This window comes from Podarcis filfolensis (genome assembly GCF_964270895.1).
Source record: "Podarcis filfolensis genome assembly, chromosome: 14".
NCBI classification, from domain to species: Eukaryota; Metazoa; Chordata; class Lepidosauria; order Squamata; family Lacertidae; genus Podarcis; species Podarcis filfolensis.
In genome coordinates, this window is record NC_139616.1 from 49549971 (window position 1) to 50587832 (window position 1037862).

Sequence of the window (1037862 nt, forward strand, 5' to 3'; positions counted from 1 at the left end):
TTCTGGTGCAACGGGACACCATGATGGAAACCAGAGCGCACGGAAATGCTGTTTACCTTCCCGCCAGAGCCGTACCTATTTATCTACTTGCACTGAGCTGCGACAGAGCAACAGGAGCTCACCCTGTTGTTCACATTCGAACTGACGACCTTGTGACCATATCTATCTATCTATCTATCTATCTATCTATCTATCTATCATCTATCTATCACACACCCACACCTTTGAATTGTAGAATTGGAAGGGACTCTGAGGATCATCTAGTCCAACCCCTGCAATGCAGGAATATGCAGCTGTCCCACACAGGGATCGAACCTGCAACCTTGGCGTTATCAGCACCACGCTCTTACCAGCACTACGCTCTAACCGGTTATACATTTAGAAATAACCTTCGAGGTTTCCTTCCTCTTCGGTGCAGGTACCAACTTTACCAAAACCACATTTGAGTTATTTTGGAGTTCCTTGCATCTTTCCCTCTCAGCTCACAGCCTGTTGCAATCAGCGAAAGGACTAAAAGCCGCAGCATTTCCAATGGTGCAATTTATTAAAAGAGAGAGAGAGAGACAGAAAGAACGAAAGAGCCTGTTATTTTTATGTGCTCATAAATGTTTATATAGAAGAAAATATGTCAAGTGACAAGGCAGCTTGCTATGGGCATGTGGAAAAACTCACTGCTTAATTTAAGATTTTTTAAAGTGGGGGAATTGTTCTAGCTGCCAGCTCCAAAGCCCGTGGCAATCTGTATTCTTCAAAGGACTGGACGGGGAGAGTGCACGGTGACTGAACGCGGAGGGCACAATCTGCCAGGCGCAGCTGTGCAACCTTAATTTATTTTAGCCCATTGAGGTGCACAGGCACATAGAAGCACATGGCTGGAGGGCCTGGCGGACCGTTCTGTTTACACTACAGACAGCCAAGGTTTCTAAGGCCAAAGCACTGTGATATCACTTTAAACATTCATGGCTCCCACCAAAGAATCCTGGGAGCTGTCATTTCCTACGGGTGCTGAGAGTGAATAGGAGACCCCTCTTCTCCTCCCGGAACCACAATTCCCAGACTTTCCTGTTACACTGCTCTGAGAAATGTAGTTCTTTTAGGGGAATAGGCGATCTCCCATCAACTCTCAGCATCCTTCACGAATTACAGCTCCCAGAATTCCTTGGGGCACGCCATGACCGTTTAAAGCGGAATCATAGCACTTGCTATGTCAGGTGTGAATGTGACCTAAGGCAAAAGGCATATCTCAGGCATAGACAAACTCGGCCCGGCAGATGTTTTGGGACTACAACTCCCATCATCCCTAGCTAACAGGACCAGTGGTCAGGGATGATGGGAGTTGTAGTCCCAAAACACCTGGAGGGCTGAGTCTGCCTGTGCCTGGCATATCTGCACTATGGACTTCAGCTGGTTTAAACAGGAGAGCTCCAGCTAAACCACTCGCCGTTTCTCGTCAACGTTTTTGGCAGTGCTGAGAAAGGCCTTCCCCTTTGCAGCAAGCTTGCGACGCTCCTTGGGGATACACCCATCTATTCATTTGCGTTGCCCTGCTCTCTGTGGACCTTGGCGATGTCATCACACAGTGGCAGCTGATTGGCTATGCCGAGATGTAGCCATCTTGCACTTCGTGATCCCTCACTGGGTGGGACCACGGGGGTGGAATGCTCACTGGGTGGCATCACACATATTAATCTATAGAGGAGGCGGCAGTCATCGTCGGAGCTGGGGGTGGGCGGGAGAACTCTGCCAAAGCTGCAACAGCCCCTGCTGTGGAAAGCCATGATGCAGAACAGGGTTGGGGGAAAAATGTGAATGTTTGCAGAGATGAAGTATGTGAAATATTTCTGCTTTTCCAAGATTGATGACTCTTCTATCTGAAAACTGAAAAATGCAGAGTACGGTGGTACCTCGGGTTAAGAACTTAATTCGTTCCGGAGGTCCATTCTTAACCTGAAACTGTTTTTAACCTGAGGTACCACTTTAGCTAAGGGGGCCTCCCGCTGCCGCCACGCGATTTCTGTTCTCATCCTGAAGCAAAGTTCTTAACCAGAGGTACTATTTCTGGGTTAGCGGAGTCTGTAACCTGAAGCATCTGTAACCTGAGGTACCACTGTATTCCATGCAGTAGCACAAAACAGCCTTTCCCAAACCTGGGCAAACTCTGGTTGTGATGTTGTGATGCCATGGGGGGCAGGAGGGAAGGAGTAGGACGTTAGGGATCTAAGAATTTTAAGTTCTTTGGTGGAAGTTGTGGCAACCTGGCATGAAACTGGTTATGTATTTTGTAGTGAAATAGAAGCGCTGAGCAGCCTGAAACCTCTTCTGTGGAATACATTCATTCGTGGTCGGCATGTGGGGTCTCTCCAAAGAGACTATGTCAGTGCAGGGAGGTGGCGCAGGGTGCGGCCAGTTCTTCCCAGCAACTGCAGAAGCCCTCTTAGTGTGTCTCCCATGTTGAGAACTGCAGCAAGAAGCTTTGAACTTCTCTTTGAGATCTCCATCCTTCACTCACGGCTGTTCTGGAAGAGGCAAGTGTCAACTCCTCTGAGTGACACAATCCTGGTCGAAATCCTAAAGAGGCATCTGGGATGCCCGTTGCTGTGCGCTCAGAGCCTTTGATTCCTCTCTCATGCTCCACCTTCTGCCAGTTGTCGAGAGTCCCTGCCACTGCTATGGATGGAACCAGGGCTCTACATCAGAGGTATCTCAGAGCCTCCAGCGCAGCTCTTTGAAACGACCAGCTAGTTCCTCATTGTCCGCACCCCCTGTTGGGCTTCACAACTGATCCTCGTCGATCCAGATGGTCTTCTGCTGTTCTTCCCAAACCTTCTCCTTGATGATCCGCAGGAGGTCCTCAATGCTGCTCCAGGCATCGGCCTCCAAAGAGGAGTAAAGGCACGGCAAACCCTCCAGCTCTTTTTCATTCTGGCGGCATGTCCGTAATAATTCGTCCTCAACCAATGGGTTTGGGAGCAGCTTCCTGTTTCATGCAAGGAAACCAAAGGAGATATGCATTTAATACGTATGTAGGTGCACCCAGCCTCTTTTCCCTTCCATTCGAACAAATCCCCCAACTTCTTTTCGCACTCCTGAGCCAACCCCCTCCCCCACAAAAAAGCAAAATACTAGGAAGCGTTTAGGCCTGATTCTTTCATGAATGCACCTGTATGACACTTAAGGGTGGGAAAATATGTCAGTTTTGGTTCCTTTTAGCTTCTCATTTTTCCAAGTTTAAGTTCCGTTCCCCACAGCTTCAATTAAAAAAAGAAATCCTCATGAAAATTCGCCAGTACTTTCATGTGAATTTTGCACGACACAATTTTGCAGTCCAACTTCCCCGAATGCAATGCGGTTTGTATCATGCATTTTTTTTTACACTCAGTTTTGGGCACACTTCCCAGAGTTCTCTGTGAAGAAGGATTAACTGTTAAACCACTCTGAGACTTGTAGCTCTGGGAGGGAACTTGTGGGTTATCCAAACATCTCTCGGCACCTTTCTCAAAGTGCTCCCAGAAGCCTCTGGGGGAACCCACGACAGTTTCAAGTGGTAGGATATTGCTTTAAACAGGTGGCGTGAAAGTGGAGCCATGTGCGTTGTGAATGTGGTATTGAATTGCACCATACCTGAACTTCTTGATATTTTTTTCTGAGACTTTAATAAAGAGAACAATAGGATATATCCTGGCTTTGATTAAATCCTTTGTGCAGCCGATCCCAGCTTCAAGCAGGCAATGTTTGTTCTGTAAACAGGAAGTCAGGAAAAGGACTTTGGTATGCACATCTTGGGGCTTGTAAGCACACAATCTCAAACAGATCAGGCCAATTGTCCTTCTGATCAAATGGCTTTGTGTGTCAACCTTCCCTTTGAAGTTGGCCAAGAACTTGCCCCTCTTGTCCTTTAGCCCGGCTATTTCTACCTACAACATTCGCTCTTCCAGCTCTGCTCTCTTAAATGACTCTGCCTATCTTCCTTTGCGTCTACTAAGCCTGGTGCCCCCACCACCCTCACGCAGCCACATCTTGCCAAACTCATCTTTATCACAAGGCCATTGTGGGGACCCAGGAGTGGGGAACCCCCCAAAGCACAGCTGCTGGAAACCACAGGAGGGGAGAGTTGCTCTTGTGCTCAGATCCTGTGTGCTGGTTTCCCACAATAGCCGACTGTTCAGCTACTCCGAGAATGAGATGGACCACTGGACTGATCTGGCAGGCTCTTCTAAAGTTCTCAGTCTATGGCTGGTGCCAGTTCTGTGGCTCACCCCAACCCCTGGCCCCAACCCTCCATAAAGCACCGTGTTACTTGGATGATGCTGCATCACTAAAGATTTTGGCAGTCCATCGACAAAACCCATCCTTTCTCTCACCACAGGATAACTTGCTGCAAAGGCCCCCTTTCCAAAAGAGAATTAACTGATCTGAAGGCGGGGATTATGTCAAAATGAAGGTAGCATGTACCAAACGTACCGACATAATTGAACTTTGTTTGCTCAGTTGCAACATGTTCTGTAATTACTTCTCAAAAGAAAGAGAAAAACCCTCCACCACTCTCGTCTGGCTGTTTGTTCCCTGCTGCGTAACAAGCATCCGGCATTTCATGCCATCTGTTTGGGTTTGACATTATAATCTTTGTTCTACACATCATTGTCTCTTTCCGCAGCTCAGACCCTCCTTGTGTGTGTGTGTGTGTGTGTGTGTGTGTGTGTGTGTAGCTCTCTCTCTCTTTAACAGGTTCCCATCCTTTCCATATCGGTGCATGAAAACCCAGCGAATGAAACCTAAAAGTGAATTTGAGAACTGAAGGGTGCTTGGCTGTGTCAAGGTGGATCACACAACAAAGGACTGGAAAAAAAGTGGAGGGAGAGTGAAAGAGAGAAGGGAGAGCTGATAATGGAAAAAAGACGAAGAATGGAAAGAGAAAAAATTAATTGTGAAGAAAAGTACATTTCATTATCAAACTAGGAAGAGAGTGACAGAAAGGAGAATAAGAGAAGGATCCCACACCATTCTATGTATCTTCCTATATACATAAAAACGTAATGCTGTCATCACACAGCCTCCATTGAAGGATTTGTATTGCTGCATCACAGTCCTAGATGTGCAAGAAGTCAGTAATCAGTGGAGATTAGAAATTGTTTCCAGAGGTATTTTAAACAACTATATACACAAGGGTCACAGAAAGAAATTGATATAGATCGATTCTTGAAAATAAACGGACTACAAAAAATCTCTCAAGAAAACAAGCTAATGCTGAATTATAAAATAACTGAACAGGAGGTAGAAGGTGCCATCCAGAATATGCAACTGGGTAAATCTCCAGGGCCGGACGGCTTAACTTCAAGATACTATAGATCCTTGAAAAATTGGATAATACAACCACTAAAGGAAGTTTGTAATGAAATTTTGGAAGGGAAAAAAGCACCAGAGTCGTGGAAGGAAGCTTATATTACACTTATACCGAAAACTGAGTCTGAGAAGACACAGCTTAAGAATTACCGCCCCATATCTCTGCTTAATGTGGATTATAAAATTTTTGCAGATATTTTGGCTAAAAGATTAAAAAAAGTATTAGTGGAAGAGATACATAAAGATCAAGCAGGCTTTCTCCCGGGCAGACACTTGTCTGATAACACGAGAAATATAATTAACATTTTAGAAAAATTACAAGTGAATATTAATACCAAGGCAGTTTTGATATTTGTGGACGCGGAGAAAGCTTTTGACAATATTTCCTGGAGTTTTATGAAGAAGAACCTACAGGGGATGGGGGTTGGTCAAGGTTTTGGAAATGGTATAGGTGCAATATATTCTGAACAAAAGGCCAAACTAATTGTTAATAATGTGGTGACGGAGGAATTTAAGATAGAGAAAGGGACACGACAAGGTTGCCCAATTTCCCCATTGCTTTTTATATCGGTCCTGGAGGTCCTCTTAAATATGATTAGAAGGGACCAATTGGTTAAGGGTATACAAGTTGGAGCCAAACAGTACAAATTGAAAGCATTTGCAAATGACTTAGTATTGACATTACAGGAGCCAGAATCTAGTACTAAAAGAGTATTGGAACTGATTCAAGAATTTGGTCAGGTTGCAGGATTTAAGTTGAATAAGTTAAAAACTAAGGTTTTAGAGAAAAATCTAACAGTGATTGAGAGAGAGAGGTTTCAGAAGGAGACAGGTTTAACATTGGTTAAGAAAGTGAAATACCTGGGGGTTAATATGACAGCTAAGAATGTGAATTTATTCAAAGATAACTATGAAAAATGCTGGACGGAAGTGAAAAATGATTTAGAAATATGGTCAAATTTGAAGCTTTCATTGCTAGGCCGTATTGCTGCGATAAAAATGAATGTATTGCCAAGAATGTTGTTTTTGTTTCAAACACTGCAAATTTTGGATAAAATGGACTGTTTCAAGAAGTGGCAGAGAGATATTTCTAGATTCGTCTGGAAGGGCAAGAAGCCCAGAATAAAATTTAAAATACTAACGGATGCAAAAGAAAGAGGTGGATTTGCCCTGCCAGACCTTAAACTTTAGTATGAATCAGCCGCATTTTGCTGGCTGAGAGAATGGCTGCTTCTTGAAAACACAGACATTTTGGACTTAGAAGGTTTCAACAATGTATTTGGGTGGCATGCATATCTGTGGTATGGCAAGGTCAAAGCACATAAAGCATTTAAAAACCATATTGTCAGGAAAGCATTGTTTAATGTCTGGACAAGATATAAAGACCTACTTGAAAATAAAACCCCAAGGTGGCTGTCACCGATGGAAGCGAAGGCTCAGAAAAAGCTCAGTATGGAGGCTAAATGGCCGAAATATTGGGAAATTTTGGAGCAAGAGGGAGATAAATTGAAATTGCAGAGCTTTGAAAAACTAAAAGACGAAGTGTGAGATTGGCTTCATTATTATCAAATAATGGAGGCATACAATTTGGACAAGAAAATTGGCTTCCAGGTGGAAAAATCAAAATTGGAAACAGAACTGTTAGATCCCAAAACTAAGATTCTGTCAAGAATGTATAACTTGCTGTTGAAATGGAACACTCAGGATGAAATGGTGAAATCTGCTATGATTAAATGGGCACAAGATGTGGGACACAACATTATGCTGGCTGACTGGGAACAGTTATGGACCACAGGTATGAAGTTCACGGCATGTAATGCCTTAAGAGAGAATATTATGAAAATGATATACAGGTGGTACATGACACCAGTCAAGCTCGCAAAAATATATCATTTGCCTGATAATAAATGCTGGAAATGTAAAGAGACTGAAGGTACATTCTTTCACCTTTGGTGGACATGCCCAAGGATTAAGACTTTCTGGGAGATGATCTATAATGAAATGAAAAAGGTATTTAAATATACCTTTCTGAAGAAACCAGAGGCCTTTCTCCTGGGCATGGTCGGCCAATTGGTGCCAAAGAAGGATAGAACTTTTTTTATGTATGCCACAACAGCAGCAAGAATACTCATCGCAAAGTATTGGAAGACACAAGATCTACCCACCCGGGAAGAATGGCAGATGAAGGTGATGGAGTACATGGAACTGGCGGAAATGACTGGCAGAATCCGAGACCTGGGAGAAGAGTCGGTAGAAGAAGATTGGAAGAAATTTAAAGACTATCTACAGAAACATTGTAAAATTAAGGAATGTTAGAAGGATGCTGGAATGAAGTTATGTGCTTTTAGCAGTAATGTTACAAAGGAGTATGTAAAAATGGATTGTTAACAGGTGAGAATGTAAAGTTATAATATATTAAGATAAATTATTAAGATAAAAGCAAAAATGGAAAGGATTTGCTGAAATAACTAATTGAACTGGAATACAAAAAAGGGAGGTGTGAGGAGGTCAGGGAAACAAGTAAATGAAAGACAAGACATGGAAAGATTGATTTGTTTTTAATTGTTTTTATTTTTCTGTATTTTGTATTTTTGCTTCTTTTTTTCTTTCTTATTTTTGTAACTTTTTTGAAACTTTAATAAATATTATTTTTTAAAAAAAGAAAAAAGTCAGAGCACAAACCCCACTGGAAGATTTCTAGAGCAACATCAGGGTGAGGCAGAAGAGCAAAAGAGAAGGCAGGTTGTACAACACCAGTGGGGATGGCATGGGGTGGGAGGGGAGGGAGACCGACTGGCGGAAAGTGGTGGTTTAAAACAGCTGCAGAAGTTTGGGTAAAGCAGGGACGGAGGGAACTGACAGGGAACAATGGCAGAGTTTTGTGTCAAGTACCTTCATACAATGGAATATTTGAGAAGGAGAAGCACTAGGAGGTTAATGCGGTGGGGTGAAGCTTCTAGTCTAGTATATGTATCTGCAAATAGTGAACTATGAGCATGTATTTATGTGGACAAAAGGGCACCACCAAGGCAAAAGAAGAGAGTAGCAGCAGGTTTGGAGGAAACTCAAGATTGGCAGAACTACAACAACATTCTTCCCCCAAGGGGGAGGATCCAACAGGAACTGGGCATGCTTAGTGAGCATGCTCCCCAACTGGGGTGGGAGTGGAATGGAGTATTATGGAAGGTGGTGTGGCTAAATGGCTGGAACATTGCACAGGAGTGCTATGCTGCAACATTCTGTTGCAGTCCCCAATTATTATTATTATTATTATTATTATTATTATTATTATTATTATTATTATTTCTTACCTGCCCTTCACTTTAAGGTGGGTTACGGCAATTAAAAAATAAAATATGAAAAACAGTTTTAAACAAGAATAGGGTTATCTAGTCTGTGAGATTCTGAAAAGAGACAGTGCCCAAAATTCTGCGGGAGTTTGAGGTGGTTGGGAAGGGAGCGAGAGACCACAGGGCCTGATAAATTGTTTCATGGTCTAATAGTTTATCCTGATTTGTGATTAGCACTGCATGTGGTTTATTTAGTCATATGGCAATGTTTGCTGTCATGCATATTTTCAGTAATTATTCCTCTTTTATGTTTTCTTTTGTGGTTTTTTTTTAAACCTGATGCTCTTCTTTGTCTCTGGAGAATAGTTACAACCTGTTCAGCAGCTGAAACTGAGGGAGGAAACGATGACAGCTGACTTTTATAGGAAAGGGACAGCTGGTAAGCCTTCTTCCACTCTCACCCCAGTTGGGGAGCAATCCCACCAAGAATGCCCAGTGTTGCCCTGGAAAAATATATGCCTTAAATTCTCAGTAGCCATTCCACCCGGCTTCCTCAGAGGGAGGATGGAGTAAGGCTTGGAGGAAACATGACCCCCTAACTGGGCTTCTCCCCTTGCTTGTGACTCTCTCCCAGTCAGCCATGGTTGCCTCCTGGGGCAGAGGTGTTGGGGTGTCCAAATGAAAACTCAGAGTAGGCAGGTACAAAATGTTCCTCCGGCAGCATGAGGACAAGTCTCCAGAGACCTACACACAAGGGAGATGCCTGATTCCTCAAGTTCTCTGGATCATGGCCAGGAAGGGGTGAGACAGCATTCCCAACTATTATAAGCGGCTCCCTTGAAGTCTAAGCAGTGCTGAAGCAACACCTCTACTCTCTGTTGGACAGCTCCTCTGTTATCTCTCCCTCTCCCTCTCCCGGGACACCTATTACAGTGGGGGCTCGCCAATGTGGTGCCCGTGGGCACCATGGTGCCCTTGAGGTCTTTCGCTGGTGCCCCTGAAGTCTCTGAGCCCCCCTCCTTGGTTATGATGTGGTTACTCTCTCCCCTCCTTGAAAAGCATAAGGCAGGGGTCAGCAACCTTTTCCTGCCGTGGGCTGGTCCCTTGTCCCTGAGACCATGTGGTGGGCCGGATTATATTTTGGGGGGGAAATGAACCAATTCCTATGTCCTACAAATAACCTAGAGAATAAGACGAGCAATGATGTCAACAACGGAGTTCAAATTGTAAACATCGAAGGAACGATAATAAACAGTAGCGACACCTGAATTGAATTTTTAAAATTTTAAAAGTTGAAACCTGGTCATAAATATAAGCACCAATTCTGTGAATTGGCCATATTTCTACTGTTATTTGTAGCACAATACTACTTTTAATGTCATATTTTTATAAATTGCTTCCTGGTCACTGACCGTATTAAAGATATTTGATTTGATACAAATAACCCAGAGATGCATTTTAAATAAAAGGACACATTCTACTCATGTAAAAACACGCTGATTCCCAGACCGTCTGCAGGCCGGATTGAGAAGGCGATTGGGCCAGATCCGGCCCGCGGGCCTTCGGTTGCCTACCCCTGGCGTACAATGTAAAGGAGGGAGTTGTGACTCTCTTTCCCACTTCCTCTTTCAGCTCTGTATTCTTTCCAGTGCTCAGATGAATTCTATTGGACCTGACTTATGCACAGATCCCTTGGAAAAATGAACTATGAGTGTGCGCACGCACTTTTTCTTCTTGGGCAGGGGTGATCTGGGGGAGTGAGACGGGATCAGAGTGGTTAGCGCCCATGCCATGCCCCATGTGCTCACAGGCCTAAACAGGTTGGTGACCCTTCTATTAGAGTGTTTGGGAAAGATGAAAACCTCTAGTTGGTGGGAGGGTGGAAAATTGTGTGTGTGTGTGTGTGTGTGTGTGTGCAAAAGGCAGTTGGCAGATTCAGAAAACACAGAGAGAACTGGGGCACCTGCACATGTCTTTTTCTTTTTCTAATGTATTTTTATTAAAGATTTTCTTGATTTACAAAGGCATGTGCAATGTCTCTCTCTTGTATTTTTTTCCATGTAACACATTTTTTTTAAAAAAACAAATCGGTTTCATTTGTTGAGACATTAGGAAGAATAGGGGGAAAGAGGTGAAGCGGGGGGAAAGATGAGTGGGGGTGGGGTCGGGTGGTGATGTTTCTATTTTACTTACTATATGTGGGGTTTGGTGTCAGCGTTGCTTGTGTGGGTTCTCTGTTGTTCACTTGTGTTCCTTTGGTGGTGAGAGAGGTTGGGGTTGGCCTAGGGTGTGGCTGTTCATTTGTGGTTGGCTGTGGTGGTCTTTGTTTTCATGTGTGAGTGGGGTGGGTGTTTTGGATTAGGTCAGCCATATTGATTTGCATGCTGTTGGTGGATTTTTGTCATTGTCTTGTTGGGCTATGTATGTGATAAAGACCTGCACATTTGTAACCAGAGACGGGTGAAATTGGGGAGGAGGGTGAGGTTGCTTGGAGAGAGAAGCTACTCAACTTTCTCCTGCTTTGCAGGATTGCTTGTATCCCACCCTTAATGCTACACACACACACACACACACACACACACACACACACCTTACAAAGATACCTTAAGTGCTCCTGTCCTTCCTTTCCCAAAAGAAACAGAACCCAATAGCACTGCGCTGGGAATGGCTCACGGTTTGGGAGAGCCCACCACAAGACCTTCAGCATTACAGAAAAGGCATATGCTCTGCATTGCCCAACAACGTAGGCCTGCCTTCTCCGGTGTAGGGTCCCTCCAGCTGTTTTGGATGGTAACTCCTATGCTGATGCTAATGGGAGTTGTAGTTAAAAAACAGCTGGGGAGAACAAAAGAAGAGCCTGCTGGATCAGCCCAGCATCTTGTTCTCACAGTGGCCAACCAGACGCCCATTTGCCCATTATGGGAAACACACAAGCAGGACTCGAACACAAGAGCAACACTCTCCCATCCCATGGTTTCCAGCAACTGGTATTCAGAAACATCACTGCCTCTGACTATGGAAGCAGAGCAGAGCCAACAGGGTTAGTAGCCACTGACAGCCCTTTCCTCCATGAATTTGTACTGTGGAGTACAGGATCAGGTTCAAGGTGCTGGTTTTAACCTTTAAAGCCCTATACGGTCTAGGACCTTCGTACCTATGGGACCGCCTCTCCTGGTCCCACAGAGGACCTTATGGTCTTCAAACAAAAACATCTTGGATATCCTGGGCCACAGGGAGGTTAGGCTGGCCTCAACCAGAGCCAGGGCTTTTTCGGCTGTGGCCCCGATCTGGTGGAACGCTCTGTCACAAGAGACTAGGGCCCTGCGGGACTTGACATCTTTCTGCAGGGCCTGCAAGACAGAGCTGTTCCACCAGGCCTTTGGCCAAGGCACAGTCTGACCCCCTCCTTCGGTAATCCTCACAGAATGCTAGCCCAATGGTTGCCATTAATTTGATTTTGAATTGATTTTAGAATGAGTTGATTTTAGAATGCATTTCAATTAATTGATTGCGATTTTATGTAAATTGTGTTACTTTTATTGTTGTTAGCCGCTCTGAGCTCAGCTGGGGAGGGTGGGATATAAATAAAAATTATTATTATTATTATTATTATTATTATTATTATTATTATTATTAATGCCACCCTAGTTGGTGGCCATCACTGCCTCCTGTGGAAGGGAGTTCCAAAGTTTAACTCTGTGCTGCATGGAAAAATACTTTTTTAAATCTCAGTTGAATCTTGCAACATTCAATTTCATAGGATGCCCTCCCCCCCCCCCAGGGACGTGGACCTTGGCATTAAAAAAAAGGGTTCCTCGCTCCAGGGTCAGGCCAAAGTACATTGGGGAAGGGTGACCCAGGACTACCCCAGTTACCTTGGCAGCGACCGCTTCAATATTTGCAGTAAAAATGCATTCATGGGTGTGAGGATTCTTCTCGCGGGAATAGATGATTGTTTCTGTCTTTTGCCTCCTACAGAATTCTTCTTTTGTTATGATATCTGGAAAAGAAGGCAGACGAAGACAAACTTTGTAGTAAGCATGGAAGATCTCCAATCATGGTTTGGAGGATCCTCGCCATCATCAAACAACGGCGGCTAACGGACAGACATCACCAAAACCAGGTCACTTTCAGATGCCACCTTGGCAAATAAAGAGCGTTTTGCTTTTATAAGACCTCGAAACACTTCCCCTACTCCTTGATAAACTGGAAGGAACACTCAGAAGGGGCAGACCCTTGCCACACTTTTTCAGAACTTGTTTTAGTAGGAAAGAAAAGAGAATGATAACAAAGAGAGGAATTGTGGTTTGTTTCCCCTGTGCGATAGTCAAGAGGAGGCCATTCATAGTCAATCCAGCTTCTTAACAACCCTTTCAGGTAGGTTAGGTTGAGTGGCTTTTAAAAGTCATCCAGTTGACTTCACAGCTGAGTCGGGGGGATGTAGATCAAAGATCCCCACATCTAAGACCACCATTTCATCTGGTGCACCACACAAGCCCTTATGATGAGATGGAGGCTTTGGACATCCAACTTGCCTCCTTCCTACGTCTGAAACTTGACTTTAATCCAAACTGAGCCACAGTTGATGCTTCAGAAACCCTAAAGTACTGAGATGAATAGGACACAGCATATAAAAGGTGCAGGATAATGATTTGCTCTTGTTATTATCCTCAGATTTACAACTCCAGGGCTTTAGCTGGCAGAGGACATAGCTGGCTGTGTGTTTATCCACAAGCTAGTTAAATCTGCTGAACCTGAGCATGATCTGTTTCAAGAAAATGCACAGGGACTGCCAGGACAGGAGAATAGCTGGGGCTTGTGTGATTGCCAGCCCACCTTGCAGTGTCAGACACCTTTGAAAGGCCGTATTTTGACAATGTGCGCAATATCTGCAACAGATATAACAAATGGATATGCATGAAAAGGGTCTAACAACCCAAGGATTGCGTTGCTTGTTGGAGCAGACCAAGGAGGTGAATCTAATCCAGAACTCAGCAGCAGCCAAATAAATTCTTCTGGGAATTATACAAAGACTGCTTTCAGACAATGGCTGACTTCTACTATTTGTTCCCAGCTTCTGTGTGACATCTATGTATCGGACTACAACTCCCATCAGCCCCAGGCAGCACAGCCATGGAGCTGATGGGAGTTGAGGTCCAAAACTCTGGAGGGCACCAGTTGGGTGAAAACAGATCCAGAGGTGTCTTGCTTCTCAATGTGGGGCACCCTCTTTAGCTATAATGGCCGCCCGCCATGAATTTGTCCAATCTTTATTCAAGGCCACTGGTGCCAGTGTGCGTCCCTTAATCATGACTAGGGCATGATCCTATGCACATTTACTTGGAAAGAAATCCCTACTCTGTTCAGTATGGCCTAAAGAATATGTTGTATTTGTTTGGTTTGAAGCAAGGAAGTTGTGGATCTGTATTGACAGGTTAGGTCAGGCATAGGGAAACTTGGCCCTCCAGATGTTTTGGAACTACAGCTCCCATCATCCCTAGCTAACAGGACCAGTGATCAGGGATGATGGGAGTTGTAGTTCCAAAACATCTGGAGGGCAGAGTTTGCCTATTCTTGGGTTAGGTAGTGCAAGGAACTGGGCAGAGGAGGAATGGTGGAGACCACTTCCCCAGTCTGACCCTTCCAGAGAAGAAGACGGTTCAGAATTACAACAGGGGTTTGAGGGAGGTCACAGCTCAGAGGCAGATGAGGGGGAAAGCTGGGAAATAATGGGAGAAGAGGAGGAGGAAGAGGAACCACCAGGAGGGCAACAGCTGATGGACACGGTGTCTTTAGAAAGCCTTCCAGACCTCCCCTCTCCCAAAATCTGGAGAGCCTTGAAAGTAGTAGAGCAGAAGGCTCAGAAGCAAAGGGCCATCCATAGAAGAGATGACGAATGAGGAAGTGGGAGAAAAAGGGAGTGGAGAGTCGCTCGGGTCAAGGTCATTATTCCAAGAGTCTGCATTCCAAGCCCCTCTCTGTAAATATTGAATAAAAAGCAGATGTAAGGACTTTCCTTGTCTTATCCATTCCTGGCAACCTGCTGTGAGGGTTGTTTCCTCTGTCACCTGACAGGTAGGCATTTAACACACCCAGCAGATGCTCTCCCTGGTGAGATTACCTGGCTTGCATAGATTGAACTCCAGGGCCCCTCCTGAGTTGAGAAGCTTCTGGATGAAGGTCTTGGAGAGCATTGTGGGTGTGAAGAGGACAGGGCGCCGACGGTCACAATGGATGGGTCTCACCGAGCTGTACGGGATCAGGCTGAAGCTCTTGTTGATCTCGCTCACCGAGTCAAACTCTGGGGAGAGAGGGGAGCATTTAAACTCCAGAAATGCACTCAGGGGGCCACTATGAAAAGTCCTAGAGTGGGAAGGGTGGTGACAGAACACAGAGAAATGCATCCATCAGACAAAAGGCTTGGTGGTGACGGGTGCAACAGAACCTACCAGTCTGGCTAGAAAACAAGTGTGTAATGTGCAGGATGTGCAACAGGGTGTCAGAAGAGGTCAAATAATGGATTTGCACAGACCCTGCTTGTTAAATATGGTGCAAAAATTAAAATCTTGCTCAAATTACAGTTTGTTACATTAAAGTGTGTTGGTTATTACCTATATTCTGCACAGTTTCTAAGCATTTAATGAAACCAAAGCCAGACCCCTAAGTTTCAACACCACAGATAAAGTGCACCACAGAGCACTTATCACCTTGCTACTGAAAATCTTTAATGTGGGTTCAATAATAAAACTTCTCCAATGCCCCTGTAGTTTTCTGTGCTTTTAGATTTCACTGCCTTCATATGCTGGAAACTGGAGAGAAAGAGACATGTCTGCTCTGTGCTGGACCCAAAGTTTGGGCTTTGCTGGAATCCTAATAGGGAAGCAGGATTTGCTGGAGAGTTGATGCTGTGAGCCCCTCTATCCCAGGATTTCCCAAACTTGGGTGTCCAGCAGTTTTAGGATTACAGTTCCCAGCATCCCTGACCGCTGGTCCTACTCAGTGGCGTAGCGTGGGGGTGCAGGGGGGGCCGGCCGCACCGGGCGCAACATCTGGGGGTTAGGGTTGGGGCGCAAATCCACGGGTTAGGGGGCGCAAATCCACGGGTTAGGGGGCGCAAATTACTTGCCTTGCCCCGGGTGCTGACAACCCACGCTATGCCACTGGTCCTACTAGCTAGGGATGATGGGAGTTGTACTCCAAAAACAGCTGGAGACCCAAGTTTAGGAAACCCTGCTCTATCCTATATTCAGGTTGTAAAAGGTAAAGGTAAAGGGACCCCTGACCATTAGGTCCAGTCGTGGCCGACTCTGGGGTTGCGGCGCTCATCTCGCTTTATTGGCCGAGGGAGGCAGCGTACAGCTTCCGGGTCATGTGGCCAGCATGACTAAGCCGCTTCTGGCGAACCAGAGCAACACACCTTTTACCTTCCCGCTGGAGCGGTACCTATTTATCTACTTGCACTTTGACATGCTTCCAAACTGCTAGGTTGGCAGGAGCAGGGACCGAGCAGCGGGAGCTCACCCCGTCACGGGGATTTGAACCGCCGACCTTCTGATCGGCAAGTCCTAGGCTCTGTGGTTTAACCCACAGTGCCACCTGCTTCCCTCTTATTCATGTGCAAATAAAACCAAATATTCTAAAGGCTCCACAGTCTCCACTACCCATCATTCCAAGGAAACCAAACCCTGGGTAAGCACAGGATCCCCTGGAAACTGGGGCGGGTGCAACACTGTGTTCACTAGCCAGCAGGGGCACAATAAGGATTTCCTGGTTGCCATTGTCCTGACCACCCCAAACCAACTTTGCTCTCCTTAAGAATTCTCTTCCTGCCAAGTTCCCAGGTGCATCATTGAATGCCAGCCCCTCTGCTGCATAACTTGGTACCTTCAAATCTGTCCAGCAGGGCCTTTGTCACCGGGTGCCCCTCTGTCCTGACCCGCGTGTCTTTCGAAGTGACGATGCGGACTCGCTCGTTGCTGTTCATGCGCTTGTATTTGTTCTCGGACCTGCTGACAAACTGAGAGCAGCGGAGAGACCCTTGTCAAGCCAAGCTTTGTTGGCATTTCTGTTCCTGACACCAAGGCAGGCCACTTGTTGCTTGTCGAACAACCAGGATGGAAGCACAGAGTGGAAGCACTTGCATCCCCATGACAGAGTCATTGGTTTGGGAGCGCAGTACCCTCTGTTCCCATTTAAAAAGAGGCACTTCCTACCCATAACTTGGCCTCATGTGTTTCTCTGGTAGGCAACAATGGGGAAACGGGACTTGCAGAAAATGAGCCATAAGCCAAGGGAACTGCGGTGAAAAAGGCAGGCTTTGGTCCTGAATGCGGTAACTGTGCCCCCAAAGGACCAGGTGCACAGCCTGGGAGTCATTTTGGACTCACAGCTGTCCATGGAGGTGCAGATCAATTCTGTGTCCAGGGCAGCTGTCTACAAGCTCCATCTGGCACACAGGATGAGACCCTATCTGCCCGCGGACCGTCTCGCCAGAGTGGTGCATGCTCTGGTTATCTCCCACATGGACTACTGCAATGCGCTCTACGTGGGGCTACCTTAGAAGGTGACCCGGAAACTGCAATTAATCCAGAATGCGGCAGCTAGACTGGTGACTGGGAGTGGCCTCTGGGACAATATAACACCGGTCCTGAGAGATCTGCATCGGCTCCCAGTATGTTTCTGAGCACAATTCAGAGTGTTGGTGCTGACCTTTAAAGCCCTAAACGGCCTTGGTCCTGTATACCTCAAGGAGCGTCTCCACCCCCATCGTTCTGCCTGGACACTGAGGTCCAGTGCCGAGGGCCTTCTGGCAGTTCCCTCCCTGTGAGAAGCGAGGTTACAGGGAACCAGGCACAGGGCCTTTTCGGTAGTGGTGCCCGCCCTGTGGAATACCCTCCCACCAGATGTCAAGGAAATAAGCAATTATCCTACTTTAAAAAGACATCTGAAGGCAGCCCTGTTTAGGGAAGTTTTAAATGTTTTATGCTGTATCGTGTTTTCAATATTTGATTGGGAGCAGCCTGAGTGGCTGGGGAAACCCAGCCACATGGGCGGGATATAAATAATAAATTATTATTATTATTATTTCATTTGCCAGCTAAAAACATATTTGGCACAAAAGGGATTTTTGGAGAGTTACTTTTCTACCTGTAAGATCTGACCCAAAAGGAAACTGGCCCGAGAGAGGCGAGGGCTGGCTTTGGGGTCACTTGGTGGCATAACCTCTTCCGGCTGCAGTGTATTCTGGTAGAAAAGAAAAACATTGGAGAAAGAATCATCAAGCCTGTTCAATGCACCTTTGTTGGCAGTTCTAGGTCCTAGAATCGTAGAATTGTAGCGTTGGAAGGGACCCTGAGGCTCACCTAGGCCAATCCTCCGCAGTGCAGGTCAAGTGTGGGGAACTTGTGGCCGTCAAGGTATTGCTGGACCCCAAACCCCATCAGTCCAAGCCAGCATAGCTAAGGACCAGGAAGTGTGAGAGGTGCAGTCCAGCAACACATCTCTACTCAGTTTTTGATACCATTGACCGTAGTACCCAGTGCTTTTTTATGGGGGGACACGGGGGTACGCATACCCCTAAACATTTTGTGAATCTAAGTTTGGCCTCATTGAGGGGCAGTATTTCAATATGAGTAGGAAAATGAGAGTAGACCTAAACATTTTTTGGGGGGGGGGGGAAAGCACTGATAGTACCGTTCTGAATCGAACGCTGCAGATTAGAGGCCCCGTTCTAGAGCGGTCTTCTCCTCTCTCCCTCCCAGGGTTCAAAACTTCTGTCAACATGATGAGATCCCCTTGATCTGAAGAATTTCCAGGATGGCAACTGCTGATGGGCTGGATGCGGAGGAGTGGCGGGAGGCACCGGCCAGAGAACCCCCCCAGGGAACCCCCAGAGGAAGAAAACTCTGAGCCAGGGGACTGGTGGTTGGGTGACGATGAGTGGTCAGAGGGAGAAGGAGTAGATTGTGATGAGGACGTGTCAGCAGCAGGAGAGGGAACAGGGTTTAGTGAACCGGAAGATGCTGTGGCAGAGAGCAGCTCAGACTCTAAGGATGAAGCAGACGTGGAATTGGCTACTCACCCGAGGGGTTCGGAGTGTACCGTACGAACTGTCCACCTCATCCTTGTTACCTCTATTCATCAGGCGCTGAAGTTTCACTAGGAGGAGCTGCTGTGCTCTGCAAACCATTGAGATCATTGTCACTAACATATAGGGATTGAGGAGGGATTCGGCCGGTCTGCTTTTTGCAGTGGGCTTACCCAAATTGACAGTCTGGAGCTCGTTGGCAGGTTGGAAAGCAACTCCTGATGGAATTACGTGCTTTCCCAGATTTCACAATGCCGTTTTGCTGAGCAAAAAGTGTGTGTGAAAACACGTTCTTTTACTGTTAAAATGTGTACAGAATGCGAATTTTGCGAATGCGAAAAGGTGCATTGAAAATTATGCATGCATAAAATAATGCATGCAAGTTAAATGCAAACTTTTCATGCGTTATTTCAAAAAATCCATGAAAAGGAGGAAGGAATGGACAAAACAGGGCAAAAAATGAAACAGGATGGACTATCCTTACTAATAGATATATTTTTGTGTTCACTTTCATGTAACATACAGACTGTACTCATTAATTGGCAGGATAACCCCAGTGTAAAATTTAGAGAAGTGCATAAATTTTAAAGGGTAACTAAGTATCTGTTTGTGTATTGCTTTGGGAAGCATGAATTAGGTAGGTTTTGCATTAAAATGCGAACCAAGCCAAATGTTTATCCCATCCCTAGCTCCTTGTTTAAGGCATTTTCAAATGCAAACACACAGAGTTGTCTCATTCCAAGTCCCATTCCATTGGCCACTCTGACTGGCAGCAGAGACTTGAGCGATCACGGGTTGCACAATGGACCTTGTGCAAGAAAACAATGCGCTCTACGACTCCAGTCTCTCAGAAGATTTTTATTGCTCGCAGCCAAAGGCTTTTGCAAAACTCAAACGAGCTCGAAGATATATTAAGCAAACCGCAATTGCAAATACAAATACTGAAAACACCATGTCTATAAAACACAGTAAATAAAAGCCAGAATCGAGGATAAAAAGCAGGCAATGAAAGCAGAGGTGTTTTTTTTAAATGCGTGCACGCACAGAGGCAAAGGAATCAATAATAAAAATCACCCTTAAATCAGGGCATCACCATGACAATGCATAGCTGTCTCTGGAAGCAATTTTGCAAGAATCTTCGAAGCAGCTACTGCAAAGAACAGCTCCCTTAACCCACTGCACCATCGGGGCAGCCAAGCCATTTTCACTGTGTTGCTTCCACTTGCTCTAGTGCGGACAGCCCTCTTATCAGCACCTGGCTTCCTATGACCCACCATATTTGGAACCTGCCCCAAGCCCTTGACTTCAGTTCCCCCAGTGCCTCAGAGTGACACCATGCTGGGTGCCCCAGAGCAATGTGGGAAATCAAAATGGCAGCCCCATTCCCAGCCCCCTTTGGCATGCAGTGAGCACCAACAGGTAAGACAGGGTGGGGCCATCAACATCAGATGGGGGCTGTCCCAGCAACCACTCAATGCAGAACTCGAAGTTGTAGCTTCTGTGGAAATGCTTGTTGAGAAAGAAGAAGAAGAAGAGGAGGAGGAGGAGGAGTTTGGATTTGATATCCTGCTTTATCCCTACCCTAAGGAGTCTCAAGGGACGTGGGTGGAGCTGTGGGTTAAACCACAGAGCCTAGGGCTTGCCGATCAGAAGGTCGGCGGTTCGAATCCCCGCGACGGGGTGAGCTCCCGTTGCTCGGTCCCAGCTCCTGCCAACCTAGCAGTTCAAAAGCACGTCAAAGTGCAAGTAGATGAATAGGTACTGCTCTGGCGGGAAGGTAAACGGCGTTTCTGTGCTCTGCTCTGGTTTGCCAGAAGCGGCTTAGTCATGCTGGCCACATGACCCGGAAGCTGTACGCCGGCTCCCTCGGCCAATAAAGCGAGATGAGCACCGCAACCCCAGAGTCGGCCACGACTGGACCTAATGGTCAGGGGTCCCTTTACCTTTACTAAGGAGTCTCAAAGTGGCTAACAATCTCCTTTCTCTTCCTCCCTCACAACAAACCCTCTGTGAGGTGAGTGAGGCTGAGAGACTTCAGAGAAGTGTGACTACCCCAAGGTCAGCCAGCAGCTGCATGTGGAGGAGCTGAGACGCGAACCCGGTTCACCAGATTACGAGTCTACTGCTCCTAACCACTACACCACACTGGCTCACACAGCCAGAATGCAGTTAAAAGGCCCAGCAGATGCTGCACAAGCAAATATATTGATCCAGCAACGACACGCCCCTTGCAACCCTTCCAACGAATGGGGTTGGCACAACTTGGCATGGCAAGCAGTTCTGGTCCTTAGACTGGCAAAGCCACCTGAGAGTTGTCCAGGAAGGCAGGATCTGCTCCGTCTGTGTTGGCATCTCTGCAAGCCAGGTGATGGAGGGGTTGTCACCGTGGACAGACAAAGCAGGGCAACAACATCCCCTGGATAGGTGGGACTGGATGTGGCTTTTGAAAACTCAAGGCGGAGTTGGTGGGGCAATGGACAAAGTGATTGAGCAGGAACTGGGCCCCTAGAGCTCCAGGAATGGGAGGGGAGCCCATGGCTTGTGCAGCAGGGAGGGATGAAACAGGGGTGGAGGGAAGAGAACACACAGTGCATAGCTGAACTATGGAACTCACTTCCACAGGAGGCAGCGATGGTCACCAGCCTGGATGGCTTTCAAAGAGGACTGGGCAGATTAATGGAGGAGAGAGCAATTGATGGCTGCTGGGAATGACAGCTCTGCTCTGCCTTCACGGCCAGTTACTGGAAGCCACAGGAAGGGGGAATGTTATTGTGCTTAAATCCTGCTTGTGTCAGGGACCGTGCTGAGGAGGGTTGCACTGAGGAGGAATGGTGGGAGCCTCCCCCTCCCCCTCCCCCTGAATCTTCCCAGGAGCAGGACAGTATAGATTTGGAACAGTGGTTTGCAGAAGGACATAGTTCAGAAGGCAGAAGCTGGGAAATACTGGATGGTGAACAGCTAGGAGAAGAGACACTGGAAGGGAGAGGGTTAACAGATTCACAGTCTCTAGACAGCCTTCCTCCACTGCCCTCCCCAAAGTCAAGAAGGGCTCAGAAAGTGGTACAACAGAAAGCACAGAGAGTACAAACTCAGATTACGAGACGCAGAAGTGACATAGATTGATAGGGACCAAAGGGGGTGGCATCCTTAATTGGGAGCACCGCCATTACTATGAGATGTGTTCTTTGTTCTCTTGCCATGATTATTAAAGTTTCTAACTGGTAAGATGACTCCTTTTCCTTTGTTCTGCTTATCTACTGCCAAGGGGGAGGAAGCCAATTCCCCGAAGCCTGACACTTATGGGTTTCCCACAGGCATCTATCTAGTTGGCTACTGTGAGAAGAGGATGCTGGATGAGCCATTGGCCTGATCCAGCAGCCTATTCTTATGTTCTTATGAGAGGGAACCCTCTCCAGCATCCATTGCCTCAGGCTCTCCCAGCCCAGGCAGACGCCTTTCCAGCCCACAAGATCCTGGGGTCATCTATCTGCCCCCCTCTTCTCTGCCCCAGACCAAACAGCCCCCCACCAGAGGACACTTTGCCCACATCCCTATCTCAAACCCAGAGCTGGCCCCGAATGTGAAAATCGGGATTTGTGCTCACCTGCTGTAATTGGGGATGGTCCCTGATTCTAAATCCTTGTCCGTGAAGGGGTCAACTCTGGCACAAAGCCACTCGCACTTGCCATAATACATGGTGTCCAGGACGTGCAGGATCTCGTCACATTTCACAGACAGGGAGCAGCAGTCCAGCTGGCTGGTGATGCTCAGGTTGAGGCGGATGTAGAAGGAGTCTCCGGACGTGACCAGGCCTTCCTCGATTTCGGACACCAGCTTCCGGTAACCTGCAGCAGGAAGGATCTGGGCTCAGCTGACCATGCGGACCCAGCGGGGAGTTGCCAGTTGGGTTCAGCCTAGTCAAATGGCTTGACTACACCTGATGCTGACTGTCTCGCTTGCAAGCAAGGCTGGCCCAAGACATTTTGCCGCCTGAAGCGAATCAGAAAATGGAGCAGTAAAGGCTATTTATGTTTGTGACCAAGGCTGCTGGGATTTTATTGGCCCAGAGATGGAAAGATGATAAAGTCCCGACCAGAGAAGATTGGCAGATTAAGTTGATGGATTATGCCGAAACAGCAAAAATGACCGGAAGAATAACACTTGTAGTTTAACGGTGAATTTTGGATTTAATGGAGATGTAAAAGATTTGGATTATTAAAAAAGATGCAGGAGGAAATGACTGACAATAGGACCCACAAAGGGGAGGAGGGAAGTCCAGGAGATTCCTTGGAATCTTGTTTTTATGTTGTATGTTGGATATGTGATTGTAAAACTGTAATTTGAAAAACTATATATATATATATATATATATATATATATATATATATATATGTGTGCAAATTAGAAAATGGCTCCCCCGAGAATCTCAGCCAGCAGCACATGGGCTCATTCCCATATGGGATGAACTCAAACTCTGTCCTGTAACTCCAAGCTTAAGCCTGCCTTCAGGGAACCAACTGTGAACTGAATGTGAGTAAACTTCTTATTATTTTTAAAGAAGGGGAAATTACCAGGAATAACCCAATCTGGACAAAGCCAGATTGGATTGCTTAAGTAAAGAGATTCAAACAAACCTACCAACTAGCTTCCTGCTATATACTGGGGAATGTACTCTGCTACTGACTCACAAGCGTGCGTGAGGAAGGGTAATATTTAATCAATATATCCTCTCGTAGTATCCACAACATTCCCATAGAGAGTAAACCTGCAACCTTGGCGTTATCAGTGCCATGTTCTAAGCAACTGAGCTACTCTGGTTGAGAGGTTGGGGAAGCCCCTGGCCCTTCACTTGCCTGCCCTGCCTCTTCCTCCTCTTCTTTTTTGACCCCTCCTGTGCCCTCCCTCCAGCTCTGAAGCTTCCTCTGCTTGTCTCCTGGCTGGCACAGTTCCTGACCACTCCCTGGCCCCTTCTTCCCAGTCAGACTCCAGCCCCGCTTCCCCCGGCGCACACTCACAAGCATCTTGCTCGTCCCTGACAGTGGAGCAGCTCTCTAGTGTCTCAGGCAAACAAATATCTTAACCCCCTGCCACCTGACGCCCGGAGATGAGGTAATTGAACCCTGCATGCAAAACAATCACTCCACAAATGAGCTCCAGGCTCGTTCATTAGGCAGCCCACTTTGAACCTAGCAGCTAGAAGGCACGGAGAAATCTTTCCAGCTGGCATACAGCATTTATATAAAGAGAACCTCTCATAAAGAACAGGTACCCTGACCCCGTTTTCTGGCAGCTATTCATGTGAGTGCTGTCAGTGGAAGTAAAAAATAAAACAAAGCGGAAGGTTTACATCTTTGAAAGTGCGCTGTGATTTCTTCTTTGTGCGCACGTGCATGGTGTAAAGTGCAGCTCAATCATTTCATAATTAACTCTAATTGGCACCTCGCACAATCTGATTCTTGCTTTTTGCTCCTGCCAAGTCTAACATTCATTTTTATGTTTGAAAACATGAAAGGAGAGGAGTGGGAGAGTTTGGGAGGGGAGGGGAGAGAAAGAGGGAGGATACTTTCCCGGGGAGAAATTCCACTTTCTGAATTCCCCTGACCCCCTGCACTGGCAGAGGCCAAGTACATCTTCCGCAGAGTTTAAAAAATTGATTTTCGAGCTATTTTAAAGCGTTTTCTGCAATATGCCCACTGCTGTGATGTTCCGATTCTTTGGGTGACAGCTGTGTGGTATTTCTGTAACTCTTCAAAATATCTTGTTTAAATGGCAGTGGGTCAAAAGGAGAAAGGAAGAAAAGAGGATGGTTGTGATCACACAAATTGTGGTGTCTGTGCGTATAAGCCACCCATTGAAGTCCCAGCCCAAATGATTGTTGACTCAGTGGGGTCACAGCCCAGAATCCAGACTCAGGTGCTTTTGAATATGAACATCAAGGAGCTCAAGACCCATGGATGTGGGATGTAATCCATTGGAGCAGCCAAATACAACATTCCTTGTTTTCCTAGAGTGGACACAGGCAGGGGGATGTTACTCCAGCCAGTATAACTTCCTGTTCCTGGTCTGGAGCCCCCCCATGTGACCAGAGAGATGGGCGTGGCCCTGGCTGACTCCATAAAAGAGCCAAGTCACGCAGCCATCTTTCTCTTGATGCCATTTTCTTCTCTTGATGCTGTTCTCTTAATGTATTTTGCTGTCTGCTGGCTCTCAGCCAGCAGCACACGGGCTCAAACCCCATAAGGGATGAACTCACACTATGTTCTGTAACTACAGTGGTACCTCTACTTATGGACGCGATCCGTTCCGGGGTGCCGTTCGCACCCTGAAAAGTCCATAAGTAGAGTGCCGCTTCTGCGCATGTGTGTGACGCAATAGAGTGCTCCTGCACATGCGCGAAGCGCGCAGAACGCATCTGCGCGTGCGTTATCTGCACCACGCTCTAACCAATGAGTCTACCGTGTGATGCAGCAGCAAAAACAGCTCATGCTATTCTAGGCTGCATCAACAGAAGTATAATGCCCAGATCGAGGGAAGTCATAGCACCGCTCTATTCTATGTATTTATATCTCAAACAAAATGAAAAACAAAGCTCGACTCAATTGGGAGCAAAGCGAAGGAAGGATTGAGGGGGGTGAAATGAGCCCCGGAACAGCTGGAGAGGACGCCAGCCTCGCAAAGCCTGGTCTGTCGCCCTGTCTGTTGTTTTAGCGATCACCAGCTTGGCCAAAGGCAAAGCAAACCCTTCAAAAACCTTGAGCTCTACAAAAACCAAATTTAGATTTTCACTGCCACCGTGGGAACAAAGAGATTCCTAATTTGGTTTCTCAAAACCCTCAGCCACAAATCCTTGCTCTCAGGGCAAAGACATAAAATATATTTGTCTCCATTAACACACCCGCTTTGCCAGCATTTACTGTCAATTGAGGGAACTGGCAGGGGTGGATGAAAGAACTGTAGACCATCCCAGTTGCTGGGGATTTTTCCTTGACTGCCTATTGTACTGGCTCTGTATGCTGTCTATAAATATACTCACTTGTCTGAAAGTTTGCATTGAGCAACATGACATCTCTTACCTTCGTGGTTTGATTTGCAGTGCAGCACAACTGGCCCACTACATCTCTGAATCGTCCAATGAACTTCTTCCTTTGTGCAGGTATCTAAGGGAGCGCTTGTGTTTTCCCCTTTGATGCACCCTTCCACCTGGAAAAACGCGAACAGCATTATTCGCTCCTCGGAGGCAATTATTTCACCTATTAAATTATGTAGCCAACATCAATTTGGAACACGCAGCCTGTCTTATTCAGCAGTTGCCATGATAATCATTTCTCTCTCTCTCCCTCCTCTGCTGCCTGCAACCCCATGATTATAAAATAGCAGCAATTGCTAGATGGATGGATATCTCCGTTTGGACATGCGTGACTGTTCTATAAATGCAGCTGGAGGGCTGTGAGGGACGCCTACCTTCAAGGAAATGAGACAAGTCCTATGCTCCCATTTTTGCTCCTGGCAAGGCTTCCGGAGAGTTAAAATAAAGTACAGCACATAGTTAAACTATGGAACTCCTTCCCACCGGATACAGTGCTGGCAACCAACTTGGATGGCTTTAAAAGATTGGACAAATTAATGGAGAAGACGGCTATTGATGGCTATCCTTTGCTTCTTCTTCCAAGCGTGGATTGAATATTATGTAGCACCCATAACAATGCGAGTTCTAGAACGGGTAAGTGATGGACTATGCGGAATCAGCAAAGCTAACAGCTAAAATAAGAGAACCTAATGATGATTGATTTGTGGGAAAATTGAAGCTCTTTTTGGACTATCTAAAGAAATATTACAGTATGCTGAATTTGCAAGCAGGATTTGAACGATGAGCAACAGAAGGAAATAGAGATTATTGTACTATTGTCATGGTACAAGAGAGAGAAGATAGGATGCAGCAAGAGGAAAAAATAAAAAAGCACCGTGGAAAATGAGATGGGAAGATGACAAAACAAAAGAAAAATCTACGTACAGTGGTACCTCAGTTTACGAACTTAATCCGTTCCTGAAGTCCGTTCTTAAACCAAATCTGTTCTTAAACCGAGGCTCGTTTTCCCTAATGAGGCCTCCGCCACTAGTGCCCTTCCACAGTTCGGATTCCATTTGTAGACCGAGGTAAAGTTCGCAAACCGGAATACTACTTCCGGTTTTGCGGAGTTCGTAAACCGAATAGCTCGTAAACAGGACTGTTCTTAAACCGAGGTACCACTGCGTTGGAATGTGTACGTGAAATTTTTGAAAATTTAATAAAATATAACTTTTTTTAACAACCACAATGCCAGTTCTGCAGATCAAAATGGTTGAGTGGGCATATATGGGGGGAAAGCCAAACTTGCGGGTATACTGGCCCCAAGTTGTTAGGGGCTTTGGCAAGTCGACAACCTGTGCAGGTGTTTAAGGACAGGTGTGATGTGCTGATGGGGTCTCAGTCCTGTTCAGCAATTCACGCTGCAGGAATCTGCACTCTCAGAGGGTAAAAGCCCACAGAGAGCGCACAGAGCACATTGCAGTAACCCAGTGCGCTATGGACATCTAATGATTTCAAGCAATTAGTACAGCATAATTAGTAATTAGGGATGCGGGTGGAGTTGCTGGTCTAAACCACAGAGCCTAGGGCTTGCTGATCAGAAGGTTGTGGTTCGAATCCCCGCAATGGGGTGAGCTCCCATTGTTCGGTCCCTGCTCCTGCCCCCCTAGCAGTTTGAAAGCACGTCAAAGTGCAAGTAGATAAATAGGTACCACTCTGGCGGGAAGGTAAACGGTGTTTCCGTGCACTGCTCTGGTTCGCCAGAAGTGGCTTAGTCATGCTGTACGCCGGCTCCCTTGGCCAATAAAGTGAAATGAGCACCGCAACCCCAGAGTCGTCCGCGACCGGACCTAATGGTCAGGGGTCCCTTTACCTTCCCCTAATTAGTAATTAGTACTAGCATAACCAAGTCCAGTTAAAAGAAAGGGTCCAGAAAGACCCTTCTCTGCTCAACACCCTGGAGCGTTAGGAGGAAAGAACGCTGGACTAGACGGACAAACAAGGAAGTTTTCTGATGTCAGTCAGGAAGAAAATAGACAGGAGGCAAAGGTCAGATGCTCAAGCCTGTTCCCTGATGCCAAACCCTCACCAGAAGCAGCTGCAGCCCCTCGCGAAGGCCGGCTTTCTCCGCCGGGGAATCCAGCTTGACAGAGTTGACGAAGTTTCCTTTGACGTTGCCCCCCAGCAGAGTAATCTCCGAGCTCAGGCTGTCTCCGTTCAACATGAATTGCTGGACGGCATGGTAGGTGGTGTGCAGGCGTCCGACAGATGTCACCGAGGGGCGGAAGGGCCTAAGGAAGGAATGGCGACACAGGCAACACTCTCCTCGACTTCTCCCTAGTCACCTGGGATTTCAAAGTGGGGACATGGCACCCGTGACAGAGGGGCAAGGGGCAAGGAGGCAATGGCTGATTTCGTTTGCAGTGAAATCCGGTTAAAGCCAGGCGTGGGGGTCCAAAATGTAAGCATCACCAGGCCCTGAGCTAGTAGGGGGCAGGCTCCCCCCCATACATACATGCAAACACAAGCTCACACATGCAACTGCAGTCAGACGGTCCCCAAAAGAAATGTCACATAAGAAAAAAGGGATGGGGAAGGAGAAGGAAAAATGCAAGCTTAGGAACCAGTTCTTAAAAGTTGCAGTTCTTATTAGAACCAGCTGGAATTGAAATAGTTCACAGAACCTAATACATTTTAACCGTTTTTAATTCTGAAATTTAAATTGTTGCAACCCACCCTGGGAACTGCTGGTGAAAGGCAGGTGCTATATATATATTTTAACTTTTCAACACAAGAACGCGGAAAGTCATCAGAGAGATGCTTATACAACAGTGGTACGTACAATTCTGCTTAGGTATATTAAATAGAATAATATAATTATTATAAAAAGACCATATGTCTTTTTCTGGTGCAGGTCTTGTAGGAGTCATGTAGGTCATCATTTGAAACGTAAGACAAATTCCCACAAAATTACATAAAATTGTTCTACTGCTCTTTGCCTTTCATCGCACAAATCTTGTGGGTTATCTTTTCAGCAATTGCGAGGTTCCATAATTCTTATGCCACAATTCAAGAAACAGACCATTTAAGTTCTTCCATTTCTGTGCAATAGGAAGTCTGGCAGCCACTAGAAACCAAATTAACATTTTCTTCAAGGAGAATCGTTTTAGAGTAGCGTCCCATATATTTAATAGTGCAAGTTGTGGCAACGCCTGAATTTCAGGATTAAACATTTGTGATATTTCTACAAATGTTTCTGTCCATAAATGCTCATTCATACTCCCTCTTCAGTGCACACTGAGCGGGATCAGCAGAGCCATCCAGAAATGCAGATCCTGGGTGGTATTACGAAGGATCAGGAAGGTATTGCATATCTGAATGCTTCCTTGCAGAACAAAAATGCAACACCCTCCCTGCATAAAAGAATTCTCCCTGCATTGAGAGATCTAGCATGGCAGGGAGAAGGCGAGGCTGAACCCTGCAAGTTAGGCTGCACAGCTGGCTTTATCCATGGAGGAGGTTTCGTCACTCAGGGCTCATCCACACTCCTACTCATCCTGTGCAAGCACAGGTCTGATTGGTTTTCCTCTTGTTTATAGTTTGTGTTATCTATTTATCTATCAATCAATCAGCTAATCTACCTATCTACCTATCTACCTATCATCTATATCTATCTATCTATATCTATATCTATCTATCTATCTATCTATCTATCTATCTATCTATCTATATCTATCTATCTATCTATCTATCTATCTATCTATCTATCTATCTATATCTATCATCTATCTATCTATCATCTATCTATCTATCATCTATCTATCTATCTATCTATCTATCTATCTATCTATCATCTATCTATCTATCATCTATCTATCTATCATCTATCATCTATCTATCATCTATCTATCTATCTATCTATCTATCTATCTATCTATCTATATCTATCTATCATCTATATCTATCTATCATCTATAATCATCTCTTTATTTGACAAAGTAATAATAATAAATAAATAGGAATAAAAATGTGCACCCCACCACCGAGACCATTCCATCCTCCCAAAATTTCAACACCTCTTGCGATGGTTTCACCCCCTTTCCGTTTTTAACAGCACAAATTCTACAAACACCCTCCATATCTCCTCAAAATCATTTCTCCTCCATACTCCCCATCTTACCTTAATGACGCATGTTAATTTATCATTAATAGCTATATCCCATACCTCTTTATACCATTCTTCCATTTTGTAGTCTGCTTGCCCCTTCTACTTCCTATCTAACTCGTGCAGCTGTCAATAAATGTGTGAGCAAGTCCCTCCTAGCCCACGAACATTCCACCCCATCATAAATTGATAATAATGCTACCTCTGGACTTTTGGTCAGCTTTAACCCAGTGTAGTTTTCCTCTTGACCCACACTTGCTAGATACGGGACTGAGCAGATCCCCCCTTTCCTCACTTTCCCAGGGAAAACCCACTCTTAAGCTCTAAATCAGAGCAAACATCAATCTGGAACCCCCCCCCAAATTGCTACCTGCTTCAATTGAGCACTAAAGAGCAGTTTCCCCCCAGGGGAAAGAAGTGAGACAAGAAGAAATGTGGATAAGCCTTTCGTATTACTGATTGCATGAACTGGTGCAGAAATCCCACATTCTCCCAAGTACCTCTCCAGAGAGAATTTCCTGAAGATGGAGTTGACTTGCTCAAGATCCAGCCCCTCAGAATGGGAAGACGAAGAGGAAGGCAGCGAGGAAGGTCCATGAGAATGCCTGTCCTGGAAGTCGTCTGGAAAAGGAGGTGCAGGAAAAAGAAAAGGAAGGGGGGGAAATCATGTCCCAGTAGCAAGCACCAAAGCAAAATAAAACCATGGATGCCAACACAAGGATCTTTCCAAGCTCCTCTTGCCCTTGCCCTGCCCTGCCATTTTGCCCTCATGTATGTATAGGAGAGAGCCTGTCACTTCCTGGCAGAGCTACTTTGGGGGCAGAACGTCCCACTTTCAGTCCCCAGCTGAAGGCTTAAAATGGGTCTCAGCTCTAGGTGGACCTGGTTGGCCACTGTAGGAGCAGAAAGCTCTATGCCTGTGCGTGAATTGGTTTTATGTGTGTAGATCAGTGCACACTGACCAACGCACAGTCTTTGCAGTAAGGCTCTGTTCCGATGGCATGAGTAGTCATGATGACTGGTAGATCCTTATCTGCTTCAGCCTTCATCTGCCTTCACACCCGTTGTAATATACTGCTTGTTATCTTCTGCCTGTTCTGCTGTTGAGTCATTCTTTGTCTAGCTCCTTCCTTTTGACCTTACTGCCTTGGGTGACCCCGCTGGGAGTACAAGACTCCCGACAGCTTCACTCACAAGGGTCATAGGGACATGCAAGCCCACTCATCATGAAGAGGTGATGATCCAGCGAGTGAGAACCGACAACTGGGAAACACTGGTCTGTGAGCACTCCAATTGGAGAACAGCCTTTACCAAAAGTGTCGTGGGCTTTGAAGATGCTCAAACTCAGGATGAAAGGGAGAAACATGCTAAGAGGAAGGCACACTTGGCAAACCCTCACCGTGATCAACTCCCACCCAGAAAACTTATGTCCCCACTGTGGAAGGACATGTGGATCCAGAATTGGCCTCCACAGTCACTTACGGACTCACTGTTAAGTGATCGCCAAAGAAGAAGAGGAGGAAGAAGAAGAGTTTGGATTTGATATCCCGCTTTATCACAACCTGAAGGAGTCTCAAAGCGGCTAACATTCTCCTTTCCCTTCCTCCCCCACAACGAACACTCAGTGAGGTGAGTGGGGCTGAGAGACTTCAGAGAAGTGTGACTGGCCCAAGGTCACCCAGCAGCTGCATGTGGAGGAGTGGGGAACCGAACCCAGTTCACCAGATTATGAGTCCACTGTTCTTAACCACTACACCACACTGGTAGAAGAAGAAGAAGAAGATGAAGATGAAGATGAAGAAGAAGAAGAAGAAGAAGAAGAAGAAGAAGAAGAAGAGAAGAAAGCTCTACTAGGCAGGTCTTTTGGTAAGAAGGGAAAGCTCTCGTTATACTCTTAGTTTGTAGAGATGGAAGAAAAAGCTGTGTTGGGAGCCAACTTGGAATGCCTTGGAAGCCATTGCAGCTCCCACCACTCCTGTGACCACTTGGTCACAAACTGCCCCCCACCAGCTGCTATAACTGGGGGCTCTGATTTTTGAGGCAAGAGCCTTCTGCAAGTCCTTACCTTCCAACTCCAAAGCGTCGCAGCCAAAACTGTCATTGTCATCTTCAGTCAGGCTGGAAGTGAGGAAGAAAGATTATTCCGCTCTCCCTTTGCTGACTTTCTACACATTTCAGGACTCAGCTAGCAGAAGGAAGTGTGCAGTGGAGAGGAGTCTAGCTTTGCTAACTGCTGGAAGCGGCCGATGAAAGGGCAGGAAGATGCCAAGGTCTAAGAAGTTGTTGTAATCATCAGTATTATTATTATTATGAATGTATTTGTATCCTGCCCTTCTCCCAAGCTTGGATTCATTGCAGCTTCCAACATTTAAAAACATCATTAGACAATATAAAGTCATAAAAATAAACAAGTTAAAAGCAGTAATTGAAATACATCTGGACACATTTAAAACTGGCAATTAAAGTATTGTTTGCCCTGACAGAGGGAAGCCAACAATATGGGCACAGCCCCCACCCCAATCTCTGTCTGTCTGTCTGTCATGTCACCACCAGCCATGCCTTTGATGATGCTGGAACTGAGAGGTGGGATCTTAGCACCCAGGCAGATCTGCATAGGGAGATGTGATCTTTCAGCTAGCCCAGGTTAACATCTGGAGGAGCAGGAGGACATCTGCGGGGTGTTTTCAAGGAAGGAATCACTGGCACGGGGTGGGGGAAAGTCAGGTGATTTCCTATGGGAGGAGGACCCTGGTTTCCTCCAGAAACCTTGAACTAGTTTGGCTGGCTCTTGTAGATTCAGTTCTTCCCTTTGAAACATTGTGGGAGACTGCTGCACACACAGAGAAGGTCTACTCTCATATCCAGGCGCTCTCTGCTTGTCTGTGGTTTCCTTTATTCCACGACGCAGGCAAAATGTCACCGGTTCACCGGTGGCAACGCTCCCATCTCAGGGAAGAATTTTCAGGGACCTCAGAAGCAGAGCCAAAACAGAGTTGCCCATTTCACCTTGTCAGATGCAATCTAAAGAGTTCTGACAATTTCATGCAAGCTTCCTCCCACCCCCGGGTGTGTATGTGTGCGTCTTTCACTAACTCAGCACCTAGAAGCAGTATAAAAAGACAGCCGTGGTCTCAGAGAGGTAGGAGAAGGATGTCCTCCGCTGACCGGCACCTGCTCCCAGCTCACTGAGGACCACGCTGGACATGATGCGCAGTTATGCGTATCATTCCCCCAACGATTTAAAAGAAAAGGATGCCTCTGGGGGCTGGAACTGAAAGTGGAAGAGCAGCCAGCAGGGATAGCGAACGCTTTCCACAGGGGCTGCTTTTCCTCTTAAAATTTCACCCCAAGCGGGTGTTTTCCTCCCCAGGGAAACAAAAATGCTAACTTGTCTGCTGTGAGAGGAAAAGCAACCGGGTGCGTGAAGAGTTGAGTGCTTGTGGCCACAAACTAGCAACCGCTATTCCCCTCCCTCTGATAACCAACATGATCAAGGGGATGGAGCAAAAAGGTTTTGGTGTTCTGGACTTTTGAGTTCGGACAAAAGGTGAGCGAGGGGTGACGTGATAGAAGCTTATAAAACGATGAAGCGGAAAGAGGAAAGTTTTTAACCCCTTTCCCTCATAATGCTGGAACTACTGGACGTCCGAAGAAGCTTAAATCTCAGGAGGTTCAGGACAGATAAAAGGAATCGCTCCTTCATGAAGCACACCGTTAATCTATGGAACTCACTTCCACAGGAGGCCATGACGGACACCAAACTTTAAAAGAGGATTGGGCAAATTAACCCTCAGTTGCAAAGCGAAAGATTGAGAGGGGCTTGGGAGCACCTTGGCAGGCATGTCAGATGGTGCCCCTGGGCACTGCGTTGGAAAGCCCAGCCTAACAGGCACGGCAGCCCTTACCTGTGTGGGGTGTCTTCTTTGCAACGCCGGAGGATGGAGTCGTTTCCTGGGGGCTCTGGGGTTGTGGACATGACACTGGGGTTGCGGTTCCGTAGCGTTTGCTGCATCCCAAAAGGCAAAAGCAAAACATCAACAGGGCAAGCCTATGAACACCTGCTCAGAGACAAGCCTCAGTGAGTTTGAGGGTATTTACTGGCAGGCAAAGGTGATTGCAGCCTAGCTGTAAGCAGGCTCAGTTCAGTTCTGAGGTGTTAAGTTGTATATATACATACATACATACATATACATATACATATATATATATATATATATATATATATATATATATATATATATAATGTACTGAATATTCTCAAACCGCCAAAGCATAGAGATCAACATTGTGCAATTTCCCATTGACCGCTCATGGATTTTCATTACTAGCATCATCATTCAGAACAGATTCTGTAGAATAATAATAATAATAATAATAATAATAATAATAATAATTACTTATACCCTGCCCACCTGGCCGGGCCTCCCCAGCCACTCTGGGTGGCTTCGATATTAAAAATACAATAAATGATCAGACATTAAAAACTTCCCTAAACAGGGCTGCCGTCAGATGTCTTCTAAAAGTCAGATAGTTGTTCCTTGACATCTGATGGGAGGGCGTTCCACAGGGCAGGCGCCACCACCGAGAAGGCCCTCTGCCTGGTTCCCTGTAATCTCACTTCTCACAGTGAGGAAACTGCCACAAGGCCCTCAGAGCTGGACCTCAGTGTCTGAGCTGAACGATGGAGTAGAGACGTTCCTTCAGGTATATTATTATTATTATTATTATTAATTATTATTTGGTTTTGCCATGGCAACTCAAACTGACTTGCAATATTTTAAGCACACAACAAATGTGTACCTCCATTAAAACCCACCCCGCTCCAGATTAAAACATACCAACCAAGCAAGAAGGCCGGCCAACCAGCCTGGTTAAAAATGAATGTTTTTGCTAGGCACCTAATGGTATATAATGATGGCACCAGGAGAGCTTCCTGGTGAGAGCATTCCACAAGCAGGGAGCTACCACAAAAAAGGCCTGCCACACTTCCAGATCTCTCGTGGAGGAAGCACATGAAAAAGGGCCTCTGATGACTGTCACAGGATCTGGGTTGGTTCATAGGAGAAGAAGTGGTCCTTAAAGAATTGGAGTCTTGAGCCACAGAAGACTCAAAACCAGCTCTTGAACCCAGTACAGTGGTACCTCGGGTTACAGACGCTTCAAGTTACAGACACTTCAGGTTACAGACTCTGCTAACCCAGAAATAGTACCTTGGGTTAAGAACTTTGCTTCAGGATGAGAACAGAACTCGTGCTCTGGCGGCGCGGCGGCAGCAGGCGCCGCATTAGCTAAAGTGGTGCTTCAGGCTAAGAACAGTTTCAGGTTAAGAACGGACCTCCGGAACGAATTAAGTACTTAACCTGAGGTACCACTGTACAGTGGTACCTTGGTTTACGAACTTAATCCATTCCGGAAGTCCGTTCTTAAACCAAAGCGTTCTTAAACCAAGGCATGCTTTCCCATAGCAGCGGGGGACTCAATTTACAAATGGAACACACCCAACAGGAAGTGGAACATGTTCTGCTTCCAAGGCAAAGTTCACAAACCAAAGCACCTACTTCTGGGTTTGCAGCGTTCTTAATCCAAGTTCTTCATAAACTGAGCTGTTCTTAAACCAAGGTACCACTGTACTATCCTTCACCAGATGTACTCCAGCACAGCCAGTGGTTGGAGATGGCAGGAGCTGAAGCTGGGCATCTGAACCCAGGCAGTATAATTCATGTTTTGCTACTCCAACTATAGAGGAAAGGCATCCTTTTCATTTACTGGGGCAGCATTTCCTACAAACCACCAGCAAGACACCTTTGTTCTCTGACCAGTTCCCTCTGCCACTAACTGCCAACCTGCTGTGCTGCTGATCGCATTGTGCCTAATGGGATGTCTGCCTTAAGAGACAATGGGAAGACATCCGCACACATTCCTGACCCAGCTTTGACTTACAAACATGATGGGCGTTAGGAACTGCAAGGAAACTGAAATGTTTCGCTAAGAATAAAGCATAAAAAGCAATTGCAATGCAGCGAGGTAAGGATCACCGCTTCTCTCCCCCCGCTGCTAAGTTTTAAAACTGAGCGACGAGACAGCGAGAGCCCAGTGAAATAGCTTTAAATAAACATAACCCAGCGGCAGGATGCATTTTAAGAGGAAAGGTTAATAACGTTCTAATATAGAGAATATGTTAAAAGGATTAAGGTTGCTGGCTGGCGAGGCCTCCCTGTTTAGTGGGGGCTGGAATAGTCACCGGCTCAGAAAGGCACATTATAGGGGGAAGGTCACGGAAGCGAGGCCCCCGCAAGCTCCTTACGATTTTGCCAACTTCGCAGCTGCCCACCGAGTTGCTGATGGAAATGGGATTAGAGGAATTGGTGTCCGCGTGGCTGCTGATGCTGGCCTCACCCTTCTCTTCGTCGTGTCCCCGAACTGCTGGGCTCACAAATGACAAAAGCGGAGGAAGTCAGGGAGGATGAGAGAGACGCGAGATATTGGCATTAAGGCCCGCTTCGGTGGAAATAATTCTGTGCAAACAAGATTTCTATCACATGCGATTATTGCTCTCGTTTGGTTCACGGCGGCAGCCCCTACCCCTCGCGGTGCTGCCATTATTATTTTTCTCTGTTCCGTGGTGCAAAAAATCTCTCTCACTTCCTGAACTTTTCCCACCACTTTCCTCTCTGTTCCAAAACTTCAGGGCTGGAGGGATGAGTCAAAGCCAGTCTTCTGCAGCCTGGTGTTCACCAGTGGTCACTGGACTCCAACTCCCATCAGCCCCGGCAAGCGTGGCCCATGGCCAGGGAAGATGGAGAATGTAGGACAGCAACATTTGGAGGGTCCCAGGTTGGAAAGGCTGCCCTAAGCAGAAGCATATGCACCTCTTTGGGCGCAGATGTTTCACTTGTGCAGATCCATTTCTTAAAGTGCTCCTTCTCCCACCCCCAAGCAATCAACATGAATTCAAAAACTCCCCCCCCCCCAGGACAAATGTTCACTTAAAAGTAAAGGTAAAGGACCCCTGACAGTTAAGCCCAGTCACAAACAACTCTGGGGTTGCGGCACTCATCTTGCCTTACTGGCCAAGAGAGCCGATGTTTGTCTGCAGACAATTTTTTGGGTCATGTGGCCAGCAGGACTAAGCCACTTCTGGCGAAACCAGAGCAGCGCACAGAAATGCCGTTTACCTTCCCGCCGGAGCAGTACCTATTTATCTACTTGCACTTTGATGTGCTTTCGAACTGCTAGGTTGGCAGGAGCTGGGACAGAGCAACGGGAGCTCACCCTGTCACAGGGATTCGAACTGCCGACCTTCTGATCAGCAAGTCCTAGGCTCTGTGGTTTAGACCACAGCGCCACCCGTGTCCCGCTAATGTTTGCTTCATTACACCCTAATACTGGATATACAGGTGGACAGCCATCGGTCTAAAAAGCTACACTAATTCGTCTTATCCAAGTGTTTGTTTAACGGTGGGGGTCTCATTGGGGTTCTCCTCTGGGGAAATCTCCTCTGCTTCTGGGTCTCTGCACTGTGGGCTGGGCTCAATACCTGCCTTGCTTCTGTGTAGGAACGTTTCAGCTCCAGAGTGACAGAAAGCAGACCTGAGTCAATTGCCGGTCTGTTTTAAATGATTCTCAAAAAGTGTTTGCTATCAGGGAGGGATATATATATACACACACACATATATATACACATTGCAGCTCTTATCTTTTGGGAGAGAGTTTCGTGCTTGCCTGGCTGGAAACGTTAGTTAGAACAAGGGAAACAGCTTGAGCATTAACAGGGAAGACGGACGAGGCAGGGAAGTTCTTTCTCTGACCTTGATAATCCGATGCTCGGCTCAAACCGACGGGGGATTTCGTTCTTGGCAGCTGGAAAAGGACAGAAATGAAACTGAACTCAGGACACAAGCTAGGATTCCTCATAAAAAGAAACACCTTTCAGGCTTTCCCAATGCCAAAGGGCAATTCTATGATTTGGGGAGAAACAGAAACGGGCAGAGAAGCATAAGCGTAGCTCCTGTGCTTTGTGAAACTAACTAAGATTGCGTTCACGTGAATGTAAGAGAACAATATTACATCAGTTCCACAAATGGAGGGTTTATAAAAATTATGAGCATGGTGGGAAAGGGGAGAGAGAATGGCTGTCAGAAGGAAACTCACACACAGCTATCTCATGGGGAACATGACCACGGGTGGAGGTCGTTGGCTTGCAAATGGATATAACAAATTCATGAAGGACTGACCCGTGGGCTGTGGGCAGCAGTCAGAGATGAGTCAGACTCTGGGAGCCATGAGATGGGTCAGTGGTCAGAAGCAATGATCAAGGCAGAGCCAAAGAACAACCAATAATGGATGTCTTCAAAAGAGGATTGGACAAATTCATGGAGAGGAAGCCTATTGATGACTTCTAGCCATGATGGCTACGATCTGCCTCCACGGCCAGAGGCAGTGATGCATCCGAATGCTAGTTGCTGGAAACTTCAGGAGGGGAGAGTGCTCATGTGCTCATGTTCTGCTCCCTGGTTTCCCACAGACACCTGGTTGGCCACTGTGAGAACAGGATCCTGGACTAGATGGACCATTGGCCTGAGTCACTAGGGCTCTCCTTAGGTTCTTAATTTCAGGAACATGCAACGCTCAGGATGATCTCTTTGCTCATGCAAGGCTCAACTGGAACAGGACTCCCTCTTTTATACCTTCCTGCCCAGAAGGATCCAATGGCAAGCCTGCATCGTCAGGATCAGTCCAGAAGAAGGAGAAGGCTCCTGCCTGCTGTTTTGTGGTTCACCGCTTGGGGCAGCCACATGCAGACCCACCAGTTCCTAACAGCCTATGAATGGATTTAAGCCACAACAAGTAAACAGGACCGCCAAAGTTCAAAGGCATTAAACCTGTGATTACTGTTGCCAAGAAACAATGGACAATGGTCTGGAGATGGACTTTACATTTTCATGTTAAGTGGTTTGGAACAAGTGTTTGGAAAGGCAATGCACAAATCTATTAATACTACTGCAATGTGCTCTACGTGGGGTTGCCTTTGAAGGTGACCTGGAAACTACAACTAATCCAGAATGTGGCAGCTAGACTGGTGACTGGGAGCGGCTGCCGAGACCACATAACACCGGTCCTGAAAGACCTACATTGGCTCCCAGTATGTTTCCAAGCACAATTCAAAGTGTTGGTGATGACCTTAAAAGCCCTAAATGGCCACAGTCCAGGATACATGACCCCCAGGATACACCCCCATTGTTCTGCTTCGAGCGCCTTCTGGCGGTTCCCTCACTGCAAGAAGTAAGGTTACAGGGAACCAGGCAGAGGGCCTTCTCAGTGGTGGCACCTGCTCTGTGGAATGCCCTCCCATCAGATGTCAAGGAAATAAACAACTATCTGACTTTTAGAAGACATCTGAAGGCAGCCCTGTTTAGGGAAGTTTTTAATGTTTGATGTTTTATCTTGTTTTAATATTCTGTTGGGAGCTGCCTAGAGTGGCTGGGGAAACCCAGCCGGATGGGCTGGGTATAAATAATAAATTATTATTATAAATTATTATTAATACAGTTGTTGTTGGCATCCGTTTGTCTCGAGAGAAAATGGAGTGCAAACTAACAAAGTAAATGAATGCCTTAAACCATGACATTCAAGCCACAGCCCTAAATGAAAACCTCTTGGGTAGGATGTGTGCTAATGAGATCATCAAGGCATGAGGTGTGTGGGTAAAGATCTCCAAACTGGACTAAGCAAGCAGATTATGGTAAATCAGGGAGTCAGCAAACTTTTTCAGCAGGGGGCCGGTCCACTGTCCCTCAGACCTTGTGGGGGGCCAGACTATATTTTGAAGAAGAAAAAATGAACAAATTCCTATGCCCCACAATTAACCCAGAGATGCATTTTAAATAAAAGCACACATTCTACTCATGTAAAAACACGCTGATTCCCAGACTGTCCGCAGGCCGGACTGAGAAGGTGATTGGGCCAGATCCAGCCCCCGGGTCTTAGTTTGCCTACCCATGTGGTAAATCCTGGCAATGTTTTAAATGGAACCCTAAATCTAAAAAAAGCCCAATTTCCCCCCCATTGTGGCTAAATTTGTCTTAGTAAAACTTTTTGCAGTTTCCTACAGTGGCAGAAGATTCAGTCAATCAAGCAGAATCAAGGACTTCAAGCACGTTTCCCTGTACACTTGAATGAGTAAAAAAGACAAGGTTTAATTTAACTCTGAATTAGGTAGCTAATTTTCCTCTGGATCTTGGCTGTCTTCTCCCTATTATTCTTCCCACCCAATGGGAACTTTTCCATCAGCCTTCTGCTGTCTATCAGCTTTTCCATTTGCGCTGGAGCTTAAAGGATCACTCCAATTTTCCAGCTTTTCTTTCTTCTTCTTTTTTTGCTCTTGCAACTATCAAGAAGCCAGAGAAACACTGTATTCCACAGAATGCAACAGAGGTACGGATTGCATACTCCCAAAATATGGTTCTCCACAGAGTTGGCCAAACTGCACCATACTGACAGCTGTTTGTAGGTTTGATCTTGTTGTCTTATAATGGCAATGGCGCCCACCTAAGAAGTGCTGGAAGTGAGTTCTGGTGAGTTCCAGCTGAAAAAGCCCTGGGTCCTCTATCTGCACTTCCTGTATTCTCCATCCAAAAGGCAGGATATTATCAATACCATGGCATCCATGCTTGCCTACCCAATGTTAGAATTCCTGCTCCATGATTTCAGTCATGGGATTGTTGTCTATCACATGATGTTGTATGTTTTGACTCCACAGAGTGGGAAGTGACGGAAACAGGATGTTTGTGTTACTGTGTTCCGTGAAGTGGCACTATTGTCCTTTGTCCTTTTTCTCTTTGCTGTCTGATGCTAGAGAGAGAGGGAGCCATGTTGCAGTGCTCTGTGTGTGTTTATATGTAAATAAAGTAGATTAGCCAAAATGCTGAGTTGCTGAGGTCTGTTATGCATGATGCGCAAACTCTGCGGATCCCTAAGTGTGCCGGTGTCGGTTGGCATCAGTCGCTGTGATGTTCGGGCTGAAGAAAGCTTATGAAGCTCCCAAATGATTGACCAGGAGGGAGAGAACATGCCAGTCGGGCATGTGTCTCTACCAGGGTCCTACTCGAGGGTAGGCTGAGCTCCTGACACCCTCAAGATGATTCCCTGCAGAACATGCCCCAGTATCACCTTCCCCAAGCTGGCGCTCTCCAGATGTTTTGAAGTACCACCAGTTTCAACCAGCCAGCTGGGGCTGTTGGGAATTGTTGTTTGAAACCTTTGCAGAGTACTAAGTTGACCAAGGGCATCTTAGAGGTCTTAAATCATGACCTTGGCCTCTGAGAATTTTGCCTTGTGTTGGAACATACCTGGATTCCTTTCAGGTTCATCCTTCGGATTCGAGGCTGATTGGGCAGGAAGAACTTGCTGTCGTCTGGAGACTCCTCAGAGGTCGAGGAATCATCTGCCTCCTGGCCGTTGATCCTGGGGCTGGGAGCTCTAGAAATCACAGTGAGGGGCAGATTCCTTGGTAAGCTCTGGAAGCAAATGGAAGGAAGACTTTAGTGACCAGTGAGCTCAATGTGGCTCCCTAATTAGAGCTGCATTCCTAACCTCACATACCTGGGAGGAAGCTTCTTTGAATTCAATAGGACTCAATTCTGTGTAGACATGGTTAGAGTTGCCACCAAGAGACCATTAGGAGAAGCTTCCTAATGGTAACAGCTGTGGAAGTGGTTGTCCCAGAAGGTAATTGGATTTAGGCAGAGGCTAGCCACCATCTGGGATGTGGTGGTTGCATCCTGCATCTGCAGCATCTTGTACTGATCAGGGAGTTGGAATAATCAACCTCCAAGGTTCCTTCGGGCTCTAGGATTCCAGCATTCTAATACTGCACTTCAAAATAATTCATCCAGTGCAGCAGTGGGGAGCCTGTGGCCCTCCAGATGTTATTCTACTCTAGCTCCCACCAGCCCCAGATAGTAGAGTCAATTGTCATGGATCATAGAATCATAGAATTGCAGAGTCAAAAGGGACCCTGAGTGTCATCTATTCCAACCTCCTGCAATGAAGGAATCTCATCTAAATCAACCCTGGCCACCCAACCTCTGCCATTCAAAACCTTCAGGGAAGGAGAGTTCCAAATATATGGACCATGGGCTAATGTCCCAGAGCTGACAAGAAGTTCTAGGATTGCTTCAAGATGTTCCCAGAGCCCTCTCCTAGTCCTGCCCATTTTTGGCCAGTGCCACCCTGCTTGGAGGACATTCTGGACCTGGGACCCAGGGAAGGATTCCTGATGGTTGCAGGTGCATGGATGCTGCATTCGCACGTTAGGATTCTCATTGCACACTTAAACAAATATTGGCTGTAAACATACCCCCCCCCCAAAAAAAATTCAGTGTGTGATGTGACACAGAGCAAGAACCTCCGCTGGCTCTACCTGATCAAAGAAGTTGTCCTTAGAGAGACGCCTAAGTTTGCACTCCATGTTAAAGATGCAGGCTTCCTTCCGGACCACCTCGATTCGGAGCTCATCGTTCTTTTCCTCAAGCTCCCGGATCTGCTTCCGGTACTTATCCTTCTCAATCAGGCACTGGGAATACTGGGCTTGCGCCTCATCCCGCGAATGGAATGCCTTTGAAAGCAAAGAGAGTCGGATGAATTTGTTCTTGCACAGACCCCTTCACATGACACGAAATTTATTACAGCCAGAGACCAGCTTGAGAAACACAAATGGAACTACAATCCCAATAGCAAAACATTTAAAACAATATACAATAATGGATTTTAAGTTTAAAAGTGCGAAAGGCATATAAATGCATAAAAACTTTAAGATAGACAACCTTAGAGAAATAACCCAGAGTCACCCATGGATCAGAATTTGGGAATTTTCTTAACAAACTAGATTGAATCGGGGGGTGGTCTGTGCCTACAGATCTGTGCACAGAATCTGGCGACAATCCGGGTCGTCTTGTGGTCTTTGAGAATTCGAGAAGATCGGATTTTTGTTTTACTGGGAGGTTAGCAAGCCTCACCAGCAGGGGGTCAATGGTTTCTCTACGTGCCTCAACGTAAAAGGGACATCTAAAAAATATGTGTTCAGGGCTTCCTATATCCCCCAATGGGCAGGTCATATGGGACTTTTTTAAAGGATCCTTCCAAGACCGGCAAGGGCAGAGCTGAGCTTCTGGCAAGTGTAAAAGCCCTTCTTGCATTTTTGGATACAAGAAAAGAGAGATATGCTGCTAGTGCAGCTATATCTCTCTCGATTTCTACAATTTTGTAGTCGCGGCACCTTAAGCAGTCCTGCTGTCTCTCGGTGCACAGACCCCTTTGTGCAAGAATGCCAACTTCTAGACACACAAAAGCCCAATATTTTTACTCACCTACGTCTCTCCAACAGGTTAAGTGAGAAGCATTGTCACAATTTAAGGGCACATCCCAGCCAGGAAAAACCACTCCAGGGCCAATGGGAGGGGGTGTGGCTTGGGGGGAGAGGGTGTGGCCTGGGCAGAGTCCCAAGGGCCAGACAAATTAGCTGCTTTTGGTCCCCAGGCCTGAGATTCCCCACCCCATGGTACACAGGATATTTATTTTTTATTTTAATGTTTTCCTATCCTGCCTTTCTCCCAAACTGGGATTCAAGGCAGCTTACAAGATTCTGAGACATCGTTATCAAAGACAAAGCAATAGTTCGTATTAAATTAAAAAACCAAAGTTAAAATGCATCAAAACACATTTTAAGCCAGTGTTAACATGCAGTTTGCCCTGACAGCAGCCCAGTAGGTCAGAATCATCCACACCTTAAGTTTCCAAAGGCCTGAGCAGGAAGGTCTTAGTCTGCCAGCAGAAGGATGACAGGGAAGGAGCCAGGCTGGCCTCTCTTGGGAGGGAATCCCACAAGCTGGGAGCAACTACAGAAAAGGCTCCTCTTGGGTCTTGCACCTCAGATGTTGAAGGGACTGAGAGAAGGTGCTTGCCGGAGGATCTTAGCACCCAAAACGTTCGCATAAAGAGATACAATCTTTCAGGTGGCTCAAGACAGATGGGGCTTTATAGGCCAGAACCAAGCACTTTGAATTGAGCCCAGAAGCAGAGGAGGAGCTGGTGAAGTTGCTTTAACAGGTGAATAACATGCTCCCTCTGACCAGCCTCAGTCAGCAGTCTGGCTGCAACACTTTGGACCAGCTGAAAAATCTGAACGCTTTTCAAAGGCAGCCCCACAGAGAGCACATTACAGTAGTCCAACCGGGATGTAACTAAGGCACACGTCACAGTGGGATGCGGCACAGAGCAGTAGTGGGGAGAGCCACTGACTGAACTGACAGTGTCAACAAGGAAAGATAATAATAATAATAATAATAATAATAATAATAATAATTTATTTATACCCCATCCATCTGGCTGAGTTTCCCCAGCCACTCTGAGTGGCTCCCAATTGAATGTTAAAAACAATACAGCATTAAATATTAAAAACTTCCCTAAACAGGGCTGCCTTCAGATGTCTTTTAAAGATAAGATAGCTGCTTATTTCCTTGACATCTGCTGGGAGGGCGTTCCACAGGGCGGGTGCCACTACTGAGAAGGCCTTCTGCCTGGTTCCCTGTAACTTCACTTCTTGCAGGGAGGCAACCACCAGAAGGCCCTCAGAGCTGGACCTCAGTGTCCGGGCAGAACGATGGGGGTGGAGATGCTCCTTCAGGTATACTGGACTGAGGCCTTTTAGGGCTTTCAAGGTCAGCACCAACACTTTGAATTGTGCTTGGAAACGTACTGGGAGCCAAAGCAGAGGGGGGATGTCAGGGACTGGACTGAACAAGAGGAATGGGAAATGAGCCCTCAGTCTGGATTGGCTCCTCTCAGAAGAGGAGGAGTGGGAAGTTTTGCCCTCTCAGTCTCCAGTAGTTTCAGGAGGAGAGGGAGACAGGGATGATGTACAGCTGAATGAGGAAATGCCTAGTTACGGGATAGTGGAGCAGGAGGAGGGGGAAGTTAGAGAGCAGACAGCAGAGACCTGCCTGGAGAGTGTGGGAGACCCTCCTAGTCCAAAGGCTCACAGGTCCCTCCACATTCAAGAACAGAGAAAGCGGAGGGATGTGACTCTTGTAGGTTCCCAGGATGTTGTGGGAGATGGAAGAGGAGGGACTCAGAGGAGCCAATGTCTCCTATGCGTGGAGACATGGATCTTTTGGCTTGCAACCAGATGGCGGAATAAAAAGCCATAAAATATGAACTGTTTGTTCCTCTTGACCCTGAGGCCACCGTGGGAGGAGAGGATACTTCCATGCCTGACAGGGAGGCATCGTTCCATAAAATGTTTTGCCTTCTTCTTCCCTGAAACAGGAGCTGCAAAAGTTCCTGTAAGAACTCTCTGCTCGACTCTCACTCTGATTCCTTCCCTGACTTCTCTCCCTCCCTCCCCAGCTCTTGTGGTTCCAAGTACCTGGTCTCTCTCCTTCTCCACTTCTTCCAGCTGAATCATCACCGTGTTCATCCGATGCTTGTACATTTCGCAGTCCTTCCCCAGAGTGGAGCATTTCAACTCCAGTTCTTGTTTCTCCTCGAGGTACTACAAAGGAATCAATCAATAAGCACAGGGCACCAAGGCGATCGATGAAGGGCTAGCCTGCTCCAAAGCGGGGAACCCCTGATCTATCTCCGCATGTCAGGGCACCAGATGGCAGTGAGGCATGAGGGTTTGGGGGGTACTGAGTCCCATGGCCTTGGTATTTGTCTGAAATCTGTTTGCAAGGCCTTGTTGCAGCAGTGCCTCCATTAGAAGAGTTGGTCAAGCAGTACCATAACAATGTTGTTGTTGTTGTTGGGGCAGGCTGCATAACTGGGGCATCCTCTGCACAGTGTGTAAAATGAGTATCATATTGCTGGATAACCAACAAGATAAAATGTTATATGCTGCTCGTGGAATAATTAAGCATCTTTTAAAGATGGGACACGGATGGCACTGTGGGTTAAACCACAGAGCTTAGGACTTGCTGATCAGAAGGTCAGCGGTTCGAATCCCCGCGACGGGGTGAGCTCCCGTTGTTCAGTCCCAGCTCCTGCCAACCTAGCAGTTGAAAAGCACATCAAAGTGCAAGTAGATAAATGCCCAGCGGGAAGGTAAACGGCATTTCTGTGCTCTGCTCTGGTTCTCCAGAAGTGGCTTAGTCATGCTGGCCACATGACCCGGAAGCTGTACGCCGGCTCCCTCGTTCAATAAAGCGAGATGAGCGTCGCAACCCCAGAGTCAGGCACAACTGGACCTAATGGTCAGGGGTCCCTTTACCTTTACTAAAGATGGCAGGCAAATAGCCCGATGGTGTTATGCTCAGGGGCTTAGTGAGGACAGAAAGCCAGGCTGTCAATCCTTTGCCTGCAGCCTAACACAGCACACAGCAGCTGGCTTTGTGCAAAAGAGTTGCCAAGTGAGGGCAATGATAATTCTTTTCAGCTCACCCACAGTTCTGGTTTTGATGTGAAGGAGGTGCACAGGAATCTTGCCCTGGCCCTAAAAATTGCCATTGGGCACTTTGCTGGATGCGCCACACCTCCTACCCCAAACTGCTAGATCTAGATTAAGCTTCCTGCTTCTGTTCTTAGTGCCTCTTGCCCCCCCCTCACCTTATCTCGGAGGTCCTCCGCATGGCGGATCTCTTCCTGAAGGTTAAAGATCTTGTTGACCAACTCCTGGCGATCCTCCAGGGCCTCTTTGCGGTCGTGTTCTAGAATATCCAAAATGGCTTTGTCTGAATCCGGCAAGCTGGGTTTCCCAGCCTGAAAGATATTTGTGCAAAAGGCGTAGACAGAGGCCAGTGGTGGGTGGAAGGAACAGGGAAAGGGAAAGAAGAGACACGGATCACAGGGAGAAAATGAAAGGTGGATCTTTCCATAGATTGTAGGCATCTTCAGGAAAACAAACAAAGAAACCCCGTGCCAATCTCACAGGGCAAAGTAAATATTGCTTTTCCGTGCTATATTTTATAACATAGCCTTTGATACATTTTAGCCTGCATCCTATCTGGAGGGCACCAGAAACACACACTGCCATGATCACAGTCCTTTTAGCACGGATCCCAGTGGCTTCTGCCAAAGCTCTCCCAGCCCCCTTTAATGGATGTGCATGACACAAGTGGCGCACATGCGCCATCCTAAGCATTCCTGCATTCTCCAACCCTCCACCCCCTTTCCCAGGGGGTCTCTGTGCACATGCAATCCCAGCGAGAGATACACATCATGCTCTATGTTCAGAAAGCATAAGCTCCACTCAGCCCAGGTACCTGTCCCTGCCAGCTAAAGCCACTGTCACATCTTTGCCTTTGGGAGGAATGGGTTTTTAAAAAGCTTGCTGGGAGCATGCACCCATGCGCTCCTTTTCTTCAGATTTCAACACGCTCTTCAGGCTAGAAGTAAAATCTCAGCGTGGCAGGCAGAGGAGCAGCTGCTGCTGCTGCGAGATTAAACCTGCTATTAAGCATTATGAGATTTTTGCTTTCTTAAGAAGAAAATTTTACAGGCTGTTTACCAACACATCCATCTTCAGACGCCAGGACAGGTGATTGCAGGGTACATATAATCACAGAGGAGGTGGAGAAAAGCCTGCAGGAGTCTATAATTGAAGAGACACAGGCAGGTGCATTCTCCGAGTTCAGATCCTTGCTCCATCTAGCTCAGTATGGTCAGCACTGACTGGCAGAAACTCTCCAGGGTTTCAGGCAGCAGGTCACTCCCAGCTCTACCTGGGGGGTTGCAGCTGGGACCTCTTGGGGTCACAGCAGATGCTCTCCCACTGGACTATGGCTCTAAAGCGTTAGGCTACATCCGGTGGTCACCCTTAGTGTGATAAACAGAGACGGGCAGAAAGCTTCGACTTTTCTTTCTTTCTTTCTCCCTTCCCCATCTTTATTAATAATCTTGCAATACATTACATATATATAGAACATCTCATAAAATAAATTAAAATTTCAATCATATACATAAAAAAGAGAAAAACAAAAACATATACTTATCTTTTCTTACATATTTATAAACCTTAAGCTTCGGCTGTATTCAGCTGCATTTATGCTGCTTTTTATGCGATTATTAACAAAGAGTATTAACCAAAATTATTAACAAAAAGTATCATAAAAGCTTTGGGCTTCCTGTCAATTCCCGTTGTATGATTTTATTCTGATAGTGAATGTACCTACCACCATTTCTCTGTTCTTTATATATTCTCCAATAGATTCTTACAGCAATTTGTACCATCAGTCTTATTTGTCATATATTTCTTTATCCAAGGTCAATCAATAAACAGAGATGGGCAGAAAGCTCTGACTTTTCCAAAACAGGGTTTTTGGAGGGGGCAAAAGATGGGTTCAGTTACTTGCTGCTTCACCTTTCTGGGTTGCCGCCACCCATGTTTTGCAGTGACAGCAGCTCCCCTCTGTGTGGCCTTTCCAAAAGAAGGCTAGCATCATCCATAAGGGGCTTCTGTAGGACAAACTGTGTCCACCCCACAGAAGGAAATGTGCCATTTCCCCCCCCCCCCCAAGAATGCTCCTCGGATCAATGACACGGTACGATGATGCGTCATCGCTCACACGGTCAAATTTGGTTAGCTACTCTAAGGGTATTTATGCAGAAGGTTGCGGGATGTGCATTCATTTATTAGATTGATTTAAAATGGCCACCGGGAGTGAGGGCTACATTATTTCTATCCTGGAGGCAGCATGCGGATAAGCCCTCAAATGTGTCCTTTGTCCCTTAGGTTTTAAAACTGGATTGTTAAAAATACAGTGGATGCTCGGGTTGCGAACGTGAACCGTGTAGGATGCACGTTCACAACCTGCAGCGTTCGCAATCCACATCTGTGCGTCTGCTCACTCGTGGGTTGTGATTCAGTGCTTCTGCGCATGCGCAAAGCGCAATTTAGAGCTCCTGTGCATGGATGACTGCTGAAACCTGGAAATAACCCGTTCCGGTACTTCCGGGTTTCGGCGGGTGCGTAACATGAAAAACCGCAACCTGAAGCGGCTGTAACCCGAGGTATGACTGTATAAGTTTTTATGGACGTGCATGAATAAGTTCAATATAATGGAACCAAGAGGGGGAGGGAAGTCAACCAAAAAAACCATGGTTTTTGATTTTGTATTGTTCTTGCTTTTATTTTTGTTATTTTTGGAAAATTAATAAAATGTCAACAAACAAAAAAGGTATCTTTTGTCCCACAGAGCGGGGTTTGAAAGCACAAGCAGAGAGGTTCTTAAATTGTGCAGAGCCATTTGAGAAGAGGTTGCTGGATCAGGCCAGTGACCCATCTAGTCCAGCATCCTGCTCTCACCGTGGCCCAACCAGATGCCCATTAAGGGAAACCTGCAAGAAGGATTCGAGGACAAGAGCAACTCTCCACCCCTTCAGTTTCCAGCAACTGGGATTCATAAGCATCGCTGCCTCTGACTGGGGGCAGAGCATAGAAATCATGGCTAGTAGCCATCAATAGCCCTCTCCTCCACATTTCTGGAAAATTACACTGTGAACAGTCCCTGAAGTCATCCTCCCTGCTGCCGACTAGAACAAATGTTCACTTCGCGACTCTTCCCCCCTCTCCCTTCAGGTGTCCAAAAATAATCTCATAAACTAGGAGTTGAAAGGTACAGATACGTGACAAGCAAAGAATAAAAAGCGTTCGCTTTTTTAAAGTCCCTGACACAGCCGTACACTGCTCTGCTATGAGATCTCAGATCCAAACCCCACAGAACTCTTCATCCTACGCACTTCTTTTTCCCCAAAATTAAGTCCCGCTGAGTTCAAGGGGGACATGCATATCTCTGTGTAGTTGTTTCTCTACTGCACTCCTGGGTGAGCCAATCTGTCTGGCTCCAATTAATTACAACTTTATTTCTTCACTGCTTTGTTTCCAGCTTGTGATTAAGCTCAAGTTAGTCATGCTGATTAACTGATTAACGCTCTCACTCTTCCAAATTATTAGTTGCAAGGCATCTCCCGGGAAGATGGTAGAAGGGAATATGGGGAGGGTCGTCTCAGATGGAAGGTGGAATGCGCTGAAAATGAATGAGCCAGAGGGTTGCTGGGTTACCCGAGAGGCAGGCTATGCACATGCTTAGGGCACGACCAAAGCAGCTACACCGAAGATGAACATTTAAAAAGAAAAAAAAGAATCTGACATTTAATATTTCAAAAAAAAAAAAAAGCATTGATGTCATCACGGGAAAAATCAGAACCTTGTTAAAGAGTTTCTTACACTCCAACAAAAATTCTTTCCCCATTTTGCTCTTCTCTGCTTATTACTCGCTTATCCCCACCCAAAGCCAGGGGAATCATACTAATGTAGATTGAAATAATGTGAACAAATTGAATCCGGCAATGTGTTGCAGTAAATCTATGTTTTGCTTAATTTTTTATTTTTTAAATTTTATTTTACGGTTTAATAAATAATAATGAGAACAATTTTATTCTTTGTACCCCGCCCATCTGGCTGGGTTGTCCCACCCACTTTGGGTGGCTTCCAACACCTATAAAAACACAAGAAAAGGTCAACCAACTTCCCAGTACAGGGCTGCCTTCAGGTGTCTTCTAAAAGTTGTGTAGTTCTTTACCCCCTTGGCATCTGACAGGGGTGGAGGGGTGTTCCACAGGATGGGTGCCACTGCCAAGAAGGCCCTCGGCCTGGTTCCCTGTGGCTTCACTTTTCACAGTGAGGGAACCACCAGCAGACCCTCAGAGGTGGAGCTCAGTGTCTGGGCTGAACCACGCCTTGGGCTGGTTAAACAATCTATTGCTTTTTAAATGTGTTTGTGGAAGGGGGCTGTTGGCTGTTGCTGTTGTTATGATAGGTCTTTTGTGTTTTCATTATGTATTTTTATTATGTAAACCACCCTGTGATCGTCAGATGAAGGGCGTTATATAAATTTAATAAAAATAACCAGCCATGAGCCAGAAATTAATCCTTGCTCACCTGAATTATGGACTGTAACTCCTGGATCTTGGTCTTCAACATCTCATTTTCTCGCTCCAGTTCCAGGACTTGTTCCCTCTTTGGCCGGTTTTCAATGTCATTCTTGAGCTTCAGGGACTGGTTTCTCTCGAGCTTACATTCCTCTTCCACTTTGTTCAGCCAGTGCTTCAGCTGGTCAATCTACCAGTGTAGAGCGAATGTGTGTGTGAGAGAGGGAAATAAGCAAAGAAACATCAAATAAATGCTTGTCCCCTAAAACTAGACTCTGTCCTGGTGAATGGTGTGCACAGCCTATGTTTCAAAAGGCGGGACATTGTGAGTGATGGCAAGCCCTGCCTAAAGACATCAGATTCATTCAGCTTTTGGACTTCGGGTTTATTAAAACCCTGAATGTGTCTTCGTTTTATACCATTTTAACTGTTGTCGTTTCCCCCAAAAGAATCCTGGGAACTATAGTTTTGTGAGAGTGCTGGTACTTCTCAGTTGGAGATCACCATGTTTTCTAACAGAACTAGCGTTCCTGTGGGTCCTTTGGGAGAGAATGTGTCAGGGCCGGACTGAGGAGGAACTTCTCCTGAACTTTCCTGAGAACAGGAAGACTGTATAGATTTAGAACAGTGGTTTGCAGAAGGACATAGTTCAGAGAATGTAGAGGGGGAAAGCTGGGAAATATTGGAAGAGGAAGCAGACACTGGGGGAAAGACAGCTGAGAGACCCAGCGTCTTTGGAGAGCATTTTGGGGGGGGGGCTCCCCCAGGACTAGATGTGCAGTGAGAGTAGCCAAACAGAAATCTCAGAGACAGAAAGCCCAGGGATGATGTAGGATAAGAGAGACGGGGGGAGGGACTTTACTTGGAGCAACGTCATTATTAGGGAAGCCTGCATTCCTTCGTCATTCTCTGTGAATTATTGAATATATTGCTTGGTAAGAACATTTATAATTTCTCTGATTCTGGGCTGCCACCATGGGAGGGATCTGGTTCCCCGAAGCCTGACGGAATGATTCATAAACCAGTATAAGGGCAGATTTGGTTGGACCCCAGTTCCCATCATCGCTGGCTATGCTGGATGGGGCTGATGGGAGTTGGAGTCCAACGACATCTGGAGGGCTGTAGGTTCTCCATTTCTGTCTGACAACTGGGCAAAGAAGATATTTGCAGTCAGATGTGGAGTCAAAACAGCCCCTCTTCTCTTCCCGAAATGCCTCTCTCACCTCGAGCTGGAGATCCCGGCTTCTCATCACCGCCATGTTCTTCTCTTCGCTCAGCTGGGCATACCTCATTGCCAGGTTGTAGTTTTCGTCCTTCACCTTGACGAGCTCGTCGTTGTAGTTGTTCCTTTCCTCTTTCATCTTGTTGTACCTCTCCTGGAAGGTCAGCAGCTCCTTTAGGTTGAGCTTCAGCTGCTTCCGCTCATCCTCCAGCTGGCGGGATTTGGCCAGGAGCTCGCAGCGCTGAGCATCCTTGGTCTTGACCTGCTGCTGCAGCTTAATGATCTCGTTCATCAGGAAATGGGTGAGGCCTTCATGACCCTCTTCTACTGAAATGGAAAGGAGACGGACACAGGGTACCAGGGCTACGTGGCTTGACAGGGTTACATTTCTGCAAGTGAGTAGCAGAGCATGGATCGAGGTGACGAAGAGAGAACCAGGGTCCCCTGGTCCAAGCAAAACACAAGAATCTAAGAGGAGCCTGCTGGATCAGGCCAGTGGCCCATCTAGTCTAGCATACTGTACTCACAGTGGCCATCCAGATGCCTATGGGAAACCCACAAACAGGATCCGAGCACAAGAGGTTTCCAGCAACTGGTATTCAGAAGCATTACTGCCTGCGACCATGGAGGCAGAACATGCCCTCTCCTGCATGAATTTGTCTTGTCCTCTTCTAAAGCCATCCAAGTTGGTGGCTATCACCTTAATCTCCCAACACTCAGATAACCTTGGGTTCATTTGGAGAATCAAAGCCCAATGACCCCAGCCTGGGGGGTGCAGGATGCTTGGTGAGAGAAGGACCCTTGGATTGATTCAGAAAGGCAGGCATAGATGTCACTGGACTCCAACTCCTATCAGCCCCAGCCAGCCTGGCCAATGGTCAAGGATGATGGGAGTTGTAGTTGAGAAACATCTGGAGGGACCACCAACCACACAGCTTTCCCACCTGATTGTCCTGCTGCTCTGATCCTTCTCCCCACTTTGCCAGCCTTGGCCCCATTGGTGCTCTGCGTAAGAACCGGGAAAGCTCATGCAGACCCTTTTATTCATGATTTCCCTTGCAATGATTCTGCTTCCCCCACTGAGACCTGGTAAGGCTGGATCTAACTTACCAACAATGGTGGAAAATCGCCGTGTCGGCTCCTTCCCCGTCACCAGTTTGTACAGTTCTGGGTAGTAAAATTCTAGGCTTTCTAGGAAAACCACATAGCCCCTCTCTCCTTTCGTGTGGAGGATGTCCAGCAGCCGACCTAGAGGGAGACCAAGACAGGACATCTGGATGAGACGAGGGAGGAGAACTCTCGTTTCATTAACTTTCCAATATAATTTGAAGAGGGTGTACAAAAAGGGCACAGAAAGTTTGAAATGGCTATCTGCATCTCCTTCTATATCTAAAGCACCTCTCCTAGGTCTCTTAGAGGTCTCCTAGGTCTCCCTGTATCTCCTTCTATAGCTAAAGCACCTCTCCTAGGGCTGCTATACATGTGGATTTCAAAGAAGAAATTGGTGTTCGAAAGGCAGTGCTTGTCCTGGATCTTAGGCAAGTCAATTGAAAAATTGTGGGTTTTTTGGTGTCTTTGTAAAAAATAGCTCAACAGCTCTGGGATTTGTCTAAAAAAAGCTCAACAATATGGCAAACCAACCTTTCCCCAACATATGAAATATGGCAAACCTACCTTTCCCCAACTTGCAATTTACAGCTCCCAAAACACTAAATGTCTCTCCCAATGTACCCAGGGACAGCTTTTCACTTGCTGTAACCCTACCAGGAACCCTGAATTTGGTACAAATGTTCTGACAGAAGACTGGTGCCATTGTAACATCCGAATCAGCGTAGCTGTGGGCACCTGGCTGTACCTGCTCGGTTGATTTTGGAGAGCAGCATTGGCGAGTTGAGCACTTCGTCCTCATCTTGTTCATCAATGACTTTACACTGGCGCAAGTAAGGGGTCAGCTTGGCTGGGTTGATGTAGCGAGTCAACATGTGGCGATTGCACTCGACGTTCTCCCAGAGGGCATCCACTTCGTCCTTCAGGGTCTCCATACTGAGATCATCCATTTCTGATTCTATTCCCAAGAAAACGATGGTGAGAGGAAGAGGGTGGACAGGTCAATGAACAGAATAATTAGGGAAGTTCTGTACCCTGTTGGTAAAAATGCATCAACAGAAGGTGCACATGAATTTTATCAGGAAAGGTTACTCTGAATTAGGGCCGGTGATTTATCTCAGCCTCACCAGCAAGCACGAGGGTGCATCTTGGCAGGTGTTGCCACATTTTCATCCCAAAAGCCCTCCAAAAATATCCACCATTGCTAGGGTTGCCAGGTCAGGAGCATCCCAGGACCTGAGATTTCAGGGACCAAACCTGACAGGGGAAGCCCCTGGTGATTTCTCCTCTGCACTCCCTCCCATCACTTAGCCTTGGAGATGGAGGTTAATTGGGAGAGAGGAGGCTGGAGTAGGATTTTAATACTGTTGATGATTCTAGAAAGCTTCTGACAAGCCTGGAAATTTTGATGGATTATGATATTTTAAAATTGTTTTTAATATTTTTTTCTACTGTACCAGGAGTAAGGGTCTATATTTCAGGGGGCAGGTGGGCTGGGGGGGTTTTTTTTAGATAGATGTTCTGTCTGTTGGATGTTTTGTATAAAAACACACTTGTCATTTGTCAAACAATAATGACCAATAACAACCCCCCCAAGGCATAGATAACTGATAGCCTTGCCTGAATATCTTACACAACACAGACAAGTGGTGAGAGGTGAAGCGAAGAAAGATTGGTTTGAGGAAACATGTTTTTAATTTTAATTTTCCTTTATTGATAAGGATCCAGATTTGTTGGGCCCTCTGCTGCTGTAACATTTCTGGTGTTACATTCACGTGACTAAACTGATTGTTATTATTTCTACAGCTATTCTTAATCCAGTTGGATCCCTTGTAGTGCAAGTTTCCTTCCTTCCTTCCTTCCTTCCTTCCTTCCTTGGGTGAAAGGAAGCTGTCTTCACTTCAAGCAAGGCTGCAAGAAGATATTCAAAAGGCTCCTAACACATTTCAATTTCAGCACATTTGCTCTCTGACAATATTCTATATTCTATAGCCTCTGATTTGAGTGCCACTTAAGGTACACGCGACACCTTGCGAAAACTACTCGAGTGTCATGGAAACGTCTCAGCGTCGGTCGCAAACCGCAGGTGTGAAGTCATCAACGTGGCCTGACTCAAAATGAGGGGGGGGGGTATGTCATATGCATGTCTTAAAAGAAGATAACCAGAACAGCAAAGGGTTTGCTTGCTTAAGGGCATTTCACACACACACACCATGCTTAGCATATAACAGGAGCCTTTATTTGTGGAGCAGCCTTGTCTAATTCAGCTACTGCAGGCATGTCCAACAGGTAGATCGTGATCTACTGGCAGATCACTGGACATCTGTGGTAGATCACTGGTAGATCACTGGCTCCCCCCAAAGAAGCTTGACATCCAAGGCTCCCCTAAAAAAAGCTCAACAACTATGACCTGAACCCCCCAAAAAGGGGGTAGATCACAGCCAGTTTTTAACTCTCTTCCGCCCCCCATTTTTTATTCATTTTATAACACAAATAAACAACATAAACAGAAAAACAAACAATACAAACAAATTCTTGTCTTACCCTTAATTTTTCTAAACATTGTTAGGTGAGCTTCCCCAAATCCCCCCTATCTGATTTTCATTTTACCTCATCTTTAGCAGTTTACATATATCGTAATTTTAAACCATTTTTTTAATCACACTTACTTTTACCATAAAAATCTTCACATTTTATCCCTTACAAGTAATACTATTTTAAAATACACTATCTTCTACTTCTAACCCTATAGCCTACATCCACTTCCAAAGCTATTCTAAGATTTAAATATTAAAATATTTTTTCAAATATTCCTTAAACTTCTTCCAGTCTTCTTCCTCTGTCTCTTCTCTCTGATCTCAGAGTCTCCCAGTCAGTTCGGCAAGTTCCATATAGTCCATCATCTTCATCTGCCATTCTTTGATAGTCAGTTTTTAACTCTCTGAGTAAATTGCAGTCTCTTGGGAGTTGGCCACGCCTGAGCAATTGCATGCCTATGATTTCAAAGTTCTCCACTGCAGGGATGAGACAGAGCAGAGCAACTTTGCCACCACTACATCTCTCATAGGGACTAACCTCCTTGCACATTACGCCAAATGCACATGGGCTTCTGCTTGAACAAATCGGCTTGCAGCTAGAACTCTGGTTTCTTTTTTTCAGGAGCAAAGAGCAACTGCGCTCCATGGAGTGTGTGTCTGTGTGTTGAAGGAGAGGGAGAGCACTCTACACTCCAGGCAGCCATATAGTCCAGGTCAGACCTAATACTTCACTTCGAGAAATATGAAGATGCCCTCCCATCAGATGTCAAAGAAATAAACAACTATCTGACGTTTAGAAGACATCTGAAGGCAGCCCTGTTTAGGGAAGTTTTCAATGACTAATGTTTTAATTACAGATAGGTAGCCGTGTTGGTCTGCCATAGTCAAAACAAAATTTTTTTTCCTTCCAGTAGCACCTTAAAGACCAACTAAGTTAGTTCTTGGTATGAGCTTTCGTGTGCATGCACACTTCTTCAGATACACTGAAACAGAAGTTGCCAGATCCTTCTATATAGTGAGAAGGTGGGGAGGGGTATTACTCAGAAGGGTGGTGGGAATGGGTGATTGGCAGATAGCTGTGATGAGCCTGTTGACAACTCTTAACGACTGCAATAGGTCTTACAGGAAGACCTTTTTCCTGTAAGACCTATTGCAGTCGTTAAGAGTCGTCAACAGGCTCATCACAGCTATCTGCCAATCACCCATTCTCACCACCCTTCTGAGTAATACCCCTCCCCACCTTCTCACTATATAGAAGGATCTGGCAACTTCTGTTTCAGTGTATCTGAAGAAGTGTGCATGCACACGAAAGCTCACACCAAGAACTAACTTAGTTGGTCTTTAAGGTGCTACTGGAAGGAAAAATTTTTTTTGTAATGTTTTAATGTATTTTTAATCTTTTGTTGGAAGCAGCCCAGAGCGGCTGGGGAAACCCAGCCAGATGGCTGGGGTAATAATAATAATAATAATAATAATAATAATAATAATAATAATAATGCATCAAGAGACCCAAAGAATAGTTGTTGTTTTAAAACTTGAGGTCTCCCAGTTTAAAGGCAGAGGAGAACCACAGCTTCTAAGGGCAGTCATTGTGAGTGAAGGAATCTGTGGAAGGGCTGCAGTCCAGCTGTTTCACTGCTTAAAAATGAAGGGTTCCTTGTTGGAAGTTGCACATAGTGGGGTAGGAGAGGTCAAAATAATGCCAATATGTTTCACCTCTGGCAACCAATGTGCCCCTTTGGATTTGTATAGCAGATGAGTCTGGAAAGCTGGGGACACAAATTTTCACGGGCCTCTCGCAGCTATGGTGGCTCATTTGCCAGAAGCGATGTTATTTTGCGTTAACTCTAGAAGGGTATACTTGATTCCAATCAAACGAAGCCTCCTAGAGCACAATATACATCAATGAACAATATACGTCGGGATGCCGCATCATACCAGGGTGGAGAACAATAGGCCAAGCAGGGCTGTGCGTGAGAGAAAAGTGTGTCTGAGTTTTGGACGGCACTGGAAGATGGAGACACAGAGGTGTGTCTTGCTCTGTGCTGGACCCAAGTCTGTGAATTGGGGGCTTCCCTGGAAACCAAATGAAGAAGTAAGATCTCTCTTTAAAAAAAAAAAAACCTTTTCAGATATATACATTTCACTGATTTTACAGTCATTTTGACATTTTAAAACTTGACTTCCTTCCCCCTCTTTCTGTGGTTCCTTAAATTTATTTTTAATATCTTCTGCAAATCCAAGGTAACTTAATTTGCTCAAAACAAAAAAAAATTTTTTTCTTCCAGTAGCACCTTAAAGACCAACTAAGTTAGTTCTTGGTATGAGCTTTCGTGTGCATGCACACTTCTTCAGAAATTTTCTTCAGAAATTTTTTTTTTGTTTTGACTATGGCAGACCAACACGGCTACCTATCTGTAACTTAATTTGCTCATTTATTCATCTACTTTAAATATATACTCTTTTAAACTGCAGGTTATTATAACAATCCTGCCAATGTTCTTATCTGCTTACAGTTTGTTTGTAAATATTCCGTAAACCCTTTCCATTCTTTTATAAAAAGTTTGTTATCTTGATTTCTTATTCTTCCGGTAAGTTTCACAATTTCTGCATATTCCATAGGTTTTTGTATGCATTCCTCCTTTGCTGGGACTTCTTCTTCTTTCCATTTTTGGGCAAGTAACATTCTTGTCGCTGTAGTCGTGTACATGAATAAATTTATATACAATTTAGGTAGTTCTATCCCTATAATTCCCAAGAGAAAGGCTTCTGGGTTTGTTTGTTTTTACAAATGCTATTTTAAACATCCTTTTGATTTCATTGTATATCATTTCCTAATAAGCTTTAACCTTACTACAAGACCACCAGAAATGATAAAAAGAACCTTCTTTCTCTTGGGCTGTGAATGCTTTGGGCACCTCCATCCTAAGCTGAGGTTGTGTAGGTGTGTATGAAACCATGTATCCAAACGAAACCATTGTCTCTGCTGACTTTCATTCCAAGGAAGCTGAGCGCGGGAAAGCACAGCAACCCCTGGAATCTCTTGGTGCTCGGAGATTGGGGTGTGGGCTGTGGGAATGTTCAGGGATGCAGGAGAGGATATATTGCTTGATTACAGCCTTTCCAACTTGTGTTAACAAGTTCACAATTTAGCAGAGTAACATTCCCCTTTTTAAACTCACAGCGGATGCGTTTGCTCAGGCTCACTAAAGCCTCTATAATAACTGTTCTGGTATTTCCCCCTTATTCCCTCATAAAAGATAAGACACGACACAGCCTTCTATAAAAGTACAGTGGTACCTCGCGTCAAGAACTTAATTCATTCTGGAGGTCTGTTCTTAACCTGAAACTGTTCTTAACCTGAAGCACCACTTTAGCTAATGGGGCCTCCTGCTGCTGCTGCACCACCACTGCATGATTTCTGTTCTCATCCTGAAGCAAAGTTCTTAACCCGAGGTACTATTTCTGGGTTAGTGGAGTCTGTAACCTGAGGTATATGTAACCCAAAGCGTATGTAACCCAAGGAACCACTGTATAAAAAGAGTTTACTCACATTCTGTTCACAATTGGATCCCAGAAGGCAGACTTAGCTTAGAAAAGTAACATACACCTGGAAACTACCTCATAAGGAGACAGTCCCTCTGTCCAGCATCTGTGGCTAAGCAGATGTTGCTTCTCTGATGCATGTAGTAAAAAAGAGAGAGATGGCTGCCCTGCCCTGTGCTTTTGTCGGTACCTGCACAAGTGAGGCCACACCCACCTCCAGTCACATGCAGAGGAAATCTGTCCCAGCCTAGAAGGAAATAGGAAGTTTACCTGCTGGCTGGATAAACATTCCTCCCCATGTGTAAACATGTTCACTCTAGGAATGTGGTACTTGACTGCTCTTGTGTTTCACATGCCACATGGGCAACGATACAATAGGTAAAGGTAAAGGAAGGACCCTTGGATGGTTAAGTCCAGTCAAAGGCAGCTATGGGGTTGCGGCGCTCATCTCGCTTTCAGGCCAAGGGAGCCGGTGTTTGTCCACAGACAGCTTTCTGGGTCACGTGGCCAGCAGGACTAAACCACTTCTGGCGCAACGGAACACCGTGATGGAAACCAGAGCTCACAAAAACACTATTTACCTTCCTGCCACAGCGCTACCTATTTATCTACTTGCACTGGTGTGCTTTTGAACTGCTAGGTTGGCAGGAGCTGGAGCAGAGCAACGGGAGCTCACTCTGTTGCAGGGATTCGAATCGCCGACCTTCTGATCGGCAAGCCCAAGAGGCTCAGTGGTTTAGACCACATTTACTTATGCAACTGAAGCTTTGCGTGGGTGGTGGAAATAAATAAATGGAGAATTGGGGAGTGGGAATGACGGTTGGAAGGTGTCATCCAAGATCTCGCGAGATCTCATGAAGGCCGCATGAGATCTCATACAACCTTTAAAGAGCCCAGTAGGCAAAGCAGAGGGCTTAAAACTCTTTCTGTGGCAGCAAAACCTAGCAAGGTAAGAGTTTTTGAGCCCCCCACCTTGCTTCTTGTGGGAGCCACCCACAACTTTCCACAGACCTTCCACGACCTGTCCAGTAAGGCAGAGATGGTCAAACGCATGTGAGCAGGGCGGTTGCAGAGGTCTTCCTGGCTTTGCACAAGTGCAGAGCCAGTGCCAGATTTACATATAAGCTAAACAAGCTATAGCTTAGGGCCCCACTCTCTTGGGGCCCCCCAAAAAATTAAAGGAAAAAAACCATAGTTCCAAAATATAAGATAAAAAAACAAATAAAATAAAACCTACATACAGCAGCAGTGTTTTGTGTTGTGCAGGCTCCTCTGATGTAAGTCATGGGCCCCGCCTGCTAGCCTGCTCCCTAAAATATCACTGGTTTGCTCCTGTCTATATATAGGGTGCCTACATTCTGCATGGACTTGTTGCATGGCAAGATGTGCAAATGGCTTGAGATACCTATAGGTCCATAAATTACCATATAGCATATAGTCAACACAAAAAAAACAGTGGCAATTTGTTGTTGACAAAGGACAGCTGGACATAGAAAGGGCCCCATTACCTTCAATAGCTTAAAGGGTAAAGGGACCCCTGACCATTAGGTCTAGTCGCGGACGACTCTGGGGTTGCGACGCTCATCTCGCTTTATTGGCCGAGGGAGCCGGCGTACAGCTTCCAGGTCATGTGGCCAGCATGACTAAGCCGCTTCTGGCAAACCAGAGCAGCGCACAGAAATGCCGTTTACCTTCCCGCCGAAGCGGTACCTATTTATCGACTTGCACTTTGATGTGCTTTCGAACTGCTAGGTTGGCAGGAGCAGGGACCGAGCAACGGGATCTCACCCCGTCGCGGGGATTCGAACCGCTGACCTTCTGATCGGCAAGCCCTAGGTTCTGTGGGTTTAACCCACAGCACCACCTGCGTCCCTTCAATAGCTTAGGGCCCCATCAAACCTAAATCCGGCCCTGTGCAGACCCTTGGAGCGTAACCCCCGCGTCACTTTGGGGCCTGCTGTATTTAAAAAACAGAAAATGGGGTGGAAAAGCTCCAGTGCAATTGCACCATCGCCTCTCCCACAGGCAGCTCAAGGGCAGCAAAATTAAAAAGGAGAGGGCTGTGGGTCACAGTGAAAACACAACATAAAGGCACGTATGTGGCCACACAGAGTACTACATGGCGGGTTCACGGCCGTGATTTAACAACCAGAAAGCTAAATTGGAGATGTTCCTGTATAGATCTTGGCATGGAATTTAATTCTATTGACTCCACACCTAATAAATATGAATGCTTTATATCATTAACTGGGAGAATTGCCCAAACACATATACCTAAGAGATGCCGGTGAGAATTTGCTCTCGGCCTTATTAAAGAGAACAGCAAAAGTATTTCATATTTCTCTGTAAATTATTTGGAGTTATAGAGCGAAGTTCCGCCTCCACAGGAAACCACCCCAATGTGGCAAAATGCTAATGAAGCAGACTGATGAAGACAGGAAAAGGGCAGGAAATGATACCACAAGCTAATGTAATACTTTTTTAGTTGTTGTTTTGTGTTTGTTTGTTTTTTATAAAAAAAGAGGGTTTGGGCAGTGATCCGAAACCTTCAATTCTATGCAATGCCACCAGCGAACAGTTTTGCTGCAGCACCCGTCAACTTAATCAACCCACTAAGAGCTTGCTTGCACCCACCCTGGAATATTTATCCACGTCTCACAACTGCTTAGCTTTCCTCAGTTTTGAACTTTGTTAAACAAAGCAGGGAGTAGCTCTGCAGCTGCAGTAGGAGCAGCCCTGGCAGATCAGTTCAAAACTCCATCTAATCCAACATCTTGTTTCACAGGAGAGGTATGAAGGCAATGGTCTTAACTTGCTCGCTCCCAGTGCCAGGTATTTACAGATAGGCTGCCTCTGCCTCTGGAGGTTCCACTTAGGGCTTGTCTTGTGCCTAGAAAGCAGGGGTCCAAACGGCTTTCTGTTTGTGCCGTTCATGGGTCTGAACAGTTTTGCCTTTGCCCTTCCGCTTTCTCTGGAAAACCTGATCTTTAGTGCTGAATCGGAACAAACAGAGATCCACAGAAAACCCAATTGCCGTTTGTTCCAATTTGGTGCTAAACCGTGTGTTTGGTAAATCAACACAGCTACCAAACTTATCCTGGCTCCTGCTGTTTCCTAGTCTTAGGGCAGACCTCTTGCAAGGTTTCCCTCATGCAGGAGCCTTTCCAAACCCAGAGGATACGGCACAGTGCAGAGCATGCGCTCTGTCAAGCAGATATGGCTCCTTCTATGAGCCTTCCTTGTGCTTAAGAATGTTTTGCATTGCTGCAGCTGCAGGGCAGAAATCCCCCAGGGAAGAACTCCTGTGCAAAACACATGGAATTGTACCAGAGCTGCACATGAGCAGTGCCGTATTTACATATAAGCTAAGCAAGCTCTAGCTCAGGGCCCCACTCTCTTGGGGGCCCCAAAAAATTTTAAAGGAAAAAACCTGGATGTACATTTCCAAAATGTAAGATAAAAAACAAATAAAATAAAACCTACATACAGCAACAGTGTTTTGTGTTGTGTAGGCTCCTGTGATGTAATAATGGGCCCGGCCTGCTAGCCTGCTCCCTGAAATATCACTGGTTTGCTCCTTTCTATATATAGGGTGCCTACATTCTGCAGGGACTGGTTGTATTTCAGTTCAACAATTACTTTGATAAAATACATATTTTGTTATGTGCAAATGGCTTTAGATACCTATTAGGTCCATAAATTACCATATAGCATATATTCCACACACAAAAACAGCGATAATTTGTTGACGGCAAAGGACAGATGGACATATCAAGGGCCCCATTACCTTCAGTAGCTTAGGGCTGCATCAAACCTAAATCCGGCCCTGCACATGAGTTCCTGTAACATGAGTTCCACAACTTCTGAGTATTTCCATCAGGTGTGCCCAGAAACAACTGGTAACGCATGTCCCCCGTCTCTCCAAAATCAATGATTCATGTTTTTTAAAAAAATAAGAAAGACGTGTACATCACCTTTTAAAAAGGAAAGGAAAGAATAAGAATGTTGTCTTATATTCCTGGTTCACCCACTCATGTCCCTAATGAGACTAGATAGATTTGTAGCCTCTGGATTTAGCAAAGATTGACTTACTTCAAAGTAAATGCATTTTCGATCAGGATGTTAGTTACGCTTTTCGAGCTAAACAATAATGTAAGTACACTTTCAGTTTCTAATCTATTTTTAAACAGCGTCAGGCTTTGATTGGAGTTTGGGTGTAGCTTCTTCCGTGCTCTGGCGCTACTACATCAAACACAGTTCCTTCTGCACTCCAGTGCTGCTGCACTGAATGGCAAGGGAGAAGGGGAAATGTTGCTAAATAGCAGACTACAGTTGTCCCTTGGTTTTGGAACAGCTTAGGTCCTGAACATTTTGGCTCCCGAACGCCGTAAACCCAGAAATGACTGTTCCAGTTTGCGAAATATTTTTGGAAGCCGAACATGCGATGGGGCTTCTGCGGCTTCCAGTTGGCTGCAGGAGCTTGCTGCAGCCAATCAGAAGCTGCGCTTTGGTTTTCAAACAATTTGTAAGTCGAATGGACTTCCGGAACGGATTCCGTTCAACTTCCAAGGTACAACTGTACTAGGTCTGAGCTTGCTCTATGTCTCCAGAACTGCCTCACCAGATGTGTGGCATGGCACAAACTCTCCAGCTAGCTATCTTGGCAGCCAAGTTGTACCTTCAGTACAGCTGCACTGGAGTGCAGAAGGAGCCACATTTAAAATTCAGAAGAAAAACGGAAGGCTCCTGAATACTGGTGAATCAGAATAGTGATGAAAACATAATAAAGTTTAGGAATTGGTGCATTAGTTGAGTTTGCAGATAGCTCCGGCAGCATATGGAACAGTGGCAGCACTGACCCTCGCTGACAACTTGATAAATATCTGAAAAATGGAGGTGGTGGCAAACACGGCCTTTGCCAATGTGGACATCTGCTTCCACATTTAACATGTGACACAAGCGTGAACGCACCTAGCAAAATTTGCCAGCCTTGCATCGCTTGTGGTTTTTGCAGAGAGACGTTTTTTAAAAACAAAACATTCAAAAATGGTAGCACTTTTAACAGCAATGGAACAAGAGGAGAAAAGCAGAGGGGGATGATTGACGGTGCAACAGAAAGAGACAAAGGACCAGTTCCCGTATGCACCGATTCCATAGTGTAGCTATGTGCAGCATGAAGAAGTCCTTCTTTTTATCTATCCTGACTCTTCCGACATTCACCTTCATTGTCTGCAAGTTCTAGCGTTATGAGCAAGGGAGAAACTTTTCCCTATCTGATTTCCACATGCTTTGCATACTTTTGCAAACTTCTATCATGTTGCCTCTGAGTTCCCTTTTCTCTAAACTATAAAGTCCCAAATGCTTCAGCCTTTCCTCCATCCCCTTGATCTGAATCTTTGCCGACTCTGCAATATCCATTTCGAGGCGAGGCAACTGGAAATGCACCCAGTATTCCAAATGTGGTCACACCGTCACTTGCTTTAGAATAAAATCTCCCTATCTTCATGTGGAACATTGGAAGGTATGGACTAGGCCCCAGCTTTATTGCTAGAAATCTTACCACTCCCAAATGGAAGTCATCCTCATCATTTATTTGCATGATGCCGTCCCACAACAAACTGTGCTCTAGGAAGTAGCGGCACCCAGCGGCACCTGTACGGACTGCACATGCACGGCATCCCATACGGGATGCTGCTTGCGCATGGCGGCCGTACGAGATACCGCTCATGGACGGCGCACGAGAGCAGCAGCCCGTACGGACGCTGCGCAAGCGGCGCCCATACAGACTGCGGGCACCCTCGGCCGCTCTACAGCTGGGGGGAGGCAGGGGCCATCTTGTCACCCCTCCCAGAGTGGCACCTGGGGCGGCCCGCCCCCTCTGACCCCCTCCCTACGCCACTGGCTCTAGGCGGCTCACAAAATGGGGGAAGAACATTACATAATTCACAAGTTACAAAATATAACAAAATCTAAATAATCAACAAGGAAAGCATCTCATTAAGAAATACAGTCGTAGGATACCTTGGTTCTTCAACGGCTTAGTTGCTGAACAAATCGGCTCCCAAATGCCATAAGTGTTCCAGTTTGCGAACGCTTTTGGGAAGCCAAACGTCCGACGCGGCTTCCGATTGAGTGCAGGAAGCTCCTGCAGCCAATCGGAAGCCACGCCTTGGTTTTTGAACAGTTTCAGGAGTTGAACTGACGCCCAGAACGGAGTAAGTTTGAGTACCAAGGTACCACTGTAGTCCACAAAACTATATAATTCCCTCCTAATTCATAATAAGAACCATAGCTGTCAACTTCCCCCTTTTCTTGCGAGGAATCCTATTCAAAATAAGGGAATTTCCCTTTAAAAAAAGGGAAACGTTGACAGCTATTATAAGAACATTAGAAGATCCTGCAGGATCAGGCCCATCTTGTCCAGCATCCTGTTCTCACAACAGCCAAGCAGCCCCAGGGCTAAACCAGCAAGGAGGATCTGAACACAAGAGCAATTCTCCCTCCTGTGGCTTCCAGCCGTTTCAGAAACATACTGCAGCAAACACATGATATGTGGAGTGGCCTTGGCTTTAGGGGTGAACCTGAGTTCAACAGAGTAATATCTAGTAATTTGCACTGTATGGTCAATGCAGGTGGGTGCGCATGGGCTCTATACCAGTTCACACATGCGCAATCTTGAGAGCATCAGCAAGCAGTGTCTGCTCACATGCACACAGGGTTCTTCAAGGGAGGATCTGGACCCGGAGGTGTCTGCAATTGGTCTGTGGGCAACGTTCCCCCCAACTGCTGCTGGCTGGACAGCTGTGGCCCCTTTTTGCGCACCGATGACCTGGCCACTGTCCTCCACGCTCTGGTGACCTCCAGCCTGGATTATGGCAATGCGCGAGGCTGTCCTGGAAGATGACACGGAAAGTTCCACTGCTTAGATCTGTTTAAGATTTAATAGGACTCCTGCTTTAAAACAGCTGTGTTGGTTGCCAGTTCAAGCTGTTGGTTTCTAAAGCCCTAAATGTCTGTTCACTGCTCTCTGAACCTTGGATGGGGCTGGGATGCAGCCCCTAAGCCAGGGGTCAGAAAACCTTTTCAGAAGGGGGCCGGTCCACTGTCCCTCAGACCTTGTGGGGGGCCGGACATTTGAAAAAAATGTTTAAAATAACTTTTATTTTAAAAAATCAGAGGCTTTTTTATTAGGAATTGTAGGTACCAATATCCTGAAGGACCAGAAAAGACTTTTTATGTACGCAGCAACAGCTGCACAGATCTTACTCGCCTAGAGATGGAAAGAAGACAAAGTCCAGAACAGAGAGGAATGGCAAACCAAGCTGATGGACTATGCCGAAATGGCAAAACTGCCCGGAAAGCTCAGGAACCAAGAGGACAAAAGCTTTAAGAAAGAATGGGGGGAAATATAACTTATTTAGGAGACCACTGTGAGCAGATGGAAACATTAGCAGGATTTCAATAACACTTGTAATGTAACAGTTATTATGGACAATATGAACAGATACAAAATATGGAATATGAAATAATGTGCAGTTGAAAACATTGACAATAAGACCCATGAAGGGGATAGGAGGAAGTCTAGAGATTCAGAGATTTCTAAATGTGGATATCTATTTGGTGTTGTTCTAACTTTACGCTTGTAAAACCAAATAAAAATTATTTTAAAAAGAAAAAGAAAGAAAGAGTGCTGTGAAACAGGGCTGTATTCCAGCCCCAACTCTGGCATCTTTGTCTCCCTGGTGGTCTCATATGCCTTCAGCTTGACTGAAGGCAGCGCATGCTTTGATTTGAGGATTGACAGGGGTCCATTCAACCTGGCACGCCTTCACGCCAAGACAAAAGTGTGGCAGATCCTTATCCGAGAGATGTTGCTTGCAGATGAGGTAGCCTTGAAAGCGCACTCCAAGGAAGATCTACAGAGGCTCATCCTGGGTCAGGAAGCTGCTCAGACTCCTCAAGTCATCACTGGCAATGCTTGAGGTGGTAGACAATTTTGTCCACCTGGGTTCCACCATAACCGGCAACCTCTCCATCGATGCTGAGTTGGACAAGCGGATTTGCAAGGCACCTACGGCAATGGCTCGCCTCTCCAAAAAGGTCTGGGAGGATGTGACGCTAATGACCCAAACCATGATGAAGGTCTACCAGGCTTGTGTACTGAGTGCACTGCTTTAAGGTAGGGAGTCATGGGCAACTCAATGACTTCCGCATGCGCTGCGTCAGGAAGATTTTGGGCATCACATGGAAGGAGAGAGCCTCAAACAAAGATGTGCTCTCCCAAGTCCACATTCCCAGCATGTTCGCACTCCTGTCTCAGCGACGTCTACACTGGCTTGGTCATGTCTGCAGAATGGAGGATGGCAGCATCCCCAAGAATGTGCTCTATGGGGAGCTGGCTTCTGGCACCACGCCAGCTGGCAGACAACTCTGTGTTACAAAGATGTCTGCAGACATGATGTGAATGAAGGCTGGGAGCACCAGCCCTGCCATGCAGGAATTTCTTGCAGACGACTACATGCCTGGAGATAGACAATCAGGCTGTGCATCCGTAGCAGTGACCAAAGGAATATTATTATTATTATTATTATTATTATTATTATTATTATTATTAGCCCACCCATCTGGCTGGGTTTCCCTAGCCCAGGCATAGGCAAACTCGGCCCTCCAGCTGTTTTGGGACTACAGCTCCCACCATCCCTAGCTAACAGGACCAATGGTCAGGGATGATGGGAATTGTAGTCTCAAAACATCTGGAGGGCCGAGTTTGCCTATGCCTGCCCTAGCCACTCTGGATGGCTCCCAACAGAATTAAAAGCAGAATAAAATATCAAACATTAAAAACTTCCCTAAACAGGGCTGCCTTCAGATGTCTTCTAAAAGTCATATAGTTGTTTGTTTCCTTGACATTGGATGGGAGGGCGTTCCACAGAGTGAGTGCCACTACCAAGAAGACCCTCTGCCTGGTTCCCTGTAACCTCCAGGGAACCGCCAGAAGGCCCTCGGAGCTGGACCTCAGTGTCCAGGCTGAACGATGGAGGTGGAGACGCTCCTTCAGGTACACAGGGCCGAGGGTGTTTAGGGCTTTCTAGGTCAGCACCAACACTATGAATTGTGCTCGGAAATGTACTGAGAGGAATGATTGCTGGGAGGAGCACGGAGAGAAGAAACACTGTGGTGCATCTGCCCCAGCTGCAACTAAACATGTCTCTCCCATGTCGGTCTCTACAGCCACAGCAGGTGCTGCAACCTTCCAGTGGTTTGACTTCACCCGCAAAGATGCACAATTCCCAATGGATGCCAACCTTGAGCAAAAGTAGGCAGAGTCTTGGATGTGATGCTCACCTGTGCACAGTTTCCTCTGTGCAGTGAGCTGCATTCCAGCCACATAGAAGCCAGAGGTTTTTGCACATGCATCTCTCCATCCTCCATCTGTTCAAGGAAGATGTGCTAACAAAGTCCAAGGGCAAAGTGTCGTATGGAGAGATGGGGTCAGGGGGAGATTCCCAAGGGATGGATATATGTGCACAGGTCAGGGAGGGTAGACTTTGATGCCGCTTTGAGGCACATCCCTGCCTCCCTGAGATTCATCCTGCTTGAAGCAAGGAGCTTTGAGCATCCAAATGTAAAAGGATGGGGGAAACAGAAATAATCGGGAACCAGACTCTGTGGGTGGGGTGGGCCAAGGGAGGAGGAATCAAGAGAAAACACAAACACAAAAAAATGAGGGTGGAAATAAAAAGAGAACGAGGGTCCTGAGATGGATCTTGGCGTCCTCAGAATTAGTGTTAGCTCAGAGCATGCAAATCAAAGTAATGGCACAATAATTTTAATAATTTACCACAGGAATTTAGTGCATCTATTTAAAGGGATTTCAGAAGTCGCGAGAAAGGAGATGAAAGCTTGGCATTTAATAAAGGCTTTAATCTACACACCCTCCGTGTTGTTACGCATAATGATGAAGGGGGGGGGGGAGGACAATGGTTATGGAGGCAACAGAAGGCAAACGCTTGCAAGGAGCTGGACTTTTTTTGCTGTTTTGAACACTGCATTGGCCTCCAGGACATCCTCCGTTGCCATTTTCCCAGCCCTCTTGCTGAAAAGATGGTCAAACAAAAGCAAGCAGCTGCAGCGCTTGGTTTCTTTCCCTGTCCTGACTTTGGGCCAAATGTCGGGATGGTCAGGTTCATTTTTGGGGCTGATTAGCGCCTCACCTTGGTTTTGTGGGAGTGCAACACAGAAAGCGGGATGGATCTATCTGGGGTCTGTGTAATTTTCAAGAGTTTCTTCCTAAGTCCACCCCATCCCCATTTCTGGATCAGAGAATTTCAATTAAAAAAAATAAATCACACAGAATTTTACATTTTTGGCACACAATTGCATCCTGAAATTTGCAAAAAACGATTGCAACTTTTGAGCTGAGGATTCTTCTTCAAAATTAAGAGGTGTGTAAACTGAAGGGTGACTGTGGCACCATACATTTAAAATGTGTTGCTCCCCACCCAAAGAATCCCGAGAACTGTAGTTTGTTGTGTTGGGAATTGTAGTTCTGTGGGAGTAAACTACAGTTCCCACGATTCTTTGGAGGAGAGCCCTCTGCTTTAAATGTACTCTAAATGCATGTTGCATACACAGCCTGCGTGTGTGTTCTAATCCACCTGTTAGTCCAGGAAGTGCAAATCGGGGGGGGGGGGTCACTTTGCAGACCAAATTAAATCCTTAAGTGACACTATAATGTGCAGGTACAGTGGCACCTCTGGTTACGAACTTAATTCATTCTAGAGGTCCGTTCTTAACCTGAAATTGTTCTTAATCTGAGGTGCCACTTTAGCTAATGGGGCCTCCTGCTGCTGCCACCGCGCGATTTCTGTTCTCATCCTGGGGCAAAGTTCTTAAGCGAGGTACTACTTCCGGGTTAGCGGAGTCTGTAACCTGAAGTGTTTGTAACCCAAGGTACAACAGTTCTATATTGGGTTGGACTGAATGTGTGTGTGTATGCATGGATTTTTCTTGGAGGGGCGCGGTTAGAGAGCAGGATAATGCCCGCTGGTTCTATGTCCTATGTACATTCAACAGCATTGTGGAAAGAACCTTAAAAAAGCACAATTGTGCATACAGAGTATAAACTTCATACACCCAGAGGGTCCTTTTTTGGGGTTATTTATTCCCAACCTCCCCAAGTGGTTTACTTAAAAAAAAGGGGGGGGAATTATGAAAATTCATCAGCATTTTAGTGCAAATTTCTCCAAATACACACTTTTTTGGGATCACTAGTCCACACATTTTTAAAAGCAATTTCTCCTGATATAATGCATTCTTGCTGAAGTATTCATATATATATATATATATATATATATATATATATATATATATATATATGCACAACTCCTCCTAATATATGCATTTTTGTAAACATCCTTGGGTTGGAGAACTGCACAGCAAATTTCGCATGAGTGCGAATTTTCAGGGACAGTCGTGCTTCCATTCCCATATTGCTTTGAGAAGCGAATTGGCTAAATTCGGCTTGAACTGAGAACTGGCTCAAATTTCCTTCCACATCCCTCCTCCTCTGTGGAGGACATTGCATGGATGGGGCACCGTCAGGGAAGAGGTTCTCCCTTCATGTTCACCACCCACCTAACTTCAGAGAACAGAGGAGGGTCCTCAAAGGGTGCCCATCGATTTTGGGCAGTGTCACAAAATAAGTCAGCAAGTGCACCGCGAGACATTCCTGTAGATGCTGGACACCTGCAGGTCCTGCAGAGACCAGGATGGGAGGCTGGGTGTTCTCTCATCACCCTTGACCATTGGCCATGCTGGGGTGCTGAGGCTGCTGGGAATTGGAGTCCGACAGCGTCTGGAAGGGCAGCGAGAAGAGACAGCCAGACTCCTTCTCTAAAGTTTCAGAGATTCTGCAGAAACCCACATAGGAGCTGAGTAAATTTAAGGGCCTACCTTAGAACCTTGCAGGAAGACACTTCTTGTTGCCGGAGAGCAGTCCAAGAGAAAGGCTTCGCTTTTGGAGCTTTTCAAACCAGCACCTTGTTCCGCCGCTCAGCGGCAGAACCGCTCTTGTTTTGTCCTACCATCTTGGCCTCCTTCTTCTTGCTCTGCTTGCACCCCTGAAAGCGTCGCTGCTGTGGAACAGTGCAACGTGCTTCCGGAACCAGCCACCCACCCATTGCTGGCCTTTGCAAACCTGGTGCCTATATTTAGCATGGGGTGTGTGTGGGGGGGGGGCAGGGGCCAGCCTTGCTTCCCCCTTCTTCTCTGTTCAGAGGCAGAGAGAAGCTTGCAGCAATGCAGCGTGGTTCCTCTTACAAGGGGAAAACCAGAAAGGAAGTTTTATCTGGGAGCCAGAAAGCGTCCTCGCCACCTAGAGAGGGGGTTTTAATGGGGGGGAGCAGCACCTGGAAAATTGACCCCCAGACCATCAACTGCACACCCCCTCCCCCGATATTTGTCTGAGGGGTGCGATGGGGGAGGAATTTAATTCAGTTTGAATTAAAGGCAAAACTATCTGTTTCAAAACTGCTAAAGCAACACACAAACTGAAGCACAGTCATCATTTGAAATCCACATTTCTCTGAATGCTGCAATGCAGTTTTCTAGGAGCTGTCTACAAAAATACAGAGATTAGGGGAAATTGTACACACCTTAATGAAAGTAGCATAAAAAATTGCATTAGCTTAGGGAAAGCTGAATTGCAAAAATGTGTATCTTAGTCAAACAGCACACAAAACTGTGTTTATTAGGAGAAAGTTACACAAAAACACTTGTGAATGTTTGCAAGGATTTTTTTTCATGGCAAATTGCTGCAGAAATGTGGATAATTTTAGGTTTGGAAAAAATGAGAATCTGAGAGAATGGAAACTGACAAATTCATCCATCCCCACTGAGACAGCAAGAAAGCAAAGCACCGCTGTCTAAATGTTCAGGAATTGGTGCTTGATCATTTGGAGTGCCCTTCATGAAACTCATAAGCTTTGCCTCCATTTTAGCCATATTCACAGAATCATAGAATCGTAGAATTGTAGTTAGGAACAAAGAAGAACCATCCTATCCTCCATAATGAGAAATTGCAAGCATGGATTCGGTGTGATAATGAAACAAACTACCCCCGAAACTGTGCAAAAATAATCCAAATTCTGTGCTAAGCAGAGGTGTTGTAGTTCAGGATTGTGGGGGGTGGGGTGGAGGGATTGAAGACCCAATTCTATTTCTGCAGCAGGGTCTCTGTCTCCAGGATCCCTGAACTGGCCAATCAGACTGTAAGGAGAGCCTTTTAGCCACTGAGAAGGTGTGACTGGAGCCAGACACTGAGGATGGGCTCCTAGGATCACTCTGGAGAAGTCACATGGGAAGAACATCAAGGATTTGTACTATATAGAATCATAGAATTGTGAAGTTCAACCCCTTGCAATGCAGGAATCTCAGCTGAAGCATTCCATGACTGATGTCCATCCAACCTCCGTTTAAAAACCTCCAAGCAAGGAGAGTCCACAGTATGTTCCGAAGCTAAGCATTTATGAACAACAAAGTGCTTCAGTTTCAAGAGAACGGTGTGCAGGTTTTCCTACATGCAATGGAACTTCAAGGAAAAGACAACCTAAGTCACTCTGAGATAAGATAGTGGAGCACACCAAAATCATTTGCCCATGGAAATGCATAGAAAACAGTAGAAAGGGAACACAAAGAGATCTGCACCGATCACTGCAATGCACCCCTTATTATGATTATTGTATAATCTTAGGGGGATGTGTGGCTTCACAGTGGCTGTGAAGGGACTCTGTGCTTCTGAAGTTACCACTATGCTACTGGTGCTATGGAAAGCTCAGTTCCTACAAATTAAGCCGACGTCCACATTTCCCTCTTATTTTGCATAATTGATTCTGCCTTTGTATACGGCTGCCATGGACTGGCTGGATGCAGAGAGTGGAGGGGGGAACCATCTGGGGAACCCCCAAAGGAACCCCCAGGGGAAGAAGGCTCCAAGTCAGGGGATTGGTGGTGGGATGACGATGAGTGATCAGAGAGAGAAGGCTGGGAGGAGGAGGTGTCAGAAGCTGTGTCCAGGGCAGCTGTCTAGCAGCTCCATTTGGTATGCAGGCTGAGACCCTACCTGCCCATGGACTGTCTCACCAGAGTGGTGCATGCTCTAGTTATCTCCCGCTTGGACTACTGCAATGCGCTCAACGTGGGGCTACCTTTGAAGGTGACCTGGAAACTGCAACTAATCCAAAATGTGGCAGCTAGACTGGTGACTGGGAGTGACTGCTGAGACCATATAACACCGGTCCTGAAAGACCTACAGTGGCTCCCAGTACATTTCCGAGCACAATTCAAAGTGTTGGTGCTGACCTTCAAAGCCCTAAACGGCCTCAACCCAGTATACCTGAAGGAGCATCTCCACCTCCATCATTCAGCCCAGACACTGAGGTCCGAGGGCCTTCTGGCGGTTCCCTCACTGTGAGAAGTGAGGTTACAGATTACCAGGCAGAGGGTCTTCTCAGTAGTGGCGCCTGCCCTGTGCAACACCCTCCCGTCATGTCATGGAAATAAACAACTCTATGACTTTCAGAAGACATCCGAAGGCAGCCCTGTTTAGGGAAGTTTTTAATGTCTGATGTTTTATCGTGTTTTTAATATTCTGTTGGGAGCCGCCCAGAGTGGCTGGGAAGACCGGGACAGATGGGCGGGGTATAAGTAATTTATTATTATTATTATTATTATTATTATTATTATTATTATTATTATTATTATTTATTATTATTATTATTTATTATTATTATTATTATTATTATTATTATTATCATCATCATCATTATCATCATCATCATCATCTGAAGAGGCAACAGGGTTGAGTGAGCTGGAAGAGGCTGGGGCAGACAGCAGTCCAGATTCAGAGGCAGAAGCGAAGAAGCAGAATGGAGACAGACTGCTGCAGAAGCCGGGGAATCTTCCCTTCCTGCTGTGACCAGCTCTCCTCCCCTGATCTCCCAGAACCAACAGACACATGAAAAGAGCAGAAGAGAGATTGGCTGCGCACAGACAAAGTCTCAGATTGCTTGGAAAGAAACCCTGGAGAGGAGGGGACTGTGGGAAGACCTTCAGTCCTCGCAGCTGCCTCCTTGGGGCAAGAGCTACTGAGAGGAGTTCGTAGGATTACTAGGCCTGCACTATTTTGGTTTCTTTGAATGAAGAAGTAACTTCACTGACACCAGTGGGTTTTTTAATTGCTGACTCCAGATATTGACAATGGTTTTGCATAATTATTTTGGCTTTGCTAATCAGGAGGAAGAGTACACAATGAAGGAGATACCAAGGCGCTGCTTACAACCTCCAGAAATCTTATCCATCTTCTGAGATTACAGCAGATATCACCCACACACTTGTTTGCATATTGTTGCAATCATGAGGTCTAGAAACCTGCCCTTTCCCTGCAAACAGTGCAAGATTCTCAACAGGCTGAATGTCCTGTCCAGTATCAAGTTCTGTAGGGGGGTTTTTTTGGTGCTGTCTTAGAACAGCAATATACTGCTACCCCTAAAAGCCCTCCATAGAAGCGGCTGATATTGATCTCTTGAGCCACACAGGGTGTTGAGGAAAGCTTGCACGCAACACGACGCTTTTGTGTTTTTGTTTTTGGCTGAAAAATTAACACAGCCCAGAAATGAGGTGGGATTTCCGACAAGCCTTTCCGTCTGTCATTTCTCATTCTGTTTATCTTCCTCATGGAAGCCTTTAAGTTTCCAGCTTTGCACACCCTTAATTGCTGAGTCAGCTGCCACAGCTCAGAGTCGTAAAAATCTATTTTCAAAGGGTCCAATGGTTTTATTTTCCAATCATAAATATGGAATTTAATTAGCAGCTTGCTGCTAATGAAGTCATTGTGGAAGAGAAGATGGGCAGAGGCAGTGAAACTTCAAGCATAAAACACAAACAAGAAGTGTCATGTGGACACACTTCTGCAGTAACTGGGTTAACACTTTGGGGTCCTTCTACTTTTCAGTAAAGGCTTCTTTCACTACCATCTTTCATCACATGCACTCCAATTCCTCTGCCTGTGACCAGGACCAGATATAGGTTTGATGAGGCCCTCAGCTCCTGAAGGTAATGAGGCCCTTTATATGTCCAGCTGTCCTTTGTCAACAACAAATTGTCACTTTTTTGTGTTGAATATATGCTATATGGTAATTTATGGACCTAATAGGTATCTAAAGCCATTTGCACATAACAAAATATGTATTTTATCAAAGTAATTGTTGAACTGAAATATAATTGAGAAGAAGTATTTGTCGTTTAGTCGTTTAGTCGTGTCCGACTCTTCGTGACCCCATGGACCAGAGCACGCCAGGCACTCCTGTCTTCCACAAGAAGTAGTATATTAATAGTGAAATACACACTGCAGGTTCTTGTATTTTATTTTATTTTAATCTTATATTTTGTACATCTAGGGTTTTTTTCCCTTTAATTTTTTGGGGGCCCCCAAGCGAGTGGGGCCCTAAGCTCTAGCTTGTTTGGCTTATACTTAAATCCGGCACTGCCTGTGATCAGTAACAAGGTGAGAATTGTCAGTAAGAGACATGCCAGTGTGGGACAGCGTGGTACAGTGGTTAGGGTATCCGAGGGCAATCTGGGAGATGTGGGTGAGGGGAGCAAGACTTTATGCTGGCCATCAGGCAATGGCTTTCCCCACCTGCCTTGGCTGACCCTCCAGTCCTAGGAGCCTGCATAAGGCAACTGTTTCCAGAGGAAGAACTGTGAGGGGAGAGAGACTCTGTTTGCCACTTTGTGTGTGGGCGGGGGGGGGGGGTTTGCTTTCACCTGCACTGCCCCACCTCCAGCCCCACCTTCAGAAGAGAGCTGCTGCCACGGACATCATGTGCATGTGCATTGTAATGAGCTGAACAGAGTGAAAGATTATGAGTCATGGGAATGTGGGGAGTGTGCATGAATTCAACAGTGCTTAGTTTATTTTTTGGCTGCTGTTTTGTTGATGTTGTTAATATTGTTTTATAGATTATGAATGCCGTAGTGCTTTGTTAATGCGATAATGTGGCTTTTGTTGTAATTCTGCTGTTTGGCTTTCTTTCTTTCTTTTAGTTGTTTTGTTAATGGCGTTTTTAGATTGTAATTGTTTTACTGACAATTTGTTAATTAGTCCATATGTTTTATGCCATATTTGTGAATTACTAGGGGCATGATGCTGATAACGCCAAGGTTGCAGGTTCGATCTCTGCCTGGGACAGCTGCATATTCCTGCATTGCAGGGGGTTGGACTAGATGACCCTTGGGGCCGCTTCCAATTCTACAATTCTATGATGTTATTGTTATTTATTTTTGTAAGCCGCCGTGCAATTCATTTGAATGCAAAGCAATAGAAATGTGCTGGTTTTAACCTTTAAAGCCCTATGCAGCCTAGGACCCACGTACCTACGGGACCGCCTCTCCTGGTATGTCCCACAGAGGAACTTACGGTCTTCAAACAAAAACATTTTGGAGGTCCCGGGCCACAGGGAGGTTAGGCCGGCCTCAACCAGACCCAGGGCTTTTTTGGCCGTGGCCCTGATCTGGTGGAACCGTCTGTCACAAGAGACTAGGGCCCTGTGGGACTTGACATCTTTCTGCAGGGCCTGCAAGACAGAGCTGTTCCACCAGGCCTTTGGCCAAGGCACAGTCTGACCCCCTCTCTCCTTCGGTAATCCTCATAGAACTCTAGCCCAATGGTTGCCATTAATTTGATTTTGAATTGATTATAGAATGAATTGATTTTAGAATGCTGTGTTACTTTTATTGTTGTTAGCCGCTCTGAGCCCGGCTTCGGCTGGGGAGGGTAGGATATAAATAATAATAATTATTATTATTAAATATAATAAATCAAGTCCGCACTCAACCATGAAGCATTTCTATCCCATCTTTTTATTCAAGGAGTGCAACGTGGCATACACGGTTCTCCTCCTCCTCCTCACTGAATACACACAACAACCCTGTGAGGTAGGTTAGGCTGAAAGGCAGTGACTGAACCCCAAGCTCACACAGTGAGAGCTTCGTGGCCAAGCGGGGGATTCGAACCCTGGTCTGACACTCTAACAACTACACCACGCTGGCCAACCCAAGCCTATCTGTGGTGTCGCAGTGCCAGTTCGATACCAGGGATATCTGGGTTCAAATTCCCACTCGGCTGTGAAGCTCACTAGGTGAACTTGGAGCAGGGTTCTTGTGAAGATGAAATCGGAGGTGGACCTTGTAAGGCATTATGGACTCTTTGGAGGAAAGGTACGATAAAAATGGCAAGCATAAAGAAATGGATCTGCTTTCAGGAAACACAGAAGTCTTCGTCCCAGATAAAAAGGCAGCCTTGTTAAAGCAGCCAAAATGGAAAAAGCCATGAAAAGTGAAGATGACCAGTATTTTAGATGGATTTTAAAGGGCCCAAATTATCTGAGTGACCTCGCCGGGGCGCAGTCCTGAGCAGTGTGTATTGAGGACCTGGGGTGGCTGAACAGCAGTTCTGGTGAATTTCTTTTTCTTTTCTTTTCTTTCTTTCTTTCTTTCTTTCTTTCTTTCTTTCTTTCTTTCTTTCTTTTACCAGCCAATTGATTTATTGTTTTATTGACGGTCTTTATATACTGAACTGTGAGCTTTTTTAAAATGAGGGTGCATAAAATTTGAAGCAAAAAATAAAAGCATGCAAAGATATGAACAATGAAAATTCCTCATAAAATGCCTGCGGAAACATGCAAGTCTTTGTGCCTGAAGCTGACAGAGGGCTCCTCCTTAGCCTGGGGAAACTCTTCAGAAATGGCATCCTTTTTACGCCGTGTGAAATGGTCCAGTCCACTCTGCGGCCGCCTCTTTCTGCAGGCCCCAGAGGAGGCGGAAGGGAAGCAAAGAGCCACAACCCCACTGCCTTCACCTGTTGGATGGCATAGCAGCAATTCCAGCTGCCACCCCTTCCACATCTGGGCCCAGATGTGTCTCCATTGCAGAGCATGCCTCTAAGGCAGTGGTGGCCAAACTTGGCCCCCAGCTGCCTTCGGACCACAACTCCCATCATCCCTAGCCAACAAGACCAGTGGTCAGGGATGATGGGAATTGTAGTCCCAAAACAGCCGGAAGGACAAGTCTGGCCACCACTGCTCTAAGGGGACGCCTAGTTCTGGCGAATTTCTGTTGCAATGGTCCCAGCTGCTCTCCTGGGGCTCTGAGGAAGTACGAGCAGTCCCCACCCGTCACTCAACAGGAAACTGGAGGAAGCACAGTGAATGTGGCGAGGTGCTCCTCCATATCTTATCACGTGTGCTTCAAGCTTTGCAGCTGCACCAGGGCTCCTCTGTCCAATCCCACTGCTGGGATCCGGTTGGCTGTGTGTCAGCCATAATGGGACTGGATGAAGTTATCAGCAGGACTGGGGTTAATAACAATAACAATGCAAAAATCAGGGAGTAAAGGAGCTGATCACATTGGATTTTATTGCATATGACTCAATGAAGTGTCTCTGGCCAGCTGCTCATACTAAACCTCTGCACAGGCTGATATCTGGATTTTAATTTTCTAATGGGGGGGGGACCCTGCTTTTCTAGCTGCGGGGATGGAATCTGTTAACCCTTAAAGGTAAAGGCACCCCTGACCATTAGGTCCAATCACGGACGACTTGGGGGTTGCGCGCTCATCTCGCTCTATAAGCCGAGGGAGCCGGCGTTTGTCCGCAGACAGCTTCCGGGTCATGTGGCCAGCATGACTAAGCCGCTTCTGGCAAACCAGATCAGTGCACGGAAACGCCGTTTACCTTCCCACCAGAGCGGTACCTATTTATCTACTTGCACTTTGACATGCTTTTGAACTGCTAGGTGGGCAGGAGCAGGGACCGAAAAACGGGAGCTCAACCCGTCACGGGGATTCAAACTGCCGACCTTCTGATCGGCAAGCCCTAGACTCTGTGGTTTAGACCACAGCGCCACCCACGCCCCTTCTGTTAGCCCTTACTACAAAGGAATTATTGCATAATTTCAGGTTGTTTTAAAAACCCTGATGTATTCCCTACTGTTTATTTTGTATCCCTGCTCAGGCTGAGTTGCACCCCAACCTCTGTGGCCTCTGCCCACCCACCTGGGTGACTGGGCAAGAGGCAGAAGGGTCCCTCTCAGCCGCCCTGGCATTCTTTAGCATGCAGCTCTATCCCTGCCAATATTTCCCCGCTGTTTGCCCGCAGCGAATAGCCTAGTTGCTTTAATACCTAGTTATTTTGCTTTCTTCCGGACATTTGGATTTTGATTCCCTTGTTTTATGCAACCGCCACTGGGTTTCTCTAACTGAGATGGCTTAATTCAGATTCCTCTCCTACCGCAGCAAGGCTGGCAGAAATAATGGATAACTCAGTACAGTATGTGGACGGAAAGATAGAACAGATGACTGCCTGATATGGGCCAATGATGGCTGAAAACTCACAGGAAAGTGATACTTGAAGTCTATGGGAGGAGGGCTAGGCCAGAAAACCATTAAAACAACTACTACTATTGCTACTACTACTGTTACTATTATTATTACCCACTCGGTAAAAAAGGTAAAGGTAAAGGACCCCTGGATGGTTAAGTCCAGTCAAAGGCGACTATGGGATTGGGATGCTCATCTTGCTTTCAGGCCAAGGGAACTGGCATTTATCCACAGACAGCTTTCCAGGTCATGTGGCCAGCAGGACTAAACCACTTCTGGTGCAACAGAATACCGTGACGGAAACCAGAGCGCACAGAAATGCTGTTTACCTTCCCGCTGCAGTGGTACCTATTTATCTACTTGCACTGGTGTGCTTTTGAACTGCTAGGTTGGCAGGAGCTGGGACAGAGCAACAGGAGCTCACTCTGTTGCAGGGATTCGAACCGCCGACCTTCTGATCCCAAGAGGTTTAGACCACAGTGCCACCTGCACCCCTCACCCCCTCTATAGAGGGGATTAGCAACTGCTGTATTGCCCACTGCTGAAGTAAGGGGCAGGTGTTCTCGTCCACCTGGGAAGGGAGCCCATCTAGGAGAAGGGAAACTCTGATCCTAAACCTCCGCTGCCTCATGGAACATCTTTGGGAGAAGAAAAGGCTCAGGAGTAATTCTGGCCAATCCTGCAGCCCAGCTGGTGCCAAACATCATGCTCTGCTTTCCTTTGGACCCCACCAGTGAGGCCAAGAGGAGCATCTAGTCATCTGGGCAGCCCAGGACCTCCATCCACACTGTCCAGGCTTCCGCCCGAGGGAGATCACTTTGGCACGGCAGATGGGTCTGACACAGAGCAAGGCATGTCTCTGTCTCTGCAGCTGCCAGCATCATCCAAACCCACAGATACAACTCTTTCATACACAGCTCTCATTTGGCCCATGCTCTCCATCCTCAGATGATGTGGTGTCCTGTAAGAGTGGTGGGAAAAGGCCCCGTGCATTTGTCTCCATGGCAACAGAGCAGCCTCTTTGGATATGGTAACTAGCAGAACCCAACTGGCCAGCCAAAGCCATGCATAGAATCATAGAATCGTTGTCATCTAGTGCAACCCCATTCCCTTAACAAAAGAACTGGTTTGGCTGGCTCAGCAGCCTCTTCTACTAGATTCTAAGCAGGCCTGGAAGGGACCCTCAGGGATCATCCAAACTGACCCCTCCAAAACACGTAACAGTATTTTGTGACTGAACCATTGTTTCCCCAACCTTCAGTTTAATCTGAGATTAAGATGATCACGGGAGCCTAGGGGTTCATTCTGCCTTACGAACAAATATTTAACCATCTTTTTTCATATGTTAATGCCTCACGGAGAAAAGGTTACGAGATATGAAGCAGAAGGAAACAAAACCCGCTCATTTACAGCACAAGAACCAGAGGATGCTTCAAAGTTTCCACGTAAGCTCTTCACACTTCCCCTATTTGGGAAGTGGCAAGCCTCGAGTCGGAGAAACACTTTGTAAACCGACACATTCACATCGGCGTCCGAAAATGAGATTGGGTGACAGGCAGGCCATTGACGTGAACACTTGTTTTTTAGAGAGAGAGCGAGAGAGCGAGAGAGCAGGGGAGATATCCAGGCTGCAAAATGGGGCAGATTAAGATCATCATCTGTAAAGGCAAAGGGAAAAGACCTCTGCAGTCTTCTGCATTTCTCCTCTAAGTGAGCCTCAGCAAATTCAGTGGGGCTTCACCTGAGAAAGGGCCTCTCCAGATGTCCTTTTCATTGTTCATCTGTTAATTTTTTATTTTTTTGCTCAGGGCAGTGATAAACGAACCCCCTTTCAATATTATTTGCACCTGCAAAAGCTTTGGGGTGGCCCTATTTCTTTGTTCCCAATCAGTAAATGTCCTGTTGTTGTTGTTGTTGTTGTTGTTGTTGTTGTTGTTGTTGTGCTATAGAGCAAGCACTCCCCTCCAGGTGACAATGACATGGGAGCAGAAAGATGTGAGGATGGTCCAGTATGAATCAGCCATGAATGCACTCTTATTGTGTCAATGGAGCGTTGCAAAAGGCACCCACCCCCTCCTGCTTTCCATAGAATCATAGGATTGTAGATTCGGAAGGGAACCCCAAAGGATTTCTAGTCCAACTAAAGAAATCCCAGCAGATGGCCACACAACCTCTAACCAGCTCCCTAAATGCCAACCAATCCAGCGGCAACAGCAAGGAAGCCAGCTCTCCTAGCGCCAGAGTCCCACGGGGCCCCAGGCGACCTTCTGCCCCGTCACCTGTTGTTGTTTTTAAAGCATAAAAGATGTAATCTCCGTGCTAAACCTTCACTCGTTTCCACCGAAACAGCACTAACAGGAAGTACGTGGGAGTGGCTGCACCAGCAAGAAGCGAGCTGAAGTCGCCACAAGATCAGGCTGCCCTAGTACGGAATCATCTATCAATTTATTAAATTTGCCAGTTGCTTTACCTTGCCCAAGGCAACCCAAAGCAACTTGCAAACTGTTACGGAAATTACGGGGGGGGGGGGCACATCTTTACAGTTGTTAAATGTCACAAATATTATGCATAAAGGTATCCTTTCAACTTGACAGCTCAGGGAAGTTACCTAGCTTTAAAAATCATATAAAATCAACTCCTTTGCTAGTTTCCTTCATTCCACCGCCAATTTGCTTCCTTGGCCAAGGACTTGGAAACCACTTGGTCCCCGCCATAGTCCCTCAAACGGGAGGTCACGTACTCACAAGAAGGTACTCATAGGTGTCCATCACTGGGCAAAGGCGCTCCTCCGGACTTGCCCAGGTGGCAGACTATGCAAACCAAAGTTCTATTGTCCCTTTGTAGTTGATGCTTAGAATGTACTTCCCAATACATATCCTGTATCCACCTGTTGCCCCAACACATTTCTCCTATGTTAATCATGTATAACCCTCCCCTTTTCTGATGTAGCAATGATGCTTAATGAGCTGTATGCTGGGATAAGATAGAAACTTTTAAAAGTCCTTGTCACCCCATCCTCAGGGTTCAAAATTCCTCTTTGAACCTGTTGCACAATAAACTTTGGTCTACAGCTATTTGCTCCGGTTGGTGGCTGGACTCCTTCCTTTATTCCGCAGGGACCCGTGGGCTCTGCCCGACGAGCTGGGTGACTGAGCAGCCTCACACCTAGATTTTTCCGTAAAACAACCAAACTGCAACGCCACAAAAAGGCCTATTGATATCAAATGGGTGCCTTCACTTTGCTTTTCCCGGCACCTGCTAAAAACATTTTTTTGTTTAGACAAGCCTACCCAAGTGTCTGGAATGCTGGTGTGTTTACACTTTGTTGCGTATTTTGATATTTTTGACTGTCTAAATTGCTTGATTTTATTGTTTTATTCCTTTTGCAAACCACATTGAGGTTTTTCCCTTTTTTTACAATCAAGCGGAATACAGTGGTACCTCTGGTTACGAACGCTTCAGGTTACGAGCTCCGCTAACCCAGAGGTAGCTGCTCCTGGTTGCGAACTTTTCCCCAGGATGCGAATGGAAATTGCGCGTCAGAGGCACGCGAGCAGCGGGAAACCCCATTAGTGAAAGCGCACCTCAGGATAAGAACAGTTTCAGCTTAAGAACGGACCTTCGGAATGAATTAAGTTCATAACCAGAGGTACCACTGTATAAATTTTATGAACTAAGTAAATAAAAAATTGAAACCTATGCGTTCTGAATATTTGCATTTGCGGGGAAGGGAAGCTGCGAAGCAGACATGGATTGCAAGAGATGCTGCGTGCGCAACCTTAAAGTTTTGAGGGTGCACATCCCCCAGAAAACACTCCAATGGTCCCAACAGACCTGGCTGGATGGCCCCTTAACCATCTTCACCTGTTTGCTTTGAAATGCAACATCTTTTCCTTGCCAAACTACAGAGGCTGCTTTGTGTAGCTGGAGAGTATCCTTGAAAGGGCTTCAGGGACGAGGAGGCAAAGCCTCTGCCGGCACAATGGCTGCGTCTGCTTCCCGAGGCCAGCCCTTTGTGAGAACAACAGTTTACAAAAGCCGCTTCTTCCTAATCTTTAGACAATGCTGTGTGTATATTTAACCTTTGCAACAAAAGCATGTCAAACATTTAGGGCCGGGGCGGGTGTGTGTCTCCAGACGCTTTACTCTGGAGTAGTTCCAGCGAAGTCGGCAGGCTGCTTTCAGAGGAATTGGCTGGAGGATTATAGCCTTGGACTGACATTTTCCATAATCTTCTGGTGATAGTTGATACGCTGCTCTTCCGCTGCGCGGCAGGCAGCAAAGGGACCTGATTAGAATGGGTTGTGCATCTTTTCTTCCTGCTGAGTCTATTGCACCTCGCCTGCAACCTTTTACATCAGCATGAAACTTGAATGTAAGGTTGCCAACTGTCCTACCTTGAGCCATCAGTGCTGGGGTGCAGGAAACTTCCAGGGGCCACCTATAGATTTCTGCAATGCGTTATACACAGGGCTGCCTCTGAGCACGGTTTGGAAACTTCAGCTGGTGCAGAATTCAGCAGCCTGGTTGCTCACCGGGGCAAGGTGTTTTGAGCATATAACGCCAATTCTGGCCCGACTGCATTGGTTGCCGATTAGTTCCTGAGCCCAATTCAAAGTGCTGGTTTTGACCTAGTAAAGGTAAAAGGACCCCTGACTATTAGGTCCAGTCTTGACCGACTCTGGGGTTGCGGCGCTCATCTCCCTTTATTGGCCGAGGGAGCCGGCGTACAGCTTCTGGGTCATGTGGCCAGCATGACTAAGCCGCTTCTGGCAAACCAGAGCAGCGCACGGAAACGCCGTTTACCTTCCCGCCAGAGCGATACCTATTTATCTACTTGCACTTCATGTTTTCGAACTGCTGGGTTGGCAGGAGCAGGGACTGAGCAACGGGAGCTCACCCTGTTGTGGGGATTCGAACCGCCGACCTTCTGATCGGCAAATCCTAGGCTCTGTGGTTTAACCCACAGCACCACCCGCGTCCCTTTTGTAGGTTTTGACCTACAAAGCCTTAAACAGCTCAGGAGAGCATTACCTCAAGGACCACCTCTCCCTATAGGAACCGACCCAGACCCTGCAATCATCACCTGCAGCCCTTCTTTGAGCGCCTCCCTCATGAGCGGTCTGAAGAGTGGCAACCTAGGAAGCGGCCTTTTCTGTGGTGGCTCCCCATTTGTGGAATGCTCTCCCAGGAATGCTCGCTTGGTGCCTTCATTACATATCTTTAGGCGCCAGGTGAAAAAGTTTCTCTTCAACCAGGTGTCCAGCTGATTAGCATTCTATGGCCTTTTAAATGTGTCTGTGGGAAGGGGGTTATTATTGGTTTGTTATTGTTCTGATTTTTACCACGTATTTTGTGCTTTTCATGAGCCTAGGACTTGCCGATCAGAAGGTTGGCGGTTCGAATCCCTGCGATGGGGTGAGCTCCCGTTGCTCAATCCCTGCTCCTGGCAACCTAGCAGTTCGAAAGCACATCAAAGTGAAAGTAGATAAATAGGTACCGCTCTGGCGGGAAGGTAAATGGTGTTTCCATGCGCTGCTCTGGTTCGCCAGAAGTGGTTTAGTCATGCTCGCCACATGACCCGGAAGCTGTACGCCAGCTCCCTCGGCCAATAAAACAAGATGAGGGCTGCAACCCCAGAGTCGGCCACGACTGGACCTAATGGTCAGAAGTCCCTTTACCTTTTTATATTGTAACTTTATGTTGTGAACCACCCTGACAGCCGAAGAAGAAGAAGAAGAAGGGCTAGAGGCAACAGTTGGTTGAGCAATGAAGGTGACTCTTGTCTTTGTACCAGATGTTGCTGGACATCTGTCAGGAGCTGCATGCTAACTGTGGGCGGGGCCAAAGCCAGACGTGGGCGGGGCCAGAGTCCCCGAGTGTGTGGAGCTACTCCCATTCCCTCTCTGTTTCCTCCCTCTTCCTCTGCTGCAGAGATGCAGTGCTCCTTCCAGTGCTTTGTATGGATTACCGTATTTTTTGCTCTATAAGACTCACCTTTTCCCTCCTAAAAAGTAAGGGGAAATGTGTGTGCGTCTTATGGAGCGAATGCAGGCTGCGCAGCTATCCCAGAAGCCAGAACAGCAAGAGGGATCACTGCTTTCGCTGCGCAGCGACCCCTCTTGCTGTTCTGGCTTCTGAGATTCAGAATATTTTTTTTCTTGTTTTCCTCCTCCAAAAACTAGGTGCGTCTTGTGGTCTGGTGCATCTTATAGAGTGAAAAATACGGTATTTTATGAGGGCGGTTGAAATTTCTCCACAGGGCTGTCTGTAGCCCTAGGGCCACAGGTTGCTGACCCTGCTCTAGTGAAAAGGGGCAAAACCCCGACCAACTTTTGCAGGGAATCAAAGAGGAGTGAAAGAAGTGGAGAGACATGCTTCCCCCTTTTTTTACAACTCAGTGGCTTCGTGCTACAGGTTCCAATTATGCACCTCTGAGAGCAACCTATTGTAACTCTGAAAGCCCGTGAAGATATTGGAAAACAGAAAGGCTAGTCTCAAAAAAAATGTTCACCTCCATTAAAACTATTGACCCGAGCTGGAGGGGGTGGGGAGCAGCCTCTAAGCAGTGGGAACGTTTGCACAGGCAAGTAACTCTTAGGCGTTTCCACACACAAACATGTATCTATGCCTGTGAGCATTCCATCAGCAGAACTGAAAATAAACTACCGAGCTTAAAAAATAATAATGAAAGGAGCAGTGGAGAGAAGGCAGTTTAATAAACCCAAGTCTTCGCAACAGAGGTCAATGCCAAAGTTCCCCACGACTAATAAAACAGCAAAAGGCTGGGAGCTATACAACTTGTTTACATGGTCTGGGGACGCAGAGTTGTTGTCCATCTGTTATCCCGATGGAACGTCCTGTTATGGGCTTTGAGGCAGCAGAAAGCGAAGCGAAGGGGAGGCTTTGTGAAGGAGCCTGACCATCAAAACCAGCGAGATTCATTATTCTGGTCTCAAGGATATCAAGAAATGTCTAAACTAAGTCAATCACCTGTTGAGGCTTTCCCACAGCTGAAGACACGGACGCAACATGGGAGCTCTCCACTCTAAAGAGCTTTTGACGTGGATATTAGCTGCAGCCTGGATTTTGGTAGCCTAACAATGGGAAACCATGAAAAATTCAACACCTAAGAATTTGCTTTTGACATGGGTGTTGGCTGCAGCTAGGATTTCAATAGCCCAGAATGGGAAAACGGTGAAATATTGGCATTTCTCTGTGTGGTATAAGAACTTACGGACTTTGGCTATTGTGTGTGGGGGGAATCACACATAAACTGTGTGTCTCCAGAGGGGAGGAGGGTCCAGAATGCATTTATGTCATCTGGTGGGACATTATTATGCTTCGGACTTAGATGCTCAACATTCACCATCCACACCAGCTCGGGAAATATGGGTGTCATGATTTACAATGGTGTGTCCCCATTTATTCACTCCTGTCTCAGCGACATCTATGCAGAATGACCACTGGGAGGAGCACAGAGAGAAGAAATGCCATGATGCATCTGCAGCAGCACAACTGGACGCCTTCATCTGCCCCAGCTGCAACAAAACATGTCTCTCCCATACCTGCTTCTACAGCCACAGCAGGCTCTGCAACCTTCCTCTGTGAAGGCGCATGCCTTCATTGTCTCCCGAGACAGACAAATGCTGATCAGTTTCTTTCTCTTACTATTTATTGTTCGCTTGCTTTGTATATAATCATACTAATAATAATACTAATATTAATAATTATTTTTTATTTATATCCCGCCCTCCCCAGCTGAAGCCGGACTCAGAGCAGCTAACAACAGTAAAAATAACACAGTTTACATAAAATCATAATCATTTAATTGAAATACAGTGGTCCTCAGGTTAAGTACTTAATTTGTTCTGGAGGTCCGTTCTGAACCTGAAACTGTTCTTAACCTGAAGCACCACTTTAGCTAATGGGGCCTCCCGCTGCCGCCACGCCGCTGCCGCACGATTTCTGTTCTCATCCTGAAGCAAAGTTCTTAACCCAAGGTACTATTTCTGGGTTAGCAGGGTCTGTAACCTGAAGCATCTGTAACCTGAAGCGTCTGTAACCTGAAGTGTATGTAACCTGAGGTACCACTGTACATTCTAAAATCAATTCATTCTAAAATCAATTCAGAGTCAAATTAATGGCAACCATTGGGCAAGAGTTGTATGAGGATTACAAAAGGAGGGGGTAATGTGATGTAACACCCTGCTACTGCACTATTGGGTTGTTAAAACATCATAATAATCCAGCAGGATTCAAGCATGGCATGCTGAGGAATTTGGTAACACAGACTGGAACTGCCCCAGGGAGGCTGCCCAGCAGGCAAAAGCAGCCTTCCCCAACCTGGTGCCCTGCAGATATTTCGGGAGCGCAGCTCCCATTAGCCCCAGTCGGCACCATCACCCCTGCTATACACTCACATGGTTCCCCTTGGCTGCAGGTAAGAATGGGGCAGAAATCCCATTCAGATCTACCGAATCGCACAACAAGTGAATCTCCATCAGAATTTCCACTTCTCCATTTTTATTTTTTGCAATGTGCTTCTCCATCCAGGGCTGTCTTTACCCGGGGGTGCAAGAGGTGCGGGGCACCTGGGCGCCAAATTCTGGGGGGCACTAAGTTCTTAACTATCTACCTGTTATGAAATAATAAATAATTTTGATCAAGCTAGAAAAACAAAATAGTGCTCATTTACCAAAGATGCGCCACGCCAGTGGCAGCACTCGTCATTCACAATGGCACACGAAATTAACTCTTACATCAAAATATTATGTTACACATTGTATTGAGCTGCTATGCGGCAGAGGGGTCAGCGGCACCTTTGACACCTTTGGGGGTGGCTAAAGTAAAATTGGGGGCACTGGGGGGATCTTTGCACCCCAGCGGCGTATATGCTAAAGACGTCACTGTCTCCAGCCAATCAATGTGTGCAAAAATCTGCATGTTTGGGTGAGGCATGCATAAAAATGTAAAAAATACCATACAAAAATGCATTCTATTTGGGGGGATTCTTTGCAAAAATGCACATATTGAGAGAAATTTGCACTAAAACGCTGATGAATTTTCACGAGGACTTAAAAAAAAAAAGTAAGAAAGGAAATCACAAACTGATGCTGAAATGTGGAGAACGGGAAAATGTGAAACTGAGAGAAGCCAAAATCAACAGATTCCCCAAACTGACAGATTTGGTGGGTGGTTTTAGAGACTTATTTATAGTGACTTATTTATTTAATTCCATTTATTGCCCCCCCTTTTCTCCGAGGAGCCCAAGTTGGTGTACATGGTTATTCCACCTCCTAATTTAATCCCCACAGCAGCCCTGCAATGTACCGTAGGTTAGCAGTAAGATCAGCAGTAACATCTAGACCATGGGAGCGTTTCAGCCCTGTTCTTGAGTTTGTTTAAAATCTAAAACAGTTGATCTTGTATTAATTTCTTTGAATTTCTACCATTTAGGTTTTTTAAACCTTTTTGTAAAGGCAATAGTAGAATTTTCACAGCTGAGTTCTCAACTCTTTATTACTGTGCTTGGCTTTCTTTAAGTTGGGCTTCGTCTAAAACTTGCCATTGATGTTTTCAAACCTTTTTTTTGTAAAGTCAGTATTAGAAACTTTACCTTTGAGTCCTCAATCCTTTATTACTGCGCTTTGCTTCACCTAGGTCGAGTTAGGATTATAATACTTCAGAATTTTTGAGAGTTTTACCCCATTTTTTTGAATTTTGGTCATTTAAGGTTTATGATTCCTCTATTTCCTTCTGAGGAAACTGAATAGTTCAGTGAAACGAGGTTTGTAGCCAGCATCCCGTTAAGGCTTCGTTCAATTTTAGGTTTCTCTAATTTTTCCCTTAAACTTTTTGATTTTTATTATTTAGTTTAATTCCATAAGACAAAATTTCTAGTTGATTACTTCTTGTTTCAGGGATTTTCACGATATTTCATTTGTTTTCTGCAATGTAGGTTAGGCTGAGAGAGAGGAAGTTGACTGACTTCCCAACCACCCAGTGAGCTTCAGGCCCAAGTGTGGGATTCGAACTCTGGACTCTCCCAGGTCCAAGCCCGGCACTCTAACCGTTAAGTGCAAACTCTGTCTTACTAACTGTCTTGCCTGTGAGGGCTCAGCCCCAGAACCTGTTTCCAAGCCCAGGGTGCAGCCTCGAAACGCATGAAGCAACTGCAGAGAGGAGAGTGCCTCTGAGCATGTGCAGGGACTCTCTGTACACAAATGCATCCCGAGGCTTCACAGACTAACTAGCAAGGCTATGTCTTCCCCACAGGCCAGCCAGCATCGTCCTTTTCCTCTTTTGCCTGCGATCAAGGGAAGCGAAAGGGAGAGGAAACACGTGGGCGAAACATCGTCGCTGGGGAGGAAGCAGCAGTGAGAGTTCTGCTAGCAAAATAATCACGGCGGGGCCTGCAGTTAAGAGTGCGGCAAACTGTGGGAAGGAGAGAAGAGTGTGTGGGAGGCCAGAAGAAAGAAACAGAGAAGAGGAAGAAGACGAGATTGTGAATGAGTAACATGCAAAGGGTCTATTTATAGGGCAAAGTCTGTGTCACACATCCTTTCCCGAAAGGGAAGCACAGCGAGGGAGGGAAAATGTCCCCCCCCCAGCTGTGTGTCTGAGGATCAAAACATCCTTTCCCCAGTTCACCTTGCCCCAGCCGTGATCTCATTTATTTCTATTAATTTAATAAAAGTGTATGCAGCTTTTCAAGAAAACCTCTTCCCAAGCCACATGCAAGGGAAAGTGCGTAGCTCAGGGGGTTAGAGCATATTCTGGATGGCGGCTAATGGATGGAGGTTGAATCCTGACAAGACAGAAGTACTGTTTTTGGGGGACAGGGGGCGGGCTGGTGTGGAGGACTCCCTGGTCCTGAATGGGGTAACTGTGCCCCCTGAAGGACCAGGTGCGCAGCCTGGGAGTCATTTTGGACTCACAGCTGTCCATGGAGGCGCAGGTCAATTCTGTGTCCAGGGCAGCTGTCTACCAGCTCCATCTGGTACGCAGGATGAGACCCTCCTTGCCCGTGGACTGTCTTGCCAGAGTGGTGAATGCTCTAGTTATCTCCCGCTTGGACTACTGCAATGCACTCTACGTGGGGCTACCTTTGAAGGTGACTCGGAAACTACAACTAATCCAGAATGCGGCAGCTAGACTGGTGACTGGGAGCGGCCACCGAGACCACATAACACCGGTCTTGAAAGACCTACACTGGCTCCCAGTACGTTTCCGAGCACAATTCAAAGTGCTGGTGTTGACCTTTAAAGCCCTAAATGGCCTTGGTCCAGTATACCTGAAGGCGTGTCTCCACCCCCATCTTTCTGCCTGAACACTGAGGTCCAGTGCCGAGGGCCTTCTGGCAGTTCTCTCCCTGTGAGAAGCGAGGTTACAGGGAACCAGGCAGAGGGCCTTCTTGGTAGTGGCACCCGCCCTGTGAAACGCCCTCCCATCAGATGTCAAAGAGATAAACAACTACCTGACATTTAAAAGACATCTGAAGGCAGCCCTGTTTAGGGAAGTTTTTAATGTATGACGTTTTAATGTATTTTTTTATCTTTGTTGGAAGCTGCCCAGAGCCCAGCCAGATGGGTGGGGTACAAATAAATTATTATTATTATTATTATTATTATTAGGAACAAAGTACCAGTTCCCCAGCTTACAGCATGGGGATGATCCTACATAGCTCAGTTGGTTAGAGTGTGGTGCTCATAGTGCCAAGGTTGCAGGTCCAATTCCCGCATGGGACAGCTGCATATTCCTGCATTTCTGGGGGATGGGCTAGATGATCCTTAAGGTCCAACTCTACTTGCAGGATGCTGGAAGGCAGAGTCAGCCAGAAGGTAGATCTACAATAGTACAGTGGTACCTCGGGTTACAGACGCTTCAGATTACATACACTTCAGGTTACATATGCTTCAGGTAACAGACTCTGCTAACCCAGAAATAGTACCTCAGGTTAAGAACTTTGCTTCAGGATGAGAACAAAAATTGTGCAGCAGTGGCACGGTGGCAGCAGGAGGCCCCATTAGCTAAAGTGATACCTCAGGTTAAGAACAGTTTCAGGTTAAGAACAGACCTCCGGAACGAATTAAGTTCTTAACCCGAGGCACCACTGTATATGACTCATAAGTGTTTGCCAATGGCAAGAGTGGCAACAAAACTCTTTCCTCCCCAAGTCCCAAATAAGGCTCCTGAAACAAAGGGTTTTCCCAGACTGATGTTGCTTTCGGAGTGGGAGTCCTACACACACAGACAAAGTCAGGTTGCACAATTATAATTGATTGGGAGGTCTTGCGAAACAAACCCGCTTCCCTAAAAGATCAGACTTTTTTTTGGAGTAAGGAAATTGACAGGGAGATGCACTGGTAAGTGCGAGATAACTGTGCTCATTAGATAGCTGGAGCTGCCTATTCATCCTGAAGACAGAACGGTACATATACAGGCTATGTGGAAGTGCCCTAAGAATGCTTGGGGGGGGAGTGGATCTCAGTTCTGTAATCTCAGTCCTGATTCTGAAATCGGTGCTAGGAACTCAGATAGGGATATGTTGGGAATTACCTCCTTCACTTGAGCCGCCGTATCTGCCATCACCAACTGCCCTGCACCCACCCAGCCCTGGTGATGGTTGATGGACTTTAGGATTCTAGCAAAATATAGGTCCCGCAAGCCTGAAGTCTGTGCACCCCATTCTGATCACAACCATTTAGGCCCAGTCTGCATGCACAGGTGCGAAAGCAGAGACGGTGAAATGAATTGCATTGCTGCAGACTGTGGGTGGGGAATGTCATTTCTGAACGCTACATAAAACTAAAACAAAAAACTGACCATAGAGAGAAAACATCAGCTTCTACTTCTGCCTTTTCCTGCTGCTAATTTTCTACTTGCAGGCTCCCTGCTGTTTTTGTACTATATCAAATAACTTTCAACAGCCTGATTTCCCACTTGCAGTCTGAGGTGGTACAGTCCATGCTGCCACCTCCATTAATTCTAACCTTGGGCTCTCTGTTGCCCATGTAGACCAGACCCAGGGCGCTGCATGCCGAAGGTGTCATGGGCTTTGAAGACACTCGAACTCAGGACACAAGGGAGAAACATGCTAAGAGGAAGGCACGCTTGGCAAATCCACACCGCAATCAACTCCTGCCCGGAAACCTATGTCCCCACTGTGGAAGGACGTGTGGATCCAGAATTGGCCTCCACAGTCACTTGCGGACTCACTGTTAAGACCATGTTTATGGAAGACAATCTTACTCGGCTGCTAGGGATAACCAAAGTGTTATGTACTGAGTTGAATAGGATCCAAACTGCAGCAGTCTGATTGGTCCTAGAACAATAGGATCCAAAAGGCAGCAGTCTGATTGGTCCTAGAACAATGCAGCAGTATGATTGGTTGGCAGGAACCACCCAATCATGCTTCAGATAGAAGTGAATCCACAACCTGATTGGCTTACAGTAGAATTCTGGAATTAGCCAATCATGTGCAGCCCATTGTGTAAATAATGTATATAAAGCAGATACTTTGAGGGGACTTTCATTCATTCCTCCTCACCACTATGAGCTGAATAAAGAGCATGAAATCACTTTGCGACTCTGAGTATATTTCACAAAGAAAGGTTTTCAAAGAGTGCACCAGGGAACAGGATCAGTGAGAAACTCAGGAATGGTGGCAGAGCTTCCCTGAAAGGAAACTTGCCCACCACTCCTGATTTTCTCTGTGCAACATGAAGCAATGGCTGCGTTGTAGGAAGTGTGCTGCTTTTGTGGTGGGGATGGTGAGGACCAAGAGGCACCCTGCAGCTGTGGTGGACAGACCTCAAGTTTGCGGTGGGATCGTCTTCCTTCCTTTTTACAAGAACTCTCATGGTCTACCAGACAAGAGTCAGATACAAAATGCTGGCTCAGTGTCAGGTACTAGAATGAGCCACGCAATGGGCTAGTCTCAGGGCCGGATTGAGGTTTGATGAGGCCCTAAGCTACTGAAGGTAATGGGGCCCTTTATATGTCCAGCTGTCCTTTGTCAACAACAAATTGTCGCTGGTTTTGTGTGTTGAATATGGTATTTTATGGACCTAATAGGTATCCAAAGCCATTTGCACATAACAAAATATGTATTTTATCTTATATTTTGGAAATGCACGTCCAGTTGTTTTTTTCCTTTACATTTCTGGGGTGCCCCCCCAAAAGAGTGGGGCCCTAAGCTATTGCTTGTTTAACTTATATGTAAATCCGGCACTGGCTGGTCTGCATCTACCAGAACAGATCAACATCTGAATTCTTAAATTATCAGGGTTACTAACCTCAAAGCAGTCTGCGGAGTTGAACAAAGATCTTGCCAAAGACAACCAGGTAATGCTCCTATTTTACAGGGGGCTGAAAAACAGACAATTCTTTGTCTTTGTGCAATATTATTCAATTTTGTTAACATGTTTAGAATCAGAAAGGCTTGCCGATCTACTGCCGATCGCCCAGTGATCTACCCGCTAGACGCCAAATCTGCTTTCTGCCAGCTTCTGCCTTGGAACATGCTCAAGAATGAACCGCAACATTCAGGAATCTCTTGAAAGAGAAAGGTGTCTGGCCCAGAAAGCCTGAAAAGGACAGCCATATGATAGGAAGCAATTCAAACTCTCCAGGCTCGTATGCATACAATCTACAAAAGCCACTTGTCAAATCTGCCTCTTTCCCACCTCCTTTTGCTCCTCCTCTTCCTCTTCCTTGCAGTTGCTGTTCCTTTGGAAGCATCTGGAGTGGCAAGATAGCCTTGCTTGTTTTCCGCCAGGTTGCCGGAGTGCCAAAGGAAGAGGTTAATTTGTGCCATGTCTCAGGTCCCCCGTGCCTGTGCTCAGTGCCAACACTCAACTCCAGAATGCACAAAGTGCCCCTGAGCAGACACAGAGGGAATTTCCCCTTGCAAAGGAACAAATGCAGAGTCATAGATTGTCAGAGTTGGAAGGGACCCTGGCAGCCCAGCCCTTTTGCTCAATGCAGGATCTTGCAGTAACAGCAACCCTGGCAGATGACCCGGTCTAGCCTGTGCTGAAATGCCTCCAGCCAAGGATGCCTATGGAGGCTGGCAGGATCTCTTAGCAGCAAGAAGCCTCTCCTAACCTTTAGCCAAAATCTTCAATTTCCATTCTTTGGCCCTCTGAAGCAACAGATAACACGCTTGGCCTGTCCTGCGTGACAAGCCTATCACCCAGATATTTAAAGATCACTGTCGTGATAGACACACCACACATTTGAAGCACATGGCTTTCCACAAATAATCCTGAGAACGGCTCTTTGTGAGGGTGCTGTGAGTGGTAAACTACAGTTCCCGTGGTCTTTGGGGACGAAATCATGCCTCACCTGATTCTTCTCTTCTCTGGGCTTGAACACAGTCAGCTCTTTCAACCGCTCCTTATAGGACTGGTGCACATCAAAAATTAGGGTTCCAAATGATGCTCTGGTATTTCCACACTAGCCCACTTAACACATTAATTTTTAAGATTGTTAATATTTTTATTTGTGTTGCAATTTTAAATTGTTGTAAGCCACTCCATGTGGTGCAGGGGCACAAGAAGAGTGGAACAGAAATGTTATGTATAAATGAATGAATGAATGAATGAATTTTAAAAAACCTCTTACAGATGAATTGAGTCATGCATGTACAAGTCCCGTTGAGTCTGACTCATGAAGACTATTTCAGTTTAGGAGAGACTTGCTGTCGCACCGATGATGGTGATGGTAGACAGATGAATTGTCATCGATCTGCCTCTTTTATGAAGGATAACAGGGCAGATCCCTGCCCCAAAGACCTTACAATCAGGGGAGACAAGCAGTGGCGTAGCGTGGGGGTGCAGGGGGGGCCGGCCGCACCGGGCGCAACATCTGGGGGGGGCGCTCACACTGGCAGCTCTCTGCCCCTACTAAAATCCATGGGTTAGGGGGCGCAAATTACTTGCCTTGCCCCGGGTGCTGACAACCCACGCTACGCCACTGGAGACAAGGGAGGAAAGGAAGGAAAATGGGAGGAGGATGTAAACCATCCAGAGATTTTGTTACACTAAGTGATCATTTTGAAAAATAGATAAACAATAAGCTCTTGCGCCAGCTTTCATAATGGAGGGAACCCTACTTTCAGTTAGATATAGATATGCTTAGTTACATCAGAGAATGGGGACTTGCGGTGCAAGGCTAATCATGCCTATTCAGAGGGAAATCCTATTCAATTCAGTGGGGCTTATTCCCAGGAAAATGGAGTTAGGATTCCTGCCTAAAGCCAGGGGAAACTCTGGGATACCAGCACCTCCTCTTCTGTAGTAAGTGAGAAGATCTTCCCCACTGTGCCCACTTGAAATGTGAAGGCCAAGTTCTCCAGCTGATGGAGGCAATTTTAGTGACTTCCAGGTGATTTCTGGGTTTGAGGAGAGGAAGAGGAAATCTGCTATTGGTTGTAGCCAAAGTTCAAATTGGGAGTAATAACTAGGGCGTTTCTCCACCGCTTTGATCTGCAGAACCGGCCCTCTTACTGGCGCCACATAATAGTCCTTCCACGTTGGTAATAAATCAGTCTTTAATGTGGCAAGGGCCCTTTGGAACTCCCTGCCTATTGACTGTATCATTTCTGGCACCTGCTAAAAACACCTGCTTTTTGTTTAGACGGGCATACTGACATGTGCTTTTTATCACTGACTTAGAATTTTTAATAGTTGTTTTTAACTGCTTTTGCACATAATTTTATTGCTTTCTTCTTTTTGTAAACCACTTTGAGGTTTTTTTCTTTTTAAATAATCAAGTGATGTATAAATTTTATGAGATAAATGAAATAGACCAATAACTCTCCGCCACTGCCTCCTTCCTGAACGGCACTGCTGGGCTTACTCCGGAGTAGGCAAGCCACGGTGCCCAGGACTGAGCAAGCGAGAGTGGCCAAAGATTATTTTGCCAATCCTTAACCACGTGCGCCAGGAAGAGAGTCCATGATCGGTCCCATAAAGATCGCGTTGGAACCGCGTTTCCCAGCCAGTTTTTACTTCGGTACTGAAAGAGAAACAAAACCTTGAAGCAGAATCCGAAGCGAAGCGGATCTTACCGGCTCTGGTGTCTTTTGTCAATTTTCTTCGCGAGCCGGGCTGCCTGCCCAGAGGGCGATCCCGGAGCGCATCCTTGGCGCTTGTTGCTGCTCGGATCCGACGCGAGGCTGTTGCTGGCAGAGGAGCGGAGTCAGCCGCGCTGGGGACGCCCGGCGGAGGGGCGCGGATGAGGCATCGCGGAGTGAGGCCGAGAGGCGGGGTAAGAGGGAAGAAGGGTGGGGGGGGGGGAAGAGGCAGGAAGCCGAGTTGCAGAAAAACTTTAAAAGAGAAGTGCGCGCACAGGCGCGCGCAATCACTTTGACACATTGAGAAGAGCGCTAGAGTCCGCGACAGCGCGCTTGGTACGCGGGAAGCGTTGCAACCAGGGCGCGCAAAGCAGGAGCGAAAGCGCCTAGGGGTGGGGGAGGGTCGGATTTTGCAAGGGGCCACCCTGGGGTACCGCCCCCCAATCTTTCTAAGCCTCCTCTATAGTTGACAGGGAGAGGCTGGTTGCTTCTGTGAACCTCATTTATTTTATAAAATTTATACACCGCTTGGCTGCAAAAAAGAGAAAACCTAAAAGCGGTTTACAAAAGATAAAAAGGTGAAATCAATTTTTTTAAAAATCAACTCTACTTTAAAACATAGGGAAGTTAAAATACTAAAACAGATTAAAATCACCTAGACTTTCTCAGCATCTTGTCTGGATAGGAATGTGTTTCGAAGGAACCGAAATAGTACAGTACAGGGAAAAAGGTGCCTTCTTCTCAAAAGGCTCCGAGGGTCATTTTGCTGCTCTCTAAAACATTTGCTAGGGATGCGTGTGGTGCTGTGGGTTAAACCACAGAGCCCAGGACTTGCCGATCAGAAGGTTGGCGGTTCGGATCCCTTCGACATGGTGAGCAGTTCGGAAGCACGTCAAAGTGCAAGTGGATAAATAGGTACCGCTCCGGCGGGAAGGTAACCAGCATTTCTGTGTGCTGCTCTGGTTCGCCAGAAGCGGCTTAGTCATGCTGGCCACATGACCCGGAAGCTGTACGCCGGCTCCCTTGGCCAATAAAGTGAGATGAGCACCGCAACCCCAGAGTCGTTCACGACTGGACCTAATGGTCAGGGGTCCCTTTACCTTTACCTAAAACATTTGCTAACTCCAGTGCTTTTCTTAGTGCTTGTACTCACCATGAAATGGTTTACAGTAAGTGCCATATTTTTAACCACTGCTTTTCTTCTAGAAAAAAAGGGTGCAGGTTCTACGTACCTGTGAGTACCTCCCCCCCAAAAGCACCAGCTAACCCTCTTAGTTTTGTGTCATTCCTTCACTTACATTGCCAATGATCACATCTATTCTTGAATGGCAGTTCCAATCTAGTCTGTATTTGTCATGCTCACCTTTCCAGCTGCTGGAGGATAATTTTGCTGTCCTCTGAAACAGGCACCCCCAAACTCGGCCCTCCAGATGTTTTGGGACTACAATTCCCATCATCCCTGACCACTGGTCCTGTTAGCTAGGGATGATGGGAGTTGTAGTTCCAAAACATCTGGAGGGCCGAGTTTGGGGATGTCTGCTCTGAAACATCCACAAGTTCTTGTGGTTTTATGGCACTCCTTCTGTTACATAGCCAACTGCCTCTGTTTTTATGGCAGTTCCAATCTCGCCTGCCGTGTTTCCTTGCAAGAATGCCATGTGGCCTAAGACTGGGTGTGAGTACTACATTTCCCACCTGCCAAGGCCAAGACAGGCCCCTCTCTGCCGGCACAGCGACAGGGGAGAAGTGGTTTCAGGAGCCAGATTGGCTGTGGGTCCTGTGCCCTTTGAGGCAACCTTTCACAGGGGGCTATGAGGGATAGCTGTCTACCTTCCCTTTTTTTGTGGGAAATTCCCTTATTTCAGCGCCATTTCCCACTGCAAGTGTATTTAAAATCCTGCTGCTGTTTTAACCTCTTTACAGTGATTTTGTATGTACATTATAAACATTTTCCTTTTTTTAAAAAAATATTCTTGTCTTCTTGATTCTTTAGCTTCCCTGTTAATTTTTCCATTTCAGCATAGTCCATTACAGTGGTACCTCGGGTTACAGACGCTTCAGGTTACAGACTCCACTAACCCATAAATAGTACCTCAGGTTAAGAACTTTGCTTCAGGATGAGAACAGAAATCGCACGGCGGCAGCGGGAGGCCCCATTAGCTAAAGTGGTACCTCAGGTTAAGGACAGACTTCCCTCCAGAACGAATTAAGTTCTTAACCCGAGGTACCATTGTAATTTGCTTTGCCATTCTTCTCTGGTCCTTCCATCTCTGGGCTAGTAACATCCGGGCGGCCGTTGTAGCATACATAAACAATTTCCTCTGATCTTTTGGAATTTTGGTACCTATAATTCCTCATAGAAAAGCTTCTGGTTTTTTAAAATAAAGGTTATTTTAAACTTTTTTTTCCATTTCATTATATATCATTTCCCAGATTTTTTTAGTTACATTACAGTTCCACCACATATGATAAAGGGTACCACTGCCCCCAACAGTTGAGGCAGAGTTGAGCCATCGGTACCCCTCTCCTCCATGAATTTGTCTAATCTTTTAAAGCTATTTAAGTGGGTTCTTGCCTCCTGTGGGAGCAAGTTGCATTGTTTAACCATGTGCTTCATGAAGAAGCCCTTTCTTTGATCTGCCATGAACCTTCTACTCTCCCCATGCCGTGCACAATCTTATAAACCTCTAGCATGTCTCCTTTAACCCATCTTTCCTCTAAACCAAGAAGTCCCAAACGTGGCAACCTTTCCTCATAAGTGAGTCGCTCCTTTCCCTTGATCAGTTGGGTTGCCCTTGGCTGAACTCTTTCCAACTCCACAATACCCTTTTTCAAGTTTGCACGTTGGAGAGGGGCCCTCAAGGCAGTCCAATAATCAGTCCAAAAGGGATTCCAACTGTACTGAAAAGACATTGTTGAATATTTATAGGATAGTAGAAAAAAGAAAGAAAGGAGATAATCAGGAAGAACTTTCTGACAGTTCAGCAGTGGAACAGTCTCCCATGAGAGGTGGTGGGTTCTCCTCCCTTGGTGGGTTTTAAGTAGAGCTTGGATGTCATGGACTTGAGATTCCTGTGTTGCAGGGGGTTGTTTGTTTTGTTTATTACATGTATATACCATCTTTCTCTTCCAAGGATCTCAAGGTGGTGTACATGGTTTGCCACATTTCATTCCATCCTCACGAAAACCCTGTGAGGTAGGTTAGGCTAAGAGACGATGACTGGCCCAAGGTCACCCAGTGAGCTTCATGGCTGAGTGGAGATTCAGACCCTGCTCTCCCAGGTCCCAGTCTAACACTCTGACCATTATGCCACACTGGCTGTGGGCCCGAGATACCTTGCTTCAAATCTCCTGGCTGCAAGCCCATGGGCAAGTCACAATCTCTCAGCCTATTCTACTTTCGAAGTAGGCCGAGGCACCAGCTGTTGAAATAGACTTAGTCATGGTTGAGAAGATGTCCCCACAGATGTGTTCTAGAGCCATAAGAAAGCTTTGCAATAGCCATTTCAAAAAAACTAGAACTGTATAATACAATGTGAACCAGCCATCAAACACAGGAGCTTAAAAGAGCCTTGATGTTAGCACTCACTCGGGTCTGGTGACTTCTGTTTCAGTGTATCTGAAGAAGTGTGCATGCACACGAAAGCTCATACCAATAACAAACTTAGTTGGTCTCTAAAATGCTACTGGAAGGAATTTTTTTTATTTTGTTTCAAGCCCTCAGGTTACCTTCCGACTCTGCAGTTCTATGATTGCATGATTCACTCTGAACCTCAACCTTCTCCCCCTCTCAGCCAGCAGGAATAGTTTCCTGCTGACAGACATTACCTTAATTTAAATAAGAAATGCAATATATCCCATCCTAGTGGGAAAGACAGTGACCAGGTGAGCTGCGTGTTTGCTCAGTCTTTGTGACTGTTGATGGGCAACTTCAAGAACCCTGCAGGTTTCCCTCCTCCTCCTCCTCCATCTTTAAACTGGACTGAGGCCAGCCAACATTTCATAGAGAGGCTCACCCTCTGTAAAAGCAGGACACCCAGGGCTGCTCCACATGGCAGTTTATCTTGTACTCCGTGCTACTCATCAAAACAGTGTCTCATATTCCCATTTAACCCAGATTTATTGTTTCCCTGGAAAATTTGATAGGTAACAAAATCCCTGCAGAAATGGTAAGATATAGGAGATACAAGATGGTGTTTTGATGAGGATTGCGGCGCTCATCTCGCTTTATTGGCTGAGGGAGCCAGCATACAGCTTCTGGGTCATGTGGCCAGCATGACTAAGCCGCTTCTGGCGAACCAGAGCAGCGCACGGAAACGCCGTTTACCTTCCCGCCGGAGCGGTACCTATTTATCTACTTGCACTTCATGCTTTCGAACAGCTGGGTTGGCAGGAGCAGGGACTGAGCAACAGGAGCTCACCCTGTTGCGGAGATTCGAACTGCCGACCTTCTGATCGGCAAGCCCTAGGCTCAGTGGTTTAACCCACAGTGCCACCCGCGTCTAACCTTTGCCCAAATATTGGAAAATGTTGAATACAGAGATGTTTGGAAACTGGCTACCACAACTTTAATGTTGATGGATAAACTAACAACTCATGTTTATGAAAAATGGACAGACATTTTTTATTCAGATTGGTACAAATTTATTTCCTACGTGGCAACAAAGGAACATGCATATAGGCTACCAATATGGGGATTGATGGTATGACACTTGGGTTTGACAAAGTGATTTGATTTATTAACCCAATTACTTTAAGTTTTTCTATATGTGTGTTTCGAGGCGGGGAGCAGATTTATTACTGTTCATAGAATTGTAGAGAGGGAAGGGACACCAGGTTCACCTAGTCCACCCGCTGCAAAACAGGAATCTCTGACAGATGACTCTCCAGTCTCTGTTTGGAAACCTCCTGTAATGGTTATATGGGGTTGCTCGTGCGTAAGTTGCCGCCACTCCTGGCGAGGTTGCCTGGTTAAACCTTTTCCTGGCTGGACAGCCCTTCACTTTGTGGCTGTTTCAGTCGCTAGCAGAATCCGTCAGTGGGCGTTTCTTGAACTTCTTCCAGCAAAGAAGTTCTTTGACGCCAAGTCTACGCCTGCTTTCCCTGCGCGGAAGTCTTCTGCGCAGGGTGGGTGTGGGTAGCGGAGGACCTGTGCTCTCCCCGCTGGTCTCCGGCGAAGAGTCCTGGAGCCCCCTCTCCGATTCCCCCATCCGCCCCCCTTTATCCCTGGTGTTACGCTGATTTCCTTCCCCAGCCGATGAGTCCCCTCTCTCCCTGCTGGGCCCTTCTCCGGCATCGCTTGGGAGCCTTGCCTCCACTTCTGGCTCCGATGTCAGTTCCCTGACACCTCCAATGAAGGAAAGTCTGCCATCTTCCAAAGAAGTCCATTCCTCTGTCAAACAGCTCTTACCACCAGAAAGTTCTTCCTGATGTTTAGTTGGAATCGCCTTTCCTGTCATTTGAATCCATTGGTTCAGGTCTTGTCCTCCAGAGCAGGAGAAAGCAAGCTTGCTCCATCTTCCATGTAGCAGCCCTTCAGATATTTAAAGATGGCTATTCTATAACAGCAGTCACGAAATTAAAAGACGCCTGCTTCTTGGGAGAAAAGTGATGACAAAGCTAGACAGCATCTTAAAAAGCAGAGACATCATCTTGCCAACAAAGGTCCATATAGTTCAAGCTATGGTTTCCCCAGTAGCGATGTATGGAAGTGAGAGCTGGACCATAAAGAAGGCTGATCGCCGAAGAATGGATGCTTTTGAATTCTGGTGCTGGAGGAGACTCTTGAGAGTCCCATGGACTGCAAGAAGATCCAACCTCTCCATTCTGAAGGAAATCAGCCCCGAGTGCTCACTGGAAGGACAGATCCTGAAGCTGAGGCTCCAGTACTTTGGCCACCTCATGAGAAGAGAAGACTCCCTGGAAAAGACCCTGATGTTGGGAAAGATTGAGGGCACAAGGAGAAGGGGACGACAGAGGATGAGATGGCTGGACAGTGTTCTCGAAGCTACCAGCATGAGTTTGACCAAACTGCGGGAGGCAGTGGAAGACAGAAGTGCCTGGTGTGCTCTGGTCCATGGGGCACGAAGAGTCGGACATGACTAAACGACTAAACAACAACATTCTATTGCCTCTCAGTCTTCTCTTCTCCAGGATAAACATACCCAGCTCCTTCAAGCTTGGTTTCCAGATGTGGTTTCTTGTTGTATTTGTTAATTCTTACCTTCCTTTGCTGTGCCAACACTGGAAAAGAGGCGGGGGGGGGGGCCCACCAAGCTGTGAGCAGCATAAGGTCTGCAGTGAAATGCCAGGGCTGCCCTAAATCAATGTGGAAGGAGGCTGGGTCGCAGCAGACTCCCTCACAGTCATCCCATTTTGGAGAGCCTGATAGCTCTGGGAGGTGCATTCATTTCAGCTCCCAATCTGTTGACTTTTAGACTTCTCTCTCTCCTCCCCAGAGAGCAATTCCACAGCAACCCATGCAAGGAGTGCCCCCCTCCCCTCAAAACTATGGCTGTTTATCAGCATAACAGCCCAGGAAGTCCCTCCAGAGGAGGAATGCATTTCGCAACCTATTGATCTGAGAATAGATCGCTTGCATCCCTCCTGAATGCTGCAGCGCTGAACTCTCCTCTGCAGGCCCAACATCTCCACTGCTCGGAGTGTTTTAGAGCTCAGGAACGCCATCCGTAAATGGTGTCCTCATGTTTTATATATGCAGTGACTCCTCAGAGATCATTAGCGTTAATTATGATAGTAGTCCACGCTCCATTATTTCTCCCCTCTGAGGACTGATTTCCCTATCCAGGGCTGTTATTCTGTTCAGCTGCCCACCTGTGGATTAGTGGCTTCCAGAACAGCTGCCATCCCCAAGCTCCCTCATCAGAGAAGTCCCTCTTCTGTCAAACAGGGAGACACAAGGGGGGGGGGGAGGTTTGTGAGAGAGATTCAAACAGCATTTCCAGGAGCCCAAAGCACAGCGCATTTCAGAGACCTTTGCACAGATTTCTATACTGGGAAGGCTGTCAGCACAAAATCTTCTTTTCCGTCTCTTGTGACATCATTCTGTCTGAGTCACTGGAACCCAAGTGCAAAATAAGCCAAACCATTAGGCACTCAATGGGCCGGTTGTAATATTTGATCCATCCTCTGCAACAAACTAGGTTTAAACACCTCTTTGACAGCTCCTTCAAAACATTACTGCCTTTTTGTTTTTGTTTAGTTGTGCAGAGATTTTTGGATGCAACAAATTATCTACATCTAGGGTGCTCAACCCTCAAGATAGCCCCCTTGGCACCTGCCAAGAGGTCTGCTCCTCCCAATGTATATTTCTTAATTGAGGTGCTTTTTATTGTTTGGTTGTGGGAGTGTTGCCTGTTTTGGGTGGATGTTCCCTGCTCTTTCTTTAATGTGTTTTATTTAATAATAATAATGATAATGATAATACAGTCATACCTTGGATCTCAAATGCCTTGGCTCCCAAACAAATCAGCTCCCGAACAATCGAAACCCAGAAGCGAGTGTTCTGGTTTTCGAACGACTTTTGGAAGCCGAACGTCCGATGGGGCTTCCGCGGCTTCCGATTGGCTGCAGGAGCTTCCTGCAGCCAATCCAAAGCAGCGCTTTGGTTTTCGAACGTTTTGGAAGTCGAAATGACTTCCAGAACGGATTCTGTTCGACTTCCAGGGTACAACTGTAATACCCTACCCTTCTGACTGGGTTGCCACAGGCACTCTGGGTGGCTTCTGAGCAATAGTGGGTCCAGCGGTCAAGGAGGCAGTTTCTGTACTTGGTGAAGAGGGAAGTGAGGGGCAGACGGGGCTAGTCCACCTGGGAAGGGAGCCCATCGAGGAGAAGGAAAACTCTGATCCTAAACCTCCACTTCCTTGCAGGACAAATTTGGGAGAAGAAAAGACTCAGGAGTAAACCCTACACAAATCTGGAGTGGATTCCCTAAGACGGTTGGATGGCGCCTTGTAGGCCTCCTTCTGGCAACTCCTGCAGCCCAGCTCTACCTTCCTTTGGACCCCATCAGCGAGGCCGAGAGAGGGGTCTTGTATGTCTGGGCAGCCCAGGACCTCCAGGCTTGCACCCTGGGGTAGTCACTTTGGTGCTGCTAATGCAGCGGTTTAACTGTTGAGAGAGTCAGAACTTACAGGGTTAAGAAGTTCTGAGTGACGCCTTACATTCTTCAGAGGCGTGTTTAGAACACTGGGAGTGGTCAGTATCTCTGAGAGAGAGAGAGAGAGACACACGCAGTGTGAGTCTAGCCGCACACAAGATGAGTGCACTGTCACCGGGAGAGTAACGATTTGTTGTTTTGTACGAGATTAAAGCTACTTGTAAGATAAGGAAGACACCGAGCGTCTGCCTGAGTTATTGCTGCACACAAGGCTGCTTGCTTCTGACGCTGTGTTAATCTCTGCTAACTGGAGCTGGAAGCCCGGAGGCCTGGAGCAGAGACGCGCCACGGAAACGTGTGGGCTCCATGGGGCAAGCGAAGCTGCCAGCAAAGGTCCCCAGATTAACTTCACCCCAGAGGCACAAGACAGATGGATGCCCACAGCCTCATATTGCCCCTCAGTCCAGGCAGCTTATCAGGAGTGGTTGCAATTATGTGTGAAGCTCACCCATGTAGTGAACCAAACATTAAGTTGGCAGCTAAATTTTTGGCCTCACACCATCCACCCAAACTGACTATTGGACCCTCCTGGACAAGAAGACTATAAGAGGACTTCCTATTCTCTTCCCAAAGCTATGATTCAGAGTTCCTTGAGAAGAGTGATTGATGGGAGTTTTTAAAATGTGAAACATTAAAGGCAGAAATTCAGACAATTCCAACTAGAAAGAAAAGTGGGAGCGTGGCCCCAAAAGATGTGCATCCCAATTTTCCTCTGCCTCATGTTGGAAGGTAAATAAATGCATGGTGTCAATGTGGCCTGAGTTACTTCCCTGTAACTTTTCATTGTGGCATTTTAAAATCCATTCTTCCCCAGAACTTTTACAAGAAATGCATTCCGACTTGGCAACCTCTTTCGCAAAGACCCCATTTTACAGCGGGTGAAAACGATGCCTGCGTAGAGCCAAGCAACTTCTGTCTCCGGGGTCTCCCAAGACATCTGTTGCACAGAAGGAAAGAGAAATCCTGGTTCCCAGGTTTGGACCAAGGCACTTCCCACCTGCTCCCCCAACTCTACTCGCCGCCCTGAGAGCGTCTGAGTGAAGCTGCAAAGTGCTCCAGCATCCATCAAGCGCCACGGCTATTCTGTCAAAGAAACCCACAAGTACCAAGAGCAAGGCAGGGAACCGTTCTTTTCTTTTCCCATCTCTATCCTCCCATGCCAAAGTTAACATTATAAGCCAATACCTCGGCACTATCTTTTTAAAGGTCAACGATTCTTCTTCTTCTTTTATTAGCAATTAGCTAATTTTTAAATGGAAACAAATTGAGAGGTGGAAAAAAAAAATACCTGCACAGATATATCTTTGGAACGGATATATCACCTCATTGAAGTTGAGCAAGAAAGGTCAGGAGGAAGGGATTCTTTTTTAAAAAAGAGCTGTACACAGTGGGATAGGCAATGGCGCAGCAAGAATAATCATAATCACCACTGTCATGATTAACATATGGCAATGTATTTATAGTGAGATCTAAACAATAATTTAAGAGTCGTCAACAGGCTCATCACAGCTATCTGCCAATCACCCATTCCCACCACCCTTCTGAGTAATACCCCTCCCCACCTTCTCACTATATAGAAGGATCTGGCAACTTCTGTTTCGGTGTATCTGAAGAAGTGTGCATGCACACGAAAGCTCATACCAAGAACTAACTTAGTTGGTCTTTAAGGTGCTACTGGAAAGAAAAATTTTTTTTTGTTAAGAGAGAGAGAGAGAGAGAGAGAGAGAGAGAGAGAGAGAGAGAGAAGTGCAGTGCAGGCAGCAGCAGCGATGTGTAGAAAGGGGCAAGCTCCAAGAATGCGGTACTATCTCTGCTTAAGGCACTGGGTGCTTCTGTCAGGAGTGCTTGGTGCCTCTTGGAACTGGTAGGGTGGACGGCAAGGAGCCGAACACTAGGGGGTGCTAGAGCCAAGGAGACACACACAAGGCCTTTGTGCACCTTGGCTTAACATGAATATGTACCCCTTGTGTTTCCTTAAATTCCTCCTCATCCATACAAAGTTTGTTGGGATGTGAATAGATGCTTGGAGAGGATATATTTATTGGCTATTATCCCTCCTTCCTAATGTTTGTGAGGTCAGCAGAGTGCCATACCTTTGCAGGAGGGATGCGGGTGGCGCTGTGGTCTAAACCACAGAGCCTAGGGCTTGCTGATCAGAAGGTTGGTGGTTCGAATCCACACAACGGGGTGAGCTCCCGTTGCTCTGTCCCAGCTCCTGCCAACCTAGCAGTTCGAAAGCACGTCAAAGTGCAAGTCGATAAACAGGTACCGCTGTGGCTGGAAGGTAAATGGCGTTTCCATGCACTCTGGCCTCCATCATGGTGTTCCGTTGCGCCAGAAGCGGTTTAGTCATGCTGGCTGCATGACCCAGAAAGCTGTCTGTGGACCAACGCCGACTCCCTCAGTCTGAAAGTGAGATGAGGGCCGCAACTCCATAGTCACCTTTGACTGGACTTAACCGTCCAGGGGTCCTTTACCTTTTTACCTTTACCTTTATGCCTTTGCAGATTCAAAGATGTTTGATAAGCTAGTTTTTTTCCATTTTTATTTATTTATTTATTTATTTATTTACTTGATGGCTACAGCCAGGTATACCACCCTTCATCCGTAGATCTCAGGGCAGTTCACAACATAAAATCACAACATGAAAAATGCAAGATACATAATAAAAATAAGAACAAAAACCAACCAATAACAGCCCTCCCATAACACACTTAAAAGGGCATTGGATGTCTATCAGCCAAAGGTCTGGTTAAAAGAGGAACATTCTTGCCTGATGCCTAAAGGTGCACAAGGAAGGTGCCCGGCGAACCTCCCTGGGGAGAACATTCTACAAACGGGGAGCCACTGCAGAAAAGGCCCGGTTACATGTTGCCACCCTCTATATATCTTGTGAGGGAGGCACATGAAGAAGGGTCTCGGAGGATGATCTCAGGTCTGGGTAGGTTCATATGGAGAGAGGAGGTCCCTGACAAGACAGAAGTACTGTTTCGGGGCGACAGGGGGCGGGCGGGTGTGGAGGAATCCCTGGTCCTGAACGGGGTAACTGTGCCCTGAAGGACCAGGTGCGCAGCCTGGGAGTCATTTTGGACTCACAGCTGTCCATGGAGGCGCAGGTCAATTCTGTATCCAGGGCAGCTGTCTACCAGCTCCATCTGGTACGTAGGCTGAGACCCTATCTGCCTGTGGACTGTCTCACCAGAGTGGTGCATGCTCTAGCTATCTCCTGCTTGGACTACTGCCATGCACTCTATGTGGGGCTACCTTTGAAGGTGACCCGGAAACTACAACTAATCCAGAATGGGGCAGCTAGACTGGTGACTGGGAGCAGCCGCTGAGACCACATAACATCGGTCTTGGAAGATCTACATTGGCTCCCAGTACGTTTCCGAGCACAATTCAAAGTGTTGGTGCTGACCTTGAAAGCCCTAAACGGCCTTGGTCCTGTATACCTGAAGGAGCGTCTCCACCCTCATTGTCCAGCCCAGACACTGAGGTCCAGCTCCGAGGGACTTCTGGCAGTTCCCTCACTGCGAAAAGCCAAGTTACAGGGAATCAGGCAGAGGGCCTTCTCGGTAGTGGCACCCGCCCTGTGGAACATCCTCCCACCAGATGTCAAAGAGAAGAACAACTACCAGACTTTTAGAAGACATCTGAGGGCAGCCCTGTTTAGGGAAGCTTTTAATGTTTAACAGACCACTGTGTTTTAATACTTTGTTGGAAACTGCCCAGAGTGGCTGGGGAAACCCAGTCAGATGGGCGGGGTATAAAAAATAAATTATTATTATTATTATTGCAGTCCTGAGGCATTTAAGGCTTTATAGGTCAAAACCAGCATTTTCAATTGGGCCTGTAAACTAACCAGCTCTGTCTCTACTGGGGCACCTAGTTGGCCACTGTTGTTTATTGCATGATATTCCGACTTGTGCTGGCTGGGGATGATGGGAGTTGTAGTGCAAAACATCTGGAACACGCCTGGTTGGCCAAGGCAGACTACCTGTTCATTTCTGCGCAGTGCTGCCCTCTGCTGTTAGGTAGGACGGAGGGTGCCCAGATTCCTGGGTTTGGACTTGGAGAACCAGCTCTATTTCTCTTCACCACAAATTTCTTAAAGCTCCAGGAACCATCGCTGGACATAATTCACCTGGAGGTGAATTTGATTTGGAGCCAGCTTTCCAGTTCAGAAAAGGTGTGAATTTTATTTTTCTATAGACACTGTCACTAGCAACAAGCAGTCACAAAAACGAAACTGTGAAAGCAAAAATATGCTGAGCTTTGAAGCAGCTGTTGCAGAATGGATGGGCTTCATCCAATGCCTAATAAAAGGAAAGTTGATCGAGAGGTTGATGGGAACTTTGAAATGCCACTTCCGACATGTGTGGTCGGCCAGGAGCATCACAGACCCTGAGATTTCTGGGCCCAAACCTGAGATCTAGGAGTGTCCCCTGGTGATGCAATGGAAGTGGTCTTTGGAGAAGGAGGTTAATTGGGAGGGGGGGCAGAGGAGAGCAGATCCACCAGGGTCTCCATGTTATAATTTGCAACCAGCTGCTGCTGGGCTGTAGCTTGCAAGCTGCATGCACAGCCTCCTTCTCCTTCTCCTCCACTCTCACCCACCTGGAGATTCAAATCATTGGAATGGGTCAAACCTGGAAACTTCATGTCAGTCCTAGAAATCTGGCAACCCTGTTTCTGTCCTTCCCTCTGTTATTGAATCATGGTTTATTTAGAAGAGTGGTTCCCAAAGTGGGAGTTACTGCCCCCTGGGAGATGGTGGGATTACGCAGGGGTACACTAAGAGGCAAGGGGGTGGCAGGGGGCACTAGCGGTGTAAATGACTATGTGAAAAGCTGGTATCGCTGGATCCAGTTCATCAGTTTTGTTGGATTAATTAAACAGAACAGTTTTAATTGGATTTTGAATAAATGTGCAATTAATCGTTACTGTTTTGAATTTCATTGCGCTGTTCTCTTCCTTCGTGGGTTGTGCAAACTTCTATTCTGAATAATGCTTTTAGGGGTATAGGGCACTGGGGATGAATTTATGAGGGGGCTGATATCTCCCCTTCAAGGCTGGTTTATGGGAATGGGTTTCAACCTCAGAAACAATGAGCTTACAGACAGTTGTCTCCCGTTAAGGCTTCAAGGCCAGCGTCACAAGGTAATTGGGTGGAAGAGGTGTTCGGACGCCCATGGTCTAAGTTCCCATAAAAGCTGGATTGGTAGAAGGTCAGCATCTCTTTGGGCTTTTGACAGCTTCTTGTTCCTTTGCACAGCCTGCTGAGATTTAAGTGTAAGCGTTCATGTGAACTAGCTGGATAAATTAGTGTTTGTTGTTGTCTTACCTTCTGAGCTATAGTAATCTCTGTACAGTGGTACTTCGGGTTAAGAACTTAATTCATTCTGGAGGTCCGTTCTTAACCTGAAACTGTTCTTAACCTGAAGCACCACTTTAGCTAATGGGGCCTCCTGCTGCCACTGTGCCACAGGAGCATGATTTCTGTTCTCATCCTGAAGCAAAGTTCTTAACCCGAGGTATTATTTCTGGGTTAGCAGAGTCTGTAACCTGTAGCGTCTGTAACTTGAAACATCTGTAACCTGAGGTACCACTGTAATTATTTGGAGTTTTTCCTCTCTTGTAGAGTTTTGTTTTAGTAAACGTTACAGGTAGGTAGCCATGTTGGTCTGCTGTAGTCGAAACAAAATGAAAAATTCCTTCCAGTAGCACCTTAGAGACCAACTACCGGTAAGTTTGTTATTGGTATGAGCTGAAGAAGTGTGCATACACACGAAAGCTCATACCAATAACAAACTTAGTTGGTCTCTAAGGTGCTACTGGAAGGAATTTTTAAAATTTTGTTTTAGTAAAGACTGTGTATGATTTCATGAAATTTGGTCTGGTCTGAGTTCCTGAACCCTTTAATTTTAACCACACTTTTTGGAACAAAGGTCATCCATCACAGGGGCACTTGAAAAAGTCCAGGAGTCACTGATATAGAACATTGTGCCTGGAGGCAAGTTGCTGTCTTCCAGCCTTAGCTTGCCATCTGTAAAATGGGAGTAACAGGACAAGGGTAGCCAGGTGTAGCTCCTCTGCCTTTAATGGCTGGGTAGGAAAATGGATTTTATTTGGTGTGACTCATCAGGGAAGGAACAAGTAAACATGCAAGAGCGCTGTCCTTTCTGTATGTAGCTGCCCTCAATAGGACACACTGATATTCTGGACCTGCAGCAATTCAATGTCCATTTAGTCCCCCCACCCCCACCCCCCAATTTTTTTTTAAAAAAATTGTGCATTTTAGTTTTGGCTGAAAAAACTTTGCTGGAGATTTCCTAGCTCTGGGAGAAAGTGAATGGCTCTTAATCCATCGTGCAGATGTGACCACCCTCTCAATGATTCGTGAAGTTAAATGCAGTAAAGGTCATAGAACATATTCCTGAAAGTTAACTTGCTATATAAACTGAAGGGCTCTGGAAGGACACTAGAAGCTGCAGGCCAGGCTCTCACCCATCAACTTCTAAAGCTTCTTCAAATAAAGTCCTAGAATTTAAGTGAGCTAGGAGGAAAGTGATGTTGGGAGATCACCGTCATAATGTTAGTATATTTGATTGCTTGACGATTTTCTGATGATAAATTATTTGACTTTCATTGGCACTATTTGCTCTCTCTACATTCTGGCGTTCCCATTCTTTTTCAGGAACAAAAGTAAACATCATTTTGGAGAGAGTCTCAGGTTGCTTATAAATAGTGCTCATATTTCACTGATAATTACAGTTATGTGGGATTCAACCTGGATGCAGAATTATACGGCTGCTATTTATTAACCCATAAATGTCAAACCTAGTGTTGAATTTTTTCAAATGGCCCTCTTTGGAACAAAAGCAAAGAGGGTGAGAAATCTACGCATGCCAGTCTGGTGCCATGAAATTAAATGATGCTTTATATGAATAGCACCATTATCCCGCCAGATTCCATTAATCTTTAGCTACTTTGCAAAATTGCAGGCCGATTCTTATAGATCTCAGCTCCAAATGCCTTCGGAAATCCTTAAGGTGGGAGTGGGAAGCGATAGCTAACAGGCACTAGGACCTTGTGGGAACTCGGATTCCTTGTCGGAACCAGGACCTACATGTGGAGGGCAAAAGGTAAAGATTAAGGCAGCAGATAGTCAGGACCTGGGACCTCTCATTGTGGGGATGGGTTCAATCTGTAGCAAGTGGCCTCCGCATCTTGGTATGTTTCATTCAGAGTATACCACCTGAACCAGGGCTTCTGTGTGAATGGGGCTTCTCAGGTCACCTGTGCAACTTATCCGTGGTGCCTGGACAGTTCTCAAGAAACAGCCATGCAAAAAGCTAGTGGACCAATAAGTTACAAACCCAAGAGACCCTCTTTCTGCCCTGGGCTACTGAGCCAAGCAGGGCTGGATTGCCCAATAGGTAGGCTAAGCATGTACAGAGGGCACCAGAAAAGCAGGGGCATAAAAAAGAGAGAGGTTTTTTTTTAAAAAATTGACTTTTGATTATTATTTTTTAAGCATTTAAATAGCCACCATGGGAAAAATCATAACTTTTTAAGGCTTCCTTACCTATCCTAGCCGAACATACTCTACCCAATCTCCCCCCATTATTCTGCTGTCTTTATTATCTATCCCCCTCCAAACCAGGGGTTGTCCTACTGCTGCAGATCAAAACAATGCAAGGAAATCGGATCCTGTCATGTATTGCAACAAATCTGAGGTTTTAAATTTTTATTTCACAGTTTAGTATTGTTTTGATTTTGAATTGCATATGGAAGGAGACGCCGTGGCGTTTTTCGTGCTCAGGGCCTCCCAAGGTCTTGATTCAGCCCTGGATCCAAACACTGGGCTTACATTCAGAACACAGAGGTATTGAACCTCACTAACCCAACATCCTGAAAAGAGATGAGGCCACAGCTGCCATTCCCTGCTGCTTCTGAGAAAAACAAGATGTGTGGGGTATTTAAAGTGCGGTCAAGCCAACAATTCATGTTTTGCTAGAGAGGCGCATGATAGGAGGTGAAGCTCACAGAGTTTCCCTGTAAGTTTGCTAGAGAGAACTCTGAAAGAGACACTCCCATTGTGCCCTGATCAGGAGAGGGAGTAGCTGTATATTCTCTTACCTGTGAAATAAAAAATTTAAGGTCTTATATATATATAATAAATGTTCATTAATGTACCAAGCAAACACGTACATAAATATATTAACCACAAATCTGAAGCGGCACAGGAAAACAGCCATGAAGCCATTTTGACTCCCACACTGACCAAATGATTTCTCTGCAAGGTCAAGGAAAATGGAAAAGCCTCCCCATTGTCTTTTCATTCACAAATCCTGTCTTAAGGGTATCTCTGTGTATGAATGGGGTGCGCCTGTGACCTGGCTCAGGAACTAAGTATTTATCATTACAAAAGACTGGCCAGGCTCCCTGGGGTATCCAATCAAGTAAGCATTAACAGGTAACCTGCCAGACAGGAGGTAAACAACACACTCAGATTTCTGTTGTAGACCGCCCTGTCTGTGATGTAGGTATGATGTGTCTGGGGGGTGGTCTTGAGCTACACCCCTTCTGGCAGGTATGTATGATGTTTCGGGGGGTGGGCTTGGACTCCAGGGCGGGCAATTTAAAATGTCTATATAAGGGCAGGCCCACCTGGGTTCTGGGTCCTCCTCCTTTCCTGCGTGTGAAGGGGGCACCCTGTTGCAACAGTTCAATAAAGATCAGGCTTACTAGCTGCTTTGCTTCTCAATATTCTCTGGTTGGCCTCTGTTATTTTCTCCGACCGATGGAGAACCTACAAAGGACTCTATAAGGGCTCTTGTGTCCCCCATAAGGGAAGAAGGGCAGGTTTTCTTTTATTACACCTGCAAGGGCACAACCTCTTCATTTTTCCACCTCTTCTGCTTTGCCAGCAATGTGAGAGCATCTGCTAAGTCTGAGCTCCGTGTTACATTTTAGCTAGACTTAAGATTGTCTTTGTAACTGAATTACCATTTTAAGCCTGCCTGAAAAAAGCTGCTGTATCTGTTCCTCTTCTACAAGTATTCTAAGTAAATGTTAATTTTACCTTTTACAAGACTCTTTGTGTGGTTATTATTTAAAGGGACAGAAACAGGGGAAATAGCAGGAAAAGCCAGTCTGCCTTAAAGCATCCTAGATTACTTAGGCTAAAACTGGCCTATCTAAGCTTCCATTTAAGCTGCAAAGGGATCGCACTCTGCTGAATTTACAAACGTGAGAAAAAAAGGATAAATATGTCATCTCCTTGCATGTATTCACATCCCAACTGTGATAGGAATTTTGAGGTCTTAGATATATGTTGTTGTTGTTTAGTTGTTTAGTCGTGTCCGACTCTTCGTGACCCCATGGACCAGAGCACGCCAGGCACTCCTGTCTTCCACTGCCTCCCGCAGTTTGGTCAGGCTCATGTTTATAGCTTCGAGAACACTGTCCAATCATCTCGTCCTCTGTCGTCCGCTTCTCCTTGTGCCCTCCATCTTTCCGAACATCAGGGTCTTTTCCAGGGAGTCTTCTCTTCTCATGAGGTGGCCAAAGTATTGGCGCCTCAACTTCACGATCTGTCCTTCCAGTAAGCACTCAGGGCTGATTTCCTTAAGAATGGATCGGTTTGATCTTCTTGCAGTCCATGGGACTCTCAAGAGTCTCCTCCAGCACCATAATTCAAAAGCATCAATTCTTCGGCGATCAGGCTTCTTTATGGTCCAGCTCTCATTTCCATACATCACTACTGGGAAAACCATGGCTTTAACTATATGGACCTTTGTTGGCAAGGTGATGTCTCTGCTTTTTAAGATGCTGTCTAGGTTTGCCATCGCCTTTCTCCCAAGGAGCAGGCATCTTTTAATTTCGTGATTGCTGTCACCATCTGCAGTGATCATGGAGCCCAAGAAAGTAAAATCTCTCACTGCCTCCATTTCTTTCCCTTCTATTTGCCAGGAGGTGATGGGACCAGTGACCATGATCTTCGTTTTTTTGATGTTGAGCTTCAGACCATATTTTGTGCTCTCCTCTTTCACCCTCATTAAAAGCTTCTTTAATTCCTCCTCACTTTCTGCCATCAAGGTTGTGTCATCTGCATATCTGAGGTTGTTGATATTTCTTCTGGCGATCTTAATTCCGGCTAGGGATTCATCCAGCCCAGCCTTTTGCATGATGAATTCTGCATATAAGTTAAATAACCAGGGAGACAATATACAGCCTTGCCGTACTCCTTTCCCAATTTTGAACCAATCAGTTGTTCCATATCCAGTTCTAACTGTAGCTTCTTGTCCCACATAGAGATTTCTCAGGAGACAGATGAGGTGATCAGGCACTCCCATTTCTTTAAGAACTTGCCATAGTTTGCTGTGGTTGACATATATATGTGGTATGTCAAATGTTCATAAGTGTACCAACCAAGCCCGTACATAGATCAGCACAGGAAGACTGACCTGAAACCATTTTGATTCCCAAACTGAGCAAATGTTTTCTCTGCAAGGTCAAAGGAAAATGGAAAAGCCTCCCCATTGTCTTTTCCTTCACAAATCCTGTCTGATGATATGAATAGGGTGTGAGGCTGTGACCTGGCTCAGGAACTAAGTATTTATCATTACAAAAGACTGGCCAGGCTCCCCAGGCAATCCAATCAAGTGACCATTAAACAGGTAACCTGCCAGACAGGAGGTAAACCACTCATATTTCTGCTGTAAACACCCCGTTCTGTGATGTAGGTATGATGTGTCTGGAGGGGTGGTCTTGAGCTCCAGGGCAGGGAATTTTAAATGTCTATATAAGGCCTTGCGCTCCATTGTTCTGGGTACCTCCTCCCTCCTGCGTGTGGTGAGTGAGCACCCTGTTGCAACAGTTCAGTAAAGATCAGGCTTACTAGCTGCTTTGCTTCTCAATATTCTCTGGTTGGCCTCTGTTATTTTCTCCTACCAATAGGGAACCCAGGTAAGGACTCTATATGGGCTCTTGGATACCCCATAAGGAAATAAGGGCAGAACACAACGCAAGCCACCCTGGCTTGACCCAGAAAGATGCCAGCCTGCCACCATTTGCGGAGTTGCCAGGAGGAAGAGCTCTGGGCCCACAAAGAGCAGCTGCTGCAACATAAGAGGCTGCATTCCTGCTATCGTTGTGTGATATGTATTTTTTATTGCAGGGCCGGTGCCTTCGCTTGCTTTCCACAGGAGGCCACGTTACAACAGCCCGAGATCAGAGGAGGACAGTTGCGCAGAAGTGCAAGAAGGGGAAAGGCAAGTTTGTGAGAGCAACTGTGTTAGCAAGGGAGAGTGAGAAGGAAGAAGGGGAGCTGGGAGCCTCTGAGGCTTCCCAAACCTAGTCTGAAGTGACAGCTGTGCCCGGTGGCAAAGGGGGCAAGTGCTTGTAGGGGCGGCAACCTGGGATCCCACTCCCCTCCATGTTTCCCCCCCCCCTTTCAGTTCTTTTCTCTCCCCTCTTTTTGTGCTGAGTTGAAAAGTGTCATTTCTCATTTTGCTTTTACCGTTGCCAGAGCTGATTACAGCTTGCCCTATATAGTGGCATGTTGATGCCCTGCAGAAAGCAGTTGGCATCTGAAAAGACAATAACTGTGTGGTTTATCGGCCCATTACATAGCGCTGTACTGGGAAACAAAAGGAAGGCTGCAGGCTCTGCTGTTTAATGCTTTGCTCGGTGAAAGCCGAATGAATCAGTGCCTACCCTGGGCATCTCCTTTTTGGTTTGGATAAATGATATTTGGGGTTTTTTTCTTCTACGGAAGCAAAAATGCCAATAGGAAGGCAGGTGTCCGGGTACCTTAAGAGCCAGGGAGCATGAATAGGCAAACTAAGGCCCGGGGGCTGGATGCGGCCCAATCACCTTCTCAATCCGGCCCACGGATGGTCCGGGAATCAGCCTGTTTTTACATGAGTAGAATGTGTGCTTTTATTTAAAATGCATCTCTGGGTTATTTGTGGGGCATAGGAATTCGTTCTTTTTTTTCTTCAAAATATAGTCCGCCCCCCCTCCAAGGTCTGAGGGACAGTGGACCGGCCCCCTGCTGAAAAAGTTTGCTGAGCCCTGGGTTAGAGGGCTGAAATGTGACCTGGGAGGCCTGGGTGTGAATCCCCACTCAGCCATGAAGCTCAGGTGCCAATCACTTCCTCTCACCCTCACATGACTATTGTGGGGATTAAAGGAGGACACGGACTCTGGTTAGCCATGATGACCCCCCTTGCACACAGTGGAGCTTACTTCCGAGTGAATAGGAAAGCTCTAAAGCATCCTTTTTGGGGAGGTCTGGGGACCAGAACTGTACGCAGTACCAGCCGCATATATTAGCCCTGCCTGTTGCAGGCACAGTCGCCTGAAAGCCACCTGCATGGTCAAAACAGAGCCTTTTCTGTGGTGGCCCCACAATTTAGAGAATGCCCTTCTATGGACGCTTGTGCCTGGGCTTATGTGTTAATTGTTAATAGGTGCTTTTAGTATGCGCTGTGGTTATTTGCTCCAAAGCCTGAGGCACAATGTCAGATAGCAAATAGGCACAATTATTGCCATATTCCTGGGGTGATGTAAATTTAATGCAAATGTCTCCCCCTCTGCCGAAATAAATGGACTCAGCTGGCAATTTTACGTTTGGGAGCTTTGCTTCCGGAGAGGTGTGCCTGGTGGTGAGTTCCCCCGCTCTGGCTTCCTGCCCCCGACCTCCTTCTCTTCCCCCGTTGCAAAGCCTTGACAGCGGATGGCCAAACTTCTCCTGTCTGCCTTCAACGGCTGGAAAGCCTGAGGCGGGATGGCTGGATGCTGTGAATTAGCAAGTGCTCTAAGTGAACGCGATGAAAAATAAATCAAGGAAGCCGCATTACCAAAATGGGCTTTGTTCATTTGTTTCTGACAAGTGCGGGCTGGGCGTTAATTATTCATCAGGCTTCGCAGTGTACTAGCAAAATGTGCCACAGCGCACTTTGTAAAAGTGATGAAGTCCGGGTAGAAGGACGCTGCGAGAGGATGCTTCTTGCGTGTGGCATCTTTGCAGAGGAAAACAACCACCACCTGGGGAATATTCCCCACCTGGGCCCAGGAAGCTGCCTCACACCAGCAAAGACCACTGGCCTTCTGGTCCATTGACTCCGATGGGCTGTGACTCTGGCTGAGGTCCTTCCCTCGCCATTTATTTGGAAATTCCACAAACTGAATTTGGGAGCTTCTATGTGGGTGGCGCTGTGGTCTAAACCACTGAGTCTCTTGGGCTTGCCAATTGGAAGGTCGGCAGTTCAAATCCCTGCGATGGGGTGAGCTCCCGTTGCTCAGTCCCTGCTCCTGCCCACCTAGCAGTTCAAAAGCAGGTCAAAATGCAAATAGAAAAAGTAGGTACCGCTCCAGCGGGAAGGTAAATGGCGTTTCCGTGCACTGCTCTGGTTTTGCCAGAAGCGGCTTAGACCCAGAAAAACTGTCTGCGGACTAATGTCAGCTCCCTCGGCCAGTAAAGCGAGATGAGCGCCTCAACCCCAGAGTCATTTGCAACTGGACTTAACTGTCAGGGGTCCTTTACCTTTACCTTTATGTGCAAAGCACCACTCAGTTTTGGACCTTTCCCAAACTGTTAGTGTGTTTGTGTGCACGCGCAAAATTTCTTGAGTGTTTAGTGAAGGAAAGTGTGAAACTTTGCAGTTCCCCTGAACACATAATGAAATCTAGACCATGGGTAGGCAATCTAAGGCCCGGGGGCCGGATGCGGCCCAATCGCCTTCTAAATCCAGCCTGTGGAGGGTCCCGGAATCAGCGTGTTTTTACATGAGTAGAATGTGTGCTTTTATTTGAAATGCATCTCTGGGTTGTTTGTGGGGCCTGCCTGGTGTTTTTACATGAGTAGAATGTGTGCTTTTATTTAAAATGCATCTCTGGGATATTTCTGGGGCTTAGGAATTTGTTCATCCCCCCCCCAAAAAAATATAGTCCGGCCCACTACATGGTCTGATGGACCATGGCTGAAAAAGGTTGCTGAGCCCTGATCTAGAGGCATGCTTTATTCAAAAACTTTCCAAAACAAGGAGAGTAATGTTGCCCAGCTCAGTTATGGCCAGGAATGCTCTCTTGCAAAAAAAGGAGCAGGCAGGAGTGATGCATCCCGCTTCGCCGTTTGAGACAAACAGAGAATATGGCACCTGCTTTCTACTGCCCGGCCCCCTGTTGCCACCCCACCGCCAAGCCCCACTTACCTGCAAGCACTGGCAGCGGCACCTTCCAGGGAAATCTCGCCAAACGCTTGCAAGATCTCATGTGCACTGTGAGATCTCATGAGATTTGGGTGAGATATCCCCAGAAACTGGTGGCACTGCCAATGCCACTTCTCCGCTGGCAGTGGAGGAGGCGAGGTGGGTGGCAGAGATGAAGTGGGCACCGCTGCTTGGGCTTCTGCCACTCGAGGTGGGCACGTCACCCTGCCTCATCAGTGGACTGGGCCTGGCAGCTGGTGAAGCTGGTGAGGGTGACTGCATAAACTCAACTGCAGTGGGTCACATGGAAAGCATCCTAGGCCCTCATACTGACAGCTGGTTTCTCTCAGTGTTTGTGTTGTGGTTCCTTGGAGTCAGAAAAGAGCTGCTCAGGGAGAAAAGGAGCACGTACAAGAAAATCCAGTGGCCAGCCGTGTGCTTCTTGGAAGCCCACAAGCAAAGCTTGGAAGCAATAGCTTTTTTATGTGTCCCTGATGTTCCCCAGCAACTCAGAGGTGTCCTGTCTCTGAAGAAGACATTCCATATCATTGTTTACCAAGTCCTGCTGGCCTTGATGTGTCCTCCATGTAGCTTTGATGGCCACCAACTTGGACAGCCTTAAAAGAGGATCAAATAGATTCATAGAGAAGACTATCAATGGCTACTTGTCATGAAGTCTGTTCTTTGCGTCTGGAGTCAGAAGTGGCAACGCATTCTAAATACTACTTGGTGGAAACTGCAAGAGGGGAGAGTCCTCTTCTGCTCACGTCCTGCATGAAGGTTTTCCATAATGAGCGTCTGGTTGGCCACTGTGAGCATAGGGTGCTTGGTGTGCTGGGCCCAGGGGTAACCCAAGTAATGCGGTCCAGGTCCGGTCCCAAATCCAAGGGTTCTGAGAGGAGTCAGTCTGACAGGGTGAAGGCAGGACACCAGGCAGGAAACCAGGCAAGGACAAGCAGAGAATCACAGGCAGGTTCTGGCAAACAGCAACGTTGCTCCCGCAACCTGGGGGGGGGGTCCGACCGCCTTTTATCTCTGTTGGGGTAACGGCCAGTCCTGATCCCCCGGTGACTCACCTCCCTGTCTTGCCCGAAGGCGAGCACTCCTCCTGTGAGTACTCAGGTCTCTCCTTCTCTCAGACCTCAGTCTCTGCAGCTCGGGAGACGTTGGTGGGTGACTAGACCCAGGGGCCGCCTCAGCCTCCCCTGACCCAACCGGTAGTGGAGCAGCTGTAAGTGATGGCCCAGCTGAAGGCAACGAGGTCATCCCCGCATCTGGAGCCAGGGCAGGCTCAGGCCCCTGACTCGGCCCAGCTGGTGCTTGTTGCAGGGAAACCTGTGCAGACTGGGTCTCTTCAGAATCAGGCCCCAGACTAGGTTCAGATGCCGCCTGAGGCAAAGGATCCGGTGCGGACTGAGTCTCCTCTGGCTCCGAGTCCAAGCTCCAGTCCCAGGCCATCACACTCGGTTAGATGGTCCATTGGCCTGATCCAGCAGGCTCTTCTTAAGTTCTTCAACAAACATAAGCTCCTGTTGGCGCCGAATGCAACCACCCAGATACTTGTGGGGGCTTCGTTTTCAGAGCCAAGGCCAGTCCTAGACATTCTGCTGTTTGAGGCTAAGGACACCATTCCTCCCCATGTCCTCCCCATTCTGTGTGCAGAGGCTGACTGAATTGCCCGTTGAATTTCATTTCTGACTGGTGGTGATGGGGCAGGGCAGCAGGCTAACTTAGGGAGCATGCGCAGCTCTGTCTAAGTAGCACACATAGCTCTGTCCCCAAGCCGAAATTCGGTCTTGCTCAGATGTGGGGAACCTGTGGTCCTGCAGATCTTGTTGGACTCCAACTCCCACCATTCCTTGCTTTGCGGGTTGGTGTTGGGGGCTGGAGTCAAACAACCTCTGGAGCACCCCGTTTTCACTACCCCATTTGCTCCAGAAACAGATGTTCTAGTCCTCCACACTTGCCTGTTCATTGCAGTGCCAGGGAGATGCTGTGGGGACCCGGGAGAAAGGAATCCTTTTGCTGCAATGGAAACATTTGTTATAGCTGGGTGGAACTGCGTGAGTTCATGTACACATTTGCAAAATGAATTATTGTGCATTTAAATGGATATTGCTCTGTCTCTTTCGACTGGAAGCCCTCCTTACAGTCTTGGCGCCTTTAGTTTTTACGACGGGTTTAAATCAACATTTTTTATAACTCTTTTCTAATTCAGAGGTGTGGTTTTTTTTCCGTGGCGGTGCATTTTTAATGTTTTTGAAATGGTTAATGGGTGGAATAAAAAGACAGCCGACATGTCGTTGCATTATCCCCTGCAGATGTAGAGGACGAATTTTTTAGTCAGCATCCTTCCTTTACACCCCCTCCAGCAATTCCAGATGAATATGAGGACTCTGAACACCTTGGAGCAGATGAAGGGACACAACCTGAGCCTTGCGCCATCTCAGTTTGCTGGAAATGTTTCTCTGCTTGTTGAACACTGTGGACAGTGAGTCAGGAATCAGAAGTTGGAAGACTGGAACATTCAGGGCAGGTACCTCAGGTTAAGTACTTAATTCGTTCTGGAGGTTCGTACTTAACCTGAAATTGTTCTTAACCTGAAGCACCACTTTAGCTAATGGGGCCTCCTGCTGCTGCCGCACCGCCAGAGCCCGATTTCTATTCTCATCCTGAAGCAAAGTTCTTAACCTGAAGCACTATTTCTGGGTTAGCGGAGTCTGTAACCTGAAGCGTATGTAACCTGAAGCGTATGTAACCTGAGGTACCACTGTAAAAGAAAGTACTTCTTCACACAGCACTGAGTTAAACTATGGAACTTCCTCCCTCAGGAAGCTAATTTCAATGTCTTCAGAAGATGATTAGACAAATTCATGGAGGAAAGGGCTGTTGATGTCTGCTAGCCAGAAAGGCTCTCTCAAGGCAAATCTAAAAAAATGTAATATAAACACCGACAATGGGGAAACACTGGCCTGAGCACGCTCCAATTGGATAACAGCCTTTACCACAGGTGTCATGGACTTTGAAGACGCTAGAACTCAGGACGCAAGGGAGAAACGTGCTAAGAGGAAGGCACACTTGGCAAACCGTCACCGTGATAAACTCCTGTCTGGAAACCTATGTCCCCACTGTGGAAGGACCTGTGGATCCAGAATTGGCCTCCACAGTCACTTACGGATTCACTGTTAAGACCGTGTTCATGGGAGACAATCTTCCTTGACTATGAGGGATCGCCAGAGACTGGCTCCACCTCCACAGCCAGAGGAAGCAATGCTTCTGAACGCCAGCTGCTGAAAACTGCTCTTGCACATGGATTCTGCTCCCTGGTTTCCTCCAGGCATCTGGTTGGCCACTGTGAGAACAGGATGCTGGACTAGATGGGCCAGTGGCCTGATCCAGGAGGCACTTCTTATGTTCTCAAGTCCCTGGTTCAACTCTAGAGCTGCCAGGGCAGGAGCATCCCAGACCCTGAAAGACTGTTGTGAACATGCACATCCGCATCCCTCCAATTCTCACCAGCATCTCCAGGAAGGTTTGGGAAAGGCTCCCTGTCTGAAATTCTGAAGAGCTTTTGCCAGTCACCTGAGCTCAACGGGGGCAATGGTCTCGCTCCATGTAAGGCCTTCTTCCTTACGTAAGCTTTGGAGAATATATGATGGACTTCCTCTCTTTTAAAACTTTTGTTTTGCAAGTTTTATTTGCATGTGTTTGCGCTTTGCGGCCACAATTGTCATGTGTTTCACAGTTACATTTTTCAAGGCAGCTGTGCCAAGCCCTGTGAGAGTATAAATATGCATATTCCTCTAGTGATAGTGCCAGAGACATTAAAACATGTTGTCAGAGAAGAGAAAAATGCTGTTTCTCTTTGATTTTATTTTTGCATGAGGCAGACTCTGCACTTGGAGACCATTAAAAAAATCCCAAAGCCGAACTCCCCTGTTCATTGTACTCTGGTTGTTGTGTCTTTGGAAGAGGAGTTGACGCCAACCGTGCTGGGCAATATGATCATTTAAAAAAGCTAAAGCATGTTGCTAGATCTCATGGTGTGAGACCTGCAACTGTCCTAACATTGCTGAACACTAAGTTCCCACCATCCCTGAGTCATTGGCCTCTGCTGAGGCTGATGGGAGTTGTAGTCCAATAACATACTGAGGGCCATGTGTTCTCCATCCGTGATCTAGATCAGCTTTTCTCAGCTTTGGATCCCCAGATGTTGTTGGACTACAACTCCCATCATCCCTGACCACTGGCCCTGCTACCTAGGCATGGGGGGAGTTGAAGTTGCACATCAGCTGTGATCACCTGGGCAGCAGACTGACCGGGCACATGGTTCACCTGGTTGGTCAAAATTCTATTTAAATTATAGTAATTATAAGTTTTCATCTGTACATATAAACAGGGATATGCAAAATTCATGCAAAACAGCACACCCTCCAACATTTCTCTGAGGAAAATAGGGACGTACGGTTCCATAATGATAATTTTACTATTTATACCCCACACATTTCACTGGGTTGCCCCAGCCACTCTGGGCAGCTTCCAACATGTATAAATGCAGCTCAAAGGTCAGATAATGCCATACCCCCCAACATTTCTCCAATGAAAATCAGGACATCCTAAGGAAAAGTGGGACATTCTGGGATCAAATCAGAATCCAAGATGGCTTCTCTAAATCAGGGACGTCCCTGGAAAATAGGGACACTTCGAGGGTCTATAACTACATTCTCATTTTTCCTCTTTTTTGGTGATGCCACCCACTCAGATGAGCCTTGCTCAGCTTGAAGAGTCACAAGCTACCTGTCTCTTCAGGTAAATCACAGCCCAGTCTACGTGGAAGTAAAATCCACTGGGGTCAAGGTGGCCACTCCTAGAAAAGTCCTTTCGACATCAGGGACACTTCCATACCATGCATTTGAAACTCTGTGACGCCATTTTAAACACTCATGGCCTCTCCAAAGAATCCTGGGAGCTGTAGGTTTTTTTAGAGGGGCTGAGAGTTGTCCTATTCCCCCCTGGAGCTACAATTCCCCGAGTAGTTTTAGAATAAAATCTCTCCTCCCAGGAACTCTGGGAATTGCAGTTCTGTGGGGGTAACAGGAGCCTCTTAACAAGGCTCAGCACCTTCAACAAACTACAGCTCCCATAATTCTTTGGGGGGAGCCATAACTGTTTAAGGCGGTATCACCCCTCTTGAAATGTACATTTGTGAACATAGCATAAAGCCCACTGAGAGGTGAAGAGCTTCTGTAGCCATGCTGCCTGCTGCCTGCTCTTTCAGCTCCAAATATGGCTGGTGTCCTCGTAAATTTATGCAATATCAGGTTATGAGAATTTACTTGCTGGGTAGCTGGGCCTATTTAGTATGCAACCGAGCACTGAAGCTGTTATATTATTTTTTCTGAAAACATATATTTTCTAAGTCCCTGGTTTCATCACTCTGTGGCTTGTTTTTCCCCTCCAAAATTTGCCTTATTGAGTTTTAAGCCTCTATAAATAATGCAAGCCAAACATTTAACTAAGACGCAGCTGTAAACACAGATGCACAATGGTTTTAAATTCAGCGAGCTCATTAAGACACAGAGCTTTAATACAACCTCCAGCAAATCGAAGCCTTTTCTCATCTGCACAACTCAGATGTATTTTTCAAAATGACATGCCCAGCGACTCCAGCGCTGACAATCGTGTCACTTTGTTTCTGGGAGGAATCATCTCTTGGTAATAAATTTCCTCATAATACACTTTTTAAAAAGAAAAAGCCTGCAATATTTAGCTGATTAATTGGCTATATTAATTAATTAAAAACCTTCTGATTGACTAAAAACGTGCCCTTAATTAACCAGGCAACACACAGAGATACACACACACATTTATTTATGCCAAGATAAAGGGCATGAGAAGTCTAAGGCTAATAAGAAGCGGCTGGGTTGGGTCAAATATTCATCTAGTCTGGCATTCTGGCTTCACTGTGGTCAACCAGACGCCTCTGGGATGCCTGCAAGCAGGTAAGGTGGTGCCTAACCATCACAAAAGAGGCGCAGGCTCAAATTTAGAAACACTTGCAATTATTTAAATGGAAATACAGTAATCCTCCATCTTATGTGCTTTTGATTTGTGCAATTTGGGCAGGTTGAAATTGAACAAGGCAAGTCCCAAGCAGGGTGGAGAGCTTAAAAGTTCTTTTTGTGCTGGGTCAGACTGGGCTTACCTGGCACAAAAAAGAGCTACTAAGCTTTCCGCCTTGACTGGGCAGCAAGACCCACTCATTGTACCACCTGTGGAAAGCTCTGGGATGCGCTCTGAGATCTCACAGAGTCCACCCAAGTTTCAGTGGACCTGAAGGAGCGTTTCCACCCCCATCGTTTAGCCCGGACACTGAGGTCCAGCTCTGAGGGCCTTCTGGCGGTTCCCTCACTCTGAGATGTAAAGTTACAGGGAACCAGGCAGAGGGCCTTCTTGGTGGTGGCACTCGCCCTGTGGAACTCCCTCCCGTCAGATGTCAAGGAAATAAACAGCTATCCCCTAAAAGGGGAGCAGGTTGTTGTGTCACAGCCTGCGTATTTCCTGTTCACAGGATGTTTCTCTTTTGTTATATAGCTGTTGTTCTCTCTCTCTGTGTCTGGAAATCGAAGCAGGCAGTCATGTTTTCTTTGTTCTGACCAACGCTGAATAATGTTGTAAATAATGCTCTCCTGGGTGCATCTTTCGCTGTGCGAACTCTGCTGAAAGAGCGTGCACCAGCCTTGGAATGTGGCATGTTATTTCTGAGGCTCGTGTCGCTAATTGATTGATACTGTATCTACGGGAGATCGATGGATCGTCCGGAGGCGACATGGAGTCATGATGGTCTTTGCCTCCCTGGCAGTATCCCAACAATCTGAAGGCAACCCTGTTTAAGGGACTTTTTAAATGTTTGATGTTTTATCGTGTTTTTAATATTCTGTTGGGAGCCGCCCAGAGTGGCTGGGGAAACCCACCACCCCCACCCCCACGACTTCCCTCAAAGTCCTCTTCTGGTTCTTTAAATATTTGCTTCTCCTGCTTATTTTGTTCTACCTTAATACTGTAATCTTTAAATTAAATATAGTATATACCCTTGTCATTTTTGTTCCATAATTCTTTTCACATTGTATCTTACACTTTGTTCTTTTCCAGTTATCTTAATTTCTGTGTTTGTTCTGTTAGTTGTAAGTGTTTACTCAAACCCTGCTAGTGAGTCCACTTCTTTACAATATTTCTGTAAATACAACATTAACGGTTCCCATTTTTTTTTGAAAATCTCTATTGTCCTTGTCTCTAAGTTTTCCGATTAGCTTCGCCATTTCAGCATATTCCACCAGTTTTTCTTGTCATACTTCTTTCTTTGTCATCTTGTCATCTTTCCATTTGGGGGCTAGTAGTATCCGAGCCGCTGTTGTAGCATACATAAATAATTTCTTCTGCTCTTTTGGCCAGTCTTGACCTGTAATGCCTAGCTAGAAAGCTTCTGTCTTTTAACAAAAGTATAAGTCCTGATTAATTCAATGGGACTTACTCCCAGGTAAGTGCAGCCTCAGGCACCTATGGTTCACTGACTTTGATTTGTTCAGTCAGGTGACAGCCCTGGGGTGGTTTTCCCCCCAGAAATTCTCTTTCCGGCCACTCTCTTCCATAAGCTATTTCTTCTTCTTTTTTTGGCCTTGCTTCTAAAGTGCTGCGGTTAGTGCTTCCATGGTCAATATTTCACAAGGAGAAAAAAGATGGTGCCCACAGCTGTTCAGCTGTTCTCCACTTTCCCATTCCAATGAATAAGTCACAGCTCTGATCCAGAACAATTGGTTGTTTTACACAAACCTTTGCAGCGGTGCCAAAAGAAGTTCCTTTTCCCAATGATTTTTTCAGCAGAAACTGTTCGTTCCTTCATTCCTTGTACTTTCTCTGCCTTTCTCAGTTGTCCTCATCTTGGGTCATCAGTGCTGGGTTAAAGACTAAGCAGGGGCACCAAAAAATGAGATTTTTTTTAAAAAAATTTGTCATTTGTCATTTCATAAAAGAAGCATTTAAGCAGTGATCGTGGAAGAAATGGGGGAAGATTGTAGAGCGGCATTTAAGTCTAGCAATCTCTCGCTATTTCCTGTTCTCTTTTTATTACTCATCACTACCTAAACGGGGGGGGGGGGGACCAACTATCAGAGATCAAAATCATATGTGACATAAAATCATATGTGACCATACCCTCTAACACGTTGAGGTGAAAAACCAGGACGTTGTACATGACCTGCATGAGATTGTGGCCCTGAAAAAGTGCTTTCAAACAAGAGCATGGCGCCAAAAAATGAACGTTTGGGGGCACTGCATGAGATTATGGCCCCAGAAAAGCACTTTTTCGGGGTGAGATTGTGGCGCCCAAAATGGCCGCCGTGCTCTTGCGTGGGGAAAAGGGATGTCTCAGTTTTACAGAGACAGCTGAGTGATATATGACATACATGCATGTCCATTTTTTTTATATAAAAAAATCATGGTTTAGTATTGTTTTTATTTTGAATTACCCTTGGAGGGGGCATTAAAATCTCATCAGTGCTTAGTGTGAGTGTCTGGAGGCGGTTGGAGGATGGATGGCGGCTAACAGATTGAGGTTGAATCCTGACAAGACAGAAGTACTGTTTTTGGGGGACAGGAGGCGGGCAGGTGTGGAGGATTCCCTGGTCCTGAATGGGGTAACTGTGCCCCTGAAGGACCAGGTGCGCAGCCTGGGAGTCATTTTGGACTCACAGCTGTCCATGGAGGCACAGGTCAAATCTGTATCCAGGGCAGCTGTTTACCAGCTCCATCTGGTACGTAGGCTGAGACCCTATCTGCCTGCGGACTGTCTCGCCAGAGTGGTGCATGCTCTGGTTATCTCCCGCTTGGACTACTGCAATGCGCTCTACGTGGGGCTACCTTTGAAGGTGACCCGGAAACTACAACTAATCCAGAATGCAGCAGCCAGACTGGTGACTGGGAGTGGCCGCCGAGACCATATAACACCGGTCTTGAAAGACCTACATTGGCTCCCAGTACGTTTCCGAGCACAATTCAAAGTGTTGGTGCTGACCTTGAAAGCCCTAAACAGCCTCGGTCCAGTATATCTGAAGGAGCATCTCCTCCCCCATCGTTCTGCCCGGACACTGAGGTCCAGCTCCGAGGGCCTTCTGGCGGTTCCCTCACTGCAAGAGGCCAAGTTACAGGGAACCAGGCAGAGGGCCTTCTCGGTAGTGGCGCCCGCCCTGTGGAATGCACTCCCATCAGATGTCAAGGAAATAAACAACTACCTGACATTCAGAAGACATCTGAAGGCAGCCCTGTTCAGGGAAGTTTTTAATATGTGACATTTTAGTGTATTTTTCATCTTTGTTGGAAGCCGCCCAGAGTGGCTGGGGAAACCCAGCCAGATGGGCGGGGTACAAATAATAAATTATTATTATTATTATTATTATTAGTAGTAGTAGTAGTATGTCATCATGACACAACTGTGTCCTACTGGCTATACAGAATTGTGAAGACATACGGTGCAGTATCTGAGACCTGATTGGATGAGATTGTCCCAGCTGGAAAGGTGGAAACAGAGCAGTAACCAGAAGAAATACACAATGCCAAGCAGGCAACTTAATGGCCCCGTAAGGAGAGGGGAGAAGATATTAGCGAGGGGTGAGGGAGAGAATAAATTTGCTCAGTTAATATTTTTGCAGAAGCAAACTACATTTTGCTGAAGTCATTTGTTCATACGAAAAAAGAGAGAGAAACCAAGACAGCTTTATTTAACTATTTATTAAATTTATATCGCACCTTTACGTTGCAGTATCACCATCAAATTGATCCACGCTCCACGTAAAAATGCCATCACAATAAAATATCAGGAAAGAAAGAATAAAGGCGTTTAAAAGCAGCTATTCAAACTGCTGATCACATGAACTTTTTAAATTATTGTTATTATTTATTTGAAATTTATTTATTTTTATTAAATAGTCAAAGAGTGACTTGATTTTAATACAGGACCTTTCCAACCCTGCCCCCCCCCCGCGAGTCAGCATTCCATGCTCACTGAGCATGCTCAGTCCTCGTCGAGCTGTTCAATCCTCTGCCCCAACTTTTTCATGTACATTTGCAACCCCCTCCCTGAGCCTCTTCACAGCTTCCTCTTGCGCATGAATCGTGCCATTTCACCTACATGCCTGGAGGAACAGTTTACTATTAATATACGGGATGGTCCTCAGGGTGAGAGTTAACAGCAGGGCAAAGGCCACCTGATGATCTCATGGCAGAATCAGCATTTGAACCCAGGGCTGACACAGCTTTCCTTCTTCTTTTCCTCCCCTGGAGTCATAAGGCCTTTTGAATCAAGGCATGTAGCCTTTGGAAGGTCAAGAGCAGGGCCTAGGAGCAACTTAAATCGAGTCCTCCCTTAAAGAGGGCACGTGTTGCGATGAGACCTGGAAAACCAACACCCTGTGTTGTGGGTGGGTACAATTGGTCAGCCACAACACCCAGTTGGTAGGTCCCTCAAAGCTGGGTGCAATCTGGCCAATGGGACGCAGTCCAAATGGTTCGAGGGACCTATTTATGCACGTGACCCAGAGCTTCCTCTTTCGGCGCGTGCATTCGGAACACCAGCCCACCTCTCCCTATATTTAGGGCTTTGCGCTTGACCTTGCTATGCCATTGTGTGTCGTCTGTCGTTGGGACAGGGGCACGGCAGGAATTTTCCCCACTTGGCTGATGGGCTGGTGCCATTTGGGTTTCACCTGCCGCGTAGCAAATCGTCACAACTTGTAAGGTTGTGGATAGGCTCTGGTTCAGGTGATAGGGATGGGAGAACGCTCTCGCCATCCCTATGTGAAGGGTATTCCGTTAAAGGAATCCAGGGACTCGATGGTTTGGTCAACCCCTGAGAGGGGGTTGTGTCTGTGCCTGAGTCCAGGGGGGCATTTGGGTGATGGAGATAGCCTGTTCCTGGCTTTCTGCTTATCCAGGTGTTCACCCTAGGCTGACCTATGCTGGTGCCCTGGGCCAGCGCTACCTGCAACGGCGCAGGGAGCTAGTCAAACCAGAGCCTATGCAACCAGTCACTTGCTGTAATCAAGAAAGTTGTGGCCTAAATTCTGCCAAAAACCAAACCAAAATTTGAGTCTTGTCTGAATTTATTTAAGGGGGAGGTTTAAAGGTCTGAACGCGCAAAAAGGATTGCTTCTCACATGTCAAAGGCACCCAGTTCACTTCAAAAGGAGAAACAGAACAATTAAATAAATCAGGTAAGAAGAGAGCCAGACCCGTCGGCTACACAATCTGAGTTGTAAGAAATGCCAATTAATCAACATGTTTGTGCATCTACAGGCACCCTTCCTCTGCGGTGGTTCTGCTTCTGCAGATATAAAACATTTCATAACTGGCAATGCTCAACAACCTGTTGGGTATAATTGATCTTCTTTTAATTTATTACAATGTTCCTCTGCATCTTCATCCCCCGTTGAACAGAGGGAACAAAGATTTTTCAAACAAATAAAACTAAAACGTAGATTCAATTTATTTTGCCCAGTTGAAGAATCCTTGGGGAGAAGAAGGGAAAGGGGTGGGAATGGGTGGCGGAAATCAATTCTCATCTAGCGAGGGCATCCTGGCAGGCTTGAGAACCACATTACTGCATTACGGTACCTTTTAACATCTCGTTTTATGTGACATACGGCATCATTCCTCCTGCATGATTCTATTACTTTCAGAAATCTGTGTTTAAAGAGCATTAAAGGTCTCACTTAAACTGACGGAAGTCGGGAGGCTTGAAGCTCAGAGTGACAGGCTGTTTAGCGGGGGCCCCTTGCAGATGGGGTGGGGGGGGAGAGAGGGACGCCCTCCCCCAGGGGGAAAGAAAACTGGCAAAGTAAAGAGCAATGTGTCAGCAATAAAACAGCTTCGCCTGCCTTTTTGTCAAGCGGTGGCGAACATTAGCAGTTGTGGAAATAAAGAGCAGCTTCTTGCGCACTGAATGGGACTTCCACGCCTGGAAGAACCAGCGGCAACAGCTATCATTGCAAGACTCAATTTTCAAGCTCTCGTGGGGGCGCAAAGCCCCCAGCAAAACGAACAACAGTTTTGACTCTCCTCTGTGTCTCTCCTGTATCAGGGGGCCGCCTTAGATGGGATTCAGGAACAGAATTTCCAACATTTCAAAATGATTAACTAGCTATGCTTTACCCAAGGATCCTCTGATATTTGGATACCTCAGAGAAGCTGTACTAATAGACAACAGGGAATTAATGTATCATCTATTAACTGCTGCCAGAATTTTTTTTACTGCTGACTAGGGCCTGGCAGACCAGGGCTCAACTCTCTGCTCAGCCATGGAGCTCACTGGATGACCTCAGGGGCCAGTTACTGCATCTCACAGAATCACAGAACTGTAGAGTTGGGAGGGGCCCAGGGGTCATCTAGTCCAACCCCCTGCAATGCAGGAATCTCAACTAAAGCATCCATGATAGACAGCCATCCAACCTCTGTTTAAAACCTCCAAGGAGGGAGAGTCCACAACCTCCTGAGGGACTCCATTCCACTGTTGAACATCTCAGCCTAACCTACCTCAAAGGGTTGTTGTGAGGATTAAATGAGGGGTGGAGAAAACCATATATATCACGTTGAGTTCCTTGGAGAAACAGGTGGGGTGTGAATACAACACATAAGTCAGGACTAGCCCTACTGTGAGGGGTGTTGTTGGATCACAAGCTTAACACGAGTCAACAGTGTGATGCAGCAGCAAAGAGAGAGAGAGAGAGAATGCTATTCTAGGCTGCATCCATAGAAGAATAGTGTCCAGCTCAAGGGATGTAATGTTAGAATTCCTGCTCCATGATTGCAGTCATGTGATTGTTGTCTATCACATGCCGGTGTATGTTTTGACTCCACAGAGTGGGAAGTGACGGAGACAGGATGTTTGTGTTCCTGTGTTCCGTGAAGTGGGACTGTTGTCCTTTGTTCTGTTTCTCTTTGCTGTCTGATGCTAGAGAGAGAGGGAGCCATGTTGCAGTGCTCTGTGTGTGTTTATATGTAAATAAAGTAGATTAGCCAAAATGCTGACTTGCTGAGGTCTGTCATGCAAGCTGTGAAGACTCTGCAGATCCCTAAGTGTGCCGGTGTTGGTTGGCATCGGTCGCTGTGATGTTCGGGCTGAAGAAAGTTTATGAAGCTCCCAAATGATAGACCAGGAGGGAGGGAACATGCCAGTTGGGCATGTGTCTCTGCCAGAGTCCTACTCGAGTGTAGGCTGAACTCCTGACAAGTAATAGTACCACTATTCTGCCTTGGTCAGATGACACCTGGAATACTGTATCCAATTCTGGGTACCACAATTTAAGATGGATGTTGACAAGCTGGGAAGTGTGCAGAGGAGGGCAACCAGGATGATCAAGGGTCTGGAAACCAAGCCTGATGAGGAATGGTTGAAGGAGCTGGGTATGTTTAGCCTGGGGGAAAAGGAGACCGAGAGGAGATATGATAGCCATCTTCAAATATCTCCAGGGCTGTCACATGGAAGATGGAGCAAGCTTGTTTTCTCCTGCTCTGGAGGGTAGGACTTGAACCAATGGATTCAAGTTACAAGAAAGAAGATTCCACCTAAACACCAGGAAGAACTTTCTGGTGGTAAGAGCTGTTTGGCAGTGGGACAGACTGTCTCTAGAGGGAGGGGACTCTCCTTTCTTGGAGGTTTTTAAGCAGGGCTTGGGTGGCCCTCTGCCATGGATGCTTTAGTCTCCTCCCCCATCGTTCTGCCTGGACACTGAGGTCCAGCTCCGAGGGCCTTCTGGCGGTTCCCTCACTGCGAGAGGCCAAGTTACAGGGAACCAGGCGGAGGGCCTTCTCGGTAGTGGCACCCGCCCTGTGGAACACCCTCCCATCAGATGTCAAAGCGATAAACAACTACCTGGCATTCAGAAGACATCTGAAGGCAGCCCTGTTCAGGGAAGTTTTTAACATGTGACATTTTAGTGTATTTTTCATCTTTGTTGGAAGCCGCCCAGAGTGGCTGGGGAAACCCAGCCAGATGGGCGGGGTACAAATAATAAATTATTATTATTATTATTATTATTATTATTATTATTATTATTATTATTAAGCTGAGATTCCTGCATTGCAGGGGGTTGGACTAGATTGACTCTTGGGGTCCCTTCCCGCTCTACGGTTCTGTGATTCTATGATTCTATTTTGAAAGAGCGAGAGGGGGTGGGGATAAGGCATGTTTGACAGTGTAGCTCAAGGCGTATGTTTAGCTTAAAGATTATGCCAGAATGAAGGCAAATATGACAGACCTAAACGCTTTGACGCTTGACTTTCAGCAGACTGTTCATTACGAAAGGCCAAGAGCTTCTCCATCTCGCAGTGGCACGGAATATTTCCTTTTGTTTTTAAATTGTGGGCTTGCTCGATTTGTTCTCGCCGGCTTTTTAATCCATTTCAAATCATTATTAGCTCTGCGGCCTTGAATTGCTTTTCATTTGGCAATGTTTTTGTAAATCACATGCCTCAGCAGGCTAAACCGGGGCAAAAAAAGCACTTTACGTCGCGTTTGTAACAATATGCAGCTGATTGAAGAATAAATTCCAAGCACGGCAGGATATTATCTCACTCTTGTGCTTTCTAAAATGCTCTTTTGAGAGAGAGCCTTGGAAGAAAAAAAATCTTCAGCCAGACCAGGCTCAAGGCACTTGTATCGATATTGTTCTGGGTTTGTGGCGGGGGTGTTTGTGTAAGGCTGGATGATGTCCTTGAATCCCTTCCAGGTCTGCTATCCTGTATCCAGTGAGGGCTTTAATCCAGCAGAAGAGGCTGAGGAGAATGCCAAACCAGTTCTTTTGCTATGGCAATGGCTTTGGCTGGTCAGTTGAGTTCCCTCAAAAGCACCCCCAAAAATGAGCCAGGGTGTAAGAGCTATGACTAAGTGATGGTGCTGTACAGGAATGATGGGAGTGTTGGGAATTTCCCCCCCCCCCCTCACCTGCCTAGAATAAAAAAAGCCAGAGTTGTTTGAGAGAGCTGGAAGCTGCAAGACGGAGAGATGCTTTGCTCTGTGTTGAACCTAAGCTGGCCTCAGGGACTTCTCTGGAAGCCTTAAAAAGAGAAGCAAGATCTATGGGGGTGTTGATGCTGTGAGCTCCTCCATCCTCTGCTCAGGTTGCATATATCTGTCTAAATAAACCCATATATCTCAAAGACAACACAGTCTCCGTCGCCCTTCATTTCTAGGAAAATGAACCTTGGCTAAGTGATGGAATTCACGGAGTGTAAAGGTAAAGGGACCCCTGACAATTAAGTCCTGTCACAACGACTCTGGGGTTGCAGCACTCATCTCGCTTTACAGGCCAAGGGAGCCAGTGTTTGTCCACAGACAGCTTTCTGGGTCATGTGGCCAGCATGACTAAACCACTTCTGGCACAATAGGACACTGTGACGGAAACCAGAGTGCACGGAAACACCATTTACCTTCCCACCGCAGCAGTACCTATTTATCTACTTGCGCTTGTGTGCTTTTAAACTGCTAGGTTGGCAGGAGCTGGGACAGAGCAACGGGAGCTCACTCTGTCGTGTGGATTTGAACGGCCAACCTTCTGACTGGCAAGCCCAAGAGGCTCAGTGGTTTAGACCAAAGCGCCACCAGCGACCCTACTGAAAAGAGTACACTGAAGGCGCCTGATTGGTGACAATAGGCAGGGAGTTCCAGAGTGGAGGTGCTGCCACACTAAAAGACTGAGTTCTTAGAAATAGGAGGTGGGAATTATGCAGCGCCTGCTTCTTGGGGAAAAAGCAATGACAAACCTAGACAGCATCTTAAAAAGCAAAGACATCACCTTGCCGGCAAAGGTCTGTATAGTTAAAGCTATGGTTTTCCCAGTAGTGATGTATGGAAGTGAGAGCTGGACCATAAAGAAGGCTGATTGCCGAAGAATTGATGCTTTTGAATTATGGTGCTGGAGGAGACTCTTGAGAGTCCCATGGACTGCAAGAAGATCAAATGTATCCATTCTTAAGGAAATCAGCCCTGAGTGCTCACTGGAAGGACAGATCCTGAAGCTGAGACTCCAATCCTTTGGCCACCTCATGAGAAGAGAAGACTCCCTGGAAAAGACCCTGATGTTGGGAAAGATGGAGGGCACAAGGAGAAGGGGACGGCAGAGGACGAGATGGTTGGACAGTGTTCTCGAAGCTACCAACATGAGTTTGACTAAACTGCGGGAGGCAGTGGAAGACAGGAGTGCCTGGCGTGCTCTGGTCCATGGGGTCACGAAGAGGCGGGCACGACTAAACAACTAAACAACAACAGTGACTGTGGCAGTTCTCTCAATTGAAGTGGTCCCAGATCAATCACTGGGTTCATCTAGAACAGAGCTGTTAGCTGTCCCTCGTGTTTCAGAAGCCTGAACACTTTCAACTGGAAGCCACACATATCATGTCACCAATCCCATGCTGCGTGGCAGTCTTTCTGCAGTCTCAGATGGCGTCCTCACTTTTGCCTTTTCTGGTGTCTCTTGAAGGCTCCCCCCCTCCTGCCGATGAACCTATGAAATTGTTAAAAATGTCCCTTGGTTGTAATGAATACTTGGCATTGGTTTTAAAGCTTTTTTGTCGTTTCACATACACCCCCTAATGTGTTGTTGGGAGGGGGGGCTGAGAGGGCAGCATATAAATACTTTGATAAATAAACTTCCACCCAGGTGAGGCATATTATATAAAAAAGGAAAGGGGGAGGTGTTAAGTGTGATCAGCTGCGTCAATTACAGGGCTGTGATTTCAGCCACAGTGGAGGAGTTTTGACGACATCATAAAACACAGAAATTACAGCCCAATAACTTGAAATTGCTCTTTGCTTTTGTGTGTGTGTGTGTGTGTGTGTGTGTGTGTGTGTGTGTGTGTGTGTGCATGTAAAAATAATACACAGGGCAGGACCCAGTAAAGTATTGTTCCCTCTGGAGCACACAGCATCCATTTCGGAACGTGCAATTTTGAAAGTGAGTGAAGGAACTGGAGGATAATGCACAGTTCACATCAGTTTAAAATTGTCCTTGCATCTCGTCAGCCACTGTGAGAACAGGATGCTGGACTAGCAGATGGGCCAACTGGCCTGATCCTTTTCTGAAGGCCTCGCAATTTACCCCTGAAATTGTGATTAGCCTGTTTTGTTTTGTGCAGCACTGGCTTCCTAAGGGGGTGGAGGGGGGTAGCAAATGGTGCTCCCTTCTCCCCCAAAAAGTCAAGGCCTCCCAACCAAGGCAGGAAATCCCACAATCACATCTCTCCTTCTCTACAAATAAAAATGCAAGAATAGTCAATTCAATACCTAAGAATTTGCTTTTGACATGGGTGCTAGCTGCAGCTAGGATTTCAACAGCCCAGGAATGGAAAACCTTGAACAATCTGCATTTCTCTGTTTGGTGTAAGAACTTAAGGACTTTGGGCTATTGAGGGGGAATAATACAACTGAACTGTGCGTTTCCATGGGGATGTGGGATCCAGAACAGTTTTATGTCAAAGGTAGGAGTATATGTCCTAAGTTTTGGACTTAGATGCTCAAAATTCACCAGCTCGGGAAATCTGGATGTCTTATTTTTGTGCCCCGCACTTTCTTTCTCTTATTATTTACCGCTTGTTTGCTTTGTGTATGGTACAATGTAGCACCCTGCTACTGCAGTTTTGGGTTGTTAATCATGTTAATGAATGTACAGGGGGGGAAACCATCAGAATTTGCTGCCTTTTCGTGACACCAAAGACTTGCCACTCAGGTGGCTGCCTTACTCTGCCCAATGATAGAGCTGGCCCTGAGCTGGGTGCTATTTAGGGACCTTGGTTCTTTCTATTGTGGGCTGCTGCACTACCCACTCATGAAAGGAAGCTTTCCTGTTCCTTCTCGGTGGCCTGTCCCTCACCACTTTCTGCCACCAGTGACACATGATAGCTAAGGAACAGCCAGAATGCAATAGCCTCTCTGTTTCAATATTGAAAACAATGTGACATTTCGAGCCTCCAGTGTAATATCTCCTGCCCAATGACGTGTACTTATTCTCCCTAACTACTAGTTTTGGAGAATGAGATCCACAGACTCCTGACACTTTGGTGTTGCATAGACGATGAGACTGCTGTAATTTTCATGCTGCAATGCATATTTAAGTCCCCCTGGTGGCTAAGGCCAGAAATCTATCTATGTTCGCTGAGGGAAGTGCTTCAAAAGGAAGGGAGAGAAGAAGCCCCAGGCAGAATGAGGCCGTCTTGCAGGTTGGCAGGGACGTTTGGCATCAGAGATGGCACTAGAGGGAGTCTATGCCAGGAGCAAATGGCAGGGCAGAGGTAACAGAACATAGTTCACCTGTGGAACTCACTTCCACAGGAAATAAGAAAGGAGATTCCAACTAAACATCAGGAAGAACTTTCTGACAGTAAGAGCAGTTTGACAGTGGAACGGACTCCCTTGGGAAGTTGTGGACTCTCCTTCACTGCAGGTTTTTAAGCAGAGCTTGGATTGCCACCTGTCATGGATGGTTTAGTTGAGATTCCTGCATTGCAGGGGGTTGGACTAAATGACCTTTGGGTACCTTCCAACTCTACAGTTCTATGATTCTATGGAGGAGAAGGCTATCAGTGCCCATTTGTCACACTGGCTTTGCTCTGCCTCTACAGTCAGAGGCAGTAATTGCTTCTTAATATCACTTGCTAGCAGTTCGCAAGCACTTCCAAGTGCAAGTAGATAAATAGGTACCACTCCGGCAGGAAGGTGTTTCCGTGCGCTGCTCTGGTTTGCCAGAAGCAGCTGAGTCATGCCGGCCACGTGACCCGGAAGCTGTACGCCGGCTCCCTCGGCCTGTAAAGCGAGATGAGCGCCACAACCCCAGAGTCGTCCGCAACTGGACCTAATGGTCAGGGGTCCCTTTACCTTTACCTATCACTTGCTGGAAGCCACAGGAGGGGGGAGTGTTTGTGCACTTGAATCTTGCTTGCAAGCTCCCCATTGGGTCATCTGGTGGGCCACTGTAGGAAAAGGAAGCTGGAGTAGAAGGGCCATTGGCCTGATCCAGCAGGATCATCTTATGCCCCCCCGCCGATGTTGCTGCACTACCATTGGTCCCAGCAAGCACAGGGAATTATCAAGAACAGTCACAGCCAATATGGAGGGTTGCTGGCCCACCCCTGATCTCCCGGCACCTGAATCACCTCTGCTTATTGGCAGGGAGGAGGAGAGAGAGGAGGGAGGCTAGAACTGTGCTGGTGGGCCAGTGGGAGGGCCAGGGTGACTCCATTGCACCCACACAGCACCCGTGTTCCTGTCACCTCACCCAGGAAGTGGCAGTGACTCCACTGCTGGGAGGTCAGGTGAAAGCTGTTTGCCTCTCCCTGCTGGCCACTGTGGGTCAGGGATGATGGGAGGTGAAGTCCAACAATGTAAAAAAAAAAAAAGTGAACAAAATGTATGTGTAAGGGGACAGTGTGAATTAAGAAAAACATATGTATTAGCATATAAATTAAGAAAAACATATGTATTAGCATATAAAAAGCGATTGTATTAAGAAACACAAAGTGCAAAAAATGTGAATATTGGGGAGATTTGCAGTCCGAAATACGTATATTGGAAGAAATGCACCCTAAAATGCTGACAAATTTCTTCTTCTTCTTCTTCTTCTTCTTCTTCTTCTTCTTCTTCTTCTTCTTCTTCTTCTTCTTCCTCCTCCTCCTCCTCTTCCTCTTCCTCTTCCTCTTCCTCTTCTTCTTGGAAAGAGATGTGGAAATGCACCAAAGGTTCAAAGAGCAGAGAAACTGACAGGTTTGCCCATTCCTGGACTCTGTGGAAACCTATGCCTCAATAATTTTGTTTGTTTTTAATACTGTGCAAAACCCTTTGCTGCTTTGTTCCTTGAGAGTGCTGGGCTCAGATGGGATGCACTGAAGTTTAAATGAAGAAAGGTTGCCAAAGTGGTTAGAGAATGTGATGCCCTTTCGGGGGGAGGGGAATATATGAATCCCTGTGGACCCATGTGTGTATGTGAATAGCAAAATAAGTTGGCTGGGTGCCTGGATTCAAAACAAAGGACTTGCAAAGAAGAGAGCCCCACTAACAGAGTATTAAACTTACAAAAGTTAGCAGTACAGTGAAGCGTTAGCAGTATAGGTAGTTAGTCCTTTTCTATCCTGTTTACAACACTCCCCTCTTTCTGCCCCTTTTGGAGGGAACAGACCACACAACGCTAAGTAAGTTTAAAATGTTTTACTTACAGATTCATAGGTCTGATACATGTGTTGCTCCATACAGCTGCAAGGAGAAATATTCTTGGGAAGAAAATACAGAATATAATTTCAAACGCATGCTGTAAGCTTGGAAACAAGATCACACATATCCTTCTTCGCTGGCCACATGATGCAGAGAGAGAGGAGAGGAGCTTCACTTCCTCTCTTTGAAAGCCACCCAACTTGGTGGCCATCACTACATCTTGCAGGAGCAAAGTACTTTCTTTGGTTTGCCCTAAATCTTTCGACACGCAGCATGATTGGATATATTTCAGCCTAGCTTGGGCTGGAGAAGCCTCCAGGTTTTGCTGGCTACCTGAGATATATACCGTATATAAAAAGTAGTTTTCCACGCCCCTGACAGACCACCATGCACAACAATTATGCTATATCAGTCTTACCTGAGCAGACTGGTTCTCAGAAAAGCTGGTCCCATCTCAGAAATCCAGCTGAAGCTTTGTGTTCCTCATCTAAGATGTCCTGCTGTTTTATAGTCCCCAGATAGAAATATGACTTAGAGGGATTTTTGTCAAAATCTTAAAAACTCTGGCTGGTAAATGCAAACATTAAGCCCTTAATTGCCAGTCTGTTCAACTCAATATTTCTACTTATCCTCCCCCCACTCCCCAAATTCCCTGGCTACAGCAAATTAACACACTGTTAAGCAAATTGATTTCAGGGGCCCCTAAATACACTTAATTCTATCGATTATTGTCCTCAAGTCTAGCAGTATCTCCAACAGACAGTGATGGAAGCGTCAAAATTGGTGGAAACATAGTGTTATGAGTCTCTCTCTTTTTTGGCAAGGAATTAGGCTGAATGTCTGGGTTCCCTTCTAATTCTTGGAATAGCCAAGCTAGCTTCCTGGTGAGGTGATAGCCTAGGTAAGGGGCCATTAAGGGAACAAAGGAAGGGGCTTTGTGTGAGATGGAAGCTGGTGAGGACAGAGATTTGAGTGATGTGGGTTAAGAAGCTAGAAGCAAAGTTGCAGGCTGGGAAGCTGGAGAGCGCTAGAATGATGCTTGATTTCTGTTTAAATCCAAGGCTGGGGAAATCCAACCAGATGGGCAGAGTAATAATAATAATAATAATAATAATAATAATAATAATAATAGGGAAGTAAAGCCCTCTTGGGGTGTTTATGTTGTGAACAACCCCCAAGTGTCAGGATTAGAGTCAGGCGTAGGTCAGCAGCTAAAACAATGAATCTCCTGAGGCCAGCGCAGTTAAATCTTTATTTGAGGAAACAAACCAGAGACCGGGGGTCTCAGCAACACTTTCTAGGAGGTCTTGCCTTGATGAAGCAGTTGTGAGGACTGAAGGTCCCCACTTTCCCAGGGTCCACTAGGATGCCTCCTCTATAGGGTCTTTCCCACACCGTCTCAGGCTGCGTCTGTGCACAACTTGCCTCTGCTCTGCCCATTTCATTTCTCTGCAAGATCTAGGAGACCAGGGGGGAGAGGAGCTGGTCACAGCAGGAGGGGGAGGGATTATTCAGCAGCCTCTCCCCACTATGCCCCTTGGGGCCCTATGGTTACCAATTTTTTTTCAATGAATCTGGGGACTTTTTTTTGAGCTGAGTAGCAACAGGGAGTCAGTAGTGGGGATGGTGAGCCAAAAGACCCTGGGCCCAAGCACACATGCATATTGTGTAAAGGTGCAAAGCCCTTCTTTCACACCCTGTGAAATATAAATGCACAGAGTTTTTAAAAAACTGGGCAACGGCTGGCCGCCCCGACTCCTGAGCCTCCCCGATCAGCCAAAACAAAGGGGGAAGGAGATCTGTACCACCAGTTGTCCCCGGTTCCCCTTCGGCAGTGGCAGTGGCAGCGGCAGTTAGCAGCCCAGAGCCAGCCTGGTAGCGTAGTTGGCTCTAGCTGGCTTCAGGAGCTGCTCGCTGCTGTGGTGCCCGCCATTTTTCCTCGCCGGAAGTCTGTGTTGCACACAAGACATATCATATGGGGACTTCCGGCGAGGAAAAATGCCTGGTGCCACAGCAGCGAGCAGCTCCTGAAGCCAGCCAGAGCCAACTGTGCTAACAGGCTGGCTCTGGGCTGCTGAGGCTGCCGCTGCCGTGTATCCCGGGGACAGATTTGCAAATCTGGGGACATTCCAGGGACAGAATTTGTCCAGGGACAGATTTGCAAATCCGGGGACCCTGCCCTCCAGCCTCCATTTCAGCCTTAGAGTCTGAGCTGCTCTCTGCCACAGCCTCTCCCTGCTCATTAAACCTTGTCAACTCTTCTGCTTCCGACCTCCTCCTCCCAGTCTGGTCCTTCTCCACCACCAATCCCCTGGCTCAGAGCCTTCTTCCCCTGGGGGTTCCCGAGGGAGTTCGTCCGGCTGGTGCCTCCCACCAGTCCTTTGCATCCAGCCACGACACATAGAATATATGTAAATAAACCATATAGACACCACCACCTCCTTTTTAAAAAAATAAATAAAAATTATTTTACATTTTTATTGATTTTTTAACATATCAGTTCCAACAGTCATACAACATAACTTCTCATCTTATACAATATTTTTAGACTTCCATCAACACCTCTGATGATTTTCCATTCTTTATCACTTATTATACATTTCTTAATTTCTATATTACATTTAATTGTCCTTAACTAATAATTCTCTTCATGGTCTTTCTTGCAATATTTCAAATAATCCACCTTACAAAACTTCTTGCAGTCCTACTAGCGTAATCTGTTCATCACAATTAATTTAGACACCACCATCTCCATGGTACCTCATTCCAAAGGAAACATGAATCTTGGGTAATCGCCTGGAACCCCTGGAATCTCGCATCGCTCAGAGACTGGCTTGGCGTGCGACAATATACATACTTGAGACTTGAAATGGATTTGTTTGAGCATTTTCTCCCCTCCTCCCTGCCCAAATTCATTTCAGCTCTGGTTAGAGGCTGGCTTTCTCAAGTTCTTCCATCATGTTTCAGATTCCACTTTCTCAATGCACCCCCCCGCCACTGGTTTCTTTGGTCCCCCTCTAAAACAGCACTGTCCGGGTGCTGAAATACGAGATTGAAGGCTCCCTGCCGTTTCAGCCTAAGGTCCTTACAAGACCCCCGTTGCCTCTCGACTAAGACCCATGTGGGGCCGCTTTGTTACATGCCTGGGTGATCCTGATCATTTCCTGCCAGAGTTTCTAAGTGTTTTTTCATTTCACTGACACGGTCTCCTCTTTCAGCCGCGGAGGCTCTCAGCAGTAAAGAAAGCAGAGAGGGAAGTGAGGAGATGGAAAACTTCTGACGCCCTGTGACAGCTCCTTGGTGCTTATTGATCTCATGGCTACCCTGCCTTGCTGGGGTTCAGCTGGCAGTCCTTTTTCCATCTTTGCACAACAGGCTGATAAATGGGGAGAAGGGCAGCCGTGGCGGCAGGAGGGGGCAGCGGCGGGGGATGCTCAGATGTCATATGGGTCCTCTGAGAGGAGGATAATCACAGAAGCGACACACAGGGCATTGGAACCCAACGCCTTCCTAAATTGATTTTGGTAAAAAGCATTTTAATATTTCAAAGGGTCCCTCCTAAATGTTTCAAGAGCTTTAAATTAGAAGCGGTAACCAGATGATAAATAAAAGCCATCTGCCTCCAATGAGGAGCCCGGCAGAGTTATTTGTATGTTTATAATTCATTTCCATTTCTCCACCGAGATATTCTCCGGGGGCCGTGATACCCATCTCCAAACGAATCTGAAATACGGAAAGTGGCATTCTTGCTAAATAATCTTCTGATATACCTGCAGGATGCAGGTTATTTTGTTCCCCCGCACAAGCATCCAGACAGAGAAGATGAAACGTTAAACATCAATAAATATGCCAGTGTCCAAACAAGTGGAGCATCTAATTCCCATGCCAGCGTACAGGTACTGTATGTACAACAAAAAATGGATTTCCGTGGCGGGGGGCATTTCAGACAAAGAACCCAAGGAGAGCATGGGAACAGGGTCGGCCTACATTTTTGTTTTGCTCTGCTCTGCTAAAGAGATGGCTCAGATGTGTAGTTATGGAGTTCAAAACAAGTTCATGTTCTGTGCTTTTCAGGGCCACCTCCTTGCCAAGCCTGCCATTGAGTGCTCACTTCACTTTCTAAGCAGCCTTGCCTGCCTTGCCAAGGATCAAACGCAAAACTCAGGATCTCTTCTAAAGAAACATTTGGCACCTGCAAAACGGCACTCAGAACTTGATGGCCTCCAGTAAGCACACAATGTTGACAGATTGTGTTGGGATCGGTTACAGTGGGGCCATATTGCATCAAATAGGGGATTCCTTCCCTTGATGTCTGGCTGCGATGCTGCACTCCACTGATTTCATTACTCTTTAGGGGCAGAGTGGGGCTGCAGCCGGAGAGATTTTGGGGGGGGCTGATGGGCAGCTAGCTCTCCAAGAGACAGGACTCCACTGTTGTTGTTTAGTCGTTTAGTCGTGTCCGACTCTTCGTGACCCCATGGACCAGAGCACGCCAGGCACCTCTGTCCTCCACTACCTCCCGCAGTTTAGTCAAACTCATGCTGGTAACCTCGAAAACACTATCCAACCATCTCATCCTCTGTCGCCCCCTTCTCCTTGTGCCCTCCATCTTTCCCAGCATCAGTGTCTTCTCCAGGGAGTCTTCTCTTCTCATGAGGTGGCCAAAGTACTGGAGCCTCAGCTTCACGATCTGTCCTTCCAGTGAGCACTCAGGGCTGATTTCATTAAGAATGGATGCATTTGATCTTCTTGCAGTCCATGGGACTCTCAAGAGTCTTCTCCAGCACCATAATTCAAAAGCATCAATTCTTCGGCGATCAGCCTTCTTTATGGTCCAGCTCTCACTTCCATACATCACTACTGGGAAAACCATGGCTTTAACTATACGGACCTTTGTCAGCAAGGTGACGTCTCTACTTCTCAAGATGCTGTCTAGGCCTGTCATTGCCCTTCTCCCAAGAAGCAGGCGTCTTTTAATTTCGTGGCTGCTGTCACCATCTGCAGTGATCATGGAGCCCAAGAAAGTAAAATCTCTCACTGCCTCCATTTCTTCCCCTTCTATTTGCCAGGAGGTGATGGGACCAGTGGCCATGATCTTCGTTTTTTTGATGTTGAGCTTCAGACCATATTTTGCACTCTCCTCTTTCACCCTCATTAAAAGGTTCTTTAATTCCTCCTCACTTTCTGCCATCAAGGTTGTGTCATCTGCATATCTGAGGTTGTTGATATTTCTTCCGGCAATCTTAATTCCAGCTTGGGATTCATCCAGCCCAGCCTTTCGCATGATGTATTCTGCGTATAAATTAAATAAGCAGGGAGACAAAATACAGCCTTGTCGTACGCCTTTCCCAATTTTGAACCAATCAGTTGTTCCATATCCAGTTCTAACTGTAGCTTCTTGTCCCACATAGAGATTTCTCAGGAGACAGATGAGGTGATCAGGCACTCCCATTTCTTTAAGAACTTGCCATAGTTTGCTGTGGTCGACACAGTCAAAGGCTTTTGCATAGTCAATGAAGCAGAAGTAGATGTCTTTCTGGAACTCTCTAGCTTTCTCCATAATCCAGCGCATGTTTGCAATTTGGTCTCTGGTTCCTCTGCCTCTTCTAAATCCAGCTTGCACTTCTGGGAGTTCTCGATCCACATACTGTTTGAGCCTTCCTTGTAGAATTTTAAGCATAACCTTGCTAGCGTGTGAAATGAGTGCAATTGTGCGGTAGTTGGAGCATTCTTTGGCACTGCCCTTCTTTGGGATTGGGATGTAGACTGATCTTCTCCAATCTTCTGGCCATTGCTGAGTTTTCCAAATTTGCTGGCATATTGAGTGTAGCACCTTAACAGCATCATCTTTTAAAATTTTAAATAGTTCAGCTGGAATACCATCACTTCCACTGGCCTTGTTATTTGCAGTGCTTTCTAAGGCCCATTTGACTTCACTTTCCAGGATGTCTGGCTCAAGGTCAGCAACCACACTACCTGGGGTGTACGAGACATCCATATCTTTCTGGTATAATTCCTCTGTGTATTCTTGCCACCTCTTCTTGATGTCTTCTGCTTCTGTTAGGTCCTTACCACTTTTGTCCTTTATTATGGTAATCTTTGTACGAAATGTTCCTTTCATATCTCCAATTTTCTTGAACAGATCTCTGGTTCTTCCCATTCTGTTGTTTTCCTCTATTTGTTTGCACTGCTCGTTTAAGAAGGCCTTCTTGTCTCTCCTTGCTATTCTTTGGAAATCTGCATTCAATTTCCTGTATCTTTCACTATCTCCCTCGCATTTTGCTTGCCTTCTCTCCTCCGCTATTTGTAAGGCCTCGTTGGACAGCCACTTTGCTTTCTTGCATTTCCTTTTCATTGGGATGGTTTTCGTTGCTGCCTCCTGTACAATGTTACGAGCCTCCATCCATAGTTCTTCAGGCACTCTGTCCAACAAATCTAAATCCTTAAACCTGTTCCTCACTTCCACTGTGTATTCATAAGGGATTTGACTTAGATTGTATCTTACCGGCCCAGTGGTTTTTCCTACTTTCTTCAGTTTAAGCTTGAATTTTGCTATAAGAAGCTGATGATCTGAGCCACAGTCAGCTCCAGGTCTTGTTTTTGCTGACTGTATAGAACTTCTCCATCTTTGGCTGCAGAGAATATAATCAATCTGATTTCGATACTGCCCATCTGGTGATGTCCATGTGTAGAGACGTCTCTTGTGTTGTTGGAAAAGCGTGTTTGTGATGACCAGCTTGTTCTCTTGACAGAACTCTATTAGCCTTTGCCCTGCTTCGTTTTGATCTCCAAGGCCAAACTTGCCAGTTGTTCCTTTTATCTCTTGATTCCCTACTTTAGCATTCCAATCCCCTATAATGAGAAGAACATCCTTCTTTGGTGTCACTTCTATAAGGTCTTGTAAGTCTTCATAAAATTGGTCTATTTCAGTTTCTTCAGCACCAGTGGTTGGTGCATAAACTTGGATTACTGTGATGTTAAAAGGTCTGCCTTGGATTCGTATCGAGATCATTCTATCATTTTTGAGATTGCATCCCAGTACAGCTTTCGCCACTCTTTTGTTGACTATGAGGGCCACTCCATTTCTTTTACGGGTTTCTTGCCCACAGTAGTAGATGTGATGGTCATCCGAACTGAATTCGCCCATTCCCGTCCATTTTAGTTCACTGATGCCCAGGATGTCAATATTTATTCTTGCCATCTCATTTTTGACCACCTCCAACTTACCTAGGTTCATGGTTCTTACATTCCAGGTTCCTATGCAATATTTTTCTTTACAGCATTGGACTTTCCTTTCGCTTCCAGGCATATCCGCAACTGAGCGTCCTTTCGGCTTTGGCCCAGCCGCTTCATCAGCTCTGGATCTACTTGTACTTGCCCTCCGCTCTTCCCCAGTAGCATGTTGGACGCCTTCCGACCTGAGGGGCTCATCTTCCAGCGTCATAACTTTTATATGCCTGTTGTCTTTGTCCATGGAGTTTTCTTGGCAAGGATACTGGAGTGGCTTGCCGGTTCCTCCTCCAGGTGGATCACGTTTGGTCAAAACTCTCCACTATGACCTGTTCATCTTGTGTGCCCTGCTCGGCGTAGTTCATAGCTTCTCTGAGTTCTTCAAGCCCCTTCGCCACGGCAAGGCAGTGATCCATGAAGGGCAGGACTCCACTAGCTTTCTGTAAACCACTATGAGCTTTTGTGCAATAAAATAATAAAAAAATAAAATGCATAAACTGTGCTAATGACTGCATGCACTCTAGTTAAACAAGAAGCATCACCTGTACACTCCACAACTATATAAAAGCAGGGAAGTGAAGACTTGGTGTGAGTCTGCTACTGCAATTTAAAGTGTGATTTGTAATATATACTTACCCTTCATAGGCAACTGCACTGCAGTCTTTAAGAGGCTGTGCTTCGTTTTTGCTTCTGCATCGTTTTTGACAGAGTAGCTTCACGCATCTAGCTACCTGTCACTATACATTTGAAGCACGTGGCTTCCGCCAAAGGGTCCCAGAAACTGTAGTTCACCACTTACAGAGCTACACTTCCCAGGATCCCTTGGGGGAAGCCATGTGCTTTTAATGTGCAGTGTGGAAATGCTCACACAGCCAAGGCAAACCGAGTGGGGAATCGAGACTCTGACATGGGTTTGATTGCATGTAAACAGAAACCTGGAGTGCCACTGGAGCACCATTGTGGAGGAGTCCATTATCCGGGAAGAATGCTCTTGCTCTTAGAATTACTGTAGGCATATAACTGCGAATGGTTCCACAAGGGCTGTTAGGAAACTGCAGTTGCTGGTTTGCATGCTCCAAAATATTCCCAGAGATGATGTACCAACATCTTTGCTGTCATTGTTTATTTAACAGTCGCACGGCTTTGCTCCCTATGGCCGGGAAGCTCTGCAATCCGCCCTTTGTTTCGGAAATTGCTTCGTTGGCATACCCTCAAACCCAGCCAGGTGCCCAGGTGTGCCACCTAACGGGCAGTAGGTCAGCTCAGGAGAGGCACACCTCACTAGGCACTAGGGCTATGTGGGTGAGCGACTTTGCAGGGCTGCTCTGTTTCTGCAGAAAACTCCTCCAAGTGGCTGGCATTTCATTACTCATTCCAGGGGTCTGAGGTGGAACAATTCCTCTGCGACTCCTTAAAGTGATCCATAAACAAGTATTGTTGAAAGCGACAATGAGATAAGAGCAATAAAGATTTACATTATAATTAGAGATGTTAACAAGCCACTCAAAAACTCCAGTGGTCAAGTTGTGTTGGTTTTGGGTGGTGACAACATGCCCTCTTCCAATCTCCTTCCTCCCAATTATTCCTCCCATATTTATTAAGCTGCATTTTGTGTTGTGGGGCAACTCAACTTAGCCGATATTATCCGCTTGGCAATGCAGCCCCATCCTCAAGAGGTGTTTGTGGCCCTAAAAGGCATAATGAAAATATATACATGCTAGAAGTATGGAATAATATTAGCAACCGTGATATAATTCACAGGAAGCACAAGAGAAAAATAATAATTACTTTCAAAAGGGGAAAAAATATCACAGTCCTCATAAAAACGTACACTAATGCACCTAGCTGTCAAACAAAGGGGTTCTTTAAAATGATGGAAGATTCCAAACCACTACGAAGACCTACGTATAAAAATACAGATAGCCATTTATATTGGGCAACATATTTTATGCCGGCGGCTATAGATGGCTTTATAATAATTTTCGGAAGCAGGACTTATATATGCACTTGGAAAGGTTGTGCCCGGATACAAAACAAATCAAAATAAGTTGCCAGCTGGGCGCTGGTGGAGAGGACTGCAGTTTGGTGGAGGATGAGAAGAGGGCAGGAACACTGGAAGCTGCCTTCTACTGAGTCAGACCATTGGTCCATCTCACTCAATATTACGCACACTGCCTGGCAGCAGCTCCTCAGGGTTTTAGGCTTGGGACATTCCCAGTCCTATTCGGAGATATTGGGGGGGGGGGTTGAACTTGGGACCTTTGCAAGGCAGATGCTCTATGTCCGAGTTAAGCTGCCAGTCAGCGAAGACAACACTGAGCAAAATACACCACTGGATTTGGTAGAAAGCAGCTTCCTATGTTCCATTTCATAGATTGCTAAAGGCTTCTTGAACAGCTGGACCTGCAGTTTGGATTGATTGTTGGACCCCTGAATGATAGCTTGTGTTTGGCTGCCGGGAAAGTCTGCCTTGCAAGCAGAAGGTCCCAGGTTCAATCAGTGGTGTAACGTGGGTTGCCAGTGCCCCGGGGCTGTGCAGGAAACGGACAGAATACACATGCGCATTCAACTGTCCAACAGCATCCACATCACCCAGGAGATCACAGTCATAGAGATAAGAAAAGAAGCGTCGTTCCGTTGCCTGCTGAAGTCACTTCCTGGTTCGCATGGGGAAGCCGTTTTCAACAGAGCCCAGTGACGGAAGTGCAGAGCTATACGGAGGCAGCACCGAGTGCTGAAATTTTCCACCCCTTACGAATTTGCACCCAAAGCAACCGCCCCTGTGTCTGCCCTGTCACTACCCCACTGGGTCCAATCACCACTGGCATCTCCAGATAGGGGGTGGGAGATATTCCTGGTCAGTGTAGAGACGATACTGAGCTAGATGGACCGATGGTCTGAGTCTGCATCAGGCAGTAACTGTGTTCCTATGAATGGGGGTTGTAACAGGGGAAGGGTGTGCGTTGTGTGTGCTCTGCTACCTACATTGATGACATTGCCTGGATTGTTTTGGTACAACCACTGCACAACACCACGTTGGCCTTCAGTGGAAAGGCAGCAGGCAAAATAGACCCGTCCAAAAATATCAGCTGCAGGGGGGAAATGAGGGGAGGGGGCTGGTGGGCTTCCTAGGGGCGTCTGGCTGGCCATTGTAGGAAGCAAGAAGCAAGGCAAGAGGGACCTTTGATCTGTGCAAAGGGCCTAGGGTTGCCAGGTCAGGAGCATCCCAGACCCTGAGATTTTCGGGCCCAAACCTGAGACTACGGCTGGATCTAGACACATCAAAGTGAAACGTGTTGCAAACTGTGTATGAGAAATTGGGTTAGCAAAAATGGAACTCCACAGTGCCATCTGGTGTCACAGTGTTAGAATGCATAAACAACACATATAAAGCGTTTTTTCTTTGCCAATGTAGCTGAGTCCCTAGACTCTAGAGCAGCCTTTCTCAACCTGTGGGTCCCCAAATGTTGTCGAACTACAACTCTCATCACCCTTAGCTAGCAAGGCCAGAGCTCAGGGATGATGGGAGTTGTAGTCCAACATCTGGGGACCCACAGGTTGAGAACCGCTGCTCTAGAGGCATCCCCCTGGTGATGTCCTGGAGATGGAGGTTAATTGGGAGAGGAGAGCAGAGCAGAAGAGAGTCGGACCCCCCCCCCCAAAAAACATCTAGGCTATCATTTGCAGCCCACTTCTTCTGGGTTGAAGTTTGTAAACTGCATGAACAATAATACACACACACACACACAGACATATATTTAATTAAAGGCATTCCTGCCTACTTAGAGAATCAAGTTCATCCACCTGCCTCTGAAGGGGGCCAGGCAAATCTGGAGACTTCAGATCAGGCCTGGATGTCTGCCAGTCTTAAATGGGTCTCTTCCCATGTGCCTTGACTCTATGGCACACTTTTCTCCTTTTCCTTTTGATCTGGCAGTTGGAGCTGGAGAGATCAGGCTCCCTAGATCTCTCCCGCTGCCGCTAGGTGCCACTAAGGCTGTTTGTAGCCTCTGAATGAACACCCCCAGCCCGTTATTATATAAATCACATGAAAGTGGCAAGCAAATCCCCAGCAGGGGCTGAAATATGCCGGCCGCAGCCAGGAAGGAGAGGTGCAGAGCCTTGCAAACGGTGGTTTGTGTGTTTTCGACATTGCTGCCTCATTAACAGAGCCAGAGTCATTGTCCTGTAGACTCAGAAAGCTGAAGCAACAACTTGCAGTTTGGGAAGTTATCCCAACCTTTCTTGCAGTATAAATTGAAAAGCAAACACCATTTCCCTGCGCTGCCGCCGCCACCTCCTCTTCTGCCGTGCGAAAAATATGTTGCTTCCTTGACAGTTGGGAAATGCATGTCTTACATCTCTTAACTACAGCAGCGGCTGGAGGGGGGGTTGTGGAGAAACCCGCTCCAAAATGCTTCATTTTAGCAAAAAGTGATTTCCACTGCAGGTGCCGGTAATTAACAGGGAATGAGTCAGTTTGATGTCTGCAGATGTAACCTTTCCAACTTCTTATTTAGGCATAAACGTGGATATGAATATGCACAAACTGCCCGCTTTTGCTGATATGGATCTCAGCAGCACCATCTTCTCACATAAATATTTGAAGGAAAATGTTAAAAAAGATTTCCTTTGGGGACAGAACAACATTACCAAAAATTCAGGGGGGGGGGAATGTGCACGCACAACTTTTATAAGTGAAAGCTGTTGAAAATCAGATGAGAGAGAGACTTTCTTTTGCCTGTCTCCTCCCAAAACACTCCCATTTCCTATCACTGGATAAATAATTAACCAGCAGCATCCTCTTCCTGAACAGAAGCTAAATACAGAGGGGGAAAGGCAAAGAGAGTTTGGCGATATCTCTTCTGGGCTGTGCAAATGACATTTTTTAAATTTAAAAAACCCACTTTGAATAAGTGTTGGCTAGCTCCGTGTGCTACGGAGGGGGAAAGGGAGACTTGTGAGTTGCACAAAGATAGCACAGTGCTCAGAAGTCAGAGATTCTATTTCCTTATCGTTTTCAGCAAGTTTGCTAATGCAGAGCAGAATATCATAGCGACGGAGTTGTCGTATTTTAAAGATAGGTTGGAAGCGCCAAGATCCGCTGTGATATCTCTGTGGGTTGGCACCCATCTTCCTTAGGAGACAAAGGAGGAGTGAAGTCAAACTGTAGGAGAGTTACAGCGCCTGCTGTGGCTGTAGAGACCGATACGGGAGAGCAGGGCCAGATTTAGGTTTGATGAGGCCCTCAGCTACTGAAGATAATGGGACCCTTTATATGTCCAGCTGTTCTTTGTCAACAACAAATTGTCTCTCTTTTTGTGTTGAATATATGCTATATGGTAATTTATGGACCTAATAGGTATCTAAAGCCATTTGCACATAACAAAATATGTGATATTTTAGAGAGCAGGCTAGCAGGCGGGGCCCATGACTTACATCATAGGAGCCAACACAACACAAAACACTGTTGCTGTATGTAGGTTTTATTTTATTTGTTTTTAATCTTATATTTTGGAAATGTACATTCAGTTTTTTCCTTTAATTTTTTTTTGGGCCCCCAAGGGAGTGGGGCCCTGAGCTATAGCTTGCCTAACTTATACATAAATACGGCACTGCAGGAGAGACATGTTATCTGGAACAGATGGGGCAGAGGAAGGCGTACGGTTGTGCTCCTGCAAATGCACCATGGTGTTCCTTCTCTCTGCGCTCCTCCCAGCGGTCATTCCTCCTCTGGTCACTGGTGTGCATGTGCAATCTGACTGCCTGTCTCCCGGCATTGTGGTCATCTGCAAGGGGTTCCCATATGGTGGGGTTGACTCTCAGTAACGTGGCAAAAAGAAGGTGCTGGTGTGGGTGGGCGAACAAAGGATGGAGGGGTTTGGTGGGGGGTGGAGAGTGTCAGGAAATGGCCTTTGCTTTATGCATAAGCCAGGAAACTCAGGGGCTCTCTAGATGCTGTTGGACGCTAGCTCCAATCATCCCCAATCACTGACCATGCCACGTGGGGCTGATGCACTTTCCCTTCTTCTTGGAGGCATATATGCTTCTGAATGCCAGTCACTGAGAACTCCAGGAAAGTGGTCTTGTGTTCGAACCCTGCTTGCTGGTTTCCCACAGGCATTTGGTCGGCCCCTGCGAGTGTCAGGCTGCGACTCCCAGCCGGTTGCCCAGGAATGAACAAAGACAAGGAAATGTTTCTTACTGTCCAATTTTTATTCAGTATTTACAGAGAGGCTGTAGAACCCAGCCTCTTGGATAATGACGTTGTCCCAAGTGAATCTCCACCCCACCCCGTCTCTCCTACTTCCTCACTCGTCAATCTCTCCTACGGGTGCTGAGAAGTGCCCTTGCCCTCTGTCTTTGAGCTCTTTGCTCTCCTACTTTCAAGGCTCACCTGGTTCTGGGAGATGGAGGGGAGGGTCTAGGATGCTTTCTAAAGACACTGTGTCCATCAGCTGTTGCCTCCCTGGTACTTCCTCTTCCTCCTCTCCCGTTATTTCCTCACTTCCCCCCTCATCTGCCTCTGAGCTGTGACCTCCCTCAAACCCCTGTTGTAAATCTAAACTGTCTTCTTCCTCCTCCTCCCTGGAAGGGTCAGGATGGGGAGAAGGTTTCCACCATTCCTCCTCCTGACAGCGAGAGAAGGATGCTGGGCTAGAGGGACCACAGGCCTGATCCAACAGGCTCTCCTCCTGTTCTTGTGGATTTGTTCTTGAGTTGTTTTCCTGATCCTGTGACTGCTTGAAGGGTCATCCAACAAATCTCATTATCAACTGTATTGCAGGCAGATGTGTCTGCTTTGTTGCATTTGATATCCAAGGACAGTCTGTTTTGCCAGTCCTCTTCTGCATATAGCAGAGCATATGCACAATCCAATCTGCAGTTGTCACACCGATACTCTAGACTTGGAGGGCGCCATGAGGCCCCAAGAGGTTCTCCATCCCTGACATATGTTTTGCCTCACAGTCGGAGGCAGCAATGCTCTCCTGTGCTCATGTTCTGCTCCCTGGTTTCCCACAAGCACCTCCTTGGCCCCTGTGAGAACAGGATGCCGGACTAGATGGGCCACAGACACTCTTATATTCTTATATTCTTATCTGTGTCACAGTCTGGTTCACGGGCAATTGAAGTCCCAGGCAGGGGACATCAGGACCGGGGGCAAGATGGTGGGGTGGGAGCAGGAACGGGGGTCCAGAAGCCAGGAGTCAGGAAGCCAAGGGTCTGAGGGCCAGGAAGCAAGGAGTCACGAAGTCAGGGGTCCGAGGATCAAGAAGCAAGGAGTCAAGAAGTCAGGGGTCCGAGGATCAAGAAGCAAGGAGTCACGAAGTCAGGGGTCCAAGGATCAAGAAGCAAGGAGTCACGAAGTCAGGGGTCCGAGGATCAAGAAGCAAGGAGTCACGAAGTCAGGGGTCCGAGGATCAAGAAGAAAGGAGTCACGAAGTCAGGGGTCCGAGGATCAAGAAGCAAGGAGTCACGAAGTCAGGGGTCCGAGGATCAAGAAGCAAGGAGTCAAGAAGTCAGGGGTCCGAGGATCAAGAAGCAAGGAGTCATGAAGTCAGGAGTCTGAGGATCAAGAAGCAAGGAGTCAAGAAGTCAGGGGTCCGAGGATCAAGAAGCAAGGAGTCATGAAGTCAGGGGTCCGAGGATCAAGAAGCCAAGGTTCAAGGATCAGGAAGCAAGAAGCCAAATGCAGTAAGGCAGGAAGTGTGTTGCTGTGGCAAAGAGCCGAAGGAAAATGCTGACCTTATATCCCTTCCCGGCTCTTGCCACCAGGTGCTGTGAGTTACCAAATGGGCCTCACCTGTGCGGCCGCGCCTTGCCTCTTCAGAGCAAACTTAGGAAGGCCCCAGTCCTGCAAAGTCCTATTGGTCACAGGGCCTGGCTCCTGCAGGCACTCCTGACAATCTGGCCCTATGGAGCAATGTGAAGGAGGCTGCTTCATGAGAATTTGGAACATAAGCAATGTCTGAGCGGCTGGTTAGTCTCCTCCTTTTTCTCACTGGTTCCATACACCAAAGACCCCCAAAGCCGCCATACCTGGTGGTGGCTTGCTTGATCGTTTTGTTCCAGTTCAGCTTTTTTCCTGGAGCAAAGTTCTTTTCTAAACTACTCATGCTGCTGGAGTTAGCGTCGCTCACTGCCCACCCAATGCCTGAGCTCAGAAATTGTTTCCAATGAGAAGAAATCCAACGGCCTAGACAAAGCGATGTTTCAGCACACCGACCCACTGAAGCAGCAGTTCCTGGAGCAATTACATACGTCCCTGGGATTTAACCTGAATATTGCAGCTCAATGGTAGAAAAGCTTCTTTTGAGAAGGGGGGAGAAAACACACAGGCTGCTTCCAAAACTCTTGTCAGCTCAGATTGAGAGGAAGGCAAAAGCAACCCCAAACGGCTGGTGAAAACTCATGGTTGTTGGCTGTAGCACGTTTACATTGCCGTGTTTAAAAAGGGCCTTCCTGGACTTAAACAGTGGAACTCTCTGCCACAGGAGGAAGGGATGGCCTCCAACTTGGATGGCTTTAAAAGAGGATTAGGCAAATGCATGGAGGAGGGGAAGGCTATCAATGGCTACACTCGCTCTGCTCTGCCTCCACAGCTGGAAGGTCCCAGGTTCAGGTAAGGTTGGGTAACACCCCTACACAAAACCCTGGAGAACCCTTGCCCCTGCCAGTCAGTGTAGGCAATATTGAGCTTGATGGATCAATGGTATGACTCAATGTAAGGTAGCTTCCTATTTTCTTTTGTTAAAAATATTTTTTTCAATAATAATAATAATTCTATAACAAGTTCAAATTCAAACAGTAAACATCTGCACCATCATTTAGGATTTCCTGAATCCTTCGACTCCCCTCCGCCCTTCCATGGTTACAATTATCAATCTTTTTTTCAACTGCTTCCCCTATTTTTCTCCATTTTTATAATAATAATAATAATAATAATAATAATAATCCATTTCTACCATAGTTTTCTGTACACTACAAGCATGACTCAAGTCCTGCCAAAGTTTTTAGCTGTTTACAATGTTCTCTTAAATACATTATCATTTCCCCCCATTCCTTCTTGAAATTCTTCTCTTCCTGGTTTCTGATTTTACCGGTCAATTTCGCCATTTTGGCGTAGTCCATCATCTTCATCAGAGCTTCCTATTTTCAAATGAACCACACTGACTGTAAAAAAAAACAATAAAGGTCACCTACACCACCTACAAAATTCTGCCCCTTGCTTCAGAGATGGTTTCAAGTTGCCCACATTGCCTGGGCAATCATTTAGAGCTCTCTCCAGTTTCAAGGCAGGGGGAACTTTCCCAGAAAGACAAGCTGCAGCAAGTGTTGCCTACATAATAAGTAAAGCTCTCAGCTCTCCTCAAGGTGTGTGCCAGGTGTGCAGCTGACTCACACCATCTGCTCAGCGCTGGGTCCTGTTCCATGACATTGTGCAACTGCTGCCACCTGATGACTGGCTCTGCGGGCAGGGCTCCCATCTCTGGTTTCCAGTGCACTCTGGTTTCAAACATCCCCGGCAAAAGTCTAATCCTGCTCAAATGCTCTTGGTGGTTGCAGCTTTGTATTAAACCTCTTGAAACAGTTGGTGCTTCAGCTGAAAACTGGTCTTTTTTGGGTGGGGGATGGTGGCCAATGGCCCATCTTGTCTAGTGTCCTGTTTTCACAGTGGCCCACCAGATGCCTGTGGGAAACTCACAAGGAGAATTCGAGCACAAGAGCATTCTCCCCTCTTGTGGTTTCCAGCAACCGTGTTCAGAATGTCAGGAGCTTGTCCTACACTCAAATAGGACCCTGGCAGAGACACATGCCCGACTGGCATGTTCTCTCCCTCCTGGTCGATCGGGAGCTTCAAAAGCTTTCTTCTGCCCAAACATCACAGCGACTGATGCCAACAGACATTGGCACACTTAGGGATCCGCAGAGTTTGCGCAGCATGTGCGTGACAGACCTCAGCAACTCAGCATTTTGGCTAATCTACTTTATTTAGATATAAACACACACGGAGCACTGCAACATGGCTCCCTCTCTCTCTAGCATCAGACAGCAAAGAGAAAGAACAAAGGACAATAGTCCCACTTCATGGAACACTGTAACACAAACATCCTGTCTCTGTCACTTCCCACTCTGTAGAGTCAAAACATACACTGTCATGTGATAGACAACACTCCCCTGACTCCAATCACGGAGCAGGAATTCTAACACAGAAGATGGTACCAAAAAAGAGTGACCTCTTAACTATTTCAAGAGGGGCGATATTCTGTTGTCTGTACAATTAAGCAACATTTTGCTGGCATGTATATGAACTTGCATCTCAGCAAAGGGCTGTAGCTGAGCAGCAGAACACATACTTTGCCTGCAGAAGATCTTCAAAGGAGGGCTTGATAGTATCTCCAGGCAAGGCTGTGGGAAACCTTCTGAAACTCCATGCAGACAGTACTTAGCCAAATGGATCAATATCCTGACTCACTACAAAGCAGGTTCCTGTGGTCCTAATTCAAGGAAGAATTAGACCAGCAAATCCTTTTTTTCTCTCCCCTTTTTAAGAATGTTTTCTTAAATATCTGTGTCCTCTGGTGGTAAGGCTGCCATACATCTGGGACTTCAAATGCAGAATTGATGTCCGGGGTGAATTTCTGAAAGGCACGTATTGTCTTGGATCTAAGGGTTTAAAAAAGAAGAGGAAGAGGAAGAGGAAGAGGAAAGGGAAGGGGAAGGGGAAGGGGAAGGGGAAGGGGAAGGAGAAGGAGAAGGAGAAGGAGAAGGAGAAGGAGAAGGAGAAGGAGAAGGAGAAGGAGAAGGAGAAGGAGAAGGAGAAGGAGAAGGAGAAGGAGAAGGAGAAGGAGAAGGAGAAGGAGAAGGAGAAACAACTCAATAATTTTGGGGGTTTCCTTAAAAAAGCTCAACAATTTTGGTAGTTTCCTATGGCAACCCTATGTGGTGGTGATGGCAGGCTTGTGCTTCCTAAGGACTCCTATTTCCTCCAGATGGGACTGCAACTCCCACAACCCTTGGCAATTTCTCCAAACTGGCAGGAGTTGATGGGAGTTAGAGCCCAATGACACCTGGAGGGCCACAAAACTCAAATGTAAAGGGATGGAAGCATTAGCTGCTGGAAGGGGCCTCAAAGAAAACCCTCTGTAGATGCAGGAAGCCCATGACTGTAGCATCCCTGATCCAGGCTCTGTGTAAATCAAAAGACAGTTCAGGCAGGGTGGCTGGCAGGTGGCCACAGGCCCAGGTATGCACAGGTGGCCAAAATACATCATGTGAAAGTGACAGGCAGAGATTGCAACATCTGGGAATCAACGGAGGCAGAAAAAGTGAAGCATTCTTGGCTTCCTTGGGCGGTAAAGCAGGGATAGGTAACTGGCAGCTTCAGTTGTTGGGTACAACCTCTCATGAGCTTCAGCCCACACAGACAGTGGGTGGGGATGGAGGGCGTTCTAGACAACCTTTTCCAGCTGTGGGACGGTCTACCGTCCCTCAGACCATGTGGTGGGCCGACTATATTTTGAAGAGGGGGAAATGAATGAATTCCTATGCCCCACAAATAACCCAGAGATGCATTTTAAATAAAAGGACACATTCTACTCATGTAAAAACACCAGGCAGGCCCCACAAATAACCCAGAGATAAAAGGACACATTCTACTCATGTAAAAACATGCTGATTCCTGGACCATCCGTGGGCCGGATTGAGAAGGTGATTGGGCTGCATCCAGCCTCCGGGGCCTTAGGTTGCCTACCCCTGTTCTAGACCATGTGCTGGGCCACAGACTCCCCATCCTTGGATTAAGTGGACCTTAGAGTGATCCACCATAGCACCTCTTATGTTCTGAAGGTTTACCTTGCCCCACTGAATGTCTGAAGGTGGAAAAACCTCCTTTATGTCCTATGAGAATGTAAGAAGAGCCTGCCCATCTAGTCCACCAACACTTTGAATTGTGCTCGGAAGTGTACTGGGAGCCAACGTAGATCCTCTAGAATTGGTATTATATGGTCCTGGCAGCTGCTCCCAGTCACTAGTCTAGCTGCTGCGTTCTGGATCAGTTGTAGTTTCTGAGTCACCTTCAAATGTAGCCCCACGTAGAGGGCATTGCAGTAGTCCAAGCAGGAGATAACCAGGGCATGTACCACTCTGGCGAGACAGTGCACAGGCAGGTAGGGTCTCGGTCGGCATACCAGATCCTTAATGGGGATGAGCTTCTTGTTGGGGGGGGCTCAGTGGACACCAGTGCACCACCTGCACTGCAGAAGCTTCTCCTTGACTTTCCTCCCCCTTGCTAGCCAAGCTTTAAGGCCAAGCAAGCAGTGCACTCAGGAAACAGAAAGGCGCCGCATTCCGAGAGATGCACAATTAGCCTTCTCTGGCACTGCCTTCTTGAGGCGGCCCTTAAACTCTCAGAATATTTCAACCAAATCGAGGGATTTGCCCTCCGTCATTATCCCATTACAAAACGTATCAGGTTAATAGCTGCTGCTGCCATTTTTCGAAACAGCACTCTGTCATTATGCGTTGTTAGCCATGACAAGCTCAGACCCCCAGCCACGGGCTATCTCTTGACAAAACAACAGCTGCTTCGTTCTGAGCGATGCTTTGATTTGGGCGGAGGTTCCTTCCTTCTCTCGACTGTCACCCCCTCCATCCACATTTTCTTTGCAAAATTTCAGAGTAATCATGACATTGAAGGTTTGGGTGGGATGAGGAGGAGGAAGGGACTGGAAAGGGTTTTTGTAACTGTGTGAGAATCCCTGTTCTTCACGTTGTCTTTCTTCCTTGCAGCTTTTTCCAACAGATGATGAAATGCCCGGGGGAAGCCAAGCAGCCAATAAGCAATTTATTTATGGCAGGAGCAGAAGTGTGGAGCAACCAAATAGAACAAGAAAAGACACACCCTCAATACGAGACGGAGGGGAGATCAGCTGCCCCCCCTTTCCCCCAAAGGGCCGTCAGTCCCTTTCCTGCCTTAATAAGTAATGGTGTTTTGCTGTTGCAGAATTCTCTTGCTTGCGTTTTTTAATGTATGTACTTTATTTCTTTTTCTTTGTTCACTAGTTCGGCCTTTTCCGAAAGGCAGAATTTAAACATTTTACATGAGGGTGGCCAATGCCCAGAGGTTGCTGGGCTACACCTCCTTTCTCCTTCTTTTGGGTAAAGTTAACTCCCTGGTTCTTGACTGTTCGCCATGGTTGCTGCGCCTTCACAAAGATTGCAGGGTCAAACGATGGAAATCACTCCCCCAGGAGGAAGTCATGGCCAGCGACTGGGGTGACATCAAAATAGAATTAGACAAATTCATGGAGAAGGCTGTCCATGCCTGTGCCCTGACTTCACACAGTAATGCTACTGAATGCCAGCTCTGGAAACTACAGCTGCAAATAAAACATTTTAAGTGTGCTGTAAAGTGCATTATACAAATGGGACACTAGATGGTGATGGTGAGCTATTGCAAATTCAATATATTTTTTCAAACCTTTTTAACAAAGCATTTTCACAACTTTTTTTATATGTGTCTAGATTCCACCTGTATTTTGATTTGTTTATTATGTCTACTGTTTCCAGTGTCCTTTAGCACTATTTTCAATTGATTTTTTTATTGCTTTATGTAAAGCATGTTAATTTTTTATATATAGAAAAAAGAGCTATATACCTCTTGCCAAAAAAGAATTGCCATTTCATCAGCCTGTCTCAAATTCCTACCTGTGTTAGACAGAATGCCTTTCTCGGGGGGAGAAGAAGCGGCAAGGGCATTAATTAGCTACAGAGAACATTCACCTGAGCGGATCAGGTGGAGCAGTCAGAGATGCTAAATGAGGCCTGAGATCCTACAAGGAGGTGGTTTTCAGCAGAGATGGTCTCCAGCTCAGGGAGGAGGGGGCCCAGCCAAGCCTTGGGAGACCTCAGTCTGAGTCTCCAAGCAGCTGATGATCCCAGGGAGACCAATTACACACCACCAAAAAATAAAAAGGAAACATATCACAAAAAAAGAGGATGCTAATTTGCATGTGCTAATTCATGTAATAATTATAATAATTATTACCATCTACACAAACTTCATCCTAAGGTCCCAGGGCAGGTTACAACAATTGAAACACAATATTTAAAACAGTTCAAAACAACTTACAATTATAGAAATAAGGCGGGCTCTAAAAATATACATCTCAAGCGTCAAAAGCCAGGGTGTGTCTTCCTCATTTGCCAAAAGCTGTACAATGAAAGTGACAGGTGCATCTCTGTGGGGAGGGAGCTGCACAACTTAGGGGCTGCCACAGAAAAGGCCCTGTCCCCCTGGCCACCCCACAAGCCTCTGGGGGCAGAGGAGCTGCAGAAAGGGTCCCCTCCAACAATCTCAGCACCTGAGAGGGTCTGCAGGGATGGGGGTGCTCTTTCAGGTATTTGGGGACCCAATCGTTTTTTAGGGCTTTGATGTGAGCATCTTCAGTTGGGCTCAGAAACAAATGGGTGACCTGCGCAGCAATCTGATTTAAAATAGGTTATAGGATATCTAAATAGAACCCCGGCCAGCAATCTGGCTGCTCTTTTTAATTGCTTTAGGAATTGGTTTTAAAGTGTAAATGATTTTATATGCTTTCAACTGTAATTGTTTTGAAATGTTTTAATCTGCTTTACAGTGTTTTCGTTTTCAAATAGCGCATCTGTTTGCTGCTCCGGGCTCCTTGGGGAGGAAAGGCGGGATATAAATTCGGTGAATGAATGAATGAATGAAACAGGGATGAGGAACCCACAATTCTCCACACGTTGCTGGACTCGCTGCTGGCATTGCTGGCTGCAGAATCCTGCTGGATCAGGCCAATGGGCCATCTAGTCCAGCATTCTGTTCTCACAGTGGCCAACCAGGTATCCCAAAGGGAAAACTGCAAGGCACATGAGCTCTCTGCCCTCCTATTGTTTACAGCAACTGGTATTCAGAAGCACTGTTGCCTCCGACAGTGGGGAGAGAGTATAATAATCATAGCCATCACTGGACAGTGTTCTCAAAGCTTCTAACAAGAGTTTGACCAAACTGCGGGAGGCAGTGGAGGACAGGAGTGCCTGGTGTGCTCTGGTCCAGGGGGTCACGAAGAGTCGGACACCACTAAATGACTAAACAACAACTACACCACAGTGATTGAAGCTGAGAAGGTGGCCAGAAGACTCTTTGTTGGGCAGGAGATGCTCTCCAACCTCCTCTGAATGGCCACAAAGCCATTGAAAAAATGCCCTGCCCCCTATCCAGGGGATGCTCAAGTTCAGGGGTTTTTTGCTTGTAACAATGCATTTCTGAGATGCTTAGTGTATGTATGTATGTATGTATGTATGTATGTATGTATGGAAGTGAGAGCTGGACCATAAAGAAGGCTGATCGCCGAAGAATTGATGCTTTTGAATTATGGTGCTGGAGGAGACTCTTGAGAGTCCCATGGACAGCAAGAAGACCAAACCTCTCCATTCTGAAGGAATTCAGCCCTGAGTGCTCACTGGAAGGACAGATCCTGAAGCTGAGGCTCCAGTACTTTGGCCACCTCATGAGAAGAGAAGACTCCCTGGAAAAGACCCTGATGTTGGGAAAGATGGAGGGCACAAGGAGAAGGAGACAACAGAGGCCGAGATGGTTGGACAGTGTTCTCGAAGCTACCAGCATGAGTTTGACCAAACTGCGGGAGGCAGTGGAAGACAGGAGTGCCTGGCGTGCTCTGGTCCAGGGGGTTGTGAAGAGTCGGACACGACTAAAGGACTAGACAACAACAACAAGAAGGCATCACTAACTTTCTCCTCCTTGAGTTGGTCCAACCCTGTTTAAAAGCCACCCAAGTTGATGGCCATTACTGCCTCCTGGGAGAGCCAGTGCCATATTTTAACTATGAATTGCATAAAGAAGCTTTTTTTCTTTTATTCATCCTGTATTTGCTAATAAGTGGGGTCCAGTGACATCTGGAGGGGAGCAGAATCCCCTAATCTTGCTCCAGAGGGACTGAGAATAACCACCCCTGCCAGAAAGAGGCAGGAGAGTCCTATTTCACTCTGGTTCCTGCTGTTTCCAGGAAGGGCAGCCATGCAAGAAAATGGCTCATGTTCCATGCATATTCCTCTCTTGCCAAAACAGCCTGGTCAGATTACTTCTTGGAGGAAGAAGGACGACGGGGCTGTTTTCTCCTCTCAGTTCCTGTTTTCCTGCTCAAACTTGCCCTCTCTCCGGAGCTGCCTTTCCAGGCACAGGAGAAAAAGAGAGAAGGGGAAGGGAAATAAAGTGGAAGACCCGTTTTCTCATAGACCTGTATCTCATAGAATCGTGGCATTGGAAGGGAACCTGAGGATCATCTAGTCCAACCCCCTGCAGTGCAGGAATATGCAGCTGTTACAAGGATCGAACCTGCAACCTTGGCATTGTCAGCACTACGCTCTAACCAGCTGAGCCGTTAGCATGAATATGAAATAGCAGTTTGGGGAGGGTGGATCTGAACAGGACAACAACAAGGGCAAAAGATTACACAACCTCTCTCTGCTTGGCTGACCTCCACTTGGACTAGCAGCTTGCACAGGATGGCTCAGGTTTAAGCAACAAAAAAATTGCAGAACTCTGCACAGAGGCCTCCCTCCCTCCCTCCCTCCCTCCCTCTCTCTCACCATCCCATTTTCACCTCCCTTCTCCCCCTCCTCCCCCTCCAAGAGCTTTGGGCTTCTCACTCTCTCTGGCAGCGCATATTAATGAAACGCTTTTTATCCACAGTTAAATGGAGATTTTAAAAAATGTTAATGATTTAATTAGCAAGCTTTGGGGGAAAAATAATACTTGTGAAGGGAAAGTGGGTTTCACTGGGCTTTCAGTGTTGTCTACGTGTCTCTCTCTGGTGTTGCTTTGAAATTGTGTGGAGGGGCGCGACAAAGATTGATCCAAACCATACATTGAATCTAGGGAGTTGTACTTCTGCAAAGGGGACACACACACACAAAACTCTGGCCCCTTTGAACTTTTCTTTCTTTCTTTCTTCCATCTTTCCCAGCTCCCCGGTATCTCTTTGGTGTGCCAGGAACTGGAAGCAGTATCCCAAATGTGACTAGGTTTTTGTTTGCACCCACAAAATAAATGTTGCTGTCCTTTTGAAATGGAGGCGGGGGCAGGGACCCTCATTGCTACAGTTGACATGAGGCAGCTGTAGGAGTTCCAGACTCGCAACAGCTAACTATTTCATTACGCAGACATTCTTCACTGTTGGAAAATGTCACTGAGCAAGGATAAAACACCACACCCACCTGAAATATTATCTGAATCAAAACCTTGTCAGCTTGTCCCAGTAATTCTGCAGTACGAAAAACACAATCAGCATTTCCATTATAAACTCTGCTTAATGCAACTGTAAACATACACTCAGGGTGGAGATTTGCAATATAAATCCAAAGCTTGGAAGCAAATTCTCTCTTTAAAAAAAACAAAAACTTTTTGCATATTTTGAGAATAAATCTGGCAGTGTTTGAGGTAACCAAGACCAGCGTCAGCCTCCCAGAAGTATCTTTATGAGAATTATTGGGAGGGAGGCATGTTTTCATGCCCTTAAAATATAATAATCCCACCTAGCAACGTGTTCTGGACATACTGCAAAGTTTTGTACGTTTCCCCTTATTAGAAAACACGTCTCATTTCTTTGAAATGGTGTGACTCGCCGGTCAGGAAATGCATCCTGCTGTACAAATATGTGAGTATACATTCAGCTGTCAGTTTCAAAAATCCTATTATCACCAAGCCAGATTGAAGTGCTCCGGTAGACAGAAGATCTAATGCCATACACAAAGAATACTGTGGGCACAAGGTGTTCTTTAGCCACTTCAGGAAATATGTACAGAGTACATATTGCTATGAGTTTGTGGGTGCCACAAACTCATAGCATACATTACTTGATCCAGTACAGTGTTAGAATTTTATCCAGGATTGGAGTGTTAAACAGGGTGCCAGACCTTGCTAAAGTGTTATAATATAAGGCAGGCTACCTTCCTCATGAGATAATTGCCTGAGAAGTGAGTCATTAAGAAAACAAAGGAAAAGTGATGGCCCGTTAAGAAAGCTAAGGACTCATGTGGAAAGCTAAAGGCAGCATGTGGGTGGGGACCCTCCCCAACTCAGAGTCAGTTAGAAGAAAAAGCCAGAGTTTGAAGTAGAGTTGAAAGTGTGTGTGATGTGAACTAGAGGGTTTTTTTAAAAAAGGCTGCAGGCTAGAAAAAGTAGAGAGAACCATGGCTGATTTCTGCTTGAATTCAGGGCTGTGGCTATGCGAGAAACAAGACCGTTCTGGGGTGTTAATGCTGTGAACTGCTCCATCGTAGGCTCAGATTGCATATATGTGTAAATAAACCATATATCCTAAAGATAATGCAATTTCTGCTGTGCCTTGTTTCCAAAAGGAAGCATAGATATTGGGTAAGTGCCTGGAACTCCTGGAATTTTGCACAGTTTGGAGACTGGGGGTGGCATGCAACACCGGTGTCAGAAGTTGAGATTTTGTTTCCTGCAGGAGGGCCTGTGAGCGAAATGTGCCTGAGCCAAAATGGAGGGAGAAAGAGAAGAAGAAGAAGAGGAGGAGGAGGAGTTTCGACTTGATATCCCGCTTTATCACTACCCAAAGGAGTCTCAAAGCAGCTAACAATCTCCTTTCCCTTCCTCCCCCAAAACAAACACTCTGTGAGGTGAGTGAGGCTGAGAGACTTCAGAGAAGTGTGATGAGCCCAAGGTTACCCAGCAGCTGCATGTGGAGGAGCAGGGAAGCAAACCCGGTTCACCAGATTACAAGTCCACCACTCTTAACCACTACACATTCCTGGAGCAGTTCAGATTGATACTCCAGCAACAGATGGAGTGACAAAGCCAGCTGTTTGACAAAATAAGCCAGCAGTGGATGGAGCAGCAGAATCAATGGTTTAGTGAAATAAAACAGCTGCAAGCAGAGGGAACAAGAAACCTCCGTGGAGAGGAAAGTGTGACTCTGTGCAAGGGGAGGGCCCTGCTACAGGCAGGTAAAAGTGATGCAAGAGCCCAGCTGCATGGCTCCCAGATGGAAGGGGTGGCCAGAGAGATCCAGAATGTGGATGGGCAGCTGAGGAACTTGGATTGCAAGGAGATGTAGTTAGTAGCTGAAGCTAGGGAGGAAGACCATGCATAGGGAGAACGGCTGGAGCTGAGGATCTGCTGCTGATCGATTCTCTACTTCTTGGGAGCCTGCTGTAGAAATGTGGGCACAGGAGGAAGGTGCCTCAGTGGAGGACAAAGTGCTGGATGGTGGAGAAGAAGAAGAAGAAGAAGAAGAAGAAGAAGAAGAAGAAGAAGAAGAAGAGGAGGAGGAGGAGGAAGAGGAGGAGGAGGAGGAAGAAGAGGAGGAGTTTGGATTTGATATCCCGCTTTATCACTACCCAAAGGAATCTCAAAGCAGCTAACAATCTCCTTTCCCTTCCTCCCCCACAACAAACACTCTGTCAGGGGAGTGAGGCTGAGAGACTTCAGAGAAGTGTGACTCGCCCAAGGTCACCCAGCAGCTGCATGTGGAGGAGCGGGGAATCGAACCCGGTTCACCAGATTACGAGTCCACCACTCTTAACCACTACACCACACTGGCTCTCCTGCTTTGTGCCAGCGGTTTCAGGGGGAGATGCGCAAGGGGTGTGTGCATGAGGAGGTGCACGTGAGGGGTTTTCCTGGGGGGGGGGGGAGTACTCGTACACAGACCTGTGCCTGGAAAGCATGGGGCAAAAGGTAAATATGGATAAGTCCTACATGTGGGTGAGCCCTAAGAGAGGACATAAGCATCCCAAGATGAAGGCTGCACTCAGCAAGTCCTGTTCCCAAGCCACATCAGCATGGTCTCAATTGCAAAGTTGAACTAATCCTTCATTGGTCCATGTTGTTGTTTGAGTGACTTCCCTGTAGGGATCCTGGGTCAGGAGCATCCCAGACCCTAAACTAGAGGCAGCCCCTGGTGATGTCACTGGGGCTCCCAGTGAAGTCACAGGGGGCAGGGGCTGTGTCCTTAAGCAGGACCCATTAAGCATTAACATCAGTTGCCGAGAGCAGAGCAGTCAAATAAAAAATGACACATGAGCAAATATGTCACTGGTCAGAAATTAAGACAGAAATCTTAGTTAAAGAGGGTGTTCTGGAGGAAGTAAGAGGATTGCTCTCATCTGCTCAGGGACCCTAGGTAAGGAAGATGCTCTCACCCCCCTGGAGATTAAAGCCCTCCCCCTGCCACCAGGAAAGAGGGCAGGGAAAACTGGAGACTTTGTCAGCCCTGGGGACTTGGCAACCCGACTCCCCTTCAAAGAAGAACTTGCTGGGGGAGACGCCTTTGTCTAGGTGACTGGTTCTGTGATATGCAGTCCCACAGTGCAGCTTCACACGGTGAAGATTAAGGACAGGGAAGGAATTCACTCAGTTCACATTTTTGAAATTCACACTTCTCTGGTTTTGTGACACAATTCTCCAGGCCCTAAGTGTGCACAGAAATGCGTATCTCCATGGAAGTGTGCTATATTAGGGGGAAATTGTATGCAAAAGCCCACAATAAATAGTACACCAATTTTCATGCAGATTTTTAGGGGGTGAAATGCAAATAGATGTGGAAATGGGGTATGGTTGGAAAATGAGGATCTGTGAGAAACTAAAAACTGCATATTCACCCATCCTTAATAAAGACAAAGTGTAGTATGTCCTTGGGAAGGTCTCTTGATTCCTGCCAGAATATCTCTGGCAAAGACATTAGGGCGGCGGCAGCAGGCGGCCGGCCGGAGTAATAAGGAAATCATCTCTCAAGGGTTTGGAGTGGCTACAAAACAATGTATTTAGGCAATACGGACATGTACAAACTGACTTATTATTGTGTATATAATTAAGAGAAGGGAGGAGGCATCAAAAATCACTTCCCCACTAATGGTAAACCAGTTTCTTTTCTTTCTTCAAGGATGCTGATTACTGTTTGTGTTGCTGATTTTGTCTGCTAATATTTTTTTTATGATTTGTTGCTGAGATTTGTGGCTTTCCTATTTAACAGGATGGGGTAATCCTATTGTATTTGTGATGGTGCCTCAGGCCTAGCTGGCTCCCATGCCCACAAGCAAGGTGTGCGGATGCAGGAATGGGAGTGGCCCATCTCCTCGCTGCTGCAGAAAGCCTCCAGGGAGGAGTCTGGTGCTGAGAAGGGCTCCTGACCTCCAGGAACAAGGGTCCCACCAGGTTTACTCTGAAGTAAGAGTCCTCCTGGGGCTCTGGCGCTCCTCTGGAAATGCAAAATATCAGGGTATAAAACCTAACACAGGGCATGAAGGCTGAAATATACTCAGAGGGCAATAGCTCTCTTCCAGTGTGAAGAGCCAGTGTGGTGTAGTGGTTAAGAGCGGTGGACTCGTAATCTGGGGAACCGGGTTCGCTCTGAAGTAAGAGTCCTCCTAGGGCTCTGGCGCTCCTCTGGAAATGCAAAATATCAGGGTATAAAACCTAACACAGGGCATGAAGGCTGAAATATACTCAGAGGGCAATAGCTCTCTTCCAGTGTGAAGAGCCAGTGTGGTGTAGTGGTTAAGAGTGGTGGACTCGTAATCTGGGGAACCGGGTTCGCGTCTCCGCTCCTCCACATGCAGCTGCTGGGTGACCTTGGGCTAGTCACACTTCTCTCTGAAGTCTCTCAGCCCCACTCACCTCACAGAGTGTTTGTTGTGGGGGAGGAAGGAAAAGGAGATTGTTGGCCGCTTTGAGACTCCTTCGGGTAGTGATAAAGCGTGATATCAAATCCAAACTCTTCTTCTTCCACTGTTGTTCCTGTAAAGATCAGTATTGAGTGTCACATTGCCATGGCGGCTGCACAGAGCTATCTTGGCTAATGAGCCATTGCTGGACCTGAACTCTCCTCTACGAATTAGCCTTATCCTTTTTGAAGGACATCTGAGCACAGGGGTGTAGCCAAGGACTTTTGTTAGGGGAGGCAAGCCTTTTGTTGGGAGGGGCAGGCCTTTTGTTAGGGGGTGGGGCAGAGCCTCAGTTTGCCATGTCTTTTAAAAATATATATTTAGTAGTTTAGGGAGGGCAGTTACCTCTCCCTGCCCTCCCCCCCCCCCCGGCTACACCATGTCTGAGCAGCAAATCCCACAAATTAAGGATGCACTGCATGAAATAGACCTTTCTTTTGTCTCCCCTGAATCCACGGCCAGACAGTTTTCAGGGACTGACATTTGCCGCAACCGACACTCCTGGAGCAGCAGGCAGAGGTCAAGCACCTGGGACTTAGAGTATATCGGCCCACGTCTTCCTGGGGTGGCAGCTCCCCGTGATATGAGGAGCTGGAGACGCTACAGCGCTGAGCACAGAGCCCAGGCCTGCAATTCCACACCTGCCCGTATTCACATCCCCGCAAGGGAGAAATGTGTGGCCATAAATCCTGCAAACCTATTCTAACTACTAGCTAGATGTAAAGCACATTAGTGTGTTTGACATTCTCCAAGAGTTTCATCCTTGCTAGTGTTCTAAATGCGAAGCACACACAGGAGAGAACAGGTGACACAAATGTTGTTACAAAATGGGGACGGGGGGAAAGCGACTCACCCTACTTTCCCCCAAGCAGCAGGGAGTTCCTGAGGTCATTAAAAGCTAGCAGTGAGATAGCACTGGGCATTTGCAGTCTCCTGAGTATCTGTTTGTTTTCAAATGTACAAGCAGAGCATAGTGCAAGGCAGACTCCATCTAGGCTGGTTATTCTGTATGATATCTCTCAGTGAACTCTTGCAGCCCTTTCCCAGCACTGCATAGCTCAGTTGGCTAGAGTGTGGTGCTGATAACACTAAGGTTGCAGGTTCGATCCCTGTACGGAACACTTACATCATAATAATAATAATAATATTTTTTTTTATTTATTTATACCCCGCCCTTCCCGGTTCAGAAACCCAGGCTCAGGGTGGCTAACAACAAATTTAAAACACTTAATTGTAATACAGTGGTACCTCGGGTTAAGTACTTAATTTGTTCTGGAGGTCCGTTCTTAACCTGAAACTGTTCTTAACCTGAAGCACCACTTTAGTTAATGAGGCTTCCTGCTGCCGCCGCGCCGCCAGAGCACGATTTCTGTTCTCATCCTGAAGCAAAGTTCTTAACCTGAAGCACTATTTCTGGATTAGCAGAGTCTGTAACCTGAAGTGTATGTAACCTGAAGCGTATGTAACCCGAGGTACCACTGCACAACATAAAAGCAGCATAAAATACAGTATAAAAGCATGAATAACAATAAAATTCAAAGTTCAAAAATCAATTTGAGGGAAATCAATCCAATAGACATTAGATAATCCCCAGGGCAGTCTGGACAAAATATAAAGACTTACTGGAGAATAAAACTCCGAGGTGGCTGTCACCCCTGGAGGCTAAGGCTCGGAAAAGAGCCAATATGGAGGCCAACTGGCCAAAATATTGGGAGATAATAGAAAAGGATGGTGACAACTGGAAATTGCAGAGTTTAGAAAAGATGAGAGACAAAGTGCGAGACTGGTTACACTATGCTCAGATTAAAGAAGTGTTTAAAAATGACAAAAAGCTAGGATTCCAAGTGGAAAAGTCAAAGTTAGAAACTGAACTGTTAGAACCTAAGACTAAGGTACTTTCAAGAATGTATAACTTGCTGCTGAAATGGAACACACATGACGAAATGGTAAAATCAACAATGATAAAATGGGCGCAGGATATTGGGTATAATATTATGTTTGAAGATTGGGAAAGGTTGTGGACCTCTGGGCTGAACTTCACTGCATGTAATGCGTTGAAGGAAAATGTGATGAAAATGATGTATAGATGGTACATGACCCCTGTTAAACTGGCTAAAATATACCATTCGTCTGATAGCAAATGTTGGAAATGTAAGGAAAATGAAGGAACATTTTTTCACCTCTGGTGGACCTGCCCTAGAGTGAAGGCCTTTTGGGAGAAGATATATAATGAATTAAAAAAGGTGTTTAAATACACCTTTACTAAGAAATCAGAGGCCTTTCTCCTGGGTATTGTCGGCCAGAGTGTGTTAAAAGAGGACAGAACATTCTTTTTGTACGCAACAACAGCAGCAAGAATATTAATTGCCAAGAATTGGAAAACTCAGGAGCTACCCACTGTGGAAGAATGGCAGATGCAACTGATGGACTATATGCAATTAGCCGAGATGACCGGCAGAATTCGAGACCAGGGAGAAGAAAGGATGGAAGAAGACTGGAGGAAATTTAAGATTTATTTACAAAAATATTGTAACTTGGCTGAGTGCTGAATCGGATGCCAGTGCAGACAATTGTCTACCATTAAATTAGATTTAAGGCTGAATTATATGTCAAACCAAATTAAGATTATTAATTAAGATGAGTTAAATGATAATTTGTTTGAAATTAATTTAATAATGATGTAAGTGTATGCGGGAGGTGTGGGGGAGTCCCATGTAACAATTGAGAGATGTTAAATGGACAATGATAAGTGCTTATCTAATATATGCTTTATTTGAAAACTTTAATAAATATATTATAAAAAAAAAAAATAGATAATCCCCAGGGCTAGCTGGCTGAATTAGTCCTACTTGGGCCAGCGAGGAGGCCAGAGGAGAATTAGCTGTGGGGTCCCAGAGCGGGTGATCTTCATAAAAAGCAGGGAGGAGGGAAGAGAAGGGAAATAAAAGATCAGGCTGAGTTCAGATTGAAAGCCAGGCGGAATAGTTCTGTCTTACAGGCCTGCGGAAGGAAGTTAAATCCTGCAGGGCCCTGGTCTCATGGGACAGAGCATTCCACCAGGTCGGAGCCATCACTGAGAAGGCCCTGGCCCTGGTGAAGGATAGCCTGACTTCCTTAGGGCCCGGGACTTCTAAACTATGGTTATTCATGGACCTCAAGGTCCTCTGCGGGGCAGACCAGGAGAGGCGGTCCCATAGATATGGGTGCCCTAAGCCACATACAGTATTCCTGCATTGCAGAGGGTTGGGCTAGATGATTCTCAGGGCCTGTTCCAACTCTACAGTTCTGTTATACTATTATTCTCTCTCATCCCTCGCCCATTCTCTCCCCGCCCCTCTCTCTCATGTGCCTTTCGCTCTGAAGTTCCAACAGAAACTGGCAGTGGGAACATCCTGTACCTTCTGGCAGGAAGGTGGGGAGCAAGCTCCTTGCAGGTGCTCCATCTCTGCCTCCTGGATGAGGCCTCCCTGCCCCATGTTCCTCCTGAGGAGGCAAAGGGGGGCATTCTCTCTGTGACCCTCACAGCCCTGGCCCATGGCAGGAAGCATCCTCTCTGCATCCTTTCAGCTTTGTAGCCCCAGAGACTAATGCTGAGATCACAGAGGCAAAAAATGTATCTTTCAGTTGCAGCAGCATAATAATAACAATTAACAGTAATTTATTGTTTGTACCCCACCCATCTGACTGGGCTGCCCCAGCCACTCTGGGTGGCATCCAGAAAAGGGTGCATTGAATTATGGAGCCCTCGGATAATCCAAGTGAAGTCTGGGTGTGGCCGTGCAGCAGCCTTATCCAAATTGCTTAACGACAACACCATCAGCGCTGAATCTATTGCACTGAGGACAACCCTCATTAACAGCGGATTAAAAATCCATTTTCAATCTGTGATGGATGAAACCTTTAATTGATCAAATCAGTGCAATTGCTTTTTGCAGCCCTAAAAATTAAGGCAGCGGGGTTAGATGCCTGAATCTGAAACTGCAATATTTTACCTTGCCTCTGTCATTAAGCGAGGATCGTTATGGCCGCCCAACACCAGGCATTTTATCCGATACCTGTGATATAACTCATCCTTGGGAATCTTCCGTGGAAAAAACTAATTTTGCCGCCACCATTCCTAGATTTATTTGGATATTTTGTAAGCTAGGAGTTGAAAAGACCTTTAAAAGGTCACTTTGTCCTTTAGATGACCTACAGGATGTGCTCTTTCAAAGGAGCGATATGCCATTGGCTTTTATGTTGTGGTAATCAGAATGTCAGCTGGAGTTCCCTCCCTCCTCCCTGCCTCTCCTGACTTTGCTCTGTCAGATTCCTTTCATCTGAAGGCTAAGCAAGTCAGACTGGGATAGGCACTGCCTCCAGCTCCTCAGGTGCTCATTTCCAAGAACAGAAGAAAAGCCCCTCTGGATCAGGACAATGGCCCCTCTAGTCCAGCATCCTGTTCTCACAGTGGCTGAACAAATGCCCCAAAGGATGAGTTGAGCACAAGATCAGGACTCTCCCCTCCTGCGGTTCCCTGCCCAACACCACCAAAGCAAAATGAAATTGAAAGAAGCCATGATTATGGCGGAAAAAATCGGAAAGGCAGGTGCCAGCTTCCTGTTACAGTTTTGATCTTCTAGTGCAAGCGCTTTTTCAATCGGCTCATGCAATGCCTCGCTGGACAATGACTCAAAGGCCACCATAGGCTCTGTTAACAAGACAAACTCCCTGGTTTTCGCAACTGGAAAGTGCAGAGAACTGTTTTGCATGTCTAGACCTAGATCTACATTGGCTCCCAGTACGTTTCCGAGCACAATTCAAAGTGTTGGTGCTGACCTCGAAAGCCCTAAACGGCCTCAGTCCAGTATACCTGAAGGAGTGTCTCCACCCCCATCGTTCTGCCCGGACACTGAGATCCAGAGCCGAGGGCCTTCTGGCGGTTCCCTCACTGCGAGAAGCCAAGTTACAGGGAACCAGGCAGAGGGCCTTCTTGGTGGTGGTGCCCTCCCTGTGGAATGCCCTCCCACCAGATGTCAAAGAGAAGAACTACCAGACTTTTAGAAGACATCTGAAGGCAGCCCTGTTTAGGGAAGCTTTTAATGTTTAACAGACCACTGTATTTTAATACTTTGTTGGAAGCTGCCCAGGGTGGCTGGGGAGACCCAGCCACATGGACAGGGTATAAATAATATATTATTATTATTATTATTGACCCCGCAACTACCCCTCATTGATGAATAAAACACACCATGACACAGATATTAGGTTAATGTTATTGGGCACATTTTGGCCACAACTTTATTGATTACAGAATGTGAGCGGTAATTGGCTTAGGCATTGAATGGACCCGACTATATCTGACTCCTGCCCACTATGCAGGGAGTCCGGCAAGGGTAAACCACCTGAAGGGGAAGCCCCATCAATGCAAACCAACTCGAGCTCCCCAAGATGTTCCCAATGGGGCCGTGTCATGGCCCTAGCCCCGCCCTGGACTTCGACACCCATGGATTCCTTTAACGGAATACCCTTAAGCTTGGACGGGCAGGTGATGGCCACACCTCTCCTCCCCCATCAAATGGTCAAACGATGCCTAAAAGGCTCGCCGCCAAATACCCTCACAGCTGTATCCAGTGCCTCACGCCCTCTGCAATACCGGCCAACCAGATATCATTCCCCCAATCGGAAAGGTGTACCCCATCCTCATGAAATAGGGCCATCTTGCTGAAAACTAAGGCTGTATATTGTCTCCCTGCTTATTTAACTTATATGCAGAATTCATCATGTGAAAGGCTGGGCTGGATGAATTCCAAGCCAGAATTAAGATTGCCGGAAGAAATATCAACAACCTCAGATATGCAGATGACACAACCTTGATGGCAGAAAGTGAGGAGGAAATAAAGAACCTTTTAATGAGGGTGAAAGAGGAGAGCGCAAAATATGGTCTGAAGTTCAACATCAAAAAAACAAAGATCATGGCCACTGGTCCCATCACCTCCTGGCAGATAGAAGGGGAAGAAATGGAGGCAGTGAGAGATTTTACTTTTTGGGGCTCCATGATCACTGCAGATGGTGACAGCAATCATGAAATTAAAAGACACGAAATAGGGCCATCTTGCTGAAAACTATGAAAACCACCCATCCTGAGCACCTTCTGTGACATGGAATGATTCAAGTGTTTTCAGGCATGATCTGTTGCGGCTGGGCAATTGCTGCCATGCCACAGACGTCTTTCCAAGAGCAGTCAAGAGGAAGCCCTCGGGCTCACGCCCCCATTTAAATGGTCCCGGCCACGCCCCCACCAGCCAGCGGATTGGCTGGCTGAGTGATGACACGGCCAGGATCCCCAGGGCAACGCGGGACTTCGTCCCCCACCCCTGGGGAGAGTGGGTGGCCATGTGGTCCACCACAAATCCTCCCCACAAGGAAGTGGAACGGACTTGTGTAATCAGACAGGAAAAGGCAGCAAAATCCTCATATCACAGCAAAAGCAAAAAGCTGGGGCGGTGTGTGTATGTGTGTGGGTGAAGCAGGTCTATCTTGCACCCAGGTTCAGTGCCAAGCGAAACTGGAACTGAACTTGAGAAGAAACAAAGCTCTGGTGTCATGTTACTTTCCCTTTAGCCAGCTGGAAAAAAACTTCTCAGTGAAAAATGCAGGAAGTAAAAAATAAAAATAAAATGGAGAATAATCAACCTCTTTCTCTTGTATAGGTTGGTGCTAGAATCTTTTGTGTTAGACCTTGTTTACTTCTCAGAAAATGTAGGGCTGGGAATATCTCTCTGAAGCACCATCTTTATTGCCTGCAATCATGCTGCTAATTCCAGCGTGTGTCTTCTGGAGAAAGTGTTGTGTATACCTTTAGTTTAACTCCGTTTTTCAAAAAGTGATAATATTTAATTTCAGTTCAGGGAGACCTAATGGAACATGCAGGATTCAAGCCAGCGCCTGTGCTATAGGTGTTATTTGCTAAAGAATAGCAGAAGGGGGAAAATATACATCTGGTGCGACATTGTTGGAACAGTGGGCCCAATTTAGAAGTATTCTTAGTGGTGCCGTTTCAAAATTACTTTTCTTTTCCAGAGGTAAGCGCTGGAGAAAATTGTTCTGCAAGTTTGCAGCAGAAAACCCACCCCCCACCCCCAGAGCAGTTTTGCATGGTACCATTTTCCAACTATTTTAACTGTTTTGTTGTAAATCGACTTCAGACACATGTAGAAGGCTGTGCATGAATACAGCATTATAGTAGTACCTCGGGCTACGGACGCTTCAGGTTACAGACTCTTCAGGTTACAGACTCTGCTAACCCAGAAATAGTACCTCGGGTTAAGAACTTTGCTTCAGGATGAGAACAGAAATTGTGCTCCGGAGGCGCAGCGTCAGCGGGAAGCCCCATTAGCTAAAGTGGTGCTTCAGGTTAAGAACAGTTTCAGGTTAAGAATGGACCTCTGGAACAAATTAAGTACTTAACCCGAGGTACCACTGTATGTTCCATGATGAAAGAAAGGTGGACTATAATTGCAAGGAAAATAAAAATATAAATGTTGCTCTTTATTAAAGGTAACGGACCCCTGACAGTTAAGTCCAGTCGTGAACGACTCTGGGGTTGTGGCGCTCATCTTGCTTTACTGGCCAAGGGAGCTGACGTTTGTCTGCAGACAGATTTCCGGGTCATGTGGCCAGCATGACTAAGCTGCTTCTGGCGAAACCAGAGCAGTGCACGGAAACGCCGTTTACCTTCCCGCCAGAGCAGTACCTATTTATCTACTTGCACTTTGATGTGCTTTTGAACTGCTAGCTTGGCAGGAGCAGGGACTGAGCAACGGGAGCTCACCCCGTCGCAGGGATTCGAACCGCCGACTTTCCGATCAGCAAGCCCTAGGCACAGTGGTTTATATTAAAAAGGCAGGTGTGCCCACTTGATGCTTGCAGGTGAGGAGGGCAAGAATGGAAGTCTTGAGAGCTCTGGCAGGAGAAAGGCAATATTGAAATGCAATTAATATTAATAGAGTTTGCAGTTTGCAAACATGACGGGAAGGCTGGCGACTTTAACCCCACCATGTAGAAATCCCTTGCAGATGACCGCAGTGCCTGGAGACAATCAGCCGGGTCATGTTTCCACAGCAGTGACCAGAGGACGAATGACAACTGGGATGAAATTGAACCCTGCGTAAGCACAGTCTCTTGGAGATCGGAGTCTCACATTACAGTATTTTATATCTATATTTGGAAGCTAACAAAGGCATTCATATTAACATTCGCCTAAACATCTGGAAAACATGCTAGGCTCCTGGAGCAGCCTCTGCTCCCCTCCCAGGTCAGGTGGAAACGGGGGACAAGTCTTGCAGGAGGAGCAAGGTGGGGACCTAATGCTGGACCTTCTGTTGAATGATGAGCCTCAGCTCCTGGTTTCTACAGTAGCTCCAGGCTCACCTCAAATTGCGGCCCATGGCCCAGGTCCGACAACTGTAAATCTAATAATTGTATTTTCTTTTATTGCTATGGCTAGCGGCTAATGCAAATAAAGTTTCAGTGTATGTGTGTAATTAAATGAGGGTTGCAGCTGTGTGCTGATAGATTGAGAATATTTGTGTTGCTTTCCTCTCCATTTATCTAAAGTGATGCGCAGTCATAAAAAAGCCAGATGCTGATAAAATTAAGCGATCAAAATGTTCAAAACACCAATTACTAAATACAAGCAGTGCAACAGTCAATAAGCAGCAATGAAATCAAACAATAAAACAGCAGAGGGATCCATTAAAAGCCTTGTTAAATAGGAAGGCTTCAACACGGCGCTTATATGTTGTCAGTAAAGGTGCCTCCCATTTGGGGTGGAGTTTAGAGATGTGGTGCCACAAATGAAAAGGCCCTGCTCCTGTTATTATTACTACCTTATTATTTCTGTTTATTTGTATTGTGCATCTTTCCCAAACTGGAACCTGCGGACAAGTGTATAGGACTATAGTGTTATAGGTTACCCATGTGTATATCAAACTTCTTATTGGCATCCATCTGTTTCTAGAGACAATGGAGTGCACCTCCAGGGGTGAAGTCAAACTACTGTGTTAGCAGCACTGAAGGGATCTCCCCAGGGTGAAAGCCTGGACAGTGTGTATGAAGGTAAGCACAACCACCCCAGACTCATTCCAGCTTGGAGGCTGAAGTGTGTGCAACACTTGTTTTATTTTGTATTAAAGTGCTGCCAATGTTGTTATCAAGGGACGCAGGTGGAGCTGTGGATTAAACCACAGAGCCTAGGACTTGCCGATCAGAAGGTTGGTGGTTCGAATCCCTGCGACGGGGTGAGCTCCCATTGCTCGGTCCCTGCTCCTGCCAACCTAGCAGTTCGAAAGCATGTCAAAGTGCAAGTAGATAAATAGGTACCGCTCCGGCGGGAAGGTAAATGGCGTTTCCGTGCGCTGCTCTGGTTCGCCAGAAGTGGCTTAGTCATGCTGGCCATATGACCCAGAAGCTGTACGCCGGCTTCCTCGGCCAATAAAGCGAGATGAGCGCCACAACCCCAGAGTTGGCCACGACTGGACCTAATGGTCAGGGGTACCTTTACCATTACCTTTGATGTTGTTATCACTGTTATGGGCAGGATGTTAATGTTTATATTATTCCCTACCACTGCCATCTCCTCAGTTTTATGGTGAGTATGTATGTGATTTTCAATGTACAGTGGTACCTCGGGTTACATACACTTCAGGTTACAGACGCTTCAGGTTACAGACTCCACTAACCCAGAAATAGTACCTCAGGTTAAGAACTCTGGTTCAGGATCAGAACAGAAATCGTGCAGTGGCAGAGCAGCAGCAGCAGGAGGCCCCATTAGCTAAAGTGGTGCTTCAGGTTAAGAACAGTTTCAGGTTAAGAACGGACCTCCAGAATGAACTAAGTACTTAACCCGAGGTACCACTGTACGTCACTTGGAGATCTGTTGTGATGACAAGCGACTAATAAGTTTGATTAATAAATAAAACAGAATGAATAATAATGTAGGTGGATATAACCACAGAACTCAACAATCCACCAACTGGAGCAAGAGGACACATGCTTAGAATTAAGGAACCTCTAGAAGGAGTATAATATTCTGTTGGAATGGGAAACTAAAGATGAGGAAGTTAAAGCAGTAATGATCAAGTGGGCACAGGACATAGATCATAATATACAATTTGAGGGTTGGATAAGGCTTTGGAAAGTGAACTTGAAATTTATGGACTGCATACTGTTGAAAGAGAATTATATGAAAATGATGTGTAGGTGGTACATTACACCATTAAAATTGCCCAAAATGTAAAAAACAGAACAAAAGAAATGTTGTAAATGTAAAGAAGGGGAAAGTACATTTTATCGTATGTGGTGGGATTGTAAGATTACTTAAAAATTTGGGAAATGATATATAATGAATTGAAAAAAATGTTCAAAATAACCTTTGTGGAAAAACCAGAAGCCTTTTGTTAGGTATTCTAGGACAAGAAATGCTGAAGAAAAATTGGACATTATTTATGTATGCTACTACAGCAGCAAGAACTAACACCATCTAATGAACAATGGCAAGAAAAAATGATGAACTATGCAGAACTGGCAAAGTTAATGGACAAATTGTGTGAAAAAGACAATAATGACTTTGGAAAAGAATGGGAACCTTTTACAACATACTCGCAGAAACAAAACAAAAAATAGACTCGGCAGAATTTAAATAAACATTTACAACTTTATTTACAGAGAACAAGATATATAATTAGTGATAACAGAACATTATGTATAAACAGCAGAATATAACATTCAATGTAAAGGTAAAGGTAAAGGTACCCTTGCCCGTACAGGCCAGTCGTGTCCGACTCTGGGGTTGCGTGCTCATCTCGCTTAAGAGGCCGGGAGCCAGCGCTGTCCGAAGACACTTCCGGGTCACGTGGCCAGCGTGACGAAGCTGCTCTGGCGAGCCGGCATCAGCGCAGCGCACGGAAACGCCGTTACCTTCCCGCTTTTAAAGCTGTACCTATTTATCTACTTGCACTTGGGGGTGCTTTCGAACTGCTAGGTGGGCAGGAGCTGGGACCGAACGACGGGAGCTCACCCCGCCGCGGGGATTCGAACCGCCGACCATGCGATCGGCAAGTCCTAGGCACTGAGGTTTTACCCACAGTGCCACCCGCGTCCATTCGATGTACTAAACCAGAAATAGAAACTGGGGGAAGTCAACAGGAAGGGGGAAAACTAGAAAATGGATGTTAAATGGTGATATTGATTATTTGTTATGAGAAAACAAAATCAATAAAAAATATTTTAAAAAAGAAAAGAATTGAGGCACCTCTGATCCCCTGTTCAATCCAGAAATGTTTTTGGTATCAGGATTGAGCTCATGTAACCCCAATTTCATGGCAAATCCCAGCAGCCTAATTTAAAGGGGTGGGGTGGAGGGGATGAGATATTCTTTCTGTTCTTATTGCCAGACAGTTGGGGCTCAGGAAACCCAATCCGTTGCAAACCCCAAGCCAGCCTACTGCAGATTGCCCAGGGAGACCTACCCGCAGAACCCACGGGGTCTCTAGCAGAGAGACCGCAGCACCCTCATCACCGAATCACATCACACCAGGGTTTTCTAGGGGAATCCACAATGCCTAAACTGCTGTTCTACAGAAAATGCATTTGCTGCACAGCGTGGCCCCTTCAGGTGACTGTCCCTGTGCAGAAAGGTTCCTGAGAGAGTGCTTTCTCCTGCCAGTGATGAGACTGTACAGAAGCAGGTGAGCAAGTTCAAATGACTGCAGTGGCACTTCCCCCGTGAGCTGTGCTGTGTGGGCGAGGGGGGGGGCATGAATTGATCAGGACTCTAATTGCATCCCGACTTGCCTGCTGCTGTGACCTCTCAATGGGTTATTTGGGTTAATTGCTGGTGTTTTTCTAGCTGTAAAGCTCTGAGTGGTGTGGTTTCTTCAGCTCTGCTCTCTGAAAGGCCTTTGCACCCCAGTCAGCTTCATTTGAGAACCCTGAGCTTGTCCCAACGAGAGCTGCAACAGGCCTCCATTTTGCTCACATACGTCCAGGTGGCCATGAATTCCAGATGCTGCCAGACCCAAAATTTACTTTCTGATTCTGCTTGTTTTTTTTAAGTATATCATTGCTTTTAAAATACAGTGGTACCTTGGGTTACAGACGCTTCAGGTTACAGAGGCTTCAGGTTACAGACTCTGCTAACCCAGAAATAGTACCTCGGGTTAAGAACTTTGCTTCAGGATGAGAACAGAAATTGTGCAGCAGCAGCGGGAGGCTCCATTAGCTAAAGTGGTACCTCAGGTTAAGAACAGTTTCAGGTTAAGAACAGAACTCCAGAACGAATTAAGTTCTTAACCCGAGGTACCACTGAATGACAAATGTAATTTAAAACACAACGAACCATAACAATAACAGCTTATAAGTCACATCTTGCGGAGGCGGGGGAGTGTAACAGAGGCTTTAAGTTGAAAGTGGTACTTGTTCTAAGTTTTTAGTGCATCTTAAAGTAAGGTTACCAGATTTTTTTCAATGAATTCGGGGACACTTTTCAACTTCAACAGATTTTGTATGAGGACTGATTTGTAAATCCGGGGACTGTCCCCAGGAAACAGGGACGTCTGGTAACCTTATATTAAAGTCTCTAGTTCAATCCGTCTCTTCCGATGTTTCCATGGGAAGCTGGGCTTGGTTGAGGAATGGATGCCAGGTGTTGTAAAAGGGTAAAGGACTCGTTTTACCTCTGGCTGCCCTGACCTGGCAGGTCAATTTCTCAGCCGGAGCAACAGACTACAACTGAGAACCCCACGGGTCTGTTGACAGGCCTGTTGCAGAATGGCAGCGTTCAGCACTTTCTAAATGAGCAGCTACCAGCAAAAATGTCAACGTCTCCTGGTGAGATAAATGTTGACTTGATTCATCTATTATTCTTTGAAAGGTTAAGAAAGGAGTTGGATTTATCTTAGTATTACAAACAGATCTCATTTCTGTTAGGGCCGCTAACGAAATCAGGACACTTTATCTCACAGCGCCACCAAAGATGGATGAAAGTTCCCATGGCATTACATTCCCTCCAGCTCAATATATGGGGCACTCTCATGGAGGTGAGATACCATTGGTGTAGATTTTTTTTACTGAATACTCACATATATGGGAGGAAGTAGAGCATGCAAGTTCCCTAGGCCATACTGCCTCCCATTGAACATTTGTTATTTCCCCTCCCAGATCTGGTTCTGATCAGTGCCGAATTTAGGTATAAGCTAAACAAGCTATAGCTTAGGGCCCCACTCTCTTGCCCCCCAATATACTTCTTCTTAATTGTATTTCACTATTAATATTGTTGTTGTTGTTTAGTCGTTTAGTTGTGTCTGACTCTTCGTGACCCCATGGACCAGAGCACGCCAGGCACTCCTGTCTTCCACTGCCTCCCGCAGTTTGGTCAAACTCATGCTGGTATCTTCGAGAACACTGTCCCACCATCTCGTCCTCTGTCGTCCCCTTCTCCTTGCGCCCTCCATCTTTCCCAACATCAGGGTCTTTTCCAGGGAGTCTTCTCTTCTCATGAGGTGGCCAAAGTATTGGAGCCTCAGCTTCAGGATCTGTCCTTCCAGTGAGCACTCAGGGCTGATTTCCTTCAGAATGGAGAGGTTTGATCTTCTTGCAGTCCATGGGACTCTCAAGAGTCTCCTCCAGCACCATAATTCAAAAGCATCAATTCTTCGGCGATCAGCCTTCTTTATGGTCCAGCTCTCACTTCCATACATCACTACTGGGAAAATCATAGCTTTAACTATACGGACTTTTGTTGGCAAGGTGATGTCTCTGCTTTTTAAGATGCTGTCTAGGTTTGTCATTGCTTTTCTCCCAAGAAGCAGGTGTCTTTTAATTTCGTGACTGCTGTCACCATCTGCAGTGATCATGGAGCCCCAAAAAGTAAAATCTCTCACTGCCTCCATTTCTTCCCCTTCTATCTGCCAGGAGGTGATGGGACCAGTGGCCATGATCTTTGTTTTTTTTGATGTTGAGCTTCAGACCATATTTTGCGCTCTCCTCTTTCACCCTCATTAAAAGGTTCTTTATTTCCTCCTCACTTTCTGCCATCAAGGTTGTGTCATCTGCATATCTGAGGTTGTTGATATTTCTTCCGGCAATCTTAATTCTGGCTTGGAATTCATCCAGCCCAGCCTTTCACATGATGAATTCTGCATATAAGTTAAATAAGCAGGGAGACAATATACAGCCTTGTCATACTCCTTTCCCAATTTTGAACCAATCAGTTGTTCCATATCCAGTTCTAACTGTAGCTTCTTGTCCTACATAGAGATTTCTCTGGAGACAGATGAGGTGATCAGGCACTATTAATATACTTCTTCTTAATTGTACAGTGGTACCTTGAGGTACAAATACCTCGGGTTACAAACACTTCGGGTTACAGACTCTGCTAACCTGGAAGTTGGAGCAGGAACCGACAAGTCACTCCAGTATCCCTGCCAAGAAAACTCCATGGACAAAAACAACGTGTGCTCTGGTCCATGTGGTCACAAAGAGTCAGACACGACTAAACGACTAAACAACAACAACAACCCGGAAGTAGTACCTTGGGTTAAGAACTTTACTTCAGGATGAGAACAGAAATCGTGCAGCGGCAGCGACACGGCGGCAGTGGGAGGCCCCATTAGCTAAAGTGGTGCTTCAGGTTAAGAGCAGTTTCAGGTTAAGAACGGACTTCCGGAATGAATTAAGTTCGTAACCAGAGGTACCACTGTATTTCAGTTCAACAATTGCTTTGATAAAATACATATTTTGTTATGTGCAAATAGCTTTAGATACCTATGAGGTCCACAAATTACCATATAGCATATATTCACCACAAAAAAGCAACAATTTGTTGTTGACAAAGGACAGCTGGACATATAAAGGGCTCCATTACCTTCAGTAGCTTAGGGCCTCATCAAACCTAAATCCAGCCCTGCTTCTGATTGGTAAAGATGCCTGGTTCCTGGGTTCTGACTTGCTCCAGGGTTTTGCCCATGGCCCACTCCTGACACAGGGCCAGTCACACACTCACGGAGTTGCCAATCCTGCTCTCAGCTGTCCCCGCTCAATGAAATTGTCCATTGGCAGACATCAGTGTTGGTGCAATGTGAGCAATGGGCAAAACTACCACACCTGGTAGCTGTTCTGCTGGGAGCAGGAAATCTCTGGAGCCTCTGCTGGGGCTCCTCATCCTCTGTTGACACATCACACGAGTTGAAGTGCAGTGAACTACCAACCAACTTGCACAAGTCACCAACAATCAAGAGTTTGTGAGAATGTTGTGGGTAACAGGAGAGGATATATTGATTAATATTATCCTTCCTAACTCACACAAGCAAGTTTCATCACTTAGCAGAGTGCATTCCCCTATTACACTGCAGAAAGCTGGTTGCAGTCTCTTGTGTTTGAGGACCAGGACATTCGCAGGAAAAACCAAAATGCTTGTTTACAAAGCTATTGTACTACCAACCTTACTGTATGCTTGTGAAACATGGAGCACTTATAAACACCATCTCCAACTCCTTGAAAGATTCCATCAACGGTGTCTCCAAAAATTTTTACACATCACTTGGGAAGACAGGCGAACTAATACCAGTGTACTGGCAGAAGCAAAGATCATCAGTGTTGAAGCAATGATTCTTCAACATCAACTTCATTGGACTGGTCATGTTGTGTGGATGCCTGATGATCATCTTCCAAAGCAACTACTCTATTCTGAACTTAAAAATGGAAAGCGTAATGCTGGTAGTCAACAAAAGAGGTTTAAAGACTGTCTCAAGGCAAATCTTAAAAAATGTAGTATAAACACTGACAACTGGGAAATACTCGCCTGTGAGCGCTCCAGTTGGAGAACAGCCTTTACCAAAGGTGTCATGGGCTTTGAAGACACTCAAACTCAGGACACAAGGGAGAAACATGCTAAGAGGAAGGCACGCTTGGCAAATCCACACCATGATCAACTCCCTCCCGGAAACCAATGTCCCCACTGTGGAAGGACATGTGGATCCAGAATTGGCCTCCACAGTCATTTATGGACTCATGGTTAAAACCGTGTTTATGGAAGACAATCTTACTCGGCTACGAGTGATCGCTAAAGAAGAAGAAGAAGAAGCAGACTCGTGTGATAATAAACAATTCAATCTGGCTTGCCCAGATTGAGATGTTCCTGGTAAGACCCCTTGAATCCCTCCTAAAAGAATAAAGACACCACAGTCTTATTCATAACTAACAAAAAGAAGTTTTACTCATGATCAGGCAGAGTACAGTGTGTTCCCTGAAGGTGGGCTTTAGGCTTAAAATTACAAATATGGACAAACAGGTTTACCCCATATAGGAGATAACTTAGGGACTGCTGGCAGTCCAGGTGAAGCAGGAAGTAGGCAGTAAGAAAAAGATGGGAGGTGGCTACCTGACTTGGCCTACCAGGTCTGGAAAGGTCACGTCCACCTACTAGTCACATGCAAAGGAAGGATGCTCCAACCAGGTGCAACAAGAGGTTCGACTGGCTGGACCAACATTCCCCCACATGTCCACTCTAGGCAAACAGGAAATATTGAACTTGACTGCTCCAGAGGATTACATCCCACAGAATTGTAGAAGTTCTTTTGAGGTGAATAACCTGTGGTAGCTCATCCAAGGCGTCCTCTGGAAGCTACCATGGCTGAGGAGCTGACACAGGTCCATGTATACTGGCCGTATTCTGCTTGCTTTTAAGGCCTATCCTTTTCCCTGTTTGCCGGTTACACTTCTGCTGGTGGGTGCCGTGCACTTCATTATGTGTTAATTACTAGCGGGATAAAGTTATCACCTTGTTAGGTTGTCAGACAGCATGTTAATTTAATTTAGATGTTTTTTAATTTCACTCCAGATAATTTCGCATTATAACCACCTCTTGTTCTTGACAAATTGTCAGCTCAGCTTTTCTTTTGAAAGAGGAAGCAAAAGACAGCCTGCAGACTCCGTGAGTTAGAGGTGGACCACAGAGCGCTTGCTCTTCTCTATTCATTTGCCGAGGGGACCACTGAGCCAGGGATGCTGTCCTGGTGCATCATGTGCTGTGGCCCTTCTAGGCCAGGTGGGAAAAGGCTAGCAAGGTCTTCAATGACACACAGCTAAGATGGCCTCTGCAGTGGACTCAGCCTTTGTCGCTGGAGTCAGCCAGCTGTTGTACTGGCTGCAGCTCTGGGATTGCACATGTTTGAGAATCCAAAATAAAAAAATAAAAATGGAGGGGCGATGCCATCTCAGAGTCTGATGTAGAAATTGGAGAAAAGTCCCAGGAAACAGTCATCAGGTCAGTTAAGAATACAGGAAGCAGCCTTATACAGAGTCAGACCACTGATCCATCTAGCTGAGTGCAGTGTCTACATTGGTTGACAGCAGCTCTGCAGGATTTAAAGGAGGGGCCTCTCTCAGCCCAACCTGAAGATGCTGGGGATTGAACTCAAGACTTGTTGCACACAAAGTGAGCGCTCTACACCTCAGCCACACACATTTATGCCGTTGTTGCTGCTGCTGCATCAAAGGAGGCTTACATTTCCAAAAAGGCAAAAGCACACCTTTCCCCATCTAGTGTCTCCATTCATAATGTTATGTACAAAGCTTGGATCCTAGAATAATAGGCAGGTAGGATCCTAGAATGCAACAACTGATTGGCCTGCAGGAAAAGACCGATCAGGCTCCAGGAGGGAAGCAGAATCAGCCAATCAGACAGGACTCATTGTGTAAATAATGTATATAAAAGACTGAGGTTTGGGGGGCAATTAAATCACTGTTTTACAAGCTGCAATAAACAGCATGAAATCACTACAGGACTCTGAGTATATTTCACATAAATATCAACTACTATACTGCCATAACAAAGAAGACATAGCAAGCCAGCCCTGATGCTATTTTGGCCATGGACCAGGGAACTCTGGGTTCAGATCCACACTTGATTGAATTTACTGAAATTGAGAATGCTTAAATGCATTGCTGCGTGTTTAATTCTGGAATATTCCCCAACAACTCTCATGTGATTGGTTAACTCTGGTTACATGGGAGGCATCTTATTACATTCGCCATTTTGTGTGTGACTTGACCTTAATGGCTGCATCTCAATGAACACTGAAGAAGAGACCGTGTTGGATAACTCTCTCTTTAAATGCAGGAGAGGAGTGGTAATGTTTCTGTGTGAATGTACATGGCAGAAAGAAGTGCAAAAGTTGATGTTCTCCAAAGAAGCAGTAAGGAGAAGTCTGCTGGAAGGAGAAAGTAGAGACCTCTGAGGAGCAGCTGTATGGCCAAGCTGGGTCATGCGCAGAAGGCTGAGTTCAAGGACTGGAAAGAGAGAAAGACACAGTTAGCTTGAATGTTTAAGGCACTTTCACCTTCAACAAAGTAAAACTAAGCCCGTGCTTGGATAAGCATGTGACTGTAAATACTTTGAATATATGTTCTGCAAGTTAAAGCTTTTGAATATTTTTTCAAGTGTTTGGACATGGTTTTCATTTCAAGAAAAGAGTCAGCACGTGATTTGGCTTCCTAGCTGCAATTTGGCTACTCTGCCAACAGACAGGGGACCTTGTATGAACCATACTCCACCTAAGCTGCTTCACTGGGTCATCCTCTTGACGGGAAAGAATAGCCCCATAGTCTCTGTCAGTCTGAGCTGATGGTGGGGGAAACAGCAGGATGCAATCATCAGAAGGGATGCGGGTGGGGCTGTGGTCTAAACCACAGAGCCTAGGACTTGCCGATCAGAAGGTCGGCGGTTCAAATCCCCGCGACGGGGTGAGCTCCCATTGCTTGGTCCCAGTTCCTGCCCACCTAGCAGTTCGAAAGCACGTCAAAGTGCAAGTAGATAAACAGGTACAGCTCCGGCGGGAAGGTAAACGGCGTTTCCGTGCGCTGCTCTGGTTCACCAGAAGCGGCTTAGTCATGCTGGCCACATGACCCGGAAGCTCTACGCCGGCTCCCTCGGCCAATAAAGCGAGATGAGCGCCGCAACCCCAGAGTCGGTCACAACTGGACCTAATGGTCAGGGGTCCCTTTACCTTTAATCATCAGAAACGAATGGGAGCAGCTTATGCAGGTGCTTTGGGTTTCCTTCCACTTACCTGGCCACCTGGAGAGAGGGGATTGCTCTGTTTGGTATCTGGAAGAGAGAGCAGATTACCAGCTTCCTTTCCTGGCAGGGCTTCTGTTAGCACCTCTGGACCAAGTGGAAACTCAGCAGGTGAAACTTGCCCCAGCTTGCTGCTAGAGTGAAAGCCTTTTCCATAATAAATTCCACTTGGTCACATGGCTGACATAACTAGGCATCCCTGCCCAGGGTTAGGGATAGGCATAACCCAGGGTTTTGCTGGGGGAGGAGGAGGGAGTCTCACTAAGGGAGTCTTGCTCAATGCCCCTCCAAAACGTGGAGGCTGCACTGCACTATGCAGACAGAGACAGTGGCGATATGGGTTATTTTGCTTTCTTCAAAGTGTAAGAAGCCAGCCTTGCTGTGTGTGGACACTCCTGCTCTTTCTGGGCCCTGGGCATCTGTCCCAATGTCCTCTCATAACAGCACCAGGGCAGCCTTCACCAAAGCATGTTCCAGGGCAGTATTGTTAGCAGTTACAGCACTGATTCATTTTTCAGGGTTGCTAGAACTGAAGAACGTAAGAACATAAGAAAGAGCCAATAGCCCATCTAGCATCCTGTTCTCACAGTGGCCAACCAAAAGTCTTTGGTAAACCCTCAAGCAGGATTTGAACACAAGACGCCACGCCCCCCACTGCAGTTTCCAGCAACTGGTATTCAGAAGCATTGCTGCTGTGCTGAGCCTGGGGGTAACCCGAGCAACGCAGTCCAGGTCCAGTCCTGAATCCAAGGGTTCTGTGAGGAGTCAATCCGACAGAGCCAAGGGAGGACACGAGGCAGGAAACCAGGCAGGGTCAGGCAAACAGCAATGTTGCTCCCGCTACCTGGGGCAGAGTCCAGCAGCCTTTTATCTCTGTTGGGGTAACGGCTGGTCCTGATCCCCTGGTGACTCACCTCCCTGTCTCGCCTGAAGGTGAGCACTCCTCCTGCGAGTACTCAGGTCTCTCCTTCTCTCAGACCTCAGTCTCTGCAGCTCGGGAGATGTCGGTGGGTTACTAGACCCAGGGGCCACCTCCGTCTCTCCTGACCCAACCGGTAGTGGAGCTGCTGTAAGTGATGGCCCAGCTGAAGGCAACGAGGTCATCCCCGCATCTGGAGCCAGGGCAGGTTCAGGCTCCTGACCTGGCCCAGCTGGTGCTTGTTGCAGGGGAACCTGTGCAGACTGGGACTCTTCAGGATCAGGCCCCAGACTTGGTTCTGATGCCACCTGAGGCAAAGGATCCGGTGTGGACTGAGACTCCTCTGGTTCGGAGTCCGAGCCCCAGTCCCAGGCCATCACAGCTGCCTCTGACTGTGGAAGCAGGGCATAGCTATGATAGCCTGTAGCCATTGATAATCCTCTCCTCTATGAATTTGTCTAAGCCTCTATTGAAGCATTAACCCACCCCAAAGGGAATCAGTGGTGCTGTGCTCTGACGTTTACCCCTCACGGAGCTACAGCTCCCAGCAACCCTTAATCAACCGCAGTGCCTGGAATTGAGAGAGGAAATGTGTTCCAGCAATTGTGTTTCAAAGCTGTAAATGACGCAAGAAGGAAAGAGGGAAGCACTTGCCTAGTTAGGTGTTTCCCAGATAAAATTGTCACCCCATCGAAATTGCTAGTCTCAACAAGAAAAATTAAAGGCAGAGAACATTGGGCATAGTGCTTTGTCACTTCCTCACAAGTGAGTTCTCATTGGTGCCCACACCGATGGGTCTTCCTTAATAAGGCATGTTTCCCTTTGGATCCGTGAGCTTCAAAGCTAAGCTTCCGAGGTCCTGGCTGCGTTAAAATGCAATGCCTTTTAAACTGTTGCTTTTGTTTGCTACTATGGTTTTGTTACATGCCATCCCAATCTCTGCTGAGTGGTAGCAAGATCCCAGGGGTTCCAGGCACTCACCCAGTGTCTTGTTTCCATTGTGAATTCAAGGCATGGCAAGGGCTGTGGCTGTTTTAAGATATATGGTTTATTTGACACTTGTATAGGTGTATGGAGGTCACATACGTGGGTGGCACTGTGGTCTAAATCACTGAGCCTCTTGGGCTTGCTGATCAGAAGGTCATGGTTTGAATCCCTGCGATGGGGTGAGCTCCCGTTGCTCAGTCCCAGCTCCTGCCAACCTAGCAGTCTGAAAGCACACCAGTACCAGTAGATAAATAGGTACCACTGTGGTGGGAAGGTAAACGGCGTTTCCATGTGCTCTGGTTTCTGTCACAGTGTCCCGTTGTGCCAGAAGCAGTTTAGTCATGCTGGCCACATGACCTGGAAAGCTGTCTGTGGACAAACGCCAGCTCCCTCAGCCTGAAAGCAAGATGAGCTCCGCACCCCATAGTCACCTTTGACTGGACTTAACCATCCAGGGGTCCTTTACCTTTACCTTACTATGTCTGTACCAGCTAATTGTGCAGAGTAGAAAAACATATAAACTAGGACAACTTCTGATCTTATCCAGCAAAGCATTTCTTCTGTTCGGGCTGGAGAGAGAGGCCAGTAACTCCCATAGCTCTCAGCTTCCCTCTCCAGAGAGTTGCTGCCCTGAGAAAAATCTCACCTTTCAAATTGCCTTGCATTTGCTCCAGGAACATCAAGTACCAATACAGACCATGGCAAAAGCCATTGCATTAGGTCACAGTCCCCACAACAAATGTGAATGTGGATGGAGAATTGGCTGTGAAGTCCAACGTGTGAGAGCAGATCCTGAGACTGTTTGAGCGATGCAAGGTCTGAGCGCCACAACACACAGAAAGCAAATGGCGACTTCGTTCTCTCCCTCTTATTACAGCTAGGATATTCTTCTGTGTTAGTAGTGGAGGCAGATCCACGGAAAAAAAGAAGAAAAAGAAAAAAGAGCCCACCATAAACCTGGCTTGATTTATCCTTGTAAGTAATCCAAACACGGTTTGTATAATATATCAGAAATGCACTGTATTATGAGAGAGAGGGGGGGGGGGCAAGACAGACATTGATCTACAAATCTCAGAAGGCTGAATCACACTATTTAATATTGTGAGCGTTTATCGCTCATAGAAAAGCTGCCTTCCTCAAGAGCTGTACAAACATTAACTAATTAATCCTCATGAATTATGTATTGCCGGGGAGGGGAGGGCTAGTTGCAAAAATAGTAACTCTTGACATCTCATGACATATCAGTGATTTGGATCTCGTTATTCAGCTCCAGATGCCAAGCTGTGGGCAGTCATTAACCTCAGGAAAGTGCATTTATGTAATAGGTTGGTAAGTGAAGACCAGGATCCAGGGACACCATTTCAGTTTTCGGTGGGGAGGGGGTGGGGAGCGGCAATTGCCAACAAGGTTTAAGGGTCCACTCTTGGAAAAACACATCAGATAAATTTGCAAAACAGCAGCGTATCATTGTGTGCCTTTGCAGGCTGTTCCACCAGCACAGGTAGACAGGTTATTCCTCCAAGACGACAGCAGTCCAGGAGTCTGGGAACTGCAGAAGTTTCATTTTTCAGCTCTAGGGTGACAAGAGTGCTGGCAGAGTGTGGCAGCTGCCTCAAGTGATGGATGCTAGAGGGTGGGACGAGTGGGTAGGGATGGATGGATAGATCTGTCAATTTCACTTTCTCTCCATTTCTCATTCCTTCCCCCAGTCTTAAAGTTCACTTTGCCACATTTGCCATTAAAAAAAAAGTCCTCATGGAAATAAATCAGCATCTTAGCACTTCTCCTCTGCACATTTTGTCATGCACTTTTGTCTAACATACACAATTTTCCGCAATACAATCCATTTTCATACCTTCACTAAAATATGCATTTTTAGGCTTGCTTTCTCCCTAAAACATGCATTTTTGCACACATGTTCTGGCTGGAGAAATGCATTGCAAGATTTAAACAAGCACACCTTTTAAAGGACAGGTGTTTTGGTTCAGGTATGGTTTTGGTGCCAGGGCTTGAGTCAGGCATAGCTCAGCAACAAAAACAACAAATCAATGAAGTTAAATCTTTACTCAAGGAAACAAACCACAGAGCTCAGGCCTAGTGGTCTCAGCAGCTCTTATTAGGAGGTCTTGCCCCAGTGAAGCAGTTGCAAGGACGGAAGGCCCCCACCTTCCTATTCTTCTCTTAGGCTCCCATGGAGTCTCAAACTGTGTCTGTGCACAACTGTGCACACTCTGTTCTGCTCTTTTCATTTCTCTGCGATTCTTGGAGGCCAGGGTTGGTGGGGCAGGAGGGGAGCTGGTTGAAGCAGGAAAGAGAGATTCCCTGGATTCATCAGAAGCCTCTGTCTTGACCCGCTTCCTCTCCAGCCTCTGCTTCAGCCTCAGAGTCTGAGCTGCCCTCTGCCACAGACTCTTCCTGCTCACTAAACCCTGTCACCTCTCCTGCCACTGACACCTCTATCACTGGGTGTATGGGGTGTTAGGGGAGGTAATACACCTCTGGTGGGGGACACGTCATGCTCCTTCTGGGGTAATTAATCCACATTGGTTTCCACCGTGCACTCAGCTCTCACCTGTGGTTTATAGAAGTTGTCAGCATGTGACAGTGGTCACATTTCAGGAACGGCTTCAACTGGCCAGCTAAACCAAGTGAGGGTAGCCAGTGGGTCTCAAACCCTCAGTGAGTTATGGACTTCCCCTTTCATGCAAAGACAGGCTCTGGCAGATGGAGTGGACAAAACCAATAGTGGGTCCGATGGGTCAAGAAGGTGGTTTCTGGACATGCTGTCGAGGGAAGTGATGAGCAGGTGAGGCTCGTCCCATCTGAGAGAAAGAAAACTCTGATCCTAAACCTTTCTGCCTTAATTACTCATCTTCACTGCCCTTTCCGTCAAACCACTTACCCTTCCTTCATTTCCCTCCCTTTTCCATAGCCCATTTTCTACTCTTCACTCTCCTTTCACTTCTTTGTCTCTGGGCAAACTTCCCCTTAACTTCTCTATGCCCTAAAACCTCTTCTCAGTCCATCCCTGCCCCTGTGGGAGATTACAATTCCAGCCAAACTGACAATTTCTCATTCCCCTGCAGGAGCTGAACCTCCTTAGTTCACTGAGCGACTGAACTCTCCATGTCGCTGCACCAGGTCAGTCAATTAAGTGTCAAGAGGCTTCGCTTGCCACAAGCACAAGGCAACAGAGATTACTTTGCTCTCTTGTACAGACATGTGTAAATATGCGCAGAGCACACAGACATTGAATCCTTGTAAATTTATCTACATGCTTTCCCACCTGCAACGTCAATGGTATGTGATCGCCACTGGAGACTGGATGCAGCCTGCCATTGTATATTTGTTGCAAATTAAGCAGAGCAGTTGACATTGTGCTCAGATCCACCCGAATGCAACTTAATCACGGGGATCTGCAGCCATTGATAAAGTGCCCGAGCTCTGATGACATCAGTACAGCACCTTCCTTTCAAAGGCAGGCTGCTATTCAGCCGTATAAACCTTGTATTATTTTGACTGTACAAAAGGGTGGCAGGCTGTATCTAAACACATATTAACCCACAAGTGGATATTTGAGAATTACCGGTGCTGTTTGTTGAGATAGAGACATATATGATTTCAGGGAGTGAAATAGAAGGTAGTGCTGTGTCTTACTTATGGCAAACCCATAATAGAAGCTAGACAAAGCCCATCATAGATCAAAGGGCACTTTTCCCTCAGCGCTTTTGAAAGCCCTGGTGTTTCCTTGCAGGGTGTTTGGTTACTGCTGGGTCTTGCTGGTAACATGAGCAAGCCCTTCCCAGAGGGAAGAGTTTGGGTGTGTTTGCATGTGTGCATTTTATGGGATATGTTTTCATTTCCCTAAGCAGCACAAAATCACAGCTGGCAAAGAAAAAAACCCCAGAGAGAGAGAGAAGAGAGCTTGCAAGCTTAGCAAAAGCTTAAAGGGAGCCAATGAGAAAGAATTAGGTCAACAAGGGTTAAAAGAGAGAGAGAGAGAGAAACACAGACAATGAAAATTAGAGGAGATAAATGACAATAAGACTGGATTGCATGCTCTGGATTGTGAAACTCTAATCATTTTCAGCTCAGCAAAATCCATACAGTAACTTGCTACTCATATGGACAGAGAGCCTTCCTGAGACACTGCAATTTTCAGCATTTGTGGGGAATTTGCCAATCAACACCCCGTTTTGCAATGGGAAAAGGCCAGGGAGAAATAATTTGCAGCATAGCTGTCAAGCGTCCCTTATTTGGCGGGACAGTCCCTTATCCCAGCGCCATGTCCCGCTGCTGTTCCTTATTGATGATGTCCCTTAAATAAGCTACTGAAGGTAATGGGGCCCTTTCTATGTCCAGCTGTCCTTTGTCAACAACAAATTGTTGCTGTTTTTTGTGCTGAATATATGCTATATGGTAATTTATGGACCTAATAGGTATCTAAAGCCATTTGCACGCAACCAAATATGTATTTTATCAAAGTAGTTGTTGATACCTTATTTTGGCTGCTGATCCCTTATTTTCGAGGCTGCTGGTCCCTTATTTTCAAATCTGTAAGTTGACAGCTATGATTTGCAGACCCCACCGAAAGTGACCAATCAGCCTGCATGCGGCTAATTTTAATTCAGGGCCCAGAGCCACCACCATGGACACTCCCACTCTTTATTACTGATATTAGTAGTATTTTCTATTTGCAAGATACAAACAGCATCCTTGACACAGACAGCTGGGATGAAGAGAGCCCTTGTGGAAAAGCTGCTGTGTGTACGCGCGTGTTTTAAAGTGGAACTTGAGAACGAGAGTGCAGGATCTTGATTCATTTTTTGTCACACATGGCTAGGAAGCTTTTCGCAGTCATTAGATTGACTTAGCTCTTCAGAAACAATATGATCTTCTAATGGCTCGAGAGGATAGCTCTTGATACATTTCAATAGCTTTCCCCATTTCCCACATCTTAGAGTCAAGACCTGAATCCTATTGGCCTTGGAAAGGAGTTGTGTTTATTTATCTAATGGGCATAACAGCAGGGCGAGAGTTTTGTTATAATCTTTCCAATCTAAGGACAGATATATTTCAGCACAGCAAGAAACAGCCCCTCTTCGGCACCCATGAGAAGCAGGTGTGTGTGTGTATAACACATTGTGCTTGTCAGCTAAGTGGAGTCTTGCCATTTATACCAGTCTCAAAGTCTCGCAAGAAGGTGATAGCATAAACAGTGATGCAAGGCGGATTGAGTCACAACACACATTTAGGATTCCAGCTCCGAGGGCCTTCTGGCGGTTCCCTCCCTGAGAGAAGTGAAGCTACAGGAAACCAGGCAGAGGGCCTTCTCAGTAGTGGCGCCCACCCTGTGGAATGCCCTCCCATCAGATGTTAAGGAAATAAACAACTATCTGACGTTTAGAAGACATCTGAAGGCAGCCCTGTTTAGGGAAGCTTTTAATGGTTGTTGTTGTTATTCATACTTTGTTGGGAGCTGCCCAGAGTAGCTGGGGAAAGCCAGCCAGATGGGTTGTGTATAAATAAATAAATAAATAAATAAATAAATAAATAAATAAAGTGCACCTTGAGCTAGACAGTCCACTTTCAGAACAATGTTATCAAATGTAGCTGTGAAATAAACATGCAGCTTAGCACCACTGCATTAGGCCAGAAGAAATGGACACCTTCTTAAATTCCTTTGTTTTGAGGCCATTGCATGAAATCCAAAATGGCTGTAGCTATGTGGTGCCTGGCCTCTGTAGCCTCCTAGAGCAGACCCTCTCTCTCCTGTGCCACCATCAGCTCAAGTGAGCAAGCTGCAGTCTTGCCTCTCTCTCTTGTAAAGCCTCAAGGACCTTTCTTGAAACAGTTACAGGAACATACTGTTAGGCACAGCCCAAGCGCTGAGTGGTGTGTGGCTTCAGTGGCTCCGACAGGTACCCTCAGTTGTCTTCTTTTGAACACGGTCACTGTAGGCTTGTGATGTACGGTGTCATTTACACTTCCACTGAGTGCTGGATCTGCCTCTACAGCAAAAACTCCCAACAGATTTCTAGGGGGATCCCCATCTCTGTGGCTTAGCATAATGTTGTTCTCACGGGGTGCAAGACAGGCCTCTTGGGACTCAAGCAATCAAGAAATAAGTTGGGGGGGGCACAGAAAAAGTTAAAGACACAACGGCAGGGAAAGCATAGCAAAGCTCAAGAACATAAGAAGAGCCTGGTGGATCAAGCCGATGGCTTTTCCAACTCTATAATTTTGAGCTGAGGCAACCAGAACTATGAACAATTATGGTTTTAAAAGAGGATTGGACAATTTAATGGGGGAAGAGGGCTATTGATGGTTGCAAATTGTTGGGATACCAGTTACGTCATGCTCAATACTGCTGGGATCGGATAAGTAGGGCAGGTTAGACATGTGGTTGCATTTTTTGCACCTACGAAGGGATGTCTAGTTCCAGGCTTGTACACAGCGCAAATTCATAGAAGAGAAGGTTATCGATATCTACAGCCACAATGGCCATGCTCTGCCTCTACGGTTGCAGGCGGCAATGCTTCTTAGAACTGTAGAGTTAGAAGGGACCACGAGGGTCATCTAGTCCAACCTCCTGCAATGCAAGAATCTTCTGCCCAATTTGGGATTCGAACCCATGTCCCTGAGATCAAGAGTTTCAGGCTCTAAAACTGAGCTATCCCTTGAATAGCTGGAGACCAGTTGCTGGAAACCACAGATGGGGAGAAAGCTCTCGCTTGCAGGTTTCCTATAGGCAACTCTTCAGCCACTGGGAGAACAGGATGCTGGAGAAGACGGACAACTGGCCTGATCCAGTAGGATCTGCTTATGTTCTTATGATCAATACTCTGAAGGCATAATAAAAGCATTAGGAAAAGGCTGTACCCCTACTTGATGCCCATTTGTACAGTGGTACAAACGCCTTGGTTCCTAAATGCCGAAAACTCGGAAGTATGTGTTCCGGTTTTCAAATGTTTTTCAGAAGCTGAACATCCGATGCGGCTGTCAGCTATTGCTTCCGGGGCACCTGCACCAATCAGAAGCTGCACTTTGGTTTTCGAACATTTCGGAAGTCAACCGACTTCCGGAACAGATTAAGTTTGGCGCTTTTGCTTTTGGTATTTATTTTGTGTTTTTGTTGCTTTTTCGGTTAATTTGTTTTTGTGACTGTGTGGAACCCAGCTCAGCTACTGATTGATTGATTGATTGTGTGATGGCAGAAAATGGTTAAAAGCCCCCCCCCATCCGAACAATGACTATCATCAGTGCAGGTATGAAAACAATTAATTATGTTTATTACCTACAATAATACTGTCTTATTTATTTTATATTACAGTACATTGATTACTGCCTTCATTTTATAAATCAATGGTCTTGTTAGATAGTAAAATTCATGTTAAATTGCTGTTTTAGGGTTTGTTTTAAAAAGTCTGGAACAGATTAATCCATTTTGCATTATGTTCTATGGGGAAGCACGCCTCGGTTTTGGAACGCTTTGGTTTTGGAACGGACTTCCGGAACGGATTAAGTTTGAGAACCAATGTACCATTGTATAGCGACACTTTGACATGCAAATCTATTACAGTCATACCTTGGGTTACAGCCGTTTCTGGTTGCATTTTTTTATGTTACGCACCCACCGAAACCTGGAAGTAGCGGAATGGGTTACAGTGGTACCTCTGGTTGCGAACGGGATCCGTTCTGGAGGCCCATTCGCAACATGAAAAGAGCGCAACCCGCAGCGGCGCATCTGCACATGTGCGGGTTGCGATTCGCCACTTCTCCGCATGCGTGTGACGTCATTTTGCACTTCTGCGCATGTGCGAGCGGTGAAACCCGGAAGTAACCCTTTCTGGTACTTCCGGGTCGCCACGGGACGTAACCTGAAAGAACGTAACATGAAGCTGATGTAACATGAGGTATGACTGTACTTCTGGGTTTCGGTGGTTGTGCATGCACAGAAGTGCCGAATCGCAAGCTGCGCGTGCGCAGACACGCCGCTGCGGGTTGCGAACGTGCATCCTGCATGGATCACGTTCGCAACCCGAGCATCCACTGTACAAAGGGTTCTGCTCTATCATCCCCAAAGGAATGTAGCTATTTGCCTGCACCAAGTTATCGAAACTCTTCAAAGGATGGAGCATGCTGCTACTGGTGCGCGAAGCTGATGTGGAGGTTTGTCCTCGGGTTGTTTGGCAGAAGGTAGAAAAATGGACAGCGACTTTGTAGCCACTCTGAGCTGGAAGTCCGGGCAGTTTATTCAAGCCTCTGTGTTTGCTGACACACCAGGCATCAGAGGAATGCAGACGGCCAGGGTGTGGGGGGTTTGTTGATGCTGCAGGTAATGAATATCACCTTCCAAATGTCTTAAAGCGAGTTGCAATGGCTATATATATATATAGCTGTGGAAAAAACAGGGCAGCCTCTTTTTCAACTTGCCATAATCCTTCATTTATTTATTACAGGGTGTGTGTGTATTTTTAACTCCCCCCCCCCCCAGTAGCATATATGTGTGAAACTTGGCAGTTTGATTGCAATAGGGTCGTGCCCCTGGGCTGCTGTTTAGATGCTTCGTATGAGACAGAATGCGCGCAAACGCACACGCACACCCAAAACAAATGTAGTTGCTGGAATAAAAACAGGCTGTTTATCATGCTGTCTGTGTTTATCACCTCCAGTGCACAGCGCAACAGTTTTGCAAAATTGAATAGTATATGCTCCAATTCTCTTTTGGAATGCTGTGATTGGAATGGGTCTGGGGGAGGCATCACAGCCCTGAACGGAAGCGAATGGAGCTTTGTTCAGCAGGAGAGAGAGGGAGGGGGGAAATCTCGCCTCGAGCATTATGATCTCTCTACGTACTCATATGTTTAAATGCAAGGGCCCATTTATAACCCACTCTGTGAGCAAACTTTCCAAAGGGAACGGCGAAGGTCTCGCCTCCAGGTCTACCTTTCCATTACTATAGGCAGACCTCTATTATTAGCGCCATTTAGCATGGCATGTGAAACTTTTATTATAAAAAACAACCACGGCGACAACTTGTTGCTCCCCTTGGAGAATGGATAGCTTTAAGGGAGTGAAAAGACAAGATATGGAATGAAATATTCTGGACAGAGACGATTGCAAGATAAATCCTGGATAGCAAAGAGAGAGAAATTGCTGGCAAGGTAAAGGGGAGGTTTGGAATGGATTTGAGAACTAAAGCGTCTGATCTATGGGTGTTGTTTTTCAACCTGCAGTCGCCTCTCTGCCCTAAAGTTGGCGCTGGGAAGAAATTATAATAAGTGAAATATATTGGGGGGGGGGAGAGAAAGAAGTTATATCTGCAGCAAAATGTTGCAGTGTAGGATGTTCCCTATTCAGGATTCCAGCCACCCTTTTCCATTCCCTCCTTTAGTATCCCAGGCCCACTGATCTGGGAGGTGTTCCCCAGAGGATTCGCTCCCCCCAATTTTCTGCTATTCTTCTGCAAACTTTGAGGTCTCCCGCTGAGCCTCCTGATACATATGGATTGTGCCTTATGGCCACATATGGACCAGCACTCAGAGAACTGAGGATGTTATTTGTATATGGCCCCATTTGCACTCTACATTAAGCATCGTCATGCCTCTTTAAACAGTCATGGCTTCCCCCAAAGGATCCTGGGAACTGTAGTTTGTTCAAGAGACTGAGAGTTGTTAGAAGGTCCCTATTCCTCCCCCTGAGGTAGCTCAGATGTAGAGCATCTGATCTTCAAGCAGAAGGTCCCAGGTTCAAAGCATCTCCAAGTAGGGCTGGGAGAAAACCCTGTCTGGAACCTTGGAGAGCAGCTGTCAGTCTGTGTTGGCAATACTGAGCTAGATAGACCACTGGTCTGACTTGGTATGAGGTGGCTTTCTAGGTTCCTCTATATTGGTGGCTTCAATTTTCAGAAGCTCTGAGAAGTCCTGCAAGGGAAGGGTCTCCTAACAACTCACTTTTTCTTGCTTTGGTTTTGTTTGACTGTAGTGGTGTGTGTGTTTCTGATCTCTATCAAATGCTACCTTATTAATTTCCCGAAGGGAAAGGTGGTATACAAATCTCTAAAGAAAAGAAAGCAACAATGTGGTGATGAATCTTGAATACCTCATTCGCACATGCAAATTGTCACTTGATGCTACCGCAAATGGGTCATGTCTATGGCTGTTAGGAAACAAGACCTCAGAAGCTTCAGGATCCAATGCCAGGGTGGAGATATGTTTGCCAAGAATGTCAACCCCTGAGCCTAATTCTGTTTTCTGTTCTTCTGATCCATCCGTTTATGTCTAAAGTCGAGAGTGAAACGATGCCATGTTGCATGGTAGTCTTTGAGAAAACGTACCAATAAAGGAAATCAAAACGACAGTTTCATCGATGACCTAAAAGTCTACGGAAGTGAAAGGAGAGGGTAACTTTTCGTTCCCCTTGTGAATCCCAGGCAAAACCTCAGATTTTTCTTTTATTTGTGTGTGTTAATAATGACGACATCTGCTTGAAATGCTTCATTCTCAGCATCAGGTGGCCTGACTTCATTAAGAAGCCAATGATGTCATCATAACCAAGAGGGTGGGAGGCTGGGAGGGTGGGTGTGTAGGCAGGGGGAGCAATGCCAGGCAGTAAGTAACTCTGGGATGGATGGAAAAGAGTTCATCAAAGCGTCCAAGTGAGGCAACAGTGACAGTGCACCTGGAATAATTAATTTCTCGAAAATGACTTTGATCACAGGTTAATTTATTTTGGCTGGCATTCACATACATTAGCAGCCATGCTAATGCTGCAGTCAAGCTGAGATTTATTGGGATGAGTTTATTTATATCTTTGGGTGATTTCATTGCAAAGGGATGTGGGTGGGCTTCAGAGGTGAATGTCTGCACCCACTGCTCACTTATTTATTCTAGTGTTTCTTTCCCATCACACTTCTCTCACGGAAACGTAAGTGTCTTACAATAAATAACGCACATCGCTGGGTGAGATCCAGAGATGTCCTCCTTCTGCTCATGGAAAAATCCTTCCAGTCACAGACTCATTCTGCTAATGGAAGGGCAGATTTGGATCCAAGCCAAGGTCGTTTGAAGCTGTCTTCCAGGAAATTCCCTCTGTTCCTTGGAAGCTCTTCTAGGGTTCCTCAATCAGAAGGTCTCAGGGCTGGGCTGCGGGCAACTGTCTGAGGAGAGAAGGAGCCAAGATCCAAGAATCATGGGGATAACCAGGAGGATGACTGATGAATAAGTCAGAGCCAGAGGGTAAGCCTGAATGACAAAGCCAGCTAGAAGCCAAAAGGCAGGACCATAAAGTAATCAAGAGCTCAAGCAAGGCTCAGCTGAAACAAGAAGGGTCCCATGCCTTGCCTGGGTGGGTTGAGTTATCCCAGGCCCTGAAGGTCCTGCACTGGGAAGCTGCCACCTGCAATTCTGTGATTCACCACATGGATCACACAGATTCAGAAGCTCCTATGGTGGATACTTTCTGGTTGGTTGGTATCCGTCTCTCTCAGGAGACAATGGAGGAGTACACTTTTGCAGGTGAAGTCAAACCATTGGAAGTTTGCAGTGCCTGCTGTGGCTGTAGAGACCAGTACAGGAGAGACATGTTTTGCTGCAGCCAGGGCAGATGAAGGCGTCCAGTTGTGCTGATGCAGATGCACCACGGCGTTTCTTCTCTCTGCGCTCCTCCCAGCAATCATTCCTCCTCTGGTCACCGCTATGGATGTGTGATCTGACTGTCTATCTCCAGGCACTGCAGTTGTCTGCAAGGGATTCCCACATGGTGGGGTTGGATGTTGCCACCTCCCCTTCTACATACATACAATTCTGTGTCCAGGGCAGCTGTTTATCAGCTCCATCTGGTACACAGGCTGAGACCCTGCCTGTCCACAGACTGTCCCGCCAGAGAGGTGCATGCTCTGGTTATCTCTCGCTTGGACTACTGCAATGCGCTCTATGTGGGGCTACCTTTGAAGGTGACCTGGAAACTACAACTAATCCAGAATGCAGCAGCCAGACTGGTGACTGGGAGCAGCCCCTGAGACCACATAACATCGGTCTTGAAAGACCTACACTGGCTCCCAGTACGTTTCCAAGCACAATTTAAAGTGTTGGTGCTGACTTTGAAAGCCCTATACGGCCTTGGTTCAGTATATCTGAAGGAGCATCTCCACCCCCATCGTTCTGCCTGGACACTGAGGTCCAGTGCCGAGGGCCTTCTGGCGGTTCCCTTGCTGTGAGAAGCCAAGTTACAGGGAACCAGTCAGAGGGCCTTCTCGGTAGTGGCACCCGCCCTGTGGAACGCCCTCCCACCAGGTGTCAAGGAGAAAAACAGCTACCAGACTTTTAGAAGACATCTGAAGGCAGTCCTGTTTAGGGAAGCTTTTAATGTTTAATAGGTTATTGTATTTTAATATTCTGTTGGGAGCCACCCATAGTGGCTGGGGAAACCCAGCCAGACGGGCGGGTATAAATAATATATAGATATATATGCTGAAGTTGAGGCGCCAATACCTTGGCCACCTCATGAGAAGAGAAGACTCCCTGGAAAAGACCCTGATGTTGGGAAAGATGGAGGGCACAAAGAGAAGGGGACGACAGAGGACGAGATGGTTGGATAGTGTTCTCGAAGCTACCAGCATGAGTTTGACCAAACTGCAGGAGGCAGTGGAAGACAGGAGTGCCTGGTGTGGTCTGGTCCATGGGGTCACAAAGAATCGGACACGACTAAACAACAAATATATATATATATATTGCCACCCTACCTTCCAGGACCTTACGATGACAGAGCCAGTCCTCCCTCCAATTTGTCTTTGCTGCAAACCCTTGAGGTTGCTTAGTGAACTTCATGATTAAGTGAACTGTGGTCTCCTTGATTCTGGTCCTAGTCAGACACTCAGTCCTTTTCTACGCCACACAGACTTCCCAATACTGGCTTTCCCCAACCAGGGAAGATGTCCATCTAGCTCAATATTGTCTGTCTGGCTCAATATTGTCTAAACAGAATGGCAGCAGCTCTCCTGGACTTCATACAGGAATCCATCCTACTTGGAGATGTCAAGGATTGACCTTGGGACCTTCTCTGAGCAAAGCATGTGCTGAGCTACAGGCCTCCCCAGTGGCGTAGCGTGGGTTGTCAGCACCCGGGGCCAGGCAAGTAATTTGCGCCCCCTAACCCAGTAGGGGCAGAGAGCTGCGAGTGCGAGCGCGCCCCCCCTAGATGTTGCGCCCGGTGCGGCCGGCCCTCCCTGCACCCCCCCACGCTACGCCACTGGGCCTCCCTATCAAGTTTGTCTTCAAGGGTCAAAGCCGCCCTGCTCATGAGGAGGGTAGAGGAAGCCGCCTCAGGTGGCAAAATACCAAGGGGTGGTGCCCCCAAGGACCCCCCCAACCCCTGCTGCTAACACTAGAGAAGCAAGGATAAGTGACTGCAGCTTCCAGGTTCTTGAGATATCTTGTGGACCAGAATCTGGAAGCCGCAGCCACAGTTGTGCAATCCCAGTAAGTGAGGCTGTGTTGGCTGTGTTTGTGCAAACCCTCCAAGTGTCCCTATTTTCCAAGGACATCCCTGATTTAGAGAAGCCACCTCTGATTTGATCCTGGAATGTCTCGCTTTTCTTTAGGTCACCCCTATTTTCATTGGAGAAATGTTGGAGGGTATGGAGTTATCCGACCCCCCAAACCATCTGAAGGCAATCCTATATAGGGGAGTCTTTTTAATGTTGAATCTTTTTATATATGTTGGAACCTGCCCAGAGTGGCTGGGGCAACCCAGTAAGACGTGTGGGATATAAATAGTAAAATTATCATTATGGAATGGGACGTCCCTCTTTTCATCCGAGAAATGTTGGAGGGTATGTGTGTGTTACCATCCCATTTCACCTCTGGCAGCAAAACAAGATGGGATGCTCCTGTGAAGGGTATATGACTTCCTGCAATCCAATTCTTGACTGAACTTCACATTGGTGGAGAGGGTACCCCAGAGCACATCCCGGGTCCTTTGCAATGTCCAAGGCTTTCTCAGCGGTCAAGTTGCTCAGGAAAGGAATCCCTGCAGATGAAAGACCATGCTGTGCCTTGAGGTTCAACAGAACCTATTTTTTTCTATGTGCAAATTGTTTCCATTTGAAGGCCTTTGCGCTCTTCGGCCGATGCCTTTCCTAGCCCCACCAAGCATTTCTTTCCCTTTCTTGTGTCTTCTACAGTCAGCTTTGTTTGCAATCATTTGTGCGCCTCCAGAGATTTGGATTCCGCATAAGTGAATCAGGAAGCTGACAAAAACAAACAAAATAAGAGAGAGAGAGAGGGAAGGAGGCATTGGCCAGAGAGAGGGATGCCAGGAGCCCCTTTCAGATGTAAAAAGTGTGGCCATGAAGTGGGTGTGGTTGTGGAATTGCAGTGGCAAACACTCCCCTCCCTGCTTCCCTCCCCATTTCTGCAGAGTCCTGCACATACGTACAGTTACCTTAGTAGAGTTCCTAGTGGCCTGCAGACCGGACGTTCTCAAACTTTTTCAGGTAACTGCTCGCTTGGTTCCATAAACTTGTCCCCAGTATCCCTACCCTATAAAGAGCATTATTCAGAATGCCATGATTTGCGAAGATAAGATAAGATGATAAGATAAGATAAGAGTCAAAACAGTATCAGCTAACTATTTGTTTAATAATAAATATTAATAACAATAATAACAAGGGACGCGGGTGGCGGAAGGGACGCGGGTAGCGCTGTGGGTAAAACCTCAGCGCCTAGGACTTGCCGATCGTTTGGTCGGCGGTTCGAATCCCCGCAGCGGAGTGCGCTCCCATTGTTCGGTCCCAGTGCCTGCCAACCTAGCAGTTCAAAAGCACCCCCGGGTGCAAGTAGATAAATAGGGACCGCTTACCAGCGGGAAGGTAAACGGCGTTCCGTGTGCTGCGCTGGCTCGCCAGATGCAGCTTTGTCACGCTGGCCTCGTGACCCGGAAGTGTCTGCGGACAGTGCTGGCTCCCGGCCTATAGAGTGAGATGAGCGCACAACCCTAGAGTCTGGCAAGACTGGCCCGTACGGGCAGGGGTACCTTTACCTTTACTATTAATAACAATTAATAATAATAAAGCAGGGATGTGGGTGGCACTGTGGTCTAAACAACTGAGCCTCTTGGGCTTGCTGATCGGAAGGTTGGCAGTTTGAATCCGCACAATGGGGTGAGCTACCGTTACTCTGTCTCAGCTTCTGCCAACCTAGCAGTTCAAAAGCACACCAGTGCAAGTAGATAAATAGGTACCACTGCAGCAGGAAAGTAAACGGCGTTTCCATGTGCTCTGCTTTCCGTCACGGTGTTCCATTGTGCCAGAAACAGTTTAGTCCTGCTGGCCATATGACCCGGAAAGCTCTATGCAGGAATATGCAGCTGTCTCATATAGGAATTGAACCTGCAACCTTGGCATTACAGGACCATGCTATAAGCAACTGAGCCATCCAGGCTGGCTTGATCCAGCAATCCCAGTTTTCCAAAGTCAGAAAGGCATTTACACCTCCAACCCCCCCCCCCACTGCCACCCCCTGCCTCTTAGCGCTCCCCAGGTAATCCAATGGACCCCCAGCAGGTGCCACCACCCACTTTGGAAACCAGTGTCATAGAGAGTTCTCTGTTTGTATACCTCCAAGCTTGGAGCTTGCTGCGTACATTGCTGGGGGCGAGGGAGGGGAGAGGTGTTGGCTGTTCAAAGAAAACAAATGTTTTTAAAACCCCTACTAGGCATATCCACCTAGGATCTTTTTCAGCCCAGGTCTAGGAGAAAAGCTCACCCTGCTTGGAGACAGGCACAACTTGATGCCTTTTCCATCTAGCATAGAAGAAGCTCTCACTGTCTGGCATCCTTCCCAGAGTCTGAACTTGGAAGCCTCAGGATATCTAATTATGCGTGGATATGTCACAGAAAGGGGAAACAATGACTCCTCTTTCCCTGGCATGTAAGTGATCTCATATGGCATGTTGTCCCTCGCTGTACTCTCAGTTGGATCCACCTGTGACCTGAAAGTGGGGGAAGGGAGCGGGTTCTTGAAGCTGCCTTTCCAGAGTTATCACCTGGGCAGCAGGAGCGCAGCAGGTCACAGCGACACAGCCTTTCCCAATATGGTGAGGTGCATTGCATCCCTCCCTCCAGGGCTGTCTTAAGCATATCTGACACTGTGGTGCAAAGCTCCCTCTGTCGCCCGTTTCCCAGAGTTTTTTTAGGGAGGACAGTGGCCAGCGGGGCTAGAGGGCGGCTCCTCTGGCAGTGAAGAGGTAGAAGCTGGACACGGCAGCTCCCGGCTCAGCTGGTCGCTTCGTGCCACGGTGGCCACAGCAGATGGAGGCTCCGGGCGCAGCACTGCTTCGGAGTGGCATGGCGGAGGCGGGCGAGGGTGGCGAGGAGAGAGGAGGCGCTGAGTCCAGCCTCTACCTCTTCCCTGTCACCCTTCAGAACTTGGCACCCCGCGCCACTAGACTCTGTGGGTGGGACACCCCTGCCTCCTTCTTTCATAACACTAGAACTCATAGATGTCCAACAAAGCAGAATGTCAGAAGATTTGGGACAGGGAAAAGAAAGTACTTTTTCATGCAACACATAGGTAAAGTGTGGGACTCTCTCTTGCAGGAGGCAATGGTGGGTGGCTTTAAAAGAGGATTAGACAAATTCATGGAGAGGACTATCGATGGCTTCTAGCCATGGTTGTAGAAATACTTCAGCACACCAGTTGCTGAAAAGAGCAGGATATAGAGCTTGCTCTTGGGTTTGGGTCCTGTTTGTGCACACACAATGAATGTCCTGCCTAGGGCTTGACTTGGCCAGATTGTGCCCAATCCATACTGTAACCAAGATGATCAAGGATGTGGAAACCAAGCCTTATGAGGAACGTTTGAAGGAGCTGGGTATGTTTAGTGTGGAGAAGAGGAGAGTGAGAGGAGATACGATAGTCATCTTCAAATATCTCAAGGGTTGTCATATGACAGTTACAAGAAGGAAGATTCTGACTAAACAACAGGAAAAACTTTCTGGCAGTAAGAGCTGTTTGACAGTGGAAGAGACTACCTCAGGAGGTGGTGGACTCTCCTTCCTTGGTGATTTTAAAATAGAGTTTGGATGTTATGATTCCGCATTGCAGGGGATTGGACTAGATCAGTGGTGTCCAAACTTTTTTCAAAGAGGGCCAGATCTGATGAAGTGAAGGGCCGTGAGGGCTGGCCAAAGGGCCAACCAAAGTTGTTGACCTTTTTTTTGGATTGAAGTTGTTGAAGGTTTTTTTACGAAATAAACTGCCACAGGGGCTGGATTAAACTGACTGATGGACCGGATTACGTCCCTGAAACAGACTTTGGACATGCCTGGACTAGATGATCCTTGGAATCTCTTCCAACTATAATTCTATGACTCTCTGAAGGATGATGCATTCCAAAAAGCACACCCCCCCGATTGGTGCCCTCCAGAGGTTTTAGACAACAATGGCCCCCACTCTTACTGGCTGGGGCTGATCATATATTTTCGTGAGAAACTGAACAACCCCCTCCTGCTTCCTTTTACCCAACCTGAGGGCAGATTTCAGCTCTAAACAATAATAGCAAAATGTCACACAAGCACTGAAATAGAGTTAGTCCTAAAGTCAATATAAAGGAAAATGTTAACACAACCATATATTACTAGTTGCTGCAGGTACAGCTTGTCCAGCAGAGTCTTTGTTCATGTGCTGGATAAACGGCCATCAGTCCACCATAAAAGTTTTTCGGGGGTTTTTGCATTCTAGTCACACAAAGTGTTTGCATCAGTTTTTCATAAAGTGCTGTCTCCCAAATTACTTGATATCATTTTGGTGCATTTGAACTTTTTGCTTCTTTCCAATATCTGGCTTGCAATATTTTTTGCTGCCATTAATAAGTACAGTGGTACCTCAGGTTAAGTACTTAATTTGTTCCAGAGGTTCATTCTTAACCTGAAACTGTTCTTAACCTGAAGCACCACTTTAGCTAATGGGGCCTCTTGCTGCCGTCGCGCCGCTGGAGCCCAATTTCTGTTCTTAACCTGAAGCACTATTTCTGGGTTAGCAGAGTGTGTAACCTGAAGCGCATGTAACCCGAGGTACCACTATAACCGATTTAAAGCTTCTATAATAACCCTTGGCTGTCTTCACTGAATATAACTAACAATGCTATTGCATGAGATTCCTCTCCTTCCCAGGTTTTCCCAGTACTTTTGTTACTTCTAAAAGTACCTTACCCCAGAACTGATAAAATCTGTAGTTCCAAAGAGGCAGTATTGCGTATTTTGGATCTAAGCAATTTTAGAAAAACATTGCAATTTTCTCATTCAGCCCTGTTTGGATGTTCCACTGCATCTTCTTTAAAAAAATATAATTTACTTCCACTCATTAATCAGCTCATGTAGCCTATGCCCAAATGGTATAATTTGCTGGTTTAGGGGTGAAGGAGGAAGGCTAGAATCTCAATTCAAGTGTGGCATTTTTATGCTCGGAATATTTCCAGTTGTTCTCAGTGGAGCTGTGGTCACTACTTAGCATTAACACGGTGCTAGTCATTGTGATGGACAGGATGAGCACAGAGCACAGCATGTTGCAGGGATTTTGGGATATGGGAATGCAATATGTTTAAAAGCAACAGCAACAACAAGCCACCCCAAGGAGAACCTGCTGGAGGAGTCCAGGTGACAGGATTCAGCCCTAGCCAGGCTCTGACCCCTGGGGTTTCCTCAGAGAAGTAACAGGACCTCCTGGCAGAATTTCACATAGTCAGTGAAGAGCCTTACTTGCCCTAGGAATGAGCTTCATTAAACACGAACCCTGAAATTTGGAATCCCCTCCAAACTAATGCCAAAGTTTTGTACTCATTTTGCACTGGTTTGTACTGTGAGCCCAGAAGGAGAAGGAGAAGAAGAAGAAGAAGAAGAAGAGGAGGAGGAGGAGGAGGAGGAGGAGTTTGGATTTGATATCCCGCCTTTCACTCCCTAACATTCTCCTTTCCCTTCCTCCCCCACAACAAACACTCTGTGAGGTGAGTGGGGCTGAGAGACTTCAAATAAGTGTGACTAGCCCAAGGTCACCCAGCAGCTGCATGTAAAGGAGCGGAGGCGCGTAATCCCCAGATTACGAGACTACTGCTTTTAACCACTACACCACACTGGCTCTCAGCGTTTTGTGCCACACACCCCCCCCCCGAGCAATTGCTACATTAAACTGGGGGTCACAGTTAACACCCCAAAATCCAACATTGCCTGATTCACTCCAAACTAGTGCCAAATTACTCAACATTTTTTTTGTAGTTCTTTATTCCTCCTTCCCCACTGGAATGAAGGCAGGAGTTCTGGTTGGGGACTGTAAGGGGGCTGTTACAAAAGATGGGTGCCACCCTTCAGTATATGCCAAGTGGTAGCAAAATTCCAGGGGGTTTCGGGTGCTCACCCAGGGTCTGTGTTTCTTTGGAGAACTGAGACACGACAGAGAAGAGATGAAGATTTGATATCCCGCTTTATCACTACCCAAAGGAGTCTCAAAGCGGCCAACATTCTCCTTTTCCTTCCTCCCCCAGAACAAACACTCTGTGAGGTGAGTGGGGCTGAGAGACTTTAGAGAAGTATGACTGGCCCAAGGTCACCCAGCAGCTGCATGTGGAGGAGCGGAGACGCGAACCTGGTTCACCAGATTACGAGTCTACCGCTCTTAACCACTACACCACAATGACTTTCTCAGCCACCCTACAGCTGAGGGGAAGGTGGTGGGCGGACCGTTTGGGGCAGCGTGGGGCTTGTGGGCACCCAAGCCACCACGTCACTCCCAGGAGAGACGCATGGCTCGGGCGCACTGCAGGGCCCATGGTGAGTGCCGCCTGACATTTTGTCACCCCCCTCAGTGGTGACACCCGGGGCAGCCTGCACCCACAGCACCCCCCTTCCTCCACCCCTGGTTGGAGGAGGCTGAAGCTGACCAAAGTGGTGCAAATGTCTGAGTTGGTGCAAAGCTGTTGCGTGCCTTCTGTGGCTACCTATGGATGGTACATTTGGAGATGAAATCTGGGCACACTGCTGTGCGGTGTGCGAACTGCTCTTTCATGCTATGCTGCTTTTACAAAAAATGCTTGGGAGTCATCCTTTAGAGGAGACCTGCTCCACACCAGCATTGTCTAGACATTTTGCAAATGAGCATCCTGCAAAAGATAAAGAACAGCTCATTTTTACGGAAAAACAATTTACTAACAAATGAGATCCACAGATCGTGGTTCACACCTTGTACATAACAATTGCTCCAGAACGGGATGCTTATTTGTCTAATGTATTCACCCACCCCGTCAGCATAAAGCTTCTCACCCTTTTCTCCCTGAAGTCCTGCATTATAGATGCTCATGATTTTAAATGGCTTGAACATAATGGGGTTAACATAGCTGAGTGCCAATACATAATAACCTTTTAACTGAGACATGCATAATGAAAGGGGGAGAAAAATGCAATTGAATAATAAAAATAACCCTCCAATTTCAGCAGCAGTTAAGAAACTCTTGTGGACCGGAAATTCTGATCCAAATTACACCCAGGAAACAAGCTAATAAAAAATTAAAAAAATTGCAGGGGAGAGGAACAAATATGGAAAGCAATGAATGGAAAGGCAGAGATCCTCATCCAGCTCTCTTAAGGTTGCCTGTATACGCCTGTTGCTGCATTGTTTTGACAAATGTAAATGCAGCGAGAATATTTTCACAGTGTTATTGGTCTGGTTCACTACACAGAGATTCAGTGCTGTATTTTGGATACATTTAACAGCGGTAAAAAGTAGCAACTTATCGTTATCGTACAGAGCCTCATGTAGCATCAGGCATCATCAATAGCAGACCTACAGTTTGGGGGCCCTGAAGTTTGAACAACCATGGGGGACCATTTGCAACCAGTAATGAGGTCTGGGTAACCCCTGTTACCTTCTTCAATGGGGTAGTTCAATGACAGATTGTTGTTGTCGTTTAGTCATGTCTGACTCTTCGTGCCCCCTGGACCAGAGCACGCCAGGCACTCCTGTCTCCCACTGCCTCCCAGTTTGGTCAAACTCATGCTGGTAGCTTCCAGAACACTGTCCCACCATCTCGTCCTCTGTTGTCCCCTTCTCCTTGTGCCCTCCATCTTTCCCAACATCAGGGTCTTTCCCAAGGAGTCTTCTCTTCTCATGGCCAAAGTATTGGAGCCTCAGCTTCAGGATCTGTCCTTCCAGTGAGCACTCAGGGCTGATTTCCTTCAGAATGGATAGGTTAAAACACTGGTGCTGCTGACTCTCATATTTTGGGATCATTGAAACAGATACAGAAAAAAAATTAATCAATTTGAGCTGTGCAACTCAAATTGGGTCAACTAGACCCATTTTTTTTTAAAGCATTGTGGACTAAAGATGTTTCTGGGGCCCCTTCAGGATTAGGGGTCCAGAAGCTTAAGCTTCATCAATTTCATAGTAGATCCGCCCCTGGACTTCACAATGGCCGGCTTCACATGATCATATCAAGGCTTAATAAGACTCTTTCTTTGACGCTTTCCACATCACAGCAGACATGATGTACTTCTGCCAGACGCTGGCCTTCATCGAGATTGTGGACATGCTGGTCGTTCTGGTCCAGACTCTTCTCATGCCTGTTTTCCTCCAGGTAATCGCACTTAGAGAGCCAACAGCCCCTCTCTGGGGACTTCAGGGGCCATATTCCAAACGTGGCAAGGGCAGAAGAAGCAGTGACTTTGTGTCCTGGCTCCCACCCAGACCAGATGCGGCTCAAATGCCCTTTAGCCCTCTCTCTGCTGGAGCAGAAAGAGGAGGCTTTGGCAGACCCTTCCCCAATTGTGCATCTTAGCTGCTGTTGGTTAGAGAGTGGTGCTATTAAGGCCAAGGCTGCAGCCCTGTAGGTTTGATCCCTTCTAACTCTACAATTCTATGATTCTATGAGTTCCATTGGTTAAGTATGCTCTGTGTGAAGAAGGACTTTTTAAAATCTGTCCTGAATCTTCCAACATTCATTGTCACCAATGGAAGCGAAGGCTCAGAAAAAGCTCAATATGGAGGCCAAATGGCCGAAATATTGGGAAATACTAGAACAAGAAGGAGATAAATTGAAATTGCAGAGTTTTGAGAAATTAAAAGATAAAGTGCGAGACTGGCTTCATTATTATCAAATAAGAGAGGCCTATAACTTGGATAAAAAAATTGGCTTCCAGGTGGAAAAATCAAAATTGGAAACAGAATTGTTAGATTCCAAAACTAAGATACTTTCAAGAATGTATAATTTGCTGCTAAAATGGAATACACAGGATGAAACGGTTAAATCTGCTATGATTAAATGGGCACAAGATATTGGTCACAACATTATGTTTGCTGACTGGGAACAGTTGTGGACCACCGGTATGAAATTTACGGCATGTAATGCCTTAAGAGAGAATATTATGAAAAGGATATATAGGTGGTACATGACACCAGTCAAGCTTGCAAAAATATACCATTTGCCCGATAATAAATGTTGGAAATGTAAAGAGAATGAAGGTACATTCTTTCACCTTTGGTGGACATGCCCAAAGATTAAGGCTTTCTGGGAGATGATCTATAATGAAATGAAAAAGGTATTTAAATATACCTTCCTGAAGAAACCAGAGGCCTTTCTCCTGGGCATAGTTGGCCAATTGGTGTCAAAGAAGGACAGAACTTTTTTTATGTACGCAACAACAGCAGCAAGAATACTGATTGCAAAGTATTGGAAGACACAAGATTTACCCACCCTGGAAGAGTGGCAGATGAAGGTGATGGACTATATGGAATTGGCGGAAATGACTGGCAGAATCCGAGACCTGGGAGAAGAGTTGGTGGAAGAAGACTGGAAGAAATTTAAAGACTATCTGCAGAAACACTGTAAAATTAATGAATGTTAAAATGATGTTGGATTGAAAATAAGTGGCATTAGCAACAAAGTTAACAAGAGTATGCAAAATTGAATTGATAATGGATGAAAATATAGAATTATAATATGTTAAGATACAGAGTTAAGATAAACGAAAGAGGGTAAGGATTTGCTGATTTGATTACTTAAATGGGAATACAAAAAGGGGAGGTGTGAGGAGGCCAAGGAAATAAGATAATGAGTTAGGGTTACAAAAAACGGATTTGTTTTTATTCTTCTTTTTTCTTTTTCATGTATTTTTCTATTTTTTTGTATTTCTTTCTTTTTATATGACCTTTTTAAATTTATGTTTTTGTAAAACTTCAATAAATATCTTTTTAAAAAAAATGAATCTTCCAACATTCAGCTCCACTGGACATCCATGGTTCTTTATCTTGTATCACACAGGCAGCATTTATTCACTTAATAACTGCTCTCATTATCAGCTGTTCCATTTACTCACTCTTACCAGGCCTGGAAGCAGCAGAAATGGGATTCGAATAGGGAATTTTGTGGGTCATATCTTCATCTCCAAGCCAGCCCACTATATTAGCTGAATTGCATTAAGGGTATAAGGGATGATTCTGAATTCTAAAATTCAGTTATTCTAAATATTGTCCCACAGTTGGTATCTCTATGGATTAAAAAACACACACAACTGGCATATGTTTTAGAGGCCTCCAAACATTTGAGCATCCTTTTCACTTTGCTGGAGTTGTTTGATTAATGCAAACCTCCCATAAACATGTTTTATAATTAAAGTTGTTTTGTCATTAGAGGCAAGCGCCTCTGAGACTTTGCAGATATGACCAATTTCATCTCTAAAGAATGACAGAGGATAAACAGCATATTAAGTAATTTGAAAATCATTTGGCAAAAATACTCCCCAGAACATAATTACAGCATTTGAAATTACATGGCTTGCCCATGCTACTGTTTAGGGGGAGGCAGGGAGCCCAACCCCGTCAAAAGCGCGACACGCTATCCAATATAAATTATTGACCTGCTCTTGCAAAGTTAATCTAAGGCATGCAATTTGTCTCCGGGCTTTTGATAAGAGAGCAATCATTTAAAACCATGCTGGTCCCCAATAAGTAATACTCAGTGAGCAATTTGATCCATTGATGGCTTCTTTCTAATATGTCCCCTGAGGTACAGTTTCCCTAAATCTATTAGACGTTTACAGTCTTTCTGGATGTGCTGCCTGAGAAAGTCTATCACACTGTATTAACTTGACAAGGTAATGTGCTCCTCACTTCTATTATCATAGCAGGAACTGTGGTTTGACCTTGGAACTACTAACAACACTTTATTATCCCCGATCTTAATGAGGGGTAGTTGCAGAGTCTTTCAATGACATGGGCTTCAAAGGGTCCATTCTTCAAAGGGTTTTTTCTTCTTCTGAGGGAACAAAAGGAGATGTTGCTAGGATGCCATCTTGCATTGTCCCAATTCTGCCCACCCTCCCCTCTCCCAAACAGTGAACATTTCTCCCCACTTCACCAAGAAAATACAGGGAGGGGTCATTTCAGCTTGGGTGAAGCTCTGACACATAGGATCATAGAACTGTAGAGTTGGAAGGGATCCTGAGAGTCCTCTAGCCAAATGTAATGCAGGAATCTCAACTAAACCATACACGGCAGGGGCATATCCATTCTACTGTTGAACAACTCTTACCATCAGAAAGTTTTTCTGATGTTTAGTCAGAACCTCCTTTTTTTTAACTTGATGCCATTGGTCCTCTCTTGTAGAGAAGAAGAAAACAAGCTTGCTCCATCTTCCATGAGACAGCCCTTGAAATTATTATTATTATTATTATTATTATTATTATTATTATTATTTATACCCTGCCCATCTGGCTGGGTTTTCCCAGCCACTCTGGGCGGCATTCCAACCGAATATTAAAAACAATACAGCGCCAGACATTAAAAAATTCCCTAAACAGGGCTGCCTTCAATTGTCTTTTAAAAGTAAAATAGTTGTTTATGGCCTTGACATCAGGTGGGAGGGCGTTCCACAGGGCAGGCGCCACCACCGAGAAGGCCCTCTGCCTGTAACCTCACTTCTCGCAGCGAGGGAACTGCCAGCAGGCCCTCGGAGCTGGAACTCAGTGTCCGGGCTGGACACTGATATGTCCTCTTCTCCAGGCTAAACATACCCAGCTCCCTCACCCGTTCCTCCTCTTTTTCCAGGACTCTTCCTAGGAACTGTGCCCCATGTTAATTAGTGAGAAGGGGGCCCAGTTTTGGATTTTATGCCACAGGTCCCAAAATATCTTGGGCTCAGCCTGTATCCGTTAGTCAGTGGGTGTGTAGCTCACCTGGGAAAGGGTTTTGGTTTGGAAATTGTTCTTGGATCGAAGTACCAGCAAGCCCACACAATTCCACCCCCACCCCAGACCTCCAAATTAATTTTGCTTTGCAACACAGGGCAAGATCATTTTTACAAGTTCAATATCTGTCTTACCGCACCTAAAACTGATGTTTCGAGAGAGAGGTCAGATAAACCAATAAACAAAACATTCCGGATTCTCATCCATCAGTTATACTGTGGTGTTATGCAGAGGGGGAATTTCTGCCTTTTGTCTCTTGATGTATGATGTTTTATACCACAGTAATATTGCAGTAGAATCTTTGCCCTTACTCCTGCGGTGATCAGTTACTACGTTGAATCATAAGTGCTCTAATATTTCCGCTGGCAGTCATAATGGCAAATGTTAGTGGCCATAAAACTCTCCTTCAAGAATCCACTCTTGTTTCTTTTGAGGTATGTATCTCCTGAACACGTAGCTGCACATCATTCCTCTGGTGTGTGTAAAGATCTCAAAAGTGTCAGGAAGAGCAGTAAACTCACCTCTGCATCACCTTATGAGTGCACGTATCACAGCAATTTCCCAGTGTTATAAGAATTTAAGGTCTCAAATATATAAATTAAATGTTCATAAATTTACAAGGCAAACACATACGTAAATATATAAACCACATGTCTGAAAGAGTACAGCAAAATAGTCCTGAAACCATTTTGACTCTCCCAAATTGACTTCAAATATTCCTCTGCAGTTTGGATGGAAATGGGAAAAGCCTCCCCATTGTCTCTGTGCTCACAAATCCTGCCTTAAGGGCACATTTGGGTATGACTAGGGTGAGCCTGTGACCTGGATGCAGGAACTAAAGTATTAACCATCACAAAAGAATGGCCAGGCTGCCCAGGTAACCCAATCAGTGACCATTAATAGGATTCTGCTGTAGACCACCCCTTCTGTGATGTATGTATGATGTGTTGGGGGGGTGGTCTTGAGCTACAGGGTGGCAATTTCAAAAGTCTATATAAGGGCTTGCACACCATTGTTCTGGGTTCCTCCTCCCTCCTGCATGTGGTGAGTGAGGACCCTGTTGCAGCAGTTTAATAAAGATCAGGCTTACTAGCTGCTTTGCTTCTCAATACAGTGGTACCTCGGGTTACAGTCGCTTCAGGTTACAGTCGCTTCAGGTTACAGACTCCGCTAACCTAGAAATATTACTTTGGGTTAAGAACTTTGCTTCAGGATGAGAACAGAAATCGTGCAGTAGCAGCGCAGAGGCAGCAGCAGGCGGTCCCATTAGCTAAAGTGGTGCTTCAGGTTAAGAACAGTTTCAGGTTAAGAACAGACCTCCAGAACGAATTAAGTTCTTAACCCGAGGTACCACTGTATTCTCTGGTTGACCTCTGTTATTTTCTTCTACCAATAGGGAACCCACTATACGGGCTCTTGGATACCCCATAAGGGATAAAGGGCAGATTTTATTTACAACATCAGGAATAAAAGTTATTTGTATATTACTCAGTGCAAATACATTAAGCATACTTAATAATGCAGAAAGGCAGTATGTTTGTACGCATGTAAACTTTAAAAAGAGAGGAAGGTTTACAGGGATTCAGTTGCTGGGGATTGCAGTTGGGTAGAGTGCTTGCTTCAGAGTTCAGGTCTTGCTTGCAGCCTTCCTATTGGGGCATCTGATTGGCCACTGTGAGACCAGGGTGCTGGAAGAGATGGGCTACTGGCTTAATCTCTTTCAGTCATAAAGGGTTTTCCTCCATGCAAGTGCTTGCTGCCAAACCCAAATGACCTCTGGTCATCCAAAAATGACCCATCCTCTCTTCAATTCTTACTTCTGCCACTTTCAAGGATACATCTTGAAGTGTAGATGGGTTCCCACGAGGCAAGACACAGTCATAACAGCAAGAACCTTTATTGAACAAACAGAACTGGACAACAGGGGCAAAGCAACTGCTTATATACATTTCTGAAGGCCTGGGCCACTCCCACTCCCAACATGATTGGCTCTCTAAACTTCCAAGCTGCGAATCATAAGTCAGAGTTTAAGAGCCAATGGCAGAGGCCCAAATCCTGAAATGTTCTGTGATTGGATATCATGTATCGAATCAGAACACAGGAGCTCAGAATTCTTAGTCCAGACTCAAGCTCAGGCAAACACAGACCACTGAATACATAATACATCTATTAACACCTATAAGGTGTTGAATTACATTGAACATCATGATGGTGAACAAACTTTTTTGATGAAGAGCCTATGGGTTGGCATGTACACTAGGTCTGTGCTGAATGTTCTCCATTTTTAATGCCCAGGTTGGAAGCAGTTGTTTGGTGGCATGGATATATTTCCCCACAAATTGCTTTGTGTGGAGATTCAGCTCCCTCCTTCACATGCAATGCCAAGCAGAGATCATAGAGTGAATGAGCCTATGTCAATCAGACTTGAGTGTGCGATAATGTCACTGAGGGGAAATAAGGACAATGGCGTGTAAAGGCCACGTTCCTTCAGTTAGTCCCACAGCTGATCTCACACAACCAGGGATCACACAGTGAAGTGGGTGACATCACAACATTGCATTGTCAATCACGTTTGGTTCCATGATGTCATTGTGACAAATTTAAGTCAGTTGAGAAAGCAACAGACGAATGTAAGCAAGCAGGTGGATGTTTTGTTCGAAATCAGAAAAGGGGGTGTTTTTCAACACTGCCAACAACTTTCTTGAAAAGAAATGTCTTGCTCAGTCCTGGTTTATACATCAGTATATATCTTTGTATGCATCCTCACACCCAGACACTGGTGCTCAAATGGGCCGATTCAGGATTGAGTTTGTGATATATAAAAACATCCCCCATCATGCCCTAAAATGAATCAAACACCATCAACATGCTAAGGTTCTCGAAGCTATTTACTTGGGTTAAAGAAGTCTCAAAAGTACAGAAGAATAAAAAAGGCACTTTGTAAAAATTTAATTACAAGTGAATAGACTGCATCCCTGAGCATATGGTTTTGGATTTTGCCATCATTCAGGTGCAATTTATTCTTTATTGATATATGCTTGTAAGATGTCCAAGGCATTTTGCGGATCTCTTTCCTTTTGAGAAATGAAATAAAGAGAGCCTTTGAAATTAAAAAACATATATATATATGCAGGTTTGTGCTATTGATCTTAAAAGACAGCAAGGAAGAAATTATGCAGCTCAGCTGCGTTTGTCAATTGCCTGAGCTGAAGAGAAGACTGGACAATGCCTTTTTAAGTTTTGCAATATCTGGTTTTACAGAGCACATTTCACCTAGAGATTTTCTCATAAAGTTTAAATTTCAATTTCTCCTTTCACAGACTTTCTTTAACAAATATATATATGTATGCACATGCTCAATTGTGTGTGTGTGTGTGTGTGTGTGTGTGTGTCTATATACAGTATAATAAAAGGATACATAAATATTTATGGCTTCCATCTCCGCTTTGCTATAGGCACTTGGAATTGATATGTCTTCCTTTGTTTACTTTAAAATCCCTCAGTTTTTTTTTTTAAAAGGCTGCTCTGTGCCAGGAACCTTCTCAGCTGGGCAACTCCAAGGACAAATTGTGGATTATATATATGGCATGTTAGAAAATCACAGCAATCAATAATTATTCCCATGGGAGCCGCAGAGAAAACATAAAACTCTAATTTTCATCTGGAGAATCTGAGGAGAAAATAACCCACTCTCATAAATGGATGCATTTTGTTTCTGAACCTTCTGCCTATGGATTTTTCTGTTACGATAAAGGAGATAACATGATGTTCTGTTGCTTCCCAGTAATGCGCCCACTGAATGGTATTGCAATGCAAACATGTTGAGAGCAGAGATACAGAACAAGTCCTGAAAATACTTTTTTGCTTCTGACTTTCCAAAGCAGCATAAATCACAAAGGGCAGCCTTTTACACAGTCAGTTTGGTTTTTGTTTTAGTGAGGGCAGAGTACAGGCACTTCAACCCTGCCCTGTAGAAATTCAGTAAAATGGGCCTCCCCCAATGTCTTCACCCACAAATACGGTGGAGGCTTTCAAGATCTCCTTGCTCAGTTTCCCAATACAGTAAAGGTAAAAAAGGTAAAGGACCGCTGGACAGGTAAGTCCAATCAAAGGCAACTATGGGGTTGTGGCGCTCATCTCACTTTCAAACTCTGCTGAGTGATAGCAAGATCCCAGGGGTTCCAATCACTCACCCAGGGTTTTGTTTCCATTGTGAATTCAAGACATGGCAGGGGCTGTAGCTTTTCAAAGATATATGGTTTATTTTACACTTGTATAGGTAAAAGGTAAAGGACCCCTGGACAGTTAAGTCCAGTCAAAGGTGACTATGGGGTTGCAGCACTCATCTCACTGTCAGGCCGAGGGAGCTGGCATTTGTCCGCAGACAGCTTTCCAGGTCATGGGGCCAGCATGACTAAACCACTTCAGGCGCAACGGAACACCATGATGGAAGCCAGAGTGCATGGAAACGCCATTTACCTTCCAGCCACAGCGGTACCTGTTTATCTACTTGCACTTTGACGTGCTTTCAAACTGCTAGGTTGGCAGGAGCAGGGACAGAGCAACGGGAACTCGCCCCATCACAGGGATTTGAACCACCGACCTTCTGATCGGCAAGCCCAAGAGGCTCAATGGTTTAGACCACAGCGCCACTCACATCCCATCCCAATACAATAGGGTGTTTGTGTGTGTGTGTGTGTGTGCACGCCACTTAGTTTAATGGGATTTTTATGGGCTGCAAACTGGATAAGAAATCCTGAACTATGGGCATTATATACATGCCTTAGATATTGTGTCACTTTCAGGACCCCGTCGACTGCGAACACAGAAAGGAGTTGTGGTGAGGTAGCTGTTTTTATTACAGGGAAGGGAAATGGATATATAGCTGCATTTCCAAGTACTTACATATTAACTACAGAAACAGGAATGAAGCTATTAAGGGATCTGACCTTGAATTCCAGCTCCACACCCCCTTTTGTCATGAGTGCAGCGCTCACTGGACCTTCGCTAATGGTGCAATAGTACAGAGGTGCTATTACAGGGCTTTCAAAATGTGGAATGTTTTTAATGGTGTCACTCTTTGCTTTCGAGGATGGATAGAATGCAAAGGACACTGCCCCCCCCTTCTCCCCACGTACCTTTAATAGCTGTGTAGAAGAAGGAACCAGCAGCTGCACGTGCCAAAAGTCCTTGTTCTGTGCCTTTGTATGATAAAAGGAGCACAAGGCAGCCTGTCATTTTACGAGCTGTTTACAGAGGGCAAAAATGTAAGCAGTAACACCGACCTGGTGTGTTCCAGGTGTTCTGGACCACAACTCCCATCATTCCTGGGACTGGCAGCCAGAAACATCTGGAGGGCACTATAAAACAAGATCGTTCACCCATTCATAATTTTATTTGTATGCTGCCTTTCCATAAAAAGAAACATGATCAAAGGAGGTTGCCACAAAGAAAACAGGAATGCATCTCAAAAACCGAAGAGTTTTGTAATAACTTAGTAAAACCACAATGCAACAGCAAACATAACAACATACAAAAAACAAGATTTTAGCACTATAAATCAACAGCACTACAATGAGAACATTACACACCCTGGCAATAGTGAAAATAACAAGTGAGCTTGACAGTTTCACCCTGGTACTGAATACATTCCTCCTCCTAGAGGCTCTCAGTTAAATACTGTGTGCTCGTGGTGGGCAGTGGAAAGAGACTGGATCACACCATTAGGAACAGACCCTTTCGCTGGCATGCTTTTGCCTCTCTGGCCTTCCCACATTTTAAACTGACTCCTAGAGAATCTGACCGATTCCTAAATGTCGTAGTCATTTGCAGAGTCCTGAACAGCCCAGGTCCAGAGTCCTTTCTGGACTGCCTGTACCCTCCCATCCCAGCTCGATCTGTGTGATCACCTGCAGGAGCATCATTAGCCGTTTCCCATATTAGCGAGACTCCCTTGACAACAGCAAGAAACCCAGCTTTCAGTATCATTGGCCCAGTTCCTGTGGAACACTCTGCCAAGAGAGAGCCAACAGGCAACTTCCCTTCCAACACCTGCTTAAAACTTCTCCTGGTCGGTCAGACTTATGCAGGTAGTTCAGACTACATCTTTCCACAATAGTTATCTGATTCGTGATTTTAACTTTCTTTATATTATGTTTATTATTCATTTTGTTTCTGTACCACTTTATATTGTTAAGGGGGGGAAATCTCAAAGGCTTTTTGCAACACATTAAAACATCAAATAAAACAATCCAGAACAAAACATTACTGAAGGAAATCAAATATAAAGTCTACATTCTAAGCAACGTAATTAACAGGAAATGAAAATAAAATGTTAAAAAACTGAAATATTAGTTTTGATATTAATATTTAATACGGTTTTTATCGTATGGTTTTATATATAATGATTGTAAACTGTGCTGATCTTTTTTTGTGTGAACGGCAGGATATAGCTATTTGTATAACAAATAACCAAACCAACAATCAGACAGACAGACAAATGGTTTGAGAACCCCAGAGAATCATCCAAACACCCTTCTTTCTGCAACACCACCTACAGCTGTTGTAGTGGGGAACACTTTGATCCATGGTTGTATAAACTGGCCATAATCAAAATCTCCCTTCAAGGGCACAGGGCACTAAATATCCTGCTTGCTTTTGCGCACACAGAAGCGAGGAGAATCTGGCTGGAAAAACAGTGACTGTGCAGCTGAATTATGGGGAGTCAGTTCAGAGAAGGGGCAAGTTGATATACACAGAGAAGGTGCCAAGGAGGACGGTGGCAACAAATAAATTCCTTTGGCTGCTGCTGGAGGATGAGTGGCAATTGGTGCATCCTTACTGTGCCAAACGGCCTGGGAACAAAAACCCACAGACAAGACGTAACAACTGAAGTAACAACTGGCCCAGTTACTATTTGGATGTATTAAAGAAACTGCACTAAAAGAGGGCAGGGAATTAATGCCACACCTCTTAGCTGCTGCCAGAATTATTATTTGTTAAAACTGGGGTGAGGGTGGGGGAAGAAGGAGAAAACCATCTACAAAAGAATGGCTAACTGAAGTCTGGGACATAGCATGCACAGTCAAGCTTACACGTATGGTGAGAACCCGAGAGGTCAGGCCACAAGATAGCATCTTTATTGAGAAATGTCTTTAACATACTGGAATAATAAGGCATAGGATACAGTGGTGTAGCATGGGTTGCCAGGGCCTGGGGCCATATATCTGGAGCACACAGGCACATTCAACTGCCTAACGACGTCCACGTCACCCAGGAGACTGCAACCATAGACATAAGAAAAGAAAAGTCGTTCCATTGTCTGGAGATGCCACTTCCTGGTTCTCATGGAGAAGCCACTTTCAATGGAATCCAGCAACAGAAGTGTGCAGCTCTACTGAGGCAGCACCAGGTGTTGAAATGTTGAGCCCCTAACAAACTTGCACCCAGGGCAACCGCCCCTGTGCCACCCACATACTCTACCACTGACAGGATATTGTAAACCCATTTGTGTTACTCGGAGCATGCAATATTCATTTATTATGTTTGATCTGTGGGTTAAACCACAGAGCCTAGGGCTTGCCGATCAGAAGGTCGGCGGTTTGAATCCCCATGATGGGGTGAGCTCCCGTTGCTCGGTCCCAGCTCCTGCCAACCTAGCTGTTCGAAAGCACGTCAAAGTGCAAGTAGATAAATAGATACTGCTCCGGCGGGAAGGTAAACGGCATTTCCATGCGCTGCTCTGGTTTCCAGAAGCGGCTTAGTCATGCTGGCCACATGACCTAGAAGCTGTCTGCGGACAAACGCCGGCTCCCTCAGCCAATAAAGCGAGATGAGCACCACAACCCCAGAGTCGGCCATGACTGGACTTAATGGTCAGGGGTCCCTTTACCTTTTACCTGTGTTTGATCTTGGTATGGAAATTTGATCCTCTATGGCTAGTTCCGGATATTCCTCCTGACTTTTGCTTTATTTTATTTTGCATCTGTTGTTATACATTGTTGTGACAGATAGACAGACAGACAGACAGACAGACAGACAGACAGACAGATAATGTTAGGATCCCAGAACTTGCAAAAGACAGGTGCCTGGCTGGCATATCACTTCATCTACTCTCATCATCTGTCTTCTTCCTCTCCCTCAAGTCACATCATCTTCTCCAAGGGTTGGTGGAGTTTTTCTTTTGCCACCTGGAGTTATGAAATTTCAACTTGATGTCTGAGCTCGAGCTGTCAGTAACTCTGGAGAACACTTTGAAAGGCAAGCAGATGCACGCACAGAAGATTAGCAAAGTGGCGCGGTAACCGTTAAGATATAAGCAGTGCTTTTATATGTGATAAAGCCGTCTGCCTAAAGCAGCCTTAAAGCAAATTCCGGTGGATTTGAATCTCCGTCTAAATCACCATTAATTAATACCGTTTCCCCATCCTCCTGAATGAAAAAAAATAATTTACAGTTAAGTCAGGCAAGCCTACACTGTGATCACATTAAACCACTTCCTATGTGTGTTTTGAAACTTACTCTCTCATTTCATGATAGGTTTATTTTACAACAATGGGCAAACTGCAGACAATTACCGTATTAATATGGCAAGGGGGCACTTGGGTTTTTATCTTCTCTCAGTAAAATGTGATTGTTCAGACCCTTATAGTAATTGTTTTCATCCGTCTCTCCATTATCTCTTTATCACCTTGAGCTAAACACGATTTTTTAAAAAAATAAATAAAAAGGTTATTCTATTATAAACATGCCAGGCCATTCAAAGAAAGGCAGTTAGATAGTAATGGAATCAATGCAATGTTTGTTTGTTTGTTTTTTCTTTCCCTGCACATTTGTCAACTAAATTAATTACAGCACTTCAAAATAGATTCAAAATGCTTTTTCAGAGTATGTTATCTTTGTATACATTTAATTATTTTCCTTTAAAAAGAAAAAAGAGAAAAATATGGAAGGACCATAGCTCAGTGTGTAGAGAGCACTTGCCTTGAATGTAGAAGGTCTTGTTCAGTTTCTGGTACCTCTAAATGGACCTGGGGAACACTCTGATCCAAATTCCTGGAGAGACACTGCCACTCAGTGTAGACCAGGCATAGGCAAACTCCGGCCCTCCAGATGTTTGGGACTACAATTCCCATCATCCCTAGCTAACAGGACCAGTGGTCAGGGATGATGGGAATAGTAGTCCCAAACATCTGGAGGGCCGGAGTTTGCCTATGGCTGGTGTAGACAGTGGTAGACCTTGGTGTCTCAAATTTCAGTGGCACCCTGTGCAGTGCCAAAATCCGGTGCCCCTCACCCCTTGCCTTTCTGTTGGATGTCATAGTTGCGGCATCTGCTGCGGTGCCCCAGAAGCTCTGTGCCCGGTGCAGTCAAAGAGGCTGCACTCCTTAGAGCAGGCATGTCCGAAGTCTGTCTCAGTGGCTTAACCTGGACGGCTGGACAGTTTAATCTAGCCCCTGTGGCAGTTAAAAATCGTAAAAAAGGTCAACAACTTTGGGGTAAAATCGTAAAAAAAGCTGAACAACTAACAACTTCAATCCTAAAAAAGGTCAACAACTTTGGTCAGCTCTTTGGCCGGCCCTCACAGCCCTTAACTTCATCAAATCTGGCCCTCTTTGAAAAAAGTTTGGACAACGCTGCCTTAGAGCCTAAAGATGCTGAGAACTGAACATGGGACTTCCTGCAAGCAAAACTAGTGACCCACCCCTGAGCTATGCCTGTTTCCTAGGAATGATAGTATCCCCTGCACGGTGGAGGGAAGAGAATGGCTGCAAGCCACCAGGTTGGACCAGGGGCTGGGGGTTTCGAACTGTGGATGTTGAACTGCTGTTGTGGGGGGTGATGAACCCTGAGTGCACTCCAACCCCCCTCCCCAGACCTTGGCACCAAACACTGACTGCAACACGGGCTGATGGGAGCTGGGGTCCAAAATAATCTATGGGGCACTATGTTGGCTACCACTATATTTAATTGTGATTCACAAACAGTTTCAGAATGCAATACATAGCTGCAGGAGGAAAGAGTCATAGGAACATAGGAAGGGGCTTTAAACCAAGTCCTAAATGGCCTTGGCCCAGTATACCTGAAGGAGTGTCTCCACCCCCATTGCTCAGCCCAGACACTGAGGTCCAGGTTTGAGGGCCTTTGGCAGTTCCCTCACTGCGAGAAGTGAAGTTACAAGTAGAAACCAGGCAGAAGGCCTTCTTGGTGGTGGCACCCGCCCTGTAGAACACCCTCCCATCAGATTTCAAGGAAATAAACAACTATCTGACTTTTAGAAGACATCTGAAGGCATTCCTGTTTAGGGAAGTTTTTAATGTTTGATGTTTTGTTGCTTTTTTATATATTGTGTTGAGAGCCACCCAGAGTGTCTGGGAAAACCCAGCCAGATGGAAGGGGTATCAATAAATTATTATTGTTATTATTAGTCAAAGCATTGAACCCTTTAGCTCAGTATCATCCACACTGACAGGTAGTGGCTCTCCAGAGTTTCACATGGGGGATGATCCTTGAAGATGCTGGAGACTGAACCTGCAACCTTCTAACAACAACAACAATCTTATTATTTGTACCCCACCCATCCGACTGGGTTGCCCCAGCCACTCTGGGTAGTTTCCAACAAAATATTAAAAACACAACGAAACATCAAACATCAAAAACTTCTCTATACAGGGCTGCCTTCAGATGTCTTCTCAAAGTCAGATAGTTGTTTACTTCCTTGATGTCTGCTGGGAGGGCGTTCCACAGGGCGGGCGCCACCACTGAGAAGGCCCTCTGTCTGGTTCCCTGTAACCTCAATTCTCGTGATGAGGGAGCTGCCAGAAGGCCCTCGGAGCTGGACCTCAGTGTTCAGGCTGAACGATGGGGTGGAGACGCTCCTTCAGGTATACTGGGCCGAGGCAGTTTAGGGCTTTAAAGGTCAGCACCAACTCGGAAATGTACTGGGCGCCAATCTCGTGCCCCATCACTGAGCTATGAGACCTTCCTGTATTCAGGTGAAAGAAATGAAACATGAAAGTTTGAAATATTGTATAGATCTTGTAGTTCTACTCCCCGTGATTTATGGATGATACCAGCCATTCTTTAAGACACTCAGGTCACTTGTTCCTGGGGCAGCTTCTGAACCATGAAAAGCTAGTAATTTGGCCTCTCGTCAGAGGAGCCGTTGTTGGTTGTTAGAACAGATGGGGCTTTGAAGGCTGCCGATACTTCTCGCTCGCTCATTCGCTATCTAAATTTGTCTGGAGAAGAATCTTCCACCTGGAGCCTCTAAGAAGTTTTTCAAGTGTCTTAACATTTCAACAATGGCAGAAGTCGTCTTGATGTTTCTGTCTCTTATTCCATAAAACACAGCAGGGCAATATGGCCAGGTCACCGCAAATTGTCCCTTGACATGGAAATGGGATGGGCTTGTGTTAACGCTGGGATAATACACAAGATGGCATAATGGAAAGACTTCACTTATCACGTCCTGGGAAACACAGAGACTCTGTCCTGAGCTACTCATCTGACTTTAGGATGATATTCAAGGCAGCTTTGTTAAAAGCCCTACCAGCCTAGGTCTTAAACCCATAAAAGACATAGAGCAGAAAGTTCAGTCTCTCTCTCTCTCTCTGCCTTCAGCCTTAACTGCTGTGCCTTAGACGGAATCTAGCCACTTTCATACAACCATGATGAGCTGTAAGCTAAGGCTCTTTACAACTCTGAATATTACAGTATCTATAGATTAACTCTCCCCACCACCACCACCCTGTAAGCTGGAACTTATTTATTTTTCTGTCACTGATGGCTTTGCATCTGTGGAATAACCTCCCATTCAAGTTCACCTTGCCCCCAGCTTTATATTCCTTTATAAAGATGAAAACTCGCCTTTTTAGCAGGCTTTTAGAGGCTGATGGGTTACATGAAATCTAGGAGAAGATTGACTGGATGGGGGTATTATGCCTGATGGAGTGGACCCTCTTGAACAGGTCCTCCCTGGATCCAGAGGTCTTGAACAATTGCCTCCTAATCTCCAAGAGTCCCTTTCTGTGGTGGTGATCAGCCAGCTGCAGGTCTACTTGGAGGAATGATCTAGACCTGTTTCTGTTTGGGTTTTAGTACCAAATCAGCCTTGATCACCTTGACTGATGGCAATAGTGCCCTTCTGGAACAGCGCTGGGGTGGGAGTTGGGGGCTTTGTATTACAATGGTTCTGCTACTACATGCAGGGTCATTATCAGAAAGTAGTACTATGAGTGTTGGGTTAGGACCTAGGAGACCAGGGTTCAAATCCCTACCCAGCCATAATGGCCACCTTGGCAGCCAGTCACTGCCTTTCAGCCTAACCTACCTCACAAGGTTGTTGCAGGGATTAAATGGAGACGGGGAGAAAGGTGAACACCGTCATGAACTCCTTGGAGAAAAGGTAGGCTATAAACGTGATAATAAATGAATAAATGCTCAGGTTGCATCTACGCGTAAAGAAAACCATATCTCTTAAAGACACCACAGTCTCCATTGACCTTAATTCTAAGAAAACTGAAACCTGGGAAGGTGTACGCACCCTGAGTCTCTCCACCTTGGAGACTGAGATTGGGCACCATTTTGGGTTACATTCCTTCCAACCACTGGGTCAGGTACTCACTTTGGCTTTTGTTGACTCTCTCACCCAAGTGCACCCATCCTGAATTAATCTTTGGTTTTGCTATTAGAAAGGCTGCTATGTTTCTTTTTAGCTTCTGCACTTGGCCACACCAATCTGTGTGTTTTGCCTAAGACAAGGGGCAATTCTGGCCTATATGTATGGAGCAGCCATTGCTTCTTTATCCCAGAATCCTAGATGTGCCACCTAATATCTGAAGTGGCCTGGGAAGAATGCCTTCAGCCTGCAATCTCCATCTTGGCTGGAACTGAATCTACAAGCTGATCTCATGGCTAAAACATCCAGTCCGTTTTTAAAATCCTTTTTAAACACAAAACTTTCCTCATCTCCCCCGTCTCCTTCTTTGTGTAACGTTTTCCCTGATGAAGAGTTTTGGAGAGCTCAAAAGTTTCCAATTTCGTGACATTTTGGTTGGCTGTAGTAAAGGTACTGCAAATGCCTTTGACACCTAAGAGATGTGGTATTTTCAGGACTTGTGACTGTCATTCGTTTTATTTGTTTTAATTGAATTTTACATTGTTGTAATCCGCCCTGGGACCTGCTGGTGAAGGCCAGGTAATACATTTGATAATAACAGCACAAACAGTGGATTCTGAATATTATGCTTGTAAATTAAAGTAGTTCACTCCTTCCATTAGAACTGGAATTTATCTATTTTCCTTAATTTGTTTCCTTTATGAAACAGAAAGGGGACCCAAATCCATCATTATCAATAGCGTATTGGAGTCCTTTTAAAACCACTGCAGTTCCATATGGAGTTTTCGATTTCTCTTCTGGTGGATTATTCCCAACAGGCACAAGGCACAGCCTTCCAGAAGAATGGTGAGGTCATGGTTTTAATGCTCCTCAACAGATTTCAAGCTATGTAATGGGATATTTCTTCCATTCTTTTCCATTCTCTATTACTGATGCAGAAACAGATTTACACCATAAAAGCAGTACAGCTGCCTTTTGACTCCTGGGAATATTCCCTTGTTTAGAAAGTGTCCAGCACCTTCTGAGTGCTTCTAGCACTCAGGATGATTTACAGAGCAATCTTATGCATGCCTACTCAGAAGTAATGCCCATTAAGTTAAATGGAACTTACTCCCAGGCAAGGAAGGATAGGATTGCAGTCTCAGAGAGCTGGAGAACAACCCTCTTTTAAAACCCACCAGCTGCCTACTAACATTGCTGTTGTTTTCAAAAGCTCCCTCTCTAGGGAGAGGAGAGAGTGTGCGTTAAAGGCAGTAATCCAGTCTTCTGGGACAGCCATGTGATTAAGGTAATAGTGTTGTTTGTCCTGGATATGCATTTCAATAGTTGTTTTATATTAAAGTAAAAATCTAAGTTTAGGAATGGACTGCAGGATTCAGTTAGAGAACTCAAGAAGTAAAACTGGGGCTATGCACATATGGGAATAATGCTTGTGATTATGCCAAACACACACACACACACACACACACACATTAATTCAGGACATGTTCATTATTAATAAAGCCTTTCTCAAGGTAAGTTGCAACAATTACAGAATCACATTAACATGGCCAAAAGCGCAACACTTTCACGATCAGTTAAAATGCTAATGATGCAACTATATGCATGTTGACATAGAAGCGAGTATTCTATGTATTTATGTATTTGCAACCCACACTTTTGTTTAATCCCCCCCCCCAAGTGGAGTACAACACCTACTATATATTTTGGGAAATGGTTTGTTTGTCTGTCTGTTCTCTGCAGGTTTGGGCACCTCTCGTGATATCGTCGCCAAACTCAGAGTGAGTTCCCGAGGTGGGGGCAGCTCAGAGGGCAGTTCCTACCATTTCATCCCCACCAGTGCCTCCTATTCACCAAGAGGCTCCTCCAGAGGTGGCATGGGGTGGGGAGCTGCCAAGCAAGTGGTGGATCTGGCCTTCAAGGCATGTGCCACAGCAGTGATGCATTCATTGAAGGCTGGATCTGCTGCCCCTGTGGATCTTGCCGCCTGAGGCAATTGTCTCACCTTGCCTCATGAGTGGGCTGGCCCTGAATGACAGCCTCAACAAGATCTGTCCACTGGGAAGTCCCCTAGAGCATGCAGGAACCCAGCAGGACCTGTAAGAATGGTGCACTATCCAAATCACTGACCCTTGTGGAGAGAGACAGCTGGACTGAGTCCAAACTTCACCAGGAAGTTGTCTAGCCATGACAACAGAATCACAGAGACTCCTCTCTATTTCCAGACCAACCCCTCTCCTCATTTGTAGCAAAGAGGAAATAAAGGATAAGCCCTGCCTTGTGCAACAGGTTGGTGACAACCTGAGACAGTCGAGTGAGGTATGATAGTGATTTAGGAGTGTGCCAGACGTCTGATGGTGAGCGGGCAGTGAGTATGAGAGACGAATTCTTTTCCCTCCAGGCCAAGCCCTTCCCCATCTATGGAACTCCTTTGTGGGTGAGATCAGGCAGTCCCCATTCCTAGCCATGTTCAAGCAGAATTTGAGGACATTTACGATACGATAATCTTTATTGTCATTGTCCCATACAGAACAACAAAATTGAAAAAATCTACATCAGACATTCAAAAACCAACAAGCCTGCTATCCTAGCTATCCCAGCCTGGTTAACCCCCTAAAAACTCTGATACCCCATAATTAAATACAATATACTCCCGCAGAGACTACCTTACACTGCGTTTAAAACCAAAATTGCATTTGGATAAAAACTGTTTTCCAGGCGGCTAGTCCTAGTCTTTATCACCCTGTACCTTCTTCCAGAAGGCAGAAGCTGAAAGAGATCATTTCCGGGGTGCGCACTATCCTGCGCTATCTCTGCAGCTTTCTTATGACACCTGGAAGCATAGATTTGATCCAAGGTGGGAAGAGTGCACCAAATTATTCTCTCCGCAGTCTTTACATTTATTTGGAAATGTTTTATTTTTTTAATTTGGAAAATAAATTTTGATTTGGAAAATAAAAATGGGAAGGGGAACATTCAGGTTGTTTGAGTTATCGCCCTTGGATATGATCTTATCAGATGTTATGTTGTTAGCTGCCCTAGGAAAGGCAGGATATAAATTTGATTATAAATTCTGTGCCTACTCATTGCATTCAGTGTGGCTTACTTTCAAGTGTGTGTACATAGGATGGGGTTGTACACCTGACCACAGTCCAAATACGTATTTTAGTTTTAAACACGCCTAGCAGGATTTTGAAACTTTTTTTTTTTTTTGGAAAAAGCAGACTTTTACACTATATCACAAAATTTTGAACTCCCCCCACCCATTTTTCAAAGTCAATTTACCATGCCGGCTGGCAGGATGGTGCTTCAAAAGGGCAGATCCAAAGCTGCTTTGGGTGTGTGGAATGAGTTGTGTGGTTTTGGGGGATCTGATCCAGGAAAAGCGAGAGGAACAGAAGCAGAATGACAACGGCAATAACAGCGCAGTTCAATCAGCAGTTGGGAAAACCTGTGAGAAAGGTGGGTCCTTACCTGTCAGCAGAAAACAATCCGAGGTGCTCTTGGCGGAGCCCTCAGGACAGGATGTTTCATAAGATAAATACCAGACTATTGGCTTCTGGAATCTCAGAGCTGAAATTCTCTTCTGCTCAGTAACTCCAAGAATCCTCAAGTTGGTGTTATAGTACAAAATATTATTATTGTTTTATTTAATATAATTTGTACTCTGTCCTTCAGTTTTAAAGTGTTCCCAGGGTCACTGGCAATAAATTGAAAAAACAACAACAAAACAAACTATGGAAAAGCCATACAATATTGTTGAAACAAGAGAGCAGTGCCATTTTTAACAGGATTAAAACCAGAGCAAAGGTTTTAAAACAAGGAATGTCGTTGGACTCCATGTTCCATCATCCTCAGCCAGCATTGCCAAGGGTGAGGGTTGATGTGAGTTGTAGCCCAGGAACAACTGGGTGGCCACAGGTTCCCTGCCCTGGTTCAAAAGGTCTTAAAGGCTGATTCAGATTAGAAGATCTTCACCTGAGGTGCTGAAGAGACGTGAGTAGCAAGGGAAAGAACACCTTCCTGAGGAGAGCGTTCCAAAGGCAGGGTGCCATGATTGAAAAGGCCCTGTCCCCAGTTGCCATCTGTCTCACTGCAGAGGATGGGGCACCCAGAGAAAGGTCTCAGAAGATTATATTAATAACAGGGTATGTTTCTGTGTTCACACGCTAGCAAGGTTATGCTTAAAATTCTACAAGGCAGGCTTAAGCAGTATGTGGACCGAGAACTCCCAGAAGTGCAAGCTGGATTTCGAAGGGGCAGAGGAACCAGAGACCAAATTGGAAACATGCGCTGGATTATGGAGAAAGCTAGAGAGTTCCAGAAAGACATCTACTTCTGCTTCATTGACTATGCAAAAGCCTTTGACTGTGTCGACCACAGCAAACTATGGCAAGTTCTTAAAGAAATGGGAGTGCCTGATCATCTCATCTGTCTCCTGATAAATCTCTATGTGGGACAAGAAGCTACAGTTAGAACTGGATATGGAACAACTGATTGGTTCAAAATTGGGAAAGGAGTACGACAAGGCTGTATATTATCTCCCTGGTTATTTAACTTACCGTATATGCAGAATTCATCATGCGAAAGGCTGGGCTGGATGAATCCCTAGCCGGAATTAAGATCGCCGGAAGAAATATCAACAACCTCAGATATGCAGATGACACAACCTTGATGGCGGAAAGTGAGGAGGAATTAAAGAACCTTTTCATGAGGGTGAAAGAGGAGAGCGCAAAATATGGTCTGAAGCTCAACATCAAAAAAACAAAGATCATGGCCACTGGTCCCATCACCTCCTGGCAAATAGAAGGGGGAGAATTGGAGGCAGTGAGAGATTTTACTTTCTTGGGCTCCTTGATCACTGCAGATGGTGACAGCAGTCACGAAATTAAAAGACGCCTGCTCCTTGGGAGAAAGGCGATGGCAAACCTAGACAGCATCTTAAAAAGCAGAGACATCACCTTGCCAACAAAGGTCCGTATAGTTAAAGCCATGGTTTTCCCAGTAGTAATGTATGGAAGTGAGAGCTGGACCATAAAGAAGGCTGATCGCCAAAGAATTGATGCTTTTGAATTATGGTGCTGGAGGAGACTCTTGAGAGTCCCATGGACTGCAAGAAGATCAAACGCATCCATTCTTAAGGAAATTAGCCCTGGGTGCTCACTGGAAGGACAGATCCTGAAGCTGAGGCTCCAATACTTTGGCCACCTCATGAAAAGAGAAGACTCCCTGGAAAAGACCCTGATGTTGGGAAAGATGGAGGGCACAAGGAGAAGGGGACGACAGAGGACGAGATGGTTGGACAGTGTTCTTGAAGTGACAAACATGAGTCTGACCAAGCTGCGGGAGGCAGTGGAAGACAGGAGTGCCTGGCGTGCTCTGGTCCATGGGGTCACGAAGAGTCGGACACGACTAAACGACTAAACAACAACATGTTTCTGTGGTTTGTAACATCAAGGGTAGGGATGGGTGGATTTGTCAGTTTGATTTCTCCCCTTTTCCCATTTTTCAAATCTGAAGTTCAGTTCTCCACATTTGCACATCGGTTTGCAATTAATTAATTTTTTCCTCATCATTTCAGTGCAAATTTCTCCTAAAGTACATGCTTGTATGCAATTTTGCCTAATATACACATATTGGGGGGCGGGACAAAGCCATGATCCCTAGTTTAATTTTTGTGTGTGATCTTCTTTAATATGCACACTTTATGCATTTTCATACACATTACTGGCCAGAGAACTGTATTGCAAAATTTGCAGAAGTCTGAATTTTGGAGGGTGGCTGTGTTCCGGTTTGTGCATTATTTCAGACACTGCAAATTTGTTAGATTTGCCTTTAAATGCAAACTGAGTCAAATTTCTCTCCCATTTCTAGTGAAGTGGTAGCAAACTATATCCTTTACAGTTAACAGGGAACCTGTGACTAATCCCACCTCAGTATTGTATGATTTTCCACTCGGCATAACTGATCGACACTCTGCTCTAAAAATGTCATCCAAAGGAGCAGATTGGTGCTGGTTGGGGAGGTGGGATAATACCACCTGCTAACATAAAATGAATCAAAGAATGGACAGTCAACAAGTGACACAGTTTTTAATTACACACCTAAAATAAGCAACTGAAGGAAAGTGATTTCTTGGTTGGAAAAACTACTCGCAGGAACGGCCTTGCAATTCACTGAAGCAGGTGGGAGAGTTTTACAAGAATAAGTAGGAGAACATTTGTTGCAAACACGGAACGTTTCCAATCAGTCTGTTTTACAATAGACCTCTCCATGGGAGTTTGATTGGTGGAGAGGGCGAAAAGTTGTAACAGTGGTGGCATTATTCAAAATAATTGCATGAGTCAGTACCAATTAGTCATTTATGACAAATGCATAATTCTGTTTATTTTATTGTGTTTCTTTTAATAAAGAGGCTGGAATAAAGTGCCATTTCACGGGAGGAACTCGAGAAAGACCACAAGATGCTGGACACAAAAATATTCAGCACTAAACTCTACTCCAGTGGGGAGACCCAGGACAGAGAACTTCACACACGTAAACAAAGGGATCCTTTTTACAGTGTCCAGTTGCTGCTATGACAATCTTCAGTGTTTTCCCCATCCTATTTGCCAAATGTTAATACCATGCCTTAAGGACATAAGACGAGCCTGCTGGATCAGGCCAATACCCCATCTAGTCCAGCATCCTGTTCTCCCAGGGGCCAAGCAGATGCCTTTATTGGGAAACCCGCAAGCAGGACTTGAGCACAAGCACAATTCAAAGTGTTGGTGCTGACCTTGAAAGTCCTAAATGGCCTCAGCCCAGTATCCCTGAAGGAGCATCTCCACCCCCATCGTTCTGCCCGGACACTGAGGTCCACCTCCTAGGGCCTTCTGGTGGTTCCCTCCCTGCGACAAGTGAGGTTACAGGGAACCAGGCAGAGGGCCTTCTCGGTGGTGGCGCCCACCCTGTGGAACGCCCTCCCAGCAGATGTCAAGGAAATAAACAATTATCTGACATATAGAAGACATCTGAAGGCAGCTCTGTTTAGGGAAATTTTTAAAGTTTGGTGTTTTTAATGTGTTTTTAATCTTTTGTTGGAAGTCGCCCAGAGTGGCTGGGGAAGCCCAGCCAGATGGGCGGAGTATAAATAATAAATTATCATGATCATTATTAAGATACTCTCCCCTACTGCCATTTCCAGCAACTAGTATTCAGAAGTATTACTACCTCTGACCATGGGGGTAGAAAATAGCATCATGCCTGGTAGCTACTGAGTCTTTTTTTAAAAAATGTATTTTTTTTTTTTAATTTTCATCAGAAAACAACAACAACAACACGGAGACAAGCAAGTTCCTTCACCCATGCAAGAACAAGCAGCTGAAAAGCTTTTGAGGATATCCAAAGTGGAATAAATGATAGATTCCAAATGGCAGAGGACAGAAGCCTCTTAACTTATTCCACAAGTGGGATCCAGGCAGCAAAAATGCCAAAAGGTTTTGCCTTTCTTTTGGCCAGTTTTATATTGAACGTAATTTTTTCTGCAGGCACAATTCTAAACTACATTGGTTAACATTCTTTTCCAGCAGCTGTCTCTGCTGAGAAGTGGAATGGCAGGTGGGAGGGGCAATGGAAGGCCAATGTATATAGCCAAAGGCCTTTACAATGGACAACAGAGAATAAAATGAGAGCAAAGTATGCCTGGAAGCACCATACAGAGCACCAAGTGAGCAACTTGCTCTCAACAAAACCCAAATGTGGATGGGGGGCGGGGAGGGCTTTTGAGCCTCTTCTTCTATCCCACATCTCCCAAGCACCACCCCTCAAACACTGCATCTCGACTGCTGCTGGTCCCTGGGACCGTGACTGCTGGCCTGTAAGGCAAAATAGCATTTGGGGAGCAGGGGATTGACCACATGGACTGTCAGGGAATGGGGTGGTTGACCCATGATGGAGCCAGTTGGGTTACGGAGTGTGCCCCGCCCCCCGCCGTCCAGTGATGTTGTAGATGGGCGTATATCGAGATCGCAGTTGCCACTTCGTCCTTCATTCACTTGTGGCAGTATATCTGAAGGAGTGTCTCCACTCCCATCATTCTACCCAAACATTGAGGTCCAGCGCCGAGGGCCTTCTGGCGGTTCCCTCAAGCCAAGTTACAGGGAACCAGGCAGAGGGCCTTCTTGATAGTGGCACCTGCCCTGTGGAACGCCCTCCCACCAGATGTCAAAGAGAAAAACAATAACTACCAGACTTTTAGAAGATATCTGAAGGCAGCCCTGTTTAGGGAAGCTTTTAATGTTTGATGCATTACGGTATTTTAATATTTTGTTGGAAGCCATCCAGAGTGGCTGAGGAAGTCCAGCCAGATGGGCAGGGTATAAATAATAAATTGTTGTTGTTTGCTGTTGTTATTGCATGTGCAGGGAGGAAAATCCATGGAGCAAATCAAGGGGAGGGTTTTCAAATGCCCATCAAGTAACCACAATCAATCTAGATTGAAAACAGCATGTTCTGGAGGAGGATGAACTTCTCTGGATTGATAGAAACTTCGTTTTTGTGCTAGAAATGGTCAGTGTGTATGCAGCCCTGTACTTTGACCTCTAGCTCATCCTGTATCCCTCTGGCGAGAACTTTTTCTTCTCTTTGCTACTTCCACTCACATTGGGGTGTTTGATAAGCTCTTTAGACCTTTGTCTTCATGGTAGTGTAATAACCTTTCACACAATTTCTTGCCTTGTTCCAGACAAGAATATTGCCATAGATCCGGGGTACAAGAGTCTGCTTGTGAATGGCAGAATATAATAAACAGTGGTATTTAGATAATATTTGGGATATGAAGGGAAAATACAAGCTCCAGAACTGTACCTAGACATTCGTACCCTGTTCTAGGCATATTTCCTGCTGAAATCTATGCTCATCGACTTTCTATTTAAAAACGCATAAGCACTTCAGTGTCAAGAGTCACTTCTGGGGGTTTTTTATGCAGTTAACTGCTTTAAGCATCACTTCTCTGTTAGATTTTGCCTTTCTACCTAAAGTTAATCAAAACAGAAAGAGTCAGTGTGGTGTAATGGTTAGAGTGTCAGACTAGGACATGGGAGAGACCATGGTTCAAATCCCCACTCGGCCATAAGATCACTCAGTAATTTTGTCAGTCACTGTCTCTCACCTTAACCTACCTCACAAGGTTGTTGTGAGAATGAAATGGAGAGGGGAGAACCATGTACACCATCTTGAGCTTCTTGGAGAAAATATGGGCTATACATGTAATAATAATAATAATAATAATAATAATAATTTTATTTATACCCCGCCCTCCCCAGCCAAGGCTAAAATGTTATTTATCAGTCATACACATACATACACACACACATACATATACATATACATATAGTCCTACAATGCTACTGGTTTAGTGCTCTTGACTCCTCTCCATATATGGCCGGGATCTAAAGAACTTTTCCACGATTTCTGCATACCCAAAGGAAATTTGGAATGGCAGCTCTCCACTCCACGAAGCAAGCTATTTTTGAAACCTAGAAAAGTTTCAAATGCAGTTTGCAATTTGACATGGACGTCTGCTGTTTGAAGGAATGAAAAGGGGGGAAAACTGGGTTGCCAGCAAATCTTTGGACTTACCTAAAATAGCTCCTTGGATCTCAGTCTTTGCATCGAAACCTATGCTCAGTGATTTTTGAAATTTAGATATTGAACCTAAGCACACTTACTGGGAAGCATTTCCCATTGAAAAATCAACGGCACATACTTCTGGGTCAAATTGATTCCGATTAGGCTGTACAACTCTTGAGTGAAAATGCTATTGTCTAGCAACTGGGGAGTCTTGGGTTTCACACAATATCCTTCAGGGGAAAGAGAAAAATCTCTTAACAGTTTCTTAAGGTCAGAACTGCCCATGACAGCAGGATGGCTTTTTTGCTTAAGGTTTTTGGTGGTGGCCAGAAGCGATTTTGTTGGCAGCCTGGCCATCATTAAGGGGCATTGTAAGCAAGCAATGGTGGTCCTCCCCCCCCCCCTCTCTCACACACACACAGTAGTGAACATTTGGAGAGTATTCTGCAAGATCTGCCTCCCCACCCCAAGGATCAAAAAAGAAAATTATCAGGGGGGCGGAATTCTTCTGAGAAGTTTCAGCTCAGTTCTGGTTTGTATTTCATTTGGATCTTGACTTTCCAATGAGAAAACAGGGTTGACATACATTTCTCCTCTATCTACCTCCACACAACCTTGTGAGATCTGTTAATGAGAGAGAGAGAAAAAGAGGTGGCTCAAGATCACCTTGTGTGCTTCAAGAGCAAGCAGCAGGTTAGAACCCAGATTTTCCTAGTCTAGCACTCTAACCCTGGAGTGGGGAACCTGAGGCACTCTAGCTGCTATTGCACTCCTAACTCTCATCATCCCCAACCACTGCCCCTTCCTGGCTGCAGCTGATGGGAGTTGAAGCCCAAGAGAAACCGGAGGTCTTCAGGTTCCTCAAATTTGCTCTAACCACTGCACCACACCACCACCACCAGATTTCATTACAGTGGTAACTCGGGTTACAGACGCTTCAGGTTACAGACTCCGCTAACCCAGAAATAGTACCTCGGGTTAAGAACTTTGCTTCAGGATGAGAACAGAAATTGTGCTATGGCGGAGCGGCGGCAGCAGGAGGCCCCATTAGCTAAAGTGGTGCTTCAGGTTAAGAACAGTTTCAGGTTAAGTACGGACCTCCGGAATGAATTAAGTACTTAACCAGAGGTACCACTGTATACTGTTTAGCCAAATCCTATGCATTCTGACCCGGAATTAAGTCCAAGTGCATGTTGGCTGAGGCTGATGGGAGTTATACAACTTTTCATTGTAAACAAATTTTGGGATGACTTTAAATGCACCTTTCTTCCCCTTACTAGTGTAGGGACTAAATTGACATATGTCCAGAAGCGAGCACCCAGATAGTCCTTCCTACACTCCCAACTGACCTTGAGAATGGAAAACTAGTTTGCTAGGAGATTTTTTATTTTATTTTTTGCTTGCTCTACTCTTTGTTAGTAGTAATTAAAAACCCAATTAAGGGTGCTTTGCCTTTCCAGCGAAGGTAAATTAAATATTGCCTGCACCTCAAAAACCCTATGATCAAGGTAACTCTTCTCTGCTGCTGTGAATTAACTATTGGTAATTGTGCAGCAGACGCTGTAAATTCAAGCTCTCTCTGGGGATCAGCACTCTGTACCACTCGGCTCGATTTGGGTTCTTTCCAAGATAGATAGTTAGGGAAGAGTGTAAAGTACAGAACACAATATATTTTGCATATCTGTATTGTGATAGGAAAGCAGATTACATCCACACACAGACACCGCCCTGGTAACTACCCTTCGAAATCAAGTGAAACGTTTTGCTAGAACTCAGCAAAAATGTTTTTGTCAATGTTTTGCCCATTTCCTAGGGAATCTATTTCAGCAAACACATTTACAAACTGATTGTGTCAGCCACAGAAACTTACCATGTTGCAAAGGATTCTGGGCCATGGGAGCCTCAAGCCCAAGGGTCCAAATGTGGCTCTTTAGGACTCTCTCCCTGGTCCTCAAGACCCATCCTAGGCCACACGCCCTCTCTGCAAGCAAGCATTGCCTCTGCTGCAGCCTCTCCTCAAGTGCTTTTGCCTAGCTAGAGTGTGTCCCGTCGTGATGCTGCTGCTTGCTTGCTTGCCTGGGGAGAGAAGCTGTTTGTGTGTATTTAGGAACCTCTGATTTCTGCATGGCTGGAATGCAGCTTACTATACAAAAATAGTAAGATCTGGCCCCACCCCATTAGCCAAATTTTAGCAGATGGCAGGGAAACCCCATGTCAGTCGCATGGCATCACATGATTGGCAGGTGGATTACCTGGCAACTTGTAAAAATCCCATGCACATGCAAAGCCTGCTCTGAAATCAGAGCTTGAACTGAGGGGCTCAAGGAAGACCCTCACTTTGAACAGTGCTTGCTTTAATGCAGTCCTTGCACTCCCAACTAATCACGCAAGCTTTATGCTGAGACAGACGATTGGCCCATCTAGTTCATAATCCATCCACATTGACTGGCAATGGCTTCCCAGGGTTTCAGGGAAGGGATCTTGTTATGTACTGAGCTGAATCCTAAAACAATAGGATCCAGAATGCAGCAGTCTAATTGGTCCGCAGGAGCCACCCAATCCAGCTCCAGGTGGAAGTGAATCAGCGACCTGATTGGCCTGCATGAGCAGCCAATCAGGCTCCTGGATGAAGTGAATCCGCAACCTGATTGGCCTACCAGAGCAGCCCGGAATTAGCCAATCACGCGGGGCCCATTGTGTAAATAATGTATATATAGCTAGACGTTTTGGGGAAATTTCATTCATTGCTACTATGAGCTGAATAAGAGCATGAAATTCACACTCGACTCCGAGTATATTTCAGATCTCTCCCAGCCTTACCTGGAGGAGATGCTGGAGACTGAACCCAAGACCTTCTGCATGAAAAGCATGTGCTTTACCACTCAGCTGCAACCCTTCCCATAGCTTATAGAAGCTATAGCTCACTTTTGCCTCTGATCCTGCTGGTCACTGGCATGTGCCCCCCCCACCCCGGGTTCCTCACGAGGCCTTCAGTCTTAAAAAGGTCGTCCACCTCTGTTCTCAGTAGGGATGAACCGGTCAATATTGATTACTTTCATGTCTTATTTTTCCTTTCCTAAGTTCTGCCTGTTTTGCGAATTTGTTTAAAAGTCTGTATGAAAATCTGCATACAGTTTTGCCCCCTATATGCATGTTCACAAGCATTTCCCCCCAATAGAAATCAGTTGTTTTCACAAGTATATACATTCTTCCAATAGAATCATAGAATGGCAGAGTTGGAAGGGATCGCAAGGATCATCTAGTCCAACTCCTTGTAATGCAGGAACTACAGCTAAAGAATCTCTTAGAGAGGCAGGTGGCCATCCAATCTCTATATTAAAAAAAAAAATCAAAAGAAGGTCCACTGTCGAACAGCTCTTTCCATCAGAAAGTTATTCCCAATGTTCAGTTGGAATCTTCTTTCTTATAACTTGGATCCATTCATTTGAATCCTACATTCCAGAGCAGGAAAACACGAGCTTGCGCCATTGTCCATGGGAAAACCCTTGAGATATCTGAAGATGGCTATCATATCTCCTCTCAGTCTCCATTTATCCAGCTAAACATACCCAACTCCCTCGACTGTTCCTCATAAGGCTTGGTTTCTAGACTTAATCATCTCGGTTGCCCTCCTCAGCACACATTCCAGCTTGTCAATGTGCTTTTTGAATTGTGGTGACCAGAACTGTACACAGTATTCCAGGTGTGGTCTGACCAAGGCAGAATAGAGCAGTGCTATTACTTCTCTTGATCAGGACACTATAATTCTGTGGATGCAGCCTAGAATGGTATGAGCTTTTTTCTTTTCTGCTTTATCATCCTGTTGACTCATGTTAAGCTTGTGGTCTACTATGATCCCTAGATCCTTTTCACAGGCATGCCCATCCTACATTTATGCATCTCATTATAATTTGTGCAGGGCTATCGTGGTGCAGATTAAAAGTAACACCCCACCCCATCATTTGTTTATTATGTACCTATACTGATCTGTTTTGTGCTAGCTAGAGTCTGTTTCAACTCTGCACTAAAATGGTTAGTTCCTTTTATCTTTTTGTATGTTTTGATGCTTAATTTAAATAAGTAAATGGCCACTATGGGGCCGGGCACTTCATCTTTGAAATAATGTCCTCAAACCAATCCTGTATTCTTCCTTATTGACACATTGGCACCAGCTGAAGTTTCCCTATATTTTGCCATGACCTTTAATGGACTACTCAGCTATGAAAGCGTTCGTGTAGGTGGTTTGGGATTTTAACAGCTTTTGATGTCCTGCCATTTGTTCTTATTATTTCATGTTTGTTGAATTAGTTTAATGACATGCAGGGATGCTATTATTATTATGTATTACCATTGTACCTTGCGCAGGTAGGAGAGCAACTCAAAAGTGTTTCAAACGAATGAATGAAATGAAGATTAAGGATGCGGGAGCCCTGTTGGAATATTTGGCTCTCTTCTGCTTGGCGAAAGATGACAGTCGATGCAATGAAACAAATTGCAGCGCCAAATATAGGAGGGGGGAAGTGGGTTTTTGGGGGTTTTTTTAGTGTAAGTGTAATAAACTGTAAAAGGGCGATGGTCGCAGGCAAGAGGCACCAGCTTGGTGCATTGAAAAGAAAAAGTGGGCCCGGAGTGATGGCGAGGCAAAAACAGGCGACATCCCCAGGGAGCGCTGGTACCATCTATTCTGCAAGCTTCACGGGCAACTGCGTGCAGAAAGCGTGCCTGCACTCCTTTGATTTAAACGCCTCTCAAAACACTTGGCCCGATCCTCTTAATGCCGTCCATTAATAATACAGTACACACGGAGTGAGACACGCACAAATGAAGAGGAATGGCACGGGACCTGATCGGCACTGCTGAATGAGTTTGCCACAGTACGTACCTTGCCAAGGTATTTAAAACTAAATTTTTGTTTTTATTTTTGAAAAAGAGCCCTGGTGCGTACAAGCAAAAGCACGTTCAGCGAAACAAACTAAGCCAAGCCCGGGCAGACAACAGCAGCGCCTTAAAGCAACGAGGATGGGCGGTGGGGAGGTATTTGCAAAAGCTTCCTCCCCCCCCCCCCCGCCCTTGCACGGCTTCCTGGCTTTTCGTCAAATCCACCCCCGCCCGCATCCCACGCCTCCCCTTCTCTCGCTTGCTGCAAAAATTTAACGGCGGCAGCAAGGATCTGCCAGACACAAAGGCAGGAAACATGCAGCCTGGAGCACCGCTGCAGCCGCCGCCTCCTCCTCCTCCCACGGCTAGTATTTCTATTCTCCCCCCCCCCCCGCCCCCGATCCAGGGCGTGTCTCCCCGCTCGCAAATGCTCTCTCTGGCGGCGGCGCCGTGCTTTCGCTCCTGCTTGGCTGCTGCAGAGGCGCTTCCCTCCAATGCCCTGCAGGGGGCGCGCGACTGAGCCAGAAAGCGCGAAGGAGGGGCGGGGGGGGGGAGAACGCCGGGTTCAAACCAATCAATCGAAGCGGGCAGGGAGGCGGGGGAAGCTGAGCGCGCGCGCGCCCAGTCGTTAGGCAGACGGGTTTAAAAAAAAGAAAAGTGGGGGGGCGGGGAAAGCGCGCGGCCTTCGGGGCGGGGCGGCGGAGGAGGACACACTCCACACTCCGGGCTCCTCCCCTCACGCGCCTCCGTGGCCAATCGCCGAGCGGGAAGGCGGCGCTCGAGGGCGGTGGGCGGAGCGTTGCGGGAGGTTTTAGCGGCGGGAAAGCGGGCGTCTCTTTATTCTCCCTCTCGCCCGCCAGACTCCGTCAGGGGCGCTGAGGCGAGGAGCTGCTCTGCCCGCCTCTCAGCGCCTGTGCGGAGAGCAGGCGGCCGAGAAATAAGAAACAGTCAAAGTATATATAAAGTGTGTGGCGAATGTAAAGCCACCCCCTTCGCAGGTTTCCCTGCGCCTGCTATTTTTATTCAGAACAACAGATAGGTACAGAGTATGCGGCGAATGTAAAGTCACCCCTCACAAATGATCGCATTTTAAGATTTTTAAAATTAAGATTTCTGGTTCTCTATCTTAGTCGTTGTTATTCAGAACAACAGATGTGTAAACAGTATGCGGCGAATGTAATGCCATCCCGCACAAATTGTTTCATTTTTTGTTTTGTTTTTAAATATATTTTCGTTATATATACACTGCCTCCCTATTTAAGACGCATTTAAGGAAGCTTCCCTTGGGGAAAAGCAAAGTATAAATATTTCTATATTAACATTTTTATTAATGTGTGTGTCTGTAATAATAATCACACCAGACACGCATACATGCTGTCTCCCAGTTCAATACATGATTGAAGGAAGCGTTACTCCCCTCATGAGGGGGAAGATAGTTTTTCTATTTTATATATTCCTATTTATTAGCTGCTGTTGTGCGCATCTGTAATAATTATAACAGACACATACATGCTGCTTCTATTTAGGACACATTTGAAGGAAGCGCTTCTCTCATGAGAGGGGGAAACAGGCTTTTATTTTATATACTATATTTATTAGCCACCATTATTATTATTATTATTATTATTAGTCATAACTGACATACTGTCTCCCAGTTCAGGACACATTTGAAGGAAGTTTTCCTCAGGAGGGGGGGAAAGAGAGACATTTCCATGTTACATATTCCTATATTTTAAGCCATCATTATTATTAATTATAATACATGCTGCTTCCCAATTCAGGACACATTTGAAGGAAGTTTTTCCTCCCCTCATGGAGTAGGATTCCTCTGGCCTTGTTTGCCTGAGGCAGTTGTGTCAGTTTGCCTCATGGGTGGGCCGGCTCTCCGAGGCCCCTTCTGGGAGCAGGTTTCTCAGTCTCCCAGTTCTTGATAGAAACAAGTTCTCTCTCAATCTTCTTGACAGAAAGAAGACCAAAGCTCTCAGAGGAGCATGAATGTTCTCAGAGGAGGCAACTAGGACCATTTCCAAGCACAAAATCCTGCCTTCCTTTCCCCTCCTCAGGGAAGCCTGGCATGGCGGCTATTTTGTCTCCCAGGCTTGTTTATTATCATTTGTGCTATTTTTCCATAAAAAGGGGTACCAGAACTCACCACGAACACCTCCCTTGTTCTCTTATAATGGCAACGTGCCCACCTGAGGGGTGCCAGAACTGAATTCCGGCAAGTGCCGGCTGGGGAAAAACAACAACCCCTGATTATTAAGATTATTATTGGTATGAAAATTTCTACACCGCCCTTCCCTGAAGGATCACAAGGCAGTTTACAATATAAAGACACAAAAATACATAACATAGGAATAAACAAAAACAATACCCTCCTCCCATTTAGAAGGCCATAGACTATTATTATTTGTTTCATGTATTGTATTTGCTTCTCGAAATTTGCAGGCTGTTTGATTGTAAAGATAATCTCTTGTGTGTATCCTCACAAGAGCCCTGTGAAGTAGGATAGGGCAATAGGGGACCTCCACCCCACCCTGTCTCAGGGAATGCATTTGAGAGAGGGGTGGGAGCAGGGCTGGTCCAATGCATTTTGGCACTCGAGGCAAACCACAAAATGGTGCCCTCCCCAGCCAGAAGGGAACAAGGGTGGGAGAAGACCAGGACTGCCTCCTATTCACCAAGAGGCTGCTGTAGAGGCGGCATTGGTGGCGGTGGGGCTGCTGAGGAGGAGGTGGATCCGACCTCTGAGGAGTGCATGGATTGGCAGCAGCAGTGTGTGATGCATTCCTTGGAGGCCAGATCTGCTGCCCTGTGGATCCTGCCGCCTGAGGCATTCGCCTCACCTTGCCTCATGTGTGGGCCGGCCCTGGGTGGGAGGGAAATGCAGGCCAGACAGAGAACAATATGAAAGCTGGGTAAAGCTTACAGGGAAGAGGAGGAGTGATGGGTGGGATGAAGAATAATGATACATTTCAGTGATAATTTTATTGTATGATCTTTTTTTTGTAAACTGCTTTGAGGTTTGCTGTTTTTTCTACAAAGAGTATATGAATTTTATTAAATAGATAACTAAGGGTGGATTTCAGGGGTGGAGAGTGATGGACGGAAAAGTTAAGTGTGAGGACTGCAGGGGTGAGAGAAACAGAAACTGGGGGTTGAAACAATACACTTGAAAGTGAGACCCATTTGGGGTCCGGTTTCTATGGGTCTAATCCAGACGCCCATCTATGGGTCTAGTCCGTGGGGTTTGCTTTTGAGTGAAGCTGCTTAGGACTGCACTGTAGACAAAAGGGGCTGAAAAGGTTATTGGGGAGTGGGTGTTTCACATACCACACACACTGAAATCAATGGACCTGGGAGCAGATCTCACTCAATATTGGGGGGGGGGGGCAGAGAAGAGATGTGTAGACTAAAAAACCCTACACCAAGCCTGCTTGCTCAGCAGCAAGCAAGCCCCCTTTCAGATTCCTGGGGCTTGCACGCAGGTCAAGCATGTGCTTAGGATCGCTGCCTTGGCCGAAGTGGGACGTAGCAACCCATGTGCACAAATCTTTCCCCCCCCCCCCGGCTCGTTTCGGTGCCCCACCTGATATTTGTGCAACTCTCCCCCCCCCCCCGGGCAAGTCCCGGAAAGAAAGAAGCGTTGCAGGCAGTCCCGAAAGGGTTAAGCATCCATCTCGTGGCGATGGTCCCAGTTGGGAACGGGATGCATCTTCGAGGCACTTTTGAAGCCGGGTCTGCTGGCGCTGGGGGTGTCGCGGTGTCGCCTTCCGTCCTCCCTCTCTGAACGGCTCTCCTCTCCCTTCCTTGTGTTTACAGCTTCTGCGTAAGAGAGCGAGCGAGCACAGGAAGATCCCTCCGGGCTTGTGCGACGAGGGACGCCGGGGGTGGCCAGCCAAGCGGAGGATTTCACCTTGTTGCTGCTGCTGCGGCTGCTTCCGTGGGTCTCCTTCCCTGCTCGGCTGGGGGGGCTTCTGCCTTGGGCTGCCTCCGCAGTTGACCCAGAAGTGGGGCGGAGGAGGAGGAAGAGGAGAAGAAGGAGAAGGCAGCCTCCTTGGAGGTGAGCTGTTGCTTCCTCTCCCCGTCTCTCCCTCTCTCCCAGCAACCTCCTCCTGTCTCCTGCGAGGGAAACCTGATCAGATTTCCCCCACCTTCGCTGGAGAGTTCAAGAGAGAGACACCCCCCCTCCTCTCCCGCCTCCCCCTGGCGTGTAACTGGTTGCAAATCGAGCTGGAAAGAGCAGCGCAGCCAGGCGCGGGCTCAGTTTACCTGCTCGGCTGGGGATCTTACGAGCCTCCGCGACTGCTGTCCAAAGGGGGGGACACGCCGCGATTGCAACTCCGGAGAGGGATGGAGGGATGAAGGAAATCGGATGCGCAAGAACATCCCCGCGGCTCTGCAAGGAGGAGAAGGGAAGGTTCATCGGGACCCAGCCCGACCTGTCAGCGTGGGGCTTCCCCACTTTTTCCCTTTGACTGGAGCGGGGCTGGAGTGACTCTTTGAATCCCACGATCGCTTTTCCTCCCTGCCTCGCTCGGGATTGAAGGACTTGCCCGAGAATTTAGAACTTCAGGAGCGCAGGGTCTTTGCTCTGGAGAGGAGGAGGGGAGGAAGAAGAGGGACGGCGGCGCAGAAACCGTAGCCACGCTTCTTCAGCATCAGGGGGGCGGGCAGTTTCCGTCATCTTGGTGGCTATGGAAGGTGCTCTCTGGATTGTCTGCCGGTGCCTGGCGGAGCTGGACCGCTCTCTTCCTCCCGCCGTGCTCTGATGGCTTTTGCTTTTTGCTAGGGATGTGATGAAGAACCGCGATCTGTTGAGATATTGACGCCAGTAAACTTAATACACACACACACACTCTCTCTTTCTGTTTGTGTGTGTGGTGAAGGCATCGGAGGAGTCCAGAGGAACATGTGTTTTGCATTTCTGCCTGCTTGTTTTGGTGCAATCAGTTCCTCCACGAGACACATCGATTGGGGCGGCGATTGCAAGGCAGTCATGCACAGGGAATGCTTTCGCCTGGGGTTTCTATGCAAAGTGGGCGCCAGCCAGGGAGACCACGGCTCCTTCCCGGCGGGGGCTCGGGTCCCCCGAAAACTTCGGGATGGCCGCAGCGGGAGGCCCCCCCGCCAGAACATGGCCTCTCTGGGGGACGGAGTGAGCTTTGGTGGCGGGCCCTCCTCGGATCGTGTGGAGCAAATAGTGATCCGGAGAAGGGGGGCTGGGAACCTTGCTCCGCCGAGGAATAGGTGGCGAGATCGAGTGATGATAAAGTTAAACTTCTGTTTCTTCTTCTGCCGGGGATGGTGGGCGTTTCTCTTCCTTCAGCTCCACATGTTGCAAGCTCTGGCACAAGGTAAGGCTTGCTTTGAGACGCTTTGGGCTTCCTGGGATATTCTTGTCTCCCTCCCTTGCAAAAAAGGACGTCAGGCATCCCGCTGCTCTGGGGAACTGGAGTGATAGGTTAGGTATACAGCCCTGGCTTTCTGTTTTTCACACCAGAGACACAAGCCTCTCGTTGCAGCCTTTCCCTTCGACAATGGGTTTCGGATCACAAGGGCTGCCTCGACATAAACAGCCATAGGATGTGTCTTGGCATCTTTTCTCCCACGATATCCCTCCCCACTTCCCTCCACCCCACCATTGGTGTAATCCTATCTGAGCCTCTGCTAATCTTCACCCTTTAACTGTTTGGGGATGAATCTGCAATTCAATACTTCCAGGCAATGGAAGAGTTAACTTTGGATGAGTGTGTGTGTGTGTGTGCATATATGAAATACATTGAGCTAAGCTGTCAAGAGAAAGGAGGGCCCATAAATCTGCCAGCTAAGGCTAAATCAGGCGTGCTTTAAAAAAATAGAGAGAGAAAATGAATACAGTACCATTGTATGTTTGAGCGCTGTTCATTCAGGTTGCCAACAACATGGATTTAACACAGACAAACGGTGCGATTGATTCGTGTCTCCACATTTCCACATCAAGGACCTTTATAGTCGAACGATGGGGTCATATAGCAGAGGAAAGGAACAACAGGCTTCAGAGATCCAGTGCCAGGCACTTTGGATAGAATAATTGTCAGTGTGAGTGTGTGTGCCAGCGCGTGTGCATTTTAATAGCCAGATCTCTGCAAATTCCAAATGTTTCGACGGAGTGAAAAACATAATATATTGCAACGTGGGCTCCGCGTATTGCAGTTGGTTATGCAGAGTGACCTGATGAACAAGCGCTGCTTTCACTTTCGGCGCGTGTGCTGTTGGTGGTTGTTTGTCAAGCTGGGCTGGAGCGGTCTGTTGGGCACCCTGCTGGTCTCTCGTGGGGCTGAGTTAGTGAGAAGCATGTGGAAGTTACTCATGCCGGGGAAAGAGGGCGTTGGATCTGCCCAAGCATTTCCTTGCCATAAGCAGAGCGATTTCTTGGTTATATATCCCCCCCACCTCACACGCGGTGGTCCATTTTTTTCCTATGAGCTCCTTTACAGAAACAAAGAATGGAAACAAGGCAAAGGTTGAAGGTTGTTTTTTTCTTCCTGCTAGCAATTACGTGGCTGACCACGATGCTGCATGCCCCTTTGCAACCGAGAGAATTAATGAGAAGTAAATGGTGTTTGGGGTCCCCCCCCCCTCTGGTAATGAGAGTATTCCTCAAGCTTGACTTTAAGGCAGCCCAGAGAAGTTTTCAGAATATCTTTCCCTCGCCTCCTCCCAGTTTCTGGGGAGTTGTAGAATTACTTAGGGAGGAGCAGCTCGGCGTTCGCTCGAGCGGTAAGAGGAGGGGCTACGCAACTAAGCGTGTTCTTCCAGCCATGCCTTGTCAGCGTTTACTACTTCAGGATGAAGTTTTAATTCTGGTATAAAACGCTCCTTACTAATTGCCTCCAGCCGCATCAGGCTGCCTCTTCCGGCCCATTGTGTATGCTCCCAGTCCCTCCTTTTCCTGAACTGTTTGACAATCAGGGCCTGGAAATCTCTGCAGAATAGTGTTATGTTTATACCAAACCTCTTGTAATCTTTTAGCAAGTTAAACTACACGTTTCCTCCCCCTACTTTGTATACTTTTTCTTTTTGGCTAAATATAATTTTGACCTTTTTCAAGACAAATATTTGAACAGCTATTTAAATTGGATTTCCTGAAGTCTGCAGTGAAGCCAGTTTTACATGCATATGCCTCAATCAATTAAAGTGACCTTTTTAAGAAATATTGTTTTCTGTGGATGAATGGTGAAAGTAACCTTCATCTTGCTTCGGAAAGTATGTATATTTGTATGTCAGGTAATATCATAATGAAAGGTTTGTGACTGCATTTAGTGCAAATATTAAGACTGCATGCCTGTGGGCACTTAATTAGAAGTACTGTAAGCCCCATTGAACTTAAATGCTTGACCATGCCTAAGATCCAAAGGCATTATTGATCTTACAGAAGACATTCACATCTAACTTTTGAGGTCTTCTGTAGTTTTAAGAGAAGTGTATTTACTATTTCACTGTCATTTACAGTGTTCAGTTAGGAACGTTATGGACTGGAAAAATAAATTACTCATTGTGAAGAAAGTTAAGGCTGCTATTCATGACTTATGCATGTCTTCTTAGAAAGAAGTCCCACTGAGCTCTATGAGACTTACTCTCAGGGAAGTGTGTCTGAAACCCTGGGGAGCCACTGCCAGTCAGTGTAGACAAGCTAGTAAGTCCAACTTGGTATAAGCTGTTTCCTATGTCTTCTATGAACACTTTGGCAATGTTCAAGGTGTAATGCAATTAATAGCATCATTGCTCAGAAGTAAACCCCAGTTATAGAAGTGTGTGTATGATTGCTAGTAGAACAAAACTGACCTAAAAGCTCTAAGGAGTGGAGATTCAATTGTGTGCTACATTGTGACTGATGTTCAAATGACTCACTGAAGTATGAACACTTCACTGCAGGAAATAAGAAGAAAGTATCTGTGGCCTTGTTATGAAGGATGACTTCTGCAACCCTTTGAAAATTATATTGATTTATAGAGGAGTGCTTTCTTTTTTAGTGTGATGAACTTAACTTGAGGTTTAAATTGTAAGGGATGAAATTCCGCTGTCCTCTGCATTTATTTGTCTCTCATCATTTAAAACATTTTTTTATTAGAAATGCATATTTTAGAAAAGATTATATACTTTGATCAAAGCTTATCTTGAAAATGAGATGTCTGGAGTTTCTATTGATGCTTCACATTGATTGATTAGTTGGTCAGGACCATTTTGTGACTATTCCTTTGCATCAGATAAAAATAAGTGAAACAAAATGTAAAATCTTGCTATAAAATATGATTATTGTTAGTAGTGGAAATAATATAATGGCATGCTATAATATTGGTTCTAAGGTCAATAATTGAAAGTAAGTGGATAATTATGTACATTTAAGGTGGTTATATATTTTTCTCTTGGCCTGCCTCCCTCAGCCAGCTGTTCTTTGGCTACTGCCATTCCTAGACCAAACTTGCCACAGTAATACACACTCTGGTAACCTCATATCTCAATGACTGCGATACACTCTACATAGGGCTATATTTGAAGATGGTACAGAAACTGCAGCTGGTGCGGAATGCTGTTCAGGTGCTTAAGCATGAGTTTATATAACATCCATTCTGTGGGATCTGCACTGGCTGCCTGTATTTGTTACTAGGACAAGTTTAAGGCATCAGGGTTGTCTTACAAAACCCCAAATTACCTGGAACCCAGGTACTCATTGGAGTGCTTTTCCCTTTACCTAGACCTTTGGATATAGTGAAGTGTAACGATCACTGTGACTGTGTTTTATGTGCTTCCTGTTGCCATATCATTTTTACTGAGATTATATTGTGAATAATGTACTGTGGTTTTAGGTGAATTATTGGTCACAAGATAGATAGATTGTGTGTGTGCGCGCTGGGCTTTGGGATATTCAGGTGAAGGGCAAAAGTATATTTAATAAATAAATATTGAGACCAGCCTAGATCCTGAGATTGGCAGAGGAGGCATTGGTTTTTGTCCCACTGGTGGGTGTGGCCTGCTATGCCATGACAAGAGACAGGCTTTTGTGTAGTGGTGCCCCTGGCTTTGAAACTTATTTAGGTGTTGCTTTCAACTGGTTGAGGTCTTTGTCTATTCCTTTGTTACTTTTACTGTAATCATTTATACTAATGTTTATTAGTATTTTATGGTTTGCTTTGTGATATTGTTTAAATACTCTTGAAACCTGCCCTGGGATTACTTTGCAGTGAAAGATGGTTTATATATATTGTTACATGATACAACAGATACTTCTACATATGAGTATGCTGCTGGTCTACAGAAAGAGGCTAAGATCTTTCAGTGCATGTATATACTCAGAGGGACTTTTGAATGTTTTTCCTTTCTTTGAGCATCAGAAACCCATGTCATGTTACAAACTACTTTTGAAACATCTCTCTGTTTCAAAAGCAGTTTGCTGCGCAATTGCTACATGGCAGCTGCTGTTTTTAAAAACTCATCTCCTGGGTGTGGAAACTAGTCCTGTGGTTCTTTGGGTCTTCATCTACCATAATCTGAATCTGATAACTCATGCTCTGTGCAATGGCAAGTGAAGTTAATCTATGTTAACTTCTTATCTATGTTAATTTCTCATTACTTGACATCAGAAAGGCGCTTTGAAATCAGTGGGAGAAAAACTTTTGTCAGAAACAATAAATAGTTATCACCATTGGAAACTAATATTTTGGCTCTCCACTATCAGAAGTCTTAATTTCCACATGTAATATATAGATTTACTATATAGTAAATAAATGAAATAATAATAATAATAATATGTAACAGCCCTTTCCTATTAGTGAGTGTGATTTCAGTTATCCATTGGGTAACGCTTCTCTCAACATTTTGAACTTGCCTTTCCCTTCTGAACTTACCCTACCTCTTGGTTTCCTTGCTTAACACCAATCTTTTGTTTCACAAGCAAATGGGTGGTGATTTTCTTACAAAGTTGTATGTAGCCTGCTGCAGCATGCAAGGATGTATGGAATGGGATTCTGATTCAACACTGACATTAGAAGCTGACCAAGGCAGCTGACCCCTCCCTAAAACCACACACAAAGAACTATCAAGAGAATTAAGCAGCAACCCTTTCTGTGTTTTCCTCTTCCTGAAAATGTATTTTCAAGATAAGTGAAACTGAAGGGCATTCAAAATGAAGGTCATTTCACACACTACAATAGAAAAAGTTACAGTGAAACAAGCAATAATGTGACAACAGTAATAAAACGTATAGTAGTCAAAACATCTAGGAGGGCACAGAAGCCTGATTTAAAAGAAAGGTTTAACTGGCTGTCTAAATGAAAGCAATGAAGGAGGCATACATATTTCTTAGGTGGTGGGGGCCATTACAGAAGAGGCCCTTTTGCATGTTGTCTGCCACTTACAAATTCCTGAAGAGACAGTGAGAAGGGTCTCTGTGGAAAGTCTCAGTAGAATAACCAGTGCCCAGATTTTTTTGGGGGGGACACCTGGCCCCCCTCAGCTACTATATTCAAGAGGCAACAAGGCAGATACCATTTATTTGATGGGATTCAGGAGGTTGGACATGTGGATTTAACCTACCTCCCTATCCCCATTAGTTCAAGCACTGCTTTTAGCTTAAAACATGACATTACATAACATAATACGGTAGATATTTGTTTCATACAGATATCACAAGTTCAGAATCTCCAGCAGCTGTAGAAAGCAAAAGATCAGTTCTACCTCTTGACAAGATGCCAGTGTATGGTATAGCATTAGGTCACTAGAGGAAAACTCTTCTAAGACTATTCTGCCATTATTGCTCCTCCATAAGAAGACTGAAGAGCCTAAAGGCAGGTTCAAGTTTGCCTTTATGGAAAAACTTACCAGGTACCAAGGCTTTGAACCAAACATGTTGAAATCTGCCTCTTATGGAAATCTTAATCAAAATGCAAAAAAGGAGAGAAGTTGAAAATGAGAACTTATTGTTTAGGATTCACTACTGTCACTTAAAGGATTAATGGATCTAGGTATATATGTTTATTTTGAATTCAAAAGTAACAGTACAGTAAATATTTTGTTAAAGGTAAAGGTAAAGGGACCCCTGACTATTAAGTCCAGTCGTGACCGACTCTGGGGTTGCGGTGCTCATCTCACTTTATTGGCCGAGGGAGCCGGCATACAGCTTCTGGGTCATGTGGCCAGCATGACTAAGCCGCTTCTGGCGAACCAGAGCAGCGCACGGAAATGCCGTTTACCTTCCCGCCAGAGCGGTACCTATTTATCTACTTGCACTTTGACGTGCTTTCGAACTGCTAGGTTGGCAGGAGCAGGGACCGAGCAATGGGAGCTCACCCCATCACGGGGATTTGAACCGCCAACATTCTGATCAGCAAGTCCTAGGCTCTGTGGTTTAACCCACAGCGCCACCTGCGTTAAAAGGTCACAAATAAGTGTTCAAGTCTTTGTGTTAATTAAATCTCTTCATAAGGCAGTATGTTATGCAAATCAATACTTTTTCAGGAGTGGGAGAGAAAGGGCTGTTGCAAGACAAGATGAAAATTGAAGTCTGTAGCTTGTGATTGTTCTAAAATGGAACAGAGGAAGGCATCACACAGGTTAGATTGTGCCTGGTTCAAAAAGATCGCAGACTGCAACAGAGACTACAACGGTATATGCTTGTTTTCTGTTTGAAAAATATAAAAGCCAGTAGCCATTCATTTATGCATCTAACAAAAATCAGAATGCATTAATGTTGCCATTGTGAAGCAGGTAGCATGGTAGTCTTTATAGTATCAGAACTGGAGATCAATGTAGCTGGTGTGCATTTTTTGACCAAAATGGTTAATTATTTCATGGAGATGTTTACTTGTATATAACCTGATAGGTATGTTGGGACAAAAGGTAGGGATTCACAATAGCTTGCATAAACAGCTGCCCTGGACACAGAATTGACCTGCACCTCCATGGACAGCTGTGAGTCCAGAATGATTCCCAGGCTGCGCAGCTGGTCCTTCAGAGGCGCAGTTACCCCATTCAGAACCAGGGAGTCCTCCACACATGCCCACCTCCTATCCCCCCAAAACAGTACTTCTGTCTTGTCAGGATTCAACCTCAATCTGTTAGCCACCATCCATCCTCCAACCGCCTCCAGACACTCACACATGACCTTCACCGCCTTCACTGGTTCTGATTTGAAAGAGAGGTAGAGCTGGGTATCATCTGCATAGTGATGAACAACCAGCCCAAACCCCCTGATGATTTCTCCCAGTGGCTGCATGTAGATGTTGAAAGCATGGGGGAGAGGACAGAACCTTGAGGCACCCCACGTGAGAGCCCAGGGGTCTGAATACTCATCCCCCCCCCACTTTCTGAACACGGCCCAGGAGGAAGGAGCGGAACCACTGTACAGTATAACAGTGCCCCCAGCTCCCTCCCAGCCCCTCTAGACGGTCCAGAAGGATGTTATGGTTGATGGTGTCAAAAGCCGCTGAGAGATCCAACGGAACTAGGAAACAGCTTTCACCTTTGTCCCTAGTCCGCTGGAGATCATCAACCAGTGTGACCAAGGCAGTTTCAGTCCCATGATAAGGCCTGAATCCTGCCTGGAAGGGATCCAAATGGACCGCTTCTTCCAGGCATGCCTGGAATTGTTCAACAACCACTCGCTCAATCACCTTGCCCAAGAATGGAAGCTTTGAGACTGGGCAATAGTTGGCCATACTGGCCGCATCTAAAGATGTTTTTTTAAGAAGCGGTTTGATAACCGCCTCTTTCAGCGGGTCTGGGAAGGCTCCCTCACAAACAGAAGCATTCACCACCCCGTGAAGCCCATCACCCAGCCCTTCCCAGCTAGCTTTTATAAGCCAGGATGGGCAAGGATCAAGGAGACAGTTGGTTGGTTTCACTTGTCCAAGCAGCCTGTCCACATCCTTGGAGGTAACAGATTGGAACTGATCCCACACAACTTGACTAGACAGGACTTTAGCACTCTTCCACCCCGGCCCTGCTCCCATGGTGGAGTCTACCTCTTCCCAAATCTGAGCGACTTTATCTGCAAAAATTCCAACTAAACATTAGGAATAACTTTCTGACAGTAAGAGCTGTTTGACAGTGGAACAGAATCCCTTGGGAGGTTGTGGACTCTCCCTCACTTGAGATTTTAAAGCAGATGTTGGATGGCCACCTGTCATGGATACTTTAGTTGAGAATACTGCCTTGTAGGGGGTTGGGCTGGATTACCCTAGGGGTCCCTTCCAACTCTATGATTCTGTGATTCTAACAAAGGTGCCAGGCAAGCCTCCTTGGGGAAAGCATTCCACAAAGTGGGGAGTCACTGCATAAAAGGCCTCTTCTCATGTTGCCACCCTCTGGACCTCTTGTGGAGGAGGCACACAAATAAGGTCCTCAGATTATGATTGCAGGGCCTGGATTGGTTCATATGGGGAGAGACAGTTCTTAAGGTAATGCAGTCCTGAGCTGTTTAAGGCTTTATTGGTCAAAGCCAGCACTTAGCATTCAGACTGATAAGGCCATAGTTGGTAATTTTATAGTCTGAGCTGTCCCAAACTTTTTTCCTAGGATTATTCAAGATATGAAATGTTATACACTTACTATGTGGAATGTAATGGAATGACTTCTGTACTGCTGTGGAATACATAGTTTTAGGCCTTAATTTGATAGCGAGATTCTCATGAGTACAGGCCTCTTGCTCTGAACAGAAGGCATACTGTTGTGAAAGACACTGCAAAATTACAGATAGGTTTAGTCATTTGGTGTGTATAAAAAAACCTTACTAGAGTGGTAGATGTAATATACTAATATATTACAATGCATTTTGAACTATCTTTGAAAGGAAATAATAAATTTGCCACTTTTTTAAATGCAGTGAGAATTGTTAGCAGCAAAGAAATACGTTAAGTATTAAAAGGCAACCTAGAAATATCATTTTCTTTGGCACTTACAGCAATAGCTGGTTGATTTTTTTAGGGAGATAAAACCCTTGTGCATAGCTTTAAGCATTTTTTAATGAGAAATAGTACCTTAATATTTAAAGAAAGAGAACTTGTCTGGTTTTCTTAGGTTAAAAGAGATGATAGTGTAATTTTTTATGCCACTTGATCAAATCTATAATTTAAAATTGTATAAGGAGCTGAATGCTTATTTAAAGTGGCACTAATGTCCATTATACTTTGCTAGAATAGGAAAATGGATGCTAGAGGAACATGTTTTTTATGGGACAAAGGGGCTTTTAAGACATGGAATTTATGACCTGGCGGGAATAGCAAATGTGTTAATTTCAACAATTATTCCATAGAAAATAGAAGCTGCATTTGACATATATAGGATGAAGAACTTTGAAATGATGTGAAATTTACAAATAAACTCAAACTTGCTATCCTATAAAAGTCAGACAAGTATGTGTGTGAGATGTCAGTTACTGCACAGCAGAAACAAACAGAATAAGCTTTATATTGTCAGATGCGATATCAGTTTTAAAATAGGGTTAAAGTCATTAAAAGAGAATATATTTTTAGCATTTATTTGTGGTCCTTCCCAGTCTATACTGTTTCATCAGTGAGGCATATTGGATGGCTACTTACAGAACTGGAAAATACATATTAACAAGTTGCCATTGACTCTTGGAATAGTCTAGTTGAGTCAATTTAGACCCAGCCCTGAGATGACTTTTAACACATAAGAAATGCAACCTCACTCACTCCGACCATGGGAAACTGGATTTAGAGAGGTGCTTGTGTACTTGCGCTGCTGACAATAGCCCAAGGACCACTGGTGCCTTTCTTCCTTGCTGCACAAGCAGCATGCTGGAGAGTAGATGGAAGGGAGAAATCATATATCCCCGCCCCCACACCTGGATGTTCAAAGTGTTGGTAACAGTAAAAGTGTGGATATTCTCTAAAGCAAAAACCCAGTGTGCTGGAACTGTGGGCTCCTATGGAGATAATTTACTCATCTCCTTATCATGGCATTTTCCGGACTTGATAAAGCAGATCAGAATGACTGTTCCATTTTTGCGACTCAGGCTACTCTAGTAATTTTAAACTGACCCTTGTACTTATCTGTAACTTAAAAGGTTACACATCCCCTAAGCAATGATTTATATATACATAAAGAGTTCTTGGGACTGGTCAGTTGCATTCATTCCTAAGGGGATTGTCTAGCCTAACACATGCAGACTAGATTACTGCGGTGTGTTCTACACAGGGCTATATTAGAAAAGTCTTTGGAAACTTCCATTAGTTCAGAATGTTGCAGCAAGGATATTAGTGAATGGCTAACCATCCTGTAAGGGACGTGGGTGGCGCTGTGGGTTAAACCACAGAGCCTAGGACTTGGCGATCGGAAGGTTGGCAGTTCGAATCCCCACAACGGGGTGAGCTCCCGTTGCTCGGTCCCTGCTCCTGCCAACCTAGCAGTTCGAAAGCACGTCAAAGTGCAAGTAGATCAATAGGTTCCGCTCCGGCGGGAAGGTAAACGGCATTTCCGTGCGCTGCTCTGGTTCGCCAGAAGCGGCTTAGTCATGCTGGCCATATGACCCGGAAGCTGTACGCCGGCTCCCTCGGCCAATAAAGCGAGATGAGCACCGCAACCCCAGAGTCAGTCACGACTGGACCTAATAGTCAGGGGTCCCTTTACCTTTTAACCATCCTGTAACATTTGCAGTGGTTAGTATTATGTTTCTGAACACAGTTCAAAGTTTTGGTGATTTCCAGTAAAACCCTAAACGGCTTGGTTCCAAGTGTCTTCCCTGTATGCTAGCCTGCCTGTTCTTTTAAAGGCCATTCTGTGTTCCACCTGGAGTGAAAGCATGAATGAGAGGGATAAGAATAGGGCTTTCTTAGTGGCTGCACCAGTATTGTGGAATAGCTTGATATTGAGAGGGTGAACACATATGTTAGTTAAGGGAACAGTAATAATTTTGGAGCCTTTACTTTAAACAGATATTTGATTTGTGATAGCTTTATACAATCTGAAACGTTGTAGTTGTTAATACTTAGAAACCATGCGATATTTATCATCCTGCAATGCATGCAGTGTTCATGTTATGCTTTAATGCTGCTACCAACCTACTCTACCAAAGGAGTTATTTGTTTTTGTTTTTTTACCCTTTCCCACCTATAACATGGAGATAGGCATCTTACTCTATTTAAGTTCCATAGTGTCTGAACAATGGCACCCTGATCTTAATCTCACTTTGTATACAAGTAATAAAAGTGGACTCTGAAATACACATAATATGAGTACTAGTGGCATAGATAAAGGTCAGCCATTTTGATAACTGTATAAAAATATGAGCTAATGTGATATGATGTGCTACATCAATAACATAGGCACCTTTTGAAGTTTCTGCATAATAGAAATAATGCAACTCTGCAGATTATACACGTGGCCTGGATTTTATTAAACAAAGAATTGGCTTGGAAGAAATGTGAACTTAACTTGATATTAAGGAGTTGTTCTTTTCCTGGACAGCATTATGTGATTACAGTATGTTTCTTAAAACAGTTATTATTGTTTCTGACAGCTATGTCCCCACCCCCACCCTAAGCTCTGGCCTTAGGCAAATCTGAATAACCTACAAGGCAAAGCACACAATTTTTGGTGTGACCAAATGGGGTGAATATTGTTAGCAGACCTCTAAGAGTATGTTAATGGGTTTTAGAAAGACAGCCAACACAGCATTGTTATGTTCATAATGGTTTGAGCAAAACTGAACAATTCTCTTCAAATTATTAAAATATAACAGATTGTTCTTCATGGTTCTAGTTCAGAATATTGTGGCTTTGACAACAAACCATTTTAATACTCTGTATAAGTGCTGCCAACCCATCTGTTAACCGAAGAGACATACAGTATTTGGTGTTTATCCTAGTGTGCATGAACAACTCCTCTCTTAAATTCTGTGGCAAAAGTTTCCAACAGGACAGAGGTAGTCATCATGGTGCCAAGAGATGCTGTTGGACCACAAGTTCCATCTGCCCCAACCAAGATAGATAATTCTCAGAGATAATGGGAATTGTAGTCCAACAGCATCTGGAAAGCCTCACAGCAGCTACTATAGAATGTGCCTAGAGGTAAACCATTCTAGAGTGTTCCATGCATCTGATGATACTTGCTGCTAAAAAGGTGCCACAGATTCCCCATCCAATAAGGCATGGAGGAAAGGGAAGATTTTGGAATATATGTCCTTATCTGCTGGTTTTAATAGTTATCATATATGGAGGTGGTTCCAGCTCTCTATTCTATTATTCTCCATTCTGTGAAGTGATTGTCTAATTAACTCAATTCATCCGTTTGTGATTCTGATGGTCTACTGGGTTTTAACAGTGGTTGTCCATGCACTAATATATATTGGCAGGATCTTTCCCCTATCTATTTACCGTAGGTTCTGGCAATACAGGTAGCCAGGTTCAAGATAGAATTAGTTCCATCTAGAGGCGGAGCTAGCTGCTCCGGCACCTGGAGCGGCGCACATGCTGTGCACCCACGGGGGCGGGCCTAGCTGCTTGGAGGGGAGGGGCTATCCACCCACGGCGAGCATCCCAGGGGGGTGGCACGGTGATGTCACCCCCTCAGGGATGACACCCAGGGTGGACCACACCCACCACACCCCCTTCCTCTGCCAGTAGTTCCATCTCTCTGTTTCACACTTTATTGTACATAATACAGTGTGACATCACATTTAATAATAGTTTTTGCTTTTCAATTGTGATTCAGGCATATATATTTTTTCTAAAATGCTGGTCAATAAAAAAGTTAACAAGCTCTCCTACACATGCCTCCTCAGATGCTGAGTATGCCCATACATACACAAAGTGACTCTCTGAGCACTACAGTAAGCTGTTATATTGTGGTTTATAACATATACGGTATACAAATATACATTTATATATATACATATATATAACATTTACACATATATACAACCTGAGCCTATGATGGAGTGGTTCATTGCATCAGCACTCTTAAGAGGTTAGGATTCAAGCAGAGATCCAATATCATGCTTTGCCTGCTACCACTGTAGATAATCAGGTGTGAGATAAACAATCACAGGCTAACTTTCCACACAACTGTGTTTTGACATTTAATTTGGTTGTATTACTGTGGTGGCTTTCCTACATGTTTATGACCCCTTTTAGATGCTGGGACTACAACTCCAGAAACCTCAATGGAAGGGGGAGGAAAGGAGAGTTTATGCAAGTGAGAACCAGCATGGAATTATGGAGAGTGGAGTGGCAAACTCCCGCTTCTCCTCTGCAGGCAATTGTTGCTCGCCACAGATGAAAGGAAGATTACTAGGGTGCTTTATAACTTTATTTATCAGAATTGTTAACCTTTCAAATATTATTGTAGTCACATTGCATGCAATTCAAAGCATCCTTGGTGTAAAGTATGTCAGTCAAAACTAGCATTGTTTTCAATATTTTGAAATGTGACATGGGTTCTAGTTCTTAAATTATGACTTGGTGGCGTTTTTTCTATTCAAAATATCATATTCTTTTAACTGTGCTAGGAAAACTTTTTCATATATTTAAAACATTATACCAGACCTCTATGAGCTAAAGTTGAAAGTGGGAGTCTTGTGAAAATTTATTCCTACATCATTATTGTAAAACTTTAATTTGTTTTTCCTCTCTTCTAATTGCAATTGTGAAGTTTCAGGTTTCTCCCTTTTACAGTATATACTGTAACTAACCTCTATAGTAACTGTGATATGTATCTGTCTTCTAGATTTCATTTCCCTAGCTTGTCCGTAGAAAGGCTACAAAATGTAGGTATTTATTCTTCTTTTATAAGACAGCAGTAATTATTTATATATGAAGCTGTTAAAGGGAATAATGAGTTGTGAATTTTGGTGGCATTTTGCATACAGTGGAAAGTCTGGCTAGGAGCTGTTGTATGCAAACATAGCACAATGCTCTCCTCTTAAATTTAGCTGTTCTCTTTCTTTATCCCCCAGAATACCAGCTGCTTTCAGATAAGTACAGTTTGCTCTTCATAACATGCTATGTATCAGGTTTGCAGAACAATAATGGATTTTCATTAGGTACTGAGAATGTCTCTGCCCATTGCCAGATATTCTGCCATTGTGGAGCTCTTTTGGACACCGAATTCTGTAATGTTTATTGCATTCCATGGCTTTACTTTGCAGATGTCTAGTTTCAGTTGCCACAGTGGATATTTCAAAGTATTAATACCACAATATGTTGCTGCCTAGTTTGCCTTGAATAATTGCCAATCAGGTGTTTATCTACTTTGAACTGTAAAATATTGCAGTTCCTCTCGTTTCTTTTTCCATTGCCCTCCCGATAGAAGCTTCTCTTTTATGCACTGAACTTGGTTGTAGGAATATTAAGTTGCCTAGACAATTAGTTTTCACTGCAACAACACCACAGTTTTAACTTATTTGTTGTTTATGATCTAAACTTCTTGGCTTGAAGTTGTGCTTCTGTTGCAATAATAACACATTATTTTTGTATCTGAGAATGAGTGAATTATTTCCCTAGATAGCATTTCCATTGCTGATGCATATCCTGAATAAAAGACTTATGCAGAGCAGGATCCAGTTTCGCCTCCATCCTCTAGCTGGAAAACAATGTGAAACTTATTTATGTACTGAATTTTATAGGTCTCCATTTAACAAAAAGTTATACAGGTGATTTACAACATAAAATAAAAAGGCTATTATTTTTATAGCAATAACAATAAAATATGATCTATTCTAAACAGTCGATAGCCTAAATGTAGACAGAAAACTGGCTAGTTAGGGCCTCCAGCTACACAATCAAGGGGGAATTGTCATTGGAGTGCTTGTTTCTCTCCCTCTGTTTTGGTTTGAGGTTATGAGAAAGCTCACTCACCATCTGAACTTCCTTGCAGTGTAGAATTAACTGGTCACTTCAGAGGAGGGTCAGGAGAATTTTAACTAGTTACCTGGCCATGAGTGCAGCCGGGGGGAGGGCAGTGCCCCCTCTAGATCCAGAATCATTATTGAAAAGTATTGAAAGTACCCAATTATTTGAGGTTCTGCCCCCCCCGCAGAAGCATGCCCCCCGTAACAACTGTGGCTGCCCCCCTAACAAAAATCCTATGCCCTATGCACCTGGGAGGATGAAGAGGATTTGCTTTTCTCCTTTTCCTAATTGGCCTGCTTTATTTACTTATCTGTAATGTTGCTAAGGCTGATTTGTGCTGTTTGGGCTAGGTAGGTGATTAATTAGATCACAAACAATGGTGCAGGCTCAGTGAGGAGTGATGGTAAAAACCACTGGGCACCTTAAAGCATCATAACAGTGAAGACACACTTACCCCAAAGTAAACTCTTATAGTTTGGGGAGGGGGTAGAAATCTGGAAAGAGAACTATGAGTTTCATAGAGGGGGTGGTTGGACATATGTATAATTCTAATCTAAAAATGAAAGCCCTTAGCAAATCCAGGGTCATGGGTTCTAGTCTCCCATCAGATAGAGGGAGCCAGGATGCCTGCCTTCGTGCCCTGACAGCCTAGTTACCTGCATAGCTCACTGGCTGAAAACTCCACCCCTCAGGTGAGTTGGCAGTGAGGAGAAGGACAAGTTTTTTCACTGATCTGATGCTTTGAGAGCAGATGCAGTTGCCGAAACTAGGCTGACAATAAGGCTCTGCCTTTCTTGCTTTGCATCTTAGAATCTGTCAAACAATATGCACTGGCTGTTGAAGGAAGAATATCAGTTCCAGATTTTTCGAGTTAGTTCATAAGCAGTACAACTTTAGTTCGAGTCTTGTATCTTCATTTCGGGGGGTGAGGGCAAAGATGAAAATATATGGTTAGGTACTTGTATTCCCTGATTCATTGGGTTAAGCCCTTTCCCTCAACCTGGATATTCTTTCAGCCTTGAATGGGTATACTTATGTATTTCTTAACTATTTTTATAAAAGTATTGTGTCATAAATGTATAATGAATAACTTAGAAATAATTTGATTACAAATATATGTTTATCATCCGCATGTAAATAGCCTGATGTTCTTTTCAAACTCTGTGGTGAGGATGCCCCCACTTTACTTCAATAGATAGGATAATTTGACATTAATTTTACTTCTCTTTAGTAGAGATCATATTCAATGATCCTAATCCAATATTTGAAATGACATTATTGGGACAGAAGTAGTTAACTTTCTGGATGTGTATCTTTTAAAGTGTGGGAATTAAATAAAAGTTTATATTCCCAGCCTGCCCACCCCTAGCAGAGCAATACCATGAAGACTGTGATAAGGAAAGAGTCTGTGGCAATAGCAGAGAAAATGCCCCTTCCAAAATACTAAAGGGCTGGCAAGTGTGTGTGGGTGTGGGTGTATTTTTTTTCATGTTTTTTCTTTTCCCTCGCTTTCTTTTCTTTCTTTCTTTTTAAAAAACCATTCCTATTGACATACTCATTGAGCTACTTCAAGAGATTTTTGGACACACCTCTTGGATTCCTTGATCCAACTGCTTGGGATAACAAAACATATTTGGCCAGGTATTAAGAATTTTGCTTTGACTATTTCTATACTTATTGTGTCAAATCTATTGAACTGTATACAAATAGTTTTTGCATATTCTGTCACTGCAATTGAATAACTAACAGTTGTCAATTTTTTTAGGTGGGTAGTGTGCTTGTGTGATGCTTACTTCAGAATCATTGTAGCTTGAAACAAATAGGTCTTGCTGCTTTGGTAAATGATGACACACTCCAACCTTTATTTCCCCATCTGTCAGCTTAGTACTGGGCAAGATTAGACCATCCAACTGTCAGTCACATTTGAATACTGAGTTTGTTGTTATCTACAGATATATAATATATAGATCTGCTTTCTATCATCTATTAGCGTTAAGGAATGTTTATTAGATCCTGACACATGAAGTTAATAGGTAGTCCCTTTAGTAGAGGAATAAAATAACTCCCTTTGATTCATTTCATTATTATAAAGCCAAAATGTACATTATTTTTGGCAAAAAAAAAGCACATGTGAGAATAGAACAAATTAGTCCAGATTTTTTTGGCATGACATTTTAAAAGGAAATGTTAATCTGTAAATTAAGTCTGTAGCATCCTTACTAGACATGTATGTGTGTGTGTGTGTAGAAAGATGCTTCTTGTCACTTGGGGTCAGCTTAGGGCATGATGCTTGGCATGTCTTGTCATGTGGTTGTTTGAAAGGATGGCCTTCAGGACACAGTGCAGGTTGGGAAATGCTACTCCAAAGGCAACAGCTTGTATTTGTCTCTCCCCCCAAATGCTTTTCACTTGACCAAACTAGCACTGAGAGAAGTAGCAGGGGATCTGGCTGCAATAGCTTGGAGCAAGGAAAACAAAAATACCCAGTAAGATGCTGAAAATGACATTTGTATCATCCCAAAGTGGGCACTGTGTGTGCTGTTAACAAAGCCTTCCAAGCAAAGATGTCTGTTCTTATAGCATTAACTTTGACAACATACTCCTCTCTCTTTATTTTTCATACTGTAGTTTGCTTATCCCCATTTTGTTCCTTTGTTCAAGAATTGCCACTAAGATGCAGCAAGTGATAGTTTTGAACCTTACAGCTACTGTCATGGATAATTATATTGTTACCACTTGAAAGATAACTGATGCAGAGTTATTGGGGACAAATGTTAGATCCTCTGAGCTACTACTTGAGGTGGTAGCAACACATAGGTTTTGCTATAAGCACTCTGCTGCCATCGTAAGGAGAAGTTTCAGTTACAGGATGACTCTGGCCCCAACCTTTCTCCTAGTCCTTGCCTGGCACTGCTGCCTTTTGCACTAGTTTTTGTATATTTTTGGCTTAGCAGAAAGGAATCTGCAATTGGGTTCCTTTGCACCCTCTTCTAGAGCATCCAACATACAGATGTCAGTAAAAATAAACACAAACTGATAGTGTGGGAGACCATAGAACTTACCTGCAGGGCCAACTATAATACCTTCAGGCAATTGCTGGCGACCATGAATTCTAGCCCACCGCCATTGATGCTGCCCACCTGTCTCCCCTGGTGCATACATATTTGGTCAGAGTAACTGAATTTGGGGATGCTCCCTGGCCTTTTAAATTTCCCTAAATGTTCCGTTTAGGTATTGTGGAAAATTGTAAAAAGAGGGTCCCTGCCCACCATCCACTACTGCTGGTAAGCCTGTCAGGAAGGAATAATGTGCTGAGACTCACAAGATAGCATTTGGCTGGGTGGTCCCTCAGACTTGGAGTTGGCCCAATTAGCCTCAAGTTAAGCAGAATAGAACTTGGTAGTATTTTTCTACTTTCTAGGCACTGGATTGTGTATCGGTTTCAGTGGGCAAAAAAGAATTGCTTGCATTAAAACAACTTAAATCAATTGATAGATTTCAGAAACCTGAGATACCAAATAATAGTAAAGAGTAGGTGATTCAAACCTGTCTTGAAACTGATTTCTGTGCTGAAATTCATTTGTTACTATTTTTGTCACTGCTGTTGTTTTTATGTCATGCCCGCTTTGTAAAAAAGAAAAACTTGCGCCTTGGCTTCACTTTCAAAATATTATTGCTACCATTTTATGCTTACAGGTACATATAAGCAATGATATTCCAAATTATTATAGCTTGGATTATATCTGTTTTCAATTCAGTTTCTAATATTGTGATGATTGTATGGAGTGTTTCATACAGCATTGAATTGTAAAGATCTATGTTCATGTTGTACTAAACTGCCCTGAGACCTTGGGTTTAGGGTGGTATATACATTCAATAAATAATAATAATAATCATAAATGTCAAAATTTGGAATTTGCTAAATATAGTAGTTATAACTTGCCCTGGGGTCTTTGAGTGGAGGGCAGGTAATAAATATTGCCACCATCACCACAACCATCACCAGAAACAGTGTACAAATGCATATACTTCTCTAAGCAGAAAGCTAGTTCTTAATTCCCTCACCCCACCAAAAATGACAGAACCTTCCCAACTCTCACCTAGGAGCTTCCTTTCCTCTCCCAGTCTCTCCCAGTAGGAGGTCTCCACTTCTCTCCCTTCCATCACTTGTCTCACTTTCATTGAGGTGCAGTCCTTGCCCCCTAATCCTCTGTGGTGTCTAATCCTTAAGGCGACCCTCACTGGTGATGGCCCATCACAGGACAATCAGTTGCTTGCAGAATGTCTGCCTTCTCTCTCCCCATGCCAGAGACCACCCTCATGATGTATAGAGTCCAGTTTACCCATCTCTAGATAGCAGCAGCTAATTAACACTGTCCCATGCACCAAACTACAGTGGTACCTTGGGTTACAGACGCTTCAGGTTACAGACACTTTAGGTTAGGTTACAGACTCTGCTAACCCAGAAATAGTACCTCGGGTTAAGAACTTTGCTTCAGGATGAGAACAGAAATCACGTGGTGGCAGTGCAGCGGCAGCGGGAGGCCCCATTAGCTAAAGTGGTACCTCAGGGTAAGAACAGTTTCAGGTTAAGAACGGACCTCCAGAACGAATTAAGTTCTTAACCCGATGTACCACTGTATGGAAGAATTCCCCACCCCCCGCTCATGTTAACAATAAATTTACTGTAATGCCAACTTAATTCTTACATGACAATATTTTTATAACAAATGCTGTGTTCTTTGAAGACATGCCTGCTTTTAATTTTAGTTGTAATATTACTTATTACATTGGGTGGAATCCAATGGTGACTTTCCGCTGAGGAAAAGGACTGTCCACAGATGACAGCAGAACAGGGAAGAAGGCAATTTTTGGCAATTTCTCCCCATTTACAAAACTTCACACCCACCCTCACTCACACCCACCCAGTCTGCTCTGGAGGATATCCCAACCCTCTAGAGTTGATTTAGAGGGGGTATGGGGTGTTGCCAAGGTGAGGAGGGATTGCCATGGATTGCTTCCCCCCAGTTCTGCTGATGAATCACCTTCCATTTGTGTACAGCTACCTTTGGATACCACCCACTGTATTAATCCAGGTGTTCCAAAATCTAATTTGCCTGCCATTGTTACATTACTAAATTATGGCTTGCTTAACACCCAGTGAACTCTTATTGTAGTATTAATATTTTAATGTAATAGAAATTCTTAGTATATTTTATAAAGGAGTTCTAAAAGCAAGCTTTTGGCTGTAGCATCTAAGCTCATAATTTTTGTATGGATAATTTAGGTATAGAGCAAGGCCTACTAATAAGTATTGTTGAAGTTATTAGGATTAATCCCATTCCTTAATATATCAATGTGTAATTTTTTTTGCTTTTATTACTGTTGCTCTTACATTTCTTTTACTGATATAAATTCACACCTGAAATAGAGTTACGCCAGTAATTGAGTGTCCAATTGTGGTGAGGACTGTGACGTTGAGTGCATCATGTGTCCTCCTTAAACACCCATTGAACAGATCTGAATGGGTGAAATCATCATCAAGTCCACTTTAGAGCTCCTGCTTCAGCGTCCAGATTGCCTGCTGACTGTCTCCTAGGTCTCATGAGCTTAGAATCATAGAATTGTAGAGTTGGAAGGGACCCTGAGGGTCATCTACTCCAACCCCTTGCAATCCAGGAATCTCAACAAACATCCAGGACAGAAGGCCAGGCCATCCAACGTTTGCTTAAAAACCTATGAAGAAGAGTCCACAACCTCCTAAGGGAGTCCACAACCTCCTATTCCACTGTCCACAACCTTCTATTCCACTGTCGAACAGCTCTTACCATCAGAAAGATCTTCCTGATATTTAGTCAGACTCTCCTTTATTGTAACTTGAAGCAGGAGAAAACAAGCTTGCTCCATCTTCCATGTGACAGCCTTTGAGATATTTGAAGATGGCCATCATAGGCTAAACATACTCAGCTCTCTCAACTGGTCCTCATAAGACTTGGTTTCCAGACACTTACATTATTATATCTGTTAGATCTTTTAATTGTCTGATCCTGTTGATCAGAAGATGTGGGTGATGTGTACTTGGAGATTGCCGTTCTCAAGTAGTTCCATTTGTTAATGGAAGGTTGGTTCCAGATGCTGCTTGTGGATGGGTGATTGGATATTCTCATGTAGAACCCTTCAGTGCTGTTTTAATTCCCTCATTTTGCATATGAAGCTGTTGAATGAGTTTCTGCAGTTTCTAGTGAGATGATCAGAATTCTAATTTAGTTTTTGGTCATTTTGTCTTATGGTCATTTTAACACTTGGGATTTTTTGTCTAAATAATTTATTACACATAATTATCAATGTGTATACTCAGAAGAAAGTCTTATGGAGATCAATTGGGCTTTCTTCAACATAAGTGGGTATATGATTGCATATTTAATCATTTAATGTAGCTACAATAAAACATTATTCTTTTTATATTAAGGGGGGAAAGCCTTAGTATGAAGTATTTTTCATCCTGATCTATGCTATTTCATACTTCCTCCCCAAAAGTACGGTATAGATCTAGAAGCTGCAAATCAAAATGCACTTTGCTTCATTCTATTGTACAATCAACATTTTAAACACATATACTCTGAACTAGATTGCTACTCTGGCAAAAATTGCATGCCTTATTAGCAGTGTACCTAACAGTTGACATTTAAGTGTCCATTGGAGCCTCTCATCAAATATAAGGCTGTTAAAAGTGTTGAAGTCTGATCAGTGTCAGAACAACAGACTGCATATTAGCACACCTGGTGTTAATTACATATGTACATAATTCACAGTATCTATAATGTGGAGCTGACTCTGGGATGGAGTCTCCAATAATGTCCTTTTTGGCCCTATTGCTGATACACAAGCAGCCACTGATGCTTTTGCTCAGCTGTTTGTTCCATGCTAGACTGGGAAAGTGCAGCTTTATGGCACAAGCAGGAGAGACATGGGATTGAGTTGTGTCTCCGCATTGTTCCACTGCATCATATAATGGGCCTTTGAGGGACACTGACACCTTATTAGCTGGTGGAGTCTGAAAAAGGACCTGATTAACTTAGTCCTTTGCTGGATGTGTCTAGTAAAAAATATAAACACTGGATTATTTATTTTTATGTGGCAGCCCTCATCAGGGTTGATACAGCTGCAGCTAAAACAAAATTCTAGTACTGGACTGGGAACTTTTTTTTTTAAAAAAGTGATAATTTCCTTTGATCTAAAATCTTATAAAAAGTGTAGTTTGCAGAAGAAGCAGATTGGTAACCCCTATGCATGCTTATTCAGGTGTAAGTTGTTTGTAATGGCTGCGTGGTTTCTGAGTTTTTAGCATGTGGTGTCCTATTATTTTAAATATGTTTTATGTAACCTGCTTTGTTGGTATGGCTTCTGTAAATTAATTTAACATGCCCCATTTAGTTCAAGGGATCTTTGTTCTGAGGTTTTTAAAGTTTGTAATTGGTGATTTTATCCTGATATTGGTCATTGACCGCAATAAAATGACTTGACTTTACTCCCAAGTACATGTGTGTAAGATTGTAAGAAAAGTTTTTTATTTGGTCTAAGAACGGGCAACTTGTAGTATGAGATTCAGCATTCCTCTACTGTTCTGTAGCCTTTTGAGAATTTTCATTATTTTCTGTGGTCCAGAACTCTTTCACTGTTGTATATGAATGCAGCCCCTCAACCATATATAACGACAATCAATAAAAGGTAAAGGTAAAGGTACCCTTGCCCGTACGGGCCAGTCGTGACTGACTCTGGGGTTGCGTGCTCATCTCGCTTAAGAGCCCGGGAGCCAGCGCTGTCCGAAGATACTTCCGGGTCACGTGGCCAGCGTGACGAAGCTGCTCTGGCGAGCCAGCACCAGTGCAGCGCACGGAAATGCCGTTTACCTTCCCGCTATAAAGCAGTACCTATTTATCTACTTGCACTTAGGGGTGCTTTCGAACTGCTAGGTGGGCAGGAGCTGGGACCGAACGACGGGAGCTCACCCCGCCGCGGGGATTCGAACCGCAGACCATACGATCGGCAAGTCCTAGGCACTGAGGTTTTACCTACAGCGCCACCCGCGTCCCGGCAATCAATAACGTTAACAATAAAAGGACGCTTTTAATCTCTTCCCCTTGTGTACAGAGGAAGTAGAGTAGGAGGAAGAGGTTAGCCTTAGTCTTGTATCTGCTCTAGCTTGTAATAAGAAGTCATGCTTTGCTATTCTTTCTGAATTGACTTAATAAGATGACTGGCAAGCACTTGGTACTTGCAATATATTATTAAAACATAATACATTAAAAACATATTAAACTGCTTGTAGTTAGCTTTATGCCATTTCTTATTGACTTACAGTGCATGATTTACTACTGATTTCTTGCTGTGAGCCTTCTAAAAATGCAAGGTTATTGTGGTTATTTTTTGCAGGTTTCTAGCTGGTGGAAATTCAATCTAATACAATACATATATTTACTGTAGTGTGGGATTCCTCTTGCAAGACATTTTAATATTGATGTAGAACCAGGATACTGCAGTGTGTTGCTGCTATAGAACGAAGCATGTATGCAATTTTTAGCATTTTTTTTAATTGACAAAGTTTTACCTGTGAGTTACTTACCTGTGAGTGTATATTTTCCAGCTGTGAATGTCCTGTGGGTTTGCTTATTAGGAATTGCCAGCATCCTTTGGGTAATCAGAATTTTGATGTACACTTTATCTCCCCCAATTTCGCATAACATAGGCTGATAGCTGGCAGTTGTAATAAAGGTTGGTGCACGTTAAAAGTGGTGTAGCAGGCCACATAAGAGGTCCTGGAGAAGCTGTGATATACCGTACCTTTCTTCATTGCCTTCTCTGATTTAAAGTCAAGCTTGACTATTTCAGCAAAGGAAATTGGCTGGTCAAGTTAAAATTAACCTTTGTGCCAATAGGACCCCTTTACAAGCCTTGCCTGAATATCTGCCCTTAAGTAGCACTTATCACCCTCTGATTGAAAAAAGTAGTTGTACTCCTTAGTTGGAGCTACAGATGCGAAGCAAAAAAATGTGTAAAGAATATGTCCTGTAGTAGTCCAGTAGAGGGAGTCTAAATTCATTGAGGAAGCAAGAGAAAAAAGCCCAAGCTGCTTCCACAAGGTAAAAGGAGCAAGTCTAAGAGATTAATAAAGTCTCGTAAGGAATCTTTCTGTTTTATATGAAAACCTCATTTTCCCTCTTTACCTTTTCCCTAGGAATGCTAAGAAACTCAAGAAGCAGCATTTAATTAAAATTTATCTGACAGTCTGTTTATGTTTGTGGTATCCCCTTAATTCACTCTTGAAAAGCTTTCAAAATGTTAGTGTTACAAGAATTCTAAGGAATCAAATATAGAATAATGTTCATAAATGTATAAGGCAAACACACATACCTAAGTATGGTGCCTGAAATAGTAAGGAGAGCAATCCTGAAACCATTTTGACTCCCAAATTGACCTCAAATATTTCTCTACAAGGAGGAAGGAAATGGGAAAAGCTTTCCAATTGTCTTTGAACCATAGGGGCTTACACTTTCTTGCAAATACAGTCTGGCAAGTACAGTGGTACCTTGGGTTAAGAACTTAATTTGTTCTGGAGGTCTGTTCTTAACCTTGAAACTGCTCTTAACCTGAGGTATCACTTTAGCTAATGGGGCCTCCCGCTGCCGCCACTCCACTGTAGCACAATTTCTGTTCTCATCCTGAAGCAAAGTTCTTAACCCGAGGTACTATTTCTGGGTTAGCGGAGTCTGTAATCTGAAGCGTCTGTAACCTGAAGCGTCTGTAATGTGAGGTTCCACTGTATCTGTGAAGCTGAACAAACTCTCAATATGTGCAAGAGATTCAGGAAGTAAAGTATTTACCATCTCAAAGGAATGGCCAGGCTACCCAGAACATGCAATCAAGTAAGGCATTATCAGGTATCCTGGCAGACAGGAGAGAAGCAACACTCAAATTTCTATTGAAGACCGCCTTCTTCTATGATATATGTATGATGTTTTGTGGGGTGGTCTTGGGCTACAAGGGACGCGGGTGGCACTGTGGTCTAAACCACAGAGCCTAGGACTTGCCGATCAGAAGGTCGGCAGTTCGAATCCCCGTGATGGGGTGAGCTGCCATTGCTCAGTCCCTGCTCTTGCCAACCTAGCAGTTCGAAAGCACGTCAAAGAACAAGTAGATAAATAGGTACCGCTTTGGTGGGAAGGTAAACAGTGTTTCTGTATGCTGCTCTGGTTCGCCAGAAGTGGCTTAGTCATGCTGGCCACATGACCCGGAAACAGTACGCTGGCTCCCTCGGCCAATAAAGCGAGATGCGCACCATAACCCCAGAGTCGTCTGCGACTGGACCTAATGGTCAGGGGTCCCTTTACCTTTACCTTTACCTTGGGCTACAGGGTGAGCAATTTCAAAAGTCTTTATAGGGGCTTGTGCACCATTGTTCTGGGTCTCTCCTACCTCCATGCAACATAAAAAGATCTGTCTTGTTTTTTATGGCTCTTGCCTCCATCCATTCATCTCTGACCAGTCATGGACTTAGTGGGCTCAGTCCCTTGGGGAGTTGGGCAGCAAAAGCCAGACCCCCTATTTTTTCTATAACATTAGCACCATATTTTTAGATTAAACCCCACTAGATTTTACAAATAAATCTAAATAGATGAATACAACATTTAAGGCCCTTAATATAATTACTGTATATTTCTGCAGCCATTTCAGGAATTGAATTAGTGATATGCAGTGTTACTTCTTCAGTGTTTACAGAATATCCTTGCAAATCAAGGCTACAACTGTTTTAAGTCTTTATCTCTTTCCTTTTCCATGGTTTATAAATGTTCCTTTTAATGCTAGAGGATTGGTGTGGTCCCGTTCTGTAAGCTATGTAATTGGAAGTTCATATGTTGATTTTACTGTTCTGGAGCGCATTCCCCATACACAAACTGTGACCTTGGACTCAATCTTAAGGGACCAACATCTACATATGTTAAATTCTATCACTTCCTCAGCCAGAGCTGTTACCTTTATTAGTTTGGAGTTCTCTTAAGAGCTGATAAAGCTCATGTTTCTTTCACTCTGGGCAAATAATATAATGCTTTCCCAATACAATATCTAAGAAAGCTACTTGAATGATTTAACTTCATGAATAAACAGTTGTGACATGTTTGTACCCCAAATAACTAACTTACATGGAATATCTTGTGGCCTAGTGTCAGAAATAGGATCTGTATTCATAGGACTAAGAGACTAGCAACCTGGCATTTCATTTAGTCTTGCTATAATCTCAGTTTCATACTGTTTAACTGCCTTTTAATCGTATTTGAGTAAAGTTGATCCACAAAGAATGTATGAAATTTTAGCTAATCGTTTAAGGTGATGGTCAATATCTTTTCAACTTACTCTTGTGAAGCTTTTCAGTACATGCAAAATGAGAACACATGGTTTCTTACAACACAAAATAAATTGTTGAAAAGAAGTCCACCATTCAGCCTCCTATATTGGCCACTCTGATGCCCCTAAAAACTGATAGCCATCTCTTGTCACTTGCCTCTGGCAGAAGCCTAATAGACAATATTGTCTCTGAACATTAGGGTCCTTTTTTTGTATTTCAGCTATTGTTCGTGAATTTATTTATTGATTTTTTAAATCCTTGCATTATTTTTCAGTTGTACTTAGTCAATATAAAGACACCAATACCTTGTTCCAAAGATATTTATTTGCACTAATTAGGTTAAAATTGCATAGAATTCTATATATAACTCAAAGTGCTTCAGAAACTGTCCAGATGGCAGGAGAATCCCATGGTTCATTAATCACTAAACTGGAAGTGGAGAAATAGGTACCTCAAGGAAGAAGTGCCAACATATGTGGGGGCTTTGCATTAGAGTAAATAGCATTTATCTCTATTATATGGAACAATTATAATAATAAAGCATGTTGGAGAATAGGCAGCAGTGGTGTGTAAGCATTTGCAATGTTTGTAAGATTATAAAAGTACAGAGAGAGAATAATTGTCTAGCACATTCTTTTGGTTTGAAACTAAAGTAATCAAAGAAAACTGGACATTAAAATGTGATGAATCAACAGTGAAGTACTTCATTCTATGGAACAGTCTCCCAAGGACAGTAGAAAAGACTAGAATGATTAATTTAAACCCAGGCTGAAGTTAAGTACAACAGAGAGCAATCCTGCACAAGTTTTAGATTGACAAGGTGACCCAATGGCTCTCCCATCTGTAATTGCTATTCCTTTAGTGACTTAGCCTAAATTAGGTCTGCAATAATCTGTGTGGAAAAGGAGAACTCCAAGCTGGTGCTTCTTGCTGTGAATACACAGAAATACTCTGACAGCATCTTGACAAAAATGTCTGAGGAGGCAGAATGGGACTCTGGTTCTGCAGTTCAAAGCATATCTCCAGAAAAAACTAGTGGCAATGATATATCCAATCAACTTAGAAGAATTTAAATATTTCCATATGAACTGTATCGGAGAGCACTAACAAAAATATTTAGCAAATGGAATGCAATGCTGCACTAATAGTTTATATTTTTCTGCCTAGTTATCCAAAAGTAGTATTTTCTAAATAAATTATTTAATACTCATATTATTATAGGTACCTGTCATTGCATTTACATCATTAATAATTTTTTTGTGCTTGAGTCTCTGTTTCTGCTGGAAGGCACTCAAAGTGTTTGCAAATTAAAAGCATAAATTTATATCAGAATCTCTATAGTGACAATAGTACCTCCTCCTTCCACCATCTGATCAACCACAAAGAGAAGTGATGAGGGTAATCTGGTTTCTCTTTTGAACGTGTAATAAACATTTAAGCCATCAGAAAAGACAAAGGAGTAACCAAAACGATTAAGAGGTTGGAGTAACTGCTTTTTAAGGAAGATTACATTAATCATTTAGAGCAGGGATGGCCTGTCCTGTTTTGATGCTTGAGGTGAACTGGGAAGGTGCTGCCCAACATTGCCTGCTCCCCTTGACACTCCTGTGAAGCCTTGCTTACCAAGGCTGCATGGCTGCAGTTTCTAGTTCCAGGAAGATCTCATGGAAGCCTCTGTGTGATTCAATGGGGCTCTCCCAAGATCTTGCCAAACCCCAGAAGCCATGACAACTGTTCCTCCTTGCTTCTCCGGTAGTGGCGGGGTGAGGAGCATGTCTGTGCAGGTGCCCCTTGGATTTTGTTGCCTCAGATGGGCTGGCGGTAGTTTAGAGACAAGTAAGAAGGCATATGACATAGGTATGTAAATTATGAATGTTGTGTTCGAGAGAAGGTTTTTGCCCTCTCTCAAAAATACTAGAATAGGATTTCCAATGAAGCTGAATCCTGGAAGTTTCAGGACAGACAGAAGGAAAATATTCCTTCACACAGTGCATAGTTTAACAAATGACTTTTTCCCACTAGTGGTAGTGATAGCCACCAAACTGGATGGCTTTAAAAGAGGATCAGACAAGATCATTGAGGATAAGGCCACCAGGGGCTGTTAGCCAAGATGGCTATGCTCCAGCTTCACTGTTGGATGCAGTACGGTAGTAGGGCTGTTGCAACCCACCTTAGATTATTTATTTTATTGCATTTCTATCCCACCTTTTCTGCAAGGAGCTCAAGATGGCATACATGGTTCTCCCCCTCCACATTTAAACCCCACAGCAACCCTGTCAGGTAGATTAGGTTGAGAGGCAGTGACTCACCCAAGGTCACCCAGTGAGCTTCATGACTAAATGGGAATTTGAATACTGGTCTCTGAGCTCCTAGTCTGATAGTGTAACCACTACACTATACTCTTGATCTAGATCAGATTGTGACTTGGTAATGAATCACACCCCACCAGTTGAAGACCAAATGCCTTAGAGTACATCAACCCATGTGAATATATATAAGACCATCTCAAATAGCTTCATGAACCTGATGATGTTGCCCACTGCATACAAAACTTGGTGTTGTAATAAATTAGACAATGCACCATCAGATCTAGGGATTCCTGTGGATGTGAAGAGTTCTCATGTAGGCAGAAACATTTACCGTTCTGTTCTGTATCAAATAGAGATCTGTTTGCATCTCCATTCCAGACACTGACAGTTCGCCTGTATGAATTGTGTTTGTGGACTAGTGTTCCATTGGACATAGATTCAAGGCTTTTGTCTTCTCTTAAGATTAGTGTGATCAAATATTTGACTGGAACTGCAGGGTTAGAACAGAGAATCCTTTTTCTATCAGACTCATCCTATCCAACCATCCCCAGCATAAAAAAAATAAAATAAAAAATCAATTGGCAGTCTGTACACACACAAGGAGTATTTCTTCACACAGCATGTAATTATAGAATCCGTTGCCTCAGGGTGTTGTGATAGCTGTTAGCATATGTGGCTTTTAAAAAGCTTAGACAAATTAATGGAAGATGCTCTGTCAATGGCTATTAACCATAAATAAATAATGGCTGAGAAGACCCCCCCCCCGGTACATTTCTGATTATTCTAATAAACAAAAGACCAGGAGTCCATGAATACAGTCACTGGTGGCTATAGCAATTTAATTTTGGAGACTAGCAGAGAGATAACTCAGGGTTTATCCACACCTACCTTTTACCCTACACTTCTCAGGCTCGGGTCTCTGTGTTAAAGCTCTGTGTCTGAGCACCATTTTTCCACTCTGGAGCTTTCCTTGTGAAAACCCGCTCTTTAAAGCTGAAGTGCAATGAATGGCAATTCAGGTTTTCTGTGGGTTGCCATTTGCTCCAATTCAGCGTTAAAGAGTGGGTTTTTGCAATGAAAGCTTCAGGGTGAAAAAAAGAGCACTTGAACACAGAGCTTTAAAGCATGGACTCTGCCTGGAAAGTGTGGAAGAAAGATAAGTATGGTTAAACCCACAGTATGTTCTGCCACAGGAATAATGTCTAACAATAGTCTGTGTCTTGTGCTGGGAGGAAATAGCAGGGTAAGAGGCTGAAGGGGAAGTTTTATTACAAACACACATATCCCCCACCCATTCACTGGTCCTGTCAAATCATGATAATCAGGCAATGGTTACAAGCAGGATGGCCTTAGTTTGCATCTGTGAAGCAAGAAACCTGCCTTACTAGCTCCTAGGATTAATGTCTGGCTACCAAGTGCAGCAAGATTTGTGGATCTCTAAAACTGAATTTGGTTTTTTCCATGATACCCTGATTGTGCAGTTTCCAGGGACTTCTGATTGATGACGGCTGTTGTAGAAGGAATGTTATGCACTTCTGTTCTGATCTACTGCAAATATTTCATTACCATTTGGAAAAAAAATGCTCAGGAGGCTAACACTGGATTGTCATAAAGCAAATTTTGTGTAAGTGGAATTTTGGGTTGTCTGCCTTTTAGCATGGGCATTTCAAGACAAATATGCTATTCCAGAAAGTTGGACAAATGTTTCTCTCTCTTCAGTATGGATTGTGCCAACAGGAGGCAACTAAATAAATGTTAGGTCCTTGAAAGTAAGTAGTGAATTCTTTCTGTCTGTCTCATCTTCTGAAAGGTTTGTGTGTTCAAACAACTGAAGAAAGTCCTTCCCTCAAAACCTTTTTAGATGTACAAATGCAAATGTTTACAGATGACTGCAAACTCTTGGCTTTCTACATCTGGGGAAGTCAATGTATTAACAACATGTGGTTGTATAGGTAATGAGGTATGAAAATCAGAGTTTGCCTCTGGTCAAGTTTATGACAACTGCAACGTCAGGAAGATCCTAGCATATACTTAACAGATGTGGTCCACAGATTTGTGCATAGCTGTCAACTTTTCCCTTTTCTTGCAAGGAATCCTATTCGGAATAAGGAAATTTCTCTTAAAAAAGGGGAAACATTGACAGCTATGGATTTGTGGCAAGAAGTACTTATGTACTAGAAGAAATTAATTTATGGTCATTTAAATATTGCAATATTAATATTCTCTAATAACACAGGCAACACCCCATTTGTGTGAGGGTTGCATTCCAAGGCACCGTGTGCATCAGTGGGATGCTCATAAGCCTGCCCTATTCTGCTCCCCCCCTCCCTGCAATGGGACTCAGGAGGGGTTGTGCATGCCTCGAATGTGCGCAGATGGGGAGTTGCCTGTAATTGTTTAGTTTATATATGCGTTACTGAATTAAAAGCATTGATTGTTGACTGTCAGGAAATAATGTTCAGGAATTACCTCAAATAAGCACACTAATCCAAAGCATGCATTAGAACAAGAGGAGACTGTGGTCACTTTGCTCCTTCACAGTCACTGCACTGCTGCTGTGCGGAGCAAAACCATAGTTAGGCTTAGGAGGTTGTCCAAATCTAGGCTCATGGTTTAGCTCTCTCTAGGCTATTATTATCATTGTCATTATTCTCATTATTAATTTTTTTATACCATCCAGGGGTTCCAGATGCTTACCCATGGTTTGACTTTCTTGGAATGAGGGATAGCGCTGACTGTGGTGTCTTTAGGAATTATGGTTTATTTGCATACATATATAAAACCTGAGCCTATGATGGAGGGGCTCACAGCATTAACACCCCATAAGGTCTTTCTTCTCCCATAGCCACAGCAAGGGATTTCAGCCGAAATTAAGCATGTCTCTCCTTCTCTGGCTTCTGCCTGCTTCTAGCCCAGCACACACAGCACTCTGGCTTTTGTCTTTCTCACTAACATCCATTTGCCCTCTGGCACAGAGCAGATTCCTTTGTCAGAGTAGGGACCCATGTTGAAGTAAGAGTAGTGAAAATGCAGCTAAGCAGCTCAAGTCATATACATGACCGACACCCTTCTCTGGAAATTAAACCATTGTCTAGACTTTAACATTCAAAAACTTTACTTGCAGAAACTTATACAGTCATACAGAGCCGTCTTTCCCACAGGGGTTAGTGGTGCATTGTGCCAGGGTGCCGGCCTCTAAGGGGCGCCCCAGCAAGTGGGGGAGCTGTGCAGCTTTGCCTCCGGCCTCCCCTTTCCCTGCACACCCACCAGCTGCACCCTGCCAACCATAAAGCTGGTGGGCATGCAGCTTCCCTCCCAAGACTCCTTGGGAGGAGAGCGATCCCCGCAGAGGCTTAGGGTGGAAGCTGCGCCCCACCAAGCATATGGCTGGCGGGCGCGCAGCTTCCCTCCCAAGCTTCTGTGGGGATTGTTCTCCTCCCAAGGAGGCTTGGGAGGGAATAATAATAATAATAATAATAATAATTTATTATTTATACCCCGCCCATCTGGCTGGGCCTCCCCAGCCACTCTGGGCGGCTTCCATAAAAACCAAAAATACAGTAAAATATCACACGTTAAAAACTTCCCTGAACAGGGCTGCCTTAAGATGTCTTCTGAATGTCAGGTAGTTGTTTATCGCTTTGACATCTGTTGGAAGGGCGTTCCGCAGGGCGGGCGCCACTACCGAGAAGGCCCTCTGCCTGGTTCCCTGTAGCTTTGCTTCTCGCAATGAGGGAACCGCCAGAAGGCCCTCGGCGCTGGACCTCAGCGTCCGGGCAGAATGATGGGGGTGGAGACGCTCCTTCAGGTATACTGGACCGAGGCCGTTTAGGGCTTTAAAGGACAGCACCAACACTTTGAATTGTGCTCAGAAACGTACTGGGAGCCAATGTAGGTCTTTCAAGACCGGTGTTATATGGTCTCGGCGGCCGCCCCCAGTCACCAGTCTAGCTGCCGCATTCTGGATTAGTTGTAGTTTCCGAGTCACCTTCAAAGGTAGCCCCACGTAGAGTGCATTGCAGTAGTCCAAGCGGGAGATAACCAGAGCATGCACCACTCTGGTGAGACAGTCCGCAGGCAGATAGGGTCTCAGCCTACGTACCAGATGGAGCCGGTAAACAGCTGCCCTGGACACAGATTTGACCTGTGCCTCCATGGACAGCTGTGAGTCCAAAATGACTCCCAGGCTGCGCACCTGGTCCTTCAGGAAGCTGCACTCTTCTCTCATGGAGGCTTGGGAGGGGCACAACTTTACTTCCAAGCCCCTGCGAGGTTTGCTCTCCTCCCGAGGAGGCTTGGGAGGGAAGCTGTGCTCTCCTCTCGTGGAGGCTTGGGAGGGGTGCAACTTCCCTCCCAAGCCTCTGCGAGGATCGCTCTCCTCTTGTGGAGGCTTGGGAGGGGCGTAACTTCACTCCTAGGCCTCTGTGGGGATCGCTCTCCTGCAGCAGCATGGGGGAGAGTTGCGCCTTCCCATGGCTGGCAGTGCGCAACTACGGCCACCCCAACACTATCCGTAGTAATTTGGGGCACTGGGCGGATATTTGCATCCCAGCGCTGCATCTGCTAAAGACTTGGCTGTCAGACTTAATCTGTTCCAGGAGTCCGTTCGTTTCCCAGAACCATTCAACAACCAAGGTGCGGCTTCCGATTGGCTGCAGGAGCTTCCTGCACTCAGTCAGAAGCTTCGGAAGCTGCGTATGCTGTGTTGGACGTTTGGCTTCAGAAAAACGTTTGCAAACCAGAACACTCTACCTTTTAACTGAGATGGGAATTTTGAGAACACTTTTTTCTTTTCTTTTCTTGCAACATTTGTGATATGTCTTACAGAACCTGCTTCTCAAACATTTGGAATTTAAACATGTTCTGAGGACGATTTAAGTTGAACGTTAAGCTAATTAAATAATTGTGTTGCAAACAAAAATGTAAATTAAAAAAGCATTTGTATTAAGACATTCAGTGAATTTTTCTTCAGGCTGTTAAACCATCATTAGTAACCAAGTTAGAAGCTATTTTACTATGGATTTTCACACTGCTAGCATTTCAAATCACATTATATTTCAGTAGAATAGCCTGCCCACAAATACAGGCCTTGTGAATGCCGTTTGTAATTAAAACATGTTAGAATACATTTCACAGTTTATTGATAGTGAAAATGAGCATCTTCTGTTAACCTATTCTAGGAGGGAATTAGCTAGCATCTTGGACTGGATAGAGCTGTATGAGATGAAAATACATTGGCAAAGCTTCAAGCAGTTTGGAGGCTTTGTTTCTATTATTTTCTAAAGCCCCCATTGGTAGGTGATTTGAAAGCTGTACAAATTTAAAGCAATTAAATAAAATGAGGCCCAATGGCCCAGAAAAGCAGATACACTAATAAACAACAAAATAAATATTCCAACTGTTACAGCTTCAGACCAGCACTTGGGGAAGACAATGTAGATGCAAATAACAAAACCAGACCCACTACTGCCAAAAGGATGATTAACTGTAAGAAGGACCACGCTGGTGATATTTTTATGTTGGCTGCTTATAATTTTCTTTCTCTGCTACCTTATTTCCCCTGCCTTTCATGTGTTTCAATCAAAAGCATATAATGCTCCTACTGGAACTTATCTGCCAACTTTCTTTTTAATATGCCTCAGGCTTCATGTTTCTCAAGGTGGATGGTGTCCAAAAGACCACCTGGTCCAACATTCTACTTCAAAGACAAAATGTAGTCATATCAGATGATACAAAACCAAATGAACCTTTGCAAAGAATTTGCTCACATAAGTACTTTTCGACTTTTCTAATCATGGCAAAGGATGCATGAAAGTGAACCAATTCACAAGTGGGCCACCCGACATACTGTAAATTATATTTGTAGTATTCTTCATTCTATGAGTTTCTTGTTAACTCTTACCTAAGTTGTATTTCAACCATTGTGTGCAATAACTTATGCTGATGGTGGTTTTATGCTATATAGTATTTTGGGTTCTTCATGTTTGATCAGTGTATTCTTACATAAAACATGGTAGAAACATGTCCTATTGTTCCATGGAGACATACCCTGTGATTTAAGGAACCAGTCTACTCTTCATCTCAAGACAAGGGAAGTGCAATACCTTAATCAGATTTAACAATAGCTTAGTTTAACACTGCACAAATGCTAACCACAATTGATGATAACCAGGCTCTTTTTTAATTAGGGCAACAAGTCCACTTCAAACACTTGTTTCAATCTCAAGTTAAAACAATTAGGGTTGACCATCATTAGTGTCTATGTAGATGTGACACTAAAACAATGTGAATTAGCTTCAGAGAGGAGATTCTGAAGGGTGCGTACATTCTTGAGGCTGACCCCTAATTTGAAAACCGTGGAGCAAGTTTGTATCGAGCCAGTTTTACAGCTGTATTTGATTTCTGTGATCTCTAAGAAAGAGGCTTGGCAAGTAAATGCAGAGGAATCTTATGCAAATTTATTCAGAAGTAGGTCCCATTGTGTTCAGTGGAGCTAACATATAGAATTTTCCTTCTATATAATGGAGGGCAATAAACTACAGGTGCACAGGGTACTCTGATACATTAGCCTGGAGATGGCAGGAAAAAAAGGGGAAAAACCTGTCTGGCACAAGTATTTATTATTATTTATTGAATTTATATACCACCCTATAGCTGGAGGTCTCAGGGAGGTTCACAGAAAAGATCAACGTAAAAACCATAATATATATAATCAAAATAAAAACAACCCAATAACCCCCCACAACCCAATAACACCCTCCAAGTAGTAGGACTTAGGATGTGGTGCTTGCTGAACTGCCCAACCAAGGTTTAGGAATGCTTTGCTAACATCTTAGACAGACAAAGGAAAAGCCATTATATTGATACTCAGTGTGATATACCTGAACTACTTGTGTTTGGACAACATGCAAAATATAAGCTACTAGTGAAGTTTTTAAATGGGACATCTCCATGTAGTCAGAATTTATTTTTTCTTTAATCTTTCTTATGGTTTTTATTCTGCCCTTTAGTGCTGATTGGCATTCCTAGGGCACCTCACATAAAACAATAAAAACTTTTACCTGTGTATTTAAGTTGTTTGCTGCATAAGCAGGAGGAACTTTTCTGCCTCAAAGTTACAAGTCTTCCCGCATGCTGTTATAGAATCACAGATTCATAAAACAGTAAAGTTGGAAGGGATCCCAAGGGTCATCTAGTCCAACCCCTGAGATACAGGAATCTGAACTAAAGCATCCAGGGCAGGTGGCCATCAAACCTCTGCTTAAAAATCTCCAATGAAGGAAAGTCCATCACCGTCTAAGGGAGCTGGTTACAGCGCTTACTGTCAAAAAGTTCTTGCTGATGTTTAGTCAGAATCTCCTTTCTTATAACTTGAATCTATTGGTTTGAGTCCTACCCTCCACAGCAAGAGTAAACAAGCTTACATCATCTTCCATGTGACAACCTATCTGGCTGGGTTGCCTCAGCCATTCTGGGTGGCTACTCATGCATAGTCTTGCTTCATGATTTCCCCTTTCTTCCATATCTTATATATGCCCTTCTTAAATCACAGCTCATCTGTAAGCTCCTTATGCAGCCACAAATGTTTCTTTAGATGCCTCCCACTTTTAACTTTCTTATTACATTTGAACCTTCAGTATTTCACCTTTAAGAAACTCCCATCCATCTTGGATTCCCTTCTCTTTGAGTATTTCTGATCATGGGACCTCTCCCAGTAGTTCCTTAAGCTTGTTGAAATCAGCCTTTTTGAAGTTGAGAGTGCATGCCCCACTATATAAATACCATGTTGTCCCATACTGGATGATGCACAAGTCAAAGGTTTAGAAATTGTTATTTTCAATTATAGGTGGTTAGGCCATTAAAAAAAAAAGGAATGTAAACATTTCTAATTAAAACCCATCATTTCCTGAAAACTTTGAGTATATAGAAATTTCAGGCAAGAAAGGAGACCTCTCCACTGCACATGATTTTTTAAAAATCTTATTCTATGTCTGCTATTACTGGAAAATTCCAAAGTATTGCATCATCAAACTAAACTTTAAAAGTTAACAAACATTTATGTAACATCTGCAGGAGCTGTACAAAACAAATCAGCAGTGGGGGTCGTATAAATTCAAATGAAATTGATTAGTCAAGTTATTGTATATGCATTGTAAATTTTAATATTTCCCAGCATATTTCATGGTATTTTGAGTTTTGTAACTGTTCGGTTTGGAGTTTAAAAGTACTTGGTATTGATCCAAGCTGGTTCACATTAGCTTCAGCGACAGAAATTGTGTCAGATCTGTGCTCAGATTGCATTGAACATAGTTGAAAATACCAGCAAGAAAGAATTAGGCAAGATTACAATAGGTGATTCATGGGAGACATGTTGATTCATAGAAGTTGTGGTTTGCACTTCAAGTAATTTTAGAAACTAAAGCACAGTACTATTACCTCTGAATAGCTTTCCTTATTTGTCTTCGGATCCATCCATTCTTAATGGACTGTCATTTGAAATAGACCTACAGGTGGAAAGATCATGTTATTTTTCTGATTATTCTGGTTAAAAAGAAATTAAAGGCATGTAATCAAAAGTCATATTACTTATTATTGGGATATTAATAGATTAAGGTGGAAGATGCTTCTTGACATTTACTTTACTGAAACAGTTATTGTTACAGGAAGCTTAAAATATGCAATTTCCTCCAAATGGGCACAAAATTATGTACCCAAGAAAAATTATTTCCCTGAGGCTAATTATACAAATTATTGAAGTCCTAAAAGGTTAATGACTGCAGAGCACTACTGATGCATAGTACAGATTAAATTCCAGTGCCATCTGAATAATTTGCATACCCAGAAGCTTTTACTGGACAAATGGGTGTGACCCAAAGGACAAGTTTCAAAATGGAACTGTTTTTATGTTTGTGATAAAGGTTTTTTGTTTTTCTGTGGTAACATTTAAATTAAGCAGATCTGTTCTAAATCACATTACACCTTCTTAGTTATCTTGTTGGCTGGTTATAGAGCAGTCATTGCTACCTGATGGTAAATCTTTCTAGAGACTTTAAAAGAACAGTTTGCTGAAAAGGCATTGCCCTAGTGCAATCAAGTTCTGCGAATAAATGTGTAGAATTTTCTGCTATGTGTAACTATTTTGCATGCTTAATGTTGTTTTCAGTTTTGTACTCTGTTGAAGATTCATATCCCAGAGATTCATGAACAATGGATGGGAGCAGTATGCAATCTTTATATGCTTAAAAATGGTACCACCAATTAATGATTCTAAAGCCAGGATCTGAAACATCCCAGAACTAATTCCATATGCCCAGTGGAGTTTTGCACTTGTGATTCTCAGATAGACCCTATTTAATACCCTCTTAGTGGGGCATCACTGAGAACTGCTGTTAGAAAAATCAATAAACCATGTCCTAAATCTCATTGAGTGCACGGAATTAGTTGCATAGTTCTGTACCAGGGTTGTCAATCTTTTGGGGTTCCTGGACATATTTGAAAACCAGAGGAGCTTCGGGCACCATAAACAGATAATAATAATAATAATAATAATAATAATAATAATAATAATAATAATATAATATTCCACCCATCTGGGTGGGATGCCACTCACAGCCAACCTCATACCACAATCTGCTCTATTGGCTACAATAAAATATTTCTTTCAAGCATGAAGACTAATCTGGTTCTGCATGAGGATTCCCCACTCCCTGTTGCTTACTGAAAATACATTTTTGTACCTATGCACAATGTGGCAAGCCTTAGCCAGAGGCGCCATCTTGCACCCAAAATTGATGTGTGTGTGCCTGGCTCACGTTGTGCACATGACATCATGCGTGTGTCATGCATCACGTGTGCAACATTGCATTGTTGGGAGGAGGTCGGTTTCAGAGCACAGTGCAGTGCAGCTTTCTCTCTTGTACTCAGGAGGAGCCAGCCACTGAACAACAGTGTTCTTGGCTTGGCGCTTGGCTTCCCCTGCTCCTTCAATATTGAGGGGTTGCGCCCCTTGCCATCAGATATTGAGGTGACCGAAGACACCTCTGCCCCTAGGAGTTGTCATACCTGTCCTTAGCACAATGCACCCTCCCCTTCTGGGTGGACAAAATGTGGAGCCCTGTCTGGTCATAGGACCGACCAACAATTATCACAGATGTTATATTTCAGGTATACACCCTGGGAGGAGGGGTAAAATATATACAAAAAACAAAACAAAAACCACACAATTTAATTCACTATAATCTGCTAGCCTTCATTACTTCTGTCTTTACTGTTAGACCGTGGTTAAGAATGGAGACACCCAAGTCTGGATTATACAGTATTTGAAAGCATGAAGAATTTTAAATAGTCTTCAAACTTTCCAGAATGTGTTTACAGTCTAATTCTTTTTTAAGCCAAGAGGAGTTAATTCTAAAAAGCCACATATTACATGGAGTTTAGTCTGGACTATGGAAATGGGGCTGATCTGCTGAAAAGGGTCAAAAACATTACTAAGATGGAGTTCCCACGAGTGAAAGGAAAATATGAAGAAGAGTCGCGGAAGGGACATGGAAGAGACTTGAGGGCCTCGGATATAAGGATACCAGGTTAATGCGCTAGATTAATGGGACAAAAAGGACTGACAAAATCCGGGACCAGGAGAAAGGGACACTGGATGAAGATTGGATTGTTTTATCTTTTTTTTCTTTTATCATTAGGACTGTTTTAAAATAATTGATGAATGTTAGAAAAATGTTGAAATGGAACTACTTGGTTCTAGTAAAAATGTTTAAAGAATTAGGTTAATGATATGGTTATGAGAAGTTGGTAAAAATAAGATTTAAGTTTTAAGGTTTGCTATAAGACAAGATGGAAATAGATTAAGGTAATGTAAGGACAAAATATTATGAACTATGGAAAGGATTTGCTGTGATAATTATTAACCAGGATACAAGAAAGGGGAGGAGGAGGAGGTCAAAGAAAGAAGGTAATGAAAGTTGAAAATTTGAGAAGGATGGATGTATTTTTTCTTTCTATTTTTCTGTTTTGTCTTTTTTTGTTTTTTTATAATTTTAAAAAATCTTTAATAAATATTATTTAAAAAATAATAATTCTAAAAAGCCACAAAGACTAAGTCATTTGTAAAATGAAGTTAATAGTCAAAATGTCTTAAAGAGAACAGTGTTTTAATTATGATTGTGAATTTGATACTGAGAAGTCAGTTTATTATCAAAACTAGATATTCTAGTCTATATTTTCTGTAATATAAAGGAGTTTTTTACTCCTTTTACATTACTTAAGAATTTATAAAAGAACCTTCCATGTTTGTGTTTCATTCTAATAGGTTGTCAGATTGATAAATCCTTGGTGTTCATTAACTTCATGTTATAATGAAGCATCTAATGTAATGTGTGTGATTCTGTCATTCACAGCTCTATACAGTATTTGGCTCTTTTTTAGCTGCACATAAATGGTACAATTAAACATTTGGTATACCCCTCATTTAGGAAAATTGGTCTTTTAGGGACCTGTGATTCAACAAATTTCTAATTTTCCATTCAAATGGCTTGGCTGGCAAAAGAGGTCTTTTATTTGTCCTTCATACAAATAAAGAAGGCCTAATGTTAATCCTCTTTTTATGACGGATGCAATTAGTTCCCAAATATGTAAAACTAATAAGCATAATATAATGGGGACAAAAGGGCATACATGTCTAATGAACCTTAAAAAGTGGGCTTCTTGAAATATTCTTTGTGGCATATTATGTATGATAGCTTGAACTGAGAAGTTCCAGCCAGTGCACCATGCAATTTCCATGAGTTTACTCAATACAGGGCTTGTTATTTCTGAACACTTGGTCATGAGTTCCTATTCACCTCAGCCAGTTTCTTAATAAGAGACTAAGATGCATTTACAAAGTATTTTACATGAGCCCCTCCTTCTTGGCAAGTTGGATAGATTTTGTTTATCATCTGATGTCAGGGTCTAACCTTGTACCTTTTTACACTTGAAGTAAGAGCCAGAATGCACATGATGGTAGCAGACCCATAATGTCAGGTCCAGTTAAAGGTGCTCACATTGGTTAAAGCTCTAAACAACTTAGACCCGAATATCTGAGAGGGTCTCCATCCTGACAGGCCCTCTGAAGTGTTAAGATGGGCAGAGTATTTTCACTGCTCTCAAAAGTTCACGGGGTGGTGGTCTGGGAGAAGGCATACTCCATGGCAGCCCCTAAATTGGCCTTCCACACAGAGGTGCATCTCTCTATGTGCGCGCGCATGAACACACAGCTTTGACAGAGAAATCTGCTGCTCCTTTGCACAAACCATATTTTTAGCACTAATGTCCTTTTAAACCTTTGCCTCTTGGCTTCTTCTGGTATGTCTTTTGCTAAAAGTGTATTTCAAGCTCTGCAGCTCCTGTTAATTACTTATAACCTTGTGGTTCTCTGACTTTCTTCCCTCCTTCAGTTTTAATTTCTCACCATTGGTTATGTTTCACATGTGGAAAAGAGAAATGCATTTGCAAGCTAATTTGCTTTCATCGCTGTCTTGTACGTCAGCCCCTCCAGTTCTGAACACAGCATTCTTTCAAGTTTGTTGTAAGGCAGCCAGAAGTGGGGCACTTTAACTTATTAGTAAAGAGATATTGTGCATTCCCAGGCTGTGAACCTTACCTTTCAGGTGTGCTTGCCGTGTGCCTCTCTCCCAGGCAGGTAGATCAAAAACTTTCTCACTACATGGATGGCCTTTAACTCATTAAGGATAAGGCTATCAATGGCTCCTAGTCACAGTGTTGAATTATCTTCCCTATCAAAGGCAGTATGCCTCTGAAAACTAGTTTTGGGTACACAAGCCAGAGAATGGTATTGGGCTCATGGGCTTCCCATTGGGACATTTGATTAGTGACTATGGGAAAAGAAAGCTGGATTAAATAGGCCTTTGGTTGGATCCAACAGGGCTCTTCTTTTGCTCTAAAATAATCCTACCTAGATTTAGTTAGTTTATTTACCCTCATCCAGTCAGTAACTGAATCTAAACAGGCACACAGAGACCTAAATGCTAACTTGAATACGATGTAAAGGAGAAATAGAGCCAAGTCATCAGTTTATATTGATGACAGCTGACCCATATAACCTTTCCCATAAGTTTAATATAGATGTTAAATAGAATAGGTGAAAAAGAGAACCCTAGGCTCAGCTAGGGATGGACATTTCTGAAGGTCTTGATGTTGAGATTTTTTCTAATTCTATCTTGCTTCTTGATCGTCATTAGAGGCAAGTTAAAATAATGACAAATTTGCTTTTAAAAATGAAAAATCCTCATGTATTATATGCATTATTATACCTATAATATTATATTTATATTATATATGTATACGCTCCAGCTTTCCTAAAATAACATATATAACCATTTTCTTTTTCTAAAGAAACCAAATAATTTTCCTTTACCACCTTTTTTATAATCTTCCTACAACAAAATAAATGATAGCAAAAATCCAAAACTACATTGTGACGAAGCACAGAAGCCACAACAAAAGCAGTACAGAACCTTTCGGACTTTATCCCAAAACAAGAAGTTAGAAATAGCATATCACCAAATCTATTTTGCTATGTATCACAAAAATGAAAATGAAAGTGATAAAAGAGGTGCTAAGGTACATGCAGTTCTAGTGCATATAGTTATACGTACTGTCATATTTCTCAAGCCTGTAGGGATGCCCTTTTTGAGAATAAAAGTTTATTTTCATTCTCAAAACTATTCAGTGACAATAATTTTGGGCAAAAAAAAAAAGTGACTGGGGGTATTGGAGCGATAAATGGTGATGTCTTGTTTATGTGTTGCCACAAACTCTGTACAGTATTAACCATTTCTCTGTACGCATTAAAAGGCACAGCAGCTGCTGGGTGGGGCACAGCAGGTTGATCTGAGACACGTGCAATTCCAGAGTATTTTTCAGAGTATTTCCATAAAAGCTGTGTGTGTGTCAATATCTACCCAATACTTTTTTATAATACTTTCAAGTTAGAGAAAAAAGTATTTTGGATAATGAAAAGTTAAAGTGATCTTTTTGGGGAGAAAATGGTAGAAACAAGTGTTCCATCACATTTTAATTTATTTATTGGGCATGGAGGTGTAAGTATAAATAATACATGAATTAAAAAAACTTACATGGCATGGCTTAATTTCTAAATAGCATAGTCCCCAACTGCCCCCAAAATATCGTGGCCATCACGAAAACCCATCTAACTATATAGACTTCTCACCGTATCATGCAGAATTTCTGCATTTGGGAAGGGGGGTTAGGGAGAGGAGGAAGAGATAACCTGGCCCCTCATGTTGACACAGCTGGATCTATGGGGAGGGGAGGGGTTACCAGTTGCTACTGCTGTGCTCTTCAGATCTGCTTGTCAGTACCACTTAATGCATCTGACTACGGTGATGGGGGAGGCAGGAGCGGCTTAGCGGGGCCCGGCTTGCACAGGGACCCTTCTGTGGTCATAGAGACTACATTGTTGGAAAGGAAATGCCGCATTACAAACATCCAGTGCTGGTGCCTCCTCTGATGCCCAAGGTGTACAGATGGAAGCCTCATGGTTTTATCACAAATAATCTCATGCACCCACATATAACGAAGACATTTGCCGGTATGGTAACAGCCATTGGGGCAGCTCAGCCAGCCCCACCCTTTCCCTGTATTCCATAAATACAGTATAGGGGGAGTGGGAGGACTGATGTAGAATAGAATGTCCCTATTTTCATCTGAGAAATGTTGGAGAGTTTGAAATAGGAGGATTGGAGTCAATGTTGCTTGAAAATCATACTTGGACACTTTTGCATGGAAGCTCTTTCCCTTTCCATAGGTCTGCAAAGAATATTTGATGTTTTTTCAGTGAGGAGACAGTGGCGCTCTGCACATGTGTAATAGCATACTTTCCTAAATAAGTACTGGAAGCTAGCCTGGCATCTTCACTGCATATCTTTAGGCATCAGACAAAAATATCCCTCTTCTCCCAGGCCATTTGCTAATTAAACAATCTATGGCCTTTTTGTGTGTGTGAATGTGTGTTGGAGGTGTTGTTTTTGTTTGTTATTATGGTATTTATTTTTGTGGGCAGTTTTTATATTGTAAAGTGTCCTGTGGTGTTTGGATGAAGGGTGGTATAAAAATGTGAATAATAATAATAATAATAATAATAAGTAGTAGTAGTAGTAGTAGTAGTAGTCAGCAGCCACCACTGGGTACAAACATTTAATACAACTGAAGAAACATATAGTACTTATAACTAATAAACCTACCACTGAAGACTATTTTGTATAAGTATGTAGAAATAGCTCACACTAGAAATAAAAAGATTACATAAGAAGTAAGAAAGGTTTTCTGGAGCTAGGCTAGACAGGACAGTAATGAATGGCTGCCATCTAAAAACAGGATCTGTGTCGTATCTTCTATTCCATACTATTTAGTATGTAGAAAGTCATCATAACTTTCTACATAGGAAATTTACAGTTAAGTTATAGCTAATGTCAGAGCAAAAAGAACTAATTTCCTTAAGGATACTAATTTTGTCATTTGTAATTTTCAAGCAAGTAAACATACAATAGTTGAATAGTTTGTAGCTGTTAATGTAAATCAGCCATTTGAATATTCAAACACTTAAACTGTCTATCTGTAGTATTGGATCTTTTCATTCTTTGTTTGAAGTAATAATTGCACTTCTTTTGCCTGAGGCTCTTAGCTGGATATTGGCAACAGTGAATCTTTTAGTATATTTGAAAATCTACTGATGTTAGGTATATATTTAAGGGACTTCAAAATAATTCAATACAGTATAGTCCTGTTGAAAATACTTACTGAAAGCAATTCAGTTTTTATATCTTGTTTTTATTTAATAGTGTAACTAGAGAATTCCATCGGAAAAGTTGTTTCTTTTTATTATTTTTGTACAGGCTTTTGCCTGTTATTATTTGCTATCTTTGTGTGTCTGTTGTAATCAAAAGTATATAAAAACATGTGCTCCTTGGGTTCTTACTCTGGGATGTCTCCTTTCAGTCCGGTTATCTTTGAACTGATAGACTTTAAAAATGCTCAGAGTTGCTAACTTAACAATTGAAGAAACTTCAGTCAACAGAATATTTATGGAAAGGGAAGAAACTTGGACAGCCTGATTGAGCTTACTATGCATGTCACCATTTTAAACAGACTTATGCCCCTCAAAATAGCTGTTGGTCAGTTTTCTGGCCGTTTTAGGGAATTTATTCCATGGATTTGTTCAGAATCATGGTTGGGGGTTGCCTGGTTATTCCTGCTCTGCCAGCCAGTCTGAAAGGCAGGCTGACTTCTTCCCTCAGTAACATGGAAGACTTTGGAGAACCTATCAACCTTGGTTGGAGGGAGGAGCCATCTTGAAGGGAGTAATGCTCTCCAGGATCTACTGGAAACAGAAATTGGTTTCAGATTTTATTTTAGGGCACATGCTCTCCTGCTACACAAGCTAGACCTAGTCGGTGAGCCATGAATGATTATGATAGGATTCAGTTTCAGTACTTGTTTGATACTAATATTGTTGTAACAAAACCATAATGGTCTTCAGTAACCCTAGTGTTACTGAAGAACCTTACACTATTCACAGGGAAATGACATGCTTTTCTTAGTTTGCAAATATGAGGCTGCAAAGTCATGAACATTTTCAGGATAGAATTTTGAGGACTTCTGAGTAAATATGTATGGGACGGAGATGTTAGCTAAATAAAGTGAGTTTCACTCATTATCTCGACTGAGGTTAACAAATGGTTAACCTAGACTGAGGTTAACAAATAGTTTCACATATACCAAAAGGTAGAAAAAATGAGTGACTTAAATAACTTACTATAAGCAAAGGGGATACACTACATTTGAAAACATAGGTGATGTCAACATCCTTTTTCAGATAAGCTGTGTGCTTTAAAAGATAAATGTTATGCTAAAATGCTGGGAAACATATCACAAGGTACTCTTCTGAATTCAAAATATGATGCACAAGTGAAACTTTCTACCAGATGGAACCGAATCCATAAACCTCTTGAACTAATTGTGTAGGATGTGCAAACAGCTGACAATCTATAAGCCATACACTCATGATTTATGGAATGAATATTCATTAATGCTTGACTTTTAATGAGAACCATTCAATGAGTGTTTTAATTTTGGAGCCTAAACTTCTGTTCAATTTCTCTTGTGGTATTTCAGTTTCTACTTCCTACCATTTTATAATGTTGATCACTTTCATAACAAGTATCTTTTTAAATACTCTTAGGTGCCGTTTATTCTTTCCCAGTAGTTGATACTCCTCCTCCTCCTCCTCCTCCTCCTCCCCTTCTTCTTCTTCTTCTTCTTCTTCTTCTTCTTCTTCTTCTTCCTCTTCCTCTTCCTCTTCCTCTTCCTCTTCCTCTTCCTCTTCCTCTTCCTCATCCTCTTCTTCTTTGCTCTCTCCATCTCCTCCCCAGTGATTTTAACTTTCTTATACCATGCTCCACTTCCAGCTTAAAGTGTGTAATAAGCCATTTAGAGAGCTGCGGGTATAGGGTGATATAAATTCAATAAATAAAAGAAATATGTAATCAGCATCACCACCATGGACAGTCAATTTGCTTGCAGCAAATCCTACTGGTCAGCAAGGCAGTAGGAGCTGCAACCAATAGTGTAACAAACTCACAGAGTAGTTCTAGATTAAACAAAACAGGTTGGTGGTAACCATGAGAGTGGGAGTGAAAGAGCCACCAGAAGCACCAAGAATTGAGCAGGTAGATGGAAGCAAGGGAACCAGAACTGCAAACAGACACAGTGGCATTGTAGTGACATTTTAAAATATAGAAGTGAATATAACACAGATATCTTACAGCAATAGATGTCCTACCAGTGCTCGCCATATTTTAGTGTTACTCAGAGTCTAGTTTGCAGGACACTTTGAATTAAATTTAACTGTCTACATATTTAATGCAGTTGCCCCTCTTGTGGAGGTCAATGAAAAGTTCTTACCAGTGTCAGTGCCTGCCTAAAATATACAAGGAAGATATATTTCACTGAATGTATTCACTGCATGCCTATGGGTTGGTGCATAAGGATCTTCTAAATATTATACACCTTGTGTGAAATACTGATAGGGTTGCTGTTTGGTGACCACTAAATCAGTCCTATGTTTCTGAGAGATGGGTCTTAAAGAGAAACAAAAAAGCAGTCTCCTTTTGCTCCTTCAAATGGAAAGTTCCAAGAAAGGCATTTTTCTCTGCAGAAGATGCACAAGTAACTTATCACAGTCAGAAAACTTACAGCTTTGGACTAAAAAGGGCTTCACTAGACAGAGTCTTTATGAAAGTGGGTTCACTACTGAGTGTGCTCCAGCATGTGCTATAAGAAGTGGAACTTGGTGCATGGAGGGGACTAATAAGCTGTCCACAGCAGATCAAGAGTATATTAGTGGCTCATTATAGAGACAGACTTTCTAAAGCTCATCTGTTATGACCACAAGATCCTCTGGCTTTAGTTAAGCTTCATGAACCAAAGCTTTGCTTCACAGATGATTGAAAGGATTGCTTCCTTTCTTTGCTCCAATATCAAGTTTTATGTGCAGAATTTTCCCCAGTTGGGCCAGGGGAATCAGTGACTCCAGTTCATTTATCAGGCAAAACAGTCCCTGAGATGTGGTAGGAGCTTTCAGATTGGCATGTGGTAAAAGGAAAAGTAAGAGTAACCTTAGTATCAACCTCCTTAAACCTCTTGAGTTCCAAGCTGAACAAGATGCAGGTATTTTTTCTCCTTTGACACAGAGACAAATTAATTCTGTCCAAGAAGTTAAATATAGATAAATTTCAAGGGAAAAGGTACCGTACTTTGAAGCCTGTGAGTACTCAGAAACACATTTAAGATATCACACTAAGCTGGTTCACTAAATCAATGCCTCCCACTGTAGTGATCCTATTCTCTTCCAAGCAGTCCCTTCGGCTATTAATTCAGATCCTTCAGTGCCAACCTCTTCTCATTCTTCAGTATCAATAACGAAGACTGTGATGGCGAAATTTCATCACTACACTTCCACCGAGACCAATGTAACTGCTAGTCACTCAGAGAGTTGCAGATAATATTTGTAGGAATAAATGGAAGTCCTCATCCCTAAGCCCAGCACTCCTATTGCTCTAGTCACAAATACATCATGTACAGTGTGCCAAATGCACAGATTAAAAAGAAAGGGTGGAACCTTTGATGTAAAGAAGCAAAGGTCATTGTGTGGGTCTCCTGCCCTTTTCTTTATAGAGGTGGCCATACCAGATTCACTTTTAAGAGGGGAAAGCATGTTCCCTCTTGTGAATGAAATTGACTAGAAGTAAAACTATTTTAAAAGTTATTTAGCCATGAGGCATTGCTGCTAGAGAAAGTGGTGTCATTGCTTGTGTTCTGAACTTTTAAAAGGTTGCATATTTTGTGTTTCCTTTTTCAGTCAACCATATGGGATATTAAGCTGCATAGAGCTTTACAAGGGCCTGCAGCTACTGCCCTGAGCAGGAGACCCCTGGGTCTTTGTGTGGTTCAGGGATGGGACCAATGCTCTTTTTGACCACCATAGGTTGGCCACAGTATGGGAATTCTATTTACAAATTTGTATTCTTTTCTCATCAGAAAGATATTTTATATGTTTTTATATATTTTATATTTATGTTGTCCACCACTAGAAAACTAGAAAAGAAAGAGAGAGGGGCTACAGGCAGATGAGTCTCTGACATTGTACTGGTTTCAGGCATTTCATGACAAGGCTTCAGGCTCTGTGGCTTTGGGGATTTATTAACTGAACATCCCCTGAACCAGTGGCGTAGCGTGGGGGGTGCAGGGGGGGCGGGCCGCACCGGGCGCAACATCTGGGGTTAGGGCAAATCCATGGGTTAGGGGGCGCAAATCCACGGGTTAGGGGGCGCAAATCCACGGGTTAGGGGGCGCAAATTACTTGCCTTGCCCCGGGTGCTGACAACCCACGCTACGCCACTGCCCTGAACTGATGCCTTTGGAAGCCCAGTCCGACCCCAGTACTGTTGGCCTTTATCTCCAGGGGTATGGCCTCAGAATGTCTGATGCCTGACCACAGCATGAGTTTACTAAACCAGGTATGGACTGTCAGGTGCCTCTTGGAACACCTGCCTTCATTGCTGCAATAGTCTTGACAACACTTGTTGACTATGTGGCCCTGAGGATGACAGATTCTGACTCTGGCTTGTAGACCACAATCATGAATTAGCTGTTGGGTTTCTTTTTTTATTATTAAGTTTTTTATATAAAGTTTGAAAAAAAAAATCCATATGCAAAAGTTAACACCCAATAACAAGCTGTTGGGTTTCCAACAATTCTACTCCTGTAAAGATACCATCTGATTCTAGAGACGCAGGTGGCGCTGTGGTCTAAACCATTGAGCCTCTCGGGCTTGCCGATCGGAAGGTTGGCAGTTCAAATCTGCATGACAGGGTGAGCTCCCGTTGCTCTGTCTCAGCTTCTGCCAACCTTGCAGTTTGAAAGTGTACCAGTGCAAGTAGATAAATAGGTACCACTGTGGCGGGAATATAAATGGTGTTTCCATGTGCTCTGGCTTCTGTCACAGTGTCCCATTGCACCAGAAGCGGTTTAGTCATGCTGGCTACATAACTCAGAAAGCTCTCTGTGGACAAACACCAGCTCCCTATGAAAGGACCACTGAAAAGATTATTGGGTTCAAATTAGGCTACGTAAGCGAGTTTTGGCTTAGCATTGGGTATCACCCATATCATCCAACCCATCTGCTGGACAATTACCAGAAGGGCCAAATCTGCGGAAGGGTTGACATATGATATATATCAAATAGGTACAATCCCAACAGGTTCACCGCATTGGGGAGTGCTATGGTCCTTGGTTCCCATCTCAGTGTACAGACAGAAGCACCTTACGCCAGGATTCCTTTAACGGGATACCCCACCGCCTTGGAGAGGAAGGCAGAAGCTTATATTTCCTTTTTTTTTTTAAAGTTATTTATTGAGATTTTACAAAAACATAAGTTTACAAAATAGAAAAAAGTCACATAGAAAGAAAAAGATACAAAAAAGAAGACATAGAAAAATACATAAAAAAGAAAAAAGAAGAATAAAAATACAAAAAACAAATAGATAAAAAAGAATTAAAAACAAATCCGTTTTAGTAACTTTAAACTCATTAGCTTGTTTCCTTGACCTCCTCACACCTCCCCTTTTTGTATTCCCATTTAAATAATCAAATCAGCAAATCCTTACCCTCTTTCGTTTATCTTAACTCTATATCTTAACATATTATAACTCTATATTTTCATCCATTTATCAATTCATTACTGCATATTCTTATTAACTTTGTTGCTAATGCCACTTATTTTCAATCCAACATCATTTTAACATTCATTAATTTTACAGTGTTTCTGAAGATAGCCTTTAAATTTCTTCCAGTCTTCTTCCACCAACTCTTCTCCCAGGTCTCGGATTCTGCCAGTCATTTCCGCCAATTCCATATAATCCATCACCTTCATCTGCCACTCTTCCAGGGTGGGTAACTCTTGTGTCTTCCAATACTTTGCAATAAGTATTCTTGCTGCTGTTGTTGCATACATAAAGAAGGTTCTATCCTTCTTTGGCACCAATTGGCCGACTATGCCCAGGAGAAAGGCCTCTGGTTTCTTCAGGAAGGTATATTTAAATACCTTTTTCATTTCATTATAGATCATCCCCCAGAAAGCCTTAATCTTTGGGCACGTCCACCAAAGGTGAAAGACTGTACCTTCATTTTCTTTGCATTTCCAACATTTATTATCGGGCAAATGATAGATTTTTGCAAGCTTGACTGGTGTCATGTACCACCTGTATATCATTTTCATAATTTTCTCTCTTAAGGCATTACATGCCGTAAATTTCATACCGGTGGTCCACAACTGTTCCCAGTCAGCAAACATAATGTTGTGACCAATATCTTGTGCCCATTTGATCATAGCAGATTTAACCGTTTCATCCTGCGTATTCCATTTTAACAGCAAGTTATACATTCTTGAAAGTATCTTAGTTTTGGGATCTAACAGTTCTGTTTCCAATTTTGATTTTTCCACCTGGAAGCCAATTTTTTTATCCAAATTATAGGCCTCTCTTATTTGATAATAATGAAGCCAGTCTTGCACTTTATCTTTTAATTTCTCAAAACTCTGCAATTTCAATTTGTCTCCTTCTTGTTCCAATATTTCCCAATATTTTGGCCATTTGGCCTCCATATTGAGCTTTTCTGAGCCTTCGCTTCCATTGGTGACAACCACCTTGGGGTTTTATTTTCCAGAAGCTTATATTTCCTCCTCTGACACAGACTAAAGATATTACCCAATGTCATATCCCCCAAAGTTGTAATGATTGCTGTGAGGTAGGCAATAACCCCTACATGGGCCCAATTAGCCTGAGGGCGAAATTCCTCCCTGTCCTTCAATCTGGCAACCGAAGTGATTCATAGCAAGGTTGAATAAGATATAACACACAAGTGAAAGATTGCAACAATGAGTTAGGAGAGAGAGATCTGAAAGGCAACGGTGGTGTCGGTCAAGGAGGCAGGCCTGATTTTAAGGCTGTGGAGCAGGCTTGAATGAAGACTCCTTCAGGAGTCCCAGTCAGCTCTGCCCTATCAAGGTCCCACTTCCGGGACTATCTGCCATTGGCCTAGCACGGAGAGGCCAGATGATGGCAGTGGGACTGTGTCGGGCTGCAACTGTCACACCATTTATAGGTAAGTGAGCAGAGATTTCTTTGTGCCAAATTATAGAATCAGTGCCTAGAAAGCTTCTCAGCATGGACAGTCTTGATACCAAGCAACACACTTGTTATTTAGAGAGCTTCTTGGCTTCAAGCTCTAGCCTTATTAACCAGAGTACCGCAGTCTCAGTACCAAGGGGTTTCTCAGTGCAGATGGCATTGATACAAAGTCACAGAATCAGAAACCACATGCCTTCTCATCAGCAGCATTTGAGCACTCTGATGACACTGACTTCCTTTATTCTTGATTTCAAATGCTACTTAGAGCCCATGTTCATGCTTTCCCAAAAACTAAACTACATGGCATTGGCCTTCAGTAAAAGCAAAATCTTAGCTACTAGAATCCAGATTCATACCCTAATGGAAAGAATATCAGGAGATGGACCTTCTAAGCAGAGAAATGTTATGATGGGAAACTCAAATATGAATTGTGGAACAGAATCTTCAGTCAACTTCAGTCATTCCCTTTCACACAACAAACAAGGTTCTGAATGAAGGGAAATTTCTAGCGTGCTCTCAACCCTGATGCTACTTTTAACATAAAGGCCATCAAGGACTCTAGCTCTGACAAAGTTGTTCTTATTCTTGCTAGTATTGCTTGCTGCTTTCTAATCCTCATCATTAGGGGCCATGACAGTGCTCGTAAAGAAGAACAACTAGATTGTACTTTGTAAAGAGACTCCCTGATGACTTTGACAACATACTCCTAGTTCAGGCCTAGATACTGAGTTGGAAGAACTAAGGGTTGCAGGGGCCGTGCTGCTTTTTCATACTATTATTGTCAAAACATGTACTTTGAATTCACACAGTTATCTTCTCTTTGCTGATAATTGCTAGCAAGATTTCTAGACTTGGCTTACACAGTGACAGTGAAGACTGTGAAATGGAACTCCCTTCCTAGGGAAATTTTAACAGTCTCTTCTGCTTTCTGGAGTTAGGTAGACACTTTAACACTTTTCTTGGCCTTTGGAAATGCAGTAAGACCTGCACTAACAGTTGAAACTTTCATATTCTCCCTAGTATTTCCCTTGAGCTGCTGTCAGTCTCCTCTGCAAGCAATTTAGCATGATGAGAGGTCCTATCTCCTAGGCTGTTGAAGCTTCTTGGAGATATGCAGCAGAAGTTGTGAACTTTATTGTTTGTTAGATTTAGTTTTGCTCTGTACTTGTGTATTTAGATTATTTGTTTAGTAAATTTGAATTTACTAAGGGCTGCCCCTGTGTAGACTGCTCACCAAATGCTCCTACCTACCACTCCATTGTCAACCCTCTCCCTTTACATTTCACCCAAAGTATCTGTTCCCCTATCCCCTCACAACTTGCCCAACCCCACTTCCCCATAGCACACCCCAAGATCTCTTCCCCCATCCCCTTACAGCTCCTCCATCCCAGTCCTCCTCCCGCCACTGCTGCAACTGGTGGTGGGAGGGGAATGAAGGGGAGAAAAGTCTTATTCCCCTTTGTCCCGTGCACCTCTGCAGGTTTCCTTCTGGCAGTGGCAGGGGGAGGATGAAGGAGAGGAAATATTTCTTCTCTTCATTCCCCTCCCCACTGCCAATGCTCATGTCAACAGCAACAAGAGGAGAATGGGAAGGCCTGCTTGCTCACACTGATGGTCTGGTCACTCATGCCACCTGCCTGGCCTGCCGGCCAGCCTAACCTACTCCAATATCCCTTGTATTCTAACATTAAGGAATTATTTTGTTGCCTTGGTGGTCCTGGCATTATCCGAGAGTGACAAATTGAAATGGCTATGAATGAACCAATAATACTTTGATTGAAATGATAAGAATAAGAATAATTAATAAAATGCAAAGGTCATAGATCTTTTTGTTAAGACTAGTGTACTTTTTTTTACTCCCTGCCAGACAAATATTATAAAGTCTCTTGAGTTTTCAAAAGTAAGTTGATAACATCACTCATGGGAATATTGTTTGATGGATAAAAATAGAGTGAGAAAATATTAGTTCGCTGCATGGAGGTAGTTTCTGAATTCATTGGCTTGTGGCCTGTGAAAACAATGTTCCTTTTTCATTAGGGATGTATTTAATATGTGCCTCAACGATTAAAGATCATTATCATTCTATATGCATTTTAAATATATATTTGAATAAGGACAATTGTGGTATTACAGCCTGTGATTACATTTAAATTCTGACCCTACACTTTTGGAGGACAAATTGGAGGCTAATGGAGTGTCAGTTGTTTCCTCCCTGTGCAGGTCATTGCTGAAAGATAAAACATCACAGGCATTTTTCTTCTTGGTGCCATGGATGATCTTTGAGCAATTCTGCATCCAGTAAACATACTTCTGTACTTCTTATGAACTAGTCCCTGTAGATGTTGTGTGGAAAGCCCCACATCAGCAGTTGCAGATCCTCTTGCAAACATAAAAAGGTAAAAATGCTGTGGCTGAAGGCTGTAGCTTGAGGCAATAATAGCAGAGTTGGTATGTTTTAATTGTGCTGATTCGGCAGGAACCAAACAACTTCAGTTTATTGATTAAGTAAGCCTGTTTTAAAGACCCAGGTTTAAGGAACATAGTCTTGTTTGTTTTAAAAAAGCAGGGATCTGTTTTCATTGGCAACTTACAAAGGACGTTTATCATCCAAAGCACACTCAGCATAGTAGTTGTGTTTTACATTTTTTAAAATTGTGACATTCTTTAAAAACACCATCTGCAAAATATTTCTGTATGTAGATCATGTATGAATTGATATTTAAATCATTATATAGTATTTAAGGTCCTAGTATATGGGTAGCTATTTAGACACCTAAGTCAACCAAAAAATAAAAAGCATGCTTTTACTTGACATTACATTTCTAAACCATGGACTCCAAAATGAGAGTACGGTTATTCATTCCAGAGTGTTCAGCAAGGAGGAAAACAATTTTAAACAGTTAATTCAAAGTACAAGTTAGAGGAGAAAAGAGGGGGGCGGGATTGGGTGCAATTTATCTGGTGATTTAACATCTGTCTGATAGCCAAAAAGTCATTTGAAAACAGTAGGAATTCTCTTTGATGCAAGTAACTTAAAAAGAAGACTACAACAGAGTAGAAAACTGTAATTCTTTTGTAAAAATAATAGTTCATGTCACTTGAAAACACAACCATAGTAAAATTTGGCATGGCTGTTGCAGCACCATAGCAACCTCCGCTGGCTCCTGGGTTGGACCAAACTTGTTGAGCCTTTTTTAGGAAATCAAAATTGATGACCTTTTTTTTTTTAAGGGCACCTGCCAATTCACTGATAATGAATATTTCTCAAGACTCTTTTTTCAATTGTTTCTTAGGTTCACTTTGTGGTTTTAAGTAGATGTTTAATAAGCTGTAGGAATGCATTAAGAATGTGTTCACAATCATAAAGGCACATTCATCAGAGAGCTGGATGGGTTGTGGCTGTTAAATGTACACTTGGTGGCAAACCTGGACTTCTGTTGTATGACACAGCTCACTTAAGCTGTAGCAGTGAGTGACTGATCCTGGTTGATTACAGCTCCTTTTTGGGCAAGGTGTTTGGGAAGGTAGTGGTGGTCCAACTTCACACATGCTTGGAGGAAGCTGATTACTTGGATCCATCCCAGTCTGGTTTCAGGCCTGGCCATGGCACTGAAACTGCTTTGGTTGCCTGTGGTTGATAGCATTTATTGGGAGAGAGTGAGCCTGCTTGTTTTTCTTGATCTCTCATGGGCTTTCGATACCACAGAGGCGTCTCAGATAGGTGGGGGTTGTGCACACTGTAAATCAGTGGTTCCACTCCTACCTCTTGGTCTGTTTCCAGAAAATAAGCATGGGAGGTTACTGTTCAGCACCATGGGAGCTGTCCGGTGTATCCCACAGGATTCCATCTTGTACCCAAGGGTGATCCAGCCATTCAGACTACAAGACACAGAACATGTGGGCCACAAACTAAATTAAATTTCTATATCATAAATTAAGGAGTTATTATTTAATATACACAATTAATATGGTTAATTGAGAATACACACACAATTAATAGTTTTAATATTTTTATTTATTAAACAAAATTTAATACACAGACAGATATATGGGGTAGTTTGTCCACTTTTGGTCCACACCTTGCACTCAGCTCTCACCTGTGGCTCCTAGAAGCTGCCAGCATGTGGCAGCAGCCACATCTCAGGAAACGGGTTCAACTGGTTAAACGGATTAAACCAGGTGAATGTGGCTGATGGGTCTGAAACCCTCCGTGAGTTAGGGACTTCGCCTGCATGCGAAGACAGGCTCTGGCAGATGAGACCAATGGTGGGTCCCACATTCAAGAAGGCAGTTTCTGCAAGTACTGTAGAGGGAAGACTGCAGATGGGGTTCATCCATCTTGGAAGATAGCCCATCTAGAGGAAGGACTTTTCTGATCTTAAACCTCCGCTGCCTTGTGGAATATCTCTGGGAGAAGAAAAGGCTAAGGAATAAACCCTACAGAAATACAGAGTAGAGTCCCTAAGGCAGTTGGATGGTGCTCTTTACACCTCCTTCTGGCAACTCCTGCAGTTTTCCTCAGCACAGCCGAGAGCGGGGTATTGTTGTCTGGGCAGCCCAGGACCTCCATACACGCTGCCTAGGCTTGTGCCCCAGGGAGGTCACTTTGGTCTGCTAATGCAGCAGTTTGACTCATTTTTGTGGAGGTTTGATTTGGTACAAGCCCAGTTGCTATCCTTAGGATAGCAAGACTGTTTTGGTTAAAAAGAAGAGTGATTTGTGAACTTCCTTTGGAAGGAAAAGTCCCGCCTCCTCCACTGCCCAAAGCTTTTGGGGGAAAGCTGGGACACATGATAGACACAACATCATTTTGAACTAAATGTGCACACATTTTTTTATCCTTATTATTAAAAATAGAATTACAATGATACTGTGGCTGTCAACTGCTTGGCAGGTATTGGTTTCGAGGGCAAGCACTGGTTGGAGTGCTGGTGCATGTGAACTTTGAGAGACAGCTATGAACTGCCTGCCAATTAGTGTACCCTAAGAAAACTATCTTTGGGGGAACTTCAATATAGAGAGCTGTAAAACAGAATATTGTAGTATGTAGTATACTATAGCCAGACTGCAACATCTAATGATATCCTTCTCTGTCTTTCCTTTGAACATCAGGGTTCCTCCCCTTCCACATGCTGCATCACAAAAGGCTTTTTAAATTCCTCACACTTTCAAGAGCAGTTTGCATGCAAAATAGGTAAGGCTTGAGAAATACAATTAAAAAGCCATCAGGTACATGAAGGTAGTTGGGTGGGTCTTTGGACCTTGGCCTATATGGATCATGATATAATCTCTGTTTGTAGCATCACATACACTGCTTCCTCTTAAAATCATGTTGATGTAAACTGTTTGTGTGTGAGACAGATGATGCAAAACCCTATTCTGTAACCAAAATGATGCCGGTTGTGCTCTTTGTAGTAAGAACACAGAAACTGTGTAGTGTATTAAAACAAAGCCTTGGGTGCAAGGTTCTTTGGGGTGGTATAGATGGTGGAACAATATACTGTATTATGATATACAATCTTTTGAGTAGAATTTCCTCCAGTGTGCAGTAAATGGTGAGCAATCTGCTGAGCTTAGGTTTTTTTTAGCTGCTTTTAATGATAATTTAGCACATTAGCTTTTATAACAGATGTAGAATGCTATATTGTTCTGTTGCTAGTATTTTATATTGGGAGAAGCCTATACACAAAAATCTAATTGCTCAGTCCAAAAGGAATTTTGCCATCCATTGCAAATCATAATGGAGGTAGATGGTGTTCTATTACTTTTCTAGTAAAGCATTTCATCGTTCATACTTCTGCAGCCTGCAATTCTCAGCTTATCATTACTGCTTGTAAATATTCAATTCTACAGAATGCTAGATAAAACCTTCAGAGCTTGGGGATATTCATATATCAATTTGTCTATCAACTCTTCAGTAACTAAATTGGGATACAAATCGGTTCAGTATATGAACAGATTGAAGAGGTCTGGTTTTTCTTCTTCTTCACTTCTTCTTAAATTCAAGCCCACATTTATTATCCAATAAAGTGTTCTAATATTACTTTATGTAACTGTGTAGGGGTAAAATTGGTTTTGTCTAAGGAATATTACTTTCTGTTGGAAAAAGGTATGCTCATTTTTCCCAGACAAAAGAAGTCTGGCCATCATAAGTGTTTGCTACAAGTGAAGATAGCTCCTGTGGTGACAGCAAGTGACAGACTTAATAACACTCCTGACTTTAAAGTTACCATTTTTACTTGGTATAGCTCAAGCTTTTGAAAAGTGACAAAGCTCTGGCTCTTTCCTTGATGTAATTTTCAAGAGGAACCTTGACTGCAACCTGTAGTTTGAAAGTTATGCCTCTTTCTTTGTTAGAAATAGATCAGTAGGTTGCAAATGCACACAAATTTTTCTTTTGCTTTGTGCACACTAGTCAAATTACTATCTGAGGGGTAAACCGATTTAGCAGGTGAAGAACATACTATTGTTAATAGGGATGTTTATGTCCCAGTAATGCTGTGAAGGACTTGAAAAGCATAGTTTGTTAATAGGGAAAATATGCCTTGTGGGCAGAATTCTATTGGTTCTAAAGTTTTGTGCTCTATTGGATACACTAAGAGAACCAAACAAGTATTTCTCCTTGTTATATAAAGCAATCCTTTGAGAAACTGGCTTTTTAAAATATTGCAGAGACACAGGATACCTGTTTTCTTAACAATGGTCAGGTTCCAAAGAGTCCTTTAGATCAGGAATGGACAGAAGGTTGATTTGAATTCTTAGGCATCCTGACCCCATGGGATAGGTAGTACAAGAAGACTTGGCCAGTTTGGTCTTGCAGGAATCTCCCACCATTGATCTATTTATTTTAGTCACTACATATTTGCCTATATGGTTTCTGTGGGCCTTTACATTCCATAGAGTGCAATGAGGGAAATTGCTCACTTAGATCAGAAGACGGTTCAGCTGACTGTGCAAGAATACCAAAATCTTGACCAAAGTATCACTAAAGCCATTGTAACAATACTGGAACCCTAAGAGTGTATTCCTTGAGCAGTGGAACTTATGAACTGTGATATAGCAATACATTTTGCATATAACCAGGAGTTTGGTTGTAAAACTGGTTTGGGTGCATATTTCACATATTCATTTGTTTCCAACATACAATACTATTTTCAAGTGAAATGAGATATTTTTTTTAAAGAGTCTTCTAGGGGAGCAAGTCTATTACGCTAATAAAAATGATACTGTGCAAACCTATTAATAAGATGTCATCAGCCACATTCTACATCTGATTGCTTGTTTTATGCAAAATCTTTCCAGATTTTCAACAAAGCAGCAGATGACAAAATTGTTCTCAAATGGTTCTAGAGACTCTGGTACTAAAATACTGTATGGGGCTATGTCTTTACAATTACCATTTAAATAGGAAATTCTGATCCAGGGCATGGTATTTATTCAGAACCTCATTTAACAGGGCAACCCCTCTGGTGAATTTTTTTTCCATGCAAAATGATTGTTCATGCTATTTTTCTTAAGGTTACATTCATCTAGGAAAAGATGGCTGTACCTATGCAAGAGTCAGTCAAAGTCCCAATAAGTAATTTATTTGAAAAGAAATAGATTTAAGAAAACTGAAGGTCTATTTCTTTCTTTCTTTTTTGACTAGGTGTCAGTAGTCTAAGAAATGCGAAATAGAATTGGAGTTTTTTATTTATTTTATTTACATAATTTATATTTTGTACCTTCAACATAGATTTATATTCTCAGGGCAGCTAACAGTCTTCAAAGAAACAAAGAATAAAAACAAAAATAACTACGATAGTAATAACTACTACTACTACTACTAATAATATTAAAGCATACAAATTAATTCAGCAAATTAAACTAAACAGGCAATTTAAACAGATGATAAAATAAAACTAAATGATTGTTCTAAAGAATGCTTACATGATATATTTCTCTTAGCTTTTATTGAATGGAGGAGTTCTTATGTGAGCCCTTCTATATCAATCTTACATATAAAATACTTGATTGTCCAATTACTGCATTTGTGTTTTTCTGTCATTAGCTATATACTTTTATCCAGTGAACAAGTCAGTCATTAAGCAGCAGGTAGCAAAAACGATACATGAAATTTGGGAAGACATTTGTGTGAGTGACATCTTGTGGGTGATGTGACATGAAGCAGGAAAATAGATGCTCAGTCAATATGGTTATGAACTTATTGATCCAGGCTCCTGAACTACACCCTTCTTATTTTAAGCATCTTTACTTAAGAAATACTAGTATCTGTTCCTTAACTACAGTAAGAGCCAATTCATTTTCTTCTTTCTTTGTGAAGCGATTCTAATGATAGTTTCTTTATACCTCACTACTTCATGTCATTCAACCAGAACAGTGTACAACAATTTACTCACACTTCCTGTTTGACAATAATGGCGTATACTGAACAAATTAGCGCTGGCCATTGTATATTATAATGCAGACATGTGCCTTATATTAGACCTGAGCTGCTGCCATAGAGTTGTAGAATTGGAAGGGACCCTGAGGGTCAATGAAATGTTACCTCTCACTCCCAAAAAGACACCAATGGATTTCTCTCAACAAATCAAACACCAGTCAAAGCCAATGAACTCAGCACAGGGTTCGTAATTTGTGAATCTTTACATATTTATTGGTCGTGTCAGAAAAATGTTCAGCACCAATACCATATTGGCCCAAATATAAGCTGCACTCGAATATAAGCCACACCTTTAAAATTGGAGGGGGGAAAGAAAAAATACCTGAATATAAGCTGCTCCATTTCTCACTGTTCCTGGTTGCATACTGGGCGGGGGGAGGGGAGCTATGCTGCATTTACCCTTCCTTGCTCTTTCCCTTCCTGGCCTTGGGGGAGAGGACGGGGGACTACGCATGGGGCGGGTTCCGCTTTGCTATGCTCCTGGTGCTGTTTGCCCTGTGCTCATGGCTGCATACCGTAAGGTCACAAATATAAGCCGTACTTTAACTTTTCATGGTCAGAATTTGGGGGGAAATGGGAGGCTTATATTCAGGCCAATACAGTATGTTTTCTGAAGACTAATATTAGCCTCATATTTTCAGTTTGCAGGAGTTTGGTTAGCAAAACCCTCCCATGTACCTTAGTAAAAATGTCAGTAATAACAATTTCTAACTAGTAGGTTCAGTTTTAACATGCAACTTAAAAATGGAAATTGTTCACACTCACATGTAGGAAGGAGAAGAAATTGATTTGTAACATTGAAGAGAGGCAACCTGGTTGGTGCTTATCACAGACACCAGTGGCGTAGCGTGGGGGGTGCAGGGGGGGCCGGCCGCACCGGGCGCAACATCTTGGGTTAGGGCAAATCCACGGGTTAGGGGGCGCAAATTACTTGCCTTGCCCCGGGTGCTGACAACCCACGCTACGCCACTGACAGACACAATCTGCCATACTTACATTATGCAGATTAGAGCAATTTGGTAGTTATAGTGAAATGACATACACACAACTATTGAGGAAACTCCTTGTCATAGTTACCACAAAGCCCCGCCCCCAACCCTAATAGGCATTGTATTCCTGTTGAAGCAACTGAGCAATCCTATACCCACTTCCCTAGAAGTCTCACTGAACTCAGTGACACTTCTGAGTTAGCTATGCGTAGGATTGTGCCATAATTCTCTCAACAGACTTTGAACACTATTGATACAGTATTTGTTCTACACGTCCTCTGTCCATTTAACAATTTACAAGAATTTCTTCATCTCTTGGACTTATCTAAAGTCATTGTAGGCATAAATCTTCACATAAAAATCTAAGAAGAGCCTGCTGGATCAGGCCAATGGCCCATCTAGTCCAGCATCCTGTACTCACAGAGGCCAACCAGGTGCCTGTGGGAAACCAGGGAGCAGAACATGAGCACAAGAGCACTCAGAAGCATTGCTGTCCCCAACTGTGGGGGTAGAGCATAGCCATCATGAATTTGTCTAATCTGGGTGACTTTAACATCTGCATGGAGGCTGCTGCTTTACAACCTAGGACTTCATAGCCTCTGTCCCAACCATGGGGTTGTATCAAATGGTCATTGGTTGAACACAATGAGCAGGGCAAACACTTGATGTAAAGCATTCTACTGTCATGGTCAGTCCAGCATGTGGTAAAGTTTGGGATGGTGGTGACAGTTCCTCCCTGCAAGAGCGATGGGCCCATTTGGATAGTCCACCTCACCCAAAGACTAATAGAATCATATCGTTTCCTTAAAATGCAATATGAGTGCAGCATAGTTTGAATGCTTAAGTGTTGCCATTGTTGCTATTATTCTTTAGTATGTGATATCCAACCTACAAGATGAAATAGGAGCAAGCCATTTTTAAGGGATCTTTGCCCTTAGAAAGCCTGGTTTGGCATTTGAGAATAATAAACACATTGACCCTGTCATTCTCAGTAGCTTTGGCATATTTTGCAGAAGGCTGTGACAAGGTATTTCCAGCAATGCCTCTTTTTTCTGCTTCATTGTCTCATCATTGATGCTGCAACACAGTACATGTTTCACAAGACTCTGCTTTTCTGGATAGGCAGAAGAGGCATTCAAGTAGCAACAGTTAAAAGGAAGGAATTGAATGCTCAGATTCCTGCTTGTCACTTACAGGCCCAATCGTGGCCTGACTGCACTGGCTGCCAATTAGTTTTGGGGCCCAATTCAAAGTGCTGGTTTTGACCTATAAAGCCTTAAATGGCTCAGGACCAAGGTACCTCAAAGAATGTCTCTTTGCATATGAACCGACCTGGACCGTGCGATCATCATCTGAGGCCTTTCTTCACATGAGAGGTCTGGAGGATGGCAACATGATAATGGGACTTTTCAGTGGTGGCTCCCCCCTTATGGAATGCTCTTCCCAGGGAGGCTTGCCTGGCACCTTTATTACATGTCTTTAGGCTCCAGGCAAAAACATTCCTCTTCTCCCAAGCCTTTGGCTAATTACAAAAAAATCTATGGCCTTTTAAACTGTGTCTGTATGTGGGGGTCATTGTTATTTTTTGTTATTATGTTATATATTTTTGAGTTTTTATATTATAAACTGCCCTTTGGATGAATTTTTCATTTGGCACTATTAAAGATACTGAGCAGATGTGATATAGTTTTCTAGGAAAATCCTGCTGCTGTGTTAGTTATCATTCATCCCTTTACATTAATTTTTTTGACTATTGAATAGTTTTTGTTTTGTTCTTTCATCCAGAGAATAATCAATACACAAATGCTCACTGGAGATTGAACAAAAGATGGATGTCTTCCAGAAAGAGATTTAATCAAGCAAGATATATATAAGCTAGTGGGGATGGCAGTTTTATCATTCCTTAGCCTTTCTGACTGACAGGTTAGTACGAGAAAATGACATTACAGCTGAATATCTGTAAAATTTGAGTATTGCTTGATTGAAGACTTTATCAGGATTTAAATTAACCCTTGCTGTGAGTAGCTAAATAAGTCTGCCGTTCTCTCTCAGAGTCATTTTGTTTTGTCATACATACTCAAAACCATATCTATAAACAATCTGTAGGATTAGAGAAAAATAGATTTAAATTTTTAATTATGTTAACTATGGTATAAAGATAATAAGCCATCTGATCATTGTCTGTTTAAAGGCTAGAATGAAGCTCTGAGTGCAATATCCACTTGGCCATCTAACATTCTAATTATGTGTAGAAGGGAAGCAGTTGTTTAAATCACATTTTGATGTCTCTGAAGAGCATTTGTGCATTCATGGAATGCGTACTGCTCCTCACTGAAACTCCCATGCAGTCAGTCTACCAGGAAACCATGTGCTGTGCTGCAGTTTGTCTACTGAGTTTTCTTAACAACAAAAATGTGTGTGGTTTATTGAAATGTTAGCCATGTTTAAAATACTTTTTTTCTCTAATGGCCCCTGCATGCAGACTGAGAAGTTTGTTTTCCAATTACTTGAAAACCAATTTACAGCCATTTCAGTCTTTCTTTACCCTTGCAAAACATTGCATCTTGGCTAAAAGTTACATACTGAGTTGACTGTGGCCTGGTTCACATGCAGCATCAAGCCAGAGTTTAATATTTTAAACAAACTATGGTTTAAAGCTAGCAAGGAATGTGTTAGTGCATTCTACTCAATAGTGCTTGATTTGTTTTTCTTCTGCTCCTACCCATACCACACTGGGAGGAAAGAAACCAGAGTTCGACTCCTGGGCTTAGCGCTGCATGCAGACGAGCACTTATTATTGGTTTCTCCAAATAAATCATGAGTGGTAAGCCAAGAATAAACATTGACTTCCAATTATGGTTTTTTTGGAGAAGTGAACACTGTCTTGTTCATGTTAAACCATAGTTTGTTTAAAACAAGGCTTATTTTAAACTAGCATCATGTGCAAATGAAGCCAGTGTTTGAATTATGAAAGCAAATGCAAGGAGGATTTGAATGAAATCAATAAACTCCGCCTTCTGGCCAAATTGTGATTTTTCTGTAGCATTCTAAAGACTGTAGCTAAGAAGACATCTCAAAGAAATAAGCAAGGACCTCCTCCGTGTCCCGCTCATAATAATTCAAACATATTTGTTTTCTCTCAGTTTAAATGGAAACAATCAATTGAAATAGTAAGTGGTTTGAAATATACTCAGAGTCGCAAAGTGATTTCATGCTCTTTATTCAGCTCATAGTGGTGAGGAGGAATGAATGAAAGTCCCCTCAAAGTATCTGCTTTATATACATTATTTACACAATGGGCTGCACATGATTGGCTAATTCCGGAATTCTACTGTAAGCCAATCAGGTTGTGGATTCACTTCTATCTAGAGCATGATTGGGTGGTTCCTGCCAACCAATCATACTGCTGCATTGTTCTAGGACCAACCAGACTGCTGCATTCTGAATCCTATTGTTCTAGGACCAATCAGACTGCTGCAGTTTGGATCCTATTCAACTCAGTACATAACACCCCTCCCCTCTAAGTTCCAGTCCTGCCCGGGAGGTCGCATTCATAGTCCTCGAGGTACGCCGGCGGCCTACGTGTGCGTTGCGGCCTGGGGTGTTCCCTGGTCCGGGGTTCAGGTTCTGGCTCGTGTTCCAAGGATGCTGGCTGTGATGGGGCTGTATGGTCTGGCGCAACCGGCTCGCTCAGTCGTGGTTCTGGTTCCGGTGTCCTTTCGGCCTCACGGGTCCCCTCTGTATTTACTGATTTTGCCTTTCCTGCTTGCCCCTGCTGCTCTATGGGCCTCACTGCCCCACTGTTCCCTGACCTGTCCTCCTCCTCCTGGTTTTCTCCCGGGAATCGTCGCCGTATCTGGTCGCAGTGGCGGCGCCAGCATTGCCCCCCATCTGTTAGCACCTCGTACGACACGGGGCCAGTGACCCTGGTGACTGTGGCGGGTATCCATGCAGGGCCTGCCCCAAAATTCTTTGCGTACACTGGGTCCTGGGCCTCGAAGGTCCGGGGGTTCCTGCCTTCCCCCACCACTACCTCATCCTGAGCTCTATCGGGGTGAAGGCGGTCCAATCTGATTGCAAGGCGCCGACCCATTAGTAGTTCAGCGGGGCTCCGGCCAGTCGTTGAGCTGGGGGTGCTGTGCTGTGCTAGAAGGAATGTGGCAAGGCGGTACTCCCAATCCCCTTGCGTCATGCGGCGAAGGGTGTCCTTGGTGGTCCGCACCATGCGTTCTGCTTGGCCATTGGTGGCAGGGTGGAATGGCGCCGAACGGATGTGGCGGATGGCGTTCTGCGCTGTGAAGGTTTGGAATTCTCCTGACGTAAATGCAGTCCCGTTGTCTGAGACGAGAGTGTCAGGGAGCCCGTGGGTTGCAAACAGCCTGCGTAGTACCCGGATGGCTGCGGACGTAGAAGTGGATGGTACCAGTGCGACTTCCAGCCATTTGGTGTAGGAGTCCACCACTATGAAGAATGTTTTCCCCTGAAAGGGGCCAGCGAAGTCCACATGCAGGCGTGACCATGGTGCTCGGGCGGACTCCCAGGACTGGACTGGGGCCCTTGGGGGATCTGGGCGGGATTCTTGGCAGGCCTGGCAGTGTTTGACCCAGGCCTCTATCTCTCCGTCGATCCCCGGCCACCACACATAACTCCTGGCAAGGGCCTTCATTCTTACTACCCCTGGGTGTGTCTCGTGTAGGGCTGTGAGGACCCTTTTGCGGAGGGGCTGGGGAACAATGACCCTGCTTCCCCATAACAGGCACCCCTTGTGGGCCGACAGTTCATGTTTGCGGGTTGTGTAGCCGGCGAATTCTGGCCCGGGGCTGCTGCTGGGCCATCCCCTCCACACCCAGTCCAGGACCCGGGAGATGACCCTATCTTTCTTGGAATGGTGTGCAACTTCTTGTGCCTGAATGGGGCGGTCAGGAAGCAGCTCCAGGCTCATAACCTCTTGTGCAGGTGCTGGGTCAGGGCCTGTTTCCGGTAGTGGTAGCCTGCTGAGGGCATCTGCATGGCCCATCGCCTTCCCAGGGCGGTGAATCAGTGCATACTGGTAGCTGGCAAGGAAAATTGACCACCTGAGGACGCGAGGAGACAGCACTTGGGGGGTCTGCTTTTCGGGGGCAAACAAGCCAAGCAACGGCTTGTGGTCAGTCACCACGGTGAAGGGCCGCCCGTACAAGAAATCATGGAATTTTTTTACTCCCTTCACTATTGCCAGACCCTCCTTGTCGATTTGCGAGTAGTTCCGCTCGGTTGCGTTGAGTGTCTGGGAAAAGTATGCCACCGGTACCTCTCTTCCATCCGGGAGTTGGTGTCCCAGGACAGCGCCAATGCCATAGGGCGAGGCGTCGCATGCTAGCACCACTGGCAGCCTCTCGTCGAAGTGTGCCAAGACCGAGTTTGAGACCAGCAAGTCCTTGACTGCCTGGAATGCGGCCTCCTGGCGCTGGCCCCACACCCAAGGGGCCCGCTTGTCCAGGAGTCTGTGTAGGGGCTCCGCTACCGCCGCCTTGTGGGGAAGGAAGGAATGGTAAAAGTTCAATAGTCCCAAGAAGGCCTGAAGTTCAGTCTTGTTCTTGGGCGCTGGGGCATCACAAATGGCCCGTACCTTGTCCCCAGTCGGGTGGACCCCTTCTGCGTCCACCATAAATCCCAGAAAGTCCACCTGAGGCACTCCTAGTAGACATTTTTCCCGCTTCACCTTGAGACCCGCCGTCTGGAAACGGTGCAGAACGGTGCGGAGGCGGTCCTCAAACTCCTCTGGTGTGGGCCCGGCAATCAACACATCATCGAAGAAGGGGGTGACACCAGGAATCCCTTTAAGGAGAGAGTCCATTAGATTCTGGAATATGCCTGGTGCCACGCTGACACCGAATTGCAGCCGCTTTACCCTGAACGCTCCTCTGTGCGTCACAATCGTCTGTGCCTCTGCTGTGGCCTCATCTACTGGCAGCTGTTGATATGCTTGGGCCAAGTCCAGCTTGCCAAAAATTTTCGACCCAGCCAGGGTGGCAAGGACATGGCTGACCACTGGCACTGGGTATGCATGGGCCGTGAGGGCCTTGTTTATGGTACATTTGTAGTCTGCGCAGATGCGGACTGAACCATTAGGCTTGACGGGTGTGACGATTGGGGTTTCCCAGGGGGCATTAGGCACCGGCTCCAGCACTCCTTGCTCCACGAGTCGGTCCAATTCCTCGTCTATACGGGGTTTCAGAGCGAACGGGACCCGGCGGGCCTTGAGCCTGACTGGTCGTACTGTGGGGTCAAGCTGTAGAGCAATGGGGGGGCCCGTATACTGTCCCAATTTCCCATCGAAAACCCCCGGAAATTCCTTGCATATGGCATCCACGTCCACTTGTAAGCTTGTGTGGTTCACCCCGGTGACGGCTAGCCCCAGTGGTCCAAACCATGCCAATCCCAGTAAGCTAATGTAGGGGCCCTTGACCACAAGCAAGTCCAGTTGCCGCGTCCGCCCTCGGTATTGCACCCTGAAGGTCCCCACCCCCATTGTGGGGACCTTACGTTTCTGGAAGTCCCGGAGGGTGAATGGGGCCGGCCTGAGTTTGGGACCCCCAGTAGGACACAGTTTCCTTAAGGTCCTTGCCGAGATTATGGATAGAGTTGAACCCGTGTCAAGCTCCATGCGGCATGGGGCCCCCTCTATCTGTACCTCTACATAAATTTTCTCTACGTTGGGGTGGGGCAACTGGTATACCTGGAAGTCCGTGAGCTCCGTCGAGTTGCCTTGGTGTGTTGGGCCCCAGGACCTGGGGCTCTTGGATTGGTCATCTGATGCCTGGTGTCGGGTGGGCCGAGCTCGACACACCCGGGCGATGTGTCCCAATTTTCTGCACTGCCTGCACTCTGCGTTGCGGAAACGGCAGGTCCTCCTCTCGTGACTTTCCCCGCAGCTTGCGCAGTTCCCTCCTCCTCGTCGAGGCAGCTGTGGTATGTGGGCTGCTTGAGTGCGCTGCTGTACTTGGTGCACCTCCTCCTTGTCAGATCCTGAGTCGTCGGTGAGGTCTTTGTGGTGGACCCTCGGTTGGGACGGCTGGGTCGGCCGTGCCTCTTGCGTCGACCTCTCGGCAGCTTCCGTTGCCAGGGCCTCCTCCAGAGCGACCTGGAACGTTAGGTCCTTCTTAGCGTAGAGGCGTCGTTGCAGCTTCTCATCCTTCAGGCCACCGACGAGGCGATCACGAAGCATGTTCTCCAGCTCTGAGAAGTTGCAGAACCAGGCAGCTTGGCGGAGAGAGGTCACAAACCCAGTTATGGTTTCCCCAGGGGCTTGCCGCTTTGCGTAGAAGGCATTTCGACGAGCCACCACTGAGGGCTGTGGCGAAAAGTGCCCCTTCAGCTGTTCCATTATTGTTTTGTATGGAACCGTAGCAACGTCTTCAGGCGCAAGGAGAGCCCGGGCGATTTCAAACGTCTCCTCTCCGCAGACGCTGAAGAATATTGCCCTCTTCTTGGCGTCTTCTTCATCGGTGACCCCTTTGGCTTCTAGGAGGAAGGTGAAACGGGAGGCGTACGCTTCCCAGTCTCCAGATGCTGGGTTGAATGGCGAGAAGCTGCTGTCGGTTGCCATTCTGAGTTCCTTGTGTCCCGGAGCTGAAGCCTGGATACACGGTGCGAGGCAGCGGTGCGGCAGGTGGCGGTGCTGCGGTGCTGTGTGTGGCAGTCAGCTCAGCGGGATCCCACCTTCGTCGCCAGTGAAATATACTCAGAGTCGCAAAGTGATTTCATGCTCTTTATTCAGCTCATAGTGGTGAGGAGGAATGAATGAAAGTCCCCTCAAAGTATCTGCTTTATATACATTATTTACACAATGGGCTGCACATGATTGGCTAATTCCGGAATTCTACTGTAAGCCAATCAGGTTGTGGATTCACTTCTATCTAGAGCATGATTGGGTGGTTCCTGCCAACCAATCATACTGCTGCATTGTTCTAGGACCAACCAGACTGCTGCATTCTGAATCCTATTGTTCTAGGACCAATCAGACTGCTGCAGTTTGGATCCTATTCAACTCAGTACATAACATGGTTGTACTGTATATTCCTATTCATTGGTTTCTGAGCTGAAATGTTTGGAAGGCATTATACTATATCCTCTAGAAAATGGGCTTTTATCATTATTATTACAATTATCTCAACATAGTGAATATAGTCTCCTCCCCCATTTCATCCTTGCAATAACATTGAGAAAGAGGAGGACAGGCCCAGGGGCATCCAAGGAGGTTTGTGGCAAAGTGGGAATTTGAACCTGGGTCTCTCAGATTTTAGTAAAATCTCTATTCACTAACTCACACTGACTGTACTGTATTGTGAAAGTATTTATATGGTATAAGTGAAATTTTAATGTAATTTTAACTAGCCTGAAGGAGATTGTAACTTCGTAGAGCTTTAACACAATATGCTTCTTTGGGTGATTATAGAATATGTGGAATTTAAACTTGTGATCTGAGCAAACAAAATGAGGTGAAATAACAAGCTGCAATAGTGCTGTTTATGGTGCAGCAAAATAGTGCATAGTGACATTTTATTTCACTTTTCTGGGTGTCTGGTTTGTAGGGAAACTAGCCTCATATAACTATCATGCTTAAATCTAATTAATTCATGAAGGAAGTAAGCTGTCCTGCCAAACTTAACTAGGTCACTCCCCCTCACCTTGGGAGGGAGATCATCAAGCCTATTGTTCTTCCTGGTCTACCAGAGAAGCTCAACGTGTGAAGAGGTTCTGAGCTGGTTGCTCCAAGTTCAGACCACATGGCTCTAACAAGCCTTTCTTGAGAGTTCCTATACCAATAATTTAGACACTTCATCACTGTGACTAAGCCAAGTTTTCTGACTCATGTATGGCACATGAACCTGACCTTGGAAGAGCTTGTAAATTAACCAAATTTTAACTTACCAATTGTGTGGCCTTTTTCTATGCTAGGGGAAGACAGGAACCAGTACCAGAAGGGCATATTTGGGCATATTTGGGGGGAGCAACGATCTATGGGTACACTTTTGGAACTCACAAGGGCACATATATTAAAGGTCTAACAGTCTATATTTCCATGCTTTACATTGCTGCATATTTTGTGATTTTAAATTTCTGCTGGTGTTCTCACATCAAAGAATACTTGCCCCAAACCTGGATCTTGGCACCAAGGAATTCTCCTTTTATGCCTATTTTTTCTTTGCCACCAGCATGGTTTGCATGCACCCATGGAAGTGTGCAGTATATAAAGTTTGGAGTAGGACTAGGGAGACCTGAATTCACACCACTGCTCAGCAGTGTAGCTCACTGAGTCAGTCACAATCTCTGTGTAAACTACTTTACACAGTAGTTAAAAGGATAAAATGGGGTGTGGGGACCATGTGTGCTTATTTGAACTTCTTTGTGGAAAGGGATGATATAATGTAGCAAATAGAATAAATAAAAAGTAGCATTTCCTCTCAATACACATGTGCATACTATTCACTTGATCCTATTCCTGAAGTTCATTATTATGATTATTTAGCACTTGTCTGTTTAGTAGGACCCATACCCAATTATTCTCCTTTTACTGGTTATTTCAAAGTAGTTTTCAAATGAAAGTTTTTCAAGAATGCAAAAAAAATTCTTGTTATCCATTGACCTTTTGCAGATTTGTGTTCCCTGTTCTGCTCTGTGATGACTTATGGATTCACTGAACAGTTTGCTTGAAGGCATTTTTCTTATACTAGCCATTGGCATGAAAAGGCCGCTTTGATCTTCAGAATATTTTAACTAAAAAGATTAAAAGCAAAGCTAGTGGGCATTTATTTTCTGTTGAAAGTGGGAGTTCTTTCTTTGTTCATCTCCTGCTCAGTTTGCTTTAAATAGCATCCCAGCCCCACTATAGACATGAATAGGAAGACCCATGTTGGAAGAAATGTGTCTCCTCTTGTCATGTATAGTTTGCCTTTACTGTTTTAAAGGAAAGTCCATGTAAACACAGGTGCAGAGGTAAGAGACATTTGTAAACAGTTGGTCCAAAGGCCCATAAAATGCAAATGGATTAAAATATAGTGGAAGGTATAATTTGTCATAGCTTTGATGCATTGGTGAAATGATCTGTTATGAGGTGCCTCAGATATGTTAGAGGTTTCAAAAAGAAGCATCTACAGTCTGCCCCTTCATTCCTAACTTGACTTCAAAATAGTCAGAAAGGAGCCCTAGATAGTTGCTGTCCTTAATCTTGGTAAAAGCCAATAAAAAGGCAGATCTAAACTTTGAGCAGGTTAGATGTTTATACCTAGGGAATGTTGAAGTAGCTGGCCCTTCCAGCTACCAGAATCAATGTCTCTGTCGTTCTCTAGAAAAATTTGCCCACCCACAACATGCAAGCAGAGGCTCTTATTTGTAAGTAAGAAAGAGATTTAGATTGAGGCAAATAGCAGGTTCAGCAGCAGACACAAGGCTTGGGAGTCATGGTTCAGGAGTTCCAGAGAAGGGGGGAAAGTTCAGAACAGGATGGGATCAACAAAGACATTCCAACAAGTTTCCATGTCCTGCCTGTCAAGCTTTTAAAAACAATGCTTGATGATTAACTCACCTGTGAGATTTACTCACCTTGTGGGAATGTCCAGCCTGCAAATGTGTCCTCTTCCCGGATGGGTGGGTCTTCTTCCACCTGCAAGGCAGTGCTGGTTCTAGGCAGCAAGATTGCACCCTTCTGTTGGAACTCCTGTTTGTTTCCTTCAGCCTCTGGCTCCACCATTCCTCTTGGCTGCTCAAAGCTCTCCGCGGCCCCCACTGAGGCTCTTCACTCTGCCGGAAATTTGGGGAGAGGTGACAGTGGCATCCCTGCTCCCCTTTTCAGACTGGCTGTAGTTGGTGAGAAAAGAGATTTCCCCCCTCCTCCGACCCAGGTTTCTACCTTGTAGCCCCCTCTCTGTTTCTACCTCCTCCTCTTGCGTCAGAGCCTGACAATTCAAGCCTTATCTCAGCATTGCTGTGAGGCTTATGACAGAATTCACAGCCTGCAGACAATGATCAGAAACAGCCATTGTCCCTATGATTTAATGTAGAAAGGGACTCTATTTGCTGTATAGAAAGCCTACTCTGGTTTGAACTCCAAAGATAAAACATCCATAAAACTGTGGCTTAAATAAATGAAACTACTCTTTAGAATATTATAATTCTGATGGCTTGTTCACGTATGAATTATTTTATTTCATCTTAAAACCTTCTCGGCTCCATGGTAGCTGCTCAATATTGTCTCACAATTAATGATTAGGTGCTGACCCTACATTTTCAGAATCATCTGTTTTTAACCTCAGTTGTGAATTCAGAATCTGAATTTGATATTCCAGTGGATGCTTTCTCCATTGTTGAATTCAAAATTAATTTCATATACCCAGACACTCAACCCCCCAAAGTCTCACATTTAAACCCAATTCCAAATTTTATGTTGGTCTGTCTATGATTTTAATATGTTCATTAAAATTTTTTGGCTCTAATACATTAATTTTATGGTGAGATTTGGTATTTCGTATTTCCCCTACAACAGTATAACATAATTCTATACTAAAAACATATGATGGCTAATTCATTATAAAGTGACAGAACTTTATATGAATTTTATATTTAAAAGCTTTTATTGTTCTTAGTTCTGGTGATTACACAACACAACAGTGTTGGCTTTATGTACAAGTAGTTATCAATTATTCAGTCATGAGAAAAATGACTGAGGTCCAAATGTCCTATTAATTCATTTCAGTCTAGAAAATTTCTTATAATTGGCTTGGCAAGAAGAATGAGTGAGATTAGTTGCTAATGAGAAGATAAGTATAGTAATTTCTGCATGATGTAAAACTCTGATTGTCAGTAGGTAGTAATAGGAATTCAGATTATTTTTCATGGGACCTTGCTTCTTTGTGAGAGATCATTAACATTTTCTGATATTGTAAATTGAGTTATTTCACACCTGTACTTTTTTCACTAGGCATTAACCCTCCAGCCACAGATACTGATAAGTTTTGCTAATTAGGGAGTCATTAATGTAGTTAGGGAGATGAGCAATCAATTATGACTCGTTCTAATAATCTAAACAAAAACTTAATTGCATAAATTCATCATGTTCTTTGAATCTTTATCAATGTAGCAAAAATGCCCATGCAATTGTGAGCAGCAAATCTTTATCATGTGAAAGTACCAATAGTTTTGTAAAGTGATAGTTTCAGTGACTGTTGAAATTCAATGGTTTTAAGAAAAAAGATGCCACTTTTATCCTGTTTTCACTCCAACAATATAGTAGTAGTAGTAAACAAACGAACCATTTTGTTGCATGTCCTTTGTCCTAGCAAGAATGTTTCCATTCAGTTTTATAGCCAGTCAAACCATGCTGTGCTCCACAAAGTCTTCCCACCCCCCCACCCCACAGTTTTCCAATTTTCTTTTTCCCAAGATGACACATACTCAATTGAAACAACATGGCTTATTACCTTTTAACATGATTGTTGCTGAACTTTCCTCTGTTTTCTGTGCCATAAAAGGTTATCCTTTTGTAGAACTCTATCCAGGTGTTAACTGTTTTGCTCCAGAACACTGACACCAATTTTACAGTAATTGACTTTAATCTCAGAAAGTTCAGTTGTCTCTATATGGACTTTTCCATCAACTTCTTTTATAATGTTAACATATGAAGTTACAAACAATTGAAAAGCCCTTCTAAGAAGACAAACCAAATTAGGACTATTAAACCTGACAAAAATGCAATGCATCATCTTGGGGAGCAGACTGTATGACATAAATTGAAGGTAGCTCTTCTTGCCTTCAGAAGCTTATTTATTTGTGACAAATGTAGTCTCAGGCAGAAGTGGAAGTATAAGTCAAGTGAAGTATCTGAAGACAAAGAATATTTTATTAAATATATACTGTAGATAAATAGAAAATAGAAAAAAAGTACAGAAGAATAAAGAACATTGCGTTTAGCAGTGCAATCTTAAGCTCACTAAGGAGAAAGACCTCATTGAGCTCATGTGATTTATATCTGCTTAAATATGATTAGGTTTGCAGTGTACATATCCTATGTATTAATGATCAGTTCAAAGTTTTAGGGAAACTTCCAGGGAAATCCCTACTCACAGTGAAATGAGCTAACTAATCATATTATTTATTTCAGTTATTAATTTTCTCCCATGAAGCTACTCAAATACAAAAGCCATTACATATATAAAAAATAATTTTAAATCCAATACAGATACTGACAAGGATAACACTTCTTGAAAGAGCAAAGTCTTCAACACTAAAGAGACAATAGAGATTGTGCTTGCCTGATATGTTGTTGTTGTTTAGTTGTTTAGTCGTATCCGACTCTTCGTGACCCCATGGACCAGACCTGATATATAATGGCAGGGAATTCCAAAGGCTAGGTTCCACCACACCAAAGGTCCATTTCTGACACCCTGGTATCTGCAGGATGCTCACTCCTGCAGAACACAGGGAACAATTGCACATAGAATGGCTGAGACTATCTTTCAGGTCTTCTCATTTCCTAGTTAAAAACCACTCCATTTAGTGATTGGTTGGATGTTTGAAATGGAACACTAATATTCTGTATGTCTATTCAGAAGTGAGACTTATTGAATGGAATGGGCCTTATTCCCAGGTGAATGTGTGTAGGGTTGCTTCCTGCACACTGCTTAACTATGTGGTGCATTTGTGGGTATCTTGAGAAGTGGTAGTGGTGACCATGTTACGGAGTGACATCTGAGGATTTATGTGTGAATTAAGACCACATATTCAAAACAGTATTAGGCCTGTAATTATTCGTAAATAGATTCTCAGGTAGCTTGTGTAGTTCCCTAATGATACATGACTTGTATCATTTGCCATGGGAAACAGCCAGAGGAGCCTGAGCGAGCCATCAAAGGAATGTCAGACGACTGCTGCTGCATCCAGGCGAGGGCCCTGCATTAGTCACCTCATGGGTGCAAATGTCTGAGGTCCTAATTGCTCTCCCACTGTAAATCCAGAGAGAAAAATCTGCATCTAAATAACACATACTTTATCGGCCTTGAGAATCTCCAATGATTATATTTATTAACTTTGCCTTCTATTTTGTGTGTGTGTGTGTGTGTGTGTGTATAAACATATATATATATATATATATATATATATATATATATATATATATAGCACCTAGATTCCTCAAACCTTTATTAAATATATCCTGTTATTGCAACTGGTACATACAATCAGCAGAATTAGTGGGTAATGAGGTGGTGTTGCACATTGCACCACTTGAGATTGCAGGACAATTTGCATTTTTAATGTCCCTTCATACTGTGAAAGTATGCATCTGTACTGGAACTATTTTTTAACTATTTTATCTATGGGATTGATTGCAATTGTTTTTTATATGAAACTTGTTTCATGGTTATAACTGCTTTTATTTGTTTTATAATTGTATATTTTGCTGCTGTAACCTGCCCTGGGACTTTTTGAGTAAAAAAGGGTGTGTGTGTGGGGGGGGGGAATCATAACAAACAAATAATTAAATTACTTTTTAAAAGACCCCAACAAAACTTGCCCCTAAGTAGAAAAACTGTCTGTAGGTCTAGGCTATCCCTTTTCCTTTCCTCCTGCAGTAGCAGCTTTCTATATGCCAGAACAAATATTCAAAAAATTTACAAATTTCCAAGGAGTTTGAACTGTCACAGGGTAGAGCAGGGCTGGGGCACCCTTTTCAGCCCAAGGGCTCCATTCCTTTTGGCAACTATCATAGGCCAATGTGCCAGGGATAGGCAGGACCAGAGGCAAAAGTTAGGGAAGTAATGAATGCACATTTTACTTTTGTATACTCACCATTGGTATAATTAGAAAGCATTACGGTCCTTGAATGAAATTACAAAATGATTTCAACTGAAGATCACAATGCAGTTTGCTTTTATCCATCAAGAATAAGTAGAAAGTGGCACACGATCTATGTGTAATTTCTCTTACAAGGCAGAAATGTAAACATTTGGAAAGAAGTACCCATAGTACTGGGATGTGGGTGGCGCTGTGGGTTAAACCACAGAGCCTAGGACTTGCCGATCAGAAGGTCGGTGGTTCGAATCCCTGTGACGGGGTGAGCTCCCGTTGCTCGGTCCCAGCTCCTGCCCACCTAGCAGTTCGAAAGCACGTCAAAGTGCAAATAGATAAATAGGTACCATTCTGGCGGGAAGGTAAATGGCGTTTCCGTGCGCTGCTCTGGTTCACCAGAAGTGGCTTAGTCATGCTGGCCACATGACCTGGAAGCTGTACGCCGGCTCCCTCGGCCAATAAAGTGAGATGAGCGCCGCAACCCCAGAGTCGGTCACGACTGGACCTAATGGTCAGGGGTCCCTTTACCTTCACTTTACCCATAGTACTGCTGCCTTGGTTGTCTGAAGATTTTATGGGAATGGGATGAGCAGATTTGTGGGATCAATATGTTCAGTTCTGTTGATGAATTCAGGCAGTGAAAAGCTGCTTTAGAATAATGCAACTGGGAAGTTCAAATGGGACCTCTAACTAATAAGCACAACCAGCAACTTGTCACACTTATTTGCTGATTGGTGATGTTTATATAAAGGGACATCTGGAGTTTACTAATTAAACTGCTTATAAGTGATAAGTAATAATGAGTAATTATCACCTTGACAATCAAAATCATCATCCTTTAGAAACTTTTGTTTACAAATGCAGAGTGCATATATGAAAGCTGTCACCTTGTTAATAATTGAGCTATTTTCCCAGATTTAAAACAGCACCAATAATTTCTGAGAAACAGACCAGTGTTTTTCTCCTCTCAAAAGGGGAATCAGATATCTGGTTCATGCTTGCTTTGTGACAAAACAATAAAAGAGGTAATGGCTCACAGTTGTGGAAACTTTTTCACCCTGAGGGTCACATTCCCTCATGAACAACCTTCTGGGGGCCAGATGCAAAAGCTGGTGGAACAATGTAGGTGACAGAAATCTGCACATACCAGAGGTTTCTATACAAACACATATACCGGTAACTCCATCTCCCAACACATGGCCTCTCCCCAATTTCAAACTCTGCACTCCGCACTCTCACCCTATTCCTCCTCTGACCAGTATCCTGTCTACATGGGGCTCATTACACCCTTAATGTCTAGTCAGTATATGGGTGTTAATAGTTACATTTCTCAAGAATCTATATTAGCCTATATGCAGGAATACAGATATAATCTACATACAGTGGCCTTGTTTGCATGCCATGGTAAACCAAACTGTAGCTTATCAGGCCCCTGGGAATGTGCTGGCTCCTTTTCCCAGTCCTTTTAGCACAGAACATGGCACACCGTAAGGTAAATTATAGGACAAACCAGATCATGCTTAAGGAGGAGAGTGTCGCCATGTGCCGAAAATCCAAGGACGGAGCGAAGGTGGTATGAGCTCCTCTCTGAGAGCCAGCATGTTTGTGTGGTCTCAGTAAGCCATAATTTGGCTTACTGTGGCATGCAAGCCAGGCCAATGAGAATGGGAAGCTTTCCACAGCTACTAACAGCTGTAGGAGGAATCATTTTGCCCTAGTCTTTCAGCTTTTGTCTGTCTACTCTCCTTGGTATTACTGCATTATCTGTCTTGTACAGACATAGGCAGGTGCACATTTGTTAAAGGACTGAAAGAAAAATCAAAATATTTAGTTGAGCTTTTGATGGGATTAATTTGATTGCTTAAAAACAAGGCAGCGTTTTTTCCTTCACAAAGTGATGGGGGAAAATTCATAGAACTAAAAAAAAGGAAAGTTCATATATCCTATTTCTGTAGGATTATGAAAATATGAAAGCACATTGTCCATAATGGAAAAATCACTATGAATCAAATTTTGTAGTCTGTGTGTTTAGTCTCTCAACCATTTGATCCAGCAATGGTTGAAGACTATACATGTTTGTGGCTGCAGAAATTTATTCCTGGAAATTTCATGGCACTGACTGTTTCAAGATCTATGTAAGAAAGAAGTAGGCAAAGTTAAGTGAACTTGATTTGACTTTACATGCATGCTGAGAGGGGAAGTAGTAGAGCAGACATATACTAAACATTTTTTAATATGGATCCCAGCAAACATTATTTTTTTACATGGATCCCAGTGGCAGGAGAATATAACAAAAGCTAGCCTCCAGACTGGTAAGGTCTACCCATGTTCCCTCTCAGCTTCTTGAGTTCTTCTCAGCAACACATCCACGTCCCTCAGCAGCCATTTAAATTTTGTTGAGTTCAATAGGAAAGTGGGCATAGAATTGCAACCTAAACTGCTGCTGATGTGAATGTTGAGTGCTGAAATACCAAGAGAGCAATAAGGTCTTCCTGCCAGTGTTTCTGATACTGGAATATGAACCATTTTGCTACCATGTAAGCCTGGGTTCCATTTCCTCTGACATTCAGAAATGCATATAGTGCAGCAATACTTAGACACCAGCAAACTGATAAATCTCTGAATGGTTAGTACCAAACTGCTCTTATGTTAATTCATTCTGGAGCAATCCAAACCAATTACAGATACAATATGGAAGAGCAAGCTGCCACTGTTCTCAAGAAAGAAGTCTTTTCTAAAGCAGGAAGGTCCATGTCACAATACCGAATAATGGTCATGCTTTTTTCTCCAGATTGTACATAGTACAGTGATCCTGAGATGGCAAAATACATGTTCAGGCATGAGAACCAGTCATTGCCTCCACTGTTTGCAAACTCTAGTGAACTCTGGTAGCAAAGCAGAACATCTCTTGGAGCTCAGTACACTAGCAGATGAAGCCTTTGTTTTATCACTTGTCTGCTGCCCTGGGCTTGTTTGGGAGGAAGAGTTTAATATTAATTAAATCAATCAATATAATTTAATAAACAAACAAACCCTGAAATTGTCTGTAGTGGTCCCAGATAGTGGTGTAATAGATTGAATGCTGTCATTGGGAACGTCACAAGCATTTCAAGAATACACTGACAGTTTTCCTGCCCTATATTTTGCAATGCCTAGAGTATGTTTACAAACTAGACATAGTGTGGGATGCCTACATCAAAGGTAGGCAGCAAGCAGAAAGAAAAGAAAAGAGGCAAAAGTGTGGGGTGTCGGTTGATAGAACTGCCTCCTTTGCTTTGATAAAGATAAAACTGATCTGTTCCATCTGTTGACAGATGTTAATTTTTTTAAAAAGGCAAACAAGTGTACAACACCTTGGAGGTTCAAGTACCATGGTCACCAGGCAAACAGTACAACAATTGCATTGAACCATGCTTTCATGAGGAAGCTGTCACAAATATGATGTTGCATGCATCAGGTGCACCACATACCAGTCAGCAAATGTCCAGGAAAGCAGTGGTAGCTGGATTTTATCATCATTGTGTTCAGCTTGTAACACATTTCAGTCACTTTGGTATGGGCAAACACCACCAGCACATGAAATTTCAGCCAGTTTGAACCCAAGGTAAACAAATATGTTAACTATGTTAATATTCTCCAGGTACAATATGATGTCTTTCTTTGCTGAGAAAGCTAAAAAGCTAGTTTGTGACATATGGAACATATTTCCAGATGTCTCGAACATTTCTTGCAGTAGCCCTGACGAAACCATGGTACTACTTTTAAAAGGATTTTTTGTAGTTCTGCATGGTAGAACCAGTTGATTGTGTGAAGTCAATCAGGCAGGGAAGCCTCTGTTTCCAAGAAGGTCATGATACCTAGAGAATATTCTCTGCCAACACAGGCATCTGTCACATACCACAAAAATGGAAGGTATGTATGGAGGAAAGATTTCAAAGAGATCCAAGGTAACCAAGTCCTGCAAATTGCAGTTGGGGAAGGAAAGGTGGAATCAAGGGCAACCAAAATGGATAACTTTTGGCCAATCTCAGGAGAAATGCTATGAACTGATACATTAACTTGCATGTAGAGGCCCATGCAAATGCTGCAAGGCCAGCCTTAATTGCACTGCTCTTTGGCACTGTGAAGGAAACTGTTTTCATAAATAATTTGTCTTGAATAATAGGGCAAATACTTTGCAGAGTGAATGTATGACATAAACAGAACAAGTTTCTAGGTTTCCAACTGATTTATGAAATATATACATTACCATGACCATATTCGGTCTCATAATACAATATCAATTTGCATGCACAAACTGTAGAGAAATTTGAATCAGATTGTCTTGCTTTTAATCCCATTGCTTCCTGTCTGTCATAGATAATATGTGTGGAGTGCAAGGTGTCAGCCAGAGGAGGGACTCAGAAACAGTACAGGACCCAGCAACACAAGATAGGAGAAAAGGGCTGTGGTGCACTCAACCACAAGGGAGCAAAGAAGCTACAAAGAGATTGAAGAAGCCAGGATGAAGGGTGGAGCTATTAGGTGGGAAAAGTGAAAAGAGGGAGCAGGGGGAAGATGAAGGAGAGAGGGAAGATGCCCATAGAGAGAGCAGGAGGCTCAGAGAGGAGTGGTACAAATGGCAGTACAGTGCTGATGCCACCACCAGTTGGGCTTAGCAGGTTTGATGATTGGGAACAAAGGCTGCTGCAGCAGCAGTAGCCTACAATGGTGAGGTCAACTAAATCAAAAGCAACACATCCAGCCCACATAGCCAAGCATCTTAAGAGAAGGTATTTTGTAAGAGACTAAAGGGAACAGATGAAATCAAACCGGCTGCATTGTTTTGTTGTTGTTGTTGTTTTGTCAAGTGGAAACAGTCCTCTATATTGTGTTGGAACCCCAACCAGACTTTTTCCTGTGCTCTTCACTATGCTGATCTGGAACTATATGACACAGAGCCATCTCTGGAAAGCCCAGGTGCTGTGACACTGTGCTTGCCAAATGATGAAACAGCTGTTTGAAGTTCTTCTCCAAGTGTTATCAGGGTCATAAAATCAAACCTTAAGGAAGACAAACTAAAATCAAACAGTAGTGCTCCATGTACCAAAGGGCTTAATCTTTTTGAGGAAAATGTGACAGTTTACATTTTTTTGTGCTTTAAAGGGCTGTAATTCATTCTGTCTTCTGCTGAAATTAAACAAAGGCAGCTAGGCATGTGGCACATGTTTTGTGGAAATACTGCACAATGTTTATGGCTCATTGAGAAAGGTTATTTAGTATGAATAAATTCAAATCTCCATCCTGATTAAACATGACAGCATAAATAAGTTAATTTATAAGAATATAGAACATGGTTGGATCAGCTAATATCTTTATTTGACCAATATCTGCTGGTGGTGAGGCATGCTTTCTAGAGCATTTGGTCCAGGTTTGTGAGTCTAGAAATGCTTATTGATCCCATAAATGCTCACGTTATTCTATGTTGCTATGTAGCTATTTTCACAGAAAACCATGAAGGTTCAGCAGTTGATTTCTTGTAATTCAAAGCAATTCTAGATTTGGCAAACATGTTTTCAATATTGGCGCTAAGCTTAACCAGTTGTTTACTAGCAAAATAAATCAACTGTGAAAGAAGTAGGTTTGCTTCCACGGCACCAGCTTTATCACTTATCTGAGCCAAGTGGATAATGACTATGGGCTCCTTGGAGATTATATATCTGTGCTTCGAGATGGAAACAGTGGGATAAGGAAGGTGGGTGCTCTAGGTACAACTTTCAAAATTTATGGCTTGTTAATATGTCACATAAATTGAAGACAATAAACAGTACCCCTTAACTGCAAAAAGTAAAAGCCTGTCACTGGTTATTACTTAGACCAGGCTTGGGGAACCTGTGACTCTCCAGTTGATGTTGACTACAACTTCCATCAGATCCACCCAGCATAGCCAGTATTCAGAGATAATGGTAGTTATAGAATAATAGAATTGTAGAGTTGGAAGGGACCCCATAGGTCATTCCTGCAATGCAGGAATCTCAACTAAACTTCCATGACATATGGCCAGTCATCTGCTTAAAAACTTCCAAGGAAGGAGAGTCCATAACTCCTGAGAGAGTCTGTTCCACTATCAAACAGCTCTTACCACCAGAAAGTTCTTCCTGAATCTCCTTTCTTGTAACTTGAAGCCATTAGTTCGAGTTCTACCCTCCAGAGAGGGAGAAAACAAGCTTGTTCTATCTTCCATGTTACAGACTTAAGATATTTGAAGATGTGATTTGTCTGCCATTACTTGTTTTTGAAAAACCCTTGCTGGGTCTTAGTACTTACAGCATCCTTTTCTAAGTTCTCATACTGACCATTTAATGATCTGTTCTAGGACCTTTTCTGGTACTGACATCAAGCTGACCTTTCAGTAGCTACCTGGATCATCTCTCTCTCCCCCCCCCTTTGAAGATGGGGAAAACTTTTGCCCACCTCCAGTCTGGAGGGACCTCACCTCTTCTACAAGAATGCTGAAAGGTTATAGATAGTCTATACTTAAAAACATACGAAGGACTACAAGTACCTCATATGTTAATTAGGGTGCAATCCTAATATTGGTTGCTGCCTATCAGGGCAACAACAGTATCCATAGCCCTGCTGAGCCTACCAGCTGGGGCAGAAAGTGGAGGAGCAGACAGATTGCTGAGCTGATACCATCATATGGTGACAGTGGGGCTGGCTTGAGATCTGATGAATCCCAGACTGCCTCAGCCCCTCTTTTTCCTAGAATGCCCCATTTGGGGGCATTTCACCTTATTGTCACCACCAGGGATCCTGTGGGTGTAAGTGGGAGTTCTGCACTGGTGAAGAGGCAAAGGTATTACTCTGCAGACTGAGGCTGGAAGTGGATCACCTCCGTCCAATCCAACCCCATCCCTGGCCTGACACAAAAGGGCATTTGGATGCCTCTGCCAGGTGGAAAATCAGATTCAGGAAATGTTATTTTCACTGAAGACTTTTTGAAATCTAGGGGAATTAAACACAGCTTCTTTGGACTAAGCAAATACATTTAAACACAAGAATTAAGACCAGTTGATACAAGCCTATTGCTGTGACTCCTGATCAGTGGCTGGCGTTGATGGAAGTTGTAATCCAATAACAGTTGAAGAGCCAAAATACAGTAGATACATTGTATTTTTTCTGTGCAAACTATAAATGTTTGTAATTTGCTGTGATTGCAATAAAATTATTCAGAGAGCAGAATTTTGTCAGATTAAAATGCAGTCCAATAGCTTTGTGATAATACAAATGAATGAAATGAAACCTTTCTCTTCTGAATTAGTTAATGAGTGCAATGCCCTCTATATTATATTTTCATACACAAATGTCTGAAGACAATAAAAGCTCTGTAATTTTCTCCTTCTGCTTTTGTAAAATACATCAGAGTACAAATATCTCTCTTTTTTTTTGTTCCATGTGAAACACTTTCTGCTAATGGAAAAGTTAGTTTCATTGGGTAATCTATTTTATGTAAATTATATGAAGTGTTCCAGTCAAATGATGTTTGAATATTTGCTAAGTGTTTCTGAAGTAAAATATTTATTGGCACTTACACTATTAAACATTGCAGTACTATTAACTACCATATTTCTGGGGTGTGTGGGTGTGTGAAAAGTGGCATTCCCTCCTGTTTGTACCAGCTTTGGGGAGCCAGGAAGTGAAATAATAATATATATACTGCAAAGTTGAATAGCCTAAGCGACAATAAATATTCCTTTAGGGGAAAGTATGTCTTAAAGATTTCAAGCAAATATCCATGACAAATATTGATGTTTAGAGGTGATGAAAGAAAACTAGATGCTCACAAAATCTTTCTTGAAGGTACCTTTGTTTGTTTTATTGTTGTCAGTGGCATTAAAGGCACGTCCAACCTGCTTGTACGTTATTTCCCCCCACAGTGATGTATGATCTACCGTCCATAATAACTCTCTTTTTATGACTATAGAAATCATAGCTGCTTTATGATGAAAGAAATGCCTAATAGTCACTCCTGTTCGAAAGTGGGTTTCTGAAACAGCAGGAATGAGATGGTTTTTGCAAATTGCAATACGATATTAGATACGGAAGAGTCTGAACTTGTAATGTCTGTCCCCTCCCAGAAATGACATTTAATTATAGTACTAGCTTTCCAGATAGCAGGTACTCAGTATGGTGTATTTTAAGATTATGCAATTTGTGGGAAAGGACATAAAAAGAACTTTTAAAGAAGGGGGTAAAATATATGCACTTTGATGAAGAACCTTTAAAACATGCACTGGCTGTCAGGGCAACAGCTTTGCTTTGGTGTACCTTATTTTCACATGAAAGTTGTTGTTTTTTTTTAAATCATTTGACAAATACTGTCAAACATGGTAACCCCATCTAATCCCTTCACTGCACATCTTAATCCCTGATGGAGTGTTCTCAAATAGATGGGCTGTGAGGTTAGGGAGTTTTCAGATGTGATGTCTCTGCAGTCGTCTCCCACTGACAGATGCAGTGACCTTATCACACAGACAGCTCTATACAGCGTGACAGCTCAGCCATCTGGCTTGTATTGATCATAATTGATTTAAGGAAACTGATCCTCCAAAGCTAGATGTTGTTAAACCCCACAGCAAAACTTGACATACTTTTTATTTGGAGATTTGGACCCTCAGGGTTCTCTACTCCAAACCCTTTGTTTTGTCCAGTTCAGTGGCTTAATTCTTCCATGCATATCATCCCAACTCTGCTAAAACTTTATTATATTAATAGAATGTATCATACATTCTGGGTTAAATAGAAAATGATATAACGAATACATTTCAGCTTTGTTTGAGCTTTAATTAAAACTGAAATGAATTGTAAAAATGGCTGGTTAAAATTACTTTGTTTTTCTACAAGGGTAGTTAAAGGTTTTAGGTTACTCTTCTTTTGAAAGAAGGGAGGATGTATTCCCTCCTGCAAAATCAACTAAATTGGCACTGCCTCCCTTCTGTTGGTAAGAATAGAGTCTTACAGAACTTGTCTGTGCATCTGTGGTTGACAGAGAGAAGTAGTCACCTGACACCACAATGGTACTGGGTGATTCATTTTCCTTTGCTCATGTGATCTGAAATCAAACCATGTGGGCAAAAGAACAAGTGGTTGCAACTGCTGCCATGATCATTACCAAAAGTAAAGGATGTGCTGGCACCATTAATCAGTTGATCCATCACACCTGCAAATTCAACTTATGGCCAGGATACATCTTTATCTGTCTCAGATAAAGGGTATGGAAGGTGAGCATGGCATGACCAACCAGTCTTGCAGGTCAAATGGGGAAGCCTGAGTGGCCAGGTTGGGGCCACAGGCCAGGGGTCCCTCACCACTGCAATATATGGATCTACTGACTTATTTTGGCAGCCTTCTTGTTATTCTGAACCCCCCCCCCATATTAGAATTAGAATTGTTTTCTATCTTAACAGTATTTTGTCTGAGCAACAATTGGTGCCAACTGCTATCCAAAATTCATTCTCATTCTCTCTCTCTTGGGATAGGAAACAAATGTGAACCTGCCCCTTCCCTTCATACCCCAATCTGTGTAGATGAATGTTTTCCCCATGTAGTATCCAGGCTTCCATCTTGCCTTTGCCTTATGCTGTCAGTCAGTAAAACAACTTGTGAACCACACTGATGCTACTACAGACCCTCTGGTGTCCTGCTGCTTCTCTTGCGCAGCAGCTTTTGGTTACCTGTCAGCATGGTAAAGTCTCTAATACCCAAATGTATCCATACAGTTTGGGGGGGGGGGAGTTCCTGCCATGGGATTGACTTGAACAAGGTATATTCCAATGTCTTTTGTGAGGGTTTGTAATAAACCTGGAGCCATTGTTTAACCCAGTCACCTAATCTCTTCTGCAATCTGTTTACAATAAAGGTTTTTTTTTTAAATGATGTCATTTATTTCCTGCAGAATAACTATTACCATATTTCACTTCAGACATGAGGAAAGAATTCTGGCCCAGCAATGAAGACATACTCCAGTTCAGTTTGTATACTTGTGCACATGCTAGAACAATCCCAGAAGCAAAAACAATAGCATGAGTCACAGTAGATGGCAACAAATGGGCAGGGGAATATGTATTGGAAGGGTATGGACTGCTCTGATGCAAATTGTCAAGTTAGGAGGGATTTTCTTCCATATCAGATAGGGTAGTGATTCTTCATTGTTGCTTTTACATTAGTAGCAACTGAATGTTAAATTTTAAAATCATCTGCATCAGTGTATGTATTTGTAGCTGAAACTTCTTAGATATTTCTTTTACAAGTCCACCAAGCATAATAAAATGCCCCTTCATATTTTTCGCACTTCCAGCAAACATTTGGAACACCTTTATACATTCTAAATAATTTAACCATGTTTACTCTTGGCACATGTTAACATCTTGTTCCATCTTTATATCTTTCTTATATGGGCTATTCCGTTAGAAATGTATACATACACCCCAGGCTGAGCTTCAATTAGATGATATTCAGTATATACTGTTGTATGATTCTTCTAATACATTGCATTTCTCTCCATTAAAATGGCAGTTTGTGTAAGGTTAGCTGCACCAGTATCTTCACTTTGCAAACTGTGAATGGGTATAAACCAGAAATATTTAAATTACCTGTATATATAATTTGTAGGATCTTAATTGAAGAATTTAGTTCAATAGATGAAGGAGGGGGGAAGGAGAGAGAGAGGGAGAGAGGTGTGTGTGTTTACTATGATTTAGGGATTCATCCAGTGTATTACAAGGAATTAGAGTATTTAGACATTTACAGCTTCTTAACAGATTCAATTTGTGCTGGAGATAATTGAAGTCTTTCCAAAGCTGTGTGGATCCCTAACATGCACAGAAAAGGACAGCTTACCATAACTCTCAGGGGCTCAGTAAAAGGCATGGTTCCTCAAGGATTTTGCAGAATGATATAGAACAATGCAGTCTAGCTGTTCAGAGATCTCATTAGCATTTCACTAGTATAACAAATTGAGGTGATTGTCCTTCCATTTTTTCTCCATGAAATGCAGTACTCTCTGAATTTGTTCTTCTGCCTAATTAATGACCTATGGATTGCGAGGTGTTTGGAAGAGTTATATTGCATGTCTCCAGTCATTCTACACCGCTTTCTTTAAATTTGCAACCACTATCTTCAATAATTCTTCATAATGTCTGGATAGGATTACTATTTTGTTTCCAAATCAGAATTGCGAGTGGTAATATGCTTTAGTGGACCAGCTCAACACATATAATTTGTGAGTAGGTTCAGATGATTTCTGATTCTTTTTATAACTTTCAGTTCTTATTTGAGGAAATATTTTCTGTTCCAGGTTCTACCTAGAACTCAGACCTAAGGTCTCCACAGATATGAGCAGGACCCTCCTGCAGATCTCTATATTTCCAATGATCCTGACGAGTCAATAGGTCTGGACTGTGTTCTAGCTTTCAACACTCCCAGCTCCTCCAGAGCTACTGGAGTAGAGGAAATTGTGAACCAAGGAGGAACCTTGGAGCCATCACTAAAGTACCATAAAAAGCAACTTGGAAGGAGGAAGAAGTGCATGGAAACATGTGCTTTGAGCAGAACTTGAGTGAGAGCCAGGAAGGGGCAAAGGCCTTATATAAGTTGCCACTATGAGGTGCTTCATTACTGAAGCAACAACTCTTATCTCAGCTCTAGACTTCCTAAGCTTTCTCTTTTGAGACACTAGTTGCCAGGGCCAGCCTAACACATTTTGGCAACTGAGCCAATCCACAAAATGGTGCCTCCCCATCTGCCAGGGAAGAAGGGAGTGAAGATCTACATCAGCAACAAGGGAGGGATCAAATCAACTTTACCCGATGGCTGAACTGGGAAACAATGGTGGGTGCAGACCTCAGAGGGCAGCCTCCACCATTTCCTCTGTGGGGGTGGGAGGAGAACAGCAGTGCCTTCTGTTTGCCAAGAGGCCACTGTGGAGGCAGCACTGGGGTGGGCTACTGAGGAAGCAGCAGATCCAGCCCCCAAAGAGTGTGCCGCAGCCGCTGCTGGCACTATGTCAGCAGTGGCAGGTGGTGCGTTCCAGATCGGCTGCCTCTGTGGATCCTTCAACCTGAGGTAGTCACCTCACCTTGCCTCATGGGCAGGCCAGCCCTGATAGTTGCCACAAGGTGTGCCGCTGTTTATTTGTTAAAATTATTCCTATCCTGTTTTTCATTGCAAGCAATTTCAGAGGGGTTTTACAAACTTATGTTACATTTAGCACACACTGTGGGAATTTAGGTGGGCTGTATGGTCCTGTGAGAGGCTGGTCAATGTGATGGGTGAGGAGTGAGATGGGTTTCAACCATGGCCAATGCCATATAATATTCCCTTGTGCACAAAACTGAGCTCAGGTGCATCAGCTAAAAAAACAAAGATCTTCTCCTGACAGCAGTGCATAAATAGTAATCAGAAGGACCCTACAGAGAATATGCATAACAAACAAGGCCATCATTCAAATACTAGCATTGTTATCTATTTGGTGTGTGAGAGAAAATGAAGACCATACCTTGATTTGTAGCTGACCGTTACTGCTCCTGGTGCATTCTTTCAAAACTCATAATATCCTTTTACAAGTATTGTGCTTTAACAGGGTTTGTGCAAATCATGGTGTTGTAAATATGTCCCAGGGGACATCTGTAAACACATCAACAAGTGTCTGCTTTTCTATGGAGATCTGATTACCATGCTGAAATTACAAACAGCATAGACACAGTTACAATAATGGTTACAAGCGCTCTTTGGATCTGAAATTTCATTTTGGAGCAAGAGGTCCCCAAGGGCTGGTTAGATTTATTTAATTACGTTGTACAAGACTTGGGTAATAGTTTTAGATCAAAGTATAAAAATCCACTTCGAGGCAAATTTAAAACATAATTCAAAGTGGTAGATTGCTCAGTTTGTCAGCATTTGCTCTCTGGCAAAATTTATAAAGATAGGTGTGGAACTAAAAGTATACAGATTTCAACCATTTTATTATAGGGGTTAAAAAAATAGAAAATACCACTGATTATTATTTTTCCCACAGCACAAAGTGTTATTGCAATGCTAACAGTGAAACAAAGCAAAACTCTTCCTTGCTACCACAGTCATGTAATATTAACCCTTTTGCAAGCAAGAATGAATCTTGCTATTTATTTTTATTATGGGAAAAGCTATAGCAGATTGATTAAATTATTTATAAATAATTCTGCTTTGCTAAAGATATGCCAGATATTTTATCTTTCATCAGACATGAAATTTATTTCCTGGTTTTATAAATACATATTCTGTGGTGTAAAATTTATGCACACTTATTTAGAAATATGCCCCACTGAATATAATGCAATATATTTAAAAACACACATAGGATTGCACTGTTAAGCATACAGAAATTGTTGGCTAAACTACTAAACATCAGTGTAGATTTCAGAAGATCTTAAGTCTGTGGTTTCTGTACATCCTGTTACCTTTTCTCTCTTGTTCTTCCTTATTCAGTTCCCTTTAAAAATTTGCATCGGAATTCTTTTGTTGGCTCAGCCGTGGATTTCTGTCTCTCCCTGGTGCTTGGCAGAACTTGGATTTAGTTGAGGCAGAGGCTGTCTCTCCGCATAGCTCTTGTAAAACTCTGTGACCCATTCAGGAAATAAGTCACCAATAATCTTTTCTACAATACAAAATGGTTGCTTTTGAGCTCAAGTCAAGTGATAATACTCCTGAATTGTGCCTCAAAATGTCAGTCAATACATTTCAGTATATTTTTGAAAAAAATTGCCTTATTGGGAAACCAGGAGAAACACCAAATACTACAGTTCAAATGTATTTTTTAAAATAACAAAGCATTACACTTGAGGACAAATAACTGTCAGCTCTAATGTTGAGTGTCCTGTTGAACTGTGTTTTTATATTGTAAACTGCCCTGTGATCCTCGGGTGCAGGGTGGCAGTGGCGTAGCATGGGTTGTCAGCACCCGGGGCAAGGCAAGTAATTTGCGCCCCCCTAACCTGTGGATTTGCGCCCCCTAACCCGTGGATTTGCGCCCCCTAACCCATGGATTTGCCCTAACCCCAGATGTTGCGCCCGGTGCGGCCGGCCCCCCCTGCACCCCCCACGCTACGCCACTGCAGGGTGGTATAGAAATTAAATAAATAAATAAAATACCTCAGATTTTAAATGTGAATATACTTTCTTAAAAGACATAATCACATGAGGGTCTCATGATTCTGAGTTGAACTGAGCTATTAACAAGATGTCTCCCAACCCTCCAGAGCAGATCTGTGGGAGGTGTGGGGGGAGGGAAAGCCCTGTTACGTTAGTGGGTGACCTTGTGCTGGTTTCAGCCAACAGAACCAGGTAGCTGAATCTGGCCCTGTGTTTGTTTTTTCATGTGGATCTATACCTTCTCCCATAGGAGCCAACTCCTGGGGGGCGTGGAGGCTTTAGCACCCACAATAAAATATTGAAGGGTGCTGGGCCCCCACAAAGTTGATGGGCATTCCCATTCAAATGGTGTGTGTGCACTGTGTCATGTGATCAATTCTGTGGGGCGGGGCTTACCTGGGCCCCCACAATATTTTATTCAAGTTGGCACTCCTGCCTTCCCCTATGCAAGCCAATGGGAGGATCTCCACCGTGTTGCCGAGAATCCATGTAGGGAGAAGCAGAAGCCCACTCACCATCAATTACTTTTAGGGTGACAGGGCACTTCTTGGGGAGGGGGTGACATTTATTTCAGTACAGTCTATTCTGTGCATTTATGCTATTTCCCCCCTGAAGCCTTCCCCTGTGATATCTATTGTATCCATCCCCAAATGGTAAAGTTTGCCATTGTGGAAGAACCACTGTGACTATCTTTCTCAAATTTGACATGCTTCGTCCCTTCAGAAGGGATGACTATGCCTGCAAGTAACAGCTTATTTTGGCAGAAGATGAAAACGTTTTCTGGCAGAAGATGAAACCCCCCTAGAAGTATCTGGCTATAATTTGGCAGGCTTAATCCATTATTGATGAGCCACTATTCCTGAAAATTTCATATGCTTTTGTGAAAAGGTAAGGGAATCCATATTTATTTTCCCCATTATCTAATTTGGTCCCAAATAACAAGGCAATTTGGAAAGACACGGCTCTGAAACAGATCAGGCTGCCTCCCAAAGCTACAGATGCAAGTCAAATCTTGTGGCACATGTATTGTATACCCCTAGTTTTTGCACCTCCTATTGGAAGCAATTCATTTTGAATTAGAGTGAGTTAAGTGAGATATTCATGCAAAACTAAATTGGCTTAGGCTAAATGGATATCTATTACTTTGGGATAGTAAAGGTAAACTCTCATTTGGCCTGCATTTCCACTCACTTTTTGTGATCTCTGTGCTCAGAAACTCCTGAAATCTTTCCAACTGCTTACCTTAAATGAGAATTGCAAAAAGTGAGTTGGTTAGGAAATCTCCCACCTCTGTAAATTAAAGCGCATCTCTCTGCTAGCCCATTCCAAATCTATCAGGCACCCCTGTGCATTGGGGCCCAGGAGAAGCACCTTAACAGCAGGAAGAATAATACGACAATTCATTGCTGGAAAACAAAGGTGTCTACTCTCCTTTGCAATCCAGTTTCTGTTGTCAAGTTAATAACCTTTCATTTCCAAATAGACAGAGATGTATAAGAATTTCATACTCTGTTTCAGATTCATAATAGGTACATTTTAATATGCCCATCAAAAGTAAATTAGAGTATAAGCAAATATTCAGGTACTGAAATTCTTGCACAGTTTGAATAAGTCCCCATCAAGGAAATGATTGCTTAACAAACTCCAAGAATTTAACTTAATAACACTGATTCAAGGTATTTAATATTTTTTAAAGCTGCAAATTCATTCTGTTTGAAAGGCTAAACTTAAAGAAATCAGAACTTTAAATATTACAATAAATCCATTAAGAGAACTGAGATTATTACTACTGTGTATAAATAACATTGGCACTAAGACAGAAGTATTCATTTTACAGTATGTCTAAAATAAAATGCCTTGAACATGACAATTATTTTTGTTTACTTAAGTTATTTATACACCTCTAGTGTGCCCAGGGTACCCTGATCTCCCTACTGCCCTGCCCTACTCCCGCTTCATAAGCAGTGTTGACATAGAAGCAGGGTGCTTCTATGGCACTGCACATCATGCAAGGTGCTCCTGGTCATAACTCAATAATAGACTATCTGTTGCATGCAGAAGATCCCAGGTTTAATCCTCAGCATTTCCAGGCAGATTGGTGAAAGTTTCTTGCCTGAAACAACAGGTGAATTCCTGTCAGTTGATATCAACAATACTGAACTAGATGGACCGTTGGACTGACTCTGTATAAGGCTGTTTCTTATGTTTCTATGAACTTAAACGTACCGTCCTAATAAATATTGCTTCCATGTCATCCTTATTTTTGCCTTGTTGCAATGTCATTGGACTAAGCTGATGCAGTTTTCATTCTTCAGAATTCAACTCCCCAGAGCGTCTCAAAGCTAAAATTCAGGTTGAAGAGCCAACATAACACTCCTGATATCAGTGCATGAACTTGAACATTAAGGCACCCTGTAGCTCACATCCTGCCACTGTAGCTACTATGGTGCATTCTGAGTCAATGCATTTTGTCCTGGTGCAGGACAATTATGTCTTTTAAGTGTATTTTTAACCCAAAAGAACAAGCACCCGCCTGGCTTTTAAATCAGTCATCATCAAACCTTTATTGGCATCACTTACAAACATTCAGAATAAATAGGCCAATGCGATCTCGTCGCCATTTGAACAGTACAGTCATTTGCCAAAGGGAAGAAGAGGCGGGCAATCTATTTCACCTCTATGGGACTCCAGCAAGGGCAGGGTCCTGTAGCATACTTCAGCGGCAGAAAATCAAATAGAGGAACTTGGCTATTGTCTTGGTGAACTCCTGGTCTCTTCCCTGTAATAAGAAGCGTATAACTTCTGTCTCTGGTTTCCATGTTGGGATACATAGGTGGTCTAAGAATTGTTGGCGGAGATCATCATATATTTTACAATTAAGGGCCATGTGAGCTAGAGTTTCCACCAGGTGGGCATCACATGGGCAGATCCTGTCTCCTTCTGCCATACCTGCAAACCTACCCCAAAGGAGGTTAGAAGGATTACAATTGAACCTAGCCAGCAAAAAAGCCCTTCTTTCTTGCAGGTTAAATTGTAAATAATTGTAAATAATTAAGGTTAAATTCTGCACCCATGAGAGTCAAAAATAAAGAGGAGAACATGTTTTTTTCGCAGCTGAGATTAGTTCCTGACGGTCTATGTCCCACAGCGTAGTTTTTAACATGGCCTTGGTGATTGGAAAAGCCACAGCTTTAAATCAATGGAAGAGAGGCAATTGCAGAGGAAAGGAATACACCACACCATAGAAAAGGCAGAGCAGGGAATGTAGCAGTTTGCGGTAGCATTGAGAGAAGGATTCATATCCTTAGTATGACTATCGAGATACTTCAACTATGCCCCTATTTTCATTTGCATGATATTAAGTTTTATTACCTGAAAGAACTCTGACAGCAAGTGAATGCTCATGTAACTTGCTATGGAGTTGCTAAGGGTTACAACAAGACGGTCCTCTTATGATGAAGTTCAGCAAAATACTGGTGTTGACGAGCACTTACTCATATAAGCTGCTCTGCTGGGATCAGTAACTTTTCATTTTTCACTACATACTTCACACATGCTTACTATGTTTTATCTTGAAACTCCTTACCTTGATCACAAATTACCTTTCCACAATTTAGTCAGGGCTCTGTATGTTCCATTGCTTGATTAAAGCAAAGCATTAAACAAAGGAAGCCTGATTTTAGATTTATTCTGTCTCTCATGTATTTGTGAGCTGCTGATCCATAATGATACTTCACTGGCATTAATTTTTATTTTATTATATCTAATGGAGCAGTCTCTTGCCTTGCCAGAAAGAATGGAGCTGAATAGTGTTTATAGGCTATTAATTTTTAAATGCCCTAGCAATTTAAGGTGCCATGCAGATGTCATGGATACGGTTAATGCCTTTCAGGAAGCTGCTTTTGTGCATTCTCAAGACCATGCACATTTGTTAGATTGACAGTCTTGCAAATCTACCTTCAGGACTGAGTCCAGAGAGTAGCATAGAGAGGCTGTCTTTCAGCTCCCTGGCAGCTAACCCTGTGGGGTGCTGCAGGGGACTATCTCTGGTGCTACTTACCGTAATATCTACATGAAGACGTTGCGAACGGTCCTTGGCAGTTTCAGGGTGAGGTGCCTTCAGTATGCTAATGAGACTCTGCTCTACTACTCCATAATATCTGAATCCGGAGAGGCCACACAGTCCCTGGAGCATTGCCTGAGCACAGTGGTGAAATGGAAGGGGGAAAATGAGTTGGAGGCACTGTGGGTGAGTAGCTCCCACGTCTGAGAAATTGGTCAGTTGCCTATTCTGGATGGGCTTGCACTCTCCCCGAAGGAGCAGGTTCACAGTTTGGGGGTGCTTCTGGATCCAGTTCTGTCACTGGACGCTTAGGTAGCTAGAAGTGTGCAGTTTACTAAAAGCCACTGGTTTGATAACTACAGCCACTCCTGAAGCAGAAAAGCCTTGCCACAATAGCTCATGTACTGCTTATTTCAGGACTGGATTACTGCAGTGCACTTTATGCGGGGCTTCCCTTGCGCTTGATTGGGAGGTTGCAAGTTACTGCAGAATACTATCCCCCTGTCAGCTTATAACACCTGTGCTCAGAGATCAGCACTGGTTGCCAATCTGCTACCAGGCCAGGTTCAAGGTGTTACTGTTAGTATACAAAGCCCTTCATAACTTGATATCTGTTACCTCTGAGATCACCTTACCGAACATGTGCCCACTCAACCTCTTCAGTTGGTGAAATTGGTACTAAAGCCCTGGTTTCAGGAGAGCTACTGCCAGCACAGTACAGTTTCACCAGAAAGTTTCCCTCCATTCCTAATGGAAGGACCGGAGGGCTCCTGACCTCTAAATGACAAGAGGTAACTTCAGTTCCCTTGTATGGGGTCTCCAAAATCTGGAGCCAGCCCTAATTATAAACCAGGAATGGTGTAACAGAAAATGATTGACACAAGGGCCTCAAAATGTACTCAATGTTTCATCAAATTTGATTGTTACATAAAAGCAGCTCCAAGTGTTTTTCAGAAGTAAAACTTTTCTGTAACTGCAGAGTCAGGTTGAATTCTTGGCTGGCCTAGGCAAGTGACAAGTGAGCTTTTTGGAGATAGCTAAGTGGTCCTTTGCTGAACAGAGAAGGGAAAGTTTATATGAGGTCTTATTTCTGTCTGATAAGTGCTGTATGTAGCATAATGTAAAACTCTTGACTGAAGGAAATCCCAGCTGTAGTTTCCCTCAAATATGAGATCACAAGAGATTTGTGGTGCCTCTGTCATATTTTGCTTTATTTACAAATATGCAAGCTAGAATTTGTGGACACAAACCGGTGCTCCTATGAGGCAGGTTCAAAGACTGCAATTTGGACATATCCTTCCCAAGGCTGCACCCCAATTAGTGCCGACTCCTGCTAAAAACTCTTATCTCATTCCTTCTCTCTGTTTGTCTTTTTCTGCAGGCTTTCTGGTTTCCACATGCAGGCCTTACACCTAACTCTTCTCCCAAGCTCCATGTAAATTCTAAAGACTAGTTTTTCATTTCTTAAAAGTTCCATAAATATTCCACTTTGAAGCTCAAATTTCTGTTTCTTGACTGATTGCTATTTCTGACTATAAAACATGCATGGAGGAGCACAAAATAATCTGCCATTAAAATCACAAAATTCAAAAAAGTATGAGCCTAGTAAAATACCATTGCAACTGTCACATAAATATGTATTATTTTTAGTGTATTTTTTTGAATTAGTTTAAGGGGGGGAACGGTGCCTAACCCTGATTTTATTTTTAACTAGCTTCTGATGAAGAGTATCTCAAATGATGCTGGGAAAAATGTCATTTACAACTTTTGATGTGAAGACATGTGTTACAAATGAGAATACTGTACCCCAGGAATAAAGCAACACTGATCAGTCAACCACTCAATGCTCTTCTCTGAAGCAGACTCTGGAGATAGGATTAGAACGCCTGCAAAACAATGCTTCAAATCTTACTAAGTTGTCTCAGAAGGATACCACCGTCAATAGTATCAAAAACTGCTGAAAGATCAAGTAAAAATAACAGGGTTGCATTTTCCCTGTCCTCTTAATAAAGGTCATCCATCAGGGTGACTGAGGCCAGTTCACTTCAGGCCTCAAACCAGATTGAAATGCGTCAAGATAATCAGTTTCATCCAAGAACACTAGTGTGTACCAAAGTGTTTCATTTGGCCTGTTTTTACTCCACCCCCCCTTACAAACTGTTCTGGCTTCTGTTAGATGTAGCCAACAATAATTTGCATTTTGTCTTATATAGCAAACTGGCCAAGTCTAATCTAGGGGGGGAAATTGGCGCAAGACACCAATGTTTTTGGCACCAGACAGGATGACATGGACTTCCAAGGTCAAACTTAATCTTGAAAATGCAAGCATTTCTAGGTGAATTGAGTTGGATGGGAAGTCGTGTATGCCCTTTCTATATTTTAAATAAGATCTGGGGAACAAGATGTGCTAGGATTTTTTGTACTTTCTGAACAAAAAAATTTATATAGTTCTGTTTTTAACTTGGTGGATCATTGGTAGAAGATCAAATTCTTGGCAGTTCTCTCCCCCACCAATAAATTTAAATAGCCTCATTTCCAGATATTGTGATGGCAAAACATATGGAAAGAATAATGAAGCTGCTATTAGGAGCTTTTACCTATATTCATTTTATAATAGAATTTTGATTTACTCCTCAGACATTACCAATAGTTTTAAGCTTTTGTGATATTAAGTCTTCTGCATTTCCCTCATTTAAGCTGTTTTTCTATTATTTCAATTTTCCTCGATAAAAAGGTGTTCCTATAAACATAGTTGACAGTAACTTTATGGGATCAATTTCATTTCTAAATCTCTCTTGAGAGGTACTTAGCATTTTGTAGCATGACTTCTGAAGAATGCATCACCTTAGAAATCAAGCACCATGTCTATCCATTTTGACTTCCAATAGTTGTAGCTGCCAGAATGCATTTAAGTTCAATTATGTTTGAACTGCACCAACACTGCAAGATTCTCTAGTGACAGACATTAGGCTGGATACAAGAGTGATAATGATAGTCCTATGAAAAGACAAGGGTGCAACACTGGTGGAATCTGGAAAGATCAGTACTGCTGTTAAAAATGCATTTAGGGCAGTCTGCTTGATGGCATCAAGCAAATTATGCTGCCCTGGGCTCTTTGGGGAGGAAGGGCAGAATATAAATTAAGAAAATGAATAAATGGACCATGTGGAAGAATCATAGAATTGTAGAGTTGGAAGGGACCCCAAGGGTCATCTAGTACAACCTCCTGCAATGAGTGTTTGTATCCTGCTTGTGGGCTTCCCAGAGGCATCTAGCTGGGCACTGCAAGGAACAGGATGCTGGATTACATAGGGATTTGGTCTGATCCAGCTGCAGGGCTCTTCTTAAGAAACCATGAAAATATATAATAAGGGAGGAACAACAGTGACCCTTGACTTGGCTGTAGCCCAGCAGCAAAAAGTGTGACACACACACATGGTGGCAGCAGAGTGCCATCTTGTTTGGAAAACCCTAGTAAGGAAAGGCGCATGGGGCCAATAGAGCACCTAAGAGCATCTTTTAAATTTGCATTCCAATGCTACCAATGTCAAGTCTGTTCAACACAATGAAGAATTTGAGTTCCTGTGATCTGTATTGCTTGGAAGGGAAGCAACAATTCAAGAGGTAGAAAATAAATAGCATTGATTTCAAAGGATGAAAAGGAATGAGGAATTGTTTACACAGAAATTCCTGGGCTCCCCAGGGAACCAGTGGGCTTATCACAGACTTAGCCTTTGAGCATTAGGCAGATGTTGAAATTTTATTTCAATAGATTGGTTGCTAGCCCAAAATAAAATACATCTTCAAAGCTTTCTAATGTAAAAGTACTCAGTTACATGTTAGATCTCAAACCCAGTATTAAACAAAATTGTAGAATTTGTATTCACTCCACTTGGGTTCAAAAGAATTACTTTCATTGAACTCAAATATTTATTTGTCCCCTATGGTGCTTTGGTTTTAAGAAAATTTTAAAAATTTGAACAGCAACACCACCCCTCAGATCCCAGTTACTCTTGAAATAATTCAATTCCGAAAGTAATTTGCCATGCACAGTGAAATACAAGCCCATTCATTTTCTTGAGTTATGTGGTTATTCATATCCTGGCCCAATGTGATATTAATTCTTTGTAGTAACTTTAAATAGAGACATCTTTATTTATTTTGCATATTTCATAAAATTTATATACAAACAAACCCCAAAACCGTTAAAGCTGTTTACAAAAAGACATGAAACACCTTTTTGGATATTACTTTAAATTTGATGTTTTTAATTTTGTATTCTGTGTCCTTTTACAATTGTAAGTCACTTTGAGACATTTTATGCAACTATTGGTGAAAAAACGCAGTAAATAATAATAATTTATTAGTGGTATGTTGAAGGGAAATCTATAAAAAGCTATAATGATATTGTTCAACGAAAAGGGAAATCTGGAATGTGCATGAAACTACCACATCCTTTTTTCTTTTTGAAAATATATTTTATTTATTGTAATAAGGTAAAAGATCCCTGGACGGTTAAGTCCAGTTAAAGGCAACTATGGGGTTGCATCGCTCATCTCGCTTTCAGGCCAAGAGAGCCGGCGTTTGTCCACAGACAACTTTCCAGGTCATGTGGCCAGCATGACTAAATGGCTTCTGGCGCAACAGAACCATAGCTGTCAACTTTTCCCTTTTCTTCTGAGGAATCATATTTGGAATAAGGGAATTTCTCTTTAAAAAAGGGAAACATTGACAGCTATGAACAGAACACCGTGACAGAAACCAGAGTGCATGGAAACACCGTTTACCTTCCCGCCACAGCAGTACCTATTTATCTACTTGCACTGGTGTGCTTTAAAACTGCGAGGTAGGCAGGAGCTGGGACAAAGCAATGGGAGTTCACCCCGTTAGCGGATTTGAACTGCCAACCTTCTGATCGGCAAGCCCAAGAGGCTCAGTGCTTTAGACCAAGTCAACAAAGCAAAAACATTCTATCAGAACCTCTTGTGCTTTACCATATCCTTTGCCACTCCAATATATAAAACTATAAAAGTTGGACAGCTAATTAATTGCTCAGTTTCCTACCCCCACCCAGTGATGCAAGTAACAAAAAATTAGAACACATTCCTCGCCCTGGCTTCTATGCTTTCGTTTTCAGAATCTACAGTACAGTTTTAAATTAAAAAAACATTTTCATGTCATGAAGACAGGTAATCTTATTACTACTTGAGCCAGCTGCCATTCATCTCCTTTAGTTTCTAGTATCCCTGATCTGTGTATTTTATGCCAAACCATGTCTGATTGTTGCTTGGGGCCCAGCGTCTGGTAGTAATTCATGGAACCTTTCTGAATATATAAAAGTACGTGTCTATACCTACTTAGTATGAATTCCTATTTGGATCTTGCCCTGTATATACTCTCTCCTTTACAGGTAATACAACACTATGTATGTCTACTTGGAGGTAAGTCCCATACTGAGACATGCCCATTGGCATTGGTAATATCTTAACAAGTATATTCATAATTTTACCTGCACATTGAAAAATGAGTAGCCAAGTGTGAAATCCTTGTGTGCATGTGTTTGTAGTCAGCCACAATTACATTTAATTAAAACAAGCTTCTTTTGGGGATTATTGACTGTACACAAGAGGAACCTTTATTTATTATGTATTTATTTCAACAACAATTTCTGTACTATTTCTATAGACATCTCTAAGTGGTATACAATAAGAAAGAAACAAGAAAAACAAACAATAAAGGTAAAATCCGCTAAATTTAGTGGGGGGACGGCGACTTTGAATGCCTGTAATTAAAAGGTCTTCACCATGTGCTCAATGTTCAACAGGGAGGGGATCCATTTGATCTCATCTGGGAGGGAATTCCACAGAATCTGGCCCACAATAATGACTACATGACTCCTGTTGAATACAAGCCATGCATCTGAAGCATGGAAGATCCCCCAAATACTTAATGTGATCTGGTAGAACACAGCTTTCTAAACTTTTCATGTAAGTGACATACTTTTTGGAAATGCATCATTTTGCAACACAGTAATCCAGTAATTTCCCAGCAAACTGGAGGATAAACTAACTCCTTTCTAGCCCCGGGAGGATCATGGGAGTGTTCGCAATGCACACCTACACACTGCAGCCAATACACAAATGTGTTGCAACACACAGTTTGGAAAGCTCTGAGGTAGAGATTTAAGGAATCAAGTGGTGCTTAAGGTATCCTGGAGCTAAGTTCTTAAGGGCCTTCCTAATTACTTGATTTTGGCCTCGTGTCATATAAGCAGTAAATATAATAATTGTTACTGGCTAATAATGTACTTATGGTAACTTTATACATTACATTTGCTATCAAAATGTTTTTGCTAACATCTCCCAATTACTGGCAAAATATTTTTGCTAAAAGCAGTAAGGAATTCATTATAACAATGACACGAAACCCTATTGTAGCCATATTATGGAGAGATAATGCTGGTTCTTTGAAACTTCATTTTTTTTCAACATGTCAATCGCTTTGACAAAGTTGTGCTTCATATTTCCTGTGGAAGATGCATTACAGCTATGTAAATGACCATATTGTAGCCAGATGCTGCAAGCTATTGAGAATGCATGCAGAAAACACTCTAATGCATTTTGATTTAATGTGTGTTGGTTTAATTGAAAATGTATCTGTTTTGCTGTTAGCCTTCTGAATTGGCTTTTGTCCAGTAAGTGTTTTCTGTAATCATGAAACATGCTAATTTAATCTATTTGCACCTGAAACCAATTTCAGAATTAGCACCTGTTAAGCATTGCCTGAGGATGTTAAGCAAACAAGGTAAAATGCAGCTCATTTGCTTTTTAATGAGCAAATAATAGTATGTTGTTATTTGAATGCACCTTACTTCAGTCACAAAGGTTTGTGGTTAAGTGTGTGCTTCCAATGATATGTGTAACTACAGAGAGAGGCCTTAATGTTATAATCCCTTTTCATTATATGTGAATGTAAGCAAATGTAAACAAATGGCAAGCCAGGGAATTCTTCTTAAAACCCAGAACAGTAATACGCAGCTGTAAATATCTGCTACTATCAGGTGGCAATAGATAAAAAGAAATTGTATGAGACGCAGAGCCCAGCCAGAGAGGAGTGTAAACTTGCAGTTGTCATTGAAAACAAAACAGCAGGTCTCCCTTTTCGTAATATCCAATAGAATGTGCCTCATAAGGTATGGGGTTTGCTGGCTGCTGGGGGAAGCACATGGAGATTCAGAACACTATAATATTAAACAGGCTAAATTCATTTCAAGGGCTTTAAAGCTGCTATTCAGCCAAAAAGATTCCTAGACCCCTGCCCTTAGAGTTACAATCTAAAAGATATGACACATAAGGAAAAGGGGTTGAGAGAGAGGAGGAAGAACTTATACTCTGCTATTAAAGGGAAGCTGGGAAGCTCAATATGTATTTGCCATTTTCATAGCAGCCACAAATTTAGTATAATGTTTAGTTTGGTATATCACAGCAAATGCATTAGAATACATACTAGGTTTAATTTAGAAGTTTGTAGGTCTACTCAGCTGTATAATATAGGCACTGAGCATAATGCACTGGAGGGATGGGAATATTCCTTCCCTGTACACCTTATAAAAATTGATCCACATTCAACAATCCTGCCATTGGTTTTTTTCTTTTCTTCTCGGAAAGCATGGAGTAGTAATTTTTATGTATTCTCAGTTGTGTTAAAAATTGTGTAAACCAGCTGTGTAAGCCATTTCATCAGTTTCATAACTAAGAGACACAGGCCTGAAATGGGAACTCACAAAAAATCCCCCTAAACTTGGGGAAGAGCTTGTGAGATGGTAATGAGAAATTGGAATAAGGTTCTTGGAACATTTCTTTTTAAAAAGAAACATATTTCTAATCCATTTCCCAAAAATGCTCCAAGGGCAGCATCAGGAGCCAACAGAATAAAGTCGGGAAAGGACAAATGAAATGACAATGAAGATGGAGCCTTGCCTGTCACCAGATCTTCAGAGAGAGAGCCTTACAAACCAGAGTGCTGGGGGATAGGGGCAAGGAAGAGGGTACCCATTCTTGCCTTGCTCATTGGGCATTCTTTTCTGTCTTTCCAACTTATCCTAGCATCATGCCAGAAGGTAAGGAACACTGGTCAAGTGCCTAGGCAATGGATGATGCTGTCAGGAGTGCCTGCAGGAGCCAGGCCCTGTGACCAGTAGGACTTTGGAGGACTGGGGCCTTCCTAAGTTTGTTCTGAAGAGGCAAGGTGTGGCCTCACAGGTGAGGCCGATTGGTAACTCACAGCACCTGGTGGCAAGAGCTGGGAAGAGATATAAGGTCAGCATTTCCCTTTAGCTCTTTGCCACAGCAACACGTTCCCTGCCTTGCTGCGTTTGGTTCCTTGACTCCTTGATCCTTGGACCCTTGAATTCATGACTCCTTGCTTCTTGATCCTCAGACCCTTGATTATGTGACTCCTTGCTTCCTGACCCTCAGACCCTTGGCTTCTTGACTCCCTGCTCTCTGACCCTCGGACTCTTGGCTTCCTGACTCCTGGCTTCTGGACTCCCGTTCCTGCTTCCACCCTGCCATCTTGCCCCCACCCCGACGTCCCCAGCCAGGACTTCAATCGCCTGTGAACTGGACCGTGACAGATGCCCCCCCCCATTGCTGCAGTCAGGAAGATAGCAGATATACATTTGCCAAGACAATGCAGGGGCACCTTTGTTTCCAGTGCTGTGCACTGCAAACAGGGACAGGATGTTGCTGCCCAGTTATCTAGACAATTGGGCAACACCTCCCTCCCTCCCCGCTATGAGATATGAGCCATGACACCAGGGATATGGGTGTTTCTTCATTGCCTAGTCACACTATATTCCACTATATATGCTGGCAAATAGCAAGATCCATCCAATTGCCTGGGCAGGCACCATTTCCCGCCTTCTTACTGGGAGCTACAAGATGACAAGGAACTGGCTACTGTACTTGCTGCTTCCGCAACACAGAGGCAGCAAACCTAAGATAATTTTGGGGTGTTTGGGAGGACATTTTATGCCCAGATTCATTGCCTTGCATTCACAGCATTTTACTAGCAGTAGGAAAAAGTAAGTACGTAATTGATGGTGGAGGGGGAGATCTTGCAGAATGGAACTGAGTTGGAGTTGGAAACAAAGAAGAGGAGGAGATGGCAGGAGAGGGCCAAAAGGAAGGAAGGAGCATAGTAGGAAAAGCAAAGCTGTTCATGGCTTTCTTGTGGCAGACAGAGCGAAGAGAAATGAGAAGAGGTTTGCGGGTTATTTATTCATTTCTGAAACAGGTGATGATTGGTGTTCCAAAATGAGAGGGCAGCTGAGCTGTTGGCAGGCACCAGCCTTCTGAGCTCCATCTGGATTATCAGGAGTTCAATAGACCTCACATTTCCAAATTCACTTTGATTGATTTACAGAACAGAAGGGGAATAGTATATGCTTGCACTTTGATTTAAGACCTGTTTTGATATGTGCACATATATGCTTGCCTTTCCTGGCAAAGCAGCTATGATAAAACTAATTGGGACTATGTCCTAAGCTCATACATCCTTTGTCTAAGGTACTGGAACAAATGAATTCTAGCATACACATTGGCAAAGCTATAGAACAGAAAGAAGACTTTTTTTTAAAGTAACCTTGGTAGTTGGATGGAGAAAATTAAGGCTCCCTGAGGTTTTGCATTAAAAAATAGGAAATTCAAGAAAAATATGCTCTCTAATTCAGCTTGAAAAAAGAAGTGGTGAGTTAAAGCTTTCTTCCACATAAGGTTTAGAGAAGCACCTATGTGAACATAGTGAGTGCAGTTTTACTTTCCAGATTTTTTATTAAGTATGGTCTAGTCTTATTTCCTTTCAAAATTGTAAAGCAGGTATTCTAAATGCCAGCTTGAAACAAATATTCAGGTTCCTTCAGACAATAAGGAGGCAAGAGTAATAAGACATTGTGTTACTTAGTGCTGTGCACAGGCACAAGGCGAGTCTCTGCTGTGTGTAACGCAAGGCATAAACAGGTAAGATTGATTTTCAAGAAGTTTAGTAGCAAATATCTGGCTACTCAAAATTCAGAGTCCACGGATAACTTACTGATTTAAGCAACTCATTTCTATTTGTTGCTTAAGCCAAGGAATGAATTTTATTCTATTGCCAGAATTTGATTGGTCTTAATGTCCAAACTTTATGCTGTTTTGATTGTCAGCTGTGTTTGTTCCATGAAATAATGGCAGAGGGAGTAGATGTAGTAGTGACATAAGACATGTGGCTGTGATAAGAATCTGGTGAAATGAATTATCTTGTTTTCTGTTTTGTGACACTTGTTGAGAGACAGCAATGAAGCTACTGTTAGGTTATATTTCAGAATCTGTCTCTCTAACTTTCTCTTTCTGATCAGGTGGAGTGTGATGAGTGACCTCAGATTTGCAAAAAGCTGTGATATAGCACAATTGAAAATGTAACACGCACCCATTCTCCTCCACAGTTTTTGAAGTATGCGACTTAGATTATTAATAGCTTTTTCTCTTAGGAAACTTATTTGTAGTTTTGGGTTACACATCCATCTGGTACAATTTCTGAATTGTCATTCAAATGATGTATCATGCAACAGAAACAGATGACTGTAGGCTCTTGTAAGATGCAGCAGAGAGTTTAAAAAATGAGCAGTAGAAAAGATTGTTTCCTGTAGGCTCAACAGGACACAGAAATTCCTCTGGAGTCAATGTTAAGAGTTTATTAAATGTTGGCTCAGTTTGGACATGCACTCTGGCTGTTACAAAATGCGCATAAAATATGGATGGTGGTGAGTGGAATAGTTTGATATTGTGCTATGGGTAGCATGTTCTGGACTAAGCAAAGGTCTCTGTGTCTGGTTAGAAGTTTAATAGAAATTGTTAACTGAATGAACAAAAAGAAACTTTCGAAATATCTAAGCTTTTAAGAATGACTTAAGTAGAAGTTACCTTTCAGTTTGCCCATATTCATGCTTCATGTGGACTCACTAGTCAAAGATCCATTATGCAGACAAAAAAGATTTGTGACAAATGTATAATAGTGTGTATTGTACAAATGATTAAAGCAGTAGCTTTCAAACACTTCCATCTATTCAACTTTAATAGAGAGCATTAACATGAATCTATGCAAAAAAATTATTTTTTGTACAGCCATAACGCTTATGTGAGCTATACATTCCTGAAGCTGATTAAAACGGAGTATAGACTTCCTAGGAATTGTATTATACTGTTTTTGTCAAATAGATAATTATTTTACTACTTTAGTTCAAGGGTAAAAGAAAATGTTGAATTTTCATGTTTCCATTCTTACTTTCTACCTCCATTCTGATTCTTTATCTCATCCCATTTTCCTGTGTCATCCCTTTCCTTCTCCCTTATTTTCAGTCTCTCTGTCTTCTTCACTTCTGCTTTTGATTAAGTATTTGATCTTCTCCACACACATACACACTCCCAGCTGTAAAGCTCCTAATGGACGGCAAACATTTAAGAGTTCTTCAGAATGGATTGGTTAATATACTTTAAGTGAACTGCAATGATGTATGTAATATTACACTGTATGTGTGTTGCTTGTGCACTGACTTGTGCACTGACTTATAAGACCTACACACACAGTACTAGTAAAGACACACAGAAAACAGAACTAAAATGCAAGCCTAGCCTAAAAAACCAGGGACAAAATGGTGGTGGTGGGGATAAGGAAAGTGACATTGCCTAAGTAACTAATACACTGACAAGAAACCTTTTTTGTTTAAGGATGAAACAGATTGATTGGGAAAGGTTGAATAACAAATAAACAAAACACAGGATGAGAAAATGCCACCAAATTCGAAGAGACAGAACTTACAAAAGAGGGGAGGTAGAATAAGCTTGCTGTGGTTTAAGACTTCACCATTCCTTACCACTCCCACCCGCCACCTGGCACTGTGATTGGAGAAAGTTGGGTGATATTCTAGCCCTGGACTGGAGTGCTCAATAAGCAAAGCCCAGTTCCATTCTATGGGAAATTATATTGCGGCCAAAATAAAATGTCAGGTTTTGCTAGATAAGCAAAAGCACATGGAGTTCCCCTGTAAATTCCTAGAGAGGGCACTCTGTGAGGTCATATCCCCTGCTTGCCCTGGTGGGAAAATCAAAAGGAAAATAATCCTTACTACACTGGTACCTCGGGTTAAGAACTTAAGAACGGACCTCCAGAACGAATTAACTTGAAACTGTTCTTAACCTGAGGTACCACTTTAGCTAATGGGGCTTCCCACTGACGCCAGCTCACGATTTCTGTTCTTATCCTGAAGCACAGTTCTTAACCCGAGGTACTATTTCTGGGTTAGCGGAGTCTGTAACCTGAAGCGTATGTAACCTGAAGCATCTGTAACCTGAGGTACCACTGTACTTCCTCCCTGCTCAGAGCTCAGTCTCTTTCTTTGCTATGTAACTAGAGAGAGGATGCTTTTTTTGTGCTTTCCTGAGCACAGACTCCATTTTTTAAAAATCGTAACCATGTATTTTGTGATCTAGAAGTATATTCTGCCTGCCTTGTCTTTCACTGCTACTTACTGATGAAATCAAGTCTGAATCTTTATGTAAGTAAACAGCATTGTACTACTTACATTATAAAGCTATTTGTGATTGTTTTGTTTAGAGGGATAAAAAGGGGAAGATCCTGTCCTGGATAATTATGAATAAGGTTAAGCACCCTTGTCCCACCCTTGTCACATTTTATGCTGCAAAAGGGATGGTCAAAGGAAGGATATATAAAAAATATTATCCTATCCTGGCCTCCAAATCCATCTAACTCATTCCTTCCCCTCTCCTTCCCTTGGCATTCTCATTATATGGAGCTGTAATTAATACTTGCAACATTTTACAGACTGTATCTCTGCCTTTAGAGAGATGGTTTTTTCCATTCTAGATCAGCACAACCCACTACAAATATATTTATTGGGTCTACCTGCTCTGAAGTGATTTGTAGCTGCCTATATGGATTCAGCACAAATTGTAAACAAATCTGTTTGGGATTTGGACAAATTGGTTGCAGAGCTCTAGTATCCATGTTGGAGTGCAAAATTCACAGTGAGAATCAGTTCTTCGTAAAATGCAGAGGGCTAGTTTCCCCCCCAATTTGCAAACTGTTTCTAGTTCACGAATAAGGATCAGAAATTAATAGGAAAGGAACAGCATACAAAATAAAATGTGAAGCAGCGCAAAGCTACTTTTGGCATTAAATATGAAGGTGATGACCTTTTCTAGTTTAATGACTGACAAACCTGAACAGAATAATATCAGAAAGGAATGGGATATATATGTTACCTTTAATAACTGAAAATTTTTGATCTTTGTGACTGAACCAGACATTTCATGTGATATGGCCACATTGCCTTGGAATTTCAAAACTGTTCTATTATGCTATTTGAGATTTAATTTCTCCATTCTCTCACATAAACTTTTCTGTACCGCATCTTATGCCTACTTCAATTTTCTAAAAAAAAAAATCAGTACCTTAACTGGTCCTTTCAAAAGAGCTAAGGTGGTGAGCATGATATGGGCACATCAAGCAAAAACACAAACTGATGCTACAATTGCACACATATACCACAAACACTGTGCTCAATATTCCTCCAACCAGGGTCACCAAGTGGGTGGAGGGCACTCTTCTGAAAATTTTCCATGAAGGGGCTAGCCCTCTAAGTTTTGTGCTGGCCATACAGCATGCACACCATGGGGCTTGCTCGTGTCACGTGCACAAGACTTGGGGCATCCGCACAACACATCTGCTTCCCGCATCTGATAATTTTAGCTTTTGAGAATGAAGCTTTCATCCATTCTGGGTTCTGTTTCTTGGTTATGCTAAGGCAGGCATAGGCAAACTCAGCCCTCCAGATGTTTTTGGACTACAATTCCCATCATCCCTGATGGCTGGTCCTGTTAGCTAGGGATGATGGGAGTTGTAGTCCCAAAACATCTGGAGGGTCAAGTTTGCCTATGCCTGTGCTAAGGATTCACAGCAGGGCCAACCCACACATGGGGCAGACTGAGGCAACTACCTCGGGTGGTGGAATCCCAATGGGTAGCACCCACTTGGCCATTCTGGCTGTCCCTGCCACTGCTGCTGGGGAAGTAAGGAGAAGTGGAGACGACAGCTTCCACGTAGATCCTTCACGGCCTCAGTAAGTGAGGCTTTGGCAGAGGGGCAGCAGTGTGGGGGTGGGCAGCATCTTGCCATTTCAACTCAGTCAGTGAAATGAGACGGGCCACTCCTGATTCACAGAGTACTGGGAAATGGACAGAGAGACTGGATTTGAACATTGTGAACTGGCTCCCCTGTCCTTGCTTTCTCCTTTAGTGAGCTACATAATATGAAGGCCCCCCCTCCATGTAATGAGAAAAGTATTCAACTGTACCTGTAATGAAGAGCTGTTTGAAACCTTATAAAATCCATAAATGCAAAGTACACTCATGTGTAAGGTCAGTGTAGGCAGGGACATGCAATGCTACCCATAAACTGTTGATTGAAAATTTATGTGACTGCATTCATTTCTTACCTGATCAGTACTCAAAACTTTATTTGGAGGTGACAGAAAGGAACCTTTGTGCATTCTATAGCATCTCCTCAAGGTTTCTTAGGAATGGAAACATACTCCCTCCCAAGGAACTCTCAAACTTTCCTTTTAAGTGTAGAAAGGGGCTTCTGAGTTCATAGTTCAGACTGCACCTTTTATTAGAAAATATTCAGTTATGATTTAATGGATTAGTGCAGGTCTGGTGATATAATTCTTCGTGCCCCCTAGTAATTGAAAGACCTTTCTAATCTGAAGTTGGAGCATGTACTGTGGCATCTAATCCCTCTGGAGAACTCAGAATCATTTGCCAAACTCAGCTAGTCTATTTACTGAAGGGTCTTGGTAAAGCATGTTGAATCTTATCAAGCGAAGATTTTACTCTGTCCATTTCACCACCTTTCCCAAAATTGCTTCCCTTCCCTCTGCTTCTAGGCCAGCAACGCAGGCAACTCAAAAGTACTTTTGAAGATTTCCTGTTCTTAATTAACAGCATGATTGAAAGTGTAGTGGGGAACGGATAGCATATTACTTAGTAATTTTGTAATAATGTACATTAGGCTTTGCTACAGAGGGAATAATTACGTATTGTATTGGCTTGTATATAAGCTTTTGCTTGCTATGGAGTCAAATTGTTGATACAAAGGAAGTCTCTCTCCCGAACCCACACACACCATCCCATATTGCAGATTTAACCTGCTAGTATTGGGATTTGCATTTGATTTGTTTCTGTAAAGGTAACTGAGGAAGATGAAAAGCTTTATACTGATCAGTTGCAATAGGTTCATTAATTATATTATCAGCAATAATAATTTTGTATGAAATGACTTTTTCTTCAGAATGTAAAAAAGGTATGTGTCCCTGAAGAACTGAAGGGCTAGAAAGTTCAGGAATTACTTCAGGGCTCAGGAAAGCTAGAAGACAAAACAAAGGAAAATAGAAATAAAAGAAATCTTTGTAGCTGGCAATTCCACAGCTTCTTAGCCTGATGTCATAGAGTATTCCTTTGTTAAAACCAAGCACTAAGGATCTAAATGGTTGGATTTGTCTTAGTATTGCAGGGAACCATTATCTAGAATTGTTTTATAGCAGGGGTGAGGAACTTGCAGCCCTTCACATGTTTTTGGATTACAACTCTAACAATCTCTGACCATTGGCTATGGTTGCTGGGGCTTGATAGGTGTTGGGAGTCTAACAACATCTGGATGGCCACAGGTTGACCATGCCTGCTCTAAAGAAGGCATGTGACCACTGGCTATATCAGCTTCTAAGTTCATTCCGCACTCAATTATAAAGTTCTCATTTCAGAAGATTTCTTAGAGATTTCTATTTCCCAAGAGGGAAGACCTGGGAGTATACAAATTTCACTGCTTTTGCAGGTTTCTGTATTGTTTCAGAATCTTCTTTTGACCAAAATGTCTCATAACTGAGGTAAAATGATCCTATGGGGTAAATTGCGGCCTTGGGCCATGTTTTCATGAAAAGATGTATAATACAGAATGGTGGATATTCAAAAACAGCTGACCACTATCACTAACATTTGGGGTTAAGAGGATTTACTTGGAGATTCAAAACAATCAATAGTGTGCCTGCTATGCCATAACCAACATTGAATATCTTGTGGTTTCCATCTGGGGAAACAGTAGAAATGTTCCTAGTCATATTTATGTGTATCGAGGGAGATAAAATACTTAGTAAACTCTCAAATTGTTGTGAGCCAGGGGAATAGGAACTTATAATTGTCATGGTTGTGATAACCTTTTCAGATTGAAATCTTGCTTATTTTCCATTTTGTTTGAACTCAGTTTGAGTGTATGCTGATTAGTTAGTGTAACTTATAAATGGATGATTTGTACTTAATGTGAAAAACAAATCTAAAGGCGATACAATTTCTTGAAGGGTTTATATCTTACAGAGCATCAGAGTGTTTTATAAACTTTAAAACTGTATTCTTTTAATAATGCTTTAGTAGGTCCATTAAAATTAAACTTCTAATAATATTGAATTTTGAGGACAATTTTATTACAGTGCCATTTGAATTGTAGAAGTTCAGGTGTCAGATGGAGTTCTAAATAATATCCAATGACCTTAAACTTTGACGAGTACAGCTGGAGTTGCCAGGTGTTCCTGGTCATGGACAGGCCAAGACCATGGATAGTTGTACTTAGATCTAGACCTGAAGGTATCGTTCAGTAGGTGCTTGACTAGGCAAAGGCAGAATACCAAGACTCCCAGAATTTAAAATCATACAACCTGCCAGTTGCAGGAATTGGTATTGGTCAGAAGCCCATTTTCCTTCTAATCTGTTCAGGCATCACCAGGTTTATAGTAGCTCACCAAGTTAAGTTGCATCTTAGACCTCAATATTTCCTGTTCAAACCATGAAGCTGAAAAAACCCCTTGTTGTGGAAGGTTGATCTGTGCTTCAGCACAGTAAAATATAATGCAAGTATTTCAGCTGCAATTGTTGAGGACTTATTTTCAAGCTTTTTTTCTTTTTACTCATCAGCTGTAGAGAGGGAAGTGCTCAAAGGCGCCGACAACAGCTTTGTAACATACAAGAAGTGTCGGTTGGGGGACAGTAAAAGAATATGGGGAGAAGATTAAGCTAGAAAGAAGAAACAGGAAAATATCCCCAGAGTGGAATTATCTTTCTATTAACGTAGGTGTTGGTATAAACTAATGAAAATGGATAGAAAGAGATAATTTGGGTAACTATTTGGTTTTTAGACATCAGTTTCATTGGATAGCTCAGTAGTTTCCTAGAGGGGGGAAAAGCGGACTAGTGGATTTATTCCACAACTGCCTTTCACACATGCTGGCAATTCCCATTGATTTGAGAGGACCCTGGGGCAAACTTTACTTACTTGCTTATGGGCTGCAGCATGCAAACTGTTCATAATTAAGTTATATAAAACTTTTATGCCTTTTTCTCCATAGTTCTGAAACCTACTGTGGGTGGGTTTTTTAAAAACACATTTTTCTTGTAGTTTTAAAGAAAAATGTTACTAACAGAAGTTCTTTGATAATAGTTAGAGGTTTTGCCATGGGCATCAGTGAAGCCCAAATTCTCTTTCAGAGTGTACTAAGCCTGGAGCAGTGAGTGTTTTCCATTCAGTGCCTGTATTCTAGATTCTATTAGAAAGATGGCAGTTCCACATTGAGCTTGACTTGCCCACTGCTATACCCAGGAACCTCTCTTCTCAAGCTCTGCTCCTTCTTCACCCATAATGTCCACTGTTGTTCTGCATCCTGGAAGAGGAGACTAGGGGCAGATCTTGGACTCCTAGCTCCCACCCTTGGAGGAAAGACTTACTCTTGGCTCAGGAAATCCTATGCATTGTATTAAAGAATTTGGTGCACAGCACATCAACAGAGTCTAACTCCCCCTCGCCTGAAAATAAGGGATATCCATGTTCATGGCGGGGACGCGGGTGGCGCTGTGGGTAAAACCTCAGTGCCTAGGACTTGCCAACCGTATGGTTGGCGGTTCGAATCCCCGCGGCGGGGTGAGCTCCCATCTTTCGGTCCCAGCTCCTGCCCACCTAGCAGTTCGAAAGCACCCCTAAGTGCAAGTAGATACATAGGTACCGCTTTATAGCGGGAAGGTAAACGGCGTTTCCGTGTGCTGCGCTGGTGCTGGCTCGCCAGAGCAGCTTCGTCACGCTGGCCACGTGACCCGGAAGTGTCTTCGGACAGCGCTGGCTCCTGGCCTCTTAAGTGAGATGAGCGCACAACCCTAGAGTCGGACACGACTGGCCCGAACGGGCAGTGGTACCTTTACCTATGTTCATGGCATTTTTATTTATATAAAGGTAAAGGGACTCCTGACCATTAGGTCCATTCGTGGCCGACTCTGGGGTTGCGGCGCTCATCTTGCTTTACTGGCCGAGGAAGCCAGCGTACAGCTTCCGGGTCATGTGGCCAGCATGACTAAGCCGCTTCTGGCAAACCAGAGCAGCACACGGAAACACCGTTTAACTTCCTGCTGGAGTGGTACCTATTTATCTACTTGCACTTTGATATGCTTTCAAACTGCTAGGTTGGCAGGAGCAGGGACTGAGCAACAGGAGCTCACCCCGTTGCGGGGATTCGAACCGCTGACCTTCTGATCGGCAAGTCCTAGGCTCTGTGGTTTAACCCACAGCGCCACCCGCGTCCCTTTTATTTATATAGACTTGTTATAATTTTTATTATACTTACAGTCTGGAATGCATTACCAATGTTTCTGACCCCACTTTCTTTTTGCTTTGATATTTCATATCATTTTTCCTGTGATTTTGTTTATGCTAAAAAATAAAAATAATCTGACTGTGTGCAGGGGAAGACAGAAACTCTGTGTGCATAGAATTCTGCCTGCACTTTCTGATTTCATACAACTGCTCATGGAAGCAGCAATGCAGTATTAGCACACATAAACTGCTATCATACCTGGAAGGGACATGTAGAGGGGGTCTTTTATATCTTGAGAATAAGGCTGAAGTCCCAGAAAAATAACTGAGTGCAAACTTGGAAATGGCCACACACTTTGACAAGTTAGGAGGGGCCAAACTAAGTATTTTAAAGTGTGATTGCATTTGGCAAATTTAGGCATCCCCTCCTTTAAATATCAGCTGTGGGGAGATAAATATGTGCATGGTGTATAGGAATGGGAGGTTAACCCTTCCCTACAACTGCAGACTCAATTATAATCATCCACCCCCCTCCCCCCCAAAAATGTTATTGGTGCAACTGGAAGTTTTATTCATAGAATCATAGAATCAAAGAATTGTAGAGTTGGAAGGGACCCCAAGGGTCATCCAGTCCAAGCCCTGCAATGCAGGAAACTAAGCTAAAGCATCTATGACAGATGATCAACCTCTGCTTAAAAACCTCCAAGGAAGGAGAGTCCACAACCTCCGGAGGAAGACCGTTCCACTGTTGAACAGCTCTTACTGTCAGAAAATGTTTCCTGATGTTCAGTTGGAATCTCCTTTCTTGTAACTTGAAGCAAATAAGAGCTTGAACAAATAAGAGCTTCAGGGCGTCATTGCTTCCAATGTGGACAGCACTTGAGGTGTGGGGGGAGGGGGATGAAACTAAGCAGCAGAACCCACTTGATGAAGCTGCCACTCTGCCTCTGGACATGCCAGGACTGCATGAGTTGGGGGACCCTGGGGCTTCCCAGTCTGTGGAGGATGAGAGGTACCCAGAGCCCAGAGTGTTTTGACAGAGTGGAAGAGTTTGGAGGAGGCGGTCACTGCTTCTCCTGCTTCCAGGAAGAAGCAGTGCCATAGGAGGAAAGAGGAGACTCCCTTGCCCCAGAGATTAGTGCCTTTCTTCAGTCTAGGAATTCTTGCAGGTAGAGGGACTCGCACGAGTAATCAAGTCTTCTCTGACTGCATAAAAGCTTCTTGGGTAGATGGATAACCTTGTAACAACTTCACAGCTCCTGCACGGTCTTGGAACTCTTGTTACTACTCTTGATCTCCTGAAACTTGGCCTTTGTCCTCAAACTGGATTTATTGTTGTCACTCATTTGCCTTGTAAGAGCACCTGGATTAGCTGCTGCTCTTGCCTAGCTACTGTGTTTGTACTGTTAAACAGGTATACTAAAAGTTTAGTGCTTTACTTTTAAAGTAATCACCTCTTAGGTGGGAGACAGGACACAGGGATTGTAATGTAGAGACGTCCTGTAGAGACATCTTGGCAAGGCAAGGGGCAGAGGACTGGGACAAGGCTGTGGAATTGGATCCTGGGGTGGAGTCCAGTGGTTGGGGAGGGATCAAGCAGGTTATTGAGCTGAGGTCCTGCCTCATTACTATTGGACATCCCAAGAGGAGAGGAGGAGCTGCCTGGCCTGTCTTTGCACTGCTTCCCATCCTAGAAATGCACCCCAGCTCCAGGGAGGTGCCTGAGGATGAGTCAGACAGTGAACCAGCCTGGAAAAAGAGGTGGGCCAAAGGACTTATTCCTGAGAGGACACTGGGCCATAGGCAAAATCAGATGTTGTGAAGCAATATTACTGGAATAAAGCCTGACATACAGCTGACCAGATATTAGTTGGTGCCTTCTTTGAGCCCTCTGCTAGGTATGGTCCATGGAAAGTATGAAAAATGCCTCCTTTGATGTGCCCCTTCCTCAGGGGCAGAGCACAGTATTCTAATAAAGTCTGTTCAACAATTTTTTTACTCTTTACTGTATTTGAAGTTCTGACCTCAAATATAGTTGTGTTTATACCCTCTGGTATAATACATGGTGCTAGGCTGTTCTGCTTCTTGCATTCACAAGAATTAAATGCAGTTCATTAAACTCTCTTTAGAAAGTTAGAAAAGTAAGCTTGGATGAAATGATTATCACAGCAGGACATGTCTCAGGATAAATGAAGAATTTTGATAGCAGCTTTGAACAAAAACATCCTGTAGAACAGCAAGATTAATGTGCCTTTCAACATTGTCTTTAACCAGACGGTCTTAAAATTACTTTTTTTTTTTGTGAAGAAAAAATCCGCTTTGGGGTTTGAATGAGAGAGTTTTTAATAGTGTGCAAGTGTTGGATATAGTTTTGAAACTATCATCAACCTGTGGATCAAAATTGCTAACAAGATTCCATGATAGGAAAGCACAAGTAGGAGCTGGAGAATCAGTCATAAAAAGGCTCTTCTTCAGCAGGGAGAAAATATCAAAGAGCATTTTTTTATTCATTCTATGCCCTTTTGCAGGTGTTTTACACATCAATAGGAAAAGGATCTAGCCAACATTATGTATGATCTCTTACCAACCCAGCCATAATTACTATGTCAGTCCTTCCGTTCCAAATCTACAACCAACCAACTTTTAAAATTAAACCTATTTCAAGTCTTATTTAGTGTAAGGCTTGTTCAGGAATGCGCTTCTAAACACACTTTATTTTTCTACAATTTATATGAAACATGCAAAACTTAAATTGGTTGGTTGTATTCAACTAAGTTCTGCTTGGAGTAGACCCATTGAAATTAATAGAACTAAGTTCTAACAAGATTCAAATATGAGTTCAGGACAATGCACACCAGACTGACTTCATTCTGTTAGGAAGTGAGTACCTTTGCCTGAGCATTAGGAAACATTAGCAACTTATGAGTGTGTTCTTATGCACATTTATTAAGAAGAAAGCCCTGTTGAATGGAGGCATACAACTTACTTCAGTCTCGGGGCTGAATGTGTTGGAGTACATAGCCTGCTTTACAGCAGTTCCCCGTGGTGGATGGTAAACAGCTCAGTAATATCAGATGAACTTTGGATTCAGTGCTATTTAATTTAAACAGCAAACCTGAATAGTGTTTAACCTAGTTCAACTGCCATGCCCACCTCATGGAAATTATTGTGTCGGGTCATATATTTAGAGTTGGACACTTAGACTCTATCATCTTCCCCAGCTCTTGCTGCACAATCGTATGTAGTCTTTTGTGCAACTAATCTCTCATTGTGTGTAGATAATAAATTTATTATGGTAAAACTTTTAATAACATTGCATTTATATTAAAAATTTGAAATTATAAATACAAATCACATCTTTGCATTTCAAAAGAAAACAATGCATGATAAAAAAACTTGAATAAGATATTACTTTGTAACAGCTTTATATATTAACATTTTCATCATATGTGAGTGCTGAGCATAAACAATGAAGTTTAAAAGGATTGTTATATCCTGCTTAACTTGGGCCTTGGTATTTGCAGACAATACTGTTACAAAACCATAACAGAAACAGTTTAATTACAATATCGGGCCTGGATTTTAGTTCACAGCTTAAATTTAAAATAATTAAATTGAGAGGGTGAACCAAGTTTCAGGGACCCAGTCAGCAAAACATCACATGGAGTTAAATCTTTATCAGCAGAAGCAAGCCTGGCTCAGGTGTACCAGGCCTAGTGAGCCCAGCAACTCTTCTCTGTACTTCTTGTCCCTATTAGGCAGTTGTGCAGAGTGAAGGTCCCTGCCTTCCCACATCTGCCTAAATCTCTCTCCACACCCCCCCCCCCTCCCGCAGGTCCTTCCCAAGCAATCTGAGACTATGCTGATGTGCTTGTCTTTGCTCCTCCCTCTTCATACCTCTTCTGGTCCTAGGAGACCAGGAGGGAGGGGAGCTTGCTGAAACAGGAGCAGGAGACACCCCCTTTAAAACATCTCTGCCACTTGGCCTCCCTTCTCTCCTGCTTCTGCCTTTGCCTCTGATTCTGATTTTGGACTTCACTCCACCACAAACTTTCCCTGCTCCCTGTGACCTCTTCCTCCCAGGCTTTTCCCTCTCTGCTGCTTCTGAGATCAATTCCACATCTATTTAAATGTGAGTGTGAGACAGCACACTCATACGAAAAAGGCAATAACAGCAGGCAGCTATGCCCTACTATGGCTTTTTGAAGTTTTATGCAGGAGGTGGGGAGCTGGAATGAGAAGATGAGAGGGATATTGGTTTTGTAAGTTACTTGGGCATGTAAGGAAATCCTGGCATACATTTATTACCAAGTTCTATCATTGTATTTTCCCTTCATTGTTTTTTGTGTAGGATTCAAGTATCTTGTACAGCGATATGGTATACTCTCATTCTATGAAGCATTAAAAAAAATGAAAAAAGTTAAGGCCTAAGGATGAGTGGCAGAATAATGATATAACTTCAGTATAGATATCCATTCCTCCAAGATCCTAACACTCTCTCTCTCTCTCTCTCTCTCTCTCTCTCTCTCTCTCTCTCTGTTTTTTAATCCTCCACCCACCCACCCCGTATTATCTTTTCAACATTTTGGCCACTGATGAAGATTTTTCAGAAATTAATTTATCTTGATTTAATTTTCAGTACAAAGAAAGATAAATGCTTATATTGAGATAAGTGGGCAGTGAGAGATTCATAAATGCACTGGTTTATGGCGTTATCTTGCATGGTGAGATCTTGCAGAACTTGCATGAGATATCACTGGAAGAAGCCACCGCCATGCAACCTCAGTTGCTTTAGCCTGCCTCATGGTCAGGCAGGCACCGCTGGAAATACTTACTGTTTTTGTGATTAAATTAATTTCAACAAAAATCATTTCTCAAAACTTGGCCAGTAGTAAATAGGTACACTACTGTTGGGAACTGCCCAGCGTGTCTGGGGCAACCCAGTCAGATGGGCAGAATACAAATAATAAAATTTTTGTTATTGCTATTAGTGGAAGTAGTGATGATCACCAACTTGGATGGCTTTAAAAGAGGATTAGATAAATTCATGGAGAATAAGGCTAACAATGGCTTTTAACCAGGATGACTTTGCTCCATCTGCATGATCAAAGGCAGTAATGCTTCTGAATACCAACTGCTGGAAACCACAGAAGGGAGAGTGCCATTGTCACTGAATTCTGCAGGTGTCTGTGAGCCACTATGAGAACAGGAAGCTACCGTAGATTAGATGGGCCATTGGCCTGATCCTGCATACCCTTCTTATGTTCTTATTTGCATAGAAGTTAGATTATTAGAGTAGCAATATGTACATATATGTGATGTGTATTGAAACACCTATGATGGGAAGATTAAATAAAGAATTTGGATAGGCATCTTCTGTCTGTTCTCTTTGGTTACTGTGAAATTCTAGGAGGTACCTGAACCCTTTCTAGAAAAATCAAAACCGTAAGCGCTTGATTTGTAGTCTGTCTTGAAAAAGAACATAACAATTTCACAGCCTCGTTCCCTCATTTTGACTTTATTTTTCTATCCTATTTCAGATGACGTTGCACCCTATTTCAAGACAGAGCCAGGCTTCCCCCAGACTCACCTAGAAGGGAACCGCCTTGTGCTTACATGTTTGGCAGAAGGTAGCTGGCCTTTGGAATTCAAATGGCTGCACAATGGCAGGGAAACCACGGCCTTCACCAATGAGTACACGTAAGTAGCTTTTAGAATAGCAATCTATAGATTATATTTTTCAGCATTGTAATGAGGAAAGATTTTTATTTTTGTATCATTGCATCACAAAAGAACAAAATGGGTAAACATACAATACAGTTAAAACTTAAGACAGTAGAACTATCTTATAGGCTGCCTTTATGATATCTCATAGAATCATAGAATTGTAGATTCAAAGGGATCCCGAGGATCATCTAGTACAACCCCTTGCAATGCAGTTCCTTCGTTCTAACACATTGTACATACCCTCTAACATTTATCTGATGAAAATAGGGACGTCCCATTCCATAATGATAATTTTACTATTTATACCCTACACATCTTACTCCAGCCATTCTGGGCAGCTTCCAACGTATATAAAACATTAAATATTAAAAAAAACCTTTCCCTATACAGAAATGCCTTTAGATGGCTTGGGAGTTGCATACCTCCATACCCTCCAACATTTCTCCAATGAAAATAGGGACATCCTAAGGAAAATGGGACATTCCAGGATCAAATCAGAAACTGGGACGGCTGCTCAAAATTAGGGACGTCCCTGGAAAATAGGGACACTTGGAGGGTCTGCATTATAGACATTTTTTTATCAAAATAGATATTGTTATGAAAACCTATATTGACAGATTACATATGTTTAAACAACTAAATGCTTGGCAAACAAAAGGTCATTTGTCATTTTACCACTGCCTCCTTCAAGTAGGCAGGGACCACACCCTCTCGAAGCAGGCATTAATCACCTCCCTGGCCTAGCCAGCTGTCCCATCCCTGCAAGTTTTTATCAGCCAAAAAGGGCAAAGGTCCAGAGTGCAAGTGGTTGCCCTGACTGATCCAAGCACCATGTCTGAAGCCTTACTAACAGAAACTCATCCAACAGGACTAGGCAGTGCTCTGGACACCTTTCGAGGTTCATCTGGTTTAATAGTGGAGTCAAGGTCTCAGCGGTTGCAAGTGAAGAATTGGATGCTGGGCTAGATGAGCCTTTGATCTGATTCAGCTGAAGGGCTCATCTTATGTTGTCAGTGTGATTCACTGTGGGGTTCAGCGATGGGTGGGGTAATCTACATGTAGTGATTTGTTCAATGCATCCCATGGCAAACTGCTTGCATTTGAACTTTCTACCAAACATAGTCTGATGGAGATATGCATTTTGCCATATCACTTAATGTCTGAACTGTTTGAGCTTGGTATCTGTGTGGAAACTGTTCGCTGAGAGGTGGCATTGCATAGTGGCTACACGTATCAGCTGTGAGCTAAAATGTCTCTGCTTCAAGCCATGAATTCAACAAGTGGTATTAGATAAGTTTTGCTGTCTCAGGTCAGCCCCATACCTGCCATATAAAATTGTCAAAGCCTATGTTTGTGTAGGAGAGAGGAAGAAATGTCATGCCTCTGTCTTAGCTTGCATAAGAGTGACTCACTGGGCAGAACAAGCATCTCTGGCCCTTCAGCCCTTAGTCCATGCAAAATAAACCTCCATTGCCAACCAGCTGCTGATGGCTGTGATGTGCTTGGAACACTCAGAATGCAGGATTGTTATGTATGGAACGGCAATTTAAATTATTATTTAGGGCAACAACGTCTACTGGCTTGATTAATCACAGAAGTAAGCATGTCTGTGATTTTGATATTGGGTTGATCAATGGGGGTGCTTTACTGCAGTCAGCAGCCAAAAAACTGAACAGAAATACACAACTCTGATGGGACACCAACAATATTTGGGAGGTGTAAAAGAAAGCAGTACAGAAAGGTGGGCTAGGAAAGAGGATAGGAAATAGAACAGGCCTTAGTATGACAATTGTTATACATCCAGCATCTTGCATTACTTAATATTATATTATAATTCTGTAATACAAAAACCAAGTAGTGTATTGTTACATATTGCTACTGAAGGGACATACAGAAGACCTTTCCTTTTAAGTGCTGCCCGCTGCACTTATATATTATACTTTGTTTTTTAAAAATTCCTTAGGTTGCCATGAAAACCATATTCATTTTGTTTAGGGTTTGATTAACTTGTTTTGAATACTTGAAGCATTTGTCTTCTACAGAATGTGCATGGAAAGCTAATCAAAATTTACTATAAAGTTTGAATAAGTATATTGCTATGAATATTTCATCTCTATTATTTATTTCTAATTGCTTTCCAAAAACCAAAATACACTCTGGATGTTTTTGTATTTATATGCAGGGAATTGCATTTATTCATTAAGATGAAATCATTGCAGAAAAAAGTATGTTTTCTTTTGGTTGAATAACATTGGGCTATATTTGGCCTTAGTCTCATCATGTCAACAAGCTGCATGTTCAAATCCCCCCATATTGCGCACCCCAGATCTTGGTATTTTGTTGTATGGCAAATATTAAGGGCTCTAGAAAAAGATGAAATATCAGTGGGAAAAGGGGGCATCCCCATCTGGTTACCCTCTGCATGGGGAGGGGGGACGGACCTGACAATATGCCATTTGCCTGTATCCTGGACATGGGTGTTATATACATGGTTTTCACCCAGTGCACATGTTCTTGGAGTATACCACAGAGCCAGTGCCCTAGGATAAAGAAAAAGAGCCACTGCACCAAATCAAATTCATTTTCAGCATCCAAGGAGAACAAGTCTAATGGCAATGTGCTAGTACTGTTGAGTGCTACTAGATCAATTACAAGATGGAGCTTATCTACCCTTTGATGGTGTCATATAAATCCAACCTGGTTTGGGTGGATTAGGATGCTCATCACTTCCTGAAGCCTGTCCACTAGAACTGCTACAAGGATTTTGCTGTCAGTGTTGATTAGTGAGATTTAACTCACAGAGTTTGGGTGTTTGCCAGGTTTTGGAATTACAGAATTTGGAATCTGTGTTACGTACAGAGAAGGATGGGAAAGTGAGGATCTTTCCGAAGCTTCCTAGTAAACGGAATGCAGTTTGGGGGTTAATAAGTCAAGATGAGACTTGGATCACTCCACAGAAAATCTGTCTGGGCCTGGCACCTTAACAATACTCATTTGCTTCATTATTCTGTTTATTTCCTCTCTTCTCAGGGGTGCTGCAAAGAATGCCCCCTTGATCTGCACCTAACTGTGTGAGTTCTAACTGGGTCATGAATTTGAATATTTCTGTTTCTTTAGTCATAGCATTCCTTTGATATAAGGCAGAGTGCAAGTTAGAAAATAGTTGCATAAGCACTTTTCATAGCTTAAATGTTATTTGTTGCATTTATATCCCATCTTATTCTCCAGGGAGCTCAAGGTGGCAAACATGGTTCTCCCCATCCTATTTAATTCCCACAACAACCCTGATTAGGCTGGGAAGTAGTGACTGGCCAAGTGGGGGTTCAAACCTAGGGTTCCCAGGTCTTAGTCTGACACTCTAAATATTTGGAAAGTTTGCTGCAAGCATTGAAAAGGCAGGACTGAGGAAGGAATGTGAAGCATTGTCTGCATCTTCCCTCCCCTCTATTCTAAGGGGAGCAGCTTGCAGCATGAAGAACAGGAACAAAGTGAATGATACCTTGTGCCTTTAGTAGCTGTGTGACCGGCACAAATTAAACTGGGTAAGACTGTATATTTTAATGGAAATATAATTATGGGGAAAGGGGAAAGCTTCACCTGATGATAGTCTTGTTAATAGAGGCTCAGAACTTACAGGGTTAAGAGTTCTGAGTGATGACGCCTCACATTCTGAGGGCGGGCATAGAACACGGAAAGGGAGTGGTTTCTCTGTGTTCTTCCAGTCTGCGTGTTTGCTCTATGGAGAAAGGAGCAACATGGGCGAACTCTCGCCAGGCAGGAGATTTATAGCTATTGTGTTTTGCTAAGGAATAAAGACTTTAAGATAAGGAGAGCTGCGTGTCAGCCTGAGTTATTGCCACCACACGACAGAACGTTTCAAGCTTCTACGTCCGCTGTGTTTTACGCTCTGCTGAGTCAAAGGTCTTTGGGAAGGGTCAGAGGAGGCGCAGAGAAGTGTGCCAGACCCCTGGACGTAATTGACTCACCCGAACAGGTTATGGAAGATCAGCAATAAAGATAAGCAACGTTCGTGCGTGTGAGAAGAGCTGCAGCCAGAGGCCAGCCGATGAGACGCTGGGAAAGTGAAACTGCAGGCAGAATCGGCTGAGGAGCAGCCAGAGGCCAGCTAAGGCGTAGCTGGTGCCAGCCAGGAGTTCGCTGGGAGGATCTGATCTGCCGGACCGGGAGGTACCTGTAAGTAAGCTGGGCCCCCGGGGAGAGATGGCAGACAGCCAGGAGTCGTCAATCCCTTTTGATAAGGTGGACGGGAGCAAGCCCTGGGCCGAGAGAAGGCAGGCACTGAAGAAAGCAGTGGGAGCCAGGCCAGAGGGGGCTGAGAATTGCTCTGAGGAAGCACCAAGCCCAGGAGGGGCTGGAAGTCCAAGAGGGGCTGAGCAACGCCCAGAGGGGGCCAGGAGCTGCACAGAAGCTGGGGAACGCCCAGAAAGCCCAAAGTGGGCTGAAGCCGTGTCTGAAAGCTGCTGCGATGCTTTGACACGCCAGAGAGATGAGCAGCCGTGTGCTGGGAAGCTGCTGAAAGCTGGAAAGAGGAAAGCAGTGGCAAGCTGTTCCTCTGAAGGCTGTGCCCCTAAGTTTGGGGGTGCAGGCCAGAAAGGCCATTCCAAGGGTCTTGAGAGTGCCCAGGCTGTTTGGCAGGAGCTGGAGGGGGTTTGCAGAGAAACCACAGCAGAAGCCAAAAGCCATTTTCCCAACAGCAGAAAAGCCTCGAGGAGGGCTGCTGGAAAGGTTGGGGGGGCAGAGAAGACCAAAGGCAAATTTGCAAAGTTTTCCATTCGTTGCTGTTTTGTTTGCGGTTCTCCGGAGCACCTGCGCCGAAGCTGTCCACAGCGAGACAAAGGGCAGGAAAGTCCCAAGGACATTTCCCATGGGAACCAGCCCGGGAGAAGAGGCCAGCGTGGAAAGTCCCAGAGTCGGCCGGAAGGGGAAGAAAGCGTTTATCAACTGTCTGCGTCGATGGCTATTGTGGAAAACACCACCTGCAACGAGAGCTCCAAGGTCGGGGGCAGCAGGAAGGCAGTTGCTAAGGCAACAAAGAAGGACAACTCCAGAGGGGGGAGAGTCCTACGTTGGGTTGTTGACTCGGCTGCGAATGCCCATCTGGTCACAGTGCCACCTGATGGACAAATGTGGAACTGCAAGGCTGTTTCCACTGAGAAAACAGTTAGATTTGCTACAGGTTCACAGGGCCGTGTAACCCATGTTTCTAACATGTTTGTCTCTTTTTTACAGGCTGAATTGAAGGTTTATGTTCTCCCTGAGTTAAAACATTGCCTGCTGTCTGTGCCTTGTCTTTTACAGGAGGGATATTCTGTGAGTTTTGAAAAAAATGTCTGTACCATTTCCAGAGGTGGAGAGCAACTGGTACGTGTTGGGAGAAATCAGAACAATCTCTTTGTTCTGGAATCACCTCTAGAGGGAGGGGGGCACACTCATGTGTCGTGTGCTTGCGTGTGGCACAAGAGGATGTCACATGGGTCCTGTGAGGACGTCCAGATGTTATCAGAGTGCACCAAAGGTTGCAAGGTAAAAGAATGTGGTAAACCTTTGAATTGCAAGGCTTGCAGGAAAGCCAGAAACAAGGGATTTAGCCATCCCAGGGTAGAGAGAGTGACCACAAGGCCTTTTGAGCTTGTGCATGCAGACCTTATAGGTATGCCACAGCCAAGTCTGGGCAAGGCCAAGTGGCTGATGGTGCTGACAGATGATTATACTAGGAACGCATGGGCTTTCACGCTGAAAGCTAAGGAGGTAGCAGCGCAACTGATCAAAGATTGGGTTGCAGAGGTGGAACAGAGGTTCTCCACCAAGGTGCAAGGTTTCCAGTTTGACCGTGGTTCTGAGGTCACTGGGTCTGCTCTAAAGGGTTTCTTTCGCCAGAGGGGGATACGTCACAAGGTGACTTCGCCTCAGAAGAGTGGCGTGGCAGAGCTGAGGAGTAAGGCTCTGGTCCGAGCATCCGAGATTCTACTGGATGACTCTGGTTTGCCTCACAGTTTTTTGGGGGAGGCGGTAAAGACGGCCAATTTCACGATGAACAGGTGCTACAATGCAGTGGTAGGTGACACCCCATATTTCTTGCTCAACGGACAGAAGCCACAGGTGCATTTCTTCCGTTCGTTTGGTTGCAGGGCCATGGTGCCTGTACCAAAGTGGTTGCAGCAAGAGGGTGGTCCAAAGTACCAGGAAATGATCTTCTGTGGGTATGAACCCGCGACCAAGGGGTGGAGGTTTGCATACCCAGAAGGTGATCAGACCAAGCTTCTGGTCAGCAAACATGCTGAGTTCAAAGAGCAGCAGGGAAATAGGTCAAGGCGCAAAGTCAGCCATGACACTGTCTCAGATTGTCTGTCTGAATCCGAATCTGAGCAGGAGGGAGAGCCAGGTAATGGTGATCTGGTCGATGATCAGGATCAGGACCAGGGGGAGGTGTCTCCACAGGTTGTGAAAGGAGTGTCCAAGAGTGAGCCCTCATCTCCTGTTAGAGTGATGGAGAAAGCTCACAGACGGGTCAAGTCAGAGGGGGAGTCTGATGAAGAAGACGCTCTTGCTGGCCCCAGTGGGTCAGGAGAAGAACCCCAGTTTGTGCCCAGGCGGTCTTCAAGGGCAACAAAGGGAATTCCACCTGAGAGGTTTCAGGTCACAAATGCGTGGGTTGGTTTCGCACAGTGCGAACCTGAGGTTTGTGAGGTTCAACAGGTGCCTAACAACGATGCCAGGAAGGGGTGGAAGGCAATGGGGAAGGTGTTGAACACTCAGAAGTCCTCTCAGAACGTGATTTGAGAGGGGGTGTTAATAGAGGCTCAGAACTTACAGGGTTAAGAGTTCTGAGTGATGACGCCTCACATTCTGAGGGCGGGCATAGAACACGGAAAGGGAGTGGTTTCTCTGTGTTCTTCCAGTCTGCGTGTTTGCTCTATGGAGAAAGGAGCAACATGGGCGAACTCTCGCCAGGCAGGAGATTTATAGCTATTGTGTTTTGCTAAGGAATAAAGACTTTAAGATAAGGAGAGCTGCGTGTCAGCCTGAGTTATTGCCACCACACGACAGAACGTTTCAAGCTTCTACGTCCGCTGTGTTTTACGCTCTGCTGAGTCAAAGGTCTTTGGGAAGGGTCAGAGGAGGCGCAGAGAAGTGTGCCGGACCCCTGGACGTAATTGACTCACCCGAACAAGTCTGTCTGTCAAAAATCTTATATGTGGCTCCTGATTTGTTATTGGGCCCTATACCTCAGCACAGCAGTTTATAACACTGAATGCCGAGGATGAACATTTTATGAAAAGTTCATTTGGCTGAACTACTTCAGTTTCTAAATTAACTTTGCGGGACTGGAAATTACTAAGCATGGCTTGTAGTTTCTCTTTTTAAGAAATGCCAACTGATTGTCAAAAGTAGGGATGGTGGGAAAGTTCATTAAAAGCCAGCTGAAGAGCTATCTCCTTCAAAGCTTGCATGCTTGTACAGAGCTCATGAGCAGTCTTCAATACCAATCTTATGATAAACTTTTCACCCCAAACTTCTTACTCCCCACTGTTCTCGATCTCTGTGCTTAAACTCATAACTCTGCTTGGCACTCTGCCATTGTTTTTGTGCATTGGAACTGTCTGTGCACTCTGTCTTTTATATTTAGGTGATGACCCTGTGCCCTCCATTGGCATTATGCAACAGACATACACAAGCCCCGTTTTTTTAAAAAAGGCAGATTCTCTCTACTCCTGTCAGCAATCAACAACATGCATTGCCCAAAGCAGAAAAGCTAGGAAATAAACAGTCTTTTATTTCTTATGGGAAGGTGATGTCACGCGTTTATTTGATTTACAGCAATGCACACTCTTTTCTTCCATTACCCCCCATCTATTACCCATTCAGAGACTTAATCTTATGCTGAATTAGAAATGTTTTGTATTAGTCTAAATGTTCAACATCTTCTTCAGAAAATATTCACTTACTAATTAAATACACTTTGCTTTTAGGCAGCGGGTATTTTTTCAAGGAAAGCTAAGAATAATTAAATGCTTATTTTTCGCATTTTTACTACAACAATATATTTCGTTTTATTTTGTAAATAAAATGAGATGGTGGCCAGATGATTCTAACTGTGCCTTGGCTTTCTTTCCCAGTATATCATGGTAAGGTAAACTAAAAATTAAATTCAGTTGAAAAGTCTTATAGTACTGGTCATGTAGCTTTGTTTAGACTCTTGTTTGTCTTCCAAATACAGTATTTCTTTGAAATACTAATTTTACTAAAATACTAATTTTATTTTAGTAAATTTTGTAAAAATTATTAGCATTTTTAAATTATAGTAAAACACAACCCCACCCCCCCACATTTCAGAGGATTGGACTAGATGACCCTCGGGGTCCCTTCTAACTCTACAATTCTATGATACTATTTTATTGTAAAATAAAATATTGTCTGGAGAACTCAGACACATATAACAACAGTTAAAAGATTAAGAAATGGCTGGCTGAGGCAAAGAGGACTGGAGGGGGGAATGTAAATAATATGCAGAATTTCAAATGCGGGGTCCGAACGGCAAAGCAAAACTATTTATTTTGTGGAGGGGACATTAACAACATTAAAACAAATGCATATAATATTACAGAATATGCAATACAGAAACAACCTTAAAAAGCACGCCATTCTTCTCTATGCCATTCTTGTCTGCCCTGGGAGGAGAAGGTTTACGTTAGAGTTGACATCAGTCATGGCATTTTCAGGCTTGCAGCTCAATGTTTTGGGCTCAACAGACTAAAGCTTGACAGCAGAGCCTAGTTCACTGTCGATATACCTGCTATAGGCTGAACCTGTATGTTATGATTTTAGGGGTTGCTCGTGCGTAAGTTACCGCCACTCTGGGCTAGGTTGCCTGGTTAAACCTTTTCTGTCTGGACAGCCATTCACTTCGTGGCTGTTCAGTCGCTAGCAGAATCCGTCAGTGGGCGTTTCTTGAACTTCTTCCAGCAAAGAAGTTCTTTGACGCCAAGTCTACGCCTACTTTCCCTGCGCGGAAGTCTTCTGCGCAGGGTGGGTGTGGGTAGCAGAGGACCCGTGCTCTCCCCGCTGGTCTCTGGCGAGGAGTCCTGGAGCCCCCTCGCCGATTCCCCCATCTGCCCCCCTTTATCCCTGGGGTTACGCTGATTTCCTTCCCCAGCAGATGAGCTGCCTCTCTCCCTGCTGGGCCCTTCTCCAGCATCGCTTGGGAGCCTTGCCTCCGCCTCTGGCTCCGATGTCAGTTCCCTGACACTGTACTGCTAAAGTGAACTAAGAATTGCCACAAACCAAGCTAGCATGACAAGAACCAAGAGCGGTATGATCAAAGGCACGCAGCAAGCCCCAAGCAAACTCTTGGCCTGGGGTGTTGTTTCAGTTTTTGTTGTGTATGTGTGTAAGTGGGGGGTGTTGTTGTTGGTGGTGGTTTTTTGGAGTTTTCTTTCAGATCTTGTGATTTATGTGAAAATTGTTCCGTTTGGTTGTGTATGTTTGATGTTTTATTTATTGCTTATGACTACTTTTGTTATGTTGCTGTTATGCTTTTCGTGTCGTAAGCCACCTTTCGCATGGTTTGAACTGTGGAAAGGTGGTTTACAAATAAAATTATGTATATATAGACCAGCAGACACAAGTCAGTTCCATATGTTCTTGAAAAAAAAAAAGTTTTAATCCCTATTGAAGGTGCCGTCGAAAACTAAAAAATGCATTCCAGTCTTTGGGAAGCCAGATTTTGAATTTGGGCACTTAAGACATGACAGCCCTCTTCTAGCCATTGAGCTCTGGAACAGAAAGGAAAAGAAACGCTAGGAATCATTTCCAGTGTTTTCATTGATATTTTCACTTATTGATGTACTATCCATCTTCTGTCTTAGATTTTCTTAAGCAGCAAGCCTCTTCCAGGCTGCTCCACTCAAAACAAATTGTCCATTTTCCTAAATTGCTTGCTCAGATCTGCAGAAACTTTAAGTGCCCTTCTGGCTTTCAGACAATGAAAATGCCTTTTTCTCTCTTGCATGCAAAATCACTAGAAAACTATTATTGGGAAACACTCTTAACATTTGAGGATAAACTTAGCATTTAATACCTGGTATACCCTTTTATGCAAGTTTCAAAGATACTATGCAACAATGGCAAGAGCTTGGACCAAGAGAATGCTCTGAGACCTAATGATATTCAACAACTACTGTCCAGTTGCAAATATCCACTTTGTGGGCAAGGCACTCAAAAGGGTCATGGAGATGCAACTGCAGGCATTCCTCAAGGAAACTGAATTTTTAGACCATTTGGGTTCAGATTTGAACCTGGCTTAGTGGGTCAAGGGTTTGAAAATGGTATAAGTGCAATTTACTCAGAACAAAAGGCTGAACTAATAGTTAATAATGTGATGACAGAGGAATTTAAGATAGAGAAAGGGACACGACAAGGCTGCCCAATTTCCCCATTGCTTTTTATTTCGGTCCTGGAGGTTTTGTTAAATATGATTAGAAGGGACCGTCTGATTAAAGGTATTCAGGTCGGAGCCAAACAATACAAATTGAAAGTTTTTGCAGATGACCTAGTTTTGACGTTACAGGAGCCAGAATCTAGTACGAAAAGAGTATTAGAACTGATTCAAGAATTTGGTCATGTGGCAGGATTTAAGCTGAACAAGTCAAAAACTAAAGTTCTTGAGAAAAATTTAACACCGATTGAGAAAGAGAGGTTTCAGAAGGAGACAGGTTTAACATTAGTTAAGAAAGTAAAATATCTGGGGGTTAATATGACTGCTAAGAACTTAAACTTATTTAAAGATAACTATTAGAAATGTTGGACAGAAGTGAAAAAAGACTTAGAAGTATGGTCAAATTTGAAGCTTTCCTTGTTGGGTCGAATTGCGGCTATAAAGATGAATGTATTGCCAAAAATGTTATTTTTGTTTCAATCATTGCAAATTTTGGACAAGGTGGACTGTTTCAAGAAGTGGCAGAGAGATATTTCTAGATTTGTCTGGCAGGGCAAGAAGCCCAGAATAAAATTTAAAATATTAACTGACGCAAAGGAAAGAGGCGGATTTGCCCTGCCAGACCTTAAACTTTACTATGAATCAGCATCATTCTGCTGGTTGAAAGATTGGCTGCTTCTTGAGAACACAGACATTTTGGACTTAGAAGGTTTTAATAATGTTTTTGGGTGGCATGCATATTTGTGGTACGACAAGGTTAAAGCACATAAAGCATTTAAAAACCATATTGTCAGGAAAGCATTGTTTAATGTCTGGATAAGATATAAAGATTTACTTGAAAATAAAACCCCAAGGTGGTTGTCACCAATGGAAGCAAAGGCTCAGAAAAAGCTCAATTTGGAGGCCAAATGGCCGAAATATTGGGAAATTTTGGAACAAGAAGGAGACAAATTGAAATTGCAGAGCTTTGAGAAATTAAAAGATAAAGTGCGATATTGGCTTCATTATTATCAAATAAAAGAGGTTTATAATTTGGACAAAAAAATTGGCTTCCAGGTGGAAAAATCAAAATTGGAAACAGAACTGTTAGATCCCAAAACTAAGATACTTTCAAGAATGTATAACTTGCTGTTAAAATGGAATACGCAGGATGAAACGGTTAAATCTGCTATGATTAAATGGGCACAAGATGTTGGACATAACATTATGTTTGCTGACTGGGAACAGTTGTGGACCACCGGTATGAAATTTACGGCATGTAATGCCTTAAGAGAGAATATTATGAAAATGATATACAGGTGGTACATGACACCAGTCAAGCTTGCAAAAATCTATCATTTGCCCGATAATAAATGTTGGAAATGTAAAGAAAATGAAGGTACATTCTTTCACCATTGGTGGACGTGCCCAAAGATAAAGGCTTTCTGGGAGATAATCTATAATGAAATGAAAAAGGTATTTAAATATACCTTTCTGAAGAAACCAGAGGCCTTTCTCCTGGGCATAGTCGGCCAATTGGTGCCAAAGAAGGATAGAACTTTTTTATGTATGCAACAACAGCAGCAAGAATACTGATTGCAAAGTATTGGAAGACACAAGATTTACCCACCCTGGAAGAGTGGCAGATGAAGGTGATGGACTATATGGAATTGGCGGAAATGACTGGCAGAATCCGAGACCTGGGAGACAGTGGCGTAGCGTGGGGGGTGCGGGGGGGGGCCGGCCGCACCGGGCGCAACATCTGGGGCTTAGGGTTAGGGGGCGCAAATCCACCGGTAAGGGGGCGCAAATCCACGGGTTAGGGGGCGCAAATTACTTGCCTTGCCCCGGGTGCTGACAACCCACGCTACGCCACTGCTGGGAGAAGAGTTGGTGGAAGAAGATTGGAAGAAATTTAAAGACTATCTGCAGAAACATTGTAAAATTAATGAATGTTAAAATGATGCTGGATTGAAAATAAGTGGCATTAGCAACAAAGTTAAAAAGAATATGCAAAAATGGATTGATAATGGATGAAAATATATAGTTATAATATGTTAAGATATAGAGCTAAGATAAACGAAAGAGGGTAAGGATTTGCTGATTTGATTATGTAAATGGGAATACAAAAAGGGGAGGTGTGAGGAGGTCAAGGAAACAAGCAAATGAGTTTACAGATATCAAAAAATGGATTTGTTTTTAATTTTTTCTTACCTATTTGCTTTTTGTATTTTGTATTTTTATTTTTATTTTTTGTTTTTATTTTTTATGTATTTTTGTATGTTTTTTCTTATTTCTTTCTTTTTATATGCTTTTTTCTTATTTTGTAAACCTTTGTTTTTTGCAAAATATTAATAAATATTTATATATATAAAAAAATGAACCTGGCTTGGTAGCCCTGATGGATGACCTTTATCAGCTTTTGATGCCATTGACCATTGTATCCTCTTGGATTGCCTATGGGAAATGGGTAACAGGGGCAGTGGTTCCAGTCTTAACTCCAGAGATGCTTTCAGAAGGTAGCATTGGATGCTCCTCAGCTTCTTGGCTTTTGAGCTATGGGCTGCTACAGGGACTATATTGCCTCCAATGCTATTTAATATCTACATGAAGCTGGTAGGAGTAGTCACTGGGAGTTTGGGACCAAAGTGTCATCAGTATACTGATGATACCCAACTCTATTTCTTGGTAACATCTGAATCAGGAATGAGAGGCCCTGGGCCGGTGTCTGGATGCAGTGGTGGGCTGGATGAGAACTAATAAACTGAGTCTGAAACTGAATCCTGTCAAGAAGGAGGCTCTGTGAGCAAGTAGTTCCTGGATCTGGGAAGTTGGTAAGTTGCCTGCACTGGATGGAGTTGAAAGAGCAGGTGCATAATTTGGATGTGCTCCTAGATTCAACCCTGTTACTCTAGGTACAGGTGTCCTCAGTGGCTGACTTTTACCAACTTTGATTGCTATGATATCTGCAGCCATTCTTGGAACCAGATAGCTTGACCACAGCTATCTATGCATGGGTAACGTCACACTTTGATTACTGCAATGCACTCTAAGTGAGACTTCCCTTGGGGTTGATCTGCAGGCTGCAGCTGGTGGAGAATGTGGTGGCTAGGTTGTTTGTGGGGGTTAATGCCCACAAGCATATAACACCTTGCTTGTGGTATTTGCACTGGCTGCTAATTTGCTACCGGGCCATGTTCAGGGTGTTGGTACTGACATATAAGTACCTACATAGCTTGTGACCACATTACTTGACAGACTGCCTTATTCCTTATATACCCAGTAGATGTCTGTGGGAGATTCTCTCCTGCAAGTTCCAAAGACCACAGAAGCCCACTCTGCAAGAAATCAGAGCAGGGTTTTTAATGTGGCTGCTCCTGTCCTGTGGAATAGCATCCCTGTCGAGAAATGACAGGTGCCCACTATCTACACTTTTCAGAAACTGTTGATGGGTAAATGGGTCTTTACCATGAGAGTCCTTTACCATGAGAGAGGGTTCTCATTCTGTTTTTAATTATTTTATGTGTAAATCACATCAAGATGGTAGTTTAGAAGGTGTTTAATCAGTTACACTACTACTACTACTACTACTACTACTACTACTACTATGCTATGCTATGTTGTAATAAGCTAAAAGGGTAAAGGCGGTTAAGTCCAGTCAAGGGCGACTATGGGGTTGCGGCGCACATCTCGTTTTCAGGCCAAGGGAGCTGCCGTTTGTCCACAGACAGCTTTCCAGGTCATGGCGCCAGCATGACTAAACCGCTTATGGCACAAGCCACAACGGTCCCTATTTATCTACTTGCGCTGGTGTGCTTTTGAACTGCTAGGTTGGCAGAAGCTGGGACAGAGTAACAGGAGTTCACCCCATTGCAGTGATTCGAACCACCAACCTTCCAACTGGCAAGCCTGAGAGGCTCAGTGCTTTAGACCACAGCGCCATCCGCCTGTTGTTATAGCTAAGCAGCACGCAGCATGTCCAATGTCTGAATGGAAGATCTGCCTGAGATCTCTGTGAAAGACACTTTGAGCTTTCCAGGAGCAGAATGTATGTGATTTATTAAAACAGGAAATGTTTTCACGAGCCAAATACTAAGGTGTATTGGGTGAACTGTTTTAGTCTTATGTGCTGCTACTATTGCTACATCTAAACGTAGTTAATTGTTGTTAGGGTTACTGAGAATGTATAAGAATTTATTTGAATACTTTTAAAAGACTATAGAGATATACTCTAAAACATAATGTATAAACTGAGGAATCTGCCTTATGCAGAGTCAGACCATTGGTCCAACTAGCTGTGTATTGTCTGTATTAGGGAAATAAATAAATTCATGAAAGATAAATAAATTTACATAAATAAATAAATAAATTCATTTATAAATGTAAATGTATTAACTTTCATAACTTTTGAATTAATTAATTGAGTTGTTCATTGGTGAATACTTTGGGGAAATAAAGAAATGAATTTTTGCTGCATTATTTTATTTTGGCGCATTTGCAAATTAATTTAAAACATTACTGAGTTTGTAATAGATTTTTGTCATTATGTATTTTCTCAATTAACAGAGTGTAATATTACAATAATCAGGATGCGGGCTTCCAAAAAAGAAAAAAAGAAAAAAAGAGTTCAAGTTAAAAGGGGTGCTTGCAGAGGAACCACCATTATATAATATTTGATTGCTTTGGGCTTGTTACTCATCATCTGGGCTTGTGACAATCTCACTGAAATGCACTGCTGTAGTAGATTTATATGCTCTTCTGATTTTGAGTTTTGCAGGGTACAGATTGAAGTGTCATAAGAAACCATGAAAATTGGTTTAACCAGAAATCATGGCAAGATGCAAAAAATTAAACACCTTTCCTGGCAATGATGGCTCTAGAGAACTGCCTGCAGCTCTCTGCATCTTACAGAAGGGAGGAAATGCAGACGGGGTAGAGGAAAGCAGAACTGGCAGGATGTGTGTTTGTGGAAGCCTATTGAGAAAAGGAAGGCAGTACTCATTGTGATCATTTTTTCTTAATCATCCGTTATCTTTTTTCAGTACTTTCAGTTCAGTACTTTCAGTTCAGTTGATTGTGCTATACACTTTTTTTAAAAAAAGACTTCAAAAGTGGGGATTTTATGTTGCTGAACATCTTCCCCAATTTCATCACTTAGATTTCTGTTTGGCTTCTTGTCACAACTGGACAAGAAATTTGCTTTCCTGCCTTGTAGATGGAGGAATATTTGAGTGCTAGAGGATGCTCAGATATGTCTCTATAACGCTAGTATGGAATTCAATCTATTTATTAATGGTTCTTTAAGAGGAAGTGTGATGTAATTCATCTCAGATTTTCACATATACTTTTTCGTACAGCATGTTGTAGAATCATGCAAAAAAAGAAAAAAAGAATTGAGGACTGATAAATCATGGACAGAGTGAGTGAAGATCTACATCAGGAACAAGGGAGGCAAATAAAGAGCTACATTGGGATCTGTTGCCCCTGTGGATCCTGCTGCCTGGGGCTCAAACTGTTTTTGAGAACAGATATCAAAGTCCAAGTACATGCTTTAATTGTGATATCCCTTTCTGTCTTACAGGTACGTTATCCCATCCTTGCAAAGATCTGATGCTGGTTTTTATCAGTGTGTTGTGAGGAACAGAATGGGGGCACTCCTGCAAAGAAAATCAGAAGTTCAAGTGGCATGTATGTATGGTTGGCATTTATTTCAAAAATTTCCTAATTTTTGCTCATTTTTGCAGATTACAATGTCATAGTCATTTTCCTGACCATTAGCTCAGGCCAGTTCTGTTGTCTCAGAAAGGAATAAAGTTGTCCCCATTTCATCTCACAGAGCATGCTTAGTATGAGGTGAGCGCTTACCTGGACATTAATTCCATCTTCCAAATATATCAGTTGACAATGCAGACAGTTGTTATGCCTATAGTTTGGCAAGCTAAAGACCACCAAGGATAAGCCGCCCTTTAATGTGAAGAGGTTAGGAAGCTGCTAAAAATGCACATACAAAGCACCCACAAGAGAGGTCAGGTTTAAATTCAGCGGAAATTAAATTCAACTGGAAATTAATGGGTTGGTTGACAGTCAACTACTCCAGTAAGACTGCGTGAGCCAACTCATTCAGGGCTGACGCATCCAAACCTCTGATTGTAGAAACTGCCAAGCTTGACCTCTGATTAAATACTTGACTTTTACTTGGGCATAAGTGTTGATTTTCTCAATTATAGATGCCAAGACATGTGCCTTGTAAAATGAGTCTGATCTCATAATCAGCCAGTGCTTTGGGTTTTTTTATAGCCAATATTCTCTCCAAACTTAAAAAAGTTTCCATCTGAACTCTGAAAAACATGACTGTAGATAAAAATTAGTGTACATATTCTAAACTGTGATTCAGTTGTAAGATTTCCTTTAAGATTTTCTAGCAAAAAACCCTATATCAGTATTTCTATTTCACCTTTCTGCTCATTCAAGGGGCATTCAAGGTGACTCACAAAGTAAATTGTCTTCCCTTCCTTCTCTGGTTTTTCTCCATTTCATTTTCCCACCTAAGCATGACTAGGCAGGACTGTTTAGGCCAACCTTTTTGGTTGATTAGGCCAAAAACATTTATATCTACTTCTGCTGAAAAGCTCATTAGCTAGATAAGCCAACTTTTCAGAGAGCAGTTACTGAAGGCTGTACTGGGTAGTTGGGGTTTATACTGTTCAAGGCTCAGATTATTTTGCAGATGGAGGGCATTTGCAAGATAATCTTCATCTTCTGAATTATTTCAGTCCAACCAGTGTTGGAGCTGTCCCCTGCCCTCTCCTGCCTTGTTTCTTTATAACTCAGGACCAAACTTCACATTATGGAGACTAGCAGGATCTTAGCTTAAAATCAGCCCAGACTGGTTGGACTGGAGCAGTGGTATTAAACTCCCTTTCCCTGTGTTGTTTCCTCAATCTAAACTATTCCTCTCAGTCACCTGAAGGTGAGAAGGGAGGCCTTACCTTGTCACACACACCCATTGAACCTCAGAACCCCAGGTGGATGAGGGAGTTTGGCCTCAAAGGAGGCCCCAATCTCACCCTCTGAACCACAAAGTCCAAGAAGTGAGTCTCGGGGCTGACCCATAACCTGAAAGGTGACTACAGGGCATCACTAGGCTAAACCAAACTTTCTTTTCCCGTACCTAAACTGCCCAAAGTGACCAAATCTAGATGAATAACCTATTTAAACAACACAGCAAACCAACAAACACTCTGTCCTGCTATTGAGTATGAAGTAGGTAAATTTTCCCAGTCTGCATTTTTGCAATCCAAAATGAGGATTGGGGGAAAACCCTACATGCCCCCCTAGCGGTGACCCTGAAGCAATAGGGTGACAGGGAGGGAGAGTGAAAGCTGCTGCAAACTCAGAGGTTGGAGGGAAAGCAGATTGTCCCTTTTAGAGGGTCCAAGCCCTGCCCCCCCCGACCACCTTAGGAATGCACTCATTGGTGCCAAGGATTTTCCCACTGTGCCTCGCTTGCAAAGGTGCCCAGCTGTCTAGGCACCATCTAAGCCTTTTGACGGAAGGTTCTTCTTTCTATATTGGAGAACTTTGAAACTGGATTTTTTAAAAAAACTTAATTTGTATCAGTAAGTTAGTAAGATTAGAAATTATGTCCCAAGCAGAGCTGTCTTTGGCAGATGCGGCGCTGGGGTGCAAATATCCTCCCAGCGCCCCCAAATTTCCACCGATAGTGGGGGGCGAAGCTGTGCACTGCCGCAGAGGCTTGGGAGGGAAGCTGCGTGCCGGCCAGCCATATGGTTGGCGGGGTGCAGCTTCCATCCTAAGCCTCTGTGGGGATCGCTCTCCTCCCGCGGAGGCTTGGGAAGGAAGCTGCACACCTGCCAGCCATACGGGGCACAGCTGACGGGTGTGCAGGGAAAGGGGAGGCCGCTGGCAAAGCCACACAGCTCCCCATTCGCTGGGCACCCCTGAGAGGCCGACGCCCTGGCACAATGAACCACTAACCCCTATGGGAGAGATGGCTCTGGTCCCAAGATCTGGTATTACTGGAGGAGAATATGGAGAGTGCTTCCCATGGAATTGAGGCATCTTCAGTTAACTTCTTCTGTTAGTGGAAAATTTTATCCACCAGTTCCATATCATCATCTGCCTGTGGAGAAGACAAGTAGAAATATCACAAGTAAGATGAAGTTTCACTGTTTGTTTATACTCTACACGTCTCTGTCTGAGACTTTGATTATTGTTCCTCGGGGCACTTAACTGGAAGGTCAGCAACAGTGGCTGTCATTTGATAAATGGCAGGAAGATGAAGTGGGTGAATGGAATTCTTTATTAGACATGACCATTTACAAGGAAGTGATTAAATGGAGAAGATAGGTATCATGAGGGAAAATGTGCTGAATTTATTTTTCCTGCAGTTTAATATTAGCATCAAGAATAATAATGTATAATGCTGTATGAATTGGTCAAGCAGCCATCCACTCTTCTATCTAGTCATTATTTAATTCCTGTTCTGCAGATATCATGCAACACAGACTGGTTAAAAAAGCTAATGCGACTGTAAAATATTTAAGGTTTAACCAATGTTGGATTTGTGCAGAAACTAATAGTGGGGCTATCTTAGCCATATTTGTTTATTCTTTATTTATTTATATACAATTATATAGAATTTCTGTCCCACCCTTGTATCGCTGGGGGCCTTACAACAACGCTACACGTTCTAAGACATCTTGAGTGAACTGTCAGATTGCCCAATTCTTCCCCACCTCCATTCTGAAGTGTGAATGTTAATCTCACTTAAGCATTACATAGTATGTACATAATGTAATTTAACATAATGTAGCATATTATATAAAGCAGTAACACCCACATAAATACTTTGAGCATTACAGCTACATGTTGCATGCTCATTTTGTTAGAAAAGCACTTTTGGAATCATACCGTATTGGCCTGAATATAAGCCGCACCTGAATATAAGCTACACCTTTAAAATTGGAGGGGTGGGGAGAAAAAATGAAAAAATATCCGAATATAAGCCACTCAATTCCTCACAGCTCTTGGCTGCATTCTGGGGGGGGGGGGAGCTACGCTGCATTGCTGGCGGCCTTTCCTTGTCCTCGCTCTCTCCCTTCCCAGCCTCGGGGGAGAGGACGGAGAACTATGTGTGAGGCGGGCACCACTTTGCCCCGCTCCTGGCACTGTTTGCCCCACGCTCCTGACTGCGTACCATAAGGTCACAAATATAAACCACACTTTAACTTTTCACAGTCGGAATTTGGGGGGGGGGAGTGAGACTTATATTCAGGCCAACACGGTATATCGTCCTAGAATATAATTATTCTCATAGGGTATGGTAGATGAATCCAGTTTCCAGTGTAGGCACTAGTTGTGCTAAACCCTCTGATAAGGGAATTGACAGAGAAAACTTGTACTCGCATTACACCAGGACTGGAGAGACACTGCCGCTGTTCCAAGCGAATCCCTGCCATATCCAGTGTGTGCTCAGCGTGGAGGGGAGGGGGAAAATATAAAGACAGGAGAAAAATGGCAGATACGTCCACAGCTCTCCTGGCAACACCGACACAGCTCACCAGCCAATCACTGTACTAGGAGGGACATCCACAGGCCACCCACACAGAAAGAGTCAATGAATATATAATGGAGATGCTCTCTCCCCAGTACACCTCCTGCACCATAGCAGGCAAAGCACAAGAGGACACCACTGTGCACCCACACCAGCCAGTGGCGTAGTGTGGGTTGTCAGCACCCGGGGCAAGGCAAGTAATTTGCGCCCCCTAACCCGTGGATTTGCGCCCCCTAACCCCTGGATTTGCGCCCCCTAACCCGTGGATTTGCCCTAACCCCAGATGTTGCGCCCGGTGCGGCCGGCCCCCCCTGCACCCCCCACGCTACGCCACTGACACCAGCAGCCCCAGTGGGACAGCCAGAAATGACCCAGGCTTCCCTCCAGGCATTTAAACATAAGAACATAATAATAGTCTTGCTGGATCTGGTCAGTGGCCCTCCTAGTCCAACATCCTGTTCTCACAGTGGCCAACCAAATGCTTGTGGGAAACGTGCAAGTGGGACTCAAGCTGAGGAGTGTCCCCCCCTCCTGTGGCTTCCAGCAACTGGTAATCTGTTTTTCCTCAAAAACAGTCAGTTCACAAAGGCCTGTTCATGGAAGGACAGCAAGGGGGGAAGCTAGTCTGACTTCTCTAGGGAGGGAATTCCAAAGCCTGGTAAGACTGAGAGCAGGATGGGTTCATATGAGGGAATAGAGTCTTTCAGACAGCCAGACCTAAGCCATATAGGGCTTTGTAAGTCCAGGGACGCAGGTGGCGCTGTGGGTTAAACTACAGAGCCTAGGACTTGCTGATCAGAAGGTTGGCGGTTCAAATCCCAGCGACGGGGTGAGCTCCTGTTGCTCAGTCCCTGCTCCTGCCAACCTAGCAGTTCGAAAGCATGTCAAAGTGCAAGTAGATAAATAGTTACCGCTCCAGCAGGAAAGTAAACGGCGTTTCCGTGCACTGCTCTGGTTCTCCAGAAGTGGCTTAGTCATGCTGGCCACATGACCCGGAAGCTGTACGCCGGCTCCTTCAACCAAAAAAGCGAGATGAGCACCGCAACCCCAGAGTCAGCCACGATTGGACCTAATGGTCAGGGGTCCCTTTACCTTTACCTAAGTCATAGCCAGCACTTTGAATTGTGCCTGGAAACAGACTGGTGACCAGTGGAGAAGTTGTCATGTGTTCCCTATAACTGGCCCCAGCCAACAATGGCTCTTTGAACCAGCTGAAGTTTCTGAGCACTTTTCAATGGCAGCCCCACATAGAGTGTGTTACAGTAATCCAAACAGGATGCAATTAAGGTGTGTGTCACCGTGCTTCTAGCTTGCAATGAATTACATTTGAAGTATTACTACACACTTGATCTTAGCCAAAAGGCCGAAGAATACATTTGAAGTATTTTTCTATACATGTCAAAGTTTAAATTCATAACATTCCTGGAAAAACATCAACAACATTCTTAGGCAACCTTTATGGTGCAGACCATCATTATACCCCTGAAATAATTAGCTGAGTTGTAAATTAATGCAGACAGAGACACATAAGAATTGCTAAACAATTCTTAATTAGAAAATGTCTGAATTGTGAAAGCTAAACTGATCATTTAACAACAGGGTTAATTAGGACTACTTGCATGGTTCAATACTTCTTTTTAAGTAGGTAATCTGATTACAATAGTAAACAAAAGATGCAGACTTTGCAAACTATATGCAGTTAATTATTTTAATCCTAGAAAAATCACACCGGTAATTAAAGCCTCTTTGGAGTAAGACCCTCCTCTTGGGAAGGGAGGGAGTTTATGGGAAGGAAGGGAGTTGATGGGAGTCAGATGAGGTTGGGGTGTGGTTCCAACAGCCCCACTCAAAAACTCCTAGGTTGGAAGAGCCGCTAGAACAATGTCTGTGTACCTGCTCAGTGCCTGCCTTCAGATCTGCTGTCTATGTTGTACCTGCCCATGGACTGCTCTATCCTTGCCTCCTGCCTGACCCTGTGTTGTGCACTCCATTTGCTTGGATTGGTGATGGATACTGCTTTGACTGCTGCTGGCAAGCTCACTGTTTACTTAGAAGCCCAGTGGTAACAGGACATATGAGCCAAGCTGGCAATTAAGTTCTTTCTCTCAATTTCTCCATTTTCAGATGGATGTCTACTGGGGAAAAAGAGAGAGAGAGAATACTTGCGGAATATTTCCACCCCCTTGTTCAGCCTGGACACTGACGTCCAGCTATGAGGGGCTTTCAGTGGTTCCCTCATTGTGAGAAGTTGCAGGGAACCTGGCAGAGAGCCTTCTCAGTAGTTGTGCCCATCCTGTGGAACACCCTACCATCAGATGTTAAAAAATTAAACAATGAAATGACTTTTCATAGAAAGCTGCCCTGTTTCAGGGTGCGGGGGGGGGGGGGGGAGTTTGATGTTTCATTTTGTCCCTTTATATTTTGTTGGAAGTTTCCCAGAGTGTCTGGGGTAACTCAGTCAAATGGGTGGGATACTATTATTATTATTATTATTATTATTATTATTATTATTATTATTATTATTATTAGTGTGGTGCCACACCATCTTTTGAAGTGATGAAGCTTGCTTCACATTTTCTCTCTCATTATTTTAGTATTTATTTATAGCCTTCCACATCTACTGTATGTCTCAAGGCTGTGTCCAGGTGGTTTTAGGGTGGCATGACTGGTAGTTGCACTGGTCACTGCACTGCAGGGGACACCAAATGCTGTAGAACAGAGCGTGAGAGGTGTGTATTTGAGTGTGTGCGCACCAAATTCTAGCCTTACTCAGGGCGCTGAAGTTTGATAGCTCCAAGTCTGTCACTGGCAGTATACAAGATATAATGGAGCAACAAAACAAAAAAAGAAAAAAAAGAAAAGAAAAGAAAAGAAAAGTCAAAAATATTTTTTAAAAAAGATGAATTTAAAAACTACAGAAAATAGATACCCATGGCAGAAACTTAGGCACCTGATCCACCGATGACGTTAAAATTAATGTCAATAGTTTTTATCACTATTTTCACTATTATTATTTTTTCTCCTTTTAGCTTTTATCTTGCATAGTTGGTTTGATCAGTGCTGATGTTTTATTTTGGCAATGTTTATTTCTGGATAGCATTCTTGTAGTGGAGAGGTGGGATAGATTTCTATTAAAATAAAGATTCTCCCTTACTTAGGAGACGCGGGTGGCGCTGTGGGTTAAACCACAGAGCCTAGGACTTGCCGATCAGAAGGTCGGAGGTTCGAATCCCTGCAACGGGGTGAGCTCCCGTTGCTTGGTCCCTGCTCCTGCCAACCTAGCAGTTCGAAAGCACGTCAAAGTACAAGTAGATAAATAGGTACCGCTCCGGCGGGAAGGTAAACAGTGTTTCCATGCGCTGCTCTGGTTCGCCAGAAGCGGTTTAGTCATGCTGGCCACATGACCTGGAAGCTGTACGCTGGCTTCCTCGGCCAGTAAAGCAAGATGAGCGCCGCAACCCCAGAGTTGTCCGCGACTGGACCTAATGGTCAGGGTTACCTTTTTACACCTTACTTGCCCAAAGTCCCCATGAAAGAGCTACCATAGAATTGCAACGTAAAGCTGTTTTGCTTACATGTGCCTTAGGAGTGTTTTTTTATATTGCAAAATTACATTTTAGAAGCTCTTCTGCTGTTAAATGTGTCAGTTTTCAATTGGGGGGAAAAGTCAATTGCCTGTCCAAGGAAATGCAAGCACGCCTTAGTGCTGACGGAGACATTTCTTGGGTGTCCTCCTAGAGTCACTGGGCTTTGCCTCATGCCTCGGTACACACCCGCAAACTTGCACTCCTCAGCACTACCCCAAGGTTGTTATCTCTTGCTGCTTAATTATGGCAATGCCAATGACTGCTATAAAACATAATTATTATTCTCTGTGACCCCTTTTAAAAAAACGAGGCCTCATGTAAGATGAAACTTCTGGGTTTCTTAATGTAACTTCTCTTTGCAGACATGGGGAATTTCCAGGATGAGGACCAGAGGAAAACAGTGTCTGAAGGGCAAGCCACAATCCTAAATTTTCCACACATCACAAGCTACCCCAGACCGCAAGTGACTTGGTTTAGAGATGGGCACAAGATTATACCAAGCAGCAGAATGTAAGTTAAAGTAAATTATTGTTTGAAATATGACTAATTGCACTTGATAATGCTGCTTACACGTTAAGCACCCTAATTAAGGTCTGGAGATAATAAAGCAAGCTAATGCATCTGTATAGTGGAGATATGTGGGTGTTTTAGGACTGGGTTTAAAACCCTTCAGCAGAATAAATTGTTTGATGATAATATTTTGGCCTCCTCCTGTAGCAGCCTGATCCATGCTCTTTCTAACCATTGTCTTGGCATGCTTTTAGGAAAGCACACAATTATCCGACTAGCAATGATTTCCGGTATTTGCTTATAAAATGGGGTTTTGCATACTGTGCTGCTGTGCTTGATACTCTTTTCTTTGACAATGAAATGGCAATTAGTTTTTGTTTTCTTTTATACTCTTTTACCCTGCAATGACAGTGTTTTTTTTTTTCTCCTTTGGTCTAATTAGCACATCACCCATTCATAGTGAAACAGTTGCACTCTGATTACCTAAGCATTGTCTCTAGGTGTACCAGTGTTCTCAATTTTGACACATCTAAAATGCCAATCTGATTTTAACTTGAGCTTTACCCTTCCTGTTAATTAGGGTATTTTAAAACATATTTTAGTCCTCCAGCATTTCCCTTATGTAATTTAGTTAGAAATTAATGGATCATCAAGGCTTTTTGTATGTAGTGGATCAGCAATGTCAGAAGAGCAATGTGCATACATCCAGCTGTCCAAGGAATGTTATAGGAGGATTGTGTATGTAATAGCTGACTGTAGCTCCTTGTCTCTTGCCGTTAAGCCCTCTATGACCACCCCCCCTCCTTATCTCTCCACTCTTATATCATGATATGTCTCTGGCAGGGCCGGATTTAGGTTTGATGAGGCCCTAAGCTACTGAAGGTAATGGGGGCATTTATATGTTCAGCTGTCCTTTATCAACAACAAATTGTTGCTGTTTTTTTGTGTTGAATATATGCTATATGGTAATTTATGGACCTAATAGGTATCTAAAGCCATTTGCACATAACAAAATATGTATTTTACCAAAGTAATTGTTGAACTGAAATACAATTAAGAAGATGTATATTAATAGTGATTTTTGGGGGCCCCCAAGAGAGTGGGGCCTTAAGCTATAGCTTGTTTAGTTTATACATTAATCCAGCACTGGTCTCTGGCCATTAGCTTCTCCCCTCAGAAGTTTCCTGGCTCCTCCCTAAAAATTGTCATTCATTTCATTAGTTATATGTTGCTTCTCAGGGCTGTTCCTTCCCTGAGGTACCTCACAACTTATTAAAACAAAGCATAAGATAACACAAATATAAAGCTATAATGTAAAACACAGCTAATCTAAAACAGTATTGGAAGAGAATAATAGACTTAAACTCACTCAAAAGCTGGCTGGCTTTCTTTTAAAAATCTGTAGGGTTCTCCTAAAAAGCAGCAGAGAGGAGGCCATATGCATCTCCCTGGCAAAGAGGTTTCAGAAGTGATGGGGTCATGACAGGAAAGGCCCTGTCCCTGGTACTTACCAGCCTAACAATTTTTGCTGAAAGACCAGAGAGCAGGGCCTCAGAAGCCAGTAAGGCTCTGGCTGGTTGATATGAGTGCAGGTGGCCCTGCAGATGGCCTCAAAAGACTCCTCCTCCTGCTGCTGCCCTATAATCTGTGGAAATGCCTCCTGGAACACCTGCATGATACTATGTCTCTTGCTTCAAATCCCTCCCCCAAACCTACTTTTTATTTGAAGCCTTTTGCACAACCCCATCTGTACTGTAACATAACTCCTTGTTACTGAAGCTACTGTGTGTTGTTTCCCTGTTTACCTCTGCCTCTCCTCCATCTTTTGATGGCCCTGTATCAAATTTTCTTGGGACAGGGATCTGCCCTCTTGTTCTCTGTAAAAGTACCATGGACACTAATGGCAATTTATTATTAAAAATACTTTTAATCAGGGAGAACATTCTATCTTGTTAATTTTGTAATGCTTTTGCCCTTTCCTTGTTAAACGCAATGAATATTTGGTTACCTTTAATTGTATATTAATAAATGTTATGCCACAATATATGGGGGGCAGCTTTGTCAGAACAAAAGACTAAATATCAAGGCAGTGGAATTCAGGATGGGGTCACTAGGGGTTCCGTTGCTTCAGAAATATAAATGTTAGAATTAAAATGTATCAAAATATAGACAGCACTCACTTAATTTACATTTTAATATCTATTTTTGTTGTTTTCCAGGCTTGTATGTACCAATGCTCAGATAGTAAGGATGTAGCCTTACTATCACTGATAAATTTGTAAAGTAGAAACTATATATTCTGATGTTTAACATTAACATACTAATTTACTTTTTATTTTTTAAATAATCTGTCGAGAGAGAACTCATTATAGTTCCTGACACATTATCTCATCATTCTTCTTTTGGATATATTTTTGCAAACTTTGTTCATTTCTCCTTGTTCTTCCTAATGGTTACTATTGACACCTTAAGATGGTTTCTGTTCCTACTAGAGACACCCTGAACTTGTAATAAGTAGAGAAAATAGTCCAATTTCTTATTCTTCTTTGTGGGTCATTAAGTTAAGAACTGTCAGTTATTTAGGCTAGGATAGAAAACCATTATGATTCAGTGAAGAGATGAGTTTTCACCTTCCTTCCCTCGTCAAAAGTCAAGAGAGAGAGCCTGCATATATGAAACTGCAGTGACTGAAGAAGGGAGTTTTCTTCAAGGGGGAAGAAAAGCCCCTGGGCAATTTATTTCCGATACTAAGGATTGTAAATTAAATAGTTTCTTAACTCAAAAATGAATAATCATTTTTTTAAAAAACCGTTCAACAATGTATTGATTCAGCTGGCAAATTTTTTTTAGTTGTGTTTGGCAAGGATTGTTTTTGCTAGCAGTTTATTGCACATTAAATACAGTGTGTAAAACACATGCACACACAGACCACACTACTCAGTGTTACCTCGTCCTTGGCTACATTTCTGGCTGGTTCTTCAAGAGATGAGTCATGCTGTACACTCCAAGATGCTCCATTTTCACTTTGGTTGTGGCTAGGGTAGCCTCTTTAATGCTCTACAGAAATAACATTAAAAACAGTTCAAAAGTGGGATCTTAAAACTGTAAGGTCACATTCTACCATCTGAAGGTGAGACTTTACTTTCTGAAGGCTACATTTTCTCTATCCCAGTAATGCTACCAAATTTAGCTTCTGTTTTAATGTGTGTGCTTTTTTTACTAGTAAATCACTTAAACTCAGAATAAATGCAATGTTTTTCTTTACTCTTGTCCTATACCTAACAATCTGCATGTTTTGCTTAAGGCTAGAAGCTGGTTCAGTAAAGATGAGATTTTACATTTTCAGAAATGGGATCATCCATTGTCTGTTTCTTTCTTTCGTTTAAATAAGTGAAACTTTCTTCTAAGTAAACATGAATAGGTCTTACTTGCAATTGTATTTTTATTATTGTTTAATATGGAGGAATGGTTATTGAAGTTATTGGAGGCAATGTTGACGTGTTTGATTAGAGAAAAACCATTGTTAATTGTTTTGGACTTTTTGTGGGAAAAGGAAAGGGAAAGAATTTGAGAGATTTGGATCTGAAGATTGAGAAAATATTGCCTAACAGAAAGTAGAATAGTTGGATGTCATCCTAGAGTGAATGTTTTGAATAATTTCTTTTATGTAACTGACAGTCGGAAAACTAGAAGTCCTTTTAATCTTTTCTTTTCTTCTTTCATTCTTTTCTTTCCTTCTTTCGTCTTCTTTTCTTTGTCCTTTGGTGTCCTCTGCTCTGAGCCATTATTGGGGCCCAAGGATTACACTCACACATGGAGGTAATGGATGGATGGAAGGACCCTGAGTGGGAGGAAGGGAAGGAAGACCTCTCAGGGTGAGAGATTGGGAGAAGAAGGGAAAGCTCCCAGGTGAAAGCTGGGAGGGCTCACCACTTTCTGTGTGAGACAAGGGTTAAGAAATACCTTTAAGAGAGGACTCTGTGTTTTCTTTCTCTGTTCTTGTTTTTATTTAGTTTCTTTTATCTTGTATTTTCATGAAAAGGGTTTAACAAAAATCTTATGAAGAAAAAAGAAAAGTTCCAATGTATTTTAACAGCCTTAGGGTGTTTTGACCGATAGCATTTCACATCTAACCTTATGCAATTAAACAACTTTATTGCTTCATGGAGAAAGATGCTTTGCTGATTGGAGTTCCTTGTTCAGACAGTCAACTGAGTCAGCGTCATTAACTCTGAACTCCCAAAATTCGTGATCTTGCCCTGTCCAATACAGCTTTAAAGCATTCAAGCAACGGAGGAGGGTGACCAAGATGATTAAGAGTCTGGAAATCAAGCCTTGAGGAACAGTTGAGGGAGTCGCGTATGTTGAGCCTGGAAAAAAGGAGACTGCCAGGAAATATGATGCCATCTTCAAATATCTAAAGGACTGTCACAAGGACTATGGAGCAAGCTTGTTTTCTCCTGCTCTGAAGGGTAGAACTTGAACCAATGGGTTCAAGGTACAAGAAAGGAGATTCTGACTAAACAATCAGAAAAAACTTTCTGAACAGTGAGAACTGTTCAACAGTGGAATGATCCCCCCCAACTCTGCAATTCTATGGTTCAATGAAAGATCAGTTATTCTGGGAAGCAAAAGCCTCCATGCTGTATTTAGCCAGGTTCCTCTAGCAGCAAAAGAAGAAATGGAATATTCTCAAGAGAGAGCGCACACATTATTGTGGTTTTGAGGGATGGATTGGGGAGGACAAGTTTAGCTCCGTCCCATATCATCTACCAACTGTGGCAGGCTTCTCACATTGCCTAATTATGGGGTCAACATTGTTGTACTCCATGGGAAAAGAGGTTACCTGTTCATTGAGTCATCCTGATCTTTTCTATTGGTGGTGCATAGCAAACTTGAGCAAACTGGCTTGCAGCTCCCTGGCAATTTGGCTGAAGAGTGAATATTCCACATTAATTCTTTCCCATTAAGGCTGTTCTCCAGGCTCCTGTTAGTTAACATTGAACTTTTGATTGTGAACTTGCCTTAGTACAGCTTATCAGTAGCCTTTGATAAATACCTGTCTTAGCAAAGCTTATCTTTGTGTTCTCCTGTTGTGTATTTCTACAAATATCAGAATATTGTTTTGACTTTTTCTAAATTGTGGAAATCTAGATGCCTTTATTGTCATAGTGCACTGTAAAGTGATAGATATTAGGCTGCTTCTGAACTAATTTATTGGCTTTTGCATTAAACTGTTTTGGAATTTTTTTATTAATTATGCTGCCCAGTGCTTTGGTAGTCATTTCTCATATTTATTAAATAGTTCTTTAATGCATGCTGTGCTTGAAATGCGGCATCTAAAGGCTCCCTTGTGCTTGCTGGATCACTGCTCTGAAGATCGGAAGTGAAGTTATATCTTTTTAAGACTTTATCTAGAAGGTGTCTATAGAGAAGTAGAATGCATGATTTGCTCCCTTCTTAAATCCATCCACAGTAAATATTCTGCACTCCTTTCATCCATTTGGTACTTGCTGATTTCCTTGAGGATTTTCTGATACACCAGCTGTTGTAGACGCCACCCCTGCTCAACTGTGATAGGATGATTTACCATCCTTATGCCAGGAATGTAGTAATCCAATTTACTAATTTTGATCTCTTCATTACATGTTATCATTTTAAGCTCTTTAAGTTGTTTCAGCATCTTTTGGGTTTGCTTATATGTTTCACTCCTTATATTTATAGACAGAAAAAACTCTCACTAGGTGGTTGCTTTTTTATTTGAGTCGTGCTGCTATTTAAATTAATTTACAGTCTTCAGTATCTGAAAGAAAGTGCCTGGTTATTAGTTTTTTTCTTCAAGAAAATCTTCCTTCTAGCAGTTAATGGAATTATTTTTGGTATAGAACAAATTCAGTTCAAGTTATTGTTTGATAATCAGTAACATTTGAGATGTATAACTTACTTTATGACTAGTTTGCTAGGGCAACCAGAAGAACAATTAGTAAAGCATGTTTATCAGATAAGATATTTTATATAACTGAACAGATGGCTAAGTTTTTCCTAATTACCTTGCACAGAAAAGGGCAACTGACCATATTAACAAAACTGGAGAAACTGTATATTTTGTGTATAGTTTGTGCTCTGCATTTTAACCTGAATGGGTCTTATGACTGTAATAAAGTTATGGATTGCCGGACAAAAATTATCAGCAAATGTAGCTCATCAAAAGTGACAGAGATATTTCATTCTCCTTGGCTTCTTTGCAAGAACAAGGAAGTCATCAGAATCACCTCAATTGTATTTCTTCTTCAGCTGTATGATGGGTGTCCAAAGGCTGCCCCGTGCTGTCTGGCATAGGTAAAGATAAAGGGACCCCTGAGTGTTAGGTCCAGTCACGGATGACTCTGGGGTTGCAGTGCTCATCTCGCTTTATTGGCCAAGGGAGCCGGCGTACAGCTTCCGGGTGATGTGGCCAGCAGGACTAAGCCACTTCTGGCGGACCAGAGCAGCGCACGGAAATGCCGTTTACCTTCCCACTGGAGTGGTGCCTATTTAGCTACTTGCACTTTGACGTGCTTTCGAACTGCTAGGTTGGCAGGAGCTCCTCAAGGGCACACTTAGTGTTTCTGTCTGTGCAAAGTCAAGACATGTGCAGCAGGGCTTCCTCTGTCTGTCTCACCCTCAAAACCTGTGAGGAATTCTCCCACTCCCAGTGCTAGTCATTCACAAGAGTGGCCCAAGCTGTTTCAGTCTTAAAAATCAGGCTAGTAGCCAGATTTCTGCAGGGTTGAAATTATGTTTAAATTTACACAAATTGCTATATTTTAGTTGCATTGTATTTAGATTGCTATAAAGAGCAAACATGTAGCCAGTATTTTTCCATAGGTAGCTGATGTTTTTCGACCCAAGGTTGTGGTAGGCTACCTTGTGGCTGGGTCTTATGTTTGGATCACAAGTTGAATCACAAGACGATGAAAGAACCTGCAACCTGAGTGTCTTTGCTAATGTTTATATGTGCAGTCAAGCTGTTTGCATTATACAGACACAAAAAGAATTGCATGTAGCAGTTAGTCTTTGGGTGTTGCAGTAGAAGAAAGAGGGAGAAACAATATTTTTATTTTTTTTGTTAGAAAGCTACATTTTAGTAAAAGATGTTTAAAGGCTCACAACTGGGACTAGTGTAAAAAATAAGACTGAAAACAATGTATCTTTTGCCATTTGTAACATTTTAAACCAGGTTTTGCAAGGAAAGGAACTTATTTCTTGTGTTAAAGAAGATTTATTCCTGTGCAAAGGTCACATCAGAGATCTTCCTCTGGTGCAGCAAGTAACATGCAGATCCCATCAATTGTCAAGCTGATTTGCCACATGATCAAGAAGGTTTTCCAAAAATAATAAATGAAGACTAGCCTTCTGTTATTTCTCAGCAGAATCTTAAGGCCTCACTTAAGAAGGAATGGGCAAGGGACCCACTGAGCACCAAAATCAATGGGCTGGCCAGTCTCTAGCAGGCAGATCTTATCAGTCAGGAAGGGTAAGAATTAAATATACATGTGGTCAGCTGGGCCTCTCCAAGCTACTTGTCCACACACTTTGGAAAGCACATGACCCTGTAGCCATCCTATGCATGTGTAAAATAAAGTAATATTGTAATTAATTTAGAATTGCATAAAACAATATTGCCTGTTTGTGCATTTTCATAGTTGACTGAGCACCTATCTCAAAAGCTCTCTGCCTTTTGGCACTTTACCAGAAATGCCAAGACCTATGCAGTGCAGATTCACATGGGCCTCTATGTTTCAACAAAAGTATTTCAGTGCGCGCTTGTTTTGTAAGTGGCTATTGTTTATATTTTTGTGGCTTTTCATAAGTTGCCCTGAGCATCAAATGATAAGGCAGTGTATGGATGCCTAACATAAAACTACAGATTTATGGCAGGTGTACATTTGAAGCCATGCTTTCTCTGCAGTAGCAAAGCTGCAAGGAGACTAGCTGCTCATGCAAAATCCAATACAACCTTGATTTGAAAGAGCAAATTATCTTAATTTTATCTTGTCTCATAAAGAGATTAGTATATAATTTTTCCCTTGGGAAATTGTATGTATGTACTAGTGTCAATCTGAGGAAACAAACACTGCAGGTGCTTATCATAGTAGACAGGAAGACATGTTTTAGAAAGTGCCAGGCTTCTACCTAACTATAGGTTGTTTCCATCAAAGTGCATTCCTTTCTCTTCCAGCCAAGAACAGGAGTGTCTTATACCTCTTACATGTGTCATCCTCTTATGGTGTCCTATAATTGCCGCAATACACAGATGAAACACCTCCAACTTTCAGATTCTGTTGTCGTGTTAAGCTTGCTTGTGCAATAATATCAGCAGCCTGTCACATGCAGGTGGCTAGATCTTCTCAGGTGAATTATATACAATCTAGGTATTATTGTGTGTTTAAATGCTAGAACTACCATACAGCTCTATCACTGAAGGCTCAAGCAGCTTCAGTTTCTTCAAAACAAGACAGTCCCTGCCCCCAGGCTTACAATCTAAAAAATGATGCAACACACAAGGGAAAGGGGGCAGGGTAGGAAGACAAAAATCAAAACCAAAACTCAGGCACCAGTTTCTAAACAGTTGCTCCTATAATGATCAGCTGGCATAGTTGAGGGACAGGAGGTGCCTGGTGAAGCTGGGCCTCCAGCAAATCTGATGAAATGAGCCCTGCTTCCCAGCTCTCCCACTGCTGGAATTTTGTCAGGGCAGATTTATATAATCACAAACAAAAAATATTGCATATGTGAGGAGTGTTCACAAGAGTTGGTACAGCTGAACTAATACAAAGCTGTTGACCTCATCCATTGGTGGGGAGCCTAAACAAGGAAATTCCTAACCTCATATGTCTTTGTAATTGTTCTGTTGAAGTCTTTATTAACATCTTTTCATGCATGTAATGTTGTCAGGCATATTGTGCCCTTTCTTGCTAAGATAGATTGGCAAAGACTGCAATGGAACACTTAGAACATCATAGCTATAGTCGGTTACCTTTGTATGGCTAGAAAAGGAAGCAAATAAATAAATAAATGAAACTCTGAAAATCACCTGCTTGCAGTTTTTGCTTTGATTATGCAATGGCTCAGCTTAATGTTCTATCTATCCATTTTTCACTTGAAAACAAACACCACTTTATTGTATGTGTGCTGAACCAATACCAGTGCTGCACATCTCTGCAAATATTAGCCTGCCTTACAGCTTATGCCAGTTGCACATAATTGCATTTCACATATACCAGATAATACTTTAATTAAAATTGTGATAATTAGCATGTATTTTTAATGAACAATAAATTCTGAGATTGCCAAGCCAATGGTGCATTTTCTGAATAATACTGCTGCTTATGGTGGGGGGGAGAAAAGAAAATGAAGCTTTTAAATATGCAAGGTTTATTTTTAGAATGTCAGTATTTATCCATACATACATTAAAACTCCCAGATCTGTATAGGTTGCCTTCTTGAGCTACACAGCTAGAGATATAAAAGCCAACACAATGAAGCTTCCCTCCCATTGTTATGGTTTAATTTGAGTAAGTCTTACAAACCCTGCCTCCTAAATCATCTCAGTTTGTTATGGCCTCTTCAAATACGCTTTCCACTGCTGGGTGGCTGTTAATGCTTCATTACCTGCCTCATTTCCACCCTGGATGTAGACATAAAAGTTTATCTTGTTGCCAGCAATGGATGTTGATGTGCCATAACTATTCCAACATGCAAAGGGCCTATGTTACACATATGCTCACTGACCTAGAAGTCCTGTGTGTGTTGGTTTTAATTTGGTTAAAAAGGAAAAAAAAATACTAGCTATGGTAAAATTTTAAAAAAGAGAATTCATTGGATATCTAAGATCCAGGTTTGGGACAAGAACTCTTTGGTGAGAGAGCCCCAGCAGTGACTTAAAATCACAAAACGTGTAGCGAAGTAAAGCATGGAAATCTAGGCTTCTAGACCTTTAAAATATCTCCTCCTAAGTTTCTTACTTACAATCTCTTCAAAGGTCAGATTCATGGCTTTTTCTATGCAACAGTAGAAAAAACAGGCTTAGGTTCCCCAAAAGGTAAATGTTTCTAAATTTTTTGTATAGAAACACAAATATGGTTTGCTTAAGCCACACTGTCTAAGCTTGGGGCATCCAGCATAGACCTCCTTCATGTGGTGAAAGTAAAAAACCAAAGAGTTTGGTTCCTTTCCTCCCAAGGTGAGGGGGTGCAACCTAGCTAATCCCAGTAGGACAGTTTACTCTATGGTCTTAACCTCTTCATGCATTTTTTTTAGAGTTGAGCATGTTGGTTGTATGAGGCTGATATATCCCACAGTGTGTGAGTAGGATGTTCAGAAAGTATCCTTTTGGGACACATATCTAACAGTGATCTTAGTAATTAAAGTGAAAAGCACATAGTTTAGTACATTTCAAGGAGCGAAAAAGTATATCAGTACTACAGGCCATGACCTCTTCTCGTATAGTTTTTCTATAGATCTCTCTTGATGATCATTGACCTCTCTGCCTTTCCTGCCTTTCTTTATGTACTTTCAGAGACATTTCTTTTGTTTAGTAGCAGCAAGACAAGAGATCAAAAAAGCTAAATCAGCAACCAGTGTCCACAACACCACTGCCAGGCAGGCATTGTGTACTATCAGAGCAAATAATCTCTTGGCCTTCCCTGCCTCCCTTCATGTCATTGTGGTGATGTTCAGAGGGCTGGTGCTGGCCACAATGGTATCTTGGCTCTGCACTGACTGTCCCTGTACAACTGGTCATGTTGTGCCAATGCCTGATGATCGTCTTCCAAAGCAACTACTCTATTCCAAACTTAAAAATGGAAAGCGCAATGCTGGTGGTCAACGAAAGAGGTTTAAAGACTCTCTCAAGGCAAATCTAAAAAAATGTAATATAAACACTGACAACTGGGAAACACTGGCCTGCGAGCGCTCTAGATGGAGAACAGCTCTAGTTGGAGAACAAAGCCCAAGGTGTCATGGGCTTTGAAGACATTTGAACTCAGGACGCAAGGGAGAAATGTGCTAAGAGGAAGGCACACTTGGCAAATCCACACCATGATCAACTCCCACCTGGAAACCAATGTCCTCACTGTGGAAGGATGTGTGGATCCAAAATTAGCATCCACAGTCACTTACGGACTCACTGTTAAAACTGTGTTTATGGAAGACAATCTTACTCGGCTATGAGTGACTGCCAAAGAAGAAAGAAGAAGAAGAAGAAGAGTTTGTATTTGATATCCCACTTTATCACTACCCGAAGGAGTCTCTATGCGGCTAACATTCTCCTTTCCCTTCCTCCCCCACAACAAACACTCTGTGAGGTGAGTGGGACTGAGACACTTCAAGAAGTGTGACTAGCCCAATGTCACCCAGCAGCTGCATGTGGAGGAGCGGAGACGTGACTAGCCCAATGTCACCCAGCAGCTGCATGTGGAGGAGCGGAGACGGTTCCCCAGATTACGAGTCTATCTCTCTTAACCACTACACCACACTGGCTCTCAAGACTCTTCCCCCTTTCCAAGAGCTGCAGCTTAATGCTTCTAGAAATCACAAGTAGAAAAAGAAGAAAGTGTGTACCTGGCTACCTATCAATGGAATGTCTTTGGGGCATATTTATATCACAAACGTCTGCCAGTTTTACTCCAGTTGAAGTGTGGTCGCTTCCTCATTGTGGTGAGAAAATAAACCTAGGAAGAACAGCAGGCTTGCTCTTCACTGAGTGTTCATTCTTTTTATTTATTTAAGGCATGAATTGCCTTTTGCATGCATCTCAAGGCCATTTATAAGCATGCCATAAAAGCAGTTAAAAATAGTTGTTAAAGCAGTACGAACTACAACACAAAATGAGTTTAAAAACAATACAGAATGGACACCTAAGGCAGAGAGTTTTTCATTGAACTGGAAAAGCTTGCCAAAACAAAAATGTTTTTCAGTGTTACTGGAAAGTGCAGATAGTGGGAGTCTGTCATATCTCTACAGGGATGCTGTCCCACAAAAGTCAGGCAACCATATTCATGCTCATATTATTTGCCCGAAACTGCAGAGGTTATATGGCAACAACTGTTTGTTCAGCATTCCTCTTGATATGTCTGCTCAGAGGTTATTTTTTATCGTATTTTTCTTTGGATTTATATTCCACTCCTTGTCAATTTTGTGATCCCAGAGTGGGTAACAACAATTTTCTAAAAAAATCTTTAAACAAAATTCAAAATAATCTGCAACAAGCACATACAAAGTGGCCAGCAATAATGATCAGAACCTACCCCATCGAAATATGGTTGCAATTACCAAAGCCTTCCCCAACAACGCAATAACAGAAGGTACATCTGACAAAATATCTCCCATTGGCTGCCAATAAAAATAGGGAAAGAAAAAATGTTTTAAATTGGTGTCAAAGATGGCCTAAGATGTTGCTCACCCTCCATTATACATGTACATATCGGGATGCCTCCTCTATCTGTGCAAGAAGAGGCTCCAAGAGGAAATGGAAACCAGAGCCCCACCCCCTCACTGGAGTTATACAACATTGCCAGCTAGTGGTTGTTATCCTGCATTTTCCAGGGCATTTTTCCTAATGGGCTCTTTTCATGTTTAAACAAGTGCTGGGATAATCACACTAGAAAGTGTGGGATAACAACCAGATCTTGTGCAAATAGACAGCCTGCCTGGAAGCAACTGGATTCTGAAGTCTGAGTAAATTTGTGTAGCGAGACCAGCTTGATAATTACAGAATCTATTGCCATCTTCTTCTGTATACCCAACAAAAGTGACAGTTCCAGTGCCTGTAAGGCATGTGGTATGATGCAGGGACTCGGTGCATTTTAAGGGTTCCCGTCTGCAAAGTAGGTAACAGTTTCTAATTCTCCTAATACTGATAGCATTGGTACTGATAACTCTGGACAGTATCCAACTACGTAAAAAAGTTCTGCTTGTGCAAGTCCTTTCCACTACTCAGTGGAACACTCTCTCACTCTCTCTCATAATTTGTTTTATTTGATTTTCAAAAATAAAGAAATAAAAAAGAGAAAAAAGATAAGCTTACATCAAAAGATCATACAAATTCTGCATGTCAAGATTACGCTGAATCTTCTGACCCCCCCCCCATCCCCTCCATGGGTCCTCTTAATTCTATTTTCAACTGCATAGCAATACTTCTCCGATTTTTCATCTTCCTAAGTTATCTGTACATTAAGTTATCTGTTACATTACAAGTGTATTTAGAATCCTGTTAATGCTTTAACCTGTTTGCAATGATTTTGTATATATGTTACAAACTTTCCCCATTCTTTTTAAAATTTCTTGTCTTCTTGGTTCCTGAGCTTCCCAGTTAATTTTGCCATTTTGACATAGCCCATCAACTTGGTTTGCCGTTCTTCTTTGGTCAGGGCTGTCTCTTCCTTCCATCTCTGAGCTGCCCTTCCTCTCTTCTCCATATGCCCCCAAAACATATTTAGGCGTGCAAGAGGAGAACAGTGCTTGCGCTAGTGGAACATTAGTTGGACACATGTTTCCTTCCTTATGTTTTGACAGTGCTTGTTTGAATTTTTTAATTATAACAATAATAGATGTTGTTATTCAGCTAGAAATAAAGAGGAACCACAGAGTGCAGAATGGTGCTTGGCCAGTTACATAACCTATTGCTATGGATTTTTGATGCAAGTTTTTTTTTTTTTTTTAGAGGACTGCTTTAAAAGCTTTCCTTTTCATGTTTGAAAGCTTTATTCATGATTCAGTAAACAAAACAACAAGCAAACCCTTGCATGCTTGTGATGTGCTTTGGCTTTTGCAGCCTATGAGTATCAGGTCAACTGTGCTGAACAAAACTTAGCTTGTATTTGAAGCATTTGGTCCATGGAAAGGAATGTGAAGCCGACTTTGCATTAATTAGTGCTGGAGAGAAAGGAAGGAACTGGCAGCCTGCCTGTGGCTTATCTATGATCCTTTACTGTGAGTGGAATCTCTAGCAGTTTTGTGTCTGGCCTTCACCTAACAGATTGCAAATTCATTTAAATAAATTGTCAATGGCCCGCCTGAAATTTCATGGGCCTCTTTGATGTATGTTAGATGTTTGGCTCCTGGTCGCACCAAAACTTTAGGCAACAGGTGTGCAATTAAAAATGGATTTTTTTCTTGGAAAAAAGAAACACACACACAAGCAAACACACAAACCAATCCAGAAATATCCACAAAGAAACCCATTTCTGATGCATGTTTTAAAATGTCATCTGCATTTGTGAATGTGTCATTACTCAGCAAAATTTGTATGACCTATATTATTTCTTAAAATACAGAAGAGTCTATTGTGGATTTAAAACATTTACATAGGATACAAAGGTCAACCTCTGAGGAAAAGAATAAGTGGACAGCAGGCCAGCCTGAAACATGGTAACACTCAGGAACCAGTGTCGGAAGCATTTTAATCTTCCAGGACATCCTGTGGCAGACTTTATCCTTGCCAAAAACAGCAGCAATAACACTGAGTTTCAGAGACAGATTCTCACATGAAGTCCCCCAACTGGAATTTGCTAGCAGATCTAATACTGTGGAACTTGATGTCCACAAATTGCGGAAGTAACTTGCTCAAAACAGAAAGTAATTGTCCTGCAAGTCTTGGTTTATATCACTGCCATTGGTCATTCAAATATTGATAGTGTATTTCATTATGGTGATGTTGCTTTTTGCTTTGCATTTGTAAGCTGCTCAGAGATTAGAAATGCTAAATATACTATATATCCACTGATGTTGCTGAGCCTGCCCATCACACATGTCTGGGAATGGAGTGAATCACATTCAAACACTGCTTGAATTGGATTGTCTTTTCAGCTGTGACTGCATATCTAGTAATGCTTGACCTTTTGTCTGCAGCTGGTAAACTCAGGGTTGCCCAACCTGCTGCAGGGCTGACCTGAAGTCTCCGGGTTTGCCTGGTCCCCTGCTGCTGGCAGCAGAAAGACTTGAATCTGCAGATGGGTGGAAGTGCCTTTGAATTTTGTTTATATTAATAAGGCTGGTTGCTTAAACCCTTCTGGCCAGAAGTAAGTAGGGTAGATTACTGTATTTTTCCATCTATAAGATGCCCCCATGTATAAGACGCCCCCTATTTGGGGGGATTTAGATTTCAGAAGATGGCCCTGTGTATAAGATGCCCCCTAATTTTTGACATTATTTTAAAGGAAAAAAACCTAGTCTTATACATGGAAAAATACGGTAAATATTCCCTACCCAGGCTTCACAAGCAGGTGAGCAAGAAAGGTCCTCTCACTTCACCTGGACCTGGGAACACATTCTTTAGCTAAGGCTTCTATCTTAATTTCCAACTAGTGACCTCTTTGCTCATTTGCTAGACTTTGCGTTTTTTTATTTCAAGGACATATTCAGAAACTGGTTAATGCTTAATATGTCATACTTAATGATGTCACTGGAGCCCAACCCCAAGGACAGCACCAGGACTACCCCTAAGTCGCAAATTTGGGTTCTGAAATCTCAGGGCCTGGGATGCTCCTGACCTGGCAACCCTAATACTTAGCTGAAACAAACAAACAAACAAAATTCATTCCAGTAGCACCTTAGAGACCAGCTAAGTTTGTTATTGGTATGAGCTTTCGTGTGCATGCACAATTCTTCAGAAAGCGTCTCTCCATCCCCGGAAAAGTAAGGGAGGTTTTAGGATATTGAAGAGGACCAACAGGAAAGGTAGTCTAACAACTTGAAAGAATGAACTCTAAATCTAATTAGACTCAAATTGTAGAGTGGAAAAAGCAATGCACTGTATCTCCAGGGCAAGATGACCAACGTGGCCAGTGCTGCTAGCTTACAAAGCCCAAACTCAGCTCTCTTTCTCTGTCATTCTATGTCTCTGTCCCCTTTTCAGTCTGTGACACAAAACTGCAGAATATTGTTCTCTGCTCGCAGCTGGCTCTCCTGCCCCCCTGTCCCTGCTAGAGGCAACGGGGTGCCCACCATTACCCAGTTATCAGATTGTAGTTTCTCTAACAGAGTATGTGCCTCACAACTTGGCCCACTGACCATAACCCTCAACTGGCCAAACCCCAGATCTTAGAGCAATACATTCACTTCTCATGCAGTGCCAAATGTCATTTTACACCTCATTAGCTATTATGAAGAGAAAGCAGAGGATGCTTGCTTTTCATTGTGAACTGTTTTCATGCACGATTCCTATTGTACACCGCTTCAGTAGTTTTTGGCTATTAAGCGATTTATAAATCTGGAAAATGAAATGATTTGGGGAAGCACATTCAGTGGTATGTATGAAAGAAATTCATACTGGGAACACCTCATCAACATTGTCTCTGATGGATTCTTCTTACTCTCACCTCTGGCTTTTATATCTTATGTATGAAAATGGAAGATGGTTGATCCTACTGACGTCTGCATTTGATTTTAGAGAAAGAAGCAGCTTATCTTGATTAGTACCAAATGACGCCTGCCGGTGCTCTAAAATCTCTGTTGCTGGCTGCCAGCCGCCATTTATTCTTGTCCTTCTCCTCCTTTAGGACTCCTGCTCTACTAGACACAGAATGTGAGACTTTCTTAATAATGATCACTGGTTCAAAGCACTGATTATTTTAAAACTTCAGGTCACATTTTTGGGCAATCCATCATCTATTGTTCCCATGGAAACAAAAATGGGAGGGAGCATTGAGAAAGCAGAGTTTATTGGGGAGCTTGTAAATTTTAGTTCTGGCAATTGACTAGCTATAGATGCTTTTCTTTCTTTCTCTTTTAGTGTCTGCAGATATTGGAACTAGCCCAATTTTGAATCCCACAACAGATTCATTTTGGAATTACATTAATTAAAAATTGTGAAGCAGACAAAAACCTTTCTTTTACTTTATCCATGGACAATCGCTCTCTCTCTCTCTCTCCCCCTCTCTTGTTGGGAAGTTGATGAATACAGGATGATGAATACAGAGGTGTATATTTAAAAATTAATGATTACCAGGTCAGAAACTTTTTCCAGGTTAACCTTTGTCCACTTCTACAATGGTGGCTAATAAATAAATCCCATGCTCTGTTTATCATCAAAATTTGTCATGGAACAATGTAGATTTACACTGGGGAAAGAAAGGCAAACATGATAACAGTATCTGTTCTTGCACCTGTTTCCCATTTCTGTTGTCATTCCTTTGGAGGATAATAGCACATTCGTGTCCCTCGATGTCTTCTGCATGTGGTTATGACCATGTCATTGAGAATATTAACTCTCCCTGTGTCTGAATGTTTTAGCGGGAAGGGGGACAACTTTCCAAAACAATAACAACTACCAGTTACAGGCAACCCCCCATTTACGCGCATTCAATATGTGCCTGGTGGTGCACCCAAGCATCATGCTGAACCCAGATGTGACCCAAAACATTGCAAAAATGATACAAAAAGGAGTAGAATAGGGTGTGGCAGAATGGGGCATAGTGGAATGGGGTGTTTGCAGGGTTTACAATGGTTTTTCAACTATATTTAAATATATTCAAAAAACGTTATTGATGTGTGAGGTAACACAGAACATAACCCCCACATCCATGGTTTGTGTGTGTTTGTGCCTGTATGTGGTACATACTAGTCCCACACTAACATCCTCACAGCTCCTCTGTGGCTCTACATCTCTGCTTTACTCCAACCTCTGTTGTAGTTTAAAACCTCCATCGGAAAACCTGCCATCTCTTTTCTCTACCTTCCCCTGACTTCATGCAAATTCAAGATTGTGTTGTGGCACTACAAATCTAATAGGGCTGCATTTTTATGCAAATAGGAAGAAAATTTCAAATCCAGATATAACATGGACTTACATATTTGTTATTAATATCAACACCCATCCACAGGATGACCTTTGTGAAATCGCTCAGCAATATCATGCCACTTCACAATTTTTATTATTGCTCCTCTAATACTTTCAGGAAGAGAAGTGTGCATGTTTCTGTGCATAGTGCTGATAGAACAATCCTTTTATTGGAGTTGGGAATTGGTAACATTGAAGAGGGTAATCTATTGCCAAATAAAGAAAGGGGGAGAAGGATGAGTCTGTAGTTGTGCCAAGAAGGTCTAGTGAGTGGGGTCGGTTCTCCCAAAATACTCTCGGAGTCCCTTCCAACTCTACAGTTTTATTATTGTATGAACTATTCAGGCAGCTGCAAAAATATTCCTTTACATCTACAAGTTACCAATTTCATATGTCACTGGCCAGGGTCTGGTGCAGTCTCTGCACTTTTTTTTTTTAATCCCTTGACCATGGAACAAGGAAAGCAATGCCACATGTATCAGGTTTAAATTCTACCAGGCCCTTACACTTGATCACCTGCCTATTCTGTATCCAAGAGCTATGAGGCAGTAATACTGAATCAAGACGAAATTATTTATGCATTCAGGTTTCAGTTGGGCTGCAGTGCTGCACACAGTTAAATATACATCAGTCTTGTTTCACTGGAGGTTCTGCTGTCTTATAATTGGGACTAGGACTGGAATGCAGAGTGAGCTGAGAAGTTGTATACTTGCCCATCTAAAGTCTGAAGCAACAACATGTCTTGTGGCACCTTAACAACTAACACATCTTGTACTCTAGGATTTGCTTCATCTGGTTTAAGGGCTGGTTGAATTTACTGACAGCTTCCACACATGCACCTCTGAAGTGTGCAGGACTGACAGTGCTTGTAGCCAGACAGCACGACAGCACTTGTATGTGAGGCCTACATGAATGACTGTTGAAAGTTGTGGAACTGGACTGGTTGTGGGAAAGCAAAACAATCTCAAAAGTTTGCAGTGGTGCCATATATAGATCCTGGGCAGCTGTGGCCCCATATGGTACCACACAGCACGTAGTGTTTGAGAATGAAGTGGAGATGTAATTTGATTTTTTGTGGGGGTGTCTCATGACCTGTGAATGCCCTAGTGCTGTAAATTTAGAAACAGTTTCTGTACTGTCTTTGAGCAGAGTATGCCCCACTCTTTGTTTAATATCCTGTTTTGATTAGTGACCTTGTAAATAGTGTATTTCTGACATGGTGGTGATTTAGATTTCCATTAACAGAGTAAAACTGATATATCATTGATAATGTAATGGGTTGGTAGTTTGCAAGGAAAATGTTTTTACGGAAGTAAAAAAAAAGGCTTAATAGTTTAATGCCTGATAGCTTTTAATCTATAGCTGTCAGTGTTAATTCCATTGTATTTTTTTCCCTTTGAGAAAGGTTCATTGCTCTGAGGTTTTGCTAATCAAGATTCATAAAGGTAAAATATCACTTGTCACCTCCGTGCAGTACATGATAAACCAATTTAATTCTGAAGAAACTCCGTGAGGATTTAGAACAGAGGATGAAAAACCAATATATAGGATGAAGAACTGCATTTTTACCTTTTATAAAAGTATATGGATTTCTCTAATGCAAAGCATCATATCCTTTTTGATAGTGTATAATGGGACACCAAAAGGAACAACTAATGGGTAACTCTAGTTATTGATTAGCATTGAAATATGCTTATGAATTATGAGTCATACAATTATAGAACTGCAGAGTTGGAAGGAACCCCGAGGGTCATCTATTCCAACCTCCTGCAATAAAGGAATCTCAGCTAAAGCATCCTTGAAAAGAATCCTTTAACCTTTGCTTTAACCTCTGCCTAAAAATTCCATTGAAGGAGAACCCACCACCTTCCGAGAGAGTCCATTCACTGTCAAACAGCTCTGACCATCAGAAAGTTAGTCTTTGAAGGTTATGTTATAAGCCTTGTAGCTTTGACTTCTTAATAGGATATTTACTTAATCTTTTCAAATAATTTGCAGTCTGTACTAGGTCTCAGATTTGAATAATCATGGGAGCTAAATGTATGTGCTCATTTAATAGACAACACTCTTCTTTTTCATTGTTTATTGAATAAATTTCAGGTAACTGTCAGGTATAGCATTATTATTGGTACAGTGGTACGTCGGGTTAAGTACTTAATTCGTTCCAGAGGTCCGTTCTTAACCTGAAGACCACTTTAGCTAATGGGGCCTCCTGCTGCCGCCGCACCGCCGGAGCACGATTTCTGTTCTCATCCTGAAGCAAAGTTCTTAACCTGAAGCACTATTTTTGAGTTAGCGGAGTCTGTAACCTGAAGTGTATGTAACCTGAAGCGTATGTAACCCGAGGTACCACTGTATTGGTTTTATTCATTACCTTACATCACAAGGTCTCTAAGTGATTAGAGTGAAGTAAATTAGGCTGAGAGGCTGTGACTGATTGGCCCAAGGTCGCCAGTGAGTTTCATGGACGGATGGGGACTAGAATCTGTCTCTCGTGGTCTGGCACCCTAACCACTACACCACAATGGTTTAATTCACGTGATAAACTTTTTTGGTCTGGGGTTCTGATACGTTGTCTGTTGCTTATATGGTACTGTAGATTAGAGCTAGAAAATAAAACACAACTTAATGCAGGAATAATTTTAAAACACTACAGCCAGCCATACGTGCATAGTTACGAACTAGATGACCCTTGTTGTCCCTTTCAGCTCTATAATTCTATGATTCTAAAAATAAAGACATACTTTATGCTGGTTTGCAAGTATATATTTACTATTTTATGGAGCAGAAAACAATGGAAATACAAAGAAAATGCACAGAAAATTCACAAAAGGCAACCATTCTGGCCCAGACCAGTGTGATATTTGAGGGCAAATGTAATATATGGACTTCTCAGAATTAGGGATAAGCCATTGATGATAATAGTGTTTCTGCCTTTGCACTGTGCTCCTCCTTCCCCAAACAACTTGGGAGAATTCTTGCTGTGGGCCAGGAAGCATATGTAGCGTAAGCAGAAGCAAGAAAGGCTTGCCATATCCTCCCCACACACATTCAACTGAGGCCTCTCCCAAGCAGATGTCTGTTCCACATGCAGGCAGCAAAAATAAAAATTAAAAAATAGGAAAAGTTAAACTAAAACAAGAGCAGCAAGAGGGGGATTCCCATGTAGCTTCCTCTACCCCTGCATTTTCAAAAAGTTCATCAAGCAGCTGCTTGTTGATGGTTCCATGCAGCCAGTAGGCAGAAAAATGGCTGGCAGGTGATTCCTACACTTTCCCTCCCAACCCAACATACTTTTTTTTTTAACGAAGTCTCTCAAGTAGCTGCCTGCTACAATACAGCTGGCAGGCAGCAAAATAGAGCAGCAAGCAGATGCACCCTGCACATCTTTCTATAACTATATTCCCATAGTAGGCAGGACTTAACCTGCTGAATTTCTGCTTGCCATACAGCAGTTAAAAACTCAAGAATTCTTCCCCCTTCCAGTCCTGAACCAAAGCCTAGGCTACCATCCTATGCCCACTGACCTAGGAGGAAGCCCAATTACCATAAGAAATTTACTTCCAAGTAGATATGCATACCATTGTACTTTCAGTTAATTATACAGTGGATTCTTAACAAGGGCCTGTTTTTTAGCTCCTGCAAAGCAGGATACATGCCTAAACCTCTTAGCAAAGTTTTCATATTTGTCTTTTGCGGGGGGTTTTTTTAAATATCCACCCACACTTCTTGGGACTACCTGATCTCAGACGAACCCCCCACAGGCAAGCTGCGCCCTTGTTGTTAGAGGGAAAGGAAGGGCAAACTATGAAGAGTTCAAAGACTATGATAAGTCAGAAATAGGAAAAGCACACTAAAGAGGAGGGAAAACAGCTGTTGTTTAGGACCCCAGGGCTTACTTTTTGCTTGGTGTCAAAACACTTATCAATCACAGCTCTGATGTCACTCATTAGAAAGCGCTGACAGGCAGGAGCAGCTAGGCTGACTCATATCACAGAAATTGCTTAGGCTGGTTTTTCTGCATAACTTTAGAGACTTTTTAAAAATGAAACAGAGTCTGGGGCCCCTGCTGGGGTGCCAATGAAAGTCGTTGTCAGTGCCATGGGTCCACAGGAGCTGGGTTGGCAATTCTCGCCTTATATTCTGATGCAGTATGACAGTTTTGTTCTTGTTTCTGATATTGGGTGACATCTTAATTTTTACCCCCAACATGGTAGGCAGTGTTATCCCTATCTTGTCTCTACAGTGAGTGAAAAGGTTAATCCTCGCCACAAAACACCTGTTCTTCTTGCCTCTGCTTCCTGCTGCTTTGTTTATTCTCTGCCTGGTATTTTCACTTAACTATATTGCAGCCAATAACTGCACTCTGAGGGAACTAAAGCAAATGTTTGGTTCATTTTTAAATTACATTGTATTGCTTTGTTCTAACTCTCCCTTTAAAATAAACATTGAAGGTAGAATTATTGATGTGTGTTTTTTTTTCCTTTTAAAATAGAGTTGCATTTCATTTAGTTCAGATAATTTTAAATGGTCCTTCAGCAAAAGTAAATCAATTTTTGTACCATATAACTTTCAATTACAGTCTTTGGAGTGAAAGAACAGCATGTTTGAAAGAGCTTAAAAAGATCTCAGCAAGATTTTCTTACATAGTCTGGCTGAAATCTGGGAAAGGTTATTATTATTTTTTTATTCCCAGGGAAAACCCATCTAGTTAGAAAGCCAGGCGTGTGAGTGAGAAAAACAGTTTAAACCCGAGTCACATGCTTTAAATTTAGGTCACATCTTACTAGTTTCTTATACTTTTTTTTCTTTTAGTCCTTCAGTAACAATGTTTAAGGAAATATCGTTGAACAACAACAACAAAGCCGGCGGGGGGGGGGGGGAGTCCTAAATGCTTATGAAACAACTAGTGCTATCCCAGCCTGCAGCTTATGGGCAGGAGTGAATTTGCTCCATGTCCTCCCCGCTTGCAACAAATGAAGATTGAGTGAGAGGTGTCAGCATTGTCAGCACTCATCTGAGAGGATGGGCAAATCAAAGGAAGGTTGTGCATTGTTGTAAGAGAACACTTCCTCTCTTCATCCTTAGCATTTGGTTTATTTAAACCATTTATATTTCACCCTTTAGCCAAGAAAAGACTGCCAGAACAGCTTGCAAAAATCAGTAGGAAAAAGCTGTGGCAAGGAGGAGGAGGAGGAGGAAGGCTAGCAAGCCCTTATGGCTCCAATGAGACAAGTACATAGTTCTGTCTACAGATTTTGTCTGTCTAGGAGAGGACACCCCACCCAGATCAGATCTGGGAGCAGAGTAGGTGACTATGTCTGGACCAAGCAATCAAGGTGGCTCCTCCGTAGAGTTCTTTCTTCAGACAACTGACTTGATGCCACATTGAATCTCCACAGGAGGAGGCTTAGAGGAGTTGCTCTCCTCTCTTCCTCCCTTGCTGATGTTGGTGGTGGTGGTTCTGGTTGTCTTGGTGCTGTCCTGCTTTCTTTGAGCAGCACCCTGGTGCTGCCCAGTATCTGCAGTTTGGCACTAATAAATCATCTGTAGGAATTGGGAGGATATTCCTTGCAATTGGCATCTGCATCATCTCTCTTCACTTCTTCATGCTGCAGAGATTCTACATAAATGCAATAATCCTCTTTCCCCACAAAGAGTATTTGCTGTTCTGTGTGGCATAACACCCCCCCCCACCAATACTCTAGGTTATTTTTCCTACTCAGCTGGTAACATATTCATCTCCTACGATGGCAAAGCCCTGAGCTCCATGGGCACAAAAGCAGAGTCCCTGCAGCTTAGTGATGGAGCACATGCTTTGAATGCAGAAGGTCTTAGGATCAGTCCCTGGCATCTCCAGTTGAAGAGTTGAACACATGCATAATCTGATGGCAGGTGAAAGGAAAGGAACACTGCTAGTGATATTGATGGACCAGTGCTCTGACTTGGCACAAGGCAGTTCCATACATCCACATGTTTCCTATGCTGTCAGGTAATGCCAGAAGATCCAAGCCATATAGAAGAAAACATACGTTTTGGCTTCTTCCACATGACCTGCAGCTTCTCCTGCCACCGAGCAGCAATGAATCCCATGCCACAAAATTAATGTTGGAAAAGAGCCTTATGCCAGTAAATGGTGCCATCCAAGATACTTGAATAAAATATAAATAACATAAATAGAATAAATATATTTAAAATAATTTCTACATGCAAAACACATGTTATGTTCCAGAGCTGTGACCCCTCTGAGGCACTGTATATATCTGAATAATGGAGACAAACTTTGACGGTACCATTTCAAATGTTATCCTGAACAAATATATTCAATAACATAATAAATATATATATTTTTCTTGAAGCAAAATTTAAAAGGGAGACAAAGCTGGAAATTCTGCTTAAGGTCCTTTCATTACACATTTTTCTTGTTCTTTTTCCTTTTCCTTTCAGTAACAGGAATGGTTAGGAGAGAGCAGGGCTGCATTCCACAAGGGTACATAATATCTTATGACATCCAGCTTAAGGAGAACTCATAACTCATGAATGCCATAGCTGTAAAACAGCTGAGTTAAGGGGCCATTTTTAACCTGAGATAATAAATTGTGCACCAAGACTTCACTTACTGTATTAAAAGGGCACCTTATAGCACTAGACAATGAAGATGTGATGCCACTGTGCATTCAGCTGTGTTAATATAACTCAGGCTGCCTTTATGTGCCATCAAAACACAGTATTTTTCCTTTCCCACAAAAGCATACCTGTAAATGAATGAAAGAAAGAAAGAAAGAAAGAAAGAAAGAAAGAGTATGCTTTTATAAATCTTATTTAGGAATTAAATGAGAACATACATGTGTGCTCACAAAGTAGAACTAGCATATAATAGGCTGATTTTGACCATAGTGTAAGCATTTTAACTATTCAAATGGAGGGAGTTGGAACACCAGTCTCTTTAGACGCATCCCACTTTTCCCCCCATGGTAGAATTGTCTGCATTTGTGCCTTCGGTATTTCACCTTTAAGAAATTCCCATCCATCTTGGATTCCCTTCTCTTTGAGTGTTTCTGACCATGGGATCTCACCCAGTAGTTCCTTAAGCTTTTTAAATGAGCCTTCTTAAAACCCAGAGTGCTTGTCTGACTTACACTCAGCTTTCCCTTGCCTCTGTATCATGAAAGCCAGGAGGCCATGATCACTTTCTCCCAAGTTTCCCCATACTTTCACTTTGTTGATCAGTTGCTCCCTGTTGGCAAGGGCCAGGTTCCCCTTGTTGCTTCCTCCACCTTCCTGGGAATGAAATTGTCAGTGAGGCAATGGAGGAATTTGCTGGACCTTTCCTTCTTGGCAGAGTTTGAGTTCCAACAGATATTGGAGTAGTTGAAGTCTCCCATGACTACTATATCTCTCCTTTTGAATGTTGGGAAATCTGCTCCAGAAAGGAATCATCCAAGTCTTCGGTCTGGCTTGGAGGTCTCTAGCAGACACACCCAGTAAGGTCACTGTTGTTTCCCTCTCCTACAATTCTCTCTCCTATGATACCATATACTTTCAGTTTGCCTTCCATGCTCCAGGTCCTGTGCCCCTAGACCCTTCAGTTTTCTGCCCAGAGTCTCATAGTCCCTTGCTATATGTTGAAGTCTGTGTCAGGTAGTATCATTTGTACCTACCTGAATCAGAGTAAGGAGTTGTGGTCAGTGGGCTTTATAACACAGGGCAACTTCTCTGCCACATTGTGAATCTTTGCACCTGGAAAGCAGCACATCTCCTGGGACATCCTGTTTGTGCAATTGTGAAAACAAATGCAGTGCAAGCAAACACACACAACACAAGAAACAGAACAGAGGTGTCATGGCAGTCTAATAACAATCAAGTGGACAGGAAAAAAGGATAGAAAGAATAGATAATTATAAAGAGAGAGTTTTAAATTGAAATGAGAGTCATTCACTTAGGTAGCAGGCAGGGTTTGTCTGCTTGCATTCAACATGTGCATTCTGGGGGCTTCACTCTGCAAATCCTTTACATGAGTCTCATGGAACATACAAGCATTGAAAACGTTCTGGATACAGTTAAAGTGCTCAGCCCTTGTGATCTCTTCATAGTTGTGCTTGAACCATTTGCAGATTTATGTTGCTTTTACACACAACTTTGCATTTATGTAGATGATAGCCTGTGCTAAAAATATTTCTCTATATTTGGGCCACTACTTCTCACTGGAACTTTGAAGCATTTCCTGTTTGTTAATTTCATACTCTCTTCCCTGATGGCAGAGGTATGTTTGCTAGGTGATGCCTTCACAAGTCTTTATCACTACTGGAGATGTGAGCTCATTACATGTTACATTCTATACAGCAAAAAGTGTCTCTCTCCCATTTTTGTGAAAGTGCTGTATTCAGCAGTAGCAGTCAAGAATGCCGCTGTTAATACCCATTATTCTGTTTCCTTCCACCTGCCATAGCTGTGGGGTTTTTTTTTGTATTATTAAACTTGAATATGCCTAAAAACATAGTATTTTTTTTTAAAAAATGATGTATTCTCTTTGACAGACTTCCCAAGAGTACCAGAACTAATGGCATAGTCTTTGAAAGCAATCTTTTTTGATAACATAATCAGATAAAAAATTGCTTACATTATGACAAGAAGTTTTGGTTGCTTCATGCTCGACATTGTGATGCATCTTGACAGATGTTATTATGGCACACAATTTGCTTTGCAACTATTTTTGCCATGCTACAGCTTATGACAAAGTATAGATTCCCCACCCCCTCCAGTTGTCTCTATGGCATCAGTGGCTCCAGTCCTAATTCCATGGCTCGTTATGGTAACAGTCCCATTAATGTTAAGAACCTGGATGGTAATGGGTTAAAAAAGCAACAAATAACAACATTTATTTACTGTACAGCCGATTTGACAGCAGCATCACACGATTCCCAAGCAACCCTGACATGTACACAGGCCACTGTCATCTTCCACACCAAAGAACATGCAGCATACGTGGGGAGTTGCCAAAGGACCTATTCAATGAAAACACCCTATGAGATACACATGGCTAAAGCACAGACAGCAAACGAGCAGGAAACATGCATACACTCAGGCAGCTGTGGTGAGCATGGGCCTGATAGCAGGCAGGTGACATCCCTCCCTTGTGGTTTGACAAGCAGCCATACCTGCTCCCAACCTCACCTTGGCCACCACTGCACCCATGGGCACAGCCAGGATTTATGTTAGGGGGGCAGAAGCTCAGTTAGTTAAGTATTTTGTTTTATTTACTTGATTTATGGGGCAGTTGCCCCCCCCCCGGCTGCATCCACCCTAAGCACCTCCATCACCTCGTGCTGCATTTCAGCCTCTCCAGCTGAGGCAGAATCTCCTAACCAGGCTTTTTATTTTGTACTTATATCCCCCCTCTCTCTCCACGTGCCTCTCAAAGTATTTCAGTCATCTCCTTTGTCATGTTTTCCCGCTTCTCATTTCACACGTAAATGGATGGGTCACAGTTTTTCACCCCTCTTCTCTGCCTCTTTTGCATGGTGTGGAGATGTGAATGTGTATTTGTGTGTTTACGTTTGTGTGAAGGGTAAGGGCCAGAAGGTGGAGCAGCTAGAGCTGCCATATGTCCGTTTCTCCTCCCCTGCCTCTAACCATGTATGCCCCAAACTTACTCTCCTAACTCTCTCTTTTGCATTCCCACATGCTGTGCATGTTTGGGGCTGCTGGTTCAGTCCACACTATTTCTTTATTTAATTTGTGTACTACCGGTACTCTTCATTTGTAGATCTCAGGCCAGTTCACAATATAAAAACACAACATAAAAACACAAAATACATGATAAAAACAAGAACAAAAATCACAAACCAATCAACACCCCTCCCCCCGAGGCACTCAAGTGGGGACACAGACAGGCATGGATGCCCTTTGGTGGTGAGGACCACCTGAAAGTAGACTGAAGTCCACTGGTGGTCCCTCGCACATATGAACTCATGTGCATTAACTCTGAGGGAATCTCCACACTTTCTAGTGCAGCTCTGATCTGTGTATGTGCAGCTTCTCACAACAAACTTGTTGAGTCTGGACATCATACTCAATACTTCAAATGTCTGTGTGCAGATGTTTGGGGTTTCTCCTTTTGTCCAGAGTTCCTTCACAAGGGTATACATGTAAAGATGTGTGCATGATTCTGTGCGTTGTATTTACTGTGGAAAACATCAGCATTAGCATTTTGTGTTTCTTCCCACAAGATATGTGTGGAATTATAGTAAGCTGTTGTTGTTGTAACCCACCTACAAGACTTAGTAAACTAAAAATCTTCATTCCACCATGCTTGGTATAATAGGAGTTGTGGCTCTTCATTGGAATCAATTGTGGGGGGGGGGGGGGAGGATGCAGGGCTTAGTCATATGAAATAATTATATAATCTTTGCCTTTTAGTGTTATGGCATATTGGGGGAAATGTTGTCTAGCCAGCTCCAATGCAGAACAATTGTATCGATATTTTTCTCTTTTTCGCCATGACCTTTTTCTTTTAGTGTAAGAATGAATGTGCTTCAGCTAATATTATTCCTAGTTAGGCTCAAATTCTTGAGAATTCAGAGAACGTGTAAAAAGCTAATTCAGTGGCTGACAGTCAAAACAAGGCATACAACATCAACAGCTTGCATTTCATAATAAATCCTAACTACTAATGATTGTATGCTGAGAATAGTACCAGACTGCAAATATTTCACATACCCTTTCAGTCCCAAGCCAGATTTTATTTACTAGCATGGCATTCTGGTAGTCTAATGACAAGCATCCAGTGCTTTGCTTTCCAGGCTGTCCTAATTGCCACTCTGCAAGATGAGTTATGCTGCTCTAAGGCCACTAGGAGTCAGACTGTATAACAAAACTGATTGGAGACTGCCTTTAAAAACCCAGTTCCTTTCTGCATCCTCCTTTGAATCTTATGTCTGAGGGCTCGCCCATACTTCTGCTACAAAGCATGGGCCCAATGAGTTTCCTGCTTGACCAGTGCTTTCTAGCCATGGGTCCGAGCCGTTTTCTCTTTGCCCCATTCCTTTCCCATGGAAACCCCACTATTTAGTGCAAACGTCCATCTGGAGACAACCCGATTGTCATTTGCTCCAATTGACAACAAAGAGAGGTTTTCCCCAGGGAAAAGCATCAGGATGAGATGAAGTGTGGATAAGCCCTGAACTGAAGACTTTTGTTGCCTTTAGAGACAGAGAAGAGTCGCTCAGATCACCAAAGGAGCACGTTCTATGGGTGAACACCTCAGAGTTCGTGTTTGTCTGATCTCATTACAGGGGCTGCCGTTGCAAGGCCACCTTGCAGTTGCTTTTTGTCCTTCACATGCTGCACACTGCCAGCCATTTCCACCATCACTTATGTGGCCTGGAAAATCAGCACGACACAAGCTACTGTAAGTTGCTAGCCTCAGGTCGAGTCCTAGAGGATCGGTGAAATGCACCGACATTGCTGCATGCTTCCACTGTCCCCACAATTGCAACCTGGGCCTGCTGGGAAAATGTAGTTCTGTTCAGGGAATGAGCAACCCATGGGACTTTGGAGAAATGTGAATTGCTAGGTTGGTCTTTCTGCTGTGGTATCTGGGAGCTGCGTCCACTTATAGCTAACTGCGGAATGCATCTCTTGGACACACAGATTAGCCAATTTGTTTGTTGCATTCATGCAAATATATCAACAGGACCAAAGTCAATATGCATTAAACAAGCAGATGGACAAATGTAGATTATGGGATTTTATTATTTAGTAATGATGGAAGTTGTAGTCCAACAACTTCTTGAGGACCACAGGTTTCCAACCGTTTGTTTAGAGTGACCTTCATTTAGCCCAAATGCATTTGCTTCCTTAAATGAAACAAATTCTGTGCTGGCTGTGCTCTTTTCATTTCCTTGATGCAGAGAACATACACTTTGCTCTTTTTAAGTAGAACACAGACTTTATATCTTTGTTTATTTGTTAGAAATGCAGAAACAGATCAATGACAGCAAAGGCAAAATTGCTTGTCCAGTATGAATTCAGAAGTAGGTATGGTATAGATTGAATGGTTTGTTCCTGGTATTTTGTTGTTTTTTAAATTACACTTTAAGAATTTCAAAGAAGCCAACAGAACAGGACCAGAATGACATACTCTGAAACCAAACTCCATATAAATTCTCTCACACTAAAACTAAATTGAGGGGAAGAAATGTTAAAATATATTGCCCTTTAAAACAACATTAATAGCATTTGCAGGCGGTAAGCAAGGTGACACCATAAATGTGAGAGGAAACTCACAGAACTTCAATAAGAGCTTCTTTGGACTCTTATCTGTCCTCTTCTCCACACACACCCCTTCCCTCATTGTATAGACTACCTCCCTCGGTAGATTCTGTGTGAAACTGAATCCTAACATGAGACACAAAAATGAAAGCTGGTTTGCTTTCTTGTATTTATGTTCTCTGATTGGATTGCTCTGATTTGCAATATATGAAAGGGTAGCAATGATATGCCGTCTGTCCCCCCTGAAGTCACATCTGTAGCATCTTACCTTTTCGAGGATGGATTGTATAGGAGGGAACATCCTAGGATTAACCTGTCAGAAAGTTACCATTTTTTGTGTAGCATTCCCATCCTTTTTTTGTCCCTGTTTCTTTTGCAGCCCAGTACATACAGATCAGATCTTCCTAACATTTATTTGTCATTGTTAGGGGAGAGGACCATAAGTGGTAGGAGAGCACATGCTTTGGATGCAAATACTTCAAGGTTCAATTCCCAGTGCATCTCCAGGGAGGACTGGGAAAGACCCTTGCCAAGAACCTGGAGAGCTACTGTCAGCCGGTGTAGAGAGACAATACTGGGCTAGATGAGCCAATAATGGTCTGGCTCAGAGTAAGGCAGCTTCCTGTCTTCCTCTTGTACAGTTGTTCTGTTCCATTTTCATTTTCATATTCATGCGCATGGCTTCTGGGGCCTAAAATGAACAGCAACATAAAATGAGCCTTAATCTAATCTAATCTGATTCTGTCAGATTTCAGTGTGGGTATGTTTAATTTAAGACAAAGGCAAAGAACCAGTAAACATGTAAGATGTACTCCACTCCTACTCTATCTTGCTCTTGTGATGCACACCAAGATAAAGTACTGTACTGATTTGAAGAGCAAACAATCGCTTTGATGCAAAATCAGGAGATAGCATCAGGCACCTGAAACTTCTTATTCTCTTACAGTGTTAACCTCTCTATGTAAACTTCTATGAGTATGAAAATCTTTAATTTTTTTCCCCTGGTGTGACCTTCTGTGCTACAATATCAAAAACTTATTAAAGCAAAATAGATGGAGAATGATGTTAGGAAACCCCAAGCCTCTCAATTAGCTCAAATTTCCAAGTGATGGCTTGAGGACTCATATTGAATGCTAAGGCAGCCTCACTTATAGCTCCCTGTGATCCAGAATAATTGCACATATCATTAGCATTCAATTAACACGAGTTAAATTTCTCTAAGTACTGCTAACTTGGAAGACCCCATTTATTGATGTACTGCAATAGATTCTCCTAATTTGATGGCTACCAATGCTAGACATCTATGCTGCTTTAACTGGCCTGTAGAAATGAAATTTCTACTCCTTGTCTGCCAATTCTCTAATGAATGCAAGATGGGGCATATTTTACCATATTTAGAGTGAGAAGCTCTCATGAAAGTCACAAATGATCTCCTTGAGGTTCTTTGTTCTTAATTTATTTCATCTCTCTGTTGCATTTGGCACTGCTGGCAACCACCTTTATTTCCTCCACCAAACAAATTTCTAGCACTTAGCTATCAGTTTATCTTCTTTCTCTTTCACAGCCTCCCTTGAGGTGCTCCCTGTTTGCTCACAGTGTTTCGTAAGGTCTAGCCCTCTGCCCACTCTGAACTGGGAGTTGCTTGGTGTGACTCAGTTTCCCTGAGCACACACCAAACATTTTACAAGTTTCATACATGTACCGGTGAATGTGCCAGGTGAGTCATCAGACCCACCTGAAAAGCATGCATTGGACTGGACTCTGGAGCCCACTGTGGATTTCCTATGAGGCAGAGCAAGGCAGCAGCAGCAGGAAACAGATGCTGTTGGGTAAAGAGCACTGAGCTATTGGAAGACAGACTTGTGGGCCATGCAACCTATCCTGTGCCCCCACCCCACCACCAGATAGCCTGTTGCCCCCCACTGTGCTAGAGGATACTACAGTGGTACCTCGGGTTAAGGACTTAATTCATTCTGGAGGTCTGTTCTTAACTTGAAACTGTTCTTAACCTGAAGCACCACTTTAGCAAATGGGGCCTCCTGCTGCCATCGTGCCACTGCTGCACGATTTGTGTTCTCATCCTGAAGCAAAGTTCTTAACCCATGGTACTATTTCTGGGTTAGCGGAGTCTGTAACCTGAAGCATCTATAACCTGAAGCATCTGTAACCCATGGTACCACTAGTCAAAACAATGGTACCACTGTATTGCCAGTGTTGAAGTTACATTAGATTTCTGTAAATGAAATAGACATGAGTGTGTGCCATCTTGTCCTTTTGCTCAGGCAGTCCCCACCTCTCAAATTTGTCATTTTGGGGGAAAGTGATGAGCTGGTGGCAGTGACCCAACTCCATGTTTAATTAGATGAAACAGATGATCCTCTCCAGTCTGGATTTGGGGCTGAGACATGTTTCAGGTATATGACTCAATTATACTGCTAAATCTAGGATGTTCTTGTCCTATAACCTGCCTGGGTGGGTCAGCTGTATGAGTTCTGCATGTAAACTGCTCCTTGGAAGAAAATCACAAATACCATATTTACTCGAATGTAATGTGCACCTTTTTTGGCCAAATTATGTTGCGATAATTAAGGTGTGCATTAGATCTGCTGGCGCATTTACATTTGCTAGCCATTTTTGTTTGTTTGTTTCAAGATTTTGAAAATTGTGGTGCACATTAGATTCAATGGTACATTAGATTCATGTAAATACAGTAATCCCTAATGATTATTACTGGTAGTATTATTATCCTTAGCTTTTTGGCTGCAACAAACAGCAGTTTTGAATCTATAGTCCTAGCAGATCTCAGTGATGGCTCTAGAACAATCCAAAACTATATGAGTTTTCAGCTGTATAAAATCTAATCCAAAATTTCTTCTGTTTCTTTGCTGTTGTATAGCATTTTTTTTTTAATGCCACAAGTTTTGTCCTTTTTCTTTAGTGGACTAAACTGTGCATTTCACATATTTTGTGACTGCTCTGAAATGCTACAGCAAAATGTTTCCACAACTGTACATGAATAAATGTGAGGTTATAGTATATTAATGACAGTGGGACTCTTTCCAAGTGAAATGTTTAGGAGCTGCTGTTCATTGCTTATGATAAACTGTGGTTTATTATGACATCTGAATCACACAAAATCCTCATGTCTATCATCTTGTAGTTCAGAAGCTCAAAGTAACTTTGCAGCATTAAAAGCTTGACACCTTTTCCAGTGGTTACATTTCTGATTTTTTTCTTTAATTTTTTTTTTTAAGCAATACATTTTGTTGTGGAAGGATTTCCCTGTCTGTGATATAACACCGGTGGACAATGTCTACTTGTTTCCTTTGTTATACACGCCACCTTTTTATACACACAGAATAATCAATTTCTGCAGAATGCCAGTCAAGACCAGATCGATTTCACAGGCAGACAGATAATTAAGCTTTGATTAGCAGGCCATGAATGCTTCTTCAGCCTATGATATATAGCAAGGCCATGATCCATTCACTTGAAATCATTATTTCCAAGCTATTATTTGTTCCGATTGACTTTGGAACTACTTGAGAGTAAGGGTTTAAAGGCAAGTGATCTTGTTATGCAATGGGAACAGAAGGGATGCAAATCATATGCTAATTAACATACATTCATCTGCTGAAAAAACTTTATGATCTTTTCTTTTGATTGGCATTGCTAGCACAGGGCTTTTTTTGTCAACAAAGTAAGTGGTTTGCCTCTGAAAAGGAAAAATAAAAGCACAGGTCCCTTGCTGGTGTTTTTCCCAGACAGTAAATGGTTCCCTTCCTTGAAGGCAACTGATCTTTTCTTTCCTTTCTTTCTTCTAGCCTACATCATAAATAGACAATTGGGAAAGACATATTGCTCAGTGACTGTTTACATGGCAGAAAGAGAATCCACTTACTTTTAGTTTAAAAGGCAGCCTTGTTGCTGCATTGATTTTATCTGACTCCTGTTTGTTTGTGTCGAGTGATCTAATGTTGAATCGGAAGTGCTAAACAGGAAAGACATTCAGTAAGTGCCTTATCTCTTAGTTTGAAATGACAAGAAAGCTGGGGTTTATTTTGAAAACCCCCAAATGCGTTATCCTTTCTGAATTGTCCATTAGAAGTGCCACTGCTTTCTTGGAAGACATGTGAACATTACATTGTAGTAAATGCTGCTGGAAGAGTGGTATATTTACAATGAGAGAGATCCTGTGAATTCTCAAGACCTTTATCGGATGTGATAAATGCCACCTTTTATCTTGTTTCTACTCTGGCAGGGGGGTGGGGTGGAGGGACCTCACCAGAAGAAACTGATAAGGCAGTATTATCCTATGATGATGGCTGGACTATCCTGGTCTGCAATTAGGTTTACAGGATCACCACTGACGAAGTGTTAAAGGTGGTGGGCCAGCCCCCCCCCCCGGCACTGCTTGGATGAATTGACCACAAGCCTTGGTGCCATATCCACCACTGCCTCCCCATATTGTGTACCTTATTTATTTTTGTTGGATTTATGCCTTGCCTTTCTAGTGGCCTGCTCAAGGCAGCTAATGATCCGAATCAACATGTGGAGGACATTAGTGATGGAAACTTGGAGAGCTGGATTTGCCTTCTCCCTTGGTTACACTCCTGGGAACAGCTGTGGCAGTGGGGGAAAACCTCACACCTCTTAACTCTGAACAGACATTTGAGGGCTATTTTGCAGTCCTTGGGGGGCTGAATTTGGCCCTTACATCTCCAGTTGCCGAGTCTACTGTACTCACTGAAAATGAATTATATGAGTGAGCGTTTACTCTGTGACTCAGAGCAATTTCTAGTCAACATCAATCACTTCAGTCAGTTTTGTCAGTGCTATAGAAATGGGCCCATGTGGCTTTACTAGACTGATTCAAAGTGGCTCGATAAACTGTAATTTCTCTATATTTTCCATGTACCTTTTAGAAAGTTAACCTACAATAATTCTAGTGCTGTGCAGCTGCTGCACTCATACAATGCATATGCTTATATAAGGAATTTGGAGCCTCTAGGCAGACAGTGGGGGAGTCTGGCAGCAAAGCCAGCTAATTGTCCCCCTTCACCTCTGCCTTGTGGGAAGGAATATCAGGTACCAGGTCCTGATCCAGTTGGGCTGGTTGTTTCGGAGTTGACTTTGATTGTATTGTACTTCATGTATCCACTGTTATTTTATAAAAATGTTCAGCCAAATGGCCTAGATGATGCCTTAAAGGCTGGGCACCGTTGCAAGTCATTGGACAAGCAAGGCATTCATCTTCTTGGTCACTTTGGGCAGTTTAGGTGTGGGAAAAGAAATAGTTTGGTTTAGCCTGGTGATGCCCTTTAGGCACCATTCAGGTGATGGCTCAGCCCTGAGGCTCACTTCTTGGACTCTGTGGTTCAGAGGGTAAGATTGGGGCCTCCTTTGAGGCCAAACTCCCTCATCCACCTGGGGTTCTGAGGTCCTGGGGGTTGATAAGGTAAGGCCTCCCTTCCTCACCTTCAGGGTGTTGCTCGGGAATCGGGGCAGGCTAGGGAGCTGTGCCCTAATTCTTTAGGCAAGGGCAGATTTCCCCCTGGTTATAGTTATACAGTGAAGTTAGTCCCCGCCCCCCATAGCCATCCCCCTCTGGTGATTTTAATCTAAGGTCTAAATAAAAGTAGCTCAGTTCAACCCCAGCTTATGTGCCTGCCTATCAGGGCACAAATGTTGTAAGTGCTTTGAGGTCTCTAGTAGAGAAGTGGGATATTTGTTGTTGTTGTTTAGTCGTGTCTGGCTCTTCGTGACCCCATGGACCAGAGCACGCCAGGTACTAAATAGATAAATAATGAAGCACCAGGGGTATATTGACCCTTTTGTGGGCCTGCCCACATGTCAGTGTCTTCTGGACAGTTGTGTTGACTGGAATTATCAGCCAAAGTTACCATGACCCTAAACTATGTGTCCTTTCTATGTTATTAAGATAACTCAAATTACTATAAAACTTCCCACAATTTAGTTGTATGGCAGGTTATTGCCCAAAGATGGAAAGGCACTGCCAATATTACTGTGGAGAAATATTGCTATTTCTGAAAAGGTGACCTACCACCTGAGAGCACTGAAGGGTGAGACAGAGCCTAAGATTTTGGAGCAGTTTGGTGGACTTTCATTATGCATGTGAATAAACAATCTCTCAGAGGCCTCGTGTCAGCTAAATATTAATTTATTTGAATATAGATATAGTATGTTATTGGTCGTTTCTTTGTTTCCTTGCTTTTTTGCAACTTATATTCTTCCTTTTGCAATTTTGCAATTTTTATTATACACCCTCAGCCTGCAAAATGATGGAAGAGTTGGTTTACACATTTTTCCTGGGTTTGTTGTATTACTTTGTTTAAAAGTGCAATAAAAAAAGAAATTTTCAAAATTAAGAAATGAGTAGGATGGTCAAGAAAACCAAACTGAGGAATTTGTGGAATTTGTCTTTGATTTGACTTGCCTTAACAGATGAACATGATAATAATGGTCATGCTATCCCAAGGTACAAAAACCATGATACAGTGGTACCTCAGGTTAAGTACTTAATTCATTCCGGAGGTCCGTTCTTAACCTGAAACTATTCTTAACCTGAAGCACCACTTTAGCTAATGAGGCCTCCTGCTGCTGCTGTACCGCCGGAGCACATTTCTGTTCTCATCCTGAAGCAAACTTCTTAACCCGAGGTACTATTTCTGGGTTAGCGGAGTCTGTAACCTGAAGCTTATGTAACCCGAGGTACCACTGTATATTGCAACACTGGCTGAACCTGAAGGTGGGTTCCATTGTACACTTGTGATCTTGAGACCGTTGACAATATAAGATAGTGAGAATCAGTGTTTTAACAGTGCAGTCCTATGCATGCTACTCAGAAGGAAGCCCCACTAAATATGTGTGATGGGATTGCAGCCTAAAAGGCTAAAGCCGATTGTCTCCATACAGACATGCAGCCAAATTAGTTCTCTAGTAGCTGTCCTTCAGGTGATCCTTATTTTCCCATCCACTCTGAAACTAGTCTGGGGGAATAGACCAGTTTGCAGCTACTCAGAGTGCTTACTGTATTGACTGGGACTGTGAAATTGATTGATCATAAATGCTACAGGTTCATTCTGCAATGTGGCATGTATTATTTAGAATCCAGATGATATAACTGTAAACACAGCTGGTTTTCCAGCTGGCCGAGTACCTCCATTGTTTTCAAAGGAGGTATATTCTCTGGGATTTCCAGCAGGAAATCAGAGAGAGAAAGCACACTTAAAGCTGGAAGATAAGCCACATAGGTTAAGGTTACCAGCTTTTTTTCAATGAATCCGGGGACACTTTTCAACTTCAGTTGAATTCAGTGGATTTTGTCAGGGGACTGACTTCTAAATCTGGGGACTGTCCCCAGGAAACGAGGATGTCTGGTAAGCTTAACATAGGTGGCCCTTGGATTCTGGGCTTGCAGCATTCAAACTTGGTGTGAAAATATCATGTATGAACACAATTTGAAGGCACCAGTGATGGGGAGAGGTGTCATTATTGACCATCAAGAGACTGAGTAAAGTCTAATTGGTTTCACATTGTAAGGAACTTGCAGTGTGGGTGGGATATCCTGGAGGGCTCCTCCTGGATGAGCCTCCCAATTCTATATTTTAGATCACACAGTGGCCTTCCTTCCCCCCAGCACCTGGTATTTGGAGGTATGCATAGGGTTGCCATATTTCAAATACTGTAGTTTTCTGTGTATAAGACTACGTAGGTTTTTTAATTAGAAAATAATGTTTAAAATTGGGGGTCATCTTATACACAATTATATCCTCCCCCCATTTTCCTAATTTGGAGTCCCCCCCCCACAAATACACAGAAAAATATGGTCATTGTTGAGCTTTTTTAAAGGAAAACCCCAAAGCTGTTCAGATTCCCTTTTATTTTTTTACAAAAACACCAAAAAAACTATGATTTTTTTTATTGACTTGTCTAAGATCCAGGACAAAGCACCACAATTCAGAATCCCCCCCCCAGACGTCAATTCCACATTTGAAATTCCACATAGCTACCAACACTGATGCATAGCTGTCACTGGACCCATCTGATTTAAGCTTTGCTACTCTGTTTTCAATACAGTGGGTTTTCATCATTTTTTTTAATTAAAATGGTACACAAACCAAGGTTGCATCCAACTAAGTTTTAAACAGCATAGATTGTGGCTTCTTTGCTCTTTCCCCAGTCATCCTCTGCTATGCTGGGCCGAGCCATGGTTTCCGCATGTCATGTCTGCTGAAACCAGATTGACAGTTTAGGTCTTTCCAGGCTAAACATGACTTTGTGAACAATATTTGTTCTATAGTTTGGCTCATGGTTTGTCTGGCATAGGTAAGCCACGAGTGAAGATTGATATGACATGTTAAGCCAAACCATGGCTTAGCACAGTGCAACATCAGAACAACCAGTGAGGAGCAAGGGAACTGTGATCTCCTCTCCCAGAGCCCTCACACTTCCATGCTAAACCATGATTTGGCCTAGCATGCCATGCAAACCATTGCATGCAATTAAATGACTTTTTTAAAAAGAAGAAATATCAACTGAAATTAGGTCCATTTTTAAAAAGGGTGCAATCCTACCACCTTTAGGAGCAAATCCCATCAAACTGAATGATACTTACATCTGTGTAGCCGTGTATAGGATTGTGTTGTAATGGATTAGTCTGCCATGAAGTGTTTGTATTTGGTCATATATTTAATAATAAATTTTGCAGGCAAAAAAAGCAGATAGAAAGCAAACATTCTGGAAGATACTAGGGTAAAAAAACTCAAGATATAGTCTCTGAGGATGAGCCAAACTAAGAAAGTGGGTCAGCTTCATAACCAATTATTATAGATATAATGTGTAAGTCACCACAAATACCAAATGAATAAGGTCCACTTGAGTTATTTGTTTCCACGCTATGGAGAGAATAACCCTGCTATTATAGTTGTAGGAAGGAGAGTTCAGCCTCCTGTGGACTGAAATGTCATCCCAATCTGCAACTGGGATCTCAAGAAATAGAGGTGTGTTGGATACGTGTTGTTTTTAAACAAAGCAGAAGCATATTGTGTTCCACAGGTCTATCATTTGCCCTCATCTGGATCTTCAGGCCCAGTAATTAGGGGCTAGGATGGAAACATCACTGGTCACATTGTGCAGTTGAGGATGCTGCTATGGATTGCTTTGGCTAAACTGCTGATTTGGTTGTCAGTTGTGGCTTGTTTCCTTTGTATTTATTGTAGTTTTTTAAGACCCCCCTGCCCACTTCTCCTCTGCATGCTGTTATAGTACGATAGCATAAATGCAAACTCTCTACACCCTGATGTTCCTTTGATGACAGGCCTGCTTTCATTGCCTTCTATAAGCTGGCATGTCCGTGATGCTGTTTTTGTACTGCATACAGGGTGTATTTTAATTTGTTCTGTAATTGAGATTCACCTCAGTGTGCATCTTCACAAGGAAAGTTAAGTAGATAAATTTTTCCATCTTTTTGTCAACCTGTCATCCCACTTAGAATGAGATGATAGAAGCCACAGGAATATAAACACTGTCATAATTTCATGTTTCCAAATGAGTCAAGCTAGGGAAGGTGAGGAGGATTCAAATAAAACCTTCCTGATAATTTGCCTTCTGGGATTGCATTACCGTCAAGTTCAAATCAGAATATAAGAAGAGAAGGTGAAGTTAAGGGTTGTTGTTTTAAAATATAGTCAACAGCTCTGTAATGTCCACCTTGTCCACACTGCAGGAAATCTGTTTATCTCACTTCCTCTGTTTTCTTAAAAAGGGTTGAAATGATTAATTATAATCTTGTATATTTTGCTTATACAAGGACAATGCAGATCACAAAAAATAATATGTAGAGGAGGATATATTTGACTTGTTAGCTGTCTGCAGACCCAGGGCTGGATTTAGATTTGATGAGGCCCTGAGCTACTGAAGGTAATGGGGCCCTTTATATAGCAGGCGGGGCCCATGACTTACATCATAGGAGCCTACACAACACAAAACATGGTTGCTGTATGTAGGTTTTATTTTATTTGTTTTTTATCTTACATTTTTGAAATGTACATCGAGGGTTTTTTTTCCTTTAAATTTTTTTGGGGCCCCCAAGAGAGTGGGGCCCTAAGCTATAGCTTGTTTATAGTACTCAGGTTAAGTACTTAATTCATTCCGGAGGTCCGTTCTTAACCTGAAACTGTTCTTAACCTGAAGCACCACTTTAGCTAATGGGGCCTCCTGCTGCCGTCGGGCCGCCGGAGCACGATTTCTGTTCTCATCCTGAAGCAAAGTTCTTAACTTGAGGTACTATTTCTGGGTTAGCAGAGTCTGTAACCTGAAGCGTATGTAACCTGAAGTGTATGTAACCTGAGGTACCAGTGTACGTAAATCCGGCACTGTGCAGACCTGTTCATTTGCTAATATGTGCAATATGGAGGGGTGTATGTCTCAGGTACCCAATTCACACGGGATAGGAACCTGTGTATGCTCTACTGGAAGATTCAAGAGTTAGCAGGGGTTGGGATAATAATGCTGTTACCCCCCCTTTTGTTCTTCTCCTTCCCTATAGGTCCCCTTTCACCTCTTTGTTCCTGTATCACCTCTTCCCCCTCTCTTGCACCTGCCAAACCTGGCTTAGCTCCCACTCTCCTTGCCTTCCTTTGCTGCCTTCCCTTATGCATGTGTTTATTTATTTAATATATTGTTGTTGTTGTTGTTGTTTAGTCGTTTAGTCGTGTCCGACTCTTCGTGACCCCATGGACCAGAGCACGCCAGGCACTTCTGTCCTCCACTGCCTCCCGCAGTTTGGTCAGACTCATGTTTGTAGCTTCGAAGACACTATCCAACCATCTCTTCCTCTGTCGTCCCCTTCTCCTTGTGCCCTCCATCTTTCCCAACATCAGGGTCTTTTCCAGGGAGTCTTCTCTTCTCATGAGTTGGCCAAAGTATTGGAGCCTCAGCTTCACGATCTGTCCTTCCAGTGAGCACTCAGGGCTGATTTCCTTCAGAATGGAGAGGTTTGATCTTCTTGCAGTCCATGGGACTCGCAAGAAACTCCTCTAGCACCAGAATTCAAAAGCATCAATTCTTCGACGATCAGCCTTCTTTATGGTCCAGCTCTCACTTCCATACATCACTACTGGGAAAACCATAGCTTTTACTATACGGACCTTTGTTGGCAAGGTGATGTCTCTACTTTTTAAGATGCTGTCTAGGTTGGTCATTGCTTTCCTCCCAAGAAGCAGGCATCTCTTAATTTCGTGGCTGCTGTCACCATCTGCAGTGATCATGGAGCCCAAGAAAGTAAAATCTCTCACTGCCTCCATTTCTTCTCCTTCTATTTGCCAGGAGGTGATGGGACCAGTGGCCATGATCTTCGTTTTTTTGATGTTGAGCTTCAGACCATATTTTGCGCTCTCCTCTTTTACCCTCAATAAAAGATTCTTTAATTCCTCCTCACTTTCTGCCATCAAGGTTGTGTCATCTGCATATCTGAGGTTGTTGATATTTCTTCCAGCAATCTTAATTCCGGCTAGGGATTCATCCAGCCCAGCCTTTCGCATGATGAATTCTGCATATAAGTTAAATAACCAGGGAGATAATATACAGCCTTGTCGTACTCCTTTCCCAATTTTGAACCAATCAGTTGTTCCATATCCAGTTCTAACTGTAGCTTCTTGTCCCACATAGAGATTTCTCAGGAGACAGATGAGGTGATCAGGCACTCCCGTTTCTTTAAGAACTTGCCATAGTTTGCTGTGGTCGACACAGTCAAAGGCTTTTGCATAGTCAATGAAGCAGAAGTAGATGTCTTTCTGGAACTCTCTGGCTTTCTCTATAATCCAGCGCATGTTTCCAATTTGGTCTCTGGTTCCTCTGCCTCTTCTAAATCCAGCTTGCACTTCTGGGAGTTCTCGGTCCACATACTGCTTGAGCCTTCCTTGTAGAATTTTAAGCATAACCTTGCTAGCGTGTGAAATGAGTGCAATTGTGCAGTCGTTGGAGCATTCTTTAGCACTGCCCTTCTTTGGGATTGGGATGTAGACTGATCTTCTCCAATCCTCTGGCCACTGCTGAGTTTTCCAAACTTGCTGGCATATTGAGTGTAGCACCTTAACAGCATCATCTTTTAAAATTTTAAATAGTTCAGCTGGAATACCATCACTTCCACTGGCCTTGTTATTTGCAGTGCTTTCTAAGGCCCATTTGACTTCACTATCCAGGATGTCTGGCTCAAGGTCAGCAACCCCACTACCTGGGGTGTACGAGGCATCCATTTCTTTCTGGTATAATTCCTCTGTGTATTCTTGCCACCTCTTCTTGATGTCTTCTGCTTCTGTTAGGTCCTTACCACATTTAAGATATAGTATGTATTTATGGGCTGCTTTAAAGAGTAAAAACTCTCTCAATGTGGTTTCTATAAAAACAATGTGTCAGCACGCTTGTTTCAAAGCAAATCCCATCCAAATAAACACAACATATCTTAAAGCAAACATAGTGGCCAATGGAACAGAGACATCCCTAGACAGCGGTGTGCAATAAACATGCTCAAATTCTTCACCTTTCTTGCTGTGGGTGTCTCACACTATTTGACTCCCCCTGCAATTTCTCTTTCCCCCTCCCCCGTCACCCTTTATGATGTCATTACACAGCATTGAGATGGTGTCTTATTGTATATTATATCCAGTGCAAGTAGTGTTATTATATTTATAGTGCAGTTTGTGTGGGGTTTTTATTTTCTTTCCATTCTCCATGGAGTGTGAATGCTGACTCAGCAGGTGGGGAGATTTTTTTTTACAAAAGTGTTTCACTGATGCACAAGGCTTGTGTTCAATTTCTGCCCAAACAGTGGGAAAAGGGGAAGTTATAAAAATTATGACGTGCATTGTTTTATTTAATTGCATTATATTTTCCCTCTCAAATAATTGAGCATAATAAAAAGGAATAATATGAGTGCTCACACCTTCCTTACTTTCCTGTGTGTATAGTATAGTGTGTAAAATGACTCAACCGTAGCTATTTAAACACATTCAAAGTTCTGAAGGGATCATGGAATCATAGAATTGTAGAGTTGGAAGGGATTCCAAGGATCGTCTAGTCCAACTGATTCTCTTCCTCAGCTCCCCCTCCCCAAATTTCTTTCTCCCACAGTTGCAAACCCACAGGGAATCCTTGTCTTCTGCTTCACTGGGGAGAGCCACAGATTTTCCAATTCTCCCTCTCCCTGCATCGTGTTGTAAATGAGCCTTCTTCCCCTTTCCCCATGAAGCTGAAGGATGGAGCACATAGCTGCCATTCACTTTTTCATTTTTCTCCCTGGCTGAAACCCAGACATGCTGGGAGACTGGGAGCCTCAATGGCACCCACCCCCCAGAGGCTTCACCCAGGGCAGAAACCCTGGCTAGACGCTCCCTAGCTACGGTTCTGCCCCTCCCCAAGCACTGAATGAAGATCCATCACCCTCCAGCCATACGCTTTGACTTTTTGGACACAGACATCCTTCAAGACCCCTCTAACGGGGTACCCTGATATCACTGCTGCAAGATGAGGGTGAGTCACCACTTCACACTTTCACCAGAAGTTAGACGAAAGAATTCCACCCAAGGCCTAAGTTGCCAAAGTTGTGACTATTGCTATGGGGAATGCAAATACAGCAACCATTAAAACCATAGCAGCAGATATTGGAAGAAAAAACTTTAAGAAAACCAACACTCAAGCAAAGTAGTGAGAGTGGGATGGGTGGGTGATGCTCCCGGCCAAATGTGCTACCAAGGGCAGATTCAGCCAATTTATAAAAGGTGGGAGCGGACCTGAGTGAAGACTGCTGCACTCAGGTGCGCTCCCTAGCCCCCCCACCCAGTATGTCGCAGATTGGTGCAAATTCAAACTTGGTCCAATGGGGGCTCATGATGCTGCATGGTTGGCCTGGGGAAGAAGCTAACAACCACAGCCAACTGGGTAAGCGGCCATTATGTAAACTTTGCTTTTAAATGAAACTTGGATTCTTTTTCCTTACATATTTTCTTGTAAATGGAAATCAGTGATCACCTGAATATTCACTTTCTTTAGAAAACATTAAACCTTTAAACATATTTTGCACCAATCTGCTCAGCATCTCCTGTGCTTCCAGCTGCTAAATGTCTCTCAGGGGTTCTTGAGTCTTTCTCTGTTAGGAGAGCCACCAGATGAGTTCTTGCTCTCAACAGTTGCTCTTGGAGGTTTTCTATTTCATTGAATAGTAGTCAAGGGAGCATGGCAACTCTTAGGAAATGGGCTTCTCTTAACTACATAAATGTCATCTAAAAACAATGAAACATAGGAATATAAAGACTGAAGTATTTTTGAATGTTTAATGGTGGGTGGAAAGCTCATAATGCTTCCTCTCTTTGCCACAAACTAAAATATCTTACTGTACAGTAATGTTTTTATTTTTATCCGCTTTGAAGGTCAGCCTTTCAAAATGTGTTCTCTTACTCAGCACTGAATGAACTAAGGTTAAATGCCCTTCTCTTGCATTGTGAATTACAAAGCTTCTGTAACTTATTGAGGAAGCTATTATGGTGAACGAGGTCCATTACATTACATTTTGATTTTTTTTTAATGTAGCTGTTGTAATAATAAGCCCAACAGACACTGTGTGAGTATTAGAGTTCTCTAAGGTAAATGTTTTACAGAGTTTTATATGCAAGCCAGGTCTTGTTTTCTGTTGGACTGAGTTTCACTAATAGTTGGCAAAAGCTTCTCACTGTGAAGTGTGTCTCACTTCTTCCTGTTCTGCAGGAGCCAGCACATAATACCGTCAAAGGATACAAGGAAGCCCTTGTTTTTGTACTTGCCCAAAGCACTTTTGAAGGCCACCTGCAGCAGAGATTAGAGCACTCTGCTTCCCAGAGCTTCCTACATCTGCCTGCAGCTTTGAAGATGCATGTTGCTTGGCAGGTACAACCTAGTTCCAACTTATATTGTGTATTCCAACATATTCTCTTTTCAAGTCAGTTTATAGCCCTTAAATCATAGCAACGTCAACAAGGAAAATAACTGAGGATTCTTACTTGCGTGAGCAAGGACTCATATGCAGACTGCTCTGGGCTCATTCAACGCATGACAAAATTATTCAAGCTGGAAGCCTTTCTAAGGACGCAAAATAAATGTGCTTCCTTGTACAGGAAATCCTCTAACTAGCTACTTTTAGATAAAGCTGCCTCTTCCAAGACAATTTTTGGTTCAAAAAGATTTGTGCTAGGTGAGCTGCAAGGATGGAAGCAGGGAGGGTAAATGCTGCGCTTAGAGATGTCCCCTAAGCCTAGCTCAGTAACAGACTTCCCACATTCTTAAAAGGTTGCCTCCCAGAAGGGACAAGTTTTTAAGGCTCTTGTGGAGCACCTTACATCAGGAAATAATGCATTTTAAGTTTTCTTATGTTGTCGTTGAGTGGATGTGTTACTTGCATCTTTCACACTGTTAAACTTTTGTTTTGTTTTGTGATGGTCTGGTGACTAGACACCAGTGACAGATGCTGTGGTGGGGCAGAGGTGTTTACCTGACCTCCCGGCAAATCAGTTGCTGCTACTTACTGGGAGAGGAAGTGGTGAGACGGTGGCAAGGTCGGTGCTGTGTAAATGCATCGGCTGAGCTGATTTAATGCTCCTGCTAGGCATTTGCACTGTGCTATCCTCCCTGCAAGCTCTCCAATCCCTCTCTCCTTCCTGGTAAGCAGCAGCAAACAGCAGCTCGCTTGCTGAGCAGGTCAGCTAAGTGCTTCCATCATGCTGTTTGCTGCTGCAAATAGCTAGCAATAAACAAATCTGAGCATCCCACATACTTCTCCCACCAGATTGAAATCCAGGCTGGAGAAAGCTCCAGGCTTCCATCCTCCCCCAGCTTCCATAGCCCTCTCAGCCACCTGTCCACCTCACCTCACCAACCTTTCCCTTACATTCAAATAAGAAGTAGAGAAGGTTGCAGTAACACTAAAGCAGGGAGAAGGAAGGGTATTATTATTATTATTATTATTATTATTATTATTATTATTATTACTACTACTACTACTACTACTATTATTATTCCCTTTTACTCATATGCAGCATTTCAGACCAAAAACGGTGGTCCTTTTCAAAACCTACTCCCATTGCTGTAGTTCTTAAGAAGCCTCCAGTTCCTATCACTCCCAGTCCTGCCACGCCGCAGAATGCAAATCTTCACCCAAGTAATAACATGAAGTTGGTTTTAACAGATTAAGCTGCAGCCTATTTTCCACTGAAATATCTGGTGGCTCCCACCCCTTTCCTACATTGTGGCCACATATGAGTGAGAAAGCCTTGTTTGTACATACACTTGAGATCTCTGGACAGCAGCCAAAGGGAGGACACTATTCCAATATCCTTCATACTCAGGAACAAATCACAGAAGAAAACTTAGAGTCATCTCCATTTGGCTCTTTAAGATTAACAAGAATAATTATAAAGTTGTTTATCTCAGCCTATAGTCCAATAAAGCTGCCTCCATCATCTAATTTAGTGCTAACATTTAAGGTTTTATGTACAGGGGTCGCCTGGCCTCTAGTCCTGGAGTGGAAGATGCTATTGAATGAGGAAACTACCCAGTTTGTGTTCAATTTACTGGCTCTGTGACTTAATCACATATGTCTTCTGGATCATACGAATGTCATATTTCTGTTACCATAGAATACATATATATATATATATATATATTCTTTTTAATAGGGTTATTAAGACCCTTCACATTCAGAGAGGCACACTTAATTTGCTTGAGTCATCATTATTCACATACCACTTTAACGTTCTGTTAGGCCTGTTCAACTGATGTTTAAGTGAGAGCAATATATCTGGGAGAAAGGTGGTGTGTGTATGTTGAAGCAGCGACCAGCGGTGCTGTAACTCACACTTTGTTACCTTTGTTTCTCCCTGTGTGGTGCACAGGCTAGACCCAGTTACAGTTTCTGGAACATTGGCTGCACAGCAGTAGAAAGGCCTTCAGCCTAAAGATATCCAAGTGAGGCTATTAGGCCCAGTGGCATTGAATTCATTCTTTATAACAGGAAATCTGCATCTGTTATTACCTTTTATTGAGCAGAAGGTTTTAAACTATTCCACAGCTCTTGCAAAGGCTTTTTTAAAAAAGCCCTGAACAGACTTAACTAGATGTGAAATGATGTTGAGCTTGTCTTGGGAAGAATCACATGCATACATTATCCATTTCTAAATGAAATGAGTGGTGTATGAGGTCTTGAAAGGATAGGAGCATGCCAGACCACACTACAACTAGGGTATAGTATAAGTTGTCGGGTTCTAGCACCTGGGAAGTCTGGGTGCTGGCTGAATCCCAGGCCTCATCTGCACTATACATTTAAAGCAGTATGTTACAACTTTAAACAGCCGTGGCCTCCCTCAGAGAATCTAGGGAACTGTAGTTTGTTAAGGATGCTGAGAGTCGTTTGGAGAACACCCCCCCCCCGAGCTACAATTCACAAAGTGATTTAACAATCAATTGGTCTTCTGGTGGATTGTAGCTCTGTGAGGGTAGGAGGGGGTCTCTTTTCAAAGCCCTTGACAAACTACAGGCCTCAGAATTCTTTGGGATAAAGCTATGATACTGCTTTAAATTTATAGTACAGATGGTGCCCAAGTGAAGAAAAGAGGAGGAAATTGCAGGTATTTGAATAAGTTGAATAAAATTGAATAAAGGATCCACACGTTTTGGAATAATCATTTAGGGGCAATTTTAAGTGCCACTTATCACTATAATGAGAATTGATACTTTAAAAATGTCCTTGGTGAAGGATTACTATGTAATGCATTAGACCTGCATTAAACTTTTATTCAAGCACCTGAAATTTCCCTCTTCTTTTTTCCAGGCTAGTGGTGGCTTCCTGGTTGTTCTGATCATTGTTCTGTCAGTAGAAGTAGATCAGAGGAAGGGCCATGGTCTCAAACTGGCAGGGATCAGATTCCAAAGCAGGCAAGTTTGAAGGTAGCAAGAGGATCAGGAGGATCAGGAGGGCCAGAAGTATCTACTCAGAACTGGCAGAGGTCAAGATCTAAAACATCATTCAGTAAAAGATAGCAGTAGATAAGTAAATGTTAAGAGAGGAGTTCCTCAGATTAAGACGCATGCTCTGAGACCAACATTTGGTGGATCAGGATTGGCCCTTGGGATCAGCTGACAATGCTCAGCCATGCTAATACTGCAGGCTAGATGGTAATCTCAAAGTACAGAACTTTGCATCTCAAAAATAATAGCAGCTCAAAAAAAATTGTTGCAATTTTCTAAAGATGTCTGCCATGGACTGCAAAGAGCACCACCCACAACAGTATTTAGATGTTGTTGTTAATCTCTTATTGATATATATTAGTGTTATTATTAGTGCTGTGTTTTGTTCCTGCTTTCCTGGTGTTTGCCCTTGCAGGAGTTGAGATTTGCTACAAATTTGTGATTATAGGTACTTGTACTATTTCCACCCTTTGTAATGGGCACTTACTCACCAGTGGCTTGGAGGGTGTAGGTGTGTGCATGCACGCATATAGTTTAAGTTTGTAACACTTAAATCCAGAAGTAAAGTTCAGAAAGAGCCTGTCCAGTGGATATCAATTTTGGCTACAGAAAGGCATGATGGAGTAACAGTTACAAATTTGGCCCAGGAATCTTATGGAAGCGAAAGCAGTAACTAATTAAATAATAATGCCATGTTGGTTTTAGGTAGTGCACATAATTAGCTGCAGACAGCATTGCTTTTGTGAAGTGTGTTTTGTTTATGCTGATAACCCATCATGCATCTAACTACCCCAGTTTAAATTGGTTGATCTTGGAGAGCAGAGTGTTATATCAAAAAAGTATTTTCAGTTCTTCTAGAGAGGCAGATGACAGCCATCTCACAGTGACAGTTTTTTCAGAATGAAATGCCAGGAGCCATGCAAATTCATGTAATAAACTATTTGACATCTATTTCCTGTCTCTTTTTCACATGTAACACACACAGAGGGGGGGGGGAGGGACAAAGAAAGAAAAGGTGAGAAGAGAGAGAAAACCCAGTTCACATTAAAAATGCAATAGCTATCAATACATCCATTTTAATTTAAACATAAAAATTGATATATTCCACCCAAATGTCCGAATAGGTATTCACACAAAGATGATGCTAATAAAAATGTGTTAAAACATAGCCAGGGCAGTGAAGTCCTCAGACCATTGCATAATAGATGGGGGGGGGGAGTGTTTGTCCTTCCATGTGAGTACAAGTCCCTTGGTGACTATAAAAGCTAATAAAACCCACTTTTGTTGTCCTGCCATTAATCCCCATACTACTGGAGTATAATTTAAAAGAGGTTGAGAAGAGGTTGGAGAAAAGGTGTAGGGGAAGTATATATTGGGTTTGGCAAGAAGCCTTGGTGCAAAAGGGTCTGGAAGGATTTGGCTGTAGCTAATAGGAGAGGCTTCAGGGGATGAGAGAGAAAGGAGAGAACTTAAGGTTGATTTGGGAGGCAGGAGTTTGAGAAGGAAGCTCATTGTAAAGCCAGATAATTGTGTGTATGTTGTTGCTGTTTGCATCTGTGTGTCTTGAAAGACATTTGAGTATGCCACCAAGGGCAAAGTCAAACCGCTGTGTTTGCAGCACCGAAGTGATCTTCCTGGGGTGGAAACCTGGGCAGTGTGCATTGAGGACTTGGGCTGCCCAAACATTACCTACTCCTCTCAGCCTTACTGATGTGGTCCAAAGGAAAGCAGAACAAGATGTTTGGCACCAGCTTGGCTGAAGGAGTTGCTGGAAGGAGGCTTACAAGGCGCCATCTAACCATCTTTGGGGCTCCAGATTTGTGTAAAGTTTACTCCTGAGCCTTTTCGTCTCCTGAAGATCCTGAAGGATCAGAGTTTTCCTTCTCCTAGTTGGGCTACCTTCCCAGTTTGATGAGCCAGCCACTCAAAGCCATTCCTGGGTTTTGGCCACTGTTGCATGCTGGCATCTCATAGGAATTACAGGTGAGAGCTGTGTTGGGTGAGGACCAAAGGTTGAAAAACTACTCCAGAAGGAGCACTGAGGGCATTGTTTATCAATGAACCTGAAAGAGATGTGGAAATGTGCTTTATCTTTAATTACAGAAAGGAATCTGGTTTTAGGTCATGAGAAAGTAAAACCATCCATTTACTCCCTTTGCAGCAGGGTGAATTGTGTTTGATTGGAACCTGGATGACTATTAACATCCTGTGATTCAGATGTACTGAAGGATAGATTTTCCCAGGTATGCAGCCATGTCTTTGACACTGCTGTTGCCCTATTACCAAGAGCCTCACTGACATCAATGCCGCTTAGGATTGAATCTGCCTCCCATGGCATCTATAAGCATGTGGATGCTGGGCCCAGTAGGCTCAGATCAATCCCCACCCCACAACACAATTAGTTTAGGGTTGCCATATGTTGAAGAGCAAAAAAGAAGACGCATTTGCCGACTTCTACTTTTAACTATGGATCGCTACAACGACTCTACCCATGAAAAAGAGGATGTGTCCTGGAAAAAGAGAGAACATATGGCAACCCTACCTTGAGTGTTCTCCCTTTTCCCCATTTAATTGATTAATCAGACTGACTTCCCTCCCTCCCACCTGCTCTATCTTGGAGCCTGGCTTTCCCGCCCCCACCCTATTCTCCTTGGATGGCTAACTCAGGAGAATGAGTTAGGTCCAGAGGTAGAATCTGTTGCATGTTGGCGCCATCGCCAGGTCTTGCATTGTCTCTTGAAGGAGCTACCAGAACTAAGAAAAACTAGTAGCCTGCATCACCACCCAGGCAAAACATCATTTTTGCTGTACTGAGCAGCCTATAAGACAGGACTTAGTAGCCTGACCCAGAAATAATATTTTTCTTTAGATGTATTAGCTTTTGTGCATTATATGCAGATCTAAAGAAGCTTCAGTAATCATCTAAAGTTCGTAGAATCAGTTGGCTAGAATTTCTTTAACCAGGTGAGAGCCCTTTTGCAGTTTAATTTCGTACATGTCTGAAGTCAGTATCTGAATCTCGCTGTGCATCTTCTCTTCCCACCCAACCCTTGGAATCTCCCCACTCTTATCTGAAGTGGCAGCCTTGCTTGGGATAGGATTTTTTCCAGCTTAGTATTTCGTGTAAGATGCTATTAGTCCAGCAAGTAAATACATTTCCTACGTGAAAAAGATAATTTTGCCCCAAACCAAGTATCTTAAAATAGAAGCAAGTGCTAAAACTAATGGTTCTTCTGGGTTTTTTTTTATTTGCAGCAGTCATAAAAGCTAGTTTACTGCCTTTGCCACCGCATGCTGTGCTTGCAGTTTAAGTTCAATGTCTTTCATTGCTGAAAAAACTTAATGGCATCAGTGACACCATGATCCTGTCACAAGATTTATTATCTTGGAAATGAGAGACAAAACAAAACTTAATGCAGAAGGAAACAAAATGGGTAATGAGAATATTTTATAGACCATAGTTTCATTATTCCACACCTCGTGGCTTAATCAGACAGTTTAATGTAAAAAGAAAAAAAGGTCAAATGAGAAGGACATCTGCCATATGAAATAAGGACACCAAAGAGGTCAGAATATAAAAGGGACATACATGTTAAAGAAGAAAACTGGCAGGGGTCCTTAGGATTAGATGGCTGTTTCTTCTACTTCTATATAAAAAATGAAGTGTGTCAGTCTTCAAACATGCTTCGGAAGTCGAGCAGGAAACATGGCTTCCATTTTGAGTTTTCCGTATTGAGGCTTTCGCATTGAGGCTTCCGCTTTCAGTTTTCGGTTTTTGAATGTTTCGGAACACGAACGGACTTCCAGAATGGATTACGTTCAAAAACCGAGGTACCACTATACCTCATTTTATGAACACTTTCCACTAAGTAGAAAACCACGATTAGATACAATCCCACACATTTTTTTATCATGGAGGCTGGTATATTTTACAGTAAAAGGTAATGCAAAGCAGTCTCCAGTTTGCTTAAAGTCTTTGGGGCTGCATGTTCGTGGTTATTGGGAATGACATAAATTTTCTCTGGAACTCCTTCGTGTGTGTGTCTTGGTTGAGATAGGAGCCAGTCTGCCTACTTCCCTTTCTGCCATCAATAAATGCACCAACTGGCGTCATTGCCATGTTCAAGACAATCCCTGTTTATTTTTGGCCTGGCTCTCATCCCTTCCCAGGTTCATAAGAGGAAGTATTTCCCATTGAAAGTTTCTCAGGGAGACAGCAGTTTTAATTAACTTGTCCTTTGTCTTTATTCTTCTTTCCTGAAGAGTGAACTTGTCACTGGCTTCCTACCCTGAAGCTGCAATGTTGTCACAAATGATATTACAAATCTCACACCTCCAGTACAGGACATTATTTATGATTAAGGGTGTCCATTCTAGCATGGAGTTGAACAAGCAACGCCCTCGAAAGACATCTTGGATCTCAGCGAAGCCAATTCTACCTCCAAGTCAGGCTAACCTTACTGTTAAAGAGAGATAGGCAGCCTGCCTCAGTCAGCATATTTGAAGGTACTTATAAGGGTCAGCAAATAGCCAACAACAATTATTAGGTTTGTAGCAGTGATCGTACAATACATTTTGATGTTGAAATGGAGCACCATGCCTTTTCCCCAAGCTAAGGTCTCATTGTGCCATGAAGACATTAATTCCTGCATTCATTTATTTCCCCTAAATTCTGTCACCTAAAGATGCCTGCTTCATCTTTCTACATGGCAGCACTTTTTTGAGGTGGTTCACACCAATATGCTGTGCCCACCAGCTCTCTCGCCCCTGTGCCACACATTTGTCTGCCACTGCTGCTTCTTCCCACGATGGAGTTACTTTGGCATGATCCTTTTACAATTGTCAGGCAAGTTCCTGGAAGGCGCTTTGGTGACTGGGATGGTGGAGGGGAAGGGGATAGAAATAAGCCACTGCTACATGGTAAGGCACGGGACGTGGGGGTGGTGCTGTGGGTTAAACCACAGAGCCTAGGGCATGCCAATCAGAAGGTCGGCGGTTCGAATCCCTGTGACAGGGTGAGCTCCCGTTGCTCGGTCCCTGCTCCTGCCAACCTAGCAGTTCGAAAGTATGTCAAAGTGCAAGTAGATAAATAGGTACTGCTCTGGCGGGAAGGTAAACGGCGTTTCCACGCGCTGCTCTGGTTTGTCAGAAGCGGCTTAGTCATGCTGGCCACATGACCCGGAAGCTGTATGCCGGCTCCCTCAGCCAATAAAGTGAGATGAGTGCCGCAACCCCAGAGTCAGCCACGACTGGACCTAATGGTCAGGGGTCCCTTTACCTTTACATGGTAAGGCATTATTTGTACAATGATGATCAGAGTATCTTTTGAAGTTTCTATTCCAGGCAGCCCAATGTCCCGAGCTCCTTCTGCCTCTGAGATGCAGACTCTAGGAATCTACTGTACATCTCTCTCCAGTTCCCTGATTTGGGATTTTCTGGAAAGTTGAGATAACACAATGTGGCTTATGGAGGCAAATTTAGGATAGCTGGAAAGGGTGGAGTAATGAATTTCTGGAGTATTGGGCTATTCCCTGCTTTCCTTGTTCTTTTTGAAATTTCAGTGATACTCAGGCTACAGTTCAGATCTGAACCTATGAATGCCCCTTCAGCCCCAATGTAGGCATCTTGGGAGATGAGATTTACATGAACATGACAGCCAGGGTGGTATAGTGGCTAGGGTGTCTGGCTTGGACTGGGGAGATCCCTGAAGTACACTGGGTGAAGTTGGCCTATACAGTGGTACCTTGGGTTAAGAACTTAATTCATTCTGGAGGTCTGTTCTTAACCTGAAACTGTTCTTAACCTGAAGCACCACATTAGCTAATAGGGCCTCCCGCCGCTGCCACGCTGCCGCCGCACGATTTCTGTTCTCATCCTGAAGCAAAGTTCTTAACCCGAGGCATTATTTCTGGGTTAGTGGAGTCTGTAACCTGAAGCGTCTGTAACCTGAAGCGTCTGTAACCCGAGGTACCACTGTATATGTCTTCCTTCCCTCTCTGCCTTACCTACTTCACAAGGTTGTACTGATGATAATGACTCATATGCTTCACTCTGAACTCCTTTAACAAAGGGTGGAATAATTTTTTTGTTGCTGTTTTTTATCATCTAATATGTGTGGGAGCTGGAATTGAAGTGTGTTCTTGAAATTTAGTCACTTATTTAAAACAGGCCTGAGATCCCCTAAGTACTACAGGAGATTTAAAATCTTGTACTTAAAGAAAAATATATAGAGGGGGGAAATCACTCTATTTACTTAATGCAAACAGTATATAGCATGCACACAGAAAAATATTGTGAATGAATGAAGCTATAGGTTTTCTCTACAAAGGGAAAACAAAATCACTTGGTGCCCTTAGCCATTTATTGCTTGGAGTCTTTAGTCTGCATAGGGCATTTCTGTTTTCTTTGTACATCATTATTGATGGAGTTTATGAGGCAGTTTACAAGTACCTCATGGTTGAAGGGCTAAAACTGACTTCAGTAACTTACCTCCCACAACACTTATTCTGTGTTGTGTAGGGCTTTAAATTTTTACAATCAATTTACTTAATTAATTTAGTAGCCCAGTTTAACTTCCTTGGTTATGTGTTCCATCAAGATGGCTTTTGTCTTCTTTGGGGGCAATTTTTCTTAGATCATATATTTATTTACAAGACTTTTTGTTTCTTTTTTGGTGCTGCCCATCTGTTGGGAAGGGATGGTGAAGAGATCTCCACCCCAGTTGTGGAGAGCACAACTCTTTCTTGAAACCCAGGAAGGAAGGATATGGTCCTGCCATGAAGCACACCCAGGGAGCACCTAAGGGCACTACTCCCCGAGTTTCAACTTTTGGGATCCAGTGGGATTGCAGTATGGGCTGATCACATAGAAGCAGAAAACAAAAGGTTCCAGCATGGGATAATAAGGGTAGAACTGTCCAGGAGGGGGGGGGGACAAAATCTGTTTCACCATGAAGCAAAACCAGCACTATCCATACCTAAAATAATGACTAGACAAAGAGGCAGCTGTTATATTTCATGGGGATAACGTATTGCTAGGGACTTCTCAGCCCCAGTGGCTGTGTTAAAGTTCTCTATGCTTTGGATTACATTACCCTAACTAGGTAAATAGGGACGCGGGTGGCGCTGTGGGTAAAACCTCAGCGCCTAGGACTTGCTGATCGCATGGTCGGCGGTTCGAATCCCCATGGCGGGGTGTGCTCCCGTCGTTCGGTCCCAGCACCTGCCAACCTAGCAGTTCGAAAGCACCCCCGGGTGCAAGTAGATAAATAGGGACCGATTACCAGTGGGAAGGTAAACGGCATTCTGTGTGCTGCGCTGGCTCGCCAGATGCAGCTTGTCACGCTGGCCACGTGACCCGGAAGTGTCTGCGGACAGCGCTGGCTCCCGGCCTCTAGAGTGAGATGAGCGCACAACCCTAGAGTCTGGCAAGACTGGCCCGTACGGGCAGGGGTACCTTTACCTTTACCTTTAACTGGGTAAATGTAACAGGAAGGCTTAACTGATTCTCAGAAATGTCACATAGTCCTTATTCAATGCTACATAATACATAAGAATAGGTCCAAAGTTGCTTTCTCTTTGAGACACATCCGTCTTACGTTCTCCCCACCCCACCAGCTTTTTCAAGGAGCTGAATCAAGGCTTTAATCCTGAGGACCAGCCCTCCTCCATCACCTCCTCCTGTGGCACTTTATAACATGGTTCTCTGGTCCGTTCTTCCTGTCTGTTCCACATGCACACTTGATGGAGAGAGGTTTTTCGTATATCACTAGCTTGAAACATTCAAGGCTTGGCTTACTTGTGGATCTAGCTCAGTATTTCGAGTGTTACCTCACGAGCTGGCTGCTGCAATAAATCATTTAGAAGAACACCTCTTTCAGCTGTTACCAGGGAAGACTGTATTACAAATGTTACTAAGTGTCATTGTGAAGAGCAAGGAGGTCTCTGGGGTATCGACTTTTTATATGCATAAAGCTTTATACTTATATTGGACAACCAGGACTGCATAAATAAGCAGCATTGTCTGGAAATTCAATCATTTTCTGGGGCAGAAATGACAAGCATAACTTCGACTTGCAGTGTCACCACCATCATCATTCTGTTTCAAATGTCATCATTTATGTTTTCTGTCAAAAAAAGAAAGAAAGAAAGAAAAAAGAACTGCTCCACTACCGGTTTTAGTACAAGGACAATGCAAGACTAAGGAAAATGTTTATTTTAAACTTTTAGTTTTGGTAATTTTTAATAGTTATGTTAGATTGCATACATTTATTTATTTTTTTGCACTCATGTTCCCCCTTGAAATTTGCCCCCACCCCCCGCAAGATACTGCTTGCCCGGAAAATTCAGTACTTGTTTTGGAACATGGGTTTCCGAATAGCCATCGGTAATGCAATACAAGATCTATGTAAGCTGTGCTGAAAGAGATATTTTCTTATTCAACTGAACTGAAACACACTTGAAGGCAAACACTTACTTTTAAGCAATTGTCTAGCTTTCATATGCTCTGGGGGTTTGTGTATGCTTCACAATTGAATATTGAACTTTATTGTCGTGTTGGATATCAAATGTTGTTTCCTGCAGCCAATTTTATTCTGTTTCTCCTTCTGGATAACTTTCAAAGTACTGTACCAACAAGACATTTAACACATACTGATATTTCCCTCATGACATACGTAAAGTTGCTTAGGCCTCACTACTTCACTCATGGGGTTATCAAAATTAGCAACAGCTAAAATTTCATGCTCCTGCAATATCCTGATCTGTAGAAAACCAGCTAATATTATGCCTTTCAAATGCATGACATAGCAGATAGCACCTCATCAGATGGTAAACAATGTAGCAGGATTGGACTCTTCTTTGGCATAAAATAACACAACACAATCCCCAGATTACAGGAATGGTTATTTCCATGAAATGAGAGAGAGAGAGAGAGAGAGAGAGAGAGAGAGAGAGAGAGAGAGAGAATTTACAGCATTCTTTTGGACTTACAAAGCTGTTAAGGTGACTTCCGAAAGAAAATAAGCAAAACCCAAATAAAAATGCAATATTTAAAAATTGAAACAGCATTCAAAAGGATCTTAGATGCAAGTTATAGGACAGGAGAACAGGAGAAAAATCTGGTGCTTAAAAGACAACAAATTAAGACGAATGAGCGAGTGAGTAAATTTCAAAGGATAAGGAGCGATCGGGGGGGGGGGGCAGCATGGGTAGGAAATAGTGGCAAGAAATTACTTGATATTCTGACCTAAAATTACCAAATTATGCCGAAAATCAGAGATTTCTGCTTCTCGTCAGAATGGCCTGCTCCACATTCGGGAGGCTCACTTCACACTTTGAGCGCTCTGCAGGGTTGCAGGCTAAATTCTTCTAGCTGGGATCTGGATTCAGGCCATTGTTAATTCATTGCAATTCCTTGGAGGGAAGCTGTGGAACATGTAACAATTCCCCGGCTCCTTTGCCCTCTCCCAAAACATCAGGTTATTCAGGGAGCACTCCAGCTATATCAGCATGACCCGGTTTCCAGGTAACCAAAACGGAAAAAAGAGCCCTTGTCAGCTGTAACAATACACAGTGAGTAACTCCAGGATGGTAAAAGGAAGAGAGGCTCGTTAGACAAGATAGCACCTGTTTCCCTGTGAACAGCAAGTGTTGAAATAATGATGGGATGAGGCAGGGGAATACAACAAGTTCAAAAGTGTGTGTGTGGTGGGGTTTTTTTAACTTTCAAAGTGAATTGCAGCACAGGAAGCCATCCCAAGTTTCCCCTTTAGAGATCACTGGTTCTGCCTGTTATTTATTTGGTGGCACATTTCTGTGATTTTGTTCCTGTCTCTAATCACTTGTGGCATTTTCAGCAATGGCTAGTTGCAAACATTGATGGTCGCTCTTCTACAAAGTGAACAGATTTCCTATAAAGAGAATTTATCTAACTGTATGTGAAGCTGCATTCAAGGGCCAACAGTGGACAGATGAACCTGGCTCTCACCCAGGGCCCAAACAAACTCACAGCTCTCCCACAAAACTCTCACAGAGAGGAGGTTCCTATGAACTACTGACAGCACCCTAGTTTTTCACTCTAGGTTTGTTTTCTATGGGCAGGCCCAAACTAGAGCTTCCTCAGGTTGCCACTCTCCACATCCAGTTCCAGTTACAGGTTGGTCATGTAAGTAAAAAGAAAAGAAAAGGTACATTATACTAATGTCCATATTGTGACAGAATTGGCATAGAGAACTGTCATCCAAAGTAGGGAACGTACAGTTGGGAGCAGGGCCGACCCACTCATGAGGCAAGGTGAGGCAACTGCCTCAGATGGCAGGAAGCACAGTTGCAGCAGATCCCAGTGTAGATCTTGATTCCCTGTTTGTTCCTCAGGTAGCTCTTCCCCCACCCCTTCTTCTTCACTTGTGGTGGTGGTGGGGCACCATTTTGGGGTTCATCTCAGTGGCCAAAATGTCTCACACCAGCCTTGATTGGGAGGGGGAAAGCTGGTTCCATGATTTTGCATGTGGTTAAAATCGTTTGACTGTAATTCTATATTCCACTAGTTTGCATGTTGGAAGGCATTTTTGTTGCACAATTAAGGTACTTGGTATATTTTATGAGGGGTATCACATTCTGAAAGCAGCACAATATTTTGAATATTTTATCCTGGAGGTATATGTGTGCTTTTTCAATTTGGGTTCTTAAGGCAGCTTCAACCTGCCTAGCAAGAACTCTGGATGTTTTTCAGAGGGCTTTATATTTGATTTGACATTCATCCATGGTTGTACCTGACAGAATATCACATTTTTCAAAGACAGATCTAACATTTTGCATTTGAAGACTGGCATTCTGCATCTTACAAAATGTGCTACCTTTAGCGTTCCATGTCTGGGGAACACTAGCACTCTATAACATGATCAGATCTGCCTTCTTACCATTTCATGTAAAATATGCAAACTAATTCTCCATCCATCTCAGTCTGAATGCTCTGTAAATTCATGCTTCAGTAATCAGATCCATTTTAGACATAGTCCAAATATCATTACCTGCAAACAACATGTGCTCCCATTTCTTGAACCTGCTGTAGCTGAAAGATTTATGATTAGTGATTTTAGCTGTAGCATCGGTAGATGAGTAGGGAGGGAATATTTATCTGGGTTCCGTATAGATTTCTTTCCCAAGCACAGTTGATGGGGAAAGGGGTTTGTCTTCTGTATGCATCATATAATTTTCAGCAACAAAACAGATTTTAAAGATTAGATCTTTATTCGCCAGCACAAAATTTGAAAAGCTTCTAGAGTGTTTTGGTCAACATTTTCCATACCTTATTCTAGGGAAGACAGCATAGCAATGTTGGTGTAGTGCAGAGCTTATTTTGTCAGCCCCTGCCCTTCACTTTGCTTAAGGAATTACCACTCAGCTTCTTCTTCTGCACCATCTCAATAATCAGAATGCCCATGCTATTCACTTGTGGATTTGGACTCACAATTCAGGTTTCTCTATGTGGCACTCCTTTCTAGCCATCAGGGATGGAGTGTATCCCACCAGTCTCACCAGCTTGCCCTCTCCCAACCCTCCAAATGCATAATGTGTTAAACATTTGATGTTAGCTGCTCTGAGCCCGGTTGTGGCCGGGGAGGGTGGGATAGAAATAAAAATTATCATCACTGATACGATACGATATCTTTATTGTCATTGTCCCATACAGAACAATGAAATTGAAAAATCTACATAAGACATTCAAAACCCAACATGCCTGCTATCCCAGCTATCCCAACCTGGTTAGCCCCCTAAAAACTCTGATACCCCATTTTTAAATATAATATACTTCCATACAGAATATCATACCATCACCATCACCACCACCATCATCTGGGGCCTCAGATAAGGATGGGGGAAGAAATTTAAGGTCCACCTATGTTTCCCTCCTGCTGCTTCTAGTGATTGAGTAAAGGTGTAAACCAATGTTTCATCAGCCTCCCAACCCTTTCCACCATATATACTGTTGTAAGCAGCATAGTTTCACGGGAGATGCCTCCCCTCTTCTGAGACCTGGCCTAGAGCTGTGGTTCTGGTCTGAACTCCAGGGATGATGATGATAATGAAGGCAATGATGATGATACTAATACTAATACTAATACTAATACTAATAATACTAATACTAATACTAATTATTTATTTGTACCCCGCCCATCTGACTGGGTTGCCCCAACCACTCTGGGCAGCTTCCAGCATATAGAAAAACATAGTAAAACATTAAACCTTAAAAAGTTTCCCTATACAGGAGTGCATTCAGATGTTTCCTAAATGTTATATAATTACTCATCTCCTTAACATCTGATGGGAGGGCATTCCACAGGGTGGGTGCCACAACCAATATCCACTACTCTCTAATATCCACCACTTAAGGCAGCTTTCTGACATACTGAAAATACTGAAAATTTTAAATATAATACAGTCTTTATAATATAATACATTCCTTACACATTCTATAAATAATTCAAAAATGGCCATTGCCTTGTGGCAATAATGACCCAGATTATTTTCAGTACCCTTGCAAATGTTGACCTACCACAGCTATTGTAGTTTGTGACTTTCAACCTGCCTTGTCTTGATGATACTGTATTTATACAGAGTATAAATCTCTCTGCACACAATATTATTATTCATAAGTAGGAGAACTTCTCTCTGGATAATAGATGAAACTGAGTGTCTGTGGGGATACAACTTGCCATAGTCTGAAGTCTGCTTTTGCAGGTTGTTAGCACAGAGATTACTGGAAGCATGTCGATTAAAAACCAAGAAAATAAAACCAACTCATAGCAGAATGAAAGATCATATCCCACAAACCATGCTGGGCAGGTGTTTGACATTTTCTCTCATGGGAGAAATCATCAATACTATCACCTCTGAATGGACAAAGTATGTGCCATTTGAAAACTTCTTATCAGTAAACCAGTTTGTAGAATAAACATATGAAAGCCCTGACTTTGTGAAGGATTTATATTTGAATTGCACCACTGGGGCAAAGGTGGTGTGCACAGGATAAGAGCCAGTGCAGATATTTTGGCAGAAATGGTCGGCGAGCGTTCCAAGAAATGAACAGTGTGCAGTGTCAGACAGGATTAGCAGTCAAGTATGAATAGTAGGAGCCAAGAGCAGATTGGTAGATGGCAGTGCTGAATCCAGGAAACCCACATTTTGGACAAAGGCTAGAGAAGAAAATGAGTAGATAGGAGCTGAAATGGGAATCGAGACTGGAATTAAGCAAGAAGTTATGACAGTATGAAGTGGAGCTCTTCAGGCAGGTTTGGAAGTAAGTTATTGCCCCCTGAGGGAGTTTCCTCAGACCCTTCAGAGTCACATTGGGGGTAAAGTCTCTTGGCTCCTTGGTGATCTTAACATCATTGTTGGTACAGGACTATACAAAGTGTCTAATGCCTTGTTAAGCCTCCTTTGATAGGATCCCTTTTCAGTTGACGTTACCTGAAGATGTCGACAGAGTTCTTGCAACTCTACATCTTACCACATACTTATTTGATCTCTGTCTCCCTTGTGGTTAATAATATCTAACCAGCAGGAAATGACCAGATGGGTCCAGGGTGTGAGGAATGCATCACTATGAGATGACTTTGTGCCCACTGCTTTGAAAGAGGCATAGTGCAATCTCTCATAAAAACAACAACAAACAATATCCTGCTTTGACTGCTGAAGGCCGCTCCCTGCAAGGCCCTTTCCACCTGGCCTAGGGGCAGGGCCCAGACTCACCCTGCTCAACAGAAGAGACTCCTGGGAGGCCAGAGGGACAGTGTCCTGCTGTGAGTGTTGAAGAGCCCAGACTCACTGGGGCAAACTCTGGGGTTGGGGCAAAAATGCTTTTAAATGTTTTTAAATAGTTTTTAATCTGTGGCATTTAAAATTTTGTTTTTCCCCTTTTGTTTTTGCTGTTTTGGGGGTAGGATAAACATTTAGTTGGGGTTGGGGATTATTTTAGTTTAACTGTAAATTGTGTTTCTTATTCTTAGTTTCTACTGTTTTATTGGTTTATTGTCTGCATAACGTACCGTATTCTGTTCTGATGGGGAGAGGCTCAGGGCTGCCTGAGAGTGGGCCCCAGCCAACAGAATGGCTGGGGTAGGTTCTACAGGGGGAGATGCACTGGGACACCTGATCTCATTGATCACTGGTAGGAGGAGAAGTTACGCTAAGACCAGATCATGTCACTACCGAGGAGTCAGGTTTAGTCATTGTTGGAAGACTATCCCTGCCTCTGGGTCTGATCTTGACTGGAAGGATACTGGAATCAACAAGGGAGACCCACAAAACCTTAGGATGCTACTGTGCAATGCCAGGTCAATAATTCACAAGACCACTGCCATCCATGACATGATTGGGGATGGAGGAATTGACCTGGCATGTGTAACGGAGACTTGGATGGACAAGGCAGATGGGCCTGTTCTTGCCACTGCTTGTCCACCAGGTTTCTCTTATGCACAGCAACCCAGGTCATGTGGGTGGCAGGTGGTGGTGGTTGCAGTGATTTTTATGAAGTCATTAGCTTGCACCAGCCATCCTATTGAGAAGACCCAGTTTTCTGAGTGCATGTTCTGGAAGTTGGGCAATAGGGGCAGTAAAGGTAAAGGTACCCCTGACCATTAGGTCCAGTCGTGGATGACTCTGGGGTTGCAGTGCTCATCTCGCTCTATAGGACGAGGGAGCCAGCGTACAGCTTCTGGGTCATGTGGCCAGCATGACTAAGCTGCTTCTGGTGAACCAGAGCAGCACACAGAAACACCGTTTACCTTCCCACCGGAGTGGTACCTATTTATCTACTTGCACTTGATGTGCTTTTGAACTGCTAGGTTGGCAGGAGCAGGAAGCAAGCAACGGGAGCTCCCCCCGTCGCGGGGATTCGAACAACCAACCTTCTGATCGGCAAGTCCAAGGCTCAGTGGTTTAGACCACAGTGCCACCTATGTCCCTTAATAGGGGCAGTACAGGATTCCTTTTGCTGTACCGACCTCCCCACTGCACCAAAGATTCCCTGCCCAAGCTGCTTCAGGTTGTGGTAAATAATAATAATAATAATAATAATAATAATAATAATAATAATAATAATAAAACACATTGGATCCTATAGTCTGCAATAATTGCTGGCCGAGAGCTAATGCACTTTGTCTTGGGAAAGTGATTCAGAAGGTTGTAGCAGAGCAGTTGTAGGCATTGTTGAATGAAATTGATTATCTATACCAGTGGTTTTGAACCAGTGTGCTGTGGTACCCTGGGGTGCCTTGAATGATGGTCAGGGGTGTCACGGGCAGCACTGGCCTCTGTCCCTCTTGCCTTCCCTCTCTCCACTGATTCTCTCTCATGCCTCTTCTTCTCAAAGGTTTGCACAGCTGTTTGGTGCAGCAGCCCTGGCTACAAGCTCCCCAGGTGAATGGTACCTCTGGGCTGGTCAAGGGATGTTGGTTGCCAGGAGCTGAGGTGGCCTCAGACTAAAGCAAGTGGGTGAGGGATCCCAGCCAGCCATTCCATCAGTTCTTGCTGTTGAGAATGGAGAGACAAGTCCCAGGCCCCTGTGGGGCAGTGTGAGGAGGCACCTTTCTTTGGGGCAGGGAGGTAGCTCAGAGACCAGGGGCGGTGGCATTGGCTACCCAGAGAACACCCAAGGAGAGGGGAGAGGAGAGGAGGCTGAGGAAACCCACCACAAGGGAAGGTGTTTGAAAAAGAGGAAGAGGCTGCCAGCTCTTCAAGCAAAGGGTGAGGTAACTGGCTCCCTGAGCCCCACAGGGGTGCTGCAGAAAGAATGTAGTTGGTCAAGGGAGCCATGGACTCAAAAAGGTTGAAAACCTCTAATCTAGATCCATTTCAGTCTAGCTTCAGACCTGCTTCAGGATTACCCAGTTCACATCATTGTTTCTCCCTACAACACACAAATCAGTTGCTTAAGATTACACACATCAAAATAAAATTGCAGGTGTGGAGCTCCCAACCCCTTGTTTGGTATCCATAGCATCCTTCTTAACTCTGGCCTTCTGATTTTGTTCTAACAATACAGGGAGACTTTGGAACAGGTATAGGAACTGGAGGGATAGCCATCTTTATTTCTGCATCCTTCCTGGGCCATGTGAGCTGCAACTTGTCCCAGGATCACAACTCCCACTTGACCTCTTGTACCAATGGACCATAATTGTGTGGGGTTTTTTTTAAGCTGTAGAGCTTCCTTAGACAAAATTACACATATGTGTTTCTACTAGGCTGCAGAGAAGTAGCTGTGTGTCATTTCCTAATCATCATTGTGCCTCTGAGGGTGTTGCTGTGCACAGCAGTGCCAACTTCTGTTAATTTACTCCTAAACCAGAGATATCATTGAATTCCTGAAGGAGCTGCTTCAGCTCAGGGATTGCATCAGCCGTGTTGTTTATAAAGAGGAACACATTATCTGTAAACAACATTGCTTTTACTTTCCAAATTGCTCTCAATTTACCCAGAATATATATTTGAAATCAATGTAAATATAGGTGGCATCCAACTGAAGTCATACTCAGAGTAGACCCATTGAAATTAATGGACCCAAATTAGTCATGCCCATTAATTTCAATGGGTCTAGTTTGGGTAGAACTTAGATGGATACTACCTAATGTATCTGAGTGTAAGATTGGATCAACTGTTGTCTTAAAACAGGCTTCCTCAACCTCGGCCCTCCAGATGGTTTTGGCCTACAACTCCCATGATCCCTAGCTAGCAGGACTAGTGGTCAGGGATGATGGGAACTGTAGTTTCAAAACTTCTGGAGTGCCGAGGTTGAGGAAGCCTGCCTTAAAATATGCTTGAAAAGAAGACACATTTGTAGCAAGTTTTATGGAATATGTCGTCAAAGTTTTAAGTTAAGAGAGGGGGTCCCTTGCTTCCCAGAGGCATTTTGCCTAAACAGAATGCACACACACATGCACACAGCTTTATTGTGGCCCACAGACCCCAAATACACAGTACAATAATAGTATCTATTGACTATTGCCTGGTAACTAGAAAGGCTTTTACGTCAACTAAATGGGATGCTGAACTAAACAGGCCGCCATTAGGATCCAACACAGCCTCCTTAGATTATTAACGAAAAAGGAAGAAGTATGCTTTGTTTGTTTTAAACATTTTTTAAAAAATGCAAACGAGGACATTTTGTTTAGAATGTGATTGAAAGAAATGTACTTTGAAGTTATATTTCAAATCACACCCTAAACAAAACTGGTGAAACAAAACTGGTGGATACAAAAATTCTGTAACTCAGATTGTATAAGGTTAAAGAGGCCTATGAGGCTCATTATTTCAGTGTATTGCAGTGATTGTATTTGATAGCCAAAACACTGTCTGCGAAACACTATTCAGTTGGGATATTTGCTGACAGCATTAAAAAGTTGCTAAATCGTCTTAGAGCAAGGAATGTGTTAGTTTTGTAGATTTAACATCTTTGACACTTAATAGGATTTGGATTTTCATTTTACCGGCTGCTTTTATTATGTGACACTTTAATTGAATGCCTGAGAGTGAAAAATGAAATTAACAAAGACAGTACTAAATTATTGATGTTTTCCTTTCTTCTTTTCCGACAAAGAGCTCTATGGGTTTCCCTTTCTTGCAGTACGTCCTTCCCTGCATTGATTGATGTGAAAAATAAACATACAATCTGTCTGAGTGTGTACTAGGGAGAAGTTCAAAATAAATTGTCAAAAATTCAGAATACAGTGGTTACAGAGATGACGTTTGCCAAGTTGCCTAATGCTGCAGAAGTCAATTACATTAAAACTGCAGTGATTCAAAAACAGCTTGCAGTAAATCATTGTCCTGAAGTGGGGCAAGGCTTCGAGCAAATATGTTCTTTGTCATTTGATACCATGAATTGCAAATTATGGCTAGCGGTTGTTGAGGGGTGGGGGCAATAATTATACGTCTTGCTTCTTGCATTTATATATATAAAAAACCATGTGGGTTTCTGAAGATCATATTCTAACCTATGGTGGGAATGCCCCATGGCAGACATAGCTGAAAATGAGCCAGTTTGGTAGGATGTTTTTAAACAGAGGGTTCCATGAGGTGATTGTTTTAATATTTGTTTGATCATAAGGTATATCTCCCATCTGAACAGCTACCTATGTTTGCTTGATTTTGAGACTATGTGTGTGCTCAAAACTGATCTTATTTTCTTTATTATAAAAAAATACAGTAATTCTTCAAGGCCCATTAAGGCCTTGGTTTTGACCAGTGGGGCCACAGAGCAGCCATGCTCAGAAATAGACAAGTCTTTCAACAAAACACAGCTAAGGTTGGTGTTTGTACTTCAGGGGTAGGGAATTCAGAAGGCTGGAAGCGCCAGCAGAGAAGTCTTTCCATCTGGTTGCTGCAAGATGCACAGGGGATTTGGGATGGGACTTTCATGATCGGAGCAGGCATGAATAGGATTTCAATGTAAGAGGCAGAGCTGTGAAGTAGGAAGTCCCCATTTAAAGATAATGTAATATTATTATGTATATGAAGCACTTGAGCACTCTAATGTGCTCATTGAAGTATGAATATCTCCAGGAGGACAACAGGAAGGAAAATGTGAACATACCAAATGGGATATTTGTGCACCTGTGATTTCTCTTTTAGGTAGCAACTGTTAATTTATTTGTCTGAATTCAAGCCCACCGTTTCAACAACAAAAGTATAATTGGGAAGATATTTTACTTCTCTACCAAAAGCTCTCTGCGGCAATCAAACTTTCCTTATTAATTTAACACTTGCATGGGCTTTCCTTTAACATGCTGTAGTGTATGTCTTACTGTCAACTTCTTCCCCATAGAATATCCCCAATGATGGCTCCTTAGTGCTTTGGGGGCTATAATGTTCCAAGAGATGTGCAAGAATCCTTTGCCATCCATTATTCTCTGGCTCTCTTACTGCAGTTGTTAGCTCTAATCAGAAGTAATAGTCCTTTTGGGGAAAAGTTTGCACAGGCATCATTTTTTCCTTACATAAGGGTTTAGTCTCCCATAGCATCGCTATAGTTCAATTGAAAGAGGCAAGCATTTCAAAACTTACCAGGTGGAATTTGCTGAACAATTGAATTATTAATAAACTTTAATTTAACATTATATTAATGGCCTTAGATTATAGCAAAGTTATAAAGAAAATTCTACTGTTATTTAGATCTTAAATTTAGATCTTAAATTGTATCACACTGTTGTGTTTTTTTGTGTTATTTTGCTGCTGCTAAATATTTGTTTAGGCTAAAATCCTGTATACCAGGTGTTCTTAATGTTTCTGCCTCTAGGGATCACTTGAGATAGTCACAAAGTGGTGGCAGATGGAGGCAGAGTTTGGCACAATCAGCTGGCAGTTATTTTGTTGATACCGTTAATGACATCTCTTTCCACTAATATCTGACCCATCTTTGGAAATTGCTAAATTTCTTTGCTGCAACATTTTCCTTGTGACAAGGAGTTCCTTAGCTCAGCTTTCCTCAAGTGAAGTAAAATTGTTTTGAAGGTTTTGTGACCCTGCCTTCTCGTTTCTGGAACACCTCCTCTGTTTCTTGCCCTTCAATGAAGCTGATATCCCCAGTACCAGGTGTTCCCCTGCTGTCTGTAATATTGTCTCCCTCCTGCTCATGATTTAGTTTAAAGTCTCTTAGCAAACACATTCTTGTCGACCGTTGTGAGGTGCAACCTATCTCTTGCCAGAATTTCTTCCTCAATGAAGCAGAGACCATGGTTCAAGAAGTCAAACCTTTCCTGATGACACCATCTGCACAGTCAGTAGTTTGTTTCCAGTATTTCCATCTCTCTTCCTAGAGCATGGAGTGATTAAAAGACCATCTGTGCCCCAGGGCCTTTTGCCTCGCTGTCCAGGGTCTCACAGCCCTTTTGCTATATGGTGAAGGCTGGGGCTGGCAGTATCTTGTGTACCCACACGGATCAGAAGGATGGGGTTTTGGCAACTTCTCTGTTACACCCTAAATCTTTGCACCTGGAAGACAGCACAGCTCCTGGGACATCCTGTTACTTCCATACACGGCTGACTCTGTCCTCCTCAGTAGGGAGTCACCTACCACCACCACTCGTGTCCTCCTCCTCTGACAAGTGGCAGGAATCATTCTGTACACTTTCCTTTCCACAGCCATCTTCCATAGGTCATTTAGTCCAACCTTATAGAGATCTGCAGTGCACAGGTGATTGATTCAGTTGTTGAAGTGCACTTATCATCAGTAAGTTTCTCCTAAAGTTCAACCAAAATCTATGCTCCTGTAACTTCAGCCCAGTACATTCCCTTGGGGATTTGAATGTCCTTCCTCCTCCTCGTCAGTCTTCTCTTCACCAGACTAAACACCCATTTGCTTCAACCTTTGCTCAAAAGAGTTGCTTTCCATGCTCTTTACAATCTTTATCTTCCTCTGAACCCATTCCACCTTGTCGACCTACTTCCTCACCGCTGCAGAATAAAGTGGCGCTATTACTTCCTTTGTCTTGGAAGCAAACATTCTACTAACGCAGACTAAAATCTCTCTAGCCTTTTTTGTAGTTGCAACACAGTGCTGGCTCATGTTCAGCTAGAGATGATCTACAACTCCTAGGTCTGTTTCACGTGCACTTTTGCCAGGCTAGTGTCGCCCATCCTGTGTATTATTTTATATTATTCTTTAAAGCAGAACTTTGCATTTGTCCCTTTTGAATTTTGTTTTGTTAGCTTCCATCCAGTTTCCCATTCTGTCAAGGTCATTTTGAATTCTACAGAAGGAAAGACACACAGTTTAAAGCTGGTAGCGTCTCACAGCTTGAAACTGCCATTGGCAGCTAATACTATGTTTGCCCCTTTCAGTTGGATGTATTAAATCTACACAGTCTGTGCTGTTGATAAAATGCTGACTCTTTTACTGGAAAAAATAGGAGAATACATTCATATCTCTCCCCCCCCCCCATACTGTTCATACAAACTTGGAAATAAAGACCAATAATGAAAACTACAAAGCTTATCTTATTTGCCTGGGAAGTGCCAGGTACCACTTAAAGGCAGATGTAGGGTAAGTCTTTGAGTATTCAGAGCTTTGCTAAAATTGCTTAATTTCCCTTGTGAAACAAGTTTGAATGCAATCTTTTTAGCAGCTCACGTGAGAGCACAGGAAACTTAATTTGAAGGGCTTTCTCTTGTGAATGCTGAAAACAGGACAGCCACATTTCCTATGGTACTCTGAAGAATGTAAATATTCCTCTTGATAGCAGCTTACACTTCTTGCTTTGATTTTTAGACATTTTATTAAAAGTTGTAGATGCTTGTACAACAACACATAATCATTGTGAGTTCTACGAAGATTGAATGGGGAGTCGCACAAGAGAACTGTTCAATATACAGTGGTACCTTGGGTTACAGACGTTTCAGGTTACAGACTCCACTAACCCAGAAATAGTACCTCGGGTTAAGAACTTTACTTCAGGATGAGAACAGAAATCGCGCGGCGGCAGCGGGAGGCCCCATTAGCTAAAGTGGTACCTTAGGTTAATAACAGTTTCAGGTTAAGAACAGACCTCCAGAACGAATTAAGTTCTTAACCTGAGGTACCACTGTAAATGAGTTAGCAATAGTAGAAGGCAAGGGTGGGATTGTTGAGGGTTTCAATGATGACCTGGAGGAGGGGACCCTAAACCTTTACCCATGGGTGTTTGCAGCTGAGGGGTACTAGTGTGATGAATGTCAAGCAGTGCCTGATATGGGCCAGTGGTGCCAATGGACCATACCAACTTGGAGCACACTAGCCATTTAAGAACATATTCCCAAATGCAGCAACCTTTTCTCAAAGGAGAATAGCTCCATCTGCTTTTGGTTGCCCTTTTCTGAAACATTTCCAACTATTCTGAACATCCCAGCATAGTATTGCATGGAAACCCGATTAGCTTATCTCATACATGAAGTGATTTGTGCTCATGAAGGAAATTGACCCCTTCCTCCATGTCCGGTTCCTCCAACACACCTTTAATTTTGTTCATGAGATGGGCTTTAACACAGGTAGACACATACCATTTAACATTTGATTAAACTATACGACATTTCCTTATTCATGGTCTCACACCACTGCTTAACCAATTTGGGTGGCATATCTTCAGTCTCTTTAAAACTATTTGCTGTACACATGGCCCATGCTGTAACTACATGATCTGCATACCGTTCGGGAGGTATCCCTTTTGTAATGTGTTCAGGCCATCTGGGAATGAATTCAGGTTCATGTTCAGGATCATCCTCTTCTAAAGCAGACTGGGAGAAAATGGTCTCACTAGGTCTTTTTGATTGTCTGCTACTGTGTTTAGACACAGTAACACATGTTGATTCACGCTTTGCACAAGAGCTACAGAGCATGTACTGTGCACATATGCATAAACCTGGTATTTTTGAAATCACTTTAAAATTTGCATGCCCAAATATTCTATGATACAAGTGTATACATTCCAGGTGTGTGTGTGTGTATGTGTATTTGATATCCTGGTCTGCACATCTGTGGCAGTTCCAGACACTTTAGGAATATTCAAAACATACGTAGAATCTTTCAAACATCATGTAGTACACAACACTCCTTCTGCCACGAATATTTTACATTCCCCACCAGTAAACTTGACTCCATATCCTTGCTCTGTCAACTTAACTACAGATAGCAGGTTACTATCTAGTTTTGATACAAATAGTGCTTTTACAGTCCCCCCCCCAAAAACATTCCAAATGAACTGACCCTTCAGCTTCAATTTGCAGTTTCACACTGTCAGCAATAGATACTGCCTCCCTTTTAGTCTTAAACATGGACAGAAACACATTCTTATCAAAACACATGTGTTGCAATGCCCCGCTGCCTAAAATCCACTCTTGGCTGCTATTGCTTACTTTTGTAATCATTGCCTGCTTACGCATTGTCTGCTGAAACTGCTTCCTCTTTGAAATGCCTTCAGCTTGTGTCTTTTGCCCCTGGCCCCTCTTCAGTCCTGGACAGTTGTGTTTCAAATGTGTCTCTGACCCATAGTTGAAGCATCTTCAGACATGAAGAGTTCTAGAATCTGGCTCCCCGTCACACTTCCTATAGATTCTGGCTATGTCCTGCAGAAAGAAATGTCTTTCCAATTCTGTCTTCTCTCCCACTCCACAAGCAGCTTGCTGGTCACAAATTCCACAGACAGTTCATCCTCTGGCATGGCTTCAATTGTCCTGGTGGTCCCATCCCAGCTCTTATTCATTGATGACAGAATGTTATAGCACTTTGCTATAAATTCCATTCCCCACGGCTCACTTCACTGAAAAGACCTACAATCCTTTGAAGATGCAATGACAGAGAATCTCCAGGAATTAGGCTTGCCCTGTGTAATTTCCATGTCAAATATACTTTGCTGCCAGCTGTTGCACAGAGGTAAAAGTTTTGCAACGCTATCCACATTGCCTTGGCATTGCTTGAGCCTCTAATTATTATCAATTGACTGTCTTCCATTCGCAGTGCAATTGTGGCTTGCACTTTCTCATCTTTTAGAGTCCAGTTGTCTACATAACATTTTGTCTTCCAGCTTCTGACCTCTGATAGCTTATAGCTAGGCTCTGGTAGCTGGGTTGCTGGGCCCATGACTTCACAAGATTTTAACAGACTGATTTCAACCGATGCCAATCTGAGCATCACATGGCTTCTCTTCCTCGTGGTTGCTGCACAGGAGTAGCGACCACTAACCATTTACTCCAGCTCATTGGCTACTGCTAATAATAGGAGATATCTCTGTGTCCTTAAGAGGCAAGGTTATAGTATGGACAACTGTTGCATGCATAAGCAAGGTTGTAAAGCACGTGCTGTGCTCTGTAGAAGTTCGCCTCCTTATATCTGTGGCATTGATGGTGTCAGCATGCATGCACCATTGCTTCTCAAGTATCGAATTGGTTCTGCTCAGCTGTGTCAGCTAACAGCTAATCAAGATGTTTATTTTACAGTGTTTGCATTTAGCATATTGCTTTATCAAAAGTGTCATTGGGCCAGTACAGACATAAGGCTGCCAATTGTTTAACCAACTGGTTAAGCAATCAAGAGCAGACTGCAGGATTATTCCCACCCTCTCCCCTCTGGAATGGGAATTCCCACTGTCGGCCTTAGCTGCAACTGAGTGTTATAATAGCAGCAATGTTAACTGAGGTTAACATATAATAAATGCTTCAACAATTTATGCCCTTGTTTAGCAACTATTTTTTTTAATTGGACACCATATTTTCAGCTGAGCAAAGGCTGAAGGGCTCTGCCCACTGATCCACCATAGCCAATGCACAGAATATCTCACTCAGCTTTTTCACTCTTATTTCTTTCTGTACTGGAGTGAGCAGTGGAAGGTCCCGCCCTCTTTTGTTGGCCATGCTGCAGGAGAGGATGAGTAACAAGCCTCAGAAAGAAAGTGGATGGGGGGTGGGACATAATGAGTGGAAGGCTCTGCAAAAGCCGCTCTTGAAGTTCGTAGTAGCTCACCATTAGAAGGAAAATGCCAAGCCTTTTAAAAATTCCTCTCCCACCTCCCAAAATCTCAAAGCCACACACTCTTCCAGAGCAACAACAGTCACAATGTGAATCTTTTTCTTTAATAAATAGCTATTTATTTTACTTAATCATTTTGCATTGGGGATTGGGAGGAGAAATGGTGGATGGCTTGTGTATGTGTTGGAACAAACTCTGCAATAATCATTTCCCTGCCTTCACCCATTAAGGCTGCAGCCAGTGCTGGGTGAAGCAGGTCAGGTTGACAGAGCCATAGGCAATTCTAGAGTGTTTTCCATAATATTTTCAGGGAAAGTGTGTTTCTCTGCTTCAAACATGCCTTTCCCTAGCTTAATATTAGAATGTTCTAGAATGCAGAATGGAAGAAAATGCTGGTGCTTTTGTTACTTGCTTTTCTGTGAGTTTGTCAATGAAAAGTTTGGGCTCCATGCCTTTCTGGATGTCACTCTGACTGACTTCACATGCTTCCCAAATTTCTGAAAGATATTCTCTCAACTCTCAGAAATAAGAGGCTAAGTGTGATTATTCACTGGTGTGATGCACTCTGCATACAAGCAGGGATTTCAGGACTGAGCCATGCATTGCAAATATGTTCTGTTATGCTCTTGCTCTAGTGAAACAATCATATTTTTTTTGTCTTTAGGTTGGGATACTTTGTTGTTTTTAATTTAGAGAAAAAATGTTTTGAATAATGAAAAATTAAATTGATTTTTCGAGGAGGAAAACTGCATGCATTTTAAAGGCTTTTGTGTGTTTGTTTAGGTTTTTTGGTAATGGATGTATCAGTGTAATTGATGCATTAATTTTAAAAACTTATGTCATGTGGTATGGCTTAATTTCTATCTAAGAGCTATTGTGTGAACCTTGCCTGAAAATCATATTTTGACCTTCTTACATGGAATACCATCCCGTGTCCATTAATCATAATCATAGAATCGTAGAGTTGGAAGGGACCTGGAGGGTCATCTAGTCCAATCCCCTACAGTGCAGGAATCTCAACTAAAACATCCACGACAGATGGCCATCCAACCTCTGCTTAAAAACCTCCAATGAAAGAGAGTCCACAAGCTCTTGAGGGACTTCATTCAAACAGCTCTTACCATCAGAAAGTTCTTCCTGAGGTTTATCTTCTTCCTTGTAACTTGAATCCATTGGATTGACTCCTACCCTCCAGAGCAAGAGAAAACAAGCTTGCTTCATCTACCATTTGACAGCTCTTTAGATACTTGAAGATGGCTGCCATATCTCCTCTCATTCTCCTCTTTTCCAGGCTAAACATACCCAGCTCCACCAACCATTCCTCATATGGCTTGGTTTCCAGATGTGCAGAGAATAACTGATATGAGCAGACAATTGCACTCCGCACATATGTAATCACTCACTTTTCTAAATAAGTCCTATTGTGATGAAAAGAAAAAAAAATAAAAATGGCAGCCCTTCCAAGTCAAAATGTTAATAGTTGCTGCTGGTGGTGGTGGTAGGCTACATGCTTTGCAGAAGATTCTTGGTTCCTTTCCTGGCATTTCTAGATAGGGCTCAAAATGTCCCCTGCCTCTGACTCTGGAGAGTAATAGCCAAATGTGTTGACAATGTGCTACCCTCCAGATGTTGTTTTATTATAGCACTCATCAATGAAAGGCAGCATCACTAATGGTCAGTGAGGATTGGAACTGGAGTTCAATTACAACTGGATATCATCATCTTGGCTAGGGTTGCCATATTTCAAAAAGTGAAAAAGTTGTTGAGCTATTTGTGAGGAAATTTGCCAAAATCTTCATTTCCGATATGGGTTGTCATACACCTGGATTTTCCCGGACATTTTTGTGATTCACACCCGGACACTACCCTGGGGTAGACAGTACTTTCTATATTCCAAATGGCTGGTCAAAGAGCCCTTTGTCTAAATCTTGAATCATGCAGGAATACGTAATAGAACATTTGGAGGTCAGTGACTGGTGCCTGATGGCACTAAGAAGATAACAAATTTAGCAGAGAATGGCACAATTTTATTGAATATACATCAAAGAACACTGTAAAAGGTTAAAAACATTAGCAGGATTCGCATAACACTTGTAATTTAAAACAACAAAGGATAAAAATGAAGTAGAACAAATTGGGATAAATTAATTAAATGCAGTTAAAAGAGGAAGAACTTCGGAAGCCAAGGGTGGGGGGAGGGAAGTCCTGGGGTTCAGGGAACCCCATAAAGGTACAGATTTGATTGGTTGTTTTGTGTGTGTGTGTGTGTGTGTGTGTGTGGAGGTCAGTGACTGACTGGGAAGCTACTGGGAGCTGTGTTTGGCCCCCACACTTCCAGTTCCTTATTTAGAGCTTAATTTTTCCCTTTTACTCATGACTTGTGCTGCTTTCCTGATGGACTGGACAAATCTTGTCACCAAGCATCACATAGGGGAAATCCAGAAGTGCTCCCTAATTTAAATTGATTGTCTCATTTGGGTGGGTAGCATTCTCCCCCACCCCAGCCTTAGCTCAGTTCTGGGAGTGATCATGTAGATATTGTTGCCCAGCTTTTAATTATGCTATCTAGGAAAAAAAAATTAAGAAGGTAATAGATATGTTTCTATCTTGCTTAAATAAAATTTAATTGAATCCCCCCCCCCCCATCCATACTAATGGCAGGAATAATAAAATTAAGCTTTTGACACTGACAAAGTTTAGTTAAGAAGCAAAATATATTTATTTGGTTATTTTTAACTGGAAATCAATTCCCCTGTTTAAGTTGATATCCCTGCAGCGAAGCGATAAGGACATTTTTAATGTTTCCCAGCATCTGCCTGTACATTTTAGTGTGTTGCAGGATTAGTGGATAGCTGATGCTGCTGTTACATAAATGTGAGCAAGTAAAGTGAGATCCTCATTACAGAGTGAAGTGGATAATATGAATCAGTAACTGAGGGTGATGGAACTGTATATACTGTCCATTAACTCAGTAATAGCGCCTCGTCTTCTCCAGACGAGAGGATTCACAGGCACCAGCATTTTGCTGTGTTGCACAAGCAAATCCCCAAAGCCTCAGCAGCAGAAATGTCTGCAAGTTGAGAGATAAATATGTGAAGACATATGCAGTGAAGACTATGTTGGAATTACAGGCATTCAGCTCTTGGCATGGCTATTATCAAAGTCCCAGGCAAGGTGAGGAGCATCAGCATTCTGCTCACAGCTCCAGAAAAGGAAGACGCGTTGGTAACTCACGGGCAAAGCTCACGCAGGCAAATGTAGTCTAGGTTTAAACCTGAAGGAAGTTTAAGCATACTGAATGTCTAGATTAATGTGGGACAAAGTATGTCATCTAGTTACCAGAGTTTAGTGTTATGTTTTGACTGTGGAGTGGACTCCATGAGATAGCCCCATTAGCTTTTACCACAAAATAATCAAGCCCAGGCAGAGCATTTTGACTAATTTTTGAAGTCTTTACATCTTAAGGAGCAAACATTTTGTTTAGAAAGGGGACAGAGAGGAAGCAGTGGATCATTATTAAGACAGTGTCCTTCCTCAAGTGCTTTCCTTTATTTTATAGCAGTTCTTGCTCTTCAGTTATATGTGTGTTAAGAATGTCTCTTTCTCATGAATATGTTGAATATGAATATATACAGGGAATATGTTGTTTATCTGTGTACTTTTAAGTTTTCTGATTCACAAGGCCCTCTGAAGAAAAACGTTCTTTACAGAAAGTATACTATTGGGACCCCATAATAGTCAGGATTGGCAAACCTCTTTCAATCCTACATCATTGCACACATCTTGAAATGGAGATGAGGGCTTATGTAAATCAGGTGGAGGGATTAACAGGAAATGGAAGAGCCAACAGCATTCTCCCCATCTCCTAACAATTCTTAGGAGATCAGGGACATTACATTTGCACTGGGACATTTATTCATGTAAGCCATGTAGGGACTTTCACCGATGCTGCTGTGAGTTGGCTCGAGATACAGGAACAGACTTATTTAATCAAGGATAAGCAATATTGAATCCTGCATCATTCAGTCTGGACACTGAGGTCCAGCGCCGGGAGCCTTCTGGCAGTTCCCTCACTGTGAGAAGTGAAGCTACAGGGAACTAGGCAGAGGGCCTTCTCGGTAGTAGCACCCGCCCTGTGGAACGCCCTCCCATCAGATGTCAATGACTATCTGACTTTTAGAAGACATCTGAAGGCAGCCCTGTTCAGGGAAATTTTTAATGTTTGACGTTTTATCCTGTTTTTAGTATTCTGTTGGGAGCTGCCCAGAGTGGCTGGGGAAACTCAGCCAGATGAATGGGGTATAAATTACTACTACTACTACTACTACTACTACTACTGTATTATTATTATTATTATTATTATTGGGCATTGCATTGTGAAGTGAGATCTGCAGTGAATTTTTCCATAAGTTCTCCTCAATGAGCAACGAAATAGCTAACTAGGGCTGTGTCCACACTAAGACATTCATGCATATGTGGGTCATTGTTTCTGTCTGTGCCTTTGTGTGCCTTCATTCATACTTTACCCATCATTGTCAACTTTTCCCTTTTCTTGCGAGGAATCCTATTCGGAATAAGGGAATTTACCTTAAAAAAAGGGAAGCGTTGACAGCTATGACTTTATCCATACTTGCAATGCTTACAAAATCTATTTTTCTGTTTACTGTCCACACCAGTGTGACGTACTTGATAGAATGTATTTGGAGTTGAAGTCAGTATGTTAAATCTTAAAATTTAATTTATTTAGCTGCACTTTTGCTTAGGGGTGATGTCCCATTACCCAGTCATATTTAGAATTGGCCATTATTTAAGTCCATTTCTCTCAGTTGGTCAACCCTGAGTCTGACTAACATTGGATATGACTCTGGGTGTCTATATCTATATGTTTAAGATACATTAATGTGTTTGTGTTAAGGGTTGTATTCAAGACATATTGGATTGATTGACAAACTTCAAAATAACATAAATAAAAGAAGATTTTGGGGAAGACGCTCTTACTCAGTGAGAAAGATAAATATGCCCATTACAGTATGTGCCTATACTTCATGCAAAGTGTGAATTCAGGGGACGTGAATATTGTGATATGCAACATACTCCAATACAAAGGGTTGTTGGGAAACTGCTGTTTAAAACTGAAATACCCGCCCACCCACTGTGTGTAATTCAAGTGCTATTAAAGGAATTGAAAATGAGCAGGGAAGTAGCAGTTGTCTTTTCCCCGCAGTCATAACAGAATGTCTGACAGGCGCACAAAAAGGCATTAGGCAGAAGTAGGGGAAATTAAGCCATAATACTAATAAGACTAATACTTAGACTTGAGATAATTACTCCCCATCCCCTGTTTTCAAGTTATTTGCAAACTTTTAACTGTTTAATGACTGGGACATTTGTTTGGTTGTAAGTTGCTTTGGGTTGCCCTAATAAATAAATAAATAACTACTTCTAAAATAATTCCTAATAGGGTGAAACTAGTTGTGATGCTCAAGACCTGTGAACAGGATCTCCCTTTCTCTATTTTCTTTCTTTCTAATAATAAGCACCAGGGGCCCAGAATGTGAGGCTACAATGTTGGTGGCAGAGGGGCTAATCCTTTTTCCACTGCACCATTTTCCCAGTTAAAACAACCATGTACCAAATGCTCTGCTTTCTATTGCATGTAAAACATGCAATTGCCATTTGGGCCCCTATATGTTCCCCTCGGCATGGCAACTAGGAGGTTTGGGAGGATGAATTTAGAGAAATGGCATGGTGGAAACAGGTAACCCTTGTTTCCCAAGCACTTCAGCCCAGATTTGATTCCCCAGCTGCTTTTCAGGGTTTTGTTTTTTAATGTGTGAAAACCCGATCATGAATTTCCTTGAGCACTGTTTTGCAATTGGTGGAAGACTGTTGTGTGTTCTAATTTTTGTATTAACATTTTAATTGTGTAGGTTTTGTAAACCATCCTGGGAATATAACTGGAGGGTGACATAAAAATACCATAAACTGAATCACAAGAGAGGCATTTGATCCTATATCAAAAGCAATAAACATGTTGTTAAAAATGAGAAACATTAAAAATATGCCAATAAAACATTATAAATGTTTATGTTAAGACATCTTCTGTCTTGTTGTTTTCTCTGTGTACCACATCAAGGAGGAGAACCTCCACGATATATAAATCTTCCTGTGTTGGAGAGATAATACACTTAAACCACTGTCCTGACATTGATAAGCACTAGATCCAGATTTGTAATGGTAAGCAGCACCAGTGTTTTCTTCTACAGTTTTCTATACAGTTTTCTACAGTGTTTTCTATACACCCGGACAACACCATTACTGGCCCCAACAACATCACACATACCATCTCGGGACTATTTAATTGCTCATCGTCTAAACTTTAAGGTGCTACTGGAAAGAAAAAAATTTTTTTTGTTTTGACTATGGCAGACCAACACAGCTACCTATCTGTAACTTCTTCTACAGTGTTAGAATCTAGGAATATTCTTCCTAGGCCATATCCAAAATAACTCATCTTGGGAGAAATACAAAATCTGGTTTGGGATCAGAAGATTCTTTGTGGTTTCTTAGCACAGACCTCTTTCAGTTAGGAAGCCAGAGAGACTCAAACAAGAAATGCTGATTGCAAAATCATTTTGCCCTTGTTTTTGGGAGAACTGGATCAGAGGAAAGGCATACATACTCCTCTCTCCCCCAAGAGAACATCACTTGATTTTTTAAAAAGGCCTTTGACTCAAACTGAATAGGAAGACTAATAAAACATTGCATTGTGTTTTGGGCTTTTCCATAGAAATAAAATGTGTTCTGGTCTAGTGCCACCAGCATAATCATGTGTGATGCCTCCACCTCTGTATGCAAGATGGTAAACCATATATTTTCTTCAGCAGGATAGTAATTATTCTCTGGTTTTCAACTGATTCAAGGGGGTATAGGAAAGAACTTTGGTCCCAAAATTACTGAACAGAGCACAACAGGTTTTAAGGTTTGGGGTGTTTTTTTTTTCATCTATGGGCTGAAGGACAACATGGCAATATCTCAACTGTTTCCCTGATCCTCCGGCCTCATTTGAATAACATCTATTGCAAGCAGCTCTCATTGTATTCTCATTTTCCATTTGAAAGGGGGAAGCTCTCATGAAGAAGAATGGTGAAATGTGCTAGGCCTGATAGATAAGAGAGCGGAAATTCTCTTGGTACTGTCCTGAAGTCTCCTCAGAGAAGGAACATTGGAAGCAGGACCCCTCCAAAGAGCCCTTGGAGGTGGACATCCCTACCAGAAGATCAGAGGTCCCCATACCAGCTGGCTCGGTTCCTGGCAGGCTCTCAGATTTTCCCTCACCTCTAGAGCAGAGGACATGGTGAGCCATGCAGGAGCTTCAGGGCTACTGCCAAAGTGCCCAGCTACCTGGGTCAATGCCTGGGTGAGAGCCAGGAAGTGACATAGCGTCCCAGTCTGAACTGCTTCATTGCAGAATCAACAACTTACTTCCAAGCTCCAGTCATTAGTGTTCCTGAGCTGAGGAAATTGGCATCTCCTGAAAATGTCCCCTGCTCAGTGGAGTGTGCAGCAGAAACAGCTCACCAAAAGTGGGGTGCTTCTACTATGCTCTCTTCCCAGCAGGTGGGTTACTGTTGCTTACCAGGAGGGAGAAGTTGGTGCTGTGCAAACTCATTGGAAGGAGTTCTGCCTTGGCTCTGCTGGGACATTTGCATCTCACTGACTTTCCTGTCACCTCACCTCTGCTAGTAAGTAAGAGTGACCCACCTACCAGGAAGAAAGCATAGTGAGTCTGCCCCACCTGGTGTGTTGACTTCTCAGTATTCTAAAGCAGGAATATCCAAGCTTTCTTATTTTCTTTGGGCCACTTATTCTCCAATGTGTTGCCCAGATCACAAACTACTTTCATACTGTCGACATTAACAAATGAAGACCATCGCTTATGACTTGAAAGCATTAGATTTATGACTGAACTTTGGAAAGACTTTTCAATCGTAGATGTGAATCAAATTTGGTAGAGGAGCCTCATGCTGTCAGCTGGCAATCCTTGCTTCGAAGGATCTGCTGTTGAATTTATAATCAAGCAAGGAATTGGTCAGTACTACATTAGTTCAAACTAAATGCAAGTCAAAGGTGTGGTAAAAGATTAGAGCTCATGGTTCTAAAACAACTATGGTTATGATTATGATCATTATTATTGCATGTTTATTTATACCCCGTCTTTTCTCCTGACAGGCCTGAAGGCAGTTTACAGGGGAAAAACCAAGAATTGCTAAAAACAGAGAAAAATCCATCATTAAAATATAATTAAACATTGATAGAATTAAAACTATATACATATATCAAATCTGTTTCAAACATACCAATAATTCCAATAAAAACAGCACGACACCAGCCCTTTAATTAAAAGTAGTCAATTCCAAAAAAGCCTGCTAGAACAAGAAAGCAGGTCTTTTTACACACGATGGCATGCTTCACTTTTTTGAGCCATTAAGACTACAGAGCCTTGAAACAGTGTATGTCAGAACATGTAGCTCAAAGATAACGAATTCACTTTAGCAACAGCAGTGTGGCTGAATATGGGGATAGAAGCAGCTGTGGGACAGCAAGGTTGGCAGTGCTAAAGCTTTTCTCAATTTATGGACTAAAACTGTTGCTCTGTCATTAAAAATTCATCTCTGTCACTGTCACCTCATTCACCATCTGCTCACCAGGTTACCCTATGACAAAGGGGTGGTGCATTTCATTACTAATTTGCTTTTTGTTCAGCGCAGTATTTTCAAGTGGGCCTGCCGCTGGAACAGCGAGGGGGGACCATCAATCACATCCTCAGAGGGCTTAATAAAGCTTTTGACTACTTCCATAGCATAGCATGCTCTGGTGGTGCTATAATATATCTGAAAGCTAGGTGCTATTTTAATAACATGCGAGATAACGGCAAAAATGTCTGTGCCAACAAAGAACGCCATTGCATAGTGAGACAATGAATGATTGTATTTATTTGTATTTGAAAACTGGTCATCAGCCTTCCAAATGGAAATCAGCTCCGTGGCCACCATTAGCACAGACAGTTCCCTTTGCAGACCAGTCATGTGGAAATCTGGATTGTGTAGAAATACTCCTTTTTAATTAAGTAATTTTACCATTCTGCTTTCCAATGACTGCTAGCTCTGTCTACAGAAATTGCCAGACTGGGGAGTTCAACAGGCGGAGGAGTTAAATGAGCTGAATATAAGGTGATATATTAAATAGAATCAATATTGAATATATTGATAGAGCCTGTTTGGCCCCCTAGTGTACACCAGAGTGATGAAGCAAGCTGCTGAATGGGGCTCAGCTACACTTCCGTTTGCCCTGCCCCTTCCCCCAAGGATTAACCTGCATTTAGTGCTGAATCAGAACAAAGGGCAATTGAGTGTTCTGCAAATTGTCGTTTGTTCTGATTTAGTGCTAAAGAGACGGTTTCTTGGGGGCAAATGGTGGGGCAAAGGCAAAATCGCTCAGACCCATGGTTTCTAGGCACTGAACTGTAGCATTTTGGACACACTATGGGATCCTGTTCAGCAAAAGATGGCTATTCTGAAACAATCACTTTTCATGATAAGTAAGAGAAAAAGTGACATGAAAGATGATGGTTTTTTTTAATCAATCACTTCTTAACAAACAAACAAACGGGGGGGGGGAGTCCACTAATTATTCACTTTGACCATAACTATATACCGGTAACTCCTGGATTTCAAGAACATCTGCATCCCCCTTTTGGGAAACCAAGTTAAGCCTCCCCTCTTCTGTTGTTTGAGAGAGATCTGGTCACAGCCAGAAGTTGTAGAACCCTGTTCATGTCCTAAAACAGAGCTACAATCTTCTGTGTTTATATTTGCAAAATCTTAATACATTCTGGGTTATACCTAGCATATGTTAATGTCTTAAGGTACAAGACACAGCACCCTGGTTGAAGGCAAGCAGGTCTGGGTCTGTTCAGTGCCTGGATTAAGACTATACATGTAATGTTCTTCCTGGGATAAAGTGGTTAGACATCACTTTTTGATTTTAATTTTTTTTAGTGCAAACTGGCCCTAGAATCGTGTTCTTTAATAAGTGACACCTGCCCAAGTTTGCTATGTCTACTTCAAGACCAGGTATTATTTATTATTTTGCCATGTCATGTCCAGATGACTCATCTCTTATTTTCATTTTTTCTCTCCCTGTTTTTGGATTATGCTATAAAAGGGTCAATAATTCCTCGTCAATGTCTTTTCCACTAAGGCTGAGGTATAGATTTGAAAATAAGCCCTGTTCTTGTTTTGCACTGATGGATGAATGTCAAATAGTAGCATTGTTGCAAACAACTCTCTAGGTTGACAGTCCCGGTGGAAAAGGCCTGTCATGACAATTTGAGTTCATAATGGATGAGTGCGTGTTTCAGGAAATTTAGAGCAGTCCCAGGGTGGGTTCTGAAGGTGAAGATTGAAAATGACAGGACAATCCAGCCAAAGTTAAGCATTATAAAGTCCTCTTGATTTCAGTGAACATCCCATTGGCATCAGTGAAAAATAAAAATACTTGACTTTGTCTGGATTTTAGCCTATTTTTTAAACTCGGCAAATAGTGGAACAGCAATTAGAAGTATCTCAGCCTGGACTCTTTAAGAAGATGAACATGTGTTTCACTATATCACTGATATTCATAATTACCTGGTTCAGGTAATAATTCACAATTTTGCTTCATAATTACCTGAGGTCACCAAGCTTAATTGTATAATGAATTTATCATATTTTGCCTAGGAAGTTCTTCTCTGGCTTCATATGTAACATTACACTTCTGCTGATTCTGTTAGTAAGACTGCTTTGCAGGTCTAGGCACAGAATTTATCAAATATTTGATGAGTGAAACATTTGATTTCTGTGATCAACATAATGAGACTGCATGACAATGAAACTTGGTACCTTCCCTCTGTTTGAGTCACTTCTATTGATTTGTTTATTGCAAACATTTTATGTGGTTCTTGTCTCCAATCCAGATTTAAGTATTCCCCTTCCTATTTGTTTTGGCAGGGTGTGGGTGGTTGAGTTTCGAAGTGGCTCTCAGCAGTGGCTGTAGCTGTGAACTACAATTTCCAGGGGACAATGCAACACCATAATCACACATGTCCCACCCTTCCATATCAAAAGAAAATTCTCAGAAAATAAATGAGTCTCTTGATAAGTGGGGGGCAGGGAGATAGTTTATAATTACTATGCCAGTTCTGAATTTGCACATCACTGGGTTCAGTTTTATACATGCAGTGTGAGCCACCTGCTTTGAAAGGACTTGAAAACCATATCTTAGTATTTTCAAGCATGTGTGAAATGAAAATCTGTGTACAGTTGGGTGTTTTGTAGACATTCAAACATGAAAGGCCTTTGCTGAATCAGAAGCTGAGCTACAGTTTTAAATACAAGAGAATTAAAAAATTAAAACTCACTTTGTCTTTGTTAGAGAGGGATGCTGGACAGCAGAACCACATGACTTTTCAAGTGGTAGCTAACCTGTGTGGTAGGCTTTTTCTAGATTGGATTGCATGTATCATGTACAAATAGCAGCATTTTGAAAAAGATCAAGCATTTTCTTATTCGAGTGAGAAGTTGAGGCAATCACCTGGAGAAGAAAATGCTACCTGTAATAGTTCTAGGGGTTGCTCGTGCATAAGCAGGTGTCTATCTCCCTGGCTGGCTGCAAACACCTGGGTGGGTTGCCAAAGTGAACCTTTTCTGTCCGGACAGCCACTCACCCGTGGCTGACTCAATCGCTGGCAGAATCCGTCAGTGGGCGTTTCTTAAACTTCTTCCAGCAAAGAAGCTCTTTGATGCCTAGTCTCCTCCTACTCTCTCTGCGTGAAAGCCTTCTGCACAAGGAGGGCGTAGGCAACGGAGGACCCCTACTCTCCCCGCTGGTCCCCGGCAAGGAGTCATGGGACCGCCTCGCCGCTTCCCCCATCTGCCCCCCTTCTCCACTGGTGCTACGCTGATTCTCTTCCCCAGAAGATGGGCTGCTTCTCCCGATCCCTGGACGCTCTCTGGAATCCCTCTGGCTTTTGCTCTCTCCCTCCGGCACTGATGGCAGTTCCCTGACACTACCGTATCTTGCTTGTATTATGATGATGATGATGATGATTATTATTATTAGTGGCTATCTCTATACATCATGGTACATCATTCTGCTCTGTGGATATGGAGTGCTCTGGAATATGAGTGTACCTCAAAACCAGACAAACCTAGTTTCCACAAAGAGTATGTCTTTTGCATTGTGGTTGCTCAAACAGTTGTGGGATTGGCGAGTATTAATTTTTCAATAGCGGTCATTTGCCAATGTCCTGGCATCAGGGAAGTGGGTCCTTTTCTGCATTTCTTTGTTTGCCTGTTGTCATGAATGCTGGGACCTTCGGGACCTTCACTTGCCTTGGGGTTTGGTCTGTTGGGCCACACTGCGTGAATGGAGGAGTTAGCTAGGGGCACTCTCAGTTTCTTTGCCTAGCCAGGGACTTCAGTAATAATGTAAAAATCTGCCTTCCAAAATAGTTTGCCTGCCATTACTGATCTTCTCCTTAAATAGCACTTGATAAGCTTCTTCTAACGGTTCCCTAGAATGTATTTAAAAACAAGTGCTTTGTGAAAGTTAGTGTGGCACAAAGCCGAGAAGAGGAGTGAGCAACCTGCTGCCCTCCAGATGTTGGTCTAGAACTCTCACCCTCTCTGACCTTTGGCTATAATGGGCTGGTGGGAGTTGGAGTCCAACAACATCTGGACAGGTTCTCCACCCCAGCCTCAAATATTGAGCATACATTTGTACGTTTCCTTTTCTTTGTTAAAAGCAATGAAACTGCAATTAATAATTACAAAAGAATGACTAGCATATTTTTTTCTGACAGGCTCATGTCAGAAAGACTTTGCCAGAGGATGACAATCCTACAGGGAATCCCTGAGTGATTACATTGTTATTGCCCTGTAATCTCCTCATTTCTTCCTAGACTCGCTGTTTCTGAGTCGCTTAAGTTCTTGCGTAGAAGGATCAGCTCCAGTTAGATGTGATCCAAACTGAAGTTTTTATAAGGCACATAGATCCCTCCCCCCCCCCAGCATTTAATATTGCACAAAAAGCAGCTTGATGTTTGTATTAGCTGTGTGGCAGCACTGTAAAGGGAGCTTTATCTAGGCCTTTTGACAAAATAGAATGCACTTTGGCTCCTAAACAGATGGCTGTGGTGTAAGTATAGACCAAATCAGGTTTTGCCATGGCTTGGATTTTATTCTGTTATGATACAGTAATCTGGCATTATCTGTTTATCATGCAATCTAGTCACTAAAAAGCTAGCAAATATTTAACTCTCCAGGAGTTGGTGTCTTGGATGAAAAGGGGGAGAAATCAACAAAAATGAAGCCCTGAACTCCCTCTTCTTCAATAATTGAGGTGCAGGAAAGAATCCTCTGACTTTTCTCCTTCAGCATCCATATAAGACCATTGATGGTTGCAGTGGGGAGGAATGATCTTCTCAAGTTCCATAAATGGAAAAATCTTGCCTTGTTTTACATATAACCCCTATAAAGCCCAACCCTGGCCATCTTCCTGATAAATAATGCCATTTTTTTCTCTCTTAGTAAGCATCTTGAGTTTGGGGAAATTAGGGAGTTTATATGGTGGGTGTTTAAAATGACTGTTCCCCCCATAGTGTTCCTTCACTGCTGCTTTATCCAAACTTCTGCTGTTTAAAGCCACCACTTTTCTTCTCTCAGTGTGGAAACTGTAGCACACAGAGACCCCCCCCAGGGGGGCCTTACTTCAACCGCACAGCAAGTAATTTACTACAGACATGAGTTCCTGTCTTTTTCTTCCTGCTTGCTCTTCCTTCTCACACATCTGCCTCCAGGGCTGAAAATGCATCATTGATGCCCCATGCAGACTATTAATCTATATTTTGCTTATCACTGTTTCAACTGGACAGAATTAACTGCTCTAGGTAGACAGGTGCCTTGCCCCCCCCCCCCCCAGTGTTTAACATAGTGACTTTTTCAATAATGTATGTGGGGCCAGGTTACCATCTGGCAGGAAGCAGACATTATTCTCCCTATGATGGCTACTGTTTTCTTTTTCCTCTTAACCTTTCATTTGATTCCAGAGGCTTATGTTTCAGATTATCCTTGGAGGATTAGTTAACCTTCATCTTTGTTAACCTGGAGAGTCAAGGTGGTGATATACATTTGCATGTTGATCTTCCATTAGACATGTTTATGTATTTCTCAAAATTCAACAGTGCATCATACTGTACTCTATTCTTTCTCTGTGCCAATTGTAAAATATTGACAGATTAAAGCCATTATGCCATTTTTGTCTACCTTAAAAAGTTTAACAAGCTAAGCATCCTGGAATCAGACTTTAGGCTAGAAACCCAAGACACTGGGATAAGTAAAAAATAACAACACTGAAGATGGAAACTGTTTTTCCTCAAGCTTTATGGCCTTCCCCCCACCCCCCAGAAACAGCAACTTCACATTTGAAAGTAAAGTTTACTTTTTCCAAGCACTTTCATTTTCATGTGGAAAATAGGAGCCTCCATCCAGAGTGCTGTTCTTGGCTATAATCCCACACCAATTTATTTAGAAGTAAGTTCAAAAATCTATATTGAACTTTGAGTAGGATTGTGTTGTTAAGCAAAGCTTTGGACGGAATAGCAAACTTAGTATCTCATCATATTGCGTTTCACAAAATACTTATGAAATTCTACTAAGTTTAAGAAACAAAACACTACAGTACAGAGCATACAGTTGGTTGTGAGATCCTTTGGAATGCAACTGGAACTAGAACTATCACCCATGGAGTCTAATGGGGATGCTCGCTTAAGTCTCCCCTATCATATTAAATATAGTTACAGTATTACCTGTTCTCAAAATTACAAGATACTATTGTTCTCAGTGTGTGTAGATTTGTTAAGACTAGCAATTTCACATTCCAGTTTTGAGTGCACTAAGTCATTGAAGAAACTTTATTCCATCTTAAATTAAGTAATCTCCATTACTGATTTCTACATGTAAGATAATCACCCCAAGGCAATACCATAAATTACTTTTATCTAAATATTATCCTGATTTACGCTACAACCCTATACACACTTAGCTGGGAGTAAGTCTAATGAACGCAGTAGGGATTGAAGACATACTAGATGTATGATATATGTACATACATACTAGACACGGGTGGTGCTGTGGTTTAAACCACTGAACCTAGGACTTGCCGATCAGAAGGTCGGCGGTTCGAATCCCCGCGATGGTGTGAGCTCCCGTTGCTCGGTCCCAGCTCCTGCCAACCTAGCAGTTCAAAAGCATGTCAAAGTGCAAGTAGATAAATACAGTAGGTACTGCTCTGGTTTAGCTAGAAGCGGCTTAGTCATGCTGGCCACATGACCTGGAAAAATAGTGTGCGGACGAACGTCAGCTCCCTCAGCCAGTAAAGCGAGATGAGCGCCGCAATCCCAGAGTCATTCATGACTGGACTTAACTATCAGGGGTCCTTTACCTTTACCTTTCTAGATGTATGCTTAATATGAAGCAGGTTTACTGTAGTATCTTGATTTTCCTTAACTGGGGCGGGGTGGGGTGTCAATATTTTCTGTGAAGGCAAAGAAAAGGTCGATCTCTTCACTCCATCCCTGAGACTGGATTGGATTAGCCACCTTTCATGTCTAAGAGCCATTTTTTTTAAAAAAAATAAAAATCCCCACCGGTGTCAACATGCTTAGAATTACTCTTTCTGTGGAAGGGCAAATAGATAATTTGTATTTGAATATATTGTATTTAATTTAACTGTGTTCAAATTAAAAGTTTCCCAGTTGGAAACCCCACTCCAGTTAAAACATTCTCTGTCTTACTTTCCTGTCTTCCATATATGTCGTGCAGACCCCTTAAAATTAGGGCTTATTAGGAAGAATCATAGAACTGTAGAGTTGGAAGGTACCCCAAAGGTCATCTAGTCAAACCCCCTGAAATGCAGGTATCTTTGAAGTAATGTATCTTGTCCAACAATATAGTCCCTGTCAACTTTTACCTTAATTGCAATCCCAGCACTCTATTTTTTTAAAGAAAAATCCTTCCTAACCACCCGCTTTCAGAGCTTATCCACTCTTCTTGTTCTGCTCCTTTCCCTGGGGGGGAAACCGAAAATGGATGAAAAAGCACTTTGGGTTTTCTCCAGATTGACATTTGCTCTGATTTAGCACTAAAGTGGGTTTTCCCTGTGAAAGTAGTGGAGCATGGGTAAACTGCTTGGCCCCTTGCTTTCTAGGCACAGGGCAATGGGAAGTGTGAGCAAGCCCTCTGTGTGGGAGCTTTGCTTATTCCAAAGTCTTTTCTGGGCCACCAATAAGTCACCTTTTGCTGATGCTAACATTGTCCCACTGCCCTCCTTGGCACCTCCTTACCAAAGCCATATCACCACCAACCGCTTAGTTCCTCTCCATCATTCCATGCAAGCAGAGTTACACCTGTCTGGCTGAGAACATGGCATAGGTCTTGGAGATCTGAGAGGGGAGTTATCAATATAGGCACATAGTCCCCAAGTTACAAAATACCACTAAGATTGTGCACATTTATTAAGACTTATAATGGAATGTTCCCTCCAAGCAGCAGCAGCAGCCACTTGAGTGCTCTCTTGTGCCTTCTCCAAGTGCCGCTGCCGCCGCTGAACAGGTTGCAGTAGCATTAGCACTATATATGAATGTACTCAAGAGATGAATGCAATCAAGAGATGTACTGAAGAGATGGTTACTACAGCACAGACCATTGCAGCCTCTGAGAGATTGGTTACAACTTAAAGGTAGCATCATTTCTCCCAGAAGTCAAGATAGCAAACACAAATCATGCATCGTCCCCATTCTTCCCCTCTGTGGCCTCTGCTTTTTGAAGAAGCGTGCTGGAAAACTCTTTGACAATGATTTGTCCATCAATTGTTATAGATTTTAATTTAAAACCGGAGGTTGATTGCTGAGTAAATGTGGAAAGTCTAGTGTTGCAGGCAAGCGGACGTAAAAGGCTAGAGCAATTTTACAAGGACTGGTTTATAGAAGCATTTCTTACAAGAAAGGGCAAATTTATACTAGACTTTGCTGATTCCTCTGAGAAGATGCCATGCTAAGGGCCCACCCACACTGCCGTTTATCTCGTTATTTCAAGTGATTTCAAGTCATGGGGCTGAGAAGTTTTGTTGTTGTTGTTGTTGTTGTTGTTGTTGTTGTTGTTGTTGTTGTTGTTATTATTATTTGCCCCATCACTTTCCCTAGGAAAAACTACTGTTTGCTGCTAAATCAGAACAAACATCAATTGGGTTTTCTGCGGATGGAAGTTTGTTCTGATTCAGCAGTAGACTGGGGAATCTAGTTTCTGGGGAAAGTGGGAGGACAGAAACAAAGAAATGACCCTCTCGTACCCATGACTTGAAATCACATGAAATCACAGGACAAACAAAAGTGTGGATGGGCCCTAACTTAGGAAGTGGTACAATTACAGCTGTCAGAAGCAGCTTTGCTCTTCCTTTTCTCTAGAACTTCTTTGAGCTAAGCATGTTAATTAGCTATTTGCTGCAGCTCTTGGTATATGAAGCTTCATAGGCCATACATTTGTATCTCCTGAGATTCTGATGACTTTGATCTGTCTCCACACATTCTAACTTCCCCAGAAATGGACATTAGCATTTTCTTAACAGTGACATTTCATAAGGTTACCTCTGAGCTGTAAGTATTTTGCAAGAGGAGTTTGATTGCAGACTGCAAAAATTAAATTTGAGTAATCAAGTACAGTACTCAATTACTCTGGCACAACAAATTCACTTTAAAAGCAACAATAGTTTTTTTGCAGTTAGGAAAGTGATGAGGAAATTGACGGAAAGACATATCACTCCCATGCAATCAAAAATCAGGATGATTGTTCATTGTTGTATAATCTTCCTGGAAGAAAATCAGAACAAGTGCTCAACAAACAGTGAATATCATATAACCTTAAAATAGGATTTGGACAAGCAAATAAGGATGAATGCTTAAGAAGCAGGTCTGTCTGAAGAAGCCATAGGGTAGCTCTTCCTGTATTGCTGTTGTTGTTGTATTTGCAATGAAATAGTATTTACTGGGATGACTGGAGTCAATTGTTTGAATTAAATATTAGAGCTTGGTGGTGTCACTAAGAGTCAAACTGCCCAAGATGCAGAAGATCTATGTTTGCATTTGCCAACATTTAAACACAAAAATCTTTGCTACTGGATCTTTGCCACTGGTGCTCAGGGAGGGGATAACTTTACCTCTGTGCTGTTTTCTTGATCTAAATCATGTCTCTTCCACTCCCACCTGCTAATAGATCCATAGGGATGGAACTTAGATTTAGAAAACAGCAGAAGGAAAAGATTAAACCACCTATTGCACAGCATATCTACTTCAAATCAGAACCCTAGAAGCTGCTTAAAGGTAAAAATACAACCTTTATCTGAATACAGATCTCCAGTGCTTCATGCAGTTTGCTTTAGGTGCTCCTTTTAATCTTTCTATAGCTAGAGTGCAAAGAATTGCAGAACTATGTGTACACTGGGTTGTGTTTTTCAAGCAGCTGCTTTTCATGCTGAATGATGAATTGCTTTTAAAATCAAGGTGAGTTTCAAAAGCAGTTTCTGATATAGCATGGGGTTAAAATAAATATATTCAAAAACCCCACTGTGTATAAACAAGTCATTGCCCATTCCTGAGTGTTCTAGATTCTGGCCTCTGTCAAATTAAAAATCACAAAAAATCCAAAGAAAGAGAGATCAATGAACTTCAATGATTTCCAGGCAGTTTGAGAGAGATTTCCTCTGCAAGCCTGCCAGATTTGAGAGATATATTTTGCAACTTTAGTCTTCTTGTCCTAATTTAACAAACCCTGTTTTGCCTTTTTCTCCAAATAGAACCATCACACTAGAGAATCAGTTGGTCATTCTTGCGACATCAGCAGCGGATGCTGGGTGCTACTATGTCCAGGCAGTCAATGAAAAAAACGGAGAGAATAAGACAAGCCCATTTATTTACCTGAGTGTGACAGGTGAGTACTGATTTTGAAAAATGTATTCTGAAAAGGATGACATGTGTACCATGGAGAGACATTCCCCCCCCCCCCCACAAAAAATAGCTTTAGCAGCAGTTTTGGAGGTAGCAGTATTACCTACAAAAAGCAAGACCCTGGAAGGAGTTCAGCCTTTCTTTGATTAGCGTATTCTAAGTGTGCATTAAGAAAAGAAGATTCAGTCTTAGGGTTTAAACCTGTCACTTTCCTTGCAGAAATTCATACCAAAAAAGCCACACATTTGGGTGCCCTTTTGAATGAAAACTCTTTAATCCATCAGTATTTTTTAAAGCTGGACTTTTGCATTCTTTTCTTTTGTTTGCATTGAAAAGCTTATGCTATTAGTATTTTTCTATGACAACTTCTTAACTGAAGTGATGACCACATCACACACACCCAGCATATACATTCAATATCACTCACTTGAAGCATCTAGATGTGGCTTTTATCATAATTCGTGCCCTAAAGGAAGCATTTGCAATGTGTTGTGGGTTTTCCATGGGAAAGGAACAGGGCAAGGGGAAAATCACTCAGATCCATGTGTAGAAAGTGTGGGTCAAGCAGAAAACCCCTTGGACCTGTGCTTCCTTGTCATGGGGCAAGCGGAAGTATGGACGAGCCCTAATATGCTGATGATTGAGGATGCTACTGCACTATGTTATACCTGCCTCCTAGCAGATCCTTGGGTCCTTTAAACCAGTGCAGTTTCATTTTAAACCTTACCTACAGGAGACATAGATAGTGGGTCTGTGTGATTAGAGGTTTGTGCAAACTATGGCTCAGATAATGAGATAATGGGCATCCTGCTGTATGATCTGAATTAGAACATGTGAAGGTGTGATAGCCAAAAAATTACTAGGCAGGGAATCATCCTTGTTATATTCACAGATTCCAAAAGATGATGGATCCAAACAGGCATTTTGTGCCAGTTTTATGTTGTTCAGATGTTGTGAAGCAAGTAAGGCAAAATGAAATTGGTTTCCTTATTAATGGGTTAATATAGGTTTTAAAAGGTGTGTTATAGTGTTAGTATAGTGGACACTTTTCTCCTCCTTTTTAAAAAGTACCTTGTACAAGTGAAACTATTCTCAGCAAAGATCACCAAAAGGAAAGGGTTGCATTAAACAGTTTGTATCACAAAAGAAAAAGAATAGCTTTGAAGGGGTGTTTTTAAATACCTGTTCTAAACAGAAGTCTGTTTATGTTTTCTCTTTGTGAGTTACTGGTATTTTGCTGCTCTTGATTTCATACCATTTCAGATCAACTGCTTCCGTGGTTGGTTTATATCACACACACATTCTGTATTTTTTATGTCCAGCATCTCCTGTTGATTCTTTCTTTTTAGAAAAAAAAGATTAATACATATAATTTAAAAGGTAAAATGCTTGCTTTTTGGTGACCAAAGCATCTACTTGCCTAAGGTCTATTTTCTAAAAATGAATTGTTGAGCAGTCCAGTGATAATTGAGAGCAGTTAGTTAAATATGCAAGTGTTTTGCTAACGAAACGACAGATTGAACTAGGCCTGCTGGTCAGCCGCATAAGAAATGCAGGGTTGCCATGGAAAAAACAATGCCAAGCAGCGCTTATTGGGACCTTGGGAGTGGAATAAGTGTCATGATCCAGCTGTTCTGTGAGATGGGAGTGAGGTGTAGACTTCTCCGCACATTTTAGAATTGTCTATCTTCACAGATTCTATATAGCTATTTCTGGTTGATGTGCTTTTTAAATGGCATAGGATTTTCAAGCCATACTCATATTTTGGATGCAGAACTGAAGTTAGTTTCATACTAACTTATGCAGCTGCTCCTATTACTGCTTATACCAATCTCCTCATGCCAAAAGGTTGCTATACGCAATTTCCCAGACATAGTTGGTAATCGGCCATCGGAAACAGTGTCCAGGCAGATATCACTTAAATGTCAGGGAAAATCCAGATAGATGGCAATCCATGTGAGCAGTGTCATTTTTGGCAATTTCCCTTAACAATAGCTCAAAAACTTCAATATAAAAGAAATCACAAGCCCACGTTTAGATGACACAATAACCAAAATCATGACTAAACTTCCAATAGTGCAGCAGCAGCAGAATGAGAGGGAGAACCAAGCAGGCATGACCTGCTCTCTCTGGGAGCTTGAGCGTTCATGCTAAACCATGGTTTGGCTCAATGTTAGGGATGAACTAAGCTACTGTCACATAATGTGGAGCCAAACCCAGAAAACCTTGCAGCTTTTGGCACAGACTTCTTCTCTTACATTACAAAATGGGTTTGATAATTACGTTCCCCTCCACCTTGCTAAGTTGCCTGAAAAATCTTGAATAAAAGGTGCCGTGTCTCTCATTTTTTCCCCCCTGGCAGCAGAGGAAAAACAGCTATACTTAGAATTTAATGACATTCATTTATAAAGCAGGCTTTAATGGTCTGTATTACATAACCACTAATGCACTCTGCAGCTCATTTTCTGATCTTAATTAACATTTGGGAATAGTCAGTCTGTGGCCATGTGAATAAAACATTTGCAACACACCGTAGGCTACGAAGAATGGCATGGACATATAGCGAAGAAAACAAAATGAAGAGGGGGGAAATAAAAGTGGGATTTGAAGTCCACACAGGTGGTCTTTTGACTAATAGGGGTGGGGGTGGAGAGATAATGATTTAGAGAATAACAGGAGAAACTGAAATCTGAGGCCTTTTTTTTTTTTGCCAATGAAAAGGTCATAATCTTGAGAAGAACTGCTTTGATGATATTTGAGTACTGGAGTGGCTGAAATGCTTTTAAGGTGTTAACCTATATTTTTTTTTTAAGAAAACAATATAATGGTGTGTGCCTTGAGATTGAAACTGAGAAGAAAGGAAACAATAAATGTACTAAACTCAACAGACATGAATAAAGCTGAACAGGATTGCGACCAGGCAGGAATAATAGAATTGTAGAAGTGTAGAGTTGAAAGGGACCCAGAGGTTCATCTAGTCCACCCCCCTGTGAAGCAGGAATCACAACTAAAAAATCCCTGGCTGATGGCCATCTAACCTCTGCTTTGGAAGCTCTAATGAAGCAGAGTCCGCCCCACTGTTGACCAGCTCTTAACAGTGTGTTCATTTCAGTCCATTGAGCCTGCAAAAGAGTGGGCTTTGTCCAGGAGGGGAAAGGAGGGCGGGGGAGAGAAGCAACAACAGGATATCGTGGGTTTGTGTGCATGTTTGCAGGAAGACAAGAACCCCCCTCAAAAAAGCAGTAGAAAATGAAGGCATGTGCAACTGTGGCGCAATGTAGTGGAAAGGGTGCAGAAAGGGGTAGGTAAGAAGAAAGGAAAGTGAAACAGCAAAACAATGTGATGGACAGGATATACTGTGTGTTTTCAGGGATACCTTCTTGAAATAGTGCAGAGTAATGTGTGGCCAGGATTCCAGTCCAAACTTGTGGTGGTACTAATCTGCACAGTGAAAAGCAGAAGAAAACAAGGGATGAACAAAAGTGTGCATAGGCCCCAGATAAATTTACAAGCCAGAAGAAAGAAAAAAAAACAAGACTTGTCACCCAAATCACCCCGTAGGGCACTGGCTCCTGGGGGCTGAGGCACTGTGTCCTCCCCCCAATCTTTTTTTGAGGGGGCTGGGCTTCCTCAATGTTCAGAGGGCCCTGTGTGCAATGTCACATCATGTTGGGTCCCCTCAATCCTCAATCCTGACCCCTCTGATGGACAATTATGTCTAGAGCAAAATTCAGAGCCTGATATGTATCTCTTAACCAATATACAGTATCCCAACTTTAGAAGTGTTAACAATGCGACATTATATCTCTGTGTATCTTCAAACACTTTGTGGAAAGACACAAGAAGTGTAGATTGAGTAAATGGCTGAAAAAGCAAGTTTGCAAAAGGTGAGCATTTGTAAGTGTTTATGGAAGGTTGGATTCCTGTTGCAACACTAATCATCTGAAACTGCAATTCAGGTCTTTGCTTCTGGAATTCCTTGTTCAAGTTATGAAATATAGAGGTGCCTGTCACTTTAGTAGATGTATTAGTAAATTAGATATTCTCGAGCCCAATTCATAATGTTAGGAGATACAATGTGTTTTGCAGGCTTTGACGTCTTCCCTCCAAGCTTTCAGTGCCAGCTTTGAAAAACGCAAAATAAGATTGATGAAATTTTTAAAAACCTTGCCAGCCTGTGGTTCTGAAGAGTCAAAAGATAATAAAGCCAATTATTATTTAACGAAGATAAATCGTCCTCCCAAGCACTGCAAATGTAAAGGAAGGAACCCATTGTCCTGTTGATAAGATTAAAGTAGTGAGGGGGCTGAAATTTAATTCTTGGTTTGGTTATATTGTAATTAATTTGAAATATAAGGATGTCATGTTGGCCTAGCCAGTTTCCATTTGTAGTAACAAGGTATTTTGTCCCAAGGCATCAGAGGTGCCCAGATTGCATTAAATAGCTCCTTCCTCAATTTTGTCTAGTGATTCAGTTAGCTTTGTTTATAATACAAACTCTAGAAGGAGGTAATATTAAGGGTTCTATGGTGCTACATTTAAGTACCCAAAATAATATCCTACAACATTTGTGGTATTTTCCCTTTTATAGGGAAGTTTTTAATATTTGATGTTTTACTGTGTTTTAAATATTTTGTTGGGAGCCACCTAGAGTGGCTGGGGCAACCCAGTCCAATGGGCAGCATACAAATAATAAAAATGTTGTTATTATGGTGCCAACTGCATTCCTATTCATCAGAAATTATACTTACCCAAACATTTTGAATGCCTCCACCATGTCATTCGAATAAATTAGTCTGAACCATTTATCAAATATATTTATATCCCTTCTCATAAAAAACCTTAATGGGGTGTGGTCAGTTCATGGAGGAAGCAAACCATGACCCTAGTGTTGCCTTATGTCTGAGCCAGGGACTGCGGTTTGTTTTGTTCCAGCAAACTACAGCCAGTAGAACCAGAAGAGAAACCACGGGAGTAAACCAAACCCTAGTCCAGACCTAATGTTAAGCAAGAGGTGATGGTTCACTTCCTCCCTCCCTCCATGAGTGGAGAGATTTTTTTCCTGTGCTGGGGTTTGTGGTTTACCATGATTTGTGTCCACAGCCATTTTGGGCAACATGTACATGGATCTAGAAAGGGCAATCCTAAACAGTGGTGTCACATCAGAAAAGGCCCATTCTTCAGCCTCCCCATCCCAATCTCAATAAGCAAAGGAACCTGAACCCCAGATGATCTCAGGGCACAGGGCAGATTTATGTGTTATCTATTGTTTAACAGAATGTTTTACCACCCTTTGAAACGCTCGCCTTTTAAGAACCAGTCCCAAGTTGCTGTCCTACTTTAACAATCTCCCCTCTGCTCATTTACTATCCCCCCTCCCTCTGTACAGTCTTCCTTTCATCACCATTGTGAAGATAAACTTATTGTTTGGTGTTTTCAACTGAGGAAGTAAATCTTGCTAAACAATAATTTACCATCAAGGTGTGCTCAAAAGTGGAGGGAATGGCAGGTGAGGAGAAAGGATTTCACTTTGAGGTTTTAATGGGGAGGCAGACTCAGCAGATGTTGAGGCTACAGATGGAGTGTCTGAAACATATTGTTGCATTAATTTTTGATGAGGAATTCCAGCAGCTAAGATGTAGGGAGTGGGAAGAAAACAAAGCAAGGCAGGCCAGATCCTCCGTGGAACAGACTGTGCAATGCCAGGGTCAGGCTTAGACCAGCTGTATCATCCTGTCAAACTGCTTTTAGTTCATGCGGGGCTGCAGATTTTGCATTTGCTTAGCCTCCATGGATCAGATTGACAAAAATGAAATTAATGCTCCAATAAGATTGTTTTTTCATGTGAAGAAAAGGTACATAAAAGTTGAGGGGGGAATTGGATTTCTCTGCTGTGACTCAACTTTATACAGCATTGGTTCGCTCAACAAATAGGATGGAAATCTAGCGCAGCCCCAAATCAGAACGCTTTATGAGTTGTGCCATGTTTAAATCTGTCTTGGAAATAATGACATTTCATTTTGCTCACTTTCTTGATAACCTTTAAGATTTCTTCCTGTCAAGCAAAATTCCGGGGGAAATTCTGCATTGACTTGTTCTCTCCACTGCTCTTGTCATGTAGACGAATATCTGCTGTATGCTCCAGCAATCATTCAATATTCTTTTGTCACCCAGAAAGCTAATTTCAAGCAGCTGCACAAGTGTTTAGGAACTGAGCTAGATCTATATGGATACTATTACTAGAAATGCTATCCATAATTCGCTGCCATATTGAAATTTCCCTTGTCACCAAGATCTTTTTTTGCTGTTTTCCCCCAGTTCCAAAGGGAGTTAATACATGCACAAGATTGGTTTGATTCCTGCCAGATGTATTTGGGCTGACTGCCTCCATGCAACACATTACATACAGTTTGCCATCCATGTATGATGTGTTGAACAAACATGGGCACTATTGTTGTATCTCTGTTTTGCAGAATAACATTTACAAATTCCTCCTTTATGGAAGCCAGGGCTGCTGGAGTGGAATCTTTCCAGTATTTTTTACCTTCTGCTGACAAGTTGATTGCCTATTTTTGTGAATTAGTACATGCCTGGAAGAGTACAGTTTGCTTTCAATATCCTACAATGGTTTGTCAGCTGCTTATTGATACTATCTGACATTGTCAGGCGATAAAGTCCTATACAACTTAGGTCCAGGCTATCTGAAGGACCATAATTCCCTATACAAACCTGCTTGGGCTCTGAGATCTTCAGCAGAGATTTTCTCTTGGTGCTCCCCTACCAGGCATGCTTGGTGGGGATGCAGAATAAGGCCTTCTCAGTGGCTGCTCCCAGACTGGTTCCCTCTTTGTTATCCTTCTGGCAGCAGGTGAAAGCAGGTTGACAGAACCGCCCCTTGATTGAAGGGAGGCAGCAACCTTTTGGGAGGTGGTTCTGCAGTTCTGCTCCTGCCTTCTGGTCAAAGTGCAGCCATTTGACACAAGCTCCCTCTGAGCTTTCAGGTTTTTACCTTTTTTATAAAATATTTTATCTTGTATTTCTAAAGTAGTTTGCTCAATACTTCTTAGACTTTTATTTAATCATTAAGTTTAAAGCTTTCTGCAGCTTATTTCCTTGTTATAGGAGTGTGCTCCCCTACCTACCCACTTCCCATTTTCTCTGCTGTTCTTTAAAAAGAAATCTTAATATTTTCATCATTTTCCTCCCGCTGTAAGTGGTTGGCCAAGGGAGAAAAGGGAATTTCTCCATTACAACAGCAGCTGTAGTGAAGGAGGAATGCAAGGGGAAGCCTGGAGAGACATGCAAGCTACGTCTTTTGGCGCGAAAGCCATTTCTTCCCTTCTGCAAAAAGGAAACCTCTTCACTGAGCTTTTTAAAAGCCATTTCTCCAGAAGGAAAGCCTTACATCTTCACTTAAGAGCAGATTGCATCCACCCCACTCATATATCGATTGGGTGTGCTATATTCCCCTGCTACCCATTCCGATTCAGCATTTGGGATTTCTTTTTAAAAGATTATTCATTTAAATAATAATCAGTCTGGAGAGGCTAGGAGGTCTAAATAACTGGGGGGAAACAGACCACTACCCCCTCCTCTGAAGCAGATCCCAACTGGGAAAAGGAAAAGAGGCAAGCAAAAGGCTTTAAACACCTTTTCTACTTCCCAATAGCCCCTCTGAATCATTGGATGAGGAAGAATCCTCTCCTCCAGCTACTAATATGGACCAGGGCTTTTCTGGGGTCCTTCCCCTCCAGCTATTATGAATACCTGTCTGAGGATGTGCTTAATCAAATCAAGCAGGCCCTCCACCATCAGCTTACAGCTGAATTTCTGCCTGTTTTAAAAGTCTCTTCATCATCTCAGACAAGACCTGCCAGCAAGAAAGCACAGACAGTGCCTAAAAACCCCTCTCTCAACTCTGGGCAACCTAACATACATTCCATGGAATCTGCTTCAGCCAGACTGCAGTCTACAACCAGAACCCAGTCTCTCAATCCCTTTGGGATGTAAAAGGATCTTAATCTAGTAACCCAAGACTGAGCACAATCCCAACAGTCTTGAGTTCTCTGATCCTTTTGCTTTCATGGATCAAGATGAAGATGAATGGAGTAACAACCCACTAACTCCCCAACAACCCTCCCACTGGCTGTTTCAGGATTCTCATTATATTTCTTTCCTGGGTAAAGCCTTCGCTACCTTAGAGCTTAATGATCCCCCTGCAGAGCCATCTCCAATTCCATCTAAAGCTAAAGTGCTAAAGGAACCACAACATTCTGTGCTGGATGTTCCAGTTCCAGCCCCGCTCAAAAAAGTTACCAGGACGTAATGAGACTTACCCCTCCAATATAAAAAAGGGATGGTGCTCGCTAATAAGCTATATTACCTAGACTCTGATTTCATGGACTCTCTTAAACTGCCTAGTGTGGATCCAGTTTTTTTCACTGTAGTTTCCAAGGCTCTACTTCCAAGGGAAGAGACTCCCAGCTGAAGGATCCCAATGAACACTGCCTTGACTATGTCATCCACAGAGCACAGGAAGCCAATGCCCTGCCCATCTGAGCAGCTTGCACAGCTTCAGTGTTTGCTTGTGCATCTTCAACGTGAGTGGATGACCTCTTAGACAACCCTACTCAGGATATGAGTCACCCCGCTAAAGCATACTGAATCTACACAGTTCAGCAACATTCATAGTAGATGCTATGATGAATATGCATCTTGTGCCCCGTACCTGATGTAGTGGCTGGACACGCTATGACTTTGACACTGGGAAGCAGATACATAGACCTGTGTTAACTTCTGCATCGTCCCCTGTGTGGCTGGCAAACCTTTTGGAGAAGAAGCTCTGAAAGACATTCTAGTTAAATACAGAAATAAATGCAAGATACTGATCATTCATAAGAGAGATGGCAAGAAACCGAACAGGAAAGATTCAGCACATTCCTACAACAATCATTTCAGAACTTTTGGAAACAGGGCTGAACAAACCATGGAACAGACCCCGCTACCCTCCTAGAAGTCAACAAATCACAAAATTCTCCCCCATTCAGAACAAAATCGGCTGCTAACAGCAGCAATGACACTGCCTCACTTCCAGTGTGAGGAAGGCTCCAGCCTTCTACCCAAAATGGACTGCCACAACCTTGGCAAATGGGTGCTGAACACCATTCTCAATGGGTGCATTTGTACTTGCCCAAAATGTAGTTTTTCTATTGCTGGGGAAATGTCCGCAGGCTCCACCCTAGCTAGCCGACTGCAGGAATGTTTTCTTGCACATAGTTACTTCTCAAGTGTTTAGTTAGTTACAGTCCTGCTTGGGAGGTAGGATATATCCTCCACCTGCCAGGACCCTCCCAGGCTTATCTTCCTTGGGCTCTGCTTCCCAGGTCACTGGATCCCTCCCCAGTGTCATCTGTCAGCCACTCCTCACCTGTGGTCTGGCCTGGCTCCCCCCTCCCTCACTCCATCTGCATCTAAGACCTACAACACAGAGCAACAAATACTTGGATCCAAATATGCTGTTCTGCATGCAGAAGGCATCTCTTATTCATGGGAGCTCTGTTTAACACCTGACACTAGAACACACTGTTCCCTGTTCTCACGCAGGATAGTTAAACTAGATCCAAAGGTGTTCTTCCACCCATGCAACCTCCTGTGGAAGCCGAAGCAGCAGAACTGCTGTAGAATTCACTTGATAGTGTTGCATAAACTCTTGTGCAAATGTTTTCAGACCAGCACTTGCAGCTGTATCCAACCCATTAATATTTCATCTTACTGAAACAAAAGTTGTTTTGAGGTATTTTGTAATATGGCCTTTCTAAATTTAACTTTTTAAAAATCACTTTATAGCCTGTGCTGCATTTATATTTGATCTCTCTCTCTCTCTCTCTCTCTCTCTCTCTCTCTCTCACACACACACACACACTATATTTTAGAATCCAATAGCAATTTCATCCTACCTCCTTTATTTATTTCTGACACAAGCAATTAATCTTTCTCTGTCTCTAATCAGTTTTGATGTTACATTCATTGGAGTGATTTGTTTCCTATCTTTGTTGTGCACTGGAATTGATATGTGATGATAAGAGCTTCTTAGAGGACAAAAACAAGGAAAATATAAAATTGAATTTACCTTGCAATCATTATATAAAATGTGACATACATCAATTATGCATGCCAACCAGGGAAATGTAGCCTTGAACAAACTGTGCTGATTTGCCATTAGAATGATACCTGAAAAACTTTTTTCTGTACAAGTATTTTGGTTTACTTGCTTTTCTCTGGACCTTTTCCTATACTGGTGTGAGAAGAAGCACTGGGGGGATTAGCTAATGATAAGAGAGCAGTTATTAATAGGAAAGAATAAGCTAGTGTTAAAATCTGGATGCATGTAAGCCAGTGAGCACAACTGTTTTTAAATGTGACATTTCTTCTTCCTAGGAATGTTATTTCACCATGTTATTTCCCATAGAATATTGTTTTCCTTTAATCTGATGCTTTAATCTGATGCTTTGATGGTATTTATTTCAGATATTCACTCATTCCCCCCCCCAATTTATACAGTTTAAAATTAGTTACATTAAAAATCGTAAACTCCCCCCTCCATACATGGACATATGAGAATATTCGCAGTATCTTCAGAAACTAATTTTACAAATTATTTTTATTGCTGCTGTTGCTTTATAGTTTCTTTATTAATAACGAACAACAGCCCAGTGATGCCAAGAGCCTGGTAGTGGCTAAGTGGGGTGCATGGGAAACTGGGGGTGGTGATATTGCAATAGCACCATTTTTTTTTAAAAAAATAGGAAAGTCCTAAGTAGGACTTTTTCTAAGTCTTGTTTATTTTAAAGGAATTGCTTTTGAGTTTAACATGCCCAAGCAGCCAATTGTGTTTTATTCACTTGGGTAGTATGAAATAATTTGGACAAGGATAAAAGTATTTAAACAAATATAGCCCAGGACACCGCCCCCCTATCTTGCCAAAGGCAAGGTGGTTCTTTTAAAATGAGATTCAGAAGCAATACATAATGCACAAGTGAGTGAGAAGGTTAAAGATTTTATTCAAAAACAGCAAGCAATGTATACATACCAAGCAAGCACTTCAAATCTGCCACTTGGAAGCCCTCAAGAAGCGCCAAAGCAACTCCCCCAGGTAGCTTCATTTTGCATGGCCCTGTGGCCGATCAGTCCATGCACAAGCTTCAAAGAAACTCTGCCCAAACTGTCCCATTTTATAGATCGCCTGTGTGGCTTCCGAGACTGCTATGTGCAGATCATGCATTAGCCACTCCCTCCCAGTGCCTCACTTTCTCAAAACAATGTCCAACATCAAAGAAGTGCCCAGCACTATCCTCCACAACTGATTAAAGCAGCTGTGTGTGTGGCTTCACCTCCTCCTAACGTTCTCAGGACATTGAAAACTGTTCTCACACCATTAAAAAACTTAATAAGAGCGGGGAGGTGGAAGGAACAGAGGCAGGAAAGGTGACTGTGTCAGATCACTAACTCCTCAATGCATTTTTGTCTTCCTGATGCATTTCCCATACACCCCCTCTGCTCAGCATCAGCCCAGCAGCAGTAAGCCAACCTTGCTTTTTCTGCTGCCCCTAGAGGTCCCCTTCCCAAATTGCAGGTGAGACTGATCAGCATTTCTTGCTGTGATTGCTTAGCAACAGTCATTAAGTGATTAATCAGAGAATTAGAGAATTGTAGAGCTGGAAGGGACCCTGAGTGTCAACTAGTCCAACTCCCTGCAATGCAGGAATCTCAACTAGATCATCCCTGATAGGTGGCCATCCAACCTTTACTTAAAAGCATCAGTAAGAGTCTACACCAGGGACGCGGGTGGCGCTGTGGGTTAAACCACAGAGCCTAGGACTTGCCAATCAGAAGGTCAGAGGTTCGAATCCCCGCAATGGGGTGAGCTCCCGTTGCTCGGTCCCGGCTCCTGCCAACCAGCTTAGTCATGCTGGCCACATGACCCAGAAGCTGGACGCCGGCTCTCTCGGCCAGTAAAGCGAGATGAGCGCCGCAACCCCAGAGTCAGCCACAACTGGACCAAATGGTCAGGGGTCCCTTTACCTTTACCTAAGAGTCCACAACCTCCCAAGGAAGTCTGTTCCACAGCTGAACAGCTCTTACTATCAGAAAGTTCTTCCTGATATTTAGTCGGAATCTCCTTTCTTGTAGCTTGACGCCATTGGTTTGAGTTCTACCCTCCAGAGCAGGAGAAAGCAAGCTTGCTCCATCCACCATGTGACAGTCCTTCAGATATTTGGAGATGGCTTTCATATCTCCTCTCAGTCTCCTCTTTCCCAGGCTAAACATACCCAGCTACTTCAGCCGTTCCTCATAAGGCTTCCTTTCCAGACCCTTGATCATCTTGGTTAAGCCTCTTTGGCAATAGTGCTGCCTGGCGAGTGCTGAAACCTTAGAGTTATCTCCATGGTTTGTGCTCTAATTTTCTTCAGGAATGTCTGATTGACCTTTTATTTTTAATGAAAGCTAAGCATCTGGGGGCCCTACTGGCTCAGTGGCCATTACATGTGTAGTCCCTGTATCCCACAGTTGGTAGCTGTGTGTGCAGTTCCCCACAATGTACATCTGTGACCGTAGTTTTTCCTGGATAATGAAAGAAAAAACTTTATTCAAGAAGGGGAAGTGAGCCTCAGCACATGCCTTGCTTCGTATAGACTTCTTTCTGCTAACTAGAAACATTTATTTCAATGAAAACTGACATTTGTGGATGGAGAAAGCAGGATTATAAAATAACTTCGGCTCTGATGAGGCTCTTAATAAAATGACTGCAGTTGCTAGCATAGTTACAAGACCAAAGTTAAAAGTTAAAAATTCCCAGATAATGGATGGTATTTATTCTATTATTGAACTAGAAATTTCATTAGCGCTCAGTAGCAATGTCCCGCAGTGAGCATTTCCTCGGGTTGTTAGATGCCTGACCACAAATAACCCATAACCCTTTGGGATGTCAGTTTACCCCAACACAGAAAGCCCACCCAAGCAGCAAATGCAACTAAAATTATTTTAAGTCCACATCATGAGGCAGCCTAATTAGACTTACTCTCAAAATCATTTGTCAACTATTGTTTCCTCAGTAAAGCGAACACACATTTTGCTTCCCTTTATACCACTCTAAAACTGCACGGCCATGGAAGGTACATGAACTCTGTTACTTGTTACAAAGATTTCTTAAAAAAAAAACCCAAAATCACCAGTAGTGTTATGCCAATGATATTTTTAGTGATGGGCTTACTGAATGCAACATTAATTCTAGAGGAAACCTACTCATAAAAGTTGTATTTTTCTTGTGATTGTTTAATTTACCTTTTTTAAAGTGAATATTTTACGGCAGGACTACTAGGGTCTACTGTGTGAAATCAGATGGGAAAATTCAGTCTCCTGGTATTTGTATCAATATATACTCTACAAAGTTCTCCTACTTGGGCTGCATTTAAGTGATCAGACCGGGCAACAGAATTATTATGGTTTGCTTAGGTTAGATCAGGTTTTTTGAGTTTGTCTATCACTTACCACTAAAAAAGTCCCAACAAAGTAAAAACAACACCACAAACCAAATAATAAAACCACAAGCATTGTTAAAAGCAAATTTAACAATAGAGTCATATCAAAAATACATAACTATTTGGATATTTACTGATGGCAGCAAGACTGACCATCATGTCTTTTTAGAAACATTTGGAAAAGGCTGCAGTGGAGATTTGGTATGGGAAAGTATGGTTTCTGTTTAACTTGGAAAAACTAATGCAAAAAGTTCATTTTCACAGATGACAGTCAAAACAGGACATGTGTTATTTGGTTCGGTTTGATCTTAAGAAATACAGTAATGGAGTAGCAGAGGCACTAAAAAAAAACTGGCAAGATTCCACGTTTGTGGAATTCTTAACTTTAAAAAGATAGGACATCTGAGTCTAGCAGGATGGTAACTTTGGAACTCTATGCTGCACCATCATGAGCCTGTGAAAAAAGACAGATTCATTGGTCAGTGTTTCCCCTTTCTTTAACTTACCTTTGCTATAATCTTTGTTTCCTGTGTCATTGTTATGATTTGCATAACTATCCTTTTCAAAAAAACTTAATAAGAATTACATTTTTTGAAAATATTAGTTGTGCTATCCAAATGCCCAGGAAAACAAAAATGTCATTGCCTGGCATCTATCAGATGATTCCACCAACAGGCTCCTACCAAGGTCTATTCTTCTGTTGCCAATTTCTGACCTCCCTTGGAGGTCCCTTAGAAGTGGTATACAAAGAAAGGCTTCATGTGATGATCTCAGGGCTCAGGCAAAGGCAAAGGTGGCCTTTTAGGTATAGGAGTCTTGAAGCCTTAAAGATAAAAACCAACACTTTGAATTGGGCTGGGAAAGAAATGGACAGTCATTGTAATGGGACTGGAACTGGTGTTATGCATTCAAGTTTTCTTGTTCCAGATAACAAGCTAGCAACTGTGATCTGTGCTAGCCGTGGTTTACAAATCATCTTCATAGGCAGCGCCAAGTACAATGCATTTCAGTAGTCTAACCTGGAGGTTTCCAGAGTTTAGGCAACTGATGTCAGGCTATCCACATCCAGAAGTTGGGTTTCTGTATGCAAGTGGACTTCTTGCAGGGTTGAGCCCTCATTAATAACTATATACATAATGTCTAAAAATGACTTGCTCAGTGTGTGAAACTGGATTCATATCCCGTGTTTTATCCACTATTAACCACTGTAAAGCAAATTTGTGGGGTGGGAAGTGTTTGCATTACCTGCTAAACTTGTCACTTACTTGTTCTTTACATTCTCATTATTTCTTAACAAAGAAGCTCTTTGCAAAACTACAAGGAGGAACTATTTTATGTAAGCTAAATTTTTCATAAAAAAGGATATATGACAAGTAGCTGAGACAGTCATTTTTCAACTATAAACACACACACGTAGTTTTTCTTTTGGCAAATGTTGAAGCATTTTGAACAGTGGAGGAGATGCAGTGTTAGTAAGTTTGCCTCTTAAAGCTTGCCTTTTGTTTTTTCCAGGTGTATATAACAGCTAAAGGGGTGCAATGCCATCCTTATGGAAATTGTTAGCAAACTCCCCCTTGATTACTAATCAATGCAGCAGCAAGTAAAAGCTTTTTGTGTATAGAAAAAAAAATCCATCATTTTGTTGCCCGTTGCCCCCCCATGTTGTTTGACTACATCTTCCATCATCCACAGCCAGCAAGGCAAAAATCTGGGATGATAGTAGATTCACAGAATTGTAGAGTTGGAAAGGAAACTCATCTAAAGCATCTCTGACAGATGGCTGTCCAACCTCTGCTTAGGAAGGAGAGTCTACTACCTTGCATGACATTGCCTCTCATCTTCCCCACCTCTTGGCAGACAAGCTGAGTGACAACACTTTGAGAAGTGTCCCGGCTTCTGTAAAGTTCAGCAAGAACCAGGGCGTTCCTGTGACCATGCTTTGAGGGGCACCCTGGTTCCCACTGAGTTTGATGAGAGCTGGGGCGCAGTAGCGGAAGTGGTGGTGGTGGGAGGAGGCGGCAGTAATTCCTGTTCTACCTCAGGTGGCCAGATTAGATGGGCTACTCCTGCTCCTCAGATTTGCTTTGACTTTTACTTCATCCAAAATCTCAGTAGATTTTGCAGATCACTCTGCAAATAATAGACTTGCTTCCAGGATTTTAACACCAACCAGAGTTAATGAGCAGTGTAAATTAGGGATGGTGAACCTGCAGCCCTCCAGATGTTGTTGGAGTCCCAAACTTCTATTAGCTCCCGCCACATAGCTAACAGTCAAGGATGATGGGATTTGTAGTTTAGCAACATCTGCAAGGCCACAGGTTTCCCATCCCTGGTATAAGTTCTGAATTTCCAAACGCTCTGACTCTGGCAGCAGCTCTCCCTTGACATAGCAGATTTATCCCAGTTATCAGTGTGTGAGTGACAGTCCAGCAGCTACTGCCAGAGGTAATTTGTAGAGAGTGATTAAAATTGCAGATAATCTTTTCCAGGTGATTGGAGACATTAAACTGAGTCTTTAAAAGATAGCTGAAAGGATATGCGAAAGAGACAAAAAGAATATACTATACCCTAAATGTAACAGAACACTGAATTTTTGAGTCAATGTCAAACATGCTTCTCTCTGCTCCCAGTTCTGCAAATAATGGATAAAGCAGCTTCTCCATAGTGTACCTTTTTACGGGACCTAAGGAGGCAATCAAAACCCTACTGGGGCGGAGGGGAGTTTTCATTGGGCAGAGTTGTCCCTCTGCCCAGCCCTACCACTCTGCCAGCCTCTACCCACAGAGCCAGCATCTTTCCTTTGACAGAGAGCTCCCCAGTTCACCTGCTGAACATGTGGATGGGATCTCTGCTGGTTGCAGCCCATGCAAAGCCTCTAAATAGGGCCCACTTGACAGCACTGGGCCTGATGGAAGCCCAGTTGCTGCACCAGCTCCAGGCAGGAACAGAGCTTTGTCCGGCTGGGATTTGGATTGCAGTGTAAATGAGGTGCTTGTCGCCCTGTTGCCACCATTCAGGATTGTGACTGAAACTGGAGACAGATTCTCTTAGGCCCTGAGAGAGACTGCAGTAAAACTGTTACATTTGTATGTATACAGTTTCGTACGTGTGTTGGACTGCATATGCATCAAACCTGACTTTCTTTTTATCTCATGGGAGTCTGAATAACCTGGGCAAAGAATCTATAAATATTGATAGTGATATAGATCTCCTAAACTGATTATCCCACATAAAAATGAATAAAATGGTTGACTTTTAGATCTGTCTGGCACTCTTTTTAATGAGTCGTAAATGCTAATTTTGTCAGGTGGGTCCAACATTTCTCCTATAATATTCACTTTCATGAATTTTTGACCACATCACTTTCATTGAGATTCAGTAGATAGGTGGCTGTAAATTTCTATTTTACTGTTTTATCTTTTTGTAAACTGCTTTGAGGTGTTTTTGTTTTTATATTTATTTATTTATTTATTACAACCAAGCAGTGTGTAAATTTTATGAAATAAATAATAAATTGTATTTCCCCTACCGCCTAGTTCATGTTCTGGGCCTGATTCTGGAAAACTTCTAGATGGCCATGACACTAGTCTAGAGGTAATTATTATAGTTGGCTGCTGTTGTCTATGATCACTGAAGTTGATTACGCTTGCGGAAGGATCTCTTTTGACCTTGACTCCGGCTGATGCAATCCTGGAGTAAATGGAGTTACATGGGGCACACAGTATGTGAAAATGCAGGGGTGTTGCCAGCTGGCATATATAGTTCTGCATTAAGGCTTATGTATCAGAGAAAGGAAGCTCAAAGGGGGGAAATGGTGACTGTCAATTTCATCTTGTGCCAGTACCACCGTCCCCCTCCCATTGCATACACATACAAGGTTGTCAGAAACAATGTGCAGAAATCTGTTCGTTTCTTCTGTAAAGAAAATCTTTTTTGCTTTGAAATGAAATGATCATGCAAGATTATTATTAAATATTTGTTGAATTTATAGTCCACCCTTCCTCCCAAAGGAGCCCAGGCTGGCAAAAAACATCAACAGGAAAACAACACAATTAAAAATAAAAACATATAAAAATATGTCAGTGCCTGAGTGATAGCATATAGCTTTATATACATGTACATGTAGGAAAAGCTTGAACATACTGCAAAATACACATGAGTACCATCTGAAGCTAGCAGCCCCCCCCCCCCCCCGGAATTAAGCAGGAGGAGCAAGGACAAGAAGAAATAGAGGCAGCCTTTGATTAAGCAGTGGATGAGACATCAGATACTGCACTCATTGATGGAGAGAGCTATTTGCACTTCAGAAGCTAATGCAGAGGAATATTATGATGGGATCTGACAGACCTTTTTGGACATTATGGTGTCTGCGGAATTCTTCTCTGGATTATAATGCAGGCTTCATTTTGCCAAGAGAGTCTCATACAATTATACATCTTTGCTACAGATTGGAATGTGGATTTATGCTGTCACTTACGACCAGTCAAATAGCAGAGGTATTTGCTTTTGTTGACAGTGTTTTAAAATGGTATCAGTCAATGGATCTTAAAGCAGCATGTGTCTGGGTCACAGGGAGCAGGTGAGGCAAAGATCAGAGGCCTTCTATTGCCAAAGTCTTGGGGAGGGGGGAATAATAATAATAATAATAATAATAATAATAATAATAATATATTTATTATTTATATCCCTCCCATCTAGCTGGGTTTCCCCAGCCACTCTGGGCAGCTCCCAACAGAGTATTAAAAACACAGTAAAACATCAAACATTAAAAACCTCCCTAAACAGGGTTGCCTTCATATGTCTTCTAAAAGTCAGATAAATGTTTATTTCTTTGACATCTGACGGGAGGGCATTGCACAGGGCAGGCGCCACTACCGAGAAGGCCCTCTGCCTGGTTCCTTGTAACACCTCACTTCTCGCAGGGAGGGAACTGCCAGAAGGCCCTCGGAGCTGGACCTCAGTGTCAGGGCTGAACGATGGGGGTGGAGATGCTCCTTCAGGTATACTGGGCTGAGGCGGTTTAGGGCTTTCAAGGTCAGTTTTGAATTGTGCTCGGAAACATACTGGGAAGTATGGAATGGATCGTATGCAGTGTCATCGTAGGCGAGTGCCCTCTGATCTGATGGTGCTGTCAGCCCACAATAAAACAACTCTTGTTCATGATTTGATCATGGATGAGGTGGGTGACCTGGTGCATCACTGGAACCTGGGCAGGTGAGTTGGGAGGCTTTGCTCACCTGGGTATATAGCACAGCACCAGTAAGAGTGGAAGGATGGGCAAGGGTGTGGCATTATTGGTGAGTGGACTAGAGAGCTCCATCCATATGCAGTGTACTGGATCGAGAAAATCCTCTGAGCACAATCACTGCTTTCATGCAATTCCACATCCTCTGCACTTTAGTATGGTCCCTCAGTTGTCTCTCTGTGACTGTAGGAGAAGTTTTGAAAAATTATCCCCAAATGATATTACTTCTATTTTAGAGGACAGACTGTAGCTCAGTGGTAAAGCTCATGTTTTGCCTATTGATATTACTCAGATGCCATCACCATACTCTCTTAGGTACCTTCTGAAAACTTTTCTGTTTTAGAGGGCCTATCCAGACACATTGTTGGTTACATCTTGATAGCCATTGCATCTTGGGTTTTTAAAAATTCCATTGTGTTTTATAATTTTTATATATTTTAATGGGTTTAAAATCTTTTAAATGTTTTTATTTTATTTTTAATTGTATCTTATTTTATTGTAGATGTGTTTGCCACCCTGGGCTCCTTTGGGAGGAAGGGTGAGAGATTAATGAATAAATAAAATAAATGTTTTGTGCACAAAGGTTCCTGGTTCAATTGTTGTCATCTCCAAGTACAGCTGGGAAAGACTGACCTGGAACCCTGGAGAGCCCCTGCCTAGTCAATTTAGAAAATGCAGCTTCTCATTTATTCACTGTAACTTCAGAATTACAGAGATTTATAGATCTGTTGAAATGTAAATATGTAAACTTAATACTGTGGATAATTTGGCACTTTTGCAGAAGCTGTTACAAATATAATTTGTTGATAGGAGCAGATAAAAGTTTTCACTGGAATGCACTTTTCGGTGCTTGTAAAACTGCACTAATAAAACTTTTGATCTGAGAGCTGTTCCTTTAAAATACATGTTTTTATGAAATCGGATGACAAATCTGATTACTGAGTTCAGTAAAAGTAAGATTTTAATGAGCTAGTCATCCTTCTTTTAGAGTGTGTGATTTAGCTGGTAATTCATTCCAGTTTCTTGTTGATAATCTTGTAAGCAATTTTGGTGATTTTCAATTTCTAGCTGCAATATTTGCACCTGCTTGATGATGCAGTCTACCACTAGGGTTGGAAGCACAAAACTAATCTGTTATAGATATTAGATTTATCATAAGCAGGTATCTTTAATGGGCCAATATTTTCAAAATATTAATCCCTTGTGAGCTACAATTTATATTAGTAATATTTGTGATGCGAACACTTGCCAATCATATTTTTAATAACTGTCTTCCAAATGCAGCTGGATTAACCTGCAGTGCAAGTTATGTGATTTATAGGCTGGTTTATGACTGATTATTCACAGTACACCAGTAACCCTTTCTGCGCAGACAGCTCTCATTATTCCAGATGGGCTTGAGTAAAATCTGGGCTACAGTGAAATATCTCCATCATTTAACTCTGTTTATAACTGTAAGCTACTATCCGCAGTATGTTTAAATTGATGTACATGAGCTCCTCAAACTTGAGCAGAATGAAGGGAGCCTCACATGGATTGAGGACCCCAAGGTACTTAACACTCTATAATATGCCTGTGTGTCTATGTCCTTTCATAGCATATTGCAAGTTCTGCTGAAAAGCACTCACAAGTGTGTGCTTTTTCACAGTGTGGCATCTTTGACCAGCACCATGCAGCTCCTGTGAACATGATGTTGTGTCTAGGGCGGGGGTCAGCAAACTTTTTCAGCAGGGGGCCTGTCCACTGTCCCTCAGACCTTGTGGGGGGGGCGGACTATATTTTGGGGAAAAAATAAATGAACGAATTCCTATGCCCCACAAATAACCCAGAGATGCATTTTAAATTAAAGGACACATTCTACTCATGTAAAAACATGCTGATTCCCGGACCATCCGTGGGCTGGATTTAGAAGGCGAATGGGCCGGATCCAGCCCCCAGGCCTTAGTTTGCCTACCCATTGACTAGGGATCAGATCCACACCATACATTTAACATCCAAATCACATTTAAAGCACATGGTTTTCTCCAGAGAATACTGGGAATGGTAGTTTGTTAAGGGCAGGCATAGGCAAACTCCGGCCCTCCAGATGTTTGGGACTACAATTCCCATCATCCCTAGCTAACAGGACCAGTGGTCAGGGATGATGGGAATTATAGTCCCAAACATCTGGAGGGCCGGAGTTTGCCTATGCCTGGTTAAGGGTATAGTAGGTCTTTGAGGGGGAGACCGCAGTTCCCACGATTATTTGTAGGGAAAGGGCATCCTGTGTTCTAAATGTGTTCTGAATGCACTTTAAGTGTATGGTGTGTGAATCTGCCCTAGAGGCCTGGGGAGACTAGGTACACGTTCCCATTTAACTCAGCACCCAATGCACTCACACTGCTGGTTTGGGAATGATGTTAGTGACAATCCAGATCTATTCTATTGTTTTGTACGGAATACTGTGTTTTTCCCACACCACCAAATGAGATACCAAATGAGAAAAATAACAACCCAACTGTGTTCTTAGCCAGTAATGTGCACACAACCTAGGTTCAAATATTCATACATTAAGTGCACTAAGAAACTTTAGATCAATCACTCTCAGAGTTGTTTTGAGCGTAAGATTGGGGGGGGCAGCAGAGGGCTGAACATAAATATAATGTTTAAGTTTGTGGGGTGCCTGGACTCCCCTTCTAATTCTGGGGTGCCAGACATTGAATTGAGCATGTTAAAATATAAGCCATGTTAGAAAATAAGCCAGGCTGGCTTCCTGATGCAGTCATCGCTTGAAGAGGTGGACCATTAAGAAAGGACTGGGTCAGTTGTCCATTAGCTGGGTTCTCTGAGGTTCCTGTAGGTCAGCTGTGGCCACCTACCCAAGTCACATGATGCTGCATGCATAGCTGCATCAAAGGAGCGGGCACACCAGAAATCATTATCAACCATCACACCTACTGAATATAAGTGGCTTTACATTGTTGAATGCAAAGCTGTTCTTATTCTCCCCAGACAACTGAGGCTGGCTCCATGGTTGTAGATCACATCCACATGTTCCTTTTCTTTACTTTCAGAAACAATCTGGCTCTCTGCCTCCCCATTGTGTATTTGTGGCAGCTGTATCAGTTTTTCAGTATTTCAACTCGTTTCTGTGTAAAGATCGTAAAGTGATCAAAGGAATAATTATATAGCACTTTGCGTTATGTAGCACAGAGTGAACTAGCAGCACTTGCATCCCTTACGGCTGCAGCTAACAGTTCCAGTGCCCCCTCCTCTTGCCCTTTCTATTTCATGTTGTTTGTTAAGCACAAACCAGAGCCATTTTAAAGTGTCTGTAACACATTTTAAAATTGATTTTGTCACTGGGGACAATGTATGTACATGGCCAAAGGCCAAACAATTCATTGGAGCATTTGGGACTGTAGATTGTTGGTGTGTGTGTGTGTGTGTAGCAGTCTGCCTGGGTACACACACTCCTTGTGAGAATAAACATTTGAAATTAGTGAATGAAAGAAGATCAAAACATGAAAGCAAAGCAGACACTTTTAAAATAAATTGCAGTGTGATCCTATGCATAGTCACTTGTTCCATTTCCTTCTATGACACTTATTTTGTTATGTTTTAGTTGTTGTGCAGCCCATTCTGATGAATGAGATGAGGCCTAAAATTGATTTAAGTTGTCTGTGGCTCACCTCATGACCCTTCATGTAATTTCAGAAAGCAGGTGACTCAAAATAAGGGTGCAGCACTTTGTGATGACTGGCAGGTTTCTTTCTTTTTCTTTCTTTTCTTCTTCTTTTTTTGCAGGGGGGAGTTGGAATATCAGATGGAAGACAGACTTTTCTATTAGAGAAATGGTGCAATGGTATGGATTAAGTGGTCTCAACACTGACAAGAGTGTTATCATTTTCAGACTTGAAGCTGCCATGAGCGAAATGAATCACTGCAGAGGAAAGGGCAGGGGCGGGAGGAGGGCTGCATTAACAAAATACTGTAGAGACATTGACCTCTGCAAGCACAGGAGTAGGAAAGGGCTTACCTTGCTTTTAGTATGAGAGCTACTCACTGTGATGAGTCTTTAAGAACAACAATGTAAAGGCTTCCTTCTATTTTATGTTTGATCACTACAACAGCTTTAAAATTCAGGATTTTTTCTCTCTGTGTGTGTGCTTTTTAATCTAACACTGCATAACACTCAATGCAGATGTGATTTGACACACAGAAATAAGTTGAATATGTAGATATATTATTTTTAAGTGATGCAAGTGGGGTTTTTCTTAATGAACTCAGCTGGTATGATGATGGTGATGGTGATGGTGATGGTGATGGTGATGGTGATGGTGATGGTGATGGTTCCACCCTTCATCACAAGAGCTCAGGGTTGTTCACAGGTAAAAACAAGGTAAAAACACATGTAAATAGTTAAAGCAAAAACAAGACATTTAAAAGGCTATAGAATATTACTCAGCCAAAGGTCTGGTTGAAAAGGAACATTTTCGTCTGGCGCCTAAGGATGTATAATGAAGGCACTAGGCAAACTTCCCTGGGGACAGCATTCCACAAATGGGGAACCACTGCAGAAAAGGCCCGTTCTTGCATTGCCACCCTCTAGACCTCATGTGGAGGAGGCGCATGAAGAAGGGTCTCAGATGATGACCACAGAGTCTGGGACAGTTTATATGGAGAGAGGCAGTTCTTAAGGTATTGTGATCCTGAGGGTTTATAGGTCAAAATCAGCAGCCAATTGGCAGCAAGTGCAGGATCGGTATAAGATGCTCAAAGCGTCTTGCCCCAGTGAGCAGCCTGGCTGCCCAAATCTGCACCAGTTGCACCATCTTCAGAGGCAGCCCTACATATAATGTGTTGCAGTAATCCAGCCATGAGGTTATCAGACCCTAGACAACAGAGGTTAGGCTATCCCTGTCCAGGTAGAAGTGCAGCTGAGCCACTAGCCAAAGCTGATGGAAGGCCCTCCATGCCACTGAGGCCACCTGAGCCTCAAGTGACAGCAAAGGATTCAGGAGTAGCCCCAAGTCCAACCCCCTGCAATGCGGAAATATTTTCACCCAATATGGGTCTCAAACCCACAGCCCTGAGATTTAGAGTCTTATGCTCTACTGACTGAGCTATTCCATCATGGTTTTAACTGTGGAAAGGTGGTATACAAATAAAATTATGCATGTCTGTGTATATATATATATATACAGTGGTGCCTCGCAAGACAAAATTATTTCGTTCCGCAACTTTTTTCTTCTTGCGAATTTTTCGTCTTGCAAAGCACGGTTTCCCATAGGAATGCATTGAAAATCAATTAATGCGTTCCTATGGAGACCGCCTTCAGACCAGGTCTGGGGACAGTCTGTCCCCGGACCTCTTCTGAAGGCTGGTGGGGGGAGAAGGGCTTTTCTTCCCACCGCCAGCCTTCAGAACAGCCTTCTGAATGTTGGCGGTGGGGAGGAAAACCTTCCTCCCACCGCAAGCCTTCAGGACAGGTCCGGGAACAGAGGAGAAGGCGCGCTGCGCTTCCCCGCTGTCCCCAGAGATTTCCCTATGGGCTTTCGTCTTGCGAAGCAAGCCCATAGGGAAATTCGTCTTGCGAAGCCGCTAAAAATCGGAAAACCCTTTCGTCTTGCGGGTTTTTCGTTTAGCGAGGCATTTGTCTTGCGGGGCACCACTGTGTATATATGTATATATATATATATATATATATATATATATATATATATATATGCATGCATTTCTTCCTGCCCTAAAAGAGCCCCACAGTTTATAAAAACTTCAGTTAAGTACCTCACCACATACTCTTTAGTTATTTGTCCCTCACCCTGATTTGCCCATACAAAGACAACAAAAACAAAAATTTAGAAGTTTAAAAAGAAGAACATTTTAAAGAAAAAAATGACAAAAAGGAATGGGAATAGAAAGCAGGAGATCATAAGCAAAAAGCTTTCTGAAAAATAGATATGGTTTCAGGAAATACCTTTTTTCAAAGGTATGAAGATGGGCACATGTCTTTTCAATACAAGGAGGCATGAAGAATCAGAACCCATCATGGAACAATTGAGGCCCTGACAAAAGAATCACCCTCTACATGAATCATTGGTGGAGGAAGAGGAGTGCGGGGGTAGCACACCGCCCCTGGCAGTGCGACCCCCAGGGTGCCATTGCAGCTGCCCCCACCACCCGCGCTGGGTGCCCCACCCCCGCAGGTGGCTCACCAGCCCCGCCTCCACCTGCTCTCCGCCCCTGGTGCCCGAGCATGAAGCTCCGCCACTGACGTGAATCATCCCAGAAATAAAAAATGCTGGGATGGGAATCAGTGAAGTGGAAGACTGAAAAACCAGCCAAGGATGGAAAAAATCCACCAATCATAGGACAGCATCATCATCTGTCAACGTGACCTGTAAATCCACATGCAAGAGTACCTGGGTGAGACAGGAAATTGAGCATACACAAACATCCATCTTGATGATAACCAGCTAAAAAGGGGATTTAGAAGTGTCTACTGGATCCTGAAAGGAAATAAGACATGCATGCACCCATTCAAGCAAAGAGGATTTTCCAGACCAATAAGGAGTTGGTCTGGTTAAGATGACACTCTTACAACAACAACATCTAGCCATTTTCTTTCACACCATATAATTGCACTTTCGACATATGGTCACAAGACATGGTGTGGGAAAAATATTTGTTCAAAAGTGGGATTCTCTCAAAAGTACCAATTTTTAGAGAAGACACTCATCATTTTTAGTGATAAGTGTTTGGGAAGAGAGGGCCATGTGTGCTACTAGCAAGGGCTGCTTTGTGAAGGGTATGGAGAGGGCTGGGCTGGGCTAGCCCTTGCCAATCCTTTCCACAGTTGCCTGCTGACAAGTTACATGCCTTTGCTCCATCCATGTGCTTAACCCTCTTGTTTATGGGTTGACAGCTGGGGGCAGATGGAATACCAGATTTGACCCATAGCCAGCAAGTTTCTGATTCTATTTTCTTTTTCAGTTCCCAGCTTGCTTCCTGCTGCAACTGTTTTTATTGATATGGAAATAAATAAGTAATGGGACAAGTACTTCTACCTTTGCTTTAGGACTATTTCAGTGGCCTGTTGGAGAAGTTGCTTTTGTAGTGGGGTCGCTTAATGCTTGTTTGTCTCTCAGTGAAGATGGCAAGAGAAGTGGGAGCAGGGAGGGGGAGAGGTTTGATTAAATGTTTCTTTATGGGTTGCTGTTGTGATCCCAAAGCAATTCTCAGAGATTGATTTGTAAAGCATTCTGAATCAATTGGGGCTTTAATCAGCAAGCAGTAAACTTCAGATGGCCTGTGGACTAATTTTACCACCTCTTATTGACATGAACCTAAATCGGGGGAGGTCAGTTCACGGGGTGTGATTATCTTTCCTGATTACTAAATTAGAAGAGTTTGTGTGTATTTCATTTACGAGCAGAAGGGGAAATCTCCTTCTAGGGGGAAAAAATCAGGAAGTGGTTGAAGTACTGCTTCTCTTGTTGTTGACTGTAGACATTCAATAAAGTCCGTTTGCAATAAGGAGATAAAACTAACTTTGATGTGCAACATATGCCTCAGTGAAAAATGACTGGTGTTGTGGGTAAGCCATTGGCTAGAGCTTGGTATTGACTTTGCATTGTAACTGTACAAGGCAACTGAGGTCACGTCAGGCTGGATTCTTAAGAGAAATATTGATTGAAAACATTTCTCCCTCCCCTTGGGTTCTCTCCAATTGAGACATCAAGATGAACCAACAACAGCATTAGATTGTTTAATGGAGAAAACACATGATTTTCTTAAGATGCCTGACAGAAAGACCCATAGTCATCACACTGACTTGAAAGCCAGTCTCCTACACCATGGTGACAGGTTTCTATTGCCACAAAGATATGCAATTAATCATCAAAAGTGTGGTTATATTTTTGAGGTGGAAACCAGCAAACATGTTTGTTTGTTTTAAATCAAGTCTTTTAGAGAAGTCAAATGTGAGCTTTATTTATTTATCTCTATTTATTTAAAAAGTATTTCTATTCTGCCTTCTGCGGTATAAATCCCAATGGTTAAAGGGGAGAAGAAGAAGAAGAAGAATCCAGGATCACAAAGAAGCACTAAATCTCTGGATTAAAAAAGGCAATGTTGAAAAAAGGCAGAATGGAACAAAAATATGTCTTCAAGGCACATCTGCTCTTAAAGGACCTTTCATAGTTCCACAGAAAGGGAGTTCCACATCTATAAAGCAAGCAAGAAAAGATGAATTAAACTATTTGAACATTTTCATCTGTATTGGAATTGTTTGTAGATGTTTTAAATGTTTTATCACTTAGACATGATGGGACCAAGGTGACACTTGGAAGGCCATAGAGAATACTGCAATAGTCTATGTGAAAGACTACCAGGGCATGGACCAGAATGTTTGTTGCTGATACAGGGAAGAAGGGCCATCCATGCCTTTGCAGTGGTGTAAAGGAAGAAGCAACACAGTTTGGCGACAAGACTGAATAGAAAAAACAAAGGAGAGGGAGGGGAGTCAGCTACAGAACCAAGTCTACATGCCTGTTAAACAAGGTATATGGTAACAGTCTCAATGGAAAAGAAAAGTATGCAAGTAGAAGAAAGGTGTCTTGGGCATGTTGAATTTGAGATAACAATGAAGCATCCAATAAAAATAGCACTGAGGCAAATGGGGACAGCTGGGGAGATAGTGCTGAAGTCTTAGGTAACCAGACTGCCTCACGCACCGGTTGTACTGAACTTAGATGTGAGTCAGGAAGGCTTCTGAATCCCATGATGAATTGTAATTGTTATTCATTAACATGTAGCAATCATGGTTTTCAAAATATCTAAACCACCCAGAAAACCTTGATTGTTGAGTGTTATAACGGGCCTTTTCTGTGGTGGCTTCCCATTGAGGAAGGCTCTCTCTAGAGAAGCTTGCCTGGTGCCTTCATTACATATCTTTAGGCACCAGATGAAAACATTACTCTTCACCCAGGCATGTGACTGATTTACGTTCTACGACCTTTTAAATGTGTCTATGGAAGTGAGGTAGTTGGTTTGTTTTGCTTTTGTTTTATTATGCATTTTGTGTTTTTTCTATTTTTATGTTATAAACTGTCCTGTGATCTTCAGATGAACGGCGGTGTAGAAATTTATTTATTTAATTAATTATAATGCAAAATAATTTAATGGATAAACTTGGCATGCTGCTGGTTAACTAAATTTTGATCAGTTTGTAAGGCTGGTAGGGAGGGAGGAATGAATTTTTGCATTTGCTAGAACAGCCGGCTTCCCATGCTAGTGTAAACGACGTTGAGCAGAATTTATTTAGCAGGTCTGTTCCTCATTTTGGATTTTTTATGCAGAGTAAAACAACTTAATTTTGAGGCATAGAGGTGTTTTTGCCGGTATTGTAGTCTAGTCTTGATGTGCTCTATAATTATCTCTGATAGTATCACTTTAGGTTTAAAAGACCTACAATTTCTACTTTGGCTTTTTCATTTCATTATCAGGGCCAGGCATGTTTGCTCAACAGAGAGATAAATATCATCTCCTCCTGGTGGACCATTATTTATTCTTTATATCTTCTTGGAGCCAATCAGAATCATCAAGTTGCATAAAACTCTCTCATAATACCCTCCCTCCTTTTACAACTGTGGTATAATTTTCTGTTTGATTGTTGAGCAGAATGTTAATCCTGGCATATTTATCTGCCACAGTGAAGGGCTGCTGCTGCATTCTGCACAAAGTTCAGAATAAATGCTGAGATCTCAAGTGAGTTATAGGTCAGTTGTAATAACTGGAGGGAAATGTAATCGAGTAACCTCAGTATTATTCAGCAATACTGAAACCTTTTATTGTTTGCTAATGAACAGTAAACAAACTTGTCACTAGTCATTGATTCTGGGGGAATGTGGTATATAATTTATTCCAGTAAACAGTAGCATCTCTACCAAAGGGATGTGTCTCTTGATAACACCAGGGTTATTAAATACTGTTGAACAAAATCTTCAGTATAATGAGATTGAAACTGCCTACATAAGGAAACTAAACTTTATTGCAGCAGAGAGAGTGAAGGATGCCTCATCAGTGTTGACTTTCCATCACCAGTGACACCCAATTAAGGGTTCACTATCCTGTTATGAGAGCTAATTTGCATTGCTATTTAGTACATTTCAAGCAGAAAAGCTTTATAAATGGCACATCATGTCCTGGTTTCTGAGAGAAATGTAACCTGGCTCAGGTGGTTTACATTTCTTTTTAATGCACAGCTTCTCTATGAATGAGACTGCGGTATCGAAGTATTGGTTTCAAAATATTTGACTTTCAGTAAGTCCTGAATATGCCATTATCTTCTACATCCATTACTATGGCCGCCTGGCCAATGTCAGAGGAATGTGCTCGCAAAGGGCTGTATTGGCCAGCCGGGCTCCTCCTTGTTTGGGTGCGTAGGCAGGCGGTGCAGTTCGGCCCTGTGACCCCTCCTTGCTCCGCACCTGCCTGGTGGTGAGGGCTAGGCTGAAATGGTGGGTTTTGTTTACCCTCTGTGCTCTACCCCTGGTCCCGCCATACACATGCCCCGGGCGCCAGCAAAGGATGCAACACCGCTGCCATAACACTGTAATGCCAGAGTGAGGTGGCTGAGGAAGGGAGAACAAACACCAGAGAGGGTGGAGGGAGAGCTCCACTGTAATTGACTGCTTCAGTTTGTAATCAGAGAGGATTATTTTATCCACAGAGCAAGTCTCTTATTTCCTGCATTCATTGTAACAGGTATGTCCTGTAGCACAAAAGCCCTGGACCAATCTACCTGCAATGTGACAGGTGTCATGCAGTGGCACCTCCATCCAATTGCCCACAAAACACTATGGGAGATACCCCCCCTTTTTTACTCACCTTAAAACTGTAATGGCTGCCCTTGCAGGAAAACCACTGCGGCTGTCCCTCTGGAATTTGGCAGCATTCATGCCCTCAGAAATGGTGACAAGGTCTGAAAATATTGTCCAATTGTGCCCCTGACATAACTATTTTTAGACATTTCTTTGGTGTTTCTGAGAGAGAGAGAGAGAGAGAGAGAGAGAGAGAGAGAGAGAGAGAGAGAACTTAAAATATGCCCACTACTGTTGGAGCTAGGTTGGGGGGAAATGAATTTGAGTGATGGGGTGGGGGGAAGAAGGGAAGGATAAGGTTTAGCTCCCCTTATTCATGTCCCCCTTTGATGTGAAAATTAAACCTCTTTCAGTCCCACTTTGCACATGTATGGAGCAGGGAGAAGAGAAGAAACATGACTGCTATTATTGCTTCCAGTTTGGCCATTAGATGCCTTCCTGTGTAATGTCAACAAATCCCAGTTAAAATGGTTTCCTTGGAGTTTGGGAGGGTGATGCAGGGCAACAGTAAGAAGCTGGATTTGGCTCCTGCCTGTTGACAATACACATTGAAATGTTAAGGGTTTTCTGGGTGGAGAATATTGGGTATTTCACAAGGCATCCCAACTGGCAACCATCTTCTTAACATAACATGTTTCAAACAGTAATGGAATATTTATAGTTTTCATATCCAGAGACAATGATATCAAAATTTAAAACTACTCGGACATTTTGCTCCCAATGGCAAAATGCCTATCTGCACGTTTACAGCAACAATAAAAAAAATCCAATACATTCAGAATATTCTGTTCACTCTGCAGTATTTTTATTTTAGGCTTTTTAGGAATTGGGCTATTATTCTGTGAAGAATGTGACTCTAGACAGAGGACGACACTCTTTCCTCTAACACAGAGTTTTTCAACCTTTTTGGGTCCATGGCTCCCTTGACCCATTCCATTCTTTCTGTGGCACCCCTGTGGGGCTTAGGAGTCCAGTTATGTCACCCCTTGCTGTAGAGTAGGAAGCCCCTAACCCCTTCTCAAACACCCTCCCTTGTGGAGTGATCCCTCAGCCTCCTCTCTTCTCCCCTCTCCTTGGGAATCTGGGCAGCCTCCTCTGGGAAGCCACAGCTGCTACCCCTGGGCTCTGAGCTGGCCGCCTGCCCCAAGGAGAGGTGCCTCCTCACACTGCCCCACAGGGGCCTGCAGAGGACTCCCTGACCAGCCCCAGAGGCACCATTTGCCTGCAGAGCTTGTAGCCAGCGCTGCTGCAACAAACATCTGTTCAAGCCTTTGGGAGGCAGAGACATGATAGGGCATCAGAGGAGGGAGAAAAGGAAAGAGGGACAGAGGCCAGTGTTGCCCACGGCATCCCTGACCCTAGGGTGCCACAGCAGACAGGTTGAAAACCACTGCTCTAACATTTCCAACTCATAAGGACAGCTCTACCTTTGTCATCCTTCTGCTAGTCTGACCTGCCTTTGCTCTCAAAATAACTGGATTGTTGCTGCGTTAGTCTCCCTTATGATTACTTTACAAGTTTCCCAAATAGGCCTTAAGACATTTTGGGGGGAAATTGTAGTTGTAAATAAGATGAGCCAGTCATTTTTGTTATTATTTTGTATTATTTTTATGTAGCAGATGTTTTATCATACTTATATGTATTGTTGGACCTTGATATCTTACATGACTAGGTGTTACATACATATTTTTATATACAAATAATGGAAAAGCCAATGGCCCTATGAACTCCAGGTTTGACTTGACAAAGAGGAGACACTGAAAGCATGGAAAGATGTCTCCTCCGCTAGGGTTGCATGCTCAATCACAATTCAGCAATAATAGATTCAGCAACTGGAACCAACCAAGCGCCAGTCAAGAACTCTTAAATGGAATCAGTCTCTGAGTGCATGATGTTCCTCATCTTAACCTGTTCAGCTGAGACACAGCTTGGATCTAGTAGGGCTGTAAAACTTGCTGGTCAGAGCTTGTCTTTGCTGATCTGGGAGTGGAGACTTCAAGGGCTCCTGCAAGGCAGATAGGTGCTGGCCTTAGTCACTCTTAGCCATTACATAACCATTCACTAAAGGCATAATCAAGTCTCCTTCAGTCAATAGCTTTCAACAACATTATCTTTGTTGTCTGTGGCTAATGTAGCATCTTTCTTCCTGTCTCTGTCTCTCTCTCTTCCGTCCTTCCTAAACAAACACTGCCATGCCTGAAGTGCTTCTCCTGCTTGTATAAAAGTTATAGCCTGGGATGGAGCAGAATGGTGCTCTGATTAAAGTGATTAAAACTATATACAGCATGCATAATTAACCTTTGCGCTGGCTGTCATGGGGAGCTGATGCCTTTAACCGATACTGTATCTATCCACGGCAGCCGGCGTATGCTACATGACCAATTTCCACCCCCTTAAGAATTTTAATCACTTGAGATAAAGAGCCAGGAGAGAGGGGGAGAGATCAAGGCAGTATTAATCCTCTCAATGGCTTTATAATTTTACCCACTATTCTGCTGCCCGTAATCAAGAAACAGAATGCAGCCTTAATCCTGGATGCCAAGGTCAATCATTCTTGAGCCTTCCTGATATCAAGGATGTCATAATTATGAAAAGATTATTTAATGAACATAATGTTCCTTTTCATAATTTGAGGTGGATAAATGGGTGAATGGATGCATTTCATTCAGGTTGGTCTCTGAAAAGCAACAGGACTGTGTGTGTTGAGCAGAGAAGGGAGGACACTGCCCCTCTTGCTGCCAAGGCTAAGGTGGAGAAAATATTGCTGTAACTCCCTAACAGTTCATCAAGCAGCAGGAGGGACACATTAGCAAAGGTGCACTTGCAAAATGCAGAGGGTAGAGAAGAAGGGGGCGGGGTTGAGGAAACTGATGTCCCAAGTGATCATGTAAGGAAGGCAAAAAGTCACAGCAGACAGGTGAGCAGGGATGGAACATGGCTTAACACAAGGTGCCCTTGGTGAAATCCATTATAGAAACAGACTAGATGAGGAAGGTTTTGGAAAACATGGCCTTTTTAAAGGAACATGGTTTGGGGTTTCCGGATTCTAGTAGCTCAACCCTATTTTCAATTTTAGACCTGAAAATTCCCAATTCCAGCTGTCTTACAAGACAATGGAAGACCAGTCATTTGTATGGCACATTTTTTGGAAAAGGGAAAGGAAGCTGTAGCCTAGATGCCGTAATAACTGCAGGACAAACTGTAGTGTTTACTATGCCATTTATTTCAGTTCTGCATGAGAGAGAGAGAGAGAGAGAGAGAGAGAGAGAGAGAGAGAGAGAGAGAGAACTGTAGGAAAAAATTCTTCCTTCATGTCTGGGGACATTCCTTCATTGAAACAGGTCAAAACATGGAAGCTGTTGAGTTCCATAGTGTTATATTTATGGATAATAGCCTGTAGAGAGATAGAAGAGTAAATGTAAGGTTTCGGGCTTAGCTATTCAAAGAATAACAGGGGAAGCTATGTGGCCTCAGCTATGCATGCTCATCATTAGCAGCAGGGATGACTTCTGGAAGTAAGTTAATGCAGAAAAGTGCATGTTGGAGTCTTCTTTATCTAGCTCTCTGCATCCACAACTCAATTCCCAGGTACAGTAACTAGTGATGATGCTCAGCACTTCATAGTAACATTTAGCAGGCTACATGAGCTACTCCCTAATCAAAGGCTTGGGCATGGTGCCCACAGCAATTCTTTAGTGCTATTAAACCTTTAACCTTTAAGACACACTTAATCAATAAAACTGTTCCACTTGTACTGACAAGGGATGCTTTATAAAACTTCTGCTGAAGGCTTTTTTTTTTTAAGACAAAAAAATTGACTCTGAGAGAAAAGCTATACCAGTAGCCTTGAAACTAAGACTACAATCCTATGACCATTTTCCTGGGAGCAAGTCCCACTGACCTCTCAGCCTAACCTACCACACAGGATGGTGTGGGAAGGAGGAGAACTATGTATGCTACCTTGAGCTCATTGGATGGAAGATGGGATAGAAATGCCAGAGATAAACAAACAAACCTAGTATGCACGAGGAGACGTGCATAGGCTTGTAATATAATTTTCATAATAGCCCATTCATTTGCAGATGGGATGCTGGTCCTTCAATTGACTCAGTTATGTGTACCTGCTTTGAAAAGACCCCCAGTGCTTCTCCCTCTTGTGCTTCACATTGTCACATGGATTAGATCTATGTGAATCACATAAGTTTCCCCCCTCAGAGGGTATGTGTACAAGGCACTGTTACATGCCACTCCAATCTCCAAGCGGTGTGAGATTCCTGCAAGTCAAAAAGTGAGAGTGCCATGGAGAGTCAAAGCTGTGGGAACAAGAGCTGTTGACATGTCACTGAGTGCACAGCAATCTAGGAAACTGTCTTATCCTCAGACAATTGGTCCATCTAGCTCAGTATTGCCCACACTGACTGGCAGAATCCGTCTCTCCCAGCTCCACCTGGAGATGCTGGGGATTGAGCCTGGGACCTTCTGTACCAAAGGCAGATGTCCTGCTACTGAGCTACGGCCCTTTTGAGTTTGGGGTTCTTTGCACTCCACCGTCTTTTGAAAAAAACCCTCTAGCTGCCCGTGGATCTCACATTTTCGAATAAGTTGGCTTTGACCAGTAGGATGGAATCGAAAACACAAATTGTAGATTTCTATGGTTATAAGATTGTGTTGACCACGAAGATACGGACACTCTCTGAAATTTTGGTGTGGGTGGTGAACACTGAAATAAAAATAGCCCCACATGGTTCATACTGCACATACTTACAAAGTGATTGGAAACCCACCTTGCTTAAAACAAAATGTGCAGGTTGTTAGATCTCAGGTGCCCTTTTCAAAGAGTTTTCTCAGTATTGAATTTGAAAATTATGATGAAAAACATACTATAGAAGACACTGAATGAGGACTTCAAAAATGCAGGTTTAACTGAAGCTGACCTTGGGTGTGGAACTAAAGACGGAAACAAAGAATATGAAGTAAAGGCAAATAACTTATTGAGGGATGACTTATTTAACAGAGATACCAGGGAAGCCTATATATAAGATAAAAGGTAAAGGTAAAGGTACCCCTGCCCGTACGGGCCAGTCATGACAGACTCTAGGGTTGTGCGCTCATCTCACTCTATAGGCCGGGAGCCAGCGCTGTCCGCAGACACTTCCGGGTCACGTGGCTAGCATGACAAGCTGCATCTGGTGAGCCAGCGCAGCACACGGAACGCCGTTTACCTTCCCGCTGGTAAGCGGTCCCTATTTATCTACTTGCACCCGGGGGTGCTTTCGAACTGCTAGGTTGGCAGGCGCTGGGACCGAACGACGGGAGTGCACCCCGCCGCGGGGATTCGAACCGCCGACCTGATGATCGGCAAGTCCTAGGCGCTGAGGTTTTACCCACAGCGCCACCCGCATCCCCAATATAAGATAGATAACAGTAAATAGATGGTCACGGCTGTAGCCAGGATTTTTGTTAGGGAGGGACAGGACTTTTGTTAGGAAGGCAGAACTGACGTGATGGGTCACTAAGTTAAGTATTTCTATTGTTTTACTTGATGGGGGGCAGCTGCCTCCCTGCCCCCCCCCCCAACTATGCCCTTGTAGCTAGTTCTTTTGAATGCTACTAAAACAATGATGGGGCAGAACATATCGCTTTTATTGGCCATGAACAAATGGCCTGAACTAGGCTCAGAATGTCAGTATAAGGACAGAAAATTGCAGGGAACTATGCGCTTCAGCTTCAAGTAGCACTAATGATTAAATGTCAACAAAGGAATGATTTTTGAAACCTTTATATCTCAAGGTTGAAATTCATGATGTCCTAGATAAAAGTGAGGAATGATCAGCAAGAGATGATGTCCTTGTGGAGGGTGCACAAGGCTTCCTGCATCATGCAGAGTCACAAGGTGCAAAAGCACGACAGGAAACCAGTATGAGGTTAGTTGGTGTTAAAAGTACAGGTCAAGGCAGAGCAGATGCTTGGAAATGAACCAAGTTCATAGGCCATGGAGAAGGAAGGTATTGGAGCAGTGGTGAATTATTTCATAGGGAATAAACTCCCAAGTACTGGCATGCAGGGATAGGTTCATCTGTCAATTTCAGTTTCTGTCCACTTCTCAGTCTCCCAGTCTTCCAGTTCAGGTTTCACATTTCCACATCAGTTTGTGAATCATCATCATCATCATTAGAAAGTCCTCATCTATGTTTTAGTGAGGATTTTTCCTAATATACATATCGTATGCAATTTTGCCTTAATATACATTTTTGTAAGCAATTTTCCTAATTCAATGCATTTTTAATGCTATCTTCATGCATATATGCATTGTAATATATATGAATTTCAAGGCAAACTTTACCTCCATATAAGCATTTTAATACACATTATTTGGTTAAACCCAGAGTGGTTGAACAATCAATTCCTCTTCACAGGGAATTCTGGGAATTGCAGCCCAGTGAGGGGAATAAGAACTCTCAGCACCCTTGACAAACTACAGCTCCCAGAATTCTTTGAGGGAATCCATGACTGTTTAAAGTGGCATCATAGTGCTTTAAATATATGGTGTGACTGTGACCACAATTATATTCCTCACCTAATAACTACTGCTATCTTTTGACAGCATGGGTGAGTTGAAGAACTCTCAGCAAATGGAATCACACTTGAATCACATAAGAATCACATAAGAAGATTCCACCTAAACATTAGGAAGAACTTCCTGACAGTAAGAGCTGTTCGACAGTGGAATTTGCTGCCAAGGAGTGTGGTGGAGTCTCCTTCTTTGGAGGTCTTTAAGCAGAGGCTTGACAACCATATGTCAGGAGTGCTCTGATGGTGTTTCCTGCTTGGCAGGGGGTTGGACTCGATGGCCCTTGTGGTCTCTTCCAACTCTATGATTCTATGATTCTATGATTCTATGAACACTTAGCATCCAACACTGCAGTTGGCTACGAGGCTGCCTCTGTGGCCTGGGGGAAGACCATTATTCAGTAGGGATGCTTGAGGAATCTGATCTTCATGATATCCATATGAACTGCCCTAATCTGCCCATTTCAGATTAATGCACAAGTATGAATTTACAGAGCAGTTCTAACCATCATGTCTACTCAGAAATAAGTCCAGTGGAATTCAAGGGGACTTGCACTCAGGAAAGTGGGGTTGGGATTAGAGCCTTAGTTATTTTTAAGCTTTTACGTTTCCCAAATGTCCCAATGCACTTCTTGGCTCAAAAAAAGTATCAAAACACATTCTATGTTTTTATCTTGTATTTTTATGCTGTGAACTGTGCTGAGGCCTACTGATGAAGGGTGGTATGCAAATTTAATAAATAAATAAAATTTCAACCACATTTTTTTTTTTGTTTATATGTGACATTTAATGCAGATTTATTTCTTTTTCCCCTTTGCAAAGTTAGTATGGAAATGGGACAGAAGAAGTGACCACTAGTGACAGTGGTCATTCATGTTAAATATTATCTGCATGTCCATCCATCTCCCTGCTTCCTCTGGGCTCCTCATTCATTCATGCTTCCTGGTTACTGCCATCTTTATTCAGACAGACTTTTGGCTTGCAGTTTGATCTGACTCTTTGCTGCTTTGTTTCTAACAGGTTTGAACTGACTACTGTTTTATTCTCTGGGGGTTTTCTGCTGTTTTTTAATCAGCTCTTGTTTTCTAAACATGGTTTGGAAAGGCGGGATATAGATTACTGAATAATAAATAATAAAAAAGGATGTGTAAGCATGAAGAAAACACCAGTCAAGAAAGACCTGAATAAATTGTTGGGCCAACTTTTAGATTGATTTCTGGAATACAAATTATGCACCTGTTAATGGAATTGAATCAACTGGATAATGTTCAATTTGTTCCTGTTCATCTGTCAATTTGCCAGGTGGCCTTTGTCACTCCGCTACCACATCTGTAAATGGAGATGTTAATGATCTACTTCACAGGGTTATTGTGAGGATGCTTGACGTAAAGACTGTAATTGTGCATCAGATGTATTGTAGGAATCATGAATAATAACAATATGACATGGATCACACTTTGAAATCCACTCCATTTCTTCTTGCTTTGATAGCTACACTTGAGGTTGTGGCTTAAAGCTTTTGATTTAACAGTAAGCTCTCATCGCACCTGCCTTATTTTTTAATTTTATTTTGCCATCAAGCATATAATCTGTTTTATTATGTGAACAGAAGTAGATTAATCTGAAGAGAAGCCAGCTCATATTATCTGTTGCTATCTGAAGGATTATGTGGGAAATCTCCCAACGTGATGGAGTTAATGCTTTCTTAGGAAAATGCAGAATGAATACAGCTTTATTAAAAATGGTTTTGACTCAAGCTTACGGAGAGACAAAGCAGCATTAGTAGACACGGTCAAGGCCTTGGATATTTCCTGGCAGTTCTGACCAACTGGATGAGTTTTGCCTCTGGCCACATGTGACAGTTGCTCATTAATTCCCAAGAAATGCCTCCGGCCACGGTTGCTGCTGCCGCCGCCGCTAATCTGACTCATTTGCTTTGTTATTAGACAAAACAAAAAGAGAGCAAGCCTGTTCCCATTTACACGCTGAGTCCTTATTTCTCTTGAGAGCCGCAAGTACAATCAGTCTGAACATAGTGCCATACAAATCTGGGGATTTTAAAGATAATTGCTTGACATCCCAGTTACCAGCCAGATTCCCACTCTTTCCTCAGTTCCCAGCTAAATTTTTGGGTTATGATGATTAAGGACTACAATCACTGGATAAGCACCCTGCCACAACATAATGGACTCCAGCCACTAAATAAATGTAAGGACAAAGCAGAATTAGTGCTTAAGTTTTTTTTTTTAAAAAAAACCCTACAGTAAAAGAATATTATTAAACTAAATGGTTTAAACAGCTGGCATCACTTTAGGAGAGGGGTGCCCATAGAGGATGGTGAAGGTTATCCATTGGATGTTGTCATTTTGCTGAGACAGGCAATGTTTTCTAACCCCAGACCAGATGGAGGTCAGATTAGCTACCAAGAGGTATAAATAACAAATATGTGAAGGGAAATATTATTGCACATGTAGCTTTCCAAGCCTCCAGTTGCAGTCATTTTCTCTGACCCTCTCTCTCTCTCTATTTTGGTTTCTTTCTTTTCATTTTCTTGTCTTACAAGTATCATCTCCTATGGCCTTTGGCCTGACAGCCCTCCAGTTTATGACCCTGGCTTCAGCGTTGGACTTGGCTGACCTCTGAGTCCATCTTTACCATCCCAGCAGACTCTTCTGCATTTTGCCCTATAGCCTTTCATTCTCTCTTCATTGCCCATCACTTCTCAGCTGAAGTCAGGAGGGCCTGGTCCTGCACCAGAATTCCTGAAAAAGGCTTTTGTTCCCCTGCACAATACTGGTCACTGACCTTAATAAAGAAATTGATGCTCATAGCCTATTCCCTTGCATCTCACTGACTTTCTACGAAAGTGATATTTCTAAATGCTTAAAAAGAAACAAACTGTAAGGCAAATCTGAATTGTCATCGTACACTTCTACAGCATCTACAGTATACAAGGTGCTGTGTAATAGACATGATACAATAGCAGAGGGAAACATTAGAAAGCAGGCTGAAGATTTAGTAAGGCATGGCAGAATCAGAGTTAAAAACCTGTTCAGGGGAAAACAGAGGAATGTGAGAAAGAATATAAAAGTTAATAAAAAAAGAGGTATTAAATGAGAGCTAACTTGTCTGTAGGGACACGGGTGGTGCTGTGGTCTAAACCACAGAGCCTAGGACCGGAAGGTCGGCGGTTCGAATCCCCACGATGGGGTGAGCTCCCATTGCTCGGTCCCTGCTCCTGCCAACCTAGCAGTTCGAAAGCACATCAAAGTACAAGTAGATAAATAGGTTCCGCTCTGGCGGGAAGGTAAATTGTGTTTCCGTGCACTGCTCTGGTTTCGCCAGAAGCAGCTTAGTCATGCTGGCCACATGACCCAGAAAAACTGTCTGCGGACAAACGGCAGCTCCCTCGGCCAGTAAAGCAAGATGAGCGCCGCAACCCCAGAGTCATTCATGACTGGACTTAACTGTCAGGGGTCCTTTACCTTTAACTTGTCTGTGCTATGTTCCCCTTACCCAGCCTGCCCCACCCCCACCCCATACCTCCCCTTGCCCAGAACCACTGCAATTTAGGTTGCCCCTGCTCTCCCCAGCCCCAGGAACATCTTACATCCCTTAATTAAAAAAAAAGCAACAAAACCCCCCTTTTAAAAACAAGGCAAAAGGAGTTAAAACAGTGCTATCATAAAATTGTAGAGTTGGAAGTGACCCCTAGCATCATCTAGTCCAACCCCTGGCAAAGCTGGGATTTCAACTGAAGCATCCATGACAGATTGATATCCAACCTCTACTTAAAAACTTCCAGTGAATGAGAGTTCACCACCACCTGGGGGAGTGTGTTCCACTGTCAAACAGCTCTTACTGTCAGAAAGTTCTTCCTGATGTTGAGTTGGAATCTCCGTTATTGTAACTTAAAGCCTTTTGTTTGAGTGCTACCCTCCAGAGCAGGAGAAAAAATAGCTTGCTCCAACTTCTATGTCTTTGAGATATTTGAAGATTGCTATCATATCTCCTCTTAGTCTTCTCTTTTCCAGGCTAAATGTTCCCAGCTCCTTCAGCCATTCCTCATAGGGCTTGGTTTCCAGACCATGAATCAATTTCAAATAATTAGAGCAATAATAACAGCAACAGCCCTCATCCCCTGCAACACTGCCCTAACCCAAAAGTCTGTTCAGCTGCCTCAGCTTTTGTGGCTGGAATCAGTCAGGGTCCCTCCATCCCACGGCAAGTGGGAAAAGTCTGAAAGGCAGGGAGCGGGTCCCCCAAGACTCACAGCCAAGATGGATCCAAGAAACAGGAGGAAGAAGTGGAGAGATTGGAGAACAGGAATGATATGCTTTAATGCAGTGAAGCGGGTAGGTAGGAATAAGATGCTGAGCATAGAGGTTGAATTTTAGAGACGATAAATCAAACTTTACAGTAATCAAGGCAAGAAATAATTTCACTTTCTCATTAAAAAGTTTATCTCTCACCTCTGCATCCCAGGAATGGGATGCTCAGGGTGGCTAACAGTAATAATAGAAACAATATGCATAAGATAAAATAATAAATCAGGGACCAAAACAAGCAATATAAGAGGAAAGGTGCACAAGATCGGTTGCTGATGATGCAGCACAGCCCTCTGTATGTTTACCAAAAAAAGTAAGTTCCATTCATTGAATGAGTTTTCTCCCAGGTAAGTGCATATAGGACTGCTGCCTATGGCTGGGGCTTACTTCTGAGTAGACATGTATAGGACTGTACTACTGAGGAAATATAATTTTAAAAGAATATCATTATAGAGGCTGCAGGAATATAGGAAGTGGCCGTATCCTGAGTCAGACCATTGGTCCATCTTGCTCTGACTGGCAGGGGCTCTCCAGAGTTCCAGGCAGGAGTCTCTGCCAACCCCACCTTGAGATGCTGGAGATAGAAATTCTGCATGCAGGGCAGATGCTGTACCACTGAGCTGCATTCCTTCCCCAAATGTAAGTTTGTCCAGAAGCATGAAAACTTTTAACAGTGAAATGGGATGAGGACGAGGGGAATGGTTTGGAGAGAAAGTGGCATAATCTGAGCTAGCACCGAGTCATCCCAGTGAAGAGAGCAGAAAGAGATATGGTAGCCAGAAATTCACAGGGAGATGCAGAATGAGACTGGAGACTGGAGAGGCAGCAAGAGGTGTAGGAAAACAAACACAGAACAAAGAGTCTCATCATGATGATCAGGAAGTAAAAAATATCAGATGAAAAGGAAACAATTCACAGGTAGTAATAAAGCAGTGGGTTTATTGTGCAGAAGCTTTTGTGGATTAAGCACAGAGCTTTTGTTTTTTTTTTTAATAAAGCAGCAAAATTCCAATCACTTTGCCTATCATTTCAAAACAATACAAGCATCACCACAATGGAAATGACTTGGATAAATTAAACATGAAAAGGATGCTTTATTTAGAATGTGGAACTAATTCAAGCAAATCTGTATGCATGGGTACAGGCAGGTGCTGCTATTTATATGCTGTGTGTGCCTACTAAAAATTCTGGTTGAAACATGTGGTATAAGTAAGGCCGTCAGTGCTATGCAGCCATAATTTAAAGAATTTCAGATCAAAGGTAAAAAATGCCAAGAATTTCTTTTAACAGTTTAAGTTTCATGTATCTATTCTGAGATAAGCTGAGTTCAATTTACCTTCTCGGTACACACAGGAAAGTAAATCTACAGTATTCCAGCTAGCATGGATGTGATCTGGAAGCAGAAGTAATGTAAATATGCAACATACACTTTGAATGTATCTAGCATTATTTCTCTCTCCATCAGAGAATCCTCTTAGAAATAAGGATGTTGGCCATTATCATGCAAAAAATCAGTCATCTCACAGAACTCTGGTTTGCTTCTGGCTGCTGTTTTGCCATGAGTCTCTCTTCCTTTTTGAAGATGGTATCATGTTTTGCTGGATTTGCTGTTTTAGATTAGTTAAGCCATGTTGAGTATTACTCTGTGGTAGCAAGACATCACAGAAATGTTTAAAATTGATTTTGTAACTTTTTGCAACTAATGTTTTTAGCTGTTACCATTGAAGGAACCTGACAGAAGTCTTATGAAAGATAAAGTTAAACAGCCCATTAAAAACAGCTTTATTTCTTTTTTCTTTTCTTTTCTAAAAAGTTGTTAGTGTGATTGGTGACTGCTATATCAAGAATGGCCCTGGTTGTGACTGAAAGTCAAACTTGAGGGTTTACTGATTCCACGTTGCAATCTGACGCTCACTGCACCTTGCTGCATACACACCATACATTTAAAGCATATTCTGAGTGCATTCTGATCACATGACTGCCCCCAAAGAAGCCTGGAAACTTAGTCTACCCCCATAGAGCTACAATTCCTTAACAAGCTACAGTTCCCATGATACTTTTGGGGATGATGTGTGCATTAAATGTATGGTGTGTATGCAGCTTGAGTTCTATTCAGATTAGTAGAACTTGCTGGTATATGTGCACAGGATCAGGCCAAATGGTTACAGGAAAGTCTGGCCTGGGTGAAGAGAGAAAACTCTGATAAACTCATATATTTGAATAAATACATTGAAGCTGCTGTTTAAGTTTAGATTCAAATGTATTTTGCCCGCCCTAACAATATCCTATGATTCTGAAAGTCATATCTGAGTTGCTCTCCGACTAGCTCACCATTACAACAGTGCTGGGAGTGAACCAGGCATGAGGCCATGGAGCAAAGGAGAAGGACAAAGAGTCTGTAGTCTCTAGCAAAGGGGAAAGAGCACAGGAGAGGTGGACTGAAGGCAGAGACTCAAAATGCCCCTCACTTCAGATCCAGCCCTTCCCAGAGCATGTTTCTCACTCTGAGCTCTCCATGGTGCCAGGACTGCCAACCTATCTTGCCTCCTCCTTGGGACCAGGACAGGACTTTGCATCTCAAAAGGGTAGGCATTTGATTATTTCCCCCAGGAGGGGTTGTACTGGGGCGTACATTGCTTAGGTGCAAATGAGGCCAGATTGCTAACTAGCTACTAATTAAGTTTGGTGTTCAGTTCTTAGAAATGTTGGCCACTGTGTCAAGTTAGCTGCTTACTAGCAGATCCCACCCTCACCCACCAACAGTTCCTTGTGCTAAGCATGCTGCCCCTTCCTTCCAAAGACGCCTTCAGATAAATTTCTGCACTGTCTTCCTCCATCTTCATAAGAAGAAGACCGGCCAGATAAAGAATTTATCTACTTATTTATTCTGGGTTTAACTTGCAGAAGCAGCAACAGCAGTGCAGGGGAGGGAGGCATGGAGGCAAGCAAGGAAGCGAGGAGGGATCATTCAGTTGAAAGGTCATTTCATTTCTCTCAGGTTCTCTACCTACCTATTCGATGAAGGAGAAACAAATATGACTAAGATCGCTGTGGCACTCAATTTATCTGCAAAGGCAGGCGGTGTATGATGAGGGAAACCTTTTTCTTAACAAGGGCAATCTAAGCAATACGTTGAATATATGGAAAAGAAACACACAAGTGCAGAAATGAAATGTTAGAAATAACTTAATGGGAAAAGAAAAGGAGTCAGTGCCTGGGAGATTTACGGATGCAATTCCCTCTACTGTTAATAGAAATTGGTCACCTATATAACCTTTTCCCCAACACTCAGGCACAGACATATAAATGAGGGGAAAGAGCCTGGAGAAATTGGAGTTCTCGGTAAGCTAATAGGACAAGTACAGAACTCCTTTAAAGAAGTTGTTTTAGGGGTGGATAAGGAGGATTTCTCCACTTATCCTGGGTTGCTTGGTGGGTTTTTCTTTCTGTCTACCATGCTGCATCTCCCTCTCCATTTTAGTAAGACCATAATCAAAGGGTTTGTGGCAGAACATGCTGTCTTTCTCTGTGTGAGAGAGAAGGAGGGAGAGAATCCATATTTAAGGAACCAGGCAGAGGCAGGTAGTGGCAGGTAACTATCTTGAGACAGTCAAGGAAGCTGAACCAAAGATCTTGGCACGACTGCTAGCTGGAGTGATCAATAAGGTAAAAGATGGATCAACAGCGGTCAGCATTTAGACAAGATGCATTAAACTGCTGCAGATAACTGCAGGCATTGTACATGAAGTGAATTTTCAGATGAGATAGTAGCTGCGTGGCTTTGGGGATCACAGGTTTTTTAGTAAACACCTGTTGAAGTTAACTTGTGGATTTTGGGTGTGTGTGTACTGTTATATCTCTTTTGGCACCAGGCAAAAGCACCCCTCTTCTCCCAGGTTTTTGGCTAATTAGCCAATCTATGGCCTTTTAAACCACGTGGGGGTATTATTTTCAATTGTTACTATTTTATGTATGTATTTTTATGTTTTTGTATTGTAAACTGCCCTGTAATCCTCAGACAATGGACAGTATAGAAATTTAATAAATACATAATTATTAATAATAATATATGTATCAATGTATGCCAGAGTTGAGTTGAATTACAGCCAACCTGGGTAGTGAGAAACACGCTACAGCCAGCTGTGGCTAGTTCTGCCAGGGCTAGAAAGAGGTGCTTGAAAGCTGTTAAATGGAGTAACCATGAAAAACCAGCGGAGTGTGGGTCAGGTGATAACCTTCTGTTGCCCCAAATTACCTCCTGCAAGCCTACACTATTTGCTACCTTTGCTGCTACAATGATTTATTGTTTTAATAAATATGCTCTCTTTCATTTTCCCGTAGAATTGAGGGCTTGTGACTTTTCATTAAGAGGCCAGATTTGCTCCTCAGAGGTGCCTGCCAGCAGTAATGCAGTCTTATTTTGTTCAGTGGAGCTTCATAGGTCAGGATTTTCTTTCTGAAAAAAATGGACATGTGCTACATGGGGAAAGTGAGAGGCAAACAACCATAGCACAGGAATTCCACAGTCAAAATACCTGCACCAAGGCAGATGGCAGATTGCCTACCCATGGCTATGAAAAAGTATTATAAAATGGAGACTTTCCCATCCTTTACAATTTTTTAATGTTTGCCAGTTGGGAGATTCTGCTTTCCCCTCCCCATCAAATTACCAAATACTTTGAAATGCAGTGGCCAGGTTATTCAATGGGGGATTAAACTCTGGCTTGTCATAAACATGAAATACATGAAATTACTATAGATGCTGGAACTGCAGTTTAAGCAATTCTCTTTGTGCAAGCTAAATCTCCCACAGTGCATATAATTTTATTATGTGCCTTTTTTTCAGACAAGTTCAGAACTTACTCCTGGATGATTATACTTGGAGGGCTAAAGGTTTAGACAAACATGGTGCTTGAGGCAAGTTGAGTGAATGTGTGGGAGGCAAAAAAAGGAGAATGTTCTTGAGTCTTTTCATAGCAAACAAAAATTAAAAAAACATTCAGCCTACCCAAAATGTAAGAGTGGATACCAAACTAGAGGGATATTTATGCAGGATATGGGAGGTGTTGTTGTTTTTTTACACAGAAAAGATACATTTATGTGAGCAAAGTTAAATCCTGATTTCTCCCCAGCCATCCCTCCCTTCACTCACTGCATTGTGGTCTCTTGCTTCAAGCACTTTTCATTGCAGTATCAGAGCTGAGCCTGAAGCAGATATAGAAAACACCCCCACACACCCTGCTTTATGTATAATTTTGGCTGACATGTGCATATATGCACACATCTAAGCCACTAAAAAAGCAGAGACATCACCTTGCCAACAAAGGTCCATATAGTTAAAGCCATGGTTTTCCCAGTAGTGATGTGTGGAAGTGAGAGCTGGACCATCAAGAAGGCTGATCGCCGAAGAATTGATGCTTTTGAATTATGGTGCTGGAGGAGACTCTTGAGAGTCCCATGGACTGCAAGAAGATCAAACGCATCCATTCTTAAGGAAATTAGCCCTGAGTGCTCACTGGAAGGGCAGATCCTGAAGCTGAGGCTCCAATACTTTGGCCACCTCATGAGAAGAGAAGACTCCCTGGAAAAGACCCTGATGTTGGGAAAGATGGAGGGCACAAGGAGAAGGGGACAGTGTTCTCGAAGCTACAAACATGAGTCTGACCAAACTGCGGGAGACAGTGGAAGACAGAAGTGCCTGGCGTCCTCTGGTCCATGGGGTCACGAAGAGTCAGACACGACTAAACGACTAAGCAACAACAACAACAAGACACTACAGCAAGCAGGGCAGAATCACTGGCCACACAGCTGAGGAGCGTGTCTCCTCAATGCCTGACAAGTTCTTACTGGGATTTGAGAAGCCATGAATGCTGCAGGGAGGGCATCAAATGTTGGCCTCACACAGGGCGGCATATTACCAAGCTCCGCTCCTGGTGGCACTTCAAACAGTTGTGGCTTCCCTCAAAGAATTCTGGGAGCTGTAGTTTGTCAAGGGTTCTGAGAGTTGTTAGAAAACCTCTATTCCCCTTCCGGAGCTACAGTTCTCGGAGTCGTAGGAGCCATCTCATAGGGCCATGGGGGTTTCATCCCTCAAAATAAAATATTTGAGGGGGCCAGGTGCCCACAAAGTTAATGGGCATTCCCATTCAAATGGTGTGCGCACAGTGTGTTATGTGATCGATTACGCAAGGCAGGGCTTACCTGGGCCCCCACAGTATTTTATTCAAGTTGGTGCTCCTGCTCGGAACGGTTTAAGAATGAATCCCTCTTCACAGATAACTCTGGGGATTGTCATTTTGGGAGGGGAACAGGGACCTTCCAAAGCTCTCAGCACATTTAACAAACTACAGCTCCCATAATTCTTTGGGGGAAGCAATGACTGCTTAAAGTGTCATCATAGTGCTTTAAATATGGGGTGTGGACTTGGCCCTGGTATGGCACTGCAGTTCTCAGTGTTCCTTTCTCTCTTTCTTACTCTCTCCCCACTTTAAATGTGAGTTATGAAAATACAGTGGTACCTCGGGTTACATATGCTTCAGGTTACATACGCTTCAGGTTACAGACTCCGCTAACCCAGAAATAGTGCCTCAGGTTAAGAACTTTGCTTCAGGATGAGAACAGAAATCATGCTCCGGTGGCATGGATGCAGCAGGAGGCCCCATTAGCTAAAGTGGTGCTTCAGGTTAAGAACAGTTTCAGGTTAAGTACGGACCTCCGGAATGAATTAAGTACTTAACCCGAGGTACCACTGTATGTGCAGCTGGCCCTAAGCACCAAGGATAGGGCAGGCTCTGAATCACGGCACTTCTGCTAGCTGCATTTATCTGTGTCCCTTGGCTGTGGGAAATTGTTTGCGATTCCAGGATCCAGAGAGAGGATGCAAAATGGCTGCCCATTTGATCCCCCAGGGCCATCTTATGTATTTCATAAAATTTATATACTACTTGGTTGTAGAAGAAACCTCAAAGCAGTTTACAAAGAAGTTAAAACAATAAAACAAATCTAAAAAAATTACAACCATAATTTAAAACACGCAAAAAGGTAAAACCGCAATAGACTAAAACAAATTAAAACTTATACAATCTTTTAAAATATCTGAGTAGGCTCGTGTGTGTGTCCATGTTATCTTTTTGTTTTCTTCAAGCCCAAATAAAGCAAGGTGTTTTAAAGTGTCATGGCTAGGCTACAAAGAGAGCATAGTTTTGTGGATATATGTCCAGCCTAGTGTTTGCAGGTTGTACGTATCTGGGGATATGGTGAAAAAAAATAAGGTCAAGGCATTTTGGATAAGATACATAACTGCTACTTCTAGAAGAGTGTGGTGTCTTAGGTTTTGCCACTTGATCAGGCTTTCCCCATCATTTTAGGGTTAGTTTTAGCTGTTCTTATGGGTTCTATCATATGGCTGAATTATTTCAAATGACCATACAGAATAAGAAATATATGAAGTTAGATACCATTGCCATATTGAAGGCTCTGTAATGCAAGATATTTTGCAATCTCTATTGCTGATCACATGGTATTTAGATGCTGAATAGGATATCTTCTATTATTATTATTATTATTATTATTATTATTATTATTATTATTTTAATGAAAAGTCAGTTAAAATTATCGTTGGGAAATTGGAAATCCCTGTTAGATGAAGGGATGGTTGTGAGATATATATATATATATATATATATATATATATATATATGGATGGTCTGGTGTCTATGACAGTGGGCAGTAACAGAAAAATGGGAATGACAGAATATCTTATGAATCAGATGATGAACTAATGGTGACACAGGGCAGCATTAAAAGCAAGAGTAAGCCCAGGTTAGCACCAGTGTTGTATTAATTAGTCCCCGAAGAATGAAAAGAAGGCAAAACAATGTGGAGATAAACACACATAGAAAATGTTGCTATAACCCAGGATTTGGACTCCCCATCCTGAGGAGGAGAGAGGATGCATTCAAAGAGAATGTCAAATCAGGAGGAGAACGTGCTCTCTGAACTAGCATTTGAGATCCCTGCCTCTTCACCTGAAGTATTCTTGATGCCAGCACCTCTCTAGCCTGAAAAGGGTTGTGAATTCTGACTCCAGCTCAGAAGCTATAGTAAATTCATGGTCTTCTCCACGCTGTCTGACACTCATCCGGGTTCAGATTAGCTTCTCAGAGAAAGCTACAGGCCTATTTAAGGCTCAGTTGGAGTTTGCTGGTTGGTGCGACATTCAAGTCTGCATTGTCTGACTTCCAAGGAAAACGCCACTTGGAGCTGTCCAGGGTGCTACCCAGCTTGCTTGTTGCCTTTTGAACTTGCTACTTTGCCCTCTACAGTGTCTGACATTCACCTGCTAGAAGCTGATCAGTGCTTGGCCCAGCTCTGCTTCTTGGCTTTGGACAGGTGCTAGCTTCATGGGATCTGGTGGCCCTGGACTCCATGCCCAGCACAATCCTCTGTCTGCCAGTTTGGATCACTGCTGGAGACAAAACAGATGCCTTCATTTACATTACACTGTTCCTCCAAGCTGCCTTAACAATGTTTTAGCCTTACAACAACCCAGCAGTGCAGGTCATACTGAGCTGCATCAGTGAGCAGAGATTCAAGGTGGGATTTCCCACATCCAAGTTCAATACTCTGAGGTCAACTGATAGTGTTTCCAAGTAGCTTGAGCAGGCCATCCAGTATGCTGGGCAGAACCAACAAACAGTAACATCATTCTGAAAGCAAAGAGGGAGAGGATGCTGGTCTCCCTTGAAGTTGAGCTGCCTAGACTGAGGGATTCCAGCAGAGCTTTATAGCATCAGGAGGTGTGGGATTGGCAAGATTCCCAAGACCAGGGTGATTCTGTAGCATTCAGGGCAAATTTCCTGCAGACCTGCTCCTTTGGCCTCAACAGAGCAAAGAGCAGGTATTTGTGATAACAACTGGAGTGGAAAATGTAATATTGGTGATGAAGAAAGAATTTCCACCTCCATTTCTAGTCAACAGGAGTTTTTTATGGTTCCTTATGATTCTAAGAAAATACTAAATTAGAGAGGTTTCTGACATAATCCTATGGCAAAAGACTGGTATATTTATGGATATGGCACCAGGTATACATTTTGAGTATACCTAATATTGCAAGATGGCTTTGTGAATCCTTACACTTTTTGAAAAAGTAGCAGACGCCCATGAATTACTGTTTTACAAGTCTTGCAAGTGACACAAACCCTAGCTTTGATAGCCATTCCCCACTATCTCCTGTGAAGAACCTGATTACAAATTTTCTACACAGAATCCTGGCTGTGAACACTCATAGATTAAACAAGACAGCTCTGTTTCTCGTTTTACTTCATCTTTGCTGTTCTGGCTCCTGGGGCCATCAGCGGTACATTTCCAAAGATTTAGTGGAGAAGTGAAAAATTACAGTGCAAGAAGAATCTTAGGAAGACACCTCAAGATGCAGGGTACAGGAAAAGGAGGAGAGGGCAATGTGTGGGCCAACTGCAGGTAATCAACAGCATGCATATTTGAGGGAGCAGGGTGCTTTTGCTAGCCTTGCTTGAAGTCAACCCTACAGGTGGCACATGCAGCCTAGAACCCTGGAGAAGCAGGACCACTGGTCTTATGTAGAGTTTGTACATATATAAATGCTTTAAAATAACTAAGCTGAATGCATGTAGGGGCAGGGGTGCAACCAGTGAACCTGATCCCACTTCCTGCTCTCTGTGTCCTCATTTTAATGTGTGCCATAAAGTATAAAATGATTCATTTGGAGACTTTTATTCTAAGTTCTAAGCTTTCCTGAAAATTGGGGTTCTGAACTGGGATACTAAAAGGGTCGTGTTAATACTTACAGGACTACAACTGTAGTAGTAGAAGAATGCTACTTGGCACCTTGATACTAGTTTTTCCTGTGTTACTTGTATGCTATTTGGGGGTGTGGAGAGAAGAACCTTGCACAAGCAGTTTTCATCTCAATGAAAATTACAGAAATGTTTACAGGAAAAACAATGGTGGCCTTGTCTGCTTTTTTATTCCTATTCATATATGCAAGATATTATCAGCCTGCTCTAATCATACAAAATGTTTAATTAATATTCTCCCATTCAAACATTTTGAGAAGGTTGTTAATCTATCCGAAAGATGTGGTTTATTCAGTAAAGACTCTTGTGTGATCCTTAAAGTGACACACATAATTGGATTGCAGCATGAGTGGTGCCGTGCATTTAAATCATGCTCTCTCCCCTGTTTGAATTTGATCATGCAGGTAAGATAGCAGGAGAAGAAGGTTTAGAGAAATTGGATGCCTGCAAAGGATTCTATGCCGTATCTGGCCATCGGCACTCAGAGAGCACAATGGTAGCAGTATGCAAAGGGGACATTCATCTATGCAGTTTCAGAGTGAAAACGAATAGTTATTTACATACATAAAAGGAGGAGAATTGACTTTTGAAACAGAACTTTGCTCCTTTGTTTTGAAACGTATATGGTGACATGAAGACTGCCTAAAAGCAAATGCTTTAGGAGGCCAGTGCATAGGTGGAGGTTTGCAAAGTGTTTGAGGTCCAATAAATATTACTATTGATTATTTAATTTCTATACCACTTAATATATTAAAAATATCTCTAAGTGGTATACAAAAAGAAGCAACAGCAGACAACTGAAACAAAATATTACATCACTAAAAATACTAATATATAAAGATCAGTATCAACTCTATGATTCTATGGTTCATCAATTCTGATAACTTTTCCTTCTGACACACTGCCTCACAGCCTCTGGGTTCTTACTTAGGGTCCAAACAAGTTGTCAGCTCATCCACAAAAGTCTTATTATGAGAAGAGTTCTTGGAAACAGAAGACCGTAGTCTTTCACTCTAGACTTGCTTTTTATGGGCAGGTCCAAGGTGGATGGTATTTCTTCAGGCTGCCCACAGCTGTGTCCCATTGAGATGCACTCTGTACACCCTGTTCCAGGTGCAGCAGGTTTGTTGAGTTTCCCAGGTGGTCCAAAGGATGGGGAAAGGGCTCCCCTCCAGTCACAGCCATTTCTTCTAGTTCTGGTTGTGACACAGATTTTTTCTCTCTCTCTCTTTCTCTCTCCTTTTATTACATGCTGTGTTTCCTTTGGCTATTTTGGATGTGAAGTCTGATTTCTAGTTTAAAAACTATTTGACAGCACTGTTCAGTAAGTGAGCAGTTATCTCCCTTGCTTTTCTCCTTTCGGAGTGTCGAGCTGGTCTGTGAAAGAGGCATTGGTTGAATTCAATTGCCATGTTACACCATAGTTTAGTGTGACATGAATGGGCCAGAACAAGTTGCAGTGAGCCTCAGGCTCATGTACTCCACTCCCCACCTTGGCTGTTTCCAAGACAAGATAACATTAGTCACAGTTTCTGGATTCAGGTGATGTGACAATCCTGTGGTAAGGTAAAAATGTGGCCATTCACGACTTCCGGGTTAGCGCCATCGGCAATGGCGGAATTCCTCTGACTCAGAGGAACCCGCTCCGTGAAAATCGGGTCGTGCCGCCGCGGCGAAGGCGGAGACCCCTTAAAAATCCCAGGCGGAGGAAGCCTGGGAACGTGGGATTTGGCTGACACCAGGAGCGCCTCCCCTACGCGCAGGGAAACCCCTTTTTCGTGGATCCGAAGCGACGTGGGGTGAGCAGCGCGGTGTCTTGAATCGACCGCTATTCTTACGGAGTGAAGCCGCACAGCCGTTGCCGGAGAGCGCTGACTTTTTCCTGTGGACAATTGGACTCTAAACAAGTACCCGTGAGTAGAACGGAAAATTGGATTAAGAAACACTTTAATTTGGCATTGAAGCGGGAAGGTCTAAACAGGAAGTCCGCCTTCCGCTTTTTGTATATAGACTGAAGCAAAAATTGTGCAAGCCAAAGTCTGGAGAGTTGTATATAAAGACCTAAATTTCCTTCATTTTAACCATCAAAACCCCTCTTGGAAGCAGGGGAAAAGAGGGGGAATTTTGATTGTTTAAGCCTGCGGAGAGAGAGTAAAGAAAGATAAATTTCCACTGTCTCAAACCTGGGAACGGGGTGTCAGAGACAGAAACTTTTGGGGAAGCCCATCAACTGTGAATGGAATGTTTTTTGACAGATAGTTAAAGAAGAGAAACAAATTGATTCCAAAGTTACCTTTTGCACTTAAAAGAAACAAAATTTGAAAAATGAAAGTAACTTTCTTTTGCTGGACTTGCCTTCAAAAGATGGATACAAATGGAAATTGTTCCCTCTAGAGGGAGCTTGTTAAATTGTTGCTGGAGTCGATCTGGGGATTTCACAGCTGTGGAGATTAGGATCGTGAGACCAGACTCAGACCTTGAACAAAAATGGATATAGAAGAAGTTTTGGTGCTTGCTTTTTGCAAGACAAACGCTTTGCTGGAGCAGATGCATGAGAAGATGAATCTGATGACTGTTGCAGTTCAAAATTTTGGACAAACAGTGAATACTTATATAGAAACTACTCAGGACCCAACCCAGGAACTTGTTCTGACAGGGCAAGTGCAAATGCAGAAGACAATGGAGGAGGTTGCTGCTGAACCTCAAGTAACACAAATGGATAGAACTGAGGCCCTGCAGGAGCATAAGCCGCTGTTTTTGAAGATTGAACCTGGAGTGGGCCAGGGGGGTCTGGAGTTGTGGGGGTCCTTAATTTTGGAGGGACTTTGAAACATGCATTTAAATATTTTCTGGACTACCCGGTTGACTGTGGGGAATGGGACTGTGGGGAATGGGCTGATCTGTTGAGGGGAGATGGAGATATTTTTGGGTTGGAGTTTCCCTGAGACCTACTCCTCAATGAGAAAGGAAAGAAATTAAGAAAGAGACCAACAAAAGACAAGGCAAAGTGCTGGTATAAACAAGAAGAAGAACTGCAGAAGGGACATGGAAAAGACTTAAGAGCCTCGGACATAAGACTACCAGGTTGATGGACTAGATGGAAAGGACAGTAAGGCCTGACATAACCCAAGACCAGGAAGAAGAGACGTTGGATGAAGACTGGAAGAAAGCTTTAAAAATTTATTTTGGGAATTAGGGTAAAATTTATTTGGGGAATTAGGAAAAATGGTGGAATGAAATTATTTGGCTTTAGTAGAAATGATATTAGGAGATATGTATAAATAAGTATTAAGTTCTAGGATTTAAGGTATTTTATCGTAAGATAAGGTTAAAATAAATTAAGGTAAATTGAATGACAGAATATTTTGAAAGATGAAAAGGATTTGCTGAGTTAATTGATAGGTTAGACTGTTAAGATAAATTATCCAATAAAAATTGAGAAAGATGGAAAGAATTTGCTGAAACAAATAATTAAATTAGAATACAAAAAGGGAGGTGTGAGGAGGTCGATGAAACAAGTAAATGAAAGACAAAGAGATGGAATATTGGGTGTGTGTTTTATTTTTTATTTTTTAATTGTTATTGCTGTATTTTTCTTTCTATTTTTACTTTTTTTCTATCTATTTTTTATATATTGTCATGTATATGTTGTTAATTTTTTTGCTGTTTGTTTTCTGTTTCTCTTTTTTGTAATCTCTAAATTCTTAATAAATATCATTTTTTTTAAAAAAAATGTGGCCATTCACCTATGTGTTTGGTTAAAGTGGTGCCGCTTGCCTGTCTGAATAAGTTATATTTTTGAAAAATTGCCTGTTTTTAAGTTAAGTTGTATTTCAATGAAATATTTTTATTGTATTTTAATGTGTCCCCCCCCATCCTGAGATCCTGTGAGCAATGAAGAGTGGAATATAAATAATATAAATTTTGTATACAGTCCCCAGGCCCTTCTTAAGGGTCACAGTGTGGGGAGGAGAGAGATCTCTTTGGGGCACTTTCCAGCTCCTTCATGGCCTACTAAACTATCACTTAGTGTGTCTAAATCATAGTTATATTGCCCCTGGTATTTTAAAGTCATGTTTGTCCAGAAATTGGGGCGTTCAAAAGAATTGAGGTTTACACAACACAGACAGTAATACTTCGTCCTACCACTTCCAACTCCTGAAAATGTATTGCTTGAATTATTTTGAATAAGACTCTTTGTCCAACTAGCTCAGTATCGTCCACTTTGAGTGGCTGCAGGCTGCAGCCTGCATCTCTCTAGCCAAGATATTACCCATTGACTGCTACCAGAGCCCTTTTAATTAGAGTCCCTCAGGTCCTGGGACATAACTCCTCCTTGCAAAATAGGTAGCAAAAGTATTTTCTATGGATATCTACAAGGCAACATGTTATAATGAACATAGTGATCTGCCCTGAGATTATCTGTAGGCTAGGGTTATCAGATGTCCCCGTTTCCCAGGGACAGTCCCTGGATTTGCGAATAAGTCCCCGAACAAATTCCATCCCTGGAATGTCCCCGGATTTCATATAATGTCCCCGGGAAATGCAGCAGTGGCAGTCTCAGCAGCCCGGAGCAGTTGGCTCCGGCTGGCTTCAGGAGCTGCTCAGAAGTCCCCATATGATGGTGGTGCAGGGGCTCTAAGATGCAGCTTCTGGGCTGCCTCCACCTTCCCTGACCCCAGCAACTAAGCTGTGAAGGGAGGCTTTATGCTGCCTATCAGAGCAGCCTCCCAACTCCTACTGCCGTGCAAGCAGGAGCGGGGCGGGGATCTCTCAGCTGTGAAGGGAGGCTTCACACTGCCTATCAGAGCTTGCGTGCAAGCAAGAGGGGGCAGGGGGCTGCTCCGATGGGAAGGGATGCATTCCACTGCCTGAGAGATCCCTGCCCCCTCCTGTTTGCACACAAGTAGGAATGGGATTGGGGCTGCTCCGATGGGAAGGGAGGCATTGCACTGCCCAAGCCTCACCACCACTGCCACTGCTCTTGGCCCTCCTTCTCTCCCTTCCGTGCCTGACCTACCGCACACTGCTTCCCCACCACCACCACCGAAGAACCAATAACTCAGGGGCTGCTCAGGCTCATGGAGAAAGGAGATAGAAGCCTCAGAGGAAGGGGAAACATGGCGGCTGAGGTCAAGGTGGTGGTGGCTGCCCCTCTGCCACCGTGATCACTACAGCATCAACGTCCCAAACATGTAGTGTTTATTTATTTATTTATTTAAAGTCTCTCCATTTTCACTGAAAAAAATCTGTAGGCCATATCCCACGACCCAGGGACCTTGCAGTGAATGGCTGATGAGTCTGCTGAGGAAGAGGGTCAGGCTAAATCCTTGGCCTTCCTGACTGCAGAAGTTTCCTACATCCCCTCTGTCTCTTTAGCCTTGCAGAAATCAAAGGCCCTTTAACCAGCCAGCCAGCTCCTCCATGGAAGCAGAGCCTATCAAATGCCAGGTTTCTTCAGCCCAAACATATCTCTTGTAGGTGCCTTTGCAGAGCCTCTTGGAGCTCCCCAAGGTCCTGACTGCTCTCTGCTTGGCTCATACTTTGGTCTGGACCCTGCCTTTGTCCACTACGAGCCGCAGAAGTGGACATTTTACAATGAAAGCCAAAATAGTAGTTTTGGAAATAAGTAAGTAAGCAAACATCAAATATGTGGTTGCTTCACTCTAGTGCTATTCTGGCATCATTGTAGTTGCTTTTCATTAAGCAGCCCAGACACATGTTCTGTGCTTTCTGGTGAATTTCATTATTTTACTAATCATGTCTATATTAGTAAAAACAGCCATCTGATTAAATTGCAGAACTATGGAAATGAATACATCTAATTCCTTAATCTTAACCTCACCCAAATGTGCATGTACTATGGATTGAGTGTACGCTTCGGCAAGCGAAGGTCTATTACTTTTCTTGTTCGTTAATAGGCTTGCCATCCCCCCTCCCCAGATCCTATTAAAAAATTGCTTTCATCATTTACTTTCTCATGTGTACTGTCTTGCTCTGTTGTGATGGAAAAGATGCTAAATAAAATTGCAAAATTGAGCATGTGTTAAACAATCCATCATTGTGGTAATCACCAGGCAACCTTGCCCCCTCCCAATTCTCTACCCCATTTTCCATGCCTGCAACCCACTTCTATCTAGTAACTTGCTATTAGCTTTGCATGCTGATCAGGTCTCATGCTATGAATACTAGCTGCTTTCTCAGTGCGCCAGAATATGGGTAGGAGGTTTGGTGGGAGAGACAGAGGCAGCTGCCTGCATGTATGTCTTCATGGGCCCATATTTACATGGATAGCAGTATGACTTATCAGGTCCACGCGAGTGCTACAATATGCACAGGAAGTTGCCTCTTCCCAGAACACTTCCTATACTCTCAGTCTGTGCACTTTATGTGTAGGAGTGTGTGTGTACATAGGAAGCTGCCTTGTAGGTAGCCAGATCATTGGTCTATCTCAGGGGTGGCCAACTCCCAAGAGACTGCAATCTACTCACAGAGTTAAAAACTGGCAGTGATCTGTCCCCTTTTGGGGGATTCAGGTCAAAGTTGTTGAGCTTCTTTGGGGGGAGCCAGTGATCTGCCACAGATGTCCAGTGATGTACCAGTAGATCATAATCTACCTGTTGGACGTGGCTGGTCTACCTAGCTCAGTACTTTCTGCACACTGACAGACAATGGCTCCCCAGAGTTTCAGACTAGAGACATTTCCAGTGCTACCACTGAAATGGTAGCTCTTCTACTGAGCTATGGCTCCAGTTTGTAGTTAGTGAGCAGATAGCTCAACCACGAGCCTGGGTTCAGATGACATATTAAGCCAAACCAAGAGTAAAAAGCACTGGAAAGCAGAGCCAAGCTTTTCTCTGACAGTGCACATGTTTTCATTGTCCCAGTAAGCCATAATTTGCCTTACTGTGTTGTGTTGGCCAGGCCACACCAGGCCAGCCTACAGCTTGGCTTTCCTGTGCTTTAATAGTTGGTCAAAATATCTAGGAAAAGAGAGAGAGATTTTCTGTTGTAGAACATTCTTTAAGAGAAACTTTCGTCTCTTTCAACATGGTTTCTTATCGTTCTCATTAAAATCTGTTCAAAACCTTGCTTGATATTTTGTACATTCTTATATTAACATTTTCTCTAATAACACAACCTCTTTGACCCAGCATCAAGCAAGAGACTATATTTCAGATGGTGTTTCTACACACATCACAGTGATTTTAGTAAAAAGTAATTTATAATAATAATAAAAAATACTGCTTGTGTGACTGCATGAAGATTACAGGATTCTACAGTGTGTAATAAACTTCCCCTAGTTATATTTCTTCTACAAGATACCCAAATGGTTCACAGATTTATTGAACTCTTATTCTTATGAAAGATGGAAGGTCTGAAAGAAAATAAAAAGTTGCAATTTTTGTCGCTTTAACTATCAGTTTACATATTTTATTTTGCTTATTCTCAAGATGCATTTAAAATTTCATTAATATATTAAAGCTCAGAACTCTGCTTGTATAGGATATGTTATGCTAAAAGAATATGTTGTGATTGCAGTCCAATAATCAAATATCACTATGTCTTTTAATGTAAAAACCCTTCTTTCACTATTTTGCCACCTAGGCTAGGATCAGTTAAATGGGATGTGCAAAGGTACTGCGTGTGTATCCAAATCCCTGTTAATGGACCCTAAACCGACAGGACCCAGGGAAATTTTAAATGTGTGGTTTCTGTGTAGATTTGCATTACCATGGTGATATTGCAGTCTGTGTGGATTTGGAAGTGCTATTTTCCAGACCCTGTAATACAAGGTAAATTTACCTAATTTAGCAATCTAGAAAAAATGTGTATGGGTGATGGAATGAAGTGAGGGAGCTAGGCAAGATGCAAGCTGTCAGGTAGTTTAATCCAGCAATTCTGTTTCCTTTATTTATATCTCTTTAATAAAGATGATGTGTTAAAAGGAGAACTGAGAGATGCTAAATTCTTCGACTCTCCATATATATCTCCCCAGAACTAAGGAATGCATATTGATCATTAACAAACATAGTTGGGAAATGGGGGGACAGGGACCTTTCTATCAGTTCTACCAAGACTTTCTTGCCAGGTCCAGAACTGCGTTGGGGCTCCTGTGTCCTTTCAAGAGTTTTAGAGACATGATCATTTCTCTAGGCAAAGTCATCCCCACCAGACCAGTGCTGGGAGAGGTTACACAGTATGGAAGGATACCTTCAGTGGGTCTCTAAAAAAGTAAGGAATCTTTACAAGCTGGCAATATTAGTTAAGATACTGGGGGTGAGGCAGAGTTCAATAAATGTCTGCTATCATTTCTATTTTGAGCTCCAGCTCAGCAGGAGCTTGAAATTTCACTTTTTCACCACCAGCCTGATGTTGGAATACCTGGAGCTATGCCCCATTATATTTATCCAGGAAGAGTCACTTGCCTTCCAACTTTTCTTAGTTGACCATATTGGCAACCCCCCTTTTTGGAGATGCCTTGCTGAAATGTTGCTTATATGGCCATTCTTCAGGTTCATCTCTAAGAGTTAAGTCTTTGAGTGGTGGGTGGGTGGATGAATCTTGTCTTTAGCACTTGTGGCATAAGCACCAAAGTGACATGCAACTCACAAGGTAGCATTTCACACACAAATCTACTGTGGGATCATTATCCTTTTTCTAGCCTGAAAAGATCTGCCACCAACTTTGATATAAATCAGTGCAGGGAAGGTAAATTAATACAGTGATTTTTGGTATGCAATTAATCTCTGTTTTTGGGTCCCTATTTTTATCTGGGCAAAGTTGGAAGTTATTGAGACAGCAGTTAGGATTTCTTTATGCTTCAGAAATTTTCCTAGTCATTCATTATTCCTCTGTAGACACCTTACTGTGGCTTCTGTGTGTCACATCCTGCACTCTGCATACATCTGCTGATGCATGAATAGCTGGCAGCTAGTCTTGCCCTGCAGTATTGGCATGGTATTGATAGGCTTTTGGGCCATTTCCATCTTCATGACAATATCTGGAGTAACCTTGTACATCTCTTTTCAATAATCTTCACTCCTTGTTACATTGTACGATCCTGTCCTGCGAGGGTCCCACTCCTTGACCCAGACATAAAAACAAAGTCAATACAACAAAATTAGGTGTTTTCAGAATCTTGTGTTCTTTCAGATTACTTTACTTAAATGTTTGCTCTGCCATAAAATGTAAACGTTATAAATCAATATGAAGTCCTTTTAAAAATCTTCTCATAACTTCTGTAGACTTGCTTCTAATTAACTGAATAGTTTATTTTCTGCTGGTCTTCTTGGTTTGGTTACCTTTGTATTCTTCCACTAGCTTGTTCACAGTAGTAGCATAGATAAGGCTATTATTAGTCAGCCTCCTTTCCAGTAACTGGCCAGGCCCGAAGATTACTCTCCATAAAGAACCACAGTTTGACTTAGTATAGGGTTGCCATATTTCAAAAAGTGAAAATCCAGACACAAGAGTTATTGAGCTTTTTTAAAGGAAATTTGCCAAAATCTACACTAACAACATGGGTTGCCATATGTCTGGACATTTAAGCCCAGACACTGTTTACGACAGCCGAATCTATTGGTCTGAGTCTGAGCACTTTGTCCTTTTTTGTCAGTGAATAGTAATCTCAGAAGACATCCTGTTTACCCCTTGGGGTGCATTCAAACCAAGACAATTACAGTGCTTAAAATGGCTTATAACTCCACAACACCAATAAGCACTTACTTGTTTTTAAAAGCCATTTGAAGCACTTGTGTTTTCAAGAGCATCTCCCAAGGTGGTCTTGAGTAAAATGTGTTTTTTTGAAAGGAAAGAAAAGAAAACATAAAGCCTTGTATATTTAGCGTGGCTCCATATTGCACTTGAAATAGGCATCCTAAAGGACTGGTGGTCCCAGCAGGCTTGCAGAGCTGAAAGTCAACAGGTTGCCTTCTGTGGCAGGAAGAAGCTGCCTGCATGGTGTTGGTTAGCTGAAGGTGCCCTCTGCTGCTACTTGAGAAAGCTCCCCCTTTTTCATGCAATGCAATTAAATGTGCTACAGTAACATGGTGCAAATTTGCCCAGGAAGCTCCCTCAGTAGAGCTGTTTATCAATTTGTCTCTTTGCTATGTCTTCATGGATTGGTGACACGGCCAAAAGTGAATGCCAAGTGCAAGGGGTGGGAGTGCTCTCTCTCTCTTAACTAAATATCTCAGTCTCTATATATCCCACCCCTAAACCATATTCATTATTTTTAGGCTGTGATTTCAATTAAGCCTCATCTGGCTTTTTCTTCTCACATTCTTGTCTCCTTTCCATCTCGTCTTAATGTAATTAGTGTCCAAGACAGCTCATCTGCTGTAGTTAATGCTTTGAATTAATCTCTCTCTTTCTTCTGCTTCCCTCTATCTCCTTATGTTGTTTTGGCTTGTGGTCCATTTCTCCCCCCCCCCCCAAACCTCTGAAGGCTTCTCAGTTTATTCCTTGTTTTGAAATATTTTGAGAGATTTCCTGTGACTGACTTCATAGAAGTGAGGGGAGTTTAAAAGGACAGAGCCTATATGGACTCAGATAAGGTGTGAGGGTCTAGCAGGGAGGGAGAGAAAGGGGAAGCATGTCAAGGTGAAGTTATCTTTGTACTTGTGCAACTCGGGTTATCTTAGATCTAAAGAGAAGCTTCTTGTCTGTTTCAGAGCTGCAATCTAATTTCTTTAGCTATTTATAAAAGCAATTTTTAAACAAAACGTAAGCCATGGAATTTGAAAAGCTTGAGCAGCACATGCCTAGCAACCTCTTCCAAGAATAATTTCAGAATGATTTTTAGCTGTGCATTTGTGGTAAGCAAATTGACACAATAAAATGTTACTGCTCCAAAGGAGCTATTACTGTCTATTGAGTAATTAAAAACTAAATAGAACTTTCAGAATCAATTCGTGCAATTCCTGGCCTTGTTTGTTTGTTTCAAGATTTGCAGCCTTTGAGGATTTCTTTTTTGCCTTTTCAAATGAGGTCACCATGAAACAGAATTCAAGACATGTACTACAACAAACAACAAGGTGTTAGGTTGCAATTGGCATTTTCATGTTTGTTCATGTCAATATTTCCATCCTCAGTTACGGTTTCTCTCACTTTTCTAGAATGGTTTCTCCACTGACCTAGGAATGGTGAAACGACCCACATAGTTTTTGGAGACAATGGTATTGCTCTAACAAGCAAACCAAGCTAAGGCTGGAATGGGTGTTGAAATTTTAAAATGGTATCAACTTGGGTGGTATTTAAGGGAATTTTACTCAGAAAACTTTCAGTGAGTGTACTTCGAGTAAACTTAATTGAATCCCACACCATGTAATAATCTAGCCCAGTGTTTTCCAACCAGGGGGCATATGGCCCTCTGGGGGCCCCCAGGATATTCTAAGGGGGTCACAGGTGAAAATCATGTAAATAAGGGGCCACAGCATGCGGCTAGGGGGCCACAGAGGGAAGGGAGAAGTGGAGGGTAAATTTCATATATATATATATTATTCCTGATTGCTTGGCCAATCACAGGTGGGTAAGGGGGCAGCCCACCAGGGCATAATGCTCCTTTTTTGCCACATGCATTTTTGTGGAGCGGTCCTGGTTTGTTTCCAGAGGGAGAGCGTGATTGCTGAGCCTCCTGTTTTGACCAGTGAACCCTGCGATCCAGAACCCCCAGGTCAGGTTAGTGTGGTGGTGGGGTGGCAATGGGTAGGACTGGGTGAGCTGGAACTACCTGTTGTTGCTGCCAGTGCTGGGCCCAATGGCAGCCTGGGCCCAACTCTGCAAGGTGCAGGATGAAATCCACTCCAGTGCCTAACTGAGTGGAGTTGTCTGGTGCTGCTGACTTGCATCTAGTAAATAACTAAGTGTCTACTCAGAAGAAAGCTGCACTGAGTTCAGTGGGTCTTACTCCCAGGTAAGGGGGGGGCTATAGTGTTTTATCTAGACAGCCAGGGCTGCTCTGGCTGACAGGATCTTTTTGCACCAGGTCAGTGAGGACCACTTGCTTTTGAAAACTCTCCCTTATATACAGAACTCCCTGTGCACCTTTTGGACTCTATCTGTAGGTTTCTCCCTCTGTGTCAAATAACTGGCATCATATAAGTGTTGTTCACTTTTTATAATACATGGAAGATGGCTCTCCCTTGGGAGGTTGTGAACTCTCCTTCCTTGGAGGTTTCTAAGCAGAGATTGGATGGCCATCTGTCATGGACACTTTAGCGCGGTTTCCTACATTGCAGGGGGTTGCACTAGAAAGATGATTCTATGTTTTTCTGCTTCAACAATATTTCATTATGTTCATATCATTTTATGTAAGTGTATTTTGTATAAATCATTTAAAAAAATTATAGATAAAACATGTTCTATTTACAAACAAAACATTTAAATAGCTACCTTTCTACCGGTAGGAAGTGAGGGGGCATGGGCGTAGCAAAACAACTGCAACGCATTCAGTGCCTCAAACTCCCATGGTTAATAGTACGAAATATCACCGAGAGGTCAAGGACAACCAAAGGTTGCACTCCCCTTGTGTCTCTCCTGATAAAGGCCATCGATCAGGATGTCCAACTTCCAAAACCAGGCCTGAAACCAGACTAGAATGGATCTAGAAAGTGTGCTGCAACACGTAGCAGTGGGTATTTGCAAGATCTTAACAAGCTGTACATCGATAGCCTGTACAAGGACTGGAATAGTAAAAAGTGCCAAAGAGCTGTTTGCTTCTGCATTGTATGCATTGCAGTTATGAGATGTGCATGCAGGCTCCACAGTTGCAGAGTTTTAAGGCTGTCTTAATCTTTTATATAAATAGCTTAGCTGTAGGTGTTCAGCAACAGTGTTCCAAACAACTTCTTAATTGAGCATTTAACATAAAAGATGAGAGGAATGGAAAGTGCCACCATCAGGAATGGTTTAGAGAAATTGATTTTTAAAAAGTAAAACAAAAAGCTTTTACAACATTAAATCTCCTGTCTTCTTCCTGAATTCTTTCACTGTACCCCTTGTTCATACATTTCTCCTGGGTTGGTTTTTCTTTACTTACTCTTCCCCAACACCTTTTACTCTTCCAAACTGTGCGCTGAATGCCTTCAAGAAAAGGAGCAAAAGGAGATAGTTCTTTTTAGAAAATATACTACTACTATTATTTCTTTATTATTTGTACCCCACCCATCTGACTTGGTTGCCCCAGCCACTCTGTTTTTATATATGCTGGAAGCTGCCCATAGTAAAACAATAAACCTTAAAAAGCTTCCCTATGCAGGACTGCCTTCAGATGTTTCCTAAATGTTAATAATTACTCATCTCCTTAACATCTGATGGGAGGGCATTCCACAGGGTGAGCGCCAGACACCGAGAAGGCCCTCTGCCTGGTTTCCTGTGGCTTCACTTCTTGCAGTGTGGGAACATCTAGAAGGCCCCTGGTGCTGGATCTCAGTGTCTGGGCTGGACGATGGGGGTGGAGCAATGCTTTCCATGACATTTTTTAAAAAATGTTCTCTTCATTTGTTTACTCTGTATCAACCTAGCCTTCACTTACAAATACAGGTTAGAAATAACCATTTGATGTGTTGGCATTGCCATGCCCACTCAATGTGACCTAACCATATAAATGAGAAAACTGGACTGAGGTCTCTCCTCCTGATCGTCTGATCCTCCTGAGCAAATTACTGGTGTCACTGCTTCAAAAGGCAAATGTGCTGTCCTACTCCTCCTGTATTGGGAGAAAAGCAATGACAAACCTAGACAGCATCTTAAAAAGTAGAGACATTTCTTTGCCAACAAAGGTCCGTATAGTTAAAGCTATGGTTTTCCCAGTAGTGATGTATGGAAGTGAGAGCTGGACCATCAAGAAGACTGATCGCTGAAAAATTGAAGCTTTTGAATTATGGTGCTGGAGGAGACTCTTGAGAGTCCCATGGAATGCAAGAAGATCAAACCGATCCATTCTTAAGGAAATCAGCCCTGAGTGCTCACTGGAAGGACAGATCCTGAAGCTGAGACTCCAATACTTTGGCCACCTCATGAGAAGAGAAGACTCCCTGGAAAAGACCCTGATGTTGGGGAAGATGGAGGGCACAAGGAGAAGGGGATGACAGAGGACGGGATGGTTGGATAGTGTTCTCGAAGCTACCAGCATGAGTTTGACTCAACTGTGGGAGGCAGTGGAAGACAGAAGTGCCTGGCGTGCTCTGGTCCAGGGGGTCACGAAGAGTCGGACACGACTAAACGACTAAAAAACAACAACTCCTCCTGTGCTAGCCCAGCTGCCAATAATATACCCAAGAAGCATTCCTTCCCCCACAGATTGCAGTAGTACTTTTTAGCATTAACCAACTGCTCTTTGCTAGTTTGATCCTGGCCCACTGACTCTATTGGCTAGTTCCAATATTCTGTTTCCTCTTTGCAATTTTAGCCATCACTTCTATTGTCAACTACAAGATTTTCTGCTCTGGCTATTGTTGCATTTTCTTCATCACAACCAAGAACTCAACAAATGCTTCTGCTTCCTTTTTAGTTGCAATATTGCAATTTTTTTAAAGGGGGGGGGCAAAAATGATCATGAGACTGAAACCCTTCAATATCATTAGAATTTTGTGTCACTGTGAATAATGTGGTAAATCAGTTAAGTTATGATGGGTAATGCAATCATAAATCCCAGGCTGCACGAACTTGCTGGAGGGGAATGGGAGTCTATTAAAACTGTTTCCGTATAGCAATTGCAGGCAGTGATGCATAAACAACCTATTCTATAGCGACCCGTTCATTCCTCAAGTTGTTATTGGCAGGAGGCTCTGCATTTCTGCAGTCATTAAACGAAGCGATTGCTATTAATATCCAGTCTCCAAGGTAAAGGGGTTTATTCCTGAAGCAGATCACCTAATAATGGCAACACACCGTTTCCCTTGACTTGTGCGTGCATTATGTTTTGTTGAGTTGGCCTTTCCCACAGAGCGCTTAATGAGCTGGTGAGAACTTTTGAATCTGAAAAATGAAGATGAAGAAGAGGAGGAGGGGAGAGACTGATGTTCTTCTGGGTTGGGAAGTCCAGCAGTCTGGATAGTGGTGTGAAACTAATTCTGGACAAGGTTTCTCTTCCTTTGAAGAACTGTTGGTACACAGCCTGGATGCTGGACTCATTACTACTTGGACAGGTGCAGGAGCAGTAAGGGTTTGAGATGCTTTTCATAAGCGTTGGTATATACAGCAGTTGTGGCCCTATCTTGTGTGGCCAGATCTAGCCTCAGTTTTTGTGGTCGCACACTACCAGCTGCCCACGTGTTTGCCTGGCATCACTTGACAGCCTCCCTTCTCCCTGGCATGCATCTCTTTGGAGCTGTCCATTATACTTAAAATGCAGTTTGTTGGTGTGGCAATATCTATAGGTGCTGCCAAATAATATATGAAGACCAGTTTCCTAAACTGTCTGTCATAATCCATTGTGGATATCTCCCCCCCCCCCGCCCCCGAATGCCTCAGACTAATGTCTTGGTGGGATTCTCTGCCACAGGTGCTACCTAGGCCTATTTATCTAGTTATGCCTGTCTTACCACCCACTGCTTATCTATATCTTATCTTCATTATCACTGCCTGCCTTAATCGGGTTTAAATGGAGTGTACAACGGTGGGAGGGAAGAGTCTAGGCCAGATTATGTTTGAGGGACTTGTGTGGAATTCCTGTTGGGATAAAAGTTGGGAGTTTGGAGTTATTGTTATTCTTGTCTAATTTTCAGATCAACATCTGTTGCATCCAACCTTGCTTTAAAATGTGAGCTGCCCAGAGGGCTTTTTGAAGCCAGGCGGGCAGAACATAAATCTGAAAAAAAACCACCCCTGATAAATATTATGAGCTTTCGTGGAGTTTTTCCTCTATAAACTGTTTTTGTTTTGTTTCTTTTTTATATGAGATCATGGGTCTTTTTCAAACTCACCAAAGGGAGGCTGGATGCCCCTGCCAAGAGGCAGCTTTGTTGTCATCAATGGTTTTTTAATTGCACCAGAAGCTCATAGAACGTCCTCCTGCAGGGCTTTGATAGCTAGTCTGAGACTCCCTGAACTATTAATGAGGAACCTCATCTAAGTATAATTTGGAAAGTTGCGGATTTGTGTTTCTGTAAAGTTTTAGGTATTCTGTATGCAATGGACATGCCCTCTGTGTGTGCAGCAGGTCCTTTACCCCGGATGCATTCTTGGGTCTGGTGACTCTGCCCAAAGGTGTTGAGGGCTAGAATAAGGCAGAATGAAATGCAGGTTCCTGTTATACACTGCTTGGCTCTTTCATTTGGAGTATGCTGTACTGGTACATGGATGTGACAAGCTCATATGTTTCCCTTCTAGTTCCACTTCACAGCAATTTATAGATTCCAGATGGAATAAAGTTTGGGGGTTTTTTTAGGTCAATGAGGGAAATGGATGCTTTCCACTCTCTGTTGTTGTGTTTCTTAAAATAACGCTGCTAAAGAGGGATCATATTGTAAATGCACGGCCAGTAGTTCTGTATCCAGGGCGAAACCCAATTTGGCTCTCATGGATTAGTTAATGTTTCATTAGGTACTGAATTATCCTTTTGCTGATGATGCTGCAGTACAATGTGCTGATATTGCTGAAATACCTTTGTTGTTGATTATGTTGAGGGTGTCTGGTTGTGTGTGTGTTTTTTTTTAATGAATTGGATATTTGGTCCATCTGCTCATGTCTTTGAGAAGCAACCAGCTTTCAGTGCTCTGCTTAAAATTTTGTAAGTACCTCTAGGATAATCCCGAGGCTGTGTTTCAACATTTTGTCAAATATTTTATCTCAGCTGTAACACAGCCAGGTCTGAATTTCTGTAGTATTCCTTTCATTTCCCATTGTTATGGGAGCACCTAAAGGAGTTTGATAGCTTTTAGTGAAGTGTTTCATCTGTCTAATAACAGGGAGTGGGGGATAAATTTTAGATGAGCTCTTCTTGGGTGGTTTTATGAAGTGACCTGTCCTGTTTTTAATTTTTGGTTGATATATATAGCAACCTAGATTCCAGTTTTCTGTGTCTATTGCTGTTTCTGACTTGTATTTCATTTGCACACTTTGCCATTTTGTAATGCCATATGGCATCTGCTGTTTTTGAAACCAGTACAAATCCAAGTGATTGTTATGGGCAACACTGAGGGACTTTTCTTACATAACACATATTGTTAGAGTCTTAAGACTCACCATGCCTTAAATACAAACATATGCCACTCTCATTGCTACTTTAAGTATATGACAGTGTGTGGCTCTTTCATTGCCCAAGCCCATTTCAGGATCAAACTTGAAAGCCAGATATATATTTTTGTAATTGTGCTTTGGAAGCTGGTGGCTGGCTGGCTGGTTGTAGAGCTGGACCTGAAATCTCTCCCCACCAGCCTCTGGTGCCTTAAGAGCTCATGTGCAGGGACTGCTGCAAAACATGCTATTCTTTCCGTCCTCATACAGAGTAGGGGTGGGTGGGTTTGAGCTCAGGTTCAAGGCTAGCAATTCAGCACAGGAATTTTGACTATGTTGAAGGGCACGCCCGCTTTTCTCTCTGAACCACTTTCATCTCCTCGGTTATTGTTAGGGAAGAAGAGAGTTCTGGCCCTGCAAGTCCCCACAGGCACCCAACTTGCAAAAGGGCATTTCATATATTAAGAGATGGGTTCATTCAGCTGACGCATAAGTGAATGAGAAAATACAGAGCTGTCTTGTGTCTGATGCGTAGTTGGCTGAAGATGTTCTTCTGTGGGAAAGGAATTAACACCCCTCTCACTGGCGGAAGAAGAGGGGGTGGGGGGAGCGTACCGCCCCCAGCTCCACGATCCTGGTGGGGTGCCATCGCGGCTGCCCCCCCCGCTGGTAGCCATGCCCCTGCAAGTGGCACGCCACACCCCCAGGATGCGTGCCACGCCCCTGCGGGCAGCGCACCATGCCCCTGGGATGCACACCAGCCCCATCCCCGGTGCCGGAGCATGAAGCTCCACCGCTGACCCCCTTCCTTAGCAACATAGTTAGGACGCTGGCATTACACCATGGGCTGTCTCACCAAGGGAAGCCTCATTCTTTTCTTTTTTCTTTTCTTTCCCTTGGGGAGAGAGAGTGCCTGGTGTGGGCCCATGAGCAGTGGGTTGGAGACCATCAGGGATGGGTAGCTGGAGCAGGATCAGCAGAGAAAGATACGACACTGTTTTGGGATCAAAATGGTCACGACATTTTATGGATTACAGATGTATGTAGGCTTTGACATTCATTGTATCTTGACTTGGCCAACCTGGTTGCTGGCTGATACTCTATCAGGGCAGATCCTGTTAGGGGTGCCAACTTGAATAAAATATTGTGGGGGCCCGAGTAAGCCCCACCCTACATAATTGATCATGTGACGCAGTTCGCACACACCATTTGAATGGGATTGACCCTCAAGTTTGTGTGGGCCCGGCCCCCTCAAATGTTTTATTGTGGGGGCCAAAGTCCCCACGGCCCCTAGGAGATGGCTCCTATGGATACTGGGGTTAAGGATCTCCTCATGACACAGATCTAAAGGGCAATCCCACCAGGTCACCACTTAGCGTGTTGTATGGCCTGTTGCCCCCCATCAGGGGGTCCTTAGTCAGAGAGTCAGTTATGAGGTAGGGTTGACCAAGGGTATGGTTCCCTTCTATCAGAATGGCCTGTTATCAAGTCCTGCACATGTAGATAGTCAGATTTGCCTACCATCATCCCATTTGCTGGCATCTGTGCCACCGAATGGGCTTGCACATTTAACTTCCAGATTGTGAGTCAGATGTCAGTTGGTGTCTGTAGCTAGGCTGAAATAAGACTTTGAAAAGAGAGGAAAGACATTGGAACATTATTAGTTTCTCCAATAGCTATGTATGTATGTATGTTTCATCCATTTTTTTCTCATCCACTCATTCTTAGAGATTGGAGTGGGATACCACTTTAAGCAGAGAAAGTATCTCAATACAGTTAAGTTAAATAAATTATACACAGATAGGAAATTCACTGTTGGTTTTGTATGGCTAGGATTTATATAGTTCTGAAATGAGACACATTTTTAGCAGGTATGATGCTCACTTTGCGCTTGCTAAGACCTGATGTGACTTTTCAGACTCTCCTTTGGTAATGAATTATTCTCTCTTTAGGAGAAGGAGGAAGGGCTTCATGCATAATTAGATTAGCTGCTTAAAACGTTTAATGTTACTGTGTGGCTCTGTTGCACAGGTTTCACATTCCTACAAACAGACCTTTTTATGAAAGGGCAGGGAAAATGCAAGGTGTTTGAAAATAAACTTTATTTCATTTTATTAATTGCTTTTTTGATTATGTTGGCAATAGCTATTATCATGCTTCACACTTGAAAGGGGGACAAAATGCTTGCAATTCTTTCCCGCCCCCTCCATGCCCTTTGATAATGCGCATTATAGAAACAGTAGTCTAGCTTAAGGAGAGGCAAAGCCCTCATGTTTTTAAGAGTGCAGTTAAGATTCATCTGCTCCTGTGTTGTGTTTCTACAATTTTATTATGAGGCCAAACAAATTCAATAAATTGCCATTTATTTCCCACCACATGACCTGAAAAGAGTTATCAGGAAATTGTATTCTGGTTTTGAGGAAGAGACAAGAGCGATACACATGATTCCTTGTAAGCAAATTGGTCCCTTTAGGAAACACAAACTCTCAGCAAATAAATAAGGAAACAGCCATTAAAATATGCACAGATTAATTGCAGTTTATAACAATTAAAATGCTTTAATCTTCAACAAATGATAATACAGGTCAGTTAAGAGAGAATTATTTTTTCCATTAAAGAGCCCTTAAAGACAAAACCACATCTTAGTTAAATGCATTTAAGTATACTTTTAAACAGCAGTTGCTGCTGCAGGGGCTCTGAACCAGGTCAGGATGGCAGTAAGTTAGGAGGAAGTTCTACTCATTTCTCCCTTGCAGGGCTTTCACTGCCCTCTCCCCAGTTTGCTTGCCCAAGAAAGTTCCATTGGTATCCTTTTTTCAGAAATTATAGCACTCAAAATCGAAAGACAGGTAGTTCAAAAGTAGACAGAGAAAAATATTCTATACTCAGAAGTATAGGGTGCTCATCAATGGGTGCTCATCAATGGTTCCTCTTCATCCTGGAGAAGAGTGACTAGTGGGGTGCCACAGGGTTTTGTCTTGGGCCCGGTCTTATTCAACATCTTTATCAACGACTTGGATGATGGACTCAAGGGCATCCTGATCAAATTTGCAGATGACACCAAACTGGGAGGGGTGGCTAACACCCCAGAGGACAGAATCACACTTCAAAACGACCTTGACAGATTAGAGAACTGGGCCAAAACAAACAAGATGAATTTTAACAGGGAGAAATGTAAAGTATTGCACTTGGGCAAAAAAAATGAGAGGCACAAATACAAGATGGGTGACACCTGGCTTGAGAGCAGTACATGTGAAAAGGATCTAGGAGTCTTGGTTGATCACAAACTTGACATGAGCCAACAGTGTGACGCGGCAGCTAAAAAAGCCAATGCAATTCTGGGCTGCATCAATAGGAGTATAGCATCTAGATCAAGGGAAGTAATAGTGCCACTGTATTCTGCTCTGGTCAGACCTCACCTGGAGTACTGTGTCCAGTTCTGGGCACCACAGTTCAAGAAGGACACTGACAAACTGGAACGTGTCCAGAGGAGGGCAACCAAAATGGTCAAAGGCCTGGAAACGATGCCTTATGAGGAACGGCTAAGGGAGCTGGGCATGTTTAGCCTGGAGAAGAGGAGGTTAAGGGGTGATATGATAGCCATGTTCAAATATATAAAAGGATGTCACATAGAGGAGGGAGAAAGGTTGTTTTCTGCTGCTCCAGAGAAGCGGACACGGAGCAATGGATCCAAACTACAAGAAAGAAGATTCCACCTAAACATTAGGAAGAACTTCCTGACAGTAAGAGCTGTTCGACAGTGGAATTTGCTGCCAAGGAGTGTGGTGGAGTCTCCTTCTTTGGAGGTCTTTAAGCAGAGGCTTGACAACCATATGTCAGGAGTGCTCTGATGGTGTTTCCTGCTTGGCAGGGGGTTGGACTCGATGGCCCTTGTGGTCTCTTCCAACTCTATGATTCTATGATTCTATGATTCTATGATTCTAAGTGTGTGTGTGTGTGTGTGTGTGTGTGTGTGTGCGTGCACATGTGTATTCCATTTATTACCCACCCTTCACCATAAGGTCTCAGCAATTTATAATCACTATTAAAAACAAATTTACAAGTATAGGGTGGGTCCTGAAAACATGCATCTCAGGTGTCAAAGGCCAGAGTAAAGAGGTGTCTCCATTTTTCTACAGTTTAGTATTTGGTGATGCTAGATTAGTTCCTGTGCTGATGAGAAGCCTCTCATGTGTTTCAAAATCCAGGCAGCTTCCTCACCACCTGTAGCTCCAGCTAGTGAAGTAACAGTGTCCTGTAAGCATTGGCCGCCTGTGCGTGTTGGGGAGATGACAGCACATGATAATCTTGTGCAGGAGAAACGTGCGGAGCACAGAGTCAGGCCCGCCATGGGGCAAATTATCCTAATTCCAGGGAGAATTTGTAACCAGGCAACAGGCCAAAGCATAGAATAAAAGAATACACACTTAATTACAAAGGACAAAGATTGATTAATATGCAGGTTGTTACAGAAATGAAAGGTTGATTATATAGGCAGTACTTAAACAAGAGGAGCCTTGCAACAAGCAGCAAAAATAAACACTCTACATAAATAGCCCAAATTGCTACAAATTGTGTCCCTATTATATCAATACTAAAGGTCAGTGCATGAAAATTTTTCGATACACATACAAAGTCCCAAGTAAATTCTATGAACTACCAACTACAGATCATAGGTAAAAATCAGTTTCAGCTACGAGTCTTTCCCAGGTTCAGGTAACTGATCAACAGCTTCTGAGTTTTTTATGATCCTGCCATGAACCAGTAATGAACACTAGCCTCCCAAGACAGTGGAATAATAGGTGCAATTCGTCAAACTTACTACACAATTTTTAAATAATAAATTCCTTCCTAAAATATAATTGTCTTCTTGATAACATGCTATATAATATTGGAATTAGAAATATCAGAATGAAGTCGCTTAGGGGTTACCAAATGCGCTTCTCTATAAAATAAAAGCCATGCTGAAAATTAGAAGCTATCAGTCACTTGCAAGAATTTGAGAAGGACTCATTGATGAATCATTGTACCAATGATCTATAATTGTTTGGGATTTTGTATATGTTTGAACATTTCTTTCATGTTTGGGATATTGCATCAGTGTAACATAGATACTACTTGTATGATGATGATGATGATGAAGAAGAAGAAGATGTCCGGAAAATTCTGGATGTATGGCATTCCTAGTTTTTTTCACCAGGTGGAGTGGAAAAGAAAAAATGAATAAAATGTGAATGCCAGAACAGAACACATATGCATATTAGAATGATCATTTACACATCACCAATGATGAGGAGAGCAATTTGCATAGTATCTGCTTATATGCACCAATGTACAGTTAGTAATAATTACCCTAATTTAAACAGGGGGGAAATATATTTCACCATTGTGATCTGGGTGCCTGCTCCATCCACTGTCCAGATGTTGCAAATTATCAACGATAGGTTGATAATCACCCCCCCCTCTCCTTTCTTAGGGTATTTTCTCTTTGAACCAGATTTGGACTGGGCTGTCCTTCCAACTGGCAACTTCTTTGAACAGAGGACTGGAAAACAGGACATGTGGCCACCCTAATGTATATTCAACAATAGCTATGCTCAAGAACCTTGCCCAAAAAAACAAGATTCATGGCCACACATGCTGTTGTATGCATGCAGGTGTTTTCTTACCACTGAGTGACACCTCCCCTTGCTGTTGTCTTGAGGGAGAAGCTACGCATCACCTATACAATGGACTAGATAGAAAATGCATAGCCCTCATGTGCTCAGCCTGTCACAGTGAGCCATTACACTGCTTAGAGTTTTCAAAGCCAATGGCAAATTTCTTTTTTAAAAGGAGAGGGTGTGTGGCTGAGATGGCTGAAGCTGTAACAGTGGAATACGTACAATTTCAGTGCTGCAGGCTTACAGAGATCCTTCAGATTGAAACTCTGTTTCCAATCACTAAAATCTGGTTTGCTTTCTACTTCTCATTATGGCTTCCTGTAAAATTTCAAACTGCCTGACATAATTTTAATCTGTATCTGAAAGACATTTTTATAGGTATGAGAAGTGGTTCACTCTCCTCCTTGCGGTATCAGTGAGACTGAATCCATCCAGGTATATAAATGAATTTCTATTTTTAAATGAGGTTTGTTTATTCGTTTCAGACTGATGCTTTCAGGGTTTGCCTTTTCTTTTCTTTTCAGCAACAGCTTTCAGAATAGCCACCCCCCCAACCATCAAATGCCAACAATAGCGTTCTTAATTTTATAACAAACCAAGATTAAGCTATTCTGCCAACTATACATGTCAAATCTTAGACCAGAAACAGAAGTTAGTTTTGATCATGTTATTTGAGGTCATGTAAGAATCTGCCTTGTATTCACTGAGCTCTGTGTTCTTTGTACTCCAGGGGAGATATTTTTTGCTTTTTTCATGAAGTGGTGGTATAGACAATAAATTAGAACACTTTCTTTTTCTTTTTCTGTTTAATTCCCCCCCCCCCACTAAACTGCATTCTTGGCAACCTTGGAACATGTTTGTATATTCCTGTGTGTGTGTGTGTGTGTGTGAGAGAGAGAGAGAGAGAGAGAGAGAAAGAGAGAATGACAGAGCAGTCCTCACGACATCCATCCCATTATAGTTCAGAATGTGAAGAAGTGAATGAGTCTTGTCATCACTTGGGTGATGAGCATCCAAACAGCACAGTGCTGCTCACATTACTATTTAGACGGTCACATTTCAATCATATGTGTTATACGTTAGTCTGTTCACAACCCAGAAAAAGTTTCTGTCCTTATTAACTTGAATATAACAAAGCTTCTGGTAGACAAAAATGGATATTGCCATGTGTTCTGAACCATTTCCCATAAAACTGACTGGTTGAGGTGGATCTATACTTTTGGCAAAAACACCTGATAAATACCTTTCAAAACTGCAGGGCTACAGACTAATGTCTCTCCCGTTCAACAAACATCAGAGAAATACCTCCACGCAGAAAATCAAAACATCAGGGAAAGGAATATGTTAAAACATGTCTTCCTGATGGTGATAGCATTCTACATGCCAATTCTTTTATGGTAGTTAGGGAACAAATGTGATTTGCCACCTGCAGTCTGAAGCGGAACTGTGCAGAAATGTGGTATCTGAAGAGGTGTGCATGCACACAAAAGCTCATACCAATAACTGGTCTCTAAAGTGCTACTGGAAGGAGTTTTTTTTATTTTGTTTCGACTACGGCAGACCAACACAGCTACCTACCTGTAACTGTGCAGAAAAGTGTTTCCCATGATATTTTACTGAATGTGTAATGTGGCTCTAAAGACCCTCGTAATCACCTTTCTCTGCCATCTTTTCTCTCATTTTTTATTTTGTGGAACTGAAAAGCGCCTATCTTTTATCAGACTGAGGAGGTGTTTGGTTTCATTTTTAAACCCATAAGAAAGATCTGGAGATCTTTTGTTGCACTGAAAAGGATTAGTGAATGTTCTAAATTGATAGAATCATTTGTAGAAGAACCATATAGTTAATATGTATCAAAGGTTGAACAGGAATGGCATTAACGTCTACAGTTTAAGTCAAGCCTAACAGAGGCCTTGTTTCTGTCTTTTAAACGATGGACACTGTTGATCTATTTCCTTATTTTTAACGTAGGGTTCTGTTTGTTTGCCCTTCTCTTGTGAACCACCAACAGGGTCAGAGTTATAAAACACATCTTGTCAGAAGCTCCCTGTAGCCACAAACTCCTATTTTGCTGCTAGACAGGTGGTCCCCTCCTTTGTTCAGGGAGAGCTATTTCCCTTCCTTACTGCGGGGGGGGGGGGGAGGGAAATGACCTCTATTTTTAATAGAAAGTGGAGAGTCAATACAAGATCCAAGAGAGACTGTGCTTCTGAACCACATTTTATCTGCGAACACTAGATAACGGATCTTGCATCAATGTGAGCAGGAGTACTGGCCAAGGAAGGGGCATCGAACAATTTATTCTTAACAATGCTGATGCTGTCTGCACTACAAAAATCACTTGCAACAAAAAAGACCCTTAGTAATAACTTCCCCCTAGCTTTCCTGACTGACTACGATGCTTGCTGCGTGACTGTACAAGCTGTATGTAAATAGATAAATACAAAAACTCATTCCAGTTTCTACACGAAAAATGCTGCTTTATTGTGAATTTAGAAAATTAAATGCTTATCCATCTGTGGAATTATTTTTGAATGAATAAGTTTGTATACTTCGTTTGACTGGCCCATTCTCCACTGTTGGGAAGCATTTCTTCCATTTGCTATTATTTTCTTCTTCTGGCAATCAGAGTCTAGCTCTCTACATTTCCCCCCTCCCTGCTGAGTTTTGAGACAATCATATAACATAAAACATCCATAAGATTGATAATCACAAAGTGGAGGGGGGAAGAGAGAGATTTGCTTTTGTTTGGAACAATATCTGTGCTTCAAGGGGTGGGTTTTGTTTTGTTTTGTGTTGTTATTGTTCCTTTGCCTTATTTCTTTTACACTGAAGAAAGATTTCTAGCTCTGGTTGCAGCACAATCCTGAGCATAGCTTTTGCAGTTGTACTAGATTTGCATATGAAAGCATTCTATATGTTTCTAGATCTCTTTGACTCGAACAATTCTGTTTTTGTTAAATATGTTTTCTGAGGAAGCAGAGAAGAAAAAATAGCATTTTGGCCTGGTGGGTGGAGAATGTCAACCTAATAGACCCGGGGCCTCAATAACCTCTTTCACAATGTATTATTGTGACAAGCCATTCCATATGCTTGTTCCTGTTAGTTGCCAGAGAACAGCTGAGGGGTACTTTCTTTTCTTTTCACTTCTCCTGTTATGAGAAAAGGCCCAGAAAACAACAGACCTTTGGGAGCCAAGATAGCAATCTGGATCTTGAAACATGTTTCCCATATAACTATATCAATAGAAGGAAACAATAGTTGACCTTGAACCTAAAATGCCGCACTGTGCTGTGTTGCTTGGAGTGAGCAATGATTTCAGAGGCCAACCAAAAACCACTTAAATTCAGTCTGGCTTTCCAGACATTGTTCTGCAGTAGCTCCTTGGAACAAGTCTAAAAATAAAATTAAGGGAGGAGCTGTAAGATTGCATTTACCATTTGAACACACACACACACACACACACACACACACACACACATTCAAGAATGAACAAATAATTTAATGCAAATAGGAATGTGTGAGTGAGCCTTCTTGGAATTGCTCAGTTCCCTCACTGGTCTGCTTCAAATGATGCTCCTTCCTCGTCCCCCTCTCCTTCTGTCAGTTTTCTCTCTTGTGTTCCTGATGTTTGCTATTGTAGTCAGATCCACTTGGGAACTCTGCCTTAATACAAAGCTAGGGAGGCACTTGGGCCTTTGATGGAGGGGAAATTGAATGAACTCATTGCATCTGTCTTCACTGCAGGAAGTAAACGACAGATCCCTGTGCCTGAGCTAGTTTCCACAGGAAGGAGATATGAGGAACTGAGGTCAATCATGGTGACAGAAGAGAAGGTTCTGGGGCTCGCTGACAGATTAAAAATGTAGAATTCGCCAGGTCCACATGGCCTCTATCTGAAAGTTCTTTAAAGCATTCAGATGTGAAACTGCTCATCTTCTAACAAAAATATGTAGCTTGTCCCTGAGATCAGCCTTCATAGCAGAGGACTGGAAAGTGGTCGGTATAATGCCATTTTTTAAAAAAGGGACCCAGGAAATTACAGGCCAGTTAACTTAAAGTGTGTTTCAAAAAGCTTTTGATAAAGTCCGTCACCCAACAAGGTCCGTCACTTTACACTTGCTTACATAGTGTTGCCATATTTCAAAAAGTAAAAACTAGGACACCCCAAAAGTTGTTGAGCTTTTTTAAAAGGAAGATCCCAGAATTGTTGGCAGCCCTATGCATAACTATCTTGTTGGTTACTGTGAGAATAAGATGCTGAGATGATAGATGATAGATAGATAGATGATAGATGATAGATCTTTACTCTAACTGGCTTTCTTGCAGAGGTTGGTCTTGAAGGGAGCTGGACTTTGATTGGCTGTTCCAACACAATGATTCTAATCATTTGGAGTAAAAATCAGTCGGCATCAAAGACACATAGATTCCACAGGAAGATGAATCATCCATATGCATGGATAAATGTATATCGATCAACTAATGTCTACGTGCCTAAGAGTCTCCAGTTTACTACAGTCCTTGGTGTGAGAGAAAGTTTGTGCCTTTCTTTAGAGAACGGAGGCTGCAATTCTAAGCACCCTTCCTATGGAGTGAGCTGTTTGTATTAGAATGGTGGACTTGGAATTAAATTCCTCTTTACATTCTGCTTCAATTCTCTGTGGAATTTCATTGCCTCTGCTAATATCCTTTGATTACTGCCAGCTGACATTTTCTGGGCTTGGGCTGTTCTCCCAGATTTGCATGTGAAGTATTTCACAGTTCTTTACTGTTTTCACAGAATCATAGAATTATAGAGTTGGAAGGGACCCCAGGGGTCATCTGGTCCAACCCTCTTCAATACAGGAATATGCAGGTGGCCTGTATGGGAATCACACACATGACCTTGGCATTATCAGCACCGCACTCTAACCAACTGAGCTAACTGGCTTTCTGCAGCTGAAAAAAACTCTGCATTTATTCAAGTTAATTGAGGAAAAGTATGTTCATATAGCAGAAAGGATTGTCACTTCTTTAATCAGGTGCTGCTTCATCAGTCTTGTCCTTTTGTAGTTTCAAGTCACCTCATTTAATGGCTAAGATATATGCAAAATACTAGCCTATTTAAGGGCTAAGATATTTGCAAAATATTTTCCCCCTAGAGATACCTGCACCCGGTATTTCCACAGCACAATTTGCACCCCTACAACTAGTCCGAACATACAAAATCATTAACGTCACACAGTAGGTGTGCTTAGGACCAGTGCCCTAAGCGACTAGCCTATGGCCCTGCATAGGTTGCCTTCCTGCCCTGCTTGTGTGAACAACTGGATGGTCATTGCTGGAAATAACATGCCAGATTAAGTAAACCAGACTTCCCTAACCTGGGACCCTCCAGATGTTTCTGGAGTGACCAATGATCATGATAGGATGATAGTTGTGGTCCAACAACATATGGACAGCAACAGGTTTCCCACCCCTGGTCTAAAGCTCTGGTTTCCGTCACGGTGTTCTGTTGCGCTTGAAGCTTAATCATGCTGGCCACATGACCTGGAAAGCTGTCTGCGGGCATACGCCGGCTTCCCCGGCCTGAAGCAAGATGAGCGCCACACCCCATAGTCACCTTTGACTGGACTTAATCCATCCAGGTGTCCTTTACCTTTACCTTATCTTCAACTGGGCACTGTCTGTCAGCTGATACTGAAGACTGCAGACAAGGGATGGGAGAGGAATCCACCTTTGGGTTCTAAAAGCAGATCATAACTCAAATTGAATAATAGATCCACTAACAGTATCCATAGTCTTGTGCATTCCTTTACAAGGTGATTCAAGGACTGCAGAGCTCCCTCTGTTGTGTGTGTGTGTGTGTGTGTGTGTGTGTGTGTGTGTGTACGCATTCTTGTAACTTTTAAAAATAGGTAATCTAGCCACTTTCAGCCTGGAGCAGTTATTGCCACTGTGGGCTTTCAATGATGCTCCATTGCTCTCAGGGGGAATTGAATAGAAAATATTCTTTTCCTTTTCTTTTCCTTGAAAAACAAAGCAAAACAGGCAGCTTGATAAGAACAGCACAAGCTCTAGCCACCTGGTTTGGCCCTCTAACTTCCCTATGCTGGAAATGCCTCTGTGGGGGGCTAGAGTTAGTCATGGGAGAAGAGAGCAAGATGGCCAGGGGTCAACAAGCCAACAAGTCAGGAGAATTCAAGGGGCTTTGGGGGTGCAAAGTTTGATGGAACCTTCCGTTGGTTTTTTTAAGAGCAAGTGAGAAGGAAGATCATGATCAACATTCGGGCAGGGAGGCATGGAATTGGATGACTGATTTTTAAAATCCTTATGCCCTGGCCTAAAGAACGGCTGTGATTTTATGCATGTGCTTAGAGTGAGCTAGCCAACTGCTGCGTCCGTGTGCCATTGTGCTATGAAATGTTATGCCAGCATCGTGGGCAGGTACATTGTCACAGATGTTCCAGGGATGGGTGTAATCTGATGAGCATACTGACACATGGTTAGACAAAGAAAACATTTTTTTCCAGCTGAGTGTAGAGATCAAAAAGCAGCTGTTGCTTCCCCCGTTATTCCCCCATAGTTAAGCTATTATTGAAGTCAATGCAATTTCTTATGCAATTTCATCCCAAAGTGTCTCCTCGCCCTCAGAATGCCTCTTTGAAACTTCGCTTCCCAGCATCTGCTTTCCTTTGTCACTTTTCATTTTCCTTGGGCCTAATAAGAGCCAAGTGAGAAGGTGTTCCTTGTTGTTTCCCATTCATTACAAAATGGAGGCATGCTAGAAATCGAGGAGAGAATAGTACCTCAATTGCTTGCTAGATTACCGTATACAGATATGTGCAAACCTGTCCAAGTCCAGAAGTGGTTGTACCTCAGCAGATAAAACCATTAAAGTTTGCATTCTCTTTTCATTGTTTGGTCCTCTTCATCCATTAAGACAGCCTTTTCCCTTTGGATTGCATCTCCCATCGGTGACAGTCAGCCTGGCTTTAGGATGCTGGGTCTGGAGGCATCATAGCTGTGGAGACTGGGGCTGATGGAAATTGTAGTCTGAAACATCTGGATCACAAACTCAGACTGACGTCACAAACTCTACATTTTGCCATCCAACACAAAGCAAAGTAAACTCCCAGTCCCACATCTCAAAAAATATAGAGCCAAAAATACTCATTAGGAAGCATTCAGCTCAGCCTTATCAGAAATTGTTTGGGATAGCTTCCCTAAAACAGTTTTTTAAATGGGTAAATAGCTATTGTGGAAATTTTGGCCCACAGTCCGCTTTGGGCACAAGGAACTTGTTGTATAGGTTTCTTTGGAGGGCGGGATGTTTGTGAAACACCCCAATGTTCCATAAATGTGAAGTGTTGTCATGGAAATGCTGAATACAGTATCATGAATGAAAATGCCCCAGATGTACAGCTAACAGTGCATCAGGTATGGGACAGAGGATTTTGTCCTTTTCAGCAGAAGTGGACTCCTAAGCATTGCCGCCAGACTTACATGCAAGGCACTTTTCTAATGACCTTGCTATGCGGTCCCACAAAGCCAGCCCATTCCTTCCTCCTGAGAGAATACTACCTTTGATGAAGATGTGTTTCTGGCTTTAGTGTCATAAAAATATATAGCCCTCCTCAGCAGCAGTTCCACTGATCAGATATTTTAAATTCGTTTCCAAAATGCAGGCTGTCACACTGCAGATGCCATCATTAACAGGACAAAATGTTATTTCTCTTGGTGGCTGGGCAAACGTTATAAACTAACTGGCGCCCCCTGGTGGTTATCTGGGGTAGGATATGCTGCCTTATGCTCTTTGAAGGGTTAATTGATAACGTTGGCCAACTGCAGAACTGGCTCCTTTTAACTAATGTTGAATAAGATCACACACCCCTGCCAGCCACATATTTGATATTAAAGCTATTAAAAAAATATGAAAAGCTACCTGAGTGTTCTTTAGATAAAATGATCTGTGGCTATATATATTTTTTGAGTTAAAAGCTCTGACGATGTGTCAGATGGTACATTTCGTTGCTAAAAGAAGCTCCTTGCTGTGCATTGAGGGGAAGGTCAGGTCAGTGACAGAGTCTGAACTCCCAAATTGCTCTTTGAGTACAAAGAGTTGTCAGAAGGCTAGTTCACAGTGGAGAAGAGAAATCGCGCTTGCTTTTGAGCTCAGCAGCCTTGCTGGAACTGGAAGGCTATATAATAATAATAATGTACTAACTTGATTTCCACAACACTGCAATGTTTGAAATTGATTCTGGAATGTTCCTGAAACTAGAGGCTGGCTCCAGTGTGGACAGCCCCCCCCCCCAAGCGTGGGAGAGAAAATTGCTTTACTAAACGTGGAAGAGAAATGCTGCAAGCTGGATTTTGATTCATTTGTTGTTGCTGTTTAGTCGTGTCTGACTCCTCGTGGCCCCATGGACCAAAGCATGCCAGGCACTCCTGTCTTCTTGATTCATTTACACATATGCAGTTCCACTTATCCACTGTCTAGCATGGAGGCTGCAAAAAAGCAAGGAGAGGTAGACACTTGAGAGTAGCAAATCCTTTCCCCCAAACCTTTTTCATTCTTAGAGCTGCCAGCATCTGCCAAGGTTCCTGTATTTTGAAAGTTGATGGGACACCTTCAGACAATCACTTAGCCAGCCAAGCCTTTCCTGGCACGCAGATGCTCCAGTGAGGAATGACCTCCTTGATTTTGTATCTCATTTAGCTATAAAGGTGCAGGATCCCAGCCAGGAGGGAAAAGGAGGATGAACACAACCACTTTTCAACAGAAAATTAGGCTGGTTGAGAATGGCTGGTGGTCACCACCAACCTCTTTCTTGTCTTTTAAGGGTACCCCCTGTGTACGTCCACCTGAAGAAGCAGGTTGGCTATGGAGGAAAGGTGCCAATATGCACAACCTCTTGAAGAATTGTATTCAGTGCAGGAGTAATATGGCTGAGGGTTTTGCCATCTTACTGCTTCAGAGCACCCTGGAGCAGGGAAGGGAGTATTTAGGGAAAAGGGAAGTGTCCCCTTCTCACTTTCAGACCACATACAACTATTTCTCAGAAGAACCCATGTCTCTGCTTACAATGAGCTAGCACAGATGTTATACAAGCTGTAACAGATGCTTTCTCCTGATGTAAATTAGAATTTGTGTGTAGGCCTATTTATCGATCCCCCCCCCCTACAGAATTCTGAAATGGCATGCATGAACCACTGGGGAAACCCTCTCTTCCTGGGAGATTCTCAAACTGCATCTTTGGAAGCTTCCCTAAATGTGATTAAAAGCACACAATGGAAACTTGTCAATGGGAGCTGCCAACTTTTGACTAGCCCTCTTTACCTCTGCATCATATGACAATTTGACATGCTGATTATTCTTTTCTAGGCACAAAGAAGAGAAGGTGATGGGAAAAGCTTGACCTGGTTATATTTTGCAAATTACTGTTCTGTTCTTTATGGTGGTTCCAGCACAAAACTGGGGTTCCATCAGAAGTTCACTGGTGGATCCTGAATAACTCCCAAGTGAAGCAGGAGCAAATGTTGATTTAGCAAAATGCGGGTGGCGCTGTGGGTAAAACCTCAGCGCCTAGGACTTGCCGATCGCATGGTCGGCGGTTCGAATCCCCGCGGTGGGGTGAGCTCCCGTCGTTCGGTCCCAGCTCCTGCCCACCTAGCAGTTCGAAAGCACCCTTAAGTGCAAGTAGATAAATAGGTACCACTTTATAGCGGGAAGGTAAAAGGCGTTTCCGTGTGCTGCGCTGGTGCCGGCTCGCCAGAGCAGCTTCGTCACGCTGGCCACGTGACCCGGAAGTGTCTGTGGACAGCGCTGGCTCCCGGCCTCTAGAGTGAGATGAGCGCACAACCCTAGAGTCTGTCAAGACTGGCCCGTACGGGCAGAGGTACCTTTACCTTTACCTTTAAGGCTTTGAAAGGGCCATGGCTCAGCTTGACTGCTAGCTCCTTAGATGTTGGGAGAAGCCAATTCTGTTTAAAAGGGCTTTGTCTGTTTTAAGTGCTGGCTTCTACAGTGTTGGTGGGACTTGTTGTCACTACTGTGATTTCTGAGTATCATAGCAATGCACACTCCTCAGGCTGGGAAGATGGCAAGATTGAAGCATTGGGGCTTCTGAGCGAAGGAACTCACCTGGGACTGGTGCTGAGAGTAATTCCTGCCTGCCCTCCACCTCAGACCACTCCGCACCCCTTGGCTGATCCCAGAGCCATGACATCAGGCCAGAAGGAGGGCCAGTTGGCCATTTCACTCTTGCCATAAGGCAGGCTTGGGGAACTTGTGGCTCTTCAGATGTTGCCAAATTTTAATTCCCATTAGTCTAATAGCTTCCATTTGCATGTAAAACTGCCCTGAGACCTGTGGTTATAGGGTGGTGTCAGGATGCTGTCAGCAGCTCCTGACTGATTGCCCAGGAAAGTATAAAGACAAGGAAATGTTTCTTACTGTGTTTTTTTATGTCAGTCCTTACAGAGAGAGGCTATAGAACCCAGGCTTTTGGATGATGGCGTTGTCCTGAGTCATCACCTGTCTCTCCCACTTCCTCATTCGTCATTCTCATCATCTCCTCTACGGGTTCTGCTAAGTGCCCTCTCTGCCTTTGAGCTCTTTGCTCTCCTACTTTTAAAACTTGCTGGGTTCTGGGCGATGGAGGGTCTGGAATGTTTTCTAATAACAACAAGTCAGCTGGGTGTTGTTCCAGCTGTCCCATAATTTCCCAGCTTTTTCCCTCATCTGACTCTGGGCTGTGACCTCCCTCAAACCCCTGTTGTAAATCTATACTGTCTTCTTCTTCCTGCTCTCTGGAAGGGTCAGGATCAGGAGGCGGTCTCCACAATTCTTCTTCTTCCCTGACAGGTGGTATATAAATTCCATGCATTCATTCATAAATGAATGAATGAATGAATGTAAATGGCATCGGCTTCATTTCCCATTATTCTCAGATAAGGCTAGAAATAACCCTCATCTGAACCCCGGAGAGCTTGCTGTCAGTCACTGTGGACACTAATGAGCTGGATGTAACAATGGTCTGACTCAGTATAAAGCAGCGTCCAACGTCAGGGATGATGGGAGTTGTAGTACAGCATCATCTGGAGGGTCATTCATTTCCCACCACTGCCTTAAGAGAAATGGAACACAAATTGTCTCTGTCTGCTTTGGAACCCTACTGAGGAATAGCTCAGTCAGTAGAGCATGAGACTCCTGATCTCAGGGTTGTGTATATGAGCCTCACATTGGACAAATGAATCCTGCATTGCAGGGGGTTGAACTAGATGACCCTAATGGTCCTTTTCAACTCTACAATTCTATGATTCTATGACTCTGTGGACAAGGCCACAAGCTTGGTGTTTCAGAATCTAGTGAATTTTTCAGAATGACAAACTGGGCTTGGGTTTAGGCCTTCTGGTTTGTAGCAGCTGTTAGGTATCTTGCCCATGATTCTTTGCAAATAGCTCCGCTCTTCTGTTTCTTTCTTCTTCTTCTTCTAACTCATGATAGATTTGACGTTGGACTCTCACAAGCGGATTGGGGATCACAATTAGAGAGAAGGGGCTATTGTGGGTACAAATGTGAGCAGTTGGCTGTGCAAAACTGCAAATGACCCTTTTCAGCTACAAGGAAACTGCTAATATGCTGCCTAATTATAAGACCCTTTCAGAAATGTGAAGTGTTACATATTGGTTACATGTTTGCTAATAATTATTTCTTCAATTGATGTTCTACGGGCCAATCACGAAGCATTTTGATGAGTTTAATATAACTGAACAAAGCAACATATTATACGCTATTTAGAAGCCTCAGCACATTAGTCCTCCATTAGATAAAAAGCCAGTATTATTCTACTGTTATGGCAAGATTCAAAAGAAATATATTAGGTCTTGATCAGCATCATCTTAACCCCACATGTTCAAAAGCCATTATCAGATTGCTAATTTTGCTAATAGGCTTCTTCCAGGACGTAGCATGAATGAAAATGAAATAAGTGCGAACGCTATTCACCATTGTTCACTTTGCAATTAGTAAGAAGTTAGCAAATGAAGTCCAGCCTATATCTGCCTCATTGCAAGCACAATGAAGTCACCCCAACTCCCTCGCTTATCTATTTGCAGCACAAAGGGACTCTCTTCCAGAGTGATCTGTTAGAGGTCACCAGAAAGTCCTCATTTGTTCTTTGGCTTCTTTTGAAGCAGATGAAGAGCAGGGCTGGTGGCATGGCAGGTGGAGGTGGGCATTATTGCCAAATTAGTACCTTGTCTATTGGCCTTTCAGCATATGGCTTTGTTCTAATCTCTCCCCTTGTCTGAAACTCAATGAGGCAATCCTTCCATATTTAAGTCCCATACATTAGAAACGAGGAGTTAGTAAAAGCTTCAGCCTTCAAAAGCAAAAAATAAATGATTCAAAATAACAATAAGCACCTTTCCCCACAGAATATAATGGCAAGTAACACGAAGGCCTTGGGACAAAAATGTCCCCCCAACAAATAAAGGTAAAAATATAGATGCAACTGAAAGAAACAAGCAGCTCATAAAATGTTTTGTTTCACACTTAAAACCCCCCAAAACTTTACACCCCCAGTCTACCCCCTTGTGCAAATTAATTGAAACAAACAATGAATTTAGTAGTTTATTGCACAAAAATGCGAACTGCAGAGGAACTGATTTGGATTCCTTTCTCCTTCAAATCCATATTCAATGAGTCACTCATCTTGCGGTGATCCTTTTTGCTTTGTCAAAGCAAGTAAGCATCACCTCTAGGAGTTGTTTTCTTTTTACGACTACACTTTCCTTTACATTTAGGAGAAACCGATCCGGTTTCCTGCTTCAACTTGATGACACAGTTGACAGTTGCTAAACTCACACCAACCACTGAAGCAATCTCTTGATACTTCTTAGCTGTGTGTTCGTGCAGAGTTACGATCTTCGTACGTTTCCTAGGTGTCACATCCATCTCGAACCGTGGTCGAATCACATATGGTCAGGTTTCTAAAAGCTGAAATACTGTATCTGCTGATGTAATGATTGCATCATATACTACGGCGGCCAGACAGGATTCTAAAATCTGATGCAATACAGCAGCTGCTGATGTAATGATTGCATCAGCCAACATAAAAAATGATCAAACTTACTTTCTGTGTTTGTTTTGAGTACAGGATTATGATTAAGATAGAAAACATGCTTTGTTTCAATTAATTTACACAAGGGTGTATGCATATTTAAGTGGAAGCAAAGTTATTTATTTATTAATTTCCAGATTTCTGTGCCACTGCATCATCAAGTAAGTTTGCTGCCAAGTGAATGCACATAAAATTACGGCCATATTTAAACAAAATAGTACTGTTGTCATTTCCCTTCTGTCCTTGATACTGCTTTCTAACATTCGCAGGATTGATTTCTGTTAGAGGCAGTTGATCTCAGCCAATCAGGGATCACATAAAGAACACAGTGATATTATGTTCCAAATCAGATTTGGCTGATGAACTCATTGGGGGCAAATCAACCAATTGAGCTTGAGTGCTTCCTAGATTGGTTACAGGGGTCACTGACTGCTCTCTCCCTCTATTTTTGACATGATCTCTGAAAGACTGCCCAAAGGGCAATATTGTTGACCTTGTGGTAAAGGTTTTGAGAATTGCAAACACCCCACATATCAGGAACTGGCCCAAGCAGTTTGTGCTCTTCTTCCTCTCATTACTGTTGGTCATTTTCCTAGACCGAAGTAGCCAGTGTGCAGCCTACTTGACTACAACTCCCGCCATCTGATTATTAACCATGATTCCTGACACTGATGGGATTTGGAGACCAACAACATCTGGAGTGCCTTAGACAAACATGGCAAGCATGATCACAGGGCATACCCCATTCGTCATGAGGGTCAGGTTTTGTGGCTATGCCTTTGAACAGATCCTTTCTTGAGCAGTGACATGCTAGTATTCTTTGAGTAAAATCCAAAGAATCCTATAAACCCAAGCTCTGGGGTGAGGGGTTCACACATGCCCAGAGTCTGGGGCAGTGGTTGGACTTGAGTTTGTTGAACATTAAGCCTCTCTCACATGGAAATCTAATGTTTAAGCAGTGGGGAGTTTGAAAAGCAGTTTGATAAATAATTTGTGTGTGTGTGTGTCTGTTATAACAAACAAATAAACATACCCCACTAGTTGTACCTAGGGATTGATGAACGTACTCTATGGAATACTTAATTGTTTTGCTATTTACTGAAATCCACTGTATAATCTTGACTTAACACTGGTCATTTCCCCAAGATCCCTGCACATGTGCATTAAAGAAGTGCAACTTCAGACCTTGTTATGTCTTCTGCCACCATGGTGCATGTTGCAATGTCATGATTGGTTGGTTTCACATGCACCTGTGAGTACATCCTGCAACCGTTCTGGGATGGAGTCGAAAGGGACAACTGCATTGAGCTAGGTGTGGCAAAGTGACAGGTCACAGCAATCAATATCTGGCCTCACACAAGGTTGCGGCGATCTAGGCTTAATGAGCATGGGCAGACATGACAAACTAACTTGTCATCAGTCTCAGGATTTTACTGTGATCCTAGTTTTGAGGATAAGGCACAAAAGGTCAGGCTCAAACAGCTATTTGGGTAGAACCAGCAGTGGTGCTGAAAGTCACAATTGGTCAGATCGGTAGTCATATTTGATAGGTTAAAAAACAAAGACTTCAATGCCATTTATGAATGTGCACAATCAATTTTTTTGGGTTGGGGGCAGTTCTTCTCTATTGCTAGTCACATTTTAAACCTTTGTACTACTGAACATCTGAAGAAAAGAACGGAAGTAAATATGCCACAAATATTTTTCATCCTCTGCAGTTTCATGATAGATTTTTCTGCAAGTGACTGAAGGATTTGGAAACTTCCAGTTGCCATTTCCTAATTGCATCATCTTGTAAATGCAGATTTTATAACTGCTAAGCTGCCTTAATGTATAGTGTTTGATGAGCCAGTTTGGATTTTCATTGGTTTAGATGTAGTTTAATTTCCTTTCCCCCTGCAACTCTTTTATTGCAATCCTTATTTTTAGCAATCTTTTATTATACTCTTTTTCATGTAGTGAAAACAATGCAGTGTTTCCCCCAAATGAATAGCTTGAAGCAAAGCAATAACATATTGGTATTTTAATTCACTTATTAAATACATGCATTGAATTTTTTTAAAAGAAACAAGCCTAAGACAGCAGCTTTCCTCCTCCCTTTGCCATTCCCCCCCCCCCAGCATGCCGAGTTGCATAAGCTAAATTATTTACAGTTTGTAGACTCACAAAAGAGAAGCAGATTTGGGTTATTTACTTTTCTGATAAGAAAAGAGGATTGAAGTTGCTGTGATATGCTGCTTTGTTAATTTCGTATTTGCTCCCTAGTGTATAAAAATCTTTTTAAAGAATTCACTCAAGTACTTGCAGGCTCTTTTGAAACTGCATGGAAGTAGTAAGATTAAACAAAACATGAAAAGATCTTAAAAATATAAGTCAGCAAATGTTTGATAAAAATAAAAGTGCTTGGTAGCAGGAAAAACCTCTTTGGAGCTCTGTTTATTTCTTCTCCAGAAAAGGGGCCTCCTCCATGTTGCTTGGGCGCAGCCCTGAGGCTCTCTTGGCTTCCAGTGATATGAAGCTTCAAGTACTAAAATAAAAGGGGTTTGCAAAGTATAAGGAAAGCAGTTTGTTTGTTTTTTAATGACCAAAGAGGCATTTGCTAATGAAAGGATGGAGATCTACTGCAGAGCAAAAGTGAAAATATATATTTTTTTGCTGCTTATGAAGAATTTCATCAATGAAAGTAGACGTACTTATGTGTGCTTGTAATTGGTCTTTCTTTGTTGCGGAAACACAAAATGCCAACCACCCCCATAACCACTTTTTCCAGAGAGTAAACATTGCTGAGGGTGTCCAAGTTGCAACTATTCTAGAATAAGTACCAAACGATCCATGGGAATGAGAAGCTCTTTTTCATTATTTAAGCAGGCTTACATTGAAGTTTATTATCATATGTCCAAATACAATGCAGGACAGGCTGTTGTGAACATAGGAATATAATATATAGTTGCAGCAAGTAGAGAAGAGCCATCTGTGAGACCAAAAGCATCTTGGGTTGGGATGCAGTGATCCCAAGTATGAGTGCAGAGGGGTTGCCCATCACGCCCTGGTCCAGTCACATAATACAGTAAAAATGGCAAAGTGGCTCTTCATTATTTTTATACACTAGGAAAATATGTGCTTGAGTCAAGATGAATCTATCTTTGCCTAGGGCATTAACTGTTAAGAGGCACAGAGGAGGCAATGAAACTGGATTATAATAACTCATACTGCATGTGTAATGTAATTAAAATTACTGTACTAATAACGTTTTTAAAAGGTTGTCCCCGTACATCTTCCAAAAACGGACTGATTTTTCAGGGGCAACAACTTGGCTAACCTGGGTAAATACTGACTCTAGTCATGTATGTTTCTCCTGAACCAGACATACCAAATGTTTATGGCTTTTTTGGTTTCCTCCTTTGTAGGTCCCGACATCTTGTCCTCCACTGCGGCTCCTGTCATCGTAATTCCTCCACGCAATACCAGTGTGGTCGCTGGGAGTAATGAAGCCATCCTGGAATGTGTGGCCAATGGCAGGTAATGTAACAGCCAGGACAGAATGAGAACTCATTTTAAGGAACATGTCAACCCTGAAATAGGAGGGAAGACATCTGTTTAATTCAAAGTGGTAATACGCAGAATTGGTTTCCCCCCCCCCAAGAAGTGTGGAATCTAAACCTAGTGAGTTGAATTGTATTCCTAGTTGCCGCTTCCCTGTGAATTCAGAGGCATTCTTGATCATAATTAGTGCCATCTTCGAAACTGAGTTATAATGAAACTCCCTTCCATACAGCTGAGTCCCGAGAGTAGTGTTTATTTTCACAGTGATGTGCATTATTCCCTGAACTGCAGAAAGGAATTGGGAAGTTAAAATAATAATAATTTTGTCAGTATTATTTATACAGAAGATTAAAGTTGTGCAACTTGTCTTGGTGGACAGGTGTCTACAATGTTAGACATCCTTGCAATTAATCACAGCACTGATAAATATGTTAATTTATGTGCTATCCTTATTCATTAAAGATACTACTTATCCCCTTCATCCCAAGGAAGTCTTTGGATATGGAAAGGGAAGCCACAATAGCTGTTCTGCTCTTCAAGTACCTCAATAATGTTAAATGAGTACTGGGGATTTGATGCTTTCTTACCAGTGAATTGAATTTTTTACAATGTGTACAAGGGTGGCAGAAGATCCCTCGCGAGAGATAAAGATCCGAAATGTCCCAAGAGCCAATTGATTGCTTCTTCCTGCAAAAGCGGAGGCATTCTTGATAATAGTTAGAGCCACCTCCAAAATTGAGCTATAATGAAAGTGCCTCCCATGCAGCTGTGTCCCTTGAGTAGTGTTTATTTTTAGCATCCTTTGCTTAGGCAAAGCAAATCATTAGCACTTAAAAGTTCCATTGCTGTAACAATTAGCCATGCTTGTTTGATGGCACTCGAGCTGTTCTTCCCCTCCTCTGATGCATGCTTCTGCCTACGACCTCGGAGCGGCGTCTAGATTTATTTCTAAGTGTCCCTTGCTCAATGTGCCTGCAAACCTGGAAGAGTTAGGTGAGTCATATGTTCAGTGTGTTATTACTGCAGATAACATAATTCACAGTAATAATTGGTGTGACTTTTACCCTCACAGGCCTACTGAAAAATTAAGCGTAGCCTGGAAGAGGAACGGGATCAAAATAACCAGTGGAGTTAGCAGTTTTGGGAGACGTCTTGCTATTGCCAACCCAACCTCTGCTGACATTGGAATGTACGTCTGTGAAGCACACTTGAGAGGCATCGCTGCCGCTGAGCCGGAGAGAGCAAAGGCTTTTCTGTCTATCCTAGGTAATGCTCCTTTTTCATAACACAAGCCTTGAACTGAAGTACAATAGGAAATAGAAATGGTTATTTTAATATTTCACTGACCTTACAGCTGAACTTCTCCTTGGCAAATGGAACAAAAGGGGTGAAGTAGGGTTATCTTCAAAATTAATTCTTCATTGTGAATACAAATTCATCAAGGATATTCTTTCCCTTAACAGCAATGTTATATGGAAAACATTGTGAATCTTAAACTGTGATCATGAAACTGGAAGAAACATAGTATATTAAATAGTTATCAGGCAGCTTACATGTCTTGGTTTCCAGCTGGATGAAGCCCTGTCTAATTGCCAGCTTATTCCTGGCAGAGCACTTAAGAAAGTTGCTCTGTATTACTTTCTACTTGTGAACGCTTATAGAGAAATTTGAAGTTCTGGAGAAGAAATGGTCGTGGTCACAAAGTATCCCCAAGCTACCTTGCAGTCTAGCCACAAGGCCCTCAATTTAACTGGCCATTTCTTAATCCTTCAGGTCTCTATGTGACCTCAACGCTTAAACAGCACCCCCTTCTGAAACTCTTGCTTTTAACTGCATGCTGGCTGTTGAAAGAAGAAACTTCCTGCCCTCCAGGCATTATTGCAAGGGAGAAACAAATTTCATGCACTTGCCTCTAAGTCCCCCCCCCCAGTCCCACCTCCACTACTTCCCCAGAATGCCCACTTTTAGGGACTTATATAAGATATGTGGGACCTGCATAAGATCCACTGGTCTCAGATCAGCTGGACATGTGTGTGTGTATTCTCTGAGCATTTGTCCATGTGATCTACCACCTGCACCCTAAAGAAGTTTGGTCCAAGATTTGCTGTTTGGCCATGGTGTCTGCTGTATTGATAGACCACCTATAAGGATTTGGGTCATATCTACCAGCTAGTTGGCCGCTGAAACTGAATGTGTTAGCAAACAGAGCAGACCTGGCACACATTTCTAATTTGTGCTTCCCAACCTGTAAGGTTGCTCAGTTGACAGCTCTTGTGGGTCAGCTGAGAAAGGAGGTGTTGCACAGTCTCTAATGGCAGAGTATTGCACTTTTTATACAACTGGGAATTTTAATCAGCTTGTACTTTTGAACTCTAACAATAATTTGTGGTTTTATTGACCATTCTTCTTAAGGTTGCCACAGTAGTTTTATTTTGTTATTTTAATATTTATTTGAATGAATGAATGAACAAAGGTAACAATCCTATGGCAAGATCCATGAGAATGAGCAGGGTTAGGATCCAGCAGATCTCCACTTAAACCAGGAAGTTTGCAGTGCAGCTGGACTATACCAGCATAAATCCCCATCCTTGACTCAGTTGGAGATATACCAAGGTATCTTCTCCATCCCAGCTCACCTGGGAGCCAGTGGATCTTGGTAGGACCAGAGAGGATGAGACTTAGCCTGGATCCTAAACCTGTTCAGCTCAGTCCTGTGACCTGGCAACCTGGTATAAGTTAATCTGGCAAGAAAGGTGGTGTACTCACAATGTTTTAAAGGCTTATTTTCCCTCCGTCAGGCTTAGGCCAGCTCAGCCAGCCGTGGTCCTGCTCCAGAATGCAGAATGGGTCTGGCATACTTTGCTCCATCTTAACTTGATTTAGCACCAGTATAGGATTGCGCCATTAAGATGGATGAAGGAGACATGGGAAGAGAAGTAATGGCTGTCAAAGTGTGCAAGCCACCTCTGCTGCCTCTGAGCAGCTCTGCTGTCAGTTAGTGGCCTTCCCAGCTTCCTTCTTGACACATGATGTGCGCCCTCAATGTACATATGGTGAATTCATACTTTGTTTTATGTATTTGTTCTAAATGTAGCAGATGGCTTTTATTAACTTCAGGCACTTTGGAGCATTTTATGCAAGTCAAGAAGTGCTTCTCATTTTTCCCCTTTGCAAAGTTGTGTTACACTTTTATTCCTTGTCCTCTTTTTATTTTAGAATGCTTTTTGTGTGAACTTTGATTCTAAGGTTCTTCTTTTGTTTTATTCCTGCAGATTATTATCTCCCAGCTTCTTTTCCCTTTTTAAAAGACCAAAAGCCCATTTCAATTATTTATGATTCTGATTTAAGCCCTTTTTTATCCCCACCATTTTATTGTGACTAATTTAATTTTGCTGCTGTCCTGTCAGATCCTGCTTCCTGCACTATTTCAACCCCTGATTCTCCAAGTGAAGATGGTGCTTAAGTAGCTAGAACAGAAAAACCAAGCGCTAGGGGAAAGATTTTGAGTGTTGCAATGACAACTTTGATTAGAGTTGTCTGCATACTCTTATTTGGGATGTTTTATTTCTCATATCAGTTTTTATAGGGGCACTGGTGAATGAAGTCATGAAAAGAGCTTGCAGAATGAAGAAGCAGATGAAAAGAAATCAGTAACAAATTGGTTATCAGTTAATTTTATTGCACTTTTCATGCGGCAAGCCACTCTCGTTTGGTTTGTTTACTCCCAGTGTCAGCTGCATTGGGGGATTTATGTATTTGTGGAACATTAGGAGGGGTGTCTAACAGGAAGCTAAAACAACCCAGTAGTGGAATAATTCATGAAAAAAGCTGGCGTTCCAAAATGGAAGAGTGCCATCTCTTAATTAGTCAGGGCACAGCACCAAGGGGAAGGTGCAGGCGAGAATCAAATATGATAAAGAGCTCCTATAAAAGGGATCATTCTCTCTCTCTTTTTTATAAAATATTTATTGAAATTTTACAAACACATAAATTTACAAAATACAAAAAGAAAAAAAAACCATACAAAAATAAAAAAAAATAAAAAATAGAAATAAAAATACAAAGTACAAAAAACAAATAGATACAAAAAAATTAAAAACAAACCCATTTTTTGTAACTTTAAACTCATTAGCTTGTTTCCTTGACTTCCTCACACCTCCCCTTTTTGTATTCCCATTTAAATAATCAAATCAGCAAATCCTTACCCTCTTTCGTTTATATCTTAACATATTATAGCTCTATATTTTCATCCATTATCAACTCATTTTTGCATATTCTCATTAACTTTGTTGCTAGTGCCTCTTATTTTCAATCCAACATCATTTTTAACATTCATTAATTTTACAGTGTTTCTGAAGATAGTCTTTAAATTTCTTCCAATCTTCTTCCACCAACTCTTCTCCCAGGTCTCGGATTCTGCCAGTCATTTCCGCTAATTCCATATAGTCCATCCCCTTCATCTGCCACTCTTCCAGGGTGGGTAAATCTTGTGTCTTCCAATACTTTGCAATGAGTATTCTTGCTGCTGTTGTTGCATACATGAAGAAAGTTCTATCCTTCTTTGGCACCAATTGGCCGACTATGCCCAGGAGAAAGGCCTCTGGTTTCTTCAGGAAGGTATATTTAAATACCTTTTTCATTTCATTATAGATCATCTCCCAGAAAGCCTTAATCTTTGGGCACGTCCACCAAAGGTGAAAGAATGTACCTTCATTTTCTTTACATTTCCAACATTTGTTATCGGGCAAATGATATATTTTTGCAAGCTTGACTGGTGTCATGTACCACCTGTATATCATTTTCATAATATTCTCTCTTAAGGCATTACATGCCGTAAATTTCATACCGGTGGTCCACAACTGTTCCCAGTCCGCAAACATAATGTTATGACCAATATCTTGTGCCCATTTAATCATTGCAGATTTAACCGTTTCATCCTGCGTATTCCATTTCAACAGCAAGTTATACATTCTTGAAAGTATCTTAGTTTTGGGATCTAACAATTCTGTTTCCAATTTTGATTTTTCCACCTGGAAGCCAAGTTCTAAGATCCAATAAGTATTTCGGAATATCCTTGAATATCTCCACTCTTGAATCGTTTATTTCCAAGGTCTTCTGGAAGTGCAGACTCAGTATTTTATCTCTCTCTTCTTTCATTCGGAGGGTAACCAAACAGTCTCTCACCCTGTTCTTTCTCCCTCCTCTTCCAAGTCTAAAAGCACTTACTATCTTGAAATCCTGCTTAGCATCCAATTTCCAAAATTCTGCAAATTCCTGCGTAAGAAAGTCACTCAAACTGTCTTTTTCCAATTCAGGGACCGCCCTGATCCTCAGATTAGTCTGTTTTTCCTTAAGTTCGATCATAGACAGAAGCGATCGGTGGTCCTTTAGCTCTTTGCATATAGTTGGAATCTTTTCCTCTACAGCCAGCACTTTTTCCTTTGCTTCCTCAACTGCATTTTGGTTCGAAGCGGATTCTTGCAACAGTCTTTCAATAGCTTCTGTATTTGAGTTCACCTTCTGCCCCAAATTGTTGATGCTAGTAGTATTTTGGTCGATTTTAGTAGTCGCTTCAGTAACTTGGTTACTTAATTTTTCCAAGGTTTCAAAAATTTTATTTAATACTGAAGTGAATCCCTCTTCAGTAGCCATTCCTTTAGACCCAACTTGTGCAGGATCTTTTCCTTGTGCAGGATCTTTTCCTTGTGATGCAGAAGGGGCAGATACAGATGCAGAGGCAGATACGGATGCTCTGCGCTGCTGCGTTACACTAGTCTGCTGCTGTCTAACCTTTCCCGATCTTGTTGTCTTTTCCTGAAGCAAGTCTGCCATGCCACTTTATCTAGGGATCTGAAAGTCAAGGTCAATCCCACGGCCAAAACTTGTTTTGCTACGGAAGTTTCCCAGGCCAGTCAAGAGTGGAAAATCCCCTGGCTAGTTGCAACAATTTCAAAGTTCCTCTAGGGGGACACAGTAACGATCAATGGTATTGCAATAGAGTCTCTTTTCCGATTTTCCAAAGTCCCCCTTCTACAAAAGCAAAAAGCAACAGTTCCAAGTCCAAAGTAACCCTCAGAGTAAAAGTGTCTCACTTGCAGAGTTAACTGTCACAAAGTTACATTGTCCATAAATAGTGCGATTCTCAGTACAGCAGTTTTATTAATCTGGCAGTCCGTTCCCAAGGGTTAAGTGGTGGTCTTTTACTCCTTTTTCCTCCACTTTTTTTGCAGGCAAAATATATTTTCTCCTCTTCCCTCCCCCCTCCTGCAATTCAGGGAGGGAAATCTTTTAATTTGACGTTAGGATTTAAGTCCTTTTAAACCCAGCTCTCCAGCGTTAGCTTGATCAGTCTTTGCTTTGATCTATATACAGAAAGGAAGGCGGACTTCCTGTTTGCACCTTCCCATTTCGGTGCCAAATTAATCCTCTTTTTCTTAAATTCCCCGGTCTTTGAACTTGACCTACTCACGGGTAGTTGTTTGTTAGCCGAATTGTCCCAGGGAAAAGGTCAGCGCTCACCGGCAATGGCTGTGCGGCTTCGCTCCACGGAAGAAGCAGTCGGCTCTCAGCACCGTGTCTATCTCCTCGTTTTGCTCCGGGACCCCTTGCGGGGTTCCCTTGCAGTTAGGGGGGGGGGCGCTGAAGGTGCCCGCTGAGTCCCACGAACACAGGCTTCTCCCGCCTGTAGTTTTCTAAAGGGTCCCCGCGTCGCCGTCGCGGCTAGACCCGATTTCCGTGGAGCTATTCCCTCACAGCTGGAGGGAATCCGCCATTACCGATGGCGCTGCCTCCGGAAGTCCCCTAAAAGGGATCATTCTCTCTGAGCTTTCTTGAAGGTGTTTCTTCTGAAGCCTACATTATTAAATTCTGTTTTAGCAGCACTTAAGGACTCTATTATGCTTGTCCATTTCTGCACATAAAATATTTGTAGGGTACACAAGTAGATAACACCATGCATGTCTTGGCATAAAGAAAACAAAAGGTTTCCTGAGCCTGCTTAGACAAGCACTCCAGAACTGACCGGAAAGTTCATTTGGAGCAGAAATTCTGTCTACCAGGCTTCACATCAGAATACATTACGGAAATAGTTATCATAAAATAATCTCAGTACTTAAAACTTGGCAGAGGTAATGATAATAATAATAAGATCCTAGGCGACGACACTGATGTCATTCAGACAGCAGCTCTCAGTCTCATTGCTCTCTCGACAAACCTGGCAACCTTCTCTGTTGTCGAGCTGCTCTAGTCAGCTAGGAGTGAGAACAACTTGGCTTCACAAGAGCGGCCCGGGATGGCAGATAGTAGCGGCATGGTGGTCTCGTCCCTGAGATCTTTACACAGGGAGCAGGACAAGAGAATGTGTGACAGTCTCCACGTAACCAGCTCCACAGGGGCAGAGCCAGTTCTCGAATGAAATTTTTTGATATCTACGTTCAAGAACAGCTGATGGTAACATATTTAGTCTGGCCAGTGTAAAGGCCCACCTAAGTTTTGGAGTGGTTAGGGTAGACAAATAAGGTGCCCGAAAATCAAAGTGGGAGGGGGGCAGATAAGCGTACCAAGCACTAAATTTCTTAATATAGGCCAGATTATTCTGTTGCTCAATATCCTTCATGCGCTGGTCAATAACAGTTTTTGCCTTGGGTAGACCCATTTTCAGGAGATGCTGTGCTTGGAGGCCACATGTAAGTAGTTTTTGATGCACTACTTTGGACCACCAACTTCTATGAGCATCTCGTGCTACTAGAGGTAGCAGTCCAGATGGGTTTAAGTTTAAGCGAAGCCAATAGTTGAATGTTCTTAACCATGTCCGGGTTTCGACGGAGAGGAGGCCAGTCTCCAGCCATAGGGCCGCATTTGGTGCGCATGGTGGAACGGCTAGAATCTGTCTTAGAAATTTAGACTGGACCGTTTCAAGTGTGCGGCAATGGTTTCCCGTCCAGATTTGGGCCCCATAGAGTAATTGCGCCAAGGGTTTTGCTTGAAAGACCTCCAGAGCTGCTGGGATATGTCTGCCCCCCTTGGTAAAGTAAAAGCGAGACAGTATTTTGGCGCTTTGAGATGCTTTTTCCCTAGCATATTTATGATGGGCCCCTGTTGACTGGAAGACTACTCCGAGGTATTTGAAAATTTTGACCTGTTCTATTGGCTGATTGTCCATCTCCCATCTGTGATATCTGTGTCTCCTAGCGAAGACCATGACTTTGGTTTTTTGGTGATTAACCACCAGTTGATCTCTCCAGCAGTAGGCTGAGAATTCTCTTAGTAGCCTTTTGAGGCCTACTTTAGTTCGTGATAAGAGAACCGCGTCGTCCGCATAGAGGAGCGCTGAAATTGATTTTTCGGCCAATTTGGGGGCATGAAACTCCGGGGATATTAGGTATTTGACCATGTCATTTATATATAAGTTGAATAGGGCCGGGGCTAAAATACAGCCCTGCTTGACTCCTTAGGTGGCTGGTACAGGGCCACCAGGCTTCACAAAATGGGACCCTGGAAAGGGAGAGTTGGCTTCTGGAGAGATAAAAATCTGAACAGGGATAAGAAATTGGAATGAAATGCAGTGTTTTCCAGAGGGGTACTTAATGAAGATATTTTTGTTTTGTGGCTTAAGTAGGTTAAACACAAATGGATTGTACACTAACAAGAGCAATGGAAATATGAAATAATTCATTCAGGAATCTGTAAAGCAGGCGTGGGAAACATTTTCCCCAACAGATTTTGCCGAACTATAATTCCCACAGCTGTGGCAAGCTTAGCCAATGGCTAGCATCCCCCTGCCCCTGTTGCTATAGAGTGATCCTACAGCGCGTTGAAGGCCAAGTGCTTGTAGCCTTTTGAATTGAAGTTTTAAGGACTTCCGGGTTGGCGCCATCGCCGAATGGCGGACTCCCTCCGAGCTCCGGAGGGAGTCTGCTCGGCAGGGGCTGGGTTCTACCGCACCGGCGATGCGGGGACCCTTAGAAACCACGGCCACGGAGGCCGTGGACATGGAGACTCGGCTTGCACCGTTAGCGCCCTCCCGACTCGTGAAGGAGCCTTTTTAAAGGCTACGGATCGGGTGCCGGGGAGAAGCGTGGTGCCTTGAGTTCTCTGCTTCCCCTGCTGAGCGAAGCCGCATGCCATTCGGCGGAGAGCGCTGACTTCTTCCATTGAAAATTCGGACTTTTCAACAACAACCCGTGAGTAAATTTGGAAATCGGGTTCAAAAGGAGGAAAAAAAAATTTTTTTTTCGAATTGGATACGAGCGGGGGGGATCCAAAAAGGAAGTCAGTCCCCTCCCTATTGTAAACTTTCCAAAACAAGGACGGGGAAACCAAGACCCAAAAAGGCTTGCATTGCTGATAAAAATCCAAAATTTCACGATGGGGAACTACAAGAACTGTGCTGGAGGAGGAACTGGAGAAGGGAAACGCAACCCCCCCCCCTGGGAACCGGGGTGACTGAAGAGAGAGCCTGGTGAAAGGAGTCGGAGATCTTGACAGCTGTCAAAATAGCTGTCAAAGTCGAAAAGCGGAGTGGATTTTATTATGAGAACTTGGCTGGTTAAATTTGATACAATTTGCTACAACTTGTTAAAATTTGGATACAAAATGGCGAATATGGATAACAAATTGACTTTTGGATTAGAGGAAACAAAGATACAACAATCCCCCTTGAGGAGTTTCGGGACATTACAAGGATTGGGAAAGTGGAAAAACACCAATGGAACTTTACAGGACTGGTTATCTTCTGGGAAAGCTGCAAAACGGAAATAACATCTCGTCTTCAGGGTGTTTTCTTTTTTGTTTTTTTAAAGGAGACAATAGATTTTTCTATTGAAGAAAGGAAGGGACTGAACGTAAGGTTTTGCCCCTGAATAACAACCATCCCTGCAGACTTACCAAACTTTCGAACTACAACGTTTTAGCAGCGGAACAAAGGGAAATCAGACTACAACCTGGAAAGAACAATGGAGGGAGTTCTATTACAGTTTTATTAAAGACTGAAGTTAAAGTTTTGAAAAATAATGATAATAATAATAATTTTGATTTTCAAAAAAATTTTTTTAATTTTAAAAAAGAAAAAGCCAGCAAGGAGTTGGGGAAAAGTTGTGATTTATGGTCTTAAGAATTCCAGGCAGACACCAGGGGTTGATGGTCAGGGGGAAATTAAACCGGGGACAGGGGGGGGAGAACTAAAACTCCAAAGGCTTGCCAACTTGGTTATTTTTTGCTGAATTGGTCTATTATTCATTATATTTTTTTTATTCTCTACCTTTTCTGTTTCTATTATCTGGGGTGCTTCTTTTATTAAAAAATGGAAATTGTGGAATGACATGGGGTGGGTCTTGGGGAAAGAACACTGGGTTTTTTTTTTCTTTTTTTTACTGTAAAACAAATTAAGTTTCAATTTGAATGGGGAACTTGTTTGGCCAACAATATGAAAGGGGAATATGGTAGGGGTGGGGGAAGGGGGGAGTCCCGTAAAGTGATATTTTTTGTATTTTTGAAAAATTTTAATAAATATTATTTAAAAAAAAAAATGAATTGAAGTTTTAAAACAGGCAAAGACAAAATACAGATGAATGTGATGTTACAGGGAAGGGGCAATGTGGGATTTGGAAAAAGGAAATAATAGTTCTGGAAATATAGCGTAAAAGCTGAGTAGGCAAGTTTTAGATCAAATAAACAGAACAGGTTGGATATAATTTTGGTTGCTGATATATTATGAATAAATAGGACAGGTTGGGTATGATTCTGCTGGTTATGTATTACCAAGAAAGGTTGTGATATCCTCATTCCTGGGCTTTTTATAAGCAAGCGAAAGAGCAAAACATAAAGTGGGATGATTCAGCCATACTGTAATTACAAAATTGTGGGCAGCAAAATGAGGCGGACAGTATATTGGGATTAAATAAGCCAAAGCTTTTTTTATTTATTAAACTTTTAAAACTTCCAGCAATATAAAAACTTAGCACCAGTGAATGTGGAGAACTGATGGATACCTGTTTCCATGCCCTGGGGAACAGACTTGGCTTTCTGGCCACAGCTGCCTCAGGTGCTCATAGGTCAATTCTGTGCCAGACCCTCTCGGCAAGCCTGCCCTGCCCTCTGTAGGAATCTACTCCAGCTGCCCAGGTGCTGCTATTGGATGCCACCATTGCCCTTCCTGTAGGAGTTCTGCAGCCATCTCTTTGTACCCTATATTCACATTTTAGGGTCTCTGCCCACTGCCCCCTCTCTCTAAAGAACTTGTCCTCTGGCATAGGTCAACCTGCAAAGCTGAGACAATTGTTGTTGTTTAGTCGTTTAGTTGTGTCCGACTCTTTGTGACCCCATGGACCAGAGCACGCCAGGCACTCCTGTCTTCCACTGCCTCCCGCAGTTTGGTCAAACTCATGCTGGTAGCTTCGAGAACACTGTCCAACCATCTTGTCCTCCGTCGTCCCCTTCTCCTTGGGCCCTCCATCTTTCCCAACATCAGGGTCTTTTCCAGGGAGTCTTCTCTTCTCATGAGGTGGCCAAAGTATTGGAGCCTCAGCTTCACGATCTGTCCTTCCAGTGAGCACCCAGGGCTGATTTCCTTCAGAATGGAGAGGTTTGATCTTCTTGCAGTCCATGGGACTCCCAAGAGTCTCCTCCAGCACCATAATTCAAAAGCATCAATTCTTCGGCGATCAGCCTTCTTGATGGTCCAGCTCTCACTTCGATACATCACTACTGGGAAAACCATGGCTTTAACTATACGGACCCTTGTTGGCAAGGTGATGTCTCTACTTTTTAAGATGCTATCTTGAGACAATTAGAAATCATTAAATCAATCAGTCAAATCATTCTACCCAGTTGACCCAGAATGCAGCATCCTAGGGAAAGTGGGAAATGTGCCAATCCAATGCTAATCAGATTAGATGTACAGGGTGTGTGTGTGTGTGGGTGTGTGTGTGTGTGTGTGTGTGTGAATCATTGCTCTTCCTCAAAGGGGAGGAGGGTGGGTGGGTTGTGCTGCTTGAACAAGTGAAGGTGGGAAAGAGGCACACATACTGTATCTCCTGCTCTCATTGCTCACAGTCTTGTGGTGGCTGGTCATGTTGCATGTTGTTGCAAGACATCATCTAAGCTCTCACACATGCTTCTTAGTAGCCCAGAAGGTTGTCACACAGCACCACAAACTGCCCCTGGAAGCAAAAAGGCCTCATTCTGATGTAAAGGACAGACAATATGCCCTTCAGCCCAGTATACCTGAAGGAGCGTCTCCACCCCCATCGTTCTGCCCGGACACTGAGGTCCAGCTCCGAGGGCATTCTGGCAACTCCTAACCTGGATTTTGCAATGCAGACAGTGCTCATATGCTAAATGCCCTTGACTTGAGGGGCCTTAAATCGCACCCCTTTCATTTCAATAGAAAACTAAGGTCCCACTCCGTCACATGAATGCATTTCAGTGCCCTGGTATTCTATCAGTCAGAAATTCCTGCAAAATGCTTCCAATCTGAATATTGTAGTGAGTTGTATCCATGATGTATCAAGAAATAAAATGATCCCCATCATGCTTCTAACACATAGCGCAATTTCCCTACTAGTGTCGCAAGGCTTTCTTTGATTTCTTCATACAGTTCTAGCAAAGATAAACTAAGGTGGTTCCAAACTCTGGTTTTATTAGCTGCAGTTGTTATAAATTTTTTAAAGGGTAGTGTGTTCCTGAGCTAGCACAACAGCAGTTTTGGGGAAGATTTGCTGCAGATTAGATAAGAACATATTTGTTCTGCTACTAGTCATCCAAAGATTAAGTATTGCCATTGCACTCATTTGGAAATGGGACTAATACTTTTAAAAAAAACAAAAAACTACCAATGTTTTCCTCGTGTTCTTGGAGGTCCTTTAATATAACAGCTCCAAATAGTTATTTTTATACTGCCGTTTCAGTAAGAGTTTATGAAATCTTGCCACTACATAAAATGAACAATTGTGCTTTAAAGCAGAAGCTGTGGCTGAAAATAAAACTGGACAAAGGGGAAAAGAAAAAAAGCAATGATACAAAGATGTCAGGATAGTCAGGTGGGACAAAGCAGTGTGAGGCCACAACCCCTTGGACGTTGACAAGGTGGAGCAGAGGCAAAAGGCACAGTGAGAAGACTCCAATCCTATCTCTATACAAAGCCCTCAAACATTCCATTCTTATTAAAGGATGCCTGACCTCTCTTCATACTTAATAACATTTTATCAATATACTCCTTTAACCGAGCAAGGCAGGCTGCAATCCTAGCCCCGGTAAACGTATGTTCCATAGGACTTACTTCTGTGCTGTTGGTTGAAATTTCTATCCAGAACAAAAGGCTAGAGGGCAGAAACAAGAAAGCAAGACAAGAAGGGCAGAAGCGAGGAAGCAAGACAAGGAGAGAGACAATAGGCAATGCAAGGAATGCAGTCCAATCAAAGATTTGACCCACAATAGGCTATTTCTGCCTTTGGACCTTGGCTTCAAGTTTGTTTTCTCCAGCAGGTCTGATGAAGCAGTTGAGTTGTGGGCTGTCTTTAAATTTGGAGTTGATGACACCAGGCTTCTGAGATCTGAGAGAGGTCTTTGACATTTTCTCTGCAGCAGAAAGATGCTGTCCTGTGACAGTTGCCAATTCACAGTGAGGAATGAATCAACCCTCCTCCCCAGGAGTCATTGTGGGCTACTGCTGCTGCTGGTGAAATGTCTTAGCTCCAGGTGCTTCCTCTGTGGTGACTAGGATTCATGTTTTGTAGCTGGGGGAAAATGTGTGTTTGTGTGTGTTTGTGTGTGTATAATATCTCCCTTTGGGAACAAATTGAGTCATAAGGTGCAAGCAAAGGAGCAGCCGTACGCATGCTTTGATGGAGTCTGTGTTAGATCTAAGCAAGATCTAACACAGGCAGCATTTACATTAAGGCAAACAGGATGTGTGTGCGTGCGCAAATATAAAGGATCATAGATCAACACATTTGCTGGATGCAGGTATTGGCTGCAGTTTTGGAGTGAGCAAATCTGGTTTATATATAGAAAGGTGCATTTTGAGGGACAGAGAAATGTAATGAATGGCAGCTATTCCCTTTTACAAATTGTTTGCCAATAAATGAACTTGCAGAAGATGAGTCTGAGTGCAGTTTTCCTCATTAGCTGTGCAGGAGCACCATTTTGTCACAGAATCTGTACAATGGTTTCCTATCTCTGTGCACGTTGCTTGATTGTGAAATGTGTTTGGGATGTTTTCTGGAAGCTGAGTGAAAATGGATACCAATCAAATTATTCAAGAAGTTCAAAATTATTTGCCTACTATGTATGGGATGTTAAAGAAAATCTTTGGCAGCTCCCCATAAGTTTCAAAGGATGCTGCTTCCTATACATATTAAGCTTCTGCAAATATTAGAGCTATTTATTTGACACAATTGTTTCTTTTTCTTTGGATCTTCCTTCTTGACCCCTTAATTCACAGTCCTAAGCACCACTGAATCTGATGGAACATTCTTCTGAGCAAACATGCTTAAGAAAAACTGATCTGCTTTCCCACATTAGATTATTTTAGGATTCTGTTCCAAAGTAGATCACAAGTATAGCAGGAACCCATCAATACACAATCCCATTCTATAAGCCTAGCTATATAGCAAACACAACTTTATAACAATAGATTCAGTAGGATTCTGCCCCCCCCAGTTATTAATATAAATAAGTCTAATGTCAAAAATTCAACAATGGAACATCAACTGTACTAATAATAAATTAAAACGATTTCCAGAGAGCAGCTTAAAACCAATTGAATGTGAATAAAGGCAAACTCTAGGAAAATAATAAAATTGCCATTCACAAAAAGCTGTTATCAATCTCAGCTTTCCACTTAATAAGTAATGTGGAAAAGTTTCAAAAATTACCCACCCATATTGGCAGACAGGCAGTCTTCACTCCTGGCTCTCACCTGACCTTTCTCCACCTTTCACCTGGGAAAGAACAATATTTAATGCCCTCTCACCCACCCCCAAGCCATAAAGGGAGAGGCACAAATGGTTTTATGTCCAACCCATTTTATTTTCACCTGCCTCAGCCCTATCAAAAGTCTGTTCCATGACGTTTCCACATTAATCTGAGGATTTTAATTTTTTATGAAAACCAGCATTTTATACATATGTATGAATGTGAATGTCCCTTTCCCCTCAAATTATAATTTTAAAGTGGATTTCGATACATTTTCTGAGGTAATGACTGTGTCGCAACATTTGGAGATGTGTGAAATCTGACCGAGAGTGACTTCTAAGCCACACACTAGCGTGGGAAGTTTGGATCAGGTCAGTGGAAGTCAAAATTTGCAAAAAAATAGCATCCCTCAGGCATCCCTAGGGGATCTTCACATGGCATCCACTTTGCATACTGAGAAACAGCAACAGCTTTTTTTTAGTGGGAGCCAGACATACACTTTGTGTTGCCAATGACCTCATGCTCAGGGATGGCCAACTGGGGTCTTACAGGTTGACTCCAGCTCCCAAAGCAAGATTATTTGGCCCCTCATGGCCCTAGCAAATTTTAATCTAATAAACCTTTTCTGCTCCTAACCTTCCAGTAATTAAATGTAAATTGTTTGGCCTGATCCCATAAAATGGCTACTATCATCCTGATAGTTTCTGGACCATTTCACCGTCAACATTGCAGGGCATTGCAATTTCACAACACGGCTGATGTGCCGACGCTACACCCTCCTCCTTTGATCTGGATGCTCAAATTCGCCTATTGTGTAATTTCACCGTCATTATTTCATGCCCTTCAAATATGCAGTATGTTCAGATAGGATTGGAATGGCCTTTTGGAACAGTGAATGGCCTAGTTAAAACATCATCGGGGATCATTTCAGTGTGAAATAGATGCCTCCGGGGGGAGGTAATGGGTTATGGTGGCACCTTACTCCATCTTAGGTCACCCATTTGGACTTAGGCTTCGGTGATTAATAACAGACAATCACCACCAACTAACAGCTGTTCCTCTGTTAGTTATGGCAAACGACACAATGATCCCAGTCCCTGTAGATATGCAAACATATTTGGAAAAACTCTGATCACTCCATCTGGCACTCCAGCCGGAAAAGGCTAGTTAGAAAAACACTGCTTTGCTTCAGAAGGGAGGCTGAAGCTGCTCTAATGCACTTTTGTTTCTTTCTTACCTCTCACTCTGACACACTTTGTGCTGGGAAGCTGCAATGCCCTTTGTGGATTACAGTACCCCATAGATTCCTGAAATAATTGTTTTAAGTCTACTGGGGTGGGGACAAGGATCCCAATATGGGCTGCAAGGCAATTTCTCCCAAACTGTGTTCTCCTGCCCCACGTGGGGCAGGAGGGATGCAACTCCACAGGAACAATCAGGAGCATCAAGTGAGCTCCCCATTGTTTCTTTGCAGGGGAGCGACGGTGGGTGGGCTGCACTAGGATGTTTCCCTTTAGGGAACTAAGGGAGCTCAGTCAGTGTCAAGCAGCTGATTGATGCCAAAGCAAGCCATTTTGGAAGAAGACTTTTGCACCAATAAGTTGCTTGATAGTATGCCTTCAAAGTGGTTTGCTGAGAGCCCCAGTTTGTGTTCCAATCCAAACTGCACCTGCAAATGGAATTTGAAGGGGCTCACTGTGACCACCACTCAGGTCATTGGTGGTCGCAGTAAGCCTGTTTGAACTTGACACCAGATGTTCTAATGATGTGATTGGCATGTGAATAGTCACACCCAACTGTCAAAGTTGGTCTGCTGGCCAACTCTAGCTCTCTTCTGGAATTCCTGGAAGTCCTGGGCACCAATTCTTCTGAATACCAGTTACTGGGCAACAAGAGGGGAGTGTTATGCTCACACCCTCCCTGTAGGCTTCCCAAAGGAATTTGCTTGGCCATTGAGGGTAAGGAGATGTGGGACTAATAGAGAGGACTTTTTTAATCTGACCCAGCAGGGCTCTTCTGACTTCACATCAAAAGCATGTGCTTTGGCGGAAATTGAAGGATATTGCAGAGTGATTCAATGCTCAAGGGAGCAGGTTTAGCCAATAGACATCTGATGACAGCTGCCACTTCAGCTGCATGGATTGATTCTGGCTGGTTTGTTATCCTAGAACCAGTCCTGTTGAACATCAGTATGCTGCTGTAAATAGACCTGTTTTCCCTGTGCAGATTCTGTAAATGGATCCTGGATATTTTTGAAGTTAGGTGCCACAAATCCCTTAATGTTTCTCACTTGGTAGCCTGTCACACATGCAGTAGTGGATTATTCCTTTCTGTCATTTCATCCTTGTTTCTGAAGGAGAACCAATGCAGCAGCAGCAGCTGCTTCTGCACGTAGTCCATTCACCTGCCACCTTGAGTGCAAGAGAAATCAAACACCCAGGAATATATCCAGTTACAGATAGGTAGCCGTGTTGGTCTGCCATAGTCAAAACAAAAAAATTTTTTTCCTTCCAGTAGCACCTTAAAGACCAACTAAGTTAGTTCTTGGTATTTCGTGTGCATGCACACTTCTTCAGATACCAAGAATATAACCCAGGAATATATGTCTTTATACGTGATTAATTAGTGTTTCTTTTCAAATATTATTTGGTATTTTCCAGCAGCTCAGGACCTACAGTCCTGTGAAACAGAGTTTGAACAACGATTTTTCACAGAAAAACATCACCCTCAACTTCAGTGTTGGGGACCCCAAAGTGATGCTCGCATTTGCCTTACAGTAGTAGCACATTGCTTTATGACAGTGGAGAAACAACAAAATACTGATGATTACACTATCCACAAGTTGGCTTTGGGACTTTCATTTTCTGGAATGCTTTGAGTACATAAAAAAAGTTCCAGCACTTTACAGAGAATGTGTCCTTGTGTTTTATTCCTTTTGCTAATTTCGGGTTTTCTGTCAATTTTTCTCCACGAGAGCTATTTCCCACACTCTCTTGTACCAAGTTGTTGCGGCTGTTCCCTTAAGGTCCTTCCAAAACTTGGTGATGACCATACATGCTGCTGCTATGAGCATTCAATTGGATTAATTAGTGCTTTGTGGTTTTAATGTGATTGCATTTTCTTGATATCTTTGTTGGCCACCCAAAGTTCCACCAGGAAGAAGAGTAGGATAAAAATTCAGTAACAAATATAAATGAAGAGCAGTTTGATCCTCCAGGACCATACCTGAGTGACAGGGTGGGCTGCAGACCTGTTGCTGTCCTTGTGGCAGGGATGCAACTCTACCTGCAAGGAGTGGAGCAAATCTCACAGTAGCCCAGGACTTCTCAAGAGGATGGTGCTGTTTGCAGACCTATATATGGCAGATATGGGTGGAAGGCTCAGACAGAGGTAGCTCAGGCCTTCATGCCTTTGCTGGAGCCAAGGCTGAACAGAAAAAGGAACTGGGTCCTTGTTAAGACAAAGGAAAACAGAATATATGTGGGTTGATGGGGAGAAGACAGAAGCCATGTTTAAGCTTCCCTGGTGTGACAGGAGTAATCTCGGGCTGCTGCAATGCCCTTCTCACATTCCTCTTGCCATTCCATCTGTAGTTTAGTGTACTAAGTGTTTCGCAACCCAGCCAAAACCCACAGGTAACTTCCAGCTCTTGGCATGCTGACATTTCTCTTATCCACCTTATATTGGAACTTGCTAGCTGTGTATCCTTCTAGTGCCCATGTATCCATTTAGCCCCCATGTGTCCCTTGCGCTTTTCAAATACGTGAACAGTCAACTCAGCTGCTTACAGCTCTGTGCTCCTTGTGCCTTGGTACTTTTCTAGATAAGGCATAAAACCTCAGCATTAAGGATCAAGCACGCTCTGTCCACCACAATTTCCCAATAATGTATAGCTTTAAAGTTGTTTTTTTTCAAATAAATATGTCACTTCATGCACTTATATATTGTTTGTGTTAATAACCGTCACTTAGCTGCAAAAGATCAATAATGTCCTTACATTGATATTATTAAAAAACAATAAATCATGCAAACAGCTCTGCTTATTGCTTTCACTCTGAAGGCTTAATTTTTCTAGGAAATTCTGCCTCCTGATGTCTCTCTCGAGAAGAAAATGGAAAACCCATACTGAGATATATTTTTAATAAAAAAATATTAGCAAGTTGCATGTAAAAGTCCACGGGCAGCAGGATCACAAGAGGACAGAAAGTGTTGGGGTTGTTGAGTGTATACACTATGGAAGCTCAGTCACACAGTTCATCTGAGCACAGAAAACATCCATTTAACAGAGTTGTCTTTACTAGGCCAACACAAACACACACCGCTATACATCACATACTATTTAGCAGTACAGTGGTACCTCAGTTTAAGAACAGCCCTGTTTATGAACTATTCGGTATACGAACTCTGCAGAACCGGAAGTAGTGTTCCGGTTAGCGAATTTTAACTTGGTCTACGAACGGAAGCTGAACGGTGGAAGGGCTCTGGTGGCAGGAGACCTCATTAGGGAAAGCACGTCTCGGTTTAAGAATAGCTTTGGTTTAAGAACAGACTTCCGGAATGGATTAAGATCGTAAACCGAGATAACACTGTATTACAAGTAGTTTTCTCTCTCTGAGCCCAGATAAGGTTTTTTTGCTTCAAAGTCCTTGCTGTTAAACACCACAGCCGAGTCCTAAGTTGAGTTGCTTGCAAAGGGTTCTCTGAGTTCTGAAGTCTGGCAATTTTCCAATTTCTTCCTCAGATGATCTCTTCAAAAAGTCTTCACTCAATTCCACAGTTCCGACAGCTAGCCTTCAACAGTTCCTGCAATCTCTTACCACAACCCACAAAGTATGCTATAACCTGAGCCCTTTAATACACTGAGTTACTTGCTAAATATGCCCATTGACACAGATAAGAGAGTCACAAGATGCCTGCAGGTGCATTGTGGCAGGTGAAGTTGTCTGGTTTTGCTGCTACAGGTGCACCATGGCATTTCTTCTCTCTCCATTCCTCCCAATGGTCATTCTTCCTCCAGTCACTGGTGTGGATACATGACCTGTCTGTCTCTCTCCAGGCTCTGTGATCATTTGCAAGGGATTCACATATGGCAGGGTTAATGTCACCAGCCTTCATATCATGTTTGCAAACATCTTTATAACACAGAGTTGGTCTGCCAATTGGCCTGGTGCTGGAAGCCAGCTCCCTGTAGAGCACGTCCTTGGGGATCCTGCCATTTTCCATTCTGTGGACATGACCAAACCAGCATAGACGTTGCTGAGACGGGAGTGTGAACATGCTGGGAGAGTGTGGGCTTGGGAGAGTACATCTTTGTTTGAGGATCTGTCCTGGCATGTGATGCCCAAAATCTTCCTGACCCAACACATATTTGTTGCTTTGCTTCTTGAGCTACCTTGTTACAATTCTTATTGAACCTGCTGATATAGATTTATCCTCATGTTGTGGTTCTTTATGTCTCAAGCTACATGGCATGGTGTATTAGATATTGAAGCAAGTCCTTGTGTAAAATGTGTTGCTGTAAATAAAACCCTTTATGGACCTCCCGGGATGGCTTGTCTAAGCTGAGAATTAAAATATTCTCTGATTCACGCCTGTAAAATAAAAAGCAGCCCCTGCTCTGATGTTAATTTGCGGTGTAAAACCCTAAATATAAATTGGCAGTTTCTCAGTGCTCTTTGAAATTCATATTCATCATCACATATAATTGTTGAGGTTGTTTTATGAGGCTATCACTTAAAAGAAACCATAAACCCAAAATAGAAGTCAAACTAGGCCATTTGTAACACTGTATTAAAGCTTGGGTTTAGGAGCACATCAGTTCCTGCCCTGTAAGAGTTTTTCCATTCATTCGAGTGAAAGGTCTTGAGTGCACATGTGACAAATCATGGCGTTTGAGTCCCTCCATTGAAATTAATGGAATCCCTGTGCACTCTTGAGCTTTTGGGTTTGAACCGGAGCACATGATGAATTCTGGGTTAGGTCAAGTGTTCAAGCTAAATGAATATATTTCCTTACACTATTCTGGTTTATCTTTCTTTAGAGTCACCCTATTTTACTACTGAGCCGGAAAACCGAATTTTGGCCGAAGTGGAGAAGACTGTGCATATCCGGTGCCAGGCAATGGGTAAGTTGTTTACCTTTGAGCCTCTTTAGTAAACTTTCAATTTTCCACGATAAGAAGCAGGCTGCATCTGAGGAACATGATCTGAAAAGATGAATCATGCTTGTCTGCTGGGCAAATTGCCCCATCTGCTTTTTGTTTGGGCTTCAGTGCCTGACAGGATGCATTCAACAAATGTGGGCAGGTAAAAAGAATTAGCGTCCTGAGCTGAGTGAATTAATGTAAGTGAAACAGTGGCTTAGGGACCCATAAGCTGAGTTGCCGAGAAACAATCAATAATTGCAATAGTTAAAGCTCCTTGTTTCTTAAAATGATGGAGCTTTTACAATAGGAGGAAAATGTCAGCTGCAAAGTCTATTTCTGCAAGCAGTAGAGCAGGCTTCCTGAAACTCGGCCCTCCAGATGTTTTTGGCCTACAACTCCCATGTGGTCAGGGATGATGGGAACTGTAGTCTCAAAAACATCTGGAGGGCTGAGGTTGAGGAAGCCTGCAGTAGAGAATTAACCCATATATACATGATACCTAACCCCCAGGAAGCTGGCAATGATCCATCCTCATGCCTTGCTGCCCCATACCCTGTACATATCTCCATGTGTGGTGGGAATGTTAAAAAACCCATCCTTTCAGGAATTCAATATTCCAAGAAATTAATAAAATAACAGAATAACAATTGGAATTCGAACCAAAATTAACTTTATTAAATACATTTCAAGACAACAATCTGGGCTTACATAATAAAGAATTAAAAAGCCATTTATTACAAGTGACGAGCCTCAACATAACCAGATACTGGAAAGGCCTTTTTGGCATCATGATAGGCAATTGGTACAAAATAGTTTGAGAAACATCTTTCCTTGACAAATAACAAATAAACTATGGTTGACACACAGGCAGATCAAGAAGATGGCATTACACCAGTGTGATTGAATTTCATAACGTATGTCATTATTCCAGAAAATGAGCAATTCCAGCATCAACATTTGGCTCAATCTATTTGATCTAAATTAAAATTCAAACCTAAATTACTGTTTTCTCTTTGAACCCCTCCTGCTTTCATCAGTATATCAACACTTTATATTGTTTCATTGTTAACATAAGAGGGGAAATACTTAATCTAAGCACAACCACAAGGGCTCCTGATTAGACATTTAACTATGTGATGTTGAATGCTATCTTTTAACTGTTCTATCCTGTTTCCCCCATTGTTTTTGTTTAAACCAATTCACGAAGCAAGAACTAATAATGAACCATATGTTGTTGATATTACTGCACATTTATTATGCTATGACATGAGAAGACTTGGACTATTTATTTGTATCATTTATTATTCCTTGCTTATAAAACCCAATAAAAAGTTATCCCAATAAAGAGAGAGAAAACGTTGGCTGCAGAAACATTCAAGCGAAATTACACTTCTGTGGCAGCCGTCTTTCATTCAAATTTTAATTAGAAGGTGTGCAAACGCCACTAAAAACTTCAAAATATTTATCATTCCACCGAGACCACATAACACCGGTCTTGAAAGACCTACATTGGCTCCCAGTACATTTCCGAGCACAATTCAAAGTGCTGGTGTTGACCTTTAAAGCCCTAAACGGCCTCGGTCCAGTATACCTGAAGGAGCGTCTCCACCCCCATCGTTCTGCCCGGATGCTGAGGTCCAGCGCCGAGGGCCTTCTGGCGGTTCCCTCATTGCGAGAAGCAAAGCTACAGGGAACCAGGCAGAGGGCCTTCTCGGTAGTGGCGCCTGCCCTGTGGAACGCCCTCCCATCAGATGTCAAAGCGATAAATAACTACCTGACATTCAGAAGACATCTTAAGGCAGCCCTGTTCAGGGAAGTTTTTAATCTGTGATATTTTAGTGTATTTTTGGTTTCTATGGAAGCCGCCCAGAGTGGCTGGGGAAACCCAGCCAGATGGGCGGGGTACAAATAATAAATTAATATTATATTATTATTATAAAGAGATCAACAGTAGTTGCATAGAAGCAGGTTCATATGATGCTTTTTTAAAAAAAAAATGTTAGTTGTTGGCATCCTTCTGGGGCACTGTCATCTTGCTCTGTCTCAACTCCTGCCAACCTAGCAGTTCGAAAGCACACCAGTCCCAGTAGATAAATAGGTACCACTGTGGATGGAAGGTAAATGGCGTTTCCTGCACTTTGGTGTCCGTCATGGTGTTCCCTTGCACCAGAAGCGGTTTAGTCCTGCTGGCCACATGACCTGGAAAGCTGTCTGTGGACAAATGCCAGCTCTCTTGGCCCGAAAGCGAGATGAGTGCCGCAACCCCATAGTCTCCTGTGACTGGACTTAACAGTCTTGGGGCCCTTTATCTTTTTTTTTTTTTTTTTTACCTTGAGAGACAATGGAGTGTGCCTCTGGGAGTGAAGTCAAACTGCCTGGGGGCACAAGCCTGGGCAGTGTGTATGAAGGTCCTGAGCTGCCCAGACGACAAGACTCCCCTCTTGACCTCACTGTTGTGGTCCAAAAGAAACCAGAGCAATATATTTAGCACCAGCTTGGCTGCAGGAGTTGCTGGAAGGTGCCATCCAATCCTCTTAGGGACTCCAGATTTGTGTAGGATTTACTCCTTAGCCTTTTCTTCTCCCAGAGATATTCTGCAAGGCAGCAGAGGTTTAGGATCTTAGTCATCCTTCTCATAGATGGGTTATCTTCCCAGTTTGACAATTCCCATCTGCCCCTCACTTCTCTCTTCACCACATGCAGAAACCTTGAATTTTTTAAATACATAAGTGTAATCTACTGATTAGACCAGGAGTCAAATCCAGAAAGAATTGACTCTGCCACTGAGAACCCACCTGTCCTTGGAAACTTTGTGCCTCTTCACACATTACATTTCATTTTATTCACTTATTTGGTTATAACATTTGTATAGCAGGTTAAGGCAGTTTGCAGTTGGGTGTATAGCTAAGATATTCCACACACACACACACGCCAAACAAGCATACAAACAACAGTCCATTTCCTTTCCTGGGATATTAATTAGTCTGAAGCTCAGCTATTGCCTCCCTCTTCACCCGCCTCATCTGTATTGGCCCCACAGATAGGGAAACCAAGTTGTAAATGTATGAGAAGTTTCCTAGTGCTGATTCCTTATGTACATCTGACCTAGAGTGTCAACCTTGATGGACAGCAGCTCTCAAAAGTCTCATGTGAGGTATTAGCAGCCGTACTTCCTAAGCTATTTTTATCTCCATCCTGATGTGCATCCTGCTGGGAGAACTTTAAAGAACTGGGAGAACTTTAAGGAACTCTTATTAGATTCATCCTGAAAGAGCACATAAATGGACAGACTCAAAGAAAGTGAAAGGCAGGGAGAATTTTCTATTCTCCTCACTCAAGGCAACATTTATTGACCGATAATGCGCTGGTTGGCTTCATACTTTTGCAAAATATAGGACCTAATTCTTTCTGTCTTATTGATGATGTTCATTTCATATTTGCTACTGATACTTTATTTTATGGTCTTTGCTGTTTATGATCTTTTTAAACATCAATGTTTTATTCATATGCTGCTTTCCTACACGATTGTACCCAAAGCAGTTTACAACAAATCAAATTAACAGCAGCAATGGAAAAAAAACAGAAGAACAATTACCAATATTCATATTGTCAGTACATAAATTAACAAAAAATCAACATATACAACATTGTGTAAAAATATACAACATTGTGTAAAAATATAAGCAAACTAACTTAATTTAACAACTTAAAACTAAATGGGAGAGAGAATAAAGCCTAACACAGATATAAAAATAGTAGAAAGTAGTCCTTAAAAGGCAGGGGTTGTGTTGGTGGTGTTTTCAACTGGACAGTCATTAGTCCAAACCCACAAGTTGGGGTCCATTTGAAGAATGTCTTGTGAAATGGAGAATTTTTTGGCCCTGCAAAAGCAGGAGAAGTGCGTATGAGCAGGGCGCATTGCTGAGACATACCAGCAGTGCTGGATTTACGTATAAGCTAAACAAGCTATAGCTTAGGGCCCCACTCTCTTGGGGGCCCCCAGAAAAATAAAGGAAAAAAACCACTGGATGTACATTTCCAAAATATAAGATAAAAAACAAATAAAATAAAACCTACATACAGCAACAGTGTTGTGTGTTGTGTAGGCTCCTATGATGTAAGTAATGGGCTCCGCCTGCTAGCCTGCTATTCCCTAAAATATCACCGGTTTGCTCATTTCTATATACCGTATTTTTTGCTCTATAAGACTCACTTTTTCCCTCCCAAAAAGTAAGGGGAAATGTGTGTGCGACTTATGGAGCGTATGCAGGCTGCGCAGCTATCCCAGAAGCCAGAACAGCAAGAGGGTTTGCTGCTTTCGCTGCGCAGCGATCCCTCTTGCTGTTCTGGCTTCTGGGATTCAGAATATTTTTGTTTGTTTGTTTTCCTCCTCCAAAAACTAGGTGCGTCTTATGGTCTGCTGCGTCTTATAAAAATATGGTATAGGGTGTCTACATTCCGCATGTGCAAATGGCTTTAGATACCTATTAGGTCCATAAATTACCACATAGCATATATTCAACACAAAAAACAGCAACAATTTGTTGTTGACAAAGGACAGCTGGACATAGAAAGGGCCCCATTACCTTCAGGAGCTTAGGGCCTCATCAAACCTAAATCTGGCCCTGCATACCAGTCATAAGAACATAAAAATTCTGCTGGATCAGGCCAATGGCCCATCTAGTCCCTTATCCTTTTCTCGCAGTGGCCAACCCAATGCCCCAGTGGGAAACGTGCAAGCAGGATCTGAGCACAAAAGCTCTCTCCCCTCCTGTGATTTCCAGCAACTGGTATTCAGAGAAATTGCTGTCTCCAACTATGGAGGCTGAGCATAGCCAGTGTGGCAAGTAGCCTTCAATAGCCCTCTCCTCCATGAATTGGTCCAATCTTCTTTTAAAGCCATTCAAGTTGATGACCATGACTACCTACTGTGGAAGCGAGTTCTATAGGTTAACACTGTGCTGCATGAAGAAGGACTTTCTTTAACCTACATTGGCTCCCAGTATGTTTCCAAGCACAATTCAAAATATTGGTGCTGACCTTGAAAGCCCTAAATGGCCTCGGTTTTTAATGTTTAACAGACGACAGTATTTTAATACTTTGTTGGAAGCAACCCAGAGTGGCTGGGGAAACCCAGCCAAATGGGTGGGGTATGTATGTATGTATGTATGTATGTATGTATGTATGTATAAATAAATAAATAAATAAATATACCTGTCCCAAATCTTCCAACATTCAGCTTCATTGGATTTCCCCAAGTTCCAATATTATATCAGGAGAAAAACATTTCTCTATACCTTGAATAATTTTGTAATTTTCTACCACGTCACCTCTTACTCCCCTTTTCACTAAACTATACTCTTTGCTCTAGCACGAACTCGCTCAACAAACAGAGTGGTTTCTTCCATCCTCACCTATTCTGTGCCCTTTCCAGATGAGTGCTCTGTTTCCAGGTTTCTCACTGCTAAAGTTAGTAGCTGTCTGGCCGCTGACTTCTTACCCCGTGTCTCAGAGAGGACATAAAATGAAAAGGGGGTGTGGGGGTGCCAGCTCAGGTGCCTGAATCACAGCCCTGGGACACATCCTGAAGTTGCTCCATGCCCTGGCCATAAACAGGCAGGACGTTTCAATTTGTCACAACTCCTATGGGATTCTTTGGCGCAAAAGCCATTTATTCCATCTTTGTGCACTGTGAGTGTGGGAGACACAGATTAAATTTGCTCGATACAAATAGATTAACTATAAATAAAATTAAAGCCTGCAAAAGACAGCTTTTTACTTCATTGTAAATGGAGTTTCCTTGGGAACAAAGTTCCATTTTCTATTCCTCAGAGGCTACTCAAGTTGCAAGCATTTAAAACACAATATATTTGTATATATAACACTAATTGGATTATATGCTGTCAGCAATCAGTAGAGTTCAAATTAAAACTGCACAGATTTGCCTATGAAGGAAGAAGAGCATACTTACCTGCTACAGAGTCAGACCTTTGGTTCATAAAGCTCAGCATCGCCTCCCTTGACTCGCAGAGGGGCAGGACTTTTCCCCAGCCTTTGCCAGGAGATGCCAGGGGTCTAACCTTGCCCCTTCTGCACACATGGCTCTTCCCAGCATCATTAAATATTTTTATAAAAAACAAAATCTGCTGACAGATGAGTTGGGGGCAAATTTTTAGATGATCAAAATGTTTTTATATGAACTATCAGATTGGTAACGGTAAACTTGAAGCCCTGATAAATACATTAAAAAATGCATGACTTCAGATGGACTCTTGGAAAAGTCTTATTTCTCCAATTATATATATTTTCTTTCTTTCTTTCTTTCTTTCTTTCTTTCTTTCTTTCTTTCTTCTAGGATTGCAATCTTTTTTCCCTCTTCAGTATGCTTTTTATTGGTTTTCTTACATGGTAAAAATTATACATTCCAAATAAGATACAGAAGAAACAAACGATTACCAAATAAACAAATATATATGAATCCTTAAATTCCTAAAGAATATATTTTCCTTCTATCTTGGTTAGCCATGGTAAGGGACACATAATTTCTTTTAAAAAGAAAATCAGTTCTTTTCTTTTTCTTTCTTTTTTTTTAAAAGCCAGCACAGTCATTTTGAAGCTCAGTGTGGCTCTTGACTGCAGCTGCCTCCTCTGGCAGATCCGTTTGCAAGTTCCTGCCGCGCTCTGATGTACCCCTCATCATTTCAGACGCCCCTTGTCTGTTGCACACCTGGTCTAACTAATGGACTCCTTCCCTGGTGTCTGTCTTTCCAAAAAGATCTTTGAAAAGCACCTTCTCTCTAGTTCTGATGGTGTGACTTACCCAGCGAAATCACTAGGATCTTTTAAGGCCTCCTGAAATATCGGAAGGAAAATATATAGATTGACTTCTCTATATTCCTTTAAGTACAGTGGGGTTTGGAGCTGATCTGTGGCTTAATTGGAGAAGACAACCTAAGCTTCAGTGAGCAGAGAATGTTGATATTCCTGTCAGGATTCAAAATGTTTAGCCCATTATGCTGTTATGGGGAATAATGCCCAATGCCAGATTTCATTCTATTGCGTTTTCTATAAAATATAATGGAAATGCTGTTACTTAAGCTTCAAACTATTTCCTGTGTCCTCTATTCTGAGTATGATTCCATTTTTGTATCATCTGTTTCCTCATTACTCAGTGATAATTTGTATTGGCCCAGGGGATTTGATGAGATGAATTACATTTCACTGAGAATTCTGACAATCAGACTGTACACAAATTCTGTAAATGGGCCTTTGGTATGAAATTAAAATTGTGTTTGTTTCACAGTGGTACACTGCATCTATTTTGTGTCAAACCACACACATTGCACACAAAAGATGGTTCCTGTAGGGTATAAATAGCTTTATTATTCAAGCAAAATGGAAGTTTCAAATGCGATTTCAAGAACTGATTACATCCTTGTACAGAAATATAATTTCATGACCAGTCAACTACCCCCCCCCCTTTCTTGGGAAATAATGTATCTTTCATTCTCCTCAGAAGAATGAGTATATTAAAAAGAGTAGGTTTTTGTTATTATATTTGGTTACATAAAAGTATTTTCAGCGGATTTTGCCTTGAATTTTTTTAATTGCTGTATCTTTATTGCCTTACTAAACACGCACAATAGATCAAGCGATATTTACTTTCAACATGCTTTGAATGCTTGCTGTTAGAAACATTTAGAATCCTAGGTAATAAAATGTGTTTGTCCTCATTCAGAAATCTCTGCGAAGTCAGATTTTTATGTACAGAGATCGAACACTCTCATAGCAATCTGTCTCACTCAGGAGACAATGGAAGAATATGTCATTGGGGGTGAGGTCAAATTATTGAAGCTTGCAGTGTCTGCTGTGGCTGTAGAAACCAATGCAGGAGAGACGTGTTTTGTTTCAGCTGGGGCAGATGAAGGTATCCTTTTGAGCTGATGGCATTTCTTCTCTTTGCCCTCTTCCCAGCAGTCATTCCTCCTCTGGACACTGCTATGGCTACATGACCTGACTGCCTGTCTCTAGGCACTGTGGTTGTCTGCAAGGGATTCCCCCAAGGCAGGGCTGATGTTACTAGCCTTCACATAAAGCAATGCAAAGGCCATTTGTTATGGACAAACACTGCAAATGTATATGAATTGGGGAATCCACTCTGGGTAGAGGCTTATCCCCAGTTCCTCTTGACCTACTGTCCCCACCCTCCACCCCGGGGGGTGGGGAGAGGAGAATTCACTCTTTAGCGTTCAGTTGGACAAAACATCAATTCGACTTTTCCCCAGATTGGCATTTGTTTGATCTATCACTAAAGAGCGAGCTTTCCCTTTGACAGGAGTGGGCCAAGGGCAAAACCACTTGGACCCATGCCTAGAAAGCTAGAACGTGCAAGTCAAGTGGAAAACTGCTCAAACCTACCCTTTCTAGGCATGGCACAAGCGGAAGTGTGGGTGAGCCCTCAACATTAACCTGAAAGTTTCTAGGATTATTTATTCTCCATTTCTCATGCCATGTTGAAGTCCTAATTCCTCTATTGAAGCAATCAGATTTCCTTTATATGTCATTGATTATGGTCCTCAGGCTCCATGACTTAACACAGAGCTGTAGCTTAGGGGGGGCCTAGCCAGGTTTTTTGCCCAGGAAGTTGCCTCCAAAGGAGCACCATTGAGGTTCCCAGCCTGTGTGTGTGTATATATGGCAAATGTCTGTGTGGGGTGTGTGTGCTAAACTGGGTCATTGACCCAGGTCAAATAAAGCCTAGTTTTGCCCCTGTTTAACACCATAGGCATACCTTATCCTCCCAAACCTTGCTTTGTTGGCTCTTCCTTGGTGAGCACTTATTATTCTTGGCTAGTGAGGTGAGAAAGAGTTTCCCTGACCTGCTGGGAAACTTTGCTCACAGGGCTTTGCCTCACAACTGGACAGGAGTAACGGCATGAGAATGGTGAACACCATGAGCACCCCCTTCCCTCTGCAAATCCTCATTGCTCAGAATCACGTGTCTTGGGTGGTCCAGGGTCCTTGAGAGTGGCCCTTTTGTGAGCTTTTGGGCTGTGGCATCAACTTCAGTAAAGGGATTTTGTCACTCATTGGGCTGCTAACCTCAGCCTTGGTTTATGCAATATGGGGATTGTTGAGCTAATGTATTTGAAAGTGCTTAGAATGCTCCAAAACACTCCCTTCCTAAATACTTTTTCTCACTGAGTGCAATAGAATATACTTCCTAGAAAGGATGCATAAGATTCCTGCTTAAGTCTTACCAATTCACTGCCTTGTCTGCCTTTTGACCTTTTCAAGGCTCATTTGATGACACAATTAACCTATTTCCCAAACTGAATCATTTAATCTGAGGCTTTAAAAAAAATGGCATGCAATTTGATTACAGCAAATGAAGGCACACAGTCGCCATGGCATAAATCATTATGGGTAGTTAAGGATTTGTCTGTGTTTTTCAGTTGTATTTCCCCTCTTTTGACAGGATAATGCATGCTTTGTAGCAGTTGCTTTCTGAATAGTGTATTTGTATAGAACTCTGTAATGGGAAATGGGCAATTAGCAGGCGGCAATGCTTTGTGCCTGGGCACACATGAAGAGTTTTCTCTCTTTCCACTACATTTCAGGTGTCCCACTTCCTGTCCTGGTCTGGTACAAGGATGCTGTCCCCATCCACAAACTGCTGAATCCGCGTTACAAGGTTTTGCTCAATGGGAGTCTTCAGATCCAGGGACTGCAGCCTGATGATTCTGGAATCTTCCAGTGCTTTGCAAGGAATGATGCTGGGGAGATGCAGAGTCGTACCTTCCTGGATGTGACTAGTATGTCTGGACCTATGTGGGGGTTGGGCAGGGGAGGCAAAGGAAGGTTTCTGGGGCACAATGCGTTCATCGTTCTAGGGCAGCCCAGTGGTATGGAGTAAAAAGAAAAGAGAAAAAAGTCAAGCTCGCAGGGGAGGAGCTGTCAGGAGAAACCCCAGAGCAGTGCCTGGGGGAGAGAGGGAAGATCCTTTCCTTGAGCAAGCAGAGAAAGCTTACACTGATTGAACAATTATGTTGTATTCCACCCTAAGGCTTTCTCCAAGCCTCCTGGTGGAACTACAACACATCCTAGGACAGCCTGCTCCAGCATAGCACCTTTCACAGATAATAATAATAATAATAATAATAATAATAATAATAATAATAATTCGTGTCCCTGGCTTTCCAGACTCATCTGCTATACAAATGCAAAGGGGCACACTGATTGCCAGAGGTGAAACATATTGGCATTATTTTCCCCTCTCCTACCCCACTATGTGCAACCTCCAACAAGGAACCCTTCATTTTTAAGCAGTGAAACAGCTGGACTGCAGCCCTTCCACAGATTCCTTCACTCACAATGAGTGCCCTTAGAAGATGTGGTTCTCCTCTGCCTTTAAACTGAGAGACCCCAAGTTTTAAAACAACTATTCTTTGGGTCTCTTGATGCATGTTTTTAGTAATAGTGATAGTAATAATAATAATAGTTTATACATACATACATACATACATACATACATACCCTGCCCATCTGGCTGGGTTTCCCCAGCAACTCTGGGCAGCTCCTAACAGAATTAAAAGCACAATAAAACATCAAACATTAAGAACTTCCCTAAACAGGGCTGCTTTCAGATGTCTTCTAAAAGTCAGATAGTTGTTTATTTCCTTGACATCTAATGGGAGGGCATTCCACAGGGTGGGCGCCACCACCGAGAAGGCCCTCTGCCTGGAGATGCTAGCTCCATTTCCCATCAGCCCCCTGAGGCAGCACAGCCAATGGTCAGAAATGATGGCAGTCCTGATCCAAAACATTCAGAGGGCTCAGTATCCAGGAGGATTGGTGTACATGATTTCCTGTTCAAATTTGGACCACGGTTTAGCAGAGGCGTAGCTGGGGGCGGGCGGGGGGAGCACAGGGCACCACACCACAGGGGGCAGCACTTACCACATGAACTGCAGTGCATCTGAGCCATGTGTCTCTCCTGGGAGTGACACGGTGAATCAGCCGTCTGCAGGCTCTGCGTTGCCCGAAACAGCAGCGTGGGGCTTGCGTCCTCCCGCCGTCTCCCCCACAGGGGATTTCTGTGACTTGGAAGAAACAATCTGAGGTCACATGACTAGGAATTTGGACCATGGGACTGGTATTATTCTTGTTTTTAAAAGCTTAAACACAAAGGAACATTTCATGCAGCCCTTTTTCATATTAATAGTTCTGCTGAGAAAAAGTATAATGCATTAATGGTGTGTCACAAATGTGAATGAACCAGGAACTGCCAGGTTAATGCCTCCCTGTTCTATATTTTGTTTTTCTTTGTTTGTTCATTTTTTGTTTTGGGGAGAAGTTACATGTGTAGTGAAGGGTTCTGTGCACACCTCCCCTGGGATATAGCAGGCCATCACAGGGTACAATATATTTTAATTCTTTGATTCAGAATAATAATCTTAAAGTAGCAATTTAAGCACTGTAGCCACAGTATTAGATCAGACGCACAAATAATCTTTCCCTGCTGCATGCCCCTGGATAATGTGGTGCCCTCTGGAAGCTTTTGAACTCCAGTTCCATCAGCCTCTGATGGCCTGGTCAATGGTCAAAGGTGATACGAGGCAACATCTAGAGGGCACTTTAGTGATCATTGAGATACAGCAACAAGTGCACAACATATGCATTATTCACACTTTTGTCATAGTTAAGGGCCATTTATTGTGGGAATGATGTGGTTGTCTTCCCACGTTAAGGCAGAGCAGTATTGCAGTTATGCAGCCTTTGCAACGTTTAATAAGTGGGTTTAGAAGAACATATGCCAGCACTGTAATCCTGAAGTCATGCCAGAGGGATGCTATTTTTAGTTGTTTATTCATTAATTTATTCCCATACATAACCTCCCCTCTCTTAAAGGATAGGGATGGCTTACAGTATTCTAATATTCTTTCCCCCTTGTTATCATACGTTCCCTTTTTAACCCTCCTTACACTTCTCCCTTCCAAGTCTGTGCCATTTTTTGTTTTGTTTTCACAAACAACAACAAAAAATCCTAACAAGTGTCCACCTTCTTACTCACAGGAAGCTGCCTTACTGTATACCAAGCCAGACCCTTGGTCTATCTTGCAAATGCTGGAGATTGAGCCTGGGACCTTCTGCTTGGGAAGCAGATGCTCTGCCAACTGACAATGGCCCTGCTCCTTTTGGTACCACTTGAATGCACAGTTCCATATTTGCCCCACCCATATGCAACCTGAACAAACACAAGCCTATGCTTTTGTAGTTGATGTCAAATGAAGCCACCTTCGCTTCTGTAATGGCATTGCCAAATCTGGTGGCCCCAGATGCTTTCAACTACAAACCCCCATCAGCACCAGCCAGCACAGCTGTACTCCCATAAGTGTCCCTCCCCCCAGTGTTCATCTATGCTGTGATGGGTGCCATGGCCCCAGATATCTGAAGGGTGCCAAGCTGGGGAAGGCTGTTCTAGAATACGTTGAAGTTGATAAGGAAATGAGGCCAGGAGGTCAATTCCACACCCTGACTGACAAGTGGCAGCATCTAGAACAGGGGTTGGCAAGGTTTATCTTGCCTGGGCCGGATCGGTCCCGCAGAGATCCCCCTGGTGTCTTTGGCGTTGCTGACCCCTGATCTAGAATAATGATTCTGTTCTGCGTGGAAAATGTGAACTTGGCCATTGCCAAAATGGATGAATACCTGGTGGTTGTCTGCTCTGGTGACCTCAACTTCACAAAAGATGGTTTGGTGGGGGAAAGTGGAGACATTCTTGGCTGGAGTTTGATTTAGGCATGATGGACGGATGCTTGGCTGCTGTATCTCCTTGCCTTGCTGATTGGCACTGAGCTAAGTCGTTAGATCTTTGCTAGGTTTACCTCTGAACACATATGGTACTCACATAAGGTCTGATATCTTTTCTGGGCAAAAGATAATAGGGGGGCCTGTTTGATCTTGCATTGGAGATAGAAAGAATGAGGAAATGGGGAGGGGGACAGAGATACCATAGATGAAAATCAAATGGAGACTTTTTTTGGCTGACATTCAGCTCTGCAAACTCATGTCAGGCTCAAGAAGCTTTTCATCTTATGTAACGGGGTTGAAAGCAAATAGTTTTGTTTATTTCAATTTATCTATCCCCCCCCCCCGAGCTTCTTCTTTTTTCTTCTTTTTACTTTACCACAAAGTCCTTTTGCTTCCACTTGTATGGAAACTGCTTGGAATTCATTTTTCATTTATCCAACAGTCCACACTTGGGGAATTCCAAGGAGGTGAATAATGAAAAGCTACTGTCTCTTCTGAAAAAGTTTTCATGTTATTGTCGTCATTCCCCGGTCCATTACTAGTCTGATAAATATGGATACAAAATTCCACAAGTAGTTGAGAGATCTTTCAAAGAACTGATCCTTAGGAACAAAACAAAATTTGATTCCAGATATTGCACCAACATTTTCACGACTGCCGACAGACACCACCGTTACCGAAGGGATGACAGCGGTTTTAAGATGTGATGTCTCAGGAGCACCAAAGCCTGCCATTGCATGGAAAAGAGGTAAAGCCTTATTATTCTGTTGGGAAATCACTCTAATTGCTGCTGCTCACCAAGAAGAATTAGCATAGCATTAGCGTTTTCATGCACTGCAAATCAGAGAATTGAAGCTGTTCTCACATGGTGTTTTTCAGGCAACCAGGTTTTGGCCAGCGGCTCCATTCAGATCCCCAGGTTCCTCCTCCTCGAATCTGGAGGGCTTCAGATCGCCCCAGTCTTTGCTTGGGATGCTGGTGACTATACCTGCTGTGCAGTCAACTCTGAAGGATTCCTAAATGCTTCCGCTGCTCTCACCGTGTGGAGTAAGGACCATGTTTGTTTTAGAGTTTAATATTAATCAAGGCTTAATCAGTTCTCATTGTGCCCTCAGGAAACCAATTACAACATTTCCATTTCATGGTGTGTATGTGTGGAAGGGAGGGGGTGAATAATTTAATAGAAATTATGTTTGTGGATTTTAGAGCTGATTTGGAGAGATCTGCAAGGGAGAGTGTTCATTTGACATCTTTGCATTTCAAAATAGACATTAAGTTTCACCAAAGCCATCCTAATATACACAGCTGGAGATATCTGCAGATTATTTCAGTAATTCATGCACTACGAGGCATGGCTGCTACCTGTACATTCTCATTGTGTCATCCCGATAACGTGCAGCTGATACACATATCACGATGTGGTTGTAGGAGAAGCTAATAATCTCCACTGGAAGTTCCCTTCTGAACAGGCTGCGCTGTATAGTATGCACAGGTTGCCAGTTCATTTTAATGTCCTGCTTAAACCTTTTAAATTTGATTTAATTGCATCACACACTGTATGCACAGCAACGAGAATGAAACTGTTATATAACCCAAGGGGTAGAACAGAAAAATCCAGCACTCTCAGACATGGTGCTTAATGGTGTCTGATGTTCACACTTACCATTTGACTCTTGTTCCTTGTACAGAAATCTCTTCTGGCATTATGGTGTATTATTGCTTCTGGAAAATGGGACTTTGCTCCCATTTTCCATTTATCTTCCTTTTCTTGCACCTGGATTCAGCTGATGCGATCTGTGGCTTTTCCCTTTATATGTTGAGGCATTAGGGAGAACTTTTTGTGCCTTAATTACTTGCTGCAGTGACCTCCATTTCCCGGGCATATTTGAATGACGAGGATTTAACAGCATTTGGGTAAATGTCATCTCTTATGTGTGTAGAATATTATGGAAAAGTTTGTGTCTTTGGAGCCACTTGATCTGATTCTTCCCGTCTTTCTCCTCATATCCGCAACCAGCTTTGCGTGGATGTGTTGCTTGGGTGCTGTCCAGCCTTTCCACCTATTTTGAAGCTTTTGAAGGCTGTACAAATGAGCTAACACACACCGCTCTATGGCTTAACATGAAACAATCACAGGGATGATTAACAATGTAGCATTTACTCCTTTATGGCCTCCAGTCAAAAAGAGACGGAGTCTAAGAAAACAATGTAGATCTCCCTAGTGGGATTTTTGATCTTGGAAGCCTCCATGCCTTTCCATGTGAAACTGCTCCCTGCCTCCTTTTAAAACAAGGGTTGGAAGTGAATTGAAGCAATCTGAGCTCTTGCCTCCAGCCCAGCCCTCCTCTGCCTCATTTTGGAGAACTAGAGTATCCTAAAGGGCAAACTCTCTGGCCTGAAGATCAGCATTTCTCCTGCGTCCCATGGCCTCCCACCTGATGTGCTCCTTGCACCATTAGACTGGTGAGCTAGAGAGAGAGGAACCGAGTGAGAGTCAAAGCTCTGGTGCTGTGGCATCAGGTCCAGTGCTCTCCTGCGTGCCGGTCTCTGGCTTAGCAGACCCTTGATCACTAGCATCTAACTCAGAGATCCTTAGGGGGCAACACTGTAGCCTCCGGCTCAGTGTCCTGGTCATGACTGGATCCTGAGATCATAAAAGAGGGGCTGTCACTGAGGAACCAAAACAGCAAAGCCCCCTTGGCTGTGCAGAACAAGCTCCTGCCAAAGAATGCAATATTTTCCTAAATTAACCCCAGCTTCTGAACTGACTGGTTGGCCAAATGCCTCTTTATCTGCTGGTAAACCTAAGCACCGCCTGTGCTGTTCTGGTCCCAAACAGGAGTCTCACTGGGCCCAGCAAGGCAGGTCAGTTGTTGCAGCATCATGATGAGGTCCGAGTGGGCAATTTAGGAGGACTAGAGGTGAAATAAGGGCTTTTGAGCCACTGCCTCCAGTTCAGTTCTGCTGGGCTCCACTCCACTTGGACAACTTGAAGGGAGTCTGACTTGGGAGGGGGGGGCACTTCTTTGATCCACCGCCTCTTCCTGTGTAGAACCAAACAGAGAAAATGTTCCGGAAGGCCTGTAAATGCCATCTTTGTAGCGAAGATAACTTTAGGACTTATTGTTAGTTGCTGCAAGAATGTGCTTGTATATGTTTCTCTGCTTTGAAGCTTCAGTTTTGCTTCAGGAGAGGCTTCTCATGCTGCCTGCCTGTGAGCTAGTCCCTTTTCTGAGAAATGGGTACAAACTGGGGAGGGGTCTCTAAGCTAGGAGTGAGATGATTGGGCTATTGATGCCAGCCTATGTAGCTTGCTCAGTGTATAAGAAACGCTTAACATATTAGCACTTTGTAGACAAGTCATGACAATGTCCTGCTGTTTTGGCACCCAGGTCTGTAAAGGCAGCTGGGCACTGTGGGCTGTGTTGTAAGTCTACACCTTGCTTTAATAAAGCACTAGAACTGGCCATTCTGACATTTTTGACACCTGTCTTTGGTATCCCTGCACCAAACCACCCACACAGGCCCTCCTTTGGGCCTGCAAATCAGAACCTTCCAAATAGTGAGGCATTGCATGAGGCACTCTATTCTGCAGGTCCAGGAGCAGGCTTTAGTTTGACATGGGTGCCAGTGTTGCCAGTGGTGGAGCTTCATGCTCCAGCACAGTTGGCATGGCTGGTGTGCATCCCAGGGGCATGGCGCACTGCCCTCAGGGGTGTGGTGCACGTCCCGGGGGCATGACGCGCCACCCTCAGGATAGTGGCACACATCCTGGGGGCGTGGCACCCAGCGTGGGGGGGCAGCCATGATGGCACCCCACAAGGATTGTGGTGCCGGGGGCGGGGTGCTTCCCCCGCCCCCTCTTCCTCCACCAGTGAGTGTTGCAGGATCCAATTTAACAACCTCCTGTTTGCCAGCCTCAGAGCCAGGAACCTGGTCCATTTCTTCAGCCAGTGTCCTCGTAACCTCTTATTCTGTGCCCTGATCACTGCTGAACTCTGACACCACAGCACACATAGTCACTATTGCTCTTTAAGCCCCAGAATGCACAGCTGCTACCTGAACGACTGACGCAAGCCAATTGTCTGGTCCAGCTAGCTTTTCAACTTTGAGCTCAGCTGATGTTCCACAAACTGCATGTTGCACTTCTCTCTTGCAAAGCATCCTCAAGGGATGCAGTTTGCATAGGAGAAAAGATGCTTCCCCTATCAGTCATTTCCCCTCTGAAACTTCCTCCCAGTTGTCCTCTCTTCACCCCACCAGTATTGTAGACCTGGATTTATTCTGGGGGTGGAATGAAACCCTGTAACTCCAAGAGATAATTTCCTGGGAGATTTTGCTATTCAAAGTAAAAAACACATTAAGAGCCTGTGTAAGTATACAGTCCTTCTCTCCTGAAGGTGGCTAAGACATCAGGAGCCACCCTTGGTCATATCTGCTTTCTACCCACTCTTTCCTCTCCCTGGACTGAATTATCTCCTACTGCTGCAATAGCAATTAAAGGAAATATCTTCATCATTAACATCATAAATGCAGCTAGTTTTTCTTAACCCAGGATCTGAAACTCACTTTGAGCTGTTGTTTCAGACTCCACTTACTTGGGAACTGTGGTTTGCATTTACCATGATTAAAAATCACTGTGACAATTTCCCTAAACTGTGGTTATGCTGCGAGTAGGAGAGTCAGTCTACAGCAAGGTGGGAGGCTGGCTCCTTAATCATGCTTAAGAGGTGGATACTTGCCCTAACACATGACAAACACTCTGCTGTAAAATTTACTCTAGGTCTCTTTTTCTAATATTGCTGGGCCCCTGGAATTGGAATCCCGGGGGAAATTAAAGATGGGAAGGGGATGTGATACTGCATTAAACTTTTCCAGTAAACACTGGCTGTGGAGAACTTTGCACTTTCACATATTTGCTAGAGGCAGGGGGATGGAGGAGCAGAAATTTTCTTGTCAGGAATGACAAATGACCTGGCTCGCTGCCTTCAGAGGCCAAACACCCAAGCCAAGATGGAAGTTGGCAATTTTACCTGAACTGTGGGTCGTGTTCTTTTCAGATCGCACTCTTATCGTTCGCCCTCCTGAGGACAGCACTGTTATTAAGGGAACCACCGCGATGCTGCACTGCGAGGCTGCTCATGACCCAAGAATTTCAATCAGGTTGGTGGTGTCTGCACTTGCTTCTGCCGTATATTTGAACTTAATTTTACAAAATGTGGTCACCGTGTTTGGCGAGCTCTTTCCAGGCACCTGGTTTTGTGCTGGTATTCCCAGTGATGGCATCCTCTGGGGTTGCAGGTTGAGCTATTATTCATGTCAAGTCCTTTTTATTTCTCCACTTCAACCTTATATATTATTTACAATGAACTGCGTTCCACTTCATGACTTCAATACAACTACCCATGATTTACTGTCAAGGTTAATACAATATCAATAAAACTGACTTGTCAGAAGCTGATACTTAATGAGAATGAAACCCAAAGTGATTTGAGGGGATTGTAGGAACGTTTGCAGAGAGAGTCTTGAAAATTCCTGAAAGCATCCTTTCTGCTCTTGAACAAAGCGCCAGATCAGCCTTGCAGAAAGTACAATATGTCTTTAAACTGCCAGATTCTACAAGCAAGGAGTCAGAGGAATTCCCTCTCTGCTCCTTTGACAGGATGAGCATGTACACAAATGAAAGACAGGCAAATGAAAAGGGGAAAGGCCAAGGAAGGATGCCACAGTTCCCTTTAGAAAATGTTAAACAACGGCATTTGTGTAAAAGAGAAAGGAAAGACATCAAGTCTTGCATTAAGAAGAGGATGGTATTTTAGAAGCTTTCTCTGCTGTCGCCACCCCCCCACTCCCCCCGTTAAGGGCTGGTAGGATTATGACTATGAGCTGTGCTATAGATGGTTTAGAATAGCTCTATTCTATTAATCATAACATTGAAATCACTTGTGGGAGAAAAGTATTAAATGGATCATGAATAAAAAATCAGAAAGGTTTAAAGCTAAGTATAATTAGCATTTGTGTAGTGTATTTCAAGCATCAAAGATTCTTACATACAATTCCTCTATGTTCCTTACAACACCCTTGTATGGCAGGCCAGGGTATATTCTGTGATTCATATACTAAAGGAAATACTACAAATATCCTTCAAATTCACTGTTGTTGTTCTGTTTTGTGTTCTGCAATTTAAATTCAAATATATGCAGGAAGAAGCTGTTGTAGCCCTTGGTTATACATTTTGCCTGCCCATGCACCCACTTGTAAACTCTGGCCCTAATCCACAAAAAATTGGGCCCAAGGACGCAGGTGGCACTGTGGGTTAAACCACAGAGCCTAGGACTTGCCGATCAGAAGGTCGGCAGTTCGAATCCCTGTAACAGGGTGAGCTCCCGTTGCTCGGTCCCTGCTCCTGCCAACCTAGCAGTTCAAAAGCACGTCAAAGTGCAAGTAGATAAATAGGTGCCTCCAGCAGGAAGGTAAATGGCATTTCCGTGTGCTGCTCTGGTTCGCCAGAAGTGGCTTAGTCATGCTGGACACATGACCCAGAAGCAGTGTGCCGGCTCCCTTGGCCAATAAAGCGAGATGAGCGCCGCAACCCCAGAGTTGCCCATGACTGGACCTAATGGTCAGGGGTCCCTTTACGTATGCAGGGGCAAAGGCAAGAGGGGAAGAAGGCAGGAAATACTGTAGCCTTTCCTGTGACATAGACGCAGTCTAAGAAACATAGAAAGGAGAAGAAGAGCAATGACAGGTCAGCGCTAGAGAGGCATCCATTAATAGTACATCTATTTGCATTGTGTAAACCTCTTATTGCCTTCTATGGTAAAGTGCATTTTTTAAATGAAGTAAAACTTGGGTTCTAAGTAAGTTTTCCGACTCTTGAAATATAAAATACAGCGGTACCTTGGGTTAAGTACTTAATTTGTTCCGGAGGTCCGTACTTAACCTGAAACTGTTCTTAACCCGAAGCACCACTTTAGCTAATGGGGCCTCCCGCTGCTGCCGTGCCGCTGGAGCACAATTTCTGTTCTCATCCTGAAGCAAAGTTCTTAACCTGAAGCACTATTTCTGGCTTAGTGGAGTGTGTAACCTGAAGCGTATGTAACCTGAAGCATATGTAACCCGAGGTACCACTGTATCTGATACCTGACAGGTTCTGGGTGTGAAGCCAAGTGGAGGTTCAGGATTAGGTAGGTCTGCAGTGGTACCCACTAGTTTCTGATGGGTCTGAAAGCCTATTTTGGAGTCAAGCACAAAAGTTGTTTATTTGTGTATAGTCTGCAGGTCAACAACAGCACACACATCCAGCTGGGGTACTGTATGTCCTTGCCCCCTTGTTTTTCTGGGATCTAAAATCAAACCAAGTACAGTCTGGGTCAGGCTGGCAACCATCACTTCAAACCTGCTTTGTTTAAAAAAGAATAAATGGGAAATTTGCCATTGATTTCTAAGGAGTAGGATTGCACCCTTCACCTTGAACTATCGTACATTTTATTAGTCTTGCCGGCCTGTCAGACATTCACTGCATCCAAATGAGCCCTTGGTGAAGGTTGCGAGTGAACATCTCTGTTCTACATAGTTATTTAGCTCTGTTTTTACCATATAATTTCAGCACTTGATATTTCATCATTTTTAACGAAATAGACAGCTGACTTTAACGGTCTGAAATACTGTGACAATCAGGTATGTTTGGAAGAAGGACAACGTTGTCATAAATCCATCTAGCAGCTCCCGAATCACCATGGAGAAAGATGGCAGCCTCACCATCAGCCAGACGTGGTCCGGAGACATCGGAGACTACACTTGCGAAGTCACATCCTCTGGAGGAAATGATTCCAGGGTGGCCCGCTTGGAAGTGATGTGAGTATCCCAGGGGCAGGCAGCTTTGAATGGAACTGCAAGTGGTTGGCACCTCCCTCTCATTTTACTCCACTGCCCCGCAACTTTTGCTTTGTTATAAGAAACACAGTCAGTTCCTTACTTTAGTACAATTGTTTCCAGTGGTATTTAAGCTCCACACTTATGGTGTTTCCAGATCAGGGAAACTGGCTAGCCCAAAGAGCAGATTATGACTGCTGTGGTTTTCCAGACTCCCTTGTATGAGCCTGCTGAGAACATGCAGTTCCAGGTAATTCATTGGGCTGAGTCCCAGGCTTCAAGCCCTGGAGTCCCTGACCGTGGTCTGAATTTGACCAGGGATTTCCTTAGAGAGAGCATTCCCCATAGCAGCCCTACAGTTCTGGGACTCTGCCAACTGGGTTCTCTCACATCACCACAGGCCTTTGGGAAAGATCTGATTCACAACCACACCCAACACCCACCCCATTCTTGCTGGCTTTTACTTGAAGGCTTAAAAAAAATGTTCTGCTTCCTTGTTGGTTTGGAGTTTGTTTTAATTCTGGGCTGGACGTTTGGTTATTTTTTTCTGGCTTTTATTATTTTCCTGGTTTTTCCTTTTTTTGCTTTTTGAGTAATTCATATTTTTGTTTTACACTTGTTTTGTACTGTTTATTTTTATGGAAGCCGCCTTGAGAGAGCTTTTACTCTTCAAGGCAGCATTTAAGCAGGTTTTTAAAAATAATAATGAAATGCTCTGTTGAGACCTATGGAATTGAAAAGGGCCTGCATTGATTGTTCTTTCTTGGCTGAACTGATCCCTAAGCTCTGATGGAAGTAGAATGTGAGTGAGGCAGTCGGTCTTGTTGAGCAAGAGAAGGTGATATTCTAATATGACTGACGCTTAGAGTAAACCTGCGTACTAATATTTTTGGGAAAGCCATCTGTTTCTGCCGTCTGCTTGTACCTAATCTTTTCTTGGAGAAGATGCCTGAGGCTGCTTCTTCAGCCCTGCTGTCTAACGTGCTCATTTCTGATATTTTGTTACATCCATCTTGGTTTCATTACAGCATCACCTCTTCAGTGCCAAGCCTAGATTGAATTCTGTTCTGAAGCCATCCATTTTTACATCCTCTCCTTTGGTTCTTATCCTGGAGTGCATTTTATGCTGCTGGTAGAAATCCAGGGCTGAGGAGAAAATTCCAAACAGATTGCTACCTCCCGTACTTAATTTGTTGTCTCTTGTGCCTCTTTAGGGACTTTGGTGCAAGGATGGGTTTGGCTTTAAAATTGTGACATTGGAGCCAAAAGGCCTGTGTCTGCTGAGAGCGTTTAACTGTGAAAGGCCTCTCCAGCCCCTTGAACTCTTATCATCCTTTGTAATCTCCATCTTCTGGGCAGGGGCCAACCAAGGTCTAAAGTTGGGGTTTTTTACCAGCCTGCTACCTGTGATTATTTTAACTGGAGACACCAGAAATTAAACCTGGGATCTTCTGCAAACCAAGCATGTGTTTTGTCTCTATGCTGAGATTCCTGCCAATGACACCAAACATTCACGGTCAGGGGTCTTCCTTTCTCTCCCACAGCCCACTTCCTTTCCCATAGTTGCTGTTCTTCCCAAACCTCTCAAATGCGAAACAAGTCAGGTGGCAGGAGTCATTCCATGGTCATACACCCCCAAAATGTTGTCTCAGAATCATCATCATGGGCAATTTATAGGAGCATCAGAAAGAAGAGACTAGATGCCAGCATCAGGCAAGCAATGCAAACTAAACACAGTTTGAATGTGTCCATTATTAAGTGAGAGTTAATAATAGTGATTCTCACAGATGTATAGTAACGAAACTCCAAATGACACCCTGTTAAAAAACCATCTTGTTGTGGTTTCCATCTCCATATATTCCTTAAATTGCACTGACTGCCTCTTCCCATTTGTACTTTTTATTTTGCATGCTTCATCTAAGTGAGAACAATCGGAAAGAAGTCAGGCAGAAAGCAGATTATCTTTTCCACACAATAGAGAAGGGTGGTTTTTTTCTTTCTTTTAGTAATTTCCGGCTTTTCTGGTGGGCTGTTATCCAAGAGAGAAAAATTACTCCTATTTCATAACGTACCTGCAATGGGGGAAAACACACACATGTATACACAAACACAAACACATACACAAATCTCTTTCCCCATCAAATGCAATGCATGTCCCTATATGGAACACAGGTTTGAAGTGGCGAGATCCTCAATTTTTCTTTGAGTCAGATTCATAGGCAAATTTAGTGTCATGCAAGTGAAATTGAAATGTCTTCTCCAGAGTACGTTCAAGTTTGTCTCAAATCGTTACTGACAAAAAACTGTAAGGAGGCAAAATTATGAGATATTTTAAGTGCTAATACAGAATGAACATCTATGGAGGGGCTGGAACACAGTGTTAAGAGCACATGCTTGGCATGCAGAAAGCATCAAGTTCAATCCCCAGAATCTGAAGGTGACGTTTGGAAGGTTCCCTGCCTGTAACTGAGAGCAGCTGCCAGTCAGTGCAGATGGATCAATGGTATGATCCTGAAATGTGCTCTGGGTGCGGATTCCTTTGACTTTGATCCTAAATCTGCAGTTAGTGCAGAATGCTGCTGCGGCACAATTGTTGACAGGAGTGAGTGCTTGCCAGCATATAACACCTCTGCTAAGAGAGCTGCTCTAGTTGCCAAACTGCTACCAAACCAGGTTCAAGGTGTTACTATTAGTGCATGAAGCCCTTAATGACTCAGGACAGGTTTACCTGGGAGATCACCTTACCCAAACAGGCTCACTCAAACACTTCAATCTGCAGAACTGGCCCTGTTACAGGAGTCTCAAAACACCTCTTCCACATCTGTCAGAAATCCATCTCCCATGCTTTGGAACTCCCTGCCTCTTGACATCAAACAGGTGCCTTCACTGTACTCCTTTTGGCACCTGCTAATAAACATTTTTGTTTAGGCAAGCCTACCCAGGTTTACATACTTTTTGCGTGTGTTTTGATCTGTGTTTAGCTTATCACTGATTTTTAAAAATCATCTTTTTGTTTTGAGGTTTTTCTTTGTTTTTACAATTGAGTGGTATATACATTTAATGAAATAGATAACATTCCATATAAAGCTGCTTCCTGCAGTGGCATCGTGTGCAGGGTGGGCGGTTTGGCCCAGGTGCCATGTCTGGGGGTGTGTGTGTGTGACAAGAATGCACCCCATGGGGTGCTCGCCCTGCCGCCCCTGGGCACAGCGGCACAAGCAGCCATCGCGCCGCCACAGCCACATGTGGAGGATCCTCCATTCGCGGCTGCAGCCTGAGCACCGTACGGATGGTGGTGGGATGCCTCTGTCACCACTACAGCCGCAAGCGGAGGATCCCACCACCGCCCATATGGCTCTCAGGTGTCGCCAGTGGCAAACCGCTATGTACAACGCATGTGCGGTGTCGCACGCGTGCACTGTGTGTAGCGATGCCACATATGCACTGTACATAGGAGTTTGCCACCGGTGACACTGGAGTGCCATACGGATGGCAGCGGGATCTGTCCGCCGGCGGCAGGAGCTGCTTACGGCAAGCCGTGCCCACCCCCTCCCAGCCTCCCTACCTCCCTGGCTCACCGGAAGTGGCTCCTGCTTTGCCACTTTACAGTGAGCTGGGGAGGGGGACAGACGGACGGACAGGAGCCATGGCTCCCAAGAGGATGAGCTGTGCAGCTTTACCAGTGCCCCGGCAAAGCGTCATAGCTCCCCCCCTTCTCCCGACGGCTCAGGGTACTTGAGAGTCATGGCAGTGGAGGCGCAGAGGCGTAGGAAGGGGGGCCGGACCACCCCAGGTTTCATCCCTGAGATGACATTTGACGCCCACCCGCGACTCCCAAGCCTGCCCCGAGCTGTCGATGTGGGGGGATTGACAAAAAAAATTCCGCACCGGGTACCACCTGGACTTGCTACGCCTGTGGCTTCCTGTGCTAGAGGAAGGGTTGCCTGCCGCAAGTCCCAGGTTCAGCTCCTGGCAGCTCCAGATAAGGCTGGGAAGGGCTGCTGCCTGTGATGCAGGAGAGGCACTGCTGCAAGTCAGTGCAGGCAAGGCTGAGCCAAATGGTCCAGTGGCCTCTGGTTCCTCTGCACAAAGGAGACCTGAGGGACCGAGGACACCTTTCCCCTTTAAAATATCCTCCTGCTGAACCACTTACCGCAAGTCAAACTTCATGGCAGATTTGGCTTAGACAGTCTTTTGTGACCAGGAAGGAAAGCTTTTTCTCTTCTTCTTTTTCAAATTGACAAGGAGGCTTGCTTAATCTCCTTCGCCTTCTTGGTAATCCTCTCTTCAGTCACAGTCTCTCTAATTACCTGCTGTTGGGCTCTTTTTTTCCCTGAGAAATCTTTCCAAAAACATGCCTAGTTTATTTCCCTTAGCAAATAGCTTGCTTTTAGCTAATTTTGTAAGATACTCTGTGGGTGTTTGTTGAGTAAATTTCTTCAGCCATCCTCTGGCAGTCACAAACTGTTTCTCAAACATTAGGGTATTTGTGTCTGCCATGTATCGTTTTTTGAATACCTTACCTTTTTTCCTCCAGCCTCACTACAGCAGTGAAACAGTCCTCTCATGTTTATATAGGAAGGCAAATGGGGACTTTGCCAGAGTCCCAGGAGACTGTCACCAACAGTGTACTGTTTTTGATGGTTTAGAGCTTAGACAAGCGCTGAAGCAAAACTGGTGTGTGTGCGTTTTGCAAATGTTTTTACCACACACATGTGTTTGGGCGATTCTTCACACCATGTTGTAAAAGGATGAGGAACTGTTTAAGAGCATGAAGAAGAGTTTGGCTGGGTCAAGCAAACGGTCTTTCTTGTTTCCTAGAGTAGCCAACTAGATGGCTTCTAAAAGCCCACAAGCAAGACATGAAAGCCAGTTGTTGGTCTCCAGTGGCATAGGTCTCTCAACCTGGAGGTTTCATCATGACTATGACTGGTAAACATTGCTCCATGAATTTGTCCAGTCCTCTTCTACTAGCTAGTGAACATCACCACATTTTGTGGCAGCAGATTCCAGAAATGAATTCTGCTGTTTTTCTCCTTCTCTCATAACGCTTGAACCTGTGGACATCCAATGAAACTGAGAGCTGGAAGATTCAGGACAGATAAAAGAGAGGGTGTCTTCATGCAGCACAGATTTAAACTGCAGAGCTCACTCCCAAAGGAGCAGTGATCACCGCCAATTTGGGTGGCTTTAAAATAGGATTAGACAAATTCACGGGCGAGGATAAGACTATTGGTGGCTGCTAGCCAGGATAGCTGTACTCTGTCTCCACAATTGGAAGCAGCAATGCTTCTGAATGTCAATTTCTGGGAAAGATAGGGAGAGAGAGTGCTCTTGTGCTCAGGTCCTGTTTTCAGATTCCCCAGAGGAATCTGGTTGGCTACTGTGAGAACAAGTTGCTGGACTAGATGGGTCATTGATCTGACCCAGCAGGCACTTCTCATGTTCTTATGTTCTTTCTATCCTGAATCTCCAACAAAGACTGGAGGTGAACGGGCCTTATGAGTCTCATCTCCAGCCCCACCCACTTTGGCCTGAAGCCTGAGGTGATTTGATCGCCCGCATCCTGGTCTGAAGCGGAGCACTTCTTTGCCTTTTGATGGCCTCCCAAATACCTTGCATGGTAGCATGGGAAGTACTCAGTTCCTCTGGTGAGTCCAAGTTTGGGGACATCTTCTGTGAAAGACCCAACACAAGGACCAGACCACACCAGTTTCAGGAGCCCAGTCCAATTTCCCAGCTGGTCATTCAGCAGCCTCTGACTTAGCAATCATTCCTTCTTGGTGTGTGTGTGCAGCTTTGAGGTTTTACCACAATCAACTGGTATATAAATATTGTAAAATAAATAAATTGTTCTGACATAGAAATAGCCCAATATTGATTCCCCCGCCCCCAATCCCACTCTGACATCCAGTTAGTATGCAATAATTCCATTGATGTTTAGAGCAAGGAGATTTTAATTTCTTCCCAATGAAAGATGGACAGAACTGTTCACAATGGTGGTGGTAACTAATTTCTCACCCTCCTCACTCTTAATTTTAGTGTTCTCCTATATGTGACATGGAGTCATTTGTTCAAGAGAGATTAGTAATGGTTAACCTCCACTTTTGTGTACAACGGAGAGACCAATACATTTCCTCGCTCGAGAGGTGCTCTTCAGTTGTAAACGATCCTTTCTGGCAAGAGATGTTTCTTGCATGCTCATTTCCTCTGCCTCCAGGGACTTCTGTATATAAGCATCATCATGTGCTGGCAGTTGCTGAGTTCAGAAGGCAACAGTTCATTGCTCTTATATTTTATGGCCTTAACAAGTTAGTACGGAGGGCTACTTAGCCCCTAAGACCTGTTATGGTTTGCCCTTGCTAGTGTGGACTCAAGGTGACTGCCTATACTGTACACCTGATACAGGAGACAAAATGAGTTTGCTCCAATATATCAGCTCTAATGAGCACACAGTGTACTAATGAAGAGGGATACAAATTCCACAGTTCAAGAACTTCAAATTGATCGATGCTCCAAAATATCAATATTAAAATTTGCAGGGAGTCTTGCAAGACAATCTGCTCAAATCAAATCCTCAACAGGAACTTGCATTTAAACTTGAAGTAACCTAACAGGAATATTAGCTTTTACAGAGTTTCACCAAATGGAGATCAAGCCTGTTTTCTTGATGAGCATAGACAAGCTAGATGTTCAGTGTTTCAGATATCAAGGAGCCTTCTTAAATTTCCACTAAAGGCTAGAATTTGAAACAGGCGGAAACGATTCCCTTCTGTATCAACTGTTTACTTGAGCAAAATGAGAGCAGCCTGGGCTGGTAACTGTAGAGTAGCTTTGAATGGATATCTTTAAAGTGACAGGGAAACAGACCTAGCCAATAAACACATGTACGGTGACAGGCATGTTCATACTTCGTGCTTCTGTAACCACCTGGTGCCTCTGCAAACACCACTTATAGCTGGGATAGTTCAGTTGGTAGAGCCTGTCGGAATCTTTTTCCCAGTGTGGGGCCTGAAGCCATGGCTCCTGAGATCCAGGGGCCATGGTTTCAGGCCCCACACTGGGAAAAAGATTGCTACAGTACATTGCAAGAGGTTGGACTATATGACCCCCATGGCCCCTTCCCAATCCTCAGCTGTATGATTCTATGATCTCTCGCTTTGAATCCACAACTGCATCTTTTGCTCTGCATTGGTTACGTACCATTTATTTATCAATTTATTTATTATTTAAATTTATATACTGCCCTTTCCCCAAAGATCTCGGAGCAGTTCACAAGATGAAAAGCACAAAATAAATAGTTAAAGAAAAAAAAAAGTTCTTACAATTATTAATTAACCTTCTCTTCTCTGTAAGTTCCCAGAGTTAGTTACATATGGAAAAAAATACATTGTAACATTAAAAAACAACAACAAAAAACCCACACTCCAAGATATCATACATTTCTGTTTTGATCAATTTCACCGCTTTCCTGCAGAATCCTGCCAGCACTACAGAATGGCTGGCTTTAACTGGGACGTGACAGATCTCAGTAACATGATCAGTTACAAACAGTATGTGAGTCTTACATTGGGTCTCCTCTGAAGCAAGTAGAAAAGGTCCCTTTCCAGCCATTCTATGCAGTGGAACTTTGCTTGCAAGGAGCACTTCAATCTCCTGCAAGGGCACCAACTATAGGGGGCTCTGGGTGCCCAATCACCCACAAAAAAATGTTGTGGGTGCTTAGCACCCATACCTCAGGGCCCCCAACAAAACTTTCAAGGTCCTGCGAGGTCTCGGAACCTGGTGCTACCAGAAGTCAGGACCTGGTGCTACCGGAAGTCAGTGCAGACATTGGGCTTCCACTGATGTAAGAATACCTTCCTTTTGCTTGATGGTGCAGAAAAGCTTCCCCCATGGCTTGGAGTTTGAGAAAAAGCCCTTTCTGTCATCAACTTCCAGCATCTTTTAATGGAGGACAAGCCCACCCATGGCTGCTAGCCACAAGGGCTATGTTCTCCCTCCACGGCTGGAGGCAGAAGGTCTTTGGAGGCCAGTTCTTGAGGATGGCAGGTGGGGGAGAGGGCTGTTGAGCTCAGGTCCTGTTTGCAGGCTGACCACTGTAAGAGCAGATGGCAAAATGGGTCTTTGGCCTGATGGGGCAGGGCTCTTACGGCCTTATGTTAGCCCAAGCATAATTTTGTTTTTCAGTTTGAGCTATGCAGCCTGATGTGGGCTACATAAACTATGGGCCACAGTTCAAAGTTAATGCAAAATTAAATTCATTTCTCCTCTCTTCGCTTCAACCACAGGAAGGAATCTAAAATTCAGGGCATGCATTTTGCAGCTCTGATTTAAAGCCACATCCCTGGGCTGAAATTGCACTTGTTTATGAATGTGGACTCGTTGTGGTTTTAGACGGTGCTCAGTGTGCAGCAGCTTAATAAATTATGAAAAGAAATGAGTACATTTTTTAATTAAAGAATGTCAAGTACAATTACTGCTTTTTGGTCTGACCAGCCAGGGTCAGCAATAATTGATATTGAGAGAGAACTTCCACTGAGCAGTCCATGACAAATTGCTAGGATGGTTGCTTTTCCCACGCAAGAGATTTGGACTTCACTTTGATGGGAAATGCCAAGAAGCAAAAGATCCGGGTCGTTTTACCTATGAGTAAGTCTCACACAAGACATCAAACAGCTGAGGCAGAGAATGCAAACTTCCTCCCTCAACACCCCACACCCCAATTATCTGTCTATCTATCTGTTGATATATACCTGAATGGTGGGATCATTCCCCGCTGATGGCACCCGAAACCTGCTACTATCTCACTTAAATTCATGATGTAGTCCAAGAGAAGCCCCACCATGTGACTGGGAAGAGTGGGCCACTTCAGGTGACGGGTGCTGGTCTGCCATTAATGGCTAGCAAATGGTTAGTCGTTTGATTTATTATTGAGAGAGAGACAGTGTTGCGCAGCAGTTACAGCATTAGACTGGGATTTGAGAGACCAGGGGTTCAAATCCTGAGACCAGGGTTCAAGCCACCTTTGGATGAAAATGCAATAAATAAAATAAAATATTTTTATTGCAATCTGAGGAGGGGGGGGAGTTAAGTAGGATACATGTTTTTGCAAGCAAATTCCAAACTGACATCTCTAGGTAGTGGTTGGGCAAGAGCCCTGGCCAGGAGCTGCCAGCCAGTGTAGACCACACTAAGATAGATGAACCAATAGTCTGATTTGGTAAAAGGCTCCTTTCTCAGTTTTGCAGTGGGGGCCATAGATCGGGGGTGGAACACATACTTTGCATGCAGAAGGTTCCTGCTTCAATTCCTGGTATACTAGGTAGGGCAGAAACAGACGCCTCTCTGAAATCCTGAACAGCTGCTGCCCGCCAGTGTAGACAGTACTGAACTATATGGACAAATGGACTGACAGCTAAGGCAGCTTCCCCTGTTCTGCTTCAGGCACTGGGACTTGTCTTGTACAGCCTTGGCTGGCTGGAACTCACAGCAAGTCTTCCCAGTGCTTTGAGGCCATAAGCAATATGCCTTACCCATCTACTTCCACATATTTGTGGGTGCTTACTTTTCATAATTTGTGTGTCTGTTTTTAGATATTGTGTGCTTTACTAAATCCTATGTTTTGTTCATTTTACTTTAGATTTTAAGCATTCCATTTAGCACTCCCAAGTGTTTTTTGCAGGCATTTTTCGCTTGGGTGGTTTAGAAAAGAACAGCACCTCTATTTTGTTAGGGATCTACCAGGCTGAGGCTGCAGCATGAATCTTAAATGGTAGCAACCTAAGAGTACGTACAATAATTTTGACTGGGGACTCTTCATGGATGGTGGCAGTGTCTTCTGCTCGCCCGAGTATGAAAAATTCCACTTTAAATCATCTCTCCTCCCCCCTTTCTCCTCAGGCGTTGGTTTCCTATTCATATGTTTTACAGCTATTCCATTACTAAGAACTCGCTGTAAAAAGAATTTATGGGCCAAGTTGTCTCAATTAAAAAAACAAATTTGAAAACTGGCTTTTTTCCCATGTTAAGTAACAGAGCCATTAGCTATTTAAGTGTCAACCTTAGGAATTTCCACATAAATCACCACTGAGAAACCACACAAAAACTCAGCATTGCTCTGATTATTATTATTATTATTATTATTATTATTATTATTTCACTTTTACCTTAAGCTGATCCATTTGTGCCCATCTAATGTCTTAAACATTTGTCTGTGACCTACAGAGTGACAGGTGGACCTCTTCCTTCTTTGCTTTTTGTTTTAATTTCCGGCGCCCTCTTCTCCTCGTCTCCCCACCCTGCTTTCCACAGAGAATTGCCTCACCCACCGCAGAACCTCCTGGCCACCTTGAACGCTTCCTTCAGCCGCAGCGTGGTCCTCTCCTGGGTGCGTCCCTTCAATGGAAACAGCCCCGTCCTGCACTACATCGTCGAGCTGTCTGAGAACAGTAAGTGCGGCGAAACTGATTTTCACCCATTTATGCGAAGACATTTTATTTGGAGTTGTTATTTTCCTCCCTTCCCCTCCCAGGTTAGGCGTGAGAAATCATGCGAAGCCTGGGTATCTGTTTCTTCTCTTGCAAATGTGCATGCGGATTATTAATAATTTTTAAATAAGAAATTTTATTCTAAAAGAACAATCATTTCCCCTGGCAAATGTTCTGCCCCACTGGGGCCTCTAATTGGGAGCTCCCCCCCCCTCAGTCACTGCTGCTCTTCAGACCTGTTGCACATGGCATTATCTTTGACTTAAGAAGCCAGGGCGACTGCCTGGATGTTCACTGCTCAGGAGTGCAATTATGCAGCCCCGGTGTAATCCTGATGCTTGGCTTAGGCTTGTTGTCATGGCAGTCACTCTCATAAAATATAATTGAGCTGGCATTTTCTTATCAGGACTCCCATAGTCCCAGAGTCCAGTGGAAGGCCACCTGCCCTTCTTCACTCTCCATGCATCTTCCACTAAGAGCCTTTTCTTCCCTGTCCCCATCTCGTCTCCTCTCTTGAGGAACACACCCTCTCGCCACCACTGGTAAGGCTTCTCCTTGGGTTCAGCTTATGCTGCAGAGGCATGAAGTCTGCTGCCGACAACCAAGAGGTGAGGAAGTGAGGGCTTCTCCCTCTAATTTTCTGCCCCAGAGTCCTGCTCCTAGGAGCAGGAAAGGGAGGTGGGGCAGGGGTTAGAGCAGAGAAACTGTGGCTGCTACCTCCCTGATTCAACAACAGGTTGGGAGATTCAGGTTTGAAGCAGGCAGCCTTTATTCATGCCTTTGAACCTCCCTGCCTCCTCCTCTGCCCATTTGATCTCCTCTCCCTCCCCCCCCCCCACCAACCATACCACCCTTATTTCTGATGCAGCCTTTGCTTCTCTCTCTTCCTGCCAAATCAAGGTGACTGAGATGGAGAAATGAAGGAGACAGATTCAGTCTAGGAAGAGTGGAGTGTGTGTGTGCATGCAGGCACACACATACATCAGTGGATACATACTTTATCCATGTCTGTAGGGCTTCAAAGTAAATGGAAAGGCTTCATGTTTATTTACATGAATGTTAATTTTTTGGGGGGGGGGGGGAGCTACATCTGGTCTGCTGCCGAGTATCTATTTTAGCCAAGGGCCCTACCTTGTACTTCAATCACTCTGTTGTTTATCTGGCCATGCTCAGCGCGCACACTATGGAATATAAATGCAACCACAATATTCAGGGGCTAGAAAGATGGGCTTCGGCATGCAGTTTTGAGTGGCCTTCAGATGTAATCCAGAATATCAGGCTTTGCAGGAGACTGTCCTGGAAATAGGGATGATACTGTCAACTGGAAAATATAGTAATTCACCTCTAAAAATCTGTAAGAAGCTCAGTCGAGATCTGATAACATCCTACAGAAATTGCTTTGATAATCCTGAAGGGTACGAAGGGATTTTCTGAACTCTCACACGCTGTCAGACAAATCCGTTGATTTTAGCTGATGGCATCGTAATCTACCACAGGCTAGTTCTCTGTGCATAAATTTCACAAAGCTTTTTGTCTGGAAGCACAGAAACAAAAAGGAGATACAGCCTAGGGAAGTACAGAGCCATTCCTGTCAGCGATGCTTTTGGGGAGGGGTAATGGAAAGGGATGCCAGGTGGAGTTTGGATTTCAATCCTGGCTGGTCCTGGACTCCTGTGGCAACCCTAGGCGAGTTGTTGTGTCTTGGTTTGTGTTCATCATCTGCAAAGGAAGGAATGGTTCACTGTGTTGTATTTCATACAGGGCAGTTATTGTAAAAATCAGTGGGTTGTTGACCGTGCAAGACTTTCCACCACAGAAATGGTCACTGGCTAGCAGTACAGGGAAACTGATGCTCTCAAAACTACAAACAGAGAGGGCACACAGGACTGCACTCTAATCCTCTAAACATTGGGATGGATTAATAATGATACGGTCTGCAGTGTAGACAACTTTGCTTAACTTCCAGCCTTCATGAATGCCATTCTAGGAGAGAGGCAAGCATCCTCATCCTAAAATCGAAGATCAGCAGGCTCTGAGTCAGCTGCAGTATTTGCCCTGCAGGCTTTATCCTGACAATCGTTTCAAAACCTGCCTCCTCCTCCTACATTTTAGCCTTTGCGTTTTAGCCTCCTGCATTTTAGCCTCTGTGATTCACATGGAATATATGCATCCCATCTAGGGCAAGGGGAAAGAGGGTGGAAACAAACAGCCCAAGTAAGCCCTCAAAATGACTGTCCATGGATGGCTATTCAATACAATCGGTAGATAGAGGTGGTAGAACTCTGGATTTTGCCACTTCAAACTGCAAGTGAGGAGCGCCATGTTTTTGCATGCTCCCCCATTCTGTATTTTTATTTTAAAAAACCTCTTTCATCTAGTGAACTAGCACATCAGTTTATGCTAAGCCTTTCTCATTGACATACTAGTTTTCTATACACATAGATTTTTTAAACATAAGCATTAAGAACTGCAACACCCTAAAGCCTGAAGTGGAAAAGCCCAGAACTTCATCATCTCTGTGGGCTCAGCTAGATTGCTAAAGAAAAAGCGTTTTATATGTGTTTTATATGCGATATAACACTGTGACAACAGATGGCACTGTGGGGTTCCATTTTTGCCCACTCGATTTCTCAATATAAAGGTTACAATGCATTTTTCTTAAGCACTTCTTTGCTGTGTCTAGATCCAGCCTGTGTCTCATTCTGTGGAGTGTGTGAAATGATTATTAGCATTTGAAGGGGGGGAACTGCTTAATTCTACTAGTCAAAGGAAGTAGGAAAAGCATCAAATACTCTGTTGTACATGTAGCTGTTCCAAGGAGAAACCAAGGCCCTGCATTGTTTGGTGTTTGGTGTTCCTCATATAAAGACCCCAAGTTTGTAGCTGCCATTCTGCATTTCCCTAATTTCATTTAAATATTAAACCTTTCCTGCTATTAACAGCCCAACTGGTGGTAGGAATATGTAAGCACTTCCTTTCTCATGTGTCTTCAATCACCTGTGAAATGCTACAACACTACGGAAACTGCCTGTGTGTTCGTGTGTAAAAGAAGAGCATGTTTGGCAGCATGCAACCCGAGAGCGGGGTTAATGCTTTCATCTTTTGTTTGCTGGTGTAGATTTCCTGGCCCCTGCTCTATGCTCTAGGGCAGACTTTGTGTCAGTTTTATGCCAGCATCTTTGTGTGCGGCTATACTTGCTATTACACAAACCGTCACTTTTGTCTCTGCATCCAGAAGTTCCTTTGTCCTTTCAGTCAAAAATTGCTTTCAGTGCTTCTGCTTGTTCTTTTGGTGGTACAGGTGCCTTTTCATATATTTTAACTGCTGCTAGTTTTTACATATGCTTCCCCCAAGCTCATTTGCTTATATTTGTAGCTGTTTAACTGTCAGCAGTGGTGCAATATGTGTTATGCATCCTAATCCCAGTTTATGGGAGCCTCTGCATGACTTTTTTCCAGTTGCTAAGGGTGTATTGCAGGCACAATGCTGTAAAGTTTTAATACTGTGAGGGGTTTTCATCAAGAAGCCTAACAGGAACTTGTTTTTATAATGTGTGCCTGTTACCTTGCTGTGTCCTCAATTTGTTCACTGGTTCTGTTGAGGACAGAATGCTTTAATAAGACCAGTAGCACCCGTTGCCCTGGATGTGCAGGTAGCCTGAGATTTCATAACGTTTGCTATTTGTTGCCAAAGAAGGTAGTTTAGCAAGTCCAAATCTCAGAGGACTAATCGCTTGCTGCCTGGACGACTTGACCTGACACAGCGTTTTTCCTTCAGTGCCATTCAGCCAAGAGCTTGTCCGCACTTCTTCTTGTCCTGCTGCCTTCCCCCAGGGAAAACTGCTCTTTAGCATTCCGTCGGAGCAAATGGCAATTTGGGTTTTCTCCGGATTAACGTCTGCTCTGATTTAACACTAAGGAGTGAGCTTTCCCTGGGAAAGGAGTGTGGAGCAAAGGGGAAACCACTCGGACCCATGGCTAAAAAGCATAGGTCAAGTGGTCAGTCGCTTGGACCAGTGTTTTCTAGACACAGGGCACGTGGAAGTGTGGATGAGCCTTAAGAAAAAGGTAAACATAGTATTAGGGAGACTGTCAGGCTGGGCGATGGGCAGCAGTTTAGAGCCAGGAGTCCAGAGTCAGCTGTGAGCCTTCAGAAGAGAAGATTAACCAAGGCAGTAGGACCACAGAACAAGCCAGGAGTCATAGCCAAAGAGCAGGGCCAGAAATTGCTGCCATCAACATTATATGCCTCGCTCTGTTGGCATTTTTGCCTCTTCTTCAGTTACAATTGCTTGTTGTTACTGCTTCACCCGCAAGGCAATAAAAGCTGAATGGTCCAGAAAGGTTGATCCGCGCAGGCTGGCCATCCTTTTTTTTATTGCTAATACTCACTTTCCAGCTATGCTTCTTCAGCTGCAGGATTTTGACTATTCCTATTCTTTTCCTGTTATCAATTTTCCCCTTCCCCAAACAGATCCAGGAATAAGCTGATTTGACTATGAAAAAGCGGATTTCTTGAACAACCCATGAGGTTTCCAAAAGAAAGCCTCTCTCCCTGCCCCTCTCCTTTGTCTGACTGTGGTCCTGGCCAGGCTCTAAGCTCTCATGGGGGGGGGGGTCTGTTCAGACCTTGAACAGAGCACTTGGCAAAAGCTAGTTGAAGGAACACCATAGGAGGGGTGTTGCCAGTTACTCCATGCCCTACCCTTGGTAGCCTTATAAGAAGCTGTTGCAAGAGAGAGACTGTGAGCAACATCATAGGAAGGGGGTTTCTCGCACCATGTTGAAACTGTCAGGCTGTCTTGTTACCTTTACTGTTGTCAGAAGGTGGGAAGTTGTTGATTTTGCTATATTTATAGCACTGAAATGTTTTAAAATATTGATATATTTGGCTTTTTTTAACTTTTATTGATGCAATACTTACAAACACAAACCAGAACACTAAACAAACTTATTATACATAGATACATGCACCTCTCAACTTAGATTACAAAAAAGAAAACAAACCTACAAACTAAACATACAGACATAAATTTTGACTTCCCTCCACCTATATGTGGCTTCCTTCGTTTCTTCTCTTCTTTTCGCTGTGTTATCAATATTATTTTTGACTATCTCATCTTATACCCATTTCTTCTTAATTTTTCACTCTATTTTACTGCTATTTTGTTTTTTATTATGGTATCATGAAATTGTTCCTGGGTCAATTTTAATTGTGACAGTCTTGTGATTTTGAGATATTTTCCAGTTTTCTTTCTTGTAAGCTGCTGTGAACTTTTTGTGGAAAGGCAGCATACAAACAAAATTATGAATGGATGGGTGGATGGATGACAAGTTAAAGTCCGACACTGAAAGGGAGCTTTTGCTTCAGCAAAGTGCAAAAGACTTCCAAGGACTGAATGAGTCCTGCTCTTGGCCCCAGCCTTCTGCCTGTGCCCTTAAAGTGCCATTCTCTTATTTCATAGCCTTTGGTTTCTGTGATGGGGTATGTGTGATGGGAGTGAGTCTTCCAAATTTCAGGAGTCCAACAAAGCAGCACCCTCTGACCTTGAAGGATTTGGACTGGGCTGGCGGTGATTGTTTGAAAGGCCTCCCCACCCCCCAGATCATCCTATGGGCTCTCCAGAGCACCATCCCCATTCAGTCAATTTTGAGCGGCAGCAGCACACCAAGGAGAGAAATAATGAGGAAGGAGAATTTCCTCCCCCTCTTTCTGTTGCCCTGCCATGCTTTAGAGCCCATTGGGGACTCCAGAGCAGTGCCCTCTGAGACTGGAAGTCCTTCCAAGAGACATCTGCACACTCTACTGATTTTGAAAAAAAGAGTGGGAATGGGGACCCTTCTATGGCCTAGATATTGATCTTAGGCTTTCTGGGGAGGGATTTTAAAAGCACCCCCTCTCCTTTGAATCATAGGATTGTAGAGTTGGAAGGGACCTAGAGGGTCATCTAGTCCAACCCCCTGCAATGCAGGAATCCCACCCAGAGCCATCTCTGAATGGGCTAGAGCCACCAGACTTCTGGTTCACAGCCAGATGCATTGACGCATTGCACCAGAGGAGAACCTTTGAGTTGGCTCTTAAGAACCATTGGAGTTCCTATGCAAGCCAACTTTGGACAAACTCTTGCAACACTCTAAGGCAGTGGTGGCCAAACTTGGCCCTCCAACTGTTTTGGGACCACAGTTCCCATCATCCCTGACCACTGGTCCTGTGAGCTAGGGTTTATGGGAGTTGTAGTCTCAAAACAGCTGGAGGGCCAAGTTTGGCCACCACTGCTCTAAGGCAACCAAAGGAAGAAGCAAAGGTGGCCAGTCATCTAATTCAGGTGGCGAGACATGGAAGATTCTTGGTGGGTACACCTGATCACATGGATAGTTCAGTCAGTAGAACACAAGACTCTTAATATCAGGGTTGTGGGTTTGAACCCCACATAGGGCAAAAAATAATAATCCTGCATTGCTGGGGCTGGACTAGATGACCCTCATGGTCCCTTCCAACTCTACAATTCTTTCATTCTATGACTCCTGTTTTCAGCCAGCCATGTGGATTTCACTTCACATCCTGATGTGACCTACAGATATACCCCAACCAATCTTATTGGGGAATCTTTTTTTTCTCGGGACTTGAATTTCATATCAAATGCTGTAGTGTCCATCCACAGTAGGATGTTATGTTTTTGAAAACTGACAACTGAAAATGGGAGCTATTTCAGATAGTGTGAGCTGCAGCAAAAAAAGAGAGGACAAGTACAGCCTGAGAAATGTATTCTAGGGTAGCTTACGCAAAATGAAAGATTAGCACTGTCTGTTCAGTATAATGGAGGCTTATTTAATAGCTTGACCTGTTGTGTCTGTTGTCACTGCAGCGCGGAGCTTCTCTGGGCTCTCTGTGTCAGGCAAGTGACAGTAATCCCCAGAGGAAGGCGAAGGGGGTGTTGACATTTTTATGGAATGTTTCCTATTCTGGGAGGAGGCTGGAAAAGGGCAACCAAATGGATCCAGCATGTGAAACTCTCTTGTCCTTTTTATACAGTGCAAGAAGCCGCTTTGCCATTCAGCTTTCTTCTTTTCCTTAAAGGCTTAAGGGAGGAGCAGCCTTTGAAAAGGTTTAGTTTGATTGTCAAGAGGAGGATTGCTATTTAAATTTTAAAGGTACTCTGCGAACTTGCTCAATCCTTGGCTCCACGAGAAAGCAAATCTTCCCCCTCCAACCACGTTTTTCTGTGCAAAGCAGAGTGCCCAGGAGATGAATAGGGTTCGTTTATATTAGTTTTCTGTTTAATCTCCTCTTCCTGCCAGATCTTTTATCTTCTACCAGGAGAAGGGAAGAAGAATAAATAAAGTATTCTACAGATGCAGCATATAAACAGAGCACAACCCTAAGCTGGTAGAGAGATTAATAGGCTCCATTGTTGAATCAAACTGTTCACTAGATCAAGTGGCTTGGGTTAAGCACTCTCAAGTGGTGTTTACAGTTGAGGTTAATGGATGAAACCAAATTGCTCCATGAAACAATTAGGTCACCTATGGACATTTAGCATTCTAGTTAGAAGGTGGTTGTTGTTGTTATTGTTGTTGTTGTTGTTGTTGTTGTTGTTGTTCTTCTTCTTCTTCTTCTTCTTCTTCTTCTTCTTCTTCTTCTTCCTCTTCTTCTTCTTCTTCTTCTTCTTCTTCCTCCTCCTCCTCCTCCTCCTCCTCCTCCTCCTCCTCCTCCAAGCTATTTATTAGTTTAGCCTGGCCTTAGTTTCTCTTTCCTATTCATTTTTGTTCATTCTTTAGTCACCACACAACACACATTATTTTGATTCATAAGAGAACAACTGTGAAAGACAAACAAATGGTGGTGAAAGGAGGGGTCTCCTCTATTATTGAGTGGGTGGGGATATTAACATCTTTGCTATATTCCATCTGTGATTCACATAGCATTGGGTCTCATCCAGCTCCTGCAATCAACCAGTAGCTCTCCCACATTTTGCACACACACACACACACAAAAGTATGTGTCCTTAGGATTGAAACTTAGCCATGCTTTAAGTTTTTAATATGCATGTATGAAATGGGCTCCAGGATTTGATACAAAGGCCATGAGGAGAAAATCCATCTTGAGTCCTACATGAAGGGAGACATTGAATTTAATTCCATGAGTAGAGCATCCCTAATATGTAGGTCTACTCCCGAGCAGGACTAGCATTGTTTCTTTGATTGTTTCTCTTTCAGCAGCTTTCCAGGGGTGTTTGGAAAACAGCATTTTGGTTCAGTGCTGTGATTTACTAGAGAATAACTTGGTCCAATAAATCCAGATAGCTTTGGTGCACACACATCATTGAATCACAGCTATCACAGATACAGGGAAATCTTTTGTCAGGCCAGCTTTTTTGTTGATGGCTTCCTGCAAGTTTCCAGGCTTCCTTGCACTCTTTTTCAAGTGACAGCCTCCCCTAATATTCCTGGTTCCCACTGTGCCAGAAATTGGACTTTCTCCCCCCAAAAAACCCTGTTACAATAAATATATTTTGAGATGCAGCCTTCATAACTCAGCTGGCAGACTATCCTAGTGGAAGTTAACTTGTTCTTGTTCTTGTTCTTGCTAGCAAAGCTCTGAATTAGTGATGCTGGTGTGACGTTCCCCCTGTACAGTTTCTCGTCATTATTGCACAGTCATTGACTTCACCCTAGCAACCACAAAGAGCAGAAATAGAAGACTGTGATGCCTGGATGTGATGCCATTTTCTTTAGATGGAATCTCTGAAGTTGCTTGATTATTGCAGAATGAAACATGAATGAAACATGAAAAGAGCTGGTATTACCTTTTCACAAAATGCTATTTTACGTTTTCAAATCAGTTTAGTGCTGGGGCTCCAGAAGGTAGAGTAATTCCTTGGCCCTTTTTGTGAAGATTCTGGGCGGCCTGGAACATCTCCTGAAAATGCACTGCTACTGCAGAGAATGTTTGCCTCTTTTCACACCAGCCATTATACCTCTGCCCCTGCACCCCCAATGTGCCAGTTTTGTGTTTTCATTTTGCCCTTGCTTAGAGATCTCTTCTCTTTCACAATGTGATCTTAGCCAGTCAGGACCATGAAAATGAGGGTGTCAGGGGCAAAACTAGGGTTTCTTTCACTTGGGTCAAAGACCCTGACCCAGTTTAGCATTCCCCACATGCATTTGCACACACACACACACACACACACACACAGGCTGGAGCCTCAATGGTACCCCTCTGGAGGCTTCACCTGGGACAAAAAAAACCTGGCTAACCCCTCTCCCCCTAGCTATGGCTCTGAGGATGTCACAACAGCATCCATGTAGTCCCAGAACGTGAAGGTAATTGAAGCTTGTTCTTGTCAATATTTCCTGAATAGGGAATTAGTTTCCTTCTGTTTGTGGTGATCCCTGAAATGTCACTGAAAGCCAAGAGTCCCTTCTGATGCTGATGAAAGAAGTTGTTTCTTCTTCCCACCTCTCAGATTTAAAGGAGGGCACTTCTCTTTCTCACATGATTTGCATTTTCATTCCTCTGCAGCAAACTTTCTAATGCCATGCTGGAAATGAAGAAACTCAGTTTGTGAGACACAGAAATTGTCAGTGAGGCAGCTTACATTGGTGGTGGGCAGAAGCTGGTAGATCAGGATCTACTGGCAAATCTCTGGATGATTTGCAGTAGGTCAGCAAGGACTTCTTACGCCCAGTTGTTTAGCAATAGCAACAACAGGACGACTTTCACCACCTAAATTAGGTTAGTGAAATGAAGGAAGTTAACAAGGAGTGATTTTTTTGTGCAAAATTATTGTGAGCTCACTCCAAATTCCTAGTCTGTGAATGTGCTCAGTGGCACCCTGTTCTAAAACGGTAATTCTTTCGCACCTGGCTCTAGTTGGCGCCCCCGGGTTTCTCCGTCCTCCACCAGTCACGGACTGTGGGCCGGGGGGGAGGGGTGGCATTATTAATCCAGGAAGATTGTCCTTTCAGGGCTCTACCATCGCCATCGATCCCCGGCATTGAATGTGTTGGCCTAGTGTGGGGCTCCGAGGAGAGCTTGGCTGTCTGGCTGGTGTACCGGCCACCTAGCTCACCAGCAGCCACCCTGTCAGGCCTATTGGAGGCGGTGGCCAGCTGGGCCTTGGAGTTCCCTAACCTATTGGTATTGGGGGACTTCAACATCCATGCTGATGCCACTCCCTCCTCACAGGCTCTGGACCTGGTGTCTTCCATGGTGACACTAGGGCTCTCCCAGTTTGTTTCGGGCCCCACACATCAAGCAGGCCACACGCTGGATTTGATCTTTGGCGTAGTTATAGATGTGATCATGTCTCCTTCGATGAAGGTGCCATGGTCTGATCACTACGCTCTGAAAGCCAGGATTGACTTTCGACCCCCATCCTGCTTAGGTGGCGAGCCGATTTGGGCTCGCCCGCAGAGGCTGATGGACCCTGATAGATTCCGCCAAGCCTTGCGGGACCTTGCTCCCCCTGGCGACTCAATGACTGAGCTTGTTGAGGGCTGGAATATCCAGCTCCTGGCAGCCATCGATGAGATCGCACCTAAGCGCCCTCTGCGACCCCGCAGAAACCGGGCTCCCTGGTTTACTGAGGAGCTCTGGAAAATGAAGCAGGACCTCAGATGGCTAGAGCGAGTATGGCGGGGTGCCCGTGACGGAGCCTCAAGAACATCTTATAGGGCTTTTATGAAAACCTACGAGATGGCAGTGAAGGCTGCTAAGAAGTCTTACTTCTCGCCCTCCATTGCATCCGCTAGCTCTCACCCGGCGCAATTATTTAGTATAATCAGGTCTTTAACGTCCCTTGAGGGACAGCCAAATTTAAATAACAATTTGACACACAGCTGTGAGGCATTTGCGAGCTTTTTTGCAGAGAAGGTCTTGTTGCTCCGCCATGACCTCCCTGCCAATTTGGATACAATAAAGGAACTGGAGGCCCCTCGACTGTCCTCAGGTCCAGTACTGGACCACTTTGACCGGATATCCCCAGCCGATGTGGACAGACTCCTCCGAGCTGGAAAGCCCACCACTTGTCCTCTCGACCCGTGCCCGTCTTGGCTGATTAGAGCGTGTCCAGACGAGGTGCGGGCCCTTCTGGGGGATATCATCAATTTGTCCCTTGGCACGGGGACATTCCCAGGGGAACTGAAGGAGGCAGTGGTGCGCCCGCTCTTAAAGAAAACATCATTAGATCCTTTAGATCTATCCAATTACTGCCCGGTTTCGAATCTTCCGTTCCTGGGTAAGGTGATTGAGAGAGAGGTTGCTGAACAGCTTGGTGGGTTTCTGGATGAAACATCAGCTCTGGCTCCATTCCAGTCTGGCTTCCGCGCTGGTCATGGGACCGAGACGGCTCTGGTTGCCCTAACAGATGATCTTCGTAGACAGCTGGATTGAGGCAGGTCGGGGCTGCTGATTCTTCTAGATCTGTCAGCAGCTTTCGACATGGTCGATCACGAACTCCTGGACCACCGCCTTGCCGACGTGGGGATCCAGGGCACAGTCCTTCAATGGCTGCGCTCGTTTCTCTCTGGTCGGGGACAGAGGGTGGCGCTTGGGGGGGAATTGTCATCGTGCCACTCCTTGGTGTGTGGAGTGTCCCAGGGTGCGATACTCTCCCCGATGCTTTTCAACATCTTTATGCGCCCCCTCGCCCAGCTTGTCCGGAGTTTTGGGCTGGGTTGCCATCAGTATGCCGATGACACCCAACTCTATCTGTTGATGGGTGGCCATCCTGACTCGGCCCCAGACACACTGACCAGATGTTTGGAAGCTGTGACTGGATGGTTACGTGGGAGCCGGTTGAAGCTAAATCCTTCAAAGACAGAGGTCCTGTGGCTGGGACGGGACAATATGGGATTGAGGGGGCAACTCCCATCTCTTGCGGGGGCGCAATTAGTGCCAGCACCGTCCGTTAAGAGTTTGGGTGTAATCTTCGACACCTCCCTTTCCATGGAGGTGCAGATTGCAGCTATAACAAAGGCGGCATTTTTCCATCTCCGCCAAGCTAAGCAGTTGGCTCCTTACCCCTCTCGCCCTGACCTAGCCACTGTGATCCACGCGACGGTCACCTCCAGACTGGATTATTGTAACTCGCTCTATGTGGGGCTGCCCTTGAGACTGACCCAGAAACTCCAGCGGGTGCAGAATGCTGCAGCGAGACTCCTTACGGGGTCTTCGCTGCAAGATCACATTCACCCGGTGCTATACCAGCTGCACTGGCTCCCGGTGGAGTACAGGATCAGGTTTAAGGTGCTGGTTTTAACCTTCAAAGCCCTATACGGCCTAGGACCCTCGTACCTACGGGACCGCCTCTCCTGGTATGCCCCACAGAGAAACTTACGGTCTTCAAATAAAAACATCTTGAAGGTCCCAGGCCACAGAGAAGTTAGGCTGGCCTCGACTAGAGCCAGGGCTTTTTCGGCTGTGGCTCCGATCTGGTGGAACACTCTGTCACAAGAGACTAGGGCCCTGCGGGACTTGGCATCTTTCCGCAGGGCCTGCAAGACAGAGCTGTTCTACCAGGCCTTTGGCCAGGGCAGCCTGACTCCCTCCCTCGGCAAACTTCGCGGAGCTCTGGCCCAATGGTTGCCAGTGGCTTGATTTGAATTAATTTTATAATGAATGATTTTAGAGTGTTGTTTGTGCTGTACTTTTGTACTGTTTTATTGTTGTTAGCCGCCCTGAGCCCGGCTTCGGCTGGGGAGGGCGGGATATAAATAAAATTTATTATTATTTATTATTATTATTAGTTGGTAGATCTTGGGGTTTTAGTAAAGAAATACAGTGGTACCTTGGTACTCGAAGGGCTTGGCTCCTGAACAAATCAGCTCCTGAACACCGCAAACCCGGAAGTAAGTGTTCCAGTTTGCGAACATATTTTGGAAGCCGAACGTCCTACACAGTTTCCGCTTGAGTGCAGTAAGCTCCAGCAGCCAATTACAAGGCACGCCTTGGTTTTCGAACCGTTTCGGGATTCGAATGGACTCCCGGAACAAATTAAGTTCGAGAACCAAGATACCACTGTAAATAAAATTGACAAACCTAAAGTGGGCCCATCCCTGACTATACTATCAAGAGTATATTTCTTTGGAGAATACATTCTCAGAGATGCTTAGGCTAAATAACATACTCAAAGTATGTCACACACACACACACACACACTTTGAGGTATGCAGAATCCCCAGGAAAATCTGCATTGAGGCTTGCAGCAGTGAGCTGATTTGGCTGAGAAAGTCACAGTTCTATACCTGCATGAAAGCTGAAGAGGGAGATATTCCAAGCTCACTTTGAATTTCATTAGAGGCCTTCAGCCAGAGCTGCTCCTGGGTGTGGCGCTCTGAATGGGCTGCCAAACAGATGGGTTGAGAAATACACAGCCCATCTGTCCTTATCATGCTCATTTCCTCCTTTATTAAAATGTTAATGAATATAGTTTTTATTTATTATGCGGTGACATGTGCAGCAGCATCCCTTTTCAGTGGAGAAATGCTCAATCTGCTTAACCATGTGGTCTGGAGAGGGGCTTCTTCCTCTCCCAGACATAAACTTCTCATCGCAGAAGTTCCTTGCAAAGTTAAGAGAATGACTGTCGAGTCTGAAACAGCTTTCACACCTGGTGGGAATTGGAAAGCAACCAGTTTTTAAAGCGGGTAGGAAATAGAGGATATTTGAAAAGCTCATATAAATCTGTGGTACATCCAAACTTTGAGACCAAGGAATGCATCTTGATAGTCAATTCCAAATGGCACAGCTGAACTGTTGTTCATCAGTAAATATATATACATACATCTCAGTGATGGCCACCAATTTGGATAGCTTTAAAAGAAGATTGGACAAATTCATGGTGGAGAAAGCTATCAATGACTGCTAGAAACAAAGCCTTATAAAAAACGGTTGAGGGATTTGGGGGTGTTAAATCTGGAGAAGAGGAGACTGAGAGGTGATACAATAGCCATTTTAAACAATCTGAAGGGTTGTCAGGTTGAAGATGAAATACGCCTATTTTCTCCTGCTCCAGAGGGGAAGACTCAAAGCAATGAATTCATATTACAAAAAGGAGATTCCAGCTAAACATTAGCAAGAACTTTCTGACAATAAGAGCTGTTTCACAGTAGAATGGTCTCCCTCGGGAGGTTGCAGACTTTCCTTCACTGAAGGTTTGAAAGCAGAGGTTGGATAGTCATCTGTCAGGGATTCTTTGGCTGTGTTTTCTGAGGGTTGGACTAGAAGACCTTTGGGGTCCCTTCCAACTCTACCATTCTATGATTCTTTGATGGCTGTGCTCTGCCTCCATGCTCAAAAGTAGTATGCCTTTCGGAATACCAGTTACTGGAACCTCACCCCCCAGGGTGATGGGAGTGCTCTTGTTCTCAGGTCTTGCTTCCGAGTTTCCTAAAGGCATCTGGTTGGCCACGATGAGAACAGGATGCTGAACTAGATGGGCCTTTGGCCTGATCCAGCAGCCTCTTCTTATATTCTTAGGTTCTTACTATGAATAGCACCTAACAATGTGACATAAGAACAGGTCCTTGCCCACACATGCACCACCTTTCAACGGGATGTTTCCATGATTCAAAGTGGTTGTTTCTTTTCAAAGAACGAATAAAGCAAACACAGTTAAAGCTGGAGGTGAGGGCTAAGGATTCATTCCGAAGACTTCAAGAAGTAGTGGGTCTTTGAGTGAAGATCAGAAGCAAGAGAGAAAGCGGTGGCGTTAAGTTGGCATTCTGAGAATGAAATGACTGTTTTAAGTAACAGTTCTGGGAGCGAGATTATGGGGAAAGATAACAAAAGGAGTTAGTATTGCAGGATTCTTCCCACATAGGGTGAGTGTAAGGGCAGCTTTTCACATTATGTTTTGAAAATGCAAGTGCTCTTCATGACACACTTCCACAGTGAAAATAGTTTAAGTGTTGCTTGATGGGTGCAATCATCTTGTGCTGTTGGCTCTGAGTGCCTTTCTGCAGTTTGTGTGTGCAGAATTTTGGCCTGGTCAGGGTTGCATTGCATGGCTGAGCAAAGGATGGGTGGCCCTGGCTTGGTTCTGGGGATATGTAGTTCTCTGAAAGCAAGAAATCTCTAACAGTAAATTTTCCACACCAACCTGCAATTCAAAGGATTATTTGGGGGAAGCAATTGCAGTTAAACGGCATATCGAACCATTATGGACAAAAATCCACTATGGAAAATCACATAAAGCCATTACTATGGAGAAATACTGAACTTCTGTGCCCCTTTCAGAATTGTGTTGTATGTGAAGGTTATGCACATGAAAGTCTGGTTCTTATATTGCATTTTCAGCTATGTTCAGACATGGGTATAACATGAAGGAGAGAGCTCATATCTTTAAGAGGTAATGTCAGAAAAAGCCTTAAGAAGATTATGGTTCTTCAACTTAGAAAAGACTACAGCTAAAGGGAGGACACGATAAAAGGTATATAAAATAATTACAAGGTGGATTAACAGGTTAATTTTAATTGGATGTTAATCTGTTCCTTTATGAAAATGTGTTCATTGCTGCTGATGGTGTTGCTGTAAACATAGCTGTCCAAGCAAAGAATGAGAGAATGCTATTTTTTTCTGGAGAATAAATTATGTCTCTGCTAATTCAATACAACCCGTTACCTTGATTAAATATCCGGAAAGTATCCCTTTTATTAAGCTGCTTCCATATTTATTTTAATAAGTTAATCAGTTGATTAATTGGTTGAAAGTAAGACTATTCATTGACTAACAGTCCAACTCTAAGAGCATTTACTTGAAAGCAAGAGCCATTGATTTGAACTGAGCTTGCTTATTCTCAGCAAATAGGGGTGGGGAGAATAGTGGGTGTGAAAAAATGCAAATATTCTCAGAACTGGCATGTTTTCTCCAGATATTTCAGACCCTTTCCATGCCTTTATCTTCATAGTAATCAATGAGGCTAAATAGTTTGAGGCCAAGTGTCCTGGATTAATGGTTCTAGGGACTGAGAAAGCTTTGACCAGTTGATAGCCCTAATTTGGAAATTATGAATAGATTTCACTGTTCCATTTTGAATACTTCTATGCAGGGTGCTTTGCTCGGTGTAATGGTGAGGTTGAAATATAAGGCTTGACAAATCAATGAAAGATGGAAATAGCAATGGCAAGTGGAAGAAAGGTGTTCCATAAGGAATGGCCTTCTCTGTTGTTGACTTCTTGTGGGTCATCCAGATCTGATTACTTGCTATACTAGTCAAATGCTGATGCCATTATTCTGCTTCCCTCCACCAGACTCTCCATGGAAAGTGCACCTCTCAGACATTGATCCAAAGATGACCAGCATCACTGTGAGCGGCTTAACTCCCGCCCGCACCTACCAATTCAGAGTATGTGCCGTGAACCGAGTGGGCAAGGGCCAGTACAGCATAGAAACCAGCAGGTACCATGAAACAAAACCCCTCTGTGAACATTAAGTGATCATTGCTCTGGATATAAGTATGCTTGTGAAAACAAGGACCACTATGTTAGATATGATCAACGTATATTGACCTTTCTAGTCATTGTTCCTCTTAAGCCACTGAAAATGTGACGAGAAAACCAAATTTTCAGAAATCAAAATACCGTAATTTTAGTACAAAATATAGCTCCATTGCACATTTTTTTGAGGTGGTTATAAGCATGATGGGGGAGTTTAAAGGTTTTGAGAAGCACACATAGACTGGGTGACCTGAGTGTTCAAGACCATTCCGTCGCTTTTGGAAACTTCACCCCACCTCTCACTTTCTAAACCTTTTGGGCAGATATTATGTTCTTGTAAATTCTTCAAAGCACCCCCAGCCCCTTGACGAGTGCAAGGAAACTCTCAGGAATGCTGAGACTAGCCATTTAAGTCTTTACTTGTCGAGATGAGCATTGAACGAGTAGGGATCTAGAAAACTTTCCCCTGTGTTTTGGTCAACTGTGCAATGGTTATAACATTTCCTTTGGACATTGATCTGTCCCACAAAACATAAAGGGGTGTGCACTTCCACCTTTGGTTTCCAATGCATTGGTCTTTTGTTGAACCCAAAATTTAGAGGGCTTTGAAATGCAGAGATTTTGAGATAAAGTGTTGGGGTGAGGGAGGTTGGTATATTATATGGTGGGTGGAGAAATTTGAAGGAAATCATGCATTCTTGGCTGTTGTGTAAATTCATTCAAACATGCAATCATTTTGAGCGATCATGGCAAGCTGAGTGATTCGGACAAAATAAAGTTATCCCAGCAGCTGTCTCTCTTGTTGCTTGCTTAATTGGCTTTCTACTATGTTGATTTGTTGCAACTATTTCAACTAGACCTCTGAAAACAACACTATATTGTCTTTAAGTGAAGACATCAGCTAAGGGTCTTTTTGTCATTTTCTTCCATGCCTGACTGCATGTAGATTGATGTTACCTGAAGAACCTCCAAGTGCATCACCCAAAAATATTGTGGCTAGCGGGCGGACCAATCAGTCTATCATGGTTCAGTGGCAACCCCCTCCTGAAAGTGAGCACAATGGGGTTCTCCATGGCTACATCCTACGGTAAGTGAGCTTCACCTGCCCTAAAATGTCTGAAGTCTGTCTAAGCTATGAATAAAAGAGACGCTGAACTATGTCTCATTGTGACATCTGGCAAACAAGAATTTGAAGAAAGTATATTGATGGATCACCCCCAATTTCACCCCAATGATTATCTTTAGAGATGATCTACATGTTTATCTGAGCCTGGCTTGGAAGCTTCCTGGTTTCATAAAACGTTTGCTCCTAGGACAGGTGAGCTTTGATGTCCCACCCTCACTTCTTGAGCCTGGATCAATTCCTGTACTGGAAAAATGTTCCTAGCTTCCCCCTATGTCCTCTCTGCCAGCCCCCAAAGCACCCACCAAAGGTTCTACTCCTCCTCCAACAGTCCTACTCTTCCCCTAACACCTCACTGAATAGTTGCAGTACGAGTACATATGTACTATACCAGCTTTTCCCAACCTGGTCTCCTCCAGGTTGGACTCCAGGTTGGACTCCATCAATTCCAGCCAAAGCCAATGATCAGAGCTGATTGCAGTTATAGTCCAACATCTGGAGGCCACAAGGCTGGGGAAGGTTACCTGCTCACCACACCGCAGGGACAGTATGGGGTAGCAGCTGATTGCCTGGACCCTTCAAGCATGGCTAGTGACCTGGGATGATGGGAGTTGGAATTCAGCAACATCTGGAGGGCCACAGGTTCCCCACACTTGAGCTAGAGTGCTGGATATAGATGGGAGAAACCCTGGACACAAAACTCACTTAGTGACCTTGGGCCTATCGCTACCTCTCAAGATTATGATAAGGATCAAAGGTGGAGACAGTGCTTAGAGTCAGGATAATAAAATAATTATTATTGTCGTTAGACGAGGCAGGTTTTTGCTCTGAGGAATGTATTGTTGATTAAGCAGAAACTCTGTTAAAATGGTTTTACAATGCTGGAAGTGCCAGACTCCGATTACCGTAATTGTTCATAGTTCAGCATTTTCAACAGCAATAAGAACACAGGAAGAACCCTGCTGGATCCAACTAGTGACCCACCTAGTCCATCCGGTTCTCACAGTGGCCAGCCACATGCCTGTATGAAACCTGGAAGCAGAATTTGAGCATTCTCCCTAACTGCAATTTCCAGTGGCTCGTATTCAGAAACTTTGCTGCCTCTAACTGTCATCATGGATAGTAGCCTTCTATTTTTTGGATGAAGCATTCTCTTGACCCTCTTGGTACCTTTCCTCATCTTTAGTATACACTCCAGTTGAACTTCTCATATTGAGGGTTTTTTTAAAACAACTCCCAAACATTTTCGAGTGATTTGATTCTTTTGAGTTTGCCTTTTTTCTCATTTTGGGGAAAGCTTCCTTTTTCAGAAATCAAATGTGAGCATGTTGGATTTTCTTGGCAATTGACTACAGTATTTACATGCACATTTAATTTGATAGCACTATGGTCACTGCAATGCTAACAGTTCACACCAGATCCTGGTCAACACTCAAGATTAAGTCTGGGGTTGCTGCCCCTTTGGTTGGTTACATGACCAGCTGTTTGAGGGCATAGTCATTTAGGGTATCTGGTGATTTTATTTCTTTGTTGTGACTGGAACACATATGAATCCAATCTGTGTGAAAAATAAAGTCACCCATTTCTGCAACATTTCCTCTTTCAGATGCTTCCTTAATTTCATTCTTCATCTCAAGATCTCCCTGACCATTTTGATCAGGGAGACAATGGCTCATCCTCAGTACTAAATTACTCTTGGGGCCCAGTATCACCACCCACAACAATTCTATGGAGGTGTCTGTTCCTTTTGCGATTTCTAGCTTGCTGAACTCAACATTCTCTTTGATGTACAGAGGGCCACCGCCTCTGGGATGTCCTTCCATGTCCCTCTTATAAAGTTTATATGCAGACAAAACCATGCCCAACTCGTCACCTCTCTTCCACCAGGTTTCCATTGAGCTCACTATACCAGGGCTGTCCTGTAAGAGTGCTTCCGTTCTTATGTTCATACGTTTCTGCCTGTCGGCTTATCATAACTCCCAGCAGATGCACACAGGTAATAGGACAGTGATCAAATGACTATTCTAACACTGATTTTACTGGAGCAGTGAATGGTAGCCTCCATTGGCAAAACAATGAGCCATGATCAGCTCATAGGAAATGTCTTGCCAGGGTCTGGGTGCAGGACTGAGAAAACAGTTCCTGAAACAGAAAGTGGGCTGTATCTTGTTGGAGAACTGGGTAGCTCTCATCTAGTCCAGCCCTCCTCTACTAGTTCCCTCCAGTAGCTGATTAGTGAGCCTTGCTTATTTGCTTACAGAATTGAAGCCTTGCTCTTTAACTTCCCAAGCCTGTCCTTGAGAGAGATGCCGCAGGCAAGCATTGTCTGTTACTAGACTAACCTGTCTTGATGAAAGAGCAGGCCCCCCCCCCAAAGTTTGCTTTCTTTTCTGTTTGCTTTCATTTTTGCTCCAGTGCAGGATGCGAGCTTCTTGTTGGTTTCTGGCAGCATCAACTGTCAGCAGCATTCCCCTCCCTCCCCCCATTCCCAGCCGTAGTCTTCACTGAAGCATGCAGTTGGGAGTTGACACACTATAGCTGTAAATTTAAACTTTGAGACTCGCAAGGTGTTGCATGCCTGTCAGGCATAGATGTTGTCAGGCCCAGAAGTAGACCACCTTTCTGTTGTCCAACTCTTCTAACACCTGAAGGTGCACTGAACCTTCCATTATAATATATGTCAAAGCTCACAGTGAGGTGGGACACAGAAGGATGTGACATTTGCAAACTGGCCATCCCTTGCTCCCTAGCAGAGAGATGCTGCATGCAGAGAACCAGGAATGAGCATTAAGCCAAGAGCACAATCCCAGGGACATCCCATGCTTTGACTGCAAGAGAACAGCAGGATGCACAGAGCATATACCAGATCAGACAGTGGGCCCATCTAAGCCAGTATGGTTTCCTCTAGCTGGCAGCAGCTCCCCAGGCTATGAGACAGGGGTCTTTTGCATCATCTGCAATGGGCTCCTTTTTAAAAACTAAAACTCCCAGGAATCAGCCCATGCTCTACAGCTGAGCTGTGGCTTCTCCACATTCTTCTATACAGCTAGGTTTCCACCTAGATGTGTGGGGGACAATCCAGAGAGAGCCATAACTTTGCATCTGGAGTTTGGATGAATATTCTTCAAGTGTGAATTTGCAAGTGTGACAGGCCACCTTCCCTGTCTTTTGAGGGGGGAGGTATGAAGAAAATGGGGCTGCTGTTCAAATCACAGCTCCCAGATCATGTTTCCTTCTCCCGTAACATCTGGATCAACCTGACCTGTGACCCGAACTCGTGACGAGGTGGTTTCCCTAACCCTGCCAGTGGAAATTAGCAGTGTTGAACAGGAAGGGTTGGAGGAGATGCATCTTATCATGACCTCAAGATCTGGGGTCAGTTGGGGCAGACATTACAGAGGGAGTCAATGCAGCTTGACATGGGGTTGTATCCAAATACTCAGTCATACTTAGTGCACACCCATTGAAAACAGCAGGCGTAAGTTAGACATCCATTATTATTTTTAATGGGTCTACTCTGAGTATGACTTAGATGGATGCAGTCCTGTGTTGTTTGCCCCTGTGCAGCCATCAAAGCCTTGAGCAGGAAAACCTGAGGTAGTCCTGGCTTGTTGCCCAAACCTCTCCCCGCAATTGTGGCTTGTTAATTTAGGGATAAATAGAAGTGCAGGCAATATAACTATTTCCATGTTTGTCGTCTCCCAGAGTCATAATGCCTCATTTGCAAGTCAGACGGCTATTTAGTCTACTTATTTCTGATATGTGGATTAGCATATTCTGAACAGCTATTGTACAGCTTGTTTCCTGAAGGGGAATAGGCAAACATCTCTCCTCCTCCCCCCTCCCTGCCTGCAAGTTCTCAGGCTTCCGAGGATTGTTTGTTTTTGATAATTATTTCCTTTCAATGTGGTTTTTCCCCTCCACTGAGTGCAAGAACAGGGCTTTGAGGGATTCACCAGATGGCCTTGGCTTTCATGTAGGTCATAACTCCTACATAGAGACATTGATTTGATTTCTTTTCCTCTGCAACTCATATCTTTTTGTTTTAAAGTGAATATATATGTTCCTGTATTTGTTGTATCATATAATCAGAGCTTGAGATTACACACACACACACACACACACACACACACAGAGAGAGAGAGAGAGAGAGAGAGAGAGAGAGATTTTTTTGGAATGAAAATTCCCATCAGTCTCAGCCAGTACATAAAAATCATTTAGAGGTGTTGTTATTGCTGCTATTGTTTTTATTATATTATATTATATTTATTATCTGCCCTTCATTCCAAGGTCCTGGGGTCAGTCACAACATGAAAACACAACATTAAAAACAGTTCAAAACAATAGTTCAAAACAACAATAGGATGGGTCCAAAAATTACATACCTCAAGTGTTAAAAGCCAGGTAAAGAGGTGCATTTTCAGCATTCTCTGGAAGCTGCATAATGGTGCCAAATGACTCCCATGGGGAGGGAGTTGTTGTTTTAGGAAGCTGCATATGAATCTTGTTAAATAAAGTATATGGTCCAGACCAGCTGGAGGGTACCAGGTTGGCAAAGATTGACCTGTAGATTCTATCCTTGTGCCTAAGAACACGAGCAGAGCCTGGTGGATCAGGCCCATGGCCCTTCTAGTCCAGCATCCATGCTCACAGTGGCCAACCCAATGCCTGCAGGAACAATGACAAGTTGTTGTAGACTAGTTCTGTCTCCACCAGTTGCACCCCTTCAGGGAGGACCAGGTCTTGACAGCCTTCATGCCTTGGTAACTTCTTATGTGGCAGGAAAGGACTCACAGTTCTACAGATCCCAGGTTCTGGCATCTCCATTTACAGTATCTGAGGAGGTAGAGTTGGGGAGGACCTGTGTCAGAGACTCTCGAGAAGCACCTGCCAGCCCACTGGCCTGGATGGGCAAATGGTCTGAACCAGCATAAGCCAGCTTTATATTGCCTTGTTAATACTGCACAGATTGTAATTATGGGTTTCTAAGCCACCTTCAGTGCCTATGGGTAGAAAGGTATGAATAAATGAATGAATTCAGTGTTGCGAAGTATCAGACTAGGACCAGGAAGACCTAGGTTCAAATTCTGTTCAGCTATGAAGCTTGCCCAACCTGCCTCTAGAGTAGTTGTGAGGATCAAACCAGATATTACTTTGGGTCTGGGGCTTTCTAAGGCAATGTTATCTGTCTTTTGGGGATGCAGGTGGTGCTGTGGTCTAAACCACAGAGCCTAGGCCTTGCCAGTCAGAAGGTTGGCGGTTCGAATCCCCGTGATGGGGTGAGCTCCTGTTGCTCGGTCCCTGCTCCTGCCAACCTAGCAGTTCGAAAGCACGTCAAAGTGCAAGTAGATAAATAGATACCGCTCTGGCGGGAAGGTAAACTGCATTTCTGTGTGCTGCTCTGGTTCACCAGAAGCGGCTTTGTCATGCTGGCCACATGACCCGGAAGCTGTACGCCAGCTCCCTCGCCAATAAAGCGAGATGAGCGCCGCAACCCCAAAGTCGTCCACGACTGGACCTAATGGTCAGGGGTACCTTTACCTTTCATAGAATCATAGAATCATAGAGTTGGAAGAGACCACAAGGGCCATCGAGTCCAACCCCCTGCCAAGCAGGAAACACCATCAGAGCACTCCTGACATATGGTTGTCAAGCCTCTGCTTAAAGACCTCCAAAGAAGGAGACTCCACCACACTCCTTGGCAGCAAATTCCACTGTCGAACAGCTCTTACTGTCAGGAAGTTCTTCCTAATGTTTAGGTGGAATCTTCTTTCTTGTAGTTTGGATCCATTGCTCCGTGTCCGCTTCTCTGGAGCAGCAGAAAACAACCTTTCTCCCTCCTCTATGTGACATCCTTTTATATATTTGAACATGGCTATCATATCACCCCTTAAGCTCCTCTTCTCCAGGCTAAACATGCCCAGCTCCCTTAGCCGTTCCTCATAAGGCATCGTTTCCAGGCCTTTGACCATTTTGGTTGCCCTCCTCTGGACACGTTCCAGTTTGTCAGTGTCCTTCTTGAACTGTGGTGCCCAGAACTGGACACAGTACTCCAGGTGAGGTCTGACCAGAGCAGAATACAGTGGCACTAATACTTCCCTTGATCTAGATGCTATACTCCTATTGATGCAGCCCAGAATTGCATTGGCTTTTTTAGCTGCCGCGTCACACTGTTGACTCATGTCAAGTTTGTGGTCAACCAAGACTCCTTTATCTATATTTTTATCCATCCAGTGAATTCACAAGGCAGCTTGCAGTGAAAGTGAGTGCATGTGGCATTGGACTAAATAGGAATTTTAACAACACTAAAAAAATATGGTATGCTGTCTACCATGAATTGAGCCTTTGCATGCAGTGGATCATCATTAGAGGAGTGGTAACAGAATGGAGAGCAATTGGCCATGAAGGCAATTTGTGCCTGTTATTAGTTGCATGGATGCTACTAGAGGTGTGCAATGATGACAAGATTCACCTTGTAATTGTACCTGTAATATGTGAAAGCAACCTGATGTAGTTCAGATCCCCTCTGGGTCATTCTAATTTTCTTCTTTTTTGGATCCAAATCTGGTCTATTAAATTGGAAATGTTGGCTATAATGGGGAATCTAAAAATGAATGTAAATTCCCATCCTTTCCACACAAGTGTATAAAGTTTGCAGGCAAAGGAACCCCCTCAGAGTGGATTAATGTTGCCAAAATTCAGGCATACCCATTTAGGGGTTTTCATGTGAGGAACCTTTACTTACTTAATTATTTTTTTAAAAAAGAAAAAGTCGCTAACTTTTTTTAAAAAAACAGCCAGAAGTAGATGCAGTTTGCAGGCATCTTCTGAGGAGACGAAGCCTGTCAAATTTTAGAAAGATGCATCAGCATTCTCCCACAAGATAAGACTTTGCTATTTGTGGTAAGGAAAATAAAAATGTTTCCTTGCCCAGCTTATTTTGTGAGCAACTGGGGACCTGAAGAAGATTCCTGAGAAAGAGAACTGTGAAAGTTCTGACTATACTCAATGATTTTACTTTCTTTATTTTTTTTTTAAAGCCCTGAAAAAAATCATAATTTTTCATCACCACCCTTCATGGAAATTCCTTCCCTTTCCATGAAGAAAAAGAGGGAGAGAGGTATGATTTTAAATTGATTGTTAGAGGAAAAAACAATTGGGAAAGAAGTAGCCCTCTGCCACCTACTGATTTGAGTGGCCTCAGAAAATAATTCCCTTCACTTGAAAGTAAGATGTGTTGAGTGTTGGAAGATTCGGGGCAGATAAAAGGAAGTATTTCCGCATGCAGCGCAGAGTTCAACTATGGAGCTCGCTAAGAGGCAGCGATAGCCACCAACTTGGATGGCTTTAAAAGAGGACTGGACAAATCCATGGAGGAGAGGGCTATTGAAGACTACTAGCCAGGATGGCTGTGCTCTGCCTCTGCAGTTGGGAGGGAGTGATGTTTCTGAATCCCAGTGCTGGAAACCACAGGGGGAGAGAAAGCTCTGGTGCTCATGTCCTGCTTCCTAGTTTCCCACAAGCAACTGTTCAGCCTCTGTGAGAGCAGGATGCTGGACCAGATGGGCTAGTGGCCTGATCCATTGGGTTCTTCTTGTGTTCTGTCCATCCAAAGGAAAGATTTTCCCCACCTCTTTATCCCCTCCTCTCGTGAGCTCTGGGTATTTCCACAGAGTGACTCAGGGCACCTGATCCACATTGAGATGCCTTGTTCATGGTGAGATCTGACTCAGATGAGATCACGATCTGTTGCTCAAGGTACACACAGAGCTGATACGCAAGCCTAGATGTTCCCATTCTTTCCTGCTCAACCCTTTTACTCACTCTCTGGAAATCTCCAGCAAGCCATTTTCCTCCCCCAATTGTCATTATTTGTGCTATGAATGTGGTTCCACAACGAGAGCCTGATTTGCTCCTTAGCTCCATTTGGGGGCCAAAAGTCTAAGGGATAAACGTTGCTCAAACAGATTTATTGCTGCACTATGACCAAAAAAAAAGAAAAATCTGTAAGTGTGTGGTGAGGGGGCATGCAAAGGGAAGTTGAACACTAAATCATCATTTTTATTAGACAAGCTGTAATTTTTCTACAGCCATAAAGCAGGATAAAACACGAGTTTTGCTTAGCCCTAGGCATGTATTCTTGGTGAGATCAGCATATAAATATTGGAGCAGTCAGGCAGGAGTCAGTCTTCCTCTGCTTTTGCTGCTCACTCTGTTACAATAAAGAAACCCTAAGAATATATTATTTATAACTTCCTATCAATAGCATTGTTATTAGCATAAGAAGAGCCTACTGGATCAGGCCAATAGCCCATCTAGTCTAGCATCCTCTTCTCATGGGGCCAACCAGCTGCCTGTGGGAAACCAGCAAGCAGGATTCAAGCACTCTCCCCTCCTGTGGCTTCCAGCATCTGGTATTCAGAAGCATTGCTGCCTCTAACTGTGGAGGCACAGCATAGCTTTCATGGCTAGCAGTCATTGATAGCACTCTCCTCCATGGATGTGTCTGATTAGCATTGATATTATTCTTATTATTGAAATTGACATTGTTATTATTATAATACAGAGTTTGGATGTTGTGTGTTATTTCTGCCACCTCTGTTGTATGCCTCAGTTATATCTCTTTCCAGTGAGGCTGGGAAGCTGTCTAGCAGGAGAGATGGGGAAGGTTTGTCATAGAATTATTGAGTTGGAAGAGAATCTTAACTAAAGAATCCATGACAGAGGGCCATCCAACCTCTCCTTTAAAACCTCCAAAGAAGGAGAGTCCACCACCTTCTGAGGGAGTCATTGCCACTGTCAAACAGCTCTTACCATCAGAAAGTTCTTCCTGATGTTTAGTTGGAATCTTATTTCTTGTAACTTGAAGCCATTGGTTCAAGTCCTACTCTCCAGAGCAGGAGAAAACAAGCTTGCTCCACCTTCCATGTGACAGCTCTTTAGACATTTGAAGATGGCTATCATATCTCCCCTCAGTCTCCTCTTTTCTCAGATAAACACACACAGCTTCTTCAACCTTTCCTCATAAGAGTTGTTTTCCAGACCCTTGACCATCTTAGTTGCCCTCCTCTACAGACGTTCCAGCTTGTCAATATTTTTCTTAAATGTTGGTGCCCAGAACTGGACACCATATTCCAGGTGTGGTCTGACCAAGGCAGAATAGAGCGTACTAGGTACTATGGCTTCCCTTGATCTGGACACTAGACTTCTGTTGATGCAGTTTTGAAGCAGTAGGGAGAGCTGTCCAGCGCCAGAGTCCCCTGGAACGGTGAGCTGAGCCACATGGTGCATCAGCACCATGGCACCAACTGAGCAAGTTCACATCTGTTCCAGCTGACCTCACCACTTTCCTGGCCTTTATTTATTCAATCAAATTTAGATGCCCCTTGATTGTAGAAACAAACCATTCTCAAAGCAGTTTACAAGACAAATAAATGTGTTAAACTACTAGTAAAAATAGTATTAAAAAACGCCCCACAAAAACCCAGGTAATTAAAATATTCAACTATTATTTCAAATCAACCAGAAGTTAAAAACTTGATTAAAACACATGCCAACCTTCTAGCATGCCTAAAGAAAATTGTGGGGGGGGGGCACCAAAAAAAGTACAGCGAAGGCACCTGTCTAATGTCAGTTGGCAGGGAGCTACACAGTATGGGTGCTGCTGCACTCAAAGATTGATTTCTAACAAACCTTGACGTGAGTATGATGTGGCACCCACAACAGAGCCAGTTGGTCTGGAGCACACACGAGTGTTGGCTTCCTCTTCCTGAGTAGGGCTTGGGAAAGGGAGATGATTACCACCCCTTCCAGTCCAAGTGTCCACTCAGGCCCACCACTGTTTCTATGATTTTTGGAGGCTCTGGAGGTGAGACCAGCCAGTATTTGTTGGGTGTTCCAAACCAGCAGCCTCCCAAATGGGTAGGGCATTTCATATTGCCTGCTTAGAAAGGAAGCTGTTTTGTTAGTCCGTGTATTTGCTTTAATTGAAGTAATTCGGTGCAAATGATCCTCTGTTTATATGCATAGGTATCGCCTGGCTGGCCTCCCTGGAGAGTACCAGTACAAGAACATCACCAGCGCAGAGATCAATTACTGCCTGATAAAGGACTTGATCATCTGGACTCAGTATGAAATCCAGGTTGCATCTTACAATGGAGCTGGCTTGGGAGCCTTCAGCAGGGCAGTCACCGAATATACTTTGCAAGGAGGTGAGTTCTGTCCTGGATCTCCTCTCATTGGTAACTGAAATGGCACTGGTCAATCAGCTTGTTTGCACATGGCAGTCTTTGTCAACCTGGTGCCCTCCAGATGTTTGGGGCTACAACTCCCATCAACCCCGGTTTCATACTGCCATGCTGACTGGAGCAGATGAGAGTTGAGGTCCAACACATCTGGAGGGCACCAGGTTGGTGAAGGGTAGTGTATAGCTTTTAAAGTGTGTCTGTGTAGGAGGGAGATTCTCCTGGAGGGAGGCTGTTTCTGATCCCATTTCCAAGGAGCAAAAGTGAGTTCTGAGTAAAAGGTAATAAGAGGCCTTTTCATGCACCAAGAAGTAGCATCTGATCAAGTGCTTCTTACCTTTCCCTTTTGTTTCATGCCAAATAGTGCATTTTTTGTTGTTATTTAACCAGCAGAAGTATTTGCACAGCTTGTATCTTCCTACTTTGTATCTGATGTCACACCCAGACGGGTAAAAAGTAGATTAAATATATTCTGTGTTGGACCAACTGTGATAGGCCAAGGAATATAAGCACTTTCAGAACTCTTCAGCAGGCACAATTTGTCCTGATTAAGAGCACTGTGAAACTCCAAATGCTTGCGGACCCATGTACCACTCTTAATTGGGTCATAAATACATTCTCCCCCTACTTTGTAGTGTCTCTTGTCCTTGGGATAATTACAGCAACTGCTAAGTTGTTGTTGTGTGTAGTTTTTTTTAAAAGGTGTTCTTGTTCGAGTAGTGCCATTCTAATTATCATTAAAAATTTCTGAAATTAGGCTGCTACATTAAAGCCCTGGAGAGCAACAGCTGTATCCTTACCACCCCTATCTGGGGCCAGTGTCTCCCCTTTCATTGTGCATTTTCATGTGGTGACACAATTTGTTGGAGAGGATAGGGGTGGGCCAAGACATACTGTTTGTCTTGAATCCTGAAGTGGGTCCTAAAATTAGAGGGTTTGGGACGCAGGTGGCGCTGTGGATTAAACCACAGAGCCTAGGACTTGCTGATCAGAAGGTCAGCGGTTTGAATCCCCGTGCCGGGGTGAGGTCCCATTGCTCGGTCCCAGCTTCTGCCAACCTAGCAGTTTGAAAGCATGTCAAAGTGCTAGTAGATAAATAGGTAGTGCTCTGGTGGGAAGGTAAACGGCGTTTCTGTGCACTGCTCTGGTTCGCCAGAAGTGGCTTAGTCATGCTGGCCACATGACCCGGAAGCTGTACGCCGGCTCACTCGGCCAATAAAGCGAGATGAGCGCCGCAACCCCAGAGTCGGCCACGACTGGACCTAATGGTCAGGGGTCCCTTTTACCTAAAGACACAAAAAGGTGTCTATGCACATGGAATGTCAGGGCTGAGAGGTAGGCAGCTGTTAGAAGTCACCAAAGACAAAGAAGGAGGATCCAGGAGCTGAGCTTGGGAGCTGGAGCAGAAGGACCAACCCTGGAGCCACAGACCAAGGAACACACAGAGGCACAGTAGAACCAAGAAGACCTGGTTGCTCAGGCCATTGCCAAACTGAAAGCCTTTTGGAGCTCTTCTGGTCCAGGAGAGCCTGTGGCCAGTTTGGATGGGCAGAACTAGCCCAGAGCTCAGGAAGGTGCCCCAACTGTTTTTCCTATAGCTTGCCATTTGGGGCAAGTGCACATGAGAACTGAAGGCTCTCAGTTATCGTCCCACTGGCTCCCGACAGTGATCGGAATACTTCCTCCTTGCAGATTTAATGGTTGCCAAAAAATAGCTGTGTGGCTCCAGCCTTCTGAGCCCTTCTGTCCTCTTCACGTCAAAACCCCTTTTAAGCTTCCTAATCATTGCTAAAAGCCTCTTGTGACTGAAAACGAAGCCATTGCTGCTTCCACCAATGCCCCCAAATTGCAGGCCAATGTTGAATTTTGAGCCGTAGTGAGAGTGTCACGGTCTTTGCTTTAGTGGGCTGTAAAAAGCAAGAGAGCTATTAAAACTTCCCATTGGAGACACAGTACATCAGTTACTTCATAATCAGTAAAGTGCATGTTACGGTTTTGCTGACTGGGAATAGGAGAGCAATATTATTACATGATTAAATACAGTTTGCCTTGCGAGAATATTTTTGTTTCTGTGTTTTGGTTAGGGGTGTGAGGTACGTTGAAATGCAACAGCAACTTAATGGGTCAATAAAAGGAACAACTGACTTGCCCAGGCATTTTTTTATGAGTGAAATTGGCTTGAAAGAAACAAGAGAAGCTTCTGATGCTAAGATACTGTACATGGAGGATACACAAATACAGGTGCCTGTGCTCCTGTTGGGTGGTGGCTGGGGTATGTGCCTGCTCTAACTCCTGCCCCTCTAAGTCTTTGGTTCTAATGTGCTACAGCAGAGTAGGGAGTTCAGCAATATAGGATAACCATCAATGACAGCAGCTGCTGACACAGCAATACCGAGTCTTCAGACTCTGCTTCTGGGCACCTGGGAGGCATCTGGCTGGCCCCTGTTGTAGGCAGGATACTGGGCCAGATGGATTCTTGGTCTGATCCAGCAGGGCTCTTCTTAAGGGTCCCCTCACAACACAGAAACACAGAGCACCGTGTCAAGGTCTAGTCCTATGCACTGCAGGACACACAGAACATGGGTTGAATTAATTATTGTACTACTATTGTACTACTTCCACGAGTTTATTTTTTGTGCCGTCTCTATTTTAAATAATATTAATATTTTTAGTTGGTTAGTAGTTTATATCTCACACTTTCCGCACATTCATGTTTCTGGGCAGCCAAACATTTGAAAACTAAAAACACAGAGCAGCATTAAGCAAAAAGTCAGAAAGAACAGAAACAGCAGAATGAAAGCAGTATGTAAAATACCACTCCACAATAGCTTCAAGCGTATGGACAGCATGGCAAAATGGAAAGTGGCATTAAACTAGGCACCAGTAGAGCTTCTTTTTCAGCCTAAGAGGTGCTGGACTGGGTTTGTGGCGATTGTGGCGAGTGCTCCCCCTAAAACAACTTTGGGTGGGTGCTCACCAAGGTCTACTCCTATGATAACATCAGTAATAGGCAGGCTCGTCTGAAGAGAGGTAGTCCAAGATGTGAATAGCCCACAGACCCTAAAGCTTGTAGGGCTTTAAATGTAAGCAGAAGCACTGTGAGTTGAGCTTGAACAAGGATCGGGAGCCAGCAAAGTTGTTTGCGCATGATATCCCAGTGTCTGATCTCAGTTAGCAGCTCAGTAGCTGTGCTTTGAACAAACCACAGTTTCCAAGCCATCTTCAAAGGCAGCCTCGTGTACAGTTGTCTAACATATAGGATCTTTGGACTACAGGAAATAGCCATGTGGGGGTGTGTGTTACAAGTTCAAATACTACAGGAGAAATATCGGGGGGGGGGACCCACAACTAAACCAGAAATATATTTTTAAAGTTATAAACTGGGAATGGAAATACAATTAAAATTCCTTAAAAATCAAAGCTCTCCAGACATTTTGAAAGAACCCCAAAACTATCCATAAGGAAGATTAAGTGCAACAGGGAAAGCCAATTAGGGGCAATAATAATTTAACAAATCCCCAGCTGATTTTCAAATAGCTTTGTCTGGAGAAATGTTTCAATATTTAAACAGACATAGGGCTGCATCTCCTAGCATTTCATTCCTGCTGTTTCTATTTAACCACCGGACAATTTCCCCCGATTCAAATAGTCATTAAATTATTAGTGTACCTAATTGGGTTTGCCTGCTATTGATGCAGTCTTCTTTCTTTTGCTTGCCTATACAAGACCAACCTGCTAAAATCAAGGCACTTCTCTTGTATTCTTCACTGCCAGCAAGAGCTCTTTAGTGTATGAGTTTGTACCTACCATGATGTTCATTTCTTGCATTCATTTTAATCACATTCTTTTTGTTACCTTTAAGGTTTGACATTCCCTTTCTTTTGACATTTCAGGTTGACCCAGTACCTTAGCCATTTTCCTTGGTGCATTTGTTAATTTCAGGCCTCCAGTCCCTTTCCTTAAACCCCACAATTGGTGCTAACGTAGCTTGCTTGATATTGTGTGATGTTAGTATCATCATTTATTGACCAGCTGTCTGTAGTCATTTATAAATATATAAATCCTGCGTTGCAAGTTGAAAGCTTTCCATTCTGCATTAGGGGACTGACAGAGAATGGTATTTAGAATGCAAGAGAGCGTAAAAGGCCCTGTGCCATTCTTGGGCAAGGATCTTTGACTATTTGATGGATTGTGGTTGGGTGTAGATTAAAAGCTGGACATTTGTAGTCTATTTTAATGTTAGTGCTTCATAATGTAGACAGATTACTCAGACATGGGCATTGCCATGTGATAATGTGGCCTTTATTGAACTGTGTTTGATTAGGCTTTCCCTTTGAAGTCTTCTCTGTTTGGTGTGGAAAGGGGCCAAAAGAGGAGCAAGCGGCTTGGTCTCAGTCTCATTTGAGAGATTATTAATGTCAGAGCCTCAGAGCAAAATGATGGGTTTCCCTTTATTGCTCTGCAGTTGGAGAATGTCCAGGCAATTGCTGCTTGTGACCATTTTTCACTCCCAAATAAAATAAACAGCTCCTAAATCCAGGGTGAGAATTTTAAAAAAACAAAATTTGGCAGGCAGGGGCACTAGAGAAGGAAGCCACATTGTACTATAAAAAGGTGGAAAAATAGAAGCTGTTGGCCTTTCCATCTTTCTGGCTTTCTTCTCTGTGCCTGCTAATATTTGTGTTAGAAGCTGAGTAGATGAATGACCAAGGTAGGAGGACTCAAGGCCCATCAAAGAAATGTCCTCCTTCTCCCTGGCTGCTATAATGGTGTCTGTCTGATAAGGAGAGCCCTTCAGGGTCAAACCAAACTGGGACCCCCTTCAGTCCAGCACCCTGTTTCCTATAGAGGCCAGCCAGATGCCTCAAGGTCCAGGAAGTCAAGAAACAGAACATGAAGCCTGTAGCCCTCTTCATTTGCAGTTCCCTACCTCCAAATGGTTGTGTTGCATGTAGCCATCATGACTATTAGCCATGGATAGACTTATCCTCCATAGGTGGTATTCAGCTAAGTTTTACTAATAGTAGACCTACTGAAGTTAATGAAAATGACTGTTAAGCTTGTTAATTTCAATATGTCTACTCTGAGTATAAGCTTAATTGAATCCCACCCCTTAAGTTTATCGAATGCCATTTTAAAGCCATCTGGGTGCCTGCCTCTTACAAGAGCCATTCTGCTTTCAGTTCATCTTCACAGGCAGACAGCTGGGAAGCTGAAGCTGATGCTCATTTGTGTTTCTTTAAAGAAGTTGTCAGGGTGGCTGTACACTTTATTTTTCATGATTCTGATAAAAGCAGTTTCCTACAATCCTACAAGATCAGAATACCATGAGGGAGCATTAAATATCCCAGGAGATCCTGTGAATAAGAATGTGCACTGTAAATTCCTCCAGGTAGACCCTTGGCATCTAGGAGTTCATCAAGGAGTTCAGTTATAAGAAAGTGCAAGGAGAAGACCAGCACACCAAATTCTTTTCACAATCTTTATCATCCATCTCAGTTGACTTGTGTAAGCCCTTGAGATAATCTATGCTGGCAAGTAGAAACCCCCACAAATGTACTGCCAAGCACTCAAGACTTGAACACACAGGAAACCACTTCACACTAGGTCACCCTATTAGGGTATATAGCTAAGTGTTGTGTACTCTGACTGGCAACGGCTTGCGAGGCTCTCAGGTTGGAGAATCTTTCTGACATCTGGTCCCTGGTCCCTGAGAAGGACTGTAGAAATTTAGGAGTCTACCATTCTAAAGGAATAGCCAAGCCATGAAGAGTTCAAGAAGACAGGAACCTGCCAGAAAAATGGCAACTACTGCTGTTCTTAACAGAGCAGTTGTTTAGTGCCAACACAATTATATCACTTAGGTTCTCTTGAGAGACTTGCTGGCACAGCATTAAAGCAGAGTAGTCCTGAGATCAGAGGAGCTGATTCTCTGAACCTGAAGAGCCTTTTCAGAGTGGTGTTCAGCACAGCTCTTTGACCTTACATATGTTTGCTATCTTTCATTACAACTGCTCTTTCCTCCTCTGATGTCCCCTCAGACTTGTGTTTATTTGTTTTTGGCACAAAGAAGACTGTGGCCCACATGCTGTTTTTCCTGGTATTTGCATATGCAAAATTAGGATCTCAGATACACTTGTGTGAAAAGTTTATTAGTGGGACATTTCAAATTTACCTAGGAGGGCCCAATGATCTTTTTTCTTTTTCTTTTTTTGCCTGTGGAGTTTGGATGACTTTTTCCTCACTATATATTTCTGAAATTTAGAAACCTCTTCTTGATGCAAAAGCAAATTTAGATCTTCATCCATTATTAAAACATGTTTCGTTACGTGAAGTCTAGTTTATACGATAAGAAGGTAGATCAGGGTATTCATATCAGTCTTGGAGACTTCTTTCCTGGAGTATTTCCCTGCCTGGGAAAACCTGATAAGAAATGGGACATACTCAGTGACATATTGAGCTTCTCAAGTACACTGAGACGCTGACATTATGGCATCAACAATGGTCATGTAAATCAGAGGGTGGGGAAGCTGTGGCCCTCCAGATGTTGCTGGACTTCAACTTCTGTTGTGCCTGATCTTTGGCCATACTGTTGGGAATGGGTGTGCAACAACATCTCAAGATCCACCTTTCAGGTTACCCACCCCTGATGCAAACTATTCTTTAAAAAGCTGTTCCTGGTAAGAAGGACAAAGTCCAGAAACTGAACAAATGAGAAGTGCTATGTGGCTTGCAGATGAATATGACCTGGACAGTTTACATGAATGTCCATTTATCCTAAGAGAAAGCGCTCCTCTAGGGTTGCCTGCTACAACTCCAGAGTGCTGGTCTAAGGAAGCAATCAGTGTTGGTTCAAATGACCATATCTTCCAGTTTCTCTCTGGCTTGGTCTCCAGTAGAATGGTGGATTTTCAGAGCGCCCTGGTGGGGCCTGCTTGGAGTAAAACAGTCTACATCCACCTCATCCTGGTTGCTAAATGGCTTTTTGAGAAGTGAATGCTCCCCCCCCCCCCTTAGTAACCCCTTATATAAGATTTCTAAGCCTTCCAAACTTAGTCCACCTTTTCAGTTGGGATTCCCTGGAGGACTGCTGGGAATTCATTGTTTTCGTGAGGGTGCTGTGAAACTTTCATTGCAGAGATCCCCAGTGTTTCTCAAAATAATTGCAGTTCCTAAATTGCTTAGGAGTGGTGAACCGTGTGGGTTAAAATTTGTTTGCATTTGTAGTAAAGAAAAGTGTAGAGATGCCCAAAGACTACCATTCAAATAGCAAGTGCTCTCATTCATTTTTTGAAATGCAGAACCTACATGCTTTAGGGGAGAGGCATGCAGTAATATGCTGCTCCCATAAGCAGATGCACCGGAAAGCACACTTCAGTTATAACTGTGGGTGCACTGCTAAGCTTACAATCCAAATAGTCAAGCAGATTTGCAAATGAGTTTCTGTTGAAAATCTGGGGAATCCATGAAATATATGTGCTTAGAATTGTGGAGTATGTACCACAGTAGTATATTCTAAGCTAGTCCTTAAAGAGAAAAATTGAAACCTTGGAAAGTGACAAACCTGAAATCCGAAGAGGCTGCCATGTTTAGAGGTGGAAACTGACAGATTAAGGTGTCAAAACATTATTTGGAGACCTTTCAAGCCTATGCTGAGTGCTCATCTTTAAAATTGCTCTTCTTCCTTTCTTCATGTTCATAAGCAGCTAGTCACAGCAGTAATATGTTTGGCCTAAATCCCTTCCCGTTTTCCCCTTACCTTTCTGCCAGAGGCCACTGAATGTCTCTTATTCACAACTGCCTTTCCTGACCTTTTCTGCTAAGAACAGTTTTAGAATGCTACATAATAACTTGTAGGTTGACCAGCTGAGTTCTAATGCATTTCCAGCTAAGTGAACTTTATCAGAAGGAATGTAAAAGGTTGGTTCTGTCACACGAGCTCTGCTATGCAATTTGTGGGGATTCCTCAAACCAATCACAAGAAAGCTGCACACACTTGGGGAAACAAGTTCAGATTTGTTTTGGTTCGGTTTGCCAAACCTGCAGTTGTGATGGGAATGACTGCATTTGTGCAGCACAAAAGGGAAGGACTGGCACACACGCCACTCTGAGAAATCCACATAAAGTGCAGGATTGTCATCCTTCATTTAAAATGTAACACTGCAATAGCAAAGAACCTGCACAAGCAACGCTGACACCAAACCCTACATATAGTAAGTAAAACAGAAACATTGCCACCCCACCCCACCCCCACCCATCTTTCCCCCCTCCACCTCTTTCCCCCTTTTCTTCCTAATGTCTCAACAAATGAAACTGATTTGTAAAAATGTTACATGGGGGGGGGGACACGAGAGAGAGACATTGCACACTTTTGCAAATCAACAAAATCTTTAATAAAAAAACCCAAACAAAATAAATAAATAAAATGTAACACTGCAACTTTCCATGGAGTTCAAATGGCACTTTTGCTGATAAATCCATTAATATGGATATTTATACTCCTGTACACAAAAGATGCTTATGCACATTAGTCAGTCTTGTTTTATCCATGTATGAAATGCATTCATTGAGATTCAGAAGTTGATTTTTCTCTGAAAGAAATAATTATGCCATAAATTATTATTTCTTGAGCTGCCATTTTTCCACACATGGTTTTATCTCCCCCTCCCCTCCCCCCTTCTCATGACAGGCATCCTTTAAGCCACAGTGCTTCTTCTTCTGAGTTCAAAAACATCACCTTCTCACAAAATCAGAACATTTTCCATTTTGAAATAGAGGAAAACAACACCGAGTTTGCCACATTCCTGTAGATGTTGTCAGTAGATACTTTGGTATCTTTGCCTGGGCAGCTTTTTTAGCTTCCAAAAGTAAGGGTAATGAACAGAAACTTTGTTTGCATGTTGCATTCTTTCATGACATTCTGAGTTCCTTTACCACAGTTGGTCCCTAAAGGTAGCTCATCCTCTTCCTCAAAGTGCTTCAGAATTCTCAAAGAAAAAGGTGACGCTCAGAGGTGTGCAGTGTGCAGGCAGCAGGAAAATGCTTAAGAATGACTTCTGTAGGCAAGCTCTGTGGGAAACGCTTTCAGAACCTTCAGTCTAGCATCCGCCAGGAAGTCACTGAGTTTTTCAAAGTGTGAGGCAGGACTCCCCAAGGAGGTAAAACTGCTTACAGTCCCTTCCGTAACAGTCTCCCCCTTGTCCAGCAACTGGCATATTTATCACTTCACAAACTCACTCAATGCAATAGAAATGACCCTACCATAAAGGGATGGTGACAATGGAAAACATCATGTGACAGATGTTGGGAACCATAAATGGCTGTACAACAGAAAACAGATCCTGAATCACAGGAAAGTTCTCATATGTAAACCCCATTTGAAATGAAATGTTTGTGTTCTTGCTCAGGCAAGAACTTACTGCTTCCACCAAGGAAACACACAGTAGTCTGTTATCTTCACCCTTTTCTTTTGCTCCCCTTTTATACTCTCTCTATTTACTTTCTTTTCCTGAAAAAGTAATGTACACACACCTCCAGAACCAAAGCGTAGGAAGAGGCAACGGTAGGCTGTAGCTGTTCAGGACCACGGACAGTTCACTGTAGTTTAGATAGAAACCAAAGGTGTACTGAATACAAAGCACATGGACAAGATATGAGCTTGCAGTCTTGCCAAATCTTATGCAACCCTGTGGCGAGGTGAATGTCTCCTCAGACTGGGTCCACATCCAGTCCCACGTGGATATTCTCCAGCATGGGAGAGAAGCCACCTTCTGATCTTGGACATGATGTGAAAGCATAGGGGCATATTCAGATGGTTCTGGGAACAAGTTTTTGGCTTCAAAGGATGGGGACAAACCAATCCTCTCCTCAAGTGCAGAGGACAGGAGGCATGCTCTTCCTTAGAGCTCCTCTTCCTTCTTTGTGGGAGTCTCTATTGGGGTGGTTACTTCATAAACTTTCTCCCTTGGTGTTCCCCAAACCTCTGTGTTGTCCAGTAACGGGGGCCTGAGCTCTAGGGCGTGATATAATTTTCACAATTCTTTGATGATGTCAAGGAAAGTTGGGAGTGGGTTTTAGGAAGGATGCCATATGTAAAGCTTTACCATGCACCATCAGAACATTATTATGTCAATTGATCACTGGGGAAAATACTTGAACCCTTCTCCAAAGGCATCCTGAGCAAGATATACTCCACTGGATATGAGAGTAGCACAAAATGTCCTGTGATTCCAGAAAGTCTTGTGATTGATCATACATGCAGTGATTTCAGGAATCAGTTTCAGGTTGTGGAATTAAAGTGATGGATGACTTCTGTTACTGTAGTCTTGTACACACATAACTTATCCTCAATTTAACTGTGCAGATGACCAACGAGGACTGATGCTATCTAGCCAAGAATCTTTTTACCAATTACGGCATCCATATTGTTCACAGTTTTCTTCTTATTCAAGCAGGTTACAGCAGATATGCCTCATCATGGAAAAATTCACATACAAGTTCAATATAAACTTCTCACATTTTAATGAGTGTATTATAGAATAGTTGTTCTCAACTCTCTGTGATTAGAAGAGTTAACAATCCAAGTAAATGGATCAAATTAGGGCATTATCCTCATTTGGGGGCAAAACCTGCCAAGCACTGCTTTGGTCAGCCATCAGTCATTTGCAGCTATAGTTGTTATATTGCACCCAGAATCCTTATGAATAGGTGAAGTTTAATTTGGGAGTTCTAACGATTGTTTTAAAACTTATTGTTTCTCACTTTTGTTAAGGTCCTTCTTAGTTTATAAATAAAATGCTATAGGAAATATCATTCCAACTGTCCAGTGTACATAACAACACTGATGTAATGCATTAGTTGTTTGAAACTGTGTATTTTAGGCTGCAATCATATGCAAACATGCTTACATGTGGGTAAGCCTCATTTAACTTAATGAGATGTTTCCAAGTAATCTTGCATAGGGTTGGACAGTTAGTTCCCTAATACAAGAGAGCAAACGTTGTTCTAGGGCCAAATATATACATATATATTTATGTATAATATCCCATTATTAACAAGCATATAAAGGAAAACACAATTCAAGTATGAACATACAAGAAATTTTCTGATTTCCTGAGAGAGGTTGTAGGGTTGCTGTTGGTCTGTGAGAGTTTCTTCTTGAAACTGCAGGTTCCCATTACAGCCATGGATAATTGAGAGAGATGTATTCACCCATCACCATCTGTGCTTCTATCTTAGGTCTTTGGGAAAAACCTCATCTGTAGAATAATAATCCACAAGAACCATTTCATCTCTTCCCCTGCCTGTTGAAGGAATCTCCAAACAGAAAATGAGAAATAACCCAATTAACTTTCTTTTAAAGTCACCACTGACTATCGGAAACATAAATCACAGGTCTCTCTTCAAACCACTGTTATTTGCTTTGAATCATGAGTGGCGGCTAAAGGTTTCTTCTTTTTCACTTCTCTTTTCTTCCATTTCTTCTGCCTGCCTGCAATCAATTTTACTTTGTCGTCTTCCTGACTGGTGTTCCAGTGCCTACAGCTCCTCCACAGAACATCCAAGCAGAAGCAGTGAACTCTACCACCATCCAATTCTTCTGGAACCCTCCTCCACAGCAATTCATCAACGGGATCAATCAGGGATACAAGGTTTGAAATTATTATTATTATTTTAAATTAAATTTATATTCAGCCCTTCATTCAAAGACCACAAGACAGTTTATTTTTTTCATAAAATTATAGATTTATTAAATTGAATGCATTTTAAATTATTTATAAGTAAACTTTATTAATGTTTGGCATGCCAGTCATCACTTACTGTGATGTAGTTCTACAGATATAAGAAACTGGATTGTTATCATTTGTATTTCTGATTGATTGATTGATTGATTGTATTTCTGAATATGCTTGTTGCATATTTGTTGTCTCAAAAGGTATACCTTTGGGTGATTTTTGGCATCATGTTTACCATAGTGGAGACAAGTTCTCCTGTAGATTTCCAGAGTGTGATCCATCTATCTGTCTGTCTAATAATACACACATACATATTTGGTAGAACTTTTAGAGAATTTCCGAGCATTAGTACTCTGTTCTTCAACCCCAAAGGCTTCAATTGCAGCTTATATACAGTTAATTAAACTGTACAGTTAATATCCACAGATATATACTATAAAAGACACAACGAAAAGGGGAAAGGGGCAGGGAGGGAAGAGGAAAAAAGAAAACTCAGGCACCAGTTCTTAAAAGTAAATAGTAATTTGTACAGTGCCCAGCTGGAATGAAACAGTTCAGGGGCAAAAAGTACTTGCTGAAGCTGGTCCTTCTGCAGGGCTGAAGAAATGAAGCCTGCTTCCCATCTCTCCCACTCAGATATCTAAAAACTATAACCACTTGTGATCCAGTGAATGTGATGGTGGCTCAATCTGAAAGGCCTGGATTCAAGTACTCATTAGACAATTAAGGATCTAAAAGACTGCATTTACCCCAAAGTCCATGAGACTCTAGATAAGAAGCTGAAGAGCCTTGGGATACAGATGGTTTTTTCATTACTCCTTCTGCTGAAGGTCATGGCCCAGGAAGAGAGAAGAAAATACTGGAAGTAAACCACTGGCTGTGTGGGTGGTGTCATTAGAAAAGGTTTGGCTTCCTGAACCATGGTCTCTGCTTCCTCGGGGAAGGACTTCTGGCAAGAGATGAGTTGCACCTCACAACAGTTGGCAAGAATGTGTTTGCTAAGAGTCTCGCGAAACTGATCAGAAGATGACAGGCGAACACCTGGTACTGGGGAGAATAGCTTCATTGATGCATAGGAAACTGAGGTGGTGCTTCAGAAACCTGATAAAGGGCAGGAAACTACAAGAAGGAAGCAGCTGGAGGGAATGACTCATGATTTCAATTGTCTTTTTACTAATGCACAAAGTATGGAAAACAAGCAAGATGAATTTGAGCTCTTAATGCAGGATGGCAAATATGAACTAATAGGCATTACTGAAACCTAGTGGGTTGAAACTCATGGCAAAAATTAAGGGATATAACCTATTCAAAAGGAATAGACCAAACAGGAAGAAGAAGTAGAATTATATGTAAAGGGTGTGCACACTTGCGAGGAGATCCATGACATGGAACATGGAAGGCAGACTGAGAGCATATGGATAAAAAAAGTGTAGGAGAGGGAAATAATCATTACCTTTCACTCTACAATTCTATGTTTCTATGACCCTGTCTGCAAAATCAGACCTACAACCAAGTCCATGCCCTTCAGAAGTGTGATGCGTAGGACTCTCCCATGCCCATCAAGATTCTTCACTAATAGCTTTTAGGCAAGCTGTAAAAACCTTCATTCCTTTTTATGCCAGCAGTCATTTGGCACTGTATGAGATGCCACTGTTGAATGGGTGGTTTGTTAGGGGTAAATTAACATTTGTTTTTGTTTTATTCTACCCTGCCTTGGGGGAGTCTCAGGATTGAAAGGTGGGATGAAAATAATTTGTAACAAATAAATAAATGACCATCTTGGCAAGTCCTCACCATGATTCAAACATTTCTGCAATGGTGGAGAAATGGTGCAGATCTTACCCACCACACTCACCACAGATTCCTCTACGTGCACTCCATGAAGCCTGTACAAATAGCCACCCCAATTTGCACAATATTCCTCCCTTTTCCCATAAGGGAAAGATTGTGCCACGTGCATGGAATGTTTTAGATGGCTGGTAGAGATAGAGGAGCAGTGACTGAAGCATCTGGGTTGGGCCATGAGCCTCCAGGATTGGTTCTCCATCCATAAAACGAAAATGAATATGGCTGACTATTAAAATTGTGCTTCCACCATTCAGAGTTGTTCAGGTGTGTGTAAGGGGCTTGGAAAATCTAGATACTCACTACTATAGTATCCAAATCCGTAGCTGCAACATTTATCCTTTAGATGCCAAGGGGTGTGCACCTGAGTAAAAGTCCTGAGAATTGAGACTGGTATGTTATTTCCATTGTGAGTTTTGATTTCTTTTTTTCCCCCTAAACATGTGAATCCAGCATTTTCATCTGGCTGTTATCCAAACTTGTTTTTATACCCAATTTGCTTTTAAACTGCAGTTTCCTTTGGAAAAAAAACATATGAAGTGATTCACAGGCTAATTCGCACTTGTCAAGAAGAAGTGATCTCTGTGCTTTCAACTGTCAACTTTCTCTTTCCTTTCCTTTTCTTTAGTTCCTTGAGACGTAAACAGCTGCACAGTTCATATTTCTCTTATAGCTTCTTTAACTGTAATATGGATACTTTGGGGAGGACATTTCCATCGCATTTACTTGTACTGCATAATTTGTGTAATGATTTATACATTACCAGTAGTCAATTTTTTGAGTGTCTGCTTGCCAAGCTGGTTCCACCCATTGCATCTTTTATGTGGCAAATGCACTTGGCTTCGATTAATGGAACTGTGCGGTGCTAAATTCTTTGGAAATGAGGAAGAGTAAAAACACAGTCACTAACATTTGGACATTTCCATTTTCTTTCATAGCTAGGATTCGAAAAGGAGAAGTGAGGCTCTGCGTTTGTCATTATGTAATGGTTTATTCTCATTTGACACTCACTTGAATCTCAGTGAGTCTTCTGAACATGATGTGACAGTTCCATGCACAGGGCTGGGGGGAAGAGGAGCAAAAGGAGGAGCAACTTGCTTTCTCTTGTGCTGCTAAGTTCTGGCTGCCTAGAGCTTGGGCACATCTGTGATTTTCATCAGCTTGCTGGTTAGGTGCAGCTGAGCATGGCATCCATGCTCTTCCACAAGCAGATACACAATGCTTGCAATGCATAACAGCTCCCTCCTCCTCCTCTTTCTCCTCCTCCTCCTTTTCAGAGTAAGTTTGAATTTCCCCATTCCTGGGGAAGATTCTTGCATTTTCTTCACTTAAGGTGGCAGAGAGAAGAAGGGAGGAATCCAGAGCTTTTGTTTATTTTAAAAGCAAGGGAAATGAGGTCCTTCTTAATGTTTCTCCACTTCCAGCTACTCACTGGAGACTGAAGAAGGGACCCATGTAAGATTGTTACTGTATGATTGTACTGATCATGGCTTGGAGGTTCATTTGTAGGGTCATCTTAAATCATCTTAAATCTTGCCATGAGAGGTCTTTGGAGGTAGGCTGGCTGATTTGTAAAACTGCAGACTGAAGGCTGGGTTAAATTTTGGGCCTTGCCCTTGTGTGGTCCTGCCCAAATTTTTCCCCAGTGTCAGAATACAGGATTGGGAACCATTTTTTAAAATTATTATTTCTGTGAAAATCTTTGTCCCTGGTCAACCTACATAAAAAACTACTGGCAGGGGGGAACTTCCTTCTGCGGTTGCCAGTAGCCAGTGAAACAAATGTGTCCATGCATCAAGCAGTCCCCTTTAGGCTCTGTTAACTGCTCTTGGGGACAATTAGCACAAATTAACAGCAATTAACAGCACTGAGCAGTTGAATAGTGTTGTGCTATAAAAGGTGATCAGGGGAGCAAGGTCTAATAAGCCTTTCAGCGAGTTGGATCATGCTTGCTGTTTGACTTCCGTTCAAGTATCAAGGATCCTACCAAGTGTGCCAAGACACACTCTCAAAGAAATACGATTAAGACTCTATGCTGGCTTTCTCTCTGGGCAGAGTCAGTCTAAGAGAATTTGCTACCAACGGTGAAGAATAAGGTGACTTCTTCTCCATTGTGCTTTCAGGAGCTGAGCAGACTGACTGCTGGATGTTGCACCAACAGTGGCAATGGGACTCCACTGCACTAGGGGGCAACAGCCTAGCTTGGAGAGTGCAGGGCTGGCTGCATGACACATCTAGAGCAGCATCCAACGTCTTGTCTCCCCTTGTTCAGTGCTCCACTGTTGCCTGTTTGATCAGACAGTGATGTGATGCAATGGCAGTGGCATGGGTCACATAAGCAGTGCATGTACGATGTCTGCTGGAGTGTGTGCCCTGGCCTGGCTGACCCTGCTTCCTTACTCACTCAAGGACCTTTCGCTTTATGCTACCTTGAGGGTAAATATCCAGGCAAGACAGACAGCCCAAGGCAGTAGCAATCAAGCATCTCCACTCCCAAGGTGCCAACTCAGGAGGGGCTCAGGCAGAATGAGCACAGGGACTGCCAGCATCCTTCATCTGAGATGGCTAAATGGTAAGGACATCCCTGTCTCTGGGGTCACTTAGGAACAGGCCTGGCAGTTCCTTTCTTGATGCCTTCCAGCCCCACATAATGCTGCAGTCGGTGTTTGGCTCAGGCTGCTCTCCCTAGCTCTTGAACAGGGGAGCACCACCCCCTCCCCTGTCCAGAAGGGTTTGTTTTAAGGTTCTGTGTTGTGTGTTGAGCAATTTGCACAGGTGCTGGTAATGTGACAGGGTTATGACAGCATCCTGGCAGGGCTCTGAACCCAGACCTGGAGCAGTTTCTGTAAGTCAAATGGAAGAGAGGGAGCAGAGGCTGGAGGCTTAGGTCTACTGAGGGGAATAGTGGAAGATGAATTCAGTGTTCCTGAGCATGACACCCACCAAAACCCTGCCCCTTTTCAACCCTTGACCTTCAGTGTCTCCTAAGGTTGGTGGGCCTGGCCCTCATCTTCCTGGCATGATTGTGGCTCCTTGCAAGCTTCTTTTGAATCTGGTGCATTTTGGGCAAGTGGTATGCCTCCCTTTTCCTAGCCCTTCTGTTCTCTAGCAACTGGCTGATTATTTTCTCGTCCCTTTGATTATTCATTCCTGGAAGCAGGAGGGGGTTCTCTGTCGGAGTTATGTAACTCCTTAACTTTAGCTTAAAGCACTTGTGTTTGCCTCTTTTTTTAAGAATCAGATTTCAGCAGCACAGTTTTAACATTCTCCGTTTATAGCTGGAAGTAATGCACAAGGCTTTCATCAAGCACAGCAACACGGTTAAATTCGTACATTCAGCCAATTGGCAACAATTGTGTTAATAGTAATGTTGTGCTCTTACAAGTGAACTAATGAGGTCCTGGCGGTCCCATGTATTGGACTTTGAGTGGGAACCATTCCTGCTGTGATTTCATGCTTTCTTAATCAATGTTCCCATTTCCAGCTCCTGGCTTGGCCAGTTGATGCGCCAGAAACTGTGACTGCCGTCACCATTACCCCGGACTTTCATGGAGTGCACAGTGGCTACATAACCAACCTGAAGAAATTTACTGCTTACTACACCTCCGTCCTCTGCTTCACCACCCCAGGGGATGGGCCACGGAGCTCGCCACAGCTGCTCAAGACACATGAAGACAGTAAGTAAAGAGTGACCAATGTCAATGAACAGCTTTTCCACATGATCCCTGGCTGGCTGATGAGCAAATAACCGTAACTTCCTAATTAGGTTGAAACCATTCATCAAACTTACTAAGCAATTCAAAGAACCACTGCAGACTGAAAATGTGTATTTTCACTGGGAGCTGTTCCGTGCTGGAAGGGCTTTATAGCTATGGCACTGAATACCCTTCCAACATGGAACAGCTCCCAGTGAAAACACAGACTTATTTTAATTTCTGGGTAGATAATTTTATTTGTATAAATTAATAAGAATACCGGAACATAATAACTAGTTATCTTCCTTAAATTTCCCCCGAAGAACAAACTAGTATTCAATTAACGTTTGTTAATTAATTATTAAATCAGAGCCACTTCACACTTTGTGGGACAGAAGAGTTTGTGCTTGTCCACTGTGTGTCTCCATGGTGATACACCATCAAGTTTGGAGATAGAAAACATGTGATTAACATGTACAAGGCTTCTGAGCATCTACAGTTCTATGATTCCATGATAGCACTGTAACCTTGCAGCATTTGCCAGTTGAGACCTCCTGAGAGAGTCGGATGCAGTCAACTCTTCTAGGGGTACATATTATTTTATATGTTTTGTTTTAGAGAAACTGGGGGATATATTGGCAGGTAGAACCATGCTGTCCACTGCCACCACACACAAGATTTGCAATCACAGTGTGCATAATTTGCAGATACCCCCTTGTGCAAACTCCAATGAATTCATGTTCATCCATCCACTTGGGAGTATAGTTCCCCACCTGTCAGTTCCCAAAGGAACACCTTGAGCAGCTTGCAATGTGTTTTTTCAGAAACAAAAAACAAGTAAAACAACAATAGAAACAGAAGCAAAGCATCGGTATATCCACTAGGAAGAAACAGAATTTAAAATTATGAAAGGAAGATCTGTAAAGTGAGGGTAAATAGAAAGTTTTATTTACCTTCTGCCGACAAGACATTCAGCTTGACTGAGACTGAGGCTCTGTGGGGAGAGTGTTCCTGAGCCGGGGTACTATAACCAAAATGATTCTATGCCCTGTTTCCACCCATCATAAGACTTTGAAGGCCAGGATGTGGGAGGAAGAAGAGGGGGGCCTCTGAGGAAGATGCATTGAGCAGTTTTATGTGGGCAAAAGGGACTCCCAAATCTGCAGGCCTGATGCTTTTGAAAACGCACCGCCACCAGAAGGAATGCCATTTCACCAAACGTGCACCAGCTCTTGACTGTCTCCATCTTGCTAGGATTATGCTTTGCTTAATGGAGGCTGTGCAAGACCAGTTGCTCTTGGTTCTCATTCCCTCCAACAGAGCTTGTGCTGGAGAAGCTCCCTCTAAATTGTGCCCAATCATGCTTATAAAAGCATGATTGCTGGCTGGGCCACAGGTAAAATTTTATTGCTCCCAAGTCATCCTTCTATGTGCATGCATGCTTTTGTCTCGATCTGTTATGATATCCACCTCCACAAGGGAAGGTATTGCCAGAGCAAAATAGAGACACTAAGCCTGGGTTTCTAGAACAGACTGGAAGTTGAGGGAAATCAAAGCAAGATCAGGACTATGGACAAAGACCAAGGGGCTGGCTCAGGACCATGGTTAGCAGACAGAAAATTCTAGTTGCCTCAACTGTGTCTTAGAGCAGTGGGCAGGTTTTTAGAGTCTCTGCTCAGGTAGCTGGGATGGAAAACCTACATAATGAGTGCTGCATCTGGACACAGTCAATGGTCTGGGGGTTTGGGTTTTTTTGCTTACTCTAAGCAGATGGGTTTCAAGCTGCAGGGGCATTTTGAGGAAAAGTTCCTCGGGTTTTTCCTGAACTTTCTTTTTTTTTTTTAATAATATTTATTACTTTTAAAGATTACAGAAAAGGAAAAGAAAAAGAAAAGAGACAAGAGAGAAAAAAGAAAAAAAGAAAAGAACAATACAGTACAATATATAAGCAATACAAAACACAACCTAAACACATTAAACTAAACTAAACAAAACCCTAACCCACCTTAACCCTAAACAAAACAAAACAATAACCATTTAAAAACATACATCACACCTTTTCCATACACTATCTTTCATTCCCTTGTTTCCTCGACTTCCTCTCACCTCCCTTTTTGTATTCCACTTCTATTAATTGTTTCAGCAAATCCTTTCCATCTTTCTCTATTTTCTGTCATATTATAAATATCTTAACATATTTTTTATCATTAAAGCTAAAATACTTATATATGCTTAACTCCTTATAACATTTCTGCTAAGGCCATAAAATTTCTTTCCACCATTTTTCTATCATTCATTAATTTTACAGTATTTCTATATACAAACTTTAAATTCTCTAATCTTCTTCCACCATCTCCTCTTCCTGGTTTCGGATTCTGCCAGTCCTTTCTGTCAATTCCGTATAGTCCATCAACCTGGAGATCTTATGTCCGAGGCTCTTAACTCTTTTCCAGGCCCCTTCTGCAGGTCTTCTTCAAATTATTTAATGCCAAAGAGCAGATCTCGGGAAGACTCCAACCTAACAATGCTTTTATTCCTTCCGGACAGGTCAGCCAAATTTCCATAGTTGAAGCTGAGGTCTATAAGATGTTTCATGACATGTTTCAAAATTCCTCCAAATCCAAAGGCCCCCAGAACTCCAATCTCCTCCAGACCCATGTCCCAAAAGTCAGTTAATCCCTGCATAGAGGGATCTTTCCAACTTTCCTTCTTCCGTCCAAGCCGGGATCCAATCCTCAAAATCTGGCTTTTTCTAGATTCAATCATAGAAGGCCTCAATTTGTAATCCTCAATTTGCTTCTGTAAGGCTGAGGATCCCGCTTGTATTACTTTAGGCTCAACAACCACAGCTTTCTCTTTCTCCTCCACAATCTGTCCTGCCAAAGTAGATTCTTGTACCAAGTCCTGAATTATTTGTGTTGGTGCTCACTTTTTGACTCCAATTAGTCACTTTTTGATCCAAATTGTCAATTTTTAAAGACATGTCATCCGTCTTCTTATGAAGCTGTTCCAGCGAATAGCTTATCTTACATAATACCGTCACAATGGCTTCTCCTGTCAACATTTTGAATGGTCCAAGGTCAATCTTTGGTTCTCACAATTACTTATCTTGCAGCTGGTAATTCCCCAGTTGCACTCCTGTGACAGTTTCAAAGACTCCCTCTAGAGGGAAACAGTCTCCACTTGTATCAATCCTTTCGAACACAATTCAAGCCATAAAAATAGTTTCAATTTCCAGTTACTTTTCCTCCTTTTTAAATGCAGAAGAGGACAATGAAAACAGTATCTTTCTCTTATATAACTAGCTGTCAAAAATGTTCTGTTCACAGTCAATGAACTCTCCCAAAACTTCACTCTTTCTGGCAGCCCTTTTCCAGGTTCGGAGCAGTGGTAATTTGGTTTTTCACTCTCTCCTGCAGGCTCGCTAAGTCCAAAATTTCCCCCCTCTTCTCCTGCTTCCAAGGGGGGTTTTGTAGTTTTAACCGATGAAAATTTAATCCTTTGCCAAAAGCTTTCAAAGACTTTAGCTTATAACGTCTTTGCTTCAATCTATTTACAAAAGGGGAAGGCGGACTTCCTGTTTACGACCTTCCCCGTTTCGGTGCCAAATTAAGGTATTTAAAGATCCAATTTTCCGTTCTACTCGCGGGTTGTTGTTTAAAATCCAATTGTCCACAGGAAAAAGTCAGCGCTCTCCAGCAACAGCAATGCGGCTTCACTCCATGAAAGAAGCAGTCAATTCAAAGCACCGCGCCACTCACCCCACATCACTCCGGATCCCCAAAACAGGGTTTCCCCGCGGGTAGGGGAGGCGCAGAAGGTGCCAGCCGAATCCCAAGTTCACAAGCTTCTCCCACTTGTGATTTCAGAGGGTCTCCACCTTCGCCGTGGCGATCAGACCCTGCCTTCCACGGAGCAAGTTCCTCCCGATTGGAGGAGCTCCGCCATTGCCGGAGGCGCCAACCCGGAAGTCTGGGTTTTTCCTGAACTTTCAGGGAGTCTATGGTCCAGTCATCAGAGTCTGATGGCAGAAGTGTCTCCTTGGAGCTCAGGACATGCGATGTGGGTTTCAGTACCAGTAGATTCAAATGGGAAGGACCAGGGAATGGATCTGTCTCCTCTGCCTCACAGCTACTGTTGTAGGAGGATTTGGAACCTGAGGCTCCCTATAGCTATGACAATTTTGTATGTACTTGGCTGTCCCAGTTCAGCACAGCTGGCCCTGAGATACTCAGCACCAGATTCAAAATCTAATCATGAGACAGCACAGTTCTGTTCCCAACAAAGCTCCATTCAGAACATCTTGGCAACTTACAAATCTTATTTAAAAATAAACAAGGGAAAAAGGCATGCATAGCATGTCAAATTTGCAATGATGTGTATTAGAATTATTATTATTATTTTGTCATTTTCCCTGGCCTAATTTATCAAAGCCTGCAGAGAGAAGAAACATTTTCTTTGGTGTTCAGCACAAGTACTCTTCACTTCAATTCCCTGCTTCCCATCTGAAATCTCACCCCTGCTGCTGTAGAGACAAACCCAGACAATGCAGGAGATACGAACAGCTTCTTGATGTGGTTATTTCCTTTCCCAATGCCTCGAGAATAACCATCTGTTCGCCACTCTTCCTACAAAGACGAATCATATAGACAGCTTCAGTGCTAAAGAAGTCTGATTCCAAATGCTGACAAATTGGCCATGGGAGAGACTTGTTGGGAAAGATACTTCTATGTTCAAAGAACAGATTTTCTGCCATCAGAACTTTTGCATGCTAGCAGATTGCAGGCTAACCACTGGATATCTGCAAAGCTGCTTAACTACAAATGTGTTTACTTAAATTCAGAATTGCAAAGCAGAAGACAGAACTGTTGCTTTAATTACTTCAGAAATAATCAGATTTTTAAGGCTTCTAAAATTCCATTGACATACATTAAACCAGCACAACTGATCAGGTGGTTGCTAAGTGTGTACATCTAACATGGCTCTAGGCCAGTTGTTCTGTCTCCCCCTCTTCTTCTTTTGCCTGCTCCACAAGAGATTAGTTCTTATCTCCTTTCCTACCATGGCACATAGGAAAGGACCATAGTTCTGCAGGAGATTTCATAGTTCACATGTGGAAACTCCCAGGTTTTGTCTTTGGCAATTAGAATTAGAATTAGAACTGGGAAATATTTCTGCTTGTGATTTTGGCAAGAAAGGGGACTTTAGTTGAAGGACAGAGCACTTGCTTAGCATAGTGGAAATCACAGGTCCAGTTACTAAGCTATTAAAAAAACAAACCTGCTGGCTAGGGATATGAATGGCTTTTATGTGAGCTCCTGGAGACCCACGACCAATCTGAACAGAGAATAGTAGGCCAGATGGACATATAGGCAGTTTCTTGTGTTCTTGCACGAACTGAATATAAGGACACAAGGAAGGTATTTTGGACCAGGCCTGTGGCCCATCTGGTTCAGCATCTTGTTCTCAAAGTGGCCAACCAGATGCCTGTAGGAAACCGGCAACTTTTATCTGTCTCGAATTCTCCAGCCTTCAGCTTCATTGGATGTCCACAAGTTCTAGTGTTATGAGAGAGGGAGAAAAGCCTTTTTTCTTTTCATGTTCCCTCTGCCATGCATAATTGTTATGCACTTTCATCATTTCCCTGCTGCCAGTCAGACAAGTAGATAGGGCTGGGCTAGATGCACACTCTTCACTGCTTTGTTTCTCCACTCTCTCTCACTTACACGCACAAATACACACACCCAGGATCATTCTAACCCACTTATTCTGCCTACCTGTAGTTCTCTGTGCTTGACTGCTTCTTCCTTCAAGGTAGACTATGGTGCATTAAAGCTCCTGAGTTCGTCATCCTGTCCATTTTGGATAGGAAAGGCTTTGTAGCTCACAGTCAGCTTCACGCAGCGGTGAAAGGGAAGCTCTTCTTGTCACTCACTGCAGGAGAATCTGGGCTATGTTTGCTTCCAGAAGAAGAAGAAGAGAATAGCAATTTCCACCTAGCAGTTGCAGGGGACCCAGCTGAGTCCTTTGCTGTAGAGCAACAGGAAGCAAGAAAAGCACCAGTGCTCAGGCCACTGATAGAAAAGTACTGGATATTGACATGACTGAGATGCCTGTAAAGCTCCTTCTGCTATGAAGTGAAAAGTGTAAATATTAACACTGTAATTTTTGTCATGTTGCTAGAGGGTATGAATGGGGGGCAGAGTTTTCTCTATGCATTTGAGGAAAATCCTCCAGTGCTTCTCCTCCCAAAGCAAATACCAGTTTCAGAAGTGTGATTTCCCTAAAGACTATATTATTTGGTTGGTAGTATATAATGCTTCTGTGTTTGCTCTACCATGCAATGGATCAGACAAAAATTATCATGCCAAATGGAGTCTAATGTATGGGTGAATCACTTATTCTTTGATATATATCTCAGCTCAATTATGTCTGCATTTTTGTAATGACCAGTGGTTTTTCGCAAATAAATTTGACTGACTTGACTTCTTCATCTGGATTTGATGATAATAAGAAACAGAGTTGGATGCCATCCATATATTAATGACACCTCACTCCAGATCTCTGGATGCCCACAAGTTGCATGGATATGTTGAGCAGCAGAAAGACAGAATATAGCCCTCTGGGAACCAATGGCATAAACATCAGGAACCCCAGCAGTAGTCATTCAGCACCATGTCCAAGACTTGGCTGTCAACACAGGAATGCAACAACCATAAGTTGGTGTCCCCACTTTCCATCCCAGACAGTTATTCAGGAGAATACTGTGGATAATGGTACTGAAAACCACTGAGATGTCCAGGAGAACCAGCATGGTCTCACTCCCCCTGTTTTTCTCCAAGATAGAGAGAAACCTCATATGTTCCTGAAGAGGAGTCAATCAACAGATAAGCTCCCCTGCTGGTAGTAGTTACAGGCAACAAGGCACAGCATGAATAAAATTCCCTAGTTGTTGAGACCAGCAAGCCAGCTTGATGTAGAAGTTTTCTTAGGACCAAATGAGTGTGTTCTGAGCCACTCTGGCTTATTGATGCAAAAGTCTGCCTGAATTTGACACGCCTATGGCCAGAGTTGGGACATAGTGCATCCATTAATAGAGAATCCTAGATTTGTCTTGGACCAGAAGCTCTCTTTGTGCAATACTTTGATTACTGGAGGCTGAAGAATGAAGTTTCAACAGTGTCCCCTGAATTGCAGGTGTAGAATTGGAAATTGGCTAGCACTAGCCTCTTAGCTATCTTTCTTCTCCATAGTTGGAGAGGAATCAGAGCCTGTGCAAAAGTGAAGAGGAAACAGAATATGAATTGCCAACTGATGTCAGCAGAGCAGGAAGACAGCCCAGTCTGGCAAGGATCCAAGTATTAGAAGCATAGTGAATGCAAAGTGAGCAGAAGCCTCTCTCTTCTCAATAAATCTGTGGAAGTGAGGAGAGCTAGCAGTCCCACAAATCAGTCTCTGTGCCTTCATTGAAGATCAAGATTGAACTAAGACAGCACATTTTTTTGGATGCTAGTTCTATTTTACACTGTTTTCATTGCCCACCAGAGAATACTGTTTTAAGTGCTGTTGAGCTTCAGCTGTAAAGCTTCCTTTAGAAGTTCCGCCCAGTTACACGCATGTGCTGAAGATCCTTGCCCTGTGAGTGGTATTTTGAAAGTGCTTTTTGGGAATGGGCTTTTCTAAGCAGTGGGTGGATATCCTTGACCTCCATGTGCCCTTCACTATTGCAAAGTCCCTGCTCAAATGTTATGTGACACTGCAGACATTTATTCAGCACCTGCAAAAGCCATGGGGGAAAGGTGGTTGGCTTTCTTTATTTTATTATTTTAAAGACTTTGTTATGAAGGTGAAATAACAACCCAGTAAGAAATATGACACGAAATTTATTTTCTTACAAAACAACAAAACCCACCCTGTCCAAAGGCATGGGACTGAATTACATCAGAGCTTGTTACATTCACACTTATGTCCCTTAAGTTGTTGTATTCCAGTTGTGTGGCAGTTCCAGTTCTGTGCAAGCACAGCAACCAAAGAAAGTCTGTCCTATGCCCTCTTCTTTTGTGCTGTACATAATAAAAGTATAACAAGCCACGAAAAATGTGGTCTTTTCATTTTGTTCCCCTTTCTGTTTTTAGCTTAGTAGTCAGGTTTTTTTTTCTATCCATGTTAATTGCCAGACTTCTTTAGACCATGTGGTCAATGCACAGCCTCTAAAAATTCCAATATCTAGCTATTACTGCCTTGGCTGCTAATAAAAGCTGGCCAATAAGATGTTTAAAATGCAGATTCATATTGACCACTAGGTAATGATTAAGTAAAGGCGACTATGCCCTTTGATTATATTTTGTGCAGTCATGCCTCTAATTTCTTTCAACAGTTCCTCTCAGAATGTGGCCACCTTTTCACAGGTCTGCCACATGTGGCGATGTGAGCCCAACACCACACACACACACCCTCCAACAAGATGGTTTGCTTCCACAAGGGGCAACAGCACATGAGGCTGTTTTTCAGGATTCAGCCTGATCTGATTATATTCAATGAAGAGAAGAGACTTTGAATCAGTGTGACTAAATCTCTTCCTGCCACTCTCCTTAGCTCTGTGAAAAGAGGATGGGGTAAAATCTTTCATGCAGATGATAATTAGAATGGCCCTTAGCACATTGATTGCTCTGACAGCACTCTCTGCAGGTAGTAGTCCTGGCCTAGGTGCCTGTTTTCTCTCTTTGGCTAAATCAGATCTGAAGTGAACAGAGCCTCTCCTGTTATAACAGATTTCTTTTTCTGATTGCCAGAGCCAGGAGCTGTGGGGCACCTGAGTTTCACCGAGATTCTGGACACTTCGCTCAAGGTCAGCTGGCAAGAACCTGTAGAGAAAAATGGCATCATTACAGGCAAGTATCAGCAAGCAGCCACTTACGAAAAGATGGGGAGGGGAATAGGAGAAAAAGAAAGAAACTCATTGCACTACAGTGATCAATATGGCCAGCTTTTATCGAGAGCTTCTGGCGGAGAATTCAAGCTTGCCGCTACTACTATTTAAAGCTTGAAGAGTCAGCAAAGGTGTGTATTGAGAGTTCATTCGGCAGTTACAACTAGCTCACAGTCATGGCCTCTAAAAAAGTTGTCTGTGGGGCAATTTAGCTCCCCACATCTATTTGAGCTTGTAAAATCTCATGCCTCTCCACCCCTATGACATGCACATGGTAGTTTCTGTTTCTCTGCAACTCAACGAGGTTGGAGAGCCACTGTTTCCAGTTGTCAAGACTTTTTAGGGTTGAATTTATAACAAGGACATCAAAATCCATTAAAATCTTAATCTTCATATTGGCCCTTGGGTCTGGAAAATGTTAGTTCCCTGTTGACCAAAATTCCATTTATGTATTTCATGTATGATGTGCTCCAAAAGAATGTGTTTTCTTTTGCTGTCAGTGGCAGAGGTTTCACTGGGCCATGCTTCTTTGCTATTTATGCACATGAAACTTGTGACCTTTGGAATGCAAAGACACCCATTGCTTCATTATTGGTAATCCACACAGCAGCGGATCCCACATATTTAGGCAGAGACAGCGTGGGTCTTGGACAAAAAGCTTTAAAGAGTTTTAATAACCTTCTGTGCTGCGCGTATTTCTCACATGCATGTGATTTAATTGGGTCTATGTGTATGCCTTGGACCCCACTACCTGAAAGATCGTCTCTCCCATATGGACCTGCCTGGCTGTTAAGATCCTTGAATGAGCACCTTCTCCCAGTCCTAGCAACATTAGAGGCCCAGTTGGTGGTGGCTCAAGAGAGGCAGGGCCTTTTCTGTGGCTACCCTCATACTGTGGAATTCTCTCCCAAGAGAGGCCAGCCTTGTGCCCTCCTTGTTATCCTTCCTCTGGCAGGCTAAGACCTTCCTGTTCAGACAGGCCTTTGAAAACTAAGGTGAAGACGATATTGACCACAGGGCTGCCAGGCCAGGCCAAAATGTATTTTAATGTTGTTGTTTTTAAAAATGTGTTTTGGTGTTTTTTGACTTGGATACTTCCTTCTATGGAAGTTATATGGTCACAAAAAACAATAAAATCTGCTTGCCTGCCTACCTGCTTGAAAGCGATCTCAACAATTGCTGGAAGCTTTCAACCCAAAATGTGGCAACTAGGCAATGAAATCATACCCATGTGCTGAGCTCATGCACCAACCTACTTATGGTATGACCTCCTCTCAGAGGTGTGTTATGCCCAAACTTGATTGAGAATTTGATGACAATTAAAGACCCATCTCTTTGCCCAAACTTTTGAGAGGGGTGAGGTGAAATGCTGATTGGTGGATTGCTTTTTTCATTCCCCTCTGCCATGTAGACTTAGTAAATGTTGCATTTTTGGTTGTGTTTTAGACTGTTAAATGTGGTTATTTGTGGGTTTTAGTGTCAAAAGTATATGTAACAAACCAGTAATGATTTCATCATGGATTCTGCGCCATGTCATTGTGGATGTGTTATGAAACATTTCCTCCTAGAGAAAATCAGGGCTAGTCCATGTGGTTGCTAGAAAACAAAAAGCAGAGCACAAGATGAAACAAGATGGCCCTAGCCAACGGGGATGCAAGCAGGTCCTATGGAAGCTTTGAAGCTGGCTTAGTAAGGTGACAGTTCGTTCTATACCTGAATCAAATTATTTTAGGAAAGGGGGAGGAAAGTGAAGATCCCTTTTATTTATGAGGAAATGTAGGCCTAGAGACATGTCAGGCAAGGTTTATAAGGAAGAAAAAGTTCCCCTGTTACGGTGAACATTGCATTTAAGGCAGGGAGATGGGAGGTGGCGAAATCATTCATTTCCCTTGAATGGTTCAGTGGCTTATCCAATGCTGCTTAGAAACCTAAGAGTGCTTAGGAGGCTCCCACTTCATCACTTCAGTGCATGGATGTCATTTGCTGTGACTTGGTTTTTAATTCTAGTGTGCGGAATGAGAGGAAAGCGCAGAGGGCATTAGGAGGGAGCAAGCCAGCTTTGGTAAATTGCCCGTTGCTCTCATTGTAAATTTCAGTATCTTCCTCTCTCCCTCAGCAAACTCTGATTTATGAGGGCCTGGATGCAGACGGACAGTTTGTGATTGGATGTACTGCTCTCTCATACAGAATTTACTCCAGATCAACAGAAAATTATTTCTGAAACTCTTCTGGTCATTAGTTTCAGTTAGGCTGCAGCTTATGGAGAAGGGGCTAATGCCAGAGAACAAGGAATGCTTCTTCTCCTGCCTGAAACTGGAGTCAGATAAAACCCAATTGCCTCTGCCTCTTCAGTTCTTCTAGGATGCTACTCATCTTGCGCAGTTTCTGCCTTTTAAAAGTTAGAAAAAGTCGAAGAGGCAGATGGAAGGAACTTCCTTCCATCTGCCTCTTCCTTTGGACTTCATAGTTTCTTCTGCAAGTTCAGTTCCTTCTCGCAAGGTTGGGCTCCATGTGTTTTGTTTTTATCTGGTTTGGCTGGACTCCTTTTCAGAAGTAGAACATTTGGTGTGTTGGTGGTGGGGTTTTCTGCCTGCTCAGGGCCAGTTCATTGTGGCAGGGTGACAGGATAAAGCTTTGGCGCTTCAACTGCTGCAGAGCTCATCAGATGGGCAAGCGATGCCTTTGAAGATAACTTTCTTCAAAGGATAAGAGTGCAAAACAAAATATCTTGCCCTCACATAGATTTTGTGGTCACGTGGCAGTAGAGGCTCATGGAAAAATTGAGTGTGCCATACGAAATCCAGCAATTATGTGATGCAAAACAGATAAGACATCCTTTTATTCCATAGATTTGCGTTGGTAAACATGCAGCAATCTTTTTGACCTTCCTGAAAGACACTTTTACTATTAGACATCACTTGAGTTATTCCTTTATATATTTTATGTCTCTACCTCTGAGACCGTTTTCAGATAAAAGATAGTAGATGATGGTGTATCACGTCAAAATCATCATTATTTATCCTTGAAAATACTATCCCATCCAAGTTTGTCATTCAGCAAGTCTGGAAGGGCCAATGTGGTTGTTTCATGACCAAGCTAGTTGCTGGAGAGCTGTCCTCTCTTACGCTAGTGAGCTTGAATCACATCCTATTCACATCCCTTCAGGAGTGTCCTGTACCTTCCTGCCCTGATCCTAATCACCAGGGAAGTTGCAATCAAGCAAACTTTTCCAACCAGCTCTCTCTCAGCTGTCACAAGAAAGGTTCACAAATGTGCTCCAGAGTTAATAAAGTTGTCACCAGGGGTTCAGAGGAGGGAGAGAGGAGAACAAGCAAAATCAGAAGCAAAATTGAGAAAATTGGGTTATAGACAGTCTGGAAAGTTCACCGAAGGCAGGCAGAAATGAAAGAGGAAAGGAGTGAATGGCTTAACAAGCAAGTCTACAATAGAAAAGTGAGGTTGGAGGGTCAGGTGCTGCACAGATAAGGACAATGGCTTTCCTGTACAAGGTTTAAAAAGGCAAGATAATGATCCACCCTGCTTAAAAAAGTATATGCAAGGGCAGCTGTGGAGATCCCCCCCCCACACATATTGTTTTAAAATTCTCAGCATGTTCTTCTGGTTAGCATCTCATTTGTAAGGTTTTCCATAAGGTCTCATTGGTGACAGTAGCTTTTGCCTAGTACAAGACATTACTTGTGTAAAGACGCACAGATGTTTTTCCTTTGGTTTGTTGAACTGTTTTAAAAAATATATGTACCAATAATGTCACCACCATTAAGCGATGATCTCAAACTCTTACAAGCTTCTACAAACCAGATCTAGTGGTGGATGGACTCCCTGAAAGTATAGAGAATCTAGATGAGTAAACAGCTTCTTTCCTCGAAATTCTCAAAATACAAATAAATAAAAAGGCAGGAAAGGAAAGAGAGATGTATTTGTTGGTTGGCTGGTTTGCAGTTAATAAGGGCAATAGTGGCTTGCTTAATACAAAGTGGGAGAACATCTGCTATGCATGCAGAAGGCCCCAGGCTCAGTCCCTGCTGGCCTCTCCAGGTAAGGCTGGGAGAGAATCCTGCCTGAAATCCTGGAGAGCTGCTGCCTCTCATTGCAGACAATACTGAACTAGATGGGTCAATGGTCTGACACAGTACAGTGGTACCTCGGGTTACATATGCTTCAGGTTACGGCCACTTCAGGCTACAGACTCCGCTAACCCAGAAATAGTACCTCGGGTTAAGAACTTTGCTTCAGGATGAGAACAGAAATCGTGCAGCAGCAGCGCGGCAGTAGCAGGAGGCCCCATTAGCTAAAGTGGTGCTTCAGGTTAAGAACAGTTTCAGGTTAAGAACGGACCTCTGGAACAAATTAAGTACATAACCAGAGGTACCACTGTATAAGATTTATGCTGCTCTGTCAAAACATGCAACCTGGCCCTGGGCTCATCTGGACTTCCTTTCATGCAGTGCTTTCCAGTTACAGTGGAACCTTGGTTTTCAAACATAATCCATTGCAGAAGACTATTCGACTTCCAAAACATTCAAAAACCGAAGATAAATGGGTGGTCAGCAAAATCCATTGAAAAAAAGGAAAAAGACGCAGCGGAATCCTTTCGACTTCCGAAGCGCTTTCAAAAACAGAAGCAATTACTTCTGGGTTTTTGGCGTTCAGGTTCCAAATCATTTGTCAATGGAGATGTTCGAGAACCCAGGTTCCACTGTAAAGGTCTGGGCTTTAAAGCTCAGTATCTGAGCATCTGGGATTTTTTTCATCCCAGTGCTTTCCCTAAGAAAACCTATGTTTTACTGCTGAATTGGAGCAAATGGCAATCCGCAGAAAAACTGATTGTCTTTTGTTCGGTAAAACACAAGTTTCTGGGAAAAGCACCGAGATCAAAGAACAAAACAAAACAAGCACTCGGACACGGAGCTTTAAGCATAGACTTGTGCCAAGAAACATAGCACAAAAGGAAGTGTTTGTGAACCCCCTCCTGCCAGCAACTGAAGATGCCACCATAAGCCGGGGACAGAGAAGGAGGGGTGTGTGTCCCTGACATTTGTTTATACCTGTACTATACTTATAATCTGGTTAGGTGCTGCAGGAAATAACCCTCAAACCTGGATGTTGGGGACAAGCACATGTGAACCTGTTGGTTACACATGTGGGAATAGCTACTTGTGGGAGGAGCAGAGAAATAAAATGATCCAGAAATAAAATTTCCTGATGCTTGAGGTGGATGTTGAAGAAGCAAAAACTGAGCTGCCACTGAGTCGCCCTTGGGTTGCAAACACAGCTGAGGGCTCTGTCGGCATGTCACTCTCTGAAACCCCATGGGCAGCAGAATGGGCAGGTGAAGCTCCTTCAGCCTAGGGGGGCAGCAACCTTTGCTTTGTTGCAGTTGACACCAGCTTAATGAGCAAACATTGCTACATAGAAAAGTGCTTTTCTGTTTAAGGAGAGTATCAACACACTGGAGGCTCCTTGGCCAAGTCACTGAGCTGTTCTTTGAACAGATTTTTAAGACTGCACAGGGAACAGGCGTGGAAGACGCCTCTGATAACAGCTGCTTGATTTCTTTGTCCTTTTTTCCCCTTCCCTTTCCAGGCTACCAAATCTCCTGGGAGGTGTACAGCAGGAATGAATCGCGTCTTGCTCGCACTCTTGCTAACACAACCCTTGAGTACAAAATTACAGGCTTGTCATCTCTCACCACTTACACGATAGAGGTAGCGGCAGAGACGTCAAAGGGGACCGGCATGGTCACTTCATCAACCATTTCGTCTGGTGTTCCTCCAGGTTGGTAAAAACAGAAATCGGAACAGCCCCAGAAATATTGTTGTGTGATGGGTATAATTAATTCTTCTTCTATTTTTTTTGAATGCCAAAGGATCACAAGGGCTACTTACAGAAGTAAAGTGAAAAATGGAAATGTAGGAGATATATTTACATTGGTATATCTTTCATATTTGCAATGGTCTGGTGCATGGTTGTCATATAACGTGATTCAGGAAAGATGTGGGTGGGAGGTTATACTGGGGCCTTTTCAAGGCTAATGGTGAAATGAGTAGTTAAAGGAATCGAGTCCCTGCATTAATGTAGTGCCCTTAACTCTGTGCCATTGCATCTACACCTTTATGAATGCCTTGCACAAGATGGGAAGCAGAGGCTTAGAATCTGGACTCTAGCAAGCTGCCAGGGCTGAGGAGAAGAAAATAGTCTGAGCTGAAATACTCTTACCCTCTCCTACTTCTCAGGGATGATAGCCCATGAGGGGAGTTGAGTGGCAGGTGAGATGAGGAGGCACTCAAACCACTTTTAGTGCCTTGCTATCCACATATAATGACCAGAATTGCATCATTATGCATTTATCATTATTATTTTGTTTCACTGGCAATCCCATTTCTACCAAGGAGTCACTTGCTTTGAGGTATTATCCAAGCTTTGAATGCACATAGAGCTCTATAAGATATAAAGATTCTTTTGATACCCATAGCAGAGAATGGGTCATCTTCAAAAATGTCCTGGTTCAGAGTCAATAGACCTGTTACTATCAATTCTTGGAGAGTGACAATGGGGGAAGGAATTTCGCCTTCATATCCTCTTTGTTGTTCCTTTGGAGGCCAGAGAGAGAAACAGGATGTTGGACCAGGTCGGCTCTTTTGCAATCCAGTAGATCACTTCTGATGTTCATATCTGCCACTGGAAAATAATAGCCAGATGGGTGGGGCATAAATAATAAAATTGTTGTTGTTGTTGTTGTTGTTGTTGTTGTTGTTGTTGTTGTTGTTGTTGTTGTTGTTATTTATTGCAGCTGTTCAAGCTGTTGAAATGTTGAGCTGTGTATTTATCCCCTGACTGTCTTCTTTTTCTCCCTCTTTTTCTGTTTGGTGTGTTGCCATATATAGAGCTTCCTGGTGCACCATCCAATTTGGTCATTTCCAACATCAGCCCCCGCTCTGCCACCCTTCAGTTCCGCCCTGGGTACGATGGAAAAACATCCATCTCCAAATGGATAGTGGAAGGCCAGGTATGCAAAATATTTGTGGATGATGTTTAAGATTTCCATTTTAATTAAGTAATTCTGAGGAACTAAAAATATGATCACCTTTGATTTTTAGCTGCTAGAGTATGACCACGAGAGTCTCCTAAAAACAATTTGAAAAGGTTCAAGATTGAAGTTGGTGATTCACCTCGAAAAGATGATGTTGTTTTGTTGCAGCATCAGACTCACAAGAGCGATATCTCATAGGCTGTTGGCTGTGCGTTCCTGAGTGAGGGCTTAGAGCAAATGTACCAAATAAGTATACAGTGGTACCTTGGTTCTCAGACGCCTTGGTACTCAAACAACTTGGAACTCAAACACTGCAAAGCCTGAAGTAAGCATTCCGGTTTGCAAACTTTTTTTGGAAGGCGAAAGTGCTCCGCTTTGAGTGTTAAGCTTCCGTATTGAGTGCCACACTTCCGTTTTGAGTGTTACGCTGAGGTCTGTCTGTTTTTGCTATTTATTTTGCGTTTTTGTTTTTGCGGCTTTTTTCTTTTGTTTTTCTGACTGTGTGGAATCCAGTTCAGCTACTGATTGATTGATTGTGTGACTGCAGTACATTGTTTATTGCTTTCATTTTATGGATCAATGGTTTCGTTAGATAGTAAAATTCATGTTCAATTGCTGTTTTAGGGGTAGTTTTTAAAAGTCTGGAACAGATTAATCCATTTTGCATTACTTTCTATGGGAAAGTGAGCCTTGGTTTTGGAACGCTTTGGTTTTGGAACGGACTTCTGGAATGGATTAAGTTTGAGAACCAAGGGACCACTGTAGTTAGCAAGTGAGCTGATGGATCTGCCTGGCTTGCAGGGGAGTCAAGAGATTGGCTTTTCTGCTACAGGGAAGTGGTAACAGGATGCCTGTTAAAAGAGGGGATAGATATTTCTCCACTAAGAAGGAACAGAAATTGCATACAGACAGTGAACAAGGCTGGCCTTCCATTCTATTCAGAGAACAGGGGCAAAGGTGAGAGCATTTGCTGTTGCCTTTAAATGCACCGAGTTGATAATCAAGAGTGTGTAAGCTATTAGCTTTCTTCAAAGGGAGAGCAAGGGAGAAATGCTAAGAAATGCATTTAGATGAAAGCTATTTTCAAAAGCATGATCTTCCTGCTTGGCTGTATAAAAATATTTCCATCTTGAGCACTTTATTAAGGTTTGATGCTTATGTCACTATCAGTACATTTGCAATTGTACAGGATTTAAAAATATAAAAATGTGCCTCAACTCACTGGCCTTGGGAATGATTATTTGTCTGTCTCTCTCTCTCTTTCAATCTCTTTCTTTCTTTCTTTCTTTCTTTTAATGGATTAGGCAAGTTTATGGAAACTAAGTCTGTCAACAGATAACAAATGCAATTTACTGTCCATGTTTTAAAGTCAATGTATCTCTGATTGTGGTGTATATGATAAACAATAGGGGCACCACAATTAGCACCCCACTAGATATTTTTCTTATTATTCATTCCTGATTATTTGTGCCCGGGGTGGTTCTACAACATCCTGCTTTCAATACTGCCTACACCTGCAAAAGTTTGAGGCTATACTGCTTTGTTTCCAACCTGTGCATGTCCCATAGTTTCCTGCTGAAATCCTGTCACTTTCGATACCTCAGAACTAGTGAAGGAAGATGATGTTCTTTTGTTGTTTAGTCGTTTAGTTGTGTCAGACTCTTCGTGACCCCATGGACCAGAGCACGCCAGGCACTCCTGTCTTCCACTGCCTCCCGCAGTTTGGTCAGACTCATGTTTGTAGCTTCGAGAACACTGCCAAACCATCTCGTCCTCTGTCGTCCCCTTCTCCTTGTGCCCTCCATCTTTCCCAACATCAGGGTCTTTTCCAGGGAGTCTTCTCTTCTCATGAGGTGGCCAAAGTATTGGAGCCTCAGCTTCAGGATCTGTCCTTCCAGTGAGCACTCAGGGCTGATTTCCTTAAGAATGGATACGTTTGATCTTCTTGCAGTCCATGGGACTCTCAAGTGTCTCCTCCAGCACCATAATTCAAAAGCATCAATTCTTCGGCCATCAGCCTTCTTTATGGTCCAGCTCTCACTTCCATACATCACTACTGGGAAAACCATGGCTTTAACTACACGGACCTTTGTTGGTAAGGTGATGTCTCTGCTTTTAATGATCCTGTCTAGGCTTGCCATCGCCTTTCTCCCAAGGAACAGGCGTCTTTTAATTTCGTGACTGCTGTCACCATCTGCAGTGATCATGGAGCCCAAGAAAGTAAAATCTCTTACTGCCTCCATTTCTTCCCCTTCTATTTGCCAGGAGGTGATGGGACCAGTGGCCATGATCTTTGTTTTTTTGATGTTGAGCTTCAGACCATATTTTGTGCTCTCCTCTTTCACCCTCATTAAAAGGTTCTTTAATTCCTCCTCACTTTCTGCCATCAAGGTTGTGTCATCTGCATATCTGGGGTTGTTGACATTTCTTCCAGCGATCTTAATTCCGGCTTGGGATTCATCCAGCTCAGCCTTTCGCATGATGAATTCTGCATATAAGTTAAATAAGCAGGGGGATGTTCTTTAGAAATCCATAACTAATGTTTTTTGTTGCATCTCTGACACCTTATAGAATATACTCACAAAAACCCACCAATCTCTAGTCTAGAGGGACCCTCCATCATGACCCGTTAGTGACCTTCCCAAGGCATCTAACTGGTTGCTGTTGTCTTTCGCATCAGCCAGTTTTAAATTGGAATGTTGGAATTCTGCAACTGGTTAGAGACTAAGAAATCCTCAAATGTTGTGCTGGGTTTTATGATTTGAGAAGGAAGCCTCTCATGCACGGAAGGGGAGAGACATCATACCAAGGGATATTATCAGTATTTGTGTGCTGAACTTTGTTAGTTGGTGTACAAAAAATGAAAATAAAACAGGCCCTCCCTTTACATTTACCTTCTAAACCAAGATATCCCCCCGCCATTAAGACTCTGTGCCTTTAATGCCTACCTAAAAGGTAAAGGGACCCCTGACAGTTAAGTCCAGTCGCAAACAACTTTGGGGTTGTGGCACTCATCTTGCTTTACTGGCCGAGGGAGCTGGCATTCGTCCGCAGACAGTTTTTCCAGGCCATGTGGCCAGCATGACTAAGCTGCTTCTGGCGAAACCAGAGCAGTGCACGGAAATGCTGTTTACCTTCCCGCCGGAGCGGTACCTATTTATCTACTTGCACTTTGATGTGCTTTCGAACTGCTAGGTTGGCAGGAGCAGGGACCGAGCTATGGGAGCTCACCCCGTCATGGGGATTTAAGCCTCCAACCTTCTGAGTGGCAAGCCCAAGGCTCAGTGGTTTAGGCCACTGCACTACCCACATCCCTGATGCCTACCTAGTAGGATATAATTCAACAGGTGTAGTTTTCTCTATGTGGACACACCACGGTGGAGAAATCTGTGCCTCTCATACTATTGTATTCAAATGGATTATTGAATACTACTTTATTTGACATAAGCTGTTCATTTCAAAGTTACGTTTTGATTGTGACTTTTTCATATTGGATCAGATTGTTGAAAGGTGTGTGATCTTTGTCGTTTCTTCAGCTTGTAAGCCGCCTTGCTTATAATAATATAGAAAGGCGGTATTCAAATTAAAAGTGAAATGAAATACAGTGGTACCTCGGGTTACAGATGCTTCAGGTTACAGACTCCGCTAACCCAGAAGTAGTACCTCTGGTTAAGAACTTTGCTTCAGGATGAGAACAGAAATTGTGCAGTGGCGGCGCGGCAGCAGCGGGAAACCCCATTAGCTAAAGTGGTACCTCAGGTTAGGAACAGTTTCAGGTTAAGAACGGACCTCCAGAATGTACATCTTAAAGCTTCTGTGAGGAGAAAGGCAATCCTAATCATACCACAGGTTTGTTCCCCCCCCCAAAAAAAATAATACACCCCTGGGCCTTCCTCATCCTTAATCTGTCTGTATGCATTATTTAAGAATTTGCCCCATTAGGGGAATAAAAAAATCAATCCAGGATGTGAAACAGTCAGCAAGATTGAAAGATGACTTCTCTTCTTTTACTCTTGAGCTGCTTCAGATTTTCATTTTGTTTATTTGTTTGTTTTTGCAGTGCAGTAAAGGAAGTGTTGAAATAGCTGGAAGACTTTCTTGTTGTGAGATACTACATAATAGATATGTGGCAGTCTATAAATAAATTGTAGAGATCTTTGTGAATGTTCAGAAGAAAGAAAGCCACAACAGGAATTGCAGACACACCTCTATATCTGTAGTCCAGCTCGCTGAGGAGTTTATCTGATCCTCAGTGGAGAAATCTGCTTTTAGATTCTGTTTCATGAGTTTCTATGCTAAACAGGCTGTCTGGGTGTGTGTGCGTTAAATTATAGGCCACAAGGGGGTAGTACAGGATGAATTGCCTTTTACAATATACTTCCAATCACTCATGTGCCTGAGTAATGAAATACTCTAGAGTTTTCTCACCTTAAGTCTTTAAGTGTGCCTCAGAGAAATACTCCTCTCCATTAGGTCTGAACAATGTCCCTCTTTGTTTCTGCTGTGGTGTCCTAGATTTATTTATTTATTTCCAGCTGGCCGTTCCTCATTTATTCTCCTGTCAGGCAAACTCTGCTCCTTCCTTCCCACCTACAGATTCCTATAAATAATATTATATGGTACTTTTAAGATTAAATGCTGAATTCCTGAGACTATTCCTTTATACTGACCATTTGTTGGTAGTGAGGTTGCTTCCAGTTGTTTGGTCCCTTTTGAATGATGCATACAGGCATTCCATTTCTTCTTCTTCTTTGGCAATCTCTCGTAGCCGAGTAAGATTGTCTTCCATAAACACAGTTTTAAAAGTGATTGTGGAGGCCAATTCTGGAACCACACGTCTTCCCATGGTGGAGTCATAGGTTTCCGGGCAGGAGTTGATCATGGTGTGGATTTGCCAAGTGTGCCTTCCTCTTAACACGTTTCTCCCTTGCGTCCTGAGTTTGAGTGCCTTCAAAGCCCATGGCACCTTGGTAAAGGCTGCTCTCCAATTGGAGTGCTTGCAGGCAAGTGTTTCCCAATTGTTGGTGTTTATACTACATTTTTAATATATATATTTGCCTTGAGACAGTCTTTAAACCTCTTTTGTTGACCACCAGCATTATGCTTTTCATTTTTAAGTTCAGAATAGAGTAGTTGCTTTGGAAGACAGTAATCAGGCATCCACACAACATGACCAGTCCAACGAAGTTGATGTTGAAGAATCACTTCTTCGACACGGGTGAACTTTGCTTCTTCCAATACACTGGCATTAGTTTGCCTGCCTTCCCAAGTGATGTGTAAATTTTTTTGGAGACACCATTGGTGAAATCTTTCGAGGTTTCCATTTAACCTTTACCTCGGCATGTGATTCCTGAACAATATCCAGGTTCCAGGGCATCATGCTGATGTTGTTCATACCGCAGATCTCAGTCAGCACATAAGCCATGGTTACACTGCAGTGCATTGCTGAAACAACATTCCCTGCACCTCTGGGAATGGTTGTGACACTCACAACATGCAAGGAGGGGAGAGTGCTCTCTTGCTTGGCCACTGCAAGAACTGGATAATGATGGGCCACTGGCCTGATCCACCAGGCTCTTCCTATGTCCATCTTGGCTAGCAGCCATTTACAGTCTTATCCTTCATGAACTTGTCTAATCCTCTTTTAAAGCCATCCAAGTTGGTGGCTCTCACCCTGTGGGATGGAGTTCATGGCTTAACTAAGCACTGCATGAAGAAGTACATTCTTTTATCTGTCCTGAAATTTCCAGCATTTAGCTTCTCTGGATGTCTGTGAGTTCTAGTGTTGGAGAGAGGGATAATTATTTTTTCTCTTACGCACTTCTCCATGCCATGTGTAATTTCTCTCACATCACCTCTCTCTCTCCTTTTCATTTTGGTGCCCCTTTTCTGAATCTTTCTGCTTCTTTCCTTCGTTTTCCCAGCTTCTTCATCTTAATGGTTTCTATTCTACATTTTGCTTTAAAAAGCTACACCAGGTACATTTGTGTTGAGATGTATCATTCTTAAACTGCAGAAATAAGGATTTGTATTGGTGTTTGGACGTTCCATGTAAACCATTCTGAAGACATAAGAACAGTAGCCTGAAATATAATGCCTGCTAATCCGAGCCAATCTTTCTTTATCTGCTGCCTCTGGCTTTTTACAGCTCCAAGTCAATTCCTCCTTCCTTCGCATCTTGCTAACATTTTACTTTGCAAGACTCAGTTTTAGAGTTGGTCTGTTCTTTTGTCATTCTAAATCATGTGTCTGCAGTATACTTGGAAACAGCCTGTGGTTTGCAAATTGAAAGCTTTTACTCTGCATCATTAGACAGAATCAGAGTTGGCATCTGGGTGTTCCTTTAACAATAGCACAAAATTCTTCAGTGTGCTTCTTGTCATAACACTTGCCTGAAGGGCAGTGTGTTTCACCAACAGAAATAGAATTTTCCCAAACTGCAAAATTAAAATGTACTTAATTTTAAAATGCTTCTCTCACATTTCAGAGGCACAGCAGTTCTGGTATTATGAATCTCTCAGGGCTTACTCACCCTTTACATTTTTGTAGTCAAATACAGACCCACGGATAGAAAATACACAGAGCTCTTATTGAGCATGAAGACTGTACCTATATTACATTTGTTACACAAATATCCAAAATGCCATAGTCAGTAAAATATCTGTTGCAACTCAAACTCTGACAAAAATGTAAGATCTAACAAATGCCTCCATTGCCTTGGAGACAATTTCATTTTCCACAAGCTGGAAGAACTGGCCCTTGTGAGTCGAGGGCCCGCCACCCACAAAGGAGTATAATAAGACACAAAGACACATTATTTTAGGTTAATGGGCAAAATTAGGCCACAACTTTTATTGGTTACAGCATGTGAGTAGTATTGGCTTAGGCATTGGATGAAACAGCAATACAAGACTCCACGGGAGTCATATCAGGGTTAACAACCAATGGGAGGAGCTTGTTGATGCAAATACAACTGGAAGCTCCCCCATGATGTCACGGGGGTCCTGCCATGGCCCTGGCCACCAGCAGGGCATCGGACAGGATCCACGACTGCTGGATTCCTTTAACAGAATACCCAAAAGAGGAGGGGTAGATGATGGCCCGTACCCAATCCTCCAACACAGCACACATATTCCAGTGCATAACTGCCAATACCAGAAAGTTGTGAGGAATTGCTACGAGGTAGGCAAAAGAACCAAGAGGCTGGTGCCAATTTGCCAACTGGATAAAAAGAAGTTGGTGGAAGAAGATTGGAAGAAATTTAAAGACTATCTACAGAAATATTGCAAAATTAATGAATGTTAGAATGATGTTGGATAGAAATTAAGTGGTTTCCAGCTGTAATGCTTTAAGAATATGGAAAAATGAATTGATAATGGATGAAAATACTGAGTTATAAAATGTTAAGTTATAGAGATAAGATAAATGAAAGAGGGTAAGGATTTGCTGATTTGATTATTTAAATGGGAATACAAGAAGGGGAGGTGTGAGGAAGTCAATGAAACAAGCAAATGACTTTTAAGTTATGAAAAACAATTGTTTTTAATTTTTCTTGTTTTTTCTGTATGTTTTACTTTTTTTAATTTTAATTTTTATTATTATGTGTTTTTGTATATTTGTCTTTGTAAAATCTTAATAAATATTTCTTTAAAAAAAAAAGAAGTCTTACCAGGCCCCTTGGGCAACCAAGGCAACCAACCGGCCCATAGCAAGGTCAATACGCAAAAGAAGCTGACCTAAGAGGGAGGGAGGGAGACCCAAAGAAAGCAGGAACAGGCTGGGAGCAGAGGGCTGCTGCGGCTGTTTAAATACGGCTAGCCCCACCCACCAGCTGGCCCCATTGGTCAGCTGGAAGGCTTGGCCAGGGCAGCAGAAGCAATCAGGAGCAGGGAGCCGAGCACACCTCCCTGCCCCAGTGGAAAGCTGCTCCCGCTCACAACCCCTCCCCTCTGGGAGGAGGAGAGGCCTTGCCAACAGGGAGGAACTGATTGACGAAGTGGAAGCACTGGGAGACATGGGAGGAAGGGATCATGGCCTCCTGGCTTTCATGATACAGAGGCAAAGGAAAGCTGAGTGTAGTCAGACATGCACTCTGGACTTGAAGTAGGCTGATTTAAGGAACTACTGGGTGAGATCCCATGGTCAGAAATATTCAACGAGAAGGGAGTCCAGGAGGGGTGGGAATTTCTTAAAAGTGAAATATTGAACGCACGAATGCAGACAATTCCAACAAGAAAGAAAAGTGAGATGCATCTAAAAGAACCAGATATGAATGCAGACTTTCAGGGGAAATCTGTAACTTTTCAAGTGCATCCTTGTCTCTCAGTGGCCAGACAGATGCTTCAATAGGAAGCCCACAAGCAGGACCCAAGCACAAGATCCCTCTCTCCTCCTGTGGTTTCCAGCGCCTGGTACTCAGAAGAAGGGCTGCCTCCAACTGCAGAGGCAGAGCCGAGCCAATTTCTTAGTTTCCTCTATGTACAAAGGAGCTGATTATAAACCTGATGAAGAACTGATGGTCTTTACAAAGTGACTTGGCTCCTTCACTAAGCTTGAAATAGCATTGTACATCAGCCCAGGCTCTGAATGCTCCCCTCCCCCCCAACCCCAGAGCAAGAATACTTTTTCGGCTTTGTTAAGCAGCCTTTTATCAACTGTAAATGTACTCCATTGCCTTTGAGATGACAGATGGCACTTGGAGAGCATAACTTGGATAAGAACCAGGATTCAAGGTTCCCAAGGTGACAGGAAAGTCTTTGCCACTCTGTAGCATTGAAGTTGAAGCCCACTCCAAAAGTTTGGTGGGAGAAGCATTATTTGCTGCCTTGGTTTGTTAATAAGTCCTAGGCACGAAGCTGGCACTTGAATCTGGAAACTGATATCACGGCAGACATCTCCAGTGTTACAATCAGTCCATGTTAAGTGTGGGCTCACTTCCATTTGCCCTGCTACTTTCTCCCAGGAAAGCCTGCAGTTCAGTACTGAATCGGAACAAACAGCAATCTGGTTTTCTATTTGTTCTGATTTGGCGCTAAAGAGCGCAGGGCAAAGGCAGAGTAATAGGAATAATGAATTTATTATACTCCACCCATCTGTCTGGGTTACCCTTGTCACTTTATGCGGCGTCCAACAAAATACAGGAGAGGGGGTGAACCACATCAAACATTAAACGCTTTCTGAAATAGGGCTGCCTTATAAACTAATAAAATGCTGCAGCAGCCTTTAGTATCAGCTTAGGTAGCTTGTGCCATTAAAAAAATAAATAAATACTAGACAGCCAGGTTTCTAATATATTTCTACCACCCCGCATCCTTCAGGAAGCAGGTGCCTATCAAAATCTTGCCTAAAGCAAACTTCCCTTCCCCAAGCAAATGTGTTGGTTGATCCTTAAGCAAAACTGAATAGGAACCAGTGACGTTTCTCAGAAGGGTTGTTATAATCCCATTTGTACGGATATAGATCATCCCTAAGCAATCACCAGATTTTGCCCGAAGCAAAATTTGAAGTGAATTTGGAAGTTCCTCTTCTGGCAGAACATCTGAGGAAGTTTGTTGATAGTCAAATATTTGTCAACAAGGCAAACAGCTTGAGCTTAGTCTACTCAGAAGTAGGTCCCATTGATTTCAATGAAGCTGATTCTCAGGCAAGTTGCTACAGGATTGCAGTGGGAACACATTTTTTTTCAGGTTACAAATTTTGGATACATTGCAATCTCAATGCACCTACAAAGACCCAGCCACCTGGAGGGAAATGTGATAGTCAGAAATATATATGGCCAGCATCCAGCTGACATGCCTACTAGGGTTTCTGGATAGGTTTATTTTTTTAAAAAAAATAACAAACAAACACAAACACATACCAAACACAGGGTATTGCAAGCTGCTTTTGGAATCTTCATTTCAAAAGTAGCTTCCCATGTAGGAAAACATGAAGTCCCTCAAAACCTTTTGGATGCATGGAATCAACCAGGTTCTGCCAGTGACCAGGTGCTTCACCTCTACACCTTTAAACTGACTAAACAAACTTTCAACAGTATCTGAAAATTTAAAAACAACCATCAAGTACAAAAATAAATACATCAAATGCCCAAATTTGGTGAACTAATTTAATGCCATTGGTAGAGGGCACTTAGTCTGTGACCCTCCAGAGGTTGTTGGACAGCAGCAGCCATCATCACTGGCTGAATCAAGATGGAGTTTACCACATCTGGAGGACAACAGATCAACCACCTATGGCAGCTCCCAGTGTTTTCTTCAAGGCTTCCCCATGAAAACTTCCCAGTGAATCCATGCTTGTCAAGAAACAGCCAAGCATCTCTGAAGACACAAGATTTACCCACCCTGGAAGAGTGGCAGATGAAGGTGATGGACTATATGGAACTGGCGGAAATGACTGGCAGAATCCAAGACCTGGGAGAAGAGTTGGTGGAAGAAGATTGGAAGAAATTTAAAGACCATCTGCAGAAACACTGTAAAATAAATGAATGTTAAAATGATGTTGGATTGAAAATAAGTGGTATTAGCAACAAAGTTAATAAGAATATGTAAAAATGGATTGATAATGGATGAAAATATAGAGTTATAATATGTTAAGATATAGAGTTAAGATAAATGAAAGAGGGTAAGGATTTGTTGATTTGATTATGTAAATGGGAACACAAAAAGGGGAGGTGTGAGGAGGTCAAGGAAACAAGCTAATGAGTTTAAAGATATAAAAAAAATGGATTTGTTTTTAAAATTTTTCTTACTTACTCGTTTTTTTGTATTTTGTATTTTTATTTTTCTCTTTTCTTTTTTCTATTTTATGTATTTTTGTATGCTTTTTTTAAAAAAATTCCTTTTTATATGCTTTCTTTTTATTCTGTAAGCCTTTGTTTTTTGTAAAACCCTAATAAATATTCTATTAAAAAAAAAAAAAGAAACAGCCAAGCATCTCTCAAACATCATATTAAATTCAAAAATCGATCCTAAATTCTTCATGAGTTGGTTTTTCTTCCTTTCTGCATTTTCTATGTATGGGCATTCTCTCACGTTTTTATGCCAATAGGTCTGTTCATTTTTATTCCCTCTCTTGTGAGAGCAGAATCCGTTTTTTTTTATTCCTTACCTCATGGCAGGTCAAGATGTTCTTGAATTTGTAATCCCATCATCTTGATTTATAGAAGAGCCATATGACATACTTCTTAAAAGGTCTATTAAAATTTATTAGTGCTAATTTTTCATCTCCCTCAGACTGTACACTTGAACCCAGCATAATAAAGCAAAGCTGAATTTCAAAGCAAAGGCATCTCTTCTTTAAAAAAATAAATCCATGAATTAGGCCATTTATGTTAAATACTATACAGCTGTATTTAGAGATTGCTATTGTAAAACATGCAACTTGTCGCAAACTCTGGGAAGGGTCCCAAGATTCAGAAGAGAAATTTTGATAAATCTATTAAAGTCTGTTCCAAAGGACATGCAATCATGCCATTTTTGTTTTGGTGCTGAAGTTATCCCAAGCTTTGGGGATGACTTTGTTGGCATATAGTGGCAGCAGTTTCTCCAGTGCTTCTTATGCTAACTGCAACACCTGTTTGCTATCAGTATAATGTTGCGTGCTGGGTTAACATTGGTGGGAATTGCATGACTGGGAAGTTCACCATAGCACTAATGGATATGGTGGGTCCACTGGTGCAGCTGGCATGCAGCATGATTGCCGGCCCCCCACTCCCTGTACACAAACTGGGGCTTAGGCCATGGAGCAACAGCCCCTTTACATAACCCTTTCCTGTATTGAACTGCAAGCTTATTTCGACTCAGCCTGTGCTTAAATGAATTCTGCACAGTATCTAGTCTTTTAAGATGCTCAACACATAACACATATTGCCATTGTGTTGGGAAATACCATGAAATGTGACTGTTGTGCTTAGCCACAGATGCACTTAGTTTAGGACTGCACTGGCAAACTTCTCTACGAGTTTCTCTAGTTCCACGGGTTAAGTCCGATTTTCAATGTCAACAGAGCTATTAGGATTCATCCATTGTATGAGGCGCTCCTCTTGATGTCGTTTTCACTTTAGAGCTTGGTAAATAAAGTGCCCGAGACTCTGACAATTTTATGCTTTTGCCGATCTTTAAATCAAAAACAGCTGAATCGATTTAAGTACTCTTTTGTAAGAGGAAAAAATTGCATCCGGGCTGACAGGCTGTGTACCAAATTTCATCCCAAAGCGATTTCAAATGACTGAGTTATAAACCTCTATAATGAAAACAGTGACATAGCCTGAACTATTGCTGAACACAGGGTGCCTGGGTAACAATGGAGAAACATTGTGTTCCCATTGAAAGTGACGAGGAGCTGATCACCATTTCTTGCTTGGGAAACATCTCCCACCTTTCATATTACCATTTGTCTTTGGGAAAGAAAAGAGGCGACTCTTACTTTTCATTCTGGTATTTAATTAACTTTGGCTGGAATCATTTTTATTTTAAAATCTTTTAAATCTCATGGGCTTTCTTATCTTGCACATCCCACCAAAACCCTCACAGACTGCTTATCTTTTCAGTTCTTAGCAGGGTCAGGATATGCTTCAAGGGGTTTGGCAGTAACATGGGGTCTCGGGTCCCATCCATGCTGAGCTTGGTTTTGACTTTGCCACATGCTGTCTCAAATTTGCCTGTACTTGAAAAGTTACAGATTTTCACTGAGAGTCTGCATTCATATCTGAGCTGAATGACAGGCCATAGTCCCTCTCTCCAAGCACTTGGTTTTGTGTGACTCCTAGAGAAGTTTTTTTCTATTTCTGCACCAAAACTGATTTCAGCGCCTTGGTATCAGAGAGTTGCCAAAGGCAACTTCACCTCTGTATCAAGTTCAGGCCTTAGGGCCACATAGGAAAATGTATGAAAGCTGCATGGCCACCACATTCACTGCTTGTGAATATATGTCTTAAGTTCTGCCTAACTCTGCTGGGAAGCAACAGCCAGTCTTCCCATCAGATCCTCACTTGGGCATGAAAGCCATATCTGGCTTGCACACTTTTGCCTACATGGTAGTCAGATGTGTTGCATATTTTGAAGCAGGTCCCAATTCATTAAAATGCTTGCAAGTTTCTGGGCCATCAAACCTCTGATCAAAAAGACTCTGATTATGCCAAGTAAAATAATAATAATAATAATACTTTGGATCATAATACTGTAGAACTTGTTTCTGATGAAGATAGGAGAGCACAAACTACCACTTTTTGTGGAGTTCATAATTGAAATTAACAGGAAAATCATCTGCATGTTTTCTCATAAATAAGCCCTAATGGGTTCAATGGCACTTATGCCCAGTTAAGCCTGTATGGGATTGTAGTCTAAACAGGTCAACTGCGACTGTGTCATAGAGTTTATCTTAAAACTTCTTCATTCATTTACAGGAAAAGTTTTGTGCAGCTCAAAAACTCGTATGCTCACCAAGAGAAATGGTTCCAATAAAAAAGTGATATTGACTTCCTTGCATTGCCCTTTCCATTCTCATTGGCCATCATGGATATTGCCTCCCTACCAAAGTTGTCTTGACTTTAAACTTTATTCCTTTCCCATCCCATCCTCGTCAAAGAATTGATGATCAAGACAGATTGGAAATGCCGTTCATAAGCCAAGCAGACTGGGGAGAATATATAAGGGTGTTCTCTTGGACATTTACTGCGCCCTTGCAAAACTGTCATGAAAATTTACCAATGCAGACACAAGTGGGCAAGCTGAATTTTTCAAGGTCGATTTACCGTATTGTGAGCACCAATTACTTCAGATTCAAGTGAGGTTTCACACATCTGGTGTAAAAGGAATGTCTTTATAAGTTTTCTTGGGGAGAAAATGCTTTTGGCTTACATGAAACTTCTCATTGATTTTTATAAAGATCTTGATGTAAGGCTGCAGTTATTGAGGCTAAGAAAGCAATGCTCATGCCTTATATTTGATCTTTCTGTGCTTGAAAAATGTATTAGATATTGTGGGTCTTGCCATAAGCTAAACATTTATTTTCAGGAATGTCCATTTGGCATGAGATTGTGTTAGGAGAATTTTGAGATCACAAACCTCGAATATGAATACTTGCCGAAATGGATGATAGGATTAGGCCTTGCTCCTTATACTTCTATACCTTCTTTTTGTTACTTTCTAAATAAGATTTTGTCAGCCTTAGCGGAGAGGTATTTGAAATGCACACAATATTTTTGCCAGATTGGTGCATTGAATCAATTATGCTTGTAGGCAGGGGTTTAATTGCTTATTACATTTCTATCCCATCCAACGTAAGGGCTGTTGGATGAAAGGACCAGGGCTTTATTAGCCTTTAATTAAGGCAATATAGCTCACAGCTGAACTTTGGGGGGTTGTAGGCAAAGTCTGTGGCTAGTGGGTGGGGTACACAAGCAAAGTGTTCCTGCTCCCAATCTCTGGCATCTCCCTGTAGGAATGGGAAGGACCACCCCTTTTGCTTTTGAAACCACGAAGAGCTGCTCCTAATTAGCAGAGAAAATACTGAGCTAGATGGACCGTTGTTCTGACTCATACTGAGGCAGCATCCCATCTATCTTCCTGCTCATGGAATTCCCATGCAACATGGAGTTATACCTTGGGTTGCTGGGAGAATGAAATATACAGACGGCATAGGGTGAGATGGTGATGCTCACTTCTGCCGCAGTCCACAAACACCAATGAACCATCCTCCAGATATCTGAGCATCTCCTGGTACAGCTTAGCTATAGAGCACTTTGCAGTAGAGCTGGAGAGCCCTTTGCTTCTGTGGGAAGAAAGGAGCTGAGTTGCTACCCCTTAAAAAAAAGATGAGGCTTCTCAGAGACCTGGTGGGAAACACCCAGGAGCCCATCCCAAGCCTCTACCAACTCTCCATGTCTATTGGGCAGTGAGTTCCTCCATTGACTGGGAAACCGATTTAACTCTGTTCTGAATTCTTGCTTGCTATTTCTACTGAGAGAAGGCAAAGTGTTTGGTTGCGTCCCCCCCCCCCTGTCTCCATTATAAAACAACGTTCAGCAATTTCCAGGCAAGAGAGAGATATAATTATTGTCTCTGGACTGCAGCCATTCTATCTATGGCCTCCCAGGCCCCCAAGCAGGTAGCAGGCCACCTGTCATCCAGCTGGCTTTTCAAGGAGGAATCTTCTCATATGCCAGGCATAACCTGAGTCAGCCGTCCCCTCTGAGACCTTACCAATCATCTTCTTTAATGATTGAAAGCTGTGCTCTGGCTTGAAGACTCACTCGGGACATCCTTTCTTGGTGCTTGCCCATTTGTTGCTCCATGAGTGTAAATTGTTTAAAGAGTAACGTTCAGAAAGCTGCTCACCTCCCCGTTTCCTACTGTAAGCTCCTCACTGCATGGGGCCTTCTCTTTTCTTTTCCTGCTTTTTGATTTCTTTTATATTACTTTGAGAAATACCATGGACACCGATAATCTATACCACGGACTGGCTGGATGCAGAGGATTGGTGGGAGGCGGCAGCGGGGAAACGCCCAAGGGAGCCCCCCGGGAAGTCAGCTCAGAGCCAGGGGATTGGTGGTGGGATGACAGTGAGTGGTCAGAGGGAGAAGGGGGGGAGCAGATTGGGAGGAGGAAGAGTCATATGCAGAGGAGGTAACAGGGTTTAGTGAGCAGGAAGAGTCAGGGCAGAGGACAGTTTAGACTCTGAGGCAGAAGAGGGGTCTGGAGAGGTGTGGGGCCAGAATACTGAAGCCCAGGAGTCTCCCTCTCCTGCTGCAGAAGCCAGGGAGGCTTCCCCCCTTCCCCTTGGTCTCCCAGGGCACACAGGGAAATGAAGTGGGCTGAAATCAGTTGTTCACGGGCGTAGTTTGAGACTGCGCCAGACCCAGAGAAGGAGCAGCAATAGTGGGTGCTGAGAAGGCAAGGCATTCAGTCCTCACTCCTGCCTCCTCCAGGCAAGATCTGCAGAGAAGGGTTGCTGGGACCACTAGACCAGAGTGCTTCTGTTTCACTTTGAAGAAAGAGTTAACTTTACTACGTTCTGGAGATCTGTTGTTTTTTTTTGCTGCCCCACACCTGACCCGAGCCTTGACAGTCTATTGCGTTGATCTTTGCATTATTCCATTTCTAGCCCACCTTTCTGTCATTTTGTTTTTCTTCACTTATTTATTGAATTTATATACTGCCCTATACTCAGAGGTCTCGGGGTGGTTCGCAGAACAAAATCAAAACATTAAACCACAATATAGCAATACCCACTCACCACCACCACCCCCCGCAAAAAAACCACATTTCAAAAGGGCATAGAATGTCAATCAAATCAACCCAAGGCCTGATTAAAAATGGAACGTTTTTGCCTGGCACCTAAAGGTGTATAAGGAAGGCCCCAGGCGTACTTCCCTGGGGAGAGCATTCCACAGGCAGGGAGCCACTGCACAGAAGGCCCCGTTCTCGTGTTGCCACCCTCCAGACCTCTCGAGAAGGAGGCACACAAAAAAGGACATGAAGGACATTGGGGCTTCCCCACAGCCACTAAGGGCCACTGTGGGGTTGCACTCCTTTGCTGTGATGTTTTCCTGCTCCTGATCTCTGGCGTCCCCAGGTAGGACTGGAACAGAAACCCACCTGTCCCATTTGCTGAGATAGATGGATCAATGGTCTGACTCAGTACAAGGTAGCTTCCCATCTTTCTTTCTCATCATGGATTTCCCAGGTACCTCTTTGATTTTTGTGGATTGCAGTAGGAAGAGCACAGCAGGGAGATGGCCAGCCTTTCATTTTGTCCCCTCCCTGGCAGAAAGAACTGCTCTAGCAGCCATTTGCCCCGGGACTGCAGAACTGTAGACTCCTAAGGCCTGCAAGTGTCTGTTGTTTCTTCATTCTGTATTATTGCATTCTATATCATTGCCATCTGTTGCAAGCTACCTCAAGGATCATCTGAATGAAAGGTGGGGTAGAAACCTTTGAATTTAATTAGTGAAGGTGGAGCTTCAGCTAAAGATTGAAATTGTCATGATGACGAGAAAGATGGGCAAAGGGAACCAAAGAGACCTAGACCCAAAACAGCTCTGAGTGGCACTCCTCTTACGAAACCGAATGTGCTCACCACTCTAATTGCCAATGCCTGTCAAATAGGGCTTTCATCAGGGGGATGCCCTACCTGCATCTATAGAAAATGGCTTTCAATTTAGTAGTGGAAATTCAAGCTGCATGTCACTTTCCGGACCCATTTTCTTAACTGTGGGAGGATCGCTGTGGGGTTGTTTTTTTTGCGAATGTGTTGTTGCTGCAATAAGTTGGCGGCAACTGTTTATTGCTGTAAATTCTCTAGCCTGCTGCATCCTTCCCGCTGTTTTAAGACCTCGGCCATTGCTGCCTTCTTTCCCATCTCTTCCTCTTTAAGAGTGCCCAGCCCTCTCCCCTAAAGGTGCCACGGGGGAAGAAATGCTTCAAATCCCTATTAGCGCTCTGACCCTGCTGGCGCAGTTCTTGCAGATGGGCTTTGCTGAGCTGGCTGTTGGCCACTTACAGTGGCTAATTAATACAAAGCGCTGCATAGTCTCCAAGCTGCTTAGCCAGCAGGGATATCTAAAGCTCCTTTGTTCTTCGGCTTTTGTTCCATTTCAGATCTTTGCACAGAAGCATGATCCTCCAATATCCCTGAGCTCTGGAAATGGATGCCAAAAAAAAATTTCACTCTGCAAAGTGCAGGAGGTAGTGTCCAATGTAGATTCCAGACATTGAAGCAAACTCCCGAGTGTTTGAGTTATTTTTTTATCTTTAAAGATTCTAGCTCTCGGAGCTAGAAGCATGTGGGCATTTTTATTTTTTATTTGTTCAATAGGCAAGGATAGGCACCCTGGATCTACCTACTTTTCTGACCTGCCTCTGTTTTTCTGTGAATCCTCTTCTATATTTCCGGTGCTGGAAATGTGGTTTATTGTATACCCAGTGTATTCTAGAAAAATCCTTCTTCCAGGGCACTCAAAACATATGAACAGTACAAACAGGATAACAAAAAGAAAAGAAAAGAAATTATGCTACCACGAACAAATAAAATGCATGTTTTTGCAAAGTTTACTATGGAAATTTATATGAAATTTGACAGTTGCAAAATCAGGGGTGGGAGCATGGTTGCACTTATAGCCCAGGGATGGTTTCATAAAATAATGTAATGTGTGAAGAAAATAAGCTAAATGCTAAGAAACCAAAGTCCCTCGTGGACTGGATAATCTTGACATTTAATATGGCTTTGCATGTAGTCATAAAACATTACTGACTCCTTGAGTTTTTGTGAGTTGCTCCCTGATGAGAGGCGCCTTGAAGCAGCCCATGCTGGAAGTCAGAACGTTCCATGTTATCCCATAGCTCATAACAAGAAATCAACCTCTGGGTTGGATCTCCACCATCATCATTGATCTTGTGTGGATTATGGATCTTTCTCTGTCTGCAAAAACTGATGCTTGGTTTACTGCTCGAACTGCCGCTTGCTGGGCTTGTGGTACCATCAAGCATTGTTACTGATGGCTCCCCTGGGTTGCCTGAAAGCCAGCAGTTCACAAGGGGAGTGTAACCATGAGTTTTGTGTCCTTTTAAAGGAATACTGCAAGGGGCGATGGGATAACGACTTTGCCTGCAAAGGACTGCTTGCTCCTGTGCAAGACGGCTGGTTGGCTAATACCATCTGGAGAGGCCCTTCTCTCAGAGGCCAGGAATCCTCAGTTGGGGTGCCTTGGCTTTGCAGTGTCTTATCCACCTGGCACCCATTTTTAGGAGTTTTGTTTGCCTGAGCCTTCAGGGTCACTTAATTTGTGCTGGGTTTCCCCTCCCTCAGCTGTTCAGTTTGGTGCCCTCTTCCCATTTTTTAGCCAACGATCGTTTTTTGGTTTTGCAATTTGTTTGTACTTGCAACATGCCTTGAAAATGATGGTCAATAGTCTTGATCAGGGAAATGGGAACGGCAGGTCTTTGTTCCCCACTGAAGTGGGCAAAGAGGTCAAGGATTCTAATATCAGTGTGGGGTAATAGAGCATTGGACTAGGACCTGCAAGATATCAGGATTCACTTTGCCATAAAGCTTACTGGGTGAGCCAGTCACACACTCTCAGCCTGACCTACTTACCTAACCTAGTGCTCTCAGTGTTCATGGCACTAAATAGAGGTCCTCACCCCAAAGATCATACAAATTATAATTCAACTCAGGGGAAATAACAGAGGAAGGGGAGGTGATGGGGTAGACAGGGAACCAATGTGTGATTCTCTCCACTGAAAAGAAAAAGGGCATGTCTGACTATATTCCGAGGAACATTTCCCAAGTGTGATGTTGTCTAAATGACGAAGGAAGAAATAACTTCCCACCCTCTCCACAGGTTGGTGTTATAGGAGAGGAAGAGGAATGGATAACTTTGTGCGAAGTGGAGAAAGAATCAGATGCTCAGATGCTGGAGATCCCAAACCTCACGCCGTATACTCATTACAGGTGAGAACAGCAAGTAATTAATTGCTGCGCCAACATGCTACCAAGTGTCAGCGAGGGGCAGCTTCCCAGCCTGCAAGCAGCTGGTGGGAGGAATGATGGAGGAAAATTTACACCTTGAAAGCGTTTGCACTTCAACGACCCCACTTGATGTATTTTAATTGTCACCTTCACGTAGCAAAATAATTAATCAATTTGGCAATGGGAGCAAGGTATGTAAAGTGCACTGCTAAATAGTGCCGTTGAATAACTGAACACATACCTGATGCAGATTTTGTCTAGACTAAAAGTTGCACCAGTTCAATTAAAATTGATCTTGTTTCGTTTGTGGGGAAGCTGAACTGAAATTGGCTGAATGCTCATTATATCACTTTGGCTTGATTCAGTGGCTGAAGTCAGTATAACTTAGTTCTCTTTTCTTCTCACCCCAGCCCCATCATTCTACTTAAATGAACTCAGGGGTGCTGCAGAACCAAACAAGACTCCCATCAATGTCAAGTGCCATCAATAAGAGGGACATCCCACTCCTAATTTAATTTAACAATTCTGCCTGACCTTCTTTGACTATATTTGAAAATTCCACCTCCTTAGCCTGTGAAGCTGCTCCAGAAATGCGGATTTAAGGAGCAATAACTTTTCTGAAGTTATTCTGGGCCTGGTTGGTGCCTGAGAGGCATGATTCCCGGGCTTTGGTAAAAAAAAACACAAGCAAAAGCTTTGGTGCAAAACTGGGTGGAAACACTTTTAAACTGCTGCTTTGTTTATTGTTGCTGCTTTTTAATCTCTTGTTTACTACCGTATTTTTCGCCCTATAGGACGCACTTTTTCCCCTCCAAAAATGAAGGGGAATGTGTGTGCGACCTATGGGGCAAATGCAGGCTTTCGCTGAAGCCTGGAGAGTGAGAGGGGTCGGTGTGCACCGACCCCTTTCGCTCTCCAGGCTTCAGGCAGCTCTGCGCAACCCTTGGGAGACTCTCCCGAGGGTTGCGCAGAGCTGCCTGCAGTCCCGGGCTTCGTGCAGCTCTGTGCAACCCTAGGGAGCCTGGCGCGAAGTCGCACCGGTCTCTGAAGGGTTGCGCAGAGCTGCCTGCATTCCGAAGCCTGGGGCGCGCTGAAGAGCGCACCCAGGCTTTGCGCAGCTCTCCGCAAGCCTGGGGAGACCGGGGCGACTTCCCGCCGGGCTCCCTAGGCCTGCGGATAGCAGGCTGTTCTCGGGGCTGGGGTCGGGGGAAGCTCGGGCTTCATCCGCACGAGCCCCGCGCCTGGGGGGGGAAATAAAAAAAAATTCTTTATCCCCCCCCAAAAAACCTAGGTGCGTCCTATGGGGCGGTGCGTCCTATGGGGCGAAAAATACGGTATATTTGTTTTTGCCTTAATTTTTGTCCTGGAAATGTCTTTACATCAAAGGGCAGGCTGCACTTTCACCAGGTAGACAGATAAATGCAAATCAAACACTCCAGTGCATTTACTTTTAAAGAACCTCACCATTTCAATACAAAATTATATTATGACGTATTTCAACATAAAATTACATTTGGAAAAAATTACATAGAAGGTTAGCTGCATATTAGCGTGGCACCACAAAAGCAGGCAACCAGTGGCACTTCCCTTCTCACCTCCTGCCTCTCAGCCACCATTGTTTATTTCACAATAAATGTGTTAGGACTTAAAAGTGCCATGGGCTTTTTTTGTTGTTCCTGATCTAAGAGAGTCTCTGGAAAGTATTTGCAAATGCAATAAGGTTGCTGATAGCATTTCCCTTGTTCGTACTTATTCCTCAACATCAACTTAATGTGTCCCTCTTGACAAGGCATTTTGGTCTAAATAAGTTATATCAAATGGCGAGGAACAAGGGCAAAGGTCTGTAATGTTGCTATTTTAGCAAGTACTCTTCACAATAGAACATTGTTGCCTAAAAGCATTCTGAGATCCTGGAGTGGAGGAGTTTTTAGCAGCTGTGAGTCACGTTCCCACAATTCAGAAAATAGGCCTGACGTATGTTTGACCAGATTCAGTTATTTATATAAGTCATCTGCTGCATTCATATATGCTTCTGATAAAGCTAAGTGTTGGGACAGAAGTGGTGAGAGAGTTCTCCGTAGAGGAAAATGGAGCACTTCTTTGTAAGGAACAAGTGAGCACCAGAAAATAGAAACAGCCTTTCTTTCTGGCTTATTTCATTCCAGCTCGACACCTTTGCTACTTTTACAGTAATGCATATGCATTTCCTTGGCTCTGTAGCCCCAGCCTTTGAGTTGAAGTTGGGTGAAATTTTTCATCATCATAATAGATTGCGTTAACAGCACTTTTGGATGTTTATGAGACCAACTGAATAATGTCAACTGGGAACAGGCATGAAGGAATATGCTGGGGAATAGCTCTGACTGACCTACTTGCTTATCATACTTAAAAGCTGTTCCTGCTTCATTTCCCTGTATCAGATTGCCACACAGGAGCAGGACAGGAGGGTGGGCAGGCAGGGGGACAGCTGCTGGCAATGCTACCTGGGTGCATTGCTTGATGAGAAGTCCATTATACGACACTAGCTAACCCAACGTAAGAGTCTGCTCTGATCCATCCATTACGCTTTTGCAAATTGATCTCCAAACTGAATTTCTTCCCTCACATTCGCCATCCTTTTGAGCCCTCTGAAGCTATTGTGTGACTGTCCATAAGATGATGAAATGAGTCGCGTCTCCCAAATGCCACTTGGGCTTATCAGCTCCATCATCTTGCCAGGTCTTGGCACAGCATTCCTACATGATGAAAAGGTGGGAGGGAATAGAAAGCACTAATTATTGGACTTAGACTGCATCTTTGTCAAATGTGCTTCTTTTGTACTGTGCCCTGTCAGTGTTTGGGAAATTAATGGTGTTGTTTTGCTTAATGCATTTTCCTTTAATGCACTTCCTTAACGAGATCTGAGCAGATAGACTAATGGCATTACACAAGCTCGCACAACCTTTCTTCAATCCCAGTCTTTTAATGCCAGAAAGCCAGCAGTCAGCAGGGACAAGTTGAGCAGCTAACGTGTTAGCACAAGGAAGCCTGAACGGACAGTCTCTCCTGTCTCTTTTGTTATGATGGCCGTATGAACCTCTAATGCCATTTCTAAAACTGGTGCCATCAGAAGGAGGAGTGATTGCTGTCATAATTTGGAACAAATGGGATTGGTTTTGATCCAAGTGTTCATATTTGGAAATCTTGCATCAAAGGCAAGCTATTTGTTCCACATCAATGGTGTTTGGGCAGGGATCATTAGGGAAGTCTTTGGCAATGGACTCATTCCAGAGAAAGTTGCTCAAACCTAAATGGAATTAAGGATACGGTTGCTTCTTTCTGGATTGAACTCGATGTGATAGCCACATTTGCAAAGAGAAGGGAAGCAACCTCTTATTGGTTTAATCAGTGGGTTAACCAACTAAAGCTTTAGGTAATGATGGCCAGTTCTAATTGGGGAGGAAAATTTTAATCAGGGAGGCTGAGAGTCAAGCTCACCCTTGTTCATTTTAGATGCTGTTTGTTCTTTGTGTGAAACTGTAATAAAGAATGAAATAATAAAGAATGAAACAGGGAAATATTCAGGTGCTGAGGAGAAACAAACCATGACCTCTGGCTCAGCATGACCTCCCAACTAGGAATCCTGGTTAGTTTTGCTCCAACAAACCATGATCAATAAGCCAAGAACAAACCTTGGCCACAGTTAGTGGCATATTGGGAGTGAAATTTTAGAAACTAAAATTTCTGTAATTACTTGAAAGCCCAAACAAGAAATCTGCCATTTTCTTATATTGCGCTTTCCAATATATATTTTTTGACCTGCTCAGTGGGCTGTCATTATCATTCTTTCAGTTTGAGTTATCTGATCAAAAAGAATCTATTTGCCCCTTGAAAATCTCACAGTTGTAACAGAGCAAGGAACATATGTCACCTGCCATTTATCTTTGACCAATGCTGCTGTTAGTCACTTTAAAAAAATCAGTTTGATGAACAAGGATTTCCAGAGGTTCTGTTTTCAACCCTGCGTGGCTCTTCTAAATCTTTCTGTACACTTTCTGTTTGTTCCTCTCTGTGTCCTTCAGGTTCAGGATGAGGCAGGTGAATGTGGTCGGGCAAAGTCCGCTCAGCCAGCCGTCGCGTGTCATCCAAACTCTCCAGGCACCGCCAGATGTTGCGCCAGGCAGTGTGACTGTGCGCACAGCCAGTGAGACCAGCTTGTGGGTCCGCTGGGTGGTAAGTTGATCGTAACAAGACAGCGCAGGAGGAGGAACAACGTTCAAACTTTTCCCTTAGGCAAGGAGTCCAAAACTCACAAATGACTTTTGCAGAGAAAGCCATTTATTTCCTTTTTCCCAAGCACTGCGGTCATATCTGAAGCTCCACATTTCTGGCTATATGCCAGGATAGGATGTGCTCACTAATGGACCAAACAATAAAAGCATAGCAAGGAATTATAAATGTGATATAATTGGAATAGACCAGATGCTGCCTCTTGTTTGTTTATGTTGATGTGTTTCTGAAGAAATGCCATGAAATTTGGTTCATTGTGTAGCCACTTTCATCCTAAGTTACTGAAATTGCAAAGAGATTTTTTTTCCCCTACACAGAAGGAAACAGTGCCAATGTGGAGGTTATATCCATGTGATAGATTGCAGAGCTAAGTGATTAACTCTGGAATCGGGTGATAAATTGCAGGGCCATTGATAAATGAATTTATCATGTGGCTTTGACTGCTGTACCCACCCCTCAGCCTATCTGACTGAAATCCATTCAGTTATTCCAATTTCCTCTGCTATTCCACTCCAAACAGCCTTCCCAAGGATATTTCTTCCTGGTTATCTTCTCAGCGCCCAGCGGATGCTCCCAGAGGCTCTTATGTAAGACGGGAACTGCTGCAGCTCGTCTGGCAATCAGGAAAATGTTTTGTGCATACGTTTCCTGAATGCTCAGAACCCCTTTGAATTCTCCAAGTCATCAGGGCATTCCTATAACAACAGAGAATAAATGTCTACTCGTATTTGGCATCTGGTCTTGGGAGCTTGCTGCTCAAGGGAGAACAAGCTGCAGATCCTGCCAGGTGCACCCAAGCTTTGGGTGTGTGCCGAAAGTAGCTCTTTGGATCCCGGTCAAAGAGGCGGGAAGTTATTGTAAGCAGAGAAGATGGATGAATGGGCAGAGAGCCAGCGAGGCAGGCAAAGATGAAAGGGGCGTATCATGTGACTTTGCAATTAACTGCATTAATATTGTTGCTGGCCATTTGTGCGTCTCTGATAATGGTCCAGAAAGAACTATCAGCTCCGGAGATTTTTACACCCATGAATTAAAGCCTCATTTATGGGCCAATGAGACAAAAAAGAAAGGAGAATATTCTGTGCTTCCTGAGTTGAGGAGCAAAGACAGATCTGCCTATCTGCAACATGCTTGCAAGTTGTGACAATGTTGAGCTGATCCTGTGCAGGGTTGGGATTAAAGGAGTTTTCTGCTCCCCTTCCCATCATTACCCTTCCACCGAAGTGGATATGGACATGACTGATCCACTCCAGGGCTGGCCACTGCAGCCTTAACATCAAGGCACTAAATCCAAACAGTCACATCTTGGAAGTCAAATGGAATCTGTTCTGGAAGTCCGTTCGACTTCCAAAACATTGGAAAACCCAAGCACGGCTTCTGATTGGCTGCAGGAAGCTCCTGCAGCCAATGGGAAGCTGCGGAAGCCCCGTCAGACATTCAGCCTCCAAAATAACATTTGAAAACCGGAACACTCACTTCCGCGTTTCAATCGTCTGGGAGCCGATTTGTTCAGTAGCCAAGGCATTCAAGATCTGAGGTATGACTGTACTGGTGCCAAGTTCACGGCACACAAGTAAACAAGTAAATTGGTTCACGGTCCACAAGTGAACAAAATATTACAGTGTGACATGTTCCTGTTCAGGTGCCTGCCAGCCAGCCAGCTACGTGTGCCCTGTTCCAGGATATTCCATTTCATCCCACCTCTCCCTCATGTGCTCCTTTTGGGAGGCGAGGGGCAGTGTCCTCCTGTCGATCAACATTCAACATTCTTTGGCCACTGAGCACTCTCAATCCTCATTAGGGTGTTCTTGGGTTTCCCCCCAAGCTCCTGCAAGCCCCCCTAAAAAACCAAAACCTTCCAGATACCTCCCTCGGGATCCACACTTGGAGAATAAAAGGGCTGTTAGTATATGGTGTTTCCCAGTGGCGTAGCGTGGGTTGTCAGCACCCGGGGCAAGGCAAGTAATTTGCGCCCCCTAACCCGTGGATTTGCGCCCCCTAACCCGTGGATTTGCGCCCCCTAACCCATGGATTTGCCCTAACCCCAGATGTTGCGCCCGGTGCGGCCCGCCCCCCCTGCACCCCCCACGCTACGCCACTGGTGTTTCCTCCTGTTTGTGCCAACTGAAAGATCTGACCCAATGTGGGTGACAAATGTCACAGAAGACCACACCCTGCACTTTTAAACCTCCATCTTGCCCATCACTAACATGCCACCCTTTCCCTCCATGTCCAGCCTCTGCCTGACTCCCAGTACAATGGGAACCCAGAGTCAGTGGGTTACAGGATTAAATACTGGTGTGTGGATGTGCAGCCTCTGATACTGACAAAGGTTATCAATGATCGGTTGGAGAGGGAGCACACCATCGAGGATCTAGAGGAGTGGACAGAATACGAGCTGCAGATCCAAGCTTTCAACGCCATTGGGGCAGGACCCTGGAGCGAGGTGATGCGAGGTCGCACGCGGGAGTCAGGTAGGTTGTGTGGGATGACTCTCGGTGATCGCTAAACTCCTAAAATGATATCTGCTTTTCCTTCTGATTTTACACTGGCCTGCTGCTGGCTTGTTTAATGTATTTATATCCTGCCTTTCTCCCAAGCTGGGATTCGTGGCTGTTTCCACTGTTTAAAGACATCGTTATGAAGTACAAAGTAATTAGATGACATGAAAACAATGGTTACAATACATTAAAGCACGCTTAGAACCAGCATTAGAGTACAGTTTGCCCTGACAGAGCCCAGTGGTCAGCACAGTCTGCACTTCAGTTTCTAAAGACCTGTCTGAAAATGAGGGTCTTAGCCTGCTGGCAGAGGGATGGCAAAAAGGGAGCCAGTCTATTCTCCCTTGGAAGGGAATCTCACCATCTGGGAGCAGCCACAGAAAATGCATTCTCTCTGTCTCTTGTGTGACTACTAAGTGTGTTGATGGGACTGAGAGATCTTAGCACCCAGGCAAGTTCATACAGGGAGACATGATCTTTCAGGTAGCCTGGGCCCAATACAAGCTGACATTGGATTTGCTGTTGTTGTTCTTTAGTCGTTTAGTCGTGTCCGACTCTTCATGATCCCCTGGACCAGAGCACGCCAGGCACTCCTGTCTTCCACTGCCTCCCGCAGTTTGGTCAAACTCATGCTGGTAGCTTCAAGAACACTGCCCAACCATCTCGTCCTCTGTTGTCCCCTTCTCCTTGTGCCCTCTATCTTTCCCAACATCAGGGTCTTTTCCAGGGAGTCTTCCCTTCTCATGAGGTGGCCAAAGTATTGGAGCCTCAGCTTCAGGACCTGTCCTTCCAGTGAGCACTCAGGGCTGATTTCTTTAAGAATGGATCGGTTTGATCTTCTTGCAGTCCATGGGACTCTCAAGAGTCTCCTCCAGCACCATAATTCAAAAGCATCAATTCTTCGGCGATCAGCCTTCTTGATAGTCCAGCTCTCACTTCCATACATCACTACTGGGAAAACCATAGCTTTAACTATACGGACCTTTGTTGGCAAGGTGATATCTCTGCTTTTTAAGATGCTGTCTAGGTTTGTCATTGATTTTCTCCCAAGAAGCAGGCGTCTTTTAATTTCGTGACTGCTGTCACCATCTGCAGTGATCATGAAGCCCAAGAAAGTAAAATCTCTCACTGCCTCCATTTCTTCCCCTTCTATTTGCCAGGAGGTGATGGGACCAGTGGCCATGATCTTCGTTTTTTTGATGTTGACCTTCAGACCATATTTTGCGCTCTCCTCTTTCACCCTCATTAAAAGGTCCTTTAATTCCTCCTCACTTTCTGCCATCAAGGTTGTGTCATCTGCATATCTGAGGTTGTTGATATTTCTTCCGGCAATCTTAATTCCGGCTTGGGATTCATCCAGCCCAGCCTTTCGCATGATGAATTCTGCATATAAGTTAAATAAGCAGGGAGACAATATGCAGCCTTGTCGTACTCCTTTCCAATTTTGAACCAATCAGTTGTTCCATATCCAGTTCTAACTGTAGCTTCTTGTCCCACACAGAGATTTCTCAGGAGACAGATGAGGTGATCAGGCACTCCCATTTCTTTAAGAACTTGCCATAGTTTGCTGTGGTCAACATTGGATTTATTATTTATTTATTGCATTTCTTTGGATGTATATGTATATAAAAGTCTCACAGCAACTTAGCAATATTCTTATGCATTGAGGGCACTTTTACATAAGTCATACGCAGCTCCCTGATGCAGACACGGCGCTCCGAGGCACAACCTTCCTTCTTGCCCAGGGGCAATAAGACGGAACCTGGAGTGCAAGAGACTAAGGCACAAAATTTAGCTTCGTATCTCTGCTGTTGAAAGCCATTTGAAAACCTTACTAGAGGTATCAATAATAAATGGAGATTAGACAAATTTGTGGAGGATAAGGCTGCCAATGGCTATGTTTTACCTCCAGTGTCGGAGTCAGTCGGCTTCTGATACCAGTTGCTGGAAATTGCAAGTAGGGAGAGCGCGACGGTGTTCAGCTGCTGCTTGCAGGCTTCCCAGAGGCATCTGATTTATCACTGTGAATCGTGGGCTTTGGTCTGATCCAGCAAAGCTCTTTGAAAACTACACAATACATACAAATTCATGGGGGGGGGGGGGAGAATGTCCTGAAATTTGTAAATGAAACTCCTGCACAGGAGATAGAAATTTTGTGCAGAGGACTGCATGTGAGGGGTGGTTGAGCTGAACTCGTTACCTTGTGGCCATTTTCTTGTGTTCAGCATCATCCCTCTGGGTCCCAGATACATCATTACCTTTGCTTGATGGCCTCAATGGTAAGGAATCCTGACCAGAACAGTGACTCACTCATAGATGCAGTGGGTAGCCTCTTCGGAGGGTGAGTCATTCTGCCTCTTGCCCGCATTGGAGGTGATTGGATCATTCATTCAGTCCCAGTGCAAAGAGACAGCAGAGCTCCCTATTCCATTTTTGCTGATTTACTGGGAGGCTGATGAAAAGGAGGCCACCTAGAGCCTCGTAGGAGCCTTTAATTATGAAATCAATTTCTTTCTCATTGCATGCTAGCAGCCCTCTCAAGCTGCAGAGAATTTGCTCAGGGGATGACAGGTACCGACTTCCTCAGCTACTAGTTATTAGAACCTTTGGGCGGCCAGGGAGGGCGGGCACAGAGAAATGGGTTTCAAAATGCATCTATTATTTTGCTTTCTACAACCTCTGCCAGCACATCTCTCAACAGCAAACATTTCACCTCTTGTAATCTGGGAACGTGCTTACTTGGGTGGTCCAGGTTTTGCAAGGAGAAATCTCCACCAGGCAAGGCTCTGGGACTCCTGCCCAGCGGCAGCAAGACGAGGGATAAGCAATGCTCGCTCATTAGCATCTGTGGAAGGTAGTTATTAAGCTGTTATCTAGATAACTTCAAGCAAAGCTCCTCTCTCTCAGCTCCAGCCCACATGCAACCAACGTAATTTACCTTTCTGCTGCGGGTGAATAATTGAATGGAGTGACCTTTCTTGAATTAAGTATTCAACAGTGAAAGTAAATCACCGTCTTCGCTAACCTGCACAATGAGCAAGGGTTGTGTTTGCAATTTGTCTCCATAATCATAGAGGGGCTGCCCATTGCTACTGCATGGTTAAGGCTGGGTCCCATTTATCACTTTAAACAAGATTTCAGCCTTTTTTCTTGTTATAAACAGCTCAGCATCCCCAAATTTGCATATTTTCATTAGTGCTGGGGTAAGGGTTCAATTAAAGCCAGAGGAGCCGTGGCAGGATGCAGAAGCGAGGGAGAGTTGGTGAGGGTGACAATGACAAATAAGTATGATGCACCGATACCCATTTTACATAATCAGTGCACCACATGACCCGTTTCAAGCATCTCTATGGGGTCAGTAGAAAACAGCTAGGTTTATGGGCACGCCAGTCCCCCAACCACTTAAGCAGGAGTTTGCAGAGTTAACCTGATTTAATTGTGCTCAGCGGCTACCATATTTACTCAGGCATGCATTCCATAGATTTCAGTGAGATGTGCAGTAACCATATGGCCACTTTGCCATGTGCCAAACTCCACATTCTTAATACATAATTATTATTTTTAAAAAAACAAATTATGAGCTGATCTTTAGTGTTCAGTCACATCACATGCTTCAAGGAGGCAAGAGCCCATAATCCTAACCCTATCACCCCCACCCCCATTCTGGATTCTGAGGGATTGCAAAGACAATCAACGCTATCAAGACAAAACTGTTCCCACAGCACCCAGTTGTCCAGGAGGAACTGGAGCAGCCCATCATTTTTCATGCATATTTGCCAGTCTAAGCAGCGAGAGGCAATAGCTGGTCTTAGAAAGGAGGCGAGTCTCTCTAGATCTGCATCTTCTTCAAAGGAAAGGAGTCTTCATTCAAGAGTGTGTGCCTTGCATATGGGAAACCCCAGCTTTGATCCCTTCTTCAGTTGAAATAAAATGTGGCTTTTGAAGGGCTGGAAGAATCTCCTTTCCAAAACCCTTAATAACTGCAGTTTGAGGCTTGCCGTTAGTCTCAGGAAAGCTAGATAGGGATATTGCTGCTGTTTTTTACCAGTAAAAGGAAGGTTCTCATTTGAGGGATGGCAGGAGAAGTGGCAGAAAGAAGATAAGCAATTTAGTCACCCAACCCATTCAGGACAGGACTTGGGATTACAGGTAGCTGGATATTTATGTATTATTTTTTAGCAATTTATATCCTGCCCTTTGTACATAGACCTCAGGATGAGTTACAACAGAAAAAAGTAAATTTGCAGGTGCAATCTGGGTAAATATATGGGGTTCCTGCCTTAGGAAAATCAATAATTCCTTTATTCAAAAGGAAAATGTCCTTGCAGGCACCTGGGTTGGCGGTAGCTGAGCTTCAAATATGGCATCTTTGGCAATCACACGGAGCCGAGTAAGATTGTCTTTCATATCTTAACAGTGAGTCCACTCACTGTGGACGTCCTTCCACAGTGGGGACAAAGGTTTCCGGGCAGGAGTTGATCATGTGAGGCTTTGCCAAGCGTGCCTTCCTCTTAGTGCGTTTCTCCCTTTCGTCCTGAGTATGAGCGTCTTCAAAGTCCATGACACCTTTGGTAAAGGCTGTTCTCCAACTGGAGCGCTCGCAGGCCAGTGATTCCCAATTGTTGATGTTTATACTACGTTTTTAAAGATTTTCCTTGGGAGAGTCTTTACACCTCTTTTGTTGACCACCAGCATTACGCTTTCCATTTTTAAGTTGAAAATAAGAGTAGTTGCTTATCTACTGGTATTAACCTAATTGCCTGCTGCAGTTTATATATGCTACTCTTATTCCAGCGCTTGTGTTTGGGCAAAAGCACACACTTTTGCAACACACTTGAAAGATTGGTGGAACTGCTAGACACATGGCCAAATTTTAATGGGTAGCCTTCAAAGCCCTGCTGCCACTACACCTTGAATCAAAAGTTGCAGCTTAGGAGGTTACTAGAAATGGGCAGTTCAGAATATATTGCTGGGGCAAGCAGGGGCAAGGGCACCTGGAAACTGGGAGAGAGTGGTCAAGGAGCAGAGGATAAACACATTTGGCAGGAAAGATGTTAGAGATCATTCAAGTGGGATTTTGAATGGGGAAAAAGAGCAAGCCCCTCTGACTGTGGATTGCCCCCATGTTGCTCACAACAATTGTTAGAGATGTTGCAATGAGGGAAGTCTGTCTTGTCCCCTAGCAAGGCCAAGAGACAAAAATAATATGTGTGGGACTTCCTGAACAACTGTAGGCTTCTGCACATTTTCTCCTAACCTACATGCCACAGGAAAGCAATACTGCGGTGCACAAACTGAGCTGCATTCTGAATATCAGTTTACAAAGCTCTGAACAGCTTGACCCTCGCCTCTGAATGTGGCCGTGATAATCTAATAGCTGACTTTATCAACTATGTAGCTGTGGATATGTGCTATCTGGGGGCCAGTACATATAAGGGCAGCAGGGACGCCATGCATCAGAAATGAATTATGGTGTGAAATAGAGGAGGTTTTTTTTATTAAAAAGAAGAAGAAGAAGTACCCATGAAAAGGTTCTCTTCATACAGTGGCGTTCCTATTAACTCTGACTTGAACTATGCCATATTCTAGGACTCCTTCCACTGGAAGAGCAATAGAAGGAGTTAAGAACCAAAGAACTTAAAAAGAGCCTGCTGGAATAGGTCCATCTAGTCCAGCATCCTGTTCTCACAATGGCCAACCAGATGCCTGCAACAGAACCTGAATGCAGCAGTTAGATCCCAGATCCCTGTAGATCCCAGCAGCTGGTATTCAGAGGCATACAGCCTGCAATAGCGAAGGTAGAAAATAACCACTGTAGCCTGTAGCCACTGAAGATCTGCAAAGAAGCCAGAAAACTGCAATTTGTGGAGGGTGCTTGGAATTCTCTGTTAGCGTTCACTTGCCTCACCACCCGCTCAGCAGATCACAGTTCTAAGGAGGCAGGAATTGACTAAATCATTAAATCAGTCTAAGTTTGTGGTGTAGATACGTCCCCGAAGCAGTTCCACTATGGCTTTCCAGCAGCAGAGGGCTTGGCCTTACAGAGCTTAATCAGTCTTATGGACAAGGAAGTTTAAATAACTCAAGGTTCTTATGAACCCATAGAGTTAGGCTTTTCAGCTTGTACTGAAACACATTTTTGCAAAGGGTAACCTCCTTCTTCTTTGAAAACACACGCGTGCACGCGCGCACACACACAGTGATAGTAACCCAGTTAACTTCAAGAGAGCTCATTTGCGAAAACAAAGTACCCATCTTGTGCTTCATCTTTCAAAATAACTATGTGATCAAGAAAAGCGAGTGGCATTGCATTCATCCTGCCACTGGCAAATGGTGAAATTGGCCTGGAAGGAACATGGAAATTTGTTTGGGTCATGGGGATCAGGACAGGGATGTCTGTTTTGTGTCAATGAAGCAATCTACCAATAAACCACAGGCAAGGCTGACGTGATAAAAATGCTGGAAACCCCATGAAGAAGTCCTTGCCGTGGAGGGAGGGGACAGCTGATATCAGTCGTCCCCCCCCCCCATTCAATTTACACAGTTATAATTAACTACTGAATTGACTAAAGCTCATCTGATTAATCAACTAAGGTTTCTTAAGTTGGAAGATAGATTAGGTAGAAAGAGACAGAGAGAGCTTGCGGTTTCTGTGGATTTGTTTACAAACCCAAAAGGACCCAATGTCAGATCTTATCTGCTCACACTAGGACCTCCCCACAATCACCACCTTTTTTATCATTTAAACAAGTGCCTCAAGTGGCCTTGGCCAAAGCAGAGAGGGAAGAAAAGCCACATTCTCTGCATTGTTGGGGCTTAGACTCCCCCTAGCAGTGATCCTTTATTATACACATCTTTTAAAAAAGAAGAAGATGTGAAGGCCGTCTCAGCCTCTTGTGAACCATCCAGAGTGTTGGTGTTGGGGGATGGAGTGAAAGAGATGCTTTGGTTTCTGAACCAGAGAAGAAAGGTATTCATCAAAATAAAGAAATCATTCCCTCCTTGCATGGCAAAATCAAACAAGCGAATATCTGAGCAACAGCGGCTTGGAAAACGGCTGGTTTTCTTTACACCGAAATCTGGCACACCTCTTTCTCGTGCCCTATGAAGTGATTCATGTGGGAGTAGTGCTTTGTGAAGATCTACGGATAAGGCTGTGGCAGCCGTCCAAAGACATTTGTGGCTCCCGGCAATCTATATTCCTTTAACATAATTATATCCTTGTGGAGGATAAATCTAGGAGAAGATGTGGGGGGGGGGGATCCAGCATTGGGAGAAGCAGGGGGAGCGGGGAAGACAAAACTATATTGCCAGCAAAAGCAGAGGAGCTCCATTTCTCATGCCCCAGCTAATTGCTAACAGAGAAACTGCTGTAGTGATAACCTGGAGCCTGCAGAAGTAGAGGGTGGAGCTTCCTTCTCCTTCCTTCAGAGGAACATGAAAATAGTAGCTATAGACTCAGTGCTGGACAAAAAGAAATGGGGACTGAGGCTTGCCTGGTCAGGAGCATCCGAGACTCTGAGATTTCAGGGCCCAAACCTGAGACATAGGGGCACCTCTCTGGTGATGTCACAGGCCAGAGCTTCTTTGCGCTCCTTTCCCATCAGTGAGATGCTTCTGGGCATCCCCCAAGCACCCTGGAGGCCAGAGGCCTCTCTCTCTTCTGGTGAGCTTATCTCACCTTTGATAAGCTACTCCCCTTTCAGCACCACAAGGCAGAGCCCCACAACTGCTTCCGGACCGGCACTAGTGTGGCTTCAGCACTGAGAATAAAGCCTATTTCTCTCTCTCCTCCAACAATCACCTCAAAAGGCCTTTAGAAGTTCCCTCCCTCCCTCCAATGGTCTCTGAAGCTCGGCAGGTGCATCGTGCTCTTTGAGAAACGGTGCCCTTTAGACATTAGAGTGTGCATGTGGAGTAGGGGGTGAGGCATAAGAAGCTAAATAAAATTTAAAAATCTCCGTCAAGACCTTTAAAGCAGCCTCAAAATCTAATCACGTTAACTGAGTTGGTGTTAGCTTTGCCTAAAGGAGCTTGGGGGGGGTGGGGGCGGGTTAGAGGAAGTAATGCGGGGAAAATACATTGGATTTATCCCTGTCTGGTGAAAGTTAGTGACAGTAATTCTGTTGTGACCTTTAAATTGCCAACTTGGTTTTAAAAGGGGAGGGTGTATTTGTTTTGTTCTCTCTCTCTTTTTTACAAAATAAAAAAGTCACATACTTACTTAGGCCATGTCACATAGTAAGCACTGAGGTCTGTTTGGAATCCCAAAAGCTTAGGTGGCTTTTCAAAAGGGTCAGGCAAGATCCTTGCCCGGCTGAGAACGAAATCATAGAATTGTAGAATCACTGAATTTCAGAGTTGAAAAGTACGCAAAGGGTCATCTAGTCCAACACAAAATGCACACACACAAAAAACCAAGAACAAGAAAAAGCACAAATAACCCCTCGCCCCAAATGCATTTTAAAAGCCGTAGGATGTTAATCTGCTGAACACCTGGCCAAGAGAAATATTTCTGCCTAGTGCTAAAGACAGGCAATGAAGGTGCCAGGCAAGCCCCTCTGGGGAGAGCATTCCACAAGTGGAGCACCACCCATTCCTGCTCTGCCACCTTCCTGACCTCGTGTGGAGGAGGCACACTAAGATGGGCCTGAAATGATGATAGCAGGGGCCACGTCGGTTCATATGGGAATGTGTGATGGTGATGGTGAGATGCCGGATGCTAGAAACCGAGGGAGTTTCTGGGAAGAACTTTTGAGTATCTGAGAAACTATGGGGGAGAGCTACTTCCAGAAAGTACATGATGAAGAAAGCACAGTATTTGGGGACACTTCCTTGCGGTGGCTTACGGAAATGGTCCAGGAGAGGGTCCTTGGCTCTGGATCCAGACTATGGATCCTGAGCTTGCTGGTTTTCTTTATTGAAAAAACACATTCTTTTTCTTCATGCTATCCCTATCTGCATCTTGGACAATTACAAGCAGGGATATCCACATTATCTACACAGAAATTGTTCAAGTAAAGAGGAAGAAGCATTTTGATTCAGGATACTGGATTGAATTTTGTTTTTGTTGTTCATTTATTTAAAATATTTTTAATCCATCCCTTTGACCAAAGATTGACCTCCAAGGTGGTTGACAATACTACTGAAAACAATATTAAACACACACACCACTTAGGATACACTTAAAACAACATGATAGGCCCAATAAATTACAGCAGACAACCTTTATTCAGGTGACCTGGAAAGATTAAGTAAGTGGAAGCATTTTTGCCAGCAAGTGAAATACAAAAGTGGAAGATCCTGGTTCATGTACCTGGGAATGGTGCTCACATACTGGGTGCTATCACAAGGCTCTGTCCTTGCTACCCTCAGATGGTGAGGGCATCCCCAGCAGGTGCAGTTCAGCATTCAAAACTCCCATTGCTCTGGGCACGTTTTGCGACAGGGGATTTCATTAACACAAGCAATTTCTGAGCTCTGGGCGCAGTACTGCACCTAACATTTCAGGTTAAAACTGCACAGTGGAGGGAAAGGAGGATCTTTTTCTGCCTCCCCACTTCCAGCCACACTCCAAAGACTGGAGAAGAGATCTTCTTAAGAATATTAGGCATGGAAAGTAGAGCTTTGTGTTGTTGTTTTTTGCAGTCTTCAGATGAGGACTAGACCACGTGAAAAATGAACATAAGATTTTAGCTGCAGTTCATTCATTTTCAGCTTTGTATTCTTGTTATAAAAAAGCACACCTAAACATTCTGTTGTGGCGCCCATAACCTAGGTTTAAGGTGCCATTTAGCTCCTAGCTTTCATATCTCAGTTTCTAACACTGGTGCAGTTCAATGTGCTCTGTGCCCGTTGACCATTGGAGATGACTGGGCAAATCCTAGATGATGAGTGAATGGATTTTATCAGCTTCTAACGTCTGTTAAATCTGGACATTTGCAGTTCCTTCGGCTCCCCCAGAGAACGTGTCGGCTGAAGCTGTGAGTTCCACTCAGATCCTCTTGACCTGGGCGGCTGTCCCTGAACCTGAACAGAACGGGCTCATCCTTGGATACAAGGTAGATCTTCCCAAGCGCTGCTGCGTCTTTTCTGCCTTTGGATAAGCAACGTGTTGTTTTTACTTGATTTTGTTGTTATCTATGTACTAGTAAGTATTGGGGTATTAAAGTCCTGGCATCTGAACTAAGTGCTGTAAGGTGTATCCCAGACCTACAATCCCATACAGATCTCCTGTATTTTAGCTGAAAGGTTCCATTCTAGGGAATTTAGGGATTGTTACTAATGTCAGAAACACAACGAACTGAAGAGAATTCTGTGGCACAGCATATTCCGTGCTGCATCTGTTAAGCTATCAGCAGTGAGATCTCCCTACAGATACAAAAGAGCAGGCTGAAAAGGTTCACTTCGCAGGACAGGTTATCAGTTTGAGTTACTCAGAAGACTGCAGTTTGAACACTGAATGTTCAACATACAATACAGCATACATGTGAGCTATGAAAGACTTTACCTTGTGTCTCGTGTACTGTCTAGCTAATACTTTTGACGTCCTGCTAACATGCACCAATGACTAGGAGATGATTGCTTGTTTATGGATGGCAACTACCATCTACCTGACAAGACTAACCCATTGCTGCGTGTTTGTTGGGGCTGGCAGGGCAGGTGTGTTTGTTTGTGTAAGAGAGAGATACCAATGTTCATTCTGTGTCTACAGAGAAACACTGCAGATTTGGGACTGTGGTCAGCAGAGGAATTTAACCCAGCAGAGAAGTCTTGCTGGGGACTCGAAGGACATGTTGTTTGCTTTTGGGGAGCTGCTGCTGCTGAACAGCCTAGCATAGTCTGTCCCCATGCAAGCACGCTTCTGACTTTGCAACTAGAAAGTGGGGCCCAAAACAAACACTGCTGAGTGGTGTGTTCTTGTTCAGCCAGCCATGCTCTCCTCATTCCTCCACTCCCTGTCTCTGGTTTTCCTTTCAACAGACACTCAGCACGGCAACACCACTCAGCATACCTCATGGACCTATTTTTGGTTTTTCCTCCTTCCAAGGTTTTTTTTTTGTGTAATGCTCTTTGATACTTCTGCAGATCTTGGTGTTCTCACAAGGCTGCTGAAACCCATTGATTTGACTACATAGGAATTGGCAAGAGGTTTGCCATTAGTAGTGTTGCAAACATATATCCCCAGTTCTCTCTTCTGACAAATAGCGAAGTTTCCGGAAACCAGGCAGAGGGCCTTCTCGGTAGTTGCACCTACCCTGTGGAATGCCCTCCCATCAGATGCCAAAGAGATGCACAACTATATGACTTTCTGTAGACATCTGCCTGTGGTAGGAAGCTTTTGATGTTTGCTGTTTTGTCCTGTGTTTTTCTATTTTGTTAGAAGCCACCGAGCGTAGCTGGGGCAACCCGGTCAGATGAGCAGGGTACGATAACATTGTTGTTGCCATCCCTGTCAAATATTGTTCCTGGAATGCCTTGCTGCTTGTGGGGAGCGAGGTAATCCTCCCTATCCTTTTCATATCATTCCATATGTATTTATCATACTCTTCTTTCCCCCCCTTCAGATTTTGTTCAAGCCCAAAGATGTGGAAAGCAAATTAAGCAGCCAAGTCGTGAGAGGGAACCACACCCTTTCCATCCTTCTAGCTGGTTTGCGGAAATATGTGCTTTATGAGATTCAGGTTCTGGCATTCACACGCATTGGGGACGGGATCCCCAGCTCCCCTCCAGTCATCGAGAGAACTAAGGACGATGGTAAGTGTATGCGGATCGCTAGAACCTTCTAGCTTTTTTGGGGGGGTGCATATCAGCAGCTAATCAGGTGGATTCCATTTTTAATCTCAAAGAACCGGATCCTCCCCTAATGTAAAGAGGCACAGTCCTATTAGTTTCTAGCTGAGAATCTGCTCCCAAAAATTGCAGTCTATTTCCCCCCCCCTCCTCCCAGTAATTGACAAAAAGATTGTTTCACTCTAAAACCTGATATTTTATAGCCAGTTCCAGCCTGAAGCAAATTTTTACAGCCCAATTATGAACTCCTACAGAAATCCAATCATAGTAATAAAAAAAAAGCTGTGGGATAATGGGACGTGATAAACAAACCTTGCTGTGATTGAATGTGAGCGCGATGTGGTGTTTCCTGTCCCAAGAGTGTGCCTAGACCAACCTTGAACAAAAGAATAATAAAATGACCTTTTGTGAAATTAGTGCATGAACATTGTATTGTTCTACTTGCCGACACTATCTGTAAGCCTGAGAATTCCCGTTTAGGGTTTGACATATTGAAAGGACGAGAGGCTTTCTGGGGTCTGATGCAAGGAATGTGTATTCATTAGCCACATGGATGTTCAGGGGACTCATGGCTCTAGGGCTCACCTTCACAGCTTCAGCAGACCAGTTGCCCACTTCTGCTAAGCCTGGATGCTGGGGGGGGGGGGGGAGAGGGGTTGGCTAAATGGAGCAGGGGGTGGGGGAGAATTCAGGCTGGCAGAGGGAAAGCCCCAAGCATTTTTCTGTCTGCTCTTGTTGAATGTTTCTCCCCCTAAAATTCTAACAATATTTCTCTTTTTATCATTATCCATTGGCTTGCTTGCTATCCCATGAGCTTAGAGCAGCTTTACAGCAGCATTTTCCCTCAGTTTTAATAATTCTGTCCCTAAGGAACCCACAATCTGAGAAAAATCAAATGGTTTGAGGAGAAAAGAGGTCAAATGAAAGAAAAATAACATTGTAAATATTATATATGTATTTAAAGCGCCACACTGACTAACCAGTCCAAAAAGTCATTCAAAGGACAGCAGTTTTTAAAGGCAGCCAGCAGCTCAATGGCTGCTTGTTGTATGGTTGGGCCCAGGCTACCCGAAAGATCGTTTCCCACTCTATGAGCCTGCCTGGCTGGTTTAAGGGTACTCTCATTAAAAGTTTAAGGGTACTCTCATTTTCCTACTCATATTGAAATGCTGCCCCTCAATGAGGCCAAACTTAGATTCACAAAATGTTTAGGGGTATGTGTACCCCTGTGTACCCCCAGAAAAAAGCACTGGTTGTGAGCATTAAACATGCGCTATATAAAGTCACATGAAAGCTCAGATGTAATGTGGAAATCAACAGTTAGGGATGCATCAGGGAAATGGAATCAACTGCCGTGTGAACACAGCCCAAGTTGGGACAGGCTGCTCCTTACAGAAGCTAATACCTCTTAGAGTTATGGGCTGGCAGGGGGAGGAGGATAAAGCATGATAATGTCATATATACCATTCTCTGGCTACAAATCCATTGGATAAACAAATACATGCCCGAACTGCCATGTAATAAGCATCTTGTCCTCTTCCTTCCTGCATTACCTGTTGTCAAATACTGCTATTTGTTCTTCCATCCCCACACTCCTGACTTAAGCCTGCTTGATTCCTTCCTGATCAATTTAATTAAAAGCATCATAGGGGAGAGCAGAGGTGGGATTTCAGCTTAAGGGGGTGAACATCAGTACCTCTGGATTTGCAAATTATCATTAGCTCCCCCTGGTGACCTTGATAGAGGTAATTCAGCGGCCTGCCTGCTGTCTGTGGCAATGCACAACTTCTCCCCCTCTGATGCTTATGGCCAAACAGAGGTTCCCAGATGCCTAGGTGAAATTGGAAGGCAAATTGAGAGTTAGCTACATGGTTGGAGAATATGATTCAGCTTCGGCAACTGTGTAACGACTTAAGAAACCTGCTTAACCTCTCAAGGAAAAATTCAGTATATGAAGCAATATGCTATAACCAGAGCTATGAAATGCCTTTCAGAATCTGATTGGCATACAGACGTCCCATTATATAGGCTCCAGCATGATTGTCCCCTCTGAGGTCAACCCTAGTTTATCAAAACATCATCATAAATATATTTACTAATGCAATAAAGCATATGAAGTCGGTAGCTGCAATATAACAAGAATTGATGGCTAAGTTGACCTCGAAAGACAGCAAGCTTTTTATGTTGCATGGGGTTTTTTAAGTCTCTTCTGGTCTAAGATCAGTTTTGCACAAGTCCAAAGCTTTCTCACTTGCCTTAGCTTATCAAGACTCTTGATCCAAAGGCACCAGTTTAGATCCTTTCTCCCTGAGATTCCATACCGCGTCATAAAAGAAATTGGGATAAGTTCGCACCTGCCAGGCCCTATCTAATGACCGTTCTCTTGATCTTTTTAGCCCCAGGCTCTCCAGTGCGGATGGTGTTCCCCGAGGTGAAGCTGACCTCTGTCCGGATTGTGTGGCAGCCCCCTGAAGAACCCAATGGGATTATTCTTGGTAAGTAAGAGCAAGAGCTGTGCCAAGGGGTGGGAGGACCAAAAGAGGCAGCCATAGAAGCAGCCTGTCAGCGCATGTTTCTGAATCACTTGAAGGTGTACATATATATCAGGAATTATGGAAGCCTGGAAAATGCAGTGATTCACTTGGTACCCCCTCCTGTGGCCTACTCTGCCTTCAACCCATCAAACTAGCTTGTTGTGAATTCTGAGGGTTTGGATGCACTTGTTCTAAAGCCAGGCCAGGGGTCTTAATTCTGTAACTAGGGGCAGAAAGCAAGAAATAGCACAGTGAGGAACTCATAGATGGCATGCATGCTACTGTCCGGGGATCGCAAGTGCCTCTTACCCCCCACCCCCTGCACCCACAGTGGGACAGAGAGCTTATCAGAGATGTTCTGCTCAGAGTGTGGACTCTGGGATGCCTTCATGAGATCTTGTGGGTACTCAGATGTTTAGATCTCACGAGAGCATCCAGAACCCACATGCTGAGTGGGACTTGCCCAGTAAGCAAGGCAGAGAGCTTCAAAGTTCTTTCTGCGCTGGGAAAACCTACAGCAAAAAGAGCTTTTAAGCTCTCTGTCTTGCGTTCATTTAATTGGCGCAATTTCAACCAGCTGGCTTTCAGCGGTGCAAGTTTGAAATCACACAAGTTAATTGCACATAAGATACAATCGTGCTGCAATGACAATTTTCATGCTGTGAAATTTCTTCTGCTCTCACAGAGCTCTGTGTGAGAGCAAGGCTCTTCTCAGTTCCCTTCTCAGCATTCCTCCACCACCCCAAATACCTCTGGAATGATGCAGGGTGTAGGGCACAAATCTTCTGCTCTTGCCGTAGGCAGTAGAAAGACTACATTTTGAGGATAAAATCGCACATCTCCGTGTTGAGTCAAATGCTGCTGCTGTTATGGAACCAGATGAGGTGTCTGACACAGCAACTTGCCTGATTTTGTGGGATCTCTGTTGATGAGGTGTGAAATGTAGACTTCCTTGACTCCTAGCCATTATGACTAATTTGAGCTAGTTACCAAGGGAGGTGGGGTGGCCAGATGAGTCTGTGATGTGGTGAATGTATCTTTAAGTGGTGGTGGGACTACCTGGCACCTTGAAGGGAGTCAGTAGTGCAACCAGTTTTAATGAAGTCATCCCAATCCAGACCCTGAAGTACTTGACAACTGGTACCCCGTCACAAATACTCCCTTCAAGGGAAGGGAAGTGCTTGAGAGCTTGGTAGCAGTCCAGCTCTAAGCGCTTTTGGAGGAAACTGATGATTTGACCTCTTTCAGTCAAATCAGGCCTGGTTTTGGGACAGAATCAGTTCTGCTTGCCCTGATGCACGAGCTTCTTCAAGGAATTGTGACGTTGTTGGTCTTGCTTGATCTTGGTTCACCACTACAGTAATTTCCTTCCTGGAAATGCACATAATTTTGCCCCTACTCGCATGGAAGCTTCTCACACCGGCTTTAAAAGGTTGCTGAAATTGCAGCTTTAGCATCTTGTGGTTCACCCCTGATACATATTGCACACAATTAACCAATGGACAACATTTGAAAAATGAAAGCTTAAGTCTTTCTGATTAATGTTAAGTCAATAATGCTAGGTACCTCCAAGCAATGCAATTATTTTGCTGTTTGTTTGCTTGCTTGCTTGCCTGTTTAGCAATGTCTGATAAGAGCTGTCTGAGTTCCTCCCTGGGAAATCTAGCAAACCTATTTGTTGTTTGGCATTTTTTGGCTGCCCCATAGTGATATATGATAAGACAATTGCACTTGTCTGACTTTGCCACCTAAGGCTGTCCCCTTAAATGGTGAGCTACTTTATACTTTGTGTCAAATAAAATCTGGAACCACTCATTGCGGACAACAATGTTTCCTCATATGGGGTGTTGCAGCCCCAAATTCTCCCTTGATTATAACAAGGCCCACAAGGTAGTTGGAAGCATCATTAGATATGATCTAAAAGCAGCTCTTTCAGAAACTTTTGGAAAGAAGGAAAGATTCATCACAGGCAGAATCCTGTTGGGTACTCCTGACATTCAAGTTGTTTATTTTATTTTCAAGGGACCTCTGTGCCTTGTGTGCTTATTACCAAATTAAGCCCAGGTACTGAGACACAGGATTCATGTATAAGGAGGAATTCCACCTACTGAAACAATTTGTTTGAAAAACAACTCATAAATACTTATCTTTTGTTCTCTGTCCCTGTTGCACTGCTGAGCAGCTCTGGATGGGGTTTGTGAGGTTGTGAGGTTCTGCTGCGGTGAGATCTTGAGCTATTCTCAAACCGTGAAATTCTTCACTGGTGAGAAGGAATTCTTAGTTAAGTGTGAAACTCAAAAATCCACAGCTTCATTCTCAGGCCAGTGATGAAGGAAAAACAACCTTGCCCATGGGGTTTCAATGTGAAGGCCAAGGGCAGGTAGCCAGCTTGGTGTCCTCCAGGTTTTGTTAGACTCCCAACTCCCAGCAGCCCCATCCAGCATGGCCAATTGACACAGGTGATTGTGGGAGTTGTAGTCCCCCACATCTTGAGGGCACCACATTGGTTACCCTTGGCATATGAAACATTGTTGTTCTTTGGGACAGCTTTTATGGTTCTTCAAATAGGCACATCAAACGGAAAGATTGTTCACTGTATTCATTTGTTGGCATTGTGGAATCCAACATGACTGTGTTAAAAGAGTCATGGTGGTGCAAGGTCAATACAACAGAAGGGTAAAATGTGCCTTTGCTTGCCATATCTGGGCACTCTGGTGCCCACCTACTAGTACCTTAATGTTGCTTTCACATGAAGAAATATAAGATGTGAGAAGATCTTCCCCATCATGTTCCTTTAGTATTTCCCTGGTTTGCTTCACCCTGAGTTTGCTCCTCCTGAATGTCAACTTAACCATTACATTTCTAATATTTTCTTCTGCTCTTGGAATTTGTCCAGTTTCCAGAAGAAGTGTTATAGCTTGTAGGTAGAGCACAATGCTTTGCATACAAGAGATCCTAGGTTCAGTCCAAGCATCTCCTAGCACCAGATCCTAGCATCTCCAGGTAGCATAGTGAAAGTCATCTCTGAAATCCTGAAGACTTGCTACCAAACAGTGGAGGTAGACAGTTTGACTTGATGTAAGCTCCCTAGGTTCATACATAACTTCAGTTTCTTCATTTCACTAGTATCCATTTTTCTACATTGCATCGCCAATAAAGCACTGCAAAATTACACTATTTTAAGTGGTTATATGTGATCACATCAATATTCTTTTTTCTCCTTTGTTTTTATGATGAGGACATGCTCTCCCCCACTCTTGATACAAATGTGCTTAGGTGTTTGGGTTTTTGGTGGAGTTTGACTGTTTGTTGTTCATTTTACAATTGTGCCGCTGATTCTGTTCTTCTGCAGAAAAAGATTCCTGCTTCAGTCATGCGCACGATCACCTCAAAGCAGGGTGGTTTTTTTTAGCAGAGTTATATCAATCTGCATATGTGCATTTGTAATGCAGCGGAGGGAAAATATATGAATGAGCTGAAAACTGTGAATGAACAGAGTTCTGTACAGAACTGAGAAACTAAAAAATGAAGCCTTTCTGATGTTCCACTTTGGGACCGAGGCCAAGTAATTTTGAACTCAGGGGAGAAAATAGGATGGAAATATGTTCTGATATATCAGCAAGAAGTATACTGAAGACTTGTCTCTGCTGTACAATTAAATGGATTGACTGTCTTCTCTCCAAGTAAATCATGAAGGAGCTAAAGATCTTCCAGTAGAGAATTCTCAGAACACTGGGAGAGAAGCAGAGACAGCAACGCAGGTGTAAAATCAGTACTGTTTTGTATCATGGATCCACATTACATTCTTAACATCAGTGCTTTTTTTCTAAAAAAAAAAATGTTTAGGGCTACTCTCATTTTCCTACTCATATTGAAATACTGCCTCTCAATGAGGCCAAACTTAGATTCACAAAATGTTTAGGGGTATGTGTACCTCTGCGTCCCCCCAGAAAAAAGCATTGCTTAACATAATTTGAGTTCCAACAGATGTGGAAGTAGCTGAAGTGTCCCATGATTACTACATCTCTTCTTTTTGAATGTTTGGTAATCTACTATAGGAAGGCATTGTTCAAGTCCTCATTCTGGCTTGGTAGTCTATAGCAGATACCCACACTAAGGTCGTGGTTGTTTCCCTCTTCTATCATTTTTACCCATATACTCTCAATATGCCTTCCATGCTCCAGGTCATAGGTCTCTTCACAAGTGTAAACATCCTTTACAGATCCAACTGCTACTCCTCCTACTATTTGGTCTATTCCTTTTAAATAAGTTATACTCCTCAATTTCTACATTCCAGTCTTGAGTCTCATCCCACCAAGTTTCAGCAATGCCTATTAAGCCATTTTTGCCATCCTGTATTAAAAGCTTGAATTCATCTTGTTTGTTTCCCATACTCTGTGCATTAGTACAGAGACAACTAAAACCAAGAGTCATTCCCTGTACCTACTTCCTTTTTGTGGTTTCCTGCCTTTAGCAGGTTTCTGGATTACTGCTTCAGTTTCCTATTCATCAATGAAGCTATTATACCCAGCACCAGGTGTTCCCCTGTCATCTGTTATATTCTCTCTCTCCCCCCTCCCCCCACCCTTTCAGGTTTAGTTAAAAGCTCTCCTGATCAGGTTCATGATATGTAATTGCTTGTGGTTGGCTTATAAACCTTGGTTCATTTTAACTATGGCCTGATATTACATGCAGATGCTGTCGCAGATGCTGTCTCTGATGCTCATCAAGCTACAAAGTCACAAGGCAAGAAGATTTGGGAAACAAATCAAACTTTGGAGAAACAAGCCATTGCTTGTTTGATTGCCTGTCAGACAACTCCTGTTTAACATGTAGTTTATGAAATAAATTATGACTTAAACCAGCTGTAGCTAACCAATGCCCTGGACATTTGATCTGCCCCCTCAAAGACCACACTGATTTTGTAGCTGCAGCAATAAATAAATGAATGTAGACACAGCAGTGGGGTATGGCCCAGCCTAACAGTTTAATGGGGGTACATATTGCCTTCTCCCCAGACACCAGGTCAATCACTTGATGAGTCAGGAAGGGATGATAACCCCCTCCAGCTCAGCTGTTCTGTATGGAAAAGCTGAGAGAAGACTCTGTGCCTCTGAAAGCTTAAGCAGGCCTCTTTAAGATGCTCTTGCCTCCAAAAATAACTTTTAATTTAATCTGTTTGCATTGGTCTTGCTGCTGTCATCTTGTAGCCCTGTGAGGATACAAAGGGCTTGGCAATGAATGTTTTTTAATAACTTAGATCAAAACATAACTCAGCCTTTTGGAGATCGGCAGTATGAAAAACCAGGAGGCTCCTAGAGAGAAAAGTTTAAATATTTCACAGTGCCTTCTGGTGAACTCCAACTCTTATTTCCGAGACTGTGAAAGAGGTGCCATGTCCCTTGTATTTTTGATGGAGACCTCTTTTGGACCTCTCCCTCTCCCCACTTTAGACAAAGCATCGCCTTGCTACTTCTGGAAATACAGATGTATTTCAAAACGTCAGCTGCAGAACTGGACACAGTCCAAGTTAGAAAATGGGTGTTTTGATCTCATGCTGCATTCATGCCCACCTCCAGCCTTTGAAATGCTAAATGTTAAAAATCCACACTGGAGCAACTTTAACCTTTCAGTGTTATGCAGGGTGTTTCCCCCTTCTCTCCTCGAATGCTGCAACAAATTAATAAATGTCTGCATTTTCAGGTATGCATTGCAGCTTCTAGAGGCTGTCGGTGCTGGTTCTGAAGGGCTTTGTATGGTGATGATGAGCATAAAAGCAGCATTAGTATTCTGAGTACAAAGCCACACTCCTGCCTGTTTGCTTTGGGGAAAGAAGCAGGTGCCTTGGAGTGACCTAACATTTAACAGATACATTCAACTGTTGCCTTTTATTTGGTTCAGAAAGCTCCAGCATGCCAAAGTCACTTGCTTTGTACAACAGTCATTAGAAGACCACCTTTGGCACACTTTGTAAAATTCAGGCTTTAAAGAAGGACTCTCAGTAACCTGAAAGAGGCAAGTGTCAGGTTTATATGGGGAGTCACACCCAGACGAGAGTGGCAGGTGTTTGTATAACATGTAATAAATTTGCAGAGCATGCAATCATAAAATGTGGCGAGCAAAGCTGAGTTATTTTTTAAAAACAAAAACAACTTTCAGTTTTGGCTGCAGTCCTATGTGCATTTACCTGGGAGTAAGTACCACTGCATGTGATGGGATGTGCTTCTCGGCAGGATTTTCTTTGCTAGACAAAATAATGGATGGCAGGTCTATTAGCTGCTCTTAGCTCTTCAGAGGCAGTTTTCCCTCGAGTAGCTTATGCTGGAGACAAACAAGAGGTCAGTTGGTTGCCCTTGCACCTTCTGCACTTTCCAAAGGCATTGCTGGAATGAGGATGCTGGGATGTTCAGTTCCAGAGAGTGCTTCTTTGTATCTTATTTATACTGCCACCCTTGGTAGCACAGCCTTTGGGTGTTGCTCACTATTCCTCTTGTCTCCTTGATGTGCCCTCTCACCACCCTTGATTTTATGGTGTATTATTGCACTGGCCAGTCACCCTATGCAATCTGCCAGTCAAAAATCCCTTTAAGTTTGATTGTTAAGTGCCCTGTAGTATCTGAATGACTGTCCACTCCGGTCAATCACTGGGGAGGGAGCAGTTTTGGTGAAAGCTTTGCTTATTAAAAATATATCCAGTCTCCGTTCCGTTCCAAATGCCAGTCATCTCTGTCTCTGCCACTGCTACTTTTCCTGCCATGAGTGAAGTTTGTTGAGGCATTGTGTGAGCAGGCAAAGATGACAATGCAGGGTATGATGGGTGCTTGGGGTGCCTGCAAATGTTTGGCCCACACTTGTTTGGATTGCTGAGCTAATTCCCAATTTTGTGTGGTGGGAGAAAAACTTATTCCAAGTCAACTTGACTTGAGTCTCTGGGGAGCTTGCCATCACTACAAAAGCCCCCCCTTTTTTCTTCCTATATACAGGGCCATCTTTACCTGGGGGTGAAAAGGATGCGGGGCACCCGGGCACCAAATTCTGGGGGGCACCAGGCGCCTGCCGCTGAAGCCGCCTAAGTTCTTAACTATCTACCTGTTATGAAATAATAAAATTTGACCAAGCTAGAAAAACAAAATACATATACAGTGATACCTCTGGTTACATACGCTTCAGGTTACATACGCTTCAGGTTACAGACTCCGCTAACCCAGAAATAGTGCTTCAGGTTAAGAACTTTGCTTCAGGATGAGAACAGAAATTGTGTTCCGGCCGCGCGGCGGCAGCAGGAGGCCCCATGAGCTAAAGTGGTGCTTCAGGTTAAGAACAGTTTCAGGTTGAGTACGGACCTCCGGAACGAATTAAGTACTTAACCTGAGGTACCACTGTATACCTAGGTATTACTGAAATGCATTCCTACTGTTTCACTAAAGGACTTTCGACTTTGTGCGCTCATTTATCAAAAACCCACCATGCCAGTGGCGGCGCTTGTCATTCACAACAGCACTTTTTAATTTCATCACTTACTGTGATGGCCTGGGAATCCGATTCAGAGGCTGAACCGGAGGAATCCCAGCCTGCACAGGAGTCCCCGCCTCCAGGGCCAGCTGAACTGGGGCAGGGCCTTGATTCTGTAACGCCTGCACCTGTGCCGGATCCTCAGGAGCAGGCACCAGGTGAATCCACTCTGGCTCCGGAGGTGGTTGAGGACTCAGTGCCTACAGGTGAGTCTCCCCCTGGGTCCAGTAACCCTTCAGCCTCTCCTGAACTGCAGAGGCTCAGGGCAGAGAGACGAAGGGAACTGGTTTCTCCCAGGAGGAGTGCTCGCCTTAAGGCCTGAGTGCTCGCCTGAGGCCCCTGGCCTCAGAGAAGATAAAGGCCAGTCAGCCCGGTCCCAGGTTGCGGGAGCAACATCGTTGAAGAGCTGTTTCGGCCAGCATCCAGTCCTGTTCCCCCAGAGTTCCTGTCCTTGCCTGGCTCCTCGCTGTGGACCCCGCTTCGCCCATGGAGGACTGTCTGCCGACCCTCGACTCAGGTCCTGGACCTCGCCCCACGGTAACCTCCCCCCTGGACCAGCACACTTACAGTGATGGGGCGCTGGGTGGATCTTTGCACCCTGGCGGCGCATATGCTAAAGACGGCCCTGCCTATATACATAAAAATGTAAGCCTCCATCAGAGGATTTGCATAAAGGCAGGGCGAGAGGGAGAAAAAGAAAAGGCGGGTTTTAAAATGGTGGTTTTAAACAGCATCAGAAGTTTGAATAAAGAAGGGGTGGAGGGACACAGAGGAGCTGTGAGGTGATGGGGATTCGGGTGAGGTATAAAAGGAGGGGTGAGGGTTGGCAAGGAGGGTAGGAAGTTTGGTGAGGGTAGGCAAGCAACAGGAGCAGTGGGGGCAGCCCCTCGTACTACATAAATGTGAAGTCTGTACTTGGAGCAGAGCATGGATTGAAAAATCAGCTCAAAACAATGGTTGCGCGAAGCAGTCTCCAGACATGGCAATAATGCAGAAGTGAGATCATTCCATGGGAAAATTCTGCAACAAAAAAGAAGCAAAGACTAGGGAAACTGCTTGGGTGAAATCAAATGAGAGAAATCGATAGAGGTAAATGGAAAGTGTTCAAAGAGAAATTAATGTATGCCCTGGGGCTACAGAAGCAACGTAGCAATAAATGCAGCAAGCATTTTAAAGGCCATTAAGACATGAGGAGTAGAAACTCAGTATAAAACAGAATTCAAAAGATTGCTGAACGTAGTAAAGAACATCACAATAAAAAAATAGAGGAATAGACTCAGCATAGAATGGAGCCTGGATATGTTATGAGGTTGCAACAGCAATACTTTTTCAAGGCATAGAAAGACTCTAATGTTTGGGGAAATAAATGATAATGATGAAAAACTGCCTGGCAAGGAAAGCCCTAGAAATACTTATGCAAGAATTTAGATACTTCCAGTTCTGCTGATTCATATGGGCAGCATCCAGAATTCCAGCTCACTTCTCTCCCTGCCCCAATCTCCTCCTGCTGCCACATTTTCCCTTCCATGCCCTGGAGGTGAGCAGGTGAAGGAAGGGGACAGTGGTGGCTGTTATATTTTTACAATTTTGGGAGCGGGGAAAGAATGCACAAGAGCAAACCTGATGAACCAGCCAAACCAGAGCAAACCTGGTGAACCAGCCAAACCAATTCTTTGCTAACCTTGGCTGGGCAGTTAAGTACTGCCATTTTCATGTCCAAAGAGGTTGCTCTGTTGCTATAGAGATAAATGGGTGGGCCTTTTCCCAGCTCACCTGGCTGGATGCCATGTCATCCTAGGATGGAGAATAATAAGCCAAGGGGTACTGTGTGAGAGGGAGAGTTTTGGCTGATTCTGGTGGCTGGAGAAACAGAAACATGCTTGCTCTGTGCTGAACCGAAAGTGGTGGCTTGGAGCATCCCTGGAAAGGGAAATATGTTTGGTTTTAATGCTGTGAGCCCCCTCCATCCTGTGCTCAGGTTGTGTGTATGTGTAAACAAAACCATATACAGTGGTACCTCGGGTTACATATGCTTCAGGTTACATACGCTTCAGGTTACAGACTCCGCTAACCCAGAAATATTACCTTGGGTTAAGAACTTTGCTTCAGGATGAGAACAGAAATCGTGTTCCAGCGGCATGGCAGCAGGAGGAGGCCCCATTAGCTAAAGTGGTGCTTCAGGTTAAGAACAGTTTCAGGTTAAGAACGGACCTTTGGAACGAATTAAATACTTAACCCGAGGTACCACTGTATCCTAAAGATACCATAGCCTCCATTGACCTTCATTTCAAGGAAAACGAACCCCGGGAAAGGGCAGGCACCCCTGAAGTCTTTTGCCACTCGGAGTTTGGAGTGGCGTGTGACAATATTGTGAGTTTGGCCCGCGGAGAACATAGAACTTGGCCACACACTGAATCCTTTTACGTGAGATCAGGGACGTCTTCCATTGACAGGTGACAACAGTGGGAAAGAATCTCAAGTGGATCCCAGTAGGAATCCCCGTCCCTTACACACAGAGCCATGCGTGTAGAGGGCATGGATGGTGCCGTTTGCTGAGAGAATCCAAGCAGATGTTTATAATCAACCAGCTGAACGAGTGTTTGAATGCACTAATAGCTGAATATGCCGTTGTATCAATCCTGTACATGCTTGACTTGACATTATAGTTGAAGGGGAACAGAGCAAGAAATGAAACAGATCGAAACAGTTTGCTCTTGATAGCATGTGTACTTACTCTAATAACTTTATGGACTGGGGTTGGTTTCCTCGTAATGTTTTGTGTTTCCCCTTAAGGCTTTTGTTTTGATTCAGTGCTTACTTTAATTTCTTCTCCAACATTTGCACTCCTCGCGGCTTCCTACACATGACAGTGTCTTTCTCGCCCCGACCCTTGCTTCCTCCAGCCTATTTTATCCCATCTGAATCTTGCTGCGCCTTTTCGTTCTGCTTTCTGCATGTGTACAGAAACTGGAAAAGGTCAGAGCACACCCCTTTGGCACCTCCCTCGATGTGATCTCTTTTCCAAAGCTTTAAAAATAGTTAAATAAAGTGCTGTAGCATTTGTTAAATTGGGCCTAGATTTCACATTGTGCCTTGTGAGATACACATACCTGGGCAGGCTACATAACATTTGCAAAGGGTAAAACTAAATAGATTCAAAATTGAGTCTCTCTCTCTCTCTCTTTCTGGTTGCTATACGAGCTGAGCGTAGTTAATGATCTCTGAAGATTGACTCTTTTTAATGTGAATGCCTAACAGCACCCAGCTGGTACAATGTTCATCTAATGTTCCTGTTAACATGTTGCAGATTCCAAACAGATCAAAGAATGCGATGAATCCTTTTGCTCTTCTCTAGGTCAACTGCCAATTTCTTACATAGAATGTAGACCCGGTATTTTTAAATACAAGTCATGCTGAAGCAAGAAAATATCCAGGTTTCAGAAGAGGTTTGGGCAGGATCTAAGTTACTTGTGCAATAAATGTGCATTTGTTTAAAATTGGAGCCTATCCCTTTCTTATAGATTGGGTGGATGGGTGTCAGTTGCTCATTCCAGTTTAGTCCCTGTTCTGAACATTAGTGTTTGCTTGGTCTTGGCCTAAAAGGTGGGGCAGGAATTATATAAATAAATAGCAGCAATTTAAACAAAAGCTATACAGTGGTACCTCGGGTTACATACACTTCAGGTTACATACGCTTCAGGTTACAGACTCCGCTAACCCAGAAATAGTACCTCGGGTTAAGAACTTTGCTTCAGGATGAGAACAGAAATTGTGCAGCAGCGGCGCAGCAGCAGCGGGAGGCCCCATTAGCTAAAGTGATGCTTCAGGTTAAGAACAGTTTCAGGTTAAGAACAGACCTCCAGAACGAATTAAGTACTTAACCCGAGGTTATGAGGTTATGAGTTTGGGGAAGGTCAGTCTGGATGATATCTTTGCATCCCTTCCAGGCCTGTGATTCTGTATCCAGTAAAGGCTAGAATCTAGTAGAGGAGGCTGCAGAGCCTGCCAAACCAGTTAAGGTGATGGCTTTGGCTGGCCAGTTGAGTGCCCTCATCTGCATCCCAAAGAATGAGCTGGGTTGCAAGAGCTACAACTAAGTGATGTTGCTCTCCAGGAAAGTGGGGGCCAAGCATTTCCCTCCACTCTCCTCACCTGGCTGGATGCCACATGATTCTTGTTAAAAGAACAATAGCCAGAGTTGTGTGTCTGTGCGTATGTGGAGTGATGCTAGAAGCTGGAGAACAGAGACAATCCTAATGGGGAAGCAAAAATCTGTTTCAGAGTTAATGCTGTGGGCCCCCGCATCCTATGCTCAGGTTGCATATATGCGTAAATAAAACCATATATCCTAAAGACGCCACAGTCTTCATTGACTTTCGTTCCAAGGAAAACAAACTCTGGGAAAAACACTTGGAACCCCTGGAGTCTCTAAGCACTCGGAGATTGGGGTGATGTGTAACAATATAAAGGCAACATTTGCACTTCTCTTAAGGGGTTTTTAATTTTTTTTAGTTTTTTATTCTATGAGAGCTATGTTGGGGCTTTTGATCTTTCCATAATTTGTTTTTGGCCATTAAGGGCAGAGTCATTTATGCATGTTTGAAAATGAACCATATACCCATCTCTGTTTTGGTTCTGGTTGTTCTCGCCTCGTAACCCTTCCTGGCTCCCACGCGTGGTTCAGGTGCTCTGGCAAAGCAACAACCCACTTTAGGTCCTTGATTTTACAGAGCCAAGTTTGAAAATCTATATTGCTCTTCTAATCTCTCATCTGTGCATTTCCTAGTTCCAAAATGGGCCTCAGCCACTGGGCTTGCTCTCAACTCTTGTCTGCTGCAATTTGAGTATCAATGAAACATGGTCTTCTCCTCTGGCGCCTCTGAAGCAGCAAAGTATATGAGACGTGACTCACAATGACACTTTGACTGGGGAAACAAAAGAAGCATCCATTTTCTCATTCAGCTGCCACAAATTATCCTCTTTCCTCCAGGGTGGTGGTGGGGAAAGACAATGACATATAGGGAGAGGACTGGATATCTGCAAAAGCATCACTAGCCCCACTGCACACAATTACCACCATCTGTATCCCAATTAAGCTACAAAGCCTGCATGAGAATACATAGTATGGATGAAATTGGCTCTACAAAGTACATTCCAAATCCTCTTTTATTACCTCTCGCCTTGCCTCAGTCATCGATGCTACTCTTCAACAGGAGATGCATGCTGTCCATCCAGCCTTTCCTTTCACTAGCATCTTTCTGCAGTTCTCCATCCATGAAGGATGCTCTCTTGCTTCCACTTTCCCTTTCTTTCATTGCAATTGAAATTTGGCGAATCTCCAAACCGCAGCAGGGATATCAAGTTCCACGGAGGGGATGGGCATCAGTTTCATGTTTCTGCAGAACTCTGGAGTTCAAAGGACAGTCAGAGGGCTAGCAGATGTCTGTCACAGTCAAGACCAGCTGCTTCTGTTTGGGGTTTATTTGGCTGCTGTTCTCCATGCTCCCCACCATGTAACTTGATGGAGCATTTAACTGTTCTCGCTATGAGCAAAACCATCCCTGACATCCCAGATAGAAATTGATTTTGGAGCTCAACAGCTGGACTGGGTTTGTCATGAGCTGCAGAAGAAAGCGGGGCTGGCATGTTGGCAGGTGTTTGCAGAATGAGCTTGAGCAGTTGGTGCATCCTCCAACGAGTAGCCCATGAGGTGTTGTTGGATGCTACGCTGATGCAGATACTTGGATTCATAGAATAGTAGGATTGTAGAGGTGGAAGGGACTCCAAGGGTCATTGAGTCCAACCCTCCCACAAAGTAGGAACCACAGCTAAAGAACCCTGACAGATGGCCATCCAACCTCTGTTTAAAAACCTCCAGCTTGCTCCATCTCCCACGTGACAGGCCTTATATGTCCTCCCAGTCTCCTTTTATCCGGGCTAAACATAGTATAGCTCCTTCAACTATTCCTCCCATCTTGGTCGCCCTCCTCTGCATACATTCCAGCTTCTCAATGTCCTCCTTAAACTGGAGAGTCCAGAACTGGACACAGGACTTTCAAGGTAATGAGTCCAGTGAGAACTATTGGAAAGGCTTCTACAGAGGCTGGGTAATTTCTTACCCCTCACCTGTCGCCAGCTATTCTCTCATGCCCCTGGGCATCCTCTCATTGGTGTATAATTCAGCCCCCCCCCCCGAATATAAGCCTGGGTCTGGTAGGCGATTGGAAGATTCCCTGGGATCTTTATATGCACTGCCTTCTTCACCATGGTGGACGAAAGCTCGAGTGCTGAGCAAGCAAATAAAATACCCCCCATACACACACCACTGCCTGCTTCAGCCACTCTGCTTGATTGTCCCTCAGACTGTGTGATGAGAACTGTGGGTCTTTCTACTGAAAGAACTCTGAAAAAGTACATTGGGCACAAGAATCTTGTCTGTGTTTGGGGCCTCTAAAGGTCTTCATCTCACCCAGGCACCTGTTATTTGAAGGACTGCTGAGATCCCCTGCTCAGTCCCAGAGCCTTCTCTCTCCTTCTCTGGGGGCTTGAGGTAAGGAGAGGCTGATATATTTCCTTGAGCATCCTTGCCTTGTCAAAATCCGCTCTGTGTGTGTATGTGTCTACTTTTGTTTGGTATCGGTGGCATTTTCACAGCGCATCAATATGCTCAAGGAAGATGAAACTGTTCTCGTATCTCGCTCTTTTAAAGAATGAAATGTGAAACAAATTTCATGGTGGATTATCACTCAGAAGGGCTTTTCCATTCATCACCAAGCCAGTAATTTCCCAGATAATACATTGCATTGGGTGGGCGGTTGGAGGAGGGCGTGTGTGTTCTAAAGCTCAGCTGGTAAACACTAAAAGAAGCAAATTCCATTGTTTTGCATTCAAATAAATAAGTAATTAGGATGTACTAATAGTCTTGGCTCTTTCCCTCTACTAAAAGACTGGGGAAACTAACCTCTCCATGTTCTTCTTGTCATTGTTCTGCATTCAGGCTATCAAATCGCCTACCGTCTGGCAACCAGCAGCCCAAACAAGTTCACCACCGTTGAAGTTGGCTCCACCGTCAGGCAGTTTGTGGCGACAGATCTCCTCCCTGAGTCAGCATACATCTTCCGAGCGTCTGCCAAGACCCGGCAGGGCTGGGGGGAGCCTCTGGAAGCCACAGTCATCACCACGGAAAAGAGAGGTAATGGCAGCAGCTGCGGGGGGGGGGTGTCCAGTCATGACACTTTGTTTCCTGTTGTTGTTTGATGATCCTCACCAACTCAGGGAACAACCATTGATGCTCCTGCAGGCGATTTCACTGATCAGTCTGGGATAGAAGGGTTAAGAGGTTCCAGGAAGTAACCTGGACCTCTGTGGCTCAACCCATTCCATGCACTTCACCTTGCAGGGTTGTCTTTTAGAGGGTCAGCTTATTTGCAAGTAGGTCATGCTGGAGATATACGGTGCCTTTTGTAATAAAACCATTTGTTTGCAAACAATCAGTGAGCAGATGGGGACCAAGCCCCCCTTGCAGGCAATATTGACAGCACATAGCACTACAACATGCCAAATGGAGGGGCAGGGAGGGGTACGTACTTCAAATCCTATATAGCACCAATTAAGTCCGATGGCCCACCAGTTCCTAACCACGTCTGCTGCCACATCTGCTGCAACTTCCAAGCCCTGTGCGATCCTGGTGAAATGCCCTGAAATTTCGGGCATTTACAACCATCTGCATCTGTCAGGCATCTCTGAATGAGCAGTATCCCGTTCTCTTAAAGCCTATCCATGTGAGCATCCCTTTCCTCCCCCACCCCCCTTCCCCAAATAGACACTCTTCCATAGAATAGAAAGGAGAGTACTCTTGTTCTGGAAAGCATCTTTCCCCGCTCTCCTTCCCTGTCCAAGATAAAGCTAATTTAACAAAACTATGTGAGAGACACTGCTGTGTGCCTAATAGCTGCATCACATAATTTCCTTCTCTCTTGTAGCAATAACAATGGGCCCCATTACTGTTAAGCACTTAGGGTTCTCTGAATACAAGAGCCGCTGTATAAAATACAGCCTTCCCCCCTAATGTATGGCCTTGTGTCCTGCCTACATCACACCCTGCTGAGCAATCAGAGAGAAAAGTAGTTAGGTTCCTAAGAACTGGATGGCGTAAAAACACAAATTGACCGTGCATGTACTAAAATTAGGGGGCAACTACGCGCGAGGTTTGCTGTACAGCTATGCATTTAAGTGCAGGGAGGGTACTTGGAAATAAAACTCATAAGTTTTTACTTCGCACCTCCCCAGCAGTGTCCATATAGAAGCATTTGTGCCCACTTTTCAGCTAAAAGGGCTCCCAGTAGCTTACTTGCAATAAATTAAAACAAGACAGCCCTGCCCACAGGCTTACCATCTTAAACAAAACGCAACATGCAAGGGGAAAGGGACAGGGAGGGGAGAGGAAGAAAGCAAACTCAGGCACCACTACTTTAATAGTAGCACTTGTAATGACCAGGTGGCACAGAAACAGTTCAGGGGCAGGGGGTGCCTGAGAGAGCAAGGCTGATGAACGAGCCCTGCTTCTCATCTCTCCCAAGGAGGCAGCTGGGTGGAATAGGTTCTGCCAGGTGACAGCTGAGGGGAGAGTAGGCCTGATGGAGTTGGTCTTTCATTAGAATGGCAAATGGCCTAATATCTAAAGGCAAGCACAGACACGAGATGAGGATGAGCCAGGGAGGCACAGTTGACAGAGGATTTCGGAAATAGGTTTGCAGGATAAACCAGCATCTTTCCATACCGTGCGGTGTAGCTCTCGTTTTACTGTCACATTTGAGCAAAACTGGAAAGGATGTGGGTCACAGTCCTGCCACGCAAAATGGCAACTCTGCATCCAGTCGCTTTTTCTTCTCTCTGTCATGTTTTGTAAGGTGATGACAACATAAAAGCGTTTCTTTCTCCTCCCCTGTTCCATATTCTAGGGTGCTGCTGGGGCTGGGCTGTGCGTATGATGTGACCACATCCTGCCCTGTTTTCCCCTTGCGGGGAGAGAATGCGAAACTGGACGTGGGGTTGGTGTTTCTGACGACAACCGTATGATCAGCATCTCACTTTTTCCACCCTAAAATTGGGGTGGAGCACTTGGGAGTTAGACACTCCAAAATTTAAATTTCATTCACATTGGACTGGGAATTGGGCACCTCTGTAATCCTTTAAGCTCCTTTAGGAACCTATGTGTCAATCGGTTATGTAGAAATACAAAGCATGTCCTGAGCTCCTTATAGCCCAGTGCACTTGTTAAGACCAAAGCAGCCCTGGATTTCTATAATCCTATGGATTTCAGTGTTACAGAGATGCCCTTTAGGCTTTCAATGCAGCCTGCCCAGAGTGGAGCTGCGAGATTCTGCATGGCAATCCCTGCTGCTAACAAGAAATCACTTTTTCTCGCCCTGTTTGAAGGAGGGACAATAGAAAGACTTTGTGCCCTTAAAAAAACACACACAGAAGGGGGACTGCAGGTCATGAGCTGAGGATACACTTGGCATTCAGGATCTCCCAGCTTCAGTCCCCTGCATGGACTCTCTGCTTGGTTGGGGGTTATTGTTGGCCTCACCTGCCAGAAATAATTGTTCTTGGGATTGCCTAAACTCCTGTGGGCTGGTACCATTTCCTACTAGCAGCTTTGGAGCTTATGGGGCAGTGTAGGAGGTTTTTGAAATCATTACAAAGAAAAGGACTGGAACTTTTGCTTTGCTTGATATGGAAGTTACAGTAAGTGCAGGATGCTGCAGCACGATTGCTGACGGGAGTGAGGCATTATCAGCATATAACACCTGGGCTCAGAGATCTGCTCCAGTTGCTTAATTGCTTCTGGGCCAAATTATATGCTATTAGCATATAAAGTCCTTAACAACCTGGGACCCGTTTACCTACAAGATCACCTCCCCCCATCTGTGCCCACTCAACCTCTTTGATCAGTGGAGTTGGCACTTTTACAGGTGCCACATAATACCCCCACATTATTTCAAAGAACTAGATTATTTAGTGTGGCAGCACCAGCACTTTGGAACTCCCTGCTGATTGATATCAGGCAGGTGCCTTCATGGAATTCTTTTTTTAGACAAGCCTACCCAGAAGCTCAGGATGCGGGTGGCGCTGTGGGTTAAACCACAGAGTCTAGGACTTGCTGATCAGAAGGTTGGTGGCTCGAATCCCCGTGACGGGGTGAGCTCCCATTGCTCGGTCCTTGCTCCTGCCCACCTAGCAATTCGAAAGCACATCAAAGTGCAAGTAGATAAATAGGTACTGCTCTGGCGGGAAGGTAAATGGCATTTCCGTGCGCTGCTCTGGTTCGCCAGAAGCAGCTTAGTCATTCTGGCCACATGACCCGGAAGCTGTACGCCGGCTCCCTCAGCCAATAAAGCAAGATGAGCTCCGTAACCGCAGAGTCGGCCACGACTGGACCTAATGGTCAGGGGTCCCTTTACCTTTACCTTTACCCAGAAGTTTAGAAAGTTTGCATGCATTTTAATTTATTTTAGTCTGTTCTATCATGGTTTAAACTTTCTGTATGTTTTAAACTATGGTCGGTTGCAATTTTTTTAGCGATAAATTTTATTGTTTTATCATTTTTGCGAACCAATTTCAGGTTTTTTTCCCTGCCATCAAAGAGTATATAAATTTCATGAGGGAGAGAGAGAGAATGCAAGATGCAGCCCTGCTTCCTGCTTTAAGGTACACACATGAGAAGAGAGAATCCAACCCCCCTGGGGGACCAGCAAACATTTGCTTCCTCCAAAAGAATAACCCTGAGCACTTAAGCGCCAACCTTTGTATCGCTCAGTAAGGCTCCCGCCATCAGTGCTGAGGACTCTCTGAAGCTGATGGCTTTCTATTCTTCTGGCATCGTCTGCTGATAGAGGGCTGCTGAGAGGTGCTGAGCCATAAAGCAAACGTTCCCAGGGAGGCAGGGCAAGAGAGGAACTCGGGAGACAAACTCTTCTTTGTGGGAAGTGGCTGGAGGTTCCTGAGCTGCTGTACGTCCCTCTTTGTGGAATCGGGAGCCAATGGGGTGGGATGAAACGAGTTGTTTAGAGGTGAGCCGCCGTGGCTTCGCTGATCAATGCCTGCTTTATTACATGCCACACATTTTAATCAGAATCGATAAGCTCCATGATAAACAATTAAACAATTATTCCTCACTCTATTGAGTTTTTTGGTTGAAATCAATGGGTGCTGCTTTGGAGAGACGGTTGCAGGGTGGGAGTGCTCTAGTATGGCGTTCCTTCATCGTGTGAGAGGGTTAACCGTTCACTGCCTCCAGAGATTTCCTGGCTGGTTGTGAGAGGCTGGCTTATTTAACGCTGGCGCTTCAGAGTGATTAAGTGCAGGGACTCAAGAAGAGTCCCTGCCTGCTTCACTCATTGGGCTTGCCCTAAAATGCTGCACGGCACTGCAGGGATGTTGGCGCATGTGTGTGCAACACAGCCATGTGTGAAGTGTCCATTTTGCTAGGGGAGGCAAATCTCCTCAGCTTAATGCTATCTATTCCAGGGCAGTGAATGAGCTGCCCTCCAGGGATCCTGCAGGACTCCTATACAGTGGCATAGGAAGGGGGTGCTGTGGGGCAGTCCGCCCTGGGTGCCACCACTGAAGGGGGGGTGACAAACTGGAAAAAAAAGTAAGTACAGTCATACCTCTTGTTACATTTGCTTCAGGTTAAATCTTTTCAGGTTGTGTCCTGTGGCAACCCGGAAGTACCGGAAAGGGTTACTTCTGAGTTTCGCCGCTTGCGCATGCGCATATGCTCAAAATGACGTTATGCGCAGAAACAGCGAATTGTGACCCGCGCGCGCGCAGATGCACAGACACGGGTTGCATTCTGCTCATGTTGCAAACGGGGCTCCGGAACAGATCTTGTTCGCAACCAGAGGTACCACTGTATTTTAAAAATAAACTTATTGAAACTCCTCTCCGAGAAGTGGGTGGGGCTTCCCAGGTCCTACATGCCACCCTCCTTCCCTTGGGACCTTCACCCCACCCCCAACCCAGCTGGCCAATCGGCTGCGGGGAGGGCGAAGGCAAGGAAACAGCTGATGCTGCCGAGGCTGACGTCCTTAGCCCCCCCGCCAGCAGCGGTTCGGTTTTTTGGGCTGTGGTGGCAGCCTGCCAAGGAAACAGTGGCCCGTGCATGGAGGCCAAGCCTACAGTGGCCGCCAACAATGGTTGGGTTCCGGGGAGTGCAGGCACTGCGGACGACCTCCTGGGCCGCTAAGCCAAAGCTGGTTATGCTCACAATGTTCAGTAAATAAACCAGAAAATAACACTTGAGACTGTATCTTATTTTTCCTTCTTTTAATAATTTGAATGTGTGTGGGGGGGGTGACATGAAATTTTCTGCACCGGGTACCACCTGACCTTGCTGCACCTCTGCTCCCATCGTTCCTGACCATTGGCCATGCTGGCTAGGACTGAGGGGAGCAGTTCAAGAGCACGGCATTGACTCCCCAGGGTTTACTCGGAGGGCTGTGGCTCCTTGCTGTCTTGGGCAGTGGATCATTCCCAAATCTGCTCTTTGGAGTTGCCTGGGAACAAACAAGGGATGTTGCAGATAATCGTAAAGAGGAGTTCATAAAAATGCCCTGTTTGATTACTTGAACATTTCTTTTCCGCCAGGCCTTTGGCTTTAAATTATCTGTGGCCTCCTTGAGTGGGTGGGATGGGGTGGGATGCTTTAACCCTGCCCTTTAAAAATATGAATGTGTTTTAGATTTTCCCTTTTTAAAAAGATATTTTTGTTGAATTTTATCCATATAACCCAAATAACAAAAGAGAACGTCATGAGTCAAACACACAAAAACTGAACTGAACTGAACCAAGGTTGGCATGGGATGTTATATTCATAAGAAGAAATAATAGCTCACATTCTTAGAACACGAGGGGGGAGTGGTGTTAGGGCTGGAATAATGTTGTGATTGGCATAAAAACAGAATGAACATGGTAGGAGAAAAGTTATATTGATCCAGGCTTTCTGTTAGCTGAATCTGGCCTTTTACAAGTGTGGGCGTCTGTTCCTTCCTCTCCATCTCACCTGCGTCACCTTTGGCAAACTGGGGCATCACCTCAGCGCTTGCAGAAAACACATTGAACTTGGCAGGGTGTAGGATCTAAGTGCTAGACTGGAGCATGACGCCAGTGACGACTGGGGGAGGAGGGAGAATTGGAACAGAGGGCAAGAACCTGGGTGGAAGTATCTATGCAGGATGGAAAATTGGAGCAGAGTTCAATAAGGAAATTTCAGGCTCATGCAGCCTCTGTTCAAGCCATGGCTATGGGCTTTCTCAGGCAAAGTTCTCCACAACCATTTCATCTCAGCCTTGCATTGATTCTACCTGTGGAAACCGCAGGTGTTCTCTGACCTTGGTGACCCTTGCGAAGCCTCCTTTTTGCTTTCACTTTCCTCAAGGCCCAGAGAAGCAAGGGCTGTTCAGCAGGGAGCAGAATTGCCTCTTTTTAAAAATCATTTTTATTTGATTTTGCAAATTTATATTTGTAAAAATCCAAATATAAATCCATATACAGAGATTCCTCTGAATCTTGCAACTTCCCCCCATCCCCTCCATGGGGTCCCATTTTGAACATTTACAACTGCATATTCCTCCATATAACTTTTATATCAGTCCATAATGTCCATGGTATTTGTTAAACTACAAGTGAAATCAAAATCCTGCCAGTGTTTCCATCTGCTTACAGTGGTCTCCTAAATAACTTAGAAATTTTCCCCATTCTTTTATAAAGTTTTTGTCCTCTTGGTTTCTGAGTTTTCCAGTCAGTTTTGCCATTTTGGCATAGTCCTACCAGCTTGGTTTGCCATTTCTCTCTTGTCTTCTTTCCATCTCTGTGCGAGTAACATCCGGGTAGCTGTTGTTCCATACATAAAAAGTATTTTCTGCTCCTTTGGAATGTTGGTGCCTATAATTCCTAATAAAAAAGCTTCTGCTTGTTGTTTTTTTAACAAAGGTTGTTTTAAACATTTTTTTCACTTCATTATATATCATCTCCAAACCTTTCATTACCATACAAGTCTGCCACATATGATAAAAGGTACCTTCTTTTTCTTTACATTTCCAGCAGATATTTGTACTTGTCCTATACATTTTTTGCTAACTTACTGGGAGTCAAATACCACCGGTACATCATTTTCATATAATTTTCTTTCAGTGTACAACATGCCGTATTGCCTCTTTTAGCATTGATGCAACAACATTTTAATGTATTTTTAATCTTTGTTGGAAGCCGCCCAGAGTGGCTGGGGAGACCCAGCCAGATGGGTGGGGTACAAATAATAAATTATTATTATATTATTATTAACATATGGAAGAACAAGTTGGGCTCAGTGTCGCTGCATTTGGGGATCTTCTGTTTATTGCCTACCATCTAAACTTTTTTCTAAGAATAACAACTTTTATATTTCATTCCAGAACGACCGGCTCCTCCCAGTGACCTGAAAGTCCCCCAGTCCGAAGTGACATCCCGAAGTTTGCAGCTACATTGGATTCCTGGGAGCGATGGGTCTTCTCCGGTGCGCTACTTCACGGTGCAAACTAAGGAGCTTCCCGGCGGCGAGTGGCAAACATACTCTTCATCCATCAGCCATGAAGCTACTTCCTGCTCAATTGACAGGTACCACAGAGAAACTCACAGCCAGAAATGGCAGGAGACACAGCACACCTTGACCACAGGTAGCACCTTCTGACCTCGGAGGCCCAGAGAGACTCCTCCATCATTGTAGGAAGGGGGTCAATGGCATTGCTTCAGAATTTGAGGCACATTCAGCACACATGGCTTCCCCCAAATAACCCTGGTAACTGTAGTTTGCTATTGGTGCTGCAAATGATAGCTTTGTGATGAACTTCAGTTCCTATGATTCTTTCAAGGAAGTCATGTGCATTGAATATACACATGTATGGTGTGGAACTGTCCATACTTGAAGACCTGATTTGCAAAGAGAGGATCAAGTGGCAACCCTCCATCTAGTTGCTCTAATGCAGGCCTGCTAAAGTGAATGCAGTGGTTCTGAGAGTGAATAGGTTTTGGGTTGTGGCTCTGGGAATTCATCCAGAATAAAGTAATAGGTTATTGATTACGTCTGTACATATGGTTCTAGTCCTGGCACAAATTTTCAGTCCTGTGCCCTCTTCCAACTCCACCTTGAAATCCCAGATGCCCTTGAATGGTTTACAAGGACCATGTGGTGGGTGGGTGTGATGGTTGGCTATAGGATTGGGCAAATTTACAGAGGAGAGACTAGGCACACTGGTTATTCTCTGTCTCAAGCATCAGAGGCAGCAATCTATCTGAATACCAGTTGCTGGGAACTACAGGAGGGGAGAGGGCTCTTGTGGTTAGATCCTGCTTAAGGATTTCCCACAGGCATCTGATTGGCCACCATGAGAACAGGATGCTGGATCAGATAGATGATTGGCCTGATCCATCATTTTGATCTTGCTTTTTTGTTCACATGGAACAGGATGCAGTAAAAGGGACAGAAGCTGGATTCTATGGCACTGTGTTAAGTGGTGTGCAGAGACATTGCTTTCCTTCAGCCTTAGGTTGACTGCAGATATGCAATGTGTAATGCAATAGTCGTGACTGCTCCCCCACCCCAGCCTTAAAGGAAGTGCGTGCTTTGCCTTGGTGGGGGTGTGGTAGCGTGATGGCTGCTTGCAAAGATCCACCCTGTTCTCCCTCCAGTCTTGTTTTTTTTTGGGGGGGGGAGCAGCAGCCCTCATTCTCAGTTGGACTCCATGTGGAAAGTCTTTATCAGAGGGGAGGGTGAAATTTTAAACCCAGACAAATTGTTTTCCAATTGTTTTAACATGAGATAATTGGCAAACGGCTGGCTTTTCCCCTCCTCCGCCTTCTCCTCCTCCTTTCCTTGCCCAACCCGTCAGCAATGCAGGAAAACCCAGACCTTTGCAAAGTCCCTTTTTTGCAGCGATAGTTGATATTCATTCCCCTCTGCTGCATTGAGATTCTGTCTCTGTGAGTTCCTTATCTTGTTTTCAGATGAAATGAGGGCAATTTTATCTGTATGGCCATACTGAGGAATAGAGAGATAACATCGCCCTGTTTAAACTGCGTTATCCAGCCTTCATTAGATTGTGCTGGAATTAAAATTCTTGAAGTGATTGCTTGCTGAAGCCACCCTGTACCTACAAGGAGACTTGCCACTTGCTGTTCATAACACACACACACACACACACACACACACACACACACACACAGCCCTCTGAAGGAAATGAGGCTCTTTTGAAAATCTTATTGGCATACCAGCAAAGGAAACTGGCTAATGGGATGCGGATCTTTGGCATCAAATTAGAAACTACCAGCTCACTGCAGTTTGAAAATGTTCAAGTGTGAGGAATTACTTCGTCGGGCAATAATTTTCACCATCAAAATAATGGGCTGCAGGCCACAGGGGTGGTCTGTTTATTGAGCATTGATTCTGATGTGCTTACAGGGCTGTTACATGAAGTCATAGGCACCAATTCTATGGGACAGAGGACATCTCAGCCCCCCCCCCCAAAAAAAAAACCATATTGGGACAAGAATCTTGAGGTGCTGGGCCTCGCCTGTATTGTTTTACTGGTACTGCTGTTGTGGGTTTGTCATGGGTTTATATTCTTATACAGCCCAATGAATGTTGTGTCATGTACATGCTTCTCTTTCTGTGTGTGTGTGCAGATTCTGAGATTTGTTTACTACGAGTTTAATGCAAAACATAGTTTTGGCAAGGGTAAAAAAACAAAACCATATTTGTAGATGTATGAAGAACTGTACTGCATTTGGAGAAGTGGAATGGATGAGCCCAAAGAGGGAGAGATGCACTTGGGCAGAGACAGAGGGAGAGATGTCTGTGTGATATGTTTGTGCATGAGTGAGTGACTGAGAAAGAGAGAGAGGTATTTGTGTGTTTGTGGTCTGTATGTGTGCAGCAGTGTGTGAGGGGGGGGGAGAGAGAGAGAGAGAGAGAAAGAGAGAGAAAGAGAGAGAGAGAGAGAGATGACCAACCTGTATGTTTTCTTCTGGTCTTGGGGAAAGCTCCCTGTTGTTATTAGACTACAACATCCTCATTGTGTATATAATGGGTGTGGGTGGGTGAATATTGTGTGATTTCCACAAGCAGGACCACCAGGACATAGCTGACTTCCCAGGGCAAGTCTGAGGTTGTCCAGGGGAAACAGAAGTGACTATATTCTCATTAGTTTTGTATTGTGCCACACAACCATTTTTTTGATCGGTACACACAGCACTTCCTCAATATTCTCAGTGTATCCACTAGCCCAAAAAAGGTTGGGGACCCCTGTCCTGTTGTGAAAGAATTGATCAAATAGCAGCTATATCCTACGGTCTAACAGGACAGCTGCGCCTTTCCCACTTCCCCGTTCAATCCAACGGAGAAATGCAAGTTGCAGACCCACAGGTTGCTCTCCCTCTGCAATTTCCATGATCGCAGCAACTCTAGAGCATGCATGTGCATAGCAGCCAGCCTCACGTCTTCATTTTTCTTTTTCTTCTTCTTCTTACCAAGATCCAAGGAGGGGCAAATGTGTCGCCAGGTTCCTAAGAGCATTTTCCCTGCGGGGGCTGCTCAGAGCAATTTAGCGCACACTGTCCATCACGCCTCTGTTTTATCCCACCACATTTGAATATTCCGTCCCTGGTAATCTTATCTGCATTGCTCGTTGGCCCTCCAGGACCAAGCCCAGCAACTGGCTTCAACCGATTAATTAGCTAAGCCTATTACGTGGGACTCTGGACCCGAGCAGACCTTGTTAGCGACTCAAAGGGAGCCTCCCGCTGGCTATGCTGGAAGCTCTGCTGAAGTCACCTCAGCTGGAAGTCAGTCTTTGCATATCTTAAAGTCACTGAGTACACAGAAAGCCTGCAGGGAATCCCCTGTCACTGTCTGTGTTAAATAAGCTGAGTAACACTATTAGTTGGAAACGCAACCGCGATTAAAAAGCAGCACTCCTGGAGCACAGTCACCTAGATTAGCCAAGATCCTTGTGGCTGGGAGCCCACATCATCTGTTCATCTGTTCTTCCATTTGCTCTGCTTGCCCTTGGATTAATCCACTGTTGTCTCCTGCAAGTGGAGCAAGGGCAGGTGTAATTTGACCATCACCGGGAAAGAAAGGTCATGTTGAGATGTGTGAGCAGCGCTTGAGAAACAGGAACCCTGCAAAGGGGGTGTTTGGGTTTCAGCTCGTGCCTCTGATCTGGATCAGAAGAGCCTGGCTGTAGCTGGATCAGGCCAAAGGGACCTCATCCAGTCCAGCATTCTCTTCCACACAGCAGTCAAACCCAAAGGCAAGAGGGACTGGAGTATGACTGCGGTGCACTCCCCACCTGGAATTGCCAGCAGTGATGTTCCAAGGCATACTGCTTCCGACATAGATAGAACACAGCCATTGTGGCTGTTAGCCATTGATAGCCCTCTCCATGAATTTGCTTCCACCCCCTTGTAAAGCGATCCAAATTGGTGGCCATCCCTGCTTCTCGGTGAAGCAAATTCCACAGTTTAACATGGTGCAATAGTGTGGCTTCAGGAAAAGGAAGACATACTGGGTAATACAAGCTGCGCTTACAATATTTGTTGTGGGGAGAGCTGCTCCAGGCAGCTGTGGATAGCCAGAGAGAAGCATTGATCCCCATTCTGTTAACCCTTTCCCATTTTGCAGACTCAACCCATTTACTTCCTACAAGCTGCGCCTGAAAGCAACCAACGATATTGGTGACAGTGACTTTGGAGCCGAGACGGAAGCAGTCACAACGCTGCAGGATGGTAAGGGCGCCCAGCTCAAAACTGAGCATAGCTGTTTCTCTTTCACAGTAACCCAGGGGATCCATTCCCTAGTGCACTCGGTCCCAGCATTGCACCTCAGGATTAGGGGACAGGAAGATGCATAGGGCTAAAACTCACCGTTTGGGCGCTATTGACAGAGGCAGTAGCACAGTTTAGCCTCCTCAACAGTGAACTGCCCTGCAGTGCCTTCAGATAATGGATCTTGCTGATTTAAACCCCGTTTGCTTGTCTTCCAGGTTCTGTGCTAACGAACCATTATCTTTCCTGAAATTGAATAATTTAACAAGGAACATTAAAAATGAATGTAGAATTGAGCCTATGTTTGGAGAACTTTCTCCAATTGTTTTCACTCCAAATCCACTTTCAGGCTGCAGAAGTGCTAAACGGTTGAATGAGAGGGGGGGGGGGAGAGTGCATGTCCAGCAAGCACAAACATTTTAGACTGCTAGTTTGTACAGGCAAAAAGCAATTTACAATTGCAAAGTGCTTCTCCCCCCACCCTTTTGTCTCGGATGAGTTTCAGGTGCTTTTTGTTCAATAATAATAAATGGAGTACAGTAATTGTTCAGTGCATGTGTACGGTGATTTGATGTAGACATGAACTTTCCTATTCAAGGCAGTCTTTAAGGTATCAAGGGTTAGGGTAGAGAGGCACATCCACATCCCCAGTGGACAGGCAGAAGGCGAAAGGAAAGTAACTGCCTGATGGTAAGACTGAGGAAAGGCAAGACAAGGTGGTAGCAGACAGGTGCATGAGCCAAAAGGTACACTGATAAACAATCTAGCAGGTCAATAGAGAAACAGGTACACTGGTCCAACAGGAACTTTGTCTTTCTGGGGAGACAAGATGCTCACATTGTGAAGAATCAGGCTGAAATCTGAGGCTCTGTAAGCGCAAGTGAAACCACAACGGTTTCTTCAATCGAGCGACATTGCTGAACCAGTGAGCTTCAGGGGATACAACCTTTGGCAAGCTGTCCTGCAGAAACACAGGCAATGGCATGCTTGGGCCCAGTCAGTAGAACCTGGGTGTGTGGGGGGGGTGTGGGTGTGTTTGAGATTCCTGGTGTTATTGGGAACAGATCTTGATCTGAGATGAAGATGCATGCCCAGATCTTTCTCCAGCATTGCATTGGGAAGAGGGGTATTACAGAAAGCATCAAATGGAGCTGGGTGGAAAACGTGAGCTCACTCCTCTCAAAATCTGTGACTGCACTTCAGATCATGTCCCAACCCCCTTCATGCCAGGACAGAAGGCTTATGCACACCCTTTGCCTTACTCTTTCCAGGCAGAGTCTAACACTTTCATGCCCCATGTCCAGGCTTCCCCCCTCCCTGAGCTTTAGTACTCAGTTGAAGCAAACTCCATTCAGGTTTTCTGCAGATTGACGCTCACTCTGAGCTTTAAAGAGTGGGTTTTTGCAGGCAAAGCATTGGAGGTTGGGGTAGGTGCTCAGACATGGAGCTTTCAATTGTAGACTGTGCCTGGAAAGAGCAAAGTGTGGATAAGACCAAGCTCTAAATGTGTTCCCACTGCACCTCTGCTATTATCTACCCCTCCCTGCAAAAGAGATAACAGAGGTTGGGGGGGTCTAACAAAAGGATGCTAATGAATCCTGTCTATTAACACCACCACCCCTTTTTTCCTGCGGAAAGCAGGAGTGGGGACTTGCAAGGAAAAGGGTGCTCTGCTTCACACATTTGGACTTTTGCAATGTTCAGGAGTGAATGGGTTTGCAGACAGGAGGAAGCTTGAGCGGGGTGTGTCCATTGCGCCCCCCCCCACATGTCCAAAGAGCTTCTGGATTGTGGCTGCAATGGGGAGGATACTATTCCTCTTGGACAGCAACTCTGCAGTTGTAAAGACGAGTGACTCCAGTTTGTGTGGCTTTCATGTGTCAAGTTTACTTTGGATCATCTTTGTTTTAAAACCCGCATTGGCTGCAGTGTACATTCAGTGTCTCTTCTGAAAACTCTCTGTTATTCATAAACTCTCCGTTAAGAGCATTCATAAGTGATGCACAAAGTGCATAATAGCTTAAGAAGCCCCTTTTAGCATAACACATGAAAAACAGCATGCATGGGAGCATCCAGTGCTGTTCTCTGGACAGGCAAATCAACTGCAAAGTTGAATGTGCACTGGATCCAAGTTGGAAAAGTTGTTTAAGTAAAGCAGCCCTCACTGAGGATATTGTCAAGAACTCTAGAATCTTAGTTTTACCTGAGATGATCATAAAATGCCTGGCTGTTATAAATCCCCCAACATCAGGGCGAGCTCCTTGGAAAATAAACCATTTGCAATGCAAATGACCCTACAACTATCTTTGGACTTCCAAGCAGGCTTTGGGCTGGTGTTTCTCCCTGTGTCTCCTCCTGGGAATTGGGTGTAAATGGAGTTTCAAAGGCAGGGGTAGGGTCTGTGGCTCCATATCAGGAGGCAGAAATCCCCAGAGGTGTCCGCAAGCCTTGGGATGTGCTGAAAGTTGGCCTTTGAATCCCATCCTTATCTTTAAGCTGCCACGGTTTGTCTCATCTCTCTCTCTCTTTTGCTGCAGCAGACTAGCGCAGCTGATGTTCTGGGGGTCATTCCCATTATATATGTCTACATAGATAGATATATCCTTCCCAAAGTGCACTTCGGGTTGAGTTTTGGAAAACCCAGGGCCCCCACTGGCCTCTATACAACAGAAATGATTAACTGTAAAAGCTGCTCACCTCCTCAGCAAACTCAGAGGATTTATTTTGCTGAGCAAACCCGCTGCGGCTAGTGGAGCATTTTAGTGTGGAGAGCTGGGAGCGCCTGATAAGCTTCCCCGGCTTTGTCCCTGATACATTCCGTGCATTTGCTGCACAGGTAGGATAGATGCTCAAAGCAGGTTTAGGCAGCTGGGCCTCTCATAGGTGGGGTGGGGGAATGGCGGGAGGGAGGCCCCCACTCGCTCCTTTGCAGCACAGCAGTGCCTCCGTGGCAAGCCAGGCGAGGAAGAACTTCCAGCAACAGAACGCGTTCCCTGCTTCTCTGCTTGTTTCTCACTTTAATGCCTGTTTCCTTTATATATCCATATTTAGTTCCAGGCGAACCACCAAATTCTGTGTCTGTGACCCCGCATACCACGTCTTCTGTCCTCGTGCAGTGGAAGGTTAGTAGCATATAAAAGTTGGGGGGGTCTCTTGACCAGGGGAGTGCAGAAAAGCAGGCTCTTGGGAAATACACTCGTGGGGGCAGAGGGGAAGTTGCACACCTCTAACCTTCTGAGGAGGGTGCAAGACTGAAAGCCCACAGCCACCGGATGCCCTCCCAAGACCTTGCATGCACACGAACCAGAATTTGCCCTGAGACCACACACTTTGGTTGAGTCTCCCTGCAATTCATCACTACCTATGTTAACAGTGGCTGCTGTCTCACTGATGTCTATTGCGGTGCGGCTTAGCTTGCGCAGAAGACCTTGTTCATGCAGCATTAACACTCTCAGTTACAACATGCTGAACAAATGCAAGGTGTGTTGAATGTTTTCACCCAAGGAGGTATGTGTAGGCATCAATCAGCAGCTCACCTCCCAGTCAGTCGTATAACGGAAGAAACGGAAATGCAGGCAGAGGACCACGAAAGGGGCACGTGTTAGGAATAAAGGCCGATCCTGTTGATAGATTTTGGGTGGATAATACATGTGAAATAGGTGGTAGTTTAGATAATTGCGTGCTTTTTATTTCATGAAAATGTAATGGGATAGTTGCACTCGAGCCACATCGAAAGAACTGAAGGCAATTACATGTCATTACCACGCTTATGTTATTTGGGTGCTCAGCAATTTAGACGCGAGGTAGTTTTCAGATGAAAAAAATGTAAAATAAGCTTAAACTAGCTAAATGCTGAGGAAACACAGTCAAAACAGCAGTTATCATAGGTTACCCAGCACAAGGCAATGTTTTAACATGCTGTTTGGAAATGCACTGAAGCTTCTCAGCTCATTGTTTCGACCCCTGTTGGAATGAATTGAGACTTCTTTGTAGAATGAGGTGATGGTTCTGCAGCTCAAGAGTGATTTCAAAATCCCTTTAGTGTTAAATTTAACTTGGGTGCTTTGTTCTAGTCCATTTCTAGTTTTGATCCAATAATTTGTCCAAATTTTGCAGTGTAAACAAATAGCCATTCTCACTCATCCAGACCTGGCTGGCTGCTACTCATAATCACTTTTACCTGCCTCTGCAGATCCTCTGGGCCTCTCGTAGAGATAGACAGAAAATCCTAAATAATCCATTACCATCAAAAGCTGGGTTTTGTCCATGAAAGTCGGATAAGAGCAGGATGCCCTGACCTTTCAGCAAAGTACCTTTTCCAAGGCAGAAGTATGATTATCAGGGAGGCAGAAAGGAAAGAGCTTCCCTTGCCATTTATCTCTTAGGTCCCTTTGTGCCAGGTATCTAAATAGCTTCTGATTCTGACATAAGATCTGGACTCCAGAGGGAATCCTGCTTGCTTGCCTTTTAATCGGGCTTGATGTGGATCAGGAGGCTTTTATGAGGGACAGGAAAAATAGAAATTGGGGGCGGGGGTACTGTGGAGCCCTCGTTATCAGAAACTTGATTATCAAAAACTACTTGTTAATTGAACTGGCTGCATTTCCCCTACGTAGATTCTGATCAAGGCAGCCCTATGTAAACAGCCCTCATTCTTATTCACATTTTTAATTAACAAAATGTTACGGATGGTCCCCCAGGCTGTTCAAAAAGTTGGCCTCAGGCAGATGACACAAGACTGTATCAAAATATGTTACTTGCAAGAGTCCTTGAGGCCTCGAGATCAACTCCAACCTGGAATTAGGAGAGCAAATACAATATTCAGAGCCCCAGAAGTGATAAGAAGTTATGGGAGTCTGAAATGAGACCATGCTATTTTATTCCAGGGGCTGCAGTATAATAGACCCAGGTGTTGGAGGAAATAGGAATGTAAAGAATACAAATCTTTTACTTCATATATGCATGTCTGTACTGGAGTCAAGCTTAACGCGTTGTGGAAATGGAAGAGACTATTCCTGGCCCATCTTGACTGCACCAAGCATATATTCGGGAGATGAGGCAGATGCATGCATGAAGAAAACAATGGATGTGTGGACCCAATTCATCCATCAGTACAGGACCGGTGACTGGGAAGGTGGAGTTGCTGTAATCCATAAGGGTTACATGTCTCTTTTAATGAGTTCCCTGTCTGAGATGCAGCCACGTTGAAGCATGGATACAGCTAGTGTCAAGCAACTGAGCCACAAGAGGGATTCTGCAAGGCTCCCTATTGCCCTGCTGCTTCACAGCCTCCACTACCAAGGTGACAGATGCGATGTTGAGGATCTCTGGGTAGGCTTCAGTTACAAATGCTGACGTCTCCTTAATCAGCACAGCTCAGGATTTCACAGACACCGTGGCAACCATGGGTCTGTCTCAATGTTTGTTAGGCCCAACAGCTGCTGCAGTTCATACATTGGATCCAGTTTTCTGTACTGGACAGGATGAAGTTGATCTTTGGGGAAGAACTCCTTGGTGCCTCTTTATCATTGGCAGTTCTCAGCCTGGTTGAAGTTGGACTTGCTCTTATTTCAAACCTCCTTCATGTGGTTAAAAGCTCGATTGAGATAGTCCACACATACCTCAAACTTAATGGAGCCAGATGGTCTTCTGTTGGCCCTAAGGGAGCATCCAGTTTAGTCTCTGTTATCTTTGTGTGTTCCTGGAACACACATGCTGTTAGCGCAATAGCTCCGCAGAACCCTCTTCCCTGTTTATCAGAAGTCATCTGTCTCCCTGATGACCTGCAGAGTTGCAAGGAACTTAGCAGCAGAGACAGTGTCTAGAGCTCAGGTGGATGAAAACTTATGACATTTCTGACTGCACATGGCTCATCCCCAAACATCCAACTGAGTTTTCATGGGTGAGGAAAGAAATGCCCCAGCTTAGCCTCTATCCATGTGGGTTGCTGGATGCCCCAGTGGCATGCCGTGATATTACTGCTTAGTACTTTGAGGATAAAATCACTGAGATAATTCATGGCCTGGATTCTGCTTTGGGATCCAGGTCCAAAGCAGAGTCATCATCCAGAGTGTCATCTTGGATGAAAATGAGGACTGATGAGTACTTGCTTGGCCCTTGTCCTTGGCTGGTGAAGCCTTGTTGAAGGTTATCATTAAATGCATATTGTGTGAGGGAGTAATGCAAGACCTCTATTATCGAAGCCACCACTCAGCCCCTTGACTTGGTGAAATTATGCATTAGTTTCAAACTTTGTATTCCTAGCCAAGGTTGGCAAGTGGGCCATCACTTAACAACTCTGTAAAGTCTCAGATGAACTGGATCCATTTTTGACTTGCGTCTCAGGTTTGGGATGGAAACCGCCTTTGTCACTCTTGTTGATGTCCTGTGTTGGTATAGATAAACCCTGCATGACAACCTTTACCTTCAGGGAGCATGACCCTGGATCTGCCAGTGGCCTTTGACTCTTCTGCAGTGCTTCTGCTCCTAGCTGATGGGGCGATTTCAAAAGAGACTGTTGGTTTTCCCTGGAGAAGTTTGCCATTGGGATCCCATGTGGTCAGGTCAAACTGTATTGCCTCCATGTGGCTCCATCTTGTCCCCCTTGCTTTTCAACATCTACCTGAAACCACTGAGTGAAACTGTTCAGGCAGAGAGGCTCCCATATACGAAGTATTGCAAAGGATGATGGGATGGGATTCTCAAGTCACCTCCCGGACTGTGGCTGCAGGTTGTGTCCCAGCAGCCTTTTAGGTACAGGACACCTTGCATGTTGCTGTGCCTCTTGCCCCAAGAAACTGCTTGGAGATGCTTGTGGTGTCCTGGATAGTCTCTTTCTTGTCCTTTTGACTTTGCAAGGGATGCTCCTTTTGGGTCATGCGGTGAAATATCTTGGGCTAGCACCAGGGCATCTCCACTTCATCTTAAAGCAAGTCTGTATGGATGACTGTTTTAACAACCAACATTTAGGCTGAGTCTCATTTATGGACTAATACTGGGCACAAGCCTTATCTTACCTGACCTATTTTTCCCTGGGACATTTTGCAGCCTCCAAATGCTGAGAGCCTGAACGGTCTTCTATTGGGATATCGCATTTATTACCGGGAGTTGGAGTATGAAAGCTCGGTCCCAGGACTGGAGTCCAAGGTCATTAAAAACCCTTCAGCTTTACGAGCAGAGCTTACAGGTGAGGAGCCAGTGGGGGGTGTGCCTTCCCCCCACTTTATGCAGTCCAGATATTTACCATTCAGCTCAGTCTCCAGTGGCTTTAGAAGGGGCACTGAAATGTTTGGCATCTGCATCAAGATGGGCAAGTGCTGAAAATGGTTACTGGGGAAAAAACAAGATGAAGACAGGCACATGCTCTGAAGCTCCCTCTGCTAAGTGGCTGGTGGATTTACGGTATCTCCAGTGGGGTCACTCAGGGGGCCTGCTGTCCTTCCTCTCCCACCTTCAGTTATTGCTTCCTGCTTTCTGCTGTTTCCATGTTGTGGCTATCTCGATAGTAAATCAGGTGTTCAGAGCTCCATCAAATTAAAGGCTTTATTGATTGGGAGAGAAGAGCAAAGGGTGGGGGGAGTGGGAGACCCTGAGCCATGCCAGTCAGAGCATCGTCTGCCACGCCGTCAGAGGCGCTGCTCTCTGAGGATGTTGCAGACAGTAATGTGAATAAGTAAATGCATAACATGGAATTTCCAGGGGGGGTGTCTTTCTGTCTCCTTGGTTCACACTCTCTAGCACAAATCCCCTGTGTTCCGGCCCTGGCAGGATCTGGAGGGGGCCTTCTGCCCTAGAGCAGCCTTGCCTGGTGCCTGTTTGTTCCGCGACTCTAAGGACATCTTACGCTTCCTCATATTGCCTGCTTCTTTGATTTCTCTCTGTGGCAAGGAGGCTGAGCAAGCCCTCGTGACTGATGATCTTTCGACACGTTATCTAGAAAGTGATGTGGCTTTTATTGCCTGTCAAGGTGCAGTCCTCAAGCTTAAAGCTGTCTCTGCGTGCAGCGCATCATTTCCTGCTGCCTGTGCTGTACATCATGTGCAATAACTGTTTTCCTTGCCCTCTTAACAACTTTCTGCTTTGCTTACCCTGAATAGCCCAAAGCAGCTTCAAGACAGTGAACAGCAGCTCTGCATTAACGACGTATGAATTAACACGTAAGTGCATGCGGATGTACAGACACACACACACACACAGAGAGAGAGAGAGAGAGAGAGAGAGAGAGAGAGAGAGAGAGAGAGAGAGCGAGCGCTGCAATACTGGGGAAGAGGCGAGATTCCTGGGGACCTTTTTAGGGGCTTATACCAGGGCCACATTAACACCATACTTTTAATGTGTTGTGATACCACTTCAAACAACCATGCTCGCCCAAAGGATTCTGGGTGCTGTAGTTTGTTAAAGGTGATGAGCATTGTTAGGGAGGTTGGTTGTTAAACCACTGTGGGAATTGTCACTCTGGGAGGGAAATAGGGGGTCTCCTAATAGCTCTCATGAATTTTCATGAAATCTGTCCACAGTGATTTTGTGGCCTGCCTCAGTCCCGTTTTCTTGCACGTTGCCTGGGAAATATTATCACCCTTCCAACAGCAAAAAAACAAACAAACCCCAAAACAAATGCTCTTGTGTATGAACTGGCAGGAGTTTGAAAGTCCGTAAAAATGTCTGTTTCATATAATATATCAGATGGTTTTATTTATTATGCCGGCAAAATTTAAGCAGTAAATCAGATACCATCAGCTGTCTGTCTACCTGAAACCGGCAGGCAACACACTGCTCTCTGACTCAGATACGTGGGCAGAATACTGGTAAATACTTCGGGAAATCTGAAATTAGAAGGGCTCATTATTGAACTCGTGAAACTGTTCCTACGATAATGGTTTGCTGCGACTCTCAGTGATGCCGAAGCTGAAGGGTACCTTGCCAGTTGTGGAGGAACTGATATGCAAATAAAGAGCTTGAGAGCGATGCTTGCACAATTTCGTGACATTTCCAGCCCAGCTGCCTGGCAGTATTTTGCTGGTGGGCTCCCCAGATGCTCCGTGTCCTCTGTAAGATGGGTGGCCTGATTTGAATATGCAAATCATGGCACCGTAAGTATCTGCAGGTCTCTGTGACCGAACGGGCATGGATGTGATGCTCCTTTCTGCCACGATCTTGCTTATTAAATGTGCTCAGGGCTCCCCCCTCCCCTGCCGCTCCTCTGTGGTCTCCCTCCTATTTTCCTTTTGCCATCCCCTTCCTGCCTCTGTCAATGCTCATTCCTGAGTTTGAGCACAGGAATGGTTGCCCAGTGGCCAAAGGCAAAGCTGGTGATGTTAAAATCTTTTCTCGGTTTTGTGTGCTCAGCATTCAAGCTATGATTGCCTGGGGGAAAGGATGTCTCTACACACACACACACCTCCAAATAAGACGTTTCCAAGCATGCTTCTTGCGCTCTGTCAGTTCCTCTGGACCCAATGCCTCTGGGGAGGAGACCATAATGGCCTCTGCTATGGCTAATGGCCTCTGCTGTGGATGCATCTTAAGGATGACTAGCATTTGGTCCTCCTTGCTGCATGTAACATAAGATAAAGGGTTCAACCATGTGCAAACAGCCTCTCAGAATCCACCACTGTTATTTACGGGCAGAGAAACTGCACAAGGCAATGACCATTTCTTGTGGGCGGGGGGGAGAAGAGAAGTTCAACAGTTTCTCAGCTTCAACACTGAGCTTTGGTCCAAATGCCGGACACTGTAAATTTGTGAGATGAGCTAGGGAGCTCCAAAAGAGAATTCTCACATCTTCACCACACTGTCATTCCCAGTATTCTTTGCGGGGAATGGTTTGAACTGAGATGAAAGCAAAATAATGTCTCCTCCTAGAGATCCAACTAGAATATCAGAGTAATATCAGAGCGATTTGATACCTTTCCATTTATTCACCTGTCTTCTGGGCTACTGGGAACTTTTAAGTGGGACATCGAATATGTTTGTAACCCAATTGTTTTACCTTTCCAGAGCTGAAAAAGTACAAGAGATACGAAGTTGTCGTGACAGCATACAATATTGTTGGAGAGAGCCCTGCTAGCACTCCTGTGGAAGTCTTTGTCGGGGAAGCGGGTAAGTAAGCTGGCTGCTAAAATCCTATATGTAGATCTGACTCTAAGGAAGGACTCTAAGGAGAACTCTAAGGAAGCCCCTAGTGGAGCTGGTGGCAGCTGGTACCCCAGAGCCAGTATATTTAAACGTGTATGAAAGAAGCACAGAGCAGAGTAGTTTGGTTCTCTGGAAGTAAGATTGGTGGCATATGAATAATAAAATGATGATGATGATGATTCTGTAAGCAAAAAAGCAAGATGCAGAGATCAGTTTGAAAATGCATGGAGAATTTTTTGAAGTCTCGGGAAAATCCTGGATGGGGAGCAGGCTTTTAGCTCTAGCTCTCTGTCCTTCCCAAGATTACCCAAAGCAGAAAAAAATATGTAAGGCGGCCATGATTACAAAATCAATTCTGTAACGTAAGAAAAATCAGGCAAATTCACTCAGCTTGTATAACACAGACCTGCTGCAGGATTCAACTTTTCTTGGTGCAGAATTTGGTTTGCCTGTGATGTGAGCAGAATTTTAAATATCATTTAACCCAAAGCGTACATGAAAATATTTTGCGTGTGCGTGATGACGCGGTGCAGGCAGACACAGCCTTTGGCATCCGATGCTGAACGAATGGCATATTTTCCTGAAGATCATTTAGGACCAAGTCCCTTTTCAATGCAGATAAGCTTGGTCAGAGCTGGGAGCAGAAATGCCCCTGCCTTAGATTTGCCGTGCGCTGCCAGCTAAAACAACTGAATCTCATTTCAACCTTCCTCTGCACCTTTGCAGAGATTCATTCCTCCGTGCATTTATCCTCCATTTGGATGGGGTGGCTGGGTCTGTCTCTAGTGGTCACCTGTGCAGCCCATGCATTGGGCAGGATGTCTGCCGAGGGGATGGTTCTGTGCAGGTTGCTGCATTCATATAGGTGCCTCTTAACAGATGCTGGATGTGTGAACATTGCAGTGAGTGGGGACCAAATACTCTGCAGAACAGAACGGAAAAACAGGCCAGGAACTCATTACTGTGCTCATTATTCTGTTACACGCTCGTAAAGGGCAGAACTAATGATATGCACTGATACACTTGGAGCAACTCACAGTTTAATGCAATATCCATATACGAACATACAATAAAAGATAAATAAGGCCTATTAAGTCAGTGAAAATAATGTTTGCGGGGTGGGGGGACGACCGTGCTTAAAGTAATATTATTGGGTCAGACACCATCTCTCAGCTTAATCTATAGAGCTGTAGGATAACAACAGTGTGTCTGTGAGTTCCTTGGAGGAAGGGGTTTGATGAGCATTGGATGAATTCATACGTGCCTTCCACAAATGGACTTCAGTGTGTGACTGAGCTCAGGCTAGTGAGGGGAATACAGGGAGTGCAAAGTAGACCCCCTGTAGGCACTGTTTTCAGAAGGGCATAGCGTGCGGAGGGGGTGATTTCGCTAAAATTGGGAGGGCCCCCTGCCTGAGATGAAGCCACTGGCGGAGGAAGAGGAGTGCGGGGGGAGCGCACCGACCCTGGCAGCGCGATCTCGGTGGGGTGCCATCGTGGCTGCCCCCCTCCCCCGCCTGCGGTGGGCGCCATGCCCCTGCAGCAGGCATGCCATGCCCCCAGGACACGCATCACACCCCTAGGACACGGGTCATGCCCCTGTGGGTGGAGTGCCCCGCCCCTGGGCGGCATGCCAGCCCCGCCCCCGCCTGCTCTCTGACCACCCCCACCACTGGATGAAGCTTGTAGATTTCATACAGAGCTGCTCTGCCATTCCCACCATCATTCAAACAGAGACTGGGGCACAATGGATGGTTCACTAAGCAGGATGCAGCCCGCTGCATACCATGCTGGGCTGCCCTTGAAGTTGCTCCGGAAGGTGTAGCTGATGTAGGGTGCCACTACATGGAGATGGGATCATGCGTCACTCACCCTTAAAACACTGCACTGGCTGGCTGTGAGCGACTGGGCCCAACTGGAGGTGTCCGTTCTAGGGTCCTGAGCCACTTAGGGTTCTGTACAGAAGTGCTCAACAGAGCCCTTTCCCAATACTGAGGTGAGGAAACCCTTCTCATGGCCCGGCCTGGGGCTGCTTGAGACAGGGCCTTTTTGGTGTCAGCACCCCCTGTGGAATGCCCTCCCTTGGTGGGGGTGCATGCAATTTCTCCACACACTGTCAAACTTTAGGGGTCAATTTATACATGTTTGTCTGCCCAAGCTGAGAGGACTTGAAGTTTGCCCTGGGTCTTAATAGTGATGCTGTAGAACATTAATATTTGAGTTTTGCGGGGGGGGGGGGCGTGTTGGTTGGTTTTGGTTTAATTAAATATTGCATACAATTGCTGTATTTGATCATTGTTCACTGCCCAGGACTCTGTTTAGAGGAAGAAAGGAATAGAAATGAAATGAAATTGGCAGCAGCAGCATTTTGTAGCTATATGGGTGTGTTTGCCCATTTCCCTATTTCAGCCAGGCAGGAAAACCAGGAGGTCCACCCATGTCCTCTAGTCCACCTTGGTGGGCCATATCCCACGGACAGCACAGCACAGCTCCCAAAATTCCGCAATGCAAATTTCATTAGTCCAGACTTTGCCAGCCTGGTGCCCTCTGGGTGCTTCACACTGCAATTCCCATCACCCCCAGCCAGCAGGGCCATAGGATGCTGGGTCTGGTGGCTGCTGGAGCCCCAGACATCTGGACACACACACCCCTGGCCAAAGGTGCATTAGGCCATTCGGTCAATGCCGACTCCCTTTCTGCTGCACAAGCTTATTTTTCCTGCTCTGTTCACCCGAATCTGCACTCTGGTCTGCCTTCCTGCGATGGAGGTTCCTTGCGTCAGATTTGATCCGTGCCCCCAGCTAATGCGACTCAATCTACTTTCACCTCCGTTACCCTGGTATTTCATATTTAACATGCAAAGGTTCCATTTCAAATTCCAGAATTATTTTCATTACAGTTTCATTAAATCCGAGATGTCTTGGGCCTTGGACAAGCTATTAGCTCCTTCTGACCTTTTCATTTCAAACATCACAGTAATGTTCTGTTATCTTTCCCTAAAACTCCATAAATTAATCAGGGCAGCTGCGCTCTCTCTGAGCGCTCTGGGGCAGTTCTTGCTATTGAGCTGTCAGTATTATATTCCTGCTGCTGTTCTGTCTTCCACCTGCAAAATATGACATTGGAGTTATAACACAGTGCCTGTTGAGCAACGTATGCTTTTATACAGGGAGGCTACATGATGTTAAGAGGGCATGTGGATGCGAAGGACATCTACCAGGAGCATCTTGTGTGGTATCCTTGGAGGGCTCTATTCTTCAGCTGCTCCTGGTTCTGACCCTCATTGAAATACATCTTCAGCAGCAGAGGCAAATGAAATGTATAATGAGGTTTCTGCTGCAATTCTGTCCAGCCTCGGCCAAGCTCAATGTCAGGCTGCAGAGTCTACTGGGTGTAACATAAGAATAGCCCGCTGGATCAGGCCAATGGCCCAGCATCCTGTTCTCACTGAGATTAAATGAGGATTGGGGGAACCTGATATGCTACCCTAAGCTCCTTGGAGAAAAGGGTGTGATGTGAATGCAATAAATAAATAAGAAAATAAAACAAAACACTGGAAGTGGGAGCAGTCTAGTTTCTCTCACACACTCTCTCACATATACACACACAAAGTGAAGAATAGTACCTGTGCATTTTGCCCCGTATCTCAGTTTTTAGAAATTTGAGAAGCTTATACTCTTTTTTTTAAAGGAAAGAAGGAAGGAAGCAAGGAAGGAAGGAAAGCTGGGGATCTGGGGCTTATGGTTTATTGCAGGGTGGCAACATCCCATCTGCAGATGCCCATGAATTCTAGAAAGCTGTGGGTACCTTCAGCAAGGACATTGGTGCTCCATCTGCACCCTGCATGCGGATCCTCCTGTTTCTCTGCACCCCTCCCCTCCCAGTGTCTCCCTCGGGTTCCCTGGCGACTCTCCTTGGCCCACAATCCTGCATGCACTTAGGCTGCTCAGATCCCCCTGAAGCCAATGCCAGATCCAGATTTGTCCCCTTGTCAAGCAAGGCTTCGTTCCCATGGTTTCTTCTACACCAGTTCTTGTGAAAAAAGTATTCTGGATTCTGCAGAAAAGCCAAACACAGTTATCATTCCAAAAACTGTGCTGAGGAAGTAGATGCATATACATAGATAATGAAGAGATATCCCTGGCCACAATGAAAACCAAAATAAAGGGAAAGTTCATAATTATATATTTATAAAATCGTCAGAGTTGTTGGGCTTCTTTAAAATAGTATTACAGTTGTCTTCTACTCTGGCTATATGTTTGGATATATTTCCATTTGGTTTTTAAATTTAGGCTGAGGACAGGCTGTCCAACTTTGCATCTTGTGTTAATAGTAACGTACATTATGATTTTTGGAATACAAGAGAGTTGGGCAAAGCAAGAGATAAATGTAAAGACTTGAAGAAGCTGTCTGTGATGTCCTCGGACTCGGAACCAGAGGAGTCTCAGTCCGCACCAGATCCTTTGCCTCAGGCATTATCTGAACCAAGTCTGGGGCCTGATTCTGAAGAGCCCCAGTCTGCACAGTTTCCCTTGCAACAAGCACCAGCTGGGCCGAGTCAGGGGCCTGAGCCTGCCCTGGCTCCAGATGCGGGGATGACCTCGTTGCCTTCAGCTGGGCCATCACTTACAGCTGCTCCACTACAGGTTGGGTCAGGAGAGGCTGAGGCAGCCTCTGGGTCTAGTAACCCACCAACGTCTCCCGAGCTGCAGAGACTGAGGTCTGAGAGAAGTAAAGACCTGTGTACTCGCAGGAGGAGTGCTTGCCTTCGGGTGAGACAGGGAGGTGAGTCACCGGGGAATCAGGACCAGCCGTTACCCCGTCAGAGATAAAAGGCTCTTGGACCCTGCCCCAGGTTGCGGGAGCAACATTGCTGTTTGCCAGAACCTGCCTGAGATCCTCTGCCTGACCCTGCCTGGTTTCCTGCCTCGTGTCCTGCCTTGGCCCTGTTGGACTGACTCTTCATGGAACCCTTGGATTTGGGACCGGACCTGGACCGCGTTGCTCGGGTTACCCCCGGCCCATCACACTGCCATTTCTTCTTCTGCCTTGACCTTCTTTTCCCTTTTGCTTTGGTTTGCATAAATGTTGGGCTGCCTTTGACAGAGTGGCACCAGGGCTCAAGAAGCTAGAGGGGAGCAAGGGCTGGTCAGGGCCACCCTCCTCATCGTGGTGAGGTGGTCCACGCCTGCCCCCCCCCTTGCCCCTTTAGGACACCAGCATTTTAGGATGACAGCCGCGCAGGCTTCCAGAGAGGGACCAGGCTTAAAGGGTGGGCTAGGGGGAGGGAGACAACTTTTTGAAAACTCCCCATTCTGCAGTCAGAGCAAGTTGAGCTTCCTTATAGACAAGGTACCCTTAAAACAAAACGTGGGGAAATAATGTCCAAATTGAGACGTATGTCAGATTGGTTTATCTGCTGCCCTTAATTCTCCCTTGGTAAGGCAGAAAATGCATGGAGATAATTTGCTCTGGATTCATACTGCAAGCTGAAGCAGCTGACTGAGCGCCTCATTAGCAGCTCATTAAGCTGTTAATATTACTCATAAGCAGTTCTCCATACACATGGTGAGGCAGCGGCTCCCTGTTTTAACTCTTAGCAAAGTAGGGTTGCCATATTTTGCAGAGCAAATAAGAGGGGGTGACGCTGTGGGTTAAACCACAGAGCCTAGGACTTGCCGATCAGAAGGTTGGCGGTTCAAATCCCTGCGACGGGGTGAGCTCCCATTGCTCGGTCCCTGCTCCTGCCAACCTAGCAGTTCGAAAGCATGTCAAAGTGCAAGTAGATAAATAGGTACCACTCCGGCAGGAAGGTAAACGGTGTTTCTGTGAGCTGCTCTGGTTCGCCAGAATCAGCTTAGTCATGCTGGCCACATGACCCGGAAGCTGTACGCCGGCTCCCTCGGCCAATAAAGCAAGATGAGCGCCGCAACCCCAAAGTCGGCCACAACTAGACCTAACGGTCAGGGGTCCCTTTACCTTTTTATGAGGACTCTCATTTTAAATAGCCCTATTACATGTAGGCTATAGAAGCTGTTATATATTGCTGAGGGGGGCAGAAGAAGAGAAGAGGAAAGCAAGTCTTTGACCACCAGTTATGTCTCACCCAAAAAGTATAGCCAGAGACATTTTGGCAAATTTAAAAAAACCACCTGGATGAAAATTTTACCCCTAGAAAAGAGGACGTGTCCTGGAAAAAGAGGACACATGGCAACCCTAAGCAAAGTGACTTGTTTTGTCACATTGGGAGGTTGGGAAGAAGCTTGTGCTCCCTCCATGGCTGGGGGGGGGCAGGGTTTGGGCTGAGCCCCCTCCAGCTGCATTTTCCTTTCCTCCGTGTCCTCTTTCTTGCTCCAAAGCTTTTCCTGTGAAAACCTGCTCTTTAAAGCTCAGTCAGAGCAAACAGCTATCTGTGGAAAACCCACATTGACATTTGCTCTGATTGAGTGCCAAAGATTGGGGTTTTGTGGGGGAAATCTCCAGACGATAAAAATTAAATAAATGCTCAGACGCAGAGCTTTTAAGTGTGAACCTGTACCTGGAAAGAGGGGGGCAAACCGTAGATGTGGATAAGCTCAGAGATAGCAGATGTCAGAGTTTCACCATCACCTGCCAAATGCACCCTAAGGTCTTGCATTCCTCCTTCGGTTTAGTTTTCAGTTGCATCTTTGGGCTCCCTCCATGAGACGGCCACAAAATCAAAATGCTTTCATTAGAAAGGGCAACAAAGGGAGGGAGACGGGCAGAAAACTAGCAATTTCGAAATGCATGCGCTGCTGCGGTTTAATAGAACAATTGTATGCTAATTTCCCATTGAATCCGCGGGAAGCGCCGGCACGGTAACGGTTTGCAGCGGTCTTAGCTCCCCCTAGTGGTTACTGGAGGTGAGCTCCCATCTCCGTCGAAGGAAATCGACAACGACCAAGAGCAACGCGGCTTCTGATTCTTAAAGGAAAGAAAATAGGCTTGTAAAATCAACAGTAATGTAATGAGAAGGCATAATGTTATTAGGAGCGAAGATGCAGCCTGGCCTCCCTTCTGGTACCTCAAATGCCATTAACTGAGAGAGGCAGGCATTGCACATCTTCTCCAACAGCAGAAATATGGTTCAGCATGTTCTGCCCCAAACATTTTCACTCTGCTTTAAACCCAGGCTGTAAAGTAGCTTATCCTGCCTTTATACACTGAGGGTTTTCGCTGGCTCTTATTGTTAGAATTTTTGCTACCAGCACCAGCAATCTATTGTGCTGTTCATATTTTGTTGTAAGCCGCTCAGGGAATGTTTATTCATGGGAAGCTATACAAATCTAATAATGACAAACAACAAATGCTTGATTTTAATTATTTGCTTTATGAATATTTAGCTGTGATTGCTGCCTCGCAGGAGATTGGGCTGGATGACCCAATCCAGTCCCTTCCAGCTCTAGAATTCTACAATTCTATACCCCGCCTTTTGATCAAGTTGTCAGGGTGGCTTACAGTAAAATATTTTTAAAGCACATTTTAATAACAAACGGGGGGGGGGGGAGAGAGATTTTTAAATCAGCATAAAAAGGAATGTGATGGAACAAAACAGTTATTCGCCAGCCTTAGAAAATAAAAATTAAGAGAGGTTTTTGCTAGATGCTGGAAAGACATAATGAGTGTCCGGTGAACCTCTCTGAAGAGAGTGATTCAAAGCCCATTGAGGACTCAGGAGAGCTCAGGGAAGGGTGATCTCAAGATTCCAGCTGGTATTTATGGAGACAGGCAGAAGTGGCTCACCCTTTGGGGTGGAGCCACAACACTAGGAAACTGGGCAGGCCAAAGTGTGTGTACACACACCAAAGGTGGTTTTAGGGTCGCAGGACCAGTGCAGCTGCACTGGGTGCCACACTGCAGGGGTGCCACAACAATGATATAGGAGTGTGAGAGGCAGGGACACTGAATTTTTGCATCACGCAAGCCGCTGCTGAAATTTGAGAGCCAAAGTCTGCCACTGCGCACACGCACACGCACACACAGACACACACACACACGTCAACTTTCCTTTGGCTTTTTCTCATTTCCAGGAAAGTTAATTAACTTATCCCTCTTTGTTGCATGAAAACCCATAATTCAAAATATCCCCGTCTCTAATGATTTGGGCTCCCTGGGGCAACGATCAGGAGTCGCCTTGTAGAAGTCGCTGGCAAATTACCCTGGAATTTCCTTGTTGTGTAGGTAGGTCACCGCAGTTGTGATCTGACTCTGCCCTCCTTAATCGCTGTCTGATTAATGGCCTTTGATGCCAAAATCTGTTCCCTGAAGAAGAGGGCAGCCGTGTTAAACTGCTCAGGTGAAATGAGTCGCTTAACTAATTGCATTGATTCCAACTGTTCGAGCCCGGTGTGAGCTATGGATAAGTCTCTGTGCACTTAAAAGGACGTTTCCCTATACTATGGGATGCCATCGTTATTCTCTGAAGAATTTGTGGATGTGCTGGATAAGATGGAGGCCCATCTAGTCCACCATTCTAGCAGCAACAGTGGCTAACCAGATTCCCCTAAGAAACCGTGACTAGAGCATGAGGCTGCCCTGAGCATATGTTCCCCAGAATGTTTTCAAACTGATCAAACTCTTTATTAAAAGCCATCTGTTTCCCCCAAGTTGGCAATTTTTATTGTAAGCTCCTCACAGCAGGAATCTGTACTCTATCAAAGGCTACTTGCCACAATGGCTATGCTCGGCCTCCATAGTTGGAGACAGCAATGTTTCTGAATACCAGTTGCTGGAAACCACAGGAGGAGAGAACTCTTGTGCTTGAATCCTGCTTTTGCTAGTCTCCCATGGACATCTGGTGGCTACTGTTAAGAAGAGGATTCTGGAATAGACGGGCCATTGGCCAGACCCAGCAGGTTCTGCTTACGTTCTTGATAACAATACATTTAAAAGAGTATCCATCACCACCATGCCCTGTTGCAGCAAATTCATTTGGGTAACACAGTCTAGTTTAAATCAGTGCTACTGAAGTGGTGGCCCGCAGACTGGTGCAAGTTTATCAGACATTGGCTGCTGGTCCCCAGTGACTCTCCAAAGGCCCAGGGTTTTTTTTGGGGGGGGGCAACTCTTCAGGGGCAAAATATGGTACCAGTTCCTGGCACATTGTGGGAGGGGAATCTTGGTCCACCACATCAGATCGCTTGAGAAGCACCAGTTTAAACGATTCTACTTTCTTGCCCTAAAAACGGGCTACTTTCACCAGCAGCAACCTATAGAAAAATCACCACCACCACCATCATCCTTTCTGCTCCTATATGAAAAGTAAACTTGAGAATTTCAGCTCGTTGAGAAATTAGAGGAAAACTGGACTGAAACGCATTTGCAAAAAAAAGGGATGTGGCTGCACAATAGAGGCTCAGTTCTGGGACAATTGCAGAATCAATGAGAGACGTGCTGAAATTCAGCCATCAATTCATCTCACTTTCTTTGAATCATTCACACATTGACTAGCTCTTGACTATCAATCTAGATAGCAAGCTGTAAAAGAGACCTTCTTTCTCTCCTTTGTGTAAATGGCTCTTCATTAGGGGGTGGGGGGTCCTTTCTATAAACTGAGGGAGGCTTCATGGATTAGAAAACTCTAAGTACGAATGCTTATTTCTTACAAGCAAGAAAGAAGCATCAGGGTGCCCCAGCAATCTAGTGTCTGCCAAAAGACACACCTACGCAACTTAGCGCACCCAGGGATGGGAGGTGAATTTGTTCAGGTTCCATTTTAGCATGAACTTACCAAATTCACACTGCTCAAAGCAATATGCAAACTGAGGCACAGTTCTCCCTTGAGAAGCTCACCTTTCTCTGAGCCTCACCATGCAGTTCTCCACCTACAGAGTGTGTACAAACATGCATCATAAAAATGAATGTATTAGCGAAAGGTGTATGTAAAAAATGTGTATGTTGGTGAAAATTACAAACAAAATTGCATTATGCTGGGGAAAACAGCTTGCAAAAATGCATACAAGTTTTCATATTGATCTTTCCTTTTTTTAAAAAAAAAAAGGCAAACGTAAGCAGAAATGGGGCAAATTAAATTTTAAGATTGGAAAATGGAGAATCTGAGAGAAGCCAGCATTAACGGATTCTTCTTCTTTGGGAGAAGGCTTGGGGGGGGGGATGTACAGCTTTCCTAGCTAGGCAATTCTGAGAGAGAAAACAGTGGTGATGTGTAGCTGAGGGAAATTTAAAGACAACCCTAACTGTACATTTGTGGAAGGCAGTGAAAAAGAAAAAGAGAGCAGGATCCCAGCCTGCCAAGAGTCATTGATCACCTGCTTCAGAGCCTCTGAAGGAAAAGGTGAGCGTGGCCAAGCGCCTGTTCTCAGCTGAATTTCTCCGTCACCCCAGGTTGATTGTTCCTGCCATCGGCAAGGTGCTTGTGTCCTGTTAGAGATGGGCATTAATCTCTGCCTTTCTCAACTTGAGCCCTTTGCTCTAAACTCTCAGAAAGCTACATTTCGGTGGGGGGTGCAAAAAAAGCTGGTGTGCGGTATGTTCCAGGCATACATCATGTGTCTAGCCTTTGGGAGGCTGACAAGGCAGGGACTGATGAGAAAATGTCAGTGAGGCAGCTTAGGAGAAGATGCCCTCCTCTCCACGTCAGTCTCTCCAGGGGATGGCAGTACCGAATCGCTGGCGCATGCCCTTCTGGCTTGCACCCTTTATAAAGACTTGAGGAATGTGATTATCACCCCTCTTTTATTGTCCATTCCGGGTCACCCAACCACTGCCCCAGTGTCCTTTCTCTTGGCAGATCAAGATGAGCAGGTGACAGCAAAGTTTGCAAGGTTTTTAGCTGGGGCAATCAGAATAAGGTCCACTATTTGACTATTGATTCAAAACCCTAAAATGTATTTTATGCAATTGACTTTTTAATTCTATTCTTTGTATATCATAGTGTTGTTTTATTGCTATGGCCAATGGCTGACACAAATAAAGATTCATTCATTCAGACTCTCCAGGGGAATAGCAGATACTGCCTTAGACAAGGTTGGGATTTTTGTCCACCTTCCCTGCATTACCTTCATTCCCTGGCAGAGGTCTTGGGGGTCTTGGGCCCTAAGGGTCTTTTTCCATCACCTCCTTTTTATTTGTTTCTTTTATTTCTTTCATACCATTTATATACTCCACAACTGAAAGAAAATCCCAGCTCAGTCCCAGCCGTCACAGCTTAGTCCTACATGGATTGGAAACGGTCCATGCAATTGCCAGCTCATTTCGATCTGAACTCTAGCCACGTGGAATAGCTGTGCTGGGATAGGGATGCTAGCATTGTCTTAGTCCATATGGTAGGAACAAATCTGAGGTCCTGGGCAGGGCTGTCTTAAGCCTATGCAGCGCCAGGGTGCAAAGATCTGCCCAGTGCCCCCCCCAGTTGCCTAGTCCCAGGCACACAGGAGGGTGGAGCCAGCTGGCTGCCTCAGCATCTCGCTGGCTTGGTCGCCCCCAAACTCACGGCGCAGAGCCACCCACAGCAGAAGATCCCGCCACGGCTCTCCGACCGAAGGGCAGACTCTTCCCCAGACTCAACTCTCAGGCCCCGGACTCTCAGCCTGGTGCCCCTGAGAGCCCCGCGCCCAGGTGCCCCACACCCCTAGCGCCCATGGGTAAGACGGCCATGGTCCTGGGGTGGAGGGATGTGAGGAGGACAGTGGCCAGTGGTCTGGGATGATGGGAGTCCAAGAAGATCTGTCTGGCTACAGCTGCACTTCTGTTCCCTGCTGAAAAATGTAACCCTGACCTTCATCTACTTAGGTTGCTTCTTTGTGGTCCGTGACAGTGCTCATGTTCCTTCTGCAACAGTTCTAAACTACAGCTGCAGTCTCCTTTTTTGCGTGTGTGTGCAATTTCTAAGTTCTGCATAGATTTGCCCCGTGTCTCCCATTCCACCACGGAGCGCACAGCAGAGGCAACCCCTTTCTGGCACAAGCCTCCTCCTGTGTTTGTGCCTGGGGGTGTGTCTGGGACTGCCAATTGATTTCCTGCCTTTGCACTCTCTGTTCTCTTGGCACTGCTACAAAGCCACGGTTAGCGATTCCTTTATATATGTATAAAAAAAGAATTAATTAATTGTACGGTTTGCTCTTTTTCTGCTATTTGCTCTTCCTTTCTCTTGAGTGATTCATCAAGGGGGTTGTGGCTGGAAGGTAAAGCAAATCCTTCTCCAAGTAGCAACCAGATACAAAGGGAAAAAAGCTGTGCCGTATCCCCAAGCAGAAGACGAGAGCATCCCTGAAAATGGCGCCTCTTTGCTTGCCAACAACATCATTTAGGCCCTCGGGGTTCTTTGCTGCACCTGTTACGCTTGATAACCGGCACCTAAAGCCACAGGAAAAATGCCACACCAAGCCCTGTTTGCATATGTGTGACAGCAAGGGATTAGCAAGGAGCACATAGCTTGGAATTGCCAGTGCCTTTTGGATATGAGAGGCCATTAATTCCTCCATGTCTAACATAGATATGCTTGTACTTCTGGGGTTTCTGCCCCTCCCCACGCCATGATTTAAGCGAATGCTTTGGAGTCCCAAATGATTTCTTAAGAATTGTTAAGCTGTTGTTGTTTTTGAACACACTGTCAGGTTAGCATAAATGGCTGGTTCTGTACAGAAATGTGCATTTCATTTTCCCAGTACAGTCATACCTTGCGTTACAGACGCTTTAGGTTGCGTTTTTTTTAGGTTACGGACCCACCGAAACTTGGAAGTACCGGAATGGGTTACTTCCGGGTTTCAGGGGTCACGCATGCGCAGAAGCCTTAACTCACGCTTTGTGCATGTGTAGAAGCGCTGAATCGCAACCCGCGCTTGTGCAGATGCACCACTGCGGGTTGCGAACGCTGCAGGTTGTGAACGTGCATCCCGCATAGATCATGTTTGCAACCCGAGCGTCCACTGTAGATCCACTTGGATGTGGATTTTCAGCTGGTGCCTTGTGACCCACAACACAGTCGTGGCCGGGCCCAGATCAGAATTCCAGGAACAAGAGGGTCTGCAGCGCTTCTGTTGGCTTCTGTGGGTTTTCAACAGAGTTTCAGCACCATGTAATATAGGGCACCTTGTGAAATTCTATGGCACTCTGGTGAATTTCATTTCATAGTGATGGCTCTTTGAAATCCAGGACTGGAGGGTCCACTACTGAGGAGCTTCACGGCCAAGTGAGGGATTTGAACTCCCAATTCCTAGTCCTCTTTAATCCACAGAACACCCCTGTGAGGTAGATTGGGCAGAGAGAGGCAGTGACTGGCCTCCAGTGTCACTCAGTGAGCTTCATGGCTGAGTGGGATTTGAACCCTGGTCTCCTAAATCCCAGCCAGACACTTTGGATTTTGCATTTGTATGTTATTCTGTGTGAACCACCTGGGGGGGCACTGTTTGGGCTTAAAGGTGGCATATAAATAAACAAGAACATAACTCTAACCACTAATAGAGTGCAGCGGGTCCATGCCTCACCTCTATAGACATAGCCAGGCCCCAAACACATCCCACCCCCTAGAGCAGGGGCAAAGAACTTAGACATGTCATTAAGCTTTTGCCAGTTTTCTGCAAATTTATCTCTTTGGCCTGTCCCCAGAGTTTATCAGGATCCTAGTGGCACAAATGCATATGGCCCACGAGAGGGACCTTTCGCCACCCTTTTCTCCCCCAGCGCCTGAATAGGACCAGCATGGCGCAGCCATCAACTCACCTGCTGTCTGCAGTTATTTTTCCAGTGAGATCCACAAGAGACTTTTCTAGCTAGAGGGATTCCGTTTATGAAGCAACATTCATTTGCGCTCTCTTGAGCACCAGGCACCTTTGGAAAGGCAGTAGTCGTTAACAGTTGGTGCAGTTTTCTTATATACAGTCAAACCTCGGTTCCCAAACGCCTCCATTTTGGAACGTTTCGGCTCCCCAACGTCGAAAACCCAGACATTCGGGTTCCAGTTTTCAAACATTCCTCGGAACCCGAATGTCCGACGCGGCTTCTGATCTTCAAAAAGCCTAGCTGTCAGCCAGTCGGAAGCTGCACCTCAGAATTCGAACGTTTTGGAAGTCAAACGTGCTTCCGGAACAGATTATGTTCAACTTCCGAGGTTCCACGGTATACCGCTTGATTCTAAAAAAACAAAAACAAAAACTCACCTCAAAGCAGTTTACAAAAAAAGATAATCAGATTATCAGTATGTAAAATTACCAATAATGTAAAACTTTTTTTAAAAAAAGTTAAAATAACAATGGACTAAAAACAGGTTAGAACTTGCATCTGCTTTGTAAACCTCTGGGTAGGCTTGTCTAACTAAGAATGATTTTAGCAAATGTTGTGTCATTATTCCTGTTGTTATTATTAATAATAATGATAATCAGTTTTAATTAAGCACTAGTCTAATGGCTATTCTCCACTTTGCCTCTTGCTTTTTAATTGTCCTATCTTGCAACTGAGTTGCCAGTGGCAGACCTGCAGTAAGAAACCAAAAACAAAAACAAAAAACCACCCCAAACTGCCATCAACTTTATTTATGTTTTGGATTATTAATGCAGCTCATAAAATTCCTCCAGTTAGTTTTGATTGAATTGTTTCTTCTCCTCCTTTTTTTTTTCTTTTTTCTTTGGGGTGTGCGATTCTGTCGTTTAATGGAGCGGTAAATAAGAATTTCTGATAATGAGCCCAAGCATCTGTCACAACAACCTGGCTGTGGTTATTAACATTTCCATTAACGGCAGGGTGGGCAGCGATAATACGGAAGCGGCGCAGTTAGAACAAAATAAATAGTTGGTGTCAGGCTGAGTGGGTGTTAATTACTATTTTATTTCGTAACCCCAGAGAGAAGGAGGGAGCGGAAATATATAAATATATAACGACCACGCAGCTGGCGAAGGTCACTGTCCGTGAAGAAAAAGGCCTCAGGAGGAGCAACTAAGGAGGGTTCTCTCGCCTTCCTTGGGTGGCAAACAGTTTATGGCTTCCATTTGCAGCCTGTTAAATGGGTGGGGAGGGAGGAGGCAGCAACTCTCAAGCACCGTGGGCAGAGGTTATGACAAGACCATCTGCAGGCAGCTTGCTGCTTTCTGGTCTCACTTCGACACCCCGTAAAAGTTAGTTCCTAGCAAAAACGCAAAATAGGCTTAAGTGGGTTTGGAGGAAGCCGCTCAGGCGCCTGGGGTGGCACGCCCGGGGGCAGGGCAAGCCATTCATAGGGGCAGGGCAAGGGAGGGGTGAGACGTCCATAGGGGCAGGGTACACTGCGGGGCCTCCGGAGTCTGCCTGCCTCCTTCCACTCAGCTGCCCTACAGCGGGCGGACCGTTTGGGCAGCTTGGAGCCTGTGTGCACCAAAGCCACCGCCTCTCTTCCAGAAGAGACACATGGCTTGGGCGCGCTGCAGGCCCTGCAGTAAGTGCTGCCACATTTTGTGACACCCCCCCCAGTGGTGACACCCGGGGCGGCCTGCACCTGTTGGGATGCGTCCGGGGAGACGGGGGCAATTGGCAGGACCCCAGCTGGCTCCAGCCCAGCAGCCGGACAAACTCCAGTTCTCGGAACAGCATCAAAAACTGCGACTCAAGCCTCAGAGACCTTTAGGGACTGAGCACGCAAGCCAGCAGAGATAAGAACTCTTCGCAACAGAAGTAGCGGACAGAGGCATATGTAAGCATATTTATAAGCATTTATTCAGCAGCAGGACAAAGGAAAAACATGTCTGCTTCCCTTCGTGTCCAAGCGAACAGCAGCATAGGCAAAAGCTATACACAACGGAAGTCCCCAGCAGACTGTGCTGGAAGTAAACAGACATGTGACATACAACAACTCCACATGCCTGTTCTAAAGCTGAAACGGAACTATATCCTAACAGCACCCACCACCCACCCCTTCCTCCACCCCTGCCCGTGCCCTGGTCTGCATAAAGATGTGCTAGCAGGCCATCCCTTGTGCAAGGAGCAAATGCACCCAAGGAGCAGCTGGTCTTACGGATGCCACACAAGTATCCCAAAGCAGCAGGTTTGATATCTAACTCTGGATGAGAATACTGTTTCAGACCAGGGTTGCGTCTGCTGTGATGGAATTCTCCCCCAGGAAATCACATCCCTGTGCACAGAAAGCTAGCAAGTCAATGGAAAAGCCTAGGCTAGGAGTTTTCTCCCTAGCTTTCTAAGTGTGGGGTTTTCTTTCATTTGGTATGGAAGAACACTTAGTCTCATGCCTCTTAAGTACTTTTCAATATATATATATATATGAGATAAAACTTTAGGCTTATTGATAAAAAACAGAAAAGCTATTTTAAAATATTCAAAACATGCTTAAAACAACAGTAGCTAAACAGTCATAAGGCACATGTAATGTCTGGATAGGTTTGCAGAAACAATAAGTTTTAAGCAGACCCCAAAACAAGTTCAGTGAAGGCACTGCCTGATGTCAATAGGCAGGAAGTTCCAAAGTGTAAGTGCTGCCACACTAAAAGATTTATTTCTTGCAAGTGCAGAACAAATATTATGTGGCACTTGTAACTATGCCAGTTCAGCAGATCAACACAGTCAAGTGGGCACCTGTGGGGTAAGGTGATGGTGTAGGTAAACGGGTCCCAAAATGTTAATAGTAACACCTTGAACTTGGACCAGTAGCAAATTGGCAACCAGTGCAGATCTCTGAGCAGAGGTGTTATGTGCTGGCATGGCCTCACTACTGTCAGCAATTGTGTTGCAGCATTCTGCACTGGCTGCAGCTTCAAGTTCAAGGGAAGCCCCTCTTGGAGTGCATTGCAGTAATCCGGTCTTGAAGGGTTGGGTGGACTATTGCCTGAAATTGACAAAACACACACAATAAAAACAGAACAGCCAGGCAGAATCCAACCGCCTACTTGTTATCCCTCCCTGTTGAATGCAAGCCCCCAGCAGAAAGTGTTCAAGGAGACCTCTGTGCGAAATGAATTCCTCAATCCAGGGGCTGCCCCATGATGCAAACAGCACTCTCTCTGCATCCTTTAATTCATTCTGAATTTAAAAGCATTCTGTGTGCACTTTTGGTGCAGAATGTGTTAAAGGAGTGGGCAAGGTTTCCAAAGACTTTGTAAGAGGCAAGAGCAGCCTCTGGGGAACACAACTTGTGTGCTTGTATTAATATTATTATTTGAACTTATATACCACCTTATACCCAGAGGTCTCAGGGCAGTTCACAGAATAAAATCGCAATCTATAAAATCAAAATAAGAACAATAACCCAATAACACGCCCCCACTGCAGCCTGAATCCCCCCTCCCAGCTCAAGATGCCAGCTCTGACGTTCACTTCTAATTCTCCTTCTCTGCCCTCTCTGTTCCCCTCTTCTCTCTTCCTCCAGCACCAGCGATGCCGCCCCAGAACATCCAGATAAGTGCGCTCTCCGCAAGCCAGCTAGAAGTTGCATGGGACCCTCCGCCAGTCGACAGCCAGAATGGGAATATCCAAGGCTACAAGGCAAGTGCTCTGTGCGTGTGTCCACTACTGCAAATCTTCTTCCTATTGTCATTTATATTTCCAACTTTCATAAGACTTGGGCATGGAGATGGCAGCCGGCTGTTCCTCTCTGCTGCAGCCAGGTCACTTCACATGTGCATGACCCTGATGCAAGAAGAGAGGCGCCGGCAACAAGCAGCTTGCAGTGACTTAGAATCACAAAGATCATAAAGAAAGTGCATGAGCAACATGCAGATCCCCAACAACTGGTATCTGACCAACTCGAGCCACGATGATGGATTTAGACTCTCTCCAACAATTAGCTCTGATAAATGGAATTTTTCCTCAATCCCTTTTTCCTTTTGTGCCTTTTCAGTGGTAAGTCTTTGCACAGGACCTGGAGATTACCATTGCAGTGTGGCACATCTGATCTGGATAATGGCAGAGCGGAGACTGAGGCCAGTTCCTCCTTGTCCAGGAAGGGAGCAGCTGGTTTGCCAGCCCCAGTTGGGGGTGGGGTGGGCACAGCAGCATAGCTAGCTGCTCGGGCACCCAGGGCAGTACAAATACCCTGCACTGGAGGGCGGGGCTGTCAAAATCGGGGGGGTCGAAAGGCCACCTGGCTCGGCCCCAGCTGGAGCGTCTCCCTTCAGCCTTGCCGCTACGGAGATCCCTCGACCTCTACTCCAACGTGATCAGTGACTCAAGCTTGCAGACTTGTGCACACTTTACTCATCAGTGTAAGCTGCACAACAGAAGAGGCTTGAGGCTGTAAACACATACTAAACTACGCATTTATTATACATAAATCAGGACAAAGAAAACATGGCATCTCTCCTTGCCGTCTTCTCGGAGAGAGACTAAAAACAAAAGCGTTACAGAGCGGAAGTTCCGCTCACGCCATCAATCTGTGCTGGAATGTAAACAGACATGTGACACACAACAATCCCATGTCTGCAGCAAAGGGTGGAATGGAATCCCAACAGGGGCAAGCCAGGGCAGAGCATGCTGCACAGAACCTCCACAGAGTCCGCCAGCCCCATGTTGCCGTTTCGGGCAGCGCGGAGCCTGCTGGTGCCCGAGCCACCGCGTCACTCCCCAGGAGAGACGTGTGACTCGGGTGCACTGCAGGCCAGGCCCCATAGTCACCCCCCTCTGTGATAACACCTGGAGCAGCCCACACCCACCGCACCCCCCTTCCTACACCACCGGGTGGGCACACTCATGGCTGCCACCTGTATATCCATTAGTGGCGCTAGATCTAGGATCATACTCAATATTTCTTATTTATTTATATTTAATACTATTTATTGCATTTGCATCCCATGTTTCTTTCCTGGGAGCTCAAGGTGGTGTACGTGTTTCTCACCCTACTTATTTAATCCCCACAACATCCCTGTGAGGTAGGTTAGGCTGAGAGAGACCATCACTGGCTTCTAGGGTCACACAGCGAGCTTCACAGCCGAGTGGGGATTTGAACCCAGGTCTCCTAGGTCCTTAATTAATTAATTATTTCCCAACGTTTCCCCCCCACACACACACACTGAGCTTAAGTTGGCATAAATAGGTCTCTACCCTCAATTTATCCTCACAACACCCCTGTGAGGTCGACTATACCAAGAGGCAGTGACGGGCCCCCAAGGTCATCCAGTGATCGTCATAGGCAAGTGGGGATTCGAACCCGGGCCTCTCCCAGGTCCTAGTCCGATGCTCTAGCCACTTGGCCGTGGCTCTGTTGCAGTTCTGTCGCTTTGAGAGGCCACAAGCAGCCTGCTGCTTGCAAGCCCTGCGACTTGGCTGGCGCTCGTTGCCTGGCTCATTCCCCCCCCCCACCTGTGTGTCAGAGCAGCAAATGGAGCGAAGCTGAGCCAATGGAAATGATCTGGCATCGCCTCTTGGCAGGAGCAAGCTACCTGCTATAACAATTTGTGTGTTTTCCGCTTTTGTTTGTGCACAGGCTGTTCTAATCGCTTGGCTCGTAGCACCAAGGCAGAGTCTTGGCTGGGCTCTCGGGTCAGGCTCCCAGTTTGTGCAGGAGAGGATCAATTAACTGTTACACCCATTTGTGGCTGTCCCACAGCCAAGGTGGGGTTCCTGCTGGGGTGTCGTTAGGGGGAGAAGAGAGTGTCTGCAGTTTTTCCACCAGGCACTGAAAAGGCCACAGATGTGGCGTGGTCATGAGACCAGACCTAGGGGTCCATCTAAGAGAGCATCCTTGTCTCCATGGCAACCAGGTGCATCCTGAGAAGCACCCAAGCAGGGTGGCTGGGCAGTAGCCCCACCTTGAGTTGCCCCCTCCCCCACACTGATATGCAGAACCCTTGTGGCTAGTAATTCTTCTTCTTCTTTGGTGATCCCTCGTAGCCGAGTAAGGTTGTCTTCCATAAACACGGTTTTAACAATGAGTCCGTAAGTGACTGTGGAGGCCAATTCTGGACCCACATCCTGAGTTCGAGCGTCTTCAAAGCCCATGACACCTTTGGTAAAGGCTGTTCTCCTTGTGGCTAGTAATAGCCATGGCTGGACCTCTTCTCCTCCACAAATTTGCCTAATCTTATCTTAAAGCTACATCTTGGAAGTTGAATGTTGGAAGATTCAGGACGGCAATTCGCACAGTGCATAGTTGAGCTGTGCCACTCGCTCCCACAAGAAGTGATGATAGCCACCAGCTTGGATGGCTTTAAAGGAGCATTGGACAAATTCCCAGAGGAGAGGACTATGAATGATGACTAGCAATGGTGATTCCACAGTTGGAGGCAGCAAAGCTTCTGAATACCAGTTGCTGGAAACCACAGGTGGGAGAGCGCATGTGGTTGGCCACTGTGAGAACAGGAGACTGGACTAGATGGGGGATTGGACGGATCCAGCAGGGCTCTTCTGGTGTTCTTATATTAATTTGCAGCTAGAATTCCATAAATCAGTTACGCCTTTTGCCTGGCCTGAATCTCTTGTTGCTCAGTTTCAACAGATGACCCCCAATCATTACAGGATGAGAGAGGGAGGAAGACACTTCTCTCCTGCTTTCCACCTTTCCATTTCCTTCAAACTATGTCGAATTTTATTTGCTCCTAACCGGAAGTCCAATGGACACAGCAAAGAGAGAGAAAGAGGTTCAAAAATCATTAATTTATAACATGTCGTGGGGGGTGAGTTAGAGGCAGCAGAGGAACAGATGGCAACTTTAGAGAGGCAGGGTAAAAATCCACATTAAGTAACCCCTTGTCTTCCAATTAGGTTTACTACTGGCAGGAGGAGAGTCAGAATGACACGGAAAAAGTGAAGGTCCTTTTCCACCCAGAGACAAGCATTCGGCTGAAGAACCTCACCAGTTACTCTAAGTACTTGATCTGCATCTCTGCTTTCAACGCAGCAGGCGATGGGCCAAAGAGCAGCCCTGGGCAAGGCAGGACCCACCAGGCGGGTAAGGATGCCACTGCCATGTACGAAGCATGGTGAAGCCGGAACCTCTATTGCATGACCTCCAACTCTGTGTGTTCCCCTCTGGGTTTTAAATAGAAGGCTGCCAAAGCCACACATCCTTGGAATGTCATAACGACCAGACATAAGGATGAAGCCTGCCTCAATAACCCAGGACCTTTTCCAGAATGTCTGACTCCTGCCCTGTCCTCAAAGCCGAATGCTCTCCGATATTACACAGCATTTTGGGGGGCATTTACCCAACTACTTCTGATGTCCCATTGCACATGGGCAATGGGGCATCAGAGGCCTCCTCAAGCTTCCTTTGCCAATCCGCTGCCCACCAGTGGCTAGGACAGATGGGAATTCTCGGTCAATACTTATGGAAGCCACAAGATTGGCAAAGGCTGCCTTAGAGCTATACACCCGTCATTCCAGACACCCGTTCTACGTGCAGTGGGGGGTTGAGATCACATTGATCTGACATCCACTCCTAGGACGAGTGGCCTTCATAATTTTTGCACAGATTGAGGCTACACATGTCAAACATGTAGCAGACTGTGCCAGAGCACTTCTGATCAAACCCACCCACAGCCCACAACAACAAACGTTTATACTGCTACAGCTCTGCCTGCATTGTTGTTGTTGTTTAGTTGTTTAGTCATGTCCGACTCTTCGTGACCCCCTGGACCAGAGCACGCCAGGCACTTCTGTCTTCCACTGCCTTCCACAGTTTGGCCAAACTCATGTTCGTAGCTTCGAAAACACTGTCCAACCATCTCGTTCTCTGTCGTCCCCTTTGCCTTGTGCCCTCCATCTTTCCCAACATCAGGGTCTTTTCCAAGGACTCTTCTCTTTTCATGAGGTGGCTAAAGTACTGGAGCCTCAGCGTGTGCCTGCATAAGGCTATCTATCTATCTATCTATCTATCTATCTATCTATCTATCTATTTATTTATTTATTTTCCTTCCTTCTAAGACAGCAGAGAGGAAACCTGTGGCTCTCCAGATGTCATGAACTCCAACTCCCATCATTCCTGACTATTGGCTTTGTTGATCTAGGGCAGATGGGAGCTGTGGTCCAAGGACTTCAGGAGAGCTGTTGGTCCCCCCCCCCAATGTTCTGAGGCCTCCAAATACAGAAAGGGAGCAAGGTTTTTAGACTTTTAGATGTCAAGCACTGAACAGTCGCAAGGCAGTTTCACTTGGCAAGTGAGATTAATGGATTTTTTTTAAAAAAAAGAGGTGGTGCTTTGGGATCTTCTAACTAAAATTACTGCTGCAAAAGGCACTGAAGCAGACTAGACTACAAAGAGGATTCTGCCGTAGGCCACGTTCCCATCTGACATGCCACAGACACGGCCGTGTATGCTGGTTTAGTTCATGTCCATCTTTTATCTACCCCCCAAACCATCTTTGATCCAAACTGAGAAAAAGAACGACCAGTAATGTGTGCGCAGCCGTAGATTATGAGCAATGTCATGGGCTGGAAGGGGAGCTGCCATCTTCCTGCCCCTAAGTGTTTCTGCTGATGTTTATCCGTCTTTCAGCTCCAAGCGTCCCCAGCTTCCTGGCTTTCTCAGAAATCACTTGCTCCACCGTCAACGTGTCTTGGGGGGAACCAGCTGCAGCCAATGGCCTTCTGCAGGGTTACCGGGTGATCTATGAGCCTTTGGCCCCAGTGCAAGGTAAGAGTGCCCAGGAGAGATCAGTGTGCCCAAACTGGGGAACACTGCACATTGCAGTTGTGTGTCTGGTCTCCCAATATACAGTACATATCCACCCACCCCTTTGTACATCTCCATTAACTGTGGTTTGCCATGACATCATGGATGGAGAAACATGCATTCAAAAGAGTTGATCCAGCTTTAATTTTTCATTGTATCTCTCTCTGTATTTCTCCCCCCCCCCCATTTCTAGAGACCCCCAAAGAAGTGGGGGCCCACCCTGAGTTCTTTTCTGTTGAGATTTTTTCTGCTCAGGTGACTTTCACTTGCAGTCCCTGTTTATGGATTCTTGAATGTTTATGGGATGTTGCTTTTAACCTGAGTCACAGATGACAACAAAGAACCCTGCAGCTGTTTTTCACAGCTTGCTCTAAAACAGCTTGAAATGTGCATTATTGGGGGGGGGGAGGTCTTCTTCATCTCTAATTTCTCTGATCAGTTAAATAACACCCCCTCCGGAGACATTGGGTGATGTCCAGTGTGATTTTCCTCTGTTGGGCATTTGAACAATAACATGTCTCTGAATTAAAATATTAATTAGAAAGAAAATTTGAACTAGACTTGTTTCTTTTCTTTCTTTCTTTAGATTTAGCCAATAAAAGCTGAGATAAATATCTTTAATATAACTCAGTAATAAACTAAAGAGATGGATGATAGCATGGCAGATGTAATGTGCTCTGAAAAGTTTGATCCAACCAGCTTCTGTCAGATTTTAAATGAACTCTTGCGTTGTCCAAGGAGTTTGACACTTTTCAGGAAACTTTGAATATAACACAGCAGTCAGGAAGGCAAATGTAATATGGAAAAAAAGCATTTTTCAAGAGATTGAAAATATTTTTTTTTAAAAGAAACTACTATTATGCCACTCTTAAAATCACCTTTAAAACTCCAGGCAACTGGCCATCTCCGCAGCCCTTCCCCACTGCAGGGAGGTGGGACCGATTCAGATGGTCTGCCCCCACCACTTAATGGATCCAAATGGTTTCCAAATAGTGGTAGGAGATGTTTTATCCCATGTTGATGGCCTTCCAGCTGATTCCCTGGTGGCCTGCTGGAATGCGGAGTTAACCAGGGCTATTGACTTCCCTCTCCAATTGCATGGATGGCCCTGTGGTTTTCCCTGGAGCTGATGGCGATGAAACAATTGCTGAGACAGCTAGAGTGCCTGTGGAGGAAAACTCATTCTGAATTGGACTGAACACAGGTTAGAGCTCAACGTCGAGCCTAGCAAGTGGCGATAGCGACGGTGAAGAGGACCTTCTTTGCCGCCTGTATTGCATCTGCAGAAAATAAATGTAGCCTATAGACCTTAAGCTCTCAGGCTTAAAATCTAAAACACTAGACACATTCCAGAAGGAGAAAAGATGCTTAGACACAAGAATCAAGGCTGTGTGCACACAGCAGTTTAGAATGGATAGAGTGCTTCCTCCTTGAGCACATTTTTCGTGTCCCCCACATGGCATTGTCCTCATCCAAGTGGCAACCTGCTCTTTCCACCCATTTATTTCAGATTTTCGCAATCCATGGATACTGCAATTTGCCCAACTGTGGACATACTGAAGCACATTGTGGGGGCAGTTTGATTTGGTTTTTTGACATGAGTGGTGATGTTTTGCTGGGGGCTGGAACTGAGGGAGGGTGGGGAACTACTCACTGAGGAGAGGGGATGGCAGCACGCAGTGTGACTTCATCACACCATTCCCCACCCGCTAGAGTGGACGGGACACACATAGACTACATTCACATGACAGTTTATTCCATTTCTACGATGTTTCCCTGTTAATTTCTCCATTGCCTTTGGGCTTCTGAGCGACGTAACAGCCGCTTTTAGAAAACTATTGGAAAATAGCACATGTCTAGTGCTCATTTCCATGTTCTTTGATTTTTAAAAAATCCTTTTGCAGCCACCTTAACCCAGAAAATCACAGAATTGAAGTGATGAAATCTGGTGTGGTATTCACAAGGGACACACAATAATAGTTCAGCCATCAAAGACCAAGGAAAAAAGGTGGCCATCTAAAGCTATCAAGAGATGGGCACCTGACTCTTCCCTATAGGGAGGGAATTCCACAGCTTTGGAAGTCATTGCAGAGAAGGCTGTATTCAAGTCATCACCCCCCCACACCTTCAATGGCACCCTAAGAAGAACTCTCCTGCTGCAGATAACAGCCTGACTGGCACATAGGGAGGAGGTGCTCCTGCAGGTATTTGGCGCCCAAGTCATTTAGGGCTCCAAACACCAAGGTGAGCACCTTGTACTGTGCTCCGAAGCAAAGAGGCAGCCCGAACAGGCTCCATGCTCATCCTAACAGATGCTCCAGGCGGCACCCAAGGCTGCAACTCAGTGTGGCAGGTCTTAACATAGTGTTTTCGTATTATCCCTTTATACCCATTCCTCACTGAAAGGCCTGAACTCTCCTGCTACAGATCATAACAGCCTGACTGGCACATAGGGAGGAGGTGCTCCTGCAGGTATTTGGGGCCCAAGTCATTTAGGGCTCCAAACACCAAGGTGAGCACCTTGTACTGTGCTCCGAAGCAAAGAGGCAGCCTGAACAGGCTCCATGCTCATCCTAACAGATGCTCCAGGCGGCACCCAAGGCTGCAACTCAGTGTGGCAGGTCTTAACATAGTGTTTTCGTATTATCCCTTTATACCCATTCCTCACTGAAAGGCCTGACTCCAACACAGCACCTACCTGTGGGAAATGTTAACACAACTACGTCAGTGGGTTATGCATCTGAATTATTCACAGGCAAATTCAAACAAAGATCTCTTTTTTGGGGGGGGGGGGACACTTAACTAGGCTCCATTCACCTTCGTCTTCCACGGGGTTGGGGGTTAAATTGAACATGAATAAATTAATCCAGTCTGAAAGGTCAGAAGATTTTCACTCCTGTTGCTTTGCTGTCCATGGATGAGGCATTGGTCAACAGAGGTTTGGCCTGGTGAATTTATTTTCCCCAGGAGTGATTTGAAAGAATGATTGGCCCAGAGGCCCCGGGTGAAGACAAGCTGGGTTGAATGAGCTACTGCTTACAATCCCCTAAACTCACCTCTTTCCTCCATCCTAATGTAATTAGTGAGGTAGTCTCCAGCCTCTTGGTAATTTCCCAATTGCGCTGTAAGATTCCCCCCCCCCTTCTTGGTGCCCACTTATCAAGCTTAAAGTCTAATTACACTTATCTGTGCTGAAAATTGGCCATTATCGCTCCTTAAATTCCCACTAATTGTAAGAAATACTTCCTTAGCAAATGGCTAGATAATTTTCACTGGTAATCTAGACAGGATAAGCTCCACTGCTCCACTGCCTTCCTCTTTTCTTGTTAATACATTTAACACTCTTGTCTTATTTTTTATTTCCCCCCCCCCCGCCCCCCATCTGGATGGCTCTGCTCCAGGGGTGAGCAAAGTGGTGACCGTGGGTATCAATGGGAATTGGCAGCGGTGGCTGAAAGTCAGAGACCTCACCAAGGGCATGACCTACTTGTTCCGAGTACAAGCCAAGACCATCACCTATGGGCCAGAGCTGCAAGCCAACATCACAGCTGGGCCAGCAGAGGGTAAGTGAGACACGAGGAACATGCCAAGGCGAGGGAGGCAAGAGGGGGGAGACCGAACAGAGCCCATTGCATTAACGCAGCACCCAGCAGCAAGGAAGGTGTTCAAAAGGCATTTTCAAGCCAGGAGAAAGTTAAGCGGCAAGGCATGATTTCATGTCCTCCTTCACAGACAGTGGCAGTATCCAGGTGTCTCTACATAAGAGGCCTCAGCCCACAGACTAGTTGGGAGGGGACCCTACCGCATGGGTCATTTTCCCCAAACTACACCCAACTGACAATCGGGTCCTCACTTTACTGTGGTTTTTGGATTCATCCCTCCCTCCCCCCCCAAAAAAACCCTGAATTCCACAACCTGTATAAATTAGGCAAATTTGCATATTTTGCATTAATACTGGGTATTCTTATTATTTTTGCATATTCTGGCACTGCTACTAACAAAGATGGCAGACCTAAGTAGGGCTCTGAATCCCTGCCAATGAAAATTGGGGGGGAAATTAACAAATCCCCCAGCTTTCTGGCTCCTGGCTCCTCAACAGTTATCCTGTGCATTCAATCAAATCTTTGTAGCTGTAAAGGCTTGGGAATGACCTGGCCCCTTTTTCTAAGGGAGTCTGAGTTTCTCAGGAGGCCATTTGGCAGAGATGGGCAGTGGCCTTCATGACGCACCGGTCCAGGCTCCACAGTGCAGTTGTCTTCCCACAGTGAACACAGGGTTGTTCTGTCTGCTCATGGCATGACCCAGCCTGGGTGGTGCAGAGCCTGTTAATGGGAGAGTCGAGAACAGAGTAGCTGCACCAGGTAACTCTCTTCTCGAAAGAGGCATCTGTTTGCCAGAGGCTTCCTGATCTTTCATCTCTCCAAAGTGACTGGACCACATGGTAGAAATGGATGTTCCTTTCACCCTGCCTCATGCTTGCTCTCTCCACTTCACCCCTCCCTATAGGCTCCCCGGGTTCCCCTCAGCACGTGCTGGTTTCAAAAACAGCCTCTGGACTGACTTTATACTGGACTGAGGGAGTTCCAGGAAGCCGACCCACGACTGGCTACATCATAGAAACCAGACCATCAGGTAGGCCACAGAAATGGAGAAAGAGAGTGTGCAGATCATCTGATCCCTAAAAAACATGGTCTGGGGTGGGGTGGGGGCACGGAAGATGGGAGCGGGGAAAGTTGGGGAGGGGGTAATATCTTATCACATTTTGACAAGCTCCAAAACATTGACATCTGGATGATTTCTCCTTTCACACTTGACCCCACATGTTCTCTGGGGTGAGATTTAGGGCTTCCCCACCCTGCTTCTTGTGCCACTGCTTTCCCTCAGAGAAAGCCGCTCTTTAGCGTTCAGTCGGAACAACTGGAAATTCAGGTTTTCTCCAGATTGATGTCTGCTCCAATTTAGCACCAAAGAGTGAGTTTCCCTGGGGAAAGGAGCAGGGCAAGGGGGAAACCCCTCAGACCCATGCTTTTCAGCACATGGCAATTGGCAGTGTGGACGAGCCCTCACTTTGGCCTGCCTCCTGCTAGGAGGACGGCACCTTAGCTGCGACCATTTGGAATAGCTCCTCTCCTGGCTTGGAGCCACGATTCCTTCCTGCTCAGGGCAGATTCTCCTGAGTTGCAAGGGAGGCTAAGTGCCAGCCCTGACTTGCAGGTCTTTAGGTAACATAACCCAGGAAGAAGGAAGCTTGTGGATAAAAGGTTTCTCATTGGCTACCAGCCTTGGTGACTCTGCTCTGTCTCCACAGTTGGAGGCAGCAATGCTTCTGAATGCCAGTGGCTGGAAACCACAGGAGGGGAGCGGGCTTTTGTGCTCGGATCCTGCGTGTGGGTTTCCCAATGAGGCATCTGGTTGGCCACTGCGAGAACAGGATGCTGGACTAGATGGGCCATTGGCGGATCCGCCATAGCTCTTCTTGTGTTCTCCTTGCTCAGTTTTCAATCATTTCAACAAGGTTTGCAAAGGAGGAGGTTCTGCTGGACCAGAGCCCAGGCCACCCATGAGGCGAGGTGAGGCAGTTGCCTCAGGCAGCAGATGTGGCCTCCTCTGCTGCCTCTTCTGTGCCTACCTGCCCTCCTTGCTGCCCTCCACCTTTCCATGAACAGCTATGGTGGTGGGCAGAAACAGAGGAGAAGGAAGAGGCATTTTCTGTTTAGCCCAAAGCAACAAAACGTCCTGGGCTGGGCCTTCCATCATCTGCAAAGTCTTGGCAGCTTCCTCTGGCCCTCCCGGGTCATATCCATTGTTCAACGTTGTATCCATTCTCTGTGCCAGACCTGCTGGTATGTCGTGCGTCGTCTCACTTGGAGACAGTTGAGAGAGTCCTTCCAGTGAGGTTCTCAGTTACATTAGCACAGCTTTGTGCAGCCTGGACCCACTCCACTGCATCTGCAAACAGATTGGGTGAGGAGTGCATAGAAAGAGAGAGCCCCTCGCTGGGCCTAACAACTGAGTCTCTTAATTCTCCCACAGATTATTTTAATCCCGTTCATGCCGCCATAATAAATGAACGAGGCTGTTTGTGCGCTGGGATTCCTATTCTTCCTTTCAGGCAGAATCTGCAGAGAGCGTGAAATGCGATCCAGGCAAGGGGAGGATAATAATTGGATCTCTGGCTTATTTCACACACGCTTCGGCTTCATTAAAACGTTCTGCATCTCGCTCAGTTTTGCCCCTCCTGCGCTTTTGTGTAGAGTTTCTCTCTTTCCGAGTTCAGAGCTCAGCCGGAGAGAAGAGGCAACGGTTTCCCTCCCTGAGTCACTGCTCTACAACTAACGCTGGAGATTATGCTGCACCTTTGCTGCATCTTTGCTCCTGGACAGCGATGTGTCGCCCTGAGCGGGAGGCAAATGGCTGACCCAGACCAGCTCTCTTTGTGTATAAAACCCCAGAGGGGGGAAGGGCCTCTGTGTTTGTGCAACCACAATCAAGGCGTCTTAATAGGGAAATGAAAAGCGTGAGCACTTTGTCAATATTTAAACAACTTACCATTACCTTAGGGTTCCACATCTCAGCTGTCATCTATTATAGGCCTCATTACCCTAAATGTTAAATGCTGCATTCTTTCTTTTTTTCCTCCTCCCAACTGCTGCTGTAGCTCTCAGCCAGGGAACTGAAAATGCACTGCGAAACCATGCTGGGTGTTACCTCCAGTTGCTTCTACCTGACAAGCGTTCAGTGTTTTTCCCACTATCAAAGGGGTCCTTTGCCATACTATTTTTTTAAAAGAAAGCCCTCAAGCTATGCCTATTTGTTTGTTTGTTTGTTTGAGCTCACCCAACTCCAGAGAATCTGGCTGGGCAAGCATATTTTAAAAGACAGAAAACAAACAGATGAAGGTGTTTTTTTAAAAAAACAGAAACCTCAAACTGAGGTCTGATGCCTCCACCAGAAATTTTTCCTGCTACTGATCACCAGCCAGCCAAGTAAGGAAACCTTACAGCTGGGGCAGAAGGGGCAATACAGAAGGGCAGGGCCAGGTGCAGCCCCCTGAGAAGTACCAGCTGCTCCTGCCCCAGATTGCTGGACCTGCTCAAACAGCTAGAAGGCGCAGGATCAGAACAGCAAGCAATTCTTTACTGCCAATTTCCAGCAGTGAAAGGTGCCAGTCTCTGATTGTCAACCCAGAAGTAAGGGAATATCAGAGGATCATAGAATTGTAGAGTTGAAAGGGACTCAAACCCCTGCAGTGCGGGGTATTGTTAGTTGTGACAACAGGACCAAGAGGTATCGATCCATTGTGGAGGTGGCTAAGGAACCCAGCCAGCAGCCTTCCATTCCACCCAATGGGTTGATGACCATGACCTGCTACAGCTTTAAAAAAATGCCCTGGCTTTGGTGAGGCTCCAGTGAAGTAGCAACCAAGAGTGCCTGTTGGCACAACCCCCCTAATTCATTGCTTCCACTTATTCCATCTTGAACGTGGATGCAAACCAGCAAGAGCCAGTCAAATGCAAAGTCTCTGCCTCTCTGCCTCATCCCTGTGCCACAACGGCCACCCCCCATCCCTGCCTTGTCCCACCCTCTGGCAGCACATCAACAGTTTGCCAGCCTTCGCTTGGCATCTGGTCTGTGCCATAAACTCAGCCTTTCCTCCTTAAAAACAAATTAACCCCGGTTCTTGTCGGGCCCTTCTGGGGCGGCAGGGGGAGCGACATTTACAGCACAGTCTCTCCGACCCCAAAAAGCAGGGCAGGGAAATCCCTGGTGGTGCGTGTGCAAGAGAGGGCTCTCCAGCTGCCCCCATCTCCTGCTCCAGCCTGGCAGGCATCTGTTAGCGGCCTGCACGCCATCAGGTCTAGGAGCTTCTGTGGGTTGACTGGCAGTTTGCTTCAGCCCAGAGCACCTGACTAATTGTCCATGAAATCGCGCTCTTGTGTCGGGGCCGCGTCTGTTCTAACACCTGCAGCTTGTGCGGTGCCTGCCGCTCACCCCCTCCGAAGGATTAAAAAAGCACACAGTGCAGGAGTGCTTCTGAGGCGCCGGAAAAAGAGTGTGAGAACTCCAAAAGAGCCTTTGGGATCAGGCCGGTGGTCCAACTAATCCAGCAGCCTCTTTTCGCCATGGCCAAGCAGATGCCTCAGTGCAAAACCCACAAACCCACTCTTCCTTCCAACTGGTATTCAGAAGCATCGCTGCCATGGAAGCAGAGCACATCCATCCTGGCCGGTAGCCAGGAGTAGCCTTCTTCCACCCGCAGGAATCTGTCTAATCCTCTTTTAAGGGCATCCAAGCTGGTGGCCATCCTGGGGGGAATGAGTTTCATCGTTGCGTGAACAAGTCACTTCTTTTATTCCTCCTGGATCTTCCAAACTCCAGCATCCCTGAATGCCCACAAGTTCTACTGTTAGGAGACAGGGAGGAAAACGCTTCTCCATCCACCCTTCCATGCCGGGCGTCATTTTATGAACTTCTATCATGGAAACGGTAGAGTTGGAAGGGACCACGAGGATCATCTAGTCTGACCCCATGCAATGCAGGAATCTTTTGTCCAGCATGGGGCTCAAACCTAGGACCCTGAGATTAAGAGTCTTGTGTTCTGCCGACGGAGCTATTCCATACAAGGCACATTGGCTGGGAATCGAACCCGGGTCAACTGCTTGGAAGCCACCTATTCTCACCACTATGCCACCAATGCTTGTGCCGCTTCTTGCTCACTTTTCTATAAATGAAAAACTCCCAAATGCTGCAAGCTTTCCTCACAGGGGAGTTGTTTCACCCCCTCAACCCCTTGGCTGCTCTTTTCTGAATTTTTTTCCAGCTCTGCTTTGTCCTTTCTGTAGTGAGGCCAGGTGGGAGTCATTATTGCCTTCTCTGGCAATGCCTGCGCCTGCTTCGGGATCTGGTAGGAGGTTTAAAGTGTTTTGGCGCAAGATGTGTCTTCCCTCTGACCACCGCTCCCACCCCTTTGTAGGCAACTTGGATGGGCTTAGGAAGCAGCGAGGGATTCATAATGACAGGATTCTTTCCCTCTACCCTGCCCCCACCAGGAAGAAATTTCCCTTTTAGGGTCTTTACATTTCCCCCTTCTTTTGCAAAAATGTGTGTACAGCCTAAGCAAAGTTAGGGAAAGGACAGGTGTTCCAAAAATCCCATGGCAAGCTGTCCTCTCATAACCCCACAGCCAGCTGCATTGCATCTCACAGTGCATTACCCAAGAACTGGGGTGGAGCAGCTGGGCCGGGGACTCTGTGGGAGAGGCATAGGAAGCGTATTTTCTCCCTGCGTTGATCATAAGCAGCCCTTTCTCAGGGTTTTGCATTCTAGGGTTCCCTTATCAAGTTTTGGGGAAGGGGGTGCATTGCTTGCAGCCCACAAGTGATCTCTCTGGAATGAAAAATGCAGCCCAACCTCCAGGTCCTATTAACCAAATGGCCTTTCCTCCCCAAATGCGTTGTTTTCTGACACTTAAGCAAACATTTTGAAGGCAGGAAGCTCGTTGCAATGGCTTTTGGTTAAAGAAAGCCTTACCGCATTGTGATTAGAGTGTTCCCCTTTAGCCTCAAAAGAAAAGCTGGTGTTTTGGGCATCCATCTGTCTCGAGAGGCAATGGAGTGTGCTTCCAGGGGTGAAGTCAAACTGCTGCATTAGCAGAAATGGCCTCCCCGCGGTACAAGCCTGGGCAGTGTGGATGGAGGTCCTGGGCTGCCAGACAACAAGACGACCCCCCTCTCAGCCTCTCTGATGTGGTCCAAAGGAAAGCAGAGCAATATGCTTGGCACCAGTTTGGCAGTCAGAGCCCAACAACATCTGGAGGGCCTAAGGTTGAAGAAGGCTGAGTAGCAGGGCTAAGAGAGACCCCTCCCCGAGACCTTGGGAAGCAGCTCCCATTCAGATTAGACAACACAGTGGGCTAGAGATGGGCCTGAAGTATAAGGCAGGCTGGTGATTCAAAGGAGGAAGAGCTGCTATTCTGCATAAAAAGGGGACGGCCCAAAGCACATCCTTGGCATCTGCAGCTAAAGGGATCTCTAGTGGTAGGAAGCACCATTGTCTGAGGCCCAGGCTACTGAGCTAGAAGGAAGCATCATATGATTGGGGAAGGGCCATAGCTCAGTGGTAGAGCATCTGCCCCACTTTCAATAGGTCATCGCTTCAATCCCAAGTAACTCCAGGTAGGGCTTGGAGAGACTTCCTGTCTCAAACCATAGTGGGGATGCTGCCAGTCAGTGAAGACAATGCTGAGCCAGATGGACCAATGGCCTGACTCAGCATGAGGCTTCCTGTGGGTATATAGGCTGCCTAGGACAGAACCAGACTCTTCCAAGTAGGGGAACCTCAGCAGGGTGACACTCTAAATGCCTGTGCGCACGACTCATTTAAGTGGTTTTGAGAGAAACCTGCAAGAATAGCCGCTCCAGGTCAAGAAAAAGGCCAGCTTGCAAGCAGAACTGGTTGATCTTCTCCAGGCAATTGAATTCTCCACCCCCACCTCCATTATGGATCAAGTGGCTGTTGTAATACCCAGGTAACCATGGCAGAAAGCCCTAGTTTAGCAAAAGCAGGTATTCCCAGTCACTTCACTAATGGGATCCTCCAATGGGATCTTGCCTTTATAGAGGGAGGCCACCACCCAGACAGCCCTCAAATTGAAATTCTCAGTATTTACTAACACAGACAGCCTGTTCTATTACACGGATGTGGTGCAGAATGAAATGAAGCTTTTATTCGTTTTTATGTACTGCAAGCTACCTTCTCGGTTGCTGTGTATCTGCCCTCTGACTTTAAATAAAAGTCTAGGCTTTCCTTATTACATTGTAGGATTATTGTTGTTGTTTTTTGTTTTTGTTTTAAAGGAAATGTCTTATTTTCCCCTGCCCTGCACACAGTTCCTTTATGGACAAAAATCATACCGTTTAGGCTCTTAGAAACCAGTTTTGTGGGCACTGAATGCCTCTTCTGTATAGTAATTCAAGCAGGTTCAGGAAAGAGCAGCCCAATTGACCAAGGGGATGAAGCAACTCCTCTTTGAGGAAAGGTTGCAGCCTTTGAAACTTTTTAGTTTAGAGAAAAGGCAAGCGAGGAGTGATGAGAGAGAAGCTTATAAAATTACGCAGGACATGGAGAAAGCGGTAGAGAAAAGTTCTTCTCCCTCAAAACACTAAAACTCGTGGGCATCCGGTGAAGATTCAAGACAGCAGAAAGAAAGTCCTTTTTCATGCAGCACGTAGTTACACTATGGAACTCTCTGCCACAGGAGGCTGTTGGCCATCAAATTGGACGGCTTGAAAAGAGGATTGGACAGATTCATGGAGGAGGAGGGGGCCATCAAAAGCTAGCAGGAGCTTTGGCTATGCTTTGCCTCCATAGGCAGTATTGCTTCTGGAATCCATGCGGGGAGTGCTCCTGTGCTAGGATGCTGCTTGTGGGTTTCCCACAGGCGCATAGTGGGCCACTGTGAGAAAAGGATGCTGGACTAGATGGGCCATTGAGCTGATCCAGCAGGCTCTTCTTCTGTTCTTAGGTTATCTTGAAGCAAGAATTCCATAAACCAGTTATGCTTTCGTCCCATGAAGCTGAATGTTGGAAGTTTCGGGACAGATTTAAAAGGACTTGTTCACAAAGCGCATAGTTGAACCATGGACCCCACAGGAGGCAGTGAAGACCACCCACCTGGATTAGGCAAATTCATGGAGGAGAGGGCTATTGATGGCTACTAGCTTCCCCCCATCTCCTCCAACCTGACCCTTCTAGCTGGAGGTGCCAAGGAATGAACCTGGAGTCTTGGCAAGTGCAAAGGATGGGCTCCACATCATGTGCTGTGTTCCCTCATCAGTTAGGAACACCTGACGCTGGCATATTTCAGCGTGGAGTTGGAAGGCCACTTGGGCAACTGCACACAATGGGATTTCCTACCCTTGCACATAGGTTATCCTCGTGAACTCTGGGAATGGAGCTCATCGGTGGTCAGCACTCATGCCATGGAATGCTCCCCCAAACCCCTTTTGTTGCTTCTTTTCTAGACGAAGGGTTGTGGGACCTGTTTGTGAAGGACATTCCCCGTGGCGCCACGTCTTACACGGTCGGCCTGGACAAGCTGAAGCAGGGAGTGAGCTATGAATTCCGGGTGGTGGCTGTGAACGAGTTCGGATACGGAGAACCCAGCGCTCCTTCCACTGCAGTATCAGGTGGGTAAACTGTGCCGGTGCCTCACCGGGGACTAGGGCAAGGTCTGGTTATTATGGGTGGTCAATGTCTAGCAACTCCTCCCATTGTAGGACACAGAATCAATGGCCTCATTAGATAGTAAAATTCATGTTAAATTGCTGTTTTAGGGGCTGTTTTTAAAAGACTGCAATGGATGAATCCATTTTGCTTTACTTTCTGTGGGAAATCATGCCTTGGTTTTGGAGCACTTTTGTTTCGGAACGGACTTCCGGAACAGATTATGTTTGAGAACCAAGGTACCACTGTAATGCTAGGCCCACAATGTGGTGTGATAATATCTGACTGTCCATGATGCAACTTCTGGAAAGAAGATTAACGGGGGCAATAGACGGGTTGCATCTGAACAGTAGGACACAGTGAGGAGGCCAAATTTGGCCTCCAAGCTGGAGGTGGCCTACCCAAATGCTTAGAAAAGAATCCAGATACAGTGCTTCAGGATGAGAACAGAAATTGTGCTCCAGCAGCGCGGCGGCAGCAGGAGGCCCCATTAGCTAAAGTGGAGCTTCAGGTTAAGAACAGCTTCAGGTTAAGAACCGAACTCCGGAACGAATTAAGTACTTAACCCAAGATACAGTGGTACTTAATTCATTCCAGAGGTCCGCGCCGCCAGAGCACAATTTCTGTTCTCATCCTGAAGCAAAGTTCTTAACACAAGGTAATATTTCTGGGTTAGCGGCGTCTGTAACCTGAAGCGTATGTAACCCGAGGTACCACTGTACATAGACCTGTGTTTTGCTGGGGGGAAACACAACTTCCTATATCCACCATCATCCGGTGGCCTCCTGCAGGTTTAGAAGCCTTGCTAGACCCAGCATTCAGAGATCTTCCTGTGCTTACTGAAAGTCTCTGCCTGGCTTCAGGGAGGCATTTTTCAGATCACTTCTGCTGCTTCAGCAAAAGCTGAGAAGAAGAAAAAAAAACCTTTTTATTTTTTAAATAATAATAAATCTTTTCATGGTTCAAAAGTTTGGTTCCTGAGGGGGGATTCGGATAGTTCTGCAAGCCTCGCACTACTCTCTCTTTTTCTTTTCCCTTAAAAACGAAAAGAAAAGAAATTTCTCTTGCCATCATTTTTCTCTGCTCCTGGTGTGAGATGCCCAAACACAGTTGAGCAGAAGGAGAATCGAAAGTGGGAGCCAAATGCCCCCATCATCGCAGTTACCTTCACTGCCCCTGCTCTGGTCCTACATAGCTGAACCCCAACTCTCCCCCCAGAAGGAGAGCAGCTCTTATTTCAGAACCCCACAAGGGCAGGGGTGGGGCAGGGACAGAGGCTCCAGCCCATTCAAAGGGACGCTTTGTTTATTTACTATTTAATGCATTTATAACCCACATTTCTCCCAAAGTTGGGATTCAAGGCGGCTTCCAACATTTTAAGACATCATTATAAGATACAAAGTAGTACAATGGATTGGTTTAAAACTGTAGTTAAAATACATCAAAGCACAATTTAGTACCAGCATTGAAATCCACTTTGCCCTGAGAGCAGCCCAGTGGCCAGCTTCACCTGCCTCTTAGTTTCCAAAGGCCTGCTGGCATAAGGATGACAGAGAAGGTGCCAATCCCACCATCGCGAAATAGCCACAGAAGAGGCTCTCCCTCTCTCGTGTCACCATCAATGGTGCATCTGATGGGACCAAGAGAAGGTGCTCCCCTGAGAATCTCAGCACCTGCTCAGGTTCATATAGGGAGATGCAATCTTTCCAATAGCCTGGTCGCAAGTCATACTTTCCAAAGTGCTGCAACTCCTTCCTCTGGGATGGCCCTGTTGCCTCCCAGGGATAGGTGCAACTCCTTGCAAGTAAACAGCATGTTTATGTGATCTCCGCTTGAGCGGAACTATTTAACCATCCACTTCCTTGTGATGCCCTAATGCCTGCTTCAGATCGGCCACAGGGGAGAATATCATTTTCTGTTGGGAGCTCCAGGAATAAAGGATGCAGAGCACTACAGGCTCCTGCCACTCAAGCCGAGTGTGATTAATTAAACCCGTTCTCAGACTTGCCTGTGGTTTGCCTTGCCACAGCCGAGCTCAGCCAGTGCTGCTTGGATGCTGCTCTGGTCCTTGTCAGATTCACAGCAGATAATCTTTCTGAGTGGCAGGAGAAATGGGGAATGTGGCTGTCCGTGCGCTGCCCGTTATTCATGCTTGTTGTTGCCCAAAGCAGAATCTAAGAGATGTGCAAACTGCCTTTGCAACAGAAACTGGAGCACAGGGAGCAGGAACAAGCAATAATAAAAATAATGGTTCAGATCCTGGTCCATTTTCAAGGGAAACTCTGGCTTCTCCAAAATTGGAAACTTTTGCTTTTCACCTTTGATATGCCTGACCTGAGCCATTGTCACCTTTGGAGAAATCTTGATCACAAAATCAGTAATGAAAGGAATAGAAGTTCTGGATGGGATGAGTTAAGCTGGGCAAATGATTAAGATTATTTTGTTCCAAGGTTGATTCCTAAACAGGTTGTTTGTCTTCCCCTCGCCTCCCCACTCTGCCAATCTCCTTGCTTGCAGCTCATACAGAATCTCCTTTCTATGAGGAATGGTGGTTCCTACTCGTGATGGCTCTCTGCAGCCTCATTCTCATCCTGATGGTAGTGTTTGCCCTGATCCTGCATGGCCAGACCAAGAAGTACCGGAACTGCAACACAGGTGAGATGGCCTCTCAGTGATACTGGGCACCCTGCCCTTCTGCCTGTGACTTACAGGCCCCAAAAGAATACTATGTAGTAGAAACAGAGACTACAACACAGTCGTACCTTGGTTCTCTAACGCCTTGGTACTCGTACGTTTTGGCTACCGAACGCTGCTAACCCAAAAGTGAGTATTCCGGTTTGCAAGCACTTTTTGGAAGCCGAATGTCCGACATGGCTTCCGATTGAGTTCAGGAAGCTCCTGCAGCCAATCGGAAGCCACGCCTTGGTTTTCGAACGTTTTTGGAAGTCAAATGGATTCCATTCGAGAACCAAGGTATGATTGTATAATGAACATAACAAAAAAAAATTCTCCCCGTAGAAAGCTGCAGGGAGACAATGCACTGCACCCTCACCCGGATAATGGATACAAATTTAGAATCAGTTTCCCATGGATAGAGAATTAGTGCATCAGAGAGAAAGGTTCTCACTCAGCCCTTTGTCTGCCGTGCTGATTTGCTAGTTGCAGTGAATTTTTAAAACAAGAGAGCTTCAAAAGATGAAATCCCCCCCACCTGCTGCCTGAAACAGTGCTATCCATTTTGCTAGCTCACGTTACCATATGTGTAGGAGACCCTTCCTAACCTGGGTGCTTTCCAAAAAGAACCAGGGGCACCTACATTTCAAAATGCATAGGGAAAACAAGGGGAGGGTCTTGCCCTGACAATGGCTAAAAGCTTAAAGTGATTTTGAACAACACCGCTGTGATCTCTGCTCTTTCCAAAAATCTCTGCTCTTGCTGAAATGTGCCATCACCTGAGTGCATGTGGAATTTGTCATGTGATAAAATGCTAATATCTCTTTGCATCACCATATGCCTGACCATTGTGGGCATTCAGTGGAAAAATATGTTTGTGTCTGGATTGTCCTGGCTGTGAGGCTCGCTGTTGCCCAGCTGCTGCGGGATTGCATGTCTCTTGGTAACTTTTGTTCCCCATTGTGAATTCCTTACCCTTTGGGCTTTTAAAGCACCCTTTGCAATGCCAGCAAAAGTCACCTCTTCTTTTCTCCTTCCTCCTCTCTGTAAACCTGGCCTCTTGGCCTTTTGCAAGGGGTGCTTAAATATGCATTGCTCAGCCCCTGAATCCTGCATCAGGAACTTCTCTAATCAATTTCCCTCCCGTTTTCCTCCTGAGATGTCCAAGTCTTTCCAGCTGCTGCTGCTGCCAGTTGTGTGTGATGCTTCAGTAACCTGCATGGACCTGTGAAATATGCATTAATTTTAAGAGCCAGGGGTTTCCTGGAACTTCTAGCGTGCAGGTGAAGGAAGTCACTGTGTCCTGGGCTCTGTGATGCTGCACTGCTAATAAAAGATTTGGGACAAGGCAATGGGAAGAGGGAGTATTAGGGACTGGCTAAGGAAAGCCATCTTTTCTTTTCTGAAGACTCAGCGATTCAATGCTCAAAGAAAGGATTTATATATCCCCCACCTTCCCCCAGTATAAATTCACTTCTAACAAGTGTTAGTAAATCAGGTTTTATTCCCCTGGGATTTGAAATGTATGAATGCCATGGCATTTTACTGAGCTAATGCTATTACAGGCTTCTATGCACAGTGCATAGACAAATCTCTCATCTCCTTCCTTGTGCTCTCCATCTGGAGGATGCACATGAAAAGGCAGCTCTGTCCTCCACCTTTCTGCCAAGCCTTAATGCAGCATCACAGCTGAAGTCTGGGATCAAATAGCTGCCTGTTGTAGCAGAGGAGATTTATGGCTGGCCTAGGGGTGGGGTGGGAGGAGAGCATGCTCATTAAATGAGCTCTCTCTCTCTCTCTCTCTCTCTCTCTCTCTCTCTCTCTCTCTCTCTCTCTGAGTCCTGTGGGGTTACACAGCTGGGGCAGCAAGGCCTTTGAGTTGCAGGGCACACAACAGATGCTATATATTGGAGAATCGCACTGCTGATGTGCTCAGAGATTGCTATATGTGCTCAGAGGGTCATTGGGCTGGGGAGATCTAGGTTCATATCCCCGCTCGGCTGTGGAGGTCGCTGGGCCAGTCGCCATCTCTCAGCCTAACCTATCTCACAGGGCAGTTGTGTGGATAAAGGGAGGGACAGGAATGTCCTCCGAGTTCCCTCCATGAAGCTGAAATGTATCAATAACAAGTAACTAAATGCAAAGCTAACCCCCCTGCCTTAATGCAGGATGCCCGAGCAACAGGTGACCCTCTAAGTCAAAAGCAAGTCACCCGCCATGTATGGTGGTCAGCCAGGGGCTAAATAAACATCCTGTTTTTCCTGCCTGCCCTGGTCTACAAAATGAGAGTGGGGTGGATGGGTTGTTGAGCCCCTGGCAGGTGGACTACGCTCATCTAGATGGGTTGCCAGCTGTGCAGAGATGCCCTTGGTTTGGGCATATAGCCCTCTGGCTACTAACCCTTGTGGAATACAAGCACTGAATACTGTTCGGGAGTCTGCATTTTAAAGCCTGAGCAAATTGCATGTTGGGTGTAAGATCTGTTTACCGTTTGGTAAACCCAGAATATATTTCCTCATGCTTCTCTAGCTTCTGGCACTCTTCTTTAAGAGCTGAATTTTTGGAAATGCTATCCTGTCCCTATAGCTCGTGATGTGGCCTCTTCTATGAAGATAGTGGAGCAATGATTCTGTTCTCAGTGAGCACTCTGTGCAGCACTAGAAACTGGAATATGTCTAGCTCACAACTCGCAGGGATGCAACTGTGCAAACCAATACAGCCTTCCTTGTGTGCAAGTAAATTTCTTCGAGCAAACAGGCATAGGACTGTGCTGTTGTCCTGGGCTTTCTGCTGAATTGGAGCAAATACCAATCGCAGAAAATTCCATTGCCACTTGTTCCAATTCAGCAGTTAAACATAGGCTTTCCTGGGGAAAGTACCAGGACAAATAAAACTAAACAAAAACACTTGGGCACAGACCTGGAAAGCCAGGACTTGTGCTTAGAAATGTGGGTGTGGATGAGCCCTTAACCAGGAAAAGAGACAGAATGAGATGCAGCATCAAACTAGGTGGTACTATAGACAGTAGCACTTCAGACCGAAGATGGTGAATACCTTTAAAAATGCTCCCTGCAAATAAACAAACATGAGCACACAAGGGAGAAAAGTTACAGCCCAGCCCACTCCCTCCTGTGCTAATTTTCTTCTTACAGTGAGTTTATGCAAAGGAATATTCAGGAATATAACCCTGCATTCTGAAGGGGCGTTGATCCCTTCTGCCACCTCAGGGTGCTATTAAGTCTTCTCATTCTGTTGCATGCAGGCCAGACCTTGGTGCCACTGAGCTGAGTCAAAGGTGTTTCTCAGTAAACATTGGCAGGAGCAGGCTGCAGAGCTGTAATCCTAAACATACTTCCTCAGGAATAAATCCCACTGAAATCAATGGAGCTTTACTTTCAAGATAACTTGAATGAGATTCGGGGGCTGTGTAACTTGAAAGCCTCTCTTGTGTTCTCAGGGTGCACAGGTGAGATGAGCTGTTTAAGCCTGAGAGCACTTAATCTGGCTGTTTGCTTTAAATTTTGCTCCAGGCGTCTATGCCTGATGGCGAAACCTGTATGTGATTACAAACCTTGCTTACCATCAGACCCCCAGAACCCCCTTCGGGGGGGGGGGAAACCCCTTACAAAAGAAGGAATTGCAAATTGCTGGTGTTGTCCTAATGAAATGTGACATTGTAGGTCAGGAGTCGCCAACCTTTTTGGACTAGTGCATTTTGGGAGCATTCTGGGAGTCCCAGTCACAAAATGCCTAAATTAGGAAATAATAATGCAAAATTAGAAAGACAACCTTATGCTTGCTGTGAGATGTCAACGATGTCCTGCCAGCCCTAGTTACGGAAATATCACGCACAGAGAGATGCACAGATGTTGCTGTCTAATAACAACAGGGAGCAGTCCTCAGTACTGGGGAAAATGTAGCCCCACCTCTCAGATTTCACAGAAATTGCCCAACTGCAGTGACTGCCTGTCACTTTTCGGGCCCAATTCAAAGCATTGGTTTTGACCTATAAAGCTGTAAACAGCTCAGGACCGCAATACACCAAGGACCAGACCCTGTGATCATCATCTGAGGCTCTTCTTCGTGTGCCTCCTCTACAAGAGGTCTGGAGAGCATCAACATGAGAACAGACCTTTTCTGTGGTGGCCCCCATTTGTGGAATGCTTTCCCCAGGGAAGCTCGCCTGGTGCCTTCATATCTTTAGGCACCAAGCAAAAGTGTTACTCTTCACCCAGGACTTTGGCTGTTAAACAATCTATGGGATTTAAACTATGTTAGTATGTTATGTATTTTTGTGTTTTTATATTGTAAACCACCCTGTGATCCTTGGATGAAGGGCGGATATAGACATTTAATCATTAATCATAATAAGAAAAGGTACCTGCACATTTTGCTCTGTGACTTTCTTTCCAGAAGGGCTAGAGATCTGCTTTTTAAAAAATTAAAAAAAGCTCAAAAGCCTGGGGCACTTCCCCAGGAAGCCCACTGGAAACTTTTAACAGGCAGCATTGAGCCCGTGGGCACCAGGTTGGTGAGCCCTTTTGTAGAAATTATTTGTGAAAACATGGATGAAAAATTGCCTCATTGGTAGTACTCCAATAATCAGGGAAGCATAGCAAATTCCTGTGACAAACTGTCTTGTCTTCATAGCAAAGACCTTGTTAAAAGGAAGTATGATTGTCTGAAAATGCTGGTTCTCTCTCTGTCTTCATGCAGAGCCAGGGCAGGAACTTTGCCTGCGCTCATTCTGTCGCCGTTTGTCCCCAGGAAAAAGTATTTCCAATGTGGAAGAATCTGTCACTCTGGATAATGGGGGGTTTACGGCCCTTGAGCTCAACAGCCGGCACCTCAACGTCAAAAACACTTTCTCCAAGAAGAATGGGACAAGGTAAGGCAGCTCTGAGCCCCACGTGGCCTGGACCCATGGCTCTCAGCATCCGGCCAAGCACAGGCGCTCTGGAGAAGGGCTGCAGGCAGGATGAGACCCTTGCCATCAAGGAGTGTGTTTTATATGCTTATTTATTCCAGTTTGGAACCCACGCCAGACTCAGGACTAGGGGCATATCACTGCATATTTAAAAACGCACACATAAAATATCCCCTTGAAACAAAACATAAATAGGTAAAAACTTACAAACCCTCCAAGTGTCCCTATTTTCCAGGGACAGTTCCAGATTTACAGAAGCCATCCCGGTTTCTGATTTGATTCTGGAATCTCCCGCTTTTCCTTAGGACGTCCCTATTTTCATCGAAGAAATGTTGGAGGGCATGGAGTTATGCGACTCCCAAGTCAAGGAGATAAATCACTATACAACCTTTAGAAGACATCTGAAGGCAGCCCTAGATAGGGATGGGTTTTTTTTAGTGTTTTATTATTATTATTTATATACTGGAAGCAGCCCAGCATGGCTGGGGCAACCCAGTCAGGTGAATGGGGTATTATTATTATTATTATTATTATTATATTATTATTATTATTATTATTATTATTATTATTATTATTATTATTATTATTTTATTATTATTATTATATTTAGGACATTCCTATTTTCATCGAAAAAATGTTGGGCGGTATGAACTTACACCTGCCAAATCTTTCATCCCTGCCTACACACTTTACACAGCTTAGCCCCCGCCCCTGCAAAAAGAAAAAAAATAATAGACATAACTCTTCTGAAAATCATAGAATCATAGAATCATAGAGTTGGAAGAGACCACAAGGGCCATCGAGTCCAACCCCCTGCCAAGCAGGAAACACCATCAGAGCACTCCTGACATATGGTTGTCAAGCCTCTGCTTAAAGACCTCCAAAGAAGGAGACTCCACCACACTCCTTGGCAGCAAATTCCACTGTCAAACAGCTCTTACTGTCAGGAAGTTCTTCCTAATGTTTAGGTGGAATCTTCTTTCTTGTAGTTTGGATCCATTGCTCCGTGTCCGCTTCTCTGGAGCAGCAGAAAACAACCTTTCTCCCTCCTCTATGTGACATCCTTTTATATATTTGAACATGGCTATCATATCACCCCTTAACCTCCTCTTCTCCAGGCTAAACATGCCCAGCTCCCTTAGCCGTTCCTCATAAGGCATCGTTTCCAGGCCTTTGACCATTTTGGTTGCCCTCCTCTGGACACGTTCCAGTTTGTCAGTGTCCTTCTTGAACTGTGGTGCCCAGAACTGGACACAGTACTCCAGGTGAGGTCTGACCAGAGCAGAATACAGTGGCACTATTACTTCCCTTGATCTAGATGCTATACTCCTATTGATGCAGCCCAGAATTGCATTGGCTTTTTTAGCTGCTGCGTAACATTGTTGGCTCATGTCAAGTTTGTGGTCAACCATGACTCCTAGATCCTTTTCACATGTACTGCTCTCAAGCCAGGTGTCACCCATCTTGTATTTGTGCCTCTCATTTTTTTTGCCCAAGTGCAGTACTTTACATTTCTCCCTGTTAAAGTTCATCTTGTTTGTTTTGGCCCAGTTCTCTAATCTGTCAAGGTCGTTTTGAAGTGTGATCCTGTCCTCTGGGGTGTTAGCCACCCCTCCCAGTTTGGTGTCATCTGCAAATTTGATCAGGATGCCCTTGAGTCCATCATCCAAGTCATTGATAAAGATGTTGAATAAGACCGGGCCCAAGACAGAACCCTGTGGCACCCCACTAATCACTCTTCTCCAGGATGAAGAGGAACCATTGATGAGCACCCTTTGGGTTCGGTCAGTCAGCCAGTTACAAATCCACTGAGTGGTAGCATAGTCAAGACCGCATTTTACCAGCTTCTTTACAAGAATATCATGGGGCACCTTGTCAAATGCCTTGCTGAAATCAAGGTAGGCTACATCCACTGCGTTCCCTTCATCTACCAGGCTTGTAATTCTGTCAAAAAACGAGATCAGGTTAGTCTGACATGACTTATTTTTCAGAAATCCATGCTGACTATTGGTGATCACAGCATTCCTTTCTAGGTGCTCACAGACTGTTTGCTTAATGATCTGCTCCAGAATCTTCCCTGGTATTGATGTCAGACTGACTGGGCGGTAATTATTTGGGTCCTCTCTTTTCCCCTTTTTGAAAATAGGGACAACATTTGCCCTCCTCCAGTCTGCCGGGACTTCGCCTGTTCTCCAGGAATTCTCAAAGATGACTGCCAGTGGTTCTGAGATCACATCTGCCAGTTCTTTTAATACTCTTGGATGCAGTTCATCTGGCCCTGGAGACTTGAATACATCTAAGATGCTCCCTGGGCACAGTAAATTCAACAGCTGTGTTGCAGGCAGCCCTTTTGCTTGAGCATGGATTGGGGTGGGGGAAGCTAGTACAAAACTCAGTTTCCCCCTCGGCAATGAGAAGCTCAGCACCGTCTTTGGGAAGCAAGTTTTCCTTAAGATGAAAGAGCACCAGAGAGATCAATGGTGTCTTCGGAGCAATCTATTAGTTACCAGTGTTTTAGGCTGAGCAAGTATTACAGGTGCGCAGAAGCAAGCCCAGACTGTGCTGGTCCGAAATGAAATCCTAAAGCAACCCCAAAGCCACATCCAAAATGGTTTTCTTAGCACAGACACACATCCTCCCCCCTCAGCCCAGAGAGGCCAGTTTCTGCTCCACCGTGTTGGGTGCAACCTTGATTCTGGGTCCTTGGAGCAGCCAAATGACTGTTGATGTGCCAGTGCCCCTTATTAAGGATTGGGCCATGCTAAGCCTCAAGGAAGAAGACAGCATGACAACCCACATCATGTAGGCTGAGCTGTCATAAGCATCAAAGTCCCTCTGTCTGCTCTGTGAGTCTGTGGCTGAATTAACCCAGCCGGTCTACCACCCCGATAATTGCATAGAAGGACATGGATCACCATTCTTCCAAATTTGTGATATGGTCATGCAACAGCGCTTGAAAACTTTGGTTATATAACACGCATGTGTTACAGGCAGTGCCGGATTTATGTATAAGCTAAACAAGCTATAGCTTAGGGCCTCACACTCTTAGGGGCCCCCCAAAAATGTAAAGGAAAAAACCCTGGATGTACATTTCTAAAATATAAGATAAAAAAAAAAAAAAATAAAACGTACATACAGCAACAGTGTTTTGTGTTGTGCATGGACCTATTAGGTCCATAAATTACCAAATAGCATATATTCAACACAAAAAACAGTGACAATTTGTTGTTGACAAAGGACAGCTGGACATAGAAAGGGCCCCATTACCTTCAGTAGCTTAGGGCCTCATCAAACCTAAATCCAGCCCTGGTTACAGGTTAAGAAGCAATAATACACGTGCTTCTGTTGACTTGCCTCCTTTACCTGTGTCCTTGAATACTTTTTCAATACATTTTTCCCAGTTTCTCCCCACATAACTGGTGGTTGTTTTTTAGGTTTGTATTTGAAATTCACAAAATACTTTGCTTGTTTGTTTTTTAAATGAGCTGCACAAAATGCCCTCAAGTTTCAGCTATGCACACAGAATTAAAAAAAGAAAGAAAGATTCGAGTACATGTGTTCTTCCTGATAGCTGTGATAGCCCATAACCTTTTCGCCCTTTTTCTGCATCCAGATCTCCTCCTCGTCCAAGCCCTGGCGGACTCCACTATTCCGACGAGGACATCTGTAACAAGTACAATGGAGCAGTGCTGACGGAAAGCGTCGCCCTCAGTGAGAAACCCCTGGATGCTTCAGAATCAGAAGTGAGTTTGTTGCCCTATGGTTGAGGGTTGGCAGGCAAGTTCATAGAATCATAAAATCGTAGAATTGGAAATGACCCTGTGGGTTAGCCAGTCCAGCCCCCTGCAATGCAGGAATCTCAGCTAAAGCACTGCTGACAGATGGCCATCTAACCTCTGTTATGAACTTCCAGTCAAGGAGAGTCCACTCCCTTCTGAGGGAGCACGTTCCACTGTCAAACAGCTCTTGACATCAGAATTATTATTATTTACTTACTTATACCCCACCCATCTGGCTGGGTTGCCACAGCCACTCCCCACAGTCCAACAAAATATAAAAACAGAGCAAAAGTCAGAAAGTTATTCCTCATATTTAGTCAGAATCTCCTTTCCTGTAACTTAATTCATTGGTTTGGGTCCTCCTTCCGGAGCAGGAACGAACAAGCTTGCTCCATCTTCCATTTGACAGCCCTTAAGATATTTGAAGAAGGCTCTCATATCTCCTCTCACTCTCCTCTTTTCCAGGCTAAACATGCCCAATTCCCTCAACCATTCCTCTTCAGGCTTGGTTTCCAGACCCTTGATCATCTTGGTCACCCTCCTCTGCACGCCTTTCAGCTTGTCAATATCCTTCTTAAATTGTGGCACCCAGAACTGGACACGGTATTCCAGGTGTGGTCTGACCAAGGCAGAACACAGTGGAACCATGACTTCCCTTGATCGGAACACTATACTTTCGTTGATGCAGCCTAGAATAGCATTAGCCTTTTTTGCTGCTGAATCACACTGTTGCATAGGAGCCAACTCCTAGGGGCCGAGGGGTCCTAGGCTCCCCCCCAATAAAATATCTGAGGGGGCTGGACACCCCCCCAAAAAAAAGTTTAATGGGCATTGCCATTCAAAGGATGTGCGTGCACCGTGTTATATGATCAGTTATAGGAACGGGGCTTATCTCTCCCCCTGAAAAATATTTTATTCAAGTTGGCACCCCTGCCTCCGTAAATTTATCTAACCCTATTTTAAAGCCATCCAAGTTTTTGGCTATCCCTGCATCCAGTGCGAGGGAGTTCCATAGTTTAGCTATATGCTGCATGAAGAAGGGCTTTCTTTTAACTTTCCTGAATCATTTCATCAGCATCTATCACGTCTCCACTTACTTGCCTTTTCTCTAAACTAAAAAGTCCCAAATGCTGCAACCTTTCCTCTTGGGGTGCCTCTCCACCCCCTCGAGTATTTGGGTTGCCCTTTCCGGAACCTTTTCTAACTCTACAAGTTATAAGGCGACCAGAACTGGGCACGGTATTCTGCCAACATTCAGCTTTGTGGAGTTCTATCATTATGAGAGAGGGAGGAAAACCAAGCATGATGTTATATGCGTTTGTCCTGGCCCTTCTTTTTTCACCTTTTCTCTGCACTAAAAACCCCAGGCTTGAGAGCTCCAGCTCTCCCCCTTCACTCTGCTAATGTGCCCAAGCAGTTAAGATGGGAAGAGGGAAGATTCCCGCCACCGGCAAGCATGCCAAGCCCTGCTTTGCCTCCTGGGATCTCTCAGTATTCTGAACAGGCTGAGCCAGGCTACTGTCTGCATGGCAAATGTAACAAGTAGCCAGGCTCGGAGACGTGCAGAAATAATTAACTTTCCTTAAAGTACGAGGCTCGTATGTTAAGAAGGCCTGGCACAGGGCTGAGATAACTTGACAAAGGAAACGACTGACTGTTTCCCAAGCACCACATGTCCACAGATCCAAGATAAGTAGCGTCTGTCCTGAGGATGCGAAAAGGCTTGTCGCGCTGCTGGAGTCTGATGCCATCCAAGGAGGTTGGAGGCGGTGGCGGAGGAAGGGGGCAGGGGGCGGGGTCGCCCCAGGTGCCAGCCTGGGGGGGGTGACATTGCCGTTGGCGGGTGCCTCCCCATTGGGACGACGCTCACACTTGCAACATGCCATGCCCCCACGTGTGACGTGCCTTGCCCCAGCCGCCCCGGGTACCAAAGCCCCTTCCTCCGTGACTGGTTAGAGGCAGAGAGAGTGGTTGCAAACCTTGACTCTCTTGGACCCATGGGGGCCTGGTTTCAAAGCAGAAGTCCTTGAGAAGCTGAAATGGTGGGGTGGGTGTCCCAGGCTCCAGAGTGCATGCCCTCCATCAAATTCTCCCTACAATTTGGTTTTGAAAGTGGCAGAACAGAATGCAGGGGCATTTTGGGAAGATTCTGTGGAAACCTTGGGGGATTACCAGAAGCCTTTTTCTTACGTTTATATCTTGAGAGCCCACTCCCAGCTCTCTTTCAAGCCTCCCAGATGTTTACCAACATATGTCCATGCCTAATCTATGGCGGGATTGGCTCAGAAGAAACGAAAGAGAGAAAATACTTGTGAAACAGCACTTAGGAAAAAGCTGTCAAACTCATCCCAGGGTTTTGCCACCTCTTGTGGCTTTTATCCAAATGGTACTGGGTTTGAAATGCAGTGCAGTCTTTGTCTACCCATTATTTGTCTTTTCATTGGGTGAAAGATCCCTGTTTTGAAGCGGGTTGGACTAGATGACCCTCGGGGTCCCTTCCAAATCATACGATTCTATTCTTTGCTTATCAGCAGTGACAGAAGGCCAGGCCTAAGATAGTAGGCGAATTTTAGAAGTGGTGTTTGGAAGGGTCGGTTGTGAACTCAGTTGTAAACTGCACCCCTTCTGTGTGGACAGGCCGTAGCTCAGTGGTGGAGATCTGCCTTGCATGTAGAAGGTCCCAATCCCCAGAATCTCCAAGTAGGGAGGGGGGACCCTGGAAAGTCACTGCTGTCAATCAATGTCAGCAATACAGAGCAAGATGGACCTGTGGCCTGATTCAGAATCAGGTAGCTTCTGATGTTCCTCTGCTGAAATCCTGACCAAAATCTAGCTGGCCTAATCAGTAAGAGAAAGCAGTGGGCCCTGAAAGAGGACTAGCTTGCCCTTTTATCAAGAAGAATCCTGGAAGAAGCTGGCTTGGGCAACGGAGCAGGGAGGCAGATGACAGTCCGCCTTCCTTCTCTGTTGGTTGCCTGCCTTCCTCCTCTCCTTAATTGCCTCTGGCGACCACTGGCTGCTTTGCGTTGCCCTCTGACCAGCCTGCCAGGTAGGCAGCGTCCCTCGTTGTGCCATCTCCAGCCGTTCCTGGCGATGTACATACATTATCTTGAGATTATACTCCCAGTGGCTCTGCTCCTCTCCCTTTGACAACCTGGAATTAAACCTGCCATTAGCGGAGCGTGCTGGGCATAAATATGAATGTCGCCATGCCGCTTTTTGTTATTCATGTCAGGAGTTCCATGTGCCGGTTCCTGATAGTGCATAATGACCATCTCCTGCCCGAGGCAACTCCTGCATGCAGGCGCGGCAGACGCAGAGGTCGCCGGAGTCTATCCATTCTCTCGTTACGCTCTCTCCTTGCCCTTGATGTCAAGCATACGGAGCCCAGGGCTTCCTAGCAGAGCCTCGCAGCTGAGGCACAGGCCAGCTTTTGTGGCAGGCGAAATGAGGCCCCCATTTTCCTCCAGAGCTTTGATATCCAATCAGTCTCCACTGGCCCTTTGATGCTTGCTTCTTTCCAGCAGTGTGCTGCACTTGGAGAAAATACTAATGGACACACTCAGAGGTGACAGGCTCTTTTGATCATTGTGGAAAAATGGCATTAGCCATATTTGTGTGTGTGTGTGTGTGTGTGTGTGTGTGTGTGTGTGTGTGTGGTGCATCAATTTTATCTCATTCTATTATCTTTCCTGGTGCCATTTTAGGGTGGTGGCTGTTGTTTTCCTTCAGCTTTTGTTATTCTAAGACTTCCGAGGAGATGAGCTTTTGCTTACCCGAGGATTTCAGCCACTCCATCTTCACGGGGGGAAGATGTTGTGCAGGATGTAGGGGACGAAGCACCTCATTTCTTAGGAGGACTTGGCCAGATGCTCTTCCGTGCGCAGCCGAGCCTATTTAAGCTTGTCAAAGGGCCGTTTCCCTTTGATAAAACTTCCTGTGTACAGGATGCCATCAAATGCCGAGACAGCCAAGGCCAAAATCATCTCGATACGTTTTCCCGTTAAATCTTCATCCCCAGGCTTTAAGATGTTGCAGCTGTGCTCGTGATGGAGAGGCGACCTGCTTTCACACACGTCCCTGTGACTGATGCTGTGGTTGCTGCAGCCTGGCTCCGAAGCACACGAGCGGCTCATGCTGTAGATTTGAGCCCTGGATCTATCACTGGCCACTGAAGTGAAACACTCCAGTGCTCAAATCTTCAGTACGAGCAGCTCCTATGCTTGGAGGGGCAGGTGTGAGTGGAGGGCGGGGGCTGGATTATGGCAGTAGGGCGGTCCTTAGATACATACACGCTTTCCCCCAACACTGCTTGCTTGGGTCTGCAGAAGAGGCAGCCCTATCAATAGGCAGAGTCCAAAGGCCAATCAAGGGCTCCCCCAAAAATTCCTGTCCAACCCCCCAAATACAGGGAGCTAGCAAAAGCCCATCCTGCTTAGGGAAGGAGGGCTCTGCAGTGGGAAGTTAGGGGAGGAGCACCCTAATATAGCCTTTGCCCCCTCAAACCTAACATGCTGCAATAGCCATGTGAACATCCCCCAGCTCCTGCCACAGGCAATACCACCTGTGTCCTCTTTCCCAGGGGAACTGGGGTGTAGCAAAGACACCCCCATTGAAATTTGGAGTGACATCCTCCAAAATCCTGTTTATTCGAGAGCAGGCGAACACATTCCAAAACAGACCTGCACTTGAGGGCTGGAGCGTTTGCAAGAGAGACCTGGCAAGCCAAGGCAGTTTAACGCCTCGCCCAATTCTCCTCTACAGAAGCCCCCTTCCCCTTAACCCATTCCCCATTTAGCCAGGCATGGAGACCAGAGAACACCCGATGGGGTGGGAGGGGGGACTTGCATTTCACAAGAGAACTGGCAGAAGTGAGGAAGCGCCAGCACCCCCTCGCCTGCCTCTTCTCCCTACAACCCCACCCCATACCTTCCGCAGCCATGGGGTCGAAAACATATATTTGCTGAAGCCGACACATAGTTGTGCCCTGAACCCACACTGACCTCCTGTGACCCTATTTAAGCAGCATGGCTGTTAAGCTGAAAGTTTTGGACACCCTCCAACATAAATAAAGGCTTTTAATGAGGTCAAGCCACTTGCATAAATAATGTTTTTTTCCACCCACACTGCTAGAAAAGCCATACAGAGCAAAAAGCTGAGAGACGAGAGAGAGAGAGAGAGAGTGCTTGCCCAAATAAGAACGCACGAAGCTGCCTTATAGTGAGTCAGATCACTGGTCCATCTTGCTCACTGCTGTCCACACTGACTGACAGCTGCTCTCCAGGGTTCGAGGCAGGAGTCACTTTCCCATCCCTCCCTGCGGGTGCCAGAGATTCAGCAGACATCTAGTGTCCAGAACAAGAGAACCAATAGTACCACTCCCTTCTGCCTTGGTCAAAACACACCTGGAGTCCTGTGTCCAGTTCTGGCTGCCACAATTTAAGAAGGATATTGACAAGCTGAAGGTTTGCAGATGATCAAGGGTCTGGGAGGGAGTTGGATCTGCTTAGCCTGGATAAGACTGAGAGGGGAAAGAATAGCCACCTCCAGTGCCGGATTTATGTATAAGCTAAACAAGCTATAGTTTAGGGCCCCACTCTCTTGGAGGCCCCCCAAAAATTTCACTATTAATATACTTCTGCTTAATTGTATTTCAATTCAACAATTACTTTGATAAAATACTTACTTTGTTATGTGCAAATGGCTTGGGATACCTATTAGGTCCATAAATTACGATATAGCATATATTCGACACGAAAAACAGCAACAATTTGTTGTTGGCAAAGGACAGCTGGACATATAAAGGGCCCCATTACCTTCAGGAGCTTAGGGCCTCGTCAAACCTAAATCCGGCCCTGGCCACCTCCATCACTTGGAAGACGGAGCTAGCTTGTTTTCTGTAGGAGCCGAACCAATGGATTAAAATTGCAAGGAAAAGAATTAGGGAGAGCTTCCATTTGACATTGGAATGGACAATCTCAGAAGGTGATGGACTCTCTTCGCTGGAGGTTTTTAAGCATAGGTTGGGTGGCCATCGGTCGGGGGTGCTTTAGCTGTGATTCCTGAATTTCAGGGGGTTGGACTAGATGACCCTTGGTGTCCTCTACAGGTGTATGGTTCTACAAGCCTGGGACCTTCTGCCCACAGCATGACCACTCTGTCTCCCAAAGCAGACACACAGGCAGTTGCTCGTGGGCCCCTTTCAGACTCATACAGGTTTCCAGGAGCCACAAGACCCTTTCTTCTTCTGCGACTAACTAGCAGAGAATTTGTTCCTACTGGAACAGAGGGGATGCAGAGCGAGTCAGTCAGAACAGGGAGGCGGACAAAGGCAGGGCCCACTTAGGACTTGGCAGCCCCTTCCCACCCTCCTTGAGACCCCCGACAGAGTTGGGCGTATTTCCACCGCAGTCTTTTGAAAGCTCCTGGATATACGGGGCTGTTCCCTCCGCCGCCAGCTATAAATAAATGCACACAATTCCTTTTCTCCAGCCATTTTCAAAAGAAATTTGACAGCCACAACTGTTTTTAAATTCCATGTAATGCCGGCCTTAGACTAAACTAGCCGGCTAGTCCCTAATTTGTCCCCCTAATAGCGTTTGTTTCTTTCATCTCGCCAATAAAAAAATACTTTAAATTGTCAGGCATTTTCTCTGTTTTGTTGCTTCCCAGGCATCCGCACACCTTTGCTTGTCAATTTCTAATCTAGCGGTGCACCCATTCAGATTCAAGGCCGTTGCCGTTGCCTGGGCAACTGGCCTGCAGATGCGGCAGAGGAGTGGCCTGCCTGCCGCGCAGCCGAGGAGACGGCGGCCCTGCAGCATTTCCATTTTGTCAATAGTTTTGAATCATTAAAAATAATATGTCCACTCTAAAGCATAATCCTGCTGGAGGAGCAATTTGTGTAATAATGGGGGGGGGGAGGCGGGGGGAGGAACAGACTTCAAGAGTCCCCCTGAGTTAAGAGCGCCAGGATTGCCTTTCCCAGAACCCACCGAGTTCCAGATGGCGCACTGGGCAATTGTTAGCTGCGACTGCATTTAAAATATTCAAACACACCAGGGAAGGCTGGAGACGCATCGGCCCTTTTGGATCGCCCCATTGTCTCCTGCTGCCCATAACCAGCCACCTCCACAGACCTGGCCACCACCTTCCTCACTCTGCCTTCTTCTGTGTATTAGAAGAAGATTGATTTACATTTACATTCCCAACATGCCTGGGATCACAGAGGTGGCTGTGACCAAGGGGTCGCTTCCCACAGTGTCTGCAGGTGGACAGGTCACTCAGCTGGTCTTCTGCCATGCCCAGTCCAGAAAAGTCTTTCTTTCTATCTATCTATCTATCTATCTATCTATCTATCTATCTATCTATCATCTATCTATCTATCTATCTATCTATCTGCTTGCTTGCTTGCTTGCTTGCTTGCTTGCTTGCTTGCTTGCTTGGGTCCATTTTATGCATTATATTTTGCCTTTCTCTAAAGCATCCCAGCGTGCATTTTGAAAGGAGGGTGTGCAGACCCCATGCACAGCTCAGCTGTACAGGCTCTGCCTCGCAAGCAGAAGGCCCTCAGCATCTCCAGCTAGCAGGGGAGAGACTCCTGGAGAGCTGCTGCCAGTCAGTGTAGACAATACTGAACTAGATGGACCAAGGGTCTGACTCGGTCTAAGGCAGCTTCCTATTCCTGAGAGTTTGGGAGGTGGGAGTAGGCTGAAGGCATGAGTCCCTTCCAGTTCCTGAATCCAAGAGGGATTCAATTGCTAGAATGGCCGGACAAGTTCCTTGGTAATGGTCCCCTTAAGTCTGGGTCATCAAGGTAACAAAGGGAGTGGCTCTGTGCCAGAGGACAAATGGATGGGCCCCCTCCTTCAACTGTCTGTTAGTTAGAAAGACAAAAGCCAGAGTCCAGGGGTGTGTGAGCTGGAAGCAGGCTGGGCAGCTGGGAGACAGAGCCATGCTTGAGCCCTGGTGGAATCCAAGGCTGTAGCTGGGGGGGGGGGAGGGGAGGAAGATGCTCTTGGGGTCCGAATTAAGCTCAGGTTGTAGATATTTGTAAATAAACTGTATATCACAAAGACACCACAGTCTCTGTTGTCCTTCATGCCAAGGAAGCCAAACCCTGGTAAAACAATACCACTCAGAGATGGAGGTGGCATGCAACATTATGTAAAGATGGAAGGGGAGAAGGAAATTGACCCCTCTCATTTCATTTTGTTTCTGCTTGGCTGGATTCCTTATTACCTTGTAAGCCTCCCAGAGGCCCTGGTTGTTGGGCAATATAAAAATAACATACATAAATAATTCTCCTTATTTATATGCCTCCTAATAATGGAAGGTTATTTCTGATGGAGCATAGCAGGATGTGATGGTTTTCCTGAGGTCTTTTTGACACACTGGGGGAGGATGTGTGTTCCCACGGAGTCGTTGTCTTCGTATATCAGAAGGTCAACAGGGTAGAGGGAGGAGAGCCTGTCTAAAGAGGAGAAAAAGCAAGGGGTTAATGATAGGTAGCTTTTTAGGTGTGATCTTCACCCTAGGAGCATTAGTCTGTCCTTGACAACACAAGGTGGTGTTTGAGACCATCTCCCTCTTCTAGTGGTTTTTAATTTTGGAGAGCTTGGAATCTTAAAGGCTGATTTCAAGAGGGAATTCGAGAACGCATTCCCCATGCCATGGGACAATTCAAAGGCCACAACTGCTCACTTATGTCAACATCCTTCATTTCTGAAGTTATTTGTACATCCTCAAGATGGAAAGCCCCCACAAGTTAAGGCACCTCGAAAAATGACAATGGTCTCCATCTGGTGCATGTGATTGACTGTCCTTGCAATTTGCTGGAATGTTCTTTGGAATCACTGTTAAGCAAAATCCCCATTTTGCACCCACAATGTCATTTTGGTAAATAGCACCTGCCTCGTATTTTTGACCAGTTCCACGATTAAGGCTTATGCTCAAATAGGTACTAGATTAATAATCTCTTGACTATACTGGTTATTGTTATCAGTATCATCATTTTGTGTTAACACATGTAAAATATTGTGGAGCTTTTTTCAATAGCCTTCGTATTTTGGATGGTCAAATACTTTTCTTCATTACCTTTCCTAATTAGCCAGCGTGCCTTTCCAAATGTGCAGTTTGCATACCTGCTCTCATTCTGGATTTCCCCTACCTTGTTCCATTCAATCCCCACCCCCCGTGTCTTACCCCCCCCCCCCAAAAAAAATCACATGGATAACATGCAGCTTCTTACCTAAATCCACTACTGAAAAACAGGACATGGAATTTCTCATTATACGGGCAGCTGCAAAGTGTGAATTGATTTTATGCATTTCAAACTGTATCCTGCAAGGTTTAGGGTTCTCAAATGCATTTTAAGAAACAGCTAAAATACAGAATGTTGCATTTAAAGATAATAAATGAAATCCTTGGACCTTTGAATTTCTCCCGACAGATAAATAGCAATCGCCCTGAGCCAGGGTCAGAACTGGCCTTGCCATAAATTGAAGATGGTTGAGGTACCTTCTTCCTCCCTGTGGGTTTGGGGGCTGTTAATTGGGTAGGGTGGGCAGCCAGCAGATCTAAGCCACAGGCCAGAATCCTCTGCACAAGAGAAGCTAAACCCTGATTGAGTTGGTATGGAGGGGAGGCTTTTCGTTTATTTGAAAGTATGGCATAGTATATTTTTATTTAAATTGTGTTATACTCAAGTAAAAAACAAAACAAAACAAAAACTGTGCATGGGGAAAATGTTCTACATCAGCAACAACAAGGAAGCAGATGAATTTTATCCAATAAAGGAAAGGGGCCAGCAGTCATTGCATGGGGCATGATATAATAAATCTGGGCCAGGCAAGCAAATTGGAAGGGCATGGAAGCAAAATGTTGAAGAGAAATAATCTCTTAGGGTCACCTATGATCAGATTGACTATAGCCAGTCTCGGATGAGGTTGCATTGCCTGTCCCATAACAAGACCGTTTTCCAAAATAATTGCACAAGTGTGCATTCCCACCATATATTGCTCAATGGACCAGTGGGTGAAAATAGCATCCATCACTAACTGTCAGGCTTCGGAGAAACAGCTTCCTCCCGCCCCACCCCACCCTTGTCCGTGCATCAGCAGAACAAAGCAATTAGAGTCCCTTACCAGTTTAAGAATGTTTAATGATCAGAGCAAAAAAACAACACAGCCATTCTTTGAATAAAGGTACTTCCCTCCTACTCCCACCTCCCCAAGTTATCTTCGTCACTTCCCCCTTCTTGCAACCTGATCTCACAACCCCTGAACCTTCTGCGTAGCAACCTTATCAACTCTCCTTGCCTTTGGAGAGAGAGGCTGGACACTGTCAAGCGAAGGGGAGTCCGTTATCTCTCTCTCTCTTCCTGTTCTGCTTCTACTAGCTGCTCCCCACTCGGCTCTGCCCAGCTGTTGTTTTCCAAACTATGCCCCTCTGCAAACCAATTCTCTAAATCTATACTGCTCCACTGTTCCTGGGCAGCTTCAGGATCCTGGTCAGGAGCAAGAAGAGGGGGAGGTTCCCACCATTCCTCTTTGGAGCTGTAATCCTCAGTCTGGTCTCTGACACTAACAGACCTTTTCTCTCTTGAAACCTGCAGGCGACGGACTCAGACTACGAGGACGAGTTGCCCAAGCACTCCTTTGTCAACCACTACATGAGCGACCCCACGTACTACAACTCGTGGAAGCGCCAGCCAAAGACCACAAAGCACCCGGCGCCATACCGGTATGAGGAGTGTGTGGCAAGCGAGGCCGAGCCTTACTTCCAGACTGTCATCACGACACAGAGCTCAGGAGGGGTGTACACCCCGACGGGACAGCCTGCGCCAGGCTCACGGACTCCAGTCACCGGCTTCTCCTCCTTCGTCTGACACCTGGGGGGGGGGAGAGAAGGGAAAGGAGGGGAAATCAGCCACGCCAACTCAGCCGCCAGCTGAGTTCAGGGCAACCGCCAACCCAACCGGATGACTGTATGCGTGGCAGGTGCAGTGAACTGTGGGTAAAAAAAAAAATTCTCTTATCAGGGTAGAATGGATGTACATGTGAATGTCTTCTTCTATTTTTCCCCTCCCAAGACAATCAACTCTTTAAGACATGGAGCTGACCTAGATGAACTTGCTTTGATTTTTCTTTTCCCCTCCTCCTCCTCCTTCTTAAAGAAACCCCATCACACACAAATGATGGCAATTTTAACCACTTTGGAATATGATTTAAGGGGGTTTTTTAATTGATAATAAACAAAAATGCTTTTGTAACGCTGCTTTTGGAAGCAGCTTGCGATGTGTTCCTCTCTTTCCCCCACTTTCCTTTCTCAAGCCAAGGAGATGAATTCTGTTCTTGTGGAAACTTGGTGGCCCCATCGTGATGTAATTTGAAGCCGAAACCATCCTGCCTTCTGAACACTCTTCCCTTCTCCTGTTATCTGGGTGAATTAGGAGGTTGGGGGGACTTTTAAGAATGGTTTCTCTCTCACACACACACAGACACTCTTTGCTGCTTCTGCCTTAGAAGCACCAGCCGAATCACTTAGTCTCAATGTCATGTCTTTCCTGTATGCCTGCAAGGTTCACTCCTGGTGGTTTTGTGATCAACCTTCTCTCTCGCCTTCGTTTCTATTCTGTTCCAGTTGAGCTTGTTGTGCTCCTAAAGATATTCCCCTCTCCAGGGTTTCTGTCAGACATGTCAGCTGACAAGCACCAAAAAAGCGTCAGGTCAGCCTCCCCCCCAATCTTGGTGCCATCCAGATGTTTTGGACTACAGTTTCCACCCCTCTGCCTGGGGCAGATGGGAGTTGTGGTCCAATAACATCTGGGCTGCGTTAGGTGAAACAGCTGGGGGGAAAGGCCTGACGAGGTGTCCGTTTTGCGCTTATTGTGGGTCTGGGTCCTCCTTTGTTGATTGCATGTGCCAATGTCCTTTGTAAATCTGAAAGAAAAGGAAAAACTGCCAGCAAGAAGAAGAGGGTCTGTGAAATGAATGCAGCATTTGTGGACCGGTGGGGAGAACGCGCTAGTTGGACAACACTTCTGTCATTTCTTTAAAAAGCGTCTTTCCATATAAAGGAAACCAACCGACCCCTCCCTCAGTTGCTGGGATGCTGTTCTGCAGCTTTGTAAAAAAAAAAAAAAGAGGGGGGTACATGTTGTTAACACCAGATTTATTTGATTTTTTTATAAAATGTATATTTTTAATGATTTTTTTTTAAAAAAATACAAAGACACATCAGACTCTACTGGGTGAGGGTTTCTTTGGTGCCTTTTTGTAATGATTCAGCTGAGCATACAAGACAAGCAGCTATGAGACCTTGAGGAGTGGAGCTCCGGTGGGTTCAGGAACCACAGCGTTACCAATTGCCTCCTGCCCATTCCCTCCCTGCACTGCTGCCTCTGTGGTCTGCAGCCAAGAGAGCCCCTCCCGTGCGAAAGGCGGCTTTGTTCTTCCCCTTGTTGCAGGCTGCCCCGTCTTTGACCCACACGGGAAGCCGCTGGCTCTTTTATCCCAAGGCACATTATGTTCATTGCTGCATATCTGAAAGAGAGGCGCTGGTGACGACTGCCCGGGAACAGAAAGGGCTGCTTGCACACAAACAGCATCTTTAGAATTGCTGCTTCCCCGGGTCCCTGCCCCCCAGAACAAGGGCTCGGCCCTAAAAGCTGGCCTTCATCTTTGCCTGTGGTCCTCCTCTCGGGGCTTCCAGCCTTGAAGCTCTTGTTTGCTCTTTGTTCCCAAGCTAAGGAGGCGGGTAGCTGTTGTGTTGCGTTTGTCCTGCCAGTCTCATGACTCATTCCCATTTGTGTCCAGCCAGGGCAGGGCAGGTTATGCCAAAGCTGCGTTTGCATATCTGGACTGCTTCCGCCTCTGTTTTTCAAATCTCTGGATCAAGCCAAACTTGTATTTAAGTGAAATCAGAGTGGCAGGCGGTGTGTTGCTTTCACCGCAGTTACACAGACTGCGAAGTTGCCGCATTGAACCTCCTGAAGGGTCCCTTGGCACCTCCTGGAGAGATGCCTCTTTGATCCTGTCCATTGCACTGTAAGAACAAGCAAGGTCATTCTATGTGCTGATCTTGGGTTTGTTTTCTGCTGAAGCAAAAGGGAGGGAAATGATGCACAAAATCGAAATTTCTGGAGCTGAAATGGTCAATGGGCGAATGGCCTTGAGTTCCCTACTGCTTCCATTTCTAGGTTTCAGAACTTGAGTTTCACCTCACAAGGCCTGTGCATGAAACCTCTTGTTTGAATTAGGAACCTCAACATTTTATTTTCTCTGAATGCGTTGCAACTGCACATCTTTGACAGCAAGTCCAATTGTTTAGGTCAACATGAGAGTTAGATTCCCAGCAACACCACCTGCTCCTGCTCCTCCAGGCCTTTGAAGCTGAGGTCACTGTTCACATTTCCAGGGAACTCCTCTGTGTCACAGGTACAAAGTGCTACAGAGAGGGGGCTCCCTTCCAGGGTTGTGTTCATATAATAAAGGGGGCCAGATGGAACGATGTGAAATATGGAAAGAACCAAGAGTGTTGCCATGATTGTTCTCTGCACTTCAACGAGTCTCCAGAGTCTTGCTTTAAATGATTATGCTTGCTTCCATTTTGTGTCTTTGGGGTATAACACAAACCTGGATATAGGTGATTTTATATATTAATAGAAATTGTGCATATTAATAGAAATTATGCAGTGCATTTCCCCATGAAATCCAAGAATTGCAATGGTTTGGTGGTGTTGACTGGCTGATAGAACATTGTTGGGTCTCTTCTACTAAACGGGACCAGTGTGTTGAACTTTTCCTGCAACCTGTAAAAATAAGAATTGCCTTTCATGGATCAGACCAAGGCTCATCTAGTGCACCAACCTGTCTCTTTCATATAGCCAGCCTTATGCACTGGGAAGACAGGTCATGTCTTGTTCTTTGACCCTTGTCTCCAGAGTTAGAAGTATACTGCAGCTGAGTCCCATTTAGTTAGCAAGGCTGAACAACCGACTGCTTTCATTCTGTCTTCTTCCACTCAGGTGTGAGTGCCATAGTGGAAACGCCATCAGCAATACTGAAGAGGGAGGGGTTAGCAGACTCAGGGGAGAAAGAACTAGAGGGGGGGACCCCTAAAGGGAATCCTAAAAATAGCCCAGTGAGGAGCGAATGTGCTCAGTTGCAAAAGAATGCTGACTGACAATTCAGAGAGGGAACGGAATGGAGTATTGTGCCGGAGGGCATGGCTGGCTGGCACACGCCACACTGCAACTTTTTTTGCAGGTTCCACTTGTCTTCTCACCTATTATTATTTGTCCGATGTCTCACCTGCCCTTTACTGTGAAGCCCCAGGGCTGGTTACTACAGTGTAAAAACACAATATGAGAATCAGGTAAAATAAATTAGGCCTTCTGAGGGATGATTCTCTGAAAGGAGATCTTCTCTGAAAGGAGTCTGGCTTTCAGAAAGCTCCCCCCCCCCCCCCGGCTTCTTAATGCATTTGAGGGGATGGTCTTAGACAGCCACCCTAGCCCCCGAAACAAGAATTTATCATGGAAAGAGACTTAAAGAAGAAGAGGAAATCCAGAAAGCCATTCCCTCCTTGCCCATCCATTGGCCTTTCAAGTGGGAGACATCAGGGGTGATTCTTATAAGACTCGTTGACACTAACAGAGTAATTTCTGTTCTCCCAATCCACATCCATCTCTGTAATTGTGTTTTTATTGGCTGTGTTTATTCAGTTACAATTGAGTCCAGAGAGGGGAGGGCAATTGAAAAGCACAGAATTGGATATCCTCAAGACACAGGAATTAAATTATACCTCTCTCCCTTCATTATCATGTATTAGGGGCTTGACAAGGCTGGGCTCCCCTATGCAGCCCCCACAGCGGCTATAAAAATGGGATTAATCATGAGAGGGTTGGGGTTTGGGGGGTTTCTCTCTCCTTTTTTTGCTATTTACCATAGATGTGCCATAAATTGCTAGGTCTAGCAAGAAAGCTTTCCTGTATAGCTAAAAGCTTTGGGAATCATAATCTTGTTGAGAACATATCCTTTTAAAATGTTTCCGCAACCTTTCATCTAGAGAGGCCAGGATGCACAAATAGCCTGTTATTTTTGCCTTTCAGCTCGTCCAGATTTGCCTTCCCCTCCCACCATTTTTAGAACACTCAAGAAATTTCCCGCTACTTATAAAATCACCAGCTTCCCTCTCTGACCCGCTCTTTCAATGGAGAGAACAACGAACCCAACAAAAACTTGTATTGAATCAAGGGACGATTGTGCAGCCCACTTGCAGCTTGAGCAGAGCAGGTTTGGTTTCTTCTTTCAGAGTGGGAGTCAGGCAGGTACTGCCTCTCCCTTGATTCGATACTGAAGGTGCCTCTGAGCACATCTTCTTACATGGTTCTTCCACAAGTTACCAGAACTGAGCACTCCTGGTATCTCTTATTTCAGCAGCCCAACTTAGAGGGTGGGGGCTGTTGCTGCTGTGGTAACTGGGAGTCAGACACCCTTGTTGATCGGCTGCAAACACATCACCATGTGTTAACGTGAGGCAACCGTGTGATGCTGCAGCAAAAATAGCTAATATAACCCTCAGCTGCATCAACAGAGATAAAGTGTCCAAATCAATAGTACCACTCTACTCTGCCTTGGTCAGACCCCACCTGCAGCCCTGTGTCCAGCTCTGAGTATCCCAGTTTGAGAAGGCTACTGAGAAGCTGAGGGACGTGGGTGGCGCTGTGGGTTAAACCACAGAGCCTAGGACTTGCTGATCAGAAGGTCAGCGGTTCGAATCCCCACGACGGGGTGAGCTCCTGTTGCTCAGTCCCTGCTCCTGCCAACCTAGCAGTTTGAAAGTATGTCAAAGCTCAAATAGATAAATAGGTGCCACTCCAGTGGGAAGATAAACAGTGTTTCTGTGCGCTGCTCTGGTTCGCCAGAAGCGGCTTAGTCATGCTGGCCACATGACCCGGAAGCTGTATGCCGGCTCCCTCGGCAAGTAAAGCAAGATGAGCACCGCAACCCCAGAGTCATCCACAACTGGACCTAATGGTCAGGGGTCCTTGTCCTTTACCTTTACTGAGAAGCTGAAACATGTGCACAGAAGAGGAACCAAAATTATCAAAGACCTGGGAACCAAGCCTTATGAGGAATGGTTGAGAGAGTTGGGTGTGTTTAGCCTGGAAAAAAGAAGACTGAGCGGGGATATGAGAGCCCTCTTGAAGTATCTGATGGGTTGTGACATGGAAGATGGAGCAAGCTTGCTTTCTCCTGCTCCAGAGGTAGGACCCGAATCAATGGATTCAAGTTACAAGGAAGGAGATTCTGACTAAATATCAGGAAGAACTTTCTGACAGTAAGAGCTGTTCAACAGTAGATGGTTGTGGGCTCTCCTTCATTAGAGGTTTTTACGCAGAGGTTGGGTGGCCATCTGCCGTGGATGTTTTAGTTGAGATTTCCGCATTGCAGGGGGTTGGACGAGATGACCTTTGGAGTCCCTTGCAAATTTATAGTTCTATAATTCTATCTAGTTTCTGCCAAGGCATGTGCTCAGTTAGGAGGAGGTGGCTCAAAAGACCTGAGGCTTGCCCAAATACCAGACTTCAGCTGGCACCCTTGTCTAAACAAATCTAAGCAGAAGCAGCACTGCTGGTTTTATTGGGGGTTCCTTTCTCCCCTCCCCAGTTTTTTCTTCAGTAAGAGCAGCAGAAGACAAGGAGAGAGCAGGTGCAAAGGGGAACAGAGCTTTCTTACCTTGAATAACTGCACTAGAGGCAAAGCCATGGTGGCACCTGATGCTTGTTCACCCATGAGAGAAAAAAGATCAGGTGCTTCATCTAAAGACAAGGCAAGTATTGCTCTTGGGTTAGGAAAGAGAGGGGCTTCGGTTCCTATATAGTATGAATGAAAGGGAGTTCCCTGAACAGCATGAGATTGGGGGGGCACCTGCCTGAGGGAACAGATTGTCCTCACACCAGGCATCATCTGTGGACAAGGCAGAGTTTGTGCAAGGCAGGTGTGCCCAAGATTATGGCCATCCATTGCTTCCCCCAGCAGGCCATCTGACCTTGTTCAGGAAGGCTAAGCAGATAGGTTAGAATCAGGGTCAGCACATTTTTTCAGCAGGGGGCCGGTCTACTGTCCCTCAGACCTTGTGAGGGGCTGGACTATATTTGGGGGGGAAATGAACGAATTCTTATGCCCCACAAATAACCCAGAGATGCATTTTAAATAAAAGGACACATTCTACTTATGTAAAAACACGCTGATTCCCGGACCGTCCGTGGGCTGGATTTAGAAGGCGATTGGGCCAGATCCGGCCCCCCAGGCCTTAGTTTGCCTACCCATGGGTTGGCAGTCTGGCAACCAACAGAGCAGGAATCAGGCAGAAGTGGAAGTTGCCTGAATGCCTCCATGACTGCTATGATTCCCACAAGCAAAATAGCTCCTTTTCACCCCCACCTTCTCCATCACCATTAATCCGCTGTCTATTGCCATCAGGCAGCTGCCTTCACTGGGCTCTTTCCAGCACCTGCTAAAAACATCTTTGGTTAGACAAGCCTGTGTTTTTTAAATTTCTTTTTACTGATTTCAAGTTTTGTATGAATGTTTTAAACACTTGTTCTTAACTCTTTTTACTGATGATTTTAGTGCTTCGGTCTTTTCGTAAACCGCTTTGTTGTTGTTTTTTAACCACCAAGCGGCAGGTAGATTGTATGAAAACAAGTAAATTTATATGCCGCCTTTCCACAAAACCTCTCCTCAGATTATGCTCCGGGTGGCTTACAACAAAGGGGACAGAGAGAAATCTCAAAACCAGCAATGCAAGACCAGTTTAATAGCAAGCGTCCTGAAACAGCAAAGCAGCAGCAAATGTAACAGCAGGCGAAAAGGAAGATTTCAGTGCTACAAATGCAACGACATTGTGTTTAGCAACATCACGCCTCCTGGCAATGGGGAAAATAACAAGGGGGCTTGTCAGTTTCACCTGGCCCTGGAAACCCACCTCCTGTAAAGATGCTCACAGTCCCTCTTCTGCAACAACTTATTATGAGGCTTTTCTCCACAGGCGGATGCCAAAAACAGCATCATTTTGCCAGCCACAGAGATGGCTGCCAGTGGGATGGGTTCCTCGTTGCTTTGGCCAACAGGAACTTGCCTTCTATTCATAAAAGGGAGAGACTGGCTGCATTCTGGAGCCACAAGGGCATGACTCTGGAAACGGCATTCTGCCAGCCCACACTTCTACCCCAAACAACTTCCACCCCAGATACCTCTCATTAGAGAAGAATGACGAGCCTCTCAAAATCTGGAAGCGACAGGGCCCAGGCCCCACTGCAAAGTTCCATCCTAAATCACAATCTTCAAATTCAGCTAAAGAATCTGCATCTGCAAGTTCAGCACCAGCTTCCTCTCTCTCTCTCTCCCACACACCATATCAAAAGCACCGTTTGCTATCCTATTACGAGCGCAAATGTTGCCCTCCCATGATATTCACCTTCCTGACATGTCACCTATTTCCACCAAGCTCCGCACATTCACTCTCCCCATGGACCGCAGAGCATTTTCACTGGGAGATCTCTGTTGATCTGATGCCTCTGCCGCGTTGCCAAGCAGCAAAGCCCTGGGCCTTGGGTGCAGGATGGAGGACGAGGCAGCAGAGGGCGCTGCTTGGCTTCAGTCGTTCACCTGCAGGCAGCATTGCCAGAATCCTTGCTGCCTATTCAGAACGTAAGAAGTGTCTGCTGGATCAAGCCAAACTAGTCGACTATCTCACAGTGCTCTCACAGTGGCCAACTATATCCCTGTGAGAAACCTGCAAGAGGACCCAAGCACAAGAGCACTCTCCCGTTCTGTAGTTTCCAGCAGCTGGTGTTCAGAAGCATTTCTGTCTGAGACCATAGAGGCAGAGCAGAGCCATTGTGGCTAGTAAAATGTAAAGGGACCCCTGACCGTTAGGTCCAGTCGTGGCTGACTCTGGGGTTGTGGCGCTCATCTCACTTTACTGGCCAAGAGAGCGGACGTTTGTCCACAGACAATTTTTCTGGGTCATGTGGCCAGCAGGACTAAGCCACTTCTGGCGAACCAGAGCAGCGCACGGAAACGCCGTTGACCTTCCCGCCGGAGCGGTACCTATTTATCTACTTGCACTTTGGCGTGCTTTCGAACTGCTAGGTTGGCAGGAGCAGGGAAAGAGCAACAGGAGCTCACCCTGTCGTGGGGATTCGAACCGCCGAACTTCTGATCGGCAAGCCCTAGGCTCTGTGGTTTAATCCACGGTACCACCCGCGTCCCGTGCTATTGTGGCTACTAGCCCTAAATAACCCTCCATGACTTTTTCCAAGCCTCTTTTAAAGCCATCGCAGCCTCCTGTGGGAGAACTATGTGCTGCATTGAAAAAGGACTTTCTTTCTTCTGTCCTGAATCGTCCAACGTTCAGATTCGTTCTAGTGTTAATGAGAGAGGGAGGACAACTTTCCCTACCCATTTCCTCCACACCATAAACTTGCCTTCTCTCTAAACAATAAAGTCCCAAACGTGGCAACCTTTCTGCATAGGTGAGCTGCTCCATCCACTCTGGCCGCCCTTTCTCAACTTTGCAATATCCTGTTTTGAGTTCCAGCGTGGCCTCTCATCTTGGGGTCTGAGGGAGACGTGTGAGAGGAGCAGGGAGTTGTAAAACAGCATGCAACCTGAGAATATCCGTCTTCCCATTGAAAGAGACAGAGAGGTCAGCTCAAGAGGTTAAAAGATACAGGGGCAGTCTGGGAATCTGGAGGTCCCTAACTCTATCTGTCTTGTTAACCCATGGAAGACCTCCCCACTTTGGCAAGCTGAGTTGAGGGACATACCCAGGGTTCCTTGTGTCCTTGGCAAAGAGCTGTATTGGCACCCCCACCCTGAAAAAGTCTCTTTACCACAATAGCCACATTCTAAATCACTACATTTTACAGAAGTACTCAAAGCATCCAGGGTGAGGGCAAGGCGAGCAGGAAAGGTGAAAATATGCACACCTTTGGTCCAGAGTGCAAGACGGGTGGGGAGCTTCTCCTACATTCAATCTCACTGTGACAGCGGCATCCCATCGCCACACACATTTATGTTGCACACTCCATAGTCTCCAGCAGACTACCTTCAAATTGACTTGCCATTTCTCCTAACACTCAGCTCCCAGCTCTTATTTAAACTCAGCACCTTACAGATAATTGGAGATAGATTTCTGGGGTGATTTTTGCACCCCCAGCCGGTTTTGCCAACCTCTAGGTACACCCCTGTCTGAGTTGCACCCAAACTTCCATGGTAAGCAGGCAATCTGTCTGCACCCAGAGCCTGAAAAGGTAAAATTGGGGGGAGGGGGAGAGAGCATACAGCTTAATTCTGTTGAGTATATAAACTGGTCCTAAGCCTCAGCGGTGGGTGGATAATATTTGTCCAAAGGGCAGGTGGCTTGTTTACCTGAAGAAAAGAAACTGATTATCTTTCTGTTAATGCTGAATCCGGCACCTCTGGCAAGTCTCACATTAAGATCTAACAAGATTGGTTTCCCCCACCTACCTGGAAATAGTCCATTGATGCCTCTCTCATTGCTTCCCTCCGGACCTTCAGGCTCCCCTAATGTTGCGATGTGTGAAAATTCTGCTATCAGTTATTTCCCAGCCTCTCTCAAACTGTTTCAGGCTGATTTCAGGAAGGTGGGATAAATTGTGTGAAATGGGCAGATTTGCATCAATTTACATGCTCTGGACAGGTGGCACAGCCGGGCAGTTCATTAGCTGAAGGTGAGGGCTTTTAGCCTGCTCAGTTTACAGCAGCAGAGGAAGAGGTTGTGGTGGATAGAAAGATTTGTGTGATTTATGTGGAAACAGGGGGTGATGGGAGCAGGTCTGCAAACACTGGCAACCCCAGCACTTGGCAAGTACAGCCAGGGCCCAGAGGTGGTCAAAAGCCCCATTGAGCCAAACCAAATATGGAACGGGGCAGGAATTGGGAATTTCAAAGCCCAAAGTCCACCTCTGCTCTCACCTTCAGATATCAAACACATATTCTCTGGCCTGTGGTTGAAAGTGAGCAGAGAGGTACCTGTGTGTGAGGTTTAACAGCAGCACCAGAAGAGGATGCTGTTTTGGGATTTTTCACGCCTACCTTAGGACACACCTTTCTCTCTCTGCTCTGGATTAATAAATGCAATCATACGTGAGTTAAATCATCCGGCCCAAGATAGGATGACAGTGTTAAATGGGTTAAGAGAGGAGTAATATTGTAACGCCAATAAAACTCTCAAGGGAACAGCTTTCCACTTGCAGCACTAACTTTCAGGTAGCAAAGAAGAAAGAGATAAAAATGAGAAAACTGTATTGTTCAACACTCAGTTTAAACTTTCAACATGCCTGCCTGCTGTCAGCTTAGAGAACAAAACCGATACAGCTTGCCACTTTTAAAAATTAATCTTTCCTTAACAATATCACAGTCAAGAAATCCTTGCTTTAGCTTTGGGCTGGGGAAAGATGGAGAAGTTCCTGAAAATTCAGCCTGTTTTTATTCTACCACCTATTGCTAAATTTTGCTTCAGCTGTTTTATATGGAAACCACCCTTCCCCTCTTCCCTGCTCAGCTCCCAGATTTTGCTTCCAATAAAAATGGGAGCTTTTTTCCTGGAAATTGTATGTGTCGTTGGATGCTTCTATTCTCTCTCTCTCTCTCTCTCTCTCTCTCTCTCTTTCTTTCTTTCTTTCATCTCAGAAAGTCTTACCAGCTGCATTCTTGAGTGAACAAAAAATAAAGAAGTAGCAGGAAAGAATCCCAGGCTATTTCACTCCTCTTCAAATACACCTCTTAGCCCTTTTCAGGACATTTAGTCATAAAGCGAGCATGTTGTTGGAAAGTTGGGTGCAACACAGCTTGTAGAAAGGGGTTTCCATGGGATTTAAACAGCAAGGGATTGTCAGGTTCCTAGACTATCCCTGTACCTTTAACCTTGCTAGCCTTTAAAGTTTAAACTGATACCTCTTAGGTTGCATCCTGATTGCAGCTTCTGTCTCCTCCTTTGACTTCCTCTGGACCTGCAGACACGAAGCCATCGTGAATATCTCATCTGAAAGCAAAAGGGGCAAGATGAGGGTCTTAATGGAAATTTTTTCAAAGGAGAGTTGCCAGTTGGCACTCCTCAAGGAAGAAATATCAACAACCTCAGATATGCAGATTTCACAACCTTGATGGCAGAAAGTGAGGAGGAATTAAAGAACCTTTTAATGAGGGTGAAAGAAGAGAGCGCAAAATATGGTCTGAAGCTCAACTTCAAAAAAACTAAGATCATGGCCACTGGTCCCATCACCTCCTGGCAAATAGAAGGGGAAGAAATGGAGGCAGTGAGAGATTTTACTTTCTTGGGCTCCATGATCACTACAGATGGTGACAGCAGCCACGAAATTAAAAGACGCCTGCTTCTTGGGAGAAAAGCAGTGACAAACCTAGACAGCATCTTAAAAAGCAGAGATATCACCTTGCCGACAAAGGCCCGTATAGTTAAAGTTATGGTTTTCCCAGTAGTGATGTATGGAAGTGAGAGCTGGACCATAAAGAAGGCCGATCGCCGAAGAATGAATGCTTTTGAATTATGGTGCTGGAGGAGACTCTTGAGAGTCCCATGGACTGCAAGAAGATCCAACCTCTCCATTCTAAAGGAAATCAGCCCTGAGTGCTCACTGGAAGGACAGATCCTGAAGCTGAGGCTCCAATACTTTGGCCACCTCATGAGAAGAGAAGACTCCCTGGAAAAGACCCTGATGTTGGGAAAGATGGAGGGCACAAGGAGAAGGGGACAACAGAGGACGAGATGGTTGGACAGTGTTCTCAAAGCTACTAACATGAGTTTGACCAAACTGTGGGAGGCAGTAGAAGACAGGAGTGCCTGAGTGTGTTCTGGTCCAGGGGGTCATGAAGAGTCAGACACGACTAAAGGACTGAACAACAACAACTCCTCAAAGCAGGCAGGAACATGCGTGGCGCTGTGGGTTAAACCACTGTGCCACTTGGGTTTGCCGATTGAAAGGTCGGTGGTTCGAATCCCCGCGACAGGGTGAGCTCCCATTGCTCTGTCCCAGCTCCTGCCAACCTAGCAGTTTGAAAGCACACCAGTGCAAGTAGATGAATAGGTACCGCTCTGGCAGGAAGGTACACGGCGTTTCCATTTGCTGCTCTGACTTCGGCAGGAGCGGCTTAGTCATGCTGGCCACATGACCCGGAAATACTGTCTGCGAAAGCAGACGGGCGCCGGCTCCCTCGGCCTGTAAAGCGAGATGAGCACCGCAACCCTAGAGTCGTTCACGACTGGACTAATTGTCAGGGGTACCTTTACTCCTCAAGGCAAAGGGACTGTGCTGCCTCCGAGCTCCCCTCCCTGAGAGTTCCCACATCCATTACATGATAAGAGTAGATTCCATGCAATACCGAAATCCCCCTGCTGAAACCAGAGAGCCAGAAATTGAAGCCTGAGCTCAGAAGACATACACACATACCCTCCAAAGCAAATGAGTTGTACCCAGAGAGAAGCAGGCCCCGCTCCCTGGCTGCTGGTATAGATCAGCATCACTGCCTTGAAATCGATGGGAAGGCTGCGCCAGCCAAGGTCAGCTGTGGCAGAGCTTTAGCGATGTATAAATGGCAGAGAAGCAGGTTGTCCGCAAGTCTGTGGGCGAGATGAGCAGAGGGAGAGAGAGGAAATAAATCAATGCTCCTTTTTGTTAAGCAAAGAAAGTAACTCCCAAAGGCACAAAGCTTTTTCTGAAAGGCGGGCTGCATTGTGCACACCTCCCACAGGACAAAAGAAGCCAGCTCTTGTCGTGCTGGAGAGGGGCCAGTAACATATTGGGGTGCCACACTCGTGGTGGGTGAGAGGGGTACCCTCCTTGCCTCCTGCACCGGTCAATGGCTACCATTCATTCCCATGGAGGAATGTAAAGCAGTGATTTAGGAAGGGACGGTGTATTGGAGTGAACAGCAGGGGAGGGGAATAGGAGAGCTGCAATGGAGGGAGCCAAGGGGGAGTAGTGTGGACCCCACTCATCACACCAGCCAATTTCCGCCAGGAGTGTCAGCTTGGCCCCACGACCATGGGTGCCCAGGGCTGCGGGTGCCATGCACCGTGCATGGCCCTGGAGCCAAAATTTGTGCGTGCCCAGCTCCCTCATGGGGAATTTTGTGGGTGCTTGGGCACCCAGGTCCCCAGGGAGCTGGCACCTATGTTCCTGCACACACACACCCCACAGCAGAAGTCTGCAATGAGCTGGGAAGCAGGCGCCACTGTCAGATCCAGCAGTAGGTCCACGATCAAAGTGTCACGGGGTGGCCAAAATCACTCCCTTGGTTTGCCCAGGTAGGGAACTAAAAACACACCCAATATCCAAGCAAGACGATACCCCTCTTTATGGACTTCACTGCAGTAAAGGACAGTCCCCTGAAGGGATGGGTGCTGCACTGATCACAGGTTTCGCACAGCTTTTTGTACATCGTACTCATTACATAATAACTTTCTCGTTGCCCATTCCACTTCAGCTGTGACATGACATCTTCACATACCGGTTAGAGAAACTGTATGAGTTGGCCAGGCCAATGCAGGTGGCTCCCCATTTACAATACATGTGATCTATCTGCACACAACCATGCACTGATGTGGCGCCAGGGACCCAAGGGATGCGGGGTGGTGCTGTGGTCTAAACCACTGAGCCTCTTGAGCTTGCCAATCGGAAGGTCGGCGGTTCGAATCTGCTTGACTCTGTCCCAGCTCCTGCCAACCTAGCAGTTCGAAAGCACGCCAGTGCAAGTAGATGAATAGGTACCTCTCCAGTGGGAAGGTAAATGGCGTTTCCATGCGCTCTGGTTTCTGTCATGATGTCCCGTTGTGCTAGAAGTGGTTTAGTCCTGCTGGCCACATGATCCGTAAAGCTGTCTGTGGACAAACGCCGGCTCCCTCGGCCTGAAAGTGAGATGAGCGCTGCAACCCCATAGTCGCCTTTGACTGGACTTAACCATCCAGTGGTCCTTTACCTTTTTTTACCTTGCCAGGGACCCAGAAGTCGAACTCAAAAGTGGAGAGCACCCTGGAGCCTGAAGAGGACGTCTTCTTTGGGTTCTTGGGTGGGTCTTCTCGTGAACCAGGGTGCTTCCAATTTATGTGCACTTCACTGACTTGTGCGGAGGCCCGGAACATAACCCGCACATACCATACAAGCACGGTAAACAGCAGCAAATTGCACCAAAGTTAATCTTTAAACGAATTAGACAGATTCTTCATCATCTCTGTCTCTGATCTGTGAGGAAGGAGCATGCTTTTGAAATCGGCAAAGGCTTCCATATCTCTCCCATAACCATGTTCAAACAAACTAATAATTAGTAAACATTAGGAAATGTGTGCAAAAGAACAAGAATATATTTGTGCATGGAACTTATCTTAAATAATATTAATATCCTTTAATGTCTTTTATTTCTGTTCGTACTTCTTACCTTATTGATACAATAGCCTGATTGCTCCCACTGTGTCTCTACAATGTACTTGGCACTAAATCAACCATTCCCAGTCCATCGCTGTCCCTGCACACGAGTCACTGCTCTACTCAGCAAACAATGAATATAGCAGCAAGCAGCCACTGACCTCGTCCTAGCAGGAGCTTCCACAGTTCATTCTGGGTCAATACTTCTAAATGCTACTTTTCCAGATGTATACTAGTCTGGAGATTTCAGGGTACAGTGGTACCTCGGGTTAAGAACTTAATTCATTCTGGAGGTCTGTTCTTAACCTGAAACTGTTCTTAACCTGAGGTACCACTTTAGCTAATGGGGGCTCCTGCTGCCACTTCTGCACAATTTCTGTTCTCATCCTGAAACAAAGTTCTTAACCTGAGGTACTATTTCTGGGTTAGCGGAGTCTGTAACCTGAAGCGTCTGTAACCTGAAGCGTCTGTAACCTGAAGCATCTGTAACCCGAGGTACCACTGTAATAGAATTTGGGGAGCAATGGCCGGGATGAAGGCACTCCTTTCACAACTTTGTTGTGGACAAATGTCCCTTTGAGTTGGGGTGAATGTAGCCAATGAACACACCGAGCTGGAAAGTCAAATTCAGCCATGGCAGAAGCCAATAGATTGGGTTAGCACCCAAAAAATAATCTGTGCCATTGTGAGGAGCACAAAGCACTTATTCATTTAATCCCAGTACATTATTACACATGTAGAGCAGGTGGTCATGATTGCTGTGGGCTACATACACATAACATTAAGCACAGACCTTGAGGTTAGTCTTCCTGTTAGTCTCAGGCTCAGTTCCCAGAGTCCTTTGGTCACTACCCATCACTCACACTTCCTCGACCTGGGCATTGCCTTATTGCCGGGACGTCTTTTGTCATTTGCAAGCCTAATCCAACTAGGGGAGAAGCCGTCATTATGGGGACACTTAGGCCAAGAGGGCTCTCTAGTCCCTTCAAAAGGACAAGTCCAGAGAGAAGCAACTCAGTAAAGCACGTTAAACAACACTGGCTCCCCCTGTCCCAAAAATAAAGGGGAACTGTAGTTTGTTAAGGGCATTCAGTGTTGTTAGGTGACCCGCTTTTCCTGTTGCAGAGATGCAGTTCCCAGAGTGATTGATTGTTAATCCATTTTGGAATCATGGCTCTGCAAGAGGACTAGGGGGGTCTTCAGACTCTCAGCACCTTTAACAAACCACAATTCCCAGGATTCTTTGAGGGAAGCCATGACTGTTTAAAGTGATATGATACATGGGGCCCCAGACAGACAAAAGGGATGGTGGAATTCATCCCAACAAGGTGTAGGGATGTCTTGGAAGGTAGCTTAGACCAGACTTCCTCGACCCTCCAGATGTTCTAAGACTACAGTTCCCAGCATCCCTGACCACTGGTCCTGCTAGCTAAGGATCATGGGAGTTGTAAGCCAAAAACATCTGGAGGGCCAAGGTTGAAGAAGCCTGGCTTAGACAAATCCATAGAGAAGAAAGCTATCCATGCCCACTAGCCACAATGTGGGAGGAAAGATGACTGTTTTCTGGAGATCACAAATGGGGAGAGGAGTGCTGTCCTGCTTGCAGGTTTCCCATTGGGGCATCTGGACTAAATCAGCCTTTGGCAGAGATAGTTTTATGGACATGAGAAGAGGCTGTTGGATCAGGCTGAGGGACCCCATCTGGCCTGTGGGAAGCCAGCAAGCCGGAATCATTCGCAAAGCCCCCTCCCGTCCCATAATCTCCAGCAACTGAAATTCAGAAGCACTGCTGCCTCCAACTACGGGAGGAAGAGCATAGACATTGATAGTCTTCTCCTCCATGAACTTGTCCATGTTGGCAAACGCTCCTGGGGGGATGGCAGACCCCCAGTACCTCCGAGCATCTCCCAGTAGGCACGTCTGTGGAATGGCATGTCCCTTCACTCCAGAGTGCCCCCTGTGACACTTCTCATATGAAAAGTGCACACAAGTCTTCTGGCATCACGCAGCAAGAAGATAGAGACATCTGTAGATCTAAACAGAGAATCCATAATCACGTCTGTGCCCTCCAAACTCTGGCAGAAACAGAATTTGTTGTTGTTGTTTAGTCGTTCAGTCATGTCCGACTCTTTGTGACCCCCTGGACCAGAGCATGCCAGGCACTCCTGTCTTCCACTGCCTCCCACAGTTTGGTCAAACTCATGCTGGTAGCTTCCAGAACACTCCCACCATCTCGTCCTCTGTCGTCCTCTTCTCCTTGTGCCCTCCATCTTTCCCAACATCAGGGTCTTTTCCAGGAAGTCTTCTCTTCTCATGAGGTGGCCAAAGTATTAGAGCCTCAGCTTCAGGATCTGTCCTTCCAGTGAGCACTCAGGGCTGATTTCCTTCAGAATGGAGAGGTTTGATCTTCTTGCAGTCCATGGGACTCTCCAGAGTCTCCTCCAGCACCATAATTCAAAAGCAGAAACAGAAAGCATACAGCAAAAGTGAAAGTACAGTGCAATAACACTCTCAAACAGAAGAGATAAGACAGTCTTCCGTTCCCACACTCTTCTCAGACACCTCATGTGATTTATACTAATCACACTAGCCAGCATCGGTTATGTAAAATCTTAACAGTCCAATCCTCTTTTGGTGGATTGGTCATCCCTGCCTCCTGTGGGAGTGAGTTCCATAGTTTAACTATGCATTGCATGGAGAAGGATTTCCTTGTCGACAAACCACGAGACCAGGCTGGCTTCCTCTTTCTCTGGAGATGTTTTCCAGCCCAGCACATACTGTACCACAGCCGGAGGAAGATGCAAGACTTTCACTCCTCTTGCCTCAGCCAGCATCTCTGTCATAAGATCACACTGAGCAGGAAAACTGCACTTTACTCTTCTCGAACAAGGCAGGGAAATTCCCTTCCAGGGTTCAGCCTCTCCCTTCCTTGCCTCAAGCCATTGACTCACGATTACATCATAAACTCAAGCAAGGACAGCTTGAACTCGAAAACGCTTGGCCCTGATTCTGCCTCAACACTTCGTTCATTTTCTGTCTTCATCAGTCATTAGTATATAATGTATCTGAAGAGCTTCTATAAAGGAAGAGTAGGCAGATATTGTCAACTCCAGGCTTAATATGAAGTCACATCAACAACAACAACAACAACAATTTTATTATTAATATCCCACCCATCTAACTGGGTTTCCCCAGTCACTCCAGGCAGCTTCCTGCATATCTAAAAACATAATAAAACATCAAGCATTAAAAATATCCCAATACAGGGCTGTCTTTTAAAAGTTGTGTTATTCTTTATTTCCTTGACATCTGATGGGAGGCAGTTCCACAGGGCGGGCGCCGCTACTGAGAAGGCCCTCTGCCTAGTTCCCTGTAACTTGGCTTCTCACAGTGAGGGAACCACCAGAAGGCCCTCAGCGCTGGACCTCAGTGTCCAGGCTGAACGATGGGGGTGGAGACGCTCCTTCAGGTCTACTGGGCCAAGGCCATTTAGGGCTTTCAAGGTCAGCACCAACACTTTGAATTGTGCTCGGAAATGTACTGGGAGCCACTGTGGGTCTTTCAGGACTGGTGTTATATGGTCTCGGCAGCCACTCCCAGTCCCCAGTCTAGCTGCCGCATTCTGGATTAGTTGCAGTTTCTGGGTCACCTTCAAAGGTAGCCCCACGTACAGCACATGGCCGTAGTCCAAGCGGGAGATAACCAGAGCATGCACCACTCTGGTGAGACAGTCTGGGGGCAGGGAGGGTCTCAACCTGTGTACCAGATGGAGCTGCAAGACAGCTGCCCTGGGCACAGAATTGACCTGCTCCTCCATGAACAGCTGTGAGTCCAAAATGACTCCCAGGCTGTGCACCTGGTCCTTCAGGGGCACAGTTGCCCCATTCAGGACCAGGGAGTCCTCCACACCAGCCCACCCCCTTCCCCCAAGTACAGTACTTCTGTTTTGTCAGGATTCAGCCTCAATCTGTTAGCCGCCATCACTGGTCTATCCATCTCAGCATTACCTTCTCTCCCAAGATCCCACAGGCCTTCCTAGAGAGGCTTCTGGAGAGCAAAACTGACATTTCCATCATGAAGGACACATCAGTCTCTGTTTTGATTGATTGATTCTATTTCTGCATCTAAACCAGTTAAGAGCTGCCTTTCCAGATTGAATCAAGCCCAGCCTTGTGGCTCTGGGTACTTCCAGATGGGGCTTAATATTGCAAATAGGTATTTGGCAACAGATAGATACATATTATTATAGATTTTGGGGGTCCTCCGTAAACCCTATGAATTAATAAATGGTAAGATTTCAATTATTTTGACATTTAAGAGAAGATTGGAGACCAGCAGAATCCTTTGGCCTGGGGAGACAGATGTTGCCAAGGTGATGGAGTGTGTGTTTGAAGTGACAGGAAAGGGGAGTTTTTTGGTCAGGTGTTCTGGGAGGACGAAGAAAGAAGACTGGGATCCATCTTGGGCAGGTTGGTTGAAGGCTGGCAGAGTGAGATGCCTTGTACTCCAGGGCTGCAGTGCTGTGGGGGACAAGCCCCTCTAGAAATGATCGTGCTGTAAGATCTGGACTCTCTCCATGCAGACTGAATGTGTAAATAAGTGAATAAATCATATTTATTAAAGCAACAACAGTCTCTGCTGTGTTTTCAGGTCCCGAAGGAGTACAGACCTTGGGACTCCCTGGATTCTTGCTACAACTCGGCGGAATGGGGGTGGCACAGCCCTCCTCCCTGGTGGAAAATATAGATAATACTCCCGCAATCTGGTTTAGCATAATATCCCCCTACTATCTGGAGCAAAATCAGGATTCTGTTCTTGAAGGGAGGGGCTCTTCATAGAAAGAAGGAAAGAAAGAACCAAGCTGGGAAGCTCCAGCAAAGAGATTGTCTTGTTTTCGAGAAGCAGGTTGACACAAACAGCAGCAATCGTCCTAAAACGACTGCCACGTAGTTTTAACATTATTGATTATTCCTCCTCCTATTTTATATTTTAAGAAAATAATTGGTTAGCACACTCGTTTTTTCTTGCGTTATCTTGCATTTCCACAGGCTTATTATCCTCAAATGACAAAATAATTGCTAGCGCTTTAGTCGTCCGTCCCCCCCTTAAATCAATTTGCTTTCAAATTCCAGCTTGGGAAGGGTTGTGCGGCAAAGCTACAGACATCAGCTTCCTCCTCCAAGCATGCATGCTTGTGTGTGCGCGCACATACACACACTCACACACAAATGCACAGACAAAGAACCATGTGTCCTCCATTGCAGAAGGCAGTCCTCTTTCTGATGACATCCTCAGTTTGAAGGGCTCTCTGATCCAAGTTGACTTTTTTCAACATTTATTTATAAAAATATTTATATACTCGTAAAAATATTAGAGTAGGTTACAATATTTGTGTATAAAAGCATACAACAGGAACCATATTTTAAACATTAAAACCCGAAATCAACTACAGTAACTAATGTGAAAATATGTATTCTTAACTACTTGCATAAACCTAATGGAACGGGAACGTTTCCCACCAGCGTTTAAAGGTTGGAATGGAAGGTGCCTGGGGAATCTCCAGTGGCAGGGAGTTCCACAGGACTAGGTCAATGTCACTAAAGGCTCTGTTTCTTGTTGCCTTCAAGCAGAGAAATGACCAACGAGGCCCCTGTAGATAATCTCAGTGATCAAGATGGAATACAATAAGGTTACCATATTTCAAAAAGTAAAAACCAGGAAACCCCAAAAAATGTTGAGGTTGTTGTTGTTGTTTTTTTAAAAAAGACCCTAAAGTTGTTACGAAAACACACGGTTTTTTGCAGTTGACTTGCCTAAGATCCAGGACAAAGCACCGCCTTTTGAAAATTCCCCCTGGATGTCGATTCCACCTTTGAAATCCCGGTGATGTCCAGGAAAATTCAGACGTATGTTAGCCCTGGAATACAAGGATTCAAGAAAGAACCTTACAGAACCTTGTGGACCGTTGATTATGACATTAACTCATGAGGACTAGTGTCCTTGTCATAAGATGCAAAGTGTTGCCGGCAGGGAGGGGCCTTCCAGATGGGTGCTTATTGTGGGATGGATGCTGCAATGTTTTCTGAGTCTGCATGGCGATGTCTGACATAGGCATCCAAAGGCTACCCCATATGTTTTCCTCATTTACGCTTTCCAACAAAAAATCCAGTTATTAGCATTAGGCAGGACCTTTGCAATGATGAGATCAGCTTCTGGCTCTCTTGACCCCAGTGCGTTCTGGGGGGTGGGAGCCAGTTGGGGGTGGAGTTGAGCAGGTGGGTGGCATAGCTGGTTGTAGTGACCATGTCTTTTGGTGATGCCTTCTGCCCTTACACCAGCAGCTGGGTCATCACCTCCCGCCTGTGGTTTGTAACTACTTGGTGATATAGCCCCTACTTCTTGGATAAGAGAGCAGTGAAGAGAGAAAATAATAATAATTTATTATTTGTACCCCACCCATTTGGCTGGGTTTCCCCAGCCACTCTGGGCAGCTTCCAACAAAGATTAAAAATACATTAAAATGTCACACATTAAAAACTTCCCTAAACAGGGCTGCCTTCAGATGTCTTCTAAATGTCAGTTGTTTATTTCCTTGACATCTGATGGGAGGGTATTCCACAGGGTGGGCGCCACTACCAAGAAGGCCCTCTGCTTGATTTCCTGTAGCTTTGCTTCTCGTAGTGAGGTAACTGCCAGAAAGCCCTCGGCGCTGGACCTCAGTGTCCAGGCTGGATGATGGGGGTGGAGACGCTCCTTCAGGTATACAGGACCGAAGCCATTTAGGGCTTTCAAGGTCAGCACCAACACTTTGAATTGTGCTCGGAAATGTACTGTGAGCCACTGTAGGTCTTTCAGGACCGGTGTTATATGGTCTTGGCAGCCACTCCCAGTCACTAGTCTAGCTGCCGCATTCTGGATTAATTGCAGTTTCCAAGTCGCCTTCAAAGGTAGCCCCATGCAGAGCATATTGTAGTAGTCCAAGCAAGTAGTCCAATATAAAAACAAACAAACCCAACCATCAAAGCAAGACAAAACAAAAACCCTGCATCTAACACTTAGGTTACTTGCTATTCAGCCATTTTTTCTGGTCCGGCACATGCTTCCGTTACGCTTCTTAAACTGGTTTTCTTTCACTGGCTGCCTTTCCAGCTATGGAATCTGGCCACACAGTTTGTTTAAGAAGCTGGGGATTCCTGGCCCAAGGCCTTTGCCTTTCACCTGGACCTTTCTTGAATACCGGAAAGTGAGTGTTCTGCAGCCAGTCTTGTGACAGTCGCCCTGTGGCAAGCAAGAGCGGGTGACTTTGCGAGTTGATGAAACATCAACTAGGATTTCTGCAACTTGATGTTTTCAGTGCTAAAGAGTGCATTTTCCTGGAAAAAGTGGTGAGGTAAACAGTTGGAGGATGGATGGCGGCTAACAGATTGAGGTTGAATCCTGACAAGACAGAAGTACTGTTTTGGGGGAATAGGGGGCAGCTGAGTTTATTCACTGCTGCTGAATAAACTAAACTTCACCCTGTCATCTACTGCCTTCATAGACTTCTTTATTGATGCTGTCAAAAAAATCAAGAAGGACCGTCAAAAGAACCAGCACCCAGTCAGCATGGCCCCTTCCTGGACATCGCATGTGAAAGGTCAAGTGTGTGATTGACACTCCATTCTGTCCTGCTAACCTTTGCCTCTGTCTCTGTTCCTTTGCAGGACAGAGTTGACTTTCTGCAGCTCATGGTGGACTCCCAGATCTCAGGCAACATCTGCAATGAAACAAGTTCCTATAAAGGAAAATAGACAGTGGCTGTGTTTGCAGGTTTCCCACAGGCATCCTGGGGGCTGATGTGAGAACAGGATGTTGGGCTAGCTGAGTCCCATTGGTGTGATCCACCAGACTCTGGTTGGGTTTCTAACGATTTATATCCCTCTGTTGAAGGCCACTCCCACCTACAAAGCTGTCCTTCAGTTGGGGTATCTGGACTTAAAGCATATCCAAAGCACATTTTCACTCCTCAAAGAAGACTGGGCACTATCATTCGTCCAACGTTGCTGAGAATCGTAACTCTCTGAGGGGTAAAAACAAACAAACTACAGTGCCACGATTTTTTTTGTGGGACAAAAAGTGCTTCTAATGTGCTCTCAAGGTGATGTGTGTGCACAACTTATGTGACCTGCTTCCTCAGTTTCCATATTATGCTCAGCAGTGATCTGGAGGAGACTTGGGAGAGGGAAGTGGGAGAGAAGGGGAAAGAGCCATTTGGGTGCAGTGGTTAGAGTGCCGGACTAGGACCTGGGAGAGACTGGGGTTCAAATCCCGCCGCACAACCGCAATGGAGCTCACTGTATGACCAGCCAATTCTTTCTCATCCCAGCCTCCCTCACAGGGTTCTTGTGGGGATAAATTGGGGAGGGGGGAAACAAGCCAGTATGAAATGGTTAGAGTGCCGGGCTAGAGGGAAATGGGGGTTCAAATCCCTCCACCTGGCTAAAATCAGTGGCGTAGCGTGGGTTGTCAGCACCCGGGGCAAGGCAAGTAATTTGCGCCCCCTAACCCGTGGATTTGCGCCCCCTAACCCGTGGATTTGCGCCCCCTAACCCATGGATTTGCCCTAACCCCAGATGTTGCGCCCGGTGCGGCCCGCCCCCCCTGCACCCCCCATGCTACGCCACTGGCTAAAATAAAGCTCATTGGCAGACGTTGGGGGTCAGTCGCTGCCTCTCAGCCTAACGTTCCTCACAGGGACGTTGTGAAGATTAAATGAAGAGCAGGAGGTGGGAATTAAGTTTACACCACCTTGAGCTCCTTGGAGAAAAAGTTAGAATATAAATGCAAAAACACCTTTATCGGAACCCAGACTCCCATCATCCCTAGCTAACAGGACCAGTGGTCAGGGATGATGGGGTTTGTAGTCCCAAAACATCTGGAGGGCTGAGTTTGGGGGTGCCTGCTGTACATGGTGCCAATCGGCTATCATGGTGTGACCACCATTTTTCCCCTACCAGAATGTTTGTAATATTTTTTTTTTGGTTTTGAAATAAAAGAAAAAAAGAAAAATCCCCCATGAAGGGGCCAGGCACCCACAAATTTCAGTGCCAGGGCCATGCACGCTACATGGCACCCACGATCTCGGGCACCCACGGTCGCGAGCTGGCACTCCTGATGCCAACAGTTCCGCTTTGCAGACACCCTGTGAGTTGCTCCCACGTCTCCTCCTGCTTTGCAAGTTGACGCTCCGGGTTGCTGAGGACCCAGGACGCAACAGGATGTGATGCTGATGCTGCAAAACGAAACTACGCAGCGCAATTTTTTTGGCTGGGAGCCACCAGGAAACAGAGAGAGAGTGTGTGTTACGCAACGAGGAGAGCCACCACCCGCCTCTCCGGGCTTCACGTGACTTGACGGCCAAGTAAAAGCAAAACTGCGCCTCGGAGGCTGACTCTTGGCAAAGCAAGCCTCTTCCTCCTCGGCCTCGGGAACGAAAGAGCGCAGCTGCGGGTCGTGGCACCCTCCTGGCCTCAGGATGGCCTTCTTCTTCCTGCCCAGCCTTTCCTCGGAAACCTGGGTGCTGCTTCTCGTCTTCTTGGTCCTTCTGGGACTGTGAGTTCAACTCAGAGAACAGGGAGCGCGCACGGGCGGGCGGCGGTTGTTTCTCCGCGATCGGCGGAACCTGCTGCTGCGGGATGCCAGGAAGGAAAGGGCTGGCGAGATGCTCGGGGAAGCGCTGTCGCCCGCGCTTAGCGCGCTGCCTCGCCCGCAGAAGGGCTCCGGGTTTAAGCCCCTGGAGCCTCTCCGGGGAAGACTTGGGCCAGACGCCCTTTCTGAAACCCTGGAGAGCTCCTAGGGCCGCTCAGCGGGGACAGCGCTGAGCTGGAGGAGCAATGGCCTCACTCGGTAGAAGTCGAAATCAGCCCTTTGTTCAGATCCTGAGAACTGGGAACTTGGCTTTTGGAGAGAAAGGCTGTAGTGGTTCAAGGGGTAAGGCACCTGCTTTGCAGGCAGAAGGCACCAATGCTCAGTCCCCCGTGGCCTCTCCAGACGGGGCTGGGAGAAAGCCCTGCCTGGAATGCTGCCGGTCAGTGCCGACACTTCTAGACTGTGTGACTTTGGTCTGTGGCAACTTCCTGCGTTTCAAAGGTGCCGTTTTGCCAAGCTGCTGTTAGCTGGGAAGAAAGAGGCTAAAAGCGAGAGAGGAGGCAAGCAGCTCTGGTACTTTTCCAGGGTCGCTGCATAGAGCAGAGGGATCTCTCTTCCTCCTCCACATGTTTACAAAGGGCTCCCCATCTGCAGGAGGCAGGCAGCTGTTCTGTAGGAGAAGCTTCCCCCGGCCCTGTAGTTCTGTGGCAGGGAAAGTGCTACCTGGTGAATTTCTGCTGGGTCTGTAGCCTTCAAAGGTCCTTCGTGTTGGCTCTAATCTAATCTCCGTCCCAGGCCATGCCCGATGGAGGCGAAGCCTGCTGCAGCTCCAAGGTGCAAGGGTCAAAGGTGAGAGTCATGGCCTCTGCAAAAGTGGGGCCCCGGACACCCACCCCCAAGCCCTGCCCTGGTGCCACCACAGCCCACCAGCAAGCAACCAGCTTCTTAGGCTAGCAAAATAAATAAATAAATAAAAATGTAAAATCTACAGTGTTCGAAATGCCCGGTGTATCTCGTGACTGGTGTGGGTCCAATTTGAAACCACGTGGAGATTTCTGGATGCCAGGTTGGCAGCTGACCTCTCCACCTGGCTGGCCCCTGGCCTCCTTAAGCAAGTCAGCAGAAGAGCTCATTCATTGCATTGATTTTCCACCTTTTTCTCCAAGGAGTACATAGTTGACCTCCCCTCCTCAGTTAATCCCTACAACAGCCCTGCAAGGTAGGCCAAGAGACTGTGACAGGCCCAAGGTCACCCAGTGGGCTTATAGATATAGGGACCTTGAATGCTTAATAAATAGTAATAATAATAAACGGTGCTTAGACGTTCCGTTGTGGCACCTGTAACCTAGGTTTTAAGGTGCTATTTGGCAATTAGCTTATATATCTGAGTTTCTAAAACTGACAATGCAGTCTGGTCAGGGGGCTGAATTCTCACTCTGCCTCCCCTTTGCCAGGCTCATAGGAACATAGGAAAGTACTTAGTCAGATCTGCTGGGCCACCTAGCTCAATAGTGTCTGCCCTGACTAACAGCAGTTCTGCAGGATTTTAGGTAGGGCTCTCTCCCAGGCCTCCCTGGAACCAAGGTGGATTTAGAGGAGAGTGTCTAGTTCAGTCACACTGGGTGTCGAGCCTTGGGGACGCTGCAACTATTATTTAGAATGGAAGGCAAGAGGCAGGGGGCGCCCAAATTTGATGTTGCACAGGATGCCTCTGAAATTTGAGGCCTCTTGTGCACAAATCCTGCTTGCAGTTTTGTTCTTCACTGGCTAGCATGGAAACCAGGTGGGCTGGAAGAAGATGGAGACAGCCACCCGTCCATCCTCGGCCAGGCTGCTCATTCGTTCACCTGCAGGGAATTCCTGGTTGCCTGTGGCTTCTGGGCGAGCGGATAACTGCAAGGCCAGGTGGACTGGAATATCTTGTTTTTCAAACCACTTTTCTCATTGACTTATCTCTCATTGGTTGTCTTTCCAGCTATGGGATCTGGCCATACAATTTCTTTAAGAAGCTGGGAATTCCTGGTCCAAGGCCTCTGCCCTTCATCGGGACCTTTCTCGAATACCGGAAAGTGAGTATTCTGCAGCCAGTCTTGTGACAGTTGCCCTGGGAGGTAATCAAAGGATTGGGGGGGGGAGGGGAGAGAGTAGGTGACTTTGGATGGGACAGGGAGTCTGTAGCTTGTATGTGACTCCCTATGTCCTGTACCGGTCCTTTTGGAGACGAACGAAAAACTTTTAATACCATGGGACATTTTGAGATTTACCCTCAGAATTGCTTTTTTGAATTGTTTTGTTAAATGTGTGTTGTGATTTTTGGTGTGTGTGAGTGAGTGTAGATGGTTTTTCAAATTAAAGTTTTGCAATCACATATCCAACCTTCATCCTAAAAACAAGATTCCATTTCCTCCTGCATCTTTTACAATAACCCAAATCTTTTACATCTCCATTAAATCCAAAATTCACCATTAAACTACAGTGTTATTCCTACAAACAATTTTAACGGTTTACAATGATTTTTATGATAGATTATAAATTTTCCCCCTTCCTTATTAAAATTTTGGTATTCCTGATTTCTGATTCTTCCGGTCATTTTTTGCCATTTCAGCATAATCCATCGACTTAATCTGCCATTCTTCTCTTGTCAGGACTTTATCATCTTTCCATCTCTGGGCCAATAACATCCACACAAAAATTTTATGTATTAAAAAACTACACTCTTTTACTTTGTGTCAACCAACCTGCAAACATTTGCATTAAGGCATGTTTTAGCAGTGTATTGTTATGATTACTGTCCACCTTCCCCCAAGGTATTATGAAGTGCAAAGTAATAAAAACAAATAAACTATTAAGAACAGTAATAAAAAGGCCTCAAAACACATGAAGGGCTTGGCCCGGCTTCTGCTTGACTGCTGCTTTACCACCCAATAGGAGCAAAAGTGAACCACGTTTTGGGATTGAAATTTGCCCTGATTCAGCACTAAAGAGTGGGTTTTTCTGGAGAAAGTAGCAGGGCAAATGGAAAAATCCCCAGGCCCCTGCCTAGGAAGCACAAGACAAGAGAAAGTGTGGACAAGCCCTTAGAACCAACAATCCCAACCCAGTTTTTCCTGACAGTAGCCCAGCGGTCCTCATCCTTGGCATCTTAGTTTCCAAAGGTTTCTCTGAATCGGAAGGTCTTAGGCTGCTGGCAAAAAGGTAGAAAATATAAAGCCCATCTTACCTCTCCTGGGAGGAAATCCCACAATCTGGGAGCAACCACAGAAAAGGTTCTCTCTTGTGTCACCACCAACCATGATGAGACCGCGAGAAGGTGCTCACCTGAGGATCTTAGCACCCAGGCAGATTTGCACAGGGAGATACAATATTTGAGGTAGCCTGGGATCTTAGGGTAAATAATAAACAACCACAATATACAAGCTTCCTTCTCTGCCACATTTATGTCCCACCCTTCCTTCAAGTTTTATTTCACCTTGTCCTTCCAAGAAATGTTAAGGTAGTGCCTAGGGAGTACTCAAGGCTAAGCAGGGACTCGAACTCAGGTCTCTGCAACCCAAGACCAGCATTCAGTTCTGGCTGTCCGTGTTGACTATGTCTACATATAGGAGATGATATGGGTGTTTTCAAACAAGCTATTTCCCAAGTGTATTCTAGCAGTCATGTTGTGGTGTGAACAGATGAGGAGGATGAATCATATTCCTGTGGTGTGTTTGGGTGTGTTTGGGCTGCTTCTGAGACAAAGCAAAGTTCTTTACAGCCCCCAAGTCTGCCTTGCCCTTATGACAGCACAGCTACACTGACTGGAGATGCCTGTTTCTCTGACAACTGTTTTTATCTCTGCAGGGGATTCTGGATTTTGACCTGGAATGTTTTCAGAAGTATGGCAAAATCTGGGGGTGAGTGTCCCGCAAAACAGAACCGTGTTGGGGAGGTTGGTCACTGGAGAAGGCAGGTGTGCCTGTTGCTGCCTGCAAATTGTGGCCCAAGTGGAAAGTGTTCCTTGCTGCTATAGAATAAGAATACAATCCTGTGCTCAGGCAACCCACATTTTGCATACTGTACCTATGATACAGATTGAGAAGGTGTGCATGATACACTAAGCATAGTTTGCTCCGCAAATATTTTCTGGTAGAATTTATTGTCCAGGTTTTGCTCATCGTCAGAGTAGCATTTGTCACCAACAGCTGGTCATTTTATTCCTCTGGCTCTTGACTTCTGAGGTTTTAACAGGTAATCATTCCAAGTGTTGGCTAAAAGGCACGGCTGGAGGAAGTGTAGCCCTCCAGGGGCTGTTTGGACTACATGTCCCATCATCCCTGGCCATCAGCCATGCTGACTATGGCTAATGGGAGCTGGAGTCCAATGACACCTGGAGAGCCACAGGTTTTCCACCATTGCAGCTGGAGGTTAGGTAGAGAGTCCCAATCTGACACCAAAAATGAATCCTGATTACCTGTTAGGGTGGTGGACTCTCCCAGTTGCACAGCCACCTGCTGTGAATGCTGTAGATCTCTGGATTTCCTGCATCTAACGGTGTCAGCCTAGATGGTTTTTAGGAACCAGCTCCAGGGTTCATTGTTCCTAGCTTCTTGCCACAAACCAATTGTTGCATCCAAGCAAGAATTACCAAGATTCTTCTTCTTCTTCTTTCTGGGCAATTAGAATTTTTGACGGCCGGCAGCCCATGATGGCTATTCTGGATCCTGTCATGATCAAAACCATCCTGGTGAAAGAATTCTACACCCATTTCACCAACCGTCGGGTAGGTATCTGCTGGGGAACTGTCTCTGTCAAGAGAGATGGTGATGGATTTTGAATTCTTTTAAAAACTTAGACAACAGCCTGGATCTCACAGAATGTGACGCCGTGCTTTGCTCAGCCAAACTGTGGCTTGCTCAGGCATCAAAAGTCAGCAGAGCAAATTTACCATGGTTTGGCAAACCCTGATGTCAAGCCATGGTTTGATGTTGGGTTACAAACTGTGGCTTGCTTGAACTATGGTTTGCTGTTTATGTCCAAACCCAACATCCTCCCTTAACGGTGGTGTATTTTGCCACCCCAGGCCAGACGTTTGCCAAGGTATAGAGATGTGAGCTATGAGAAGCTAGAAAACAAAACCACTCCCATGACTGAGCAATTCTCAATGGGGCTTTTTCTGAAGGAAGCTCTTTCCCACGCTGTGACTGTTTTGTGAGGAGTGGGGGGAATTTAAAGGGACCATCCTTTCTGACCAAGCTCTGATCCACTGATATCTGGCCACCCTACTTGCTAAACCTACTTGCAGTGCTATAATTAACTTTTCGGGGGGGGGGAGAATAGTGCTGACCTTTCAAACTACACACTCATATCTGCTTCTCATAAAAGGAAAAGATAAGCTGGCAGAAGTCTGTTGCCCCATTCAAGGTGGCAGGAAAGCATTAAGAAGTTCTTACGTAAAGAGTGCATTTGGCAGGCGTGTGGCAAAGAGATGGGGAAGCCAGCCAGATTCCCCAAAAATATTTTCCTTTCCAGCTTGCACAGTCAGCCAGAGTTCAGGTGATGCAGTGAGGCAGTGCCAATTCTTGGGTGTCATGATGGTTTAGGGAGATATCAAACAGGGGGTGAAGTGTTGGGGTGGAGGATGGGGAACAAACCAAGCTTTGGGGAAGTAAACCATGTTTCCCTCCCCCATCTGTGAGGTGGATCTTGTTGAGTTCAAACAAACCATGGCTTGGCACTTTGTTCGAATGTAGTCAATCTCTACGTTTGTACAAAAAAAGAGAGAGAGTGTTTGGTGGTGACAGCTGCAACTCACTCCCAGTATTCATTTCTTGGACTGCTTAGGACTTTGGTTTGAATGGAGAACTGGACACCTCAATAATCACAGTCCCAGATGAGCAATGGAAGCGGATTCGCACCGTCCTCTCGCCCACCTTCACCAGCGGGAGGCTGAAGGAAGTAAGTCCTCAGATCAACCCATCTCTGACGCCATGTTGCCTAAGAGGTGCTTTGGGTAGATCACTGCCAGTCTTTAACTCTGTGAGTAGATCGCAGTCTCTTGGGATTTGGCCAGCCCTGATTTTATTCCAACTCCCTGCCATGCAGGAATTCTGCCCACGGCCATAATGAGGGCACCAAGTGGGCCTTCCACAAATGTTTTCGCCTTCCTCAGTTTCCCTGCCCTCCAGAAATTGTTTTCCCACCGCCTTGTCTGCAAGGGAAGTTACGTGTGTCGCAAAGGATTCTGGGTTATGTTTTGGGGGCTGCTTCCAAATACCAGCTGCTGGAAGCCATGGGAGCAGAGAGGGTTCTTGCTCTCGAATCCTGCTTGCTGGATTCCTACAGGCATTTGGTCAGCCACTGTGTTTCCTGCTTGGCAGGGGGTTGGACTCGATGGCCCTTGTGGTCTCTTCCAACTCTATGATTCTATGATTCTATGTGTGCTGGTCCTGGGGGGGGTTACCGTGAGGCGTGGTCAGAGTCCGGTCCTGGGTCGAGGGTCTGGAGACTGTCCACCAAGGGCGAAGTGGGGTCCAAAGCGAGGAGCCGGGCAAGGACGGGAACTCTGGATGAACAGGTCTGGGTGCTGGCAGAAACAGGTTTCCAACGACGTTGCTCCCGAACCTGGGACCAGGTTGACTGGCCTTTATCTTCTCTGAGGCCAGGGGCGGTCCCGCACCACATGTGACTCACCTCTCCTAGCCTTAAGGCGAGCACTCCTCCTAAGAAAACCCAGTTCCCTACGCCTCTCTGCCCTGAGCCTCTGCAGCTCAGGAGAGGCTGGAGGGTTACTGGACCCAGGGGCAGCTTCACCTTCCCCTGACAGGGCTGGGAGAGGCGCACCTGCAGGCAATAGGTTCTCAATCACGTACGGAGCCAGAGTGGATTCATCTGGTGTTTGCTCCTGAGGATCCGGCACAGGTGCAGGCGCTTCAGGTTCAAGCCCCTGCCCCAGCTCGGCCGGCCCTGGAGGCGGGGACTCCTGTGCAGGCTGGGATTCCTCTGGTTCAGCCTCTGAATCAGATTCCCAGGCCATCACACACTGTGAGGACCGGATGCTGGACTAGGTGAGCTCTTCTTCTGTTCTGTGGTACATAATTGTTGACCCTAGGACTGCTAGCCTGGATGGTAAGGAGTGAAAAAGGAGAGAGGGGGGCCCCCCATCCTCCTGACTCCCTGAGAGCCCTACCTGCCCTGGGTGTCACCTTCTCAGGGCAGGACCATGAAGGGAGTGAGCAGAACTAGCAGTTGCTGACCATGCTGACCATGCCATGGCAGCCAGAGAGCTTCAAATCCAGGATTGCTGGAGCTCAAGCCTAAAGGGGGCTCAGGATTGTGATTAAGCCATCCCCTTCGAGGGATTTGGAGGGGGCACTGGAGTGCCTCTTATGTGGGTTGAAATATGTGAGGGCACACCCAAGGATTGAGTGGGCTGAGTTGAACTTTTGACTGAGTTGAACAAAAGGAACCCAGCTTGGGTGAGTGTGATGGCCTGGGACTCGGGCTCAGACTCGGAACCGGAGGAGTCTCAGTCTGCACCGGATCCTCTGCCTCAGGCGTCATCTGAACTGAGTCTGGGGCCTGATCCTGAAGAGCCCCAGTCTGCACAGGTTCCCCTGCAACAAGCACCAGCTGGGCCGAGTCAGGGGCCTGAGCCTGCCCTGGCTCCAGATGCGGGGACTACCTCGTTCACATGCAGCTACTCCACTACCAGTTGGGTCAGGGGAGGCTGAGACGGCCTCTGGGTCTAGTAACCCACCGACGTCTCCTGAGCTGCAGAGACTAAGGTCTGGGAGAAGAAGAGACCTGAGGACTGCTCGCCTTCAGGCGAGACAGGGAGGTGAGTCACCGGGGGATCAGGACCGGCTGTTACCCCGTGAGAGATAAAAGGCTGCCGGACCTTGCTGCAGGTTGCGGGAGCAACATTGTTGCTTGGTGGAACCTGCCTGAGACCCTGTGCCTGACCTTGCCTGGTTTCCTGCCTTGGCCCTGTTGGACTGACTCCTTGTGGAATCCTTGGATTCGGGACCGCATTGCTTGGGTTATCCCCCTGGCACAGCACAGTGAGCTTGAGAATGCACCCCCAGAGGAAAACCTCTCCCGCTCCTTATGGGTGTCTTCTCCAGGGCCAGTCCCTTGACATTGTGAAGCAGGTTGCAAGTGGCCATTCCAAACGGCTGCTTGTTCTATGGCTCCATTTTAATGGAGTCTCTGCCGCCATTCAAGTTTTTCTCTGCATTTCCAGATGCTCCCCATCATCAACCGATATGGAGGAATGCTGGCAAAGAACGTCCAAAAGAAATCGGACAACGATGAACCCATGGACATGAAAGAGTGAGTTATTTCTTGGGGGGCTGTTGGGGGGAAAGGAGCCCATTTTAGAACCGAAATGAATTCCAGGAAACTTCCAGGAGGAATTCTGAGTACAGTCATACCTCTTGTTACGTTTGCTTCATGATACGTTTTTTCAGGTTGTGTCCCGTGGCGACCCGGAAGTACTGGAAAGGGTTGCTTCCGGGTTTTGCCACTTGCGCATGCGCAGACGTGCTAAATTATGTCATGCACATGCACAGAAGCGGCGAATCACGACCCACACATGCGCAGACATGCAGACGTGGGTTGCGTTCCTTTCAGGTTGCGAACGGGGCTCCGGAACAGATCCCGTTCGCAACCAGAGGTACCACTGTATTGACACATTTTGCAGAATTACAAGGCTGAGTGTTTTCTGGAGTGTCTCACTGCAGAGTTCAGCAGGAGTTTCATCCCTGTATGGAAAAGCTGCGTATTCCTGCACTGCAGGGGTCAGGCTATAAGATCATCAGGATCCCTTCCAACTCTTCAGTTCTATGAGTCTATGGAATACATGATTGAATACATCTCCCATGTAAAAAACGAAACAAATTTCTATAGGAAAAAACCTAGAGAAAATAATGCAAACAAAAAGTTATATATATTCTTAGAATATGTAGACACATCGTGGGGAAATAATGCAAACAAAAAGTTAGCCTCCAGTTCAGCTTGTGCTGTTTTTAGTCCCAGGAAGGAATGAGTACGATGATATTGCAGCGGAGCATTGTTCTTTATTTAATTTTAATTTAAGTGTATGTTTTGAAATATTAAGTATGTGGTTGCTAAATATGTTTTAATTGACACATTTTACTATGAAAAGAAATCCATGGGAAGTCATAATTGCATTGAACAAACCTATTAAACAGAAACAGCATAATGAAGAAAGTTAATGATGTACGATTTCCCCCAACCATTATGGAATCTTAAAAATAAACATGTAATTTTTAGATGAAGTCTTGTACAGGCTTGAGATGTATCCAATAAACAGAGCTGATTCACAGGCCACGAAGGCTCATGCAGATCACGTAGCTGAGTTTAAAGTCCTTGCAAGATTCATTGTGTGTTTCTTTCTGCTGAGGGTCTTCTCTGGGGAACTCTGGGAGATGGACCCACAGCCATCACATTTCATGCGTGTTTCTTCACCTCTTCCCTTTCCCACAGTATCTTTGGCGCCTACAGCATGGACGTGGTGACCAGCACCTCCTTCAGCGTTGACATCGATTCCATGAACAACCCCAACGATCCTTTCGTCAAGAACATCAAGAAGTTCCTCAAGTTCAGTTTTCTGAGTCCATTGCTGATTCTGATAGGTAAGAGACGCTTGTCTGCTAAAGTGGGCAGGCAGAGAGGTTGGGGAGAGGACCTTTTTCAGCTGGTGCACCGCATACCTTCAGGGGTAGGATTCCGGGGGATCTCTTGCATTTAGTGGGAACAAGGAACCAAGCAATGGTCACAGTAGGCTAAATTCCAGTGATGCAGAAGTCAGACAAAAGCCAGAAGGCTACTTCGAGAAGCAGGGCTAGGATTTATTGTTGCAGCAGTAAATGCAGAAAACTAATGTGCTTGTATCTTCCTGGATCTAGTTGCACTGGCTCCCGGTAGAGTACAGTGGTACCTCACAAGATGAATGCCTCGTAAGACGAAAAATTTGCAAGACGAAAGAGTTTTTCGTTTTTAGAGTTTCTTCGCAAGACGAATTTCCCTATGGGCTTGCTTCGCAAGATGAAAACGTCTTGCGAATTTGTTTCCTTTTTCTTAAAACCGGGCGCATTGCTTGAAGAGGTGCAGTTCCGTGCTTCGCAAGACGAAAAATTCGCAAGACGAAAAAACTCGCAGAACGAATTAATTTCGTCTTGCGAGGCACCACTGTATAGGGTCAGGTTCAAGGTGCTGGTCTTGACCTTTAAAGCCCTTTGTGGCTTAGGGCAGGGGTATGCCCCGCAGAGGACCTTAAGGTCCATGAATAACCATAGTTTAGAGGTCCCGGGCCCTAAGGAAGTCAGACTATCCTCCACCAGGGCCAGGGCCTTTTCAGTGATGGCTCTGACCTAGTGGAATGCTCTGTCCCATGAGACTTGGGCCCTACAGGATTTAACCTCCTTTCTGTAAGACAGAGCTATTCCGCCTGGCCTTTAATTTGAATTCAGCCTGATCTTTTATTTCCCTTCTCTTCCCTCCCCTTTTATGAAGATCACCTGCTCTGAGACACCACAGCTAATTCTTCCCTGGCCTCCTTGCTGGCCCAAGTAGGACGGATTCAGCCAGCTAGCACTGGGGATTATCTAATGCTTATTTCCCCTAAACTGATTTCTGAATTTTGAATTTTATTGTTGTTCATGTTTTTATACTGTATTTTATGCTGCTTTTACAAATAAGTGTTCTAAATTTGTTGTTAGCCGCCCTGAGCCTGGTTTTTGAACCAGGAAGGGCGGGGTATAAATAAAAATGTATTATTATTATTATCTATAATGTGTGCTTATAAAGAGTTTAGGTTTGCAGGGCTGAAACTGCATGGAAAGGGTATTTGCACAGATAACTTTGCCATGTGGTTTCCAGGTCTCAGGCTCTCTACCTGAACTGTCCAGGTTTCAGCTTCTACCTAAAGATCTCCGGGGAAAGGAGTTCTGCCTCTTGAAGAAGCAGAGAGAGAGGCAACTTTGGTCCATCATATTCCTAGCTTTTCTGTCTCTCAAGAAGAGCTTGGCAAGATTCCTTGACTGTGTGTTCTTATTAGACTGCTGCTTCGTTGTATCCTCCCAAAACGCTGTTCTGTTTTTCTCTCTTCCAGTCGTCTTCCCGTTCCTCACACCGCTGCTGAATAAACTAAACTTCACCCTGTCATCTACCGCCTTCCTCGAGTTCTTTACTAATGCTGTCAAAAAAATCAAGAAGGACCGTCAAAAGAACCAGCACAAGGTCAGTATGGCCCCTTCCTGAACATTGCATGTGAAATGATTGACAATGTGTGTGATTGACACTCCGTTCTGTCCTGCTAACCCTTGCCTCTGTCTCTGTTCCCTCGCAGGATAGAGTTGACTTTCTGCAGCTCATGGTGGACTCCCAGATCTCAGACAACGTCTCCACTGAAGCAAGTTCCTATAAAGGTAAATAGACAGGTGGCACCTCCAAACAGTGGCTGTGTTTTGTGTTACGGCTTGAAGGGTGTTTTCTTTGCTTTGACATAAAAGGGCTGTACTCCCTGTTTTGGGATTCCACCTTTACAGAGATCCTTGACATTTCTGGCCAACGCCTAGAAAAAGCAAGTGAACTAGCTCTGCTGAAGTTCATTCAAGGTGAAAACCTGAATGTTCACTTTAAAACCATTCATTGTGTATTTCCTGGTAGCAGGGATTGCTAGGTTTCAGAAGGGATTAGATGTGCCATTGCATACATGCATACTAACAGAGCAAACCTAAGCATAACCTGGTTTCTCTTTGCCTTGGCTCCAGGGAGGCTAAAAAGGTTATGCAGCCTGAAGTGTGCTGGGCTTTGGGAAGCTGCCAAAGGTCGACCCCTAAGGGACCTGACCCTCTGTGATACGCAACTGGATTTAGGAAGACTGCTTGGGAGCTGAGAATATGATGCTTCACACTTTCATCATCATTTTTATTATTATTTGTATGCCGCCTTTCCACAGTTAAAAAATAAATGCTCAAGGCGGCATACAGCATAATAAGATTTACATACTGTATTTTTTGCTCTATAAGACGCACGCGGGTGGCGCTGTGGGTTAAACCACAGAGCCTAGGACTTGCTGATCAGAAGGTTGGTGGTTCGAATCCCCACGACGGGGTGAGCTCCCGTTGCTCGGTCCCAGCTCCTGCCAACCTAGCAGTTCAAAAGCACATCAAAGTGCAAGTAGATAAATAGGTACCGCTCTGACGGGAAGGTAAACGGCGTTTCCGTGCGCTGCTCTGGTTCGCCAGAAGCGGCTTAGTCATGCTGGACACATGACCTGGAAGCTGTACGCCGGATCCCTTGGCCAATAAAGCGAGATGAGCGCCGCAACCCCAGAGTCAGTCACAACTGGACCTAATGGTCAGGGGTTCCTTTACCTTTACTTTAAGACGCATCAGACCATAAGACGCACCTATGTTTTGGAGGAGGAACACAAGAAAAAAAATATTCTGAATCCCAGAAGCCAGAACAGCATGAGGGACCTAGCTTCTGGGATAGCCTCTTGCTGTTCTGGCTTCTGGGATAGCCGCACGCAGCCTCTCCCGGGCAGCGGGATGAAGGCTTCCCCTGCCCGGAAGAGGCTAAGCCAGAAGCCAGGACAGCAAGCGTGATCACTGCGCACCGATCCCTCTTGCTCTCCTGGCTTCAGCGAAAGCAACGCAAAGCCTCTTGAGCAAAGAGACAGAAGCGCTCCCGCTGCGCTCTAGAGGCTTTGCGTGGCTATCGCTGAAGCCAGGAGAGCAAGAGGGATCGGTGCGCACCAATCCCTCTTCCTCTCCTGGCTTCAGCGATAGCTGCACAGCCTGCATTCGCTCCATAGCATGCGCACACATTTCCCCTTACCTTTTAGGAGGGGGAAAGTGCATCTTATAGAGCGAAAAATATGGTAATTACAAAAATTATAAACAATAAATAAACCGCATCAAAAAAATGCACAACCAAATGGGAAACAATTTCCACATAAATCAAAATCTAAAACTAAGAATACAGCATTAATATCACAGTTTAAAATGACATAGGTAAAAAATAGCAGCAATTTAAACAAAAAACAAGAACAAAACAAAACAAAACGGAGCCCTCTCTGCCCAGCAGCAGCAGTGGCAGCAGTCCTTTATAGAGCCCATCAAGCCCAGGCCAGGTGTTGAGTGGCAGAACTAGTGGTAGCCGCAGCAGCAGTCCCTATAGCCTGTCAGGACTATATGTCGTTTAGCTAACTAGTTACCTAAACGACAACTAGGAGGGATAGTTATAAGACATGGGGGATGGATGATGGGTGCATATTGTGCCTTTGGGACTGGAGAAGTAGGAGTAGATGTATTTTGAAATGGATTGAAATGAGGCCACAAGTGATTTTGAGACAGGTACCACATCATGAATAGTAAGACTGTTGATCCCACCCCGATTTTTACTGACAGCTTGTTTGTAGAGTTGAGATGAAGTTGTGTTTTCCCTCCTTGTTTGCTTTCTTCTGCAGCTCTGACGGACAGAGAGATTATGGCCCAGGCCATTGTATTTATTTTTGCTGGTTACGAGACCACTAGCACCACTCTCAGCTTCTTGTCCTACTGCCTGGCCACCCACCCAGATGTGCAGCAGAAGCTGCAGGAGGAGATCGATGAGGCTCTTCCCAACCAGGTAAGAGCATCTGTTTTGGTCTCCAAGGTTGATGCTCATCAGGTCCGTCTGATGATAAATGCTTTGGCTTGGAGGGACATAGGCAAACATGGAGAAACCTGTCTCCTGGTGGCTCGTGGGACAGCCTCAAAAGCATGATGGCAGGTGGGAAAGCTGGTGGACTCCAGATCCCATCACCCCAGCCAGCATGGCCAGTGGTGATGGATCATGGGAGTTGTAGTCCAACAACATTTGGAATCCCTTGGGTTCCTCACCTCTGGTCTAGAAGGTTGAGATGCCAGAAGTGGAATGTGGGGGAAACAAAGTTGTTGAAGCCATCAGATAGATTTCACTGGCAGTTTTCATCCTAATTGCCAGTAATTGAGCAGGATTGCAGTAGTGTTAATTGACAAGAATGGAGATACTGGAACTGCCACCACGATTTGTGTTGGGCATGCATGGCTGCCACTCTGGACAAAGGTGGACAGGTTCAAGAGGGGGAAACGCATTCTGCCTCTTGGTATAAAGAGATCACAGGTGAACTGGGAAAGCAAAGCAAAGAAAGCAATAAAATCTGGTGAAATTTATAAAGGGGGCAAATAGGAACTGCAGATCTGAAGGCTGGAGCTTAATATACCTGAATCCTGCCCTTAATAAATATATGTTTGCTAAATAATCCTACCTTTCCCAGCGGACTCATCTAAGAAAGCTGTAAAATTAGGGGTCTGGGAGTTCTTGACCAGAAAAAAACAAAGCAAAGTATTTGTGTGCAAACCAAATAGTATAAATTTGGGAGGGGGGTTATATTTGTTTGTTTATCAAACATGGATTTTATTTTTCATCAGGGCCAGAAATTTGGAGGGATGAAATTCATGGAAAATGGCTGGGCAGCAACTGGGTTCTTCTTCCCCTCCCTCCCTTTCAGCCAGGCCAGGCAGTCCATGGGTGGCACTGGTGGGGAGTGTACCATTATGCCTCATCCAGTAGTTTTTCTAATTCATGGAGGAGAAGGCTACTGCAATGATCTCAGGCAGGCAATCAAGCCCTGATAAGAATTAATGAGTCTCTGGCAGTTTTATGGCATGTTTATTTACAAATCACATCGAGAGCGCGGTTCCGAGCCTGCCGCTCTTAGCAACAAGTCAGTCACTCTGAGGCTCTGCCCCTGTCACAGCACGAAAGGCGCCAAAGTCCAGTCTGTCCTCTATTGTACTTCTGTTGTATTTTAACCCTTTCAGCTCTTCTGGTTTGGTGAGAAGGTGGGTGAGAAGGTGGGTGAGAAGGTGGGTGGGAACCCCCCCTCATAACAAGAGCCCTCTGAACGCTGTTTCTCTGCTGGTTGCATAGCAACCCCCTTAATGCCGTCCATCTCTTCCCCTCCCCCTGTCTGCGAACTGTCTGTGTCTGGGAACTCTTGGTGAAGGGGGGGGGCGAGCTAACCCCCTCCTTCATTCTTTCATCTCCAGAGTCAGACTTTGGCCCTCTCTGTACTGGCAATCCTACATCTCCAGAGCTTGACTGTTAGGATATTCCGTTCCACCTTAAAAGGAACAGGCATGATTGTTGTGTGTCACACACCTGTTTACAGTCTAGCACTGCTTGCTGGGAACTTCCATTTTGTGTATAGCTTTTGCTTTAGCTGCTTGCTTGGACGTGAAAGGGAGAAGTTATGTTTTTCCTTTGTCCTGAATAAACTGCTTGTAAATATGCTTTACATATGCCTCTTTCTGCCCTTCTGTTGCGAAGAGTTATTTGCTGATTAGAGCGTGCTCCAGCTTCTGAAGAGTTCTGAAGCTGCGGGTCACTGTGCCAAGGACCGGAGATTGCCCAGCTACCGGCCGGTGGGCTGGAGCCAGCTGGGGGCCTGCAAATTGCCCCTGTTTCCTTGGACACATCCCAACAGACTCTTCCCACGCATTCAATTCAGTCATGTCCCTGACAGCTACCAATGGCTACCAGCCATGCCAATGGCTCTTCTCTTCCTCCACAGTCAGAGGCAGCAATGCTTCTGAAGACCAGTTGCAGGAAACCATGAGAAGGAAGACGACGCTTGAGCTCATCGTTCTGCTTGTTGCTTTCCCAGGGGCATCTGGTCAGCCACTGTGATGAAGATGATGATGATGATAATTTATTTATACCCCACCCATCTGATACTGGACCAGATGGGCCATTGGCCTTAGGTTCCTGATGTTTTATTTCCCTCTTTTGCAGGCCACTCCCACCTACGAAGCCGTCCTTCAGTTGGAGTATCTGGACATGGTGGTGAACGAAACACTTCGGCTTTATCCTCCGGGAGGGCGGATCGAAAGGGTCTGCAAAAACACCGTGGAGATCAACGGAGTGACGATCCCCAAAGGAACAGCGATCATGATCCCTGCCTTTGTCTTGCACCGTGACCCGGAACACTGGCCGGAACCGGAGGAGTTCAGACCCGAAAGGTGCGTTTGCAAGGAAGGAGACTCTTCCTTCTCCCAAAAGCAGCTAATAAGAAATCCTGGCGACAGGAGCAGGAAACCCAAGAGCGGGTGTGATTATTACAACACCTACACAATGCATTTATCATTGTTTGACATCCGCTGTCTGCGCTGCCATGCGGGGACTTTTTATAACCTACACCCATAAACTGTGCATGGAATTTAATTAACTGTATTGGGGGAAATGACACCTAGATGGTTTCAGCGACTGAAAGATTGGCCTGGTTTTATGCCCAGCGGTTAAAAGAAGAGCTATAGGGCAGCTGGTGCCAAGCCATGAAAATGCTTGCAGAAAATGAAAGCCAAAAATTGATATACTTCTTCCAATGTTTTGGGGGGGAATGATTTAATTCCTATTGATAATGGGGAAATAATTTGTCCATATTTTGCATTTACATCACTGAAAATGTTTACATGTCCACAACATACTTGCAATACAGAAAAGAAGATTAAATTATATTTTCCTGGTGGTTTCAAATGAGCTGAGCGTGAAAATCTGATTAATAAGCAAGATACAATCCAGATAGAAAGTGCTTAGCTGCCATATCAAAACCTAACTAATAAGTGACATTTAATCCAACCAAAGTGTTTAATTGTGCTATAAGCATCTTTCCCCAACTTTCATCCTTTCTCCCCATTCATCTCTAGTATCTAAGCTGAATTAGTAATATCTTATTATCAAGAAAGAGAATCCTATTTTCATAGCATTTCTTGAATCTCTAATTTCTGCCTTCCTTCATTCCTGCTGGAGCTCAGGCTGCCTTTGAAGCACATTCGAAGCAGATTCTCCCGTTCAAAGTATTCTGGGTACAGCAGTTTGCTAAGGGCTGCTGGGAACTGCAACTCTTGGAAGGGGAAACTACATTGCCCAGAATTCTTTGCAGGGAAACTGTGTTTCAGAGTGTTTTAAAGCTACAGTATGTATGGAGCCTTAGCCACCTCCATTCATTTTGATGGGATCTATTCAAAGGTATGCATAATGACTGGTTACAACCCAATTGGAGGGGAAGAGCCATTTACACCACCTCAAGCTTTTTGCAGAAAATGGGCAAGATCAATGTAATAATGAAATATGTTTTCCCTTGAGGAATAAATCTGCCCCGGGCAGCGATAGCAGTTTTCAACCAGCAAACTCACAGCTGCAGCAACTGCTTTGAAGAACATACCTGTTTAACCGGCCCATGGACCCCACCACCTGCTCAGGGACTCCTGACGCCCGCTCGGCGCTAAACCGTCGTGGAGCAGAGCGGGGACTGCCTTCTGTGATGCTAGCCAGCTTCCCATTGGCTGCTGGAAGCTCCTGCAGCCAATGGGAGGCTGCGCACACCTCCTCCGCGCCGGAAGAAGCATCAGAAATAGCGTTTGCGCATGTGTGTGCACGCGCACTCCGGCCCACCACAGCGTCTGCGGGACCGTGTACCGGCCCAAGCCACAAAAACTTTCCTGACCCCTGATCCATAGCTTGGCCAATCAAATTCCCTCCATAATTTGATTCTCGAGCCCCAGATGGGGTCACTTGGCTCACCCAGCAGTGGAGGAACATTCGGTGTGTTTTGCTTCCAGTATCCTTCCTCACCTCACATGTCTCTCTTTTCCGATCTGGAAACAGGTTCAGTAAAGAGAACAGGGAAGCCATTGACCCGTACGTCTTCCTGCCCTTCGGTGCGGGTCCACGGAACTGCATAGGAATGCGCTTCGCCCTCCTGGTCTTGAAAGTGGCGGTGGTGGTCTTGCTGCAACGATTTTCCTTCCGTCCCTGCAAAGAGACTCCGGTAAGCCGCAGCATTCTGTCCGTTTCGCCTTAACGCAAGGCCAACTGCTCTATTAGCACTGAATTGCTTGCTAAAACCAGATGGCTGTATACATTTTATTTCCCCCTCCACACCTCATTCCTGGGCCGGAGGAATCACACCTGTCTCTGAGCACAGGTGTGATGTGCTGACAAGGTCTCAATCACGCTGCGGCATTCTGCACTCATGGCAGCTTCTGGATAAATCCGTCCCTGAAGTAACCAATTATTATTATATTTATTTTTAGCCTGCTTTTTTCCCCTGACAAGGGCTCAAGGCATTTTGCAGATAAAATAGGAACAGCTAAGAAACATTGGGAGGGGAAACCCAATATTTTTTTTTAAAAAAAAGCATTAATAGAATTAAATCCAGCTATATAAAGATATATTAAAACATACACTAATAGAATTAAATCCAGCTATATAAAGATATATTAAAACATACACATAATTACAATAAAAACAGCACAGCCTCTGCCATTTCCTTAAAAAAAGTCAGTTCCCAAATGGCTGTTGGAACAAGAAAGACTTCACATGCTGGCAGAAGGACAGCAAGGAGGGAGCTAGTCTAGCTTCTTGAGGAAAGGAGTCTGAAGTTTGGGAATGTTCAGGGAGGCAGGAGAGGATATATTGTTTATTAATATCCTTCCTAATTTGCACTAGCAAGTTCCTTTACTTAGCAGAGTTTCACATTCCCCTTTTAAATACACAGTGGATAACTTGTTGCAGGCTTGTGTAAGCCTCTCGCTATTAGGTTCCTGGTAAGTTCCCTTAGATCCCTCTTAAAAGAATAAACACACCACAATCTTGTGTAAAGTATATAAAAGTTGTTTACTCACATCAGTTCACAGTTGGATCCCTGAAGGCAGACTTAGTTACAAAGTATATACATGTGGATCTATCCCATATGGGGATAACCCCAGTGTCCTCTGTTGGCTGGAAGCCAACAGAGCATCTCTAGCTAAAAAGCTGCTCCAACGATGGAGGAAGTCAAAAGAGAGTGTGCTGTGTGCCTTGTCCTTTTTGTTACCTGGACAGGTAAGGTCACGGCCACCTCTAGTCACATGCAAAGGATGTATGTCCCAGTCAGGAGGAAACAGGAAGTTTTTGACTGGCTGGACCAAACATTCCCCCGCATGTCCACTCTAGGAAAACAAGGAATGTTGTACTTGACTGCTACTTATGTATCACATCCCACACGAAGTTGCTTGGGAGAAGCTGTGAGGGTGGCAGGACCAAGAGAAAGGCCACCCCCCAAAGATCTCAGAGCCCAAGTAGATTTGTATGAGGGAGTGCAGTTTTTCAGATCACTTGGACTTAAGCTGTGTAGGGTTCTATATAAGTCATAAGCAGCACTGTTGAATCCATAGAGTTGGAAGGGACCCTCAACATCATCTAGTCCAGCCCCGCCCCCCATGCAGGGATGTGCAGCTGTCCCATAGGAGGATTGAACCTGCAACCGTGGCGTTATCAACATCATGCTCTAACCAACTGAGTTATCCGTTATTCAAAGCTGATGTTCCTGAGCACTTTCGAAAGACAGCCCCATGTAGAGAGTGTCATGTGTGGAGGAAAACTTAAAATATGCTGCAAAGTTCCCCAGAAATAGACCAGAGGCAATTGTATCTCATCCAGCAGAGCTTTACTGATACTGAAAGCGAATGAGCATCATGGTCACAAATCCAATACTTTCAGCATTGGCACTGTCTGTAAGAAGTCCAGTTGCAGCAGACTTAACTTAAACTTCACAGTAACTTATAATAAGTCTAAACCTTAACACTATAGCATACAGACCAGCACACCTGAACAAAGAGATAGAAAGAGAAAGTGAGTGAAACTCAGGCTCCTCCTGGCCTGACTATTATAGTCAGCATGACCTTGACAGAAAGGATAACAGAACCAGTTTAAACCAGCTGTACTCAGCTTCCCAGGAGTAGGCTAAACATCAGAAACCTTCTGCCTGCTTCTTTCACATAGAAAGAAACCTTCCAGAACACTCTTCAGCTAAGTAGAATAGGAAAGATCTCTAGACATCAGATCAATACTTTCTGTACTAAGAAATGCAAACTGACAAAGAGTGTGACAGTAATCCAAACAGGATGCCATTAAGGCCTGTGTCCTTGTGGCCAACTCAGACATCTCAAGGAACAGGTGCAATTCATGCGCTTCTGTGGCCAGGCTTTCCTGGTCCAGCAATGGCCGTAGCGTTTGATACGGCCATATTTGGAATACTGTGTCCAGTTCTGGTTGCCTCGCCTCAGAAAGGAGGTTGGCAAAGGTTTAGAACGGCACCACAGAAATGATCGGGAGGATGGAGTAAATTTTTGACGAAGAAAGTCTGCAGCAGTTAGGGCTTTTCCGTTTGGAGTAAAGATGAGTTCGAGGCAAGATGATAGAAGTTTTTAAAATTATGCCTGGCATGGAGAAAAGTTTTTCTTCCTCTCTCTTAAGACTAGAACTCATAGACCATGGGTAGGCAACCTAAGGCCCGGGGGCTGGATCTGGCCCAATCGCCTTCTAAATCTGGCCCACGGACAGTCCAGGAATCAGCGTGTTTTTACATGACTAGAATGTGTCTTTTTATTTAAAATGCATCTCTGGGTTATTTGTGGGGCATAGGAATTTGTTCACCCCCCCTTCAAAATATAATCTGCCCCCCCACAAGGTCTGAGGGACAGTGGACCGGCCCCCTGCTGAAAAAGTTTGCTGACCCCTGTCATAGACATTTAATCAAGCTGAGTGCCGGAAGGTTCGGGACAGATAAAGTCCTTGTTTATGCAGCACAGAGTTAAACTGTGGAACTCCCTCCTGCAGTGATGTCCACCATCTTGGATGGCTTTTAAAGAGGACTGGACAAATTCACGGAGGAGGAGAAGGCTATTGACAGCTGTTAGGCACAATGGCTATGTCCTGCCTCCAGAGTCAGAGGAAGTGATGCTTCTGAATATGTTGCTGGAAACCAGCAAGATCCTGCTTCCTGGTTTCCCACAGGCATCTGAATGGCTGTGGTGAGAACAGGATGCTGTCTGAGATGAGCCCCCATTGGTCTGATTCATCAGGCTCTTCTCATGCAGCATGAGGTGTGCGTGAACTTTGCAGTTGCTTCTGCTGAATCTTCCCTGCTCCATCTCACTTACTGCTCATTTTTGCTTTCTTTTGATGACAAAGATCCCCATGGAACTGGACAGCAAAGGGTTCATGAAACCGAAAAAGCCCAACATTCTGAAGCTGGTCCCCAGAGCCGTTGCTTCTCCGGAGGAATAAAGGAAGAGGACACAGCAAAGAGGCAGAGACAGGCGCTACCTCCCTCTTTCCACACTGTGTTGCCTTCACCTCACTGAGGACTAGCGACTTGCATTGACAGAACTGCGCAGAGGAAATCGTGCCTTTTATTTCACAGAGTTTTACTGACCTGATAACTCTCTGTTTACTTAAGCTTATGTGGTAAGCAGCAGTGAAGACTGAAGATGTATGCAATTTTTATGACCTTATATGTAGATTTTAGAAGTTTGGGGGTTATATATGCTCCTTCTTGGCCAAAGGTCAAGGTTTCATAATTTAAAATCATGGCAAGAAAGAAATTGCAATATGTACTGCAGCAGTAGATGTCAGTGTTTTCAGACCTGAGATCCCATTTTAACCTAAACATGGATTTGCAGGACACACTCCTTAAGGTTTTTTATCAGGTATTTGAATGTTGCAGTTGGGACCCACTTTAAGTCAGGCTGTGACCTTGTAGTGGATCCCCACCCATCAGTGAAAGTCACCCTCTAGCCTCCTGTGCAACTTTGCTACCCAGGGCTGAGGTTTGCAATGTTTCGATAGTGTCCAACTAACTGGGGCACTCTGTGGTTCTCATTCACCGCCAGAAAGTCCCCCTCTCCCTTTTCCCCAGCTCCACTCCACTAAATTCCCCATCATCTCCCCTACCTCTGTGACCCAAACAGGAAGACCCATTCCCCACTCCCCAAGGCAAAGCACTGTATTCTGTTACTTACCTCCCGTATGTTGCCAAGATCTTTAAGGCAGAGGTCTTCAACTTGGGTTGCTTTTGGAGGTGAGGGGAGACATCCAGATGACTCTCAGAGACAGGGCCTTCTTGGTGTTGGCCCCCCCTGTGTGTGCAGAACTCTTTCCATGGATCGATCTGCCAAGCCCCAACACCACTGACCTTTCTGTGCCACCTTAAAACTCCACTTTTCTCTTAGACGTCACAGGTTTAGATTTTATTGTTGAACACCTTTGCCAATTTCCAGTGTGGCAGCACATGTTTGAATGTGGATTTTTTTTGTGATGCATTATGTCTGCTGCTGGACTGTTCAGTTTTCTGTGCCACCCAGAGGCCTTCTATTCATAGATATGCAGTACATATATAACATAAATAAATCTATGGTTTGCAACAGTTCTTTTGGTGCCTGTGGCTGAGCGAAGGATGGATCTTGAGGTCAGTGTGCCCAGGGTGTGTGACATGTGCTGGGTCCCTGAATTGTCAGACTTCGGAGAATTGCTCCCCACCCTCATTGACTGTGTATTAGCAGAACAAAGCAGTTAGAGTCCCTTACCAGTTTAAGAATGTTTAATGATCAAAGCAAAAGAACAACGCAGCCTTTCTCTGAATAAAGGTGCTTCACTCCTACTCCCCCTCCCCAAGTTATCTTCATCACTTCCCCCTTCTTGCAACCTGATCTCGCAAGCACTGAACCTTCTGCGCAGCAACCTTATCAGCTGTCCTTGCCTTTGGAGAGAGAGGCTGGACACTGTCAAGCGAAGGGGAGTCCGTTATCTCTCTCTCTCTTCCTGTTCTGCTTCTTCTAGCTGTTCCCCACTCGGCTCTGCCCAGCTGTTGTTTTCCGAACTATGCCCCTCTGCAAACCAATTCTCTAAATCTATACTGCTCCACTGTTCCTGGGCAGCTTCAGGATCCTGGTCAGGAAGCAGGAAGAGGGGGATTCCTCTTTGGAGCTGTAATCCTCAGTCTGGTCTCTGACACTGAGCATCGCTAGGGGTGTCTTGTGTCTACATGCAGAGGGCCGGGTGGCCAGCAGGCAAGCCCCAACTGTGCTGTTTCCATCCATCGGCCCGAGCTCCGATGTAAATCAGCGACCCGGACTTCAAGGGCCAGGGCGCACTATTAGCAGAGTGTACTGCGTATACAGAATAGGCGTGAGGCTTGTGAAATCATACTATAACTACAGATTTATTCATCATAAATCAGGACAAAGTAAGGTGTCGTCTCTCTCTCTCTCTAATGTTGTCTCAGAGAGAACGGGAAAAGCAAATGCTATACATAAATGGAAGTTCCCAGCAAGCTGTGCTGGAATGTAAACAGACATGTGACATGCAAGAATTCCATACGTCTGTTCCTTAAGGTGGAACGGAATTCTCAACACCTTGCGCCCCCCATCGCCTATTTGCTTGCACTCCCTGGCTGGCTATTATTTTATTGTTGATGTATTGCTTTTCTATTCTGCCTCTTTTTTCTCTCCCTCTTCAGGCCTCTCCTGGTCCTGGGAGAGGGTGGAGCAGGAGAGGTGGGGCAGACAGAGGCGAAGCAACCTGCTCCAGTACCCTAAGCGGCGCTTGTCCCAGGGGTTGTGGTGCGTGCCCCGGGGGGGCTGCCTATCGGGGGTCAGCATGTTGTACCTTTTGAATGGTACCCAGGGCGAACTGCCCCCCTCAGAACGCCCCTGGGGGCAGGAGGAGGAGACGTGGATGTCCTTGACCAGGCATAGGCAAACTCAGCCCTCCAGCTGTTTTGGGACTACAATTCCCAGCATCCATGACCACTGGTCCTGTTAGCTAGGGATGATGGGAGTTGTAGTCCCAAAACATCTGGAGGGCCAAGTTTGCCTATGCCTGTCCTTGAGTCTCTACCAGCCTGATCGATCTCTCCCTCTCCCGCACCTGCACTTCACTCTCCAATCCTTCAGCTTCTCTTGCCTCTCTCTTCTCCTGGCTTGCACAGGCTCCCCCAGGTCACCGATCCCTTCTTCCAGGTTGTTCTCCAACCCACCCTTCTCCCAGTGCCCACTCCTCCGCGTCCAGCCAGTCCCTGACGCACAGTTTGCATGACACACTAAGGAAGATAATAGCACAATAAAATTCAAAACAGCAACAATTAATTGCACATCTAATCAAAATCCAATTAAAACTACTTAGTTTGATTAGGTAATGCAACAAAACGGGTGGAATGGATGCAGTGATGCCAGCTTTCCGAAGGCTGGTAGTCATTTACACTTCCAGCACCTCTCTGCCACCCCTTGCCTTTGAGAACCCGCAGGTAATCCCACCACCCTCAGGGGGCGCCACACCCCACTTTGGGAACCCCAGATGAAGATCAATTAGGTGATCAGTTAGGTGATCAGTGGCCCAGTGGCCTGGCTTGCTGTAGGATATCTTCCTGTGTTCCTAGACTTCCCACCAGGAGATCCAAAGTTGCCTTACATTGTCTGTTTGCTCAGCTCAGCCCCATGAGACCTTTTTGTGAAAGCTCTCCCACAACCAAGCTCAGAATCGGATCACTGATCCCGCCGGATGTGTTGTCAATGGCAACTCTCTTTTCCAAGGCCATATTGCAAATGGAGAATGGTTGGTGCAGACACACTTTTGAAGGTCACCCTGTTCCTCCATCGTTTGTTCATCTGCTGCGTGCATGATGTGCGGCACAATCAGAAGGCGTCCCGAATGCTCATGAAGGAATGCCAGCACTGCAATCATTTCGCTGCGTAGCTGCAGCAACAATACGGCACAGACCCCTTTCGCGGGATGAGCTGAATCAGCAGAAAAGCTTCTGAAGAAAGGGCTCTTGTTTTCTCCGGGCATAGAAGCAGGGAACAGTTTCTAAGGCATTCAGAGCTGCATCAGAGCATACCAGGCCTCATCCTGGCCCCAAATCAGAACTACGCCTTGCAAAAGACACGGGGGTGCTGCTGTGAAAGGCATCTGTGGGTCACATTTTCACGTTTCCTCTGTGATGCGCAGTGATGCATATCGCTGTGCTATGTATGGCATCATTAGATGGGAATGGGCTGGGAAAGGCATAATGGGAAATTCCAACACAAAGGTAGCATTATTTTAACCACAGGGGAAAGGCTGCAAAGTTGGCAGAAGCTGTGTTCTTGCCCCTTCAAATGTGGTTTGTGAAATACCCTGCATGCCAATTCACAATCCTACGTTGCAGGGTTGGCCCAAGGCATTTTGCTGATAGACAGCTGGTTTGCTGATGTTCCCTTTGTGGATAGGTGCTCCCTTCGCAATCATTCAGTGCTTGAAGCAGTCAGTCGTGTGTGTGTTTTTCGACTGGAGATTTTAACAGCGGGGTTTAGAGAATGCATCGTTGACCCCAAACAAGCCGGACCCTCCGACGGATAGCGTCCGTTCTAGCCTGCTTTTCCGTGCCTTGACCTGACAGAAGGCTTCTGAGCAGAGGATCTTTTCTGTCTGAAAAACCAAACGATTAAATGTAACTTCCTGAATGCCCATTTACCCGTCCACTGGGCATTTGTGTGGCTCGATGCTGTTTGCCCTCTGGCTCTTCTTTTAACAGCCAGACATAAAACCAGGCCAATGTTTCAACTGCTGAAGCTAGTTTAGCTGTAATTTTTCTCCAACACAGTTAATTAAATTCCAGGCGCAGTTTATGGGCGTAGATCATAAAGAGGCCACAAGGCATTACAGACAACGGATGTCAAACGATGATAAATGTGTATTGCCGTACAATCACAACCTCTGTGCGTTTCACATGTGCAATTTCAACATCATGCAGGTGAACATCATGCAGGCTGGTTGGATCACACAAAATAAATGCACAGAAGACAAAGAGCTTAAAAGCTCTTTTTGCACAGGGTTTTGCCGGCATGGGAAGGGCTTTTAAGCTCTCAGACTTGTTTACTGGGCTCATGGATGCTCTCATGAGATCCCTCCAGAGCTCAGGAGGCTCAGTGTGATCTTGTGAGAGCATCTCAGAGCCTGCTAAACTCTCCACCCTCCCTAAGAATTGTTATTGTCTTGTTTTCTCTGGGCTCAGAAGCAGGGAGCAGCTTCTAAGGCATTCAAAACTGCGTCAGAGCAAACCAGACCTCATCCTGGCCCTTCCTGGGCACAGAAGCTGGACACACAAGCACCAAACAGTTTCTAAGGCATTCTTCTTCAGAAAAACAGCTGGCTTGACAGCTGGACATGCAGTGACAGCATAGGTTTCAAGGACATTTCTGGCTGTTTGTGTGAGACTCCCTCCTCCATGCAAGCGTGTAAATTGATAAGTCTGCAGCTGAAGAACGGTTGGAGTGTTGCAAATGACCTGTTACTGCGAGAAAGTAAAAAAAAAGGGGCAAGATGATGGGGCATTTTGGAAGCACATCATTCATTGCTAACTAGGAACAGGGGACAGTCTGCCAACCAAACAGAATCAAAACGCATGGAGTGGAAGAACTTTTAAGAGAGCAAATATTGTGCCTTGCATTTTTTAAACCCTTGATGTCTGACCATGTCTCCTCCCCAGCTTACATCTGGCTATTTCCCCTCAGCGACTCTCCACAGTGCAGAAGCATCTAAAATAATACCAAGCCCCTGGTTCAGTGCTTGCTCTTCAAAGACAGCCCTAGCATTACTTTCTGCCAGAGGGTTTGGATGCAGCGGCAATTCCTTTGATCAGCTTCTTCATTCCTTTGCAAAAATAATAATGAATTTGTGTGGACTAGAGAGGAGGGCTGTCCATTCAGCTGGATCAGGGAGCAACACAGATATGGAAAGCTTAGGAATCTACAAGCCAGAATGGTTCTCCATGGACGGAGGCAGCACTGCCCTACCCTTCAACATTTCTCCAATGAAAACTGGGGTGTCCAGTGCTATTTTTCTAGAAAAAGAGGTGCTGGAACTCACCATGAACACCTCCTTTGTCCTCTTAGAATGGCAAAGGCACCCACCTGAGAGGTGCTGGAACTGAGATCAGGTGAGTTCCGGCTGTAGAGAAGCCCTGGGTACCTCCTATTCCATGCCCTCCAACATTGCTCTGATGAAAATAGGGACGTCTGAGGGAAAAGCGGGACATTCTGGGATCAAATCAGAAACTGGGATGACTTCTATAAATCTGGGACTGTCCCTGGATTTGAGAGCCAGTGTGGTGTAGTGGTTAAGAGCGGTGGACTCGTAATCTGGTGAACTGGGTTCGCTTCCCCGCTCCTCCACATGCAGTGCTGGGTGACCTTGGGCCAGTCACACTTCTCTGAAGTCTCTCAGCCTCACTCACCTCACAGAGTGTTTGTTGTGGGGGAGGAAGGGAAAGGAGAATGTTAGCCGCATTGAGACTCCTTCGGGTAGTGATAAAGCGGGATATCAAATCCAAACTCTTCTTCTTCTCTTCTTCCGGAGACTTGAAGAGTCTTCGGTGCTTCTGAAACCCAGTTGCTGCAAACCATGGGAGGAGTAAGAGTTCTCTTTTTTTTTTTTAATAAATTTTTATTGATTTTCCAACATATATTAAAACACAATACAACTAACAACTAACAACACATAAACAAACAAACATATAAACACGTATAATTTCTTAACCTCTTTTTCTTGAACCTTATTTCAACGACTTCCCCATACCTCCCTTTTCTGCATCCCTGTTTTAAACTTTTCCAGCAACCCCTAATTTCGAGGAGTAAGAGTTCTCTTGCCCCCAGGTGCTGCTTGCAAGTCTCCCCCAAGTATCTTGGTTTGCCACTGTGAGAACAGGATGCTGGACTAGATGGGCCATAGGCTAAGGTTACCAGATTTTTTTCAATGAAACCGGGGACACTTTAAATAAATAAATAGACTAGATAGATAGATAGATAGATAGATAGATAGATAGATACTACATGTTCGGGATGTTGATGCTGCAGTGATGGCAGTGGCAGAGGGGCAGCCGTTGTCTTAACCTCAACCGCCACGTTTCCCCTTCCTCCGAAGCTTGTGTCTCCTTTCTCCATGAGCCTGGGCAGTCCCTGAGTTGTTGGTTCTTCAGTGGTGGTGGGGAAGCGGTGCGAGGTGGGTCAGGCATGGAAGGTGGAGAAGGAGGGCCAAGAGCGGTGGCTCGGGCAGCACGATGCCTCCCTTCCCACTGGAGCAGCCCCAATCCCATTCCTACTTGCGTGCAAGCAGGAGGGGGAGGGGATCCCTCAGCTGGCAAGGGAGGCTCCACACTGCCTTTCAGAGCAGCCCCATCCCAACTCCTTCTTGCGTGCAAGCAGGAAGGGGCAGGGGTCTCTCAGGCAGCGCAATGCCTCCCTTCCCATCAGAGCAGCCCCAATCCCATTCCTGCGTGCAAGCAGGAGGGGGCAGGGATCCCTCAGCTGGGAAGGGAGGCTTCCCGTTGCCTAACTGAGAGATCCCTGCCCCCTCCTGCTTGCACGCAAGCTCGGATAGGCAGCCCGAAGCCTCCCTTCACAGCTGAGAGATGCACGCAAGTAGGAGTTGGGAGGCTGCTCTGATAAGCGGCATGAAGCCTCCCTTCGCAGCTTAGTTGCTGGGGTCAGGGAAGGCGCAGGCAGCCCAGAAGCTGCATCTTAGAGCCCCTGCACCACCATCATATGGGGACTTCCAAGCAGCTCCTGAAGCCAGCCAGAGCCAACTGCTCCAGGCTGCTGAGACTGTCGCTGCTGCGTTTCCTGGGGACATTAGATGAAATCTGGGGACATGCCAGGGATGGAATTTGCCCAAGGACTTATTCACAAATCCAGGGACTGTCCCTGGGAAACAGGGACGTCTGGTAACCCTACCATAGGTGAAATATACTCAGAATCGAGAGTGGATTTCATGCTGTTTATTCAGCTCATAGCGGTGAGGAGGAATGGAAGTTTCCCCAAAGTATCTGCTTTATATACATTATTTACACAATGGGCTGCACGTGATTGGCTAATTCCGGAATTCTCCTATAGGCCAATCAGGTTGTGGATTCACTTCTATCTGGAGCTGGATTGGGTGGCTCCTACGGACCAATCATACTGCTGCATTTGTTCTAGGACCAATCAGACTGCTGCATTCTGAATCCTATTGTTCTAGGACCAATCAGACTGCTGCATTTTGGATCCTATTGAACTCAGTACATAACAATAGGCCTGATCCAGCAGGCTCTTCCTATGAGTAAAACAAAAACCTTCACCCTAACCCAATTCTAAGAATCAAATAAATGCACTGAGAGGTGCAGAGCTGAGCGGAACTGATTTTGTACAGAGTATGCATCATGGTAAAACAGGCCTGACCCAGGGGCAGAAGTGAAGGAGAGAAGGGGAGGCAGTTCCCTCGTGCGGTGGCCCAGTGCTGGCAGCTGCCCGCAGCTCCACTCCCAGGTCAGGCCCGACCTGGGGGCAGAAGCAGCAGGCTCCGGTGCATGAGGGCATCACCCAACAGTGTGCCCTGCCCCCTGGCATGCCCTGCCCACCCACCTCCAACACATGTGAATGCCCCCCGACTTGCACCTATCCTGGGCGGCAATAGAAGATGCTAGGCCTTTGCTCCTGGCCCTGCTCCTGCCTCTGATTCTTGTGATAATAATTTTTATTAGTTTTCAATTACAACCCAATAATAGCCTCATTATAACATTGCCAAATTATAATAGAATTACCAATACCAATCATTCAGATACCAAATAACACAATTAAAGTGTGTGTTGTCCCCCCGGGCATGCTAGAAATTGATGGTTTGATGATTTACTTTATTTCTGTATTCCAAAATCATCTTAATTTCAATTACACTCTGGTCAAAATAACAATCCCTTATACAACAACTGCAATATTAATAACTTCTATTCGTGTTGACACAATAAATCATTTATAATACTACAAGTGAGGCGCTCAAACGATATCCTTGTTCTTCCTATGTGTGGCAGTTGTTCTGTCTGTGATGTTTCTTCATATTATGTCTATTATGTCTCTCTTTTCCCAGTTGTGGCTGTTCTGCATCATGCCTTGGGCAGAGCTGATCTCCCATTGTGCTGCCTCTGATTCTTGACTGCTCTCTGCCGCAAACTCTTCCTGCTCACTAAACCCCGTCACCTCTTCCACTTCTGACACTTTCTCCTCCCCCTTCTCCCTCTCACCACATGTCGTCATCCACCACAATCCCCTGGCTCTGAGCCTTCTTCCTTTGGGAGTTCCCCAGCCAGCCCATGATGCCAGCAAATAGGATGGAGCAATCTGTCTAAAAACTGAAAAATATGCAAATTCAAGGACAAGCCCATGTTACAATGATGTCTCATCAGAATGTGCTTTTCTTTGCATTCGTCTCTTAAAAGAAAAAGATGAAGCAATTTCCTTAGATGTCTCCATGTTGCATCAGACTGGGGTTACCCATCCGACCTCACAACTCTTCCATCACCTATGAGGACTGTATTGCAGTAAGTTTCATGACCACACTTATTGCAACATGTATTTTAAAAAGAAAGTTCCTTCAAATCTCCATACAAAAGGAGAAGAGAAGGCTAGAGTTATTTATTAATTTGAAGGATTATTTTTTTATGCCTGCAATTCAGCCCAAAAAAATGGGAAGGGGGAGGGGGAGAGCATTCAGGGCAGCCTAGAAGGATTGGTAATAACAGCCCCTGTGTTCTAGCTTGAATAACAAATAAATGTTGCATCTGTGTCCCGTGGGGTATTAGGAAAAGAAGTGGACCTGTAAAGTCAGGATGTGTGTGTAAGTAAATAAAGGTAAGGTAAAGGACTCCTGGATGGCTAAGTCCAGTCAAAAGTGACTATGGGGTGCAGCGCTCATCTCCGATTTCAGGCCAAGGGAGCCAGCGTTTGTCCGCAGACAGCTTTCCAGGTCATGTGGCCAGCATGACTGAACCACTTCTGGCGCAATGGGACACCGTGACAGAAGCCAGAGCGCACGGAAATGCTGTTTACCTTCCCATCACAGCGGTACCTGTTTATCTACTTGCACTGGTGTGCTTTCAAACTGCTAGGTTGGCAGGAGCTGGGACAAAGCAACGGGAGCTCACTCCATCGAGCAGATTTGAACTGCCAACCTTCTGATCAGCAAGCCGAAGAAGCTCAGTGTTTAGACCACTGCGCCATCCACTCCACTAAGTACATACAAAGGAATTCACTTGGGAGGGTGACCACAGGCCTGTCTCAGCCTTCTCCAAACTGGTGTCCTCCAAAAGTCATAGGATTGCAGTGCCCATCATTCCTAGCCACTGGCCATGCTGGATGGAGCTGGTAGGTGGCAAAAGAGGGAGATCCCCGGCCGCAACTGGTTTTCAGAAGCATTGCTGTCTCCAGCTGTGGAGGCAGAGCAAAGCCATCATGGCTAGTAACCATTGATAGGTTTTTCCTCCATGAATTTGTCTGATCTTTTTTCTAAAGCCATCTAGTTTAGTGGTCATCAGTATCCTGGCGAAGGGAGCCCCATCGATTAACTCTGCATCATGTGAAGAAGTCCTTCCTATTATCTGTCCTGAATCTGCAGGGGGTTGGACTAGATGTCCCTCAGGGTCCCTTCCAACTCTACAGTTCTATGATTCATTGGGTGTCCGTGAGTTATGAGAGAGGGAGAAAACCTTTTCTCTTTCTACTTTCTCCATGCTACGGAGGCTCCGTTCAGGCATCCTGGTTAAGAGCTATCAAAGCCCACACATGCTGCTTTTCAAAACAGCCGTTCTGCTTTCCTCTGACACGAATCCAGCTGAACTTTGTGCAGCTTGGATAGAGTCTCTGTTGCCTGGATTCTTTCCAAAGCCGAAATAAAAGAAGGTGGAATGAAGGTGAGAATTCTGGAGGGGGGCAAAAGCGAGAAATGTTTGGAATATGCGGCAGGCACCTCTCTCGTGCAACCGCCACGGCATTGTGGATATCATTTTCAAATTAGATGTTATGCTGCCAAACCATTATTGATCTAATTTTCTCTGCAGAATACTTATTAATGTTATCTTGTTGCCCCTTGATGCATACGGCCTCGTGAGGCTGGAATGGCAGGCTGTAATTGTCCCTTGGCAGGGAATTATTCACATTTCCCTATCTTGAAAAGAATGAGCAGGCATATGTAGTTACACTAATGACTTCGTTTCTGAAGACTTCATGTACTGGGTATGTGGCGCTCTCGACGTATTATGGCTAGATTAACAATCATTCATTTTAAATATCCCATTTAGAAGTGCATGTTTTGCTTACTGAATGCCAAGATCTCACTCTCTCTCAATTCTTTTCATGCTTCCCACCCCCACCGCTGTTGCAAATGTTTTGTAGTTAGTTGGATTTCTTTTCTTTTTCTATCTCTAGAGCAGGTGCGCAGTCTCAACATGAATGGAGTAAGTCAATGGTTCATAGCTGTCAAGCGTCCCTTTTTTGGCGGGACAGTCCCTTATCCCAGCGCCATGTCCCACTGCTGTCCCTTATTGATGATGTCCCTTAAATAAGCTACTGAAGGTAATGGGGCCCTTTCTACGTCCAGCTGTGCTTTGTCAACAACAAATTGTTGCTGTTTTTTTTGTGTTGAATATATGCTATATGGTAATTTATGGACCTAATAGGTATCTAAAGCCATTTGCACACAACAAAATATGTATTTTATCAAAGTAATTGTTCATTCCTTATTTTGGCTGCTGATCCCTTATTTTCGAGGCTGCTGGTCCCTTATTTTCAAATCTGTAAGTTGACAGCTATGCAATGGTTCCCAAAGTGGGGGGCGGGATTGGGATTACCTAGTGGGGGAGCTAAGAGCCAAGGAGACAGAAGTGGGGAATTGGAGGCTGACCACTCCAATCACATCCTTCCTTCCTTCCTTCCTTCCTTCCTTCCTTCCTTCCTTCCTTCCTTCCAACTTCTTAAAAAAACCAATTACAAGAATAAAGCATTGTCTTCCATAACAAATGCATGTACAGATGTTTAGTCTTGTATGCAGTCATCCACGTGGCATCAAAACAGATGTGGAAAATCTTTTGCATGACAGATGAAACTCACATCCACAGGGTATACTTCAGAGTAAAGCACTCAGATAATTTGTCCATAGCGGCTGAGACGGAAGGGAGATTACTCTGCCGTTGTTAATAAACAATATAAATTGATACTCTACGGAGTCAAAGCCATCTTTACTATTCCTCTTATCACCCTCCGATGGTGAGTTAAGTGCTTTGTAAGAGCTATATTCCACGTATAATGGGTGGTGGCTTCTTTCCAATTGGAAGCAACTGTTTGTCTTGCTGCTGTCATGAGAAAGACGACCAACTCTTTACGCTTAACGCTTGGCCTGGCAGTGGTTCTGCACAGGCATTTTGACCCTTCCAACTCAAAGGGGAATGGACTCTGGCATGGGGCAGTCTACCCACAGCCAGAAGAACACAATTTGGGAGGTGAAGGAGCTTCCCCATGTCGTGTGGGTCTGTGGGTGTTTTTTTAAAAAATAAGCAAATCTCCATTATCGTTTTTCTTTGTTGAGATAAGTAAAAAACATGCAGGCAATATTCTGACCAAGTGCCCAGCAAGTAATAAGTGAGTGCAAAGGCACTAGCATAATTGAAAAGCACAAGGCATGCAATTTTCAGTATCATAAAATTACATTTTATTAATGTTTAATACAATTAAAGCACTTTAAGTGTTATTAGATTACCGGTATTAGGTTCTTGCTGTTCATCAGGTGTGTGTGTGTGTGTGTGTGTGTGCGCGCGCGCGCCAGCAAACACACACACACACACAAAACTTAGAATCATAGAATTGTAGAGTTGGAAGGGATCATGAGCGTTGTCTAGTCCATGGGTAGGCAAACTAAGGCCCGGGGGTTGGATCCAGCCCAATCGCCTTCTAAATCCGGCCTGCAGACGGTCCGGGAATCAGCATGTTTTTACATGAGTAGCTTGTGTCCTTTTATTTAAAATGCACCTCTGGGTTCTTTGTGGAGCATAGGAATCTGTTCATTTTTTTTTTCAAAATATGGTCTGGCCCACCACATGGTCTGAGGGACGGTGGACTGGCCCCCGGCTGGAAAAGGTTGCTGAGCCCTGGACTCTAGTCCAACCCTCTGCAATACAGGGATCTTTCACCCAACTTGGGACTCGAACCCACAACCTTGGGATTAAGAATCTCATATTCTACTGACTGAGCTCCCTTAGGCCCCTAGACCACTTTTTGGCATGGCTTGGGGCTCCCTTTCTTTGTTGTTGTTTAGTCGTGTCCGACTCTTCGTGACCCCCTGGACCAGAGCACGCCAGGCACCCCTGTCTTCCACTGCCTCCCGCAGTTTGGTCAAACTCATGTTTGTAGCTTCGAGAACACTGTCCAACCATCTCGTCCTCTGTCGTCCCCTTCTCCTTGTGCCCTCCATCTTTCCCAACATCAGGGTCTTTTCCAGGGAGTCTTCTCTTCTCATGAGGTAGCCAAAGCCTTGGAGCCTCAGCTTCAGGATCTGTCCTTCCAGTGAGCACTCAGGGCTGATTTCCTTCAGAATGGAGAGGTTTGATCTTCTTGCAGTCCATGGGACTCTTTCTTATGCTACAATAAATAAGCTGATGAAGAGTATTTGTATTGGGGTGCCTGTAATGGAATTGCACCCCAAACTTACATGTAAGTAATGTTAGTCATGAAATAAGAACAGTGAGGACAAGCGTTTCACAAATTGCATTCTGCAGCCCCATTTCTCTCTGCCAATGCACACATTCAGAACCAAATCACTCACAAATTATCGCTCTGTGTGTGCATGCATGACTAGTGATATGAAATATAGCTGTGCATGATGGATGGAAGGATAGTTTGAGAGGGGGTGGGACTGCTGCCTTGTCTGAGCAGTTAACCCTTTGTAGGAGGGCTCTAAGAGGGGCTATGATGTGAGACCATTTTGATGCTCGCGGGTTTTCGTTTGCATGCTTTAGAGAAGAAATCACACTGCATAGGTAAAGGTAAAAGTAAAGGACCCCTGGACAGTTAAGTCCAGTCAAAGGTGACTATGGGGTTGCGGTGCTCATCTCGCTTTCAGGCCGAGGGAGCCGGCGTTTGTCCACAGACGGTTTTCCGGGTCATGTGGCCAGCATGACATTCATCCAGTGCTTTACCAACTGCACCGGCTCCCGGTGGAGTACAGGGTCAGGTTTAAGGTGCTGGTTTTGACCTTTAAAGCCCTATGTGACCTACGACCCACGTACCTACGGGACAGCCTCTCCTGGTATGCCCCACTTTAGGTCCACAAATGACAACACTTTGGAGGTCCCAAGTTGCAAGGTGGTTAGATTGGTCTCAACTAGGGCCAGGGCCTTTTCAGTACTGGCCCCGACTTGGTGGAACACTCTATCACAAGAGACCGGGGCCCTGTGGGACGTGACATCTTTCCGCAGGGCCTGCAAGACAGAGATGTTCTACCTGGGCTTTGGTTTGGACTCAGTCTGACCCTTATGTTTCCCTCCCCTTACGGTTTTGATCTATGGGCTACTTTTAAAATGAGGCTGCATTTTAAATTGCATTTTAACCTCTATTTTAAATTGGGGTTTTTTTCCTATTATGTTTTTATTGTAATTTTACTTGTGTTAGCTGCCCTGAGCCTGGCTCTGGCCGGCGAGGGCAGGGTATAAATAAATTGTATTATTATTATTATTATTATTATTATTATTATTATTAAACCGCTACTGGTGCATGGAGGACCGTGACAAGAGCCAGAGCGCATGGAAACGCCGTTTACCTTCCCACTGCAGTGGTACCTATTTATCTACTTGCACTGGTGTGCTTTTCAGCTGCTGGGTTGGCAGGAGCTGGGACAGAGCAATGGGAGCTAACCCCGTTGTGGGGATTCGAACCGCCAACCTTCCAATCAGCAAGCCCAAGAGGCTCAGTGGTTTAGACCACAGTGCCCCAACAACAAACACCTCTACGTTGTGAGGCTACCTTATCAATATGTGACTCTTACTTCCAAAATGTCCCTTTGTGCAATGGTTTTTTATGATGTCCTCTTCAGGGTTGTCACATCTTCAGGGTTGTCACATGGAACAAGTTTGTTTTCTCCTGTTCTGGAGGGTAGGACTCAAACTAATGGCTTCAAGTTAGAATCATAGAATCATAGAGTTGGAAGAGACCACAAGGGCCATCGAGTCCAACCCCCTGCCAAGCAGGAAACACCATCAGAGCACTCCTGACATATGGTTGTCAAGCCTCTGCTTAAAGACCTCCAAAGAAGGAGACTCCACCACACTCCTTGGCAGCAAATTCCACTGTCGAACAGCTCTTACTGTCAGGAAGTTCTTCCTAATGTTTAGGTGGAATCTTCTTTCTTGTAGTTTGGATCCATTGCTCCGTGTCCGCTTCTCTAAAGCAGCAGAAAACAACTTTTCTCCCTCCTCTATGTGACATCCTTTTATATATTTGAACATGGCTATCATATCACCCCTTAACCTCCTCTTCTCCAGGCTAAACATGCCCAGCTCCCTTAGCCGTTCCTCATAAGGCATCGTTTCCAGGCCTTTGACCATTTTGGTTGCCCTCCTCTGGACACGTTCCAGTTTGTCAGTGTCCTTCTTGAACTGTGGTGCCCAGAACTGGACACAGTACTCCAGGTGAGGTCTGACCAGAGCAGAATACAGTGGCACTATTACTTCCCTTGATCTAGATGCTATACTCCTATTGATGCAGCCCAGAATTGCATTGGCTTTTTTAGCTGCCGCGTCACACTGTTGGCTCATGTCAAGTTTGTGGTCAACCAAGACTCCTAGATCCTTTTCACATGTACTGCTCTCAAGCCAGGTGTCACCCATCTTGTATTTGTGCCTCTCATTTCTTTTGCCCAAGTGCAATACTTTACATTTCTCCCTGTTAAAATTCATCTTGTTTGTTACAAGAAAGGAGATTCCGACTAAAGGAAGAACTTTCTGACAGTAAGAGCGGGAATGGTCTCCTTCGGAAGGTGGCGGACTCTCCTTCCTTGGAGGTTTCTAAGCAGAGGTTGGATGGCCATCTGTCAGGATGCTTTAGTCGAAATTCCTGCATTGCAGGGGTTGGACTAGATGACCCCTAGGGTCCCTTCCAACTCTAGGATTCCATGATTCTACATCTGCCAAAGCATCCTGAACAGTTTGCCCATTTTATGGCACCTGCAATAAATGTCCCACATAGCTGGCGTTGTTTCTTTACTCTTTATTTTTGTTGGTACAATCTTATTTCTGAAAACACACACACAAACACACACACATACATACATACTTGAAGGTTTATTGATTCTAGTTTTGGTGGAAAGTACTAGGACTTTTGAGGAGGAAGGGGGTTAAAATAATCACTCAAAATAACAGCAGACCCTGATCCCTAGGAGTATTTTTGCATCTTGTTACTGCCTTTCCCCCAGCTGCTTCTTCAACACCACATTTTTTGTTCTTGTTTAGGACTTCTTTCTTCATAAAGCAATCCCAGGAAGTCAAGGACCCACGTAAAGTATTTGATTTCCCTGCATCCTGACATTATTGAAGCAAATGCAGCTGATTAAGAGTGAATGAATTTGCTCCCAGTCACACCGGCAATCACAGCCACACTTTCTGAACTGGCCACGTGGGTGATGATAATCAGCTAGACATGTAAGGGCCAGCAGAACTTATTCAGGAAACTGCTGCTTTCAGAGGTGAAAGCCTCACTTTTTTTGTCACTGCTAAGTTGCTAGGCTTCCATCGACGCAACCTCAGCCACGTGCCCATGGATGCACAGTAGAAAATTGTGAAGGATGAAAATTTGAGATGTCCAAGTCATCACATGGCAAGGGACGGAAGAGTTTGTGCAAATAAAGGCCAAAACACATTTCACCAGAAGAATGGTCCAAAGGATTGATACACTGGCCACAGATCTCTCAGCATTGCCAAAGTAATGGGATTCTGCTGGAAAAACTCAACTACTGTGCAGAGCTGGTTCTGGAGACGGCTTGCAAGATGATGGGGTATTTGGGCTTTATCAGTCCTATTGAGACCAATTCCATTGGGATCTGGAACATGAGAGGGAAAAACCGGATTTAGAGGCCAGAAAACAGAAGGGTTTTGAAAAAGGAGGTGCAACAGAGATCTTAAGGATGGTGAAGAGGCATGGACTCAGAGATATCGCAAACTCTTCAACTTTCTTCCACTGCATGTTTACGCCCTTATCACAAGAGTGCAGTAGTCTAAAAGGAATAATGTGTTTTCCCCCATAGCCAGAGGACTTGCAGCCATAACCTCCCAATCCTAACAATCTCAGCCCATGTGAAATGAACACTGTGCATTTGCAAGCCTATTCAGACACCATTGGAGCCAAGAGGGCTGCTGCCCATGACCAATTAATAGGCATGTTTGTGTAGTTGAGCAGTACGTGGGACAGCATATGATCAGAAAATGGCAGCCTATGGTCCTCTCCAGTTTGGGCACAGCCCTTGGCTTTTTTAAAAAAAATAAAATGGCAGCTCTGCAAATGATTGGGATCGGTTTTGACAACTGGCAAGAGTAATCTGTCCCTTCCTGGCAAAGAGAGAGGGGGAGAAAGAGAGAAAAGGTGGCAACCTGACCTACTTTGGGTTGTGGCTTTGCCCGCCACTGGTTTCAGCTCCACCCACCCTTGACATGTGTCGTCCCCCCCGCAACATAGGGACATCTGAAGCTGCCTTTTCCTGAGGTGCCTCTGTCTCTGCATCAGATGTGCAGTTGAAAAGAACCTTCCACATCTGGCTTTCCCTCATTGGGGGTGCACCAAAAGGATGAAAGGCATAGATAATAAATATTGAGTGGCAGCAAACGCTGCTGTGCCCACATATGACCACACTTCCCATGCCCAGGAACCACAAGTCTGTGTGGTTTTCCACTTGACCCACAGCATGGGTCCGAGTGGTTTTGCCTTTGCCCCACTGCTTTCCCCTGGAAAACCCACTCTTTAGCACTAAATCAGCACAAGCGCCACAGAAAATCTGATTGCCTTTGTTCTGATTCAGTGCTAAATATTAGGTTTCCTCGAGGGAAAGCTGTGGAGCAAAGGGAGGTGTGGATAAGCCCTCAGTTAGGGAGGAGCACTAAAGGGTTAAGAAGAAGTGGCAGCATCTTCTGGAACACTCAGTACCACCTGTGTTGCAGGTGAGGCATCACCTGTTGACACTTCCATATGGTGGAAAAGCTCCAGATGATTCAGTTTGGCTGTCTCCCATGTTGACAACAGCACAGATCAGTCCCAGGTCCCAGAGCTGGCCCAAGAGTTTTTCTGCCTGGGGCAAAATCCACCCTCCGCTTGCCACCCCCCATCCACAAATGAAGCCGCCTGGCCTGGCAGCGGACTCTGACTTCAGCACCGGCATGCGGACAGCAGCCCCTCCACTTAACCCAAGCTCAGCAGCCGGGTGCCCAGGTGGCACAACCCTCCCTGTCCTTCCCCAGCCTCCCAGGGGCTGCTGCCCAAGGCAGATGCTGCCCTCTACCCGATGGTAGGGTCGGTGCCTCACCTTTGTCTCCTTGCAGGGCTTGAAGGTGAAGTTCTGCATCAGGCTAGCAATAGCAGCCTTCACGGTAAGGAGAGCAAACCTCATCCCAATGCAGTTCCTGGGACCAGCTCCGAATGGCAGGTAAATGTAAGGGTTGATGCTCTCCTTATTCTCTTTGCTGAATCTGTTAGCAGAAAGAAGGGAGGATAAACCGTCGTTTGCAACCGTCTGAGCAGTGAAGGGGCTTAAGAAAAGACCCCATGCATTGCCTGTCAGGTCTCTGGCAGGGCTCAGAATGGGAGTTCTGCAGATCAGGCTCTCATACTGTCCTCCCAGCACCACCAAACCAGGGAGCTGAAAGCATTTTGATGCACTCTTCCCTCAAATACATTGTTGTGAGTCTGGGGGCTAAGTCTGCCTGATGCCCGAGCCCCTTCTAATTCCTGGGGTCCTGGATCCAGCAAGGGTTACAAGCTAATGGAGTTATAGATAGGTAGCCATGTTGGTCTGCCATAGTCAAAACAAAACAAAAAATTCCTTCCAGTAGCACCTTAAAGACCAACTAAGTTAGTTCTTGGTATGAGCTTTCGTGTGCATGCACACTTCTTCAGATACCTTCTTCAGAAGAAGTGTGCATGCACACGAAAGCTCATACCAAGAACTAACTTAGTTGGTCTTTAAGGTGCTACTGGAAAGAAAAAAAAATTTTGGGTTTAAGCTAATGGAGGATTCCCTTGTGGAGCTAGCCAGGCAAGTTCTGTTGTGAGATAGTTGCCACCTAAGCACCACCTATGTTTAGGGAAGTTTTATTGCATTTTTAATATTTTGTTGGAAACCCAGCTAGATGATGATGATGATAATTTTTATTCCACCCTCCCCAGCCAAGACCAGGCTCAGGGCGGCTAACGTCAAATATATAATACATTAAAACATAAGATCTAACAATCGGTTGAAATACAGCTTAAAATCAGAATAAAATCAGATGGCAACCCACAAATTATAACTTTAACAATGGGGTTGGGAACATTAAGGGCTCACCAGGCCCAGCTATTTGTGCTGATCTCTTATGAGCCAGTGAGAAGGGCTGGAGGGGCCGAACCCTAACCCTCCCTCACCTAGCTGCTAGGGAGAAAGACAAAGGCCAGAGTTGTGTGAGAGGGGGGGGGGTTGTTGCCTCCTCAGACTTGGGAACAAGGATGGAGGTTTGCAACCCATGCCTTCAGAAGCGTTTGTTGGTGCAAGGCGAGGATGAGGAAGCTTAAGGTGTGGTCCTTAGGATGTTGGTCTATAGCTCCCATCATCTTTGACTGTTGGCAATGCTGGCTGGGTCTCACATGCTCTCCATCCTTGATAAAGGAGAAGTAGTTCATCCAATGTGAGGTTAGATCAGTTGCTGTAAACCACAGGAGGGGAGATTTGCTCTTGTGCTCAAATCCTGCCTGTGGGTTTCCCATTGGGGCGTCTGGGAGAACAGGACGCTGGACTAGATGGGAAATTGGCCTTCTCCAGCAGATGCTCTTATCATGTTCTTATGTAACTCAATACTTTCCACAACCACAAACAAGAACCCTTATGCTGTCCCCAAACTCGCACAACCTCTTATGGTTAATGATTATATTTATACCCATCACTTCTACCAAGAAGCTCAGGGCAATGCTCCTGGCTCTCTTCCCTTTCCACCTTTATCCTCACAGCAACCCTGGAAGACCATGGTTGGTCCAAGATCACCCAGCAAGCTTCATGGCCAAGTGGGGATTTCCCTCTGAGTTTTCCCAGTCCTTGCCTTACACACACCCTGACGACTAGAAGCAAAGAGGGGCAGGAGGAGGTGGCTGTTGCGTTCAGTACCTTTCGGGTCTAAATTCTTTGGGTTCCGGCCAGTATTCTGGGTCGTAGTGCAAGATACTCGGTGGAATCATAACTGTCATCCCTTTCGGAATGGTGATTCCATTCACCTCCACGTCTTTCTTGCACACTCTTTCGATTCGCCCGCCAACCGGGTACATCCGGAGGATTTCGCTGGTGGCCATGTCAAGGTATTCCATTTGCATGACGGCATCATAGGTGATGGGAGCCTTTTGGAGGGAGGAAGAGAGGGATGGGAGAGTTATGTTTATAAAGTTGGTCACTGTCTACATTGGGGCCAACACAGAAACTCAGAAGTAGTAAAGTTGGTTCTTTGTTCAAGGAATGTAAAGAAACCCCTAACCATTAGGTCCAGTCGTGACTGACTCTGGGTTGCGGCGCTCATCTCGCTTTATTGGCCGAGGGAGCCGGCGTACAGCTTCCGGGTCATGTGGCCAGCATGACTAAGCCGCTTCTGGCGAACCAGAGCAGCGCACGGAAATGCTGTTTACCTTCCCGCCGGTGTGGTACCTATTTATCTACCTGCACTTTGACGTGCTTTCGAACTGCTAGGTGGGCAGGAGCTGGGACCGAGCAATGGGAGCTCACCCCGTTGTGGGGATTCGAACCGCCGACCTTCTGACTGGCAAGTCCTAGGCTCTGTGGTTTAACCCACAGCGCCACCTGTGTCCCTTATTCAAGGAAACAGAATACAAACAGAAAAACCTACGGGCAAAGCAGTTGCCAGAACTGACAATCTCTTCCTCCCATTTCCTCATTGGCTGGATGTTTTCCCAACAGTCTTAAACTCAATCTGGGAGGAGGGTTCTGCACCCTCTGTGCTCTTTGTTCTGCTACATGCAGGGCCCTCTAGGCCCTTAGAAACAAGGGAGGAAGGGAGCTGATTACAGTAGGACCGTCAGGCCCTTACAAATTTGCTGTAACCTCTGTCCCCACCTCCTCCTCAGCTGCCTGTCCTGTGTCCGCAGTGCTTTCTGCCTCTTCTTCTCTCTCACTCAAGCCTTTTGCTTCTTCAGCATCCAACTATTCTGCCCCCCTTTCATCCTCTGGCCTGTCTTCTATGTCCCACTCCCCTGGCTCTGAGCCTTCTCTCCTGAGGCTTCTCTAGGGGGTTCTCCAGCTGGACCCCCACCCCCTCCACTCCTCATTGTCCACCCAGGTAAGTACATTCACTGTTCTCTTTTCAGTGCCTGCTAAAGACATTTTTGTTTAGAGAAGCTGTCCCAGATATGTAGAATGTAGAATGCTACCATTTCCTTTAATCTTTTTTTTCATTTATAGCTGATTTTATTTTATTTTAAAATGTTTTAAAACACTTGCTTTTAACTGTTTTTACCAATATTTTGTCTTTCTTTTGTAAACTGCTTCCAAGGGTGTGTGTTTTTTTTAATTAAAAGGAAGGTAATCAGGTAGTGTATTCATTTCATGAAACAAATCATTAAATTTGGGTACATAATTCTTTCTTTTGCCTTTGAGTCAGTTGAATGAATGAATATTGGTGCATTGTTTTTCCATTTGTTTCTGAGCCGAGAAACGGATTGCAAAATATGGAGTCCGTGAAACCTCTGTTAGCATGTCACACCTCCGAAGCTGAAGATGAAATTGGTGTAAGTCACACGCCTGTCTGGGAAGAGTGTGGGAACGGAAGACAGTCTAATCTCTTCCGCTGTATTAGCTATTGTACTGTACTTTTGCTTTTACTTCTGTCTGTTCTTCCCTAGGAACTAGAGAGAGAGGACACCATGAATCCTTTGTCTGTACATAGTGTGTAAATAAATACGTAGTTTAGCTCTACAATGTCTCACACTTCTTGCTGTGTTTTGCCAGAAGATTAGTGTGGATATATCATTTGATATATGTCGCTGAAGCGCACTGGAGAAGAGTGGAAATGCCTTTTCCAGAGCTGCACATACCGGAGGATGCTCAGAGTTCGGGGGCTGCAGGGGCAGCCCAGGGCATTTTCCCAACAACCTCAAAGATGGCAGATTGCGTTCCAATCTGCACTAAGCAGTCCAAGGCCAGGTGAGTTTGCATCAGAATTCACAGGTGCCAAATTCCTCCAACATCCCTAGCACAGAGGCCCTGTATTATACAATGCCACTTTATATCTGGTTTTTTAACAGTAAAAGAGGTCACAGGCAGGTGCTGCATAATGGATGTGGTTGATGGAAGGGGTTCCTCTACTGCTTGGCCCTGAGCGATGCCAAATACCTTATTAGGCAGGACAGCGTCAATCTCATCTTGCAGTTTTCGCTGGACGTCCGGGTGGGTCGCTAATTCGTATGCCATGTAGCCGAGGATATTGCTGGTGGCCTCGTATCCCGCAAATATGAACACAATGGCTTGTGCCGAAATCTCTTCCTCGGTCAATGCTGTACAGAGAAAGGAGAGAGAAAGGTGAAAGTTTGGATGGAAGCGCAAGCAGATCTACTAGTAAACCAGACCCCCCCAAGCGTCCCTATTTTCCAGGGAGAGTCCCGGATTTACAGAAGCCATCCCGGTTTCTGATTTGATCCCGGAATGTCCCACTTTTCCTTAGGACGTCTCTATTGTAATGTTGGAGGGTATGTGAAACTAATGAAGTATATTATTTCGATCCCGCCAATAACCTGAGAACTATAATGCATAGGAAATATTTATTCACACCAGTGACTTTGACATGTGAGATAACCCAGTATAGAAATTTTAATCCAGATCTGAGATGTAGTAGTTTTTTGGGGGGGTTTTAAGCGCTGATCTGTCATGGAACAACCCCAGTGAAGATGAGAACAGTGGTTACCTCGACTTCATTCCTGGTTGAGAAGGGGTCTCCATGACAGTTCAAGCTTTAGGGCCACCCAAAATGTAGGTCCGCCTTGAAAACAGGATGAGTTAAAATGGGATGGGCTCACCTGTTCTTATGCCTATCCCTAGGCAAGGCTGGAGGGTGGAATCGCATAATGAATTCCTGGTACTGTTAATTAATGTTCATAGAAAACATCAAAGGAAGCATGGGTTCCTGCCAAGGTTGCAAAATCTGCTTTTTCAGAATATATATTCCAACCCCAATTAAGGAGCTCAGGGTGGGGGCATATCTGTGATCAGCCCAGAAGCTCCGGGATGGAATGGAAGTTGTTGCTGTTATGGTTATTGTGAAATAAAATTTACGGCGACGAATGCAAAAGCTACACAGAGCCTGAGGCTCAAATTCGTTTCTCCCTCACAGGATGGTGTGGCTGCCAAGCTCCTTCCATTTCTTTGGCAAAGCAATGTTTAGAGTTTGTGCGCCTGGATTTATTTATTTGTTATGTATTTGGTTTCTATCCCGCCTTTTTCTTCCCAAGGAGCTCAAGGCGTCATACATGGTTCCCCTCCCCATTTAAACACCACAACAACCCATCGCTGTCAACGCTTCCCTTTTTTTAAGGGAAATTCCCTTATTCCGAATAGGATTCCTCGCAAGAAAAGGGAAAAGTTGACAGCTACGCAACAACCCCCATTGCACATGCACAGACTTCGGACCTTCCTTTTACAGCACATGTTACCTTTATAGTTGTGGTTCACACCATTGCTCTCGTATTGCACATCTGACTTTTGGGAGTCGATCATCAGCTGTAGGAAATCCACTCTGCCCTGGGAACAAAAATAACCACAGAATCTTAGAATCATTGGAACTCGGGGATCATCTAGTCCGACCCCCTTCAAGGCAGGAATATGCAGCTGTCCCATACGGAGATCGAACCTGCAACCGTGGCATTCTCAGTGCCTTGCTCTAACCAACTGAGCTATCCTGGCATGAGGGATTAATCTTAAAAGCAATGCAATTTGAATGGGGGGTGGGTGGGACTGGATAGCTCCCCCTTCCCCCTCTTATTTTTTGTCTTTCTATCATGCTGGCCACATGACCCGGAAGCTGTACGCCGGCTCCCTCAGCCAATAAAGCGAAATGAGCACCCCAACCCCAGAGTTGGTCACGACTAGACCGAATGGTTGGGGTCCCTTTACCTTTACCTATCAGAAAGGCACCTGGCCAATTTGGTTGCCAATCAATATTGCCACAGACAGTACTGAGATTACAGTCTTTTCAATGAGTGGCTCCTGTCCAGGTTTGTTAATTGTCTTGCTTTAAATGTTGTGAGGATCCTATGCTGTTCTAAAATGAGTTGGGGGGATTGGGGAGGGGGTTATTGGGTTGTTGTTTTTATTTTGATTATGTATTGTGTGGTTTTATATTTTGATTTTATTCTGTGAACTGCCCTGAGACCTCCGGATATAGGGTGGTATACAAATATTAGAATTAATTTTTTTTAAGTCAGTCTCCAATCTTTTTAAAATTCTTCTATAAACGAATCTTTTTAAAAAAAAAAAAACTTAGAAAATTAACCAGTTGCATCAGAGTGTCAGGACTCACCAATGCACTTTCCCCCCCACCTCCCCCATCTAAAAAATCTAAAATGATTTTTTTTCCTCATCTAGGTTAACTCACTGAGGATTTTGTTGTTGTTGTTTTTTACCTTTCCTTTCGCTTGCTCCCGTTCCCTCTTGATGTTCGCGATTGCCCTGGCAAAGAAGTTCACAGCACTGCTGGGGAAGATATGGAAGTTCATCTTGTCCAGAAGGGGACTTAGGAATGGAAAGAAATCTGGTTGGAGGGGAGAGAAAGAGCAAAGAATAAACCTTGGGAAGCAGCGCAGCATTATCCCAGCATGCAAGACCCCATTTTCTAAGCCTCACAACTGAGGAGGTACTCATATGCACAGAAGGCTTGGATTGTGCAGTCAGAAAACCCTTTAGAAGGGAGACAGCATGGCTTGGCATCCCAACATCACAAGGGTCCAGGGATGTGCTGGAGGGGTTTTCCCGGCCGGCCGACTGGCCGGCCGGCAAACCACTGAGGCAACCTGAAGCGACCTGCCTCAGGCAGCATGTTCCACAGGGGGTGAGAGACCCTAATTCCACAACCAAAACCCCACCTCAAACCCTTTCCTTCCAACTGCCACCCCTCTTTGGCCTTGGGAACCAGGCAGAGGGCCTTCTCGGTGGTGGCACCCGCCATGTGGAACACCCTCCCACCAGATGTCAAAGAGAAAAATAACTACCCAAACTTTTAGAAGACATTTGAAGGCAGCCCTGTTTAGGGAAGCTTTAAATGTTTAATAGGTTATTGTATTTTAGTGTTTTGTTGGAAGCCGCCCAGAGTGGTTGGGGAAACCCAGCCAGATGGGCGGGGTATAAATAATAAATTATTATTATTATTATTATTATTATTATTATTATTATTATTAGTGATGGTGGTGGCAACTGCCAACTTGGGTTTTGGTAAACGGAAGGCTCATCCAAAGCCAAGGAGAACAGCTGCTGCAGCACCTCACGGAACACCCTCTCTTGGCCAAGACTCCCATCCAAAAGGGTTTTTTCTACCGCAGAGCAGCTTTGTTGCCACTGGTCTCCTTCCACCCTGCCAGAGCATGGGCCCAGGTCTGCGGGGTGGGGTCAGTAGGGTGTCTTGTCTCAGGTGGATAATGGTCCACAGCCTGCCCTGGCCACCATGAATGCAGGAGACCATCTCCAGCCCAGCTCCTCGCTTGAACCAGGCCAGTGACTCTCCAGACCCAATCCCAGGATGTCAATCAAATCACCATATGCAGGGCAACTGGTTTAAGGGCTCATCCAGACCTCATTTTGTGCTGCATTTTTAGGCACAGGGCCAGGCTTTAAAGCTCCGTGTCCAAGCACTTGTGTGTTTTTGACCTGGTATTTTCCCTGGGAAAACCTGCGTTTAAATGCAAGATCGGAACAAATGGCAATTGGGTTTTCCTGGGGAAAGCGCCAAGACAAAATAAAAAAAATTATCTTGGACACAGAGTTTTAAAGCATGGAGCTTTGCCTGGAAAGTGTGGTGCCCCCAAAAAGGTCTGGGAGATAAGCCCTGAGACTCTGGCCTCTGGGAGCAGCAGGGATATTTATATTTATATGCAGTAGAAGTAACGTACATAATAAAACGAAGACTGGGGAGAACAGGTCAAACCGCACCAGCTTGCTCGCCTCCCTGACAAAGGGGTCTTTGGGGTTGTTCATGGAATCCGTGTTTACCCCAAAGGAAGTGCTGGTCACTACATCCATGCTGTAGGCCCCAAATTTCCTAAACAGACAAAAAATAAAATAAAACACAGGACAGAAATCAGGAAGAAGAAGAAAGCCTGGAACAAGTGGGTTGAATTTGCCCTATTCGGTGAAAATCAGGAGGGGTGGAGTTTTGGGGGTTTTTTGCATGGGAGGGTATTTGCTGTGTCTCTGGCCTAGGACTGCCAAATCCCCATATCTGCCTGGCCCCCTCCAGGGGGCAGGTCTTGACTCTCCAGGCTGTCAAGAGCATCTTTAATTATATACTGAGTACTGTGCAAGCAGCTTGCAAGTTTCATAGAATCATAGAATCACAGAGTTGGAAGAGACCACAAGGGCCATCGAGTCCAACTGCCTGCCAAGCAGGAAACACCATCAGAGCACTCCTGACATATGGCTGTCAAGCCTCTGCTTAAAGACTTCCAAAGAAGGAGACTCCACCACACTCCTTGGCAGCAAATTCCACTGTCAAACAGCTCTTACTGTCAGGAAGTTCTTCCTAATGTTTAGGTGGAATCTTCTTTCTTGTAGTTTGGATCCATTGCTCCGTGTCCGCTTCTCTGGAGCAGCAGAAAACAACCTTTCTCCCTCCTCTATGTGACATCCTTTTATATATTTGAACATGGCTATCATATCACCCCTTAACCTCCTCTTCTCCAGGCTAAACAGGCCCAGCTCCCTTAGCCGTTCCTCATAAGGCATCGTTTCCAGGCCTTTGACCATTTTGGTTGCCCTCCTCTGGACACGTTCCAGTTTGTCAGTGTCCTTCTTGAACTGTGGTGCCCAGAACTGGACACAGTACTCCAGGTGAGGTCTGACCAGAGCAGAATACAGTGGCACTATTACTTCCCTTGATCTAGATGCTATACTCCTATTGATGCAGCCCAGAATTGCATTGGCTTTTTTAGCTGTCGCGTCACACTGTTGGCTCATGTCAAGTTTGTGGTCAACCAAGACTCCTAGATCCTTTTCACATGTACTGCTCTCAAGCCAGGTGTTTCAGCTGGTTTTCAGCCCAGGGTTTCAGCCCAAAGAAAGAGGTCTTAGCCTGCTAGTGGAAGGATAGCAAGGAACAAGCCAGCCTAACCTCTCTTGGAAGTGAATTCCACCTGTTCTGCTCAAGGGAAGCCAGGAATGCCACAGTCTCCCCCTGCCCAAGAGTATTCCACAATCTCCAGTCTCAGCCACACTAAATCTTGCTTTCCCCTCCCCCCAGACCATAGGCCTATTTATCACCCTGAAAGGTGAGTTTTCCCAAAGAGTTGCATGACTTGCCATATTGGGCAGCTACTCACTCTTTGATGTCCACAGGCTCCGCCCTCTCCACTTTGCCTTGAATACTTTTCACTAGGCTGTCCACGTGGTGCTTGATGATAGGAAACATCTTAGGTGGCGGCAACAGGGTGAGGAGGGGAGAGAAGGTGGCACAGGGCAACACAAAGCAGAAAGGGGGTCATTTATATCCTGCCTGGTCTGCCAACCACTGCTGCTTGCAATAACATCAAGGTAAAGGTAAAAGGACCCCTGACCATTAGGTCCAGTTGTGGCCGACTCTGGGGTTGCAGCACTCATCTTGCTTTACTGGCCAAGGGAGCTGGCATACAGCTTCCGGGTTATGTGGCCAGCATGACTCAGCCACTTCTGGCAAACCAGAGCAGCACACAGACACGCTGTTTACCTTCCCGCCGACGTGGTACCTATTTATCTACTTTCACTTTGACATGCTTCCGAACTACTAGGTTGGCAGGAGCAGCGACCGAGCAACGGGAGCTCACCCTGTCGCGGGGATTCGAACCACTGATCTTCTGATCGGCAAGTCCTAGGCTCTGCGGTTTAACCCACAGCGCCACCCGCGTCCCAATAACATCAAAAGGCACCCCAAAAACAAAAGTACGCCCTGTATTAAGGAAACCAAACTGAAACTCCCTCCCTGACTGCAGTCTTGTTGCTTCCTAACTTTCCCAATCTCTTCAAGTTCACCTTAGAAGCAGCCTAGCGTATATCTTCCTATATGCATAAAAATGTAGGGTTGTCGTCACGCAATCCCCACTGGAGGATTTGTAGTGTCCCCATCACAACCCTGGTTTTGCATGAAGGCAGGCCAGGGGAAGGGAGGGCAACGAAAAAGAAGGGGAGGTTTTAAAGTGGCAGTTTTAAACAACAGCGGAAGTTTGAATAAAGCAGGGATGGAGAAACAATGAGGACCTGTGAGGGGAGGGAGAGCTGTGTGGGATGTGAAGAGAAGGGATGGGAGTCGGCAAAGGGGTGGAGGGTTGGCAGGGCCAGAGAGCAGTGGCTCCTAGTCCACATGCAATAACCTAAGAATAGTGTGGGGGCTGGATCAGGCCAAAGGGGGCTCATCTGAGCCCAGCATCCTGCTCTCACAGCGGCCAACCAGATGCCCTGGTGGGAACCCGCAAGCAGGACTCGAGCGCAACAGCGACACTCCTCATTTATCATCCCAAGCAATGGGCATTCAGCAGCATTTACTGCTTCCCACATTGAAGGGATGACATATCCCAATCCGCATTGTCCTCCACACAGTTTTGGGTGTATCCTAAAGGTCAAAACCAGCACTTTTAATTAGGCTTCTCTGATGAAAGAATAACTGCCGAGATTCTCAAGGGAAATGCTTTTTGCGCAATAAAGACTAGATCATTCGCAACATTTAGAAAGGGATAGGAGAATATCCTGGCCAGAACTCTTTATTAACATGTTTTTGCTGGCTAAGCCAGTCCTAGTCAGGGACTTGGACTGGGCATTGCAGGAAATACTATTAGATCTTTTAAGCATTTATTGTGAGCTCAGTCCCAGCTCTTACCTCCTTAAGCTTCCCACTGGTGAAAGTGGGGGAGAGCACAGTGCGAATCCTCTTCCACTGGTCATCTGAAGCTACTGAAACAGCTGATTTCAGCTTGCCTGTTGGACCGAACATCTGTCAGGAGGTTAAAAAAAAAGGGAGAGAAAGAGAGATGATAATGGGTCTGGAAACGAGACTTTATGAAGAACAGTTGAGGGAATTGGGTATGTTGAGTGTAGTAAGGAGGGGAGGAGATTTGATAGCTGTCTTCAAATATCTGAAGGGCTGTCACATGGAAGATGGCCCCAACTTGTTTTCTGCTGCTCTAGAGTGTAGAACTCAAACCAAGAAGGGAGATTCTGACTCAACATCAGGAAAAACATTGTGATAGCAAGGGCTCTTCAACACTGGAATGGTTTCCCTCAGGAGGTTGTGGACTCTCCTTCCCTGGAGGTTTTTAAGCAGAGGTTGGATGACCACCTGCCATATATGATCTCATTGAGATTCCTGCATTGCAGGGGTTGGACTAGATGACCCTCAAGGTCCCTCTGAACTCAAGATTCTATGATCCTATGATTGAACACAGAACCTTCTGCATGCAAGGCAGAGGCTCTGTCATGGAGCTACAACCCTAGAAACAAAACATAACCACCCCAAAATTAGGTTGTAGCTTCTTTCTGTGCATTTTTTTAGGGGAGGGGGGCTTTTCCCAGGTATGCAGAAATGTAGGCATTTGTATATTAAAATAAACATATATTTAAACCCCTCAAATGGCCCCCAACAAAGAACCATGAGCCAATATAGCAACAAAATGCTCAAGGCGGTAGCGATAACACTTTAACCTTTTTGTTTCAGGTCCCTCTTCCAGTTGCCTCTTAGCTTTGTTTCCTGTGACATGAGGCCCTGCTGGGCCTTAAAGGGCCCCTTCAGAACGTGACTGAAAATAGGGACTTACCCGGCGATTGGTGAAGACGGAGTAGCACTCTTTCACCAGGACAACTTTGATGATGGCTGGATCAGTAACAGCCAGCACAGGCCACCGGCCGTCATAAAACCTAGGACAAACACTCCTCTGAGTAAGCTGTGCCATTGCTGGCAAGATCGGAAATTATGGACTGCCCCAGCGTGACTGGACTGTGCCATGCACTTCCTGGCTGGTTTTAAGGCATGCATGTCCAACTTCTGTCATTTTTAGAAATCACTTGATCCCTCAAACCACAGCCCCAGAATAAGTTGCTTTGCAATCAGCCTATCAGTTAATCCTTTTACAGTGGTCCCTTGGTTCTCAAATGCCTTGGCACTCAAACAACTTGGAACCCAAACACTGCAAACCCAGAAATAAGTGTTCCAGTTTGCGAACTTTTTTTGGAAGCCGAACGTGCTCCATTTTGAGTGTAACGCTTCCAGTTTGAGTGCCACACTTCCGTCCATCTGTTTTTGCTGTTTATTTTATGTTTGCATTTTTGTGGCTCTTTTTTCTTTTGTGACTGTGTGGAACCCAGTTCAGCTACTGATTGATTGATTGATTGATTGTGTGACTGCAGTACATTGTTTATTGCTTTCCTTTTTTGGATCACTGGTCCCATTAGATAGTAAAATTCATGTTAAATTGCTGTTTTAGGTGTTGTTTTTAAAAGTCTGGAACGGATTAATCCATTTTGCATTACTTTCTATGGGAAAGTGTGCCTTGGTTTTCAAACGCTTTGGTTTTGGAACCAATTTCCGGAAAGGATTAAGTTTGAGAACCAAGGTACCACTGTATTTATATCCTGCCACCTCTCCAAAGTTGGCACCACCAGTCAGTAAGTGCTTTGCAGTTAGGAACAGCAGTAAATATGAACACACACTTAAACATTTTTCTTTATATTGACACCAGCAACTTTCAGATTCTCTGTACTGTATGATTGGAGCTGAGCTATGCTTCCAGGTTGGGTAAAACTAAAAGGAAGCAGGAGTGCTGTTCTTGGGATTTGTTTTGGGTTTTTTGCTTTTCAATTAAAACAAATAAAAATCTTTGCAAAATACAAACAAAGCGTGCTTTTTAGAGGCGCAATGTTTAAGGGACCAATTTTCTCCATTAATCCAGGGGCAGCTAATCCTGACCTGCCACAAATAATTCACTGCACAGGAGGCAGGAACAAGACAAGCATACCTTCATGTGGTTGCACGTAAACAAATATCTACTTTACTCAGACCTCGATGTTTCTGCGTCTGCCACAGTTTATTCAGGAAAGCATGAAATAGATTATAATTTAATAAACTAAGGTTGCTTCTAGAAAGGAGGACCACCTTTCACTTTCTCTTCTTCATTTCAAAACACACCAGAACCAAAATAGCAATCCAGTGATAATCAAATGCAACTTCATGTCTGTAGCTCCACCAACTAAAAGTTTCTCTTCCCAAATGTTAACCGATCACTCTACAAGTTGACTGAATTTCCCAGCTTAAGGAAAGAAGAAGAAAAGGCATACTCACCCCCACATTCTTCCATATTTTTGAAAACATTTTCTGTCAAACTCCGTTACTCCCTGTAATGGATATTTTAATACAGAGTTAAATTCAGCTTAAGCCTGGTTCCCCCACGATGCAAAGCCGTAATTTGTTTAGCCAAAGTGTGCTTTGTCCCAGCCCAGCCGACTAACCAAGTTTGTTTGTCCTCACCCCAATGCTCGCTATGCTACAGAGGCCTGAGGCAAGAGCAGCTGTGAAACAAAACCAAGATTGGGAGAAATGAGGCCCTTTGCTCATCTGTGAGATGACTTGTAATTTATTTAACAAACCATGGCATAGCATCACGTTTTCCAGACACAGTGTCCGTAATGGCACAACATTCTGCAAACAATGCCAATCTTTAAGTAACTGCTCACCTGTGGCAAGACAAAATCATATCCCTCTGCGGCCTAGGACCCTCGTACCTACGGGACTGCCTCTCCTGGTATGCCCCACGGAGGACCTTAAGGTCCACAAATAACAACACTTTGGAGGTCCCAAGTCGCAAGGTGGTGAGGTTGGTCTCAACTAGGGCCAGGGCCTTTTCAGGACTGGCCCCAACTTGGTGGAACGCTCTGTCCCAAGAGACCAGGGCCCTGCGGGACTTGATATATTTCCGCAGGGCCTGCAAAACAGAGCTGTTCCGCCTGGCCTGTGGTTTGGACTCAGTCTGACCCTTCTGGTTCCCTCCCCTTATGGTCTTGATCTATCGGCTACTTTTAAAATGAGGCTGCATTTTAAATTGCATTTTAACCTGTATTTTAAATCGGTGTGTTTTTTTTCCTTTTCTTTTTGAGAACCAAGGGACCACTGTACCTCAGTGCCCCTCAGCTAATGAAATGGCCTTCCTTTGTGAGCTTACTTTGCGATAGGCGCTGGCAGTGCCCAAGAAAGGGATTGGCTGTGGTCCTGGGATGCCCAGTTTCTTGAAGACGCCATAGGGCCAAATGCCATATCTGAAAAGAAATGAAGGGGATCCATTATGCTTTGGTAAAAACAAAAGGAAGAGTGGGGTGTTGCTGTGCAGCATCGATGATCGTAGTAACAGGGCAGGTGCATGAAGAAAAGAAGGCTATTCAGACACTAAAGTTTGATGCAAATATATCACTTAGCAACTGCAGGATGAATTGGCAGTGCGTGTGTTTGTGCGTCTCTGCAAGAGTATTCATAGATCAAAGCCCACAAGCGTAATTACAAATATAACTGTCAGGGCTGCCCAAGGTCCCAGCTCACAAAGGACCAACGCTGCTTCTTTGTTAAGTACAAAAGTCTTTATTGAAGTTCAGTTTCACTTCCAGAGCCGCAGCGCGCAGCTCTACGTCTCAACTGTTAGACCGCTGATGCTCCGTCTGAGTCTCCTCCCCCCTGACACCAATTTAAGATTCTAGCCTTACTCCACCTCTTCCTTAGTTCCTTCCGTCTCTGATTTCGCCTGGCCGTTGGGGTCTGGCCTTTTCTAGCCTCTTCTGACGCTGAGTCCCCTGAGCCTTCTCCCTCCCTCCGGCGGGCTTTAGGAGCTGGTTCCCCATCCGGGTCTCCTGCTGTTCCCTGCGCCTGTACATTTGAACTTGGCGCGCGCGCCCAGCCGGTAACTTTTCTCCTGACCGTTTCACTGCTGCTGCTGCCACTGCTTCCCCCTCTGGGGGGGCTAGCTGCAACTGACCTCCCCTCCGTTGGAGGCGTGGTCAGCCCTGACTCGCTCTCTCTCCCCGCTGGAGGAGACGTTGGCCCTGACACATGTGACTCTTCCCCCCCACTACGCTCTGGTGGGGAAACTGGTCCCAATCCCCCACTGCTGCTTTGGGGTTCCCCTCTGGCTCCTTGTTTCTGGTGCGTCCCCCCTGGGACCCCCCTTGCCCTGACCATAGGCGCCCCCTTCTGGGAATCTTCTGATTCGCTGGAGAAGCTCATGGAATCTCTCGGGCCACTGTCATACTCCCCTACGCTGCCCTCGGATTCTTCCCCTTCGCTCTCCATTTCCTCTCTCCCCAGTGCTCCTGCTCCTGAGTCCCTGACAATAACAAATGTAGTCAAACAATAAATAAAACTCGTTAAAAAGTAAACAACCAAACTGGACATTTCCCACATAAATCTAAAAAAAGAGATAAAAATAAAGATACAAAAAAATTAATATCAACAACAACCCCTCTCCCAATGAACCCCCTAAAACAGGGGTCTGCAACCTTTAAGACAAAAAGAGCCACTTGGACCCGTTTCCGAAGGAAAAAAAACTGGGAGCCGCAAAACTCGTCATTATAAAAATAACTTTTTTGTCACTTTTTTATTATTTCTTTGTTTGACCCCTCAGAATTACTCCTCCTCATAGAAATAAACGTTAAATTAACAAGTTACCTTTTGTGTGTGTGTGTTTTTCACTCCCCTGCAAAACAGTGACCAGCGTACATGCCCCTTACAATGTAGCGGGCGGGCGGGTGGGAAGGTGACGTCGGGACAGTGCGTGACTAACGCACGCACCGCCCCCATGCGACGTCACAGCCAGTACAGCGCCCGCCACAGTGGGGAGTGTCAGGGCGCACAATGCGCCTCCTCCCCTCGCTAGTATCCGCCCTGGAGCTGCGGCAAAGGTGTAAAAGAGCCACATGCGGCTCCGGAGCCACGGGTTGCTGACCCCTGCCCTAAAACAAGACCCCAGTGGAAGTCTGTTCCTCTGGTCTGGGCCCCCTGAACACTCTGATTTCTTAAGGACTTTGAAAACTACCTTCCATCACCATGAGGCCACTGGTTCCCTTTGCTCACTATTGCACACAATGGCAGCAGTTTTCCAGGGAGCCTTTGTATATCCGCTCTGGAAATGTGACGTGATTACCTTAAGGACCTAGGACCATTTGCACATATAAAGGATGTGCTCTACTACTGAGCCAAGCCCCTTTCTCAAAGTTTCTAAAGCTTGATAAAATAGTTATGATCTCTGATACAGACAGGACTTTGGAAGAAGGAATGGTTAAGCCTCTTAACCACTCAGTTTTACTGTTTTTGACTGCTGCAAGTTCTACCACTGTGCACAAATCTAATGTTGGGGCAGTGTTGGCTGTTCTTCGCAACTGTGCTTGACATGTGCGCCGCTATCCTTTTCTATCCAACTAAGAGCTGATTCACACTGCCAGGTTCTTCCACATACATGCAGATTTCCCCAGACATTTCAGTGAGTTCCGCCAGGACACTGCTTCCGACTGCCGAATCCCAGTTGTGTCTGCGAAATTCCGGACGTATGGCAACCCTGCCTCCAGATATTCTGGACTCCAACTCCCATAACCCTCAGCCAGCAAACAGTATGTCTGCCTGATTTCTCCCTGCCAGATTTGAGACTATATTATGAAGTGTCCTGCCTATGTTGGTTGAGGGATTGGATTTTGTTAGAGAATACAGATTTATATGGATTTGGAAGGTTATGACAATCGATATGGATGGCATGCATATTTGTGGTATGATAAAATAAAAGTGCATAAAGGATTCCTGAATCACACAATAAGAAAATCAATTTATGAGGTGTGTGTGGAATAGATATAAAAATTTATTGGAATGTAAAGCCCCTTGGTGGCTCTCTCCAATTGAAGCAATAGCAGTAAAAAAAAGTTAAATATGAAAAGAGAGTGGGCCACATAGAAAGATTTATTGACAGTGGTAGGAAGTCAGTTAAAATTAAAAACATTTGAGGAAATAAAGGAGTTATTGACGGATTGGTTGCAATACCACCAGGTAAATGCCTGATTGTGTCCTGTGGGTGGGTGGGTCCGTGAGAGTGTGGGGAGCCCACCCCCCTTGTTGAGAAACATGGAAGAAGACATTCATGCCACACATTTAAAGCCCTATGACACGACGTGAAACAGTCATGGCTTCCCTGCAAAGAATTCTGGGAACTGTAGTTTGTTGAGGGAGCGGCAAGTTGTTAGGAAGCTACAATCCCCGGTTTCGTGGAAAGTGGGATTGACTGATAAACCACTCTGGGAAATGTAGTTCTGTGAGGTGGAATAGGGGCCTCCTAACAAACAGCTGCACCCTTAACAAACTACAGCTCCCAGAATTCCTTGGCGGAAGCCCTGAATGCTTAAAGTGGCATTATGGTGCTTTAAATATCTGGAGGGAATGTGACTTATTTGCCATTTCCGCTCTCTGCTAATGATTCAGAGCGACAGGCAGCAGGGCAGAGCAGGCGGAGAGGGTAACGCATGAGGGCCTCCATTTTGGAAGGAGGCCATTGTGCCGCCGAGGTGGAAGACAAAACCAGACTTCTGGTTGCTGCTGATAAAAAGAAAGAAAGTTATGTTCTGTTTAAATGAAATTAGCTTAGCTGTTAAAAACGGCCGCTCTCTCCCCATCCCTTAATAAATAGAACACAATGTTCGGATGATAGATCTTCAAAACCCTTCCCGGAGGCGCTCAAGTTGTTAATGTTAACTCAGGAATTAAGCGTTTACTCTGGGAAGGAGGAGGGGGGCGGATCCTGCCCTCCCCGACTCTGGCAATCACTACTTTGTAAGGCTGTTTAATAAGCGCCCCCGTTGATAAAAGGCTGGGTGCCTGCTGCTTCGGCGGAAATCTTCAGAGAGAGATAACCCTGAGGTAAAAGCAATCATTTCATAAAGGAAAAAGGTGCCCCAGCGGAAAGGGGTCCTTAAAGGCTTTAGCAAAATAAAATAAAATAGATATTTTTTTTCCCTTTTTTAAAAAAAGCAAAGCTTCTCTCTCTGGGCTCATAGCTCATTGCCAGCTCAAGGCGAAGAGGCAGAAAAACAGAGGAGGAGGAGGAGGAAGCACAGGAGAAAAATGCTGCTTACACATATTTATTGCTGAGGAATCAAAGCGGAGCTGGAAGTTACAGCCTGAACTGGGTTTTCTTCAAGGAAGTTTTTCATTTCGGGATTTTGTTTTGTCTTCCTCTTGGTTTTAAGTTGCTTTAAAAAAAACAACCCAATTTCTTTTTTTTTTTAAGGGTATCGCTCCAAGTTTTTGCTCGCGCTCCTGGCCAACCACGCACCACTTTTTGTTGTTCAGGCCAAGTTCATTCGGGACACATTTGCACCTTACATTGAAAGCTCTGTGACACTGCTTTAAGCAGCCATGGCTTCCCCCCGAATAATTCTGGGAGTTGTAGTGTGTTAAGGGTGCTGTTAGGAGACACACACCCCATTCCCCTTGCAGAACTGCCAAACCCAGAGTGGTTTAGCCATCAACCCTCCTTCACTTTGGAAATTATAGCACTGCAATGGGAATAACCCATTCTCTCAGCACCCTCGACAAACTACAACTCCCAGGATTCTTCGGGGGAAGCCACAGCTGTTTAAAGTGGGGTCACGGAGCTTTAAATTTCTGGGGAGAATGTGGCCCATGTCGCCTGGATGTGAGAGTTCATTTACGCAGGGCCAGACAAAGACATTTTGCTGCCTGAGGCAAAAAACAAGATGGTGCCCTTCACCCCGTTCCAAGTAGACTGGCAGCTGGATTTTACTCTGGCACTGCTGAAGGGATGGCAGTCTTGCCTAGGGGGTGCAGGGCAGACCCCCCAAAATAAACCTTACCACTGCACCCGTTAATCTGCTATTTTTGAAAGAAACTCTACAAAAGAATTTGCATTTAAATGTAAGCCTTGAATCATTTCTCTCTCCCACAATGCACATTTATGTATTTACTCTATTAAAAGAAACCCCACATGTTTCTTTTCTTTTTAAATTATGAATACAGAACACAACTTATACGCCATTTGTCTCAGGGGGGAACACACAGGTAAGTAAACATTCATTAATACCTTTGCTTTACAAAGCTAACGAGATAGAGAGAGAGGGAAAAAACAATGTAAATCACCTCCAAATGTTTGGGGCTGCAACTCCTATCAGCCCCAGCTAGCTGCGGTTCAACACATAAATAGCCCCAAATGTATTTTCTTTCAATATGCACATTTTAAAATGCATTTTTCTCTGCTTCTGTAGCTAAGGACTGCTTCAGAACTTTTGGGGAGTGTAAAAGGAAGTTCTGAACTGCACATTAGTCTGGGAGATGCAGACCATATTGTTCCATAGTAAAATTCGCAAAGATGAAATTTCTCAGGTTTCTAGTCCTGGTGACTGCAAGTCACCTTTAGTATGTTAACAGAGTCACTTGAATAATGGAGGTGGAATCGAGAGAGAAAAGAAGCTGATCATACTTTACTGAGGTAAATGGAAGAAAAGCAGCATATAAAATAAACAGAGTGGGGGGTTTTATTATTATTTACAGGCCTTGTCAATGGTAGGAAGATGTTCAACTAAGCATACAGGGGGAAACTCCCTCAGAATTACACAGCCAATCGGAGCACGAGTGGCCTCAGCCAGTATCCTACCATTCTGACAGCTTGCTAGGCAACACCTCCGCCTCCCACCTCTAACAATTAACCCTTAGGCTACTAACTGAATGATCCCTGCTGGTAGTACTTCAACAGCAAACCTGCTTGTATGTTTTACCTGCCCATGAGGGTCAGTAGATGCGCAGCTGCTCACACCTGCACCATGCATCGAGAGCACACTTACGCCACATCATGAAGAGTTCTGGGAACTGTAGTGTGTTAGGGATGCGGACCTCACAAAGCTACATTTCCCATCAAGCTTAAGTTGAATTGCAGTTGCTGGAAGACACAGGGGAGCGAGAGTGGTTCTCCCACCTCTCAAATCCTTCCCATAATGGGCATCTGGTTGGCCACCAACCAGGATGCTGGACTAGAGGGTTCTTCTGGCAGTCATAAACTATAGTTCCCAGGATTCTGCACCAGAAACTATAGTTCCCAGGATTCTGCACCAGAACCAGAAATGGCACCTGCTGATAAAGGCAGTGAGGAGGTGGACTCACAAGGGAGGAAGGGCGAGAGAGGTCTTGCCCACAGGACCTCCAAGAGGCTGAAATTCCCAGTTTTGCACAGATGATGCCCCGAGGGATTGAACAATAATGCCAGTATTTACTTACAGCATCAGTAGGCCTATGAAGAGGGCGAGAAGAGCCCAAGTCTCCATGGAGAATGGCAGGAGGTCCATCATTGCTTCCTCCGACTTCTGCCGTTGAGAAGGTTGGCACTTTGGGGCAGAGGTAAGGCAAGGAAGTGCTTTGGGGTAGCGCAGAGCTCCTTGTCTTCTGATACCAAAGTAGCCCAGTGACTAAAGGAGGCTTGGATGCACATTTATTTCCTCTGAGAGGGGTGGAGCAAAAGGAAATAAGTTGACCTGCAGAAGGTTGTGTAATCAAAATTTAATCACCAGGGTTGAAAAGAGTTGAAAACTCTAAGCCACTGGGAGGAGAAATCAATCCGCCAGTTTATTATTTTTCAAAGAACCAGCAGTTTATTTAGATACGTTGTTTTTTTAAGAGAACAAGCAGTTTCAACATTACATAGGCCTGTTCTTCTCTGAAACATGTTGCGTAACAGGGAGCAAGTGTCCCCATTATGTGCTGTCCTCTTGAAGGTAATGAAGGAGCCCTACAGATAAAATGGACCACCCGTCTGTGCTGTGAAATCTAGTGCAATACAGGGGTACCTTGGTTCTCCAAAGCCTTGGTACTCAAACAACTTGGAACCCAAACACTGCAAACCCAGAAATAAGTGTTCCAGTTTGCGAACTTTCTTCGGAAGCCGAACGTGCTCCGTTTTGAGTGTTACGCTTCCAGTTTGAGGGCCACACTTCTGTTTTGAGTGTTACGCTGAGGTCCGTCTCTTTTTGCTATTTGCTTCTGTTTTTGCAGCTTTTTTTGTTTTGTTTTTGTGACTGTGTGGAACCCAGTTCAGCTACTGATTGATTGTGTGACTGCAGTGCATTGTTTATTGCTTTCATTTTATGGATCAATGGTCTCGTTAGATAGTAAAATCCATGTGAAATTGCTGTTTTAGGGTTTGTTTTTAAAAGTCTGGAACAGATCGATCCATTTTGCATTACTTTCTATGGGAAAGCGTGCCTTGGTTTTGGAACGCTTTGATTTTGGAACGGATATCCGGAAGGGATTAAGTTTGAGAACCAAGGTACCACTGTATGGGGTTTTCTCCCCTTCTCCCCCAGCTCATACCTGGAAATCCATCCCCAAAGGATCCTGTCAATACCCATCTTTTTACGGCTTCTGGGAAGTTTGCAAATCATCCCCGTTCTAAAACACACATGTTGATGTGCTATGACATAAGTTTTCTAAGTATACATGGCACTACATTGCTTAGGTGTAAAAGCGTTTCAGAGACTCCTGTGACTTAGCTTTTAGCAGTCCTTGAACTGCTGAAATTAAGTGCACAGGACTGCACTTTCCTATTGCTCCTGTCATTTATTTATTCCTATTATTATTATTATTATTATTATTATTATTAAAATTTGTACACCACCCTTCATCCACTGATCTTAGGGCGGTTCACAACATAAAAAACACAATATAAAAAACACCAAATACATGATAAAATCAAGAACGAAAAGCAAATCAATAGCCCCCCTCCCACCATTTTCTCCACGGAGCTCAAGGCACAATGCACGGCTCTCTCCTTCCCCATTAATCTTCACAACAGCCCTGCGAGGGAGTCAGGCTGTAAGTGGGAAGGTTGGTGGCAGAAACTAACTGAGGGCAAGCCCTCTGGCAGCACACTGCAGGATTGTTGTGTTGAAGTGGGGCAACAAAGAGACAGTGAGGGTCTTTCTTGGCCTTCTCCTCTTCGTCGCCCCCACTCTGGAGATGTCACCCCCATCTTCAGAATAACAATTCCTTAGAGTGTCAGACCTGGGAGTCCAGGTTTCGAATCTCCACTTGCCCAAGAAGCTCACTGGGTGTGACTTTGTGGCAGCCACTGCCTCTCAACCTAACCTACCTGTTTTGGGGATTAAATGAGGAGCTGGAGGAGAATCGTGTAACCCAGCTTGAGCTCCTTTGAAAGAAAAAGGTGGGTTTATAAATGCAATAAACAAAGAAACAAATAAACAAACCCTAGGGGCTGGCCTGCTACTTTCTGGTGTATTTCTAAAGACAACAAAATCCTGCCACTTTCCAGTAATAGCGTCCTTATGTTTTATTCTTTTTGTCGATAACAGCTTTACAGCAAGGGCTACACACCACGCTTTTCTATCCCCAAGATTTTAGAGCAGGTCTTTCCAGAAGCCAGAAATGACCGCAGCTGCTGCTGCCACCAGAAGAAGTCCGATTAAAGGTTTTGCCAGCCAGTTCCTGATTTTATTTTGCAAATGGGTTCAATAGGTCTGCTTGCATTACATGGCTCCATGCTCTTTTACCCTGAGCACAATGGCAGTCCTGCTGGCTCGGACCAAAGATCAGGCAGCAGTGCGCATTCGCAGTCCTCCTGCCTGCTCAGCTCTGCAGCTTTCTCCTGCGGTCCCCCTGCCTAACATCAGGGCTGAGAGCACATTGCCATTCTCTCTGGCTCCAGCACGTTCCAGCTGCTGGTGTCCAAAGCTGGGGGCTTCTGGTTTTAGCCAGAATTCATATGTATCCCAGAGTTTCATGAAATACTGCTGTCTGGTACATTTTCCTTCAAACCAGCTTCCGTCTGATTTGAAAATGGTAGCCGCCGCTAAGTTGAGCTCTGTACAGTTCAGACTGCTCAAATGACAGCTTCCTGATTAATGAAATGAGTAGTTCATAAATAGGAGGGGGTTTCAGTCTCAGGGAAACCAAACAGGTAAAGCTCATCAGGTGAAGACATGCCTCCCTTCTCTCTGGGTGGGGTGGGAACAGGGGCATAGCCAGGATTTTTGTTGGGGGGCAGGCAACTGGGGGGGCAGAACCTCAGTATTTTTATTGATTTTTGTTGATTGGGGGGGCAGCTGCCCCTCCCTGCCCCCACCCCCTTAGCTACAAGGCAACTTGAAATGCGGTGTGTGTGCATTTGTGGAAATAATGTGTTCAAAGCCCCAGTTTCATGAGTGCTAAGTGCTAGGTAGAAACACTTTTATTTGCCTAGGCCTTAGTAAAACATTGATCTATTTTCTTTGGGGGGGGGAGGAAATTGCAACTATACTTCACAGTGATATCCATCTGTCTTTAATTATGAAATGTTTGTCCTTTGAATGCAGGGTATTGTGGTGGTATTATTGCTAGATTGTTCAGCATCTAAGCACCAAAACTGTGTTTTCTGAAGCTGTTACTGGTGGAATAGGGAATTGGGGGGGGGGGAGAGATGTACCATGGCAATGGGGGGGGGGCTTTGTGGACTTTTTTGAGTGAGTCCTATACAAGCAGTGCTGACTCTGTGGTTCCTCTGAACTTCAGAGAGAGGGGCTCTGGTAATACACACCACACATTTAAAGTTCTATGATGCCACTGTGAACAGTTGTGGCTTTCCCCCAAAAGGATTCTGAGAGCTGTAGTTTGTTAACTACAGAAGACCCCACATTCACCTCCCTGAGCTACAATTCCCAGAGCGATTTAACAACCCACCCTTCTGCAGGAATTGTCACAGGGAACTCTGGGAATTGTAGCTCTGTGAGGGGTCCCCAGATATTTTGCTGGCTGGGGTGAAGGAGACTCTTCCATCAACACTGCTCAGCATCCTCTCTAACACACCTGAGGACAACGGGTGGAGACAAGGCAGGCTGTGTCTCCCGCAACACCAGCGTCTTTTACATCACAGAAGGGCCACCCCAGGAAAGGCAAAAAGCCAGTGAAAGGATTTCTGCTGCCATTCAAAACCTTTGCTCTGCGCTTAACCACAGTTAACTTGCTCAGACTTGTCTGGGGACAAACCAGAGCAGGAAAAGACTATCCTTCTTTGAAGCAAAGAGGTTAAACGTAGCGTAAACAGGACCAGTGTGGTCCAGTGGGGACAGAGGAAGGCAGGGGGGTTCACTCCAGTTCTGTGCTGTAGTGACTCAGTACAGTGGTACCTCAGGTTAAGAACTTAATTCGTCCGTTCGTAACCTGAAACTGTTCTTAACCTGAAGCACCACTTTAGCTAATGGGGCCTCCTGCTGCCGCCGGAGCACGATTTCTGTTCTCATCCTGAAGCAAAGTTCTTAACCCGAGGTAATATTTCTGGGTTAGCGGAGTCTGTAACCTGAAGTGTCTGTAACCTGAAACGTCTGTAACCCAAGGTACCACTGTACTGAGACCCCCATCTTACCAACGCACCCCACACAACAAAGGCGGAAGCAAGGGAGGCTTTTGTTTTTGCAGCAAGGCTGAAAGTTTCTAGTGCCTTTAAGTTAAAAGAGCCCAGAAGCCATGGCTGCCATTCATGTCCCTGCAGAGGTGAAAGGAGTTCGCATGGTGTTTTGTTTGCTTCTTGGCATTTCTGCTGACAGCTCCGGCAGCGGCGGGGGTGGGGCGAATCCTGACTGTTTGCTTTGCGGTGTATGCAGAAGGGCGACCGGCCGGTGAACTGATAAGTGTGCCACGAACTTACTTGATCCCCCTACTTGCAGGATGGAAAGATGCCCTGGTGCTTTCTTCATCTGCCAGTTGGGCTAGTTTGATTGGTCTTGGGGTGCTTTCATTAGAGTTTCCAGGAACATGCCATGCTCTGAACATGTTCCTGGACATTTTATCAGGCCACTGTGTAGAACAGGGTCACCCAATGTTTATTTAGGCCCATGGGGTCTGAACATAAATATATAAACCACATGTCTGAAGCAGCACAGGAAAACAGCCATGAAACCATTTTGGCTCCCAAACTGACCAAATGTTTTCTCTGCAAAGTCAAAGGAAAATGGAAAAGCCTCCCCATTGTCTTTTCCTTCACAAATCCTGTCTTAAGGGTATGTCTGTGTATGAATGGGGTGAGCCTGTGATCTGGCTCAGGAAGTAAGTATTTATCATTACAAAAGACTGGCCAGGCTCCCCAGGGTATCCAACAAGTAAGCATTAACAGGTAACCTGCCAGACAGGAGGTAAACAACGCACTCAGATTTCTGTTGTAGATCACCATTTCTGTGATGTAGGTATGATGTTTCTGGGGGTGGTCTTGGACTCCAGGGCGGGCAATTTAAAATGTCTATATAAGGGCGGGCCCACCTGGGTTCTGGGTCCTCCTCCTTTCCTGCGTGTGAAGGGGGCACCCTGTTGCAACAGTTCAATAAAGATCAGGCTTACGAGCTGCTTTGCTTCTCAATATTCTCTGGTTGGCCTCTGTTCTTTTCTCCGACCAATGGAGAACCTGCAAAGGACTCTATAAGGGCTCTTGTGTCTCCCATAAGGGAACAAGGGGCAGATTTCCATTTATTATAGGGGGTACACAGCAGAAAGCTCAATGAAGATGTCAGCCCGCTGTGTGGTGGCCGTGGAAAAGGCAAACGGGTCATTAGGAAAGGAACTGAAAATAAAACTGCCCATATCAAAAGGCCATTATGCAAATCTATGGTGGGACCACATTTGGAATACTGTCTATGTCCAGGGCTGGATTTAGGTTTGATGAGGCCTTAAGCTACTGAAGGTAATGGAGCCCTTTCTATGTCCATCTGTCCTTTGTCAACAACAAATTGTCACTGTTTTTTGTGTTGAATATATGCTATATGGCAATTTATGGACCTAATAGGTATCGAAAGCCATTTGCACATAACAAAATATGTATTTTATCAAAGTAATTGTTGAACTGAAATACAGTTAAGAAGTATATTAATAGTTAAGCTAAGCTAAGCAGATATATAAGATTGAATGGTTAATTATTAAGATACAAAAATACAATCTCAATAATAAAGTTACAAAATAATAACAAGGAAGTCACGCACGGGTGGAGGGAAGACACAGGGCAAGAAATAAGAAATGGATAAATGTTGGTACATAATGAAATGTGAAAATGTGAGTTTACGAATATAATGTATATGTCTCATTATGTAAAGATTTCATATATGTATTGCAACATAAATAAATAAATAAATGAGGTATATTAATAGTGAAATACAATTAAGAAGAAGTACGGTATATGTTTTGGGGGCAAGAGAGTGGGGCCCTAAGCTATAGCTTGTTTAGCTTATACGTAAATCCGGCGCTGTGTATGTGCATTGCAATGAAATTTTTTAAAGTCGATTGGTGACCTTTTCCTTCAAAATTATAGGAAGGACTTTGTATGGCAGCTTCAACCATTTCCTTCATTTGGTGCAGGGATTTTATTTTCAGGATAGACAGGACTCAGCCAAGCCCACAGCAAAGGCTCCTGTTTCCAAAAAGGAGAGGATGGGTGGCAGTTTGATCCCTCCACCACTTTTAATCAAGATGAGGAGTGGAGGAAAAAGGAAAGCTGGGACATTTGGGGATCAAATCAGAAACCAAAATGGCTTCTGTAATTCTGGGACTGTCCCTGGAAAACCGGGACACTTGGAGCGTATACTAGTTATGGAAATACCAGTTATGGAAATGTCAGGGAAATTGAATTGTGTGACTCATGTCTTGCTCTCCCAGGCCTTTTGGGATCATCTTTGAGTCCAGGAATGGAGAACCGGTGACCTTCCAAATATGGCTGGGCTCCCGTCAGCCCCAGCCAGCATGCTCAGTGGTCAGGGATGGTCTGTCAGCGTCTGGAGTCCCTGTATGTCCCCTATCTCTGCGTTAGCAATTGGAACAATTTACTTTTAATTGCTATCTTAAGATGATTTCAGGCTGCTTATGCCGGGTGCTTGTTTTCAATGCATTTTGCGTGAATCACCCGGAGGACACTGAGAGCGGGCTGTGAATAAATGTCAAAGTAAAATAAATTGTTCATTTGCCTTTGTAAATTTACACCCCACCAAATCAACGAAAGTCCCAGGGCAAGTAATAACCATAAATACAAAAGCAAAAGAATAAAAAGGTACTTAAAACTCTTCTTTTTTAAAAAAAAATAATTTTTTTTTAAAGAAGTTGAATAAAGACAGCCAAGAATCAATACTAATTTCAAGGAGGAGAAGCTGTAAAAGCAGCTAAATACTATTTGAGGTTGAGAAAACAGGACAGGTTTTGCTCAGCGCCTAAAAAGCAGGGGAAGCCCACAGAAGGCCCTCCAGATGTTATTGGAGCCTTCCATTGCCGCTGGTTCTTGGCTGTGCTGACCAAGGCTGGAGGAGCCTCAGAACATCTGCAGGAGATCCCTGCAGGACTGTGGTGAGAGCACCCATCAAACTATTGACATTTCTATTCCATCTTAAGGAACAGGCATGAGATTGTTGCATGTCACATTTCTGTTTACATTCCAGCACAGCTTGCTGGGAACTTCCGTCTGTGTATAGCGTTTGCTTTTGCTGTTCTCTCCGAGATGACATGAGAGAGAGACGACATGTTCCTTTGTTCTGATTTATGCTTAATAAATCTGTAGCTGTAGCATGACTTATGCCTCATGCCTACTTCTGAGTGCGAACCACACTCTGCATGCCCTGGCTTCTGAAGTCCGGGTCGCTGAAATTTGAAAGCCCAAATCCGTCACTGCTGTGGGCAGCCAGCTAGCAGGATTCCAGCACATCAGCCCTCTCCCTTTTTGTGGCTTCCAGCAACTGGTATTCAGAAGCATTAGGGATGCGGGTAGCGCTGTGGGCTAAACCACTGAGCTTCTTGGGCTTGCTGATCAGAAGGTCGGCGTTTCAAATCCCCACGACGGGGTGAGCTCCCATTGCTCTGTCCCAGCTCCTGCCAACCTAGCAGTTCGAAAGCACGCCAGTGCAAGTAGATAAATATGTACCGCTGCAGCAGGAAGGTAAACGGCATTTCCATGCACTCTGGTACTTGTCATGGTCCTCCATGCGCCAGAAGTGGTTTAGTCCTGCTGGCCACATGACCCAGAAAGCTGTCTGTGGACAAATGCTGGCTCCCTCAGCCTGAAAGCGAGATGAGCGCCGCAAACCCATAATCCCTTTGACTGGACTTAACCGTCCAGGTGTCCTTTTGTTGTTGTTGTTGTTTAGTTGTTTAGTCGTGTCTGACTCTTCGTGACCCCCTGGACCAGAGCACGCCAGGCACTCCTGTCTTCCACTGCCTCCCGCAGTTTGGTCAAACTCATGTTTGTAGCTTCAAGAACACTGTTCCACCATCTCGTCCTCTGTCGTCCCCTTCTCCTTGTGCCCTCAATCTTTCCCAACACCAGGGTCTTTTCCAGGGAGTCTTCTTTTCTCATAAGGTGGCCAAAGTATTGGAGCCTCAGCTTCAGGATCTGTCCTCCCAGTGAGCACTCAGGGCTGATTTCCTTAAGAATGGACAGGTGTCCTTTACCTTTCCCTTTTACCTATTCAGAAGCATTGCTGTCTCTGACTGTGGAGGCAGAGCATACAGGAATCTGTCTAATCCTTTTATTTTTTGAGTCATCCAAGTTGGGGCCCATCATGGCCTCCTTGGTCAATGAGTGCTGTTGAGCCATGCTTTGTAAACCTTTACGAACTGTATCCTGGTGCTAAATGTGAAGCCAGCCTGCAAGTCTTTTCCCAGCCCTGCCTGGAGATGCCACGCACGGGGCCTGGCACCCTTCCAAGCAAAGCACGAGCGCTACCCTTGAGCTACGACCTTGCCACTGGAGATAATGCTGGGTGTGACAGAAAAAGCTCTCGGCGTATTACCTCCTCTCTCTGTTGGGTGAAGCAACCATGAATCAATATTGGCAAGGTGCTCCCTGAAGCCAGCACACCCTGCCCATGGCATGTGATCCTGAAGGGTTCACGAAAGGGTAAAGTCAGAATATCGCTCCAAGGTTTTGGGTCCCCCTCCCCTGAAAAATTGGCAGGTGAGATGTGCTTGTTCTCACATCTCCATACTCTGGAACCCAATTCCTCCATAGCTTGTAAAAGTTATCAAGAAATGCCAGAGTAGCAGTAAAATGTGGATATGCCATATTTTCCTACTCCTGTGCAAACGTCTAAGGGCAGAGCAGATGCCTTTCAAAGTCCAACGATGATTCAGTACATCGGGCCTCTTGTCAACATGTTTGTGTAAGCCCAGAGGCCAGCCAAGTTCATGTCCAGAGAGAGAACTTGCGCAAGCATAGAGGAGCTCCAAGGGCACAAATATATGTTGCAGACAATTTACAACACAGGTTCCAATCGGAGCTATTTCCATGGCTGATTGCAGTAGATTGTGGCATTGGTGCAGCTGGCATCGTTCAATATGGAATGTATCACTAAATGAACTTTCCTGAACCTGGTCCTAGTTCTTATCACAAATGTATCTTGTCAAGCATCGAGGAGACATCCTGAACAACTAATGGTTTGTGCAGAGGTCAGCACAAGTAATCTGGAAATTAGCAAAAATTAATCAATGCTGTAGAAGATTGGATTAGAGTTAGACCGCAGTGAGATAACATTAAGGCATGAAGCAAAGATAACCTGTTGAGTCATTGCTCACCAGGACTATATGCTTTCAGCTACTAATTAAGCAAACAGCCAGGGTTTTAATAGAGAGGAAACAATCAAAAGAAATAAATATTGGAACTATAAGAATTGCTTGTCCCAAAGTCCACCTCCCCTCTCCACTAGGATGCATTGGCTAAAATGAGTATAAAAACCTAGATTTTCAATGGCTGGTTCTCTCTCCAAGTTCCAACAAGGAATTTCACTGTACTCAATGCTCTCAAGGAATCAACACACACCTATACCTTTCCTCCTCCCTTTATCACTTTGCTTTTCATGCGGGTTCTGTGGCAAAATTGTCAGACTTACTTTCTTTAGGCTTTTGGGAATAGTTAGGAATTCTTTTACTCTTTGGATCAATGTGTGTATGCAATGAATGATCTGCTGCCTGAAGCAGCATTTATATATTCCGTCTCTTCCATTTCATGCTATAAAACCAACCTTTATTGCTCTGGTGTGAGAACTTCTTGTGGGTGTAAGATTAAGGGTGAACACCAATTCCTAACAAATACATGTTATAACTCTAGCAAAAGGTCTTAAATCTCTTGGCAGTGTGTATAAGGAGACCCAAAGGTGGGGGGTTCAGACACAGACCTTGCAACACACTGTACCCCCCCAGTGTAAAGTCTAGGCAGTGCCATAGCTATAATCGGCAAAGGGGGAGCAGGTTTGTTCTTCCAGGGAATTCCAGGTCCCCCACCCTGAAGCTTCACCTGCCATTTAAGAAACCCGAAGAAAATCTCATACCCTTTCATTCATGGAAACAGAAAAAGGGATGGATAACACAGCTTTCCTGTGAGGAGGAAACTGGCCCCTGACTTCCATCATTGAGCCTAAGTAGATGCAGAGAACTTGACATGACGGACAAGCAATACAATACATAGGCTCCAAAGCTCCCCATTTATTTAATTAAGCCATCCCACCTTTCCTCTAAATTTTGTTGTTTAGTCATGTCCGACTCTTTGTGACCCCCTGGACCAGAGCACACCAGGCACTCCTGTCTTCCACTGCCTCCCGCAGTTTGGTCAAGCTCATGTTGGTAGCTTTGAGAACACTGTTCCACCATCTCGTCCTCTGTCGTCCCATTCTCTTTGGGTCCTCCATCTTTCCCAAGGGTCTTTTCCAGGGAGTCTTCTTTTCTCATGAAGTCTTGGAGACTCAATTTCAGGACCTTTCCTTCCAGTGAGCACTCAGGGCTGATTTCCTTAAGAATGGATACGTTTGATCTTCTTGCAGTCCATGGGACTCTCAAGAGTCTCCTCCAGCACCATAATTCAAAAGCATCAATTCTTCGGTGATCAGCCTTCTTTATGGTCCAGCTCTCACTTCCATACATCACTACTGGGAAAACCATAGCTTTGACTATATGGACCTTTGTTGGCAAGGTGATGTCTCTGCTTTTTAAGATGCTGTCTAGGTTTGTCATTGCTTTTCTCCCAAGAAGCAGGCGTCTTTTAATTTCGTGGCTGCTGTCACCATCTGCAGTGATCATGGAGCCCAAGAAAGTAAAATCTCTCACTGCCTCCATTTTTTCCCCTTCTATTTGTCAGGAAGTGATGGGACCAGTGGCCATGATCTTCATTTTTTTGATGTTGAGCTTCAAACCATATTTTGCGCTCTCCTCTTTCACCCTCATTAAAAGGTTCTTTAATTCCTCCTCACTTTCTGCCATCAAGGTTGTGTCATCTGCATATCTGAGGTTGTTGATATTTCTTCCGGCAATCTTAATTCCGGCTTGGGATACACTACTACTGCTGTGTAAAGGGGAGATTGCTGAAAATAAAACTTCAAAAATACTTCCTAGGAATGAATACTATGGCGATATTACACAGGTCTGTCACCCACTGCAACTAATTCTGAGTCATTTCCAGGTCCGGTTCAGCACACTGTTAGGCAACTCTAACAACTCAACAAACTGCAGAGTGTAGAAGCAGGAACCTGCATTTAACAAGGGTTGTTTAATATACTAAACCATGGAAGGTCTTGTTTTTCTCCAAAGCGCCTATGAGTTATTTAAATTGGGCTCGCACTGGTGGCTTGGTCCTGTCTCTGCAGGACACACACACACACCAGCTTTGCTAGAATGAATCGGAGTCTCATTCGCGCTAATGCCTTTCTTTCTGACAGTTCAGATTGCTGTGCAAGGACAATTTTCACTGCATTATCGTTGCTTGAGTAACAATTGCTTGTTCCAAGCAAAAGAGCACACCTTGAACGTTGGGGAGCTTGGGAGCTTGCTGATATCTTTTCTTCTCTTTTGAAGCCATTAATTAACCTGCTAGTGATTTCTCCTGGATGTGTATGCCTGTCTTTAATTAAGATTGTGTCTGATCTGTTTATATTGCAGCTGGAGCAGAAGTGAGCTGAGGGGGAATGTTCTCTGTTGAACGGCACCTCCTGTGTCTCTTCCCCCTTCGGTGTCCTGCGTCATGTTTTGAGCATCGCTGCCTTGCATGTAAAATGCAGGTGGATATTGGATGGGCTTGCATCACAATAGCAAATTATGAGGATCGGGGAGAACTGTCGATGGCAGTGGTTTTCAACCTTTTTGAGTCTGCAGCTCCCTTAACCAAGCACAATTCTTCTCTCTTGTGGGAACCACTTGCACTGGAAGATAATGGGGTGCAAGTCAAAGCCACTGGCTCCCTGAATGTTCCTTGGGGAGAAATAGAGAGAGATAATGCGGGAAACAGGGGCTTCAAGTTAATGAAAGGAGGACCCCTGTGGCTTTTGCCCGTTCGTTTAGAGCCTGTCTGTACAGGGGGAAGAAAGGGTTAAAATGTAGACCAATAGGGAAGCTGGAGGCGGAGCCTACATGTGTATAAAAGGGCTTAGCCCAAGGTTTGAACAAGTTGTTGGTGTGTAGTGGGTTGGTTTTAGTGGGTTGGCTGGTTGGGAAAGGCAGTTGGAGAAGCAGCTGGCAGGCAGTTGGAAATAGAGAGACAGGGCAGTGGGTTCTTGAGTGAGGGGAGGTAGAAGAGATAGAGAGTGAGAAATAAGACTAAGAAAGTAAAGAGTAACAATGTTTGGAATGCCATAAAAGTTTGTTTGTGTCTGAAATAAAATACACTCTTCATTATTTACTTGAGAACCTGACTGAGACTGAAGAAGTGATTTTACCAGGGAGGACCTGGTTGTTGCATCGGATTAGTGGTGTACGGGTCATTAGTCCGTGAGACGACCGGGGGCTCTCTATGAATGCCACAGCCACTCTGGCAGGGGCGGAGGAAGGGGGCAGGGTGTCACCACTGAGGTGGGTGACAAAATGGCAGGTAGCACTCACCATGAGGCCTGCAGCTTGCCCGAGCCACATGTCTTTCCTGGGATTGGCGCTATGGCTTGGGCGCCCGCAGGCTCCGCGCTGCCCCAAATGGTCCGCTTGCCGCCTCCCCCTCGGCTGTAGGGCGGATGAGTAGGAGGAGGCAGACAGACTCCTCGGAGGCCCCATGGAGTGTCCTGCCCTGGCTAGCCCCGCCCCATGGGTGGCTGGCCCCGCCCCTGCGCGCAGAGCACACATGTCACCCTAGGCACCCAATTGGCTTGCTCCGTCGCTGCCCCCTGGGGCTCCATTGAACATTGCTCAGGGTGCCACAGTGCACTGGTTGACAACCAATTGTCTATGGACTTCACGACTGCAAAGACGTAGTCATGACCGTTAGGCATGCTCATATGATTTCATTTATTGCATTCCTTTTTGTTGCACCTCAGACGATACAAATGTTGGAGGAATAAAATCAGAACAGAAGAATAAAAAGGGGATTTCAAAACATAAAAGCAGACTCTCCTTCTCCCTGTCCTGCGATCCTTCCCACATGTATTCTACAGCTGGAGAACTCCACTGCCAAATCCATATACAGTGGTACCTCGGGTTAAGTACTTAATTCGTTCTGGAGGTCTGTTCTTAACCTGAATGAAATATACTCAGAGTCGCAAAGTGATTTCATGCTCTTTATTCAGCTCATAGTGGTGAGGAGGAATGAATGGATGTCCCCTCAAAGTATCTGCTTTATATACATTATTTACACAATGGGCTGCAAATGATTGGCTAATTCTGGAATTCTACTATAAGCCAATCAGGTTGTGGATTCACTTATATCTGGAGCATGATTGGGTGGTTCCTGCCAACCAATCATACTGCTGCATTGTTCTAGGACCAATCAGACTGCTGCATTTTGGATCCTATTGTTCTAGGACCAATCAGACTGCTGCAGTTTGGATCCTATTCAACTCAGTACATAACACTGAAACTGTTCTTAACCTGAAGCACCACTTTAGCTAATGGGGCCTCCTGCTGCCGCCGGAGCACGATTTCTGTTCTCATCCTAAAGCAAAGTTCTTAACCCGAGGTAATATTTCAGGGTTAGCGGAGTCTGTAACCTGAAGTGTCTGTAACCTGAAACGTCTGTAACCCAAGGTACCACTGTACTGAGACCCCCATCTTACCAACGCCCCACACAACAAAGGCGGAAGCAAAGGAGGCTTTTGTTTTTGCAGCAAGGCTGAAAGTTTCTAGTGCCTTTAAGTTGAAAGAGCCCAGAAGCCATGGCTGCTATTCATGTCCCTGCAGAGGTGAAAGGAGTTCGCATGGTGTTTTGTTTGCTTCTTGGCATTTCTGCTGACAGCTCCGGCAGCGGCGGGGGTGGGGCGAATCCTGACTGTTTGCTTTGCAGTGTATGCAGAAGGGCAACCGGCCGGTGAACTGATAAGTGTGCCACGAACTTACTTGATCCCCCTACTTGCAGGATGGAAAGATGCCCTGGTGCTTTCTTCATCTGCCAGTTTGGCTAGTTTGATTGGTCTTGGGGTGCTTTCATTAGAGTTTCCAGGAACATGCCATGCTCTGAACATGTTCCTGGACATTTTATCAGGCCACTGTGTAGAACAGGGTCACCCAATGTTTAGCACCACTTTAGCTAATGGGGCTTCCTGCTGCTGCTGCCCCGCCGGAGCACGATTTCTGTTCTCATCCTGAAGCAAAGTTCTTAACTCGAGGTACTATTTCTGGGTTAGCGGAGTCTGTAGCCTGAAGCGTATGTAACCTGAAGCGTATGTAACCCGAGGTACCACTGTAACTGAGAATTTTGAAAGACAGGTGCAGATTAGTTTGAGAAATGTGAATCTGGCAGGTTATGATTAAAACATTAACTGATTTCTCCTCCATGCCTATTTAAGAGGTCCAGAAGCAATTTACAGCCATGAGCGTGTCTCTCTGTACACAACTAGCAAGTGTCTCCAGTTTTCTTCTGGGAACAACACCTGAGCAACACCTGAGGCTTCTGCACCCGCTCTCAGTGGGGCTGAGACACAACCAGGCTTCATTCCTCCTTTTGGGGACCACCTCGTGGCACCATCTTCAGAACTTGGTTTCTCCGGCACCAAGAAGGCTTGCTTGCTCATCTCCAGGGGAATCTACAGCAGGGTGAGAAACAAAAGAAAGCAATTAGTTAATGAGTCAACCCAGCTTGACATTCAGACTCCTGACGGAAGCTCACAGGGAAGTATCAGTGCTTTGGTTTCGCTGGCTTTAATTAAAACATGTGGCTCAATCCTATCCATGCCTTGGGCAACAGCACCAGACACTGACTTGCACATAGCACCTTCCTTGTGGGGGACTGATGTCTCTTGGGTGACAGAGGCAGGATGGGTGCCAGCCTAGTGAAAGATGTAGTCCCAGCTTCCTTTCTGAAGGAAGGGGGTCCTGCGTAGTAGGAGAAGATGGTGGACAACCCCTCCCTTTACACGCACATACAGAGGTGCACCAGGCATCCAGCCTCCTCACCGGAGTTTCCTTGCAGACCCTGAAGGAGAAATGCTGCGCCAGGACTGCAATATAAATACTTTGCATTTATATAGAGTGATACCTTCAGAAATCAACCTCCATCTCACCTGTGATGTGCAGGTGCCAATTAATTAGTCCAGTTAATCTAATTAATTGTCCATTAGATCTACCACAAGATCCACTGACACAACTGATGTGATTGCTTTTTTGCAGAAATAATCCGAACCATAGACTTTGCCACTGACACCTCTCACTGTTAGGCATTATGCTTCAGCCACTCTGGCTATCAACAGAATTGGATTATCCCCCAGTTTCAGACTGAATAGACTCAATGGTGCTTGAACTGTACGACCCATATTTACCAGTGGAAGAGCTGAATATCTTATTCTTTTCAATACTCACTATCTTTTTCTTTTCTTTTACCTCCTTGAGCTTCCCACTGGTGAAGGTTGGAGGCCAGAGAGGGAACATTGTTCATACTTTGCCTTCAAGATGTGTTGGCCTCCAAGATCCCATCTAAACCTATATCCTAGAAAAGACAAAAGCAGTTTCAAACCAATGAGTGGCATAGTCAGGTTCTGAACCCACGACAGATCTGGAACCAATAATATCCAACAGGCAATTGTAAATGGAATAAACATGGAGTGCAGTGATGACTGGGTCACTAAGTTCACACTTGACTTTTGGAGAGGAGTTAATCTGCCCTCCCCATTACCCCACCCTGCCCCAGTTTGGCGCCAATGGAGTGACATGTAGAAACTCTCCTCCTTTCGTTATACTATTGTATAGTTAAGAAGTTGGTGAAGGTGGTGAGAACTCTTTCACAAGGACGGCTTTTATGATAGCCAGATCCAGCGTAGCTAATAGAGGCTTTCGGCCCTCGTATATCCTGGATTAAGAGTAAGGAAGAAGAGGCACATTCTACTGAATCAAAAAACAAGCGAGCTACAGGTAGCCTTCACCTGGTGCCTTCAAGATGTGTTGGCCTACATCTCCCATCAGCCCATGGCGACAGGCACTGATGGGAGCTGTAGTCCAAAGCCTCTCCATCACGCCTGATTGGTGAAGGTTGGCTGAGGGAGTCTGCCATAGCAGTTAATGGTGAAGCCTCTAGCAGGGACTCGTCGCTGGTTTGATGTCACAGAAAGATGGGGCAGTCAGAAGAGTCTCTACGGACATGTATGCCTGAAGGCTCTTTGCTACTTACTTGTTTCCTTACTCTCCAAGTCCCCATCCTCCATCGTTTTATAAGCCAAGGGAGCAACACCTTTTGCTAGTCAAAACCAACTAGAAAAACACATCCCAGAAGGAGTGTTGCCCTGTTACTCTGCTGAAGCAAAGAAAAAAGTCAATGCAAGAGCCTTCCGGCACAGCATGATACTGCCTGAGAGCTCCTGTGGAGGCATTTGCATGCATAAGCAAGGAAGACCCGCCAGCTCAGAGCCTTAAGCTTCAATCTGACACATGCTTGCCTGGGAGTTGTGGCATCTCTGTCCCCTTTTTGACAATATTGGCTCATAGTCTTCTTTCTGCTCAGAAACTCTGTCCTCCCTTTGATTTTAGGCAATAAGCTATCAGAGGCCACTACAAGGCAGGGTTTTATCTCTGCATGTTTCCTGCCTTCCTTCCCTAGCAATGGCGTTAGCAATGAGTAAGTTGGGCACAGAGACCCTCCTGACACCTTAGATAATGCTTATTATGCCAACTGTAGCATTAGCCAGAACCAATTTAAGGATGACACCTAACAGATAAGAAAGGCGTTTAAGATGATGATGATGATGATTTATTACTTATACCTTGCCCATCTGACTGGGTTTCCTCAGCCACTCTGGGCGGCTTCCAACAGGAGATTAAAAATACATTAAAACATCAGTCATTACAAAACTTCCCTAAATAGGGCTGCCTTCAGGTGTCTTCTAAACATCAGATAGTTGTTTATTTCCTTGACGTCTGCTGGGAGGGCGTTCTGCAGGGCGGGCACCACCACTGAGAAGGCCCTCTGCCTGATTCCCTGTAACTTGGCTTCTCGCAGCAAGGGAACCGCCAGAAGGCCCTCAGAGCTGGACCTCAGTGTCCAGGCTGAACAATGTGGGTGGAGACGCTCCTTCAGGTCTACAGGGCCGAGGTGGTTTGGGGCTTTCAAGGTCAGCACCAACCCTTTGAATTGTGCTTGGAAACGTACTGGGAGCCAATGTAGGTCTTTCAAGACTGGCGTTATGTAGTGTTGGCGGCCGCTAAGACAACTTCATGTTTGGAAACTCCAACTGAAAGTTCACTTGAAGGGCCCACAAGCTGTTCCTTGGCTTAGAGAGCCAACAATATTGTTAGAAAGGATTGCGCACACCACAATCATGTATGGAAAATGCTATAAAGGTGTCGTGAATTTTTCATGCTCCGCCCAGCTTTTGGAAACATCCGCCGAGCCATTCTTGCTGCAGCCTGAATAAAGCTGTATTCTTTCTATATGCTCTGGCATAATGAGACCCCTCCGAAGGGTAACAGGAGTGAAACGCATTTAACTTAATGGGGCTTACCTCTGAGTAGACATGCAACTGCCCCCTGGCGAACTGAAGGAGCTACATTCTTAAGAATGCCTGTGCTAAATAAGCTCACAAGATAAAAGGCAGAAAACTATGGACAAGTACCGGAATGTTTTTGAGATTCCAAAGCGATCCAGTTGCATATTAAGTATTTTTCCACCCCAGAAAATTTCCTTCTTCGGGTCAAACAATGAGATTTGGGATAACCTGAGAAATACAAGCTGTTCATAAAAGCTCACTTACCCTCAGGTCCTTCCATGTTTTTGAAAGCACTCGGTATCAAATAACCATCATACTCTTTTAAGAAACATTTAAGAACGGCCTTTCTGGGCTGGATTTTGGCCGCTTTTCATGAGCACCTCTGATCTCAAGGGGGGGGCAATGTTAACATATTTAAGGAAGGGTGCTTTCAGGGTCTAACCTCCCCCCCCCTTTAAGGGATTCAGAGTCCCCCATGTTTGTTAGTGGTCAGAGATGAATAAGCGGAGGCAAGTTCCAGTGAAATCAAAGCTGTTCTTTATTATTCTTTTGATAATAGCAATAATTTTATTATTTAAATCCTGCCCATTGGACTGGGTTTCCCCAGCCACTCTGGGCGCTTATAGTACATATAGAAACATAGTAAAACCTTAAACATTAAAAACCTCCCAATTCAGAGCTGCCTTCAGATGTTTTCTAAAAGTCAGACAGTTGTTTATTTCCTTGACATCTGAAGGGAGGGCGTTCCACAGGGTGGGTGCCACTACCGAGAAGGCCCTCTGCCTGGTTCCCTGTAACTTCACTTCTTGCAATGATGGAACTGCCAGAAGGCCCTCGGAGCTGGACCTCAGTGTCTGGGCTGAACGATGGGGATGAAGATGCTCCTTCAGGTATCCTGGGCTGAGGCCGTTTAGGGCTTTGAAGGCCAGCACCAACACTTTGAATTGTGCTCGGAAATGTCCTGGGAGCCAGCGAAGATCCTTTAGGGCCAGTGTTATATGGTCCCGGCGGCCACTCCCAGTCACCAGTCTAGCTGCTGCATTCTGGATTAGCTGTTTTTTCAGAGTCAACAAGTTCCCCGCCTCCTTCATAAGAGGCAAAGACTCAACGCAAGGTGTACAAAGACTATTTAAAGACTTTTGAAAATTGCCCAACCACCCAAAAACATCATTCAAACATCACAGAAAGAGGTGGTCTACAGACAGAATTTTTAGTGTGTGTCGACAGGATACCGAATAATGGTCACAGTTTGCATTATCTGGGCCAGTATGGGAATATCCCTTTGTCAGTGCAATTTTTCTAGAAAAAGAGGTGCCGGAACTCACTATGAACACCTCCCTCCTTCTCTTAGAATGGCAATGGCACCCACCAGAGAGGTGCTGGAACTGAGTTCCTGTGAGTTCCTTCTGAAAAAATCCCTGCCCTTTGTCATGATAAATACTTTCTTCCCTGGATCCCTTTGGCAAATTTACCCCTACTGATACACAGAAGATGCTCTATGGACAGTCTGCTCAGCTTGACAGATACTTGCCCAACTGGTTTCGCAGGGAGGAGTAAGGCCCTAGGAGAGGATTATTCACACATGCCCTGCACAAACTGATCAGGACCTCAATGCATGGAGAGGAGGAATTAATCATATTTAATTGCTTTGTGTACACCGCTTGAGAGTTGTTTTTTCATTATGCAGAATGCAAATCCTTCTCAGTAAATAAATAAAGTAGTAAAGTGATCTGCAATGAACAAAGTCATGCAATGTCTTAAGATAAAGAACACACAGAAGTGCAGCTGAAATCCCCTCATTCAGGTATTCATAACTGCTGAACTTTAGCCTGTCCTTCTCCCCGACATGCATCATTCAATGGAGGAGTCTTTCTCTCTGGAGAAGACCCAGCCCAGTGAAAGTGGGGCAGCCCAGAATCCCACTGCCTTATTCTGCAATTAAAATTGCCAGAAAACAAGGCAGGGATTTGTCTGCCCCGCCTCACTAAGCTTTCAATAGGGGGGTGGTGTGGGCAGAAAGCAATTGGCCTGCACAGCTCCTTCAATGAAATCACCCACCAATTGCTAGAGATCAACTTGCTGCACACCCTGCTCTGCATTTATAATAAAGAAAGGCTCCAAAGTCCACCTGCTGATTTCTCCCAGCTCATTGCTTCCCTGTTCTCTTTATCTTGAGCAAACACCCTTGGTTTTTTGCTGTACTTCATAATAATAATTAAAAAATCATTATTTATTTTTATACTTGCAGTGTGTGTTGAGTTACATAAAGAGAAGATGAAAATGGCAAACGAAATTTCAGTGGGTGTACTCTGAATGAAAGTTAGTTGAATACAATACATGGAGCCCAACATTATTCTTTTTTCACAGGCCTAGGTAGCAAAAGGTCACTCAACCTTCCCCCCCCCCCCCATAAAGGGTATTTCTATAATTTTATTTACGCAGTTGTGTCCACAAAGGTGGTCCAGAGACTTCCATCAGTTCAGTTATGGTCAGTGGGAGTTTGCTCAAGGCCAAGTGATTAAACCACAGAATCATAGAATCTTAGAGTTAGAAAGGACCCAAGGGTTATCTAGTCCAACCTCCTGCAAATCAGGAATCTCAGCGAGATCATACACGACAGATGGCCATCCAACCTCTCCTTAAAAACCTCCAAGGAAGGAGATTCCACAACCTCCTGAGGGAGACCATTCCACTGTCAAACAGCTCTTACTGTCAGAAACTTTTCCTGATGTTTAGCTGGAATCTCCTTTCTTATAACTTGAAGCCATTGGTTCGAGTCCTACCCTCCAGAGCAGGAGAAAACAAACTGGCTCCGAAACCAGAGGCCTTTCTCTTGGGTATTGTCGGCCAAGGGGTGTTAAAGACGGATATAACTTTCTTTATGTATGCTACAACAGCAGCTAGAATACTCATTGCGAAGTACTGGAAGACGCAAGAACTACCCACACTGGAAGAATGGCAGATGAAGGTGATAGACTATATGGGTTTGGCAGAAATGACGAGCAGAATCCGAAACCAGGGAAGAGAAGCAGCGCAAGAAGAATGGAAAAAATTCAAGGACTATTTAAAGAAATATTACAAAGTTAATGAAAGTTAGAATGATGTTGGACTGGAAAGTAAATGGTTACTATTAGTAATGGTTAAGACAAGGAGAATAAGGAAGAATAGTCTAAATTTAAATTAAAATAAGGGAAGATTTGCTGAACAATCGATAAGAATTTGGAATACAGAAAGGGGAGGCATGAGGAAGTCGGGGAAGATAGGATATGAAATTAGGATATGAAATGATACATGTTTTTTGTTTTGTTTTTGTCTTTGTATGTTTATGTTTGTTGTGTTGTGTCTATATGGAAAAATAAAAATATTATAAAAAAAAAAAAAGAAAACAAACTGGCTCCCTCTTCCATGTGACAGTCCTTGAGATATTTGGAGATGGTTTCCATATCTCCTCTCAGTCTCCTCTTTTCCAGGCTAAACATGCCCAGGTCCTTCAAGCACTCCTCATAAGATTTAGTTTCCAGACCCTTGATCATCTTGATTGCCCTCCTCTGCACACGTTTCAGCTTGTCAACATCCTTCTTAAATTGTGGTGCTGAGAATTGGACACAGTATTCCAAGTGTGGCCTGTACATCCTCCAGAGTTGTCACCTTCTTCCCGGATTTTAACCTTTAAAGCCCTCACAGTCCTGGGCTAGACAGAGTAGGTCAGGAATTGGCTGCTTCTGCCCAAGAACTTTGTCCTGTGTCTCCATTCCTTCACTCTCTTCCTCTGCTGTTGAGAGTTTGGGAGGTGAGTTCAAAATAAAGGGCTTGTGGCATCATGGTTGGCACCCAGAAGATGGAAGATATCTACAGCCCCTCCAGTGGTCACTTCTAGGTGGGTACCAAATAACAGTTTTGTTTCAGATTTATAAGATAAGGCTCTTTCAGCATGCTGTGCTTCTAGAGCTGCTTCTACATCCCAACCCTATGCAAGTTTACTTGGAAGTAGATATCCTTGCAGTTGAGAGGCTGCTATCTCCTAAGGCTTTCAAGGGACTTAAAATGCTCCTTCTCCTTTCAGAGTTATAAATTAGCCCAAGAAAAGGAAGCATGAAAATGCCTAGGAAGGCAATGAGAAGGGACCATGTCTCAGTGGAGAAACATGGAAGGAGATCAGTCTTGTTGGCCCTTGATGTCTCTCTGCCTCTGGCTTTGATCAAGGATTTCTATTCTCTTTCTGCTTGTTCAGGGCTGGAGCTCAAAGGGAGAAAATATTCTCACAGTATCGTTTGCGATCTGTTTGTCTTCCTTCAATTACTGGGCCAAGCTTGTTTCCTTCGATGTGAGAAGAGGCCAGGTGAGAATTCCTTGTCGTGGAAGTGGCTGGAGAGAGGGAGTTTTGCCACGGGTTCCCTTGGAAGATGGAGCAAGCTTTCTTTCTGCTGCTCTGGGGGCGAGCACCCAAACCGATGGATTCACTTGCAAGGAAGGATATTCCGGCAAAACCTTAGGAAGAATGTTCTATGAGCCATGTGTCAGTGGAATAAGTAAAGGTAAAGGTAAAAGGGACCCTTGACAGTTAAGTCCAATCGTGAACGACTCTGGGGTTGTGGCGCTCATCTCGCTTTACAGGCCGAGGGAGCTGACGTTTGTCCACTCCGCAGACAGTTTTTCCAGGTCAGCACACAGAAACGCTGTTTACCTTCCCACTGGAGTGGTACCTATTAATCTACTTGCACTTTTTGTCGTGCTTTCGAACTGCTAGGTTGGCAGGAGCTGGGGCCGAGCAACAGGAGCTCACCCCATTGTGGGGATTCGAACCACCGACCTTTTGATTGGCAAGCTCAAGGCTCAGTGGTTTAGACCACAATGCTACCCGCATCCATGGAATAGACTTCCTCAAAAGATGGTGGGCTCTCTTTCCTTGAAGGCTTTTAAACAGAGGTTGGATCCCTTTCAACTCTATGATTCTATGACAAACATGAAGACAGATTGAGGGGGGATCCAGCTGCCATGGTTACTCTGGTGGCAACCTTTGAGGGGGTCCAACTCTAGTCCTCTGCACCCTGATGCTGTTGTTTTAAATCCAGAGAGCTCTTGCCTGCCAGTCTCTGGCCTCAGCGAGTTCCTGATCACATAACATCAAGCTCAGAGCCAGGATCCCAGAAATGGGGGCGGGCGGCAGGCTTTTGAGCAAGCAAAAAGGCTGCTTCAGTCTCAGTCTCCCTTAGATACATTGACAAAATCAATGTCTGGTGGTGAACATCTGCATTGAAATCAAAATTGAAAGTGAATGGGGCTACGTTGCAAAGATTACCAAATGCTTCTGGCAGCTGTGAGGCTAGAAGTAGCCAGTCACGGAAAGGCCGCAGTCACCCCCACCTCACAGGGGTGTCGTGTGGGTTGGGGCACCAGGGCAGTTTCCCTGGGTGCAAAATTATTAGGGGTGCAAAAATTCAAAAGGGGGAAAAAAGTAGTACAGCGGTACCTCGGGTTAAGAACTTAATTCATTCTGGAGGTCCGTTCTTAAACTGAAACTGTTCTTAACCTGAAGCACCACTTTAGCTAATGGGGCCTCCCGCTGCCGCTGTGCCGCTGCCACACGATTTCTGTTCTCATCCTGAAGCAAAGTTCTTAACCTGAGGTAATATTTCTGCGTTAGCGAAGTCTGTAACCTGAAGCGTATGTAACCTGAAGCATATGTAACCCGAAGTACCACTGTAATGATAAATTAAGAAGAAGAAGAGTTTGGATTTGATATCCTGCCTTTCACTCCCTTTGAGGAGTCTCAAAGCGGCTCACATTCTCCTTTCCCTTCCTCCCCCACAACAAACACTCTGTGAGGTGAGTGGGGCTGAGAGACTTCAGAGAAGTGTGACTGGCCCAAGGTCACCCAGCAGCTGCATGTGGAGGAGCAGAGACGCGAACCTAGTTCCCCAGATTACGAGACTACCGCTCTTAACAACTACACCGCAATGGCTCTCTAATTAAGAATAGAGTGCCCTCCCTCTCACAGAGAATATCTCCCAGTTTTCACACGGGCAGACTGAGGAGCAGATTTGGGTGTTGGCCAGTTGTTAGGGCACCCTCTGTATGGGCTTTAGAAAGATACCCGCTCCTGACCAATCCCCCGTCCCACTCTCAGCTGTGCTCAGTACTCATGGGGCACCGCAGCTGCCACTCAGGTCTCTAAGCTATTGCCCCTTTGTTCCAGCCTATCGGCAGGTGGTGTCAAGTATATTTGCCTTGCCCCGGGCACTAGCAACCCACAATACACCACTGCCACCTCCAAGGGATGGCGGGGATGTCCAAATGCTCGACTCAGCCCTGGAGGGTAGGTAAAGGATACAAACAAACAGGATAAATTTGACATGACTTGGTTTACTTATATTAATGATGTGAATGCATAGCTGTCAACTTACAGATTTGAAAATAAGGGACCAGCAGCCTTGAAAATAAGGGACCAGCAGCCAAAATAAGGGACCTGCAGCCTCACCTGTTCCAGGCACTCCAGTCTTCCTGTCCTCCTGCAGTCTGGTCAAACTCATGCTGGGTAGCTTCGAGAACACTGTCCAACCAACTTTGTAACCAGAGGTTCAACTGACTAGAATCTGAATCACAAGCACCACAAGGCCTATGCAGCCTCAACTTAAGATGGCTCCCCAGCCTGGCTTTGCACTGCAAAGTTTGCAGCAGCACGTGCAACAAAATGGCGTCCAGCATTCAAAAACCCCCTCAGCTTGCATTAACTAGCCACACACAAGGCATGCAAGCTCCACCCCCCCAGTCGTTCTTAGACTTCTTATTGGGTGAGCAACACAGCCAAGCAACACAGTTGGAGCCTCCCTCCGCCCTGGCCGGCAGGGAGGGAGGGAGAGGAGCTGCTTCCTTTGAAATTTAAGGGACATCCTTTAAGGGACATTTAAGGGACATCCATCAATAAGGGACAGCAGCGGGGCATGGCGCTGGAATAAGGGACTGTCCCTTCAAATAAGGGACACTTGACAGCTATGTGTGAATGGCAATAAAACCAGGATAAATAAATAAATAAAACCAATAAAATTAGGCGCCAATCAACAGATGCATCTTTATAGTGTGGATATTTTTGTTTTGCTGTATTTTGGAGAAATCAATAACAAAAATAATTGTTTTTGAAAGGAAGCAGTAGGAACCTGGTTTTGTTCCTCAGCTGAGGATACTGTAGACTGTGACTCCACATCCTGTTCCATGCCCAGATTCCAGAGTCATGCCAGTGAGTGACACCCAATTCTGATTCACTTTTTCAGAGTATTAAAGGGAGACAGCAGAAATGCTAAAATATTGCTTGTGTGCAGTAAAGGACAGAATGAGGGCCAATAAACTGCAACTCAATCAGACAAGATGGAAGTATTGTTTCTAAATGGTCTGACTGCGCAGATGAGCAGCATTTGCCCAGATTCGGATGGAACTGCAATCCTTCCAAAAGAAATAGGTTTGAAGTCGGGGGGGGGGGGGCTCCTCAATCCAGTTCTGTCTACAGAATCACAGGTTGCTTCCATGGCACAGTGAACCTCATACCATCTTAGACTGATGTGCCAGCTGCAACCCAACTGGTCTCAGTTGTTCATGCTCTTGTATCCTTGAAATTAGGGTGTGCTCACAAGGCCCCTGATTCAAAATATTGAGGGGGCAGGAGCCCCAAGCGCCCCCTGTACCAGGTGGCAGTGTACTGTAGTGTATATCGTGCCAAAGGCAGATAATTGAAAATAGAGCTTCAATATTGCTTCCTGGGAACAGGTGATACAATCATATTACATGGGTCTTTCACCAACTGCAACTACTGCTTCTGAGCTGTTTCCAGACCCAGTTTTACACACTGTAAGGTGACTCTAACAACTCAACAAGGGAAGCTGTGTTTAACAAGGGATGTTTAATCTACTAAACCACAGCAGATCTTATTTCTCTCCAGAGTGGTATTTAAATTGGGTTTGCACTGGTGGATTGGTCCTGTTTCTGCAAGAGCATTTCCACACACAGAGTTTTGAAAGAATGCATCTGAGTCACATGGACCCAGATAAATCACATTACCCAGGACTGTGATGTGTGTAAATTCTAGGAAGGAGTTTTTGCAATCCTGGCTTGCACTGATTCAGTTTCCTGTCATTCAGTGGTCATGATTTGATGCCATAGTGATTCTTTCTTCCCAAGCAACCCTAAGGAATTCAAGTTGCATGTGCTCTGTATGGATCCCTTAACAAAATCTTCTCAGCACCCTCCCCAAACTACAGTTCCCAGAATTCCATGGGGGAAGCCAAGACTGGTAAACTGGTCTCGGACTGATACAAAATTGTAGGCTGGGCATGCTCCAATTAATCATCATTGATGATCTGGTTTTAAAGGGGACTTTTAAAATCTACGGTACTTTATACTACAAGAATTTTCAAGATGCCTTGCAACCAAATATATATAATATTGTTTTAAAAAATCTCCAAAACAGCCTTGAAATAATAGAAGCGACAGATCAGGCAAATAGAGGAATATTAAAGGATGGACAAATTTGCTAATTTGGGTTTCCCACTCTGCAAGTCTTAGATTTGCTTCGCCCCAATTCCACAGAGGGGTTTGCATGAACATTTGCACACATTCTTGGCGCCCATTTTCCTTGCAGACACACTTTTGTATGAATGTTTCACAGTGCAAGCATTTTCTTTTTGTATTGTATTTTTATGTTGTGAACCACCCTGAGTTCTACAAATGAAGGGCTGGATACAAATTTAATAAGCAAAATAAATAAACTATTGTAAATTTTGGCGAATTTGAACAGAATGAAAGCATTTTGGGGTATTTTCCTGAATAGAACACATCGTTTAATGTTACTTTCACTAAGATACACATTTTTGCATGAATCTTCCACTGACAATGCACTAACAACACCCATTTTTGTGGGTGTTCTGTGGCTGGAAAACTTCAGTGCCAAATTCAGAGAAGTGTGAAGCTATAAAGAGAGCTCTGTTTCAGTTTGCAAATCAGTCTGATCTGCTGGAACTATTAGGAGTTCTCTTTGGGGAAACTTCCCAGAGCAACACCCGAAGCTTTTGCACTTGCTACCGAGGTGATTGAGACACGACCAGGCTTCACTCCTCCTTTTGGGGACCACCTCGTGGCACCATCTTCAGAACTATTGGTTTCTCCGGCACTAAGAAGGCTTGGTTGCTCATCTTAAGGGGAATCTGCAGCAGGGTGAGAATCGAGACAGCAATCAGCACATCAGTTAACCCATCTTAACATCAAGACCCCAGCAGAAGATCACAGGGGAGTTTCCCTGGCTTAAATCAAAACATGCAGTATGGTGCTATCTATCTGACTTGGGCAAGGGACACGGGAGGCATTGTGGGTTAAACCACAGAGCCTAGGACTTGCCGATCAGAAGGTTGGCGGTTCGAATCCCCACGATGGGGTGAGCTCCTGTTGCTCGGTCCCTGCTCCTGCCAACCTAGCAGTTCGAAAGCACGTCAAAGTGCAAGTAGATAAATAGGTACCGTTCTGGCGGGAAGGTAAACAGCGTTTCCGTGCGCTGCTCTGGTTCTCCAGAAGCGGCTTAGTCATGCTGGCCACATGACCCGGAAGCTGTCTGCGGACAAACGCTGGCTCCCTTGGCCTATAGAGCGAGATGAGCGACGCAACCCCAGAGTCGGTCACGACTGGACCTAATGGTCAGGGGTCCCTTTACCTTTACCTATGCCTTGGGCACTGGTGCCAGACATTGAAACTCCAAGTGTCATGCCCCTTGCCCCTTCATTTTACACACACACACAAACACACACACACACACCATCCAGCCTCCTCACCGGAGTTTCCTTGCAGACCCTGAAGGAAAAATGCTGCACCAGGATTGCAATGGCCACCTTCATCGTGACGAGAGCAAAGCGCATTCCCAGGCAGTTCCGGGGACCAGCTCCAAAGGGCAGGTATAGGTAGGGATCCACTTGATCCTTGTTCTCTTTGCTGAACCTGGTTGCGTTCACAGAGACGAGAGAAATGGAGGCTGGGTAAGGAACCAGAAGGGGCAGATCTGATGCATTGATAGGAGAGGCAAAAGAAGAAGAAGGCAGCAGCTCAGGGCTCCCAACAAGGGGACATTGCTCACCACCAGCTGGTTCTCAGTTGCTGGTCCTCAGCTGCATCCACCAGCTGAATCAAGTGGGGACGGTGCTGCGTAGTGTCGCACAAATGGAGGTCATGAGTGCAGTACCCACCGGTACCACCTATGGTGTCTGTGATGCAAAAGGTCCCCTCCAGAGTCTCTTTGCTCTTCCTGCTCAGATTACACTGTTTGAAGAGACCCCTTTCATTATGGTCAGGATGGAGCAAATCCCCACTGCGCAGTGGACTGGGTAGCTGGGGGGGATGGTGTGTCGGGGGGGAGGGAGTGCAGAGCTAGAGAGACACATGGCTGCCAACGCTGCTGCCACTGATGGCAGTGGAAACATTTATTCTACATTGGCTCCCAGTACGTTTCCAAGCACAATTCAAAGTGTTGGTGCTGACCTTTAAAGCCCTAAACAGCCTCGGTCCTGTATACCAGAAGGAGCGTCTCCACCCCCATTGTTCTGCCTGGACACTGAGGTCCAGCTCCAAGGGCCTTCTGGCGGTTCCCTCCCTGCGAGAAGCCAAATTACAGGGAACCAGGCAGGGGGGCTTCTTGGTGGTGGTGCCCGCCCTGTGGAACGTCCTCCCACCAGATGTCAAAGAGAACAACAACTACCAGACTTTTAGAAGACATCTGAAGGCAGCCCTGTTTAGGGAAGCTTTTAATGTTTGATGTATTACAGTGTTTTAATATCTGGTTGGAAACCGCCCAGAGTGGCTGGGGAAGCCCAGCCAGATGGGCGGGGTATAAATAATAAATTATTGTTATTATTGTTATTATTCTTGGCTTGGCAGCTCAGCCACCTTCCAGCTTAGCCAGCACAGCTGGCCAGGCCAAAAGGAGAAGGACACACCACCCAAACCCAAAGGCCCAGCCAGGATTCAGCTTGCCTCCCTGTGGCTCTGGAAGGTGGCAGGACCTCAGCCAAGAGAGGGAGCCTGTTATAGGGGTGCCTGGATGTGCCCTTCTCAGAATTTTGTGCCCGGGGCCCAGGATTGCATGCCAACCCTCCCTTCCATTCTGGATAGGGGAGTGCAGTGCCTCCTTTCCCTGCCCCCACCAGATTGGGGCAGCTCATGTGGGACATGGCCACACTATTTTGGGGTCCCACTTCTTTTCTCCCCTTGTGAACGTGGCACCCATTTAGTGGCTTGCCACCCTCTCTCAACAGCAGCCATTCTGTGCCACGTCACACCTCGTGGCAGGCATTTTATGAATAGCAACCCCAGCATTTGCTCAAAATTACAGGTGTACCCCCAGGCCCGAAAAAGTTGGTGATTTATTTTCACCTCCAGTTGGGCATCTGCAAAATGCTGGTATCACAATTGGCATTGTGATGTTTCTATCACTTTCTAATTCTATTACAGTTCGTTTGCTATGTTTATATGCCTTAAGTCCCTGTGGGATATAAATAAATGTAACCAAATGATGATGGTGATGATGTCAGCAGCCCAGCTGAGGCTGAAATCAGGAGCAGCTGATGATCTACTAGTGGTTGGGTGGATCTTTCACTCATGTCATTCGAACATGTGGCCTTTCATCAGGTGGCGTATATTCAGAGCACAAGGTTTTTTGCAGTGGGATAGGAAGGGTTACCTCTCAGGTCTGAATTCGTCAGGTTCTGGCCAGTATTCAGGGTCCCGATGAAGCGTATAGGGAGGAATGATCACATTCATGTCCTTCAGGATAGTCACCCCATTGATTTCTACATCTTTCTTGCAGGTCCTTTCAATCCGTCCTCCAAGGGGATACAGCCTTTGCGTTTCACTCAGGACCATGTCAAGATATTCCAGTTGCATGATGGCATCGTACGTGAGAGGAGCCTTTGGGGGGATTCAAGGGGGGAGATGAATTGTAACCAGTGAGACCCTAAACCAGGCTCACACAGAGACCTTCAGAAGGAAAGATCTCAGTTGAGGTGGCCTTGTTCTGAGATTTCTGCCCATGAATGTGAAAACCTCCGTGGGTTGCATTCAACAGCTGCACAGGTGGAATGCAACTTACGCAACTGATCTGTTTCTCTCTCCACTGCCCCAATCTAAGATGGCTCAGGTGCTAAGATCCTCAGGTGAGCGCCTTCTCTTCGTCCCATCAACATCAGAAGCCCAGCTGGTGATGACTCAAGAGAGACAGGGCCTTTTCTGTGGCTGCTCTGAGATTGCACTATTCCCTCCCAAGAGAGGATAGACTGGCTCCCTCTCTGTCATCCCTCTGCCAGCAGGCTAAGACCTTCCAGTTCAAACAGGCCTTTGAAATCTAAGGTCCAGGTGATGCTGACCACTGGGCTGATGTCAGGGCAAACTGGATTTTAACTGCTGGTACTAAATTGTGTTTTGGTGTATTTTCACTTTAGTTTCTAACTGGTTCATTTTTATTACTCCTCTGTCCCTGCCCCCCAAATTAGATAAATAACTCTCCTGTAACTCCCCCACCCAAAAAACCTTCTCCATTAGGTCCGGCCTCACCTTTGCAACCTGCACATTCTCACCTTTTTGGGCAGTACGGTATCTATCTCATCTTGAAGCTTCTGCTGGACATCTGGGTGAGTAGCCAAGAGGTAGGCAGCATAACCCAGGGAGTTGCTGGTGGGTTCGTATCCAGCAAAGACAAAGATGAAGGACTGGGCCAGGATTTCAATGTCAGTCAAACCTGCAAACAAGCAGAAGTGAGAGAGTTCAAGTGTAAACAAGTACAGCCTGTAGTCTGGCTGGGAACATGATCCGTGCAGGTAACATGCATTGCATTGCACTGCAATGCAATGGTTTTCTTTTCTTCCCAAACAATAGTGCCGAAATCAAAACAGTAGCTCATGCGTTTCTCTCCCTCTGGGGTTGTTTGATGCACTCAAGAACAGGGCCAAGAAATGGCCAGGTTCCCAAGGTTACTAATAACACCTTGGCTTTTTAAAAAAAGAAAACCACAAAACCCTATATTGTCTTCTTTTCTCTGTTGTTTTAAACAATCCAGCAGTCTCTGGGAAAACAACTTCCTGGTTCACAGGTAGAGCAGCAACACCTTGTTGATCAGTCCTTGCAGCACACACATAATAAAGGACCATGCAATGGGCAGTGGCTTCCTAAGCAGGCAGTAACTCACTCTGGGGGGGGGATTTCCTAGGGGGTGCCAAGAGGCAAGGGGGTGCTGGACTATCAGATTTTGAAAAGCTGGTCTCACGGGATCAAATTCATGAGTTTTGTTGAATTAATTAAACTAAACCCTTTTAATGCGATTTTTCAATCAATGTGCAATCAATTGTTGCCGTTTTGAATTTTATTGTGTCATTGTCTTCCTTAGGGTGTTGTGCAAATCACTATTTGGATAGTAATGCTTTTGAGAGGGGAGGAAGTACTGAGAATGAGTTTGTGGAATCAAGGGGGTGGTGGCCCAGGAAAAAAAATGGGAATTACTTCTGGGAACAGTCCTGCAGGCAACTTAAATAAGAGGGAAAGTAATATTCTGAGGCCTTTACCACTGAGTGTAATGACAAGGCAGAGTAGGGCCTTTTAGGTTGTGGCTCTCTTTCTGTGCAAAACTCTCCCCAGCAAGGTCTGCCAAGCGCCTTCACTGACCTCTTTTTAGCACCAGGGAAAGGCTTCCCCCTGGCTTTTGATAGACTGAGATGATGCTTTGCTGCTACTAGTCTACTAGTCTGCTGCCCAAGCTTCCTATGGCTCTTATGGGACCTGTTTTGTTCTGCTTTATGGTATAATGTATTTATATTTATATTTAAAATATGACTTAAGTCGCTTGGAGACGTTTGAGTTACAAGAGACTGGAAAGTCATTATCATCAACAACATACGAAGATTGGGGGGTTGGTTTGGAATCGTGTCTGTGGGTGCAGTCTTGTTTCTGGCATCCTTCTGTCTTGAGAGTGTGCCTCTGGGGATGAAGTCAAATTGCTGTATTTGCAGCACTGAAGTGACCCCTCCAGAACCCCAAGCTTGGGCTGTGTGTCTGGAGGTCCTGGGCTGCCCAGAAGACCAGAACCCCCCTCCTGGCCTTGCTGATGTCCAAAGGAAAGCAGAGCAAGACATTTGGCACCAGCTGCAGGAGTTGCTGGAAGGAGATGTACAAGACGCCATCCAATCATCTTAGAGACTTAGGCACAAACCCCTGAGAAAGAGCCAGTGTGGTGTAGTGGTTAAGAGTGGTAGACTCATAATCTGGTGAACCGGGTTCGCGTCTCCGCTCCTCCACATGCAGCTGCTGGGTGACCTTGGGTGAGTCACACTTCTTTGAAGTCTCTTAGCCTCACTCACCTCACAGAGTGTTTATTGTGGGGGAGGAAGGGAGAGGAAAATGTTAGCCGCTTTGAAACGCCTTCAGGTAATGGTAAAGCGGGATATCTTCTTCTTCCACTCTGGATTTGTGTAGAGTTTACTCCTCAGCCTTTTCTTCTCCCAAAGATATCCCACCAAAGTTTAGGATCAGAGTTTTCCCACTCCTAGATGGGCTGCCTTCCCAGGTGGACGAGACCCATTTGCCCCTCACTTCCCTCCACAGCACATGCAGAGACTGTCTTTGGACACACTATTGGTCTCTTCCACTCAATCTGCTGGAGCCTGTCTTCACGTGCAAGTGAAGTTCCTAAGTCATCGAGGATTTGGGCAATTTCAACTCCTCAGGAAAGACAACTTGGGAACATGATCTGTGTAGGCAACATTCATTGCACTGCATTTTTCAAACTGGGATAGGCAATTTCAAGTCTTCAGGAAATACAACTTCCCTTCAGGTCAGTTAAACTGTGTGGCATTACCTTTATAGGAGTGGTTCAAGCCATTGCTCTGGTGGTCAGTCTTGGCACTTTGGGAGTCAATCATCAGCTGCAGGAAGTCCACCCGGCCCTAACCAGAAAACAAATAAACCAGTGGAGGAAATGTGTGGCAGAGAGATGGTTTGAAGCCCCTGGTTTTTTAAAGGGCTAAATACAGCCGTGAGAACTGGCCCCCTTTGCCCTTGAGGACAGTGGCCGTGTGATCATCTCACTGTACTTAGGCACAACCGGACATACTGAGGGGGTAAGAGAGTCAAGATATTAGGCTGTTTTGTGGAGCAAAAAGCAGTGAAGCAGCACAGAGAAAAGTTGACACCTAGGGGATTTTTCAGTGAAAAATCACACCCACACACAAAATGAAAGCCCTTTTCCATGTCAAAGATATTCACCCCCAAATTACGGCACAATTCTTACCTTTTGCCCTTCTTTCTGCCGTGTTTCCTTCATTTTTGCAAAGGACCTTGAAAAGAAGCTTAAAGCTTCTGCGTTGAATAAATTCACATTCATTAATTTGAGAAGAGGAATCAAGAATGGGAACGTGGCTGCAAGAGACAGAAATCATACGGTGAACAGGAATCAACCTTCCTGAAGCAAAGCATTAGATATGCTGATTGGTAGATAGATTTCTGTAGATAATTATTGATAAACTTTGGTTTGGTCTAAGGATCATAGCTTGCAAGCCTTAATAGAGCCTGGTCAACCTCATTGTGAATCTCAGGGTTGCAATTTCTGTATATGCAATCCATGTATGAAGTTATGTGCATTTTGTTACATTGCATGCACACTGATTACACCCTCCCAGAACTTCCCACACATGTACCTAACGGTAGGGCCAGTTCTTATAATCATCCTTGCAATATTTTAGATCCAAGTGCAGTCTAGAAAGAAATCATATTTTGGAAAGGCCGTCATGGCTCAATGGTCGACCCACATTTGGTCCTTGTGACCAGGCTGGGCTGGGAATGCCCCCTGTCAGAAACCCTGGAGGACCTAGTAGAAAATTCTGTAGAAAATTCTGTGCTTGATGGACCAGTTATTATGTTTCCATAATAACCAGGCTGCAAACTTCCACTGGGCCATCAGAAATCAGAAGCCAACTTACCTATCAAAACGATGCGTGGATCAAAAGCGGCAAACTTGGTCATCTTCTTCATCTCCTTGACAAAAGGATCTGCAGGGTTGTTCATAGAGTCAATGTTCACACCAAATGAAGTACTGGTGACGACATCCATGCTGTAGGCTCCAAAGACGCTGGGGAGGGAACAGAGCAGCCAAATCAGGCTCTCAGTATACTTAGGATTTTCCATAGGCCTGTTTCTGGCCACCCAATGTGATCTGGATTCGCCTCAAAGGCAGCCCACATGGTATGCTATGCTATTTTTGACTGAGGCCTTTCCTGACTCAAACCACTTACTCCTTCATAACCACGAATTCATTCTTTTCCACTTTCTTCTGAACGTTTTGCATCAAAACCTCCCCGTAGTGTTTGATGATGGGAAACATCTGAAATACAAATCAATGAACAGAGATGTCAACACCTAACGGCAGTTGAGCTTCCTGGCTCCAATGGAGTTCTAGAAATCCTGTGACTTGCTCATCACTCATCAAAAATGCAATCACGGAAGATGGGCTTCATTTTTTGTTTCGCTTTGGCATTTTTGTTTCGCCATGTTGAGAACTGGCTGATCTAGCTCGTAATGATACTACTTTGCAATTACAGTATATGGAGTGATATCTCCAGGAATCAACCTCCATCTCAGCTCTGATTCGCAGGTGCCCATTAATTAGTCAAATTAATCTAATTAATTATCAATTAAAGTTTGCAGCTCTAGGTTTTTTTTTAAAAGTCAAAGAGATCCACTGGCTTGATATCTGTGGTTGTTTTTTTAAGAGAATGAAGCTGAGAAATAATCCAAAACATAGACTTTGCAACCTAACATTCTTAGGCATTATGCTTCAGCCACTCTTGCTATCAACAGAATTGGATTATCCCCCAGTTTCAGACTGAATAGACTCAATGGTGCTTGAACTGTACGACCCATATTTACCAGTGGAAGAGCTGAATATTTTATTCTTTTCAATACATAATATCTTTTTCCTTTTTTTACCTCCTTGAGCTTCCCGCTGGTGAAGGTTGGAGAGAGAATAGTGCGAATCCTCTTCCATTGTTCGTCCTTTGCCACTGAGACGGCAGACTCCAAGATCCCAACTAAACCTAAATCCTAGAGGAAACAAAGCAGTTTCGAACCATTGAGTGGCAAAGTCAGGTTTTGAACCCATGACAGATATGGAACCAATAATATCCAACAGGGAATTGTAAACAGAATAAACATGGAGGGCAGTGATGGCTGGGTGACTAAGTTCACAGTTGACTTTGGGAGAGGGATTAATCTGCCCTCCCCATTACCCCACCCTGCCCCAGTTTGGCACCAATGGAGTGACGTGTATGAACACTCCTCCTTCCATGATACTATTGTATACTTAAGAAGTGAATGCTTACCCGGCGGTTGGTGAAAGTGGTATAACACTCTTTCACGAGGACAGCTTTTATAATAGCCGGATCCAGCGTAGCTAACATAGGCTTTCGGCCCTCGTAAATCCTGGATTAAGAGTAAAGAATGGTATGTTTTTGAGATCCCAAAGAGATCCAGTTGCAGATAAGAGTATTTTCCCACCCCAGATCATTTCCTCCTTGGGATCAAGCAATGGGATTTGGGTTAACGTGAGAAATACAAGCAGGTCATAAAAGGTCACTTACCCCCAGGTCCTCCCATATTTCTGAAAGCACTCTGTATCAAAGTTCATAAACCCCTGTGGAAAGACATTAAGAAAGTTAAGAACGGCCTTTCTGAACCGGATTAAGGCTCATTTTGAGGAGCACCTCTGATCCCAAGAGGGGGGAGCAGAAAGGGGCCTCAGGAAACCTCTTGAGCAGGGCAGGAATGTCACCAGACACTCACCTTACGATAGGACCAGATATTTCCAAAGAAAGGCAACGGCGATGGACCTGGAATGCCCAGTTTCTTGAAGACCCCATACGGCCAAAATCCATATCTGTTTATTTTGTAAAACGAGAGAGAGAGATGCAAATCTGTCAGCAGAGCATGGAAGCCTGTCCAGGGTTCAGAGGGGAAACCTGGCAGGTTGATGCACCTTTGTTGGGGCTCCTCCTGTTAAAAAATCCCACAAGGAACTGACTTGGGCACCACAGGGCAAAAAATGAGATGATATGGGCTAATATGCAACCCAGGCCTTCAAGAGAGAAGACGAAGAAGAGGAGTTTGGATTTGATATCCCGCTTTATCACTACCCGAAGGAGTCTCCAAGTGGCTAACAATCTCCTTTCCCTTTCGTCCCCCACAACAAACACTCTGTGAGGTGAGTGAGGCAGAGAGACTTCAGAGAAGTGTGACTGGCCCAAGGTCACCCAGCAGCTGCAGGTGGAGGAGCGGAGACGCGAACCCGGTTCACCAGATTACGAGTCCTCCGCTCTTAACTACTACACCACACAAGTACAACTGAATAACTCAAAGTACATTGTTCAGCTGTGGCACACAATGGGTGGGGCCACAGAGCCAGTTGCCCTGGACCCAAAATTCTTAGGGGCAATGAGAAATTTGAAATTATGTACCCTTCCCCTTCAAACATTCTACACAATTTTTCAACATTTTACCATATTTTTCTGGCCATACTGTCCTTATGTAATCCTGATCGGTGAATTACATAATACCTATTTATAGTGTGATTTCCCCTTTGAATATACGGACACTGTTGTGTTCCATAGCTTGCTTTAAGGAAATCATAATTAAGACATTCATACTTCCACCGAGGTGCAACAGGCCCCTCTTTCTCTAGCCTCCTTGTCCCCATGTTGTTTGTAACTCTGACAGTTGCCAGTGCGTATGTGTGCAGATAGTAATTGGATTGCTTGGTTAATTGTGTTGTTCTGACATGTTGACAGGTTAGTTTTCGTTTTCTGCTGACGTAGTAGCCATTTCTTGTTCTTCATAATTCTGTTTCAGCATACTGTGTGTATATATATATGTATGTATGTGTGTGTGTGTGTGTGTGTATATATATATATATATATATTCATTTTTTAATGGTTTAAACATTTTATAGTTCAAATCAGGGAAAATAAATACAGAAAATGGACAAAAGTACAAAGATTCACAAAATGTTTAGGGGAATATGTACCCCTGCATACCCCCAGAAAAAAGCACTATTTTTAACTGTCACTGTTTCAACTGCCAGTTGTGAAAGAAGTTTCTCAAAACTTTAATTAATCAAAACGTATCAGAGATTTACAATGAGCAAAGTCATTCTGCAATTGAAGTTGCCAGAAAACAAGGCAGGGATTTGTGGGCCCCACCTCACTAAGCTTTAAATAGGAGGTTGATGTGGTCAGAAAGCAACTGGCCTGCACAGCTCCTTCAGTGAAATCACCCACCAATTCCTAGTGATCTACTTGCTGCACACCCTGCTCTGCATATATACAATAATAAACAGGCTCCAAAGTTCACCAGCTGATTTCTCCCCTGAAAATCCAGATCTTTCCTTCCCTGTTCTGTTTATCTTTAGCCAACACCCTTGTTTTTCTTTTTCTTTTTGCTGTACTTAACAAGAAACATTATCTTTATTCTTGCATGTGTGTGTGTTGAGTTATATGTAAAAAGATGAAAATGTCAAGCTCAGCATCCCACCTTCCCCTCCCAACCTGAAGGCACAGCTGAGATCAAAATAAAAACAGGAGAGTTCATAAGCCCTGGAGCAGAAAGAGTCCAATCGCTGCTGCTGTCCAGGGCTGTTTTTCTAGAAAAAAAGATGATGGAACTCACCAGGAACCTTCTCTTAGGTGCCCACCTGACAGGTGCCAGAACCCACCTGAGAGGTGGCGGAACTGAGTTCCTGGGAGTTCCCCCTGGGGAAAAAGCCCTACTGCTGTCAATATAAAGGGAAGTGTTAGCACGGCCGCATAATACAAAATGTGACAGGTACACTTTGTCCTGCAGAGTCTTTGTTCTTGGGCAGAATAAAGAGCCACTAGACTGCTTTAAAAGTCATTCAGGGTGGGGGGGATGCTGGTTGCCCTCACAAATTGTTTTTGTATCCATTTTTCACAAAGTGCCATCTCCCAAATTATGTGATACCATTTTTGGTACATCGGTACCTTTTGCTTCTTTTCAATCTCCGGCTATCAATATTCTTGCTGCCGTTAATAAGTAATCAATCTTATGTTCATATAATAGCCCTAGAGTTGTTGCGGCTGAATATACCTAACAATGCTATTTCGGGTGGGGGGTGTTCCCAAAAATATTTTATTAATAAATAAAAGATAAAAGAGCAAAAAGAAATACTGTCACAGAAGTTGAAAGCAGCATAAGGCTGAGAATTGTTGTTGAACTTGTTGTTCCAAAACAGCACACACAAAAATAATTCCTGCCCTGTGATCCCTGAATTGCAGAGGGTTAGAGTAGATGACCCCTGGGGATTCATTCCAGCTTTACAATTCTGTGACCCCCAACTTAATAAAAAATCCTCTTTACTTATATGGTTCTTTATGTTGATTGATATAGCCAGTTGAAGTAAGTAGGTGTTAACCTTCGGGGGTGTTGTTTTTCCAAATCATCCCTTCAGGAATTTAGCTCACAAGTCAGGCAGAGAGACCTGCTTCAACTGCCTCCCCTCTTGAGAATTATCACTGGATACAGAATCGTAGAATCCTAGATCATCCATGACAGATGGCTATCCAACTTCTGCTTAAAAACCTCCACGGAAGGAGAGTCCACCACCTCACATGGGACCCTGTTCCACTGTTGAACAGCTCTTACAAACTCTAGATACCATCCCCATATAGATATATCCATGTAGCAGAAGCAAATATTCTTTTTTAAAACATTAACTATGGGATATAATTAAATCAGAAACGGGAACCAAACACACACATGCTGAGTTCTATTCATATTGGGTTGCAACCATTGCTGGTCCTCCTGAAAGCAGACTCATCGAAATTAATAGACGTGACTAACTTTGATCTATTAATTCCGGTGGGTCTACTCTGACTGAAAGTTGGTTGGATACAACACAGAGAGCCCAACAACAGAGTAATTACATGCTGGGTAGCAAAGAGCTGGGTAGCAAAAGCTCATCCCACCTCTCGCCCTCCATAATGGCTATAGTATTCAATTAGATTGCTATAATGTTCTTTACATGGCTGTGTCCATGAAAACAGTTTAGAAAATTCCAATGGCCCAGTGATAGCCAGAAGCGTTTTGTTCACGGCCAACTGATCAACCCACATGAGGCCAACCCTTCATCAATCTCCAGAGTTGTCACCTGCTTCCCTAGTTTTAAGCTTTAAAGGCCTCACAGTCCTGGGCTAGATAGAATAGATCAGGAATTGGCTGCTTCTGCCCAAGAACTTTGTCCTGTGTCTCCATTCCTTCACTCTCTCCCTCTGCTGTTGAGGGACCACTTCTAGGTGGGTGCCAAATACAGTTTTGTTTCAGATTTATAAGATAAGGCTCTTTCAATATGCTGTGCTTCTGGAGCTGCTTCTACAACCCAACCATATGCAAGCTTCATTGGAAGTAAATATCCTTGCAGATCAGAGGCTACCATCTGCTATGGCTTTCAGGAGAAGCAACAGACTTAAAAGGCCCCCATTTCTTTTTCACAATTAGAAAGCAGCCAAAGAAATGATAAGAGAATGATACATACAGCATGAAAAGGCCCAGGAAGGCAATGAGAAGGAACCATGTCTCAGTGGAGAAGCTTGGAAGGAGATCCATCTTGTTAGCCCTTGATGACTCTCTGGCTTTGAATGAGGATTTCTGCCCTCTTTATACTTGTTCAGGGCTGGAGCTCAAAGAGCAAAAACAAAAATTTCGCAATAGCTTTTGCTATCCATTCGCCTTTGCTCTGATGACTGTCAGGTTGACTCAGTCCAAGTTTCCTTTCTCTGAGGCCGGGTTAGTATTCCTTGTCACGAAAGAGGTGAGGCCTGAGAGAGGGTGTGTTGCCTTGGCTGCCTTCTTATGTAAAAACATCTCCTGCCAAGCGCTCCAGGAGATGCATGATGTCATCTTCTGATTCCTTTTACCACAGAGCAGCTTTCGCTCACCTGGTGCCCTTCAGATCTCTGAAAAGCGAAGGGGCTGTATCATTTGGCCGCCTTTTATGGGGTACAGTTGCCTTATCAAAGTGCCTGGAAGATGGAGCAAGCTTGCTTTCTGCTGCTCTGGAGGTGAGCACCCAAACTGATGGATTCAAGTTACAAGAAAGGAAATTCCATCGAAACCTTAGGGAGAATGTTTTGACTGTAAGAACTGCTTGACAGTGGAACGGTCTCCCTCCAAAGGTGGTGGACTCTCCTTCCTTGGAGGCTTTCCCAACAGAGGTTGGTTTTATTATATTAGTGATATAAATGGCAAAAAGACCAGGATAAGACTCCAATCAACACATACATAACTATAGCGTGGATATTTAAATGCATCCTGAGCAACACGCATTATTTGCCACAGAAGGAGGAAATCCTCTGGCTTCTTCTGCAGTCTGCCTTATCTCTGCCTCTTGGCCCACCTCCTCTCCAGCCTCTGCTTCTGCCTCTGATGCTAGACCACTCTCTGCCCCAGCCTCTTCCTGCTCACTAAACCCTGTTGCCTCTTCCGCTTCTGGCACCTCCTCCCCCCAGTCTGCTCCCTCCTCTCCCTCTGAACACTCATTCTCTTATCTGAACACATTCCAGTTGGGATTCAGGCCTCATCATGGGATTGAAACTGGCTTGGTCACAAAGAGGCATTCATCACTCTGATACCCAAACTGAATACAGATAGAGCTCAAGTAAAGAATTACCGACCAATTTCTTTGTTGAATGTGGATTATAATATATTTGCAAATATTTTGGCTACAAGACTGAAGAAGGTTTTGAATAAGCACATACATAAAGATCAATCAGGTTTTTTACCTGAGAAGCATATGAAAGATAATATTAGGAATATAATGGATGTGCTGGAAAGAATACTAAAGCAATGTTAATGTTTATTGATGCAGAGAAAGCCTTTGATAATGTTTCTTGGAGTTTTATGAAACAGAACTTGTGTAATATGGGGATCGGTCAAAAAAATTTAAATGGTATTAATGCAATTTACTTTGAGCAGAAAGCAAAAATTATAATTAAAAATGTGGTCTCAGAAGAAATTAGGGTTGAGAAGGGAACCAGGCAAGGGTGCCCACTTTCCCCTCTGCTTTTTATTTCTGTCCTAGAGGTGCTGTTGAATATGATAAGGAAAGATTAGGAAGGTAAAGGCATCGTAGTCGGAACTAAACAATATAAGTTAAAAGCCTTAGCTGATGATTTGGTATTGACTTTACAGGACCCTGAGATCAGTGCAATCAAAGCACTGAAGATAATTCAAGAGTCCAGACAAGTTGCAGGTTTCAAATTGAATAAGAATAAAACCAAAGTTTTAGGGGGGGAAATTAACGATACATGAAAAACGTAATTTAGAGGAAACCACAGGGCTGAAGTTTGCGAAAAAGGTGAAATATCTGGGTGTAAATATGACTGCCAAAAAATTGAATTTGTACAAAGAGGACAATGAAAAGTTATGGAAAGATATCAAAAGAGATTTGGATATCTGGACAAGGTTGAAACTATCTTTGTTGGGCCAAATTTCTGCAATAAAGATGAATGTTTTGCCTAAGTTGTTTTTGTTTTTGTTTTGTTTTTTGTTCCAAGTACTTCCTATCATTGATAAGCTGAATTGTTTTAAGGAATGGCAAAAGGTATTATCTAAATTTATCTGGCAGGGGGAAAAACCCAGAATTAAGTTTAAATTATTAACAGATGTGAAAGAGAGAGGGGGTTTCTCTCTGCCAGATATAAGGATTTACTTTGAAGCTGCAGCCTTTTGCTGGTTGAAAGAATGGCTTTTATTGGAAGATACAGATGTTTTAGATTTGGAAGGTTTTGATAATGTATTTGGTTTGAAATGCTTCGTAATAAACTGCTTCCATTCCAAAAACAAAAGTTCAATGCAGATTGGTTCTGCAATCCCCCCCCCACTGTGTGTCGATTTGAAAAAAAGATGTAGGTAGTCTCACCCATGTGGTGTGTGTACCCAGACCTGCCCAATGGCATTGTGGGTAGGCCTATACCAAGAATGCAATCACCTCTTTCTCCTTCATTCATCTGGGTTGTGTGCAGGGAGGGAGAGGTGTAGATTATTTCTTCAAGGGGGGTTTTCAAATGTGTATCAAGTAACCACTCACAGCCTTATGGACAGCAAGATCTTGAATCAGATGAGAGGGGTACAAATAATAAAATTATTATGATGATTCATTAGATTGAAAATGGCATGTTGAAGATGAACATGAATGATTAGGAATTGAGGGGGGAAACTACATTTTTGTGCTGCAAATGTGTTGGTGTGTTTGCAGCTAAAGGCTACTGTAGTGTGTTATACTCTGCATAAGGAAGATCGTTCAAAATACAGTTCCAAGGGCTTCCGGTTCCACACTGCCTTAATGGAGGCAGCCTCCATGACAACAGGAGATCATTGGCGAAGGAAAAATAAGGATGATTCATCTTGGTACCTGACTCTCGCTGCAGCATGGAGGCAGGGAAACGCTGAGTGCAAAAGCACTTCACCTGCCAAAAACCCTCCAACACCGCCATTAAGAAGCAGACCAAAGTAAAGGTGCATGCTAGAAGAGATGAGATCACAAACTGTGGAACAAACCAACTGTAAAGACCTTAAGGTTTGAACTTGAGATAAGACTTCACTCAGTACAAAAGGCTAGGGAGGAGCCTATGGTTTCTTTATTGAAAGTTTTCTTCTCTATATTTACTATTCAGCAACCCTCCTCTGAATATTAGTTTACATTATATTTGTACAAGTGAGGTGGAAGAAATTGGATTATAAATATGGAATATAACAGCAAACAGAACTGTGTGTGTAAAAAAAGGAAAAGGGGAAGGAGGCTCTATTTTGCAAAAGGTTTACGATAGAAACTTAGAGCTGACTCTTCCCCATCCTTTATTATTGAAGTGCAGTTTTTAAAAGCGAGTTTCGTTTCGGTGTGCAAATCAGTTTGATTCTCTGGAACCATTAAAAGTTCTCTTTGGGGAAACTTCCCAGAGCAACACCCGAAGCTTTTGCACTTGCTACCGAGGTGACTGAGACACGACCAGGCTTCACTCCTCCTTTTGGGGACCACCTCGTGGCACCATCTTCAGAACTATTGGTTTCTCCGGCACTAAAAAGGCTTTGTTGCTCATCTTAAGGGGAATCTGCAGCAGGGTGAGAATCGAGAGAGCAATCAGCACATCAGTCAACCCATCTTAACATCAAGACCCCAGCAGAAGATCACAGGGGAGTTTCCCTGGCTTAAATCAAAACATGCAGTATGATGCTATCTATGCCTTGGGCACTGGTGCCAGACATTGAAACTCCAAGTGTCATGCCCCTTGCCCCTTCCTTTTACACACACACACAAACACACACACACACCATCCAGCCTCCTCACCGGAGTTTCCTTGCAGACCCTGAAGGAAAAATGCTGCATCAGGATTGCAATGGCCACCTTCATCGTGACGAGAGCAAACCTCATTCCCAGGCAGTTCCGGGGACCAGCTCCAAAGGGCAGGTATAGGTAGGGATCCACTTGATCCTTGTTCTCTTTGCTGAACCTGGTTGCATTCACAGAGATGAGAGAAATGGAGGCTGGGTAAGGAACCAGAACGGGCAGATCTGATGCATTGATAGGAGAGGCAAAAGAAGAAGAAGGCAGCAGCTCAGGGCTCACAACAAGGGGACATTGTTCACCACCAGCTGGTTCTCAGTTGCTGTTCCTCAGCTGCATCCACCAGCTGAATCAAGCGGGGACGATGCTGCGTAGTGTCGCGCAAATGGGGGTCATGAGTGCAGTACCCACTGGTACCACCTATGGTGTCTGTGATGCAAAAGGTCCCCTCCAGAGTCTCTTTGCTCTTCCTGCTCAGATTACACTGTTTGAAGAGACCCCTTTTATTATGGCCAGGATGGAGCAAATTCCCCCCCATGGACTGGGCAGGTAGGGTGGAGGTGTGTCGGGAGGGAAGGAGTGCAGAGCCAGCAAGACACATGGCTGCCAATGCTGCTGGCACTGATGGCAGTGGAGATACTTCTCCCTGGCTTGGCGGCTCAGCCACCTTCCAGCTTAGCCAGGACAGCTGGCCAGGCCAAAAGGAGAAGGAGGCGCCACCCAGCCCCAAAGGTAAGGTTACCAGATGTCCCCGTTTCCCGGGAACAGTCCCCAGATTTACAAATCAGTCCCCTGACAAAATCCTATCATTCCGACTCATTTCAATGAAGTGTCCCCGGATTCACTGAAAAAAATCTGGTAACCTTGCCCAAAGGCCCAGCCAGGATTCAGCTTGCCTCCCTGTGGCTCTGGAAGGTGGCAGGACCTCAGACAAGAGAGGGAGTGGCTGGATGCGCCCTTCTCAGGCTTTTGTGCCCAGGGGTCAGGATTGCATGCCAACCCTCAAATTCTAACTAGGGGAGGGCAGTGCCTCCTTTCCCAGCCCCCACGCCTTCTGAACAATAGCCATTCTGTGCCACATTGCGACGAGAAAGTGGGTTTTGCTGGACAGGTTGGTTCAACAAGTGTTTCTTGTTTCTTTCTTTCCCTGCCAGTAATTGGTTAACGAACGGCAGCCTCTGATTGGCCATGGTTCCAGGAGGAAGAGTTTAAAAGGAGAGGATTTGAAGAGAGACAGGGAGTTGGAGTTGGAATTGAGGGTGGAGAGGTTGGGAGATAGGTAGGGAGGCAGGTTAGGAGAGATAATAAATGACAAGATGAAAGGTTTTTTTAAAAAAATAAATAAATTGAAAGATGATCCAAAAGGAACTCCCTTAAGAGAATCAAGTCTTTTTGTCTTAAGGCAGTCTTTAAAAGAATCATTGCCAAAATAATTTTTATATATATATATATATATATATATATATATATATATATATATATATATATATATAAAATTCCAGTAGCACCTTAAAGACCAACTAGGTATAATCTTTTTCAGATACTCTGAAGCAGAGGTCGCTTCAGCCTTATAACTGTTGATGGCAGTTGGTTCCACAGGGAAGGGCAAAAGATTTCTAAAGGGATAGATGACCAAAATTAGTTTTAGCATGTATAATGGGACATGAATCTTATATCTCTATTTAGACCAGGTCTTGCCATAGTTTTTAGTTTGGTAATGAGTTGTAATTCCGCAACTTCTCTTCCAAGTGTATTTCTTTTGCAATAAGACAGCTATTTTAAGATCCTGTACAGAATGCCCTGGGAGACTGAAGTGTTCTCCTACTGGTTTCTCTGTTTTATGATTCCTGGGTAGGAGACAGGTTGAGGTAAAAGGGGTGAAGGGGAGAAAGAGTTGATTCCAAACAAAAAAAGGGAAGAACTTCCGCTCTGAGCGTATTGTGAAGGACAAAGTGTAGGAGGAATAGACCAGAATTTTACTGGGAGGCAGAGATTGAGGCAGGAGAAGTAGGAGCTGGAAAGGAAGTGCCTCCTTGGGACTCAGTCCAGTCCGGAGGGGAGAGATTCTTCTGAGGAAAAGAAGGAACTCCCAGACCCAGTGAAGGGATGTGAAGATCCCTTTGGTCTATTACTTGAAGTTCCTCAGGAGCAGGATTGTTAAAGGGGGTGGGTAGCTGAAAGAAAGTATCACCTTATAAAGGAACCAACCTGCAGGCGTGTACAAAGTCCATTTCGGGGGCCTCATCCAGCCCCTGTGGTAGTTTATTTCCTGGGGTAAAATCGTAAAAAAAAACCTCAACAAATTCAATCCTAAAAAAAAGCAGCTCAACAGCTTCAACCCTTTGGTCGGCCCTCACAGCCCTTCACTTCATCAAATCTGGCCCTCTTTGAAAAAAGTTTGGACCCCACTGCGTATAACGCAACCAAAAACAACTGAGGATGAGTTAAAGTGAAATAGCATTGCATTCCTGAAGTAACCTAAGTTTTTTTCACTTGTGTTACATACTATCTTGCCTTAAATAAATCCTTATTGTTTATTTAAAGAAAACCGGCCTGAGACTCCAATTTACCAGGTTTCCCCTCACAACGGTCCCCCATAGGATAATCTGGGTTAGACTTTTAAGGAGAAAAAACCCTTCGGGTAAATGGTTGCTCAGTGGGGTGGGGGCAAATTATCTGAGTGAGAACGGGCCCAACGGCTTGAGAGGGAAAAATGCTGTTTTTATTATTGTAGCATATTACTTGGTGGCAGCGCCATGATACGAAGTTAAAACCCACACAGAAACGTACCCAGAGACACAGAACAACCGGTTTAATAAAGTACTGAAGTTATTTTATTAAAAGAAGGAAAATTTCCTGTCAGAAAATGACCAGCAAGCGGCAAGCGAAAGAGACTCGGAATAACCCAGTGCAGGGAGCTACTGCATCTGAGGAAAATCCTAGTACTGAGTTAGAAATGATGAGGTTAAGGTTAGAATTCGCTGGAGTTGAAGCAGAGAAAGAAAAGGCAAAATTAGCAGCTGAACAAGCCAGAACTGCAGCTGACATTCAGTTAGCACAGATACAGACTGACAGAGATATGGCACAGAGAGAGAGCAGATTAGCTCAGGAGGAGAAAGAGAAAGAAAGAGATGCCAGATTAGCCCAAGAATACAGGGAAAGGGAGGCCAAGATGGCCCATGAAAAAGATATGTTTCTTTTAAAAATGGAGGAAATTAAGCTGAGGGCAGAACTGCCACAGCCATTGTTGGGGGGTGGAGATTTTACCTCGGCTAATGTAAAGAGGTTTCCAAAGTGTGTAAAAGGTGATGATGTACATACAGGCATTCCTATTAAGTTTTGAATGGACCTGTAAAGACTTAAGTATTTCTGAGGAAAACTGGATGCATACACCCACAGGGATGTGGAATTTTGAGTGAAATATACTCAGATCTAAGAGAAGATGAAACCTCTGGTTACCTCACATATAAAGAGAGAGTGGAAGTGATGTCTGTTTTATTTTCACCTCCAGCCAGGCATCTGCAAAATGCTGATATCCTGGCTGGCATTGTGATGTTTGTATATGCCTTCATCACAGTTGAATTCTATTACAGTTTAATTGCTATGTTTCCATGTCTTGAGTCCCTGTCTAGAAAAAATGTGGGATATAAATAAATGTACTAAAATGGTGGTGATGATGATGTCAGCAGTCCAGCTGAGGCTGAAATCAGGAGCAGCTGATGATCTACTAGTGGTTGGGTAGATCTTGGACTCATGTCATATGAACACTTGGCCTTTCATCAGGTGCACAAGGCTTTTGGGGGGGTTGGGGTTGGGAGGGTTACCTTTCAGGTCTGAATTCGTCGGGTTCCGGCCAGTGTTCAGGATCCCGGTGAAGCGTGTAAGGCGGGATAATCACAGTCATGCCTTTCAAGATAGTAACCCCATTGATTTCTACATCTTTCTTGCAGATCCTTTGCCGCCGTCCTCCAAGGGGATACATCCTTTGCGTTTCACTCAGGACCATGTCAAGATATTCCAGTTGCATGATGGCATCGTACGTGAGAGGAGCCTTTGGGGGGATTCAAGGGGGAAGGTTAGCTGCAACCGGTGGGACCCTGAACCAGCCTGACACAGAGACCTTCAGAAGGAAAGATCTCAGTTGAGGTGGCCTTATTCTGAGATTTCTGTCCATAAATGTGACAATCTCCACGGGTTGCACTGGCAGAGGAAGGCGGATGTGGGGCATGAGGTACGCACCGGGTGTCAGCCGTGAGGGCAGGTGATATTGCTGCGCCAAACACACCCACACCCCGCTCGCTGTGCGGGCAGCTGGCTCCGCCCCCGCAGGCCAGCTAGCCCCACCCCCGCAGATCCAGGTGCCAAGGCAGGTAGCTTCGCCCCTGCATTCAACAGCTGCACAGGTGGAATGCAACTTATGCAACTGGTCTGTTTCTCTCTCCACTGCCCCAATCTAACATGGCTCAGGTGCTAAGATCCTCAGGTGAGCACCTTCTCTTCATCCCATCAACATCAGAAGCCCAGCTGGCGATGACTCAAGAGAGACAGGGCCTTTTCTGTGGCTGCTCTGAGATTGCACTATTCCCTCCCAAGAGAGGATAGACTGGCTCCCTCTCTGTCATCCCTCTGCCAGCAGGCTAAGACCTTCCAGTTCAAACAGGCCTTTGAAATCTAAGGTCCAGGTGGGCTGATGTCAGGGCAAACTGGTACTAAATTGTGTTTTGGTGTATTTTCACTTTAGTTTCTAACTGGTTCATTTTTATTACTCCTCTGTCCCTGCCCCCCAAATTAGATAAATAACTCTCCTGTAACTCCCCCACCCAAAAAACCTTCTCCATTAGGTCCGGCCTCACCTTTGCAACCCACACATTCTCACCTTGTTGGGCAGTACGGTATCTATCTCATCTTGAAGCTTCTGCTGGACATCTGGGTGAGTGGCCAAGAGGTAGGCAGCATAACCCAGGGAGTTGCTGGTGGGTTCGTATCCAGCAAAGACAAAGATGAAGGACTGGGCCAGGATTTCAGTGTCAGTCAAGCCTGAAAACAAGCAGAAGTGAAAACAAGTACAAGTACAAGCCTTTACCACTGAGTGTAATGACAAGGCAGAGTAGGGCCTTTTAGGTTGTGGCTCTCTTTCTGTGCAAAACTCTCCCCAGCAAGGTCTGCCAAGCGCCTTCACTGACCTCTTTTTAGCACCAGGGAAAGGCTTCCCCCTGGCTTTTGATAGACTGAGATGATGCTTTGCTGCTACTAGTCTGCTGCCCAAGCTTCCTATGGCTTTTTATGGGACCTGCTTTGTTCTGTTTTGTGCTATAATATATTTATATTTAAAATATGCTGTGAGTCACTGCAAGAAGATCAAACCTATCCATTCTTAGGGAAATAGGCCCTGAGTGCTCACTAGAAGGACAGATCCTGAAGCTGAGGCTCTAATACTTTGGCCACCTCCCTGGAAAAGACCCTGATGTTGGGAAAGATTGAGGGCACAAGGAGAAGGGGACGACAGAGGACGAGATGGTTGGACAGTGTTCTCGAAGCTACCAGCATGAGTTTGACCAAACTGCGGGAGGCAGTGGAAGACAGGAGTGCCTGGCGTGCTCTGCTCCAGGGGGTCACGAAGAGTCGGACACGACTAAACAACAACAACAAAGTCACTTGGAGACCTTTGAGTTACAAGAGACTGAAAAGTCATTATCATCAACAACATACGTAGTGTTAGAAGACTGTGTGGGGTTGGTTTGGAATCGTGTCTGTGGGCGCAGTCTTGTTTCTGGCATCCTTCTGTCTTGAGAGACGATGGAGTGTGCCTCTGGGGATGAAGTCAAATCTGTGTATTTGCAGCACTGAAGTGACCCCTCCAGGACCCCAAGCCTGGGCAGTGTGTCTGGAGGTCCTGGGCTGCCCAGAAGACCAGAACCCCCCTCTTGGCCTTGCTGATGTCCAAAGGAAAGCAGAGCAAGACATTTGGCAGCAGCCTGGCTGCAGGAGTTGCTGGAAGGAGGCGTACAAGGCGCCATCCAATTGTCTTAGGGATTTCGCTCTGAATTTCTGCAGGGTTTACTCCTCAGCCTTTTCTTCTCCCAAAGATATCTCACCAAAGTTTAGGATCAGAGTTTTCCCACTCCTAGATGGGCTGCCTTCCCAGGTGGAGGAGACCCATTTGCTCCTCACTTCCCTCCACAGCACATGCAGAAACTGTCGTAGGACACACTATTGGTCTCTTCCACTCAATCTGCTGGAGCCTGTCTTCAACTACCAGACTTTTAGAAGACATCTGAAGGCAGCCCTGTTTAGGGAAGCTTTTAATGTTTGGCAGACTATTGTATTTTAATATTTTGTTGGAAGCTGCCCAGAGTGGCTGGGGAAACCTAGCCAGATGGGCGAGGTATAAATAATAGATGATGATGATGATGATGATGATGATGATGATGATGATGATGATTCAGGTGCAAGTGAAGTTCCTAAGTCATCGAGGATTTGGGCAATTTCAACTCCTCAGGAAAGACAACTCGGGAACATGATCTGTGTAGGCAACATTCATTGCACTGCATTTTTCAAACTGGGATAGGCAATTTCAAGTCTTCAGGAAATACAACTTCCCTTCAGGTCAGTTAAATTGTGTGGCATTACCTTTATAGGAGTGGTTCAAGCCATTGCTCTGATGGTCAGTCTTGGCACTTTGGGAGTCAATCATCAGCTGCAGGAAGTCCACCCGGCCCTAACCAGAAAACAAATAAACCAGTGGAGGAAATGTGTGGCAGAGAGATGGTTTGAAGCCCCTGGTTTTTTAAAGGGCTAAATACAGCCGTGAGAACTGGCCCCCTTTGCCCTTGAGGACAGTGGCCGTGTGATCATCTCACTGTACTTAGGCACAACCGGACATACTGAGGGGGTAAGAGAGTCAAGATATTAGGCTGTTTTGTGGAGCAAAAAGCAGTGAAGCAGCACAGAGAAAAGTTGACACCTAGGGGATTTTTCAGTGAAAAATCACACCCACACACAAAATGAAAGCCCTTTTCCATGTCAAAGATATTCACCCCCAAATTACGGCACAATTCTTACCTTTTGCCCTTCTTTCTGCCGCGTTTCCTTCATTTTTTCGAAGGACCTTGAAAAGAAGCTTAAAGCTTCTGCGTTGAATAAATTCACATTCATTAATTTGAGAAGAGGAGTCAAGAATGGGAACACGGCTGCAAGAGACAGAAATCGTACGGTGAACAGGAATCAACTTTCCTGAAGCAAAGCATTAGACTGAGGACTAACAGGTAAGTTACACCATCTATTGTGAATGTGGGGCAGTCCTAACCCTACTTGGCCAACTCCCCTGGCAACGCCCCCCCCCCCACAGCTGGGATTGGTTAATTGACGATGCTAGGCGGGAAGCTCCAGGTATCCAGCTGGGGGTGAGGGTGGGGGCAAAGCCAGTTCTTAGAATAATCCTCACAATATTTTAGATGCAAGTGCAGTCTAGAAAGAAATCCTATTTTGGAAAGGCCATCATGGCTCAATGGTCGACCCACATTTGGTCCTTGTGACCAGGCTGGGCTGGGAATGGCCCCTGTCAGAAACCCTGGAGGACCTAGTAGAAAAATCTGTAGAAAATTCTGTGCTTGATGGACCAGTTATTATGTTTCCATAATAACCAGACTGCAAACTTCCACTGGGCCATCAGAAATCAGAAGCCAACCTACCTATCAAAACGAAGCGTAGATCAAAAGATCCAAACTTGGTCACCTTCTTGATCTCCTTGACAAAAGGATCTGCAGGGTTGTTCATAGAGTCAATATTCACACCAAACGAAGTACTGGTGACAACATCCATGCTGTAGGCCCCAAAGATGCTAGGGAGGGAACAGAGTAGCCAAATCAGGCTCTCAGTATACAGTGGTACCTTGGGTTACATACGCTTCAGGTTACAGACTCCGCTAACCTAGAAATATTACCTCAGGTTAAGAACTTTGCTTCAGGGTGAGAACAGACATCGTGCTCTGGCAGCGCGGCGGCAGCAGGAGGCCTCATTAGCTAAAGTGGTACCTCAGGTTAAGAACAGTTTCAGGTTGAGAACGGACCTCTGGAACAAATTAAGTACTTAACCCGAGGTACCACTGTACTTAGGATTTTCCATAGGCCTGTTTCTGGCCACCCAATGTGATCTGGATTCGCCTCAAAGGCAGCCCACATGGTATGCTATGCTATTTTTGACTGAGGCCTTTCCTGACTCAAACCACTTACTCCTTCATAACCACGAATTCATTCTTTTCCACTTTCTTCTGAACGTTTTGCATCAAAACCTCCCCGTAGTGTTTGATGATGGGAAACATCTGAAGTACAAATCAATGAACAGAGATGTCAACACCTATTGGCAATTTCAGACTGAACAGTTTGAGTGGTGCTTGAACTGTACAACCCATATTTACCAGTGGAAATACTTAATACTTAATATCTTTTTCCTTTTTTTACCTCCTTGAGCTTCCCGCTGGTGAAGGTTGGAGAGAGAATAGTGCGAATCCTCTTCCATTGTTCGTCCTTTGCCAGTGAGACGGCAGACTCCAAGATCCCAACTAAATCTATATCCTAGAGGAAGCAAAACAGTTTGGAACCAATGAGTGGCAAAGTCAGGTTTTGAACTCATGACAGATGTGGAACCAATAATATCCAACAGGGAATTGTAAACGGAATAAACATGGAGGGCAGTGATGGCTGGGTGGCAAAGTTCACAGTTGACTTTGGGAGAGGGATTAATCTGCCCTCCCCATTACCCCAGTTTGGTGCCAATGGAGTGACATATAGAAACTCTCCTACTTCCATGATGCTATTGTACAGCTTAAGAAGTGAATGCCTACCCGGCGGTTGGTGAAAGTGGTATAACACTCTTTCACGAGGACAGCTTTTATAATAGCCGGATCCAGCGTAGCTAACATAGGCTTTCGGCCCTCGTAAATCCTGGATTAAGAGTAAAGAATGGTATGTTTTTGAGATCCCAAAGAGATCCAGTTGCAGATGTAGCATTTTCCTGCCCCAGATCATTTCCTCCTTGGGATCAAGCAATGGGATTTGGGTTAACATGAGAAATACAAGCAGGTCATAAAAGGTCACTTACCCCCAGGTCCTCCCATATTTCTGAAAGCACTCTGTATCAAAGTTGAAAAACCCCTGTGGAAAGACATTTAAGAAAGTTAAGAACGGCCTTTCTGAACCGGATTAAGGCTCATTTTGAGGAGCCCCTCTGATCCCAAGAGGGGGGAGCAGAAAGGGGCCTCAGGAAACCTCTTGAGCAGGGCAGGAATGTCACCAGACACTCACCTTACGATAGGACCAGATATTTCCAAAGAAAGGCAACGGCGATGGACCTGGAATGCCCAGTTTCTTGAAGACGCCATACGGCCAAAATCCATATCTGTTTATTTTGTAAAACGAGAGAGAGAGGTGCAAATCTGTCAGCAGAGCATGGAAGCCTGTCGAGGGTTCAGAGGGGAAACCTGGCAGGTTGATGCACCTGTGTGTGGGCTCCTCCTGTTAAAAAATCCCACAAGGAACTGACTTGGGCACCACAGGGCAAAAAATGAGATGATATGGGCTAATATGCAACCCAGGCCTTCAAGAGAGAAGACGAAGAAGAGGAGTTTGGATTTGATATCCCGCTTTATCACTACCCGAAGGAGTCTCCAAGTGGCTAACAATCTCCTTTCCCTTTCGTCCCCCACAACAAACACTCTGTGAGGTGAGTGATGCAGAGAGACTTCAGAGAAGTGTGACTGGCCCAAGGTCACCCAGCAGCTGCATGTGGAGGAGCAGGGATGCGAACCTGGTTCACCAGGAACTGACTTGGGCACCACAGGGCAAAAAAATTGGCACACATGAGTTTGATTAACTTTGTTGTTACATTAAGAGTCATTTTAACCTTTTTAACCAGTGGGTTTGTTTTTTTCTTTAAAATGTTTAGGAGTACTCTCATTTTGACTGAAGAAAATCACAATTTTATAGTTCAAATCAGGAAAAATAAATACAGTAAATGGGCAAAAGTACAAAGATGCACAAAATGTTTAGGGGAATATGTACCCCTGCATACCCCCCCCTGCAGAAAAAAGCACTGTTTTTACAATGAGCAAAGTCATTCTGCAATTAAAGTTGCCCAAAAACAAGGCAGGGATTTGTGGGCCCCACCTCAATAAGCTTTAAATAGGGGGTTGATGTGGGCAGAAAGCAACTGGCCTGCACAGCTCCTTCAATGAAATCACCCACCAATTCCTAGAGATCAACTTGCTGCACACCCTACTCTGCATATATACAATAATAAACAGGCTCCAAAGTCCACCAGCTGATCTCTCCCCTGCAAATCCAGCTCTTTCCTTCCCTGTTCTGTTTGTCTTTAGCAAACACCCTTGGTTTTTTGCTGTACTTTAAAAGGAACATTATTTTTATATTTGCATGTCTGAGTGTTGAGTTATATGTGAAAAAATGAAAATGTCAAGCTCAGCATCCCACCTTCCCCTCCCAACCTGAAGGCATAGCTGAGATCAGAATAAAAACAGGAGAGTTCATAAGCCCTGGAGCAGAAAGAGTCCAATCGTTGCTGCTGTCCAGGGCTGTTTTTCTAGAAAAAGAGATGCTGGAACTCACCAGGAACCTTCTCTTAGGTGCTCACCTGACAGGTGCCAGAACCCACCTGAGAGGTGGCGGAACTGAGTTCCTGGGAGTTCCCCCTGGGGAAAAAGCCCTGCTGCTGTCAATATAAAGGGAAGTGTTAGCACAGCCGCATAATACAAAATGTGACAGGTACACTTTGTCCTTCAGAGTCTTTGTTCATGGGCAGAATAAAGAGCCACTAGTCTGGTATAAAAGTCTTGGGGGGGGCAGGTTGCCCTCCCAAATTGTTTGCGTCCATTTTCCACAAAGTGCCATCTCCCAAATTATGTGATACCATTTTTGGTACATTGGTACCTTTTCCTTCTTTTCAATCTCCGGCTATCAATATTCTTGCTGCTGTTAATAAGTAATCAATTGTATGTTCATATAATAGACCTAGAGTTGTCGCGGCTGAATATACCTAACAATGATATTTCGGGTTGGGGGCGGGGTTCCAAAAAATATTTTATTAATAAATCAAAGATAAAGAGCAAAAGAAATGCTGTCACAGGAAGTTGAAAGCAGCAGAAGCAGAAGCAGATATTCTTTTTTTTAAAAAAAATTAACTGTGGGATACAATTAAATCAGAAACAGAAAGCAAACACACAAACACACACATGCTGAGTTCTATTCATATTGGGTTGCAACCATTGCTGGCCCTCCTGAGAGCAGACTCATAAAAACTAAAGGACGTGACTTAGATCTATTAATTCCAGAGGGTCTACTCTGACTGAAAGTTGGTTGGATACAACACAGAGAGCCCAACAACAGAGTAATTACATTCTGGGTAGCAAAGAGCTGGGTAGCAAAAGCTCATCCCATCCCCCACCCTCCGTAATGGCTATAGTATTCAATTAGATTGCTATAATGTTCCCAGGGGAACTGAAGGAGGCAGTGGTCCGCCCGCTTTTAAAGAAAACATCATTAGATCCTTTGTTGTTGTTGTTTAGTCGTTTAGTCGTGTCCGACTCTTCGTGACCCCATGGACCAGAGCACGCCAGGCACTTCTGTCTTCCACTGCCTCCCGCAGTTTAGTCAGACTCATGTTTGTAGCTTCGAAGACACTATCCAACCATCTCGTCCTCTGTCGTCCCCTTCTCCTTGTGCCCTCCATCTTTCCCAACATCAGGGTCTTTTCCAGGGAGTCTTCTCTTCTCATGAGGTGGCCAAAGTATTGGAGCCTCAGCTTCACGATCTGTCCTTCCAGTGAGCACTCAGGGCTGATTTCCTTAAGAATGGATAGGTTTGATCTTCTTGCAGTCCATGGGACTCTCAAGAGTCTCCTCCAGCACCATAATTCAAAAGCATCAATTCTTCGACGATCAGCCTTCTTTATGGTCCAGCTCTCACTTCCATACATCACTACTGGGAAAACCATAGCTTTTACTATACGGACCTTTGTTGGCAAGGTGATGTCTCTACTTTTTAAGATGCTGTCTAGGTTGGTCATTGCTTTCCTCCCAAGAAGCAGGCGTCTCTTAATTTCGTGGCTGCTGTCACCATCTGCAGTGATCATGGAACCCAAGAAAGTAAAATCTCTCACTGCCTCCATTTCTTCTCCTTCTATTTGCCAGGAGGTGATGGGACCAGTGGCCATGATCTTCGTTTTTTTGATGTTGAGCTTCAGACCATATTTTGCGCTCTCCTCTTTTACCCTCAATAAAAGGTTCTTTAATTCCTCCTCACTTTCTGCCATCAAGGTTGTGTCATCTGCATATCTGAGGTTGTTGATATTTCTTCCAGCAATCTTAATTCCGGCTAGGGATTCATCCAGCCCAGCCTTTCGCATGATGAATTCTGCATATAAGTTAAATAACCAGGGAGACAATATACAGCCTTGTCGTACTCCTTTCCCAATTTTGAACCAATCAGTTGTTCCATATCCAGTTCTAACTGTAGCTTCTTGTCCCACATAGAGATTTCTCAGGAGACAGATGAGGTGATCAGGCACTCCCATTTCTTTAAGAACTTGCCATAGTTTGCTGTGGTCAACACAGTCAAAGGCTTTTGCATAGTCAATGAAGCAGAAGTAGATGTCTTTCTGGAACTCTCTGGCTTTCTCCATAATCCAGCGCATGTTTGCAATTTGGTCTCTGGTTCCTCTGCCTCTTCTAAATCCAGCTTGCACTTCTGGGAGTTCTCGGTCCACATACTGCTTGAGCCTTCCTTGTAGAATTTTAAGCATAACCTTGCTAGCGTGTGAAATGAGTGCAATTGTGCGGTAGTTGGAGCATTCTTTAGCACTGCCCTTCTTTGGGATTGGGATGTAGACTGATCTTCTCCAATCCTCTGGCCACTGCTGAGTTTTCCAAACTTGCTGGCATATTGAGTGTAGCACCTTAACAGCATCATCTTTTAAAATTTTAAATAGTTCAGCTGGAATACCATCACTTCCACTGGCCTTGTTATTTGCAGTGCTTTCTAAGGCCCATTTGACTTCACTCTCCAGGATGTCTGGCTCAAGGTCAGCAACCCCACTACCTGGGGTGTACGAGGCATCCATTTCTTTCTGGTATAATTCCTCTGTGTATTCTTGCCACCTCTTCTTGATGTCTTCTGCTTCTGTTAGGTCCTTACCACTTTTGTCCTTTATTATGGCAATCTTTGAGCGAAATGTTCCTTTCATATCTCCAATTTTCTTGAACAGATCTCTGGTTCTTCCCATTCTGTTGTTTTCCTCTATTTCTTTGCATTGCTCGTTTAAGAAGGCCTTCTTGTCTCTCCTTGCTATTTTTTGGAAATCTGCATTCAATTTCCTGTATCTTTCTCTATCTCCCTCGCATTTTGCTTGCCTTCTCTCCCCCGCTATTTGTAAGGCCTCATTGGACAGCCACTTTGCTTTCTTGCATTTCCTTTTCATTGGGATGGTTTTCGTTGCTGCCTCCTGTATAATGTTGCGAGCCTCCATCCATAGTTCTTCAGGCACTCTGTCTAGCAAATCTAAATCCTTAAACCTGTTCCTCACTTCCACCGTGTATTCATAAGGGATTTGATTTAGATTGTATCTTACCGGCCCAGTGGTTTTTCCTACTTTCTTCAGTTTAAGCTTGAATTTTGCTATAAGAAGCTGATGATCCGAGCCACAGTCAGCTCCAGGTCTTGTTTTTGCTGACTGTATTGAGCTTCTCCATCTTTGGCTGCAGAGAATATAATCAATCTGATTTCGATGCTGCCCATCTGGTGATGTCCACGTGTAGAGTCGTCTCTTGTGTTGTTGGAAAAGCGTGTTTGTGATGACCAGCTTATTCTCTTGACAGAACTCTATTAGCCTTTGCCCTGCTTCATTTTGCTCTCCAAGGCCAAACTTGCCCGTTGTTCCTTTTATCTCTTGATTCCCTACTTTAGCATTCCAATCCCCTATAATGAGAAGAACATCCTTCTTTGGTGTCGCTTCTATAAGGTGTTGTAAGTCTTCATAGAATTGGTCAATTTCAGTTTCTTCAGCACCAGTAGTTGGTGCATAAACTTGGATTACTGTTATGTTAAAAGGTCTGCCTTGGATTCGTATCGAGATCATTCTATCATTTTTGAGATTGCATCCCAGTACAGCTTTCGCCACTCTTTTGTTGACTATGAGGGCCACTCCATTTCTTTTCCGGGTTTCTTGCCCACAGTAGTAGATATGATGGTCATCCGAACTGAATCCGCCCATTCCTGTCCATTTTAGTTCACTGATGCCCAGGATGTCAATATTTATTCTTGCCATCTCATTTTTGACCACATCCAACTTACCCAGGTTCATGGTTCTTACATTCCAGGTTCCTATGCAATATTTTTCTTTACAGCATTGGACTTTCCTTTCGCTTCCAGGCATATCCGCAACTGAGCGTCCTTTCGGCTTTGGCCCAGCCGCTTCATCAGCTCTGGATCTACTTGTACTTATACTCCGCTCTTCCCCAGTAGCATGTTGGACGCCTTCCGACCTGAGGGGCTCATCTTCCAGCGTCATAACTTTTATATGCCTGTTGTCTTTATCCATGGAGTTTTCTTGGCAGGGATACTGGAGTGGCTTGCCGGTTCCTCCTCCAGGTGGATCACGTTTGGTCAAAACTCTCCACTATGACCTGTTCATCTTGGGTGCCCTGCTCGGCATAGTTCATAGCTTCTCTGAGTTCTTCAAGCCCCTTCGCCACGGCAAGGCAGTGATCCATGAAGGGGATTAGATCCTTTAGATCTATCCAATTACCGCCCGGTTTTCGAATCTTCCATTCCTGGGTAAGGTGATTGAGAGAGCGGTTGCTGAACAGCTTGGTAGGTTTCTGGATGAAACATCGGCTCTGGATCCATTCCAGTCCGGCTTCCGCACTGGTCATGGGACAGAGACGGCTTTGGTCGCCCTAACAGATGATCTCCGCAGGCAGCTGGATTGAGGCGGGTCGGGCTGCTGATTCTTCTAGACCTGTCAGCAGCCTTCGACATGGTCGATCACGAACTCCTGGACCACCGCCTTGCCGACGTGGGGATCCAGGGCACAGTCCTTCAATGGCTGCGCTCGTTTCTCTCTGGTCGGGGACAGAGGGTGGCGCTTGGGGGGGAATTGTCATTGCGCCACTCCTTGGTGTGTGGAGTGCCCCAGGGTGCGATACTCTCCCCGATGCTTTTTAACATCTTTATGCGCCCCCTCGCCCAGCTTGTCCGGAGTTTTGGGCTGGGTTGCCACCAGTATGCTGATGACACCCAACTCTATCTGTTGATGGATGGCCATCCTGACTCGGCCCCAGACACACTGACCAGATGTCTGGAAGCTGTGGCTGGATGATTACGTGGGAGCCGGTTGAAGTTAAATCCTTCGAAGACAGAGGTCCTCTGGCTGGGACAGGGCGATATGGGATTGAGGGGGCAACTCCCATCTCTTGCGGGGGTGCAATTAGTGCCAGCATCATCCGTTAAGAGTTTGGGTGTAATCTTCAATACCTCCCTCTCCATGGAGGCGCAGATTGCAGCTATAACAAAGGCGGCATTTTTTCATCTCTGCCAAGCTAAGCAGTTGGCGCCTTACCTCTCTCGCCCTGACCTAGCCACTGTGATCCACGTGACGGTCACCTCCAGACTGGATTATTGTAACCCGCTCTATGTGGGGCTGCCCTTGAGACTGACCCAGAAACTCCAGCAGGTGCAGAATGCCGCAGCAAGACTCCTTACGGGGTCTTCGCTGCGAGATCACATTCATCCGGTACTATACCAGCTGCACTGGCTCCCGGTGGAGTACAGGATCAGGTTTAAGGTGCTGGTTTTAACCTTCAAAGCCCTATACGGCCTAGGACCCTCGTACCTACGGGACCGCCTCTCCTGGTATGCCCCACAGAGGAACTTACGGTCTTCAAATAAAAACATCTTGAAGGTCCCAGGCCACAGAGAGGTTAGGCTGGCCTCAACTAGAGCCAGGGCTTTTTCGGCTGCGGCTCCAGCCTGGTGGAACGCTCTGTCACAAGAGACAAGGGCCCTGCAGGACTTGACATCTTTCCGCAGGGCCTGCAAGACAGAGCTGTTCCACCAGGCCTTTGGTCAGGGCGCAGCCTGACTCCCTCCTTTGGCAATCTTTACAAAACTTTAGTTTATGGTTGCCATCAATTTTGATTTTAATTAATTTTTATAATGTTTTTATAATGTTGCACTGTTTTAGTGTTTTTTAGCCGCCCTGAGCCCGGTTTCGGCTGGGGAGGGCGGGATATAAATAAAATTTATTATTATTATTATTTACATGGCTGTGTCCATGAAAGCAGTTTAGAAAATTCCATCAGCCCAGTGATAGCCAGAAGTGTTTTGTTGATGGCCAGCTGATCAAACTGTATGAGGTCAACCTTTCATCAATCTCCAGAGTTGTCACCTTCTTCCCTAGTTTTAAGCTTTAAAGGCCTCGCAGTCCTGGGCTAGATAGAGTGGGTTAGGAATTGGCTGCTTCTGGCCAAGAACTTTGTCCTGTGTCTCCATTCCTTCTCCCTGTCCCTCAGCTGCTGAGCCATTGGGATGTGAGTTCAAAATAAAAGGCTTCTGGCATCATGGTTGGCACCCAGAAGATGGAAGCCCTTCCAAGGACCACTATTAGGTGCATGCCAAAGACAATATGCTGTGCTTCTAGAGCTGCTTCTACAACCCAACCATATGCAAGCTTCCTTGGAAGTAAATATCCTTGCAGTTCAGAGGCTGCCATCTCTTATGGCTTTCAGAAGAAGCAGCAGATTTAAAAGGCCCCCATTTCTTTTTCACAATTAGAAAACGGCCAAAGAAACGAGAAGAGAATGATACATACAGCATGAAAAGGCCCAGAAGGGCGATGAGAAGGAACCATGTCTCAGTGGAGAAGCTTCGAAGGAGATCCATCTTGTTAGCTCTTGATGGCTCTCTGCCTCTGGCTTTGATTGAGGATTTCTTCTCTATATTTGTTCAGGGCTGGAGCTCAAAGAGCAAAAACCAAAATTTCGCAATAGCTTTTGCCATCCATTCAACTTTGCTCTGATGACTGGCTGCCTCAGATCAAGCTTGCTTTGTTTGCTGTGAAAAGAGGGCGGGTGAGTTCTGCTTGCCACAGAAGAGGCAAGGACTGAGAGAGGGTGTGTTGCCTTGGCTGCCTTCTTATGTAAAAACATCTCCTGCCAAGCGCTCCAGGAGATGCATGATGTCATCTTCTGATTCCTTTTACCACAGAGCAGCTTTCGCTCACCTGGTGCCCTTCAGATCTCTGAAAAGCGAAGGGGCTGTATCATTTGGCCACCTTTTATGGGGTACAGTTGCCTTATCAAGGTGCCTGGAAGATGGAGCAAGCTTGCTTTCTGCTGCTCTGGAGGTGAGCACCCAAACTGATGGATTCAAGTTACAAGAAAGGAAATTCCATCGAAACCTTAGGGAGAATGTTTTGACTGTAAAAACTGTTTGACAGTGGAACGATCTCCCTCCAAAGGTGGTGGACTCTCCTTCCTTGGAGGCTTTTCCAACAGAGGTTGGTTTTATTATATTAGTGATATAAATGGCAAAAAGACCGGGATAAGACTCCAATCAACACATACATAACTATAGCGTGGATATTTAAATGCATCCTGAGCAACACGCATTATTTCCCACAGAAGGAGGAAATCCTCTGGCTTCTTCTGCAGTCTGCCTTATCTCTGCCTCTTGGCCCACCTCCTCTCCAGCCTCTGCTTCTGCCTCCACTTCTGGACTGCTCTCTGCCACAGCCTCTTCCTGCTCACTAAACCCTGTTGCCTCTTCTGCTTCTGACACCTCCTCTTCGCAGCCTGCTCCCTCCTCTCCCTCTGACTACTTCATGCCACCACCGATCCCCTGGCTCTGAGCTTCCTTCCCTGGGAGTTTCTTTGGGGTCTCCCCAGCTGGTGCCTCCCCCCCTCCTCTGCAACCAGCCAGTCCATGACATCATGGCATGTTATTCTAGGACCAATGGAGGATACTAGTTGTTTTTTTCCTTTATAGCCAACACACAATCTAGCTCTCCATTTGAAAGGCTTCATAATAAACTGCTTCCATTCCAAAAACAAAAGTTCAATGCAGATTGGTTCTGCAACCCCCCCCCCAGTGTGTCAATTTGAAAAAAAAAGATGTAGGTAGTCTCACCCATGAGGTGTGTGTACCCAGACCTGCCCAATGGCATTGTGGGTAGGCCTATACCAAGATTGCAATCACTGCTTTCTCCTTCATTCATCTGGGTTGTGCGCAGGGAGGGAGAGGTGTGTATTATTTCTTCAAAGGGTGGTTTCAAATGCTTATCAATAACCATCTTGAATCAGATAGGAGGGGTACAAATAATAAAATTATTATTATGATTTATTAGCATGAGAGCAGCATGTTGAAGACGACCATGAACGATTCTGAACTGAGAAAAAAACTACATTTTTTTGTGCTGCGAATGGGTTGGTGTCCCTGCAGCTAAACACTACCGTAGTGTGTTATACTCTGCAAAAGGGATATCGTTCAAAATACATTTCCAAGGTTGTATCCTGGGAACAAGCACGGTGGTCATATTACACAGGTGTTTTTCCAATGGCAACTACTTCTGAGTTGTTTCCAGGTTGACTTCATCACACTGCAAGGCGTCATGAAGGGCAATATGCAAATTTAATAAATAAAATAAGTAAACTAAATCTTGGCAAACCTGTATAGAATGAAAGCATTTTAGTTTTTCCTGTATAGAACACGTCTTTTAATGTTACTTTCATAAAGATGCACATTTTTGCTTGAATTCTTCACTGACGATGCACCAATGACACCCATTAGGGAGGGGTGATCACCGTCATGTCCTTCAGGATAGTCACCCCATTGATTTCTACATCTTTCTACATCTTTCTTGCAGGTCCTTTCAATCCATCCTCCAATGGGATACAGCCTTTGCGTTTCACTCAGGACCATGTCAAGATATTCCAGTTGCATGATGGCATCGTACATGAGAGGAGCCTTTGGGGGGATTCAAGGGGGAAGGTTAGCTGGAACCGGTGGGACCCTGAACCAGCCTGACACAGAGACCTTCAGAAGGAAAGATCTCAGTTGAGGTGGCCTTGTTGTGAGATTTCTGTCCATGAATGTGAAAATCTCCATGGGTTGCATTCAACAGCTGCACAGGCAGCTTACATGTCAATGACACTTGCCAATCAAGGAATGCACACGGCAGAGACTTAACTCTTTATTGTCAAAGGTAACACAGTTTCTTCCAAAGCTCTGGATACCCACACATTCCCATCTAGAATCTGTGGGATGTAATCCACTAAGAACAGTCTAGTACAACATTCCTTGTTTTCCTAGAGTGGACGTGCAAGGGGATGTTTGGTCCAGCCAGTCAGAACTTCCCATTCCTCCTGGCCTGGGGCATCTTTACTTGCATGTGACTAGTGGGTGGGCGTGTAAAAGGAAAAGGCATGCTGCCACTCTCTTTTCCATCTTCCTTTCATCCAGTGAACTGCTGGACTCCTAGCCTGCAGTCACTAGGTAAATCTCCCTTGTGGGGTAAACCTGTTTGTATATGTTTGGAACTTGAAGCCTTAAGCCTGCCTTCAGGGATCACACTGTGCTCTGCCTGATCATGAGTAAAATTTCTTTTTGTTACTTATGAATAAGACTGTGGTGTCTTTATTCTTTTAGGAGGGATTCAAGGGGCCTTACCAGGAAAATATTAGAACACCTTTCAATCTGGACAAGCCAGATTGAATTGTGCATTGCCTTAAGAAACTCACACGAGTTTGCAACAAGTTTTCTGCTGCGTGAGAAGGGGGATGTGAAACTCTGCTAAGTAAAGGAACTTGCTGGTGCAAGTTAGGACGGATATCAATAAGCAAGAAAGCCTCTCCTGCCACCCTGAACATTCCCATAGAATCTTGGCAGCTATTCCCAAATCTGAGCACAATGGAGCAGCTGCAGCAACAGGGGGCGCTCCCCCTCCACCTATTTGTGGGACCCTATGGTCTGCACACAAAGCCATGAAGATTTTCCTGCATGGAAGCCTCCTCTGCGTCCTCCTCTCTGGGAGACAGTGGTGCAGGAGAAGGTGGAGAAGCACCTGGCCCTTGGCTTGCCTGGCCTGCCTCTTCCTCCAGCTCTGACGCTTCCCCTGCCTCCACCTCTTGCCCCCTGGCTGGTACAGGTTGCCACCTTAAGGTGCTAAGATCCCCAGGTGAGCACCTTCTTTCAGTCCCATCAACATCAGAAGTGTGGTTCATGGAGTAATATTCAAATGGGCGCAAGATGTAGGACATAATATGCAATTTCAGGACCGGATAAAATTGTGGAAAGCAAATTTGAAATTTACAGATTGTATATTATTGAGAGAGAATTATATGAAAATGATGTATAGATGGTATTTATCACCGGTTAAATTGGCAAAAATGTATAAAAATGAAAAGAAAAAGTGTTGGAGATGTGAAACAGAAGGTACGTTTTATCATACGTGGTGGGACTGTAAAAAGGTAAAAGCCTACTGGGAAATGATATACAATGAATTGAAGAAAATGTTGAAAATAACTTTCGTAAAAAAAACCCAGAATCCTTTTTGCTAGGTATTTTAGGCCAAGACATACCAAAAGAAATGAGGACTTTATTTATGTATGCCACTACAGCAGCAAGAATGTGGATTGCACAAAACTGGAAGACTGGAGAAATACCAACCAAAGAACAATGGCAAGAGAAGCTGATGAACTATGCAGAACTGGCAAAAATGGCAGATAGATTAAGAGAAAAAGACTACAGCGACTTTGAAAAAGAATGGGAACCATTTATATTATATTTGTAGAAACAAAGAAAATCAATAGACTTGATGGCAGGATTTAAATAAGCAGTCACATTATTAGTACTAGAAAATGTTTAGAAGATAGTGAAATATTATGGTGTGTTTACCTTTTATTTTCATGTTTTTAGGCTTGATGTTATGTTATTAATAACTTTTTCTGTTAGGAGATAGCAAAGTGGGTGAAAAGAGAAACAAACCAGAAGCGGAAGTTGGGGGAAGCCCGGGGGGGGGGGGAGGAATGCATCGTAAATGTTAAGAATTTGAGATGTATGTAATGAATGAAAAAGAAAAATGAATTAATTTTTTTTAAAAAAAAGAAGTGTGGTTCATGGAGAGCCTTTTCTGTGGCTACTCCCAGATTGTGGGATCCCCTCCTGAGAGAGGTCAGACTGGCTCCCTCTCTGTCATCCCTACGCCAGGAAGCTAAAGTGGTGTAGCCCTTTTTCACAAGGACTGCTTTTGTAATAGCTGAATCCAGCGTGGCTAATATAGGTTGTCGGTCCTCGTAAATCCTGGATTAAGAGTAAGGAAGAAAATGGTTTGGGGTTTTTTAGCAGGAGGCGCCAAAACACAGGTGCATCAACCTGGAGGAAAAGGTGTGCTATGGATGCAATAAATAAGTAATAACAATGATATATCTACACCACAGATTTAAGCTGGTTTAATCGCTTGCTCCTTCTCTCCAGGGTACCTGTTCTCTATGAGAGGATTCTTCACGTGCTCCCTGAACCATAAGCTTACTGCGTAAACTGATCAGGACCTCAGTGCATGGAGAGGAGGAATTAATCATATTTAATTGCTTTGTGTACACCGCTTGAGAGAGATATCTTTTTTCATTATGCAGAATACAAATGCTTCTCGATAAATAAATAAAATAATGGATGATATCTGCAGTGATCTGCAATGAACATAGTCATGTGACGTCTTAAGACAAAGAGCACACAGAAGTGCAGCTGAAATCCTCTCGTTCAGGTATTCATAACTGCTGAACTTTAGCCTGTCCTTCTCCCCGACGTGCATCATTTAATGCAGGAGTCTTTCTCTCTGGAGAAGACCCAGCCCAGTGGGGCAGCCCAGAATCCCACTACCTTATTCTGCAATTAAAGTTGCCACAACTTTATCTATAGCAAACACCCTTGTGTTTGTGTGTTTTTGCTGTACTTTTTTTAAAAAAATCATAATTTTTATTCTTGCATGTGTGTGTGTATGTTGTTATATGTGAAAAGATGAAAATGCCAAACTCAGCATCTCACCTTCCTCTCCCAACCTGAAGGCATGTTGTTGTTGTTGTTTAGTCGTTTAGTCGTGTTCAACTCTTCGTGACCCCATGGACCAGAGCATGCCAGGCACTCCTGTCTTCCACTGCCTCCCACAGTTTGGTCAAACTCATGTTGGTAGCTTCGAGAACACTGTCCAACCATCTCGCCCTCTGTCGTCCCCTTCTCCTTGTGCCCTCCATCTTTCCCAACATCAGGGTCTTTTCCAGGGAGTCTTCTCTTCTCAGGAGGTGGCCAAAGTCTTGGAGCCTCAGCTTCAGGATCTGACCTTCCAGTGAGCACTCAGGGCTGATTTCCTTCAGAATGGAGAGGTTTGATCTTCTTGCAGTCCATGGGACTCTCAAGAGTCTCCTCCAGCACCAGAATTCAAAAGCATCCATTCTTCGGCGATCAGCCTTCTTTATGGTCCAGCTCTCACTTCCATACATCACTACTGGGAAAACCATAGCTTTGAGTATACGGACCTTTGTTGGCAAGGTGAGATCAAAATAAAAACAGGAGAGTTCATAAGCCCTGGAGCAGAAAGAGTCCAATCGTTGCTGCTGTCCAGGGCTGATTTTCTAGAAAAAGAGATGCTGGAACTCACTAGGAATTTCTCTTAGGTGCCGACCTGACAGGTACCAGAACCCACCTGAGAGGTGGTGGAACTGAGTTCCTGGGAGTTCCCCCTGGGGGAAAAGCCCTGCTGCTGTCAATATAAAGGGAAGTGTTAGCACAGCCGCATAATACAAAATGTCACAGGTACACTTTGTCCTGCAGAGTCTTTGTTCTTGGGCAGAATAAAGAGCCACTAGACTGCTATAAAAGTCTTTCAGGGTGAAGGGAATGCTGGTTGCCCTCACAAATTGTTTGCATCCATTTTTCACAAAGTGCCATCTCCCAAATTATGTGATACCATTTTTGGTACATTGGTACCCTTCGCTTCTTTTCAATCTCTAGCTATCAATATTCTTGCTGCCGTTAATAAGTAACCTATTATATAATGACCTTGGGTTTCCCTGGCTGAATATACCTAACATTGTAATTTCTGGTTGTTTTTTTGTTTTTTGTTTAACTGAATTAAAACTCTCGCATGGCTTTTTTAAAAAATAACAACCTGTTCCTACTGTGTTTGTTTGAATTTCTATTCTCTTTCAGGGCTGGAGCTCAAAGGACAAAAATTAAAATTTCACAATATCTTTTGCGATCTGTTCACCTTTGCTCTGGTGTCTGGCAGGCTGACTCCGAACAAGCTTATAATAATAATAATAATTTATTATTTGTACCCCGCCCATCTGGCTGGGTTTCCCCAGCCACTCTGGGCGGCTTCCATAGAAAACCAAAAATACACATAAAGCTTGCTATGTTTGATGTGAAAAGAGGCCAGGGGAGTTCTGTTTGTCACAGAGGTGAAATTGGAGAGAGGGTGTCTTGTCTCAGGTGCCTTCTTGCCAGTAGCATGCGGTGAAATTTTTCGGGTGGGGGGGGACTGTTAGGGCCAGAGGTGCCAGCTTGCAAGGACAATGCAGGGGGGGGGCATTTTTTGAAGATTTTATTGCTGACCTATTCTTAACATCCAATGACATTGTAGATGTCTCTATGCCAAGACCACAATCACAGCTTTCTTCTTCATTCACCTTGGTTGTGCTCAGGAAGGAAAAGGTTGCAGTTTATTTCATCAAGAGAAGGGTTTTCAAATGTATACACTCACACCCTTATGGAAGCCAGGATTAAGAACCGGTCTAGATGGAGAGCAGCATTTTGAGGCTAAGCGTGAGTAATTCCAGATTGAGGAAAACCACATTTCGGTGCTACAAATGAGGAGGTGTGCATGCAGCCAAAGGCTACTGGAGCATGCTATATGGTACAACAGGGAGATCACAGAAAAGCAGAGGTTGCTTCCATGGCACAGCAAAGCTCGTACCATCTTAGACTGATGCGCCAGCTACAACCCAACTGGTCTCAGTTGTTCATGCTCTTGTAGCCATGAAATTAGGGTTTGTTCACACGGCCCCCGATTCAAAATATTGAGGGGGCAGGAGCCCCAAGCACCCCCTATGCCAGGCGTCAGTGTACTGTAGTGTATATTGTGCCAAAGGCAGATCACATTACACGGGTCTTTCACCAACTGCAACTACTGCTTCTGAGCTGTTTCCAGACCCAGTTTTACACACTGTTAGGTGACTCTAACAACTCAACAAGGAAGCTGCGTTTAACAAGGGAAGTTTAATCTACTAAACCACAGCAGATCTTATTTCTCTCCAGAGTGGTATTTAAATTGGGTTTGCACTGGTGGATGGGTCCTGTTTCTGCAAGAGCATTTCCTCACACAAAGTTTTGAAAGAATGCATCTGAGTCACAGGGACCCAAATAAATCACATTACCCAGGACTGTGATGTGTGTCAGTTCTAGGAAGGGGTTTTTGCAATCCTGGCTTGCACCGATTGAGTTTCCTGTCATTCAGTGGTCATGATTTGATGCCATAGTGATTCTTTCTTCCCAAGCAACCCTGAGGAATTCAAGTTGCATCTGCTCTGTATGGGTCCCTTAACAAAATCTCCTCAGCACCCTCTCCAAACTACAGTTCCCAGAATTCTATGGGGGAAGCCAAGACTGGTAAACTGGTCTCGGACTGATACAAAATTGTAGGCTGGGCATGCTCCAGTTAATCATCATTGATGATCTGGTTTTAAAGGGGACTTTTTAAATCTACTTTATAGTACAAGAATTTTCAAGATGCCTTGCAACCAAATATATATAATATTGTTTTAAAAAATCTCCAAAACAGCCTTGAAACAATAGAAGCGACAGATCAGGCAAATAAAGGAATGTTAGGAGATGGAAAAATCTGAGAATTTAGGTTTCCCACTTTCTTACGTGTGCTTTACCCCATTTCCACAGAGGGGTTTGCATGAACATTTGTACATATTTCTGGTGCCCCTTTCTCCTAGTACACACACTTTTGTATGAATGTTTCACAGTGCAAATATTTTGGCAAGCCTGAATACAATGCAAGCATTTTGGTTTTCCCTTAATGGAACACATCTTTTAATGCTACTTTCACCAAGATACACATTTTTGGCGATGCACTAATGACTCCCATTTTGTGTGCATTTTTTGGCTGGAAAACCGCAGTGCCAAATTCAGAGATGCACGAATTTTCAGAGAGCTCTGTTTCAGTTTGCGAATCGGTCCAATTCTCTGGAACTATCTGAAGTTCTTTTCGGGGGTACTTCTCAAAGCAACACCTGAGGCTTCTGCATCTTCTACCAAGGTTCAGGGCCAGGCTTCACTCCCCCTTCTCCCGGGGATCACCTCGTGGCACCAGCTTCAGAACTATTGGTTTCTTTGGCACTAAGAAGGCTTCGTTGCTCATCTCCAGAGGAATCTGCAGCAGGATGAAAAGGGAAAGAGAGCACTTAGGAAACCATTAGACCCAGCTTAAGCACCAGCAAATCTTGACAGCAAGGGTGGGGGTCCTGCTATGTTCCAGAAGTGGTTGGGCTCTAATTCCCTTCAGCCCCGGGTCCCATGGCTAATGGTTAGGGACCATGAGAAGTCCTCCAGAGGAACCCACCCCTGATTTGTAGGATCATAGTCTTATGGTGTGAAGGGAATGTTAGGAAGAGCTTTCTGAAAATAAGGGTCGCTCGGAAGGTGTCAGGTGTGCGTTCAGGAGCCAGGCCCTGTGACCAATAGGACTTTGCAGGAGTGGGGCCTTCCTAAGTTTGTTCTGAAGAGGCAAGGCACGGCCACACAGGTGAGGCCCATTGGTAACTCACAGCACCTGGTGGCAAGAGCTGGGAAGGGATATAAGGTCAGCATTTCCCTTCGGCTCTTGGCCACAGCAACATGCTTCCTGCCTTGCTGTGTTTGGGTTCTTGCTTCCTGATCCTTGAATCTCGGCTTCTTGACTCCCTGCTTCCTGACCCTTGGACCCCTGACTTCATAACTCCTTGCTTCCTGACCCTCGGACCCTTGGCTTCCTGACTCCTGGCTTCTGGACCCCCGTTCCTGCTCCCACCCCGCCATCTCGCCCCCGGTCCTGACGTCCCTTGCCGGGACTTCGATCGCCCTTGAACCGGACCAGGAGATAACCTGCAATTTAGTAAGTGGGGGAAAGGAAGGAAGGAAGGAAGGAAGGAAGGAAGGAAGGAAGGAAACGGCCTGGTGCATCTGCAGCAGTATAACCGGACACCTTCATCCGCCCTGACTGCAATACAGCATGTCTCTCCTGTATCAGTCTCTACAGCCACAGCAGGCGCTGCAACTCTTCAGTGGTTTGACTTCACCCCCCAAGGCACACTCCTCCATTGTCTCCCGAGACAGATGGATGCCAACCAACAAAACAAATTGATGGCTGGAGAGCTACTGATGGCCACTAGCCATGGTGGCTTTGTGCCATCTCCACAGTTGGAAGCAGCCGTGCTTCTGAATAGCAGCTGATGGAAACCACAGGAGGGGAGAATGGTCTTGTGCTCGAATCCTGCATGCTGGCTTCCCACAGGCAACCCTTTGGCCACTGTGAGAACAGGATGCTGGACTAGATGGGCCCCTGGCCTGATGCAGCTGGATCTTATGTTCTTATGTTCTTATGTCACCCAGTGAGTTTTTGTGGCTGAGTGGGGATTCAAACCCTGCTCTCCCAGGTCACCCAAGCCCTAGTCCATCACTCTAACCACTACACCAGGGGTTCCCAACCTTTTTGATGTGACAAGCTCCAAGCTCAAATTAACCTAGTACGGTGGCCCAACATTTTATTGTCACATGAATTTGGATCTCTGGCCTTCAACAGTGCTCAGTTTCATGCAGTTTAACTGCAATGTTTGCCTGTTTATAACTTACTCGAGGCATCCAAACTAAGCATTCTTCAGCATTCCTATTAATATAGACTTGGTTGAACGATTCATTGTTCTTACAAAGTTACCCACTCTCTTGTTTATGGGAATGTAATAACAGCAACCTTCCAATGGCAGGATACTGCTTTATAAGTTATACAAATGCATTCTGCAAATGGATGGTTATGCAAGCAGTGTTAAAGCACTATAAATAGTTTTTATACTTGTGTTCATGCTAAAGTCCATCAATTTTGGCTAGACTCCGTGGGATGACTGACCTCATGTTTTGCCAAGAAGGAGGACAATGTGGAGTTCAGTAGTTGTCAGACATGGTCTCAGATCATCGTCGATGCATAGAGCGAAGACGTTATTTCTTCTTTTGACTCAGCAAACTTTAAATTGCCTTCAGCTTATCTATTAAATAATCCCAGTGGCAGATGCGGTGATGGTTCTGATTCTGCACCAGAGTTGCAAAGACTTCACAGGTGCTGCTTTCAGCACCTGCGCATCAGAGGCAAGCTGTACAGCCACTCCAAACAACTCCCCATGTGAGCACCATGTGGCAAACTCTCCCTGGATGTGCCACCAGAGAGCAGTTCCCAAGTGCGGAAACGTAAGACTCAGGCCTTTCTAAAATTCGGTAAATGTGGTTTTTAAAGAAATCCATACAGTTTTGAATTGTTATAATACCCGTTCTCCCCAGCTTGCAGTTTTATCTATTTTGGAAGAAGCTGGTCTTAATATACTGTACTTAACTATAATATACTTAATGTACTGTACTTAAAGTTTCATTTTTAATAGATATTAGAGCCACAGTGGCTCATTTCTGGAGACATCCAAATGGTGCCAACATTTCTTTTTGGTATTCCAATATTTGGGAACTTCCTTGATAAGTTGACCAACAAACTACACATTTCCGGGGGCAATGTAATGTGGATAGATTCACAGAGGTTTGGTTTGATTTCATTACTTATGTCAATAAGAAAAATGTGGTCTGTCGCCTCCCTCAGCTTATCAACAGGTTTAATTGATTCAATAATATATTATATTATTCGTCTTTAAGACTCATCCCACCCATGACAATAATGGGTTTTATTTCATTCTCTGTTTAAAGGTATACTCAGCCTTTTATTTTTATTCTAGCAGCCTGGTGCACATTTGTGCTTTTGTTGTTAGCCCAAAGAAATAATTAAAAAAAAAAAAAAGGCAGCAGAGCATTGTAATACTCCAATAAAACAAAAAGTTGCAAGAGGCATTCATCATAGGATTAAAAGCAGTCATTATTTGGGGTTTAATGACAGAGCCAGTGATAAACTTGCACAGGCTGCAGGTTACAGCATAGGGGCAGGGGCAGAGGAAGGGGGTGCGGTGGGGTCGGGTCACCCTGGGTGTCACCACTGAGGGGGGTGACAAAATGTCAGGTGGCACTCACTGTGAGGCCTGCAGCACACCCGAGCCATGTGTCTCTCCTGAAAGTGACGCGGTGGCTTGGGCGCCCGCAGGCTCCGGGCTGCCCCAAACAGTCATCGCGCCACCTTCTCCTGAGCTATAGGGCGGCTGAGTGGGAGGAGACAGGTAGACTCCTTGGAGGCCCCACGGAGTGTCCTGCCCTGGTTGGCCCCACCCCTGGGCGCAAGGCACGCATGTCACCCCAGGCGCCCAATCGGCTTGCTCCGTCGCTGCATAGCAGTTGGAAAACACAAGTGGCAGAGTTTCTTAAGTGCAGGATCCCCTACAGTCGCCCCAGGCGAAGACAATGTCCATCTTGCTCCTTTTCCCAAATTGCATTATACAGTCATACCTCAGGTTACAGATGCTTCAGGTTGCGCACTGCGCTGAACCCGGAAGTACTGGAACAGGTTCCTGGTTTTGGCACTTGCACATGCGCAGTAGTGCTAAATCACACTTTGTGCATGCGCAGAAGCGCCGAACCACAACCTGCGTGTGCACAGACGCAGCGCTGCGGGTTGCAGACACTGTGGGTTGCGGATGTGCTTCCCGCACGGATCATGTTCGCAACCCGAGCATCCACTGTAGTTCCTGTTACCTTATGGCCACCCTCTTCTCCAAAGGAAAAGGCTCTTGCATAACAGGAGAAGATGGAGGAGATCATGACAAGATCAGGAAAACCTCCCCCTCCCTTTCCACGCACACACAGTGGTGTGCCAGACATCCAACCTCCTCACCGGCGTTTCATTGCAGACCCTGAAGGAAAAATGCTGCACCAGGATTGCAATTGCCACCTTCATCGTGACGAGAGCAAAGCGCATTCCCAGGCAGTTCCGGGGACCAGCTCCAAAGGGCAGGTACGTGTAGGGATCTATTTTGTCCTTGTTCTCTTTGCTGAACCTGGTTGCATCCACAAAGACAAGAAAAATGGAGGCTGGATAAGGGACCGGAAAGGGCAGATCTCAGATGTCAAAGAGAAAAACAACTACCAGACTTTTAGAAGACATCTGAAGGCAGCCTTGTTTAGGGAAGCTTTTAATGCTTAATAGGATATTGTATTTTAATATTCTGTTGGTAGCCGCCCAGAGTGGCTGGGGAAACCCAGCCAGATGGGCGGGGTATAAATAATATTTTTAAAATATTATTATTATTATTATTATTATTATTATTATACGCGGGGCTGCCCTTGAGACTGACCCAGAAACTCCAGCGGGTGCAGAATGCCGTGGCGAGACTCCTTACAGGGTCCTCACCGCAGGATCACATTCATCCAGTGCTTTACCAACTGCACTGGCTCCCGGTGGAGTACAGGGTCAGGTTTAAGGTGCTGGTTTTGACCTTTAAAGCCCTATGTGGCCTAGGACCTACGGGACCGCCTTTCCTGGTGTGCCCTGAGGAGTACCTTAAGGTCCACAAATGACAACATTTTGGAGGTCCCAGGCTGCAAGGTGCTTAGATTGGTCTCAACTAGGGCCAGGGCCTTTTCAGTACTGGCCCCAACTTGGTGGAATGCTCTGTCACAAGAGACCAGGGCCCTGCGGGACTTGACATCTTTCCACAGGGCCTGCAAGACAGAGCTGTTCCACCAGGACTTTGGTATGGACTCAGTCTGACCCTTATGTTTCCCTCCCCTTACGGTTTTGATCTATGGGCTACTTGGTGTTATGTACTGAGTTGAATAGGATCCAAACTGCAGCAGTCTGATTGGTCCTAGAACAATAGGATCCAAAAGGCAGCAGTCTGATTGGTCCTAGAACAATAGGATTCAGAATGCAGCAGTCTGATTGTTCCTAGAACAATGCAGCAGTATGATTGGTTGGCAGGAACCACCCAATCATGCTCCAGATAGAAGTGAATCCACAACCTGATTGGCTTACAGTAGAATTCCGGAATTAGCCAATCATGTGCAGCCCATTGTGTAAATAATGTATATAAAGCAGATGCTTTGAGGGGACTTCCATTCATTCCTCCTCACCACTATGAGCTGAATAAAGAGCATGAAATCACTTTGCGACTCTGAGTATATTTCACTTTTAAAATGAGGCTGCATTTTAAATTGTATTTTAACCTGTATTTTAATTCCCCTCCCCCATTATGTTTTCATTGTAATTTTACTGGTGTTAGCCGCCCTGAGCCCAGCTTATTATTACTACTATTATTATTATTACTATTATTATCATCATCATTATTATTATTATTTACATTCAGGTGTGAATCAGCATTGGCATGAATGTGCTTCCTATTTTTCACCAGCACATTTTTTTTGTTACCTCTCAGGTCTGAACTCTTCAGGTTCCGGCCAGAATTCGGGGTCCCGATGAAGCGTGTAGGGTGGGATCATCACCAACGTGCCTTTCGGGATAGTGACGCCATTGATTTCAACATCTTTCTTGCAGAGCCTTTCGAGCCTCCCTCCAAAAGGATACAGCCTTTGTGTTTCGTTCAGGACCATGTCAAGATACTCCAGTTGCATGATGGCATCATACGTGAGAGGAGCCTTCGGGGGGATTCAAGGAGGAAGGTTAGTCGTACTTGGTGGGATCTGAAATCAGGCTCCGTCTTTCTGCAGTTCTTGGGGAAAGCAGGGGAGCCCAGACGCAGAGACCTTCAGAAGGAAAGCTCTCAGTAGCCTTATTCTAAGATTTCTGTCCATGAATGGGGAAAACTCTTTGGGTTATATCCAACACAGGTAGAAGGAAGCTAATGCAACTGATCTTTCTTTTTTAAAAAAAAACTCAAAACCCATCTCCTATACTCCTGCTCTGGAGGGTAGAATTCAAACCAAGGGCTTCAGGTGTCGGGGGCTGGTCTGGATCGGAAGATTGGGGAATGCAATCGCAGGGCTGGTCTGGATCGGAAGATTGGGGAATGCAATCGCAGGGAGATCAGCTCCTAACAGAAGAAGAGGAAGAATATCCCTGCCCCTGCCACTTCCGCCATTTCCAGAAGCAGAGAGACAGGCAGACACAGAAGCTGCACAGTTGAGAGAGGAGCTACCCAGCTATGATATAGTAGCTAAGCAACCAGAAGGGAGGGAGCAGCTGGGTGATACATCACTCGAAAGTAGGGGAGAACCCCCTTCCTCCCCCTGAACTTGGAGGACCGAGCGTGTCAGAGAACAAAGGAGATGCAGCAGAGGAGAGACATTCCTTTGGCGTGCTTCATGCTGCGGAAGTGGGGAGGAGTCAGAGTAGGCAACTGATATCTTTGCGGAGGGTTGCCTGTTTATGCTTGCAACATAATGCTGTAATAAAAGGACTATACAGGGTAGCTTGGTTTGCAAACAACTTGGTTCTCAAACGCCGAAAACCCGGAAGGAAGTGTTCCAGTTTTCGAACATTTTGGAAGTCAAATGGACTTCCGGAATGGATTAAGTTTGACGCTTTTGTTTTTGCTGTTTATTTTGCATATTTGTTTTTGAGGCTTTCTCGGTTAATTTGTTTTTGTGACTGTGTGGAACCCAGCTCAGCTACTGATTGATTGACTGTTTGACTGCGGAAATGGATAAAAGCCCCCCATCCAAACAATGACTATCATCAGCGCAGATAAGGGGGGGTGGATTTTATTTTTATCATCTACAATACTGTCTTTTTTATTTTATAGGCTAGCACATTGATTATTGCTTTCATTTTATGGATCAATGGTCTCATTAGACAGTAAAATTCATGTTTTAGGGGTTGTTTTTAAAAGTCTGGAACGGATTCATTCATTTTGCATTACTCTCTATGGGAAAGCGCGCCCTGGTTTTGGAACGGTTTGGTTTTGGTATGGACTTCTGGAATGGATTAAGTTTGAGAACCAAGGTACTACTGTAAATCTAACAAATGCTCTTTAATTCTGATTGCTGAGTTACCAAAAGGGAGAGGGGAACTCCCATACTTCACATCAGGTTACAAGAAAAAAGATTCCGACTCAACATCTGGAAGAACTTTCTGATAGTAAGAGCTGTTCAACAATGGGAGGCTTTGGACTCTCTCTCCTTGGAGGTTTTTAAGCAGAGGTTGGATGGCCATCTGCCAGGGATGCTATAGCTGAGTTTCCTGTATTGTAGGGGGTGGATTAGATGCCCCAGGGGGGTTCCTTCCAACTCTGCAATTCTACAATTCCATACCCCCAAAACCTTCTCCATTGAATCCAGACTCACCTTTGCAACCTGCACATTCTCACCTTGTTGGGCAGGATCGTATCTACTTCAGCTTGAAGTTTCTGCTGGACATCTGGGTGAATGGCTAAAAAGTAGGCCGTATAACCCAAAGAGTTACTGTTGGTTTCATATCCACCAAAGACAAAGGTGAAGGCTTGGGCCAGGATTTCATCATCGGTCAAGCCTGCAAACAAACAAAGGCCAGAAAGATGAAGCAGAAACTACAACCAATCTAGAATGTTTCCATGCACAATACAATGTGTTGGTGCTAACCTTTAAAGCCCTAAACAGCCTCAGTCCTATATACCTAAGAGAGCATCTCCACCCCCATCATCCAGCCTGGACACTGAGGTCCAGCTCTGAGGGCCTTCTGGCAATTCCCTCACTGCAAGAAGGGAACCAGGCAGAGGGCCTTCTTGGTAGTGGCACCCACCCTCTGGAACACCCTCCCATCAGATGTCAAGGAGATAAAGAATTAAACAACCTTTCGAAGACAGGCCTAAAGGCAGCCCTGTATTGGGAAGTTTCAAATATTTGATGCTTAGCTGTGTTTTCAGACTATGTTTGAAGCCACCCAGGGCTGGGGAAGCCCTGTCAGGTGGGCAGGGTATAAATATATTATTATTATTATTATTATTAGCCCCAATAATACAGCACATACACTAGGTGGGGAAATGATCTGCATTGGTAATGTCAGGGACCATGCTGAGGAGGTCTGGACTGAGGAGGAATGGTGGGAGCCTCCCCCCGATCAGGATCCTGAATCTTCCCAGGAGCAGGAAGATAGTATAGATTTGGAACAGCGGTTTGCAGAGGGACATAGTTCAGAAGGCAGAAGCTGGGAAATACTGGATGGGGAACAGCTAGGAGAAGAAACACTGGGGAGGAGAGAGTTAACAGATTCACTGTCTCTGGAAGGCATTCAGCTGCTCAGCCCAAGGTCTAGAAGAGCTGATAAGGTGGCAGCACAGAAAGCACAGCGGTTACAAGATCTGGTTACAAGATGCGGTAGTGATTAGGGAGGAAGTGGGTGGAACCCTTAATTGGGAGCACCGCCATCCCTAGGAAATGGATTCTTTGTTCTCTCGCTGTGATCATTAAAGTTTTTAACTGGTAAAAAGACCCCTTTTCCTTTGTTCTGCTTATCTACTGCCAATGGGGGGGGGGAGGACACTGATTCCCTGAAGTCTGGGAATGAGCGCCATGCACTGAGCCTCTTGGCTTTGTTTGCTTTGGGCATTCTGCCAACCTGGATCAGAACTTCATCCCTAAATCGCAAAAGGACCTTTTCAGTCCTGGCTCCCCATCTGTGGAATGCCCTCCCCGGTGAGATCTGCCTGGCGCCTTCACTGACATCTTTGGGGCTTGTTGCCCTTCAGTTTCAGAGACCTTGAAGTTACACTGAATTGACTCACAGAAGTGGCATTACCTTTATAGGAGGGATCTGAGCCGTTGCTCTGGTGCTCGCTGTTGGACTTCTGGGAGTTGATCATCAGCTGCAGGAAATCCACCCGGCCCTAAGCATAGAAACAAGTAAAACAGCGGAGAAAGCAAGCAGAGAAAAGATCCCCACAGACCAAGATGGTTTGCTCCCCCAAGTTTCTTAAAGGGCTAAATGCAGCCCTGAGAGTCGGCTGCCTTTGCCCTTAAGGACATTGGCTGTTTGGTGATCTTGCTGTTTTTAGGCAGAACAGGACATACTGAGGGGGCAAAAGAGTCAAATCGTTAGATTGTTTTGTTTAGAAAATATGTGCTGGTCCCGGGGGCTAACCAAGAGGTGAGGTCCGAGTCCAGTCCGAGGTCGATGATGCGATATGGAGGCTGTCCGTCAAAGCTGAAGCGGGGTCCAAGGCAAGGAGTCGGGTGAGGTCAGGAACTCTGGCAGAAGAGCAGGACAGGGTGCCAGCAGGAACAGGCTACAAACAATGTTGCACCCGCAACCTGGGGCTGGGGCTGGCTGGCTTTTATCTGCCCCGAGGCATAGGGCGGCCCCAGTCCACAGGTGACTCGCCTCTCCTGGCCTGGAGGCGAGCACTCCTCCTGCGGGAACTTAGTTCCCTCCACCTCTCTGCCCTGAGCCTCCGCAGCTCAGGAGAGGCTGGAGGGTTACCGGACCCAGAGGCAACCTCCGCTTCCTCTGACAGGGCTGAGATTGGAGCATCTGCAGGCAATGGGTCCTCCACCCCCTCAGGAGCCAGAGCAGACTCAGCTGGTGCCTGCACCTGAGGATCCAGCACCGGTGAGGACCCTTCAGGCTCAAGCCCCAGCCCCGGCTCAGCTGGTTCTGGAGGCGGGGACTCCTGTGAAGGCTGGGATTCCTCAGGTTCAGCCTCCGAGTCCGAATCCCAGGCCATCACAAAATAGCAATGAAGCAGCACAGAAGAGGTGAGTTTTGGGTGATCTTTGGGTGAATAATTTCGTCCCCTCCAAGGAAAGTCCGTTCTGGTGTGAAAATTTTGCGTGAATTTTTCACCCTGAAAGTTCAGTGCAGCCTGAATGCTTACCCCCTGGCCTTCTTTTTCCCGTGTCGCCTTTATTTTCGCAAATGACCTCTCGAAGAAGTTCATAGCTTCTGGGTTGAAGAAAGTGATTTTCATTAAGTTGAGGAGAGAAACCACGAATGGGAACACAACTGCAAGAAACAGACATTCACAGTGAACAGGAAGCAAAACATCAGACAGACAGACATAGTTCTGTAGAAATCCATGAGTAAACTTTGGTTTATTTGCTCTGAGGGTCAGTGCTTGTAAGCCTTAATAGCATGTGGTCAGTCCCCAAACACATTGTGAATCCCAGGGTTACAGATCCATAATGTGCAGTACCGAATCGGTGGCGCATGCCCTTCTGGCCTGCACTCTTTATAAAGACTCGAGGAATGAGTTTTCCAACCCTCTTTTATTGTCACCCAACCACTGACACCGTGTCCTTTCTCTTGGCAGATCAAGATGAGCAGGTGACAGCAAAGGTTGCAAGGTTTTTAGCTGGGGCAATCAGAAAGGAATAAGAATAAGAATAAGAATAAGAATAAGAATAAAAAAATATTTATACCCCGCCCTCCCCAGCCGAAGCTGGGCTCAGGGCGGCTAACAACAATCAAAATAATCCAACATTCTAAAAACCTTTCATTATAAAAATTATTTAAAATCAAATTGATGGCAACCATTAAGCAAAATTCTGTGCAGATTGCCAGAGGAGGGGGTCAGGCTGCGCCCTGACCAAAGGCCTAGTGGAACAGCTCTGTCTTGCAGGCCCTGTGGAAAGATGTCAGGTCCCGCAGGGCCCTAGTCTCTTGTGACAGAGCGTTCCACCAGATTGGAGCTGCGGCCGAGAAAGCCCTGGCTCTAGTTGAGGCCAGCCTAACCTCTCTGTGGCCTGGGATCTTCAGGATGTTTTTATTTGCAGACCGTAAGTTCTTCTGTGGGACATGCCAGGAGAAGCGGTCCCGTAGGTACGAGGGTCCTAGGCCGTATAGGGCTTTAAAGGTTAAAACCAGCACCTTAAACCTGATCCTGTACTCCACCAGGAGCCAGTGCAGCTGGTATAGTACCGGATGAATGTGATCTCGCAGCGAAGACCCCGTAAGGAGTCTCGCCGCGGCATTCTGCACCCGCTGGAGTTTCTGGGTCAGTCTCAAGGGCAGCCCCACGTAGAGTGAGTTACAATAATCCAGTCTGGAGGTGACCGTCGCGTGGATCACAGTGGCTAGGTCAGGGCGAGAGAGGTAAGGAGCCAACTGCTTAGCTTGGCGGAGATGAAAAAATGCCGCCTTTGTTATAGCTGTAATCTGCGCCTCCATAGAGAGGGAGGTATCGAAGATTACACCCAAACTCTTAACGGACGATGCTGGCACTAATTGCAGCCCCGCAAGAGATGGGAGTTGCCCCCTCAATCCCATATCGCCCTGTCCCAGCCAGAGGACCTCTGTCTTCGAAGGATTTAACTTCAACCGGCTCCCACGTAACCATCCAGCCACAGCTTCCAAACATCTGATCAGTGTGTCTGGGGCCGAGTCAGGATGGCCATCCATCAACAGATAGAGTTGGGTGTCATCAGCATACTGGTGGCAACCCAGCCCAAAACTCCGGACAAGCTGGGCGAGGGGGCGCATAAAGATGTTAAAAAGCATCGCGGAGAGGATCGCACCCTGAGGCACTCCACACACCAAGGAGTGGCGCGATGACAATTCCCTCCCAAGCGCCACCCTCTGTCCCCGACCAGAGAGAAACAAGTGCAGCCATTGAAGGACTGTGCCCTGGATCCCCACGTCGGCAAGGCGGTGGTCCAGGAGTTCGTGATCGACCATGTCGAAGGCTGCTGACAGGTCTAGAAGAATCAGCAGCCCCGACCCGCCTCGATCCAGCTGCCTGCGGAGATCATCTGTTAGGGCGACCAGAGCCGTCTCGGTCCCATGACCAGCGTGGAAGCCGGACTGGAATGGATCGAGAGGCGATGTTCCACTATTTGACTATTGATTCAAAACCCTAAAATGTATTTTATATAATTGACTTTTTATTTCTTTTTTATATACTGTATATATAATAATTTTATTGGTTTTTACAATTTTTCCAAACATAACAACATTGCTGTATCCAGGTAGGTAGTCGTGTTGGTCTGACACAGTTGAAATATTTTTTTTTAAAAAAATATAATTTTAATTATAATAATTATACTATGTTTGTTCTGGGTATAAGCTAGAAGTGTGCATGCACACAAATGCTTATACCCAGAACAAACTTAGTTGGTCTCTAAGGTGCTACTGGACAAATTTTTAATCACTGTTGTATAATAGAATAAAAGACATTTGGCTATATAAGCTTGAGACTTCCCTCCCCCTTGGCTGATGATTTTCAAACTTTTTCTCTAATCCTGCATTTGGTTATATTTTATTATTATGATTAAATCAAATCCTTTTATGAATAAATTATAAATTACTCTTAATAATAAATGATAATTTTATCCTTACAAAACTTCTTGTAACCCTACTAGCGATGTCAATTGTTGACAGTTGCCTTTCAAGTACAACATCTCACTGGCTCGGTCGCCCCCAAACTCGTGGCGCGGAGCCACCCGCAGCAGAAGAGCCTGCCATGGTGCTCCGACTGACGGGAGGGCTCTTCCCCGAACCAGACTCTCGGCCCGGTGCTCCTGAGAGCCCGGCTCCCGGGTGCCCCACACCCCTAGCGCCTATGGGTAAGACGGCCCTGTTCATTGATGCTTCATGTGTGTTTAAAACACAGCCAGAAGATCTAAAAACTGAACTTCATGGGATGACCAGAGAGATTCGATTACAGATATGGGAGAAGGTGTGGAATCTGCGGACGGTGAAATGGAACGATCTTTGATTAAACAGGGAGGTTCTGTGGAAGATGAACGATCTTTGCTTAAATATGGAAAATCAGCAGATGTTGGCGAGGCAGATTTGCAGTTGTCTGAAGGGCTGGACCTGATGAAGGAATCTGCTGCAAAGTCAGAAGGAGAGCAGATGATGGTTCAAAGCATGGTCTCTCGTGCTTAGCATGCTTTCAAAGAAGAGATGAGTGGAATAATAAATATGCAAATAGAGAAAGCAACTCGCCCACTGGAGTTTAGACTGATAAAGGACTGGAAGAAAAGGAGGGAGAAGGAAACAGGAGGATCAAATACGATTTAAGGAAAATGCAACGGGCAAATAAATATGGATTTACTAAGATTTGTTGGAACCCCTGAAGAGAACATGTCACAAGGAACTGGAGAAAGATTAATGTGGGACACACAAAGATAACAATAAATGAAGAGTTATATTGGACTTTTTGAGTGGCAGAAAGATGAATTCTGGTGGCCTGGGAGGGAAGTTTGTGGAAACACCATCTAGCGGAATAGGAGAAAGATGGATATCAATTGCAGCTAGAAACTATTCTGGAGTGCATACGCTAAATGCTTAGAATAATTGTTATATGCATAAATAATAATTGTTATATGCATAAATAATTGTTATATGCATAACTGGTAGATAGAGAAGCAGAAGTAGCTCTTTTCTTGTTTCTTCCTCTTTTTAATTTTTTAAGATCTTTAATTATTGATAGCTCTCTGTTAATATTATTCACATGTATGTTTTGATCTCTGAAGATTTAAATTCAGGATAAATGAAAATACATACAGAGAGGTGATGGAGAGGAGGAGAAGGAACCTGCGAGAGAGGCAGGACAGAGTGGCTTTTCTCAGGCCGTGAGACTGAGGATGAGGGAAGTTCTCCCAGGTGAGATCCGAGAGGATTCACATCTATGTATGTGGATTGAAAATTAAGATATAACAGAGGGCTGTGTGTGTGTGTGTGTGTGTGTGTGTGTGTGTGAACTGCCATCAGCTCAGAGGCGAAAGGTGAAAGGGTAGCTAGGTTACAGGGAGCCTCCAAAGATCATGAGAAGCAGCCCTTCCTCCGCGGAGGAGGGAAGCCCCGGCTCTAGTGGGGAAGGGATGCAGGGCTCAGAGGATGCAAGGGAGAGCCAAGACACTGTGCATGAGCAAAGCAGGGGGGAGACAGGTCCCCCCTTTAGCCACACCCTCTCTGCGCAGTCGGTTTTCGCGCAGAGAGGGGAGGCGTCGGCTAGGGGTCAAGAGACTACCCTGCTGGGGAAAGTTTAAGGACCGCCCACTCTCAGATTCTGCTAGTGACTGAGCAAGACATGGAATTGAGACGTTCTGCACTGTAAATGTTTTTGCACCAATAATAAAGCCTTTGAAAAGACCAGCGGGGATCTTGCCTGTTCACTCTCGAGCAACCACGCCGGTAGGCATAATTTATATATATATATATATATATATATATATATATATATATACACACACACACACACACACACACACACACACACAAACACACACACACACACAACTTTGTGCTTGTTGTTTTATTTCTCTTCTTATTTTCCTCTTTCTCTCTTTCTGTCCTTTTTCTCTCCTTTATTCTTCTTCTTTGTAATTATTATTATTATTATTATTATTATTATTATTATTATTATACTAGTTGGGAGCTGGGTTTTTATTGTATTATAATGAAATTGATATAAAAAGGAAATCTGTAGCCAACTTACATGCTAAAAGTATATGTAGATTAAAGGAAAACTTGGTGAGTTTCTTGATCTCCTTGACAAAAGGGTCATCAGGGTTGTTCATAGAGTCAAGGTCCACACCAAACGAAGTACTGGTGATCACATCCATGCTGAAGGCCCCAAAGACGCTGGGGAGGGAACAGAGCAGCCAAATCAGGCTCTCAGATGTGTTAAATAACAAACGATTTAAAGGAGGAGACCCCCCCTGCCTGAAGGCTTATCAGAACGGAAGTTGCAGGAATGCATGGCATGCCTGATGGCGTTCGCAGAGTAAAGAGTCCAGATTCCTCATGTCCAAGGAAGGAGGATGTCTAGTGTGATGAGAATTATAAGGTCTAAGATATAAAATAAATGTTCATAAATGGACCAGGCAAACACATACACAAATAATATAAACCACATGTCTGAAACAGTACAGGAAAAGTCCTAAAGCCATTTTGACTCTTTCAGTGACCTCAAATATTCCTCTGCAGTTTGGATGGAAATAGGAAAAGCCTCCACATTGTCTCTGTGCTCACAAATCCTGCCTTAAGGGCACATTTGGGTATGAATAGGGTGAGCCTGTGACCCTGACTCAGGAATTAAGTATTTATCATCACAAAAGGATGGCCAGGTTCTCCAGGTAAACCCATTAACAGGTTTCCTGCCAGACAGGATTCTGCTGTAGACCACCCCCCTGTGATGTATTTCTGCTGTAGACCACCCCCCTGTGATGTATTTCTGCTGGGGACCACCTCTTTCTGTGATGTATGTATGATGTATTGTGGGGGGGTGGTCTTGAGCTACAGGGTGGCAATTTCAAAAGTCTGTATAAGAGCTTGCACACCATTGTTCTGGGTTCCTCCTCCTTCCTGTTGCAACAGTTAATAAAGATCAGGCTTACTAGCTGCTTTGCTTCTCAATATTCTCTGGTTGACCTCTGTTATTTTCTCCTACCAGTCAAGAACCTACATAAGGACTCTGTACGGGCTCTTGGGTACCCCGTAGGGGGGGAAAGCAGTTTTTTCTTATAACATCTAGCTTTGGTCCCATGAACATCTTATTGAATGGATACTTTTAGCATGAATTTATGAGTTTTTACCACCTAATGGCTGCTCACGTTGTTAACCCAATCTGGTCTGGATTTACCCCCAAGACAGCCCACATTGTCACGGGAGGATAGAAGAGGGCTCTGTTTTTGACGGCAGCCTTCCCTGGCCCCAAGTGACTTACTCCTTCGCAACCAGAAGCTCATCCTTTTCCACTTTCTTCTGAACGTTCTGGATCAGAACCTCCCCGTAGTGTCTGATGATGGGAAACATCTGGAATACAATAAATGATGGGGTTCTTTCAAGGTGCTGTGAAGGAACTGGAAGCAGCTGCACAGAAGCCTGTGGGGTCGCAGAAAGGTCTCCATTCAAGGATGAAGAGGAAAAAAGAGGGGCAAATTCGACAGAAGATCAACCCAAGTGGTTTGAGGCAAAGTCTCCCAGCTCCAAACAGAAAATTCAGAGAGGAAGGAAATACAAGATTGGCAGGATGCACTGAGTACCTGGAGAAATGGTGCAATGTTGAAACATCACTTTAAAACAAAACAAATGCCAGTCGTCTCATTTCATGACAATGTGAAATGGGCTGATTTAAACCCATTCTTGCTAACAACATAATTGGAACATGATATGCTCCTGTTTCGGACTGAATAGCTTCTGTGAATTGTGCTGGAATTATAAGGACCATACAGACCAGCGTTGAATATTTGAGTTCTTCAAGGCTCAGTATCTTTTTCTTTTTCTTTACCTCTTTTAGCTTTCCACTGGTGAAGGTTGGAGAGAGCACAGTGCGAATCCTCTTCCATTGTTCGTCCTTCACCATCGTGATGGCAGACTCAAACAGCCCACCTAAACCTATATTCTAGAGGGAAGCAAGAAAGCAGGAAGTGAGGTGGTTTCAAAACAATGAGTCGGCTTTTGAACCCATGACAGATCCCAAACCTGGGATTTCAGCGAGAGCCAGGGGGGACTCGTGAACTCAATGAACATGGAGTACGGTGGTGACTGGGTGACTAAGGACTCGGTCACACTTCCCTCTGCTCCATGCTTCCTAGGCCCAAGTCCAGGCTTCCCAGGTCCGTGTTCAAGCATTGCTGTCGTTGTTTTCATCCTGACGCTTTCCCTGGGAAAATCCACATTTTGCCACTGAGACAGAGCAAACTGGATTGCTGTTTGCTCTGATTCATTGGTAGAACATAGGTTTTCCTGGGGAACCAAGACAACACACACTCAGACATCCAGACACAGACATCGAAAATCTGGACCGGTGCCTAGAAACAGGCCACAAAATTTATTGTTTGTTTATTTATTGTTTGTTTGTTTATTTAATTATTTCCCGCCTTCTGCTCTAAGGTCTCAGGGCATTAAAACACAATATGAAAACAATTTAAAACACCATAAACAATAAGCTGGGCCCTACAAACATACACTTGGAGACGCTCTTTGTACTTTTATAATCTGAAGTACTTGATGTGGGATAAAGAAGACAGGAGAGTTTGGGTTTGATCCCACTTCAAGCACTGCTGAATTCTGAGTCCAGGTGTGCTTAATAAACACACTAATTTAATTGTGAATAGTCTGTCTTAACTGAATTATGGATAATGTTGTTGTCGTCCTAAACTTATTCAAAGAAAAGGCCCGTTTTGAAATGCCTATGCTATTTGTAAGTTTAAGGACATGTTATACTAAAGATGACAGGAATGAAGGGCAAATGAGCCCCAAGTTCACACTTGACTTTAGGAGATGTCTTCATCTACCTGCCACATTACCTGATGATCGTCTTCCAAAGCAACTACTCTATTCCGAACTTAAAAATGGAAAGTGTAATGCTGGTGGTCAACAAAAGAGGTTTAAAGACTCTCTCAAGGCAAATCTTTAAAAATGTAGTATAAACACCGACAACTGGGAAACACTGGCCTGCGAGCGCTCCAGTTGGAGAACAGCCTTTACCAAAGGTGTCCTGGGCTTTGAAGACACTCAAACTCAGGACGCAAGGGAGAAACGTGCTAAGAGGAAGGTACACTTGGCAAACCCTCACCATGATCAACTCCCACCCGGAAACGAATGTCCCCACTGTGGAAGGGCGTGTGGATCCAGAATTGGCCTCCACAGTCACTTACAGACTCACTGTTAAGGCCGTGTTTATGGAAGACAATCTTACTCGGCTATGAGGGATCGCTGAAGAAGAAGACATTACCCAGTCCTTCCCAATTTAGCATTCCCAATTTAGTGGCATGAAGAACCTGCCCTTCTCCTGCTCTCCTGTCGCATCGCTTAAGACATGAGCCCTTACCCGGCGGTTGGTGAAGGTGGAGTAGCACTCTTTCACGAGGACAGTTTTAATAATGATGGGATCCATCGTGGCTAATATAGGCTGCCGGCCATCGTAAAACCTGGATGAAGAGTAAGGAAGAGAAGAAGGCACATCCTACCAGTTTTATATTTTGAAAAGCCAAGTGTGTTGCCCTAAGCTATGGGTTGCGTTCCCTGCCCTGGTGCCCTCCATATGTGTTGGACTACATCTCCTATCACCCCATGTTGACAAGGACTGATGGCAACTGTAGTCCCAAATGTCTCCGATGCCTGATCAGTGGAGGCTGACTAAGGTCTTTCTAGACATGGTAGGGATGCGGGTGGCGCTGTGTTCTAAACCACTGAGCCTCTTGGGCTTGCTGATCAGAAGGTTGGCGATTTGAATCCCCGAGACAGGGCGAGCTCCCTTTGCTCTGTCCCAGCTCCTGCCAACCTAGCAGTTCAAAAGCATGCCAGAGCAAGTAGATAAATAGGTATCACTGCAGCAGGAAGGTAAACATTGTTTCCCTGTGCTCTGGCTTCTGTCATGATCTCTAGACATGAGTCAGAGCAGTTTTCCCCTTGCCCTACTCCATTCCCAGGGAAGACTCACTCTTCAACTCTAAATCAGAACAAACAGCAATCTGGAAAAAACCCAATTGCCATTTGCTCCGATTGAGCACTGAAGAGCTGAAGGCAACAGAAGGGAAACCCTAAAAAGGTGGGGCAGTCAGGAGAGTCTCTGGCTACCAGAATGTTCACTGTTTATGGCAAGCTTTTGAGATCCCAGAGACATTCAGTTGCAGATTAAGGTTTCTGTTTCAGAATATTTCCTCCTTGGGATTAAACAATGGGGCTTGGGATGCCCTGAGAAATACAAGCTGGTCAGAATCAGAAATTCTCTTCTTCTTTTTTCCCTTTCCTTTCTTTCTTTCTCTCTCTCTCTCTCTCTCTCTCTCTCTCTCTCTCTCTCTCTTCTTTTCAGTTTGTGTTTTTATTTGGATTAGTTTTTTTTAATCCTTGATAGAAAGATATTGAATGTTTGATACTAACCTCTGCATTTTCATTCAAACCTAAATAATCTGTTGGAGGGGGAAAGGAAAAGAAATACAAACTGGTCGTAAAAGGTCACTTACCCCCAGTTCCTCCCATATTTCTGAAAGCACTCTGTATCAAAGTTTATAAACCCCTGCGGAACAATATTTCAGAAAGTTAAGAACAGCCTTTCTGGGCCAGAAGAAGACCCAGTTTATGGAGCACCTCTGATCCCTAGAGGGAGGAGCAGACAGGGGTCTTGGCGAACCTCTTAAACAGGGCAGAAATGTCCCCAGACACTCACCTTACGATACGACAAGAGAGTTCCGATGAAAGGCAATGGCCTCGGACCTGGAATGCCCAGATTTCGAAAATGGCTGTATGGCCAAATTCCATATCTGTTTTTTAATGAAAGGAGAGAGAGAGAGAGAGAGAGAGAGAGAGAGAGAGAGAGAGAGAGAGAGAGAGATATGCAAATCTGGCAGATGATCATTGACAGCAGCAGAGCGTAAAAAGTTGTTAAGGGTTCCGTGGGGAAACCTGGCAGGTTGTTGTACCTGATAAAGTTGTTGGAATTCCTGCTCCATGTCTGCAGTCAGGGGATTGTTGTCTATCACATGACGGTATATGTTGTGACTCCACAGAGTGGGAAGTGACGGAGACAGAATGTTTGTGTTACTGTGTTCTGTGAAGTGGGACTATTGTCCTTTGTTCTTTTTCTCTTTGCTGTCTGATGCTAGAGAGAGAGGGAGCCATGTTGCAGTGCTCCGTGTGTGTTTATATGTAAATAAAGTAGATTAGCCAAAATGCTGAGTTGCTGAGGTCTGTTATGCATGATGCGCAAACTCTGCGGATCCCTAAGCGTGCTGGTGTCGGTTGGCATCGGTTGCTGTGATGTTCAGGCTGAAGAAAGCTTTTGAAGCTCCCGAATGATAGACCAGGAGGGAGAGAACATGCCAGTCGGGCATGTGTCTCTTCCAGGGTCCTACTCGAGTGTAGGCTGAACTCCTGACAAAAGGCACCTCCTGCTGAACACACATGCACACAGAGCTAACCTTTTGGGGGTGGCACGACAGGGCTCAAAAGGAGAGCCCTGCAGGTGCATTGATGCTTTCCATCTGTTCTTGCCTGCTGACCAAAGGATGCAATTGCAGGTGGTTTGAGCTGGGACGTCTTCTGGTCCCAGTGGTCAGGTGACCTGCTTAGCATCCACAAGATCCCAGGTTCAGTCCTCGGCATCTCCTGGGAACCTTCCTTGGGCTGGCTCCATGTTTGAGGGGGTCCTCCTCAACTGGGCCCCCCAGGAGGCTCCGTGGATATAACACACACACACACACACACACACACACACACCACCCAATTAATTTGGGGGTCAGAAATGGTGCTTGCAGTTTCATATCAACAACATCATCAACAACAACATCAACAACAACAACAACTACTAGTAGTAGTAGTAGTTGTAGTAGTAGTAGTATTTGCTCCCTGCCCATCTGACAGGATTGCCGCAGCCACTCTGGGTGGCTTCCAGCTTATATAAAAACATAATAGAACATTTCAGATTAAACACCCTGTGCCTACTCAGGAGTAAGCCCCATTGAGTCCATGCTTACCCTGGCCTCAGGGAAGTGCATCTAGGACTGCTGCCAAAGCTTAAGGAACTCCCTTTTGAGAAAACTCACTTAGGATTGCATTGCAAAAGGGAGTGAAAAATGCATGGAACTTTTCCTTCCAAAGCTTGCCTTGCATTTTATACTCTTCTGCATTCTACCATCTCCTGTGACTTTTGGAAGAAGCAATGGATTAAAGTGTCCCTGTTCTCCTCCTAACAGTCAGGAAACAGCCCAACAGGAGGAAGATGAGAGAGGAATGCAAACTGATTTTTAACTGCTACATGACTTTGGAAGGAAGGAAGGAAGAAAACCCAAACTGTTGTCTAGCATTTATTCTTTTTAAGGCTTGCTCTTGCTTTAATCCTTTGTAAACAGGTCAGGTCACACCTATTTGCTGGAAGACCTTCCTGGGTAAAGGGATTGCGAAGAGAACCTTCCTTAAATCTGAAGGAATATCCTTGCAGTTCAGAGACTGGCATCTCTTATGGCTTTCAGGGGAAGCAACAGACTTAAAATCCCCCCTTCTCCTTTTCACAATTAGAAAACAGCCCAAGAAAAGGAAGACAAGAGAGTGGTACATACAGCATGAAAAGGCCCAGAAGGACAACGAGGAGGGACCATGTCTCAGTGGAGAAGCTTGGAAGGAGATTCATCTTCTTGGCCCTTGGCGTCTCTCTGCCTCTGGCTTTGATGGAAGATTTCTATTCTCTTTCTGCTTGATCCGTGCTGGAGCTCAAAGGGCGAAAATAATTTCACAATATCGCTGGCGATCTGTTTGTCTTCACTGCGATTACTGGGCCAAGCTTGATATGAAAAGAGGTGATGTGGGAATTCCTTGTCCTGGATGGGCCAAGGCTGGAGAGGGTGTGTTGCCATGGGTACTTTCTTATATAACAGCATTTTGTGCCAACCTCTTCAGAGGGCGCAATCTGCCTGTGCAATGTCTCTGGTGAAAACCGGGAAGAGAGCTGGGCTTGCAAAGGGAGGAAGGGCTGCAAAAAGTGAAGCCAGGGTGCTCTGCTGCGTCCAATTCCTGCACCGTCGCCCCCAAAGCCTGCAATTTCGTGGCACATTCCTCCCCCTCCTAGGCCTCCTTCCTGCCGCTTGCCAGGAATATCTTGGCTAATACAGAACAACAAACTCCTGTGTTGCAAACTTAACACAACAAACAACACAAGCAACACAAAGACCAGTATACTAGATAGCACTGTAGTTCTTATCGCATAATATACATGATTTAGTACAACTAAAAAAAAATGTGTACACTTGTAAATTCTCTAATATATTTGAAAACAAGTGAACACACGTCTGTCAATCTTTGAAAGTCCGTAAAAGTATAATAAGTCTATGGTTGAAACAAAGTAATAGATGCTATCCTGTGGGCTGAGCAGTAAAACGTTTTAGGCGTTCATGGTGCCAAAGTAGTAAGTGAATAACAATGTAGACAGTGATCCCGGATAATCTGACTGTTTCGCTGGAATCTTCTTCAGCACAACTACAAAAGAATTCAAATATGAAACAATGGCCTGTGTACATGAAAGCTATATAAACTTCACACATTACAATCCATATTGTTAAGTTGTGGGTGAACATATCAGACGACACAGCGATTCTTCAAACAGCTCTTGTTTATTCAGAAGCCAGAACAGAGCTGAACTGAAGGGTTCAGTCAGCCTGCTTATATAGAGCTCCAGTACAACGTAACTGTAACAATTTTCTAAAACTATCCAATCACTGAACGTCACTTTCGATCCCTTATTTGCATATGTGGACCTGAACTATCTACAGTATCCCCCTGCTGGCCCAGGGTGAGAACTTCAGTACATAACACATATGCTACAACTACAATAAGAAGGACAAAGGTACATACCCCATAGATTAGAAAAATGCACAAGGAGCAGTGGTCATGAGGATATGCAACCATGTAATCATGTATATTATGCAATAAGAACTACAGTGCTATCTAGTATACTGGTCTTCGTGTTGCTTGCGTTGTTTGTTAGGAATATCTTGGCACCAGGGCTTCCCATTCATGGAGGAGCTGACTGCCGCCCTTGCTCTGCTCAGCACTTTCTTCTGCAGCAGCCGTTCTGCATTGGTAGGGAAACAATCTTTCAGCATCTGCACTTTGGAACTCCCTGCCGATGGACACCAGGCAGGCAACTTCGCTGCACTGTTTGCGGCGCCTGCTAAAAACATTTCTGTCTGGCCATGGCTGCTCAGATGCGCAGAACGCTGGTGTGTGTTTTCACCTGCTTCTTAGCCTATCACTCCTTTTAATTATTTTTAAAACTGGTTTTTAAATACAGATAGGTAGCCGTGTTGGTCTGCCATAGTCAAAACAAAAAAAAATTTTTCCTTCCAGTAGCACCTTAAAGACCAACTAAGTTAGTTCTTGGTATGAGCTTTCGTGTGCATGCACACTTCTTCAGATGCACTGAAACAGAAGTTGCCAGATCCTTCTATATAGTGAGAAGGTGGGGAGGGGTATTACTCAGAAGGGTGGTGGGAATGGGTGATTGGCAGATAGCTGTGATGAGCCTGTTGACGACTCTTAACTGGTCTGAACAAAGACATTGGATTCTTATCTCATTATACATGACAAAGCCATTTTTCACCTTCTCACCCCTTGCTTTTTCCTGTAAGACCTATTGCAGTCGTTAAGAGTCGTCAACAGGCTCATCACAGCTATCTGCCAATCACCCATTCCCACCACCCTTCTGAGTAATACCCCTCCCCACCTTCTCACTATATAGAAGGATCTGGCAACTTCTGTTTCAGTGTATCTGAAGAAGTGTGCATGCACACGAAAGCTCATACCAAGAACTAACTTAGTTGGTCTTTAAGGTGCTACTGGAAGGAAAAAAAAATTTTTGTTTTGGTTTTTAAATAGTTATTTTAAAATGTCTTTTCTGGTAATTCCAAGGCCCCCTCAGGCTCCCCTCCTACCACACTACATTCTTAGGGTTCTTTTTCTCTTTGAACTGGACTTTGGCACTTCAAAAAGAGATCTTCAAATGGAGTAGGCTTCTTTTTAAATATATTTTATTTATGATTTTCAGTTGTATACATTTCAATAATTTTACAATCATTTTAACATTCAAAATCTCGACGTCCTTCCCCCTCTTTCTGTGGTTCCTTAAATTTGTTTTTCATATCTTCTGCATATCCAAATTCACTTAATTTGCTCATTTATTCACCTTCTTTAAATATGTACTCTTATAAAACTACAGGTTGTTATAATAATCCTGCCAATGTTTTTATATGTTTATAATTCATCTGTAAATATTCAATAGACCATTTCCATTCTTTTATTTTTTTAAAAAAATGTTATCTTGATTTCTTATTCTTCCAGGAAGTTTTGCCATTTCTGCATATTCCATCAGTTTTTGTATCCATTCTTCTTTCATCAAGTCTTCTCCTTCTTTCTCTGCTAGCTTCCTGGAGAGCTCCATCACTTGGTTGTCATGGGTATTTAATCTTGGTTGTCATGGGTACAGTCATACCTTGGGTTACAGACACTTCAGGTTCTGTTTTTTCGGGTTACAGACCGCCGAAACCCGGAAGTACTGGAATGGGTTACTTCCAGGTTTCAGCGGTCGCGCATGCGCAGAAGTGCTAAATTGTGCTCTGCACATGCACAGAAGCGCCGAATCGCAACCCACACGTGCACAGACGTGCCACTGTGGGTTGCGAACGCTGCGGGTTGCGAATGTGCATCCTGCACGGATCACGTTCACAACCCGAGCACCCACTGTATTTCATGTTATTTCTTTGTTACATTTTTATCCTGCCTCCCCCCCCCCCAGGGACCTCAAGGGGACACAAACAGTTCTTGCCTCCCTCATTCAATCCCCACCACAACTCTGTGAGGCAGGCATAGATGCCGGCACCCTGGGGCCCTGAGTGCCCAGGCACCCACAAATTTCAGCGCCGGGGTCAGGGCCGGATTTAGGTTTGATGAGGCCTTAAGCTCCTGAAGGTAATGGGGCCCTTTCTATGTCCAGCTGTCCTTTATGAACAACAAATTGCCGCTGTTTTTTGTGTTGAATATATGCTATATGGTAATTTATAGAACTAATAGGTATCTCAAGCCATTTGCACATCTTGCCATGCAGCCAATCCATGCAGAATGTAGGCACCCTATATATAGAAAGGAGCAAACCAGTGATATTTTAGGGAATAGCAGGCTAGCAGGCGGGGCCCATGACTTACATCAGAGGAGCCTACACAACACAAAACACTGTTGCTGTATGTAGGTTTTATTTTATTTGTTTTTCATCTTATATTTTGGAAATGTACATCCATGTTTCTTTCTCTTTTAATTTTCTGGGGGCCCCCAAGAGAGTGGGGTCCTAAGCTATAGCTTGTTTAGCTTATACATAAATCTGTCACTGGCCAGGGCCATGCACACTGCATGGCACCCACATTCGCTGGCACTCCTGGAGGAAGGATAGTTTGAGAGGCAGTGACTGGCCCAAGGTCACACTCAGCGAGCTTCGTGGCCGAGCCAGGATTTGAACCCTGGCCTCTCACAGGCCTTAGTCCAACACTCTAACCACTATACCACCCACCTCATTTGCCCTTCTTGTTGAAGATGCATTCCAGCAGAGGATCAATGGCCAGCCCCCCAACCCCACTGCCTTAGTCAGAAATCTGGGGATAGAAATGTACTGTTGATGGATTTCAAAGCAGACTTTGGTGAGCATCGTGATTTGTAGCCCGTGACCTTTTCCTCGGCCTTTCCTGTGACCTTCAGGTACAAATCAATCAGGATTGATCAGTGCAGAATAGCAATGATCCTCTACGCCAAGGCTGCCACACAAGCTGGGGGCAGAGGTTCGGCCACTTCTGGACGTCAGCTGTTTCCGCAGTGGCGGCTGACAACCCAGAAAGCAAAAGGGGTCCATTGGGAAGGAACCTCTGATGAACGAGCGCACAGTACACTCGGACCCAAACTGAGGGAGGGAGCTCCCCGCTCCAGGATATAATTGTCTGTTTTGCCCATTGCAGGAAGGAGGAGGAGGAAGTGGGGCACAAACTGAGGTTCCTAATATCCATTACTTATTTTTTTTAAAATGGCCCAGTTATCAGGATGCAGAACCCGGCTTAAGAAACACTGAAGGAAAGGGGAAATCTACGTGCTTGCATGATTAAAAAGCAAGAAGCTGGAATTAAATACAGAAAACAGTCTGTTAATGTGCGTCTGAACAATGTGAGATTGCGAACATGCGCACGGTGCCCAACCCAGAAGTGACGGAAAATGTCACTAAAAGGAGGGAAATGGGGAAAGCGCAGGGTATAACGGTGTAATGGGTTGGGGCATGCATATTGCTCTCCACTGATGCACAAGGGGGCCAGGGATGGAATAATAATAATAATATCATTTATACACCACCCATCCGGCTGGGTTTCCCCAGCCACTCTGGGCAGCTCACAACAGAACAGTAAAAGCACAATAAAACTTCAAACATTAAAAACTTCCCTAAACAGGGCTGCCTTCAGATGTCTTCTCAAAGTCAGATAGTTGTTTATTTCCTTGACATCTGATGGGAGGGTGTTCCAGAGGGCGGGTGCCACCACCAAGAAGGCTCTCTGCCTGGTTTCCTGTAACTCGGCTTCTCGCGGGGAGGGAACCACCAGAAGGCCCTCGGAGCTGGAACTCAGTGTCTGGGCAGAACAATGGGGGTGGAGACGCTCCTTCAAGTCTACTGGGCGGGTGAAATGGTCATCGATTTTAGCCTTTAACCCAGCCCCCTGCCCTGCCCTGACTTTTCTCTTCCTTTCCCCCATCACTAACTCCTGATGAGACAGATAGCCACATCTCCTGAGAAGAAATGGACAATGCTCTTCAAAAAAAATATGAAAAAGGCCCCGATGGCTTCATTTCTGAGTGAACCATTCTGCAAAATCTGGAGCGGGGAAAATGAAGCAAAACCCATTTTGCCTTCTCAGGCAGATTAGCAGTGGTAAAAATGACGCAGCTAACAAAACTGCCGTTTCTATTTCTGTCATTCCCAATTTGGATCCCACTCAACCAGATACGAACGTGGCAGGAACAAAATTGATTTATTTCTTCCTGCAAAAGACTGGGGTGAGGTGGGAATACCAAACTCCTGTACCTTCCCACAGTGGAAGGAGGCTGGGTCATCCCAAACTTGGAGCGATATTTTTTTGCTTGCAAAGTAATACATGCCATCCCTTTTATTTTAGATGACACCGCAAAACAATGGGACCAATTAGAAACAGAACTAATTGAGGCACTTCCAACCTCAGTGTCAAGAATGTGCCCCCCCCCCAGAGCACAGGGGATGAGTTAGACTCCGAGATTGAACCAGGGGCCGACTCCACAGAACTGCCTGTCAGAATCGAGAAAGGGCAGTTTGACCCCCGCTTTTGGAGAGGACTCTATTAGCTCTCAAGGAGAGGAAGAGTTGGAAGGCAGTCAAAGTGTTGCAAGGCAATCAGCAGATAAGCAGTGGTCTGAGTCTGGGTTGAGTGAGAGTGAGGAGGAGGGGAGAGGTCAGCCTCTCAGACCCCAATCCACGCATTTGAATAAAATCAGAAGGCAATGGAAGGGCAAGAGGGGAAAGGCAGGAGTCTGGCGTCCTTCCTGTTGTGGGAGGAGCAAAACTTCAGGCTGACCAACAAAGGTAATTGAGAGCAGGGGTGAAGCCAGGCTCTGAATGTATCTTTTTGCCGGAGAGTCAATTACTTCTTATCAAAACTTGCTTGTCTGCTAGAGATCATTACACTCAGCATATCCCTCCTTCTGCCCCCACAGATACAGGAACCCAAGAATTGGTGATCTGGCTGGCATGTTTGCTAAAGCCCCAGAACCTAAACCTGAGTTGCCAGCAACCTTTCAGCCCTAACAGAAGGGATGCTGGCAAGATATTCCCTTCCCAAATAAGAGTGATATTTCTTGGAGTGTTAATAATGCTCAGTGAAAGCAATTAATTCATCTGGATTCTAATGCCCAGGCGCTCGTCCCTTTGCAAAACCCTGTATCAGATGTTTGCACAGCAGATAGAGTCATAACCTCAAAACTCATAACCTTCTTTCATCTTATTCAGAAGTATAGAAGTACATTTTCTTATTCCATCCCCCACACACCTTTTTTCCCTCTCTTTTCGATACAGCCATAACATCTCTAGATAATTCTTTACCCCAACAGTGACACATTTTTGCTCACTGATCCTGTGCAGGGACCATATCAAAGCCCTTTGGTTTGACCCGAAAAATTTAAAAAGTGAAGAAAGGAAATTGTTTCTGTGCGTTCCTCATCCAGCAGTTCCTCCTGCTCCTGAATATCTGATGCAACGGGTGTGCAAGGGGGCAGCTGGTGTTGCATTGACAAGTTTAACATCCACTTCAATCAGAGAGGAAACATCCAAGTCAGACACATGTCTCTTGACATGTCTAGATTGCAAATCTTAAACATTACTCACTTGCTCACCAATAGGCTGAGTTTGAACATATCCGGAAGGGTCCTGTTTTGGCTGATGCAAAACTGATGCAATGACAAAATAACAAGTGTTGCAATATAGGGTGCTCTGTTACAACGCCCCATTTCTTTTCCTTTTCTTTTCCCAGAATTCCCCTTCCCCAGTTTTCCAGTTCTCCAAACCCAACAGCTATTCATCACTCAGAGAGCCAGTGCATCTGATTGGCCACTAAAAACCCCCAAGCTTTTCTTTTAGGAAGTCTAGGTGTTGAAATCCCAAGGGAGCAGAAAAGACTATTTATGTACGCGACCACGACTGCGCAGATGTTATTGGCCCAGAGATAGAAAGAAGATAAAGTCCCTACCAGAGAAGAATGGCAGATCAAGTTGATGGATTATGCCAAATTGGCAAAAATGACCGGAAGAATCAGAAGAATCAGAAACCAAAGTTTCAATAAGGAACAGGAAAAAATTAGAGTTTATCTTAAAAACCATTGTAAACAGTTAAAACTGTTAGCGGGACTGGAATAACAGTTGTAGTTTAATGGTGAATTTTTGGACATAATGGAGATGTAAAAGATTTGGATTATTATAAAAGATGCAGGAGGAAATGATTAACAAGAGGACCCACAAAGGGGAGAAGATTCAGGAGATTCCTTGGAGTCTTGTTTTTATGTTATGTATTGGATATGTGATTGGCTTAATCTAGCAGGCTCTTTTTATGTTCTTATATTTGGTAATCTGTGGATTAATTCTGTCTCCTCCTGGGTGGGACATGATGGAAGTGAGCGATCCTGGCACCAGTTAGCTGTGTCCAGGGAAGATAAACCATCAACGTATTTAATGGCAACAGAGGGTGCGTCTTAGCTGTAGATGTATTCCTTCCACTCTGCCACATAATTTGCCCGCTAGCAATGAATGTTGTTATGTACTGAGTTGAATAGGATCCAAACTGCAGCAGTCTGATTGGTCCTAGAACAATAGGATTCAGAATGCAGCAGTATGATTGATCCTAGAACAATGCAGCAGTATGATTGGTTGGCAGGAACCACCCAATCATGCTCCAGATATAAGTGAATCCACAACCTGATTGGCTTACAGTAGAATTCCAGAATTAGCCAATCATGTGTAGCCCATTGTGTAAATAATGTATATAAAGCAGATACTTTGAGGGGACTTCCATTCATTCCTCCTCACCACTATGAGCTGAATAAAGAGCATGAAATCACTTTGCGACTCTGAGTATATTTCACTGGCGACGAGGATGGGATCCTGCTGAGCTGACTGCCACACACAGCACCGCAGCACCGCCACCTGCCGCACCGCTGCCTCGCACCGTGTATCCAGGCTTCAGCTCCGGGACACAAGGAACTCAGAATGGCAAGCGACAGCAGCTTCTCGCCGTTCAACCCAGCATCTGGAGACTGGGAAGCGTACTAAATGACTAAACAACAACAAAGTAGATTAGCCAAAATGCTGTGCTACTGAGTTCTGTTACGCAAACTGCCACACTCTGCAGGATCCTAAAGCGTGCTAAGGTCTTTTGGTATCAGTCGCTGTGATGTTCGGGCTGGAGAAAGCTTTTGAAGCTCCCGAATGATCGACCAGCAGGGAGACAACATGCCAGTCGGGCATGTGTCTCTACTAGGGTCCTACACACGAGTAGGACGACCCTAACAGTGAGAGCCCACAAGGATTCCCAGCATGCAGATATGGGGTGCATCAGGGTAGCCCAAATGAGAGACAACAAAGGTAACCAGCATAACCACTGCAGTCCATGTGCTGGTAACCTTGAGGCTGGACTACTTCAATGTGCCCTTTGTAGAGCTGCCCTTGGACCAGTTCAAAAGCTCAGGCTGGTGCAGAACATGGAGGCCACATTGCTGATGGGGGCGTCTAGTTCAAGGAACAAAGCCCTCAACACCTTAGGTCCAGGGCACCTCAGGGACCGCCTGAACCCTTCTATCCCAGCCCCATCACCGAGATTGTTCCCATGAGCTGGTAATTCTCCAAGTTGGTGAGGCTGACTTGACAACAGCAAGAAACCAAGGCTTTAGTGTCACTACCCAGTCTTATGGAACTCTCTGCCACAGGAGATTCCACAAGTGTTTTCCATTTCAACTTTTAAACACCCACTGAAAGCTTTTCTATTCCTTCAGGTTTATGCCAGCGATTAAGAACACGTATTTTCACAGCAGTCGGTCAGTTTCTGGTTTTAATACATGGGTTGTTGTTTTTAATTTGGTTTTCGTTGTAGAGTTTTATATACAACTGTTATAAACCACTCATAAACACACACAGTAACACACAATAGTGGAACACTGTATAAACATTTCTATAAATAAATAAAGTACAATAAAGTTATTTAAATTGGATAGGCTCAATAAATAATTTGTTGGCGTCCTCTCTCAACATTTATTCTGCTGGGGCAAAAGCTACTGTAGAAAAGTGGGGAAGGCAAGGCCATATTTTTTTTCCAGAAATACCCATCCCCAAATCCACAGCTGGCCAATACCTTTATTTGGACTGACCGAAACATCACAAAATCTTGGCAATCTTTTGAGCTCTACTCATCATTGGGCAAGATGTGACATAACACAGGGGGAAAGTAGGAAAACTTCACACACACACCAGCTTGCAAAAATTAGGCTGGGTGTTGGTAGCCAGCAGGTCAGCTTGCAGACTCAGCTCCAAGATTGCAGGCTGGATATATCCCTCCCTGGGGTGAGAGATACCACATCACGTGCCTTGATTTCTTGACCGAAGAAGATGCGATGGCTTCTCCCCATCTCATTTCAGTAGCATTTCATGCAGTTTGAAAAGCGAGGTGCATTGGAAGCTAACCCCAGGACCTCCTTCCTGCAAAAGTAGATGCTCTGTCATGGATCTCCTTTTTCCGTTTGGATTAAGCTTGTTGGGATCAATTTAGTGGCCCACATCCAGTTCTTCACTGACCTCAGAGCAACAGCTGCAGATTTCCACAGCCTCTCTCGCTATCAGATGTCAAGGAGAGATACAGGGGTTGGTTTTGTCAGCACCCAGGTGAATTCGTACTGGAGGGCAAGTTCAGAAGATGAGTGGAGTTCATGGCTGCAGGATTGTAGAGGTTCATGCCGGGCAGATCAGAATTAACTTTCAAACACAACGGCACCTGGCTGTGCTTTTCGCCCTCTCCAAATAACCTTCCTCCTTCGTAGGGCTTGAGGATCTGATTTTCTTTCGCTGTTTTGGCAGCCCTGGTTTATGAATGAGTTTGCAGGATCAGAGAAGCTCGTTCCTGACCAGAGGAATTTGTGCTAGAGATCAAAGTGCACGAGGCAACCGGAGTTCCTGGCCAGGGTCATGGACTTTATTCCGCTTCTTGCATCGTGTGTGTTGGAAGGCAAACACCCACAGTCTGGATTTGCTTTCTTCCTGATAGGCTTGATAATTCTCTGCTGTCAGGTTGGCTCCAGCTGTTGATTTCTTCTTCTGATGTTTAACCGGTTACTTATTGGAGCAGGGAATGATGTTTCCAAATAACAAACCTGCCTCTTTGTGGCTTAACGGAAACGCCAGGACAGATGGAAATATTGCAGATGGGTTTATCACAGAAGAACGGTGAAGATTCAGGAATCACGCAGCTCTCAAATGACGCCATTCTCAGAACCAGCCAGCTTCAAAAATGCTGCAGGAGAGAATTAATTTCCAAATATTGCAAGAGTCTGACAGCGTACTGTTGTTTTCCAGTTCTCAAAATACCATTTCCCTCCTTTCTCCCCCCCCCCTTGTGCTTGCAGATATTATATATACAGAAAATGGTTCACTACAAAACAAGCAGTACGTTTCTGAGCACAATTCAAAGTGTTGGTGCTGACCTTGAAAGCCCTAAATGGCCTCGGCCCAGTAGACCTGAAGGAGCGTCTCCACCCCCATTGTTCAGCCCAGACACTGAGGTCCAGCTCTGAGGGCCTTCTGGCGGTTCCCTCCCTGCGAGAAGTGAGGCTACAGGGAACCAGGCAGAGGGCCTTCTCGGTGGTGGCAGCACGTATTGCGGTGAGACCTGGAAAACCGACACCCTGTGTTGTGGGTGGGTACAACTGGTCAGCCACAACACCCAATTGGTAGGTCCCTCAAAGCTGGGTGCAATCTGGCCAATGGGACGCAGTCCAAATGGTTTGAGGGACCTATTTATGCCCATGCAACGTCACCCAGAGCTTCCTCTTTCGGCGCATGCATTCAGAACACCAGCCCACCTCTCCCTATATTTAGGGCTTTGTGCTTGACCTTGCTAAGCCGTCGTGTGTCATCTGTCGTTGGGACAGGGGCACGGCAGGAATTTTCCCCACTTGGCTGATTGGCTGGTGTCATTTGGGTTTCGCCTGCTGCGTAGCAAATCGTCACAACTTGTAAGGTTGTGGATAGGCTCTGGTTCAGGTGATAGGGATGGGAGAACGCTCTCGCCATCCCTATGTGAAGGGTATTCCGTTAAAGGAATCCAGGGACTCGATGGTTTGGGCAACCCCTGAGAGGGAGTTGTGCCTGTGCCTGAGTCCAGGGGGGTATTTGGGTGACAGAGTTAGCCCGTTCCCGGCTTTCTGCTTATCCAGGTGTTCACCCTTGGCTGACCTATGCTGGTGTCCTGGGTCAGCGCTACCTGCATGGCAGTGAGCTAGTCGAACGAGAGCCTATGCAACCAGTCACTTTCTGTAATCAATAAAGTCGTGGCCTAAATTCTGCCAAAAACCAAAATTTGAGTCCTGTGTGAATTTATTTAGGGGGGAGGTTTCTGGGTCTGAACACATAACAGGATGCTGGACCAGATGGGCCAGGGGCCTGATCCAGCAGGCTCTTCCTATGTTCCCATCTAGCTTAGATTGCCTCTACACTGGCTGGCATTAGCTCTCCAGGGTTTGTGACAGCTGTACGTGGAGAACCCAGGGCTTGAAACCCTGAGCTTCTGCACGCCCAGCAGGTGCTTGGCCTCTCAGCTGCATGGCCCTTCTCTCTCCAGCAGATTTACTCATCATGCAATTCGCGCCAAGCCAATCATTGTGCAATTCTGCCCACGTCAGCCCTGAATCTCCACTTGCAAAGGCCTCCTTCGATGGAGCGCTCGCTTGATTTCTGCAGAACACAATCTGGCTTCAGTCTCTGCCATACTTGACACAGCGATTCCCCCCAGACATGAGCGCCGGTTTGAGGCAACTGATGGCCCGCAGATGTCTCGCTGGTAAATCAGGACAGCTGCTTCTGCTAATAGACAGGCTTCCTCAGAGATGATGCCCAGTTCAGGGCTTGAGAATATTTCTGCAGAGCCGGGCTGTTGTTTGGGGGGTATCCAATTAAAATTTGAGCTGTCACCTGCACAGATGCTTCCTGTCTGGTCTTATGGAGGCTGAGAATGTGCAGGGAGCAGAAATCATCCTCTCCTCTCTCCGGGTCTTGGGTTCTTATGTGATATCTCGCAGGAACTCGGACGGCCCTATGAGATTACACAACAGCATCCTGGGGCTTCTCGTTTTGAAAGCCCAGGGATGGTTGTGCTGGGGTTTGGTCCCAAGTGCTTGAGTAGACGTGTTTCTGCTCGTACGTGGAACTGTTGGAACTTAACCCCCACATAAAACGTGTTATGTACTGAAGTCCTCACTCTGGGCCAGCAGGGGGATACTGTAGATAGTTCAGGTCCACATATGCAAATAAGGGATCGAAAGTGACGTTCAGTGATTGGATAGTTACAGAAAGTTTTACAATTACGTTGTTCTGGAGCTCTATATAAGCAGGCTGGCTGAACCCTTCAGTTCTGTTCTGGCCTATGAATAAACAAGAGCTGTTTGAAGAATCACTGTGTCGTCTGATATGTTCACCCACAACTTAACAAAACGCAGTTGCACTGTATAGGAAGCTGCCTTAGGGCTTGCCCACATTTCAGCATCATTTAATTGTTTATCCACTCCCCCCCCACACCATTCAAATTAGACAGCGCATGGTTAAACTATGGAACTCCTTCCAGAAGGAGGCAGAAATGGCCACCAACTTGGAAGGCATTCAAAGAGGACTGGACAAATTCATGGAGGAAGAGAAGGCTATTGACATCTGCTATGATGAGCATTTACTGTTCCCAACCCTAATCCTGTGGAAAGCCATCTACTGTATTTTTTGCTTCATAAGACACACTTTTTTCTTCCTAAAAAGTAAGGGGAAATGTCTGTGCGTCTTATGGAGCGAATGTGTGGTCCCTGGAGCCAAATTGCCCAGGGGTGAAAAGCAGATCATGCTTTTTCTTTTTTCTTTTTTGAAAGAGGGAAATGGGTGTGGAAACAAAGCCGCTGATCATTTGCCGATCGGGGAGAGAGATAAGGGAGGCTAGAGATAAAGGAGGCTGCCTGGAAGGGGGGAGGTAAAGACGGCAAACTTGCAAAGGGGGGGAACAGGAAGACTAAGGCAATAAAGAGAGAAATTAGAAGAAAAGGAGGAGCAAAAAACTGCTCCAGGTAAGGAAAAGACACTAAGGCAAACAAGAGGGAAGGGAGTGTTGAAAGGAAACAGCTGATCGGTGGGATCGGAAGAGAGATAAGGGATGCTAGCGGAGGCTGCCTGGGAGGGGGGAGGTAAAAGCACATGGATCCTCAAATTTTTGCACGGGGTCACCCCAAATTCACCATCAGATCACATAGCATGTCCATGGCTACAGCCTGCACCAAAAAAATCACGCATCCACTGTTTCCTGGGGCTACAGTGGTGCAAAAATGTGGTTACAAAGCATGGATCCACATGGATCCTCAGGATTTTTGCATTGGGTCACCCCAAATTCACCATCAGATCACATGTCTGTGGCCACAGCATGAACCACAAAAATCATACACCCACTGTTTCATTCAGAATATTTTTTTTCTTGTTTTCCTCCTCTAAAAACTGGGTACGTCTTATGGTCAGGTGCGTCTTATGGAGTGAAAAATACGTTGATTGGATCCTGACTCGTTTTTAGGAAGTAATTTAATTGTTGTTTAATTTTATACCAATGTTATATATTTGATGTTAGCCACCCTGAGCCCAGTTTCGGCCGGGGAGGGCGGGATACAAGTAAAAGTTTATTATTATTATTATTATTATTATTATTATTATTATTAGCCAGGATGGTTCCGCTCTGCCTCCACAGTTCGGAGCAGCAATGCTTCTTAACCCCAGTTGCTGGAAACCCTAGGAAGGAAGAGATGCTCTGGTGCTCAGATCTCGCTTGCTGGTTTCCCAAAGGCATCTGCTTGGCCTGTGAGAGCAGGATGCTGGACTAAACAGGACGTTGGCCAGATCCTATAGGATTCCTCTGTTGCTCTCAGCACAGTGGTGACTTATGAGTCGACTCTAAGCCAGGCCAGGCTTTGCGCTGCGCACACCAAGATTTCCATCTCTCTGGGTGCCGAGCGAGAGAAAGAGGCAGAGAGAGATAATGATGTAATAAACATACAGCAACTGCAGCTCTATTATTGCGGGTGTTCGATTCAGGGGTTGCAGCCAATAAGCTTTAACATTATCCTATAATACTTTTCTTCCCCCGCAGGAGGAACGATGCTTCCTGGAGGAGTTGTATTGTGGCAACAAACGTGGCAGGGAAACAGAGAGGCGAGAAACGGCAACAGCAGGGCGAATGCGCTAATGGAAACCCACAGGGAGATCCAAGCTGCAGCTTTGTTCACATGGCAGAACTTGGACCGTAATCCTATTCGAAAGCAACTGTGCATTTTGCCATTTCCAACAAGCTTAGGCTCGGGAAAGCATTCAATATCCTGAGAAAATTAATAATAATAATAATAATAATAATAATAATAATAATAATAATAATTTATTTACCGGGATATCCCACCCTCCGCAGCCGAAGCCGGGCTCAGAGCAGCTAACAACAGTAAAAGTAACACAGTTTACATAAAATCACAATCAATTCGCTGAAATACGGTACAGTCTAAAATCAATTCAGAATCAAATTAATGGCAACCACTGGGCTAGCATTCTGTGAGGATTACAGAAGAAGGGGGGCAGACTGTGCCTTGACCAAAGGCCAGGCGGAACAGCTGTGTCTTGCAGCCCCTGCGGAAAGATGTCTAGTCCTGCAGGGCCCTAGTCTCTTGTGACAGAGCGTTCCACCAGATTGGGTAGAAGGGACTCCAAGGGTCATCTAGCCCAACCCCGCTGCAATGCAGGAATCTCAACTTAAGCAGCCCTGGCGGATGGCCATCCAGCCTCTGCTTAAAAACCTCCAAGGAAGAAGAAGAGTCTACAGCCTCCCGAGGTCATCTGTTCCACTGTTGAACAGCCCTTATCGTCAGAAAGTTCTTCCCTATGTTTAGCTGGAATCTCCATTCCTGTAACTTGAAGTCACTGGTTGGGAGTCCTACCCTCCAGAACAAACTTGCTCCATCTTTTGGGGGGATATTTGAAGATGGCTCTCATATCTCCTCTCAGTCTCCTCTTCTCCCAATTAAACACACACAGCTCCTTCAACCATTCCTCATCAGGCTTGGTTTCCAGACATTTGTTTTTTGGTTTGTTTGTTTTTTGTTTCAGTTTTTTATTTATTAATGTTTTCATGTTACATCAGTAAACCTTATCATATTACATCACAAGGCTTATTATAATATAATTTTCAGCATGTATACAAAGTTTATATACAAAGGGGGAAAAAACAAGGACAAAAAACTATTTCAAGATCATATATGTACCAACACTTTGGACTTCCTGTCTTTCCCATTGTATATTCCCTTTTTACAAATGAATGTACTCTTATTATTGTATATTTCTTTACATTTTATCTAATACATTCCTATATCAATATGTACCCATGGTCTGATTTCTCAACTCAGTCTCTCTCCAACGTCAGTGCTAGCATAGATAGCGAACCTTTACTTTATTTTTGAACATATATCTTATATGTATTCCACTTTTCCATATTTTTTTGTTTTGAATTGCCTCTCAGGCTATTTGTCAACTGTGCCATTTCAGCAAATTCTTGTAGTCTCCTCTTCTCCTGGCTAAACACACACAGCTCCTTCAACCATTCCTCATAAGACTTGGTTTCCAGACATTTGATCGTCTTGGTCACCCTCCTCTGCCCACCTTCCAGCTTGTCAACTTCCTTCTTAAACTGTGGCACCCAGAACTGGACATGGTATTCCAGGTGTTGTCTGACCAAGGCAGAACAGAGAGGGACTATGACTTCCCTTGACCAGGACACAAGACGTCTGTTGATGCAGCCTAGATTAGCATTAGCTTTTTCTTTTCTTTTTTCTTTTTGCTAATTAAATTTTCCAATTAAAAAATCTAAAATCAAATTTAATTTAAAATCAATTTAATAATAAAATCCCAGAAGTTCCTAAGTCCCAGGGTTGCAAATACAGATTTGGAAGGGGAAAGAATTCAGGTCTGTAGCACTGTCTAAATCTGACATTCTCTCTGCTCGTGGCTCTGCTGAGCTACGTCTGTTTTTTGCGCTGGGCTAAATCAGCAGAGGATGCGGCAGTTGGAGCCCTCAGGTGATAACTCTCCCACCTCCATTGACAGAAATAAGCCAAAACAGCACAGAAAACAGCCCCTCCAAAGCAATCGTGTCAGAATATATCTATATACAGGTATCTCTCCCAATATCTGAAGGGCCGTGACTTCGAAGATGGAGCAGACTTCTTTTCTGTTACTCCAGAGGGCAGGAGCTGAACCCAACACCTCTGGGATTTTCAACACAGAGCGAGTTAAAAATAAACGGAAGAGGAAAAACAGCAGCAGCACTTAATGGGTGGAAATGGCAAACAGGCAAGCAGATTGGGGCTGAAGATTAGAGGAAACTCAGAAAAAAAAATGGTAAGAGTTATTTGACAGTCTGCCTTGGGGCAGACCTGGGGCGGGGGGTCTCTTACTAGAAAAATTTCAGCACTATTTTTGCTATAGATGCAAAACAAAACCATTCCTGTACTGAATCTAGTTTGCCCTAGATCATGGGTAGGCAAACTAAGGCCCGGGGGCCAGATCTGGCCCAATCGCCTTCTCAATCCAGCCCATGGATGGTCCGGGAATCAGCGTATTTTTACATGAATGTGTCCTTTTATTGAAAATGCATCTCTGGGTTATTTGTGGGGCACAGGAATTCGTTCTTTTATTTTTCTCCAAAATATCTTCCGGCCCTCCACAAGGTCTGAGGGACAGTGGACCGGCCTCCTGCTGAAAACATTTGCTGACCCCTGGCCTAGATGACTCCCAGGCTCCTTCCGAGCTGGGGAAATTCTGCGATTCTGCTTCTGCAGGAGTCACCAATCTGGCCCAAGGGGTGCATCTCTGCAATGCAGGCGTCACCCAGGACGCCATAATGTTGTGGGTGTGGGAATCATAGAATTGGAAGGGACACCCAAAGGACATCTAGTCTAGCCCTCTGCAATGCAGGAATCTCAGCTGAAGCATCCAAGACAGATGGCTGTCCAATAAGATTCAGCAGCCACTGCGGTCAGCTCTTGAGCCTGGGATGGGGAGATGTAGGAACCACCTTGCCCTTTGCCTCCAGATAATGTTGAACTACAACTCCTGCAAAACAACAACAAACCTCTGGTTACGTGAAACATTCAATGAACACACAAGATGTAACCGGCTGTACGTTTGAAAAAAATAATAATATATACAGGTACTATTCATTGTATTGAATTGTAGATTTCAACAGAAGTAGCTCATAAAGTTCAACGAAAAATGTAGAAGACCCAGTGGATCAGTTCATTCTCTAATCAGTTTATGCATAAGGTCCATATATGTGAAAGTGTCTATTCCACCTGTCTGTTCGTAGAGTCCAACAGTCCACACAAAAGGTTGTTGCACTTCCACAGAATCCTTTCACAGAGTCTAAGACAAGGATTTCTGGAATATTAGCCTTGTTTCGCTGTCCTAGGCTTCATCATGCTGGTAAAAGTTGCTGTTTACAGCAGCTACTACTATGCTATAAGATCCACTGTCCTGTGATATCATATATGTATCATATCACATTTTATGAGCTACTTCTGTTGAAATCTACAATTCAATACAATGAATAGTATATATTACTTTTTCAAACGTACAGCCGGTTACGTCTTGTGTGTTTATTGAACTACAAGTCCCAGCATCCTTGGCCACTGGCTGCTGGGACCTGGAGTCCGGCGACCTCTCGGGGGCCCTCTCCCCAGCTTCCCCCAACCCCGTGCTACACCTTACGAGCACTCCCACCCTAATCCATCTTCCTCCTGCCTGTTTCCTCCCGTCTCCTCTCTTCGTAATCAACGCGCTGACAAATCTGATGCCAAGATCTTGCGAGCCTGGCGCAGGGGTGTGTAATTAATCCGAGTAATTGTCCAGTAATTGAATTTGTGCCAGTACATTAATAACGCTCTTGTGCCGTTCCCCGCCACTCCTGGCAAAGTCACGCCACTGTGTTTCTGGCAAGTCGCGGTCTCGTGGGATCGCCGGAGAGGGTGCTTAATTCCTCCCATAGCAATGGTGGGTCGGCAGAATTTCTGTGCCTTTCGCAGCAGCACGACAGGCAGGAATCCGTCAGGTCAAGCTTCTCCCAGTACTGCAGCTCAAAAAGTTGGGGATGAGCAGGAGGGGGACTGCTGTTCTCCTCCCCACCCCACCCCCTGCAACAGAGCTGCCCCATTCTGCCCACGGGTAAGGCTGGCACTCCTTAGACGAGGAGCAGCCATAACAGGCAGGGTGCTGATGTTCTGAATCCGATTCTCTAAATGCTGCATGGGTATCTTCGATGCTCAGGAGCAGAGGTACGCTCTTTTGCATCTTATTTAAACTCTTCTGGCTTCCTGCTGTTCCTACAGATGTCTTCACTAAGCAGGGCCTTCCCTGCTCACCTTGATTCACTGTAACAGAGGGGGGGGCTGTTTCGGGGAATCTGCAGGGAGAGAAAGTATAGCAGAGGTATGCATTGCCCCCTGCTGGGCAGGCAGGAGTCGGCAGGCCCAGAAACTTCCAAAACAGCCACCTGCACCGCCGATATAGGATGGTAGAGCCGGAAGAGACCCCCCCCCCCCCGAGGTGTTCAAGTTCTTACAAAAGCAGAGCGGGGATTATTTGGCACTTGTACTGGTCCCATCACCTCCTGGCAAATAGAAGGGGAAGAAATGGAGGCAGTGAGCGATTTTACTTTCATAGAATCATAGAATCATAGAACCATAGAGTTGGAAGAGACCACAAGGGCCATCGAGTCCAACCCCCTGCCAAGCAGGAAACACCATCAGAGCACTCCTGACATATGGTTGTCAAGCCTCTGCTTAAAGACCTCCAAAAAAGGAGACTCCACCACACTCCTTGGCAGCAAATTCCACTGTCAAACAGCTCTTACTGTCAGGAAGTTCTTCCTAATGTTTAGGTGGAATCTTCTTTCTTGTAGTTTGGATCCATTGCTCCGTGTCCGCTTCTCTGGAGCAGCAGAAAGCAACCTTTCTCCCTCCTCTATGTGACATCCTTTTATATATTTGAACATGGCTATCATATCACCCCTTAACCTCCTCTTCTCCAGGCTAAACATGCCCAGCTCCCTTAGCCGTTCCTCATAAGGCATCATTTCCAGGCCTTTGACCATTTTGGTTGCCCTCCTCTGGACACGTTCCAGTTTGTCAGTGTCCTTCTTGAACTGTGAACTGAACTGTGAACTTTCTTGGGCTCCATGATCACTACAGATGGTGACAGCAGCCACGAAATTAAAAGACGCCTGCTCCTTGGGAGGAAGGCGATGGCAAACCTAGACAGCATCTTAAAAAGCAGAGACATCACCTTGCCAACAAAGATCTGTATAGTTCAAGCTATGGTTTTCCCAGTAGTGATGTATGGAAGTGAGAGCTGGTCCATAAAGAAGGCTGATCAACAAAGAATTGGTGTTATGGTGCTGGAGGAGACTTTTGAGAATCCCATGGACTGCAAGAAGATCAAACCTCTCCATTCTGAAGGAAATCAGCCCTGAGTGCTCACTGGAAGGACAGATCGTGAAGCTGAGGCTTCAAGACATTGGCCACCTCAGGAGAAGAGAAGACTCCCTGGAAAAGACCCTGATGTTGGGAAAGATGGAGGGCACAAGGAGAAGGGGACGGCAGAGGACGAGATGGTGGGACAGTGTTCTTGAAGCTACCAACGTGAGTTTGACCAAACTGCGGGAGGCAGTGGAAGACAGGAGTGCCTGGCGTGCTCTGGTCCAGGGGGTCACGAAGAGTCGGACACGACTAAACGACTAAACAAAGTTCCAATTCCTCTGACTGAAGCAGTCAAACGGGGCAAGGCATTTTTGCAGGAAAACTGGTCCCAAGTTAGGAAGGGCTTTGCCTACGAATAGCGACACCTTGAACCTGGCCTGGTAGGAGATTGGCAACCGGTGCTGTGCATAGCTGCCACCTCAAGAGGTTCCTCCTGGGAGCATTCAACAGCAGCTATTTCCCCCTTCCATTCAGAAGCAAGGAACTTTAAAACTAGGAGGGGTCTTGGGGGTCATGTAGACCAACCCCTTTCTCGGTGCAGCCATCTTGCACATCCCTGAGGCAGCGAGGGAGACCAGCCCACTGCCAAGCAGCTCTGACCATTAGGAAGTTTCCCCTCATCCTTAGGCAAAATCTGCTCACCTGCTGTGACGTTAACATATGAGAGTGCTGGAGGTGAAACAGTTAAACAGGTTACCCAATCAGAACCCAGGGGGAGGAGTCAGAGGGACTATAAAACCAGCTCTGGGAGGGGTGAAGGGAGGAGTTCGTTGGGTGGTTGGTTGGAGTGGGAGTGAATTGGGATAGAGTCTGTGGGTAAACTGAGTCAGGAACAGTTAGGAGTTAGGAAGACAAGTAAATATCTGAGACGTGGTTTAGTGAGTGAGAGCAGGCAGCAAAAGTTATAGGTCTGGATAGGCATCCCATGATTGTAATTGACCGCTACCGTTTATGAAACCACATGCTTGTTAAACTGCAATAAATAAACAGAAGTTTATGTTCCAATTTAACCCTGACTGTACACAGTATTGTACCAGGTAGGGCCTGGGTGGTGGCAGCGAGAAATAAAGTGGTGGCACAGGGATCAATAGACGGTGAAACGTCCGGGGACCCTGTGTGATCACTACACCTGCCATTTCCATTCACGGGTTCTCGCCTTGCCCTGTGAGGCTTCAGAAAACAACTCCATCTTTCCTGCGGGGCAGCCCTCTGAATATTTGAAGGCAGCTATCAGGTCTCCCCTGAATGTTCTCTTGTCCAGCCTAGACATACCCAACGCTGTCAACTGTTCCCTGCAGGCAGAATCTCAAAGCCCCACCCTTCGCTGCTCCAGACACCTTTCTGAAACCCTTTTCAGCTCAGAGCGGCTCCTGGAGATATTTCTGTCCATCTCCCATTCTCTGGCCAATAAGCACTCTGCAGTCCTCAGCCAATCACCATCTGGGAATATTGCTAGGACTGGGAGGTCCCACCCCTCTGGCTCCAGGCCGGGGGGGGGGGAATATGTGATGGTAAATCTGCATCTTACTGGGGCTACAGGCTCTTAGCTCTGGTTGTGAAGTTGTCCCCACCACACACACACACCCAACCTCCTGTCATGATGGCAATCCAGCTACAGAATCTAAGGACTCAGCTATACAGCTGCAAACACAACATTTTAAGTGCATTATACAAAAGTGGCACTGCATGACGATGGTGAGTGAATGGCAAATTAAAAGAACGCTTTTTAAAACAGCATTTTCACAGTGTTTTTTTATAAATGTGTCTAGATTCAGCCTGATGTCGGTAAGTCTTACCGTAACAGTAGAGCCAAGACATCTGTTCTGAGCATGCTCGGGACTGTTTCCTCAAAGGCTACACCTCCTCACAGCTCTCAGCACATTCTTTGCAGACAGCCAGGAGGGAGGGCGTGGCAGCTTTTTTTTAATTAGTATTTGTTAAGAGACTTCTTTACTTAATCATTTGCATTTGTTTTTCAGAATGGGTGGAAGGACTGAGAAGAGAAACTGCAGGTGGCTTGTGTGTGCGTTGCAACTTTCAACACGTGTGTGTTGTCGGAGCTGCGGGTGGTAGCTGTCTTTCTTTAGGTGCCATGTATGTGTTCTTGCCTTTAGTTTGGAGAGAAATACAATGGTACCTCAGGTTAAGAACTTAATTTGTTCTGGAGGTCCGTTCTTAACCTGAGGTACCACTTTAGCCAATGGGGCCTCCCGCTGCCGCCGCGCGATTTCTGTTCTCATCCTGAAGCAAAGTTCTTAACCCACGGTACTATTTCTGGGTTAGCGGAGTCTGTAACCTGAAGCGTCTGTAACCCAAGGTACCACTGTATGGAGGTTTTACATTCCCGTTTTTCTTTAGGTTGTTGTTGTTTTTTAATGTGTTTTCTGTTTCCGGTTGACTACTGTGAGAACAGGACACAGGATTAGAAGGGCTTCTGTCCTGCCCTCGCAGACCCTTCTACTGTGGCTAAACCACATCTGCATGCGCAATGAGTCTTGCCCCATTCGCGAAGGATTTCTGAAGGTTTTCTGACGGTTGTTATGTGGAGTGGAAGCTGTTCTGCGGGCCTCTAGCATCCTTGCCTATGCATTGCTGCGGCCGTAGGATTTGCATTCCTTCTCTCTGCAGAACACCAAGGAAGAAAAACACACTCATCTTCCAGATCTGGGAGTCCTCTTGACAGCAGGACAAGAGTGATGGATGTGCTGGGCCATCAATTCATCAGAACATCAAGGCGCACGCCTGGCCCCTGCCATTCATTCTTGTCGTTTGAATCCTCTTGATGTGTAAGATTGCCTTAGAATCCTGCAGCAGAGGAGCCTGGCGCGTCTCCTAGCCAGATACGGCACCGCCGGTTCATCCATCCGGCTCGGGAAACCAGGAGGAGGAGACGGAGCTGTTAATCGGGCTGTTTGTTCAAGGTGAAGAGTAAATGGGAAGCGTGCGAGGTGGGGGTGGGGTGCCTCTACCCCTGTTCCTAGTTATGCGAAGTGATTTGCACAGGAAAGACAGCATGGATGGAACAGGGTCTGCTGCCCTACATGGCTGCCCAAACATCAGAGGCAGCCTGCAGTGTGCATTGTAGATGCATAGCATTGAAGTGTCTCGAACTCAGGGCAGTGAAGCTGATTCCCGGACTGTCCGTGGACCAGATTTAGAAGGTGATTGGGCCGGATCCAGCCCCCGGGCCTTAGGTTGCCTACCCCTGCTCTAAGGCTCCTCCTCTCTAGAATATTTCCCAAACAATCACAAATGGAATCTGCGCACAAGAAATCTCTTCTCTTCTCTGTGTTTTCTAGGAGACCAGTGGGGAGAGGAGCTGGCCACAGCAAGAGGGGGAGATGTTCAAAATAACCTTCGTTAAAAAAAACCCAGCAGCTTTTCTTTTGGCGATTATAGGGGCAGAACTACCTAAATTGTATAGAGATTTTTTTATGTATGCGACGACAGCAGCAAGAATGTAAAGGTAAAGGTAAAGGTACCCCTGCCCGTACGGGCCAGTCGTGTCCGACTCTGGGGTTGCGCGCCCATCTCGCTTAAGAGACCGGGGGCCAGCGTTGTCCGAAGACACTTCCGGGTCACGTGGCCAGCGTGACAAGCTGCATCTGGCGAGCCAGCGCAGCACACAGAATGCTGTTTACCTTCCCGCCAGTAAGCGGTCCCTATTTATCTACTTGCAACCGGGGGTGCTTTCGAACTGCTAGGTTGGCAGGCGCAGGGACCGAGCAACGGGAGCGCACCCCGCCGCGGGGATTCGAACCGCCGACCTGACGATCGGCAAGTCCTAGGCACTGAGGTTTTACCCACAGCGCCACCCGCGTCCCTATAGCAAGAATGTTACTCGCTTCAAAATGGAAAGAGGCTGGAAAGTCCCAGCAAAGGAAGAAAGAATACAAAAACTTATGGAATATGCAGAAATGGGGAAACTTCCCGGAAGAAGAAGAAATCAAGATAACAAAATTTTTGTGGAAGGTTGGAAGTGGTTTGTTGAGTATTTGCAGATAAACTGCAAACAGATAAAAACATTGGCAGGATTACTGTAATAACCTGCGGTTTCATAGTAGTATATATTTAAAGTAAATAATTAAATGAGCAAATGAATTTGGATATGCAGAAGATATTTTAAAAAAAAAATTAAGAAACCACAGAAAGAGGGGGAAAGATGTCAAACTTTGAAATGTTAAAACAATTGTAAAATGAATGAACTGTATAAACTTGAAAAGTATAAATAAAAACTTAAAACAAACAAAAAACAAATGGCGACTGCGCACAAGAAATCTCTGCTCTGCTCTTTGCATTTCTCTGTGTGTTCTAGGAGTCCAGTGGGGCTGGCCACAGCAGGAGTGGGAAATTCCCTGGCTTCAGTCTTCTCCTCCGTCTCCTGGCCACCCTTCTCCGCCAGCTTCCACTTCTGCCTCAGAGTCTGCAATGCTGTCTGACACAGCCTCTTCCTGCTCACTAAACCCCATCGCCTTTTCCACTTCTGACACCTACTCCTCCCTCTGTCATCCCACCACCAACCCCCTGGTCTCTGAGCCATCCTCCTCCCGGGGTTTCCTTGGGGGTTCCCCAGCTGGTGCCTCCCACGAACCCCTTGGCATCCAACCAGTCCAACAAAATATTTAAAACACAGTAAAATGCCAACCACTAAAAACTTCCCTGAACGGGGCTGCCTTCAGAATTCAAAGAAGAATTCAAAAAGGAAAAGGTGAGTTTTCAGCACACTTGCATGTGCCAAAGCCTCCAGGAGGTCTGCTGTCAGTTCCCTCGAGTCTTCCTAGGGATCCAAACCTCTTCCTCCAACACCGCTGGACCTTCTCTCGGGTCACCCCTTTTCCCAACCATCACACACACACACACCAAACCCACTGCCGCCCTCGCCAAGTTGCTCCTCCAGCAAGGATCTTAATAGCCAGGCAGGTTTGTGTAAAAAGGAGGCCATTCTTAAGTCATCCTGACCCTAAGCCGTTTATGGGGTGGAAAATTAAAACCAAACTCTTTGCGCTGAAGCTTCAAGCGGCCTGGCAAGATGGCCTCCGTGGGGACCTTGTACGGCCCCCTAAGGCATAGGAGGCAACTCAGGCAGGTTTGATTTCAAATCACAATTTCAGAGTGCTCCAGTACCTTTTTATACACCTGCGCGAGTAAATGTGATTCCTCTTAAGGATAGAAATTAAACGCCGGGGAAGCAGACCTGCAATCTGGAGCCTCTGCTGCCACCTGTGGGTCAATGCTGTGCATGGCTAGATGATGTAGGGTTGTGAGCAGCTACGGTGGCAGAAAGGGACAGGGGATCTAGTGTGGGGATCGCCAAGAGAACCTTTGGCGTTTGGCCAGCCCAGCTCTGGGCTGGATCCAGAGCCACGATTTCATCAGGGCTAAGTGGCTGGGAACCGGAAAGATCCCTTTTCAAATCTCACAAGAGACACAAGCATGCTATTTATTTAATGGACCAGGAAAAAAGCACACCAAGAACTCAGGCCAATGTAAGTTTCAGTAGTGGGAGTGGTCCCTAGTCGCAAATCAATGGTCAATTGTAACAAAAACTAATCCATTCAAAAGTATGTATTCTGACAAGGATTACAAACTCTAACAGAGATTACGAACTCAAACTCAAAAGAATATGTAGGTAAAGGTAAAGGGACCCCTGACCATTAGGTTCAGTCGTGGCCGACTCTGGGGTTACGGCGCTCATCTCGGTTTATTGGCCAAGGAAGCCGGCATACAGCTTCCGGGTCATAATAATAATAATAATATTTTTTTATTTATACCCCGCCCTCCCCAGCCAAGGCCGGGCTCAGAGCGGCCAGCATGTGGCCAGCATGACTAAGCCGCTTCTGGCGAACCAGAGCAGTGCACGGAAACGCTGTTTACCTTCCCGTCGGAGCGGTACCTATTTATCTACTTGCACTTTGATGGGCTTTCGAACTGCTAGGTTGGCAGGAGCAGGGACCGAGCAACGGGAGCTCACCCCGTCATGGGGATTCGAACCGCCGACCTTCTGATCGGCAAGTCCTAGGCTCTGTGGTTTAACCCACAGCGCCACCCGTGTCCCTATAAGAATATGTATAACACAATAATTCGTGACAGAATTAGAAATAAGAGTTTATGAGTAGAGATAAGATCATGTTAGTCCATAGTCAGATTCAACATGAAGGTCTTAGTTTCAATCATTGAGCAGACGTCAATTATGGCTCAGAAACCAGGACAGGGCCCTGTTTCAATGTATTCACCTTCATCAGCCAATTTTTTAAGGGTTGTGTAAGTTTGAAGACTTTCGGATATCCTGTTATTTTCTATGTTTCTCAGCGATAACAACTACGTGTGGGTAGATCAACATGTTTAATGTAACCTGCTGCATGCATCCCAGTCTCCGAGTGACGAGAAACTCCAGGGCCTCCTGTGAGCTGAAAATTCGAAGCCAACGTAGGAAAAATTTTAAGCAAAGAACTCCCTCCCCCCCCCTCCATTCTGATGAGTCCTCTGTGGTTTTTTCTTTGATCTTTCAGGAAATGCTAGCGATGTGCGAATGAGGCAGAGCAGGTGGAGAAGTGTCTGGGCTTCTCCAGTTTCCGAGCTTTTTCACTCTGCTAAACCAATTTAAAACCCAAGACTTTCAGCGCCTGCTAAAAATGTCCATCTTTCAACAAGCCTTCTAATTTGGTACCTGCACTGAATTTGAATGTATTGTGGCTATATGTTTGTGTGCTGCTGCTGCTGTTGTTTTAAATTGCTTTTGAACATATAATTGCTATTTAATTGTTTTTATATATGCAATTGTCCCTCTTTTCTTTCATTGTATTGTAAATTGCTTCGGGATATCCCATGGAATGTGATTCATAAATAAATTTGCTGTTGTTAAAACGACACAAAAGTGCTTTCAAGTGTTGTTAGATGTTCTAAGTGTTTTGAAATGTTTCCAGTTTCTTTTTAAATTGCTTTGGCATGTTTTAAATATGTGATTCAATTTTATTTTTAAATTGTACTGTTTAAATTAACTTTTTAAAACATTTTTGGCCCTGCGCCTCTTTTGGGAGGAAGGATGGGATAGAAATTTAATAAATAAAACAAATACTAAACATAACCATCTGAAAAAATAGCTTAAAACCAAAAATATCCGCCCGTACGCAACACAGGTATGAACATCGCTAAAAGCCAAATCATTATCATTGTCTATTCTTGGGTTGCTGACCTTCAATTCTCATCACCCCTGACCATATACCATGCTGACTGGGGCTGATGGAAGTTCAACAATGCATGGAAGACCACAGGGTTGTGGGGTGTGCAGCCAAATCACAAATGCATATTTTGCTAGACAGACACAGGTCTAGTACACAGAGTTCCTAAAACTTCCTAGAGAGGACCTTCTGTGTGTGGTCACTTTCCCTGCTTCCTCTGGGCAGGAATTCTGCAACAAAGGAGACTCTGCCTCTGAGAAGACTTTCTTTCCACCATGCTTCCAAACTAAGATGATGTGCATCTGGGTGCTCCAGATACGTGCACCCTCTTTTGAAGCCAACTTTTGTATTTTGTGCCTGAGAAGTTTTCTTACCTGCATTGTATTTGCTGCCTGCATTGAAATGTAAGTAAACCTTCCATTTACCTTACCAAAAAGTATGGTTCATTCTCTGCAACGGGGGTGAAGAGGGAGGAGGTCTGCAGACCACAAATAAAAGGAAAAAGTAAGGTGCGGCTGTCTTGTTCCTGAGCTTCAGGAAGCTGAAAACACATTAACTTTTCACCCTGCTAAAAAAGCTGGAAGTTGGAGCAGCACTCTAGGCAGAAAAGGGTTCCAAGTCCTGCAGTGACTCTGCCCACTGAGCCTAGCCATTGTCTCACCTTACCAGGATGCATGGTTGTTTTTGAGTTATGTGGTGCTCTCCTAATTATGTTACATTTTTAATGCTATGTGTACTGCAAACTGCCCAGTGGTTTTAAGGAAGGGTGGTCTACAAATGCAACAAATTATAAATATAATTAAAGATCCCAGCTGCTTTCCCTAGGACCTGGAAGCACAGACAGCTAAGTAGACAGCACCTTCATAGCCAAAAATTGACTTTTGAATATCTATGACAACTTTGTGGCAATGTTGTCAAAGACCTTCTGCATTCCCTGGCACTACCACACGGAAGATGCATCCGGGTTGCTTGGAAAAAAAAGAAGGGTGAACTACAGTGGTACCTCGGGTTAAGAACTTAATTCGTTCTGGGGGTCTATTCTTAACCTGAAACTGTTCTTTACCTGAAGCACCACTTTAGCTAATGGGGCCTCCTGCTGCCGCTGCACCACCGCCGCACGATTTCTGTTCTCATCCTGAAGCAAAGTTCTTAACCTGAAGCACTATTTCTGGGTTAGTGGAGTCTGTAACCTGAAGCGCATGTAACCTGAAGCATATGTAACCCAAGGTACCACTGTACTGAGATTCCAAGATCTAGAAAACAAGGCAGTAGCAGGAAAACAAGGCAGAAGGTGCACAAAACGGGGAAAACACAGCTCTTTAGCACCCCTGGGATCCCAGCGCCTTGCATCCAAACAGCTCGCACATCAATCACAGCTCCAGCCTTGTTTATTGGCTTAAAAACACTGATAGGCGGGAACAGTCAGGCTACCTCCTCTTGCAGAAATTGCTTTGAAGGTTGCCTGCACATTTTGCTTCATAACTTTCTTTCTAGGAGGGCTAGAGGCTTACTTTAAAAAAAAACAAAGTTAAAAATCTGGGGGCCCTCCCGAGTCTGGTCCCGGGACATCAGTACCCACTTAGCTGCCTCTCAGCAGCCTTGCCAATGGTAACCAAACATGCCACACTCCACTTGAAACACAGTTGTAAACATCTAATTTCCTTCGCAATCATGGTTTGTCCCTGATGATTCCATAAAAGCACGGCTTTCCTTTTTCCAGGCGAGGATGTGTACATGCCAAATTAGACACTTTAGATCAAATTCATCCCCCCACTAAATTCTGATGCCGATGAGCAAAGAATGAAAGGCAGTGGGAAGCCTTTTCTTTCCCTCTCTAAACCAGAAGTAATTTTCATGCTCTGATAAGGCAGAAAGAGCTGAATGGGTTTTCTTCAGCCTTCTTACATTTTTTTTTTTTTAAAAAATCTGCTTTGGGTTGAGAGCAAGTATGAGAGATTGCAGCACAAAGCAGAAGAACTGTCGATGGACATAACACACATACAGAGAGAGGGGGTGGTTTTAAGGATCTGCTGCACTGTGAACCCTAGAATCACAGAGCCATCTGCATAGGTCTGCTCTCTTGTCATTCCAGCTATGCTTAAAATTGGTTAAGTCAGGGATTAGAAAAAGTTAATAGAAGGCAAGTCTATCAACAGCTATCAGCTCCAGGTTCAGAGGCAGGAGCTGAATAAGACTGTGGTCCGTATAGTTAAAGCTCTGGTTTTCCCAGTAGTGAAGTATGGAAGTGAGAGCTGGACCATCAAGAAGGCTGATTGCCGAAGAATGGATGCTTTTGAATTCTGGTGCTGGAGGAGACTCCTGAGAGTCCCATGGACTGCAAGAAGACCAAACCTCTCCATTCTGAAGGAAATCAGCTCTGACTGTGCACTGGAAGGACAGATCCTGAAGCTGAGGCTCCAATACTTTGGCCACCTCATGAGAAGAGAAGACTCCCTGGAAAAGACCCTAATGTTGGGAAAGATGGAGGGCCCAAGGAGAAGGGGACGACAGAGGACGAGATGGTTGGACAGTGTTCTCGAAGCTACGAACATGAGTTTGACCAAACTGCGGGAGGCAGTGAAAGACAGGAGTTCCTGGCGTGCTCTGGTCCAGGGGGTCACGAAGAGGCAGACACGACTAAACAACAACATTTTTAAAGAGTTTTGGAGATGGATAAATATTATTGATAATAATTTATTTTGGATAAATAATATTATTATTAATAATTCATGTTATTAAAGTAGCCAAAGCGTTGCTGAAGTAGAGCCAACATGGCTTCTGCAAGGGCAAGTCTTTTTTTTTTATATATAAGATATTTATTAAAGTTTTTGGAAATACAACAAGAAAACTCAAGAAAAAACCTCATTTTAAACAAGAAAAATCAAGAAAAAACCTCATTTTAAACAAGAAAAGATAAGATACAAAAGAGAAAAATCAAAAAGAAAAAAACAGAGAATTGAAGTCCGTTAAGCAAAAAAGAAAAATCAATAAAAAATACAGCCAATCTTCCCATTACTGATCTTTCATTAACTTATTTCCCTGACCTCCTCACACCTCCCTTTTTGTATTCTAAGTCAATTATCCATTTCAGCAAATCCTTTCCCTCTTTTCAAATTTTTGTCCTGTAAATTTATCTTGAAATTAATATAACTTTACTTTCCCTCCTTTCACCAATTAACAGTCTATTTTTCCTAAATCTTTGTAACATTTCTGCTAAAATCATATAAATTCATTCCAACATTGCAAGGGCAAGTCTTGTCCCACAAACCTACTACTGTTCTTTGAGAGCATCAACAGACGTATAGATAGAGACGATCGGGTTAGCATAGTGTACTTCAAGTTTCAAAAAGCTTTTGACAAAGTAGCAAAGACTCCTAAATAAGCTTAGGTTACCTAGAGGATGTTAGGCTAGATGGGCCATTGAGCTGATCCAACAGGCTCTGCTGATCATGTTAGTAACCTAACACAGGGCAGTTTCTAGGCTGATTACAATCAAGTTTTTTAAACGCACAAAATTCTTACAAACAATGGCAACCAAAATGTAACAAAATAATAGATAAAATGACACCAGATTCCAAAGAAAACAAAAACATGGGCAATCTGAATCAACGCTAGCCTTCACAGCAGCATCACGTTCCATTAAACACTGGAGATAAGGACAGACGGCTGGCACCAAAGAGATGTTTGTGTCGTCACCAAACAGGATTCGCTAGGGAGAGCATTTTGCCGGCTAAAAGGGCCCTGTCCTTTGTTGGCATCCTCCAAACCTCTTGCAGAAGAAGCACCCAAATTGCTAGAATTCCTGCTCCGTGACTGCAATCATAGGATTGTTGTCTTTCACATGCCGGTGTATGTCTTGACTCCACAGAGTGGGAAGTGACGGAGACAGGATGTTTGTGTTCCGTGTAGTGGGACTGTTGTCCTTTGTTTTTTCTCTTTGCTTTCTGATGCTAGAGAGAGAGGGACCCAGGTTGCAGTGCTGTGTGTGTGTTTATATGTAAATAAAGTAGATTAGCCAAAATGCTGAGTTGCTGAGGTCTGTTACGCATGATGCGCAAACTCTGCGGATCCCTACGTGTGCCGGTGTCTGTTGGCTGAGATGTTCAGGCTGAAGAAAGCTTATGATGCTCCCGAACGATCGACCAGAAGGAAGAGAACATGCCAGTCAGGCATGTGTCCATGCCAGGGTCCTACTCAAGTGTAGGCTGAACTCTTGACACAAATAAGGACTTCAAAGGGTGGTCTTGGGGTCTAGGAAGATTGCTGCTGAATCTCTTCCCAGCTACAGAATATCAAGAAAGTATTTGCTGGGGAAATGTGCAGATGAGATGAATGGATCAGAGCACAGCACAAATCAATTGTTGGGATTTCTAACTGATCCTCTCCTTGGCCTTCTGTCCCGAGTTTCGATTTTGAAAGAGCCCCTTTGACCTCTCACCATCGCTGACACATGGCTGCTCCGTTGCCTAGCAGTCTCTGCCATTTTCGACAAGGTCCTGCTCCAATCGCAGGTCCCACCGGATGCTAATTCCACTTGGAAACTCGTGAGCTGGGCAGGGGAAGAGAAAGCCTCAGATTCTCAACACCAGTTGCAGCGTTTGGGACTTTTCAGTTTATAGAAAAGGTAAGAGGAGGAATGAAAGAAGTTTGTAACATTCTGCATGGCCTGGAGAAAGGTTTTCTCCTAACATTAGAATTCACGGGATGGAGCTGAAGGTTGGAAGATTCAGGATAGGTTTTAAAAAGCCCTTCAGGCAGCTCATCGGTTCTGCGGAACTCTCTGCTGCAGGATGCAGTTTTGACCACCCACCTGGATGGCTTGAAAAGAGAATTAGACCAATTCATGGAGGAGAGATCTATCAAAGGCTACTAGCCAGGATAGTCATGCTCTGCCTCTACAAACAGTGTCATGGTCCGGTTCATGGGCAATCGAAGTCCCGGCTGAGGACGTCGGGACCAGGGCAAGATGGAGGGGTGGGAGCAGGAACGAGAGTCCAGGAGTCAGGAAGCCAAGATTCTGAGGGTCAGAGAGCTGGGAGTCAAGAAGCCAAGGGTCCGAGGGTCAGGAAGCAAGGAGTCAAGAAGTCAGGGGTCCGAGGATCAAGAAGCAAGGAGTCACGAAATCAAGGGTCCGAGGATCAAGAAGCAAGGGGTCAAGGAGCCAAACGCAGCAAGGCAGGAAACGTGTTGCTGTGGCAAAGAGCCAAAGGGAAATGCTGACCTTATATCCCTTCCTGGCTCTTGCCACCAGGTGCAGCGAGTTACCAATCGGCCTCACCTGTGCGGCCGCGCCTTGCCTCTCCAGAACAAACTTAGGAAGGCCCCAGTCCTGCAGAGTCCTACTGGTCACAGGGCCTGGCTCCTGCACGCACTCCTGACACAGAGGCCATACTGCTTCTGAAAACCAGTTGCCGGAAACCCAAGGAGGGGAGAGAGTTCTTGTGCTTGAATTCTGCCACTGTGAGAATGGGATGGTGGTCTAGATGGGCCAGAAAGCTCTCCTTTTATGTTCTTATGTGTGTGTTCACTGCAGAAGAAATTTTGAAGGAATTATGACAGGCAAAGAACAACACAGCCTCCAAATTGGATTTCCAGGGGCGGATGAAAAGGGGAGTTCTTCCCCAGGGTAAAAAGAGGGGAGGCACCCCAGCAAATATTTGCAAACGCTTTGAGGCTCAGAAAACAAATTCCAAGCAAAAGCAAGCAGATTTGATTGAAGCGACCTGACAGATGCAGTTGGCATTTGCCCTGCAAGTTTTGAATGAAATGGATTTAAAAATCCTTGCTAAAAAGAGACCCTGAGAGTAATGACTTAGGAAGGAATTAATAATTCAAGGCAGACGCTGGGGGGCAATCGCTGGTGGGGTGCAATAATGGATTTACCAATCAGCCTCATATTTACATGAAGCGCGGGTGGAAAACAAGGCTTGAAGGAAGAGCCTGTCTGTTCCAGTAAATTAGACGCAACCAGAGGCCTGCAGCAGCCAAGGTTTCGGCTGGTTGTTTCAAATCAATATGTGAGCTCCCATCTCCTTCGCCTCTGCAGCTCCTGGCCATGTCTGTCATCCTCATTCCCAGCTCTGCCCAGCGAGACCCTTTCAAAGCCGAGATCAGGGGCGTCATATTATCTGAGATGTTAAGGCAGGGGAACGCTCGCTGTGGCACAGAAGCACGGAACCTGGTGCGAGTGTTGGGTCTCACAGACCAAAATAGGCTACAGGGCCCATAGAAATTAGCCCGGCGCCAGGCGCCTTTTGCACCTATCAGCCAACCAAATGATAATGCCTGGATGATACGATGGCACCTGACATCTCCACCATCTGGAGGTGTGTGCCTTGGGGATCCTTGGATCTGGACCGTTTTCACGCACTAACACAGTCAAACCTCGGTTTTCAAACATCTCGGCCGCCGAACGCCAAAAACCCGGAAGTGAATGCTTCCTTTTTCGAACGCGCCTTGGAAGTTGAATGGCGTTTTCATCCCCCCCCCCCATTGACTTTGCAGCCAGCCCATTGATCCTTGGTTTTCTTTTTCTTTTTTTAATTTATTTTTTAAATTAAAGATTTTCTTGATTTACAAAAGTGTGTGCAATGTCTCTCTCTCATATTTTTATTCCATGTAACATTTTTACAAATCAGTTTCATTTGTTCAGACATTAGGAAGAAAAGGGGGAAAGAGGTGGAAGGGTGGGGGGAGATGGGTGGGGGTGGGGTCAGGTGGCGATGTTTCTATTTTACTTACTATATGTAGGGTTTGGTGTCAGCGTCGCTTGTGCAGGTTCTTTGCTGTTCGCTTGTGTTCCTTTGGTGGTGAGAGAGGTTGGGGTTGACCTAGGGTGTGGTTATTCATTTGTGGTTGGCTGTGGTGGTCTTTGTTTTCAGGTGTGAGTGGGGTGGGTGAGTGTTTTGGATCAGGTGATCCTCAGTTTTCGAACGTTTCAGAAGTCAAATGGACTTCCGGAACGAATTACGTTCCAAAACAGAGGTTCCACTGTCCCACATCCTCTTGGATCAAGCGGCTTTCCTTCTATAAGTTCTCAAAGCTCTTAACTTCACTGGAGGTTGTCATCTGAACTAAGCCAGATGTTTAACTGATAGGAGACCACCACCCCTCTTCCCCTCCCAGAGTTACCATTCCCAAGGTGGCCTTTTCCACAAAGAAATCATAATCGCAATCCTCGACTGCATTTATATCCTCCCACCTTTCCTTTGAGGAGGTCAAGGTGGCACACATAGTTCTCCTCCTGCCTCGGCGCATCCTCACAATGACCCCGTGAGTTAAACGGAAAGGTCACCCAGTGAGTGTGGGGATTCCAACCTCAGTATTGTCTAACCCAGCTGTTGTTGGACTACAACTCCCATCATCCTTAGCTGGCAGGACCTGTGGTCAGGGATGATGGGAATTGTAGTCCCCAAAAACAGCTTTGGGACCCAACTTTGGGGAACCCTGCTCTAACCACTACACCACCAGGGGCTAAATGTGTCTCATCCTCTTTCCAAACCACCCAAGTCGGTGGCCATCGCTGGCCCCTGTGGGAGCAGGTTCCACAGCAGGGATGGAGCCCCTTCAAAGCCTGCGCTCCACCACAGACGTCAGCCCCTCTTCTTCTCCCTCTCCATTTGAACTCGCAGCCCGAGTTCCCATGGCGGCAGCAGCGGCCTAGTGGGCGGAGGCACCTTTGCTGCTCCGAGCAAGAAGAAAATAACAGCCAGACGAAGAGTGGGCAGATTGGATTTAAAAACAACAACATGCTATTGCTTGCAGCCAGCAGAGCAGGCTTTTTAAAAAATTAATTTGGGTAAATAAATCTGTTGGCAGCATATGATTTTTGCAGCTGGCACCGTGCCGTTAATATGGCGTATTGTCATTATGGCGCTAATGCGGCTTCACAGCTGCTGTGAGAAACTGTGGGTTTTGTTTTATTTTTGCAGGAAGGGTCCGCGAGGTCTTTTAATGCAGACGAGGCTGACTTTAACTCCCTTGAATATGCGTCCCTTTGCCCAATTACAGGGGATCAAGAGTGGTAGAGGGGCTTGCTCCGCCCCTCACCTGACCCCCAGTATTTCCATGCCTTTATGATACCCCCCCCCAACACACACTCTCGCATTAAGGAGCCAAGCAAGGAAATGTTACAAAATGTTGGCAAGAAAAGCAAGTCTTTGCAGCATTCAAGTTCTGATCGCAACTGACTTCTGTCCAATTATTTTATTTTTAAAGAATAGGGCTTACTGTGATAATATATTCTTGATGCATATTTTTTAAAAAAGTTACAAGAATCCAAGCAGTCAAAGCTGCCACAAACTGTGAGAGGAATATTTTCAGACAGCAGAATTTACAATTACAGCACAGGCGTAACAGGAGCTATTTAAAGATAAAGGCACAAAATCCATAGAGTACTCTGTTGTGTGTGTTTTTTAAGGCTTTGTCTTCAAGCTGCCCCTATACTCATTCACAGTGCATTGCGGGTTCTTGCATGTGCATATTTTATGTTAAGTCTCACTGCAATTCCGTAGCCTTAAAGCTCCAGAAGCCTTCTTGTCATTTGCTCACGCGGAGTTTCCTTGTGATGGTACCTAGATGATTAAGAGAGATTGTGGTTTGCTGAGATTGCAGGAGCCTGATAAAATAATGCAAAGATGTCGTTATGACTGCAACTCAAAACAAGTGTGTCAACAATGAAAACTTCTTCGGTCAAGGCAAACAGGCAGCGGGAGGCTGGTCCATGGGAACAGCGCAGATTTCGGAATGGCAGTCATCCAAGAGGAACAATGGAATACTACTACTACTAATACTAATAATAATTTATTATTTATACCCCACCCATCTGGCTGGGTTTCCCCAGCCACTCTGGGCGGCTTCCAACCGAATGTTAAAAACAATACAGCATCAGACATTAAAAACTTCCCTAAAAAGGGCCGCCTTCAGTTGTCTTTTAAAAGTAAAGTAGTTGTTTATTGCCTTGACATCTGCTGGGGGCGCATTCCACAGGGCGGGTGCCACCACCGAGAAGGCCCTCTGCTTGGTTCCCTGTAACCTCACTTCTCGCAATGAGGGAACCGCCAGAAGGCCCTCGGAGCTGGACCTCAGTGTCCGGGCAGAACGATGGAGGTGGAGACATGCAGTCAGTGGACTAGGGTGACTACGCTGGTCCCCTAAATATTCCTGGTAAATTAAAATATTAAAGCCTGGCTCCTTCTTCTCAAATCCCAGGAAGCTTTTGCCCGTCTTAGAGCCTTTACACCACCTCCCCAAAGCCCACCTTGGTTTGGGAAGCAGGCAAGAGAACTCCCGTATCTTGTCAGAGGACTGGCATCCCCAAAGCCCAGGAAGTTTCTGCCGACTTAGGGAGGCGCGATGCTCATGCACATGATGTCAGGACATCGTTACATTGCCCTCCCCATCACCCTTGCAAGCTGGCACCTCTGGCCCTAACCGTTCCCTACGGAAAATTTCACCGCACACCACTGAAGAGGAATTTGGGGGTTTGTCTCCTCACTCTATTTCCAGCAGAAAGCCAAGCTTGCACTTTGAAGCTGCAACTCCTTGGCTAATCAGGAGAACGGCCTGTGATTTGATATCGGGGTCAGCAAGCCCCCATTTGCACCAAAATAAGGCGCTTGCTTTGCATTAAAGCGATAGCTTTGCTTATGAAGGCCTCGGTCCGGCTGCACCCATTAGGATAATCTTTCCTTGCCTAACGAGTTTGGAAATGCTTCTTGCCATTGAACGAAGGTCTCTTGCAGACAGCGGTGCGGAGGTCAGCGTTTGTGTTTGTGGGTGCTGTTCAAAAGGGATTTGAAAATAGGAAACACACATAATTGGTCCTGCTTGCCGGGATGATCTTTAGAAGAGATCCAGCCCATCTCGGGCCACTTATCTTGCGCCAGAGTGTGTGTTTACTTACTGAAACACAAGCCCAGCAGAGAGCAAAAGAGAAATCTATCTTGTTGTCCCTCTTTCCGCCAAAGGCCTTCTATTTGCCCAACACTGGGATACCTAGGCACGGGGATATTAAGTCAACATGGCCAGCAGGGATCTCTTTGTCCCTCACAATGGACACCTCTGCACCACGTTCCAAAGCCCAGCAACCAGAGATAGCTTTCTCCTCTTCAATTCCCACCCAAGCCAATGCGATAGCTCCAACCGCGGTTCCTGGGAGCAGAGCCCTTTCTTGTAACACCATAAACCTGTGGACATGCCATGAAGCTGAGTGTTGGAAAATTCAGTCACACAACTGTTGGTTCATTAGGGAGACTGTGGTCCAACAACAGGCGATTGCAGTCCTCCCAAGGTGAGGAGAAGTGACCTAACTAAGCCCGGCAGGACAACTTACTCTATGCCATTAACCCCTTCATGTGTTATTTAGACTTAAGCATGTTGGTTGTATGAGGCTGCTTACCCCCCAGCCACGTCATGGGGGTGTTCTTTTTGAGCATCCTCCCCCAAATTCAGTGTTTTTGGCACTGAATCTGGATTACCCTCTTGGGTGCAACTCCAGGTATACATGCCCTGCTTATAAATGGCCATAAAAAACTAAATAAATGAATGGGAATTTGTAAGTGTGGTTATATATGAATGATTGGAAGCAGGAGCGGTTAGGTGTCTGATTTCTGAAACGAGCCAAGACTGTTAAAATCCAGCTGTATCCCAGTGGGCTCAATAAGGCAAAATCTATGTTGTATATCCTGATTAGGTGATATTTCCTTTAATTTCGAGCTATTTAGCCACCTGGACAATTTACATATTAAGCCCTACTGTGAAAGCCTTTGAAGTCTCAGGCTGATAAGACTTCCATTTCTAAAAATGGTAAGTGCATGCCGTTGACTGCAACCACACTGTAATGAACCTAATTAATGATATTTGCATGCATAATGATTAGCATTCTCATCTAATTGTGGTCATTAGGTTCCCAGCTCCATTGCAAAGGGAGCTTTTGTTTATGTCATTAATGTTTTAAATCTATTTTTACTGAAAGGTTATCTCCTAGGTCGGATAAGCCCACAAAGGGGCCATTTCTATGGCAGGTCAGGAAGTCCACCGACAGGTGAGACCTGCACAGGTAATAATGTGGTCATCAAGGCAAACCTGTTGTGGTAGCAATACAATTTCAACATCAAAATGCACTGGCCTGACAGAAGCACATAATCTGAGTGATTTGGAGGGGGGTCTGCGGAAACACATTCACTGCATTTTGTTCGTTTCTCTGGAACAAAGGAACTTCAAAGGCATGCTAACATCAAACTGCCAAATGACAAGTCATCAAGAGGCTTGGGGCTGTCACTTGTGGAGTGAATCAGGACTCTGTATTTTCATTGCGCTATGGACTCAGCTGCATTAGTCAAAAAACAGTGTTTTGAATGTGTTATAAACATGCCACACCAGATGGCGATGGAGAGTAAAAAAAAAAACTATGCGATTTTCCATAGCATTTTTTTTTTCTTTTGTTATGATTTACCGGTAATTTCTGACTTATAGTGGATTTTTTCCTGCGTGTAGATCCACTCTATGGCTTGCCAAAACACCAACAACTGGGTTTTTTAATGTGAATAGCCGCTGTTAATAAAATAATTATCCTGGCCCATAGTTTTCTGCATGCTGTTTCCTTCTGACCTCTCCTCACCCACAAGCATCAGTATATGTCTACAACTCAATGGCGTAACATTGGAAAATGTCACTCACTTCTCCTACCTGGGCAGTTACATTTCCACAAGGGCCAACATTGATGCCGAAATCCAGCACTGCCTGAGCTCTGCGAGTGCGGCTTTCTCCCGATTGAAGTGCAGAGTGTTTGAGGACCAGGACATTCGCAGGGAAACCAAAATGCTTGTTTACAAAGCTATTGTACTACCAACCTTACTGTATGCTTGTGAAACATGGAGCACTTATAAACGCCGTCTCCAGCTCCTCGAAAGATTCCATCAACGGTGTCTCCGAAAAATTCTACACATCACTTGGGAAGACAGGCGAACTAATGCCAGTGTACTTGAAGAAGCAAAGATCACCAGTGTCGAAGCAATGATTCTTCAACATCAGTTTCGTTGGACTGGTCATGTTGTGCAGATGCCTGATGATCGTCTTCCAAAGTAACTATATTCCGAACTTAAAAATGGAAAGCATAATGCTGGTGGTCAACAAAAAAATGTTTAAAGGCCGTCTCAAGGCAAATCTTTAAAAATGTAGTATAAACACTGACAACTGGGAAACTCTTGCCTGCGAGCACTCCAATTGGAGAACAGCCTTTACCAAAGGCGTCATGGACTTTGAAGACACTCGAACTCAGGACGCAAGGGAGAAACATGCTAAGAGGAAGGCACGCTTGGCAAATCCACACCGTGATCAACTCCCACCCGGAAACCAATGTCCCCACTGTGGAAGGACGTGTGGGTCCAGAATTGGCCTCCACAGTCACTTACGGACTCATTGTTAAAACCGTGTTAATGGAAGACAATCTTACTCAGCTACGAGGGATCGCCAAAGAGAGATCTGCAACTCAGGAGAGCACTTCTTGTATCTGATGAAGGAGAGGACCGTAGCTTATAGAATAAATTTACTAGTGTTTTGCTGTGTTTGTTGCAACAAACTAGAAGAGCTTTGCTGTTGGCATCCATCCGTCTCAAGAGACAATGGAGTAAGCCTCTGGGGGTGAAGTCAAACCACTGTGTTAACAGCATCAGAGTGACCTTCCCGGGGCACAAACCTGGGCAGTGTGTCCAGGGCTGCCTAGATGACAAGTTCTCCCTCTCAGCCTTGCTGAGGAAATCAAATCAATATGTTGGGCACCAGCCTGGCTGCAGTTGTTACTGGAAGGAGGGATACAAGGCGCCATCCAGCGTCTTAGGGAATGCACTCTGGATTTGTGTAGGTTTTGTGTAGGTTTTCCTCCTTAGCTCTTTCTCCTCCTAAAGATATCCTGCAAGCCAGCAGAGGTTTAGGATCAGAGCTTTCCTTCTCCTGGTTGGGCTATATTCCCGGGGTTTTTTTTAAAAAAATGTATTTTTTTATGTTCCAGGTCATGGGTAGGCAAACTAAGGCCCGGGGGCCGGATCCGGCCAAATCGCCTTATAAATCCGGCCCGCGGAAGGTCCAGGAATTAGCGTGTTTTTACATGAGTAGAATGTGTCCTTTTATTTAAAATGCATCTCTGGGTTATTTGTGGGGTCGGCCTGGTGTTTTTACATGAGTAGAATGTGTGCTTTTTTAAAAAATGCACCACTGGGTTATTTGTGGGGCATAGGAATTTATTCCTTTTTTCCCCAAAATATAGTCTAGCCCTCCACAAGGTCTGAGGGACAGTGGACCGGCCCCCTGCTGAAAAAGTTTGCTGACCCCTGTTCCAGGTGGACAAGCCCTCTGGAAATCATCTCTCCTTGACTGAGCTCAGAAGAATGGTTCTGTTAACTTGTGGCAGAAATAGGCTATGCACAGTACGGACTGGCTGTTTTCTAAAAGCACCAAATCCCCCTCAGAACACTGGAGCCCGTGGACATGCAACAAAGCTGAATATTGCAAAGTTCAGGACAGATTCCTGTTTAGGGAAGTTTTTTAATGTTGGATGTTTTATTGCACTTTTAATATTCTGTTGGGAGCCGCCCAGAGTGGCTGGGGAAACCTAGCCAGATGAGCGGGGTATAAATTATGATGATGATGATAAAGAACTTCATCACACAACATGTAAACTTCAGAACTCGCTCCCAAAGGAGGCGGTGATGGCCGACAACGTGGATAGAGGAGACGGCTATTGAAGGCTCCTGGCCACAACAGCTCTGCTCTGCCTTCCTGCTCAGAATCAGCAATGCCCCTGAATACCCAAGAAGGAGAGTGGTCTTGTGTTCAAATCCTGCTTGAAGGTTTCCCATTGGAGCACCTGGCGAGAACAGGGTGCTGGACTAGATGGGCGACGGGTCTTCTTCTTAGGTTCTGGTGCCGGTTGGGGCTGATAAGAGCCGTAGTCTGAAACCCCCAGCGGAAGCTTGGGGGAAGGCCGTTTTAGGAACAAAGCAGCGGCCTGTTCATGTTTGCATCCACGCCTGCATGCTCTCACACGCTTCCATTTCCTCTCAACCCATCCTGCTTACAATTTCATGTCCTGACACTCACGGATGCGATTAGGTAAGCGCAAACAAAGGCTTGCATGAGCAACATGAGAGCTGACGGTAAAAGGAAGGTAAGAACGACTGGAGAGAAAGAAATTGCATTCTACTGCACCACCGCTCCCATGTGCCCAGGATCGCCCATGACGAAATAGGCCTCCTTCTACGCACAATTCAGGCTGTGCGTTTGGCACAAGCTTCTGCTTTCAACATACCTGAAAAGCATCCTATTCCCAACTTGGAGAGGACTAAGGAAGGCGCTTGGATAGATAAGTTTTGCACACTTCGGCATGTGCTGCTGCATCCAGGTACAAGCTTTGCACACTAAGATGATGGCACTTAAGAGACTGGGACAGCTTTTTACCTCCTGCCAGGGCTCCTGTGTTTTTATGACACAGATCGAAGCACAGCTTTTTGCAGTGAAATGGTTGGCAAGTGAGCGTCTCCTGTTTATGTCTACCTTTTGGGCATCTATTAAAAGCAACGTTGAGTCCTGCCCAGAGAAAGATGCGAATGTTAGGCTGGGAGCGCTGCCACCTTTTAATCCCCCCCCCCCCGGTGTGGCTCCCAGGCTGTCGGTTGATCAGCACAAATCCAGCATCCCAGAGGGTGAGCTGCGTCAAACGGGCTGCCGCAGAAAACAAACCACGAAAAGTCTCATACCACCAGCAAACGTGTTAGGGCAGAGCTCTCCAAACTTTTCATGTTGGTACCATGCAACGCAGAGTTTGCAAAGCTCTGGGTTATGGCATTGAGAAAGTGCCGTCTGTTTTTTTTTTTTTATAAATATTTATTCAATTTTTCAATTTTATACAAACAAAAAAGAAAAAGAAAAAGAAAAATATTGAAAACAAATCAATTTCGATATCAATTTTTCAATAACATGTTTCTTTGACTTCCTCATACCTCCCCTTCTTGTTTTCTGGTTCAAAATGATTATCCAGCAAATCCTAATCTCTTAACATTCCTTTAAACTAACACCTTATTTTCCAATCAATTTTTTAAAAATTTTTTATAACTTAAACAATATTTATCCCATTTCTTTTTATCATAACAGCTAGAGACCACATAAATTCAATCCAAAAAAAAAGAGAAAGTGCCGTCTGCAAAAGTGCATCCCATAACAAATACGGCCCTTTGTTGCTTTTGTTCCAAATTCAGTTACAAGTTAAGCTTTGCCCAATAAAACAGGTACAGTGATAACCTTATTTCATAAATGTATTTTAATATTCTTTTGGAAGCCGCCCAGAGTGGCTGGGGAAGCCCAGCCAGATGGGCGGGGTATAAATAATATATTATTATTATTATTATTATTATTATTATTATTATTATTATTATTATTAACTTACAGAACTATATAACAGATATTTAAATGGTTCTGTAGTCTTAATTACATTTTCTGGTCATGTTGTGATTGTTTTCCTATACCTTTTTTTAAAAAAATTGTATTTCTTTCTTTTTACTTTAACTCATTTCCTTTAATATTCTTTTAAAAATATTAAAATAAAATAAAACAATACAGAAAAATACCAGTGTAAATTTCTACACTGTCTTGCAGGAATAACATTCTTCACAAAGTACTGTATAGCCTCTCTAAAGATCTAAAAAATGAAACAAAAAATAATAATCCTGTTTTATGCAACCCCCGAGCCAAGGAGATAAGTAACTCTGCAACCTTTACAAGACATCTGAAGACAGCCCTGTATAGGGAAGTTTTTTTGTTTAATGATTTATTATGTTTTTATATTTGTTGGAAGCTGCTCAGAGTGGCTGGGGGCAACCCAGTCAGATGGGTGGGGTATAAATAATAAAATTGTTGCTGTCCCTCCATCATAAAAAATACAGCATAAACCCAGCTGTGCAACCAGATCCCTAGCCTCAGTTAGTGAGTCAAGATAAAAAGGTACCGTAGGTTTTTAAGACGCATTTGAAAATAGCCAAGATGAGACCTGTTTAATATCACAATTCCGCAATTGTGTGGGCCACCACCAAAAAAGCCTTGGCCCTTCGATAGCCAGCCTCACCAGCTTGCTGGTGGGTGTTGCAACAGATTAGATGTAGATTATAGATTAGATTCAATCCCCACAACCACATTGTGAGGCAGGGTATGGATGAGAACCAGTGCCCAGAGCTTGTTTGTTTAGCAGAGTAGCAGAACTTTGCTTGAACTCCAACAAGACCCAGGCAGCCAAAAATGTATATCGTAAGATTCGCTAAGGCATAAATCACAGAGTTTGTTGCTGGCTCCCTAGCAAGGCAAAACTCAGACCATTTAGAGCAAACCCAGTTTCCAGGAGTAAAAAGAATCACACCACAAGAATATAAATGCAAAAATGAAAGCGAGAACAGAATAGCAGGAGGAGAAAGAGAGAATAACGGGGCACCCCGGGCAGACAAGTTGATATAGTCTTGTCTCCGAAGCAAATGGCCTTGAAGTCTAGAGAAAGCATAGAAGGAAAACAAGAGCTTTGCTTTCTCTGCCTTGGGGAGACCTGATAACCTTTTGAACACTAGAATGTACCAGAATGTTTCTGGTGGCTTCTGTACTCCACAAAACTTATTCCCTGACAGGTACTGCATCCTCGGGAATATTAGAAGTGATGTGAACCGCCCTGAGATCTTCGGATGAAGGGAGGTGTACAAATTTAATAAATAATGGAACAGTAACAACATAGCAATGAAAGTGAAGTTTTTAGAAGGTTACAAACAGTTGGGGCAGGCCTGAAATTTATCAGTTTCATCAAATATTGCTTAGCCACCCCTGACCAGAAGATTCCAGGGTGGCTTGTGTTTAAAAGTGCAAATAAATTTTTTCACGCATTTTTAAAAACAATTTAAAAACAAGGAAGCATAGCAAAATAGAAGACACACACACAGACACCCTAAAAGTTTTTAAAATAATAGAACATAGTTAAAACCAACCAACACTGACCAACCATCTAATTACTTAAAATGCCAGCTGGGCAATTAGGAAGATGGTACAATCTTGTGCCATAAAGCCCGTAAGGTCCGAGGTGTTTGTCTTCCTTGGGGTGGGCATTCCAGAGATTTGGGGAGCCACCACAGAAGAGGCCCCCTCCTTTACAGAAGCCGATCTTGCCACTAATAAAGAGAGCCAGCATAATGCAGCGCTCAGAGTACCTGTAAAGAGCAGGGTTCAAATTCTCTGCTCAGCCATGAATCTCACTGGGTGACCTTGGAAGCGTCGCTCAGCCTAATCTACCTCACAGGGTGGTTGTGAGGACAAAACGGGGGAGGAAGAGAACCATGTCCACCACCTTGAGCTCCCTGGAGGGCAAAGCTGGTGGACATAATAAATATAATACAGAACTAGCATTTGCAACAGGCTTGAGAGAGAGGTCTCCACAAAGCCACTCCATGAATTTGTGGCAGACACAAGACCTGAGCTGCTTACAGTGCATGCTTCGCGACACGGCCTGGGCGGGGAGCTGAACCTGGTGATTGCCTACCTGCCAAACTCCTCTCATCATTTCTATGGCACAGAACCTCTCCCCCCTCCCAACACGACGCGTGTTTTCCCAGAAGTAAGCAAAGCCTTTGTTGACTTTATTCTCTCTACTGTTGTTATTTAAACCAAAAGCTCTTGGGGCAACAGCCTGCCTCTTTCCCCTTCTCATGTAGAAGTGTCGTGCTGCATATTGATGACTGCCTTATTTTATATGCCAGCCCCATTTTAAATTCTCTTTTTTTGTATTGGGTGAGTGTGGTTAAAATGCCTGCCTTGGACATACATTGGCATGGCTGTACTGATCCTAATTATTGACTGGTGGATTAGTTATTGTTATTTCTTAATTGCGTCTTGTGATTATTTGCTGTTTTACATTGCTATGGCTTGCCCTGAGATCGATTATGACAAGGGGGCTGGATATAAATTATATAAAATATTGTTTTAAAGGCATGTGAAGGAAAGAAAAAAACAGCAAGGGGGGCACCTCAAGCTGCTAATCCTAAACCCTGTCCCACTGAAAATATCTGGATTTACTTCTACATAAACATGTTTAGAATCAGGCTGCCCTTATCTGAGGCTGCATTTGGGCAGACTAACCTTGCTTCTTAACATTGCTGTTTATTGTACTGCTATTGTATTTAGATTGCAATCTCCTTGGGGCAAAGCCCTTGTGTTTGTTGCTTATGCCATTCCAAGTCTGTGCACGTTGATATGCCGTATTGCTATACAAACAAGCAACACAGCTCCACCAACTTACTCCTACAACAAGCAGTCAGAATTTTAGTGCTGGAAGTTGCCTCTGGGCTTTTCAAGAGCCACAACAACGGCAGTGTGTATTCCTTCCTGCTGCTTCCCCGTCACTACTGTGTCTTGTCACCACTGTCTTGCGAGGGGATGCATTGATGTTCGCAACTCCAAGCCTATCAACCCTTTTGCAACTGGTCCCCAACAAGAGAAAGGCAAGCAGGATATGTGTGTGAGCTTCGTTTGCAAAATACCTGGGAACAATAGTTTATGAAGCATAACAAGTTGTTGAGACCTCAGAGAGCTACAAAGCTTGTGGTTGTTGTTGTTTAGTTGCGTCCGCCTCTTCGTGACCCCCTGGACCAGAGCACGCCAGGCACTCCTGTCTTCCACTGCCTCCCGCAGTTTGGTCAAACTCATGTCAGTAGCTTTGAGAACACTGTCCCACCATCTCGTCCTCTGTCGTCCCCTTCTCCTTGTGCCCTCCATCTTTCCCAGCATCAGGGTCTTTTCCAGGGAGTCTTCTCTTCTCATGAGTTGGCCAAAGTATTGGAGCCTCAGCTTCACGATCTGTCCTTCCAGTGAGCACTCAGGGCTTATTTTCTTCAGAATGGAGAGGTTTGATCTTCTTGCAGTCCATGGGACTCTCAAGAGTCTCCTCCAGCACCAGAATTCAAAAGCATCAATTCTTCGACGATCAGCCTTCTTTATGGTCCAGCTCTCACTTCCATACATCACTACTGGGAAAACCATAGCTTTACTATATGGACCTTTTTTGGCAAGGTGATGTCTCTGCTTAAGAGTGGTTTAACGCTCAATCCCTCTTCCCAGGTAAGCACTGGGAATGCTAGCTCTGTGAGGGGAATAGCAGACCCTCCAAGTGACCCTATTTTCCAAGGATGTCCCTGATTTAGAGAAGCCGCCCCAGTTTCTGATTTGATCCTGGAATGCCCCACTTTCCCTTAGATGTCCCAATTTTCACTGGAGAAATGCTGGCGGGTATGGAAGAGGGGTCTCCTAACAATTCAAGGCACCCTCTGCAAACTACAGTTCCCGGAGAAGCCATGACAGTTAAAACGGCACCGTAGCTTTTTAAATGCATAGTGCAGCGGGGAGGGGGGGCGTTATCGTGTCAGGCGGATGCACAACCAGGCACCATCTGAACTCTTCCGTCTTCCTTATGACTGTCATCTCCGCGCTGCCTCTCTGCCCCCGGGGGCTGGGTAGCTTCGCACCCGGGGCTCAGAGCTGCCAGCCCCGCCGTGCTCGTCTTCCGCGGCCGCAACCCTCCCTTGCAAGAGGGTTGTGCAGTACCGCCCTCGCCTTGTTCCCCTAACCCATTGCCTTTTGAAATAAAAAAACCCCAACAGCTGCCCTCAATGGAGAGCGAAGGGCGAGCACGTTCTCTACCCCCCCCGCAAAACCCCGGCTCAAGCGCCTTATTCGCTCCCATGCAAACCCGTTTCTCACGCGCCGACACGCCCCGTCTCCTAACGTTGCACGAGCACCCACGCACTTTTAATTTTA

At 44.4% G+C, this 1037862-nt stretch overlaps 7 protein-coding genes and 4 long non-coding RNA genes across 23 annotated transcripts; 3 read left to right on the top strand and 8 right to left on the bottom strand.

Moving 5' to 3' along the window:
- Positions 1-522: 522 nt before the first annotated feature.
- CARD11 (caspase recruitment domain family member 11) lies at positions 523-96972 on the bottom strand. Its single transcript, XM_083585583.1, has 24 exons — positions 96801-96972; positions 53951-54169; positions 53206-53343; positions 52097-52422; positions 50884-51063; positions 46551-46703; positions 45373-45498; positions 42370-42564; positions 41297-41464; positions 37757-37808; positions 36253-36371; positions 33854-33954; positions 32014-32066; positions 30449-30569; positions 27873-28074; positions 25791-25917; positions 22322-22562; positions 18712-18808; positions 17778-17873; positions 16515-16647; positions 14752-14931; positions 12506-12630; positions 3622-3737; positions 523-2977 (listed from the first exon to the last, which is right to left on the bottom strand). Exons 2-24 carry the CDS (start codon positions 54150-54152, stop codon positions 2773-2775), a joined length of 3456 nt encoding a protein of 1151 aa, XP_083441709.1. The 5' UTR covers positions 54153-54169; positions 96801-96972; the 3' UTR covers positions 523-2772.
- A 145661-nt stretch (positions 96973-242633) lies between these two features.
- SDK1 (sidekick cell adhesion molecule 1) lies at positions 242634-818574 on the top strand. 8 transcript variants are annotated; one of them, XM_083585530.1, is made up of 46 exons: positions 242634-242747; positions 245604-247138; positions 364885-365044; positions 381088-381194; positions 389033-389180; positions 480727-480860; positions 570620-570731; positions 571828-572021; positions 591709-591792; positions 601434-601628; positions 605258-605374; positions 605506-605673; positions 609687-609789; positions 612307-612483; positions 622816-622952; positions 639246-639393; positions 640378-640518; positions 650584-650765; positions 662334-662449; positions 667863-668055; positions 676866-676964; positions 682607-682798; positions 683908-684029; positions 703393-703502; positions 707582-707732; positions 710026-710263; positions 720236-720351; positions 721858-722047; positions 724480-724578; positions 739127-739321; positions 746589-746790; positions 750854-750957; positions 754048-754118; positions 758044-758182; positions 759093-759152; positions 760993-761094; positions 778456-778571; positions 781785-781971; positions 783517-783654; positions 787095-787256; positions 788200-788325; positions 795717-795881; positions 798436-798573; positions 803308-803479; positions 807132-807261; positions 817913-818574. In XM_083585530.1, exons 2-46 carry the CDS (start codon positions 246694-246696, stop codon positions 818183-818185), a joined length of 6858 nt encoding a protein of 2285 aa, XP_083441656.1. In that variant the 5' UTR covers positions 242634-242747; positions 245604-246693; the 3' UTR covers positions 818186-818574. The 8 variants fall into 8 exon arrangements, with proteins under 8 accessions (XP_083441656.1, XP_083441660.1, XP_083441658.1 ...); XM_083585534.1 differs by having other exon boundaries at positions 803359-803479; XM_083585532.1 differs by having other exon boundaries at positions 612349-612483.
- LOC310749294 lies at positions 675939-691847 on the bottom strand. The gene is made up of 3 exons (XR_014541535.1): positions 691723-691847; positions 678503-678598; positions 675939-676937 (listed from the first exon to the last, which is right to left on the bottom strand). It is a non-coding gene; the product is annotated as an uncharacterized lncRNA (long non-coding RNA).
- LOC310749305 lies at positions 720379-724541 on the bottom strand. Of its 2 annotated transcripts, none has more exons than XR_014541551.1 (4): positions 724438-724541; positions 723780-723914; positions 722396-722459; positions 720379-720661 (listed from the first exon to the last, which is right to left on the bottom strand). It is a non-coding gene; the product is annotated as an uncharacterized lncRNA (long non-coding RNA). The 2 variants fall into 2 exon arrangements; XR_014541552.1 differs by lacking the exon at positions 720379-720661 and adding an exon at positions 722059-722153.
- Positions 815596-817881, bottom strand: LOC310749303. Its single transcript, XR_014541548.1, has 2 exons — positions 817443-817881; positions 815596-815770 (listed from the first exon to the last, which is right to left on the bottom strand). It is a non-coding gene; the product is annotated as an uncharacterized lncRNA (long non-coding RNA).
- A 23559-nt stretch (positions 818575-842133) lies between the features above and the next one.
- Positions 842134-864686, top strand: LOC310749184 (cytochrome P450 3A24-like). 2 transcript variants are annotated; one of them, XR_014541508.1, is made up of 13 exons: positions 842134-842365; positions 844377-844470; positions 846242-846294; positions 847061-847160; positions 848222-848335; positions 850623-850711; positions 851888-852036; positions 853515-853642; positions 853752-853830; positions 855879-856039; positions 858230-859566; positions 859652-860264; positions 863450-864686. XR_014541508.1 is itself a non-coding variant. In XM_083585766.1 (13 exons), exons 1-13 carry the CDS (start codon positions 842289-842291, stop codon positions 863543-863545), a joined length of 1530 nt encoding a protein of 509 aa, XP_083441892.1. In that variant the 5' UTR covers positions 842147-842288; the 3' UTR covers positions 863546-864686. The 2 variants fall into 2 exon arrangements, 1 of the variants encoding a protein (XP_083441892.1); XM_083585766.1 differs by having other exon boundaries at positions 842147-842365; positions 858230-858456; positions 860102-860264.
- Positions 864687-871370: 6684 nt separating this feature from the next.
- Positions 871371-875632, top strand: LOC310749327. Its single transcript, XR_014541573.1, has 2 exons — positions 871371-874571; positions 874922-875632. It is a non-coding gene; the product is annotated as an uncharacterized lncRNA (long non-coding RNA).
- A 3701-nt stretch (positions 875633-879333) lies between these two features.
- LOC310749183 (cytochrome P450 3A9-like) lies at positions 879334-902065 on the bottom strand. Its single transcript, XM_083585765.1, has 13 exons — positions 901839-902065; positions 895750-895843; positions 894873-894925; positions 893353-893452; positions 892419-892532; positions 890893-890981; positions 889468-889616; positions 887989-888116; positions 887020-887107; positions 885707-885867; positions 883478-883704; positions 881651-881813; positions 879334-880177 (listed from the first exon to the last, which is right to left on the bottom strand). The coding sequence occupies exons 1-13, from the start codon at positions 901907-901909 to the stop codon at positions 880088-880090; spliced, it is 1527 nt and encodes a 508-aa protein (XP_083441891.1). The 5' UTR covers positions 901910-902065; the 3' UTR covers positions 879334-880087.
- Positions 902066-928249: 26184 nt separating this feature from the next.
- On the bottom strand, positions 928250-941208 carry LOC310749180 (cytochrome P450 3A9-like). The gene is made up of 13 exons (XM_083585759.1): positions 941052-941208; positions 937292-937385; positions 937090-937142; positions 936832-936931; positions 936440-936553; positions 935746-935834; positions 935434-935582; positions 934746-934873; positions 934314-934401; positions 932044-932204; positions 931152-931378; positions 929254-929416; positions 928250-928635 (listed from the first exon to the last, which is right to left on the bottom strand). Exons 1-13 carry the CDS (start codon positions 941120-941122, stop codon positions 928540-928542), a joined length of 1533 nt encoding a protein of 510 aa, XP_083441885.1. The 5' UTR covers positions 941123-941208; the 3' UTR covers positions 928250-928539.
- Positions 941209-944134: 2926 nt separating this feature from the next.
- Positions 944135-961888, bottom strand: LOC310749181 (cytochrome P450 3A9-like). Its single transcript, XM_083585760.1, has 13 exons — positions 961734-961888; positions 954161-954254; positions 953958-954010; positions 953701-953800; positions 953318-953431; positions 953090-953178; positions 952550-952698; positions 951921-952048; positions 951489-951576; positions 949735-949895; positions 948683-948909; positions 944862-945024; positions 944135-944625 (listed from the first exon to the last, which is right to left on the bottom strand). The coding sequence occupies exons 1-13, from the start codon at positions 961802-961804 to the stop codon at positions 944530-944532; spliced, it is 1533 nt and encodes a 510-aa protein (XP_083441886.1). The 5' UTR covers positions 961805-961888; the 3' UTR covers positions 944135-944529.
- An 8094-nt stretch (positions 961889-969982) lies between these two features.
- Positions 969983-991499, bottom strand: LOC310749182 (cytochrome P450 3A12-like). Of its 4 annotated transcripts, none has more exons than XM_083585762.1 (13): positions 991031-991499; positions 989143-989236; positions 988940-988992; positions 987805-987904; positions 986260-986373; positions 985696-985784; positions 984466-984611; positions 979900-980027; positions 978825-978912; positions 977419-977579; positions 975522-975748; positions 974046-974151; positions 969983-970352 (listed from the first exon to the last, which is right to left on the bottom strand). In XM_083585762.1, the coding sequence occupies exons 1-13, from the start codon at positions 991099-991101 to the stop codon at positions 970254-970256; spliced, it is 1476 nt and encodes a 491-aa protein (XP_083441888.1). In that variant the 5' UTR covers positions 991102-991499; the 3' UTR covers positions 969983-970253. The 4 variants fall into 4 exon arrangements, with proteins under 4 accessions (XP_083441888.1, XP_083441887.1, XP_083441890.1 ...); XM_083585761.1 differs by having other exon boundaries at positions 973989-974151; XM_083585764.1 differs by lacking the exon at positions 986260-986373 and having other exon boundaries at positions 991031-991337.
- Between the last annotated feature and the right edge of the window lie 46363 nt (positions 991500-1037862).

Excerpts from the sequence above, each read along its gene's own strand:
- SDK1 (XM_083585530.1), top strand. The coding sequence starts at position 246,694 with ATGTGTTTTGCATTTCTGCCTGCTTGTTTTGGTGCAATCAGTTCCTCC. Across the intron at positions 612,484-622,815 it reads GTGGCCCGCTTGGAAGTGAT|AGAATTGCCTCACCCACCGC; the intron begins GTGAGTATCCCA and ends TGCTTTCCACAG. Across the intron at positions 640,519-650,583 it reads CTCCATGGCTACATCCTACG|GTATCGCCTGGCTGGCCTCC; the intron begins GTAAGTGAGCTT and ends TTATATGCATAG.
- LOC310749180 (XM_083585759.1), bottom strand. The coding sequence starts at position 941,122 with ATGGATCTCCTTCCAAGCTTCTCCACTGAGACATGGTTCCTTCTCATT. Across the intron at positions 936,932-937,089 it reads AAATATGGGAGGACCTGGGG|GATTTACGAGGGCCGAAAGC; the intron begins GTAAGTGACCTT and ends CTCTTAATCCAG. Across the intron at positions 936,554-936,831 it reads CCACTTTCACCAACCGCCGG|GATTTAGGTTTAGTTGGGAT; the intron begins GTAAGCATTCAC and ends TGTTTCCTCTAG.
- LOC310749183 (XM_083585765.1), bottom strand. The coding sequence starts at position 901,909 with ATGATGGACCTCCTGCCATTCTCCATGGAGACTTGGGCTCTTCTCGCC. Across the intron at positions 885,868-887,019 it reads TGTGAACCACAACTATAAAG|CATTGACCGAGGAAGAGATT; the intron begins GTAACATGTGCT and ends TTCTCTGTACAG. Across the intron at positions 880,178-881,650 it reads AGCCCTGCAAGGAGACAAAG|ATCCCAATGGAATTGGTCTC; the intron begins GTGAGGCACCGA and ends CTCATGTTCCAG.
- LOC310749184 (XM_083585766.1), top strand. The coding sequence starts at position 842,289 with ATGGCCTTCTTCTTCCTGCCCAGCCTTTCCTCGGAAACCTGGGTGCTG. Across the intron at positions 856,040-858,229 it reads ATGAGGCTCTTCCCAACCAG|GCCACTCCCACCTACGAAGC; the intron begins GTAAGAGCATCT and ends CCTCTTTTGCAG. Across the intron at positions 860,265-863,449 it reads GTCCCTGCAAAGAGACTCCG|ATCCCCATGGAACTGGACAG; the intron begins GTAAGCCGCAGC and ends TTGATGACAAAG.
- LOC310749182 (XM_083585761.1), bottom strand. The coding sequence starts at position 991,101 with ATGAATCTCCTTCCAAGCTTCTCCACTGAGACATGGTCCCTCCTCGTT. Across the intron at positions 977,580-978,824 it reads CTCAGATCCCTCCTATAAAG|GCTTGACCGATGATGAAATC; the intron begins GTAATGCCACTT and ends GTTTGTTTGCAG. Across the intron at positions 970,353-973,988 it reads GGGTCTGCAATGAAACGCCG|ATTCCTCTGGAGATGAGCAA; the intron begins GTGAGGAGGTTG and ends ATCCTGCTGCAG.
- CARD11 (XM_083585583.1), bottom strand. The coding sequence starts at position 54,152 with ATGGATGATCTCAGTATGGAGACCCTGAAGGACGAAGTGGATGCCCTC. Across the intron at positions 45,499-46,550 it reads CGGAGGACCTCCGAGATAAG|TACCTCGAGGAGAAACAAGA; the intron begins GTGAGGGGGGGG and ends ATTCCTTTGTAG. Across the intron at positions 28,075-30,448 it reads AGGAAATTCTCTCTGGAGAG|GCCCTTCCGCCCCTCGGTGA; the intron begins GTACTTGGGAGA and ends TTCCTTCCTTAG.
- LOC310749181 (XM_083585760.1), bottom strand. The coding sequence starts at position 961,804 with ATGGATCTCCTTCGAAGCTTCTCCACTGAGACATGGTTCCTTCTCATC. Across the intron at positions 952,699-953,089 it reads GAATTCGTGGTTATGAAGGA|CATCTTTGGGGCCTACAGCA; the intron begins GTAAGTGGTTTG and ends TTCCCTCCCTAG. Across the intron at positions 944,626-944,861 it reads GGGTCTGCAAGGAAACTCCG|ATTCCCCTTAAGATGAGCAA; the intron begins GTGAGGAGGCTG and ends ACCCTGCTGCAG.